This window comes from Balaenoptera acutorostrata, chromosome 18, assembly GCF_949987535.1.
Source record: "Balaenoptera acutorostrata chromosome 18, mBalAcu1.1, whole genome shotgun sequence".
NCBI lineage: Eukaryota > Metazoa > Chordata > Mammalia > Artiodactyla > Balaenopteridae > Balaenoptera > Balaenoptera acutorostrata.
In genome coordinates, this window is record NC_080081.1 from 8,725,876 (window position 1) to 9,608,497 (window position 882,622).

At 38.8% G+C, this 882,622-nt stretch overlaps 2 protein-coding genes and 1 pseudogene across 6 annotated transcripts; 1 reads left to right on the forward strand and 2 right to left on the reverse strand.

Moving 5' to 3' along the window:
- The first annotated feature begins 25,999 nt into the window (after window positions 1-25,999).
- FGF14 (fibroblast growth factor 14) lies at window positions 26,000-647,330 on the forward strand. Of its 4 annotated transcripts, none has more exons than XM_057532955.1 (6): window positions 26,965-27,005; window positions 35,774-36,189; window positions 513,822-513,932; window positions 519,969-520,072; window positions 642,088-642,286; window positions 645,293-647,330. In XM_057532955.1, the coding sequence occupies exons 3-6, from the start codon at window positions 513,881-513,883 to the stop codon at window positions 645,427-645,429; spliced, it is 492 nt and encodes a 163-aa protein (XP_057388938.1). In that variant the 5' UTR covers window positions 26,965-27,005; window positions 35,774-36,189; window positions 513,822-513,880; the 3' UTR covers window positions 645,430-647,330. The 4 variants fall into 4 exon arrangements, with proteins under 4 accessions (XP_007196865.1, XP_057388938.1, XP_057388937.1 ...); XM_057532954.1 differs by lacking the exon at window positions 26,965-27,005 and adding an exon at window positions 34,159-35,268; XM_007196803.2 differs by lacking the exon at window positions 35,774-36,189 and having other exon boundaries at window positions 26,000-27,005.
- LOC103000266 (40S ribosomal protein S6-like) lies at window positions 41,882-42,614 on the reverse strand (annotated as a pseudogene).
- Window positions 647,331-647,395: 65 nt separating the features above from the next.
- ITGBL1 (integrin subunit beta like 1) lies at window positions 647,396-871,831 on the reverse strand. 2 transcript variants are annotated; one of them, XM_007196804.2, is made up of 11 exons: window positions 871,441-871,831; window positions 870,301-870,518; window positions 770,984-771,130; window positions 765,482-765,604; window positions 761,222-761,362; window positions 758,479-758,619; window positions 748,422-748,568; window positions 676,802-676,918; window positions 661,607-661,753; window positions 653,715-653,828; window positions 647,396-652,755 (listed from the first exon to the last, which is right to left on the reverse strand). In XM_007196804.2, exons 1-11 carry the CDS (start codon window positions 871,536-871,538, stop codon window positions 652,664-652,666), a joined length of 1,485 nt encoding a protein of 494 aa, XP_007196866.2. In that variant the 5' UTR covers window positions 871,539-871,831; the 3' UTR covers window positions 647,396-652,663. The 2 variants fall into 2 exon arrangements, with proteins under 2 accessions (XP_007196866.2, XP_057388935.1); XM_057532952.1 differs by lacking the exons at window positions 870,301-870,518; window positions 871,441-871,831 and adding an exon at window positions 852,321-852,441.
- Between the last annotated feature and the right edge of the window lie 10,791 nt (window positions 871,832-882,622).

Below are 882,622 nucleotides of genomic sequence, written 5' to 3' on the forward strand. Positions count from 1 at the left end.
ATTGTTTATATCATCAACAGTTCTGATTTACATTTACAGTGATCCCCTGAGTGTACTTCAGTAGCTGAGTTTATACTTCGGGCAAAAAGAAAAATCTCTTTTAATGTAGAAATGTATGCAACTAGGTATACAAGCAAAGATAAAAACCTCTGAGCCCCCAGGTAACTGGTGGAGTTTGAGAGGAGCTATGATACATTTACAAAGAAACTAGAAGAGTCTTCTCTGGAAAATTCCAAGTGTAAATTAAAAGAAACAAACAAACAGATAAACAACAAAACAGTCTTTCCTGGAAGTGAGAGAATAGAATTAGAAACATAGGGTTTCTTCTGGCCCTGAAATGTTTTGATTTCTACAACTCCAGTACCTCTTTTCTTTGAGTCTAGCCAAAGGAGTTTGGTTCTGCTTGCCCACCCCTTTCTGCCATGAAATTCTGATGTTTACACAGTGTTTCATCACTTCTGTTAACCTTACTGGCTTTTGAGCAAGTGACTCTGAAAACACAGGTTGCCATATATAAAGTGTCAGTGCTCAGGCAACATTTTATTTGCCAAGTGCCTCACAATGTGTACTTCAAACACACACTCGAGGGCTCTTGGCTGTGGCCATCTGTTAGATTTGAAGACCGGATTTCAATATGTTGGTGCCTGGACTCATGCACGTTCAGTCCTGTCTTTTGCGACTCCTCCCCAGCAAAGAATCTTAATCTTGGCATTTAGAAAGAAGTCCAAGTCCTTTGTGCCTTTGTTCCACATCCTGCTGTCTCCATACATACACCCTTTCACAGCCTGTACCTTGGGGTCTTTTCAGAGAACGAATGGGCTGAGTTCAAGACGGCATTTGAATGGAGGAAAAAGGAACACGTTTCTGTCCTAGGTGAGCTACTCTCTCCTTTGAGGTTCCCGAATGAACTATATGCAGAGAACCTTGCCAGGGAAACAGGTACTTGTTTTACTCTGAGACTGGGCCCTAAATCTCTATGTATGAACCCCTTGGGGTTGCCTGGAGGATGTGACAATCTTTGTTGTTTGGGCTAGTCATAGGCGGGTGGCTTATAACTAAATTTCTTACTTTTTCCCCTTATTCTTTTTTTTCTTTTTTTAATAAATTTATTTATTTATTTTTGGCTGAGTTGGGTCTTTGTTGCTGTGCACGGGCTTCTCATCTTGGTGGCTTCTCTTGTTGTGCAGCACGGACTCTAGGCGTGCAGGCTTCAGTAGTTGTGGCTCGCGGGCTTTAGAGCGCAGGCTCAGTAGTTGTGGCTCGCGGGCTCTAGAGTGCAGGCTCAGTAGATGTGGCACGTGGGCTTCAGTAGTTGTGGCTCATGGGTTTTAGAGCACAGGCTCAGTAGTTGTGGCGCATGGGCTTAGTTGCTCCGCGGCATGTGGGATCTTCCCGGACCAGGGCTCGAACCCGTGTCCCCTGCATTGGCAGGCGGATTCTTAACCGCTGCGCCACCAGGGAAGCCCTCCTTTATTCTTATAAAATGACACCTGACTCAGTACAGAGGATTGGTGGGCTTGTGGATTCTGAAGCCAAGGCGGCTTGGGTTTGAATTGTCACTTAAAATAGTAACTTTTTTCTCAACTCCCTCTTCCTGTCCCCAAATTAACCTTTCTCATCGCTGTTGGTGAGTATCGTGCCCATCTCTCCACCAAATTTGTGCAGCACCCACCGTGTGTGGGATACTGTGTCAAACCTTCACGTGTTTGAGTGTGTGTGTGAGTGTGTGTCGGGTGTTGGGTCGGCTGGTCTGCCCTTTGCATATCTTGGTCCCTGCTCTTAGGATGAGCCAATAGCCCACCACGGACCACGGGCCCTCAAGTGTAAGGAAGAGGAGAGCTTCCAGGATAGGTACCAGCCATCAGACTACAGGCCTTTGTGTTCCCAGTTCAAACAATTTCTTTAGAATGATTTTATTTTGTTAGTTTTGCCTGGGAAGGTACGCCTGGCTTATCTTCAGAGACTGTGTGGACTCCAGGAGTGGGGAGGGAGAGGAGATGGCATCACACAGAGTGGCGCTAGACTGTCACACAGACGTTCTGAGATCCTCTATCTTCCTTGTAGCGCAGGGAAATGACATGAGGATTCACCAAGAAGTAACAATGGTCTTACAAATGCAACAAACACACAACTTCAACACTGAATACAATATCTTAAGGATATTTGGAGCCTAGCCCTTCACACCCACGGGCAGTCTGGTCTCTTCTATAGCTAAGGCATCAATTCATCCCTCTTTGTAGGGGAAGAGAATGACTTTCCAGTCAATGGTCATACAACTGCTCCTGGGTCAGGCTATAAGTTGCAGAACCATATCCCTACCTGGGATACGAGGAGAACTCTTTAAAGCTTTGCCCAGGACCATCACCTGTACAAGAAACTCCCAAACTCCTGAGTTTCACTTTTTTTTTTTTTTAAACATGGGGATAACCTAACAATAAGAGATCTGGAAAGAAAGGAAGGGAAGGTTTTCCTTCCTTGGCCCTGGCCATTTTCTCCCATCAACTCCCCGACCCGGGGCACGCATGCACACCTGCACCCGCGCCCAGTGCGGGAATCCGAGGGCTTTTCTCAGCGGAAGTGTCAATAGTCTCAGGTAGTCACCAATCAATAATGTCAGACAGAAAACCAGAAGTCTAATGGACCTCCGCTGTCCCCGTAGCCATTGCTGCCACATGGTGTCACTGTTGAAACACAGGCCGACCAGCTGCCCCGGTGTTGTCTCCTTTGTCCCCAGAACTGGGCCCGGGCCTCCCACCCCCGGTTCCCCCTCCCTAAACGACCTGGTGACCTGGAGATCTGATTTGATCCCTGGCTGCTCTCTGGTGCTGCTCCTCCACTCAGACACTTCTTTCCATGGGGCGGAGTCACCATCATTGACTGCATGTTCCTACATGACACACAGGTGCTTGAGCTACCTGTCTCAGGTGTGCAAAGGGAGCCCAGAGACTCTTGGACCTTCCATACCAGTGATCTCGGTTCAGCTTCACTCATTGGTAACACAGCTTTTTGAGTTTAGACACAGTAGGGGTGATCTGATAAAGATAGCTCTACCCATTTCTTTTCTTCCTTCAGACCCCCCCCCCACCCCGGCCAAAAATTCTTTCTTGCTGTTGGGTGTGTGGGGAGCCAGTTTACTCAGCTAGAAGGAGGAAGGATGGAGATTATTGCCTCTACCCCCTGCTCTCAGATCGGACATAAAAGCCTTCGTGTTTTTAAGCTCCGAGTCTTTCTCTTAGAGAGGGGAAGAAGATTTTCTTTGTATCTCAAAAGTCCAGGGCCTTCGTCTGAGCAATCGTTTTTTTTCTTTTAGAGGGAAGGAGCTGATATCTCAGGAGTGGAAAAGAAACGCAGCCTGGAAAGGGGAAGGTGGGTGTGGGCTTTATTATGGGCCGGTGACACGTGTGTTCTGGCACAACTCTGCGTGGCCCCAGGCTCTGGGAAATGCTGGTGTACAAACCGGAACACTAAGCCCAGGTCCTGCCACTGGGCCAACCGGGTCAGGGCACCTGAAGCACAGCTTTCAAAGGATCTGATGGGCCTGGGCCTGCAGCTGGTGACTGCTCTATTTTGTTGACGTGGGGAGGGCCAGTTGGAAGACCAAAGTGAGAAGGAAATGTCCGCTTCCTTTCTTAGGAATGGACATTTGTGGGGAACCCTTGGGGACACGCAAGATATTCAGCTTCTTTGACTATCCAACAGAGAGGGGGAGAACCCCCAAGAGGTTGAGGATGGACTGACTTCATGTCAATCTGGCATTTGGGTGCCAAGCCAGATTAAATTGAATTTGGAGACATTAAAGTGATGTGAGATTGCATCCTAGTGCAGAGTAGTCGCAACAGAATTACCCTCAATAGAATTACCCACATGCGTACAACCACCCATCCAGGTTCAAGCCTTCTCCTGCCTGATCAGTGTCACCATCTCGGGGAACCAGAGTCTTATCTTTTCAACCTTAGCATCTCTGAGTTTCAAGGGTGGAAGAAACCTTTTCCTCTCTCAGATCAGCTTCACTTTCTGTCTCCTGAGTGGGAGAGATTTTCTTCAGAAGAAATATACACCTGGTCATGTACATTAATCAAGTTACATCAGAGTTTTACTATATGTATTCATTGTACTCAGGTCATTATTGTATGGGAATGTGACCATTCCTATGGAATAGCAGCCGTGTCCCTGAGCCTCTATTCAATAAGTTTCCCTTGAGCCACTGGTAGAATATTAATAGCATTTGTCCCAGAAATTATTTGGAAATAGTCTCTGGTCTATGCCCAAGACAGGGTGCTGGGCAATTTCCTATGCTCTCAGCTGGTGACCCCTCCCACTCCACTCTTCCTTCCCAGACTAGTATGAATATTTCTTTTCCCTTTTTTCTGGGCATCTGGGGCTTTTCTCTTTACCCCTCATGGATCTAATGCCTGCAGTAGACTGGCTGAGAAAACTTTTCTGGTCCCTTCCCCGTTTACGTTTCACGCTTATTTTGTAACACAACCCTTGGATGAGCTCATTGTCCTGTGCTGTACATTACAGACTTGCTCAGTTCATATTCCCTTTGGCTTGAACTCTGCCTCCTTTGGAGCTGAGACTTGGAGATGCGATCTGTCTGGATTTACTTCGGATTTGGTTTCCGATTTTCAGATCATTTGCACAAATACCACTACGTCCCCCATTTCCATTCATCCTCCATTCATCCTTCTGATCTTTTGATTTTGACCTTCTTGTCTCTGTTCTTAATGTGCTATATGGCGACCACTTCCATGGGGGCTAGTGTAACTAGTTACCTCGCTAAACTAAAGCCTGGGCATGTGTAACAGTATTCTACCAGAAGAATCATAGCAAAGTGTTTGGGCTCCAAGCAGTTAAGGGCTCCTCCTATCATAGGAGCTTTAAGATCTTTAACATCATCACAGCATGGAGAATGTTTCTGCTGGACCAAAAGGGGGCAGAGAAGAGACTCCTGCTTTTTACCTTGAGTGTTCAGATACATGGAAGACGTGCAGTCTTGCACGGCTCTGCTCACAGGTGAGAGCCACTGGTGACACTCATAGTGGCCAAAAAAAAAAAAAAAAAAAAAAGAAGCAGATATCCCAGGGCAAGTCAACATGGGAACACGGAGCACACCGAGGAGGATACAGACTTGTTCAGCCCAGAGCTTGCTACGTCAGTGTGTCATTACTAATTCATAGTGAGTAATTAATATGCATAATACATCACATGTCATTCTCGACAGATCCTTGTGACATCTTAGCAAAATACCTCCCTCTCATCAGAAGGAAAGAGACCAGTCCCATCACCCACTGTCAGGGCCCAGCTGCCTCTGAGACTTCTCGGCCTTGATTACCCTCTCTCTCCTTCTGTGTCTTCAACCTCTTGCTTTGTCTTGATCTCTTGCCCATCAGCTATCAAACACATCCCAGTCTCTTCCATCTTAAAAAAGCTTTCTACGACTTGCCGCCTAACCTTTGTACTCTGAGAGCAGGGCCCCTTATCTGTAGCTAGACCACTTACCATAGCCTACAGGAGTGGCTTTGCCCCGTTGCCTGCTAAAATAAAAAACTGCTATGACCTGAGTAACCAATTGCAGTATCAACACTTGAAATGTTTCGGGGCCATCATACCATGCTAGAACCCCAAGCCCATCTGCCTTGAATCCTATTGTGCCTGATTCCCTATTTGCTTCCATCACCCCCAGAATTCCAAACCTCTGCAGGCATTTGCTACCGCCTCAAATCACCCTTATATTCTCTGTGTACCCCTAATCTCTCCCAATCTGCAACCCTCCCTCCTTTCCTGTCACTGCTTTCTGAAGTTCCTGCTCTGTGATTGGCCACATGCCCTCTGGCTTAGTCAGCTCAGGCTGCTGTTACAAAGTACAGGCTGCTGTACAAAGTACTGGGGGGCTTAAACAACAGACATTCATATCTCACAGTTCTGGGGGCTGAACCGAGATCAAGGTGCTGGCAGATTCTGTTCCTGGTGAGGGCTCTCTTCCTGATTTGTGGACTTATCGCTGTGTCCTCACAAGGAAGAAAGAATGAGCTCCAGTGTTTTCTCTTATAAAAACACGAATCCCACCTCGTGGACCCCCGCCCTCATAACCTCATCTAAACTTAATTAGCTCCCAAAGGCTCCACCTCCAAATACCATCACACTGGGGATTAGGACTTCAACCTGAATTTGGGAGGGACACAAACATTTGGCCCATAACATCCTGCTTCTGGCCCCCCAAATTCATGTTCACCTCTCCTGTGAAATATATTAATTCCTTCCCAATAGCGCTGTAACTCCTTCTAGCATTAACTCTAAAATCTTAAGTCCAAAGTATAAATATTATCTAACTCAGAAGTGGGTGAGACTTGAGGCATAATTCCTCTCCAGCTGTGAACCTGTGAGACCAGGTAAGTCATGTGCTTCCTGGTGGGATAGGCCTGGGATAGATGTTCCCACTCCAAAAGGGAGAAACAGGGAAGAAGGAAGCGGTGAGCTAATATTTACTTGCTAATAAGAGCTAATATTTACTTGCTTACGTCCCAAGCAAGTAAATATTAGCTCTTAAGCCTCAAGAGTAATCCTCTTTGGTTCAATGTTCTGCCTTTGAAACCCACTGAGGGAGAGGTCCTGCCTCTGACGCTCTGCTGGGCAGAGGTCACGTCCCCAAGGCTCCAGGTGACTGCCATCTTGCCTGTTTAAACTGAGATGAGGTCCCCCCTCTTTGAAGCTGAAGAGACAGCCCTGATGATCTCTGAACTGCTTTCTGGGTCATTCTTCCCTTGTCTTGAAGAATCATGCACATTCGCAGCTGAATACGTCTATGGTCATAGATCTACAGGATCTAAGAAGTGTGATGCCTTCCTTCATTTTGTCCCATCTTCCCCTCCATCCTCAAGTTTTTTTTTTTTTTTGTCATTCCTTCCACTGTGGCCCTAACGGATGCCTGGAAGGTTTCTGAGGACATTGTTCCCAGTTGGAGGCACGGTTTTCTCTCTCATGCACCACAAGATTCCAAGACACTTGGTGGGGTAGGCATCCTCCTTAATTCTCATCAGCACTTCCGGAACATTAAGCTTTCTCTTTCTTTTCCTTCCTTCCTTCCTTCCTTTCTTTCTGAACTTCACGGCACGCCATTGGACTCTCTCGTGGAATCACTCAGAGACCCAGCAAGGAAACAGATGGTACATCAAAGTAGGAAAATTCAAAGAGGGTTTTAAGAAGGGAGCATTTACAAAGATACAAATAGGATGTAGAGAAACCACATGGAATAGTGCAGAAACCTAGAGCTAGTAACGTTGGTGGCCTCAAGAAAGACAGGAGGGAATTGTTATCAAAACCCAGGACAAGACACTCACGTAGGATTGGCTGCCTTGAGTCATTAGTGACCTTCAGGAAAGAGACACAGTCAGCCTGATGCAACCTGGGGAAAAAGTACTCAGGCCTCCCTGCCTCCAAACTCCTGAGAGGCTCTCCAATGGCTGAACCAGAAACCAGAGGGAAAGGGAACCCGTTGAGGTTTTCCCTATGAGTCTCCGGTGTATGCAGATGCCAGCCAGTGCAATCACTCTCTTCTCTCCCTCACTGCTTCATCCACTGGCTCCGGGCTCTGTCCTTCATTCCAGAAAGCTTTCTCGCTACAGCCTTCCCCTTCTCCCTGAATCACACCATCCTTCCCAGAGACTTCGACATCCTAGTGCATGTCGCATCTGACATGCTGGCCTCTCGGTTCCTTAACCAATATTTCCCCAATCATCCTTTCCTCCCCTCCCCCTCAGACTACCACTCTCACAGTCCTACCTGAAACTTGTCATTTGGAGAAAGTGTACCATCTTTGAAATCTTCAATTTATCCCAATTCTGCAACCACCACCTTTCCTAACAGCTCATGGGCTCAATTAATCTTACTGCAAAAATTCTTATCAATGAATTCTCTCCAGTTAACCTACCCCAGTGCTTTCTCACTAACACTCCCCCAGCCCCACATACACACCTGTTTTCACTTTCTTCCTTGTGCAACTCAGAGCCCTTGGCTTATCATTATTATTACTCTCTTGCAATCTCCTTAACCTTCTTCTCTTTCCTCTTGTCATTTTTGCGTGGTCAAACCCCAGTCTGTGATGACTCAACCATCCAACCATGAGTTCTGTCCTTACACACAGATGAACGTTGCAGGAGGAGAGGAGAAATGCAGCCAGGCAGATTGGTTTCCCTTTAAATAAATTATATAAAACTCCAAGGTGGCACTCGGCCCGGCCTAACAACTCAACAGGCTTTGTCTTGTAAGTTTCTCACTCTTTAACTATTTTGTTCCTTTTCCTTTCTCCACAAACTGCTTATTTCCCCTGCCTGTACTTTCATCCCTACTCTTAACTTTGAGTCTTCTTTCACTTAAACATTGGAATCATCAGCTAGGAATTTTTTCATCTTTTCACTTCCAAGTCCAGAAACCTACCCATACTTCTTCCCTCCAGAGGGAGGGAGATCATTTTCTAAAAATTCAAAGCTTCCAACCCTTCATTTGGGTTCTGCATCCCATCTCTTTTAGCCTTCTCATACTCTGTGATGAATTCTCCACCCTCCAGCTGTACTTCTCTCTCTTTCAACTGGACCATTCCCACAGGAATACTCACTTCTTTTGTCTTGGCTCTACCCACTTCTTTTGTCTTGGCTTGTTACACTTCACTCCATGATTTCCTTCTCCCTAATTGACAGCTTTTCCTCAGGCTCCTTTCCTGGAATCTCCTGCAAGGAAGTGAGTGTCTTAAAAGCCAGGAGAGTCATTGCTTTTGGAGGGAGATAACTGTGACAGGGGCTACTGTGGGACTGGTATGCTTCCTTTTCTTGATCTGTGAAGTGGATACAATAGTGCGCACCTCATAATAATTCACAAAGCTATGTCAATCAAGTAAGTAGCATTAAAAACTTACACAAGGTTGCTCATAATTTCCTTTCTGTCCTTTTAATATGTGCAATATCTGTAGTGATAACCCCTTTCTTCATTCCTAACAGTGTGTGTGTGTGTGTGTGTGTGCGCGTGCGCGCGTGTACACGTTTTCTCCATTTATTTATTTTTTTGGGGGGGAGGTAGAGTTTATCCGTTTTGTAAGTTTTTCAAGGCTTTGTTGATCTTCTTTATTTTAATATTCATTTTGTTGATTTCATTTCTTTGTTTTTCTTCCCATTATTTCGGCAATTTGCTATTCTTTTACTAAATTTTTGTGATTAACTCAGCTCATTAAAATTCAGCCTTCTTTCTTTTCCTATATAAACATTTTAGATTGTAAATTTCCCTCTAATTTCTTCTTTAGCTGTATCCCATATATTTTAATGTAGTATTTTAATGGTATTTTTCATTTGTTACATATTTTAACAAATTTAATCAATTTCCACTGTGATTTCTTCTTTCACCATGGGTCACTTAAATGTATATATCTTAATTCTAATATATGGGGATTATACTTATTTTTTTGCAATTTATTTCTAGATTAATGACACCATGATTAGTGTAATTGCACTGTATTCTTCATATCTCTAAAACTGTACTATTTCGTATCTTTGAAATTTGTGAAGACCTGCTTTATGCCTGATCATACATGCAAATTTTATAAATGTTTCAGACTTGCTTGAAAAGAAGATATATTCTTCAATGTTGGGTGCAGGATTACATATTTGTATATCTGTATCCATTCGTTAATGTTAATTATGCTGTTTAAATCTTCTATATGCATATTGATATTTTGTCTGCTTGTTTTATTGAGAGTATTAATATCTTCCATTATGATTGTGTGTTTCTCTACTTTTCCTTATATATGTGTATATTTTAATATATTTTGGAGCCACATTAATATGTGCATACAAATATAAAATTTGTTTTATGTTTCTGATAAGTTCGACTTTCTATCATTATGAAGTAAAACTTTTTTCATTTAATGTCTACATAGTGCCTTTTTTAGTATCACTTTTTCTTTCTGATTTTTTATGTTGCAAGTGTGCAATGTAAAGAAGTTATAGTGTGCAACTATAAGTTAAAAACAACTTATAGTTGTCATGGTTGTTATTGTTCTTTATCCAATCTGAAAGCCTTTGTCTTTATCTGAATCTTTTTCTATATTTACACTTAATATATAATTAATATATTTGGGTTAAAATTCTCCATCTTATTATGTGTAGTTTATTTGTTGAATCTATTTTATGTTTTTTTCTTTTTTTTACCTCCTTTAGGATTGGTCATTTTTATTTATGATCATACTTTCCCACTATTTTGGAAGTCATATACTATTTTTATTATTTCATTGTTACTCTGGAAATTACAACATGAATTCTTAAATTATCAAAGTCTAACGTTAGTTGATATTTTTTCTTTCCTCTCAGGAAATGCAAGTATCTGAGAAGACTTTTTCTCCATTTATCCCCTACCTGCTCGAATACTATTGTTAAGATGTATCTCATTTCTCTTTGTATAGAAAATGAACCCCATAAGACACTACTGTTACTGGTTTAGAGTCAGTATTTACTTAAACTCTTTTACTTATCACTTTTTATTTGTTCTTCATTTCTTCCAGCATCTCTAACCTTTAAAAATGTGATCATTTTCTTTCTCCCTGCAGAGTATTTATTGCTTCCTTTAACATAGGTTTGTGAATGGAGAATTTACGACATCCTCTTTGATTCTTAGCCATATCTTTGTCTATCTAGTGGTAGACTGCATAGTTATCTTTTTCCAGTTCACACATTCTGCTTTAAGCCTGGCTTGAACTGCTCTTAAACCTGTCCTTCTGGTTTTTAATAATTTCAGTTGTGTGTTTTAATTCTAGAATCCTGTATATTTACTTTGATATAGATTTCCTATGTCTCTTTTCATATTTTCCATTAGCTGAAATTTTCAAGCTTGGCTTTTATCTCCTTTAGTAGTAGTAAGTAGGTTACTTTTACTTGGTAGATTTTAATGATAGATTCTAACATCTTCCACCAATACCTAGCTCTGCTTCCTACCTTAGGATTATACTTACCTACCATGTGAAACTCAGGTGTGTGTGACCATGGGAGCAGAAGTGATGTGTATCACTTTTAGGCAGAAGCTTTTCGAGCCCGTACATGCTTCACCATGCTTTTCTTTTCTTTCGCTGTGGTTATTGGTAATATCTCAGAGAGTGACTCTTCTATCAGTCTGCTATCCAGCATGAGGACAATAATGATGGGAATCAGTGCTATCATCCTTCTTGTGATGGACAAATGACATGAGACAGAAATAAACGTCTGTTGCTTTAAGCCACTGACATTCTAGGGTCATTTATTACTGCAGTGTAATAAGATCTATCTGATTGAAACAGAAATTGGAATCAGGATTGAAGTGATATTGTAGCAAACAACCTAAAATATGTGGCTTTTGTTTATGGGCGAGGCATTAGTTTGCAACAAAACAGATAATAGAGGTTAGAAGAATGGTGATCCATGTTATGTAGTGGCAAATTACTTAGTAAAATTGTTGCCTGTGCTAAGTTAAAGAAAAATTTTATGTCTAATAAATTTGTAGCTTTATGGGAAAGCAAACTCTTAGTAGCGTGTGTTGGCTGCATTGGAAAGCTTATTATTACAAGGAAGAGACAAGATCAGAACAATACTGGCTGTTTTGCCGGCAAGAATGAAAAAGAATAGAGACAGTCTATAAATTCAGGGACTCGTAGGTTGAAAAGAGAAATGTTTCTGAAACTCAAACAAACACTGAAAGATGAAATTGAGGAATTATTTGAATATCAAAGGCCAATTAGAACTTAGTTTTAAGGTAAGGATCAAATGAAGGGTATGGTTGTCACAATGATTGTTCAAATTTCTGAATAGATTAAGATTGTCCCAGTAAATACTTTTATTTGGGCAAAAAACCTCAAGAAAAAGAGACTAAGTGTGTGGCTCTCCCATCAATGTCTTACAAATACAAGATAGCTGCATTTATACTGGATGTAGGGCACGGGACAAAACAAACTGATTGGGATAAAATAGATCTTAAGCTGCCTAAGTTTTTGAGAGAATTGTACTGCAAACTGTACTGCACAAAGAGCCACCAGCTTGGACTTAAAGAGACGACAATTGATACTTAAGAGGCCACTTAGATGCCTGCTATACATGGAATGTTTGTGTCCTCCCCTAATTCATATGTTGAAACCTAATCCCCAATGGGATGGTATTTGGAGGAGGAGCTTTTGGAAGGTGATTGGATCATGAGGACAGAGACCTCATGCATGGGATTAGTGCTCTTATAAAAGAGACCCCGGAGAGATTCCCTTGGTCCTTCTGCCATTTGAGGACAGAACAAAAAGATGGACATCTATGAACCAGGAAGAGGGTTCTCCCTAGACACAGAATCTGCTGGTGCCTTGATCTTGGACCTCTCAGCTTCCAGATCTGTGAGAAATAAAATTTCTGTTGTTTATATGCCACCCAGTCTCTGGTGTCCTGTTACAGCAGCCCAAACAGACCAAGGCGGTGTCCATAGTTCCACCAGAAGGAGGCTGGCTGAGAAGCCCAGCCCTCAAGGAGGGCATATTCTTCAATGCTCTCGCAGGTTGTGGTCAAGGATGCTGGTGGCACAAAGGAGGATGTCTGCATTGGTGAGCCGAGGGGCACGGAGAACGATGGGCTGGGGAGGCGCTCCAGAGAGCAGAGCGCGTCCTGCTCCGAGACTACGAAGTCTCTCGTGGCAACTGCTCACGGGATTCTGGAATTGCTAATTACTAGTGACCTCTGTGGGTCTCATGTTTTCGCTCTTTCAGTGCAGGAGAATGTATTGGTATCACCCTTTCCCACTTTCTTTTGGGAGCGTGAGGGGCAAATACCTTGTCTCTTTAGCCCCTGAGCATCCAGATCAAGAAGAGCCACATCTAGATTAGATGTAGAAACTCTTGTGTATCTCTCAGAGATCCTGGCTTTAAGCAATGACTGGATAGAAATTTTGGATTTCTCCCTTGGGGACAGGTTGAGTGCACTCTGCACTGAGAAAGGAGAGGGAAATGAATATTTGGTCTTTAGCAGGGTAGGACCTGAGAAGTTGTATTACTAATGACCAGTTTCTGGTCTCCCACCTTTTAAGAAGACTGTGCTTCCCAACTCCATCAAACCCAGGTGTGGTCATAAGAATTGCACTAAGCAATGGAACAGGAGCAGAAGTGATGTGTTGTCACTTCTAAGAAGAAACTCTTAAAGCTTGTGCATGATTTCCATGCTTTCTCTCCCCCTGCCATAGGAAATATTCCAGATGGCAACTACCCTGCCATATGAGGTTCTTAAGTGAATACACAGGTGATGAAATTATTTGTAAAAATATTTCGAAAGACAGGGTAATGTTATCTTCCTCTGGAGAGATCTTTTTTTGTTTGTTTTTTTTTCCTTCTCGGGCTGTCCATCCAGTTTATTTGAAGCTGGACTTCCGTCATGAAATCCTTGGAGTCATCCTTTTTCCTGGGGTACAGCTTTCAGGATCCAACCTTTGGCTGGTTCTGGACTCTCTGACTGCTGCCCCCAGAGCTCTGGGATATTGTCCCAAGTATAATTCAGCCTTTCAGTAGTTAGCTCCTGATTGATAAGTGTCCCTAGGATAGAAGCAGTGCCATGTACAGGGCTAAAATCTCTAAATTATTTTCACATCCAAGACCTTGGTCTAGAAGTTCCTTTAATATAGTATAGTATAGTATAGTACAGTACACTATAGTATTTATGTTTTAAGAGGAATATGTCTTCAGCTGGAGTGTTAGAACAAAGTATCTACTCTTCCATTACTTTTAGCTAAAGTAAATTTTATTCCCTATATTTCCAGGTTCTCATGGAAGCAGTCACCGTGTTTTCCAGGTACCGACAGCATTTGTTCCCTTGATGACTGATAATCTTCATTATTTACTATGATAAAACTTTTCTAATTCATTGTGTTTTCTTTTTCCCCAGGCTGCCTGAAAACTCAAATTTGAAACTTACTCACATTGATCAAATTGAGCGTTGATTTTATACTTATTCTATTGTTCTGTATTCTTGGAAGTATGTTGTAATAGGTTGACTTTGTTCCATGCAAGGGGGAAAGAGGCCGACACAAATAACTTGCAAAAGACACAGGGCACACACAAAAGTGGAAACAGTGTATTTTGTCATGAGGAAGCAGAGTTCTAGCTGACACAAATTAGTAGAACATGTATTCGGTTGGCCAAAAAGTTCATTTGGGCTTTTCCAAACCATCTTATGGCAAAACCCGAATGAATTTTTTGGCCAACTCATAGAATATAGCTCGGAAAAATTTCAGCAGTCCTTGATCATATCCCAGACATTACTCCATATCGTGCTTATCTGAATAACTACCTAACTGCACCCATTTCCTCTTAATTTTTAAAAACAGAATAAGGGAGTTTCTGATAATACTTTTTTTTTAAAAGAGATTTTAAATTTATTTTATTTATTTATTTATGGCTGTGTTGGGTCTTCGTTTCTGTGCGAGGGCTTTCTCTAGTTGCGGCAAGCGGAGGCCACTCTTCATCGCGGTGCGCGGGCCTCTCACTATCGCGGCCTCTCTTGTTGCGGAGCACAGGCTCCAGACGCGCAGGCTCAGTAGTTGTGGCTCACGGGCCCAGTTGCTCCGCGGCATGTGGGATCTTCCCAGACCAGGGCTCGAACCCGTGTCCCCTGCATTGGCAGGCAGACTCTCAACCACTGCACCACCAGGGAAGCCCCTGATAATACTTTATTAATCTTTATATTACCTAAAGAAATGACTCACTAGCTATATAATTATTGTCTAAATTTTAGTCTAGATTGCCTAACACTTTTATAATTCATCATCCTATTTTGTCCCTAGAGTTAGTTCAGTACCAGCCTCTGTGTCCTTGGCTCCTCCACTGGTTCCAGTGACTTTGTAAATGAATAATTGTCTCTATTACATCCTTAATGTAATATAGAGTGATTTCTCCTTCCTGAATCAAACACTAACTGCAACAATCTTTGTTTCCTGAGAGTTCAAACATAATCTTTACTTCTATGTTTATTTAAAAGCCATAATGGAAATCTATTCTCTTGTCTGCCATGGGTCTGCCAGCACCGTCCCATTTTATCCATGTGGTTTGAATGAGTGCTACCATGTTATTAAACACTCTACACCCATGACCCACTTTCAATTTGCCCAGAGGTGGTCAACTGAATCAATCAGAACATTTCCCTGGAATTTCTAAACTTGGGTCTGGAGAAAAAGTTTCAAACCTTCTCTGTTCCTGAAGCCTCAGGGCTTCCAGGAATCATTTTTTTCCGAACTTGTAGAGGAAGCTGCTCTGATAGAATATACAGGACACACTGAGAGGAACAGAGATAATAGATGGAAAACCCATTTTCCTTTCATCCTTGAGAATCAGTGAAATTTTTGCTCTTCTCATACTTAATGGAGTTAATAGAGTTGTGTTTCTGTCACTTGCAACCAAAAATGTCTTTAACAAGAAAAAAATATTTCAGACCATGTGAAACTGCTCAGTGGTGATGGCTAGTCTGTAGTCGGCCAATATTGATGCCAGAGCATTAGGAAAAGTTTGCAAAGTCATAGAGATTACTAAAAAAAAAAAAAAAAAAAAATGCAATAGAGAAGTAAGAGCTGTTATTTTCCATAGTAATCAGAAAAAAGTAGACGCACACCCCTTGTTGCTTCTTCCATGTAATCTTTGTTGATAAACACATCATTAAAGTTGGTGACATTTAGATAGTTAATACATATGGCACAGTATTAAGTAGTTACCCTTTCTACTCCAATCACATGGCAGTAATGCATATACTACAAAAACCAGAAACCAAAGTTACATATCTAGGGTCAAAAATCAAGATTGATATTTTCATGAACCAGAAATAGAATAGAAACTTTCAACAGAGGTGGAGGTGAAAGCCACAGTGAGGCTCAGATAGGGCAGAAGCAGCTGGGGGTTTGGTTCTTGAGGGGTAATGGGATCTGGAGGTCAGGAGCTGGGATGGGACTCCCTGTCTTGTCAATGGACTCTGAAACACCATTGTTCTTGCTACCCCCTGGGACCTGGGAAGTTATGAGCTTAGGAAAAGAAAGGATAAAGGCAGCCGTGGCATGGTCAAGTACGGCCTTGGGGATTGGATGTACAGTATCCTGAGTATCACTGAAGCTTGTGAGTACCAGCAATGCCATCAGTTCTGGTCTGGACTGAGATTCTGGAAAGTGCTGGATAGAGGCAACCACTAGGGAGAGTGAGGGAGAATAGGAAAGAGAGAGACACAAAAATCTAAAGAGAAATCTTCTTATGCACCTTCCAAAAGCCAAAATTCCAACACTCATTCGAATCACATGCTAAGAAACACCACTAAGAAAATCAACCGACGGAATGTGAATTCAATCCATGTTATATTTACTTGCTAGAACAATCTGACAGAGACTTTAATGTATGCTTAAGATGCTTGAGCAGAGAAACAAGAACACAACTCACATCGAGCATGAACAAGAAATCATGAACCCAAGACATAAAGTAATAAGGAATCGATATTTCTGTGTTAGAACTTCCAGGAAAAGAGAATGGAGAGAATGGCAAAGAATAAATATCTGAAGAGGTAATGACTGAGAATTTTGGACTTGAAGAGTCTCCACTGCTTAAAATGCAGGGTCAATAAAGATAAATCCACCCATAAGCACACCATGGAGAAACTGCAGATCATCCAAGAGAAAGAGAAAAATCTTAAGAGTTACCCGAGAGTAAAAATTTACCATGTGCCAGGTCCTATGGAAGCCTCAATGCACCATATTCTGAAAGTGCAGCACTTCTAAATGCGAATAATCATAAAAAGAAAATAATATAAGAATCAAAGACAGAAAAATAATTTAAAAGATAGAAATTATAATAGATGTATAGTTAAAAGACAGCACTTATAAGTTATTGTGAAGAATAGCTTAAAATGAAAATACATTTTATGATTTCACAAATGAGTCCAATTTTAGATATTCAGGCGTAACACTGGGGAGTGTATGGGGTTAAGGAAGTCTTTTGCTCATGGCTTGCTGGTTAACTTGTTCATTATCTATAATTCCAGTGTGCATGGAGGTGGTGGAGAGGAGGTAAGAGGAGGTGTTGGCCTTGGCAAAACCTCACAGGATTGTACTCAGCCGCATTTTGTGAAGGTGGTCCAAACCTATACCACGTGCTCAGGTCCCTAAAGCCAGTGTTTTTAAAGAAACGCCCACAAAAGCCCTTTTTGCAGGTAGCACCATGTTTCTCCCTTCTTTTTTAAACATGACAAAAATGGTCAATTTAGGAAAAATTAAGTTCCCAGAGTTGTGATTATGTGTGTGTTCATGCAGATTCCATGTTAGAGAAAGAGAGAGGAATAAGAGAGGACAGAGAGAGGGGGATGGAGAATTAATGTAGATGGTCTGAATTTTTAAACTTTCAATGGTTGGCCTCACATAGACAAAGCTGAAATCCTCTAGAGACTTGGAAACAGATTTTCTAACACTCCTAGAAGCTGGCTAAATTTCTCCTGAATTGGCTGGCTAAATGCCAGAATTAATATCAGCAGGCGTGCATGATATAAATTTGCAAATATTTTTTAAATCAATAGAACTATTAATCCTCAAATACATTAGATTCAGACCAGTGGTCCACTCTGCTTTTGGTTGAATGCCATTCTGATTTTGTATGTTTGAGATAAATAGTCTTCATCTGCAGAAATTGACATTTAATAGGTTGGAGAGACGTGGTGCTTGAGAATGGACTCTGGTACAAAGACATTTGTTTAGTGATGAGTACTCAGATTTCAAGGAACGACAAACAGTTTATTTAGAATATCATCAGGCATCCTCTGGGCTCACCAATTAGAAAAAGGTGGAAAATAAGCCTCAATTAATCTAAACATCAAACTTGGTACTGTATTCAAAACTTACCATTCCTTCTGAATCTGAGTTTATATTCTTTGATCAGTCTTACGTGTCTATACACTTTGTCTTTAGAGATGGATGCCCTTGGTCTCATGGGCACTTGTCACGGGTCTCCTTGATCTGGTGCGTGTATCAGCAGGAAGGCCGAGCTTTCAGTGCTCCGCGAAAACCAGAAAAAAAAAGAAAAGTCTCCTCTGCATGGACCAATCAGAAAAAAGGCACCCCTTTTAGGCTGACCAGTCAGAAAAAGCATAGCCTCTGGTCTGACCAATTAGAAAAAGGCGCTACCTCTGGAGGACAAATGAGAAAAAGGCAGCCCCTAGGGGGGAACCAATTAGAAGATGTCCTTCCTAGTCTAGGCTGATGCCCGGGGTACTGGCTTGACAAATGGAGCCCAGTTTGCATTTTAGTCCTGAATTACACCCCCTGGGTTAGCTGCCTTTGAACTTGCAATGTCTGGAATTAAACGACCATGTTTTGCTGCAAGTAGAGTTATTTTTTTCCTCTATTGTAGGAAATAAAACTGAAACATTATTGATGGATTTTCTTTTCAATTTTGTTTTTTTCTCCCAGATTTTGGTGCCTGCTGTTGCTAATGTTCATACTGTAATAAAGATATGACTATTATCAGAAAAGTATATTTAGTAACTTTAAGCTTCCTATAACAATATTTCATACGGCTCTGCCTTGAATATCAGGACTTCCTGCCTTAATTACCTAAACATATTTGAAAATCTCACTTAAAAGTATTGCCTTAATGGAATAATAGTAAATGCAATTTACTAATGGAACTTTAAAATAAAGACATCCAAACACTTGGGAATGCCTATATAAAACACATGCTAATTTAAAAAGTTAGAAACAAACAAAAATATCTTAATGTGTATCAGAGCTTGAGAAATCTGCTGATTAAGAGAAAGTGGTTGATATTGAGGTTACAATGTAATTTTTGTAATTTTTTTTCTGATTTTATCCTAATTGTAAATTCTTTAAATATAACCTAAAATATTAGTCTTGATGTGCTTGACTAATTACTTATGTATTGTTTATTGCCATGTTTATTTTTAAAAAACAAAGTCATTGTTAAGTAGTAATTATCTTGAGCCTTTATACCTGTGTGTATTCTATTATTTATCTCATTCAAACAAGTAATAAAGTAAAATGCATTATTGCCCAGATGCCAGTAATACATTAAACCAAATCAGTGTTCAAACACAATATTTTAAACATTTTTCACACCTGCTTGGACAGTAATTCAATTATGTGCACTTAAATCTGCAATATTGTAAATGTTCATGAGGCTGTCTGTTGACATGAATGAAGAAATGGGACTTTTTTCTCATAATATAATCGTCAGAATCTAAGTTTACATGGAAATTCAGGACACGAATTACTAGCTAGGCATACATCTGAGATTATTAGGGTGCTGTAGTTAAGTGAGTTAAATAGCCTTAATTTTTGACCTCTGGAAATCTATGACCCAACAGACTTGTGCCATTTATTTTTTGGAATGTAAATTTTCTCTGACTTGGCATTTTTCTTCATTTACTTTGTAACCTCAGTGTTTGTTAGAACATATGACACACTTTTTTGAATTGCAATTTTCACATTAATTCTGATAAATTGCTTTATGAATGACATATTTTAACTTAATGACAGGAAATTTTGGTTTACAAGCAAAATAATTCCATACACTTTCTTATGTGAGCATTGAATTTGATTTTATAAACCACTTTTTTGAGGAAATATGAGAAATGAGCCCAACAAAGTCATTTTCGTTCAATTCAAAGTAAAATGTGCTACAGTTTCAACTTGATTTTCTCTAAAAAATGGATTGTTGGGTGGGGTGCTCAGCAAACATTTATAGGAGGGAATACTGTTTACATGTTTAACAGTGTGTAATAAAACATGTGGATACTGAATTGCAGGTTGCATTATAACACCAGATGTTTAGGTATTATTAAGTTTACCATCCCAAACTCAAAGGGAATTGTTTATCAGTGAGGTACCAGGTACCCGGAATCTAGGCAGAGAAAACAATGTATCCATCTGAGATCAGTCAGGAAAACTGAAACCATCTGATATATTAGACTTTCAAAGTGTTTTCATATGGGAACTGGGGACTGGAGCTAATGGAAAAGCTGAGAATGAGGGATGTACCTCTTCTCTTCAGGCACATATTCAATACTGTTATTCTTGTTCTGCAGTTATCTCCATTTTATAAAGTGAACTATTGTCCAGGACAAATAATATTCTGAATTTTGAAATATACAAATCTCTGCCCAAATGAGAAAGTTTAGTGGACAAATTTCTCCTGTAAATTTAAAATGATACCCTCAAAGTTGCCTTATTCAATAGTTATAGAGATTAAGGACCAGATTCCACATAGAGAAGATGTAGTTTCCCCTTAGAACATTTCAAATCATGGATGACAATGCTTTTCAACTGAGGGCATACTTCCCTAGAATAAGGCACAACGAAATTTGGGATTAGTGGGAGAAAGTAGAGTGTTGTTTGAAGTAGTTGTGTAAAGTTACCATTGCTTTGATTTGGTTTTAGTAAAGATGTTTAATTCATATTGAATTTAAATCACATTAAAGAAGGTTTAATATGTGTATCAATAGAAAGCATGGGTTATAAATGTCCAGAGACTTTGATACAATGGGCCAGGCTGCACAGGTCCTCAAATTGTTTAGGGCCAATCCTACTTGTATAAAGTGAACTCCTACCTGCCTCAGAGGATGCAAAGAAGGGTCCTCTGGACTCTTACCGGGCTGTACAGGGAATTAGGGCTTTACTGTCAGGCATATCTGTGTGGACTGAGATAAAGTTCCTGGAGGTGAGAAATGAAGCCTTGTGGTATCTTGCCAAGAGAAGCTCATATTTCTGAGTACTCAAGGGGTTTCACCTGCTTTGGCCTGTATCTGTTGGCCAGTTCCTCACAGTTTTATTATTATACTCACCAGCATAATAGGAACAAAGAGGAGGATTTTTTCTTATATTACTTTCTGGCAGTGGTGGGGGGGTCTCAAGAGGTGATAATTAATTCTTCCTCTTCCCCCCACTTCTGAGTTCAGATTCAGTTCAGAAATATGGTCGCACAAGTTAGAAAGATGGAAATAAAAATACTAGTTTTATTACCGATAAGGTTGTTTTGGGGAATGAAATTGAACCTGTGGGCAAGAATTGGTTTCTCTTACCATTTCCCCCACATCTGAATATTGCATTGACTGTGCAAGGAAGAGTTTGGATCTGGAGAGCAGGCACATTTACCCAGAACCCCTGCCTTCCCTCTGCAACCCTGTCTTGGTTTGAGTTTCCGCAGAGAACAAAGATTCTAATACAAGTAGTCTATTTATGAAAGAACACAGTAGATGAGCAAGGGATGGATGGTGTAAGGAAGGGGAGAGGGCCAATGACGTGTTAAGCCAACTATCCTGGTGGAAGACTGTGTCTTAATTCCACAGGAAAACTTTGGGAAAGAATGTAAAACACATGCCTCATCATTATCCCTCCCGAGGGGTAAGGGAGCTGGGTGTTTAGTAATGGAGGAATTCTCCTAGGGTGTGCTAATTCTGTAAGTGCCTGGGCACAGGGGACTTCTGTGGTTTGAAAAAATTCCTCAGGTTCAAAGATGGAGATACTGGAAGGTGAAAGCCAACCAGAGCACACTGATGTGATAGAATGAAAGGGGTGTACATGGGACACGGATGATGGCGGCTACGAGACCCCATAAAGAGTTCAGAGGGAGATCAGTCTCCAGGCCTGCTTCTAGAAGACGGACTGTGGGCTTCCAGGCTGACCCAATGCTTCCCGCAAGGAGAAGCTGAAGCAGAGGAGTCTGAAAACATTTTGTAGGCAGGCAGATCCAAAGAGAGAGAGGGAGAGAGAGAGAGAGAGGGAGAAGTCTGGGCCACTTAAGTCGTTCCATTTTCACTGAGAGGTTGGGAGGTGGCAGAGAGAAGGACTGCAGTTCCCTTTACAGACTGTTCACTCCAGGAGGGAGGAGCAGAGGTTGTACACCAGGAGCCAATGGAGGAACACGGAGAGAAGAAAGTGGTACTACTGAGTAGTTCAGTAATGTGAAATGGAGAGTTAGTCCTTAAAACATGATCATAATTGTTAACATCAACAACAGAGGAGGAATAAGTGTGCAAATCACAAAAGGCACCATCTTTTCGAAAAAGGTTTACACGGTAATGACACAGGTCCTTGTCTACCTATTGGTCTTCTTTTTCCTTTTCTGACCAACTCTTCTTCCAATCACTTTTCCCTCTGTCTTTCTTCTCCTTTATTGTCATGATGATAAGCTCTGAACTGTCACAGGCTACATCCGATGGGCAGGGAGCAGGGCAGAGGGGACAAGCGGAAGTAAGATCTGACAATGGGACGTTTGCACTGGTGGTGAGGATAAGCAAGAGTGGCTTGTGAGAGGCAGCTCAGAGATCAGTAGCTGCGACAGTGATTGCAAAGGAGAGTGGCCGACTGTGAATCAATCCATAGGTTATATGTGACGTACTTGTGTTCTTTATCCTTTTAATATAAGTAAATAAGCCAAATATTTAGGTGTATTGTTACTAATACCAGACCAGTCCATAAGACAGTAGGGAGGATAAGCTGCTGTAACAAAGTCACACAGAAATACAGTGGCTCAAACAAAATAAAAGTTTCTTTTTCTGTCATCTAACAGAACAGAGGCAGGTGGCCAATCCGGGATAGGTTGGCTGCTCTGTCCATGGTCCTGGGTTTGTCCTATCTCGGTACTTCATTCCTGGGGCGTGTTCCTTTCCATGGTCTCAGAGCCGCCCACACCATCCCTTTCAGCTCGTAGGAAAGAGAAAAGAGAGAAGTGGAAGATGAACATCTTCCTTTAGAGAATGTGACCCGGAAGTTGAACACGGCACTTCTGCTCACAGCTCATTGGTCAGAATCTAGTCACATGACCCTACTGAACTGCAACGGAGCTGGGAATTAGTCTCAGTTTGGATATCCATGTGCCTTTCCAAAAGTGTGGTGGGGGTGGGACTTTATGGCTAAAAGGAAGAATGAAGTAGAAAAGTAACTTGGGAACAATCAGAAAAAGCATGGTAAGATAGTTAACAAAGATTTTTGATGACTAATCTCATGAAAGTTTATATGTCCTATATTAAGATAAAATGTATATTTTATCGTGTTATGGTCATTACACTTACCTTTAGGTTTGCTTACTCTAATATGCTGAATTGAAATTTAATTTTTAAGCGAACTTGATTGTAAGTACTGGGTTTATTTTACTTGAGCCTTATGACAACACAGTCTTAAGATTTTTCTCTACCTATATATACTACAGATGTTACTGTCAATTTTACAGTTACCATGAGGTTTTCCTTATTTTCTTTAGTGGGAAAGCTTACATTTACTTTCTAATAATTTCCATTTTTATCATCTATTATTGATTTGAATGTAGCATGGCAAAGGGTAAGTAAATATTTTGATGTCTTCCAAAACAAAACTTACGGGTCTGAACTCAGATTGGTGTATCTTTGGATCATCCCTAAACTGGAGGCAAACCACCCTTGGTCTTCTTTATTGTGTAACTGGAAATCTGGTTTAATTTTATGAATTAGCATGCACCATGGAGTCTTGTACAGTTACTTTCACAGGGTAAATGCTCAATAAATATTGGTTGAATAATTAAACTGGGTTACTCAGAGCTCATTAGAAATGATAACTCCCTTGGAGCAAAGGTGACCTGAATAAGTGTTAGGCCATCTTTTTCAGACAAAAGTACTTGGTATTTTTTGTTTATTTAATAATGTGATTTATAGCCTATGTAATATAAATAAATAATGTATCAATAAATATAGAAGAAAACTATAGAAGTTTCTTTCATTGTAAGAAAAGATTTCTCCTTCCTTTAAATAGCATAAAAGAAGAGAAGCAACTAACACAGTGCCTGACGTAATAGATTCTCAGTAAATAGTAGTCACAATTAATTACCTTTTATGTTGTTCCTTAGGTCACAGGACAAAGAAGTAATAAGTTTTCCACCAATACAAAACAAATCATAGCTTTCTGGCAGTCATTCAATCATTCTTTATTTTAATAAGGATCAAATTCACTGTCACAATGTAGAGAAGAGAGTCCAATTTGGAAATGCAAGAAGAGCTCATTTCAGAAATACTCTGTCTACACAAACTTAGCATATGGAAAGATACAATAGTTACCGAACAGGTGCCCGGATTTTACTTGTGAAATACCCCAGGGAACTCAGCAAGCTTTTACAGAACCTTTGAGCTGTGTGAGTTCAGAAGACCTTGCTGGAGAATATTTTTTATCCAACTGTCTCTCTGGTATATGTCCAGTGGTAATATATTGGGATATTCTGGAACCCCTGACAGGACACCAGAATGTTATGGAAGCAGCATGTGGTAAGTGACCCTGATTGATTGATATCAAAAATTCTTTCCTAATGAATTGGCAATGCTATTCCATTTTACCTCTTTCAAAAAAGAATCCGCTCTTCAATTTTTTTTTCAGCCTGATTCTAAGTCATGTGACGTTAAATCCACGGACTTTTATTATTCTCTCTTTCCCTACTTCCCAAACTTGATTTAGACTGCAATTAATCTTAGTAATTTCTTTAAGCTGTATGACATGATACCTTAGGCACATTATGGACATCCATATTTAACTTTCAACTTTCTTAACTTTCATAAAATTTGCTTGTGTTAAATTCCTCTTCCATCTTGCGTAAAATCAATTGACATTTCCCCAGAGGGTTCAAGATATTGGATACAAATTTTGGCATCTCAAAATTCCTCCTAAATATTAGAAAACATTGGCAGTGGGAAAGTTGTTTATTACATTTTCATATTTTGACAACTGATAATTAAGAAGTTAATTTTCTTTAAAATCAGTACTCAACAACGTAAATCTACATCTATTTGTTTATAAGATAGTTTGATATTCCATGCAGTAGAGGTAGTAGTTTTAATTTTTTGAAATTAAGATGGAGCTTCTAAATATATTTTTAAAAATGAAACATTTTATGTCAATTTTCCCATAAAAGTGGAAATAAACTGGCATAATGTTATTTCATTTGCCTAACAGCAGTGAGAGTGGTCAATTTTACTTTTCCAAAATGCTCAGCTCACAAATATGAAATGCTAACATTTATTAATTTTGACTAGCAAGTACACTGGAGTTTGTTATATTATTCTTTGAAATAGTTTGTACTATTTTGTACATTGTATTTTTTCCCATATAAGATAAGAGAAATCAATAGCTTTGCCCTAAATCTTTTGATTTTCTGGGAAACTAGGGAGTTGGGTTGCATCTTGATGAAAGAGAAATTTTGTCCATTTTGTTAGGGTAGATCGTGGTGGCCGGTGACAAGATTGTATATTAGTGTAGCTAAGTGAACGGGGGTGAATTCAGTGTTAGTTCAATTAATGGGTGCAGAAACAAGCAATGAATTAGTGTGTGAATCAAGCAGAGTGCTTTCTGTACCAAAAAAATATTTGAAGATAATAGGCTGTCTGTCTAGAAAAGGCATAAATGTTCTCATTGACATATGACCCTCCTCAGCAAAGTGTAGTTTGTCACCCCGATTTTAGTGCTTGCCCTTTGAACAGTACTTGTTTCTGCAAGTACATATTTGTCATATGCCTAGTGTATATTTTTCAAACAGTGCTTTAAGTAGGATTCAAATAATAACTAAAGGAACTTGAGTTTTCCTTAATGTTTTAGATGCGGCTTTTGAAAATGTAAGGTGGAACTAATTTTGGCCAAGGAGTGGTACTAAACTACTGTTTCTATTTAAACCCCTGCCCCTCCCCTCCACCTTGTGTATTTTTTAAGGTTTACTAATTATAATTAATTTTCCTTTTCGAAATTCACTTTTAAGAGAAGGCGCTGCTAGCTGGCTGCAAGAGCAAGCAGCAAGCCTAATTATGCTGGGCAGAGGAGGGAGAGGGTCAAATAGTGGGGCTGTGGCTGGGTGCTAGCGGTGGGGGACTTCGAGAGGGGAACCAGCGGAGAGACTGCAGTGACACTGCCCTCCCCGGGCGGGTGGAAGCATCTCACTGGTGACGGGTCTGAAAGCACGTGGCTACGTCATGGAAAGCCAGTCTTTTCAATGCAAACTTCAACTCCTCCTCCTCCTCCCTCTAATGCCGGTAACTCACATCCAAGGCTGGGCGAGGAATCCGGAGGGGAGATTTTCCTCATGCTCACCGTTGTTGGAAACTGGGAGAGAGAGAGAGGAAGGCAGCAGGGGATCCGAGGCGCTCTCTACCTACTACCAGCCTGACCAGGGGAGGGGGCACCTAGATTTGCATCTTTTCTTCGTGGTGGTTGAGAACTGCAGGTTCAATCGGATCCCCCTGAGCACTGGCGATCGATTATTAAAAAAAAAAAAAATCGACACTGGGAGAAGGGAGGCTGTGTCTTCGGCCGTCAGACTCGGAGGTGGTATTGGTGTGTGTATGTGTGCTGGTGGTTTTTTTCTTTTTCTTTTTTCTTTCTTTCTTTCTTTCCTTTTTTTTTTTTTTTTTTTCCTTTCCTTCTCTCCTAGGGACTACACAATGGCAGTCTTCTCTCAGTGAGATGAATCCTGCTTTGACTCCTGCAGACTCACCCAGCCTCATAGCGATCAACTAAAAGGCTATGGTTTTCTCTTTGGGGATCTTTTGTGCATTACTGTTCTCCCTGATTAGTTCTGGTCTCAGCTGGGATTTCTTTGCTTTTTTGTTTGGCTTCATGCTGAAAAAGGATTTTTTTGCCAACCGTTTGGTAATAATCCAGTGGTGATCAAGGGGATAAATCATTCACCCTGGCCGAAAAAAAACAATCACTGAGAAGTCTCAAAGAAATATACCACGTGAGGGGAAAAAACTGGGAGAAGATCCGGAATATTATCGTTTTTCCTATGGTAAAACCGGTGCCCCTCTTCAGGAGAACTGATTTCAAATTATTATTATGCAACCACAAGGATCTCTTCTTTCTCAGGGTGTCTAAGCTGCTGGATTGCTTTTCGCCCAAATCAATGTGGTTTCTTTGGAACATTTTCAGCAAAGGAACGCATATGCTGCAGTGTCTTTGTGGCAAGAGTCTTAAGAAAAACAAGAACCCAACTGGTAAGCAAAACATGCATCATGTTATGTTTTTCCTCATAATAACCTGTCTGTTGCTCATTGAGCTAGATCTGCAGTTCGGCTATGCAGGAAGGCAGGGGAAACAGAGAAGGACCAGGACAGCGTTGTGTATAGAGGTGTTGCATGGATAAACAAGTAGCAGCTGGATCGGCGTCTGTGAGCCCCAAATCATTACCAGCATCTCTTGGCTGTGACACAATCCATCACTAGGAGGGAGGAGGAAACTTTTTTTTTTTTCTTTTTTTGGAATGTATCTGGTTGACGATGTTTGGTGGAATATTGAAGGGTTTATGGCTTAAGGTTTGGCCCGAGGCAGTTGAAGCTTCGGTAGTTGCCAGGAGAAAGAACCGCGAGCTCCCCTGACTCGTGCTGCAGGTCCGGGGACGTAGCTCGGTGCCGAGAACCTGCTCTAGACTTTCTGAGTAGCTTGCACAATATTCGCCACCCCATCACCTTCACCAAAGGAAAAGAGGCCCCCTCCGTCGCGGCCCCGCTCCTCCGTCAGCCCCCGCCTCCCGCCCCCGTCTAGCTCCGCGTGCCGAAGTATGAACTCCTTCCCCCGTCTGCCCCCGACACGCCTGCCGCTGGGAAAACTTGAGCAGGGCTCATGCCGGGAGGGAACCCCAGACGGAGCAGACAAGCCCGGTCTCTCTAGTATATGTAATTTAAACCTCCCTTTTAAAAAGCAGTGTCCTAGCCCGGCATCTGGGTCCCCCGGGTGGGATGAGCCTGGCCCCGGGTCCCTGCTTCAGCCTCCTGGTGATCGTGCGCCCCCATTCCAAAAGGCTCCAACCGGGAAACTTGCAGTACATTACATAAGAAATGCAAATGCAGGTGATTCGGGGAGTCGGGTCCCCGGGGTTCACTTCCCGCTATCTCAGTCTGAGGCGTTTGGGGGCGGCCGCGGAGCTGTGGGCGAGCAACCCCGGGGAGGCCAGGCCGGAGGGCTGCGTGGCGGCGGCGGCGCACGGGCGAGGAGGCTGGGCGCAGCGGGTCCGGGAGCCGCGCGCGCCGGCGGCGGGGGGTGTGTGGTGTCCCCCGGTTCGCTTCAGGCCGGGGAGGGACCCGGGCTGGGTGTTTTGTGTCTGGGGTCCTGTTGGGGGCGGGGCCCTGGCCGTCCTGCAGCGGCAGCCCGGGGGTCCGAGGCTCCTGACGCCGGCACTGCGGTGTAGTAGATCACGGCTCCCCGCGGGCGCCCTGACACCCCGAGCTCCGCCGGGGGCCACGCTGGCACCCGGAGCCCCAGCGGCCGGGCAGCAAGTGGCTCTCGCCTCCCTGCCTCCGAAGCTGCCTAATGCAGCCTAGTTGGGCGGCGCGCTCCCAGTGAGCTGCCGCCTGCGGGTGCCAGGGATCGAGAGGAGGAGGAGGGGGAGGGGGAGGGGGGAGGGGGAGGAGGGGGAGGGGGAGGGGAGGAGGAGGAGGAGGAGAGAAGGGGAGGGGGAGTGGGAGTGGGAGGGGGAGGAGGAGGAGGAGGAGGTGTGGGTGGGCGGGGATGGAGGCGGTGGGTGTGGAGGCTGAGCTCCCCTTGCAGCCCCCTCTGCTGCGGCAGAAGGGAAACTGCGAGTTCTGAGACCGTCCAGAAGGGCAGATGCTCGCGTGCTGGCGGACGCCTGGCAGTTGCCGTCAGCTGGGACCTTCGGATGGCTGTTGAGTCTGTGGGCGCGGTGCTGCAGCGGGCTCAGTGCCTCCGTCCTGGAGTTCTCATCCCTGTGCTCTAGCTCTCCCCGCTGTCTTCCCGTCCCCCGCTTCTTCCCCCCCACCTGACCCCCACCCCCTCTGTCCCCGGTCCTTTGACCACTTTCTCTCTTAACTTAGCGTTTAGCAGCTCTGAGATGATCCCACCATCCTGAGAGTTACCCAAGGAGAAAGCAGTGTGGTCACCTTACCAACCACGTCTCCAGTTGGGCTGTCAGGTGTACCCTAACCCCGCATGAAGCCCAGCGCTTGCTGATGCCTTGGTCATAGCTAGATCTGCAACACTACCATCTCACAAGTTCACGCGAAGACCCTTTTGGCAAGACTTCCTAAAGTGGGACAAGCCAAGGGCTGCGGTGGGGTTCCTCCCTCACACAGTAAAATTACTGGTTTTTGAAGCCTTCTTGTGTTCTTCTTTGAAAAGATTTAGCTCCCTCTGAGACAGGACTACTAGAAAAGCATTTCTTTAGACTTGGCCATTTGTTTAGGGATCTTGAAGTCAGTCCCTCCATAGTGCTGGAGAGTGGGCAATAATTCAGCATGGAACAAGAAGTTTCCTTACTTCCTTTGATAATGTCTTTTTTTTTTTTTTTTTGTAAACAGTTTTACTGGAAACGCTAAGTTTCACCCATACACGATTCAAGATCTTTTTATTACACCTCCCGCACCCCACCCACTTTCATCTCTCTGGAATGGATTTTTTTTTCCTTCCGAGGCGTTTGGAAGGTGTCAAACAAATGACGACTTATTTTTAGAGCAATTTATTTTGCAGCTTATGAATGCTAAAGTACTCGGGGGTGAATTGATGGGTTAACTCGAACTCTAACAACCACTCCAACTATTCCACTAGGATAGCTTAAGTCTTAGATTGCCAGGGGTGAGAGTTCTAACCTGGGAGTTGGAGCATTTTGTAAATTATTTTTTAAATGGGACATTAATGTGTCACTATGTATTTCACCTTCTAAAAGTTTTGCCTTTTGAGCTTAAACCATCCCATGCTTAGCTATTCCCTTTCAGGACTGTAGTTGGTAAATTCCATTCTCCTTCTGCTATTAACATGAAGCCTATAATCATTTGCAGGTTTTTGATCCCAAGATAGCAGTATAACTAAGAACTTAATTGGGTAATTGAAATAAAACAAAGACTAAAATCCTCTTAACTGTTAAAACCAAAAAGAACAGATTGACTACTACCTATTATATTATCTTAAGTCTAAAACGAGGACAATTAACTGGTTTCAAACTAAGAAGCTTGTCAGAATACCTGCATGTACCAGTAGTAGGATCATGAATTTGGTGTAACGACTTCTTATTAGATGAATTTTTCTTCCCCATCTTTGTAAGTTATAAAATAATTTACTGATTATTCCCACTGCTTTAAATTGTCAAGCAGTACAGGCAGTTTGGTCAGGGGTTCCTGAGAGGAATTTCAGAGCACTGCTATATAATCAGGTTGGTGTAGAAATAAGCAAATAATAGAGTCATGAACTTAAGGGCAAAGTTACTCATCTACCCAAAAGTTCTTAATTCATGTTTAAATAAGAGGTGTTAATTAAGTAGGTTTTTTTTAGTTGTTTTTATGTAAAAGTTAACTGGAAAAGAGCATGAATATATGCTTTTTAAAATAAATTGCAATAGCTTAGAAATCCTGGATAGTAAATTTACTGTCTTCATAAACATGTCCAATATCTCACAATACAACTATTATCAGAGGACACACACACACACACACACACACACACATGCTTAATGTCCTACCTTCCCTTATTTTCCCAGTAGAGGAATAGCTATATGTTTAGAATAGATGTTACCTGCTTCAACTCTCACTGCATGAGTCATGCAAGGTGACTGTATTTTAGGCAGATCATTAAATGGGGAATACTGAGTCCAAGGCACTTACTTTGCCTGGAGGAGGGGTTGATATGTTTCTTTAAATTAGTACTGAGAGTTTGGACTGACCGACGTGTGTCACAGGCCAGTTTGGAAAATAATCTAGGTCACTGAAATCTGAGCAATGGCTACTAAGGAAATAAATATGGTTGGAAAAAAGAAGTCCACAATAGGGGACTTTCCTGGTGGCGCAGTGGTTAAGACTCCGTGCTCCCAATGCAGGGGGCCCGGCTTGGGGAACTAGATGGCACATGTATGCCGCAACTAGGAGTTTGCATGCCACAACTAAGGAGCCCGCCTACCACAACTAAGGCCCAGCACAACCAAATAAATAAATAAATAAATAAGTATTAAAAAAAAAAAAAAGTCCACACTAAAGATAAATACGAAGGTCGTATCATGGATGTCTCTTCAGATACATAATGTCCAACAGGCAAAGGAAGCCACAGACCCTCAAATATATACAGCTACTCACACATACAAACTTCCATGGCTTGATAGGATTTTGGAAAGCAGAGATTTTAAGAAAAATTGTAACCAGATGTAATTTTATTGGGTACCAGTGTTTGTGGCAAGGAGGGTATGAAGCGGATGCCCTAGACCTAGTTCTGTGGAGCACATTTAGAAAATCCCACAAACTCATGGCCCTGAGTGTTTCCTCTTCTGAACTGTCTACCTCTCTGCCATGAAACTTTGAGATGAAACAAGCAGGGCTTGGTAGAAGTCACTGTCACTTTCTATTTCCTACTTTTTTGGGGTGTCTTCCAGCTCTGCTTTTGCCTTTGACTAAGCTGTTTTAGGTGCCAAAAACATCTGGTGTGCCGCTGTCACTCACTTAAATACATGTTATTCTTTTAAAGATACTTGCTTTACATCTAGGGGCGGTCATGGCTTTGAGAAGTGAGAAAATAGGAAGAGGGAGAAGAAAAAAGAGTAAGCATTTTTCACCCCTTCTCCTCTGCCTGCCAACTCATCTTGGGTTCCTGTAGAGCTGGGTGAGCCACAAATGGTCCATAACCTGTGCATTTCTAAACACTGAGCATATGTAAAATGGAGACATCAAATTCAGACTGCATGGCTGGAACACCAAACAGATGTAAGGTCCTTCTCTTTCTAATATGCTTGCCTTCAGCGTGGGATTCCATGTAATATGAGTGGGTCTTGGATTCCATCTAGGAAGCTTCATTACTGAAGCAGCAAAATGAGTTTTGCAGGCAGTAGCACTTCCTGAACCAAAGGATGGCATGTTAGGTAGGCTTCCAAGTATTGACTTGTTGGGAGTGTCAACTGTTTTGTTTTATGTTTGTTTTAATTTATATCCAAGTTAACAAGTGTGAAATCCAATCAGTGATCATCTAAAGTTGGTTTTAACAGTGGAGATCACTTTAGTTGTACCCATATCCAGCCTGTTCTCATCTTAGGCAGCCTCCCTGAGAACATCCGTTCAAACGATGCATTGCTTTCAGAAGGTGCTAAAGCTAATTCTATGGTTCACGTTTCCCACGCGGAGCCCCTCCTTTAAAAATGTTCAAACCCAGTCTTCCATGTTTTAGCAACACAAACACTGAGGACTTTTGTGAAGTGTTTTTATACATATTGTAACAAGGACAACAACCAAGGTTTTTGCTCCTTTGTACATTTTGGCATCATTAACTCACTCAATTGACTCATAAGCTTTCTATAAATATGTAGATGTCTCAAAATGGAAGCATTTATTCAAGAGTTTCTTATGCCTTATGGGGAAACAGTTGGGATGTTTGAACAGTATATTTGAAGCTGCTCTACTAAGTTTTAAATGAGACGTTGCATCGTGTCTATATTCTTAATAAAACCTTTGAGCTCAACTTACTGCCACCTCCAGGAGGGACAGTGGGTCAGGGAAATACCTGCTGACACGTCTGTGTGCCTGGTACCATAGTCTGTGTGGTGTTTCTTAGGGTTTTAGATCGTGTACCATGTGCGACATTTAGTTATAAGAGTTGAACTTGAGCACAGAACAGCAGGGAATTGTCTGAGGGCGACTTCTCAGTTCCTCCATATGCCTGCAGAGATGCACTAAATTTTTTTTTTTGCTATTCTGCTTCTGAAGGACCAAGTATGTCTTGATGTTTTCCCTGTATATTTCTCTAGTTGGTACAAACTAATTTTCTGCTTTGGCCAGAAGTAAAAGGTAGGATGATGAAGGGAAGAGGAGTTGAAAGGAGGAATTCTTAGGGCTTTCCTAAACATGAAAGCAAAAAAGGAGACATAGTGCAGACATGTTTTACAGGGAACACTGAAGTTTTTGTTTATCTAACCTACTAACACCATCGAAGAAAGTCACCTAACAGTTGTTGAGCACTGTTGCCTTTATCGCTGTCCCCTGACAAAAACTCAGGTTATGACAAGTCTCAGGTTTTCATTTCAATACATTTGTATTAAATGAACTACTGGTGAAAAATAGGGTTCTCTGAGAAAGTTAACTGTGGGACTTAACTGCCACTGTCATACAATTTACTTGGTTAAGTTCACTTAACTCCTTTCCAGCAGTGCCAACCAAGAATTTGGCTTCTAAATGGTAAAACCAAGAAGGAAAAAAAGCTGTTAGTGGCCTTCTTTCTCTTCATGCTCCACGCCAGGGCATCCTGAAACATGGTTTGCAAACATTCCCTGGGCTCAGGCCTTCCTCAAACACACAAGCGCGTTCACCCCTTCTGGCCCGTTCAGCCTTTAAGTAACAAGTGTTAGGGCACCATTTGGTTCCCTCTGCAAGGGCCCCCCCTTCATTTTCTTTTCTGATCTTTAATGTTCTCCAAAAGGAAGGCATTCCGAAAAACAGTGCAGTGAATTTGAATTATTTCTCTCTTCCTGTCGGAACTCCTTTCTGTGAAGATGGTCACTGGCCACCATCCGATGTGGCATGTTTCCGTTCTAGAGGGGACAGCACCTCAACAGCCTCGAGTTTCACTTGCTTTGAAAGGAGGTGCCCCCGCCCTTCCTATTTTGTTCTTTTCCGTTTTGAAGCAGTCATCTGCAAACTTGGTGGCGCCCTGCTTTCCCAAAACCACACTCAGCTACTCAGCTTCCGCCCTCCGGAGCCACCGGCAAAGGCGGACGCACGACCGGGGCAGAGCCCCACTTGCCAGAGCAGCGAGCGGGCCGTGGACTGTTTTCTGCTCGCCGCGAGCCGGCCACCTCTGCGGCTCGGATCTGCTTCCAGGAGTCGGGCCCCTCGGGGATCTGGCCGGAGCCGGGCTCGGAGTCTGCCTAATGGAGCCCCGAAGAGAGGAGGCACGCAGGCGACGCGTGGCCTTCCTCCGTTGTGACCCGCGGCCACAACTCCCGGGACCGGCCACACCGCGATCCACTCCTCGGGGAGTCTGGGGCTCTGCAGCGCAATGCGGCGGAAGCGGCCCGTCCGAGCCGCCGTAGCGCGGGAGGTTTCCGTTGCCACAGGGATGACCTCTGACCCTGGAGCGTCTCTGGGGTGTCGGAGGCCGGCGCAGCCGTTGCTATGGAAACCACGTGGCCGGAAGCCGCGGGGTGCGCGGGCCGCGCAGGCCGTTGACGCGGCGCACCTTGGCGGGCCCCGGGCCGGCGACCTCGCGCCCGCACCAGTGTGTCCCCGGGCCGAAGGGCGGCAGAAGAGTTTGGTTCCAGCCCACAGGTGGCCGCCTCCCCTCGACGCGCTGCAGGGTTTAGAGGAAAAGGATGCGCCCAAGTTCCGGACTGGGAGAGCATGAGCCCAGCCCGCAGTAGCTACTGGGAGGCCGAGGAGGGCTCCTGAAGTTCTCTGGGCCTCAGTTTCTTCGACGGCAGTGCAAGGGCGTTGATTAGAATAATCTCAGGTCGGCCCCCGCTCTCATGTTCCAAGCGTCATGTAACTTTCCACCCGATCCGGATTCTGAGTGAACTTCTCCCTCTTCCCTGTATCTCTCCTGGACTACGTTGAGTATATTTAAGTTGTACTTTAAACCCGAGGCTTTCAGAGATCGAAGGCCACCTGCAGGCTCATGACCGACCTTTTAGAGGTGTGGCAACTCCTTCCCGGTGCAGAGGTGACTCTTCCAAGAGCCGGTTTTGAGTGGTAGGGAAAGCACAGTTCACAGCTTTGAGCCCTGGAAGAAGACACGCGTTGTATTTTACTGGTGACACCACCAAGAGATCTTCATGCATTTTACAGAGTTGTGTGATGGGTGCTGAAACAGATGGCATTCCTTTGTATCTGTTGTATTCCCCAGATGTCTTTTCCTGCGGTCTCTAAACATTTTTTGGAGAGGACTCGACCTACCTTGGCTTGTTTTTCCTTCTGTTATCTTGGACTATTGAGAAGAATCACAAGCATCTTCACATTTTAAAACACACACACAACTTCACTGTATATTTAGAAGTTGAAAAAGACTATTTTGAGGGTATGATAAGGCAAGCTCACTAGTTTATAAAAGAACAGCTAGATCCAAATTGTGTTTCCGCGGATGGAGTAGGTTAAGGTTACCTGCTCAGATGGCTTTACACTTTTTAAAGACTTTTTGTTGGCCTAGTTTCCAAATAGTCTTTTTACCTTTTTTTGTTCCCCTTATGATAAGAATTACCTCCCTGAAGTTTGCTTTTCAAAGAACTGGCCATCAGTTCCTCAAGAAGACTGGGTAGAATATTTACATCTCAAGGCACAGGGAAAGAAAGTAAGTGCCTCCAAGAAGGACTTTTGTTTCCTAAATCCAGAATTTTACAATACGTGTCAGCATAGGGGAGGTTTTGGGATTGGTATAAAGGATAGATGGGCTTTGATTTGCTTCCGTAGCTGCATTTCTGTTCTTACAAAGACTCAGTTCCTGAGACAGGGATAGTTGTTTTTAATTCTTCAAAGAATTGAGTTGCAACCTTTATGACATCAAAGGGCTGATCACCCATCCAACTACATTATCTTCTGTTTGCATCTTTAGATCCTGGAGAAGGTCTTCAACTAAGATGGAAATAAAAAGATTTCTGTGTTCTAGATTTAGAGCTTTTTGTTTTGGAAGGTCTTTCCTTCTGGGTATACATAGTTTCACTTAGCTTAGGGGAGGAGGCCTCAAAAAAAGTTCCTATCAGGCTCTGAATATCAGCTTCCAGTCTGGCCAAATTCTCACAGTAGAGCTACTTAAAAAAAAAAGTTTTGTTTTGTTTTTTTTTCAAATATCTTGTCAGGTTTCAGCCGAGACAAACAGTAAATATTCCTGGCAGTACTGAACAACCTGTTGGACTCAAGAGGTGTCCCCAAAGAATGTGCAAACGATCCTACCCTCCCAAGATCCAGAGCCACATCCAAAGGTAGCCAAAGAAAGACGTAGTTCCCCTGAGCGCTGGCAACGGTCAGTAGGACACTAGCTGCAAGTGGCATGCCATCCACACTTCCGTCCGGCCGTATTTTGAGGGCCCTCAGCCTGATGGTGCCCAGGCCAAGTTCTCAAGACCCAAAATGAGACAAACAAGAAGGCAATAGCTGTCCCTGGGAGAGAAAGGATCCACAACCAGTGCATCTTGGAAAGGAAGGAACAGCGTGAGATTTTCCTTTCCCCTCTCAACTGGGCACTACAGACAGAGATGCAGGAGAGCTGACTCTGGTAAGAATTCTCTGGCATCTGCCAGTTTTCTTAGGCTCCAGAGCAAGTGGGGTTTAAAGTAGAGTGTAGCTCTGGCATCTACCTGAATTTGGCAAGGTCTTTCACTAATTTTAACTTGAGTTTCCTACTGGCTGCTTAAGAGAATAACTGGTAGCGGTTTACTGGTTTCCTGGAGAATCCCGTGGAGTCCCATGAACTCTGAGAGGGGCGCATTTGGGGGCCACCCTTCAAGGGCAGGCGTGGGCGCATCTGTACTGTCACTAATTTGTTTATGGTCTTGTAGTTTCTTCAGAGTGGAAAGGCAATTCAGATAGAGGACGAGCAGACAGTGAAGACTGAGGTGATGGATACGGGGAGTAGTAGAAGTCACTACTTAGAGTCTTCTGTTTTAGGTGCCTCTTGTGTCCTTAATTTTGCAGTAGCCATTTGCAGTGAATCTTTCAGTAAAGCTGTTTTGGAATCTTGAAGCCTTTTGGTCAGCTTTACCCTTTAGATAATCATTATGGCAACAGTGTGGAAAATATCTTTGCGTGGAGTGGGATTGAAGGTAAGAAAGGCCACAGAGGAAGTGGTGAGGTCAGAAATAAGGCAGTGACAGGGGCTGGAGAGGAAGTGGAGTCCCTCTATCTCAGTGGCCAGTTTGAATTTGGGAAGGGAAAAGAGGGCGGTGTCTAGGATGTTCTGACCACAGGTTTTTGATTTGGACCGTTCCTTTTGATGCTGAGCCACTGACCATTTGCCAGTAGACCACTCCTGTCTCCTCAAAGCACGGAGCAAAAACTTGACTCTCTCCAGACTGTTTGTATTCGAGGGGCTGTGGTAACTTTTAATAGCAAGTAGAAAACTTTGACACGTTTCTCCTTCTAGATCATAATTTAAATAGGCAGTTCTAGGAGAACTGCTCTGGGATAGAGGGTTCGTTTTCTTGACTCCAAACCTGAAAGTCCTTAGGGATTAAAAAAAATGCCTTACAATAAAGGTAAGTCAAAGGTTTTTTTTTTTTTTTTTAAATGATATACGGTTCTTTGTTGATAGTCGATGAGTTGTGCGCAATACTTTGTTCCATTTGAGGAGTCAAATAATACAATTAAAAGCCAAATTTTCAGATTATTCAGGTCTGGCAAGAAAGGAGAAGGAAGTGTGAACTTTATTGAATTTACATATGTAAGTTTGTGCACCTGCTTCTTGGGTAGCAATGAACGTAGTTGTAATTAGAATGCATTTTACCCCCCCGTAACATTTTGTTGTGTGCGCAATTACAGTGGTTCACTGAAGTGTGTGGTAGCTAGCCTCTTCTGTAATGCTGCCTCTTACTTAGGTAAAGTGTAGTTTGGGACGGATTGTGATCTCTATTCTTTCCACTTCCTGTGTGGAGCATGTGGCATACTACTGTCGTACTTTAAAAAAGAAGAAATGTGAAAATGAGAAGGCTCAAAGACTAAAACATTTGTAGGGTTTCTGTTTTTTTCTTAAACAGCCACTTATTTCAGAGTCTGAAACTCATGTTTTTTGGTTGTGTTTCTGTTGTACCCCAGGTGTTATTGCTTGTAAGCAAAGAAAGGGCTCTGTTTGCTAGGAGGCCTGAATCCCTTTCCGAATTAAACACTCAGCAGTTACCATCATTCTGCCGCAACATTTTCTTAATTATTTTTTCTTTTACATTTAAACTTTCCACTCATATGCCAATTAAGTGACATAGAATTCCTCATACATCAGATATATAATAATAGATATAAAATATTGGAAATATTTTTTAATAGAATGGATACAAAATGTTAGAAATATTTTAATGGTACAGTAACAAATTAAAAAATAAATAAATTTGAAAAAGATAGAAATTTGGGGGGGTCATGATTGTTTATTGTTTTTTATCTTTCCTAATTATGTTTCCTTTTAAAATCTTGGGAATCATCTTAAAGAACACAGTGCTTAGGTGGTTCTGGTCCATCTGTGGCACACGTGCCTTTCCATGGGAACGTGAACCCCTGACGTGCGCGCGGAAGGTGGAGTGTGGCCTGATCTGCAGGGCCGTGGAGTCCTGCTACTCTGTTTTCCATCACTGAGGATTGCCCCACTTTGTCCTGCTCTCCTTGTATTTGTACTGTCATACTCGAGATTTTGTCCCTTCACATCTTTCCTTTAGTTGTGTCTTTCAAAAGGTTTGTCATCAATTTAACTCTTCAGGCAAGGCTGGGATTCGTATTCAGTTGGCTTTTCAACTTTTACATGTATTACATTAGAGGAAAACGGCAAAAACTGCTAACAATACAGTTGTCAGACAGTAAACGAGACACATCTGTCTGAACTTGAGACACTTACCCAAAGTAGCATTTATTTGACTTAATTTTTTTCTTTCTGTGCTTCAAATAACGTTATAAAAAAACTGTGATGTGGATCTATTGCTTTAATCGGTTATATAATTAAATAATTTGGGGATATTATTATAATTATTCTACCTAATAGTCCCACTAATGAATGCCTTTAAACTTACTAGATTTTAAAAGACTTATTGCTCTTCTACTTGAACAGAAATATCCTGAATTATTCTGAATCCTGTATTAGTATTTATGCTCTAAGTAATAATAAAAGACTAGCTTTATAGGATGCTTTCTATGTACTAGATACTTTATCTATATTACCTAATTTAGTCCTCAAAAACCATATGTAGGAACTTTTCTTACATTTATCTGAAAAAGGATGACGCCCAGGCATGAAGAGGTTAAGGAATTTGCCTGGCGGCACCCAGCTAGTGGTTGAAACCCAAGCAGTCTTTCTCCAGAGACAACCTCTTAAATTCCTGTATTGCAGCTACCTCCCTAAAGACTGTGTTCAAAGCGTATATGTGAAAGTGGCTGGTGTTGTCTCAGTGTTTCTGTGAATCATTATATCCTGAAACTAAAGAGGAATGCAACATATTCAGTGTTTGCAACATGTTCAGATATTTAGAATTTGTAATGCTTTTTTATTGAGCATAATTTACATACATTAAAATGCGCAGCTCTTAACTGTAGAGTCTGATGTCTTTTGACTATTGTGTGTATCCTTGTGCCAGACACCCCATTTAAGATATAGAATATTCTCATCGCCCAGAAACCTCATTCTCAGTTCGATTCAGTTCCCACCCGTGCCTTCTGTGAGAGGCAGCTACCGTCCTGCTCTCTGACTTTACCTTAGCCTGTCCTAGAGCCTCAGATCATCCGATCCTGGAGTCCTCATGCCTTGAGTTTGCTGTTTTCACTCCACACGTTGTTGTTTTTGAGATCCACCTGTACCATCGCACGTGAGATGTGTAGACTTCCATGCGGTAACTTCTGTTTTCTTTTGTAAACTAGAAACTCCTAATTGAACACACCCACTTTTAGTTAACATCCAAAAGTTGCCCGAAACTACAAAGGGTTCGCAAGGCGACTCGGCGGGCAGGCTCACAAGCCGGCCCGCCCCAGTTACAGAGATGCTGGCTGAGGACGGAGGGTCCTGGGTCAGAGATAAAGGACTGGGTCACTCAGGGCACAACAGGCGCCACGTTCTTGTTTCCCTCGTCCTGACATCTCCCAGGGGCAGTGCTGAGTAGCCGACGTGGATGCCTGCACACAGTGGATTTGTGTCACAGCTGAGGACCTCTGAGTTTAGGAAATCCCCCTTCTTTTAAGGAACGGCTTTCAAAACTGCCCAACCTTTGCCCAGCAGCGAGCCATGGTCTTTATTATCCTGGGGTCCGGGGGGGAAGAATCGCCCTCTAACCTGGAAGCACTATCTTTAGAGTGCAAGGTTGTCTGCAATGCAGATATCCTCGTGAAGATAGTCTGAGTCAAAAGCTCTTAGGAGACAGAGCAGAAATCCCACGGATAAGTTGTTCTTTAAAGCTGTTTCTGCACAGCAACCTTTTCTTCCCTTTCTGGTTTCTTCAGGACTGCCATTCTTGTTGTTCCAAAGATGCACTTAACATAGAGAAAAATTTATTTGGAAATTATCTAGAAAATGATCTTGAGGTTTTGAGAAGACAGACAATATACAATCTATACAATACACCTATTAGTATTTATTAAGTAACTATTTGTGGTAAGTTCCGTGTTAGTTACTGGGAGAGATTTAAAACATTCCATAAGGATTTGGTCTCTGGCCCCAAAATACTTAAGCTCAGTGTACAGAGAACACCAGTAATGAGAGAGTCTTGAATGATGGACGGCCACAGGGCATCTGTAGGAGACCCATCAAAGATGAGCCGGGAAGAAAGGGAAATCTTGTCGAGAAGTGTGACCTGAGCTGACTTTTGAAAGCGTGTTTCATTTGGCAGGAGAGATAAGTATATTCTTGGCAACGGGAGCAATGTGAGTGAAAGTCAAAGGCTGAAAGGTTCATGGTTGGGGATTTTGGGAATGTTAATGGAATCTTATGTTGGGGGATTAGAGGAATCATAATTTGGAGTCCAAAAGCCTGGCAGAGGAGTTAGACTGGATGTGGTAAAATTTAGTGAACTAGGGAATGTTTCTGGAGTGGGAAGACGGCACAACTTTGTTTGTGGCGCCTAAGGTACTTGGGGCAGCAGTTAATTTCCCAGTAAGATGATGTTTTCTAGTGAAACATCGCTGGACTGAAAATGTCACAGGCTATTTGGCTACAGGGACATTTCCAGCAATTTGAACCACAATTTCTTACACGAGAATCCTGATAAACTGCTCTGGCGCTAGCAGCAGATCTATGTTTGAGTAACCCTTGATGACCGTTGCTTAGTGGAGAGATGCATTAAGGAACAATTTGCTAAAAGCACAACTTTTGGAAATGGATTTTGATTTTCTGCTCCTTTCTGTTATAAAATTTGAATTGTGTTTTAGGGGGTCAATATCTATTTCTCAGTTATCTTAACACTTAAGAATGCCACACAATTTATAAAATAATATTTTAAGGAATATCACTTGTTAAAACAAGAGCACTAATTCAATTCTCAATGGCCATTTAAACTTTACAAATACATAACTAGTAATGCTTTATAAGCAGCAGTTTCAATTTTTTGATTTAGAACTGAGATCCTTGTTAGAGATCCTAGTTTATAAGTTTATAAAATGCATATTTATAGGGTCACAAGCATAATTCATACAAGTAAGGGAAGGGATTCATTTGAGGTGGTGATAACAGTTGTAGACACCCTGTGCGGGGAGCAAATAAGCAGCATAAACCTGAATTCTGTCATTTCAGTGGGTAGTGAGTGATTTAACAATTTTTTTTGGGTGCCAGTTAGTGTAAAGGCAATAGACAGCTGCACAATGCAAAAGGTCTGAATGCTACAGAGTTAAGTAAAGGGTCTGAATGTTGTTGCATTAACATAGTTTTGAATAAAAAATTAAAATGTGCATCTAAAGATGCCACAGTCCAAGTTGCGTCATACGGATTGCCACAGCTATACCTACACTTGCTTACTCAGTGTCTTGGTGCCCTCTAATGTTTATGAGAGCCTTCAGGAAAGGAAATTAGGGTCATTCAACTCGCTCTGTGCATCATAATCTTGCTCTCTTATTTTTATTACTCAAAGCAGAAGGAGGAGTTACCTCTTTGAATCTTGGGAACAGTTTTTGGCCTAACTATGCTTTTGCTTTCACTGTTACAATTTTAGCATAAGACGGATCTTTGACCCTTTCTTTCTTGTATTCTTTTAAATTGGTAGAAATACTTTTAAATATTACTGTATATATATATATTTTTCGTGATGTCTGATCTTATTTATTTGTTACTCTTAGAACATCTCATTTTTGACTGGTCTCAGACTTAGAAGTAGAAGCTCTCAGAGAGGACAGCCGCTGTCTCTTGGCAATCTGTTCCTGGCGTTTTTCTTTGGCCTCCTTCATTCTCTTGGCCAAAAGTTTAGCATTTTCTGCAGCCTCTTCTTTATTTTTCTTAGTACGCTGTTTCTTCAGAGCAATACGCCAACGTTTGCGTTGCAGAACACGTGGAGTAACAAGACGCTGAATCTTGGGTGCTTTGGTCCTAGATTTCTTACGTTCTTTGTTTAGGGGCTTTCTCACAAAATACTGGTGGACATAATCTTCTTTAGAGAGATTGAAAACTTTGTGGATTCTGCTAGCTCTTTTGGGCCCCAGGCGACGAGGCACAGTAGTATCCGTGAGTCCAGGAATATCCTTCTCCCCTTTTTTTACGATGACCAAATTGAGAACGCTCAGATCGGCCTCCACAGTGCAACCCTGTACAGATTTGTGCTTTCTTTCTCCAGTCCTCCTTGGTCTGTAACAGGAATGCCCCTTACTCAGTAGCAGGCGGACTCATCCATGGGTCAAGACACCCTGCTTCATGGGGAAACCCTGTTTGTCATTTCCACCACTGATTTGGACCACATAACCCTTCCATTCTTCACCCAGAGCGTCAGCAGCAACTTCTGTGGCCATAAAAGGTACGAATGAAGGTTTCTCCTTCATTCAGGCCAACATACACCTCCCATTCCATTACACAGAAACGTCACTCATTTTCCAGTTACTTGAACTGAAAAACACCCTAGGGTCCATGTGTGTAGGTTATCACCAGCATAATTTTCTATACGAAAATAATGAAATCATAGTAAATTAGAATAAGGAAACCTACCACAAATACATTCTTACTTTAAAGGTCATGGCCCAGCCCCGCTGCAGCCTCACGGGCCGTAATGAGCACTAACAAATGATACGGTTCAGTGTGTCTGTGCTGGTGTCTACTTCCGAGACCACCACTTAGTGCATTGCATCTCTTGGAACAGGGCTCCACCTACCTGACCACGTCAACCGATGTTAAGTTTAACTAGCACCATCCTTGTGAGAGGTCAGCTCAAACATGAAGAAACAATAGCCAAGGCAAAGGCCTTTAGTGTGACAGGTTCATGAGTTAGAAATAATCCTAGGTACACATAATGATTCTACTGTTGTCTCTCTGGTCACAGCAGGGGCCTAGATACTGTCCAAGGAAGGAAGTCTCTTCCTCTGTGTTAAGCACTGAGCCCCACGGGGTCTATCAGGGAAACCTTTCTGCTGTGTCAGTTCCTCTTATCAAGTGATGTAAAACTTGGGAGCTAGTCTCAAGGGTAAGCTGTGACAAAGTGAGAGAGTGGCATGGACATATATACACTACCAAATGTAAAATAAATAGCTAGTGGGAAGCAACTGCATAGCACAGGGAGATCAGCTCGGTGCTTTGTGACCACCTAGAGGGGTGGGATAGGGAGGGTGGGAGGGAGACGCAAGAGGGAAGAGATATGGGAACATATATGTATGTATAACTGATTCACTTTGTTATAAAGCAGAAACTAACACACCATTGTAAAACAATTATACTCCAATAAAGATGTTAAAAAAAATAAAGTGCCTGGACATTATGGATTGGTACAGTCTAACTAGCACTTTAAACTTCTCTCCAATAAGTAGGCCATCTAGGTAACTTAGAAGTTAGTTTTGTTACCTCCAAATATATGGTATCTTAGTCTTTCTAGGGGGAGTAGAGGGGATTTGGAAGGTTAGATAAAGGTGGAAGAGTTGCTGGGGATGGTCGGTCCTGGAGCTAAGGAAGCAATATCGATAGAGATGGACGGAATGAACTCATCCACCCTCCTTCCCCTTTTCTCTCCCATTTCGTTTTCCCTTTGCCACTGCCAATTATGTCAGGAGATTCTGCTTGTTGGACCAAATGAGGGACGGATTCGGGCTGGAGTATTCCAAATAGAATGAAGAGTCCATAGCTGTCCTTAGATAGCATTTCATGATAAATGGGGTACATTTTTTTTCTTTAACATCTTTATTGGAGCATAATTGCTTTACAATGGTGTGTTAGTTTCTGCTTTATAACAAAGTGAATCAGCTATAGGTATACATATATCCCCATATCTCCTCCCTCCTGTGTCTCCCTCCCACCCTCCCTATCCCACCCCCCTAGGTGGTCACAAAGCGCCGAACTGGTCTCCCTGTGCTATGCGGCTGCTTCCCACTAGCTATCTGTTTTACATTTGGTAGTGTATATATGTCCATGCCACTCTCTCACTTCGTCCCAGCTTACCCTTCCCCCTCCCCGTTTCCTCAAGTCCATTCTCTACATCTGTGTCTTTATTCCTGTCCTGCCCCTAGGTTCTTCAGAAGCATTTTTTTTTTTTTTAGATTCTATATATATGTGTTAGCATACGGTATTTGTTTTTCTCTTTCTGACTTACTTCACTCTGTATGACACTCTATGGGTACATTTTTAAGTTGAAAAATACAGTGAAGGTAACAACAACTGTAAAATAGGTTATGACTGGAAATTGGTTTATTTTCCCACAAAACTGACTAGCAATACCCTTGGGGTCTTTGTGCATTTTTTGTACTTTTAAATTTGTTTACTTGGCTCTCAATGGGCATACTTATCTTTTTTTTTTTTTAAATTTATTTATTTTTAATTTTTGGCTGTGTTGGGTCTTCGTTGCTGCGCGCAGGCTTTCTCTAGTTGCAGTGAGCGGGGGCTACCCTTCGTTGCGGTGCGCGGGCTTCTCATTGCAGTGCCTTCTCTTGTTGCGGAGCACGGGCTCGAGGTGCGCGGGCTTCAGTAGTTGTGGCACATGGGCTCAGTAGTTGTGGCTCGTGGGCTCTAGAGCGCTAGCTCAGTACTTTTGGCGCTCGGGCTTAGTGCCCTGTGGCATGTGGGATCTTCCCGGACCAGGGCTCAAACCCGTGTCCCCTGCGTTGGCAGGTGGATTCTTAACCACTGTGCCACCAGGGAAGTCCCTGGGTATACTTATCTAATGAATAATGCCTACTTTTACTGTAGTTTAGCCTATAAGCACTTAAAAAAATTAATACCCTTATGAAACTTATAAGCACTTTAAGGAAATTAATACCATTGTGAAAATAAAACACCATTTATAGATATAAGGAATGAGCAATTTTTATATATTTATCTCTGATTAAAATATTGCTCTGACTCTTCTTACCTATGTTTATCTATGTTCAAAGCATGGGCATTTCATTAATATACTGACAATATGATACTATATTTACATATAATTTGTTTGCTTAGCTTAATGTTAATGCCATGAAGCTCAGAATTCACTGTGAGATATACATTTTACTTTTATTGATATTTAAATTTACTCTGGTTCACCTCTTAAATATCTCATGCAAAACTTAACCATTCCTTGATATGAATGTCATCTAAAGTTGTAAGAGAACAACCGCTCCTGTTATATCTTACTGTGCTTTGTTAAAAAAAAATCACCCTATTCTCCAGTAAAGTCCTGTCACTGTAAATGGGCAGAGGCTTTCCTACAGCAGGTGGACATTCTCAGGGCCAATCATACGTGGAAAGGTTCAGACATGAACTTGAACCCTGAAAGTGGGAGTTAACTGTATAGGAAAAGAAACTTCATGCTCTCCGTAATACTTCTCTTGGGTTTGGATATTAGGTTGCTAGATGTAATTAGGCATTTTTGGCAGGTTGGATGCTGAGTAGGGAGGCATCCATGTACTGAACTCCAAGCTGAAAACAGGTAAACTGTATGCTAGATTATCCAGTTCCATGATATTCTGTGTTGATTTCCTTTGTGTGATATCCAAATATTTAATTACCTTACATTTAAGTATTGCAGCCCTGCCTTGGCTGTGCACTAGAGAATTAAGAGAAGGGCTATTCACCTTTACTTGAACCAGAGTATTAAACTCAGAGCAGTGCCAATATTCCCTCTCTTGTAGCCGTCATTAGTGAGATACCCAAAGGGGAGCTGCATCTCAGGAGACATGGCTAAGGCTCTAAAAGGCCTGGCTTGAAAACTTTGGAAGATCTCGGTTTTATTATCTTAAGGGATATAATAAATTTTTCCTTCAAAGCTAAATTTCTTGTTTTCTGATATCAAAAAATGTTTTATTTTTAATTACATTGCCAGGGAAGAGTGCAGTTATGAGATGATTTTTACTTCACCTTCCTAACTTGTTTATTTGGACCCCAAACTTTAAGAACAGGTGGAATTGTTAACAGCATGTTAGCATGCTGGCGTTCTTTTGACTTAATCTATATGCACATTTAACATCCAGAAACATATAGTAATTTTTTGCCCATTGAATTCTCTGTGCATGTGTGCGTGTGTGCATATGCATATGTGTGTATATATCTCCACATTATGTAGGTGTACATGTGATATACAAATGAATCAAACATAGGCATATCTCTTTGCTATTTCCTTATTCTCTGGTGTGAAACATACTTCCAGATGCCTCGTGGGTTTGCTGAATGAATGCGTTCAGAATAAGTTTGATTTACTTGAAAATAATATTTTTCTTAATGTCCTTAATTTAGATATCTCCAATCTAAACTGGGGAGTAGAGCTCTGAGTACAAATATCCACTTTAATAGAGGTTTTTGATGATATTGTTATAGTGTTAAAAAATGAAACATTTAAAAATCTGGATTTTGATTTGCCTGGGTATTTCCCTTTAATAGGAAGCATAGAAAAACCTCAGTCTTTTATGCCCTCCTCCATATTATAGAAGGATCTTCTGGTACAAGTCCAAGTCAGATGATTTTATCTTCTTTTGGCTTGTGCTGGCCAAGGTGTCCCCAGCCCTGTTGGTTGAGATGGCTAGTTCTGTGACCCCTGTCTAAAGACCACTCAGTGTCTCTGTGTTCTTATTGTCTTCCTTTGACAACTACTGTTAGATAGGTGTATATTTTAAAACTAATTTCGGTTGCTGTTATGTATTTTTTTTACTGACAAGGACAGCAGTGTGTGTGCAAACTTTGGAGTTAGATAAAGATTGGAATCGTAGCTGTAATTTCTCTGTACCTCAGAGCTGTTTTTGTTTGTTAGCTTATTTTGTTTTTGGTAGTAGAGGGAGAATACTTCCCTTATGTGTCTGTAGTGACTAAAGGAGAATATATAACTAAAGCACCTAACAAAATACCCACCACACGGACATTTATTTATCAGTTCCTTCCACCCCATTTCCTTTTCAGAAACAATTTTAGTTTCTTTCCTACGTTTTCCAGTGGGTGACCTATGCTAAAATTATTATTTTTTGTTAATTAATATAATATTTTAAAGTTTTACTATAGTTAATACTATAGGATACGCAAATGAATTCTTAAAAAGTGTCCAAGTAAAGGTTGAACGAAGACAGGTTTAGAGGCCCAGTAGAATCCGTGTTCTCGCTGAGCCTCCTTTTGTACTTTATGGGCCTAACCAGTTCTTTACTCACAAGCCTTCAGGGCCTAAAGGAGCCTGGAACATTTTGTATTTTACCCAGAGTGGGACTGGCTGCAAACAGACAGTTTTGGAGTTCATATATTTTTCTTGAGCTAAAGAACATTGTCAAATATCTGTGATAGAATATTTCAGTATCTGCCTTTCCTGTGTATCTTACAGAGTTGAGTCTTAGTCATCTGTATATACCAAAATGAGTATTTTAAAATATTTTATATGCTTTTCTAATATGTATAGTTTGTTTTTTATTGTTATCTTCCGTAATTGCTTATACCTAACAATAATTACCTCAAAAATTTTGAGGTAAATTTTATGGGTTGTTCCCATTCTCTGAGGCTTTTTACCTTAGTTATAAATGAATGAAACATATTTTAAAGCAACCTTTCCTATCATTGTTCTGCTAAGAGTCACTGCCCAACTTTTTTTTTTTAACTTCTTTGGATTTAAAAATCTCATTTGTAGTTTTGAACTCTTTATTTCGCTCCTGAGCTTTCATTTCATTTCACTACCCATCCCCCCACCATTGTGTATTTAAGTCTTAGTTTTGCCACTGGACATGCTGCTTACACCCTTAAAACTATAAATAGCTTATCCTGCCAATTTTGTATTATCTGTGAAAATTGTAGCCCCTTTCTTTGTTCCTACCTGACTACTTTAGGCTCTGTCATTCATTTATTTTCTTTAGGGGTAAAAATAACCTAATATTTAAAGTCTAGCTTGAATTTGCCTCTTTCAGGGGCCTTGTAGGAAACGCTCTGCTTGTAGATGAGAATCCCGTCTTGGTTGGGAGAGAGGTTGGACCCCATGAGCACACTTCCCACCCCAGGACTCAGGTGACGGGCGCTGTTTCTAAGACCTGGAGCCACTGGGCTTGTGATGGCTGCTTATTACTTGGGCGTGACAACAAAAAACAGGCTTCTCTTTTTCTTGGGACTACCACTGGACAACACAAATTTCAACGTGCTGGGAAAATACAGTTTAGAGAACCTAGCAAGTGAAGATGACCTGATTCAAAATGTCAATCAATGACTAATTATTTAACTGGTTTCCTATTGAATATTTAATATGATACCAGGAGCAATGAAGTTTCACTAAAAGTTACTTTGTGCTTCCTTTAGTATTTACGTACTTTATTTATTTAGAATTATATAGTAATGGGAGTTCTTTCCAGAAGAGGCTGTGCAAGAGGAAAGTACATCTTTAAGAGCACTGTAGACTGTAGGCAGTTGTAGCTACTCCTCAGAAGAGAGGCCTGGGCCACGTAAAGACATGCTGGCATCATCAGTGTGTGGCCGGTAACTGAAAACTTAGGAATGAATGAAGGACAGAGGAGAGAAAGAGGGAAAGGAGAAGACAACCTAGAACAGGGTCCTTACAGACTCCAATGCTGAATAAAATAATAAGCCAGCCAGGCATTTTTATTGACAGCAGAACCAGGTGACTTATTGCTTAGAATTTGCAAAGCAATGTGAAAAATGGACTCTAGATACTACAGCTTATGAATTAATAGTTTTTTTCTTTTCCGTAGGGTTTAAACTCAATAAAGAAAGAAGATTCATTAGGGCACACTGTTCCTTTGGTTACGATTTTTTTGTTTTATGTGTATAGTTTTTAATCTGTTGTTGATATTTTTAAGGAGCAGGATTGAAAAAAGAAGGCAGAGGGCTTTTATTGATACTTTATTTGCTGAGTTGAGGTTGGATTTTCTTAAACTAAGAAGTGGTTATCTTGTATGGAAAGGAATTCAGGTGAATATTTTTCATAACTGGAATTTGGAGGACACAGTCTTAAAATAGAAACTACAGTTTGTACTTCCAAATAGAGCTTCCCATATAAACAGTCTTATCATCTGAAGGTCGGGTCTTTATTTGCTTCATTTAGAAGGTAGATTTTATGTGATAGATTTAACTTGATTTTTTTAAATTGATAAAGCCTTGCTTAGTCTTCTACATCATTATCATTAAAGAATTATAATTCGTGTCAAAGAGCTGACTTTCCAGTCATTAGTAGACTCCAAAGTCTTATCCCTTTAGCTAAAACGTTTTATTATCTGTATTGCACTGTCTGCCGGCTCTGATTTGATCACAGCTGTGATGGGTACCCTGTGCTGGAATTAGGGATACGGAACACAGCTTCCTCCTGGCTCCTGCCGAGCGTCTGCCTCTAGATTGATCCTGGGTCTAGCGGTGAAGATTAACCAAAACCACATGTGGATGTGGATTTCATTTGGGCGGTGTGACTGTGGTAGCAGAGGTATTATTTTTTATCAGAGTGAGTGACCTTTCCTAGCATTCTCTGCATTTCCAGTTCTGCTGGGTATGGTCAGCTAAAAGGACTGGCCAGTAGTTATATTTATTTAGTCCAAGTCTTCCTTTAACTACAGCTGTGGTACATTGTTCTGCCTGTCTAAACTCTCGTGTGTGGAAGTTTAGTTTTCTGCAATAGAATTCAGCAAATGTCTGTTAATTGACATTCTCTCACATCTCAAGTGTTCTTTATACTGTGGGATCAGCATGTTTCACTAGCTAGCTGGCTATTTTTATGCAATTGTTTCAAGTTATTGGGAATTTACACTGCATAAACTACCAATAGACCTGTGTTACTTTAGAAGATTTCACTTTAGCCCTTGATTTAAAAAACCTCCGGAAGGTTTTGCATAACAAAATCCCTTTCAGTAAATGTCTAGGGAGGTGAAAGAGTCTGACACACCTGCTTGTCGATATACCTAATGTCTGACCTACAGCTTTAACATTTTACTTTGATATTTATTCTCCTTCAATAAAATACATAAGGTATGGATTTTGCACTGATAAGAAAATACTTCTGCCTGCATTACCCCTCCTTCACAACTGGACATAATCTCTTAAATGAACTATCGTGCACTTAAACTTCAAACATACTTACCTTATTTTTGTATTACAGCCATTTGTGTCTATTAAATTGTAAATTCCAGTAAGATCTGAGACGCCAGTGAGATCAGTAACTCATTATTTAATGTTCAGTACCTAGAGGAGTGTCGTGCAGATAGTAGATCCTCAGAAGATACTTAATAATTGACTTGATTGAATTATTCATTTTTAATATCTCTTCAATGTGTGATCTAGAGAAGATAGGATACTATAGGGAGGAGGTGTAAATAATGGTAGCACCCTCTTTGTATTTGGAAACTACATCCAGGAAACAATATTACTGAAGCAGTTTATTCCGAATTTGCACATCCAAAGAAACTTCAGGTCTAATCTAGTACTATGTTGCAGCACGGGTCATGCTACAGTCAGACTTAGACTGTCAGGGTTGGAAGGGTCCTGATATGTCACCTGTCTCAACCTTCCATCCAGTGCCTGAGTTCCTTCTGTAGCAGGGGGGTCAACCTTGGCCACCTAGTTGAGTGACTTGAGGAGCTTCAGAAACCCAGTGTTCAAGTTTTGCCTCAGTCCAGTGTTATAAGCATCTCCATGGGCGGGACCTGGGCATCAGTCTTTCTAGAAACTCCTTAGGTTAGGGGTCCCCAGGCCCCGGGGAGCTGGGCCGCACAGCAGGAGGTGAGCGGCGGGCAAGCGGGGCTAGTGAGCGAAGCTTCATCTGCTGCTCTCCGTCACTCGCATCACCGCCTGAGCCGTCTCCCCCCCAACCCCCCACCCTGGTCCATGGGAAAAGTGTCTTCCCCAAAACTGGTCCCCGGTGCCAAAAAGGTTGGGGACCGCTGCCTTAGGTGATTCCAGTGTGCAGCCGTTAAGGTTCAGAGCCATTGTTCTATAAAATCTCTACCAAATGTTTTCCCAGTCTGATTGAACTCCTCTGGAGATGAGCACCTCACTACCAAACTTAATCTTATGTTTATTCCGTTTATTCAAATAGTGACTTAATTATGAGTGTTTAAATTATATACTAGTTAAATTACATAACATAAATCAAGCTTCCCAATTTAATACTCAACTATTGATAAACAACAGTGAAGAAAGAGTGACATTTAAATTTGAATTATCTTCTTTCAAGTAGTACTGCAGCACTTTTGAATGACTTCCGGAAGGCTGATCATGAAAATCACTTCAATCATTTTCAATTTTACTTTAGCAGTAATCAGGTTACTTGGTGTGACTCAGATGAACATCCTGCTCTGTCTTGGAGTATCATATGGTCATTTCAATTTCTTGTACCTGGGGAAACAGAAGAAATGGACAGATTATTTTTGTATTTACCTGCCCATACCCGTTAGGTAGACCCTTTTGGAAATGTACTAGCTTCTTAGGAGAGTAATATGCCATCTGGGAAACTTCAAATATACTGAAGGGGGAATGGCGAGGGTTTGGTTTTGTAAAGCTCTTTGATTTTAGAGAAGAATTTTTAGAGAAAGCTGTATGTGACCACACATAGATACATACACACCTGCATTCTTGCTTAGGAGCTTATCTCTCCTGAGACCACTTACCTGTATATCAACTCATTTGAGTGCTTTTGCATTTCCTTTAATCCTTTAGAAGGATCTAGGTACTAAAAGTTAGTATACAGCATCATTATTAAATACTCAACTAGTTGTGAGTCAGACAAACCTGGATTTGAGTCTCATCCCCACCTCTCCTCACTGTTCGGCCTAGGGCAAAAGTTATTATTTAATCTCAGTTTATTTGTAAAGTAGAGATAATGACACATATGTGGTAGGGATGTTGTGAGGATTCATATTAATAATGCATATAAAATCTCATAATAGCCCCTGGGTTATAGGAAATGCTCATTAACTTAAATTTTTTTATACCACTTATTGAGGAATGATTGACATGTAAAAGAACCATACATATTTAATATATACAACTGATGAGTTTAATGTATACAACTGATGAGTTTGTATACAGTTGTATACAACTGTACATGTTTAATGTAAACATATTTAATGGTGTTATCACCACCATCAAGGCCACAGACATATCCATTACTTCCCAAAGTTTCCTCTCGTCCCTATTATTATTATTATTATTGTCATTGGTAGGAACACCTAACATAAAATCTATCTTCTTAGAAAATTTTAAGTATATAATAGAGTTTTGCTAGCTGTAGGCATATGCTGTATAGTAGGTCTCCAGAACTTATTTATATTGCATAACTGGAACTTTGTGCACTTTGACATTTACCTCCCTATTTCCACCTCTCCTCAGTCCCTGGCCATCACCATTCTATTCTCCGCTTCTATGGGTTTGACTTTTTTAGATTCCACATATAAGTATGATCATCCAGTATTTATCTTTCTTTGTCTGGCTTATTTCATTTAGCCTAGTGTCTTCCAGGTCCATGCATGTTGTCACAAATGGCAGGATTTCCTACTGTTTAAAGGCTGAATGATATTCCATTGTATATATTTTCTTTATCAGTTCATCCATTGTTGGACATTTAGTTTGTTTCCATATCTTGGCTATTGTGAATAATGCTGCAGTCAACATGGGAGTACAGATATTTCTTCGAAATATTGATTTTAATTCCTTTGGATAAATACCCAGAAGTAGGATTGTTGGATCATATGGTAGTTCTATTTTTAATTCATTGAGGAATCTCCATACTGTTTTCCATAATGGTCATACCAATTTACATCCCCGCCAACTGTGTTACCGGGGTTCCCTTTTCTCCATATTCTCACCAACATTTGTTATCTTTTGTTTTTTTATAATTGCCATCCTAACAGGTGTGAGGTGGTATTTCATTGTGGTTTTGATTTGCATTTTGATGGTTAGTGAGGTTGAGCACCTTTTCATATACTTGTTGGCCTTTTGTATATCATCAGTATTACTGGGCAGATTACGATAGTTGTAAAATAAGATCTTTTAAGACAGTAGCAGGACAAAATTCCGGGGTTAGTTCTGTAAAGAACATCATCTTTTCTCTCCTTTATAAAAAAAAAAAAACTACCCTCAGACATAGTCTTGGATTGTGCCTTCACCAAACTGACTTTCCTGTTGAGAGCCCTAATGCTCATAGCACATGGGTGAGGATGGGTCTCTTTAAGGTCATACATATAGCCTAGGAGATGGTTGAGGTCCTTTGGTTTCCTCTGGGTTACCAGGAAAGCTAGTCTTTAAGATGGCACTCTTTGGTCATCTAAGGCCCTCCCAGCATCAATTTATTGCTAGTCTTCTTGTCTGCTACATGTAGAGTTGTCAAATAAAGTAAAGGACACCTGTTTAAATGTGAATTTCAGATAAATAAATAAGTAAATAAATAAATATTATAAGTATGCCTCAAATTGGGACAGATTTAAACTAAGAAAAAAAATCATTATTTATCTGAAATTCAAATGTAACTGGGCATCCTGTAGGTTTCTTATTTTTATTTTTTTCCCCTAAATTGGGCAATCCTACCTATATGCTATGTAAGAATATTTTGGATTAGATGCTAGGCAGGTTTTATCCTGGAGTAAAATGGTAGTATTTCCAAATGAAGTGGAGGGAAATACTGCTTATATAAGTGAAAATCTAGATTATAGCATTAAGATGGCTTCATTTGTTGAAATATTATAAATATAATTGTTACAGGTTGATACTAATAAGTAAAATTAGACAATGATGATGCAGATAGAAGAATGTCTGTTTCTCTAATCCCAAGAATTTAAATTAATTCTGAACCTAAGTTTCTTCCAACTTGATACATACGGCATATTAAAGAACAAGTGTGATACGGGCTTCCCTGGCGGTCCAGTGGTTAAGACTTCACAGTTCCGTCGCAGGGGGCACGGGTTCAACCCGTGTTTGGGGAAGTTCCGCATGCCGCAAGGTGAGGCCAAAAAAAAAAAGAGCATGTGTGATAGTATAAGTGTATCCTATTTTAATAAAGTCTGAAGTTACAAAGGGTTAAAGTATGATTATTCATGCTTCTGAATAATTCCTTACTCAAGTGTATTAAAAACGTTATGTACAAACATTTTATTTACATATATTTTAATGTAGCATTTCCTGTTCACCCCAGAACATACTGAATTGTCCCTTCTGTAAACTTAAAGCACTTACTTTGATATTCATTCATTCGTTCATTCTTTTTAACGTTACTAAGCATCTTCTGAAATGTGCCAAGAATTGTGTTTGGTGCTGGGGATACAAAAATAAGACAGAATGGCTGCCCACGTCACGCTCACAGTATAGCTCTGGAAGGAGAGGGGTAATATTGATATTATAATGCAGTGTGACAAGTGTTATAACAATGAACGAATTGCTTCTAGATCCACGAAAAGTAGCTTGGTGGAGCTTCACCAAATAGTTTGCATTGAAACTGGGTTTTCAAGGATGGATAAAAGTTTGCTGGAGAAGAGACTTAAGGCCATTTTAGGGAGAGAGAGAGAGAATGAAAAACACTCCAATACCCCAGCCTATGAAAGAAGCTGGCAGAACTGGTTGACTGTAAGAAGATGCAGGGAGGGAGGGCTCTGGAAGCAGTAGACGCCGTGGAGCTGGCGATTAGGTTTAAGGACAGGCAAGATGAGCCCGTGAAGAGTGTTTTATATCCGGTTATAAGTTTTGATTTTATTGTCTAGTCAACGGGGAATCACCCAAAGTTTTAAGTCAGTGAGACCGAACTCTTTGTGTCTCAGGAATATACCTGAAATATAGAAAGACAGGTGGCCAGTTGTCGTTGCAATAGTTGATGGGCGATCACGCAATCACATGGGAATAGAGCAGTTGTAGCAGGAGCTTAGAGATCTTGGGCCGGAAGCATTGCTAAGAATTACTAGGATTTGAACAATTTTCCTGGCTGGTTTTGTTTTTTGTTTTTGTGTTTTTGGTATAGGGGCAGAAGTTTTGAGTATAAAAGATAAGGTTAAGTCGCGCGCGTGTGTGTGTGTGTGTGTGCGTGTGTGTGTGTGATCTCCCCAAGGCCTTAAGGTCATTAGAGGCAGGGCCCCTCTCCTAACACTTCTGTTTGGTACCCGCAACACATCAAACAATGCTCAAAAAATTCTTGTTACATTTGAACAAGAAACACAAAACGTATAAGATGGGGCACATTTGTGTATCTGTACTTTCTTATTATTTTGATAAATCTATTGGGTGTTACAGGAATAACCCTGGATGCATAGTGGAAAATTCATTCTTCACCCGCTTTCGTTAAAAAAAATAATCCAGTATCTGATAACATAATGATCTCATTAAAATTACTCTTTGTATTTAATAATGTCTTTGTCTTGTAATTGTTACCATTTACTTTAAATGTAATTGTCTCTAATCCTTTTAAGTTTTGATGTGTCAATAGAATTGTTCATTTTACAGTTAAAGAATTCTGCTAGGAAGTCTGAGACAGACCAAATCATGAACTTTGAATTCATAGTTGTAGTTTTGTGCCTCAAAGCTGAAGACATAAATCCTGAGACCAAGAAGCAGCAAGCAGTGATGCCAATAGGAAGGCTTCTGTGTTCCAAGAAGTGTATCACTTTATATACAGAACAATAATGTGCTCTTTAAGTATTATTGCATGTGAATTCTTTATTTTTCTGGGTAATTTTTTTTACTTTGCTGACATCTAATGCTATTTGATTGTAAGTATAGGTTCACATGGGTGCATTAAGGGAAGCACACCCGTTGAGGAGGTCCTGAGCGAGGTTCTCAGACACCCAGACTCCAAGGTGGCAAAGCTTAACCTCGAACAGGTAAAGAGCCACCTGGCCACAGAGTAGGAAGACAGTGTGACCTTGTGACATCCTGTCTGATAACGCCTGCAGCGAGATACTGTGTCACCATGACTCAGCACCACTCACACATTGATTCCGCAGCACAGGGAACACACAGAAGAGCAGAGCTGGCCTGTCAGATGGCGCTTAGTTTGAGACGCTGCACCTGCATTCTCAACAGTGCGTCTCTCACGTCCCTGCGTCTCTGACGACAGCGCGAGAAAGCAGAATGCGTCTGGGCAGTTTCTGTTCTGGCTTCTGCGGAGGGGAGGGCGTGCAGCAGGGTACATTCTGTGCTCCTTTCTCTGTGCTGCGGCGCCCCGGTGGCCGCCCCCCGGGGCCTTTCCGTGAAGGACAGTGACAGGAGAACACCGAGGTGTCCGGAGCCTCCATGTGGCTGAAAAGCCACATTCCACCGACACCAGCGCTCCAGGGTCAGGCTGTGTGACAGATGGGCCAGTGGTCCCATGGCTTAGGTGGCAGAGACACGTGTGGTTAGTTTGTCAGTGAGGAGTCAGATGAGTTGACTAGTCTGTTGATTGAGAGCTCAAGTACATCCTTGATGAAATCTCTCTGGAACAAGTCCTGTGAAACGGTGCGATGACTGTTGTCACACAAATGGCTGGATTCTCTTAAAGAAAAGAATTCTCCTTATTGGCTCTTCCTCCTATTCATTTAGGTCTGGAGGATCCAATTATACTTTAGCTTTTTCTGTTACTGAGTTTAGAGATGAGACAGGTCAAGTCATTTCTTACATAGTTCTTTTGTGGGGACAAAAACCCTGAAAGGTGGCATTTGTGGGCCTTTAATATCAGCATTAAAAAGCAAGTGAACAGTACTTTCTTTCCATGTAAGGAAACAATGGCTAATGTAAAGTAATCCTGAAATGGAGTCGTTGCATTCTTGTCAGGACTGGTAAATCTTTTAAACTATTATCATTTCTGTCATGCATTTTATGTCTTAAGTAGAACAGGATATTTTTGCTGGAACTATCAAGTAAACTCAGTGTGTTAGCTTCCCAGGGACTCTGAAGCTTTGAATGCAGAGGAAGAGGAGTTCCGACGAGAGAAAAAAAGATCTTCTGAATCACCTCTGATCAGAATTCAGAGGCAAAAAGGGGAAAAACTATGTTTATTACCTCATTTGTATGTGGTAAAATTGTCATGTATTTTATTTCTTTTAATTTTGAAAGCTATTCTATGAGGTGTATACACACACACACACACACATATATATGGGGTTTTTTTTGCTAATGAGGAAACAGGCTCAGAGTTGAGAAGGTGGTTTAAAACACCTGTCATGTGTTAGATAGTGTGTTAGGAGCTGAACATGTGTTCTCTCATTTAATCCTCAAAATCAATTTCATTCTTTTAGGTATGCGAATTAGATTCGGCTAGATTATACTGTGGTATCAGACAGACCCCAAATATCAGTGGCCTAATAATGTAAAGGTTTATTTTTTGCTCACACCACATTGACTATGGTGCCAGGTGACTTTCCGGGGCGACTCCTCCTTGCAGCTACTTGGCGGTTGAGGCCAGGGGAAGCGCCGTCACCCTGCAGTTGCACTGCCCAGGTCGAGGGGCTGCCTCGTGGCTGTGGCAGGGAAAAAGCAACAGAAAACGCACGCATGGGGGTTTCACACATTACTTGCCTTCATCACCCATTGGCCGGAGCTGGTCCCATGGTCTCAGCGCCCTGTAGGAGGATGGGAAGTGTAAGGCAGCAGGTGCGGAGTGGTGACCGTCACTGCGTCTGCCACTGAAGACAGGGGTGGAAGACCGGTGTTCAGAGAAATCAGAGCCTGTTCCCCATTTACACGTTTCGTAATTGGTAGACTTAGTTCTTGAAACTAGGTCTCTCTGGATCCAAGGAACCCTTCCATGCCCTCTACCCTCACCCCACCCCACGCTCTGAATATTTCGGTGGTTGAAAGTTATGTGTGGGTCTGTGGTAGCCAACCTCCAAGATGGCCCTGGTGAGCCTTGCCTCCTGCGTTCATGCCCTCTTGTGGTTTCCTCCCTCGGTGAATAGGGCTGACCTGTGTAATGAGTACACTACTGCAGAAACGACGCAGTATGACCTGAGACTAGATCATAAAAGATAGTGGCCTCCTGCTGGCTCTCTCTTGGATCACTTGGCTCTGGGGAAAGCCAGCCACTATGATGTGAGGGCAACTAACGCAGCTCTGTGGAGCTCCCACGTGGCCAGAAACTGAGGCTTCCTGCCGACACCCAGAACCAACTGGCCAACCATGAGAGTGGCCCATCTGAGAGTGGATGCATCAACGAGTCAGCCTTCCGATGACTGAGCCCAGGCCAGCACCTGGACGGCAACACCATGAGAGACCCCAAGCTAGAACCACCCCGCTAAGATGCTCCCAGGTAATTCTTGACCCACAGAAACTGCGTGAGATGGTAAATGCTTACTGCTGTTTCAAGTTGATAAGTTTTGGGGTGATTTGTTACATAGCAATTGTTAACGTATACAATACAGACCCTTTTGGTTACTTCCTTTCATTGTGTTTTTTCCTCAACTCTGGATTCTTCCTGCTTATGACCGTGAGTTTTAAAACTAGCTGAATTATAAAATGGTTCATTTCATAGTGATTGTCACACAACAGTATGTAAGGAAATTGTAGCTGAATAAGTCTTATTCAATCTAGTAGTTGTAAGCAAATTTAAAGATCTGTACTAAAAAATGATATACTGTGCTAGTTCAGAAGAGAATTTTTGCAGTCTGTTTTCCAACAAATATGTGTTTTTCTGCTTTAAGATATTATCTGTTTGAGATTATTTTATATTTTAAATCACTTTGTGAAGTTTGGAGAAAGAAGAAGCCAGGACGTTTTTATGAACACTTTATTGTAGGGAGGAAGACAGGATATAGAAGTAACTGCTGGCTTCTTGGCAGGGAGGAGTGTTTTCAGTGTTTTGGTCAGTGCTGTGTTGCCTGGGCAGAAGGAGGATAGAATTTATAAAAAACAGAATCCTGCAGTGGAGGGCAGACAGCCACGTGTGAGGCTTATTATTACTGGCATCACTGATGAACCCAAATGTTCACCAAATCCACACGTGGATCACAGACTTAATTATGTCCTGGATGCCATGCCTCATCATTTTCATGTGATTCTGTATTGTTGATACTTAGATTATTAATCAAGGAATGTGTGATATTTAGAAATATAATTATTTTCAGAAATATTATAATCTGGAGCACCAGCATGACGTGTACTGATATCATGTACCTTTATGTTTTTTAATCACTCACGTTTTACTCTTGAATGTTGTACAGTCTTTCAGAAATGGTCTTTAAGCTGGGGGTCCCAGCGCTTCCCAGGGTACCAGGAGAGAGAAGGTTGATACGAGTCAGCTCTTGCCAGAGTCTATGAAGCCCTGTAAGGCAACAGGATGCTATACTGTTCTATTTAACGTCTTCCTAATATCTGTTTCAAAATCTTTGTTCTATTGGATGAGAAGAAATTTTCTTTTTTTTTTTTTTTAAATTAATTAATTAATTAATTTATGGCTGTGTTGGGTCTTCGTTTCTGTGCGAGGGCTTTCTCTAGTTGTGGCAAGCGGGGGCCACTCTTCATCGCGGTGCGCGGGCCTCTCACTATCGCGGCCTTTCTTGTTGCGGAGCACAGGCTCCAGACGCGCAGGCTCAGTAATTGTGGCTCACAGGCCCAGTTGCTCTGTGGCATGTGGGATCTTCCCAGACCAGGGCTCGAACCCATGTCCCCTGCATTGGCAGGCAGATTCTCAACCACTGCGCCACCAGGGAAGCCCTAGAAGAAATTTTCTTAACGAAAGCCTCTTCGTTGGCTATTCATGCCCATTTCTCTCCACCCCCCCCCCCCCCATCAGCGAATTCTCTCTTTCTCTCCTCTAAATTTTCTATCTTGGCTTACTTTGTGCCAGCAGAAGTGATTAGAGAGAACATCATTTAGATGAAACAAGGCATTCTTTTTGGAAACTTGATTATCTCATAGCAACATAGCAAAGGCAGAAAGATAAATGAATATACATTACATTCACATATGAAATTTTGTATGTTTACATATACAACCATAGATATAGACATTATATATGTATATTTATGTTTATTTCTTCATATGTAACAATGCATATGTATAACAGCTGGGAAGCAGAGATTGGGGTTCAGGCCTAAGGACCTGAACCAGGTGAGTGAGCTGATGAGATGAGATGATGTTGAATTGAGTCCACCATGAGGTTATGGCCTGTTATAAAAACTTTGAAACCATAAGAACAAATTGACATGAAAGTAGTGTCAGGGTAAAGCATCCCTGATGGCTCGTAACCTCAAGCGTGGCCCCCTGATACGTTTTACAGCACAACCGCTCTTGATCCTTCGAATGTTTACTAAGGAAATCAGTGCTATCACATTAATATGGATGTGCACGTTTGTGCTGTTGGCAACTAATTTAAAAAGCTTAGAGAAAAATCCTGTAACACAGCGTCTTCTCTCTAATAAAAAGGTAACAATAACAGTTTCCATCAGATCCACTGCCATGAACTAGGGTATCCAAATGATCTAAAATGGTTTGGCTCTGCCTCTCTCTCGGGTAGAGACAGGAAAGTTGAAAGTGTGTTTTGGGGCTAAGATATTCAAATGCAGTTAAATCACGGTTAAGACCTTTCTTCAAGAAAAGATCCTATGAAAAATTCAGATATTTCCCCGTTGAATGGTAAATATGAGGGTAAAGAATCTCGGCTATAAATTTGTGGGGATGGATAGAGAGGAAGTCATTCAAACCCTTCAAAATGGCAACAAGACAGAGAACTCCCAGCAGCCGTCATCAACGGTTGATAGTGACATCATATTTAAAAAAATAAAATATTACATATTTTCTTCAGTTTGAGGAGATGCCTTTTGTTTTCCCTTTTGGAATAACAGTAAACATTCATCTTAATGGCAGTCGCATGCCATGGGAAAAGGAGTCTTTTGCAACAGAATTTAGTTGAAGCGTCTTTGAACATGTAGTGTTCTAATCCAGCTTGTAACAGAACATCCATTTTTATAGCTCTTTACAGTTTACAAAGCTCTTTGAATATTTATTATCTCATTGAATAGGCTGGAGTCCTATCTCTGATTTCCCAGCGGATATACCACGTGAAATGCAGAAAACTGCTAAACCTCTCCCAGGTTCACTTTCTTTTTCTTGCAAAATGAGGAAATTAGTGCCATCCTAAATGAGTGGGCTTTTTTTCAAATAGATTAATAAGAGTGTGTTTTCTCTATAAATAAATTAGCAACCACAGTAACCGAAGGTCACAATCAACTGATCTCAATGTGAAGTCGAATCAACTATTTAATTTGAGCTTTGGAGTACATTAATTTTTACAGATGATTAGAAGAGCTTGGTGCAGAATTACATCTCAGTATCTCTGATATGTCAATGTTTTTCTTTCACGTGTGTATATCTTAAAATAACCAATTTTTAGTGTATTTCATGTGATAATAAAGTTAACTCAATCTGTAGTAGAATAAAAAGCACATGCTTTAATGGTTTAGTTTTCTTAACAGGCTCATTATTTTCAATTAATTTTTTTCTATGGAACGTAAATCTTTTTCTTTTTCGATACCTAAAAAAAGTAACTTTTTCCACTTGGATTTAATTGACATGTAATTTTTTTATTCTTCATAATATGGCTAAAGATAACTCAGTATTATTTTAATCAGTTTTTAAAATTTTTATACGGCAATATAGTTATTTAAAGTTTGAATTCTTTTTCCTGTATTTGTACGGACTTCACAAATAAGTGTCAAAATGAAATCCTCCCTATTTGTTTTGGCAATGAATGAAATAGTGGTGTGGGTAGCATTGGGGAGGTGGAAATTTCCCCATTTACCCCTCTTGAGTTCTTGTGGCTCAGATTGACACGACAGGTTAGCAGGGGAAAAAGAAACAAATTTAACTGGTTAGCCTGGACTCTTTTAGAAATGGGACCTAAGGAGTGGCTAACGCAGGCAACTTTTATATTTTTTAGACAAAGAAACAATCAATTTGAGAGGAATTGACAAGACAAAGAAATTTAGGTTTGGGTGCTTAATTAATAAGGAGTTTAAGCAAAGTTTGGGTAGTAAATTAGTAAAGAAGTAACAACGTTTGATAATACAGGCTTCTCAGGCCCAAACTCCGTATCTCTGGAGACAAGGGAGGGTACCTTTCACATGGGAGATTTATTTCCTGCTTTCAGGGAGACAGGAGGGTCAAAAGTGTCCCTCTTGCATTGGCTGTTTCTTAAGTAACTTTAATTCAAAATAATCAATACGCCATTGAGGCATATTTTGGGGTGGCTTCCCCTGGGCCCCCAAAGTTGCACGGTTTCTGTGCTCCACAAACTCATAATTTGGCAAAAGGAAGAGAGATACACGCATATTTATTGAACATGCAATACTAAGTTAAGAACGTAGGATTGTACATAGAGGTGGAACCGTTGCTTTTGTCTGCAGGCAAGACTAAGGGCCCCCATATCACTCTGTTCATATGGCAGTTATCCTGTTGATAATGTTTTATTATAATGAGTCAAGTTCCCATTTCATCTGCTAATAATTTAACCACTTTGGGCAGAAGCACTCTTATTTATCTCAGTGTATTTAGTCCTTACCTTTCTTTATGCTTATTAAATATTTATTGAATTCAGTTTGGCGGACAGAAGTCAGAAGAGCTCACAGAGGAGCTAACACTCAGCAAATGAGGTGACGTTCATGGTGGGCCTTGAAGAATGATGAGGCAGAAAAAGGAAAGAACAGAGGTGAGAAGGGAAGTTCCAGTCCAGCAAAAATCATGAAGGAACAAAGGTTTGTGAAGTGTTTGGAAAATGGCGATAGACTGGCTGGAAATGGAGATGGAATGGTAAACCCAGGCCATAATTTGAAGGGCCTTGACTCTGGTGGTAATGAATTTAGAATCTTCTAGAAGTAGTGAGGAAGCTGCCAGAAATAATGACACCAGAAAGAAGGCCATGACAATAGTCCAAATAAGAGAAGATGGAGTCTTGAACTAAGACAGCGGCCTTAGGAGTGCAGAAGAGGACGTGAATTCAAGAGACAAAGAAGCCTGATGGAGCCTGAGTTCCTGATGCTATGATATTGTTGTATCAGCCCTGGACACTTACACTTGGACTGCAATTTGAGAAATAAAAAAAATTCTATCATGTTTAAGCTAATGCTCCTCCTGGGCCGCAGATAATTGCAGGATGAGAGTGCTGGGCATTTGACATGCTGTTGACAGGAACGTTTCTTTTTACTTTGGGACTGCTCTGATTTGACTGCCTGTCTTGAAATGGGATGCCCTGAAAAGAGCATATCAGTTAATAATGCAATGTTTTATAATTTACTCCTTAATTTATTAAGACACTGAGATATTATCTGTTACATAATTTTGACGTGGGGACCTTAACCCACCCTCCTTTTTTTCCATTATAAATTCTACAAATCAGACAATGATATAATTTGACTAGGAGATATTGTAGAATTACCTTCATATGAAACAGCAAACTGCTAACTTCTTTGCTTTGCAGTTTATGCCCTAGGTGCAGAGACATCCTGGTGTTCATGGCCTATTTTACGCATCACTTCTTCAACAGACAGGCTCTGTGCACTAACAGAATGAATGTGTCTGCTGCTGATGCAGTTGTGCGTGTGTGTGTGTGCGTGTGTGTGTGTGTGTGTACTTTGCAAAGTTTAGAGTGGAGTGTACCGTGGGAACTGGCTTGGCTAAGGTAGAACATGAAGAATAGTATTTCAAGGGAGAGCAAAGTCCATCTAAGGAAATTTCTGAGACAGGTGTGAATGATTAGCTATGGGGAGTGGTCATTTTCCTCCTTGACATTGACTTCCAAAGATAATTGCACTCTTACCATCTCCAATTTTTCTCAGCTTACTGTGGAGATATTACCTATGATTTATGCAAACTTGAAGTGAGTACTTATATTTCCATTTTGTTCTACCTCTTGAGGTTATAAGTTTACTAAGTAACTAGCACTGCACGGAACACGGTTTTTTTCTTAAAATTATGTCACTCGTTTTTAAAGGATGTGGACAAGCCCTATCATTCCTTTTTAACCTGCTGCATCTCCTCCATGGCATTAAACATTTTGAATCAAGATACTCCCATCTAGGCTAAAATGCATGGGCTTATCTGCCCTGAAGTAGTGCAAGCAGTGTACATTTGGGGGCAAGTAGTTTAATTATTTGATAGGTTAGTTTTCAGATCTGTGGAATGTTCCTAACAAGGTCTTCTTGGAATTGTATCCATATGTAGTTAGTAAATTTGATATGAAGAACACGATGTTCCATGGCTTTAAGGTAACCACAAGCTGACAAAAGGCACGACCCTGATCCCCCATCACAGCAGGTTTTTACACACGGCGCACCCCTTTTTGGGTGTATGCTAAGATATTGCTTTACGTGGCATTAATTATTGCTGAGTAAAAACGAAGGTGCAAAGGGACAATCAGTCCATTCTTTGAAGGTTTTATAGCTCTGTCTAATCTTTCTAGCTCTTCGGCTTTGTTTTAAAAGACATCATCATATTTTGGGTTGAAATAACACTTTTTTTAACTTTTTATTTTATATTGGAGTATAGTTGATTGACAATGTTATGTTAGTTTCAGGTGTACAACAAAGGGATTCAGTTATACCTATGCATATATCTATTCTTTTTCAAATTTCATATTCTGTAACAACCTAATTGGGAAAAGTATTTGAAATGACATTTTTATTCAAAATCCAGTCTACTCATTCTATGTGTATTCTGTATACTATAACATTTTCTTTCATTATATTTTAAGTACCAGAAAAAAATTGTAAATATGGAAAAGTAAATTATTCTCCCTGAGGACTGTTTATTTTTTAACATAAAGTTAATTTTGGTTAATTTCTTTTCTAAGCCACTACAGCAGTTTCCCAATGGAATTCTGTTTAGAATTTCAGAAAGTTAACACATAAAGGATGTGGATTTTTTTTCTTTTTACTTTATCTAATTCAGAAGTTTAACGTAAGAGGAGAATTTCACTGAGGGATGAAGGGCTAAAAATGAAACTTTATTTGAAACAGCAGCTTGTAACTTTACTTAAACCACTGTATATTTTCAGATGCACTGTTACTAACTTCAAAATTCATCATATCTTCTTGCTTTAGGGAATCTGAGTGAAGGAAGAGCTGCCTTTTAGCTGGTATTAGACAGAAAGAAAGCGAAAACTACCAAGATGTATAGAATGCAGGAGTCCTTGGTATTTGGATTAAATCATCAAAATGTAGAAAGAACTTTATGTCTTAAAAATGATGCAAATATGGAGAGGAATATTAAGGTGCAATAATAGTTTATTTGCTCTTCTACTGTATGTGAAAGCACATTTTTTGCATTATGTGTGGCTCATATTAGGTGGTTATAAATTTTATCTGAATTGACTAATGAACGTGTGGCACATATTAGATGGTTATAAATTTTATATGAATTGACTAATGAAAATTTTTCTAGGGTTTAACTGGTATTCATTGTAGAATCGTATCTCAAATTAGCATTTACAATATTTGAAAAAGGAAATTTTGTCATCTGAGTCCTTCTTTTCCATGCATTCATTATGGAGCTCTAATTTGTGGTAAAAAAGGTATTTTTGTGGCCTATGAAGAGAATGGTTTTGTATCATGGAAGTAAAAACAAACATGAACCAAAACATACCTATCATGTTTTCAAGTAGAGAGGTAAGAACACACATGTGTGCATGCACGCACACACACACATACCATGTTAACACGTAGATGCTCAAATCATAAGCTGAACTGGGCCCTGACAGCTCATGCACTCTCTCCACTGCACTCCTGGAACCTTTGATAGCACCAGACTGTACATAGTCAGGCCTCCTAACAAAACAGTATATGGTTAAAAGCCTGACGGTAAGGAAATCCCATACAACCACCAGGATACTCACCTGATATTAGAAAATCCTTCTAATGGTGTTGTGAATGTCTACTGAGTATCAAAAACTAATTTAAATCAAGCCTCAGTGAAGATCATAGACAGTCATGATGGAGGAATTCTTTGTTCCACACAACTGATGTATTACTGAACATGTATCAGTGGATATATTTTTGTTAATGATTCATATTTCAACTGCTTTATGGGAAATCACTACTTAGAAGAAACCAAAGGTTTTTAAAATTAATGATCATTTTTCAAAGGTGAACAACTCTCTAATTTTCTTTGTATAAAGTTCAAGTTTTGCCCATTAGAAATAAGATTTTCCTGATGTGAGATATTCTGTCAAAATGGAAATAATCTGGTTTCTGTTAGTGAAAAATCTTTCCATTCTGATGTCTCTGCTCATACAATTCTTTTCTTTTTTTTTTTTAATGTCTTTATTGGAGTATAATTGCTTTACAATGGTGTGTTAGTTTCTGCTGTATAACAAAGTGAATCAGCTGCTCATACAATTCTTTGGCATGTAATTGCTGGTAATTTATTTATGCCCAAAGATATGCACATCTAGCTCTAGAGAATGATAAGCCAGACCTTGACGGCTTATGCCTGCTTCTCTCTGAGCTTGGCTGGTTGGAGACATTTATAAAGTGGGTGCAATCAGTGAGCCCCATTTTCAGTACCTTCTCTGCCACACCTCCTCCCCACCCTCCCCCGTCCCCCCCCCCCCCCGCCACTGCTTGTTGGTGTAGAGACAAGAACACTATCAAAAAGTGACATTTATTGAACACGTATTACGTTCCAGGCTCTGTTTTAAGCACTTTTTCTGCACTAAGTCACTTAAACCTCACAATCTCCGTATTAATATCCCCAATTTACAGGCCATGAAATAAGGCACAGAGAAGCCATTTGCTCAGAGTTCCCTAGCTGATAATGGACGGGTTCAGGATTCAGATTTAGGCAGTCCGTAGAGCGGGCTGTTTTAACTGCTGCCTTGAGTTGCCTTCTTTAAGGGAGGGTAGGAATTCCAGAGTTAAACAGTGTATTCTTTTATCTCTGGACCTTGGCTTTGCTCTCAGGGGCCTTCTGCGTATCGTGTTGGCGGTACCCTCGTACAGGCAGTGGCCCTCTCAGTAACCTCTGCGCCCCACTTCAGAAAGCTCCGGGGAGTGTGTGCAGGTACGTCTCCTTCCTTTTTGGAGGGGGTCTGCCGGGTACACTGTGAACCATGTGTCCACGAACACGATGCACGTGGTGTGCTGTGCTCTGGAGGCCTCCCTGGTGTGTGAGGGAGCGACCCTGTTGAAGAGTTAGGACACTTGTTTTTAAAAAAAACATTATAATGAAAGTAGTTCAAGCTTGTTAAAATGAAACAGCTCAGGTTTTATGTAAAGTGAACATTGGTCCTTGCTTCTCTACCACTTTGTTTATTTATTTATTTATTTATTTATTTATTTTTTAACATCTTTATTGGAGTATAATTGCTTTACAATGGTGTGTTGGTTTCTGCTTTATAACAAAGTGAATCAGTTATACATACACATATGTCCCCATACCTCTTCCCTCTTGCGTCTCCCTCCCTCCCACCCTCCCTATCCCACCCCTCTAGGTGGTCCCAAAGCACCAAGCTGATCTCCCTATGCTATGCGGCTGCTTCCCACTAGCTATCTATTTTATGTTTGGTAGTGTATATAGGTCCATGCCACTCTCTCACTTCATCCCAGCTTACCCTTCCCCCTCCCCGTATCCTCAAGTCCATTCTCTAGTAGGTCTGCATCTTTATTCCCGTCTTGCCCCTAGGTTCTTCTGACCATTTATTTTTTTTTAGATTCCATATATATGTGTTAGCATATGATAGTTGTTTTTCTCTTTCTGACTTACTTCACTCTGTATGACAGTCTCTAGGTCCATCCACCTCACTACAAATAACTCAGTTTCATTACTTTTTATGGCTGAGTAATATTCCATTGTATATATGTGCCACATCTTCTTTATCCATTCGTCTGTCAATGGACACTTTAGGTTGCTTCCATGTCCTGGCTATTGTAAATAGAGCTGCAACATTTTGGTACATGACTCTTTTTGAATTATGGTTTTCTCAGGGTATATGCCCAGTAGTGGGATTGCTGGGTCGTATGGTAGTTCTTTTTTTAGTTTTTTAAGGAACCTCCATACTGTTCTCCATAGTGGCTGTATCAATTTACATTCCCACCAACAGTGCAAGAGTGTTCCCTTTCCTCCACACCCTCTCCAGCATTTATTGTTTGTAGATATTTTGATGATGGCCATTCTGACCGGTGTGAGATGATATCTCATTGTAGTTTTGATTTGCATTTCTCTAATGATTAATGATGTTGAGCATTCTTTCATGTGTGTGTTGGCAATCTGTATATCTTCTTTGGAGAAATGTCTATTTAGGTCTTCTGCCTATTTTTGGATTGGGTAGTTTGTTTTTTTGATATTGAGCTGCATGAGTTGCTTGTATGTTTTGGAGATTAATCCTTTGTCAGTTGCTTCATTTGCAAATATTTTCTCCCATTCTGAGGGTTGTCTTTTCGTCTTGTTTATCATTTCCTTTGCTGTGTAAAAGCTTTTAAGTATCATTAGGTCCCATTTGTTTATTTTTGTTTTTATTTCCATTTCTCTAGGAGGTGGGTCAAAAAGGATCTTGCTGTGATTTATGTCATAGAGTGTTCTGCCGCTGTTTTCCTCTAAGAGTTTGATGGTGTCTGGCCTTATATTTAGGTCTTTAATCCATTTTGAGTTTATTTTTGTGTATGGTTTTAGGGAGTGTTCTAATTTCATTCTTTTACATGTAGCTGTCCAGTTTTCCCAGCACCACTTACTGAAGAGGCTGTCTTTTCTCCACTGTATATGCTTGCCTCCTTTATCAAAGATAAGGTGACCATATGTGTGTGGGTTTATCTCTGGGCTTTATATCCTGTTCCATTGATCTATATTTCTGTTTCTGTGCCAATACCATACTGTCTTGATTACTGTAGCTTTGTAGTATAGTCTGCAGTCAGGGAGCCTGATTCCTCCAGCTCCATTTTTCTTTCTCAAGATTGCTTTGGCTATTTGGGGTCTTTTTTGTTTCCATACAAATTGTGAAATTTTTTGTTCTAGTTCTGTGAAAAATGCCAGTGGTAGTTTGATAGGGATTGCATTGAATCTGTAGATTGCTTTGGGTAGTAGAGTCATTTTCATAATATTGATTCTTTCAATCCAGCAACATGGTGTATCTCTCCATCTATTTGTATCATCTTTGATTTCTTTCATCAGTGTCTTATAGTTTTGTGCATACAGGTCTTTTGTCTCCTTAGGTAGGTTTATTCCTAGATATTTTATTCTTTTTGTTGCAATGGTAAATGGGAGTGTTTTCTTAATTTCACTTTCAGATTTTTCATCATTAGTGTATAGGAATGCAAGAGATTTCTGTGCATTAATTTTGTATCCTGCTACTTTACCAAATTCATTGATTAGCTCTAGTAGCTTTCTGGTAGCATCTTTAGGATTCTCTATGTATAGTATCATGTCATCTGCAAACAGTGACAGCTTTACTTCTTCTTTTCTGATTTGTATTCCTTTTATTTCTTTTTCTTCTCTGATTGCTGTGACTAAAACTTCCAAAACTATGTTGAATAATAGTGGTGAGAGTGGGCCACCTTGTCTTGTTCCTGATCTTAGTGGAAATGGTTTCAGTTTTTCACCATTGAGGATGATGTTTGCTGCGGGTTTGTCATATATGGCCTATATTATGTTGAGGAAAGTTCCCTCTATGCCTACTTTCTGGAGAGTTTTTATCATAAATGGGTGTTGAATTTTGTCGAAAGCTTTCTCTGCATATATTGAGATGATCATATGGTTTTTCTCCTTCAATTTTTTTTTTTTTTTTTTTTTTAAAGGATTTTCTTATTTATTTATTTATTTATTTTTGGCTGTGTTGGGTCTTCGGTTCGTGCGAGGGCTTTCTCCAGTTGCGGCAAGCGGGGGCCACTCTTCATCGCGGTGCGGGGACCGCCCTTCATCGCGGTGCGCGGGCCTTTCTCTATCGCGGCCCCTCCCGTCGCGGGGCACAGGCTCCAGACGCGCAGGCTCAGCAATTGTGGCTCACGGGCCCAGCTGCTCCGTGGCATGTGGGATCTTCCCAGACCAGGGCTCGAACCCGTGTCCCCTGCATTAGCAGGCAGATTCTCAACCACTGCGCCACCAGGGAAGCCCTCCTTCAATTTTTAACATGGTATATCACATTGATTGATTTGGGTATATTGAAGAATCCTTGCATTCCTGGGATAAACCCCACTTGATCATAGTGTATGATCCTTTTAATGTGCAGTTGGATTCTGTTTGCTAGTATTTTGTTAAGGATTTTTGCATCTATGTTCATCAGTGATATTGGCCTGTAGTTTTCTTTCTTTGTGACATCTTTGTCTGGTTTTGGTATCAGAGTGATGGTGGCCTCGTAGAATAAGTTTGGGAGTGTTCCTCCCTCTGCTATATTTTGGAAGAGTTTGAGAAGGATAGGTGTTAGCTCTTCTCTAAATGTTTGATAGAATTCACCTGTGAAACCATCTGGTCCTGGGCTTTTGTTTGTTGGAAGATTTTAAATCACAGTTTCAATTTCAGTGCTTGTGATTGGTCTGTTCATGTTTTCTATTTCTTCCTGGTTCAGTCTCAGAAGGTTGTGCTTTTCTAAGAACTTGTCCATTTCCTCCAGGTTGTCCATTTATTGGCATAGAGTTGCTTGTAGTAATCTCTCATGATACTTTGTATTTCTGCAGTGTCAGTTGTTACTTCTCCTTTTTCATTTCTAATTCTATTGATTTGAGTCTTCTCCCTTTTTTTCTTGATAAGTCTGGCTAATGGTTTATCAATTTTGTTTATCTTCTCAAAGAACCAGCTTTTAGTTTTATTCATCTTTGCTATCGTTTCCTTCATTTCTTTTTCATTTATTTCTGATCCGATCTTTATGCTTTCTTTCCTTCTGCTAACTTAGGGGTTTTTTTGTTCTTCTTTCTCTAATTGCTTTAGGTGTAAGGTTAGATTGTTTATTGGAGTTGTTTCTTGTTTCTTAAGGTAGGATTGTATAGCTATAAACTTCCCTCTTAGAACTGCTTTTGCTGCATCCCATAGGTTTTGGGTCATTTTGTTTTCATTGTCATTTGTTTCTAGGTATTTTTTGATTTCCTCTTTGATTTCTTCAGTGATCTCTTGGTTACTAAGTAGTGTGTTGTTTAGCTTCCATGTGTTTGTATTTCTTACAGATTTTTTCCTGTAATTGATATCTAGTCTCATAGTGTTGTGGTTGGAAAAGATACTTGATATGATTTCAATTTTCTTAAATTTACCAAGGCTTGATTTGTGACCCAAGATATGATCTATCCTGGAGAATGTTCCATGAGCACTTGAGAAGAATGTGTATTCTGTTGTTTTTGGGTGGAATGTCCTATAAATATCAATTAAGTCCATCTTGTTTAATGTATCATTTAAAGCTTGTATGTCCTCATTTATTTTCACTTTGGATGATCTGTCCATTGGTGAAAGTGGGGTGTTAAAGTCCCCTACTATGATTGTGTTACTGTCGATTTCCCCTTTTATGGCTGTTAGCATTTGCCTTAGGTATTGAGGTGCTCCTATGTTGGGTGCATAAATATTTATGATTGTTATATCTTCTTCTTGGATTGATCCCTTGATCATTCTGTAGTGTCCTACTTTGTCTCTTGTAATAGTCTTTGTTTTAAAGTCTGTTTTATCTGATATGAGAATTGCTACTCCAGCTTTCTTTTGATTTCCATTTGCATGGAATATTTTTTTCCATCCCCTCACTTTCAGTCTGTATGTGTCCCTAGGTCTGAAGTAGGTCTCTTGTAGACAGCATATATACGGGTCTTGTTTTTGTATCCATTCAGCCAGTCTTTGTCTTTTGGTTTTCTCTACCACTTTAGAGGTAGTAACTTTTAACAGTGTGAAATAGAACTTTCCAGATATTTAATAGGTATGCACAGAAATGAATCTCCTTCTGTGTTCATATATAGTTTATAATGAATATATACATATTTGCATTTTATAGAATAAAATCATACTTTACATACATATTCTGACATTTTCTTTTTTCACTTAATAAATTATAATTCTTTCAATTTCAGAAATCCAGGTCAGGATATTGAGAATTGGTTCATTTTAAAAAATGTTTGCTGAATGTTCCATTTTGTGAACTATTTAATGTAAATAAAATAAGTAACATTTAAAGTAATAAAATTATTTATGTAACCAATCCCCTACTAATGGGAATTGAGTTGTGTCCCAGTTGTGTGATTCAGTGCATCAGCGGACAGTGGGACGTGGGACATTCAGGGTAGAGGGACGTCATCTTGCCTTCAGGTGTTGAGTCTAATGTGTTTCTTGCCTCTTGGATATTTTTCCGTCTCGCAGATTTTCAAGGTTTCTCATTAATAATGGTGGATTTTATGTGACACACAACTCTGTGGAGTGGAAGCTTGAGGAACTCTCCGTGTTTGGCTGACTCATTAACGCTCAGTATTCTTTTGTCGGGCGAGACGTAGGTATTAGCTTTCTGAATACTGTGTTTTTAAAGATCAGGCACAGAACAAGGGTTTCAAACCTGAAGATCTAGGTATATGTGTAACTGCTTCAGTTATTCTTGTCCTGGAAGGAGCTTTTCGGTCTCGTTGAAAGTTGCATGGTTGGGTCTAAAAATGTTTCACTTGTAGTAAGTAGCAGGGTTGTATTAAGGAAGAGGTGTATTTCTGGGTCTGGTTTGACCTTCAGCTGAGAAGGGTGATACGTTTCAGTTGCTTCCCAGCAAGGACTCATTAGAGTCTCCTTTTTTTGTTGAAATGTTCATCACTTTCTTCTTCTCCAGTCCTCTACTTAAAAATCTGTTATGACCTCACTTCAGACTTTAAAACTGTTTTGTGAAAAGTTCCAAAAATAATAATCCTGAGCAAGTGACTTCTACATGGCAATAAAATTGATGTTCGTGAGGGATGGGAACATTGTGTTAACTCAACTGTTGCCTGCTCTCTCTGCAAAGTGGAATGAGATGGAGCAAAAATCTAAGGACTGAATTAGTCTTAGGATAACTTATTATTGCATTTTGTTGAATTGGTATGAGCATTTTCTGTAATTTTTTATAAAAATTAATTTTAAGGAAGTGTTATAAATATATTCACGTTTTATTTAAAGGGTACTGCACAAGGTTTTCAGATGCTGAAGACAAACTACAATGGAGAACATACTGTCAATAAATAATGATTTTGTAACATTAGAGAGTAGACCTACTTAAAGTTCTATTCCTTCTATAGAACACTCAGGTTTGTCTAAGTTTGGGAGGCTGTGCAGTTTGTGTTAATTCAGGTACTGGGATGTCACACATTCTGTCTCACACAAGAGGGGCTCTTTAAATTGGCCTTAAGCAAGCATCCCTACTATATCAAAACTCTCAGCTTTCAGCCAGTGGTGTATACAGTTGACCCTAGAACAACATGGGTTTGAACCGTGCAGGGCCACTTACAGTTGGATTTTTTTCAATAGTAAATAGTGAAGTATGACAGGATCCACGATTGGTTGATTCCTAGGCTGGGGGTTCAGCATTGGGAGTGATCCTGGTATTTAGCTGGTGTTTGAAGCCATGGGGGTTGACAAGACCACCAGGGAAAGCACTTTAGATGAGAAGATAAGGGGGCCATACACGGAACCTTAAATAACACCAGTAGTGAACACCTGGATGGTGAAGGAGAGCCAGCAAAAGAGATTGAGAAAGAGTACATAGACAGAAAAAGAAGCACTTTATTAGTAACCTAAATGTATTATTGCTTATGCTTTCATGGACTGTGTCTCATATTTTTTCATATGAGTTAAGTATACCTTCTTACCAGGTATATTGCTTTTATTTTTAGATATAATGGTTTTGGATTCCTTGTGAACTAGACATTGAATTATAATTATTTTAGACAAGTCACTTCAGAATTTGGACCATACTTTCATGTGGAGGAGGAGGAAAGTAAATCCAAACTCTTCCGGTTCAAGATACCTTTTTTCAAGGACAGGAGAAATAGAAAAAGGCAGTGGGAAGGAGGTGGGAATTAGAGCAATCAATTATAAGGGAGAATATTTTGAGAGGAAAACTCGTATTCCTAAAGATGCAATGTTCTTTTACTTACCTGTATCTTAAAAGAAGACCTAGATTATGTGATCACTGACAGCTAATGATGGACTTGTCATAATGTATGAGTAAATGTAGATAATGTTTATGAGCTATTAAAACAACTTGTTTCCTTAGTAGTTAAAATTTCCCCCATATTTCCATCTGTGAGTCATCTAATCCTGTTATTTTCTATAGAACCGTATTGGTATTCCATAGTTATTTTTAATTGTCAAATTAAATTACCGGATTCAAGTGTTGGATATTCATGTGTGTATACAGTTTGACCCTTGAACAACATAGGGGTTGGGGTGCCGACCCTCCCTGTAGTTGAAAATCAGACTGTAACTTATAGTTTATTATGGAAACTATCTTTCTGTTTTTATTCACCAGATTCAAGTCAGAAAAGATGAAGTGCTGAAAACAGGACATCAATTCTCTTTGGGGATTTTTAAATGGTAGAATGAATATTGACATGGAGGGTGCAGCTGAGAGGGTTGTGTTGCCTGAGGAAAGCCATGTATGATTAAGATGAGGGGATGGAAGGCAGATAATGGAAAAGTTTGTGTATACAGGGAGAATTGACTATATCAGTGGAACCAGGATTTCACAAGCTTTAGTGGAACTAACTTGGAGGAATGGAAGAGCAAATAGATGATGTTTGGTGTGAATTTAGTTCCCAGGGCCACTGATCGACATCAGAGTTTCTCAGCAGCAGCTCTGATGACGTTTTGGGCTGGACAGTCCTTCCTTGCGGTGGCTGTCCTGTGCGTTGTTGCGTGTTTAGCAGCACCCCTGGTCTTTACCCAGTAGATGATGGTAGAACCACTCCATTTCCCCAGTTGTTTTTTTAAAATTTTTCTTCTATATTTTGGCTGCGCCACGTGGCACGCGGGATGGTTCCCCAACCCTGGCCTCCACAGTGACAGTGCCGAATCCTAACCACTGGGCTACCAGGGAACCCCCTATTTCCCCAGTTTTGACAACCACCATTGCCCCTCACTTTACTATATGTTCCCTGAGAGGCAAAATAGCCCAAGTTGAGAACCACTGGTCTAGATAATGCCTGTGGGAAGCACTGAATTAGGATAGCAACCTGTGTTCAAGGTTGCAGTAAGAGGAGATTGCTGAGGAAGAAGTACCTTTTTGCTAAAGGAGTGTCAAAGGCCCTTTGACTGGTGAGGCCACCTACAAACTCAACTTCCCAGGTAACTACCCAGAGCTGGGGGGGTGGGTCTCCTTAAGTTTCATGGTATCTTCATGGCTGTTAGCTCCCAGACATAGTTGTTCCCAAATTTGAGTGTGCAACAGAATTATCTGGAGGGTTTATTAAATTACAGATTATTGGGCCCCCAGAGTTGCTGATTCAATAGATTGAGGGCCTGAGAGAAGTTTTACATTTCTAACTCGTTCCTAGAGGACGCCGTTGCATCACAGAGACCACATTTTGAGAACCTGTTTTCTAGAGTAAACTACCATTGCCGTTATCTAGCGTTAGATCTTTCTTGATTACCTTTGTGATTTTCTTCATGCTCAGGCTTGCTACCTTCAGGTTTTCTGTTCACAGTTTGCTCTTTCTATTTAATCCTTGCGTTGTTTGCTTCCCGTGGTTCTTAATTGTCTTCCTTAATTCACATTCTGCACTGAGGGATGAAGGGAAAATGCCTCCTCTTTTCTTTACTTCTCTCTCTGGGCATGTGTTTTTCTTTGCTTCAAACCCTGTGAGACTCAGTTTCCCTCATTCTACATCCCGTACCATCTCCTAGGGTTTCCCATCTTTCAGGACATCTGTGCCATAAGGATGGGTTACAAATATACACCACAGTTGTCAAAAATCTGGGGTCGCTCAGCATTTGATATGCTATTTTGACTGTAGTAACACATTTTAAGGAAATATCTGACTTTCAGATCCTTTTCTAAGCTGCAAGTGATTTCTTGGAACTCATCTTTCTACAAGGGACATTTGAATTATTCTGCATAAATGTGTAATTTTACACCTGCCCACATCAAAGCTTATCTGTGAATTTCCTGCCCACTCACACATCCTCTTGAGATGTCCCTATCAGACTGCATTTTATCACCCAGGAAAGATTACTTAGGGTCATATGCATTCTTAGAGATATCACTGTATCCTGTCCTTTCTTAGTCATTAAAATGCTTTGTATTTTTAAATAGATATAGATTGGCTCTCAGGAGACCATCACCGTTTATACTTTTACAGATGCATTCCCTTTGCTTCATGTTGATAACAAACTCCCTATCCACAAGAAACAGAATCACACGATCCTGTAGGAGAGGAAAAATTATTTTCCTCTTCCCTTCTGAATTCTTAGCTGAGACCCCTGTAATAAAAGAGACTAATAAGAGAACAATTAACAAGTCTATTAACATGTATATCTCATGTATACATGGGAGATATCCAGGGAAAAATGAGTAACTCCCAGAGGTGGATCAGAATCCAGACTTAAATACCATCTTAATAAGGGAAAGGGGAGAAGGGAGAGACTAAATGGTTTTTAGGAAAGATGAATGGGTCCTAAGAAGAATCTGTGGAGGTGTGACAATGTGACAAAGTTTGGCTGAGTGTAGTGTCAACCTCTGGTCTCCTCTCCTGTGACGAGTCAGTCCTCTCTGGTTGGTGAAATTCCAGGGGGGGGGGACTCATGACAATTGAGTTCCTTTTGGAAAATCTATCTTTAAACAGATAAGGGGAGTTCAGAGAAAACTGCTCTCTGCATTTGCTGCTTTTGAAGTGCCTACCGCTCAAAAGAGTCAATAAAGGAAAGCGGCATATTTTGGGGTGGCATATTTTGCTACCCTTCCATCTTACTCCAATTTGGGGTCAGAGTAGACTGTTGCCTCTAACACCACCTGGTTTCCTGGTCCTGATTCTACTTACATAGCTGACCCCAGTGAATCATCATAGGGTGACAGTTCTGTCACTCTGGATCTTACAATACGCTCGGTTTAGGTGTGCTTCACAGCAGGGGGCAGTTTGGATTCTCGCACTGTTAGAAACTGTTAGAAACGATTGCTCCTTAAGCAGCAGTGAGAGAGGACTTCACTTGATTTCTGCGACAGGCCCTGCTCGCCCCCACCTGTGTACCTTCTCTAAAGCCGCCTTCCACTTTTACAAAGCTCAGCCCCTCCTTGGCCAAGCCAACTCCTGGTCGTCCTTCAGCTGTCAGCTTGCCCATGACCACCTCACCACCTCAGAGAGCCCCTCCACGGCACCCAGGTCAAGCCACCCTGGAGCACCTGTTCTTCTCCTTCAGGACACTTTGCACAGTGTAATTATTTAATTATTTGTCATAATATGATGAATGATGCACTCATCTGTGAGTTCTCCAAGGGCAGTGTCTATTTTTGGGGTCACTGTAAATCCATGCTGTCAACCGTAGGGCCTGGTGCCTGAAGGACCTCCATGTTTAATGACTAGTGGTTCCCTTCATCGTGTCTGCTATCTGGAATAACATTAAGAAAAAAAAGAACCCTGCTTCTAAACTTTCCCATTTGACTGTCCATGATCATATGACTCCCCTTCATTTTTACCCTCTTTGTTTTCATTTTCTAAGCTTTGCTGACAGAGCTAAATTCTTTAGCTTTTCTTTATAGGATGTGGTCTCCGGACCTCCTACCATTCTGGCTACCCACTTTTGGATGTTCTGGGTATCAGCACAAAACACATGGAAGTGTTCTTTTCCTCTATTCATGCATGGTCCTTCTCTAATACACATCAGGACTGCTGTAATGATTTTAGCCCCTGAGTCACACCGCTGACAAATGCAAAAAATCTGACCACTGCAATACTTCAGCTATTTGCGTGATACATTTAAATAATAAAGCAATATATGATCATTATAAAAAACTAGAAAGTTCAGATGGAAAAGAATAATTTAAAATCACCAAATAATGCTGTCACCTAGAAACATCCAGTGTTAAAATTTTATAACCTTAAAGAGTTTTCCCATGAGCTGTTTATATTGACGTAAGTATATACATGTGTATATGTATATATATATATGCATGTTTGTGTATCATGAGCTCATATGTTCATTTTATATATATTTTATGGCTCTGTACACTGTCATATATTATGATGTCTCTTCATGTCAGTAAATATAGTTCTGTTCTGCCTTGGGAAGTAATGTGAATAGTAGTTAAAAATCCAGGATTTGAATCCAGGTGGACCTGGGCTCTGCATACCATTACCACTTACTTAGCTGTATGACCTTGGGTAGGTTACTTACCCTTTCCAAATTTCAGTTATATAGTTATATAACATATACTATTTAAAATAGTTACATAGTTCATATAGCTATATAGCATTCTGTTTTATGGATATGCCAATTGATAGCATCTTTAGATTAGGTCCCCCCAATCCTACAATTTAATTTTTGAATCTTAAAGTTGGATTTTATATTTTTGTACTTGTTAAACTTTATCTTGTTGACTTCAACCCAATATTTCAGGCTTTGGAATAATTTTAAAATACTTTTCAATCTTTATCTCTTGAATCTGTACGTCATATATAAATTTGATAATTGGACAACATTTAATCCAATTTATAGATGGAAGTGTTAAGCACAGTAAATGTAGTAGAGAACTGCACGTCCCATTGTTGTTATCATTACAGTAGTACCCCCTCCCCCATCGCCCTGGGGCTGTGAATCCACTGATCAAGAGACTTTGGCTAAGACTATTGAGTGTTGAATCAATCCAACAGATTGGTATATTCCTGATCAATTTCCCTCTCTGGTCCCAAGGAAAGGAGGAAGAAATGCTGTCAGAAGCCCTGATTGAATAAGAATATATTATCTTTTCAGCATTCTCATAATCTACCTCTCCAGTAAGAGTTTCATAAAAGTAAATAAGGTTAGATTAGTCTGATGAATTTTTAGTGAACTCATACTCGCTCCTTGAAATTTTAACATTTTTATTAATAATATAGGAGCTATGGACATATGATTTAAAATGTAACTACCTCTGGAAAAGGAAAATCTATAGCAACACATCTATACCAACATAAAAATATAAGATAGATCCATTCCAGCTTTTTACTTTAAAAGAGATGGGGGGAAGGGAAGGTATGCTTTAGAGGGAGAAAGGAAAGAAAGGAGAAAGAAGATAAATTGGAGGATGGAGAGAATCTTTATTTGCTTCATTATTTTTTTCTTGGCACAACACTCTATGTTAAGAAAAGGAAAGGACATGCTGAAGTAGTGCCATGCTTAAAAGAAGTCATCATAGCAAAATGCGTATGGATAAATGCTGCCTACGCATATTATGAAACGTACGTGTTTACCATTTCTGGTTCACCTGGGGTGGTTCACTCTATGCATAATAATGATTATTATTCAAATAACATAATACTTTAAAATAATATTGTGGTTATGCTCTCAAAAGCACTCTTTTTTCTTTAACATCTTTATTGGAGTATAATTGCTTTACAATGGTGTGTTAGTTTCTGCTTTATAACAAAGTGAATCAGCTATGCATATACATATGTCCCCATATCTCCTCCCTCTTGTGTCTCCCTCCTTCCCTCCCTGTCCCACCTGTCTATCAAAAGCACTCTCTCAGTATCTTTCTTTAGTTCTTCAGTGCACCTCAGTAGGTTGGTAGGGGATCTCTCAAAAGGGAGAAGAGACAGAAAGGCTAAGTGATTTTCCCCAGAAGTTCACAGCAAATTATTAGCGGAATTAAAACCATAAACCAGAGGTTCTATTAGCAGGATCCTCATCTAGAATTCAGTAAAATTTCCTTTTGTTCTATTCTAGGAGAGGGAGTCAGGCTCAAGTAGTAGGTTCTAGAAGAACATCCAGGATCCAGCTCTCACCTGTTTTGACACCCTTCTCTCCCATAGCTCCTCACTGCATATCTCATGTTCCAGGAGCACCAAGCAGCCAGTAGTTTTCCCTACCCTGCACCAGGGCTGCTTCATGCCTTTGCGTCTTAGGCAATATAAGTCCATCTAAATAAAGTCCCTTCACACCTTTCTGTACCTGGAAGATTCTTATGCCTGTATCAAACTTTAGCTCCTCTTCTCCAAGTAGCCTTCATTGAGCCTCCAGCAAGGGCTCATGTGTGGCCGTCCTAGCACTTGACATTGTAAGGTTCTTACTGTTAACGTTTATCTCTTTATGTGCCTCTTTACTTTACTATAAATTCTTAGCACACTCAGAACCTAACATGTAGTGACTGCTCAAATATTGTTCAAGTGGGCTAAACTGACAGGTTGTCTGTACCAAATAGGATGTGAGAGTAAATCTAAATCAATGAATAAATAAATGTCCTTAGACCATATTCTATTTCGAAAGAAATTTAGTGTGATTTTTGAAAATACAATTTTCAAATGGCTACTCTATTGATAGCCATTGTTTATATTGTTACACATCTAATTAGTGTTTTGCCCAAGTGGGCAAAACATGAGTATTTTTTATCCAGAAGCAACCTGTGTTATATTTCAATGGCTAATGGATTTAGGAAGGTTCTTTAAGGAAGCAGTTCTATTTTTATTCAGGTTCCCTAAGAGGTTGGAGGAATCTTTACCAGAAATTGTAGCATTTTGACAATATCTATCTTTTTAAAACATTCTGACATCCAAGTGATTTGATTAATTTAGTTTTTAATAGGTATGAGGGAATTTTAAAATATTATACCCACAGGATAATTTATTCATGGGGGATCATTTTGTAAGTGATGAATCTCTTTCCTTTTCTGGTAGAAATAGAAAAAAGTGGATTGCAGCTGCTAACTTAATAATTTTACTGATAACTAAGAATGGAACAGATCTTGCTGTGAGTTATATAATCAGCTTAAAAAGCACTCCATATTCATTCTGTGACAGAGTATGAAAAACACAAGGCAGAGAATATGGTTATTAGAATTTCTTCCCTGCAAAAGCTTAATGATGTTATATTCAATACTACAGTCAGATAAAGATTGGGTTCGAGTGATCAAACAGCCGCCCAAGGAATGTATCTTAATGTCAGCCTTAAGTGGCTTTTCTTTTTCCAGCTAAGGAAATCTAACAGGATATTAAAAAGCATATTAACCTTCAAAATAGGTTTAGATTCTGCTATGCTTCTAAAGAGGCAATATGAGACTTGTGAGAGCTATGGTTAGTAGAAGGTTTGACCCATAGAATTTGTAGAAAGGGGTCACTTAAATGTAGTTTGAAAGCCAACACTCTCGCGTGTGACTCTGTCTAATATCACACCCTCCAATCCATTCTTCACGCAGCTGGTACAGTTATCTTTCTAAAGGCACATCTGATTATGTGGTTCATCTGTTGCAAGCCCTTTAGTTGTGGAATCTAAACACATTAGGTTGGCAGACTGGGTCCTCTGGAAGCAGGTCTTGAAAATAACTGCCCTTGAAATCCATGCTGGAGCCCTAAGGAGCAGCTCCCAGTGTGCAGAATACCTCAGCCATTGACTATTTCCTATTATAATGCAGCCATCCCTGTCAGCCTGGAATGGACGCTTTCGGTCCATTCTCCCAGGGGAATTGATCACCCCCTCTCTTGCACCCATGATTTACTGCTACACCACTGTTCTTTCAAGCCACTCTTAACGTTTTGTGTATGCAATTACTCGTCCCTCTTTGACTCTAAGCTTTTATTATGTCTGTGTGGCCCTTGGTTGACTAGATTTATGAATGGATTCACCCATACCTGAGAGACGTATTGAACGTGATTGCTCTCTCTTGAAAACAATATCCTTCATGGGAGTTTTGCCAACAATTTCAAAATAAATGGTCTCCAGCTTGGGATGTTTTCCTGAGCTGTTACTATTATACTTACTGATTTTGTTTTCATGTTGTAGTTTAAAACATTAGAGATAAGTAGCTTTGGTTTATAATTTCAACTCTTACTCAAATACTTAGATTCCTACAGAAGAAAATACTTTAGGCTAAGAAAACCAGCATAGTCAGCAAAATGCTCAATTTTGACCTTTTTTCCCCATAGAAATTTGTCTTCCAAAATGTGCCCATTGATCCATTTTGCCCTCCACTGGTGTTTTTGGATGGGTTTAGGATTTTCTGGGGAGCAAACATGGGCAAGGCATCACCATTTTTAGCTAGATTCCTAACCATTTAGAGTGATTCTGTGTTATTTTGTTCCTTGAGCTGTCACTAATCTTGGCTGCTGGATTATTGTTACGTCTGAGTTATCTTAGTTATATAAAGTCAGAGATTATCATGTTAGGTATTATATGTAGTTATAGAATTAGTCATTGCTGTTGTCTGTAGGCATAAAAGTAAGTTCTGAAGTAGACACCATCACTGGGGCATAGAGCGTTGAGTTAATTTTGTCTATCTTCCTTTTATTTTTGAAGTGGAGAAAGCTGAAGTCTAGAATCTTAAGTGATTATCTAGGATTTCATGGCAAATTCAGAGAAGCACTGAGCCCCACGCAAAGTATTTCCAAAATGCCTCCCCTGCCTTTTGGATCTGAAAACCATTCCAGACTACTCAGGAGGTAGCAGGCGTGGAGTTACAGTGTAGCTTGCTTTCCATTGGTGTTTTCATTGTCCCTTTGTAGAAGACTGCCACATGGATAATTAATCCTCAATGAACTAAGAGATTGAAGCACAAAGCTGCCTTATAAGTACTGGCTTTATCAAAGTGACTATATACTTTTAGGTGATGCCCTAAAAGTATCCAAAAAGCTGATTTTTTTAAAAAAGCTGATTTTCTATTTGAATTAGCAGAAATTTTGACTAGTGAGTGAAGATCTCAAATTATAATTACTCCTGTTAACAAGTGTGCCTGTTACTTGCCTATGGTTTGCAAGACTCCATGTTAAGCAGGGTCAGCTCGGATGGCCTCGTGGAGCTACGGATAAGCTAATAAGAGAGGCAAGGGAGGGGAAACAGTCTCCGAGAAAAATGCAGGTAGTCTTGGAGTTCTTTATAAATAAATACGTCTCCACACCAATCCCTGCCTGGCACCTGACTGACATTCTTCCTTAATAGGTCAACTATTGTTGCTAGGCGGCTTTAATCATTTTGCAATTTCAAGTTAAGAAAAAGTAATACCACAGCTTTGTGTCAGCTTTCTGCCTTTTATTCATAGTAAGAGGACATAAAAAGTTCTTGAAAAATGCCCTGTCTTGGAAACCTTGCAGGAAGGTAGCCCTTTCAATCAGAAAACATTTCAAATAGCAGCTTTGTCAGCCTTCTTGCTTTGAGCTGATAATAGGGACAGTACGTGGGTTGGAGGAGGGGGAAAGAACAGCCTTTAATTCTACCTACATCAGGAGCACTTTAAGGGAAGGAACTCGACATTCTTTGTATCCTTTAAAGCCTACAATTGTGCTAAACATGCAGTCTGCACCTTAAGGTGGTTGCTGAATGAGTGAATGGGTGTGTTGGATGGTTGATGGATGGATAAATGGATATGGATATTTTACATCTACTTTGTGTCATTTTGAATGACACAGGATCTCTAAAATAAATTTGTCTCCTCATAATGGAATACTTTTTCTTCCTTTTTTATTTGCATGAATAAAAGAATTATCCTCTTATTCTTCTCTAGTCTCACCTGAAAAAAAAGAGCCTTCTTTGTAAAGCTACCCTCCTTTCTTCTGGATTCCTTCCCATCCTCCTTCTTTGGGACCTGACCCCTTAATTGTCTCTCTCGCTTCCCTAACATCTGCCCCTTCAGAAGGCATTGACTCTCTGCCACACCGTTTCCCCTTGTTCGACACTCAGCTCTTTAAAGGAGTGGTAGATACCTACTGCTTTCCCTCCCAGTTACTTCTTAATTCTCTGCAGCTCAGCTCAAACTCTTCGAGGATGAATATTCCCACACTTAAGATGGAAACCGTAGTACTCCCTGGCAAGGTGGTTTTTAATATTTGCTTACTGTCTGCCTACTTATAATTGATAAGTGGTTTCTCTAATTATGATGATTTGGGTCGACAATTCTCACAAAGAAAAGTCTTTTTTTCCCCTAGGCTTGGAGAGCCTTTCTTTTCCCCCTTATTTTCCTTAATTTTCCCTCCAGCAGCACGTCCTCTGTGAAGCTCCTCATTGGTTATTCAACTTTACTCCTGTTTCTACTTGATGCTTATTTGCTTATTTAGTTTTCTTACGGTAATTACATGAGGCTAAGTAATAGCACATATTTAACTAAAAAATTCTCAGCATCTAATTCAGTGCTGAGCACATAGTAGGTAATTAATAAATACTTCTCAATTGAATGAACTATTACAGATGTATGGGGGAGTCAGTCTTTTGAGTAAACCTGATTGCCAGTTTATTAAGGACTCTGAGTGCCCACAAAAGTACATTCATCATGGTAATCTAATTGATTACCTTTTCTTCTTGCAGGAACTTTAGCTATTACAATAAGAAGCCCTTTGCATCTTTATTACTGTCTTCTTGATCCATATATTGATTTTAAGGTTGGTTTGTTGGACACTTTACTGTATTCGTTTTCATCATAGTTGTGAGTTATTATTTCAGAATCAGGAAACATCATTCATAGACAAAAGGACTGACTTAGGTAATAGAGTATCTCTGATTGTAAACTAAAGATATTTTGGGATGCATAACAAGAATTCATGGTAAAATAAAAGGCTTACATATTTTGCAGACCTTCTAGGACTGATTAACAGTCTTCTTTGGAGTGTGTGTGTGTGTGTGTGTGTGTGTGTGTGTTTTGCACTGGGGCAAGGATGAGAGGGCAAAGGATTGCTAGTAATCCTAGATGTTAACTAGAAAGAGAATCAAGGTTTTAACTATATGTTACTATTATGCTTTCCTCTTTTAGTTTCTCTTAAAGAAAAATACTTTCTGATGTGAAATACAGTTGCTTCCAATTCCAAACTACATGATTCCCCTCTAAGGGATTTGCCAAAATGGCACAAAATGGTGGGGGTAGGAGCAATTTTAATGTAAAAATAATACAACTGAAAAGAAATTCAGAGCCATGCCTCATTGGACAGAATTGCAGTTAAACTGAATTTGGTTGATTTTTTGTTAAGTCTGCCAAAAATCTGAAGATATTAAGTATTACTTTATTTTATTATTATTTTTTAAAGTAAACTGAACTTATCAAAGTGCCTTTGAAAATCTATTAACCTTTTATCCTAATCCAAGTAGACAACTTCCTTATTCAGTGTGTCATTAACCTCCACTATCACCTCCAGTTGCCTTCTAGCAAACTAGTAAAAATGAAAAATGACTTGTGATAGATGCTCAACACACTTCATATGATGTGTTCCTTTTTATTCTTGAGTACTATGAGTTATATAGTCCATGCTATCATTTTGGAAATGTCCTTAATTTCTTTATATGTGGGACCCTCTATCTCACAGATCTCATATCACTCCTAACTACGGTGATTCCTTTAGAAAGGAGAAATGTGTGACATTGCATGTCTAAAAATGTCTTTATTTTATCCTCATGCTGTGCTGATAATTTTGCCAGTTACAGACTTTTAGATGAAAATTATTTTTCATTAGAATTTTGAAGGCATCACTCTCTTGTCTTCTAGATTCCACTGTTAATATTGAGAATCCGATACCACTTTTTCCTAATTCTTTGTATGCAAGCTTCTCTCTCACTCCACTGCCTAGAATTTTTAAGTATATGGTGTGAATCTTTATTGAATTTTCTGGACATTTTCAAGGACTTTTCAATTTGGACACTCAGTCAGTTTTGAGGAATGTTCTTTTATTTCTTTGATAATTCTATATAGACTGTTTGGTCTTTCCTGCTGAAACTCCTATTAGTTAGATTTTGGACCATATGGATTTTCTAAACTAGTATTTTTGGTGTTGTTTGTTTATAAGCCCTTTCTTGGTCGTTTTGTTCCTCTTTGGGACATATTTTCTTGCTTGCATCTTCTAATTCTCTTATTGGACTTAAACATTTTCTACTTACATACTTCTAATTTCAAAGAACTCTTTTTTTGTATTTTTATCATCCTTTGTATGACGTTTTGTCCTTAATTCATGCATGTGTGCAGTGTCTTTGATCTATGATGCTATCATTGTCCATTATGTGAAATTTCCATTTTTGTTTCTTTTGTTTTTTCTCCAATTTCATTCTCTATCTTTCAGTTGGAGGCTTTTCTCAAGTGTTTGGTAATTCTTGCTTTTCTACTCATGTTCATGCTTAAACATCAATAAGAAGCTTTGTGAGAAAGTTGGGTGTGTTCATTCATCAGCTTTTCTGTGATCAGCCAGATCATTCTTGGCTGGGGACCCCCAAATTCAGTCTGAGTACATTTTCCCCCAGTTTCTCTAGAGCGGGATTCTCCAGTCTCCTGTGAAGGCAGCATGAGCCTGGCTATTGACATCCTAGAGTGGGCGGGAAGGAAGGATGGGTGTCTCGGTGTTTTCTCACCCCTCCCCCACCACTGTCCCTGGTGTCCTTGAGTCTTGATACTCTCAGGCTTAATTTCTCTGTAGAATATTTCCCCATACTCCTGTGGCAATGAGGGATGAGTAATCACGTAATAAGTGCGTTGGAGGTGGGGATGCAGGAAAATTAATGCTCTTTATAGAGACTTTCAAAATATTCTCTTATTTTCAAACTTCTTAGTCCAATATACTCTTCCCTTACACTCTTCCTGTACTTCCAACTCCTAGGCCTTTTCTAGGTTCTGAAGGGTAAATTGAAGTCAATCTCACTGGTGTCCTCCTCAGTAGGTGCCTTCCTTATTCCTACTAACATTTTTGTCTGTATCTCATTTCTTGGTGGGATTTGGGTTTGGTGTCTGTCTGCTAAAATGACTAAATCTTAAAAAAAGCCTGGCCTACTATGGAGAACAGTATGGAGGTTCCTTAAAAAACTAAAAATAGAGCTGCCATATGGACCCAGCAATCCCACTACTGGGCATATACCCTGAGAAAACCATAATTCAAAAAGAGTCATGTACCACAATGTTCATTGCAGCTCTATTTACAATAACCAGGACACGGAAGCAACCTAAGTGTCCATCATCGGATGAATGGATAAGGAAGATGTGGCACATATATACAATGGAATATTACTCAGCCATAGAAAGAAACGAAATTGAGTTATTTGTAGTGAGGTGGATGGACCTAGAGTCTGTCATACAGAGTGAAGTAAGTCAGAAAGAGAAAAACAAATACCATATGCTAACACATATATATGGAATCTAAAAAAAAAAAAAAAAAAAGGATCATGAAGAACCTAGGGGTAGGACGGGAATAAAGACACAGACCTACTAAAGAATGGACTTGAGGACATGGGGAGGGGGAAGGGTAAGCTGGGATGAAGTGAGAGAGTGGCATGGACATATATACACTACCAAATGTAAAATAGATAGCTAGTGGGAAGCAACCACATAGCACAGGGAGAACAGCTCGGTGCTTTGTGACCACCTAGAGGGGTGGGAAAGGGAGGGTGGGAGGGAGGGAGATGCAAGAGGGAAGAGATATGGGGATATGCGTATATGTATAGCTGACTCACTTTGTTATAAAGCAGAAACTAACACACCATTGTAAAGCAATTATACTCCAATAAAGGTGTTAAAAAAAAAAAAGACTGGCCTTATTGAGAAGACTTACGTTATGTATGGAATAGACTGGTATATAGCTATAGGTATATAGATAACTCAACTCAAAGTAATTTAGAAAGTCCACAAGGTCCAAAATCTAACCAGTACTGTGCAAATTTCATCAGGAAGAACCAAACGTATGGAAATGGAAACCAAATATATGGAAATTATCAAAGAATAATGAAATGAAGGCTACCATTATGGTACTTCAGTGTATCTATGATGATGTTGTTCTCTCTCTCTCTGGTTACTTCCAGGATCGGGCTGTGTAAAACAGGGAGCCTAATTGGAAATGCAGACCTATAAACTGAGAGACCTAAAATATTCACATGTGATCATGAATTACTTTTCCTGTATTGAGATATGGGAAGGTCTCTGAAGGAATGGGGTGTGGATGTGTATTGATGGGAAAGTAGGCTTAGGTGGAAGGGGTCATAGAGAGGAAAAAAAGGAGGTGGTTCTAACACTGTGGCTTCTAGTCAGCGAAGGTGCTGCCTGGTAGCCTTGGTGTCAGTGTGGGTTGAAAACAGGTGCCTTCCTGGGGATGGGGGCGTCACTGACACAACTGCCAAAATGGCCCTAGATCCCAGAATTTCCCTTCTTATCATAGTGGGTTCTTTTGAAAAATCTAGGACATCCTTCACATGATCGTCTCAAAGATAACTAAAAAGCATAACACATTTTAGAGTACAAAAGGCAAAATTCAAAATATCTTAGAAAGCTAGATTATTTCCAGTAGAGTTTATAACATGTGTGAAACATGAAGTTAGAATTCCAATCACAGAAACCTTATACTAATGCATTCTTTTATCCCAGCCTCATCTGTAATGATTGGCAGTTCTTCGTAATAGATCATGAATCTTGGTGCAACAGGGCAATGTTGAGGCGAGAGAGGACGTCTCGTTTGCTTTTATTTCACTGAGTGGAGCTACATGACACTGCTGTTTCTGAAGAGTGGCTATCATTTGTATGCTTTGCTGCAAACAGCCTTCCTGGCTGCAGTAATTTAGGGGCATCTGAGAGCTAAGTCTGAAGGTGCAGTACTGCGCCATCAGGCAAGCACTGAGCGGGATGTCCTCTAAGGTGGGTTTTATTTTGTAGGTTGTGTACAACACGCGTTTCTGTTGATTCCCTGGATCTACCTACCAACACGCCTGGAAGATAGGACTAAGCCAGGGATGTTCAAATCAACTTAACATTTGTTTAGGCAAATGAACTTAAAAATAATTGTGTCAGCCCAAATCCAGCAGAGTGCGTGGGCTGCTCAGGCTGGGTGCTCTGGTTTACCTCGGGTGCCTTGCTAGGAGGGCTGGAGCACACCCCTTTTGACATCATCTCTCTGTGTGTGTTTGGAGAGGCTGGGACCTGAACAGATGGCCTTGATCTGGGCTCGCATGACTACCAGGCATGCCAGGCAGGCAGATGAGTGATCTGGCTTGTTCCTTCTCTTTTAAATTGCTGTCAGCCAGAGAAAAATGGTGAAAATAAATCAATGGCTCCCTCCTCCACACCCAGCATATACCTTTCAGTCATCAAAATAAGAAACATCCTGTGGTGGCTGTTGGGTGATTTCTCTGATAGAAGGAGCCCTTCACACACTGGAGATGAACATAACAAATGGCAACTCATGACTCAGAAGGGACTTTTTTTGTCAGGACCAAAAGTTGTCACTGAATGGACAGAAGCAGGTTTGGAAGGAGCATTGTTTATTCACTCTCAGATGCTTTGCATCCTTTGTGACTGGGCTCAGTATTTTTGGTAACTGGTTGGTAACTGTTTACATCTCCCATCCTCAGAACACAGGAAATCACAAACAGGAATCCTGCTCAATATCTCTGGCAGTGCCTTTGTGTTCCTACTGTACCGAAAGCTGAGGGGCCTCTTCTTGTGTCACATCCGTATTCTTGCCACTTCACTGAGCCCAGAGGAAACTGTAATCGAGAGACTCAGTTTAAGTAAGACCAATACCGTAGCTTTAACTCTCGTTTCATCTTCAATATTAACAAGTTGACCCTGAGCTTGGCAACTTTTTGGAGTCACGTGTCAAAAAAATTGGTCCTGGATCAGGAAAGTGTGGGATCTTTTATTTTTTAAGATTTGAAATATCATTGCATGATTAATTAACCATTAGTATATTAACAGGTTGACCTTGAACTAGACTGTTTTATGACCCAGTTTCCCTTTATTTGGAATAAAGACCCCCCAACCTTGCTCACAAATCTATGAGTCATATTCTCACACATGCAGACTGATTTTCTAGTTGTCATGGACATTGATGTGTTTTCAAACAGTAAACATTTCACGTATGCATATATATGAGAGCTATGTGGGGTTAAGGTAGAAGGGAAGTTCTACTTTTTGGAATGAATCTGAGATATATATATATATATATATGAGGCTTTTCAATTTTGAAAGCTTCATCTGGCCTGTGGGTGGCATGTTGGATAACCCAAGACTTACTTAGTGCAGTATGTTAATCTAGTTCCCAAATTTTACATAGCTTGACACATAGAACTGGTAATGTTTCTAGAAATACCATAAATAGAAATATCTTCATAAGACCTTTACTTTGTGATCTGCTTTAAGTTGTCTCACCAGTTAGCTAGAAGCATTATGGGACAGTCAGGTCAGAGCATTAAAAGTGGGACTTCTGGTCTTTTTTCTGATTTGGTTTATAACTGAGCTATTTCTTGAGAAATATTGCTTATCCTGTCTCTTCACTGATGCTTAAAATATACGTATGCAAAATAAAGCTGTCTAACTTGCAAGGCTTTTGGGAGGGGTTCTTTATAAATGTTAAGACACTCAAATGTAAAAATTATTAATGACTGAAATACTTAAAACTGTCAGGAAGGATGGCAGCATTTCAGCCAGCCATCGAGAGGCGGCAAGTCTGCTGTGAGTTAGTCATCCTCTGTGGATGATGTACTTGAGGACGTGATGCAAAGCAGTTGAATTTATAAAGAAGATGTCGGTAAAGCTCTTTTTGGAGAAGTCATGGATTGCAGCCTTAAATTCTGGGAAAATGGAATTTTCCCTCAGCTTTACAAATGTGGCAGCAGGGATCCTCACTATTTTGCATGTTTGGATTCTTATTCATGTTTCACACACACATAGAGACAATAAAATCTGTGATAATTAAAAATGCTATCTTAAAGATATATTAAAAAATATTCACATACAATGGCATCTCGTAATAATGACCGTTTTACTTCAGTTGCTTCATTTATGCATTTTCTTTGTAGAAATGGGCAGTCAACTATTTGTTCATTCTTATCGTTGTGTTCAACTGTATGAAATAGAATGTTACCTTTAGGCCTTTATGTCCCAGGGAAGCCCCACGAGTCTTAGCACAAGAAAACTTTGAAAAGTTTCTCTTCTTTTTCCTACCCTTACAACTCACAGTCAACCACCTAACATGCCCTTAAGTTGGTGGAAACTATTGACTGAGATGTAAGTACAAAGAGGAGAAAAATGAGACCAAAGAGGTGAAGTAACTTATTTTACTCGTAATTCAGTTCTTGCACAAATATGTCTTGCGCTGGGTGCTGTGCTGGTTGCTATTTCTGTGCCCTTCCTATTCCATTATGCTGCCTGCCCATCTTTGCTGTGCGGGATTTGCTCTATGGAAGTTTACTTTTGTTTCCACGGGAAGAATTTTCTTAGTAGTGCCTATTCTCTTCACATAAACTCAGTGGACCTCCTCAGTTTCCTCATTTATGAAATGAGCATGCTGTACTACCGACTCCAAACTTTCTTGATTCTATCATCCTTTAATCAATTACACATGAAAAATGCTGTTGAACCCTGAAAATCCTTCATTGTACATTTCACGTAGCTTGTATTCATCATGCTGTGTTTTATGTTACTTCACCTTGTCTTAAAGATGGCATAAGAAATAGTGCTGTAATGCCCCTTGGTGATACAGTGCTCAAACGAAGGGTTCAGTTATTTTAAACAGTTGGTTACATTTTGCTTTGGGTCTTATGTTGTGAACAAGCTGGGCTTTGTAGCACTGTCGTGATTCTCCCTGCCTTTTCCAGTGGTAAGTGCAGACCCACATTACAGCACTGTGAACTGTGGAGCCCAGGGCCTAGCAAACTGTGAATGTATAATAACAAGGCCAAAATTTAGCTAATAAATGCAGGCTGAGGATGCACATATGTGATGGAGCAGAACATCACTTCCATTTGGGGCCCAAGGTATTGGGATTGTACCGGAATCATGGTAAATTGCATAAGCTGGAACTATGTCTTTTGGGGCCTTGGAATATTAAAAATATGAGAAAATGGAGCAGTTCAGAATATAATCATTAAACTGCTTTGTAACTTTTGACCTGGGGTGATGTACAAGTGGCCATTCATTTGTTGGCTGTTTGCTGTGCTTTAAGGATTTTGCCGACTGCTTTACGTATAGCATTTTGTTTAATGAGTATAATAATTCTGTGGCGTAGTTTATTGTCCACACTCTACAGAAACAGACACTGAGTTGCAGAAAGGTTAAACGACATGCTTAAGCACTCAGAGCTGCTATTCAAGTTGAGGACTGTCCGATTCCAAAGCCGTACTCGTAATCGCTATGCTCTGATTCTCCCCAAATCAGCCGGTCATTGGCCACACTTTTATAGGCATGTTACTCCTTTTGATGCCAGGGAAACAGAGAGTAAAATAGATAAATAATCCTGATCTCATGGAACTATCGTTCTTATAGGCAAGACGGTAAATGAAGAAATGGGTAAGATGTATAGGATGTCATATGGTAATGGCAGCTTTGGAGAACAATAAAGCAGTGAAGGGAGTAGGGAGTGATGAGCAAGGGGGTGGGTCTTGCAGTTTTGAGTAAGGTGATCAGGGAGGCTTTGCTGAGAAGATCACACTGGAACAAGGGCATGAGTGAAGGCGTAATTGAAGCGGCAGTGGGGTGGGGTTGAAGCATATTGGAAAGGGCTGAAGAGAAAGGGAAGAGAGAGAGGAGCTGGAGAGAGAAAGAGTACAGACAACTCTTTGAAGTCATGTATCAGAAACTGGTCCTGGATCAGGAGAGTATGGGATTTTTTTTTTAAATTTAAGATTTCATTGCATGGTTAAGTGCTAAGTGCTAATGGTCTAGTGGAGAAGGAAAATTGATTGATAATGCACAAGAGAGACGTGAGAATTGTACCAGAATGTCTCAGAGGAGGTAAGATGGATGGGACCTAGTGCAGAAGTGGAGGGCTCGATCTTCGGAGCATGGAAAATGGTTCACCAAGATCGGAGGGAAGGCAGAGGGTAGGCGCACAGCACAGGTCGGTGAAGAGATGCACCTGTGGGAGTTGAGGGCATCCTCTTCAGATTGCTCCTATTTTCTCATCGAAAAAGCAAAATCAGATCTTGGGCTGAGGGTGCGGGTGGGCGAGGCTGTGTTGGAAACCCGAGGAGGGAACAGTGCAGAATTTCCACTGGAAGAGTGATAGAGTGGCTGGAACATATCTCTGCAGTTTCATCGTCTGCCAGCATTAAGGGTCCCCTTGGGGTTAGTGGCCATGTGTTCAGAGTGAGGCAGTTGGTGTGACTGTGGGTTCAGTTTCTGAGGAGTAAGCGTGCTTCCCAAACCAGGTCAGGACGCGCAGAGGAGGTGGGAGGGGTTTTGCTGGAAGAGTGTAGTAAGGAGATAATAATCGTGAAATTTAAGCTGGGCAGGTGGAACGTGAGGACATGGGGGGTGGTGAGGAACATGGACACGTGATGAGATCAGTGGATTGTGAGCCCTGGGAGGGTCCAAGCGCCAGGGACTGAGGTGGGAAACAGGGGTGGTGGTCTGAGAGTGGGATGCTTAACGCTGAGGCTACTCTGGGTGACTGACGTCTTCTTGGCTGTAACCATAGGTCTGAGCAGCTGAGGGGGCCAGAGGATGAGATCATCGGAGGACCTGAAAGATCACCATTCGTTGCAAAGGGAAACCACCAAGAACTGGGGTTCTTGTGTTGGGGTTCTTCTAGAGATTGACGATGAGCTAAGGTTGAAGAACTCCTCCAAGGGAGTGGTTGCGGCCAGAGGTCAGCGATGCCCGCAGGAAGGGGCAAGTTGTTGACGGGTTTTAAGGAAGAATAGTCTGCTCGCAGTGAGCGTTGCTCACCAGTGGCACTGAGGACCTGTGGGTCTTTTGAGAGCAGGGGGGGAAGGGAGAATCCCCTGCTGAGGAGGAGGAGGAGGAGGAGGAGGAGACCAAGCTCACATCATCCTGGTGGTGCGGAAAAGAAGGCAGCCTTCACTCACGGGGCCAAGAAGAAGCTGAGTCCTAGGAGGAGAGCCAGGTCCCAGCTCGGAGCAAGAAGCTGAAGTGGGGAGACAGAGGGGGCTGGGCAAAGAGGACTTGTACTGGTGAGGATGGGCTTTGGTGGACACAGTGTAAGAACTTTAAGAGCTGGGGTGCGGTGGACAGGGCCAGAGAGGAGGACGTAAAGGGCTGGACGGGATGGTAGACTGAGAGAGCAGAATGGACCGGAACTCCTGGGCTACTTCAAAGCGGAAAATCAAGTGAGCGCCAACGCTTGCTGGGCAGATAGCGGTGCTGAGGCTGGGTGTGATGAGCGGTGAGGAGGAAGGGAGGTTGGTCAGGAGCATGTGGGGCTTTGGGATTCTCCTCTTCCTGAAAATGATGGTGCAGAGGCTTGCAGAGAGTAAGTTTCACCTTGAGCACCAGCATATCTGGAATGCTCTTCTGAGTCCGAGAACATGAGCAGTGCTAGGGCACACGCTTGTTTCATACTAGATACTTCTGCTAAGGAACTCATTTTCTTCATGAGCGAGAGTACTCAGCTGTGGAGCTGCAGATTTCCCCCCTTTAGCTGTCTGTGTATCTCTTCCATCGTGCATCTACCATGTGCCAAGCTCTGCGTTTGAGCTTTAAGTGAGGGAGTAGGTGGGAGGCCCATGGGTGGATAGAGTCCCTTTCTTTGAGGAGTTTACAGAGAAAGCTGTCATATATATGGGGAGATAGAGGAGATAGTGACATATTTAGATGTCAGTTTTCCTAGAAATATAGGACAGAACATCCTATCTAGAGGACAAATTTCACCCATTTTCGTCAGATTATTAACACAATTTTACAGCCGCGTGCAAAGAACTTGATTTCTGGGCAGTTATATAGCACTTAGCACAATGTTTATATATAGTATGTGCTCAAGTATTTTTGATCAATAAATGAATGGATGGATAAATAATAAATATACTTATGAAGGACTTCAGCCTTCAAGGTGATTAACTTGAATTAGTTGTAAACACTTCTTGTTTATGTTAAAATTCAAGTACAAGATGAAACAGTTGGACTTCATTGCCTTGAACTCCAGAAGGGAGAATGGAGGAGGGGAGACCGTGTGTGCTCTGGAGAGAACAGGGAGGAGGCTTGTGAAATTTAGTCCTCTTTTTTCGTTTTTTTCCCCGTGAAGGGGAAGAGGAGTCCTCCTGGGTTATAGATTCTTATGTCACATTCTAGTATTTGCTCTAAATCTTTTTGTTGACCCTTCCAATACCCTTAATGCTGCCTTTTGCTTATGCAGTTTTTTTTTGTTTGTTTGATTTTTTTAGGAATGAGTCCATTCTTTATCTCCTCTGTTTTCAGGATATTAGTACAGTTGTCTTTTACCAGACAACAGAGATTTACAGAAGTGATTTGACTACCTGGACCTATTTATTTGAATTAAGAAAATTATTTGGAGCTGTAGGCATCTTTCAGTAATTTAATGGCTACTTTGCTCTGCATCGTAGATTGATACAAGAACTTAGATGAGATAACCATCAATTACTAGTGTTGATTTTTAAGTGCTTTTCTGTTGCTCTGTGCTGGCTTCGCCCCCTCCCCTGCCAAAATAGTCTGAACCTTTGGATCCTAACAGATGTATCACAGGGCACCCGAATGTGAAGGGTTGTACGCATGATTTTTTTAAAAAATTTTCATTAATGTTACTGAAAGCAAAGAAATAGGTAGTTGAAATAGTTCATGCGATTTTGGAGGACTGGAGAGCCATTCCTAGGTGGCAAGTGATTACCTGGCATTCTCCAACTTTATTTTGATGAAGACGCCTGGAGATGTGAGCCCAGTTGCTGGAAGCTAATTATCCATTTAACTTTTGTTTTCAATTTGAATTTTTGGATTTTTGCTGGGTTTATCCTATACTAAACTGAACTATTATTCTGGTTTAACACATGAGCTGAACAGAACCTTCTCTGTAAGTCTGCCTTCTGTGGAGGAATAATTGGGATTATTTTCTTGACTTTTTGTTCCGTTCTTATTCTATAGTTTATCTATTTTGGTCTTTTATGGCCTTTCTTTTTCAGGCACAATCTCCAGGACACTGGAACATTCATTTCCTCACGTGCATTTTTTTTTGGATCTTTTTTTCTTTTGCCCTTTTAAATTTATTTTAAAATGTAGGATTTAAGTAGCATATCAGATTTTAAAATGCTTTATAATCATTTTGAACTGTTTTCTTGTGCTCCTGTTCCACCTGTCATCCCAACCCTGTTTCCTAACCAACGTGGTAATAGATGAGTACTTTTTTCTCCAGTGGGTGATGAGGAAATGGTGCTAAATATGCTATTTACTGTCTATTTACTAATCATTAATTTGTCCCAAGAAAATAATTCACAAGGCTAAGGAAATCATAAGAAGGGGTTCAACATTCTTCTTTTGGTTTTGATTTATTTAAATTGAACTTAGATTGTGGGATAATTCTCTACTAAGTTTGGCCTGATTATATTAACAGTTTTATTTGGCATTGTGCAGTTTGTGGCTTTTAGCATATTAAATGACATTTTTGAAAAAAATTTTGGCTGCCATATTTTCAGCGGAGAAATTTATTTTCTCTAGTCCTTTGCATTTGAAGTTTGATTATTGTTCTTGGGCTTTTGGGCTTATTCTTTACATTTTGCATTTGGTTTGTTATTTGAGACTATGATTTAAAACTTGAATTAAACAATATCAGAATGATTATGATTCTTCTCACATTTCAATCCCATAAATACCCACAGTGCTAGTGTGAGGACTGTGGATATTCTTTCTGTTCAACAAGAGAGAGAAATAATTTCATAGTGATATTTTTCTAAAAGTTTTTTTTTTCTTTTGTTGATAACCTTGATCTGATTGGATACTCTCTGCCTCTTTTTAAAATTCTTTGGAAAAAATAATTCCAGGTATCATTAGAAACCAGTATAATCTTTTCATCTTTCCTTGGCATCCTTCATTCTTTGTTTCTGTCCGGTGATATTTGAGAGCTATTTGTGGAAATCTGGCCCCATCTCTTTAGGTTCCTTCCATTTCCTTTGAGCGTTTTCTCTTTGGTGTACTATGATTTCAAAAATATCCTCTTTTTTAAAAAAAAAAATCTTGTGACTGCTCTGTGTGTGGTGTGTTTATGATATTGAACTGAGAATGACAGTAAAGTTTTAAAAAATTCACCTTTAACATTTCTAAAAGTATCAACAGAAATGACAACAAATATCAATTAATGGTTAGCAGACAATGTGGTAAAAAACTGTGAATTTTAATGAACTATTTAAATGTGTTAATATTTGTAATGTGCTTAGAACAGAGTTTCTCATATGAAAGTGTAATGTCTTTCTTTAATAAAGGAAAAAAAGAACTGTGAATGGGCAAGAGACTTCACCTCAATTAGCCTCAGCTTCCTCACAAGTAAAACAGGGTTCATAACCATTTTACCCATTTGAAGATTAGAGATCATGTTCATAAGTGCCTCATATGATGTCTGGCGCCCAGTAATAATAAAAACCCTGTTACCCAACACTCATCGAGGGCTGCTCTGTTCTAGTCCGTGTGTAAAGACTTTGCACCCAGGGTCTGATCGCACTTCCACAAGAGAAGAAATCTCATCTCTGTGGTTCGCTGTTTGTATAAATGATGAAGCCGGACTTTGAACCTGGGCAGAGCCCAAGCTCTTAATCAGGACACCAGCAGGCTTTTGTAAGTGTGTGTTGGGCAACAGAGAGAGCGGTCTCTCCCTCCATTCTTTTAAGTCCATGGCCTCTCCTTTCCACTTTGATTTTAGAATGAGATCACGTATTAGGCACACTGAATTTTATTGCTACGATTATTGTCCTTGGGTACAAAAGTATTGTCATGTCTGTCTGTTGTGCCTTTCTCCCTTTTCCCCTTAACATCAGCCAAGATGAACATGGTAATGCCTCCAAACACGTGCGTGTGCTCACAGACAACACAGGCTCAGAACATACACACATGGGCTGCACACTGGGATCTTTTGAGGAGTCCTGTGCTACGTAACTCTCTTAAGATCCCTTGAGCAGTAGTTTACTCTCAGTGAAATAATCACTGATCTGGACTAAATTTGTTTCCTTGAGTTGTATGTAACAAATTGGAGAGCAGCAAATGAAACTCAGAATCTGGATTTAAATCCCGCCCCCACCCCCCCAGGTAATATATTTTATTTCTACTAGGAGGTTAATTTTATTCCAGTCTTTTTTTCCCTGATGATTGGTTATTGGTTATTGGATATTGGTTATTGTAGGTCATATATCTTTTTAAGTTCTCAAAGGTTAAAAAAAATTGAGGCGAGCGTGGTAAGACCTTACAATTTATATTCTCAAAGGAGCCAGTAAAGGGTTTGGTTTTGTTTTTTATTTGGAGTATAGTTGCTTTACAATGTTGTGTTAGTTTCTGCTCTACAGCAAAGTGTATCAGCCACACGTATATGTATATCCCCTCTTCCTTGGATTTCCTTCCCATTTAGGTCACCACAGAGCAGTGAGTAGAGTTCCCTGTGGTATACAGTCTGTTCTCATTAGTAATGTGTTTTTTACATGGCAGTGTATATATGTTTTTTTTTTTTTTTTAATAGCTACTTTATTTATTTATTTCTTTATTTTTGGCTGTGTTGGGTCTTCGGTTCGTGCGAGGGCTTTCTCTGGTTACGGCAAGTGGGGGCCACTCTTCATCGCGGTGCGCGGGCCTCTCACTATCGCGGCCCCTCCCGTTGCGGGGCACAGGCTCCAGACGTGCAGGCTCAGTAGTTGTGGCTCACGGGCCCAGCTGCTCCGTGGCATGTGGGATCTTCCCAGACCAGGGCTCGAACCCGTGTCCCCTGCATTAGCAGGCAGATTCTCAACCACTGCGCCACCAGGGAAGCCCAACAGTGTATATATGTTAATCCCAATCTCCCAATCCATCCCACCCCCTCTTCCCCCCTTGATATCCATACATTTGTTCTCTACGTCTGTGTCTCAGTTTCTGCTTTGCAAATAAGTTCATCTCTACCATTTTTCTAGATTCCACATATATGCATTAAAATACAATATTTGTTTTTCTCTTTCTGACTTATTTCACTCTGTATGACAGTCTCTAGGTCCATCCATGTCTCTGCAAATGACCCAATTTCGTTCCTTTTTATGGCTGAGTAATACTCCATTGTATATATGTCCCACATCTTCTTTATCCATTCCTCTGTTGATGGACATTTAGGTTGCTTCCATGTCCTGGCTATTGTAAATAGTGCTGCAGTGAACATTGGGGTGCATATGTCTTTTTGAATTATGGTTAAAATATTTTTGCTAAATTTAATCTGGACTAATATACAAACAATACAATTTCAATTTGACTCTGAGGTAGGGTTTTGTCCTTACCAATGTCATATTAATACCTTTTGAATATCAGCTTTTTATGTATCTTTGTTAGATAACTCCTAAGAAAATTATGAATCAGACTCTTTAGTGGTACTCAATTAGCTTACTTCATCAATGATAAAGACAGGAAACAAAATAAAAAGGAGCAGGTTAATGAACTATAGAAAACATGGTATTATAAATCCATAGCTACATGTGATCCTGCCTTCATCTGAAGACTCAGAATTCCAGGTATTCTTAGAGAAATTTGTGACTAATGCAGCTGAAAAGGTCTCAGACGAATGTGTAGCAGTTTTTCTCAGTATTTCTTATATACTGGAATGTGTCAAATGCTGACACAGTATTAACCATAATTTATAAATTGACATTGCAGCAACTTTTTTAACCTTACACTTGGGCAGAAAAAGGAAAAAATCATTGGCGTCAGTACTAACCAAATTTATGTTACAGGCAGAAACCAAAGGCCTTCTATTTCACCTTTGTGCTATTTTCCAGTTTAAGAAATGCTGGCATAAGGATCAATTTGTGAGAAAAGCAAGGACTGGAGAGATCAAAATAGAACATTTCTCTAGCTTTTATTTTATTGTTTTCAGTATCACACAGCGAATTTTCTTTCTTTCTTTCTTTTTTATTTTTATTTTTTTTAGTTTGAAGATAAACTGGGAAGAGGTAGAGATTAGACATAAAGGGAACAAATGTATATTTATCTTTGAAAAGGTATGTGGGATTAGAACACATGTTACAAGTCTGTTTTAGAAATGATTTATATACATTTTAATAGGAAACAATAACCATAGTGATCTTATGAAATTTTAAAAATTCTATGTGGCCTTTTGTTTTACCTTATTTTACAAAATTAATAATGATGATTCTGGGAATTCCCTGGTGGTCCAGTGGTTAGGACTCCACACTCTCACTGCCATGGGCCGGGTTGAATCCCTGGTTGGGGAACTAAGATCCCACAAGCCACGTGGCTTGGCCAAAAAAAAAAAGATAATTTTACCTGAAGGAAATAATGTAGGGGGCAGGGAAGGAAATATTGAACCAAACCTTTATTTAGAAATACGAGAAGACTTAACATATTAGGCAAAGTTTTGGACAATTTTTTTAGGAGTATGGACAGCTCGAGAATCCAATCTATAGTTACTGATGTTCTCCATCTTCATAAATGCCCGTAAGTCACCACCATTCATCATGGCAGTTATAGGATCCCCGAAGCTGCAGGGATACATTAGGTATTGGCATGGTGATGGACAGGCCTAATACGTCTTTCCCATTTGTAGTAAATGTGTTCCTGTTCTCCATGCCAGGGTGTATTTTATTGATTTCCTCCATTACCATGGTGAGGCCTCAATCTTGGTGGTAAAGCTCATTTCAGGAAATTACAGTTTAAAGTTGCTAAACTACAAGTATTAAGCCACTGAGTTAACTGCTCAAGGAGTTCATGGCAGTACTTGCTCATCTCAGCGTGACATTTAGAAAGCAATATGTAGGTGTGTTTAGAAAAGTAATGCTTCAGCTCTTCCTAGAAGGCATATCTCCAGCCCATTTGCTTTTCATTCCAGTGAATGCTGGAGGGGAAGGTGCTCGGAGAGCCACCTTGTGTTCCAGTGGTTGGTGCTTCCCTCGGATCCTGACATTACTGGGCTCAGACCCGCTCTGGCCTGGGTCTGCCTGAGGAAATTTGGTCTGTTCTTGGTGTACTTTGGGTTGAAAAGATTTTTAGAAATTAAAGGTCACGCTGAACCTTTGGGTTTGAAGACAATTAAAATGTAAGGTGGGAGGAGGGTGCAAATTAATCTGACTCAATTAATAAGGATGAACCGTGATTTTTTCATTCGTTATAGAATCAAAAACGACTGGAATGCTACTGGCTATGAACCAGATGTGGAATCTTAATTTTGTTGTGTTCAGTGTGCCCTGCCCCAATTTAGAAAACACATTGAGGCCCAATCAAAATTAGTGACATATACGCACATTTTGGCAATAGTCCAAATGTTCAGTTACCTTCACCTATAATAATCTCATACACACACACATACTTTTAAAAATAAAGTATAGAAAAGTCTAATAACAAGAATTTATCAAAAATAGCAGTTCAACTAGTAAATTCACTAGTAAATGAAAACGTGTGATTATAATGACCCTGGGAGGTATTACACTTCAAATTCATTTAAAAATTATACTCTGTATAGTTGCATTGGTAAATACATTTTCTTTACACTGTGATTCCTTGAAAATTGAGAATTGTTGTGTGGTGACTCCAGGTTAACCAAAATATCATACCGTGCTTACCATCTCATTTACCTGTACTGTGGAGATCAAAACAGTTCATATAATTTGAAGTTCTAGCCATATATATGTGTATATATATATATTCAGTCATTTTATTGATAGGAAAACGCAATCGATAGGAACGAAGGGGTTTGTCCAGGGCCATCCAGCTGTGTGGCAGCCCCGCAGGGGTTGCACTCTGGCCTGGTACCTTGCACACCGGTGCCCCTTCCTCTGCAGAATGTCAAGCAGAAATCAGGAAACTGAGCGCTTTTGAACAGCCTGAAGTTTTCCTCTGTTTGAACTGCTACCAACCACCCAGGTTGCAAATTGAGCCCGTGTTAGATAAAGCCGTTCAGAGAACAGTCATACTGGCTCCAGAGGGAGTCTCTTTCATGTAGAGGCGGCTAAGAGTTCAGTGGAAGGAGCAAAGGGAATAGGGAATGAGGCCTCACTCCCTAAAGGGTTCACAATAAACACATGACCACAGGGCACACCATGGCCTCATCACATCTCCTGTGGCTGTTTTCCGGATTTCAGACCCACTCAAGGGGATGTGGTTAAGTAGGCGTGGGGCCCGTGGGTGAGGAGGCAGATGCCGGTCCGCGTATCTCCCCGTGTTCCCAGGTTTGTCCTCGCAGGTCCCCTTTCAAAGAGCACCTGCTCCAAGTAGGGGCACCTCCTTGACCTCAGCCTCTTATTGTGAACGAGCAATCCTGATCCCTTCCCTCTCAGACTGCATGAGGGAATTAGTCTCCAAAAAAGAGGGAGTGGCCGTGAAAAGGCTAAGCGTAGACACTGAAGAGAAACTTGATGTAGTCACTGCTGTCCCTGGGCTACGTCCAGTCCCACAGCAAAGGCTCAGGGTGAGACCATATGGCTGCTCTAGTGCAGCACCAGCTGAATCTGTGCTGGGGACGTGTCCAGAAGCCAGGGAGGGTCAGGCACGTCTCCATCTGGATCGCAAGGTTGCCGGAAACTTTCCCCGCGTGCTTCTTACCTTCCCTGACCTGTGAGACTCATGAGTGTTGTTTTATTTTTTGTAGTTTATAGGGTGCTTTCACATAATCTCTTTTATTTCATGCCCACAGATTAGGTAGTAGAAAACATTATTTCCATTTTCACCAGTGGCAAGACTGGGACTCAAACTTCGGCTTCCTGAGTAACTCCCAAACTGTTACTCTTTGCAGTGCCTACAGCTGCTTTGGGAGGGCACACACACACACACACACACACACACAGGCACATGCATACATTTTGAGTGTGGAAACCATACAGGTGTGTATCATACAGGTGTGTACAGAGAACACACCTGTATGATACACTTTTGTAGGTAGTCTCAGAAAAAGCACCTATAATACGCTTCGTAAACTTTGAAGCTATTTGGGGATGTCAGCAAAGTGGCTTTCATCAGTCTCTCTCTCTCTGCGCACACACACACACACACACACACACACACACACACACACAGTGCTTAGCACATGTATATTTATATCTATAGGTCAGTCACCATCCTTAGCGAACGTCTCCCATTTCCGCGCAGGGCGGCCGTCAGCATCAGCCTGTAGAGCTGACTGTTTCAGAGGTGATGGGAGGACACAGGCGACCTGTCACTTGGCTTGAGTGCATGGAAAGCTCCTGTGCATCCAGAAGGACTTTCCTGACATTGCTTGCATTTAAGTAGCACGTGCACACGATCACGGCTCTTTGGCTTGTAGCAGTGACACCAACTTGTTCTCTCCTCTCACTTCCTGAGAGCCGCAGTCTCGGGGCGGCCCTCACCACAGAACCCCACACTGGGTAGTCTCTGTGCTGCTCTGGGGAGAGCACATCCCAGAGGCCGAGTGACATCAACGAGGCTCCTGGGGCGGGAGCCTGGGCTCTTCCAGGACCACATTCCCAGGTTTCCTCTTCAGCATCTAGAGCCTGAGTGGTCCTGAGAGAGGCGACTGATGGGTCTGAGCCCCTAAGCGGAGCGGGAGGCATGCTCCTCGGTCCACGCACGCGATCTCCTACCTTTGCCAGCTGTGATTAGACATGTAATTGTGCATCTAAATTTAGTCCCCCATTTGCATATGTAATTAATTATAATATAGTTAGTTCTCCCTGGTCTCCTTTTCCTATAAATCGAATTACTCAGAGACTCTTATCTGACACTAAAATCTTTTTTATATGTACATACGACATTTGGAAGGATAAGATTAACTGCTATTTATAGCACTCTAACTTCAAATTCAGAGCCTTCTGCTGTGCTCAGACAGCTCAGAGTGCCTCACTTTTTCAGGAAACAGTCTCAGAAACTTTTTCACAGCAGCAGCTTTTCTCTTCAATAGTGTACAGTGTTCAATATGATCATGAAAACCACATCAGCCCAAACCAGATACGTACATCTTCATCACCCCAGACCAGATGAATAATCCTTGCTGACTGAATCCTTGCACTCAGCACGGACTGTACATTCACGTGTTCATTTATTTAGCACATGTATTGAATACAGACCTACTGTGGGCCAGGTGCTGTCTCAGGTAACCCACAGATAGTGGTCAATACCATCCCTGGTGTTATGGGTAGAATTGTATCCCCCGCAAAGTTCATATGTTGACATTTAACCCCCCAGTTTAATGTGAATATGGAATTATGTGGAAACAGGGTCACTGCAGATGTAATTAGCTAAGATGAGGTCATACTGCAGTAGGGTGGACCCTTAATCCAACATGACTGGTGTCCTTATACAAAGGGGACATTTGGACACAGAAATTCACACAGGCAGAATGCCATGTGAAGATGAAGGCAGAGATTGGGGTGATGCTTCAACAAGCCAAGGAATGCAAAAGATTGCCAGCAAACGACCAGAAGTGAGGGGAGAGGCATGGAACAAATTTTCCCTCATAACCCACAGAAGAAACCAACCCTGCTGACACCTTGATCTTGGACTTCCGGCCTCCAGAACTGTTGGTTGAGCCCCCCAGTTTATGGTACTTTGTTATGGCAGCCCCAGTAGACTAATACAACTACGTGCCCCGTTTGGGTTGGGCAGGGCATTCTAAGGCACAAGAGTTACATTCAGCTCACACAGTGTCCAGGGATAGTGTCCTCCTTCTGTGGATAGAGTCCAAACTGAATTCTGGCTTCTTCCGGTGGTTTAAATCTTCCCCACCTCTGTGCCTTGAATGTCCTATAGGAGTGCTGACCTGTTGATCCTCTCAGCCCTCAAGGTGACTGGAAGGGACCTCCTCCAGTTACTGAGAATGCCAGGTGCTGTTATCAATATTCATATGTGGCACGGGGGTAAAATAATGGATAAATGCTAGTCTAAGCAACCAAAAATAAAAAAAAAGTATGATTGGGGTCAGTTTTGATTTCCAAGGATCCAGAGTGAAGGCCAGTGCCCATCATAGCATCAGACTTTCACCTTGCAGGGGTTTATGATCTTGCAATTTTTGTAGGAGGCTAGATTGGGGCAGGGGAGGGTTTATCTGAGTTGAGCAAAGATACTGTAAATAGGACGATTTGTTGGAAGGACCCGTCAGGAACTAAGGAAGGGTTTCCACTTGGTCAAACTGGAATTTGGAGCCTAGCTGCCTCCAGGTGGAATGTGAGAGTGTGAGAATGGACCTAGAAATCAGGGCCTGGGAAGAGGGCCAGTCAGGCAAGTGGTGGCACTCAGTGCAGGTGAGATGGGGTAGGATGCTCTCTCCCCAGCAGCGATAGAGGGGCAGGTCCTGCCCCAGAGGGAAGTCATGTGTGCCTCTCAACCTTCCAGCCTCCCGAGCGCATCGAGAATGTGGTCCTACATTTGGGGAAGCGTGTAAAAGAAACAAAGGAGGTTTCGAAACCAGCATATCTCCAAGCTGTAGAGAAATAAAGAATTTCATTCATATTTAGGAAAAATGCATCCTCACCAGAGGCAGGCATACTGACATCAGCCTTATAAAAAAACAGTTAAAATTTTAAAAATTCTGATTCTCAAAGAGGTCTGTTTGAGATATTGGAACAACTATATATATATATAATATTATGGCCGAAAAACAGGATGTCAGCTTTTGTAACATTTTATACACAAACACACACATAGGTAGTCCAAGAGAGCTACTTCATGCAATCTGTAAATATATTTTGCTTAAATTTTCCTTAGCCTTCCTCCATGTTTTATGTGCTGAATTTGATGGTGAACTTGCACGGTGCATGGCATTCTCTTTGAATGTTCAGTCCTTGACGTGCTTGTGCATGTCTATTCTCCTCTCTCGCACTCAAGAAAACCTACTGGGTACGCAGGTATCAGAAATGATGTTGGAGAGTTAATTTGAATATGCCTTAATTTATTAAAAATTCATTGTTTTCAAATATTAATATTTTAACTATTATTGGTAGCATTGCTTTTGACAGAGCCACAACTGATTGTAACATAATAGAGTGTCATCACAACTCGGTTGACTACTGTGGCTAAAAAGTCAGGAGTTTAGGATTTAAGAACGTTAAAATTTGCTCCAGGCTCGAAGCTCAGTTTCTGGTGTGTTGCACCCCCCTGGGTTTAATATGAGACTCCATAGGTCTTCTGGTTTAGACCCTTGTGTCCTGGCAGGGCATACTTCCCCTTAATTAGACGGCACTGGCCAAATGCTTTATTCTTCCCTGAACAATGTAGCTATGGGATTGCATAGCACTTACTATGCATCAAAGTAGTTATGTCCTAGTTTCTGCTCTTTCATAGTGCTGGTATATTCATGAAAGAGTGTAATGTAATACACAACAGTTTTTTAAAATATCCTGGGATATTGTAAAAGGGAGTAATTGGCTAGAAAGGTAAGAAGAGGGAATTAAGGCTTTAATAAATCTGTGTTAGGCTCACTGCCTGGCTGTGTTTGAGGTCTTACCTAGTTTATTTCAGGCCTGGGGTTCTCCCTAAGGTACACAGGACACAAGCTAATATATTTTAGAGGCATGATATTTGGGACAGAAATTTCCAAGTCTGGTTTTGTGATATGATAGGGGAACCTCAACGATTTTAGGGGGATTACAAAATATCTCAAAAGAAAATACGTTTAAAATTTACTTTAATAAACTAATATGTGCCTTTGAGTCCCCTTTCCTGAAGCTGTGGGGTCTGACCTGGGCTGTGCTGAGTTCCTGGCATTTAAGGAAGAAAGGGTCACAGTGCCAGCCCTCAGGGAGCTAAGTCAAGGAGAACAGACGTGCAGAGGATGCAGTGAAGTGTCGCAGGTACTGCTCACAGGAGAGGGCTCGTGGAGCTCCTTGAACTAGACTTCAGAGGGTGGTTCTCGGTCTCCTCTGCTCCGTCAGGATGCAGGCTGAGAGGCACCTTGGAAGTGGGCTCCTGTGTCCATGGAGGTGACTAACTTTTAGAGCAATGTGTGTTTCTTTTTGAAAAGATAATGAAATTTCGTAAAAGGGGAGAACAGCAGGTTTTATCATACTTTCTCTTTACCACTGATTTCTTTGACCTAGCTATTAGGGAAGGCACATGTGTGTGTATGTATATATATGTTTGTATGTATATGCATATATGTATATTATTTGGATATTATATATTATATTAATATATACATTATATATGTGAGTAATTTTGGAGCTAAAGCTGATATAAATGAGATAAATAAAACATTATACTTGCTCCCTTGTCCTCAAACACCAAACCCTCCTGGCAGGTGTGGCCAAGCGCTTGTAATGGGAAATCCCTAACAGTCCATACATGAGAGGTGGTTTTTTTTCTGAGAGCAGAAATGAACTTTCAGAATAAAAACAGCAACTCTGTTGTCCTAAACATTTTTGAAACAGTGGTTGGCATGTATTCACTTGCATGTCCATCCACCTGTTTCTTCATCCAGTATTTCTTGAGTGCTTGCTATGAATAACTGCTTTGTGAGTTACTGCAATGATGAAATGAGGCTGCCAACTCGCCCGGGGAGGGACGGTTTCTCATTAGTTGTTGGATCCTTGTACCTAGTTCAGTATCTGGAAAGGGTACTGTGTATGGAAAACAGTCAAGATATGGTTGGCTGGTTGAAATGACCTGCACGATGAAGACGTATGGACACGGCTCCTTCACTGCAGGAATTGGATGAGACACATTGAGGACTTACTCGCCAGGAACTAATAAGTGCTCAGTAAGGGATAATGCTGCCTGGTTTTGCCTCTTATAGATGTTTAGGGAAATCTGTGGAAAGAAGAACCATTCCATTTGACTAAAACGCGATGGTACATCAATGGAGATGTCGGTAACGTGATTGATAACTTCACTTTGTAGGATCACCATGTCGGAAACCACGACACTGTTAATTCATTTTGGCTCAAGATAGATTTTCTATTGTATGAGTAGCAGAAAGAAATTTCACCCTCTTTATTTCCAGTTGACCTCTCAGATTAGGAACCATTTCTCTTCAATATGTAATGCTTCATGACCGTGACTTGCATGGCACAAGGAGCGTTTTCTTAAATGCAGTAAACATCTTGGTCGTTTTGTGTTGGCTGTGCCTTTCTGCCTCAATCTGGCAGAGCCGTTACCTGATTGCTGCATTTCCTCTGAGTGATGATGGAAACCAGGTTTGGTGATTTCAAAGTAGACAATTGCTATTCAGTAAGTCCTTGTTGTTTAATTATTGACCTTTAAAGCTTACTTTATTTCTCTTTCTTGAACAACTATGTGTTATTTTGTGGAGGGGTCTGGGAAGTGTTTGGGCTATGTTGTTATTCTTCCATTTGGACTGTTGAAATCAAAGGGATTGATGACTAGGGATGATTTCCCATGTAATTTACTTAATCCGAAAGGTTTTGGTGAATATCTCCTTTAGTTAAAAGAAAAACTTTATTTCTCTTTGGGTTGAAGATGGAAATAGGCCTTTTAAATGTCATTATGTTATTAATCTAAAAATAAAGACAAGAAATCAAGGTGTTTTGGCTCCTCCTCCACCTTGTATTTCTGAGAGAACTCCCAAAGAATCTCCTGTTTGGACCACTCACTACAATTCCCACACTAAACTTCTCACCATTTCCTGTAAAATCTAGGCTCCTCCCTATTTAGCCTTTCTCCATGAGTGGACTGGCCTTCCCTCAGCTCTGATGATAAACTCCTATCCATCTTTCAAGATTAAGCTCAAATGTTACCTTCTAGGTCTCAGTTTCTGAGTTCTCCGATTCTGCTGTAACTTATAAAGAGACCACGCACATACTTGTGATTTGACTATTTTTACAACAGCCTTCACTGCCTGTGAGTTCTTTCAGGTTCAAGACTGTGTTTTACACTGAGTTGTACCTTCAGGGCACAGTGCTCTGTTCACAGTTTGAGGCTTAATACTTGTTAAACTTCCTGTTGGCTAGATCAGTGGGAACCTTGCTATGGGGCCTTGCTTGGAACTTCCTTTACCCCTACAGAGCTGTAAGGCTATCAGTGTTCTGAGGGGTCTCCAGTGTCCTTGAACTAAATTTAAATTTGCTCCAGTGGCTGTGGCCCAGGAAGGGGCAGGCTGGTCTGCATGCCGTCATACAGAGCACACGTGCCTACGTCATATTTGCATGTGTTCCATGGAGGAGGAGAGGGACTCCCTCGTCTTTCTCAGGTTTCATCTCCTCTCCCCATCTACCTTCTTTTCACTCATCCCAGGGGAGCTGTGGACGGAGGGCTGGTTTTTTTATTCTCTCTGTTTCTGAGGACATTGTTAGGACCAAAAAAATCTGCAGTAGCTTCCTGCTGTAGGAAGCTTTCAAACCTGTGCCCTGAAAAGGAAAATAAACCTCCTTCAAGTATAAATAACCACTGTTATAGTGTTCCTAGGGCTGGCGCTGAGTGTCTTTATCAGTTTAAGGTATCCAGGAGAGGCTGGAATACCGAAACAGTACTGGGATTAATAGCAAAATGACATAATGCTGTCAGTTTAATTGTCTGGGGGAAATATGATTTCTGGTGGATTTGATTTGTGATGGGATCTACAGATATTTCAAACCTTTGGCCCAAGTTTCAGTCCCTGTTTATTTTTTAAGAAAGATTTTTTCGTTGACCTTGGATAATCATTGAATTTCCCCATTGGTAAAACAGTGGTGAATATTAGCCTCCAAAGTTTGTTGTAACACTGGAATGAGACTATGTCCATGAAACCTCTTTGGAAACAAAATATTAGTATTGTCCAGACGTGGGTGTTATTATCAGCTCTCTCCCACTTAAGATCTCTTTTCTTTACTTTCATCAAAATGAACAAGTTAGATTTACCTTTCTTCTAGGCCTTGTACGTTGTTCATCATGTCACACAATGGAAACGTGAGTACTAAAGGGGACGATAGTAGTTCTGTAAATCGTAGGCAGCCTCAAAGAGAACGGAGTCCTTTATTTAGCAGATGGGGACCTGAAACACCGAGTTTGTCACTTATGAAAAGCCAAACAGTCCTTAGCAGCATAGCTAAACTGAAACTCAGGTCCCTTGGTTTCTAAATTCAAATTTTACTAACCCATAAATATGAAATAGTAAAATGTAGTTAATACTTTGGAAAATAGGAGTGAAGAATCTCCCTCACCCCCTTTTTTTGGTGAAAGCTCCCGGGCGGGAGCTATCTTAAACAAGTGTTAGAAATTATGAGTCCCTAATAATATTCAAATACTCATTTCTGTTTGGTTTGGACATGAAAGAAACTTTTTAGTGCATCAGTAAGTTTTCTACTTATGTTCTTATGTTTTATTCGGTAGATGCTGTGATGCGTCTTCTGTATTCCGAAGAAGTAGGAAGAGAAGGAGTAACCTGTTCTTAAATGTGATCGCAGATATTTGAGAACAACGCTTGTAGTTGTGCTTTAGAATAGCTCAGTCCTTTGTTTTTTAAACGTCCTGTGTTATGCACCTTTCTTGTAACACTTTGCCTTGCTTGACGCTTATTCTCTTCTGTTTACCTCACCACCCCCCAGCCCACCCCCGCCATCTACAGCTTTATTTTTAGTTATTGGTAGTATGACAGTACTTTGAATTGTGATGGTAGTGTTTTTCCATACCTCCAACCTGTCCCAAATTCATGGGGTGACTTTTAAATCGGCCCGATTCAGCTGTGGGAAAGTGTGGGTGCTTGCCAGCAGGGGCATTGGAGCTCAAATTAAAGACACCCTTCTTTTCTGGGGAGAATCATTGACTTTAAAAGCTTGGCTTTAAAAGCCGCACACAGAAAAGATGTTTTCTTCGGCACCAATCAGATAATTGTACCTAGTAGATCATAAAGCTCAACCCTCCAGGGCCCAGAAACCAGGGCAGGAGAAACTCCTAATGCATTGTGATCTGTTCATGACCTTCTTAGAAAAGAACAGCTCCGTTTTCCCTGAGGAGTGCACTTTCAAATGCATCTCTCTTCACACCCTTAAGAAATAACCTCTTCCCTTGGACCACCCTGGACATAATGAATGGAAGAACACTGAATGAAGAGGCAATCGGAGCAGCAAGCCTATTTAAATGGCTGACCAAACCTTTCCGAATTGTGTGTGTGTGTGTGTGTGTGTGTGGAAATGAACGGGCGTGGGCCATGTGGGACACAGCTGGTAACATCAACAGAGGTAGTGCTGGCGCGGTAGAGGGACACAGGCTTGAATTGGGTCATGCCCTGGATGCAGTTCTCAGCTCCTGAAGATGAGACCCTGGCAATCATCTCCTGCCCCCAAGGGGGAACAATCTGGTCCGGCATCTGGCCCCAAATGATTGGTTAACTCCCGAACCTCAGGCCCGGTGAAGCCAAGCTTCTTTCACCCGGAGCTTAGGGCTTGTTACTTCACAGATAGAGGAAAAGGGCATTGTATGGCAGCTGGAAAAAAAAAAAAAAAAAAAAAAAAAACCAGAGAAAAAAGGAGGTTTTATTCTTTACTTTCCTCTGTCTCCTGGCCTAGGAAGACACTTTTCTGTCCCCTATGGGCACGAATTCTGAGGACAGAGCAATAGAGATACATATGGAAGCACAGCTTCTCCTCAAAGAGAAAAGACTCCATTCTGTTTAACAAAGTAAATTCCCTTCTCTTTTAATATTTATCAGCCCTATTCTTTCCTTGTGCTTCTCAAGGTCACTTTTATTTTTCAAATTCTAGGATTCTGTCTGTCAGGATTCCTCACTTTAAGTAGTTAATAATCTAAATAAGGAATAGAAAAAAATCCAAAAGACTCTCAAGTGATAAAAGGGGGAAGGGGAAGGGTGTGTGAGTGTGTGTGTGTGTGTGTGTGTGTGTGTGTGTGTGTGTGTTTTACCTTAATAAGATTAAACTGGGCAAGAATAAAACTATTCTCCTATTTCCCCTTCTTTTCATCATCTGGACTTGTTAGAGTTAAAGCCCTTCCAAGGTTTTCCCAGTAAAAGCTGATGCCAGAATCATGGAGCTGGAAGGAAGCAAAGTTCTCATTTTATGGGGTAAGGAAGTGAGTCCTAAATTGACTCATTTTCTAATTGGCAGTGACGACTAGGGTCACACGGAGGTGTGGGCAGTGAGCACCTTGTCTGTCTTGTGAGAGAGATCCGCATGTGTGTGAAAAATTAAGGTCATGGAGACCTTACCAGTGGTTTCCACTAAATACTAAATTGAAATTTAACTGGTTCAAGAGTAACTGAGATTCAAAGACTAAACGAAACGCATGATGAAGATTCGGAGAGGACCTTGACATCTTACATGGAGCAGGGTGGGGAGCGAGAAGATTGTTACTATTTAATTCTGTGGAAGTTTCGTTAGCTCATCCCTTTCGCGGATGAACGTGCATTAGGAGCATCCCTTGCAGTTTTGCGATAGACGGTGCTCGTTTTGGCCTTCTGTTTACTAAACACTTCAGTGCCCTCCCTAGTTTTGCTGTTTACTCTTGAATTTACTTTTCTAGGTTTTGTGCCCAAACTGCATGATCCTTTTGTGCAAGAAAAAGCACTCACAGGCACTAAAATGCAACTTTCTTCATCCTTTGATTTGTTCCTGGCAGGATCCAGGCAGAATCCCCTTTCCTCTCCAGCACTGCCGAGTGGGCCGTGAAGCTGCCTTTCCCGGGGCTGCCGAGTTCAGGCTGATAGTCACTTGCACTGGTTTAAATGAATGCCTTTACCTGGCTGATAACAGCATCAGGGTCTGGAAGAGTTCCAGGGCCTCCGCTGTGCTTGTAGGAAACCGCGGTGGTGTGTGCAGGCGCGCTGTGTGTTCCGCGGGCTTGGTGCAGTGCAGCAAGCTTGTGTAAGAGCTCCATGCTGCTGCTTGCGTCGGCTCTGTGCTCCACTGAGCGAGTGGGAAGTGCTCACTCACTTCTGTGCAAGGGGTGTGTGTGTATTATATGCCTGTATGCATTTGTGTGGGTGCATGTTTACTTTTCTTTAAATCCCATTAACCAAGTGTCAAGTACATCTGCGATTACTTACTTAGCAAGGTTACTATTTCTGGTGTCCCATTTTTATCCAGGTCTTGGAAAATTCACTACATTTTTGCTGATACTTTGGAGTGCTCTTTTTCCAGGGTCTCTCTCTCTCTCTCTCTCTCTCTCTCTATATATATATATATATATGAATGAAACCCTCCTAATTCATATATGAATGGCTCTGGGGTTTGGATATTTACCATCTTCTGCCCCCGGTACCACTCCAGGTACAAGGCCCCACTCCAGTCCCGCTGTCCAGCATGTTTTCCGAATCTAGACATTCTAATTGTGCAAGGATAGAAATCAGAGCCAGGAGGATATTTGATATTTAACAGACCAATCTTTTTATTTCACAAATGAGGACATGGACATGGACCAATGAATGCCTTGTTCTAGGTCACTCAGGTATAACCTGGGTCTACTGACCTTTAGCCCAATTTATTTTTTCTGACATCATTGCATTGAATTTTTCTAGAAGATTATGAGAAGGTTGAATTTCCCCCAATATGTCCTCTAAGTTTCTTTAGTGCCATGGCTGTTACCCAACAGATCACTGGAGCTCTTTTAACTTCTTTTGAAAGTTGGTAAGTTTGAAATCAGTACACTCAGTTAAGTTATATCTAATCAGATGTTCCTTAATGCTCATCATAGTGATTTGCACATAGTAGGTGCTCAATAAATATTGAATCAATTTTGTAATCAGATGGAATGAAAAGTGGGAAGTTGGCTAAAGCTTTCTGTTGTCGTTAAATACAAATATTCCAAGTTGTCCACTTGGCATCCGTGAGGCCCACCCTTTGCCAACGGAGAGGATCTCCAGTGTCCTCTGGGAGAGAGCTGCCATGATTCGAGTGTTTGGAAAGCTTTTAACTAAAACACTTCTCTGAAGATGATCCAGGAAAAGACATCCTCAAGTAGCTGTACCTATGCCGCTGGCCTAGCCTGACTGGCTTCTGTAGAACAGCTGGATGGGTAAGAGGGTCTGTTCCGGGGTCAGTTCCATCCTGAGCTGTTCGTTTGTTGTGAGACACTAAGCGAGTTACCAAGCCTTTGTAAGGTTCCTCATCTGCAAAACAGGGTGCTATGGGGCCATCGTGCACATATGCATGGAAGAACTTGCCCTTGAACCTGAAACACTGCAGGCTCCTAAGATGTGCTTGCTTCTATTAGAGTGCTGCTGTGGGGATTAAGTGGTTATTACCTGTGTGACCTTAGCACATTACTTACATTCTTTGTGTCTCAATTCCTTCATCTGTAGAAGAGGGATGATACTAGAAGTTGAGTCAGAAGGTTGTTGTGAAGATTAAATGAATCAACGTGTGTAAAGTGCTTAGGACAGTGCCTACCACCTGCTAACATACTTATACATACGCTCAAACAAGTCAGCAATTACTATCGCTGTGTAAAGTGGTTAGTGCAGTAACTAGGCCATGATACTTACTCATTAAAGTAGCTCTTCTTCTTATTTACTCTTTCCTCCCTTTTAGAAGAACTGGTCCATAAAATTAAGTGGTTTCACTTTAACAACATTTCTGGATCTTGAACAGTGTTTATTTTTATAAGACCAAGTTATAAGCCTGCGTTTGTAACTCCACCTTTAAGTTAAAAACAGAATTTGTTGGTGTATTAGTTTTCTATTACTGTTGTAACTTACGCTTACCACAAACTTAGTCATATAAAACAACGTAAGTTTAATGTTCTACAATTCAGTAGGTTACAAGTCCTGTATGGGTCTCACCTGGCTAAAATCGAGGTGTCAGCAGGCTGGGTTCCTTTCTGGAGGCTCATCCAGATGTTGACAGAACTCAGTGCCATGTGGTTGGAGGGTCCAGGTCTCCATTTCCTTGCTTGCTGTTCATCATGATGCTGGCGATTTTTGTAGGTGGTGGTGTCAAATGGCTCAGCAGACAGGGAAGCTCGTGTGGGTTTTTTTTTTTTTTTGGTGGACTTTGCTCCTTGGGATTCAAGGGCCTCCCTTAGCATTGAGCGGCCTCTCTCCAGCCTTTGCATGTAGCGGCATACATCTCAGAACCAGCAGCAGGGTACCAGGTCCATCCAATGCTGCCGTTTCTCTGACCACAGCCAGGAAGTGTTCCTCACCTTTAAGGACACGTGTGATCAGATGGGGCCCACCTGCATCATTCAGGTTCTTTCACCACCTCAGGGTCCTTAACCTTAATCACATCTGTAAAGCCCCCTTTGCAATGTATGATGCCATATGCACAGGCTCTGGGGATTGGGATGTAGACATCTTTGCAGGGAGGTATAGTTCTGCATACTACAGTTAGAATACCAAAAAATGACTCTGCCCTATGAACCTGGTTAATTGTGGATAGTTCAAGCTCCAAATTTCCTTGTTCAGAAGGTGAAAAAGCCAGAATACCTCACCAGAAGACACACTAATTTCTCTCTTCATTCTTTTGGTCTTATGGGCCCTTAGAACACACTTATTTGATTACTCTTTCAGCGATATTTCCAGCACAGTCTTATTTCATAGAAGCTTCTGATTTGTTTGTGGCATACTGTCAATTCTTGCTTTGTCAAAAGTCAGCTGTTCATCAGGAGACCTTCCACTTAAAGATCAAGCTCAAAGGTCATTGTTTTCATCACTCCTTTTCTGCAGTGCTCTGTTCAGCCTGTCCTTGGCGTACTTCTCTCCAGAATTTAGGATTCTTTTCTTTGTCTTTCCTTCCATCATATGTCTTCCCTCAGTTGTGACATATTTTCCCTGCCCCAGCAGTGTCTGTGTACAGGTCTGGGTCCCCTGCTGCACTGTGAGGTCCTTCACAGCTAGGATTGTTCCTTAAAATGCTTTGTATCCTTAGTGTCTATTACAGTGCCTGATAGAAGATAAGCATGTAAAGCGTGTTGGTTGTATCCCAGTGCGCTGATTAGAAAATGAGTATTTGTCTGTCACTCAACGGTTATCTATTGGCCAAACACAGGGTGCAAAACTTGGGACCAGAGGCAGAACCATAAATAGACACAGTTCTGGTACCCTAGGGGTTTGCAGCCTAATTTCTAGGGAAGCATCAAAGTGATACATCTCTGACAAAGCGAGTTGTGCATTCCTCATGAAGAGATGGATGCAAAGTGCTTTATTTGAGAGCAAGAGAGGTCACTGAAATGATTAACTTTTATCTATTAAATGCTTTTCTAGAGCTTCAAAACAGAAGCCAAATATTATTTCAGGTCTTCAGTCTTCAGTTTCAGATTTATAGCACCTCTTCCCTATATTAATGCATAATATACCAAGATAAGAGTAAATATTGGCAATATTGCATGACTCTATAAGTTGGGTGCACCTCATTTCATCTGTTTACTTGAATTTCTTATATTGTCTGCAATTGGCAATTTGTGTTCGCCTGTTTCAGGTCACTTTAACATCAGTCCAAGGCAACAGAGGATTAGTTGAGAATGACTGATGTCATGTGTGGAATAATTTATGTTCAGATTTCTAGTTTGTTACCCAAAGCAAACTTATGTTTATATAAGAAAGTACAGCAAGTATACAGATCCATTGACAATGCTATTCTCATATTAATGCCAGATTCACCCTTAAGGCGAATGTTTCTGTCTTGATCTTGTTATTTTCTTCATAGTCATGGCCTGGCATTGTCTTTAATCTCCTGTATTGCACTTCAGTCTTCTGTTTCTGTGCTAGAAAATGTGCATGCAATTGGTTATTATATTTTAAGTCAGGGTTATTTCATTAACAGCAGAAAATTATGTTTCTTAGCATTTCTCAGAGTTCAGAGTTTAAAGTTCAAAGTCTTTGGCGCTCCATTTTCTATAGTTTAAGCTATTTGTGCTATTACACACATTTATTGAAGTGCTGACATTTAGGACTCTACTGAAGGTCAGAAAAAGCCAGCTCATAACCTTTTTTTTTTTTTTTTAAAAACCCATAATCAAAACTTTCAACTTTGTAAAAAGACACTCCTTATTTTATCTGTCTTATATTCCACATGTATTTTGGATGCTGAGTTGTATTTATATACAATTCTTCTTGTTACAGGGCTCATGACTTTTTAGATTTACTTCCTTATAAATGGATTTTGAATGCATATTTTCTTGGCTATCTTTTGCTGCATGACAGATTACCCTAAAACTCAGTGGCTTCAAAGAAGAAACATTTTATTTTTCACACAGTTTCGGGGGGATGGGAATTCAGGGGTATCCTAGCTGGGTAGTTCTAGCTCAGGGTCTTTCATGAGGTTGCGTTTAAGATGTTGGCTGAGGACACAGTCATCTGAAGGCTGATTGAGGGGGGAGAATCTTCTTAGTCGGCTCACACACGTGGATAGCAAGCTGGTGCTGGCTGTTGGCTGGAGCCCTCAGTTCCTTCCTACGTGTACTTCTTCCTGGGGTTGCTTTAGTGTCCTCGTGGTGTGATTGCTGGCTTCCTCCAGAGCTAAGGGTCTAACAGTGCAAAGAAGACCCCACAAGGTCTTTAGGACCTAGCCTTAGCCACAAAGGTATGTCCTATTCAGTGCACGAGGAGGATATAAAAAAGCATGAATATCAGGAGGCAGGAATCACCGGCGTCCTCGTGAAGGCAGGCTATCACACACATATCCTTCTTTCTTATTCCTTAAGCCTGTCTGACTGTGTAACTGCTGATTTTGCGTACTTAGAAAACATGATTTACATTTACTGAGGCTTGAATAGAGAACCTGTGTCAGGTAAGCATCAGGCATCAGAACATAAGGTAGCAGTATCGGAGATAGTAGGGCCGGATTCAGAATCAGAGTAGCCGCAGGAATCTGGGTCAGGAAGACAAGTCCAGAGAATAGAAGGTATTGAAACAGGCACATTTCAGGGCAGCTGCCTCCTTTGATCAAGAGAGTTTGTGGGGTTACGTAGGAAGACAGGACTGTGGGGAATGGGTCCTAGAGAGCTGGGCAAGAAGCACCCCTAGCTATTATCTTCAGAGAGGATATTTAATCTAATGGGTTTTTCTGGTTTGTGCATGTGCTTATGGTGAATTGGGTTTGGTAGCACCCTGGCAAATAGATTTTTTTAAAAAAATTAATTAATTATTTATTTATTTTTGGCTGTGTTGGGTCTTCGTTTCTGGGCGAGGGCTTTCTCTAGCTGTGGCAAGTGGGGGCCACTCTTCATCGCGGTGCGCGGGCCTCTCACTGTCACGGCCTCTCTTGTTGCGGAGCACAAGCTCCAGACGCGCAGGCTCAGTAATTGTGGCTCACGGGCCCAGTTGCTCCGCGGCATGTGGGATCTTCCCAGACCAGGGGTCGAACCTGTGTCCCCTGCATTGGCAGGCAGACTCTCAACCACTGCGCCACCAGGGAAGCCCCAAATAGATTTTTAACAACCTGAACTTTAGCATCCACAAAGACCAAGTAGCTTTTGGTAACTAAATTGAAGATATGATAATTCCAGACTTACAGTGGTGGTCTCCATTTAGCAAGACAGTGAAGTTATACCAAATCTCTGTTGGAAAATGCAGTGTTTAGAAATCTACATAGCTTTTTATTCTTTTCCATTATGGTTTATGACAGGATACTGAATATAGTTCCCTGTGCTATCCAGTAGGACCTTGTTGTTTATCTGTTTTATAAATAGTAGTTTGTATCTGCTAACCCCTAACTCCTAACTTATCCTTCCCCCACCCCTTTCCTCTTTGGTAACCATAAGTTTGTTTTTACATAGCTGTTTGAACCTGATAAGTTATCATTTAGTATTGTACCTACTGTGTGGAGTTTAATTTTTAATAACACTAGCTGCGGACATTTATTAAGTGCTTAATGCACACTAATGTCACTATTGAGGTTCATCCCAGCGACACAGCTATGAGGTGGGTGGAGTCAACTTAGAAAAGCAATGGACTTTGGAGAGAATCAGGCTGGAGTGTCCATCTCAAGCCCACCACCCATGGCCCTGGGAGTGTCGGTGAGTTATCTGACCTCTACAAGCCTTAATTTCCTCATCTGTAAAATTGGGGATTAAAAGAATTTGCCTCAAAGACTTTTGTGAAGGTTTAGTAAGGCAAACATGTAGAGCACTCAATACTCCTGATAGTGAACACTCAGTACATGTTAGCTTTTAGTTTTCATATAAATATCCTTTCTCAAATTTCAATTAATTTATTTATTTGACAATTGTTTACTGATTTCTTTTTATATGCCAGGCATATCTTTGGGTTTTGGGGAACAGAAGTGAATAAAATGTCCAAGATCACTATCCTCATGGGGTGGTGCTTATAGCCATAAAGTAAGCCCCAAAATATAAATATAAAGTGTATAAGATGGTGATAAATTCTATATAGAAAATAAGACAGATAAGGATGAAAGCAAGTGCTGTATTTGGGAAGAGGATGCTATTGATATTTTGTATAGGATCATCAAGGAAATCCTCAATGACATATGCCCAGAGAACTGGAGGAAGTGAAGGAAAGAGTTATGCAGGTATCTGGGAAGACATTCTAGGCAAAGGCAGGAGCAGGTGCAAAGGTCCTGAGGTGGTGGCATACTTGGCATGTTGATAAACATCAAGGAGTCCACTTCAGGTGGAACAGAGTGAGTGAGGGAGTGGTAGGGGACGATGTCAGAGAGACAGTGGGTGGTCAACTCATTTAGGGTTCTGAAGGTCATAGTGGGGAGTTTGCCTTTAACTACTAGAGGGATAGGAAGACATTGGAGAATTTCAAACAAAGGAATAATGATGTGACTTACATTTTACAAGGATCACTCTAGCTACTGTGTTGGAATAGACTGCAGGGGCCAGAGTTAAAAGTAACACTATTGAAATGGTGCAGGAACAAAAGAGTGCTTGCTTGAACCAGGGAGGTTTTGGTGGAGATGGTAGAAAAGAGGTCCGATTTTGGACATAGATTGAAAGTAGAGTAGACAAGAGTCAAGGAGAATTCCAAGATTTGGGGGCTGAGCAAATGGAAAGATGGAGTTGCTTACTGGGATGGGGAAGTTTGCGGGAGGATGTCGGAGCTGCGATCAAGAGTCTGGTTTCAGACATCCTAAGTTTGAGAAGCTTTTTAGAGACGTTTAAGTGGTGCTGGTGAATAGAGAGCTGGATCTCTAAGTCTAGAATTCAGGGGATAGGGTGGGGACTGGAGACTTAACTTTGGGAGTGTAAGGCACTGACTGGATCCACAGCTGAGGAGTCAGTGTAGATGGGGAAGAGGAGTGGTGTGGGGATGAGCTGGTGTTTGCAGCACATGCGAACATCTGATAGGAAGGAGGACTAAGGAAGCGTGCTGCCTGAAGGCACGTGGAAGGGAGAGCAGTTATAGTCAGTGCTGCTGACATACTGAGTGAGATGATGGCTGAGGATTAACCAGTAATGTACCTGCAACGTGGTGCACTCCATTTGACCTTCTGGAAAAAACAATGAAAAAAGCTGGATATCATATTTTAAAACCTTTCTGCATTCTCCTTGAGCTGGTGAGGAAGCAAAGAATACTCAGGGAGAGAAGCTCTTGCCATGGCAATGCTCTTGAATAGGCAGTACGAGAAAGGTCTGGCTTGTAGGTGGAGGAGGCTTTATATCAAAGCTTGGACATGTCAACAGAAGTCACAGGAAGGAGGCAGCCTATCTGGACTCACATGCAGGTGGTTGGAAAACAGTGGTGGGAACATGTGAAAGTGGGAGAGAGTGGAGTTTTGAGGAAAAAGAAAGTCTAAAATAATCTCCAGGGAATATTGTAGGCTTGCCTTCCATCACTGACCACCCGCTAGAGATGAGCAGTCGTGATTTTAAGGGGAGCATGCCGGGGAAGCTGGGTGGTTTTCTCCAGTTATGTTCAGCTGCATGGCCACAGGGTGGACCGCGTTTTGGCTGGTGGGTCACAGTGAGGGGGGTAAGGCAGGGAGGGGTGATTACGATGATGCCCCATGGAATCCACGTGGGTAAGGCCAGATGAGAGGGCGGGAGGAGGGTGAGGGAAGCTTCGAAATCAGAGCCTTCTGTTTTTCCACTTTGCCAGTGATTATAATCTATCTCCTCTAATAATTTGTATTTATCTCTACGTTCCCCAATTGCTTATAAGCCCATGTCTCATTCTTTGATGTTTCCAACATACTCTGTAGCAGTTTTTTTCTCCAAAGTAGGAAATCCATAACTGTCATTTGGATTGCGTTTTCATATTTTTCTTAGTCATTATACATCAGTTGCATTATGAGAAATTTTATTGAGAACTCTTTTAAAAAGTCAGCTCCACATAAATATGTATAAGGAACTGTTCTGCTCCAAAATGCCACTTTTGATTATAGATGTATCAGCACAGCTGAGGTAAATTAAACTTTTGATGATATGGTCAATTTTGTCAATTAAGTAGATGGATGAAAAGAAATATTTCAATAAAGTATTTGGCCTGAACTATTTGATTTGACCTGTGTACATTTAATCAAATTGACCTAACGCTTGCCAGTTTTCCATTTTACTTTGAGGAAAGCCTAGAAGATGAAAAAAGGCAATCACCTTTTTCTTTTGAAAATAATATTTTTATAACGGTTATCAATTTGAAATTTTATTAAAGCTAGGCGTGTGTGTGTGTGTGTGTGTGTGTGTCTGTGTGTTTTGGTAAGGGGTTCGTGGGGTCAGGAATAGAACATGGAATGAAAAAAAGTTAGGTCAGAGGTCAGTGATTGGCAAAGGAGCTCTAAAAATATCCTCTTGTGTGTGACTGCCTGACATTAAAGACTAACAACCAAGAGTGTGGCCTTGAGGTCAAGCAATACATGACTTTCATCATCAGCTCTGTATTGTGCACTTTCTCGTGTGTGGTGCTATGCTAGGTGCTAGGGCCATAGTAATTAAAACAGATAAACAGAAAGATAAGATTCTTGCTGTCATGGGGTTCAGAATCTAATGGGGCTATAAATTAGAATCGCTGTAGGGAGAGAATGGGCAAATTCGGATAACTGACTAAATGTGGGGTGTTAGGAAGAGAGGGTTGTAGACAGTCACACAGAAGCTTGATCCTGAGAAGATGCTGGCTTAACTTATGTCGGGAAGCCGAGAGGACTGCAGAGTCTGGGGAAAGACGCTGATTTAGATGATGCGAGATTAGCTGAGAGGTCCGTACAGAGATTTGTATGGAAACGTCCAGTGGGAATTAGGTGAGAAGGCAGGGCACATACACGCGGCTGCTGCAGTTTCTAGGTGGAGGGAAGGAAGGGTGTGAGGAAGCAACAGGAAGGTTGGTGGGAGTGGTGAGTTACGAGCCGGGCTGTAAAGAGAAGGATGCTTCTTGTCGCTGCATCCATGAAGCAGTCAGTGCTAGTGTACTTTACGTCATTTTAGTTTTTTAATATGAGGTTTGTATTTTCATCACACAGCAGATTTGAAATTATACGGGAATGTACCAGGAAATAGAAGTATGTTCTAAAGGTAGAATAGCTAGCTATGAAAATGTCAGTTAAATCAAATTTCATTTCCAACACTTGAAAGATGAAATACATATACCAACAGAAGTTTGTTTAGGGACAAGATCAGCAAGCTTTTAAAGTTTAATTGCATTTCTGTATTTGGTTTATGTATTTGCTTTTCTCCCTGATGTTCCTAAAATATTACTGGGGGATACTTACATTTTGTTACCCAAGTTGATGTACTCTCAAAATCTGACCTTCCTCGGACCTAGGGAATGTCTGCTGTACTGTCCAGCCCATCTTGTCTGCCTCTTTCCTTTTTATGTGGTACTTTTCGTCTCAAGGTTAATTCTTGTGGGAAGCGCAGGAGGGGAAATAGGAGGAACCTTTTGCCTTCCTGAGACTTTGCTCGTGGACACCCCCTTCGCTCACTCGCCGCCTTTCCTTCTGTCTTCACCTCCCACCCTGCAGTTGGTCTCCTCCCCTGAGCTGGGAGAGGGGGGCGGTGCTGGGTCGTGGGTAGAAACCCAGTAGCCCCAGCAGTTCTCTTCCTGTTTGATTTCCCTCTCGGTATCTTGCCTACTTGCCAGCCGGTATTTCTGGCAATAGTCTGCTCATAATGGAAACGTAAAAAGTCCAGCCAGACCTATGTGCATGCTGCAAATCCTAACCTTTAAACTTGCGTATTGCTTAATCCTAGGAAGCATCGATTTTGGATCCTCTGTACTGCTTTATATTCCTAAGGGATAGTTAGTATCCATTTTGGCTCTCTCGATTTGTTTCTCAAGTGTATTTTTATAAATGCCCTATTTAAAAAATTATTTCTCAAAAGTGTATCCCAGACAAAACCACACTAATTTTTAAAGAACATTTTTGGGGGGGTTGCATAGCTGAATTTGTAAATAACCATTTAATTCCATTTGTGGTATCTTTAGAGCATTTTGCTGTTCATTTTGCTTAGAAAATTCTTACAGCTTGGTACTATTCAACTTTGATTAGAATGAGTTTCCTACTGATGTAGAAAGAAACAGCTTTGTCACCATCATTGAGAAAGTGAGATTCTGTTGGGAAGGGTAAAGTATGTCTTAGTGATCTTGCTTTCAGCACAATGGAAGAAACAGATTCACATCCAGTGTACTCATCTGGTGCAGAATTTATTACGTAGAAGCCAAGAGAGAAGCACCTCACATTTATTCAGTTTTCATCTTCACTCCTATTTAGAGTTCTTTAAAAATAGACTCACTTCATTCTGAGGAAATGATATTGTTTTCCCAGACACTGAATTTAAAACAAACAAACAAACAAACATTTTCAAGTTCCCTTGTTCTTAGGGATTTTTCCTCCCGCTTTCATGGGTTGCTTTACACTGTTCATCTAAGAAGGAACTTGGACGAATTTGCTTCTTATGAGCAGCACAGAATAATTAGGCAATTACCCTTGCATGTAGAATCCACTGGGGGGAACAAGTGATGGAATTGCACAATGGGTTCATTATAAAACAGTGCAAAATAAAAACCTGAGCTTACCAGTTAAGTGGAAAACAGCTCAAAATGGACTGTAAATGACTGCATGAAAGATGAAAGTAAAAATCATCTTCAGTAGAGTGCCTTGGTTAGTCAATTGGGATCAGTGGTAATTGGTTCATTGAAAAGATAAGTTAATGAAAAAGGCAGTAAAACAGGGCAGTTATTAAAAATGATACAAGTGTACCTTAAACATTTTACTTTATATTAAATATATAAATGCTCATTCAGCAGTCCTTTGAGATAGCCCCATGGTGTTTTCTTTGATTATGGTTGAACTGATTTGAATTCCTGCAGAAATCACACCCACGATCTATGATTTCTAATTTTGGTATCTTTAAGTGGAGCAGATCTTGAAGGATGTAAGCAGTCTGAGTGCAGAATTCTTCTTGACTTTCTTGACATTTTCTCCTAATCTTTTGTGGTACAAGAACATACATCTTCAAAGGAGTATTTTTAGCCATTTGCCTTTATCAGGTTTTTTTCAAGCCAGTCAATCTATTTTTTCATAGAAATAATGACTCTCTCTTTTGCAGTTATACCTGTGACTTCAAAAATAATTAAATTACATAATTAAAATAACAAGTACAACTGGTATAAAGAAGGTTGGGGGCCTGTGTTAGTAGGAACAGAAGCGCATCGCGTGGATGGTCTGTGAGGGCATCCCAGCCGTGTGGTCAGCATCTGGTAGGCAACCATCACGTTCCTCTGTACAACAGAAGAAATAAAAAATAGTTGGTTAATTCAATTATTTGGATCCATAGATATCAGTAGAATAAAAGGAATGACTTTTTTATTTTTAAGAAACCTTTTATTTCAGAAGTTTTAGATTTACAGAAAAGTTGCAAAGATAGTAGTCCATGGAGTTCCCATATACCCCACATCCAGTTTTCCCTTACTTAGCATCTCACATTAGTGTGGTACCTTTGTTACAGTTAAGGAACTCATACTGATGCATTGTTATTAATCCAAGTCCATACTTTATTAAGCTTTCATTCGTTTTTACTAATGAAAAACGAATGAAGTGTTCTTTTTCTTTTCAGGGATTTCATCCAGGATACCTCATGACATTTAGTCGTCATGTCTCCTTAGGTTTCTCTAGATTGTGACAGTTTTGCAAACTTTTCTTGCTTTCGATGGCCTTGACAGCTGTAAGGGGCACTGGTCAAATGTTTTGTAGAATGTTCCTCAGTTTGGTTTTGTCCGACATTTTCCTCACATTTAGCCTGGGCTTCGGGGTTTTTGTGGGGAAGATCCCAGAGGTAAAGTACCATTCTCGTCACATCATACGAAGGACACCTCTCAATACGATCAATACAATTTATCACTGTTGATGTTGACCTTGATCACCTGACTGAGGTAGTGCAGTCAAGTGTCTCCTCTGCTGCATTTGTGCGATTTTTATACTCGGATGGTTTGCTACAGAGAAATGGGAACATGTGCATGTAGGTGAATTCTTTCAACCGTGTTCTCTTCATGATAGAGTTAGATAGTTTGGCCTCTTTATGAGGATTTTGAGAGTAGCTGAAAGAAATGCACTTAATGTCATCTTAGCACTCCTACTGAATTCCAGTTTCACTGTCTTGTTTCATGTTTCTTGAGCTTTAGTATCTAACTGAGGGAAACACAGGCTCCAAAGATGTTTTTTTGGCAGTGGTTTGGAAGGAAAATGGAACACTTTGGTTGTACAGTTGTGCTTTTTCAGTTGCACGATTCAGGATTTCAAGCTCGACTACATGTGCCATTCCTTGGTTCAGTTTTATTTGAATCTGTGGTTAATGTTTTCTTGCAACTTAAAAGTTTTCTCACTACTCTTGGGTGCATTTAGCAGAAATGTATTGTGTACTTGATAATCACCTTGCAGCATATCAGTGGATGACCAAGGCCAATTAAGCAATGATAAGTCCATTGCCCAATTGTAAACCATCCCTATGATGGAAAGTGATTCCAGTACGGTGTAGAGAAAAGTTTTGTGCTATTGGCCCAAGCTGCAAGCCACGACCTCTCATTTCTCATGCTTTACAGAAGAAGTTGCACAAAACCTGAGAAACAATCTTTTAATAAAGAATCAGACGCCTACACTATGCTAATCTATTGGAAACATTTTAATATAGAACACAAAGAGATCTCTAAACCTCAGAGACCATCTGTTGCCTTTTGTGGGCCTGGAAATTGTGAGGATGTTACACAAACTTCCATTTACCCGGAGTTATATGGTGAGAATGTGAAAACTTTTCATTTTAGAATTGAAATTCATCTACCTTTCTTAAATAATAACGGTTTTCTAACTCTCAGAAAAGAACAGAAATGCTGGTCCTGGCAGTTTAAACTTAATCGTACGTTATCAATGTGAAAGGAAAATAAGGCTGAGGTCAGTTCTCTTCAAGGTTTTCTCTCCTGTAGCTGCAAAGGACTGTATTTTTCAACTTAATCTTGGCTGAATACACAACGTATGCATCTGTTTCCCCCATATCTACATCACGTAGACAACCTCAGTGTGGACTTAACCTTGAGCAGATGAATGATGTGAACAGCTTACTGACCGTTCAGACGTTATCTTACCGTCCTATGTTGTTGTCTTGGTTCTTTGCCTATTGCCAGGGTATCTGCTTCCACTGATACCATAGTATGAAATGACACATTTTGGAAAGAAGCAGCATGGCACTGTGAAAACACCTTTGGAAGGGAAATCCTAAGACATCGGATTTACAGTTCCCTCTGTCACTTCTAATTCTAAGATCTAAAGATCCTAACCTTTGAGCTGTAGTTGCCTGGGGGAGATTGAGGGGACAATTGTAACTGCTTTGCTTATCTTTAGGAAGGTAGTTTTAGGATCCAGTGCATGCTAATTGTGCAAATGCATTATAAACCACACTGCGCTGGAAAATCAAAGGAAAAGAAAGAATGGGAGTGTGCTAAATGGCAAGGAAAAGTCTCCAGGAATCCTTTCTACCGACACCACTATTAGGTATCGCAGTGCAGGGTGTGGCGAAGACCTGTGCTGTTAAAAAAAAAGTGGACCTGAGGGACAGAGAAGAAAGTGAATTTATCCATAGTGTTGAGAACATCTCCATGCTTGAAGCTTAGATTACAAATGTACTTCAGCGGCGTCAGAATTATGAGAATTACAGCTAGTTGTTTAACGAAAGCCTGATGACAATAATCATGATGATTAAGAATCCACTATAGAAATTGGAAGTTGGACAACAGGACTTTTAAGGTTCTTCCTGGTTTTGAAATCCTCTGGGTGGCCACTTACAATGATCAAACCAATGACTTAAGTTGAAGAAAACCATAGACCAATGGGGGAAAAACAAATAAAAATAAATATTTTAAAATATTTTGAATGATATGCTTTCACATCTAAATAACTTCAGCTTTTAAGATGAGAACATTAATGGAGAGCTCACTGTGTGCCAGACCGTGTTCTCAGTGCCGACCTAATTCAGTAATCCTCACGGCAACGCAATGCGGCAGATGAGGAAACCAAGACACAAAGAGAAGGAGTGACTTGACTGAGGTCATGCAGCCGGTTCTGGGGAACCAGGACTTGGACAGAGGCCACTAAACTATAAATATTAAACAAAAATGAAATTGGGAAGATGTCACTAATAGACTCGGGACAAAATAGCTATTTGGGCAATTGGGAAAATGGTGGAAATAAAAAAGGAAGAGGGGCTAACCAATTGACAATTCAGAACCAGTAACTACTTAAATGTTCAAAGACAAATGACAGAATATAAGACAAGAGAATGCCATGGTATAAAAGGAAACATCCTGGAAATTAATATTTGGAATGTATTTATTTTTAAAGTTAATATTAGGTAGTGAATGGCAAATATTTAAACATTTTTTAAATAAGGCCATTCCAGTAGTTATCCTAATCATATTCAGGGTATGTAGTTTTGTTTTGTTTTTTTAATCTGTTTCTGAGGAAAGACCAGTGGAACACAAAGTTTAAGTAGTTGGAGAAAAGGGCTATTATTTTAAGTTTAATTCTTAATAGGAAAAGCATGTGATCATATTGAGTAAATATACTTTCTCATTGGCTTCAGTACTTTAGTTCATAACCAGATCATAACTTTATGTCATAAGATTTTGACTAAAGGAACCATTTGTGTTATGATAACATAAAAATTGCTATGTTCCATTTGTTAATAATTCTGTTTCCTGGTATTGTAGATGTTGTTTATTTATTTCATACTTCAGATTTCTACTTCTGCATTTCCCTCCCTGAATACTCATGAAAAATTGCTGCACCTGTGACACGTTGCATGATTATTTCCCTCCTCTGTGTGCTCAATTTGTGTATTATTGTATCATGACATTTTGAATCAAGAGCTGCTAGTTGCAAGCTGCTATCAGCAGCTGATGCCAAAAATATTCATTATAACACTTCTCAGCATGCGAGAGCACTTCAAATCACAGAGACGGAATTTTCAGTCATTATTCTTTTCTTTTTTGCATATTATACAGCAGAAAGAATGCAAAACAAAGGGAGATTTATTAGAAAATAATGCCATGGGAAAATGTTGTAAAACATGGGAGTCACCGTTCGTGAAGGGCGTGAAATTCAGTACTGCTTTAGAGATACCGTCTGAGAGACTGCTCCCCTTTCTTTCTCTTTTCTCAAACGGTTTTCAAGTGGCATGTTTTTGCAGTCTTTGATTACATTAAAGTGCAGACTATTTACACATCTGGAAGTAAGCAACACCCTCAGCAGAGAACCAGGAAATGAGACGTGGAGCTGACGTTTGCCTCAGATGTGACCCCTTTATGTTAACACGCTGGTCAAGACAAATGTAATCCTCATGGTAGGACCAGGGCAATGGGAGGCAAGGGAGGCTTTCTTCTCTAAAGAAGAACAATTAAAAAACAAATTCAATAAGTAAGGTTTGTCATTTCCTAATATTGAGAGTGCTGAGCCTGCAACTATCAGCACATTTCTTATAAATTAATTCGTTTTGCAAAGTGAATGCTGAGACTTGGTAGCCAACTGACAAGATGCCAGAAAATGTCATGGCAGAGAAGAGAGGGCCTTCAGTGGCATTTTTGGATACCTGACCTCCATCTGTCACCATCTTCTGGAGGAAGAAACACGGAGCCTGTTGATTGGGGAGTGAAGGGGAGATGGTTACCAGAGATGGAAAAGTGGGGTTAGTGAGGGGACTGCAGTTTGTGGATTCTTTTTCTACTGCCTGAAAAACTGGGGGCTAATAATCTTCCCTCCCTTCTTCGCTGATTCTGGAGAGACTGTGAGCAAAGGGCTGTGGAGGAGGGCATGTGTAGTTTTCATCTTAGCCTGATGAATACGTATCAGGTGCTCCCTTATCTCTGGTTTCTGCACAGTGTCTAACAAAGAGGGCCAAATGCCACACATGTCACTGGAAATTAACCAGCGCCATTGCTATGGTCTACTGCCTTCAGAAGACATGCCCAGACCACCCCTTGGCTCTCATTGTTGTCTTCTGCTTTACCTGCCCTGCCCTTCTTCATACAGATTGAATCCATATTTTAAAAAATGTACTCATTTAGGGATGTCTTACATCCTGCTGCATGTCAAGCCCATTGTTTCAGGTGAAGTGATTTCTTTTGTCTGGTACATAATGTTTTGTTAACTTTTGACTTGGAAATCACAAACTCTTACCAAAGCCTTAAAGGAAAAGCTAAGAATTAATGTTTATTGAGTACTTAGTGTCTGATATCATAGTAAGATAAAAGCCAAGAACAAACTGATATGCATGTCTTTTAAAAAAATAATAACCTACTCTTATCTGAGGAAACGGTTTAGGATACTGATCTCACATTTTCCTGTTGTATTTGAAATTCTGGAAGATAATAACATGAAAGACTTACCCTCAAGAAGAATAATACATTTAAATCTCCTGCTTTGAAAATGGTCATAAATTTCCATATTTATTTTGCTCTGGAGTGTATATTGTGAAATGTTTGGCAGGTAAGATTTGACTTCTTTTAAACCCCATGAGTTTTTGCCAATTCATTTAAATTCGTAAAAGCAGTCCTTTTATTAACAACAGCAACAAAGCCTCACAAAACTTAGGCTTTCCTAAGTGGAATATGATCCAGCCATTTTCAGAAATCTATCAACACATTTCTGGTGTGACAAAAGACTTCTGAATGGGAAGGCTAGTTCAGTATTGACCACTGATTCATGTTAAAAAATTAAATGCAAGCCAGAAGAAGGAATCTGCACTGGCTCTGGTCAGCTGGCCATTCTGCAGCTGTTGGGACTGGGGAAAAGGGGGTCCAGGATCACCAGCCAGACTGGCTCTCACTCAGGTAACTGGAGAGTCAGCATTAATGTGCTGACTCACTGCAGTGACTCTGAAGCATTTCTCTCTTGGAAGTGCTTCACCTGTGTGCAGAGAGAAGGCTGAGTGGCCGTCCTGTGGGCAAGTAGGAGGGGCGGCCTGGGGTCTCCCGGTCCCATTCGCGGTGGTCAGAACCAGAGGAGGGGAGGTCACCTGTTGAATCCGTCCAGCTGCACCGTAGCTGCTGGTTTCTGAGCTCTGTCTTTTTTGCCAGCTTCATTTTTAGGATCCCATCTTATTCAAATTAAGTCCTTGAAGTTACTTCTCAGTTTGCCCAGTGTAGCTTGACAGCATGTAGGACTCTTAGCTCCGTGCATAATTACCTGGTTCTAAAGAGCTTTATTTATCAGTCCATCTATTTTAATTTATGTTTGTGAATTTATTTACTTTGGTGAATAGATAAAAATTTCTTGAGACAGGGAAGAAGTAAGCTCCACTAGGCTTCTGTTAGTACTGCTGTGAAATCTTCCACACATTTTTTCTCCCAAACTTTCTGAACACACTAGCAAGTTCCTCTCTCTGTGTTCCACTGAGATCTTTAAATACACTTTCTCTGCTCTAAAGGTAAGGATCAAGCCAATTGTATAAAATCCCCAGGGTGGTATCTGAAATTTGTAAACTTCAAAAAAAGAAAATGCTTAATTTTAACTTTTAAATGATAGCTTACATAGGAAAGAAGATAATTCATAATGTTATTTTGAGTTATTTGGTAGTTAAAGAATTTCAACAGTTTGTAGCTAAAAAGTTAGAGAATCTATATCAATTACTCTTTTTAGCAAAAGCATCTTTTTAGTACTTTTAGAGTCATGAACAAGAAAATATGCTGCTTACTAAAAAAGAACTATTGCTCAGTTTTAGTGCTCTCTTTGTTTTGATTATTAATTTTTTTGTGTGAAAGTGATACAAAGTGAAAAAGAATAATGTTATTTTTTAAAATGTTATTGGTTAAATAACTTATATTTGAATTCTGCAACATTTTAGGTTCCGCTGAGGGAAGATTATAAACTATCAATACATAGGTTTGCATAGGTGCCTAGAGCGGGTTTCACTAAGACAGGGTGGTTCTCTGCTGCTGCTGTGTCATCTCTGGGGCACAGTAGCTCCAGCAAGGGCTGGTGATGACGGCAAAGGATGAAAACTGTGTGATTTAAAGGTAGGATGTGGAGGAACAAGGCAGTAAAACTGCTAGGCGAGGGTGACAGTGGCCTTAGACCTAGCTCAGGGTTGCCCCTTATCACTCACTCTAGACAGAAGTTCAAGGCTACAGCCAAGTCTCGTGTATGCAGAGGAACATGACGCTACGTTGAGGCTGGACTCAGGCACAGCACTAGAATTCAGTGGAACAGTTGGTAATTGGCACCAGAACAAAGTAGATCAGGTCCAGAGAGCCAAAGATGAGTGGTTCCTCTGAACCTTAGAGGTTGGTGACTACTGCGTCCAGAAGCTGGCCTGGAAAGGGAGTGGCTGTGACAGTTTCGATAATGTGCCGGGCGGCTAATTACCTTTCTACTTATTTAACCGAGCTTTGCTTTGACGACTCAGTCACTTTCTAAATATGCTGAACTTAATGGAAATGACTTAACCCTGTAAGGCTGGCATATTTTGGCCTCACTAGAGTCTTAGAGAAAGAGAGAGGAAAAAAAGGGTGCCAATAAATTTGCTTACCATAAATAAGATAATCACACTGTTATGAGAACCATAAATTATTCAGCAGTGAATAACTTAATAAACATGTGTTGAGCACCAACAATCTCCAGAGAACTATGCAAGGCCTGAACCCGTGTCGGCAAATGAAAAGGGGATGCAGAATCTGTTCTTGTGGATTTTATGGTCAGAAGCAGAGGTCAGCAAACCATGACCCATCACCAAGTGCTTTTGTAAGAACAAGCTAAGACTTAAAAAAAAAAAATCTAAAGAAGACTAATATTTTGTGGTACATGAAAAATTATATGAAATTCAAATTTGGGCATACAGATATAGAAATATAGTTCTATTGGGACATAGTCACACTCATTCAATTACCTGTTGCCTATGGCTGTTTTCACATTATAATGGCCATCCTGAGTAATTAGAGACCTTTTGGTCCATAAAGCCTAAAATATTTAGTATCTGACTCTTTCCCAAAAAAGTTTGTCAATGGGTTTTCTAGTGGGGTAGAAAGACATTCATCACATTATCACACCATTAAAATACACACGTGATAAGTGCTGGGTAGGAAAGGTGTATAAATATATGAACTTGTATAATGGGACCTAGAAATGTAATGATGGTAAAGCAGACCCACAGTGGCCTTAATACATTCATCACTTTTTTTTTTTTAATTTTATTTATTTTTGGCTGTGTTGGGTCTTCGTTGCAGTGCGTGGGCTTCTCATTGCGGTGGCTTCTCTTGTTGCGGAGCACAGGCTCTAGGCGCGCGGGCTTCTGTGGTTGCAGCATGCGGGCTCAGTAGTTGTGGCTCGCGGGCTCTAGGGCACAGGCTCAGTAGTCGTGGCACATGGACTTAGTTACTCCGCCGCATGTGGGATCCTCCCGGACCAGGCCTCGAACCCGTGTCCCCTGCGTTGGCAGGTGGACTCGCAACCACTGCACCACCAGGGAAGTCCCCATTCATCACTTTTTGTTAAATTCTTTACAGGGCTCACAAGAGACCACACTGAAGGAGTGATAAACAAATTGTAATCGGTAACATAATTCTAGTAATACTAAGTGTTTAGGGGTTTCTGACTGAATCCCTTCCAATCTGGTGTTGCAGGTTTGTAAGGCAAAAGGGCCAGAAATATTGAATAAGTTTAATAACATCCTGTAATTCTCAGGCCTTCACAGGCTACCCTTGGCACTTACTGGTACTGCAACTGAAAAAGAAAACTGACAAATTCACAGTATATTGAGAAAAATGTTGAAGGATAGATACTTTTAAAAAAGAGAAAAGACAGGACCTGTTCATGTGTATGAAATGATAGAAATATATTGTGCTCCATAAATGAGCCAAAGGTGCTTATTTTTGTGTGATGAGGAACCTATTAAAAATTTATGAGAATAATACTTTTCTTCTGAAGGATTCAAAGTGTTTTTGTTCTAATTCTCTGAATGTTATTATGGAATAGTAAACAAAAAAAAAACCTAAGTAAATATCTTAGTCTGCATTTAGAATGAATACAAAGCTGAATCAGTTGAATTCATCTTTGAACTTTGAATCAGTTTTCCTGTTAATTACTGAGAATTTGGGGATATGTGAGAATAAGTCTGTTCCCCCAGTTTTGGTAGATTGCTTTTGTAAGTTCACGATTGGCTTTAGTTTGCAGGCTTCTATGAACACAAATCACCTTATCAGTCTTTCCTGATCGCAACTGAGAGAAAAAAGCTACGTAAAGTAAAATCATTGTTCCAGAATGGTACTGATATAAAAAAAAATGCTAGGGTAACATAGAAGAGCATTTGAACTGTTAGATTCTTAGACAGATTCAACTTCAAAGGCTACTTTATTCTCTGATGCAAAGGTTTTTTTTTTTTTTTATCATCCATCCTCAAAAGATTTTAGTTCATTTGTGTGGCTTCAAGAGATTCTCATTTATTCATTGATCAAACAATTATCGAGTGCCCACCGTGTGCCAGGCATGGTGCCTGATACGCACGGAATAACAGGACGATTAAAGTGAGTTCCCAGCATGCTCAAGTGCAAAAAGGTAAAAAGGTCAAACGTGGAACTCCAGTGGCCAAGGAATCATCTTCTCAAAGATAAATTTTTGTAATGGGTTGAGCGGTCTAATAGCAGAAGGGCAGAGAGTGCTATTTTATGCATACCAACAATCATTTTACAAGTCTCTTATTTTTAAAAATTCCAATTGATGAATTTTCATATGTTTTCTAGGGCCATTTATGTTAAGAGCCAGAAGATTTTAAAAATTAAACATTCAGTGTTAGACATTTGATCGACTGAGATATTTTCTCATTATAGAGATATAAATTATGTGATCTGCTCTACAGTTCTGGTCTGAAATTTAAATAAAAACAAGTAGAAAACATTTGTGTGGGGAGAAGAAAAAGAAGATATGGCATTATATACATCAATAGAGATATTTTCACAAAGAATTACCAAAAGATTTGCAGGTCTACCTTTTAAACAGTTCCTATGAAATAGAGATGTTAGTAGTTGTTATATCCCAAATAATGTTATAAACCAAGGCTCCTTCATATTTACCTTCACGCTCTTAGCGTAACGCCAGACAGAGCACATGCACCTGTGTTGCTGCCTACATGTGCAACATTTTCAGAAAGGTCCAAACAAAACCAAAATATATTTATGACAGGGACTTGGCAGCCTTGAGTTAGAAGCCTTCTTCCTGATTGCTATCACTATTAAAACTCACATTTCTCTCTTGTTGTCAACTGTGTTTCAGAAAGAGGGAAAGCTTACCAGGAACAAAAGGTATGCCATACATCCTCGCTTGAAGGAAGGAAGAAAAGTTTTGCCTTCTCTAGCAATGAATCCCAGGGATTGTGTTCGTAGTGTGGCTTTTATGGAATGACACAAAGCACCTTAGGTACATACCGTTAAATGTTATTTATTTCAAAGAACAAGTACTGATTATATTCATAATCGTTTTTCATAATACTGCAAAAGATTTCTGACTCAACAGTGAAGTAGTTAATCAATAAAGATTTATTGAGCACTTTTTTTTTTTTTTATTGAGCACTTTTTGTGCTCCAGAAATGAATGGGTTAGTGGAAGAAGTAGGGTAACCCATAAATTATGATATTCATTGGTACCTTCATTAAACAAATGTCCATTAGGCATTTTGTACAAACAAACCTCACGCATTATGAGTGATAGGGAGAAGTGACGCTACACTACATGGTCTTTGGTCACAGGGGTAAGTTGTCATGCAGAAGACCAAAACATATCAGTGAAATGGCTGACTGAGTGTAACATGCAGTTAGTAGATACTGTGACTATTTAAGCCTTTAAAAGGAAAAGGGGGAAGAAGAACTTAATCAGCTCCTGTGTGATGGGGAAGATTTGAGCGGCAGGAAATTTCTTTCAAGGGAAGGCAGATGAACCGTGGTGGGGAGAATAGAATAAGCAAAGACGGTGCGGGGGAGTAAATGCTCACAGTGCGTTCAGGAGAGAGGATGTAAACACATCTGAATATTCAGCAACTGTCTAGGATTCCGGGCCCCTTACATTAAAACATCTGTGGATGAGATGACTTAACTCCATCTAAGAGGTTGGAGCCTGCCCTATGCAATGAGACCAATTTTGCCCTGAGTCAGAGCATGTTCTAAGAACCAAGGGTTCAGGGTGGTTTTCCTTCCTTCTGCAGCTCTGTTACTTTGAACCCTGTTCCAGGAAGAATACTCTCTCCTTGGTCCTTGTTACCAACGCCTTGCCTTGTATCACAGTTCTGCAACTACAGCTCTGTTTGCCTTGAAGTATCTGCCTTGGTTTCATGTCCTATGTAACTGGCTGTTGTAACGCTGGGCAAATTACTTACCCTCTCTTTTCCTCCGTTTTATCATTTGTAAATTGGAATAAAAACAGTTCCTACCTCATTAGAATTTATGTATTAAGAACATTTAGAACAGTGCCTGGAACTTGCTAAGCACTATAAAAGTACAAAAAACTATCAAAGTATTATGTTGGCTTGTTTACAAAGATTTGGCTTATCCATTCCCTGACTAAATAGAGATCTGAAAGAGTGGAGAATTTGTGATGGAGATCATCAGAAATATTGGAATGTGGTGTACTCTCATAGTAACAAAATAGAGGAAAACTTAGGGCAAAGATTGTGTGGTGTTAATTCTTAGTGTAACTACCCAGGTTATTAGGAACCAGGTTTATTACGGTTGCCAACTAGCATTTATCCCACCAATCCTTAGTTCCTCCTGTTTTTAGAAATGCACATATATAAATCATTCCAAGGAAGTTACTTTTCTAGGCTTTTTATTATCTTCAGAAAACAGCTACCATAAATATATTTCATATAATACACACAAACACAATGTGAAAGTTCTTCTTAATGAAGTAGTGACATGGTGCTTGAAGCAGCATTCATAACCAAAAGCATAGTTTTAATCTGGGTACCAAGAACATTCATCAAATCACCAAAGGGATTATTATGGAGTTATGAATATTATCCTTTGCTCTATGAATAATTTCCTCTGCCATCAGGAGGGTATAAGTTTATAGTAATTTTTAAATGAATAAGCATGTTTAATTTTATGGTCCTCCAAGATTTATTTTCTTTTTTTCTTTCTTTCATGCCTTTGGTGACTCTCCCTGCCTTTTTTGCAAAATATGTGATATATACAGTTAAAACAAAATGGTCACACACACACACACACACACACACACACACACAGCTAAAGACCTATAAACATTGTTTGCAATAGAAACAATATTTGTGTTAATTATTTAGGGTCTTCCACACTCATCAGTTAGTAGGAAATGTCATTAAAATTTTAAAAATATAGGATTGTTTGCATTTAAACAATGAATAAGCATTTGTGTTTGAAATCTCCATGGAAATGCTTTAGTTTTATGTTTCTGTTATTTTATAGCTGATGCACAAACTCACACGGGGGCCTGTACTTGTAATCAATGCATAGATGTGTATTTAATCTAAAAAATTCACATTAAAATTAACACAGAAACTTAACTTCTTAAAATTTTAAAGTAGAAAAATATCTTACAGAGCATCTAGTCTAATTCCATTTTTAAAATGAGGAATTGTAATGAGAGGTAGCTGCACAGTTTATCCGCCTATTGTTCATATTATGAAAGGTTAAACTTTAGCCAAAGTATAGATTACTGAAGTGTTTTTTTTTTTTCCTTAGGACTTTGCCGTATTTATCGTTAGTACGTTCCTCCTTTATCCAGCAACCCTCAGTCATTCTCTTACATCAATAAATTTTATTGAGGATTTACATTTTATAGACTCCTTCATGGAGGTGATGATTAGATCAAGACAATCTTAGAAAGTTTTGTGATTGTTCTTTGTAAAAGAGTTAAGATTTGGAGACCTTCGGGTGGGCTACCTGAAATATACTTTTGTGTGTACAAGAGCTGTTTCCTAGAGTTTGAGATGCTACCAGGATATCATCTTGTTTCCGAGTACTGCTCTGTCGTTGGAAGAGGAAAAAGCAAAATTGACTACAGTGTTTCCTGAAGCTCCAGTGCCAGGACTGTTTCTGTAACACCTCTTTACCCTTCACTATTTTTTGGTCATAGAAACAGAATGTTAAAGATCATCTAGTTACACCCACTTTAAACATGTAAAAGTATCAACAACTATTGACTATCTTCCGGTGTTTTATATGCATTATTATTCTATTTAAACCATTTAAATAATACTGCAGTGTGCATGTATTATCTTCAATTTACAGTGGAAAAATTGAGACTTGAAAAGTTTATTGACCCACCCAAGTTTACACTGTCAGTGAATGGCATTCTTGAAATTAAGGATTAGGGAATAAAATAAATGACTTAAGGTCACTTAATGTCTCCCTTATGAATATATGCATTAGAGAAAAGTAATTTTCAATGTAGAATGGTTGAAGTGGATAATGAGTTCAGAGAAATATTTCAATGTAAATCTGTGAAAAAACTTATATTTCCTAAGAATGGTTGGAATCTACACTAAACCTGAAGGATATGGAAAAATAAAACTTATGGCAAAGTGTTGTTTTTCAGCATGAACTTTTGGATAATGCCAGTAAGCACTTCCTTCTAGTTTGCTTAATATATGTCCCCTATAATTTCATTCACATTCATCAGGTCTCGCATTCACATTCAACATGTCACCACATGGGTTCTGTAGATATTGTAGCAGAGGTTGCTAGTAATTCTCCTCTCTCCATTCTCACCTTCTTTTACAGCAGTAGATATTCTAGCTGAGCGCTTGGCCATGTCCTTAAAGACTATATTTCCCAGCCTTCCTTGCAGGTAGCTGTGTCATGTGATCAAGCCATACCCAACAGGATATGAGTGAAAATAGTGTGAATAATTTTCAGGGAATTTGCTTAAAATAGAAGTTGTAGTATGTCCACTTTTCTTTTCTCCATTCGATGGAACGTGAGTGTGAGGGTTGGAGCTGGAGCAGTCATCTTAGGATATGAAATATTGCCTGTTGAGGACTGCAGAGCAACATGGTAGAAGGAGCCTGGTCCCTCACATCTTGGAACCACCATGTCCACTTTGGACTGACTGCTTATCCCTCTCAGAGAAAGAGATCAACTTCTATCTAGAAGCCACTGCACGTTTTTACGTTGACAAGCCATATCCTAACCTTTTCAGATACTAATAAGTATGACTTGAGAGAAGGGATCCATAGACAAAAATTTACATAAACAAAGCTAGAAAGGTTTTTGTTTTTTTTTTTTTAAATTTTAGGACTTTTCAGAGCTCTTATTGGATGAGTGTTAGGGGTGAATCTCAAAAAGGAATTATGCAGTATTTCTAATTTTTTTATTGTGAAAATAATTTTTTAAATGGGGCATCCTATGGCTGTGGACTGCATTTTGAGAACTGCAACTTTAGGAAGCTCTTAGTGGCTAAGCTTAAGGTAAATGTTGAGGGTAGTACTTTGAGGGTAGAGGTAGGCACGAGGAAGTTTTGGTGTAGAGAGCCATTCAATTCAACATATTATTAGGGAACACCAAGAGTTGTGGAGATAGAGATACATTACTTTAGAAGGAAAATGAAATCAATTATTATTGGAAGCACTATGATGACTATAATTATGATGTTAAGATAGATGAAATAATTTCTAAATAAGAGATGGCTCGGGTTGCTTATGTGATGACCTATAACGAGATAGGGATACACTCAGGAGCAAGATTGGGATCCCTGATGTCTTCTGAATTTATATATGTGGAGCTTATTGGTCATTATATGGCTGGAAGAAGTTACAGTGTTTGTGTGCAAATGTACGATTTCGTTTCTTTGGTGTAGTTGTGAGAAGTACCTGGTGGAGGAAGGATAAATCCTGGCCAGGTCATCCCTTGTTGCCGCCACTGGTTGAGACATACAGACCCTGAGATCTTTGGAGAGACATCTGGATGGATGTGTGCCGCCTGCTTTTGGGAGTAGAGGTTTGAAGCTCAGAGAGATAAGAAATCTTGGAGAAGTAGATTTGGAAGTCATTTTCAGTGACAGTTGAAGCATGGAGTATATGTGGAATAAAAAGAAAAAACACGGGATAGGATTTGGGAAACAAACCATTTAAGGCACTGGTGGAAGAAGGAGAGCTGTAGAATGACTGAGAAGTTAGGATCAGAGTAATAATGTGATGAATAGGAAAAACAGAGTCAGGGATTCCAACAAGGGAAGATTGTTAGTTTGGATAACTACGAGGCTGTTGATGACCATGGTGGAGTCGATCAGGTTGGAGAAGTAGGGGTGGGGATTTGATTGCTCTGCTTTGAGGAATGAATGACTGTGAGGAGGGAGATGAGGTGGGGCCAGAATGTGCTAGAATGCAGACAGGACACATTCTACTTTGCTGGGCTGCTGAATAGAGTTTTCATGGGGAGGGTAACTCTTGCTTCCTCCTCACTGGACATTCTAACTCCATAAAAGCTTCAAGGAACAGTGGCAGCACAGGCCACTGGGCGGCGCTTACTATCTTCTGAGCACACTCAGAGCCTGCATCCAGGAAACTCAGTTTTGATGCTACTCTATTTATAACCAATAAAAGGAATGTCTTACTTTTCATCAAAACAATGACTTGATTTCATTTAGAATGCATTTAAAATTATTTTTATTTACCTTTGTGAAAATATCACTCTTGAAAGCTCAAGCATTTGGAAAAAAATATAAACCCACAGCAAAAATAGATGAAATCCAAATTCAGTTCCCCAAGCACCTTGGAAAGTGCCTCTTTGCTCTATTTCTTTTATGCCTATTGACTGGAGATTACTTCTATTCATTCATGTAACCCTGGTGTTAGGTCCCTTTGGAATTTACATAGAGTTGACTCAAACTCCCAACTCCATTTTCTGTAGGAAGCTCAACATCCTCCCCACAATTTCTGCTATTTCCCAGGGACTCATGTTCTCATTTCCACCCCTAAAGCTGTTTTCATATTTCTGCTGACTCTAAATCTCATTTTTATCTTAGTGCCTGGAGCTATTCTTATTTCTCTGTCCATGTATATTCAAAAGTGAAACCAAGGGACTTCCCTGGTGGTGCAGTGGTTAAGAATCTGCCTGCCAATGCAGGAGACACAGGTTTGATCCCTGGTCCGGGAAGATCCCACATGCCGCGGAGCAACTAAGCCCGTGAGCCACAACTACTGAGCCTGTGCTCTAGAGCCCGGGAGCCACAACTACTGAGCCTGCACTCTAGAGCCCGCGAGCCACAACTACTGAGCCCGCGTGCCATAACTACTGAAGCCCGTGTGCCTAGAGCCCGTGTTCCACAACAAGAGAAGCCACCGCAATGAGAAGCCCGCGCACTGCAACAAAGAGCAGCCCCCGCTTGCCGCAACTAGAGAAAGCCCACACCCAGCAACGAAGACCTAACACAGCCAAAAATAAATAAATTTATTAAAAAAAAAAAAAAAGTGAAACTAAAAGCACCATTCAAAGAATGCGTTGGTGTGTAATGGCTTTACTGAAGGTTTGCAGTGATGAAGGCAGTTTACCTCGAAGAACCAAACTCTGACTTGGTTAATAACTGAATGCCCTGACTTCCCTGCCACTTGGAATTTTTTTACCAACCTCCATTTCTGCACGATCAAACCTTCTATTAAGTTGCTGTCTGCTGTCCCATCCACTCTCACTGATGACTTGCCTTCTCTCCTCTCTAGATGCCTCCTGCACCCTCCAGATTTTGTTAACATTTCATGGGGCAGTCAAGCTATTACTTGCTTTTGCTGTTTTCCCATAAAGCATTCCCCTTGGGTCACACTTCCCTGCGTAAAGCAGTCTATCCAGGTATTTTTCCTAAACAAAGATAGTTCTGTCCTTTAGGGGAACTCTGGTGCCAGCTGTTAAAATGACATTTTTTCAACGTGCTACATAATTTTTAAAAGATAAATATTTATTCTTCAGTGGCTGACGTGTCTGGATACTGCTGAAATAATTGCGTATTTTCCCTGCAGCCTGTGGTCTAAGTAGGGACTGTTATTTGAACAGAGTGAATAAAAGAAATAATAATAATTATTTAATATGTACAGACCTGCATCCACAATATACTCAAAATATGCTTGTAATTGTTATTTACCATATGGAGAGCTTCCTCCCTGATATGTTAAATCATGCACAGAGTACTGCTTTAGGCCTGGCCCCTGAGCACTGTGTCTCCAGATCACCTGTTTACAGTAAGATGTAAGCTCTGTAAACAGTGAGCATATATTTGGGAACAGACTCTGAAGGCATCCTGTGCGTTTAGTATGAAAAAGGATGACTGGATATTTTCCAGGGGAGCCTAGGTACATTTCAAATGGAGTTCCTAAAGGATTTTATTCTGAATGAGATGTTAATAGTTATATCATAAAAGCTTAGACTTTTCAACTGTGTTGTTTCCGAGAAGGATTTTATTTTTATTTATTTGCTTTTTTGAAGTGAGCAAGGCAGAGGAGAGAAAACAATTACTTAATATGCATTAGCCACTGTGCCAGTTGCTTTATATTGGTATTTGATTTCATCCTCACAATAACTCTGCGAGAGAGGTTAACATCACTATTTTCAGATTAGAAATGGGGCACTTAAAGAGGTAAGTATCTCTCCTACGGTTGCATCTAGAGAAGAGTAAAGTTAGGATTCAACTCGAGTCCAGCTCACCATGACAGTTCAGAATATGGAAATCACAATTCTCTATTACTCACTTCTTGAACTTACGACTTTGTATTCCTATTCTTCTCTCAAAAAATATGAGCACGGCACTGTGTAATTCCACAAGAAGAGGGGTAAGACAAATGTCATTTGTAGGAAGAATAAAGCTGTTTCAGTGAAGGGGTTGAGTCACTGGGACAGTTTTCCTTTGTATTTTTTTTCCCTTAAAATTGTTCGTTATCCAAATACATTAATATTCCTAAAGTGCTCTTTTTAAAAATGGGAAATATATTAAAATAGCATGCTTATTAAACACATGATCTTGTTCTTTAGGCAGATGGTATACTTACACAATCAAAGCAGGGACCAGGGACTCTGGGTTTCGATGCTTGATCCATCCTGTGTTAGCTGTGTGACCTTAGAAAAATTAGAGGGTTTTCTCCGTGGTTTTCTCTTTCTTAGTTTCCCTTTCTCCTTAAAGATGGTAAAATATAAGAATAATCCTATCTTATAGTTATTGTGAAGGTTAAAATGTGCAAATATATAGAAAGTGCTTAGAAGAGTGTTTGGTAAACAGTAAGGGATCAATAAGTTTGTTACTATTAGTATTATAAGTTGATGAGGAACGATAGACAATAGTAATAAAGACATTCATATAAGACATAACTCACAGTTGGAACATTAAGAAGAAAACTCTGGCAACTGAACTGATTAAATATAACATGTACATTTTGTTAAAATATTGCTAATTGTAGTGTTATTTTAATAACCAAAAGGTGGAAATAACCTGAACCTCCAACAATAGAGAAATAAACATATAAGCTTATATATGATGGTAGCTACCAAGATATCATGTTTTCCACATAAATGTATTACATGCATAAAGGATTAAGATATTGTATTTAATTAATCTACATCTATCTATCTATCTATCCATCCATCCATCTATCTATCTGTCTCTATACATACATATATAAAGGACCAGATGGAAACACAGCTGTATGTTAAAAGCAGTAATCTTTCAATAAGTGATTACAGGTAATTCCCCCACCCCACCCCCATTTTTCTTCCTCAAGTTCCCAATACTTTCATAGTCATAAAACACCATTGAAATAAAATAAAATAAAAATTGACCCAGATGGTATATAAGCCACAAAATATATACTATATATTGTCACATCGTCTTTCTTTCATAGACACTTTATGCACAGCCCCTGAAGGCAGGGCTCCAGCCACATCCTGTGCTTATGTGGCCTCACAGTGAGTGCCATCACTACACTCTAGAGCACGTGGGGCCAGACCTTCTGTGTTTGGTCGAACGTGATTCCCTCTTTCACAGTTGTTTTTTCTTTGAATCATTTAGCTTAAAAATTAACAAATGAACATTATGATAGCAGCAGGGCAGAATTTTGCAGAGTAATACATACCTTGGAGTATAATGAAAATTTTTTTTTTGTACACAAAGTATATGTAGAATGAAGCTTACTTTTGGGGTCACGTGTCTACAATCCTGCATTTTAGAGTATCTTGATCTTATTTTCTGAAGGAATGATGCATTTTGAACCTATGCTCACCCACCCACTGTTTAATCTACCCAGTCTGATGATGAAATGCATTAGCTTATAAAAGAATAACTTTATGGCTAGGGGCTGATGTCAACATATATTGCTATTTTGTTCACTCTTATCTTAGAAGCTGCCCTTTTAGAATTTTTAACTTGTCCACTGTTCGTTCTCTGATGGGCAAACCCTTGAGCGTCAGGAGACAGCTGTCAATTAGCACTATCCTTCTTCACAAACCATTTTACCTCCCAAGCCTCTGTTTCTTCATCTGTGAAAAAAGGGACTCTTCAGACCCTGAGTGTGTGACCAGGAAGCCTCTTTTAATGGACTGCAGACGTTAGTAGGATGTCCAAGGGACTTGAGCTGCATCTGTGTTATTTTACTAGAGCTCAGTCATGGAAACTGGTAGCAGAGCCCTTTAAGTTGAATGATGGGTGGGTTCCCACCTTGACTACAGTTCTTGAAGGGGCTCTTCAAAGACTGTCAGCCCAAGAGAAGCATTTACTCTAGGAGTCCCACTTGGTTTGGGGCCAGTCACTTTTCGAAGTGAATTGGACAGATATAACCCCAGCCACGTATCATTTACATTTAATACAGATAATAATGACCTGGACAGGGATAGTAAGCATGTAAAATTTAAAAGACACGTGCCTTACATTAGATCAGTTACATAGGTAGGCTAGGAAGTCGCCGAGTGCAGGAACACCTTGTGGGTTCACCTTAGCAGATGCAAACATGTGTCAGTGAAGAATTTGAACAGCTGGAAAATTAGTGGAAAAAGGGTATTCAGCATTTGACTCCCTTCCCTTTTCCCTTGATGAGATCCGGTAAATGACTGAAGATTTGAAAGGTCTTCCTTCTCCTGGGATCCTCCCCTGCATGGGATGCTTTCCAGCAGGATAATGGAAGGCAACAGAGCAGAGCCTGGGGTTGGCTTCCACTTGGACCTCTTCCCAGTCCCTCTCCCTGGGGAATGGAAGAGTGAGTCTTCAGGCTACAATAGACTGGTGAGTTAAGTTTATGAAGAATCTTCTAAATAACCCTGGTGGGCGTGGCATGGAACCAACATGCTGCGTGTGCACTTGTAGGAGAGTATCGAGGCCACTGGACATTGCCCACACGTTGGGGGGAGATTGAGAGTGAAAGTTGACAGTGGGGCAGTCTCTCCTAGAAGACACTGAGTGTGGCTTTTCTAAGTTTTGAATAACTTTCAGCTTAAATACAACTTTAGAATTAAACAGAAATGTATAAATTTAAGGCAAAGAGACACTGCGGTTATTTAAAATGGGAATATAAAGTCAATAGTGATTTCTAAAATAGATTTTCTTGACAGTCATTCTAAAATAGAACTTCATAAACCACAAATTCTGTTGTCTAGCATCTGTTTAAAAATAAGGTTGATAAAATTGGCCATATTCTGGTAATGTGGCAGTCGATAAAATTAAAAGCTACAAAAGTACCTGAACAGATAAAATAATTAAAATGAAAAATGAAAAAAAGTCAGGCGAAGTATTACCCCTTGCATCATCTTTCTAGGTTGATACCCTCTAGCGAGCATCCTGGCTTCATAATCTATGCTTTTTGCACATCCACTAATTTTATAAGGGTGACCATCAGAGCAGATACCCATAAACACGCTGCCAAGTTCGTCAAAGCCACATTCTTCTATTATTAATGGCAACTCTAAGACCTTGGAACCTCTAATTCTTTGCATCATTTACTGTCAACTTTAAAATGTCATGTTTGTAACTAAGCACATCATTCATGTGTTTCCAGTTGCTTATGTAAGATACTGCCTAAATAAAAAATCCTCTAGAAACATTAAAGGCCAGACACATACATCTCTTTGTAGTGTTTCAGAAAGAAGACTATGTATGCCATGACAGTTGCTTGTTTTTTAGGCAACTTGAATAATGCACCGCAGGCTTTACAACTCTTCTTAAAAGGATAAATAATTCTTTGAACTGACAGTGAACAGTCTTTTCAGAGCTGCAGAATTTTTGTCTGATGGCCTGCAGCGAATGTAATAAACTATAAGAAAGGCTCCATAATCTAAATATTTCAGTAGTTTGGAGAAGATTCTAAGAGATCTTTGCTGATGTGCTTTTGATATAGCAATGATAAACTAATTATATATAATATTACATATATACATATATTTGTAAGCTAGGCAGACAGAAATTTCCAGAAAACCCTAATTAGTATAACTCAGTAGTTAAAGTAAAAGCATGATAATTGAGACCTCAACCATGCAATGGTTTTTTTAAAAATTTTTTATTTATTTATTTTTATGGCTGTGTTGGGTCTTCGTTTCTGTGCGAGGGCTTTCTCCAGTTGCGGCAAGTGGGGGCCAGTCTTCATCGCGGTGCGCGGGCCTCCCATTATCGCGGCCTCTCTTGTTGCGGAGCACAGGCTCCAGACGCGCAGGCTCAGTAGTTGTGGCTCACGGGCCTAGTTGCTCCGCGGCATGTGGGATCTTCCCAGACCAGGGCCCGAACCCGTGTCCCCTGCATTGGCAGGCAGATTCTCAACCACTGCGCCACCAGGGAAGCCCCATGCAATGGTTTTAATTTATATCATCCCATGCCATCTTCCTCAGGACAACCTAGAGTTTCCATGTTACTAGTGGAAAAAAAAAATCTCAGACCGAGTAATTTGCAGAAAACCATTCCATCGAGTCTGATGCCAAAGTTCATAGTCATTTCATATCCCACAGTGCTTCTTAATAGTAGTATATGTATTCCACGTTCATATTTGCACAGTAGTAAGACAGTAGGTCAAGAAGTGTGTGTGATGCAAGTTTTGTTTATTTTATTTTACTGTTTATTGCTCTTAAATCCAGTCTGAGAATATGTTGACATGATATGATGACAAAATATGTCTGTCATCCTTCCTATCCCCGTTTTATTATCTGTGTTAGATTGCAACTGGTACACAGCTGGCATCGTATTGGTTCAATTCAATTTGCAAAGTGAATTTAGATCACTTAAAAGTTAATATGCCAAAAATCACTTTAAATAATTTTTCCTTTTTCCTAGTCTTGGGAAGATCTTACAGGGAGTTCAATTCAAGGCAGAAGAGTTTATTGGACTAAGCAGAGGTGGTCATTGGGAAGGGAAATCTCCTTTGAGGGTCCAGAATTTGGATTCACATCACAGCATGGGATTTTAGAAGTGTCATTTCTGTTCTAAAATCTGGGAGTTTGTCAGTCACAAAAGTCTGAGACCTAAATTCTACATCTGCTGTTCTTTGCAAGGATCCCTGTAAGGCACTGGGATTATCGCTAAGTTGTTTCCCAATGGAGTGCCTTCCTTTCTGAGAGCTTAGCTCATTAGTCTCAAATTCATTTTTACCTTCTTACTTTTTGAATATTCCAAAAGTTATTTTTAATCTAAGGATTAGTAGAGGAATCCCTCTAGTTTTAATGCAAAATTTTCAGAGATTGTGAAAAAAGAGAAGGTAATAACTCCTAGTCCGGACATCATGATTTAAATTCTTCATTAGACAGTATATTTTTAGTTTAACAAAAATACCAAGGATGAACCATTAATAATTTTAGAGTGAAAAAAGAGATATGTCAAGAGGCAGAGGCTTCTGCAAGGTATTACAGAGAGTGTTATCCACGAAGTCACACCGTGGAGAAAATAGTTCACCTTTGTCATTTAATGTGAAGACAGAGGACATGCCTGCAAGCACTCAGGAGAAAATGCTTCAAAGATATGCTGAGATTCTGTCTAGGCAACATAAAATCTTGTTCACATAAAATCAACATACATTTAATTATTGTGGATTTCACACGTATTTATGAGTTGAATGCTGTGATTACCATTATGTAAATTTATTAAATAATGATGAGTAAAAACAAAACATCTGCATTGGGCATAAAGTATACAGGCATGTTTCCTGTACTTGTAGCTGAGAATCAAAGATGTAATACACCAAGTCAGACATGACCAGGATATGGGTTAAAGCAGTGGTTTTCAATATTTCCTCCACCCAAAGCTCCTTTTAAAGTGTGTGTGTGTGTGTGTGTGTGTGTGTGTGTGTGTGTGTTGAAAGGGGTATTAAAGCTTGGTCTGTACAAAAACAAAGGAAAGTTGAAGACTTTTAAGATGAGTAAAGTATTTCCTATGAATATACATCCTGGAAATATAGCTTGCCCATAGATAAGCGTTAAAAATCACTATTTTTTGCATATTAAATTTCAGGTGTTTTAAGTTAGTACACACAAAATATCTGTTACTAAAATGAAGAGATCAAGAACTAAGAATATAACTATTTTTTACTCCATTCTTCTTTATATCACAAAATTTACCTTTCAGCCAATGCGATGGTTACCTTTATCGTGTGAGATAAATGAATGCCTTTGGTCGTTTTGGTGGTAGGGCATTCTAAATCTTATGAAAGGCACACCTGAACAGGTGGTAAATCTTCAGGTTTCCTCTTGGCGAAGGCTGTGCACAGAAAAGGAAATTACCTGTTGTGGATTAATTCTGTCTCATGCTGCTATTTCTTGTTCTTATGAATTCTATTTCCTATAAACACCATTAGTTGACGGATCAGTGGTTTGCTATTATTAACCAGGTTAGGAGTATTTTTGAGTGTCCCTGTCCAAAAGTTACTCAGCACGGGTTTGAACCACACCATATGTCCAGTGCAGTGTTGCTACATTTTTGTCAAGATAATGCAATGCAGCGGAGTCCTGTGCATTCCCCTCAGCTAAAAGGGAAGAAAGTCTTTGCCTTTTTCTAAGGGTAGGTAGGCGTTGGATTTAGTTCTCCTGTCACTGGTTTTTGTTTATCTCCTGACAGGTCTTAAGATATGATTTCAATCTGCTTTATTTTTAAAAATGTTCTTTGAACTCATCAGGTATGTTTTTAAATTAAATCAAAATAGATTTAAAACTAGGAGAAAGATCTTTCTGATGAATTTGCCACCTTGTTTTAAAATGAGATGCATATAGTACAATGGCTGAGGGAGTGGGGTCTCCTGTCGGTGTGACATAATTGAAGTTCTGGCTGTATCACTCAATATCTGTGTCTTTAAGCTAATTATTTAACATTCCTGTTTTTCAGTTTTCCCATCTCTAAAATGGGGGGTAATCAATGTGTCCGTTTTCTACTGCATAGTTTTGTGTGTGCATGTATTTGTGTGTGGAGTAAATGGGTTAACACATATGGAGTATTTAGAACAGTACTTTGTGTGTAGTTGCCATCCAATAAATGCTAGCTAGTATTATTACTGCCGATACTGTTACCGTGTATACTCATTTAGGAATATTTACTATGTACCTAGTTTGCGCCAAGCACTGGGTTTACAATGATGAAAAAAATATTTAGATCTTACATTCTACTGGTGGGAGACAAATAATAAACAAGAATATATAAGCCAAAAAGAAATCAAATAAACCATAGAAATGCATGAATTAACATGGGGTGATCTAATTGAAAGATGTGAGATACTTTAGTCTATGAGTCTGTGACATAAACTCAAAATTTTTAAATAATAAAAATCAAGCCCAAAGATGTTACAGGGGAAAAGCATTGGTGGCGGGTGGTGGGAAGAAGGAATGGCTTGAAGGAGTGGGCAAAGGGGAGAGAGTCAAAAAGGTTGTCCAAAGTTAGCATATGGAGAGCCATTAGGCCAGGATAAGGAATCTGGATTTTGCTTTATATGCACCTGGAAGCCACTGGGGAGGAGAGACTGATCACATTTATGTTCTAAAACGATTCTTCTCAGTTATGAGTGGACCCTTGGGTTTGGGCAAAAGAGGAAGCAGAGAGCAGGCAGGAGACCCCCAGTGGGGGCCAGGTGAGAAACGATGGCAGCCTTGTCTAAGGAGGTGGGAGTTGAGATGGAAGAAAAGGAAATATCTGATTAATTTTTGGAATTATTTTTATGCCACGCCCTCTACTTGACAGCCTATCAGACAGGCATCCAAAATTACTTGATGAAGACAGTTGTCATTCATCACATATTTATTGAACAACGGGATACTGTGCTAGTTATTAAACTTTTAGTCTGGTGGGGAAAATGGACACATAAGAATTCATATGATACAATGTGGTAACGGTTTCAGTGCTTGTGAATCACTGGCACAGGCGCTCACAGGAACTCACTTGTCTGGGGTTATTCACGAGAATTCACTGAAGAAATGGTATTTACTTGCAGCTTCAAATGATAGTTCGGAGTTTGCCATGTTGAGAAACGGGCAGAAATGCCTCTGGGAGGAGAATTATGAACCAGTGTGACTGGAATATAGCAAATAGCCAAGAGTGAGAATTATGAAGAGAAGGAGGCATACGATAGAGGTTTATTTTGCAGGAAAGAGAGAGTACTGGGGAAGTGGCAAACAAATCTGAGATATTAAAAAAAGTTTTGACAAAGATTCAGAATTTAATCTGAGAAAAAAGTAAACCAGATACCAAATGAACCAATACTTTTATATCTTAACTTTAATTCTGATGAGAATTTACCACAAAATCAAGGGCAATTGATCAAATCATTCTTCCATAGAAAAAGATAAAAATGATAATATATCTGCAGGGCATGTAGAGTTAATTAATTAATATGAATACATAAAATTTTTCCATTATGAATCATGTCAACTACTTATTGTACAAGAGTATTCATTCATTTCTTTTAACATATAGCATAAGCATGGAAGGAATACTTCAGTGTATTTATTCAATAGTAACAACAATAATACTGGTATTAAATGAAATTTATTCAAGACAAAAAATGTTTGAAAGAACTTAACAAAAAAATATGTACACAAACATTAGTTGCTGCAAAATAACAAAGGACTAATGTATTTGCTCTCATGAATTCATAACAATAAATAAGAAAAACATTAAGACAAATAAATGATCAAAGAGCTTGAACAGATAATCAGAAAGAAGGAAAAACAAGTAGCTAAGACATATAATGCAATGTAATGTACTTATATATAATATATGCATATGTACTTAATATATTTACATGTCTGTATATTTAACTTTCACTTGAAAGTGTGTAAGTTAAAATTCAACTTATATTTTTTATCAGATTAACTTCTTAGGAAGCAATTTGACAATATTTATAAATTTTCTTTAAAATTTACATATATTTGCTAAGTAATTCTGTTTGGTGAGAATCTATCCTAAGGAAATGAACCTAACTAGAAAAATATTTCTGTGTAATAATTATTTTGCAACCATAAAGAATTGAAAACACCTTAAATTTCCAGCTACAAGGAAATGTTTTGGGCATCAATGGTAAAATCACTTCATGTAATATGATAGAGATTTTAAAATAAGATATGTGAAAAATATGCAATAACATGGGGAAAGCTTCTGACATAAAATGCAGTAAAAAATCAAAGTAATATTATGTTCAAGCTTAAAATATATGAACTATCTTAGGCAGAGAGAGATTAAAATAAAAGCCGTTTAGTATGTGGTTGTTTTTAGGTGAACAGATATGGGTCATTTTTTTCTTTGAATGTTCCATATTTTCTTGAAGTAGCAAATAATTTTATAACATGTTTTATTTGACAATTTACCCTTCTCTTGTCAGATGGTAGATTAATTCTATTTTAAATTTGTAAAAATTTGACACCAGAGAATTTTTTTTACTTGATCAGGCACAGTGCTAGGTGCCAGTGGCCAATGACGGTGAAAACCCGTTCCTTGTCTGGGAGGAGCTCCCAGACTCAGGTGTGCTCAGGTGCACACCCCTGCTCAGGTCTCTAGCTCATTGACGCCATTATAACCTTGGGGTTCTAAACGAGTGCTATCCATCCATTTTTAAAAAAGATTTCTAGGGTGGTCTTTTGATTTACCCTAGAAACTCAGCACCTTCCTACTTCTGTCTGAACAAAATTCTCTATCATGTAGTTTAAACTCATTTTTCCTAATACTGTCTTTATAAGAGATGTTGAAAAGTTGATCACATTCTTCATATAATAACCCGTCTAATATGAAAAGTAGAATTACATTCTCTATTGTCTTCCCAGAATAAGCTGCCTGTGCTTTCCATGTTGAGAGACATTTTCAGAGGTAATAAAAAGGACTTTGTTTTACACCTGTAGTCTATTGCTGATCCTTGCAGTTTGTGATATATTCACGGACATGGCCTTAACTGTTGAGTTCACATATGTCCAGCTGGACTCTACCTAGCACTTCAGGGCTTTTGTGTTTCCTGATGAATTGGTTTTCATTTTAATGCATATTTGTGCGTAACTTTTTACTGTCTGTTTCAGACCACATTTTTTGTATGAACCAAACATGAGGCTTGAATTATGTTTTTCTCAGTTGAATGTTATTTGAACACTTAGAGAGAAGGTTCTGTCTCTCCAGATTGTTAATTATTAGGTGGTAGAGTATAAGAATCTAAAGCTTCTCTCTCTGACATAAATGACATCTCTATCTTCTTGGTGACCCATTGAACCATCTTGTTATGGAAGCAATTAAACTGATTGCTATGGTGAGTTTATCATTAGACTTATCATAAGATTAGCCAGATTTTTGATGTAAATAGTTTTCTTAATTTGTCTCTATCTGAATAATATAGTGTGCTTTTCCTTGTATATTTTAGTGACCTAAGGAACAGTGCTAGAAATTTCCAGATGACATTGGTAGTTTTTGTTTTTAATTTAAATTATAAAATTAACATATTCATCCTAAAAAGTTGAAACATGACAGGTCAGGAATGAAGAGTAAAATTCTTCTCCTCCTTCTTCCGTTATTCCCCGTTTCCTCCGTTGGAACCTCTATTGAGATTTTCTAATACAGTTTATATATAATTTAGACATTTTTCTGTGTCAACAACATTCTATGTGTGTATAATATAGTATTACTTATATAACTTTTATATAGTATCTACATATCTTGTTTTTAGACAAATGAGATCATTATTCTGCAGTGTTCTCTTTTCACTTAATTACAAAATCATGCAAAACTTTTCCCGTTTGTCATTTTTAGATCTTTCTTATTGTTTTTCACAGCTACACATTATTCCTTTGTATGGATTACTATGAATATTCCACTAACCCTTAAAGAGTTAATTAGATTAATGAAAGAAATATTTCTTAAAATAAATGACTTGAAATTAAACAGTCATGCTTAATTTACAAAGAAATTACTCAGAAGTACAAAGACTGAATGTTCTGGTGAAGTTATTGGACCTCGAGGAAAAAGGTGAAATTTCCAGTCAAAATTATTGTGTTAGAATGATGCCTATAAGTCAGGTTGAGTTCCTGCAATGTCCTGACCTAGATTGACTGCTAGGGATGCAGTAAACAGCACAGGCCAGATCTCTCCTCAGAGTGCATACAGTTTGTGCCCATAAGGATGGACACATATTGCTGTCAGTTTTTCACTATTGCAACATTTTTCTCTTTTAAGAATTGATTTTATTTCATTTACATTTCTTGTTTTCATAAGTTTATTTGGTCCTATTCTAATGTCTTAGGATGCTGTATTTCATGATTTATTGCTTCCCTTCTGATCTATTCTTAGTTAAGTTGACTGTATTCTTTTTTGTGCTTGTTAGGGTATAAAAAATTGCCAGCTGGACTAACTGGTCTCTTTTAGTGCTTTTTAAAATATTCTTAGATAATAAATTTGGATAATCATTTCTTGATTATTAACTTTATACAATTTCTCCCTGCCTTGAAAAATGAGACAGTCGTTAATGTTTACATTTTCCTTTACTTCATAATTTTAGGGTTTTAAATTATTATTTTTACATTGTCAAGGATTATAACATTTGCACTCTATTCTGTAACTGTAATTCCCATATTTATGCAGATCTATTTTTTCATTTATATTGATTCAGCACTAATCTTTCATATAGCACAAATTATGATTTATCATTTGGTTGGATATATATATGTGTATATATGTATAATACATATAATATATGTATGGTATATAATTTTTTAAAGACTCACCAATAGATTCCTTATGTCTTTGAATGTCTAAAAATTCATTTCTTTTGTCTATATACTTGACTCAAAATCCTGGCAGAGTATAAAATTTGGGAATCATATATTTTTTCACCTCTCCGCTGTGTTGGACATTGAAAATTGATGTGGACATGTCTAAGGTCTATCTGAAATGCTCCTGAATTTGCTTTTCCTACATTACAGTGCGGAGTGTCAGGTGCTGGAGGTACAAGGATGGAAAATTCTCTGACTCTCATTGAGAAGCTCCCAGAGTAGGATGTGGTCGAGTTCCAAGTCAGTTGTCTGACTTATGGGCATCATTCTAACCCAACAGTATTGACTGGAAATTTCACCTTTTTCCTCAAGGTCCAATAACTTCAACAGAATATTGTCTTTATACTTCTGAGTAATTTCTTTGTAAATTAAGCACGACTGTTTAATTTCAAGTCATTTATTTTAAGAAATATTTCTTTCATTAATCTAATTTTTTTCTTTTTCATTTTTTGTTTCCTTCAGGAATATCAATTTTCCACATTTGAATGTTTTTTTAAATCTTCTATGACTATTATTTTCTCTTCAATGTGTTTATCCTTTTATCCTTTAATTTTGTGTGATTTGCTAGAATGAGAGAGGAAGAGAGAAAAGGCATTTTTAAATTGTGTTTTGGTTATGAATTGCATTTCTTTTAATGTTTTTGAAAGACAAGTAAATATTAGAACTGTCTTTCTTGGACTTCCCTAGTGGTCCAGTGGTTAAGACTTTGCCTTCCAGTGCAGGGGGTGAAGGTTCGATCCCTGGTTGGGGAGCTAAGATCCCACATGCCTTGCGGCCAAAAAAACCAAAACATAAAAAAACAGAAGCTATACTGTAACGAGTTCAATAAAGACTTTAAAAATGGTCCACATCAAAAATATCTTAAAAAAAAGAACTATTTTTAAAATTAATTTGTGGTGAGAGTCCAAGTTTCTTTGGATTACTGAAAGAAGAACATAGGACTTATGTGGGATGCCTTCCCTTTTCCACTCCAGTCTCCTCTCAGCTCTTCTTCGTCCTGCCTGGAAGGCCGATCTTGACCTTTGACCAATGGAGAGCATTAGCAAGCAACAAGCAGGAAGTGAGGTTGGGGACTTCTTCCTCATACCGTCATCTGAAGTGTCACTGTGGGCCAGCTGTGTCCCTTGACGAAAGGTCATCGCTTCTGTGAGAGGGGTCGTCTGACTCCCGGTTTGCATAATCACTTGCTGCCTTGCCCCTTTGGCTCAGGTGTGGTAGGAACCCCCTGATCCCCATCTTCATTTCCAGGGTCCTGTTACTATCCCTTGTGGTTTCTATACGTCCTGCCCGGACTCTTGTAAACAATGCCTCTATAGACCCCCTTCTCAAATTACCCAGTTGAAGTGTGTTGTTTTCTGCTGGAAGCCTGAATGATGCCGCAAGAGGCCCTTGGGCTTACTTGGTTTATATAAGTATTTTTATAGTGTCTGGAATTCCCCTAGAACAAACACAGATGGCCCGGTGGTCATATAGCTCAATCAGCTGAAATGGGCAGGACATTTATTTTTGGCCACCTTTCATGCTTTAAGTGGAAGCCTGCATAATATTACTTCACAAAGTTAGAGAACTGCAAGTATGCCTCAATGTCAATAGTAGATGCTACTTTTAGGGAAAGAGAGGAAAGAAAGGATGCAAACCTTTTCTGAGCATTGACTTCTTTTTTTTTGAGAAGGAGATAGCCAACCTTATCTTTATTTAATACAGATATATTCATTAATTAAATCAATTTGCCTCTTAAAAAAGCCTTAGCCTATGAGCATGATGTAAGATACTTCTGCATCTTCATCAGAGGACAGTCCAGTGAGTAGAACCACTATAATCCCTCCTGTTTTTATTTTAAACATTTTTTAAATAATTTTTATTGGGGTATAGTTGATTTACAATGTTGCATTAGTTTCAGGTGTACAGCAAAGTGGATCAGTTATACATATATACATACTCTACTCTTTCTTAGATTCTTTTCCCATATAGGCCATTACAGAGTATTGAGTAGAGTTCCCTGTGCTATACAGTGGGTCCTTATTAGTTATCTATTATATATACAGTAGTGTGTACATGTCAATCCCAGTCTCCCAATTTATCCTTCCCCACTACCCCCAGCATCGATTTCGTGTTGGTGTCAGTGCTCTACATTTCATTATCATATGTAATCCAAGTAAGACTCTCCTAAGAAAGGTATTTTTTCCTTCCTTTTATAGATGAGTGTCATGAAGTTTAGCCGGTCTTAAGTTGTCCAACGTCTCAGGAATGGTAAATGGCAGAGCTGATTCAAACTCTTTCTATCTTAATCCATCAAACTTGGTTCCCTAAACCGGCTGTACCTCAGAAGTACATAGGGAGCTCTTCTAAAAATCCAGATGGCCAGGAGTAACCCAGAGTAGTACTGAAAAGAAAACCCTACAGGGGAGCAGCCTGTGGGTATCTTTTTATAAACTCCACTCACCCCCACCGCAGTGATTCTGATCGCAGCCAGATTTGGAAAGACTGGGTTAAAGCTTCTGATGGGTTCTGTGCTTAAATGACAAACTTTTCTGCTTCTTGAACATTTTGCTGTTACCTAAAACAGAGCCATATATACCAGAGATTAAATCATTACACCGTATAAGAGTGTTTACTGTGATTTTCCCTCTAGGCTGCTTTTTTTTTTGAATTCTGAATTTTAATAATAGTTCATGAATTAAAGGCAATTTTATATCCTGAAGCACTGTACTAGAAATATTTTTATCTTTACTAATATTTATTATCTAAAAACAGAATATTATTTTAGGTTCCATGAAAATCCACTGCGTCAAACTATCAATACTGATAAAGTAAAAAACAAGCTGTTAGGTATATGTTTTAATAAAAGTTGGCATAAAATGAGCATATCGGCATTTGTTAATCTCATAATCTCTCTAATCTTCATGCACAACAGATATTATCTCCACTGTGAGTGCCTCTCCTGTTTTTTGAAGAGTGAAGAAAACGTGATAGTATATAAACCCTTAACACTTGGGACCGAATTTTTGTTATGTTCTTAAATCATAGTACCATGTAATTTTCACCACCTATATTCCTTTTTTTTTTAAATTTTAAATATTTATTTATTTATTTATTTATTTATAGGCTGCATTGGGTCTTCGTTGCTGCACACGGGCTTTCTCTAGTTACGGCGAGCGGGGGCTACTCTTCTTTGCCGTGCGTGGGCTTCTCATTGCGGTGGCTTCTCTTGTTGCGGAGCACGTGCTCTAGGCGTGCGGGCTTCAGTAGTTGTGGCTCACGGGCTCAGTAGTTGTGGCTCGCGGGCTCTAGAGCGCAGGCTCAGTAGTTGTGGCGCAGGGGCTTAGTTGCTCCACGGCATGTGGGATCTTCCCGGACCAGGGCTCGAATCCGTGCCCCCAGCATTGGCAGGCGGATTCTTAACCACTGCGCCACCGGGGAAGCCCTATATTCCCTTTTCCTATCTTTAAAATGAAAAATCTTCCTTGCTTAACACCAAAGGAATATTTATCAAATCTCCTTTTAAAAAATAAATCACTGATTCCTAAGATGATATGGAGTGAAAGCATCAATAAAATACAGGTAAAAGTGAACTTTTTGGGGTCCTCATAAAAAGCCCAAATACCAATGAAAATGTGTTACTTCTGTGTGTCCCCTGCCTACCATATGCCTGCCTCTTAGTAGGTGCTAAATTTTGGCTATAATTGGCTATATTGGATTATTATTACATGATTTAATAAAAGAAGTCATGAAGTTTTCTTAGCGCTACATTTACATAAAAAATTATCACAAGTAATCATCCCTGCTAGGAATTTTAGAAAGACCGTCTAAAATAAACAACTGCCTATTTAGAGGCAGTAATGCTGAAAGATTCTCAGCAATAGGAATTGTAGCACCATTTTCCTTTATTATAGCTCCTCACAGGGACAGAATGAACATGGAATGAAAAGTAAAACTTTTTGAGTTTCATCACTTGCAAGGGAGGGCCAAACAATAAAAGGTGGAAAATAACAATTTTGAATTTTTATTTCTATTTTAGATGGTAAGTTATTGCTTCTGAAAAGTTTTAGATTGTTTAATCTAAATATTTTATGTTAAGCATTTAAAATGTTTATTTTTGACGTATGAACCTTAAAATGTTTTATCCTGAGTATTTAAAATATTAAAAACAGTGCAAGTCCTTCTTGTACTATCCGTGAAGGGCAGTTTTCCCCAACTATGTCGTACTGAAGATCAGCTTCTGCTTTATAATGTTCAGATCTGTTTGTCCAGTGGAATTTACCTGGGCCTCAGCCCCAGCTGATACGGGGTGAGTGCATGAGCCCACTGCTTCTACGTGGCCTAACCTCAGGGGACTGAGATGAATACCAACCCTCCACGACTCCTGGTACCACTCGCTAATGAAGCCGTTCATCTCATCTGTGAGCTATTTAGGATGGTCACACCTAAGAGGCCATGGGCAGAAAGAGTCCGCCGTATCCCCAGCCCAACAAAACCTGTTGGCTACCCTCTATTTGTATGGTAATAATCTCCTCTGTATTTGAAATTCAAAGAAAAAAAATCATTTTGTCTCTAATGAAAAAATCATTTTCAGGAATTTGTTATGAAAATCCCTGAAAATAGACTAAGGGTAATTTGAATTCTAGGAATACACTTGCAGATTTCTTTGTGTGTGATACATTTATAGAAAATATTGGACATTGAAAGCTCATAGCTACCCTTGTTGGTAAGGAACCATTTAGTTATTATTTTTGAGGCCTGCTGTCATCTTTCCTTCCCAAGTTAGGGAAAAAAGGGGGTAGTGTAACGGGTTATTTTGGAATATGCAAGACATACGCTTATGAGCTATAATTACATAGTGACATCTTGGGAACTGCTATTTGGATGCTGGTTCCAGCTAATTTATTATTCTTTAAAGATGCTACATTCATATCGGTTTTCATTTACTTTTGTTTTTTTCTCATTTCTTTATAACTGAGAGCACAGTGATTGGTTTAAATATGTCAAAGATTTTTCTCTACAACCTGCAGCCGAGGCTGAATTAAAACTTTTTATACCAGCCAAGAAGCTAAGGGTAAAGCTCCTTAAATGTTATGCAAAATCCTCTCATTGCCTCTTACAGAACTTGTGCTTTGTTTTTGGTGCTTAGTTGAGCCCTATTGTAGGACAGCCCTGATGGATCTTACCAGGCACCCTCTGCCCTTTTCCATTTTCCCCAGATACTGATCTAAACTAAAATTACGTGCATTTTATTTGTAAAACAGTCTAAGTTATCCATTTTTCAGATATTTTTGAGTGTCTCCTATGAACACAGTTTCTGCCCTTCAGTAGCTGACAGTGTATTGGACAGAGCCAGGGAAAGAGTTACAATGCGGGCACTATGGGAGCCCTGGGAGGGATTGCTCCCATCTCTGCAGGAGTCAGGAAGGGTTTCCTGGGGAAGTAACTTATCTGCTGAGCCATGAGGTGAAAGAGGTGGTCTTCAGAGAAGGGGAGTGGGGCAGGGAAGAGCACCGGAAGCAAAGGGATCCCACATCTAAGCACAGGAGATGAGAAAGGCCAGGCTACCCTGGGGAGAGTGCAAGTGGCTGGGTAGGATTCAGCCTATCTACAGAATGGCTTAGAATATGGTCAGTTGTTTTCCTCTCAATCCCGGTGTCCATTCTACTTCTTGGCACTTTTAGTGCAACGGACAGTAGTTATGTGATACAGGGGGAAAACATTTTTATCTTTAGTATGTTGTGGTGAATTGGAGAAGAGAAGCAACTGCAGGCTTGCAGAGGGAATGAAAACATAGTTGTACTGTGATACTGCCCTTGGCACTGTCCAGAAAGCGAATGCAGAGTGGCTCAGGACAGCCCAGCAGGCTGGCTCGCGGCCACCACCGTGCTTGTGGGGTATCGCTTTGCTCAGTCCTCACTGGATACTGAATCAAACTTCCTGTTTTCCAGAAAGTGTGCTTGGGTTACCATAATCGTTGGTGACCCAGTTTATTTTGTACTTGAGATAACTTGAGATTTAGTTTTTACTTGAGGTACAAATAACTGAGGATTTGAGTGTCATTTATGTATATACAAGGTAATTATGCTTCAACTGGTGTCTTAAAAATTTGCTTAAAATTTTTCTCTCCTCTCCTTTCCTCTCTCTCCTGTTTCCTCCTTTACCCTCCTCTCTTCTTCCCTGCTTCTCTCCTCCACTTCCTTCTGCTTCCTCCCTCCCTTCCTCTTTCTCTCTCTCTCTCTGCACTAAACATCAAGGACTTCTCTGGTGATGCACTCACTCTTACCAAATCTGCGAATTAGAGATGGCTTGAAAAGGTGTCGGACAGAGTAATCCTTGTAGAGAGGTGAGGGGCAGCTCCCTCCTCTCAGAACTGTTGTGCAGGCAGCAGTTACACTTTATGCTTTGAAAAGAAAAAAGTGTTTGTGACTTTTTTTTTTTTTTCAGAGCAAAGACATAAAGCACTGGAGCATGAAAGAAATATCATTGGAATCAGAGGCAGGCTCCTAGTCCTGGCCTCTGTCACAAGCCAGCTAGCTATGTGGCATCCTGGATGACCTGTTTTAGCTATAAAATGTAATATTGGGCTATAGGAGATGTTCAGTGCTTTCTCTTTACTAGTCTGTAATTCAAGTTTCATTCATTCATTTGCTCGTTCATATAGCAAACATTTGTGGAGAAACTAGAATGTTTTGGGAGGAGTTTTAGGACTGAGGATTGTGAAGGCAGAAGAATTTTACCTTCAAAGAGCTATGAAGGGGGAGGGCCTCCCCAGGAGTGATAAACCCAGAGATAAGCAAATATATATCGATAGTGGGAGAGGGCACGTGCTGTGAGAGAGGTGTACTCAGGTGCTGTAAGAACAAGGATGGCCTTAGCTGATGGAGACTGGAGTCAGGAAGTTTTTACAAAGGGAGGGCTGCTAGACGAGCCTTCCTTCCGCTGTTAGGTGGGGGCAGGAGACCTTGCTGACAAAGGGGAGTGTGGCCGTCGTACCCTCGGGAACCGTGAGCCCTCAGTCTGTCTGCAGGGGCCACGTGTGCCGATGAGGGCTGCGCCCGAACCTGCACAGGCCGCGGCGGGCTGAGGCCAGGTCCCCACGCTGGTTTTGGGTCTGTCATGCTTGGATTTTATCTGGAGAGTGGTGGTGGGCCACAGAAATCTTCCCGATAAGGGGGTGAGATCCTTCTATTTGCCTTTCAGGGCAATCTCTTTGCGCCTTGGAAGCAGCATTTATCAAGTGAGAGAGAGTGGCATGGACATATATACACTACCAAACGTAAAATAGATAGCTAGCGGGAAGCAGCTGCATCGCACAGGGAGATCAGCTCGGTGCTTTGTGACCACCTAGAGGGGTGGGATAGGGAGGGTGGGAGGGAGACGCAAGAGGGAAGAGATATGGGAACATATGTATACATATAACTGATTCACTTTGTTATAAAGCAGAAACTAACACACCATTGTAGAGCAATTGTGCTCCAATAAAGATGCTAAAAAAAAATTAAGAATAAACTCTAAAAAACAAAAAAAAAACCTGAGCCGATGAATGAGGAGAATGGTTTCTAACTTATTCAGATCATGTTCTGTTTTGAGAGTGCTATCTCCAGAAAAATGCATCTACAGGTAAATCTATATCTGTATAGTCGCAGGGGGCAGAGAGACCCCCCTGACGACCGTCCAAGATCACAGTGGATAAACTCCCTGCGCTAACATCGTATATTTACTTTTATTAGTTTGACGTCAGTGGGATTTGTCCCGAAGCTGCTGACCTGATCCTGAAAATTCCACGTTATCGTTCATATCCTCCATTCAGTTAATGAAACCAAGAGCACATCTCTCACAATTTCATGTGTAGTCCCTCTGACATTATCCATGGCATAAAATAGGTGGAATAAATAATTCATTGAGACAGCTGTCACTCTAGGCACTCAGGACAAGCTGGAGTCATCAGTCTGCTGCCATATGCTACCATACTCTTCCCATATGCTCCCAGCCCTCAGACCGAAGGGACAAGGGGGCAGGAGCTGGCCACTGAAGCAGCGGTTTGGCAAATGATAGGCAAGCTCTTAGAGTCCTAGGCAGGCGGGCCAGTGTTTAGGCTAAAAAGGGAGCTAAGGCAGAGTAAGTGAGCTGAGGGCAGCGTGAGGGTGTGAAGAAAGAAAACAGCAGACCGGGCAAGCAGGAGTGGGGAGAGGCAAACAGGATCCGCGGCTGCCCCACTTCCTGACGCCACCTTGGGGGAGGGTACAGGAGCAAAGGAGTAGCACCCCTGCCCCGTGCAGGGGCTGAGGTCGCGGCTGTGCCCCCGGCTGTAGGCATGACTGTCTGGGGAACCGGAGCAGGGCGGGACCCCAGTTAACTCAGCTAGAAGAGAAGAAGGGAGACTAAAAGTGATCTCCCCGGAAACACTGCACACCGGCAGTCTGTCAGCATCCGTTACTTCTTTATGCAGCTCTATCCTTTCCTTGTGGCCTGGTGGAAGCAATTGTGAAAACTGGACGTAGAGGCGGAAAAAATACACATTTGTCACAAGATAAGTAGTCGGGGACTCTATTGATTAGAAATTCAGATGCACATGAAAAGGAAAAAGAAAAAGACCAAGGTGACATCAAAACCATCAGTAGACTATTGAAATCATCCACTTCCAGTAACTACTGAAAGAATCTACTCCCAGAAAAATGTTATTCTGAACACTTATTCTTGGGTGTAATGAATTTCCATCTGGTGGTGGGTATTTTTATTCTAATGAGTAAATTGTATATATTCACCATCATTTACTCTAATGCCGTTGTCATGAGAAAAATGTCAATTCAAGCCAGCCAATGCTGAATTTTGCAGTAATCTTACTGTTTTTATTATGCCAATTATTGTACAAGCCAACCCTCCCTTTCTCCTTATATACCAGGAAATGAGTTTGAAACAAACCCCTCAATTCGGATAGAAAGATGTTAATCCCATTTAAAATGTGAAGGCAAAGGAATGTTATTTTGCTGGGAAAAATACCATTTATCTTTTCAATAAATTTTCCGTTCATTCTTATTGTTTTATTCCAAACTACCTACATTTAATTTATAAACTTGATATTGCATAGCACATAATTTAAAGTCAAACTACATTCTACATAAGCTAATTTTATAGTATTATTAGCATTGTCTTAATTTGAAATCAAGAAATGCTGCCCACTTATTAAGCTTGCTTACCTTATGCTCTAGCATGAGCAATTGCTAGTAAGTTATATATTAATTTAGACAAGATCTTGTGGAGGAAATAAGTTCTGCTTAAGGTGTGGAAAATTCTGGAAGATTTATTAACTCTTTAGAACATCTAATGCAATGGTTCCCAAGAAAAGTTTGGGAAACATTCCTACAAAATTTGATGAGTTGCTGGGTACCTCTGTTTTTGCTTCTTCTATTGTTACTCTTAAAAGACCTCTTGGATGGGTGTGATCTGGGTTCTCATTCTTCTTTTCACTTTTTCCCCTCTCTTCCATCAGCTGGTACCATCCCTTCATGTTCTCAATCAAAATACCACTCAGTAATAATTTGGAGTTTGGTTGGGTGCTGCACCCAAACTGAGTTCCCAGATGGCAGTTGAGTGGTCTTGGATCCTTCTCTAATCAATGATTATATTTTATTATAATTGTCAGATTCCAGTTTTATCTTCTACAACCTACCTTCTCTACCAGAATCTGTCCCACATCAAATATGCCTTGTAAAGGTGTCCTGATGTGGGAATGTTTAGAGGACATGTGCATTGATGTACTAAGAGTTAAGGTCCCAGATGAGTTTACTTAGTCACAAGATTAGCCCTTTAGAAACTAGGTGATGGCAGGTGTTGTTTTCCTCTCTGAAGACTTGTGTTTTTAACCCAAGTAGACACATAACTACATCAAGCAGTAATAGCCTCTGGTATTCCAGCAGGAGTTTCTGAGACAGAGGAAAGGCTCTGATTTTTTTTTTTTTCCATCTAATTGCCCACCAGAAGCAGAATTCCTTGATGAGATAATTACTTACTCACAGTTTATGCGGGAAATTACATTACTTTGTAATCTTGCCTCATTTACAAGCAAGGGTCAATCTTCCATCACAGACCTTTCTGATGGTATCTCTGCCTATGGGTTAGTAAGATACCTGACTGTATGTGACAGTCTGTTTTCTTTCCTGTTTTAGAATTCTAATTTACTTCCTTAAATGGATTGTCTCCCTTCCAACAGTGCTTTATTTCCTGTGCTTTGGGGTGTGTGTGTGCGTGTGTGTGTGTGTGTTTAATTGACTGAATGTAGCTCAGTAAAATTTTCCTATCACTGTATTTAATACCCAAAGATGGTTGGACATTTGTATTTGCTCTCGGTCCTGGTTTTTCATTCAGTCCCTTTCAAGCTCAAATTTTGCTCAACTTTGATCAGAATAAATGCCCAAAGGAGTTACAGAATACAGGAGAATCATTTGCTTTCGCAGGAAGGCAGAAATGAAAGAGAAGTTCTCAGGTGGCCTCCACTGTCTTTCTGATTGACAAGGACGAAATGATTCAGTTTTAATTGATGGAAACAGAGCACTGAGAACAATGAACAGAATAAAAGGGGTTAGAATTTGAACTCTTGTTTAAAAGCAAGAACCATTGGAACTTAAATTTAAATGGAACTATCTCAGATGACCAGTGATTTTAGAGGTGTCACCCAGCTGTTTGCTGAAATGGTCTATTAATCATGAATTGAAAAAGAAAGCAAGTTGGTCAGTAGCATGCAGTCTCTACTCTATTTTTTCTGGGACTTCAGCTACACCAGTGGTTCTCAGCTGGGAGCCATTTTGCTCTCCAGGGAACATTTGCAACGTCCGAGACATTTTCAGTTGTTGTAACTGGGGTCTAGTGCTACGAGGATCTATCTAGTGCGCAGGCTCCCACCTCAGGGAATCGTCTGGCCCTGAGTATCAGTAGTGCTGCAGTTGAGAAACCTTGAGCTGTGACCCGACATTAGGTGTCCTTGACCGCTAGGCTCAGATAGAGGTCGTCTGGCCCTGAGTATCAGTAGTGCTGCAGTTGAGAAACCTTGAGCTGTGACCCGATGTTGGGTGTCCTTGACCGCTAGGCTCAAATAGAGGTCGTCTGGCCCTGAGTATCAGTAGTGCTGCAGTTGAGAAACCTTGAGCTGTGACCCGATGTTGGGTGTCCTTGACCGCTAGGCTCAAATAGAGGTCTTCTGGAGAGTCGTGGCCATCACCGCGCCTCAGGAATCTTCATAAAGTATAAAACTGCTCCTGGGTTTGGGTTATTTGGAGTGATTTAATATTTGGGGTTCCTGGGCTTTCCTGGCAGCTCCTGTCAACCCGACGCTGAGGAGTTCTAGGATCGTGGTTCAGTTCCCGAGATCTGTCTGTAACCGATGTTCAACTGTCCCCTCAGGACAGATCCAGAGCCCTGGCAGATCCCCTCTGCCGACTTTGCCTTTCTCCTGCATTTCAGGCAATTCTAGAACCCTCCCAGGAACCACAGATTCTGAGTGTGTGTCGTGGGCACTCAGTACCAGCTTAACTAACAACAGTATTAACTAGATTAACTTTATGAACGCAGCTATCCATTATGTATTTTTGGAAATTTTTGGATTGCTTGGGAGGGGTCATTAATTTAATAAGCATTTTCTCCAAATAGTGGAGAAATTCACCATCACCAACATGGTCTCCCTTGCCCTCTACTGCTGGGGGTGGAAATCCTTATTGCTCGGCAGGGGTGTTAACATGCGGAGTGTTTTATAGTCTGCCTTCGCCTGACCTTCATGATGTCAAAACATGAGGTGGGGGAAGGAATCTGCATCTTATTTTTGTAGGAGGGGAGCAGAGACCTGTCTCAAGACAATGAATGGAAGCTTGTCAGGTTATTTCTAATCATCAGGGTTTCAGATTTAAGAAGTACATGATACTTACTTTTTATTTATTTATTTATACAGTTTACAAAACTTTCATCTCTGTTATTTCAAGTAAGCCTCACCTTGGGAAGCAGGTATCATTATTTTCATCCCCATTTTATTGATGAGTTCCGTGGCAGAATCAGAACCTAAGTGCTGTTTTTTCCCCCCGGAAACTAGCGGCTCTCCTGTCTGTCCCCTTTACCAGATAACACTACACTCACAACACTTCTGGTCATCAGGCGTGTGGAGGTTTTTCCCCCACAACGAGCAACTCTCTGCGACACCGGCTGGATGTCCTACTATTTAACCCAATTCGGAGACAGCATCAGATCCCGCAGGCTACGGGCTCAGTCCCACAGGACTGGTCCCCTCACCCCCACTTCAGATGCTGGTCGCGCAGGGCATCTGACCAGCTGGGTCTAGGTCAGAGGTTCCAGTGACCCCCTCCTTGGGTTCAGTTGCTTTGCTGGAGCAGCTCACAGAACTCAGGGAAACACGTTTGCCAGTTGATTAAAGAATATGATAAAGGATCCAGATGAACATCCAGATGGGAGAGATTTGTAGGGCGGGGTCTGTGGGGAGGGCGCAGAGCTTCCAGCCCTCTCTGACCACACCCCTCTCCCAGCATCTCCATGTTCACCAACCTGGAAGCTCTCTGAACCCCCTACTACTGGGATTTTATGGAGGCTTCCTCACGTAGGCATGATCAATTCTTAACTCTGTATCCAGCCCCTCTCCCCTCTCTGGAGGGTAGGGGGTTGGGCTGAAAATTCCCAAGCTTCTAATCACGGCTTGGTTGTCCTGGTGACCAGCCTGCATCCAGGAGCCATCTAGAAGCCCACTCAAAGTTGCTGCATTAGCATACAAGATGCTCCTAGTGCTCTTATCACTTGGAATTTACAAGCGTTTAAGAGCTCTGTGCAAGGAATTGGGGGCAGAGACCAATATATATATATTTTCTATTATCTCAAACCTGCTCTAGCTCTTCTCAGTGCCACCTACGTTTAGCAAGTGGCTCATTTTTTTCTTTTTGATTGCAAATATGCATAATGCTTTTCCTAGTTCCCTTGTTTCCTAACGTGGTCCAGACAGATAGGATTAACTTCGTAGATATTATGTTTAGGTGTCTGGGGTCAGTAATAAGTTGTGACCGGGCTAGTCTAGTATTCCGTTGACTTAATTTTATCTGTTGTGGGTCATAGCTTGTGTAGGCTGAGATGCAGAAGAACAGGTGAAATGAGTTTTGTGGGTGGGTAAATTTCAGTTCTGATTTATCAGTGATATTTAGATAATGGTGCATTCTTGCCAATAAAGGGAATATTGTTAGGCGATTAAAAGAGGCTTGGTAGAAGGACAGAATTAGCTAAATTATTTGGAGGATGCTGGAAGAGAAGCCTAAAAAACATGTAAGGGGAGCGGCACCTGATATGGACTGAGGCACCAGTGCTACTGGGGTGACCGTCACTACAGCCTATGCCCCCGCCCCCAGGGTGCTCCTGGGTGATTGGGACAAGGTGCCCGCCCTGGTAGGGCAGGCCTGTGAGTGCAGAGCTTAGCCAGTAGAGAAGCCCCACAGGCTCATGACTGGCTGACCACCCCCCGCACTGGATTTTAGCCCTACTCACCTCAGTCCTCAGTCCTTTTTGTGGTGCACAAGCTGTTTACCGTGTGCAGCAGCCCTGAGGTCTAAGGAAATACTGTTTCATCATGAGATCCCACTTCGTGACATTTTAGAAGATTGAATCTGGAAATGAATAAAACAAAAACCAACACCAACTGATAAGGTTCTTGGGTGATCAGCAGAGCTTTCACAAAGGCCAGATCCTTCGCGCCCTCGCTCAGAGCTCGCGGACTATGACTGACAGCTGACAGGTTGATTGCAAGCAAGGCAACAAAAGAAGGTATACAGCGGGCACCCAAGCCATCAAAAGTCAGCAGCCTGGAGGGGACCGAGTCCCCCCACCCCTGTAGTCTCCAAGGGCCTAGATGCTATACCAATAACATTCATGTTTATAATGGATACCCTGAGTAATAAAATCGCTGAATTATTTTCAGAGGTTTTATTTTTAATAGCTGATGTTTTGAATGTTAAAATGTATAGGAGTGAGCTCTAGTTATCATGAAAATTCACTTATGTAGGAATTTGTCACGTAAGTGAATTTATTATGCTTAATTTCTTGATGAGGTTAGTTAAACAGAGAATTGCAAAGTAAAGTACTATAACAGTTATTTTGTCATAACATTTTGTAAATAAAGGAATAACATTGTGTAGCTCATTCTTTAGAATGAACCATTAAATTATCAAATATTCCAAAAATGTTTTGGAGGTTGGGATTTCATAATATACTAAATGTCTAGAATGATGTTTTTAAAACTCTGTTCAGTGAAATGTTAGATTACAAGGATGTTACCTGGAGTTCTCGGAAAAAAAAAATTCCTTGGATAAGTAAATTTGGGAAATACTAGGATTAATGAGGTAAACACGCTTCTTTATTGCAGGGTTTTTCTGGAGTTTTAACATGTTAAAGTGCATTTTGGAACATAATGTGTAACCTGTGCCATATGTATATACAAGCTCATGACTGAACCTCAGCTCCACTTCGTCCCTTTACACATTGGGTGGGCGTGATCTCCTCGCCTGACCAGAGGATTGGATGAGGCCATGATGCTTGATCACTCTCAGGTGACAACGTTCCTCGTGCTGTAAAAACAGACGATTCAAAAAGCGTATGCACAACATGTGGATAATTACAATTCTAAACAGGTGCCTTAACTCAGTCTTGGACTTCTCCCAGGTCAGCTGTGGTTCAGTTGGACGCCTGTGTCCTAGGAAAAATGGTGGTTGCCGCCCCCTTGCTCAGCTCCTCCGTTTGGCAGCAGCCACTTAGCTCCCCGGCAGGGTTGGGGGTGGAGGTGAGAGGGTAATAAGACAGGTGTGGCCCAGCTCTGCTGCTTTCCCCTCATCTTGGCCCTTGTTCAAGCTCACCCTTCCCCCCGATGGTGCTTGCATAGGCTTTCCCTCCCAGAGTTGGCTTGACACGGAACACATGCTTCTTTCTTCGTGGAGGTGGTCTCCTCCCAGACCCTGGGCCACGATGGCTGCCACGTTGTTCTGCAGGGGTCTCCTCCGCCGGGAGGCTTACAGGGACGGGCCGAGGCCCCTTCTCGCTCCCGCCTGGCTCCGGCCTGGTCTAGGGGAAGCACTCATGCTTCCCTGCCCCAGTGAGTCTGGGAGCTCAGGTCACCCTGGGTCTGCCTTCTGAGAGGGCCGTCAGCCCTTCCCCCAGCCCATGCACAGTCATGGGTTCTGGAATCCACTTCCGGTTTCTCACGAGGAGGAGGAGGGAGTGCTACTGCATCCTCACTCTGAAGAAGTCCTCTTCGGATCTTTACTCCCACCAAGGAGTTCAAGAGACATGGAAGAGCTTCTCAGGACCACTGTCTTCCTCAACCCTGCTTAGGAATTGGGGGATGGGGGTGGGGGTCTCTCGTGCCCTCCCCCTCCCTTGACTACGTGAACGCCTCCAGGTTGGCAGCTCTCCTGAAATGGACTCAAGTGAAGTCTTGTTCTAACATCTGGTGTCATTCATTTTACCACAGAATATACTCCTTAACACACACACACACACACAGACACACACACACACACACACATGCTGTTCTCAGTACTCTACTGCAGTACTGTAACTATCTGAGTGGTTGGTGATTTTTCCCACTTAGCCTCCATTCTTCACTGTCTGCTGTACCCTTGATCTTCAACTATGGCTCCCATCATTCTGCAGAGCTGCTGTCTGCAGGATCACCAGTTTCCTTCTGGCTGCGGAATCCATTTGTCTTTCTCCAGTACTCACGCTCTCTGACCGGCTCAGAATTTTCTCATTCCATGGTAACAACAGTATACTATCAAGGTTCTCTTTACTTTTCTAAACATTTCTTCTTCACTGTCTCTTTTTTTCCCTTGCTCCCAAGGAAGGAAATAACACGAGGATAAACTCTCAGCCCTTTGCTAGTTCTTTCTACCCTTCTTGGAAATCTCAGGCACTGCAAATCTTAAATCTTCACCTTCAGACCTTCAGTTCCCTTCCGGCCTCCATTTCCACAGCTCCAGCCATCTGTGTCCCATGGGCAGTACATGTTTCTATAGAGATGTGCTGCTGTTCCTTGAACTCTTCTCCAGAACTAAATTGTTTCTTTTCCTTCCTGGGCTCCCTCCGTTATCACTGTTGTAGCAGTGGCGCTGTCATCTGCCACTATCCTGATCATCTAGGCTTGAAAGTTGATGTTTGGCAGCAGCTGCTTTTATGTAGTCAGTCACCAGGTCTCAACGGTTCTTTCCTTTAATGCTTCTTTCTCTTTTCTTCCCACTACTCATCTTGTTCAGTCATTTTTTACATCACGAGAGACTAGACTGCACATTTTTCTTTGCTTCCCGTATTTCTTTCTGCAGGCAATATGTTTTGTATGTTTCACCTGAAGTCATCCTAAAACACAGCTTTGATTCTATTAGTTCTTGGTTCAAAATTGCTATCGCTCACAATTTCCTGACAAATTAAGTGCAAATCTAACCTGCCATCCAAAGCTCTGTGTAATCTGTCCCCAGCCTTCCTCTGCCAACCTAGCCTCCACTTATTCCTTTCACAAGCCCTGGGCTAGAGTCACACTGACCTGCTTGGTTTTATACTGAATTTATTAAGTCTATTTCCCAACTCTATCTTCTTGTTTGAGTCTTGAAAATCTTAAGAGGGTGTATGTTTCCTAAACTTCTGTAATAAGGCACATCTGCAACATTTCCTCATTTTATCTATTCCCTTATTTTACTTTAGTTGGTAAAGAAGTACACGTTAATAATTTCTGAGAGTCTAAAAGACAGGGACAATGTTTTCTACTTCTTTATATAGCCCATAATGCTGAATACAGTGCCCTGCAAATGGAGTACGTACAATTTACTGTTGACTGATTAAAACATATGAGAGTCAGTCGTAAATTGTCTAAGAAACTTGGAAATGACATTTCCTCACTTTTCCCCAAGGATAACTGGGATTTGTGTTTTTCTGTATCCAAATTTGCTTTGCCTCCTCTGCCAGTGCCAACTCTATCTCTTTCAAGTGCCTTTGCAAATGAGTGTTTGCCAACTTGTCTTGCTTTTAAAAAGTTGATGCAGTCACATTTGTGGAACATTGTTTGCTTCGCTTTGTTAGTTCAACATTTAAGGACTAATTGATATTTGAAAATCTTAACAACATTACCAGGACTGCAAAGTAGTGTAAGTTTTAATGTGGATGGTTCTTTGCTTTTTCAATTCTCACATTTAATGTGATCATTATTAACTTTTTTTGAGAGGGCATGTAGCAAAAGTAGTAGCTTAGAGATTAAGGAGAGATGAATCCTGGGAATAACTCTCTCTTTAGCCTGCTGGATATCTTGGCCAAGTTACTTGACTTTTCTGTGCTTCAATTCTTTTCTAAGACAAAGGAAAATGATAATATCCATCTGTTACATAATCTGTTTTGAAAAGAAATGAATAAAGCAAAATATAATGTTTTACACACTATGTTCAATTGCATGTAAGGTTTTTTAAAGAAGTAAGTAGGAAAATGGTGGCATATGGTTTTAATTGATTGTAAGCTGCTAAATTAATGTTTTCCTTACTACACTTTTAAATTGGATAAAATGGATCTCTTGTGCACATGGGTTAGTCCCTGAATATTGAACAAAAACCAAGTTTAGGACATCAAATGATACTTTAAATCCATATCTCAAATCTCATATTTGTTTTCTGAGCATGAAAGAAGCCCCTAACACATGCAGTTGTGTTTATTAAATGAGATAATGCTGTCAGGTGTTCCTTTAGTCTAATGGATAGCTTTCAATAAACCTTAGCTATTATTATCATTTTACACAAATTATTTTTCATGAGGGCCCTGTAGGAGTAAAAGCTAGAAAAAAACTATATCAAAATATTAATGGTAGTTAAGTTAGAGATTATGGGAAATTTTTTCTAATTCCAAGATGTTATTACTTATTTAGTTAATTCATTTCTTCATCTAGTAACCATTCTATCAAATGCCTGCTATATGCTGGGCACTTTGCCAAGCCCTTGTCATCCAAAATATGGATAAAACTAACATGGTCCCTTCCTTGGGGCAACTTAGTCTACGTTTTGTAAAGACTCACCAGAAATACTTTAAAGAAAGTTCCAATAATTGTTCTCTATGTTTTCTAAGTAACTGATTCTTTTTTAAATTTTTATTTTGTTGTGGTTAGAACACTAACCACAAGATCTCCCCTCAACACATTTTTTTAAGTGTAAAATACATATTGTTGGCTATGAGTACAGTGTTGTACGGCAGGTCTCCAGAGCTTATTCATCTTGATAATTAACGGGCATTAAATTTCAGTTACGCAAGATGACTATGTTTTAACAGGTTCTAACAAAAGTGCTTATATTTACATATTGCTGCAAGGTTGACCAGACATACCTACATTACTCTTCTGGAGCAATTCTTACGGTAACCTTTAAGAGAGGTGGTTCAGGTAGCATCATGTCTATTTTTTAGACGTGATTCAATAACTCACCCAAGCTTAGGCAGGCAGAAGACAGCATCAGGGATCATTTAAAGAAGGGGCGCACACACACAAGGCTGATTTCTCTGCTGGTTGGGATTTGTGAAGGGAAGATGGAATAAATACCTCTGGTACCATTCCCTAAGCAGGAGATAGCAGCTTTCCTTTCTTTCCTTTGACATTGATTAGAGGTAGCTCGTAGTTTCTACATTTTATATAATAAGAACAAACTGGTGGTTTTTCTGCCACGATTTTGAAGGGCTATCCTTGTGAAGTTATTTCATTCCCTGGTTCAGATACATTAAATCCTTTTTTCCTTGTGCACTTGTGTGTTCACGGAAACATGTTTCTTCCTTAGAGAGGACTCTTAGGTCATTCACAATAATGGACCAGTACCCTCAGCTTCTGTTGGGACTGGGGAATAGTCCCCTTCACTGCACCAGATCAGGCACATTTCGCTGTTATTTTCAATATCCTTTACTTGAGAAGAAAATATATTTAAACCAGTTGTGCCCCAGTAATCAATGAGTGGTCACATGACACCCTAATTTGTAGGGTGGTTAAAAGATTCAGCTTGTTGCATGCCATAGCATGAAAAGTCTGAAGGACTCAAGATAATGCATATAGATTCATCTGATAATTTTACAAGGAAAATTATTAGCTGTCTCATCTGTTGTTTTGCATAAGGCTTCAAAACTCTTTAGTTCGATAATGTAATTTTAAAGAATTTTTGTTTCATTTAAAATTCTGTGTTTTAGTTCCTTTTTTTCTTTTTTTTTAGCTCACCCAGTGGTGTGTGTGAATTGGTCAAAAAGTAGAATTCTGAGTAACCAGGGAGGATGTGGGTGCTGCCTAGGGAGAACCATTGTCTCCCTATTCCTGTGCATTGGGGGTGAGGCTTTCACCTCACACCCATTCCTGCAAGTTACACTTTTCAGTTAAAGAAGAACTAGGGACCAAATACAGAACCCAAAATGCAGAAAAATTCCGACCCAGTGCAGGTCTACAACACTACACAAATTACAAGGAAATCCAGTCCCAAAGTAATAAGTACCAGCTTAGATTTTACAGAACACACGAAGGATGCAAACCTCCTTAGCAGCACTCTCGTTAAACACTTAGAATTTAAAGGAAACTTTGAAGTAATTGTAGATAAAGAATTAGCATTTCCTAAATATAATGATGTGGGGCTTCTATGGGGAAGAAAACATCTCAGTGCAGACAGTCTGGGATGAGATACAGGAGAGGCACTCAAGAGCCTCATCTGAGTCTAGACAATCCAAAAAGAGGAACCAGAATGGGACTTGAAATGAAAGCATTCTCATCAGTGTGGTTGTTAAAGAATTTTATTATTTCAGTGAGAAGGGCTGTTCTTTTTTTTTTTTTTTTTTTTTAATTCAGACAGAAAGTCACAAAAATTATACTCATCCTCATCAGTTCACTCAGTCCCATGTAATTAATTTCTTTTTTTTCATCTTGATCTTTTGTTAGCACTTTTATGAGTTCATCAGTTTTTCATTAGAGTTCTGAAAATGCTTATTCATTCAGTTCAGCAGTACAGTCAGTTACCAGAAACCTGTACTTGTCAGAGTCTTTTCCATGAATTTCTTGAAGATGAAACTCTTTTATAGGAACATATTTGCAAAATCATCAGAGTACACCCAGAACTGTCTGTAAATGACAAAAGACTTAAAAATGACCATGGTTAAAGATTTGATGAAAGTTCATAATAATGCAGTTGACAAGAAAATTAGTTATTTCTGAGATATACATTTTAAAGTAATAACTAGGATTATTACTTATAACATTCTAGTGTAGTTTTCATTTCAGTTATTGTATTGGTCATCTCTGTTTGTTTGTTCTTTAATTCTTCTAGGTCTTTGTTAATCATTTCTTGCATCTTCTCAATCTTTGCCTTCATTCTTATTCCGAGGTCCTGGATCATCTTCACTATCATTATTCTGAATTCTTTTTCTGGAAGGTTGCCTATCTCCACTTCATTTAGTTGTTTTTCTGGGGTTTTTTCTTGTTCCTTCATCTGGTACATAGCCCTCTGCCTTTTCATCTTCTCTGTCTTTCTGTAACTGTGGTTTTTGGTCCACAGGCTGCAGGATTGTAGTTTTTCTTGCTTCTGTTGTCTGCCCTCTGGTGGTTGAGGCTATCTAAGAGGCTTGATGGGAGGCTCTGGTGGTGGGTAGAGCTGACTGTTGCTAGAGAGAAGGGCTGTTCTTTACAGCTGTTGTATATAAATATGTTTATTAATTAAAGGACTACCGCCAGTAGCTACACTCTTGCCGACAGCCTACTATTTACCATTTCTAGGCAGAACATTTATTGTAACATCATGTGCTGGATTGTTTTATCCCTGTATTACATGCATTGCATTACATTAAGGCTCAGAGAAATTAACTAACATGCCTAGCGTTTGTGAGGTCTTGTATCTAAACCATGGCCTGCCTTCCTTCTTTCCATTTTACCACACTGATACCCCCAGCTTATGTTATAGCAATAATTGGGAGTTGGTCCTTTTCCCTCCTTAATTAGTTTTAGTTAAATAATTCAATCAATTGTTGTTATAAATAAATGTCAGGCCTAGACATTTATTTTTCACCAGTGGCTTGGGTTTATAAAACTTAGATAATCTGTTTTGGACTTTAAAACTTCTTTGAGTTGCCAGAAGTTCATATTGAAATGTAGTTACTGCTGGAAAAGGTAGCATTTCTAAAGAGCAGAATTTGGTTGAACAAATTGATTTCTTTTGCATTTATTAAGATAATGATTAAGCTGCAATGACAAAGAGACCCCAGATGACTGTCATTTAAAGAAGATAGAAATTTATTTTTTTTAATGTAATAGTCCAGCTAATTTAGTTTGATAGCTTAGCTCTGCTTTGGGAGGTCATTCAGAGACCCAGGTTCTTTCCATACTCTTGCTCTGTCTCCTCTGGGCTTTGTCCTCATCTTCAAGGTTATAGCTGAGTCACTGTTATAACTCTGTCCTAGCTTGTGAGAAATGGGAGAAAGAATGGTGGAGTGCATCACCAAGCTTCAATGGCCAAGGTATAGAAGTGGCATGTATTTCCACTCACTTCCACTGACAAGAACTTAGTCACAACATGCCTAAGAGCAAAGGAGGCTGGGAAGTATGGTCTCTAGCTGTGCAGCCATGTGCCCAGGGCAAGAGTAGAGAACTGATTTGGAGGGAAAGCTAGCAGTCTGGCACACATTGGAAGGAACAGTACTCTAAAAAGGTAGGACAAATAGTTTTCCAAGCAAAATACTGAGAAAAGGACAAAGGTTAAATATGCATAGTGGATATACCCAGAGGAGATGCTACCATGTCACTCCATGGTGTGGTCAGGGCTTGGCTCTGCCTTTTTTCAAAATTACAGATTTACGTGTTGTAAAATATTAAATATATTTAACATATAAATAAAAATTTAAATATTGTGCTTACATGTAATATTTTTTCTATTGCCTGAGGAATACTAGAGAAAGAAGAGATGGGGGCAAGACTGGCTAGGACCTCTGTGTGCTCAAAACTTATTTCTGCAGTTTACAAATCTTTTACAGGTATCTTATTTTATTTTAGCCTCCCAAACTAGGTTATTCTGATAATGCTCATTATACAAATGCTTTAGATTTGAAATGCAGGCCAGTGAATGGAAGGGGCAGGAGTTTGGTTTCCCATCACCAAAAGCCACTGTATCTGTCATTACTCTACTTTGGGGTCTTAGAGCCTGAAGAGAGCGTTTAGTATATTTTCCATTTTGAGGTTGCCAGGAACAAAGATGATTTAAATCTTAAATACAAAGTAAGCAAAACTTACATGGCTTGTAGAAAATTATTTCCTAACTAAAAATAAGACTTCCTGGCAGGAGCTGTTTGCTGGATCAGAGCTTTAGGGATTCTCATTGGCAGAACCTTGTCTCCAGTGGTTTGTCTATCCTCATTGTGCTCTAAACAAACACTTTCCTTCTTCATTAAGTGGATTGTTCTGTAGGTAATGGGAGGACAGGTTGGCTGCTACTCATGGAAAGGATTTTTTTTTAATAATGGAAAAAATAGACTATCTTCATCTTGAAGTTCTTGAGCTCAAATTAGCAAAGCAGGTGGACAAATGATATTTTCTCCGTAGTGTAACTCCAGCGGGATTCTGGAGCTGTCTTTGTTAGTTGTCCCAGTTCCTTTTGACTGTTCCCCAACAAAGAAATCTGCATCTTTTAACTTGATTGTTGTTTCTTCTAAAGAGTCTTTTTTATGGTGGGGGAAGAGCAGGGCTTCCATGTTTGGCTGCATGGGTTGTGTGGGGTACAGTCCCAGGACAACCCTGGGAAAGTGAAGATATCAAGTGACTCCTATGATTTCCCTGGACTGGGGTAAAGGCGTATAGAATTTGCACTTGTACTTCCTTTTTGAAGGATGGCTCATACACGTGTGTAGTCTGCCCTCTCTATGTGACAGAAAAAAACAGATGTTGAATTGCCTGAGAGATGGAGTCTTCTAGCAGGATGTGGAAGAGCGTCCCTTTCTCTGCAATCTTCCAACCATAGGTTATTATCAATCTGGTGGGAAATATAGACTCTTAATTCTTCTAATCTGTATTTTCCCGATTACTGGTGAGATTGAATATCTTTACCCATGTTCACCAGGCCTTTGCATTTCTTTTTTTCCTGGGAATTATCTTTTCAGAAGCCTTGCCCATTTTTATATGTTGTTCCCCTTTCTCTTAATGATTTGTAGAAGTGCTTTTCCTGTTCTAGACCTTGGCCATTTCACCACTATATATTTTGATAATATTTCCCCAATAAGAGGGTAAAATTTTTTCTTGCATGTTGCTTCTCCCAGTGTCACTTATTTCCTACTGATGTTTGATTCTTCAATCCTTTTGGAATTTCCATATGTTATTCTAGGGTAGGGGTTTACCTTCCTTCCGCTTCTGTTTCCTCCATGACAACTCTTAAAGAGTGGTCCCTAGATGGGGAGAACTGGGGCTGCAACTGCCAGACTTGAAAGTTGTGTTTTCTACGACGCTGCTCTGTGCAAGAAGGGAAACAAGGAAACAGATGCAGTGGGAAGCACAGAAAATTGGTCTGTTATTTCTACAGAGGCAAATATCCACTCTCAACCTTGCTGAAAAGATTGATTTTGGTTGGGCAGTGTTACAGGACAGGTAGGAAGGGAGAGTGTGCTTTTCAAGTGAAGATGAGTCCTTATTATGTAACGCTGAGCTGGGGGAAGCGTGGCTTTGTGGAGTAGGGAGTAGCAGGGGTACCAGAATGACTGCAGTTGGTTGGCCATATGCTTTCTCTTCTGTCATGGATTAGGATCGCTGTGACCTCTGAGATATTTTCTGTGTAACCTCTGAGTGCCAGTTCATAATCTTGCTGAGAGTTAGGTATGTTATCTATAAGAGGGATTTTCTTCCTCATGATGCTGATAAAAAAATGATAATGCAGGTGCAAGGGGATGGCCAGCATTTCTGGTAATATCCCTGAGATAGGCTGTGCTGTGAGGTGGTAAATGCATTGTGTTAAATTTCCATTGTAAAACAGCATATCTGGGGAGTGTTTCTTTGAAAAAGTGACTCTTTTCCTAATTAGAGTAAAATATCTTTTGTATTTTCCTTGTGAAATTATATTCTAGACTTTTCAATCTTAATGGTGTGCTTTTGGAACACTTTCTTGCTTCCATTGACATTTTGTAAAGGTGTATTTTCTTTCTTTCTTCCTCCCCTCGCCTCCCCTCCCCTCCCTCCCTTCCTCCCTCCCTCCCTCCCTCCCTTCCTTTCTTTCTTGTAGGATAGTGGATTTACAATGTCATGTTAGTTTCAGGTGTACAGCACAGTGATTCAGTTTATCTATCTATCTATCTATCTATCTATCTCTATTCTTTTTCAGATTCTTTTCCCTTATAGGTTATTACAAAATATTGAGTATAGTTCCTTGTTCTATACAGTAGGTGAAAGGTGTATTTTCTTAAACTTTGTGTTGGAGGAGAAGAGTTTCTTGTCCTCCTTTTGGAAGATATCCTATTCTGAGTGGGTGAAGAATCAAAAATAATTAAGAAAATGTCAGAGGGACTGCAGTAAGAAAAGTGAATCCTAAATTATAGGACACAGTAAAAGTGTGTCCAGATTTTCTTGCTCATTCAGGGGCTCCATTTGTTTGGAGTAGTTCCAGAAACCATAGAAACCTCTTTTGGCTAAGAACTTTCTTTCATATCTTCATCTATTTCTTTTTTTCAGCTTGCAGGTGATCACTGTGTTGGATGTGCAGCTACTGCTATAAATGTAGACACCCAATTTAGCAATTTAGTCAACCTCATTCAAATCCCAAAGCAGAAAATTGATCATAGTCTTCCCTGAGCCTTGCTGCTCTGTGTGGTCTTTGGACCAGCAGCAGTGGTGGTGTCACCTGGGAGCGTGCTGGGAATGCCCCACCCCAGACCTAGTGAATCCGAATCTGCATTCTTTTAAAGGATTAATGTTTGAGAAGCACTGTTCTGCAGCACTAATGGACCAAGCATCACTTGGATCTTATTATCTTCAGCTCCTTTGAAAAATAGTACATCAGATATCTCTTTGAACAGAAAAAATAGCCTAGCTTGGCCAGAATGTGAGGAGAAGGAAAAATCTACAGTAACCAGGAAATGGAAATTTATTCAGTGCAATAGCTAGCTCAGGGCTTTGCCGTCCTGCAGACCAGGGCTGGAATCCTGGTTTTGTGATTTACCAGTTTCGTTACCAGGAAATCATTTCACGTCTTCTCTACCCTCAGCTGAAATGAAGCATTCTGGTTCTCAGTTCTACAGTACTTTGACTGCACTGTGCTTTCCACTATGTCAGGCTGATAAGCAAAATAGTTCATGGACCACATAATTATATTCAGTCAGGCTATTCTTTTCAATAGCTTACATTTCATTCTTTATGTACTGCCTTTCTAAGGGCAGAAACATAAACCAGACACATAGACATATAAATGAGCTTAGGGGTAAGGGGAAATCTGTGTTTAAGCACTATGAGGTTATTTTAATAGTTTAAATTAACATTACTAAGTTTCCAACTAAATATTCTGCCAATTTTCTGTAAAAATGAATCAGTGACCCTGGCTGTCTCATCCTTGTCTCCTTCTAAATTGACTTCCTGTACTTTCCCCTCTAAAAATATGGGGAAATTTCTGATGAAGATATGATGCTCTGACTCACTGACAAATTTAAAATTTTTACATTAGTATGAACTATGTCCATAAATATATCTTATTCAGCTTCTCTCTGAAATACCATCTGATTTAGATATGAGATATGTAAATGAATTTTCATTGAAAAAGATACAGTGCCAGGCATGCTGATGAAATGCGTATCTTTTGTAATTTAGAATAGCATCCTAGAAAGGAGATATCTCTGTGACTTAGGTGGAGGTAGAAAGACAGGGTATACAAAATAGTACAGAAGATGGAAACATTCATTATATTCTAAACATTTTAGTCTCTAGAAAATTGCCTGCAACCTGTTTTATCTTGAATTATGGCATTTGTTAGTCATCAGATTAATCTTTATCTCATTTTCTTAAAGCGTCACTTTTTTTTTTTTTTAAAAGCGTCATTTTTTATTTTCTTGTTAAATAGTCTCCTCAGTATATCTCAGAATATTTTGACTTGGTGCAGCTTTTACAATATGAATTTCTTATGTCCCAATTATTTCACTTAGTAAGCATGTCACTTTAGTCAAGAGACAAATTTAATGATGGTAAAGAAAATGTTGCCTATTATGTACAAAGTCGGCCACATAAATGGTGATTAACTTAATTTGGGGGGAGTATAAAGAGCTGCATAATTAAAATTTAAGTAGATTTTAAAAACATGATTTTTCAGGTAATATGTGTCCCTAATACCAGTTTAGAGTAGATGCCAACACACTGATTTCTCTATATATGTGCTTCAGAAATTTGCATATGAATCTATTATTGTAACTCAAATCACTTTGCTATTGAATTCAACATTTTACTTTTAAAAGATTTGTTATTTTAGATTTGTAATTGTTGTTTGTTAATTTGTAGATTAGAGTTTTGTTAGTTTTGCACTGTGAAATTTTTACCTTGAAAAATTTTACTTCTCCCACTCAAACAGTGTTTTAAAGCTTTACTGACTCTTAGAGTCTTTTCTACACACTGTTTGACTATGACAAATGGGATTCCAAATTCCACTGTACACCACTGGGGAGATATCAAACCTTTAACTTTTATAATTTATGACTAATATGCATTTAATGTGTCTGACACACATATATGTGTATATGTCAATAAAATATTTACATAACTTGAGAGAAGAATTCTGAACTCTTTGAAGATAGAAATATAATATCTAGCCATTTCAGAAAAAAATGTTGAAAATCACCTACTGGTTTTTTAATTTAATTTTTTAATTTTTATTTTTAATTGTGTTAAGCTGCACATAACATAACATGTACCATCTTAACCATTTTTCTGTGTACAGTGTCATAGGATTAACTGCAGTCACATTGTGTTCAACCATCACCACGATCCATTTCCAGAACTCCTCTCATCTTGCAAACTGAAGCTCTGCACCCATTAAACAACTCCCCATTTGCCCTCCTCCTAGCCCCTGGCCACTACCATTCTACCTTCTGTCTCTATGAATTTGATTATTCTAGGTACCTAGTATAAATGGAAAACGATCTACTATTTTGTTGTCACATATGGAACTGCATAGTCTAATGGTTGAAGATGTTTAAAAACATAGCAGGAAACCAATCAGAAACACATTAAAAGTCAGCATGATGTAAATGCAAGGTTGCAAGAACCCAGTTTCTCATGGACTTCCTTCTTTCGTGTGTCACCACCATTAAGCATAGAGTTGCTAGACTTTCTGTGAAACCGTGGAGGCAGAATGATATCAGAGAAGATTCTCACATCTGACTGTCCTTTCAGCTAAGAGGAGCTCAGGTATATTTCATCTACAAACTCAGGGGGTTGAACCAGGGATGATCTTCCAGGTTCATTCATTTTTTCAGGAATTTGAGCTCTTCATTTGCTAAGCTCTGTTGTAGGTGCTGGGGGTTCAGTGGCAGAAAGGACAGGTAAAGATCCCTGCCCTCATGAAACTTTCATTCTAGTGGGGGAAGCCAGACAAAAAGTAAGCTAAATGTAAAAATGATACCGCATATTCAGTGGTGAGGCATGCTTTGGTAAAAAGTGAAGTGGAAAGGGGAAAGGGGATGGTATGAGGTGGGCCCAGGGAAGGGGTGAAACTCAGAGGGAGGGGGGCCAGGGGCTATGTGGGTGTCTCCCACAGATGCAAGAGCACGTGTGGAAACCCGGAGTGGGGGCTTGCTTGGTCCTGTCCAGGAACAGCAAGGACAGTACTGTGGCAGAGTTGGGAGCTAGGGGGAGGTGGGAGGTGATGGATGAGGTCGGAGAGATGACGGAAGACCAAAGCGGATGGGACCTTGCGGTCAATTATACAGACTGTGACTGTTACTTGGAATGAGATGGGAGCCTCTGAAGGGTGTTTAGCAGAGCAGTGACTTGATCTGACATGTTTGGAAGAGTTACTCTCGCTGCTGAAGGGGGTGAGAGCAGAAGTAAGAGTGATGGGCAGGAGACTGTTGTGGAAATTCAGTTGATCTATATTCAGTGGCTTGGAGCAAGATGGTAGCAGTAGAGGTGGTCAACCATGGCTTGAAGGTAGAGACAGCAGGACTTGGCTAGAGATGAGAAAGCTGAGTCTGCAGTTTTTGGCCTGAGCACCTGGAAGGATGGAGCTGTCACCCACTAAGGTGGGAGACTTCAAGAGAGCTGGCACGAGAGGGGAGAGGTAGAGTTTGTTGAAATTATGAGCCTGTTCGACGTCCAGGTAGAGATGAGGGGCAGGCAGCTGGTGCCGAGAATGAGTGTGGTATCTTCAGGGGAGGAACTACTGTCATACTTACTACTGGCAGATGGAGAAACAGAGTTAGGTAGCGCTTAGGTAAGTTACCCAGGGACTGAGAGCCAGAACAAGATGGAGATGGGTATCTGAATTCAGTCTGTCCTCTTAACTTCACTGGATGGAGGAGATCTTACTCCTTGCTCATTCTCTAGTAGGTTCTCCTGAGTCATGAAATAGCTGTTGGACTGATCCTAGGAGAGAGAAGGGCGTCTCTCTGGCTGGATTGTCAGTTAGTGAATACTTAAGAAGCAACAAAACTCTAAAGCAGCGTAATTAGGGTAGCTAGCTTCTACGTCTCAAACATTATGTCTTATAGCTCTTTACCTCTGTCTGTGGTGATACCTCCTCCATCAACCCCAACTCTGACTTCCGCTCTGGCTTTAAATTCTTTCCTCTCATTTCTAAACATTTCTAGCTCGTCCTTGTAGCCAGCTCACCTCTTGGCACTGCTGTTGTTCATGAAGGAGATTTTTCTAAGTTCGCAGTGTGCCAGAAAGGCAGGGAAGATTACTTTTAAAAGAAATAAACAGATGAAAATGCAAAGTAGGGTACTTATTTTATGTGACCTTGATAAGCTATTGATTTGCAACCTGCCACTTTTTCCCCCTCAATTTACAATTCAAGACTTTTAAAGAATGATTCATACATTCTATGACATATTAAACTGGTATCTGAGAGGAAGAAAGAAACAAATGCATTTAGTGGCAACTCAATTCACCAGATTGGCAGACATCAAAATATGATTATTACAGAAGAACAGAAGAAGGAAAATAATTTAGGGGAAAGAATATATTTTGGATCAATATACCCAAGGTCAGATTCTAACCACTTAGTTCCCCTAAGACCTTGAGTAAGTCACTTTAACTCTTAAAGTCTCTTTCTTTACCAGGTGAATAGGGATACCTTTTTACCCTCCTTTGGTTTGAATATTACTGAAATATTTATAAAATCTGGCTTTAGCCATCTCTAACTATATATTTATTTAATAAGCTTCAGCTTATATTGTTGTATATATTTTTAATGCTCTCTACAAGTATTATGATGGATTGCAAATAAATGCTCTGCTCCCATCTGCTCACGCAGAACTTGAGAAAAGTTAGAGGCTTTCAGGAATAACCAACACAAGTTCCTGCTGGACTAACTATCACAATAATAGAGATATTAAAGTGCAGGCACACTCCTTCTTGAATGCCCTTCATCCCTTACACCTGCTACTGTCTACAAGGGCCCCTTGAGTCACCTCCTCCATGAAGCCTTCTGAGGCCTACTCCCCAACAGTGGGGTTGGGCTGGCTGGGACCCGGGAGTCTGTGTAAATTAACCACTCTTTCCTTTGTGCTCCCAGTATATCTTTTTTATTATTATTAATTTTTATTGGACTATAGTTGCTTTACAATGTTGTGTTAGTTTCTGCAGTACAGCAAAGTGAATCAGCTGTATGTGTGCATATATCCCCTTTTTTTGTATTTCCTTCCCATTTAGGTCACCACAGAGCACTGAGTAGAGTTCCCTGTGTTATACAGTATGTTCTCATTAATTATCTATTTTATACATAGTATCACTAGTGTATATATGTCAATCCCAATCTCCTAATTCATCCCACCCCACCCCCGCCTTGGTATCCATACATTTGTTCTCTACATCTGTGTCTCTTATTTCTGCTTTGCAAATAAGATCATCTATATGATTTTTCTAGAGTCCACATATATGTGTTAGTATATGATATTTGTTTTTCTCTTTCTGACTTACTTTACTCTGTATGCCAGTCTCTAGGCCCATCCACGTCTCTGCAAGTGACCCAATTTTGTTCCTTCTAATGGCTGAGTAATATTCCATGGTATATATGTACCATATCTGCTTTATCCATTCCTCTGTTGGTGGACATTTAGGTCGCTTCCATGTCCTGGCTATTGTAAATAGTGCTGCAGTGATCCTTGGGGTACATGTGTCTTTTTACATTATGGTTTTCTCTGGGTATATGCCCAGGAGTGGGATTGCTGGGTCATGTGGTAGTTCTATTTTTAGTTTTTTAAGGAACCTCCATACTGTTCTCCATAATGGGTGTATCAATTTACATTCCCACCAGCAGTGCAAGAGGGTTCCCTTTTCTCCACACCCTCTCCGTGTGCTCCCAGTATGTCTTTTTTAGAGCTCTATTTTAGAAGTCTTTTTTTTCCATTTTGATTTGTAATTATGTGTTTATGTGTTTCTGTTAGGTTGTGAATGTTTTAAAGACAAAGGTTATATTCAATAATTTTGGTTTATCAGAGATTAGAACAATGCCTAGAATAGATAAATAACATATTATTGCGTAACTGAAGGCTATTCATTATTTTTCTCATGTGATAAAGCCATTCACAGCACACTCAAACAGTTCACCCCAAGCTTACCTCTGATCTCTCCACTGTCCAAACCCAAAGTTCATCTGGCAAATTGGGAATTAAAGCTCCTTTTCTTTACTTAGCCCTTAGCCTCCTATCATGGCTGCTAGCAACCAGACATGTAGGTGTGGGAAGGGCAGAGTCTATTTTATTACACCGTGGCCACCTCCTGAGAAGCCCTGTGGTTTGATAAAGAAAGAGAGTCGCGAAAAGGAGGCTGAGAAGGAACGATTGGAGAGAGAGGAGGAAAACCGGAAAAGTGGGGCCCCCCAAGCCAGGAGAGCAGGGTGTTTTCAGGAAAAGACAGTTGCCAGTCAGTAAATCATGATTAATCACAACTGTACAACCTTTTACACCTACCATTACCAGTAGCAAGAGGTAGTGGAAGGAAGGAATACTGGGCAAAGGGCCAGTTCATGGCCTCTTTACATCATCATGGCTCTCACTTCATCTGTGAAATGGGGATAGTGGTCATTCCTATGTCATTAGCTTGTCCTGGGGATGAAGGAATTCCCTGCATGGAGCCCTACGCATTGTCAGTGCTAAATAAATACTAGTTACTAATACTGTTGTTTGTTGGCGTGAGCCAGATGAAATTCATGAAATATAACTAGATATCATTGTGGGAGGTTTTTGTTTCTAGCAAGCAAAGAACTTCCTGGGAGCGAGAACGCCCAAGCAGCACCCACTCTGGATCTTCCAGGCTTCAGGAGTAGTCGGACCCTGACAGCCCTCACCCGGGCTGCATAACCGTTCAAGGTGGAACCAAGAGGAGTAAAGGGCAGGAAATGAAGGGATATGAGAAGGGCGTCAGGGAAGGAGAGAAGTTCAAAGTCAGTAATCTTGAGAATAACATTTTAAAATCAGCCCCAAATGTATTTGAGACTGTTCCTAAAAATACACTTAATGGCAGAGGGGGAGGTTTTGTATTTTAATATTCAGCGTGCAGAGGACAGTTGCACTATGTTTAGAAGGCAGCAGAGTGGAGCTGTTAAGAGCACACTTTTGGAGCCAGTAAAACCCAAGACAAGAATCCCAGCAGTAGGACGTATTTACTGTGTGATCATGGGTGCTTTCTTAACTTGTCTAAGCGTTGGTTTTCTTCTCTGTTAAATGGGAGATACAATAGCTAACTCCTTGGACTACTTTAAGGATGAAATTGTGTAATATTAGGAAAAAACTTTGCAGAGGGCCTCGGGCATAGGAAGGGATCAATCAGAATAGATACTGTAGGATGACAGAATATGATGGATGGATAGATAGACAGATAGATAGCTAGACCCTGTTTTCAATCCCTGGAAAATAGATATTAAGTACTAATTAGGCATTTCTAGTCTTAACTTTCCTTAATCACAAAAATCATCCAATTAATACTCTGCGTAAGCAAAGCCACCATTAGTGTCAGAACAGAAAGGGACACATTGAGACTTGAGTGGCTTAGAATTCTATTTATTTCATCTACACCATTTGTTAAGTGGCACCCCTGCCACATGGTAATGAATCTTAATTTTTTAAGCTCTCTTTGAACAACTAGAAAATACACTTGTGTTGGTAAAGAAGTAAAACTGTCCAACATTCCTGAGGATAAATGTAGTAGGATAAAGGTAACATCATTTTTGATGTAAAAAATCTTTGAAATAGGAAAATCTGCCATGAGGAAGCAGCAAGGAAAGTATGTTTCCATTTAGTCATTTTATAGTTAATAAACATGAATGAGAATGTTGGTCAACATAAACTCTCAACAAGGAAGGTGGGCTGTTGCTCAATCAGCAGTGGAGGGTGTCATATGTGGAGCTTCCCTTTGTGAGTGTATTTCAAATAAAGAAATCTGGAAGTGTCTGTGAGTCAGAGATGTGGTGCAGGCAATATATGATGTAAAACAAAGGCGGGTGGTTTACGTAGCGCAGCAGACAAGTTGCCAGATGGTGGGTATGCTTGCTTGAATGGCACCCAAGACAAGAAAGTACCCACCTGTTACCCTGAGCACACAATGGGCAGAATCGTGGATTTTCACAACCCTTTCATTGATGACTCTTATTTTTTTTAATACTTAATGTTTCTCTATTACTTGTATCTATTACTCTAGGTTGCAGTAAGTCCTTTGGGGAAGGCAGAGTATAAATAATATAATTTTATAAATAGACAAGGATTAGTAAAACATTTGAGTTAGAAGCAGATCTATTCCTGATTTCAGATAGTTTTGCGTGATGTAGACCAGTGTTCATGGTGGCACGAATTTATGATTGTGTTTGTCAGACATTGTGGTAGATATTGGGGTGGGGCGCAGGGGAGACAAAAACGTATAGGATATCATGTCTGCCCTCAACGAGATGGCAAGGTAGTATAGGAAGACAGTATGAAAAACGTAAGAACTGGCAAACACCCAAAATCTGTGTGATTAATTTTGGCTGGATGAGAGGTTGACTGAAGACTAGACATTTGAGCAGTGCATTGAGGAATGAATACGCAGATCTCCCTTTGCAGATGGAGAGACCAGGACATGCCAAGGTGAGAAAAAGCAAAAGCAAAATTCCATGAGGCAAGAGAGTGTATGACAGCCCAGAAGGAGCAGCCTGGAGGGACCCTAGTGTGGGCCGCATGGTGGACGGAATGGGAGGAAGATAGTGACAGACCTTGAATGGTGCTGTAATAATGTAGACTTTATTTTGAGAAAAATGGGACTCTGGTAAATGTTATTAAACTGCAGATAGAAAATAACCAGAGCTGAACGCTAGGGAGACACAGGCAGTAAGGCTGGAAAACAAGCCCCGGAACTGGAAATGGTAGAACATAGGAATACAGGAGAATTGGCTCCTAAATATGTACTGGGAGAGCAAACGTGAATGACAGTATGGAGTTAAATAGGATTCTGTTGTTGCTGGCTTGGGTATTCAGGATGAGAGCGGTGCCTTTAACCAAGATGGGGAACGCAGAAAGAGGCAAGGTTTGAGAAGGGAGTGGAGGAATGAAGGTAAGATGTGTGGTCAAAATTGTAAGTTTAATTCTGTGGCTATTTATGAAGAAATGTTCTCAAAGTGTTAGAAATAAAGATTAGGTTTAAGTGGGCTGGCAGACACAGATTTGAGAATTATCTGAATCACAGCAGTAATTGTAAGCCTGAGAGTAGATGATTTTGCCTTAAAAGATCAGGTACGTTGAGAAGAAAAAGATCAAGAACAAAAACATAAGGAATAAGTACATTTCAGGAATGAGGATAGAAGTTTTAAAAGAAAGAAAACCAGAAGGAAATATTATTGCTGAAGTATTGAAGCTGCAGTGTTGTAGAACATTTCAAAAACATCACATTCCAAAATATTACATCATAAAAAAAATAGAATAGGATAAGAAATAAGAGAATATTGGAATATTGGGAATTATGCAGATAATAGCAAGGGTAGTTTTAGCAGATAAACAGGATAATAGATTTATTTGTTTATTTATTTATTTATTTATTTTAACAGGATAAGAAATTTAAAATGAGCATAACTAGTTACTATTCTTTCAGCCCTTTCTTGGTGTCTGGTGTATTCCTTCCAATCCTAATAGCACCTCAATCATTAGCCCATTTTTCAGATGAGGAAACGGAAGCATGGAAAAATGAAACAATCTTATCAAGATCATATAGCCAGTAAATGACCAAGTTATGATTAAAACGCAGGCCATTTGGCTGCAGGGCTCAACTTTTTAAGCACAAATTGTAGTGACTTAAAGTCAGACGCAGTGTGTGCAGGTGTGCTGCCTGGGGCGGGGGTGAGGGGGTCAGCCAGGTGGCTTCCTGATGTGCTATTACTTTGGGGAGATTAAAGCACACATGAGCTCTTGCATAATCGACTCTATGTCGATTGGACAGAACCTGTAAAAGTTGACAGGAGCTTAAAGCAGACAAACAAAAACATTCTTCCATGGCTCCTGCTGCCACAAGTTGAAAGGTGTAAATATGAGACTACAACCCAAACTCACGGACTATCTCAGTGATAGTTGCCTCAAGTTGCTAGTTAAAATTTGTAAATTCTGTAACCAAACAAATGCATGGCAGAATGTTACTTTTCAAGGAAAACATGATTTACTTTATTACGTAACTGTGAATTTCCTCAGTATACCTCCAAGAAGTGGTCTGGTTTGTAAAACAGCAAGAGAAAACCGAAGGGAAGACCTACTTTGCTGATCTGAAAGTAAAAAAAGCATTGTAAACTTTTTTGATTCAGCCTTTTAGTCTGTAATTTACTCCTATCCTTAGCGTGTACTCAGAGAGACTAACATCATCTATTAGAGGTGATTGAAAAAGTGCCAAGTGAAAGGCAATTCTAAACTAGTTAACAGTAGCATAGGTTTAGTGCAGGAAATAAATCTCTTATTTTGAACTGACAGAGAGGCATGCAGATTGCATTAATAGAAAATTGTCTCCTTTGGAGATCATAAAATAAAGGGCTTGAAATTATGAGCTGGTCCAGGGTACCCACATATCTGCTCCGGCCCTGGATAAGCAAGTAGTAAAAATGGAGGTAACAGTTCTGCGTTTAGAAATGTAGCACTGAAGAGATGTACATTGAAGTGCTGGGGACTTTGGGGAAGGCAGGGTTGCAGGAAGATTCTTCGGGCTTGAAGGGCTTGTTCAGGGGCGGAGGCGGGCTTTCTGAGTCAAGAGGAAAGGCAAGTGGAGATAGTGGTAAGTGTGCTACCACTTACTACTTAAGAGCCAGCTCTTCTGCTGGGAATTGGGGGCCGAATTTGGACTTGGGAGTGGGAAGAGACTTGGAACTTTTCTGTGAAAAAGGAATCAATTAGAGTAAAATGTTCTTCTGTTCAGCATGAAGGGCCAAGTTGCAGTTCTAAGGCACTAATTTCGATGAGTATGTGTTGAAACGAGTTTTTACTCTTCTCTGTGGACGCTGGGAGAGTGGAAAGCAGTGGAAGCTACAAATGATCAATTATTAGTCGCTGAAGACGTAGAACTGCATAAAAAATAGTCACTAGGAGATGGAGAATGTGCCAAAATTGAGCTAAAACATTTCCGCTTCAAAGCATCTTTTAAGATAGCCATAATCATTGATCATCAAGGTACTTGCTCAGAGGGATAAAACTAGAGCTAGTGTTTGAATTGTTGAGCCATGTCTTATTTTTGATATTAGATACGTGGCGTAGTATAGTTTGGTTAGACTCAGAGGTGTGAGGGCGCTTAAAGCAGCTGATCTAATAGTTTAAAGTCTATTTGGTACATATAGCACAAGTTGCCATCTACAAATAGTGCGTTCAGCAATTCTCGGTGCTTTTTAAAATTACTCTTGTCTCAGTTTCAGTTGGGAAGGACCCTGAATCTTGCCTTCTCTTTGTCCTAGGACAACCTGTGGAAATGACAAATGGAATTCATTCATTCACCAAAGCAATGATCAAGTATCATATGATGGTGCAGGAAAGAGTTAATACCCCAATGGCCCTGTACACAGCACAATTCAAATAATTTCTTATTTAGAAAAAGAACTCTCCTATAGAGATACCACCACGGAGGTGATTCTTAAATAATATTTGTTTAATGCTAAAAACCTCCAATCTGGAGTTTCCTCTTAAGCTGTCTAGATGCTGTCAATATGACAAAGAGAGTGTCTTTTAATCCAAGGACTGTTTCAATGCGCACTAATGCGTGAGTACATTTTTAGAGATATATTTTCTAACTTCCAAAATTTTTTTCTGTTAATAATGGTGGGGGAAAGTTACAGGATGAAAGTAGTTTTGATAACATTTTGCAACCAGACATTTTTCTTAGTTTCAGTATGTTTATATATGAAAAGAGAAGCCAGATGATAAAATCAAAGTGCCCATGCAGAGACTATGGGACCTCACCTCTCATTGTCCTGACAGCTGTAGCTCAGTGCAAGTTCTCGTTACCGCTGTGTTATCCTATCATTTACAACAGAACGAAAAATCAAAAAATTTTAATATAATGTATCCCAAAGTAGAACATTTTATACAGTATGCTGGTGAACAACAGAAGCAAAATGTAGGCTAGATGTTGATGGAGATTGAAACAGGACACGTGTGAATTATGACAATAGCTTTAAAAGATAGGGCAAAACACTGATGATTTAAAAATGTTTAAAAATTAGGTTAAAACTCTTTTGAAAGTGATGGAGCATGATAGATAACTGCCAGTGTTGCCACTGTTGTGGAGGAGAAAAACAGAGAAAAGTTATCAAAGATAGAAAAACTACTCATAATTCTGGTCCCTTTCTTGATCTCCAGTAGCCATGACAACTGTCACTCTTGAGTCTACAAGCTCCTGGCTCTATGCATGGCCTCTGCCCCCCGCCAGATACCTGTCTCTGTGTCTAATCCCTGATGTTATTTGCACTGAGTCTCCAGTCACATCTTGTAGCAAAGGGTCTTGCCTACACCCTTACTCCCACTCATACTGAATTTTGGTAGATGTGTGAATGTGTATGGCTTCACCATTTTTCAAAGTTGGTCTTTCTCTAGATAACTTGGAACCTATATTTGGAACGTAGGAAATGAGGTTTTAAAGTGAAAACTAGCCTATTCTAGGATAGTTTAACTGACCCAGATAGCATCCCAATAGATGATGAAAGATCTAATGAAAGCTGAGCGCTAAATAACCCCCTCAAATGTGGTTTAACTCTGTTTCCTCCATTTTCTCCTACGTAGGGTCTTGGGCTGCCTTAATGGAGAAATTGTGCCTGGATTTGGTATGTAGTCAGTACCTTTAAGAGGACTGGGTCCCTTTTCTGATGCTGTATTTCAAGAAGGGCATAGACTAGAGGAGTATTTGGGGAGAATGACTAAGATGCCTATTGATCCAGAGACCACATGCCACAAGGATTACTCAAAGAAAATGGGACACGTCCTGAGGAAGAAACGTCCTGAATGAGACAAGCTTGCTGACCTCTATTTCAAATGAACAACCTCTAGGTGTAGCAGAAGAAGCTATTCAGCTTTTCTCTTAATAAAAGGTTAGAACCAGTAAGCAGGAGGCACAAGGAGAGTGATTTCAGCTCGGAAGAGGATTCCCTAACAAGCAGGGCCCCTCCCTTCTCTCAGGAGGCGGAGGTATTCAAGCCCTGGCTGGCAAACCACTGGTCAGAATTTCTTAGCTGGGTACAGGGCGGCAATGCATGTCTTTTAAAAAAAGCTTCCCACTTTCGAATCTGTATACCCAGCCAAACCAGTACTTGTGGATCATACGTGTGCCACATACTGTACTGATGCTGGGACATGCAGAGCTGAATATAGCATGGACCCTGCCAGAAAGTCTAGCAATCTAATCAGAGGGAATGCCATGCATAAGACTAAGTATAATGTAGTGTTTAAGTGGTGTAAAAACGGAGTAAACAAAGTCCTAAGGGGACCCAGGGAATGGCAGTTAATGAATTTAACAGCTATTTATTATACACCTACCACATGAGTGACCCATATTTTACTGTGCTCCATGCTCAGAGTGTAACTCTGAGGCCTGTTGTAACTCTGAAGTCTGTTATTATGGGGTGGGGAGGCTTTGGAAATCTACAGTAAGCTCTAGGGTTGCACCAGTTGTTGCGTACAGAAGAGTGTGTTGCCAAAGATAAAGACAAACCATTTCTAGCTCCTAATCGTCTCCAAATCAGTGGTAAAAATTCCTGCTGCCCACACAACTAAGTGATTAGGATAGACAAGCAACCAACAGTTATTAGATGCCAAATATCTTCTAGTTAGTAGTGGGGTATAAAACAAAGGATACACATTCTGCCTTCAAGAAACTTGCAGTCTAGTTGGGAAAGTAAGCAATGATATGAGATAATTAAATAACAATTCTTTATTACGCCGTAATTCTATGTTTGCAGTTGAACTTCAACCAACCATGACTAACTTTCATTCCACCTCTTTGCAAGTTATCTGTTAATTCACAGAACTTAACGGTTACATCTTCATTTATAAGCCATGTTCTCCATGAGATATCATCCCCACCAACCCAGCACTCAAGTATATATTCTGAATGGCTGAAATGGTCATGCGTTAAGTTTCTGTGATGTACAGTCTTCTTGTGGCTCGTTGATGGATTTCGAGCCCCACCTTTTTAGATTCTCTTGAGAACAGGGATCTCGCCTTTTTTTGGGGGATCCCTTCAATGTTCAGAGCGGTGATAGGCAATAGGTTTAGTGTTAGCATCTGAAACTTCCTTGTTCTTTTACTCAGTGGTCTTGAAAGAACTATATTTTTATGAGTTTAACATTCTTCCTTTGTTATTAGTGGGTCTGGGTTCATTAGGTGATTGGGAGTTCTGATTTATTTCATAAAATTTCCATCTGAAAAAACCATTTTATCTCCAAATCTAGTTCTCTTCTGATAATAAGTGCTTCCATACTACAGTTGGATTAGAATCACATGGACGCGTTTGTAAAACTTCTGTTCTTTAATTTTTGCACTGCTGGGGTATCTAGAGTTCATTGGACATTTTGGACATGAAAGACTAAGGACTCATCGGAAAATTTCTTCCCAGAATCCACTGTATGTTTGCTCTCCTAGCATGACAAATGTTAATGCTGTCATAACCCATCTACAGGGAGAACTGTCTTCACTTTTATAGCTGTTATCTCAACACCCACGTGCAGTGCATTTCCTTATTTACAGAGGGGGAGAGGAATGTTGGGGAGATTAAGTGATTTGTCTGAGATTATATGGCTTAAAGAAGGGCTGAGCTGAGACCAGCGTGCAAGTTTAAGCTCTGGGCTCTCTCTTCCTCCATGCATAAATCATGATGTTAGCATGTATATCCTTATGCTGTGGAATGTCCACGTGCTGTGAATTCAGTAGGGAAACACATTAGTCCATGGTCGCTGCGAACACTGTGTGAAGTGCCTCTTAGTGCCAAGTTACAGCAACTTACAAAACATCCTTTTGAAAAATGTATATCCTACCTGGAAAAATTCTGCTGTGTTTTAGAACAAGAACATGATCCAATGTTTTACTCTTGTGTGCTAGTCACAGACAGCTAAACAGGAGCTATATGGTAATTATATTAACCATCCCTAGTGACCTGAATTGTATTTTCCGAAAACCATGAGTAAAAATGCATTTAACATCTTGAAACTTCTAGATACTTTGCTCTCTTCCTTAAATTTCTGCATCTGTTTTTAGTAATGACTACAGAAAATAACGAATTTTGGATTTTATATGTAGGTCTAGAGTTTTCCTGCTGATGACTGAAGGTGAGGTATATTTAGAGGGTTTTTTTTTTTCTTTCCTTCAGACTCAATCTGGATTCTGAATTGTTTGTATAACACTTTTATTTATCTTCTTAAATGACAAATGTAGCCAAATATTTTTGTTAGGAGAATTACTAAAATTACTCCTCAGGTAAAAACATTTCTCTCTCTGCAGTGCTGGGTCATTTGATTTTAGAAGTTTAGAATTCAAAAAGACCAAGTAGGAAGAAACTTTAGATTCTCATCCAACTTTTAGATTTTATGCAATTGAAAATAAAAAGCCAAAAATGTAAGATCATTTGCCAAAAGCCATGCATTTATACTTTTCATATGATTATTTATATTAATAATGTTGTTAACAAGATTAAATTAAGCTATAGCCAAGCTATAGAGTGCAGACAGTGTCCTAGGGTTAGGTTTGGTGAACAAATATTTCTTGAGAAGCTCTGAACATGGCTCAAGTTTAATCAGAAGGAAGTCTTGGGCTTCCCTGGTGGCACAGGGGTTGAGAATCTGCCTGCCAATGCAGGGGACACGGGTTCGAGCCCTTGTCTGGGAAGATCCCACATGCCGCGGAGCAACTAGGCCCGTGAGCCACAACTACTGAGCCTGCGCGTCTGGAGCCTGTGCTCCGCAACAAGAGAGGCCGCGATAGTGAGGGGCCCGCGCACCGCGATGAAGAGTGGCCCCCGCTTGCCGCAACTAGAGAAAGCCCTTGCACAGAAACGAAGACCCAACGCAGCCAAAAATAATAAATAAATAAATTAATTAATTAATTAAAAGAAAGGAAGTCTTTTGATTTGATTGCTATTGATAAATGGAATATTTATAAATGGAATGGAATATTTATAAATGGAATATTTCCTGCCATATCAATAAACAAAGGATGTCACGGTCATTAACAATTGCAACCCTCCAAAGTGAGCCGGTGAGCCCTGAGGAAACTCAGGATGTGAAAATACAGGATACTGGCCCCAGACAGCTGAGGTGCACATCAAAGGAATGATTTCAGTGAGCCCAGACTCTTGCACCTTCCCATACATAGAAAAGCGCTAAACTCCTTAACTTGAGGTATCTGGTTTTCTTTAATTAACAATAATCTTTTGACATTCCCGACTACCTGTCCTTTTGTTGCAAAACTCCTATATATCCTGGCTCCTCCCGGTGCCTCCTCGGAGCAGTTTCTCAGAGCTATCTGAAACGCTGTCTCCTGGGCTGCAGTCCTCATTTTGCCCCAAATAACTTAACTCGCAACCCTCACATTGCTCATTTTTTTTTAAAAGTCAACACTACATTGACTCTACTGTGATCATTGTGCTGGAGACATTTTATAGAATCCAGAGCTGTGAGTTGTGCGTTAGGGCTTGAGATATATAAATTGAGGGTATTTTAATTCCAATTTCAACAGCTGAACCCCGCCCACCAAAATGGTAATCCGGCCTTCCAATTACAGGAGGAAGTTAAAAGTAAACATTATAAATTCTTACCTGAAACACATTACTTCTTGTTTCATGATTGAGAACATCATGTCTCCAAGTTCCAAACCAATCTCCACAACACGTTCAGAGGGTTCAACTCTACAACCGATTTCAACAAGACTTGAAATGGAACAATCTCACTTGACAGTAGAAACCCTGGAGGGCACAATTGGCATCAGGTCCTAAGTTAAGAATTCCTTCTTCTGTCTCTGGGACGCCCATTGCATGGAGGGAACAGCCCTGTGGAGTTACTGTGAGGCAAAATGCCTCCATTGTAAATTAGCAATGGGAAGATTCTAGAGGTGCTGGGAATGGACAGTCTCTAAGGCAACACTCAACGAAAAGCACTGTAGAGAAAAATGGTCTTTAATCTAACCAGTACAGCTCTTTTGAATCAGGGGAGAATTTGGAAAAGAGCAACTGGGAGTTATGCAGGCATGACAAATAATGAGTTAATCATGAATTTGCTCTTAACTGAAAAGATCAGCTTATAATCTCAGGTTTGTAAAATAAAGAGAAAAATTCTACATGGTTATATTTCTACATACTCATGTATATATTCATATATGTCAGCATATTATCTTATCAGTAAGTATAAAGGTATGAATGAAAACACACCAAGATGGTAATTTTGGGTGGGGGGAGAGGAGGTGGTGGGTACCATGGGTGCAGAGGAAAGGAAAAGGTGCAGAGTGAGGGCCATTAGCATTCTAGCTTAACTTGATGCCTTTTAACGCAAAATAAGCCTAAGCTCTGAATGATTTGATTTTTCCCTTAATATATAATCTTTCGTTTAAAATTTTTTTTGCACTTCCCAGAAGATTCTGAGCTCTTTAAAATTCAGCTAGGGATTCTACATATTCCAGTTACAATTTCCAAACCAAAAATTCTACCCTCACCTCTAATTCTAATTTCACACGCCCAGATATTCTCTACCAAGTACTGCAGGTCAGGCATGGGCCTGGTGTCCCTCTTGTAACCTTGGACAAGGGCCATCCTGATGGGATCAAAAATCTCTGTCTCAGTCCTCTTTGCTGAACAAATAAGATGGAAAGAAACCCTTGCTTTGTGGGCCACGTTTTTTATTCAAGCAGAGCTCTGGCGTGGAGGAGAAAAATGGGGATTTGGTGAAAGTTCTGACTTCAAGCTGGGATTGATTTCTGCCAGGAATCGATACTGCATTTGCAGAGTTAGGCAAGCTGGAGCTGTTGAGGGCCCAAAGGCAGATTGTGCTGCTGAAAAATGGAACACATGAATGGTAGAGAGGGCTCGCTCTTGAAACAGGATCAGAATTTTGCTTCTGAGGAGAGTTTTCCTAAACCATTTTAAGTGCTAATTTTTGAACATTAGTTTTTACTCTGCAATATTGACTTGCCCTTTGCAGCTGTGGTTGGCTTGAGCAGGTCCTGAACCCTCGCTTTAGTCCTCCTGGCTTCACAGCTTCCTCTAATGAGCATGGTTTTCCAACCCTCCCACCGGCAGGCCTATAACTGTGGGCTTCATCTGAGGCCGGCCCAGCTTGTAAGGCTCTACCAGTAGGACCTTGAATTTGCTGGTGCTGGTTGCATGTCGCTTTGTCTGTGTAAGACAAAGGGGGGTGACTTTTGACTTATTTATGAATTACCTTTATTTTTCTGAGTCAGTATTCTCTTTCCCTGAGTTTCATGGTTGCCACTCTTCTAGGAACTTAAATTCTAATTTCAACACACAGAGTAGGCTTTTATTTGAAACCTGTTGAGAGAATGAAATGTTATTTCCTGAGTATAAAATGTCTACTTATCTCATATTTAGCAAATTATTTCTTAAGACATGCAAATGATTTTTGGGCTCATAATAAATTGAGGAATTCTCTGCACAATGGATGTAACATGGATGTTGGACTTGGAAATTTCTGTAAAAGACTCCTGTTTCCTTTAGAAGAGAAATGTCTTGCTCTGAAGGTTTTAGGAATGCCTTGTTTTTCTCCCCTGGTAGGAAATAGCAGGAAGACAGGTTTTTTTCCCAGTTACATGGTAAATTCAGTGCTTTAAAGTCTTCTAAGAGAACACGATATTTTCTACTTTGGGAATTAGTGGTTAGCCCATGTAGTTTTAAATTGCCATGGATTAAGAATGTTCATAATCCAATTTTGCTTTGGCTATTACTCACATATTTTGTCTCCAGTACTGAGAGTACTGTGTGACGTGATGAGAAAGTGCTCCGCATAACATTGGCCCATTCGTTACACGCGTCACCTCAACCCTGATATGTAATCACGACTGTCCCCATTTTAAAGATGAGGAAATGGAGTTTGGGGAGATTTAAGTGACTTATTTGAGGTCATTCGACTAGCAGGTGGTGCAGCCATTGAAGTCTGTTCTGTCTGCTTCAGTGGTTATTGTTTTCTTCCACTTCATCCTGCCTTCCCTCCAAGCTGCACTGAGAGCCTAGAATGAGGTACATCGTCGACCTGGGCTCCGTATTGAGAGAGTGACCACAGCACCAGAGGATACTGTGTATCTGCAAGCCGCGTCATCACTCCGTTTTCTCCTGCTGAGCTTGCATTGGTTTTTATGGTTTCTCTCCTTCCAGCCACTTAACTTATGCTCCGTTTAGTCTCCTGGCTCCTTCCTGCTCAGCTCGTCTTCTCTCGTGCCTTCAGTTCACAGGTCTGGATCTATCTGGAACCTAAACCTTCATCTCTGACTTTTACTTTTCTCTTTCCGGCTGCTCTAAGAACTTGAACAGTACGATATCAACCCAAACTCAATCATGAATAAGAACAGTGCTTTAAGAGGAGGAGGCATATGGCTAAAATAATGTACATTACCATCCCTATTCCCTCTCCACTCAGAAATAAAAATGATCAACTAACATGTGTTGAGTATTGTATATATAACCCGGTGCTTGAAAAAGCAGTTTGAGATGATTCAGAAACTCACAGTTTGCTTTTGAAAAGTTCATCATCTCAAGAAGGATACAAAATGTTCTAATTGGAATTATATAAATAGCCTGAACATACATACACATACACAAACGGTATAGCACGCATGAAAAATATGTTGCTGGTCATGGGGAAAGGTCTCAGGACAAAGATTAATGTGTGGTCGTTTAATCTGATTGTTGGGAACAAAAATTGTGTGACTAGAAAGGCTTGGGGACTGGGCATGATTTTTATTTGAGAGCACTGGCTATCTAGGAGAGTTCTTTTTACCTTGTTGGAGCTCTGAGCCAATTTGCCTGAAACATATGTTGCATTTATATTTTCTTTTTAAGAAGTACAAGGAAAAAAAATAAAGGAGTAAAAGCAGTGCCAACTTCTTCTGAAAAGACTATTTTAAAAAGCTGGAATCAAACCAGTGAATGTTAAGTATGTCTTATATTATCAGTCATTCTAACTCAACACTCAAGGGATACTGATGCACCCAGCTTCCTGGGACGGGCTGACCCTCTCTGATGCCTTTTTCCTGCTCCGTGGTTCCTCAGCGTCAGTTCTGTGCAGCTGGACCGGAGGAGTGGGCGCCGTTAACCTGTCAGTGTCTCCCATCTTCAGTGTATTATAATTTGCATGTGAACCAAAAAGAAGTAAATTGTGAAATTTTCAACTTAATTTTCCTAGAAGAGTGAATAGTGATCTGCCTCTCCTTCACAGAATGTGGGTGGTGACATTCAGTTCCCACCGAAAAAATATATCTGTTTCCCACTCCTTTATTTATAGGTGAGTCATTCTTTCAGGATTTATGGGAGCTCTTCAGGCTGATGAGTAAAAGAGTCTCTCCACACCGAATATGAACAAGGCAGGCAGGAGAGAATATCTAGAACAGGCTTTTTCAACCTCGACACTATTGACGTTTTGGGCTGGATGAGTCTTCGTTTGGAGCTGTCACGTGCATTGTAAGATGTTGAGTAGCATCCGTGGCCTCTACCCACTGGATGATGGTAGCCGTCCCCAAGTTGTGACAATCAAAATTGTCCCCAGCAGTAGCCAAGTATTCCCTGGGGAAAAGGAGGCAAAGACACTCCCAGTTGAGAACCCCTGATCTAGAAGTATATATGATAAACAATGAACTTCATAACAACTTAGTGGGAGGAGACCATTCCAGATGGTTACCTGACTTCCATGGGGAGAGCTGAGGGCTCAGAATGATATTCAGAGAGTGTGAAGGATGAAGTTAGCACACTGGGTGTTTTAGTCTTGTTTACTGTGTGATGCCCAGTGTACTCCCATGATTTCATAGAAGACTGTAGACCCCTCTTGGAGCTACCCAATGACTCATCCCTTGGAAAGAAAACCTACCTTTTTTTTTTATTTTTATTTTTTAAATGCTTCTGCATCTTAAATGGTGGGCCCAATACTCAAATTAAGAATAAAAAAGAGACAATGAAATGACTCAATCATGGCTTCAAAATAAATGGAATCTTTTCTGATGACAATATTTCATCACTTGGTTGTAAATAATTTACGGCAAAAGAAGGGAATTAATGAGCAAGTGGAGAAAGTGGAAGGGTCTTCCCGAGGAGACCACAATGGGCAATATTGTTAATCCTGCTGATTGCAACTAAGTCAACATTTAGAGGTTGTGCCGTGCAACTCAAGACTGTGAAGTCAAAGGTTAGGTCAAGGCTAAACCATTCCACCGTTATGGAGTCAAGGCTTGTTTCCTAGTTTGTCAGTCATTTCAGGAGAGGGGCATCTTGTCTGCAGGACCTGACTCTCGAGTACCGATCTGAATCCTCACCTGTAGTCTTTCTCAGGTGAAAGGCAGCATCGGTCTTTCCTCCTTTCTGAGGTTGGGGCATTCTAAACAAAGGCTACTGGTTCCTTAGGCAACAGAGTAATGCCTTCTAATTAAAGGAGATGGGAAGACTATGGGATGTTCTTCATCAGTACCATCTAGACCAGCTTGGTTACCTACACATTTATTTGGTGCCTGGAGTACAGAGAGAGGAGTGTTAGACTCTAAGTTGGCTTGGCCGGCTGGCAGGCAGAAGCAAATGCCGTTGAGGTTGCTTATTGGGGAAGAGGAATAAAGAATGATTCCATTTAAATTGTTGAGCCTATTTCTTCTCACTCTTCAATGCCATCCTTCTGATTTATTGTTTTTTTAAATTAACATTGACAACCACAGTAATGATTAAATACGTACAGTGGTTCAGGGTTTCCAAAGAACTTCTTTTGGTTCTTGATTTACTGACAGTTACTCCAACAGATTCTTAACTTTAAAGTCACTTGATGAATCTATTCATGGACCCCTAAAAACCAACTTGATATATATGCTCCACGACGTTTCTTTCACCTACATTTGAATAATATTTTGATCCTATTCCTAGCCCTGCCACTAGCTGGGGAATGCAAAGTGCTTTGAGATCCACACGTGAAAGGAATGTTCTAGGAGGGCGAGGTTATCTTCTAAGCAAAGGTTTCTAAACACTTTCATTTGTGTTTTCCTCCCAGTGTGAATTAACATATAGAACCCCTTAATGGAAGATAAGTAAAGCTCTATTAATGTTTATGCTGTTTGTAAAAAAAAGGTAATGGTAGAATTCCCCAGGCAGTTCATTTCATTTAATGTGTACTGATGCTTAAATTGCAAAGCGGGCTGGGTGAACCCTGGCTGCAGGCACGAATCGCCTGCTTAGTGGGCTGCTTTAGAGCCCTTTTCTAAGAAATCTCCATCTCTGTCACTATTTTCTTCAAGGTGTTGAATAATTTTAAAAGTGGCAGTTGCAACAATACGTAAAAAAAGAAAAAAAAAGCTGACAGCTGCCACCATTCAGCTTACTTTTCTGTCCTTTCCGTCGAAAGCTCAGACTGTTCTGCGCTGCGGGGGGAAGTGGCGTTGCCGATTTTATTTGGATTTAGTGGAAGCGTGTTGCCTGGTTAGAATACAGACTCCTACCTGAGCAAAGGTTTTTGCCAGCCTTGCTTGGCAGTCTGGTGCCAACCCATCTTGCCTCCACTACACCGATATATCTGTGCTGTTCGTTTTGAAGACGAAGATAGTTTGTTTTTTCCCCCCCGTAATGGTCGGTGTTGTAATTTGTTCTTGTGAATCTGATAATAATGTCAGAGTCATAATTCCCTATTTTTTTCGTTCAGTGCGTATTCTCAAAGCTGTTCCCAGAGTATGTCACTTGTAGCCATAAAGCAGTCAAGAGAAAGAGAAGGATGATGTGACCTATGACCTGAGAAAGCTTAAAAGTCTGGTGGTAGAGCAAGGCATGTGATGAAACAACCCCAAAAAGTATCAGGTGGGGAGTGCCGCTGAGCGAAGGTGTAGTTCTGGGCTATTGCACTTAGGCTTGACAGCGCGAGGAATTTGTGTGCTGTTCTGGAGACTCTCCCTCCGTTTGCTTCTGGCTTGGGAAGCAGGTTGACCTACATTAGTGGTTTAAGAAAAACACACGATTTTAAATAAACAACAACCGCAAAAGTTTTGGAAGAAGCCTGAAAGTGCTGAGAAGAAAGTCAGCAGGAGCTGGTGTGGAATAAAATGCACAGAGGCTGACTCTGGGGAGGGACGTTGTGGAACCAGTTAGGGGACTGGAATTGGGGCCATCTGTTCACTTCCTGCTAGCCTCTAACAAGAGAAACTCTGTAAATGAAGGGGCCCTAAATATTCTCTCAGAAAACATCTGAGCAATGGTGAAGGGGAAATTTAAGCAAAATCAGAATATTTGACTTAAGAGAACAGGAATTAAGGACTGAAATGGAAAAATAGGGCAAAATTATATGCTCATCAAATTGAACTAAGAAGCATTAATGACAAAAATAAGTCTCAAAATTGAAGTCCTTTTTCTGAAAATCAGTCCAAAATTCACCCTCAGCTGCCGGCCACCTGAAATGCTTCCTTCGAGAGCCCAAGCTCTGTTTGGTAAATTGATCTGGGGTATGAACAGAGTCCTGTGTAACGTCGCCAATCTTGAATTCTTGGTATTAGAGTTTAAAAGAGCAACCAAATTTCATTGGAAAATTATTAAACAAAATTCAGTTTTAAAGTAGACTTGCAAGCCATGCTTCCTCTGGGCCTAGCAGGTGCCTGGCACACAGGGGTCAAACGTGTTTACTGCATTCAAATGGCAAAAGGGATACTAAGCCTACATTGTGTGTCCGTGTGTTTTTCTATTCCTAACTTCAAAAAATTTCACGAGTAATTGAACCAAAAGTCTGACTAGTTTCAAGCTAAAATGGCAGACACCAAAATAATCTTGAAAAATAATTCCAAGGAGTCATATTAACATGTAAATTCTGATTAGAATGAAGGGAACAAACAGATTTGAAATAGGGCAAGACATTCTTTAAAATGTTTTATTAGATAAGGCTGGGGTGAATCACACATTATTTATATGCAATGAATTTTGGGGGGAATAGATAGTTATAAAGTTCTTGGAGCCTTATTAGGGTGTGTTGTTCACTTACCCTTTCTTCCTGTAAAGCAGTTTTGACCGATCTGTCTCTCAGCTTGGCAAAACAATGAATGATTTTTATGTTGGTTATTTTTGCATTGTAATCATAAGCTTTTCTTTTTTACTGAGATAGGGGTCTTGAGAGAGAAAGAGAGAGAGGAAGGGAGGAGGAGGAGGAGGAGATAGAAGAAGAAGGAGAATAAGGAGAAGGAGAAAATAAAGGAGTAAAGACAGTAAGAAAAAATAAACAAAGGTCAACGCTGAGATGAGGCTGCATTTCCTCCGGGTGACATCACTCAGGGGTCTTGCCTCTGTCCCAAGACGTTCTCCACTTCCTAAGGCAAGAGTTACCTATTACAATAAAAAAACACAGAACTGGGTTTCCAGTTTGTTTTGACTCAGTACAATGCAGCGTTTTGGCCCTCTTGATTGCCACCAGTTGGATTTTTTTCTACCTTGCAAAGCCCTCATTTTCCAGTGATAGTCTCTCCTAGACTGTTTTGGATGTGATCACTTTTTACTTCTTTGCTGTGTTGAATAGGACTCTTAAAATGCTTCCTCGACATTTAATGAAACATGTTTCTGTTGGTAGTTCTGAGGTGCTACATAGGCAATAGTTTCGGCTCACAGTTTATAATTAGGAGTAGCTCAGTGTTGGGAGAGACGTTGAAATACAGGCTCTTTTAAACTCTTTTGCCTTCCTACTCTCACCCCCAAAAAGTTTTGAAAATCTTTCTGCCCCTTGCACATTTTACAATGAAGCCTAAATTTTATATCATAGTTGCAAAGTATGTAATTTTTAATGTATTTTAAATATTTTAAAAATCAAAGATAACATCTCTCTTTTCAGAGCCACAATTGCATCTGGAAATTACGGTGATTTGTTAATCACCATTTTTCATTTAAAAAGCACGTGAACAAGCTCTTCTTTGATGTTTGGAAAATTTCCATCATTTCCTTTCCTCCATGAACTTGTATTTTCATTTAACTTCCCTTGCAGAACTTAATCTATTCCTGAAAGCCTTTTGTTGATCACTCTTTCATACCTCTCTGTAATAAAAATATTTATATAACTTAAAAAATATTTTTTCTAAATTGGGTTCTCATTAGAATCATTGTTCAAAACAGTATAATTTGTAGATTTTATGGTTAATAAACAAAAAATAAAATTATGTTAAAATGCATGTCAATGAAACGGATGGAGCTTTAAAAAAAATCTCAATTAGGTCTTGTATCTGGGGTGAGTTATTACTTATTGCTAGAATGAGAAAAGGATCAGCGTCAATTCTATTTTAATTTTTATAGTTTTAAGTGCTGAGAACACTTGTTCATATAAATAAGTTGATAAAAAGATTTCTCCATCCTTCTTCTCTTCCCTGTATTGAATTTAAAAAAATATGCTTATTCTTTCTTGTTCAATAGATGCTTCTTTTTCATTGGCTAGGCACCCTTCAAGAGTATCTGAGGTCTTACAAGTTTGAATCAAGATCTCTATGGTTTGAAATCTGGCTTGGTGGTGCTTACTACGATGAAAAACCCTTTTTGTAGGCAATATTGTGCTGTTCTTTCTAGATCCTTCCTTCAGATCAGAAGTACCATCCCCAGATGTGCTGGCAACATGGGCCACTGATGGCTCACAGCTCACTGGGAATTGCCCTCAGCTGCCGGGAACTGCCCGCGAGCTGCAGCCAGTGACCGGCCGGTGCAGAGATGCAAAGCCTGCCTTCAACTGGGGACAGATCTGCAGGGCCATCCCAGCTCCAGAGCTCCCTGTAGAATCGGCCTGAGCTTCAGAGGGCTTAGTTTTTGTTCTGCCCAATCCTGCCTTCCTCACTTCCTTGTAGGTGTATTCCTGGGAGCACCTCTCAAGCCCTACTTGACTCTCTGAATCTGTTCCCAGGAAACGCATTGTGAAACACACATTCATTAACTTGCACTTTAAGAGTGTGATTCTGCAGAAGGCAGTTTAAAAATCACTCAATTTGGGGTGGAAATGATACAGTGGGTTTATTTCACTTGTTGTGGTTATTTTTTTTCTAAATTTATTTATTTATTTTTGGCCGCGTTGGGTCTTCGTTGTGGTGCGCGGGCTTCTCACTGCGGTAGCTTCTCTCATTGCAGAGCACGGGCTCTAGGTTCACAGGCTTCAGTAGTTGTGGCACATGGGCTCAGTAGTTGTGGCTCGCGGGCTCTAGAGCGCAGGCTCAGTAGTTGTGGCACACGGGCTTAGCTGCTCCGTGGCATGTGGGATCTTCCTGGACCAGGGCTCGAACCCGTGTCCCCTGCATTGGCAGGCGGATTCTTAACCACTGCGCCACCAGGAAGCCTCCTTGTTGTGATTATTTTTGATGGTATCTTTTTTGTGATGTTTGTGGTATGAAATATCTATATTCAACAGGAGGACAGCTGTTGAAAATATGACCTACCCTTAATAAATACTCTCCTTGATATTTTCCTAATGAGCCAAAAATACTTGGGTTATGTGTTTTGGATTATCTGTTTTCATTCTGGTTTGAGAGGTAGGATAAACTCGAGTGTGCAGTATACTCAAATTTAAGACTTTGATAATCCCCCAATTTAAAATGCTTCAGTAACAACTATGTTGTTGTTAAAGACTTGGTTTCTAACAGAGAACATATAAACACATACACATAATCCTCAGTAGCATGGAACCTAGGGAAAAGCTAACTATGGTTTATGAATAATGCAAAATTTTGCTGTTTATGCCATTTCCATCTGTTGTGTGCATGATATTTATGATATTCACAAGATAAACTGATAGGAGTGTGTGACTTGCTAATATGTATGTTTTTAAAAGCTTTAATTACTGTTTTTACGGAAGAATGATGTCATGTACTCTGACTCCAGGGATATGAGGATTAGGAAATAAAACAGCAACACAAACAGCACAGGCAATTTTGAACATCCAGGCATTTTATTTTTAATGAGTGACACTTGATTTGTGTCTCCTCACATTCCAGGATCTCCAGATACTTCCAGCACGGTTTCTGGTTGCCTGTTAGATGGCTCAGAAGGAGAATGGGTGTGAATGCAGTGATTCCGTCTTTCCCCAGCTGACTTTCCACTAGCACTGCTTCTCTATGGCTGTGTGTTGATTCAACTGAATGAGGAGGGTTAACTTTTTATATTTTTCAAAGGCCATCTTAACCTTGGAACTTATCTTGGAAATTAAGGTTTTAATGAAGTGACAGTTCCTAGAGAAAACACCAGAAAAACACATTTTATTCTCCATAAACCGAAGGCACAATCCCACCAAAGAAACTTTTGTTAACGCTATAATCTGTAGATTTTTTGAGTTACCACAGTGGTAACTAGTGGGAAGTAGTCCTGACAGGAGACTTCTATCACTGGGTGAGAACAATCACCAATTCACTGTGTGACTACAGGCAGGTAGTTCAGCCTCTCTGAACTTCACCATTGTAATTAGAAAAATGCAAGGTTTGGACTAGGTGATTTCAAACATTCTTTCATCACAGACATTTTTAAGAATCTTATATACACTTGATTTTCACCTTCAAAGCCTTCATTATGGGCTCTAGCTCCATGGACACTAATTTTTATAAAAACTGATTCTCCCCTCTTTCTTAAGGGGATATATTGCAAAACCTTGTTAAAATGCTTTGTTATTTTTCCCCATCTAAATGCTTTTCAGACGTTTTGATTCCCCCTCCTTTTCTTCTCTGTTCCTCTCTCTTTTGGTGGAGGGATTGTTAAAGTAATTTGGAGCCTGCCTCCTCCCATTTGGGGGATAATCCTAGTAGTCTGGAAAGAGGTCTGTTGCTTATTTTCAAATCTGGCTTTCTTTGATGACTGTCTTCTGACAGTTTTCCTGAGTTTAGAGGCTTAGAGGCATAAGAGGGCTTCTTGGAAGCGTTCACATTACCTGAATTGAGAAAATATGAAATCAAAGGTGTTGGGGGGAAGATTTGTATCTGACCAGTTCATCAAATACAGCTTGTCGTGAATCTTTGACATTTAGGTAGTCTGTAGTGTGATTTAAGATAAGACAGTGCCCCAAATATTTCTTCCACCCTCCCCTAAATTATAGCAAATACTAATATTCTTTAGACCTAGCAACATCCTCTTTGAGAAATTAAGCACCCTCTATTAATGTGTAGGAGTGTGTGTGTGTGTGTGTGTGTGTGTGTGTGTGTGTTGAGGTTTTACTGGGTTGAATTCAATACTTTAGTGTCATTCGAACACCTAAATGAGTTTATACTCTGACCCTTGTAGCCTCCACGGGTGGGTTCTTTAGGTACTTTCTGGGGGAAGCAAAGTCCAACGGAGAGGTCTGTGTATGTCCAGTGGGACAGTTGGGTGGGTTCTAATCCTCACTGCCTTGAACATGAGTGTACTAGTCACTGCTTGCCAGGTACCCACTTCCCACTTCCCATTTTGGGTGTGCTGCTTCAGTCTTTTGAAGACACACTGGATTACAATACAAATTTAGGCAATTTGTTCCTGAAGGTTTCCTTTGGTCTCTGAACCCTTACTTGGGGGAGAGACAGCAATATGCTGTCGTGTTTCTCTCCCTTTCTGAAGACCCTTTGTACCCTTTCTAATCTAGTGTCCCCCATTTTGGGGGACTCTTTCCTATGAAGTCCAGGTCACCAGTTTCTTCCTGTGACATAGATTCCTCCCCCTCTGACCTTGGAAGGCAAATTGAGATCAGAGATCATATACTATACTTTATATCTCCCACAGCACAATATATGTTACATATATAATGTCTAAAGTCTGTGTGCCAAACTTCTGGTACTTTTCATTAAGTATGACAATAGTAATAGTTATTACTGAGGGTTTTTATTTTTTGTGCCTTGTTTTCTGTTAAGCATGTCACATGCATCATCTCATTTAGTCTTTCCATCAACTCTGTAAGGTCGCTATTAGAAACAGTCCCCATTTTATAGATGGAAACACCAAGGCTCACAGAGATTAAATAACTCACTTGAGTTAATGCACATGCATGTGTATGTACACACACGTACACAAACACCAATGCCACACACAGAGCCCTTCTTCTCTCAGTTTCTGGTGCTCCATAAACAGGAGGGGAGGAAGCCCTTCTGTACTGTCTTCACGATGGGGCTGGAGTGTCTGGGGAGAAGGCAAATACTTCCAGTCTGATTTGCATCCATTTTTTCCCCTGAAGAATAAAACCAGCCTACTCTGTTCCTAGGCTTTCCTGACTAGTGAAGTGAGGTGTGGCACAGGGAGGTGGTAGGAGGTGAGGGTGTTCGCTTCATGCACCCCAAATCTTAACTGAGACATCTGAGAGGTGGAGCGGAGAGTCAGGAGGGGAGGGTGTGTGCCTCCTGGGAAAGTGCAACCAAGTGGGGTGAGGAAAAGCTGTCTGGGACAAACTTCAGGTAGCGTGACCAGCTTGGCAGAGCGAGTCAAGCTACCCACCTGCCAAACTTACGTACGTCCTATGGAACCTGACTCTTTTATTTATTGTTGCCAAGGATTCAGGTTGCCCTGTTAGAGCTATAATTGAGCCACAGTGGAAGTCCATGTTCTGCAAGACTAGAGACCTTACCCATGGACAGGACCTGGCTATCTAGTCTTTTCCACTGAGCATAGCTAAGCTAGTTGTTCCAACAGAAGCCACTTATCTAATAACATGAAAAGTGCATCATAGGTAAGAATTAAGCTTTAATTAGCAGTTGTTCCCAGTTGTGCAAACTTTAATGTGGGGGAGGGGCACATGGGCTCATTGAGCTAAATTGTATTTGTCGTCATGCAAATTGCTGTCAAAACTTGTGTTAATTGGGAGGAAAAAAATAAGGAATCGCAACCCAATTCCACAAGAAAAAATTAGACTCCGTGAAATACACTTAAAAGCAAAGCAGGCATGTGTTTAAAATAAACTGTTTCAATGGATTTAAACAAAAATAATATAAGCATCCTAGTTTTGAGACTTCTAGATTTCAATTATAATATAATTTAATTCCACTAATGTTCTCTCACTGGTCTCATTCTTTATTAAAATCAATAAATTATGTCGTATATTTCAAAGAGGTAATAGATGCATGTTAGTAAATTGTAACAAGCGTATGGGAAGAGAGAGACATCCAGTGTCTCTCTCCAGAGGCAGTGACCTAATTGCTTTATTTTCCTAGAGTCACGCAGAATTGTATTTTTTCTTCTGAAAATTATACCCCAGATTTGCATATATGTCATCCAGTTTGAGACTTGTAAATATAAATTTAAAAAGCAGATTCTCTTTCCTCACCACCCAGCCCTTCTGGGGGCTGCCTCACTTCATTAGTTTTTGATCTGTACTTGGGAAATGCAAACTGATTTGTTATGGTGTTTGCTTAAGCAAAACATAACTCAGTAGGCAAATACACTGTTATCAGAACAAAGGAAAACCCATGCCTTTCACAGTGTCAAACTGAAGTAGAATTTGCCCCAGGCTCTGGATTAATTTGGTTGCAGGTCTCCATAACCTTGCTGGGATGGGGGCTCTTTCTCAGTCTTGGATGCACTTAGGGAGATCCTAATCTGGTTGTTAGTTATCTATGGTGAAATCAAAGGAATTTCCGGGAGGCCTGTGGTAATGTTTGTGTCAGTACTGCCCCGAAAGCTCTGGTAAAGAGGCCCATTAGCTCCTTTTCCCATTCTCCAACTCTCAGAATTTTGGGAAGAGTGTGAAAAAAATTATCAGCATTGCGGTATTCTGACTCTGAGCCCTTTTGTTGCTGGTGGTCAGAGCAATACCACGAGTTTAGAAATGGAAATTTTGCCAAATTGTCTACTGCTTAAGGATAGCACTTCTCTGCAAATGTTTTTGAAGGTCTAGAATTACAAGTGAAAAACAATAACTCCAAAAACACGGAGGTCAGACCTTTTCTAAGATGAGTTTGCCCTCACCAGGAAGCTTGTAGTGTCAGCAACTAGCAACAACAGTGCTAGGATGATAAAGTTTAACTCTGGGAAAGAGCTAAAAAGGATTTTTTTCCCAATGCAGCAGAATACAGTCTGGCATAAAAAAAATGTTTTCCATGTAATATTAGCAATAGTAAAGTAGTGGTGGTACCAAGAAGGTTCGTGATTTCTCCTTCTGCCCTCTGGCCACCTCCCTCACTCATGTTCCCAGACACTTATGTGACGTATCATAACCTTGCCTCTTGCTCATGAGACTCCTTTCCTTGTAGGTGAGTGAGAACAAATGCTATCAACTTCCACACCACCCCTGCTAGTCAATGTCTGCACACTGACAGGCTCTTTGGACCAACTGAGTGTTCCAGGGGCCGTGGTAACTTTTCCTGGTGCGTTGGCTTAGAGGAGGTGCAGCTGGTCATGTTGTCTGTCACCAGTGACAGACATAGGGAAGTGTTACTCTTTAGTTTTCAACACTACCTCTCTGTATTTGTCCCTCACTCTTCTCTTGAGTTTCGGGATCACAGCTGTGCCAGGTTAATATTTTTTTAAACACTTTTCCCCACCATCTTCTCCACTTTATCTTAACAGTCCTGCTCAATCGTTCATCATTCAAGCTCTGGACTATCCGAGATTTAGCATCCCCTAAACTCTTATTTATTTATTTATTTATTTATTTTTGGCTGTGTTGGGTCTTCGTTTCTGTGCGAGGGCTTTCTCTAGTTGCGGCGAGCAGGGGCCACTCTTCATCGCGGTGCGCGGGCCTCTCACTATCGCGGCCTCTCTTGTTGCGGAGCACAGGCTCCAGACACGCAGGCTCAGTAGTTGTGGCTCACGGGCCCAGTTGCTCCGCGGCATGTGGGATCTTCCCAGACCAGGGCTCGAACCCGTGTCCCCTGTATTGGCAGGCAGATTCTCAACCACTGCGCCACCAGGGAAGCCCTCCCCTAAACTCTTGCTAAAGAATCAGATGCATGTGTTCAAAAGACATTTCAGTATCTGCCCTGGAAAGGATGTTCAGAGATAACAGAAGAGAGAATTAAGATTATGATATTACACCTCAGAGAATTTTTTTTAGCTAAACCCAATGCTTAAGGAATTTGTAAGTCTTCTGGGGGGAAATGAAAAAGATGGTGGCTGCTTGTGTGTGTGTGTGTGCGTGTGTGTGTGTGTGTGTGTGCGTGTGTGTGTGTACAATTAGGCACTGTCTCTTCCTGTGAACTGTGTATGTTCACTAATATAGTTTATTAATCCATTAGGTGTGTTTATTATTCTCTTGCAACCCTCTCCATATTCTCTGTGCTTGTCCAGTTGGGCGCTCTTAAAGTGGAGATGGATTCAAAGGTACCTGTTATATTTACTATGATGGAGAGGTTGTCTGCTAGATCTTAAGTTTCAGCATTTGCATTTTAAACTTTCCTGAGGAGACACTCGATAAGGAAGACAAGTTTGTTTTCTGATGTGTGGCCTTCTCAGTGCTGTGGTTTATCTGCCCACATCTTCAAGCTGTCATTAATGTTTTGAATTGCAGGGCACCCTCCGCATGTGGTTGATACTCCACGCACTTGGTGCTCTCCACAAGCAGTGAGTGCATTCTCTGCATGCCTTTAGGAAAAACGAAGTCCGATTCATCAGGGAAAGAGCTGACAGAACAGCTTGATGGAAAAAAGTCTCACATGAGAATTCGGAGATTTGCGTTTGCTCCCGACTGGTTGCCTGGTCGCTGGTGTACTTCTCTAGCCTTTACATTTTTCCAGTGGATAATCTGGGAAGAATGATTTTTTTCCGAGGGGACCTGCAAAAATTCTTATTCAAGTCTTTTTGAGCATTATTTATTGTGTATATCATTATGCCAGAACCTAAGAAGGTTATCAACAAAAAAGGTTGCTACCCTCTAGGAATCCAGCATCTAGCTATCTGTATCTGTGTCTCTAACCCTGTATCTGTCTCTCTATCTACCAGTTAAGACACATTAATGATTTTTTTACCTCTTTAGAAAATTTTATAATTTTCCAAGCTATTATATGTGTGTACAAAATAATATGTATATGTATACTCATGTATAAATATGGTATAAGGACTAAATAAACTATACCTTATGAAATTATATGTGTATAGACATACGCATATATTTATTTATATTTATACATATACGTGTGTGTATTTATAATTTCATTTAATCCTTATAGCATCCTTAATGACTCCACATCGTAAATGAAAACCCTGAGGCCACATGACATCGTGTAAGTAAAACTAGGATTTCGCGTGGATCCCTGGATTCTAAGCCCTGTGGTCTTTCTATTGAAGCATAACATCTTCTCTTAAACTAGTGTGAGGGTGAGTCTCCAACGTGTAATATAACTGAAAGGCTTGCTTGGAGAAGGTGGGGCTTGAGGAAGGCCTTGGACATGCAGGAGAAAAGGGGATCTTGGACAGGGAGAGGAACATGCTCTAGAGTTTGGAATGTGACATGTTGAGGAAGAAGGAGAAAGAACCTTACTCAGTGTTTTTCAATGGAAATAGGAAGATCTCTTGTTTTGGTACATGAGGTCTGAATGTGGAGGGGGTGTGAGTTTGGATTTTTTCTGAAGAATTGGAGTGACTACACCACAGTACAGGGTGAATAGCACGTTAGGAAGATTGGGGGGACCCTCTGTGGGCTAGGTTACAGCCTGGAGTCAGAGAGATGAGTTATAGGACTTTTGCAGCAGTGGGAAAAGGTGTAAAATAAATAAGGCTGGATAATAAGAACCTTTTGAAGGATTTGGTAATCTATCAGCTAGTTTAGTGTTAAGCATTGGCATTCTAGCTGCACTGCTAACTAGCTTTGTGACCCGGACAAGTGATAATAGTTCCGGCTTCATCTGGTTGTTTTGAAGATAAATTAAACAATCCACATAAAGCTAATCCTAACCCAGTACCTAGCATTTAGAAAACACTCCTTAAACATACATGAGATTTGTATTTGTAACTATTATTAGAGGTAAATTTGCGAGAGGTGAGATTTAAAAGGATGACATATTATACCGAGAGTTTTAATTCCTGGAAGGAATAAAGTTCTATTAAACCCAGACAGTAGACCATTTCCACTAATAAGCAATCAATACCTGCCTTCTCTTTGGACAAGATTTATTTTAATTTGGATGAACAGTTTCTACCTGATGCAATCTTAGTGACTCATGACAAAGATAATAAAACTGAGAATCACCTACACATCTTAGGAATCTTAAGAGGTATGTAGTCGTGGAATAATAATGTTTCATGTTCTTGAGTCAGTTCCTTGTATATTTCAGGACCTTTGTCACTGTTGCGACATTTAGACATAAGAGGATAATTTGGGGCTTCACTGAGGAGACTTTAGATTTAGAGTTTGGCAAAGACTGAGAACTAAGTGCCCTCTGTTGCTCAGTGAGCTTAAACCCTGAAGCCCTAGGGAGAGGCTAAGGATGTCTGTTAGTTGTGTCGGAGGCTGCATGAGAATGGCGTCCAGGAAGGGTGGGCCAGCTCCTCTCATCCCACAGGGTTGGCATTTTAACGGTTCTTTAAAGCATTTGAATAATCGAATCACTCTGGCAGATTTTCCTCTCAACATTTAAATGACAGTCAATTCCAGGAGCACTATTTAAAAAGTCCAGAAGGATATGGGATTTGTCAGGCAGAGCAGAAATCCTCTCTGGTCTTCAGAAGGAAGAACTAAAATTACTACACCCCCATTTCTCCACTCAGAAGGATGCTGTGTTCAATTTCAGTAAGAATAGCCCTGCTGCGTTTTGCAGTTCTGTCTTCTGTGGCTTCTTGCTAAAGATGATTCGAGGAATAGGCTGCTGCCAGTAGAATATAATGTTGGTGGAAGCAGAAAGGCCCACCTGCCTGAAATAATCCACTCTTTGAATCATTAACAGTGGCTGGGTCATCCTTTCTAGAAAAAATTCACGTGTTATATTTTACGCTGATGTGGATGGATTTGTCCTAGAATTATATACTTGGAAGATACCATTGTAGTCTAACTTCCTCTTCCAGTTGGGATAATACACCCTTAGCCTTGGAAGACCGCGTTCTTTGCTTTGATTCTTATCTCTCACTGAGCCTTGGCTCCTCTTGGCGACTCAAGAAAGCACTGTGGTTTGCTGCTGCCGCTGCCCCCAAGGTCTACCTTGAATGGGTGAGTTTCAGTAAAACCTCACTGGAAGGGAGTGTGATTGAAAAGAAGATGATGGCAATGGTGAGTCAGGGTGTGTGGGTGGATGAGAAAGCTGGGAAGGAGAAGAGAGCTGGTGAGAGGACTCTGGAGGGAATAGGAGAAGTCAGAATTGCTGACTTCACCGTGATGTCTGAGGCCATTACTCCCAGGACAAATGCTTTACAATGTTGGCTCCTATCCATTGAGAAGTTTCCCATTGATAAAGACCACCCTCTATCAGGAGTGGGCTACTGTGTGCCCTGAGGCTTTTCTGTCTTCTGATTCTGAGAGACCTAAACTAATTTCGTACTGACCTAAAGCTACTTTGGAATGGGCTGTCGGGAGACTGTTTTGAAAACACACTTACGGTAATATATTTCGTTTATATAGTATAACGTTTATATAGTATATCTGTATGTGCGCTATGCTATATATGTATAATTACATATAAATGGATATTATTTATTTTATTGTATATAGACATATATTATTTTATTATCTATAAAGTATATTTATAGATAAACATATATTTATATATTATATATTCATTTATCTTAAGGGAACTGGGGGATTTATTTCATATGGGATGGGCATCTAAAATCACAGAATTTTAAAGGTACAAGTTTACCTTCCTCCTTTTACAGATAAAGAAACTGAGGGCCAGGAGAGTACAGTGACTTGGCCAAGGTCTTAGGAAAAGGCAGAACCTTAACTAAAACTCACGTTGCTCTCCGCAAGCCCGGACACGCTCCCACACGCCCCTGAGTCTAGAGCAGTGGTTCCTGGTGTCGATGGAAGTGCGAGTCTGGGGCTCTTGCCTGTGCATCCTAAGGGTGATTCTGAGATGTTCCCCCTCTAACTCTAACTTGATGTCCATTGTGGAAGGACCAAGTAGAGACATGTTAAGAAGTAATTGGTCACCTCACAGAGAGTGGGACAAGTGGGCCTGCCTTGTAGGACAGCTCTGAGCAGTGTCTGCCTTCCAGGTTATGTCATAGGCACATTCACCAGGACCAGAAGCTTTAGCTCAGTGCCTTCCAATAGCATCCAACAGCAATAGCCACCTACGTAATTTTCTAGTAGTGATTTTAAAGGTAAAGAGAAACGGGTAAAATTACTGTTCATAAAATATTTTGTTCAACCCCATTCCTCTAAATAAAAAAAAAGAAGGAATTGGCCTAGAGAGTATAATGAAACTTCAGCAGGAAAACTACACAAGGCTAATTTGCTATCAAATGCAAATGAATACATGGTCTTACAGTGGTATACCCATCACTGCGTTCCTGAGCAAGCAACCTAGAGGTTCCTCAGGAAAGGGGAAGAAGGGTCTTTCCCTTCTACTTTCTCTCCCATTCCCTGAGACCACTAGCCCCTGCCTTGCTTTAAGGTTATTCTGTAAGGGCAGGAGAAACAGAGTCTGTGCTCAGTTATGGACTCTTTCAAAGATAAACCCCTGTCTCTCCCTTTACGAGAGGCTGTTGATGGGGTGTCTTCCACTACCAGGCAGTCTGACAGCCCTGCTGCTTGGATAACAGTCCTGTGCAGAAAGGACCTTTTTTCTTCCCTGAGTCTTTTTGCTAGAGTCCAGATTTCTTCACAATTGACTCGTTTCTTTCTCCTGCCCCTGCCCACTCCTATTAGCTGTTCCGGGAAAAACAGCAAATGAGTTTAACATTTGCAGCCAGTGGCTGGAGGCCACAAGACCAGGACACTTAACATGATACGGTTAGCTTTGTTTCACATTAAAATTGGATCCAGTTATGTCTTAATTCTCTTGTCTAGACCATTGTCACGGCTGTAAATTACCATCCTAATGGCCATTGAATGGTTTATAATGACCTTACCAAAACATTATTTGCCAATCGTATAAACTTTCTGAACATGCTGTTTAGTTTATCCTAATTAATCTATTAGGAGACGACATATACATCCTGCTTCCTCTCTCCAAAGTGACATTTGTGGATTCAATTCCTTTCTCTTACTAATGCTACTCTGTAAACTCACTACTGATCTAATTCTGTCTTCTGTCTGTCTGCAACAAATTTAATCAGAAAAATCATTATCCAAATGTGATGTTCTTCTTTCTGTGTTTGAGACAGTGGTTGTTTCCTCTAGATTTTTGGTGCGGTTCCTCTTATGTGATTAACAGCTGTTAACATATATTTTGTTCAGGGTAGAGTTCATAGTTCATTGAATAGTCTGCTAATAACTGTATGCAAAACTGAGTTTAAATGAACTCTTTTTTTCAAAGAAGAACTTGAAAGCATTCAAAATGCTCAGGAGACAGGTCTCTGTACCTAAAGGCTTGTCTCCAAAGTATGTAAGCACAGTCTTGAAACCAATGTGAGTAAGAAACCAATCGCCTTAGAATGTGTGGGTCAGCTGATTGTATAGTTATAAGCTCAGCTAATATCTAAATTGCCTATACCATGCGTGCCCGAGCACTCGCGCATGTGTGTAGGGGGACTACAGTAGGTTAAGGAAGTAGGGAGGGAGAGCAGGTACCAAAAGGCATCAAGAAAGTGTCTGAAATCCTGGTTGCAGGACTTCAGTTACTCTAGTTATCTGCAAAGAATGTTCTTGTCCTTTCTTCCTGGAGAACTCGGAGCCATCTTTTGTGTTTTTCCCTCTTCTTTTACCAAAGCGCCTTGCACACAGCTCTTTTTGTTACAAAATGTGATCTGAAGAGTAGATACATTGACACTGCTAGTGCCTAAAAAAATCAAAGGTCCTGGTTTTGAATTCTATTTTTGCTACTTTTCTTCCTAGCTGGGTAACTTTTGGCAGGTTTCCTTGTCTCCCTGTGCTGGATTTTCTTCATCTGAAAATTGGGGATAAAAATAGTATCTGCTTCATAAGATTTTTGTAGAGGTTAATCTTAACTGTCATCTTCATCATCATCATAACCATATTCATATTCATGGCCCTATTGCCATTATAAAACACACAATTTTTTCAATTAAGTAAAATTAATGTTTTCTCTTCTCAACCAACCTCACAGCTCCCCCCAATGTTTTTATTTAAATGAACATATAATTTATGTACCATAAAATCCACCCTTTCAGAAGTGTACAATTCAATGGCATTTACTATATTCACAAAGCTGTGCAAACATCCTAATTTCAGAAAATTTTTATCATTCTAGAAAAAAAAAAAGCTTTCCCCATTAGTAGTCACTCTTTATTCCCCCATTCATTCCCCAGCCCCTGGCAACCATGGATCTAATTTATATCTGGACTTGCCTACAGTGGACATTGCGTGTAATGAAATCATGCAACATGTGGTCTTTTTTGTATGACTTCTTTCACTGAGCATAATGTTTTCAGGGTTCATCCCTGTTGTAGCGTGTATGAATATTTCATTCCTTTTTATGGATGAATAGTGGTCTATCAAATGGATATACTACATTTTATTTATTTAGCCGTTCATCCGTTGGTGGACATTTGCATTTCCCCTGCATTTTGTCTATTATGAATAATGCTGCTGTGGATGTTTATTTACAAGTTTTTCTGCAGATACATGTTTTTAATTACCTTGGGTATAAACTTGGAGTGGGATTGCTGAGTCATAGAGTCATAAACTCTATGTTAAAATTTTAGAGGAATTGCCAAACTGTTTTCCAAAGTAGCTGCCCCATTTTATTTTCCCACCAGCAGTGTGTGAGGATTTCTATTTTTCCACGTCCTTGCCAATAATTGCTACTAACTGTCTTTTTGATTAGAGATATCCTAGTGGTGTAAAGTTTTTTTTTTTTTTTTGCAATTCCTTAATGCCTAATGATTTTGATCATCTTTTCTTGTGCTTATTGATCATTTCTATATCGTCCTTGGAGAAATGTCTATTTAAATCATTTGTCTATTTTTTTTTTAACTTAGGTCATTTGTCTTTTTATTGTTGAGTGGTAAGAGTTCTTTCAATATTCTTTTTACAAGAAATATGAGACTAGTAGACATATAATTTGCAAATATTTTCTTCTATTCCATGGGAGAAATGTCTTTTCACTTTTATTATGGTGTTCTTTGAAGTACAAAGGTTTTTAATTTTGATGAAGTTCAACTTATCAATTTTTTTCTCTTGTTGCTAGTGCTTTGGTGTCATATCTAAGAAACTATTGCCCAATCTAAGGTCATGAAGAATTACCTCTGTGTTTCCTTTTAAGAGATTTATAGTTTTAGCTCTGGCATTTAGGTCTTTGATGCATTTTGCGTTATTTTTTGTATGTGGTGTGAGGTAGGGGTCCAACTTCATTATTTTGCACGTGGACGTCAGTTGTCCAAGGAACAAATATTGAGAAGACTATTAATTGTTCATTGAATTGTCTTTGCATCCTTGTCCAAATCAATTGATCATAAATGTCAGGGTTTATTTCTGGACTCTCAGTTCTATTCCATTGGTCTTTATGTCTGTCCTTATGCCAGTAACACATTGTCATGATTATTTTAGCTTTATAGTACATTTTGAAATCTAGAAAGGTGAATCCCCAACTATTTTCACCTTTTTCAAGATTGTTTTGGCTCTTTTGGGTCCTTTGCATTTCCATATGAATTTTAGGATCAGCTTGTCAAATTATGCAAGGAAACCAGGTCAGATTTTGATAGCAATTGTGTTAAATCTGTAGATCAGTTTGGGGAGTACTTCAATCTTAATAATAATAGGTCTTCTGATTGTTGAAAGTGAATGTCTTTCCATTTATTTAAGTCTTCTTCAGTTTCTTTCAATGATGCTTTGTAGATTTTAGTGAACAAGTTTCACACTTTTTTTATTAACTGTATTCCTAAGTATTTTATTCTTTTTGATGCTGTTATAAATGGAATTCTATTGTTAAATTCAGGTTTTGTAGTGTTCCTAGCTAGTGTGTAGAAACACATCTGATTTTTAATTTGGATCTTGTATCCTGCAACCTTGATGAACTTGTTTATCAGTTTTAATAGATTTTTAGTGGATTCCTTATGATTTTCTAAATACAAGATCATGTCATATCTGAATATAAATAGTTTTACTTCTTCCTTTCCAATCTGGATGACTTTATTTTCTTGCATAATTGCACCATCTTGAACCTCCAGTACAGTGTTGAGTAGAAGTGATGAGAGTGGATATCCTTCTCTTCTTCCTTGTCTTATGGGAGAATCTTTCAGTCTTTCACCTTAACTATGATGTTGGTTGTGGGTTTTTCATGATCTTCATTAGGTTGAGGAAGTTCCTTTCATTTCTAATTCATAAGGTATATGGTCTGCAATTTTTTTGGAGGGGGGAGGTCTTTTTTTGTTTCTATATTAGTAACACTTGCCCTGTAGGATGATTGGGAAGTGTTCTGTTCTCTTCTATTTTTTTTTTTTTTTTTTGAAAGTTTTTATGAAGGATTCATGTTCTTTAAACATATGGTGGAATTCACTGGGGAAGCCATCTGGGCCTGGGATTCTTTGTGGAAAGTTTTTTTGATTATTAACGCAATCTCCTTATTTGTTATAGGTCTATTCAGATTTTCTGTTTCTTCTTGAGTCAGTTTTATTACTTTGTATCTTTCGATGATTTGTCTATTTCACCTGGGTTAGCTAATTTTTTGGCATACAGTGGTTCATAATGTTCCCTTATAATCCTTTTTATTCCCTACAACAGTGGTTCATAATACTCCCTTATAATCCCAGTAGTATTGCCCTTTCTTTCACTAATGATTTTAGTAGTTCAGTCTTCTCTCTTCTTGGTCAATCTAATGGTTTTTCAAAGAACCAACTTTGTTTTTCTTGATTTTTTCTTTTTTTTCTAATCTCTATTTCATTTATTTCAGACCTGACCTTTCTTATTTCTTTTTTTTTTTCTTCATGGTTTGGATTTAGTTTGCTCATCTTTATCTAGATTCTTAAGGTAGGAAGTTAGGTTTTTGATGTGAGATCTTTCTTCTTTTTAATATAGGCATTTACAGGTATAAATTTCAATCTAAGCATTCATTTAGCTAAATCTCAAAAGTTTAGGTATGTTTTGTTTTCATTTCATTGTCTTAAATTGTTTTCTAACGTCCTTGAACTTTCTTTGATACATTGGTTATTTAGGAATGTGTTTTTAGATTTCTACATATTTGTGAATTTCCCAAATTCCTTCTGCTATTAATTTCTAGCTTCATTTCATTGTGGTCAGGTAACATACTTCACATGATTTCAATCCTTTTAAATTTATCAAGACTATTTTATCCTGGGGAATGTTCCATGTGCACTTGAGAAAAATTTGTATTCTAATGTTCTTAAAAGGACTGTTCTATGTATATCTGTTGGGTCTAGCTGTTTCATAGTATTTTTCAAGTCTTTTATTTCCTTGTTGGCTTTTGCCAATTTGGTCTGTTATTGAAGTCTCCAACTATTATTGCTGAATTGTTTATTTCTCCCTTTGATTCTGTAAGTTTTTGCTTCACTCATTTTCAGGATCTGTTGTTAGGTGCATATGTTCCTATAAATGTTGTGTCTTCTTGATGGATTAACACTTTTATTCTTATAAAATGTCCTTCTTTGTCTCTAGTAACAATTTTTGTCTTAAAGTCTATTTTGTCTGAGAGTAGTGTAGCCACTCTAGCTCTCTTTTTGTTACAGTTTGTGTGGCATATCTTTTCTCATCCTTTTATTTTTAAACTATGTGTGACTTTAACCTAAAATGTGTCTCTAGTAGACAGTATATAATTGGTTCATGTTTGTCTTTTCATTCTGCCAATCTCTGCCTTTTGATTGCAGTTTATTTTATTTACATTTTGTGTAATTACTAATAAGGTAGATTTACATCTGCCATTTTTCTACTCGTGTTCTATATGTATTATTTTTTTCTCTATTTCTCCATTACTTTATTTTGTGCTAAATAAATCTTTTCTACTTTAGCATTTTAATTTCTTTATTGTTTCTTTTATTATATTTTAAGTTGTTTTCTTAATGAGGATTACAGTTGACATCTTAATCTTAACAATTTAGTTTGGGTCAATACCAACTTAATGTCAGTAGTATACAAAACTTTGCTGCTATACGGCTCCGTTCCCTCCCCCATCTTTGTACTCTTATACATTATAAATATAAATATTTATACACTGTAAGTCCATCAACACAGTTTTATAATTGTTGAGTTAAATAAAATATCTTTCAAATAAAATAGGAGAAAAAAGTTATAAACCAAAAGTACAGTTATATTGACTTTTATATTTATATATCTATATTAACTTTACTGCTACTCTTAATATTTCTACATTTGGATTCTATTTATTGTTTAGTGCCCTATTATTTCAGTCTGGAGGACTCCCTTTGGTATTTCTTACAGGGAGCTCTATGAGCAGTATATTATCTCAGTTTATCTGGTAATATCTTGATTTTGCCTTCATTTTTGAAGAATAGTTTTGCTAGCATAGAGTTACCGATTGATAGTATTTTTCTTCAGTATTTTGATTATCTCATCTCCTAGTCTCCATTATTTCTGATGAGAAATCAGCTATTAATCTGGTTTCTGTGTTGGAGAATGCTTTCAATTTCCTGGTAGGCTGTTAAAAATTCTGCCTTAGCCTTTACTTCTTGCTTTCTCAGAGCCTCAAGGTCAGCAAGAGTTGAGAGAGTAGGGCTTTCTCAAGTCTTTTGGTCTTTCCACTTTCTGCACATGTGTGTGGACTTCTAGATTCCCAGTAATATGCTGGAACTTTTCAAAGTCCTTGTTATGGCCTGAATGTTTGTGTCTCCCCACTCTACCTTCATATTTATATATTGAAGCTCTACTCCCCAGTGTGATGGTGTTTGGAGAAATGGCCTTTGGGAGGTAATTATGGTTATATGAGGCCATGAGGGTGGGGCTCTCATGATGAAATTAGTGCCTTTTTTTAGAAGAGACACCAGAGAGCTTGTTCCTTTCTTTCTCTGTGTGCATGCATCGAGGAAAGGCCATGTGAGCACACGACAAGAAGACAGCCATCTACAAGCAAGGAAAAAGAGTTCTCACCAAAACCTAAGCATGCTGTTATCTTATCTTGAACTTGCAGTTTCCAGAATTGTGAGAGATAAATGTCTGTTGTTAAAACACCCAGCCTATTTTAATGGCAGTCTGAGCAGGCTGAGACATGTCCCTTTGGTCAGCTTCTTGTTTGCCCCAACTCTCTGAGGTAGCTCTGATGTTAAACAATTACCCTTGATTGTTTTTGACAAATGTCCTGAGGGAAGATTGTTTGCAGTGAATGATCTCTGAGACAGGCCAAAGAAAGGCAGTCCTGGTAGTGGAGGTTTCCAGGAAACCAGACAGGTCAGATAACAGCTGGTAGTGGTGCTTCTGGGGAGCTTTGAACCTTTTCTGCCCTCTCCAATGGCTGCTGGTTTTCACATTTATCATGTGTGCAAAGCTCTTGTTTTTCAAGGCTACTGTGGAGCTGGGGAGAGAGGATGGGAATACGGCAAGTTAAAACATCACTGTACTTGTTGAGATCCAGCTGATTTTCTTCAATACACATTCCTTGGATTCCTCTGTTGGCTAGTTTCCAGAGTTCTTAAAAAGTTGATTTTAACATTATTGTTAGTTTTCTCATTGCTTTTATGAAGGAGAATATTTTTAAAGGTCTTTACTGCAACATTTCTGCAGGGCTCTCACACCCAGTGAATTTTTAATGAGTATATTGTCAACTGAAAAAAATGCACAGCCCTAAAGTTGAGAATTATGTTTTTGTTTGTTTTTTTGTTTTTTGGCCACACCTCACGGCTTGTGGGATATTAGTTCCCTGACCAGGGATTGAACCCAGGGCACGGCAGTGAAGGCACTGAGTCCTAACCACTGGACTACCAGGGAATTCCTGAGAATTATGTTTTATTCAGTGGACTTGCTGAGGACTTAATCCCTGGAGGCAGCTTCTCAGATAATAGCTCTGAGGGACTGCTCTAAAGAGGTGAGGGAGGAACCAGGATACATCAGAGCTTTTGCAACAAAAACCAGGTAGCGGGAACATCAAAAGATGACTATTAATTAAAGAAAACCAGACATTTCACGTTAATGAATTTAGCACTTTCTATGTATGGGAAGATGCAAGTCTGGGCTCCCTGAAATCATTCCTTTGATATGCACCTTAACTGTCTAGGGCCACTATCCTGTTTTTCTCCATCCTGAATTCCCTCAGGATGCACAGTTGGGGGTGGCTACAGTGGCTGACAGCTTGATGACCTCAACATCCTTTGTTTATTGATATGGCAGGTGACATTTTCCATCCACAATATGAATTAAATGGACTTTGTGGTTTTCTTTCCAGCGTTGATTTTATACTTCTCTGTGAATGTGAAGTTGGGTTGGAGCTGATCCCACCCTCAGATCCAGAGGTAATCCCTGATTGTTCTAATCCAGCATTTTCAACCTTGATACTATTGACATTTTGGGTTCAGTAATTGAGCTGTGGGGGGCTGTCCTGTGCGCTTTGTGGGGTGTTTAACAGCATCCCTGCACTCCACCCACTGGCTGCCAGTAACACCCTCCCAGGTGTGACAGCCACAGCGTTGTCCAGACATTGCCAAATGTCTCCTGCAGGGAAAAACCGCCCTGGTTGAGAACACCGTTCTAACCATATTAGTATAGTCTCATTCTTTTAGACACAAAAGTTGATTCAGGTAAGTAAACAAGGCTTAAGTTCTAAAACACATGGAAATTCCATGATTACAATTAGTGGTTCAAGGGCGGAGATGTAACCAATTCAAGAACAGGAGATATGAGGAAAGGTTGCTGCAAACAGCTGGAGGAAAAGTTTCCTTCTTTCTCCTTCAAGGTTGGGTTGTGTGAGGTTGTAAAATCCACTGGATGTTCAGCCTTAGCATGAAGCTAAAATGGTACATAATGTGTACATAATGGTACAATATTTAGAGTTATTATTAAGGCACAAATTAGGCCTATGCCATGATCTTTGTTTTTCTTCTTTATTTTTTTTTATTTTATTTTTGGCTGCGTTGGGTCTTCATTGCTGCCTGCGGACTTTCTCTAGTTGCAGTGAGCGGGGGCTACTCTTTGTTGCAGTGTGCAGGCTTCTCATTGTGGTGGCTTCTCTTGTTGTGGAACACGGGCTCTAGGCGTGCGGGCTTCAGTAGTTGCGGTGTGTGGGCTCAGTAGTTGTGGCTCACAGGCTTAGTTGCTCTGCGGCATGTGGGATCTTCCTGGACCAGGGATTGAACGTGTGTTCCCTGCTTTGACAGGTGGATTCTTAACCACTGTGCCACTAGGGAAGTCCTGATCTTTGCTTTTCATGTGAGAACTATTTAAGCTAAAATTTCTGAACTTAAAGACGTTACAGAAAGTTGTAAGGGATTGTACCACCGTAGTCTGTCTCTCTTAAATCCAATCCCTCCTTTTCATAGAACTTCAACTCTCTAGTTCCCATTTTGCTTCTTAAGTCTTTTTTTTTTAATATAAATTTATTTATTTATTATTTTTTAAAATTTTATAAATTTATTTATTTTATTTATTTATTTATTTTTATTTTTATTTTTGGCTGTGTTGGGTCTTTGTTGCTGCGCTCAGGCTTTCTCTAGTTGCAGTAAGCGGGGGCTACTCTTCGTTGCGGTGCATGGGCTTCTCATTGCGGTGGCTTCTCTTGTTGTGGAGCACGGGCTCTAGGCACGCAGGCTCAGTAGTTGTGGCTCATGGGCTCTAGAGTGCAGGCTCAGTAGTTGTGGTGCATGGGCTTAGTTGCTCCGCGGCATGTGGGATCTTCCCGGACCAGGGCTCGAACCTGTGTCCCCTGCATTGGCAGGCGGATTCTTAACCACTGCGCCACCAGGGAAACCCTTAAGTCTTAACTGATTAATTGAAACACTTTTCGTGAAATGCCCTCTCTCTTTTTACGTCTCTCCATTCAACTCATCCTACCATCCTCAGTTATCTTTCCAAAGTACACCTCTGATTTTATCACTACCCCACTGAAAAAGTTTCAAAGTTTTCTTACTATCTACATGTTAATCCCAATATCTCAGCCTGTTTTTCAGTTTGACTAGAATCAGCTTTTCAAACCTGTCAGCTTCTACTTTTCTTCTAAGATCTAAACTTTAACCAAATCAGGGTGCTCACCGTTTCCACAGCAGTCTGTTTTCTGTCTCTGCGAATTTTCTTATGCTATGTTTCACACTAGAATGTTCAAAGTAATAATTGTAATGAAAATATGTGGCCTTTATTGCTTTTACTGAGCACCAACCCTGTGCCAGATACTGTACTTTATCTCATTTAATTCTCCAAAACAAAAACAAAAACAAAACAATTTGTTGCTACTTCTATTTAGCCTTCTGGCACATAAAAGGAAATTATAGCTTGGAGAGGTTAAATAACTTCCCAAGGTCACAAAGATATTAATTGAGAAAAACTGCACCTTAAACTTGGATCTTTTCAATTGACCATATTCATGTTCTTAACCACAAAACTATATTGTTTTATCTTTGCTCCTCTTTCTTTTCCCTCTCCTCTCTTTCTCTGTTGGAATTCTGATGTTTTCTAGTCCAAATTTATATGCCAGTTCATCCATAACACATGTCCCGGTCTTCCAGTCGAGTTAAGTCTTTCCCTTCTTTAACCTCTTACTGCACCCAACACAGTGCCTAGTACATCATGATAGATGGCCAGTATATATTTTACATAAAGGAGATGGGTAAATAAAACTTTGAACATAAGTGTCTTGATCTTTTATCTCATTATTGATGTAAAGAGAAAAATCAAAAGTGCGCAGTATTTTTCAGATAATAGGCACTTAATAACTATTTGTTAAATTGAATGAATTGCTGAATATTGAATCCATCAGCTTTTGGGGGGTCTCTTTTTCTCTGTGCTTCCTTTATGCAGACCGTAGCTATGGACATAAGAGCAAGTTCTTGAGGCATCTACCACATATACGTGGAAGGTCCATTACTTTTTGTGTTACTGTGCAAGTGAGTAGGCCTGGAGGTCTATTTATTTGGCAGTTAACAAAGGGAAAGGGCATCAGCCTTAAATATTTGCAGGGGACTTTGGAATTTCTAGCCATGTAAACAACTGTAACTGAGGCTTTCCTTCCACAGAGAAGCCGTTTTACAGGCCGTCATGATGAAAACAAACGCGCTTCCGTGGTATGTCTGTTCTGCCTGTCTCCCAATGAGTGGGGTATTTAAGAAGATCAAGGGCAGGGCCCTAAGGTGGAAAAGGGAAGAAAAAGAAGTTAGGAAAGAGAAGAAGATAAGGGGCTAGAATGAAGACTAGACTATATTAGCTGCCAGAACGGCCAACCTGGGGCTGCTGTTGCTAATTCAGCATCACGTAAATCAATCCGTCCGATCGGGCTGGACGCGGCACCCCGAGAGTCCTGTTCGCCTCAGGGATCCTAGCATTCCACTTCATGAAAAACATCACAAAGTATGTAGACTTAGTTCACAATGTAGGTGCTAGAGTTTCTCAAATGGGGCTGTATAAACATTTTCCTAGTGCCTGTGTGCTACTCAAGAAGATGATCAACTTTATAATTCCCATTTTGATTGTAGTCTACAAGTAGCGACGTAAGCATGTTCCAGATCATCTGGGGCTCATAATGGTCATGCAGTTTCAGTGCCCACATTTTCTATTGGACCGATCGTATGATTAGCACGAGGGGATGCTGTTTATCTGTCTTAGGTTAACGAAAAAGACTCGAGTTGTCCTCCATACGTAAGCCAGGCATGTATCTGCACGTGTTCCGCACGTGCACTGCATACATGACGGAAATGCGTGCCTACATGTGCCCACCTGGGCGCCGCATGTATAACTCAGGCACGCACCATACCAGTGGGGATTTCATAGAAGTTTGAACAGAGAAAAACATTGAGAGAATTGTGTTTCTAGACGTGTCAGACTTTGTGCATGTGTACTCTCATATTCATACTGAGAATAGTTGTTTAGTTTCAGCAAACAATGTAGTCCTTCACGTTAATGTTATTATTTTTCATACTATTTTTGTAGTTTTCTTTGCTTTTAACTTATAAGTTAATTTTAGCTTTATAGTTGTAAACAAGCCATAAGGATAAGGCAGGCAGATTATACGTAGTTTTATACATTAATATTGTCATAAAAATAATTTGTTAACATTTGCAGTTAATGAGAGGATGTTTTTCTTTAAATAGGCTCTTGACATTACTTAAGTTTGCAAAACACTATATCATTCTATACTGAAGTGCATGTAAGTCCTAATCCGTTGGCCCCAATGAGTTATTTTAGGGAAGATAATGTTTCTGTTATCCAGGGATATATTATGCTTACTAATGGCAGTATTCCATTTACTATTACGGTAGCTGTGATCTCTCTGTTTTGTAAACTGTCAGCTTTACTTATTGAATCACATTTTCTTTCACCTAGAAAAAAATTACACCATGTTAAAACTGGTAATTTCTTGAGGCTGTGTTCAACGTATTGTGTCCAGGCTAAGAACTTTTTCCAGAGTTGGTCAACAAAGTTTACATTTAATCTTTCCTTCATTTGAATACATATGGCATGCTCATTGAGTAAGAAGCCCTGTCAAAGCCTTTTACCCCGCTTTCTTGTGAAAGAATTAAAATAATAACTTCACAACCTATACTCACTTCTACATATATTATCTCATATTTGTCAGAATAATGCGGCAGGGACCATATCATTTCCACTCAATAGATGACAAACATGCAGGTCAAGTGGAGTGATTTGTCCCTTTCATCAACCTGGGGGATCTAGCTCTGAATGCAGGTGCTCTGGTTTCAAACCTCAGGCTCCTTTCACTGAATAAAATATAAACTAATTTTTGGATAGAAATTGAATTATCAATAGAAATTTAAAAAAAAAAAGGATCTCCCTGGTGGTCCAGTGGTTAAGACTTTGCACTTCCAATGCAGGGGGTGCAGGTTCAATCCCTGGTCGGGGAACTAAGATCCCACAAGCTGCGAGGCACAGCCAGAAATAAATAAAGAAAAATTAAAAAAAAAAAAAAGAAATTGAATTATCTAGGGAAGATATAATATTAACACATATGGAAATCTTTGAAGATAAATTTCTTATTCTACATTGGACATGGTTGTTTATTATTATTATTATTGTTATTGCTACATATATATTTTTACTGAGATATAATTGACATGACATTATATTAGTTTCAGGTGTACAACATGTTTGATATATGTACATATTGTGAAATGATCATCACAATATGTCTAGTTAACGTCATTATTATTTTTATGGTTACTGTACTGTTATTATTGTTTCATTCAAAAATATATGTATAGTATTATGGAATGCTACTCAGCCATAAAAAAGAATGAAATAATGCCATCTGCAGTAACATGGATGGGCCTAGAGATTATCATACTAAATAAGTCAGACAGAGAAGATAAATATCATATGATATAACTTATATGTGGAGTCTAAAAAAAATGATACAGATGAACTTGTTTACAAAACAGAAATAGACTCACAAAGATAGAAAACAAACTTGTGGTTACCAAAGGGGATAGTGAGGGGCGGGGTAGATAAATTAGAAGATTGGGATTAACATATATGCACTACTGTATATAAAATAGGTAAACAACAAGGACCTACTGTATAGCACAGGGAACTATATTCAAAATCTTGCAATAACCTATAATGGAAAAGAATCTGAAAAAGAATATATATCTATATATATAACTGAATCACCTTGGTGTGTGTGTGTGTGTGTGTGTGTGTATATATTTCTGCTGACTACCAAAAAGGATTTAGATAAAACACAGTACAATACAACAGATCCTTTAACTCAGGTTGAAATACAAAAGTCAAGTAATAGAGGGAGAAGATAAGGAGAAAATAAAATTTTTAAAAGGTCTCTGCTGAAAAAGTTAAAGGACCACGGCCTAAAATTTTATTCTTAATTATATTAAGATATAATCAAACATTAATGTGAAGGATTACATTGTTTGCTGAAACTAAACTTAATCAAACGTGTTGGAACTCTAAAGACTTTTACAGAGAGAAAACATTTTCTTTCCCTTACTTCTAAGAAATTTATTGCAGGTGGAATGACTTTAAGAAGCATCTTGGAAGAAAGCGTAGCCTGGGTATATCCCAAAGCTTTAGTTCTGTTAGGTAACTATTCAGTTAAAATAAGCCTGAAAAATGAACATGAAAAATGCCACATTATGTGGCATATAGTTTGAAGAGAGGTTTCGAAAGTTTTTTCTCCTAGAAATAGCTCCCTCTTCAATAATTTATGTTGCCACCTCTTCTCTTCCCACTGGCTCATGGCCCTTCTGAAAACAATTAATACAATTATTTTTTCCACTGAACATTTTCTTATCTTTTCAAGGACATAAGACCTCAGAACTATGAAAGAAAACAGAGGGGAACTGTTTCCTTTCATCCTTTGTTTTCCTTATGATGGTAATTATTACCTTTCTGTCCTTTCTGAGCTTAAAGATAATGCATGTGCTCTTAGAAAATTTGGAAAAATATGAAGAATCAGGAAATGTGTGTTCATAATTCCAGCAATAGTAATCTCCTGGTGTATTTTTCTCAAGAAATTTTTAGCTTGTGTGAGAACATACGCTTTCTTTACTTGACATTTTTAATGTTATTAAATTTCCCCATGTTATTGAAAAACCTTCATTTTTAATGGCTACAGAGTATTCCACCATATGGATATGTTCTGGCTTTTTAAAACATCCTGTTAATATTGAACACTTGGGGGGTTTCCAATTTCTCCCTGGGTACTGCACTTCTGTACATCACTTTTTGTGGGCATTTTGGTGTATCTCCTTATAACTAATTACCTTATGATAGTTTCTAAAAAGGATTAATAAGTCAAAAGATGTGCACATTCTAAATTATTTTTATAAATATCACCAAATTAATTTTCAAACTCTTATCCCAATTTACGGTTCCTTCAGTAATGTCTGAATGTGTCTGTCTATTCACTGTGCCCTCAACTGCATTGATAGTCTCCTTTTAATTCTCTGTGCCTTTGATAGGCAAACGTTGCATCACATTGATTTAATTTGTGCTGTTAACAAATGATGGACCATTTGTTTTGCTCATATTTACTGGCCATTTATCTTCTTGTTTTGAAAACTGTCTAAATCATCTTCTTATCTCATTTATCAATTATCACCACTCTACCTCAGAAAAATAGAATCATTTCAATCTTAGAGATTTAGAGCCGGAATGAGCACGGCCCAGCTGCTCCCGTACACGTAAGTCTAGACAGATGAAGGATCTCGACGACAAGCTTTGGATGATTAGTGACATGTGCCTCTATGCTTCCTGCCTGCCTTTATCACCCGCTCACCCTTCCTTTTACTTTTTCTCTCCTTTTCTTCCATGCATCTTTCCTCACCGTTTTGTTCTCCCCTCGATTTAAAACTGTTGACATCCTTGTAGTAACCTGAGCTTAGTAAGCTTCGTGTGCGTCTCTGGAAACAGGAGTCAGTACTTCGCCTTTGTTCCAGGTTGTCTCATGTGTCACGCTGTCCTTCCCTTACATGTTTCCACCGTCCGAGGACAGTTCCACTATGTGTACCTACAAGGTGCCTATGCATATAGCACGGGCTCCTTTGCTGAGCCGCCTTTGGACAGAAACCTCACTGATGAACAAGAGTCCTACAGAACCATGCAAAGAAGGCTAAGCACCTGTGTGCTTTCTCCATCCGCCCCCCCAGCAGCCCCACAAAGGGCAGCAGTGCTCCTGATTTTTGGATCTGAGCTCTTGAAAAAACTGCGGGCCACCTATGTTAGACTGTTTTCCCACCATCGCATAGCTAGTGAGGAGAGTGGATCTGAACCTAAGTCTGACTGATCCTGACGGCCATGCACGGCTTCTTCGCTTGTGCCTGCTCTCTGCCCAAGAGGCACACAAACAGCCTCACGTGGGGTGGGATTGAGCGCGGTGGGCTGCGATGAGCGGGGAGGAAAGAAAATGCCAAAGGCCCCTTCCGTTCTGACCGCAAACGACTGAGTTCACTGAGGAGCAGGGTCAAGTCTGGGTCTTCTGTTCCCAGCCCGTGGTAGGTACCAAAGAGTTACTAGTGATTATTGAATGAGAGATGCTTTTCTTTAAGCTACCATCTTCTTGCAAATAAAAGCGGGGTTAACCAGTCTGTAGAGCAGGAACAAGCTGGTAATGCTTACCCCCTTTCTGCATGACTCAGCCTGCCTTCGGCAATCCATTTATGCCTTCTTAATCTCCAGTTCTTCAAAATGAGGCTACCAAGTTCCAAGTGGTGTGATTAAGACTGAATAAGTTTTGAACTCTTTGAACAGATGATTAATAAGGAAGAACAGTGTTTTATTTATCTTTACTGGTGATCTAATTTGGAATTTCTGAATTCTGAAGAAATCCATAGAGGAATGAATTCTGAACATACTATAGGTGAATGTCATCTTTCAAATAGGAACATACTTATTCCCAGTCTTGGACATTCCCATCAAACACGTGACTTTTATTTAATGCTAGCATAGTGCCAATGCTACCAGCCACCTGCTGGGAGGAATAGTGTGTTACCCATCTCTCTGGGATAAGTGGGCTTGCATATGTTTCTGGAAATTGAAGTCAGAACTTGCCTTTGTTCCAGGTTGTCTAATATCTCCTTCTGATTCTTGACTCATATGTTTGCTGTCCCAACTGCACTATGGTGTTACATCACAAACTGCCCAAATGAATTTTAAAAATGAATAAATATAGTAAGAGTGGGTATGTTTCTTTTAATTCCTTTTGAGAGCTACAATTATACAACACTTTACAGTAAATCTGCTTCTCTAATCTGAACCTCAATAAACTACTCAACAAGAAATATTGAGAAATGAAAGATCTACACTTTAAGTACAGACCTTTCTTGACTCACAGTGGGATTATGTCCTGATCAGCCCATCCTAAGTCGAAAATATTCTAAGTCAAAAATGCATCTAATACATGTAACCTAATGAACGTTACAGCTGAGCCTCGCTTACCTTAGACAGGCTCAGAACACTTACATCAGCCTACAGTTGGACAAATTGTCTAACTTAAAGCCTATTTTATAATAAATGTGTTGAGTATTCCATGCAATTTATTGATCAGTTTACTGAAAGTGAAAAGCAGAGTGGCTGTCTGGGTACAGAATGGCTGTAAGTGTATTGGTTGTTGACCCTCGTGATCGCGTGCCTCACTGCCTCTGGCCAGCATCACGACGATCTTACCGTGTATTGCTAGCCCAGGAAAAGATCAAAATTCAAAATTCGAAGTAGTCTCTACTGAATGCATATCGCTTTCACAAGTCAAAAAATTGCAAGTCAAACCATCAGTCTGAGGTCAGAAGTCCAACACGGATCTCACTGGGCTAAAACCAAGGTGTTCCTTCTAGAGGCTCCAGTGAAGAATCTGCATCCTTGCCTTTTCCAGCATCTAGAGGTTGCCTGTGTTCCTTAGGTCGTGTCTGCCTTCCTCTGTCTTCCAGGCCAGCAGCACAGCTTCTTTCTAACCCTGCTTCTGTCCTCACATTTCCTTCCCTTACCACAAGCTGAAAGGTTCTCCACTTTTAAGGATCCATGTGTTTATATCAGGCCCATTTGGCTAATCCAGGGTGATCTTCCCATCTCGCTGTCCACGAGTTAGTTTCCCAGAGCTGCGGTAACAAAGTACCGCAAAGTGGGTGGCTTAAAACAATCAAAATGTATTCTCTCACAGTTCTAGAGGCTAAAAGTCCCAAATCAACGTGTCAGCAGCGCCATGCCCCCTCTGAGAGGCTAGGTAGAATCCTCCGTTTCCTCCTCCTGGCTTCTGGTGGTGGCCATCAGTCCTTGGAGTTCCTTGGCTTGTAACTGCATCCCTCCAATCTCTGCCTCTGTCATCACATGGCCTCCTCCCCTCCTGTGTCTCTGTCTCTTCGGTCTTCTTATAAGGACATCACTTACGTTGGATTAGGGCCCACTCTAGTGACTTCATTTGAACTTGCTGACATCTGCAAAGACTCTATTTCTAAATAAGGTCACATTCACAGGTACTGGGATGGGATTTAAGGCTTAAGCATATCTTTTTGGAGACATGATTCAAACCATAACAGTCCATAACCTTAATAACATCTACCAAATCCCTTCTGCCGAGTAAGGGAACATTTTCACAGGTTCTGGGGATTAGGGTGTGGACATCTTTGGGAACCATTATTCTGTCAACCACACTTACTAATAAGAACATTATTTTTTTTTTTTTGAGATAACATGTGGTTTCATTGGGATTCAAAATCAGTGTTCCCTATCATCAAATTGATTGCAAATCTGGAAAAATCCCTCTGAGCTATGAGTCACACAGGAACAGGTAGAGAGTTGGATTTGACCTACAGGCTGCATCTTGCTGACTCGTCCTTTAAACAAAATATTATATAAGTCAGACCTACTAGAGTGTTACTAAAAATGCCATACAGTGTAATGATAAACATGATTTGAAAAATACATTAGAAATTAGTCCTAGTCAGGATGGACTACATCTAAGGGAGTGACCCACATGGTAAAATGGACCCTTTTGGGTAGTTTGAACAAAGTTTCCAGATTTAGGACGCTTAATATTTATCACTGATGTATTTCAAAGGAATGCTAGTATCCTACTGCCTGTGTATATTTCTCTAGGCTAATATATATATAACCCAGCAAAGAATTTCCTATTTCATATATTACATGCATTCTTCTTGGGCAGTTACTAGTAAGCAGGATAATATGATCAGGCTTCTAATTTAGGAAAAACACTAATTGGTAAAAGCATATTTCTTTTATGATATGACTCATCTTAAATGATATTGACAGACTTCAGTATTTGAGCAGAATTACAGCATGGAAATGATATAAACAATCTTAATGATTAACACGCATACTGTCAACAGAAAAACATCATCAATTTCAAATGTTATCTTTCAAATAAGGAAATTATACCCGTTGACTTTTAAGTGGCTAGCCCATGGTTCTGCCTTGGAGGTCAATGTTAAATAACCTCTCTCTCAATAGATTTCCATAGGAAGTCTATAACATTTTGTCAGAAACACACTTGGTTTTTCTTTGCATTAGTAATAAAATGAGAAGTTAAGGAGGTAACTGGGATGGGAAATGTTAAGTAGGGATGAGGAGTGATCATATTTATAAATCTGATCAAGTTTTGCCAGCAGATCTATTTTAGAATCCATATTTTATAAAGAAATGCACCAACCATAGAGGTATTTTGAAAGGGGATATAAGATCAATGGTCTGCTTGATCCCATTCATAAGGCTTTCTTGAGGGAGGAATTATATTGTTCACAATTTTAGTTATATATTTGGACTCTTAAATTTATTACTAAGTTTCACTCTTGAGAGTTATCATAGAAGAGTGATAAATAACATGGTCATTGGAGCCAGACTTCATGAGTTTAAATTTCACATGTACTCTGTCCTAGCAGGTCACTTAACCTCTTTTAAGTCTTGATTTACTTCTCTGTGAAATGGGTATAAAGACAATCCCTAAGTATAACATGTTCAGGAGAGTGTCTGGCGAGTAATAAAAATTATATAAGTGCTATTTGTTTATTATTATTATTAATAGCAGTAGTTTAATAGTAGTGTTGATGGTGGTGGTAGTAATAAGATGCCATTTATTAGTGAACATATCTGTTAAGAAATGTGGAAGCCAGGGCTAGTATAAGATTATGTAATCCCCAAACCATTAAGCGTACAGTTAGGTAGCTTGAGAAACCCTGGCTTATCATGGAAACACTTGAACCAGGACTGAAGGAAGTCTGCTGGTCACACTGTCACCGGGACCAGGAGCACGCTGGGAGGCAGAGGCAGAGATCGGGTATTCTCTGCAGTTCCTGGGACAGCAGTGATTCTAGGGGCAAGCCGGGTATTTCTCAATCACACCATATTTCTTTTCCTTTAATTTTTAAAATATTTTATTGAACTATAGTTGAATTACAATGTTATGATAATTTCTTCTGTACAGCAAAGTGACTCACTTATACCTATATATATTCTTTTTCATATTCTTTTCCATTATGATTTATCACAGGATGTTGACTGTAGTTCCCTGTGCTGTACAGTAGGACCTTGCTGTTTATCCATCCTGTATATACTAGTTTGCATCTGCTCATGCCAAACTCCCAATCCTTCCCTCCCTCATCCCTCTCCCTCTTGGCAAGCACAAGTCTGTCTCTATGCCTGTGAGTCTGTTTCTGTTTCATAGACATGTTCATTTGTGTCACATTTTAGATTCCACATGTAAGTGATATCATATGATATTTGTCTTTCTCTTTCTGACTTACTTGCTTAGTATGATAATCTCTAGGTCCAAACATGTTGCTGCAAATGGCATTATTTCATTCTTTTTTATGGCTGAGTAATATTCCATTTTATATATATGTATTATACCACATCTTCTTTATCCATTTGTCTCATGGACATTTAGGTTGTTTCATGTCTTGGCTATTGTAAATAGTGCTGCTGTGAACACAAGCATGCATTTATCTTCTTGAATTATACTTTTGTCTGGATATATGCCCAGGAATGGGATTGCTGGATCATACAGCAACTGTATTTTTAGTTTTTTGAGGAACCACCATACTGTTTTCCATAAGTGGCTGCAATGGTACCCTATTTCTTTATCACTTGCTGTAGGAAGCCCAAGGGAGAGTGGGGACTTCATGTCACAAACCCACTTCTGTGCTCTTTGATCTGTGGTTACACTATTGCCATCGGCTGCGTTACCAAATTCCATTCTGCAGGCTGTGTTTGGGATTTCTTTTAGCCTTCACTCCTCCTTTTCTTTCTTTTTTTATGTCCTTCCCTAAGATGGCTCCCTCAGTATCTCTTCTCATCACTGCTTACGGTTCCCCCAATATCAAGTCCCCAAGGGATGCATAGCTCCCTGATTACAAACAGTGAATCAGGCAAAATCTTTGCATTTGGGTTTAAATTATAATGGTAAATGCAATTTTAAAATTAAAGTTAAAATAACTTTAACTTTTGGGTGAGTATTAGGGTGAGTATGGGTGAGTATTAGGTAGTTATATTGGAAAGCTGGGGAGTTTGAGCGAAACTGGTGTCTTACATCACCAAAGTCAGTTTTTAGTGGCCATGTGGGCAATGTTTTACACAACGGGAGGATTATGGTTCTGTTTACAGAGTTTTGGTCTTCCAGCCTTCTGAGCCGTCATAGTGTTTCCGTCATCCCCATTGGTCGTTGCTTTCCTTTCTGCAATCCTCACTTTACTCTCGTCAAGCCCCTGAAGCAGAGCAGGGCGCTGGGCTTTGGGCATTCTCAAAGTCAAGACTCTGGACTAGGTAAGTGGATGGATCAGTCAAGATATCAGTGAAGCCAGGGAAGCTGATCAAGGAGGCTTTGGCCCTATATTTGTGCTGGAGATGAGGGTGTGATGCCGGGGGATTGCTGGTTTAGGCCGTCCACATGAGTTGTGATGTCTGCTGTGATCAGGGGAAGCCTGGGGCATGAGCTGAGAGAGACACGTGCCATGTGTTGGAAGGGATGGACCAGCATCAGGGCTTGTGTTATTTTCATATATGCTTGTTAGGATATGATTAAATCTTGTCTATTTTCTTTAGCAACAGATTTAAAGGAGTATAGTGATATCAACTTTCATGTAGAAATTATGAAATGATGGGCCCTTTTCTTCTGAGATGGGAGTTTTTTTCTTTATCATTTCTTCTGTGTCACACCAGCCTTGAATAGCTCTTGGTGATAGACTCCCCCTTCAGTGAATGCAGGATTTCAATGAGCCATAAGGTCCCTAAGAAAAAACTCAAGCAGACTGCAAGGGGTTTGCTTTTTTTTTTTTTTTTTTTCTGTGAAGAACTCGCTGACAGAACAGTTTAGAATAGATTTGGTGCACAGACATTGGCAGATGCCAAATCAGAAAGAGGCAATACAGAAAAGGAATGGTGTGTCTGAAAAATGGTGGTCACTGTCGCACATATTAATTGAAAAAGCTAGTGATTTTCCTTGAGAAAAAGAAAGGATCACGGCATTATTCTTCCTGTAAACTGAGGAGCCTGCAGTCTAGAGACTGACCGCCACACCAGGAACCAGTAGAAAGGACTCTAGGACTGAAACCACTGACATCGTCTGAGTTTAGCTTGGTTCCTGTCAGACGTGGCACGGCTTCCCGAGGGATCCACTACCTGGACACAAGGTCAGGCTGTCTTCTCTACCCTATGAATTGAATGAGAAAAATGTCTATTTTCTAGAAAATTTGAAACTTTCAAAGTTGTTTGTTATTGAAGTCTAAGCTCCATAAAGACATATTTCCCACTGGACGAGTCCCTTGGTAAGAACCAGCAGGTACGTTTTGGATTTGAGCTATGTAGATCCCAGGGCTTGTGCACACTTCACCCTGTAGGCATTAATCCATCAACTCCATCATTTTTCCATTGCTGTTCTTATGAAACAGTGAATGCTTTGCTCACAGATGACCTTTCTTTTTTTAAGACTGACAAAGCAACAGCACATGGAAAGCACTGAAAATGAGGGGACAATTAATAGATTATAGAGTTTGCAACTATTTAAAAATATTCATGTACACAGTGCTTCAAATAATACATGTTTTTATTCCCAGTTTTTGCTTATGTTTGAGCTACTGGATGCTTTGGATTAAGCAGATCCAAATAGATAAAGTATGATCCAATGCTGGGATACAGCTGATGTGTCCCAGTTTGACCATCCTGCTACTTCACAGCCAGCAGATCTGGCTGGTTTCCATGTCTACCTGTTGTTAAACAGTGAGTATCACTCATGCTTGGTAACTGACTGACAAAGGCTAAAGAATTTTCCTGATGATACTTACAGGTTACATGCTAGGTTATCCAAGTGTGCCCTTGGGTTTCAGAGCCTCACTATTTTGCCCCAGATTAGCAGGATGACCTCCAGTTCCAGGCAAAAAGTCTAAGTGTATTGAAGGAGAAAATGTCCCTCTTGTGTGAACAGAAAGGGCCTCTCAGCCCGGTGCTCTTCCGCTGTGGGCTAAACACAGGGGAGAGAGCTGCGCAGGGACGCTGAGCTGGCTGGGCAGCAGCAACAGGGTGCCCTTAAGACAGGAGGTGATTCAAGGAGAGAGTGTCCCAGGACGGAGCAAAGGCATATTAGGAGGTTTCGGAACATATTTCCAGAATGACTGACCAAAGTTCTCCAGCCGATTCAGATTCAGGAGCAAGGGGAGTATATGTGTACATCACCATGTAACTGGACTAGATTCTAAGCTACTCTCAATCCTCCTGCCTTTCTTCATCAGAACACCCCAATTCTATCTCTTAAATCCTGCCTTTTTGTTCTTGTGCCTGCCCCATTCCCCCCAGCAACCTTCTAAGGGTTCGTAATCATGGGTACCCTAAAAAAACAGTATTGAGGGTCAATCATTCCAAGGTAGACTGGGGAGAGACTGGGTTATCTGAGTGGAACAGATTTGTTTTAAACCATTGGTAAGAATTGATTTAATATTGAATATTTACATTTTTTTCTTCCTCAAATTTATGAAACATTTCTTATTGGAGTATAGTTGCTTTACAGTGTTGTGTTAGTTTCTGCTGTACAGCAAAGTGAATCAGTTACACATATACATATATCCCGTCTTTTTTGGATTTCCTTCCCATTTAGGTCACCACAGAGCACTGAGGAGAGTTCCCTGTGCTCTACAGTAGGTTCTCATTAGATATCTATTTTATACATAGTAGTGTATACATGTCAATCCCAATCTCCCAATTCATCTCACCCCCACTTGCCCCCTTGGTGTACATAAGTTTGTTCTCTACATCTGTGTCTCTATTTCTGCTTTGCAAATAAGTTCATCTGTACCATTTTTCTAGATTCCACACATAAGTGATATTACACGATATTTGTTTTCTCTTTCTGACTTACTTCACTCTGTACGACAGTCTCTAGGTCCATCCACATCTCTGCAAATGGCACTATTTCATTCCTTTTTATGGCTGAGTAATATTCCATTGTATATATGTACCACATCTTCTTTATCCATTCCTCTGTTGATGGAAATTTAGGTAGCTTCCTTGTCCTGGCTATTGTAAATAGTGCTGCAGTGAACATTGTGGTACATGACTCTTTTTGAATTATGGTTTTCTCAGGGTATATGCCCAGTAGTGGGATTGCTGGGTCGTATGGTAGTTCTATTTGTAGTTTTTTGAGGAACCTCCATGTTGTTCTCCATAGTGGCTGTACCAATTTACATTCCCACCAACAGTGCAAGAGGGTTCCCTTTTCTCCACACCCTCTCCAGCATTTACTGTTTGTAGATTTTTTGATGCTGGCCATTCTGACCGGTGTGAGGTGATACCTCATTGTAGTTTTGATTTGCATTTCTCTAATAATTAGTGAAGTTGAGCATCTTTTCATGTGTTTGCTGCCCATGTGTATGTCTTCTTTGGAGAAATGTCTATTTAGGTCTTCTGCCCACTTTTTCGTTGGGTTGTTTGTTTTTTTGATATTGAGCTGCATGAGCTGTTTCCTGAAATTGGATATAAGTATTTTATGATTATGTCTTAGAAACATGTAAGTTTAAGTTTAAAAAGTAAATAAACAGTTAACACTTTTTTTGCAAAATTTATTTTGAAATCTCTTTAAAAATTATATAGTGCAGTGAAAAAAACGAAAACTGAAAGATTTTGTGTTTTCATTTACTGAAGAGTTGTTGGAGGATGGGCAATGTCCAGTCATCAACATATGGGGTATCTTGTAGTGTTTCTTAAGCGAATAGCAGCCCTTATCAAAAACTGGCATTAAAAATGTTTTACTGACTGTCAACATAACTCTTTTCCAATATGAATATCTTTTATTCAACAGCACATATAATTATTTTGAGCATAAACAAAGGAACTTTCTTTTGAAAAATTATTGTTGCTTGCAATGATTTTATTCATTTTTGTACAAATAATTAAATATTTTCCAGCAAGGTTAAAATGAGAAATGAAAGGCATTAAGGCTTACTGTTTTTACTTTCTTATGTTTATTCATTTGCTAAAAATGAAGGTTAGACTTTTAGTCTCTTCCTGGAAAGATTTTCTAAAGGAAAATTTAATTCGAAAGGAAGAAACTTCCTTTTATACCTAGATGAAGGGTCTGTTGTTAGAAGCTCCCTTATCATTTGTCATTTCTGATGAATTTAAGTGCTTCAGTGTCTGGATTTCTTGAAGACACTGTCAGCAAGTATCTTTCTGAATGCTTCACTGTACAATCATTCATTCATCAACTCAGTCGCTGTTCCGTTGCTGTTCTCAGGAATAGTGAGTGTCTTGCTCACGGCTGATTCTTCCTCTTTAAAGACTGACATAGGGACAGCACAGGTAGACACTGGTCTGAAAATGAGGGGGTCAATTAATGCATTACATCTTTCTGCAGGTATTATTTAAAGTGTCCATATCCACATTGCCTCAAATATATATTTATATCCTGAGTTTATGCTTATTTTTGAACTATAGGATGCTTTAAATTGCTATCATTCTATAGTTTCATTTTCATTAAAATAACTTTAACGAAACCAATCACATTTAAAATTCTTGTTTGCATTTTTTAAAAACTTCCATTGTTAATGATTTTAAAACAATGCTTTTGTTTTTTTGTTATTCACTGTGCTTTGTGAGTTATTCACACAAAGACTTCTGCAAGATAAGTGGTTAAAAAATGTAGATGCAAAGAATCCGGAAGTTACAGCCAACAACATATTATAAGATGCAGGTATGGATTAGCTCTGAGGAGGACAGAAGCAAAACAGTCCACACTTTCTGCTATTGCAGAGGCTTGCCTTTGGTTTGTACAGTCTGGAAGAATATAAGCCCCGGGTAGCTAAATTTCACTGAAGGGTTTTTGTTTTGTTTTTAAAAATAATTGCTGAGGAACATCTTGGCCGACCTGTAGTTTCATGATAACAAAAGATGCCCTATGTTCTTGGTCATTGTAACTCTTTCACTGAACCTCAACGCTGAACTGATTGTAAGATAAATGCCTTTGTGACGGGAGATGTGTCTAGAAATATCACACTGCTGCTCCTGCTGCATTTGTCTGTAAGTGGCTTTCTCTCTCTGTTAAACCAGGACAGCCGTCTGCTTGGGTGCAGGACAGAAGTAGTAGCATTGCTGCAAAAGGATGGGGAGCAGGGAGAGGGGAAGGAGGGGGAGGAGAAGGAGGAGGAAGAGGAGACAGAGGAGGAGAAGGGAGAGGACAACAACAGGGAGAAGAAGAAAAGGAGGAAAAGGGGAGCTCATGTTTCCTACATAGGATTTTTGTGTTGTCATCAACATAATGGACATGAAAGCCACAATTTATCGAAAAAGAAAATGACGATCTTAATACCCTTACCTTCTCCTTTATGAGCTGACATAGTATCATAGCGTTTTACTGACTGCTCAGTGACGGAGGAGGATAAGCCAAAGAAAGGATGGAGAGCCCTTGCCTCCTGCTTCCAGCCCCGGCTCTGTTATAGGATGAATGGGGACAAGGACTCCCCGCCCACCCATAACATTGTGTCAGCCACACGCCCACAGGGGCATTTATGTTTGTTTGTTTGTTTTTTATAACTTTATTTATTTATTTATTTATGGCTGTGTTGGGTCTTCGTTTCTGTGCGAGGGCTTTCCCTAGCTGCGGCAAGCGGGGGCCACTCCTCATCGCGGTGCGCGGGCCTCTCACTGTCGCGGCCTCTTTTGCTGCGGGGCACAGGCTCCAGACGCGCAGGCTCAGTAGTTGTGGCTCACGGGCCTAGTTGCTCCGCGGCATGTGGGATCTTCCCAGACCAGGGCTCGAACCCGTGTCCCCTACATTGGCAGGCAGACTCTCAACCACTGCGCCACAGGGAAGCCCCGCATTTATGTTTTATAGCCTAGAACTAGTTAGTTTTGAGTTAGTTCGTGGCTGTTCAACTTGGCAGCCACTAACTACACGTGACTATATACATTTACATTTAAATTAATTTTAAACGTTCAGCTCCACAGTCTCACTTGCCGCACTTGAAGTGCCCCAGGGCCACTTGTGGCCAGTGGTTACCGCGTCGGATGGCGTGGCCCTAGAACATTGCCATCATCACGGAGAGTTCTACTAGACGGTGACACTCTTCCCACGGGGAAGCGGATTTCCTGAAAGAACTTCCTCCTGTTGACTGGGGGAAAGGTTACCCAATTAGATTACTTTTGATTGAGGCTTTTTAAGCAGCATTAGATCAGTTGATAGGAAACAAATAATACTATTTTTTAAAAAAATTTTTTATTTGCACATCTTTGAGCAGCAGTGTGAATTTGCAGATTTGGTCCCATAACTCTAAAGAGTTGAATTCTTTCTTTTCTCAGCAGCGGGGCTTTTGTTGGTACTTTTGCTCTCTGGAATGTCTCATGGGCTGGTGCTTAGCGATGACTGCCTCCCCCTTTGTGACTTCCCATCTGGGGCTTATGATTTCCGTTGCACTTGGTGCAACACGTAAGAAAAACATGTAAAATTTGGTCTGCTCATCTGGTCCCAGTCCTGTCCTCAGGGGCCTGCTAACTCAAGGACGGGGAGGCTGGGAGGGGTGACCAGGTGTTGGGTGGGAGGGGTGAGTGGGAGGCTGGAAACAGAGTAGGAAGTGAGAGCTCTTGGACTGAGGGTACTAGGAAAATGTGTGGAAGCAAAACCGAGGGCAAAACAGCTCTCAAGGGAGAGTGTGAAAGAGCCCAGCCTATGAATGAGAGCCGGCTTCCTGGCTTAAAGGCATAGACCCTTCAGCATAATCAAGTTGTCTAAAGATGATATACCTTTCTTAAGTCCAAAGATAGGGCTTGGGATGAATGACAGAGCAGAACTTTCAGTCTCTCAGAGAAGAGAAGAGTAAACTGTGAGTGTGTATTTTTTCTTCCCGCTCTCTGTGTTGTTCTGGGTACAATGGAGCATCTAACTCTCTTTACTTCTCCATCTGACTTTCCCAACTATATGCAAGTGCCTTAAACTCAGGGAACAGCAGCTGTTCACACTGCTCCGGATCTCCCTTAGCACAGTGTGGGTTTGTTGACAGACAGTTCAGGAAGGGAACAGACATTTGTCTGGGGCTTATTCTGTCCTGGGAGTCTCCTCTGTCTCCTTTCCGAGGCTCTCTGCAGTGTATTCGCTGGGTGTGGTTGGTCTCCTTTGCTCACCTAGAAAGCCCCCCTGTGCTGGCCCAGCTGTGAATAGCAAGCGCCAGCCTTCAGCATATATGTGATCTTGTTGGTGCCCTCAGCCTTGGTCAGGGTAAACTGAGAACCATGGGCCCAAGGGAAAAAGAGCTGAAGGTTTCCATCCCCTCTTCTCTGGATTCTTTTTAAAAAAATTGCTAGACTGACTCTCCCTCTGGAGAACATTGTTGTAGTCTGAGAAAAACAAACAAAAGGTGATAAGATCCTGCCTAAATCAATTTTAACGCAGATTTTCCCAGCAATAAAATACTAATTTGTTTTAAAGAAACAGCATTTGTGCCTGTGGTTTATAAGGAGGTCAGAATAAGAAATCCAGCTCTTATTGTGCTATGTGCATTGGATTCATACAGGCTTTCTTAAAGTATTTGTCAGTTCCTACAGACTGTTTCACCACATTAAGCAAGGACAGCTCTGAAATTCGCTATTTCGACTCCATAGCCTGTCCTGATGCAGCCCCAAGTAAAGAATTCACTGCATCGATGCCATATTTCCCCCACACTGTGGAGGTCTTATCAAACCTTATCAAACCAAATGTGCTCATTGCTTCTAAAAATAATAAAATGAAAGCAGTTTGTGGCTCCCTTTTACGCAGTTTTCCTTTTTTTTCCCTCTTCTTTCTTTCGTTCTTTCTTTTATTTTGGCATGATAAAGAAGGCACCTGCTATTTTCTATGCAAGCAAATATATCTCATTTTCCTTTTTCTTTTTCACTCATCTGGCCTATCTTAGTTCAGCAGTAGGGTGATAATTGTTTATTATTCAGGCTGATTTTCAGTTACGAGTGGTTCTGCAGCCAGATTAGACACTCAGATTTTCAGAACACATTTTGCACGAGTTCCTCTGGGTGCAGAGCCCTTCTTCTGCAGCCCACTTCTCCTAGGAGAGAACAACACCGATTATTAGAGCCGAAGCCTCTAATTCAACATTTAAACGAATGGGTTACACAAAAGGAAAAATAGTATGCGGTGGAAAATTGGGTCAGATAAAAAAAAAAGAAAAAAACCTTATCTCTGCTCACAGCGTATCCAAATTGTGTCAGAATTAGTAGTAATGTCAAAGTTAAGGACACATGAATGTCAATTTCCTGAGAATCATGATTGAGGGAGAAGACGACCAGCATAATACTCATTGTAAGTGCTGGTAGCTGAGTTAGAGGTCAGTATTATTTTTATTATAAATTACCAGGTCCTGTGTACTTGAAAATGTGGCTTATATCATTAAAATCAGACCACTCATAGAAAAAAGGACAGGTAATTTTCCTTTTAACTATGGTATAGAGAAGACCCTTGGCATTTGAGAAATTGAAATTTGACTACCGTGCATTTTGAGTGTGACCTCCAAATTCCATGATATATGGTAACTTGGATCTTTGTTGAGACCTAAATTTGAATCTTGAGTCCTCCCAGCCTGGTACAGAGGAACAAGCCTCTTAGCCTTAAATGACTCTCATGCGTCATCCTCTCAATTGTGCTTTACTGGTTTGCTACACTAGTTTCCTTGAGCCTCCCCAGTACTTAAAAGCCATATTTTCTTTTCAGGGGAAAAAAAGCAAGCTTCAAGTAGGCAGCCTACTCTTGGGTACCAGAGATGGAAGCCACACTCAGAAAGTGAGGGCATTTTTGATTGTTGGTGTTCATCAAAGTTCCCAGGAGACAGCTATTGTAAATATGAATGTCTGCACACTTTCCTAAGACCTGTGCATGTAGCAGTGAGGTGGGGAGAAGGGGCCACACAGGGGAAGTGTTAGGTTCAAGCCCCACTTTGTAAGTCTGATCGTAAGAGGCATGTGCTATCCTTGTATGCCATTTTGTTTCCGTCTGAGTGCCTAAGTGAGAGGCGCAGACCTTCAACTTTAGAAAAGTACAGAGATTCACTGGTTCACTGACTTATCCACTCACTTAACAACCGATTCCTTGAGCAAGCGCCTGCTGTATGCAGACCCTGTGCTAGGCGCTGAGAACGCAGTGGTGAGCAAGTAGCTCTCCAGGAGGGGTGCTTACAGTTCCCTGGGGAGAGAGTTGTTCATTAAATAGGTGCAGACTGTAGAATTTCACAGTTATGAGAACCTTGAAAGGTGATGCCAGGGAGCTATGAATGACATGGTGATAGACCAGTTGACGCAGTGTTGGGATTGGACACTGATATTGAAGAATGAGTGCAATTTAACGAGACATTGGGGGTTTGAAATCTTTGCCCCGTGGATCCATTATCTGAAGGATTACAATATATGACCTTTTATTCTCTTACAAATTGATTCCTCCTTAAATATGTTCAGCATCTTCCAAACCATATTTTGAAAACACAAAAACAAAAAATATCTGACATTTCAGTTTCTAATATTTTAATGAGGATTCTCTAACAGATTTTTCAAAGTTCAAGGCTTTTTGGAACTAAAGTCTCACATGTATATAGTTGTTAAATCAATGGGTTCAATGTATCACTTATTTTTTCGGACTTCCTATTTACTTACTCTTCAGGTAGAGAAATAGAAAAAAGATTAATCCAGGTATATGATTCACATAGACACATGGAAATTAGAACTTCCAGACCCAGTGGTTTTTTGTTTTGTTTTGTTTTGTTTTGTTTTAGTTTAAAAGGTAAACTATGAAAGGTTTTGCTTGGATTTTCAGTAGCAGTAGATTTAAAGAAAAATGTCTGAGTACGCATGCCAAAAAATCCAGTCATGGGTGGCTTCTTTCCAGTGACTGTGAGCAAATCTTATGTTTTAATTAAAGGAAAATGCTGGTCTGGGACTTGGTACCATATTATTTCTATAGGTACAGCCTGAAGTATCCATTAATTTGCTCTGTCTTTGTCAGCCTCTTAGTGCCCAGTTTCTGTCACATGTCCTTTGGAAGGCCGCCTCCACGCAGCTGATTCTGCATATTCACAGTACTTATGTTCTGACTACCTGCTTCCAGCCCTGAGTTAGGGAATCCTTCACCACTGTGTCTAGGGGAGACACAGGGCTAGGTTCCCGTGAGCCTCTGCTCACACCATTTTCTTCAACTGATCAATACATAACCTTGTTTTCTGTGTGTTTCCGTTTAAAGACACCTTATTTAATATGTATTCATTAATATTGAACTCACGGCCGCCAGCATTAAACTCATGCCTGAGCAGAGCTTATCTAACACGTAGTTTCTCCACAATCACATCACAGCCTTCCTGGGCTCAGGAACACCTGACAGCACTTCAGCGCCACGCTTCGCTTCGGGGTGGCAGCGGGGTGGGGGTGGGGGAGCATTTAAACAGTGAAATCACCAACAAAAAGCACAAGAATGCAGAAAATGTGGCACTAAGCAGACTGTGAAAAGGACACTTGTTTACAGCATCAGCTGAAACCCAGCTTAGCCTCAGCTGGGGGTGAGCCCAGCCATCAGTGTCTCAAATTTTTCTCCACTCTGCACACGGCTGTGAATGGCTCTGAAGCCAATATTCATTCTGGGGGTTCCAATACATTTTTAAATACATGTTAGTGAGTGGGTAAGTTTGCAAATACAGACTCTGCAAATGATGAGAGTCCACTGTATTCCTTTTTTCCCCCTATTTTTACCATCATCATTCTGATGTAGGTCCTGGTCAGTAAATTCTGGACTGCTGCAAACCCCTCATTACTCTCTCCCGCCTTGTCTTTCATTTATTCTTCCCTCTTGCTGCCACTAGATTAACCTTTTCAATTTCTTTGTTGCTGTTACCACCTTTCTCAAATTTTAAACTTTTCAAATGGAATAAAATCTCGTCCTGGCATTCGAGGACTCCCTGGTTTTACATATTTTTTTCATTCCATGTCCCACTTCTCCTAGACCAGCGTTGTCCAGTATAACTTTCTTCAATGATGAAAATGTTCTATATCTGCCCTGAATCAGCACCTGAGACTGCTGAGCGCCCAAACCATGGCTAGTGTTGCTGAGGACCTGCTGAGTTATTACGGCTAGTGGCACTCAGGCTCAGCACAGACGCCAACTGCTTATTGAGAGTGGCCTGCTTGCTGTGGCCCAGAGGTGATTTGCAGATTTCCTCTTTCTTGCCTTTGCCTGTATAACTTCTCCCTCTTCCTGTTCCCCAACCTGGTCTTTATTTCCTACCCTCTTCATTTTTCCCTTTTCACATTCCACCTTGAGGGCCACCATCCATGACCGCCCTGTTCAGGCGGAGGAAGGGATTTCTATGCTTTCTGAATTCCCAAAGATATTGTTTCGTTTCATGTCATCTCTTCCTGACATAATTGCAAAGTCTCTGTGGGTGAAAACTGGTCCTCATAAACATAGTGTCTAATATTCAAGCAGATGTCCAATAAGTACCTATTGATCAATCGTCAGCAGTGCTTTGCAGCACAAGAAAATAGGATAAATAAAATGTATGCTATTTGGGGATTGTAGAAGTCAGGATAGGCTAGGAACAAAAAGACACCCAGATCTCTTTAGCCTACAGAGACAGAGATTTATTTCTTGCTCACACCCTGTACTCCTTGTAACCTGACTGTGGCTCTATCCAGGGTCTCTGCTAATTGATCAGCATCTTAAAACTTCTGCCAGTAAGTGACATGTGACATTTTCTTGGCCAAAGCAAGTCGCCTGGCTGCTGCTGGGGTCAATAGGGAGGGAATATATGACCCTTCTGCATGGAGGCCATCAGAACAGTTGGCGGAAAGTCATGTAATCTACAGCAGGAATCAGATGTCTCAATTACGCTCTGTTTTCCCTCTGTTTTTGGAATGGCTTCACTAACCCATCTCTCTGCATCTCTCCCTGCTCCAGACTATCCTTTAGGTGGCATCCAGAATGTTTTCCAGGGGTGCAAAGGTCATTTCATCACCCTGCACAAAAGCCTTTGAAGGCTCCCCCTTTTGTCTGTGAAAATCCTCAACTCCTAAGCATGGTACTTGTGAATCTTCACAATCCAGCCTCCTCTTGGTCATGTTCGCACTATCTACGCTATGCTTTCGTGCCCCTGAATTGCTTGTCTTTGGCCCCAGCCAGATCACCTACTAGAATGCGTGTACCTGATAACCATCCTGCAGAGACCCAGCCCAAAATGACTTCTGAGAATTATTGCCAGCAACCCTGCCAAGAGATTTGTACCCTCACTGGTGCTTCTGTGAGACAGACATGCTATCCCTGGTTAGATAGCATTTCTTAAACTGAAAGTTTTCATGGGTTTACTAGCTGTCCTCCCACTTGCTCTAAAAGTCCCTTGATCACAGACTCCTGGAACTGCTTTACTCATGTATAAGCTTGGTGCCTAGTATGGTGTCTATCACAGCAGGTGCTTAATTTAAATATCCTTCCTCTATGGGAGACGAATAGCAAAATTCCTTATCTGGTAAAACATGGCATATGACACAAGATTTTGTACTTGGTGTGTAATATCTCCTTGCTAGAGGGTAATTTATAAAATTAAAGTAGAATGAGTTTAATACCCATAAACTATCCAGGTGCTCTTATTTGTCATCACAGATACAATTTATCTGTGAAAGGTCATTTTGTGGAATTGGGCAAAGAAACATTTAAAAGTATTTACATTTATTGAAGTTGTGGCTGTGGGTTTGGTACTTGATGAACTTTTTATAGAAAGAAAATCAAATGTTTCATATATTGGTGGAAGTTTTATGAATCCATTCATATGAAATATGTGGATATATGTTAACAGCATAGATATTTATTTAGAGGCATTTTCAAAGCAGATAGGTTCCTCTAAGAATTAGAAATATTGTTTATTTTATCCTTATTGTCTTTACCATTAACCTACATACGAATGAGAGAGACACTGCTAAGCACAGCTACTGACCAGAGGAAAATTACCCAGGTTTATAGCATCGTCCCAGAAAAGTCTTTAATGAGCATACAATAGAGAGAAGCTGGGCAGTCCTCACACACAAAGCTGGGGCACAAACATAGTTCATATAGGGGCATGTTTTTGACTGTTTTCTACCCACAAGAGAAACCCAGGGAACCATAACTATGGCTTCCCAGGTAATTTAACGTCTCTATTATTTCCATTTTTCTTTTCTTTTTTTAAAAATTTTATTTATTAATTTTTTATACAGCAGGTTCTTATTAGTTATCTATTTTATACATATTAGTGTATATAATTTCCATTTTTCAATCCAAGTTCACTCTCAGTTAACAAAGTCTCATGTTACATTGGGAGATGCCAGAAACTTTATGGGTTATATTCAGAGATCAGGTCTTCTGTCCAGGAAGACATGCAGTGTTACTAATACTATAAACTTGATCAGCTCTTTGGGTTCAAGCCTTTGTGATACTTTTAATGATGCAAAGTGCTCATTTGTAAGACTAGATATTTGTCTCTATCTCCTGGCATTAAAAGAATTGATTTTAATGTCATGTTCGTTTATAATAATTGCCTTGGAAATTTGCTCTCTGGGCTTCATAATGCCAAAGACCAGAATAGCTCATGGCTGCTTTTGCCAAAAATCTGTTTTTCTGAAAGCTTTCTCTTGAATTGCTTTCCAGTAAATGTATTCCTGTGATCCATTCTTATAATTTATCACAAAATGCCTAAAATAGCAGGCTTTGTTCAGCCCCTGATCAAGAGATTCTGCGTTTGCTGAAACTTCAGTTGCCATTTAAAACAGCATTTGTTTGAAAAGCTGAAACGTGTCAGTAACTAGCTTTCCCAGAGCTCCGAGTTAGGACACCTGCAACTGACTCTAGTCCCCCGTGTCTCTTAAAAAACAAGAGATAAGATACCTAAAAATGCTTGTAACTAAGATATCTTACATGTGACAGATATTCATTGTTTCATTTAGCTTTTGCATTTAGATTCTAAGTTCTAGCATCGTATTAATAAATCAGAAATTACTCGTAGAGATATTCTTAAACCACTATACTTTATCTTTAGGATGAAGGAAAAAGGCAATACAACTATTTTACATGATAAGCAGATGAAAATCAGTGTCCGCAGTGAGCAGTTAACATTCACTCATTCATTCATTCTCAAAATATATTTTTTTATTATCTTCTAGGAGCACCATGCTGGGAATACAGTGATTAATTAAAGCCCTCACAGAGCTTAGAGTCTGACTGAAGAGGTTTCATTGATCGATTGCTGCAAATGACTTTTATAATGGCTTTAAAGAGACATAATTCACATACCATATAGTTCACTCATTTAAAGTATACAATTCAAAGAGTTTTAGCATATTCATACAGTTGTACAACCAGTACCATAATCAATTTTCAGAACATTTTCATCACCCCCAAAAGAAACTCTGTATCCATTGGCAGTCATTCCCAATTTCCCGTCAACCTTGACTGAGGAATTCTTACGTTTCTATTATCTGTATTCTTTTTCTTGGGATACTATGATTAATGAAAAGTTGGTTGCATCAAATACTGATATTTACAATGAAAACATAATTAAATAAAAAGAATTCCTGAGAAGCTCCCCTCAATTATTTTCCTTCATTTGCGAAGACAAGAATACATCGACTGTTTAACTGTTGTCTGTCCTGGGTAAGATTTGCTCCCTGGAAGGGCGGATTTGCTGCTTTCCCATCTCTTTAGCCAGACGGAGAGCAGGGATACAGTGGTGACAAGAAAGGCACAGTTACGTGAGTGGCAATGGAACAGCAGGCTTAATCTTCCCTCGAGAATGGTAGGAATTCCTTGTTTAGAGTGAGGAAAACCTCCCACAAAACATAGATGTGGAGTTCTGGTAGCTGCCCTTCCTTTCCTCCTTTCTTCCCTCTTAATTTATTTTTATATTTTCTTTTACTCATTAATTCATTCCTTCAAAACTTTTAATGCCTAATAAGTTGTGGAAGACATTTTTGCCTTAGTTATCCATTTGGATTTTGTGAAGAATAGTTTTTACTACACTCTCCTTCCTTCATCCTCTTCTTTCTCTTAGGAATACCCTGTGTTGATTTTCCTCTCTTGTTTTTCACTGTGTTGATCTTAACTATCAGTATCACTTTTAATATCTTCCAAGCAGAAATGCATGCATGGTTTGATGTGGTTTTGAAGACTGTCCAACTGAAGCACTGAAGTTTAGTTTTAAGTGCCTCTGTTGAGTCATAATTCAACACCCTTCAAGCTAGAGCTGGGTGTAGAGGTTGGAAGAGGATCTTTACCAGTTGTTCTACCACCTTGCAACCACTTTGTTTGCCACCCTGAGTAGATATGCATTATAATGTTCACACCCCCCAAACCACATCCTTGCCATGCCCAACAGCGAGCATCCTAGGTGTCTTCCCTGCCTTTCAGCATCCAGGCTTCTTCTCCAAGCCCTGCCATCCCTCAAATGCTCCCTTCTCCTATTCTAGTGGCTTTGGGGTTGTTGATCTTGAGGGGATTGCAGTGTTTCTAATGAAAGGGAATTCTCTCCCTGTCTGTGGGGTATGTTTTCATCTTCCCAAAGCCAGGTGGGAGGAGTTCCAGGAGAAGCCCTCATCAAGTATAGGACGTCTTCCAAAAAGGAGAGATGATATCTCATTCCCTAGTTGGGTATCAGTGAAAGCGGAGACTAGCTCATGACTCTCTAGGTCTTCCTCAGGTGGGGAGTGGGGGGAGAGAGCTGGATGTAGGGGAGGGACAGGCTTAAGTCAAGTGCAACAGCAGGGAAGCCAGCCCTCTCCTGCTACGTGTCTTGGCAAAGATGCTGATTTTCCTGGGGGTGAACTGGATGGTGTTGGGGGGTAGCCAGTCTTGAGCCGTTTCGCTGTGACAATATGTAGGGGGCTGTCCCTGGGAGAAGAGACCATAGCATCAAGAAACAGTGGGTGGACCACACGTGGCCGGACCTGAGAAGAGTGGGAGATGCAGAGGGGTACCAGGTGTCCCACATCAGGGAGCTGTGCGTGGGGAGTCTCTCAGAAGAGCTTGCATATGTGTTGCCTTCAATTGCCTGCAAGGACTGACAAGGAAAGGACCAAAAATGCACTCATCCCTCGGTCCCTTCTTGGAGCCCTCCTATTGGAGCCTAAAAGAGTGAGGAGGAAGAGGGTGTGCCCAGAGCAGAGCATCCTGTGCAGGGGGAGGGAAAGCTTTAATTGGAGGTGAGACTGAAGTTTTAAATTGGCCTGGACTAAGTTTTAATGACCAAATATTCTACCCAGCAGGAAAGGAGGATTTGACATAGTATATTTAGTAATATTGATTAGGGAAATACAAAACTCTTTAAAGGGTATATATCATTGAGATGAGATACTTCAGTAAACTGGTTATAAGTAAATAGGTTCTACTTTTCTTAGTACCCGACAGAGAAAACTTTTAATTGTAAAATTTGAAAGAGGAAATAAAGCCTTAATAGAAATTCCATCAATATTGACAGTGTTTTGCAATTGGTACTTAGTTAATCAAATGTGTGTTAAATTCTGTTGTGGGTCAGGTCCCAGGCAGGGTGTTTGGTGTACAAAATAAAAAAGGTAGGATCTCATAAAGCAATAAGCACATAATTATGCTACAATTTGATGGGTGCTGTAACAGAGAAATGAACAATTAGCCACATCTCTGATTTTATTGCTGAAATGTCTTCTGAAGCTCTAAAATACCATTGTTGGCATGGTTTTCTGCAAACCCATTTACGAATAATGGAGAAGAGTTACAATTTTCTTTTGGGAACTATTTAAGCTACAATTAATGAGGAATTATACCATCCATTCCTCAATCCTTTACTCTGTACTGATGTTATGGTCTTCCTGCTGCCCCTTCTCTCCATTTGGAGAAAACCTATTTCTCCTCTGAGGCCCAGTTAAAATGCCAAAACCACGAAGTCTTCCTTGATGGTGTCAGATTCATTTAATGCCTTCTTTTGCCTTTGTAGTATTTGTTCACATCACTAATTATTACACTTGCCATAATCTATTATGGCTAGTCTTGCATATGTACATAAGAAAACATATTTGCAAACTCCTTAAATTTTATTAATGGGAACTATTACAATTTTGATTGATACTTAATGGTTTACAGTGGTTTCCCCAGTCCAGTCACTCTGACTCGCAGTATACAAGTTCTGAATCAACTTGTAAATCCTCAGGTCCAACTTGGAATCCTTAAAGTGGAGTCGCTGTTTCATCTCCGAGATTTCACTGTATTTACATTCTTGTTATTTCACGGACACCAGCTAGCACAGAAGCTAAAGCAGGGATGTTGAGGTTGTACAGATCCTGCCTTGGCTGTTACCTCTTTAGAGACTGGTTCCATTTCCTCAGAACTAGAATAGAATAGGGCGAAGAACAGTGCCCGCCTCCGAGGACTGTTGGGAGGATTAGGTAAGGTAGTGCTCATAAATTCTTAACATGGTGCCCGGACATTATTAAGTAGCAGTTTTTGAATAATTCCTCTTTAGAGTATTTGTGACTCCTCTTTCTGTCTCATTCTCGGAGATTAGTTGGATTTCCAACTAAAGAAAGGAGAACTCGGTTCACGGGTGTGCTCCGTGTGCAAACTTGTGTTCGTGCCCTTTTCCCCACCTTCCCAGTGCCCTCAGTGGAGAAGGAATATGGAAGCCACTACAAGATTGCAAACCCTAGTCTGCAGAGTGGTAACTGTGTTCCTTAAAAGAGTACCGAACACTCCCGGCATTCTATTTTGAAAACATGAGCTTCATTCACATTTTAGCCTACAATTGGGCTTGGGCTAATGCTTGAAATCTAGCAGTATGTATGTTTAACTCCTCAAGACAGAATTTGTCTTCAAGAAAATGAGTAGAAATCTGTAGAAAATGAATTTGCTTTTTCCATAGATAGATAACCAACCAAAATGCTTCTCAAAATGGTGATAGTTTACATTACCATTTCACATACTGTGCCTCATTTGATCCATATGAAACCTGTAAAATAGGCAGGGCTGAGATTATTAACCACCTATTGTACATGAAAAGTCCACCTCCAAGAGGTTGGCAATTTGTCCAAGAGCATGCAAGAAACAAATGACAGATTTGGGGATATAATCCAGACCTTATGACCCAAGAATAAAGTTCCTTATATTTTTCTAATGTGCTATCATTGTAGAGATCAATTGCTGTCATCTTTTCTCAGAGAAAAATACATATGTGTATCTGGGGGGAATCTACATATGAAATTCGAGTTCTTTTTCATTCTCCATCAGTTCCCTTCTCTTTGATGCTTTCTCCCTCTTCCAGCCTCTCTCAGAATTTGAAAAAATGTCAAGTATGTTTGGAAAGGCTTTGTCTTTCTTGAGATAATTCTGAATATAGTTAATCACTTCTTATTTAGGAGAACCTCAGGTTAATGTACCTGGAAACAAGGCTAGCAGGGACTTCTCTGCTCACAGCAGCTCCCGCTGAAGCTGTGCAACGCCTGATGTTAGCAAGGACCTGGGACCGCTGTGGTAGAGGTGCAGGAGGAGGGTGAAGTCATCTAGAAAGGCAAAAAGTGGTTTCCCAAGCAGTGCCAAATAGGCCTCTTGAACACCCCCCTCACATCTTTTAAAATTAAATGTTCAGCAGAACTTGAAGCATTAGTAGATTAACATGTCAATACATTTTCCACATCACTGCACAAAGCTAAGCTCTAAGAACAAAATGCACTGTTTAGGTATATTTTAACAGACTAAAAAAATTATAGGTGAAGGCAGAACATCATAACTTGAAAAAGATCTTTCTATTTTGGAATTGCGTTTTAGCTATTCATGGAACCCAGATCTGAGCTCTAAAAAGTTTCCTGACATCCGTGTTATGGTCTGAATTGTGTTGTGCCCAAATTCATACGTTGGGTTCCTAAAATCCCAGTGCCTCAGAAATGCAGTTGGGTTTGGAGAAAACGTCGTTAGAGAGGAAATTAAGTTAAAATGAGGCTATTACGGTGGGCCCGAATTCAGTTATGACTGTTGTCCTTATTAAGAGGAGGCGATGAAGACACCGACGCACAGAGGGGAGATGGCGTGCAGACACAGGGAAAAGATGGCCACGTAAACGCCAGGAGAGAGGCCTCAGAAGAAACCAACCCCGCTGACACCTTGATCTCAGACTTCTAGCCTCTTGATTTTAAGAAAATAAATTTCTGTCCTTTAAGCCTTTAAGTGGTTCTTCGTTAACGTCAGTCCTAGCAAACTGAGACAGTAGTGAGTGGGCTTAGGAGTTTTGCCAGGTCTTCAATTTCCAACGAAATGACAATGAAAGGTTATCAGCAGTAGCGCTAACCTCGCTGTGGTGAAGAAAACCGCCATTTTTATTTTCAGGGGTAGAAACCCAGCATTTGTGTCCCTGAGTGTGGAGTAGAATAGTGTATGTAAATGTCCGTACTTTCATGCTGTGTGTTGGGCAGTGTGAAAAAATAGCCGCTGGGGAATCGGAATTCGCTTAAAGACCCTGTGAGCTGTGTGGACTTCCTGGATATTTTCTCATTAGTAAAATGGGCTGATTAATTTGTTGTGAGAAATAAGTGAGCTAATGGCTATGAAACTCCGCACCATGTAAACGACAGAGTTATGTAAATGTAACTGTTATATAATATTGTGAGTCATTATTTCACGTGGACCCTTTAGTTGAAGGAAAAAGTAGAACTGGAGGCATTTGAAGCTCAACTCATCTTCAGCATGTGATTTAACATTAGTATGGAAGTTAAATTCCCTCATCTTTTCTTTGACTTTTTAACTGAGGCGTAAGAAGGTGGTGGAAGGGTCCCAGGAAAGGTGAGAGAAAATGGGGTCCACAGCCTTGCTCTGGATGAGCTAGCCCCCCAGAATCACATAATCCACGTGGCCCACAGCTGCCACTTCCATTTGGGTTTAGAGATCGATCCATGAGTTATAGCTCATTCCAGTGGCAAAGAATCACAGAGCTTGGCAGTTCCCATCATGGTGACCTGTCACTTTGTGCTCTATTGTAATGAAACCTCAGATTCATGGAGTTTTCCAATAGTGTTTCTTTCTCTGCCTCACCACATAGTAGGGAAAAATTTTTTTAACTGATATAAGTTCATCAAAAAAACTCTTTTAAAATGCAAAAGCGCTCAACTAATAAAAAAGTATAACTCCTCCCCCCCAATTCTGTTACCCACTGCTAATGTACTCTTTCCCCTTACATTCTCCACAGCCTTTCCTTTGCTAAACTGAGAACTTCAACTAGGCAGCTTCTCAGTCTCCACACTCCTGACATTTGGGGCTATATAATTATTTGTTGTGGGGACTGCCCTGTGCTTTGCGGGGTGTTTAGCAACATCCCCGGTCTCTACCTACAAGGTTCCACAGCAGCAAATCCTCTCCCCCATTTGTGATAGCCAAAAATGTCTTCAGACATTGCTGAACATCCTCTGGGGGGAAAGATTGCCCGTAACTGCAGACCATTGGTCTAGATCAAGGGAATGATGCTTGGAGGAATCTCAGAGAAGAATGTGAGAATGAGATGACCAGGCTGAAGCCAAGATGAGAACAAACTCTATCTGCTCCTGAGCCCTCCTCCCTACCCAGTGCTGTCACTGTCCTTTACTGCCTGACCCCTTGACCTGTCACATTTAAGGGAGGCAAGAAGAATGGGGAGCGAGGAGACAAAGATGACTACGGAGCATGGAGAGAGAGTGGTGACTTGGAAGAATATATGTGAGAATGGCGGGCACATGGAGAAGCCAGTGCCTTAGAGAAGTAAGGGAACGGTTTCCATTATGTCATTAGTCTTTACATTAAATCCTTGTAGCACTTCTTCCAGGTGGGTATAACCTTCCCTACTTCCTATCACAATATCTACTGCTGCTGTTTGAAAAACTATCAAACAAAACATGCTCTAGAGAGCATAGACTGTTAGGACACCCAAAGACTGTAGACCATCCAGCCACATCTCTGCCTTCACTGATGAGCCCTGGGAAGGTCATTGATGCTAAGGGACTTGCTTGTAGGCAGCCAGATGGTTGAACCAGGACCAGAAAAAAATGTCTACTTTCCCTGGTCAGTGCTCTTTCCAACATCTGCTGCTGCTTAAACCGGGGAAGCATTTTCCCTTCAATTCAGAATATTGTGAGATACTCCAGTGCATACATCTTAATGAGGCTGGTTCTTTTACATGTATACATATCATGATTTTTGTATCTGAGTTGATTTATAAACTTCTCAAGGAAGTTTACACTTTTTTTTTTTTTTTTTTGGCTGTGTTGGGTCTTCGTTTCTGTGCGAGGGCTTTCTCTAGTTGCGGTGAGCTGGGGCCACTCTTCATCGTGGTGCGCGGGCCCCTCACTGTCGCGGCCTCTCCTGTTGCGGAGCACAGGCTCCAGATGCGCAGGCTCAGTAGTTGTGGCTCACGGGCCCAGTTGCTCCACGGAATGTGGGATCTTCCCAGACCAGGGCTCGGACCCGTGTCCCCTGCATTGGCAGGCAGATTCTCAACCACTGCGCCACCAGGGAAGCCCCTGGAAGTTTACACTTTTTAGTCCTACACTGTTTATCATGACTGAGTAGAGGTTGTAGAACGGGGGCCTGTGATTTTCTATTATCCTCAGTGAAGGAAAGAAGAGCAGACATATCAGAGCAGAGCTCTCTTCATTACCCCATTCCTTAACTTGATTTACAAGGCCTTCCCAGATCTGACCGGGTCTGCTTTTGCCGTGTTATCTCCATCTGTCTTGTCCTGCCTGCCACTGTGCCTTTGTCCTTGTCATCCCACCCAACCCCCCATATCCCCCTCTCCCTCCAGCAATCAAATGAAAGTCTCCCTTCAAACAGATTTCAAATCTAATCTCCCCCTGGAGTGTGTCCTGCCCACTTGACACCAGCATGACGTTGCGTTTTGAGTTTCTGTGTTAGTGTTTCCCAGAGTGTGCTCTGCAGGACACCAGGTCGCAGAGATGCTCTCTGATGTAGTGCGTGCCTTGGTGTGAGCACGCATGTCCGTCTTCAATCTCGCGCTCTCACAGAGTTCCATGTGTGGTTGTGTAATAAAGCCTTTAAGAAGTGTTATGGTACAGAGATGTCTTTGACTTGCTTTATCTTATCCTCTCTAGAACTCATTTGCCATCTGTATTAGTCAGGGTGCTTCTGAGGAAGAATCATTAGGACACATATAGGTACACAAGAGGAGACTTTATGGGAACTGGCTTAGGTGAATATGGAGGCTGAGAAATCCCACCATGTGCTGTCTGCAAGCTGGAGAACCAGGAAGCCTGGTGGTATAATTCAGTGTGAGTCCAAAGATTTGAGAACCAGGGGAGCCGATGGGATGGGATGGGCAGGATGGAAGGGGTGACTCCTGGTGTTATGTCCTGGAGTCTGAAGGTCTGAGAACCAGGAACTGTGATGTCTAGGAGAAGAAGGGTGTCCCAGCTCAAGAAGACAGAGGATTCTCCCTTGCTCTACCCTTTTGTTCTCTTCAAGGCCTCCAGTGGACTGGATTATGCCCACATTGTTGAGGGCAGAAGACTTAGTCTCCCAACTCAAATGCTAATCTCTCCAGAAATACCCTCACAGACACACTCAGAAATAATGTTTTACCCGCTACCTGGGCATCTCCTAGCCCAGTCAAGTTGACACAGAAAATTAACCATCACAACATTTTTTTAAAAAGCAATACCTATTAGTAGTTGAAGAAACTCGTGTTTCTTAGAATTCACCATAGGAGACATCACTTTATATCAATAAATGTTTCAAACACTTATCTGGGAATCAGTTGTTTTAATTAATGACATGCTGCCTTAGACATTTCTATTTTGACTAAATTACATTCTTTTAAGTAGTAAGATAATCCAAGTAAAGCACTTAGCACGTAGCCTGACACATAGTAGGTGCTCAATAACTGTGAGCTGTTATTCGTAAAAAGCTGCAATTTTCTGTATCTCCATAATCCATTTTCCACATCCTAATATACATAAAAATGTGCGTGGGGAGGGGACTGCACTGCAGGACACTTAAGTATAAGACTTTAGAAAGCAACTGAACAGAAGAAAAACGAATATTTTACATACGGTACAACTTTCATTTTCCATGCAAGGACTGTTGACACATTATGCGTTAGAGCCTTGGAGGCACTATGCTTGGAAAACATTTTAATTCAGATATATTAAATAAAGGTTTTGCTAAAAATTGCATACCTCCCAGGTATGGGAGAGTTGCTGCATTCTGGGCATTTGCCAAGTTTTGAAGAGTACTTATTAGTCATACTGTGTGTGCGCATGGCAGTTATTGAAAAACATAGCCTAGCATACAGGATGGCCTAAAACCTGCACACTTCTTTTCCTTAAAATTAACAAGAAAATCATTTTTGTCTGGTGAAAGCTTCTCAGTAGAGCAAGTGACAGATTAGTGACAGAAATGGAAATTAAGTGAAGTTTGACTTCTTTACCCCTCCCCTTTCCGAGAACCAGGCAGATCCGCTGCCCTGGGCCCCAAGGGCTCTGGGCTCCTATGCTGAAATATTTGCATTTTCAAAAGTCTAGATAGGTAGACCAATGATTAGTACAAAAGAATGACGTTTAAAAAAAAAAAAAAAAAGAATGATGTTTTTGATGATGATATTTTTGATATGTATAGGAGAGGTGGTTTTTATTTTTATTTATTTATTTATTTGGCTGCATTGGGTCTTAGTTGCGGCACACGGGGTCTTCAGTTGTAGCATGTGGGCTCTAGTTCCCTGACCAGGGATCGAACCCGGGCCCCCTGCATTGGGAGCACAGAGTCTTAGCCACTGCACCACCAGGGAAGTCCGAGGAGAGGTGGTTTTTATAAGCTGTCCTTTTGGTAATCTTTCAAAGCACTCCACTGCAGTGGTATTGACCACATGCTAATGACATGTCTGTGTATGGGTCTGTCTCGCTTTGTGCCACATAAGCTCCCTGAAAGTAGACCCTGCCTATTCATCTTTATGTCACAACCCCTAACCAGTGTGTGGCACATAGAAGTGCTGAATACCTGATTTGCACTATAAACATACATACCTGCATATTCGTAAGGCCTGGCCCGCCTTCCTGACAAGTCTGTGAATCTTACCTAGTAAAACACAGGGCAGAAGAAAATGTGATCTAGAGTTTAGAAGACCCACATTTGAATCCTGTCAGTTACTTCTTGGCTCATTTTGGGTCAGTTGCTTTTTCTCATCTGCTAATAAAGGGTCTTGCCTAGATATGAATAAGATACTTTTCAATACATATTTGTCTAAGTATTTTCAATAATATTTGTCTAAGTGTGATCTAAAATAATTCAACAAAATACCTTTTAGCCACTAAATCATACTGTAATTCGTTCTAGGGGTTTGCTCATGGGTGCTATTTATTTATCAACTCAGATTTGGTCAGTTTGCATCACGGGTAACTCTTTTGGTGTCAGAGTTTATTTTTTTAAAAATTTTTATTGAAGTACAGTTGATTTACAATGTTGTGTTAGTTTCTGGTGTACAGCACAGTGATTCAGTTGTATATATATTCTTTTTCATATTCTTTTTCATTATGGCTTATTATAGGATATTGAATATAGTTCCCTGTGCTATACATTAGGACCTTGTTGTTGGTCTATTTCATATATAGTATTTTGTATCTGCTAATCCCAAGCTCCTAATTTATCCCTCCCACACAGTGTCAGAGTTTAAACCAAAACCCAATGGCAGAAGCTAAAATGGAACCAAGTGTTGGTCATTAAGTTTCCATCAGTGCTTTGGACTTTGTTCTTTTCCCTCCTGGCCACTGTTATTTTTATGTGATAGTCTTCTCTGCCTTTTGCACAAGTCATTTTCGTTAATACTCTTCATGAGTGAGTCAGATCATTAGGACTGGTTTAAAAAAATATTTTATTCTTTTTATTTGAAGCTCATGCTTTTGCTCTGTGGAGTTGAACGTAGGCAGTCATTTGGAGAATTCTTATTATTATCCAAGCAGCATGTTGTGGTTGACGGAGCAGCGGCCTGGGAGGTAAGGGATTTAGAATTGAGTTCTGATGTTGTCACTAAATATCTATACTGATGTAAATTACATCATCTCATTGGGCCTCCACCTTCTCGCATATAAAGAACTTGGAAAAGAGTATTTCCTACCTGCAATACTTATTCCTCTATAATCCTGTCACAGAGGCAGTGTCTAGAGTATTTGTTGAAGGAATTAGGGAATTAATGAGATATTGCTGAGTTTGGGTTCTCTAGCAGACATCAAACCTAGAAAAGGGACCATCTTTCTTAATGTGTTAACGGGCAAATACTGTTATCGTGCCATGTTTACGATTATGTTAGAACGAATATGACTTTGGTGCTCATCCCATAAAATGCCTTAGGAACCACAAAAATCAACAGTCACCTTCATTAGCTAGCTACTTCTGCAAGGCCCTACCCAGAGCTACTAGGTCAATCTAAACTACCATGTACTGCATGCATATAAATTGCACATTACACTGTAAATGGCAAAATAAAACAGAACAAAACTCTTTTTCCCCATTGGCATTGATAGTCAACATGAAGTGATTTTGAACAAGCAACCAGGAAGAGTTTTATGACTCATAGGAACAAGACTTGTAGAATAAAAAAGTTCATGAGTCATTGAATTCAGTAATGTGCTTTGCTTATCAGAGTGCTAGGTTGGACTTGCTCTTTTATGCCATACTCACTATTTTTTCCTTTGGCGTCTAAGTAGAACATTATTGAAAAATAAGTAGGGATGATTTTGCAAGGGTGTTTTCTGATTTGTTTCTTTCACTATAAATGGATTTCATTTCTGTTGTACTCAAATAAAATAATGTTAATATATTTCTCTAAACACTCTCCATTTTGGCAGGGTTTCCTGTTCCAAAAATGCATTAGGGTAACCAAATAATTTCATTAATGCACCAGTAATTCCTGAGGTGGTTTGGGGGCCTTATGTAGCTCTGGGGAGAAGGTATATTACTTCAGCTGTTTATGAGTACCATGAAAACTCATGACTTTGGAGCATAAAGACGTTAACAGTTATAACTGATCCATTGAAGGAAATTTCACATTTAGAAATTTGGGTCATAGGATTTAACATATTTTCAAAATGAAAAATTAGAATACCCAACTAAAATTGGCTTAAATGTAATTAAGAAGGCAGAAGGCAGGGAAGTTCTAGAGTTGGTTAATCCAGCAGTTTCCTAACATTCATCTAGGATCTAGTTTTTCATCTTTCATCCCTGCCACCTGGGGTGGATTGGCCTCTACCCTCATGATTGCAGTATGGTTGGAGCATATTCAGGTGTCACCTAACAACGTCCAAAGCATACCCATCCCTAGTAGAACTTCTCACATAGCTCACTGGCCAGCATTGGGTCTCATGCCCATTCCTGAATGAGTCATTTGCAAGGAAAAGTAATGATAGTGATTGTCTTGACGTAATCAGCATGCACATAGTAGCACTAGGGAGGGCTTAATCTCCTCCAGCGGCACGATTCATACTCCTACTCACAATATCTTGAACAAAACTGAGGTTCTTTTAGAATTGAAAAAACGAGATAATGGCTGTTGGCAACAAGATCATCTGTCACGCTTGTCAAATAACCTAACAAAATCCAGGAGTGTTTATTTCGGGATTTTGTTGTCATATATTTCTGGGGAATTACTTGGTAGTCATATATTTATTTGACTTAAAAATAAATAGTAGATGAGAGAGTTCATTGTTAAAATTATGTAACGTTTCTGATTTAGATCATATTTTTAGAATTCTTTTTCCTTTTATGTTCATGTGCTGTTTATTCAGATGAAAACAGTTGGAAGTACATGTACTTTTGATGTTGTTTACTTAAGCTTTGAGCTGCATAATATCAAGAGTAGAGAACAAAATGTGATGGGTTGAGTATCGCACTGACTTGATGAATGCTGAACTTACGAATACACGTGCCTTAGCTAGGGTGCTTAGGTAGGTAGAGAATAGTGGATATGGAAATTGATATCATTCCATGGTGACCATAATGGGCAATATTTATAATCTCACTTAGAGGTTTTCAATTTGTGCTTCATGAAATAATACAATTGTGAGGAGATGCTTCAGAGTATTCTGCTAACACTGTTTTTGAACATATTTCAAAGCATATCTTTAAAATGTATTGAAAACTATAATAAATATCACAGTAATGCGTAATATATACAATTTTAATGTGTTGATCATCAGCTTGTGCTGCCGCTTAAATTATTTTTGGGGGCAAGCCTCTTAATAAATGACCCCAGACATAACTGTATATAATTGATTTTCTTATAAGCTGTGATTAATTACAAAAGTTGTGACTTTACACTAGTTCATTCTTCTTAGGCTTGCACATGTCATGTGTATAAAAATGGTACAATTGCTACTACAGTATATGTATGCCTTGCTTAACTGAATGCCAGCCAAGGCTTAGGCAATTTGTGTCATAGGCTATGTAATACCATTAACTTATTGCAATGTAGATGGTTATGTGCATATTAAAGGTTTCGGGTATTTGTCTTTTGTGTTTATGACGATGTATTAGTTTACTAGGGCTTCTATACCAAAGTAACATAGATTGAGTGGCATAAACAGCCATTTATTTCCTTACAGTTCTGGAGGCTGGAAGTCTGAGATCAGGGAGCCAACGTGGTTGGGTTCTGGTGGAGGCCCTCTTCCTGGCTTGCAGATCCCGACTTCTCACTGTGTGCTCGCATGGTGGGTTGAGAGAGAGAAGAGAGAGTGGTCTCTGGTGTTTCTTCTTATGAGGGCACTCATCCCCTCATGTGAGTCCCATCCTCATAACTTCATCTAAACGAAATACCGTAACATTGGGGGTTAGGGCTTCCACATATGAATTTTGGAGTGACACAAACATTTAATCCACAGCAGATGACAAAGAATTATACCAGATGATGGATATTGTAATGAATCAATTTTTAGAGAAAAATTTTCCTGTCAGTCTTCTCAGAGGCTCCTGGATCACTATCATTGAAGAATATTCTGTTTACAAGGCAAACTGTTAAAAAACTATTACAATTTACAAGTACTAACTTGAATGATTCAGGATTTTTCCAGTTCTCCACAACTAAGATCTAATACAGAAATAAACTGGAGGAATAGACAGAAGGAAGGTTGTAGTTTATTTCAAATTTTCTTATAAATATGGACCCTATTTTCATTTTTTTTTTTAAAGATTTATTGATTGATTGATTGATTGCTATGTTGGGTCTTCGTTTCTGTGCTAGGGCTTTCTCTAGTTGTGGCAAGCGGGGGCCACTCTTCCTCGCGGTGCGCGGGCCTCTCACTATCGCGGCCTCTCTTGTTGCGGAGCACAGGCTCCAGATGCGCAGGCTCAGTAGTTGTGGCTCACGGGCCCAGTTGCTCCGCGGCATGTGGGATCCTCCCAGGCCAGGGCTCGAACCCGTGTCCCCTGCATTAGCAGGCAGATTCTCAACCACTGCGCCACCAGGGAAGCCCCCTATTTTCATTTAACTTCAAAAATGCCTGTCATAAGCATGTATATATACACAATAAATTTATATTAATAAAATCCTTGAACCATTCTATATGCTAGACTTCTACTGATGATTTCTTTTCAATAAAACTTTCAATGTAGAACAATATATATCCTGATGTAATCAAGTGTTTTAGAAAGAAAATCATGGATAATGGTGAAGAAAACTAGAGCCCACCAGAGACTAAGTTGTAACTTAAGATCGGTGTGGATTGTTTTGTTCCTTAATCGTAAGATGCATGATCCATACTGCTGTGGTTTTAAGACTTGAGGGCATTTCTCATGATGATCTGAACCACTTCTGCTCTGTAAGAAGCTATTTAGAGATAAACACTGCTGTCTTACAGGATCTAGGTAATCCTATGGAGTCCATAAGCTCAGGTGCTCCAGGTGTGACAGCAAGGACAGAGGAGGTACAAAGACCCTCCAGGCTAGATACTCAAGGCTCTGGAAGGAGCCATGCTGCCCCCTGTTGGCTGCACTCTCCATGGGCATCTCTGTTATCTCCCTAGGGTCCTCCTGTCTCCTTCTTCGCTTTGCTTTGGGATTTATTAGGGAAATTAGATCCTAAGTCCTCCCTCCTCCCGTTTTTCTAGAACCATGCTAAACTCTACCAATGCATGGATTATTGGCCTCTACTGCCACATGAGATCCATTCTGCGCAAAAGAGAGGCAGTTTTTGTCTTGCTTTTTGGGAGCAGAGATCTTAAACACAGTGTCTTTGGGATTCAAAAATAATTTTGAGGTCAATATGACTATATCAAGTTAAGTAGAAGCATGGGTTAAAGCTTGACTGTTTGAAGCTGATTCTCAAATCCAGACACTACTGGGCATATAGAAACTTCTTTTGGTCTCTTCACTGGGTCGCTTTCTTATAATATTAATGTGTAGAATGAGAAACAAGAGTTTTTTTTTTCTTTTTTTTTCCTGAGGAAGGATGAAATTGGTAATATTATAGTAGATGGTCATGATTAGTTTGCAAATGTTTGCCGTACCCCTCAGTGTTTCTCTGGAAGGCTTGTTGACGTTAAATATATATATCAACACATATACATACTTATATATAACTTACTAACATATATTAACACATGTTTATCTATATAAACATGTTTATATATATATTAACACATGTTTATCTATATAACATTAACACGTTTATCTATATATATTAACACATTTTATCTATATAATATTATTAACATTATGTATACATATACCCTCTGGTATATGTGTCATATGTTTACACACACACACACACACACAAGTGAAAAAGGCTGTGTAGGAGGAGTAATAGTTCTTCTTCTGTCACGTGGAAGTAGTTTGTGCCTCCCTCCCCATACTTCTGAAAACCATTATACAAAAGAAATCCTATAGGACAAAGCATTTAAAAGCATTTGGTGGAGGAAACTCTACCCTGGGGCTGAGATTTGGAGACAAGCTCTTCCTAAGAAAGGATGCTTACTTAGTACTCCGTGGATGCCCATCAGTGGGAGGATAAATGGGTATTTGTGTCATAATTGCCATTTCCTGTGGATCTGTCCAGATTATGGGGATGAACCATGGTGGAATCTTAAGGTGGCATCAGGAGGAAAGTGACAAAACCTGAAGCAAGAAAGGAAACAGGATTTGAGTACGAGAAAACATTTTCAGAAGGTATCAGATTTGTTGCTTGTGGAATGGAACATTAAACAAAGAATAAAAATATGCTTTTTCAGAGAGCAGCATTGGAAGGGACTAAGCTGAGCGATTCTATGAAAATCTGTAACTCCTTGTTTATAACTTTTAAAATTTGTGTTGTAGAGAAATTTCAGTAAAATGAAGGCAGCCTATATTTTGATACATTTTTGATGCTACCTGCGAATTAATGACCTGAAACATATCAGGAGGAAAAATTAAGATGTAAAAGGCATAGAAACTACCAACCTATCACAAAAGTGGCGCTTTCACTCTCATCACTAAGTCAAATCATTATACCGTCACTTCACTACCCTTTCTGTACCTTCAAAGCATAACAGCAAACTTTGTTCTCAGTTTGTCATATTTTTTTTCTTTTTTTTGTCTTGTTTTTATTTCCGGTAGAATCACTGGTTCTAGAAAAGCCCTCTTCCTTATAAAATAACCAAAAACAAATCAAGGGAGACATCACACCTGTCCACAGTTATTAGTACTTGTCAAACATCCAGGGTGACAAGATGAGGAAGGAGTGTTTGCTTTTTCTGGGGAAGTTGGGTTTTTTTTTTTTTTCTTTCTTTCTTTTTTGTTTTTAAAGAGTAAAACAGCTGTTGAAGATGGAGGTATTCTGCAAGTGTGACTCAAACACAGTATTGTGTGAAGATAGCAACCAAATCATATCCTATTTTTACCACAGTGCCTCATTTGCTAAGAAGAGAGGCAATGTATATCTGACTTACAAGATTTAGAATCGGTTTTGTGAACTGTATTGTGCTTGATGATTTTAGGAGAGAGTAACTCTAAGCATCCTAAGTGTGGTTTAGGCAACTGGGAATAGTTTTGCCAATTTGTGACATTTTTACCATGTTGCTGTAGCAGTATTTTTATGTTACCATATTTTTCGATAGTCATTTAACTTCAATAATTTTGTATATGTCTAAATTTTTATGAGCCATTGATATTTTTTATACTCCTGGTATATGAATACTTTTTGGGGGAGAAAGAGGGAGGGGGAGAGAACATAACAAAATGGTCCATGGTTAAATGTGAGTATGTTTTGATTTTTCTTCTCAGATTTAAGGAAAACATGCAATATCTACATATCTTAGTTCAGTCACTATTCCAAGTGTGGAATTTTGTCATTTTCAAGACCTTTCTTTTCCCACAGAAAGTCTTATTTGTGCCCTCTAGTGGTAGATGCATAAATTTTTGCAGTAATTTAGAGAAACCTGACTTATTTTTCTTTGAGTGCATAACGATTCAGCATCTAAATAACTAAGTAATAATGCTAACACACAGAGAAAAATCTCATGTCATTGAGCTTGATATATTTTAAAAATGCATCAGAATTATGTATTGAAAAACTAAATCCACCATTTATCTAGCTAGACAAAGTTCTTAGATCACAAAAATGTATTGCCTCATGAAGTTTATGGTCCATTTGTCCAGCAAATGCTGGGATTCTTGGAGGAAAAGTAAGCACATTTTCCACCAATGCATTTCTTCTTTTTAGAATCTACCTTATAAGGACTATTCTAAATTGTGGCATTAATCCATAACCTGTTTCTTATTTTTGTGTTGATGAGTATCCTTAAAGAGCTGCATGAAAAAGGAAACTGTCTTGTTTAACGTGGCAAGAATTGACTCTGACAGAAAATACCCACATAGAACTAGATCCTGGCCTCGTGGCTCTACTAGACTTCTGCTGGGTTGATGCTTAGTTCTTCCTCTTCTTCCTGAAACTCCCACTACCTCCATTTGAAACATCCATTTTCTTACATGACCAAAGTTGATTGGTCCAGGAATGAACTCGTTTTCCAAACCAAGCCAGCTAGAATCCTCTCCTGGGGTTTTTGACACTAGAACTGAGAAAGGGAGTAAGTCTCTTTCTAGTACAGGAGGCCCTCCAACATAGAGAAAATGTCGACGGCCATGTTTACCGCTAGATTTTAGTAAGAGATGGGGAGTCAAAGATGGGGAAAAATGTCTGGGTGACATTTCTACTCCTGGTTTCTACTTTTACTGAGATCCAGCTGTCTGCCCTTCCCATAATTCTGAGTGTTGTTTTGTTTTTCTGTTTTTTGGGGTTTTTTTCTGTTGTTTAATCCATCCTTGGATTTTGTAATGCAATAAATGGTTAGTTTCCCTTAGGTAAGTTTGATTTTCAGTTTAGCTCCGATCGCTTTTCACCAGACTATTATGATAATACTACTGGGTACACTGTCAGTTTTTCTGCTCAAATTTTCTCATAACCCAATTTATGGAGGGAGCATTGAGAGGGAAATAGAGTTTCTGTGAAAGTAGCAGAAAATTGTGACCTCTTCTTCAGTATGGGGGTTTATCAAGTCTAATTTCTACTCCTTTACCCCTAATTAGAAGCACCCTATCTCTTTTTTAAATATATAGTGTATTCCTACTTTTTCACTCTCGCTTACCAAGACTACATAATACTAAGTTACAGGCACGCTAGAGTCCATTCACAGCAATGTGTTACCTCTCCCCAGTAATTTTTCAGCCTTTTATCTCTAAAATTCAGGAATGATAAACTTTGTCTTCTTTTGAAGTAATTTTTGAACGTAGATTTTGTGAAGTATAGAAACCTTTGGGTGGGTTGAGGGCATACTTCTTTTGCTTTTGAAATGATCCAACATCCCACTTTGCGTCTAGTACAGAGAATAACATTGATAAGTTTGGGTGAAATATAGAGCAATATTTAGTGTTATATGCCAGATGCTGTGTAATCATTTTATTTGTATTAAGTTTTAATTTTTACAATATCTTTTCAAGGCCTCCATTATTTTCCCCATTATAGATAAACAAATGTGGAGAATTTGCCCAGCCCTGTTTCCAAATATTTCTACCCTGTCATAGTTTTTCTCCAAAGCACCAAATGTGGATGAGTGATCAGTTTAGAGGGGTCTTGAAGAGTTTGACCTAAAGCTGTCACCATAAAGTTGATGTTGCTTTAAGATGTGAATATAATAAAATTTCTGTGAAAATGTCACTCCACTAAGGTTAATACAAGACAGTTACAATAGAATGAAAACTATTATGCAGATTAGATTCTCTTGAAAGGTAAGCCATGCTTACCCGTGACTTGGTTTATAGCAGGCTATCAGGCTGAGCCTGAAAGGATGAATTAGTTCCCATAGCTGGCCAGCCCTGAGAGCCAGCCTGCTGTTAAACGCTTTGTGGGGCAGAAACTTTCCAGTCTTTGCTTATTTCCTCCCATAACTAACTACACTTCAGTGGTTTCACTCCTCTGCCGCAGTACCCTCTCACTCTGGTAATTTAGAGCCTGTTCTGAGTTCCTTTCTTCCCATCTTTACCTCGAATGCTTCTGCCCCAACCCCTTAACAATAATCAAGCCATCACTCACGGGGTATATCTCCTGGAACATACCCGGTGATGACAGCGGACAACTTCTCTGGATTAACGATAATCATCTTATCATTTGTTAATCACTTTACTAAGCACTTAACATATTTTATCTCTAATTTTCACACCAGCTCTACAAGGTAGGTGCTTTTTCCATTTCATAGATGAGGGAACTGAGACTCAAATGAGTTATGAGCTTTCAAACTCCTCCAGTTTCCAACGTGGAAGAACCAAGATTCACACTCAGGGCCGTTCATCACAGGGACTGTTCTGTCTTGATAATGGTAACCACCTCTGCTTTTTTTTTTTTTTTTTTAATTTATTTAATTTATTTATTTTTGGCTGCGTTGGGTCTTCGCTGCTGCTCGCGGGCTTTCTCTAGTTGCAGTGAGCGGGGGCTACTCTTCGCTGCGGTGTGTGGGCTTCTCATTGCGGTGGCTTGTTGCGGAGCACAGGCTCTAGGCATGCAGGCTTCAGTAGTTGTGGCACACGGGCTCAGTAGTTGTAGCTCATGGGCTCTAGAGCGGAGGCTCAGTAGTTGTGGTGCACGGGCTTAGTTGCTTGCGGCATGTGGGATCTTCTCACACCAGGAATTGAACGCGTGTCCCCTGCATTGGCAGGGGGATTCTTAAGCACTGTGCCACCAGGGAAGTCCCACCTCTGCTTTCAAAAAAGGTCACAGGTGACATCTGAATGCACTGCATAGATGGAGCTCACAGCCAGGCTGCAAAGGGAATTCTACATATTCTGGAATAAGAACCATGTGACCTTTGTCTTATAAGATGAATAGTGATAAATGATTCAGAAGCACATGGACCTTGGGAAGATTTGAGTTTGATCATAGATCTTGGAAAAATTATAAAGTAAGGATTGAGAAACTAAAAAGTGGTTTAGTGTATTAAAAACAATATCAGTTACAGTCATTTATGTAAGCTGCTTACCTTTTATGCATAATTCCCATGTTTCACGGTAACTATGCTTCATATAATGGCACAAGCCATCCTTGGGTTTACTGCTAGGAATTAGCTGCCTTTGAAGTGGTCCCTTGTACTCTATTCAGAAACGAGTGTCTAATGTCTTTCTGCTCTGGAGGGCAGGCACCCAGCTCTCCAGTGTTTTTTCCTTGTAAACATGTAGGCTCTTTTCCTTAATTCCCACATTGTAGTGAACAGTGAGAAGTTATGGAAGTGTTTCAGGGTAATGGGGACAGAAGGGCAGCAGAAGGAATATCTTCCACCTTGTGTCCTATCATGCTACCGTGCTCATCTTGGGACTTGCTCCACGTGGCGGCGGCAGCCCCCTTTCCACCATAAGGAGTCCTCAGCGTCGCAGTGGCGGGGTCAACGTGAAATCCCAGTCCCAGACCAAGTATTTTTGTCCCTCGTTACCCCAGCCTAAGGCCCCCCTCCCACGTCACCATATCTTATCCCAGGACTGACAGCTTTCACTGATTAACGCTGACACCATTATTCCTTTCGGACAAAAGCCTCACCCTGCCTGAGGGTTGTGACCTGACCTACGGCCCTAATAAGACAATAGCACAATGGTACAACATCTGTACAATTTTCAAGATTTGTGTTATTAGATTTGAAGGGTACTGATGTGTGGTGACTGTACAATCCATTCCCCAAATCAAGACATTTTGAGAGTGAAATCAAGGCTATTATTAACTATGTCAGGACAGTAAACAAAAAATGGGATGTATGCATCACCCTACAGATTTGGGGTGTTAATAGTCCACAACAGGTGGGATTGCACCGAACTTGAGTCCATTCCTTCCCAAGAACTCCTCATTTAGTGTTTAAAAATAATGGAGTCCGGTCTTATCCAGACACATCAAGCATCTGAACAGATAACTTGGTTGCATATTATTTCATTATGACGGAGCAATCCACGATCTAGACAACTGTATGATGCCTCCGGGTTTCCCTGCTCAAATAATTTTTTTGTTTATCCAGAGAAAGCACTATTTGGTCATAACTTTTGGTTTTTAGCCTTTGTCGGTTATCTTGATTTGGTTGCCAAGAGAGATAGATGCCTGAGATGAGGTTGCTTCAACATAAATACATTGTGACCATTGGAAAAACAATTGAAAAATCAAGTTTATTAAAGAATGCCGGATAGAAGAGAAGTGGCTGTATACCTGTATAATTGCACAGTGAACCGATGGTACCGCATTAGCATCCAAAAACTTAGCAGAGTTTAGAACTGACCTCATTGCTGTTTCTAAAATATAATGGGCAGAGTGGCCTAATTTCAGATTCTTATCATGGTGACAAATTTTTTAAATCTTGTTTGCCTGAGGAATCTAATGTCCCAGGGCTTATCCTCACTGTGATCAAGTCTCCAGACCTGGTCCATTAGCCAAGTATGGGAGGCAGGAAGGGAATGACTCTGAAGCATTAATTTATTTTTACATGCAATAAGCCCAATGTAAGTGAGCTCGTTCAAACAGCAATCATGGAGAAGGATATGTTACTTTTTTGTTTTTTGTGGTTTGGTTTTTATTTTTTGGCTACCTGGACACAGTAAGTTTTCTTATTAACATCAGTCATCGTTACTTTGGATTATTTCATGTGTTCGAGTCTGTGGACTCACCTTGTCAACCTGAGCTTTTTCTTCTTCGAATTTGTTTATGTAAATCTGTGGGCTGGTTTATAGCTAGGCTTGCTGCCGATGTTGATCCTAGGAAAACTAATTCTTCCTGCAGGACCATTCTGGTTGCTATAGTGCTTTTTGCAGTTAAAGCTTTTTGAATAAGAGGGCCCATTTTCAAGCAAAGCTGTGGCTGTACCGGAGCCGATTATTTTCTGTGCATTTTTTTCCTGCTGCTAATACGGAAGACAGGTTAGTCTAACAGCTATGAGTGCAGACCTGTAATGAGACTGCCTGAGTTCAGCCTTCAGCTCTCAGCGTGACCTTGGGCCTGCTGCTTGAACTTCCTGTGCCTCAGTTTTCTCATCTATAAAACAGGAGTAATAATGATAATAATAGTATCTACTGTATAGGGTCGCTGTATTGCATGACCTAAAACACATATAGTGGTTAATACAGCATTTGGAGTCTGATAAATGTCACCTGTCAGCGTTTGCATTCCAGATATGAGTAAGATTTTTATTGTTAAGATGCAAAATGCTACAAATGGAGTGTTGAATTTTAAAAACTATCATTGGATAAAGAGTTCTGGGTCATACTATGATATATTTCACTTTTGGAGATCTTAGTTCTTTCGGAGAACACAGCTCTGCAAAGCAAATGCATTGACACGTGTAAAATAAGAGAAAAGAATTACAGCCAAAGTCTTATTTAAAATTCCCCTGGAAATGAGCTTCAAATCCCACATGTAGAAAAGTACTGTTTACAGGCAGTTTTCCAAATATCATAGACTCCGTTATAGAGCTGCCATCCAAAGTCCTAGTATCTTATTCATTTTTAACTCTTGTCATGCTACTTGTAATAAGAACAGCCAGTTAAAGGAATTCGAATGAAAATTCAGCTTATAGCTCAGATAAAGTTTTCATGTAATTGCTTTCCCGCACGTTCAGTATTTTTCCACATGACATGTAGAAACTAAATGCTGTGGAGCTTTTTCATAGTGCAAGTGGACTTCGTTTTAGATGTGACTTGGCACCAGGTCTCAGTTCGGTCAGATGGAAGCAAAGATCCTAAGAAGAGACAACTGTCACGTTTTTCTGGTGTGCGTGGAAACAGTTTCTAGGACTTTTCTTCTGTGATTTGCTCATTCAGAGACACTTGGCCTGAGGATACATTGAAGAGGTTTGAGTTGAAGAATTTAGTAGGTCCAGGAAACATTTGTGCCAACAGAGATTTTTCTTTTATTTAATGTTAAAATTCTTAGTTTAAGCAACTTTGTAAAAAGATAATCACAAACCATTAATTTTGAGTTCCTCCATTTCAGATGCCATTTCAGTCATTATTAAGGAACACTCATGACTTCACATGCTGAGTTTCAGCATGGTGCCCCAAACAGCCACTATCAATTTGCCCAACTTGTCACTTGAGAGGAAACCTCTTTGCCACGTTATGCTGTAAGTTTGTTCCCACAATTTCTACACCAAGGTGATTAAGATTATTAGCTCTGTCACGTGCAAAGGCATAAGTCCTAAGGCAGGCTAAATAATATTTGATGCCCATAATTACTTTAAATACTGAGTTCCATGGGAGTATGTATCTGTACCTGTGGGAAGATGCCAATCATAGGCACTGCTTCTCCATCCATTAGACTTGATCACCTGGAGGTGGCAGATATATGCTTGTGTCTCTGAGCACATTCAGTAAAGCTCACAGCGTGGCCCCCTGCATAATGCAGTGCACCTGCATTTTTCTGGAGATTTTCGTCTTCATGCAGGCAGAGCTATGTCTTATTTGTCTGTGTTTGAAACTCAAGGTTTAGCCCGGTGCCTTGTTCAAGGCCTACAGACAACATATGTGTTTAGATGTGATAAACACTACATTGAGAGAAGAAAGATGACAAAATAAACAGAATTTTTTGTTCATGGTTTTGTTTTTGATGCTTCAGACGTATGCTTACTTCCTGCATCTTTCAGAAGGAGATCAAGGAAAGCTGTTTTCCCGTAACAGATGGTAAGGAAACATGTAAACAGTCCATCCCCTGTGCACACGGGCTAGGCTGCCCTGTGCTCGTGACACGGGTGTTAACCTCCACCTGCTGAAACCAGGGAATCCTAAACAAGGTGGCCCCTGGCTGATGCTGCTGTATGACAGAAGCTGAAAACACGCTTCTAATGAGCCTGAATGAAACTGTCAGCTAATTAATCCTGCTTCAAGTCAATTGTCAGCTAACAATTAATGGATTAAAGATGTTGGGACTGTTTTAACTAGATAATCAATCTAGGGAATCACGATTGATACATTAGAATTAACGTTCTTCTCTTTCTTTGGGAAATCCTGCCTTCTCAATTTCCATTTCTATATAAATCTCTTAGTTTATGTGTTATTCTCTGTACGAGTCTTTTATCATATATTCAATCTTCTACAGTATATGTGGGTTATATATATATATATATATATTTCCATAATATATACATTTCTATAATGCCTATGCACACATGGACACATATATACAAATATTATAGAAGACTGATTGGCATGGTCTATATTATAATCCATTTCATAAGACTTTCATAAGTGTGATTCTCTTTTATTCCTTAAAGTATAAACAACCATACATGTATATGTCTGTTTCTTTACAAATTTGTTTAATTAGGAGAAGTAATCCCAACCTGGTCATATTATTCTAAATTTTATATAATAACTATGAACAAAGAACTATTTGGAATAGTTTGTCAGATTAAAAGCACTACAGACATAGAATCACAAATAAAAATAATTATTTTAAAATAACACTTCCATTAAAATATTATAGTGCAGCACTGGTGGGAAATTGTTGATGAAAAATAAATGTGTTGAGGGTAGAAAATAATGGTCAGTGATTCATTTCAATGTAATTGTAGGGGCTAGAATAGAAAGGCCTTCTGTTTTGATGGTTTTGATAGCAGATGTTTCAAAGCTCCCTGCTGGCTATGTTTTCAGGGATAAATGTAACTGCTCAAATGGAAATGTATTTAGGTCAACAAAACACCTGAAAGTCTTTTTAACAGTTCTACCAAATGTTTCATTGGTCACTTTTACGTTTAAATAAAGGCTAAGTAATGTGATCTGTAGCCCAAATAAACCCTCTTAGGAGACAGAAAAACTGCTTAAACTGCTTATAAAGAATTCCTAGAGTCTGTGTATATACATCTATCTGTCTGTCATCTGTTTCTTTAATTTGGACCTCAGATTGAAATAATCATGCCTTGACTTTACTAGGTCTGTGTGAAAAACTGTCTTTGTAAGGTCCTTTATCTATCTGTCTATCTAACTATCTATCTATCTGTCTAATCTATCATTATCTATCACCTGTATCTATCATCTATCCAATTTATCCAATCTATCATCTGTCTACTTACTCCTTGTTATTTTCTCCTAATATACACATTAAATGTCCTTAAATACACCAATATGTAGTGTTTTGTGTTTATATGTTTTAAATTTACAAAACTAGTATTATGCTATAGATTTTTGTCTTTGTTTTCTTTCAGTGTTATCTGTTTTATGTCTTGCCATGTTGCTTCTCTCTTCTGAGTACTATTCTAAAATGGGCTACCAGTATATTCTACCATTCAGCTCCCTACTATTGCAATGGTTTAGTGCCTTTGCGGGAGGACTGGATTTGATGTGGACACCAGTCACATCTTTCCTAAGGAGATGCTGGCCGCTATCACCTTGGTAGGAGGTAGGGCTGCTGATGGCGGGGCTAGAACTGGAGCCAGGTGTGAGGTGGGGCTTCCCCCCCCCTGCTCAGTGGCCATCACTGCCCTATCGGGGCGGGGTCCGATCCCAAGTTGCTGGAGCAGAAGCCCTGAGGGTCGGCCTGAGCTGGCTCTGTTCCCTTTAAGTGTGTGCTTTCCCCTGTCCCAGCGCTGGCACGCTTTCCCCAGAGCGGGGGAGTGCTGAAGCAAGGGGGGCTCTTGCTTGTGTCAGCTGCAGACAGAGGTTCGAGCTGTCTCCTGTGTGCTGCCTGTGCAGGGGCCAGCAGCTGTTTCCCTCGTTCTGCGCGGACACAGCCGCAGGTCCAAGTCGCCTCTGTCCCTCGCAGCTGCCCACACCCCCAGCCTCAGCTGCCTCAGCCCTGCTGTGGAGCCGCGCCACAGGGCAGCTGGGGCCCACATGGACTCGTGGAGCGTGTGAGCTCTGGGGGACTGACCGCCGTCAGAGCTCTGGGCTGCTTCTGATGCACTGCTTGAGTAAACGCCAATGACGGCACTGCCGCTGGCTCCCCCCCGCCCCCAGATGCCTCCCCAGGACCCAGGCGCCTCTGCTTCCCGCGGCTGAGCTTTCTCCCTGGTCATGGCAGCCCCAGATCCGTGAATAAGTGAAGCTGGAGAGTCTGCTTGGCCTGGGTTGGGGTGGGCTTGGAGGCGGGCACAGGATGCCGGCAGCCACTGGGGCAGTCCTCAGCCCAAACTCCCCGCCCTGCCCCAGGGGCTACTCAGCGTGCATGCTTCTCACAAGTGAAGTCCAGGCTTCCCCCGGGCCTCCTGTTTAGTCCCAGCAGTCCTCTAGGCAGCCAAGGGGGCTCGTCTTCCCTGTGTGGGATCCCAGGACTGGGACACCCAATCTGTGGCTTCAGCTGCTCGCTCCCCAGGACGGGTCTCTGCCCAGGTAATCTCCCTTTTCTTCTGATTCCTCTCCCAGGGGCACAGGTCCCGACCTGATCGCTTTTCTTCCCTTCCTACCTGATTACTTGTGCATCTTTCTTATAGCCTTGGTTGTACCAGAGTCTTTCTGCTAGTTTCCAGTAAGTTTTCCGTGAGAATTGTCCCACGTGTAGATGTATTTTTGATGTGTTCATGGAGGGAAGTGAATTCTGAGTTCTCCTACTCTGCCATCTTGATCGATTTCCTAGAGGTTTTATATTAACCTGTTTCACCTTCCACGCCACATCATCAGTTGCCGAAAGGAAAATTAGACCATAAAGATTTGTTAAAATACTGTTATGCGTATCATACTATACTATACTACGCAAAATCTATTATACAAAGAAACAGTTCAAATCCATTTTATAATTCTATAATAGGAAGTAAGACTCAACAAGCAAATAGTTTTTCAAGTGCTTATTTCCTTTATTGGGTACAAAGGCCAACTTTCTTGTCCTGCCATCCAGCAGTCTTCTGGAGGGAAGATCTCCAGAGCCAGAATGGCTAGTGTCCAATGGCTGATGGATACACACATACATCAACAGGTATAATGAACCAACATTTTCTTTCTAACTATACTAATTTGAGGACTAGTTTTCACACATTAGTAAGTGCAGTGTTTTGTTTATTACTCTTTGAGAAGTAGTGCTATGATTCTAAATGATAATGCATAGCAGAATGTTAACAATGGCTATCTGTAGGCTGAGGAATTATGAATAACTTTCTTATACTTTTCTAAGTTTTCTAACATTTTTACTATGAGTATAAATTATTTTTATAATATGACTCCACACATAATAAGAAAAGTCAATAAAGCTTTCCAGTGTGGCCAAAAAAATAAAATAAAATCTAATTGGCTAATGAATTGGAGAACTAGCTTGACAACCTTAGCAAAAGAAGTTATTATTAGGAATACAATGGGGGTAGTTTGATCAAGTTTACATATTAAACAATAATATCTGAGGGTTTAGTTTACCAAAAGAAGAAGGAATCAATAGTTTAAAAATTTTAAAAAGAGATGAACTAAAATTAATAGCAACATCTCATGGAAATATATGGTTATTATATTCTATTTTGAATTACGGGAATTTCATGTAGTTTGCTGAACTTTATAAACTTAACCTGGAGAAACTGAGGCATGTTCTGAATACTAAGTAGTAGGATAGTATTTCTAGAGCAAAGGGTAAAGGAATTATTGTTTTTAAGTACAGAGAAAAAGAAGCTAAAAATAACATTTACTATCATAAACTTTCTTTTTTTTAATAAATTTATTTATTTTTTAAATTTTTGGTTGTGTTGGGTCTTCATTGCTGTGCACGGGTTTTCTCTAGTTGTGGCGAGCAGGGGCTACTTTTTGTTGCGGTGCATGGGCTTCTCATTGCGGTGGCTTCTCTTATTGAGGAGCACGAGCTCTAGGCACGCAGGCTTCAGTAGTTGTGGCCCACAGGCTCAGTAGTTGTGGCTCGCGGGCTCTAGAGCGCAGGCTCAGTAGTTGTGGCGCACAGGGCCTAGTTGTTGCGTGGCACATGGGATCTTCCTGCAGCAGGGCTCAAACCCGTGTCCCCTGCATTGGCAGGCGGATTCTTAACTGCTGTGCCACCAGGGAAGTCTCTACCATCGTAAACTTTCTATTCCTAAAATGGATGCCAAAGAATTTTTTTTCTCTGAACACATTATAAACACAGAAAATGGAGAAAAAACAAATGGGCTCAAGAGAAAGCTAGAGATGGTAGAAAAAGATAAAAGGAAAATATGGGAAACCTCAAACTGGTAAAAGCAAGGAATGTGCTAGCTCTCCAGCTCTTGGAAGAGAAGAGAAAAAAATCTGTCCAGCATATCAGAGAACTGAACAGATGACCACTACAAAATGTTTCTAGACCTGATGCTATGCTGGTGTATTCTAAGCATAAGAGGAATTCTGCTTTCCCTTTTGTTTTAAATCTCTTTAATTTCAGCAAATGCCGAAAAATCTATTAGTACAGAAAATTGGCCTTTTCCTCCCTAATTTCATAGCTGGATGTTCCATAATCTTCTACGTTTTCTGTAACAGAACCTCAGTATGGCCACACCTCAACATTTCTCTCTTCTTGAGAGTGTAGTTATCTCCATTTTATTTTTGTTTATTTAGTCGTTTAAAATTGTTTTTGGCTGTGCCGAATGGCACATGGGATCTTCGTTCCCCGACCAGGGATCGAGCCCCACACCCCTTGCATTGGAAGCGCAGAGTCTTCACCACTGCACTGCCAGGGAAGTCCAATTATCTCCATCTTAGTTGTCAAAATTAATGTTCTTTAAAAAAATTCCACCTAATTTTCCATTCTATAAATTACATTTTCCTATACTATCTTTTGTCCCAGATCCACACTTAACAGTCCACAGTCATTTTTCCAGGTTTCTTTTAGTAACCTAGTTAGTACTTTCAAATGGGACAGCTTTTTAATTTTTAGTGATTGTTAATTAATATTACTTTCTATCCTTCGCTCTTTTTATAACACATACCTTGTTCCCAGAACTTACCTGAGGATGAACAGTTCTATTTCTTGCCATTTTCATGTCGCCTTTCTTTCTTATTCCTGCCCCAGTGCTCTTCCCTGGATTTTGGAGAATAAGGCTGGAGAGTACCTTTCATCAACATTTAAATCTACATCTCATTCTATAGGTACTTTGCATTCTGGAGAAGTCTTGAGTTATCTTAAGTGTGGCAGTATTTTCATTAACTAAGGTCAGTGTGTGTATGTTTCTAGGTCTGAAGCACTTCCACTTTAAAATATTTAATTCACACAAAGGATCGTTGTTCTTGTTTCATGCTTATTACGTGTATAGGCTTGCAGGAGTTTTTAAAAAATAAATCAAACACCGTGAGTCTCAGCGTACAAAGAATTTAAAATCTGGTTTGGGTTGGGGTGGGTGGTGGATTTATCAAAAATCAGTTACCTTAAAAACTGTTGATGACATCAGCTACATATGATGCAAAAACTCTTTAAAAAATGTAGAGCAATATGAAAGTAGAAAAAATAATGGGAATCATGGACCCTATCTAGGGACTTTGAAAGCTTCATATTATTTGAATTTGGGAAATCAAGCAAAGCTTTGATCATCTGGCTATTAAAAATTTTGTTTATTACCATTTCTATTTTGTCTACCACTTGTTCTGAATGATAGTGTCTCTTGAGAAAAATCAATTTTTATTTAATCTTTCTCTCTGGACTAGATTCCTATATCAGCAGCATTATATGCATTTAAATTAATTGCTCGCATTCTTTAATATCTTATTCTTAAGCAAAAGTTCATATTCTAACTTCATTCAATTATTGATTAACCTTGCATTCTTCCTCCTACCATCTTTGTCATTTTACTTAGCAAAGTGCTTAAGAGAAAATGTAGCTTCTTCTCAATCTAGTAGCAGACATGGTCGGCTGCATATGACCTAGAAAATTCTGTTGCAGAACCTGATTTTATGACCTTCAACTAGTTCTTTAATCTTTCTGTGCTTTGGTTTCAGTATTCTTACCGATAAGCTACTTGAAATAGAGGTGTTGTCTTAATTAGTTCATTCTTACCAGGCTCTGTCTATCTACAGCTCTCCAGCTATCTATCATCTATCTATGTACCTGTCTGTCATCTTTTCCTCCCCCTCCTCATTCTCCTTCTTCTTCATCATCTCTATATATAATTTTTTTTGTAAGGGCTACATTCCTTAGAACCAAATCACAGTTAATTTGACTACTTGGGGCCTGAGGAGTTCTGGTTAAATGAATTTAAGGGGTGACTCAGCGTCATTTGGTGGGTAGGAGGATGGGCTTGAGAGTCAGGCAGCCTAAGGTCAAACACATGCCACCTCTATGGACTCCAGCAATTTAGTTAAACTTTCTCCTTAGCTTCTGTAAAGTGGAAATAACTATCTCAGAGTTATTTGGGGGGTCAAATGCATTAATAAATATGAAACATTTAAAAGAGAACTTGGAACATTTAAGTCTTTAACCAATATTTGCCATTGTCATTATTGAAAATATTTATTTCAAAAGTAATTTTAATAATCTTTCTAAAACCAAAATGTTCACTTTCCTGCCAGAGTATATGCAATCTAGGGGATATAACCAAATCTTTTTCTTACCATCAAAATGCTTATAAAAAGTTGCATTTTGATTTTCAGCAATGTAAAATGCTACCAAATAATCAAGGTTCATAACAACTGAAAGATATCCATTGAATTTAGCAGTAAGGTGAAAACTAGAAATCTTGCAGGGAGATCACCTTAAGAGGTAAAAAGTGCTTTCCCCAGTGAACATATGGAAAGACTCACCATGTACAGTGAGATACTCCTGCTATCATATCTGTAAAAGAGGAAAAAATAGATGTAGGCAAATGAGATTTAGGGGCTTATTGTCAGGAAACTGTGAGATGAAGGGTTAAGGTACCAGCTGTATGTCTGATGGTGGGGACGGGATGTGCTGAGAGTTTCCAGAGAATGAAGGAAATTTGAAAAGCTATAATGGGTAAGAGGAGAGAGTGCCAACTGAGACCAGAAGTCCTGCTACCAGTATGTGGACTGAATATAAAAATAACAGCCTGGTATATTACTGGGAAACTAGAAAATTCCAAAATATATAGAAGTCATCAGTGTTTTAGCTGACATTTTGCTTGGGTAAGCTTGTGAATAAATTAAACTGCTTTTTAATCTGTTGTTTGAAAGGCAAAAACATCCCAGGGGAACAGAACTCAGGAGGCTAGTATAGCCAGTGGATTTGTTGCAGTTGCAAACACTATTTCAGTCATTAATGGCTTCTCATTTTGTCTTGGTCGATTTACATTTGATTGCATTCAATTGAAATATAACTTTTAAATGCCAAAAATGATTGCCTTGGCAAAAAAACAGTTTTCTTAGACCCCCTAAGACAAGCTATACTGACAACTTTATTTATGTTAGACATTGAGAATTCGATGTTTAGTTGCCTTTAAGCCCAAAGAGATTAGGAGCTTGATGATATTCACAGTCTGTTAGCTGTGTTCTGAACCCACCTGATAAAGCAAAAGTGGTTCCATTACATTCTTGGTCTGAATTCAAAGACATCCTCTCCAGTCTTATAGGAGTATTTGGGTATGTACAATTTATACATTTAAGAATATTTTCAGGGAAAATGCAGGATGTATTAATTAACATAAGCAAACATTTCTACCTGAATACTCAACAATCCATAGCATATAGTTTTCAGCAACAAAATATGATCACAAATGAAAACTAAATTAAAAAAATTTTCTTGGGAAATAAGACTCCAAGGATTAAATTTTTCTCCTGTGCTAATTTATCATTATAATTATTAGTAGTAAACAATGAACCAAAATAGGATCCTTTTAAAAATTTTTGTGATTACTGATAAATAGATTTTTTTTTTTTTTTGGGTAAATAGAAAAACTAAGTTTGTTGGGTGTTCATATCTTCCTGAGATGAATGGGGTGAGAGTGGTGAAGTTACGGTCCCTTGGGCAAAAGGAGATTTTGCCAACACCAGTGTTTTGGATTGTCCCTTGACCAGATTTTCTGTTGCTAGGCAATGTACCACAGTAATGTTCCTGGTCAGTGAAAGGTATGCTTTTCCTTTGTGAAGTGGGGGAAGCCCGTTTGTGGGAGGGGGAGGTGGGCAAGCAGATTAGAGTGGGCATGAGAGCTCCCAGACAGGTGCTCTCTGAGGCAGAAGAATTTTAGAAGGAGTTCCCATGGAGGCTAAGGATTTGGACTCCGATTCCCTTAAACCATCAATTCCTGAGTACCTTGGAAGGTGCTTGCGTATGCCCTGGGATACGCATTCCCTAATTTATTTTTATTTTTAAGAACATTATTGTAGTATAGTTGATTTACAATGTTGCATTAGTTTCAGGTGTACAACAAAGTGAATCAGTTGTACATATACATATATCCACTCTTTTTTAGATTCTTTTCCCCATATAGGCCATTACAGAGTATTGAGTAGAGTTCCCTGTGCTATACAGTAGGTCCATATGAGTTATCTATTTTATATATAGTAGTGTGTATAGATCACTTCTCTATGGTACATAAGCCACAGGCAACGCCATGCTGTACTGTCAAATCTCTTACAGCTATTATACTACTAACCAATTGTTCTAAAAGCCTCATTTCAGCCAGGGCTCTGGAAGGAGTCTTTGTCGGAAGTGGGTGAGGCAGAAGATTATCTGAGAACTCACACCTGTGCTGCTTGCAAGATTATTTTATCTTCTGGTGAAAGTTACTGTCCAATAGGACCACATATATCTACGTTTTCTCCCTGTTCCCCTGGATCCCAGCTTCTGAATCCCTCAAACGGACAGAACTCTCTCTGATAGATCTGTCTGTTGTAAAACTATACACTTACTGACATGTTTAAATCGTAATTTTCATAATCATGACCTCACAGCTTAGCCATACACTTGGGACTCTCACTGTACTAGATTTTTAGTTTCTTGGTGGTTCTCTTAAGTTTTTTATTCAGTTGTTTAATGTCGTTGCTTTCCATATCTATCCTATATCCCGCCCCCCCCCCCCCTGCATTTTATACTATGTGCATTTGCGGTTTTCTGTGTCACCTCTCTTCTTGATGAATCATCTCCTGGTGGGATTTTGTTTGGCTATCCAAAGATCTGCTTTATGGCGAGTTGAAGGAGTGGCTTCCCCAGGAAGGCAGCCTGAAGATTTGACTCCAGCAAGGCACCAGGAGGTCTGGGGAGCTGTCTTTCGGACTTGGAGATGCCAAGTCAAGTGAGGCTGGGCGGCAGGACGGCGGCGTGTGGAGGGAGAGCGCAAGGCACAGCGCGGGCTCTACAGTCACTGTCGGTGCAGCATCACAGGGAGGTTTCTTCAAAATACTAATGCTCAAGCCTCATGCCAACGAATTTGAATCTTTGTGAGTGGAACCTCATGTCTGTATTTCTTCTGGCTTTTTATGATGAAAAATTCCAAACATACAGAAGAGTTTAAAAACTGGAAAATAAGCATCTTTATTCACTGTTCAGTTTTGATCATCGTTAACATTTTCTTATATTTGGGATATGTACATGCATGCATGGGAACTCATGTATGTGTGCACACACACATTTAATAGATAACATATGTATGTGTAAATTTACATTTATAAATCTATAAATATATCAAGAGATAAACTTGTCAATATATATATAAATATATAAATAAATTATATATAAATGTATATATGATATATATCTTCATCTAATGTGATCATAGATCATTAGTCTTCCTAATAAACTCCATGTCATCTAGTATTCTGTCTATATTCAGATTTCTGTCTTGTGTTTCCTAGCTATTTTCAATCCAGGATCCAATCAGATTTCATACATTGCATCTGGTTATTGTGTCTCATTAGTCTCTCCCAATCTAGAACTGTCTCCCTAACTCCTCCCCACCCCATGATATTGTCTGTTTAAAAGAACTCTCCAGTTGTCTTGATCAGTACCCACATTCGAGATTGATCTGAGTGCTTTCTCAAAGTATTTGCTGATTTGTTCCTCTACCCTTGTATTCCCTATAACAAGGAAGTTAAGTCTGATGCTTGATTAGATTCAGTTTTTTGTCAAGGATGCCTCATAGGTGATGCTGTAGACTTCATACTGCAACACATCAGAGGCCCATGAGGTCACTATTATTGATGCTTAAGGTGATGATTGTCTGATCTTCCTTTAATATAGATCTCAGCATTCAATGATGATCCTTGCCTGAATCAACTCTTTTATTGATTTCATTAAGGGTTGTAGAATTTGAGTTCTAATTCTATGATTCTTCTATCTTCATTAGCTCCAACTAGGTGAACTACACTCACTCCAAAAAAGGTAGGGTAAAGGTTTAATTATCTTCCTTTTATTACCAATGTTCAGAGAAAGGGTGTGTAACACTTACATCTCGTGGTTGTAAATGAATTGATTTTTAGTTTCCTTTTTTGGTATAACTGTGAGTTCATACATTTTATTTAGTCTACATGTTATAATCAAATATAGCATTACTTTAAAATTTTGTTTTGTTTTTTCAAACTTGCTCAGTGGGAGTCCCTTTAAGTCCACCCACGAGTCCTTCTGAAAAGCCCCCATTAGTGTTTGAGCAATTATTTGTTTTGTGGCATCTTTAATTTTTCCCGAAATAGATAGATCTGCTGTTTATCCAAGAATCTCAGTATCCTTTGAGTGTGGAACGTACATAATAACCAATATCTGGGTGATGGAGGTTCTCATTCTACTGGAGTATTAATTGTCAGAATTAGAAAAATATTGTTTTTAATCAAGTCAATACTTTAACATTACAGGGTTTTTCTTAACTTCTTTATTTGTTTCTCTCTCTAACATTTACAATCTTGGTTCCTAATAACAGTGTATTTACTTACTCTATTATACAAATATAATAATTTGAAAATTCCAATTGCAATGTATACTACCAACACTAAAACTATGATTAATATTTTCACATCAGGTTTTCTTTTATCTTGAATGTATACTCAGAGTCTTGTGTTAAAAAGTTGCTTGAAATAATTTTCTTTTGCGATTAGTTACTGATTTGGCATACAGTTGTGTTCATTTATTATATTTTATATTTTGAATATACCCACTTGGCTAAAAATCAAAATTATATAAAAAGGTCCACACAGAGAATTACTTCTTCCCCAATCCTCTCTACTTCATTCCTGCTTCCCCATTAATAACCATTTTGATTAGTTTGTGAATAGCGTCTGCTATTTTGTACTTGTGGAGCTATGTCCTCAAGGTAGATTTCTACCCTTAGTATCAATGTTGTTAAAAGCTCTCCAAGTGATGCTCCTGGGAAGGTGGTTGAGCATTCCTGGAATAAAAGTTAGGATTGGAAATGGGCTGACTTAAAAGTTAGGTGTGTAGAACCACAGAGACATTTGCAGTCCGGGTATCAAAGGCAAAAAGCATGGTGTGAGCCGGGAAGAGGGGGGCATGACAGGGCATCATGAAGCATAAGGATGAAGGCAGGTAAAGAGTAGAATCAAGTAAACGGACAAGAAACTCAGAAAGATCTAATGTGGAGAGCAGAGCAGCCCCTGTAAAGACAAAGCCAGTCATGGCAAGAAAGAAACTATAGAGACCAAAAAGGCAGGCTAGGTAAGTAGAAAAACAGACAAGAAGCTCCAAACTGAAAGAAGCTGAAAAAGGCCTTGGGAATGGAGGCAAACAGTTGGCACAGCTAGAAACTCTTTCTTTTAAGAGAGCAACCAGCCCCTCAGTTTCGCTAACGTGAGTTCCTCAAGAATAGAAAAGTGGGAGAAAAGTAGGAGAGCCTGCCTATAGGTGGGGAGGTGGGAGGTGGTGATGCTGAGTGGAAAGGTCCAAGTCACTGTTTGGAGGTAAGGCCGGGCTGTGTGGACCCATGAAGTGATGAACTGGATTTTTAAAGAAATTTTTTGTAACATATGCATAACAAAATTTACCATTTTAAGTTTGTAATTCAGTGGCATTAATTACATTGACAAATGTACAACCATTCCAACTATTTCTAAAACTTTATCACCCCAAACAGAATCTCTGTTCCCATTAAACAATAACTCTGCATTCCTTCTGCCCTCCGGCCCTGGTGACCTCTAATTTACTTCAGGTCTTTTTAATTTGCATATTATAGAACCTCGTAAAAGTGGAATCATGCAGTATGACTGGCTTATTTCAGTTAACATAATGTCTTCAAGGTTCATCTATGCTGTGTCATGTATCATAACTTTATTCCTTTTTAATGGCTGAATGATAGTCTGTGGTATACACACACACACACACACACACACACACACACATATCCATTTCCACCTTTTGCTTATTGTGAATAATTCTCCTATGAGCATTGGCCTCCAAGGATCTGTTCGAGTCCCTGCTTTCAATTCCTTTAGGTATATACCTAGAAGTAGGATTACTGACCATATAGGAGTTCTATGTTTAATTTATTTGAGGAACTTCCAAACTGATTTCCATAGCAGCTGTACCATTTTAAATTCCCACCAGCAATTCACAACAGATTCAATTTCTGTACATCATTGCCAATGCTTACTATTTTCCATTTTTTTGATAATAGTCATCCTATTGGGTATGAGATGGTAAACTATGCTTTTTGAGCGATGGTATTATTCCTGATTATTTGTTTCTAACACTGCAGTGGTGTGGATATGATAAGACCATGGTAAGCACGGAGAGAGGAGGAGGAGGAGCTATTGGGGCAGGAAGTAAGAACCACAGGTACAGACATGAATCAGTATCACCTGTGTAACAGAAGCTGTTCCCCAGGACAGCCTCTAAGAGGAAGCCTCCTCATCCAGGGTGCCATTTGTGCTTAAGTCACTGTACTGGGAATAAAGAAAGGCACAGCCTTCTGAATTCACATGCCTGGTGGGCAGTGTATTCCCCACATTCATTTTTCCAATAGTATCCTTTCCTGCTATTTTTGTCCACCCAATTCAGGCTAGACAATGAAATGTTCTAATGCACACAGACAATATTCAATAAAGTCTACGGTAGTGTCCGGTGCAATGAATGGTAGCTAAATAAATATGTGCATGAATGAATAAGTGAGAGGGAAGCTCAACTTATAAGATTAAATTGTTGGTACATGATCTCTTGTTTTTTAAGCAGCCTAATCAGCTGAAACACTAATTTCCTCCCGTGCTGTAACAGACACTATCAGGCTCTTTCATCTCCCTTTGGTTTTACCACTTCAAGGCTAATTTCCAATGACCAGTATCTGCATTTCTTTGCCTGAGGAAGGTCACTTTGGTGGTACTCTCTAAGCAACAGGGAATTAGTATCATTGCCTCTTCTCCAGTGGCCCTTATGGACCAATGAAGGACCAGAATCGGTGTACAAAAACCCCAGTTCCCTTACTCCTTGGGTGGGATGCGTGTATATGCTCTACACCAGTGTTACAGAAAGTGAGGTCCTTGGACCAGCAGTACCAGCATCACCTGGGGGATTGTCAGACATGTTGATGTTGAGCCCCACCTCAGACCTATTAACTCAGAATGCCTGGGATGGGGCACAGGAATTTGTGTTTCAACAGGCTCTCCAGGAGATCCTTGTGCATGACAGTTTGAGACTTGCTGCTGACCACCTCTTCCCAGAGCTTCCTTTGGAGCTGAGCTCCAGCCTTCCAAGCTGGTAGCTGTCTTGAGAACACCATCCCCATCGGATGCCTTCCTGTCCCTACATCACTTCTCCTTTCTGCACTTGCTATTTCCTTCATCTCTCAAATAAACTACTTGCATCTGAACCCTTGTCTCCAGCTTGGCTTCTGGTGGAACCCATACAAGTCACCCCTTCCAGTCATGTCTTCCTTCTTTGACTGGATTACTTGCCATCGTTTTTATTCCCTTCTAGATCAATCTAACTTCCAGTCTCAAATCATCATTTTTTTTTTTGGCCCCTTGATGGTTGAAGGGTCAGGGTTCTGTTTGGCCTGGACCAGGTTTCTTCTCAGCTCGAGGTAAAACCAGCTGTCCTCACAGTCAGATGAACCCCAACATGCTGGCTGCGGTGCCAGGGGTATTTCCCTGCCTTTTCTTGAATGTCTGTTTCTTGCAGTGTGGTAGCCTAGGTAGTAACTGTTTCCTGTAATTGTATTCCCTTTACTATTGATACTGGTGAAATTTGAAGACATATGGCCTAAATATAATAGTTTTCTTCTGTGTAAATCCATCTTAACTTTACTGTCAGCATCTTCTTATTCCTGGCTCTGGGGTGATGGGGTGCATGGGTCAAGATACTCATCTCCTGGTCTTGTATTTACTTCTGTCAGTGGTTCTCAAACGTGGCTGCAAATTGGTATTAGCCATTGGGGTTTAACAAACAGCAAGGCGATTCTGAATCAGTAGGTCTGGGGATGGATGTGGATGTGTGTATTTTGAAAAAATTCCACAGGTAATTCTGACTCAAAACTTTAGGTAGACTTAGTGTAGACTAGTGATGCATCCACAATTGAATGCTAATTATGATAATCTGGCAACTGCTGTGTTGGACAGTAAATGATCCCCAGGGATCTTTGTGGTTTGAGGACGGGTTCATATTCTGCTATGCCCCTTCCAGGACAGAGCTGCAGGATTTGCCAATGTCCTACCCCGGAAGGATGTGCACATGCCACAGAGGGGCAGGTTAGGGGGTGGAGATAGGGATGAAGAGAAGCCCTTGTCTAGAATCCTAATGAGCACAGTACCCAGACCAAACAGGAAGAGCCTCTCTCAGGCCAATTCTGATCTTTTCCATTGTTACACCAGCAAATCCAATTTTTACAATATATCATTCATCCCTCAGTGGAGAGACATAGCTTGTTAATGTAACTTAGATTCTTGCAGTTAGTAAATGAAAAATATTTGTCATTAGATCTGTTCATGCTGCTAATTGAATTTTCCGGTAAAAGTCAATCAAAATAATTTTCTGCCATAGGATGTCACATCCTAAAGTAAATAGATGTCAGTGAAGGTGTAGCTAAAGGTCTGATCTTTCTGTAGAATTGTGAGCTACTTTTGTAAGACTGCAAGAACTGTATCTTATAGTGCATTGTGTCCCAAGTCTCTGGAATTCTGGACTCGAAGTTGGAAGACCTCAGTGAGAGGACCATGACCAAATCGCTCAAGTTTGATAAATCTGTTTTCTCATCTGAAAATGAAGAATATGTTATACTTACCCTGTAGGTTATTATGAGGATCAGAAATGAAAGTATGAAGTGCAGAAACGATAAAGTGCTGCACAAGTTTTAAAATAAAATAATTTAGCACATCAATTTATATTATAATTATAATTATTATTAAGGATGTTTTTAAAATAACGCAGAACCATTCCTGTTTAATAACATCATCCCCAAGATAATTTGAGCAACTTCCACCTATCTAGAGCAGAGTAGACGTTCAGTAAATGTTGATTGAATGAATAAATGAATGTTTATTTCAAGACCTGGATTTTCAAGTAGAGTAAATATACTTTTCAAATGATCTAATAATCTTCTGAGAAAGGAATCAGTACAAAACTCGCAGGTGATGTGTAGGAATTCCACGTATGAGGTGTGACTCCAAGCTGGTTTCTAGGTTTTTTGGGACTAGTGGGTGGTGGGAGTGAAAGAGGAGACCCACAGTTCCTCACCGTGGCCCCAACGTGTAGATTCATGTCTGCTAGTTTGAGCTCAGGAGCCTGACCACATGGCTTGAAACCTGGCCTCTCCACCTACTCTCTGGGTCAGTCACTGTAAGTCACCCTTCTGTGCCTCAGTTTCCTCACCTCTACAAAGGAGATAATAATAGTAATACCTTCCCCAGGGCTGTGGGGGATTAAATGAGATAATAAGTATAAAGTACTAGAACAGTGCCAATTCACAATAAGTGCTCAATAAAGGGTAGTGATTATTTTTACAAATTGGATTTGCCTTATGTTAGATTTTATTTGTGCAATGGACTAAATGTATAGCCTAAACTACAGAACTGAGGATAACATGAGAATTAAATAGAGAAAATACAAATTTAATTTTTTAAAGTGTAGGGACTATTTCTAAAGAAATTTTTAGTTCTTGCATGACATATGAGATAATAAGATGCAAAGTTATTAAGAGTCAAGTCAGGCTGTGATTATCTGTCTAATGATAGGGAGGGGAACTCACCTTTATCCTGTGCCAGGTGTATTACATACAGGTGTCATTTAATACCCAGAGTGACCTATAAAGTAGGAAATTATCATCCCCAAATTAGGTAGGTACATACAAGGAAAGGTTCAGAGAGGTTGAATACCCTTTCCAAGAGCAGTGTTAGTAAATGACAATATTCAAAACTTTGAAGATTGTACTACTTTTGCTATACCAAGTTCATTCTAGTTAAAAAAAAATGCATGATCTAAAATCATTTGGATTTTATTTGAAAGCTCTTTTTCATAATATGAATATAAATGCTTAAAATGTGCTGTCTTCTTTCTGAACTGGCTATGTTCAGTTAGGGGAGATCAATATTTGAAGAAAATGCTCAGCCCTTCGGGGAAAGCAAAGAGGGAATATTTACTATCAGTACCTTGAAAAAGTATTAACACACTGAAAAAGACTAAGGTCCTTACAGTTGAATAAAACACAGTTTCTTTCAAAATGATTTCATATTTTATATATGTATGGGGTTTTGAATATACCGTATTTATAGCAATAATTATATGGGTGAACTACACCTAGAATTCTTTGTGCTTCCTAGGCATAAATTGTGGGAACAACCATACCTCTGCTTTGGTTCAGTTTATTACAACAATCTGGAAGAAAGATGTTACTCATTTGTTTGATACTAAACTGGATGGAACTGATTACCCATATAAAAGATAAAAGCAGAAACGAAAATGCTATTGGTAGAACAAGGCAGAAAAAGTTACTGCTGTACAAAGAATTTCTGCTAGGAAATTTGGAGTTATGGTAAGGTATTCAGTGGTTAAAATCCATAAAGGCATGAGAGCTAAAATATGAGGAGGAAGGACTTTTGTTAGAAAAATAACCAAATATGTAATGAAGATTTTCAAAGAAATCTGCTATCATGTTTTAAAACTCTTTGCCAGACATAAGACAATGCTTCTAAAATGAGGTTATTGAAGTTCCTGACTTGGTTGTATAGCTTGAAATCAAGCAAAAGTCCTACTCTGGAGGATTTACCTCCACCCTTCCCCCTTGACATTTGTTTGAGTGTGAAACACCAAAGGAAGATTCTTTATGTGCATATAAATTATGTGGGGCATTCTCACAAATTTCAGCCTCACTCAATCCAAGCAATTTTAGAGCACACCAAAGTATAATAGATTTGTGTTTTAATGTGTTTAATGCAGACATGTTTAGAATTAGTTTTGAATTATATTTAAAAAATCCTCATTATACCATAACAAGTATCTAAAAAATGACCAAGAATGAAGAATTTATATATGTCATATATATAATATTCTAATATATTATATTCCCACCAGAGAGTTTATAAATTATCCCAAAAATAAGAACTATAGAAGCATCCCTAAGATTGGATCCAAGTTTAGACCACAGTTAAGTACTTTATCTGTTCAATACTTTGGCATTTCTACATTTTGGTATATGTAGAGTTGAGGTTTTGGGAAGGGCATCCTGACTAATACAATTAGCAACTGAACAACCCCTTCTGGTTTTGGAATTTATTTGAATCCCCCCCACCTCTCCAATTTCCACTAAGGATGCTTTCTTCCACTTCATTTCTTCCAAGTCCATGACCATCACCCATTTAACTTTCTCCACCAAAATCTTTGCTAACTAAATTCATCTTACTTTGATCTCTCATTCTTTCTACTCAACACATAAAGCCCTAAGCATTTTGGGTTTGGTGATATATTTGTTCAACTGGTTTCATTTTAACTTGTGGTTATTTTTATGTTCTAAATAGACTGACTGTAAGCTCCTGGAGAATTTTTGTTTGTTTGTTTCTCTTTTGTTTTAATTATTTTTTGTTGAGCCTATGAAATCCTTAAGACATGACACAGTCTTGGTATATAGTAAGCATTCAATAATTGCTATTATTATTGCTATTATTCACCACAAGTAAGAGTATATTTTACGTTTAACTCTGCCCAAAGCACTGTGCTAAGTTTTGAGGATATCAAGGGGCATGAGGCACAGTTGCGGCTGTGATGGATTTGAGTCAATAGAAGAGAGAGAGTCAGAACCCCAAACCTAGATCCACCAGTGGATGCGTGTGCCCAGTTCCACGTACATGCCAAGACGTGGTAGTAGCTGGGGAATATGGAGAAATTAGTGATTGCCGGAGAGGAAGAAGTTCATGAAAGGCCTTCTTAAAGGTGGGGACTTGATGAGGAACAGGCAGCAACGGTAGGTAAGACTTGGAAGATAAGAGGATACGTAATGCGGGACAGAGGGCTGTCTGTAAGAGGATTCTGTAAACCAAGGTCTGATTTGCACATTCCTCAAGTCTTCTATGTCGGGGTAAAGATTCTGAAATTTTTCTTCAAGCTAATGGAAACTTTGTCCATTTATAAGGGGGGGTATCAGGTAATGGTATTTCAGGAAAGGTAAATTATTATTTTAATGCAGAAAGAAATGGGGTGGGAGTAGGGAAGCAAAAAAAGGGAGCTGTTGCAACCGTCCACAGCCAGGTGAAGAGAAACTGAGTCAGCAATGAAGTGAAGAAGATGGAGACAAGCGCGGAACTCTTTCCCTAGAAGATTGTGGCGACAGTGGGACACAAGCCAAGGAGCATAGTGACAAGTCTCAATGGTAGACGTTGAGAAGTCATGAATGTCTAGATCAGGGATTGGTAAACTTGCTCTGTAAATGCCAGAGAGTAAATATTTTCAGCTCAAGGGCCAGTATGGTTCAAATGGAACTACTCAACTCTGCAGTCATAGCATGCAACTAGCCCTGGATAATACCTAAAGGAGAAGGTATGGATGTGTTCCAGTGAAACACTCTTTACAAAATCTGGCTCTGGCCATATTTGGCCTGTGGGCTGTGGTTGCCAAGCCTGGGAGATACTGCAAATGTGCTCCTCACTGTAAATGTAGTTGTGCATCATTTTTGTAGTGGTTGGGGGTTTATTATAACTAGATTAATGAGGTAATTGTTGTTGGATTAGTTATCCCAGCTGCGCTGAGGAAGAGAAACCTCTGATGGCAAACACCATGCCAACTTTATCTAAATGTAGTTTTCTACCAAAAATGTTTTATCGAACTCACTTCTTATATCCTTATTACTTTAAGGATATAAGACAAGCGTCCTTTGGAGCTATTAAAAATTAATATTAATAGGAAATGCCTTTGCCCCTCTTAGTGAATGGGCTTAAGAGAAAACTTTATGATAGTAGAATGCAAAATAATCAAAAGTTGAAGTTAAAAGATTATGGATTCTGATATGTAAATCTTTATCTTTCTGTAATGCTAATTGATAATAGAGTGCCTTACATTTCCAAAAGAATATTTTATCAAGTATTCTTAAAGTTCTTGCTTAAAGAAATTACAAAAAATTTCTTATGATTTAAACTTTAATTATAATTGACTTTGAATAAAAGTTATTTGGGGTCACACAGTGGCTAATTTTCTGGAGACTCTGATTTTTTTGAGAATATGTTGAAAGACCTTTTCCCTAGGAAAAAATGTGGGCACATGCATGAAGACACATAACTTTACATTTATACATATTCATATGTATGTGCATACATACAATTTCAGGGGATTCGTGACCATAATGGAGTCTAGCTGAAAAGCCTCTGTTTTAACTTTCTTTTCCCTGTCAGTGATTTCAAAGATGAGTCATATTGAAAGGTCTTTGACATTGTACATAATGTGAAACAATATTGTGTTAAATTGGAAACCTTATTGTGTTACTAAGTCAACAAGGGTCTTTTCTTTAAAACCTTCTGGTCCCATTTGTTTCTTGACAAACCAGGCAGATCATAGGAAAAATGAAATCGTCCCTCTAAGAATGGAAGACCCCACATATGTGAACAAGGGTTATACAATTAAATGTGCAATTTACATGTATACACCTACACATAAACTTACACACACACACACACACGCTACTCATCTATACATTTTCACCTATACATACATACATACTGGTTTAAATATATACCTAACCATGGGGGAGATTAAAACACAGAACCTGTTTTCAGGGCTAATAATCTTTACAAAGAGCTGATAAAATATCAGCATGGTTCAGAGATATCCAATTTGATACCAGATTTCATTTTTTGAACTCAAATCTCTTTTTAGCAAATATTTCCAATCCAGCAAATATTTCTAATCCTTTGCTGCTGTCTACTGCTACACAGTTCTGTCTTCCAGATCTAGTGTTAGGAATACAAGTATGTGTAAGATGCAGTTTATTTAGGCAAACTAATGAGAAGTAAACAGATGACAACTAAAACAGGAGACTAACCACATCACCTGTTGTAATAAGTAGGAAAATTTGGGTGGTTCATAAATAAGAAAGTTGCATGTGTTACACAAATTTATGACGTGGAAAGAAAATAAGGAAAACTGTACTGATTTTCCCCAAAATTGATACAATAGATGAAATTTAAAAATCTATCTTCAGCACAAAATAAGTTTGATCATTTTCAAAGATGAAAAACATGGCATACACTATGTAATTCATATTTAATGAATTCATAGTTAATGAATAATGAATTACTATTTAATATAAATCAATTTAACATCACTGTTTAGTCTAAATAATTTTAAAATGTCCTGAATAAATGCTATAAAAATATATTTATATAGTCCATTAAAGTCATCAAGAATATTTTATATGTACTGAATTCCCAAATGAGATTAGATGTCTTTCTGATAAACTACACAAGGGAACTCTATCTTTAGTTCTAAGAAAGGTAAACATTCCCCCTTTGCTTCAGCATACCTGTGATGCGGTCAAACTGTAAGTCTGTTTTCTGAGCATGTCTTATAATTTCTGCTGCACATGTGCCTTTCCTATGAAGTTCAATCTTCCTGGAATGCCATCTTTTTCTTCTTCTACTTCTAAAATTAAGCTCCATCTTTAAAGTAAGTCTAAATGCCAGCTATTTCATTAAGATACTGTTGCTTCTCTTTCCTGCATCAACTATACACAAACACACATTAACACTTATATCTCCCTTTATGCATTAAATCATAACAAGTGTTTGGAAGTGTCTAGGGCATAGTAAGTGCTCAATAAATATAACCCTTTCCTTTATTCTCTTCCTCCGTGGCTAGTTGCCTTGTTTCCTCATCTTTGAAAACCCCATAGTGCTCAAAATGTGTATTGAATTGAGTTGAATTTTACTCACTATAAAAAGTCAAGATGGAATTGGGCAAATCAAAACAAACAAAAAAACTTTACAGGTGTCTTTCCTTAGAGTTCAAACCTGTCACTTCAATATTTTTTTTTATTGGAGTATAATTGCTTTACAGTGTTGTGTTAGTTTCTGCCATACAATGAAGTGAATCAGCTCTATGTATATACATCTATCCCCTCCCTCTTGGGCCTCCCTCCTACCCCAGCCCACCCATCTAGGTCATCACAGAGCACCAAGCTGAGCTCCCTGCGCTATATAGCAGGTTCCCACTAGCTATCTATTTTACACATGGTAGTGTATTTCTGTTAAACCTAATCTCCCAGTTCATCCCACCCACCCTTTCCCCCGCTGTGACCACACATCCGTTCTCTACATCTGCATCTCTATTCCTGCCCTGCAAATAGGTTCTGACCTGAGCTTTAAATATTGTGCTACTCATTTAATTCCATAGCAACTTGCCAACAGTACTGTGGAACCAGATTTCAAAGCGGTCAGCATCTAGGACAGTTTGCCAAAGTTCTGTACCTATCTCTGTTTCAGATTCATTTTTATGAAAGTTGTCCCTAATCTGTGTCTCTTACATAAAATACAATGAGTACTCATCAAATTGAAGTTCAAAAGTGGATAACACCTGCTAAATTTCCCAAATGATGTATTTACAAGGTGTGCTAGAGCCTATCAAGAGAGAAAATCAGCAGGACATGAATGTGTGTTGCTTACATTTTGAAACAGTCCATGCTATAGATGAATTTCTTAAAATGGTTCTATGAGCTTTTCAGATTATCCTCAGTACAGGTGTGGGCCATCTGATTCATTTTCCTCACTCACAGCTAGTATTTACTTTAATGGAACGTGATTTTTGGCATAAATAAAGATGAAATGAATATACAGTTAACTACTTGTTAACTAAAAGTCATATTTCCCCTATGTTCTCAAGAAAGCATGTAAGCATATTTTCTCTTATACCAGCCCCGCTGGAAATATTGGAAGCTACCATAAACACAAATAGATATGTTTGCATACAACTGTTTACCTTGTGATAATGTTCTTTGGGGTAAAGCTTTATCAGTTATTAAGATTGATTTAACTTTAGATCCTTTATATTCTTAGTGGTCATGCAAATGGGTGTGTGTATCTTGGCATAAATCACTCTGCATTACATTGGCTTACTGAACATAAAAATATTCAAGTTAAATATTTTTTAGTAAAGGAAGTTCTGTTTCTCTAGAAAAAGTTTTTTGGACCTCATCACTTTTGAGATGCTTCTCTGTAGTAATCCCGTGATCCAGTGTCAAATCTGTTGATCTGTTTGAATGTAAAATGCTAAGGTAGAGACCCTGTAATCAATGTATTTACTACAGTCTGGAATCTCATCATCTTCAAAGAATGTTTATTGAAGGTGCAAACTATTGATTGTAATATGTGGCAATATGTGCTGGCACTTACAATTATTAATAGATGATGACATTGACCATTTAAAATTAAATATGTTCTGTATTGAATCCAGGATTGTGATATTCTGACTGCCTAACTCATCTGGCTGAGTGCACTGAAATGCTATGAAAATTGGGTTTACAAAATTACAGGCAGTTCCTGCTTAATTTCTTCCACTTAAAAAACTACTGGCTCTGGATGACTGAATGTATTGCGATAACCAGCATGTCAGCCAAGCCCTGTTGGAAAAACAAAATAAATGAAATAAGCTTCATGTCCCAGTTAGCTATATTTAACACTGTAATATTTCACACTTTTAGAAATCTACTCTCCAATAATGCAGAAAAGCTCTCCATCAAAGCTACTGATTATCAGTGATAAAAATACCTGGAGATGTTTTAGAATTTCTAGCAATCAGGGATTCAAAAACATTTACAATCAAACTAGATTTTTTTCACCGTCTTGTCAAATATTAGGAGGCATGAAAATGGAATAAAATAGGTCAGTGGTTCTTCATGAAAAAAATTTAATTGCCTCCAGTAGAGGTCAACCATGGTCAGTTAAATGATCAGGGGAAAATACCTAATTATTCCTCTAGACCTACTTAATACTGGCAGCAATTTTCTTCATTTCTCTTAGAAAAAAAGACCCAAAGACTTTGCCTGAAACAATGGAAAAATACTTCACTTTTGATCAAAATGTGAAGTTCTAACCTCCAGCAGCAGATCATAATACACTGCCTTCAGGACACAATCATTAGTTTACTGACATTTTGAAATGAGCCAACTAGCCACATTTTTCTAAGTTCTTTAGCAAATGTCCTTTCAATCAAAATAGCATGGCAGCAGTTCAGTAGAGCAGAACCTCCTTACATTAAAAAAATTGGTACTTTCTTTGCATGAGTTATATCTTGCTACACACTCTGCACTTAGGTTTTGGATAAGATCCTTGCTGTAACCTAATTTGAATTCTGAAAATGTGTTTTACTCTTGATTTAATCCCTAAATATCCCTTCACATTTGTAAATAGGACACTGGTGCAGGGCTTGTGACTTTAGGGGCAAAAGAGGGCTCTCATGCTGATGGCTGCTGAAATTTCACCCTTTCTCTTAAGGTTTTTAATGTTGCTAGAATGCAAATACCTTTGGGAAAGAGAGCTCTTAAATTACCAGTCTCCTCAAGCCAGGGATAAATGAATAAAGGCCACTAGTTGTGTGACCTACAGCAAGTTACTGCAGTTTTCTACCTAAAGTTTTCCTACCTGTAAAATGTAATAAGGACAGAATTCACTATGATTGTGAGTTACTATTAATGGAAACATTGTGAGGATTAAATGCGTACTTGCTTAGGTCACTGCTTGCAAGTACTGTGTGTTTGGTAGAAGTCGGTTGTTACCATTTTCATTCTTATTGAAACATCTTTGCAATATCAGTAGAAGTCCAGAGCTTAGCTCATGGTATAATTGTGTTTTTGGTGAATGTAACTATGATAGTGGTGCTAATGACTGGCTTAGGGAAAGAATGGATCCAGAAGGTTCCTTAGTATATACTTGGGTATGTTAAAGATAAACACATTGTTTTACAGTTTGGACTGGTCATTCCTGCTTGATGACCTATTATTTTTTTGGTAGGAGACAGTGGGAGGGAGGGCATTACAGGGATGACAAACAATAAAAATAAAGTAGTAAATGGGAAGATCTCCGAAGTAGGGAGTTGGAGAAAAGAGAATGAATGTTAGCCTCTGTCACCAGCTTGCTGGATGGCCAGAGTAGATGTCCCTGGATCCCAATGATGCAGAAGGACCTTTACGGAGCTAGTAATCTGGATTCCAAGACGGTTGGTGACTTTCGCATTATCCTGTGGCTGAGAATGGGAGAAAGAGTGTACAACAAGCAGGTGAGGACCTAAAATTCTGCCTACTCAGGTCAAGGACCTCTAAAACAGTGCTTTCCAACTTAAAGTGCAGGTAGACCACATGGAGACCTTGTTAAAACGCAGGCTCTCCTTCAGCAGGTCTGAGTTGGGGTCGCTAATTTGCATTTCTAGCAAGTTTCCAGGTGATACTAATGCTGCCTATGTGAGGACCACACTTTGAGTGGCTCTGCCTCAAAACACTGATTTTGTTGTTGTTGTTAAAAGAAGCAAATCAAGTCTGGAAGGAACTGAAAACATGTTTTTACTCATAACCTGAGGCTCTTTGAACCTTTAGACAAAGAGCATGGATTCAGTTGATAACACACAAATCCTGAGTGATGACCTCGGAGCGTATCCAAGTACCAGCATCTTGGTCTCCTGAAATTAGTCAAAATGCTTGAGTCCAGCTTAAGGTAAACGTTTTCCATCTGCTCTGTAAGGCTTGTGATCTAAAACTACGTGGTGATTTTACCCTGTGAGAAAGTTAATGTTTCTCTGCTTCTAGAGCTTGCATTTTCTCCCAGAGCAGAGGTATTTTTTTGCAGTTCTTGAGCTGTGAGCCCATGATTTACCACTGGGATTCATTCTCTTGCTTGGTTGCTTTACGGAGAGTTTAATCAAGGATCTTTACTTATTCTTCCTGTCAATCTCTTCTTATTTTGCCCTCTCCTACTCAGCAAATTGCATTGGATTTTTAAGGATGGCAAATAGACCTTCAGTGGCATCCCTGAAAAATTGACTTTTTTGGAGAGATAATATTTTGCCAGGCAGATTTCACAGTGATTCCCTTGTGATTTAGATACTTTTCTGTAGTTCTTTTACTCTGCCTTGGCAGTGCACTAGGATGAGGACCTGCAGGCTTGGGAGCTGGCCCGTGTCCCCAACCCCTGAGGACACCGCAGGGAGAAAGGTTGCTCTCTAAGACTGCAGAGACAGTTTCCTGGGAAGATCACTAGATGGGGATGGGGAAGTGGGAGGAGACCTATATACAACTTACTTCTCTGCTACTATGTGACTCTCTAAATATCAGTTCCCCCATCTGTGATATGGGGTAATAATACCTGTTTTACTTACACAGAGGGTTAGAAGGAAAATATGAAAAATGCGTGTAAAAGTTTGTCATTAGTGTGTATACAAATTAATTATTATTAGTATTTGTGCTGCATCGGAGATTCCATCACTCACTGGCTTGTCTGAATTATTTTAATATTCAATGGCTGAGCAGAGTTCCATGTGATCTTTTTTTTTTCTTTCACATTTTCTAATTCTTTTAATTGATCATCAAGGATGATGAAGTCACTGGCAAAACAGTGCTCTTCTGCCCCTCAAGGTTTTCCCTCAGGAGGAGGCTGGGCAAAAGCTCTAACCCCCAACCTTGCTGCTTACAAGAAATTAGCACAGAGTTTTCCCACTTTTAGTATCAAGGTAACAATAGTTCTCAACAAAGAGCGTGCCCGTTAGCATTGCTTGTTAGAATACCACAAGTATTTTGTCATAATGGTAAGGAACCTACTTCTAACCCCATTAAATATCTTGGTGGCTTTTGGCAAGGAAACACCTTTCACTGCTATTTCTTCTTACGTTTTGTTCTTGCTACTTCTGGTTTAGAGTTCCTTTAAAATGGTTTAACTGGGAGCACTGAGGAAATAGCTACTTATGTTATTTGTGCAAAATAAATCGCTCATGCCCAGTTTATTAGATCAGTTTTTAGTAGGGTTTGTCTTTTGTCCCTTGAAAGGATGCTCTGCACAATAAACATTTGGCGACTTTCTTCTGTTGGGGGTTGTCTGTCACAAAGGAAGCGTTGGTAGAATGTTGACAGTTACTACTTCTAAGGGACTATGTTGTACGCCTGATTTTCATTCATCTACACATTTTTATATGCTCTGAAAATGCACTTTGCTTTAGAAAAAACACAAAGTATGTTTGAGATTAAGAGCAGGCGTGCTCTATTGCCTTTTAAAGACTGTCAATAATTCTTATGTTTGTCAGACAACTAAAAAAGACTTAAATTGTGAACTTAGGCCACATTCCTTTTTGTCAGGTGTGTCTATGATGTGTCTGCTTATTTTACCTTTGGATTTCTCTGCATTCAGAAGAGATTGTTTACCCTATCATATTATATAATTATAGGGAAAGGACCAACCAGAGTCACATTTACTGGTTTATTTATTTTATCATGTTCCCAAATAACCTTTTTCTGGATAAAAAGGTCATTGCTAGAAGGCCAGAGGCTAAGTAGAAGGGACATGAAAGGTTACCTGTTACAGAAATAAGAAGAGCGAGCTGCGTGACTTTGGGCCAATGGCTTCACCTTTCTAAGCTGAGGGTTACTCATCTTTAAGATATAGACTGTATATCTTATAGGGGTGAGGGGGCACACCCGGAGCACACAGACCTCAGGATTCAGCTCACACCCTGTGTCTGACCTCCTCTTGTCTTAGTCATTTTTAATAGCAGCAACATTTTTAACATCTCTCGCTTTCTGAGCAAATTCTTGCTTGTTTCACGGTTCAGTATCTAAATCTCATCAAGCTAATTATCATGCACAGTGTATTTGTAGAAATATTTCAATAGAATGTAGCCAGAATAAATCCTGAATTGCTGTAAATGCAATGTATTTCTGAACTCACATACTGCCTGAGCATCAAAACATGGAAGTTATCTGTAAATTGCTGAAAAAAAAATCCACACACACATGATTCTGCGGCATTTGCTCAGGAAAAACCAATAGATGCTCTGTTTGTAAGAAACAAATCTTAGAAGATGATCTCGGTGTTACATCTGGGTATATCAGCCATATTATCATTCTAAGTGTGAATATCCAGGGACATGCCTTTCTGGAAATGGGTTATTAAACAAAAGAAGCAAATTGGCGACAGACTGTCTGCTTGTTTTCTGCATAGAGACTCAGGGTGCGTGAGGCGGAAAGGAAGCTCTTGTTTGTTACCGATGATGGTACACAGAGCTAGGGTCGGTGGGGCGTTAAGGCAATTGCATCGAATGTGCAGAATTAGAGCAGGTTCATTTGCAAAAGCACAGGTAATGCTGGAGATGGGAGTCAGGCCTCACCCCAATGAGGGGGAGGGCAGCACATGACTCTACAGATGCAATTTGGGCTACACTGGGAGCTCTAGTGCATTCCAATAAGTGGCTGCTCTCCCAGGCTCAAGCTCCTGTTCGGCAGTTTGCTTTCGGTTGACTGCTCATTGTGATGAGTGGACGTGGGGCTCTGGGCTCACAGTTTGGACCCAGACTTCAGTCGGCTGTGAGCTTGACACACAAGGCAGTTGTTATTCTCCCATTGCCTCTGTTCTGTTCACCGTGCATGGCTTCAAACGCTCCTGGGAGTGTTATTTGACAGATGTGCTCTAGGAGAAAAACATTCTCCTGTGAAGGAGGAGAGGTGGGTAATTTGGCAATGGGAAGATGGAAAACCATTTCAGTCATTTTACATCCCACAGAGAGTTTCTGATGTCAACAGTTTGGCCCTCAGCTCCAAAGTTGCTTTTGTAACTCTGAGCGCTGTTGGGTTGGTCTAAGACATAAGGCTCTTAACAACTTGGATCGTAAAGAATGTGGCATGGTGTCAGCCCAGTCTGTTTTGCTGCTCACTGAAAGGGGATATGATAAATGCATCTGAGCTGGCACTACGATCAAGGAGACAAAAGAATTCATTAAGCTCACCATAAATTTGTCTAGAAGCATATTGGAAAACTAGTCATCCTAGATGGATTCACCAAGTGACAGTAGATTTCTAACACTGGCTCTGACCATCTGGGGAAATTTGGAAAATGCTCAATTCTGAATCTTTCTGTTCTGAAGACCTTAGCCATTTTAGAACAGGCAGCACGTGACTATATTTTGAAAAGAACATGCCGACCATCTACAGATTTAAGGTAGTCAGAATTGCAAAGCAACAAACGTTTGTCTTCGGCCTTTTGAGGCAACTATCCAGGATTTTGGAGTTCCACGTGGGAGGTATTTTTTCAAGAACACAGCTTTTTTGGTCTTATGACCCAATTCCATAGTCAGTGAAAAGATTATGCTCTCCGATTGCTTGCCTGAGGCAGACAGAAGCCATTTTACTACAAGTACAGGGTTTATATGAGAACAGACTCTATGTACTCATATGCTATTGTCTATAAAAACAGGCAGGCATAGGCACTGGCAGTGGACATAGATTAGTCTAGCTTCACATGTATCTTGTGGGCGATTTCTTAATTTTTAAAATTTCTCATTATTCAAACAAGGTCCTGGCTTACGCTTGGTCCAGTTTCTTCCCTTCCTGGCACCTAGGAAGCCTGCATTTCCTGGTTAGTTGTCTTCTGCGCCCACCCTCCGCTCCGAAAGATTAGTCCAGGGATGGTGAGTGGTGACTTCAAGTCCAATAGCTGTGGGTTGGAAACCTGCCACTGACAGCCGGAAACTGCATGTCCTTGGAAAAAGTCAGGTACCTTCTCTGAGTCTCTCAGCGTCCTGAGAGGTAAAACAGGGGAAATCACCTCCTTGCTTGGTTATTCCAATGTGTAAATAAAATCACAGGTGGAAACTTGGGAGTACACTCCCTGGCTCATATTAGGTTTTCAATGACTGTTGTGTGTTCTTAAATCTTTCTTTTTTTTTTTTAAACTCATTATTTACTTTGTTTATTTATTTATTTATTTATTTTTGGCTGTGTTGGGTCTTCGTATCTGTGCGAGGGCTTTCTCCAGTTGCGGCAAGTGGGGGCCACTCTTCATTGCGGTGCGCGGGCCTCTCACTATCGTGGCCTCTCTTGTTGCGGAGCACAGGCTCCAGACGCGCAGGCTCAGTAATTGTGGCTCACGGGGCCAGTTGCTCCGCGGCATGTGGGATCTTCCCAGACCAGGGCTCGAACCCGTGTCCCCTGCATTGGCAGGCAGATTCTCAACCACTGCGCCACCAGGGAAGCCCTGGTTTTTGTTTGTTTGTTTGCTTTAGAATAAAAATTAATAAACATCAGAATGACAAGATTAAATCAGGACTGTCCTTTACATGCCAGGCCATTGATCACCATTCTTCAAGGAGGTCTGATCTCCACTTCGAATGTCTGCATGAAGTGAGAGCTTCACCATTAGTTTATCTTTGCCAGTCATCTGGACAGAAGTTTAACCTGACCATCTGCATTTATAATTTTGTTTCTTTTCACTTGACTAGCCTTCTTCTATAAATTGTCATTCGTTTCTGGTTTTACAGATATTTCTTGAGCTAACCTTTGCTAAAACACATTGTTATTTCTACTTCACCCTAATAACTCTGATTTAATATATTTGATATACTCATATACAAAGTGACATATCCCAACTCTAACAATTTTGAATAAGATACAAAAAAGATAATATCGAATTTATACCAAAGAAGTAAAGATATGTGTGTAATTTGTACTCAATGTGATATATCTGTGTCCACACTAGTAGATTTCCAGAGTGAAAATACACATGTATATTGACCATATGTATAGATACATGCGTGAGTCTTCACTCAGCTCAACCTGCACTTTTAGGGCTCCCTGACCTAGCCTTATGCTTTCATGCTGCCCATCCTTCATAACACTTTTGCCATATAACATCTTTGTTAAGATTTTGAGCTACTATATCTTTCTTTTCCTTTCTCAAACTATACATTACCTTTCTGGTGTCCCGTGTTAGGGCCCTCCAGGACGACTAGACTGCTAATCATACTCACTGTCAGGGTCCAATGTAGTTGTACCAAGGCATTTGCATACTATAATATTGTATGCGTTAATATTATTACTGTTACCTAATATATTAATATTATGTATTAGTTTTATTTCCTATTGAAATTGACATATATTAATTTAAAAGTATGTCTATAGGTAGTCAATAATTTATTTTAGTGTGCTACCCCTCCAAGATAAACTCTTCATTTCAACTCAGACTTTCAGACTTTTATCAAGTGCAAAGAAATATGAGGGGAGGTTCTGTCCACGTGGAAGTCCAATGGGGTGAGTTGCCCCTCGACTCACTTCATAAAGGAAATTGCCTTGCCTGCCTCTTATAAGCAGACCTCGGAGATATTGTGGGTTTGGTTCCAGACCAGTGCAGTAAAGCAAATATCACAATAAAGCAAGTCACACGAATTTAATGGTTTCCCAGTGTGTATAAAATTTATGTCTACACTATACTGTAGTCTTTAGTGTGCAATAGCATTATGTCTTAAAAAACAATGTTACATACCTTCTGTAAAAAAATAATGCTGTTGGGGACTTCCCTGGCTGTCCAGTGGTTAAGACTCCACGCTCCCAATGCAGGGGGCACAGATCTGATCCCTGGTTGGGGAACTAAGATCCCGCGTGCTGCATGGTGCAGCCAATAAATAAATGAATAATGCTGTTGGAAAAATGGTGCTGATAGACTAGTTCAGTGCAGGGTTGCCACAAACCTTCAATTTGTAAAAAAAAAACCAATACTCAATATCTGCAAAGCGCGATGAAGTAAAGCGCGATCAAACGAGGTAGGCCTGTGTTGCCTTTCTTGGTTCTCAACAGATGTGGCTTTAGAGGGTGTAGTTCCGGTTGCCCATGGCTGGGAGAAGAGTGTCCAGGGTGGGAGGCTTTAGATGTACAGCAAAGCCTGACTGTCCTGCATGAGTTTTCCACGTCTCCCATGACTGCATTTTATGTAGAAACACAAAGTGTTTTTTAACCATTTTAAGAAATGGGCTGAATTTCCCAGGAATGAAACTGTAAGTTAGGGGAGATGATAGTTTGTTTTGCTGAGCACATTGTAAAGAGTTGTTCACCATCTTTGAAAGTGGCATCATCAAAGGCAATGCTGCTCGTGGCCTTTTGATCACCAATGTGTCGTCCTCGTATCAGTCAGTATCTGTAGCAATTGTATTTATGGTCTGGTCATTTTATGTGTATATATAAACACGCTGTTAGTCCTGATTTTAAATGTTCGAATAAAAAAGAAATCATTTTAACAATCTTCAGTAGATGTAGCAGTCAGAGTCTGGTCAGGAGAAAGAAATGACAACAGATATTTGAACAGAGAAACTTTAAAGCATCCTTACTAAAAAGCTGTCAGCTGGTAACTTAAAAGGTTAAAAAGAAATGCTAAGGTACCCTGGAAATAACAACTTAAGGAAGCAGCTACCACCACTAGGGAACAAAGGGAAAAACATAGAAACTTCGAGGCAAGACCCTGTGAAGCCCAAACTCAGACCTCTAGGGAGAGGCGTGGCTGGACTGGTGCTGGTGTTGCTGGGCTCAGAGGAGGGGCCGTGAAACTGGGATCCAGACCTCTGACGAAGGAACGATGGCTGGCTGGTGTCTGAGGGAAGTGGGCCCCTGAAGCTGCTTCTCTAAGTGTGGACAAATCCACAGACTGTGTACAGGTGCCACCGAGGAAAGGCTCTGCCGCTGTTGACGTACGGCGGGGTGAGGCTCCCAGGAGCCCTAGGCAGCCAAGAGGATCCCCAGTGGGAGGTGGGAGGAGCATTCCGCGGCTTTCCTCTTCCTTCTCCAGCTTTGAGGTCTCCAGCGCCCCTAGAGGCAGATCCCAACGGGGAGACAAGCAGAAATGGGGTTTGGGGGTCCCAGACCCAGCATCACAAAGCAGAACTTGGGATCGAGTAAGTTTGGAACTGATACACAATGAATTAGTAAGTGGTACACTTGGCAATTGTCTTACATCTCCTGAATCCAAACTTGCTCATTATAATCATGTCTTTTAGTATAGTTATACCTAGGCGTTTATGTATTATAATACATTAAATGTATTTAAATATAAATACACATATACATATTATAATACATGTAATGTACATAAATATAAATACATATAATGTATGTTTTGGGTTGACCAAAAAATTCGTTTGGGTTTTTCCATACGATGTTATGGAAAACCCTAACGAACTTTTTGACCAACCCAATATTTGTTTCCTGTTCTTTTGTATTACATAATCCTATTACATTGATTTAAATTATGTTTAGAGAGAAATAATAATTTCATTTCAGGAGAGCAAAGGAGACAGTATAAAATATTTGTTATCAAAAGTGGGCATTGAAAAAAAAAAAAAAAAAAAAAAAAAAAAAAAAAAGTGGGCATTGAGTCTCCTAGTATTAAGACCCCCTGTCTTGGTTTGATGCTATAATATCCATTTGGACTCTAGACTGTCAGCTTCTCGCCAGCTCAGAGTGGCAGACCATCTGCTCTCAGGTACAAGGCTTGTGTAGGAAAAGGACCTCATGTGCTTTTATGTTCTGACCGCACTGCAGACACCCTCTCATAGTTGGCATCCGTGGATCTTTTTTTTGGAATGGGCATGCTGTAATGGAGATGTGAATCCCAGCTATCATTCTGGTTGTCCCCAGGTTTTTAGGGCTAATTCTAAGGGTCGTGAAGGCACACGTGGGAAGTGACATTCTCTACCACTGCCACCTCGGCCAGTGGCAGAATTCTGAGTGCCCATTGCAGTGAGGACCTGGGCTTTTTATGAAAATTATATTCAAAAACAATGGTTACCAGTTATTGAGCTTCTGCGGCAGTTGGCGACTCTGTTACGGGTTATAAGCACAATGTATCTACCCACAACAATTTCTAAGTAGTAAATATTATCCCCGTTTTACAGATGTGGTCATTGGTGCAGAGACCTTGGGACTTGCCTAAGACAACCCAGCTCCATTCTGTTTCTACAACTTATAACTTCCTTTCACTCTGCTTCCCTGTAGCAACGCATGACACAAACTTATTATTTGTGAGAGGTTATTTTGCAAACAGTACAATTACTTGACAGATTAATTGACACTAATTAACTAAAAGAGTCAATAAATTCATAATATAAATGCCTGATACATAGTAGAGTCTCAGTAAATATCTGTTGTATATATATTATATTGATAAAACATGTTTGTTGTAATGATAATATTCAAATTGATCCATTTTGACCTTGAGTGCATCATCTATCCAGTTTTTCTAAAAGGCCAGATGTGCATAATAAAGCTAATTACCCAACAGTAGAAAATGATTTTTTTTTAAGAGGGTCTCCTGTCATTTGAGCTTCAGGCAAATGGAATTTCAAAACACAAGAGAAAAAGAGACAACGCCCTGCCAATGACAGTTATTCCCAGAGAGTTTCCAAGTATAAAATCTTGGACACAAAATTAAGAGTACTTTCACATCTATATAGTGCAGAAAAGAGTTGCTTTGAAGACAAAGCCAGTAATTAAAATGAACAGAAGCAATTATGTGATTGATAATTCACTTGTCTCAGCCACTCAGGAAATCAGACTTATCAAAACTACCATCGTTTTCCATTTCATTTTTAAGATTCAGTGAAGCAGAATCATTTTTGAAGACTTGATGTCATGACGAACATTTTATTCATAGCCACCTTCCATATTACTGAACATAGTTGTAGATAGAGAGGACTTTTGTAATTGAATACCAAATATAGACTTCCTTGAAAGTAAAGCTTGGGGAAAATGTGGAACGCTTAGGCAGTAACACTGACCAGAATCTCACTCTTCTGCTGGCTGGTAAAATCAGCTAACCGCTAAAAATACTAGCATCAGTTTTCAAAACATTTTATCCAGATGTATTAACGTTCCTTCCGATTGCATTGCAGGGCATGAAAGGAAGCACATCTTGCTGAAATAGGCACTTATTTTATTTGAGCTTGGCTTTCCTCTGACCAAAATATCAGACATTAGGTTGAATGTCTGACACTGCCCTCTTCTGGATAAAATATAATACATTTACAGAAATGATCTACCTTTTTCACCTATGGGCTAAACAATTTCTCCTTCAACTTTGAGAAGGGAAACAAATGATAATAGAATACAATTTGGTTTTGTTGTGAGCATAAAGGATACACTATACTCACTGCACTCCAGCGAATGTGAACAAATATTTAAAATATATTACCTTGGTACTCAGTTAGTTTTCCCTACAGTCTTGAAAACGTCACTCTAAAATTAAGATTGTTTTCTGAATTCTGTATCTATTTAGGCAGATAAATAGCTTTTACAAATATTTTCAATAGTTAGAGTTGAAAGAGGTTTGACTATTAATGTTTTATGGAGGCAAAATCTTGACATCATTGTGACTTGGGTCCAAATTCTTGTTAGAGCTTCAGTTTCCTAAGCTGGAACTATAAATCAAAAAATACGGGCTTCCCTGGTAGCGCAGTGGTTGAGAATCTGCCTGCCAATGCAGGGGACACGGGTTCGAGCCCTGGTCTGGGAAGATCCCACATGCCGCGGAGCAGCTAGGCCCGTGAGCCACAACTACTGAGCCTGCACGTCTGGAGCCTGTGCTCCTCAACAAGAGAGGCCGCGATAGTGAGAGGCCCGCGCACCGCGATGAAGAGTGGCCCCCGCTTGCTGCAACTAGAGAAAGCCCTCACACAGAAACAAAGACCCAACACAGCCAAAAATAAATTAATTAATTAATTTAAAAAAATATATATATATATATACTTTATTTGATAATTGTGAAAATTAAATGAGCTTATGCATGAAGCACTTATCTTTGTACCTGACCTATGGTATTTTCTAAATACAGTATCTGCTATGATAAGAGTTTTATGACATTCTCTTAGCTTTTGCTTTTCTGTAAATCTTTTGATTTCTCCATCGAATCTGAATGAGACCCTTGCTGGGTAGAGTAATCTTGGCTGTAGGTTTTTCCCTTTCAACACTTTAAATATATCCTGCTACTCCCTTCTGGCCTGTAGAGTTTCTGCTGAAAAATCAGCTGATAGCCTTATAGGGCTTCCCTTGTATGTTATTTTTTGCTTTTCCCTTGCTGCTTTTAATATTTTTTCTTTGAATTTAATTTTTGTTAGTTTGATTAATATGTGTCTTGGCATATTTCTCCTTGGGTTTATACTGTATGGGACTCTCTGCACTTCCTGGACTTGGGTGGCTATTTCCTTTCCAATGTTAGGGAAGTTTTCGACTACAATATCTTCAAATATTTTCTCAGACTCTTTCTTTTTCTCTTCTTCTTCTGGGACCCCTGTAATGCAAATGTTGGTGCATTTAGTGTTGTCCCAGAGGCCTCCGAGATTGTCTTCAGTTCTTTTCATTCTTTTTTCTTTATTCTGTTCCTTGGCAGTTATTTCCACCATTCTATCTTCCAGCTCACTTATTCGTTCTTCTGCCTTATTTATTCTGCTATTGATTCCTTCTAGTGTATTTTTCATTTCAGTTATTGTGTTGTTTATCACTGTTTGTTTGTTCTTTAGTTCTTCTAGGTCCTTGTTAAACATTTCTTGTATTTTCTCGATCCGTGCCTCCATTCTATTTCCAAGATTTTGGATCACCTTTACTATCATTACGCTGAATTCTTTTTCAGGTAAGTTGCCTATTTCCTCTTCATTTATTTGGTCTTGTAGGTTTTTACCTTGCTTCTTTGTCTGTAACATATTTTTTTGTTGTCTCATTTTTTTTGATGGTTGAGGCTGTGTTCCTATCTTGCTGGTTGTTTGGCCTGAGGCGTCCAGCACTGGAGTTTGCAGGCAGTTGGGTGGAGCTGGGTAATGATGCTGAGATGAGGACCTCTGGGAGAGCCTTTAATAAAATACAGCATTTCTAAAACTTGATAAAATATCAGGAGAAACTTAGTCTCTGACTCATTTCAGGTTGACAGTTGAGTTAAGCTGTTAATATATATAAAAATTATGTGTTAGCTGTGTGCTTTGGAGAAATGAACCCAAACAAGAATGGAAAACAAACCCACTTACTAAAGTGTGACTTTGGGCATGTGGCACATTCCTTCTGTGCCTTAGTACCTCTTTATGTAAAATGGGAATAACAGTTTCAAATTCATGTGTTAGATGTGAATATTAGTGAGAGATCTAATACAGAGTAAGTGCTCAGTGTACGTTAATTCTCCATATTATTTTTACACACATATAGAGAAGTAGCAAAGCCATGGGCTTTGAAATCAAACATCTGTATAAATATCATCTTCTATACTTGTTTCTGAAATTGACATTTCCATCCATAAGATGGTTGTCGTGGTGAGTATTAAAAGAGTTGTGTGCAAAATGCTTAGTGTGTGTAGTGTCTGATGCAGAGAAGGTGCAGAGCAGATAAAAAAACAACTTCTAATACCATTTTTGCCTACCACCTGCTTTGTGCCAGACCCTGTGTTCGGAGCTAAAATCTCTAATTCTCACTAGGTCCAGGCAAGGTAGTCATGAGGAAACCTTGCTCAGGTCTCACTGCTCGGAAGCCCTTAAATTGCATTAATTCTTCTCTTCTTTTCCTTCTTTGATGTTTCACCTACCCTGGGCTGCATACTATTTCTGGTTGCACAGATTTTCACACTTTAGGGCCCACCAGTGTATATCATTTCCAAAAATGCACAATGATGTTTTCCAACTCCAGTCCCATCAACTTGAACCACTCCTGTGTCCTAGTTCATGAGCCAACAAATCTGATGAACTAAATTATGGCAGGGCTATTTTTGGATCTGTGTGCTCCTCCCCCAAAAATGACACATTTGCCTCCTAAAGTCTGGCTCCTTCGGCCTCAGATCCTACAAGTCAGGCTCATAGAGGAACTTTCAGATAGCACAGAAGGTCAGCCATGGAAGTCTTTGGGGAGTGTTGTGATTCCAAATTCACCCCACATCATCAGACCAACCCCTGTCTAAGCTGCCTTGACTCACCCTGTGTAACTCTGCAGAGTTTCAAAAGCTTAACACACAGCTTCATGTATGTTAACGCATCTTCAAAGGTAGTTACAATTGCACGTGTTGAATTTCAGTCAAACTAGGTAGATTATCCGGGCCTGGAATCAGAATGGGAGGAAAGGAAAAGAACCAATTTATTATCTGATATACAGCAGTCTTAGCATATGTGAATTCTGAGAGTTAAAATATATATATATATATATATATATATATATATATATATATATATATATCTCCTTGTTTTTTGTTGTTGTTGCTGTTGATTTTTAATTTTCTTGAGAAAGTCACTTGCATTCTCATGTGTAAAATGAAGAGATTTGATGAAATAAGGTCTGCAGTACCACTCAATTCTAAAAGTCTATATTTAATTTGAATTGAAGTTAACTAGCAAATTGCATTTAAAGTTGAGATCAACCACTGCTCATGAAAATTGGGTTTAAGAAAAGCATTGTCTTTAGTTTTTAATCAAGACTTGTCATTCAGCACAACTCCACATTCAGAGCCCTTCTAACTATTGATTAATCTCTACATGGGTTTGCAAAATAGTAGCCTGTCCTTTTGCCTGCTTTAGGGACCTTGGATAATAAACACATACTAAACAACAATTTATGTTTAGCCACAATTTAATGGAGCTGGGAAAATATCAGAAGCTTGATTGTCAAGGCAGCTACTAAAACAGAATTCCAGGAGTAGAAATTAAAGATACTTTCTTATCTCTCCTTTATCTTGTCTTCAGCTTTTCCTTTATACATGAGGTAGCGTGATTTTCCTTTCAATATTTTCAACTTATATCTGCATTAAGGTTCAGTTGAGGAAATTCTGTTTTAGCACATCTGACCTTCCAATACCAAAGAAAAAGTAGGGTGATTGGTTTTACTGCACAGGTCTCTGGGTACGCAAGCTATTCATCCTACCAGAGGACATTTATTCTCACCTTAATCAAAATAAATTACTAACTCCCTAGGATTATATATTGTCTGAGTGAACTCAGTTTTATCAATTCAGGAAATTGCCCATGTCGTACATTCCTAAATAGTGTCGTGGTCACTGTTTATTCCATCAGAGTTCTTCTCTTAATAATTAATCAGAAAATGGAGTGTCATCACCTTAATTTTTTCTAACAGAAACAGTAGTGTTGTTTAGAAAAATAACATAAAATTGTAAGTTGCAAAACTTAGATCAAATAATTTCTCCAGCCCTTATCAGTTGAAGGATTATGGGCAAATGAACTTTCATTTAAGGATTATTTTCGGATTAAATAAATTTGGGTTAAGTATGGTGCTTGGTACATACCGAGAGGTTGATAAATTGTTCTACCTCACCAGACCATACACCACACACACACACGTGCACACACACCCCATACACATACACACACAGGGAGTGGGGGAAAAGAAAAAGAGAAAGAAAGAGAAACTTAGCCTTAATTAAAATAGAATTGAAATGGTTAAAAAATGTATACAAGGTGCATGGCAGAGTGTGCAGAGGAAAGATGGTGAGGGTTAAGGCCAATTATACTACTTTTTAACTTATTTTGTTTAACTTTGCTTTGTTTCATATTTGGTCAATGGTATTTCCTATGAAAATTTCAAGTACAGTAAAAGGATAAATGTTGCGAATTTTGGGGGAAACTTTCCACTTGAAGAATAAAGACCAGAAATTGTGATAGTAGGAGACATTGGGAATCAATATTAATGAATGTTTGGGGGGAGCCATTTCTGCCAGTGTAGCTCTTTGTGGTTGCGACTGTCATAATCCCGCCACTTAAAAGGCAATCCATCCAGCATGTTAATGAGAAAATTCACACCTGGATGGGGTGGCTCTCCTGCAAAATGTATTTCTCTTGTGCTGATTTTGATTGTAAGTTGTCTGGGGAATACATCTTCAAAGTCCTTCCTGTTGCCTTTTTTTTTTTTTTTTTTAGTGTGATTGCTTCAAAAACTTCCTGCTTCCTTTGACTATATATAATTCATACCATTATTATAATGATATTTACCTCTAAGTATCTGAGCCAGCCTTAATTTTATGCCTTATCTTGAAATGGTCAGCAAGTAATACAAATCATTTCAATTACTAGTCTATAATTTTTTTCTCCCTGAATGTCTATTAGAAAATGAAAAGAAAGTACGTAACTAAAAATGCCTTGTTAGTAGGAAAGTTAAATGGAAGAAAGAAAAAAAAATGTTCATTCGTTGATTTTTTTTCAACAAACACTTACTGACAACTAACTCTTTTTTTATTGAAGTATATTTGACTTACAATGTTTCAGGTGTACAGCAAAGTGATTCAGCTATACATTTATATACATATACATATACATATTCTTTTTCGGATTCTTTTCCATTAAAAGTTATTACAAGATATTAAATATAGTTCCCTGAGCTATACAGTAGGTCCTTGTTGTTTATCTATTTTACATATAGTAGTGTGTATCTGTTAAACACAAATTCCCAATTTATTTCTCCCCCGGTCCCCTTTGGTAACCATACGTTTGTTTTCTGTGTCTGCGATAATTCTTGATGCTGGGATATGCCTGTGAATCAAAACAGACCAGAACACCCTATCAACATAGAGTTTATATTCTAGTGGAAGAAAAACAATCACAATAAATAAGAAAAATATAGAGTACGTTAAAAGACGAGTGCAGAGGAAAGAAATGTAGCAGAGCTAGGAGTCAGGGACATGAGTGGGGATGTTACAATTTGCAGTAGGGGAAGCCTCATTAGGAGAATGATATTGAGTAAACGTTTGGAGGCCATGGGAGAGTTCATCTTGTGGGCAGGAGGAAAGAGCATTCCAGGATGAGAGAACGCCCTGAGCAATGGTTTCAAGTTGGGGCATGAGTTATACAAAAAATGAGGCCAGTTACTACAGTAGAGGGAGATGGAGAACTAGATGAGCTCTGAGATGTAAGAGAGACTAATCTCAAGGCCGTTAGAGGAACTGGCTTTTACCTGGACTGAAATGGAAAACTATTTTTTCTATTTCATGGTTTTGAACAGAGGGATGACAGTCTCCCTAACTGTTAAAAGACTGCAGGGTTGAGAATAGACTAATGGAGAACAAGTTGGAAATAAGAAGCATTTTCAGTAATCCAGACGAAAGATGATGGAAGCTGGGACCAGAGTGATTGCACTGGGGGTGATGTCAAGTAGCCCTGATATATTTGAAGGTAGAGCGGACAAAATTTGCTGATGAATTATGTGTTGCACTGAGAGTAGAAAAGCATCAAGGATGAATCCAAGTTTCTTCAACAGATGGAAGGTTATTGAAAGTGGATAAAGGAACCAAGTCAAGTGATTTTATGGGAAAATGGATTCATTTAAATTATGACATAAGTTGCTGAAGTACATTCTAAGAGGTTAACCAGGAATTTGAGTTTAGAGTATGTTACTTTTCATTCAAGGCACAAGAATTTATGCATCAGTATTCATGTTTAATATTGACCTCACTTAAATGTTTTCCCATCTCTCTGAGTTTTGGATTGAACAGGGTTCAAAGTCCATCATTTAAGTAGCCATTTATCCATTGTTATTGCTGTTGTTGGTTTTCTGGTTGTGACTCCTGTTCCTAAAACTAATGAGAACTAGTATTTGGGAAGATGGATTAGAGGCATTTGGCAAATGCCAGTTCTATTTTGTCCCTTAACACGGCTTTCTCTTCTATAATGAACACAAGCTAACAAGAGAAGACGTGGCCTCAGGATTTTTTAAATAAGACTAAGGAATAGCTCTGAGGAAGGCTTTCTGAATTCCATCTGAACTAAAGTATACTGTATAGGTTTTTCCTTTTGTCCATTTTATGAGATAAGGCATTTCACAGTAATTTTTCACATTTATCTGCATTGTGATCTCTTTAGAGTGCTGTTGACAAAACGTTATGGTCTTAATTTGGTTTCTTCCTTTTCCATTTTGGATTCACACCATAAATTTCTTGGTGGTAATTTTAAATGTAGTCCCTGTATAGTAATAACAGAATGGGTAAATTAAATATCTTGATATGGAATTTTTGGTTTCTCTATTTGTTTTGTTTGCTTAAACAGTTATAGCTAATTTTAAAAATAATTGTTATTTTCAGGATTACAGTTGCAGTAACATACTGCTGTATACATATGATTCCATTTATAGATACTAAATCTGAAACATTATAATTTTATACTTGGAAACTCATTTTAGTTTTGCTTTCACAAATTTTACCATTCATGTTTGCAATTAATACATAAGTCTGTATAACACTACATCAGAGTTTTGGCACATTTTAGCAATCATATATTATCCTTAGACATAGGGAGTTTGTAGTTTCACATGGAAGGCAAAGGCATGTATTCATAGTAATGTAAATAAGTAAAAAATCTATAAGATACTTATATGATTGCTATATACCAGTGTCACAATCACAAAAATTAGAACATGAGTATGTATTCAAAATAATAATTAGGTCATAATGAAGGCACAAAGGGGCAAAAATTTGCATTTGGTTAAAAATCATGAAAGACGGTAGAAAATATTGCTGATAATATTTCAACAAATGTCAGTGAGATTCTTGGGATGAGCAGTCACACAGAGCTGAACATGTGGAATTGAAATGAGCAAACCATCACATCCTGAGTGAAGGCAAAGTCAAATGTAAAATGTCTTGGGGATTCCTTGATATCCCCTACAATTCTCCCTCATTGGTTGATGCCTGAACTCTGTAATTAGAGTTTTATTGCTTTACCTGAAGCCTTTGGTACATACTTAAACATGCCAGGTCTCTACTAAGAGCTTCAAAGAATCTCTGGACCTCCAAAGGTACCAAAAAGCAAGATGAAGCAATTCTCTTGCCTGGTTAAGGGTTATGCTTCGGCTGAGTGATGGGAAAGAGAAGCAACGACTTGACTTTCGCCAAATAGCATGAGTTGCCTTTTTTATCCTCATAAACATTAATTCAGCTTTTAAAAATTTTTTACAAGAGTTACCATTTTGCCTCCTGCTATTCGGTCTTCTCTATGAAATGTTTTTAATGGTCCTGGAAAATGAGAAGAAGGTTTCAGGCAGAATAAATTCATTAGAGCATCCTCGTCCAAAGGAATGGGCCTTGGAGCTGGAAGGACACTCAGGTCCTCTCCGACCTTGGTTGCCTAGTGACTTCCCCTGGGTGGTCTCCTGGTGCTCTCTGCTTTCCTAGATTTCTGCTGAGAAGCAACTTTTATTTGGTCTTCAACTTGATGGTACAATATGATATATCTAGTAAATGAACTTCTACAAACTGTGGGTAAATTAGATCATTACCTATAGAATATGATGAACTCTTCTGGAACCAAGCTCATTCCCCATTCTGCTGTCTCTATATTGAGAATGAGCTCTAGAGGGAGGAAAAGAGGCCATGTAGACAAAACACCAACATTTATCCTTTTAGGTCTTAATCATTTATAACACTTTTAAAAATAGCTTAGTCTTCCCAAACATTGTACGCATTTGGAATGTAGATCGTTGATTTTTGGAAGGAGATGGGGTAGAGAATTGAGAGAGTGATGTTTAAATTGGCCAGTCTTGAAAGAGAAGAAAATGGCTCGTAGAGGAACCAGCAGTCGGAGGGTGAGGAGGCATATGTAGAGGAACTGAGGACAGTCCCAGCAGACTTGTCTAAAAGGCTGGTCTAAGACGTCGGCAGCACCAACACTGGGAGTCACCCTTGACTCCCCATTCTCACCTTGGTTGGTTCTTGGTTCTTTCAGCAAAGTCTATGGACACTTCTTCAGAATGTACCCCAGTGTGACAACTTCTCACCCTCTCCAGCCCAAGCTGCCATCTCCATCCTCTCCTGGATTATTACAAAAGCTTTCTAACTGGTCCTTCTGTCACCCTTGTCCTTCCACAGTCTATTCTCTGTCCAGAAACCAGGTGGAGCCTAGTAAAACCCAGCTCAGATGGCATCACATCTCAGCTCAAAACACTCCAATGGCTTCCCAAGTCAGTAAGGGTAAGAGCCAAAGTCCTTATGATCAGCTCTCTCTCCACCCCACCCACAGCTTCGCTGAGTCCATCTCCCAGCCTCCCCCCTCTTGCTCGCTCTGCCCCAGTTATGATGATCTTCTGGCCATTTCTCATACATGCCAGGCAAGTCACCCATTATTGATCCTGCTTTAAGACTGTTCTCCTCCCAGATAGCTGTGGATTTCTTCTAGCACATCCTGCAGGTCTCTGTTCAAAGGCCACCTCCTCAAAGAAGTTTGCCCTGGCACTCTATAGCAATGTCGCCTTTCTTATCACCTCCTGACACATTGTATATTGGCATAGTACATGTTGACTTATTAAATATATTTAGACTTACATATGTGACAAATGTAATATAAATGTAAAAACGATCTAGATCTAGTGATAGATCATCTATTTCTCCCCTGGAGAATGTAAGCTCCATGGGGATAGACTCTTTATCTGTTTTGATCACTGCTGTGATCAAATAATAATTACTTATTATTTGAACAATAATTATTTATTGATTAGACCAACAAATAACTTTTATCTTTAATACAAGTTCCTCTAGGAAAGAAAACGTGCTAATCCCCTCTTTCTGTGGCACCTTGAAAGTTCAGACTTGGTTTCATTTCATACCATAGAAAAAGCATAAGTTGTAAACAGTGAATTTTGACAGACACTAAGTAAGTGCCGAAAAGGGAAGAATTTAACAGAAAAGAGAACATAAGACAGGAGTCAGTGGCAGAGTCCCTGTATGTCTCTGGGGAAGGGACACTAAGGTGAGCTACCCAAGGGCTCTCCGGGTGACTGTCAGCAAAGATGTCAGGGCAGGAGAGGGGCGGGAACAACTCTGACCATTACCCAGATCCAATGGTGTCCAGAGAACCACTGAGCCTCTCAGGTCTCCTTCCTAAATATCTCTGTAGCCTTTTCTATTCTCTCCATTCTCACTGTCTGCATGATCTCTTGTCTGCATTCTAACCACCACGTTTCCTAGACTTCAATTTTGCCTCTTCTTTCTCATTCCCATGGCTGGAGAACTCTGAAAGGTGGATGTATCATGTCCTTGCTTACAACCCTGTAATAGCTCGTCCCCATTGATCTGAGAATAAAGTTTAAGCTCTTAATACATTTCATAGGTGTTTCCAACTTCATGGTTCTCCATCCTTACAGCTTTTAACACTCTTTGGCTGGACCGCATTCTCTTAGACTACTGGGCCTTTAGGGACATTGATCTCTCTGCAGCCTTAAATCTTACTGTATAAGACTGTATCCTTCTGTTATCTTCCATATCTCAGTCTGGATGAGACACTTTCCCTGATACCTGCTTAGCTGAGCTAGATGTCTCTGTAAGAGTCCAGTAGGCTCCTGCCTTACAGTACAGATTGCACATACCACCTGGTGTTAGAATTCCATGTTTACATACTGGTGTCTCCTCTGGACTATACATTTCTTGAAGGTGTAGAGAAATTTGCTTTGTCTACAGTTGTGTTTTCAGTGCCTGACACGATGCTTGCCACATCTCAGGTATTCAAGATTTGAATGATGGTTTAGTGTCCCCAGATGTCAATATCTGGGAGTCACAGTCTAGGAGAATGTTCCCCAGGTAGGGAGTTAGGTGGAGAAGATAACACATGTTCCCCCTAACAAATGTGTGGAACTATATAGAGACTAGCCCTTTGGTAGTGACCCTCTCTTCTCTGGGGAGACTTTGTCTTGGACCTTGTTGGGGGAGCAGAGAGAGGGAGAGCATGAGACAATGATAGCAATAGCCATCCTGCCTTTGGAGATGATTCCCACCAGGGTCTTTCTTCGGCTCCAGGAAATCCTCCATGCCCTTCAGATCAAGGACTCAGTAGAGATGGTGTATCACTCATGCTCTGAACAGGGAACAGAAACCTACTCGGCTGGGACTTGAAAGCTCAGTGATGAAGATCCTGTCTGCAGGGATGTGGGCAGTATTGAGGAAACACCCTGAAAGCAGCCAAGCAAAGACCCTTTAGGCCATAGGCCTGAGCGCTGGCATTCCCAGAGGCTGGAGAGAGCTGGAGCTGTGCGGAGGGTCGACCCTGTAGAAACAGGAGCCTTGGAGGAAAGCAGCCACTGCCGAATCCACGGCCAGGAGAGAGCAGCGGAAGAATTACCCCATTCTCTCCCTCCTACTGTCTCTGGTCTCCTTCAACTGTCTACCGTTGGCCAAACCCAACTAGCAGTCAGAGGGCAAGGAATCCCGGGTGCTGCAACCCATGGGGCTCTTTCCACAGCCCACATGGGCATAGAGAGGAACAGGAAGAGTAGAGACGGATGAGTGTGGCAGACGGAGAGCTAGCACAGTCACTTGGCTGTTCGTCCTGGGCTCCGTGCTCTGCAGCCCAGGGGGAAGATTCTCAGGTGTGATCAGGCACGCCGCGTTCTAACCTGCCTAACAGAGCAGCTTGAGCATCGTTTTCTGAGTTTCCAGTTCCCAGAGGCTTTTGCCTCTGCTCCTCGTCCTCGGTTCCTCCCGCACCGCCATCCCTATTAAGAGCCACGACTGAAGCCCAGTCCCAGTTTTTCCCCGTGTGTCACGGTCCAGCTCTACTTGCGAAGTGCAGCTGATTCACGTGAAGGGAGCCTGGTCCTGTGCCCTGCTGACCAGGGGTCATGCTCTTGACAGGCTGGGTCTTCAGCCCACCCTCTAGATCGCTCAGTACTTTTGCAGGGGCTGGAGGTGAGCAAGGAGTTGATACAGTCCCAGATCCACTCCTTACCACTGCTTCCTACAACACCAAGAGCTCTACCTACAGAGAAGCTGAGTATACCCGGTGGAAATCAGACCTCAGCTTTTTTCTGGATTTCTAAGAACTAGTGTTTTTTTTTTTTTTCATTGAAGTATAGTTGATTTATAATATTGTGTTAGTTTCAGGTGTACTGAAAAGTGATTCGGTTATACATACATACATATATATGTATATCTCTATATTCTTTTTAAAAATTCTTCTCCATTATAGTTTATTATAAGATATTGAGTATAGTTCCCTATGCTATACAGTAAATCCTTGTTGTTCATCTGTTTTATATATAGTAGCATGTATCTGTTAATCCCATACTCCCAACTTATACCCCCCCCTTCCCCGTTGGTAACCACAACTTTGTTTTCTATGTGTGTGAGTCTGTTTCTCTTTTGTAAATAAGTACATTTGTACTGTTGGATTTTTGTCACCATCAAGACCCTCTTCGAGTCTTGGAGATGCCACCTTGATGGGGCTGGCAGGATGCAGTTTGGGAATACGTACACTAAAAATTCTTCATTGTTTATCTAAAATCCACATTTTACTGGGTGTCCTATATTTTATCTGGCCACCCTACTTGGGCGGACTCATCACACGTGAGTACACTTAGGCCTTCCTGGCCTGGAGCAGCCAAGAGGGAGGCAGAAAATGAAGTCGTACCAGGCGCCTTGCGTAACACTTTGTAGTGCTTCAAAGTTTCGATCATCACATGGCAGGCCACACACCCAGCAGGGGTGGAGGTGCACAAGGAGGCCCTCGAGTCTTCCTCCTTCCCCCTCCACTGAAACTTACAAAACTTCCTAATATGTGACTTGCTGGAAGAAGGTTGTAATTGTCAGATTTGTGGCTGAAATTGTCAAAACTACACCGAATCAGCTGCATACATTTTGAAACATAAGTTACAATTATGTATGTTCTCTAACAGGGTGAAAAATTGCAATTTGCTTTCAAGGGATACAATAAAACCATTGAAAAACTGTAAGTGCTACCATGTCTAATACATTGGTGACCACCCCCAAAAGTAATTTTAGTCATGCAGCATTCACGTGCCACATCTTCTGACCCCAGCTGACACTTCCCACCCCCTCCACCCCAGAAAGCTAAGTATCAAGGAGCAGGGAAGTTGTTTGTACCTGGGAATTTATCCAACCTAGGACTTGGCAGCCTCTAAACTACCACTGTTAGAGGATCTGCATTGTGATGCTTCTATGTGACACAAACATGCACTGACACACACACACACAGCACATAACATGCCCATGCAAACACACACACACACGAGCCTGAGGCTCCCCGAGGCTGGCTTGGGCACCTGTGGGCAGGGCTGTGACAGCTCCATGAAGCTTCCTCAGAGGGGCCCTCTACCCTATTCAGAGCATCACGTGTGGTTTGGACTTCGGGGACCCTCTTGCAGAGAGTGTGATCCACATCTTGTTCTCTGTGAAGGTTCCCCAGTGGCTGATGAAAAGGAAAGAAACCCCTTTTCAGGGACTGGGATAGTACAAGTAGCTACCTGAAAACTTACATTCCACTCGAAAAATACGCATGGATTTTGAATTATACTTTATAATATATCCATTTTCATATGACTCCAAAATATCTTAAAATAATTTATATCTCAGGAAATTCACACGCTGGAAAGTGGCCCCAAAGCTTATCTTCTGGCTTCCCACGTGGCTTCCACTGTCTATTTACTTTCTAAGCCCTGATCTGGACCAACACGCCTGGACCAAGGGCAGAGCAGGTGCCTAAGGAGCTCCCGCCCCATCTCCTGACAGTTCACCAAGGCAAAGCCAGCATGTTACATCTGGCAAGGATGTTCTCACCTCTCTGCAGTATCTCAAGCTGTATGATTCATCTCTTTCCAGATACCCTGAAAGTGTTTTTTCTTGGTCATTTTTATGGACTCTGGCAGTTCTGTTAGTAAACATCATCCATGGCCAAAGACAAATTTTAAAATGCGCAAAACTACTTAAAATTCCAGTTCCGGCAATCCATTATTTTTTTTCTAAATCAGCTCATTCTAAACAATAGACTTTTTCATGGTGTTGATTTTATTGTCAATAGAATAATTTTGATGGAAGTAAATATTACAAATACACAGAGCTATAGATTCATCCATTTTGTTGCACGTATTCATGGTTTGTGCTCTCTCTCTTATTGCTGCGTGGTTTTCAATGGTATGAACATATCATCATATTGATTTTTTTAATTTGGATTAATTATGTCATAACTAAGACTGCTGATTTAGTGATATTTAATTTAGAGACACAGAAGAATGAGTTTTATAACCTAGAACTTGGTGTTAAATATCAATTCTACCCATATTAGGCATTCAGTGAATATTTGTAAAGTGAGTGAGTGAATGGATGAATGAATGAATGAAAAGATCTACCCTACAAAAGAAAAATAGCCTACAATTATGGAAGTTGGGTATCCTCATCATAGAATATTTAAGAATACACAAAAAATGTAGAATAAAAACTTCCTAGCAAATCATGACTGAGAGAAAACCATGATGGAGATTTTGAAGTATTTACTTGTATAACTAAAATCATACACTTTTTTCCACTTAACATTTTATTGTGAAGATTTTCCCATTATTCAACTAATTTTGAAAACACTTTGATGGCTGTATACTATTATAACATATGGACTACTAAAAAGAACTTATTACGTTAATAAGTGATTTTTAGTTCTATAAACCATGTATAAGACCACAATGAACATGCTGTTAGATATAGATATAGATCTGATTATATCCTTAGTAGGAGTTCCTTGATGTGGAATTGTTAAACCAAAGCTATGAAAAAAAAACCTCTGAGACTCTCAATGCCTAGTTGCTTTCATAAAAATAACAATTTGCTCTTATCAGTAGACACTGATCAAACTCCCTGCATATGTACCAGAATAAGATATTAAAATTACAAAAACTTCTGCCAATTTTCTAGGCCAAAAAATTAAAAATAGAAACAGGCTTGTATTGATGTTTAATTTGAGGTTTGAATTGGTGAATATCTGAGTTTGTGTTTATGTCCTTTGCATGTTTTTTCTATAGTGATATGTATCTTATTGATCTTTACTTTTACCTAACAATGGTAGCAAAATTTTCATATTTGTAGTTTCATCTATTGATATTTTCACTCTCCATCCTTTTCCTTTGGTTTACACTTAGAATGTGTAATCTAGTCACACATATATTTACTTTTTTTTTTTTTTCACATATATTTACTGATATACCTTTTCTTATTTCTTATTTACATCAATTTATTTTAACATTTACCTTTTTAACAACTTAGAATTTATTTTTGCAAAAGTCTTGAGGAAAGGCCTCATCTTAACTTTCTTTTTCACTGGTGTTCTTTCAGAAAATGATCTGGAACAAAATGTGTTTCACCCGTTGACTGGTAATTAGGGTTTGGGTTATTCAGAATGTATGAACAATTATACCATTAATTCAAAAAAGCCTGTTCTGAGAAAATGATGTATCTGCATGCCAAACGACCAGATTACAACTTTATTTCTTTTATTCTATTTTATAATGAATTGTTATAAATAAATTATTGAAAGATAATTTCTCATTTTAATATGATCTATAGTCATTGCCCAAATTTTAGAACAATACTTTAAATTATTAATCTGCTTTATATAAAAAACCACATATGTAGAAAATTTTGAATACAGAAATATAATATAGAAAATAATCCAGAATTTTATAAAATAGATACTTTGCTGTATTTTCTTAGCTTTTTTAAAATTTTATTGGTGTATAGTTGATTTACAATGCTGTGTTAGTTTCAGGTGTACAGCAAAGTGATTCAGTTATACGTATACATATATTCATTCTCTTTTCGATTCTTTTCTCATATAGGTTATCCCAGAATATTGAGTAGAGTTCCCTGTGCTATACAGTAGGTCCTTGTTGGTTACCATAGTTTAAGTTCAACAGTTAATATGAATTTTTAAACGTAGTTAATGCAGGTATAATCAGGCCTTTGATATAGAATATTGTGCAACCAGCGATATCTTCCATTTGGTAGTTATTGCTTCTTCCCAATTAGCATGAAAGACTTAGCCAATTAATGTAAAATTTAAGGAATCAGTTAAACACGGATTTTAAAGGTACTGCAGAAATATCTTGCAATGAAATTGGCAATAGCGTTTCTCTATGCAACTTGAAAAAAGGGGAAATGTGTTTTGTTGCGTGAATTTTGGTTTCTTGACACACCGTTTCAGTCATGTATACACGTTAGGCTCTCTTAGCTAGTACTGGAATAGAACAAAGCCTGTGGTTATTTTAACCATCATCAAAAGTGGTGCTGAATTCCTCAGGAACTATATGGTGAAGGACGTGGCGTGATGCGTGCCCAGTGGTGGAATAGAGAGGGGTGGGCGGAGCGCAGGGGCAAACCCGGGAAACCCTGCAAGGCCAAGCGTGCTCATGGCCTCAGAATCCACCCGATATCCAAGGGGACAGCTGCTTTGGGATGGGAAGCCACGAAGGGAAAACTCTAGCGTGTTTTCAGCGTAGAGGTGGAACACTGCTGCCCCGCCGGCTGGACGGAGCAGTGGCTGTATTTCTGCATTTGCATTTCAATGGCGGGGTGTAAAATTTCACGCTTGCCACAGATACTGCTGCTTCTGCGGCTTTGCGTCAGCCAGTTTGCACAGTTATAATACTGGTTTTCCTCTGGTAAGACATTGGCTTTTTGAGACCTCAATTTACAACTTTACTTCCCTATTCCCCAAGTTCTTTGTTACTATTCTGCTGTCATCTGAGTGAGGTTTCAGGTGATTTTTTTCCGGAAGTGTAAATGAGTGATATGCTGTTCTGTTTTTGTTTATCCAAAAATGTCTTTCTCGTTTCCTCACGCAGTAAAGCAACTCGGCTGTGAGTAAAATGAACAGGTCGTAAGAGCTTTGCTGCCAAGCTCTAATATCCCTCCATTGTTCTGTATTCGTTGACAATGCTGGCAGGATTTGGGGAGGGGGCTATTGATAATTTTGTTTAAAACTTGTGGAGCCCTGTATACAAATGGCTTTAAAACATTTACACAATTTTTTATACAATTTTAAAGGTTACACTCCATTTACAGTTATTACAAAATATTGACTATATTTTCCGTGTTGTACAATACATCCTTGTAGCCTGTCCTACACCCAGTAGTTTATACCTCCCACTCTCCACCCCTGTATTGCCTCTCTCCCCTCTCCCCGCTGGTAACCACTGGTTTGTTCTCTTTATCTGTGAGTATGCTTCTTTTCTTTCGTATATTCACTAGTTTGTTTTATTTTTTTAGATTCCACATATATATGATAGTAAACAGTATTTGTCTTTCTCTGTCTGACTTATTTCACTTAGCTTAATGCTCTCCAAGTCCATCCATGTTGCTGCAAATGGCAAAATGTTCTATTTTATGGTTGAGTAGCATGCCATTGTGCGTGTGTGTATACATATATAATATATATATCACATCTTCTTTATCCGTTCATCTGTTGATGAACACTTGGTAGTTCTACCATATGACCCAGCAATTCCACTCCTGGATGTATATCTGAAAAAAATAGAACTACAAATTACTTTTATTAGTTAGGAAATGTTTCTTTCTTCAGGCTTTTAAAAGTATTGCTTCTGTTCTTGATGATTCCTCAGTAATCCATTAATTCTGAGAATGATATTTTGCTCTCCCTCCTTTGTTTTTGTAGGCTCTTCTATTTTATTGTCTACAAATTGATTTTTATTTTCTTATAACTTCTAGGAATGCTTCTGTAGGTCATCCTTACATCACTGATTCAATTTGCCCCCAAAGTTAATGCTTCTCTTTGCTGCCTTCAGTAAGGATAGCAATTCTATGTCCTAAAATTCAACCTTCTTGCCACCATCCGGTTATAATGCCTTTATTCTCCACCTTTCCTGCTTTATGGTTTTCTGTTCTTCTTCCACAAAGATTATATTTATTAGCATGCTATCACAGAAATGAGCTTTGCCCCTCAGTTTTCATGATTTTCTCTTACTTTGCAGTAGTTTGCATGGAGACGATGATATTTGTATTTCCCATTTCTGTTTTGTGTGTTTGGGGGTGGTCTTAGCCCAATTTACGTTTTTCCAATACTGAGTCCGTTTATAAGCATTCAGTGCCCACACGTACCACAGCAGATTTTCACCTATTAGTATTTTTCAGGACTGAAATTGGACTTCCTCCTATCCCTATCACCCAAATCTCTTGCATTCAAGTTTCACTTCAATGATAAAAAATGGAAACTATTGCCACTATATTATTACCCAGTAGGTATCTTCTAAGGAGGGATGAAGACTAGAGAAAGATTGGATGTATCTGTACCTAGTTGTCTACTATTGGGGTACAAAGACGGGAGACAGAAAGGGGGAAAATAAATTGATCTCTTTCTGTTACATCGAGAAAATTGCTTGTACACATCTACACAAGAAAGACAGTGATGAAGCTCAGATTACTCTTGCATTTGAGGGGATGGTTTTATCGTTACTGAGTCTTGACATGATGGTTATAAAAAATTATCAAGAAGACGAAGGAAAAGTACAACAAATAGTAAACAGAGGGAGACCAGTAGAAAGTAAAAATAAGGCAAGTAATACATCAGATAGATTACTGTCATTAACTTAAAACTGAATACCCGCCGAAGACAGCTGGAGTGTCAGATCATCAACCCCAAACCTCTCTGAAACACATTTTACTATGATTTCTGTGGATAACGGAAAATTTGCTTTGGCAGTTTTCTCTTTGCTTATCTACAAAGACACTATTTTTAAACTTCCCCTACAACCTTGATCCAGCGCTCTATCCCCCTGTTGTTTTGCCACCTACTGTCTACACAGGAGAGCTTCCAAGGGCAGGAAATAACTCTTGGGTTTGATTTCTTTTTCTCCTCCTGTGATGTTTACCTATGGTTTAGAGAGGAACTAGGCTAACAGATTTGGTGGTGTAAGCTCTTAAAGTTGTAAGTTACTGGATCACATTTGCTTTTTTCCTCAGGCTTGCTTAGGAAAGTTTTATTGATCATCGTCTTTTTTTCTGCCCAATAATGTTGCAGTCCTTAGAAAACCAGTTACCAACTGCAGTAAACATATGTATGTGGTTTGACTTCATGGCATTATGCGTGAAGACAGGAGGTGGAAATAGGTCTCTTATATGGTAGTGCACAGAGGAAAAATTAAATCTTGTTTAAAAAAACATGTTTTATTTAAATAGATATCTCATAGTTGTCGCATAGGCCATGAAAACTCATTGGTACAGTTCAATTTCTTTGTCAAAATGCTGATCTTAAAGTGTAAAATGGAAACATTTTCTATGTAATAGCTCAAATGTAGGGATTGGGGTTTGAGAGAATAGGATCTCAAGACAGTTTTTCAGCGGGCAATGAAAGCATGTCATTGCATCATATTCATCACCATTAGCAATGCTTCTAAATCATTTGCATGATATGAAATAACCAAAAATGGTAGTTCTCTGGGAGGCGAATTCTCATTCTGATTTATCAGTATCCAGCTGGGCGGACATATACAAGTTACTTCATTATCTTTCACTGCAACTCAGAGTCGTGTTTATAAAATGAGAGAATTGAACCAGATGATTTCAAATGGCCTTTTCAGCATGAAAATGTGATGATCCCATGACTTGAAATAAATCCAAGCTTCACATACATATTGCTTACTTTGTGGGAACTTCTGTTGGAGACCTCAGGAAACATGGGACTTCAACGTAGACCAAGGTTTGCTCTGGAGGCATAGTTTCAATGGGTGAAGTGGGGGACAAGAGCTTTTGCTGGGAAACAGTAGGAGATATGGTGAGTGGATAAGTTAATGTCAGATGGTGGAGAGCTTTGAGTATATATATATATTTTTTTTCTGCAAGCCATGGGGGACCCATGCAAGTTTTAAGATGTGTATTTCATGATGCGAGCATGAACCTAGGGATGGTATGGATGGGGAGGAATAAAACCTGAGCAGAGGCCTGGAGGTTCCTGCAATAGTCTGGGTACGAAGTGATAAACACTTGGGCTAAGAGGCGACAGGTATTGTGCAGATTCAAGAGAGATTTTATTGGAAGAGTAACTAGGATTCTGTAATAATTAGGCCATAATTAGAGAAAGACGCTTGGGACTTAGGACTCATAAGAATAAAGAGAGAAATGTGTGTGGAAGAGGAATATTTCCTTCTTGAAACTGGAAACACTGAATGTGTCATCTGGAAAGTCCGAAGCAAATTGGAGGGGATAAGCATTGTGCTGTTTATTTGGCCCCATAAGCGTTTTTGATGAGAGTTTGTAAACATGAACTTCAAAGAGTGAAATATATTTGATGGTAAAAAACTCAGGCCTGTCAGTGTCTTTACCGCTCACTGGCTTTGGTAAAATAGCGCTGTTACTGAGAAGGTAATTTCACTGGTTCTTCTATTTTGGAGTGCCTAATTGGTTTTCAGTTGAAAATTAAGAACTTGATGCAAATTAGCTGTCAGAAAAAGTAATAACTTTTAAAGATGTTCTCAAATCATATGCTACAGTAACAATGATAAAGAATTTTGGGCAAATGGTAAGGTACTTATTATACATCGAACTAAGCTTGATTTTTTAAAAATAGAAATTACTATTATGAATTAGTTTCCCATTTAAAATTCTGGGCATTCTACCATGATAATTAGTATGGATTCGTAATACATTAATGATACCCTGCTTAAAATCAGGGTGTATTTTAAGCCAAATGTTATTATTAATGTATTACTTAAGTGTACTCTTGTGCACTGGCATTCTTAACTAGTTACATCTGAAATATGCTTAAATAGAGCCAAGAGCTACATTCCTCTACTCAAAATCTATATCACGAAAATGACTTTTAATATGTTGAAAACAGAATTGCCTGAATACTCTTTTATTAGGTTAGATAACCATAGATAATGATTGAAAAATGATCAATAGTCATTAAGTTACTTGATGATTTGGTAAATCCCTGGTCAGATAACAGTGGCCTTTTTATTGTATGTATTTAATTTTTTCCAAGCATGTGTTATTTATTGCTCTTTCATGTATTTTAAAATAAGCAAAGTTATCTTTCTGATACTTGCTGGAATACATTTTCAAAATTGTAGAGATGCTAATTTGGGAGAAGTGTTTTGAAGGGGTGTTTTAAACTATATTGTTACGTATCTGGAAACTCCCGAGCTTTGCTGTTGATTGAAGTTAAGTTTTGAGCGGAGGAGCCAAGGGTACTGGGCTCCATTTGACCTTGATTCCTAGCAACAGAGCGTAGATCTCTTATCAGATCGTATATGAATGATTTACCTTGAGCCACAAGTTAGACATTATAAACTTTTGCAGTGATTATATATATCCCTAAAGAAAGGGGTATTTCTGCGCTGGAAACTTCTACAAGTCCAGTCTCCTTTCTCCTTCATATGACGTCCATCCATCCAGACCTAATAGATCTGGAATCCGAGCTGAAACTGATTAATTATTTCAATAATAATGATATATAGTTAAACAGGGTATAAACATTTGGAATGGTTTCTCATGAAAACATTTTAGTTTTGAAAAGAGAGTGACATTATAATAAAACTTATCTGATACATATGATAGAAATTAGCATTCAGTTTTCTTTTTATGTTCTATAGCTTGTTAAAAGAAATAATTATACATATTTGAATTGTGGGCTATATAAATGCCTTGATTTTTAAGGCTACCTTTTATTTTCATTTTGTTTTTTCCCATAAATGTAATATATATTTAGATTAAGTTTTACATATACTGTTTTGGTTTTTGAAATTCACATAATAGAGGCAGTAGATTTTTCTTCTTTTGAGCTGTTTAAAACTGATTTGAAGAGGGTCCTCAATTTGTATTAAACGTGATACAAGAAAATGCAACATAAATGAACATTTTCTGACATCAGAATTCAAGTGTTCATTTGTCATGTTCTTGGACTTAACCAAAGCAATACATCTCCTTTGAAAGTTTAAGAAACACATAAACCACTTCTAAGTCCATGCATGAAACATATTGTCTTCAGATCTCTGAAAGGAAGGGTGGAAGCCAGTATCTCTCTAGGCCACTATCAGCAGAGGCTTACTTTGCACTTTGTGTCTCAAAAGCACAAACAATAATTTTTTCACCTATGTGGGTGATCAGCTCAGTATACTTTTAAGTAGGAACTCATCTGAAGCCAATCATCTCTGTCTTTAGATATCTCAAATTAAAGATGCTTTATTTGCATGACTTCAGTTTTCATTCTGACTTCTGATAAGATGTAGTGATTTTTCATGAGCAAATCATGTCCTAGTTTTACACTTGGTGGTACCTTAGTAATTTTTTGAGGCCCATCTCAAATGTCATTTCTCCCCTAAAACCATCATTCACTCAAATACAATGATTCTTCAACATCCTTCTGCTAATCTGGGCAGCTGGGTAAATTAAATGTCTTTGATGAAATAGTTAACTCTAGAAAAGAGGAATGACTTGTTGAAGAAGAATGATTTCCATTTTGAACATACATTATTTGTTTAAGCTTCGTCCACATCAACTAAGTGAAGATGTTTCATAAGTAGTTAAATATATTTGGGTGTGTCGTCAGTACACAGATGACATTTGAAGCTATGGATTTGAAAAAGGCCATCTAGCCCATATACTGAGATAGTAGGACACCAAGGAAGGACCCGTAGGCTATACTACATTTAAAGCGTTGTTGGAGATAATAAAAGGCCAAATTAAAATATTTGTACTAATAAAAATAAGATAAAAATCTGACTATACTGATAGTATATGCTCCTTTTAGAAAATATGAGAAGTACAGAAAAGCATAAAGAATAAAATTAAAATCACCAGTAGCTTCGTGAACTAGAGATGATCACCATTAATTTTATTTGCTTTGATTTTTAAAATTTTACTTGAAAAAGAAACTTGTAATTACAGCAACTATAGTTTTCTAACCTTTTTCTTTTTCTTTTTACTTAAATGCTAAAGTCTAAAAATTATTGAAAAACATTATTTCTAGTGGCTTTGTCTTCCTTTTGGAATCAAGACTTTTTGCTGATGTTTCTTGCTCATTTCTTTTTTCTTATTAATTTAAAGTGATAAAAACGTTTTGTAAGGAATAGATAATCTCTATCAAAATATTGTGAGGCATTAATTTTGTAACACTGCTTAGAATGTTTGTCAGGATTTATTTCTCTGTATTTAACTGATTTCATGCTCCCTACTAGTCCTTGATAACTTGATTTCTTCATTCTTCTTTTACCATCTTGCTTCATTTTCTGTTATTCTGGCATAGATCATCAGTTGGATTATTTAGGAGGCCTTTGTAGGTGGTGCATTTTCTAAGTCCTTGCATTTCCTTGAATGAAGTTTTTCTATACTCCTGTACACCAGCTTGGCTTTTGTGTAGCCTTTGAACCCCAGTATTTTTCCTTCAGAGATTCCTGCCTTATTCTGCTTGGTGTGTGCACTCATGGCACAAGTCCTCTGTCCTTCAGAGTGACTGGTGTACTCTAAAGGCTACTGGTCTACAGAGTCAAAGGAGATGCCAAACTGGGTGCCTCTGCTGTGCTGAGGACTGGCCGCATGTCTAACTCCCATTATGGGACCATGGTACCTTCCATTTACCTCTTAGACATCCTGGACTTTCAGAGGGAATTGCCTTCCTTCAATCCCATTCAATCCGCCCTAGGTCTAGAAGACATTCCTTATTGGTTCTGCCATGTAAAATAGCATGCATCATTAAGTTTCTAGAACATATAGAGCCCTCATCCCCATTTTAGGGAATCCTGTTGGTTATTTCATCAGGAGTTTGATGGGATGGAGTTATATACTTGTGGTCACATAGTCATCTATCTTCATAAAGCTCTGTCTACTTCTGAGTTAAGAGATAAGAAATTTCTGGTCTCCTTGGCAACTCAATATCATAAGAAATGTGACTCTTCTAGATTAAAAAGCCCTTAAAAGGCATGGCAACTAGAAACAATGTGTGATCCTGCATTGGATTCCAATTCAAACAAATCAGCAGTAATAGAAATTTGGGATCTAATTGAACATTTGCATAGGAGTGGGTATTAGATGATATGAGAATTTATTGAGAAGGAGATATAGATATCCTTAATTGAAAAAAATTACAAAACCTGTGTATTATATTGTCTTATTTTGAAAAAATGCATATACATGTGTGTATTTCTTGGGAATGATACCCTAAGACAGGGGTCCCCAACCCCTGGTCCGCGGCCTGTTAGGAACTGGGCCGCACAGCAGGAGGTGAGCGGCGGGTGAGTGAAGCTTCATTGCTCCCCATCGCTCGCATTACCACCTGAAGCATCCTACCCCCGCCAACCCTCCATCGTGGAAAAATTGTCTTCCTTGGAAACCCATCCCTGGTGCCAAAAAGGTTGGGGACCGCTGCCCTAAGACGTAGTGGCAGAACCCTCTAAATGGAGAGAAGATGATTGTTTTATTTTGTACCTTTTCTATGTGTCTACTTTCTATAATGCACATGTACTACTTTTTAAATAATAAGATACCAATTTTATTTTAAAAAAGAAAGAATTATGCACTTTCTTAACTTCATGGGCCCATGTAAAATCACTGATGAAAATCTCTTGATGAAAAGTGAAGTAGCTCATTTTCTTCTAAGAAGGAAGAAGGACCTGCAGACAAACTTTGGGTCTGTTGTCTGATAAAAAAGTGAGTTACTGAGAAAATCAATGCAGACGTCACCTAAGTGAGAGGACTGTGTCTAGATGTTACTATCATGATACTCAGTTTCCATATATGTGTCAAGGAAGTTCCTAGATAGCCAGGAAATTGTTAATAAAATAGTCTCTCTTTTTCTGCCCTTGACTCAAGTCTCTGCTTGTGTTCGTAGCGGTGAGACTCATCTAAGCAGGATTTGTGTTGCCGTGGCTGTGGCTGTCGGGGAGCTGCAGGCTCTCTGCAGCAATGTTTGATCATACAGGCTCACGTCCTTTATAACACGTGATAACAAAAATAATAAAAGCTTCACAGATTTCCTGTCCATCTGCTTTGAACACGTTCTTGGCAAATGACATGCTCTGAGCTGGTGGCTGAGACACAACAATAATAAAGTTACATGGTTGTCAGTGGAGGAGTTTCACGGGCTTAACACAAATTAACGCAAAAACATTCTCTTGGTGGTAGAAGACAGTGATTCCAAGATACAGCATGTGGAGAAACTAAGGTGCAGAAAGAATTAACCCAAGATCTAAAATACTCCATTAACTTAATCGGGAGTATACTCCTTACAATTGATGAATTTGTTCAATCATTTATCTGTTTATTTACTCCCTCATTCCTTCAAGAAGTAATTTTGAGTCAGCACTGAATTATGCATTAAGAACTTGTTATCAAGCAAGAGAAGTTCATGGCCATGGATAATTAGAACACATTATTCATGCTGTAAATAGATATTTACTCAATGAACATTTATTGCCTGCCTCCTATATTTCAAATACTCTATTGGTTACTGTAAATACGGTATTAAAACATAAGATCCCTGTTCTCATACCAATTCTAGTCTATCTGGACGAGTCAGATGTTAAGTTAACATATTAATAAAGAGATATCAGGTTGCCAAGGGCATTGTGAGGAAAACAAGACAACTGATGTGACAAAGAATCTGTGAAATTCCCTTAGGTTGTTGGTCCAGAAGGCCAAGCTGCAACCTGGGGTCCGAATATCAAATGAGTCTGGCCTCAGGAATCTCCGTACCTCCTATAGAGAGAACGGGGGTGGGGGGGGTGGGGGGGGGGTGGGGGGGTGGGGGTGGGGTGCACGTGCTCCCAGGGGAAGCAACTAGGAGTGAGGCAGGAACCTAGGAAGCAGGGGCCAGACACTGAGACCCATAAGCAGGCCCACCCCCTCCAGCTGTGGGACCCAGGCAGGAGGGAAAATGGAGACCCATATGCCATAGGTCTAAAGAGCTAACCTTATAGATCAAAATCACTGGACTGTGTTGACTGGACTGGACTACATTCTCTCTCTTCTGCCTTGACAAATATGCCTTCACAAAGGCAAGATTTTAAAATACCCACCAAACGATAAGATTTGGATGACTAAATGTTAGCAAATGATTCAAGATGACTGATTTTCTTTATTACTGCTTATTTTTGGATGTTCTGTAAATGGGTCAGTGATCGTGTATTCATAAGATAAGAAAAACACTCATAATTTATAGAAACAATTACATCATTGCTCCTTAGATTTTATTTTTCTTGCTTTCGTTTTAGCAAAATCACTAATTAAGCTTAAATAAATAGCAGTCCATAACATATTTTATTGGCTGCAATGATCTAAAGGATTAAAAAATAAAATGTAACTGTGTTCGAAGTGTACAAAATTTAAATGCGTCACCAAAAATACAAGTCAAGGCAAATCAGCAAAGTTGAAAAATGTTTAAATATATTTTCAAAAATAGTTGTTTTTCTAAAATATTCAAAAAAAATTAAAAACATAAAAAAATAAAATATTCAAAATTACGTATTATACTAAAAGGGGAATACTAATTATAAACATGTATGTCAAAATTATTTATTTAAAAAATTTAATTATATTTTATATAAATATAAAATTATGTTCATTTTAGTTTTTATATGTCCATATTATATTTTATAAATGTCATTCATTGCTGGTATTCAGTGTTGAATAGTTGTGAGGGTAGAGTTAGGATCACGCTTCAGGCACTTTATATCTAGACCAACTTATATTTAAATTTAAGACAAAAATGAATGTTTTAATATTATAGAATGTTTCTTGACTGCCATGCACCACTGTTGAATATAATGTGATAAATTGTGAGTACCTTTGGAACCACAAATAAGAACATGAAGAAAAGTAAGAAAATGGACACTTAGCATTTTGGGGAAATAATATTTTATTACATAGGTGTCTACCACATCCATATTGTCTTAGAGGAAGGATTTGACAGGATAATTACTATACCTAATTATATCTAAAGCACTCAAATCCTCTCTGGCTCCCAAAGAAATGTCAATTTTTGATGCTGGTGACACAACCTATGGACCTTTGTATCACTTGGACAAAAAGTAGCCTTTGTTTTGAGAACAAAGGTCAAGAGACGTTGAGAAGTGTTTCTTTGGCACTGAGTGTGGGTGGTCACAAGAGTAGATGCTCAGGGTTACAGGCTGTGCGAGGGGCTGGCAAATTTTTCTGTAAAGTGCCAAGTATTTTTGGCTTTCCGAGCCATACAATTTGTAACAGGTAGCCAGCAAAAGGAGCTTTAGACAACAGGTAAATGAACGGACGTGGCTGTGTTCCAATAAAGCTTTATTGACAAAATCAGGAAGGCTGGATCTGGCCATTGAACTGTGGTCTGCTGCCCACCCCCTGTCCCCCACAAAGTGCCGTCACTGAACTCCAGATCCAAGTGACAGAGGCACTCGTGTGTTTGTTAATAAGTGAATCATGGGTGTGTTTTTGATGTGCTGAATGGTGGGGCCCAGGGCAGAGGCCCACTTCCTAGTTCTAAGGGAAGCTCTTCAGTAGGACAGGGTAAGGAGTTTAGAGTTTATTCTCGGTAGAATAAAGAGCAAATTGCACATGTTCCACAGGAATACGTTATAATCTTAGTTATGTTTCAAAAAGATCCCCTTGACTGCTGTTTGGAGAATGAATGAAGTACTAGGAAAACACAGAAAGAAAAAAGAGATTAGTCCTTCCAGGGGAAATCAATAAATTCTTTACAGAGCAGATGACATTTGATCTGGGTCACAAAGGGCGTCTTGGATTTTGCCAGACATTGAGGCAGGGAGAGGCAAGTCAGGCAGAGGGAAAAATGTGTGCGAAAGCAGAGACTCAAAAAGGACTCAGCGTATATTGGAGATGATGCAAAAAATCCAAGTGACTGGAAAAACACATGTGTGAGACAGGGGATAGGCTGAAAAACTAGGTTGGATCCTTGTGTGCTGCAAATGGGGCATTGAACTGTGAGAAACAAACATGGAACTGGCCAAGTCTTAAGTGGGTAAGGTCAGATTTTATTTTTAGGTAGAAAATTGGGACTGTAGTGTGGATATTGGACTGGAGTGGAGGGAAACAGTCACCTGCTTGTGCAGTAGAAGGTGAAGAGAACCAAAAATGAAGGCTGGACCGTGGGGACAGACAGGGAAGCTAGTTTCAGAAAATACTTTGGAAGTAACACTGATGGGATTCGGTGATTGGTCTTATGGTGGGGATAAGTTAAAAGGAGGGATGACTCTGATAATGACCTAGGGAATGTAGAAGGAGGGACACCTCGATTTGTGGTGAGAGGAGGAGTGGAAAAGGAGGGGAGAAACAGAGTGACTTATGGTTTGGACACAGAAGTTGAACCGGGTTGGGACATTCAGGTGCAGAGTCTAGCAGGATGCTGAAGACGAGGGATGTAGAAGTATTTGGGAATCAGCAGAGAGCAGGAGATGAATGAAACGGACACTTTCTAATCCTGAAATTAATTCTGCAGCTCAGTATGCTTTGCCCATTATTTTACAGGGGAGATGGCCAAGCAGAGGTGTATGAACCTCTCCCTCACATTACAAAATGGCTTGTGTTTAGTTACGTATAAATGTAGAGTCTCTAATTGATGTCCACTATAAAAGGGGTGCTAAAACACCAGGAAAGAAAATCTCTAAATACACTGATATTTTAATTTATTTTTGTAAGGAAATTATTAGTATGGTATCTCCTACCAGAAAAGTATGGTCAAAAGTTTCAGCCTTTTAATATCATGGTTAACTTTTATTTCTCAAAATGTAATCTTACTCCTTAAGCTTCATTTTAAAAAAAGAACTCAGTAGTGTCTTGCATAAGTGACAACAGATTGGTTTTTCCTTCTTTACATTTAGTCTATTCTGTCTTGCCTTGTTCCTAAGGATGGTGTGAAAACCATGAGGAAATGTCCGTAACTGTGGAGACATACATATCAGCCATTAGATAAATGCTGCCCACATGCCTGCTGTCTAAAGGAATTTGAGCACTGACAGCTTCATTCATTCACGTAAAACTTGTTGAGTGAGTTCTATCTGCCAGTACTGTGTTAAGTGTTGAGCCTCTATTCTCATGCAACTGGCAATCTAGTAAAAACAAAGGAGATGACATATAAAGAAAGTAGAACTGAAATTCTATTTACTTTTGTATGTAATGGTATAATCACTGAATAAAGTCATGGTAGGGGAGAATCTGTAAAGTGGCATAACTAAGATCAAGATTCCCAAGTATAATTTTTTAAAGTGGATCCTTTCAGTCTCTTTCCCTGTAATATACTCTGTCGCCTATAAGGAAAACTGATAGAAAGAGTATAAACTTTTGAGTCAGATATATGAATCCGCTTCCAAATCCCAACTCTGCAAATTAGGAGTTCTAGGCCATTTGTATGTGTCGCTTAACTTCTCTGAAGTTTTTTCTCTGAGAGATGAATATCTGCCCCTGGGCTTGTATGAGGATTAAATGATGTAACACTTATAAAGCACTGATCAAGTATCTGACACTTAGAAGTGCTAGAATAAGTATTGGTTCATGGTGGGGAAACTTTACTAAGCACTGCAGGGTCTTTATGGGTCTCCATTAAACTTAGTTCAACCTAATACATTTATTGCGTTTTGAATTGATGACCTTATTTTCTACATTTATTTGTCTGGGGTGGCAGGCAGTTTCTTCCTATGTGCCAAGTGAGATTGCCTGGTTTAGGAGTGTTTTCAGGCAATCTCTTTCTCAGAGGGAAAGAATGATGCCTGCTTGGGCAAGGAAGAGAAAAATGGAGGATTTTATATCTCTGATTTGGCAGTTAATCTTGGACAATCTGTGACATTTGTTATAGAATAATTTTTCTTTTAGTAGATGTATGTTTTCATTACCTCAATGAAGTTATAAACTGTTAATGAAGACTCTGTCCTATTTGCATAATCTAGTATACAATCGGTATCTAACAAGAATTTGTTGATTAATTTCTTTTACTGGTGTGAGGTAGAATGTGTTAAAACAACGTAAAATTCATAATCCCTTACCTCAAATCCTTGGGGAAGGAAGGTATATTTCAAAATTAAGATTTAAAAAAATTTTAGATGTCTATCATATTGTATCTATATAATATCAGGTACTATTGTATATATAGTGTGTCATGTACTGTCTGTAACCACTGGGATCTGGACAGCACCTCAGCACTTTAATATATCTGCAGGAGACTATGACTGTTTATACCAAGTGGGATAAATAAGAGCTGCAAAGACCAACATATCTGTTCAGGTCAGGTTTTGCCACCAAACGTGTTAAAATAAACTTTTGGTTTTCAAATATTTTAGGGTTTTGATGGTAGATATGGGATTGTGAAACTTCTGGAAAGATATAGGATGATCCTGACAAGTATTATTCTGGTGTTTACATATGTATATACCACATCAACTTTCTGAAAATAAATGTCTTGAAAGCTATTTTTTGTTTGCTTTTGTTGTATAAAATCAAGCAGAGGTTAAGATTTCTAATATGAGACCGGAGTTTTACCATCCAAATAGTTTAACAGAAAGTAAAAAAGGAAGCATCAAAATGCTAGACTTTCTTGAAAGTATTGTCAATCAGAATAAGAGTTACTTGAAAATACTTAATTTCACAGGTTGTTGGATGAAACTGTCATCATCTAAAATATCGCTGTGGAGACAGTATGTGTCTTTATTTGCTACTAACTAAATTTGGTTTTAAATAACCATCCACTTTTAAGAGGACCAGGTATCTATTGATAAAAGATTTGAACCAGGTTTTGATTTGAAAATTTTCAAATTACTCTGAAATGAACCTTTAAGAGAAGCATTTAGTATAATACATTTTGGAAAAGATATCATAATGATATGTTGGTTACAAATTAATTCATTTTCATTTAATTTCCCAATCAGTGTATAATGCTTTAACTCTTAAAATGAAGAATAGATATAGATGTATTTATCAACTAATTTAGTTTCCCAATCCCCATGACCAGTCAGAACATCAATTTATCTCTAAGATGGGTATGGGTATATTGATGGCTTTCAGTTACTGGATGTCTATACTGAGCTAGGTGTAGCTACAATTTCTGCAAGTTCTACAGTGATCTGTAAAAGTCAGTGGTTATGGTGATGGAGGATGTGAGGACCATGACATGTGGTTTCAAAACTACATGGCTTTGTTTCTTTGCTTATGAGAATTTCCCTCAACTCCCAAGGTAGTTTGATGTATAAGATCTAGAAAGCCTTTAATTTTATGAGTTTATTGATCTATTGACTTATACTGGCTCCTGAAGCAGAAGGAAGTATAGGTATTTGACAGGCATTTCTTGTTTATTTTCCTCTTAAAATGTTTGAATCATCCACACTTGGCCTTGAAAGGAAATAAACTCCGTTAGACTTTGCCTTTGTATTTCCATTTGTTTTTAAAGCTTTTAAAACTGGAAAACAGAACACCAAGTTCCAGGAGCATGTTGCTGAGACAACCTCAGATGTATTAGCTTGCTAGGAGAGCTGAGGTAACAAAGTACCACAAACTGGGGGCCTTCAACAACAGAAATCTATTGTCTCCCAGTTCCGGAGGCTGGAAGTTCAAGATCAGTGTGTCAGCTGGGCTGATTCCTTCTGAGTCCGCGAGGGAGAATCTGTCCAATGCCTCTCCCCCAGCTTCTGGTGGTTTGTGTCAATCTTCAGTTTTCCTTGACTATATTATAGATGCCTCTCCTCATCTCTCCCTTCGTGTTCACAAGGTGTTCTTCCTACATGTGTATCTGTATTCAAATTTCTACTTTCTGTAAGGACATTGGTGTCTGAGGAGGGGCCCACCCTCCTCCAATATGACTTCATCTTAAGTAATTACATCTACAGCAACCCAATTTCCAACTAAGGTCACGTTCTGCAGTATTGTGGGTTAGGACCACAACATATGAATCTTGGGGGTACACAATTCAAACCATAACACTCAGGCAGGCAAACAATGGATATTTATGATGATTTGGAATTTAAAAAAATTATTCACATCTTCTGTTTGGAACCTAGGTAATTATTAGAAGGCTCAAAATTATTAAACCCATCCAAAAGAGAAAGAAGGGTTCACGGTGACAGTGAGGTTTTGTGAAAATCTGTTCCATCTGGGTGCTCTGTCCTGGAACAATGATTTTAGAGTCAATAAGAAATTGGATTCTCTGATTCATTTAGATGGAGGAAGAGCACATTTATTGATTCAGCCGCTCAAGTATGTGGAGGTAAAGGAAAGGGCATCAGATTGTGCAAGCCAAAGTTTGTGCCTTTTATTATAAATTATATATGGCCTGGGAGGATTTTCTGGCATGTTCGAGATTAATATCATCTCAAATTTGTATGGATTGCATTTTTCTTCTACAATTTTCCTTTCATGTAGTTGACTGGGGTTCCTTTGACTATTGATAAGTTGTTTTCTCAGGAGACACAGGTTTTAGTTTTTTATTTTGTATCATGATTTTTTTTTTTCCTTTTCTTTGAATCCAACATCTTTCTCCTCCATTATCAGCTAAGAGACAGCAATGTCAAAGACTGCTGTTTTAGGGCAGGAAGTTATTCAGATTTAAATAATTAATGTGACAGTATCTGAGGAATTAGACTTGGAGTTCAGAGTAATGAATAAGAAAAACCTGCTTTTCCTCCAGAGCCGGTAAAGCAAAGACCAATTAGTATTACAAATGTGCCTTAGTGCAGACAACCTCAGTTCTGCAGTTGGACTTGAGCTCTGGCTACCACGGGTTTCCAATGGCCAAGGCCACTCATCCCTGGCGGCCTCTTCTTATTGGATTAGTTGCCAAATAACGTGGGCAGCAGCCCCTTCTCACCCAGATGCTCACCACAGTGTCCCCTGGCTGCCCCCTACCTGCTTGAAGGTACGGTCCAGGCAGGGCAAGTCAGGGAAAGCATGTTCTGGATTTGGAATCAGAAGACTTGCAGAGGAGTTCAGTGTGACAATAGGAAAGTCACTGAACCTCTAAGCTTTAAATGATTCAACTCTAACACGGAGATTATAATCTATCTCGGAGTGATGGTGTGAGCGTAAAACCTGGGAAACCACATGGAAGATACAACAAAACAATGGTAGTTACCACACACTAATCTACAGAGTATCCAGTACTCTGCTAATTGTTTTGCACACATCCATTATCCCATTAGAATTTCACAGCAGCTACACAGTGTATGTATTTATTATTGCCTTCTTTTGTCCGAAGAGAAAAATAAGATGGAATATCTTTCCTAAGAAAATAACACCTTTTAAGTGGCAGAGCCAGAGTGTGACATAAGAGCTTCACTTTCTCCCACTCTTCTGCACCATTAAACAGCTTGTGCTGGACCATTCTGCAGAAAAAAAGAAAAAAAATCTGATTATATCAGCCTAGAGTACATCATTTCATGGACTAGAAACTCTCTTAATCTCTTCTGTGTAAACTTTGGTTAAAAAGAAAAACTTCGTTATCAGTTGCTGCTTCTTTTAATAGCCAAGATGATAAATCAGGCTTAAGAAAGTCTCACTACAAAGGAATGTGCGCCGGACCAACTAAAGAGATCCGTTCTCTTTTTAAATGAAAAAATGTTTTTGCTGACAAAAATACACGTAAAGATGCAGATTTTTAAAATATTTCAACCCTTAGCCTATGCTTAATAGGCTAATGATTTTTTAAAAAAACAAGTATCTCTAAATATCTCTCAAGAGATGAAATGATTACCTTAAGAATCTTTCAGGCTTGCATTATTATCTGAAGTATTCCTAAAGCAAACCAAAAATTTGAAATGACAAGATACATGCCTCTGTGTGTGTGCATGTGTGTATGTGAAAGGGGGTTATGAACTGGTTAATTTTAATTAACCAGTTTTATAAAGCAAAAATAATCTTTGGATGATATTTTATGATATGTACATGTATTTTATTACTAAAATTTCTCACTTAAATGTCATTCTCATTTAGGCTACACACAAGAAGAATATATAATATTTACTTGCTTTGATATGTGGGGTTTGCATTCTAAATATAGCTCTTTAATTCATATCCAGAGTTGCATGTGTCTGGTTCTTTGAATGCTAAAAAGTAACACACTCTTAATAGTTTTATGCTAAAGTGTAACACTAACCGAACACCTCACGCAAAGCTACATCTGATGGTTTTGTGGCCCAATTAATACATTTTTTTCAAATTAAGTATGACAGTGGTGGCCATGGAGAGACCTGAACTAGTGGGGTAGTAGCAACGTTTATTCTGAACTAATTTATGGATGCGGAAATCATACTTTCAGTCTAGCAAATCCATGACTTACATTTTGTTTTTTAATCCTCACCTTCTGATGGTAAAAAAGAAATTAAGGCTTTCGGTCTATTGACACAATGTTGTGCTTTTCAACGATTATCTGAAGATGAGATAAAATAATTTTAATAAACCTTTTCAAGATATTCCAGATAAAATAATTTTAATAAACCTTTTCAAGGTATTCCACCTTCTATTGGATATCAAAAAAGCACTTGTAATTTGTTAATTGCACCATTTGAGGGAGGACTAAGGAAAGCAATATGGTAGTTTAACACAACAGTGAGCTGAACTGTCTAATAAAACTTGGTGACTAAGACTCCAAATGTAAGTAAGCCAGAGCATCTGTGCTCACTTGTCACCTTTGCTGCATTATTATACTCCTGCTGTTTGTGCTTCTTCATATTTAATTCATGTTGCTATAAAATAATAATAACTTGTAAGAGCTGTTATACTAGTGTTCTTTATATTAATAAAACTCAAAAATATTTCCTGGAAATATGCATTGGTTTTTCCCAGTCATTATGGATGGGCAGATTTCTTTGTTTGCGGGTACATCTAAACATCATCCATTTGTGTTTATAATTCTTTTATATCAGAGTATCTTTTTGCACATTAATAATCTTATTCTGAATATCTTTCCGGAAATCCGCTAGAGACTAGAGAGAAGCTTTGGAAGAAGGAGTTAGGAGTTGGGTAACTGGGCAGCCAGGGTGACTTGATTGGGGCAAGGATAAAAGGCACCTCTTTGCTTCTTCTCAGTGGAGTGGGGGTTAGAAAGGTGACATCAACAGATCAACAGAGACCCTTGATGGGAAGGGACAAGACTGTGGTGACTTGGTGATGACTTGGTGATTACTCTTGTGAGGACACATTGGAGAGGAACCTGGATCTTCATCATCTTGCCCTTCTTGGCCTGAATATGATTTTCAGACTCTGGACACTTCTGCACGAATGACTCTCTTCATGCTGTTGTAGCCTCCACGTAGCTACCGGGCAGGCCAGCCTAGAGCTCAAGGAGCAGAGCTTTACAGGCCAAATTCAAATGCTTGAGTCACACAGTTTATTTGCTCAATTTAAGACATGCAACCAGAATCAAGGGGAAAGAGAGGTACACATTGCACTTCTCTAAATGGCATCAGGGATCAGGATGAGAACTTTCCAGACACACACACTTTGCAGTTGTTCCTTTCAGGAGGTCCCTACGAACAGTATAACGTGTTCTACATCGCATCACCCTGCCCCTGCATGCTCCTTTCCATTCTTTTCTAGATTGTTAAGAAATTTTCATGGTAGACGTCACAGCTCTGCATAGAAATCCACATCAGAAAACTGAGTTGTGCTGATGGCTTCTGTATATCTCAACCAAGTCCTCCTATCTCAGCCTTTTGTGCCCTTCTGCATACTTTCATCACTCTTTATGGAATTCTAAAAACTTAATGTTTATGGAAGAGATCAAGCATTCCTGTTTCCGGCATCCTGTGAGAACTGAAACGTCTGTGTGTATTTACGTATAGTTAGGTCTGTGTGACAGCCTCTCTTTCATCTGTACAGCAGTTTTCCCTTAATCATTCCTAAAGGATGTCTATGTAGCTGTTGTTGTGACATCCTCAGTCTACCTGCGTGCTCACTCAGGGTCGTGATTGGAAGCATCTGAGATGCTTCTTGGAACTTCATCTTCCAGCGTCCATTGTAACTACTTGAACTGAGCATCAGAATTATCAGATGAGCAAAAGCCAACAGATAACCTCAGACTCTGAGGTCAACTTAACTGACACGGATGTGGGAAGTTTACAGTGAGGTTACAGCCACGTATTCTTGGCACTGTTGCTGTTCTCTTCTTGTGCAAGCGTGGTGACAAAAAGACATCCCTGTGTGGAGGCCATGGTGGGGAGTCAGAGCCCATCAGTGACATTTCTCCAGTAGATGTAGGCTACTTTGCTTCATCAATATTTTCATTAAACCTTAAGTGGTCTGCATTTTTCTGGTCAGATAACGTGTTTGGGATTTAGTCTGGGGTTTGAGAGCGGTGTAGGGTCTAACAGTGTATTTCTTCCCTCTTCTTGGATGGTGGCGAGTCATCTGAGGTTCCGGTCTCCCCCTGAAAGTGCCCGTGCAACCGTGACGTAGCCTTGAGAGCTCGTGGGTTTGGCAAGGATTAATGTCCATTGTAGGGCAACTCTCTCTAAACTGGGTTTAACTCAATGCTTCAGAGCGTCCCCGTGTCACCGGAAAGTGACACAAAATTTGGCGCATATGCTTTTTTTTTTTTAAGGAAGAGGAGTCTTTGCTTTCATTCCTTTCTCAACAGAATCTATAATCTGGAAAACAGTTACCACTGGATGATGAAGGTGTAGCCCAGGTTTTCGTGGACTATTATAAATTTATTGACACATTTCCTTCTTCCTCAAAATGGAGCATTCATCTAATTTACTCAAAGGCAGCTTTCATAGTTTTTATCTCTTTTTGCAGGTGGGGGGAGGAGCACAAAGAGGGGAATCTTCTCTTGGATGATTAGCAGTTAGAGCAGAGTCGGTCAGGAAGAGGAGGCGAAACTGTAAACCTGGAGATCCTTCTGATTGCCACTTGTACAGGTACAATGCAGCAGCAGCGACCATAGCCTAGCAGCTGGGTTGCATCCGGGAACCGCAGTGATATCACCAAAACATGTCAGTTAAGCTGTCCTTAGGGTCTGAGATAATCTGAAATGAGACCCGAAAAGGTGAAATGAGATGCTTAAGGGTTAACCACTCAAAACAGGAGAATAGGAAGAGAAGCCAGGTTTCTGAGTTCCTCATCCAGTGTCACATTTCTCATGTGGGCCATTCTTGGTCAGTCTTCACTTGTATCCTGCTGTGTTCTTTTCTGGCCTTAATTGGAAAAGCATCTCAAACTGCCTGTGTCAAACTGCATTCCCTCTCTTTCTCATTTCTCCCCCAAACCTGCTTTTAGAGTTCTAAGACCTTCATCTTCACTCCACAGTCTTATTACTTTAGGAAAAAAAATGCCCCACTTTCAACACACTACGAAGTATTTGCCTTTTTAAAAAGAAACCTGTTGTTCAGAGTTTTAGCCTTGGCATTTAGCAAAGTGCCTAATACAATGGAATAAAGGGGAATACACAACGTCTACTTTATGTCAGACACTTTGCTACATGAAAAAGTAAAACGTGTCGCTTGAACGTTATTAAACACTTGTGATTTGATGCGGCCAGGCACAGAGGGAAGAATAAGTAATCTCAGTGGTTACACTGACTCAAACACAATAATCCTTGCAGGAAAGGCTGAAAAGAACAAACAGCACTAAAGTCTCAGGTTGACCTTCAGCACATCACTTTCCTTATCTGGATTGCATTTTTATTTTATTAAAGAAGTAAATGTCAACCGTATTTTCCCACAAGGCCGTTGTTAGGATCACATATATATGAATGAACTTCATAAGAACAATATAAGTAGAAGGCATTTATTATTTCTTCTTATCAACACAAATTCTATTTGCTAGAATGCAAAGGTAGATACAACTCAGTCTGTCTGATACAGGAGATCATGTTTTTCTCCTCTTCCTTTCCTCTGTCCGGTAAACTCATATTCTTTAGACCAGTGATTCTCTTCTGGGGGAACATTTAGCAAAAATGTCTGAAGACATTTTGGGTTGTCACACTGGGGGTTTGCTACTGACATCTACTGGGTAGAGGTGAGGGATGACAATAAACATTCTACAGTATACAAGACAGCCCCCTGCGACCAACAGTTATCCAGCCCAAAATGTCAATCATGCTGAGGGTGAGATACCTGCTTTTGTTTGAATGAAATTTTATCAAGTGTCTCTTAAGCCACAGGAAATATTAGTTCTCTGCTTTTGATATTCTCCTGAGAATATACAAAACATGTATCAGCAAGCATATCACTAATATTATGAGTTAATCTCCCCAGTTGACTGAGTTCTGTGAGGGCAGAGAGGTATATATATATATATATATATATATATATACTTTTTTTTTTTTTTAATTTTATTTATTTATTTATTTATGGCTGTGTTGAGTCTTCGTTTCTGTGCGAGGGCTTTCTCTAGTTGCGGCAAGTGGGGGCCACTCTTCATCGCGGTGCGCGGGCCTCTCACCATCGTGGCCTCTCCCGTTGCGGAGCACAGGCTCCAGACGCGCAGGCTCAGCAATTGTGGCTCACGGGCCCAGTTGCTCCGCGGCATGTGGGATCTTCCCAGACCAGGGCTCGAACCCGTGTCCCCTGCATTGGCAGGCAGACTCTCAACCACTGCGCCACCAGGGAAGCCCTATATATACTTTTTCATATTCTTTTCCATTATGGTTTACTACAGGATATTGAATATAGCTCCTTGTGCTCTGCAGAAGGACCTTGTTGTTTATCTATTTTATATATAATAGTTTGTATCCTCTAATCCCAAACTCCTCATTTATCCCTCCACCCACTTTCCTCTTTGGTAACCATAAGTCTGTTCTCTGTGTCTGTGAATCTGTTTCTGTTTTGTAAATAAGTTCTTTTGTATCATATTTTATATTCCACATGTAAGTGACATCGTGGTATTTGTCTTTCTCTGTTTGACTTCTTTTTTATGGCTGAGTAATAGTCCATTGTATATATATACCACATCTTCTTTATCCATTCATCTGTCAGTAGACACTTAGGTTGCTTCCATGTCTTGGCTGTTGTGAATAGTGCTGCTATGAACACTGGGGTGCAGGTATCTTTTAGAAATAGAGTTTTCTCCGGATATATGCCCAGGAGTGGGATTGCAGGATCATATGGTAACTCTATTTTTAGTTTTTAAAGGAACCTTCATACTGTTTTCATAGTGGCTACACCAGTTTACATTCACATCAACAGTGTAGGAGGGCTCCTTTTTCTCCACGAGAGGTTTTTTAAAAAACGTTTTTGTTTATCCTGATACTTCATACATTCCAGACACAGTATTTGTTCATGTATTTATTCATTCATTTCAGACCTTTTTTTAAGCATCACTATATGTCAGGTCCTCTTCTAGATTCTGGGGATATATATCTGGATAGACATGACAAAAATCCTTGTCCTGTTGGAATCTATTCTAGTAGGTGTAGACTACTTATTAAGAAATGTGCCAGAGTTAGTAATAAGTGTGAGAATAGACAAGGTCACAAAGAAACAATGATGTTGACTTTCTAAATTCGCTGAGTTAGACTGCAGTTAGCTAAGGAGTGAGAGAGACACGAGCAAGTTGCGCTAATTCGTTGGCAGTGAGATGAGTTAGCACACATTTCCTAGTTCAGTGGTTTACTAAATAATACTGTATTTTCCCTTGCATTCCATGCTTGCTGTCCTGCAGACGTGAGCTACCTCATCATCATCCTTTACTCCACACATGGGCCCCTACCGTTCACTGGTAGTGTGTGAACCAGAACTCCTGTGTGAAAATTAATTCTGTGTTTTAGAAAAATATTTTATGCAACAGGGAATGACTAATGAAGAGAAGTTTTCGTTTCTTGGGTACGTTCATTTTTATCCTAAATTTTGTTGTATTGGATATCGAGGTAAGTTTCCCTAGTTGAGCTTTTTCTGGTCTCTCAGGGCGCAAAGATGTGTACCCTCCAGTGATAAGGCTTCAGAAGAAATGGGAAGGAAATGAGAGGCTTTCATTGTGTACGCTGATGAAAGGTTAGAAAATCATGCAGGGAGCCAGAGTCTGAAGGAACTTTCTCTTAGTTTACTAAGAGGAGGAGCTACTTACCTCTAAATACAAGATACAGGAGGTTATAATAACTAGGATAGTCACTGGCCTTCAATCTTAAGGCGGAGCCAGCTAACTCACAGCCCTTATGAAATTAATCAGAGTGTAAATAAAATGAAGAGCCATTGAATCTTACAGAAACAGTAGACAGGAGCTATGATTTTCTCAGGTACATCTGGATTGATCACCCAGAAAGAAGATGAAGTAACCAAAATGCATTTTGTAGCTTTTCATTGATATGCCTCCATCAAAACGTATGAATTTTCAGGGAATTTGGGTCACAACTTAAGGAAGCTTTTCAGTGGCCCAGGCATGGCTCTTCCAGGAAGGTTAAACGGAATCGTTTCCATTTATGGAAGAGGTAGAAAGGCTTGGTAACCTCAAATTCCCTATGGTTTCTGCCTTTATGCTTAAAAACTCAGTGCTGGCATACACAGCCAAGCAGTGGCACTATGTCTAAATTGCAGGAGCAACTTCCAAAGCAACTTCTAATGTCACAGGCATAAGACAGTAGAGAATCCATGATGGTTCTGGGTTCCTCCTGGGAGGAGAATAGGAGGAAGGATCTAGAAGAGGGAAGCCTCTCACTACTGTACACACTGAGCCCACAGACACAGAGCTCCCTGCCTAATCAGGAACTCCGGGGGGTGGGGACCCACAGTCTGTTTTAACAAAACCTCCAGGTGACCTCTGATGTTCTCTCAAGTTCACGGATCACTGATATACACTAACGCTGGCCAAAGAAGATGTTAGTCCTGAAAATGTGAATAAATTAATGAAGTAATAGGTGTCACCCTTGGTGATCGCTGACTCAGTAGGGCTGCCTTAAGGGCTGGAAATTAGCATCCTCACATCTCCCAGGAGATGCTGCTTCTGCTGGCCTGGCGATCACTCTTTGAGAAGGATAACTATTTCGTCTATCCTTGTTTTTTTTTTTTAACGTTGTAAATACCAGGGTGAAAAAGTTTAAATGAACATGAAATAGTTCAGATGAAGATTCCATGTAAAATACATTATATTGATGGAAAGACATATGACTTGTAAATTTAAAGCAATGTTTATAAAGACATTATAATCAGTCTTCTGCTAATGTAATATTTTGAAAAAATCACTTTATTTCTTAAGAATAAGTATTAATAAATTATAATAAATATACATTTCACTTAATCATTTGGAGATATAGTATTAAAAATTTCACGCTGGATTAAAATATGTTGCCTTTGCTTTATAAATGACATAAGAAGGCCTATCTTTCAGTCACTTCCATTCAAGGGTACAAAACTAGTGCACATACCGAATAGAGTCAACTAAATATTAATAGGATAAAGAATAAATCAAATTAAGAAGAAATCACTTGTATGCTGGGAACACACCAAGTCCCTACTCAGTAAATTTGTTGAACACAAGTTATCCGTGATGAATGAAATGAAAATTTATGGTTCACATTGTAATAATCAGGAACTTAAAACATCCAGGAAATTAGAGTTAGGAAAAATGGCTAATATAACTGTTCTCAACTGCCCACTGGCAAATGCCCTTCACAGGGATTTTTCCAGTTTTGCATGACCTAGGAGCAGAGCTTCAGTCAACGTGCTCTACTTTTGTGTGTGTAATTATAGTGTAGAGCAACTTAATGGTTCCTTGAAATGGCTGTGCTTACTAAAACATATAATCTTAAACAAACTGTTACCCTAAGTAATATTATTTATTTTCCATTTTGGAATAAAAGAAGTTAGGAAACTTTCAATGGTGGTTGACCTAAACCCATTGATATTTGGCTTTAGAATGAATTTATGGACATACAGTTCAACACGGGTATTTCTGAACTTGAATATTACAGTATTTTTTGCAAAATAATGAAGGTGTACTGTGGATCCCCAGCCTAAAAGTTTTTAATTGGCTTCTCAGTCATCTTTCTAGCTCTAGAGTCTTTCTAGCTTCCATACCCCACTCTTCTTAGACCAGTGCAGAAAATCAGTTTTACTCATATTTCTGCATCATTCGTATTATCTTTTTTTACTGCTTGGTTGCTTGTTCATACTGCAGGTATAACATGGAGGAACAGCAAATGTTTGGTGTAAAAGAAGAGGTCTTTATACTGGTTAGGGAGTTACTTGTGTTTCAGTAGATGAACAGGAGTGTGAGTCAAACACTGAGGACACGAATGCATCACTAAACTCAACTCGTTGAATATTGGTTTGTAATGTGGTTGATGTGCAACTGATTTGCTTTAATTTTTATTTCTTTAGTTAGTTTTATGTAGCCATTTTGGAACAAGTCTTTATTCTAAATCAATTTACCAAACTACTGACTTTGACAAGCAGAGAATCTGGCATGCACTAGGCACTTCTCCCGTGTTAGAAGTGGTAGTTGTCTTTGTCTGACTTACTTCACTTAGTATGATGATCTCTAGGTCCATCCATGTTGCTGCAAATGGCATTATTTCATTCTTTTTATGGATGAGTAATATGATATCACTTATATATGGAATCTAAAAAAATGATACAAATGAAATTATTTACAAAACAGAAATAGACTCTCTGGAATGGAAAACAAACTTATGGTCACCAAAGGGGAAAGGGGGAGGGGGAAAAATGAATTAGGAGTTTGGGATTAAGAGATACACATGACTATATATAAAATAGATAAACAACAAGGACCTACTCTACAGCACAGGGAACTATGTCCAATATCTTCTAATTACCTATAATGGAAAAAAATCTGAAAAAGAATATATATATTATATATATACAAAATATATGTATATAAAACTGAATCACCTTGCCATACACCTGAAACATTGTGAATCAACTATACTTCAATTAAAAAAAAGAAAAAGATACACACTTTCAAAAAAAATTTGTAGTCATTACTATGATCTTTCCTCCATTCCCTTACTTTTTCCTATTTCTTGATGAATGCTCTCTTCACCTTCACCCTTTTTAAATTTCAGGATAGATTTCTTTAGGAAGTTACAGTTTTGAACATTTGGGGCTGAGGTTTTAAAGCATTTTACTCCTATTACAAATAATGCTTAACTAAATATCTCATCTATTATGACTAAAAGCACTTCTGTGTGGTCACTGAATAATGTGCCTCCTTCACCTGCAAAGATATCCATGTCCTAATCCCTGGAACCTGCGGACCTGTGAATGTGTTACCTCCCATGGCAAAAGGGACTTTGCAGAGGTAATTAAGTGAAGGACTTGGATATAGAGAGATTATCCTGGATTATCCAGGCGGCTCAGTCTAATCACATGGGTCTTTTACAAGTGGATAACCTTCCCTGCCTGTGGTCAGAGGGGGAAGTGTGACTTTGGAAGAAAGGCACGGAGACATGTGATGTTTCTGATTTTGAAGATGGAGGAAGAAGGCAGGAGACAAAGCATGCGGGTGGCCACGAGAGGCGGGAAGGGCAATGAACAGCCTCTTCTCGAGCCTTCGGACAGCAACACAGCACTGCCTACATCAAGATTTTAGCCCAGTGAGACCTGCGGCGGACTTCAGACTTACAGAACTGTGAGATAATAAATTCGTGTTGCTTTAAGCCACTAAGTTTGTGGCAATTTGTTACAGCAAAAACAGGAACTTAGTGCAATAGAGTAAGACTGTGGGATATACTTTAATAATGAAAACTAGTAAAGAGTTACAGAGTCTTTGTTTTGATCCACAATAATAGTTAATCACCAATAAACTCTTAAGAGCCCAACACGTGGTTTTTCCCAAACACTGCCTGGCCAGCATGGTCACCCACCCGGGTGCAGAGTGTGTAGAATTCAGATGGTAGACTCTTCTGGAAACATGCTCTTCTGTGTACTTCGCTTTGGTCTCTTTCAGATTTTATGATTGGTAAGAGGGCAGGATGTCTCCTTTTCTTGCTCAGTCTCATCTTTCCAAGATTATGAAAATATAAAAGCAAACATTAGCATTTTTTTTCTTTTTCCAAATTAATATTCTTCATTGCTCTCAACTGTCTTTGTGACCTAGAATTCTGCATTTCTCATAAACTGAATATAGAAGTCCATAACTTTTGAGGTGGACCATTTCTAAAGTCTTTATGGAATTTGTTACAATATTGCTTCTGTTTTCTGTTTTGGTTTTTTGGCTGTGAGGCATGTGGGATCTTAGCCCCCTGACCAGGGATTGAACCCACACCCCCTGCATTGGAAGGCGAAGTCTTCACTACGGGACCGCCAGGGAAGTCCCAGAAGTCCATAACTTTGATCCAAGGTGCAATGTGTTTTTATACTTGTTTTTGCTCAGTATGGAATCACAAGGACCTAGTTTTCTTCTCCTTTTCTTCCCTCTCTTTGATCCAGTCTTTTAATTTCTTATTCTCTCCTTATCTCTCTAGGAATTTGTGATAAATTGCATACGTTATAATACAGCATCAGACAGTTCCACTGGTAGCATTGTAAGCTGTTGTTTTCAAAGCTTCTGCTTCTCACCCCCGATCAGCCTAGCCTGAACCTGAGTGGCTTCCCTTCCTCTGTCTTCAGGGGGGCTCTCAAGTAGTTAGAGTAAACTGTGTCCCTCCTTTTGGTTACAGGGTCACAGTTCTGGGACATACCAGTAGCTTGGCATCTGATCATCATAAGGGCAGGAGGCGTATCATGCTTACCACATCCCTAGGGACATCTGTGAAATGGGTATGCAGACTGGCTGTCACATCCCTGTTTCCCAAGAACTCATACCACATTCTTACCTTTTCTTAGAGCTCTCTGGCTTCCCCCCCAGTCATTTTGGTGTTGAGACAGGTCATTTAATGGGAATGTCTTTGAAAAGCATTGGCACTGTGCTTTCCCCAGTGGTTCTCAAACTAGTGAGTATCAGAATCACCTGAAGAGCTTGCTGAAACGCATTTCTTGTGCCTGTAATATCTAGAATAGTCTCTCTCCCTCTATTTGCCTACCTCTCACACCCCGGCCCCGGTTACAGCCTGGCAACTGTTCCTCTTCTGCCCCTGTTAAAAATTAATCTTTCCGCTCTCAATTTATAACATACAAGGTGTTTCCTCTGACCTTGATCTTCTCTCCCCCAGGCCATTCTTTCTGATTCATCTCCCCTTTATGCGCTCCAATTTTTGCTTCCTCTGTCTTTGTCTTGAGTGTCTCTTCCTAGAAATACACAGAACTAGAGAGCTAGCAGGACCACTGGTGACTCTCAGGTCAGATGGTGCAAATGTCCACGTGTAGGGCAACTGCCTCTACACCCAAGGCACAGGTGGGGAGTGGGCTCTTCACCCTCTGACTCAACAGAAAGATCCTGGAGGGAAAGAACCTCAATAATTAAAAAGTGCTAAACAGTGTTAAGATGTTAAGAAAGAATGTTAGCTTCTTTCTCTGTGAGATCGAGGGGGACTAAGAATAGCTCTGGCAGTGAGAAATTAAAGTCAGCAAGGCAAAGCATGTGAAAATGTTAGGTGAAGATTTAGGGGCCGCGATTTGATTTACTGACCGTCCTGGGTCAGCCAGGTGGCCTGGTACAGTGACCCTAAGACCACTGGCTGTAAAATCATTAGCCTGTGGGGTAGCAGAGCCCAAGACCAGTCTAGGAGAGAACTAGACGGGTAATTGCTGATGGTTGTTAGAAAGTGTTTCAGGACAGGACAGTTGGGGCAGGGGTGAGAGACTCTTCCTGGAAGTTTCACATTTAAGTAAAGCGACCTGGTTTCTTTGAACCAATCTTCATCCAGATGCATTGTAGCAAAAGAGAAATATATATGTAAAAAATCACAAAAAGGAAGACATACATTCGCCTCCACCTTCTCTTCCTGTGTCCAGATCAGAGTTCACTCTCAAATCTCCTTAGAACCTTAATTCTGACATGGATTTTTCTGACAGTCTCATTTATTGGGACATAGGGCTCTTTGAGGAGTACCCAGTTGTCTAACTATCAGCTCGGGCAACAGAGAGCCCCGCCTGGCTTCTCTGTGTTACTTCAGGTCTTTAGAATGCATCAAATAAGTTTCAGTAAAAGCTTTATTTTTAGTGGATAATGCACCGTGGGTGTAGCAAGAGCACAGGAGATGGAGTTAGACACCCGGGCTTCAAATCCTGGCCCAGGTACTATGAGAACCTATTTCCATGATCTGTACGATGGAAAAGTAATGATAAACTCAGAAAGTAACAAGGATTAAATGGGATACTATTTCTAAAGAGCCTAGTAGGTTCATGCATGGATCTTGGTAGGTGCTCAGGGGTATTAGGTGCTTAGTAGGTGCTGTTCTTTCTTTGTAGTGCTGTCTGTCATATCCATCATGTAATGATCTCAACATCTCTCTGAAGAGCAGGACCAGGGCCATGGTGAGGCACATGGTGGTTCAAAAGCAGGGTCATATCCTATTTTAATTAAAAATGTGATGTTTTGTTCAGCATGGATATTTCTGCATTAATATTTATTTTAAAATATTGTATTGAAATATTATCTTGATTCTGAGTTTTCTGGCACTCCCTTAAATTCTGTGCCTAAGGCTAGTGCCTCACTTGCTGCATTCATTCTGGTCAGGGGTGTAAACAGGAGAATGATGCTCTCCTTATTTTGTAGATAGAAAGTCTAGATGCAGTGACTTCCACTGCCACTAGCATCCGCTGTTTGTGGGAACAGCCGGCATTATTAGGGGGTTATCTCTACAAATCACCGGCCTCACAGCTACGCTCCTAACTCTTTAAGAGCCTTCTCATCCCTTGGTCTCTCCCCAGCAACCAGAAAACGCTGTGATTCCATCAGAGGCTCCAGCTGACTCGTAATGTGGTGACTTGTCACACTTCACTGAGCCAGCTCCATCTCATTCTGCCGGATCCTGGAGTTCTGGGCTCCTGGTGGGTACAGTCTCCAGGGACGCTGAGTTGTAGCCTCTGCATTAACATCCTCTGCTTTTCTATCTGCTGCTCCGTTACACAATCACCTCCTCTCCTGCTGTTAGAGAAAAGAGTGCATTGATCCCAGAGAGAAGGGAGGCGCAGCTGTTGAAATCAAGGGGAAAACAAAGCTTGCATCTTCCTCTGACGTGAGAGCCTCACTGTTCTAGGTTTGCTCTCCAGAGATGCAGCATTTTGCTTTTCAGGCAGATGGCTAGCACCGACACCCTGCAACATACAGACCCCACCTCCCCATCGAGTACACGTCCACCAGGTGTGGGGAAGCGGAGCTGATAAGAAGTGTCGGTTCAAGTGCATCGATTTACAGCTGCGAAATTGTTTCAGTGTCTGTGTTTTGCTTAAACCAAATGATTCTTTGCATATAAGCTTTAAAATTGATACAAATTCCTTAGACCAGTAGGAGTTGTTGCTGAATAGGCATTGCATCCTAATACAGCCTGGTACCAGGCCCTCCTCCCTTTCTTGAGTGTCTGTTTAAGCCCAAGTAGCTCAGATCTTGTCCTGAAAGGGCTTTAAAAATCAAGATAATGTGACACTGAGGTGGCAAGCCTAAGTATATAAGCCCTTTGTGTGTGTGTGTGTGTGTGTGTGTGTGTGTGTGTGTATAGGTTGAAATATTGATTTGAATGGGTCTGTTAAACTGAGTATTCTGTTAAAATATAGAACGTTCTTCTTTTCTCCCAGGATTTGGTCCAGCCTGAACATTTTCTTGCTCAGTGCCCCACTAACCAGTCATTTCTTCATGCTGATCCTATTGTAGAACGATTTTATTTCATCTGTGCTCTGTTCTATGACCTTGCTACTGTTTGGCACACTTTTGTGGTTTCACACAGCTCATTACAATCCGATGTGTTTCAAAATGTTCTGTAAATCAGAGTATGCTTGAAGTGCAATGAAAAAGTAACAAAGATCATGAAGATGCTATGAAACCTAGCATGAGTTTTTATGGAAAGAAGTTCCAACTTCTAAAGTCTGTATGTAGAGTATTAAAGAACTTTTTTTTTAAATTGCCAGGTATTTTTCTAGCACATGAGGAAATTCCAGAAAGCAAATACATAGTTTGGGTCAAGTGAGGTCTTGAATGTTCAATAAAGCTCATTAGGTTTCTTCTTCTGAAGAACCTTGGACCAAAGTTGGCCTCCAAGCAATTAGTCACCGTTCCTTCTCAGGTTCCTAAAGGACACCCCCAGGGAATAAAATCTTGGCCTGTAAGAGATGAACGTCCAGAAGGGGATGAGTAGGACACCTCTGGGTTCCTGATGTCTTCCCTTGAGACGCTTCCTCGGGGGTCTCTGCTCCGGTACGATGCTGTCGTGGTGGGGCTGTGACAGTGCCACTCTGAGGACAGCGCTGTTCCTGGGGAAAAGCAGGACGTCAGTACAGTGTTTGTCCCCGTGCCTGGCTCTCCTGCCCCAGCTTGTGCGACACTCGTACCCCAGCAGCCCCGTGGCGCTGCCCTACAGGGTACGAGCGTAAAGGAACACAGCGGAACAAATCGTATTCCAAAATAACTCAAGATCTATTCTGGAATCCCTCAGTACCCTGAAGGGAATAAATACATAGTTTCTCAAAATATCTTAAGTTCTTACTAATTTTCTCTCCCCTCTGTTGCCTTCATGCCCTGTGGCTGCTCTCTCTCCTTTCTCCCTAGTCTTTTTTTTTTTTTTCTGTAAAATTCCATCAGTCCTCTTCCTTTTGCCTGTCTTATCATCCTCTTTTTCTTCCTCTTTCTTTCTGATTCTTAACCACAGAGCACGGCAACAGGCAGACAAAGCAGGACCGTCCTTGGAAGGGAGGAGAAAGAAGAGGCTGAATAAAGTCAAACAAATCATATCTAGTGCTCAGGGGGGAGAGGAAAAGCTGAACACAGTTGCATTTCAGTGACTTTTATCCGTCAAAAATAGAAGCTTCCAGCGGGCAGGGTTCTTGTGCTGCCAGCGGCTGTGTAAAGGGAATACAGAGCTGTGGACCAGCAGGAGTTTTGGAGTCAGGCATTCATCTTCTTTATTTAGAATATCAAGGGTAGCAGATTTATAACCTTTATATTGATGTTATGAGTTCAAGTCCCACTCCCCCACCCCCATCATTTTCATGATTCTGTTTCCAGGAAGCTACTTAACAGATTTGTAATTTTAGAAATGTGCAGGTCTCTATGTTAATTTCATTGTTACACTCAAAAAAACCTTGATGAATAAGTGAATAGAAATCTCATCATAATGATTCTTTAATGTTTCATTCTTTTATAAAATGTTCTATTAAATATTCACATAAATAGATTCAGCTATAGCTATTTTCATGGGCTGTATGTATATGCTCTTATAGTCTCAAGGAAATAAATTTCTAAAGGTCATTTGAGACTCTCTTATAGACTCAAAGCTATTCAGAGGTCCAAGATAAAGAATGATGATATTGTTAAACCTGTTTTTTTGTGGTTTTGTTTTGTTTTTTTTGCTGTCCTATGCTTTCATTGTACCTTATTGGGGTTGTAGTCAGAATTCAATCAAATAAGAAAATATAGATTTTTCAGTCTCCCATCTGGAGGGATATTTACATTTCTAATTTCATAACAAGTGTTTAATGTGCAAAAATTAAGCAAACTATTAATAAATTAGGAATTAGAAGAACTTTTACTGAAGAGAATGTGGGCTTCCTAGAAACTCAGATCTGGGTTCTAATCCCAGAACTGGCTACACAAATGTGGGCCAATTACTTAGCATTTCTGAGCCTCAAGTATGATCAGTGCATAAGGATACTTATCTCATTGTGAGGAATAAATGAGGTGCAATGCATTGCCAAGTGCAAGCCATATCTATCTCATACTAATATAGCATAATTTAGATTTCATTTTTCACTACAGAAAACTTTATGCTTGGATCTTTTTCACAATCAATCAAGCTCCCAGTTATAAAAGATGTAAATGACTATATAGAAGGAAAGAAAATTAACCAGTTTATATATTCTTTGTGGGTAGTTATATAATACAACAATGCACAAATGCTTGGTACATAAATGTAAAAGCCATAAATGAAAAGCATGAACATTTTTGCTACTTGTGATTTTTATGTAACTATATGGGTGGCATGGAAACCAATTTTATTTTGACTTATGTTATAAAGCTGTTGCCAAACACCCTGTGCTTAAGTCATGCTTCACATGGAGATAGTATTGCCTAGTGCGTTTCTATGTAATGTGGATCTTAATTTTCCCCTGTGATACCAGAATTGCAAGGTGAACCCACTGAAATTTACACTGAGCATTCACTTATATTTTCAATTGAGACTAACCTCAGGAGCCTGGGTTGTTATGGCTACAAAGGCAAGAGAGTTACTGTGAGGGAAGAGAAATGGATAGGAGAGAGAGCTGGAGAGCATTTTATATCTGCTTCCACACCTTTCCTCCAGGCTGCCCCAAAGTTCCTGTCCAGGACTCAGACTGAACCTGTGGCATTGGTGAGATAGGAATCAACCAGAGACGTCAGTGAAGTTGGATTCCTGAGGTCTCCTTGAAATGGCCTCTTCCTGTTCACTATTTTGCCAAGAAAAGAATCAGATAGAGCGGAAGGATAAGAAACTATCTTGAGGACCCCTTCTGGTCTGCAACCACAAAGTTTAGGTTAATCTTTCCCCTGAATACATCCCTTTCAGCCCTCTCTCGTTGCCCACTGACCTTCCCTAGCTAACTGCTCTCCCTGTGCCTTGACACCTCTTGCTGTTGAAGATTTGTTGATTGGTTGCAGCTATCTCACGGTGATTATGTTCAGGGCCGTGTCGACACAAACTAACTCCTTGGTCTCCTTGCTTCATCTTTGAAGCCATGTGGTGGCATGTCCTCCCCAGAACACTGATCTTTGCAACCTGGGCCAGAGTGGTTCGATTAGCCCATTGATTTTTACCATCCAGTAGACTTTACAAAGTCAAGATGTCTGTTGTTTTTCTTGGCTTCCAATAAGTTTGCCTGAAAACAAATTATCCGTAGACAAAGATATATTCCTTTTATTAAAGTATATTATTTTTCTTAGGGATTTGGAGGCTCAATCAATAATGGTGGTTTGAATGGAAATCTCTCATATAGTTGACCTAGTATTGCCGAAAATTATAAAGTGTACTGGACGCATAATACCTTTTTCTCACCTTCTAACAAGGAGAGTTCATAATGTGTATGCTTGTTAACTCACTTACTGTCTCCCTCCCATACCAGATCATAAGCTCTCTGAAGACAAGAAAAGTCATTCCTCTTCTGTTTACTCCTATATTCCTAGTATTTATCATTAAGCCTAAGATATAACAGAGGCTTAATATATGGTAAATAATCTAATGAACTGAATAATCCAGAGCCTTTCCCCATCATTATTATTAAATAGTTGTCTTGAGTCCCAAAGAACGTATTAGTTCTATTTCTATTTTGGTCATTATCCTGTACGGATAAATGATGGGAGTAGAGAGAAAAAACAATTTTGTTTCATAAATCATACCATTCCAAAGATTTCCAATTTTTTCTCTTGTAAAAATCTCCAAGTCAGATATCCCTATAGCTTTCTACTCTGGGTTAGGTTCTTTAAAATCATAAAATGAAGAGCGACAATAGGCATTAGTGATGTAGTTTAATTTGCTTAAGCTTTGAGAGTTTTTAATGACATAATTCATGTCAATCTACATACACAGTGTTACAGTGGTTCAAGTTATTTCATTTCTCAAATGCATTTACTTCAAGACATTTTGTTCATTTGATTAAATCTAGTGTAAGAAAGTATCATGTACCTATTTGATCAGTACATAAAATCTTCTGCTTTCTGTGTTGCTTCCTCCCTTTTTCAGAATAAATAGTAAAATAGAGAATTTTTTTTTTGTTCCCAGAAGTTCATAATGATCTTAAGATTGGATGAGGAATGAATGTTTTAAATTAACTGCCTTCTTCCTACTCCCCAGAGCTTTTTACAACATAGTAACAGAGCTCTTTATCTGCTGGATCCAGACGTTTCTGGAATCAGCTAAGCTCTACCAGACCTCAGAATGAATGCTTGTGTCACTTCACCAATGTATTCCTCAAAGGACTGAATATGGTCAGAGGGAACCTGTAAGAGGGGTAGTTTGTAGATATGGGATTTTTAGTTAATGAGGATGAGATGGAGAAAGTCTTTGCATTCTAAGTTATACTATTATAAAAGGAAAGATATCTGATATTATGCATAATGACAGTGAATTCACCAAATCAGCCTTTTTTTAGACCTAAGAACATCTGTTCCAAAGAGATCTGGCCACTTGACTTTGAAGAAAGACACACATGGCAGGCAACACAAGAGTCCTATTCTGCCCTCCTCTTTGAAGTGCTTGTTAGTTGATTTTTGGATAATTTCCCAAGCCAGTGAAGTCACCACGTGTGCTGTGACAATCATGTCACCACTGTTTGTATATAAATGAGGCGTGTTTGATTTCCGCACTGATGAGCTGTGGGTTTCTACCACGCACGGGGCGTGTGTCCTGTGAGCCTTGTCTCCAGCTGAGCGCTCCTTCCCCTGTGGGCAGAGGTGGCGTCTTCCTGTTTCATAAAATCCAGAGCCAGCCAAGCAGGAGACTTGCAAAGCCGGGAACGCCTGGGCACTGTGCTCAGGATTAACATTGAGGGAGGGGTTTAGGTAACATGGTTTGTTGGATGAAATTTGTTTACACCTTCGAATTTCTCCTCCTTCAATCTTCATTTATTCTGAAAGCAGAAGGACATTTGTTATTTAAAGCTTTAAAAAGGAAAAAAGAAATCCCCTGCAGTGAAGACTCAAGGGCCAGGGCAATGGCTCATTTTCTCAGTGTCCTCAGTGCCTGGAGCGTTTGCTTTTACATCGTAAGCATTCGATAAATGCTTGAGGAAGGAAGGGAGGGAGGAAGAGAGAAAAGGCAGTGGCACAGCTGCCTTTTGAAAGGCACACTTTACTTTTCTTCCTTAATTTATCTTCCTTTCTGTTTTGAGGGTGATCTAATGTGACAGTTGGCAGAGCTGTGTTGTACCTTAGAGAACAAGTAGGAGAGAAGTTTGGGTGTGCCTGGGATCAAGTGATACCAAATCAAAACCTGGAGTGTTATTTTCCAAATAAAGGGTGATGAATAATCAGAGAACATAACTGCTTCTATTAGCTTCTCTGTTGAAAGAAAAAGGGTGCCTAAGATTTTTACCTTCTTTAGTGGCGCAAAAATCAAAACCATTTTGAGATGTTGCTTTAGAAATATCAATAGCCTGGCATAGGATAAATGCATGTAAGTTTTGAGGGTGATGAGCCAATAAACTAAGTCAAATACACATATGCGTGCGTGCGCACACACACACACACACACACACACACACACACACACCTGCATTCCATCTATATCTAAACCCGTCTTTGATCTTAAAGGCTATAACTGGCAAATTGGATTATACTAAGCAAGCAAAAGGTGGGTAGTTTAATAAATGAGATAGCCATATGCTAAAATGTTTCTAAACTTCTAGTATAGATTTGGCACTTTTCACAGATTTAGGAAAGTACACCTGCCATTTTTGGCTTTTCTTTTTGTGTGCCTAGAATGGGAAAATTTGAGGGATTCAAAATAGTTTCAAGCCGGCATTATTTCTACTGCTGCTGCTGCTGCTACTGCTGCTGCCGCCACCGCCGCCACTACTACTGCTGACAGAGCTGCTGCAAGTGAACATCGCCACCCGGGATACCCACCTTTGTGGCATCTCCTGCGCGCCCTGGCCCCACATGGACCTGCCAGCCCCAGGGAACAAAAGCGGAGGCCCCTCTCCCTCTCCTGCTGCAGCCGGAGGATGAGTCCAGAGGGCTGAGTGGAGAGGGTGGTCCTCAGTGGTGGGGGGAGGGGAAAGGTCTTGGTGCTCTGGCTGGGTGTCAGGCCTGAGCCTCTGAGGTGGGAGAGCTGAGTTCAGGACATTGGTCCACCAGAGACCTCCCGGCCCCACATAATATCATTCAGCGAGAGCTCTCCCAGAGATCTCTCTCTCAACGCTAAGACCTAGCTCCACTCAACGACCAGCAAGCTCCAGTGCTGGATGCCCCATGCCAAACAAGACAGGAACACAACCCCACCCATTAGCAGAGAGGCTGCCTAAAATCATAATAGGCCACAGACACCCCAAAACACACCGCCGGCTGTGGCCTTGCCCACCAGAAAGATAAGATCCAGCCCCACCCACCAGAACAAAGGCACCAGTCCCCTCCACCAGGAAGCCTACACAAGACACTGAACCAACCTCACCCACTGGGAGCAGACACCAAAAACAATGGGAACTATGAACTTGCAGCCTGCGAAAAGGAGACTGCAAACACAGTAAGTTAAGCAAAATGAGAAGACAGAGAAATATGCAGCAGTTGAAGGAGCAAGGTAAAAACCCACCAGACTGAACAAATGAAGAGGAAATAGGCAGTCTACCTGGAAAGAATTCAGAGTAATGATAGTAAAGATGATCCAAAATCTTGGGAATAGAATGGAGAAAATACAAGTAATGTTTAACAAGGACCTAGAAGAACTAAAGAGCAAACAAACAATGATGAACAACATAATAAATGAAATTAAAAATTCTCTAGAAGGAATCAATAGCACAATAACTGAGGATAAGTGACCTGGAAGATAAAATAGTGGAAATAACTACCGCAGAGCAGAATAAAGAAAGAAGAATGAAAAGAATTGAGGACAGTCTCAGAGACCTCTGGGACAACATTAAATCCACCAACATTTGAATTATAGGGGTCCCAGAAGAAGAAGAGAAAAAGAAAGGGTCTGAGAAAATATTTGAAGAGATTATAGTTGAAAACTTCCCTAACATGGGAAAGGAAATAGTCAATCAAGTCCAGGAAGCACAGAGAGTCCCATACGCAAGGGAAAGGCAACAAATAACATACAAGGGAATCCCCATAAGGTTAACAGATGATCTTTCAGCAGAAACTCTGCAAGCCAGAAGGGACTGACAGGACATATTTAAACTGATGAAAGGGAAGAACCTACAACCAAGATTACTCTACCCAGCAAGGATCTCATTCACATTTGACAGAGAAATTAAAACCTTTACAGACAAGCAAAAGTTAAGAGAATTCAGCACCACCAAACCAGCTTTACAGCAGATGCTAAAGGAACTTCTCTAGGCAGGAAACACAACAGAAGGAAAAGACCTACAAAACAATTTAAAAAATGGTAATAGGAACATACATATTGATAATTACCTTAAATGTAAATGGATTAAATGCTCCAACCAAAAGACATAGACTGGCTGAATGGATACAAGACAAGGCCTGTATATATGCTGTTTACAAGAGACCCACTTAGGATCTAGGGACACATACAGACTGAAAGTGAGGGGATGGAAAAATATATTCCATGCAAATGGAAATCAGAAGAAACCTGGAGTAGCAATCCTCATATCAGACAAAATTGACTTTAAAATAAAGACTATTGCAAGAGACAAAGAAGGGCACTATATAATGATCAAGAGATCAATCCAAGAAGAAGATATAACAATTGTAAATATTTATGCACCCAACATAGGAGCACCTCAATACATAAGGCAAATGCTAACAGCCATAAAAGGGGAAATTGACAGTAACACAATCATAGTAGGGGACTTTAACACCCCACTTTCACCAATGGACAGATTATCCAAAATAAAAATAAATAAGGAAACACAAGCTTTAAATGATACGTTAAGCAAGACGGACTTAATTGATATTTATAGGACATTTCATCCAAAAACAGAATACACTTTCTTCTCAAGTGCTCATGGAACATTCTCCAGGATAGATCATATCTTGGGTTACAAATCAAGCCTTGGTAAATTTAAGAAAATAGAAATCATATAAAGTATCTTTTCCAACCACAACGCTATGAGACTAGATATCAATTACAGGAAAAAAACTGTAAAAAATACAAACATATGGAAGCTAAGCAATATGCTATTAAATAACCAAGAGATCACTGAAGAAATCAAAGAGGAAATCAAAAAATACTTAGAAACAAATGACAATGAAAACATGATGACCCAAAACCTATGGGATGCAGGAAAAGCAGTTCTAAGAGGGAAGTTTATAGCAATACAATCCTACCTCAAGAAACAAGAAACATCTCAAATAAACAACCTAACCTTACACCTAAAGCAATTAGAGAAAGAAGAACAAAAAAACCCCAAAGTTAGCAGAAGGAAAGAAATCATAAAGATCAGATCAGAAATAAATGAAAAAGAAATGAAGGAAACAATAGAAAAGATCAATAAAACTAAAAGCTGGTTCTTTGAGAAGATAAACAAAAGTGATAAACCATTAGCCAGACTCATCAAGAAAAAAAGGGAGAAGACTCAAATCAACATAATTAGAAATGAAAAAGGAGAAGTAACAACTGACACTGCAGAAATACAAAGGATCATGAGAGATTACTGCAAGCAACTATATGCCAATAAAATGGACCACCTGGAAGAAATGGACAAATTCTTAGAAAAGCACAACCTTCTGAGACTGAACCAGGAAGAAATAGAAAACATAAACAGACCAATCACAAGCACTGAAATTGAGACTGTGATTAAAAATCTTCCAACAAACAAAAGCCCAGGACCAGATGGCTTCACAGGTGAATTCTATCAAACATTTAGAGAAGAGCTAACACCTATCCTTCTCAAACTCTTCCAAAATATAGCAGAGGGAGGAACACTCCCAAACTCACTCTATGAAGCCACCATCACCCTGATACCAAAAGCAGACAAAGATGTCACAAAAAAAGAAAACTACAGGCCAATATCACTGATGAACATAGGTGCAAAAATCCTCAACAAAATACTAGCAAACAGAATCCAACAGCACATTAAAAGTATCATACACCATGATCAAGTGGCGTTTATCCCAGGAATGCAAGGATTCTTCACTATACACAAATCAGTCAATGTGATACACCATAATAACAAATTGAAGGATAAAAACCATATGATAATCTCAGTAGAGGCAGAAAAAGCTTTAAACAAAATTCAACACCCATTTATGATAAAAAAAACTCTCCAGAAAGTAAGCTAGAGGGAACTTACCTCAATATAATAAAGACCATATATGACAACCCACAGCCAATATCGTTCTCAATGGTGAAAAACTGAAACCATTTCCTCTGAGATCAGGAACAAGACAAGGTTGCCCACTCTCACCACTGTTATTCAACATAGTTTTGGAAGTTTTAGCCACAGCAATCAGAGAAGAAAAAGAAATAAAAGGAATCCAAATCAGAAAAGAAGTAAAACGGTCACTGTTTGCAGATGACATGATAGTATACGTAGAGAATCCTAAAGATGCTACCAGAAAACTACTAGAGCTAATCAATGAATTTGGTAAAGTGGCAGGATACAAAATTAATGCACAGAAATCTCTTGCATTCCTATACACTAATGATGAAAAATCTGAAAGAGAAATTAAGGAAACACTCCCATTTACCATTGCAACAAAAAGAATAAAATACCTAGGAATAAACCTACTTAAGGAGACAAAAGACCTGTATGCAGAAAACTATAAGAAACTGATGAAAGAAATTAAAGATGATACAAACTGATGGAGAGATATACCAAGTTCTTGGATTGGAAGAATCAACATTGTGAAAATGACTATACTCCCCAAAGCAATCTACAGATTCAGTTCAATCCCTATCAAACTACCAATGGCATTTTTCACAGAACTAGAACAAAAAATTTCACAATTTGTATGGAAACACAAAAGACCCTGAATAACCAAAGCAATCTTGAGAAAGAAAAACAGAGCTGGAGGAATCAGGCTCCCTGACTTCACACTATACTACAAAGCTACAGTCATCAAGACAGTATGGTACTGGCACAAAAACAGATATATAGATCAATGGAACAGGATAGAAAGCCCAGAGATAAACCCATGCACCTGTGCTCAACTAATCTATGACACAGGAGGCAAGAATATACAATGGAGAAAAGACAGCCTCTTCAGTAAGTGGTGCTGGGAAAACTGGAAAGCTACATGTAAAAGAATGAAAGTAGAACACTTCCTAACACCATACACAAAAATAAACTCAAAATCGATTAAAGACCTAAATGTAAGGCCAGACACTGTAAAACTCTTAGAGGAAAACATAGGAAGAACGCTCTTTGATATAAATCACAGCAAGATCCTTTTGACCCACCTCCTAGAGTAATAGAAATAAAAACAAAAAGAAACAAATGGGACCTAATGAAACTTAAAAGCTTTTGCACAGCAAAGGAAACCATAAACAAGATGAAAAGACAACCCTCAGAATGGGAGAAAATATTTGCAAATGAAGCAACTGACAGAGGATTAATCTCCAAAATATACAGGCAGATCATGCAGCTCAATGTCAAATAAACAAACAATCCAATCCAAAAATGGGCAGAAGACCTAAATAGACATTTCTCCAAAGAAGATATACAGATTGCCAACAAACACGTGAAAGGATGCTCAACATCACTAATCATTAGAGAAATGCAAATCAAAACTACAATGAGGTATCACCTCACAGCGGTCAGAACGGCCATCATAAAAATATCTACAAACAATAAATGCTGGAGAGGGTGTGCAGAAAAGGGAACCCTCTTGCACTGCTGGTGGGAATGTAAATTGGTACAGCCACTATGGAGAACAGCATGGAGGTTCCTTAAAAAACTAAAAATAGAACTACCATATGACCCAGCAATCCCACTACTGGGCATATATCCCGAGAAAACCATAATTCAAAAAGCGTCATGTACCACAATGTTCATTGCAGCACTATTTACAGTAGCCAGGACATGGAAGCAACCTAAGTGTCCATCGACAGATGAATGGATCAAGAAGATGTGGCACATATATACAATGGAATATTACTCAGCCATAAAAAGAAACGAAATTGATTTATTTGTAGTGAGGTGGATGGACCTAGAGACTGTCAAACAGAGTGAAGTAAGTCAGAAAGAGAAAAACAAATACTGTATGCTAACACATATATATGGAATCTAAAAAAAAAAAAAAAAGTTTCTGGTGAACCTAGGGGCAGAACAGGAATAAAGACGCAGATGTAGAGAATGGACTTGAGGACATGGGGAGGGGGAAGGGTAAGTGAGAGAGCAGCATTGACATATATACACTACCAGATGTAAAATAGCTAGTGGGAAGCAGCTGCATATCACAGGGAGATCAGCTTGGTGCTTTGTGACCACCTAGAAGTGTGGGTTAGGGAGGGTGGGAGGGAGTTGCAAGAAGGAGGGGATATGCGGATATATGTATATGTATAGCTGATTCACTTTGTTATACAGCAGAAGCTAACACAAAATTGTAAAGCAATTATACTCCAATAAAGATGTTAAATTAAAAAAAAATAGTTTCAACCCTTGGAATATGGTGAGTATTTAAAGTATCATTAGAATTATCTTTCCTGTTAGCTATTGAGGATATTAACAAAGACAAATGTTAGAGGAAATTTGCTTAAATATCCCTTTTTCTCCTCCTTTAATCTTTATTTTTTTCTGAAAAATGAGGAATATATGTCATTTAAAGCTTAAAAGGGAAAACCTATTCCCCTGCTGAACTATAATAAGTATAATAAATGTGTGTCACACTTATGCTGTTTTATAAGTATGTGTGTGTGTGTATACCATATATATGTCTATATGTGTGTATGTGTGTGTATTCATTTTATTTTTCAAGTTCAGTGAATTCTTATTATTTAGCAAGTTGGTTTACTGATTGCTCTTATTTGAAAGGCTGACTGTAAGTCCTGTCTTGACCTGGGAATTAATGAGGGGAGTTGGGCAGAGTTAATCCCTGTGCTGAACATTAAACACATGGATGGTTTATGGATGGTTTTGTCCTTCCCATTATTGAAAGTTAGGTTGTTGGCACAGTGCCGTGAAAGAAGGGTTAAAGTTTACTTTAAGTTCAAATGTTTGTTTGCTTCTTACCAGGTATATAACCTGGAGATATAATCTACTTACAAATCAAGTGAGTTTTGGAAGTCTGATATTAAGATTAGATTAGAATGTATATTATCTATCTATCTATCTATCATTCCTCACATAGCGACTACTCAATAAAAAAGGTAAATGGTTAATTGGTATAATTATTTAAAATCTTTCTCTGAAAACTTTCCAATTTGATCTATCCCATCTCTGAAATATCACTCTTGCTTTCTTTACTAGTTATCTGGCCATCAGTTAAGCATTACCTGGCAATATCAATCTGTTACTTATTTTGTGTAGGTGTATGTGCCTGTGTGTGTTTGAAAACATTTTAGTACACGTGCATAGTTTCCCTACTAGGCTGTAAGTTACTTTAGATCAGATGCCCTGCCTTGTGCTCTTTCATATTCACTAGGGAGCCCAGCACAGGGTTTCTCCCAAAATGGTTGTTCTAATTTGCTAAGAGACGAAAAATTTGCTTAAAATGCTATGATGATGGAAACAGGTAATTTTGAGTGTACATTGTGCAAAGTGGTATGTAAAGCCTTATTATAGAACCCAAAATTAACATAAAAACCTTTATCCAAAGATTTCCTCCTTTTTCTAATTTAAAATGGAACTTAACATATATTTTATATGAATATTATTTTACTATGAGCTACTTCTTAGCGTTTTGTGGCATTTAAAATACGTTAAATAAAAGACTTCCTGCCTTTCATTTGGATATTAAACTGAGCAAAGGCAATATTATTGGCTGTCTGAGGCTGTGTCATCTATTTATCTTCTCCAAGTTTCTTCCCATTTATTTTTAATTCTCCGGCAGTCTTCATGCCAATCCAGGAAGAAGATTTGGTTCCTCTGAGCATATGGAGCTAGGGGGGGGAAAAAAGAGTAACAAAAAGGAGAGGTTGATATTACCGTCTGTTTGGGAGAGGTTAGTGCCTCATCTCAGTTCAGTGGGACTCCTGCTATGATCTGAAGCCACCACTTATCTTTTTGGGCTTTTAACACAGGCTTATTAGGAAAACCGCCATTGTTCTTAATCCCCTCCTCTTCCTCTGCTTTTTATTTTAAAAAGATGGTTTCTGGCACTAGAAAGATGTAATTCCCGTTTGTCACTTTTTAGAGTTCCAGGAGAGGCAACCCACGGTGTCCCCTAAATAATAGAGAGGTTTCCCTTGCCAATAATACAAATCAGGCTCTGTTTGACTGTGTAGCAAGACCACTAAGTGAGGAAACCCCTACCCAATGGGACTCTCAGTGTTTGTGGGAGGGGACCCATGAGGTAGCGTGGAATTCAGCCAGGGTAGTTGCCAAGATGGCAGTCAAGCAGACATGACTGGTCTGTTTCGGGATTCCTAGTGAATCATGAATGGTGTCATTGATCCTGGGAACCAGAAAGGTCACTAGTTATTCTCTAGTCCATCATCAGTCATTCTGTAGGTGAGGAGTCTGGGGTTCAGGAAATGTGAGAGGTTGCTCAAGGTCTGACAATAAAAGAACCAAGGAGAGAAGTCATAGCTCCTGGTTTGTGGAAACTAAAGAAAACACACTGCCTTCTTTCTGTATCAGATGAATGCATTAGACTCTGAGGATGGTGGGCTCAGGGAAACGGTTCACATTTCTAGCAGTTGGTATCAATTGTCTCATCTGTGGATTCTTAGTCAAGGTTAATTTCTTGGTAAATATCTGTTGAATTTAATCGATCAACAGTTTTCCCTGAATGGTCCAAAGCAAACCAGTTTTGCATCTCCTCTGTCGATTGTCCTTCCCTTAGTTTCAACCATGCCAGGATATCTGGCATCTCTGTTTTGTGACTCAAGACTGCTGCTGAGTGAGAAACAGAATAGAGCTACTCATGATAGGACGGAAACGCGCAAGGATGGGATTTAGAAAAGCTGAGTTGCCCTGCAAGTCTCTCAAGGGGCTCTTTCTCTCCCCATCACATTTCCTCAGAATCACAAGGTGAGATGAAATCAACCTTGAACTCCCCTGTCATCAGACCATTACTACTTACCCTCTTTTAAAATCCTCTGCTCCTTCAAGGATGTTGCTATTTAAGTGTATCATCGTTTTCCTTTCCTATTCGCAGACCTTCAGACTATCTATCTTCTGCCCGTCAATTATCCAAGACTTTGGCACCAGACTAGCAGTCTTCTCAACTCTAAATCCTGCTTCATCTTTAATGATGTACAAGCCATCCTCCCCTGGGCCTTCAGTTGTTCGATTCCCTCATCTCCAATGTCTTTCTCCACTCAACTTAAGCCCACACACCCGATGGTCATACCCTTAGCGTTGTGACCATTGAGAACTGTTCACTTCCAAAACCACTAATTTAAATATCATGTGTTCTGACCCTAATATCTCCCTCCAGCTTTTGTTTATCTTCTCCCACTGGGACCATTCTTCAGTCTCATTTAAACCCCTGTGTTCATTGACACCTCATTTTCCCATTCTCCTCCCGTGCACCATTTCACTGATCCTTATGCCAATGTCCTAAACTCACTTGACTCTGAGAACCTGTTGTTCTTGTCAGGAAAGACTCCAACTGTGGAGCTCCCCAAATGTCCTTTTTAAGCGTTCCTGCACTCAGGTTGCTAATTCTACTAGAGAAAGCCACAAACACTGGGAAAATAAAATTCACTATGACCCACCTCAATTGTGCCCTCAGTACTATCCCAAATCCTGCTCTGTGTCTCTAGTTGTCTTACTTTTGTACTCTTCAAATACCTGACCTTTCTGCTATGCTCTGTCAAGCTCTCCTGCTTCCCAGAGAAAATTTTTTTAAAAAAATAAATTCCCTCAACTTTTCACTGCAGAGTCTACAAGTCTAGCCATATCTGCACCTGTTCCTACATCCCTCCCTCCAATAAGGCCATTCGCTCCATACTTCCTCCTGATTCCATCCCTTTCTCAAAACACTGCTACGCTGCTATGCTTACACTCTTCATCACCACCAACATCACGATCATCAGATGACGCTTCCTATAAATTAATGAGAAGTTTAAGTGTGTATGTTTTTCCTAAATATTTTTTATGTAATGCAGTCTCTCATGCTTTTGTTTTGCTGTAGGCAAGTACCTGACAGAAATAAAATTATTCTTTTTTTATTGAACTAAATGCCATCTCTAATTGAAGGTATCTGCAATGTTCACACCTGTGCTGAAATGGGATGACCCCTTTCTGGGCAAGAATACAAGTCCAGCTCTTATCCTCTTATAACAGAAGGACAGTTGTGCCTCTCCCAGCTCTGGCATTTAAAGTGTTTCAGTTCTTACGTAAACAAACAAAAGAGCATATCTGCTGTCAAAGTACAACACAGAGAAAATTTAATTATGAATGTCCTGGGATTCAGCAGCTGCCACAGGCTTGCTTAAAACATCTCATTCTTGAGAGAAACGTTTAATCAGTAGGCTATGAAGTAGAAAGAGTATGACCTTTAGAACCGCAGACCTGAATTTGAATACCTGCTCCATCACTTGCTACTTATGAGAATTTAAGCAACTTATAACTTCTCCAAGGGAGATGCAGGACCATCAGGGGAAAGTGGGATGTTTATCTCTCATAGGAATCAGGGAAGACGTGCGCAAGGATGGCATGAAAGACTCCAGGGAATGGAACCCGGTTCCAGAAAGTCTTGACCAGTAGAGGAAGGATGGTGATTAGGCACGTGGGAGGTTGTGCTCATGCCTAGAAGGAGGGTCTGCAGAGCCAGATTCTTCAGGTTTATAGAGCAGCAGAAATGGTTCATAAACCCTACTGGGTGGTAGGGCAGCAGTTACCGATGTCCTCTTCTGGGGAAGGTTGGGTGGCCTCTAATTCACCTGGCCTCAAGATGAAGACCTGAGAAGGGTTAGGATATGAGGAGAGGGTTTGACCTACTAATCGTATTCTTAAAATTATCTTGACTGTGTTAGGTGAACTCATCGCAAAGCTAAGCATATTGTTATAATGCCTTGCAAAATGTCTTTGCTGAGTCAAAACTTAGCGTTATTTTCTTAGCATCTTGCATTTTTAGTGGATTGGTACGTAAGGAAGCATTTTAGATGTGGTAAATTACAATGATATATTTCCTTCACTTTGAGCATAAAACTCACTGTGGGTATTTGTGAAATGTACATGTTCAAGCCCCATACTTGGAGATTTCAATTGAGCAAATCTGGAATGTCACCTGGGAGTCTATAATTCTGTAAATTCCACAATTGATTCAGATGTACCACATTTTAAAAGAGCTACCGTATTTGAAAATATTATTCACTATGTTATCTGGCTTCAAAACCTGTGCATTACAGGTCATGCTATATTTAGGCCTATGGATCTGTATAGATTTTGGTCCAACAATGAAAACTCCTAGCAAAATAATCTGTAAGCAATGAACTAATCTCAGTTTTCTCACATTGCTCCCTGTTTCTTGTAGGTGGACCTTTCAATTTGTTAATTTTAAAATGTATATTTTTCATTATGTTTAAAATGTCAAAACCTTTTCATATTATTCCAATAGCAGGTTAGTTCGAATTTCTACATTTTAGAAATAGTCATAAACATTATGATGTGGAGAGAACAGAAAGTTTTCTTTACCTTCCTAAACTTCAGTTTTCTCAACTGTGAAATGAAAACTATATAGATTAAAATTGAATTACCTCACAGGGTAATTTTCATGATTAAATTAACTAATTCACTTAAAATACTTAAAATGATGCTTTGACTTATATTGGTCACTCAAGTGCTAGTTGTTATTCATGGCAATAATGGATTTCAATTTCTTTTATTAGAAAACATATTATTTATGCCAAAATCCATGTAACTCTCTTCCAAAGGGAGCTTTGGAATGAGGGACTAATAGTTCTACATTCCAACAGCTCAGTTTTGAGGACTAATGAGGTAGCAAATTTGAGAGACTATTTCCATTTGTTTTGGTGAGTTTTTTTTGAAAAGATAGCACGTTGCTTGCTGAGATTGCTATTGAAGTTGGAAAAATAAACTTGAACTAAGACTATTTTCAGAGTCTATTGGGGAGGAAATAAAAATTGTGCTTCTTAGTCAAATTTGTTTACATTCAGGTAACAGTATGCATTGGGCTTTTAATTTTATTAAGAATGCTGATTCGGTTTCTTTGGAAAACAGCACAGAAGTAGGTGGTGGTGTTCTCATCACACTGTCCTCCAGGTCCTGACCCCACAGGAAGTTTACATCTGGACATATATTGTATCCATGATTGATGTATACATAGAAATCTGTGATAATCAGTCTGCATATCATATCCAGGGACAAAACACTTAGAAACAGCCTATCACAAATTCCTTTCAAAGTAATTTATTTTAAAGGGCTTCTGTGCATAAGAACAGTGACAGAGAAGACCAATCAATGTATAATTGGTAGTACATATTTTTATTGCTAGTCTTAAAGGTAATTGTTCTTTAAACTTATTCCTCCATGATGAATCTTCTGGAATCTAAGTGTTTGAAATTATTGGGCATGTAAATGATATGACCTAAGTTAATGTATTTAAAAAATATTCTTTTTTTTAATTTATTTTTTAAAGAAGTTTATTTATTTATTTATATTTGGCTGTGTTGGGTCTTTGTTTCTGTGCGAGGGCTTTCTCTAGTTGCGGCGAGCGGGGGCCACTCTTCATCGCGGTGCGCGGGCCTCTCACTATCGCGGCCTCTCTTGTTGCGGAGCACAAGCTCCAGACGCGCAGGCTCAGTAGTTGTGGCTCACGGGCCTAGTTGCTCTGCGGCATGTGGGATCCTCCCAGACCAGGGCTCGAACCCGTGTCCCCTGCATTGGGAGGCAGATTCTCAACCACCGCGCCACCAGGGAAGCCCCTAAAAAAATATTCTTGGTGATACCAAGGAAGGGATCTTTACTGTTTAACACAAAGTAGGGAATGAATAAATATTTGGTGAATAAAAGTAGTAGGAAATGTAAACAAAGTCCATACTTTGCTTGTATTCCTCATTATGAGTTTTAGCAGAAAAAAACTTCTTTTTGAATGGATCTGGACTTCCACCATATTTTACACACAATGACTTTTCTTAATTCTGTTTCCTTTTTTCCATTCTTTTGCTACAAAGAATCATGGCAATTACAATTTTTTTTTTGAAAAACGAAGATTGCGATATTTTATTCATTGTGCTTTTTAACTGTTTGATATGTTAAAATTGTTAACCTATAAAATAAATAATCATACAAGAGAAAATGGAAGACATATTTTGGTATCATCAACAACCATTTTATGTATTTTTAAAATTCAAATTATCAACTCATGGACTGAGAAAAGAGGTGAAGAATGTAGCTCTTGGTTTACTTAATTGTAAATTACTTTTTGATGATCAATCCCTCTGCACTTCTCATTTTTGTTTGCTTTAGTTGACCTGGGATCCAAATCAATGCATTTGCCATGATGTGTACAATACGGACAACATCTTCATGACTTCTTGGCTAGTTTTCATACTTACCTACTTAGCTATAACTCTCCAGTAGAACGTTCATTGTTAACGAAGGGACATGGTTCTCTGAGGGACCATGATGTTATGTTTGGGAAATCCTGTACACCATATCTGCATCTCTTGTCTTGACTCCCTCCCTCCCTTTCTCTCCTCTTATTCCTCCTCCTCGCCCTCCTTCTCCTCCTCCTTATTCTCTCTCTCTCTCTCTGATTCACAATGCATATTAGCATATTAAAGAATCTGAAAGCTCCTGAAATTTTTTACAGTTGACTGTTTTTGTTTAAAGCATCACCACATTTTCAGTGATTAGGAGTTATTTATTTTTTGTATAAATTATAGACTTTGTGTTGATACATTTTCTCCCTAATTCATGATTTACTGAGAGTTTAATACCTAGAATAAGCAATGTAACCATATTTACAACTTCTGATCAGAATTTCTAGTCTCAAAGAACAACGTTGTTGGAAGGATACACTACATTTCTAGCTCCTCTGTTAGGTCTGGTTGTTATTACCTGTGTTGGTCAGAATGCTGACGACGTTGTATGAAGCCAACTGAATACTTATAGCAGCGTTTTATATTTTTATGGCATATTATGGTTTTCAAAGTGCATTTGAATATAAGATCTCATTTTGTTCTCTGAACAGCCCTATGACACTGTGATTCCCACTTTATGGACATAACGCTCATGTGCAGAGAAGGAGGCGTTAGGAAGGGCACACAGCTCTGACCACTTGTACTGGAACACAGCACTTTCCAGCCGAGCGATCCCCACAAAATTGTTTACAAAGAGCTTGTCTTTCCATTGAATGTGACAGCCCCACTCTTTCCTGACCCCACTGCATTGCTGCAGGGGACTCTTCCCTAGGACTTTCAGATTTTTTACATGCGCTATTGAGATTATGCTTGGTTCTGCTCAATCTATACATAATTATGATTACACTAAATGTTATAGAGTTGTTAAACTGGTAGAAAGAAATGCTTCATTTAAAAAATTAACTAAAAGTTGCTTTTGGCATTTTATCTGTCAGTCGAAAAAAAGTCAGAGAAGGGACTTCCCTGGTGGCGCAGTAGTTAAGAATCCTCCTGCCAATGCAGGGGACACGGGTTCGAGCCCTGATCCAGGAAGATCCCACATGCCACAGAGCAGCTAAGCCCGTGTGCCACAACTCCTGAGCCTGTGCTCTAGAGCCCGTGAGCCGCAGCTACTGAGCCTGCGTGCCACAAGTATGGAAGCCCGCGCGCCTAGAGCCTGTACTCCGCAACAAGAGAAGCTGCTGCAGTGAGAAGCCTGTGCACCGCAATGAAGAATAACCCCCGCTCACTGCAACTAGAGAAAGCCCGCACACAGCAACAAAGACCCAGTGCAGCCGTAAATAAGTAAATAAATAAATAAAATTTATTTTTAAAAAGTCAGAGGAGAGGAGATAAGGACAGAGTGTAGAGATCAACACAGTGTATTTAAATGTTCACTATTGATTGTGTTTTCCTCTTCCCACACCTATGTTCAGGCAGGATATGTAGTGATTCAAGGGGTTCAAGTCCTGGCTCCACCGTCTAGCTTTTTGACCTTAGATAAGTTTCTTAACTACCACGTTTTCTTCACATTTACAATGGAACTTTTATAGATGCTTAATTAAATTGTTGTGAAGATTAAATTCATTAATACATTAAAAGTACCTGAAATATAGAAAGCACTCAATAAATATTGACTATTGACCTTCCTTTATGCCCTTTTTTGTTGGGAGACCTCTTCTCTAAACCTGATTAGGTTGTTAGGCTCTAAGCAAGTCTTCTCACATCTTGACCTGACACAATTGTCCTAGGGACAGAAAAAAATGGAATAAGTGACAGGGCCTGGTATGTGGTAGGCGGCTATGAAACAAAGAGATAAATCCTTCCAAGCAAACTTGTGTTTCTGCAGTGGGATTAGGAGGGAAGATGGCTAAATCTAAGAAATTGTTTATTGTATTTAAGTTGTCAAATTGCGCCGCTGATGGATTCTGTAATTCAACAATTGTGCGGCTCCTTTGGGTTTAAGAACCTGTTTATTTACAAATTCATGTTTCAGTGGAAACTTTCAAAGGACCCTTCACAAGACAGCAGGTAGTTTGTGAGCATCTCAGAATTTGTGACAGAAACTTAAGACCATTTGAGAGTGTTTCCTTCCAAGAAGATGATCCTTAGAAGAACTGTTATACATGCAATCAGTAATATTTCTTGAAATCTCTTTATTTTTGACATTTGTCTCAATGACTTTCTCAGAAAGGCTTATGGTTAGTCAATTTTTAAAAATTAAAGTTTGGCACGCCTAAGTAGGCAATTCTAACTAAGAAGGGCTAATAGTGCTTTTAATTCTTTTCATCTTTTCTTTCTCTTTCTTTTCCCTCTCCTCCTCTTCCTTCTCTCCCTGTTTACCGTTTTTTAAAGTTTTTATTAAGAATTTATATTTTTAGAGCAGTTTCTGTTTTACAGCAAGATTGAGCTGTAGGTGCAGAGATTTCCCATACACCCCCTGCTTCCACACATGCATGGCCTCCCCCCTGACTATTAACATTCCCCACCACAGTGGGACATTTGTCACAGTTGAACCCACATGGATACGTCATAATCACCCAAAGTCCATAGTGTACATTAGGGTTCACGCCTGGTGTTGTGCCTTCTGTGGGTTTGGACAAACGTATAATGACACGTATCCATCATTACGGTCAGCACAGAGTACTTTCACTGCCCTAAAAATCTTCTGTGCTCTGTTTATTCATCCCTTCTCCCCAGCCTCTGGCAACCACTGATCTTTTTACTGTCTCCTTAGTTTTGTCTTTTCCGGAATGTCATATAGTTGGAATCAAATAGCATGTAGCCTTTTCAGATTGACTTCTCTCACTTAATGATGTGCATTTAAGGTCCCTCCATGTCTTTTCATGCCTTGATAGCTCATTTATTTTTAGCACTGAATAATATTCCATTATTACTATGTCATCTGGATGTACCACAGTTTATCCACTTGCCTCCTGAAGGACATCTTAGTTGCGCTCAGGTTTTGGCCGTTAGGAATGGAGTTGCTATATATCCACATGCAGGTTTTTGTGTGGATATGTTTTCAAGTGATTCTGTTTTATATCCACATTCTTCCTCTGAAAGGAATGATAAGATACTTTGAAGCAGTGCTTCATCACACCATTATAATTCATTCTTTCCTATATTTATATATAAAACCAAGAGTTGATTATTTGGCGTCACTTTGAAAGAACAAGCAGAGAGGGCTTAATAAGGAGGATGGGGCACCCAGAAGAGGCAGAGCCAGAGCCCTGGATGGAGAGGCTGGAAATAGGGAGGGAGGTGTTACCACAGGGGAGCTTCTCTTTACCCTCACAAACTCCAGCTTGGGAGTGGTTCCTCTTCTTTCTCTTACCATCTTAACTTTGTCAAGTTCTGAAAACCCATCTATTATGTTACTGCATGACTTTATTTTTAATCTATTTAACTTCTTTTATTTCATTTGCTCTTAAGACAATTGTATTTCACCGCAAACACCAATCTACTATGAAACAACCTGAGGTTATGTCTTGCCTGTCTTTTATCAACGGCTTCATGTTTGTCTTGCCATATCCCACCAGTGACTACAACTACTTCTCCAGGTCACTAACTTTGGCAGGAAGGTGTGTATGAACCCTCCACATGCAGACAAAATAATCTAGAGAAAAGTCCCCCAGAGGGGGGAGCCCTGTGAAGACATCTAAATTGTTATGAGAGTAACTACTTGTTACATTAGCATCAAAGAACTCAGTTTTTCTTTCCAGACCCAAGTATGAAGAGTGAGATATATGATTATAGCCATGTTTTAATTTTTATAATATTCATGGTACTGTGTAGCTGAGGCCATGGGCTTTTCTATGACCCAGGATCCTTGTCTTCTCTATGGTTCCACAGGGCATTGTCAGGTCACTAGACAGGCAAACTGATAAGTTACCTTACATTAAAGAATTAGAGATTATTCAAGACTTAATGTGATAACTCTCCTAGTGGCAGCGTAAGAGATCATGATTATTTTACCCCTGCTCCTGGTTTGATCTCCAAGCTAAACCTAGAAAAAATCTCAATAAGCAATGTTTATTCTTGGTAGCAAGAAAAAAATAAATACATTGCCACAAATTCATTCACGAACAAAGTTGTGAGTGACAGCTGAAGATAGATGATTTGCTTCATCCATTTTTTAGTGAGACAGTTCTCCGTTTAACTCAGGCACAGGGAAAATATTCCCTGGGCAGAGGACTCATCTGGAGATGGGTATTTATAGAATCAGTGTGCCCAATCATATCACGGCAGAGAATGCTCGTGATCTGGGGAACCAAAGACTTTGCACTTCTACGGTCTTTCCAGAAACACTGTCATATGGATTACCCCATCTGGATGGCAGAACATTTTCAAAACACCATCCTGAAGTAATCTTGCTCATGTTTGTTTGAGCTGTTCCTTAAACTCTGTGGCTCAGCTCAATACTCGTGCAGCATGAGGACAATACACCTAAGTCTTGTCTTTCTCCTGAGTATTGAGAAACTAAGAAGAGGGAAGGAGTGTGACTTACAGGTGAAGGTTTCTTAATGTGTTTGGCGAATTTTATTGGAAACTCTTTGAGAGAAAGATCAAGGTATGTCACCATAGTAATCCTCTCCATATAGTATTTAGGAGAACATAATGAACGATTAAGCAATTAATAAAATGTTTTTATAATAGTGCCATTCTAAATGATTCCCAGATGAATACACTATGAGAAAGACAATGTCTTCAAATTTTTAAACCGTGTTCCCATGGAAATGGGACTCTCAGCTTCTTGTAAAGGGCACAACACTAAAATAATGCACTAAGATGAACAATGGCATTATTAAAAATAGAAAACCTAGTCTATGTATATTCACTTCTTAAATTTAGCATATTCTGATTTACTTATGCAGTGTTAAGAGAACAAAAGCCCACTTTGATTTTCTGAAGTGTCCTTTTCTCCACATTCTCTTATCCTTCATCTGTGCCCGCTGATGACTGAAATTGAGCAAGTGGTTGTCACTCTGATACAGCATCTCATTACGTCTTACCATTCACCAGTCTACCCGGTGTTGTCGGATGAATTATCTATAATACAGTAATCCTACAGGAGAGCATTATTATTATCATCTTTATTTTGCGGAAGAGAAAGCTGAAATGAGAGAAGTTAACATATGCAAGTATTACGGGTGGTAAGTGGGAAAACCAAGTTTGGACTTAGGTCTCCTTGACTTTAAAAACCTAGCTTTTTCTAGACACTGAGCTGTGATTGTCTTCTCATGATCTCAATCTGCCCTGGAGACATAAAAATGTTTAATAAGTGCTTATCGTGTAAATAAATACATGAATGAAACTCTGTCTTTATAAAAGATAAACACATTTTCCTTTTCTTCTTTGTGTTTACACCTAAGAACAGGAAGTAGATTCTGGGCAGAGTACTTGCTGATTAGACCTAGTTGTTATCTCTGTGGAATATGCACATCTCTTTACTCTGAAATGTGGACCAAAATAAGCTGAAGTTGTCCTCAGGACTTTTTCCTTTCTTTGTAGGAGTGGCCCCTGTCTTCATGGCTGGTGCCTCTGCTGCCATTTTAACTGTTTGTTTTAACGGCTTCACATCAATTTTATTTTCTCTCTCAAACCTGTTATGTAATATAAACCCACTGTGAGAGAATGTTCTGTTTCTAAACTGAAGTGAGGAGTTATGCTATTTCAACCATGTACTTAGTAAAACGAGATGGTTCATTTAAAGTGTGAAAGTAACTAAATAGGGCCCCAAGGAAGCAGCCGTACCACCTTCTTTTCCTCTACTGCTTAATTTTAGAATGACTTGACTCTTTCCTCCATTTTAGTCTGGGTATATTTTTTTCATTATTCAAAATTCAAGGACTTTTGGAATTTGAAATTTTGTGGTCAACTTTGTCAGAGTTTCTATAAAGAACTGGAAAGGATCGGTGCTCTTTGCATGACCTCTGGCTTTGGGACACTTGACTAATAAACTTTATCTTACTATAGCATATGTACTGGGGAAGAAGACAAAAAAAACAGAGGAGGTACTCTGACTTCTTTAAATTATTTCTCTCAGGAATCTGGTAATCAGTCTATAGTACACCTCATTATAAACAAGGTGAATCTTTTATTAAAATTACTAATGTATTTGAATGTTAAAGCAAGATATAACTAGTTTTTTCTAGCTCATTTCCTGATGGTAGATGTGTAAATTGGTGGAGACTCTTTGAGGGACAATACTGAAACCTCTATTAAAAATATTTAAAAGAGGGCTTCCCTGGTGGCGCAGTGGTTGAGAATCTGCCTGCCAATGGAGGGGACACGGGTTCGAGCCCTGGTCTGGGAAGATCCCACATGCCACAGAGCAACTGGGCCCGTGAGCCACAATTACTGAGCCTGCGCGTCTGGAGCCTGTGCTCCGCAACAAGAGAGGCCGCGATGGTGAGAGGCCCGTGCACCGCGATGAGGAGTGGTCCCCACTTGCCGCAACTAGAGAAAGCCCTCGCACAGAAACGAAGACTCAACACAGTAATAAATAAATAAATAAATAAATAAATAAATAAAAAATATTTAAAAGAACATCTATTTAGACACAAATTTTCTATTTCTAAAATCATATCCTAAAGAAGTAATTTGGAACATGCATACAGATGTAAACTACAAATATGTTTATTGCAAGGCCCAGTAAAACCGCAAACTCATGCACATCAAACCCATAAAGAATACATTTCAACTAATTGACAACAGGAAATTGGTTAGAAAAGTTACCAATAGAATATAATACTATTTAGCCAACAAAAATGATGTTGTAACTATCTATCATCTATCTATTAAATCTATTTACATAGAAAGATGCTTAAAATATATTTTTATTGAAGTGTAGTTGATTTACAATGTTGTGTTAGTTCCAGGTGTACAGCAAAGTGATATATATATATATATATATATATATATACACACACACATTCTTTTTCAGATTCTTTTCCATTATAGGTTACTACAAGATACTGAATATAGTTCCCTGTGCTATACAGTATGTCCTTGTTGTTTAACTATTTTATATACAATATATCATTATTTTAAAAAGGAGGTTACAAAATATGTTCAATATGATCTTATCCAAACACACAAGTGTATATGGTAAAGGTATGAAAGAATATACAAGATGTTAAAAGTGTAATATACACGGAACTATGTTTTTTCTCATTAATCTGTTCTTTCTACTTTTAATGTTTCAAAGAGCAGGTATGACTTTTGCATTGAGAGAACTTTTTTTTTGTAATTCCTTCCTCACAACTGATAAATATTCAAACTGACCTAAATTTTCAATTAGTTTTCTGCAAATCAGGGTGGAGATATTTGATTCTAATTGATGATATATTGAATAATATAGATATAGAATTTGGGAAATTAGACCCTAGAGCAGAGATAACTGACAAATGACTCTTAATCTTTTCCACCCAACAACTGAATTAGGTTGTGATCACATATCAGTTTCACTGGTCTTAAGTCTCCCTATTGAAAATTGAAAATTGTTTGATTTATTTTAGACAGGTTAGCTCCCATAACAAGTTCAAACACTAACATTTCCATCCACTTTTATAGTTTCTTTGTTCAACAGAGCAATCAAATCATCACATGGAAAGGACTGAGAAATATATCTGTCATTTTGCTATTTATTGTCCTATCATGCAGTGTATTGTCCTAGGGTGTGACCTAAAGGCAGCGGGACACTCACTTGGTTAAGCTCAGCATTGTTGTGTTTCCCAGTGTAAGATGTAGGGTCGTTCTAGCGCCTACCCTACGGTACACATAGTTTAAAATGGCAAGACTTGGGTAATCCCCAAATACAAAAATGCCTCAGGAAGTGCAGAACAGCGCCATTCACTACTGAGGTCTGTTCATCAAATGGGCATTCAGGAGAAATGACTTCAATAACTATGGAGTGATTTGGAAAGGCTTTCCCTCACTTTGGGAAATAATAAGAAACTCAATTACTGTGGGCAATGAAGAATGGATCCATATGTTTTCAAGACAGACAGATCAGAAGACTATCCCGTAGCTTTCACGTGTGAAAGATTTGTGCCAGAGTCCCCAGCAGCACATACAAACCAATTAGATGGCAAGGGGTAATTTGATTTTCTTTTAATTTTCTCTTGGTGATCATAAAAGTGTTGTCCAATAAGATGGAATTGGAGGATGTCTAAGCTTCTAGAAAATTGACTTTATTTCTGTGGTAATTTCTACATAAATTACGAGTATAGATGCTGTGAGATGGGATGAGTCACCTGTGACCTGCAGTCTAGTTGCTTCCCTACCTTGATCCTCAGTGGGATCTAAGGCTCATTATTTTCTACCCCAATTCTCTGATCTTCTTCTTCCTCTGCTCCGGTTTATTCTAACGGGTAATGAAACATCTTGGAAGTAAAGTAGGACCTCATTATAGTTTTTTTCATTATTGTATTAACTCAAATGCATCACCGGGAGGATCATGTCTTTGGAATGTAACAATATAGAGGAAAGATCAGTAACCGCCATTCATTATTATGAAAAGAGTCACAAAATCACAGGCATTTTCACAGGTCGCCCCTTTTCAGCATGTGCTCTCATAGAGCTTTTAGGCATTTCACCGCAGCAAGATTTGATTGGTAGGAAGAGATTGATTAACACAGTTTGGAAAATAAAAGATTGGAGTCATTGAGTCACTGAATGTCACTACCTACTGGATGGTTTCAGAGCAGTGATGCAGCTCACATCTCCCCATCCACCCTTGATAAGTGTTGTTCACTAACTATTAGTTCAGAAACATGCTCATATGCCTATTTTTACTTTTATCCTATTTCTCACATCTATACTGTATTATAAAAGCACTCATGGCACTTTGATTACTGGGCACGTTTGCCTCAAGATGAAACCCGTTAATATGCCTCAGACCTGTGTGAACACCCTACCACCCACTGTGCGTGGCATCCAGTTTAGACCATCTTGTGATTCAGAGGGAGTGACACCTGAAATCATCATTATCCACGAGAACCCTGCTTCCTTTCTTTTCCTTTCGTTTCCTGTGAAACATATTCAGAGGGTTGTGTAGCTGAGATAACCGCACTGGGAATTGTAGTTGAAAACTTTTGGTTTAAGTGTCACATCTGTTGTTTTCTAGGAAATTGATTTCTTTTTGACCTTTTGGCATTTGTCCACCTCTCGGAAGTAAGATTTTATGACATATTCCAGACTGTGGCATTTTCCAAGGCTTTTGGTTGTTCATTGGGGCTTATTTCAGAAAAGGTCTGTGTATTGAAAACTTCAGTTTGGCTACTTTTGGCTAGTTTGTTTCTGTGTTCAGGTAGAATAAAGCAGAGCCACCTTTTTAGAAGGTGGGACTTTCTGTAGAATTTCTGTGCTAACTCGTGGTATTTGTAAAATCAGTCTTCTTTCAGAGTTTCACTTACAAAGTTATAATGGATTGAAAATAGGTGGCCTCATGTGGTGAAGTTTTGAAACTTTTCTGTAAATGTGAAATTACTCCAAAATAAAAAAATTATTATTCTAAAATAAAAATCTACCATGTGGCTGGACTGCCTTGAGCTTCTCCAGGACATACTATTAATGTAATTGATTTAACAATTAAGTATAACCACCTTCTGTTAACTTTCCTCAGCTGTCTTTATGTCCTGTCTTTTTATAATTGCATACGAACATATATTATTTCCCCAATACAATTTTTAAAACATTTTTATTGAAGTGTAGTTGATTTACAGTGTTGTGTACAGCAAAGTGATTTTGTTACACATACATTTATTTTTTTCAAATTCTTTTCCCTTATAGGTTATTACAAAATATTGAGTATAGTTCCCTATGCTATACAGTAGGTCCTTGTTGTTTATCTATTGTATATATAGTAGTGTGTATATATTAATCCCAAACTCCCAATTTATCCCTCCCCTCCTTTCCCCTTTGGTAACCATAAGTTTGTTTACTATGTCTGTGGGTCTCTTTCTGTTTTTTATATAAGTTCATTTGTACCATTGTTTTTTAGATTCCACATATAAACAATATGATATAATATTTGTCTTTCTCTGTCTGACTTACTTCACTTAGTATGATAATCTCTATGTCCATCCATGTTGCTGCAAATGGCATTATTTCATTCTTTTTTATGGCTGAGTAATATTCCATTGTATAAATATACCACATCTTCTTTATCCACTCATCTGTCAATGGACATTTAGGTTGCTTCCATGTCCTGGCTATTGTAAATAGTGCTGCAGTGAACACTGGGGTGCATGTATCTTTTCGAATTATGGTTTTCTCCAGATACATGTTCAGGAGTGGGATTGTAGGATCATATGGTAGCTCTGGTTTTAGTTTTTTTAAGAAACCTCCATACCGTTCTCCATAGTGGCTGCACCAATTTGCATTCCCACCAGCAGTGCAAGAGGGCTCTTTTTCCCCAGTATGATTTTTTAATAACCTTTTTATTTTGATAAAAGTTCAGGCTCACAGAAAAGTTGCAAAGATAGTACAGAGAGGTTCTCTATAAGCTTTCCTCAGCTTCCCCCATTTTCCCCCATAAGAGTTTAAACTTCTTATTGACAAAGAACATGTCCTAGTTGTCTCTAAAGCCATTCACAGCACTAAGAACTCATCCTGTACCTAGGACTTAATCATTGTGTTTTTAATACATTGAGGGGAGATAGACAACTGAAGAAGCACATTTTAGCTGATTTATATTTTATAGGTAAATAGGAGCGGTTGTTGTATTTACTAAATATATGATACAAATACCAATGTAACTGCAGGTTCAGGAACAAGCTGTCATTTATTTAAAATTTTCTATGTCTTTTCTAGGGGATAATAATGGCAGCTTCAGTTCTACAAAGGTTTTGCCTGAAACTTTGAGAGAGATAAGAGTGGGTCCATTTCTCCAAATTGGTTACAAGTTATCACAGGAATAATCTTTTAGGAAAGATTGACATTTATTTCATATATTATATATGAATAATGTATTTTACAAGCTAGTTTTATAAGATTAATTCACATCACCAGACTGTTTCAAGTTTCATTAGTGATGAGAAGCCATTGAAAAAGGGGTATCACCCAAAGTCCTTTTTCAGCTGGCTTTGGAATTCTTAGTTAGGGGTTATCTTTGTAAATATTGTCATTACCCAAGTTAGCTAGATGGACCATGTCTTGAAGTGTATTGCCCTTCAAAAACCAATCAAAAAAACACACATAGCCTATTGGAAAGATCTGCGGACTGACATTGATCCTCTGTGTAAAGAAAAAGATGAAAAGCAATAAACTGTTGAAGCCAAGACCACATTAAGATATTTTGTCTGGTGCTGGAGTCGAGCAGAGAAAGCTCTGTGCAAGTTTAAAAGCTACTATTTGCATAGAGAATGCTGTAATTCAAGAGCAAAATCAACATTTCTTGGGCTTATTTGCATTTGATTATGTATCTATGTGGGGATTTTTGTAACAGCATCACTAAATGGATATAAGAACCAAAAGGCAGCCCTCTCTGTGGAAAATAGATAGTAAAGCAAAACTTGCACAATTTGTATTAAATTTTGGATTGCTTCCCTAGAGAATAAGTCCCAGGAATAAATTAAATCAAATGTCCAAAAGGCCAAAGCGTCATTCATTGCCTGACATTCCTAAGGTATTCTCTTCTTTGGAAAGAAATTGATACCACCATGTAAATGTTTGTTTCTCAAAGGCAAATCAGCCAAGATCATTACTGAGGGATGTGATAACCTCAGGTCCAGGAGTTAATCAGGCTAAGCCATGCGGGGAGGAGCCATGACTCTAGATAGATACCTTGTCCTTCAGAGAGGACATCACTCAAGTTGACAGGTGTTCAGATGGACATTAAGGAATACTTGAGCTGAAGGGTCCAAAAGGGGGCTCCAGGTCATACTTCTGCTTATGCCAGGACTTAGTTCCCATCTGATCTGATGAAACATCTATTTTCTACTCCTGTGTTGAATGAATCACGTAAACAAAGCTTCTAAAGTGACTCATCTCTTTTCTCTCCCCAAGCATAACCAGGCTGATAGAAAATGTCTGGAATAATCTAGTCCCTTTTCAACTATAAGCCTATTAGAAATTCCCTTCCTCTCTGCTGAAGGCACTGGGTGCTTTATCTTCCAACTTGACGAGCAAATACTGTTTGAATAATGCCAGTCAATGCAGAAGCCAGGGCTGCGACTTCCCTGATGAATTCTGAGACTCAACAGCACTTGACTCAACTTGGCAGCTTTTCTGTCAGTGGGGATGACGCACGGCTGACTCTCTGGGGAGAGGAATGAGAAAGCAGAGGGGATGCTTGGGATAACAACAAAAGCACCAGACAGGGAGTTGAAAGGCTGAGCTCTGTTTTCCACTTGGTCACTGACAGGATGATGACTTCAGTTTCTTTGTCAAGCTTAACGTCTATTTTGGCTCTACACATGGGCATTAGAAACGTTGAACAAATCCATTAGTCCCTGCGGGAGGCTGCCATTTTTGAAACGAGACGAGAGCTGGCAAAGGAAAAGGCATGCATTTCCCCTTTGGATGTGTCCTCTGTGAATTGCTCCCCTGACGACATTAACAAACGCAAGCCAACCCTCTGCAACAAAAACCAGCCACTTGGTTTGACATCCTTGATATAACTGATTAAGCTTCCACTGTGGCCCACGGTCTCAAAATGTGAATGTTCCCAGCTTAGCATCGTATTTCCAAGGAAACAGGCACGTGATTCCTCAGTCAGCTCATCCTCTCCACTCCCCTGCCCACTACAATGCACACCAGCTCACACATCGAACTGAGTTGAGTCACTCAAAGTCAATCTGATTGTTCCCCCATTCTCTTGCTTTCCTGGAGCATTCTTCCCTTTCTTCTTTATTCACCTGGCCAACCCGTTCATTGGTTTTTAACTTACATGTTATTTCCCTGGGAATCATTCCTCGACCTACCCTAGACTGAATTAGGCTTCCCTTGTGATTTGCCTAGCATGGGACTTTGGTCCCCGTGATGTAATAGTATATCATTTATTTCTATTCTCGCCTCCAAAGTTCCTCTTATGGGCGTGGATACACCCATGCATTTAGAAGGGATCAGATGTGTGGGCCATTTGATCCCTTAGCCCCAGGACACTCGGCAGAGCCGGGTAGCAGAATGGGTCAACTGCTGGTTCATGGTCTCATCTCTTTACTCCAGTACAAATGTTATCATTTTTTTTCTCTGAGGCCAGGTTTGAAAATACTTGGGGATCACCATGATAATATAGCTCTTTGAGGGTAGAACCCATGTCAGGTTATTTTATCACTGTCCCCCAGAACCAGGTCCAGTGCCTGACAGACATATAACAGGAACCTGATAAATATGTACTGAATGAAAAAAAAAAAAAGGTCATTCTAGAGAGATTGAATCTTTTCTGGTACACAGCATCACAAGTCTATTTCACAGGCTGTGAGTAGGAAAACAGAAAGTTGAAGAAACAATAGCTAAATGATCATGACAATTTAACAACCAGTTGATATTATGGGAATGCTTTTCCGGACTTTAATTCATGAGTAAAAATGAATTCATAGTTTCAATCTACTTGGGTGTGAAAAATGGACACAAACTGCTGTTGAGAGACAGCTTATAGGGTGATGGTTTGAAGCTTGACTATGTGAAAAACTCCTGGCTCTTCTGTCACCGACTCTGGGACCCTGCATGTGCTGTTGAAACTTTCTCCCCTCGGTTTTTATAGATGAAGACAATGGTAGCACCCACCTTGTAAGGTTGTGTGAGAAATAAATGAGTCAATGTACACAAAGTGTTTCAAACAACACCTGACACTCATCAAATGTCAGCATGGTCATTGTCATGGTTGTAATAGAAAGGCTGCCTTTTAATGCACCTGTGCTCCAGGCATTTTCTGTGGGAACTTAGATTTATAATAATACCGGCCAAAGAGTCACCTTTGCATGCATGTCTTCAAGACACATCCCTCCTCCATGCCACAAGTTATAGTATGATTACATGAGAAAAAAATCTATTTGCAATAATAAATCCCTGAATTGTTTTAAATTCTAGTTTCTTAAAAAATCATCTCAACCTTAATAGGAAAAAAATGCTTTGACTGTCTTCCATCGTTAACCACTCTTTCATTGTCAGGGTAGGATACAAAAGGTGAAAAAAGACCGGGGAGGGAAGGGGAAGGCGCAAATAGAAAAAGGAAAATGACTTGTTGTGTCCTCTGCTGGTCCAAAGACTGGGAGGAGGTCATGTTCTCTATAAGCAGTGACGGCTCAGTACCGTTTTGCTAGTAAGTTTCAAAAATTTGGAGCCCTTCCCTGGGGGCTAAGAGACAGGAGCGGGGCCAGTTGTCTCTTACCCCTGAGATTGTTCTTTGCAAAGAAGTGTCTTGTATTAGCATCTCTGTGGTCCAGCATATGGTTTCCAGATGTCTCTCTGAGCCTAACGTGTGCTGGTTTTTCTGTCATAAGGCTTCCTTGATGAACATCCATCACCAACAAATTTCTTTCCTGGATTTTATCTTTCCTCTGAGACCAGGTATTATGCTAAGGATGATTTTCCTCATTTCTAATTATAAAAGAACATATGGAAAATTTTCAGTGCGTTCTTTCCCCAGAATTACTCTTCCATGTTCTTAAATGATCAAAATAATGTCTTGGCCATCATTCATTTTAACTGTTTTCAACTTACTCTTTAATTGTCCTGATTCTGCTCTTACACGTAAATAAGCAGCATTCAATACTGTTGATTTTTCTTCTTGGTTTCCATGATGTTGCTCTTTGCTGGTTTTCCTCTTTGTTCCCTGATGCTGTTCTTCATCCTGACCCCAAACGGTGGCTCTCTCCCTAAACTCCAGCCTTGAAGGTCTCTCCTAGTCTCTTGGCCCTCTAAGAATTCCTTGGCTTCTGCCCTCTTGGCTTTTGCTGTTCTCTGTAAGTATTGTAGATGATAGATGATTCCTCAACCTTCATCTCCAGCCCTCTTTCTCACTTGTAGTTTCAGTTGGTTCCAGAATATTTTCATTGGAATGTTCTAGTACAGTGGAATCATAAGTGAGCATAATGGAGACCAGAGGTGCAGTCTGCGGGTGAGCTGAAGACCAATATGAGCATTTCTATTTGGAAACACTGAGGGCAGTTATCAGGGGCCTCAGATGAAAATCTGGGGAAAAGTGGAGTCACGGAAAAAGGGAGAAAGCCAAGAACAGAAGATCAGAAAAGGCTCAGAATATTTACTTATAGAAATATTTACTTGCTATCCAGCTATTTTTGTCTCGCTTTTACATCATAGTTACAAAAATAACATGTTCTTTTGAAGAACATACGGAAATCATAGCACATTTCACGTTCACCAGCAATATCAACACCTAGAGTTAGTGGTTGTTAATATTTTGGCGTATAACCTTCTATACCCTTCCTTTTACATGTATAAATACTCACAAGTCATAATATAATCACCTTTATAACCTGCTTTTTAAACAGTATGTCATAAACATCTTCACATGCTGTGGAATATCCTAGAGTATGAACTTTATGGATAAACTGCGGTTCAGCATATAGGTTTTATATAATCTGTTTAGTAAATCCCCTATTGTTGGATGTCTAAGTCATTTAAGAGCAACTTTTAAAAACTCCAAGGACCCATTTGAAGGACTCATGGAGAAATCCCCTTTGAGTCTACCTTTAAGGGCTGAGGTAGAGGAGAGGAAGAGTGATCCACTGAAAGGAGCATAGTTCCAGGAGACAGGAATGGGTTTCCAGGCCATTACCATCTACCATCTATATGACTTACCATCTGTATGGCCCTGTGTAAGTTACTGCACATCTCTGGGCTGCTTTTCTTCATTTACATAATTAGGGTCTTGGGTTAGTTTACCTCTCAGGTCCTTTCAGCTCGGACATTTAAAAACTCTGCATGACTGAGGATAGTGCACAAAGAATAGTTGGCTGTGTAGCAAGGGATTCTGATGGAAGCCCAGAGATATGGAACTTGGGGCTAAGCTCCTGGAACGAGAATAAAGCTTGTCCTATTTACACAGCACCACCCGTTGGTGAACTCTCCTGTCCCCCAACGACCCCTCACCCCTATCTTTAGCAAGCAGGTGCTTCCACCAAGAAGCACCACTTTGAAAATTAGTTTGATGCTCTTGGAGAATCTGTGTGTTTAAGAGGAGAATGAAATAAAGAAGCTATAAAAAGCAGAAGCTATAAGAAGCACCTAGCTTCTGTTAGGTGACCCTGGGTGACCCACTTACCACCCTGTGACTCCCTGGCCTCTAAGTGACTCTGTCCACGTTGCTAGATTTTCTTCATTTCCTTTGAAACCTATACAGAAATTCAACTAATTATGTATTGATTTCTGTTAGTGTTTCTCATTGCTTGTAAACTCATGTCACCTTTGATGAAGATCTTAAAAGTTACATTCTCCTTTCATAAAATGTCAAATTGTAAAACAACAACAACAACAAAAAAACAACAAAAACTGCAGCTGTTTAGATTACAAAGTTGAGGTTTTCTCATCAGTTGCTTTCTAAATTACCCGCCGCCCATCCACCCATCTCTACCTCCACATCCTGTTCTCAAATATTCTGAGAAGCATGGTTGAAATCACTTAACTGGAGTTAATAAATTATATGAATCTCTTAGAATAGTAAGGTTAAATTTCTGCCTTATGTACATTTTGGGAAAAGGAAATGAAGGTTTATGAAGCATGGACTGTACCTCAGGCCCTCTCTGGGTGGTTCATGCTATGTAGATAATTCTATGGCGTTAAGTGTTACTGTTCATCACTTATGTCTGAGGAAACAAAGGTGCAGAGAGGTTCAAGACCACATAGCAGAGCTGGGGTGCAAACTGCATTTTGCCCATCTCCCAAATTCATCTGTTGCATCATGATCATATGCACACACCGATGGGAATCTCCAACATATGTGCTAATCTGAAGATTTGCGGTGCATGAGGGTGGAGGGGAAGACTTTCTGAAGACCTTGTAAAGGCAACTGCAAATGAATTTCAGAAATCCCTTTGGAATGAGGAAACAAAAACCAGCCAATGAACAACAAACCAACCTTCATTTTTTTTCATTTAATAAAATAATAATAATGAAATTATCCAATTTTCATTTAATATTCAATACAATTTCCTCACATAGATGATTGTACCCCCCGCCCCCCGTGACATTCCTGTTTGACAGCTATTAACCCACTGAAGTTGATAGCATCCCATTCTCTTTCAAAAGTGGCCTGGTTTGTGTAATAAATAATGTGATCCTTCTATTTACATTTCTCTTAAACAATTAAAATCTGTATGGTCTTGGGTCAAGAATCAATAAGAGCCCAAGAGATCACATGAAAGAGGAATTTCCCCAGGGTCTTAAAGTGCATTTTTACATCCAGACATCCTCTGACAGTCTGTAATGTTGTCTTCATGTTGTCCTGATGGGAACTAGAAGTCACATGGTGCATTCTCCTTGTAACGGTAACTTTCATTGTTTCCTATTACATCTTCAACGCTCTTTTAATGTGAATTTAGTTCTTTTGAGCAGTGTAATGCAACTGAATGAAATGGAGTGTAAAATTTTAATCCAATTAAGAAAGCAAAGAGATTTTCTAGGTATTTTAAAAGTAGGTTAGAAAGCTGAAAGCCTTGTGAACAGAGGAGCAGTGATCTGTTCCCCTTGGGACCCACTCTTCTATCACCAAAACAGGGAAACATCTCAGTTCCCTGACTCTGCAGCATATTTCTGCTGTAATTATGTTATAGCTGGTAATGCAGGGGTTCCCAAAGTGTGGTCCCTGGCAAGCAATATCAGCGTAACTTGGGAGCTTATTGGACCCACCCCAAACCAGCTGAATCAGAATCTCTAGGACTGGGGCCAGGAATCCACTTCAGCAAGTGATTCAGAGGCATGCTTGGGTCTGAGAACCACTGCTGTAATGCCAAGCCACTGTCAAGTCAACTGTGAATAAAATAGTAGTATTATGCACGTAAAAGAATTTCATTTAAATTTAGTAAATAAGAAAGGGCATAGTTGCCTTATGATACGGGCAGTTGACTGAGAATTCCACATGTAGTAACTAATCATCTTGAAAACTCTTGAAGCTAGGATGTCTGATAGTCCTAAGGCCAAAATAAAAGCAACATTCATTTAGTCGATTTTTATTTAGGACCTGCTGCATAATGGGCACTATTCCAGAAGCTAAGGATACAGTTGTGGGCAAAGTCCCTGCTCTCATGGAACAGGTTTTTTGGTTTTTTTTTTCCTACTGGAAAAAGACAGACAGTAAACAAAGATTAAGTACACCCATGTTGAGTAGTATACAGTATCAAGACTAGTGGTGAGAAGTGCTCTGAGGTTGATTAAAAGGATGAAGAGTGCCTGGCGTTGGGAGCACTGCTAATTCAGCTGCTGCAGAAACCCTCTGATCATTTAAATAGAGAGACTGGGAGAGCCATGCAGATACCTGGTAGAGTCCTAGGCAGAGGGAGCTGCAGGTGCAAATGTCTTGAGGCAGGAATGTGCTAGACATCAGACAACACACTTACTACGTTGTTTATAATTAGGGTCTGGTGGATGCTGTTGGTCTCTGTTCAGGAGATAGAAGAAATTGTTCCATGTAGTAGTAATTTGGTAAACCAGTGTCCTTTTTGTCACTCGCAAGTCTGGAGGGAAGAACAAAGGAAAACTAAGAGAGGATTGCCTGGCGCATTAGGTGTACCTTTGCTTTATTGATCACTGATCTCTAACCTACTTGCAAACTAGATTTGGGGGCAGGGGCCCCCAAACATAGATTCATAAAGTTCAGCTCTTCATTCTAAGCTCTGCTCCTATGTTCCATTTTAGGGGCAAGATTTCAACCAAGTCAGAAACTTGGGTTATCTTTGATCTCACCTTTCTTCTTTATCCCCTTGCCAGCAGTCGAATCTGAATTTGTCAGGTGTGTCTCCTGGATGTGTCTTTGACTACCTCCATCAGTTTTCACCTGGATTATCCTCACAGCCCCTAACTACTGCCCCTGGCTCCAGTCTCTCCACTTCAGTTCATCGTCTGTTTTTCCACTAGAGTTGTATTCCAAAAACGTGGGCATTATTCACAACCCTCCTCAGAAAGCTTCTCCACTGACACGAGCTCAGGTCCAGTCTATTCAGCCCCAAATCAAGATCCTCCATAATCCGCCCCAAATTGCTTTTTCCCACTCTCATTTCCCACATACCCTACAATTTATACTAGTTCAAAACCCAAAGAAGCTGACACTCTCTAATCCAGTTTTCAAAATCCCTTTCACACTTCAAGGCATAGCTCAAATGCCAGCTCCTCCATGCAGGATTCCCTGATTTTCCAACTAAAGAGAAAATTTGCCCTTCTCTGTTCTGCAGCTGGTTTTATTTCTATTTAGTGCTTTGTCTTGTATTACAGTTATGTGTTGACCTTTTTCTCTCATTAGATTGTGACCTATTTTAGAGTGAGGTTTTAGTCATTTTTATATCACTCCAATTCTTAGGACAATGTTATACATGTAATTACTTGCTAAATTGAATAGAATTAAGTATTGGAAGTTGGCATGGTATATGTTATAAAATAAAAACATGACTTAGCTCTTCCTTAAGCAGAATATTTGACTTAACTGCCACACTCCAGTTCCACCGAAGCTGGAAAACAATTCTTTTCTTTTTCCTAAACCATGTTATAACCATGTTTCTGAATTTCTACTTACTGAGAACTTTTTTCTTTCCCTTAAAATGCAATCTTTTTTGGTTTAGGGCCATGCCGTTTAGAGAAATTCCTCATATATCCATGTTGTATCGAGTAGCATGCACACAGAACACAAACATGCAAATGTATGCCTTTCAAAAGATGATGAAAATGCTAAATGAAGCTTTCAATGAATTTTTAGAAAATTACTGCCCTTCAGACATTTTTATGACCATTTACACATGACAGTTGATCACAGACATTATGGTCCTCACTCTAACGAGCAGATGTTCTCTTCAAATTGCTATAATTATTTCCTATCTTGTGGTTAAGATATAGTACAAAGAATTTAAAGAAGAAAGATAGGTGTTTATAATGGCCTTGCAGTTTGATTAGCCGTATGTTAATGTGTCATGCCTGATTGCATAACACAAGCCCTGATAGTGCTATAACAGGTCTTTCAATCGTGGTGAGATCATAGTATAGAACGCATGGCATATTTCAAATAACTAGGAAATTGACTAAGGGGGAAATACATTTTTCAATAAAGAGTAGCATGAGATATCATTGTAAATCTTGCAAAATGTGTTTATTAGCTCATTTTTAATTTCACATGCTACTAATTTTATTTCCTGCAGTTCTTATAAACTTCAGATTACTTTTCATTACACAATTTTATTATATTACTTGGGAAGTGAAATAAAAATTTCACAATTTGTGATTTATGGGTTTAAGTAACCAGTAGTTAATGACTCGGTAACCTCTTGTGGGCAAAACCAATTTCTCTGGAAATTAGAGTAAAAATAAGCAGTATCATACACAAAAGACTTTGTTACTTGTAAATTTAAAGAAAGAAATCATCAAGTTCACTGACAATAAGTCCTCTGTCTTGAGATTCTTCAAAGACACCTTAAAAGTTAAATGAGGATTTTAATCAAGATTTTGTTTTTTAAGGTGAGGATGACTTTATTTTCCTTGTCCTCATTTTCTTTTTTTTTTAATATGTTATTTTCCACTATGGTTTATCATAGGATATTGAATACAGTTCTCTGTGCTCTACAGTAGGACCTTGTTGTTTATCCATTCTATATATAAAAGCTTACGTCTGCTCATCCCAACCTCCCTCTCCATCCCTCCCCCAACATCCTCCCCCTTGGCAACCACAAGTCTGTTCTCTATGTCTGTGAGTCTGTTTCTGTTTCATAGATAAGTTTATTTGTGTCATATTTTAGATTCCACATATCAGTGATATCATATGGTATTTGTCTTTCTCTTTCTGACGTCCTTCACTTAGTATGATAATCTCTAGTTGCATCCATGTTGCTGCAGATGGCATTATTTTGTTCTTTTATATGGCTGAGTAGTATTCCATTGTATATATGTACCACATCTTCTTTATCCATTCATCTGTCAATGGACATTTAGGTTGTTTCCATGTCTTGCCTATTGTGAATAGTGCTGCTATGAACATAGGGATGCATGTATCTTTTTGAATCATAGTTTTGTCCAGATATATGCTCAGGAGTGGGGTTGCTGATCATATGGTAATTCTATTTTTGGTTTTCTGAGGAACCTCCATACTGTTTTCCATAGCGGCTGCACCAACTTACATTCCCACCAACAGTGTAGGAGGGTTCCCTTTTCCGCACACACTCTCTAGCATTTGCTATTTGCAGGCTTTTTAATGATGGCCATTCTGACTGGTGTGAGGTGGTACCTCATTGCAGTTTTGGTTTGCATGTCTCTTATAATTAGTGATGTTGAGCATCTTTTCATGTACCTATTGGTCATCTGTATGTCTTTTTTGGAGAAACGTCTGTTTAGGTCTTCTGCCCATTTTTGGATAGTGTTGTTTGTTTTTATGTTGTTGAGTTGTATGAGCTGTTTGTATATTTTGGAAATTAAGCCCTTGTCAGTTGCATCATTTGCAAATATTTTCTCCCATTCTGTAGGTTGTCTTTTCATTTTGTTTATGGTTTCCTTTGCTGTGCAAAAGCTTGTAAGTTTGATTAGGTCCCATTTGTTTATTTTTGTTTTTATTTTTATTGCCTTGGGAGACTGACCTAAGAAAACATTTCTACGATTTATGTCGGAGAATGTTTTGCCTATGTTCTCTTCTAGGAGTTTTATGGTGTCATGTCTTATGTTTAAGTCTTTAAGCCATTTTGAGTTTATTTCTGTGTATGGTGAGAGGGTGTGTTCTAACTTCATTGATTTACATGTGGCTGTCCAACTTTCCCAACACAACTTGCTAAAGAAACTGTCTTTTTCCCATTGTATATTCTTGCCTCCTTTGTTGAAGATTAATTGACCGTAGGCGTGTGGGTTTATTTCTGGGCTCTCTATTCTGTTCCATTGATCTAAATATCTTTTTTTTGTGCCAATACCGTGCTGTTTTGATTACTGTAGCTTTGTAATATTGTCTGAAGTCTGGGAGGGTTATGCCTACTGCTTTGTTCTTTTTCTTCAGGATTGCTTTGGCAATCTGGGTCTTTTCTGGTTCTACATGAATTTTAGGATTATTTGTTGTAGCTCTTTGATTTTTCTGTAGTTTGACTATGATATGCCCAGGTGTAGTTTGTTGGGTATTTATTTATATTGCTTGGTATTCCCTGAGATTCCTGAATCTGTGGTTTGGTGTCCATCATTAATTTTGGAAAATTCTCAGCCAGTATTACTTCACATATTTCTTCTTTTCTTTTCTCTTTTTCTTCTCTTTTTGACATTTCAAAAATATGTATAATCCATCTTTTGTAATTGTCCCACAGTTCTTTGATATTCCATTCCATTTTTTTTTAACCTTTGCTTTACAGGTTGGGACATTTCTATTGACTTATTTTCAAGCTCACTGATTCTTTCCTAGGCCATGTCCAGTTTGATGATGAGTCCATCAAAGGCATTCTTCATTTTTGTTTCAATTTCTTTTTTTAAAATTTCTGACAATTTCCTTTTGATTCTTTCTTAGAGTTTCCATCTCTCTACTTACATTTCCTATCTGGGCTTGCATGTCGTCCACTTTTTCCATTAAAGCTCTTAATCAGTTATTTTAAATTCCTGGTCTGATAATGCCTAGTTCTCTGTCAAATCTGAGTCTTATTCTGATGCTTGCTTTGTCTTTTAGACTGCCCTTTAGCATGCCTGTAATTTTTGTTGAAAGTAGACATGATGTATCAGGTAAAAGGAACTAAGTAAGTAGCTCTTTAATGTGAGGTTTTATGTTCATCTACCTAAGATTCAGGTTGTAACTATGGTGTCAGGGGCTAAATTTTTCCTACTATTTTTTTTTTTTTTTTGTCTCCCCTCATGTCATTGGACTTCCCTAGAAACTTCTTAAATACATTGTACTTCTTTCAGCTGTAAACCCCTCTTTATGTATAGAAGCCCTGTTATTACCGTGGTAAGGTGTAGAGGGAGAGGAAGCATTATAAAATCTTATGGTTAGTTCTTAGTGTTTAGTGAGCCTATGCCCCTGCCCTGTGACCTTTACTGTGCAACTCCCCTCCCCTGTAAGTGGCATGCGAAGAGCATAGGGGGCTAGAGTTGGATATTTCCCTTCCTCCACGTTGGTTGTTATTTGGTAAAACCCAAATTAGTTAGGCTGTGGTAAAATAGTTTGCTTAGAGGGCAGGCTTTGGTAAGGAGAACAGAGGGTCCTGGATCTATTTCAAAATGGTTACTTTTGGAGTAACCTCTCCCTGCTTGGAGCCCAAGGGTACTTTTCTCTGAAAACCTAGTGGAACTCCTCCACATAAAACTGAAGAAAGTGTGACATATGCCCCCCACCCCTTCCAGAGTGTTTAACTCTTAAGCAAGTCCACAATGAGCCTCCAGAAATTCATCAATTACATTTTAAGTGTTTCTACAGAACTGGTTCCATCTGTGGGCTTCTGATTCTGGGTTTCTGCTCCTGATAAGATACGATTCTCTGTACCCACCTGTCTTTACAGTTCTCAGGGAAGCAGTTTGACTTGTGACCTCAATTCTCTGACAGAACTCAGAAAAGTTGTTGATTTTCAATTTGTTTAGCTTTTCCTTATTGTGAGGATGGGAGTGACAACTTTTAAGCTCTTTATATGTCAGATTAGAAACAGGAAGCCAATGGCTTTTCTGTGTTTAATCCAGCAACCAATCAAGTGTCACACATTTCAATTGGTTTCTGTGCCCCTGTAGCCACCTTAATCTAGAAGCCATTCAACTGAACTCAAACTTCTTTAACATCGTCATTGCCAGTTGAATTATAAAAGTTTTACGTTATGATTTTGTCAGACTATTTCCTCATGGAGGGGGCATCCTTCGGGTTGTTGCAAAAGAAATTTAAGAATATATTGTGTTTTCGGTGGTGATGGTTACACAATTCTGTGAATTACTAATAACCATTGATTTGTATACTTTAAGTGGGTAAATTTTATGGTATGGGCTTGCATCTTAAATTTATCTTTAAAAATATATATTGGGTATATGGTTAATCCTGAGAAAGTAACCTCTCTGAAAGATGCAATACAAAGTTTTGTAATTGCAGGGTTAAGGAAGGGCATTAGTGTTAATATGAGTCCATTAGTATTGTTTCTTTTCCCTGAAATTCAGATTCAGTTGCGCTAGGTGCCCTGCTGACTTTACTTGTTACTTTTCTTGATTATTGTAACAACTTCGTGAAGTATGTTTTATCTTAATGCTGTATGTGAAAAACTGAGATTCTGAAAATAGTATAAGATCATGTAGCTCATAAAGAGCTAGGCTTGACTGTAACCATTTTCTCTGGTTATAATGTTATTTGTAGTTCATTTACGGTGCTGCCCCTCTCCCGCTCCTACCATCCTAGCTGCTAAGTCAGCATCCCCAGAGACCTATACACAGCCAATCCGGTACAGGCACCCAGAGCCCCACACTAATGCAGTGCAAAGGGCAGTCACCCTTTTGTTCTCACGGTCACATCACCCTTGAAGTACAATCACTCTTAGAAGCCAAATGAGTTTGAAGTGGGCAGTAGAGTTGTAGATACAGAATTAGATATAGGTATGAATGGGCATTTAATTAAAACAGAAGCTGGAGTAAACAAAAGAGCTTTGACAACCTCCATCCTAAATTATTGTTCAAAATCATGCCCTTTTGTAACCACATAGGCCAGTGCCACAAAGCTCTGAATCAAGGTGCTAGCTCAGGGAGAGCAGGTAGGAATCAAGTGAGTGTTTCTTGTTTATGTTCTGAGCTTTGACATAATATTTTATGAGCACCACAGCTCTTGTGATTTTGGAAATTTATTCTCAAATTAAAAGTCGACAAAAAAAAAAAAAAAAAAAAAGTCGACAAAAAATATTTGGAAGAAACTGTGAGATAGAGCTTTCTTAGGGAATAACTTATTAATCTTATAATAAATCTGGCTTGTGTTCGGGATGAGTAATAGAGAGAACTTGGCAAGAATTTATAGTTAGAAGTTCTCAGTGAAATAACTTCAGGATGATATCCAAAAGGATAAAAAACAATAGGTTCAATGAGATATCTAATTAACACTTACAGGAGCCTCCATACGAGAAAACCCAGTTAAAGCTGATAAATGCTATCATGGGGAAAATTCTAAGGCTTGCTTACCTGTTTGCCAAGCAGTTTAAGACTAATACATGTTTATTAATTAAACATATTTATTAATTTATATATAATATATTACCATATATATTATCCCAGCTAGTCACTCAATATTTAATAAGTGTGCCAGGATCAGTTTTATATGTGTGTGTGTGTGTGTGTGTGTATATATATATATATATATATATATATATATATATATATATATACACACACACACACACACACACACACAAAAGAATATATATGCATGCATATATGACACGGTCTATGAAAGCTTTATTTATTAATGGAATAACCATAGAATTTCATCAGTTAATTACCCCTGCATATGGATTTAGGAAATGGCCACTGTGAAATTGACTAAGAATAATCCAGTATTTATTAAGTGGAAGGAAACATGTTTTGATATAGGGAATCAAATGTACATCACCCTTCCTTATAATATACACAGAATTCCCTATAATCTTTCAGACAAATGAGAACTAGTGGATAATTGTTTTGTGAGCAGAAGATAAGTTGGAAGCCATAAGAATTCACATGACATTTTTGTAAATTGGAGCTTTTAATAATTATACATAAAAATTTTCAACCTTTTATACATTTAATACACTGAAATTTACAAAGAACAATATATTCCAGAGAGGGCAGTAAATTACTTGATTATTTTAGAGCTTATTAACCCTCTTAAGCAGCTACAGCTCTTTGGAAAAGTTTGTTTGAAGTAAAGTGATTATCAAAAGATTCTTTTTTAAATCAATATAGTATCAGAGGGATCAAAGGGCTAAAGAAGACTGATAAGGATTTCTCCAGCAATCAGTAAAATTCCAAAATTCCCTAGGCTTCCCTGGTGGCGCAGTGGTTGAGAATCTGCCTGCCAATGCAGGGGACACGGGTTCGAGCCCTGGTCTGGGAAGATCCCACATGCCGTGGAGCAACTAGGCCCGTGAGCCACAACTACTGAGCCTGCGCGTCTGGAGCTTGCGCTCCGCAACAAGAGAGGCCATGACAGTGAGAGACCCGCGCACCGCGATGAAGAGTGGCCCCTGCTTGCCGCAACTAGAGAAAGCCCTCGCACAGAAACGAAGACCCAGCACAGCCATAAATTAATTAATTAATTAATTAAAAAAAAAAAAGCTAAGAGACATTAAAAAAAAAATTCTCTGACATTGGGAAGTCAGATTCAACCTGATACGTTCAGCTTTTAACAGCAATAAAGTTCTGTCTCAGGGGATGAAGCCTTCAGGTAGAAGTTGTCTCTCTGTGGATAAAAAGCATTAATTTGGGCTGGATTGAACCCACTGGAAAATGTCGGCTTGTTGAGCGTTCTCCATGGCAGTAGTTAGTCATCCTGTCTTCATTTCTTCTTTCTGAGCTATTTTGACTGACCCTCCGCTAGCTTGTGCCCCAGCTTACTGACCGCTCCACGTGTCTCCCTGGCTATAGTCGCCATCTCTGCAGTTACATTGTCCTCTCAGTTATTTTGCTCCTCATACTAGGGCAAACTTCTCATTTGATCACCATTTGTTTCCACCTCTGCTACAACCACCTAAGACCCTTACTCATCATCTGTCTTTGCTAATGACTCAGGATCCTTCTCACCTTCCCAAATCTGCATTTCTTTATTTCCCCATCTAAATGTAAGTGTCTCTAGGAAATTTGCTTATGGCTTCTTATTCAAGAAATGTTGTTTTGTATGCATTTCGTTTATGGTTCTAGAGTGGGAATGAAATTAAATCACAGCGATACGCTCAGCATTTAACAGATGCGCCAGGATCAGTTGCAGGCACTGGCAACATGTCAACAAACAGGATAAAATTCATTCCTATCCTTATGGACCCTATGGTCTAATGGAAAGAGATGATCATTTGACCAGTGACTCAGGTAATGTCTACGGCGAATTTGCCTTAAAAATACTAATGAAAGTAGATTTAAAAGCTTCTTAGATTTTTTTTTTTACAGAAATAGACTACATGTATTTGCATGGGTCAATGCAGCAAATATTTGTCGAATATCCACATGCAAAGCATTGTTCTAGGTGCTGAGGATAAATGTGGGGGGAAAGAAAGCAGATGAAATCATACTCTCATGGGGCTAAGATTCTAGTAGAGGGAAACTGAAAATAATTAATAAAAAGATAAATCAATAAAATTAAGTGCTAAAAGTTGCTATGAAAAAGAATTAAAGCAGGGAAGAGAGAAGAGAGAGATGAGACAAAGACTTTACATATATGGTTGTCAGGAATAGTGTCTCCAATAAGGTGGTGTTTGCGTAGAGACCTAAGGGAAGTGAGGACGCAAGAGATGCAGGTATCTTGGGGAAAAGAGTTGCAGGAAGAGGCAGGCTGCCTGAAGCAGGGGCCTCCTTGGTGTGTTTGAGCAGAGGAGCAAGGAGACCAGAGTGCTGGGAGCAGAATCGGGGTTAGAAGACTGTTAGGAGAAGAGACCGCAGTGGTGGTCAGGGCAAGAATGTGGCATTTTTACCTTGAGTGGGATGGGAAATTATTGCAGGAGTTTTAAGAGAGGAGTGATATCATCTGAATTATGTTTTCAAAGAAAGAAGATAGTATGTGGAGGTCAGACTGTAGCCTGTAGGTGACAAGAGTGGAATTAGGGTCATAGTTAGGGATGTTTTACAGCAACCTAAGCTGGAGGTGATAATGGCTTGGACTAAGGCTGTAGCAGTTGAAGTCCTAGTTATGTTATGAAGGTAGAGCTGACAATTTCCTAACAGTTTGGAGGTGGGGACTGGGGGAGGGGCTCAAAATTAATTTCTTAACCTTGAAATGGGATTTTTCTCTGCTTTTTCTGTCTTCTGTGTGTATATGGATCAGTCACTAAGAACCATGGATGTGACCCTGGGCTTGGGTAGAAGTTGAGTGTCTTCTGAATCCTTGGAGATTTGGCAGGAATGGTGAAAATGGCAGAGCTGAATAAGCAGCCATTTTGACAAAACTTTGGAGAAAAAGGGAAGCTGGCATACCATTTTATTCTACTTTTAAATAGAACTGAATAGTAATAACTGTTCAAAAAACCATGCATAGCATTTTGCAAGATGTCATTTGGAGCTGCAAAAAAGGGCCAGAGATGAAGATGAAAAACACGTATTTTCCGGTTTCTTCATCTGAATCATGGATTTTTTTTTTCAACAAAGGAAAAGCTATTTCCCTGGTAGATGTTCTCACACCATGAAGGACAGCACTAATGCATTAGCAATGTGTCATCTATGATTAATGCTGATGATTCAGTGAAACTCAACAAGATACTGAAATAATGGGATTTTTCTGCATTTTAGAAATGCAATCATCTTAACACATGGTGCATGGGATATTTTTTATGAGTGTTAATCTTTTTAATTTCTAGAAGTTATTTAACACGAGAATGAGTTCTATGAAAATAATACAACACACACATAAATATAACTCTTCTTTTTCTAAATAGAAATCACATGTACACTTGGGAATTTGATCAATTTACTTAATTAAGCTAACTTAAAAATTGGTAGCATTTTGGGACCTCCCTCCATAGCTTAAGTATCCATTCAAGGTTGGTCCTTTTGGAAGATAATAGAAGTAACCTGATGATCTGCTTACATGGAAACTAGAAAAACTTTTTTAAAGCAAATTTCTGAGATAATTTTGTTGTTGTTGTGCTGAAAATCTTGAATTTGTGATCAATTCTTATATCTTCATGACTAATAAAATGGCTTATTGGTACAGTTATTTTTTTACATTTTAAGTATTGTCTTTCCTAATCTATAAAATCACAGATTTTAATCCATAGCCCAACTGAGTTTTATAAAAATTTATATTTTTAAGAATATTTTTGTACTTTTCTTGTTATAGATTATCCAGGTTTTATGATGCTGTCCTCATAGATGTAATTGTAATATTTTTACAACTCAGGCATGTTTTCCCCCCAAATACTTCCTTTTTTAAAATTTTATGGACATATGTTCAATACAATTTAGTTGTCGTGATTTGTTTTTCAATTCGTGTGTATATCTTTGTGGAATACAGATCCTAATTGCCTGTATAGCCCCCCTCCCATAAGAGTTCTACATTTTATAGGAATTGGTGATTCTGATGGACTTAAAATATAATGTTGGTTAGTGTTAAATAATAATGAAATATTGTAGAATTGAATTAACCCCTTTTTCAAGTATTCTTAAAAATTGCAGTTGGAAATGAGTTTTAGTAATATCCATTTTATTTATTTTTAACTGAATGACTTTCAAAGAATAGTAATTCCACAGGATTTCCCCATCTTATTGAAGAGAGTGGAAATCATGACTAGATAGATGAAAAAAAACGTTTTTTATCTATCTTTTTCAGTGTTCAAGGTGGCAATAGATGATAGATTGAATTCAGCTTGGTTCTTAGAAGATTTATGACTACAAAATGGCTTATAGATGCAATTATTTTTTGTGCATTTTAGGTGTGAAATACTTATGGCCAAGACACAAAACTGAAAAGCATCACAATGTCAATCTTGGGATTCTTTCCCAGGCCTTTTATGAAATCAATATAAAAGGCAGTCATATTTGGGGAGGCCTGCTACTTTACATGCATTATTTCCCTTAATTCCCACGGCAATGCCATGAGGATGATATTATCTCTATTCTATGGATGAATAAACAGGCTAAAAGAGAAGCTACATAATTTATCTGAGTTCACAGGAATAAGAAGTGGCAATAATAAGTGAACTCAGATGTCTCTGACTTCAAAGTGTAGGCGACCCTCTGTGACCAAGCAGTGAACCCAGACCATCAGGAAATGCCATCACCTGCGTGGCCACCTGCCATCAAGTTCTCTCACAGCTGGTGGGCCTTTCTGTGTCCATGTGGGACAGGTGCACAGTGGCAGGGCTCAATCTTTATCCAAGCACAAGGCTTTGTCTTATTTTTTGGGTAATTGATGTCTGCCCAGAAATGGCTTAGCACAGCTCTGGGTTTGAATCTTTTGAAATATCTCTCCTGTTAATGCTGCCTCAGGGACACCTGCGGACAATATGAGGGTCAGCTCCTTGGGTCCTAGAGATAATGTATTCCAACCAATGAAGAATCTAAGGGCAGGAAAACTGTAAACTGACCACAGAAAAATGCAGTAACCAGGCCTGCTATTTCTACATTATTGGATGGATCCAGGGCTAACAATCAAAAACATGAAGATGTTTTCTTACCTTTTTTTGGGGAGGGGGGGTTGGATTCCTTACTGATTGTATAATCGCATTCCTAATAAGAACCATATTTACTTTTAAGTATTTAAATTTAGTTTTCAATTAGTGTTTGAGAACTGGCCAAAAGTGTGAATTACAATAACACATTATTGGAAATACTTTAATTGTAAAATGATGTTGCAAAGATATTTCAATATTTAGTGGAATCTTTTATAATTCTGGTGTAAAGATATCGAACTAAACCTTGTGCATGGGTTAATTCCTTTGACAGGAATACTGAATGATGGCTCTGGTTTGGAGGGATATGGGAATACAAATGATTCTGGGTAGTAAGTAGCTGCACAAGTTTATCTACATTCTAACAAGTTAGTTCTCAAAGGCTCTTGATCAGGTCATTTATTTATAATTCCAAAGAGCTACCATACAACATCCACTCATATCAGCTGTTGTTAGTACTCAAATGATATGCTTTCATGTGGGCATCTAAGTTGATTGTATCCATAATTTTTAGGTAGAAGGTTCATGCAGAGAGGAGCTTCTACATAGCATTACTGCATCTGAGCAAGTCAGGTATATCACATCTCTTAGGTAATATGGGTTTGTACATGAAAACATTCTTTCCAGTTTTTTCCATCTACTTGCTAGAAGATTGACTTGGGTGAAATAACTTAAGAGCCTTCTGCAGATTTACCCAAAATAGGATGTTTAAATCAGACAGTAAGTAAGGTTTTATTTTTCCAGTTTTTCTTTCTCTTCTCTGGGACAGAGTAGGCCAGCTATATTCATAGTGTATCTCTAGTAACATGAGTAATAAGGATTTTTGTTTCTATAACACATTCCTTAGGTTTCTCTGAGATCTAGCATGTCTAGCTCCCAAACATGTTTAAAATGCAAATTTGCACTTTTAGATAATGTATGAATTGTTGTGATCTATTTTTTAGAGAATATTCTACAAGTTAGACATCCATATAAAAGCTGTTGCCTTTTAATTCATCACTTTGCAGGATGGCAAGGTGAGTACACTCTTATTTTAGCATATTGCAGTATTCAAAGCCTTGATGGAAATTCTCTTTTGTAATGCTAGCTTACACTGTGGCACATTTTTGAAGATTTTGTAGTGCCAAACCTTAATATTTTGAGGATGAATTTAATTTTGGAAACAAATACTTTTAGATCAAAACCTGCTGTGTAAAATGGAAAGACACAATTTGCAAACTGTGTATTAATTAGAAATATATATTTGATGTGTTCTGTAACTGTGATAGAGCAAAAGTGTATCAAATTAGCATTGGAATTAGAAGAGTTAGACTAGTTTGTTTCTGTCTCTTGTTCTACCGTAATTATTACCAGCAACACTTCTCTAAAGGGTTCTCTCTGAATGCCAAACTTTATAGTCACGCTATTAATTGGTAAAATTAGAGAAATGTGGTGGTTGCTACCCATCTTTTATCCGGTGACTATACTGGACACTAAGGAGGCTTGTTTATACCTGAGGCCACTCTGTCTCCTTCCCAACCATCTTTTCTTTCCTGAGATTCCCCAAATAGTGTGTAGAGCTGACCATGGTAGCTAAGTCTGTGGGACTCAAGGTGGGTTCCTTCAAAGGTTGGCATTGCTAATTGGCCTGATGCCTTTCATCAGCCTCCCTCTTGCTACTGTTCCTAATGGTGGAGCCAGTTTGTCTGTCCTTCTTGCCCATTTGGCCAAGAGTCAGAGGACTTTGTTATTCTTTTAAGGAGCCTTCCTAATTTTCAATGGAGCCCTAAAACCCTATCTTGAAGTAAGCTTAAGAATCAATGGTTTGTATTCCCTCTCCCCACCCCAGTATGACTTTGAGTTTATCTTTTCCATTATCACAATGTTCTCTCCTATGGTTTTCATCCTCTGATCTTTCTCAAACCTACAGCCCCTGCAGTGCTTGCTTTACTAGAGTGTGAGTTAGGCTCTGCCTGAATTCTCCATCTCTGTCACATGTCCTGAATAGGTTTGTTCCAAAAACATTTTTGTCTTTACCCCATACCTTCTGAGTCCTGCCCTGTGCTGTGAAACTTAGCTGTCACATTAAGGTTTATGTATTGATGTGTTTACCCCCCTGATGGCAGGCTGGGACTCATAGGGGAGGGGAGTTTTCTATACACAACGACTAGATCCATTGCAACAAACGTAGTTGAATATTTTGGAGTCCACAGAGATGTTTTTGAGAAAATAGTCATTTCTTCTAAGGCTCTGAAACTTCTTGACAAATCAAGTGTGAATCCACATCTGGAAATTATTCCCTTATCAATTGCTTTCCAATAGCAAGTTTATTAAAATCATTATTATGCCCTAGTTTAAATTTTATCATTTTTCCATTTTTAATAGACTCCATTTACATTCTCATATAAGCAGAGATTTTAAAAGCACTCCTGTAATAGAAAACCTTAGAATGTCTTTGAGCTCTGGTTTTTGTCATTTTTGTTCTAATGAGTAATATTATAAAACTAACCCTTAAATCCATGGAAGTCAAAATAAATATACTAACCTTTATTCTATCTATGTTTTTGTTTAGGTAACCTAAATTGTTGGAAGTAGTTACCTTGCCTTTGCAATTTTATTTAATAAAATCAGACTTTATTGCACATTTATCTGTTTATGGAACAACAGGTTGTTTTTTCCCCTGGAGAATGCCAAAAGTAATGAGCTGGCATTACTTGCAGATAATTAATCCTTTCATTCTTTATAAATAGTAACAATAACACCATAAGTCTTGGCACTTCTAGTTAGTAAAAAGTCCATTGCTTGACATACTACTGATGGAGGGCAGCTGCTTTCCCTGCAGCCAACAATTAAACGTTGACTGACAGTTGAGAAGGGAATCTGGAAGTCTCTGCACGTCTGAGGCTTTTTCTTGTTCCACTTTGCCCTTCGCACGCAGTAAATGGCCCTACATCGTCGTCAGAGCGAGTTTCTGTACTCTTCTTGCCTCATTTTCTTTTTTGGCATCTCCTGATCATCATTAACCAGTTCTATGTAGAACTGTTTTCTTTGTCATTCCATGGGGTGTGCTAACTTTGTGAGAATAGAAATGAGAGACCATCCTCTTTTGCCTTCAGCCTATTTATTATTTGTCTTTATCTGCTTCCTTTTGTTTATCCTCTTTCTATTTCAATTTCAGGCCTTCCCCATTTTACTCCAACCTTTTGGATATAAGGTTGTACAATGGAAAAAACAAACAAACAAACAAACAACACTTCAGATTTTGGGGCCACAGAGACCTGGATGCAGATCATAGAGCCCTGGGGAGAGTTACTTACACTCCCTGTGCCTCATTTTTCTCTTCTGTAAATTAGGGTTAATAATGCCTATTTTGACATTTTTTCAAGGGAATTTAATGAGACAGACAAAGTAAAATATCTGTTTTACTAAATAAATTCAACACGGTTTCATCCCCTTCCCCTTTGTGGGAACAGGAAAAGAGTACTACTGCAGTAAACAGCCACAGTAAATGTTAGTCCTACTTTCCAATCTATTTCTTTACCAAACGTGTGTGATGCTTAATAAGTGTTACAAGCACTTTACAAATATTAGTTGAATTCTCATAGCTGCCCCAAGAAATAGGTCTTGTTTTTTTCCCCGTTTTTATACTGAAGGAAACGGAACCACAGAATAGTCCAGTAACTCCTTGAAGGTCATACAGCCAGCGATTGTTCCAGCAGGATTTGGACTAGGAGGGCTGTCTGGGGAGTTCATGGTCCTAACCCTACCACGATTCCTAATTGCTGGTCGTGCCTTCTCTTTATTCTTTGCTCACAAAACAGGGTTTAAGGTGACACATTTCCTTACATGGGGGTTTGTTCATGACTGCTACCTTGGCTACCGGTCCTGTCCTTCAGCTCTCTGCTCTGATTCTTCTGTTTAGAATTCCAGCACACAGTGGCCATTCCTCCAAGAAAGCCTCCACGTCACTTTGCAGCAGGTGTGGTGCGATGCATGGCAAGAGCTGGCCTGTGGGGGGTGGGGGGGAGGGGAGTGAATCCTACTCCTCCAGGGAGGGCTCATCCATTAGGGGTGCTGTCTTCCTTCTGGGACCACAGTGGCCTTTAGTGGCCCGCGAGAGGCAATTCATCCAACAGGGATCCTCTGAAAGCAGAGCTGACGTTTTACTAGACTCATCATTGTTTTCTGCAAATGCCTAATGACTTCAGATGATGTTATCAGCTCAATAATTTAAGAGGTACATCCTAGTCTCGTTTTGCACTTATCCTATTTTAAGGCTTAGAAAGCCCATTTGGTATTTAATTGAAAAGCCATCCCTTTATTTTTGCCACATATGCAAATGCCCTCATTTTTTTTTTTTTTAAAGAAAAATATAGTTTGCTTTGGCCTTTCAAAGCATTGGGAAAATGCCTCTGATAACAGTGTTTTCTGAATGCTGTTTAGTAACACTTCTGGCTCCATGGAATTATGATTAAAATCAGAAACTAGGCTGGGACGTCCGTTCTACTATGCAGATGAGGCAGAGACAATTAAAGAGTGTGATTATAGTAGGATAGAAATGTCAAGAAAATGCCACATCAAATATCCCTGTTCTACACAGATTACAGGTCAGCGGAAACTTCATTAGCAAGATAAGGACAGCAAGGGGTTTTTTGCTTTGAAAAGGCAACTCTATTAAAAGAGGAGATTTGTCTATTGCGGATGGACGATTTCACTGAACAGAATCATTTAAACCCATCAGAAAGCACCCCCATTTTGGTTAACATGCTTAAGTCTCCTTCTTTTGCAAGAGGCATGAGTGGAGGGTTAGTGATTGAGCCCTAGAAGTATAATGTAATTATAGCAAAAACTGGCTTAACTGATTTTGCTTTCAAATGGAAATTTTAGTTCACTAGCATTTTCTTTCCTGTTGGGAAAATTCTATTCTAGTTTTTCCACCCTGGGAACTGGGGTGTTTTCTATGACTGAAGTTTCCAGCTCGTTGATATTTAGCTGACCTTATGATTCGGTAAGTATTTAGGTTGAAGTAAACGCAAATTCACTTATACAAAATCAGAATTGATGGGTTTACATAAAGTGCAGTCATGACTCAGTGGCTCTAAGATGATACCGGGAGCATGTGTTGTTTTTGTATTTTCGTTTGTTTTCTCCCATCTGCCTGTGTGACGCTGGCGCTTCTCCAAGGCTAGTTCAGTGCAGGTTTGCTCTCAGCAGTCCTAGAGTCTCCGCCTTCCTTGTCCAGCTGAAGCAGAGAAAGTGTCATGTGTAAAAGAGGAAAAAAGGAAAGGGAAGGAGAGAAAAAAAAGACAGGAAGGAAGGAAGGAGAGAAAGAGGAAAGAAAATTCGGGGACTTCTCTCTGATCGGTCATCTTAGGTCACTTGCCCCCCCTCCTTTGGCCAGGGAATGGGATGGGGTGATTGGCTTGGGTTCAGGTAACAAGTCCATTCCTGAGCCTTTAGACCAACTTGGGATCAATCTTCAGAGCGACTTCACAGTGTGGGAGAGTTGGGAAAGATGATGGCGAAGGAACCATAAATACACTTCACTGAAACTCCCAAATGGCTGTGTTTCAAAAAAGCACTATGTATTCATAAACAGGCAGATCTCACCTATGGTGTTACGGCTGAGGATAGCGATTACCTTGACGGACGGGGGCTGTGACGGGAAATGGAGCCTGAGGGACTCTCATGGTGGAGGTTACATGGGTCTGTTCACTTTCTAGCTGTATATTCATGATTTATATACCTTTCTGTATTAACTGTGTTTCTATAAATAGATTAAATATAAACCTTAACTGGGAGCAGAAAAGATTATAAAGTTATTTATGTAAAATACCTTACATGAAGTATAACGATTATACTCAAGGTTCCCAAACTATGCACCGAGGCATCCCAGGTTGCCACTGCAGGCTCATGGTGATGCTGTGTGCAATTAAAAAATTTTCAACAAAGCATAACAATATGCCACATCTATTGAACACTATGAACTACAAGCTTGGGGTCATTGATAGCTTCTGTATTAGATCATGCTGTCTTCCTTTCAGTAATGGCCTATCTTTTTTTTTTTTTTTTTACATCTTTATTGGAATATAATTGCTTTACAATGTTGTGTTAGTTTCTGCTTTATAACAAAGTGAATCAGCTATACATATACATATATCCGCATATCCCCTCCTTCTTGCAATTCCCTCCCACCTTCCCTATCCCACCCCTCTAGGTGGTCACAAAGCACCGAGCTGATCTCCCTGTGCAATGCGGCTGCTTCCCACTAGCTATCTATTTTACATTTGGTAGTGTATATATGTCCATGCCACTCTCTCACTTCATTCCAGCTTAACCTTCCCCCTCCCCATGTCCTCAAGTCCATTCTCTACATCTGCTGTGTCTTTATTCCTGTCCTGCCCCTAGGTTCTTCAGAACCTTTTTTTTTTTTTTTAGATTCCATATATATGTGTTAACATATGGTATTTGTTTTTCTCTTTCTGACTTACTTCACTCTGTATGACAGACTCTAGGTCCATCCACCTCACTACAAATAAATCAATTTTGTTTCTTTTTATGGCTGAGTAATATTCCATTGTATATATGTGCCACATCTTCTTTATCCATTCATCTGTCGATGGACACTTAGGTTGCTTCCAAGTCCTGGCTATTGTAAATAGAGCTGCAGTGAACATTGGGGTGCATGTATCGTTTTGAATTACGGTTTTCTCAGGGTATATGCCCATTAGTGGGATTGCTGGGTTGTATGGTATTTCTATTTTTAGTTTTGTAAGGAACCTCCATACTGTTCTCCATAGTGGCTGTATCAATTTACATTCCCACCAACAGTGCAAGAGGGTTCCCTTTTCTGCACACCCTCTCCAGCATTTATTGTTTGTAGATTTTTTGGTGATAGCCGTTCTGACTGGTGTGAGGTGATACCTCATTGTAGCTTTGATTTGCATTTCTCTAATGATTAATGATGTTTAGCATCCTTTCATGTGTTTCTTGACAATGTGTATATCTTCTTTGGAGAAATGTCTATTTTGGTCTTCTGCCCATTTTTGGGTTGGATTGTTTGTTTTTTTGATATTGAGCTGCATGATCTGCCTGTATATTTTGAAGATTAATCCTCTGTCAGTTGCTTCATTTGCAAATATTTTCTCCCATTCTGAGGGTTGTCTTTTCATCTTGTTTATGGTTTCCTTGGCTGTGCAGAAGCTTTTAAGTTTCATTAGGTCCCATTTGTTTATTTTTTCTTTTTATTACCATTTCTCTGGGAGGTGGGTCAAAAAGGATCTTGCTGTGATTTATGTCATAGAGTGTTCTGCCTATGTTTTCCTCTAAGAGTTTTATAATATCTGGCCTTACATTTAGGTCTTTAATCCATTTTGAGTTTATTTTTGTGTATGGTATTCTTTTACATGTAGCTGTCCAGCTTTCCCAGCACCACTTATTGAAGAGGCTGTCTTTTCTCCATTGTATATTCTTGCCTCCTTTATAAAAAATAAGGTGACCATATGTGCATGGGTTTACCTCTGGGCTTTCTATCCTGTTCCATTGATCTATATTTCTGTTTTTCTGCCAGTACCATACTGTCTTGATTACTGTAGCTTTGTAGTATAGTCTGAAGTCCAGGAGCCTGATTCTCACACCTCCATTTTTCTTTCTCAGCATTGCTTTGGCTATTCGGGGTCATTTGTGTTTCCATACAAATTGTGAAATTTTTTGTTCTAGTTCTGTGAAAAATGCCATTTGTAGTTGATAGGGATTGCATTGAATCTGTAGATTGCTTTGAGTCTGTAGATTGCTTTGAGTAGTATAGTCATTTTCACAATGTTGATTCTTCCAATCCAAGAACATGGTATATCTCTCCATCTGTTTCTATCATCTTTAATTTCTTTTATCAGTGTCTTATAGTTTTCTGCATACAGGTCTTTTGTCTCCATAGGTAGGTTTATTCCTAGGTATTTTATTCTTTTTGTTGCAGTGGTAAATGGGAGTGTTTCCTTAATTTCTCTTTCAGATTTTTCATCTTTAGTATATAGGAATGCAAGAGATTTCTGTGCATTAATTTTGTATCCTGTTATTTTACCAAATTCATTGATTAGCTCTAGTAGTTTTCTAGTAGCAGCTTTAGGATTCTCTATGTATAGTATCATGTCATCTGCAAACAGTGACAGTTTTACTTCTTCTTTTCCGATTTCGGTTCATTTTATTTCTTTTTCTTCTCTGATTGCTGTGGCTAAAACTTCCAAAACTATGTTGAATAATAGTGGTTAGAGTGGACAACCTTAAGTTCCTGATCTTAGAGGAAATGGTTTCAGCTTTTCACCATTGAGAACAATGTTGGCTGTGGGTTTGTCATATATGGCCTTTATTATGTTGAGGTAGTTTCCCTCTATGCCCACTTTCTGGAGATTTTTTAACATAAATGGGTGTTGAATTTTGTCAAAAGCTTTTTCTGCATCTATTGAGATGATCATATGGTTTTTCTCCTTCAATTTGTTAATATGGTGTATCACATTGATTGATTTGCGTATATTGAAGAATCCTTGCATTCCTGGGATAAACGCCACTTGATCATGGTGTATGATCCTTGTAATGTGCTGTTGGATTCTGTTTGCTAGTATTTTGTTGAGGATTTTTGCATCTGTGTTCATCAGTGATATTGGCCTGTAGTTTTCTTTCTTTGTGACATCTTTGTCTGGTTTTGGTATCAAGGTGATGGTTGCCTCATAGAATGAGTTTGGGAGTGTTCCTCCCTCTGCTATATTTTAGGAGAGTTTGAGAAGGATAGGTGTTAGCTCTTCTGTAAATGTTTGATAGAATTTGCCTGTGAAGCCATCTGGTCCAGGGCTTTGTTTGTTGGAAGATTTTTAATCATAGTCTCAACTTCAATGCTTGTGATTGGTCTGTTTATATTTTCTATTTCTTCCTGGTTCAGTTTCAGAAGGTTGTGCTTTTCTAAGAATTTGTCCATTTCTTCCAGGGTATCCATTTTATTGACATAGAGTTGCTTGTAGTAATTTCTCATGATCCTTTGTATTTCTGCAGTGTCAGTTGTTACTTCTCCTTTTTCATTTCTAATTATGTTGATTTGAGTCTTCTCCCTTTTTTTTTTGATGAGTCTGGCTAGCGGTTGATCAATTTTGTTTATCTTCTCAAAGAACTAGCTTTTAGTTTTATTGATCTTTGCTACTGTTTCCTTCATTTCTTTTTCATTTATTTCTCATCTGATCATTATGATTTCTTTCCTTCTGCTAACTTTGGGTTTTTTTGTTATTTCTCTGATTGCTTTAGGTGTAAGGTTAGGTTGTTTATCTGAGATGTTTCTTGTTTCTTGAGGTAGGATTGTATTGCTATAAACTTCCCTCTTAGAACTGATTTTGCTGCATCCCATAGGTTTTGGGTCATCATGCTTTCATTGTCATTTGTTTCTAGATAATTTTTGATTTCCTCTTTGATTTCTTCAGTGATCTCTTGGTTATTTAGTAGTGGATTGTTTAGCCTCCATGTGTTTGTATTTTTACATATTTTTTCCTGTAATTGGTATCTAGTCTCATAGTGTTGTGGTTAGAAAAGATACTTGATACGATTTCAATTTTCTTAAATCTACCAAGGCTTGATTTGTGACGCAAGATATGATCTATCCTGGAGAATGTTCCATGAGCACTTGAGAAGAAAGCGTATTCTATTGTTTTTGAATGGAATGTCCTATAAATATCTGCATATTTGATTGATTGCCAAGTCCTTAAATGTCACTCAGAGGATCCTCTAGGTAGAGAAAATCACAAGACAATCTCAAAAATGTTTTTGCACGAACGGCCATAGGCAAAGGGTAAAATACAGGGTGTACAGGGGGAATTACTTTCAATAATATACTGGGAACATGTAGCATTGAAGAAATGTTCTCTGGATGTGCTGAAGATAGAAAGAAAGCATTTGAGTTCAAGGTCTGTGTCTCCCATGTATCATGCCTTAAGAGTTGACAAATATGTAGCTTCTGTGAGCCTCGGTTCCCTCATCTTCAAAATATGAGACCCAAATGTGGTCCCCTAGAATTGACAGCCAATGGAGCCAATTAGAAAAAGCTGTTATATGATATTCATTTTGTCTTTTGAACAAAAGACAGTCAAGGGAGATTAAGAGATTGTTATGAGGCAAATAACAATAAAACCAGAAGAAAGAGTACCCATGACAATGACTGTAACATGATGAACAATGAAAAAACAGAATGCTCCATTTTGGCCCTTTGAGGTCACTCTTTCCCAGGATGTGGGGTGTTTTGTGCTCTAGGACAAAGGAACAACCTTCTGCCCAAACTCTACTTCATTCCCCAGTTATCACAACGCAGTGTCTTTTTCTCCTTTGTACCTAATTGAATGCTGCTTTTCTACTCTAGGCAGAAAATCTTCCATGTAAAAACTAACATAAGCCAATATTTAAAATAGGTGGAAATATGCCAGTTTTGAGTTTAATTTAGGGTGAAAAATAGTAATAAAAAGTCATGTGGACTTAGTGTGTCTAGTGGCATAAGGAATGAAGAGGAGGTACCATGAGCTGATTGCTTAGGATTCCACAAAGGACTGATCTAAACTCCTCTTCCTTTGCTGTGTTGGAAAAGCATATTTACAAAGCACCAGAGAACTTCCAAAGCAGTGGATTTACTGATGACTGTCCACATGAGGGCAGCCAGAAACACTAAGCTATACCATTTCTTATCCTTCAGCCAGAGTCACAGGACCAGATAAATTTGTTATTATTAACTTACCAATACTTTATAAGTGCCAGCTATGAGCCAAGTATTGGGTAAATGTAGTTAAAAAGACCGACCAGTCCATCTGTTTACAAAGGAGGATCCACGAATGTCTCCAAACATGGAGCCCTTTGGCCAAATATCCTCCGCCCTCTCTTCCATCAGCAGTTCTTCTACCTGTCAGGTGGTGAGTTCTATGGTAACTTAATTCTAGGTATGTCCTTCTCTTTTGTCCAGACCAAGGGGACCCTCAGTGGAAAGTGTGGATGTAAAGCAACTTGGCTTTAGAAATCCATTTCCTGAAAGTACACTTCCCATTACCACTTCCAAATTCCCAGCTCTGTTCAGCTCAAACAATGCTCAGATCCTAAAAAGTCTGCTAATGGAATGAATGAATGAATGATTAAAGAATGAATGAGAAGAGAGATAAAGGAGCGGGGTGGCAGGGAACTTCATTTAGCAGCTGTATGCTCTGACTCTTTTGCCTTTGGGGTATTCTTAAATATAAATTACTAGAAAGCTTAAGCTGTGAGGCCTTCATCAAGATTTTGTTTTCAGATCTTAAGTAAGTTCATCTATACCATTTTTCTAGATTCCACATATATGTGTTAATATACGATATTTGTTTTTCTCTTTCTGACTTACTTTACTCTGTATGACAGACTCTAGGTCCATCCACGTCTCTGAAAATGGCACAATTTCATTCCTTCTTATGGCTGAGTAATAGTCCATTGTATATATGTACCACATCTTCTTTATCCATTCCTCTGCTGATGGAAATTTAGGTTGCTTCCACGTCCTGGCTATTGTAAATAACGCTGCAATGAACATTGGGTGCATGTATCTTTTTCAGTTATGGTTTTCTCCAGGTATATGCCCAGGAGTGGGATTGTTGGGTCATATGGTAGTTCTATTTTTAGATTTTTAAGGAACCTCCATACTGTTCTCCATAGTGGCTGTATCAATTTACATTCCCACCAAGAGTGTAAGAGGGTTCCCTTTTCTGCACATCCTCTCCAGCATTTATTGTTTGTAGATTTTTTGATGATGGCCATTCTGACCGGTATGAGGGGATACCTCATTGTAGTTTGATTTGCATTTCTCTAATAATTAGTGATGTTGAGCATCTTTTCATGTGTTTGTTGGCCATCTGTATGTCTTCTTTGGTAAAATGTCTATTTAGGTCTTCTGCCCACTTTTTCATTGGGTTGTTTGTTTCTTTGTTACTGAGCTGCATGAGCTGTTTTTATATTTTGGAGATTAATCCCTAGTCAGTTGCCTTGTTTGCATATATTTTCTCCCATTAATCCCTAGTCAGTTGCTTTGTTTGCACATATTTTCTCCCATTGTCTTTTTGTTTTGTTTATGGTTTCCTTTGCTGTGAAAAGCTTTTACGTTTCATTAGGTTCCATTTGTTAATTTTTGTTTTTATTTTTATTACTGTAGGAGGTGGGTCAAAAAAGATCTTACTGTGGTTTATGTCAAAGAGCATTTTGCCTATGTTTTCCTCTAAGAGCTTTATAGTGTCCAGCCTTACATTTAGGTCTTTAATCCATTTTGAGTTTATTTTTGTGTATGGTGATACCAGGGGGGGAAGGAGGGTGGTGGCATGGATTGGGAGGTTGGGATTGACATATATACACTACTGTGTATAAAATAGATAACTAATGAGAACAGACTGTATAGCACAGGGAACTCTACTGAATGCTCTGTGGTGACCTAAATGGGAAGGAAATCCAAGGAAGAGGGGATATATGTATACGTGTGGCTGATTCACTTTGCTGTACAGCAGAAACTAACACAACATTTTAAAGCAGCTATACTCCAATTAAAAAAAAGATCTTAAAAAAATATGTGCAATGGCTGTTATAAGAAAACAGTGTTTAGTACATCCGACAGTTAAAATGTTATTCTACAGTTTGGTAGGTTGGAAAAAATATTTGAAGGAACATTGTTCAGACTTCTTGTCAGATTTATGACAACACTCCTAATAAATTAGGCATAGCCATTACATCACAATTTCACCTTTATTCACTTATATTCATTCATCTTCATTTCTGAGACAATATTTATCTACTTATTGCTGCACTTTCACTTGTTTGAATAACAGAAGTTGGTTGTAATATGCAATCAATGAGAGTTTCCCCTCCAAGTCATCAATCTTAGCTAATAAAATGCAGACAGTCATTTAAAAAAAATCTTAAAATGCTGGCAGAGTCACAAACTCACAGTCTGATCATGGACCCAGTGACCCATCTTCACTACAATCGTAGGTGAGCTTCAAATTCAGAAAAAGTTGTTCTCTTCTGTCACCTGTGTGCTCAAGGCATCACCCCATCTTATCCCAAGAGCATTAATTTATCAGATTCCTCTCCTTCTAATTAGGCAGCAGGTATTTATTGGGCCCTTAATGTATCTAAGATTACATAAGATACATAGATACATGATAAATTTTGTAGAGGATTCAAAAGCAATACAAAGACTTCATGACCAAGACGTGGTCTCGCCCCCAAAGACAGTATCAAGAGAAGGTAAAGCACAGGTACATGAACAATTCCATGTTCAGGGTCTTAAAGAAACAACCTTAATTTAGAAGAAGCTATGAAAGGAGAGCATTTAAAGAACAGATTTGCTTACTTAATGACTTCTAGTGTTTCCATTGTTTTTCTTGCAGTTTGAGTTATTCACAAGAAGGAATAAGTTCCTCCCACACAACATAAAAGTTCACACCGCATGACCTTGAAATGATCATGCTTTGCCTCTACTGCAGAAACTGATATTGACACACATTTTAACTTTAGCATAGTCGGAGGGGAAACATCATGAAAACAGCCAAAGAAAATATAGAACAGCAGCTCTCAAACTTAATATGTACAAGTCTTATCTGAGAGTAATTAAAAATCCCTCTGGGTGTTCCCATTCAATAGAAGAGGCTATTCCATCCTCAGATATTCTATGTGATTCAGTAGGTCTGGGATGATCATTGTAAATATAAGTCTTAAGGTTCATGCTATGTGACTTTGATGCAGGAAACACACGGCCACACACTGAGATGCTCTACTAGAGAAAAACCAAGTGAATGTTACACAAGTGCTAGGTTGGTGCTCTTTTTCAAAGAACTAAACATTACAGCATTGTGTTGATGCTTGGTGTTCTTAATCAAAGATGGGGTTAGTTAGCTATTAATTTGAGTTTAAGCTGACTAACCAAACTCTTACATTCCTGGAATAAATAATTTTCTCAGGCATTCCTTTAGGCTTACTTTCTTTTTTAAAATTTTGAAATTTTATTTATTTTATATTATTTAAAATTTTATTTAATAAAATTAAATTTTATTTTTTCCAGCTTTATTATAGGCATATAGCATATGTAAGTTTAAGGTGTACAGCATAATGATTTGCACACATATTGCAAGATGATTACTACAATAAGGTTAGTTAACACTGCCGTCACTTTACATAACTGCCGTTGTGTGTGTGTTGGGAGGGTGGTAACTTTTAAGATCTACTCTCTTGATCCAGCAATCCCACTTCTGGGTATATATCTGAAGGAAATGAAACCCTTATCTCAAAGAGATATCTGTACTCCCATGTTCATTGCAGCATTATTCATAATACCAAGGTACAGAAACATTATCTAAGGGCTGTGGATCGAGACTTGGATAAAGAAAATGTGGTATATATACACAATGGAATATTATTCAGCCTTAAGAAGAAAGAACTTCTGCCACTTGTGACAACATAGACGGACCTGGAGGGGATTATGCTGAGTGAAATAAGCCAGACACAGAAAGACAGATACTGCATGGTATCACTTATATTTGGAATCTACAAAAAACATGAAAACAAAAAACAAAGTCAAACTCATAGAGTAGAAGAATGGTTGCCAGGGTCTGGTGAGTTGGGGGGTGGTTAAATAGAGGTTGGTAAAGGGGTACAAAATTTCAATGATAAGAAAAATAAGGCCTGAGGATCTAATGTATAATATGGAGACTATAGTTGACAGTACTGTACTGTATAATTGAAATTTGCTAAGAGAATAAAACTTAAGTGTTCTCACCAAAAAAAGGGCAAATATGTGAGGTGATGATTGTGTTAATTAACTCAGGGGAGGGAAATCCTTTCACAGTGTATACATATGTCAAATCATCGTGTTGTAGACTTTAAATACCGTACAATTTTAATTATCAATCATACCTCAATAAAGCTGGGGGAAAGAAAAGATCTACTCTCTTAACAACTTTCTGGTGTAAAATAATTGTTCATTATAGTCACCATGCTGTACATTAGATCCCAGAATATAAAGCTTAACGCTGGAAGTCTGTACCCTTTGGCCAGCATCTCCCTATTTCCCCCAACCCCCTGACAACTATCCTTTTACTGTTTATTTCTTTGAGTCCTTCAGCCCCTTATCTGAGCAGGATTCCTGATGCAATTTGCAAACAATGACCAACTGTCTCATAATCCTTCTGTATTTATTCCCTAGGATGGTCCTAACAAAGTACCACAAACTGGATGGCTTAAACACTAAAAATTCATTATCTCACAGTCCTGGAGTCTAGAAATCCAAATTCAAGGCACTGGCAGGGCTATTCTCTTTCCTTTCCTGCGTGGAGACTTCTTCCTTGTCTCTTCTGGAGGCAGCTGCTGGAGGTACCTGTTGATCAATGGTATCCCTTGTCTTGAAAGCCACCCCTCAATCTACCTTCATTTTCACATGATGCTCTGCTTGAGTGCATCATGTCTGTCTCTGTCCAAATGTCCCTTTTTTATAAGGGTGCCCGCTGAGATTCTTAAAAGAACTTACATATACCTCTCAGAATTTTCACCTTTAACGCAAATATTTGGAGCTTCAATTACCAATCCTATTCAATGAATATTTATTCAAATTGTATTATACACCAGGCAGAGAGCTTGGAAGTCATGATGGAAGAGAGAGATGGATGAGGCATGATTAGAATTCTCCAGGAGCTTCCAAATCTAGTGAAGAAGGAAAGAAGTACACACATAACTATAGTGCAAGATAGAGTAAATGTCAAAATGAAATGTAAACAAAACACTAAGAAGAAAGTGATGGGTTTTGCCTGGAGAAATCAGAGAAACTTGCTTGTAGAATTTAGCCTGAGCTTTGAAAGATAAACAAGGTTTCAATAGTTGGAAGTTAGAAGAAGGAAACTCTGAGTTGAAATAACATCTTAGCACATACAGAGATGTGAAAATATAGTGTGTATTGAGGGAAATACAAGTTGTCTAATGAGATGGATATGAGACTAGAAAAGTACTATAGAACCGACTCAGGAAGAGCATTCAGCATCATACAGACACTGTCAATGCCCTTCAGCAAAGACCCCCAGGAAAACACCTGTAAATGAATAAGTTGTGTTATTATACTTTGCCTTCAGAGAGGACACACACCGTGGGGAACTGTGGACGTCTTGGTAGGAGGATGCTGGAAGGGACCTATTACAGGGTTTAGAGTTTGGCTGGGTGCTTCAGGAGAGGGTCTAAGCAATGGGGGGTGTGCTATGGATTGGATGCTGTCAGAAAGTGGGAGCAAGTCTGTGGTCGCGTACCTCAATAAGCCTGATCTACAGAAAGGGGAGGCTTGAGTGAGGGTAGAGCTGCAATTGTAAAGCAGTAGCAGAGGCTCATTTGGTCCAAGAGAGGCTGTTTGGTATTTTTGGGGTGGCGCAGTGACCTTGTTTTTGTGAGTGCTTAGGCAAAATTGTGAGGTACCCTTGCTTTGTTTCACTGTGTTATGGTTTCAGAGTACCTTTATCTGAGGTGGGTGTTCTGTGAGATTATGCACAAGAGATACCACGGCTAAGCTCTGAGTGCCAGGCTGGCTTCTAAGTATCAGCGATGCTCTTCTTTTCTTTGTCAATGCTTATCCTAGCATTCTGCAGGAAACACCTCATTTTGTAGATTGCCAGCCTCACAGATGCAGAACATGCTTTAGGGAAGTTCTCCATTTTTCTGAGAGCTGGGTAGAAAGAAGACATCATTCCCAGCTCGTAGGTTTTCAAGTGAGAGTTGTTTTGAGATGTTAACAGGTTTGCCCTGTGCATGGTTTTGTCTATTATATTTTAATTCATGATTTTGGAGCCAGTTGGCACTTCTAGCCTATGTCCTTTGCCAATATTTTTTCTTGTTATAGTTGGATGGTTGGAGGGAAATGGTGCCCTGTGAACATACATATAGTTGTATATGATATGGATTAAGGGGTTGAAATGATTTCCCTAAGCTGTGCCTCACATCCCATCCTACTTTAGAACTGAGTCTCGTATGAATTTGCATCTAAACACAGTAGACCTGTGTAAATACATAAAGATCACCGATGGGGAATGGTTATCTGGTTATGAAACAATGAGATCGAGGAAACGGGGGAGCTCAAAATCATAACAGGCAAAAACCTGCATGTGAGTCACCTGGAGATCGTGTTAAAATTCAGATTCTGATTTGATAGGTTGGATAAGGTCAAGCTTCTGTGTTTGTAACAAGTCATCAAGTGATGCCATTGCTACTGGTCTGGGGACCACAGTTTGAGTAGCAGGACTCAGTTTGTCTGCACTTACTTAGTTTTTTGACCATTTAATAGTCTATGAGCTCTCATTCAGTTCCTCCTATGGTTCTGTATTTTCTTTCTTCTCTCATTTCCACTACCTGTGTCTAACATGTACAGTCTCTCTTTGTTCTTTTCTTCCAGCCTCACCTCTACTTTCTTTGCCTCAAAAGGACAACCTTAGTAAATCCATTTACTTTTGTACTTCATTTAAAAAGCAAAACTAGGTTTTGAAATTAGACAAGCTAGATACAGCATTCAGGGGATATTGATTCATACCTCTTTTGTTTATATTTTGTTTTGCCTTATAAATCTCATCTCTAAATGCAAATTTGAGTCTCTGGAAGGAAACACTGGGAAATGCAGGGCCTCCTTAGGGTTCAGTATCTTCTTTATAGCTTGGAAACCATCTGCACTCATGAAGCAGATTCTTGATTATATTCCCGCATGTTACCTTGATTATCCTGAATGTATTGATTACATTTAGCTATGGTCTCATTAGTCTCACAATTAAATGTGTCGCTGTAGCAAGACTTTAATTTTCTATATCTAAAATGAAATAATAAAATGTATAAGGGAGAGAGAGAGAGAGATTGAGAGAGAGAAAGGAGAAGGTAAGGAAGGGAAGGGAAGGGAAGGGAAAGGAAGAGGAAACAACAAGAACAAGAACATAGGAAGAATATTTTATCTCTTTTTCTCCTTGACTGGGAGCATCTCAGCAGCTGTGCCACTTACTATTATAAGATTATGGACAAGTTATCTTCTCATTCTTAATTTCCTTATCTATGAAGTGGAATAATAGTATATGGTTTGCATGTTTATTTTAAAGATAAATTTTTTAAATGCACAAAATACCATCCCATGTTTAACATAGTAGGCACCTCATAAATGTTGACTGGATTTAATTAAATAAATTGTGTCAAATTTATGAAGCACAAGTTATCAAAGTGGAGCAGTTGCATTAACGTAATAAAACTGTATGATGTAAGTAGTAGATTTGTTATGTTGGCCATTGTCAAATATTTGATAGGCAATTCGAAGAAATTTAATATGACATATCATTCTCTTTCAGGTATTAAGTAATTTTAAAAAGAACCAAAAAAGGATTAGAATAGTCTGGATGACTAACGGTATTATTGACAACAATAATGATATATGACTAGTGGCAATGATACACCATACTGCTGTAAGGGCAGGTCACATACTTATCAGTTGAATTCCAAATTGTAATTTTTATTAAAATCCTTTTTATTATTTGAGGATGATGTCAAATTGTGTATTGGTGAAATCTGGAGGCTTGAAATTGACAAATGTGAAAACCAACAGACTTGAGCATTCATAAAAAGATGATTAAATGTTGACATTCATCTCTTTTGAAGAAATAGGGCATATTCATCTTCTTGGGAAATATAAGTTTAGTCGAATTCTTCTCCTCCATTCCTTAATGCTTCCAATTTCCTAGACCCCTTTGAATATATACAGACAATAATTTGCTTATCAACATAATGTGTGAAATTGTTCAGTTTACAGATTATAATTGGGTACTGGGAAAACTGAGAAAATGGAATTGAATTCTTTCTCTTCCTGTTTCCGCTGCCATGGTCTATGCTTGGACTTTCCTCACTCTCTTCTTAGGCTAGTCAAGCCTCTTAACTTGTACTATAATAATACCTCTTTACTAGTCTAACTATGTTCTAATAATACCTCTTTACTAGTAATACCTCTTTACTAGTCTATGTTCTACAACATGCATCTGATTATATTAACATGATTATTTGGCCACAAACCTTGGGCAATTTTGCATTTTTTTCTTAATGAAAAACAATGGTCTGAGCCTGAACTATAAGATCTTCTGTGATATGATGTTGAATCTGTTTATCCTACTGTATTCCTCTAGTAGCTTTTTTTTCTTTTTTTTGTCAAAAATCTATGCTGTTGCTCTAGCTATTCTCTTCAGTTAAAATACTCATTCTTCACTCCCACTTTAACTGGATAGATATTTGTTTGGTCTTGTTTTGTTTTGTTTTGTTTTAATTTATTTCATTGACGTATAGTTGATTTACAATGTTGTATTAATTTCTATTGTACAGCAAAGTGACTCAGTTATACATATATATATACATCCTTTTTCATATTCTTTTCCATTATGGTTTATCACAGGATACTGAATATAGTTCCCTGTGCTCTACAGTAGGACCTTGTTGTTTATTCATTCTATACATAATAGTTTGCATCTGCTAATCCCAAATTCCCAATCCATCCCTCCCGCATCCTCTCCCCCTTCGCAATCACAAATCTGTTCTCTGTGTCTGTGAGTCCGTTTCTGTTTCATAGATAGGTTCATTTGTGTCATATTTTAGATTCCACATATAAGTGATATCATATGGTATTTGTCTTTCTTTCTGACTTACTTCTCTTAGTATGATAATCTGTAGGCCCATCCATGTTGGTGCAAATGCCATTATTTCTTTCTTTTTATGGCTGCATAGTATTCCATTGTATATATGTACAACATCTTCTTTATCCATATATCTGTACATTGACATTTAGGTTGCTACCATGTCTTGGCTATTGTGAATAATGCTGCTGTGAACATAAGGGTGCATATATCTTTTTGAATTATAGTTTTGTCCAGATATATGCCCAGCAATGGGATTGCTGGATCATATGGTAGCTCTATTTTTAGTTTTTTGAGGAACCTTCATACTATTTTCCATAGTGGCTGCACCAATTTACATTCCCACCAACAGTGTAAGAGGGTTCCCTTTTCTCCACACCCTCTCAAGCATTTGTTGTTTGTAGATTTTCTGATGATGCCCATTCTAACTGGTGTGAGGTGATACCTCATTGTAGTTTTGATTTGCATTTCTCTAATAATTAGTGATGTTGAGCAGCTTTTCATGTGCCTCTTGGCCATCTGTATGACTTCTTTGGAGAAATGTCTATTTAGGTCTTCTGCCCATTTTTTGATTGGGTTGTTTGTTTTTTTAGTATTGAGCTGCATGAGCTGTTTATATATTTTGGAGATTAATCCTTTGTCCAATAATTCATTTGCAAATATTTTCTCCCATTCTGAGTGTTGTCTTTTCATATTGTTTATGGTTTCCTTTGCTGTGCAAAAGCTTTTAAGTTTCATTAGGTGCCATTTTTTATTTTTGTTTTTATTTCCATTACTCTAGGAGGTGTATCAAAAAAGATCTTGCTGTGATTTATGTCAAAGAGTGTTCTTCCTATGTTTTCCTCTAAGAGTTTTATAGTGTCCGGTCTTACATTTAGGTCTTGAATCCATTTTGAGTTTATTTTTGTGTATGGTGTTAGGGAGTGTTCTAATTTCATTCTTTTACATGTAGCTGTCCAGTTTTCCCAGCACCACTTATTGAAGAGACTGTCTTTTCTCTATTGTATATCCTTGCCTCCTTTTTCATAGATTAATTGACCATAGGTGTGTGAGTTTATCTCTGGGCTTTCTATCCTGTTCCATTGATCTGTATTTCTATTTTTGTGCCAGTACCATATTGTCTTGATTACTCTGGCTTTGTAGTATAGACTGAAGTCAGGGAGTCTGATTCCTCCAGCTCCGTTGTTTTCCCTCAACTGCTTTGGCTATTCGGGGTCTTTTGTGTTTCCATACAAATTTTAAGATTTTTTGTTCTAGTTCTGTAAAAAAGGCCAGGTAATTTGATAGGGATTGCATTGAATCTGTACATTGCTTTGGGTAGTATAGTCATTTTCAAAATATTGATTCTTCCAATCCAAGAACATGGTATATCTATCCATCTGTTGGTATCATCTTTGATTTCTTTCATCAGTGTCTTACAGTTTTCTGCATACAGGTCTTTTGTCTCCCTAGGTAGGTTTATTCCTAGGTATTTTATTCGTTTTGTTGCAATCGTAAATGGGAGTGTTTCCTTAATTTCTGTTTCAGATTTTTCATCATTAGTGTATAGGAATGCAAGAGATTTCTGTGCATTAATTTTGTATCCTGCAACTTTACCAGACTCATTGATTAGCTCTAGTAGTTTTCTGGTGGCATCTTTAGGATTCTCTATGTATAGTATCATGTCATCTGCAAACAGTGACAGTTTTACTTCTTCTTTTCCAATTTGTATTCCTTTTATTTCTTTTTCTTCTCTGATTGCTGTGGCTAGGACTTCCAAAACTATGTTGAATAATAGTGGTGAGAGTGGACATCCTTGTCTTGTTCCTGATCTTAGAGGAAATGCTTTCAGTTTTTCACCCTTGAGAATGATGTTTGCTGTGGGTTTGTCATATATGGCCTTTATTATGTTGAAGTAGGTTCCCTCTATGCCCACCTTCTGGAGAATTTTTATCATAAATGGGTGTTGAATTTTGTCAAAAGCTTTTTCTGCATCTATTGAGATGATCATATGGTTTTTATTCTTCAATTTGTTAATACGGTGTATCACATTGGTTGATTTTCATATATTGAAGAATCCTTGTATCTCTGGGATAAATCCCACTTGATCATGGTGTATGATCCTTTTAATGTGTTGTTGGATTCTGTTTGCTAGTATTTGTTGAGAATTTTTGCATCTATATTCATCAGTAATATTGGTCTGTAATTTTCTTTTTTTGTAGTATCTCTGTCTGGTTTTGGTATCAGGGTGATGGTGGCCTCATAGAATGCGTTTGGGAGTTTTCCCCCCCCTCTGCAATTTTTTGGAAGAGTTTGAGAAGGATGGGTGTTAGCTCTTCTCTAAATGTTTGATAGAGTTCACCTGTGAAGCCATCTGATCCTGGACTTTTGTTTGTTGGAAGATTTTAAATCACAGTTTCAATTTCATTACTTGTAATTGGTCTGTTTATATTTTCTATTTCTTCCTGGTTCAGTCTTGGAAGGTTATAACTTTCTAAGAATTTGTCCATTTCTTCCAGGTTGTCCATTTTATTGGCATAGAGTTGCTTGTAGTAGTCTCTTAGGATGCTTTGTATTTCTGTGGTGTCTGTTGTAACTTCTCCTTTTTCATTTCTAATTTTATTCATTTGAGTCCTCTCCCTCGTTTTCTTCATGAGTCTGGCTAATGGTTTATCAATTTTGTTTATCTTCTGAAAGAACTAGCTTTTAGTTTTATTGATCTTTGCTATTGTTTTCTTTGTTTCTATTTCATTTATTTGTACTCTGATCTTTATGATTTATTTCCTTCTACTAACTTTGGGTTTTGTTTGTTCTTCTTTCTCTAGTTCCTTTAGGTGTAACGTTAGATTGTTTATTTGAGATTTTTCTTGTTTCTTGAGGTAGGCTTGTATAGCTATAAGCTTCCCTCTTAGAACTGCTTTTGCTGCATCCCATAGGTTTTGAATCATCATGTTTTCATTGTCATTTGTCTCTCGGTATTTTTTGATTTCCATTTTGATTTCTTCAGTGATCTCTTGGTTATTTAGTAACATATTGTTTAGCCTCCATGTGTTTGTGTTTTTACGTTTTTTTCCCTGTAATCGATTTCTAATCTCATAGCATTGTGGTCAGAAAAGATGCTTGATATGATTTAAGTTTTCTTAAATTTACTGAGGCTTGATTTGTGACCCAAGATGTGATCTATCCTGGAGAATGTTCCTTGCACACTTGAGAAGAAAGTGTAATCTGCTGTTTTTGGATGAAATGTCCTATAAATATCAATTAAATCTATCTGGTCTATTGTGTCATTTAAACCTTGTGTTTCCTTATTAATTTTCATTTTGGATGATCTGTCCATTGATGTAAGTGAGGTGTTAAAGTCCCCCACTGTTAGTGTGTTACTGTCGATTTCCTCTTTTAGAGCTGTTAGCAGTTGCCTTATGTATTGAGGTGCTCCTATGTTGGGTGCATGTATATTTATAATTGTTATATCTTCTTCTTGGATTGATCACTTGATCATAATGTAGTGTCCTTCCTTGTCTCTTGTAACATTCTTTATTTTAAAGTCTATTTTATCTGATATGAGTATTGCTACTGCAGCTTTCTTTTGATTTCCATTTGCATGGAACATCTTTTTCCATCCCCTCACTTTCAGTCTGTATGTGTCCCTAGGTCTGAAGTGGGACTCTTGTAGACAACATATATATGGGTCTTGTTTTTGTATCCATTCAGCAAGCCTGTGTCTTTTGGTTGGAGCATTTAATCCATTCATATTTAAGGTAATTATCGATGTGTATGTTCCTATTACCATTTTTGTAATTGCTTTGGGTTTGTTTTTGTAGGTCCTTTTCTTCTCTTGTGTTTCCCACTTAGAGAAATTCCTTTAGCATTTGTTGTAGAGCTGGTTTGGTGGTGCTGAATTCTCTTAGCTTTTGCTTGTCTGTAAAACTTTTGATTCCTCCATCAAATCTGAATGAGATCCTTGCTGGGTAGAGTAATCTTGGTTGTAGGTTCTTCCCTTTCATCCCTTTAAGTATATTATGCCACTTCCTTCTGGCTTGTAGAGTTTCTGCTGAGAAATCAGCTGTTAACCTTATGGGAGTTCCCTTTTATGTTATTTGTCGTTTTTCCCTTGCTGCTTTCAATAATTTTTCTTTGTCTTTAATTTTTGCCAATTTGATTACTATGTGTCTCAGCGTGTTTCTCCTTGGGTTTCTCCTGTATGGGACTCTCTGTACTTCCCGGACTTGGGTGGCTATTTCCTTTCCCATGTTAGGGAAGTTTTCTACTATAATCTCTTCAAATATTTTCTCTGGTCCTTTCTCTCTCTCTTCTCCTTCTGGGACCCCTATAATGCGAATGTTGTTGGGTTTAATGTTGTCCCAGAGGTCTCTTAGGTTGTCTTCATTTCTTTTCATTCTTTTTTCTTTATTCTGTTCTGCAGCATTGAATTGCACCATTCTGTCTTCTGGGTCACTTATCTGTTCTTCTGCCTCAGTTATTCTGCTATTGATTCCTTCTAGTGTGTTTTTCAATTCAGTTATTGTATTGTTCATCTCTGTTTGTTTGTTCTTTAATTCTTCTAGATCTTTGTTAAACGTTTCTTGCATCTTCTCAATCTTTGCCTCCATTCTTTTTCCGAGGTCCTGGATCATCTTCACTATCATTATTCTGAATTCTTTTTCTGGAAAGTTACCTATCTCCACTTCATTTAGTTGTTTTTCTGGGGTTTTATCTTGTTCCTTCATCTGGTACATAGCCCTCTGCCTTTTCATCTTGTCTATCTTTCTGTGAATGTGGTTTTTGTTCCACAGGCTGCAGGATTGTAGTTCTTCTTGCTTCTGCTGTCTGCCCTCTGGTAAATGAGGCTATCTAAGAGGCTTGTGGAAGTTTCCTGATGGGAGGGACTGGAGGTGGGTGGCGCTTGCTGTTGCTTTGGTGGGCAGAGCTCAGTAAACCTTTAATCCACTTGTCTGCTGATGGATGGGGCTGGGTTCCCTCCCTGTTGGTTCTTTGGCCTGAGGCGACCCAACACTGGAGCCTACCGGGGCTCTTTGGTGGGGCTAATGGCGGACTCTGGGAAGGCTCACGCCAAGGAGTACTTCCCAGAACTTCTGCTGCCAGTGTCCTTGTCCCTTGATGAGCCACAGCTGCCCCCCACCTCTGCAGGAGACCCTCCAACACTAGCAGGTAGGCCTGGTTCAGTCTCCTATGAGGTCACTGCTCCTTCCCCTGGGTCCTGATGGTGTGTGCCCTCCAAGAGTGGAGTCTCTGTTTCCCCCAGTCCTGCCGAAGTCCTGCAGTCAATTCCCGCTAGGCTTCAAAGTCTGATTCTCTAGGAATTCCTCCTCCCGTTGCCAGACCCCCAGGTTGGGAAGCCAGATGTGTGTCTCAGAACCTTCACTCCAGTGGGTGGACTTCTGTGGTATAAGTGTTCTCCAGTTTGTGAGTCACCCACCCAGCAGTTATGGGATTTGATTTTATTGTGATAGCACCCCTCCTACCGTCTCATTGCAGCTTCTCCTTTGTCTTTGCATATGGGGTATCTTTTTTGGTGAGTTCCAGTGTCTTCCTGTCAATGATTGTTCAGCAGTTAGTTGTGATTCTGGTGTTCTTGGAAGAGGGAGTGAGAGCATGTCCTTCTACTCCGCCATCTTGAACCAATCTCCTTAGATTTTTTTAATGATAGCCATTCTGACCAATGTGAGGTGATACCTCATTGTAGTTTTGATTTGCATTTCTCTAATAATTAGCAATGTTGAACATCTTTTCATGTGCCTGTTGGCCATCTGTATGTCTTGGATAGATATGTTTTACATATTGAAAACCTCCTTAACTTTCAAAGCAGAGCTCAACTTTTTCCTCCTATTTAGAGTATATGAACATTCCCGTCAGGAATAACCCCTTTCTCTTCCTGCTATCATGCCATTTTAAGCCACTATTTTCTTTTTACTATGCAGATCTATTCTCCCGTTAGCTTGAAAACTCCTTAGAGCAAGAACTATGTCTGTTTAATCTCACAATCGAACATGTTTTTAAAGTTGAATTGGGCATGCAAAAACAAAACCTGCTGAGAGCAAAGACATTGCTTAACTAGCATTTCCTTTTGAACTACAAGCTATTTTGAGATTTTGACTGAATAAAAAGATATCACTAAGAGGTTGAGTCCTGTGATCCTAAGTTGTTTGACATTACTGGGTTGACAGTTACTCAAATTTTAATTTAGTATTTCTCAAGCACCTCACTCTAGGTGTAGTGTTTACAGATAAGATTTTTAAAAAGTCAGTAAAAGGCATGCTTTTGATCACTAAGAACTTCACTAACTAATGGAGAAGATGAAAATGGCACAGATCAACACTAGTGATAACAATATTCCTATCCCTGGGGTTCCTGAGTTAAGCTCCTCTAAGGATAGCTAGATAACGTTATAACAATTATTATATAATGTTATGTTATAATGTTATATATAAAGATAATATAATCTTATTTACACCTAGAGGATACCTAAGTGTGTCAGTTAGGATATATTCAGCTACAAGTAACTTAATCTATAAGTATGTGATTTTTTTTTTAATTGGACTCTCTGGAGGGAGATCATTTTAGGCTTGTTCAGTTGCTTCATGGATGACTTAGAAAATCAGCTTTTCCTGTCCTTATTGGGCACCTCATAGCTACAAGATGACTTCCAGAGCTCCAGGCATCTCTTTCTTATACCAATGTCCCAAACAGAAAGGAAGGGGCCAGGCAAAATGGGTTGTCATTTTATCAAGGAGGAAAAACACAAAAATCTTTCCAGCACCCCTCCCATCACACCCCTTTCCTCCCCACCAGAAGACTTCCCTTTGCACCTCATGGGCCCGGAACTGGATCCCACAGCTGCGTGCTTCTCCAAGGAAAGCTGGGGAAATAAGTTTCTATAAAAGGGAAGCAGGCTAGCCATAGTGGGCTCAGGGCAACTGTGTTTCATTCCTTGGGGTTGAGCATATTGCCACCGTGAACAGTCAGGATTCCTTTGACAAAAATGGATGGGATGCATTTTGGTGAAAACTTAGTGTCTCCTACACCAAGCAATTAAAAATCTTTTGCTAACTCTTCTCTAGGTCCTTTAAGATACTTAAACATCCTTCTGGGGGAAAATTTAGGCATTTGGAGAATTGCATGAGCTTTTTAAAATCCCCATAATACAATAACTAAAGGGCATACATTTTTAAGCACCAGTGTCCCTTTACTGAATTTCTTTTCTTTTTACTTTTTGGCGCTTACCAAGTTAATAGTATTTGAAAATGGCATTCATTTGCTAAATAGTACCCAAGTGGCCCCAAAGAGCTACTGATGCACGCAGTCTCTCAGGTTTCTGCTGACCTACAACTGAGCAGCTGTGACAGGCATAGGGGAAGAGTATTAAAGAAACTTTGCATATAGACAGGACTGCTAACTAGTACTCATCAAAGTGTGTCATCATCGAAGTCCACACTGGTCAGTGATTACATCAGGGAATAGAGCAGCGTCCTGGATTCTTACTAGGAAAGTTTCCTGGAAGAGGAAAATGTTGGGCCACCCTCTCAATTTATGGCCAGAATTCAATCTCAATATGAGATCCATGGGCCATTTCACAGAGGGGAAAACTGAGGCTCAGAAATATTTTTTTTTAGGTTATAAGATTTAATATTAAATTACAATAAAAAGTAATCCAACTGAAAAAATATTACAAATAATAGTGGAATTAAGTTAAGCTCTTGGTTATAAAATTAATATGTAAAATCATCACCCTTCATATATTAAAAAAAGTCTTAATAGTAAAAAAAAGACTTCATTTTTAATAACCATATGACTAGAAAATACTTAGAAATAAATTTATTAGATGTGATAGATCTGTATGAAGAATCTCTGCAGCTCTACTCATGGACAGAAGAAAGGACTTGTGTAAATGTAAACATATACTGCATTTACTATACTCTTTACATAAATGTAAGATAGTGGAACCACTGATGAGGTAGGAACAGTCCTTCATGTAACTCCTCTAACAGCGCCCCTTCCCCACCCCAATATACACACAAAAGGAAAAGGAAATCAGTCTTCTCTCTTTCATGTGTCTTCAGGTTCTTGCAATTGAGAGCGTCCTATCACTTGAATTGGACTTAGTGTATAGAATACTGAGTCCAAAAAAAAAAAAAAAAACCTGTTGCAAAGTTGGAGGAAGGTTACGTTTGTACTTCAGCCTTTCAGGGCACATTAGAGCTGGTATGTGTCCTATTCTAGAAATGTCTGGTGATTGTATTAATTATAAGGACTTTTTGCAGATGTGAAAATTCTGTGTCAAACTTGTCTTTTATTTCTTTTTTTTTAATAAAAGAGAAAAACCCTCTAACTTTTCCTGCTTTGTCATTAAGAAGGCTTGTGCATGGGAACTCATTTAATATCATTACTAGTGAGCTCATTTTATGTCTGTATTTGTGATTAAGCTGACTTCATTAGAGAAGTCTAGAAGTCTGCCCCTTTGATGGTGAAAATGACTTCAGTTTCTCTCTCTCTCTCTCTCTCTCAGACACACCCACAGACACACACACACTTCTCTTTCTCAGTCATTCCTATAGAATTGTTTAACAACACTAAATTTCAATGTGTATTTGGCATGCTATATATTGGGCAATTAACCTGACATACTTTTAAATTCATTTTGATGTCTTCTAGATTAAGACTAATAATAAAAATAAACTCCAGTAGTAATATATAATATGCCCCTCCGAAGATATAAGTCTTTGCTTCCTCCTGACTTTTACTATACATCACTGGTAAAGTTTAGCATATTTAAAAGACCTCTTGAATACGACTCTCAAAGTTGACAAAAGATAAAACTGTATTGGAAATGCATGCTAAAGGCCTACTTGGACATCATTGCCTCTCAACAAAGTTTCCCTCTCTTTAAAAGTGAAGCTTTGGGGCTTCCCTGGTGGCGCAGTGGTTGAGAATCTGCCTGCTAATGCAGGAAACACGGGTTCGAGCCCTGGTCTGGGAAGATCCCACATGCCGTGGAGCAACTAGGCCCGTGAGCCACAACTACTGAGCCTGCGCGTCTGGAGCCTGTGCTCCGCAACAAGAGAGGCCACAATAGTGAGAGGCCCGCGCACCGCGATGAAGAGTGGCCCCCACTTGCCACAACTGGAGAAAGCCCTAGCACAGAAACGAAGACCCAACATAGCAATCAATCAATCAATCAATCAATAAAGAAATCTTAAAAAAAAAAAAAAAAAAGTGAAGCTTTAAGGTTATATTTGAATTAATATCCATTAATTGCCCTGGAAAAAAGGTTTAAAAATCTTTTTCCTACCATTAAATTGCCAAATTATTGCCTTTTACATAATACTTTTATTTTGGGGGACAACTAAAGAAAGATTTATTTCTAGGATTACTTTATTAGAAAATCTCAGCATTAAGTGATTAAAAACTCTGGGAGTTGAAGAGTTCTTCCTCTAGGTATAATACACAATAATTTCACTAGGTTCAATATAGAACAATGTCTGTAAAAGCAAGCTCCCTAGATAATATAATAGTGATTTATCAATCATAAATGACACCATGCTGTTTAAGGAAAGTGATATATAGAATATTTTATCAGATCTGTGTTTCATATGCCTGCAGCTATGTTGACATGATAGGCTATTAATTCTTATTTCTAATGTTGTACAGCAGTTTGCTTTTTAGGGCAATGAAAGGAACTCAGAATAAACATTCTGTATGTTACTTATTACTTGTATTGAAAACATAGAATTTTAAAACACGAAAGTTAAAATGTAAGCTAATTATCAAAAACGGTAGTCCAACCATCTCTAAAATATTCGTTCTAAGTGACCGTTCTGAATTTAGGAGCCCTGAGGATGATGAAATTCATCAGCAGTTCCGAGTCATTTTCATGCATTTCCTGTCTGGCACCTTCAGCAGGGTTAGACATTATCCAAACACCTAAGTGACAAAGAGGTAAAAACAAAAAAACAAACCTCCCCAAGAGGTAGCTGCGATGTGGTAAAAAGTTCATTCATTCATTTATTCAGTAAACGTTGACTGCACAGCTAGTTTGTGTTTGCAAGTTTCTTGAGGGTTAAGGAAGGCTTTCTCAGAGGGAGCCATGCCCTTGAGGTTGAGTAAAGGACCAATGGTGCTTGAAGGGGCAGGGGGAGGGGAGGGAAGGGATCCCGGATGTTCTGGATGGGCTCCAGGGAGCTGGGGCGCCATCTTTGCACGTGGTTGGAAACTGTTGAAGTTCTTAAAGCAGATTGATGGAATAAAATTTGCATTTTAGAAAATTCACTCTTTTAGTCTTACAGATGATGAGCTGGGGGCAGGAAGGATAGATGGTCCGTAAGGGAGGTAGGAGATCAGTTAAAGTCTTGTTCATTAAACACTGTTTAGACCAGGAGTCAGCAAAGTTTTTGTGTAAAAGGCCAGAGTAAATATATTAGGCTTTGTGGTCCCTGTGGTCTTGTTGTGACTGCTCCACTCTGTGCTGTAATGTGAAGGCAACCTTAGGCAATATATAAACAAATGGGCATGACTGTGTTCCAATAAAACTTTATTTATAAAAACAGACATCAGGGACTTCCCTGCTGGCGCAGTGGTTAAGAATCCGCCTGCCAATGCAGGGGACATGGGTTCGAGCCCTGGTCCAGGAAGATCCCACATGCCACGGAGCAACTAAGCCCGTGCGCCACAGCTACTGAGCCTGCGCTCTAGAACCCACGAGCCAGAACTACTGAGCCCACGTGCCACAACTACTGAAGCCCGTGCGCCTAGGGCCCATGCTCCTCAACAAGATAAGCCACTGCAGTGAGAAGCCCGCGTACCACAACGATGAGAAGCCCCCGCTCGCCGCAACTAGAGAAAGCCCGCACGCGGCAACGAAGACCCAACACAGCCAAAAAAAAATTAAAATAAATAAATTAAATTAATTGAAAAAAAAACAAAACAGACATCAGGCTAGATTTGGCCTAAGGGTCATAGTTTGTCAGTCCCTGACTTAGGCTGTCAAATATGCATTCGAGATTAAAAATGGATTGCCATATTAAAACTTGCTATTTACAACCAGGCAGCGTTTTTCACACTAGCCAAAAAGTAGAAGCAACTCAAGTGTCTATCTGTGGATGAATGGATAAACAAAATGTGGTGTATATGTACAATGGAATATTATTCAGTCTTAAAAATGGAAGAAGTTCTGACACATGCTACAACATGGATGGAACGGATGGCCCCTGAGGACATGATGCTGAGCAAAATAAGCCAGTCACAAAAGAACAAATACCATATGATTCCACTTATATGAGGCACCCAGAGTAGTGAAATTCATAGCGAGTAGAAGGGTGGTTGCCAGGGTCTGGGAGGAGAGGGAGATGGAAGTTACTCTTTAATGGGTACAGATTTTCAGTTTTATAAGGTGAAAAAGTTCTAGAAATGGATGGTGGTGATGTTTGGATAACAATGTCAATGTACTTAATGCCATTGAACTGTATACTTAGATATGGTTTAAGTGGTAAATTTTATGTTATGTGTATTTTACCACAATTTAAAAACAGTAAATGATTGAACAAAAGAGCAAAGAGTCATTCACTATTGCTGTCTTCCCATTCCACTTTATAATGGCTGTTAGACTCATTGCCCACATACAATTATTGCAGGAGATTGAGTGAAACCTACACCATGGTGATGGTGTCAGGAGACTGTGACTCAGAGGTAGGGTCCCAGGCTCTACTTGTAACAGTTTGGATGTTTTTTGACTGCAGGTAACAGAAACTCTGAATCAAACTGGCTTAAGCAATAAGGAAATTTATTCTTAAATATTGCAGTAAGTCCAAAGGGAATGCATTTCACATGGATAACTCATTTCAACTATGACCTCAAATTACATCATTCAGAACTGCCCATTTCCTAGTTCTGCCATCTGTGGAGTTGGTTTCCTCCTCCAGCTGGAAGCAAAGTGACTAGAGAAGTTCCTGGCACCATAGGCAAAAATACTTCCAGAGGAAAAATGAGATTGTCTCTTCCAGGGACTACTTTTAAGGAATGAAAACCAAAGTCCCAAAGTCCCCTGAGTTTACTGGCCAGAACTAGGTCACGTGGCTGATGCTAAATTTGTCACTTGCACAGTGCATTGGATTGACCTTGGATCGATTGAATGGAGTCTTATTTCTGAATTTGGGGGAGAGGGTCATTTCCGAGGCACTTGACTGCCCAAGTTAAAGTGGACATCTGAACAAAACTGGATTTGGTTTAGGGAGGAAGGAATGTCATTTGTGGAGAGGGAGGTTTGCATACCAGGGAGACAAGAAATAATAGACACATACTTTGGAGAGTGGTAAGAATCACTTTTCGGGATGCGTTGTGTGTCAGACAGTTTTAGAGGATCTCTGCATTACCTCATTTAACCTTGAGGAAAACTGTGTGGGGTAGAAATCCCTCCTCTTTTTTTTTTTATTAGATGATGAAAACTGGGACTTGAAAGGTTTAAAAACTCATATCCTTTGACTCCAAAACCTCTGCTTTTTCTACTAAGTGGTGCTGTCTTTGAAAATGTATAAGTATACTTCACAGTTGAAAAGCATTCAATATTTCCCACAACCATAATTGTCAGGTAGATATAATTTTTTACCATTTGCAAGCGAGGATTCTGAGAGATTCAGGGAGCTTAAGCCAGGGGCTCAAGTTCATACAACTGGTAAGCGGCAGAGCCTGCATTCAGACCCAGTCTTTTACTCTAGAGCAGTGTTTCCTAACCTTGGTACCACTGACATTTTGAGCTGGGTCATTGCTCACTGTGGAGGGCTATCCTGAGCCTATAGAATGTGTGACAGCATCCCTGGCTCCCACCCGCTAGCTGCCAGTAGCACCTCTCCCTCCGCTGTGACAATAAGGTCTCCAGATATTCCCAAATGTCCCTGGAGTTGAGAACCACTGGTCTACACCCATATCTTTCCACCATGCTGCTTTTATTTCCTATTCCAAAGCAATTCACAATCTAGTAAATGGCAGCGGACCTGTAGAGAGCATCATATTGAGAGTCAGTATGGAACCCAGAAGAGTAGAACTTAGTGGTTTTAAAAGCGTAGACTTTCCAGTTAGACTGCCAAGATTCAAGATTCAGATCCAACATTTAGTAGCTGTTATCCATAGACTGTCTGTTAATTTTCTATGCCTCAGTTTCCTCACCTGTAAAATGGGAATAATAATAACACCTACTTTGCCCAGAGTAAACACCCTGATTATGGCAAGTTGCACTCCTCTGCTGTGCAGGGAAGAAAGTAGAGAGTAAGAGGCTTTCTATTTTGAGCCCACTGCCTGATTTCCATTATGCTTGCCCTGAGGGCAGGAGCTTATGTTTCTGGCCTCATTACAGAAGGAATGGCTGTTTTATAAGGCTAGTTTTCAGATGGAGATTTAACAAACACCTTACCTGATTATGAAGGCTTTTTGCTCTAGTCTGCCCTGAGAGAGTCCTAGAAACACCGACATCCAGGGAGGCATTTTTGGCAATTTGCAAGTTGAGGTGCTTTCTCTATAGACAGATGACCAAGATCAGAGAGGACTGATGATCCGTCTAGGGTTGCAGAGCTGGTTCGTGGGAACCCAGGACTGGGACTTGGGCCACTGCTGGTCAGTTTAGCGTGTTTCTCATACCGACTGTCAGCATCTTCTCGGAGACAGATCTTTCGTAGACGCGTAAGATATACTTGAGAGTGACGATGATTAGCTATTCTGCAGCAAATAGATATGTTCCGTAAATTAAAAAGACAAAATCAAATGAGAACCATATTTTTCAATGTAAATATTTATTTCTTAATAATCTTTGGGTTTCCAAGAGTAACACTGAGGTATTTTTCCTAAAATTTATTTTATTATTTTTCTAGAATAGTCACCAATGTTACTATTTAAGGGACTAAAGAGCAGGCATTTCCTGAGATATTGAGCAGCCTTTTTCCTAGTCCCTGTGTGATGATAGCTAGAGAAACAGTGTCCACTGCTGGTAAAGTAGATAATTGCACCATATTTTTACATAGAGCTGCTCTATGTGAGGGATAACATGTTGACTTCACCAGCGTGCGTTTTCAGGTAAGGGTTTTAAGGCATATATCCTGAATGGATATCACTGGGGTTTTAAAAAAAAATGTTAGTTTTCTACTAGGCCAGTCATTAATTAATGATTTGCCTCTATAAATGTGAGAATACAACCTAGTAACAGTTCGTATTTTAAGATAGTTGAGGTTTAATATATTAAAAGAGTAGAAAATATAATTTTCACAAAGAAGTTTGTGTTTAGTGGTATCAAATAAGTAAAGTCAATTATCATTTTACAGTGATGCAGCTGAATTTTTTTTTTTTTGATCATTTCAAGCAATAATTCACCAGAAATTTACCTGGGTTTTTTTCTTTTCTGGACATTTATCAGAGGTCTAGAAGAAGAAGAGTAGAAGATTATTGGAATGGGATTTTTTTCTTAATTTTTTTCAGAATATTTAAGGACAGCTCAGTTTGTTAAACCTTTGAAACGCAATAGGTAATCTAAGAATTTAGTGTATTTAACTGGACAGTTGGATAAAAGCCTAACTAGAAATGGCCTCTTTTCCGAGATTTCTATGTGCTTTAGAAAGGCTTCCTAGATTTCAGTGCCAAAAACAGGCAGCAGAGGGCCCAGTAGATTGTAACTCTGAGAATATATGTTGAAACCGAGGACAGATTTTTGCTCCTTTTATAATTCTCCTTAAAATTTGTATTTGTCTCTGGTAAAAGCTAGAGTTTTATTTATTTATTTATTTTTGCTACAGGAAAAAAAAAGCATTAAGATGCTTGGATAAAATGGTCTTATCATGTTGGTAGAATTTATGGAAATCAACAAATAGTGATCTATTCTAGTGGGAGAAATCTAGCTTGCATAGTTAAGAGCTAGTGTAGAATTTCAGCATTTATTAGCTTTGAGATTGAATAGCTACAGCTATCCCAGAGAGCACACACCCTTTGAGACAACTATACCTATTAATGAAGATTGTTAAGTTATGTGGAAATACTGCAGCCCTGTCCCCCGCTTTGTGATGAAACCCGGGCTTTTGAGATTTGAAGCTGTAGGCCTCTGGGCACCAGGACTGGGTAGGCTGATAACATCAATCTCTCCACAATGTTGCTGCTTCCAATTCACGATGTTCTTCTCTCGTGACTCTCAAGGTCTCACTTGACCTGCAGGATCAGGCTATGTCCCCTTTCTGCGTCTTCCAGGTGACTTCTCCTGGGAGTTTTATCTCCCCAAGGACTTCATCTGTTCTTACCATTTTCTGTTTTTCAGATTCTCCCACATGTAAATTTTATTTGCAGTATTTCGTATGTATTTCTTCACTGATTCACTGAACAAATCTTTTTTGAATTTGGCGCTAGCGTCAGGTGCTGGGAACAGAGCAGTGAACAAGACCTGCGAAGGCTCTGCTCTGGTGGAGGGAGAAACATCTCAAGTGTGTAAAGACAAAAATCAAGACAAGCCGTGACACTCAGAACAGATCTCCGCAGACGAAATTAGATGCGATCGAAAGAGCTCAGGTAGTTACTTGAGACTGGCAGTTACTTTAGATCGGACGGTCAGGAAGAGCTCTCTGAGCAGGTGATAATTGGGGTGGAAACCTGGATGACAAGAAGGGTTAGGCCCTACCAAGTATTTCAGGTAGAAAAAGGCAATTTATTCCATAGCCTCAAGCTTTGTGCGCTGGAAGAATAGAAAGTAGGCCACTCTATCTCCCTTTACTGCTTTCCAGTTCACCTTGGAGAGGACAGGTGAGCACAGGGGGTACTGTTTTCATTCATCCCCCACTGGAGAATCATGGCTCCCTTGAATGCCTGTGTCTCCCTACACACTCCCAGAGGAAGAGGAGACCTCGTTTCACCCTCCCAATCACCCTTTTACATTGTTCTTCTGCACTTTTTTTTTTTTTTTTTGCCACACCGTGTGGCATGCAGGATCTTAGTTCCCCGACCAGGGATTGAACCCGTGTCCCCTGCAGTGGAAGCGCAGAGTCTTAACCGCCAGAGAAGTCCCCCCTTCTGCACTTTAAATCCTGTGTGTGAAAGCCTGCTTATCTAGGCGTGCTGATTGTTGAGTTTCTTGCTAGCCCACCCAAGGCACACATAGTGCCTGGAAGGACTTGAATCAAGATCATTCAAAGTCAAGTCCTCTATTCTGCAGGTCCAGAGAGCTTAAGTGACTTGGACAAGGCCATTTTGCCAATTTAAGGAGGAAAAGAGCCCAGGAATTCTACATCACATTCCAGAGCTCTTTGAGTTACCTTGTTTTGTCTGCTATAATGTGTCCCTCTGTGATGCTCCCTTCTCCCCTCTCCCCACCTTTTACCCCTTCCTCTTGGATCTCATGGTTCTTTCACTTTCTGACCCTTCCCTTCATACTATTTCCTTCCAAAGCATGACAGTTCTTTGCCCCATTTCCATTTAACGGGAGCATTTGGTGGCCTTTGGACCCAATAGCTTTTTTCCCCCATAAAACAGATTGAATACAAACAGTGTGGCTATACCCCCGTTGAATTCTCCTCACACTGAGACTATTTCAGGTGGATAGTGCAGTTGTATAAAAACCACTGGCATTTGCAGTCTGTGAATCCGGAATAAAGATGGAAGACTGTTCCATCAGTGCGTGGAGAGGAGATTTTTACAAAGCTTTGTTACTCAATATGCAAATGCAGCCAGGACCAGCGGTGTATTTAAGTGTCCTGAGTTACTTCCAGGGGCCTTCCTGGCCGAATTCTAACTTCTTCACTCAGCCTTTCTAAAGGTCAGAGTTGGGCTTACAGTAGGAGATAATGTGCAGAAAAGATGTACTTTCACTCTTGGGATCATGGAAAGTCAGACAAAAATAAAGGAGGGGGTGGACTGAGAGGGCTTAGGAAACTGGCTACAGCTTTGAGCCATTTCTAATCATCGTTCAATGAGCCTGTGTACTGGTGCCGTTAATAACTCTAAAGCTTTTTCCAGGAGGTCTGGAGAAGCCCTGCCACCAACACTCAGAGAAAAAGATGTCAAGGTCAGAGGTCTATGAAATGCACAGAATTATATTGAGCAGTTATATCTCTGGATCTAGAAAGTGTAACTCGGGAAAAGTTAGAGACTGATGGAGAATCTGAAACTCATCGGACTTTGTTAATTCATCAAATGTTCAGTGTTCAACCGTGACTTTACCAAGCTGTCCTAATTATCGCAGGTGTGCCAGCTCCAGGGCAGGCTTGCTCAACCTCGGCGCTATTCCCATGTTTGGTGGTTAACTCCTCGTTACGGGAAGTAATATAAGATGTTTAACAGCACTCCTGGCCTCTACCCACCAGATGCTCAGAGCCCCCGTCACTCCTAGTTGCGACAACTAAAAACATCTCCAGACTTTGCCATATAAGCCCTGGGGGGCAAAATCTTCCCAGTGGAGAACCACTGGCTCCAGGATAAAGGTGTTCCTTTTTCTCAGAAAGACAATTCTTATTTATTATTTATGTCCTATCTAATTCTAGAAAAGAATTTCAAGAAGCTTATGGGAAAAAACCCAGTTTGGCATATTTGTTAGTTTAATGACTGAAGATTAAATAATGTATAGTGATGAGGGAGAAAGTCATACCAGAAATCTAGGCTGAAGACAGCAGTTACATTTAAAGAATATATTAAGCTTTGAGATTCCAAGGAGACAAATTTAAAAGGAAAATAAGTTATATAAATCTTACTGACAAATGAAAGGAAAAAATAAATACTAGTTTTATTTGAATGAGGTTTTCTTTCTGGCCTGGACTTTATTAGGAGAAGTATACCATGATGTTATTTTAGTAGCAGTTTGTATTAGGAACTAAATGAATATCCTTCCCATGTTCATATTCAATATCAACCCAAGAAATAAGAGCAGAGAGAATAATTGTAAACATTAATTTCACAAAGACATTCTTCACCAGATGTTCATCATAATTAATTTTAACAGTGCTTGACTAAGAAAAATAATTCCTGGTAAATACACAGGATGGCCTCTCTCTGCGCCACTGAACTTCATTGCTGTGCATTCAGCAAATCGCTAAAAGGGGTCTCTGGTCGTGTGGGGATGGTGCTCTATGTGCACAAATCGGCTTAGTTTCCAAGACCAGACTGTGAAGTCACAAATGAAAACTTGATGATTTGCCTGTTCTTACCTCCATGGAGGTCAACACATCAACACCTTGCTGGCAGAACCGGTGAATGACCTGACCTCTGTGGCACTTGTCGAAATCCTGTATAAAGCGATTCCCTGGTCTAAGCAGCGCCGCAGGTGTGAAGGCTGGCCTTCTTGACTTCAGAGTTTTTCCATTTAACAGAAGAGTGAGTTTATTTTCAAACAGTGTATTCATTTTCTAGGGCTACCGTAACAAAGTACCACAGGCTGGGTGGCTTAAACCACAGAAATTTGTCTTCTCGTAATAAATAATTCCCTTCTGGAGGCCGGGAATTCAATGTCAAGATGTCACATTTGGTTTCTCCTGAGGCCTCTTTCCTTGGCTTGAAAATGACCACCCTCTAGCTAGGTCTTCTCATGGTCTTCCCTCTGTACACACATCCCTGGTGTCTCTCTTTTTGTCCAAATTTTCTCTTTTTATAAGCCACCAGTCACATTGGATCAGGACCCACCCCAAGGGCCTCATTTTAATTTAACCCGTCTGCAAAGGCTCTGTTTCCAAATACAGTCACGTTCTGAGACGCTGGGTGTTAGGGTTTCAACGTACGAATCTGGGGGGAGCACAATTCAGCCCATGCAAAAAGCTTCCACATAAGTGTCGTGTAAGTGAGGAATTACTCTGATGTATTCATTATCTTCAATTGGTTCCATTAATTCACACGAGGAGATAGATGCAAAGAGAGAACTTTATCCGAAGTGACAGTGGGTGTCAAATCTTCTCAAGCATCCTTCAAGGTTGAGGAAGGCTTGCAGATGCTGTGACAGACTTAAGTGCCATCCTTTCAAGCAAGGGGAGTTTATGTGTATTTCAAGTTGTATAAAATGTTCTTCATTCTGCTGGTGTTCCAGGGACCCCCATCCTCACCCTTTTAATCTGGCCTTTCTGAGCTGATTTATTCTCATGTACTCAGTGATATTCCTGCCTAGAAGAAGAACATGCATTTGCAAACATCCCTGGGAAGTAGATTAAGGCTCTGTGGGAAGGATTTCAATTATGTATTCTGGAAGTATTCCCTCATTCGTTCAATCATTCATTTATTTTTTTATCAGCATGATTTTTATTCCTTCATAGATATTTTTACTGCCGACTTTTGGTCTGGATGGATGGATGTGTGTGTGTGTGTGTGTGTGTGTGTGTGTGTGTGTGTGTGTGTAAAGCATGTTTTTTAATTTAAAAAGTTTTCAGGATATTTTTAGGTATGAGTCTCTCTTAGTTACTTTTCCCTGGAACCCAGTGAACCCATTTCATTCTCTTAGCTTTCCCTCTTCTCCTCCCTTTTTGGAACGTTTTCTTTCACTGTATCTTCAATGATTGCTTCTTCTTTGATTGTTCTGGATTCTTCTTTAGAAACATAATTCTTGGGCTGAATCTCTGTTCCTGGTCTTCCATAGCTATCATCTTCTTTTTTAATTACTGTATTTTATTGATTGTAAGAAGCACTATATTTTATGTCCAACTAAGGAAGACAGAATGCTGTCGATTAAACTATGACATAATGCCATAATTACAGTCCTATGAAACTGGTAAGTTGATCACACCAGCTTCTTTCTTGTTTTGACATTCATTTATTCTTCCAACAAATATTATCAACAATTTCCTGCATGTACTAAGTATTAGTGGTAAACAAACAACATGACTCACTTTGCTCTGGAAAATGGGAAATGTAAGACAGAAGAACTACAGGAAGAGAGCAGCTAAGCTCCCTGAGGATAGACTTCTCCTGCTGATTTGGCATGGTGGCCCAAGGGTCTGGATCTTTTGGGTCAGACACTAATTAAAATATTTTATCCCGTGATTTCCACAGCCAGCTGAATTGCCAACATTTTGTTATCCCCAGTGGTCTGCCTCTCGTATGGAGAAGGATGATACTGGGGGCTGGTGTTGCTGACTTTGGCTCTGGACATTGTGGTGACCCTGTTACTCAGCACTGTGTCAGGGAATGGGGCAAGGCCTGAAGCATGACCTTCAGGGCCCCAGGGGGAAGGTGGCAGGATTCATGCATCCCTCAAAACTGAACTCTTCCCAGTAAAATGCTACTAGTAGTGAGCTTCCAAGCACCTTGAAGTTGTCTTCATTCCATCACCACATAAATTCTCATAACCTTCATGGTGTGGGCACTAAGAAGCAGCTCTGAGCTGGTCTCAGGAGACTCAGACACTGTCATCCTGCAGCGTCCTCGCTTCCCCAACTGGGGAGTGGAAGGGACGGTCTCTGCTTTGTAAGGCCGTCTCAGGATTAAGAGATAATGCATGTTATGGGTCTGCTACTGAGCCTGGCACTCAGTAAATGTTCGTTTATGCAGGATGTTTGCGATTTGGGCAAGACCTTTCCATCACCGCCATCCAGCCTTCAGAATCTCCCCTTCATTTACCTGATGATGCAGGACTGCCAATATCTTATTCTTTTGAGATTATACAATATGGTTAAAAATATTTTATTAAGAATTAAAACCCCTTACCTGAGCAGGAAAAGGGAATACACTTAATGCTTTTTCAGATTAACTGGTCACAGTAGCTAGATGACAACCTAGAAGCCCCACGAGGAAGAGATACTTTGCTGGACATCTGTATATCTTTTGGGTTTTATGTATCTGCATCTGTTGCGGTTGTGGTTGGGGGCAGCTTGAGTATCAGGACCAAGAAGCCCTGGGCAGGTCTGTTGGTAGGTTGCCTGGTTAGTGAGCACTCATCAGTGGGTACCAGGGGACCAAGTGGCTGCTCGAGACGGCTCTGAAGGGGTTGAAAGGAAGATCCTGGCCTCATATCAACTCAGTCTCACAATTTGCCTGAATCTAATTGTAAAAAGTGATAAGCTTCCCATTACCATTTCAACTTTAGTAGGAAATGTTTTATTAAAATACGTTCTCGGGAATAAGTGCCTTTTCTTTTCTTTTACTTCATTGTACTGTATCTATAGCTCCATAATGTCCTTTTGTATCTCCCTCAGTCGAAAACAAAAGCTAGAACTGAGTTTCCTTGGTCACAGTTTGGACTGTGGGGCTACCAACCACCCCCAGGAGGACATTATATTCCCCCAATCTCCACCCAGTGTCAGAGGATCTTTCATGGAGATAGCGGTGTAGAGGGTGGGGCAGTGTGGTCTTCCAGACAATCTCCATCAGCCACGGTTGCTCACAGGACTGCCGCTAGGGTCCTTTGAGTAGGTGCTTTTGCTGTTGTTATTTGTTTTCTTCTAATAGAACTTTACTGAAGTGTAACGTACACAAAGTAAAATGCAGATGTTTTAGTGGTACAGCTCAGTGTATTTGGGCAAATGTGCACATCCCTCTCATCATTATCAAGGCAAAGAACATTGCAAGCACCCCAGAAAGTTCCATCTTGTCCTTTCCAATCAACCCTCTGCCTCAGAGACAGACTCTTCTGATGTCTATAGGTAACATTTTCCACTTTTTAAATGGAGTCATGATTGTACTTGTTTGTGTCTGGCTTCTTTAAGTGTTCAACATCATGTTTTTGAGGTTTATTTGTTATTGTGTATACCAGAGATTTGGAATTCTTTTTAACTGGGGAGGAGTCCTTCAGGGCGTGTGTGAATATACCACATTTTGTTTTCCATCCTCCTATCCCTGGACATTTGGGTTGTTTCCTTATGTTGTGTTTTGGAGAACCAGCTGCCATTACGTACCACTGCAGCTTGGAGACTGCTTTCTGCTGTTGCATGGGCCGCATTTATTTATCAAATCAAGGCTTCTGTCTTGTGAGTCACTAACTTATTCAAAGTCTACCTCCTTGCCTTAGTGATGAAGCAAATTAAAAGTTTGAAACTTGCAAGTACTCAAAATGTTTTTTATCTTCCCTTTGCTACTAGAAAAGTCATCACTTGAGAATATTAACCAAGTTGGTTATGGACGTTTACAGTTTCATGCTTTGCCAACAATTGTAATCCAAAGTAAATTACTTGTGAAATTAAAATGTGTTCTCTACTCTGAGTCATAGTTGTAGAAACCAAAAACATGTTTGTATGTAGTATGCATATTTATGTACCTAAAAGCAATAATAATACATAGACTAATATTCAGTTACTTAAACTGTAGAGAAGATTAGAATAGTATGTGAAATTAGAATCATAAACTAATTAGATAATACACCAATATATAATTAATAACATTAATTCAATCTGATTCAACAGACATATTCACAAAGGACAATCTGAAAATCTTCTATTAGTCTATTTCTGATTTATTGCTATTAAAGCATTTTCTCTATACACAGTGAGAAGTTAGAGCTGAGCAGAGTGGGTTCTGACTACAAACACATACAAATTGTGTTTTACGGGAAAAGGGCATCAGTAATTTTCATTAGTTTTAATGTATCTGTTTGAACATGTTTTGAGGGATAAAAATAACTTGGCCTTTAAAATAATAAGAAGAAAATATATAAAATATCACCAATGTTATTAATGATAATTTAGTCATTTCCATGTTATGATCAATTAAAGGAGATGGAGATGGATACAGTGAAAAATTAAGGCTAAAAAGGATTTAAAAGGAAAAAGAAACGAAAGAGAGAAAACAGGGCTTCAGGGTGTTACGAAAACTGGTTAGCTGTTCCATCTTTCTCTCTGCTTCTTTTGTCCACCTCACCAAAACTGATCTCAAAATCATGTGATTACGGTTTTCTCTTCCCTCTAAATTTGTCCCCTATGTTAAACACTGAGGAAAAATGTTTTGACTAGAATTTTAGAACCTGATTCTTGCCCTCAGAATTCTTCTTAGGTACTTTATTTTTTTAAATTTAATTTGCTATAATTAAAAAAAAAGAGAAGCTTAGCAAAAGTAAGTGCAACTGATTGACAAATAACTTCAATTATAAAAACAAAACAAAACAAAAAAGCTCCTTCATTTTAGAAAACTTGCCTGTAACATATTTCAATTCAGCCGGCAGTTACAAGAGATCCAAGAACCAAAGTTTGCCCAGAACCATCCCATGAAATTCTGTGATGATATTGCTTATTTATGTATTTATGGTTTCCTTTTTTAAAAATCAGAAAAAGAACCTGCCTCTTTTCCAATGGGCCAGACTGTCTTCCATTAAAGGACTTTTTTTTTCCATATGAGGAAAATTGCAGAGCAATGCTACAGATCAGCACATGAAAGAAAGAATAAGCTTCCAGAAAATCTTGGAAAGATATACGCTTAATTTTAATGGAATGTTCTGATCATTTACATAATATCGTAGTATTTGAAATGGATCTTGGAGAGCTTTTAGAGAAGGTTCTCTATATACTTAGGACCCACCTACCACCCCCAAAGATCCTTTTTTTTTAGGTTTCTTATGTGATTCCCGTGAGCAGCAGCTATAGAGTTCCACTGGGTTAAAATAATAAACTAATTTATGTAGGAAACGATGTGAAGAAGACATGAGGTGCTAAAGGCAAGTCCAAGCTGGGTCAACTTTGTTCTTCAGACCCTTGGCACAGTGAAGGGTACTGAGACCTCGACCCTACTTGTCTCTGCAGTGTGCAGCTCTGATCTGAAGGTTTAACATGGCCATCAGCACCCTGCCCAGCTTACCCAGAGGAAATCCACCTTCTAAAGCCATGCACCTACTGTCACTGAATCACTTCTGAGGCCAGACACGATGCCAGGCTCTGGGAGCATCAGGCATGAGGCGTGAGCAAAGCAGACAAGGTCCCTGACTCAGTGAAGCTGAAAATCTCTCTGGGAGACGTTTTAAGAGAATTGAGATAAATGCAGCCTCATTTTGAAGTCTTAGTGCTTGCAACTAAAGAGAACATCAAAATGTATCCTTGGAAGAAATGGCAAGGACAGTGAATGTAAACTACTAATTGAAGTGTCAGTGAAAGGTCTAGAGAAAGCATGAGTGTTAAGACTTGGCACTGAGACAACGCGAGGGTGGACGTAAGGACTTAGGAAGCCACGGGCAAGGAAGCAGAGAGGCGAGAGTGGAAGGGTTCACTTGAGTTCGAGAGACAAGCAGAAAAAGTCAATAGACAAGCAGAAAAAACCTTTAGGTTTTGTATGACCTTGGTGACAGCTCTCATGGGTGGGTCAATGTCATTTAAAAGTATGAAAGTTAGAGGGACAGAAATCAATAGTGTTCTGTAATAAAACACTTAAAGATGGTCATGTGGAAGAGGGAAACATGTTTTGTTCCAGTGAGCTGTACAAAATCAGGCTTCAGGCCCAGTACTGGGGAGGACCTTCTAAATTTCAAGCCATCTGGAAAGGAGAGGGTGACATTGGATCTGTTGTGTCCTCAGTCCGTGGAGGGTGCCAGTGGAAATCAGGCATCCCCTGAATGGTGTCGCTAGAATAAAACAGGACTAGATGATTTGAAGCCTCTTTGATGGAAATGCTGAGCAGAAGAGTAAATGTGAATTTAACAAACTAGTTTCTGGAACTCTGTGTGGAAGAAATTTTTATTTCCTTGACAGACCCAGAGGGTTTAGCAATGTTTATTTAACTCTGTGTGTGTGTGTGTGTGTGTGTGTGTGTGTGTGTGTGTGTGTGTGTGCGCGTGTGTGTGTTTTAATCTAGACTGAATTGTCAAGGACTGTTACAGTGTAAAATAATTTACCTCTGTGAGGAAGATGAGGTTGAACTGTTGATAACATCTAGCCAGGCAAGTTGATGGAGAAAACTTTGCAAGTAACTAAGACCCTCTAAGGTAAAAAGAACATGACTGAATGATTGTAGAACCATACAGAGAGAGCATGATGAGGGTCTTCCAATGACAGAGTTGCATTTCTGTGTTTATCAGTACAGCATTAATACTGGGATATGGGGCATAAGTGTGTTATAATTAAAATTGGGTCTGTTTATCTAGGAGCCAAGGAATGGCCATAAAAAGAGCAATACTTTACTGCAGGAAATTACTTTTGCTCTTTATGACACCAGACCTTGTAAACACTATCAACCCTGAATTATATTCCTCATATCCTAAAAATCTATATTGAAGGTTGTCTTAAAGATTGCAACTTGATTTTTCAAGGAAAACGATGTTACTCTTTTTGTTGTTCTGTTTGTGTTTTTAGAGTGATCTTATTGGAACAGTGAAATTTTATATCTCTGAAAGCAGAAGGGGAAAGGGAAAGATTTTGATGTTTAAGAATTCTAAACACAAGCCTCTGATACCATATAAATAGAATATGTTCTTACCTTAAAAGGAGTAATAAAATAAATTGCAATTTAGAAGAAAGAACAATCTAATCAGCTAATGATATCCACAGCTAAACGTAAAGACTTTCTCCTTTGCATATGTGTTGTCCTATTTCTTCTAAATCAATATCTCTGTTTTTAAAAAGGCAACCTTTTACGGTTATGAAGTTAGCACATGCTCCTTGGGAAAAATTGGGGGAAAAGAACAAAGAATAAAAAATATAAACAGCTATAACCCACCACCCACGGATAAACGCTGTTAATACTGCCCTTCAGTCTATTTTATGTGTATATACATATGTTTAATGACATATGTCACAGAGATACTGTTTTGTGTACAATTTAGCTCCAATGACCCTGGCTCTCAGGTTGATAGAAAAGTGTGGATAAAGGGCAGCATGAGAATTGTGGCATGACATGAAAATACTCAGGTACGTAAGCGGATCATATTGCAAACATACATGGAAATACATTACTCTGTGTATCCTTATATAGTATTTATATGCTCAGCTGGTTCTAGTGCAAATTTCCCCCAGTAACTCCTAATATGGTCACCAGCTAAGGCTCTTTGTACCCTTCCCTCCAACACAGATTGGGCACTGTTGGTGTATGAAACAGTTTTCACTTAACTTCACATGTGAAGCTGTGTCTTAACTTGGGGCTTCTCTCACTTGACACTTTCCCTCTGGAATCCCCAAGCCCCTCTCGTGTACCTGGTAGAACACCTGCTATCTTTTATTTGTTTATTTATTTATTTATTTATTCATTCATTCATTCATTCATTCATTCATTTAAATCTCAGCTTGCTGCATTACTATTTCCAGGAGACCCTTCCTGACCCACACCAGGTAGGCTGGCTCCTCTTCCCACTCCCCCTGTGCAGGCTTTACGCTCTGAATCTCTAGCACTCAGTCATACAGACTGAAGTAAGTCAGATGTATGAAGCCATCTTCCCCTATAGTCTGAGCTGCTTGAGGGTAGAATCGCTTTTTATTTCTGTCTGAACACTGGGTCAAGCGTAGTGATGGAGAGTTAGTGCCCCATAGATTTGTTAATTGACTGAATGAATGGATGGATGAATGAATGGAGGCTGATTATGTCACTTAAGACATATGCCTTTATGAAAACTCTCTTTTTATGAAAGTATTGACCGAAGGGGGCCCATTCTGCAAATCAGATGAAGTAATTCGTAGACAACTCGGGCTCTTTAAGAATAGTGGGTGTATCTGCAAAAAAAAAAAAAAAAAAAAAAAAATGGGCTGCACTTAACAAGAAAGGAGAGAGGAGATTTGTGTTCCAGAGTTGTCTGGGGACCGTATAATGGGCAGTCTTCTCCAGTGTAGCCAAGCTTTTCTGAGAAGTAAGAGGTGCAATGGATAGGTCATTGCACCTGACATCAGGAGACTCGGAATCCAGGCCTGGAGCTGCTTCCAGTTAGCTTATTACAGTAATTCCCCGACATACAAACCTTCAAGTTGAGAACTTTCAAAGATGCGAACGTGCATCTGGTTCCAGCAAGGAACCAGCACCTGTGCCATCAGCGTCAGGCGTGAGTGAAACTGCAGCTTGCCCTCCGTCTCCTACTGCTGACGATCCTTCAGCTCTACCATCTCCCGCCTCCTCTCCCTCCTCCAGTCAGTAACTCTTCTTGCCTGTTCACTCGATGCCAGTCCTTGTACCCCAATTGTTGTACCGTACTACTGTACTTTTCAAGGTGCTGTACTGTAAGATTAAAAATGATTTATTTTTTGTTTGTTTTTTATGTATTATTTGTGTGAAAAGTATTATAAACCTATTACAGTACAGCACTGTATAGCCGATTGTGTTAGTTGGGTACCTAGGCTAACTTTGTTGGACTTACAAACAAATTGGACTTACGAACACGCTCTCGGAATGGAACTCGTTTTGTATGCTGGGGACTTACTGTAATTAACTTAAGTAAATTAATTAACCTCCTTGGGGTTGAGTTTATTGCTCAGTAAAATGCGGTTATTAGACAAGATCATCTCTAAGATTACTTCTCGTTCTAACTTTTAAAGGTAGGAAATGATATAATAACAAATTAAGATTTCAGTTCAAATCTAGAAATGATTGGAATTGAGGAATAAGATATGATTCTGATGCACCTATTAGTGATTTTCTCTGTTTATTGGGATTAGCAGAAAATCCGGGGGTTCCGAAGACCTCCACAAACCTCTGCCCCTTTGACCTCTTTTAGTGCTTCAAGCATGAGAATAGCTTCTTTCAGAGAAGGTGCTGGTTTTTTGGGGTTTTTTTTTTCAAGTCTTTTGAAAAGTTACAGTGTTACCAGGGATGAGAAAGGAAATGGGGGCTGGAAATGGGACCCGAGGGCAGGTGTGTTTTACTGTTGGGTGGAGAATTAAAGAGACCAGAAGTCCAGAACCCAAGGGTCTTCCTTTCTTACTCTCTTCCTTCCTTCCCCAGTCACTGAGTGAGTAGCTGGGAAGTGTCCGCATGTACCAGGCCCTGGGGAGGCGAGCCCTCGGGTCCGGAGCCGTGCACTGGGGCGGCTGGGAGTGTTTGGGAGGCAAAGAGATCATCCCCGGAAGCTTGAGAAGCTGGGAGTTGGTGGGAATGCATTTACTGAGGCGGAGGGTACAGTGCGCCTTCAGAGGGCACGTAAAGAAGTTACAATAAAGGTCCGGGAATTAGGACAGCTGGTTTATCTGCCTAAGTAACCTGAAAAGTAGAACGCACGCTTGAGTATCTGCTCCGGCTCTTGTAGCAGGGCACCAAGAGCTAAAATCAAATCTTCGTCCTATAAAGACATGTTGAATTGCTGTCTCCTGTTTGTAGTCAGAATTCCCTGACATAAACTAATCTGAGACTTGTCCTGCTACAACTAAATCCCTGGAGAAGATCACTAAGCCCATTTTATGCGGAGGTGCGCACAGGTCTACGAGCGTGACCGGGGCTCTCTCCTCCTCAGCCCAGGTGGCTGCACCAGTTAGGTATCTGGGGGAAGAATAATTCTGCTTGGACCCTTTATCCCTGTTCATTGGGAAGAGACCCATTTACTGATATGTCTCGGTGTTTCAAATTATATATATTTGCCTGCAAAGTAGAATAGCTGCTATTCCAGACTCACAGCCAAAGACTTCTTGCAACCATTGGATACTCTCATCTCTAGAAACCAGTTTCAAACCTCTGTAGGGACTCAGAGGAAGGTATAGAGAGTGACAACATAAAAAGGGAAAAAGGGCCAAAGGAGTGAGCAAAGAGACATTTAGAGACCAGGGCCACAGAATTTGTTTATTTAAAACTCTCCATGACGTTCTGCCTGAAATGATTCTTTGTTTCTGAGGTTCCTCCTTTTTATCCCTCTGTCCATATCAAACTCACTGAAAAATATTTCTGATTCCTTTAAAAAAATCTTTAACTTCAGTGATACCTTTCATTTGTAGTCAGTGTCAAATCTAGAGTGAAGGCAAATTCTTACCTAAGGAGCTAGTCTAAATTTCTGAAAGGAAACAGCAATTACCTACTACCCCTAAAGCTAAATAAAAACGAAAATGGAATGGGGAAAACAAGACTTTCTGAATCTATTTCCTTCATTTGGTGATAGCCTCAGGCCCTAAATCTCATCTTGTAGAGCATCACATGTCTAGCTTTAGTTTTATTCAGCTCAATTCTATGGCCCTAAATCTCATGAAAGGCATGTTATAAACTCAAGGAATTAAATTCTTCATGGATTTATGTGTGACTCAGAAAATGCATCCTCACAACCCACAGGGGAACAAAATGGCTCTGTTTCCACAATGTCTGCAAATTGCTGTACTGTTTTGTTTTTTTTTTTTCTGAGAGATGCAATAATTAAAGTCATAAGAAATTCAGGTAAGCAGGTGGTATCAGAGAGTCCCAGCCAATAACAAGACATCATTGAGAGCAGGGAGTAAAGCAACGGGGGGTGCAGAAGCAGGCACTAGTCAGGTTCAGTCAAGTAAACAGCTGTTGTTAAAAAGAATTATATTTTGTAGGAAACAGTACTCTCATTTAAAAACTGGCATTCTAGAGCAGTTACCTTGTCCATGCTCTTGGGGTTGGGGGTGGTGATTATCAAATGCTAGGCGGGGCTTTATTTTCGTGTGCTTTAGATAGAGGGTAGGCTTGGTAGACTGAATAACAGCTGTCCCCACTGCCCCCCGCCAAAAGATGTCCAAGTCCTAATCCCTAGTCCTGCAACTGTACGTTTAGATGGTAAAAGGGACTTGGCAGATGTGATTAAGTTAAAGATCTTGAGCTGGGAGATGATCCTGGGTTATCTGGGTGAGCCCAATGTCATCACTAGGGCCCTTAGAAGAGGGGGGCAGCATGGGGGCAAAATCAGTAGTAGTAGATGTGACAAGAGAAGCAAGAGGTTGGAATGACACAAGGAAAGGACCCTGAGCCATAGAATGAAGTTGACCTCTAGGAGATTAAAAAAACAAGCAGATTCTTTCCTCAGCATTTCCAGAAGGAACCAGCTCTGTAGATATCTTGACCAAAACCCAGTGAAACTGACTTGGGACTTCTTACGTCCAGAACTGCGAGAGAATAAATGTATTGTTTTTAAGCAACTAAATTTGTGGCAAATTGTCACAGAAGCAATAAGAAACATATTGTAGGTTACTGAGGACTCAGGGCATCAATTTAAGGATATAATTGTTTAGTTCTTAAGTACAAAGTAGGAGCTAGGTTCTGCTGAACCCGCAAAATGGCATCAACTTATAATGATAACATTTCTTAAGTGCATTGCACTTTGGAAATTACTTTCACATGCAGTTTTTAGAAGTAGATTCCCAGATTAGAAGGAGATAAATAGCAATTTTTTTCGGAACCTTAAGGCTTAAGTTATTTAGCTAGACTTCCTAAAACTCTGAAAACTAAAGCAAGCATTGGTCCCAGAGGTTAGAACACTTAGAGCATGACTTAGAAGGAAGTGATCTTTGAGTTGTAAAGAGCTTTTAGAGAATATAGAATGTAGAATATAGTAGTTTCTGATGGACTTCATGTAGCTAAAGTGTATGAATGATACACTGGCTTTTACCTCCGTTGTGTTTCTTAGTCACTAAAGTGTGCCAAAAATATGAGAGCAAATTTTCATGTAATGATTTTTTTTAACCAGAAGAAATACACCAAAATGTTTAATGTCAAGATTAGAGGTGATTTTATTTATCATTTATTTTTATATTCCAACTTTTTCTTAATGAGTATGTATTAACTTTTATAATCAGAAATGTAGTACTGGGTGTTGTGTGTTCCTTCTTTCCCTCCCTCTACAGTTGTGATTCCTATTCTTGCTTTGGAAACAGGTCACTTTGAGAATTGGAGGAAAACTGTGAACCCAGGTTGCATAAAAATGCACATTCACCCGATTTTTTTCCTTTAGTACAAATGTCAGGGAGAATCACAGATAATCCTAAATCCATCCATGAAACTGTTGAGAGTCCTCGAATCCCATGTGAGAGTCTCCATCCTAGAGTTGGTGCTGTGACAGGTTAGTCAAATTTTAAATAGCTGGATGGAGATAGCTTGGTAGAAAAAGGATGTACTTAAGATCTGTTTCTTCCACTTTCTAGCATTGTAAACATAAGAATCATTTAACAGCTCTGGGACCTAACATTTATCTTAAATGGAAATCATGACACCCACTTAAATACATGTAAAAGTTCTTCACAGACTATTATACAAATATTATTTAGGTGCTTTATAAATTGAGAGAGACATAGTCTCAGTTTGTGTTCAAAGAATTATGACTAAAACCTATACTCTAATTTATTCTTAATTTCCATTGAACTATTATTGAGAAAAATTTCAAAAGTGAATTTAGGTAGATATTGTCTACATTCTTAGGGTGGTAATGAAAATAGTTTTCTAAGATTCTTGAATTGGGAGTTTGCAAGTCACTTTTCTTTGGAAATCACTAATGCTTTACAATTATCTTTACCAGAGTTATGAATTTAGTTATGTGTTTTGGCACATGCATATGTGTATGTGTGTGCATATGTGCATGGGTGCACATGTTCATATATGTGTTTAGCCCATTTATACTACATACAAAGAACATAATTAACCTAGAACCTTTAATTGCTATGAAAGTGACCATTCTAGTAATCATTGAATATAAATTGGTTACAATGTTAAATACAGATAAGACTATAAGTGCACACAGAATCTTTGTATTGAGAATATAAATGAAAGCTCATTTCTCATTTTTTTGAAAATTGAATAATTTTTTTCTGTTGAAGTATTCAATATTTTTTTTTAACATCTTCATTGGAGTATAATTGCTTTACAGTGGTGTGTTAGTTTCTGCTTTATAACAAAGTGAATCAGCTATACCTATACATATATCCCCATATCTCCTCCCTCTTGCATCTCCCTCCCACCCTCCCTATCCCACCCCTCTAGATGGTCACAAAGCACCGAGCTGATCTCCCTGTGCTATGCAGCTGCTTCCCACTAGCTATCTATTTTACATTTGGTAGTGTATATATAAGTCCATGCCACGATCTCACTTTGTCCCAGCTTACCCTTCCCCCTCGCCATGTCCTCATGTCCATTCTCTACATCTGAGTCTTTATTCCTGTCCTGCCCCTAAGTTCTTCAGAACCTTTTTTTTTTTTTTTTTTTTTAGATTCTATATATGTGTGTTAGCATACGGTATTTATTTTTCTCTTTCTGACTTACTTCAGTCTGTATGACAGTCTCTAGGTCCATCCACCTCACTACAGATAGCTCAATTTCGTTTCTTTTTATGGCTGAGTCATATTCCATTGTATATATGTTCATTGCAGCTCTATTTACAATAGCCAGGACATGGAAGCAACCTAAGTGTCCATCGACACATATATTCAGTATTCTTTTTAAAAACCCGATTCACTGATATATCGTTAAATCGATGTTATTATCATCTCCCACAACTCATGTAGAGTGAGGAAAGATAAGTCAATGCTCACAACTCTGAAATGAATGCTATGCACATTTTGGGTTCACTTTAATAAAGCAGGCTGGAAACCACTGAGAGTATTTTTCCAACATATTAGTCAGATTTTAAAAATACACTAGATTTGTAAAGCGAAGCCATCTGCTTATACCAATCTGGTATTGCTTCCATAGGTAAGAATGTTCACAAGTTTTTGGTACCAATAGTTTCCACTTTTTCTTTATTGAATCAAAATATTAAGTGACAATAAAATTCCTTCCAGGTTTTTTTTTAATAGATGGAAATCTGTTCCCTATGAGAAATAAATATATCCAGCAAAATTAATCAACAAGACTGTTATAACATTAATGCAATCAATTACTTCTTGAAAAATCTAACTTAAAACACTTTAACATTCATTTCGATTATCCTTTGAATCTAAAATAAAGGTCAATAATACTATCACAGAAAAAATAAAATAAGCTTTTGAACTTGAATTATAAGGAAGGGATACACATTCATTCTTAATTAACTACCTGAAAATTTGTCCCAAGTGCATCTTAACATTACTTTTTGGTGTTCTTCCAAATGACTAAAAAATGAAAAGGGTCATCAATATTGACTAAGTTCTCAGAATTACCTCATACATTTTCAAATAAAACCCATTTAATCCAGAACAAAGGATGAAAACATAAATGCCAATATATCCTTTTTAACCCTACTCAAGCTCATCCCAAATTAATTTATGATAACTTATTTGTGAAAAAATGTTGGGCCTTCATATTTCATCCTTAATTTTAAGTGTTCAAAAGCGATTGACTCACAAAGGGAACCATGTGACAAAATGGAGTGAGTCGCTTATTGTGTGGAGATGATCAAATAAGTAAGCAGGAAATATTTGAGGAATATTTGTTTCCACCCTATCCTTCCAATTCAGACTCACAGGGAGATAAAAGAATTAAAACAACAGCAACAATAATAATGAAACTAAAGATATTTCAGAACACAGTTTCTCTGAAGCACTTAAAATCTATTTTAACCAAAAGATGTATGATGTCTAAGCAAAATACAGAACATGACAGGGTTAATAAGGGTACAGTCCCACTTATAGACTTACATAGTCCCATGATACCCCATTTCGTTGATTCTAAGATGCAAAGGTTTTTTTTTTAATAAATATCTCTGAAATTGATATACATCTTGTAATCTATGATGTGGCATAGTTGAACAAAATGGTTTTTTTCCTTTGTAGCTAACTGATGCATCTTAAAGTCAATGGTTTCTTAGATCCGATGAATTTGGTTACATTGAAATAATGGCTGTGGCAATGACATATATGAAGAAAAATAGGTAGACTGTTACTTTGTGAAAATAAGTGTTAACATTTAATAATGACATCAGTGTCACAAAATATGTTCTTTAGAGTTTTTTGTTTATTTGAAGTTGAAATAATGTACTTGTTTTTAGTAAACCAAACAAAAACTTACATATTTGGAATTTAAGCAACCTACTCAATAAAATAAACTAGAATATAACAAAAATGCAGAAGGCAAGGGGAAAAGGCTCTTTAAATAATGAAATCAGTATCAATAAGGCTGTTTCTTGTTTACATATTCTCCCTCCTTAGACTTCATTTACTTTTGTATTTATAGATGATCAGATATGTTCATCTAGTTTCCAATGATTGATTCAATGTAACAAATTTGAAAAGGGGGCATGTTGTCAATTGGCAGCCTGAAAGCAAGGGAGAAAACAGGATGTGTATTGGGGGGCGGGATGAGTCGCAAAGATCAGTAGCATTGTCCTCTCCAATCCAAGTGAAGTCAGTCTTGCAACCTTCAGTAAGCCCCAAGAATCACTGCTGGAACTCAGAACTCAAACTACATGTCGTCTTAGGGATATAGAATGGTGATTCGGGAAGGTTGTGATAATGAACAACTTGTATTAGGAAGCCAAAATATAAATGTCATTGTTCTTGTTGGAACATTAACTTACTTGAAGGTTTAGGTCTTAAATAATTGAAATGGTATTTTAAATCGTATATAAATATATGATTATATTGGTTTGGCCAAAAAGTTTGTTCGGGTTTCGAGTACCATCATACCAAAACCCGAACGAACTTTTTGGCCAACCCAATATCTAATATAGAATTGTCATGGACTTTTCATATTAAATATTTTGCTAATGTTTTGGTTAAAAAAAAAAAAAACTACATGTCATGTTAAGTTGAGCCTAAATGATCAAGCAAAGTCTAGAGGACTCTGTATATCCTATTTATGGGGTTGAGATTGTGCATATTCCAAATCGAATTTTAGATTTCTTTCTTCTCTTAAAGAGGTCAAGCACCATGGGGTAATTTATCCTTGACAGACTGGGCTAAGCAAGATTTTCTGTTCCTCATATTTGGTGTTAACTGTTTGGCTGTCTTTGTATCCAACTTCTTAATTCTTTAAGCCCCTACTCTGCCTTGCCCCATTTTAAGAACTGGATATGTGGCAGTCAACAAATGAGACACAAAAATATGTCTTAGGTTTGTGTTTTAAAAGAGCAAGATAGTCCAAATAAATAAGATACATATTAAAATACATATATAAAAATACATAGAATTTTTCAAAGTTGTGACTGCTATGCAGAACCTTAAATCAGGGAAAGAAGAAGGGATTGACTGTGTTTGGAGGTTGCTATTTTAGCTAGATTTGTAAGAGAAGATCTCAACTGGGATGATAATAAGTGAGCAAAGATTTTGCAGGAGGTGAGAGAGTCAGCTGGAAGAGCAAGCACAGAAGTCCTGCCATAGCAACGTGCCAGGTAGGTTGAGGAAGGCATCTGGTGAATGAAGAGAGAGAAGCAGAGATGGTGTCAGATAACAAATGAATGTAGATGAGAGATACAAATCACATGGAGCATGGTTTGTAGACACTGTGAGGACTTCGGTTTTTACTGAGGTGGAGGATTTTGAACAGAGGCATAATATAATCTGATTTATACCTTTGACACTTTGGTCACAGTGTTGAAGGCATATCAAAGAAGACCAAGGGTGAATCCCAAGGGACCAATCAGGTCGCTATTGTAATAGTCCAAAAGATCATGGTGGTAGGTAGCAGTGCATACAGTGGGAAGTGATCATATGGTAGATCTATTTTGAAGATAGAGTGAATACATTTTGTTGAGGAATTACATAAGAGGTACTAAAGAAAGAAATGAGATTAGTATGATGCCCAGGTTTTGGGGCCGGAGGAACAAGAAGAATGGAGATGTCATTCCAGAGATGGGGCAGATTGGAAAGCAGGTTTGAGAAAGAAGACTGAGAGTTTAATCTTGGCCATGTTAAGCCTGAGATGCCTACTAGACATCTTCATAGAAGTGTCAATGTAGGACTTGGTCATTGAAGAAATGAAGACCTGAGTGATGAGTTAAATGATTACCAGTAGCTATCATTTATTGAACTTGCACTATTTGGCAGGCACTGCTGTGTTTTATATACATGTTCTCATTTAATCCTCATAATAACCTTATTGCATTATTTTGACCATTTTACAGAAGAGGAAATAGAAACTTAGAGAGGTTTAGATGAATTGCTCAAGGATGCACAGTCAAGCCTATGATTGCTTTACTCCAATTGTGATTTTAGCTACTGTTTTATATTACCGAGGGGAGTGTGGGCAAGAGGCAGTAAAAGTGTTCCAGATAGATGGAACAACATATGCAAAGTAGAGGGGCCAAAGGGAGCATGGCATCTTCTGGAGACGTTGCGAGCACAGGGAAGTAGTTGAATAATCAGCTTCCAATGAACTAATGCTTGTGTGGTACTTTACAGTTTTAGAACTGTTTTCTCATAGGCACACATATTAATCTCTGTGAGGGAGGGAAATGTTTTTATTATCTCTATTCAGTGAGTGGGGAAAGAGCCTTACAGAGCTAAGTTCACAAATTTAGTCAATTATGAACCAAAGTTTCACCTTGGACTTCTTTTGCCAAAATGAAATAATTTTTACATTTCTAATTACTTAAAATCTTTTTCAAGTACCCAGTTCAGAGGTGAGGAAATATACATGGGAATACATACATTTTTGATCTTGAAAAAGACATGGAAATTGGAAAAGAATTTCCGAGATAGAAATGAGTGATCTGGGACATCATGACAATAATAGCTGCCATTTTTAAGCACTGAGGATGTACCAGACACTGGACAAGGATCTTTACATTCATTTACTAAATTTAACTGCACAAGAATTAAAAAGGAGATTTTATTATCATCTCAGTTTTAGAGGTAGGGAAATTGAGGCTGAGAGAAACTGAAGCAACTCACTAGAAGTCATTATATAGCCAGGATGGAGCAAAATCCAGAAATGAACGAGACTGTCTGAAATCAGAGTTCAGACTCCTGACAGGTTGCTCAGGAGCCACTCTACCTGGTCAGTACTATATTGTTTGGTTTTATACATTCAAAGGTGAAGTGAACGACACCAAGGAGGTTCTCATGAGTGTAACATTTTCTGAATTACAGCAAGGTATGGATTTCGGTTCACCCGCCCTGAACGGTTTTCACCCTGGTTTTTTGCTACACTTTTATCACAGCTTAAGACAGCAGATGGCTCTCTTGCGTTTTCTTTCGCTTACCTCTATCTGTAAACAACTAAACAGCGTTTTGGGGAGGTAAAAGGAAAACTAGAGATTAAGCTAAAAGACTTTGATTAGCCCAAGTGCTGCCCCCCACCCCATGCTCCCTTAAAACCAGAAACCACCTAAGATAGAAGCGTTTAAGGCTTGTGAAATTCACACTCTGAGTAGACGCCCTGAGACTGAGTCGTCCGCTGTTTCAGGCGCTGCGCCAGGGGTTGGAATAAATCAGGAAAGAAAGAGTATTTCTTGGTTCTCAAAAAGCTGAAAAGCTTCATGCTCCAAGGTGGGTTATTAATGCCAGTGGAAGCCGTGAGGATTAATTTCCTTTCCGCCTTGGGTGGCTTGGGGTGGGCAGCGGAAAGCTGCTTTTAAGGGCAGAGAGTATCGGAGCCCCTCGCAGCCAGCAGCGCGCCCACGCTCAGGGGAACCTGCTTGCTCTCCGCGCGCCCTGGCTGTGGCCGGATCCTTGTCCGCGGTGCTGAACCGCAGCTGGGCGTTGAAGGGAGGGGTCTGAAGGAGACAAAAAACCGACCTCCCCTTGGATTATACAATCCAAGGAATTGGGGAGAACCCTGAATTGTAAGAAAATGCCTGGAAAGAAAAGAATTAACACAGCTATAATAAGAAGCAGCTTAATCTCACTCTGTTCAAATTATTATACTACACACATATATCACGAGGATTAAAAAAAAAAAGAAGAAGAGGCTAACTAGGTTATGTAATTTGGGGCAGTTGTACTAGATTGAAAAGGTCACTATACTTAACATTTTGCTTCTTTGAAAAACTCATTACTAGCTTTAGGTAAACATGTTTGCTTTAATTGTAAAGTCGTTCAGAAATTCCAATCTGTACTGTCTGAAATGTCCAGATAGCCACTGTTCAATAATGGAAGGTAGGAGTAGCTACTACTTCTGTTCAATACGACTTATTTCGGTGAATTTCTTAAAATAAACACTTGAATAGCCTTTTATTAGATGTATCCATCTCTGCAAATGTCCTTCCCTTTTAAAGCAAGATCATGGCAATACTAAATACACTTAGTAAACATGTAAGAACAAAGACATGTAAAACAGAAAACAAAAAAAAAAGGTAGACATGGAGCAAAATAGTTAACACACCCTTTTTTCTTCACTTTTTCTATCTCATAGGAGATTAAGGATTGCAAATTTCTGGGAAAATTACTCATGCATATTCCTTTTAGTAATCGTAGTTATTACATATATATAGATTTCATGTAGATAAAACATGGTAAGGTGGGGAAAATAAGCTTACAGAATATGTTCTTTAATGTTAAATAGCATATACATTATCGTAAAGCCAATGATATCTGCATTGGACCCAAATCTAAACACTCCTCTTAGATTAAATTCTCTTCCCCAAGAGAGGCTTATTAGTAAATACAGTGAAAAACAGCTGAGCACTAATTGCTTCCTTGGAGAGACTGTGGATAAGTTCCCTAGAGCAGAAGGTGTCTAGCCTCCCTGTAATCAGCCCTTGTCTGAACTTCTCCCACTTGCCTGGCTGCAAGTCTCTGTAGTACTTTACTGCCTATTCCTGAGGCAAAGAGAACGTGGGTGTTGGTTCAGAACTGCTCTCAGGGCTGCCTTCCGAGTGTGTCTCTCCTCTTTCCAGCTCTAAAGCGGTCACCAGAAAAGTGATTGTTACAAGTACCAATTATCAGATGAGTTTTCTTTCCTCCGTTCTTCACACTGGATTGCGAGAAGTCTAGCTTGTGGGTTTCTTTTCTTTACCTTCGTGGAATGATAAGCAAGCAGTCTAAAGGGAAGAGGAAAAGGTAAGAAGCCATAGGAGCACAAGCTACTCATAGTTCTGTGGCTCGGAGTGTGTCCTAGGAACCAAGGATCTGTATTCATCCAAGCACGAATTGTTCCTCTCCCAACCTCCTTTTCTAGGGTGCCCTCCACTTGCTCCCCTCCTCCTGGACCTTCATATTTTGGGTTATCCATGACAGAATGCTGCCAGGACACAGACAGGAAATCAAGGAGAAGAGGCAGCAGCTGTTGTATCTGAATTTCAAACACAGTTCACATGCTTTGCTCCCTGGCTTTCTACCCAGGGACGCCAAAGACGGCAGCTCAAACTGGAGTGTCCCTCAGTCCGGCTGCTTTCTGTTGTCGCTGGAATACTGTGACACCCCGCCCGCCCTTAATATTCTGTGGTGGCTTCTTCAATACTCCGTTCCCGCTGCCGTTCTGCAGCAGCTACAGTTGCGGCCATCTCTTCCTCCAAGTGCTAGAGAGCAAATTTGGGAAGGGGGTCTTTCCACACCACCTCTCCACGTCTTGTCCCCTTCCCTCGTCCCTCCTTCCCTCCTTCTTGCTCTGTCTGCTACGGTTTCAAAATGACAAGCCTACTTTTCCTGGGGGCGGAAGGGAGAGTCCAGCAAGTTTGGGTGGATTAGGCAGGGAGTGGAGGCGCCTCCCTCCTCAGGACACACTCTCCTCCCTCCCAACCTCCCTCCTTCCCCCTCCTCCTTCCCGGGGTGTAGAGGCTGGGGAGCTGAAGGGATTAGCGGGGAGGGCGGGATCCACCTCGCGTTCCAACCACGGCTGAGAGTGTCTGCGGACCAGGAGGCACGTTAAGATCCAGAAGCCCTCGCTAAGCCTCGGAAGCCTCGGAGACGTGCGAGTTTCATCCAAGAAAAAGCGCACTGATGATTCCTTCAATTCCACCCGCTCTGGCTCAGCCTCTCAGCACCCCACCCCCTGCCATCCGTTTTAGCTTTCTTTTACAGTATTATTAATATTTTTAAAAGGCATTATTATATATACCTTTTTCTTTCCTTCTGAAGACTGGCATAGGAGGGGGACGGGAGGGGAGTGTAGCGGGGTGGGAACGAAGCGCTCTGATTAGAGATCTCCGGGGAGAAGATTGCGCTCTCCAGATGCTGATCTCCAGAGCACTTGACGATCACCGGCGGACTCCGAGAGCGGGCGGCGGCAGCACCGGCCGGGGGGCCGCTCGAGTCCGGCGCTGAGTCCTGCCCAGCGCGCTCTGGGCGGACCGACGCGCGGGACCCGGCCGGCACCTGCCCTCCATCCCTTGCCCGGGAAGAAGGCGGCCGGCTCTACCTCCCGCCCGGGAGGCGGGCCGGGCAGGAAGGCGGCGCGAGCGGCGGCGCCCGCGGCCCCGGCCCCAGTCCAGGATCCGACGCGACCGCGGCGGCGGGCACGACCTCGGGCTCCCGGCGTTCGCCCCGCCGCGCCCCGGGCGCATTTGCGGGCCCGGCCCCGCGCTCCGCGGACAGGACGATGGGTCCCAGGCGGGACTGAGCGCTCCCAGCCCCCGGCCCCTCCGGCCTGCCCTCTTCGCCGGCCCTTCCCGCTCCTGTGTCCCCAGCTCCCTTCTCTCGGCCCCTCCCTCCTCCGGACCCGGTCCCGGGGCCACCATGGCCGCGGCCATCGCCAGCGGCTTGATCCGCCAGAAGCGGCAGGCACGGGAGCAGCACTGGGACCGGCCGTCGGCCAGCAGGAGGCGGAGCAGCCCCAGCAAGAACCGCGGGCTCTGCAACGGCAACCTGGTGGACATCTTCTCCAAAGTGCGCATCTTCGGCCTCAAGAAGCGCAGGTTGCGGCGCCAAGGTCTGTGTGGGTCCCGGTTGGGAGGCGCGCCCTCGGCTCTCTCCCCTCTCCCCGCCCGCGTGGGGCCTTTTCGGGCTCCCCTGCCTCCCACCGTCTCTCACACCCTCCCCCCGCCCCCCCCCAAGTCTCCCTCCCGAGCGCCCCGAGCGCCTGCCGCCCTCGGGAGCGGGGCATCTGCTCCCAGGCAACCTGTAGCCACTGGAAACTCACCCCGCCGGCAGGCTGGCCCGCTCCCGCCGCTGCCCCTCGCTCTCCGGGTCCGATGTGGGCCGACTCCCAGGGAAAACCTCTTTCTGCTCCGACGGTCTTGGCTCCCCTCGGGGTCGCGCCGGCTGCTTCCAGCCCGGTTGGAGATGCCCGGAATCTCCGGGTCTGGCCTCCCGGGTCTCCCGGAGCCCCCTCGGCTCCCGGACCTTGGCGGAGGGGCTGGTCCCCGCCTTGCGCTCAGCAGGGGCTGGGGTGAGAGCAGTGAGCCGAGGGTGTGTTGGAGCCGAGAGCCAGTCCAGTGGAGATTTCCCGGAAGGCTGCTTCGCGAGCAGCACTGGTCACTCTGAAGCCCTTGGGTCGCATCTTGGGGTGAGGAGAGGGGCGCAGAGGGCGGAGAACGAGTCCCACTTGGGGGTTTGGCAAACATCCCTCATACGTGGTAGTTTCGATTCAAGGACTCGCGAATTACGTGAGGCAAAAGAAGCAGTTACTACACACGGATGACTGTAATAGTTGCCTTACTATACATATTTTTTGAGAGACAGCTAGTGCCCAACATGACCTTCTGTTGCTGCCTTTAAAATGCCAGGGTCCGAGAAGGCGACTCACTCCTGAGCTGGAGCCCAGCGCCTTTTGTTCCTTTCCGCTCCTCTCCACATCCAGTTGCTAGGGGCGGTTGTTTGGAGAGCATGTGGGGTGTTTTGTGGGAGAAATGGGGATTGCTTGCTTTTCATTACTAAGTAGGCCCCGCAGGAAACACTGAAGAATATATTTACGTTAATAGGAGTATATGTTTGCCCAGCACATTATATTCCTGGTGCCCAGCTGTATTTATTTTAAGTTCCCTGTTGTTCCAAAGATGTGTGAGAGAAGCATATGCTGTACGTGTGTATCTATGTGAATGTGTGTATGTGTGTGTGTGTGTGTGTGTCCCACACATTTGCAGATTTACGACCGAAAGTTTCAGTGCTTCTTTAAACAAAGACTAGAACTAAATTTTTTTTTTTAATCGCTCATTGTCACAGTTAGAAATTGGAGTTACTTGCTCTTAGAATCGAGCTTAGAAGGCAAACAGCTGAGGAAAAGCAGAATGGAATTTTTAAGATAGATAAATTATATAGCTATAAAAGAAGGAACTTCACGATGAAGACTTCGGAGACAATATTTTCAGACCAGTGTAGAAGCTATTAGGAAAAAGGGACTTTAATTTTACACTTTAGCCTAGAAACGGATCCAGCAAACCTTGGTATTATAAGACCAACTCAACTGTTTTAAACATTGTTGACCCATGGAGGGTCACATTATCATGACTTAACGTATTTGCTTCTCCCCTAATTTCATCTGATCATCTTTTAGAACACAATTTTCACCAGGTAGAGCTCCAGTGTTGCCATCTATTTGAAGTAAATAAACATATTTTCTTCTAGATAGGACTGTTTAATATAAATGATGATTAAAACTTAGTGCATATTCTTTAAATATAAACCAGTAGATTATTTTATAAATATGAACAATAAATGTTCTGTGTCATATCGGGTGATGAAGGAGGGTTTGCTTTACACTTGTGAATTTTAAGATGGGGATGAATTTTAACTTTTTACCAGATAAAGAAAGGCATCTGAGCTCTCTGATAGTCTATTTCAACATTTGCAACCCTGACTGTTCTCTTGACATTCATGAGTTTGCACTGATATATTCGAAGTCACTTTTGCTACCTTATTTTTGGTGGGAGAATGGAAAAGAAGATAAGCTAGAAGGAAATTTCATCAAAACCTTTCCTTTTATCCTTCTTATATATCTTATATATCAAGAAATATATTCTTTAGTGAAGAAAAATATAGATATATCCCTTGAGTATCAGAAAGGAATTACTAATTTAAGCCAAAGAAATACTAAAACTATGTTATGTAAATCATATATTGATGTATAATTACATGATTTTACAATATATTATTAAATATAACTATACATAATTATTTTATTATTTAATTAAATATTCTTTTAGGAAACATTTTTTAAGCATATTTTCCTTTTCCTCCTATACTCACTCTTTGCATAAGAACTGACCCCAGGAAATTTTAAAAGTCTGATTTGTTAATTTAGAGATATAACTTTTAGGTATGGCAATTCTATATATCTCTGTATTTGAAAATTATTAATTTGGCAAAGCATTGTTGCATCTTTGTAATATGTCAGGTCCTGTTCCAGGTATTATATGTGGAGTGTTGAAAAGAACAGACGAATCTCCTTCCATCATGGAGCTTACAGACACGGGGTAGAAAGTCACTGCAGATGGCAAGGAACAAGTTAATACGAATTGCAAACGTCAAAGTCCTAAAAAGCACAAAGAGGGCTGAGGTAGAGAACCACGGGGAGGGGTGAGGGTGGATAGGAAGAGGGACCTAATTAGATCAAGTAGGCAGGGTGGGCCACACCAAGAGCTACAAGTTGAATGCTGACATCTGAGAAGGATGCAGAGGTTTGAAGAACAATGTGTGTGAAGCCCCTGAGGTGGGAATAACCTTAGCCTGTTGGGAGAAGCAAGGGAGGTGTAGAAACTTTAAGTACACTGTCATTTTATATTATGTCTATGTTGTCTGCAGTTTGCATTTTGACAAGGAAATACAAATATGTTTGCCAACAAAATAAGGAACAGCTCGATATTTTGTCTTTTGGGAAAGAGTAGTATACATTTCTTAAATGTAGGGATTTTTTCTTTTTAATCCTCCTATAAGTAGTAATTTAATATAAAGAGTATGACATATTTATTTATCCCTTTTGGTCAAACCTTACCCCCCAACTCTGACCACCTCCTACCCCCATAAAAGGATGGCTTTCGTATCTGTAAAGGACAGAAATTTGCAAGATGGCTTAGTGGTCGTGGTGAGCATCACACTTTATCTTACCTTTCCAGATTCATCTTCCTCTACTCTTCCTCTAACTCCTTAGACTCCAAACATCATTCAAAGTTCAACCAGGGACTTCCCTGGCAGTCCAGTAGTTAAGACTTCGCCTTCCAATGCAGGGGGTGCGGGTTCGATCCTTGGTCGGGGAGCTAAGATCCCACATGCCTCGCAGCCAAAAAACCAAAACATAAAACAGAAGCAATATTGTAACAAATTCAATAAAGACTTTAAAAATGGTCCACATCAAAAAAAAGTCTTTAAAAAATAAAATAAAATACTTGGTCTTTAAAAAACAAAAGCAAAAAACCCCACAAAGTTCAACCACGTGGTTTCAAATCCCTGTGCCTTTGTTTGTGCTTCACTCCATGCATAGATTCTTCTTTCTTCTCTCTTCACCTGTTGAAATTATCCCCACTTCTTAAAGCTTGAAAAAAAGTGCCAACTCCTCTGAGAAGTCTTCCCTCATTGCAGAGAAGTAAAAATAAATCTCCATTTTATACCTCATGATTGTTGTTTATGCCCAATCATAATTAATTCACACACATATTCAGTAAATTGTAGTTGGGAGCAACGTCTCTGTTTTCTGCACTCATAGGCTCTCAAATCTTTACAGAGTGTCTGCCGTGCCCTGGGTACTTGTCACTGCCCTCAGATTGAAGTGAAATGAGGAATGTCAGCGTCTCCAAAGCTGAAAAAGTGTCTTTGAACCATAGTGCTCTTAACTAGACCATTTTAGAAGTAAATATACTTTTCAAAATTTTATATCTTTTTTACTTTCCCTAAATATACACATATAATCTATCCCTTTTTTCAGGGATTGGAATGTGACTACATATTTGTGAGTTACTCTCAAGAATGCAAGAATATAACCAACCTCACTCTAAGGCTTAATGTATGAAAAGAGATACTTAGAATATCTGTTAATTTAGCTAAAGAAATAAGAAGGTACAAGGAAACCAAAAATTTGCAAACAGTTTTATTATTTGGAATCTCAACAAGAAAAAAAGAAAACTGAAATAGAACCTACGTGCAATGACGTATATGAACATTTTATCCTAAAAGTGTTGCATTTTTGTTATTAGCTTTTAAACCAAACAAGATCTTTCATTTTTATAGGATAATAACCTTTCAAAATCTTTGGTATAGCTAATGCAATTATGTTTTGAAATCTATTTTTTTTTTTTTTTGGCTACTGTCATAGGAACCATGGTATCATGTGTCATGTATGTTTACTCAATAGTTTTGTGGGTTTCTTACTGACACATTTTACTTAAATTACAGGATGTCATAAGAAACAAGGACTGTAAAATGAGCTACATAAAAATTGTTTTCAACTTATTCTTTTGTATAAAAGGCAGAAATGTATATATATGCCTATATATATTTATTTGTTCCTCTGTGACAATGAAACTCATCAGCTATCCTAATAAAAGAGAAGTGGTCTTCCTTCTTACAAGGTACTATTTAAGGAAAGCCATGCTCACCCTCAGAAAATAATCAACGGCCAAGAGTTATCGAAAGTCCACCATTCTTGTGCTACTGCTTCTGAGCCATCACCATTGAAAATGCAAAGACCGCCTGCTTATTTGGGCTCTTTAGGTCAAAATAAAACAAGAGAGTATTTTTCTCCCAAAAGATCATCCTTCTTTTCTTTTCAGAAGTGTATTTTTTTTTACTTTTTTAGGGTGATGTCTGTGGGAGTCTTCCTACATATCTTTTGATAATACCTGTTGCTAACTTTTTGATAATCAGAGTTTTATTATTTGTTAGTTTTATTAAGGCAAGACAAAATTATAGTTTTTCTAATCTGAACTGTCTCATTTTTTTAACAAGGGCTATTTTGTCAAATGTAGGGTTTCTAAGTAAGAGATATTATGGGCATATTACTGACTTGGTACGTAAAACAATTTTAAAGATTGTTTTAAAAACATTGACCTTGCTTCCTTATATATTTTTTCTGTGGCTTAATTGTTATGATTTCAAACATTCTGCATTCGCTATAGGCTTCTGAAAAAGGATAATACCACTATGGTGCAATAAATTAAGTGGTGGATATGGAAAGTGTAAGATAGCATAGTAGGTCAGGTAAGATGCAAGTAAGGTTAAGTAAGATGGTTTGCTTTGGGTTAAGTTAGATTCATTGATTGAGTTGAGTTTACATATATTGAGAAAATGGTCAGTACTATTAACTGGTGAAGAAATCCTTTGACATTTCTTTATGTAAGATTTCGGAAGCAACAATTCCTCTTAAACCTCGCAGTAGGTTACCGTTATCAGTTACAGATTTCACTTTATATTTCAAATTAGTATAATTATTAGTACAGCTCTTCTACATTTACCTCCCAAATTCTGTTTGTCTGTTAATAATTTTAGTCTATATAATGTTACTATAAGAAAATTATTTTAAAATAGACAGAAACCTCCCCTCTCTTCAATGTTAAATGATATCTTCTAAATTTTATTTACTTAATTTTAAAATAATGGCAGAAATTGAAAGGGAAAGGTAGACGAAGTATTTTTCAATCTGATTTATCACTTAGTTCCAAAATCTAGGTTTCTTTCTAGGTAAACTGTATATTAATTTCTCTCCAAATGGTGAGAAATTTTAGCCACAAAGGGCTATGATATTTAGATAATACAAATTGTGTGTGATGTTTTAAATATTGTCATTTTGGCACTCAAGGGCTAAAAACAAACAAAAAAACAAACAAAAACCAAAAACGTAATGGTAAACTCAAACATATAAGAGACCATTTTAGGGGGTTTGATGCAATTTAAAGTCAACTGCACTGTGTTGACATGAACAGAAAACTAATTTAGTAATTTTATCTATAATGATTCCAGCATTCATTTTAAGAAATTACTATAATTTAGTGATTTTATCTAATAATGAATATATCACCATTCACTGTTTCCTGGGGGTGAAGGCTAGCAGTAGGGCATGGTAGTAGGAATCTAGCCACCTTTTATAAAAACCATTTTATGATAGTTACCACTTTGTCATTCAGGAAAGAAAAGGTTATTTTCATAAAGCTATATTGTGTGAAATATTTTTTGTGGAATATGCGTTTCACCCTGTGCTTTTATAGTTCTTTGGTATCAGGTTTAATAGGGACCCATATGGTATGATGATGGGGGACAGCCACTTAAAAGTCAGTGTCTCACCAGTGCCTGGCGTATAGCTAACACTCCACAGCATTTACTGAATGAATGAAAAATCCTGTATTTCTCAGGATTTACAAGTAACAGCGGTATAGAGTGGCAGTTGAGATCAGTGTGCACATGGCAATGGCTATAATTGACTCAGGCACTGTGCCCTTGAGTACTGTTTCATCCTCACAACAAGCCTATGTAGTAGGTATGCTACATTATGCATCAATTGATGATACACTAAAATACTACCCATCTATCCATTTTATAAATAAGGTATCTAAAAACCAAAGAAAAGAATGAGTAACTTGTCCAAGTTTACATAACATTAAAGAGTGGAGCTGGTTTTAAAAGCCAGGTTCCAGGCTGACTCCAGGGTCCCTACTCTTAACCAGTGCCAATTCTCAATTGCCACATATTTTATTTCATTACTTCAGTTAGTTGAGATTCATCACCATTTCATAGCAAAGGAAACTAATGCTCAAAAAATTCGAGTTTTGCCAAAAGACTTAACGTAGCAAGTGATAAAACCGGAATTCAAGAGCAAATTGGTCCTTCAGTCCTCTATTCTTCTCACTACTTTACACTCTCAGTTCTTCATGACATCAACATTAATGGAAGACACATTATTTCAAGGCACATAGCAGATACTCACCATATATATCTGTTGATTGGATGCATGTAATAATGTGTTATTTACTCTTTAAAATTGATGGTGTAGGAAAGTTTGCCTGGAATTAGAGACTTATTTGTGGGATTTGGGGAAAGGGACAGTAAATAAATAAATGCTGTATTTTACCAAGCCATTTTTGACATAGGAATGTAGCTTTGGTTTTCCAACAAGTGTTTGGAAGTGACACATGTTTGATGTTATCTTCCTAATGAATTGCAGCATTGACCTGAAATTCTGAAAAGGATTAATTTGGAGGGCTTTCATGAGCATGTAGTGACTTTCATGATAGGTCTTTCGTTAATTTTTCATTAATTTTCTTAGATTATATATTTTCAACATTTCTTATTTCTGTTAGGAAGCCTTGTTGGTTACATGCCTTATTGGCTTTATTGTACATGATAAACTGAAGCAAACCAACAAGGTTATAGAGTCACAAATCAATCATAAAAACTGTAGATTGTTAGAAATCTAGATAATGTATGTTTTATGCTGCTTTTGAGTTAACACATTGGTTCATAGTCTTTTTCTAATGAGTTCTTAGATCTTATTCTTAATACCAATACCAGAAAAATGTAATGTAGTCAAGGCTAAGTTGTTCTTAAATTGTATTATGTACTTTATAGAGATTGCACATGGATGAATGTTTATTTCTGGGGCAGCCTTACAAATCTAGTTATGTGTTATTTAGATATTTTATTGGCTTATCTGACTCTTCTTTTCTTCTTACTTTGCTTACGTGGTAAAACTAACTGGTTAATCCAACTGCCCACCTACTTTGTGCCTGCACCTACACAGCTGATTTTGCCTGAAGAAAAACACACTTATGCATGGATTGGTTCTACTTTAAGTTCAGTCAGTAATAAATATCAAGTGGGCCCTTGGTACAGTTTTTTTAATAAATTTATTTATTTATTTATTTATTTATTTTTGGCTGTGTTGGGTCGTCGTTTCTGTGCGAGGGCTTTCTCTAGTTGCGGCAAGTGGGGGCCACTCTTCATCGCGGTGCGCGGGCCTCCCATTATCGCGGCCTCTCTTGTTGCGGGAGCACAGGCTCCAGACGCGCAGGCTCAGTAGTTGTGGCTCACGGGCCCAGCTGCTCCGCGGCATGTGGGATCTTCCCAGACCAGGGCTCGAACCCGTGTCCCCTGCATTGGCAGGCAGATTCTCAACCACTGTGCCACCAGGGAAGCCCCATTTTTTAAAACTCTATTTCCACTTAAATAGATTATATTTCTTATCTTCTTTCTCTTCAGACATCTATGCCTCCTCCCCCATCCCCACTGTCAACTATGTTCTTACTTCTATTTTTCTGAGAAAACAGAAATTATCAAAAATAAATTTCCATATACTCCACAACTGCTTTTCAAACCTATCTGCAGATCTATCCACTTTCCCCTTTTCCCTGCTGAACTTGGGAATGAACTCTTAGTGCTCCTATTTAAGGTCAAGACCTCTACAAATTGAGGAACAGATCATTTCCCTTACTCAGGGACATCAATCCAATATTTCCCTTTCTCTTCTGCATCATATAATGTCTATATCCTGCTGTATTATTCTCATCAGCATATAAATCTGCCGTAATATAGCTCATCTTAAAAGTTAATCTCCTCTTGACTATGCATTCCTCTCCTGTTATTAAACCAATTATCTTTTATTGGCAAAACTTCTTGAAAAAGAAATCTCCAGTTTCCCTCCTCCCACTCTGTCTTGAACCCTTTCTCATCAGGTTTCTGTCCCCACCAATAAGCTGCTCTTGTCAAGGTCACCAAGGACCTGCAAGTGGTCAAATCCAAGGGTTTCTTCTCAGTCCTTATCCTACTGGTACAGCATTTGGAATTCAACTGACACAATAAATTTGTATTTTTCACTCTAATGTGGGTAAAGTTAGCATCAAAATACTTTTAACATGCCATTTACACCGCTAAAGCCATTCATGTGATCATCTTTTCATAGTTATGACATATTTGGATTTCTAAATATGTTAATCGGTTAACTATTGCCATCATGCCCCGTGATGGCCTGCCAGACACTGTTGGTACTCAGTTGGTCCTCAGGTACCACTAGAAGGCAATGGTGTTTTCTTACTTGGGAGAAGATCCTTTTCATCACATGCATTTGTATTGGGCCTGAGTGACTTGCCTCTACAAAATACGGAGAAGAATTTGAATGGTCTTTCTAAGAGTTAGTTGGTTTTTAAAATTTTTGTCTTTATTGTCAAATATAGGTTTCTGACAAGGTAATCACTCTTTTTTCAAACTCTTTCATTGCTAGTGTAGTCAATAATAATTGGCAAACTAAAATCACTCAACATCACTCAAATTCAAGCACTGTATAGAAGGAAACAGTCCTAAATGTAAGACGGCTACTTAACAAAATTTATTTTCTGTATGTGGAATGTTTTCACTGATAATATTTGATTTCAAGTAATGCTAATATGTTCTCTTATGTATCTCTCTATTAAAAATAGATACATAATTATTAGCTCTGGTGACAAAGTTAAGGTAACTTTTTTTACATTTGCATTTTTGATTTTTTAAAATATCCTGTTAGAATGACAGAGGACATCTAAGGTATGGGAAATGGTGAAGTTTTGGCAATTAGAGTTTAGGAATAATTTTATAGACAGAGTTCTATCATCTCTTCTTGTTAGTTTCTCCAGGGGGATATGTAACTACTGGGTTCAGTGGCTACTACATGAATATGTTATCTTTTTGCAGGGAAATCTTGAATGTTTGATGGACAATTGTTTTCTCCAGAATCCAGCAATTCTCTCCATTTTGAAAGGGTCTTGAAAATAGAATCTCATTGCCTGATGTCTTTTTATCTACCACATGCCTCATTGTAGCTCTTTAAATTTCTGTAAATAATTCCTGCCTAGCCTGAGTTACATTATGCCCTTTAAATATTTGTTCACGGCTTTTTATCCTCCTTACCATTTGGCCAGCTTACAATTGTTTAACTCTATTAATGTTTCTGCATAAGTAAATGCCACCAGCACCTTAATCATTTCTGTGGCTTCGATTGTTCAATAATTACCTCATCCTTATTCCAGCAAATGAGATCACTGCTGTTTTCATGCTGAGGCCAACCTTGCCGTAGAGAAGACTGAACACATCTGCCGTAGAGAAACCTTCTCTCTGGGGGGTGGGGTCGGACTTGAATGGAGGGATGCAGAGGTTGGACAAACCTATGCAATACAGAAGGATCTGTCTTGGCTTCATGCCTGACACATTAAAGGAGAATGTAGGGAAAGTAATCAAACATCTTCACTGAACCTGCTAGGATGAGAGGCGTTGTATATCTTATCTCTTACTTCTTCCAATCGCAGGAAATAGGGAGCATTATTTTTATTTTCACGGATGAGAGAAAGTGAGGTAATTTTGCCACAGACTCGTACTTGGCAGAAGTAGTATTTGAATGCCGATCTGACTGATACAGGGTGAACATTTTTAGAATGAACACAATGGATCTTAAATAATAATAGAATTCAGCATTATATTCCAGTGTCTTTCTGGATCCATCCCTGGGATGCGCTAGACTGTCAGCCACAGTGTTTGCCCCTAATCATTCTTACCGGTTTTATGTGTTCTCTCCTGGGTGCTCCAGCAGCCGCTGTGACTAGCGACATTACACGCAGGATAACGTCCTCGCTCAGAAGTGTGTCCCAGCTCTGTCTCCACTTTTCCATTTCTCTCTAATGCTTGGGTCGATGGGCACCAAGCTGAAGAGAAAGGCAGAGCTGTAATGGGTTCATTCCATAATCTCTTAGACTTTCCTTTTGGAGTAAGCTATCCCAGATGGTGTGGCGATGATGAAGTTTTCCTGTAAGGTTTGGAGTATTTTATGTATGTCAGACTTTTATATTTTTCATCCCAAGGCCTTTGCATTTTGGAAAGTTGTAAAAGTAATAAAAGTTGCTGAAGTGTCAAGAATATGCAGTTAATAAGCAGAGGTTTCCTCTTCCCCTGCGACTGCTGCTGAGCTGATGCAATTTTTATCATTAGAAATGTCCCTGGTATCCAGATATTCCCATGACTGTTATCATTTTACTCTCTGGATGATTCACTGTTGTAGGGTCAAGTGAAACTGAGACTTAGAGTACAATAATAAGCACTTTTTGGCAACATCTGCACCAACATCTCAGCCTAGAGGTACACTTTTCACATCTGCATGGGTTTTTCTTTTGCCCTGAGATAGTAGCAGCCAGGGATTATTTCAACAATCTCCCTCAGTTCATGAATTATACCATAAATATTCCTATTTGTTCACTTTTTCAAAAGGAAACACAGCACCCTGCAATATGTCATCATAGTTGGCTGGCATCATACTGCTGTGACATTTTTTCTTTTACCCCCTACACAATGCCCTTTGTTGTCTTCTGAGGTAGGCCCATAGATGTTTTTCTTAAAAAGTGAACACAAGGAAATCCCCCAAATCTCCCCTGCACAGCCTCTCTCATTCACTCGCATCACTATTTTTACCACCACCAGTTACAGCCCCAAGCTCCTCACATCACACCCCTCTCCGTGGTGTGGTCGGTAATGGGGAGAGTGTGGACTCAGACCCTGGGGCCTCGGGGCCTTGCTCTGCCTCTTTCTGGCTGAGCAAACTCTTATTGATACGCAGAGACCTCTATGCAAGGAGCAGGCCAGGCAAGGTGATTTGGAAGAATACCTTTTTTGAAAAATTTTTATTGGAGTAGAGTTGGTTTACAATGTTGGGTTAGTTTCAGGTGTATAGCAAAGTGAATCAGTTATGCATATACATATATCCACTCTTTTTTTTTTTTAGATTCTTTTCCCATATAGGTCATTACAGAATATTGAGTAGAGTTCCCTGTGCTATACAGCAGGTTCTTATTAGTTATCTATTTTATATGGAGTAGTGTGTATATGTCAATCCCAATCCCCCAATTTATCCCTCCCCCACTTTCCCCCTGGTAACCATAAGTCTGTTTTCTATATCTGTGACTCTACTTCTGTTTTGTAAATAAGGTCATTTGTACCCTTTATTTTTTAGATTCCACATATAAGCTATATCATATATTTGTCTTTCTGTGTCTGACTTACTTCACTCCGTACGACCATCTCTAGGTCCATCCATGTTGCTGCAAATGGCATTAATTATTTCACTCTTTTTTATGGCTGAGTAATATTCCATTGTATATATGTATCACATCTTCTTTATCCATTCCTCTGTCGATGGACATTCCTCTGTTGATGGACAAGGTTGCTTCCATGTCCTGGCTATTGTAAATAGTGCTGCACTGAGCATTGGGGTGCATGAATACCTTTTTTTAAAATTAAAAAAAAAAATTTTACATATACATGTGTCTATTCTTCTCCAAATTCTTTTCCCATTTAGGTTATTACAGAATATTGAGCAGAGTTCCCTGTGCTATACAGTAAGTCCTTGTTGGTTATCTATTTTAAATATAGCAGTGTGTACATGTCAATCCCAAACTCCCAATAGTAGGCCTTAGAAAATCAAGACAGAGCTATGCCTGCGCGTCTGGAGCCTGTGCTCCGCAACAAGAGAGGCCGTGATAGTGAGAGGCCCGCGCACCGTGATGAAGAGTGGACCCCGCTTGCCGCAACTAGAGAAAGCCCTTGCACAGAAACGAAGACCGAACACAGCCAAAAATAAATTAATTAATTAATTAGTTTAAAAAAAAAAAAAAAGACAGAGCTATGTTCCTTTGCCACAGGGATTATATTTACATTAAAAGGCCATCTACAGAGCAGAATTGTCCTCTCAGTGGTCTGTTCTCAGTGTCTGTCTCCCTGCCCCTTGCACTTCCCCACCCCACGTGCTTTCCCAATTGCTTTGGCCCCATGCTTCCTGTTGGCTGTTCACTAAATATAGCCTGAAGATAATTGGTTAATTATCCGAGTATCTTATATTTATTTTGCCTCCTCCAATCCAGACATTTACAATTTTATCTGTTGTTCCAGTTTGAGACAGTTGCAGCTACGCCTCCTCCCTTCCTCCTTTTCTCTTTCTCTTTTTGTTTGATTGTGAGAGAAAGAGAGAGAAAATATGTTGTGTGTATGTGTGTGTCTGTGTAAATAAAAGATTAACGCGAAGCATGCTATGTGATGCAGATATCACGTGAGGCATAAAAACAAAGTAAGTACTAAGTATGTTCAATTCTAAATTTATATATATATATATACATATATATATGTGTATATATATATGTATATATATACACACACACACACACATACACTTAAAATTGATGTGCTCACACTTGTAACTATTAAGACAGAAAATTTAAAAGAAGCCTACTCAGGTCCCTACTAAAAGTCAGCTTAATGCCTCCCAGTACTTCTAGAACTCAATTTTTTCAGACATCTTTTTTTGTTTTTCCTTAACAAACCTCATTATATTTTTCTGGGGTTGACATTTGCCCAGAAATTTTTTTTTTTAATTTAGAGCTTTGATAGATAAAACCCAGTCACACTAGGTACTAAGCCAAAACCCATCTGAGAAGAATGAAGTTTCAATGAGGAAATATGGAAACAATGACAAGCTTGGAAGAAAAAAGGTGTAACTAAAATAAATTCTCACACACACACACACACACACACACACACACACACACACACCACAACCACGATCTGCAACTTAAATGGATGTTATGGCGCCCGTAGGAATTTCAATCTTCCATTTTAAGTCCTTTACGTAATATTGAACACATTCATCAAGAGCAGCATACCATGTCCCTAAATAGCAACTAGAACGCTTTACAGAGAATGAGAAAGAAAAGACAAACAGAAAACTGGAAAAAGTAATCTACATGGTAGCATTGGACAGACTAGAAAAAATAAGACCATTGGATGGTAACCGCTTGGAATTGATGGCAGCAGCAAGCCTTGTTTGGAGGAGAGGGAGAAACACTAAATCAGTGAAGATCTCAATTTTAAGAAGTTGAATTAGTCAAACATAGGACTAAAGCTATTGGATTTGTATCAAAAGTGCTGGTTTTGAAAGTAGGTTAGACTAATGCGTTTCTGATTAACAATCAGCCGGTGAAACTTCAAGATTCTCAAAAACCATGGCAGAGTTGAAGAGCAAAAAAAAACATTCTTTGGTAAAAATCTCAGTAAATAGTAATTTTCCTAGTGAAGAAAATAATTATAAGTCAAGAAGATTCCTTTGTTCTTCAGGGAGCTGGTTATTCTGTGGTTATGAGCACTTGTATCCAAGGTGATTCCATTTAAAGAGTGCATTCTACATGAGTGGTTTGATTAAACATACTGGTTTAATAGCTGCTGTATCAATATTGGCTGCAAGCATCTTGTTTCATGTATATCCTACTATTGGATTTCAAGTTGCAGCTAAGAAACTACATAATAAAAAACAGAATTTGTAATACTTGTCTGTTGGGTTTATTCTTAAGAAATATATGAACCCTATTAATTCAAATACATCTGTATACCGTAAAGAAAGCCTTAAGTTTAAACAATTACCATCAGCAAGCTAAAAATGAGGACAGAACAGAAAGACAGAAGAGATAATATAAAGAGAGTGAGAGAGAGAGAAAGCCCTCTAAATGTAGAAGGTTCAGTCAGCAAGCAGAATCCTTAAGGTTGAGACTTTGTACTCTCTTACAGGTATTCTGCTGGCAAAGTGGCTGTAAGTGTCTGGTCCTCTTTAAGCATTTGTTGCCTTGGGTAATTTAAGGGTGTTGCTAAACTGATAAACCTGAGATACTCCTATTGTTGCAAGTATAATAAATATAAGGCAACCAATATCTTAGCTCATCAAACTTTACCATTATCTACATTGAAACTCATAAACACTCTTCAAAGTAGACAACATCATGCCTAATTTTAAGTGAAACAATGGAAACTTATGGATATTAGTAATTTTTCCTGGGTGATATAGTCTATACTATACTATATACTATACTATACTCCTATACTATAGGAGTAGTAGGATTAAAACCCTGTATTTTTGGATTTCTACTGTGGGGGCTGCTCCTTTATCATACAGCTGCCTTCTCCCCTGAAGTTTCTTCATAATGAATAAGAAAAATGTACGGAGAATCTTCGTAGCAACTAGGGAACAATTGCAAGTTTTGAGAACATTCTTCCTAACCAGGGTTGCAGGTTACCCACTGGGAAGTCAGAGGGGGATGTTAAGAATTGTGGCTTTAGTTCATCTTCTCCCATCTCTTCTTTCTCTTACCTGCTTCTATTTAATTATGGGCAATTCCACTCCACTTTTTTTTCAGAAAGATTTTCTTCACTTTTATTGCTTCATGAATTTTGCGAGACTGTAAAATCCAGGAGACAATCCAACAGAATAAATGTTCTTCCTCAACTTTTGGGAAACACTGTGATTCTTCTTTTTGTCCATCTTAAGCTTTTGTTTTTCAAAAACACGTTTGTTTTTCTATTGATTAGAAAATCCTCTCAGTATTTCTCATATAATACTACAGAAGAAGACATTAAAAATCCCTAGAGTGAAACACTTCCAAAGGCTTATTTAATGACCTTTAGATTGAAGATGATATGTATGTCATCTAATTCTATTTCATAAATTTTATAGCAGTTTTTACATTCAAAATGGTATCTCAATTTTAAAATAAGTATTTTATTGAAGTATAACATTCACATTGAAAAGTGCACAAATCACGTGCCACTTTATGAATTTTCACAAGGTGAATACTCTTGTATAAAGATCACTTGGATCAAGAATAAAGCAATGCTCCAGAAATCCCATCCATATGCCTTTCCAATCAGTAAACCCTAAACATAGGCAGTATCTTGACTTCTAACACAGTATATTAGTTTTCACTGTTTCAAAACTTTATAAAAATATACAGCATGTGCTTTTTGTGTCTGCCTTCTTTTACTTCACATTAAGTTTGAAAATTTATTAATATTATCTCTGGGAGTCGTTTATAACATCGGTAGCAATGTCTCCCTTTATCCTGATATTGATAATTTGTGTCTTTTTTCTCAAATACATTGGACTTGCACATACAAAATACCCATTTTGTTGACATGTATTATATTTTATTAGTCTTTTTAAAAGAAGACACTTTGGAATTAGTTGATTTTTTTCTATTGTATCTTTTTTGTTTCATTAACTTCTGTTCTTAACCTTATTTCCTTCTATTTTCTATAGATTAAATTTGCTGTTTTAACTTCTTGAGAGTATAAATTATAAGTTCATTAAGACTTTAAGGTATTTAAATATACATTTACATTTATAAATTTATCTGTAAACATGGACCTGTAAGCATTTACCTTTAGCTGTATTGCACAAGTTGTGCTGTGTTATATTTTAATTTTCCTTTTAGTAAAATATTTTCTAATTCCCATTGTGATTTCTTCTTTTACTCATGATTATTTAGAAGTGCTTGTTTAATTTTCAAACGTTTAGGGATTGTCTAGTTTTTTATAAAAATGAATCACTAAATTTCTAGGTTAAAGCCACTGTAATCAGAGTACAAATGAAATACACAGATTAAAAACAAAATGTTTATATTTTTTCAGGTGGCAAGTAGAACGTTTTCTCTGTATCAATTACGTCATTTGGTTAATTATGTAGTTCAAATTTTTTCTTTTAACAACTGATTTTTTTCTCCACTTTTGTCAGTTACAGAGGCAACTATATTAAAAATCTCCCATATGATTGTAGATTTTCCTGTATTTCCTCTAGACCTGTCAATTTTTGCCTTTATTCTTTATAGGTTAATATAAAATTATTATATCTTACTCATAGATATACCGTTTTATTATAACATCTCGTTTTTTTGCTTTAATGTTTATTTTATTTGCTATTAGCATAACTACGCCAGCTTTCTTTGGTTTAATATTTGCATGGTGATTATTTTTCATACTTTTAATTTTTCTGTATCCTTATACTAATCTTGGCATCTTATAAACATAAATTTATTTTGTTTTACTTTAGTTTTTGTTTTAAATACACTCAATCTCTGACTTTTATTGGGACTATTCAGTATATTTACATTTAATGAAATTGCTGATATAGTTGAGTTTAATTACACTATCTTAACATTTGCTTTTTTAAAAATATTTATTTATTTATTTATTTATTTTGGTTGTGCCAGGTCTTAGTGGTGGCAGGCGGGCTCCTTAGCTGCGGCTCCAGGATTCCTTAGCTTTGGCTCCCCAGCTCCTTAGTTGTGGAACACGGGCTCTTTAGTTGTAGCATGTGAACTCTTAGTTGCGGCATGCATGTGGGATCTAGTTCCCTGACCAGGGATCGAACCCGGGCCCCCTGCATTGGGAGTGCAGAGTCTTATCCACTGTGCCACCAGGGAAGTCCCATCATTTGTTTTCTCTTTGTCCAACCTATTCTATATTCTTTTTGTTGTTGTTGATTTCTTGTATTCTTTTAATGTGTCAGGAATATTTTCTATTCCATTTTCCACCATTATTAGCCTGAGGTTTATATATCCATTATAAATATTTTAGTGATTGCCCTGGATATTATCACATTTAATACTGACTTAATACAGTCTAACATAAATTTGAATCATTCCACTTTTAATAAAATGTTAGAATCTTATTATACTTTACCACTTAATCTCTCTAGCTTTTTCTTTCCTATTGCCATGCTTTTATTTCTATGTATATATAAAACTCATAAGAAATTATTTTTATTGTTTAATGCACTCAATATTTATTTAGATAATTGTGTTTTTCATTGCTCTTTATTCCTTCCTACATTCTTGTGTTTCCATCTGTGATTTTTTTCCTTTTGCCTAAACATCTTTTTTAGTAGTAGTAGTAGTAGTAGTAGTAGTAGTAGTAGTAGTAGTAGTAGTAGTATCTTAGCGTCGTCTCTTGGCTATGAATTCTGTCAGTTTTGTTTGTGTGCAAATTTATTTATTTTGTCTTTATTTTTTTTTTTTTAATTAATTAATTTATTTATTTTTGGCTGTGTTGGGTCTTCGTTTCTGTGCGAGGGCTTTCCCCAGTTGTGGCAAGCGGGGGCCACTCCTCACCGCGGTGCGCGGGCCTCTCACCATCGCGGCCTCTCTCGCTGCGGAGCACAGGCTCCAGACGCGCAGGCTCAGCAATTGTGGCTCACGGGCCCAGCCGCTCCGCGGCACGTGGGATCCTCCCAGACCAGGGCTCGAACCCGCGTCCCCCGCATTGGCAGGCAGACTCTCAACCACTGCGCCACCAGGGAAGCCCTTGTCTTTATTTTTGAATAATTTTTACTGGTCATAGAATTCTAGATTGGAAGTTATTTTCTGTCATCACTTTAATGATACCATTCTGTTGTCTTCTGGCTTCCATTATTTCCTCTTGAAAATTCAGCTGTCATCTAATTGTCAATCATTAAAAGGGGATACGCATTTGTTTTTCTCTGGCTTTTTTAAAAAAGATTTTTCTCTTACCTTTTATTTCAGCAAGTTTATCGTGATGTGCTTACGTATAGTTTTATCTGTATTTCTCTTGCATGAGGTTTGCAGCACATTCTGAGCCTGAGGTATAAAGTTTTATGTCAGCTTCAGAATTTTTTAAAATTATATTCAAATATTACCATTGTCTCACTTCCATCTTGCTAGTACTTCAATTACATTTATGTTAGTCATTTTCATTATGTCTCACATGTTCTTACTCCCTTTTCCAGATTTTGTACATTTTTATGCTGTGTGCTTTAGCTTGCAAATTTTCAATTGAGTTATTTTCCAGCTATTTAATCCTGTCTTCTTTTGCTGTTAGACAAAAATCTATTGATTTCCTTTCCATTATTATATATATTTTTCAATTTTAGAAATTTCATTTGATTATTTCAGTTCTCTGGTTAGATTGTCATCATTTCTTCTCTTTTCTTAAACATATCAATCACAGCTACTTTAAAGTCTGTGTCTGTTAACTCTAATATCTGGAACACCTAAGAATCTGTTTTTATTTTCTGTTTCTCTCTTGGATCTTGTTGTATTTTCTTTGGTAATTTGGCAATTTTTACTGAGTTTTGAACATTTTGGGTAGAAAACCATAGAGGCTGTCTATGATTTTATCTTCTTTGGAGAGGATTTTTTTTTCTTTTTGCAGGTAACTAGAGTAGGGGCAGAAAACCCCATTTTATTCTAGTACAAAATATATTTGAAGTTGATTTTCAAGTGTGTGGGGGGGGGTTTTCTGTGTGTGTGTGTGTGTGTGAGCTTGTCTATTTCTAGATTATATTTTGGCAAAGAAGAGCTTTATAGGGGTTCCAATTGAAAGCCTGGATGTTTACCAAGGCTACTACTCATTGGCAAGCCCTGAGCTCCAAGTTTTGTCTCCTTAGCATTGTGGACTGCCAAAAGCTCTGCTCTGATTTTCAGCCTTTTTCCTTCCTCTGCTTCTGAAGCAGCAAATTCCGAGAGAACAATTGAAGCACGATACCATGCTTGGCTCCATGTTTCCTTTTGGGTTGTTGGCCCCTCAAGTCCTGGTTGCCTGCGAAGCTCTCCAGGGCCTTCAACCAAATTTCTTTCTTTTCTTTTCTTTACTTTTTAGAAGTATCTAGCTTTCACATATGATGAGAGAGTCGGTTTTGTACTGGTTAGTTGGTCATAACTAGCAGTGAAATTGGTTTCCTAATTTTAAATCCTAACTCTCAGAGAAACTGGCAATTCAGAAATATTATTTCACTTTTTGGTCCCCAGTTCCTGAATATAGAAAGAATATCACTATCTTGACAAAAGTTAACAGAGTTGTTGAGGTACATAGGTAAGATCAACAATTCAGTTACAAATTTTCTTCTAAGTCATTTTGTTGTGTTGGAAGAAAATTCTTGACCAGCTTTTTATTGTATTTCGTCTTTTAGAACATTATCTACTGACTAAATTCATTTTCAGTTCTAATTTCTAATCTAATCTGGAGCAATGATGGTTTGCTTTTGTCAATAATTGTTTCTGGATATAAATCTTTTGTATATTATTTGTGTCACGCTATTATAATGCTTGTATTGCCAGCTTTAAGTATTTTAAGGCTTTCGTGTTCTACTGTAAAAATGGGGTTGTTTTTTTCATTTTCCAAATTCATTTCCTGGCAGTTGCTAACAGCAACAAAGTTGTAGATCATCAAACCAGCTTCCAGAATGTTAAAAATTTGTGGGCTTGCAAAGAATAATATAAAGATTTGTATGTGTTCTAATTTTGGCTTTGTCCTTAAAGTTTACAAGAGAGATGAAATGGCAGATCCCATGCTCCAGGCTACTATAACTCTGGGAAAGAGTTTTATTCATATTCACAAACACCTTTAAAAGACTGGAGTACACTTGACAAGAATATTCTTGCTTGAATCCTATGGTATGCTTTGATGCTGGTACTAGCTTATGCCCCACCCTGAACTGCCTTGGTATTGCAGAGGTCTTTCAGATTAGAGAAGTGTAGTTTTGAATAAATGACTCAGTTGCTCCATGCTTCAGTATCTTTATTTGTGAAGTAAGTTAATATAATTATATCTATTTTGCTTGTCTCAAAAGTAAGACTCAAATGAGATCATGCACGTGAAAGTGCTTTGTAAATTGCCAAACTCTATATACATACAATGAGGGGCAAACCCTGGGCCTGCGTAAAATCATTCAGTACATCTGTTGATCAGGGCACTCCTCTTCTGCATGCATGACAACAGATCTCCTAGCACATTATGTTTCTAATTCCATTCCCAGGAATATTAACATAAATCAGTTTGGAAATCTAGGCTGGGAGGAAAAGGTAAAGGTTATTGGTTACTTACCTTCACATTTCTTATCTTTATTTGTGCTATAGTGTATTTTCCTATGTCTTTCCTAGAAGGAATTTTTTAAAAAATCATCCAGTTCATTAATCTTATTGTATAGATAAGGTAACCCACAAATATAAAGCCCAAATATGTAAACTTTCCTATGATGGTCTCATGTTTAGTCATTGTCAGATCCAGATTAGAAATGATTCTCTTAATTTGTTTTGTTGATGTACTATGAGTATAACATAGCATTACACCATTTCAGATAAAACATACACACAGATACACACATGTCTGCCTGTGTGTGCACACATATACATACAGAAAAAAAAAAAACTTTTCTCAGGCTGTGCTGAAAGATCTAACTTCATTTCATATCTCTTCCTTCATTCCAGAGTAGATTTCCTTTCCATTCAGATACCCCTCTGTTCAGGCATTAGTTCTTCCTGTTGGAATCTTTTGCTGACGCTCAGCTGGCATATTTTTCTCTACCGTGGAGTCACTATGAGGAGATCTGATTATTAGAGCCCAAAGTCTATGAACAGGATCTATAAACTTATTGAAGAACAGTGTGATGGCCAGAGAGTGATGCTAGATGTGCAGAAGTGAAAGGTACAGGAGGGTGAAAATGGAGAAGAAAGCCCTGGAAGGTAGTCAAGTACAGAAAGAAAAGGCACAGCACCTTAGTGTGTGTGTCAGAGCTTTACATTTTGTACTCCGGGATGTGGGGAGGATTGATTTGAAAATAAAAGGCAAAATATTTAGATGAGACTGACTTGGTAACATGAACACAAAATGATAATGCTCAGGGACCATGATTGTTCTGCCTCAGTGGTAGACAAAATGTTTTCTGCTAGCCAGCCTACTTTGCAAAGGGATACGGATACTCTTGGGGAACAGAGCAATATATGGGGGTGTGAGAGCCCATAGCTATATGTTTGTGCAGCATCAATTTTAGTTATAATTTAAAATATTTTATATCAAGCAAAAACAGATTATTGAGTAGAATACAAATTTCAAAATTTTGAGTAGAATACATGATTCCAAAGAAACTCCTGCTTACTGGGTGCTATTTGAGGCTACTTCCCACAGACTCACCAGTAAATAGGACAACTTATTTTGCTCTGCTCTTAAAAGTACTTAAGTAAAAATGTTTGAGAATCACTGGAACATTTGTGTTGTTGAATATCTAGGCACCCTATATAGTTCTCACAAATCCTTCCTTTCACTCTCTGACCTTCTGAATACCAAATATCAGGTGTTGCCCTTTCTAATTCCTAGTGTGAAGTATAGATAGTTGATTCTTTGCAAATTAATGCATTCTTTTCTTCTACATTTTAATTTGCTAAAGTTACTCCTCTTGGAAAGCTGTATTTGTACGTCATGGCCCTTCTAATGAGAGTAATTATTTTTCATCTGGCTTTAAAATGTTTCACAAATTTGCCTAACATGAAAGAATATCTTATATTCACATCCAGGATAAGAAAGAAGCATTTTTCTGTGTAAAACCAACTTTGAATGAATGAACAGGGGGAGGAAATAAAGGAGGAAATGGAGAAGAAATGTATAAAGTGCTTCATCTGGTAGAATTATATACTGAAATTGATGACCTTTGTATTTGTAAAGGACTCAAAGCATTTGAAGGGATATTAAATTTTCAGATTTCAAAATTTCTTGAAAATCCAATGGCTTCTTTAAAAATATGACTTAATGTACTTTGGAAAAAATAAAATGATCCTTCCCAAGCAGTCATTAGGAGATTAAAGGTGTGTAAGATCTCTGAATCATACAAAAGGAAGTATACTTAGACTTTGATTTAAGGAAATTCAGAGATAGATATTAATATTAACTGAGTCTCAAAAGTTGACTTATCAAAGATAAATTAAAGAAAGAATGTATTTTGAGTCCCAGATTTAATGATGTCCAAAAAAAATTCCATACTGGATAAATTAATATTCTTTATGTGGCCCTTAATTGGGAAAAAAAAATTTTATCATCTACTTGACTTTGTTGTCTTTGGTTACAGTAGAGTTAATAGTTTTTTCTTTTTCCATACTAGGTTGTCATGCAAATGCAAATTGTGTTGGAAATGCAAAGTTAAAAGATGACTAGTGTTAGAATAAAGAAGTGCAAATGTATTTGACAGTCTTAATTACTGACATCACTGTTACTGAGTAGAATTCCTCCTCATCTTCCTTCCTTCTTTTTTAAATCTTAAAGAGAAACTTATAAATATCCAAAACCGTTATAGGAGATTTGAGAAGCTCAGTTTCCCAATTGATACCGACTTTAACTCAATTAATAACAGAGTCTGTCAACAGGTATATGGTAAGCGATACAATGTGTTATGAAGAGCATCTTGGCACAGATATTAAGTGTGAGTGGATATTCCTATTCACAGCTTCAGAGCAGCAGCCCTGGGAGTGGAGAAGTACTTAATTTCTCATCCAGCTTCCTTGTACTCCAGACAAGGGTGGGTCTCAGTTCCTCTGAAAATTGTGGGGTTCACTGCACTAACAGATAATCCCTAAGATACTGTCTACCACCACAATGGCCTTATGTAGGTGGTGTTTCTTCAATTAGTAGTACAGCAAACAAAACAAAGTGTTACTACTCTCATGCAACCATTTTCATTTTTCTATATTCTCTTCCATGTTTGTACATTATTTTAATCATAATGTGGATACAATCCAATCTTAGCTGGAATTAGTAGATCTCAATTGAGTTAAGATGTATGAAAGCGCCTTTAAAATTATGTAGGGCCATCGCAAAGGCAAAGAAAGCCTGTTGTTGTTCAGCTTCTTTCTTAAATATCTTTCCATATCTCCACAAGGGGGAAAAGTGCTTTAGAAAGGACAGGAAATGTTGGGAGAGGCTGTGGGATTCAGTGAAAGTGCTTTCACAGACACAGAGGGCCAACTGTGTGATGCCGCAGGGGGTGAAAGATACAGTCTCTCCCTTTGAAATGCTAACACTCTAGTGCAGGTATATTAATTTCTTACTGCTGCTATAACAAATGACCACAAATTTGGTGGCTTAAGACAATACAAATGTATTATCTTATAGTTCTGAGGGTTAGAATTCTGACGTGGGTCTCACTGGGCTACAATCAAGGTGTCAATAAGGCTACATTCTTTTCTGGAAGCTCTAGAGGAGAATCCATGTATTTGCCTTTTCCAAATTCTAGAGGCCATCTGGATTCCTTGGCACATGGCTGTTCCTCCATCCTCAAAGTCAGCAACGTTGCATCTGTCTGATAATTATTCCAAAGTCATATCTCCACTTTCCTTTTAAGAACTCTTGTGATTACACTGGACCCCCCCACCCCAAATAATCCAATATAATCTCACTATGGCCCTTAGCTTAACCCTATATGCAAAGGCCCTTTTGCCATATAAGGTAACATTTTCATAGATTTCAGGGGATAGGATGTGGACATCTTTGGGGAACCATATTCTGTTGACCACAATAAGGCAATGCCATGAACAGATAATCACAACCAACACAGTCAAAGAAACATCAGCACTTGGCCATAAGGTGTTATGAGAGCATAATGAAAGCTGACTTCATGCAGCTCTGGGTGCGGGGGGACAGGAAAGTCCTGGGAAAGGTGGTACTGGATGGGGAGGTGATGATGGGGTGAATAGGAAATAGCCATTTGAAAAGATGCAGAGGCTGGCTTTAGATAGCAGGTAACCAGTGCAGAGAGCAAGCCTCTGTTAAAACAGCCTATCATTTCTACTGCCTGTATAGGCCTATATAGCTCTCACTTTTATGCATTTGTCACCATCCCTCTGTTCCCACCTCAGAGAAAGGCCCTGTCATCGGCAGCATGGTCATGGTGATGGTATTTTAACTGCATGCATCGTATGTGTCCAACAGTCCAGCAACCAGAGCAATCCTTTAAATACCTGCACAGGATTTTGTCACTGCCTGCTTTAATTTCATGACCTACCATATTCTCAGGGTAAAATTCATTTTTGACACAATTAACCAGACCTTCTGAGATTTGGACACCTACCTACCATTTCTTGATATTGCTTCTCACTCCTTTAAAATAATGTCTGAGATTCATATAGCATCCTGTGACATTGGTTGGCCAAGTATTTTTATGTCCACTATGTAGAGAGATTTGGGAGGCTATGATTTACTTCAAACCACACAGCCAATAAGTGCCTGACCCCCCAGTGTTCTTCCCATTGCCGTGTACTAAGGCCAGTCTACTGTCAAACTGTAGAGTTTGTTCCTGGCAGTTTCAGGGATTTAGGGACAAACCACCTCATTGTTTTCTGCAAATTCATTTTCCCTTAAACCAGACAACACTGGGATTGGGGTACTTTGGGGGCATGGTAGTGAGTCATAACAAGTTTAATTCCTTTCACTTTACATGTTCAATGGCCCACATAATTGCAAAGCATAGATACTTCCTCTCTGCTGTTAAGAGAATTAACAAGTTAAGAATGTCTTGATTTTAATTAGCTTTTCTGAAGCCCAAATAATATATGTGGCTAAATGGTAAACAATTAGGATGAGGACCATTTTCTTTTGTTTCTGAAACACTTTTTAAAGTGTTTAAAGAATATGCAAAAAGAACTTATATGGAAATCGTCATATTAAAATTCTTTATGTAATATGTGGTGCTTTTCCTTAGGGGAAAATTATGAGTTTGAATAAGGGCCACATTTTTTAAAACAGCAAATAAATGTGAAAAAGAAAGTGTTTCTTTTGCATCTTTGTATTGACTGTGAGTTACCCATTTCCTTATTATTTTCTTTTCCCTGCTGTGCAAACTCTAGATATCTTAAAACTTAGCCATTGATACTATTAACCATTATACTATACATTCCATCAAATAATTGGATAACTTGCCTTTGTCAATGTCTCAGTCTCTTTACCTCTGACACCACTCACTGGCTCCCTGCACTTGTACATGAAGCTTTCGTCCTGCATCTATCTTCTCCCCCTGTTTCTGATGTGCTCCATCTCAAGTATAGATCAGAGGAACCCTCTGTGACTGGTGGGATAATGAAAACTCCATAATTATTTCCTACTACATCCAGCAGCTTTGAAAACAGGGACCAAAGCCTAGATTTACAGCTTACTATGTGAACATTGTCAAATTCCTTATTTGGGTAAGTCTCAAATTATGCATATGTATTTAAATTTTTTAAAATAGAGCTAATAATAATTGATATGTATGATAGTCCAAGGATTATGTCATGTAAATGTTTATAAAATTCTTAGTATGACACTTCACACTACTGAGTAATGACTAAATAATGGCTGTCATTATTATTATTAGCATTACATATTGAAAGATACAGGGCAGAACATGAGGACTGGTGTCTCCCTGTGGGAAATAGAGAGAGGTGAGGAGAAAGAAGGGTGCATTCTGATATTTCTAGGCATGAGGGTGCTTTTGGGAAGTAGGCTGCTATGAATTATTCCTCTGGGATGCTCCCGTCTGAACGCTGGGAGTCAAGGGGACCCATCTCGAGGGGGAGCATCTGGAATCGGGTTATTTTCCACACAGTTGGGGAGAGGGGTGCGTGAGGGCTTTGTGAGGGTCCCAGCGTCTGGAGTGTCTGACCAGAGAGGCTCTTATAGAGGAAGAGGCACAGAAAAAAGGGTAGAGTGTTTCCCCACACAAACTACCCATCTTGCTGTATTATTGTTTCCAATTTCATTCTCCTAAGTGCCAGATACAGTTCTTAAACCAATATACACCTGATCTCATTAGTGGTCTTACCTTGATGGTTTGACATTATTCCATGTGTGTTCTTATGAATGAGAAAACAGTCTCTGGAAGGTTAGGCACTTATTCGGGACAGGTCCCCATTAACGGGGTCTGCGTTCATGAATGTGCAAGAGAGTAGACTCTTCTCTGACTAGGAAACATTTTGTTCCAGCACGTGGGCTGTGCAAGAGTAGAGCATTGTTGTTACAACTCATACTGTTATAACTTAGTGCATGCTGTCCTCTCTGAGATTTGAGGGTTCTTTTTTAGTTCTAACTGTATTTCAAGCTTTGCCTTTCTGGGATGACCTTATGAACTACAGATCTCATTTGAATGGAGGGACTTAAATGAACAGCAGTCACCAAATGGCTCTCCCTGACACATGGCAGAGCAAAACAGATGTAAAGGTTTCATACAAGAATCCTAGAAGTCGGCATTAGTCCATTTTATAAAATCAGTATCTTCTCAGGTAAGTCAGGAAATACTTTTTGCAAGTGGAACTTACTGGTATTCCACAGATGTAGGCTGATGAGGATAGAAATGAGCCATCATACAAGAATGCCTCAAACCCCCTCCCCGGAAAGGCTCTGAAATCTGCACATCAGCACGTGGTGAGGGCCTTGGCATAAGTCAAGATTTATGAACTTAATTCTAACATTTTTCACTAGAGAGGAGCTATGTTTTTGTTTTGTTTTGCTTTGTGTTATCTAAATAAATTGAGCTTTAAAACTCAACAAACTATATTTAAAATAGATAACCAACAAGGACCTACTGTATAGCACAGGGAACTCTGCTCAATATTCTGTAATAACCTAAATGAGAAAAGAATTTGAAAAAGAATAGATACATGTATATGTAGAACTGAATCACTTAGCTGTACACCTGAAACTAGCACAACAGTGTTAATCAACTATGCTCCAATATAAAATAAAAATTAAAAAAAAAAAAACTCAACCAAGATGATTTAGTAAAATATCCAAATCAAGGAAACAAAGACTGTTTCCCCATAGGGAGGGTAAGAGACCATTTCAAAAGCAGTGGGATATCTAGGCAAGGCTTTGATGTAGGGCACTATTTTGATAGGCATAGAAGAAGAGGAAATAGTTTGGTTAAAGATGTGTATAATAAATATGTGTATGTGTAACCAAAGCAGTACCACAAGGCAAAGACATTTTCAGATCCCAAAACATTTTAGGATTCAGAATCAACTCCATCTCTCACCAAGAGGGCAAGAGTGGGCAAATGCTGTATATTCTCAGATTCAAGTTTTCTCTGTGTATTATACAGGTTAGGCTAAAGATTAAAATAAATCATGTGTGTTAAAGTTTCTAGGTCTAGTACACATATAGGAAGGCTGTATTCCCCTTTTCTTTCATCTGATGAAACATCACCTTAACATTTTCTTTTTGATCAGTTGTTTGTTTCCTAACATAGAAACGGGTGGACTTCCTCAATTGTGGTTTTGTAAACATGTTCAGTTGTGTCTTTTCTCTTTACTTCTGTATCTTGTGGTTAAATTTGGGGGCATAAGATAATTCTGTTAACTCCTTTAAACTTTAAACTCTGGAAAACGCATTACAGTACTGATATTGAGACACATAATTTACATCAAATTCATTTCTTCAAATATGTTAGTACATGAGAAAAGACAACAGCTATTCAGGGAGGTGGAAATTGCAGCTCGGATTTTTTTCATCTGTTTCTGCACTAAATCAATAATCATGATAGTTAAACTTTATTTGTCATTTGATACTCACTGTGAGGCTTTCCCGTTATTGTATATAAGTAAGTAGAAATATATCTCTCAAGATGTATTTTTTTTGCTGTTTCTCATCCAAAAGAAGACATGGCCTTTTAAAGTTGTCTCCCTTTGAGTTGATCAGGGAGATACTAATATATTTAGCTTATATGAACACATTTCAGGAAAATTTTTTTTTTTTTTAAAGATTGATTGATTGATTGATTGATTGCTATGTTGTGTCTTCGTTTCTGTGCTAGGGCTTTCTCTAGTTGCGGCAAGCGGGGGCCACTCTTCATCGCGGTGCGCGGGCCTCTCACTATCGCGGCCTCTCTTGTTGCAGAGCACGGGCTCCAGACGGGCAGGCTCAGTAGTTGTGGCTCACGGGCCCAGTTGCTCCGCGGCATGTGGGATCTTCCCAGACCAGGGCTCGAACCCGTGTCCCCTGCATTAGCAGGCAGATTCTCAACCACTGCGCCACCAGGGAAGCCCAATTTCAGGAAAATATTGATAAGGATTGAAAGCTTTTTTTTTCTATTAATGATCTTGTTACATTCCCTCCCTTCATTAAGCAACAGAATAAGCTTGCTTAAAATATTATTTAAATTAATCCCCGGTGGAAATGTCAGTAGGCATGATCTTGAATGACCTAAAGTCACAGCATTTAAAGTCTTCCATTACTAGACCACAACCAGCCTTAAACACACACACACACACACACACACACACACACACACACACACACACACATACACACACACCACTAACTTGCTAACATTTGCTACAGCAAAGCTTAGAATTTTGGATTTGGAAATTTAGAAACACAACCAATACGTTTCTCAGGTTAAATTTTTAACATTTATTTTCCCCAGCTTTCATTGTATGTAAAGTAATAGTTTGCAGCTGATAGCGTTCTCTAAAATGTCATGACATCAGATCACTTTTCAATTAAGGAGAAAAAAAAAAACCCAGACAAAACGGGCTGACTGTCTCTCCACTGCTGAATGTGCCAACTGCTCACCTTGAGTTTCCTGGATGCCCGGAGCTGCCTGCAGACTGCAACCAGCCTTACCTAGCAGCACCCTCACCCCCTCCAAACCCAGCCTGTCCGTCAAGAGGTCTTCAGAAACCTCTTGCACCATGATCACCTTCCCCTGACCTGGGAAGCCCACGCCTCCTTCCATACCCCACATCCTGGCCATCTGTGATTGGCCCACACCTCACTTTGTCTGTGAAGTCTTCCCTTAACCGTGTGGATTAGAAGGACAGCTCTTAGTGTGTATGTCTCCACCACACGGTTTTCAGCTAGTTATCAAGGATGGCCATCTTCTTTGGCCAGTGGCATTTATAAATGAATATTAAGTCTTTTATTATTTTTTGAAATAAATTTATTTATTTTATGTATTTACTTTTGGCTGCATTGGGTCTTCGTTGCTGTGCGCAGGCTTTCTCTAGTTGCGGCGAGCGGGGGCTACTCTTCGTTACGGTGCGGGGGCTTCTCATTGCGGCGGCTTCTCTTGCTGCGGAGCACGGGCTCTAGGCGCACGGGTGTCAGTAGTTGCGGTGCATGGGCTTAGTAGTTGTGGCTCGCCGGCTTAGTTGCTCCGCGGCATGTGGGATCTTCCCAGACCATGGCTCGAACCCGTGTCCCCTGCATTGGCAAGCAGATTCTTAACCACTGCGCCACCAGGGAAGTCCCCAAGTCTTTAATTATTGTTGATCTGTTTCTGTCTAAGCTACCTTGACGTCCACATAAAACTAAATTCTTTAAGGAAGAAGACACCTTAAACTTTCTAGTAGATTTGGGTCTTAACACTGTCTTTTGTACAGAGTTGGAATGAAATGAAGACTTTTTCATTTGTTTCCATACCTGTGTGCTGAAAGACTGAACCAGGATTTAAAAATTGGTAACCATGTTGGAATTTCTATTCTGTACAAAATTATAAAAGTAAAAAGAAAAGAACAGGCGTGGGCAGGCACATGCTTAAGTGTTGTTTCTGAGTGCAGTGATTTCAAGCTTGGCTTTTCGTTTTGTTTGCGGTATTCTTTGTTACCTGAAACCAGGCTCCCTGAGGTATGACTGCAAACCTTCCAGATCGGATCGTGTCCTCCTTTGTGGCTCCCGGCTACTCTACTTCTCTGGTTCTCCTCCAGCACACTGTGATTTCTTTCAGGGGCCGTAGCAAGTCAGTTACAGGTCAGACAGGCTTTGGGTGAAGAGGAACTTTATGCCCCAAAGAGAGCAGGCGAGTAGATGTGAGGGTACAGAACCCGTGGGGATGAGCAATAAGTCATTCTCTGTGCCATTTCTAAAGGAGCTGTGCTAAAATACGCTCTCTGAGTAGCGCCTTTCCCAGCGGTTTTATTTCTTTATTTTAGAAATTAAAAGTATGGATCTGATGCCAAAGCCGCAAACCCCAAATCCAATTTAAGCAAAGGAAATCAAGACTTAAGACTCAAGTGTGCACTTGGAGGAGATGCGGGAGGTGGAAGGAGGCTCTGACTCTCAACCAGCTCCCCGACTTCTCTCCCTCCTGCCCACCTGGCACCCCGAAAACATGTCCAAACTGCGAGATCGCTTATTAAATTAGCACACTCTGACTCTGAAACTGTATTTGTGAAAGAGTTAAAGTAGAACTTAAAGAAAATTCAAATACAGAAAAATGAAAATTGAGTACATAAGCTAGTGCAAATTTTCTCCCAGACTTGAGTAGGTCAAACTCCCTTTAAAACATGCCTGGCTTGGTAAACAACAGGGACCTACTGTATAACACAGCACACATTCAGTATCTTGTAATAACCTATAATGGAAAAGTATCTGAAAAAGAATATACATATATATATATATAAACTGCATCACTTTGCTGTACACCTGAAACTATCACAGCATTGTAAATCAACTATACTTCAATTAAAAAAAAATATGCCTGGCTTGTCTACAGCTCCACACCCCACAGTTTGCTTTATGAGGTATGCAAACATTCTTAATCTTTCCACCGCTATAGATGTCCGCTTTCTACCTTTTGCTCTAACGAGCAAGGCTTGTCTGATATTTTTCAACAACTTAGTAAGAAGTAGTTTCCTTGTCTCCTTCCTGCCCCCTCACAAGTGCCTACTGTTCCTCACTTCCTGATTGCTTTTAGCCCAACCTGTAGGGAGAGGAAAGGGCAGTGCTTGCCTTATTCATTGTATGGGGGGAGGGCAGTGGTTCCAAACCTGTCCTTTCAAACGGTACTGGACTTCCTCTTTTTTAAAAATAAATTTGAGTTATTCTCATATTTGTTTTGTATCTTCAGTTAAATGATTTTTTTTAAAAGCAAGCTTGAAATTAGAGCATGCACAACAGCATTCTTTTCCCAATTCCCTTAATAGATGAACATCCAACCTCTTCTTGACACTGTCAGGGCCAGGGAACCCATCACTTTGTAGGAGAGTTGGTTCTCTCTTTCACTGCACAGCTACGAGTGTTGGGAACTTCTCCATCTTTATTGATTAATTTATTCATATATTAATCATGTATTTATTGAGCGCCCACTATATGACAGGCACTGTTCTAGGCACCTGGGATATAGCAGTGACCAAGATATGACAATCAGAGTCCTTATTTAAGGGCATTCAATCTGGGCTTCCCTCTACTTATTTGTCCTACTTCTGTCTTCCAAATAAATTTCACTGTTTTCATGACAGATTGACAAATATTGGAAAATGACTGATTTTTGCCTTTTTCAGATTAAACGTTCTCTGTTCACTGTGTCAATCACTGTCCTCTAAGCCATCAGTGTCCCCTCATTGTGTGCCTTCAGCAAGCCATTGTGACCTCTGTGTGGTCTGAGTACACTTGGGTCCTCAACCAGAGCAGGGCTCAGTGTACAGGGACAGGCTAGGAGGCCAGCCTCCAGTGGTCTCAGTACCAGCTCCATCATTTCCTTGTTGTGTTCTCTTGGGCAAGTCACATACCACTCTGTGCCTCAGTTTCCTCTTGCACGTAGAGTAGCTCCTGGCCCAAAGTATATGCTCAGGAAATGATAGTTGTTATTCTTACTATTGTTATAATTGGTGTTGGAATAACCTTTCTGTTCCTGCAGCCTCATTATTTCAGGACTCACATCATATGTTGGTTTACCGATGCTGGGGATAATTGACAGTAATCTGCTTTGGCTATAGATTCCTCTCAGCTCAGCAAAGAGTCTGGGGCAGAGTCCATGTTCAAGAAATGCTGGCTAAATATCTTGGCTTTTGAAAATACTCTTAAACAGAACATAGGAAGGATTTCTCCTCTTATTTTCCCATGTGAAATGATATATTCCTGTAGCTATATTCTCAAATTTTAATGGCTGATGTGCTGTTAAGGATTCTTTGAAAAAGTTGTTATAAACTGCCATTCATCTTAAGCCTTAATTAAAAATGGTGGAGAGGCACCACTTCTTGTGATAAAATATACAGAAGGTTTGGGGTTTTCAGTGTATATAGATCTGGTCACAATTGAACTCTAAGTTCCAGACCAAATTCTACATCATCCTTCATGGAACTTCCACATTGACTTCCAGGAGGTTGTGTGTGTGTGTGTTTTAATTTATTTTCATAACCACTGGCTTAAATGTTTTCCCTCTGTAGTTGAAGAAGACAATGTCGACTTATTATGAATAAGTACCTCTGAATGCCTTCCCTTCCTGCCTCTTACCCTGCTTCTCTGGAGTTTCTGGAGGACTGACATTGTTAACAAAAGGGTTTTTACAAGGCTCATCTCCTCGTAGAAGCAGCTGGGAGACAAAGTCTGAGACAGAAACTTTAAAAGGATGCAGACCTCCGATATTTGCATCTTCCTTAAATAGAAGTAAACAAAGTATTTAACAGTACCATTTTCATCTGTTCTTACAGTTCTACCCATTGGGTGAAGGTCTCCCCATAGTTCTGGATGTGAACGGGCAAAGTGGGTTTTATATACCTGCTCTGAAACACTGTTCAAAAGTATGAGCCTCAGCCCTGGAGAATGTATTGACCTGTCCTTGTTACCTGCAGTTATTTTAAAAATTTGCCCACTGTCCTGATTACCGCCTTGGCATAACACATTTAGGGAAGTGTTTCCTGGCTCTAAAGCAAATGTGTGCTAAAACGTGGAAAACACCGCATTTCAGGCAAGGTTCCCAGTTTACTGCTCTACACTTTCTCATAAGAAAGCTAATAAAACTACACATCTGCTCTGATTCTTGTTTTCATGGTTCGTGCAATAGGATGCATCCCAACTCCAATGTTAACTTTCACTGAAGGGCTTTGGATGCTGAATTTTATTAAACAATAGTGCACTTTAATTTCAACAGATGCCCTTGATTCTTTAATATCATAGCTTTTGTTCTGCTAAGTCTCAACTTCTGATAATGTAAGGATGACTGGAAAGCAACTCAATATGACCTGCTATAGGTTTGACTGGCTGTAAAAAGTCTTTGAGTCAAATAGTAGTTGTTTTTCAGATTCCTTAAATTTAGGGAATCCCATTTCTAGTTTCTGGAAGGAGAAGTTAATCATACTTTCTAGTGCTTTAACTGAGTGTGTTAAAGTTAACATATAATACTCTAAGCCTTAGACTTTTTTCCTACTTTTTCTCTTTTTCAGAAAATAGATTTTCTATTTGTTATATATGTATTTTGAGAAGAGAGTTGAAATTTCTGACTATAATTTTAGATTTTTCTATTTCTTCCTCAAGTCCCACTGGTTTTTGCTTCATGTATTTGAAGCTCTGTCAGTAGATGCAGAAACATCCAGGATCATTATGGATTCTTAGTAAATTGACTTATTTATCATTAGGAAATTATCCCTCCTTATACATTGTAAGACTGTTTGCCCTGAAATTTATTTTGTCCTTTATTAATATCATTTGATTTTTGCTAGCATGGTATATTGTTTTCTATCCTTTTACTTTAATTTTTAATAGCTCTGCTAAGGTATAAAAGATAATAAAATAATCTGTGTGTATTTAAAGTGTACAGTTTTACAAGTTTTAACATATGCAGCCATCATCATACTCAACATTATCAATATGTCTGTCACCCCAAAAGTTTCCTTATGCCCCTTTGTACTCCCAACCTTCTGCTTCTCCCGGTCCAGTCCCTTTACCACTCTCCAAGCAGTCACAGATCTGGGGGGAAAAAAGAGATTATCTCTTTATCACTGGTTTTAAGTACTTTCAATATGATGTGTCCTGGTGTAGTTTTCTTTATGTTTCCAGTCTTTGGAGTTAAGCTGTTTGGATCTTTGGTTTTATTGTTTTCACCAATTTGGAAATTTTCCAGCCATTATTTCTTCAAATATTTTTTCTTTCTTGCCCTCTTGACACTCTCCCCTGGAGTCTCCAATTAGACATATATCCAGTCATTTAAAGTTATCCCACAGCCCACTGAGGCTCTGTTAATTTTTTTTTTAAGAATTGTTTTCTCTGTGGGTTTCATTTGGAATCATTTCTATTGCTGTGTCTTCAAGTTCACCACTCTTTTTCTGCAGTTAATCTAACTTGTCATTAATCTCATTCCATGTATTTTTTTCATTTCATAAACTGTAGTTTTCACCTATAGAAGTTTGTTTTGGGCTGGCTTTATATTGTCTGTGTCTGCACTTAACTTTTTTTTTTTTTTTATAGCTACTTTATTTATTTATTTATTTATTTTTGGCTGTGTTGGGTCTTCGTTTCGTGCGAGGGCTTTCTCTAGTTGCGGCAAGCAGGGGCCACTCTTCATCGCGGTGCACCGGCCTTTCACTATTGCGGCCCCTCCTGTTGCGGGGCACAGGCTCCAGATGCGCAGGCTCAGTAGTTGTGGCTCACAGGCCCAGTTGCTCCACGGCATGTGGGATCTTCCCAGACCAGGGCTCAAACCCGTGTCCCCTGCATTAGCAGGCAGACTCTCAACCACTGCACCATCAGGGAAGCCCTGCACTTAACTTTTGAATGTATGGAATGTATACAGTTTTAAGGGCTGTTTGCCTGTCCCTGTCTGGTATTCCAACATCTGGGCCAGCAGCTCTAGGTCAGTTTTGACTTATTGATTCTTCCCATTGTTATGGATCATATCTCCCTGCTGTTTTGCATGCCTGGTAATTTTCTTATTGAATTCCAAATATTTTTCACTTTACATTTTTGGATGTTAGATATTTTTTGTATTCCTATAAATGTTCTTGAGCTTATTCTGGGATGCAGTTAAGTTACTTGAAAACAGTATGCTCCTGCTTTCAGAATTTGTTAGGTGAGACTGAAGCATTGCTCAAACTAAGCTAATCCCTTCCCCCCCATACTAAGGCAAGATGCTTATTTATACTCTGCTCAATGCCCCATGAATTATGTATTTTTCCAGTCTGACTAGCGGGAATAGGCACCGTGCCCATAGTTGTGTGTGTGTGTTTGAGGCACTGTTACCTCTGTTCCTCTCAGATGATTTTCCCCAGTCTTGAGTGGTTTCCTCATATGCAATTTTTCATTAGTACTCAGCTGAATACTAGAGGGGACCCTCTGTAGATCTTAGAACTTTTCTCTCTCTGTAGCTCTCTCCTCTCCCTGGACTCAGCTCCATCTCAATTTAGAGAATCCACTGGGCTCCCCTTCCTTCACTGTGTCCTGGAATATCTCTCAGGCTTTAAAGTCAGGCAATAGTAGAGCTCACCTTATTTCTTTCCTGTCTTCCAGAGACCTCTGCCTTTCGTTTCTTGGTGTCCAGTGTCTTGCAAAGATTAATTTGTCAATTTTTTGTTGTTTCATGTGAGAGAGTATGAATGGTCCTCATTACTCTATCTTGGTCAGAAGTAGAAGTCATTTCAGTGTTTAAAGAAAGTCTGCATAATTATTAAGCTCTCTCAGATTGTGGTATATGGTTCATATAGCATTCACATTATTTTTCAGTCATATTTCCTGCATTGAAATTTGCTCATTATGGTGTTTGACTACAAAATGTTAGCAAATGTTCATAATACTCTTGGGCCTTTGTTCCTTAAGCCATTCAGTTACATTTGATTAGTCTCAAACTTTATGAAGAACATAGTGAGAAGCATGATTAATATTTATAATATGCAATTATATTTTGTATTATAATAAGTATAAAGTGGCTTCTGTGTTGAGCAGCAGCAAGTGAAAGGATTGCCTGTTAAAATTAAGTGGTGTGATTTTGGCCACATTATATGGTGAAATGAAAACTTTTTCTTCACTCTGTGCTATCTGGGGTGTGTGTGTGTGTCTTTACTGTAACAAGGTATCATAAGTTAAACATAGAATTTGTGAGTGTTTCAGATCCACCAGAGGGCAGACAGCAGAAGCAAGAAGAACTACAGTGCTGCAGCCTGTGGAACAAAAGCCACATTCAAAGAAAGATAGACAAAAAACCAAAAAAGGCAGAGGGCTATGTACCAGATGAAGGAACAAGATAAAACCCCAGATAAACAACTAAATGAAGTGGAGATAGGCAACCTTCCAGAAAAAGAATTCAGAATAATGATAGTGAGGATGATCCAGGACCTCGGAAAAAGAATGGAGGCAAAGATCAAGAAGATGCAAGAAATGTTTAACAAAGACCTAGAAGAATTAAAGAACAAACAAACAGAGATGAACACTACAATAGCTGAAATGAAAAATACACTAGAAGGAATCAATAGCAGAATAACTGAGGTAGAAGAACAGATAAGTGACCTGGAAGACAGAATGGTGGAATTCACTGCTGCAGAACAGAATAAAGAAAAAAGAATGAAAAGAAGACAGCCTAAGAGACCTCTGGGACAACATTAAATGCACCAACATTCACATTATAGGGGTCCCAGAAGGAGAAGAGAGAGAGAAAGGACCTGAGAAAATATTTGAAGAGATTATAGTAGAAAACCTCCCTAACATGGGAAAGGAAACAACCACCCAAGTCCAGGAAGTGCAGAGAATCCCAGGCAGGATGAACCCAAGGAGAAACACGCCGAGACACATAGTAATCAAACTGACAAAAATTAAAGACATAGAAAAATTATTGAAAGGAACAATGGAAAAACAACAAATAATATACAGAGGAACTCCCATAAGTTTAACAGCTGATTTCTCAGCAGAAACTCTACAAGCCAGAAGGGAGTGGCATGACATATTTAAAGTGATGAAAGGGAAGAACCTACAACCAAGATTACAACCAAGATTCGATGGAGAAATCACAAGCTTTACAGACAAGCAAAAGCTAAGAGAATTCAGCACCACCAAGCCAGCTCTACAACAAATGCTAAAGGAACTTCTCTAAGTGGGAAACACAAGAGAAGAAAAGGACCTACAAAAACAATCCCAAAACAATTAAGAAAATGGTAATAGGAACATACTTATCGATAATCACCTTAAGGGTGAATGGATTAAATGCTCCAACCAAAAGACACAGGCTTGCTGAATGGATACAAAAACAAGACCCATCTATATGCTGTCCACAAGAGTCCCACTTCAGACCTAGGGACACATACAGACTGAAAGTGAGGGGATGGAAAAAGATATTCCATGCAAATGGAAATCAAAAGAAAGCTGGAGCAGCAATACTCAAATCAGATAAAATAGACTTTAAAATAAAGAATGTTACAAGAGACAAGGAAGGACACTACATAATGATCAAGGGATCAATCCAAGAAGAAGATATAACAATTATAAATATATATGCACCCAACATAGGGACACCTCAATACATAAGGCAAATGCTAATGGCTATAAAAGAGGAAGTCAACAGTAATACAATAATAGTGAGGGACTTTAACACCTCAGATACACCAATGGACAGATCATCCAGACAGAAAATTAATAAGGAAAGACAAGCTTTAAATGACACAATAGACCAGATAGATTTAATTGATATTTATAGGACATACCATCCGAAAACAACAGATTACACTTTCTTCTCAAGTGCACATGGAACATTCTCCAGGATAGATCACATCTGGGATCACAGATCAAGCCTCAGTAAATTTAAGAAAATTGAAATCATATCAAGCATCTTTTCCGACCACAGTGCTATGAAATTAGAAATAAATTACAGGGAAAAAACCATAAAAAACACAAACACATGCAGGCTAAACAATACGTTACTAAATAACCAAGAGATCACTGAAGAAATCAAAGAGGAAATCAAAAACTACCTAGAGACAAATGACAATGAAAACATGTTGATCCAAAACCTATGGGATGAAGCAAAAGGAGTTCTGAGAGGGAAGTTTATAGCAATACAATACAACCTCAAGAAACAAGAAAAATATCAAATAAACAATCTAACCTTACACCTAAAAGAACTAGAGAAGGAAGAACAAACAAAACCCAAAGTTAGTAGAAGGAAATAAATCATAAAGATCAGAGCAGAAATAAATGAAATAGAAACAAAGAAAACATTAGCAAAGATCAATAAATCTAAAAGCTCGTTCTTTGAGAAGATAAACAAAGCTGATTAACCTTTAGCCAGACTCATCAAGAAAAAGAGGGAGAGGACTCAAATCAATAAAATTAGAAATGAAAAACGAGAAGTTACAATGGACACCACAAAAATACAAAGCATCCTAAGAGACTACTACAAGCAACTCTATGCCAATAAAATGGACAGCCTGGAAGAAATGGACAAATTCTTAGAAAGGTATAACCTTCCAAGACTGAACCAGGAAGAAACAGAATATGAACAGACAAATCACAAGTAATGAAATTGAAACTGTGATTAAAAATCTTCCAGCAAACAAAAATCCAGGACCAGATGGCTTCACAGGTGAATTCTATCAAATATTTAGAGAATAGCTAACACTCATCCTTCTCAAACTCTTCCAAAAAATTGCAGAGAAGAAACACTCCCAAACTCATTCTATGAGGCCACCATCACCCTGATACCAAAACCAGACAGAGATACTACAAAAAAAGAAAATTACAGACCAATATCACTGATGAATATAGATGCAAAAATCCTCAGCAAAATACTAGCAAACAGAATCCAACAACACATTACAAGGATTATACACCATGATCAAGTGAGACTTATCCCAGGGATGCAAGGATTCTTCAATATACACAAATCTATCAATGTGATACAGCATATTAACAAATTGAAGAATAAAAACCATATGATCATCTCAATAGATGCAGAAAAAGCTTTTGACAAAATTCAACACCCATTTATGATAAAAACTCTCCAGAAAGTGGGCATAGAGGGAACCTACCTCAACATAATAATGGCCATATATGACAAACCCTCAGCAAACATCGCTCTCAATGGTGAATAACTGAAAGCATTTCCTCTAAGATCAGGAACAAAACAAGGATGTCCACTCTCGCCACTATTATTCAACATAGTTTTGGAAGTCCTAGCCACGGCAATCAGAGAAGAAAAAAAAAAAGAATACAAATTGGAAAAGAAGTAAAAGTGTCACTGCTTGCAGACAACATGATACTATACATAGAGAATCCTAAAGATGACACCAGAAAATTACTAGAGCTAATCAAGGAATTTGGTAAAGTTGCAGGATACAAAATTAATGCACAGAAATCTCTTGCATCTATACATTAATGATGAAAAAATCTGAAAGTAAAATTAAGAAAACACTCCCATTTACCATTGCAACAAAAAGAATAAAATACCTAGGAATAAACCTACCTAAGGAGACAAAAGACCTCTATGCAGAAAATTATAAGACACTGATGAAAGAAATTAAAGATGATACAAATAGATGGAGAGGTATACCATGTTCTTGGACTGGAAGAATCAACATTGTGAAAATGACTGTACTACCCAAAGCAATCTACAGATTCAATGCAATCCCTATCAAACTACCAATGGCATTTTTCACAGAACTAGAACAAAAAATTTCACAATTTTTATGGAAACACAAAAGACCCCGAATAGCCAAAGCAATCTTGAGAAAGAAAAACAGAGCTGGAGGAATCAGGCTCCCTGACTTCAGACTATACTACAAAGCTACAGTAATCAAGACAATATGGTAGTGGCACAAAAAGAGAAATATAGATCAATGGAACAGGATAGAAAGCCTAGAGATAAACCCATGCACATATGATCAACTAATCTATGACAAAGGAGGCAAGGGTATACAATGGAGAAAAGACAGCCTCTTCAATAAGTGGTGCTGGGAAAACTGGACAGCTACATGTAAAAGAATGAAATTAAAACACTCCCTAACACCATATACAAAAATAAACTCCAAATGGATTAAAGACTTAAATGTAAGACCAGACACTATAAAACTCTTAGAGGAAAACACAGGAAGAGCACTCTTTGACATAAATCACAGCAAGACCCTTTCTGACCCACTTCCTAGAATAATGGAAATAAAAACAAAAGTAAAGAAATGTACCTATTGAAACTTAAAAGTTTTTGCACAGCAAAAGAAACCATAAACAAGACGAAGGCAACCCTCAGAATAGGAGAAAATATTTCCAAATGAATCAACGGACAAAGGATTAATCTCCAAAATATATAAACAGCTCATGCAGCTCAATATTAAAAAAACAAACAACCCAATCAAAAAATGGGCAGAAGACCTAAATAGACATTTCTCCAAAGAAGTCATACAGATGGCCAAGAGGCACATGAAAAGCTGCTCAGCATCACTAATTATAGAGAAATGCAATTCAGAACTACAATTAGGTATCACCTCACACCAGTTAGAATGGGCATCATCAGAAAATCTACAAAAAAGAAATGCTGGCGAGGGTGTGGAGAAAAGGGAACCCTCTTGCACCGTTGGTGGGAATGTAAATTGATACAGCCACTATGGAGAACAGTATGGAGGTTCCTTAAAGAACTAAAAATAGAATTACCATATGACCCAGCAATCCCACTACTGGGCATATACCCAGAGAAAACCATAATTCAAAAAGATACATGCACCGCAATGTTCATTGCAGCACTATTTACAATAGCCAGGTCATGGAAGCAACCTAAATGCCTATCGACAGACGAATGGATAAAGAAGATGTCGTACATATATACAATGGAATATTAGTCATAAAAAGGGACGAAACTGGGTCATTTGTAGAGACGTGGGTGGACCTATAGACTGTCATACAGAGTAAAGTTAAGTCAGAAAGAGAAAAACAAATATCGTATATTAACGCATATATGTGGAACCTAGAAAAATGGTACAGATGAACCGGTTTGCAGGGCAGAAATTGAGACACAGAAGTAGAGAACAAACGTACAGACACCAAGGGGGGGAAAGCGGCGGGGGTGTTGGTGGTGGTGGGATGAATTGGGAGATTGGGATTGACATGTATACACTAATATGCATAAAATAGATAACTAATAAGAACCTGCTGTGTAAATAAATAAATTAATTTAATTTAATTTTTAAAAAAAGAACCTGTGAGTGTTTCGAGATGCTACAGTTTGCTTTCAGAATCTGTCATTCCAAAGCAGGTCTGCAGCAGTTTTTGCCATGGTGGTTTTCTTAATTAAAAATAATCCTGTAATAAGAAATAGAAAGAAGGTTGTTATTAAATATTTAGACACTGGCTGAGTGAGCATGGAATATTCTGGTAATTTAACATATTTAGTAATATGTGCTTACTGCAACTATATTGCTAAGATTTTGAATAGCATTGGAATGGGGTGCTTTTCTAAGTGAGCTTCAAAGATTGGCTTCTTTCTGGAGTTTATAGACCCTGAATATTTGAAGAGTTCAATGCTGCACTAGGAATCCCAAGATACCTAGGTCTGCTCAAGGTCTGTCTGCTCCTTGAAGCTTAGGGTCAAATATTAAACAAGATCTTCACTGCTTGCCTTCCTGTTAGTGATCTTCTCAGACATTTCCCCAGGAAGAGGGTTTACCCACTGTTGTTTTCTTAATATATTTTACCTAGAGGGAATTTTTTGGCCAAAATAATTTTTGGAAAATAAGTTTTAAATTTTTTGATGTTTCCCTTTCTAAACCCACATTTATCTTTATCTCAAGTATACTCTGCTCCTCTAATTCTTAAATAAGATACAAAAATGCATTTTGATTTTAATTCCATTTAAAGCTTATGTATAGATTTAAAAAACAAACAGAAGGTGAATTCAGTTCAATAAATATTTGTTGAGCAGCTGTTCTCTGTAAAGCATAGTGACAGTCTATTTTGAATAATAATGATGCAAATTATCAAAAGATTTATAATTTATTTTCAGGCAGATAGACATGTAAACCCAATAATTTAACTCATGATTAATTGACATAAAATCATATTACAAGTTCTCTCCTTCTCCCTTCAATAGACAGCAAGCTCTTTGAGAGCAAGAACTGTATTTTTAGGCAAGATTGTATCCCTAATACCTACAGGCAAAGGATCCAGTAGGCGAAGGTGGAGAGGCTATTGTAGGCTGTAGAATCCGCAGTTAAAATTCAATAGACGTGGTAATGCATTGGATTGGGATGATGGATTCAGGAACTATTCTGAAATGGCTGAAACAAGGTTCCCAGAGGGATGGGGCTCTGGAGGTAGCATGCGGTCAGTGCCGGAAGGAAATTGAATGACATTCTCAGAAATTAACAGAAAGATATAGCATATTTTCACACCTTTAGTTTTATCATTTTCCTTAGTGCCCTTGTCTCACCCTCTTTTTCAGCTCTTTAGAAGAGTTCCTTGGCGTGGTTTATTTTTATGATTGGACTATATGATAATTTATGACTGGATAAATTATTCACAATACTATTTTCTGCTACTAGGAGTGCCAAAATCTAATTAGAGCTACCTCAAAAAATATATATTCCAAAAATTGCTTTTTACCCTGTTAAAAAAATATATGATTTCCCATAGCTAATAGAGGAGTGACATTTAAGAACCTACGCTGATAGAGAATGGACTTGAAGACACGGGGAGGGGGAAGGGTAAGCTGGGACGAAGTGAGAGAGTGGCACTGACATATATACATTACCAAATGTAAAATAGATAGCTAGTGGGAAGCAGCTGCATAGCACAGGGAGATCAGCTCCGTGCTGTGCGACCACCTAGAGGGGTGGGATAGGGAGGGTGGGAGGGAGATGCAAGAGGGAGGAGATATGGGGATATATGTATATGTATAGGTGATTCACTTGTTATACTGCAGAAACTAACACAACATTGTAAAGCAATTATATTCCAATAAAGATGTTAAGAAAAAAGAACCTATGGTGATAATTAGTACTGAGATTAGTATGTGTGTATATACATTTATGTATTTGCCATATAAAAATCCATGCCATATTGTACGTTTTTCAATTTAAATAATGATTTACATTATGTATACATTATTCTAAGAGTTATCCTGATTTCTCTTTTGTCAGTCTGCACATTTTATGAAAATAATTTGTGACAGTGATTGATTTAAATGAACACACTTCTGAGAAAGTGATTGTTTTAATTTAAAATGTTGGGTATTTTTTTCCCTGTACCTGAAGGCAGCTGGACTGATTTGCATTCCTTTCAGTTCTCAGTGTTGAGGCTAATATATTATGAAACATCTTTTTTTTTTTCCTTGATATACATGCACATTAGCTTTCATTATTTCTATTTTAATTAATATCAGAGAGCATAGTTAGAGTTTCACTCAAGGAGTATCCTCAGAACATTTTTAGTAAAATGTGCAGGCACAGTAAATACAAAAGACAAAACAAAAGGAAAAGGATAATTAAGACAGGCTAAGTTTTCATATTTTCTTAAGCAGAGTAGATATTCTGAACGCATAAGTATTTTAAAAGAGAATAAAGAACTCTAACAATTTCATAAGCTGGAAAATATTTTGCATTTTTTATTTGGCTAACTAAAATATAGGTGTGGGACTTCAGATATTTGTATTCATCCTTCAATTATTAATTGAGAGTCCAAGTTGTAGGAGTTTGGGCTATATCGGTATTGCAAATAAGATCATTGATTTTGTAGCACTTTGTCCCCAAACCTTCTTATCCCATTAGTTTAAAGGAAAATGTGAACATGCACCTCAATATAAGTTTGTTTCACACAAGCAATATTTCCATTCTTTTATATCCTAAGGCATAATATTCATTTAGGGTGAGATTCCATTCTTATCACAGTAGATGTATTTCAGATCGTCTTCTAAGCATTTTTAGAATCATTTGGCTGACGTCATGTGAGATTTGAATAGATTATCATTATTTCGATACTTACTTCCACGCTTATTTTTAACCACATAATCCATGTAGAAGATATGTCATCTTTGTTATTTTCTTCATGTTAAGCTTTTGCTTGCTTTTTTGTTTTTTTGTACCACCTTTGATCCATACTATCTCTGGGATTTTTTTTCCCCTACACTACCCTAACTTTAGTTAAACTAAATAATATAACTTATCAGCCCGCTTAACCAGGAGCACATAAATTTCAACATACTGTAAAGCATTCATTAGGAGCAGTGACTGAGAGCCAGGGTCGCTGGGCCAGCCCCTCAGCATTATGGGATGCCCCACCTGCCTCAGGTACTTCAAGGACCTAATGTGACACGTGACTCTGAAGACACTGATGTCAATTCGTGTTAAGTATTAGTGAAGCTTAAGTTCTTTCTCATTTTTGGAGATAATAAAATAGTAAGTTCTAATACTGGGTCTTCATACCCTGCAGTGCACTCTCCTACAGTCGCCTTGGCCAGGAGAGACCCTCCACTTTGGACACTGTTGCTTTAAATTGCTGCACAGTCTGGGTCCTATCCATTCCGGCAGTTATGTGAGATTTTCTTGGTCCTTTTTTGTCAACTTTTCTCTCACGGAGTCATAAAATAATATATGTAAGTTATCTGTCCAGCACATATTAGACGGAAGTTGAGACTTGTATTGAAGTAGAGTGAGAAAATGAAGGGTTAGAGCCTTCTATTCACAGTAGATCTAGAAGATTAGTCATACCTTTGTGTGACTGCACATAACTGATGTGGTTGTGTTGTCAGTAAAATTGTCTTGTTTTGTTTTTGCTGTGATTATTTGGTTGCATACTTTAGGCTTAGGGAGAAAGCGGTTATTTGTTTGTTTTAATTATTTGAAAGACTCACTTTAAGCTATAAATGGCCACATTGCACAATGGCCAACTATATAAATAAGGATCACAGTAAAGGTTTTATGGACATGTGATTATGTGCAAAGAGAAAATATTAAGTGGAATTCTTGAAAAGTTGGGGCAGCCAGTTAATCTACAACAGTAATAGGTGTTTAGTTTACTTGCATATATGTATGCAATATTATTTGCAAGTAGGTACAAAATGCTATTTTAACTCATTCTTTCTCAAAGGCATTAATATATTTATTAAAATTTCTGCATTTGCATTATAAAATTAGCATGCCATCATGATAGGATATTTTGCAAATAATAAAATATTGAAAGATAAATATTCCAATAACCATCAAAATAGAGTTAGATTTAACATTTTGGCATATTCTCCCCCATTTTCTCTATGGATAGTATTTTTTACATAGTCATGCTCGTGTCATATATACATATGTTGTTACACAAAACTTTATACCACACTGAGGATTTATTTTTGGGCTAGAAGTGCAGAAAGTACAATTACCTGATCAAAAGTTGTGGACATTTTTAAGGCTTTTCTGTGATTTCTGTCTTAGTTTTCATGTTGTTGTTCCAGTTACCACTTTTACCTGCAATATGAAATTACTGGAAAATTACACCTTTGTCAGTATGCATTCAAGAAATATATACTGCATACCTCTCATTTATCTAGACCCAGGAAATGCCACGGTGAGCAATAGCGTACATTTCAGTTTTCCTTATGAAACTTACAGTCTAGGTTGGAGACAGACATCAGTCATACAAGTGCACAAATAAATGTGGAATTAAAGTTCTGAGTTATAGAGCAGAATGTTAATGTCCGTTTAATCTCAGTGGTGGGTGCATGGATGTAGGTTGTGTTGCTTTCTCTATCTTTTAATGTATGAATAATATTTCCAAATGAAATCATTTTGATGTTTACAAAATGTTACACCTGTAAAGAATGCTGCCATAAAAGCATTCCAAGGAGGAGTCTGACCTCTTCGGAGGTGTCAGGCAAGTGCCCCAAAGGAAGTACTGGTGGAGTCAAACTTGGGAAGAAGAAAAAGCAGTAACTAGGCAAAGACATGTGCACGTGGGGCTGTGTGCACAGGTGCGCAGGGGAGCCTCTCGAGGGAAGCGGATGCATTTGAGACACGTAAGGTTAAGGGAACAGGTTAAAGGTGGGAGATTATGGGATCTTTGTAGGCAGCCCACAGTGACCCAGGTTGGGCTATGCGCTGAGGATGGCGTGGGAACAGTAGAAACCAAGGTCGGGCAGATAGGATGGGAACCCCCTGCTGCAGGGTGTGAGTAATTCAGCGGATATTGGAGAGTGGCTGCGTATTTCCTCATCTGATGGATCGGAACAGGCATACTGCAGGTTGTAAGACCACGTAGGAGAGGCCACTGGGGGCTGAACTGCTGCTGGCCGTGAAAATAGAAAAAGGGAAAAGAGTGAAGGAGATTTTCAAGACAGCATCTGTAGGAATTGGGCAACCCATTAGGTGGAATAAAAAAGGCAAGCATGGTGTTGGTCTTAGGGGGTTGACACTGTTAACCTCAGTGTCAAGTCAGGAGTTGGCTTTTGGCTGAAGTTGGTGGAGATGGGGGAATTAAAGTGAAAATGATACTGTAGGAATTTAAACGTATACAGTATTAAATTTATCATTTTGGTGAGGGTTTTATGGGTAGAGATTTATTGGAAATGTGGCCAATGGCAAAGTAGGGCAGATCTTAGAAGAGATTTTCAAGAAATTTGGTCATTTCTAACTTTATGTTATTGCTTTATATTATAGATTCAGCTCCAAGTATGCAGGGTTAAGGGTTAGACACAGCTAGAGATAATCTTCGAGAACCTAGTTTGAGAAAACAGATGAGTTTGTATTTTATTTTAAGTTTTTAAGATGGTTTAATTCGATTGTTCGATTTTTACAGGCCACATAATTTAGTAGTTAAGTGGGCAGGATCATGTCAACCCCAGCTTTGCACTTATTAGTCATATGCTCTTTGTCAAATTAATTCATTGTTCTGTGTCTTCACTTTCTCATCATCAAAATGGGCTTCCTATTAAGTAAGTTGTGGTGAAAATTCAATGAGTCAATCCTGGCCCCTGAGAAGAACGCGGTCGATGTTATTACGGTTTCTAAAACAAACAAACAAACAAATAATGTGAAACTATGTAAATATATATCAATTTGGTTTTTCTTGTCTTTAAATAAGAACTCAAAAACACAATTTCATGTTTTACTTGTCCTTTCTTATCAGACATGAGGTGTGATGACAAATTAGGCCCTTAACCTAATGTCCTTCAGGTTCACTTCTGTTGTCACAAATGGCAGGGTTTCCTTTTCTTTTATGGCTGAATAATATTCCATTGTGTATCTACACCACATATTTTTTTATCCATTCATCTATTGATGGACACTTAGGTTGTTTCCATGTTTTGGCCACTGTGAATAATGCCTCAGTGAACATGGGGGTGCAGATATCTCTTTGAGATCCTGATTTCATTTCCTTTGCATGTATACCCAGAAGTGAGATTCCTGGAGCAAATGGATCATATTTCTATTTTTCATTTTTTGAGGAACCTCCATCCTCTTTTCCACTGGGACTGCACCTATTTTACATTCCCACCAACAATGCACAAAGGCCCCCTTTTCTCTACATCCTCTCCAATGTTTGTTCTCTCTTATCTTTTTGTTAATACAAAAAACAAAAGAGAAGGGCTCTCGCTGTTTACGTGTGAAGGGACTTGCGGGGGTTATGGGTCTTCTCACTGCCTTGACTGATGTACTTAATTCAAGTGCAGAAGATATAGTTGCTATGATATAGGATTACTAAAAATAAGTGATCCAGAACATAAAGGTTTTGCAGAAAAACTGTCAATCTCTAAAATGCTCTATATGTTTTCATGGCAACTAAGAATCCCTACCCTTGTCTGCGCCTTTGTTCCCTTCCTTTTCTGTGCTACCTGTTTTCAGTGACAAGCAAAAATATGATGCAGCAAAACTAGGAAAAGTCCTCAGTACTTAAAGGGTCAGTAGCCCAGCCAAGTCTTATTGGATGATGGGCAGATTAAGGCACAAGAGTAATTTTTTTCACTAATGCACATCTTAGAATTATGTGATTTTTAAAATTATATACTACAGAGTAAGGAACATACGTGACACAATCCTAATAATCACTTAGATGTTTCTTTTCAAAATCCTACTCTTCCAAAAACACCTGTATTCTAACATGCTTGATCACATGAATGCTGTGATTTTCATGTATTATTTTCCAGGTTTTCTTCAATATCATAGTATCTTTGAAGAAAATCTGTGTACCATGGGGTCATTTTTCAAATTCAGATATACATAGAAACAGATGCTCTCACTTTCTAATTTCTCGAGAACTAAACATAAGGCTGAGGCTATTCTGTTTTGAATAGCTTTTTATGTTTGTTTTTGCATGTGGTTTTATTTGTGTGTGTTCAGCTGTTTGCAAGTGCATCATTTTATGATTGATTACAAGATGCTTTGTTTCATCATTCTGTAATATCCTCCTGTTTTGACAGCATGATCGCATTTGCATGTCCTCTCCAGGGGTGGTGGAGAGATGCCAGTTGCCATTGCGGGGATTCTGATGTCCCCCATCAAATCTAGTCATGAGATGAGGATGGCCTTTGAAAAGACACATGCAAATGTTTAAGAAGCCTTTAATAAGGTTTCTTAAAGCCAGAAGTTTGCAAAACTCTTGTCCTGCCATCCTGAATGGTATTAGTTTAAACTATTAAGCTAGTTAGTTTAGGACTTAACTAATAACTAAACTAACAGATTAAGCAGTTTAATCGTTTAACTAACCAACCATTTAAATACACACATATCAGTTTCATAAAATGACCTATTAGCTTCCGCTGACGACTGCAGTTTCTTCACCTTCTGTGATTAGCATCTTCCAGGTTTGAGAAATACAGAGGCATCTGGGAAACATAAAATAAAAGGTGCTATGTCCATAAAATACCCTCTTACTTCTGAAAAAGAAAGAAAAGAAACAGAAAAGAAAAAAGAAATTCAATTGTGACACATTGTGAGGCTTATGACCACTATGTTTGCCTTTCAGATCCCCAGCTCAAGGGTATAGTGACCAGGTTATATTGCAGGCAAGGCTACTACTTGCAAATGCACCCCGATGGAGCTCTCGATGGAACCAAGGATGACAGCACTAATTCTAGTAAGTGACAACCTCAGGCCACCAGTGAACACAATTGATAGAAGATATGCTGCTACTTAAATGACTTTTAAAAATACACTTGCAAATATTGGGTTATGTTCATTCATTTTTACAAATGTTACACAATAGACTGCCATTGACAATTTTACTTGGACCACATGGATGGAAATATTCATAGAGCCACAAAAGAAACCTGTCATTTTAAGAGACGTATTAGTTAATCTTTTCAGGTTTTTTTCCCAAACAATTGTCATATCCAGCATTATTGTTACTTTAATCTCATTATCATCAAAGTCAAGTAACTACACTGACACGTTCAGGTGAAAGTTGATTACATGTTTACTTTGGAAGTTTTATCCTTATTAGGCCTGTAGCTTCTTAATGATAACTGGAAATTCAAGAGCTACAAGGATTAGTTGTTTCAAATAATAGAAATGTTATGTTTCAAATAATAGAGATATTATTTTTCAAATTCTTTGTGTTCAACAAGAAAAGATAATATCTTTCTTTATAGAGAGAACATGAAGGCTGTGTGCTTTTAAATGCATTGTACAAATTGTTTATTTGATAAAATTGGGTCTGTGCTTTTATTTATTTATTTTTAATTAAAGAGCCACCCACTTTCCCTTGTTTTAATGTCTGTCTTCATTTTATTATTTCTTTATATATAACTTTTCTTTGTATTTTTATTCTGGTGCCTGCCCCTCTTGTTCAATTGTGTTTTCCTTTCCCATTTTCTGTTCATACTGGCCTCTGATTCCCTTTAGTTTAGCACATCAGTTCTAAAATAGACACACTTTTTATTGCTCGGGAGAATTAGTGAAAAGCAAAAATTGATTTTATTAGAAATATTTAATCACATATTACTAGTAGATATGAATCTTTTCATTGATTTATCATTTATCCTTCATATACAGAACATCATTCTATGGAAAGAAGGAGGCTTTGAATACATATAACCAAATTATAGATTCTTCCTGTTTTAAAGTCTAGTAATCAACTGTTGAGAAGCACTGATTCTGAGAGCAGCTAATGATATAGACTATTTTTGCATTCGGTGTTGCTAAGTGAAATATCAATATTTTCCCAGCCATTGTGTTTATATTTTAGACTTTGGACATCGCTTCATTTTTTATTTTTCTTTCAATTTTAAATATTTTCTTTGTTTATCTACATTCTCCTCCTATTCAATGTTTAATCTTTCCCTCTCTTTGTTTATATTATGTCATCCTTTTGTACTTTAAATTTTTCCCTATCATATTTGTTCATTGATTTTTGTTCGCTTTATTTCCTCTTTTGATTTAGAAAAAGAGAAGGTAAAGCAATTCAGACACAGGGAAGAAAGAGAAGACATTTTTATTCATAAGACTGATGTCAAACATTGTTTACTTTTTGGGATTTTGATATTAGGTTGAACTTCTAAAATCATCAGCACTTGACCATCTTTGACCTACAAAAGATGTCAGTTTCTTCTGATTCATGTTAATACATATATATCTGCTCATTTTCCCTTCCCCACTTTTAACTCCTTACCCATTCTTTGACAAAACGCATTCTCTTTTTCTTACATCTTACAGTCATGGGGGTCATGGACTTTAGAGATTCCTAAGTTCTGACGTCTTCAGTGTTCTCTGATTTTCTTCGGCCAGAGTCTAGTAGAGCATGAGAACAAGTTTTCCATAACTATGGTTATGATAAGAGCTATGACACTCTGATTTATCAGACTAGAGGTTGATGCCATCCATTTTGACAAAAGTTTTCAAGAAAGGAAATATACTATAGCCGTATGAAAATGCTGCTTAGTTGGACTTCCCGGAAAAATAATTTCCTTCAAATAAATGGTTTATGAGTTTTTTCCCTACCTTCTCCTTTTGTTTTTGTAATGCCAAACAAATTGGTTATTTTTCATGATGGACTCAATATGGAGTTAAGAAGTGTCAAGTAGACACTGTCTTTTAAAAGCATATTGCTTCACAACTGAGTAAGCAGCACAGTATTTCCTAAATTGTGAAAGTACAGATGTAGACATTATACACACACGTGATTATATCTGGTTATCTGCATAATATTAAACAATAAACTGGAAAGCTGAGATAGTGAAAGATACTAGACCTTCTGTTGCTGAATGTATGCGGCTTCTTTCCGCCTATTGTGTAACTGCACCCGAGGAAAAAGAATCTCTGGGTGGCTCGTGAAATCCTTTCTAATCCCCTTAGATACTGGTGAGGAACAGTTCTGGGAACCAAGCAGGAACAGGAGCCCCAGTGGACAAGCAAATCAGAACCAAATCAGAGTGACCTCACTAGAGGGACTTTGATTGCTATGCAAAGATCTGGCCCACGGTTTCTTTTCTTACAAGTTACCATTGCATTTTATGTGCCCTTTAAGCCAGTTCGGTTAGTTTCTTTACCATTTCAACATTTGCAAAGACAAAGCAGAACAGAATAAGACAGTCTGAGATAAGTGTTTCCTTCTCAAAAGGTTATAAAAATTGTATGACTGTAAAATTTAATAAAACTTGGCAGATTGTAGCAGCTTTATAAAAGCAATGGGAATTACTAATTAACTCTACTTTTGTGTACTATCACCATCTTAATTGAAAAACACAGGTTTTTAGGATGAATTTTAAGATATTTTCTTTTCTCTGGTTTATCACAGTAGTCTTCTACTCCTAGGGAAATTGTTAGCCCTGAAAAGTGTTCTTTAGAAATGGGGGTGAGCATCAGAGATGCTGACAGACAGACAGGTCCTCATTAGAGCCCTGCCCTTTTTGCTTGAGGAAGGCTATGATGTAATAATTCACAAACACATTCCATTTTTTTATATTTCTCTGAATACAAAACAAGGATTAGTCATCTATAGATAGGAAAAATAAAGAGAAATAACCTACACGTCACCCTGATGCCATCCCAAAAGTCATCAAATGACAAAACTGAGGCTTGAATCTTCAAATTTTCGTGATTTGAGCTCAATAAATAGCCCGCTACTGAATATGAGATTACTTAAAACTAGGTAAAGTCAGAACCACCCTGCTCAGCTTCCTTTGTCAAAAAATTTAAATGTGTTGGAAAGGAGAAAAGCCTGCAGGCGAACCTGATACTAATGTCCTCCCAGGCTTAACAGCCTGAGGTCTAGAACTATCTGGGCAAGAAAATGGTTGATGATGGATAATTGGTCCTAATAGAGAGGTACTGGAGCAACTCACCTGCTTACCTAGGCTTGCACGTGCCCTGGAAAGATCTTTCACAAAAGGTAGTGGTTGCCTGGGTTAATTCATCACCACACTCATTTTCCGGGGTGTGTTTCTTTAAAATTCTTAGAGTTTCCCTTCTGTCTACTAAAGGTCAGCATTACCATGACTATGGTGTTTGATTAGGGAGTGGTTTTCTTCCCCAATTTGCTTCTGGGGATGCCCCGGGGGTTTTCCTGTGCTCTTAAACTTCTTTGTCCCCATTACCAGATACTGCAAGCAGAAGAGGACTATAGAAAAATCCATATGCAATAACTATTGCAAGATCAAAGCCTCACACACACCAATCCCTCTCACCTTAGAAGTTCCGAACCTGATAACTTGCTGTTTAAAAATGGCGGGTCACTCACAGTGCCAACTCCCCGACAGGCCTTAGGAAGGTGGTTCTCACCTTGGCTGTAGGTCAGGGTCATTTGAGGAAAGTTTTTTAAAAAAAAATCGTGATGCCCTAAACCCACTCCCAGAGACTGATTTAATTCCATTGGTCTGGAGTTGGGCATGGCCATCCTATTTTATGAATACAGCTAGTTTTAAAGTGCAGCCAGGGTTGAATGAAATTCACTATTATATGGAGACTGCAGTGTTCCACAGAATGAACAAAGTAGCATGGACATCTTCATTATTCTTGCTCCCCTAGGTCTTGTGATATTGCTTTATAATTATGTTATATACAAGAAGAGTGAAAAAACGTAATGTTTCATTTAATGTGGATATCTGTGGTTTTGATCAGCGCCATGGTTCAGTCATGGTCAGCTCTGAATAGGTTTCCACATTACGGTGGTTCTATGGATTCACTTTCTGTTTTCATCCTGTAAATTGTAATAACTATTATTATAATTATTATTCAGGTCCCAACCAAAATCCTGGGGAGGGAGACAGTTTTTTTTTAGTACAGTCATTTTAGACTATCTTCTATAATTTTACTCTTTCCCGTACTGTATTATTTTAGTGAGTTCATGATGCACTTACCTTCTAGGATTATTCCATCTGCCCTATATCAATTACATGGCACCTACAAATACCATTAGATATGTGTGAAGGTTAGAATAATTAAGTTTGAATAGGTTAGGATAGAATAGTTTGCATGGACAGATGTACAATTATGGTTTTCAAAAAAAACTTTTGCACATAAATCAGGAATTACCCTGTGATGCCCATCCTTTCAAAATATAAGGGAGATGGGACGGTTCAGGTATTACAGAAGACAGTGAAAATGGCCAATGGCTTTCTCCTATGAAGAAGGAATACTAAGAGTTACCATGACACAAATACTCAATAAATCCACACTCACGTTTAATATTAAATAATAGAAATAAGCAAACATAAGCCTTATTCCTCCATAAGGATATCATAAGCTCCTAGAATCCAACAGAAGACAATCCAGTGTTAGTTTGCATCATGAAAGCTAATATCCACCTAACCATATACGCCCCTGAGTGTTCTTGCAGGATAATTTTCTAGGGCCATGGCCTGCCATTTTCCTTTCATCATCTGAGTAGCACAGACATCTTGAGATCTCAAGATCAGTAATATGTAATAATTGGAAGAGAGGGTATAATTTTCCCCTACCCTATTCAGAGAAAACATGTGCCTTGGAATTAAATAGAACACAATTTAGAAAGTCCATTTAAAATTATGCACTGAGTAAACCTATCGATTTAAGTCAAAATTGCCCACATTTTTCAAGCTATGTATCTTTTGTGGAATAAAGGTGAGAGCCTTAACCTAAGATATTTTACTTGTACATTTACTTCGACATTTTAGTGTTTTCATTGCCTCTTCTGGCCTGGTTCTATTACTTAGAATTAGACTTGAATTAAGAACTTGAATGGGAGCAGATAACCTCCCATAATTAACAGTTATCTTATAAATGTGTCTCTGATAAAATCTCCAAGATCATCCAGCAGTTGTCACCAAGAATGGTACTAGAATACCCACTACACAGACACATGTAACCATGGCATGGAAATGCATTATTAAGGATGTTAAGACTTTTTAAAAAAAAAATCAGTGATAACATTGCTGTCTGCACAATGTGAAATATATGTAAAAATACATTTTTGTCAATAAGAGAAGAAACAGAACATGGAAACATGAGTTTTTATCTCTTAAGTGGGTAAAATTGAATACTTTTCCCTCTTTGTTTTAGTTTTCACTCATAGTTTTATGAAATATTAATAAAGAAAATTATCTATGAAATTTGCATGCCATTCAGTTTGATTAGTTCTTTCTAAATTTAGCACATTGGCAGGTGCACATCATTTCTGGGCTCTGCTGGCATATCATGTTGGTTCTGCAAGAGTAATTTAGTTTTGGAATTACCTTTTAAACTTCTTGCCTGTCTTACATTGCAGTGATGAAGCAAACCTTCTACTTAAAAGACCAGAATAAACACTCAACTTGGGCTCTTAAAATTCTGCTCTTTCAGAATCTTTGTAGCTTATTTCTTTTGCTATCAAACGGTGTCAGAGACAGTGATACTATAATCACGATTACAGGCTTGATTCTAGAATCACACTTACAGGCTTGATTCTGTTTATTATGCCATCAGTCCTTCAGAATGCTATAGGGAGACTGATAAGACCTATAAATTGGAGCTCAAGTGCAAATTTTACTTGTAACAGAAACTTCTTAAATAGAGAAATTAAAAGTTAATGAATTGGAACTTCTCAGAAGGTTGTAACAAGCATAATGTTTCTCAAATAGAACAAATGAAACAGAGAAAAGGGATGGGGATGCTTTGCTTCTTCCTGCCCTTTGGTGACAGACTGTCTTTCTCTTAACAGCACTGTTCAACCTCATACCAGTGGGGCTGCGCGTCGTGGCCATCCAGGGAGTGAAAACAGGGTTGTATATAGCCATGAATGGAGAAGGTTACCTCTACCCATCAGTAAGTAGCATGCCCAAGATATTGGCCATTCATTCAATGTCTGCAAAATAGCGAAACCATCAACCACAAAAGTGAGAAAGTTCTGTCTCATGACTCTCATTTTTGCTTTAGTATTTGACCTTTACTGCAATGCTGTAGGAGCTATTAATTCATTAGTCATCAATGTTTGATAATATCAGTGTATCAAGTGGAAGAGTTATATCACCTCTTAAAATTGTGCATTTGCATATTTTTATATGTCCCAGTTCATAGAAAATTGAGCAATTTTGAAAGCATTGATATTAATATAATCTTTTTCTGCTGTTTAGAATTGTGCTTGTCTTAGGGAGTTTCTTGTAAAAGATTATTTTATAAAAAGAAATGGAATAAATGTGAATTCTAAAAAAGTAAATTTAGGAGAGAGCAGTTCTTTTAAAAATGAGAATTCAGATTGAGTAAATGCTTTATTGGGAAAATAATTCTAATATCAAAATGGATATTGCATTTAAATTTAAGCAAGTGTCGGTTTTGTGTTAATGTGTACTAGTAGCTGGGCACCTTCTAGCCTCTTCTGGAATATTTACTGTTTACAAATAATTTATATCCGGATATACTATATCCATATATTATAATGCAGTTAGAATTCATATCTGTCACAAGTCCAAGCAATACTTCTTTCCACTATCCCTTGAGCAAAAGTGGATAAAATCATGGAGCTTCAAAGAAAATTCTCTTATTTGAGTTTGCATGTCATCTTAGTATAAATTCTTTAAAACTCTGTTGTTGTTAAATATCATCATCAAAAAAACCACATGTAAACATACATACATTTTACATACACACACACACCTAAAACTTAAGCAGAGAAGAAGCATTCTCTGGGGCCTCCCGTGCAATGTGATATATTTTCTTCAGCAAATCTGGGAAATCCTGTCAAAGAAGATGAAATATGAGCTGCAGATTCCCTTCGTGGTGAGCTGGGAAATGCTCTTGTCCTTTGGAACCTTCCTCCGCCTTCCCTGAAGGGTGTTCCTGCACACAGACCTGGGCCCTACATTATGCAAATTGCATTCTGTTTCACAAGATGAATATTCAACATATTGGGAGCAAGGGGAAGCTAGAATTCCCTATCTCTCCTTTAGGAAAAATGCGATTCAGATAAAGATCATTTTCTAGAGATACCTTATTTCAGATAAAAGTCAGTTTCATTGATTTGACATTTGTTCTGTTATTTTTGTTTCTTTTACCCGCAAGTAATCTCTGAGATGCCTAAAAATTATTAGATGCAGTTTCTGCCATAGCTTCTAGTTCTGTTTCTGCTGATGATTTTATCATGTTGTCCTGCTCAGGTGTATGCATTGATGTCAGGGGAAATGTAAATGTTTGTTTGATCTTTTTGCTTCTGAGATGCTTTCTGTTTTCTTGTGATGAAGTTGCACATGTATGCCGTTTTTTTAAAAGGTAGAGAATATCATCGTATGTGTCTTAGCTTAAAATCCAAGTGCTGGTTGTGTCCAGTGCAGTCTAAGTGGTGCAGCAAGAATAGAGTGAGGACAGAGCTAACTGCCCAGTCCAGTCCTCGGCACCTTAAATACGGCCTTTCCACCCAAAACTCAGATCTGTGGGCAGCACCTGCCCTAGGATTAGTCCCAGGAACGCCATTAAGCTTTTTATCTGACCCACTGTTTTCTACTCTCACCTTCCAGATTCTCCAGGTACTTGGCTTCTGTGCCTCCCTTTTGGTGTCTTGATTCTCTGATTTGCAGGTCTTGGTTTTCTCCTCTTCTCATTTTTGACTCTTTGGTCCTGAACCCAGGACCTGGTAAGGAGTGCTCTATTCACCCAGCCTTACCCTAAAATGTCCCCTGCCCAGGCCAGGCCCTTACCGTGCTCAGCATCTTGTAGGAAAAGGATTTAGATAAAAATTGAATGCGATTTCCAGTTTTTACTAATATTCTACGGTTAAAGTGCTCTGTTTATTTCAAGGTAATGAAGTTTGAACTTCAAATTTCAGGAAAAAAGAATGTTTTCCCACATTCAGTCCTTTATTCCATAATTAGTTTCTGAGAGCCTACTAAAATAATAATCTAGAACAACACAATATAACAATTACTATAATATGTAATAATAATAATAATGGTTAATATGTATCTAGTGTACTCTGCCTAGCACTGTTCTAAGTGCATTACAGTCTTAGCCCATTTAATTCTCCCAACCAATTAAGCAAATATTGTTAAAATGATAATACTGATGAACAGAGAGCTTAAGAATCTGTGCGGTCACCCAGGTAGTAGACAGAGAAGACAGGATGTGAGCCTTATTAGTCTGACTCATTAGCTTACATTTTTAACTGTTTCACTGTACTGCTTTCATGTGCCAAACAGTTTTCATGATATGGCCTGGCACCCATTCTAAGAAGAAGTTATAAACACAAGATGATGTAATAAAAATCTTTAGAGAATTGTTACCTAGGGAAGAAACTTAATTTCAATTATTAAGAAGGATCATTTGAAACATAATCTGTTTCCTTTGGAGATTCTCAAATTAAAAAATCGTAGAAAATGATATTTATCGGAGGAAAGATTGATATTATATACTGGGTGCTTAATATTCTTAAAATGTATCACATGTAACGTTTGAGCTTAAATTTTTAAAGCCGACATGGTTAACCCAACTAAGAAGTTTTGAACTAAGTTGAATAACTTTTTGAAAAGGAAAACTCCACTCAAGCTAAGATTTACAGAAAAAAGTTAATGAAGATTGAAGTCCGAGAAACGAAGGAATCTGTTTTAAGCTTATGCCCACTTTAAAAAGATCAAATTAGACTAGTGTCTGATATGAGACCGCATTTATTGAGGATCTATAAATTTAGAACGTAGGCAATAAAATACTCAGATCATTCAAAGTGAGTTCCATTAAATGAAAGTCACACTAGGGGTCTGACTTGGAGTGTATATTCCTCTATTTGTATTTCAGGAAGTAACTCTCATAATCCCTTGCCATCCAAATAAAGATATTTAATTTGTCAGATAATTCCACCTCAGGGGGATGAAAGAAGGTATTTTGACTGAGATGTAAATAATCACATTTCCGATGCTGAAGGCACTTGTTCCCTGTGGAATCTCTTCTTCAACATGACAAGAGTCATTTCTTTTGTGGTCATAACGATTGTAATATGTTTCTTGAAGATGCCTCTCGAGATTTGATGTTAGATACAAACAGTTTGCTTGAAGATAGAATGCAGGCTGCATGGTCACAGAACAGAAACTGACAAGGAAATACTTTTTTAAAGAATTAGTTTAAAATGATATTTAGGAAAAATGCATGTTGACCAACTATAAACTATTTGTAGGGCACTAGTATTTCTGTGCCCATGGAGTGATGTGTGAGTTCTTTGCTCATCCCTGATATCCATCTTGTCTCTGAATAGCATCTCTGGACATCCATCCTCAGGACACTGCTCACTATTTATCCCAGTGCTGGTGGGGTACCCTAGCCACGCCTCCCAGTGTTCTGTTTTTCTTTAGGTACCAGGCAGTACATGAGGTTAATCATGTAATCTGAGCTACAGTGACTGTCACTGGCCGTCACTATCCATTGCAGGTGAGCCAAGGGCCTCAGTAGCCTCTGATGACTGCTCATCCTGGGGACCAGCCTTTTGTTCTTTGATGTGACCCCTGGGAGCCGGGAGGCAAAACTCTAACTGAGCAGGTTTCCATTCATCTGGTTACACAGAGGTGCCCCTTCCATTTTTCATCTTTCATTCTTCATCTCTCTGAATGGGTCAATTTCTTTATCTTAAAAAGTGTATTAAATTTGAGATGATTGTTAATGTCTTTGTTATTCTAAGAATCTATGACTCTATATGCATGTTTTTCTGCACAAACAATATCTAACACCTTTTGAGAATGTATATATGTGTGTGTATGTGTATATATATATATATCATTTGTGTGTATCTGATTTGTGTGTGTTTCAGTGGAATTACACATTGTGCCTAAATTACACACACATTTATTTACATGATTACAGTTCTGGTCAGAGTGTTTCTATTTCTTTGTATGAAATGTTAAATAATAGTTTTAAAATTTACACCTATCCTAAAGGTTTACTTACCATGCTGAATATATATTTCTTTTTTTATCAAGTTTTCCTATGGTCTCTTCCACATTATGACTCAGTTGGATATATCATCCAGGCTCAAAATGGCTATTATCCTTTCTTGGTATTTTGGCTCAGATAATTTCTAGTAATAAGAAAGCAAGTATAGTGCTTCAGTTAATTTCTCTCCAGCGTTCATGTAGTTCCTATGACCCTGAATACTGAGGCACAGAATATGATTGATTATGACAAAGGCAAGAATGCCGTCATTCTACTTAAGGTCACTTACCAGAAGGAAAAAACAATTTAGAAACAAAAGCAAATGGTAGACTACATATAACTAATTTTAAGTCGTCTTTGGACAAAAGGAAAATATGAAACATCCTATTCTTCTATTGTTAGGTTGATAGTCGGCAATAAAAATAAATAAATAGACGTTCCGGCTATCCAAGTTCCAGTGCCATTTTATGGAATTTGGAGGAAGGAATTGAGGTTGAGATGGAGAAGATACTAATAGGAAGAAGAGAGAAAAAAAAGAGAAGTGAAAAGAAAAGGAGATAATAAATCAGCAGTAGGAAGATGCATTAGGCATCATTGGGGTAAAGGGGGAGAAAAGAAAGAGAATGAAGGGAGGATGGGAAAAGGAAACGGCCAAGGGAAGAAAATGGGGAAGATACATCACAAGGAGGGGAGAGAGGGCAGGTCATACCTTCACTCCCTCCATCACATTCCTGGAATCCACCTGACTCCTGGCTCCAGCCTCCCACTATGGGGTGGAGAAAACAAAATCCTCCTTCTAGAAGCACAGTCTGGAGTTTCTAATCACACCTAAAATATTTTTTCTTTTCTATCCCCATAACCACTTTCACCTATTTCCCCTTCCAGAATGGTAGCTATGCCTGGTTAGTATTATAGCCATATTTAACTTCCAAAGGATTATACCTGTAAGAATGAGTGGAAAGAGGTGAGTGGCAGTGTGAAAACCATTGCAGTAGTCCAGGTGAGGGATGCTGAGTGTATTCAATGGAGTGTTATCACCCTAAAGAAAGAAAGAAACCTGCCATTTTCAACAACATGGATGAACCTGGAGGGCATTATACTAAGTAAAATAAGCCAGACACATAAAGAAAAACGCTGCATGATCTTACTCATGGAATCTAAACCAGTCAAATACATAGAAGCAGAGACTTGAACTGTAGTTGCCAGGGGCAAGAAGGTAGGGGAATGGGGGAATAAAAGAAAAAGAAAGAAAAAAGAGTGAATTAAATAGAAATTGCAAACTGCAAACATGTGTTTTGTTTGGACAGACTGTGTGTGTGTGTGTGTGTGTGTGTGTGTGCATGCGCACACACACACACACACACACTGTGATCTGAATGCCTTTAGGTTGGGCAAGTACTCTACAGTCTACAGTTTGGCCACAATGACAACTACTCCTTTTGTTTTTTTTAATTTTTATTGGAGTATATTTGATTTACAGTGTTGTATTAGTTTCAGGTGTACAGCAAAGTGAATCAGTTATACATATACATATATCCACTCTTTTTTTTAGATTCTTTTCCCATATAGGCCATTATAGAGTACTGAGTAGAGTACCCTGTGCTATACAGTACGTCCTTATTAGTTATCTGTTTTATATATAATAGTGTGTATATGTCAATCCCAATCTCCCAGTTTATCCCTCCCCCCACTTTATCCCCGGTAACCATAAGTTTGTTTTCTACATATGTGACTCTACTTCTGTTTTGTAAATAAGTTCATTTCTAAGGGAAGACAACTATATACACAGTAACTTTGTTTCTACGCACATGTTAACTTTGTTTCTGGGCCTAGAGACACTGGTGTTGGCAACCCGGGAATGAAGGGACTGGAAAGGATGAGAGATATTTGAAAGTGTTTCTTGGGGAGTTATGGGAAGAACTCTGCAGCTGTCCGGGTAGGGGAGGTGACAGAATCACGGCTCACTCTGGTGTGATTAACTCAGAACCTGGTGAGCTGTGATGCTTTCCTTGAAGAAAACAAAACCCAGAAGGAGGAGGGAGCCTGGGTAGAGGAAGGTGCTGCGTTCAGTTTTGGAACCAGGATACCCAGGTGGGTTATAACCCCGCTGCTGGATGGTGACTCATGCATCCTGGAAGAACCACATCTAAGGGCTGTCTTAAGAATGGTTTGCAGATGGAGCAAGAATTGTTCTGTGATGGATAGTGATTGTTTTCCCTTTCCTGCTGAACGTCAGACAAAGGTGAAGAAATGGGGTCAACAGCATCTGCGTGGATGAAGTTAGATATTAGAAAGAACATTATTAAGTATCATGACTTCTTGAAAAAGCTTTCTAATATATTTTGCTTGATTTCTAAATATACAGAATCGATAGAGGCAATTTTGGACACCAGGTAGTAGAGCAGAGGACTAGCTGAGTAAATTCATAACTTGTGCCCTTATAGAAATGATGCTAATAATATGGGAACAAAGTATCAGGCCTTTGGATATTCTTACAGTAATCCGCAATCCTCATTATACATAAGACTTACTCAGATAGCATTGTAAATATCCAGATCCCAGGACATTAACCTAAAAGGTTCACATTCAGTGAGTTCGATATGCCTCAAAATCAGAATTTTGAATATGTGTCCCAGGCATTTCTAACACATGTCCCTGAAGGAGTACCCCTGATAAACAAGGGTCTGCATCACTGTCTCAGGAGCTGTGACTCTGAGATGACATGATTTTATATTTACCATTGCTTTATGATTATTGTTATTGTTGTTATTTACAAATTCATGGTCCAGTTCAAGCCCTTTTGAAGTAAAAGCAGAATGACGTGACCATAAGTAGTGCTCACCTTTCCCACTGATCAAATGAGCTGGGCTTTGAGGAGCTGCACAGAGAAAAGTCCCAGCCATGATCACTCTGCTCAATCTGGAAAGAATAGGACAAGAAATGTGTCCTTGAGCATCAAGATAAGATAGGGAAAGACAGGAATTTTGCTGAGACTTGAGAAAATGAAGTAAGAGAAATAGAAACAAAGACATTGAATTTGCAACTAGTAACAGCTGGTTGCAAACTTGAAAGAAAACTAGTCTTCACCATGTAAAAAGCTCAGGGGTTCTCCCTGAGATGATCAGTCTGGGGCCAGCACGCTCTGCTGACCTGAAGGGCTGGTTCAGAACAAGGACATCCTGTCAGAGCAGGTTTTCAATGACAATGAAGCTGGGTTGCTTCAAAAGTGAACTCTTTTTAGGATTTTTTTTTAAAAATTACTTATAAAATAAATATATCTATATTTAATAAATTGTGTATTTTCCCTAAGCCTCTGTTTCCTTGGAGACAAGTTTGTTTTCCTCTAAGCAGGACCTTACCACACAAGTCCCATTTCTGGAACAAAGGAGGCCTCCTTCTGCCCTAGACGATCAGCAGGTTCCTGATGCTTGGAGTTTCTTTTCCAGGTCCTGTGAAGAGGGTGGGTTGATCCCATGTGGGCCCACCATTATATAAATTTCTTAACTATACCAAAGCCCCTACACCTCACAAAAATTAAACACATATGTCTGATAACAAGAGTGTGCAAGAAATATATAGAAGATCATCTCTGCTCAGTATAATTGTTCAACACTTAAATATAGGCTGAGGAATCAAGCACTCTGTAGAGATGTGTATAATCATAAATTCATTTATTTGCTCATTCAAATCAACCGGTATTATTGTATGCCTCCCACTGACAGCTATTGTGCTGTATGTGCTGGAGCTTCAAAGATATGTGAAAAATTCCCGATTTAAAAACAAACAAACCAACAACCAAAACCCTCTAAAGTCCAATAGATATGAGGAAATCATTCAGAGGGCATCTTGACTAGATGAATTCTAAGAGTCTTTTCTCCTCTCTTCTCAGAACCTGTGATTCCATGATTAGGTTTGTACATTTCCTATCACTCCTTTGATAGTGATGGATACGTAAGAAGTCTTCAATCTGTAGTTCTTGATTGCTTATTGTTAAGGTGGAATCAGTTTCACCAGCAAATTTTATGAATCTATTCCTTGAATGCCTTCCTTATTCATGCTATTTATTATGCATGCCACTTATCTTTTTTCCCCACAAAAAAACATTAAGCATCAGCAAAGAAGATAGGAGTCTGTTAATTTCTCGAGTTAGAATTGCAGAAAAGCACTTATTTACACATTTCCTTTCCTGAAGGGCATGATAAACTCACAGAGGCAGAACTTGGATATGCCATATCTGCCTCTATATCATGGTCATATTTACATTAATGGGTGAGTGGTAATGCTGTCTTCACCTTAAAAAAGAACCTCAAGGCAAAAAAGTAAACCCTGATTTCTAGTAAATTGTCGCTACCACTTGAACAATTTAAAACAAGAGCATGAATAATGATAATTAGAGAAAGGACTTCATTGTTTCTATATGTTCATAAATGATATACTTGTAGTGTCAAAGAAAAAATATCATTGCATTTTGCAATTTTATCCTACTTTACGCTAGGGTGAAAACTATAAAATACTGTAGGTAGTAACAAAATTTAGGTTGGATCTAAATGTTTCAATTTTTTAAAAACCTGTATTTGTAGAGGATGGATGGTAGATGGTGAAAGGAGTTTTTATATGTAAGGAATTTCAAAGACTACCTGAAAAATTGAGTCCTAAATCAATAGATAATATTTGAGAACGAACTATCTCTTTGTTTTCATTCTCCACATCATGAAAAAACTTTTGCAAAAAAAACTAAATACATAAATGCTAAGAAGGCCGATATACCATATAGTGAATGACAAATCAGCTCTAACATTAAAGCAGTAATTAATACTACTAAAACTGGGGGAAAATTGTGATTCTTTAAAAAATTGTTTGTGTATGTGGAACGCCTCCGTATTGAAATTGTATACACCATCCACCCAAGTAAAGTTGAAGGGGTTTGTTTCTGATTACGTATTTTACTTTTAGAGAATTCTTTCTATTTCTGGGAATGGGGTTGTATGTAAGCTACTTGCCAGGGACTCTTAGAACCCATGAACCATGAGTTCATGGTGGGCTCTGAACAGAAATTGGGTGTTTCTCTCAGTTTCCTCAACGCAGCCCATTTCTTAGTAATTTACATTCCATTTCTTAGTTACTGGGAATTAATAAGAAATATTATTTAGAAAATAATTCATAAAAATATGACTCATTTTTTTCCAGAGAAACTACTATAGTTACCATTACTGAAAAACCAAATTGGCTGTTTTTCTTCACATTATTTACTAAAATTGGAAAAATTGTTCCTATAGTGAAAACTCTATTGTTCACATATATAGTTTTTATATATGTGAACTCCATACATTTTAACTTTAAATTATTTCTCTATATTATGGAAGGGTGTTTTGTGCTCTGAGCTACTTAGGGTTTCACTGAATGTTGGCTGTTTGTCTTAAGGTAATGTATTCAATTTGGATTACAAGTTCGTGGAAAGGTACACAGTGTACTTCTGAATAAGGACATAGTAGATCTCTTGAGAGTTTTATTTAGAGTTAGATATTGGTTTTAAGATCTGACAACTACATGAAATGAAGAGATGAGTCACTTGTTAATAGGTACATCCCAACCCATGCAACAGCGTCATAATTGGTTGTTACTTGCTGTCCCAGTAGAGAAAGAGACTGAATGGGAACGAGATATTTTTGTGAGGCTTTGGAATTGCTACATCTCTGACAAGATGGAGATAATTTTATTTGGTTATTAATCCTGGATCCAGGGCACTATTTAGCAGAAATAGTTATTTGGACAAACAGGAAACATTATTCTACTTTACTCTTATGCTGGTACAAATAGTACCGAAAGGTACTAGCCTGACAAATGGTGAATATTGGTTTACGTCATGAGAGGAGGAGCTTGTATCCACGTCACGTGAGAAATTAGCTGTGAATGCCCTTCACAAGGGCATAATGACAATGGGTTGACCTTCACTGACTCCCCATTTGTGTTAACTTCTCCGGTTAACTCATCTGTCTCTCATCTCTGAACCCTTTATAACACTGTTTCCACTCTTTAAACCTGAGGCTGAGTGTATAAGAGATCCAAATCCTGGTCATGGCAAATTATTTTCCCTTAAGAGCTGCATATTTATTGTGGTATGGAAACAACTGTATTTATTAGGAGGCATGTAAAATGCTCACAGTGCAAAGATGCACATTCATTTGCTAGCACCTCTTCTGCAATCAGTACTTATTACTCATATTATTTTTGCTATTGTGTTAAATGGTAAAAAAAAAAATTATGTAACTTCAGAAGAAATAATGGCACCTACTGCATTATTCATTATTTAAATATTTCCATTTAACATTTTGCTTTCTATCCTGTAACCATCAATTAATGTTGTCAATAGAAGCAATGGAAAAAAATTTTTATATTAAGATCTTGCAATTTACCATATACCCAACTCCTACGTTGGTTTTATTCCAATTTCAATTAGAATTCTATGTTTCTTGCAATATTAATAACAGAAAAAATCAACTTTCAAACTGTTCAAAAGTTCTCTAGACAACTTTTACCTAGGGACGAGGTAAGAGGCATTCTCTTAATGTCCATGGAGAAATAAACTCTAATGTGAAATATCATATTAATATAAAGGAGGAAATTATTAAGAAATTGTTCCACAGGTACCATAAATGGGTTAACTATTTTTCTAATGCAGTTTGAGTCCTTTACAAGACTGTTTTTATAGACTTAACAAAGCCAAATGTATACCCAAGAGAATAGCAGTGAGCCTTTAATTTAAAATTACATTATGTGAGAATGCTTGTACATTGAAATGGGTAGACAGAAGAATTGCCTTGGGCAGTAGTTCCCTTGTGTTTACCTAAAAAAATCAAATAACACCTTGTAGGAATTTGAATGCAAAGTTCTTATTAATTTTTATGCATCATTTATGCAATAACAATAACCAAAAAAAGGGAAAAGAAACCATGTCAGGAATACGTGATTGTGTCAGACTTTGGTTCTCTGAGCCCTGAAAACCAGTCCTGATTTTATTTTATTCCTGATGGTCAGTCTTTGGGACCAGTTAGAAATTCCTCAGACTTGTTAAACCATTAACTACCGGGACTAAAATACCATGTTATTTAAATTTTTAATGAATAATAACTTCATTAGATATTATGTTCCTAATGTGACTAGGGAAAACTATGGAATGTGGTACATTGTAGCACTTCATTTTAATTATTTAATATTCCAGTCATTTGCTTAACAGGAGACTTTGCCCAAGGGTTTGCTGAAACACTGAATATCTGGCAAATTCCTGTGTACTAATTGATCCAATAATGGCATGTTAAAATTACCTTAACCATTCTGCTCAATACTTAATTGTATTTTCTATTGATGTCAGTGTTCTACCTAGAAGCATTTTGTCCTTTAAAATAATTTTTCACTCTGGAAAAAAAGTGGTAGAAATGCATTATCGGTTACTTGAGAGGTTTTTACATTTGAGGCCGTAACAGTGAGAACAGCAAGATAAAGATGTAGAAACATAATGCCCAAGTCCTGGAAATGTTGAGACTGCAAAGCCCCAGAGTTTTATGTATTAATGAACTAATCTTGTTAATCCCACTTCAAAGTGAGTTTTGCAAGGATAACTCAATAATCTTTAGGGATTACTGCATCATACCTAAGTATGTTACCACAGGGGAAAAATAGAATTATTGTACTGGGGGTGCTGTGTAGTGTGTGTGTGTGTGTTTGTGTCTAGCTGTTCTATAACCACAAACTACTAACACATACTCTTTTCCTACACGATGAAAAGGGTACACACGTAGAAATTACTATTCTGATATGTAAATGTGGGTGTTTTCTCTTAGTTCTCATGTAGGCATTTTTCTGAATACTCATTGTGAAGTCCTATGAACATAAAATCAATCTTTACAGATAGTGTATAGAATTTATAATTCACAAATCCAGTTATTTTTAATTCTTCTAAGAGTTCTTCTTTTGATTCTTCTTCTACAACTCATTTCTTAGGTGGACAACAGAGTGGGATTGGTAGGTGGACGTGTATAATGGGAGGAGAAAATACCCAGTTCAGAAGACTAACTGAGGGCTGTCAATGCCACCAGCACTAATTGAAGCATTTGGGCCCTCTTGGTGACTCTGAGAATTCTGAATGACTTTTTGTAACATGATGATGCCATTTGAAACGCTTTCCAAGAAATAGGTGGAACTCTCAATCCTGTTTTCTTTGATCTTCAGATACTGTGATTATGTTCTGGCAGAATGATGGCAACTAATTACGTAAGGTCAGCAGACATCGCCATGCCTATCACAGACACATCACGAACAAGTCAGAAATTCCCCAGCTGTGTGGTTGGCCTGGTGGGCACAGTGCCAGCCGCAGCATTCGCTCTCTGACACTTGTTCTGCCGCAGAGAGATCCCAGTGTGGAAGCCCTGGGTTAGCAGGGAAAGAAGGGGGCATTCTTCCTCTTCTCTGCTTATCTGTCCCAGGATCTCTCTTCAAAATTTTAAAAAGACTAAAGTTATGATACCTGCAAAGGGCACTTATATTGATCCATCAGTGTATGTACATACTGGTCCTCACCTCAAATAAAGATTGCACTTAAGTACGTGGTTCTTCAGATTTGTGCTCACACAGTGTCAATTCTTGTAAGACATCTGCAAATATACTGGTTTTCTAAGTTTCAAAAAGTTTAATGAGTTTTAAAGAGAAATGAAATAACCTTTCTGAGGTCATTTTCCAATTATTAAAGCAACAAGCTTGTAGGAAAGAAACTCTGGAGCTTTGGGGTAAAAATATTTCCTTTTCTCTTCTTTTATTTTTTTAAGGATTTACAGCTCAGTTCACTTCATTGGTAGCCCTCAGGGTTTCTTTATCTCATGCCTACAACTGTTATTACTATCTTTCTCTTAATGTCACATTGCTTTCACGCTGTCACTGAAATGACCTAGAAACAATCCCATGAAAGTAGATCCCATAAAATAACATTTCCATGGCATCTTTTTATGTCCTAAAACTAGATTAAATGTCAATACAGTATAATAAGTATATAATAAAAATAAACAGTTTATGCATGATTCTAAGGGGAACTTGTTACTGATTTTTAAATTTATTTCTTTGAAAACTAAATTCATTCATTCTGTGGGTTTTACAGTTTTTAAACACAGAATATAACTTCATTTTGGCCATGATTTTAGTAAAACTTTTATTTCAACCTGCAGTAATATGTATCCTGTGTCATATTCTTAAGAGGGCCATTTTATCACCTTATTTGGAAAAGACAAACTTAATTTCTTGGAAAGATACACATGATTACAATGTGTGTCATCACATTGATGATTTTGAAAATATGTTTTATTTAATTGTGATACATTTCTGCGTCTCCTAACAGTGATCTTCTGTTGAAAAGTTAACCGTATTCCTATTCATATTCGTATGAAAGAAATAACACCATTGCAAGGAAAATACTAGCATTCAAGGTGCTGATATGTATATATTAGGAGAAAAACATTTCATCCATATTTAGCTGTGAGGTTGGTTTCAGTATATTTTCCATTTAGCATTTGTAATTCTGTCATAATGAAGAAGTATATAATTGTTTTATCCTATTTAATCTATGTGTAACAACCAAGGATATTTCTGGATATCCAGATTGCCAAGATGAATGAAACGTTAATGTTTTCTTTGTAAAAGATACTGAAAAAAAATTAAGGGGAAGAACATGTCCTTGGTTCAGCTCTACTGCCTTCAAGTTTGAAGGGGGTTGCCAGATAATAATATTTCAGTCCATTTCCATTTTCATTCTTGCTAAGATCCTTGATAAGATTGCTTGTCAGATACTTAGTTTTTGTACAGATTTCTACTTGTATATCCTTCATTATTGATTCTCCAGATGCTGATAAATTTTTTAAATAATCATAATATTTACAGGAGAAATAAGGTACTACTTTGCCTTATGTATGTTTATATCATTCTTCTTGGACCATATAGTTTATTTTTAGTATCCTTTTTTTAATCTTTTACTTTTGTCTTAGGTATCATGACAGCACTAGTAATGAACTGTGCACACCTGGAAATAAATTAGACACAACTCCTATTAGATCAAGCTGCTGTCCAGAGAATTGTAAGGGAGCAGCACAGAGCACAATAGGGAAACGCTGAAAAGACACACATGGCTGCACGCTGACCAGATTGTTGGCACGTTGACCGGATATGTCCACTGTCCGTGCTGTTTTATAATTATACACTGACCTCTGCCACATGAGGGACAGTCAGGACACTTTGCACTGGAGTTCAAAGCTTTCTGCCATCCTGAACTCTGAAGCCTCCCTGATGCATTGCCCCTACACCCATCACACCCCCAAACAAGGAGAAATCTTTTCTCTTCTTAAAACACCTGTAACATGCTACTTGCGCCTCACTAATGGCTCTGATGCCATTTTTCTTTGCTTAGAGACAGAGATTCTCTCAAGCTACCTCTTTGAAAAGTCACTTTCTTTCTTTGTCACCCTTGATTTCTTTTCTGTCTCTCTCAGCATGCCTGCACTGTCGTTTCTCTGATCCCCTGTCTCTGTATTGTGACCTTCGCCACTACCCCCAAATCATAATTAGTTTCTGCCACTGGATATTTTCAAGTTAATCATTCACCTTCACATGTATCTTTGTAAATGGCCCCTTTAGAGTACGTTCTTTTCTGTGCCACCAGTAATTCTCCCTGTCCAGCTGTTATAATTAGAGGAATTGCTCCCCAAGTTTTCTTATCAGATTAGAGCTGTTATTTGTTGTTTTATAAGTTATGTACACATAGAGACTTATTAAAGCAACACACTTAGGGTCTTGGATTAGAGATGCTTTCAACATGCAACAGTTTGTGAAAGCTGTTGTGATGATTATTGAACAATCCAACACATAGCTAAATTTCCACTGATATTACATTTTTAAAGAAATTTTGTTTTCACTAATGAAGGTTGTGTTACTTACAAGTTCCATAGCAATTCTTCTTATCACAGACATTTTCAAAAAATCGCTATACCTTAAAATATCATATTTATAACTGCATAAGGAATTTCTTTATAAATTTTTTTTCTGTCTTCTGCATGTCTGCCATTACATGACATTTACAAAGTACCAGCAGCAATATGGTGGTAAGGAGCTCAGAAAACAAGAACTTCCAGGCTGGGACTTCCCATTTTAGGTAGATCATAGAGACTTTCCGTTATTCTACCAAATCTAGAGAGAGTCAGCCAAAACAAAGATCTTCTTGATCCGAATCCATTCCTGTAAATTTCTACAATGTCAGAGGAGGTGGGAATGTTGATCTCTGGCACCTGCAGTACAGTCTTTCAGATTTTCAACATCACAACTCTGCTCTGAGTTAATTATTCTGAATTTGCCAAGGTATATTCAAGAATGCACATGTACCTCTATGGAAGTATCACCCAAGCAAATAGCTGCACATGATTTAGGGAAAGTATATTCCTCCTAAAACAAAAGTCAGTAAGGATGTGCATTGAGAATTATGTACTGATTAGATTTCATCACTTAATGTTTGGGCATTATAAAAGGGGAGAAGCATAACTGCACTACCCATGCTAAGCCCAGAGTACCATGTGTTATAAAACGGGCAGTTCTGTTCTGCCGTAGAGCAAAGAATTAAAAACAAAGGTAACTCAGCCATACGGTAAGAGATGAGAACTGTGACATATGTTGAATAAAAAGCCTGTAAATATGTGGTTATAATGATAAATGAGCTGTAAATATATGTCCTTTATTCACCAGGGCTCCAAAGCAAAATGGTTTCTCTGGAAGTTGATGTTTTCATGCGTGGCCTTCAAGCCAGTTTCAAGCAATGTCTTTTAATGAGGATAGGAGTGCAGTGAACACAACATTTGGGGTCAGTGAGATGATGTATGGGTGACATAATGTCAAAAATCACCAATTACACTAGTCTTGCTATGGATCTGGCTTTCCTAGTTTTAGTAAATGTCCATAATTGGCAGCAATGCAGGGATCTTCTTTCTATGACTTATTTGTCATGGTTTCAAGAATGTTCTAGTGGCTTCAATTTGTGTCCTGATGTTTGTAGTAATAGACTTAGAAAACATATAAAAGTATTTTCATGGTTGAAAGAGCTTATACCTTTGAAACACACTCTGTCTCTTTACGCTCATGTAATTTCAATTATGCTCCTATCTTGTTCATGGCAGACCTTTACAATAGGACACAATAGGTTAATGTTGCAAGTATCATATTATAGTCCTTTCTTTCTTACAGTAATTTTAAAAGTCTAGGTATAGATAACTGACATTTATTTTTATGTCCCACGTTCTTATTGTAAGTCCCATGGAGTTTGAGAGAGCTCTTCTTTACATGAAATTTACTTTTTCCATCGCCTCCTCTTCCCACCCCCCAGCCCCAGCCGCCAGTTATTCACTCTATCATGAAAATTTCCATTCATTGGTCATAGAATGGGACAAAGGTCACCTTCGCTGATCCTCCTGAAGCCCATTCAGTCATTATATCTTCCCTACTCCCTTATTTCTGGGTAAATAATCCTTTTGCTCCTTATTATGTTTCATCATAAGGATTTGTTGACAGTGCCATCTCCTCCTACAACTAGAGGTGAACCACTTCAGCACATATTATTCAGCTGTGTGAGTAGCATCACATTATGCATAACTTAAGCAAAGTTCCCATTATATGTGGTGACATACACGCGAGCATGTGCCCAGAGTGAGCGTAGGTCAGAGACATTCGTCTGCTTTCCTTCTATCGGATTCAGCTCTGGCTTGAGATGCTCATTGCTCTTCAAGTCACACTGGTCAAAACCTGCCTACTTGACCTCTGTCTCTCTCCCTCTTCTCAACTCCCTCCTTCTCCTTACATGGTATAGAGATGAGCACCATTACTTTTCACATGAAACAATACTCTTTCACAGCTCTTTTCTTTTCCAAAGAGCATTTTAATCATCTCCTACACAGTCATCAAGTAGCATTTACCCTTTAGCTTCCTGAAGATGTGCTGACATCTGCTCACCTGTCCTTTCTTCTGAGTCTGGATTTGACTTATTGAAGTTATCAGTATCCTTGCCCTGTGGGGTTCTGTGTCCAGGAGCATCTTTATTGCTCCATTTACCATTTGTAAAACTAATGTTTCGCAGGTAGTAACACTGACAAGTAAAGCTTAACCTTATGAAAAGAATTGCTAATGTGCTGGTAAGAAGGGAGGAAAGTACCAGATGTGTTATTAAGATGAAAAGAGTAGAGAAAGAGAGAAGAAACACAAGGGTGAAAGGAGGATGCCAGAAAAGGCACCCCTGCCTGTTGTCTGAGGGCAGAGGAGAATATTGGAAGAGGGGCAGGAGGAATTTGGCACCTGACGGAGCTTAATTGCTTTTTTCCAATCACTGGGCATCCAAGGTTCCTCAGAAAAGGTGAGATGTAATCCTAAAACTACACCAAAAGAGCAATAAAATCTGTAGCTGAGTTACCATAAGCAGATCATAATATTTACAAGGAAAACTTGAAATATAAAAAATGGATGTATATTTAGTCGTATGCATATTTAGTAACCCAGTTGTTCACACAAATAACTATAGTGAGTGTGCTTTTCACATGCAAAAAAGTACATTTCTGGAGTCTGCTGTAGAAAAAGGTGGGCAGTTCAGAGGAGACCTGGAAGAAGCAGAAATTCTTTTGTTTGTGACTCAGGGGCACTCAGGTTATCAAAATATCCACTGGTCCAAGAGTCTGAGTGTGATTCAGAGAGTTGACAGTAATGACCGTTGGTGTGCTCTACGGGAAGAGGAGTCATGGGTACACGGCTACCCTGCAGCTGCTATCGGGTCACCACTGGTTTCCTAGCTGCTAATTCTAGGGACACTCTACCATTCCAATGCTCGGTAAATTCTGGCCACTGCATTCCCTCCCTGGACACTTGTCTTGCTCCTAGTCTTGGGTTTCATAATTTCATGGAAAGCGGCTCAATTGGTTTGAGTTTAACGTGATGGGATTTTGCATTGTGTATGCTTAATAATAAATTATGTTAGAGAACAAATCTATTAGCTAAAATCTAACTGAAATGGACTAACTCATAATTCCTTTGACTTGGAAGGCAGTTTAGATTATGGAACCAAAAACAATCGATACATATTTTTGATTTCTTGAATGATTTTGATTTTGATTTCTAGGATGAGAGTCTATGGGATTATCTTCCTCAGTTCAATCAGTGGCCCTTGGGGTATTTCCTGGTAAACCACTCTCCCCATAGGCCATGCCTAGAGTGTATTCTTTTTTTTTTTAATACTTTATTTTATTATATTTTATTTCATTGGCCACGCTGCAAGGCATGTGGGATCTTAGTTCCCCAACCAGGGATCGAACCTGTGCCCCCTCCAGTGGAAGTGCAGCGTGTTAACCACTGGACCTCCAGGGAAGTCCCTTACAGTGTATTCTTAGTGGATAACATCGTGCAAAGAGACAAAAATAGTATAATAAACAATGTTAATGTCTTTTTAATTGTTATCAGTCCTTATTGTGTACGCCACAGAGGATTGTTTTTGAAATCAAAGGATAACTATTTCTAATGACAGAGATACCAAATACCAATAGGGTGCAGTGTCTCTACATATTATTTGGACTTCCTGATTTAATAGTGTCCATAGTGGGACATATAATTATCCCATGATATTTACCCAGTAGGACTTTTCCACTTGAGGCCCACACTTGAAACTGTAAACTCCTTATTACACGGAAATCCAGATGGTAATTGCCCTGTTAATAATAGATTTGTATCAATCCATCTTTTATCTAGAGAAAAAAAATTTTTAACTACGGAACTATGGTTAGAATACTTATTAAAGCATAAAGGCACATATCCTTGATTGTCTTCAGATATAGATAGGTTTGAATAGTTAAGGTTATGACAATAGAAATGTATAAGGCATTTTAGAGAAAAATGTGTAATAACCTGTGTGTTTTTAAGCCAATATTTATTTGGTTGTTATACATGGTACAGAACACTGCATTTGCTACTTTGCATGAAAGACTTCAATACAGGTGACAAATTCTTTGACTTAAATCCATGATTTCTTTTAGTATTATTTCAATAATATCCTTCTGTGCATCTTTTAACTATCAGTTCGTAAATGTGCATCTTTATTTACATAATGGGGTCAGACAACTTACTAGAAAGTGTATCGTTATATTAGTGGATTAAGAGAGTTATTACACCTCACTGAAAAGACATTCATAGATATTTTTAAATTGCGAGGGAAATTAAATAATTGACACTAAGATGCCTATTTTAAGTAATAGAGAAGTAAGGAAAAGTTGCCTTCAAGCAATAGGATAAGATATAAGAAATTAGGAATTTCTTCTCCTTAATGTGTTTTTTGTTTTTTTGTTTTTTGTCTTTTTTAAATTTTTCACTGCCTTGGGCCTTCCTTGCTACGTGCAGGCTTTCTTTCTTTTAGTTGTGGCGAGTGGGGCCACTCTTCATTGTGGTGCGCGGGCTTCTCATTGCGGTGGCTTCTCCTGTTGCGGAGCACAGGCTCTAGGTGCGCGGGCTTCAGTAGTTGTAGCATGCGGGTTTCAGTAGTTGTGGCTCTTGTGGCTTGCAGGCTATAGAGCGCAGGCTCAGTAGTTGTGGTGCACAGGCTTAGTTGCTCCACGGCATGTGGGATCTTCCCGGACCAGGGCTCAAACCTGTGTCCCCTGCATTGGCAGACGGATTCTTAACCACTGTGCCGCCAGGGAAGACCCTCCATAAAGAGTTTTAAATATATATATATATAATGACTGCATTAATTTCTGTGAATTGAAAAGAATAGACTAGAGGAACTGCAGATCATTCCACAATTTAAAACAAATTTAGAATCCTTTTTAAATAGATATAGTCAATATTTCTTCTGTAAAATCAGATTCAAAATATCAACAGAATCCACTTTACCTTGGAGTTAATTGAACTGGTATTTACATTTTAGGACAATTATTTCTCATTTGCCAAGAAGAGATTGAGGCTTGGTTTTCCTTCAATAATGTCTTCATTGGGCATTGAACTTGACAAGTATTTATAAAACTACCAGTGTTAAGGGGACACAAAAACATGTCAGCCGTTACTCCTGAGTAGAACTAATTTTATTTGCTCCCAGCTCTGTCCAGGAGGTTAGGTTCTTGTTTAGATAAAACATCTCTAGAGTGAAGAAGAACTATCTGTTAGGTTTTACAAGCTTAGAACAAACATTAAATATTTTTCATTTTGCATCTGTACATATGAAGTGATATTCTAAATCATGTGTTATTTACCTGGGGCTTTCTTTAATATTTCATGAACTGTAATTCAGTTTAAACAATAAAAGAGAGCAATTGGGAGAACACAGTGGCCAAAACTTAGATGAAGCCTTATGTTCAAATTCTGTTTTTTGAGACTATCCTGAGCTCATCTGTCAGTTTGTTGTGGCCTTTATTAAGCTGGAAATTCTAAGAGTTGAGTTTTACATTAATTTTACCTTTATTGTGAGTCATAATTTCATCTTTCTCTTTATTTCTAAATATCCTCTTCACATATTGAATTTTTAATTTCTTTAAAGTCAAAAGCCAAGGCTCTTCTCAGTATTGCATTTGTGCTATATGGGCTACAAATTAAATTTCACGTTGTATTTCATGGTGCATTATCATTAGAAGCAACCAAAGAGAACCTACCTTTGCATTCAACTTAAAGTTCATAAAAGCCTTTGCAATACTAAATTAAAATTATAGATTTCATCAGACATTGCAAAGTGCAGAGCAATAGAGAAGTGTTAATTTTTAGGTTCTATTTGTTAATAGATATACACCATTATTAGTATTATTGTATCTTTCATGTTACTATAAAGCAGTGGATTTCAGCCTTGGCTACACGTTGGGCAACTTTTAAAATATATTAATGCCTGGCTGCACCACCTGAGAATATAACTGTTCTGGGAAAAGGTATGGGCGTTTCAGTTGATCATTTTGAAAGCTCTCTAACTAATTTTTAATAGATATCTCAGGTTTTATCTGCTTATGGCTCTAACAGTAGACAAGCCAAAAAGCAAACAAACAAACAAACAAAATTATTTGAGAACAATTGCAAAATATAAATTCTTACCCCACTTATCATCCATGTTCCTTGGAAATTTTGCTTAGATATTCTTTACTTATCAACTTTCTCATTATTTGACAGTGGTAATTAGGTAAAAATCGTTTGTACCATCTGCAGCTTCTTTTTCTGAATAACTGTGTTTTTACTGAGTTGCTTGCTTAGTTTAAGCTCGTTATGCCAAAATGTATTTATGTGAGGACTTTACTTTCTGTCTACTTTGCACAGCACCAGACTTCTTGTCTATTTACTTTATATCCTTATAAGAGCAGAATGCTTGAAAGTACTTTTAGCTTCGAAGAGTTCTTTTGAAAGTTATGTGATTACCAAGCAACCAAAATTCTTTGCATAAGCACTCATTAGTCCTACCAGCATTTCTCTTTCAAATATAAATGTTAATCTTCGAATAGTGACTTCCATGCACATTTTGGCTTCAGGCTTCAGGATAAATCCCTGTGCCTGTAGCAAAATCTTTGTCGGGGATGGAGCAGAGCATCCAAGGAGCAACCAGGAATCACCAGGGAGCCCTCTGATTCCAGGTGTCCTCTTAGGAGAAGTAGGACAGTATCGAACAAAACTCCCCAGAGATGCAAAAAGTTGCAGGGTCACAGATATGGCCTTTTTAATTTGAAATACGAACACGGTTAAGATGAAATTCCTATTGAGGAAGATTAGAATATATTTCAGAATATATTGCTTTAATTATATATATATATATAATTTTCTCATCTTTATTCAAAACAAATACATTTAAATACTAATTTTGAGTGAATCCATGAGAAAAATACCTAAAAAAAAAATACTGCGTGGTTCCTACCCCTTGACATTTTGATTTAATTGCTCTGCATGCAGCCTGGGCATTGGTACTTTTAAAAGCAACCCACGTTATTCTCACATACAGCAAAATTTGGGAACCATTGCTTTAAATCTTACCCAGCTTATTGAATTAGAATCTCCAGATGGGGGTGGGATCTTATAGTTTTCATTTTAAGAAGCACTTCAGATGATACTTATACACACTAAAGTTTGATAACCACTGGCTTTACTATCTGATATTTTCTTCCAAGAAATTTTGTCTCTACTATTTGACGATTTTGTCCTTGCCTATGTGGTTCGTGTTTTAGGTAAAAATATGGCACTATTTTTTTTTCTAATTTAACCACCATATGTGTTTATTTGCTTTGTGTAGGTTCAGGCATATACTAGGCATTCCTGTTTCCACTGACTTCTCCAATAAGACTGAGATAGTATGGTAGAGCAGAAGTGGTTTGTAATTTTACATATGCTACTAAATCGCTTGGCAGTGTTTAATCAATAACTGAGGTGTAGGGGTAAGCTTCTTAAACTCTATCTCAGAACATTTAACATTCTGACAATTACTCTCTGTCTAGCCTTGGGAAGGTTACTTAATTGAGCTTTCTTCATATGTGAAATGGTGGTTTTTAATATTGGTCTCTTAGGTTTGTGATTTGGATAAGGCAGTAATACATGGTAGTACTGTGTAATTTGCAAAGTGCTATGCAGATTTTAGGTATGGCTGTCTATAGGTTTGCAAAATTAGGAAGTTTCATTTGTAAGGTCATTTCCATTTCGAAAATCTGTGATTTTTCACTTCACTATGTCCAACACATTATTTGTATCCCCCCCGAACAATTTATACAAGGAAGGTGGTCCAAGTGTGTTCTTCATTGATTATGTGGTTTAGAGTGATTAAATAATTCAAGAAAATAAAGAAATTTGGAAATCAAAAGAATGACTTAGTATGAATCTTTGATCCAACACTAAGAATTTTATATTTCTTTCCACATTTCCTTGTGTTTTTTTTTGGTTGTTGTTGTTTTTGTTTTTGTTTGTTTCCTTTGTTTTGGTGAGGGGAGTGAGGGAAATTTTTGTATTCTTCCTTTGTCCACCTTTCTGCAAATTACGTTACAGTTGGGAGAATGTTAGAAGCACCCAGTGCTTAAAAACAATTACTATTAAAATACATATTACTGAAAAAAATGGATGGTTGATTTAATGGGATAGTTTGGATTGTTTATTTTAATAGTATTATTGTTTGTATTTTGTTTTGAAGCACGTAATGATGAAATATTCTGGTTTTCTTCTTAAATGCGATAAAGAGCAATCCTACTTATTTTCACAAAGAACACTGGCAGGCTATACCCAAACATTTTGCTACAAACTTTTCTGAAATGTGAAGCTGATCCATGTTTGGAACCTAAAAGATTTTATTGGTCCCAGCTGGCAATAAATTGAGAACTATTCCTTAGATCTCTAATTACTTTGGTGGTTCATAGTATACTCATAGAGGTCTGTATTGACTTTCACTGCATGTTTTTTAATATGCAGTGTAATTTTTTTATTGATAAAAAATGTGAGCTCAGATGTTTTATCTTAGCATAAAGTAATTAATGAACCAAGAATATAAGATTTATTGAAGTTTTGTGGGTTCTTCCCATATAAATATAAGATTACTTTGTTATAAAACATATTAAAGTTCACACAGTCCCCATAAATGCAATCTGTCAGTATTTTACATAAGATCTATTTGATATACCTGATTTATTCAATCAGAATAGATAGGGGGGGGGGAGACAGAACAGCTATAGATAGAATAAATAGAGAGGGAACCTCGTTAGCTGGCACAGAAACTTTAACTTAATTGATAATTAAGACTGAAATAAGATCAAGAATAACCTGTACTTGGGCAACCAGATGTTTTATTTTTGCAATGTATATACTTAGAATGCCGTAGCATGGCCCCGGCTATAAGAAATGAGAATGTAAAACAGGAGGTCGGTCAGAGGACAGGACTGGATGAGTATTTTGAGATTGCCAACATTAAGATGAGAGACAGAGACAGAGACCAAGACAGTGACAGAGAGATGGTGAGAAGGAAAGACATTAAAAAAACATTTAGCTCAATGGCAGCATGATTAGAATGAATCCACTGTCTTCCTAAATGACTACTTAGACAGGCAACATTCATTTGAACATAGTCTTAAAAAACACTCTCATTAACTGTATACCAAAATAAAGAAAGAAAAAATATAAAACCTTTCAGATATCTTCTATGTTACAGGGAGTTAAGCAAGTCAAAATAAGTTCTTGTCTTTTTTATTGAGTCAACACCAATGAAACATGTATTTCTGAAGACCAACATGTGCAATTTTCATGTTCAGATTTTTGACTTTATACAGAGAAATGTGTTCCCTCACTCACTCACCAAATATTTCTTTATATTTTATATATTTATGAAATTACTACGTGTCAGACACTCTTCATAGTGTTGAGGATACAGTAGTGACCAAAATAGGCATACGTCACTGTCCTTATGACCCTTGGGTCCTAGCGAAGAGTTGTATGTGTGCACACAGGGTGTGGGGAGACACCAACTCCAGGGGAAGATCAGAACTGAAGTTGTAAGGTTTATCGCCAGTGCAACTGATTTACGACATGCTAGAAGAGTGTTGTACATTTCTTTTACTATTTTCATAGTTGTTGTCTAATTCTACCTTTCTTTTTAATAAACTTGGAAAGCTTTAATATATCTCTGTGAAGTCATATTTGGTTTTGCAATGCTTTATGTTTCTCTTGGAGTCAAAAAGTTTGTTATCTAAGTTGATCTTGGCTGGGTTAATTTAGATGAAGTTTGTTTAAATATTGAATATATTGAAAAAGAAAAAAATAAATTTCACACACACACACACACACACACACACACACACACACCCCACCTCCCTAGGAAGGCTGAGTAGAAGCAACACTATTTATCTTCAGAAAAGTTTATTGCCAATCTAAAGAGCAAATTTGAAACTTTCTTATTTTGAAATGATAAGAGAAGCTGAATATAGATTTATTGTAAATGATTTAAAGTACAGTTCTTTGTCACAATTAACATAATTCTTTCTCTTGCTTCCAAATGTCTATATGCCATTGTAGTTAAACTTTGATTCTTCCTGTGGAACCAGCAACAAATATTTTCTGCCTAGTCCGTGTGTGGCTTGTGAATATGACTATTATTTATAGGAATGTTACATGTTTACTTTGGCTCGATCAAAATTAGCAAGAAAGTTATGGTACCAGGATATCTTAACCAGTGTATTTAGGTCTCTAACTCATTTCTCATATATGACTCTTGTGCTGGTAAAATTATGAACCTTGATTCTTATATATTTATTTGTGCCTTATCACCTTGACATCTAGGAGGTTTTGAGGGACTAACTGCCTTCTACAATACATTTCCAGTCCTGTTTTGTCTTGAATTGTCTGTAATGGAAAGAAAGAATTACATCCCATGTGGTTGTTCCATTGAGAACAGAGATTTTAAAGTACTCAGTTCTTTGACCAGATCTTTCTTTGAAGTCCTACTTTATGACAAATGATACTCAGTCTTATTTTAGTGTTGAAAATAATAATATATACTACCTACTACTTAGCACGTATAAGTGGGTCTTTGGAAAAACCTTTTGACTTCATTTAAGGAATCAATAGTGAATTAATGAAAAGGCTTTATCTGTAGTAGTGCATATCTGTAACCGTGGACCACCTGTATTTGTCATCCTTTTGCTTATTGTTTGATTAGGAATGTCTCATTTTGTTTGTTAAAGAAGACAACTTCAAGTTACCCACATTCCCAAATGCTTAGATTATAACAATGCTTTGATACAAATTTGGAAAGTATCTGGAGATCAACACGGTGATGTGATAATGGGCCATTGCAAAATTGAATGAATGAATTTTGCAAAATCAGAGAGATTGTATATTTAATAAAGATGCACTATCAAAATTTGCTAGGAACACTTTAGCATTTCAGTTCAAGTTCCAATATTTTACATCTTTCTACCTGAGTCATACTCTCACTTGGAGGTAATTGCTTGATCAGTAGGGAAATATATTATTGGTTTGAGAAATAAAATAGCTAAGTGTTAACTTTTGAATAGCACTACATGTGAATTAGGACTATGATCTTGTTTGGATGGAACATTCCATTAAATTTCTTGAATTTATGTCAGGATATAAGAAAGTGCATTCATCAGCTTAGGTGGTTTGTTTACTTCTGCATTCAGCATAATTTTGGTTTCCCCAAGTCTACAATTAAGCATCAAGACACAATAACAGCCTTTGAATTTTAATGGCAATTGGCAGGGTGCTGAATTGTAATTAAACCAGTGGATTTGATGAATTACTTACAGATTTAAACTGTGTGCAGACTAGCCAACATAAAGCAAATAGTCTATGGTTTCCTCTATTGATGTACATATATCAGTAGTCCTATATATACTATATAGTCCTATATGTACTGTATATACTATATCATCCTTTAAAAAAATGCAAGTATCTCACGTATTTGAACAGCTTTTAAGAGACTGCCTTCCAGTTGTCCAGTTATAAATTAGCTAAACTTACATACTGTATTTTTTTCTGGAGAACAGGAATCCTACTTCCTCATCTCTATATCCGCAAGCATTGAGTAGTTTATGCCCGTAGTAACTATCCAGTCAATACAGCTGAAAATGTTTCTTAAATGGGAATCCTGCTTCTTTTCTCTCACAATTAAAAAGAAAAGTATATATAAAATAACAACAGACCTGCTAAATATTTGTCTTTATGGGCACTTAACACACAAAAGTTCTCCATTCTGAAAAGTACTTCTGTATAAAGATAGTTTGAGAATCAAGGCTGCATTTATATTTTAAAAACAAATAAGCTTTTGGGCTTCCCTGGTGGCGCAGTGGTTGAGAGTCTGCCTGCCAATGCAGGGGACACGGGTTCGAGCCCTGGGCTGGGAAGATCCCACATGCCGCGGAGCAACTAGGCCCGTGAGCCACAATCACTGAGCCTGCGCGTCTGGAGCCTGTGCTCCGCAACAAGAGAGGCCGCGATAGTGAGAGGCCCGCGCACCGCGATGAAGAGTGGCCCCCACTTGCCGCAACTGGAGAAAGCCCTCGCACAGAAACGAAGACCCAACACAGCCAAAAATAAATAAATAAACAAAATGTGGGGTTTAAAAAAAAAAGACAAAACAGTGAAGCAGATATTATAGAATATATTTTAAAAACAAACAAACAAAAAAACAAATAAGCTTTTAATGCCATGCCTATTCAGGACAGTGTGAGAAACGGGTCTGTGTACCGTGTGAAAGGGTTCTATCTTCTCCCCAGACTGGCCTGACTCAGCCATCCTGAGTGGGAGCAAGGATGGGAAACCACCTCTGCTACAGCCAGGCCCGAACCCTGATCCCGGGACGGCAAGCCACTGCTTTCTGGCAGCAGTGCCAATGAGCCTGGGCAAAATAATTATTCATTTATTAATACTTGCATGCAATTGACCAGAATTAGTGAAAAAAAGCACAGGAGAACAGCAATATTGAGAAGTTCTTTATAAGAATGTAGATTCCAAACCATTTTATGAATAACTCCAATCTTTCTTCTTTATCTTAATTTTTGTGATAGAACTCATCTCACAGGACTCCTGCAAGCTTCCCTCAGGGACTCTTGTGGCTCCTTTTCATGCTGTTTACTTAGAAGTGATATCACTCACATGTGGACTCTAAAGAAATGATACAAACTAACTTATTTACAAAACAGAAGTAGACTCACAGACATAGAAAACAAACTTATGGTTACTAAAGGGGAAAGGGGAGGAGGGATAAATTAGGAGTTTGGGAGTGGATACACACTACTATATATTGTATAAAATAGATAAGCAAGGACCTATTTTATAGTACAGGGAAATATATTCAATATCTTGTAATACCTATAATGGAAAAGAATCTGAAAAAGAATAGATATATGTGTATAACTGAATCACTTTGCTATATACCTGAAACTAGCACAACATTGTAAATCAACTATACTTCAATTAAAAAAAAAAAAAGAACCTGAAAGAGAAAAAAAAATGAACACACTTTTTCTCCTCATAACGTCATGATCATGAAGCAGCGGTCTCATTTCCAGGGTACACAGTAGTCGGAGAAGGTAGTATGATTTTGGTCTCGGCTGCTACCTTAAGTCTACTTGCTTTTACTTCCACTCTATTCTTCTATTCTTCCCATGGCTTTTGTGGTTAAGAGATGCCCACCATTCTGTACCTCATCCTGCCCTCTCTTCTTGTTTTGCCTCTTCTGCAAATACCAGCTGATCTCTACAATTTCTTCAGAAATCACTCACTCAACCTTCTTCTTCCTAGATTTAATGACTTCCCTTCCCTGCAAACATCTAAATTCCCCATCTGAACAATACTGCCTGTATTAGTTTCCCAAGGCTGCTGTAACAAATTACCACAAACTTGGTGGCTTAAAACCACAGACATTTATTCTGTCACAGTTCTGGACTCCGGAAGTCTGATATCAGTTTCACTGAGCCAAAGTCAAGGGATTCATAGGGCCACGTTCCCCCGGAGGCTCTAGAGAAGAATCGATTTCTTGCCTCCTCTGGTTTCTGGTCGTTGCCAACATCTTTTGACCTGAAGTCACATCACTTCAATCTCTGCTCCATGGTCACATTGCCCCTCCTCTCTGTGTGCATCAAGTCTCCCTCTGTCTCTCTCCTACGAGGAGGCATATGACGGAGCTCAGTTCTTACCCAGATGATACAGTATAATCTCCCCATGACGAGAGCCTTAACTTAATCACGTAGGCAAAGTCTGTTTTTCCTTATAAAGTGGCATTTACCAATTCCAGGGATTAGGACCTGATATCTCTGATGACCTTTACTGGACTTACTGTATTGCCCAAGCAAACACTGCCATGCCCAGTGTGGGAGACTTAATTTCTACCAAGCCTTCACTGACAGCGCTGGAGTGCTACCCATTTCTCCATAATCCTGCAGATTTTACTCTAGTGCAGACCAGCCTTTCTATTAGAGTTTGGCAACGGAATGCACTGATAATTGACCTTATTTTAATCCAGGAATTGATCATCCAACTTTCTACCTACTTAACAGGTGAATTGAGGCAAAGATCTCATTACAGTAAATAAAGAAATGCTTATTAAATGAGTAAATGAATGAGTTAATTGCCAAATCCAGAAAATTCTTGGGACACCAGAGACACTTTCTGTCTCCTAGGGAAATCCACTTTTTAGTGACTTAGGATCCCAGGTTGATCTTGGACTTGCAGAATCTCCCTGTACGTGCATGGCAATGCCCCTGAATCCAAGTTCTTCCTTTAAAGAGCCTGGGTTTTCTACAACAGGAAATCTTTAGGAAGCATCCTATGGAAGATGCAATTACAGGAACATCTGGTAACTCTCTCTGTTGAGAATTCAATAGTAACCAACGTATATAGCACTTACTCCATGTCTAGCTCTCTTCTAAGTGCCTGACATATTAGCTCACTTAATTCTCACCAAACCATGTGAGGTGGTGGAGGAGGTAGAATAATGCTCCCCTTCAAGATGTCCACATTCTAATTCCCCAAACCTGTGACCGTGTTACCTTACATGGCAAAAGAGACATATCATATGTGATTAAGGACCCCAAGATGAGAAATCCCAGATTATCCAGGTGGACTAAGTATAATCACAAGAATCTTCAAAAGTGGAAAAGAGAGAAGCAGAAGAGGAGAGCAGCGTGATGTGATGATAAGGACTTGACTGCCCTTACTGGCTTTGGAGATGGAGGAAGAGGCCACAAGCCGAGGAGTGCAGGCAGCCTAGGAGCTGGAAAAAGCAAGAAGACAGATTATCCCCCCTAGAGTCTCCAAAAGAAAAAACAGCCCTGTTTGCACCTTGTCTCATCTCTGCTCCTCTTCCCCTTCTGTCCTTCATCATAGCAGTTTCTCCTTACTGCTAGCTCCTCCCCAGTCCTTACAAGAGATACAGTTCTACAAGATGCCTACAAGAGCCTCTTCCAAAATAATGATGATGATGATGATATTGACGTGGAGGAAAAATTAAATGGTGATGCTATACTTCTATGTAGCTATTGTTTGCTTTCTCAGGTTTCTACTATGGCCACTATTTTATTTCAGGTACCACAACTCTGCAGTAAGCAGGCATATACATTTTACATGGAAGAGAACTAATGCTTAAGGAGATTCAGTAGCCTGCCTAAGACCCCCCCCCCCACCACAGGGAGTAAGAGGTGGCAATAAGGACCACTTGTTCTTCGCATCCAGCCCCTTGTGCTGCAATGAAAAAGGCAAGCGTTTTGAAGTCTGTAAACCCGGTTTGATTCTAAGTCAATATTTAAAGATCATGGAAACATCAGTTAACTACTTTAAGCCTCATTTAAAATACTTTCAAAATGAAGATAAAGATCCCACCTTGTGTATTTGTTATGAGCATTAAATAGGGTAATGCACTGAAACGTTTGCCTCGTAGTAGACGTTAACTGAATGTTAATAGTTTTGGAAATCTTATCCTCTAGAGGATCTAGAATCTCCTGTGGGTTAGTGATGGCGCCGTTCAGACGAGGCAGTTATTTCTGAAGTTCTTCCAACCTCGAAAGGTCCTGGTGTTTACTTTAGCCCCGGGTCATCAGTTTCCCTGACAGACCACAGATGTTTTTATGATGCCGGAAATGGGTTTTAGTTAGGGTAGACTCTTATTTGTTTCCAATACCTCCAGAACAATTGAATAGTAAACACTCTGAAGAGTGTTTGGCAGTGCTGACTGGTTAATGCACTCTTAACTGGTATAAGAAATGTAACTCACTACTTTTTAAACCACTATTAAAATAGTTGTTTTCAGGCTCTCATTGTTTGTAAATATATAATTTCTATTCTCTCTCTTATTGTGGTTGGCATTTCTTTATAAATTAAACAGAGGAGAACCCAATGATAGCACCTTGTCATATTACATGGAACTGATTTTGCAGAGCTTCAGTCAAAGTTGTTATCTCCCTGCTCTTTGACACCTGCATTTTTAAAGGTGGTTCCCTCACAGGGATGTATAAGAATCAGGCTGGCTGTGAGCTAGCTGGTTCTTTTTCCAACTTAATTCATTTGTGCTTTCTGTAAAGAGTTTTGGATGGAAATAATATTATTCCTTAATTCTTCTTTTTTTTTCTTTTTGATGTCAGTGCCCACCTGCAATTAGATCTGTGTCTCAGCCCAGGGATAAATAGCAAAGCTTTGAATTTGGAAGCGCCAGGAACACAGCAATTCAGACCCTGAAGGGCAGAGACCACAAATGAGCTTCCTTAACCTTGACTTAGTTGCCGTCAGGAGTTTCTATTGCCCACTGTGACTCTGGTAATGCGTTTCCACTGAGAAGACAGGAAAGGTATGACAGGAAAGGTATTGCTTCCACTCTCTGACTTCCCTTCCTGAGTGTGTATGTAAAAATAAATGCAACAAAAGCAAATCAGTGGAGATTTCTTTAAAATGTGTTACTTCTTTTTTTTTAAGCCAGAGGTATTTTTATCTCAACCCAGCAAGCATAATTGGAGTAAAATTAGAGCATGTAAGGAATTGAATTAATCCATGGATTAAACCTGTCCATTCAGGATAGCATGGCTATTACGGATCTAATCTAAAATGCAGCGCTAGCCGTGTGCCTGTGTAAAGCTCAGTGCACTGTGCTGAATACTAAGGATACCGGACCTCCTTGCAATCCTCAGTTTGGAAACTTCATGATAACATTGATTACCCAGTAAACTCAGAAACAGTTATTACGAGTCATGCTTGTCCTCGTCTCCTTGCCAAAAAAAAAAAGTCTGTTTTATTTTTAAAGTCTTTGAAGTAGCTCTAGGAATTGTTCAACAGTTAATGAGTGTCATACAGTGACAACAACAGATGAATGTGTTCATTTTAAATGGTTTGGAGGATCTAGTGGGGATATTCAGTTCTCAGTGAACAGCTTCCAAGTCAGTCTTATTTAAATGATTTACTGTACTGTGTTTGAATCAGCCATGGAGGAGCAAAACTGTTGGCATTTTGGACACATTGAGGTTCGCTAATTGACATGCATAGGTAGTGCAACTACTGCATTAAAACAATTGCAGATCATCTCATTGTGGCTTTAATCTTTTAAAAATAGTCATAATATTATACATATATGAGATACACTGTGTAATATATGTAATGTGTTTCATTTATAATATACAAATGATTTATTTAAACGAGTTATACTTGGGATAGGAGAATAGAGGGGTAGATTTCATAATAATTCAGACATGAACTGAAATCTGTATTTTTGACATTCCTAGGGTGAGCCTACCACACTGCCACATTTTTTTTAGTAAATAGTCAAATTTGCAGGTGATTTGTTTAAGTTCATCTGTAATGATTTGGGTTAATGTCTCTGAGCACTTGAGGGTGACATAATAGTAAAGATCTATATTGGCTTGATTTAATCAATGCAACTAAAGTGAAACATTGTACCTTGGTGTTACTACAACTAAGTATGCAGTGATTATTTTCATATTCCATAATTAAGGTTACCATGAATGGTCTTAAACTCATAGGCAATCTGAGTTGTACAAAAGTCTAGGTTAAAGCATACTGTTTTCATTGTTCAATTTTTCTTTATAAATAAGCTACACAGAAATAATTGGAATAATGAATGTAAGTTCATATTTTCACAGATATTTTCATACATATCTTATGAAGAGATTTACTCTTTCTGGAGATTGAAGGAAGTGTAGAAAACACCCGTAGGAGAATTTATGGGAAAAAAGCCTTAGATGGCTATTAATAAGAATTATACATTTTTAAATATAAATACAAAAACACATTTCATTTGAAATGCCAAACTACTGGAACAGTGGGAGATTGATACAACATTTTATGATCCTTAATTAATTAAGAGTTGAATACTTATTAATGTTTGTATTACCTCTGGTAACTGTTTTGTCATCAATACCAAGCCGTCTGCATTTTAAATGTAAAGGACATCTTCTAGTGCTATATAAAATTTGTTTTTTAAAGATGACATCATTTACTTAAAAATGAGCAAATGAAATGAATAGCATTTCACAAAAGAGAATATCCAAATAAGCAATAAGCTTATGAAAAGCCTCTCAGAATCATTACTTATCAGAACAATGTAAATTAAAATGATAAAGTGATGCCTCTTGTCTGACTTGAACGGCTAACATTAAAACGATTGAGAATACCAAGTGTTGACAATGACATAGAACAACAGCAAAAAGCCCACTTTCATATATTGCTATTGGGATGCCAACTGGTACAACCATTTAGGAAAGCTTTTTGACAAGGTCTACTAATGTTAAACATACTTATTTCTTAAAGAATAGCAATTCCATTCCTGAGTATATAGCCAAGAGAAAGGAATGTTTATTTATAATAAAAAGATGTGTATGAAAATGTTAATAGCAATGTTACTAACAATAGCCCCAAACTGGAACAACCTAAATACCCATCAGAAGTAGAATGGATAAATAAATTATAATATATTCATATTATAGAATACCACACAGCAATGAAACTATAAACTCACTGGAATACGGATAGATCTCACAGACATAATAAGAAGCAAAAGAAGCCAGACACTAAAGGGTACATCCTGAGTGATTCAATATATATATGAAACTGAAAATCAGGCAAATCTAGTCTTTGATGATAGAGGTCACAATGGTAATTACCTTCAGGGAGAGATTATTGATTAGAAGGGGGCACAAGTGAGCCTACTCAGGTGCAGAAAATGCTTTATATCTTGGTCTGGTAGCTGTGTGTGTATGTATGTTTTTATATATGTTTGTATTTAGTGTATGTGTTGTGTCTGTGTATATGCTTGTGGTACATGCATGTGTCTATGTGCATGTCTGTGCGAGTCTGTGTTGTGTGTATGTGTATATATGTGTGTGTGTATAATGAATCTGTAGACAAAACTTATTATTTGGATGCTTTAATATATGTAACTTATATTTCAATAGAAAGAAAAAAGAGGGAGTAAACATGACCTAAAAAGCACTTTCAATGTTCCTTTTCACAATCACCCTTGCATTGCCATAGCTTCTTTCTTCACTTATATGAAAAAAAAAATGACCTGACTACATTTTGATAAGTTTTGGTATGGGAAACAGAGTATTTTTTTCAAAATTCAAATTCAGATTTCCTTCTAAAATGTTAACTATGATTTTGCTATGATAGCTCAACTCAGAATCACAAACTGAACACCAAGTCCTCACCTACCCCTTGGATATATTAATTTTGGTCCTATTTCATAATTTTAACTTTATTATTAGTCAATGCTTACTTTATTCTAATTTATTTTCCCTAATTTTTAATAGCAAAAATATTAAAACCTTATAGGACTCATCTATTGGCCACCGGTGCTATACATAAAGAAACCATGTTGTTTTAAATAGTCTATCTGCTGAAAAGTGCTATTTTTTCTTATACAGTCTCATTACAGAACATACGTCTTCTATTGACATAATGTGTTTTGTCAAGCATCAGAAACATCCATCCACTGATAAATTGCAGCTGCTGTCTCTCTGACATTTTATATCCTTTGGGGCCAGTGAGCATCTCCCACTGGCATGTCCCTTGGTAGTTTTATATTGGAGTAATTAATTCTCATCTTAAATCTTTTCACCTGCTGTCAGCCAAGAACTAGCTATGAAAAGCTGATTTGCCAAAATTTGTAGACTTTCGATGACAAAAGTGATGAGTGTACTGTTGAGTCTCAAGTTCTCTCCTTTTTTCTAATTATACACCTGTGTCCTGGCACAGCCGTCAGTCACACACATCAAGGGGGGCGTCCCCACATCTGAGGGACAAATGAATGTCTACAAAGCAAGGATTTCAGGTCCCCAGATGGAAGATGTAAAGGCATGTTTTCTCTCTGACTGTAGTTGATCTATCATGTCTCTTCATGAAAAGCTTAAAAATCCATTATTATGATAGATTTGGGCACGAATGGAGGACACTACTAGAAAAGATGTAGATACCTGCACCGTTTCCAATGTGCCAGTCTAAATTAAGCAGATCATTGGGTTTGCAGTTTACTTGAAATATTCAATTTCACATTCTTATTTTAAGTACCAGAATTATAGACCATATTATTCCTTGCCTATTTGTCTGCAATATAGATTAACTTTTAAGTTATTGATATCTAACTTTAATGATAGGAAGATAGTTATTTCTTTACTAAAACACAGATTTCTTTCTTCTTCACCCCAAGTCCTTGGACTTACTTTTGATGTAAGCCTTCCCACTGCTACCCACAGCTCTCACAATGGGCCTCTGGGCTAATGCATGTCCCCTTCTGGGTCTTTCAGTTGAGTCTATTTGATTTTTCTTAAGAAAAATAACTGCCTGTAAAGGAGGGATCTTGGCTGTTTTTCTATCACCCTTCTTCCTTCTCGTTGCCCTTCTCAATAATTTAATTTGTCAGGAATTAATTTAACACTTCAGTTAATGTAAGAGCTCCGAAGTACTAGATGAGTTTCTTAAACTCTGAGCTTTGCTTTCCTTTCCTTTCAGTTTGGGATAAGTACTCCCTACCTTATAGGCTTATTATGAGGAATAAATGGGTACAAAGCACTTGGCATAAGGTAAGTACACAACAAATGGCTGCTATCATGTTTCCAATTTGTTTTTAATTGATAACTACTCAAGATGACCCAGAGAGTAAGCCTCACAGGAAGTGAACTGAAGAAAGGATAAAGAGGTTATCCATCCTTTTGACTTAGAGTAACAGATGGGCAGTGCCTAGTCAAGGCAAAGTCGGGAAAGATAGGTAGACTGGAAATCCTATTAGTAAAAACAAATCAGGTAGGCTTAGCTCTACACAGGGATACTTATATTTTACAGGTTCATGTTGCACTTCCTTTGGTAAAATAGACCTTTGTTCATCTTACATTGATTAAGTTGTGTAATTCTCTGAAAGCTTATAAACAGTTCTAGAATGGCTAGAAATATAATTTATTGGGAAACGTTTTCGGTAGATTGCAATTCTGCCTAAGATACCTCTTCGTAAATATTGACGGAACTCTCCAAACGATCCAAACACTTAAGAGTATAGTTGTGATCCTCAAAAGAAGCCAAGAGGGTTTCAAATTGATGTTGTGGTGTGACAGGGACCCCACACACACACACACACTGTGACGGTCTTGTTTGAGTTGGACCACAGCACATACATGTATGTCTTTGTCAATGGCTTTTCACCAATATAAGAAAGCTAGAGGATTAACAGAAACTAGGATGGAGTGTATTATCCAAAATACCCTGTACAGCAGAGGGAAGACCTGCTTTGGCAGGCATCCAAGCTCAAGTCCTTTGGAAGCACCAAAGCTGACAGAGAAATGAATAGTTTGGTTGGGAATGATTTCTTTATCACAATTGCTAAGTTTGGGTTTGGTCCAGAAATATTTCCATCTAAAGAAATTTTAAGAAAATAACAAAAGAGGCAAAAACTAATCTTTCACTGCTGACACTCTGACACAGAATATTCTTAGTGGATTCAGGCTTTATTGAGCTTTCGAAGGTTTCATGTGGCCCTGGATATTTTTCCCAAGACAAAGGTTTTGGTTAGAAGCTGAAAAACAAGAGCATCTTCAAGTCAGGGTTCATGTCTTAGTCACCTTGACTTTTCAAGAGCCTTGCATACGGTTCCTAATGTATAATAAGCACTCAATAAATGCATCTTGGCTGAGGGATTGAATGAGCAAGTGAGTGAAGAATGATGAGGATGACCTACAATTTATTTAGATCGTCTATGTTCTATACATTTGTGCACGGTAACTAATTTTTTTACAGTCTCTGGTTCTCTCTCTTGTGTTGTTTTTATCACCAAGACCATAGCTGACAATCCTCTATGAGACCAAAGAGTTAAAGATGTTTCTCAGACTATTATGTTTGCTAGGCAAGTTTTACTATTTTCTCTATTTTACATAAACTCATGCTCATGCAAGAGCTAGATCCGGATGGCATCCAGGGTACTGATCAAGTTTACAGGAAGAAAGGCAGGCAGTGTAACTTAATAGAGCATCCTTATTCAGAACCTCAGAGGGTAAATTTAACCTCTTATTTCTCCAATTCCTTGCTAGTAAGAGGGGAAAAATGAATTCAAATGGAAAATAAAAGATTAAGTGTCTCTTCAAAGAAGATACTGCGAAACCAAGTAATAGCATTGGTAATGATGAAATTGTGTGTCTGAGGCTATAATGGACAGAAGGAAAGAGCGTAGCTTGTCTGTGCCTTGCTCTTCTGAATAATGTGTCATTTTTTAAGTATAGAAAAGTCCCAAATAATTAATCAGTGTTTACATTTTAGAGAAAATTTTGTATTTAAGATTTATTTTCTGTTTTTTAAAATTTATGTTTCAGGCACTTCAAAGCTTCTTTTGCTAGTTCATGAATTGAAAGAAAAACTTCACATCCATTGATTAAAGGATGGAACCAGAAAAACAAGGTGGGGGAAGGGAGTATAAACTTGATTATTAAATGAAGTGAGTGTGGCCTGAACATGGCCAGAATTCCAGATGCCCATTGAGAAACCAGGATCCTGAGAGAAGGTTATAACCATGGGTTAACTCATGGACCTGTTTGGAAGTAGCCACTTAAGTTCTTAGAATAATTGAACAAGAATGCTCTGTTCTTCCTCGTATGAAATTCTTTAAAGATGAGAGGAAGAAGCAGGTGAGATGTGACCTTAAACATCTTTCTTTGAAAGAAGATAAAATGATTTTACATAGTTTTTAAAAACTGCCCATTTAGTCAGAATTGATAAAGAATTTGAGTTTAGCAAAATAACAATTATACCTACTATTACAATCAAAAAAAGTTTCCTGTTATTAACAGTGATTATCTATGCATTGTAGGAATAGGGATAATTTAAAAATATACTTTCTATATGTGAATGTATGTCTTTTATTTTCTGATAAAAATAAATATTATAAATAGTACATTGGATTTCTCCGTTTTAACCTAGAGTTTTGAAATGAGACATCTATACAGTAGAATAGGACATATGAATGAGGGTATAAGAAGGTTAATGAAGTACAAAAATAGCATATTTTTCTTTATTAAAATATGCAAAAATCATGCTGAGACAGACTAAATTTTTTAATCCAGTCAAACTAAAGTACTGTTTATGCTCTGTAATTTTTTTCAAATCTCTGTAGCTTTAGGGCTTTTACATAATTTTGTCTTCATAAATGACATATCAAAATGGCGACCTGGGTAATTCTATCTTAGGGAATAAATTGATATTATGTCATTTGTTAGACAATTGTATCATTTCACTTATAGGTGTATTTTTAATTCCTTTCTTTTGCCATGCTATATAGGGGAGGGAGAGCAAGAAGTTCCAAAAGTCAAAGATGTATATGTCAAACAAAACTTTTAAACCTTAAATCTCCCTTTAGAGTTTCCCTTCTGTAGCTAAGAGACCTTATCGCATCTCTTGCTAATAACCCCCCACCCACCTGTCCGCACTACTCTCCTTAGTTTCCTTCTCAAGCCAGCCTTGACTTTTGCATACTCAGGTACGTGGAACCTTTTCCTCCCAGCTCACACCTAGTTTTTTTTTTTTTTTTGGAAAAGTGCTTAGGAAAAATCTACATAGGGAGTGTTACCCCAATGGCTATGTCATCCTCTTCCTCCAGCTGTAACTGGTTAGTATCTTGGGTGAGCTGCCTAGCAGACAAACACATCCTTTTTAAGTCAATGAGGGGAGGGAATTAACAATGTGATGTCCCTCATATGGCTTCATTCATCTGCTTTTGCCAAAGTGTCTCCAACATGCTCTTCCCTTGTCTCCAGCGCTTCTTAAAATATAAGGTTAAGGGCAGCCTCAAGTACCTTGAGTCACAGCCCTGGTAGCTGCAACAACACAAAAGAATTGCAGGTGGTTCTCTATGAGCTGATGGAGATTCTCTCTGATTAGCCCTCTGGGGTGCCGTATTGTTCAGTCCATGAGCATTCTTTCAAGACCTAAGACTTGCACACACTTCATAAACCTACCTTTCATCTTAAAATTACCTTCTGAGTACGTTTCCTCTATTGCCTTTCACGAACATCTGCCATTTGTTTCCCAGACTTAAGATTCACTCCACCCTTTCACCTCCTTACCACAACAATCCTATTACTGGACTTTCCCAAAAACATTGTTGCTTAATATAGACTCCCACCTTCACCTTCTTTCCACCAGCCCAAATATCAGGATCCAGATCTAGTAGGGAAATCAGTCTTCCTCTAACCCTCTTGTAGAGTTACACAACAACTCCATTCTTTCATCTGCTTGACATCCTGGGCTCTCTCTCCGCATTAGGAGATGCCCGCTTTGTTGGTATAAATGGTTATTGTAAGAATAACTGTCTAGGAGACTAATAAGTCTGTTTAGGTTTGTTTTTTTTTTTGTTTTTTTTTTTTGCTTGCTCATTATTTATAAATCAGATTGCTGATTGATAGTTATCAAAACCATTTTGGAGACACAAAGACTTATATGCAAAAGTTCATTGCATTATTATTCACAGTAAGTCCAAAACTGGAAGCAATCCAAATATCCATCAACTGGTGAATGGATAAACAAAATGCAATATATCCATACAGGGGAATATTATTCAACAATAAACATAAACACATTAAACATATTACTGATTCCCTTAGGTTAACCTCAAAAACATCATGCTAGGTGAAAAAGTCAGACCAAAAAAAACCCTAAATATTATATGACTCCATTTATATGAGATTTCAACAAAACACAAAATTATAGCCACCAAAAGCAGATCAGTAGTTATCGAGGAGCAGGTGTGGAAGAGAGGCTAGATTGTAAAGAGACCTGAGGAACTTATAGGGATGATGGAAGTGTTCTAAAACTAAATTGTGGTTATGACTGTATGATTGTTCAAATTTACCAAACTCATTGAATTACACCCTTAATGGGTAACTTTTGTGTTATATAAATTCTGCTTTTTGTTTTTTTTACAATTTACCTTTTCTTTTTTTTTCATTTATTTATTTATTTTTAACATCTTTATTGGAGTATAATTGCTTTACAATGGTGTGTTAGTTTCTGCTTTATAACAAAGTGAATCAGCTATACATATACATATATCCCCATATCGCCTCCCTCTTGCATCTCCCTCCCACCCTCCCTATCCCACCCATTCTGCTTTACTAAAAATGTTAAAAATGGTGTAGATACATTTTTTTAAGTCCTCAAAACTATACTTTTGCGTAGGTCTATTTTACTTTTTTTTTCAGATCCCCCTTCTTTGGACAGTGTTTCTTAAACTTGAATGCACACACAACTCACCTGGGAATCTTGCTAAAAAGCAATTCTAGGTCAATGGTTCTGGGGTGGGAACTGAGATTCTGCATTTACCAGCCCCCAGGTGATGCCTGTGTTTCTGGTGGGGGACCATGCTTTTGTAGGAAGTGTTTGGTTGTCTCTCCATTTGCTTGGCCTTTAAGCGTTACTTGACTTCCATTACAAATGAGCAGAAACATTCATCATTTCATCCGACAACTTATGGTATGGAAAGAACCTGTCTGATGATTAAATTCTGTAGCTATGTCGGTATGTAGGTCCTTCGACCTTTAAAATGTAAGTTGCTGCCTTGTACTGCTCTCAGTGGCCATTTAAATTAAGCCCAAAGATCATCTTATTTCCTCTGATTCCTCATCAAAGTCCTGTCGTTAAGATTGTTTTAGGAACAAGTGTCTCTGAGAATAGAGTTCTGAAGGAGTGACTTACCTACATACACTTTTCCATTAGAGGTAATATAACTCAAATACATGAAACTTTTATTTTAATTTTATTTATTTTTTTGAAGTATATTTGATTCACAATGTTGTGTTAATGTCTACTGTACAGAAAAGTGATTCAGTTATACATATATATATGTTCTTTTTATATTCTTTTCTATTTTAATTTTAAATATATCAGTTTCTAGAAGACTTTATACAGAGTCAATTTGAAATTCTTTTTTTCCTGACCAAATAGTGTTTAAGGTTCAGAGACCAAGGACATTGTAATGGTGACTTAGAGGGAAGGCATGGCATGGGACAAAGAACACTGGTCTGACGTTCAGGAGATCTGGGTGTGGCTGGAGGTTTTGCTACTGCCTGTATGTACTGCTGTGAGGATGGTATCACATCTTTCTTCACCTGTAAACTAAAAATGTTTTTGCCATGAACCTCTCCCCTTTGACAGTCTGTTAAAGCCTTTGGGCCTCTTCTAAGAAAAGCATTTTGAAATGCACAAAATAAAAGTCCATAGATTGCTAAGGAAAACAATTACATTTTTCAAAATATAAAAAATGATAGTGATGAGTTTTTTTCAAATTAACATATTAAATAAGATCTAGTGGCCAATCTAAATAGTGATGAGCGTAAGTATTTTGAGATCTCTGCAACTAATTACAAAATGAAAATACCTATACTTTCTATTAATAACAAAATGTTAGGTATGGATAATACCACCGTGGTTTGCTGCTTATGTGCATCGTGGAAGAAGATGTTAAAGTTCAGTAAAAGACTAATGACACGAAAGATGCATTCTTTCCCATTTTAGTTTGCAAAGCCTCTGTATCCTGTTCACTCACTGCTTGGGAGTCTGTGGTCCCCAGATGAAGTACATCTTCCCTAGAAACTCTCTAAGATCTCAACTTTACCAATTAACTGATGATGATTTGGGTAATAATATAAAGAGTTTCCAATCACGTAACATCATTAAATAATTCAGAATGCTATCACATATTTTCCAGAGAACAACCCTACTGGGGAAGATGAGTGTCTTTTAATCACTTTTGTTGTAGATGAGGGAACTTAGATAAAGTTGAAGTGGTTTAGCAGCCATATAACTAGTTAATGATAAATCGTTTGGTATCAGATCTAATAACAACCTCTGGGACCCTTTTTCATATCATCCCTCAATTTAGGAAATTAAATAACGAATTTACTTGTTCATCTTTCACTGTGTAATTCAGATAGTAACAAAATTACTTGTTAGAGACCTTCAAACTTGAGACCTAAAAGATAAGCTTCAATATTTAGGCCAATCCTTTCATTTTATGGATGAAAAAGGGAGGCTCATAGAAACTGTGTCATGCCCAAGGTCACACTGTTAGGAGATGGCCCAGGCTCTTCCAGTTTTGCCCTTCAGCACCTCGTCACGAAAAGGACAGGATTCAGAGATTTCTCTGAAAACAAACAAACAAAAAAGTCAGAAATATTTGAGAACAGGATACTTTGGAAACTGTAAAATAAGCATCCGTGTCTGTAGGAATGAACTGTGAACCAGCCTAAAGAAAGAGCCCCCTTGAGGGTTGGTTGGCGATACCCCAGTGTTGGAGCAGGCTTGGGGTGTGAGGAGGAGGCTGTGAGCAGAGATGAACAGAGCCGGGGTGAGAGAGGGCTGAAGTCCTGCGGACGCCCGCTAAGGAGCCAGGGATCTGGCCTAGATGAGTGGGAGATCCAGGGCACGGCAATGACGCGGTCACTGGTGGTGTTAGATTGCCCAGTAAGTATGCTGTATCTAATGCTACGAACAGCATGTAAAGTGAATTACGGTGTTGTTCACTTGAAATGAATTTTGGGAAGGAAAGAGCTGTGATTATTATAATACGTACATTTGGAAGATAATGATGAAGTGGGATTTTTGAAATCATGTCCTAGAACAATTGTGTACAATAACCAAAGGCCTATTAACTTATAAATACCATAGGTGTACAAAAATGATTAAGATGTGGATTCTGTTTTCCAGAAGTTTACAATCTAAATTAGTTAAGAGGTCAAACTCTTGATTCAAATACAGGCTCTGCCAACTCACTCCTAACTGACTAGTTGTCTGGCCTTCAGGAGTTTCTTCCTCTACAGAACATGGATCACAATGGAAACACCTTATAGGACGGTTGTGAGGAATAAATGTGTTTATTGGGTAGCCAGACCTGTTTGTAGGATCAACAACTAAACACCATGACCCATTTAGCCAAGAGTTAATTTCATTTAGTTCAAGAGTCCTAGAACTCTGGTTGAACTTTTCATGCTCTGTTATATTAAAATCCTTTAGTCTATCATGCATCTTGAATGAATCTTTTACCCTAGATCCAGAGAGCAAAATTGTTTTGCGCTGTTGCTGCTTGCTTTGCTGTAGGTCCCTTTACCTGTTTGGCTTTGCTAGTTTGGGTCATCTCAATTGGCAACAGCCCTCTGCACTCATTTGTAGGATAATTAATAAATTGTGAATTAGAGAAGACAAAGTCCTTTTTTCGTTATCCTGAGTTTTGCTATTTTTAGATTTTATGATAAGCTCTTCAGGGCCTGCACCTGGGACAGCCAGGCGTGCATGTGATGACATCCACAGATGTGACGTGAGGCTAACGACTGCTGTGGTGTTTATTGGCTATTGTAAAAAGGCACATGGTTAAATATTTTTAATCAGGTTTTATGAAAACAAAAATAAAATCCTGGAATCTAAACTGAGCTCTTTTTTCTATATGAAGTATTTTTCTAACTATGTGCACTTTCATCAATTCATCTTGACATATTGTTTCACTGTAAAACATATAAAACAGGTGAAAAGATTTGCCTGAATTGTGAAAATATAGGCATCGCTGTCACACTTTTAATATAGGACATATACTCAAGTGAAATAGCACTGGATCAATTCTCCAATCTCTCAGAAGTCAAGACCTCCAGAGGGCGTTAAAGCTTGCACTCAAATTTTGCCTGCATTCTGGTAACTAATTAGAATGGAAGAATGTAAGATGAGTTAATAGCAGAATATCCAAGAATTGTAGCAAGGACCAAAATATAGTTTTCACGTGATTTAGGAAAAGAAGAAATTGTGAATTACATCATGTACTAAGTTACTATATTTTATGAGTGTGTTTTCCCTGTAATCATAGCAAAGTATTAAAAAGTAACATAAGCTTTGGATTTTTCTCTTTGTTATCCAGACATTGCCAGCTCCATCCAGTATATGCTCAAAACGTTTACGTAGAAAAAAATTCTAAAGGAATAAGTTATCTCTTATCTATTTGGACACCAACCTCCCAGTAGGTGTTGCCAGATAACAGTAGGTGTATTGTAGAATTATACCTTCCAATAAGACAGAGATGCCAAATCATGGCTTCAAGCCATATTTTTATCACTAATAGCTCACTCTGGTTCTGTTAGCAAAAGCTGATTACTCATACTCTAGATTTGCGGTGGAGACATTATTTTCTATAATTTATTAAGGAATCTTAACTGAATTTCTTATGGTAATTTTTTAAGATACAGAAAACATTAAATTAACAGCTTTGTAAAACTAAACATGAGATTACAAATTTTTATTGGATTGAAAATGCATCACTTTGTTCAAATAATGAGTAATTAATAGAGAAATGTTATAAGAAGCACAGAAATAGAGAAATGTTTTAAGAAGCACAGAAAGAGAGAAATGTGGAAGAAAAGGAAAAAGAGAAGGAATAGGGATGAGAGATAGAGAAACACAAAAAGATATTCAGTAGATTCACAGATACGTATAAGTTACAGTAAATGATGTTCTTTTATTAATTATACTGAAAATCATTTGAGTTATGAGTTACTAATTGCTATTTTTTTGGAAACCTTTGTTCATTAGTTTATTTAACTCATTCCTTAAACATATATTGTACCTACTAGATACAAAGCACAGTACTAAACTCTGTGAAGGAGAACAATAAAAAGCATATTTCTTACTCATTAGCCATTATTTACAGCTTTTTAACTGCACCAATCCAAAAACCTTACATTCTCCATTCAGAATGGATTACCAGACATAAATAATTCCTGGGATTTACCAGCACTGTGCAAAATAATATCACTATTGATCAGATAAAACCCAGCCGAGGGCCTAGGAATTTAGCATTTTTCTTACTTCCATGGTATATATTATGAAAGTTATTAGAAACAAAATTGTGAGCTCAAAATAATTGAAATATCTCCCTGACTTGGCAACAAGTACCATTCTCTCCCAACCACCTTCTATTCAAAACTGCAATTCCTGCCACTCCCTTTCCACTCGCTCCTTTGTTTGCAAGTGTTGTAAAATAAGTATACCTTTCCAGTTTAAAAAATTATGTATATTCAGCAATTATTTTCCCTAGCCTGTGTCTTGTGTACCTACCCTCAGCATGTTCTTCTTCTTTTATTTTTTTTCCAAGTTATAAAATACTAGAGGAGAAAAATGATGCTTTAGTTCAGAGCCCAACCCAGAAAAATGAACATATGTTACCAAAAAGGAAAAAGGAAGCCTGCTTAATAGGAGGCAGTAAGTACATGAGTATATGGGTCTGATTGCTTTGTTACCTCTTAGGTTTCAGAGAGAACATTTAAGGTGAGTAATCTACATCCAATTCCAGGAAAAATCATAATGTTACAAAGCCATTGAGTCTATTTACTTTCTATACTCAAGTAGAAACTGATTCTGCTCTGCAGCATTAGCAACTGAGGGGTATTTATCAGGTTATAGGTTTACTCAAGAAATAAGTTCAATATTTTGATGCAATTCTAGTTTTCTTCAAGAATTGCAATGGGAATGAGTCTTGGTTATGTCCCAGGAACTGATAAAAAATATAATTTTATGTTTAGCCTTGGCAGTTAGTCCACTAAAAGTGATGTGCTGTCTGGAGTGAATAAGGTCGTGACGCATCCTTTTCTTCCTCTCTCCTTTTTCTTGCACCATTTCTTCTTTTTTGCTTTTCTTTATAATCTTCTCTGCCTCTTCCTCCTTCTGAATTTAGTGGGCTATGTTAGGCTGGATAGAAGCTCATGCAGAACATTATAAATGGTGTTTTATTCCAGAAAAAGAAAAATAAATCACCTTAAGGAGGTGAGTATGTCTGTGTATGTCTGTGTATGTGTAATGGAGTCGTGATTTAAGTGCCGATATTTAGAAATAGTGTTTTCATCTACGTGAATGTCCTATGGAATGTCCAGTTGTGTAGGACGCAGAATAATTCCTTCTTGTCCTGTGAGACTAACTCACCCACTGTGGGGCACAGCATCTGTGACTCCTATATACTAAATGCCAGCAGCACTTAACTTCTACACACCAACAAATTTCCAAAATACCTCTAGGATGCATCCACCCATCGTAATTACCACTATTGTAGATATTTCTTCCTCCACTTCATCTCATCTCTGTCCATCTACTCCACCGCCCACTTCAGTCTGGCTTTGACAATCTACTCACCTACCCAGCTCAAACTCAGAAACAGTATTGAAACCATTCTCACTAAAGTCCCTACATACTGCTAAGTGCTCATCATATTTGACTTTTCAGTGGCCTTAGACATAGATCATTCATTTCCCACCTGAACCACTTCAGTGACATCCACAGTAGCACACCTTTCTGTGCTCTTCCCTCCTTTCTGTGTTTTTGCTGGTTTCTCTTCCAGTGAAATTGTAGATATTTTGGTTCCTTAAGGCTTGATCTTAGGCTCTTTCTAATATCACTCATCTAAATATATTCATAGTCGAAATTTCCATCTAAATGCCAATGACTTCTGTATTTATATTTCTAGTTTAGATTTCTCTTCTGAGCTCCGAACTTGTATATTAATTCAACTGCCTTCTCAAAAGTTCCACACCAATACCTCATATGCATCCAAAATGCACTATGTGATAGGCTGAATTCATGTTCTTCTGCCCCAAACCTGGCTTCCTCCAATGCCTCCTGGCTCAGTAAATACAGCAACATCTGCACAATTCCTCATGCCAGAAACCTGGGTGCCATCCAGGGCACATCTATCAGATCATATAGTCAATCGGTTACCAAATTCTATATTTTCTACCACCTACATAGCTCTTAAATCCATCAGCTGTTCTCCATTTCTGCCATCAGTAAGGTAGCCTGTCCAAGTCAGCCCCTATTCTTGTTGGGGTCTCTGTTGCAAATGAGTCCTTGACTGTTTTCTCAGGTGCTCTCACCTCTTCTAATCACCCTTCTCAACAGGTCAGTCAGAGCAAGCTTTCAAGAACATCCAAATCTCATCATGTTGCTCCACTGTTTCTTTGATTCATTAGATGGGGTCTGCAAGATAGGATCCTTGGGCCAAATCCAGAAGGTCTCCTGGTTTTGTAAATAAAGTTCTATTGGAAAATAGCCACACTCATTTACTTATATTATCAATGGCTGCTTTCATGTTACAGCAGCAGTATTGAGTAGTTATGAGATTGAATTCATGTCTTGAAAAGCCTAAAATTTAATATCTGACACTTTAGAGGAAAAGTTTGTTGACCCCTGCATTCAGCACATATTAAATATGCAATATATGTTTAATGAATTATTGTATTTCTGTGCTCTGAATACAGCATAGGCCTCCTTGTTGTATGGACTCTCTGTTGTTCTTTATAATTTTCTTGTAGACAAAGACCTCATGTTCAGTTCGGACTTTGTGTTCTGTTCAGACCTCAACCATGTGAGGAAAAGAATTATGCATTTAGCATCAATTATAACAGTTGCCCCAAAAGTTATTTGAAGTAGCTTTCAGATGTGTGCTCTTTTAGAGACAACTTCTGTCTGTCTGCTATAGACTAAATGTTTGTGTCCTCCCAAAATTCATACCTTAAATCCTAACACCCAATGGGATGATATTTAGAGGTAGGGCCTTTGGGAGGAGATTAGGTCATGAGGGTGAGGCCCTCATAATCATGATTAGTGCCCTTACAGAAGATACCCCAGAGAGCTCCCTTGCCCCTTGTGCCATGTGAGGATACAGCAAGAAGGCAGTGGTCTATGAACCAGGAAGCAGGCCCTCAATAAATGCTGAATCTGCTGGTGCCTTGATCTTGGACTTCTTAGCCTCCAGAACTGTGGTAAATAAACGTCTATTGTTTATAAGCCACCCAGTCTGTGGGATTCTGTTATAGCAGCCCTAAAGGACTAAGACACTGTCCCTCACTCAGACACTCACTACACCCTGTTTTGACATCCTTTTAAGGGAGTTATGCCAGGCTATTATGTCAGATTTTCTAAAACAGTTTAACAGTCCATTATCCAGGCAGTTTCATCATTAAGTAAGTATTTGTGAAGTTTCAGGATATTCTGTCTTTTGATTATGGTTTCAAGAGATACCCTCATAAGGCACTAATTCTATTTCCAAAGCTCTCTAGAAGGAGGTAGAAGCTTATACACAATACAGCTGAGCTGTACTTTGTCAAATTATCTTGCCATCTACTTCACCAAAATGTGTCAGTTGGAAGTGCACAAACTCGAAGAATATAGAGATTCTATAGAATAAATAAATAGAAATAAATCAGATTTAGAAATAAATCTGATTTCATTTTGGTGAAGTAGATATCTATTTTAAAAGTGGAGGCATTTTTTTTGAATTACGGTCAAGATAAGTATTATGATCATTTGCTATCCTAATTGAGGGATAATTGGGGACCAGATTTTCATACTAATGCAAACAACAGCTGGATAAGTCTCTTTAGGTTTGGATATACTTTATGATTATAATCATATGCATTATTATTATTATTACTGTATACCTACATTATCACATTATTATATACATAAATTGTGATTATTGTTATATTTAGCAATTAAGTTTGAAGAGTAGGTATCATTCTCATTAGTTTTTATATTTTATATTCCTGAATCACTTTTGAGGATTTGAAGTCATCTTTGAATTATAAATTTTCTTGAAACTCATTTAACAGAAAGGAGAGGGTAGTCCCATAGGAAACTAAAAGAAATTTTCAGCTGACATGCAGCCCAGGGTGATTTTTGATATACTCAGTTTTAATTCAAGACACCCTTTCTGTTTGCAAACTCTGAAATATTAATTCATGAAAATAAAAGCCTATTACATCATGGTGCTATTTCAGTGTTTCTGTGGAGAGCTAGTCAGAGAACATCCTGAAAAAATAGCCATTTATTCTATTTAAATTTTAGCAAAAAGGCAATGCACTTGCCTGCACTCGCTACTAAGGCTGATATTACCCATGTGCATGCTTCTAGATCTGTTATCATGTAATTCCAACCATAACTTCCATGAAATTATTACTGTTGACAATTCTGAAGACCTCTTCCCTTTGAATTATTCTAAGTATTTTTCTAAAGGCTTTCTTTTCTAATGTTTTACTATATCACTGTCCTCTTGCTTTTCTCCTTGCCTTGGGTTGTCTTCCTATTATCCTAAGAATGTTTCACTCTGGGAGGGGAATGGGAAGTGGTCTTCCAGGTAGAGCAGAAACAAAATTCTGAATTTGGGATGGTGAGAAAAAGTAATGACTATTACAGAATAATACACACACCACATATTTATTCATTTTCCCCCAAACATTTGACTGCTCAGTGGTTCTGTCAGTGCCACACATTATTCAAACTCATGTAAAGCCATGTTTCTCGGCTCTAAATCTTTTTTTTCCAGCACCAAACTATGAAAAGAGATCTTTTGCTGGAGCAAATCGCCCCAGCAGTGCATTTGCCCTCACTGCTCATAGGCACCCCTCTGCTTATCAAGAGAACAACAGCTGAGTTGGGAAAGAGTGCAGGGAGGCTTACGAGACATCACATCAATGTCACACCAAGGCATTGATGTGACTTTTCTATCCTTTGGGCTTATATAGCCTAAGAAACTTCAGATTTGAAAGACAAAAGAGATATCAGAGTGAACAGCTTTGAATGTGAAATGAGAAAGATCAGACAGGGAAAACAAATGTCTCCAACCTTCCTTCCGCAAATGGACTTGAGTTAAAGAAAAAGCCAAATAACACTTAGACTTGAGTAGATGTGTTGTATGAATTCTGTTCACTCACAATGCATTCAAAATTCACTGGAAACCTTTCCTATGCAGCAAATATTTTGTGTTTACCATGTCTGTACAAGGTAGTCTTTGCCTCAGATCAACTCATTGCCAAGTGATTAATGCTCTAATCAACCATACCTCTGCCTAGTAGTAGAATACTGTAACTAGTTTTAGGAAGTAATACTTCAAAATTGAAGTTAGCTCAAAATGTTACAAATGTCATCCCAAGGTCATTTGTTATGCTTTTTATTTACTCTAGCCCACACCGTCATAAGTCCAACACACACACACACACACACCCCTCTACCTAATCCCATAGATCAGTTGTTTACATAGGCAGTTATTTATCTGAACAGCCCTCCCATAGACCCAGGAAAACACAGCCTACGTTCTCACACAAAACTTAAAATGACAACTTGTGAGATGCATAGGACTTAAAATTCGTGTTAGTCTATTCATTGCAAGATTGTGTTCATTGACCTATAGGCATATTTAATTTTTTTTTAAGAATGAGTTTTCTTATACAAATGAATCATAAAATAAAATTAGACTAACCTACCCTTTAGGCATTTATGTTGAAAAGAAACTTTTATTTTAAAGTCACCCTTTCCCAAAGATCTCTAGCCCATTGCTCAAACATATGCAGTAGGTGAAGTTTTAGTCTCCACTACTTAGACAACTACCATCATCAGTGAATGGATGGAAATAAGAGTCCAGTCCTCAATGTGATGTGATATGTAGAGAATGTGATATAAGGCTGTGTTTTCAGTTTAAAGTCTATAAATGTCTCTGGGATTCACATATAATGCCATTTGAGTGTGGTTTCCTATGGCTAAGAGATAAGTAGTTTAATATTTCCTGATACTTTTTTCCATTTTGGTCCACCTGTATTTGATAATATAACATTGAAAACACAACATTTGCTATTATTTGTTGTAGACCAAGTGTATGATAACTCTTTAAGTTTTTAGAGATCAAAGTATTAAACTATATAATGTGATGTGCATGTCTAGTATGTTAGCTTAATTTACCAAAATATAATCTTTAGGAATGGTTTGAAATCTTGAAGTCAATGACAATTTAAAAAAAAAGTTTAAAGAGAAAACAAGGTGTATAAGAACGCTGTGACTTCTTATAAGAAACATCAGTAAGAAATGGTTTGTCACATTTTTGCTATTTTATTTCAAGATTCTTTCAGTATTAGAGTGTGAAAAATAATTTATATTTCTGATTTGTTTTAAAGCATAGTTGTGAGGACCTAGATGAGAGAAAAACAGTTATGTCTTTGAAAATAATTAAGACATCATAATTTCTCATCAATTGATCAAGGCATATTCAGGTTGGACCACCCTTTCCTCCCCAAAATACCAGTTAGACATCTGAGATGTGGAATAGTATTATTCAAACTTCAGTTTAGATTGTTTTTCTTACCTATTATTTTCTGGACAAATTGACTTATAAGTTACAATGTCAATAAAATCAGCTGTTTGTGAATCAACATAATAATTATTCTGAGGTCAAATTATTTTATCACAGGATATTTTTCAGATCAGAGGCTGAGATAAAACCAAAAAGTTTCCCAGAGCTTTTCTAGAGCACACATCCTTAATTTAAAAACTAATCCTTACCTCCTTATTTGTTGGATTTGCATCATAGCAAAATATCTCTGTGGAATTAAATGTCTACTACATGCCCTTAATATGTTTTATTTTTATTATTACTCTAGGGGAAAATGTGAAAGATATATGGAGATTGGGATTTGTTTGTTTTATTCCACTAGAAAAAAAAAAGCCATTCAAGTCAGGTTTTGTTTTGTTTTGGGGGTTTTTTTGCATGACAATGAAGAGGTCCTTAACCAAATCTGAAAATAGATACATAGATAGATAGATGAGAGATAGATAGATAAAATAAAGTCCTTCCAAAGCACTGAAAGGAGATAACAGGGAAGAAATTTCAGACCTACAGCTTATCCAAGGACAGGAAATGCCTTTAATAGATACTTTCATAATTAAAAAAATATCTTACCAGCTACTAATAACCATATGCATTTTCTTAATCCAGCCTTTCCTTATAGTTTTTTGTCTCTGAATAAAAAACTAATTTTTGAAATAACTTCAAGACAATGAAAAGATTATTTTGTTTTTTAGAGTCTTGTAGTTTCCTAGATATTCTTTCTGTACTGACTTTAAACATCCATGTTTCTATTGAGTTTGAACACACACACACACACACACACACACACACACACACACACAGAGTAATTCATAACAATTGAATCCCTAAGGTTTATCCCTAAGGTTGATAATTTTCATTTTCTTTGGTCTGGTCATAAATTTTAAAAATGAAGAAATGGAGTACAATTTGTTTTAAAAGCAGTACATAACAGTAAAAAGCAAAGGCTGAAACCAAAGCTCAGTCTGCCTGCTAATGTGATGTGTTCTCTCTTGATTAATCATCTACCAGTAAGTATTTGTTTGGTCAACTCTTGTTGTGGCTACCACCCTCCCATCTCCCAACCTCACCATTTATTTTGTAGAGGGTTTACTAGAAACTTGACCATTTGTTTATGTTTGTTATTCCACTCACCAAGAAATACTTCCACACTATTTGCTGGGAGTGAAATAACAAGCAATAACCAAGAGGTGGAAACAACCAAAATATCCATTAATAGATGAAGGAATAAGGAAGAAGGAGTATTATGTAGCCATGAGAAGGAAAGAAATCCTGCCATTTGTGACAACATGGGTGGACCTTGAGGACATTATACTAAGTGAAATAAGCCAGACAGAGAAAGGCAGATATTGTGTGGTATCACTTATATGTGGAATCTTTAAAAAAAGAAAAAGTCAAAACCATAGAAACAGAGCATAGGTCATGGTTGCCAGGGGCTGGGGGTGAGGGGGTGGAAAGGGAGAGGTTGGTAAAAGGGCACAAATTTTCAGCTATAAGATGAATAAGGTCTGAGGATCAAATGTATAACATGGTGACTATAGCTGGTAACACTGTATTGTATCATTAAAATTTGGGGAGATAGTAGGACTTAAATGCTCTCTCATACGCACACAAAGATAAATATGTGAGGTGATGGGTGTGTTAATTACCAAGATGGGGGGAATCCTTTCACAATGTATACATGTATCACATCATTACATTACATTTTAAATATCGTACAATTCTTTTTGAATTTTATTTTATTTATTTATTTTTATACAGCAGGTTCTTATTAGTTATCTATTTTATACATATTAGTGTATATACATCAATCTCAATCTCCCAATTCATCCCACCACCACTCCCCTGCCCCGCTTTCCCCCCTTGGTGTCCATACGTTTGTTCTCTACATCTGTGTCTCCATTTCTGCCTTGCAGACCGGTTCATCTGTACCATTTTTCTAGATTCCACATATATGCATTAATATATGATATTTGTTTTTCTCTTTCTGACTTACTTCACTCTGTATGACAGTCTATTATACCTCAATAGAGCTGAAATTTACAAAAAACACATTAGAATATGCAGTTGAATATAACATGGGCTGTTGTTGTTGTTTGCGTCCCCTGCTGCTAGGCAGCTCTAAGCCCCAGGGGTTCAAGGATGTGCACCAGAATAGAAACTTCAGGCTTTGAACTGCTGATTAAATGTAGAAACACTGTCCATGTATTCACTGGACATGGGTCAAAATGCTTGCTATTTGGCACTAGGAAAAAAAGGCCACTGGCAGTTCCCTGTACGTAAATCGCCATGTTTTGCACCTTGTGGCCATTTATCTTAGTCGCCTCTGACTGGGAGCAGGAAGGAGCTGGGCTGCTGGCAGCCGTGTCCAGCCTCCTCCACAGCCTCTGTGAGAAGTCTGCCAAGAGGACCATTCTCTCTGAGACGGACCAATGGCTGACCAAGCAGACACTTCCCCTGGAGAGCTAAGAACTAGAGAGAAAAGGGCAGACTGCAAGTGGTAGGAATGCCTAGAGACTTACCGAGAGGGAGAGCATGCCTCTGCTTCCTGAGAGCCTGGGTAGTGGCTAGCTGGAGAGGGGGAGTCAAGGGGAGGAAAGAGGGAGAGAGAGAGAGCAAATAAAGCAGAAACAGGGGAAGCAAGGAAAAAAGTTGAGTCATAAGAATGACAGAGTGGATGTGGTTAGAAGCAGACTACACCCTTTTCCAAGGAGATAACTGCTTGAGTTGCCGATGTGGCATTGGAGGGGTGTGTGTGTGCATGTGTGTGTGTGTGTAATATGGGGAGCATCCAATTCTCTCTCAGTGTATTTACCTATCGCCATGTGTCTCCTTGCATCTTTCCAAGAAGCCTTATTGTTGACCTAAGGTCAACAGAGCTGCTAACATTAAAGTCCCACTAATATGTTCAGTGAATTGATCATTTTCATAATAAGATGTAGAGTCAACGAATCACAGAACAGCGCTATGGTTTAGCAATGTCCATAACCTCAGGCAGGTAAATGAGCCAGTCAGTCTGGCTATAGGAAGCAAAAGGCAGTAGTGGCAACAGGGGCAACTTCTCAGCTCCACCTAATTGTGTGTCAAAGGTGTAAAGGGCCTGTGCCACGAAATCTTCTGATTTTTCAAGAGAAGCTAGAAATCTCAATTTTATGTGAGTTCTCCTGATTTTTAAATGTGGGTTCAATTGGTTAGAAAAAAAACAATGAAAGGGGAAAAGAAAATATTTGTGCACAAGCTTTGTTTTATGATGTTGGATTTACAACTAATAACAAGGCTGATTTTTTATTGCCCTCTTGCAATGGCAGTCTGGGGCATAAATCAGTAACTATTTTCTTTTTTTTTTTTTTTTCCTTCACAAAAACGGCCTTGATCTTAGCTCAGCTCATGAAATAAGATTTCACTGTGTTGTTCTGAGTTTTCCTTTTCTGCTGGAAACTTCCAAGGCCCCTATCGGCAAGATAGGCAGTGATGAGTTGTGACATGTGTCCTGTATATCATTTGTCAACCCAAGTGACACTAAAATGAGAAGCTGTCATTTTGTACCAGAAACCTCTTTGCTTTATTTCCTGTTGTTTCAGCGATCCAAAGAGATGGTGGTATCTGGATGTGAATCAGGGCTCTTTACCTCCAATCTAAGGATTTCATCTGACAATAAGAAAATAGCTTACAGTTCACTGTAATTGGTCATCTTTTTATCATCTTCACCAATTCTGTGTTTCTTTCTTTTTACTTATTCTACCCGAAGTCTTCTTAGACTCTGTATTATTAGTAAGGTGGCTTCCGGTTTTAATATTATTCCGTGTGACAGTTCCAGATCTTTTATCTGTAACCATTTTAATTTACACTTTCTTTTCTCATTCGTCACAAATAAAGGCTAAACGGGGCTTCAATAACATTTTCTACTTACCTTCAGTAGGTGCTGTAATTCATTGCACTCATTCTCTAGGAAGCGTTAATGCTGTGTTCATTTTGCGTTTAAATGCCAATGTGTGGACACATCCGGCTTGTCATTTGACATCCAGAGAAATTTACTTTCCAAATGGATGAGTTGGACTCAGTTGCCTCATTCCCTTAATGCTCACAAATCCTAATTTTTGGATACCTTTTTATACTGTGGGTTTCACTGAACGTTTATAAACTTTACTTGAAATTGTCCGTGAAAGTGTTAATTTTAACACTAATGGGGGAATGAGAGGGTAGGTCAACTCTTGACTGGAGCGTGGCTTCTAGAAATCTGCTATTCTACTGTCTTTGAGCTACTGCAGAAGGTTTTGATAGACACACTAATAAAAATCCCCCTTCTGGTAGGAGAAAGGGGTTGAAAATAATACTAGCAAGAAGAGGATATTTCCCGAAGAGTAGATGTGCTCGTAAAATCACTCACTTGAAACATTTATTGAAAAACTGTTCTCTACAGACTGCTAAATGTCACACAGTTCCCAAGGAGTAAGATGAGATTTCTGAACTTACAAAAATTATAATTTAAAGGTAGTGCAGGGTGGGGGGTTGTAGGAATGACAGGAGAGTAAAGTTGTCAGCTCCCTAGGGCCAGAGGACCTCATCTACTACATTAAATCTCACAATGCTTCACATTCTAAAATATTCATGTCTAACGTGTGTTTCCTGCTCATACAACTTTGTATCACATTCTCATTTAATGCTCACAGCAACCCTTTGAAGTGAAGGGGTGTTGTTCCCATATTACACTCAGGGGAAGCAAGATTTGAGAGATGTTGTGTTCTTCAAAGCCCACCCAGATAGAAAAAGAAAGGGCCGGAAATGGAGCTCAGGACTTCCTTGCACACCTAACACCCCTTCATAGCCACCTTCAGGAATCGCTAACCTGTGTGCTGGGCACAGCAAATATTTTCCATCAACACTGTCAATCCTTCCCTTCATTTGGCTTATTGACTGAGCAAGGGAAAAATATAGCAAATGCTTTCAAATGCAAAGAGTTCTTTGACACAAATGTCTGTACCAAATCCACATTGTAGTTGGTATAATGAAAACAAATATGACAAAGTGCTGATACTCTAAAGATGCACAACTAATTGCTCTCCTCTAATCCTTTATCAGCATTTATCGTAACACATCCCAAGGTCAAGTTACATCAAAATAACTGTTGGATCCTTATTTAAAATACTTATCCCCGACCATAAGCCCCCAAACTATTTAACCATTCTGTCCCTGGTGGGACCCAGCACTAAGCCTTTCAACACTTTCCCAAAAGCGAGGCACACTGAAGTCTGAGAAATACAGCTAGCTTATGGAGTTTAGGTATTTCATGTATCATGGGTGAACTTACATTTAATTTTGCAGTGAATATAGATGTTTAAAAGAAAACGAATAAAGTCAGCCAATAACACTACCCACGTTCTAGTTCCTATCCCTCCAATGTAGTTGTAGCTGCTCTCCAGAAATCAGAAGCAGATTGGTTCTCACACATTTATAGTGGTAACGCCTACTGGATATTATTAGAAAAAGGAGGGAACTCCCGGATTAAAAATTGAAAAGAAGAGAGGTAGAGTGGGTAGCAGAGAGTAAAGGGAGGTTATTGCAAATAAATAAACAAATCTTTGTAAAAAGGAGATTTGGGGGAAATTAAAGAAAAACAAAAGGAAAATGTTAGAATTAGACCTTCATCCAGAGAACAAGCTAAGACAGTTATAAGAGCAGATGAAGGAGATGGGGCTCAGGAGGCAGAATATAAGGTTCATAAAATCAGAATGACATTTAACATTTGGTTGAAGGCCAAAAAGCAGGGAAGGGGAGCCTTGAAAGGTGTATTATTTGTAATAAAACTAAAGTAGTAATGTGGAGGTGTTTCACTGAAGCATTGAGGTGGGGAGATTCTGAAAATTATCTGATGATCAAGGATGATAAATCTTTTAAAATTTAGAGTTCTTTTATCATTAATTTGATAGGTATAAAACATAATTTACATTTTCTTCATTTAATATGCTCTTTGATGTTCCCTCTTAGGAAACTAGTAACATCTATAAGGACTTTCATATGTTCATTCCAAAAATTAGTCTTTCACCATAGTTTTATATAATATGTTAAGTTCCTATGAATCTTAGAATTTTACAGGAATCTTCTAAAACTGGAGAACACATTAATCTCAAGGGAATGGTAGTTGGTGCTTTAAATTTTGAAGTGATCCTGATGACGAGAGAAGAGTTTAGAATATGAATCAACTTCAGGATGGTTGGGGAATCTGAAAGATTTGAAGAAGAGAGGATTGCACTTGGTGCACAGTAAAGAGTATGGTTTTCTAGGCAGTTCCCCAGTTGTGATTTGAGATGAGAAAAGAAGACAAAGTCTTAGAAGACATTGAGATCAGACAAGGGGGCATGAGGGTACATGTGAAACTCTGAAAAACTGATAATATTGGAAATTGAAAGAAAATAATATTTGGTACTTGGTGTCTGTCAGGAACAATGCAGGGAGAAAGAACTCCCAGTGGATTCCAGAATTACAAGCCTGAGGACACAGCAGGACAATGAGAATGATGGGAAGCATAAAAATTAGGAGAAATGTTTTCTTAGGGAAGAGAGCTCCATTCCAGATACACTTCATTCTAGCTACTGAGACATTAGAATGGAAAACGTCCTGGGCATGTTCAACTACACCACAGCGACAGAGAAGAAGGGAGGTGTGCAATCAGAGACATTTCTGAGTCATGGTGATTGAAAATGTGGTGGTGAATAAACCCCTAAAAGGAGGGTGTGTATAGAGAAGAAGGCAAGGCAAATCATGGGTCCTTCGGTAAGAGGGAAGAAGATCTCACAGTGAATATAGTCAGAAAACATATAGTCCAAAAGGTGCAAAGAACAATGAAGGAACAGGATTTCTCTTAAATCAGGGAGCATGTTGGAGGGAAAAAAAAAATAAAGAAATATTCAAAACCCTAGACAGGTGAGGCTGTTGACACTTCTAGAACTTAAAGCAAATCCTTCTGATTGATATGACAAACATAAAATATGGAATTCTGTGGAAAATGCCCTCGGAAGAATCCAATCAATGTCTGCGTCTCTTCCCCCTTGTATTTGGTTTTGAATTTGATCACATTCAAAGTAAGAAAGGAAGGCAAGCATGTAATGTCCCAGTCACATTAAAGGAATTGATTAGGTCTCTGATAACTACATGCTTTGGGTTCATAATAAGTTAATTTAACCAAGCGTTCCATCTCAAGACTGCTGCTTTTTATTACACTAGCAGATATTTCAAATTTTTCCTCAGTGCTCACACACATGTATAGGTTTCCTAGAGGGAGGAGGATGATTACAGTCACCCAAATTAATTTTCCCATTCAGACTCCTAATTACCAGTTAATTGCTCTACTCTGACAGCAGTGACCTGAACAGGAAATCAGAAGGCAGACATTTCAGCAAACTTGGATTAGCTGGGTGGTTTTCCCAAATCATTGAGGCACCCAACACTAGTGTGCCTGCACTCCCCATGTTCTACATGCCAGCAGAACCACCCTGGTGATTTCAGAGCCAAAAAAGGTAATTGGAAACAGCCAGGTATTTCTATGTGATTTCACCTTCTCAGTGGGCAGAAGCGAGCAATGGGTGAAAACAAACACCAAACCCAATTACAATCCCACACACGGTGGGGTGACTGTTTAAGAGCACTGGAAGTGGGCCTAGACAACCACCACTGATGGACAGAGGCTGTGAGCTGTCTGGGGAGCAGGAAAGAAAGAGGACAGGATGCATGCTCCCCAGAATGAAAATCAGGCTGATGTGTTCCAAGGAGATGCAGTCAGTAAGCAGAGGGCACGGAGAGTCTCTACTGAAAACCATGCAAAGTTATGCCTTGAAGAAGCAAAGCTGCTTGCAAACATGAGCCTTTCCATCAGGGGTTTATAATCCAGTGGGAAAACAGATGAATAAATGTACAATTAAAATATAGTCTAGACATTCACAGAGAGATAGACAAGGTGAAAAGGCAGAGGGCTATGTACCAGATGAAGGAACAAGATAAAACCCCAGAAAAACAACTAAATGAAGTGGAGATAGGCAACCTTCCAGAAAAAGAATTCAGAATAATGATAGTGAAGAAGATCCAGGACCTCGGAAAAGAATGGAGGCAAAAATCGAGAAGATGCAAGAAATGTTTAACAAAGATCTAGAAGAATTAAAGAACAAACAAACAGAGATGAACAATACAATAACTGAAATGAAAACTACACTAGAAGGAATCAATAGCAGAATAACTGAGGCAGAAGAACAGATAAGTGACCTGGAAGACAGAATGGTGGAATTCACTGTGGCAGAACAGAATAAAGAAAACAGAATGAAAGAAATGAAGACAGCCTAAGAGACCCCTGGGACAACATTAAACGCAACAACATTTGCATTATAGGGGTCCCAGAAGGAAAAGAGAGAGAGAAAGGACCTGAGAAAATATTTGAAGAGATTATAGTTGAAAATTTCCCTAACATGGGAAAGGAAATAGCCACCCAAGTCCAGGAAGCGCAGAGAGTCCCACACAGGATAAACCTAAGGAGAAACAATGCCGAGACACATAGTAATCAAGTTGGCAAAAATTAAAGACAAAGAAAAATTATTGAAAGCAGCAAAGGAAAAATAAAAAATAACATAAAAGGGAACTCCCGTAAGGTTAACAGCTGATTTCTCAGCAGAAACTCTACAAGCCAGAAGGGAGTGGCATGATATACTTAGAGTTATGAAAGGGAAGAACCTACAACCAAGATTACTCTACCCAGCAAGGATCTCATTCAGATTCGATGGAGAAATCAAAAGCTTTACAGACAAGCAAAGGCTAAGAGAATTCAGCACCACCAAACCAGCTATACAACAAATGCTAAAGGAACTTCTCTAAGTGGGAAACACAAGAGAAGAAAAGGACTTACAAAAACAAGCCCAAAACAATTAAAATGGTAATAGGAACATACATATCGATAATTACCTTAAACGTGACTGGATTAAACACTCCAACCAAAAGACACAGCCTTGCTGAATGGATACAAAAACAAGACCCATATATATGGTATCTACAAGAGACCCATCTCAGACCTAGGGACACATACAGACTGAAAGTGAGGGGATGGAAAAAGATATTCCATGCAAATGGAAATCAAAATAAAGCTGGAGTAGCAATACTCATATCAGGTAAAATAGACTTTAAAATAAAGAATGTTACAAGAGTCAAGGAAGGACACCACATAATGATCAAGAGATCAATCCAAAAAGAAGATATAACAATTATAAATATATATGCACCCAACATAGGAGCACCTCAATACATAAGGCAACTGCTAACAGCTCTAAAAGAGGAAATCGACAGTAACACAATAATAGTGGGGGACTTTAACACCTCATTTACACCAATGAACAGACCATCCAAACAGAAAATTAATAAGGAAACAGAAGCTTTAAATGACACAATAGACCAGATAGATTTAATTGATATTTATAGGACACTCCATCCAGAACAGCAGATTACACTTTCTTCTCAAGTGCGTATGGAACATTCTCCAGGATAGATCACATCTTGCGTCACAAATCAAGCCTCAGTAAATTTAAGAAAAGTGAAATCATATCAAACATCTTTTCTGACCACAACGCTATGACATTAGAAATCGATTACAGGGAAAAAAACGTAAAAAACACAAATACATGGAGAAATCACCAAGAAGAAATCAAAGAGGAAATCAAAAACTACCTAGAGACAAATGACAATGAAAACACCATGATCCAAAACCTATGGGATGCAGCAAAAGCAGTTCTAAGAGGGAAGTTTATAGCTATACAAGCCTACCTCAAGAAACAAGAAAAATCTCAAATAAACAATCTAACCTTACACCTAAAGGAGCTAGAGAAAGAAGAACAAACAAAACCCAAAGTTAACAGAAGGAAAGAAATCATAAAGATCAGAGCAGAAATAAATAAAGTAGAAACAAGGAAAACAATAGCAAAGATCAATAAAACTAAAAGTTGGTTCTTTGAGAAGATAAACAAAATTGATAAACCATTAGCCAGACTCATCAAGAAAAAAAGGGAGAGGACTCAAATCAATAAAATTAGAAATGAAAAAGGAGAAGTTACAACAGACACCACAGAAATACAAAGCATCCTAAGAGACTACTACAAGCAACTCTATGCCAATAAAATGGACAACCTGGAAGAAATGGACAAATTCTTAGAAAGGTATAACCTTCCAAGACTGAACCAGGAAGAAATAGAAAATATGAACAGACAAATCACAAGTAATGAAATTGAAACTGTGATTAAAAATCTTCCAGCAAACAAAAATCCAGGACCAGATGGCTTCACAGGTGAATTCTATCAAATATTTAGAGAATAGCTAACACTCATCCTTCTCAAACTCTTCCAAAAAATTGCAGAGAAGAAACACTCCCAAACTCATTCTATGAGGCCACCATCACCCAGATACCAAAACCAGACAGAGATACTACAAAAAAAGAAAATTACCGACCAATATCACTGATGAATATAGATGCAAAAACCCTCAACAAAATACTAGCAAACAGAATCCAACAACACATTAAAAGGGTCATACACCATGATCAAGTGGGATTTATCCCAGGGATGTAAGGATTCTTCAATATATGTAAATCAATCAATGTGATACAGCATATTAACAAATTGAAGAATAAAAACCATATGATCATCTCAATAGATGCAGAAAAAGCTTTTGACAAAATTCAACACCCATTTATGATAAAAACTCTCCAGAAAGTGGGCATAGAGGGAACCTACCTCAACATAATAAAGGCCATATATGACAAACCCACAGTAAACATCATCCTCAGTGGTGAAAAACTGAAAGCATTTCCTCTAAGATCAGGAGCAAGCCAAGGATGTCCACTCTCACCACTATTATTCAGCATAGTTTTGAAAGTCCTAGCCACAGCAATCAGAGAAGAAAAAGAAATAAAAGGAATCCAAATTGGAAAAGAAGAAGTAAAACTGTCACTGTTTGCAGATGACATGATACTATACATAGAGAATCCTAAAGATGCCACCAGAAAACTACTAGAGCTAATCAAGGAATTTGGTAAAGTTGCAGGATACAAAATTAATGCACAGAAATCTCTTGCATTCCTATACACTAATGATGAAAAATCTGAAAGAGAACTTAAGGAAACACTCCCATTTACCACTGCAACAAAAAGAATAAAATACCTAGGAATAAACCTACCTAGGGAGACAAAAGACCTGTATGCAGAAAACTATAAGACACTGATGAAAGAAATGAAAGATGATACCAACAGGTGGAGAGATATGCCATGTTCTTGGATTGGAAGAATCAATATTTTGAAAATGACTATACTACCCAAAGCAATGTACAGATTCAATGCAATCCCTATCAAATTACCTGGCATTTTTTACAGAACTAGAAAAAAAATCTTAGAATTTGTGTGGAGACACAAAAGACCCCAAATAACCAAAGCAGTCTTGAGGGAAAATAACAGAGCTGGAGGAATCAGACTCCCTGACTTCAGACTATACTACAAAGCTACAGTAATCAAGAAAATATGGTACTGGCACAAAACCAGACATATAGATCAATGGAACAAGGTAGAAAGCCCACGCACCTATGGTCAACTTATCTATGACAAAGGAGGCAAGGATATACAATGGAGAAAAGACAGTCTCTTCAATAAGTGGTGCTGGGAAAACTGGACAGCTACATGTAAAAGAATGAAATTAGAACACTCCCTAACACCATACAGAAAAATAAACTCAAAATGGATTCGAGACCTAAATGTAAGACTGGACACTCTAAAACTCTTAGAGGAAAACGTAGGAAAAACACTCTTTGACATAAATCACAGCAAGATCTTTTTTGATCCACCTCCTAGAGTAATGGTAATAAAAACAAAAATAAAAAATGGGACCTAATGAAACTTCAAAGCTTTTGCACAGCAAAGGAAACCATAAACAAGATGAAAAGACAACCCTCAGAATGGGAGAAAATATTTGCAAACGAATCAACAGACAAAGGATTAATCTCCAAAATATATAAACAGCTCATGCAGCTCAATATTTAAAAAACGAACAACCCAATCCAAAAATGGGCAGAAGACCTAAATAGACATTTCTCCAAAGAAGACATACAGATGGCCAAGAAGTACATGAAAAGCTGCTCAACATCACTAATTATTAGAGAAATGCAAATCAAAACTACAATGAGGTATCACCTCACACCAGTTAGAATGGGCATCATCAGAAAATCTACAAACAACAAATGCTGGAGAGGGTGTGGAGAAAAGGGAACCCTCTTGCACTGTTGGTGGGAATGTAAATTGATACAGCCACTATGGAGAACAGTATGGAGGTTCCTTAAAAAACTAAAAATAGAATTACCATTTGACCCAGCAATCCCACTACTGGGCATATACCCAGAGAAAACCATAGTTCAAAAAGACACATGCACCCCAATGTTCATTGCAGCACTATTTACAAAAGCCAGGTCATGGAAGCAGCCTAAATGCCCATCGACAGATAAATGGATAAAGAAAATGTGGTAGAGATATACAATGGAATATTATTCAGCCATAAAAAGGAACGAAATTGGGTCATTTGTAGAGACGTGGATGGATCTAGAGACTGTCATACAGAGTTAAGTAAGTCAGAAAGAGAAAAAGAAATATCGTATATTAACACATATATGTGGAACCTAGAGAAATGGTACAGATGAACCGGTTTGCAGGGCAGAAATTGAGACGCAGATGTAGAGAACAAATGTATGGACACCAAGGGGGAAAAGCGGCAGGGGCTGGAGGTGGTGGTGTGATGAATTGGGAGATTGTGATTGACATGTATGCACTGATATGGATAAAATGGATGACTAATAAGAACCTGCTCTTTAAAAAAATAAATTAAATTTTAAAAAAAAAACAGTCTAATGAATACCATAATAAGGGTAAGTGGAGAGCATTATGGGAATACATGGGAGGCACAACTAATGGAGCTTGAGGTATAAAAACAGTGGGTCATCCATTCACTCGTACAATGATGATCACAGAAACAGATAATAATGGCTATCCAGTTGGTTAGATAGTGCCTTATGGCTTTCAGAGGACATTCATATAGATTCTCACTGTCTTTGTTAGAACAGTATTAGAAAGTTAGGGAAAGTGTTATTGGCTTAGTTTTACAATATACACTTGAACAATGTATTGAAGAATACACAATTAATTAGTAAAATGGGTGATGTCATATTTTCTAAGTTGTATTCCAATGGTTTTTCCACGGTATTTATTGTATGTTTTGAATATTCACTTGGAGACTTAAAAGCAGAATTATCCTTGGAGTCTGGCTTTTAGATAGTACATAACATAGTATAATAAGGAAGTCAAAACAGATTGCATATTTGCAGATGGAACAGGATTAATTAGCAACGTAACTGGAGCTATTAGCGTTGACCTTCCTGGTGTGTGTATCCATCATGGAGACAGTTGATTTTTATTTACGTTTCTTAAAAGGCACACCATCAACCTTCTAGCAGTCAGTATAAATGGTATTTGGTTGAAAAGTCAGCTACCATGGGAGGAGACCCAAGAATCAGACAAATTGGGAAAAGGAAAGTGTATGGGCTGAACTGTGTCCCATCACAATGTATATGTTGAAATCCTAACCCTCACTACCTCGGAATGTGACTGTATCTGGAGAAAGGACCTTTGAAGAAGTAAAGTTAAAATGAGACCATTAGGGTGAGTCCTAATGCAATATGACTGGGGTTCTTATAAAAAGAGGAGGTTATGACACAGTAACGCAGGAGGGAAGACCAGGTGAAGACACAGGGAGGAGGCAGCCATCCATAAGCCAAGGAGAGAGGCTTCAGAGGAAACCAACCCTGCAGCACCTTGATTTCAGACTTCAGGTCTCCAGAACTGTGAGGAAATAAATTTCTATTGTGTAAGCCCCGCCAGTCTGTGGTGCTGTGTAATGGCAGCCCCAGAAAACGAATACAAAAAGCATTTTCTCTTCATTGTGAGAATCAATGGAACTCTCTACATGCAAATAGTTAAGTCTTTGCCTATGTAAAATCCCTGTTGTTGTAGAGAAATGAGTGAAATAAACGGGAATAAACGGTTCATGATACTTAGTAAGTACTGGTACTTTTAGAATTCTGTGAAATGGGGTAAAACACCTAGTCTGAGCCATGAGCCAATGCCTTGGTCTGGGATATCAGGCCAATGATGGCACGTTGATGGGAGTTATTAGCAGCCAGTTTGGTCCAGTTGGTGTAGGGTAAGGGTGACATCCAGTGGCTGGTTTTATCAGCCAGGCTCCTGGACACAGACTCAGGGAGTGAGCCAGATATTGGAGAAGGGGCTTTCAGATCACTGATCAATTTTATGTCCAGTACAGTTCTACAATAGGTAATAATGAAACTTCAGAAAAAAGCTGTGATTAGTCTACATTCTCAAGCCTGGGCAGTAGTGCTCTCATAGCGTTACTATTAGAACATCAGGAACATGCTGATAGCCAAAAAAAGCCCAAGTAAAACAAACAAAACTACAATAAATTAACTTAATCTTTTACACTCAATTCTTTCTACTACCTATGAAAGACCCAGAAACAATTTATGAAAGGAGGAAAAGGTCCTTTAACACAATATTACTATCAAGTCCGGTACCTTGATAACAGAATAGGGTGATGGAATAAGGTAGCAATACATAATGCATTTTAATTTAAAGATAGATATGTTTAATTGCAGTGCCCAGTTACTAAACTACTGTCAAGAAGGGCTTAAAATGATGTTTAAATTTGCAAAAACCTATACGTCAAATTGCCCAGCCCTGAAAAATAATATCATTTTACTTTATATTTTTGGTTGATTTTCCTGTCTTCCTTTTAGCTTGTGAGGGAAGCTGATCTTTGCAACTGTGAATATGTGAGTGGAAGCAGTCGTCATCAGCTGTGATTGCTGACCCCTATTTGAATGTGTCATCCAAGCAAAGAGAAGCTATGCTCTCTGCCTTTGAGTAGTTTCCATATCTATATGTAATTCAAAAAAGATGAAGACTCCGGATATGTCAATGTCACATCCATGTGCACATTGCATGTGTATATTGGGGAGAGCTGTGTTTTTATGTAGAGGAGTAATGATTTCACTTCTCCTCCTGCCCAAATAGGGCATCCTGGGGGCAATGGGGGAAAATGGACATATTTCAGCAGACGTGGAATCTGCCTTTCTCTTTTCATGGGGAAGAGTATGAGTAAAGCTAGAGGGGATCCTGAGGGCTACTTATGACATAGATGGCGGAGACCCAGCCTAAACCTTCCGTGACCCACCAGCCCACTGGTCAGCTCCATGAGCATCAGGTAGTACACCCCGTCAGCACTTGGCCTAGGTTGCATGTACTAATGTGCAACGATGTGAGGGATGCACCCATCAGTCTGATTTTCTCACCACTGCATAACCATTGCCTGAAACAATCCAAGATCAGCAGCGGGTGTTTAATAAACACGCACTGAGCCCCAAAGGCCAAGAGGGAAATTGACCCAAGAGGGAAATTGACAAGCAGGACAAGGGAAAGATGAGATAGGAGTGAGCAAATAGATGGGGAACAGGAAGATTATATTCAGGATGTGGTGCAATTCAAGCGTTAGAATGATGAAAGAATCTTCAGAATGGCATCAATTAAGCATTACCTAAGATTAAGGAAGGAAGAAAGGCTAATGTCCAAGAGTGAAAAAGAAATATGCACCCCAGAGCACAAGCCTGTCAATGGCATCTTCTGGAGTTGAGCCACGTGGCAACTCAATCAGGAAAGGCTTCCTGAGGGTAGGTCATTAGCTGAGCCTTGAGGGATCTGCATAAATGGAGAGAAGAAGGGGCTGCATCCCAAGAAATGGGAGGGTGTGGAAAGAGTCCTGGCAACAAAAATTGAGTAGGGCACATATTTGGAAGCATTCCCTGAACTAGAGGATATTAATGAATAGTAGGAGTTAGTATGAAAAGAAATAATGGGACCACATTGTAGATGGCTACTTCCCAGCTACAGTGTGCAAACTTTGAACTGTAGGCAGTAACTTTTTGAAAAATCTGTAAGGAATACTAATGTGTAGTGATGTACAGGATGAATTCTAATAGGGAGACACAAGAAATAGATCAATTAAGAAGCTATTTCATAACCCAGATGATTCCACACAGGTTTGAAATATGGTATTGGCAATGAAAATGGTAAAAATGAGATGAAAACAAGACATAGATGTAATTTAAATAAGAAATGATAGAATATAACTCCTTTCTGGTTAAGTAGTTAAATATGGCAAATCCTTAGTGTCTGGGCTATGATGTCATTGGTAGAGAAAATTCAGGACAAGGAGCCAGTTGGGGACATGGGGGACTATTGACTTTGCTCAGGGAGGTGATGGCTAGATTACAATGTGAGAGTGTTCACTAGATATTAGGAGACAGGACTGGAGTTCAAGTGCAAGGTCAGTCATAGAAATGCAGAATTAAGTTGTGAAGCCATAAAAAAGGAAAAGGATGAATTTTCTAAAGGGCAAACAATAGATTGAAAAGAACACATACTGAATTTTAAAGACATACCTATAATCAAGGGAAATTGGAGAGACGGAGAGCCAGAGAAGAATGAGAAATATTTAGGTTTTATTAATTCACATGGTGGTTTGATTCTTTGCTTATATAAACATTTATTTAATTATTTGTCTCACATCCCAGCTTCTGAATCAGAGTTCCCTTATAATATTAAACACTTACCTAAGAATTAACAAAGTCTTTTAAGTTCTTAAAAGTTCTTTAAGACTTATTTTACATCTGTGTCATGACAAAATTAACAAATTTGGAATCTAAAAACCAGGTCTCAAATTCTGGCAGTCACTTGCTGAGTATATGCCCCTGGGCAAATTCTAAACTCTGAGGCTTCAGCGAAAAAATGGGGATGAAAGATACTCCACAATATTGTTAGATAGATAGATAGATAGATAGATAGATAGATAGACAGACAGACAGACAGACAGACAGACAGACAGATAAAGTAAATGTGCTAATGCAGATAAAGAGGCTATGCCAGGGAACTAAGTATTAGTTCCCGACTCTTCCCTACTTCCTTAGAACATGCAACCTGAAAAGGCCACTATTCAGTAGTCATGCATAACACCCATTCATTCATTTAGACTTAAAGTTTCTACCATGATTACGTGTGTTCCAGATGCTGAGGATACATCAGAGAGCGTGACAAATTCTCATCTTCTTAGGGTTCATAGACTAGTGGCGGAAAGAGACCTAAACAAGTAAACTGAAAATATATATAACTTCAGGCAGTGAAAAACTCTTTGAAGTAAAATAAAGCAGCAGAAGAGAATGACAAGATTTATGTGGGAGTAGCTCTATTTTAGATGCGATACTCGAGGGACACAAGACTTAAATGAAATGGGGGGCAGGGGGCATCAGCGTGGGGAGATGGCTGGGGAGAGAGTGCGTGGGGCATGGGCAGCAAGTTCAAGGTCCATGCGGTGGCCCTGAGTGGACAGTACGAGGAACAGCAAGAAGACAGCTGTTGTGGCTGGCGTGGCATGGGCAAGGGCCAGAGGTCAGGGCTGCGGGCAATGGTAAGATCCTGTGGGTCCTCTGAGCTAGAGTGAGGAGTTTGCGGGTTTTTTTTCTCTGAGGGATGAGATGCCATTGGCGATTTTAGAGCAAGGTGGTAGCATCATCTGCTTTGAAGGAAAATTTGAGTTCCTAAATTCAAATAGAGAAATGCTTATTAAGTCTCTACATTGTGCTTCTCTAAGCCTCTTATTTCCTCCCCCAGCCCATGGCCTGTGTATCAGTGCTGTGCTTTGAGTTCTGTTCACGGTGAATTGCAGCAAAGATCCTTCCAAGTCTGAAGCGAAGGGAAAACAATCGCACAATTTTAAAGGGTTTAGGAAGATTTGAATTAAAAAAAAAAAAAGAAATGATGAAACAAATTTCCAGGGCACATACTTTTCCTTTACCCTACATCAAACGAACAAAAGAAAGTCTCAGTATATGTCATTATACACAGCTTCATTATTTAGACAAACACCAGTCTTTACAAGTTAGTGATGGAGACTTTGACTTCATGTTTAAGTACAAAAGTAGCAGAGACTTTTAAGTTGTAGATTGGCCTGCACATAATGAATCCTTTTTTGTGAAATGTTGCAAGAATTTCTTAGGAAAAAAAATTACAACATATGCTGCTTCACAAGTGCCTGCTGAAAAACCACAAAATCGGCAACAATATTTCTGGCCGCTGAGATACTGTGACAGCTGCTTCCGAAAGATAGAGGGTAACAAAGAAACCAAGGGTGCCTTTATCCACACGGTTAGTGGTATTTTATAGCTTGGTTCTTAGCTAGTAATGGTGATTCTCTCAATCAAATGACTGGGACAACTTATTAGCAATGAGTTATTTTAGCTTCACCTTAACTTTGAATAGTAAGTTTTGAACCACTGCCACTCAGTCCATTCCAGATACCAAAACCAATGCTCCAGGATAGTAAGGGAATCGCCCAGTGCCACCCCATTAATAAGTAGTTGTGCCACGGCTAAACTCAAGTCCATTGGCTTCCAAAGTCTGTGTCCTTAATATCTTACACAGAACAGCAGGGTGGGAGGTCATTCAGGGCATTACATTTATTGAAAATAAAGAAATACTACCTTATGTGCTAAAAAATGTTTTCTTAGGGAAACACATAGCTCATATAATTTATCTCATTGCTCCTCCATAACATTATCATTTGACAGAAAAGAAAGTGTCAGTTTTTCTTTTTGTAAATATAGTACTCAAATCAAATTACCATTGGAGCACCTTAAATAAGCCAGATTACCATTGGACATTAAATGAGCATATTAAGACAATAATAATGATAGGAGTGTTTTCCATGGAATATTCAGGCCAACAGTTCAAACCCCAAATATTTATAGCTTCTTATTAGATACATGTAAATTCATTGATTTATATGCTTTTTATGTTCAGCATTTTTTACATTTATGAGAAACACTTGAGAAATATTTCAAATGGAATTAATATTAATTTAAGCATATTTTTATCTGAAGATATTGTTGAGGCACATTTTTCCCTCAATTGTTTTTTCTTTGAAAGTTTTATTAGTCCCCGAAATAGATTAAAATAGTTGAAGCTCTCTAAGGCTTTGAGTATTGGGTCTGCTATTGTTTTTTTGATTGTAGTGAAGCCATGTTCTGAATTAGGAAGAAACTTTTATTAGTAGTAGTATGTACAAATGACATTGTTGTCTGCCTGACTTTTGGTCCCAGCAGTCTCTGGGCCTTTCAAAGGATTCTTTAATAACATATAAAGATAAAGGGATGAGATAACTAAGGGAGGTACCAGGATCAAGAGGCCAGGGGAAGAAGGGAAGATGATGCTTTGACATCTTCTATGATTTTTTCAGTCATTCATTTTTTGTTCATTGACAGTAGGGTTAACAAGTATAGCTAATCCTTGGTTGCCAGGGATACCTTATGAGAACAGAGGAAATTTACAAAATGGTCTTAGATATTTTGGAAGAAACAGAAAGAGTAGAAGCCACTTTCTTTAAGAAATTACTGTCTATGTATCCATAAATACGCATGTGTTCACACAGGTATACAAATACACGCAACCATATTCAAAATCCATAGTACAGTCTATATACACTCTATAGAGAAGGGGAGATTTGTATGAACCAAAAGAGCCAGGGTTCATAAATGGAAAAGAACTTGAACTGTGCCTTGAGAATGATGAACATTTGATAATGGGGAGCAGGGAAGAAGAAGTGAGCAGAGCAGAGCATAGGTAATGCAAAGACAGGAGTCAATGAGCATATCGTAGGTCAATGTCAGTGAGTCAGCAAGGAGGCCGGCCTGCCTGTTGGAAGAGGCTGCCTGTAGGAACGGTGGGAAAAAGCATTGGCTGCAAGTTTAGGCCAGTTGCTGATGGTTTAAGCTTTCTCTGATGCATGAATTGTTTACACAAGGAGAACCATGCTGAACGGGTGCTGTAATATTCACGTGATGTGGGTAGTATTGGCAAGAAGCGGACAGTAGGTTGGCTTAGCTAATGGCAATGGAGAATATTAGGTCGGAAAAACACAAGTGAGATTTTAAAGGACCAACAAAATTTAACTATATTTGATCATTAAGCTAGTGTGGGCAGACAATTGCTCTCAGGTAGAATAACATATTACAAACACTTCTTAAGTAAATAATTTGGCTGCCTGGACTTGCTTGATTTACGGAGGCAAGAGTCATAGCCATTTGATTTATCGGCTACTCTCACCAAGCAGCTCAAGGATATGGTTCCCTTCACATGTCTAATCACACTTTCATTACAGGATGCATATAGATATTTCCCCTCTGGGGTTTTAAAGGGCATTTGGGGTTTACAGGAAGTTTGAAATCTCTCTCTCTAACCTTGAGACTAAATTAATGTTATTTTAGACTCAAAACTTTCTCCTGCACATAGTAGATCATTAATGTAATTGAAAGAGATTTGAATCCCAGATGTTTATGCATTTGAAACCCCAAAAGTTTCCCTCAGGGATTCATTCTCCTTTGCAGTTAGAGACACAACAGAAAGGCAGCCTCAAAGCAAGCAAACAGTGTCAGTTAAATTCAGATGTCAGCCTGACTCTGGTGACAGCCCTGGAGTGTAACATGGTCACGCTAGGTCTCACATCAATTTCTGAATTTTGCCAATTAGGATATTACAAAGACTGTCTAACGAAGACTGGCATTTTAACAAATGACCCCTCTTAATGACTGTCCCTCCTACATTCACTAGTGCAGAACAAATCCTTTTTGTAACAAAGCAGGTTTCCACGGACTCTGATCTAGAGAAGTCTCAGTGGAAGAGGGGCTGCAAACAGTAGCGCTCTGCTCCGGGAAGCTAAAAGTTAGATGAAGAGATACAATAAAGAGATGCTCCCCACACTCCCTACGCCTCAGATGGCCCTGCTGCGTTATTCTTCATCCCATAAATACCCCAGCCCCTTGTCTGCTGGGAGCCAGATTTGAGATTTGTTCTCCTGTCTTCTCCTTGGCTGCCTTGTGAATAAGCCCTGTCTTCACTGCAAACCTTGGATGTCTCAGCAATTTGGTTTGCTGTGTTCCTGACAAAGGGAACCTGGCTTGGATAAATCGCCCAGCAAAGAAAAATCCAAGACACCAGTCAGATTTTTACCACAGTTGTCTATGCCATGTGGCTGACAGGGTCTCCGTGCTCTGGCCGGGTGTTAGGCCTGAGCCTCTGGGGTGGGAGATCTGAGTTCAGGACACTGGACCACCAGAGACCTCCCAGCCCTACGTAATATCAATTGGCGAGAGCTCTCCCACACATCTCCATCTCAATGCTAAAACCCAGCTCCACTCAACGACCAGCAAGCTCCAGTGCTGGACACCCCATGCCAAACAACTAGCAAGACAGGAACACAACCCCACCCATTAGCAGAGAGGCTGCCTAAAATCATAGTAAGTTCACAGACATCCCAAAACACACCACTGGATGCAGTCCTGCCCACCAGAAAGACAAGATCCAGCCTCACCAGAACACAGGCACCAGTCCCCTCCACCAGGAAGCCTACACAACCCACTGAACCAACCTTACCCACTGGGGGCAGACACCAAAAACAACAGAAACTACGAACCTGCAGCCAGGGAAAAGGAGACCCCCCAAACACAGTAAGTTAAGCAAAATGAGAAGACAGAGAAATATGCAGCAGATGAAGGAGCAAGGTAAAAACCTACCAGACCAAACAAATGAAGAGGAAATAGACAGTCTACCTGGAAAGAATTCAGAGTAATGATAGTAAAGATGATCCAAAATCTTGGAAATAGAATGGAGAAAATACAAGAAAATGTTTAACAAGGACCTAGAAGAACTAAAGAGCAAATAAACAATGATGAAAAACACAATAAATGAAATGAAAAATTCTCTAGAAGGAATCAATAGCAGAATAACTGAGGCAGAGGAACGGATAAGTGACCTGTAAGATAAAATAGTGGAAAAAACTACCGCAGAGCACAATAAAGAAAAAAGAATGAAAAGAATTGAGACAGTCTCAGAGACCTCTGGGACAACATTAAATGCACCAACATTCAAATGATAGGGGTCCCAGAAGAAGAAGAGAAAAAGAAAGGGACTGAGAAAATATTTGAAGAGATTATAGTTGAAAACGTCCCTAATATGGGAAAGGAAATAGTCAATCAAGTCCAGGAAGCACAGAGAGTCCCATACAGGATAAATCCAAGGAGAAACACGCCAAGACACATATTAATCAAACTATAAAAATTAAATACAAAGAAAAAATGTTAAAAGCAGCAAGAGAAAAGCAGCAAATAACATACAAGGGAATCCCCATAAGGTTAACAGCTGATCTTTCAACAGAAACTCTGCAAGCCAGAAGGGAGTGGCAGGAAATATTTAAAGTGATGAAAGGGAAGAACCTACAACCAAGATTACTCTACCCAGCAAGGATGTCATTCAGATTTGATGGAGAAATTAAAACCTTTACAGACAAGCAAAAGTTAAGAATTCAGCACCACCAAACCAGCTTTACAACAAATGCTAAAGGAACTTCTCTAGGCAGGAAACACAAGAGAAGGAAAAGACCTACAATAACAAACCCAAAACAATTAAGAAACTGGTAATAGGAACATACATATCAATAATTACCTTAAATGTAAATGGATTAAATGCTCCAACCAAAAGACATAGACTGGCTGAATGGTACAAAAACAAGACCCATATGTATGCTGTCTACAAGAGACCCACTTCAGACCAAGGGACACATACAGACTGAAAGTGAGGGGATGGAAAAAGATATTCCATGTGAATGGAAATCAAAAGAAAGCTGGAGTAGCAATTCTCATATCAGACAAAATAGACTTTAAAATAAAGACTATTACAAGAGACAAAGAAGGACACTACATAATGATCAAAGGATCAATCCAAGAAGAAGATATAACAATTGTAAATATTTATGCACTCAACATAGGGGCACCTCACTACATAAGGCAAATGCTAGGAGCCAGAAAAGGGGAAATTGACAGTAACACAATCATAGTAGGGGATTTTAACACCCCACTTTCACCAATGGACAGATCATCCAAAATGAAAATAAATAAGGAAACACAAGCTTTAAATGATACATTAAACAAGATGGACTTAATTGATATTTATAGGAAATTTCATCCAAAAACAGCAGAATACACTTTCTTCTCAAGTGCTCATGGAACATTCTCCAGGATAGATCATAACCTTGGGTCACAAATCAAGCCTTGGTAAATTTAAGAAAATTGAAATTGTATCAAGTATCTTTCCAACCACAACACTATGAGACTAGATATCAATTACAGGGAAAAAAAACTGTAAAAAATACAAACATATGGAAGCTAAACAATATGCTACTAAATAACCAAGAGATCACTGAGGAAATCAAAAAATACTTAGAAACAAATGACAATGAAAACACGACGACCCAAAACCTATGGGATGCAGCAAAAGCAGTTCTAAGAGGGAAGTTTATAGCAATACAATCCTACCTTAAGAAACAAGAAGCATCTCAAATAAACAACCTAACCTTACACCTAAAGCAATTAGAGAAAGAAGAACAAAAAACCCCGAAAGTTAGCAGAAGGAAAGAAATCATAAAGATCAGATCAGAAATAAATGAAAAAGAGATGAAGGAAACAATAGCTAAGATCAATAAAACTAAAAGCTGGTTCTTTGAGAAGATAAACAAAATGGATAAACCACTAGCCAGACTCATCAAGAAAAAAAGGGAGAAGACTCAAATCAATAGAATTAGAAATGAAAAAGGAGAAGTAACAACTGACACTGCAGAAATACAAAGGATCATGAGAGATTACTACAAGCAACTATATGCCAATAAAATGGACAACCTGGAAGAAATGGACAAATTCTTAGAAAAGCACAACCTTCTGAGACTGAACCAGGAAGAAATAGGAAATATAAACAGACCAATCACAATCACTGAAATTGAAACTGTGATTAAAAGTCTTCCAACAAACAAAAGCCCAGGACTAGACGGATTCACAGGTGAATTCTATCAAACATTTAGAGAAGAGCTAACACCTATCCTTCTCAAACACTTACAAAATATAGCAGAGGGAGGAACACTCCCAAACTCATTCTACAAGGCCACCATCACCCTGATACCAAAACCAGGAAAATATGTCACAAAAAAAGAAAACTACAGGCCAATATCCCTGATGAACATAAATGGAAAAATCCTCAAGAAAATACTAGCAAACAGAATCCAGCAGCACATTAAAAGGATCATAAACCCATGATCATTCCTGAGTTTATCCCAGGAATGCAAGGATTCTTCAATATATGCAAATCAATCAATGTGATACACCATATTAACAAACTGAAGGGTAAAAACATATGACCATCTCAATAGATGCAGAAAAAGCTTTTGACAAAATTCAACACCCATTTATAATAAAAACTCTCCAGAAAGTAGGCATAGAGGGAACTTACCTCAACATAGTAAAGGCCATATACGACAAACAAACAGCAAACATCGTTCTCAATGGTGAAAAACTGAAACCATTTTGACTAAGATCAGGAACAAGACAAGGTTGCCAACTCTCACAACTTTTATTGAACATAGTTTTGGAAGTTTTAGCCACAGCAGTCAGAGACAAAAAAGAAATAAAAGGAATCCAAATCGGAAAAGAAGTAAAACTGTCACTGTTTGCGGATGACATAATACTATACATAGAGAATCCTAAAGACTCTACCAGAAAACTACTAGAGCTAATCAAAGAATTTGGTAAAGTAGCAGGATACAAAAGTAATGCACAGAAATCTCTTGCATTCCTATACACTAATGATGAAAAATCTGAAAGAGAACTTAAGGAAACACTCCCATTTACCACTGCAACAAAAAGAATAAAATACCTAGGAATAAACCTACCTAGGGAGACAAAAGACCTGTATGCAGAAAACTATAAGACACTGATGAAAGAAATGAAAGATGATACCAACAGGTGGAGAGATATGCCATGTTCTTGGATTGGAAGAATCAATATTTTGAAAATGACTATACTACCCAAAGCAATCTACAGATTCAGTGTAACCCCTCTCAAACTACCAATGACATTTTTCACAGAACTAGAACAAAAAATTTCACAATTTGTATGGAAACACAAAAGAACCTGAATAGCCAAAGCAATCTTGAGAAAGAAAAAACAGAGCTGGAGCAATCAGGCTCCCTGACTTCAGACTATACTACAAAGCTATGTAATCAATATAGTATGGTACTGGCAGAAAAACAGAAATATAGATCAATGGAACAGGATAGAAAGCCCAGAGATAAACACATGCACATATGGTCACCTTATCTTTGATAAAAGAGTCACGAATACAATGGAGAAAAGACAGCCTCTTCAATAAGTGGTGCTGGGAAAACCAGAGAGCTACATGTAAAAGAATGAAATTAGAACACTCCCTAACACCATACACAAAAATAAACTCTAAATGGATTAAAGACCTAAATGTTAGGCCAGACACTATAAAACTCTTTAGAGGAAAACATAGGCAGAACACTCTATGATGTAAATCACAGCAAGATCCTTTTTGACCCACCTCCTAGAGTAATGGAAATAAAAACAAAAATAAAAAATGGGACCTAATGAAACTTAAAAGCTTTTGCACAGTAAAGGAGACCATAAACACGACGAAAAGACAACACTCAAAATGGGAGACAACACTCAAAATGGGAGAAAATACTTGCAAACGAAGCAACTGACAAAGGATTAATCTCCAAAATATACAAGCAGCTCATGCAGCTCAATATCAACAAACAACCCAATCCAAAAGTGGTCAGAAGACCTAAATAGACATTTCTCCAAAGAAGATATACAGATTGCCAACAAACACATGAAAGGATGCTCGACATCACTAATCATTAGAGAAATGCAAATCAAAACTATACAGTGGGATATCACCTCACACAGGACAGAATGGCCATCATCAAAAAATCTACAAACAGTAAATGCTGGAGAGGGTGTAGAGAAAAGGAACCCTCTTGCACTGTTGGTGGGAATGTAAATTGATACAGCCACTATGGAGAACAGTATGGAGGTTCCTTACAAAACTAAAAATAGAACTACCATATGACCCAGCAATCCCACTACTGGGCATATACCCTGAGAAAACCATAATTCAAAAAGAGTCATGTACCACAGTGTTCATTGCAGCTCTATTTGCAATAGCCAGAACATGGAAGCAACCTAAGTGTCCATTGACAGATGAATAGATAAAGAAGATGTGGCACATATGTACAATAGAATATTACTCAGCCATAAAAAAGAAACGATATTGAGTTATTTGTAGTGAGGTGGATGGACCTAGAGTCTGTCATACAGAGTGAAGTAAGTCAGACAGAGAAAAACAAATACCCTATGCTAACAAATATATATGGAATCTAAAAAAAAAAAAAAAAGGTTCTGAAGAACCTAGGGACAGCAGAGGAATAAAGACGCAGATGTAGAGAATGGACTTGAGGACACGGGGAGGAGGAAGGGTAAGCTGGGACAAAGTGAGAGAGCGGCATGGACATATATACACTACCAAATGTGAAATAGATAGGTAGTGGGAAGCAGCCGCATAGCACAGGGAGATCAGCTCGGTGCTTTGTGACCACCCAGAGGGGTGGGATAGGGAGGGTGGGAGGGAGGGAGATGCAAGAGGGAGGAGATATGGGGACATATGTATACGTATAGCTGATTCACTTTGTTATACAGCAGCAACTAACACAACAATATAAAACAGTTATACTCCAATAAAGATGTTAAAGAGAGAGAGAGAGAGAGAGAGAGAGAGAGAGAGATACGATAAAGAACACGAAAGAAAAAAAAAAAAGAGTTTGCCGAGCCAGGTTGTTCTAAGTGTGAGACGGATGGAGTTTGCTGCCGGTGCCCTCCATTCAGAAAGAAAGCTGTTTGCCTTATTCTCCTGTAGATCACCAGTCGTCTCTCCAGCTTGTTGGTTTATAGTAATTGTGGAGTCTGGTGACTCATGAACCAGTGCATACTTTTTTTCATTCATTTTGTCACTTTTTTCCTCCAAGCATGGTTAACTCTCCACAACAGTGTGTAGATAGGAAGGGTCGTGCCCGTTCTCATATTTCTTCTGGGCAGCACTTGGACTCATGAGAATGTTCTGAGAGATTTGCAATGACCTGGCCATTGAGCTGATTGGGGAAGAACTTGGAGCCTGCTGTTTTGTCACTGGTCTTGTTCTTTGGCCTCTAATTCCAGGTACTTCCATGGGAGGAGTGTGGCAGGTTGTGAGACTGGTAGCACACAGGAGCTATGGGGGTGGGCGGGTGGCGGGGAGGCAGAAGCACAGCTTTAGGACAGGTTGCATGTGACCAGACCTCAACACAGGGATGTGCTTTGAAGAAGTGTGGGGTTTGTTCACGAGCTGAGTTTTCCTTCCGCTCTTCTCAGCTTTCAGTGACCGTATTTGGAGCTATGGCCTTCTGCATCTTGAAGAGGTCAGCTTGAAAGCTGCCTTTGGCCAGCTGAGATCTGACACTGATCTATAGAAATTGGGAGGGTATTTACTGTAATATCCCTGAACTGAAAACAGAGTCCCTGAATGGCAAGCTTCAGGAGAAAATAAACTCTGATAATGACCTGTGTGCTCCCCGGACACTGCCCTTGAGAAAGGCATCCTAATAATTATGGCTTCAACTTAAGACGGCAGTAATAACACCAAACAATTTTCATTTTGGTGTTTCACAAAACAACTACCTTTCTGGAGTTCTGGAGCCCTGTTCTAAATTTTAATATCTTCAGGTTCTGACTGATTAACCGATAAATGCAGTTAAATAACTAGCTTTCACTCAGAGAGAGAAACGATTCAGAAAGAAAACTGCCTTCTGATTTCCCCACTGATAATAACGGAAAGCATTGAAGGTCTGAGACATCTTCTCTGGATACTGTGCATAATTTCCAGCCATATTAATGGAACTACCAAATGTGTCATGTGAATAAGAAGATAGAAGTTCAGTAATCCCTGTTGACTGGGCTGGTTTTTCATTTCAGGGAATTATATAATGCTTTCATGAACTTTCCATCATCCGGGAAAAATATTGCCATGCGATGTATGTTATAATTACTCTTAGAAATATAGTGTTTCTAATTGAGAAGTCTGTGTATGTGGCCTGAGTATTCTAGCTCACGTACATAATTGGTAGCTAGGAATAACTGCAAAAGGTAAAGGTGCTTTTTCCCCTTGGCTCGGTGACTATTAATATCAAATGAAAGCACACATTGGCATCAAGGGGAACACAGACTCTTTGCCTTTCCAATTTCATTTTATATTCCCTGTCGACTTACACGAAATCCTTTAGGCATAATTGCGCTTTTTCCCTAGTATCCTCTTCCTCCCTTAAGACTTCACTCTTTGCTATACTAACCTACACAGAGGCAAGGAAATAGGTCTCAGTGCATCTCTTTTTTTCCCCCCCTAAGATATGTTGCTTACATGTAAGAGAAAACAACTTGGCAACTCGAACTCCTCCTTCCCTCTCCCCAGCCTCTCAGAATTTCTCAGCTCTTCACAAGTGTGTTTTCTCCTTATGGAGAAGTTGATTTGGTTCCATTTATAAAAATAGCAGCTATTTAAATGGGAAAAGCTTTTCCTTATATCATCTTTGGGCCAAATGTTTTTCTAAAAACATACTCTTTTTTTTTTCTAGCAGAGAAGACAGATTCTAAGTGGATTCAAGGTTCATCAAATTGCTAAGAGTTTTCTTTTGGTTAATGCATTTGAAAACTAAATTTACATAAGTGCCAAAATGAGATATGTAAATTAGATAACAGTTCTATATAACTGTATTATATGTGTGTGTGGTTTGCATGTATATGCATTATAGATACAAACTGTCATATTTATATATTAATACAAAATTATATTTGTTTCCTATATAGAATTTTATATAGTGATTTTTTTTTGGAAGGTGGAATGTGTAGGCAATATAAATCATTGCTTAAATTCTGTTTTCTCTATCACAGGGAAGCAAAAAGAGGATTTTGTATCCCTTTTTTCTAGTCCTTTTTAAGCTCATTTATTCATCACCAAATTCAAAATTTTTAGTTTCTCCAACGTATATCCAGAAACTTGCAATTGGATGTGACCCTGAAGTTCAAAAGTCCACTGTCTTGCCCAATGCGTGATTCACTCTATCATCTATATTAGCCTTTGTTTAAACATTTCCCCCAATGGTGGTGTCAAAGTGTGGCCAGAGATAGGAGTGAGGGTCGGGTGGACAGGACTTCAGAACCAACATAATCTTCTTCAACCACTTTGGGCACAATAAATACATGTAAAAGCAAAGCAAAACACTGAGCTTATTATGTGATGAATTGGGCTTGCTTCATGACGGGTCGCTTGAAGTCCCCTTCCCCAGTCTACCACCAGGTTGCTCTACCCTTTAAGCCCCTACATTGAGGAATTCTGACATCTCAACTGATTTCCAGTGATAGAGGGAAGATATTAGAATACGTTCTAGTTGTTACAGATTGTCCTTACACTGAGACACATCTGCCTGGCCAATTGGCTCCTCTGTAGCAACATAGAAAGAGGGTCCAATTTCTTTTTAATATAATTCTTATTCAATTATTTGGAGGCAGCTATACCATTCCACTAACCCTGGCTTTTCCAAGCTAAATTGTTTGTTTCTTTAAGCATCATTGGTAGCATTTATCAATAATAGTAGTGACCGCTTATTTATTTATAGCACTTTGGAGTTTCCAAAGCCCTTCTACATACTTTCTTATGGTACATGCACAGCAACAACTGTAGCTTCTTAATTTTACAAATGAGGAAACCAAGGCTCAGAAAGGATAAGTCACATACCTTAATAATTGATTCAACAAGTACTTATTGAGGGCCTACTATATGCCAGGCACAGTGCAAAATCCTGGGATATAGGAGGGAATAAAACAAATATGGTGCCCCTCCTGTACCTCTTGTAATCTAGTGGAAATGGCATACATTTAAAAAATCACTACAGATGATACTCAGATAATAGTCACAATTGGGACAGAGGTAGAAGTTTAGTACAAGTCTTCTGCCTCTGAACAAATTCAGTAGGACTATTGCCTTCATTGAAATGGACATTCATTTGCATATATTAATGAGGTTCAGTTAAACTAGTCTGTCTGACAACCAGTCTTTTTGGCATGAGCTCTTTTTTAGATTGATCTTCTCCTTTCTGTGACTGTAGAATTGGGTGGGGTCTACACAGGTATAGTCAACTTAGAGGAGAATTTTACATCAATTTTCTATCAAATCTTCTTTTGCCATTTTTTTCTTATCACTCTAACTAGCCAACATACTTTTGAACTTTTATTTAATCATCTCTAACATATTAGTTCTCCCTCTCTGTTTCTGTTCATCTGCAAGTTTTATGAAATTGTATTCACCTATATCACTGGCAAAAAAAACGTCCACAAGTGCTTGTGTGAAAGAAAGAGCCTACATTTGTCATTAGTTGCAAATTAGATTTCCTATCGGCGAAGTGACCTTGGGCAAACAACATCTTCTCTCAGAGCATCTGATTACTCATCTGTGAAATGAAGAAACTAGGCTAGAGGATGCTGAAAGGATTTCCCTATATTAAAAGTTTTATGATCCAATATGTTTTAAAGCATTATGCTGAGTTTTAAATACTTTTCTTCTGGTGTGGAAAAAAAGAAATGCAAAATATGAGCTGATGGGTAGCACCTTCCCCTTCACTAATGAAAGGAAGCAAATCAGCAAATACTGGCCTGAAAGCCGTACAAAACAACCAAAGTGTAATAGTTGTCAAACCTTGTCTTAATCTAAGACAATGGCTTCATGAAGCCCCTAACAGTCTCTTCTGCTGTCTATTTTTTTAAAAAATATTTAGAAACCAACAATGAACAGACATTATAAAAACGAATATGTATTTGAGAATAGTCTGTAATTTGGGGTCTTCAGTGAGTCCCCTTTTTCTCCTCTATGTAGGAAAATTATCTTTGATTCTACAAGTGCTACCCCTCACAGGCTTCTTTCCAAAATCTGCCTAACAAAAGGAAATTCTTATCTTCTAACTTTAATGCTACAATTTATTTGTGTCTTTGAACTTGAGTAATTTCCGGATTCTTTTTTCTTAATATTACTTCATTAAGTCACATAATGTATATGTTTTACATCAGCTCTACTTGGGTTGCAACATGTGGTACAATTCCTGTCATTATCTTAAACTTGCTAATTAGAGAGAATTCAATTTAATTAATAGAAAGTTCCACCACTTTCAACCAGGGATAAATGGGAAGTTATTACAGAAACCAAAGCCTCTCTATCCTGAGAGGAGAGGAAATAAAGAGGGTACCCACCCCAAAATGTAATGAGTAGTATAGAAAGTTCTGTCCTGGTACCCTGGTTTAAAGACAGACTATTTGGAATGCTTGTCTATGTCGAGCAATATTGGAAACATTTTATTTCTCCATTTAAAGATGACTTTGTGTTAATTATATGAAACCATGGAGGACTAATTAACAAATAACAATGAATTAGCTGCTAGATTGTGCAACTAAAAAATTCTTCTGGCACTCTTCTGTTACTTAGTTCTTCAAAGGCTTCTCATAATGTATCCAGGCTGTTTCTGGTCGAGGGAATTTCCCCAGTGTCCTTGTCAATACAATATTCCTTGCTCTATTCCAATAATGTCTTTCCTTCCTTGAAGCTGTGAATGCTACTGTATTCAAATATATTATTTTTTATTTACTGCATTTTATTGAAATGTATCAAAGGCCGGCATCAAATCATATCTGTTCAGTAGCATTATTTTTTAATAAATGTACATGCAAAGTCAAGGTGATACAAGTACTTGGCAATTTAAGAGTTTTTTTTTAATTGGTTCCCCTTAAATTATGTATATTTAGTTTGAAAATTATTAAAATGTGTTTTGAAAACAGGAGTTATAACCAAATATATAGAATCCCTAGAGTTTCATAAAACTCAAGTTGAAAATCTTTAGAGAGTTTTACATGAAAATGTTCTGTCAACCCATGCCTTAAATTCACAGATCAGAGAATTGGGCTATCTGTTATACATTGGGGACCAAATAAATATTCAATACTACAACAACCTTATTAAGTAAAAAGCAAGATATTTATTTGTCTAAAGTCCACAATTCTGAGTCAGTATAATTTCAATGAAGTTCTCTATGTCATGTACAAAGTTTTCATTTTGGTAGCATGAATAGACTTACATAAATGATAATTGTCTACTAATGCTTTTATGTTGATTGTTAGCCAACCCCTAATGAGAAGAAATCTTTTCTTTCAGGTCAATACTTGAAAAAAAGGGACATTTATCACATTAAATAATTAAAGCCTTGCAACATGCTAAATTAACCTTTCATCATGTGTCTTATTAGCCTCAGTGTATTTGCCAAGGCTTTTTTAAACCCTCTTTGTTCATTGTGCCTATAGAGATAGAATGCTAATGCACTATATATGTGAGTGAAATATATTACCTGCTAAAGTTAAGCCTGTAGAGACTTGAGTCTTTCAACATGAAGATTCATGCTGATTTGTACCAAAACATCCTTATTCACTATAGATGTGTTGAGATATTTATGCACTTTTAATCATCTCCTGAAATTCCATAGACCCAACAAGTATCATATTGGCAGTTTGAAAATACATTTGATGCACTGTTTTAATTTTCAAGTAGTTTTAAATCTGTGTCTATTTCTTACTGTATTTCTTACATATTTCCCCAGTAAGTTCCTTGATAGTTGTTTCTGTATCATTATTTGATACCAAATAATGTTCCTGGCACACTGGACTATATCTTTTGATACTATTGACTGGGTTGTTTAGAAATGTAGTATGTTCTATCCGTGTTCTTCAAATCAACAAAAAAGTTTTAAAAACATCAGATTTAATATCTAGCCACTAAATTAAGTCATTTCAGTTATTTTAAGCTTCTTACTTAGTATTTTTGACTGTGAAATTTCATAGTAATTACTTATCAATATGTGACTTACATTTTTTTCTTATAGTTACAGACATATCCTACAAGAAAATAATTAGAGGGTTATGTTTTGTATTATTAATAATTTAGCTACTCACAGCTCTGAGGTTAGGGAATAGGACTAACAGTATTTCAGGCTAATATTTTTAATATAATATTTACTTTATTAGTAATCAGATAATATTTAAACTGTCATGTATTATTCAAATAGTTGTCTTAATAAATCCCACTTATAAACACTAGTTAATATTCCAGTTAAAATATTGGAGTACTTTCATAGTGTTTGAATAACATGTACTGTGACAAGATAGAGATACAAATACATAGCAAAGATGGGGAAATTACTGACATCACTTATTCTGAATGTGTCAACACCGATTAGTCCCTAGCAAATGGTTTGGACAAAAGTTATGGTCAGATTCAACCATTCATAAGTTATTCTGTCATCATGAATGTAGGAAAATTCAGAGAAATAAAAACCTCTATATAAATATACTTTTCTAAAACATTTTCTTCCTAATATTTCACGTGGATATTCAGCACATTTTTAATGCTTGATTCACTCTTTTTGAAGTAAAATGATTTTTTAGGATGTATGATTCTAAAAATAACAGATATTTTATCATATGTGCAGTTAGGGACTTCGCTGCTCACACCAAGATGTCTACATGTTGTTGACTTTTATGGTTTCCTTTGACGTCCAATTTAGAAACAACAGTGCTTTCCTCTAAATTGTATAAACACTAAGATATAAATGTGGGCATCAAAGAGGAAAATGAGAAAGATATTATAGGTTGTCATTTTTGTATTCAATTTTGTATTCTCAATTTTGTATTCAAAAGTATCTCATTTGTGTAACAAGATACTTAAATTTAAATCCACACTTAAAAATGTAAAAAAAAGTCAATATAAGTCATTTCTAGAAGAACACATTTGGTAACAAAAGTGACCGTTTTTCTCTTCTCTTTAGTTGCTTTTTCTGGGGAGGTTTGTCCCAAAAGGGTAGCATGGCCATAATGGTTTTATTACTGTTTTTAAATTTCCACCCCCTTATTTCTGCTACTCTGGGAGGACCACTCCGTTTACCCCCAACTGTCCCCACATCAATGATATTGCTACCTCTCTGATTCAGGTCACATTCCTTTTTTTTTTTTTTTAATTTCCCCAGTTTCTATTGAAATCATATTGGGGTAAAATATTGTATGAGTTTATAACAGAGATTTGGTAAGGCATACACACAAATTTAGAGCTTATTCTTGGATTTTATTTGTATTTTCAGTTTAGTACCTTCAGGAGGTCATTTAACATCCTTTGCTGCAGCATATCAGCTTCTAGGAAAGCCTTGCTCTCTATCGGTGGTTTTCAAGCCAGGCTGCATTTTTGAAACTCTGAGGAGACTTTAAAAAAAAGTGTGACCTAGTATCACACCAGACTAATTAAATCAGAATCTCCAGGGACCAGCCTTCCAGCATCGGTATTTAAAACAGCTCCCCAGGTGATTCTCAAATGTAGTGATGGTGTCAAACCATGGCTCCGTACGATACAACAGGCTGCTTCCTTATACATATTAATCATAGTCTATATTAATTCATCATCACATAGGTGCTAGGAAAATTTTTGGAACAAAGGGAGAAGTGAAGGCCGGCAATAGTTTAGGCTACTTGAGGAGAGCTCTTATTTTACCTTCTGTCGATATAAATTGAGGACAAACAGACAATAATTCCAGGAGAGTGATACATTGTGTTTCTAGTTTAGTAAAGTAAGGACTGTCATGTATAATATGGGAAAATTCTGCTTTTAATTCAGAATATTTCTCTATAGGATCACTAGAGAGAAAGTTCATCTTAGTCCTTGTATTAGTTTCCTTAAGGTGCTGTAAAATATGATCACAAACTGGGTGGCTTAAAACAACAGGAATTTAGTCCCTCACGGTTCTGGAAGCAGAAATCTGAAATCCATGTGTCCACATGGTTGGTTCTTTCTGGAGGCTCTGAGGACAGATCTGTTCCCTTACTCTCTCCTAGCTTCTGCTGGTGGCCTGCAATCCTTCGTATTCCTTGGCTTGTGGATTCCGCAGCCAAATCTCTGCCTCTATCTTCACATGGCCTTCTCCCCTCCGTGGGTGCATATGTCTTCATGTGCCCTTTCTTATAAGGATGTCAGTCATTGTATTTAGGGCTCACCCTAATCCAGGATGACCTAAATTTAACTTGACTAATTACATCTGCAAAGACTCTGCTTCCAAGTCAAGGCACAACGTGAAGTTCCAAGTGGATGTGAATTTGGGGAAACTGTGAGCCCAGTACAGTGCTCGTTATTACTTGACTTCTCTGCAGCTTTGGATGTCGTTCAGCACTCTTCCTAAACCGCCCCCGGCCAGATCTTCTATGTATTGCATCTTGTGCTTACTTCTGTCATAATATCCCTAACAACATGTTGCAAACATCTGTTATATAACTGTTTCTCCCACAGTCTGTGAAATCCTAAAGGGCAGGGGGAGTGACTTATTCAGGCTGTATGTGAGCACCTAATATGGTTTCAGGCTCATGGAAACACTGGAAGAAAGGAAGAGAGAAAGAAAAGAATGCATGTCTGTACCTCAATGTTAACACTGTTTGCAATAGCCAAGACATGGAAGCAACCTAAGTGTCCATCAACAGATGAATAGATAAAGAAGATGTGGTACATATACACAGTGGAATGTTACTCAGCCATAAAAAAAGAATGAAATAATGCTATTTGCATCAACAAGGATGGACCCAGAGGTTATCATACTAAGTAAAATAAGTCAGACAAAGACAAATACCACATGACATCCCTTATATGTGGAATCTTAAAAAATGATATGAATGAACTTATTTACAAAACAGAAACAGACTCACAGACATAGAAAACAAACTTGTGGTTACCAAAGGGGAAAGGGGAGGGGAGAGTTAGATTAGAAGCTTGGGAATAGTAGATACAAACTACTATATATAAAATAAACAACAAGGACCTACTGTATAGCACAGGGAACTATATTCAGTATCTTGCAATAAACCGTAATGGAAAAGAATCTGAAAAAGAATATATATGTATATATGTATGACTGAATCACTTTGCTATACACCTGAAACTAACACAACATTTTAAACCAACTATACTTCAATTAAAAAAAAAAGGATGCATGTCACTCACCTGCCCACAGCAGCAAGGCACCGGTCTGCTCCCATGAACACCATCAAGAAACATACATGTACCACCTTGGCTTGGTGGACTTCTTGCACTTTTCTTTTAATATTGGTATTTCTTACCCATATTGAATATCTTACACTTGAAATGTACTATGCCAGCTAGTACAGCTTCTGGTTATTAAAAAAAAAGATCAGGATCAGTGACTATTGAAACCTGTTTTTTTTCAATTACTGAGCCTCATGATTTTGGGGAAATATAATCTCCATAGATTTATTCAAGAAATAAAAGCCTTCTATATATATATATACACAACAAGATTTTGTTTTAAATGCTGATCCACCGATGTGATCTTCATTTCTACAGCTTGGGAATCTGTAGGGTGGAATATTTACTCAGCAAACAGAGATTCTTCAGGGGAAGAGTGGAAATGTTTAACTCAGAGCAAGTCTGAAACTTTCACCTAATCAGGCAGTTGACCTGCAGGTGTTAATGAAGCCGACCTTGCCTTCTAGCACAATTGGAGGGTCGACAGCAAAGCATCATTTTATTACCGTTATTCTGACCTGTGGCAGAGGTCCCCTGACCGACATTGTCAGTTGTTGGACCCTGCCATTTAGAGGCTTCATGGATTTATAGCTTTGACCAAGGAAGATTCTGCACTTAATTGGCATATACCGGAGATTTTAAAGTAATTTCTCTCTTTTTTTCTTTTTGTAAGAGTATCTTAGAAGTCAATTCAAATTTCATTAACTCAGATATCCTACAACTGAAATATGAAGCAAGGAGGGAAAAGAATAGACTTAAGAGAAGGGATACAATTGCCAGAAGCAGAGTAATATCATGTAGTCAACTGTTTAGTTATACCGACCGAAGCCATCCTTTGCTACTACTCTCATATACAGGTTGTAGAATGGATGAACCAGCCCGAAATAGAACCATGAGAGCTTTGGGCTCACAAAATGCCAATTATATACTGTGCGCATGAAACATCACTTTATGGCAGATACATGGAGAACCCAGATGAGGGAAGTTACTGTCTGTGAGGGATTATATTGAACCCAGTGTTACCACTATCACTTTGTGGTTTATTAAAATGTTATTTACAAAACAGAGATTGAGTCACAGATGTAGAAAACAAACTTATGGCTACCAAAGGGGAAAGTGGGGGGAGGGATAAATTGGGAGATTGGGATTGACTTATACACACTACTGTATATAAAATAGATGACTAATAAAAACCTACTGTATAGCACAGGGAACTCTACTCAATACTCTGTAATGACTTATATGGGAATAGAATCTAAAAAAGAATGGATATATGTATATGTATAACTGACTCACTTTGCTGTATAGCAGAAACTACCACGACATTGTAAATCAACTATACTCCAATAAAAAAATTTTTTTAATGTTAATTCTCATTCACAGTCAAATTGAACTCCATATAAGCAGTTTAAAAATGTAGAATCAGGGCTTCCCTGGTGGCACAGTGGTTAAGAACCCGCCTGTCAATGCAGGGGACACGGGTTTGAGCCCTGGTCCGGAAAGATCCCACTTGCCGCCGAGCAACTAAGCCCGTACACCACAACTACTGAGCCCACTTACCACAACTACGAGTGTAGAGCTCGTGCTCTGCAACAAGAGAAGCCACAGCAATGAGAAACCCACTCACAGCAACGAAGACCCAGTGCAGCCAAAATTAAAATAAATTAAAAAAAATATATATATATATACAACAGAATACTACTCAGCCATAAAAAAGAATGAAATTTTTTTAAAAAGGTAGAATCAGTTATCTTAGAAAAATAAATTTGAAATTATGTGAAAATAATTAAATGCTTTGAAAATTTGCTGGCTTCCTTTACTTCATGACCTCCACCTTTTGCCCATCTTGTTCCCAAATAGTGACATTACTTTAGAGCAGTTTGTTACCTGGCGTGATTTTGCCCCCCAGGCACTGTTTGGAGATGCTTCTGTTTGTCACAGTTTGAGGAGAGGGTGCTGGTGGCATCTCACGGGAAGCCAGGGATGCTGGTGAACACCCTGCGTTACAGAGGACAGCACCCCGTCCCCCGGCAAATGATTATCTGGTCGAAATGTCAGTCGTGCCCACGTTGAGAGACTCCGCTTTGGAATAAACAGGGAGAGGGAGAAGGAAGAAGCTGGCTTTCAAGCTAGTCAATCTCATTTCATTGTTACTCACTTGTGGGGTGGAAGACCATTCTACACCTGGAGCAAAGATGGGGTTAGGAGCTCACCACTGAGTTTCTGTTTCCCATCATATTCTCTCTGCTCCACACCTTGAGATAATCAAGAGCTTAACTGCTGCAATTTGCTTGACAGTTCCACACTCTCTCCCCCATTATCGCATGTTCACAGTTCTGTGCGGTGGTGGGAGCAGGTCCTCAATTTGTCGCATGCAGATTAGAGAACTGAAGCGGAGAGACAGCTTAGAGACCCACTAGGGGAGGGGGGTGCAGCCCATGGGAGAGGTCCCTGGGTTCCAGCAGCGGGACAGTGCACTGTCTGTAGAGAATTAAGAAGTAATAATAATGAAACCAACTGAAATTGACTGCTTTGAATTATCCTTCTAAGCACGGTCAATGATGAAGCACTATTTCCCATGAGACAGACCTCTCCTAGCCCTGCCATCTTAGTCTTCCACTGCTTTGGGACATTGAGTACCTTTACCCCAAATTAAAACTAGAGAGGAAACGGGAGTGCATAGATATAGTATCAAATTCCACATCTATCGTCTTTATACACAAAGCTCCTTTACCATCCCAGTCTAAATATTATAACTGAAGTTTTATAACTGCCTAGGGAAAGAAGAACTAAGCCCTTAAAATACTGTTAAATCCAAATAGTTTGGGCAGATTCCATATTAATACTGGTACATTCAGTACAGCTGAGTCAACTAACCTTTTTCTACAAATCAGTGATCTAGAAGGCTCTTCCTGCCTTTCTGCTGGCCTTACCAATTCTGGGGACAACTGACTGGGGGAATTTTATGAGTCTTTTATTTTGTCACAGGTAAAATAATGTGTTATAACTGTAATTACAGGCCCCTGTGCTGTGCCTTCCATTTCCCCGCTGCTCTCTCAAATTCCAACCCCACCAAACTCATTAGACCAAATTCTCTCAGTTCTGTGCCTCTTACAAACTTCCAACATACTCAGTGCCCTACATTTGACTTTCTTTTTGATGAGAGGGGAACTGGCAGTTGGTAGTCCAAAAGATAGCCCCTGACCTGTTCACGATGGGAAGGAAAGCTAGAGGCTGCAGTTGAGGTGTGTGTTTGGTGCAGCACTAAAAGATATTCCCCCCGGCTGTGTCAGCAGCCTGCCAAAATACAGCTCCTTGACTAGCATGAAAATATTCCTTGGGGCAAGAAGAAAAATATGACAAGGCAGGAGGCAGGGTTTGACATGATACAGATTTGGGAAAATGAAATGTGACAATTGCTAATACCTTGGAGTTCAAAGAAAACTGGCACATTTCGGGTTCCTAACAGGTATTTAAGTGTATAGAAAGTGTATAGGTATTGAAGTGTAAAGAAAAGTGTTAAAATTACGTTGACTGCACTGTGGTTCTCTCCATTTTACTAGGGGAGCATTTACAACAGTGCATGATGGGCCAGCTCTTTTGGTTTTGTCATTTTTTAATTTCTTCACCCATATTGTATAATCACACAGGTGAACAACAGCTGGCTGAATTGGTATTATATTCATATATTTTTTAATTTTAATTTTATATTGGAGTATAGTTATTAACAATGTTTTGTTAGTTTCAGGTGTATAGCAAAGTGATTCAGTTATATTCTGAATGTATCTATTCTTTTTCAAATTCTTTTCCCATTTAGGTTATTACAGAATATTGAGCAGAGTTCCCTGTGCTATACAGTAGGCGTGAATTCGTGTTATATTTACATGTGTTACTTAAGGTTATATTTCTTGTTAGTCTTTCAATGGATAGCTTAAAGCATATGGAGTGAAAAAAGGGCAATGATACCTGAATTTACTTCAGTGTAGTGCTCCCAACAAAAGCTATTTTGGTATAATAAATTGGTGAGTTTATTGGATAGAATCACAAATTCAATCTGAAAGTCTGGGTTTTCCACAATGGAGTTAGAAGAGTACACTGAAAAGTTTACCTAGCTGAAGGCAAATATCACTGATCTCATATTAGGACATGCTATTTCAAAATATTGCTTTACTGTATGAGATTTAATGCGGCCATCTGTAACTTAACCCTCTTTCAAGTGAGCACACATCTCTATAGGCCCTTTCAAACATGTTTAAGAGTGCAATTAGGAATCAGACAAAATGGCCCTACCGTTTGAATTTGGCTTCATCAGCTTTATTCAAGTCTTCTTGCTACGGAACGACCTATAGTACAATACAGTACCTGGTATTTTGTCCTACACAGATCATCAGTACATCCTATTTGTGTTCAGAATGTCAACTGAGATAAGCAGAAATAAAAGGACTGGTTAGCTGGTTTCTCCCCAGTTCTAACTCCCCGCCAGTTTCTCTCTCTGTGACTCCCCTGTTGGCTTATTTCCCCAGAGATGGGAGCTTTTCATTGTGATGTTAAGCCTTTGGGTTGTGAACTGAATATTTGCTTATCCCTTTGCTGTCAGCAAGGAATAGAGGGGTTTTCATTGCTGTGAACTTGTCTAAGAAGCCTACATGAGCATGTGTCTGCCAATGGCCTTCCTGCAGGGCTCAGAAAGCTAAAAGGGCTCTTCTTGATAGAGGGACCCCATGGTCAGGTGGGTTCCAAGCTTTGATCTCTCCCCTGGCTGGCCAAGTGACAGACATTAGTCACTGTGGACTTTCAAATACCCCAAAGTACAACCTAGATTATGGTATGACATTTTCTTTGGAGTTTTTCAACTAGCTAGAAAAGCTTTCCATATGTCATTATCTTGCTTTTCTTCATTTTTAAATGTTATGTAAATTACAGTGGGGAGTTTTGTTTATGGTGTCCTCTACATGATCTGTGATTTATCTGAAGATGCACAAAATATATTATTTGAGTCAAAAATTATTTTTAATATATATCAGACACAGAATCACACAGCAATATTTTGTTGTTTTCATAAAACAAATGTCCCTAATTTAAGGCCTTTGGCTTTATAACCTTTGTTAATAAATAGTATTGGAAAAGGAATGTACCTAATTTATATTTTGTTCTAAAAAGCAGGATTACTATATGAGAATTTTATCTAAAGCCTAAATTCTTAATAAGGGGCTTCTGTGAATTAATACTATTCTTTTATCTTTCAAGACAATAATTATACAAAGTATCAAGCATGCTGACTTCAAAATTTCTTTTAAAAATACTTTTTAATTTATTCTAAAACTCCTCCTTGAATGCTTATTTTATGCTAAGGACTGTTCTAGGTGGGGAGGATACCAGTGAATAAATCAAAGTCACTGCTCTCTTGAAGCTTCAGTTCTAGTGGAAGGAGACAGTTAATAAACAAATAAACAAAAAATATGGGTATTGGCAAGAGAAAATAAAGCGATGTGAGCAAGATAGGGCATGTTAGGTGAGAGGAGAGGGGTCTATTTTATAAAAGGTGATTCTGAGAGTGTCTCTAATAAGGGGATATTTGAGCAGAGACAAGTGACGGACAGATGGGTCTTGTGGATATGAAGGGAAGAGCATTCCTAGCAGAAAAAAGAGCAAATGCAAAGACCCTGTGGTGGAAAGTCCTTGCAACGGATGAACAAGTACAAGGAAGCCTTTGCACTCAGTACTTGTTGGATTTCAATTTTTTTCCCAGGTAACCTTCAAAATTTAATAGTTGGAAACTAGGAATTCATATCATTAAAATACTAAATTAAATGGAACATAATATTGTCACTTGCTGTTTATTGTTATTAGACTTTTCAAAGGCAGTTCTAAAGTTTGTTCAAGCAATTGTCTTGAACAAAAAGAGGAGTGGTCTGGTCTTGGTTTTCTGTGACCCTGATTTTTAGTGTTTCTTTTTAACGAGTATAATACGTCATATTTACTTTCATAGATAGCAGTCATAACTTTTCTTAAATTAATTTTAGGAATTGGATTTATAATTCCAATACCAGCATTATTTTAGTAGAAGATGAAAAATCAGAGATAAGGCCACAAGGGAATTAGGATACAGAGAAATTACAAAAGTGGTTATAGGGATAGTTTATATAATTCTGCCTTAGTTAACCTCAATGGAAATGATTTTTCAAGATACCTAGTAACTAAGTCAATTTTGCAAGTAACAGTTTGCAAGCACCAGACATTTTCTTTGTAATTCAGATTTATAGATAAAACATATATAGTAGTAAACATGACACAACTCAGAACATGGGCAGTATTATTGTAATACAGTTATAAGAACATCATCAGGGAAACACACAGAGAATTGTTTCTCACAGTTGGGACATTGTAAAGGGCTCCATGGAGTAGGTAGCAGGATCTGAGGCTTGAAGAATTGTAATGCTGGGCTTCCCTGGTGGTGCAGTGGTTAAGAATCCGCCTGCCAATGCAGGGGACACAGGTTCGAGCCCTGGTCCGGGAAGATCCCACATGTCGCGGAGCAACTAAGCCCACAACTGCACCACAACTACTAAGCCTGCTCTCTAGAGCCCGCAAGCCACAACTACTGAGCCCACGTGCCGCAACTACTGAAGCCCGTGAGCCAACAGCCCATGCTCCACAGCAAGAGAAGCCACTGCAATGAGACGCCCATGCACAACAACGAAGATAGCCCCTGCTCACCGCAACTAGAGAAAGCACGCGCACAGCAATGAAGACCCAATGAGCCAAAAATAAATAAATTAATTAATTAATTAAAAGAAGAAGAAGAATTGTAATGTTGAAGATAAAAAGAATGAGAGGATGTTTCAGGTGGAGGGAAACACAGCAATGAGAAAATGTCATGTGCTGGAGTATGAAGTAGGATAGAAGGAATTAAAGAAAAATAATATTACTGGTAAATTAGCACACAAGAGATGCTCATTAGCTACCCATTATTAGAATGAATACATGATGGATAAGATGATTGGTTATGGCAATTTCATCATATCACATGTTAAAAGAAATTTAAATTTTACACTTTAAGTTGTGGGGCGCCACTGATGGCCTTTGTTCATATATTTCTTTATTGAAGTATAGTTGATGTACAGCATTATATTAGTTTCAGATGTACAACATAGTAATTCAATATTTTTATAGATTATACTTCATAAAAAGTTATTACAAAATAATGGCTATATTCCCCTGTGCTGTCCTTGTTGCTTATTTATTTTACATCTAGTAATTTGTGTCTTTTAACCCCATACCCCCATCTCACCCCTCTCCCTACTGGTAACCGCTAGTCTGTTCTCTTATATCTGTGAGTCTGTTCTATTTTGTTATAAACACCTGTTTATTTTCTGGATTCCACATATAAGTGATGAGATAGAGGATTTGTCTTTCTCTGGCTGACATTTCATAATACTCTCTAGCTCCATCCATGTTGCTGCAAATGGCAGAATTTCATTCTTTTTATGGTTGAGTAATATTCCATTGTGTATATATTCCACATCTTCTCTATCCATTGGTCTGTTGATGGGCACTTAGGTTGCTTCCATATCTTGATGGCTTTTGATCAAGGGAACCGAGTGAGTGCTTTGAGCACCTGAATCATTGGAAAGCCATTATATTTTATTTTTTTATTTTTCATTTATTCAACAAATATTCATTGAACACTTATTACGTTGAGACCTGGGACGGGTGCCATGTGAGATTTATTTTTCCTCACATAGTTTCTACAGTCCAGAAGCTAATAGATCCTTCTTACCTTACTAGTGCCATCAACCAGCGTGTCTACTTCCTTCCTTCCCTCCTTCCATCTTTCCTTCTACCCACCCGTCCTTCCTAGGCTTCATTCCAAAAAGGAACTCGGGAGGCTGCAAGGACTGTAGGAAAGCCATTTTGGCTGTTGGTAAGCCAAAAGTGCACTTTTGCTTACTTTTTATAGATTTTATTAGCAGTTTAATTCTCCCTGTGACAGTCTTTGTGGCTCTGAAAATTATGTGAAGAGGCAACGTTTGACAATAGGTGTTGATAGGATGAATATTAAGTCACCTGACAACCTGAGGTCTTAAAGAAAGGGCTTTTTAATACAGGATACAGGCTAGACAAGAAGCAGTGAACATAGAGTAAGCCCCAAGTAGATACGTTTTATTTCCCGGGAACTAAATGGTTCCAAACAATTTAGTTGGAAGAGTTTTGCCTTTCATTCTGAGTACTGGTTCATATTTCACTCAGATTTATCTCTGTCAAAAATAGTTTCATTTAAGGACACTTTGTTAACCTACCTTGACTAAAAAAAGTAGATTTCCCCGTAGTTGCTAGTGCTGTAGTCTGTGCAAAAAGAACCATTGGAATCACCCTTATTTTTGGTAGGCTCAGGGGTTGGTATCAGATGAAAAGATGTGAGGTTTCCCTGTCAGCTGGGAAATCCTTTTTCCTCTTAGGAATTTATTAGGTTATTTAGCTGCCACTAAGTTTAGCTTATAAGTAGAAATGGGAGCAGTGTCTGAAGCTTCCAGACTGATGCTCTCATTTATCTAAATTCCATTACTACTTCTGCAGAAAAGAGCCAGATAATAAACCTGGTCCTCTTTCCTCCACGGTAGTAGCTCCCACCCGAGGGCATCTATTCTAAGTCTGGATAGGATGAAATCATGAGGACTGGGAGGTGCCTTAAAGATCATTGGGTCCTTCCTCTTAACTTCACAGCTGAGCACACTGAGACCAAAAAGTTAAATTATTTCCCCAACAGTAACACGGGTAGAAAGGTCCTATGTAAAATTGAAATAGGTGATGTAAACCTGCCTCTCCAACCTAGAGATCAGAGGTTAAGCATTATAGAAACGTATCAGCGGTGTGGTGGGCGCTCAGAGGATCTAGAAGAATGTAGGATAACCCGGCTTTGATGGGAGCCAAGAGAAGCGCAGCGCAGCCAGAGGCGGTCCGCATGTGATGTGGAACTGGCGCCATTTCTGCTGCCCATTTACTGCCCTCCGCTGTCCTCATGGTCCTTAGCGGCCTCGATCATCACCTGCTCTTATTCACTGCTGCAGTCTCTGCTTGACCAGGCGCCCTGATGCACTGAGTATGTGCTTCGTTCCCTGTAGATTCAGACCCGCACGTGAGAGTGTCGGACTGGCCATCTTCCATCCTAGGCGGTGCCCACGTGGCTGCGGCTGGGACAGGGAGGTGTTGGGGGGGGGGGGAGGCAGGTGGATCCCTGCCTCTTGCCTCTGTTGAGATTCTCCCCAGGTCTGGAGTAGTCAAATGCCCAATGCCCAGCACAGATCTGCACACTTTTGCACGTCGCTCTGTTTCTCGCTTGACTCCTAAAGCAGTCACTGGCCAGGCAGCTTGAACCAAGATGTGGCTCACAGTTGCAGCCCTTAGAGAAAAGGCACTTTTGTGGTTATTGCCATTGTTACTGTTTTTCTCATGTCAGAAGCAACCAGATGTCTGTTAAACCTGTTAAGTCCTGGGAATTCCCTGGCGGTCCAGTGGTTAGGACTCCGTGCTTCCATTGCAGGGGGCACAGATTCGATCCCTGGTCGGGAAACTAAGACCCCGCATGCTCCATGTGGCACGGCCAAAAAACAAACAAACAAACAAAAAACCTGTAAGTCAGAGTTTCTCGAAGCATGTTGGAATACCGCCTGCATCAGAATCATCTGGGTGCTTAAAGCAGATACCCCATCCAAATCCGCGGGGCCCAGGTAAGGATGCACACTGAATTCTGAGGACCGTTGAGCTACACTCAGGGTCCAATATCTATGTTCCTGGAGGGCATTACATACTTTCACTAACCGCCCCCCCCCCCGGCTTCTTGCCAGTCACATAAGGACCTAGAAAGTTCTGCAAGCAGATCCAGAAGTGGGAGAAAGTGTTTAAAGCCCCTGAAATTATTTAGTTACTGTCTTTACGGTTACTATGTATCTATTGTTACTATGTCTTTATGCTCTGCAAGGGCAGAAAACTAAAATATATTAAGCTCCTACGGTGCGCTCATCCTACCTACGCTGAAGGAATTTCCACTGCAAAAGCCACATACGCATTTTAACTCGGTGCAGTGATTTTCAGTGTGGTCCCCAGGCAAGAAGCATCAGTGTCACCCGGGAACTTGTTTAGAAATGCACATTCTCTCCCGCGCCATCCCCAGACTAGCTTTCTGGATGATTCTGATGCATGCCGAAGTTTGAGGACTGCTGCTCTAAGCTTCCTTGCCTGTAATATTAAAACAACAATAATTCATACCTCATAGTTATCCTTCATATTATTTTCTATTGTTTTCTGAAACTAAGCTAGTGTACGAAAAGGACTTGGCCTGAGGAAAGTGTGGAACACATAGTAAGAATATCATTGAGTCTATATTTAATTTCTTCAAGCTGCTCCTATTTTTCTCATTGCATACTTCCCAGTGAATCCATTGGTTGCCTATAATATAAGCAGTCATATTATGTTACATATGATGGTTATAGAAGGCATCCAGATGTTGTAAAATTGTGGTACTTAAGGGAAATGAGAGTTTTTTCATTCCCCATTTTTAAAATAGTGACAAGACTATCCATTTTCCTATTGTCACTTAAAGCCATTTTAAGACTTATTCACGAGTAACTTCAACATGACATTAATAGGCTTAGTGGGACTTTCAATTTCTTAATCTCAGATGGGGGCCAGTTTCTTAGGGCGAAGTACAATAATCTTTTCCTCGTCATCCTTGACACCCAGATAAAACTCGCTGAATCTGGACTTGCATTAGATTTTCAAAGTGAATCGTTTCGCAACTCAAATGCATGGTGAGTGACACTTTTCCAAGAGTGGGGATTGAGATTGAAATACGTGTCAACCCCACTAGAGGGTGACCTTTATCTTGAGTCAGGGTACAGATAAGCTAAAGGCGTCCTCTGTGGCCATCTCGTTGCGTTGCTGTTTATTCAAGGTGAGGGAGAAGGCAAAGGCACCGTTTCAGGCGGACTCAGACCTGTTTCTAAATGATCCAGTAGTCTGCCGAGGACATTTAAAACTGAGCTGTTGCATATTCTCAGTTTGTATTTAGGGTGAATTTCCTTCTTAATAAATGCAAGTCTGAATTTTTTAAATTCTTTAGCTGTTTCAATTCTGCTCCTCAAATGCCCACTGCCCCCCCCCCAATAAAACACTACTGAAAGTATGAGAAAGAGAGCTCTGTTTTGTAAAAACAAAATAAAACAAAAGGCTGGAGGATTTTAAGCTCCATTTGGTGATTTAAAAATATGACAAACAGATTCTCTAGATACCAAAGAACAGCCCAGAAGATGTTCAGACTGTGTTCAGAGAGTCGGTTTAGATAAAACCCTAAGAAATTAATATTGAACACCAGATTTGGTTTCGCTTTCATAGTTTAGATTTAAGAAATAAAATATTTGTAAATGTTAGAATAATAACTCTGCTAAAAACCTTTCAATTAAACATCAGAGTTCAGTGTTATTTTAAAAACCATCTTAAGGCTTCCCTGGTGGCGCAGTGGTTAAGAATCCACCTGCCAATGCAGGAGACATGGGTTCGAGCCCTGGTCCGGGAAGATCCCACATGCCGTGGAGCAGCTAAGCCCGTGCGCCACAACTACTGAGCCCGCATGCCACAACTACTGAAGCCCGTGTGCCTAGAGCTCGTGCTCCACAACAAGAGAAGCCACTGCAATGAGAAGCCTGCGCACTGCAACGAAGAGTAGCCCCGGCTCGCTGCAACTAGAGAAAGCCCGTGCACAGCAACAAAGACCCAATGCAGCCAAAAATAAATAAATAAAATAAATTTATAAAAATAAAACTATCTTAGTAAATGTCTTTTTATAACATTTAAAATTAACTCAGCTTTTTACAACACTATGAATTCAAGTAATATTTAATGTGTTCTACATCCTTTATATATTAACTTGATTTTTTCTACTTTGATGTTTAATCATTTTTAACAGAAAATCTTAGCATAGGATAGTGCCAATTTTTTTATTAAAATATGTAGATTATACTATTTGCTTCTTTTCTCAAACTGTTGTAAAGGATGTTTCTAGAGCGCAGGATAGCTGTCGCACTGACAAAATCAATTAACCTCATGCAGAAAAAGACTACAGTAATTAAGCTTGGGTTCCTACATACAAATGATTTTAATTTTTATCCACCTCTATAAACCAGAAAAACATTGTCTTATAAAATGATTTTAATTTTTATCCACCTCTATAAGCAAGAAAAACATTGTCTTATAAAATGTATATCTATTAAAACATGAGGAAAGGTTTTTCTGTGGCATGAATTAGTCTGAATCCATTTTTATCTTGCATCTAAGTTCATGAGAAGAGATTGCCTTTGGAAGAAGTAAGTCTTTCTTTGAAGGATGGGTGTTTTTATTGTTTTTATACTCTTGGAAGAAGAGATAACAGCCTGAATCGAAACCTCCCTTCCCAGAAAAATAAGCCTGCTGTGATTTCACAATAAAACAGTGTCTCTGTGCAATTGCATATGTTTTTATATACAATTGGTAAGAACTGCTCTGATAACTTTTACAATTCTCACGCAGTAAAAGTTCGTGCATTACTTATCTGTAAAGGTTTACCCCTGTGTTTAAAATTAGGCAGCCTATGTTTAAAATTAGGTATTTCTCCATTAATTAAACAACTCCCACTTTAAAACTATAGAAGGCATTCTTGAAAATGACATGGGGTTATGTATAAGCATACACTCTTATAACCACCCCAGTCTAAGAATGATGTGGACCTAAACTCTCATTTGCAAATCAGAATTGGAAGAGGGACATGCGATTTAATTCCCTCCTGATGGTACCACTCAGACTTACCTTCCAGTTGCAAACTATGACTAAACTATGTGACTAATTTGCCTCATTGTCATCACCTGTTAAGATTTGACAGCTTGTGTGCATATGGAGAGCACTCATCAGGCAGAATCTTCAGTTCTCTCCCCAGTTTAAGATTAGATTGGCCCAACTTTTCTGAATTCCTTGAAAGTTGAAGGCTTCATTTATTCATTTTTAACCAACTGTTTTGATCCCTCCTTTTGAAGGTAAAGTTTAAGAGGCAATTGACAGACATAAAGAAAGCTAGCTAGAAGGGAATATATGAGGGTTAAGAGGGTGGGGAGTGTGGAGTGAGAATTATTGTCTCATTTTATTCTTATCTTGTCCATCTATATGAGAAAATATAGATAACTTTAGCTATTCCTAATATTACTATAATGTCTCTTCTGCATTCTTTGTGCACAAAATTCAGAAATAATTTCAACCATTTATGTTGCAATTTTTATGTTTTCCAGACATTTTTATGTTTTCTATGTTATAAATAGTAATGATTCTACAGTATTTGTCTAGGTTTACATGTGTAGACTTTGATATCTATTTCTTTGTTTTATTCCAACCAGGTTGATCTGGCATATATAATATCTTCTGCCTAACTACTTAAACAGAAAGATATTTTATTTAACTTCCATTTATCTTGGGAAGTGTATTCCACTTAGCATTTTAACTCTGGTTTACAGTTAAATGAGGAGAATTGGTGCTTGATTTTTCTCCAGGTTCAAGCACTATCGTCATTCTCTTCACCATTATTAGTGGCATTTTGGATTTTCAGTTTCTCCATTTACAGAATGGAAATTATAGGCAATGTCAGATTATTTTTGTAAAAAAGACAACCTATTTTTTATCATTAGAATAAAGCTGTACTCTAATTATATGGTGTAAAAGCATTAAAAACACTGAAAAAGAGAGGACAGCAGGGAAAGATACCCTTCGGGCAGAAATTTCAGCAACAAAGAAGACGGTTCTTCTCTACTCATTTTACCTGATACATAATTACCTTGAGGCAGGAGGAGGCACATGTGTTCAGATTGCCCTGTGTCACCAGCCATCTGCCCTGGAATGCTGAGCCTCCGGGAGGCAGCATCCTGGACCAGCCCCTGCCAGCCCGGGAGCCTGAGCGAGGACCTGGGTCCATAGGCGCTTCAGCGCAGGGAATATATATAGATGCGTGTGCATACGTGTGTGTGTATATATATATATATATATATATATATATATATATATATATATTCTTTTTCATATTCTTTTCCATTATGGTTTATTACGGGATATTGAGTATAGCTCCCTATGCTATACAGTATATACAGTAGGACCTTTTTGTTTATCTCTTTTATATATAGTAGTTTGTATCTGCTAACCCCAAATTCCTAATTTGTCCCTCCCCCCTTCCCTTTTGGTAACCATAAGTTTGTTTTCTATGCCTGGGTCTATTTCTGTTTTGTAAATAAGTTCATCTGTGTCGTATTTTAGGTTCCACATATAAGTGATATCATCGGGTATTTGTCTTTCTCTGTCTGACTTAATTCACTTAGTATGATAATCTCTAGGTCCATCCATGTTGCTGCAAATGGCATTATTTTGTTCTTTTTTATGGCTGAATAGTCTTCCATTGTGTATATATACCACATCTTCTTTATCCATTCATCTGTCAATGGGCAAACTGAGGCAATTTTAAGAGTTAAAGTTACCTAGCTGGTATAAAAGGCAAAGAAACAGGATTGTTTCAGACACTGGAGTGTAGAGTCACCATACTGTTAGGTTCTCCAAATATAGGTCTCCTGGCTGTGCTGCCTGCCTGATGGTTGGAGGATGTTTATTGAGCTCTTACTATGTGCCAGGAACTCATCTACATACTTGGGAATAAAACAAAGGTCCTATCCCTCAAGGAGGTTACATTCTGGTAGAAAATAAGCAAAAAGTCTAAAGAGAGGAAAAAGAACAAAGAGCATGGAAAGAGCTTGGGGTGTGCTGCAGAAGCGCTAAGTGGGTTGCAGTGTTAAATGGAGTTGGTCCGGGCAGGCCGATTTGAGGTGAAATTTGAGCAAAGACTTGAAGAATGTAGAGAGCGAGCCATCCAGGTATCTGGGGAAGATCATTCCAGGCAGAAAATAACCAGAGCTGAGACCCTAATGTATGAGAGTCTCTGACATGAATGAAGAAAATCAGGGAAGCCAGTGTGGCTGGCAGGGGTGCAGGAGGTGAGAGTAGCAGGAGGTGAGGTACGGGGAGGAGACTGGATGTAGTGGAAGCTGTCATAACTTGCCCTGTGTCTGCATAAGCCAATTAGAGTGAAATAATTGTCCACTAATTATGACACCCAAGTTGAACAGCGCAGGGGAAACCTCACTGAATTTGTGTTTTTGTTTCTTGTTTTTAGTAACAGATATTTGATTTGACCTGAAGTCCACCCTTTACTTGAAATATTTCCAATTTTTAATTTTTTGATTATTCTGCCACAGAGTGATGTGAAACATCTATATTTGCATATCCCCCTATTGGCTGCCTTTAGCATTTCCTAAATTATTTACTGGGACAGGGCTCACATTCTCTCTGCAGCACTCACTTGAGGTCAACTCCTGGTTAATGGCAGGAGCTTGGAGAGATGTAGAAAAGAAAAGCAAGTATCAGAAAATAATCCAAATGTAGTTCATAGCTTTGGCTTTGCAATGTCTAGTCATCACCTGCAAAAACTGGGGAGAGGTGTAGGTACTGGTCTTGTTTGCTCAGACTGATATTGACACAAGTTTGTTTTTCCTGAGCATCTGCAGATTCTAGTGGGGCGGCAGGAGTGGAGAGGAGGGAAGGGCAAGCTTCTCCCTGTCCTAGAAAATTACAGGTAGGCATGGACTCCCACATGCCGTCCAAACCCAAATTACTGACAAATTAGGTGCTCCTGATTGAAATACCTGAATGAGGAGCTGGCAAACTATGGCCTCCCTCTCTGTTTTTGTACAGCCTAAGAGCCAAGAATAGTTTCTAAATTTTTAAATGGTTGTAAAAATCAAAAGAATAATATTTTGTGATACATGAAATTATATAAAATTCAAATTTCAGTGTCCATAAATAAAATTTTCTTGGAACACAAGCCACACCTATTCATTTAAGTGTTGTCTATGACAACTTTTACGCTGGAAGGGAGTTGAATACTTCTGCAGAGACCGTATGGACCACAGAGCCAAAAATATTTACTATTCTGCCCTTTACAGAAAATAGTTGGTCAACTCCTAAGTTGGATAATCTAAGTTAGGTCTCTAACTTGTTAGTTTATTAGTATCTGCTACCCTGATGACTTCTGTGTATTATATAATGGCATTATCTTCTGAAAATTACTGGGAAAAAGAAAATCCTTTTAATACCAATGTACTAATTAAAGTTATTTTGAAAGAATGTACCCAGGAACTGTTTGTAAGGGTGAGTGAGTAAATGAGTATTTCTATTGTTAAACAAATGCCACATAACCAACTTCTACTGATTTAGATATTATTTGAAATAACATATGCCACCAGGATTCACCTGTGTAGAGAGATTTCTCAAATAGTGTAGTGTCTGAATTCTGGCTATTATAGCGAAGTACCATAGACTGGGTGGCTTATAAACAACAGAAATTTATTTCTCAGAGTTCTGGAGGCTGGAAGTCCAAGGTCAGGGTGCCAGCAGGATAGGGTTCTGGTGAGAGCCCTACTCTGGGTTGCAGACTGTTGCCTTCTCCTCAAATGGCAGAAAGAGAGTGAGCTAGGTCTCTGTCCTCTCCCTGTAAGGGCATTAATCCCATTCATGAAGGCTCCACCCTCATGATTTAATTACTTTCTAAAGGCCCCACCTCCAAATATGGTCGCATTGGGGATCAGATTTCAACATAGGAATTTGGGGGAGGGGAGCAAAATATTCAATCAATAGCAAATAGTAAGTTCATGGCCGTAACTTTCAACCATGAAAATATGTTTCATTTCTTTCAGTGAGAGAGACTTGTTAAAAGTTTTGTGGCAGTGTATGAGTTGTTCTGATTTTTAACTTTATACTAGAATTCTTCCTTTTTGTATCTTTTATGTGAGTAGAACTAAGTATAGCATCCAGAAAGAGTGATTCATGTTGTCAAATTGCACCGAATGTCTTAGGAATTAGCATCCTTTAAACCACTAGTAAGAATTTTTTTAATTAACTTTTCAACAATAATAAAAATTTGCAAACCACAAAATTGAAGGGAACAAAAGCAATATTTTAAGCTGAGAAGGGAGAAATAAAATGGAATTAAGGTCCCCTTTTATCACAGTTTAAATTATAGACATATGTATAATACCATATATTATATATGTGCAAATATGTAATGTATGGTGTGTGTGTGTGTATTTGCACATACACAATATAAGGTATTACTGAGTTGCATTTGCACATCATGTTTAAAATTGGGTTAGACATAGTGAAATCATGCCATTAAATATGTATTCTTCATATATTTAAAATATTGCAAGAGAAAGAAAAAGTTTAGTTTAATGTTAATCAATTCCAAAATAATTTCTTCTTCCTTGCTAACAAAATCCCCCTTTTATTTGAGTGGGCTATATACTCTAATCAGGGAAGTTAATAATGCTTGATTTAAGGCTTAAATTTTAGACCCATCATAGCAGCCCCATTTTACTTAACCAGCAATTATTCTAGGTGTGGGTATATGCCCTTATTCTGACCAATGAAATAAATAATAAGCTCTGTTAAGTAGCTTCTGAGAAAATATTTCCTTCCTCAAAAAATAGAGACAGCCCTTTTATCCCCCCACCCTCTTCCATGTTAATTGGGATTCTATTCTATGAAAATGTGATGGTTGGATCTATAGCAATATTTTGTGAGAGAAAATCGCCAACACATACATTCAAGATGGCAGAAAGGAGAGAGAGAGAGAAAAAATATATACATGTATATTTTCTTGGTGAAATCAGAGGCACTGATCCAAAGCTGGAAGCACAAACCCTTACAGACTTTTCAGATGAGAGAGAAGTTCAAATTCTAATATTTAAGCCACTGCAATTTAGATAGTCTGTTCTTTGCTCCTTGTAGCTGCACACATTCTGAAATGATACAGAGACTGACTTTACCAAGTATTTTTAGTTATTCTTGTAAGTGCTGATTTTATCATCACTCATTATAATAAGGCTTGTTTGGCTTTTTTACTGCTCTCCTTCTGTACCTTATATAACTGATTAAAGTTTATATTAAATATTTTTAAAATTTATTTACATCAGATTCTAACTATCTTATGTTTACTTCTCTGATTAGCAGTGCATGAGAACATTGAGAAGATAAACATGCTATAAATCTATTTTTCAAATGTTGTTTGTGGTTAGGCAAAAGCAAACACTTCAGATTTCTACTTTTCTCTTTAATTGTCCATACTTTAATCACAGATTTCATTAGAAATGTGCCTCTGTAACTTTGCTGATAGAATTTAAAGTATATTGGTATGATAAATAAAATAGTAATAAAATATATAGCATAGATTATATAATAATAGATTTTATAGTAATAAAATATATAGCTCAACCTCTTTCATAATTGGGCTGTTCAGTGGATCGACATGAATACTACATTATCTATATAGATCAAATTGGAAAACCTTCTCCAGAATCATCTCTCCAAATCTCAGATATTCTCCGAGGGATCTGTCCATAGATGGAATTGTTTCTTTTCTTTCTTTCTTTCTTTTTTTTTTTTCTTTTTCTGGGAAGGTTTTTGTATCTCAATATGACTTCTTCTGAAATGAGGGAATCCCATGAAAGCTATTCATATTCAGCCAGTCCCAGTGAGAGTCCATTGCAAGGGCTGGCAAACTCAGTCTGTAAAGGGCCAGATGAATGTTTTAGGCTTGTAGGTCACACGATCTCAATTGCTATACAATCAACTGCTGTTGTAACTCAAAAGTAGCCATAGGCAATATGTAAATTAATGGGCTTGACTGTGTGACAATAAAACTTTATTTGGCAGGCCTGCTTTGGCCTGGGGACTGTAGTTTGCTCATCACTGATCTAGAGATTCCATTTTTGCTTCCCCATCCTGGGCATTCAGATATTGTTCTTGAGCATTGTTAATACCTATATCTTCCTTAATGCATAACTGCAAATTATTCATACCATGGAATTTATTAAGACATTAATGGGAGAACCTATGCAGATGCTGCAAATCTCTGCCCCTGGACTAAAATCCTCCTCTACTCTGAGTTAGTTATCTTCCTTTTTAATTTTGTAAATGAATAGACTTTATTCTGTTTTAGCAATTTTAGGTTTATAGAAAACTTGAGCAGAAAGTAAAAGAGAGTTCCCATAAACCCCTTCCCCCCCCCACAAAAGTTTCCCTTTTTATTAACATCTAACATTAGTGTGGTACAAATATTACAATTGATGAACTGGTATTGGTATACTGTTACTAACTAAAGTCCATAGTTTACATTAGTATTTACTCTTTGCGTTGTGCATGCTATGGATATTGACAAATGTAGAACATATACAACGACATGTACCACTACAGAATCATACAGATAATTTCACTGCCTTCAGAGGCCTCTGTCCTCCACCTATTCATTCCTCCCCCTACAGCCCCTGCAAGCCACTGATCTTTTTACTCACTCCATAATTCTGCCTTTTCAGGAATGTTGCAGAGTTGGAATCATACACTCTGCAGCCTTTTCAGATTGGCTTCTTTTACTTAGTAATATGCATTTAAGATAACCCATGGCTTGATAATTTCTTTTTATCACTGAATAATATCCCACTGTATGGATTTACCACAGTTTGTCTCTACATTCGTCTATTGAGAGCCACCTTGGTTGCTCCCAATAGTTGGAAATTACAAATAAAGTCTATGCAGGTCTCTCTGAGGATGCAGTTTTCACCTCATTTGGGTCGATAGCAAGGAACGTGATTGCTAGATCATATGATAGGTTCTCTTTTTATTTTTTCTATTTATTTTTATTTTTTTGACGTGGACCATTGTCAGCGTCTTTATGGAATTTGTTACAATATTGCTCCTGTTTCACGTTTTGGTCTTTTTGGCCGCGAGGCATGTGGGATCTTAGCTCTCCGACCAGGGATCCAACCCACACCCCCCGCATTGGAAGGCGAAGTCTTAACCAGTGACGGCCAGGGAAGTCCCCGGTTATCTTTTAAAACACAGTTTCAGCACCTCATCCGCTTTCTTGAAAATCTCTGGGGCTCATCTTTGCTGATGAGAAAGTCACAACCCCACGGCATGGCCAGCACGGTTCGCTGTATCCCAGCTTCACGTCACCACACGGACCTTAGCTCCCAGCCACACTGGCCCAAGACTCCTACCTCAAGGGGCTTCTCGTAATTTCTAGAAGGCAGTTCTTTTCCTTCCAAGTGGGATGTTTTTTCTCTTTCTTCTTCACCTTCACAAACTCCGATTCACCTTTCAAAAGCAGTTATACTCCAATAAAGATGTTAAAAAAAAAAAAAAAACCTATAGCTAAATAACATCACGTTTCAAAAGCTTGTCCCCTTCTCCAGAGCAGGAATAGCTATTCCCTCTTCTAGACTCTGCCTCTTATGTCTTCAGCACAGCATGGGAAGCTCCGTATTGTGATTGCTAATGTAATATTGATCCCCTCTACTAAAAGGAAATTGAAACTCTTGAAAACACACACACACACACACACACACACACACACACACACACTACTTAAGGGAAACAATTTAAATAAAACATTGTGGAAAATTACCCTCTAAATATTTGAAATAATGTTCTATAAAAGGACAGAAAGTACTATGTACACTTATGTTATACATGTAAGCTTTATTTTGCCCAAGAATATGGAACTGCAGTATGTGACCTTTCAAAAACAGCAATAAACACACACCAAATGTCATCCAGTTCCACAAGCAAAAAACCTACACACTTTGCTTGACACTCCCTCTCCCTTAGCTGCCAGGTACAATCACAGGGTATTGACTATTTGACCTCCTAAATATTTCCTCAGTCTGCCCTTTTCTCTCCACTCCACTCCACTGCCAAAGTCTTGCCTGGTATTGCAGTAGACAGACCAGCATTCTTGTATCCAGACTGGCTCTCTTTTCCATTCTTCACACTTTAGCCAGGGTGGTCTTTCCAAATGCCTACCTGATTGTGACATGCTCTGCATAAAAACTTTTAATGTTCTCCCAGTGTTTCTACGGAAAGACCTAAACTCTTAACGTGACTATCTAGTTTGGCACATGGTTAGCACACAGATCTCAACTCCTACTGCTGTCTCCTTCACACTCTGCATTCCAATTTTGGTTTTCTTTTTGTCCTTCAAATGGTCTGTCTCTGCTTCTGCCCCAGGGCCTTTGCACATGATGTTGCCCTCTCCAGGAATATTCTTCACCCCACTCTAAGCCTAGTGAACTCATGCTGATGTTTTAGATCTCAGCTCCGATTTGAATATTTTTCCATACCAACTCAGGCTAGGTCAGACATGTTTGTTACGTGTTCTCATGGAAATCATTCCTTTTCTTGTAGGAACTTGTCCTATTTTGTAGTGATATGATCAGTAGTGTAAATAATTGTCTCCTCCCCTAGACTTTATGCCCCAAGAGTACCAACTATATCATTTTTGCTCGTTGTGTATATCTCCAGATCAAGAACAGTCACTGGCAAGTATATAATGTCTAAAATTCATGCATTTATTTAACCGATAAACAATGGATAAATAAATGCATGAATCTTAGATATTATTAAGTATAGAATAATGGAAACATGTTTCCAAGTGTTCACAGTATTCAAATTTATTATGTAATATCTGGGACAGAATGTTTAGTATTAGTATCATTTATAATTAATATAATTCTTTCCATTTCATAGTGTCACATTCTCAACTAACAGCCTGAAAGTAAAGCCATTTAATTCATTAATGCCTGTAAAATTTCATAATATAACATGAAAATAATTCAGTGGTAATTAGACAATTAAATCCATGGCAGAATTGAGCTTCATGGTGACAGCTTCACCTGGGTAGAGTCATTTAGCCAATAGGTTGACATTTTCCTCTCCCCAGACACTCTTCTTCCCAGGAAGTGTTACTATTGCCTCTTTTCTTACTTTCCTGACCTTTCTCTTCAGTGTTCCATGTTTGTCCTTTTGTGTTAACCTTTGGAATTATCGAACAACTTGCAACCAGAATCTGGGAAGTCATGGCCGATGTGTTTCTAGCTAATAAAGCAAAATCAAAGGAAAGCAATCCTCAGGTTATCATTTCAGCACCACATGGGCTTCCTCTGTATTCCACACCTTCAGTGTTGATGATGATTCTTTTTCTTTTTTTTCTTTTTGTTAGTGTTAGTGATTCTTTATCAGATACTGACCTCTTTTATTCCAGTAAGATGATTTATTTGATATTCTGGGGGGGAAAATTAAACCTCTTACATTTGGTTCCTATTTTCAACATTGTTATTATTAATAATTATTTGCTCAGCAGTAATATGTACATAAAATATCACATGGATAGAAATAAAAACATCTTAATCCATTCCTTATGTGGACCTATGCACTCAGAGATGTAAAATCATCATCTATGACATGGGATAATGCTATTCTTCTTCTTGAAGCATTTTTAACAGCATTATTAAATCAAACAAAATATATGTGAATGGCCTTTGAAAATCATAAAGCTCAATACAAATTAATATTATTCAATGAATATGGCATTTTAGGAATATTGTAAAACCTACTTGTACTTCCTTCATTTTTCTATGGAAGCTTGCATTTTATAGGTTGGATAAATGGATAGTTTTGATTATCTGTTTGGTTTTGTTTTTGTTTATACAAATAAGTGGTTTTGACTGGGTACGTTTTTATTAGGAAAAATCCACAATGCTAACACACACAAAAAAAGTTTTATGGAAAGGTCTAACTTAAAGTGGAGCTTAAAGAAAAGAAAGTAGAAAAAGCTTGTAGATGCGTGTAGAAATAGGCCTAAGGAGAGAAGCATGCAGAGCTGTAAGAATAGTTTTAAAACATAGTTCAGAGAGTTAGGCGGAAGAAAAAAACTGATGAAAACAAGCCCATGTTCACTCATAGAATTTGGCAAAGTGAAAGTCACAGTTAAATATTTGGCATTTTTATATTCAGTTTCTCAAGATAACACGGGCCAAAACTTACAAGGAGATGAAAGAAAACGTTGATCAAGGAAGATAAAGCAACCAGACTCAGTTTGCGTAGGACATGGTAAAATATTGAATTGATCGAACTACAAAAACTAACAAAGTTAATTTTTTTGCACAGCAAATTCTGCTCTTGTTTTGGCTAACAAAAAATTCTAGTGCAATGAATTGAAAATGTTTGCTACTGTATGTGATAATATCTTGGTCTAGTTAAATATAAAAGAGCTGAATATTTTCTGCAGCATTTGTTCCACTCAGGAAATCTTTGTTGCATCACCATTCCCCACTCCCACCATCACCACCACCATTAGTACCCTGATGCTAAGAACACAGGTTTTTTGGGTTTTTTTTCCCCCAAAGCTTTAGAATCCCTTAATTATGCACTCATTTCTTAAATGCTATCTCCCTTTATTTCTTTCTTCTATTTCTGGTATATGAAATGTTTGAGGGACCTAGACCAGGTAGAAGATCACACCAAGTCAAGTCCTAATCCAAACTCAACACTCAAGAGACATTAGGGAAATGGAATGAAATAGAAAATAAAATAAACACTAAGATGGCTGATAATTTTAAGTAATTTATCCAGTGGCTTTAATGATCTTTCTACTCCTTCCTTGAGGGTCATTCATTGGAGAAATTTTGTTCTGGAACTATTTTACTTCCCTTGCGGTTGCCCTGCCTGCTGTCAAGGCACATTTCCTGTCTTTGATTCCCTTTTAGAATTATGTATACTAGGTTGACCAGGTATAACCAGTGAGGTCGAGCCGAGGTCAAAAACTCAGACAGCCTAGGATCCATTCCTGCTCTACCACTTACTAGCTATATAAATTCTCACCAAGATACTTAACTTCAGCATCATCCTTTGTTAAAAGGAATAAAATGAGGTAATAATTCGTGTAAAGCATTTAGCATTGTGACTGGCTTACATTAATAAAAAAATAATAATTGCTACTAATTCTCACTTTAGTTCTCCTTTAATTAGATTTATAGTCACATCCAACCATGTATATAATAGAGCGGTGTTCCCTAGACTATTTGTGGTGAAGGATAGTATTTTTAAAAATTTTCCAATCTTTTGCAGAGATATACTTTCAGAAAATATAATCAAATTAAGTTACTAGAAAATATTTTAAGTACAAAATAAAAGTCCAGAGTTTTTATTTTTATATTCAACAGTTAGTAAAAATATTTTGTTAAATTGCTATAGAAGTTTATAAGTGTTTTTGCTCAGTTTTGTGCTTGTTTCATTGCAGACCAGAAATAAATAATTTGTAGATAGGTACCAGTTCGTGGGTCATGCTTTAGGTATTACTATGATGTGGGCTGTGCAATAGATTTTATTATTTACCTTTTGAATGAGGTAACCTCATTTCTAAGATGTTCAAATGCTTACTGATATTATCATGGTTAGTATATATATATATATATATATATATATATATATATATATATATATATTTGGCTTTATGTAATATGTGTGCTGTAACAAAACTACACGTCACTAACTGAATCTGAAAAATCCTTAAAATAAAGGATGAAGTAATGCCAACACTCTGACTTCGAGACATTACTAATCTCTGATGAAGCCTGTGAGTATTTCTCAGACCAAGAAACTCTTTGCATATTACAGTATGCATCTGCTATTATCATGACGTTATTCACTCTGATTGTTCAGAAAATTATTAAAAAGTCATGGCAGCACTTCTCCTGGGTTTCATCACATACATCCAGTCTGATTCCTTTCACATAAAGCACTATCAGTTTTATGTTTTCTCTTTTAGGCAAAGTTATATACAATTGACCCTACACATGTTGGAGAAGTCTTCTATTGAGGAGCTGATGTACGACAAAACACCAGAACACATGTGATCTAAGAGCTCAGTTTTTAATCACGAATGTAAGGGAATGTAAGACTGCAGTGAGTTAGAGGATGGTTGGCAGCAGAGGGTAGCCAACTCAGTTTCTGTTCTGTTCAGCGTTTCTTTAATTGATCAATGGGGGGAAAAGGAACGTACAGCTTGGGTAAAGGGGAGAAGAGATTCATTTTGAGTACTCCTATGTATTCTTGTTTCTTTAAACTCTTTTAATAGTATACTTTTTCCCCCTTAACAATTATATCCTAAGACATGTGACACTTTTGCCAAGATGACAGCATATATCATTCATTACTGTTTTCCATCTGTGTTTGATTTCACATGTAGTTAGATATAGATAAAGAGCAGCTGTATAAGGTACATATTTTCTGAGTTTTAACTGAATAATAATTCAGTTGAATTAATTATCTGTACCGGTTATCAATTCCTTAATGATACCATGTAGCAAACAATGAGTGCTGAAGCGGCCTATAACAGTTAGGTGTATTAATGCTTGTGCACCTAGAGTCATATGGAGATCGGCTAGGTGGCTCTGTAGATCTTGGTAGGACTTGATCACCTGTCTGGAAATAGACTAGTTTAGGTTGGGCAGCTTGGCTGTGTTCCACGTGTGTCTCGTCTCCGGCAGGCTAGCCCAGGGGTGCTCTCAGGGCAGTGGATGAGGTTGAGAAGGCAAACCCACTGTACAAGTGCTTGTCAAGCCTCTGCCTTCTTCACCTTAGCTCATAGTGGGAAGACAAGTCACACTACATGCTATGAGAGCTTTGATCCAGGGAGGGTGAAGAATTCAGGCCATTTTTGCAATTGATCACATATCTAAAAAAGTGCATCTCTTCAACTGAATGATAAGTGAGTAGGAACAGTTAAATTATTCATCTTGATGAAAATAAATGTACTTGGGCAAGTTAGTTAAACCCTCTGGGCTCAGTTTCTTCGTTTCTAAAATGGGGATAATAATGGTACCAATCTCACAGGATTATAGTGCGGAATAATTAGTTGATTAGGTAAATGTGTAGAACAGTGCTTGGTATAGACGTATGCACAGTTTGACTGTTAGCTGTAGTTATTAACATTATTATTATTACCATCATCTTCATTATTATTATTTTGAGGCATCACTGTTAAGCACTGACAAATTGTGAGAATGGTATGTGGTTGTATTAATACTTTCTTAAGCATATTTATTTTGTGATATTTTTGCTAATATTTATAGCACTGATACCATCTGTTCATGTTACAAGCATTATTATTTTAGGAATTATACATGTCTATATTCTAGAGAAAACAGATTTAACATTATAGAACTAGTTGGCACATGTTTTAATTATGATCTTAAATCTTCTTATTTAAAGATATACTGCAAGTACTTTATATTTTTGCTTCCATTTCCTTGCTTTAATAAATTTTATACTAATCTTAAGATGGTAGAAAGCTTATGAATAATGCCAATTTATTTGATATTTACTAACATTTCGTGATCATATATTGATATTAATTTGTTCTGTATGGTAACAGGAACATATACCAATGCTTCCCAAGCTCTCATATGCATACGAATCACCTGGGGTCTTGTTAAAATGCAAATTTTGATTCTATAGGTCAGCCATGGGGTCTGGAAATCTGCATCTCTAACAAGTTCCCAGGTGAGGAAGTTGCTATTGATTCCTGAATACCACGCTTTAAGTAGCAATGATATATTTAAGATTATATATATGTATGCATAATACATATAAAAATATATATATTTACATTAAATAAATAAAATAAATTACTTAATATGAATCGTTATAACAAATAAAAGTTGTTCTTGCCACAATTGTTTAAAAGCATAATGTCATAAAAAGAAAATACATATTAAATATAACATAATAAATTAAAATATAATATTTAGTAAAAGAAATAATATGTCTAAAGATATATATATCAAACATCTCTAAATGTCAAATAAGGTCTTTACTGGCAAAACAAAGCCTTCATTTACAATTTTGTTTCCCCAGAAACTAAGTAACAGCTTCTGGTCCTATAAATACAAGTACTTGTGGAGACTATTTTGTTGGTGAGAATATACTCAAAATCCCTGGGTCCTATAATCAAATAAAAGCTGCCTCTTAAACATGTAAAAAAGTATACTTTTTTTCTCCCTGTGGGCATTAGTCACAGCCTGATATTGTACATATTTGATTATGTAGAATTTCAGATAAATAAAATGCATTAGTCAACTAAATTTTCTACTTTTGAGCATTACCTACAAATTATTTTTTGTTTCAAAATTCATGACTATAAAATCTTCCAAAAGGTCAGAATATTCTTCCCTTTATATGTAATCTTAAGAGTGTTCTGTATTTCTTTTTTAAAAAACTGCGTAGTGTCAGAACAGTATCATTAAAGGATATAATTAATTTTATTTTATTTATTTTATTTTTTAAATATTTATTTATTTATTTACTTGTTTGTTTATTTGTCTGTTTGTTTGCTTTGGCTACGCTGGGTCCCAGTTGTGGCACGCAGGATCTTAGTTGTGGCATGCAGACTCATAGTTGTAGCATGGGAACTCTTAGTAGCGGCATGCATGTGGGATCCAGTTTGCCGACCAGGGATCGAACCTGGGCCCCCTGCATTGGGAGCGTGGAGTCTTAGCCACTGGACCACCAGGGAAGTCCCTGGATATAATTAATTTTAAAATTGTAGAAGATGAAGGAGATTAGTATAAATTTCTACTGACCTCAGGATAAACCTTGGTAGACTACATCTCCCAAAGGTAGAAAGGGAAGAAAAAGCTAACTGAGAATACAGACATGTTAAATAGATCATTGAGATTTCCATCTTAAGGTGTGTCTAATTAAGTTGAAACCTGTTAAGAGTAAATAACTACTACCCTCTTCATGATAACAATTAATATTTGAGTTGTACTTTTGGATTCCATTTATAGATTATAATATAGCTATAGTTTACAATTCAATTTATAATTTACAAATTATTTTTTGTAATGATTTGAACCACCCCTATTATCTTATTTGATATTTGCAAGAAACCTTTGTAATTTGTTGTTATTCTTCAAGTGAGAACTTGAAGTCTGAGGCTCCCTCCTCCTCTCAACTTAAGCCTGGGGAGAAATATTCATAAGAAGTCCAGGGTCAGGGCCATTATTAGGCTGTTGATGGGAGGGGACTGAGTTTTTGATGACTGTAGAATATAGAGATTAATAGAATATTAATAGCTATTATTTACTGTGCATTTATTATGTGCTATTTCCCACAATATGTCTAATATCATTTCTCTATTCTCTCTTTTTAATCTATTTTGGAATTGCCTTGTATTCTAATAAATGCTATAAATTTGTGGTGGTGCTGGTACTAGGCAAACCTGTAGATATCAACCAAACATAATTTTCATGTAGTTGTAGATAAAAGCAAAAGAGATGTAGTAACTAAATGGAATTTGTGGACTACTACATAGCTAACTACTTTGACAGGAAGCCCAGGCTCATAACACACCGTAAAGGCTTTTCCAGGGATGAAACTCTGATGAAAATGCTGATTCACACTGTATGCATTTGTATACATGAACCTAAGTGCAATCCAAGCTTAATTTGGGAATATTTGAAACTAGATTAACAATCTTAGATCAAAGTTGGCAAAATTTTTTAGCAAAGGACCATACAGTAAATACCACAGTTTTTGCAGGACATACAATCTCAACAACTCTCCTCTGAACTTTGTAGCGTGAATTTGGCCATGGATTGTAGTTTGCCGACCACTGGCTTAGATTCTCAAGGTCGCTGTTAGCTATTAGGCTATGATTATGCTGAATTATCTGGGTTTATGGCTTATTTATTGGTTACCAACTATGGAACATGGGTCCTCTATTCCCTCCACCCCCTCCTCTCATCCTGAACCGAGAAGCCCTGCTCGGTGCATGCAAATGACCCATCGCAGTATTTTCTTAAACAAAGACATTTCCCTCAGAAGAGGAATTCTGCCGCTACTGTTAATAAGTACACCACAGATGGTCCTTTCATTTCAAAACAACCACAACATAAAAGGAGATAGGAAATTTTTGTTTAATTGTTGCGTTTTTCTATCCTGTTATTTGATGATTTCGTTTGGCAAAGTTACAAACTAATATTTAAGCTTCTGCTGGAACTCAACTGCTGTTGCTTTCTGTTGTGATGGTGTTGCTGGCTCTAAATATAGGCTGGGCAAGAAGAGAAAAAGACACATCAAACTCCTTATCTATTTCATTTTGGCAGTTTCAAAGCGTTTATATTTGAGCTTAAATTTAAATAAGTCTTCTCATATTATCACTGCCAGTTTTAGAATGTTTCACTGGCGCAGTCGTGGTATGACTCAAATAGATAAATACCATCAGTTAGGTTAGGGCTGCGTTGATAAGCCACCTGGGGTTCCTTCTTTCTTTAGTACTGTTCTTGCCACTCTACATTGCAGGTCTCAAACTGGGTGCTCAGGGGGCCATCTCAGACCCTTGGTCCGTGCTACATTGAACAACAAAAACAAGAACAAAGAAATAGCTGCCACCATACAAAGGAGATTTTTATCCAGAAATCTGGATTTTTTTACTTCCTTTGAAAAACCAGGAAGAACTTTTGCAGATCTAAGGTTTTTATTTTCCCATGAGAACCGTCATCCTTTCTGCCATTCTGTCCATCCCCTCAGCTCTGAGCCCAAGTAAGGGGCATTTATCCTCACATGGTGCTGTGTTGGGCTGCAGCCCGCAGGCCTGCAAGCCCTGTACTTGTTCAGCTTCTAGACCTAGGAAAGAGCCCGGAGTCAGGGATAGAGAAATCAATGGTTTACTGGACAGGGGGGGGAATCTTACACCTCTGAAGCAAGATCCTAGAGCGACACCCCACGGTGTTTGGCAGATGGCAGGCAGGAAGGGCAGCAGTCTTTGCCCCCCCGGGGGGAGGGGGAGGTTACCAGTTATAGGGGGAATTGACATTCGGTTGGTTCATCTGTTACCAGGGAAACTAGCAGAGGGGCATGCCCCTCCCCACCCCTTTGATAAGCTATCGGGGCGGAGATGTTCTGATCTAAAGATTAGAACAGTCACTAGCTGGGACAGGGGCAAGTATGCAGGAAGGTCAATCAGGTGAGTAGGGTGTAGGTGAAGCAGGCCCTGGTCCAGCGGGGAATGTCCTGAGAGCAGGACAACAGCCATCTTGGGGGGCCTGATCATAGAGGCTAGGTGCTCTGATGACGACAGCCTGCTTCACTCTCGTATCTGCCTGGTCAGTATAGGCATTTGAGTTTGTGTTTCCAGCCACAAACATGATCTCTGGGGAGCTCATCAATTACAATTTTTTCCAATCCTACCTATGGGACTATTCACTCCATCTATCCCTCTAAAGCATATTGTAGGATTCAAACACAAAACTATGACTCTATTAATTCTACAGTTACTATAAAGAGCATTTTTGCTTGGGTTATGTGTGGTGTGTTTTCTTTATTTGGTCAAAGTCACTTTTTCCTTGCAAGGAAATACCTTGTAGATGTTAGTGCCAAGAAAAAGAAAAGATTTTCTCTCTTTAATAATTTGTATTACATAAAGCCTTTCTCTTTTTGTCTCAGCTACCAGGAAGTTCAGAACTCAATTTAATAATGTGTCATAATTCTGGTGATATTTCTCTCCTTATTTTATGCACCCTTGATTATTAAATTAATACTAATTACTAACATGAATACACAACTACACATGTCCTACAAACAGTTTTCAAGTCCATTTTGTAGGAGATTGGGCTTCAACACTTCAGTATATAAGTGTTACTAACTTCTCAAACCATCCTCCACAAAGACAACAGAATATAAAACACTAATCAGACTATATCATCATCATTCCCTTGCTTATTCAATAACTCTGCATGTCTACCTCTTGCTTATAATAAGAAGTCTAACCTGTTTATCAGAGTGCCCAAGACCCTTTATTACATTTCTCTAACCTAGCACATCATTCTGCATTTCGGCCCTCACAGTGTCCCAGTAATGGACTAATGATAGTTTTCCAAATGTAACATGGCATTGCCCACGTCTTGTCCTTCACAGTACCATTTACCCCACCTATAGTCCCTCTAGGAAGGTAAGTTTACCACAGCAAATATTGCGTTGTACTAGTATTTTTAAGCACAAAAATTTTAATAAAATTCTTCCAGGAAGAATCCTGTTCATTTTGATACATCTGAGGCTGAGCCCAACTGTTCATACAACATTGTTCTCACTGACTAATCATTTAACTAAATTTTGGTTTGCAGAATTGTTGATAGAATTGAAATAACTGATACAGGGTTATTTTTGACTATAAATAATGGGAAACCTTTTCAGAATAAATATTGAGTGCTTACTATATGCCAGGTCCTCTTGTAAATATGTAACGTGTATTGATTCACTCAATTCTCCCAACCACGGTATGATCCTATGATTTTTGTACCCATTTTAGAGATGAAGAAACTGAAGCCCAGGGATTAAGTAATTTTCCCAAAGACTCACAGCCAGGAAGGAGTGGGGTCAGGGTTGACCCCAGGAGGTCTGTTTCCACAGATGGCATTCATAGTCACCCTGTCTCCCATTTGCAGGTTGAAAGTATATTTGTCCCTTATGACAGCAAATAAGTAGTAACCAATCTCAACTTTTATTAGTCCTACCAGTTCTCATGAGAATGATGGGATTATTTTGAACTCCAATATTTCATGAGCAGATTGTATTCTCGAAATGTCTAGAGAAGTCTAGCAAAAAGCATTAGACAATAGTAACTTTGAATGTAGTGTGTATGCATGTAAGTAGGTGTATGCACATTAATTATTTAACCAAGAATAAAGAAGGGTGAAAAAGTTCCAGCCAGTCTCCACCATCACAATCACCTGAAGGCAGTGGCTCTCACTGTGGAAGGCAGAATCACCTCCTTATGTAGTTACTGGCACGGCTTGTAGAAAGGGGATGTGTTATTGACTTCCTTGGAGTCTTAAGATGCAAACATTTGATTTAAAAAGACTTAGTGACAGAGACGTACCTAACGACTTCTTCCACATCAAGGGTCTTCATTCTCATTCATATTCAACTTAGTCAGTTTCGAGTAGAGACAATACACTTCTAATTGCTGATGGTAAGGCAAGCAGCGTCCTCCGTGTTTCGTACATTATGGCAGTGGGGATCAAGTGAATATCAGGAAGGGTTGATCACCCTATGGACCTGCATTTCCAAAGCTGGAGGCCTTCCTGTCTCGAGATTAAGGTCAGTCTTCAATGGTCCTCTTAATAAGGTAAGGCTCTGGGCAGAGACCTGATATCTTAGTCAGCAGGTGCCAGTTCCTCTCCCCACTGAGTGACTTACTGGGTCAGCCTTTACCATACCCACTCCCAGTTGATTCTAAGACCGGTTTTAACTAGTATTAATAAATAATATGCTTAGCTGCCTTGGCCTGTCTCAATAAAAAGACAAAGGACATGCCAAAGTCTAATCTGTTTGTCCTAGAAGGTGCACATTCAACCAACATCTTATATTTATTAGTCTTAGAGCATTCCATTTTATTTTCCTCACCACAAATGTATGAACACAGACCCTTTTATCAGTCTTTCCTCTGAAGTAGGGCCTGGAGACTGACTCACCGAGACTATCATTTATTAGTCAGAGAACTAATAGGATATTTGGAGAAATAAAACTTTGCGGAAGACCAGAATATTTATTTGGATGGTATCTAATTCAAACCTGAGGTAGCATCATCTCGAAGAAATGAAGGTCTGCATAAATTCCTTTGGGAGGGGGCTAAACCTGTCTTCTGGCTGTTTTAATCTCATCAGATTAATCACTGCAACTATCATCTTTGTCATAAAAAGCACCTGCCATTAACAAAACCTGTTCCCCTTGGAAAACAATTTAACTTTCAGTGAATTAAAGTTATGGGGCACTCTGAATAAATTGTATCCTGCAAGAGACACCACTTGATAATTAACACTCTCATGGGAAATACTGAAAGAACATTTCTACAGACAATAATGTCACATTCCTTATTATGGCTAGCATAACTTTAACTCTTAAAGGTTTTATATTTTTAGACCCTAAAGGATATGTTTTTCAGAATGTGTATAGAAAATAACTTTTTTAAAAGAAAAACAAAAGTTACTATTTTCTGTAGTCATAAAAATCTATTAAGGTGAAAAAAAATTTAACTACCTGATATTTTTAAAAAGGTAATGACAATAAAGCTCTGTTTTGCATCTGTATTTCATAAATATGGGCGAGCACAGTGTTGAGCCTATTTAAAATAGCCACAAAAGCTAGTTAAGTGACTTCCATGGTCTGTAGCTAGGAAGGCTGAATTTTTAAATTATTTTTCACAGAAGTCTATCAGAAATGCCTTTGTAGGTTAAATTTTAGAAGTATGTAAAACTCATCTATGAATATTTGTGTTATTAATGATAATCATAAAGTAGCAAGCTTTGTGTTATTCATCAATCAATGTAGATCATGGCTTCGAGAGTCATGTTAACTCACTGTACTCTTTCCAAAATTTTTATTTTTTGGCTGCGTTTGGTCTTCATTGCTGTGCTCGGGCTTTCTCTAGTTGCAGCGAGTGGGGTCTCCTCTCTGTTGTGGTGTTCGGGCTTCTCATTGCGGTGGCTTCTCTTGTTGTGGAGCACGGGCTCTAGGTGCGCAGGCTTCAGTAGTTGTGGCACGTGGGCTTCAGTAGTTGTGGCTCACAGGCTCTAGAGCGCAGGCTCAGTAGTTGTGGCACACGGGCTTTGTTGCTCCGCAGCATGTGGGATCTTCCCAGACCAGGGCTCGAACCCGCGTCCCCTGCATTGGCAGGCGGATTCTTAACCACTGCGCCACCAGGGAAGCCCTCCAAACATTTTATTCAGGGCAGCTGTTGATGATTCTCTTCGAGAGTTCCAGGGGGACTCTGAACCATGGATTAGGTCGTGATTTTCAGCTCCTGTCACTATGACCAGCTAACATGACACCTGGCCTCTGCTCCAGGGGCTAGTTTGTATGCCAGCTGATTGTCAGGGGCTTAGTTTGAGGTGTCAGCTTGTCTCTTTGTAGGTAAAATGTATCACCCTGTAATATCAGTGACCTAGTGAACAACTGGCAACAGGGTATCATGTAATTATTCCTATGTAAATATAGAAAATAGGCTATACCTTACACGTATATTTTATTTTGTTTAGTTTGTTGTGAATACAGGATGCTACTTTAGCCTGTTGTTTCTGTTTATACTCTGGTTGAATTGTATTCTGTTCAACTGAAATTATTTTGAGTTTGCTCCTGTATTCTATTTTCTAGTTAAAGGACATCCATACTTTTGCCTATATATATACACACACACACACATAGGTATATGTGTGTGTGTGTGTATATATATATTCCCAAAAGTAGCAACTTCTTCTCTATTCATTGTATGTTGATAAATGTATATGGACAATTAATACCTACAGGAAGAGGTACATCTGGCCATCCCTGCCCAAGGGCTGACTCGTTGGCCATCGTGGGCAAGTTTATGGAAGAAGGAAGAGGAAGCATGAGCAAGCTCCCATTCCTTCCTCTAACTTTCATTTCTTCCTTTTCTCTCAACAGGAACTTTTTACCCCTGAATGCAAGTTTAAAGAATCTGTTTTTGAAAACTATTATGTAATCTACTCATCGATGCTGTACAGACAACAGGAATCTGGGAGAGCCTGGTTTTTGGGATTGAACAAGGAAGGGCAAGTTATGAAAGGAAACAGAGTAAAGAAAACCAAGGCAGCAGCTCATTTTCTACCCAAGCCATTGGAAGGTGAGTGTTATGTGTGTTTTATCCCTATCAGATTTATCACACATTTATCTTTCACACTGATGACTCTACCATGGCCACAAGGAGCCCTCATGGAATGCTGGAAATGTTCTTTATCTTGATCTCAGTGGTGATCCACAGGTGTCTACATAAGTTGTGCATCTAAGATTTGTACACTTTACTGTATATATGTATATGTGTGTATATTACGTATATATATACATACACATATATTCCATTAATTTAAATATGTCCGTACTCATTTCTCACGTCTCAGATCCTAACTACCCCAACCTCTCTAGCCCCTAAATAATTTAAATTAATTAATTAATTTAAGAAATTTAAAATCTGTAATGACGTTATAAAGCTGTGACTATGACAATAGGTATACTAGAAAAACTAAGTTTTGAGTATTATGGAATGTTTGAGTATTTGCCCATTTTGCTATTATCTAGCTGAAAGTAACCACATATTTGTGAATTAGTATAATTACAGGAAATATAAAGAGTTAATAAGTTGGCCTTTAAAGAACTTGTTGATATTAGATATCTCCCTTCCAAACTGCATAATTGTTTAGTAAATTCAAATGTGGCTTGACCTTCTTTTACACTCAGCTGTAAACAATGAAGCCTTCAGATTTACTTTGATTAGATTTCTGGAGAGGAGGCTACAAAATTTTAATTAATCAGAAACATCTGCACATTTCTCATTAAGGATTCTACTGGAAGTGTCATTTTATCTATGTAACATTTGTTTGGGAACTACCAAAAGAAATTGATATTGAGGCTTTTCAAAAGTGTTTTCTATTCAAATGCTTTTGTTTACCTTTTGCAGAAAATCAGACCTGCAGTAACTAAGTAAACGTTTGAAGCCAGCTTACACGGTTCAATTTTTCTTTTTGTTTCTTATTCCTACAGGAAAGCATTAGTCATCAAGAGAAACGCATATTGGTTTTATAATCCATATTGTCTTTATAGGAATAAGATAATTTGAAATATTGGAAGTTAATTATTAATTATCTGTGGACATATAATTCAGCTTTCAGTTTGCCTACATTTGGAAAACCAGTCTTGTTGGTTAATACCATCTTTATAATTTCAGTGATATTGACTATCACTCTTAACTAAATTTGCCTCTAGAATGAGTCATTGAAATGCAAACAATTAGCCACCAGGGCCTATCTAGGAAAGGAAAAATTATTCCAGTCTGAAATATGAGTGAATTATTCTCATTCTATGACAGATCATAAGGAAAATGAGAATAAAAATAAGAAATTAGAGGGTTTCTCTGTTCTTCCAAAATAACGTATCCATGATTTGGCTTTACCACTTCAAGTGAACTTTGAGACCATCAGATATTCAAATGCGAGTGAAAAAATTTAAAAACGAAGTCCATAGCAACTCCACAAAAATCAGGCAAAATCTGGAAACCAGCTATTTAGTATATCCAACAGGAAATATCTGAGACCCTAAAGATATGGGGTAATAATATCACTCTGCATTTTATTAATACACTGAACTGTTGTGTGTATATGTGTTTGTTGTGTGTTTATGTATACATGAAGAAGAGAGAAATAGAATTTTCAAAAAACTACCAGACAGAAGTACTCTAAAGACAATTAAGGGGGTATTATAAAGACAGGCTATCTCATAGTGTAATTGATAAGGAAAATTAATTTCAAACTTTCAAAACTCATACAGGATGTAAATTATATCATTGGAAATGTTAGGGCAAATTAGATTCTTGATAAATTATTGATGCTCTGGGGCATTCATATTTCTTACACAACTTCACTGCGTAGACGATCAAGATCAGCACTCTGATGCTGTTGTCGCCTGACTAGTGGGAGTGAGGGACTGGAAAGTGTGTCAAGGATATGGATTAATCTCTTAATCCTTTTCACTTGCTAAGTCCTTTATTATAGGTCTGATACACATGTGCTTTCAAGTCTGTGTGCTGCTGAAAGATCTCACGATGCATTTGCAAAAGGTGAAATCCTACCACCTTGAACATGGAGAATGCATATAGTGGTTCATCCTAACGAAGCTTAAGTTCTCTTCGTAAAATATAGGCTTTCAAAACCCTAAAAAGCAGGTTGGGCAGCTCTAATTCACTTGTCTTTCTGATGGCAGATGATTTTAACTCAGTTTTCCCCAAGCATCAGTCACCCTGAAATCTCCTTTCCCAGGATTCCCTGGAATCATTTTCAAAAAAGCCACATGAACTATTGTGATTAATGATGTCACCAGATCAATTCCCCAGAGCTTCCTCAGACGTCATTCCCACTTGCCCTCTTGCCATTCTGTACTTCTGCCTTATATGACATCAGTTACAGATTTTCATGATTATACCTGAAAATGAGGCATAAAAAATATAAAACACTCCACATTTGCCTTCAATTATTTAAGGGTCTCTTTGCATGATTTCGGGAGAGGAAATCTAAACAATGATCTCCAGAAGACCCTGGCTTAAGGAAAGTGAGTTGTTTGTATTGCTTTTATGGCTTTGAAGCTGACAGTAGTGTGATTATGTTGCCTTTGAAGCACTTGAGAGAAAAATAATTTAATGACCTAGGGGTGTAAATACCTAGAATGGAAAAGATGAGTGAGAATGAGTTCCACGTGTTGACAGTATGCAGTGGAAGGAAAGTCTTTTTCTCGTTGAACAAAGAGAATTAGGTTAAATGCTTGCCGTTCTCACATAATTCCTGTGGGGTGTGTGTGTGTGTGTGTGTGTGTGTGTGTGTGTGGCCACATCCCCCATTTAAACCTTCTCTCCTAGACAAAAATGCAGGTGCCCCCAGGTTTGTATTTTGGATACACAAACCAGAAAATGCCAAGGAAGTAATATTTTCTGTTTGGGGGCTGGATTTTACTGCTTTAAAACAGGAATTCCCTCTTGATGGGGTTACTTGACTTCAGGGAAAACGGGACTGGGCCAACAGCTGAGGTCTGTGTGTGAAGCTAACCGGGTAACGTCTCCTTTTCCTCCTGCCCTCCCCGTCACTAGTTGCCATGTACCGAGAACCATCTTTGCATGACGTCGGAGAAACGGTCCCAAAAGCCGGGGTGACGCCGAGTAAAAGCACAAGCGCATCTGCAATCATGAATGGAGGCAAACCAGTCAACAAAAGTAAGACGACATAGCCAGATCCTCACAGGTGTTGTGACTGACTCTCCCTGAGCACCGTTGAGTGATTTATCCTGGCCACACCCTCCTGTTCCGGGGCCCAGGAGCAGCCGGCAGTAAGCAGACGCTTGCTCCCCACTGGCTCGAACTTCTTGGTTGCAAGTGGATAAATCTCAACGTGTTGTGCCCTCACAACAGGAAGACACCTGGATAACCAGCTCAACTCAGACCATGGAATGCCCTACCAGATACGGAATGCCTTTTTAATATCTTTTCTGTGACTGTGACACTTCACGTGAATGACCTACTTCACAAGTCCACTTGATACCTTGCCTGCTGACAGCTACCCATATTCCTTTTTGAGTCCCGTTTTGGCGAATTCCATGTGTTTAAGTTCGATTTTGTAGCACACAGATACTCTTGAGTAATTTCTAGTTAGATGCTGTAAACCTGTGCTGTTATGGAGTTCTCTTCTTCCCGTTTTTACAGGGCTGCTGGCTCCACTGTCTGTGACCTTTTGCAGGGATTGTGTTCCTCTCAATCTTAACTGTCGCGGTTGGCTTAGTTGGGAGAGCGATCAGGGAAACAGAAAGCCTTCTAAACCTATTATGACACATTGCATCTATAAAGATTAAGAGTTTTGTCTCTGGCTCACACTACTGATGAAACACACATATACGCTCTGTCCAGTAGCAGATACTGTGCTCCCGAGGCCATGTGGCCGGGCTGAGAAACGGGGTCAAACGCAGTCATGAGAAGCGCTCTATGATCTGGGTTTGACATCCCCCTTAGTTTCTTTGTGTGTGTGTGTGTTTTATACATATCACAAGCTTACTGGTAATGGTAACATTTGCCTTGCCCAGCGAGCAAGACCCACTAGTTTTTGAGAAAGTGGGTCCAAAGAACTCTGTAGGCCTTGTAGGCCTGATTAAGGTTCATTTTCATCTATGAATCCTCATTATTTGGAAAAAAGGAAAAAAAATCAATAATTACAACCTACAAGAATTGCGCTACCTAAATCCATTTCAGATAGAATCCTTCCTGTTTTTAATGAACCAAACTTAATGCCATCCCCAGTTTGGGCTGCATTCCACTCATACTCAGCAGAGCATGGGCAAGGCGGCTGTTGTGTTCTTTTCTGCAGCAGCAATGCAAACGTTAGTTATAAATTAGACTTTAATATTTTTGGTGTTTAACAAGTTTTTAAACTGGACATATTAGGAAAAAAATATTTTTTTTAGCTCAGCATGCTGAGTCAGGTACTGTGTAATTCACCAGTCCATACCTCTGACTCAGCTTCTTGGGCCCCTGTGGCCCAATGGCTGAGTTAGAGGTGCCTTGCCATGATCTCAGAATGCAGTCTGTTTAATTATTCTAGATTAAAACTAAAGACAAACCAACACGTTCAAACATCAGGTTTTTGGTCCATACAATTTTTTTTTTGCTTTTCTTTGATTTTGCTTTCTTAACTTACTTTGGAATTTAATACTGCTGAATTCTGAGCTTAGGAAAGACAACGACTAAGAAAGTCCATGAATAGTTGACTCCACGGTGAAGAAACCATGCAAAATGTTCAATATTGGATAAAAAGAGTTTCAAAATGTTTGATACTAAACTGTTTGGAAATATATTTGTTAACTCTGTGTATACTTAATAAATTTCAATGTTTTCTCCTCAGAAGAGTTAACTGAGACCAAACTGAACCTCATTTATAGACAACTATACGTGGGATCAATGTACTGGCCTCTTGTTATTATTTCCATGTGGAAGGATGACCCAGTCGCCATTTTCTCCCATCTGCACTGTATTTACTGGGAAATTATTTTGTCACTGCTTTCCTAAGTCTCCATGACAGCCCTTGCCCAGCATTTAAAAATTTTGGCCTGCTTAGCTGATTAAAGATTTACTATCAATTTAACTGTTTATGCTTATTTCATTTTCGTATTGAATTCCACTTTAATAAATAAAAAGTTAGCATAACGGTTGAGTAGATTTATTGTCGATAGTGCTAAAGTACAAATACAACAAAATGATTCTTTTGACCTCTCTTGATTTCTTGTTACACCATTTTAAAGCCTATTATTTTTAACAGGCTAAGTTAAAATACATTAGATGAATTTCACTAACCAATTGTTTAGGGAAGACATATATTCCGTAATATGTGGCAACTTGAAATTCCAATTAGATGGACTTACCCTACTGTGCACGGGCGTGCACACACACACACACACACACACACACACACACACACAATCAAACAACCCCACCTATATGTTTTTGGTAATCAGCCCTACTTGCTGGTTTCTTTTTCCCCTGTAAGCTTGTTTATTGGTTTAAATTATGACAAGATTTATTTTTGTAAGTGACTGAGATTTCAGTAAATGTGTATCTCTGTTTTGTTTTTTACATGAGTTATCTATAAGGGCATTTATCCCTATGAATGGATGTCAAAATACTTTCTTCTAATATATGTTTAGACGTATTGCAGAGGGGTCCTTGTTATTTGTGATTTAGTTAGATCATTTCCTCTGTGTCTGGTCTGACCTGTTGCATGGAACAAGGACAGCACTGATGAACTGCATGTTGTAGGACCTGTGTATCAAGAACCATTGGTGTGTATTAATCTACATACAAAGAGTTTGTCTGCATTGTACAGTTTCTGTGTTGAATATCATTTGTTCTATTCATAAATACAACATATTGAATAAAATATTTATATGATGGCATATTCAAAAACACTGAACAACTTTATGTAATGAAATGGCATTGCATCACCCACAGATATAGAGAAATGTCATGTAAATAAGTTTGGTAAACTCATTTTCCCCCTTTACCATGCCAAAGAAAATTTTAGCTCTTTGACGATACCGCTCTTGCGATTTTTCCAGGATAAGATTCCACCATTTTCTCCCCTCAAAAATTGCTGTTTTAAGTAAGTGCAATCTGTCACCTTTGGTGTTCTGTACAGTAAATCTGATGGAATTCATTTGTATTTAGAGACCACCACGTGTTCTGTACCTCCATGTACATATGTCAATCTTATCAACTCTTTCCAATGTCACATTCCTTTTGCATCCATATCTGGTGTGAGAGGCTTATGTCTACTGATTTGTTATGGTAGCTGACTGTTTCACTCATTCCTCAACAATGCTCTGGAATGTTCATTGGTTTGATATTTCAGGTGACATCATTTTATTATTTTCCTATAAGTTTGCTTTCTAAAATATTTTGCTACAACTTTACTTGGAAAAATATAGAAGAGATGCAAATGGTTCCGCCTATATAAAGAGTAAAATGGAACTGAGCATCATGTCATTACAAATCTTGGAGAATTTAGAGATTCATGCTCTAAATGTTCCCTTGCCCTGAGTGTTTGGGGTAAGGGCTGGCTTCAAGATGGGCCCTCAAGACTCCTGCTGCAGTCCGTCTAATTGTTTGCCTCTTGGAGAGTAAGAAGAGTTTCTTATCACACCTGGCTAGTTGCTTAATGAGTGCCTAAAGCACTAAAACAGTCAGCTGTTTTCAGGATGACTGACATCAGATTTGGTTCTTTTTTAAAAAACAAGAAAAAAACTTCTCTCTTTTTAAGTTAGACATGTATCACTTCATTTAAAGTTTTCTCCCTAATATTAGAGTGAGAATTAACATTTGAAGGAGAGACCAGATTGACTAAGAAATCCATTTTAGAAGGAATTGAAAATCATTAAAAATTATTTTCAATGTTATTTCAGAACAAGACTATATCCAGGGCAAGCTTTTGAGCTAAACGCAGGCATATCAAACGCCAGGTGTAAATAGTATTACTTTGGAGTAAAATACATTTCATAGTGTAGCTTTCTTAGCTTACAAAGTGGCACACAGGGCCTGTTGACTCTCTCGAATACTGAGTAGGGTTTCAAAGGTTTGATAGTGAGTCTGCAAACAAAGGCTGAGTTATGTTTTTGTTTTTTCCTGGTTTTCTGTATCATTTGGTCTAATCCCCATGTTGTGTTTGCATTTGAGGTGGTGGAGGCCATTCCTTCCAATGCGCGGTAGGAATCTAGATTAGCTAAGAGTCCAGGAAGACGACAGGATATAGTGATTCTCTTAGGTCTTAGGATGTTAGTAGAATCTTATTAAAAAGTGCTTTATGGAAGAATTCCTCAGTGATGGTTAGCCAAGCAAGCAGGGTTGGTGCCAACACCATCTGCAAACGTGTCGCATCCTTCCCAGTTGACGTTAATCCCACCATAACTGCCGACCAACTTGAACAAGCCAACAAAATTTGCATATTTTCCCTCCACCTATTACAAGTTTGTTCTTGCCCTGCCTTTTTTTTGAAGAGGGAGTTTTTATCTTAGTAATGGAATCAAAAGTCAAAGTATAAAATTACATTTAAGAAGGGTAGAATTTATGTCTTTACATGTAACTATGTTTATTTTTCTCCAACTTAAACATGTAAATTAAATCACTTCTTAATAGATCTATTGATGTTTCATTGCTAGAGACAAAAATCACACATAAAAACACACACAAGAACTGTTATAGCAGACAGAAAGAGGTAAAAAGAAAATATTTCTGTTTTAAAAGAAAAATATTCATTAGAGTTTAGGTACCATGTGACTTATGCTATAATTCAGCTTTGGTTCAATAATTCATAGCTAAATGAACCACAGAATATAGCTGACTATAATAGATTTTGTCAAAAAATTTGGACAAATCACATTCTGAACTTTATAATAAAGTAATTTCTCCATATTTAAACTTCTTAAAAAGCATAAATGCTGAGGACATTTTTCTTACACGAAAATATAAGAAGGGCAGCACTCTTGCTGCAGGGATAACAAATATAGAGAATGATAAGAAAACTAAGACACACCTAGGGTAACGTGATGAGACAGGAAACTAAGGGCCGTACCAGTAGAGCGGGATGGCAAACTACTGCTCGGCTGCAAGCCAAATACAGCCTGCAATCCGTTTCTTATGGCCCAGGAGCTCAGAATGAGGTTTTTATTTTTATTTTTTCCATTTTAAAGTATTAAACGTGAACAGACAAGAATCTTCTATAGAGATGTATGTGACCCACAGTCTAAAATATTTACTATCTGGTCATTTATAGAAAGCAAGGTTCTGCAAGAGGGGAAACTGAAAGTCCATTTGTATTATGATGGCTGGATAAGGTAATGAATTCCGATGTTCATGCATCATCACATAAGGCATCAAAATTGCAACTGAACAATGACAACAGATTTGTTTGAGGCTTAAAGTGTTTAGATAGAGAAGAGGAAAGAGTACAATCTGTATTATTTCTTGACTGCTTATAGTCTCCTCATTTTACAAAAACTGATATCAATTGACATACTAATAACAGAGATACAATTTACATGGTTGCACTCCTTAATCTCAGGAGATGACAATTTTATAAATCTCTTCAAGTATGAGAACACTATTAGTACTATAAAAATCAGCATCAGTTAAATTTTCTCTTAAATAATTTTCAATATCAAATTTTTAAGTAACTCAGCAGATACATATTTTCCTTATTTTTGGTGATTTGACTTAGAAAAGTCCAAGCCACGACTCTAGAATATTTACATCATCAAGTAAAATTTCCAAGCAAAAATTTTCATCTTAAACAATATGGAAATGATTTTGTTACATTATTCTAGGATTTTACAAAATATAAATCACATATAGAAAAAAAGTGGGGTTTTTATTAGCTCTAAATATTTAAAGGTTGTCTAGACTAATGTGTATAAGTAGACTTAACTGTAAATATGTAAGGGAAGTCCAAATTATTGTACATTTTCATAATGCAATGTGAATTTCATACAGAGCAGAATTTCACCATTAAGAAAATAAACATTTTGTTCTTATTATTGAGTGAATATTTGTAATTTCTATTGCAGCCATTTCTGGATTTTTAAAAAATCCTCTGAGCTTTTGAGACTTTTTATTATAGTATCTCTTCTTGATTTCTTTGCATGCCCCTACTTTTCCAGTAAGTAATGTATCCTTATAAATAAGAATCTTTTAAGAGAAGTGAATGTATATTTCAGGCCCGTCATATATCTAACTCTATGTTGTCTTTTTAAAAGGCAAGTTACCATGGAGTAAACAGTAAAAAAATCGTATTTCTTGTGTATGTAACCCTTGCCCAGTTTTTAAAAATGTTCTAGAAACAGAAAATAGATACCCCTGAATAAAAATTCATTTTTTTGGGTTAATCCTCAGTAGGCAAATATATACTGACACAGAATATAAGCAACTTATGTCACCATTTACTAAAAATGTCGAATTTTGCATTTTTCATATCTTCCTTAATCTTGAGTCTTTTTTTGGTGTGAGTTTATTTTTAATTTTTTTCAAAGATTTTTTTTTTTTTCGATGTGGACCATTTGTAAAGTCTTTATTGAATTTGTTACAATATTGCTTCTGTTTTATGTTTTAGTTTTGTTTTTTTTGGCCACGAGGCATGTGGGATCTTAGCTCCCCGACCAGGGATCGAACCTGCACCCCCTGCATTGGAAGGCGAAGTCTTAACCCCTGGAAGGCCAGGGAAGTCCCTTGTGTGAATTTAAAGTGGGACTAGACAAATGACAAATGACTTAATGGCTAAAATGACCAGTTTTTTTTTTTCAAAAGCACTGGTGATGTAGTTTCTGCCTGCTCGCCTACCCCATGTGTGTTTGTATACCACATACCTCATGTCTCCATATGGAAATGCTGGCAAAATATGGTCAATGGATTTATGTGAGGATACGTCTTTTCCTTAGACTCTAATATGGTCTTTCATGTATAGGGGTGTGCATTTCTAACAACCGTGTAACTCAGTGTTTCTCAGCTCAGGCACCATTGATACTTGAAGTCAGATAATTGTTTGCTGTGGGAGGCCATCCTGCACCAGAGGATGTTTGCAGCAACCCTGGCCTCCACCCACTAGATGCCCATAGCATGCCCTCCCACCCCACCCAGTGGGACAATGAAACTTGTCTGTAGACATTGCCAAATGTCTTCTGGGTGGTAAAGTTGCCCTTGTTGAGAACCACTGATGTACATTAAGGTAGAAAAAAATCTTTCTGGCGTTATTTACATCAGAATTTGCTTCACTCATTTTTAATGGGTACCCAGATTTCACTGAGGCATTCAGAAATAGAAAAACATACAATGGTCTGTTTGACCTGTCCTAGTGATGATTATATATGGTTCCCTCTGCATTTATATGTTCTAATGGCCTAGAAAAATAAGAATCCAGTTCTCTGCCATGGATTGTTAAGGATATTCTGTGCCGAGCCAGATTTCACATGCATTTCCGTTCCATCCATCCCAGCATTCACAGTTTCCACAGCTACAGATTCCATTCCCTGCAATAAAGTACACAGGGGAGACATTATCATGATCGAAAGTCACCAAGTTGAAATATGTTATTCTAAACCACAGCAGTTCATAATCAAGACCATTTCATTCATCCTCTGCAGATTTTCTTATTCTGTTCTGTGGCCATCTTATCATTATCTTGTTTAGCAGCTATGGGAAATCTGATTTTTCACATAATTAATGGCATCTGCTTGATACCACCATCTGTGTATCATCTAATAGTGACCATCCTGTGTCACTCCAGGTGGCTTCCATGTCATAATTTTGTGTTCCTGTAGAGAGCAAGTTATGTCTGACTTATGAATAAATGCTAAATACCGTAAAGTCCCCTGACATAGAATGAGGTAAGCTGAGGAATCAGCTAGAAGAGGAGCCTTGTGCCACAGGGATGGACAGAGAGTGAATGTCTAGCTTAATGACATACACAAGCATTCATCTTTTACCTTCCACTAGAAACAAGGAGAACAAACATAACATGTCTCTCTTTCCCCCGTAACTTGTTCAAGCAGATGTATTTTCTAACCGATTATCAGGATTCAATAACTTGGGAGAGCAGTAGCTATGACACTGCCAAGTCTCCCTCATCCCCCCAACACACACACACCCCACTCCCTGCAGCCAACCAATACATCAACCGCCTTTGAGTTAGTGGTACCCGGGTCCTGTTTAAAATGATACTCCATTCCCTACACCAGGCTCAAAGTAAAATGGTTGTCAAGACGATTATTTTCTCTTTTCAATATATAACTGCATATGTGTGAGTTGAAGGGGTGGTTACTTTTGTCCGCCAATGCCCACTCCCCTTCTGCAGTGACTTCCTATGAAGAGTGGGTCTTGATTACCCGGACGCGCTCCTGCCCAGCTGTCTACGGCAGTACGCGGTGGGTATCATCCGTCTCTATTGCCCGCCGTGACACAGAACAGGTGGGGTAGGCTGATACTGCACCTGTGCAGATGAGCCCGTCATGTTTGTCGCACTCCCTGTCGTCACAGCCGCAGAACTCTCCCGAAACATACCATTCTTCGGCAGAGCAAACGCACTTCCCACAGTGACAAGAACCTGAAATCACAAAGGGCACTACTCGCTGTCACCACTTAACTAAAAGTTTCCGTCTAGAACAGAATATCATCAGTGCAGCGACAACAGACTTCTAATAACCTATCCTCCAAAGGGAAAAGTTTATTGAATAGCCGGTCGCTCAGAGGGGAGCCTGACTTAACTGTAATTCGTAAAGGTCATCCAGGAAAGGCTTCATTATGGATCTAGACAGTTGCAATTAGCCTTGAGCAAATGTTCCATGGCCCGGCCTGGTTGAAATGTCAGTGACAGCAGAATGTGGTGGATTCTTAGAGATGGCCTTCCAAAAAAGGTATTCAAAAATAGATGTTTTTTTCTTCTTTTTTTTTTCTGAATTGAATCATGCTTTAAAGGTGCTTGTTTTTTTAAAGGAATTGAAGAGCAAGTTCTATTAAGTGGGGACGCATTTATTAATAAAAGAAATACTAAATTATTGTGCTTACAATTCTGGATTTTTGTTTACATGATTTTCTTAAAATAGGGACACGCCTGTATATTGGGTAGCCCTTAAAGTGCTAAAAATACACACATAGTAACTCATGTATATTCAACTTATCAGGTTCCATTCTCAGGATTTCCTACCATAATCAAGGATAGCTCTAATCCCCCCAAAATGTTCATCTTTTATGAGGCTCTAGGTCCAACCACTTTTTCCATTACTTTACACATCCCCTCTTTTTAATTAATTATTTAATTAATGTCACTAATTTAAAAATTCCTCTGGTTATTAAAAACATTTTGGTTTGCTGAGAAATAATTTTATTAATTATTTAAATATGTTTAAAAGAAGAGAAAATATATCGATTAAATGGTGTCACAAAGGGAAGAAAGCTCTCGCAGTCTAAATGTCTTCATCTGATGGCCTATAAAACCCCACGTGGCAAAATTACGCCTACAACCACAGTAAAGGCACCTTTAAAATTTAAAGGAAAACACATAAAAAGGACTTTCCCTTCCTTCTATTTCCTTGGACAGGTTAGTCTTTCCAAACATGTTTTCCTTTTACTAAAAGATGCTTATCACTAAATTGTTCTGGTCAAAAATCACCTTAAGAGATTGTGAAGTAGAAAAAAGTACTTTGACCTATTTAACAAAATTCCAGACTCGGTAAGTTCAAAATACAGTCGGAGAGGGGCAGGAATCAATCATTAGTGCCTCTAGGAAGCATAGTGCTTAAAAAATGAGTTAACAAACTGAGTAAAGTGGCTAGAGAAAAGGATTTCCTCATACCATGGAATCAGGAAAGGATCTGTATAAATGTATCTCAAGCATTAAGCACCATGTGGTATTTCATATCATGGAAATGACTATCTGCATTTTAGTGGCAAAAATCCCCAATGGCCAAGTTAAACTTTCCACATTCCTTGTCATGTGGAAAATAAGGGAGTACTAGTTATGTCCTCAGAGCTGGGTTTACATTTGTTAAGTCCTTCTTTAAGCACAGCATGATTTCATTTAGTCTTGACTTGCTTCCCTGAGGGTCTTGGTTGATTTGCATTGTCTTGAGTAAAATCTAGACAACTTTCAGTTCTGATGAGTGACTGACAGCCTGATGGTTGCTTAGGAACCAGTGAGCGGGGCCTTCCAGCTCGGTCTGTGAGGAAGGCTGGCTCCCTTTTGGTCTCATTCAGGTACAGTGTTACCTTATTTTAGAAATTTATTTATCCTAGTTTTAAAGATTTCCTTCAAATTTCTACGCATGGAAGTGTTCACCATTCAACTGCTCATTTACTAAATGGTTAGCAACATATCTGCAAAAAAAAAACCCCAAAAACAAAAAAACAACTTGGGATATTTCATTGACTTTTCATTGAAATTTCCTCAGAAAGCACCATATTTCGTGCTTTATTTCCATGAGTAATTACTGGAAGAATCTGATTGTTTTCAGTTGTTTCTAAAATAGTATTTCCTTTGCCTTCCAAAATTATTTCTACAAAGCAGCAGAAGTAAATGACTTTGTCCATGATATTCACATCTTATGCCTAGGATATTTTTTTTGTATTTTGTCACAATTCATGAAAAGATCTCACATTTCATTTTTAAACTTACCTCTGGCCTTGGAACTATTTTATTACTGCTCTTGCTTCTGGAATGCTTAGCTTCAGACTATAGCAAAGTATTTTCCTAAAACTGGTAAGCTCAGCTAAAGTTAATATGGTATCATGGATAGACCATTTGACAAATAAATTCCAGTTCCAAAAGTCTACTAGTCATTGAAATACTTAAAGTGAAAAATGAGGACTGATTTTTGTATGTGCTATGAAAAAGTAGCTTTTCTCAGTCAGCGTTTTCCCCAGCTGTGTTGTTCTTTCCTGTTCGTGCCTCTCAGAGGTAGGAAATTCTTCTGCTTGTGAAACTAGGAATAGCATGTAATACTAACACATCGTGATTGTTATTAGGACCTCTTACAGCAGCGCCTTGGTTGTAAAGTGCTCTGTTTTCATCAGTAACTGGGGGTCAAACTGCCCACCTCTAGAAAGGGAAAAACTTAGGCAAAGGATTCTGTCAGACAGGCACAGGCCACATGACTGCCAAGAGGGGAGCAACTGTTCAGCTCAGCTGGCCGGGCTCCACTCACACCCGTGAGACCCAATCCAGCTGTAGGGAGCAGCTGCCTCATCTTGGCAGGATCTCTAGGGCAGTGAGTTCATGACCACAATGTCACTGACCCATTTATTGTCTTTCTTAGTATAAGGATCCTAAAGAGAGCTCTGATCTCCCTTCTGTGCTTCTCACAGGCTTCCATTCCTCGGGAATCAACCACATTTTCTCATTTGTCTTCAGAGCACCCTTAGGACACAAGAAGGGGAAAGAAATGAAATTCTTCTGCCTTCAAAGATGAGAAAATGAAAGTACATCCGTTAACCTAAGATTCCTATCTGATTCAATCTACTCTTGTATCTACCTACCTGTGATGCCTCTCCCAGGGGAAAAAAAAACCAGAAACAAAAAAACTTTCATGTAGTTTCAAAAAATGAGACGTGTGTCCCACAGATCTGCCCCGACAGCCACATCGGGTGAGGCAACTAAAGCATGGAGTGAAGACTGGTTTTTGAACCATGACTTTCACCCTTTCTCTTTTCCAGAGATGGAGAACGGGTCGGGCGGAGGGGTGGGATAGGTGGTGGAGGTACCGTGGACTTAATCTGGACGACGCATTACTCAAGTATCAACGTTAAGAGTGTAAGCGGTCATTGAGAGACATGCAGTTACAATCATTGTCACACAACGGCATCTTTAAGGATATCAGAGTGGATCACCTAGATCTGGGTTGAAGTTATCAGGGTAAGAACAGGTTAACAGGTTATTGTGTATTCTTGGATCCAAATAAATAAATCCCCAAACAAACAGCCTATAAATTATATCATGTATTCCGCAAAGGTAGCTAAGTTTAGGGGAGACCTGGCTCTGAGATCATCTCTGGTTATTCCCGCAAACAACTGAGTATAAGGGCGAGGCACCTTTGTCAGCTGCCCCATTAACAGAGTCGGACTTTCTTTTTCGTCCATCAAGCCTGACAAAATGCTGCAAACCAACATCCCAGCAAGCAGATTTCACTACTGTACTAACTCTTCCATCTGTTATGAAGGTCACGACAATGTATATCTTGTTTTAAATTTTTCTACGGAGAGATTTATTGTCTTGGCTCTAAATTTGTAAAGAAATAAAACGCTATTTCTTCATCGTCTCCTGAGGTGACGGCTTTATTCACAGCTCCTGGGGAGCACACATTTCAGCCTCGTTTTTTCTGCTGGAAACACTCAGCCGGGTCTGGGCTGCTAAGTGCGGTGCCCTGGGGATCTCAGGCCCACTACTCACACCTGCCCCGTGATCGGAGAAAGAAAAACACTCGATTTTCTTTGTGAAAATCGGGGTGAGGGGTTTTCATTTACAAATTTGAGGACAAAGTACATGGCATTCTGGCAAGTCCATAGATGTATCCAGAAATACATGGCCCCAGTTTAAATAACTTGGAAGGGATTTCCTTCTCTGCCACCATGTTGAAGACCCTTAGTGTGTTTCATGAGCTGCTTTTCCTGTGGTTCTCGGGGTGGGGGTTGGATGATGCCCTCTATGGGGACAAGGATAACTTCTGCATCCCCACTATTCTCTGAAAGACACAGGTCCACGATCTCACTTGTAGCGCCTTTCTTGCTCTATGGTCCAGCATGGATTCTTCCAGGATAGGAAGAAAAGAAAGGAGCCCACAGCCAGCTGCTGCCAACACTAGGCATGCCACCATCATCACTAACAGCAATCTCAAAACGTACAGCCTCGAGGCAGGTTCTACATTTCCTTCTGAGTTTAAAACTCTCTACCCGTTGAAGGAAAAACAAATAGTTTAGACAAAGATGCTTTCAACTCTTCATTGATACATGGATATATTTCCCACCACCCAAAGCAAACAATTAGAAAAGGTGTTAACTAAAGAGATTTTCTTGTTCTGTTTTGTTTCATTTTGAGGAAATGCCTTTGGGCCAATATTTAGTCAACCTATTTTTTTCTTTTTTTTTTCTTTTTTTACATTTTCTACATTTATGAGGCTAAAAAATGAGTCACTCTCCTAAGAATGTAATGACTTTAATAAGAATGTTTATTTCTTGAAAAGGGACAACTCCTCCTTTGGAATGACAGAGTGCTATTCACTAGTCCGGTGAGCATGGTTTTGTGTTTTCTTCCAGCACCCGCAATTGGACATAACTTAGCCAAGACCTGCTTAGGGACACTGTTAATGATGTGATAGTGTGTCTCGTAAACAGATACATACACAGCTGCTGGTTTTTAAAATAAATATAAACAAGCACACAAATTTTTTAATATGAATTAAAATTCATATTAAAAAATTAATTTCTTGGGCTTCCCTGGTGGCGCAGTGGTTGAGAATCTGCCTGCTAATGCAGGGGACACGGGTTCGGGCCCTGGTCTGGGAAGATCCCACATGCCACGGAGCAGCTGGGCCCGTGAGCCACAATTGCTGAGCCTGCGCGTCTGGAGCCTGTGCCCCGCGACGGGAGGGGCCGCGATAGAGAAAGGCCCGCGCACCGCGATGAAGGGCGGTCCCCGCACCGCGATGAAGAGTGGCCCCCGCTTGCCGCAACTGGAGAAAGCCCTCGCATGAACCGAAGACCCAACACAGCCAAAAATAAATAAATAAATAAATAAGAAAATCCTTTAAAAAAAAAAAAATTAATTTCTTAATTTTTTCAGGGTTTCTTCATTCAGTAGAGTTTATACGAAAAGCTAATATCCTTATTCTAAGGATAATGCCATTATGGAAAACCAACTAAAAGTACCTAAACTTTGTGATATTGTGTTTGGACCTATGCTCAAAAAAATCCAACTCAGACAAATTAGTCATTCTCAGTACTTTTTTTTTTTTTTTTAAATTGAGTCTTCCTATTTTAAAGTATTTGTTTATTTATTTATTTATGGCTGTGTTGGGTCTTCGTTTCTGTGCGAGGGCTTTCTCTAGTTGTGGCAAGCGGGGGCCACTCTTCATCGCGGTGCGCGGGCCTCTCACTATCGCGGCCTCTCTTGTTGCGGAGCACAGGCTCCAGACGCGCAGGCTCAGTAGTTGTGGCTCACGGGCCCAGCTGCTCCGCGGCACGTGGGATCTTCCCAGACCAGGGTTCGAACCTGTGTCCCCTGCATTGGCAGGCACATTCTCAACCACTGCGCCACCAGGGAAGCCCTCAGTACTTTTTTATACCCTCCATTCTGATCTGATAGCATTATTTTCTTATTTCCTGTTTCATCCTTGAAGGTTAATTCCATCCCTACCTCCTTCCCTGTTTTCTTTATTAATCTCTTCCTCCTCAGTTCCTTCCCTTTGTCTTCCTTTTAACCTCTCCTTCCTCCTTTTTGGTTCTCCCAACAGAGCCTGAACCCAAAACAAAGTGTTTCCAGGAGCTGAGGCCCCCCTGAGAACCCAACTGGTAGGAGATTTGTTCGGGACTTGGAATTAGATTGAATTTAACAGGAGAACAAACGGGGTACACAGTGATTGCTTTAAACTCGTTTGAGAGCCGCCTGACTGCTGTAACTGCATTAGGTTGAGGGCATGGCCTCCTTGCCTGAACAATGAAAACACGAGTCTCAAATACAAGATTCCTGGAAACCAAGAACGTTGTTTTCTCTTGAAATGATCATGCTTGTATCAATTTTCAGCCTTCCTCCCGGCACCCTACGTGGTCACGGCATCCGTCAGATTTTACCTTTGCAATTGTGTCAAGAAGCCCCCCTTCAACCTGACAGCATCAGCCTTGAGAGACAAGTGAAGCAACAGCCACTGTTTAGGGACGCATCTCCAGGGCACATCCTGTTTCTGAGGGCTCCTCCGTCGGTATTCAGCGATTCCCTCTCTTCCCTGTGTCTCCTTCAGAAAGATATTTACCTGCTAATCCTGCCCCAGGGTAGGTGTTTGAGGGTAAATGCAACTTCAGCTAGAGCCTTGCCCTGTCTGAAAGGGGAGGGGGGAATCATCTGTTCTGCAAGGAGGCTAGTGAGCTGAAGAAGAGAGCTGGGAAGCTCCAGGACATCTAGTTCCCTGCAGGGCAGCTCCGGAAAATTTCCAGAATCTTCCTAGGTGTTTTCCTAGTCACTAGCAAAGAGGAATGTGACAGCCTCCTAGATGGGCCCATAGGCACTGTGAGAGCAGGATTTTAAAGTCTCCTGGAGAATTTATACAGAAGCATCAACATCAAGATAGCTAAAATTCAATCTATTAATTAGTATTCTTTCTCTGCTCAGGAAAAAAAAAACCCTGTTCTGCCCTTTTGGGGGTGGGGAAGGGGCACTGGTGGGGTGGCTGTTCTTCTAGAATCTGTTTCTGTGGTAAATGTTTGATTGAGTTAGCGGCTCCTAGTCAATCAACTTGAAGATTATAACCACTTTGAAGGCTTAAATTTTTTTTTTTTTATATTAGGTTACACATGTGTGATTGGAAAATTGGTGATTTGCAGACCAAAGAAAATTATACCAGAACTTTGGGACCCATGTACTTTTTCCTCCCCTTTTTATGAAATGAAATATGTAGTATCCTTTTATAGCCTCACATCCCTAACCCTCCCCTCCTCCACACACGCGTCTACATATTTAGCCTCTGAAATTCCCAAAGCCTATTTGTTCGCAGTTTAGACGCTTGTGATCACTTCTCTGCGGTTCTCGACTGCGCCATTTCACAGGTGAACCCAACAATTATCCTTTTGCATTTTTGACCCATTCAGTGCCCAGTCTACCTTGTTGGTTTTCTTCTTTATACAATCATCAATTCTTTTTATTCAGCAGTGACGCTGAACATAGCAAGTGCCCAGGGATCTTTTCACATGAAACCTGTCTCATGCATTTCATTTTCTCAGGCCCTGAACTTCATTTGGCAACTTTTTTTTTTTAATTTAAAAAATTATTTTGTTATCTCTGGCATTTTCATTTATAGTGGCATTTATTTAGATCCGCACACGCAGAGGAGGTGTGTGCATGTGAGCTATGGTCCCTGGAGCTTTAAATAAACCCACTTTTCTATCACGAATTCATTTACAACTAAAGAAAGCAGCACACAGGTAAATCTGAGACTCTCCTTCTGATAATAATTTCCATTATCGTTTGAATGGGAGAAATTCCAAGCTTAAAGTCTGGTCTGAGCAGAGGACAGAGGGGTCTGAGTTCAGCAGCGTGCAGTCTGCAGAAGCTGGTTGTACGTGCTGCCGTATAAACCACGTGTCAGAGCAGGGATTCTGTCCAAAGCTGCAGCGGACACTCACCCTTCCCCGAGCACAGTACGCCATCTGCCGATTCGCACAGACTCCGGCTCTGTTCCTCCGTCAGGTTACACCTGCGCGGATGCTGGCAGAGCTCCCCGAACCATCCTCTCCCGCAAACGCAGCGACCGCAGGAACACGTGCCGTGGCCTGCGAGGCAACCACAGGGTGGGGTGAGAGGCGTAGATGGGCAAAGAGCCAGCTGAGTCACAGTCTTTAGGAAAGAAATATGTAAACCAGAGTATCTCATTTCCTATCAAGCCAACACAGTCTCCTTACGCACAGTCAGTTTGGCGTGTGAGTGTTTAAAAGAACTTCGCGACGGAGTTCTAGCTGAACACAATCCTCCTGAATGTCGCATCAGAGATGGATTCAAGAGAGAAAAGAAAGCTTGAAACAATTTAAAATGGAATGTGATCATCCTTTCTTGATCCACAATACTTTGCCATTTGCATTTTTATCAGGATGGAGTCTTCAGGCTTTTCCTCACTGTGCACACCCTGACACCCAGACCAATTTGCAAGGCTGGTCACGTCACCACTGCCTGCCCCATGTATTGATTACTCTCCTATCGTTTACAAATAAAAACCAAAGGTTCACCTCCATACAAATGGCATCTGGTATTATATTACGCTCTCCCTGTGCTCCTCCGCTTGCTAATAAGAACAGATATAAGTGTAAGTAATGGTGTCTCCCTGTTGCTGTACAGAAGTTAAAAACAGCACGAGGCTTAGACTCATATCTTTTTCTCCCCTTTGGTTTCCGTCATTGGCTCCTGGTTTGGGGATGTTTATCTTTGGTGTGTATGCAACATTGTATCTGTGACACTTACACACTGGTGTATACATCTGTCTAGTCGCTGGCCACCAACACTCCATTCAATTGCATCATCTTCCATGTTAATTTCTCTTTCTTCCCATCAATGCTCTATTCTTTTCCTATATGTGCATTACCTTACAGCCAGATCTCTCCAAAGAGAACAAACAAAACAGCTATTTGTTTGGCAAAATTTTACTAATTACTATGAACAGAGCATTTTGCTAGGCACCAGGGGATGCAAAATCAAATGGGCATGGTGGTCCCTGCCTTACTTCCAGGGACATATCAAATCGTCATTCAGACTGCTCAACCCCACTGGATCTTTTTTTTTTTTTTTTTTAGAAATTCACGTTCTTATTTATTTATTTATTTATTTATTTATTTATTTATTTATTTATGACTGTGTTGAGTCTTCGCTTCTGTGCGAGGGCTTTCTCTAGTTGCGGCAAGTGGGGACCACTCTTCATTGCGGTGCGCGGGCCTCTCACCATCGCGGCCTCTCTTGTTGCGGAGCACAGGCTCCAGACGCTCAGGCTCAGTAATTGTGGCTCACGGGCCCAGCCGCTCCGTGGCATGTGGGATCTTCCCAGACCAGGGCTCGAACCCGTGTCCCCTGCATTGGCAGGCAGATTCTCAACCACTGCACCACCAGGGAAGCCCCCCACTGGATCTTTTGAGACCATCCTGCCTTGACCATTTGCTCTGGCAGGATCTCCGATAGTAAACTTCTTCCATCTGCCTCTTCCTACACTCATTTCTGCACAAGGAGGGATTGGTGGCCAACATTTAATTGTTTGCAATTCATTGTTAAGATTAAAAAACCTAAGTACTCATGACCCAAGTGATATTTCTCTGTAACACGTGACCATCTGGTAGTGAATGGAAAGCAAATGGGAGGCAAACTTAAAAGACACCTGGATTAACAGACCTATTTCTGCCAGCCTCGTCTTGTCCATAGGCTGATTTATCGAACTGCATCTCACCACAGCCCTTTGAGTCAAGCATTATCATCATTTTACAGTCAGGAAACTAAGGCTCAGAGAGATTAAGTAATTTTTCCTCAAATCACACAACTCAACCATACAGGATCAGAACCTGACTCCAGTTTTCTCTAATTTCAATGTCCCCTTGTTTTCCACGTCACACTGCCTGTATATTTCATTTTGGAAAATAAACAATGACTATCAGTCTGAGACACGTAGGAGCCTTTTCTTAATTCCTGTCTTTTTAAACTGCTGCATAGTATGAAGGTATACATTTGACATTCGTAGGCACTTTCTTCTTAAGAAGTCTCTCCTATACTGGTTTTCATGACATTGGACTGGACTTTCCTGACCCTTTCAACCCTCCTCCTTTGTCTACTTATTCCTCTACTTTTTGTCTCATCCGATTAATGTAGGAATCCCCTGATTGTCTATCCTTAATCATCTTCTCTTATCTCTCTACCATTTCTCTCTTGAAAAATTCATCAAATCATAGGATTTCAGATAAGCACAATGATTACAGGGCTCTATCTCCAGCCCCTCAATCTCTCTTAAGTTCCTCTCCCGTGATTCCATACTTCGTATTCTACTAGCATCAGAAATTGATACATCGAGACCTGCATGTATAATTTTCTTTCCAAAAGCTACTCTTCTGTATCACCCATCTATTTTAACAGCCCAACTCTCCTTCCAGCCAACCAGTTCAAAATGATTCAGATCATACTTGACTCTCTCTCACTTCCCTCATCCAAAGAGCTGCCAGATCCTGTTGAAACGACCTCAAAATTCCCACTCCTATCACCATCAGAAACCTTTGAGAAACCTTCTGTCACGTCTTTCTCCAATATTCTCACTCTCAGCGTCCCATAACATGACTCTACTCACATCACAGCCTTGAGATCTAGGACTGTGTGACTCCCTAATGCTTATGGGATGAAGTTCACCTACTTTAACCTTCCTTATGTCTTAGGTTCCTGAAGTAGATTCCCAGCTGCTTCTCCAACCTTACTTCTTCTCCCCTTCATACACTTCCTGACCCACTCATCTTTCCCGACATAGTTCCGGTGTTTTCCAGACTTCATGACTTTGGTGAGACAGGAATCCATGCCTTCTACTCTACACAACCAGATCCTGCTTAATTTTCAAAACTCAGGGAAAGTGACTACACCTCTGGCAGATTTTTCTAATATCCCCAAGTGGAATTCATCTTCCCCTCCTCTGAATTTCTATGCTATCTTATTTTTCACCTCTTGTGTAACATTTTTGTCTTCTACCTCGTAATATGCAGTTATGTATCAGATAGACCCATTACTTGACTGAATTCTCTGATGGTAGGAACACGTCTGATCCATCACTTTAGTCTTCAGAGTGCCAAGCATTGCCTTAGACATAGTAGAGCCTCAAAAAACACTTGTAGAGTAAGGTTATTTTTCAACAAAATCCCCTTCTTATTTTTTCCCACAAATCCCAAATGACAACCATAAACTGAATACAGGACATGTTTACAGGTCATCTGGTTAATAAACTGTCCTTCAAAGTCAACAGACTGTTCTTTGATGGCTCTGTTTTATTTCTGTGTCCTTAGAGTGGAATGAAGTTAGCAAATCTGTGTAAGAGTTACACACTCAATGAATCGTTATGAAACTGATTCTATCTTGACTTCTCCAATAAAACAAAAGTCCACTTAAAGTGAAGCCTACTTTAGAAGTTCAAAACAAGTTATCCAAGTTATCCACCTTTGGAGGCAGATAATGTGTGATACAAAAAGAAGGAGAAGGAGAAGGAGGAGGAGGAGGAGGAGGAGGAGGAGGAGGAAGAGAAAGAGAGCTTTTAGCATCAATACCATCAAGCTATGGACTTTTCAAATGTTTATGCTTCTTACAAGCCCTGGGTTAGTAAGAATTACCATCATTTGACATAATTGGAATAATTTAATCTCTATGGCAGAGAAAGACATTCTGCCTTTGATTTAGGATATTATTGAGAATGACTAAATGATGCCTCACCACAAGTAATTTAATATAAAATTTATATGCAAGGAAATAGGAGATTGTTTTTCACTTATTAGCTCATTTATCACATCCTTCCACAAAGTTAAGTTGGCATCTAGCCCAGACAATGGTCAAAATGCATTGGTATTTAAATGTTTTGCTTTGCTATTTACATGACTTCTCTTTACTTAAAAAATGTTTTTTAAAGCTTTCAATAATATCTTCTTTATAAACTCTAATAATTTAATCATCCACTCAAGAACTTTTTATTATGTACTAGGCATTTTACTAGCTCTACTCTCATGGGCTTATAGGCTACCAGGGGAGAAAACAAATAACAATGAGGAAACAAGTACACTTGCGCTATGGAAGAATTAAGAAGGGTGTTGGTAGATTCAGCAGAGAGAACATTATAAACTGGAGTGGCCAGCTCTCTGACACCCAGCAGCTGAGAAAGAGCCAGATAGCTAACGTTCTGGAAAAGCTAATGAAGATTCTCGGAATAAGAAAGAGCTTCACATGTTACAGGCAGTGAAAAAAAAGGCCAATGTATTTGGAGAGTAATGAGTAAGAAAAAATGAAAAAATAATAAAGTTGGAGAAATATTTAGGAATGAGAACATAGAAAATTATTTGTTCTTGGTAAGGCGTCTACATTTTATTCCAGGAGGAAGGGGAAATCATAGAAAGGTGTTATGCGAGAGAGGTATGTGTTATAATTTATGGTTTGCAAATTCATTTTGGCAACTGGGTAGGAGAAATTAAGGTGTGTTGGGAGGAAGTGAGGATGGGGAAAGTGAGAGAGTATTGCAGAGTCCAAGTGAAAGGTGATGCAGGCTTCAAGCAGGGTGGTGGCAGTGCAAATGGGGAGAAGTGGCTGGAGATCTACCTTGATGGGGGTACCCATGGAACTTGCTGCTGGATTGTATGTGGCAGGTGAGAGAAAGAAAGGACTAGTTTTCTGACTCAAGAAATCCTGTGAGTAACAATGGTATTTAATAGATATGGAAGCTGCAGGAGGGAGAGGTTGAGGGCAGAAAATCAGTTCCATTTTGAACCTTGTGTGTCTGAGATACTCTTAAGACAACCAAGGAGAGGCCAAGTAAGCAGCTGACACAAACCTGGCATTTGAGGACAGGTTGGAGCTAGGTCTGTATGTGTTGGAGTTTCCAAAAGGAGATGGCATTTAAAGCCTTAGAAGTGAATGAGCTCACCTAGGGAGAAATAAGTCTTGAGAAACTCCAATATTTAGGGTAGGGTAGAGGGGAGAAGCCAGATAAATAGCGTCATCCAGTCAAGAAGAAGAAAAATGAGATGACTGTGTTGTCTTGTAAGATGACAAGGAGAGTATTCCATAAAGGAGGCCTATTGAGTAGAATGGTCCTGAAAATTGGAGTTAAAAAAAAAAGACCATAAAGGTCATAAGAGTAGTTTCAGTCAACTTTTGCCAGACCAACCCTACTAAGTTGTCTCTTAGGCCTAGGAGTGGAACACCCAGGGTTAGCAGAACTGGGAGAATCATCTATATACACCATTCAGTGAGAACAACATCTCTGCTTGGTGGTAGAATCCACAGTGAGGTTATCTGTGTATAATAAGTGTATGATAGATCATTCAAGAATGAACCTGTAGAGAGAACCAGCCTAATGAATCATTTGAAGTCCACTAAATCTGCCTTCACGTGACTTCCCAACTCTTCATACAGGTGAGCAATTTTCCATTCAATTTTCATTTCCAGTGCCATTCATCCTCTCCCAGATACTTACCTCCTGGCATCTGGCACTCCCCCCGAGCAACAGAAATTTTTCTTCCTATTCTCTTCCCTTCCCCCACCCCAAAATATTCACCAAGAATGCTCTGGATAAGTGTTGTCCAATGTAGTAATCACTAGTCAATGTGACTATTTAAATTTATTAACATTCAGTAAAATTTAAAATTCAGTTTCTCAGTTGCACTAGTCACATTTCAAGTGTTCAACAGCCGTATGTGGCCAGTGGCTACTGCATTGAATAAGGCAGATATGGAACATTCCTATCATCTTTGAAAATTCTATTGAACAGTGATGCTCTAGACAATGACATTTCCAATGAATCCATGGGCTCTGAGACACACTTCCTCAATACACTGCAGCAACGGTTCTCAATTAGGAAACTGACACATGAAGGTATCTAATTGCATCAGATACTACATATTGCCTGCCCAATACTCTTTTCCCCTTGTTAATACTAAGAGAAGCCTCATTTTTTTCAGAGAGGTGATAATAGTTCATCTGGAAAATATTTGATTACTCAGGCTCCTTTTTACCTAGAGGTGCCCCTAGGACTTAGCTCTAATAAGTGAGATATAAGAGAAAATCTCTTGGGTGAGGTTTCCAGGAAAGCTACTGTCTTCCAAAGAAAATGGGACAGACTCAGCTAGCATGTTATCCTTTGCCCTTTGTCCTTTGTCCTATTTTCCCTTTCTTCTTTCCTGGAAGATGAACACAGTGGGAGATTTTCAAGGAGTGTGACGACAGAAGTTATACTTGAAGGGCAGAGAGGAAATGAAGAGAGAAGGCGTGTGGGACTCTGACGGCTCTCAGGTAGTCACCTCACCATCCATCCATCCCTGAAGTGACAATCTGCAGGCTTGTAGCTGAACACAGTCCTAACAGGTTGTGTGGTGAGGCCATTCAAGATGGCTGCTCCCCTGCTCTCTGTACATCCCCTGCTCGACCAGTCCCTGCTTCACTCACTTGACTACCCAATCCTCTCAATTATAGGCTTAATAAACATACTGTTTATGTACTTGCCCCTTGCCCCAGCCACTGGTTGCCCTGGTAACTGATGAGCCAACCTGACATCAGTTCCCCCCATAAATGGTAACCTCCTCCTCCCTGGAGTAGCAAAGATTGCTGCCATGTCCTGCTGTCTGCCATAAATGGTGCGGTGTCGCTCCAGGACCTTTTGCTGCAGACTTGTAAGATCTCCTGTCTGATAAACGACTGATGTCTCTTTCTTCAGTCTCCAGGTTGGGCAACTACAAAGCTTATAGGCCTGCAGGGTGCATCCCAACACTGGTACACTTACAAACTCAGGAAAGAGGTTTGTGATTTTAAGATGTAATTTGGAGATAAACACACTGCTACCCACATTGTCCAGCTAAGAAAGGCGTGGCCTGAGTGAGTGGTCTGAACCTTCCTCAGTGTGAGAGTTCCAGCAATGCCTGGGAGGGGGGTAGTGGTCACTGCACTCATAATCTCAGGCTGCCTGATCTTCTTCAAATTGCAGCTACAAACCAAAGAACTCCCTGAAGAAATGAAATGTGAACTGACTGTATAGTTAAGAGGTGGTTCTTCATTATCCCTTCTTGTTTCTTAAATTGGACTCCTAGTCTCATTTCAGGAGCAGAGAGGACAAAGGAAAAGCAATAAGCAGTCCACTTCTTAGTCTCATCCTGGGTATATGGAGTACAGGAGGGAGATCTCTGGTTTAGCTTCTATTAGTTCAAAACAACTAAACACACATGAGCCAACATGTAGATATATTTTCCTTATGAAATCTTAAAATCAAGTACCCTAAAAATGAATACATCTCAGGGACTACCTCTCTGGACGAAGTGTGTTTTTTTTTCAGTAGTGACATCTGATTTAAGAAATCCATGCATTTGTAGGTCACATAAAATTTTTACTGTTAATAGGGATGTTTTGAGAAGATCCACATGTGGTCTATGATCATTGAACATGACTTACCAGTAAGTAAGTGAGGCATGGTCTTACTTCCTATTGACTTTCTCTTTGCCCGTCACTGTCATGACCCTCACTTTCAGGTTGTAATTTTGGTGTAATCAAAACTGAACTGCTTAAAATTATGTAATTGCTGACATTCAGCTTCAGGTACAGTTGCTCATTTACACCAGCCTCCCAGAATTGGTTTAATCGCTTTCAGGGTGATTGTTGGGAAGGTGGATAAACATCATTGGCCCTTGGTTCTCATGAGCCCGCTGATTAGGTAGGTTTACAGTTATTTTTGGTTTTACTTATTCCTTGTTTGCTAAAGTGCTCAGGGAGTCCCTGCTTTGGAGCCAGGGACCCGCAGTTTGATCTCTGGCCACACATTAGATATGTGCTTCTTGCCCGTCCCTCCAGGTGAAAGGCCACAGACACTATGGCTCGGTGTCTGGCAGTGAACTGAGAAAATTACCCAAATTAGTGATGTCAATTTTGTTCCCGGAAGCTACACCAGAGGGATGATGGTAATCTGTTTCACACACCCCTAGTAGTGAGATTCGTTCCCCACTGGCTGCCACGTGATGGGGAGACCCAAAGCTTTGAACAAAGTAGCTGCCATTCCTTCCTCAAGGCACAGAACTGCTGATTCGTATGATGCCAACTTCCTTCCAAAACATTCTGTAGCTGGTGAATCAAGAAATCTAAAACAGATGTATTTTTTTGACCTGTTTTGGAGATGGACACTTCAATGAACTCTGTATCGCACAGATGTTGAGGCTTCTCTGGCTTAGAAGTCTTATGCCCCATAGGAGCCCAAAATCTCTTCTAATTATTCCTTAAGCATAGCTTCCAGAAAACCCACAAGGGACGTGCCTGGTGGCAGAGTCACAGCACTCATGGAAGCCAAAAACCATGGCATTCCCATAAGACATTCATAGTTCATTCACAATCCCTCCCAATCTAGTTGAAATTTATCGATCATAGGTCACATTACCATGAGCAATGTTGCCTGGTAACGTTGGCATCTACCATCTTCATCTGTTTCCAGGGAGCTGGAGTGAGGAGGTTAACAGAGGGTCAGAGTCTCTTGCAGCAAGGTAAAGGGTTTTGTTAGCCTGTTGTCCATATTATTTCTAATACTGTCTCCAATACATCCAAGTTTTTCCATCTTTACCATCCTCCATCTAGCTAAACCACCTTCATCTCTCACCAGGACTCATCTCCTAAATCCACGTTCACCCACCAACCCCAAAAATACACACTCCTTCCAGCAATCCAAACTTCACCTGGCAGCCAGAGGTACTTTTTAAACAGGATGATAACGCTATTGTCTTGTGTAAACCCCTCGTATGGCTTCCGATCATCGCTTGAGTAAAGCCGCAAATCATTAACACGGTTGACAAAATCTGTCATACCCTGCTCCCCTTTGCATTCTCATCTCCTATCACACAGGGTTTCTCTCCAGTTCTCAAAAATCCCTTGAACATGTCACCCTCCCTTCCCGCATATGCCTTGGCACACTTTGTTCTGTGACTCCTGGGTCGCATCCATCTCCCCTCACCTGGCTACATTCTATGCATTCAGTTACCAAGTATGGTGGTCATGACGCTTAGCTGATTAATACATGTCAAGCACATGTCACGCATCATATCGTTTTTACCAGATATGAAGGCATTAGCGAAGCCTTCCGTAGCCTCCAGTCTATGTCAAATCCCCTATCATGTATGTTTCCATTGAACTAGTGCTTCTCCTTTCAGACCATCCACCTCATTATCCTTCCTTTCTCAATGTCACCCTTCAAGCATAATCATCAACTCCAATAGATTCACCACTGAATCTCCAGGGCTGGCAAACAGTTTTTGAGCTGTTTGAGCTGGAGCTCAACAAATATTTCTTGAATTAAAGAAAAAAAATAAACGATTACTTCAGTTTCAACCATGCAGAATGTGGAGGAATTTCCACATTGGAAATATTTAATTCGAATTTGAAGAGTATGAAGCCAGGAGGGAATGATGCTAAGATATCATCTTGGCAGACACTGACCTCAAGACAAAAGAGGAAGAAAGAAGCGGAGATTACTCGAGGACAGTAAACAGTGAGCAGAAAAGACATGCAAAGGCCATTTCTAGGGAAATGCTGAGATTTATTGGTAAGCTCTGAGAGATGAGCAAGAAAAATAGATCAAGTGGTTATGAGAGAAGTGAGAGAAGAAACAGGGGGAAGGTGTTTCTGAGGCCCAGGAGACCATGTCAAGGGGGATTCTGAGTAGAGTAACCACAGCTCTACGCTGAAAAGCGGTCACGTAGAATGAGACCTGAACGGCACCCCGGATTTGGGCAACTAAGAATTATGAAAAACCCCAGGGAGTCGGTTATACAGAATGGTGGGAGACAGAGCAAGATTCCATGGGTTGAAGATTGAACCAAGAGGAATGCAGACATACAGGTCAGAGGTAAAGGCATCAAGGAGATCAAAAATATTTAAGGACATGCTTGTGTTTGAGGGGCAGTGCTGGCCTTTACACGGAGTAAGTATGCAATGCGTATTTGCTGATTTAATTATTACATGAGAGGATATTATTAAATAAGAAGAGATGTTCTTATGATAATGGATATTTTTAGATAGACTGAGAAATATAGAAACTTTGGCGATGCATGCTCTTACTCAAGCCCTAATGGCCAGTGTCTTCTTACCCGTGCTCCTCCCTGCTTGCAAACCCATGAGAAGCTTCTCCATGGAAGGTGCCCTGCTGAGTAAGAGCCACTAAAAATACCTCTGAGATGCATATGGCCCCTTTGATTGGGTAGCTCAGTGTCAAGTGTGAGGATAGAAACTGCATTATGCAAAAAGAACAGACAGGAGAATTCATCTATGCCGTCCAAAATTGAAGACAAGACAGTCACAGTTCTGAATAAACTGTGGTTACAAAAGGAATTAACAAGCAAATGTGGAGCTCTGTTCTGTGTCGCATAGAGTTTACTGGAATCCACAGCATAAAATTCCACCTGAGTGGTTATGTCTTTCATTCTCTCTATATGTATATAACACGAATGACAATAATATCTAATGTATATACATATGACACATGTGCTAAGTACTTTATACACATTAACTCACTTAATCTCACAATAACCCTACAAGAGATACATTATAATCATCTTTTATAGGTGAGAAATGGGGGTTATGTAAATTGCCTCAGGTCATATGGGGAGTAAGTGGCAGAGCCAAGGTTGGAACCAAGAAAGCCTCATGCCTGTAGTCTTAACTACTGTACTATACTGCAATTTACATTTCTAAATAGTTAAGTACATTTACATAAACGTTTGTGAAAGGAACTTGTGATCCCCTTATCAGCAGGTTTACTATGTCATATACTTTAACACTGAAATTACTGTACGTTCAAACTTGTTAATTAATGGCATGTTTCTTGTAATTTCTGTCCAGAGAACAGCTGAGACATAAATGAAATTCAAGGCTATAATAGCCAAGGCTCAAATAGTTCCTTCCATAAAACAGTGCTCAGAAAATAGAGGAATTAAAAATCACAGTACCTTGATTAACTGTCTTAAATCATGACTGGAGGCCAAGTGCAAAACTCATGTGGGAGGTGATGTTTCCAGTGAGAACATGAATTACAGTTGATCTTCACTATTCGAAGATTTCGTAATTGGTAACTTGCCTACTCTCTAAAATTTATTTCTATCCCTGAAATCAACTCTCGAGAAGCTTTCCAGGTCATTTGAGAACATGGGCTGAACGGTGAAAAAATTGAGTTGCCTGAGGTTCACATTCCCAGCAAAGATCAAAGAAGGTCACACTCTGCCTTCTTTGTTCAGCTCTTACACTGTAAACAAGTGTCCTTTTCCCAATATACTTGGTGCTGTACATTTTGCATTTTTGTGCTTTTTGTTGGTGATTTCAATGTTTTTAGATGGCCCCCAAGTATAGTGCTGAAGTGCTATCCAGTGCCCCTAAGTGCAAAAAAAGACTGCAATGTGCCTTACGGAGAAAATCTGTGAGCCAAATAATCTTCATTCAGGCGTGAGTTATAGGGCTGTTGGCCGAGTTCAATGTTAATAAATCAACTACATATGACACAATATGTCTTTACAGAGACACACACATAAAACAAGGTTATGTATTGATTGGTTGATAAAAATGCTGCAAACAGAGGCAGGAAACTAGCGAGCCCCGTATTTCCCTCAGGAGCAGTGAGTCAGTATTTGCCAAATCCCTGTTCAAGACAACTTTATAGACCACAGCCAGCATGAATACCAAGACTAGACTTATCTTGTTGAGGAACACTAACAGAGTATCAGTGTGGACTGTAAACTATGTGCAGCTTTTCTAGCTACATGTCACTTCAGATACACATGAGCTGACCACTGAAGGGGACATCTCTTCCTCTCCTTCCTGGAACTATCCCCCTCCAAGCAATAGGACTGACCATCAGAGTAAAGAGTTACAAAAAACTACACACTGGAATGTGTACAGATGTGTGCATAGGCCCTAGTGCAGAACCTGTGGCAGAATTTAAGGCTCCAGGCTGTCAACTGTGCTGCAGAGCTCAGATGAAGCAGGAGAAGGTAAGTGAAGCCAATCGTTGTTACCTACAGACAATCTTTTAAATTATTGGTATTGGACTTCCCTGGTTGCGCAGTGGTAAGAATCCACCTGCCACTGCAGGGGACATGGGTTCGAGCCCTGGTCTGGGAAGGTCCCACATGCCGTGGAGCAGCTAAACCTGTGTGCCGCAACTACTGAGCCCGCATGCCACAACTACTGAAGCCCACGCGCCTAGAGCCCATGCTCCTCAACAAAGAGAAGCCACCGCAATGAGAAGCCCATGCACCGCATCGAAGGGTAGCCCCCGCTCGCCGCAACTAGGGAAAGCCCGCACGCAGCAACGAAGACCCAATGCAGCCAAAAAAAAAAAAAAAAAAATTACTGGTATTATCTTAACCCCAAATCTCTCAAGGACGTTATTTGAATGTCCAAGTGAAATTTAAGAATAACAACACAAAATATTTTCAAGAAAAATTTCCAAGATGTGTTTCCTTTACCTACTTGAAAAGCGTTCCAAGATCTTTCGGTCAGTAAAATGTCTTTAATACAATCTAAAATATGAAATTAAAATGCATAGGTGATTTCCTAGAGCTGGTTGCTAAAATTTAAGAAGAAACACCAAGAGAATCCATCCAATTATAGTGATCAAAGATGCTATGCTTATCTGATTACTATTGTACTAATACTTGTTGGCTGCTAGCTGACACAGGAGAAGCAGCAAAGTTTTTCCCAACCTTGAAAACATGTTTGTGCTCTGATAATTATGTTCCGATATCATCTATATTTGGGAAGATCAACCATCTAAGAATTAATCTCTAAATATGTGAGCAAGGATCTCCCAAATCGTAGCCAAGACTCTACCAGGAGGATAAGATATATTAGCCTGTCTCCAGCTACTGCCTAGTCTACTGTGCCACATCCTGTATCCAGTCAAAGAGAGGATGGATTGTACGGTAGGAAAATCTAGACAGTGGTAAAGAATGAGAATCTGCACTATCCAGAGAGGATAGACCACCCGGCGTGAGAGTTGCGGTCCTTCCGTACGTGTATTCTGGCAGCTGCAGGGGTCCCCCAGCAACGTCATCCTTTTTGTTATGATGACTTTCACTTGGCGCCCCCTGGGGTTCTCTGCCCCGAGGTTTTCTCCAGCGGCAGAAGCCCGCTCTGATCCTGTACCTGTGAGGCATGCTGGATGTGGCCTGGCAGTTAACGTCTCCTAGAAGCAATCCTCAACCAACGACTGATGATATAAGAATTGTGTGTTTTACTTGGGCTCTTAGAGTTCCATCCTCTGTGCTGGGATGAAGCTCCAGTTGACCACAGCAGTAACTGGGTTGACAGCACAGTCTTAATCGGCTGCCCCTCCTCCATGCCACACTTTCCCACTCTCCTACCAGAAACTCCTTCCCCTTTCCAAGGACTTGCATCCAAATCCTTATCTCAGATTCTTACTTCTCATAGAGTTTCTCTACAAAAAAATTCTAGTCTCTGGGGCAATTATATTTCTGATTGTATATCAAGTAATTGGTGTTCTGGTTTGTACATTGGTCTTTTACCAGTTTGGCTAATGGGAGTCAGGTCCCCCTGGGACACAGAGGACTCTGGGTAGATGGACAAATCCAGAGTGTAGACATGCAGAGTCAAGAATTAGTCTAAAAAATTATCACTTTGTGAGATGCTTTCTCACTTACCTAGTAAACATTTGATCTCTTCTAACAAGCAGATATATAGATGTGCTTTCATCTTTGGTTTCCTCCCCAAAGATAGAGAGAAAGAGAGATTCGCTGGGGGAAGGGGGGGGGCTGGTCATTTAATGGATATGTAGATATGACAGGTCTGTAAAATGTCAAGTACTTAACAACAACAATAAAAAGGACTAGAATCTGTTTAGATATGTCTGATAACTAACACGAGTGAAAAGAGAATCTAAACTAAAAATAATATTGACATAAAGTCAAAACAGTGGGATATCACTCTGGGGGAAATTGTGGTTTAGAGAGAGATCTGTGAACTGAACTCCACAGCTCCAACCCTGAGGCTGGCACTTTTCAGTGATGGGGACATTGACACCTCAAACCTCACTCACTTTTCCATTTGTGAAATGAGAAAAGCAGGAACAATCTGTGAGGATGTCTGTCATGGGAACTGCGAGAGATAAACCACCCGGCCCAACAGTTATTAAAAAGGGCCTTTTCCCTTGGCTCACAGAGAAAGGAAAGAAGAAAATATTTTTGATCAAGTTCCAAGTGTTTTATAGTTGGTTAGAGAGAGAGCAGCTAGATAGATATACACGGAGGTCAGAGAGAGGATAGAGATGGGTGGTGTACCAGCCTTCCATCACTTGTATGTACATGTGCGGGCTTTTTCCCCACTAACAGTGCCCAATTGCATTATGATAACTATCTTAAAGAGATAGAGTTATATTCTTTCAGTGTGATTCCACGTCCAGTTCACCTCAATCGTCCTGGAAACCTGGAAGGAACCGCAATCGGCATGCACCCTCTCTACAATACGGAGCTTTGCAAGACTGAACTAGAGCCATGGTGACCCCCTTTCCCTCCCCTGGATGACGCTCAGGTGGACACTGGCAACATTCTACCCCTGGGACTCTCCTTTCTGCTGTGTTAACCTTCGTGACGACCCTCCATCTGCCTCATTCTTCCTTTGCGCTGTTTATTACTTCAGTAAGCTCGTTTTGGGGTCTCAGAGCCATCATGGAAACTGAGTGTATATCTCTTGTGATTGTGTAATTAACTTGGAATATAGTCTTATTGCTTTATTTTCCAAGTCTCAGGTGATACTTACTTCCCCGATCCGTTTTTATCAGTAATCAAAACTGTAAACTGTTTGGTTGAAGCAAACCCTTTCACTGTCTTCAGAGGACTTGGTTTAGTCTCCACCATCTTTTATCGATAGCATGCTTTATCCTTTCACATACATACACGTGGACTAAATCAAGAGTCCAAGGTCCTTACCAACCTAACGGTATATTGCTTTTAGGTCTAATTGTGTATTGCTTTTTGTTTATCTTCTTTTTAACAGAATTTTTTTTTAAAACAGGAGAAGTAGGATAAGAAAGGCAGGTGAAGCAGGCTGCATGTAGGGAACAGAGGGCTGTGGGAATTGCTCACCTCCACAGACCACGCCGTCCAAGTCTTCGCAGCGGCGATCGTCGCACTCACATGTCTTGCCATATACTTTGCCGCCTCCCGGAGGGTAGCAAGTGCATTCGCCACACTCACACTTCCCTGCAAAACACAAAGGCACAGTGCACTCAGTAGGAGGCTCACAGATTCAGGAAAGCTTTGCAAGGAAGCAAGCATCCTATTAGACTTCCTGGACCAGTTCTAGTCTGTGGCTGATAGGAGCTCAGCAAATACCTTTTCCTACCTCCCTAAGGTTAAGCTGAAGGTCAAGCACAAATGCCAAGGAGGTCGGTGGGAGCTGAAGTGACAATTCCTGGCTCATGTCGTTCCCATCTTCTACTTTCCACTTTCTGTTTCATTCATTTTTGAAGAATAATTCAACTATTAAACTCTCTGGGTATTTCATATTCCACTTATGATGAGACCATTTAACATAACTGAGTCAATTTTATGTATTTTGACATAATTTGTCATAATGTGGTCGTTTAAAAAAATATTTTTAGGGGCTTCCCTGGTGGCGCAGTGGTTGAGAATCTGCCTGCCAATGCAGGGGACACGGGTTTGAGCCCTGGTCTGGGAAGATCTCACATGCCGTGGAGCAACTGGGCCCGTGAGCCACAACTACTGAGCCTGCGCGTCTGGAGCCTGTGCTCCGCAACAGGAGAGGCCACGATGGTGAGAGGCCCGCGCACCGTGATGAAGAGTGGCCCCCGCTTGCCACAACTAGAGAAAGCCCTTGCACAGAAACGAAGACCCAACATAGCAATCAATCAATCAATCAATCAATCAATAAATCTTTAAAAAAAAAATATTTTTAGTGTGGGTCTGTCTGCCACATCAGAAAAAAAAATCTTCATAGGTACATTTCAACCTGATATTTTAGTGATGATTTGGCATCAATTTTTGAGTTCATAGAACTCATTTCAACATGGAACACATGTCCGAGTGCATGTCCTAAATATCTTATTAGCCTTGACTTAAAGATGAAAAGTATAAACATGTTTTGGAATGAGTTTGGTTCATAGTTTGGGGATTTCTTAACTATTTATCTTTATGTCTTTTATCAGTATTTCTGGAGCCGTAACTATGCCTCAAACACTATAATTTCTTCAATTCTGTCATTCTGTTTTCATAATACCACACATTGACTACCATTATCACTATCATTTTACTAAACAGGAAATGGAGACATACCGAGGCCAAGTTACTCTCCCTGGTGAACCAGTTCTTAAGGGATAGATTCAAAATTTATATCCATTCTCATTACACTTAAAGTTTGTGCATCTAAACATTAAGCCATATTGTATCTTAATATACTCATAATGCAGCACCAGGAGGCTGTATGAGAAAGTACATTTCTTTTTTCCGAGGAATCGGTACCGGTTTGCCAGAAATTCAGCTGAGTGACTACTCCGAGACATCTGCTACTCTCTCTCATTATCCCAACCATCATAATTACACACCCACTGAAACGATCATAAGATACTTCAGGGCTGACCCAGCAATGTTGTTAGTCATTCTGTTGCTGCATTTGTATCTCGTTAAAGAAATTCTGTGCCGGGACATGATGGAAGAAAGAAAAATTAGTATTTAGAATCATATAATTTCAGAGCTGTAATTAAAGATAATCTAATGCAGTGACTCATAATCTTTTGTGGCAGAAGTGGCGGGGTTAGGATCCCTTTGAGAATCCAGTGAAAGATATGGCAATAGATAATGTTGTTCTGGCCACCCTTCAACCCATCACTCCTCCAACTTGGAGGCAGTGCCAAGTTCAGCAGGAGTCAGAGCCCCTCCTCTTTCCCCAATGATACCCCCTCTTCCTATGGATTGGCAGACAGAACAGAGACACGCCAGACGCTCTTGGTCGGGGCTTGGATTCATGAGGGGGAAAGCAAGGCACAGGGCTGTGGCAGAATGCCCAGTGTAACAGCATAGCAGTGAGCACCCAGGGGTAGTAGAGCTTGGCACACAGAGGCTGAAGTTCAAAAGTGATGGCTGCCTTGGGCTGGTTCTCGGCAGTGCCTTGCTTCGCTGGGGTGCTGTGTGAGCTGACTGCCCAAGCTTGTGTTCTGAGCCTAAACTCTTCTAATAAAATGATTTTTCATCCCAGTTAATGACCTCGGTTTCTGTTGTAGGCAGTCAAGACCTCTGACTGGTAGACCCCAGATCTCTCCCTGGAAAAATATACCAGCACGTGTTTATTTGTTATAAAATGTCAGGAGGATCCATGACTTTCTGCAGTTTATTTAATAGATGAGGAAACTCAAGTATGCTGAGGCTAAATGACGTGCTTAAGGCCAGCAAAGTAGACATCAGCAGTGTGGGTGCTAGAACCCAGATTTTCTGAGCCCTGGTTAATCTCCTGCTGTGCATAAACACGCTGGTTCTCTCATAGGTAGATGTGTGAAGGATAAAAACGATCCAGATTGTGGAGAGAGGCAAAATATAGGACCATCAGCAGCGTGGCCCTGTATGGTTAACTAGTCCATGGTGGACAGATGTGGGAAACTTCAGCCACATCATTCCCGACAGGTAATCCACTCCCAGTTACCAAGAAAACAACACTTTTTAAGTTTGAGGGCATATGTATTTATGCTGACCATTTTATTAGCATTTTGAGGCATACAGGAAGTTTCCTGAATATGTATTATTGACTTCTTTGAAAAGGATGAACTAACTACTGGCATATGTGTTTAAATATCTCCATTTCACTGTTTTCATTCTGGATAGGGTCTTCTATTTCTCCTTATCTCCCAATTTATCCCCCCCACCCCCTTTTATACAGTTGGATAGTAAAGTGTTAATATATGGTCGTAGGTACCTTTTTTTTCCTGATAGATTGTAATTCAAGCATCTGTTTAAAATATCAGACAATAATTAACCATTTTGCAATTCATTTTTTAGGCCATGTATCTGTTGGTGTTTTAAAAATATGTTAAGGCAAATATTAGCTGAATTAACTTTATGTATGTAGCTCTAATTTAGTTTATAGGATACAGTAGATTCTGATGGGATGGCAAAGCATTAAGCATCAAGAAAGGCTAATTTGTCACAGATAGAAAGACAAAGAAGAGTAAATTCTTCATGCGGTCCACATTTTAAAGGGCATTATTTTGCTGTCTCAGTTCACAACTTCACTCCATTCACTACCAGGACATAGACCTGCCAGGTAAATTTCCGCTCATCCTTTAAGATCCAAAGTAAACTCCACCAAATCCATGACACTTGCACCCTCCTAATCACTCATCTTCACAAAAACACCAGAATTAACTGCACTTCTCCTGTGTCCTCATAATGTTTAAACCAATATTTATTGAACAGATGTACTAAATAATAATCACATGTAAATAGTTTGCTAACATTGACACAAAGCATGAGCTTTAATGGAAGAACTTGAATTTAGAATAAGACGTTTCTCCCTGGAATGCATAGGCATTTCCAATCACCTGAATACCTTCATTTGTGTTTTCCACAGTTACATCAATGAAATACGTTCCACAGCAAATTCATCACCTTTATTCACAAACTTACTCCTTTTCCTGGATTCTTTTATCCCAGAGAAGGTCGCTATTCATTTACTCTGTCACTGAGTCTTGAAAAAACTTGATGACATACTTGATTCCTTCTTTCTTTTAATTAACCATTCTTCTCCTTTCAATTTCAAATTTCATAAAATCTACTTCTTAAAACATAGCTATGATGATGTAACTCCCCTTCCCATGATGGTCCCACATGAACTTTAAGGCAGAGATCAAATTTCTCAACAGGGCTTTCTACACAAGACTCAACTCACCTTCCTAAGCTTATACCCAACATTCACAGTGCACTCATGTTCAGAGACTTTGTTTTTGTGCTCCATTTCTTCTCTCTGCCATGAACTCCACAACTTTCTCTATAAAATTTGACCTAGTGTTCAATAGCCAGCTTAAATCTGAAATACTCTATAAACCCTTGCTTGTCATCCCTGTTTGGTCACCTGGAGGATTTGTTCCTTCTCTCTGATCCCACAGTACTTGGTTCACACCATTAGTAAATCAGTGAATGCACACTTTATACTAAATAAATACATGTCTGAACCCTACCATAAATAGTGATCTATTTATGGTCCAGGCTGATTTGTAACCTGTTAGCAGCCAGCAAAGTTCTCTGTTGAGGTAGTAGCAAACACAAGCCTCAGAATGGGAGAAAATATCTGCAAACGAAACAACTGACAAAGGATTAATCTCCAAAATATACAAGCAGCTCATGCAGCTCAATATCAAAAACAAAACAAAAACAAACAACCCAATCCAAAAATGGGCAGAAGACCTAAATAGACATGTCTCCAAAGAAGACATACAGATGGCCAACAAACACATGAAAAGATGCTCAACATTACTAACCATTAGAGAAATGCAAATCAAAACCACAATGAGGTATCACCTCACTCCAGTCAGAATGGCCATCACCAAAAAATCTACAAACAATAAATGCTGGAGAGGGTGTGGAGAAAAGGGAACCCTCCTGCACTGTTGGTGGGAATGTAAATTGATAGAGCCACTATGGAGAACAGTATGGAGGTTCCTTAGAAAACTAAAAATAGAAATACCATATGAGCCAGCAATCCCAGTACTGGGCATATACCCAGAGAAAACCATAATTCAAAAAGATACATTTACCACAATGTTCACTGTGGCACTATTTACAATAGCCAGGACATGGAAGCATCCTAAATGTCCATCGACAGATGAATGGATAAAGAAGATGTGGCACATATGTACAATGGAATATTAGCCATAAAAAGGAACGAAACTGAGTTATTTGTAGTGAGGTGGATGGACCTAGAATCTGTCATACAGAGTGAAGTAAGTCAGAAAGAGAAAAACAAATACCATATGCTAACACACATATATGGAATTTTAAAAAGCGGTACTGATGAACCTAGTGGCAGGGCAGGAATAAAGACGCAGATGTACAGAACAGACTTGAGGGCACATGGGGGGAAGGGGAAGCTGGCATGAAGTGAGAGAGCAGTAGTGACATATATACACTACCAAATGTAAAACGGATGGCTAGTGGGAAGCTGCTGCACAGCACAGGGAGATCAGCTCGGTGCTCTGTGATGACCTAGAGTGGTGGGATAGGGAGGGTGGAAGGGAGGCTCAAGAGGGAGGGGATATGGGGATATATGTATACATATAGCTGATTCACTTTGTTGTGAAACTAACAAAACATTGTAAAGCATTTATACTTCAATAAAGATGTGAAAATAAAATAAAATACTTAAAAAAATAAAAATAAATTCAGAAAGAAAAAAAATAAGAAATTAGTCTACTCTCCTTTATTTACTAAATGGTATTATTTCAATGATTAGTTTAATGTTATGGAGATGTAACTGTGGATTCTCAGATGATTATCAAATTAATATTCTGATAAGTAAGAATGAAGGATAATGGAAGTTTGCAGGTCTAGCACTAGCAAGTACTCTTTTATATAACAAATTGAGAGGAAAATCTAAAGAAAGATATATTCAAAAATGCAAATAAACCAAGTAATTTTTAAAAAGACAATCCAGGAAAAGGATGAAAAGGATGGAAATAACTGTCTGAAAAGAAATTAATTCAGTCAACATCATCAATATCATCCAACCAAAACTTAACTGAAATTTACACTGAGTCTGCCCACTCCAGTTAAATTTTAATAAATTTAACCTTTAAGGACATACAAAAAGTTAGTCCAAAGACATACTTTTATAATGGATTGCAATCCCTATGAATTGTATTTAAAGGCTCTTATACACTAGCAAAGAAGGGTAATGAAGTAAAACAGATACGTAGAAGTTCTGATTAAAACAGATTTTACTTAAGCATTTCAAATTTGACACTTCTACAAAATACAGTAAAAGTTTAAGTCAGAACATGGACAAAAAAGCATAGTTTATAGCTCATCTAGTTTATACTGAAGATATAAAGTTAAGAAAGCCATTTAAAAACTTTTAATAGTAGAGGGAATACAGGTAAAGTACATGAGCACACACACCCTATAGGGTTACAGAAGGTTCCTGGAAAAGGTGAATTTGGAATGAGTCTTAAAGTGTTTGTTAAATGTTAATCAGGCAAAGAAGAAAGAAAATAAATTTTAACATAAGATTCAGTTAATAGAATGGGCTCTGATTTTAAATAAACCTGGATTTTAATCCTGGCATATCCAATGTTAAATGTGATTCTTTGGAAGACTAAGTTAAACCTCATTTATCATGGCTACAGGATGGGAATAATAATAACACTGATCACATAAGATTTTGGTTAGGCTAAATATTATCATGCATATCAAGTACATAGGACAGGACCTGACACATAATAAGTGGTCCATAAATAATAGATGTTATTATTTATATTTTTATAATTAAAAAAACATATTGGGAGGCTTGAATTTCAGTAACTCACATAAAATCCATTCCTTTACTTTCTGATTCTATTTCTCTAAAAAAATAAACCAACTGTATTTCCTGATCCAGAGTGAGATTATTTAAGAAGAACACCGTATCATCAAATGCACCTGCTAGCCTGGGAACAGAAGGTACACTCTCTACAACCTTATTTTCTTCCACTTTTTAAAAGGGCAAAACCACGCTTGCAGTACATGCTCAATATTTGGAGAGTAATTAGAGGCTCACATAAAACAGAAAAGAGATTAGCACTTTACTAACACAGTCCTCCTTTGCCTAAAATAATAGGTTTACCATAGCAACCTGATTGTACTAGGAAAAGCTCCTGCCAAATGCATCCGAAGTTCCCTTGAAATTTCTATGAGAAGGAATTAAACACTTCAGAACTATAATATTCTGTACCATTTTATCTAAATATTTTGTGTGTGAGAATAAAGTAATCTTCCATCAGACATTTGAAAGTGAAGAGGCAACTTTCACCTTCCATTTCAAAATGAGCAGTGAGACTTCTTATAATTCAAGCCACACTTTGACACTACATTTGCTAGCCAAGGAAGAGATGCTTGTAACTTTTTTAAAACAGGGATAAATGTCAATCCTTCTGTTTGTGTTTTCTTAGTATACAAGGATTAAAGTAATAAATCACAGACCTTTGTGAGGAAATGAGACATTTAAGCAAATGTTGTACTGATATAGTTTTCTGTTGTTTGCCCTTAGAGTGTCTAAAATTGAAACTGGGATATGGGAGTAGCAGGCTTCACTTTTCTCTAAAGGTTTTCCAAGATATTGAGCAGAACTTCACAGAGGAAGTCTATTAGACCTCTAAGTAAGAGTATCTCATTAGTTCAACCTTAAGATTAGTTTCTATTACAATAACTAAAATTACTCGATTCATTTATTTCTAACAAAAATTTTATAAATTAGGTAGCAATATCATACTTGTTTACCAATATAACTCAGAAACTATGTGATAGACCCAAGGTTAAAAAAATCAGAGAGGGCTTCCCTGGTGGCGCAGTGGTTGAGAATCTGCCTGCCAATGCAGGGGACACGGGTCCGAGCCCTGGTCTGGGAAGATCCCACATGCCGCGGAGCAGCTGGGCCCGTGAGCCACAACTACTGAGCCTGTGCATCTGGAGCCTGTGCTCCGCAACAAGAGAGGCCGCGACAGTGAGAGGCCCGCTCACCGCGATGAAGAGTGGCCCCCGCTTGCCGCAACTAGAGAAAGCCCTCGCACAGAAATGAAGACCCAACACAGCCAAAAATAAATAAATTAATTAATAATTTAAAAAAAAAAGTTTAAAAAAAAATCAGAGAAAGAATGAGGTTGGAAATGTGGAGCTTAAGTAATTAATCAATGTGGCCCATCCTGAATGAGTCAATATAAATTAGAATAAGAATTTCATTCTTTGTAGCTGGTAAACCCATTGACTGGCCAGTGGGCAGTACCTTGCTTCAGAAACAAGGTTTTGGGATTCTGCAAACAAAAATCCTATCACATCCAGGTCTATGCCTTGTATTGAATTATTGATTCCATAGGTCATAAATAAACACATGCAATTGTAATTCACCATGAAAGACTCTATGGGACAAATGTCAAAGATATACACAGACAACAAATGTCATTCACCAGTGAAAGAGCTGATACAGAGAAACGTTTCTATAGAAAGTTTCTTGACGATAAACTATATTTGGGCAAAAGAGGGATAAGGTAGAATCAGGCCTTAATCACTTTTAAATTCTTGCTTGGTTTTATTACTTTAAAAAATTCAAAAGTGTGAGTGAATATATCACTTCCTTAATACACATTTCAGGAGTGATAATTAAACTGATTTGAAACAACTGTGGACTTTCTTCCCACATCAGGGATAATTAGAGAATTTACTTTACAAATTGAACAATGAAATCCATCTAACAATAAATAATACATTTCCATCAACAACAAGCTAATCTTTTAAAATAAAGAAAAAATATACCATAAAGCAATATTTTCTACTGATAACTTATCTTTTAATTATTCTTTGTTTCTGAATCTACCAATATTCGTTTTCCCAAATCATAAAACATTAGAAAGAACATTGAGTATATATGTAAGTGTATACATATATCAGAATATATGAGTATATGTACATTTAAATTTGAAGCTATTGTAACTCCATGTGAGCAACTTATCCTCAAATGGTTCATGTAAAAAAAGTTCTTTGTACTATTCTTCAGTCTTCTAAGATAAAAAGTATTTCAAAATAAAAATATTTTAAATTTTAAAAATATGCAAGTAAAATTCTAAACATAATTTATCTACGCAGCTAAATGTTTTTTAAAAAATAAAGTCTTATCAATAATTATGTATACACTTAGCCACATGTTTTACATTCACTTTTGGAAAATATCCTTTAACGTCATATTCAGGATTTAAGCCAATTTTTGTCAATAAAGCAGTGTCAAATATATGCAGAGCCTGGGAATCATGTAGTCAAAAATGTCAGAAATTCAATAAACTTAAAATTTAAGGCTATAGTGAACTTGCTTTAACTTTGTCATTTTATAGCACAGTTAACATATTCAGGATTAATAGGTAAGAGTTACAGGGACACAGAGTTTAATATACTGTAATAAATAACATTATACACATCAGAGTAGTCCATTACGGAATGTGCTGCCATGGTAGGGAGTAAGCTTCCATCACTGAAGGAATTGAAGCCAAGAAGGCAGTCTTTGATAAGAGTTAAGAGTTTGTGCTCTGGATTCAGAAAGACCTAAGACAGAATTTAATATCCACCACTTATATGCTCTATAATCTTAGAAAATAACTAAACCTTTCTATTTTAAAATTTTCAAAATTGGGAATACCTACTTAATAAGTAACTTTAAAGACACCAAAACAGAAATATATTTTTTTAAGTATTACTGTTTGGATTTCCTAAGTACCACTGTGATATTTGTTTGTGGCACAGTGTTTAAACTTTAAGAAAAAAAATAATAAATGTATAACTTGAAGAGTAAAAGGCTTCCACAAATAGAACCACATATTATAATTTTATATAACTTAAAGTAATATACCATTTTTTCACAGCTAATCTGTTTCTCCCTCAATATGAATGGCTACTTCCTTTTTTGCTCTGCCAACAATATATTTCAGATAACTTATGGTTTCTGTACTAAGTAATGCTACTTCTTTAAAAGGTATTTTATTCTGACGTTATTTTTCAACAAACTCCTATGGCACCTGGAAGTCCTATCTCCATTTTGTCTCTAGCCTCAGAAATAATTTTTGACTAGCAAGACGTCAATATATAAGTCAAAGCCTTCTAAGGCAGCCTGGATTTAAGTGGCCAAGATCCTAGAGAAAAAGGAACCATAAGGTAGTGAGTTCTACCCAATACACAAATAATCCCCTTCATGCATTTGTCAAGCCTGAAACTTTTTAGGGCAAGAGGATAAAGCATTAAGCAGAAAGCAACATCTAAAAGATGAATAAACTAAACAGAGCTTTTGGTTTTTTCATCTGGCTGGAAAGACAGTACTTGGAACTTGGGGACCTTTGAGAAGGAGGGCATTGATAAACATAACATAAACATCCCAGGTTTTCACTTTAGAAATCATTTTAATGTCTGATTGGATTGAGGTTATCTGTCTTTGTACATATGTCTGCCAGACAAAAAGTAAATTATCTCTTCATGGAAGATAACATCATTCACAAAATTCTACCAATTTTATTAAACAATATTTATACCCAATTAAAAAAATAGGTATATCAATAGACAAGACAGAATGACTAAAAAGGAAAGAGAAAAATAGACAATATAAAAAGGTCCAAAAATGATACAGGTGACCAAACTAGAATTGTCAGTAATGGACTTTAAAATAACTATGATTAATATATTCAAAAAACTATATTACTAAATGGAGAAATTATTCAGAGAATCATCTATAAAAAATGAAGTAGAAATTCTGAATTTAAAAATACAGTTACTGAAATTAAAAATTGAATAAAGAGAGTCAATGGCAAATCAGACACAGGAGAAGAGAGGCTTAGTAAACTGGAAGATAGGTCAGTAGAAAATATCCAGACTGAAGCATAGAAAACAAAAAGAATGAATTAAAAAAGCTTAAGAAATACACTGGACACGAAATAATATCCAAAGCATCTAATTGGGTACCCAGAAAAAAAGACAGGATGAAGCAGAAGTAATATTTTAAGAGGTCATAGATACGACACTTCCAATAGTGCTATAATGGACTGAATTGTGTCCCCCCACCCCCACTAATCCACATGTTGAAATCCTAATCTCCAGTACCTCAGAATGTGACTATATTTGGAGATAAGATCTTTAGAGAGGTAATTAAGGTTAAATAAGGTCATTAGAATGGGCCCCAATCCTAGTGATTTTATGAGAAGAGAAGATTAGGACACAGACACACACAGAGGGGAGACCATGTGAAGACACAAAGAGAAGATGGCTATCTACAAGCCAAGGAGAGAGACCCTCAGAATAAATCCAGGTTGCTCACATTTTGATCTTGCACTACCAGCCTCCAGGCCCAGAAGAAATAAATCTCCATTGTTTAAGCCACCCAGTGTGTGGTACTTTGTTATGGCAGCCCTAGCAAACTAATGCACATGCCCAAAGAATTTAAGTTATGGATCCAAGAAGGTTCATAAAGCCTAAGGAGAATAAATAAAAAGAAAACCACACAGCATCACTGACACACAGCATAGTCAATTGCTGAAAGACAAAGAGAAAATCTTAAAAATAGTTAGAGATTAAAAGATGTATTACTTTCAAAGGAAAAAACCAAGAAGATTGACAACTGAATTACCAAAATAAATGCTTAAATCACATGACAATGGAATGACATCTTTAAAATCCTGAAAGAAAGTGCCAAATTAGAATTCTATGCCTAACAAAAATATCCTACCAATTTGATTACAAAATGAGAACGTTTCCAGACAAACAAAAACTAAAATAAGTTGTCACTAGAAGAGGCTTATCAGAATAAATATTAAAGAAAAAATTTCCTCACACAAAAAGAAAATGATCCATCCAAAACATAAACATTAAAATAAAGAAAATAGTGAAAAATGAAAGTAAATATAGGGGAAATCTAAATGAAAAAAAAAAACTCTACAAAATTAAAATAATGTTTTGTAAAGGTCAGTCTAGAACTTAAATTGCATGATGCTAGAATAACCTTGACAACAAAATCACACAAGGACATTACAGGAAAAGGATGTTACAAATTAATCTCTCTCATGAACTTTAAATCCAACAATTTTCAAAAAATCATTTCCAAATGTGTTTAGTCCAGGATTAGAGGGTTGGTTTAACCGTTTAAAAATCTATCAAAATATTTCACCACATTCACAGAAAAAAAATCATATTATAATCTAAATAGATGCACACTGTATATTTGATAATATTCAACACTCCTTCATGAGGAAAGAATAAAGGAATAGAAGGTAACTTCCTAATTTTGATGAAGGTAATCTAAAATAAATCTACAGCAAACAATACATTTGGAAGTAAAGTATTGAAAACACTTTCCCCAAAACTGGGAGCAAGACAAGAATGTCCACTATCTCCATTTCCAAACAACATTGTACAGACTTCTTATCAAGTGCTCTAAAGCAAAAAAAAAAAAGAAAGAAAGAAAGAAAGAAGATGCATAAAGAAAGAAGAAATAACACTGTCATTATTCACGTATGCATGATTATGCTGGTAGAAAATCCAAAAAACCTACATATAAAGTATTAAAATTAAGAAGTAAATTCAGCAAGGTCATGAGACACAACTGGTTAATATTTAAAAAATTAGTTCTATTTTGTATAGCAAAAACAAAAACTTAGGACAAGAACTTTTTAAAGATATAATTTTGATAACATAATGGTATGTAAATGCAGAGGGACAAAAATAGCCAAAGCATTGTTGTCAAAGAAAAGTGGGTGGAGAAATTACAATACCAGATTTTAACACATACTATAAATTTATAGCATTTAAGAGTGTATTGCTGGTAAAATATTAGACAAATAGACAAATGGAACAGAATAAAAACACTGGAAAAAGATCCACGCAATATAAGGTCACTTTATTTATGACAGAGGTGACATCACAGTACAATGGGGAAAGGCTGATTTTTCGATAAGTGGTTCTATCTAGCCTGGACTAGTCACTTCTGCTTTTCAGAGATTGCTATCTGTTCTCTTCTCACATATTGTTACACTAAGCTGTTGAACTAAATGATCTCTAAAGCGTCGCAGATGTATTCACAGAATTTGATTCATAAATCATCAATTGTAGCTACCAGTCCTGTTTTCTAGTTAAATGTTCCAAATATGTCTGGTCAAGTTGTATAATTTGTTAGACTCTAATGGCAGCTACCAAGGTATTACTTGCAGTATTTTTCTCAAAGACTGTTTCTATGCAATGCAAATATAAAAATCATACTAATTTATACAACTTATATCTAAATATTTAAATTATGGCCTTCCATCACAAATAGAAAGTTGCTTGTGGTTCCCTTCAAATCAATTTATTTTCTAGAGAAACTAAGACCAACACTTCCTACCATTGGCTATAAAGTAATAGTAGTTAAATATAGAAACATAATTCCAAATAATGGAACTTACTAGGGTCATAAGTGATCCAGGTTGATGGAAATATAGATATATTCTCAAAGTATATCCTAATGAATATTGCCTGTAAAGGCAAAAAGACAGTAGTTAAAAGTCATGGAAACAGTTCAGACTGTGGGAAGATGTATGAGAAAAATTGCCTGACCTTCTTTTTCACTATTTCAAGATAATGAAATACTTAGTCATAGCAGAGACCATAGAGACTTCATGGCTAATCTTAGTTACCTAGAAAAACTGAATGATGACCAAATCAATGAGGGTGCCCTACGTTTCTTGGACACTACCAGATAAGAGGAAACATTTCATTTTGATAAGAGTATCACAGGGTAGTGTAGAGATGTAGGAAGAAAGAGAAATATGCTTCCAATTAAGGGAAAGAGGAAAGAAGGAGGGTGCTAAAAGAGAAAGAACTCTCAAATACCTGTGATTATCTGCTTGTATTAGCAATGGAAAAGAAGGTCAGAAAATAAAGGTATTGGAAACACAGATCTTTCATGCAAACCTTCACATCTCCCTGACTATAGGGAAATGTAGGAGAAATAGTAGTTTGTGTGAAATAAGACCTGATCTTACTTTGGGTCCCTTCATATTATGAGTTAATCTGTGCTTATGTGTCTCTCTTATTCAAATCTTCAATAAAATCAAAGGCGTGAATATAAAATAATAAAAACAAAACAAAACAAAATCACATGTAATTGCTAATGGTCAAAAACATTTATGCCCTTGCTTGAAAAGCAATGTCTTTTTTGAAGGAACAGGAAATTGCAATATCAGCTGTTCAGTGAAATGACTTCTGCTTTCACCTGATGTATCAAAAGAAACAGGCCATTCAATCACTCATAGCAATAATAGTTAACATTGCTACTGCAAAAGCTATTCAGGGAATGAAATGAGGTAATAAAAGAAAACAAAGAAAGCCTATGAGATCAGATGCTTTAAACAATGATAAACGCTACATCACACAAAAAGCAGTGTTGGAGGAACCCTGATTACTCTTGTCTTGAGACATCTTTGGTTTAAATACATCTGATTGCCTGAGAGTCCAAAGGATTGATTGCTTGCCCATGATGTGTTATGTAATGAGAAACTGCATTAATTCCACTGGGAATTTTAATTTGCATATTCCTTTTTTTTCTTCTTCTAGCAAATGACAACTGCTGTGTGGGAAGTATAGTTAATAAACATTCTAAACTTATTCTCTTCCAAATCTAAGTTTCTTGTTTATCCTCCACTTCATTTTAAATTTTATTCATTTATTTTTGGTGGGGAGATATGATTTTAAATATGAGTTTTTATTAACTTTCACTTTTTGAAATAGTATTACAAAAGATATATTACAATGAAGTACATAGTATGTAGGCTTTAGCTTCCAGCAATATGAAGAACAAAAAAATATTGGACCTAAAATAAAGTGTCTATTCCATTGCTGGGCTTATGGGAAGTCATGTACTTCTTCAAAAACTATGAGCTGGGGACTTCCTTGGTGATGCAGTGGTTAAGAATCCGCCTGCCAATGCAGAGGACGCAGGTTCGAGCCCTGGTCCAGGAAGATCCCACATGCTGCGGAGCAACTAAGCCCGTGCGCCACAACTACTGAGCCTGAGCTCTAGAGCCCAAGAGCCACAACTACTGAGCCCACGTGCCACAACTACTGAAGCGCACGAGCCTAGAGCCCATGCTCCGCAACAAGAGAGGCCACCACAATGAGAAGCCTGCGCACCACAATGAAGAGTAGCCCCCGTTCACCACAACTAGAGAAAGCCCGCGCACAGCAATGAAGACCCAACGCAGCCAAAAATAAATAAATAAAATAAATAAATTTATTAAAAAAAAAACAAACTATGAGCTGGAACAAGGGCAATTACCATAAGCCTATATGAAAAAGGTCCTGAGGGTAAAAGCCTACATCAGCACTTCAAGCAATGAAAGTGGAGAAGTTGAATTTGAGACTCCTTGAGTAAACTGGGGACTCTGGAAAGAAGGCTAAAGAGATCCAAGATCAGTAATATCCTGGGAGAATCTAACACAAATCCTCACTGAAAAAAGGTGTCCTGAATTTACACTTCAAGATTTTCCAGCATTTAGAATAAACCATGTATAAGCTTACAACTGAAAACCAACAAATAGGTACACACAAGGAAACAAACCACCATGAGTGAAAGCCAGCAAAAACAATATTAATTTTAGCTCTGTGCTACAGACTTGATATTGTCTAGAAACCTGTCTTGCTATCTTTTTTCTTGAATATATTTTCCATAGTGACTCTAATATCTGTATCTGATAATCCCAATTAATGGGTCATTTATGCATGTATTTCTATTGGCTGTTGTTGTTTCCTTGGTTCTGTTTCTTATTTCTCTGACTGAATGTCAGAAATTGCATATGGAAAGATTACAGAGCCTCTGGATGATAGCCTTTTCCCCAGAAATAGTTCACTTTTGTAAGCAGATACAGCAATGTGTCTCATCCTGGGGAAATTTTGCCCCCCAGGGGACATTTGGCAATGTCCGGAGATATTTCTGACTGTAATCATGGGTTGGAGGTGCTACTGACATCTAGTAAGTAATGAACAGAAACACTGCTAAACATCCTACAAAGCACAGGACAGCCCCACGGCAAAGAATTATCCAGCCCAAAATATTAATAGTGCTGCTATTGAGAAACCCTAAGATAAGTGACGGCAGATCACCTTAATCCAAATAGAGATGAGCTCCCCTGAGGCTGAGTTGCGTTTATTTCTTGTTTACCCCTCCCCTTTCCAAGAGGTCCAAACACACTGGCATCTGCACTCATGCACACACATACATGTGCACATATGGACACTCACATGAAAATTAGCCCACCCGAGTCTATACTTCCTCCTTTAAGACTGATCATTGTCACCCCCTCTAAGAAGCATTGTCTGCCACTTCCTCAGTCCCCATACACAACCACCACTGAAGGCTTGATTAGGTATCACTATGATGTTTAAAACAGAACCTTGGCAGCACTCTAGCCTGATATACTGATCAATCTAAACAGATACTGGTTGATCTAAAATGTACTCCATGGTGTTGAGTCTGCTTTACAGTTTTTAATCTAGGCTGCTCATCTGCATCTTGTATTCAGTTTTTATGCAAATCGTTAAAAGTTTATGCCATTACCTAAGACTCCCACTCACTATATTTTTTAAATGTATTCTCCCATTATCCCCTATTAAAAAAATCACTTCCCTAGTTTCAAATCAAGATTTTTAAATATCACACACACACACACAAACACACACACTAAAACACTAAGTCCCTTTTACTTTTAAAATTATGATTTAACTGATTTAAATGTAGTATTATCAAGGCAATACATAATTATAAATCAATGCAGGATAAATGTAAATGAAAATAAAATAATACATATAAGGCAGGAAATCCCCCGTTAAATTCAGCTCCAGGGACAATTACTGTTAACATTGTAATGAATTTCCTTCTAGACTTTCATCTACACTTATTTTTACATATATGAGTAAACAAGGCAATATAATTTTATCTCAAGTTATAACATAAATATTTTAGCTAGGAGCATTTTGTAAAGGATTCATTTTAATTAAGGTCGTTCTTCCAGTAGCCCTTTCCATGACCTAAGCTATGGCTGGACTTAATCCCAAAGTATGGTATTACATTTTTTAAAGAGCAGATATATCTGGTACCAGCCCAAACCTCTACTGCACACACTTGAATTCCTCCTGTTGTCAGAATTTCAAGTGGATTAATTTACTTAAAACTTGACTTACTGGCCATTCACTCTGGGTAGAGACAGAATACTGATTTAGTCACTTAAAAATCAGTTAGTAGGCCATCTGTAGGAGAAGAAATTCATCTTTCTACACTATTCTTTTGAAATTGCTCATAAACTCTTACAAATGAGCTTCTTTGTCATGCGTGTCACCCAAGGGATAAGAAGAGATGGAAAGGTCGGGGGGAAGTCTTTCCTTTGCCCCCTTCACTCAGGTTGTACTAATGCAGATTACTCAATTGAGAACCATTTGTTCTCTGCTTCATAATCTGTGGAGACAATCATTAATATTCAACCACGTGAACAGCATTCTAGGTGTTGTATGGAACACAGAGGGAGAGAGGCTAAAATCTAAATCAAATAGATGAGTCTATGAAGACTGATGGCCCCAAGGAAGAGAAAGTTACCCTCCAATATGAATTCCAGCTTCCACAGAATGAAAACTGACCTCAACATATTTCGTAACTATAAAGAAAACTACTACTGTACTTTGGGCAGGTTTAGCTAATATGTAAGGGGAGTAATACAAAATAAAACAAATCAAAATGAAAGAAAGGGGCCCATAGTAACATGCAGAATGGGGATAAGAATGTATCATAAGATTATTTTTAAAAAGTTTTATTTTATGTGTGATGGGCAAGTGAGGAGGAAAGTAAAATTATACCTTCGGTGTAATTTGTTTATGGATTTGGTGTATGTGTTAGGCTGTTTACCAGGATCAGTATATCATCAGATCATCAGAGAGGTGGCAGGTTTGATAAAGGCTTAAAACAATGAATTAAATGAAATGTTAACAATAAATAATTTATTTAAAAAGTAAATGATGAATTTTTATGCAACTCCAATTAAAAACTGAAGGTACACTGGGCTAAGCACAATTTTAAACCTCACTGATTTAATACAACCTAAATGTAGCAATTATATTCATACTCACATTTTAACCCACACACACTACATCAGCTTCATTATGTTTAAGGCCATGTCAAGGCACTTTCCTTTCCGCATCTGGGCTAGTTTCCCATCAGAGGCAATACGGGGAACACAGTCTAATCAACTTAATCAACACTATCTGAGCACAAGAGGAACCTGAATATATATCTAAGATGTATTTTATTGACAAAAAAGAAGTAAGTAAGGAGGATGTGAAAATATATTATGTACACGTGGAGCTGCAAAAAATGTTAAACTATTCCCCCAAAACATGTTCAATAAGGGTGAGGGTTAGTTATCCACAAAGGAAAGGAAAATATTGCCAATCATTATAAACAAATTAAAACATGAGTTCATTTTGAAAAGTAGGGTGTTACACTGACACTGATGGCCCTTAAATTCCGCTGTGAATATACATCATATTCTCTGGATATTAAGGCTTCCAACTGCTTATCTTAAGGGCACTACCAATTATCAATTGCAGCAATTGATGGGAAAAGGTATGGCCACTGTAACAAGAACTGCCAACATCCAGTCAGCTCATGTACCTGAACATGGCATATAGTGGGAGGTTGCGACCATCTGACTTAACAACAGGGAAGCAAATGAATTTTTGACATAATAGTGGATGTCTGTTTCAAACGTAGGCAAAGAGATGATTGAGCAACTAGCATCATAGAAAGGGGAAGCAAAAATTGGGTTTACAGATATAGAAATATTAATTAAGAAGCAGAGGAGAAACTTATAATAACATTGTCAATGTTTCCTTCCTTATACACCAGGTTGCTCTCAAGTTCGTGGTTTCCCTACATTATGAGTGCTTTAATTACATATGTAGGAAGAGGAAGAGAATTACAACAGCGATCTGCATTTTCTGAGGATGAATTATTAGTGCATTAATTTGACTAAATTTATCTCGTCTACCACCTCGTTGCGCTACATTTAAATATGCATGTCTGACAACTGCTTTTTGCAATATGTCCACTCCTCCCACATACGAAAATAGAGAAGATAAACCAAACACCTATTCTATGCCGTCAATCAAAGTGGTAATTTTGGCGTGTCCATTTCCTTCTCATGCATTCTATGTGTTCCTGAGCATTCTCCCATTTTTGCCATCTAGTAGTGGATACATTTAATTATAACAAAGCAGTTGCAGGGGATAAGACATTCACTGAGACCTTCATTGTCCTTAGGCAATGAATTTGGATTTTCCACACATTGGTAGGTCTTGGGGTTGGAATTCCTGACAATGTCCTAAGACTACACGTCTGCAAGAAAATAGTCTTACCCTGAGGCAGTTGTGTGACTACGACCACTCAACTCGTTTCCCAGTATTGTACTAAATATTCTCTGTCCATTGTTTGATTTCTTCTCCAACATGACCCCTTGGAAGAAGGTCCTGATTTTGTCCCTGTTTCGCAGATGAGGCCCACGGACTTACAAGGTTTAAGTGCTTTATTGGAAGTCACACAGTCAGTGAATAGTAGAGCCAGGATTCAATTCAGTATCTGGCTTACTCACAAATGTATAGTTTAAATCACTGGGTTATACTTATTCTTGATTGGACAAATGCCACAATTAATTAATTATCAGTTTGCATAAAATGTATTTCTTGCTTTTCAGAATGAAATAAGGGTCATGATGTAACAATTACTCTAAACGCAAGGGGAGGTACTGGGGAAGGGTCTAACACAAACAGTATCTAATAACATCAGGCATGGGGGAAAAAACTTTGTATCATCTGCTTACAAAACACATTTGCAAACCAGTTTGTTCATTTTGAAAACAAACTAAATGTTTCTTCTTAAAAGAAAGAAAATAAGGCACATCTTCCGATGCTATTAGTATATATCTGACAAAATATAAAACCATGGTGTGGGGCATCGATTATATTTACCTTATTCAAAACTCTTTTGGGCATTTGAGGATCTGATGAGAATATTGAGATTCAACGGTACCGTGAACTTAAGAGGGCCATGCATTTTTAGGAAAACAGCCAACTGTGTATCTCAGTCTCTCACTCTCTCTGTCTCTCTCTCTCCCTCTCTCCCTCTGTCATTCTGGCTCTCACTACTCCTCAGCCATCTTATACTTTACTGGGAAGAGCAGACAAAGAAACCTACACGTTATAGCACAGTATGCTAAGAATGTGATAAAAGTAGGTGCAGGAACACGGAGATGCAGGCAGCTTCTTAGAAAAAGTAACACGTGAGTGAGGTCTAAAGTTAGCCTAAGTGGATGTGGGAGAGGAAAGGAGTCAGGACTTTCCCTAAAGGTTTAGTATGCATTAAGCTTGAAAATTAGAAACTCAAATTTGAATTTTGGAAAGATTACCTTGACAGCGGTATGGAGAAAACCTGAATCAAAGTACATAAGACACATGATGGAGAAACCAGGTGAGAGGTTCTTAGAGCAATGAGAGATGATGATCTGGGGGAGGGGTTGATAGAGAGCATCTGACATTTCTTCATTTGACTGAAAAGGAAAATAACTACAGAAGTATAAAATTCCCATATGAAATATTATCATCCACAGAGCCAATATCTTAAAATATTTTTAAAAATCTATTTCTAATTCAAAAGATAACCCAGCTATTCATGCTTTCATTTTTTTTTCAGTTGTTTATTTAGGGACCCTACTTACATTGGTCTTATACTCTAATTGAAAAAGACAGAAAAACACAAGTAAAAATGTAAATATTTAATATAAATTCTCATGTAAACTAGCCAGCAATACAAGTTGCTGATTTCAGGACTTTATTGGGTACTTCTTCCCCATAAATAATATGAAGACACATCCCTTGTGTTTTGAATGATTTCTTGGGTTCACAACAATTGTCTCATTTCAGAGTTCACCATAAAAATATGAATCAGAGAAACAGATGTGTTTTCACGTGTGAATTTCAATAAAAATTAAAAACCTGTGAACAATGAAAGTGAACAGATGTTCAAAAGCCAACAAGATTCTAAATCTAGAATTATCCATTTCTTGATTCATATGTATACTCCTCTTTATTAAGAGGAAAAATGTGTTAATCATAATTTTAATTATGGCTCTTCTTTTCAATATTTAAAATCTTATGTAGGTGTCTCGTATTTGGAGTGTATTAATTTTAAAGTCATCTTATAATATACGTACAGAAAAGTGCCCAAGTCATGAGCTTACGACTCAATGAATTTTCATAAAGTGAACAGACCCATGTAACACGCAAATGAAGACATATAACTTTATCTACACCTCCAGATGTTCCTCTACTATGCCCCTCAACAGCCCCCAAACATAACTACCAGTTTCTATTACTACTATACTAGATCCATATTTTTTTGAAATTTATGTAAATGGAATCACATAGAATACACTCTTTTGTGTCTAGCATTGTTCCTGGGATAACGATTTAAAACTTATTTTTTCTTAGATTCTTGTTTTCTAGGAATTTTTGAAATTCATTTATTATTTTTAATGGTTAGCCTGAAATTCTTTTCAATATCTAGATAAATAGATATTCATGTCATTGGTGAATAATGACAGGTTTATTTCTTCTTTTTCATTCCTCATGTCTTTTTATAAGTTTCTTCTCTTATGTACTGATTAGGTTCACTAAAACTATGCTAAATAGAAGAGGTACTATCAGGCATCCTTGTCTTGCTTTAAGCATTTCACTGTTGAATATATTTTTCATTTTTTTGACTAATCCTCTCTTCTGTTGTGCCCAACCTGCTATTAAATTCACCATCTGAACTCTCAATATTAGTAATTGTATTCTTATATTGATTCTAAATTTATGTTGAAATTCTACATCTTGCCATCTCTTTTCTTTTTTATTTTTTAACATCTTTATTGGAGTATAATTGCTTTACAATGGTGTGTTAGTTTCTGCTTTATAACAAAGTGAATCAGTTATACATATACATATGTTCCCATATCTCTTCCCTTTTGCATCTCCCTCCCTCCCACCCTCCCTATCCCACCCCTCTAGGTGGTCACAAAGCACAGAGCTGATCTCCCTGTGCTATGCGGTTGCTTCCCACTAGCTATCTATTTTACGTTTGGTAGTGTATATATGTCCATGCCACTCTCTCTCTTTGTCACATCTTACCCTTCCCCCTCCCCATATCCTCAAGTCCATTCTCTAGTAGGTCTGTGTCTTTATTCCCATCTTGCCACTAGGTTCTTCATGACCTTTTTTTTTTTTTCCTTAGATTCCATATATATGTGTTAGCATACTGTATTTGCCATCTCTTTTCTTAAACGTAGATCATATATATCTGATATTCCAGTAGCATCTCTGGGTTTGTATTCCAAATGGTCCTAGTTGGTTGTTGTTTGTTTGTTTTGTTTGTTTTGACACATTTTTATTAAATGCAGGACACTGAAGAAACTCTTGTGTAATACTTCTCCTGAAATCATTTATCTTATTTCTAGCAGGCACCAAAATTAGAGGTAGATCTCCCCAGTCCAATCAGGGACTGAGCTGACTTGATTAAGCTGCAGCCTTTGCTAGGTCTGATCTCTCTCTAATTCCCCAGCACCTGTGTAGACTTCTATGATCCATGCTCTCAGTGGGTCCTGAAATTCAGTGTTTGTTTCCCGAGCACCACATGACTCTCTGAAGTTCTAATCAGCTTCTTAGTCACTTTCTTCTTGCCTTCTTAGTCTTTAATCTTTCCCTGCTCATGAACGGATAAACACCTTAGAGAGAAACTAAGGTGGAATATTTGGCTCACTTTTCTGTACCTCCCTTATCTCCAAGATCATGACCCTTCAAGTCCTGGCAGTCTTGGCAGTTTCAACCTTCTATATTTTGTCTCCTTCCCTTTCAGATTCCAGAAAGTTCAAATGTCTCCTCTTCTTGTAACCAAGCCCTCTGCTGGCTTCTCACACTCTTTCCCTGCACGAGGTAAAAATCGGCAAATGATCTGAGGGGAAAGCATTGCACAGAATAGCAGGTTCACACCTAAATCACTTCTCTATGAGAACTTGGCTTCTCAAGCCCTGGCTGTCTCAACAGCATCCCAATTCCTTCAAATAGATTTTTTTTTTTTTTGGTATCACTGCAGCTTTTCTTGTTGTCTTTGGCCACTGCATTGGTCTATTAAAACTATTTAATCATAGTGAGAAATAGAACAATTTATTCATTCCTAAAATGTGTTTACAGTGAATTTTTGCCACACAAAATTTTATATTTTATTACAAACAAATTATAGACAAATATTCTTTTTTTTCATCACAGAGGATTCTGAAAATGGAAAATATTAATTTAGGTAACTTTCTATTACTACTGAATCACTTGTTTAACATTAATTGATTTCTATAATTTTGGCAAATAGAGGTCTCAAAAACTATTCTCATAATCATGTGGCATTTTTTTATATCATTTGTCCCAGAAATTGCCTTCTAATAGTTCAGTGAATAATAAACATCATGCTAACGAAGATATTTCATCACATTTTAGTGACCAAATGAATATAAATATGGAAAATAAAAAAATAATTTTTAAGCCCATCACTCAGAGCTTATCACTTTTACATTTTTGGCTTCTTTGTTTCCATTCTTTCTTTAAAACAGATTATATACAATATATATAATATCAAACTTGAGGATGTATTTTAAATCTTGCTTATTTCACTTATTATATCACAACCATTGTCCATGTCTTTCATTTATCCTTTGAAAACTTTTTTTTTTTTTAGTGTGGCTCTTCATCCTTTTGCATTTAACCATTTAATCCTATTATTAGATATTTAAGTTGTCTTCCTTTTTCCCACTACTGGAATAAAATTGCAAAGATTATTTTTATATATAGAAATCTTTGCACCCTTGGGGTTTTTGCTTAGGTAAATTCTTTGAAATAAAAGTATTAGGTCAGGGATATAAATTTTTGAGGCTCTTATAATTTACATTGGCAAATTACCCTAAGAAACTTTAAGCTACAGCACGCTACTCATAGTGAATCCTTAAAACACTGAATAGCATAAAAAACATTCTTCCAATTTGTAAACAAGTTTAAATTTCCATTTTAAAGAAACTTTCATGTATACATTTTTCATTATTTTTTTCTTTGGGTAAGTTGTTTAAATACTTTGATGATTTTTTTTTGTAGAATTTGTATTTTTCATATAATATTTAGGCTTTTTCATATTAGAAATGAAAACTTTTTTTTCCTACTGAACTCCATCTAGGGAAAGTAATTATACCAGTTACCATAACAGTGCTTCATTCACTGAGAAACTCAGTGGGGTGGTAGAACACACACTAAATTGGTGCTAAACAACAAAAGGCAAGTTATTCTCCAGATGGTGCTTAAAGTTCGCACCGTTGTGCATGTAAGGAAATGGAGGGTTAATGCCAATGGAAACACATCAATCTGAAGGACAGCTGAGGGCCACACCCAGTAGTTCTGTTCCTCCCACTGAGCACACACTCATTGGCATTAATCATTATTTTCTGCTTTCGTTAGGCAGAGAACAGCATTGTATCGCTCCTGCACCAAAATTAGAGACTGCTTCTTGAGTCAGGCTGAACAGAAGTCCAGTTGGAGGAAGAGAGAAAACTCGAATATTGAAAGCTAAACACTAGGATTTCCTCTCATTTAATTTTCAAAAAATGAAAAGAAACTATCCCAGCAAATAAAAGACAAGACATGAAAGATTCACTTATAAAACACATTTACCAAAATTCAATGTCCTTACACATGTGTCCGAAACGACCATTCATCCCTCCTGCATGAGGCAGTCCCAGGGTCCGAGTCGTGAGGTGGCCATGTTATAACCCATCTTCCTCTCTAAGGGCCTGTGTTCAGACTCTCTGACTCACTCACATGGATACTGCCAGGCTCAAAGCAGATGAGGTTCTTGCAAAAAGCCTGCCAACTATGCATCAAGGTATTATTATACTTCATTTTCCAAATGAGAGAAATGTGACATGATGCTAGTGGTCTATGCAATAGAATGGTCCCCCAACTTCTTACGGACAAAACTATTTTATCCATGTTTGCAATGTGTCTAAATAAAAAGCTCTATTCCAAGGCTTCCTTGTAGCTGGGTATGATACTATCCTGTCTAAAAAGATATTAACCAATGAGATATAGTAGAATGAGATAAAAACAGAACCCATGGGTAGGCTCCTGAGAAAACTCCTTTAAAGAAGTGAAGCTGGCAAACAACTTTTTTTGCCCTTGGCTTTTCACCTCCATCATTCCTGAGACACAGGCATGATGTCTGGCATCTCAGTAGATACCTTGAAAGCATGAGGGCAAAGGTGGTCCCACCCTAAGAACCACAAAACCAAAGCAAGCCTGGGCCCCTGATGACACTGTAAAGCTGTCATATTATCCCTATACTGCCCATCTTCAGACTCCTTTAAAATGAGGCACTCGCCGCCCCCGACATTCACTGAAGTTACTATTTGATTGGGATTAGGGGTATCTGTTAATCAGAGGCAAAAGTTATTCCTGACTGATGGAATTCCTGAAGTACCCATTCAACTACCTCATCTCTGTTTTCCTCTGCTGCTCCTCTATTTTGATTATTTTTTTGTTCTATCTAGCATCCTTTCCTCTGCAACTGACTAAATATTCTCTCCCAGAATTTGGTGCTTAACATTTCACATGACTTAGAAATCCTTCTTACTTATACAGCCTAAAATTTTTAATCAGGTCCTTCACATCATCTAATTTATTCCTTTATTCGTTAATTGCTTGTTTACATAAATGATTAAATACTTATTGTTCAGTCGAAAAAGAGTTACTGGAAAATCAGAGGCATTGGTTAATTCAGAAATGGAAAAAAACATATAGAATAAATTGGTGTTATAATCAGGAAGATATCCAGAAGATATAATAGTGACAGAGCCTTTTATAAACTATAAGGTTGTGTTTACCCACTACTACCAATTTACATGCAAAGATGACTTTGATTTCTAAGTAACTGCTGAATCCCTAAAAGAGAAATTTTAATCTTTATCTGACAGATTTTGTTGAAAATTTCTTTTACAATGTGGGCTTGGTGAATTTTATTTTTCCTGATGTAATCTCCTTGTGGGTGTAGTTAGAAAACTGAGTATATCCTACTTAATACCTTTGATGCTACATCAGTATCTATTTATCTATACGTATCACCATCATTTGCTATTACCATTCTCTGTAGTAAATATTAGACATCACTTCTAATATTTAAACCCCTGGTTGTCCTCTCCGTGAATATCACTCAGCTTCCAAATGTAATGAAAAGCGTAGAATTTCACCTAGCCAGCTTCCTCTAGTTGACACATAAAACACCACTGCTTTTGCACTCTGGTGGGGAAAGGACAAATTCAAACACCTACATTGACCAAGCCCGTAAATTAAGTGAGTGAAGGCACAGAGTAAATATTTTCTTCTCTCCTGACGGAACGAAACAAGTGTGAAGACGACACAGCCACACTAAGGACCAGGTGAGGGAGCAGGAAGGAGTATTAGACCAAAGGGAGGGCACTGACCTTCCACATAGCCATACTCAGCTGAGCGGACATGGCCAGTCAGGGATCTGAGTCAGTGGTGCCAGATCTGCTTTTTCAAGAGTTTCTAGAACTCTAGATGTCAATTCTATTGTTGAAATGGAGCTAACACCCTGTGGGCTGATCTGGAGGATCACTAGGTTACAAGCCCAGGAAGAGGGGAAAAAACTTGCTAGTGATTAAGAAGTTACCGTGCTTCTCACTGCAAAACCAGAAGTGCTGAACACATAATGGCAGGATGAGAGCCTGAGGGTCACCAGTACCCCAAACCCCTAGCCACACACAGAGAGCAGTGCAGCTCCCAGGGACCCTTCGCCACACCCCAAGGATGAGAGAGGCTGATTGTGTCCAAAGCCCATGAGACAACTGAAGCCCCCGGGGCTCCTCTGCAGACCCTGTGAAGCCTTGGAATTCGCCTGGCTGGCTCCTGCTGTACCCTGCCCTTAATTGCACTACAGCAGCAAACCTCTCTGGGATTTTTAAAGTATCTGAATTATTTATTTGTATTATTGACACTTCATGCTTCTCAGTTTGGATTCATTTTTCTTATATTTGTTTGTTCTGTTTTATTCTTACATACCTATTATAGACTTAAAATTTTTGATTTTCTTTCATTATTTATATTTATTTATCACAATTTGTAATTGTGTTCTTTTAAAATTTTGTCTAGTTTTGCTTAATTACAGACTGAATAGTTATTTTATAAATATAGGGACTTCCCTGGTAGTGCAGTAGTTAAGAATCCACCTGCCAGTGCAGGGGACATGGGTTCGAGCCCTGGTCCGGGAAGATCTTATGTGCTGCGGAGCAACTAAGCCCGTGTGCCACAACTACTGAGCCTGCGCTCTAGAGCCCGCGAGCCACAACTACTGAGCCCATGTGCCACAACTACTGAAGCTCACGCGCCAAGAGCCCGTGCTCCGCAACAAGAGAAGCCACCGCAATGAGAAGCCCACGCACCGCAACGAAGAGTAGCTCCCGCTCGCCACAACTAGAGAAAGCCCGCGCGCAACAACGAAGACCCAACGCAGCCAAAAATAAAAAAAGAAACAAAGAAAATAAATATACATTTCTTTCCAATTTATTTTAATTTATAAAATTATTTTAACATGGAAAACAGAGACTTGGCTATTATTGGTAGTATTATTATAGCCATTTATTTTGTATGTATTCTCTTTAATATATAATATATAGTTATGTAATTATGTGTGAGATGTAATGTAAAACAGAAATAGATATGGAAAACAAAAAGAAATGGTCTGATGGGAAAAGTTAAGACTAACCATTATCCTAAGAAAGGAAAGATGAATATTTTTTTTCTACAGTTTTTTTAACTATAGGAAAAAAACGGCCCTTGCAAAACTCTAAGTACCTAACTGAATTATAAAAGAATGCTGTCTTTCCACACTGAAAGCTACCCAATTTATTGAGGAGTGTATTATATACAGTCCATGATTATTAATTCAGATTGGATTATTGGTCATTGGATTATTGAATAGTCTGTGGAAATACACAAATCTATACATCTTAGGATGAAAAGAAGGAAATAAGTGGGAAGTGTATTTCATTTTTAATGAAGTACAGTTCTAAATATTTTGTAATATTGTATTATTTAATCTTTATGACATTGTACAAAGAAGACAGGCTGCATAATTTGCAGGCCCCAAAGCAACTGAAAATGCAAGGCCCATTGTTCAAAATGTATTAGGAATTTCAAGACAGCGATAGCAGAGCATGAAAAGCTAATCTCAGCCCTTCTGAGTGTGGGGAATGGGTGACTGCACAGGCCCCAGGCTATGAACACCCTGTACCAATCATCTGGGGGAATGAAAGCAGATCATTCTCACTGGTGACTAAAAAATCACATGTGAAAATGAAGCCCTGGACTTTAAATATGGTAACGGAATGGAGAAATACACAAAAAGTTTTGAAGGAGTTCTGTGCAGAACTGAGAATAAGAACCAGAATTACATAAATAAATGATGGAAAAACTGAAGGGGGTTTAAGAAGCATCGATTTTAACTCCTTTATCATGCATAGAAAGAGGAAATGAAAAGAAATATATTTATATTCTTTTTACGAAAGCATATGTATACGTGTGTGTATACACACACACAGAGTGTTACACTATTCATAAACTTGTTGACAGGTTATTATTGAACTAATGCATTCATTCAACAACCGGCATTTGACACCCACCATATATCCAGACATATACTAGTCACTGAGCTCCTAACCTATGTCAGACATTACAGAACTCATAAGATGATAATACAAGTTCCCGCCTTCAGCATGTTCACATTCTAGTTGAGAAGAAAAAAAAAATCGATAATATATACATGTATATATATAACAACTATGAAATAATAACATGCAGAAAACAGGCATAAGAAAATACACTGGCTGACATAAAGGTCCATGGTGATGTCCTGCAGTGGCTATTACAAAACCTTTAGTCATAGATGCCAGGTGTGAAAAGCACTTGATAGCAAAATGTACACTCCTACTAAATAAACTGAGTAATGGATTTTTTAAATTCATTTATTCAGTCAGTCCGTCCGTTATCAACTATTTACTGGGACGCCACAGTGACACCATAGTTCTTTTTTTTTTTTTTTTTTTTTTATAAATTTATTTATTTATTATTTTTAGCTGTGTGGGGTCTTCGTTTCTATGTGAGGGCTTTCTCTAGTCGCGTCGAGCGGGGGCCACTCTTCATCGCGGTGCGCGGGCCTTTCACTATCGCGGCCTCTCTTGTCGCGGAGCACAGGCTCCAGACGCGCAGGCTCAGTAGCTGTGGCTCACGGGCCCAGTTGCTCCGCGGCATGTGGGATCTTCCCAGACCAGGGCTCGAACCCGTGTCCCCTGCATTGGCAGGCAGACTCTCAACCACTGCGCCACCAGGGAAGCCCGACACCATAGTTCTTGATGTGTCTCTTACTAGTCCAGGGCGAAATAAGAAAAGCGTGCACTCTTCTGTAGTTTCTATTCTAACGGCTAAAAGAGACTTCTAGAAGTAAACAAAAAAATACGCTTTCAGGTAGTAAAAGCTGCTATGAAAAAATACATACCAGGGTAAGGGATAAACAGTGTGAGGGCTTGGTTTGACTTAGATTAAACTGAATGGACCAGGAGGTTATACTCTTTTCCTTATGTGGAAATAATGTTTTCTACCATGTAGACTCCCAAATGTTTTGACTCAACTTTCATCTTAGAACATTTACATATCAGTAAATCAAAAGTGTTATCACTAATAATTAGATTTCATATATTTTATTCTTTAAATTATGACAAACAAGTAATAAATGTAATCCTTAAACCCTGAATGCTTTGTTCTCTGAGATAAGAACTTTCTCAAAAGCAAATGAGTGCACAAATTTTCATGGGGTTCTTGCCTTTCCGAAAGTTGATTCAAAAATTAGTGTGTAAAGTTCCTGCTATTAAGTATAATCATTTTTACTTGTGAATATGAGTAGGAAAGATTACAAGCTGTCAAGAAGTTCCAGAGCTTTTGCCCATGACAGAATGATGGGTCCACATGCTGTATTTAAAACCCAGCTGAATGTATAAAAATAGTATTTAACTTTCATAGTCATTATGAGCTGAAGCAATTTATTGAACCCTTCAATCAGGAAAGGAAACAAAAGATGGGAAATGGGTGAATGACTCATTTCTTCATGTGTTGTCTACATAGTGCTATTCTGATAATTGGATGATCTGAAGTTTAAATGAAATTGCGTTAATGCATTTTAGAGAGGAGACAAGCACAAAATATTTCAAAAACAAAAACAAAATACTGTAAAAAGCAGAAAGAATCCAAGGAAAGGATGTCTTGTAATTAAAAATGCACGAAGATTGTGCATGAAATGCAGAAGAATAAAATCAACTTTAAATAAAATGAAAACTAAAAAGCCAGGAAGAAAAGCCTTCCTTATACCTAAAAACCCAACTTGAAATCTTGTATCTATTCACTGTTCTAAAACGGTTTGTTTTAGAATTAATATTAAAAGTAAATATTTAATTCCTTTTTAAATATATTTGAAAGAATAGCAATCTCAGGAATATCTGTAGGCTGTACTTTAAATAATTGACTTGATCATATTTCATATGAAGTAATTTGAAGATGACTCACCCAACTCCCAGTGACAAAGAAATATGTGTATTTTTGCTTCTTGTGAAACGCTCATTGGTACCTTCAAATACCACTTGTTCAAGCAATTTCATCCCATGACTCTCAGAACAAAAGAAAATTCTGTCATAGGGGAACACTGGCCAAAACTCCAAATTACTGTGAAAGATTTTCAGTTCTACCTCATTTTGTACTTCATAATTATGCAAAACGAATGCAATGGTGGATTTTTTTTTTTTGAGTAAGAAGATAAACGGATATTGGAAGCTAAATGCTAATTTATTTTATTCTCAACTCACGCTAAGACATGACACCACATTCCCTTCCCTTTGTTCTTCAAATGCTGTCCCTTAAGGGCAGCAGCAACTTATAATATACCCACTGTGTAGCAATGACAAATATGATGCTTTTATTTTTTTAAGGCATTAAAGTACATTTCATTCCTACCAAATTGTCTGTAAAATAATGCCCCTGACCTTCTTTGAGGAGGGGAGTTATGCTTCTAAAGATGAGGAGTACACTTTCATCAGGACCTCTCAACACACCCTGAAATTGTGTACCATGAATGACAAGTAAAAATCTTTGCTGATATATTTTTCATTACAGATCCTTCCTTTCTTCTAACCTTACATTACTATTTGGTAATATATTTTGTGGTGTACTAGGAATATTCCTTTGAAAAAGGGCTTTATTTTATTTTAATGAGTTTTCATTCAGTAATAATTAAATGGGGTGACACAAGTAAGTGAGGATTTGTTTCTGTTATAAAACTAAGTCTTACTGCACAAAATCAACTCAACTGAGTCATGAGCAGATAAATGACATCAGATTAATTTGTGCTAGCAATACTGAACAATGGGAAAGTATAGTACCAATTCCCAGGAAATTTTCACACAGACATGGAATTTCCATGAAAACCAAGAGTAAAAGAGGTACTTGGCATATAGTAATGGGAGTATTTCTGTCTGTGTGATGCAGCCAATATAACAATGATTGATGGTCTTAAAATTATTGTTCCAATCATTTTCACTTTGCTCCGCCCATCACTGATCTGATTTCAAAGTCAATGCATGCACACACACATATGCTTACATATATTCACATTTTTATATATGTATAAGCACACATTAAGTTGAAATGTTTTAAAATTATTTTATTTGAAAATATCATCACCTCTAAGTCACTGAAAATGCCAAAATTTTTGTTTAGCAAAGCCTGCTCTAAACAACTTCTGATGTATCTTCCCATTTTGTTACTTTGGTGATCAATACATAAAACTCTTTATGACTATGAAAAGGAAATTTTCTAATTAGTACCCATGGAATTGTCTAGATTTAGTAGATTCAAACATTAGCCTCAGTGAAGAGTTAATTTCAGAATTAAGTTGGATGTGATTATTTAATTATATCATATATAAAATGACTCTAATTAAATTCCTTCATAAAACATATTTGGTATAATGAGCTAAGACAAAATTTATCAAGGCAGTAGACTGAATCTTTGGCAACCAAACAAATACCATGACATGATATTTCCAGCACAAGACATAGCAATATCAATTTGGAAATACTGGAACACACTGAAGTATTATAAATCATCATGACCAGTTTATTACACAGCGGAAGTGAGGAATAATGATCTGTTATAGCTTCTCCTTCCCATCTCTGGAGAGCACAAGCTGAAGCTATTTTTAAGTGGTTCAATGCACTTAAAAATTGCTAACCTAGCATTGCTAACTTGGTGTCTCTAAAGAAAGTCAAAGAAAAGGTTCCAATTAATTTTTAAATAGGAGGAAATATAAGTAGTATATTTAAAGCCTATAATCTACAAATGTTTGAACAGGCTTCTAATCAAATATGGAGAATCTATATTTATGGGGAGTACTACGTGCCAGTTCCTCCCAGTAGCCCTTCATTAAACAAGAGGTCATGCACATTTCTAATTCACTCAGCTTGAAAATGAATCGTAAGATTAAATGGCAATAAACTAAGGTAACTTTCCCACTATGCAGATATATGTTTGATGATTCGAAGAACAGGTGCACTTGCCACTGCCTAATGAGAAAGTCGCCTTTCTCCCTGACAAGAAAAGCATCTGTAAAAGGTTTCCGATTCCCAAAAGTATATTTCTAGATTTACATGTTCTTCTATTCTGAACTGCCATTGGGAATCTCTTGGCTAACATTAGGAACAAACTGAAAAGGAAACACATTCTGAATTTTTTTCAATGTATTACATAAAAGAATAAAATGGAAGGAAAATTATCAAAATGTGGTCTCTTACCCACTGGAAAAAACATTCAATCTCATCACTGAGTAAATTGTTAATTCTTAGAGTTCTATAGGCTCTGTATTTTCTAATAGCTCACTGAAAAATACGCCACTTAAAGCAGATTTTTGGTTTTGGTGTTGATGGTTAGACAAACAATAATTGTTCCCCCTAAGTTTTCTTTAGATACTGGCCAAATTATGCCAAAATTAAGTTATGATGAATATAAATGGTGAAGCATTTTTTAGTCTGGATTTTCTCAGTTCAGATCCTCACATGAAAGCAGAAAATTAATGCAGGGACTGTTTAGAGTATTTGAAAAGGCTTTATATGCCCATCTTTATTCATATATAATCACTAACTTCTATATAGTTCAGGTTTACATTATTGGAGCTAATCCAAATATACAAAGAGCTGTGCATTTAATCTTCTCTACTTGAGTGCATTCAGATTAAAGGATGTTTCTCCTGTCCCCACCATCTACACTAATAAAGTATTTATACAACAGCAAGAATTGAAATGGGACCACGTTTTGTGTATTTGTAACCCTTTCAGCACATAACACAATTATACTGTCTTTAATAAGCTTTGAGAGGTTTTTTTTTTTTTTTACTGCATACAACTATATGACATGGAGTAATGTTGTGACTAACATAAGTAATTTCTTATGACTAAATTGGAGTTTATTTCAAAGAGATAATATTCTTATTCATTCTATTGAAATAGAAGTTACTTTGGGCTCTTTTATTTGGTTTATTTATCCAGATATCTAACATATGTTTTATTTTCTTTGGTTTGAGTGTTTTTGGAGGGGGGTCGGAGGTGGTGATAGCCCATTGACTAAATCTTTTGCTTCATAGAATATTTTGTGTTACAAAACCTAGAGAAACTCTTATTTGCAGAGCATGCACAGACAATTTAGGCAACCAAAATTAGTTTTTAAAAAGTATGTATGAATGATATGAAACTTCCCAGATAATTGTACATTCTCATTTTCTTTTTGACTATATAATATACACTTTAACATGTTCCCAATACAGCTGTTACAGTTAAGACATGCCCATGAATCTACAAAGGAAAGGACAAAAAGAAATTAAAATAGAAATTGAGCCTATTTGCCTATAAAATGAATTATTTAAAAGGAGCCCAACAATGGAAACACACACACACACACACACACACACCCTTATTTTCAAAAGGATCTATATCTATATATCTTTATAAATGTAGGAAACACTGGCCTTGGTGACATCATAGAACATGAGACCCTCATTGCTGCCTTAAGGCATTTCCTATCGCTGGTACCACCCAGGATCACTCTTCCTCCAAATCTTTCCCCAGCTGGTTTTCTTAGTTCATTCAGAGCTCAGCTCAACTATCAAGTTCTCATCCATGTCCTTTTCTGCTCACCCCAACCGTCCTCCTCCTCCTTCAAATACCACCTGCCCCCCCACAAATCGTCACACTCAATCCTCTCTTCCCTTATCTTCGCTTCATTGCATTTAGGATTTCCAAAAGATCATCCCTTCTGTTTGTTTCTGCTGCTGGAATGTAAGAGCTCCGTGAGAGCAGGTTTATCTCCTGTTTGCTGCATGTGACCCACACCTGGCACATCTGGCAGAGAGCAGGTGCATTATAAACACTTATTTTAAAAATGAAACATTTGAGAGAGCTAATCCCAAATGACTTGCCCAGTAGATTCTCTAATCTTTCCTAATAAAACATCTTGATTGGAATCTTTCCCATCTTAATGGGAAAGTACCTCACCTTGAACACCCCTAAGCTTACCCATTAACACACACCTCCTAAGCACAAACCTTGGATTCCAGGCCTTTTACCATCTCTCCTTTGAATTCCTCACTTACTGCCTCACTAACAATCAAACTTTCAATGACCTATCAAGTCCTCATGTTTATTTACCCAACTAAATGCTTCTTAAATTGGCTAATATTGTCTCCCCATTCATTCTCCTTACTGGGATCTATCTTCTACTTTGAAACACCAAAATCTTAGCCTGTCTACTCCAAATTAAATTTTACTCAGAGTTTTGAAGAGTGAACATTTTTAACTGGAGGTTTTTGCATTGAGTGGTTAAGATTTTATTTAATCAGCTTTTAATGGAAACACCAATTCTGGTGGAGGAGGTTATATTTTCTATAGTTGCTCATTGATTGAGATATTGGGATTAGAAATGTCAAACTAATAATATTTCTTAATAAACTTTACTGTCTTCCCACATAATCTTATTTATTTATAGTTCAACATTTTATGCATTACCACACCGTGGTATAATTGAAAGAAATCTCCTACCAGAATTAATGTAGTCAACTTTGTAAACCTTATTTTCTCCCCTATAATTTGAGGGAAAATATCTAACTAATAGGATTATTGCGGTAACTAAAACTAAAGTAATACACATAATCAGCCTAGCCCAATACCTGGCATGAAGTAGGAGGTATGGGGTATTCAATAATTTTCTCTAGATTTTGCTGCAATAATAGCCCCCAAATTTCACTGACATACAAGAACAAATATTTATTTCTTGCTCAGGTTACATGTTGGCTGCAACTCTTCTGCACGTATTTTTCTCATTCTGTCCAACGGAATGGCCACTATCTGTGACATGCTGTTCTTACGGCAGAGGGGGGAAAACACAGGAGGGCTTTCAAAGCTTCTCCTTAGAACTGTACATCCCACACACTTTTTGTTGGCCAAGACAACTCACATAACTAAGTTTGTTGTCCATCCAGTGGGAATATATCTTTCCCCATGTCCCCACCCCATACAGCAATATAAGTCACATGGCAACACACATGGAAAGAAGAATTGGGCACAGTAATAAAATCTACCACACCATCCCGCCCCCTTCGATTAATCAGCGACATGGATTAATAACATTTCACAATCGCTCCCTCACCGGCCAAGTAGATATGAAAACAGGAAACTCTGTCCGAAAGTAGATACTTTCATTATGAATGTGCCTTAAGTGGCTTACAAGAACTCAAACAGTAGTCAGATCAGTGATCTACCTTGAAGTTCAAGACCCAGCAGGCTCTCCCACCATACTCTGATATTCATGTACTCTTTGAAATACAAATTTGAAAGTTAACGATTCTTCTGAGCTCTTCAGCCAGTACCAGGAAAGTTCATTATCCAGCGGTACTCCCCTGTTCCTGGGCCAGCAGTATCAGCATCAACTGGGAACTTGTTAGAAATGAAAGATTTCAGGCTCCACCCCAGACCTGCTGAATCTGAAACTCCAGGTAATTCTGATGTACATTAAGGCTTGAGAACTACTGCTTTGTCATTAACAGCAATTATCAGATGTAAAAACAATATTACCAGGTGACACTAAACTGAAGGCTGAATTTAGTCTGTGACTCAGAAGTTGCCCTTTTCTAAATCAATATTTTAGAAGAGCAGCATTTTTACTTCCAAACTTGAAAACCTGACAGTCTGTTTTAAGAAAAACTAAGCTCAAGGAAGAAAATAATGCATTTTCCTCCCAAAATTATTTTTCAGTGGAGATAAAAGCCGTATAAATAGATCCATATCATTGTGTATACCATCCATAGAACCCATATGATTATGTATAGTGTGTATTATTTTTTATTGTTGAGTATTATTTCATTTTATGAATTACCACCATTTACTCACCCATAAGTATTTTTTGCAGATATTTATTTTGGATTAACACCTAAGTGGCATAGAGTTACTTTTTCCAAATTAGGTGTTCCATTTTATACTCCTAACAGCAATGTATGAGAGTTCCAGGCTTTACATCCTCACCAACATCTGGTGTTTTTAGCCTCTTCAGTTCCATCTATCCTATTGGTTGTACAGGGGTAACTCACTGGGGTTTTCATTAACATTTCCCTGATAATGATGTTGAATACTTTTCCATATGGTTATGCCAAGCATATGTCTTCTTTTGTGAAGTCTCATCAGGTCTTTTTACTATATAATTGAGTTGTTTATCTTTATTACTGAGCAATAAAAGATGCTTATACATTTTAAATACAAATAAGTTACTGTCAGACATATGTATTGAGAATATGTTATCCTATGTGTGATTTTCTTTTTCTTTTTATTAATAGTGCCTTTTGGTAACTAGAAGTTTATTATTTTTATTATGAGGCAGTTCAATTTATCAATATTTATTTTATGGTTTTTGTTCTTGCATCCCCTATAAAAATCTCAGCCTAACCCAAGGTCACTAAAATACCGTCTCATGTTTTCTTCTAGAAACTGGCTGTTTTAGCTTTTACATTTGATTATGTATGGTGTCCAATGATTCTTTTTCATACATTTATTCCATTGTTCCAGCACCATTTGTTGAAAGCTTTCCTTTCCTCATTGGCTCACCTTGATGGCCAGCTGTATCTATGCTGTAATTAGTTACTTTGACATCTCTTAGCACTCTTGCAATATTTCAGTGTGACCTAGGATAGTATGATGTGTGTGATAAATGTTTGCAATTTTCTCCTGCAGTTTCTCTTTGTGGGTGTCTGAAAAGATATTTAACAACCTCATTAAATGATTTTCATCATTGAAAGAATTATAAGATATATATATATATATATATACTTAACTTCTACGTATTAGTTTTACCTAACAAGAAAAAACATTGGGCAACTCCACATCTCTATTTCTTTTCATTTGTAAAGAAACCCTAACTAAATATAAAATCATAGTAAATTGGCCTAAAGTGAAAATGAGTACTAGTGGATAATTACAGCAATCAAAGGATTTCTCTTGATATTTACAGATTATATAATGATATATGTTTAGCCATTTGTGGTCAAATATAATTTCATGAAACACAGGCTCTGTGAGATGTTTTGTGGAGAGAAAAGTTCTAGGATCAACTAAAATTTTAGGAGATATTGGGTTGGAGAGAGTTGAGGAGTGTCCTTAACTGTGGGATGCATCAGTGCCTTTAGCAAAGTCATGGTCATTGTGTATTTCTAAAGAGGACAGAGTAATCCACAGAGGGACAATAAGAATAACTCCAGAACAAGCATAGCGACAGTCAAATTCAGAAAAACACATGCTTCTAAAAACTTCTTTAGCCCTACAAGATTTTTTTTCTTTGTTGATTGCAATAAGAGATATAGCTTCAATTTTTTTAAAAAAGCCATGCAGGAGAGCTAAGATAAAAGGCAGCTGGGTGAGAATGGGAGAAGAACACAGAAAGGCAAGCACATTTGTAACACTAAAGTCTCTAATGAAAACAATAAAGGGCAATACTTGCAAGGGGGGATCAGTTTAATCAGTGGTTCGGAATAGAAACTTGACAATATTTCCAAAAATGCCTAGGAAATGAATAAAGACAAAATTACTAGAAGATGATGCTGGCTGTAGGACTACCCAACCTAAGAATCATGGGTCTTCCTAGGAAGAATCAAGTACAACGGTACAGAAGCGATATTGAAGAAATCATTGACAAAGGCATTTTGACCCCAAAATCAGATCTCAGATTGAAGCTACAAACGATTCACCATGCTCCATGGAAAGAGCAATTGAAAGAGATTCACTTAATGATAGAATTTAAATATACAGATGCGAAATAAATGTAGATCACCTACAAAGGAGCAGATTTATTATAATTAAAATATCAGAAGGAAATGGAACATTTAGAGATAAAATGTTATCACTCAAGGTAATGATTTCTAAAGGGAACTTGATGTTTAGGTTTGGGGGCAATAGAAAAATAATCTTAGATATTCAAGGTTTTGAGAAATAAACTACCCAAAGAAAATTCTTTGGGACTTCCCTGGTGGCGCAGTGGTTAAGAATCCGCCTGCCAATACAGGGGACACAGGTTAGAGCCCTGGTCCGGGAAGATCCCACATGCCGCGGAGCAACTAAGCCTGTGTGCCACAACTACTGAGCCTGCGCTCTGGAGCCCATGAGCCACAACTACTGAAGCTTGCGTGCCTGGAGCCCATGCTCTGCAACAAGAGAAGCCACCGCAATGAGGAGCCCGCGCACCACAACGAGGAGTAGCCCCCGCTGGGTGCAACTAGAGAAAGCCTGCACATGGCAGCGAAGACCCAACACAGCCAAAAATAAATAATAAATAAATTTTTTAAAAAAAGAAGAAAATTATTTAAGAAGTTACTTCAAAGAGAATAACAGAAATGTGAATAAAAGTTATCAAAAATATAGGAGAAGGGGAAAATGGGACTGGTTATAAGCACTGTAATCATTACTTATAATAGTTAGATTTAATGACCATTACAGCTCAGTGAAAATGTCAAAAATAGTGCTTGAGCTTGGTGCTTTGTGACCACCTAGAGGGGTGGGATAGGGAGGGTGGGAGGGAGACACAAGAGGGAGGGGATATGGGGATATATGTATACGTATAGCTGACTCACTTTGTTATACAGCAGCAACTAACACAACAATGTAAAGCAATTATACTCCAATAAAGATGTTAAAAAAAATAGTGCTTGAAACAGAAGCACTATGAAATAGTCGTAATTTAATTGTATTTAATGAGTTCTAAAATCCAAAGTTATAATAATAATTTCCTGTGAGTAAAGGTGAGAGGAAAATAAAATGAAATTAAATCTTTCATTTTCAATAGATGGTGGGCACATGATACCATTTACTTGGAGACCTTGATAATTGCAAAAATTTATACTATGTTTTAAAAATAATATAAGGTAACCATTCAGAGACATAAAATCAGATATATTTGCAAAGCACTGGAGATTCAAACTTATATAATGTGTTTCACGCCAGCATTGAAACAAAACTCAGAAAATAAAAAATGGCATGAAAAAAGGATAAAACAAGTGGGCAGGAATACAATCAAATATATCAGGATAATAAATGCAAATAGTTTAATCGCCACCCTCTTAAAAGATTCCGAGATTACATAAGAGACAAACAAAATCAAATATCCAAATATGTGATACTCACAAAAGACAAATCTGACTCAGAAGAATGAAGAAGAAGAAAAATGAAAGGGTTGGCAAAGATTTATCAAGCATGTAGAAAGAACAGATAGTAACATAAATTTCAGATCTAGCAGAATTTAAAGTAAAAGAACTAAACAAACAAGGTTATATGATTTTGTTCTTTTATAATTTGAATGTTAAGGAATACATGAAGTTGTGAATTTTTTTGTTCACATCATGCTTCATCAATACATATGACATAAAAACTGCTAGAAATAAAATGAGAAATTGATTATTGTTATGGAAAATTTAGTACACTCTTTTCCATCTTGGATAGATTAAATCTAAACAGGATCGTATAGGATCTGAACAAAATCATCAATAGGGCTAATTTATTAAATATGACAACTTTCTTTAAACTATCCATAGAACATTTACCAAAATTGGTTATATACATCATATACCAGATCCCATAAAAATCGTTAAAATATTCCAAACATGGTTTCTCTAAGCTATGTGATCATAATGCCATAAAGCTAGAAAGAAATAACCCCCCAAAAAAAGGTAAATGAAAGAGAAATTCTACAACTCAGACTACACTTTGAGAAGCAGTGAACATGAAAGTAAACCATAAAACCTATCACAGAAATTAGTGAAACAGAAAACTCCACAATTAATCCTCATTTAATCCTAACAAGAGTTTTACCTTTACTTGCAGACAAGATAAAGGAGAATCAGAAAGGTTAAGTGACCTCTGCTAAACGACAGCCTGAAAGTGGCCAAACCAGGACTTCAACTCAGATCTTGTCTACTATTCCAGGTAAATTTTCAAGATACCCCATTGGCTCCCTATTGAGTAAACTAAGATCATAATTGGAAAGCATTTAATTAGCCAATCCCTTGATTCTAAGACTTTTCTTTAAAAGTTTTCTGAAATTAGGATGAATCTTGAAATGATTTCTTTTGAAAGTGATGTACTTTCATTGCCTGAGAAAAGGCAAATTAACATCAATAGAAAATATCTGATTAGCTTTCCTCCACAATTGAATTAACTTTAATAAGAATGTGTGCGGCTGGATTTTAATTTAAATTCAAATCCTTCATTTGTATTTTAAAAATCTTTACAAAGCATTGAAATGCAAGAAAGCTATTGTGCAAGTGGAAAAACTGCCACAAGCAAAGCAAAAATCAATGCAGTTAAAGGCAGTAGAAATTGCCGGGTTTCCTGGAGTAGATGGTACTTTTAAAAACTAGGTGATTTGCTGTCCAGGAGAAACTAACACTGTAAATCAACTATACTCCAATAAAAATTAATTAAAAAAAAAAAAACTAGGTGAGAGAGATGGGACTGATTCTTCAAAAGGACCATCACTCAAGTACTAACACCAGTCAGTGACTAACTTTTAAGGTCAGCTCCTTGTCTTGGAGAAAGCTGTTATTCACTTACAATCACTTTTTTAAAAAATTGAAATGCCCACAAAATTCTGTTATTCTTTTTTGCACCATGAAACTAGAGTGTCATTTTCAAAATGCTTAAAAGATCAAGGATTATAGGAAAGGCTATAAAAATGTATGGGTTATAATGATACATCTTTTAAAATAGCAAAAAAGTTATGAAGAATTTGTAGGCACTATTTAGGAAGAAGGCTTAGATTTGTTGTGGATAATAAAATTGATAAATATTTGTTAATTTTAATTTTTTTAATGTGTACATTTTATATAACATTTCTACTCCCCAAACCATTATTTACATACTGCCAGTCATTGGTCTGCTTCATCACTGAATGTCTTAAGTCTAGAAAATAGGTTATGCTAGGCATATCAGGATGTAAGCACCTCTTCTGGACCACCACTGTCCCTTTTTAGACAACTATCAACAGCAAGGAAATTGATATTCATCTTTTTCTACCTGTTTCTGAAGTTTCAATTTGTGGTTATTTCATTGAACACTCCAACTCAAATTTACTCTATTAGGATGGTGATATTAAAGCTGACAGGAGCTTTAATCATCACAGAGCCTGAAATATCAGTTTCATTTCTACTGACTGTTCAAATAATTAAAGTTAAACAAACATAATATTATGAAAGATGATTAAAATAACTAGGCTTATTTTTCAGGACGTGCACATACAGCCTTTAGTTTCTGATATTTAAATGTTACTTCTAGGGTCTGTGCAAAATACTGAATAGAAATACTACCCCATGATGAAAAACCATTTAAAGTATATTTCCTGGCCTCTCCAATAATTAATGCAATCTTTCAAAATTAAAAAAAAGTGACCTCTTTTTTAAACATTAATTTGTCAAATGCTTAAATATCAACCTTACTTTGTTGCGTGTGGAGAAAGCATTTCAGACTGTAAAGGTTAAGTATATTACTAGCGTATTTAAGTTACAAATTTCAATTTCTTGTACAAATTTACCGTCCAGCTTAGAAGAGGCCAGCACACCTTAGTCAGTAATTTGGTTCCATCAGGTCTAAATGCAGGCCCTCATAATGACCTTACAAATGTGTTTCCAGCGGGAGGGAGGATAGCGCGGAGACATGAAGTAGAAAGATCAAGAATCAAAAGATGTCATGTGGTGCCAGGAGAGGAAATGATTTTAAAAACAGGCTTGGGTACCTCAATACATCTTCCTGAATTTATTATCATTAATTTCTTTTAGAGTTTCATAGGGATACTTCCCAGGGCACTCTTTTGCCCCTTGTCATTGAAACTAGAAGAATCATTTTCCCGCCATGCTCAGAGAAAAGTCTCAGCCTCGAGGCACTGCTATAATCTGTCACAGATTCTCCAAAGCAGGTGTCATCACTCACCCAGACACCCTAAACCCTTCCTCTCCTAAACAGAAGCAAAACAGGTTGGCAGACCTGTAAGAAAGGAACAATGCAGCCCTTATTAATCCTTGTGGTGAATACCAATCACCTGGGGATGGCATTCCAATGTAGATTCTGATTAAGTAGGTCTGGGGTGGGGTCTGGAATCCTGCACTTCTGATGAGCTCCCAGATGGTGTGATGCTGATACTGCTGGCCCAAGGACCACACTTTGAACAGCAAAGGTACAGTGGCTGAGGCCTGGTGAGTCAAAATCCCACCATTTATCTGATATGAGATCTTGCACAAGTCATTCTTCTGAGTGTAATTTCTTCCTGGGTAGAATGAGAATATCCACTGAGTTATTTTTTTTTTAATGTTATACGATTAATGATAAATTTATGTGAAGTCCTTGGCACGGTGTCTAACATATTGTAAATGCTCAATAAAAGTTAACTATTACTATGGTTGGATTTGAATACAGAGTTGGGCCAGATGAGCTCTTTTTTTTCTTGGCTTTGCACAAGATAAAAACCTTTATTTACAAATATTCTATTCCTTTAAATATATATATATATATACACACAGAGAATAGGATTTGGATAAAATATGATAAAATCACAGGAAGCAAAGGCAACTTCTGATAAAATCAAGGAGAAATTGGTGACATCCAGAAAATCAAAACCAGTTATAACAGTTACAAAAGGGTTAGGGCAAATCGATTGCAGGAGAACAAACCACACCAAATTTCTCTTGAACCCTCTACCCAGTATTTTTGACCCATAAGTTAATAGCCAGTTCAGAAATTTCAAGTTATATAGAGTCTTATTTCTACCCACTTCACATAATGGTGAAGTCATTTATTTAATAAATACAAGATCAGAGAAAGTGATTGTCTCCATTCAGAGAATACTGTTATAGAGTTATCTAGCCCTACAGGTAACCCTCGAACCACAGATGAAATGGTATTATCCCCTGAAATCAAATGAAATCTGTCATCTCATGGGTTACTACCCAGCTGAATTTTCATTGTCAAAGCAAAGACGTATTCAGTCTTAACTGGTAGGAATATAACTAATTTAGAATTTTAGAAGGTGCATCATCAAGAATCTACCCGTTTATAACTAAGCGGTTCTTCCAAGTCTGCACCAAGACTGTTTACTGAGTCAGTCTGCACACTGCAGGCTATAGTCACCTTCTGTCACTTTGTGACATCAGTTCTCCATCAGGCACAATGATGATTAAATCTACAACCTTTCATTTGGTAAAACAGGAAAGCTAATCACAAGAGCTGCTATTGTGTCACCGAAAAAAACAACTCCGGCTTTAAAAACTAAGTACACTGCCTCAGCCTCCACATTTATCTATCAGCAGGGGACCGTTATGGGGTGACAACATTCTGTTCCAGAAGCATTCTCTCTGAATAATTACCTGCTTCTTCTCTCTGTGGACTGATGTACCGGCAGCTCTTTTAATCTGGTATATGGCAGGATTCACAGACTGCACCTTATTACTATAAAAAAAGATGCCTTTTCCACACCTTACAAAAATGAGGGTAACTGTTAGCGACGTCGTGAACCGGCTGCAGTTCAGTTCATTTACAGCCTACTGATGGGGAGGGTTTCCCTTCCCTTCCTGAACCACTTATCAACAAAGGGATCTGTGGGTGTCTCCAGCTGGTTGCAGCGACCAGGATTTGAAGGCAGAGGAAATCCTTGATGCAGGGCTCTCCTGCCTGATTCTCAGTAGAGTCACTGATTTAAGAGGAATAAAATGCAGAGCGGCTTCAAGCCACATGTCAGTACTGGACACAAACGCTCATTCTTATCCTTTTGATTTTATTCTTCCTCGGCTTTTGGTCTCAATCCACGACCAACCCCAGGTGAATCTATAATCCTGAGCCCTCCCCACTCTTCTTGCACAGACACTTACTTCGCTTTCTTTTGGAGTGACCGTCTATTTTTAAAATAATTTCAGGTGAACACTGAAAGGCTCAGAGCAGGGAAAATAAAATGCGTGTAGTTATTGGAGCATAGAATATAAATGTTTGCCTAGACTGGAGATGAATTCAGGAAGAAATGGTGTTTGCTTTCATTAAAGCAAAGGTTTTCGCATTTGAACAACAACAGCAACAAGAAACCAGCAGAAACATTTTATGCCAAATGAAATCATTAATAGATCCTTACTAAATAAAACATATATAAGTAAAATTGACCTGGAAGAAGCGAGGGGTAGAGCCAGCCAAAGAGCAACAAATCCAGATTTTTCTCTCTCCAAAGTAACCTTTCCAGGATCCCTCCAGGATATCTCTAGGAGCCCTGGGGGCTCTGGGCCACCCTGTCTGTACACATGACTGCTCTGAATGAACACAAGCCTCCGTATATATTGCTATTTTCAGTAGACCGCAGAGGGGCATGTTTAATCAATCTAATGGGATTTATGAAATTTGTTCCGTTAGTCGTTTTATGCAATGGGGTATTTTGAAATGAGATTTAAAACAGACTCAAAAGGCTAGAGTATATATTCAAAAAAGTAATATTTCATTCCTTTAAAATAGTCTACATTCTTAATTGGTGCAGCCACTATGGAAAACAGTATGGAGGTTCCTCAAAAAACTAAAAATATAATTACCATATGATCCAGTGAAATTTACCTGGAAGAAGCAAGGGGTAGGAGTAGTCAAAGAGCAACAAATTCAGATTTATGTCCACTTCTGTGCGTAAATCTGAACAAAACTCTAATTCAAAAAGATACATGCACCCCTATGTTCATAGCAGCACTTTTTATTATAGCCAAGACATGGAAACAACCTAAATGACCATCAACAGATGAATGGATAAAGAAGATGTGGTATACATATAGAATGAAATACTACTCAGCCATAAAAAAGAGTGAAATAACGTCATTTGCAGCAACACTGATGGACCTAGAGATTATCATTATCATACTAAGTGAAGTAAGTCAGAAAGATAAAGACAAATGCAATATGATATCATTTATATGTGGAATCTAAAATATGACACAAATGAACCTATCTATGAAACAGAAACAGACTCACAGACCTAGAGAACAGACTTGTGGTTGCCAAAGGGGATGGAGTGGGAGATCAGGGTTAGCAGATGTAAGTTATTATACATAGAATGGATAAACAACAAGGTTTTAGTGTATAGCACTGGGAACTATATTCAATATCCTGTGATAAACCATAATGGAAAAGAATATAAAAAAGTATATATATATATGTATAACTGAATCACTTTGCTGTACAGCAGAAATTAACACATTTAAAATCAACTATACTGGGCTTCCCTGGTGGCGCAGTGGTTGAGAGTCTGCCTGCCAATGCGGGGGACACGGGTTCGAGCCCTGGTCTGGGAGGATCCCATATGCCGCGGAGCAACTGGGCCCGTGAGCCACAATTGCTGAGCCTGCGCGTCTGGAGCCTGTGCTCCGCAACAAGAGAGGCCGCGATAATGAGAGGCCCGTGCACCGCGATGAGGAGTGGCCCCCGCTTGCCGCAACTAGGGAAAGCCCTCGCGCAGAAACGAAGACCCAACACAGCCATAAATAATAAATAAATAAATAAATAAATAAATAAATAAATAAATAAAATCAACTATACTTCAATAAAAAATAAAAATAAACTGTTCTACATTCAGACTATTCATTAGACTGCCCTGATGATCTCACCCAACATGAAGGAGAAAGTTCTTATGTTAATTTTCTGTTTTAAAATCTTGCATCTCCCCTTAGATGCATGCAATGTGAAGGTTAAGTGTGATTGCAATGATTTTCTTTACGTCTTTGGAACTACAATGACTCACGGCTGAACTCATTACCTGTCCTCAGATGAAAGTCAACAGGAGACGTAGGTTTTATAATTTTATAGGATCATATTGTCAGGAATCTGTGCAGAACCATACCTGAAGGAGTAACTAAATGCATTTATATGCCTTTTATAAAAAGAATGACATAATGTTTCTCTATGTGGAATGAGAAATAAAATACAACTCTGCATTAGGTATTTGGAAAGAAATAAGAAAAGAATTTCAGTACAAGAAAATATGAGATGATTCAATAAACAAACTTTTTTTTAGAGAAACCAGTAGGTAGTTAACACCCTAGAATAATTTAAGAGGTAATCTCTAAAAATTTCTTACAGATTGTTGACCATATGCTAAATATTAGATCACTATATCATAGGGTCAAGTTAAATTAATAAACAACAGGTTGCATTATTGTATTAATTTTTTAAGTTTTCTTCAAATTTGTGATGAGGTATTTTTAATAGCAAAGATTAAAACACACAAGTTAAATTAATTAAATCCATCTTAATAATGTTAATATCAATGACATAGAAATTACATATTATTAACAAATTAAAATTTTGTTCATCTGTCTGCAAAATGTACATATAATCTACTCTCAATTAGAGAAAAAATCATAAATAATGGAAAATTCCCATATTATTGCTAATTGACTTTAGAATTAAATCACAAGTACAGGAAAATACACACACATACACACACACACCAACCTCATTCTAGATTCAATTTTTCTTTTCCCTTCCAGGTCAGTGCCAGGAATATAGAACTAAACCCATGGGAAGAAGGCCCTGTATTCACTGAAATAAACATTTTCCATTCATGGTTCTCTAACAACTCAGGAACTCATGCTTAGAACGAAGTCTTATTTTTGTTTTTTGCAGATGATTTTTTTAAATTGAAGTATAGTTGATTTACAACGTTTCAGGTGTACAGCAAAGTGATTCAGTTATATGTATAAGAACCAATTCTTTAATTACTTGTACATGATCATTTATTTTAAGGAGAAAACACTGGATTCGTCTGTGCGTTCACTTAGTCATTTATTTCACAATCATTGCACTTTACTCTCAGCCAAGTACTTCTTGATGCTAGAATCTAGAAATACAAAGAAAAACATGGCTACTCAAGGAGACAACAATAAGAGAGACCAATGGAAACAAATAGTTATAGTAAAGTAGTGTAGTTGCAAAAATAAAAGTGTACACAGGGTTAGCTGTAGCACGGAGAAGGATATGATCACAGCTACATGCGAGGTTTGATTTACCCCAACAGATGATGTGTCCATGGATATCCTAGGCAGAGAGAAGGACACACACACAAGAACCTGGACTAGAATAGTACTGATGAAAATAGAAATAACAGAATTTATACTGACAGAGATAGACAGATGTTATTAGCTTTGTAGAGATAAATAATAATTTATTTAATAAATATTTATTATTTATTAAATAATATATATGTATTAACAATACGACCATTATGAGGTCATGAGACTATTAAATGAAATATATCAAGCACCTAGCACAGTGCCCAGCACATAGTAAATACTCATCAAATGTGAACTACTACTACTCATTAAATCTTCAATATAATATTGGATGCACTGCATTAGAAGAAAAATTGAATCATACAGATTTTTGCATATGGGGAAAGGTTAACTCAATCAATACTTAAGCTTCTAGTACATTCCTAGGCTCTGTGCAGGCAAAGGAAACAAAAGAAATAAAAAATATAACCCCTATCTGCTACAGCCGTGTGTGTGTGTGTATACACACACACATACACACCACTATCTTCAATCTAGTAAAACATTTTCTCCCATTTCTTCTTCTTCTGTTACATCTCTTTATCCCCAAGCAGCCCAGGCCTTGACCTGAGGGTGCACATCTTCACTTAAATCTGTGCTGCCTCTGGTTGATTGCCTTGTCTGATCCAGGCTTTGGGGATAATCCACCAAAGTTTTCCACTTCCTGATTTCAATTATCCCCTCAAACCTGAATTTGTCATGACCAACAGTCTTACTCCCTTTTGACGAAGATAAAGGTCTGCTTTTTCCCCCCAGAGAAGTCTTAGAGAGTAAAAGAGTTTTGAAAAAGCTTTCTTTTCGTATTATCTTCGTATCAATGCGTTAAGACTCTGAAAATCTCCAGTCTCCGAAGTCTTGTGAAGAGATGGACAAGAGCATTTTAAAGGGGGAATAAAGGCTCTAGAGTGTGGGAACACTTTTCAATGAGTATGCAAAGCTCGTTTTAGGCTTAGCATCAATCTGGGCTGGATCAACTTCCTTATCTCTTCTTAAGTGAGGGGAAAAAATAGAAGGGCTCTAACTCTGAATTTCCATCACCTAAAATCTAGCTTTTTATGGACTGTGAAACCAAGACTCAAGGTCATGATTATATTTTGCTGGAAGATCTTGATGTCTGTAAGGGGTTCAGGAGCGAACTGGCATCCTGCATGACAAATAAACAAAAACAGAAATACTGAGGCTTCAGGCTATACACTCCCAGATTTTTTAAAATGTATTTGGAAGCTGATAAGTGAGAAACAGTTCCAATACCACGCACACCCAGGGAGTGGAAAGATTCCTGGGCTGGAAGCATCTACTTGTAGAGAACTATCTAAACAGATACTTTCCTGTTAATAGTTCAGAAGAATATTTACGATATTAACATCATGAAACAGCTGTCAGGCCACAAAGATGTCAACAGTCCCTTGGGAAGCATCACCAACAGTTACAGGTGGCCTTCATCTTTTATAGTGATATCAAGAAGGGCTGAAGCCACAGCAAATGTTCTGCATTTGCAAATGATTTGCTTATTATTCTTTTGGAGAGGAAAGCATAGAAAGTCAATGACAGGACGTAGAAACCCACTATTCCCTACTTTGGGTACAAGCCCCAAATATGTAGGGGTCCCTTCTACCGTGCTGGGGAGGACCCTAGTAATAGGTGACATACAGTTTTGAAAATTTCCAAAAAATAAGACATTTTCCCTGAATTAAGACCACGCTTTCTTTCTATTCCAACTTCCACTCAACCACACTTCCCCTCTTGTCAGGTGGCACTTTGGGGATTCAGTCAGACCGAAGTTGAATCAAGGATACATCGACTTTGGGATTAGTGGGGTAGAGTCATTTCCATGGCTTTTCAGGGTGTAGGAATGGTTTCTAGGAATACTAGGATTAGTATTGGGTCATGACAATGTAAGGCCAGAGATCAAGTCATAACAGTGATGCACTCCATAATGCCCAGCCCACATTTGGCAACTTCCACACTAGGGAAGTTGAGAAGAAACAAGTTTTGATGTATATAGAGTCATTTACAGACGATGCACAAAGTTATAATTCTATCATATTCCGGACTTTGTAATGTTTGTGGTATTTGTCTGCTTTAAAAAAGAAGTATGTTGATTTCCCTTTTCATCCTAAATAAAAATTCACCTTACTAATTCTGTTCTTGTAATTTTGAATTCATTTTATTAAAAAAGACTCCCAAAATGTAGGCCCTACAAAACTTGGATCTACTTACTTTAGATAATGATGTATGCCCAGAATTACAATATAGAAATAGGAAAAAAATTCAGACCATAATATTAAAATCGTATAATTGTGGTTCATGGGCCATTTAAGTAGAATAATGGATTAAATGATGAAATAAAGATGAATATTATGCTTGGCCAAAAGATCTTACTTAATACAATATATAGCCATTAAAAACAATATATCCAGACTATATTACAGCATGGAATAAACTGTAAAATCTCATATAATTGCAAAAAGAAAGATATAAAGTTGTGTTTAAAAACTAGCTTCCATTATTTTAAAATGATGCAAGAGGAAAGTCAATGAGGAAATTATACTTTAGCTAAGCTTTTTATGTTTATGCTGGTAGATGAAATACTAGCAGTAAAAGAAATACCTTTTTAACATTAGTTTTTTTCAGATTGTCTGTAGGAAGTCTAAAAAATTCACGGGAATACATAATTCACTCAGAAAAAAATTCTGATTTATATTCTAGTACCTAGGCCGAAGAATATTTCCATAGATCACTTTACTATCTAGATCACTAGTGATCCACAGATCACTGTTTTCTATCACTGCTATAACAAAATACCACAAACTTTGTGGCTAAAAGCAACACAAAATGTATAACCTTATAGTTCTGGAGATCAGAAGTCTAAATGGATTTCACTAGACTAAAATAAAGGTGTCAACAGATTTGTGTCCTTCTGGCCCTAAAGGCAAATATTCCCTTGTATTTGCAAATTTCTGGAGGCCAACCACATTCCTTGGCTCTTGGTCCCATCCCTGCATCTTCAAAGTCAGCAACAGAAGGTTAAGTTCCCATGTCACATCCCTCTGACTATGACTCCTCTTCTGTCTCCTCTTCCCCTTGTAAGAACCCTTGTGATTACACTGGGCCAATGCAGATAATCCACTATAATCTCCTGATTAGCAATCTTAATTCCATGTGCAACTTTTTCCCCTTTCCCACATAATCTAACATAATCACAGGTTCTAGGGATCAGGACATGAATGTCTCTGGGGGAGCATTACTCTGCCTACCACAATCATTAATGAATTGCCTAATCATGGCGTGCTGTCCTTAGGTTATGAATCTGAAAAATATGCTATATATCATCCTTGCTACACCAAGAAGGCTCTACATGTAATCAAAGATTCTCGAGACCAATACCAACCTGAAATGCAGTTGTAGCCAGTAAACATTGTTTTCTTGGCTCAGAAGGGCTCTTTGAAGTCTTAAAATCTTACATCTTACCACCCCAGCACTGCCCCCAAGTTGAACCAAGTTTAATACTCCATCAACCCCTTCTTTGGAAATATGAACTGGCTCAAAATTGATCATGGTTCCAAGCTAAGGTAATCCGCCAGTTATTTTTGTTTCTCCCTTGAACTGACAAGGCAAAGTCTCTTATTTTCCTCGGTCGGGGCACAGTAAAAATACAATCCTAGGTGATGCTAAAACCCATGACCCTCCTGCACGGAGAAAAATTCATCTGCAGTAGGCAAGATTAAGACCAAAATTCTGACAGAAGCAGAAATGTGTGTGCTGGGGGCAGTTGAGTGTGGACATGTGCCTACACACACACACACGTGTGTGTGTGTGTGAGGGAGAGAGAAAAGAGAGAAGGAGAGGGAAATCCCTTTTCCACTCCTCCTAAAGGTCATCTTTACCCCTGTCTTTCTCGGTTAGGTAAGCACATAACTCATTTGTTTGTTTCTGGTTGAACTGGGATTCTGCCATTTGCATCCAAATGACTCAATTAAAATAGATGTTGTATAATATTGTTATATCCTCAGCACTGTAATTAATGACAAGGGAATTAAAAACATAATCAAGAAAGCTAGACTTCTTTCAGGACATAAAAACCAAACAACTCTTAATATGTCCACAACTGGGGATCTCTCTTAAATGTGATCTGGCAGCGGTAATGCTCCACCTTTTTGTTACTGAGAGTCTCTGATCTACAGTAAGCATCAACCATGGTCTCGTGAACGCTTTCCAATGTATTGCCTACATTGAACAGATAATAGTCAATATTCTCATTATGCATCATTTCTCTCAGTGAAGCCAGTTTATACATAGAAATAAAGCCCTTGGATTCAACCAGAATCTAGAAGCAACATCAAAGTTAAAATAACAGCTACCCAAATTATTCCATTAAAGTAAATATTAGGGAGATCCTCCTTGTCATTTTATATTGTCAATGTAATTAATTGCATCGAATAAAGAAATGAATACATGAATGGAGATATGATGAACAAACAGTTACAAGCCCGGGAGGTAGCGCCTGGATCATTCAAGATTAATAATCACAGAAGTTACTGCTGCTCCAAGACCTGGTTTTCTATCTACTCTACTGTTTCCTCAGGTTGCATGCTCTGTCACACTGCTTGAAATTTTCTTTGATAATTTATCCCTATCCCTCATATTTCTAAGACTCATACAGATATTAACTAGCCAAAGTTAAAACAGTAATAATATGACTGAATGTTGATTAGAAAGAAGTTTATAGACTGGCTAAATCTTAGTTTGGAGCCATGGAGGTATTGCAAAACACCGATTGTATTTCTGTATTATATTTTTATATATGGTAATAAAATTCCGAATAGAACTTGATTAGCATACAAATTAAATTTCCTTCTGTTCTTGTTCCTATACTCCTGTTATTTCTAGAATGGCAGGTTATACTCTTAGAGCATTCTGGACAGCAACATTTATTAATCAGAATGGACACCTGTCATGAGTAGAGACTAAAACCCAGAGCATTATAGAAGAAATGTCATTCTGTTCTGAGGGAAAAACAGGAACTTAATTTTTATTCTCTGCTTGAAATTTCATCTGTGTTTCCAATTATCCTAATAAGAAACTTCAGTGACAAATTCTCATGACTTAGAATAAAATGGTTTTGGGTTTGGTCCATCTTTTCGTTCCAAACTTGAATCTTGTGAACACATTTTTTCTTAAAAAGCCAAGACAACCTACTGAATGGGAGAAAATATCAATATTTGCAAATGATATGACCGATAAGGGGTTAATACCCCACATATATAAACAGCTCATACAACTCAACATCAAAAAACAAACAAACCAATTAAAAAATGGACAGAAAACCTGAGTAGACATTTTTCCAAAGAGGAAATGCAGATGGCCAACAGGCAGAGGAAAAGATGCACCACATCATTAATCATCAGAGAAATACAAATTAAAACCACAATGAGATATCACCTCACACCTGGTAGAATGGCTATCATCAAAAAGACCACAAATAACAAATGTTAGCAAAGATGCTAAGAAAAGGGAACCCTCATACACTTTTGGTGGGAATGTCAATTTGTACAGCCACTATGGAAAACAGTATGGAGGTTTCTCAAAAAATTAAAAATAGAGCTACCATATGATCCAGCAATTCCACTCCTGGGTACTTATCCCCCCCAAAAAACCTAAAACACTAATTCAAAAAGATACATGCACCCCAATGTTCATAGCAGCATTATTTACAATTGCCAAAATATGGAAGCAACCTAAGAGTCCATCAACAGATGAGTGGATAAAGAAGATGTGGGGGGTGTATGTGTATATATACACACACACACCCATATATAAGCACACACACACCCATATGTATGCACACACACACCCATATATATGCACACACACACCCATATATATGCACACACCCACCCATATGTATGCACACACACACCCATATATATGCACACACACAGCCATATGTATGCACACACACACCCATATATATGCACACACACCCATATGTATGCACACACACATCCATATATATGCACACACACCCATATATATGCACACACACACCCATATATATATATACACACACACACCCATATATATACACACACACACCCATATATAGGCACACACACACCCATATGTAGGCACACACACAACCATATATAGGCACACACACACACCCATATGTATGCACACACACACCCATATATATGCACACACACACACCCATATATATGCACACACACACCCATATGTATACACATCCCCCATATGTATACACACACACACCCAAATATATGCACACACACCCATATATATGCACACACACCCATATATATACACACACACACTCATGTATGCACACACACCCATATATATGCACACACACACCCATATGTATATATACACACACACACACCCATATATATACACACACACACCCATATATAGGCACACACACACCCATATGTAGGCACACACACAACCATATATAGGCACACACACACACCCATATGTATGCACACACACACCCATATATATATACACACACACACCCATATGTAGGCACACACACAACCATATATAGGCACACACACACACCCATATGTATGCACACACACACCCATATATATGCACACACACACACCCATATATATGCACACACACACCCATATATATATACACACACACACCCATATGTATGCACACACACACCCATATATATATACACACACACACCCATATGTAGGCACACACACAACCATATATAGGCACACACACACACCCATATATATGCACACACACACACCCATATGTATACACATCCCCCATATGTATACACACACACACCCAAATATATGCACACACACCCATATATATGCACACACACCCATATATATACACACACACACTCATGTATGCACACACACCCATATATATGCACACACACACCCATATGTATATATACACACACACACACCCATATATATACACACACACACCCATATATAGGCACACACACACCCATATGTAGGCACACACACAACCATATATAGGCACACACACACACCCATATGTATGCACACACACACCCATATATATATACACACACACACCCATATGTAGGCACACACACAACCATATATAGGCACACACACACACCCATATGTATGCACACACACACCCATATATATGCACACACACACACCCATATATATGCACACACACACCCATATATATATACACACACACCCACATGTATGCACACACACACCCATATATATATACACACACACACCCATATGTATGCACACACACAACCATATATATATACACACACACACCCATATGTATGCACACACACACCCATATATATATACACACACACCCATATGTATGCACACACACACCCATATATATATACACACACACACCCATATGTAGGCACACACACACCCATATATATATACACACACACACCCATATGTATGCACACACACACCCATATATATATACACACACACACCCATATATATATACACACACACACCCATATGTAGGCACACACACACCCATATATATATACACACACACACCCATATGTATGCACACACACACCCATATATATATACACACACACACCCATATGTATGCACACACACACCCATATATATGCACACACACACCCATATATATATACACACACACACCCATATGTATGCACACACACACCCATATATATATACACACACACACCCATATGTAGGCACACACACACCCATATATATATACACACACACACCCATATGTATGCACACACACACCCATATATATATACACACACACACCCATATATATATACACACACACACCCATATGTAGGCACACACACACCCATATATATATACACACACACACCCATATGTAGGCACACACACAACCATATATAGGCACACACACACACCCATATGTATGCACACACACACCCATATATATGCACACACACACACCCATATATATGCACACACACACCCATATATATGCACACACACACACCCATATATAGGCACACACACACCCATATGTAGGCACACACACAACCATATATGCACACACACACACCCATATGTATGCACACACACACCCATATATATGCACACACACACCCATATATATGCACACACACACACCCATATATATGCACACACACACCCATATGTAGGCACACACACAACCATATATAGGCACACACACACACCCATATGTATGCACACACACACCCATATATATGCACACACACACACCCATATATATGCACACACACACCCATATATATATACACACACACACCCATATGTATGCACACACACACCCATATATATATACACACACACACCCATATGTATGCACACACACACCCATATATATGCACACACACACACCCATATATATGCACACACACACACCCATATGTATACACATCCCCCATATGTATACACACACACACCCAAATATATGCACACACACCCATATATATGCACACACACCCATATATATACACACACACACTCATGTATGCACACACACCCATATATATGCACACACACACCCATATGTATATATACACACACACACACCCATATATATACACACACACACCCATATATAGGCACACACACACCCATATGTAGGCACACACACAACCATATATAGGCACACACACACACCCATATGTATGCACACACACACCCATATATATATACACACACACACCCATATGTAGGCACACACACAACCATATATAGGCACACACACACCCATATGTATGCACACACACACCCATATATATGCACACACACACACCCATATATATGCACACACACACCCATATATATATACACACACACACCCATATGTATGCACACACACACCCATATATATATACACACACACACCCATATGTAGGCACACACACACCCATATATATATACACACACACACCCATATGTATGCACACACACACCCATATATATATACACACACACACCCATATATATATACACACACACACCCATATGTAGGCACACACACACCCATATATATATACACACACACACCCATATGTATGCACACACACACCCATATATATATACACACACACACCCATATGTAGGCACACACACACCCATATATATATACACACACACACCCATATGTATGCACACACACACCCATATATATATACACACACACACCCATATGTATGCACACACACACCCATATATATATACACACACACACCCATATGTAGGCACACACACACCCATATATATATACACACACACACCCATATGTATGCACACACACACCCATATATATATACACACACACACACCCATATATATATACACACACACACCCATATGTAGGCACACACACACCCATATATATATACACACACACACCCATATGTAGGCACACACACACCCATATATATATACACACACACACCCATATGTATGCACACACACACCCATATATATATACACACACACACCCATATGTAGGCACACACACACCCATATATATATACACACACACACCCATATGTATGCACACACACACCCATATATATATACACACACACACCCATATATATATACACACACACACCCATATGTATGCACACACACACCCATATATATATACACACACACACCCATATGTAGGCACACACACAACCATATATAGGCACACACACACACCCATATGTATGCACACACACACCCATATATATGCACACACACACACCCATATATATGCACACACACACCCATATATATATACACACACACACCCATATGTATGCACACACACACCCATATATATACACACACACACCCATATGTATGCACACACACACCCATATATATATACACACACACACCCATATGTAGGCACACACACAACCATATATAGGCACACACACACACCCACATGTATGCACACACACACCCATATATATATACACACACACACCCATATGTATGCACACACACACCCATATATATATACACACACACACCCATATGTAGGCACACACCCAACCATATATAGGCACACACACACACCCATATGTATGCACACACACCCATATATATGCACACACACACACCCATATATATGCACACACACACCCATATATATGCACACACACACACCCATATATATGCACACACACACCCATATGTAGGCACACACACAACCATATATAGGCACACACACACACCCATATGTATGCACACACACACCCATATATATGCACACACACACCCATATATATGCACACACACACACCCATATATATGCACACACACACCCATATGTAGGCACACACACAACCATATATAGGCACACACACACACCCATATGTATGCACACACACACCCATATATATGCACACACACACACCCATATATATGCACACACACACACCCATATGTATACACATCCCCCATATGTATACACACACACCCAAATATATGCACACACACCCATATATATGCACACACACCCATATATATACACACACACACTCATATGTATGCACACACACCCATATATATGCACACACACACCCATATGTATACACACACACCCATATATATATACACACATACACCCATATATTTGCACACACACACATATATATACACATACATACAACAGAACACTATTTAGCCGTAAAATAAAAAGTGAAATTTTGCCATTTGCAACAACAGGGATGGACTTGGAGAGTACTATGCTAAGTGAAACACGTTAGACAGAGAAAGACAAATACTATATGTTGTTTATATGTGGAATCTAAAAAATAAAACTAACTTGTGAATATAACAAAAAAGAAACAGACTCACAGATATAGAGAACAAACTAGTGGTTACCAGTGGGGAGAGGGAAGGGAGGAGGGGCAAGACAGGAGTGCGGGATTAAGAGGTACAAACTCCTATCTATAAAATAAATAAGCTACAAGGATATATGGTACAACATAGGGAATATAGCCAGTATTTTATAATAACTATAACTGGAATATAACCTTTAAAATTGTAAATCACTGTTGTACCCCCAAAACTTGCATAATATTGTACATCGACTACACCTCAATAAAGAAGAAAAGAAGCTACATCATAAGCTGCGAATACAACTAGATATCACAAAGTATTTCTATATTTGATTACTATTTGGATAATTTACTAATTTAACTATTAAACTATACAATGTCTAGTTAAGGCACATCTACCTCAAAATACGTTCCTTAGTAATCTACTGTAACATCTCTTTAAAAGTGTTTTGGTTTTATGCAATGGTTTCTAAATCACTTCCACCTTTTGTTGATATCATGCAGCCCTTTTATCAACAGAATCTGGTAAAAGAAGCCACAGACCCTCTCTTTATAAAAAGATAAAAGGTATGTATAATATATTTGTGCTGTTCTAAGAGGTGCTTATTGCCCTGGCACCCAACCATAAACCTCCAGAGTTGTGTGAATTTCAGGTTAAGAATCCTTGGGTATAGAATTCCAAGAATCCCTCATTACAATACAAATATTCTGGTTGAAAAAACACATCACAGATTAGTTCTCAGAAAACAATCGGTGAAGCTTGAAAGCAGGTCTAGGCCTCTGGACAACTGAGGACCATGGAAGGATATTTTTGTGAAATGAGGTTTACCCCCCGCATTCATACCCAAATGCTTCGTAATTTCACTGGATCTATTTAAAAATACAGATTCTCACTCCCACCTCAGATATACAAAAACTGGGATGGAGCAATTCCCTGAACAAATATACCATCTTCTTTCATATTTCTGTGCCTCCTGATGGGACTTTCTGTTTTGAAAATTCTTTATCCCTTTCTCCAAGAGCATACCTTCCCCGCGCCCACCCACTGCCTCATTGCTTTCCCATCTATTCAATGGAAGCGTCGGGCAAAGACACCACAGGACAGTAATTTTTCTGCAACTCTTAAGCACTCCCTGAAGCACTGTTTGCTCTGCGGGAAGTAGGGCAAAAGCAAAAGTGTCCGTCCTTCTGCTGCAGGGCGATGCCCATTACACAACTCTGCAGAGCAGGGATTCTACATGTGGCTGCAGAGCAGAATCACCAGCGAGCTTTTAAAATCCCTGACGCCCAGGCCATCTCACAGACAAATTAAATCAGGTAGGAGCTCACATTGGTACTTTATTTTATTATTATTATTTTTTTAATTAATTTATTTATTTATGACTGTGTTGGGTCTTCGTTTCTGCACGAGGGCTTTCTCTAGTTGTGGCAAGTGGGGACCACTCTTCATCGCAGTGCGCGGGCCTCTCACTATCGCGGCCTCTCTTGTTGCGGAGCACAGGCTCCAGACGCGCAGGCTCAGTAATTGTGGCTCACGGGCCCAGCTGCTCCGCGGCATGTGGGATCTTCCCAGACCAGGGCTCGAACCCGTGTCCCCTGCATTGGCAGGCAGATTCTCAACCACTGCGCCACCAGGGAAGCCCCACATTGGTACTTTAAAAATACTTCTTCAACAAATTCTAAGTCTCCTCTCTGGATTCTTTTTTTTTTAATTTAATTTTATGGCCACACCCCAAGGCATGTGGGATCTCAGTTCCCAGACCAGGGATCGAACCTTCGCCCCCTGCATTGGAAGCGTGGAGTCTTAACCACTGGACCACCAGGGAAGTCCCTCCTCTCTGGATTCTTAAAGAACAAAGCCCACCCAACTTTGATCTCTTCCAGAAAATCTTCATTACTTGAGTCTGAAATTTGGTATAAACCTTTTTTTTTTTTTTTTCCTGTTTTCCGGCCATCCTCCCTCAGTTTGCATTTGACTCCTTTTCAGTACTCAGATCTGGCCAAGCAGGACTCCTCAGAGAGGGTCGCTGACCACCTTATCTGGAGCCGGCCCCATACCCCACCTTGACCAAATTATCTTGATTTCCTTCTAGCACTATCCAAAATTATTTGTTTTCTTGTTTAACTTCTCTGACCAAATTTACCACAAGCTCTCTGAGAGCCCTGACTTTGGCTGCCTTATTTATTATTCTATCCTAAGCTCCTAGACTGGTTCTAGGCACATAGTAGGATCCCAATAAATATATGTTGACTGTATGAATGAATGAATGAATGAGTGAAGGAATATTGATCTTGCTTTCTCTCTTAAATTCTATGGCCTTGAGTTCAGCTGCTATGTCGTCTGCTTAAACCCTTGCAATCCCTCACACCTGCATGTTGGTTTTAAAGTTAACAAAGCAATTTCCTATGTGCCATCTTAATCGCCCTTCACAACATTTTAGAGGAAACAGCCGTTATAATTTATAATAATACTGTTTTTAGAGATAACAACTAAGGATCCATAAAGCTAAAATACAACTTCCCAGGGCCACACAAACAATAAATGGGGTGAGCACATCTGCCCCGAGAGGCTTTCATAGGCCACATGGTCATCTCTTGAATTCCTGCCCCCGCGGAGGCACACGCCCTGGGGATTGGAAAGTGACTGACTGGATGAGGCTATAGATGCTCAAAGGAAGCACAAGGATGGCAGCATCGTGTGCACCTCTCGACCCAAACAGGAAGCAGATGCCTGTCGAGAGTTTTCCCAGGGACCATACAAGTGAAGGATGGGAGTGACATTTGGGAACAGGGTTGAACAATGTCAGCATGTTCCAGCCCTGTCACACCTCCGTGCAGCCCCAAGACTTCAGGCCCCCTACCCCATCCAGGATCTCATCTACTAATAATCCTTCTGGGCTTCTCTCTTTATGTCGCAGAATCATCCAGAATAGTGACTTTAGAGTCAAGCATGAATTATACCTCTTGGGTTTTGCTACTGTCTCTTTATAATTACAGTAAACTACACTCAAGCGTATAAGTTCTGCGATCGTCTCACTGTTGTGACTATAATTTAATAGTAACATTAATGATACACACTCTTCCAGCAAGTTAATCAAGTGAAGCTGTGTGAGACACCTTTCTAGTCACCGTATACTCTATACCTGCTGGCGATCTTTTTTTTACATTTCTTTTAAGCTCCTTCAGTTAACTATTGTGCAACACAGGGCTTTAGGAAAAAATCCAGAGAAAGAAATCCTGGCAAATGATTTAATGTCCTTATAAAGAACTTTACATATGACCTCAAATATTTTCTGTTTCATCCTTGGGACCGTTCAAACCTTAAACGGCTCATGACTGTACTATGCCAGACCATTTGGTAGTATTTACAAGCATCCACATGGCATGGATATTTTGAGCAGCAGAGAGGCCAAAATTATTTAGAAACTTAAATAAGAAGCCAAAGAATCCTGTCTTTCCTCATTTATCCAAATGAAAGGCATCACATGAGAAATAAATATTTATGAAGAACCAAAATTTCATCCATCTTAACTGTTACACTGCAAATGAAAGGATTCCATAACTGAAGAATATATTAGTTTGTACCCAAAACAGTCACTTGGTAGAAAGCAGACTCTAGAAAACAGCTTGGCTAGTCACCTGATTCTCCTGAAGAGTAGTCAGCTAGCTAGTTAGCTATGCAAAACCAGAGACAAAGTCTGTCAAGAAGGTGAGTCATAAATGAAACACATGGGGCCCGTGAGAGCATACAGAATCTACGGATCCAAGTGAGTCAGAACACAGAGTCAAGTTCACTTGCTGCAGAGAGAAGTCAAGGAGAGGAAAAGTAGCCTGAAGAAGCTAAGTTCAAAGTCACCATTAAGGTAGCCTGGGACTTGCTGGATCATACACCTGGTTAGTGGCAGAGCCCAGACTCAGTCTAGGGTTTCTCAGCCCAAACCAATAACCCACTATCTTGCCTCACTAAGACACAATGTCCTTTTGCCATTTAAAACATGCAGGTATGTGTACACATACCCGTTACAGATAATGTGACCCTCAAACTACCAATCCAACTGCTAAACTGCTGTCATTTTACTTTGCTAATATGAATGACTCAATAAAACAGCCACTTTAGAATTGTGTTTGTCTTCTCCTATTCCCTCAGAAGGTAAGCAAACATGATTGGAGGCATAGGAAAGAGGAAGAAAAGCACAGGAGAGGATGTTAGCGTACTTGCCTTGTGTATGGGAAGGTTGGATCTTGGTCACTTTAGTTACGTTAAACTTGGTATTTTAGCGATGATGCACTGGAGTAGGCACTAAGCAAGGTTAACCTGGCATTTCTATGACATCATTGCAGTGTATTTAAAATCTGTACTTACAATGTATGTCCTTCTTACTAACATCAACCTCCTATGACAATTATGAGAACAAGAGGTCTGCAAAGAAGTTGTTTTTTTCTATCTCAAACCCATCAAAACATGGAGAGAGGGTAATGGGGGATGGGAGAAATGGCATTTGCCCCCAGGCTGCTTCCCACCACTGTCTGATTCTTCATATATCATCAAAAGTGAGTTTTTCTCCTGTCCCCTGAAAAAGTTATTCCCTTGTTAACTCAGTGTTTCTCCCCATGGTGTTCCCTCTAGCGGGAATGTTCTTTTTTCTAAACCAGTATCTGTCTAATGCTGCTTATAGGTAAACTCAGTTTTAGCTTCACTCACTTCATGAGGCCCTATATGCCCCCAAATTTATTTAGAAAATAATATCTTCTTCCCCTGACCCTCAAGACACTCAACCTGTTCTTTGCCACTTTTATCACAAATGCTTAGCATGGGAACCAGCAAACTCCTTCTGTAAAGGGCCAGATAGTAAACATTTTAGGCCCTGTGTACCATACACCTCTGTGGGAACTCTGCCATGATAGCAAAAAAGCAGCCATATGTAAACAAATGAGCATAGCTGTGTTCCAATAAAATTTTATTTACAAAAACAAAATGTGGGCCTCCTGGTTCTAGTTTCCTGATCCCCAGCTTAGCATAGAGATACTTGGTAGGGTGATCAATAAATATTAGATTTATTAAATTCGATGAGCAACATCACTAATGAAAATACGATGCATAAGATGTCAGTGTGCTCTAGGGTGATTATACATTGAACATACTAATTTTTATTGAATATAATATTTGCATATATATTCATCATGCAAATATAACACAATGGCCAGCCTTATAAATTTTTAATGGCATCTTATGTATCCAAGAAAGGAATCATAGAGTTCTGATCATCTACATGACCCTAAAGCCTAGACAAAATAATGACCTTCTGCCTCATTGATTTTCTACTAAAAAGAAAGTCCGTAGAATGTGCAGTTCTGCGAAGATTACGGCTGATAGCAGAAGAGATTTTCTCCCACTAAAAATATCTGGTTTGCTTATTTATATTGAATAAAATCAATTAAATAACCACTAGAGCCCAACATTACATCCTTCACTGTGTGCTTAATGTTTTAATAGAAATAAATATATAATTAAAGTAACAAAATTGTCATAGTTGTCACACGTTTCATTTTAAGGTCCCTTAAAGAAATCAGGGTTGAATTCATGTCCAATATTCTATTTTCATTTCAAATAGATTTTGATAATATTCACTGCAGCCTTTCCTAGGAAGTTTTCTTAGCCAAAAAATTTCACCAGTTTTCAATTTACCACATAAAAATTATGCAAAATGTAATAAAAATTGTCCTTTTATTTGGATCGATTCCTATCTTTGACACAAAGTGTTCTGTTGCCATAGATAAAGCATTTAGGCAAGATCGCTGACTGTAACAAAAAAAAAAAATATTCACTCTGTCTTGGGAGTGATACAGTTTTCTGGACTATGGATTAGAAAATACTCAGGTTAAAAAAAAAAAAAGAAAAGAAAATACTCAGGTTATCCAAGAAAACACTATGTTTATTATTTTCCATTGAATTATTTTCCACCGTCTTTTTAAAAGATAGACAAAATTATTAAATTCAGCTTCTGAATTTCCTTTGTGCTCTGCTGAATATAAAAATAGCAAGAAGAAAGGCAAGATGAAATAAAGAAGTGGAAATAAGGAACAGAGATAATTATTTACCCACTGGAAAGGGGAGTGCCTACATAACCGTCTTGCATGAGATCTTTTCTTGGCTTGTTTCCATTATTTTTAGCAGTTTCCTTCAATGTACACAAATTATGCCTTTAGTAAATGCTGCTTCTTCATATGACTGAGAGGTTAAATACTGGATTGAATCAGGACCATCCAGACAAACACCAGTTCTGGGCACCTGCACCTTTGGCTTCCTCATGAAGGTAGAAAATGCCCCACCAACACACAGAAGTCCCAACACATCACGAGGACATAAAGGATGCTAGAGGCCCCATATTTAGTTCTCCCACTTGATCCCAATCTTTTTGTCTCTGTACTATCTTCAATAAAGTCATAAGAAAGAGTATTTACATTCCTGAGGTTTTGTGAAGTGTGGATTGCATATACAGTTTAAAGACATTCTAATAAGTATTTTCTGAGTGCAAAGGAAACAAATAACAAACAGGCTTTTCTCTTCCTAGATACCATCTTTCTATTGTGGGTTATTCCACGATAATAGAGCACATAAAAGCCGTAACAGAGAGCACGGTAAGTTTAAGATGTGCTCAGAGATCCACAGAAGACTCCCTGGGATCCACAGGCTGATTTCTCATCATTTAATGTCTATACAAAATATGGACTTTTGCTTCTGACATGATTTCCCAATTCACTGATATTATCCCCATTCTGTGCATCACTGAAAGCAGGATGATTCTTTCTGGATAAGGAAGAGTAAAGAAGTTAATTTTACAGGGTCATTTCTTCATCTTCTTTGGATGTGATCCTTAACAACTACGTTTGAAAGGTCATAATTCAGTGTACCACTATTCCAGGGTTCTCAAGCACTGACAGATGGGGTGGATCAATCAATCTGAACACCTAGAAGAGAGGAAATCTGAATCCCACTCTCCTTCTCGAAGGACTACTGGAAGAACACACTGGGTTCCCTTGCCTCTTGAAAACTCTACACATTTCCCACTTCAGTTAACTTACAACAAGATATCTAATTAGGCCACTGGGGATTTTAAAAATATAATCAAAATCACACTAGGTGGTGTTGTACTTAATCTAAAATGTTTGGAGGTCTATCCTCTTAAATTTTTCAGGGGACTTCCCTGGTGGCACAGTGGTTAAGAATCCGCCTGCCAACGCCGGGGACACAGGTTTGAGCCCTGGTCTGGGAAGATCTCACATGCTGCGGAGCAACTAAGCCCTGTGAGCCACAACTACTGAGCCTGTGTTCTAGAGGCTGCAAGCCATAACTACTGAGCCTGTGAGCCACAACTACTGAAGCCCATGCACCTAGAGCCTGTGCTCCACAACAAGAGAAGCCACCACAATGAGAAGCCTGCGCACCACAACGAAGAGTAGCCCCCGCTCGCCGCAACTAGAGAAAGCCCGTGCGCAGCAACAAAGACCCAACACAGCCAAAAATTTTAAAACTTAATTAATTAATTAAAAAAATGTTTTTCAGTCCACAAAACCACACAAAAAAAGTTAAAATTGTTTAACTATAGGCACTCTGTTGTATAGCAGATCTCTAGACCTTATTCATCGTGTATAATTGACACTTCTACCCATTGAATAACAACTTCCCCATTTCCTCCTTTCCCCATCCCTGGCCACCACCATTCTATTTTCTGTTTCTATAGGTAAGACTATTTTAGATCTCTCTTGTGTTAAGCATGCTTACACACATGCACATACATACACACAAAAGCAAAGGGATACAAGGACAGTTTTGGAGGTAATGGATATGCTTATCACCCTAATTGTGGTGACGGCATCACAGGTGTATACACATGTCCAAATTCATCAAATTGTATACGTTAAATATGTGCAGTTTTTGTATATCAATTATACCTCAATAAAGCTGATAAAAATTGAAAAAAAACTTAAAAGACTCTCCTCCCAAAAAAATTTTTAAAAAATTTTAGAGGACTTCCAATTAAAAAAAAAATTATGTTCCAAATAATAATTATATCTCTGTATACATGAATAAGAAAAATGATTTAGTTGCCCAAAAAATCACATAGAGTAAAAAACACGTAGGTTAAAAAAATACATGCATCATAGAAAACTTCTCTGATTAATAAAAGCAAAAGAATTTAAAGGTGTGCTTTGCCACTAAAAAGGAGAGAAATATTACGGCTTAAATGAAAAATCTCCAGATGGTGAGAATTTGGCATGCTATCATTCTTTGAAAGTACGTTCCTAGGTGAGGAATTGAACCAACTTGCTTAATTAATTAATTAAAGCATACTAATTGATAAAAATGAGGACATGGTTCCTATTTTCTGGAAACTACAATATTAAATAATTAGCTTCAATTTGTCATTCTTCCACTCCACACCTCCCCTTGTGGAGGTGTATGGGTATGTTTGTTGAAGAACCAAATCATATGCAATACCTCTTAGAACAAGTCTGATGAAAGAAAACCAAAGGGCACAGAGGACAGACAACAAAAACACACGGGAGTGCAATACCAAACAAAAAGATGACTTAGACATAAGGACAAATGATGATCAAAGAAGGCAAATACTGCACACACAAGCTTCTGAATATTAATGCCTGCAGATAAATCATTTGTTTTGATGATTACAGAAGTCAATGAAAGGAGTTTGATAAAGTAAAAGTTTACAACACGAAGAGCAAAATACACCAAGAAAAGCGAACTAATTATTTAAAACTGTCACTATTGGTGGGCAAAGGGAACCAACCCCTCTTCCACTCCTGGTAGGAGGGTATACTGGAACAATTTTTCTAGAGACTATAAATTGTTTGGGCAATTTTTTTATTAAAAAGTTTTAATATATTTTTATTCATTTAGATCTATGCAATCTATAGCTAAGAATTAATACTTAGGATTTATGCAAATATTCCACTTCAAGAATGTAAATTATAACATTTATAACTTGAATAAAATAAGAGACAATTTAGATGTCTAATAAAAGAGGGTTGATTAAATTCTTTTGCTACAACCATATTATGGAATACTATGCAGCCATATCAATAATTTTGCAGAAGAATATTTATAACAAGGAAATATATTCATGACAAGTTGTTCAGAAAATTGACATGTTAAAAGAACACGTTAACAAATTGTGGCATGTTAGTAAATTACCTAAGATGACAGCTCTGGCATCAGAGGGCCTGTATTAAAAGTTTCTATTAAAAGTTGCACCTCTGGCACCTACTATGTAAGATGGCAAACTGTTCAAATTTCCAATTTCTTCTTTTGTAAAAAAGAAGAATTATATTTCTTCCTATCTCATTGTGTTTGGGGAATATTAAAAAAGATAATGCGTTCAGCGCTCTTAGCATTTAACTTGTCGAATAAGTGCACACAAATGTCGACAGAATTGTATAAAAACATCATTTATAAAATATATAGATATTTATGTTGATTTAGAGATTGATACTGATGCGATATACATATATAGTTATAAGCCTCAACTTTTTTATGCTTATCTCTTTGGATTGAGTGTGATTTTTGTTGCGTTTGCTTGTTTGTTTGCTTTGCTTTAGCTGTGTTCCCTAATTTTGTATGCAGAAGAGAGTATGAGTCAGGAGTTCTGCAGCCATAACAAACAACCCCAATATCTCAGCTGCTTAAAACAACAAAGGTTTATTTCTCACTCGTGTGACAGAACCTCGGTGGGTCAGCAGAGGTTTCTGCTGACCATCCTCATTCAGAGACCCAGGCTAATGGATCTGCCACCATCTCAAACTTCAAATCCCCTTGCCAGGGAAAAAGAGAGAATGGCAAATCTCTCACTGCCTCAACTTCTGCTCCGAAGTGACACATTTTGCTCACATTTTCTGGCCAAAGCTAGACACATACTCAGGAGAACCTCAATAATGATAAAAATGCATTTTGAATCAAGAAGAGTTTAAAACTAATGTGTAGACTATCATAAGCCATTTAAAATTTTTGAGCAGAACATTGATAGGAGCACTGAGAAAGCTGTGCCCCACCTTCCAACCCCAGGAGCAGGATGAATCACTGTACATCAATAATGTCTTTATGAGAGTCATCTAACTAAATGAAGGGACAGAAATCAAGGAATCACAGGAATTAACAGAGAATTTAAAAGATCCTCTAAATGATTCCCCTACCTTTAAGACATAATGATCACACTTAGTCATCAGCAGCACAAGGAAGTAATCTAATTTAATGCCACCAGGAGAACTGTTTTTTTTCCTTGGCCCCAGCTAGCGAGCTGCTGAGCCTCTCCGGCTGGAGAACCGATGAGCCTTGTAATTGCTTTCCTCACTCACGTAACCACAGCTGCAGTCGTCATTCATAAATCGCAAAACTAATCCTTTGGAAGTTTTCATATTGGCCGTTTGCTTTAAGACCTCCAGTGCCCAGGAGTTTGCAGATGTAGCCCTATGAAAAAGGAAGTCTCTGACCACTGGTCCGAGCATTGGACTGCCTGTCATAAATCCTTGGTCTTCATTCTCAAAATTCTTATCTTTTGTTACAGTTCCCTGGAAAATCACTTCACTCATCAATACTTCCGTTTCCCTGTGAGGAAACTAGAGAAGCTTATATTTATCTGGAAAGTGCTTCAAAAGGCTTGAATGAATTACAAAAAAATTAAAAATACAATCCTATACATATCAACACCTTTTTAATACAATAAACTTTAAATATAAGCTATTGCTTAAAAATGGTAGCTAAATAACTTAATGAATCTCTAGAAAGGTAGGAGACAAAGATGTGTCTGTCAGAGTTTATTAAACATTGATATATAAAGTCCACAAATAATTCTCTTGCACTAGCATTATATGAAAAAATTTCAAGACAAATGAGAAACCACTGGCAAATATATACATACACATATACGTGTGTGTATATATATATCTACTTAAAGTCATTTTCTATGTTTGAGATATATTTTATATGCTTTTAAAATTTTTCCATCGTATAATTTATTTTTATTTATTTTTTAAAATAAATGTATTTATTTATTTATTTTTGGCTGCGTTGGGTGTTCGTTGCTGTGCGCAGGCTTTCTCTAGTTGCGGCGAGCGGGGGCTACTCTTCGTTGCGGTGCGTGGACTTCTCATTGCAGTGGCTTCTCTTGTTGCGGAACACAGGCTCTAGGCACGTGGGCTTCAGTAGTTGCAGCACGCGGGCTGTGTAGCTGTGGCTCGTGGGCTCTAGAGCGCAGGCTCAGTAGTTGTGGCGAATGAGCTTAGTTGCTCCGCAGCATGTGGTATCTTCCTGGACCAGGGCTTGAACCCGTGTCCCCTGCATTGGCAGGTGGATTCTTAACCACTGCGCCACCAGGGAAGTCCTATAATTTGTTATTTTTAGCAATAAATAATACCAGTAGTCCAAGGAATACTAATTTTTAGTCTTTGTTATTTTAAGAGCATAATAGGCTTACTCAAGCACTATAATCACAATATTTTACTAACACTGGTAGAACATTGCTTCCAGCCTGGGAGTATTAATGAAAGATGGGGCAATTCAGAAATGCTTCTGAAATTAAAAATTCCTTCTACCCATATCCTACCCTCCTCCTTATAATCATGAAGGATGAATATCAGAGTATGAGAGAATACTATGTTACAAATAATCTTGGAGACTTTGGGAGTTTTCTGCCCCCCCCAAAAAAAGTATAAGTAATGAAAAAGACATATGATAACAAATAATGGTGAGGATGTGGAGAAATTGGAACCTTCATACACTTCTGGAGGGAATGTAAAATGGTGTAGTCACTTTAAAGATAGTTTTGTGGTACCTCAAAAAGTTAAACATAGAGTTACCATATGACCCAGCAATTCCCCTCACGGGTAGATAACCAAGAGAAATCAAAAGCACATGTCCACACAAAAACTTGTACATAAATATGCACAGAACATTATTTACGATGGCCAAAAAGTAGAAACAACCCAAATGTTCATTAACAGATGAGTGGATGAACAAATGTGGTATATCCATACAAATGAATATTACTCAGCCATAAAATGAAGTACTGACACATGTTACAACATTGAAAACATTAAGCTAAGTGAAAAAAAAAACAGGAGCAAAAAGAACACATATTTCATATTTATATGTGAAATATCCAGATTAGGCAAATCCACAGAGACAGGAAGTAGATTAATGGTTTCTAGGGGCTGAGCAGAGAGGATAACGCGGAGTGCCCAGGAAGGGTACAGAGTTTCTTTCTGTGATGACAAAAACGTTTAGGAATGAGGCAGTGGTGATGGTTGGGTAATTCTGTGAATATACTAAAAAAAACCCACTAAGTTGTATACTTTAAAAGAGTGAATTTTATGACATTTGAATTATATCTCAATTAAAAAATTCATTTTTCAAAAAAAAATTACCCTGCAACATAAAATTAAATTTCTGATCTAACATTCAGGTAAAGGAAATCTTTCTCCTTTTCCTCTTTCATGAATGAAATTTGTAATAACTTCAATTACCAGTTCCTCTGAAAGCAAATTTCACATTAACTTTGCCATTTTCATGTGAGAGTAGAAATTGTATTTCTTATTTTGATAAATTGAAAAGAATGAAACCAGCTTTCCCCTAGATGAATTCTTCCTTCTCCTCCAATTTGTACTGATCTGATACCCAGAGCACACCTGAGGCTACACGCCGTCTAAGACAAGAAAAGCTTATTCCAAGCTGTCTGTCTACACAATACGTCTTCAAAAGCCAACAGTACAAATCAATAGGATGTTATTAAGTTTCAGAAATGTCAGTGGACAATTAGATGATCTTATGGAGAAAGCTCTGAGCAAATATCCAAACTGTTTTTTTTCTTTTTTAATGTAGCATTGAACTGAATAGAAACTGAACAGACCTCAGAGCTAAAGTAGACTGATGGGTGTGTGTGTGTGTGTGTGTGTGTTTGTGTGTGTGTGTGTGTGTGTGTGTGTGTGTGTGTGTGTGAGAGAGACAGAGAGGGAGAAAGAATGAGATTATATTTCTCCATGTACTTTCACTCATGGGTATTGGAGTCATTATTAGTTCTGAAAAGACTAACCTTTCCTCATTCAGGAATCTCAGCTACCTTTTAAATAAGATACATGCGAACTGAATTCATTTGACTCACACGAGGCGATGGGTCGCAAGGCCTGAGACCCTCACTTACCCCTTCCAGAGCAAGGCAGAGCAGAGCTTCCCTGGCATTTCTTGATGCTCTCCTCAGCTGACAGCGGGCAGGAACGTGGGTGCTCGCACTTTTTCCCATACCAGCCTACTTTGCAGTCACATCTTCCACAGTTACATTGCCCATGACCTTCACAATGGGAGTAATAATATATATATGTTATTGTATTTATGAGCCATATATATATATATATATGCACATGTATATGAGAAAAATATACCAAAGTCAGAATTAACTTTCATTTCAACAGTGAATGTCACAAATGAGTCACGATCTCAATTAAGCACAATATAAAACATTAAGGCAAAAGCCCATTTTTCTCAATGTTCTTAAATACCTGATCTAGGTATATTGATTGATCACGGGGAAAGAAAAGCAACAACTCCAGATCAGATAAACAGGTTCATAGGGCTATCAACTTGAATCTTTCAAAATCCAAGTGCATGAGACTGAATTAGTCTGCTGGGGCCTAAAAGGAGGATTTGATGGATTGGGCAATTAATTCACGTGGAGGAGAGCCATAGGAAATGGAAAACAATTTGTTTTTGAAACAGGGTCTTAGTTTCTGGAGTCCCTCACACTTTATTTTCATTTTCTTTTTACTACACACTACATGCTTAGCCTATAGACCCTTAGCTTAAAACCAGTAACTTGTGCGGAGTTCGCAACCCTTGAAGACTAATTTCCTATACACAAAAGAAGTCAGGAAAGATATTAAATTTACATGGGCACAGAGCCTGTATAGAACTGTGATAAGTACTGATATGGTATAGCATAAAATAGACCAGGTTATCAATCAACTAAGTAGGTTCAGATCCTGACCCTGCTCCCTACAGAGTAGGGCTGGTCAAATGACAACCTCGTTGAGGTTTAGTTCTTCATTTTAAATCGGATTATCTATCCACATTTATCAGGAAGTACATAATATATCTTGAAATGCTACATAAAAGTGAGCAATTTTTATTTTTATTCACTTGAGCCCACATATACAACCAAGTAGGAATAGAAAGGAAAGGAAAGCACGATAATTCAGCTGAGCTTTTCCTAACTCCTAATAATCATTCAGATGCTCATTATTACAGATGCAATGTAAAGTAGATTTCTATAATTTCTCCAAAAATGCATGAAGAATTTTAAAGAAAGTGGAATTACACTTTCTTTAAGTAACTCAAATATAATGCTAATGAATAACAATCCCTGCTATTTTGTATTTGGCATCTGATATTAATATATATCACACAATATGGAAACTGGTATGGACCAGTCTTCAGGGAAGCCTGGTCTGTTTTATCAGTATTCCATGAGGTCTGTGGTCAGATGTCCATCTTTTGAGTTTGAAGTATTGGACAATCCACCTATCAGGAAGCTTTTCACTATCTATAAACCTGGTTCTTCATGGAACAAATCATAAAATCATAGGTCAAAGTAGGATGAGCTATTAAGGATCACAGAGTCCACATCTCTCATTTAACACTAAATTCAATTCAATGCACATTTATTGAGCACCTACTATGTAACAAAGTCTATACAACAAATTGCTGTTAATACTAATACTTTGCCTTAGAGCTCATCATTTTAAGGGAAAAAAGTTTTGATTGCTAATAAATACATATTACGTGACTATGATCATTTAGACCTTCAAATATAAGAATTTTTATTACAATAGTTTAACTTACTAGCAATTATATCTCAGAGATTGTTGGGTTCCATGGCTTCTTGCCATTTATCCTGGCTTAAGAAGTTCCTACCCATCTTCCCAATCCTCGTGTATCGGGTTGGCCAAAAAGTTCGTTTGGGTTTTCCCTTAACATCTTACAGAAAAACCCAAATGAACTTTTTGGCCAACCCAATAATTTAGAGCAAAATTTGCAAACAGAGCTATGTTGCAAATGCATAGATAAAAAACAGTTTTAAACACAAAATCTTTAATGTTTAAAGTACAATCAATTCTGCTGTTTTATGGGAGCCAGTGGCTTTGAAATTCTTGGAGACAAGAGGTTTCATTTCAAGGGCAGTTAGATCTGCCATGAGGATGCTGGACAAAGTACAAAACATGCTGCCATTTGTGGAAGACAAGTTGACACTTCAACAATAAAACTGAAAAACAGAGTTCGATTGAAAGGGGAAAAAAGCTTTACTCTTGAAACTTTAAAATAGCTGTGAAAGTTAGAACAAAACATCCAGTAGGTGAGGATGCCAGGAAATCTGTAACTACCCAAGAAGATGCCACCTGCTGCTGCAGGTGCCTGGAATTCACAGGCAGTGAAGGTCCTGATCCCTTGGCACGTGGAATAAAGTAGGAACCTGTGAGGAGGGAGACGGGGACGGAAGGGAGAACGTTCTCAAGTTCTGTAGTTGGTGTAAGAACAGCCATTACCTTCTATCTGAGGTTCATTCACATGTCAACATTAAAAAAAAAACTGTGGTGGCATAAAACAAATCCGTGAAGATGGTCAGAAGCTATCAATAGAGATTTTTAGAATTAAAATCTGGTCCAGTTAATATCAAAAGAAGTCAGATTAATTGTGGTGCTTCAGCAAATTTTGCAAAATGTACAGATGCGCTAGCTAGAAGAAATCTCTGCAAGTCTTTCCCCTTTCTGCTCTTATATTCACTCTGTTTTCTTTTTGTTCTATTTTCCTCATTCAGTCTTTAATCTCTGTGCTTTTCCCCCCTAATGTTATGCAGCTTCACTTTTCTATCCCTTTGCTATTTCTGTGCACTACTACAAACTCCAGGGGGAAATGTGGCCTGTAAGGTCTTCACCTCTACTCCCTGTGCATTTAATGCAGCATAACGAACATTCTCAAGGATTACTCCTATGAGTGTCCGCGTCACCTCCAGGCATCACCAACTCCAAAGAAAGTTGGGGAGACGATATAAAGAGTGTTCTCACTTTTACCATGTGGGTGATGATCCCTAAGCGTCCGTGCTTCTGCCTCAGCCTTGTACCCCAGTCCCTGCTTCATTTGATCAAAAGACGCTCTCAAAAAACAGCTGCAGTCAATTGTGTACACACTGGAAAGAACTGATGAGATCGTGTCATTGCTGTGTTTGGCTTGGGATAAAAGGTTTGGCCTTTGAATAGGAAAGTGTCAAAGTGGGAGAACATCGCCTAGTTCAGGAAGGCCGCTGCTCCTCCTCAAATCATCCACTTATGTGTCTTCTACACTTTGCCATTAGAAGCCAACATCCACTGAACAAGTTCAAGCTGAGGAAAGAAGGGTTATGAAAATACGGATGACTTAAAGCAAACCATCCATAATGAAATTCCTGAGAGTCAGTGAATATATGGCAACCAGGTTAAATGATGAAATAGTGGCATATAGAGTGTTTTTGAAGGTTTCATTGTTTTGGGAAAGTAGGAATACCTAAATCAAATGCCCCAGTGAAGATCACAGAAGAAGCAAATGTAAAAGTAACAGAGAAAAGGTTTAAATAACTAGTCTAGCATGATGAAAAATAGTATCGACAGTGATACTGCATAATCTAAATGTTGATCAGAGATTAATTTGACAAGTTAAAACGTAAACATAACTTTACTTTCACAGTAACAAAAATTAAATATGTTCTACATCTTTTAATAACTCAAAGTCACACGTTGTCAAAAATATGTTATGGATCCCACTTTAAATGAAACTGTACTTTTTCTATAAAATCCTTCATGGTGTTTTATCAGTGGAGTTAGGAAAATCAGTTAGAAATGCAATGTATTGATACCAGATTCTGAAGCAGGTATTTAGCCTTTCAGAAAAGGCAGGAAATCAAAAATTGAAACTGCAATTTCTTTTCTGAGGTCACAAGTTTCTCAATTCCAGCATAAAAGTTATGCCAAAGAGAGAGAGAGAAGGAATCATTTTATAGCGATAAAATGAAGATGAAAATGCTTGGTTTTGATTTATAGAGTTTAGAAATGATAAAATCTACTTAGCATGAAAATCCTTTAGACTGCCATAACATACTATATCAAGGTCTTTCCTAAACAAGTAGGGAAAAAAAGCATAAGTGAAGAAATTAGGAGGCCTGTGTCTTCCATCTAAATGTGTCACTAAGGTGGATGGACCTAGAGTCTGTCATACAGAGTGAAGTAAGTCAGAAAGTGAAAAACAAATACCGTATCCTAACACATATATATGGAATCTAAAAAAAAAGGTTATGAAGAACCTAGGGGCAGGACAGGAATAAAGACACAGACGTAGAGAATGGACTTGAGGACATGGGGAGGGGGAAGGGAAAGCTGGGACAAAGTGAGAGAGTGGCATGGACATATATACACTACCAAATGTAAAATAGTTAGCTAGTGGGAAGCAGCCGCATAGCACAGGGAGATCAGCTCGGTGCTTTGTGACCACCTAGGGGGTGGGATAGGGAGGGTGGGAGGGAGACTCAAGAGGGAGGAGATATGGGGATATATGTATATGTATAGCTGATTCATTTTGTTATACAGCAGAAACTAACACATCATTGTAAAGCAATTATACGCCATTAAAGATGTTAAAAATTAAATAAATAAATAAATAAATGTGTCACTAGTTCATCTTTCTGGCCTTCATCTCACTTTATCTTGAAAATGAGAGAACTAGAAGTGAATTTTACCATACTGATCTGAAATGTCATGCTTCAATGCTAGTTTGTCAAATCTAGGTGTGTATATGTACACATATATTTGGCCTGCAGGAGTTAATGTCATTGATTCTAACAAGGATTCCTTTAAACTCTGTAGGCAGAGGATCGACAAAATAGAGATGAAAGGTACAGAATGTTATTGTTTATCCCTGATAGCAAATATGCGGAACATACATTAGAGAATTGCTTTCAAAAGACCTATGAGCATTCTTTGAAAACACACACACACACACACACACACACATCCATGACATTGGAAGAACAACATGGTGTCTAGTTTTGGTATGTAAATGGGATCACAGCCTGAACTGTATCACAAGGGCAGGAATTTGGCAGCAAGAGACACATCAAGTGGTATCACGGCCATGCTGAGCTTTAAAGGCTCTCAGGACATTATAGGAGAGCATGTTGACACCAAAACTTATTTTTTTCTTTGTGATCATTGAGCTCTTTTGCGTGAAGCTATCTAGCCTCAGAAACATCAATCCAGGACAAATGTAGTTCCATCCATTCCAGAACACTCTTCTTCCATAGAGGATATTTCTTACCTTAAAAATGATCAAAAAATGCTCATGAACTGGAATCTGATATTTACAAGTAGCTTCCTACAAACTAATATGAAGACCATCAAGATAAAAAAGTTGGGGGGGATAAGTTAGATCTAACTAGTACTTGATATTTTTCTAAAATCCATTTGATATATTATTTTCCCTTTCAAGACAATGGAAACTGAATATACGTAATCATTTCTTTCAGTTTCTTTCCTTAATGCTTTGGTAATCCACAAAGACAAATTTCCCCATGTAATATGGTTCTATCAAATGATTCCACTTTCCAAACCAAGGGAACTCTAATCCAGGACTAACTTTGTATTTTCATCATTTTGATAGGCAGGAACAAGCTGAAAAAGTGGAAAGTCACACTGCAGCATATTTTTCCTATTAAGGGATTTAGGGAAATAGACAGAGTGATAAACAGCCATTAGGAATAAAGAAGTTACTTCCTAATCAGAAAGTCAATTCAGGGGAGCAGCTCATAGAATCGAAGTAACAGAGCAGTTGGTACACTTCAGGATGGCTGGTCATGCCCCTGCCATTTTACTCACACTCAAAATTTGTCAATAGTATCATCTTTGAGCCGTGTGTGTGTGTGTGTGTGTATTTTTGTGGGTATATGAGTCATGTTTGTGTTTGGATGAATTAATGTGTCAGTGAACAACATTTAGGAGTGAAAGAAAAAATGAATACAACTGATTTACTTGGAAGCAGGGAACATGTTTCAAAATTTGTATCCCATCCCCTATACCCATGATGCCTTAGGCACAAAATATTTACATTTAAGTGCATTTTTGAATAGATGAATGGATACAGTGGGAATGAATGAATAAAATGAGGTCAATTAAACAAGACAACTATAATCCAATGGGAGATTTCCCTTGGACTTAAATAAGCTCAACACTCTCAGGAGGGCAAGAATGGGAGCTAAAAATAAAGCTGCATTTCATCTGAGCCTTATTACACTCCAGCCTGGCATAAATCACTAGATAATATCCACGTACTTGGGGTACTTCCGTCTTATATCACTAAGGTATTAACACACTCAGTAATCAACTGCATGACTCCCTTCCTGTGGTGCAACTTCGACAGGCAATTAGGAAAACTGCGAAGACTAATAATTTACTAAGCATTATATATGGAATTCTACAGATATAGTGGGAATGAAGAAATACTCCAGAGACTGATGCCTGCCCCAGATCAGAATAATGTTCAGAGAAGCTTCGTTTTATAAGAATTTTGAGCATCCAGAGGACAGCTCTTCCTTACCAAAATAAAGTAAAATTGAAGAATTTTATTTGCATCACTCGGAGATTAAATTACATGAGTACTTAGGCTCGTGTAATGTGTTTTCAGATGACACTTAAGGGCAGTGTGAACTTTGTCAACTTGCTTAATTTCTTTGAACATTTCCTCTTCTGTTAAAATGTGGATAAGAAAAAAAAAATGTGGATAATCAGGTCTCCTTCTCTGAGTTAGGGCGAACATAAAATGGAATGAGGTGTGTGAACGAACTTGATGGGTATCTAACAGAGCAGGATCTCTGTCAATGTGTTTCTTCTTTCCTAAATTTCTCATTTAAGTCTGGGAGACAGGCTGTGGAGAACTGTCCACATTTAATTCACTTCAATAAATAAATTTAAAAAATCATAATCACAGCCTGATGTTTTATTGCTCAAATCACAGCCTATTACCCCATCACCTCTTCCCACCCCTATCTGTCTACACCCAGGGCATAGAGACCACATACAAATTCTCTCCTAAACTCTTCCCATGAGAAACTCCATCAACCACGCAACCATAACTGCCCAATCACTTAACTTTCTCTATAACCTTCTAGCATAGGGAAGAATGGAAAATGTGAGAAAGAAGAAAATAGGGAGCAGGAAGGAGGGATGGATTAGATGAAGTGGAAAATTTCAGATTCCAAGGAGACCTCCTCAATGGCTTTCACCTGCCCCACCTATGGTAGTAACTCTAAGCCTAAATAACGTGCATCAGGGATTGTGAGCTTATAAAAGGATCCAAGTGTCAGCCTAAGTGTCAATGCCCATCTTCACCCCACGGCCCTACTCCTCACGGTGAGATGGACTAGCTCACATGACCCTGAATTATCACTATGATGTAGTCATTTTGAATTTTCCAACCCCACTCCAAAATCAGGATCTTGGGTTTAACAAGAAAGAGTGTTCCCTATGCTTAAAAAAAGAAAGCATCCTATCAGAAAATCACAAAGTTATGATTTTTATATGTATTCTGATTACCTCTTTATTTTCCTATTTTAATTTATGTGAATTCATGTTTTATCACACAATCTTAAAATGACAATCTTAAATGGTGTTCCCTGAGCCCCGGTATAGTTTTTTCCTGACAACTCAGTGTTTATGACTCTATAAATTCTCATGTTCAGCCCTGATCCTTCAGAGTCGCAGATTCAACAGGCTGAAAAAAATGATCGGCTTTGGTTTGCCATTGGTCCTCTATGCCTGATATGTCTAGAAACGAATTTGACAGCGTTCTTCTATATTCTCCATTTCAGTAAACGGCACCCAGACAACCAGACTAGAAACCTGGTGACTACAGCACTCCACTGCCTAAAACCATCGCTAGCATTGCCTTTAGAACAGAGTCTAGTTCAGCAGCAAGGTAAAAAGTCCTTCAGTCCTTATTTCTTGCTAGCTTCGCCCTTCGTTACTTGTACATTCTGGTAATAACCAAATTGATTCTAGGCCCCTGCACAGATCTTATGCCTCTTTCCCCTGTGCCTGGGATGCCCATCTCATCCCTCTTGACCCATAAACCTACCCTTTAGGGCAGAACTGTACGTGCACAGTGACCCAAAAGCATCATGCGATGCATGTCATACATCACCACCTCTGTGAAGAGCCTCACCCTCCTAATTAAAAAGTCAAACAAGCCCATGCCCCGAGATTCTCATCCCCCTTCTCTGCTCATTTTAGTCTACAGCACAATGGCCATGAAAATATATAGCACTGACCTACTACAAATTTTGTTTGTTTTTTTGTCTCTCCAGGCCCACCTGGATGTAAACTCCCCAAGGAGAGGAATTTTATCTGTTGTGTTCATTGCTACGTCCCCAGTATAAGTAAACATATGCATGAATATGCCAATTTCCCACACCATAGTATATTGCAATGTATGTTTATGTGGCAGTTTTCTTTGTTAAACAGTAAATTTCTTAAGGTCAGCGCCTAGGCTTTTTTATATTTTAATCCCCTAATATCTCACACCGTGCCTATAGCATAATTAGCACTCAATAAAGGTTATATTAAATTGAAGTTTAAGTTTAAACAAAGATTCATTCAGTAAAGAAAGAACCTTTAGATTTCTTCCGATTCAGAGACCTTGTTAACATTTTGATTTTAGCTGTTAGTGGTGGAGGCTTCAGCAGGTTATGGAATTCCCTGAACCTCAGTTTCCCCAATTGTAAAATGAGAATAAATATGTTCCCTATGTCATAGTCTTTTATGAAGAATAAATGCAAATCTGGGAAGTGCTTTACAGATTGTCTGGCATACAGAAGTCACTGAATAGTTGTTAGCTGTTTTATTCCCATGTGTTGATAATGAAGATAATAAAGAACACTCACCCAGAATGAATAACAGAAAAACCTGGAAAGGGCATAGTCTTTGGTCCTTGCCTTTGGCATTGGACTGACCCCATTCCTGGGGTGGGACAGTAAAGACAGTGCCACCAACAACTGCACAGAGCCCTGGGATCGAACCACAAATGAAAGCTGCTGCCTTGTGAAGTGTCTTTTTGCGAATGTGGTCCCCATGAGCTCTGTGGTATACTTCAGTTTCTTTGGGTGCGTCCTGCCAAAGGACAAAATGTTTAGGAAATTCTCCCAAGCACAAGGGATCATCAGAAGAGGGAAATTCTTCTGCAGTGGGAAGCTTTAGCAGCAGGCTCTCCTCAGCCAGGACAGAGAAGTCTTTGCAGTTGCATAATCATAATTAAATAGGGCAGCTCTTTTATCTCCCTTTGCTGGCAAACTTTCTGGAGACAAGCGGCGTTTCCTCTCTATATCCTTGTAGCAACCAAGCAGTCAAGCATAAAGACGTGTATATGCCCATGTCTCTGTCTTCTCGATTGTCCAATATAACCAGACTGAAAATGTGTAACACTATTTTTGCTAAATGACACTTTTTCAGATAAATCTGACTGCCTGTTTTTGTTTTTTTTTTCATCCTTTGCACTATTAGAAATTCTGGCAGGATGTATTTTTTTTTCCTTTGCATTTAGATTACAAGCTCCATAATGTCAAGGATCATGTTTGTCTCCTTCACTGCTGGTACCAGTGGCCCAGAGGCCACTGGCAAATAGTATCGAGAGCCTGGAAAATAGTATCTGTTCCATAAAAATTCATGGAATAGAATTTTTGAAACCACTAATTGATATTCAATTGTAGGCTGCACTGCAGAACAATTTTAGTATATAAATCATACCAAAGAAGCAATGCATTAAACTATCCATGAGAACTATATTGTCCTAAGTCTTGTACTTATGGCTGCCATAATGGTACCTCTCCTGTTCATGGTCAGGTCTGCTAGCTTTGTATTCTCACGGTTGAGTATTCAGTACTTGGAGGTAATAGTTCTTCTTGGTGAGGAATTAGACTAATTTTCAGAGAGTGGGTGCATTTTCATCTCAAATCTTTGCCCAATGTGTGATTCCTCTAACAGTTTTTCACGTTGCTATTAGGAGTCCTTTGGATACCGAATTCTTTACAAGGCGCATTCCATTCTTTTACGGTTTCTGTGAAAACCTGAATAAATCTTGAAAATGGGGAAATGACTACTTTCTTATTTAAAAACAGGAGTTAGGCGAGCACTTACCAGAACAGAAGTCATCAGAATATCTGTCATAGACAGACTTGCAGTCCCTTTCATCACACTCACAGGTGTCCCCATGAATATCCCCCCAGTCTCCAGTCGGGTCAACATCATGGCAAGAACATTCACCACACACACAAATCCCTAGAGGATAAAAATAATTTTAAATGGGTCTAGTGAAGAAAAATCATGAGAGAAAGCATCTTACACATTGCTCTTTTTTTTCTGTTGTTACTTTATATTTCGAAAATACACGTATTCAGGAAAAATATTCTATAGAGGAAAACACCATCTAAAGTTGACAGTAGAGATTCTTTAATAAACAAAAGTTATTATCTATGTCTATACTTATGTGCGATCGCAGGATGTGAAATGAGCACCGTGCTGGTTTGACTCAAAGATAATACCAACACAATTAACGTAAGATGTAATCCTTGCTCTCAAGAAGCTTACAATTTATTTGACAAAAAAAACGCTAATGAAAAACAAACAAGCACCTAAAGTACTAACGTTTTGTAAACTAGGACATAAATACTGTAAGAGTTTGGGGAAGGGGAAATCAGTGTGGGCTGAAGTAATTAAGGTAGATGGTTTGGATAAGCAGAGAGAACGGGAAATGTTCTAGGAGGACTGAAGGTAGAACAACTCAAGGAAAGTCAAGAAAGCAAGAATAAGCAAAGGAGGGTGGGAATGGACATGGGGATCCCAAGTAGACCTGACTCATTGGAACAGAAGGTGCATATTCAGGAAGACTAAGAAGTAAGGTTGGCTGGATCAGATGAGCTCAGGTTACAGAGGACATTGGTGTAGGTGGAGAGATACAACTTTGGTCATTTGGAGATTTGCATAGGAGAAATGCTTAGTTGTAAATCATATTAACTTTGTGTGAATTTTAATCATCATCTTTAGGGTAACCAGTTAATCACTGTGAAAAAAAAAACAAAACAAGGTTAAATCCCTTTCTTACCTCTTAGATCAAAGTAAATTCTAGCTAGATTAAAGATTTAAGGATATAAAATAAAACCATAAAATATGAAATAAATTCATTTTTATTCAAAAGCCTCAAAGCAAATTATTTAAAGGAAAAAAGAAAAAGCTTTAACGACATAAAAATCTAAAATTTTGGTTGGGGGCAAGACACCAAAAACAAACTAATAGATAAAAAGAGCTGAAACAAGTAGTCATATGTATGTAAAAGACAAAGCTACTTTCACAAACATATAAACAATTCTTATGAATTCATATCTAAAGACAAATATGCCTACAGCAAAATAGACAAAGGCAAAGAACACCAATTGGAAATTCTGTGGAGAGAAGTTATGATGATAGATAAACATAAAAATGTTTACCACTCAAGCTACCATGATGAAGGGGTGAGGGACTTTTAAACAATAGTGAGTTAGAAATTATTTCAGACATACAATTGACAGAAATAAAAAAGATTGTTAGGATCAAGAGTTGGTGAGGGTATGGAGTACAAAATGTCCAACTTTCTGGGTGGCAATTTCACAACATATACTTTTTAAATGTGTGTTTCATATAACATAACAGCTCACTTCAATTAACATATCTAAAGGAAAGGAAAAGTACACAAAAGTACACGTACAGGGATATTAAATATGATGGTATTCATGTTATTGAAAAACCACTAGTGACCTAAATGTTCATCAATGGGGAATTCATGCAGTCATGGCCCATGCAGAGCTTATATATTAAAGGAAAATATAGGTGAATTAGTATGATATAGAATCAAATCTACTCTGCAAAAATTAAAGAGAGGACTTTTCTTTATAATTTTGGTCCCAAGGTCAGGCCTTTTGCTTTCCTTTCTCTCTATGTACAGAAACCTCTATGTACATTTCACTCTTCTATGACAGCCTGTAAAAAGATAAAGTTGGTTGTGTGCCCAGGATATCATGTAAGCATTACCTATTAAAGTGTACCATTCATTTAGAGAAATGAAAAAAAATAAGTTTCCAGCTTTCTAGATTTTTACTACTGTATAGAAGGAAATTGACCACTCACTGATATCTTCAAGTAGTCAGAAGAGTCCAACATGGCTCTTTATCTACCAGTACAGCTGACAAAGGGAAAAAGAACAAGTATTTGCAAGGATTTTCCTAGAAGTGTTTAAAACTATTTGATTTGATATCAAACACTTAGTTAACTCGCTTTAAATTATATGTTAGCAATACTAATATATTTTTTAAATTCCTGCTTTAAGTCACTCTCAATTCCACATGGCTATATTTTGTTCAATATCACATTTTTATTATTGCATATAAAAGTTAAATGACTCCATATCAATTCTGTATTGCAACACAAGCCTTCAATTTACTCATAATTAAGACGAGAGTTTTTTTTTGGAATGCTCTCCGGATAATTAGATGCTCATGCTGTAGATGGTTCTGTTAGTCAAGAGACATTCAACAGAAGTATCTACAAGAATTGCCTTTTCCCTGTACTATGCCATTTCTGGATGGCTGCCAAAGAAATTACAGTCCCTGTGTTAACTATCTGTTCAGTGAAGCTGAAAGTATGACAGCAACTTTCTTATCTTTCTGCTTTCTGCCCAATAAAAAATAAGAAAGAGAAGCTTGTTGGTATAGGAAATGTTGATTTACATCAAAGTCAAACACTATAAAAGATGACTTCCACATGGAAGGAAATACAGAGAAACACTGGGTTAATAATTAAGAGGTTTGTTTTTTTCACAATTACGTAGTAACGAGTATGAAAGACACACCTCTGTTACTGCAGACTCTGCCATCTGGAGATGTGCATCTTTGCTTGCTCTCCCAGGGGGTGATGTCGCACTGGAATTCGCATTTATCTCCATGCCAACCAGCCTGGCAGTAACAGTTTCCACAGTAACACTTTCCGTGGCCTTTACCCAAAATGAATTTTATACGGTGAGGAAAAAAGCAACTTTTAAAAGCAGAATTAACTTTCTACCTCTTGGTGATCATTTTTGCCTTTGGAAATAATTCACCTGCTCCACAGCCCTTGCTTAAAGTAATCAAATTATAGTTTGCCCCCAAAACATCATAGGTGTGCCTATACCTACGTAATTACACACATAAAGCAAGTCAAGGTGTCCTCTAACTTGTCCTAGCCAGGTGGCTGATTAAAATGACAGAATTTTAAAGAAATGGCATGAAAGACTGTGCAAGTCTATTATGTTCTGATCTCAGATGTGTACATCAAACTCAAATGTATGTAAGCATTCACTCTAAGAGCATTTCTTGATATTTGAAATCCACCATTGAGAAAGCAATGGTGCATACTTCCTTGGATGCACATCATTAATGACCATTTCTTAAACCAGAGAAAATATTTCATCGTTTCATTAAACTGTGTCCTGCAAGCTGTTGTGTCTTACCACATGGAAAAGAGGTTTTCAGCGAAATCAATGTTTAGTAGTCATTTAAACTACTAATTACAAAGAAAATACCATGGACCCTTGGTCTTACAATCAAATTCCCCTCCTATCTGTCAAGAGGATACAAATGCTAGGTAAGGACAGCCCGTCATTTTGTGTCCAGATGCCTCCACACAATTTCAGCTCCCTCCATGCTGTAAACTGTTACTCTGCTTGTTTGTACTTATGTCCAAACAATCTGTAATGAATGGTCACATCATCACTTCCTGCACCCATGTCCAGCAATCCTACAAATTCCCAAAAGATGACAATACCTTTTATCCCAAATCACTTTTTATATCCTCCCTTTTTGTAGTTATGCCACCCAACCATGAATGTATGTTCTTGTTCTTGCAAATCTGATGAAAACCAGGGCCATTTTGGGTTTTAGTCTATTCTTTCTGGTTTATAGGAATTTATGTTTTATCAGAGTCTATGGCTAAAGTCTTTGTTCCTGCCTCTCTCTTCTCCAACAGTCATCGTCCCAGAGGGCCATGGGAAACTAATTGTGAGGCTATTTTTCTTTCTAAACACTATGGCATATCTGGCCAATGGCAAGAGTGTCAGTAGGGCCTGAGACACTCACATATGAAGGGAGAAATACAGTAGAATATTCTGGTCTCATGACATTCTTGTCTCTCAGATGAAACTTCCTGCCAGCAGGCATACATGAGAGAGACAGAAAGAGCGAGAGATGAAGAGAAAGTGCTATAGCGAGATAGAGAGAAAGAAACAGGGACCCAAGCATACCATACCATGTTTTCTGTCTAAATGAGCTGTAATCGGGGTAGCCACAGAAAACTAAGCTAATAGACAATCATTTCTACAGCAAATTTTAATTTGTTCACTTAAGCAAACATAAAGGCTATCAAATGATTTCATCAATAATAAAATATAAAAGCTATACATTTTATTTAGGAACTTCAAGATATCTCTACATGTATACACACACACAAAAAATCACATTCCAGTATTACATCACAAGCCTTAGGAACTTGAGGATTACACTGGAAGAAAGCAAGACAACTTTTCCTAGGAGTCAGGGTTTTTTTTAAAACTTCAAAAAGTAGAATTTCCACTATAATCTCAGAAATCTTCAGAAATTTATTCCTCTGTCATTGTAGGAAATCTATTTAAGATGCTACCTATGTAAGGCTTACCATGAGATTAACAAATGATCATAGATCTTCATTCTTCAAACCCAAATTCTTTGTATGTTTAGAAAATTCAGCATTGAATTGGGGTTTTACTAAAAAATCATTGAGGTAGAGGTGAATAGGATTACTAGGATAAATCATGTAAGGCTACACTGTATGCAGATATAGGTGGAAAATTAAGCAGATATATTCATAGCTCAAATGAAAATACTGTAATAAGACATACCTGAATAATTGAGATAAAATATAAGCCTCAGGACAAAACACACTCCAGACAATGAGCATCATTCTCTGCTTTGTGCAAACTAATGGTGTAAGAAAATCTGCTTTTGAATTGCTCCATTATTGGGCTGTAGGATCACCTCTCAACAGACTGGTTTTATGTGAATGACACATGGAAAAATCTAGAATCCCAGTCAAGGTCATCCCCAGAGGCTGTTTACTGGAGTGCTAGTATCTGTGGTCAGAGACTTTGCACCATGAAATTGCTTTAGCCTCAAACCAACGGAAATAATGAGTGGAAAGCTTGAGAGTTAAACATTTCCTGTTGTTTCCAGTTCAATGTTTATATTTACACATGCAAATAGACTTTGCTTTGGTGGTGTGCATCAGAAAACACTGGCTCCACACATGTTCCCTTCCTCTTTTTTAATCTGTAATAATTGGAAATAAGATATCAGGACAGATACATAGTATCTGTGGGTAGATTTATCTAATTTTTCTAATTATTTTGGAATGAGCCCTTTAGCAGAATTGTCTGAGCAGCACCCAGCTTAGGTCACTGGCTTGAAAAATGAAGGCTCGTGTTTGTTGGTTTTATCTTGGTTGGTTGTGCAGCAAGGAAACCAGAGAGAAAAAAACCAAGCTGACCTAAAATAAGAGCATCTGGATGACCCCAGGAATTGAAGCCACAATTTGTTTTTGTAAACAAAAGGACAGCTTAGTGACACTGTATGGCCCTCTGGCTCCTCCTCGCCCCATTTGCTCCTGATCCTTCAAGGGAAAATACTCCTCTGATCACCCATCTGGTATGCAGGATAGGATTCCATGCATGGAGTCTTTTCAGATTTCAATGAAAGAAGCAATTACTGATGGATAGAGAGATGAGGCCAGAGGTAACCAGGTTAAAATGTTTAATAACAGCAGAGAAGAATTTACCTAAACTGAAGGGATTCTCACTGCTGTTTACTTTCCTCTCCTGTGCCAGCACGACTGAAACTCTCTCTGGGCACAAGGTTGCAGATAGGTAAGCAGAAGGGAAGGGCACTGCGGGTGGTGAGGAAGGCTTTTCTCACGGAGCTCCAAACTCCAGGGCAGTTCTCTACGGTGAGGGGTCAACGGCACAGCCTTTGGCATCAGACAGACAGGAGTCTAAATTCCCATTCAAACCTGGTAAGTCATTCCAAATGCTGGTAAGTTACCCAATGAATGTGAAGTAGTTATTGCAGTGCTTGACATTAGCAAGCATGCAATAATTGGTACAACAGAAAAATGGACTGAGGTAATGGTGGTCTGTAGAAACAATCATGAAAAAAGTTATCTAAGTGTGTGGCGGGGAGGGATAGATTCTAGGCTAATAATCCTATTGGCCTTCAATGTCCCCAATAGGACATGAGACTATTTAAAGTTTTATGGTTCAGAACAGGAAAGACAATGCAATTAAAACATGCAATGGAGAGACTGGGATAAAAGAGGCAGAGTAAAAGCAGTTAAGGTGAGCAGAGAAGATAGAGTCCAGCTAGGACCACTACAGAACCCTGCAGTTGGCCTGTTGCCATATTGATCTGGTTCTCCTTGAGGAACAATCTGATTTTGCATTTAAAAAGTACTAGTCTGCTCTAAATATCATATGATATCATTTATATGTGGAATCTAAAAAAATTATACAAATGAATTTATTTGCAAAACAGAAATAGACACACAGATATAGAAAACAAACATGTTTTACGAAAGGGGATGGGATAAATTAGGAGTTAGGCATTAACAGATACACACCACTGTATATAAAATAGATAAACAACAAGGACCTACTGTATAGCACAGGGAACTATATTTAATATCTTGTAATAACTATAATGGAAAAGAATCTGAAAAGGAATATACATATATATATGTGTGTATATATATACACACACATATATATATCTGAATCACTTTGCTATACACCTGAAACTAACACAACATTGTAAATTAACTATACTTCAATAAATAATGGTTAAAGAACAAAATCTATAAAAAATTTTTAAGATGTACTAGTTTGCTCTGAATGCCTTAGTCTAACTTTCCCTATATGAAGTGTATTCCAAATAAACATAGGTTCAACTTAAATGAGTAAACTTAGCACAGAAATTCATAGAAAAAAAAGTGCAATGAAATAGGTGAAAAAATCAAGTACTTTTATTAATTTCTGCAAAGTTAATATACATACCTCCACATATTTCTTCTGTTTCATCATCTATGCATTCTCTATCATCACACTCACAAAATTTACCATAAATGAGTCCATTTCCATCTGAATTATCACACTTACACCTGCCACAGTGACAGGTACCTAAACCATTAAAACAGAGCAAAAATTATTTGTTAAATGCATATAAATTATAATTAATGAATTTTAACCTATCTCTTTCATAGATAAAGACAATTCAAATCAATTTAATATTCCAGTTAGGTTTTACTGTGGGTATGATGAGATAGATAATGACATTCTTTCTTGAGATTATTGTAGCCCAGGAGTCATATTTTATAGCACACAGCTATTATGATTGACCTCTAACAGTTTCATGAATGTGACCTCCCCAAGAGCAGAGCTACTTTATACATGTCCATCCAATCAGTGCGTGAATGAATATCTTCTGATTACACCTGGGCCTGAAGTGAACTAAAGCAGAAAATTCTAAGCTTTGTGAGAGAAGTAACCTTGCTTATCTTCCTCAGCAGTTATTTATTCAATGCTTTGCACAATATTTGAACATATTATTTATATAATGAATATTTGTGGAATTCATTATCAAATGCATAAATGAAAACCTTAGGTGTTCCTAATAATTTCATACCCACAGTGTTAAACTGATACCCACGTCATTATGGGTATGGGACCAGAGTGGGTTTCTTCTGCATAGAGTCCTGGGACCTCACCAAAACCTCAGGGCAGCTCAGGGTGATACAGAGGCACTGGAGTCATCTAGTCTACCACACACAACATATCCAGCCAAGTTTGAGGATTTGACTACAACCCCAAGAATGATTTCACTGACAATAAAACAGCATCCAAATGATATTCAGAAGTAGAATGTCCATTTGAGGAGCTTCCTTTTTAATGCTTATTTTAAAATCTTTAATCGATCATCACAGCAGTCACCATAGAGTAACTGAGACTTTGCCATTCACCAGTATCATCCTAGACTCTGGAAATGCAACAGGAGATTGATTCAGCCATAATCCTCCTCTTAAAGTTTTATATGAGTAAAAAACAATGTGATAAAATCAGGGGAGAAGTGCAAAGTGTTGCAGAAACACATAGTAAGGGGATTTAACTGAGACCCGGTGGTCAGAGATAGAGTCCCTGGGGAATGGCTCTTAAACTGAGAACTGAAAGCCAAGTAAAAATAACAGCTAAGAGAATTGAGAAGGTGAAGAAGCCCACTTCCAGCAAGAAACAACAGCAAAGGCTCTGAGGTAAAAGAGGAGATAAGAGAAAAAAGAAAAAGACAGCTGGCGTATAGCAGAAAATAAAGTGGAAAATGTCATGAAAGGAAAAAGGCAATTAAAGACTCAGTTTACGGAAGTCTAAGAGGTCACATTAAAGATTTCCAACTTGAATCAAGAAGAAAAATGAGAAGCCATTGAAATATTTTCAACAAGGGAGGCATGAGATCAGGTGTTCATTCCCACCCTGTTACTCTGGTTGTCATACGGAGAATGAACTGAAATGAGGCCAAGTGGACATGAGGGAATGTTAGTTCATTAGTCTGCAGGAAAGAAGATAGAGGCTGACCCAGGTCATGGCTGTGAGTTTAGAAAAAAAGCAAATACACGTGGTGATATTTTCAGGAGAAAGAAAAGATGACTTGGTGACTGGGTATGAGAGGTAAAGGATGGGAAGGAACCGAAGATGGTACTATGGATATTTGAACTGAGCTACTGGATACTGGCAATTCTGTATGTGGTGTACCAGAAAGAGCATAGATTTAGGACTAAGGTAGATTTGCAGCCATATCCAGGTCTTAATCCCCACTAGCTATACATTTTTGAGGTCATTACTTTTATCTCTAACTGTCAAATTCCTTATCTGCAAATAACGTCTTCTTCATAGAGCTGCTGTGTGGATAAAGTGATAAATATATCACCCAGTCATCTATCTAAAAATGCTACTGTGTCTAGCACACTGTAGACTTTCAGAAAATGTCAGGTTCTTTGTCTTCTCCCATTAAGACATCGAGTATATTAGCCATATATTTTCCCAAATATTTTCTCCAGACCCATTTTATATTTATGGATCCCACCACTTCCTGGTTTCACACTCTCTGCATGATTGTTACACAGGTCACTTGTGATTTGCTATTCTCTGTAAGGGTTCTTTCTCTCACAGTCACATATAAATGGTGATTCTGCAGAATTTGAGCTTGTTATTTTTCTTCCTTGAGAATACTTGTGTGAATTTTACTTCTATTAAACTTCGTTTTCTTGCTTTTTTTCCCTGAAAACTATTTTAATTTATAAAAGTTCGTTTCCAATCCAACGCTACAATTCATGGTATTGCGTCATCTCATTCTGTTCTCTAATTATCACCCTTCTTTTTCATTTTCACATTTATTTATGCTGTCTTTCAACCATCCACGTATCCATTCATTAAATTTTCTCATTGCTTATTATATTATTGGTGAAGTCATAAGTGCTATAGAAGATAATAAGATGGATAAAATTAAAACTAAGTAAATCATAGACCAAGAAGAAAGAGCTAGGTGATTGATAATTTTTACATATACATATATCTATATGAAATCAGATGACGCAAAGGCATTTGCAACAGATTTGTGACAAATGCTATAAAGATAGTATAAACCTCAGTCTGGCTCTGTGAAGGAGGAAAGGCACAGTAGGGGAGTAAGCTCTTGAGTTGGCACTTGATGTATAGATAGAATTTCAACAAGTGGAGATGGAGAAAAACCTTGTGATGTTGAAGAAAGAGCCTGGGCTAAGGAATAAGGATGGAGAATTTAACAGTGAAGAGTCTGGCTTGAGTTTGGAAAAAAGGGTAGGCTAAAGGCAGACAGTGTAGGATCAAGAATATTGGTCAAGAATTTTAGAATTTATCTGTTGGAATACCAGGAGCCCTTCATGGGTAGGGAGAGAGGTGTAACATAGTTAGGGCTACGTATGCAGTCACTGTTTTCAGGAAAGATGGGAAGAAACAGCCTCTGCCTCTGAATTCTACAACTTCTCACTGACGTCCCCCACAGGCTGGCTCACTCCAGTCCACACATCTGAACCATTGCTGGGCGATGCAGGAAGTTTACAACAGTTCGGAGACTTCCTGTCTTACTCATCAAGTAGAATTCACAACTGAGGCTCCAAGATACGGCATATGGAAGCCCAGGCAAAAGTGCCAGACTCGCGTGCTCGTGCTGTGTCATCCTGCACCTCTCTCCTGGTTGCCAGTTAACTCAGTCTCTAGGATTGGTCTTCTGTTTTATGCTAGATTATTTTAGCTCTGACTTTTCATTCTGCCTAATATAGCTGTCTCTTTCCAGGATGACTCCCTGTCTTGAACACCAGCCTATACTCCTGATGCAATGGTGCTGGAGCCTTGCTTTGCTCTGCAGACTGTGCCTTGCCATTCTGCGCCCCTACGGAGTCAACTTCTGGAACTCCTTTAGTGCCCAGCTCCATCTCCATCTCCCCCTGCCCTTCAGTCTTCTGCCCATCCCATATACCTCCTCTTCCCCTTCTGTTCCAAGCTGCTTCCTGCAAATCACACTGCGATATGAGGGGGAAAGATTAGTATAGAGAACTCAGAGACTAATGCAATTTGGGGGCAGTGGTCCTGAACTAGGCTGGTAGAAGTAGGCATTAAAAGAAAGATATGTGACAGCAAGATCCCCAAAGTAAACTTGAAAGGCTTAGAAACTGAGAGGAGAGTAATAGAGAGAGAGAAAAAAAATGTGCTGCCTGTGGAAGTTGTCTAAAGACACATTAAAGGACGTCGAAGAGATACGACAGCCGGACGTAACACTGCCCCTAGACTGGATCCTATACAGAGGTGGGCACAATGATGTAAAAGGCATTGTTGGGTCAATTGACACAATTGGAATATGGACGGTAAGATTACATAAAAGTATTGTATCCATGTTAAAAAAATAGAGGTAGAGATATCTTAGAAACGTATTTTATATCTTATCCAATGTGTTTCATCATCTATTGAAACAATTCTGTAAATTTTCTCCTTTAAGATGTGTTGATGTAGTGAATCATGCATTTAGATTCCTTAACACTGAAACATCTTTGGATTCCTAAACTAACCCCTGTATGGTTATAATGTGTTATTAAAAAGAAAAAAAACCCTGGATTTGAAAACCAATCAATCAATCAATTAATCCATCCATCAATCTGAAAATAGAGTACAAAGAAACAAAACTGAAATTGATTTCAAGTCTTATTACTGAAAGAAGTTTGGAAAGCATGAAGTTTTCAAAACAAAAGAGGCTATACGGTGAGTGTGTGTGTGTGTGTGTGTGTGTGTGTGTGTGTGTGTGTGTGTGTGTGTTTAGAGGGTGAGTGTCATGAACCGGAAGTAGAGAAATTCTACCGAGAGGAAAAGAAAAAAGGAAGTGCTGGAGAGAAGCTAGGAGAGTATCAGTGAACACAGAGAGTAACCTGACCGTTAGCACTTTCGTCACGGTCCCCGGCTGCTCCACTCACAGCGTACCTTGGCAGTAGACCTGATTGCTATTAGCAAAACACCCTACTGCACTCAATCTACACAGAGCAATTCCTGTCAATCAAAGCCTGTGGAAAGCTCCCACCTCTGAATGCAGGACTCTACCAACAATGTGAGCTTCAGAGGGGAAGATACTCATTTACGTAGTCAAACCCTGGCCTTCAGCATGCAGAGCAAGAGGCTCACACCCCTGGATCTACGTAAGAACTACCCAGAGAACTTTGAAAAAAAACCCACTATAGTCCATATCAGACCCCAAAGCAATTAAATCAGAGCCTCCAGTGTAGGACACGAGCATTCTCAAGTTCAACCAGGGTTGAGAAAAAACTGACTTTGAGGTTCTACGTGCCCAACAGTTAAAAGAGTATTTAATTATAGTAACACTGGCTGAATACCATTGAATCCAAAACCACAGCTGTTGTGTTTTATATGATTTTGGTAATTAACTTTAACAGCTCCTCTGTAAATTTCTAAGAAATATTTTTAAATGACGTCTATCAGCTATAAAAATATTTTAGTCAAACAAAACTCTTGCTATCACTATATTCTGCAATGGTTTTCACATCCAGGGCATCGGAAACCCCCATTAGATTTGAAAAGTTTGGTTCTATTTGATGCCAAGGTATAAATTCAAAGCACCCTTGATCTGTAACAGAAGATAATTAAGTAAGTTTATACAAATCCTTTTTAAAAGGATTAATCCAGCATTCAAAATCACGGCTCACAATTTACCTAAAATGTTGTCAGGGTGTTGTTTCCAGTGACTATCCTACTTGAAGGAGGCATTTGGAACAGCTGGAGAGCATCAGACTTGCCAGTCTCAGCAAGAGGACATTTTTCCCAATTGATTTATCTGAATTTCACTTCAAAAAAATATGCTCAAAAGCAGTCTCACTCGGAGGTTCAACATTTCTCAACACCTACATATTTCCATTAAAAACCCACATTTGATTATTTCATTTAACAATTCTCAGGGCATGGAATTCTTACCTGCATTAGAGCAGATGATATCTTGAGAATTCTTGCACATTTGGTTGCTCTGTTTCTTTGTCAGGTCACAGGTCTTTGGGTACTGGCAAGCGTCCCCAGACCATCCTCCATCACATCTGCACTTTCCACAGTCACACACACCATGACCTGAGAATTTAACAACATTCCGTTAGACTCAAATTCTTTTCCAAAGGAAACCATTACTGTAACTAAGGATCTTAACAGTGATGTTGGTTCTGGACCGAGCTATAATCAATTCAAACACAGGTATACGACAGTGACTGAGGGGTAATCCTATTTATATACCATATAATGAAGTATGTGGATTTTATTTTCATAATCAACTTCGATAAATCATTCTAAAAACATTCATTTAACTCATAGAGACATGAGGATAAATAATAAACCAGAGGTCTGAAAAACCACATGATCAGAAATTTAGCACTAAAAGGAGTCCACCTAGCACCGGCATATTTAAGACACAAAAGCCCCGTAAGAACAATTTCCATTTAACTGCATTTTATAACACATGAAATTCCACTAAACTAAACATTGGCCTTATATTTATTTGAATTTGATATGTAATAAAATTGTATAGATACATTAAATACCACCTTGGGATAAGATTGACATGAAAAATAAGTATATATTTTGTTTCTTGATGGGGTAATCTGGTTCAAGAGTCAAAAGGATAAGAGTCATATTCATCTACTGCCACAAAAATTTCTCAACCTTCCATGCTCTCAAATCAACATTTTGCTGTTTTTATTGTTGTGGTTATTAATTTTATTAAGTCCTGCTTGAAGAATCCTGCTAATGTTTTATTGACTACATATTAGAAAGAAGTACAAAACACAAGCCTTGGTCTTTGCCCTTAAGGAACTTATAAAACTGAAAAGTTGAGGCTAATATGCAAAAATTGTGTTATCTTCAGCCAGAAATGTTTGTTGGACCTTATATTAAGTTGAGGGATGTAGTCTACAACCTATAGAAATAAGAGGGGAAAGATTTTCTGGACTTTCTTGACTTTTAACTGGGCCTTGGAAGGTGAGTAGAGTTTGAATGGGTTACAGAGAAAATATTCTTGTATTATTCAAGGTAACAGTACTATGTCTTAATGCCTGAAATTCATAGCCACAATGGAATGGAATCATTGATCTTGGGCCAACAGTCATTCGAGGTGGCAGCCAAAATCCACATGATGAAGTCCAGATGGTCGGTCAGAATGAATGGCTCTGAGGCATGCCATTTGGGCATGCTTGGCAGAGCCTGGATCTGTGATTGGCTGACTTTAAAACTCCCCTGGGCCCAGTCCAGGTAAGTGTTTCTATTCCTATTGCATTTTTCAAATTAATTTTTCTATTTTACAAACAAAACCTTGCCTGCACCTTAATTGCGATTCATTTTATCAAGTGCACATTATTCTGTCAAATTGATTGTATCATCTTGCATTCCTGTCTGGTCCTACATGATATTATCAATCTCAGCCAACTTGGTATCATTTACAAGCATAAGTGATCTCTCCTGCCAACCCTCCAGTCTATTTATAAAAGTATTAAGCCAAATTCTTGAAGTGGCTGAGCCTCTTTTGGTGAATTAAGTATCTCGGTAACTGTAACGATTCTTTAATAATATTAGTGTATTAGGTTAAACCACATGAAGTAGCCACTTTTATAAGTTAAATGTCAGTTATGGTTCATCCCAATAAAAAAGCTCCATATCAACTGCAAAGAAAATAAAAATGCTTTAGAAGAAAATGAAGTATCTAGAATAAAAGAATACTCAATGCTTCTTTTATATTGGATAGAACATCTTAAACTCCAAACTAAGGTATATATGACAGAGGTGGGTAATGGTTTGTGGGTCAAAGGTTACAGATTTTTGAAAGGGAGGGAGATTTGGAAAAATAAGGAAAATGTACAGATGATAGGAAAAGACTCATTCATCCCACACTGACCCAATGAAGCATCAGTAGAAGCAATATTTTAGGTGCTTACAACCCAAAGTTAGTCCATGGAGGTCCAGTTTTAGAAACTTCTTCCATAAAAGGTTCTATGATAAAATAAACATGGAAAGAGACATGCTATATTCTTCTCTTAGCGTGCTATGATATATATCAGCACACTGAAGCCCATCAGAGGTCCTTTCATGAAAAAGCTATTTAACTTTACGTAGAATATACAATTTTTTTGATTAGGGGGCCCTTTTTCCTTACAACTAATACTAATATCTTGGGCACACACTGTGTCAGGTAATGTGTTTTCAGCTTTTCCTGTAGCATCTGATTGGAGGCAAAGATGACAGACAGTGTAGGACAGGATCCTCTACCTTTATGTTCTTTCTAATCTTCATGCCCAGTAGGGCCTTCTTGATTCACTTTCCTCCATTTAGGAAAGTAAATGAGAATCGATTTTTTTTTTACTGTCAAGAATTACCAAGTAATAGCCTGTACAACCTTATTTGGAGATAAATGTCTAATTTTTTTTTAGAAAGAAAATAATCTTCTATTTCTACTCTTTATCCAAGGTTAATAAGAGCTTTGGCCAACCTCAGGGAATGAGGTTGCTGTATTATCCGAAGCAAGGTAATCTCCATTACAGTGTCAATAACACGGCTTCGGCAAACATCTCGTTTTGCAAAATAATTTATCCACTGTGTATTAGTTTGCTACGGCTACCATCCGAAGTACCATAAACTGAATGGCTTAAAACAACAGAAATTTTCTCTCTCCTGGCTCTGGAGCCCCAAAACCTGAAATCAAGTTGTCTGCAGATCCATTCCTCCCGGGGCATCTGAGCAAGGAATTCTTCCGTGCCTCTCTCCTACCTACGGATGGTTGCCTGCGATTTTGGTGCTCCTTAGCTGTGAAAGCTTTCCAGGCTCTGCTTCTGTCTTCACGGAGCTTTTTTCTCTGTGTGTCTGTGTCTTCACATCTTTCTCCTTATCAGTACCCCAGACATTGGTGCCCATCCTACTCCAGTAGAGGCTCATCTTAATTACACCTTCAAAGACTCTCTTCCCAAATGTCACATTCACAAGCACCTGGTGGTGGGATTTCACCCATCTCTTAGGGGCGCACAATTTAAACCTCAACAGCTGCAAACAGTAGGTCCTGATTATCCTCTTTCCTGCTGTATAGTCATGTATAACATGGGATCATTTTTCTCTCTTACATATGCAAATAAATCGGCTAGAGCTGGCAGCAAGCCCCCTCCTCCCCGTTTCTATCCTACACAGGGAGGGCCTGAGAATTCCGGACAGCCCGGCCCAGGTCCACATGTGCTTCCACAGCTCTGCCAGCCCCTCCCCTCCCCTGCCCCTCCTGCGGTAGCTGCTGCCTGACCACCAGCCCAGCCTCAGGACATCTGCACTGCCACTGACTGGGGGGAAAGCCACAGCAGGCTCTGGAAGAGATTTGGGGACCTTCGGGGTAGAAGGTCCTGGGTCCCAGGCACCTCAGCCTAGGGGAGCAGAGGCGGCAGGGCCCAGGGCTCCAGGTGGCGATGTCCCCTTGGCCTCTCAGGCATCCCACCCCACTCCGCCTTGGGAAAGGATGGCAGAGGAGGACCAGAGCCGAACCCCTCCTATTGTCCAGGTCGAAGGGTGGCCCTTGCCCAGGGCAATATGAAGTCCTAACCAGCAGGACATCCACCATTCCCGGCTGTCTAGACCATTCCAGTTCTGGCTCTTCTCTAGATAACTCTGTTTCCACAACTACAAAATACCGTCTTAAAACAAACCATCCAACATCCTTGAGAATAAATCTGTTGCCCTTCAAATATGTTCTCAAGGAGTCAAGAGAAAACAAACACACAAAACAAGAATGTGAGAGAAATGCCAAAACAACCCCCCACAAAGTAATAAGGATGAAAAAGCCAAAGGCTATTCTCATTGCTCCCAGGGCTGTGAGTAGTGTCGCCAGTTGCTGGAAAGGGAAGACAAGTCACGGTGGAGGGTAAAATCCAGTAGTTTAGTCTCCTTTTTGGGTAAGAATATGGAGGCCTGGTCGGCTGTCTCCAGTGCTTCCCAGGTGAGCTAAAGCCTTGATCACCACTGATCAAGGAAGGACATTCCAACAGAGACAGAATAAAATGGGGTTTGTGATTCTCAAACAAACAATGCAACTGCAGCACTGCCACCACTATTTCGTGATCCCTTGTACCTGGGTAATGCAAAGGCACTAATCTATTCCACTCAGAGTGATGATAAGATACACTAGTGCACAGTGGGAAAGTTGATGCTTTTTTTAAAAATTAAAACAAACTGTTTCCAATTGGAAATACTTTACCAGTATTGAAGAACTTTTAAAAATCAATTAGCCATTTGCATATACCAATGAAAAGTAATAGTACCTTTCTTTGCCAAACGAATAAACAAAAAAAAGCTAAAGGGGACGGCACTTAACTCTCCTCCAAGTCTACTGATACTTTGGATGGAAATAAACTGCCAAAATTAACGTGCCTATTGGATTAGCTATATGTTTTTGGCTTCAAGTCTTTTTGAAGTCTTAAAAAGGTAGATAGATAGATAGATAATAGATAAATGTAGAGATAGGTAGGCATAGGTATAGGATAAATGGATAAAGAAGCTATAGTATATATATATAATATATATGTGTATATATATTATATATATATATAGTATATATAGTATATATATATATAATGGAATACTATTCAGCCATAAGAAAGAAGGAAATCCTGCCACTTGGGACACATGAATGAATCTTGAGGGCATTATGCTAAGTGAAATAAGTCAGATGGAGAAAGACAAATACTGTATGATTTCACTTATATATGGAATCTAAAAATAGCCAGCCAAGCGAACAAACAAGCATAAAAACCAAACTCATAGAAAAAGAGATCAGATTTGTAGTTAACAGAGGTGGGAATAGGAGGAGGGGAATTGGATGAAGGTGGTCAAAAGGTACAAACTTGCAGTTATACAATAAATAAGTACTAGGTATGTCATGTACAACACAATGACTATAGTTAATATACATACAAATATACTGTATAGTATATTCCAAAGTTAAAAGCGTAAACCCTAAGAGTTCTCATCACAAGGAGAAAAAAACTTTATCTTCTTTTTTTTTGTATCTATATGAGATGACAGAGGTTAACTAAAGTTATTGTGGTTATTATTCTGGAATATATGTAAGTTATTATGCTGTACACCTTAAGCTTACACAACGCTGTATGTGAATTGTATCTTAATAAAGCTGGAAACAAATCTTGATGTATAATTATTATTCCATGATTACTACTGACAACAATTTTATTATCTAGAGGAGGATGATGTTAAAAAATGATTCGATGTCAGATAAGCTAGGTATTCCACTGCTAGAGCCACATGGTAACCTTGAAATAGATATTTTAATTTGAGCACTCAGTTGGCCCTGCAAATCTATTTGATTTGGTCAAATACGTAAACTCCCAAGACCTGAATTGTCTTATTGTCCAGTGGATTCAAACAAGCTCATTTAATAACAGACACACTCAATTTTTCTCCTGTTCTTTCTGAGCCACTATAGATCTCCCAGCCTCTTTAGGTATAAGAAACTAAAGAACAATGCCACATCTAAAATTCTAAGACAAGGATCCCTTAACTAACTTTACAATTACTTCATGGTTTGCAATAGAAACTTGACCATTTTCAAGACAGAGGTACAAGTCCCTATTTTGCTTCTCAGGCTAATTAAAAACTGACTTCTTAGATATTTCTGTTTCCCATTTCTGAGGACATTACTATATGAATGATGGAAGAATTCCGTGTAGAAGGGAGTTTTGCCCCAGAAATGGAAAGATCTGGGCTCTAGTCCTACCTGGACACTAATCCACCAAGCAACCCTGATCAGGAAAATGGAAAAGAAGAGAGGAAAGGAAAACTAACAATTACTGGTTTCCAGGTAGAGTGATAAGTACTTTATACAGGCTAGTCTGTTTGCCATAAGGAGCCAGCGAGACAGATTTTTGTTTCCTTGTTTTACAAGTAGGAGGAGCAAAGTGTAATTAGCTCGCTCAAGGTCAGTTTATTAGCTGAAAAGCTGTGTTTTTCCTATTACAGCCAACATTATCCGTTTAGTTGCAATGTAGTAAACGTGAGAGCACCCTCTTGGTCTAAGAAAAGTGGTACCAGTAAAATCTATGGATTAGTGGCTTGACAACACTGTTTCCTTGTGTAACTCACATGCTCAGAACTGGATTACTCAATACATGTTGAAAGAATTCTAACAGTAAAATTATCAGATTTCACTATTTAAAATTAAATAATGCTAAAGCTGGCAGATAGAAGAATTCAGGAATCTAGTTATCTAATTTCTCTAGACCTCAGGGTGCTGATCTGCAAAATTAAGAAATTGGACTGAATAACCCCAAGATTCCTTTCATCTTGAAAATTCCATACTATAGCCTCAATCATTTTCTTTTTCTTACAACAAACCAAGGTGGTTCCTTCAAATGGGGCATTCAACATATTAAATCAGGGTGGTAGTGGTGGATATTGTTACCAAATCTTGTTTGCTACTGAAAACAATCCTGAAACAAAATCGTGTTTGTTATTCAAAGTACCCATTAAAATACCACAGATTATCCTGATATGTTTATTTTTAAAGTGGGTTTGGGTTGAATACTGCTAAAATTGGGGGATTTAACATTAGAATTCTGGTAACCTGAGACAATTATAAATTATAAACATAAAATATAAATTATAGCAAAGCAAGACAGTGTTTTAGCTGAATCTTAGGTGGCAAATTTCATAAAGTCAAACCTATAATATCATATTCAGGCAAGAATTATACAAACACACTCAGACACAAGCACTAGCTTGGAAATTCAGGAAACCTAGGTGTTCATATAGATTCTGCCATAGTTGGTCCTGTGACCTTCAACAGGTGAGTTAATCCTCGAACTTTCTGGACTCAATTTTTTTTTTGGTCTGGTAAGTTAAACATGTACATAAACTCAGTATTTCTCGAGGGTTGCAGAGTATGTGTCTTTAAGGGGGAATTATTAGAACTGTCTTCTCTGCCGTTTCATCCACATTTCTCAAGAAGCTGGTGTTCCCTACCCTGCCCCATAATTAGAGCATGTGCTATATTTCTCAGATGTCCTGAGAAGGAAAAGAGAGAGAGGAAAGACTATTGGACCAGACGATGGAATCTTTCAGTCCTCCATTCCGCCAGCTCCCAGTTCTACGAGTTTATTCATCAGAAATCTTTACAGAGATTCCTTCACTTTCTTCTGTGAAAGAAAAATAAAAGGAGCCCTCACTTCCTTTGGTTTCTGTCTTGGTCTTTTGTCCTGTCTTGGGGTATTTTATTCAAGGGTGTCACTTCATCTCAAATACACCAAATGACAGAAGCCACTCAAGCCTTAGACACAATATCCATCAACATTATTTCTTAGCTGATGGAAATGAACTTAATCGAACTGGAATCTAAGAAACTCAGAATATTGTAACCAGACTAGGAGACCAGAAATGACTGAAATCTCCTCAGTTTTACTAAGAACAAAAGGAAACTCCCTGTTCACCATCACCTCCTCATTATAGATAAATATGTGTGTCAAGGAATCTGGTCAATGGAGATATGTGTGTATGTATGTTCGTGTATATGTATGCGTGTGTTTATTAATACACATATATGTGTGTATGTATATTTATATATGAGACTTAGCAAGACTCTAAACCTTGTCTTTTAATGTGGTTACCAAGAGCACTGGATGATTGGATGGTATTTGTCAGCACCCCTCTCAATGTCGAGATTTTTTTCAGAACTTTGTGCATGTGCTGGGCTTCCCTGGTGGCGCAGTGGTTGGGAGTCTGCCTGCCAATGCAGGGGACACGGGTTCGAGCCCTGGTCCGGGAAGATCCCACATGTCGCGAATTAACTAAGCCCGTGTGCCACAACTACTGAGCCCACACGCCACATCCACTGAGGCCCGTGTGCTCTAGAGCCCGTGCTCCGCGACAAGAGAAGCCCGCGCACCGCAAAGAGGAGTGGCCCCCGCTCACCGCAGCTAGAGAAAGCCCGCGCGCAGCAACGAAGACCAAATGCAGCCAAAAAATAATAAATAAATAAAAATAAATAAATTTCTAAAAACTACTATACTAATATCAATAAAAATAACATGTTTTTTAAAAAAAGAACTTTGTGTATGTGTATCTCTGGCAGATATTAATAATATGCTCCATCTGGTTACGTTAGCCTTCTTCACCTCAAGCTGTGCTGGTTGTCGACAGAGCAAACTCTGTTTATGCCCTTACGACTCACAGCCAACATGGTGACGCTCTGTGTCCTCCAGGGGGCAGCGTAATGCCCTCCTGTGACAGACTGCCTAGGTTCAAGTCCCGCGGCCAGAACTTGGTAGCTGGGTAAGCTTGGGCAAATACTCAGGCTTTTCATTAGTTTCCTAGGTTTGTAACAAAGTACCACAAACTGGGTGACTCCCAACAATAGAAACTTACTGTCTTCACGATTCTGGAGGCTGGAAGTCCCAAATCAAGGTGTCGGCTTGGGATTGCCATGTACACACTGCTATATTTAAAATAAAATGCCTTTCCATGGAAAAAAAAAAAAAAGGTGTCAGCTGGGTCATGGACTTTGAGATTCTGTGTACAATACTTCCTCATCTCTTCCTAGTTTCTGGTGGGGCTGGCAATCCTTGGAGTCCCTTGGCTTGCAGCTGCATCCCTCCAACCTCTGCCTCTGCCATCACATGGCCCGCTCCCCGCCTGTGCCTGTGTCTCTTCTTCTCTACTTATGAGGACAGTAGTCATGTTGATTGGTGGATAGGGCCACCCTAATCCATCGTGACCTCATCTTAACGAATTACACCTGCAATGGCCCTATTTCCCAACAAGGTCACATTACGAGGTACTAGGGGTTAGGACTTAAACATATGCTTTTGGGGACACAATTCAACACCTTTCATTATCTCTGCTTCCTCATCTGTAAAATGGGGATAATAATAACAGCTATCTCACAGGGTTCTCATGGGTATGGAATGAGTTAGTGCCCATAAAGCATTCAAAACTCTGCCAACTGTCAACTATTAACATCTCTGCTGAATGTATTTGGAGAGCAGGTAGCCCGAATACAACTGCCATGATAATCCCAATCCTAAACTTAAGCGAAGAAGTACTTTTGCAGAATAAAAAATGGATATTAGGTGCAAATTTTGATTCATGTATCTTCCTCTCGAATACTGCACAGAAAAATTCCTGATCCATACGAAGAATGCATATGTGTTACAGAGATAAGAAATATTCCCAGGAGGGAGGTCCAAATTTCACAAAACTAATAGGCAAACCTATTAATTAATTCTATGATTAACTGTGCCCAAATAATAAGTTTAAGACTCTAGTGTGCTAACCAATGTGCTAACAAGTATATATACACTTAAATACATACATATTTATGTGTGTGTATGTATCCAGGTGTCTGTGTACTTTTTTAAGCTTCATAAAATTCCCCCCACATTCATACTAGCCTTTGGCATTGGATGCATTTGGCAATGCAGCAAAAGCACAAAAAGCAGCAAAAAAAAAAAAGCCGATCTTTCTTTTTCAGCTTCAGAACAAAGGTCCTGACACGAGCACGTGGTTTCCAAAATGCGGTGCTCATCTCTAGATAAATTATCAATGAATACACAAATACAGGTAAAAATTCAATTTCTTGAAGTGTGATCAGGAGTTTGGAGATAATTGATTTGCAAATTTATAAGAAACATTTTATTTCTTAAGCTAGGTGGTGGAGACACAATATTGATCTTTTAAATTATTTTTTATACTTTATGATCATATTTTACTCAAAAATTTTAAAAAGAAAAAAACACATCCGTTAGAAGCAATACTCCTACAAGGGTTGATGTTAAAAGGAGTGTTGTTTTAGGACTTCAGCAGCACTCAGGAGACGTCACCACCCTGACTCATATTCATAAAACACTGCATGGAAGAGACAGTAGGGTTAATCTTTACAACCTCAGGGTCTGTGAAGAGCTGGTAGAATGTAGTTGCCAATCTGAATGGGAGGACACTGTTATTCAGAAGGATACAGGCTAAGTCAGGAAGCAAGGTGCAGGCAAGAGCTATGTTCTGCCTGGGTCTCCAGGAAAAGGCACTGTCCCCTGCCCCCTCCAGGGGGCGTCGAGTACAGGACACAGAGAGATAGGGTTGTGCCCATTCCGGGAGATGTAACTTGACTCTGGACCATCTTGGAACAGTTTCAATAGAACAGAAATGGCTGTGAAGGTGCAAGTACCTGACACAGGCCACTACTGTCCTGCAGCAACTAGAGAACCAGAGATGATCTGGAACAGGAAGACAGCAGCAGGGCCCTGTGGGCTGTGAGCAGTTTACTCCCAAAGACCCTATGTCCCCATCGCCGTTAGCATCTGTACTCCAGGGAAAACCCCAAACTGAGTACACCCAGAATCAAACCAAAAACCATTTTTATCGTAGGTGGAATGGGAGCTGTTATGAGTTGAACTGTGTCCCCACCAATTTTAGATGTTGAAGCCCTAACCCTTATACTTCAGAATGTAAGGTCACTGCAGATGTAATGAGTTAAGATGAGGTCATACTGGAGTAGGATGGGTCCTTAATCTATTGTGACCAGTGTCCTTATAAAAAGGGTACATCTGCACACAGAGAACGCCATGTGAGGATGAAGACAGAGATCAGGGTGATGTTTCTACTAGCCAGAAAACACCACAGATTGCGGACAAAACACCAGAAGCTCGGGAGAGTCATGAGAAAGGTTCTCCCTCATGACCGTCAGGAGGAACCAACCCTGCTGACAACTTGATCTTGGGGGTTCTAGGCCCCAGAACTGGGAAACAAAATATGTCTGTCATGTAAACCATCCACTCTGTGGTACTTTGTTACTGCAGCCCTAACAAACTAATACAGAAGCTCAAGGTATGGTTTTAAAGAATTATAGAAAAATGAAGGTGTATCATTTTACATTTCTGAGCTGAAGGTCTGAGGAAGTAATTGCCACCCACTGGCATAGTCAGCACATTTTAACCCACATGCTTAATAGATGACTCCATAAATAAAGGCTGACGTTTACCTGCATCTTGGCAGAAACAACTAAATCTGAATGGTACCTTGTACACCCAGGACCGTCCTAAAGGTGACATTAGAAGGCAAAAATCTCTAAACAAAAGTATATATTTCTCTTTGTCACCTTGTGTCAAAAGTCAATAGGAGGGCTTCCCTGGTGGCGCAGTGGTTGAGAGTCTGCCTGCCAATGCAGGGGACACGGGTTCGAGCCCTGGTCTGGGAAGATCCCACATACCGCGGAGCAACTGGGCCCGTGAGCCACAACTACTGAGCCTGCGCATCTGGAGCCTGTGCTCTGCAACAGGAGAGGCCGCGGAAGTGAGAGGCCCGCGCACCGCGATGACGAGTGGCCCCCGCTCGCCACAACTAGAGAAAGCCCTCGCACAGAAACGAAGACCCAACATAGCCAAAACTAAAATAAAAATAAATTAATTAATTAATTTTAAAAAAAAACTAAATGGAAGAATTACGTGCACAGCAAATAATCTGAAGTTAAAAAAAAAAAAAAGTCAATAGGAAAAGAATTCAACAGAAATCCCCCATATAAGGAAACACATGGCTTATGAAATCACTGGGAAATGGGCAAAATGATTCTCTGTGGCTTATCTTTCTAATCATTCTGCTTAGGATTCCTCCTTTCCCCAAACCCTGTTTTCTAGAAAATAAAACCACTTTCTTTGTCTGAAAAGAATGCCACGCCTCTCCCGTTAGCCCTGTTGCATTATTAATTCCAATGGGCTGTGGAAATGCTCCCCTATACAGAGCTTCCAAAGTATGCCCAGAAATAGACTTTACCAAAAGCCTGGGCTTTTAATAATATCTACCTTTTAAAAAATCTATTTTTCAAAAAGAACTCTTTTATTGCTCCTTAAAGAAGCCTGTGCAATGGCTAAATCAAAGGTTATGATCACCTCATGGTCTTCAAAGGTTATGATCAAGCAATTCTTTGGTTCTTTTCTCCTCATCCAACTAAAAAGGAGCAGATGGTAACTGCTTTTTAGTTTCCTTCTCGCTCAGTTCAAAAATTAACAAACATTTACATGTTCGGTCAACTTTAATGTAAATCCTCTAACTGCAAGGACCTTTCTATTAATTCAGTAACTATCTAGGGTACCTCTGCTCTAAGCTATTATAAAGTGGATAGTGAATAAAAGTTGCTGACAGTTTGGTTCACTTGACTGGAAAAAAAATGAAACCGCTCTCTTGTAAGCAGGTAAAAGGACTTTAAATCATGATATTTTCTAGAATACAAAGATCAGTCACCAGAAAAAATATATATCAGTAGTTGGCATGGAGACTGAATTCAGTTCATTACTATTCATTTTTAAAACTTTTTAGGAGCTCATGAAGTCATTTAGAAAATTGAAAAAAGGAACTTGGGGACAAGGTAAAATATTTTTAAATGAGGTGTCACTTTTGGTTCCCTTTTAAAAAATTTAAAATCTAGGTCAGTAGACAGAAAAATTAAATTGGAAATAAAGCCAGAGGGCAAGCAATACTTTTTTAGGATATAATACTCTGTCACACTGTTCTGATAGCCCTACCTCATTTGGGAAGAAAAAAACACTAGACACAGTTCCTTCGACAAGTAGCTCTTTTAGAAATCATATATATTGGAAGAGGAGGGGCAAACTTTACTAAGGAGTGCGTTCAGGGTATCAGAAGGAAAGGAAAGGTTGCTGTAATAGCCAGTGCACTCATTGGTTTTGAAACCATTTAAAGTCAAGGTATTTGGAGAACTGGAAAAGAAAATGACAACAAAGGTAGCCTTTGCGCCAAACAGAAGGAATATCTTCACATGAAAACATAAACAGGTCAAGGGACTTCCCTGGTGGTCCAGCGGTTAAGACTCCATGCTCCCAATGCAGGGGGCCCGGGTTCGATCCCTGGTCAGGGAACTAAGGTCCCACATGGCGCAACTAAAGATCTGGCGCAGCCAAAATAAATAAATAAATATTTTTTTTAAAAAAGAAAGAAAATATAAACAGTTCAAAACTTACCGACTCCCAGGACCCCCTCCCTATTCTTGACTCATGAGCTATGTCATTCCCCGTTCTGAAAGGTTATAGTTATCATAATTCATAATAGAAAAGTCTAACCTACCATTCAATTTTAAAATATCCCATTTTAATCATTCTAGATAATGTATCTTGTCTTCCTTTTTTACGTTGGTATAGAGATATTTACCCTGGAAAATAGCTTTACCAAACTATAATAGAATGCCTAAAATAACAAATATATATTAAACTTCTCAGTTGCAAATCACTTTAATTCATATTATCTTATTTGGTCATCAAAATGGCATGAAAAAGTAGAAAACCAGTATGACCATCCTCACTTATAGAAAAGGAAATTCTTGGTTAATGTTTTTAAATGATTCCTCCAAATTTCTAACCAAGCTCTCAAGTCGCCCACTCAGCTTGGGTACCCACAACCTTGAACAAGAATGAAATCCCCTAACTTCCTGTTCTTTCTTCCTCTTACGTAACCCTCATCCACTCTGCCTCTTCTCCAGCCCCAGAGGCTGTGTCGAGGTCCATTCCTTTCAAGGAGCCTTGATTTCTTTGCCATCTGGTTCTCTGGGGGCCCTGCTTCCTCTCTCTCCTCTAGTTCAACCTCAGCTTCATTGTTAGCACCTTTCTCTTATACCATGAAATTGAACAAGCGTCTCCTGGTCTTTACAAAGTGTAATCAACAGTCCCTCTATTGTACCCACGTCCCTATTTCTAGTCTCTATTCCAAGTCAATTCTCTCTTCCTTATTCAAAGCTCCAAATAGGTAGTTTTTCACTCCCAGTCTCACCTTTTATCTACAATTCGATTTCAAACCCATTCTACTAACATTTTTCTAATAAAAATTAATATGCTTTTTATTCCTTAATTCAATTAACTTTTAAGTCCTTATCTTATTAGCTGCTTCTCAATCCTTTGGCATCTTCCCCTCTTTCTCCCACCCTCTCCCTTGTCCTTCTCCACCTCCTCGCCCTCTTCCATCATGCCAGAAGACATAGCATCAGTAAAATCATATTCCCCAGTGCATCTTACACGTTATAAGGAAAATAAGAGGAATAAAAAATACTGGAATATTTATTCTGAAGAGAGTTAATTACACCTAAGATCATCATTACATTACTGAATCACACTAAGTTTTAAGCAGGCTTGAACTAAGTCATGTTTAATTGTTTTCTTTTGTTTTATTTTTTGCCACTGGCATTCAGTGAGCAGTTGGAAACTAGGAGGAAAGCTCACGAGGAATGTCAGAGAAAATTTTAAAAGGAATTAAAAGCAATATTTCCTTTGCTTATCCAAATATCCAAGCCAAGTTAAATAATGTAAAGGTAAATCTGCCACATACACTCCCTTATCAGTTTTCTTAAAATTCGCAACGTACTTTGTTCTTACCCTTCATTTTATTTTTTCTACCTAAAATATATCTTGGAGAGATTCTGTCAAGAACTGCGAAGGGGGGCTGAGATTTGATTTTCCTCTATTTGAAACTAACAAATTAGCCTGCCACTGTGTCATGGATTCTGGAAGAAGGCATGAGACTCTTGGGTCAGAGTCAAAGGACTTTATTACTCACATCAGTCGCAGTAATTGAAATCTCAATTTGAGTCAGTTATCTAAACCCCAGTTCCCACAGAACAACACAGGGGGAGCAGGGGATTCCTGAACATGTGGTGGGTTGCACTGTGGGAGAGAAACTTCCCAGATAGGGATCATCCGGACTCTTACACTGGGGAGTAAGCATGCCTGAACCTGCCACAGAAGGATACACCCTCTTATTACACTAGGCTATAAACAAACTTCCCTTTGCTCCAGAGGGAGACACCAGGTCTATCTTCCAAGGCTCTCTGTACAAGCATCCATGAGAAGATATTCTTGAATGAAAGCAATCAGTACCTGTGCTGACAAAAAGGACAGTAACACAAGAGACCATGGAGAATTGTCTCCCAACACCTATTCATATCAACATCCCAGCCCATAGAGATCTAATTAACTCTTTCTAACAGATGCATAATGTTCCACTGTACACACCACAACATGTAGCCATCCTTCATTGATTTGCACTTAACTAGTTTTGATCATTTACCACTACAAACAATGTTGTCATAAGGATTCTTCCTTAAACATGCATCTTTAAGCAGAAGTGTGAATAGATCTGTGGGATAAATTATTATAAGCAGAGTTTATGGATGAAAGGGTAGGCATATCATTAAAATTTTAATAGATGTAGACAGATTTGTTTCCAAAACTATACTAAATACACTCCCACCAACAATGTGTGAGGATACACTTGCCAACACACACCATAGAATATTATCAAGTAAACTGTGTCAATATGAGCATCAAAAATTACATTGTATCATCTTTAATTTCTTTCATCAGTGTCTTATAGCTTTCTGCATATAGGTCTTTTGTCTCCTTAGGTAGGTTTATTCCTAGGTATTTTATTTTTTTTGTTGCAATCGTAAATGGGAGTGTTTCCTTAATTTCTCTTTCAGATTTTTCATCATTAGTGTATAGGAATGCAAGAGATTTCTGTGCATTAATTTTGTATCCTGCTACTTTACCAAATTCATTGATTAGCTCTAGTAGTTTTCTGGTACCATCTTTAGGATTCTCTATGTATAGTATCATGTCATCTGCAAACAGTGACAGCTTTACTTCTTCTTTTCCAATTTGGATTCCTTAGGCACTATCAAAAAATCTACAAACAATAAATGCTGGAGAGGGTGTGGAGAAAAGCGAACCCTCTTGCACTGTTGGTGGGAATGTAAATTGATACAGCCACTATGGAGAACAGTATAGAGGTTCCTTAAAAAACCAAAAATAGAACTACCATACAACCCAGCAATCCCACTACTGGGCATATACCCCGAGAAAACTATAATTCAAAAAGAGTCATGTACCACAATGTTCATTGCAGCTCTATTTACAATAGCCAGGACATGGAAGCAACCTAAAGTGTCCATCGACAGATGAATGGATAAAGAAGATGTGGCACATATATACAATGGAATATTACTCAGCCATAGAAAGAAACGAAATTGAGTTATTTGTAGTGAGGTGGATGGACCTAGAGTCTGTCATACAGAGTGAAGTAAGTCAGAAAGAGAAAAATAAATACCGTATGCTAAAACACATATATATGGAATCTAAAAAAAAAAAAAAATGGTTCTGAAGAACATAGGGGCAAGACAGGAATAAAGACACAGATGTAGAGAATGGACTTGAGGACACGGGGAGGGGGAAGGGTGAGCTGGGACGAAGTGAGAGAGTGGCATGGACTTATATATACTACCAAATGTAAAGCAGATAGCTAGTGGGAAGCAGCCGCATAGCACAGGGAGATCAGCTTGGTGCTTTGTGACCACCTAGAGGGGTGAGGGGTGGGATAGGGAGGGTGGGAGGGAGATGTAAGAGGGAGGAGATATGGGGATAGATGTATATGTATAGTTGATTCACTGTGTTATACAGCAGAAACTAACACACTATTGTAAAGCAATTATACTCCAATAAAGATGTTAAAAAAATTACATTGGATATTTTTGTTGACATGTGTCAATTATGGATGAGATTCAACATATTTTCTTTGGTTTACAAATCATTTTTATTTTATGAACAAAATCATTTTTGTGTATTTTCTTAAAATTTTCTGCTTATATATTTTGTCTAGTTTTCTATTGGTTGTTGGATATTTTCATCATTTTTAGGAGCATTAGGTTTTATGTTAAATAATTTAGTCTTTTTTCTGTCATTATAATGCAAATATTTTATGACATATATAGTTTCTCATACTTCTAAATCATATGATCAAATTCCCTCATGCTGTCTTCTTGAAAGTTTGATTTTAATGCATAAATTTGGAAATTTTTGGTGTAAGAAGTAAGGTAAGAAAAGTTCAAATTTATTTTTCCATGTTGCTAGAGAGGTTTTCCAACACCATTAATGAATGGTTTATTCCTTTCCCATTGATTTAAAATGCCACCTTTATCAAATACTACATTTGTGATAATAAATTCTGATAACCAGTATTTTGATTATTTTTAAAGTCTTGGTAGGCTGCAGTTTGGGTTTATTTTCCTTTTTGTAAGAGTTTCAAGAGAAATTTTTAAAATTTATAATCAATAGGGTCTTTTGTGTGTTTTATTTTATTTTTAAAATTATACAGAACTATTGACCCTACAATATTGAGAATATTTTTCTTTCAAATTCTTATACTATTTTTTTTCTTACTTCACTTGCTAGCACCTTCAGTAAAATACTGAAGTTGATTTTTGTTTGCTTGTTTATGTTTATCCTGGTTCTCCTACAGGATTCTTTTCTTATCTTGCAAGTCCAATAATTCTACCACACCATACTTTACTGCTGGCTGATCTGCATTTTTCCCTAGGACATGTTTTTCCCTTTCTACAAATTAATGTGCAAATATTTTAACAAAGTAATCCTGAATTATATATTTGAAAATCACTCTGTTGCCTGTTTATTTTCCTCTTCTATAGATACACCAATTATGGTTATGTTGGGTCATTTTTTTTTTCTTCTTCTTCCTAAACCATTTTCTCCCTAATCTTTGATATGACACTTATTTCTAATTTCATTGTTAATATTCTCAAGCCTGTGTTCCCTGTTCCTCAGTGGCCTGGGGAGCATCTATTCTTCTTTTCTATACATTCATTTCTGTGATTTTTTTCTCTTATATTCCCCCACTACCCCATATACTGTCAGATCATTTTTCCTTCTTAGAGGCAGCACAGTATAAAGCTCAAAGTCATGGACTCCGTCACTGTACTGCTGGTGTACAAATCCCCACTACATAGCTTTGTTGTGTGAACATCAGCAGCTTATTTAATCTCTCCATATATCCCAGAATTCGTATCTGTAAAATGGGAACAATAGTGGTATTTGCATTATAGAGTTATTATAAGGATTAAATCAGATGACAATTGTAAAGTGTTTAAGATAGTGACTGTCACATAATAAACATTATGTAAATATTTATTAAATCCTTAACATTTTTTTCTCTGTTTTCCTATAATTTTCTTCTTGAGTACTTGCATCTTCTCTTTGAGCTCATTGCCTGGAAGCAATATATCCATTATAAAGAATCCTTTCTTTTTAATCTCATAACATGAAAAGTTGTTCATAATTTTTTTTTTTTTTTTTTTTTTTTTTTTTTTAGGATTTTCTTATTTATTTATTTATTTATTTATTTTTGGCTGTGTTGGGTCTTCGGTTCGTGCGAGGGCTTTCTCCAGTTGCGGCAAGCGGGGGCCACTCTTCATCGCGGTGCGCGGGCCTTTCTCTATCGCGGCCCCTCCCGTCGCGGGGCACAGGCTCCAGACGCGCAGGCTCAGCAATTGTGGCTCACGGGCCCAGCTGCTCCGTGGCATGTGGGATCTTCCCAGACCAGGGCTCGAACCCGTGTCCCCTGCATTAGCAGGCAGATTCCCAACCACTGCGCCACCAGGGAAGCCCTGTTCATAATTTTTATCAGCTTCACAGTTCGATCTTTCAGATGTTGATTTATTATCTGAGTTTTGTTTATTATTTATGATTTATGTTCTGTATTTCTTATATTACTTTTTTACAGGTCTCATACTAATTTCTTAATTATTATTCATCACTGAATGAGAGGGATTTTTCCTGGAACAATTATTTTTGAAAGGATAATGTGGAAAGGAATCAGATAAGTGAACTTCTCTATGAATATTGCTTTGCACATACATGCAAACATTTTATTGTTAATTTCTAAAGGTAAATTTGATGAATTAAATGTTATATGAATATATAAGTTTAATAGATATGCCCATAGTGTTTTCCAAAATGTCTGTAAATGATTTTCGTTTCCACCAACAGTTGTGAGTGCCTCTTCTTGACTTGCATTGTTTATGCTTTCTCTTCTGCTTGAAATGCTCTCCGACCCTCAACTGGAAGAGAAATCATTTCCAGGCTCCCATTATACCATGTACATATCTACTACTTCACTAACCCATAATTATCTCTTTACATGGCTTTCTGCCCCCCAGTAAACAGTTACCTTCTTTAGGACCATGATTGTGTCATCTTAATTTTATATCTTTGGTTCCTATCCGATTTTCTGGCACATAGTAATTGCCAAGTCTGACAAATATACAGATGATGAAGGCAGCATAAAATTACTGTCCAGGGGCACACTACTGGTAAATAATAAAAGTCGCATATGAATCCAGTTTTTTCTTCCTGCAAATCATACTTTTTCATATATTCATAATAAGTTTCCTCATTTATATGAATATAAATTAAAGGACTCAAGCCTAGGTCAAAAACCTGTTTTATATACTTGAAATTATAATTATCCTTCAGGTGACTTGCAAATGACTCGTTCATTCTAATACTGGCAAAATTATGGTGTGTGGCTTGCTTAGACATTAATAATAAGCTTTAATTCATATGAGATTTTTAAAGCTTGGTTCAAATGTAGTTTCTATCTATATAAGCAAAGTTTGACATAGGATTAATAAACCCTCATAAAAGTATTGCATAATTCTTTTTTTGATTAAGCTGCAACTAACCAACTATAGATAATTATGACTAAAACTCAACTTCTTCTAATGCAAACACTCTTATAGAATCTTCAAATAAGATATAGATGACATTTAGAGTCCATTCTAAGGTAAAATGCCTGGGAGTCGATTATAGAAATTTAATAGGTTGTGATCCATATAAAAACTTTAATTGTCTAGGTCGGAGAGGACAGGAACATTTCTGTTTTATATGAAAAATGTGTATGTTTTTAAATTAATAATTTTATTTAATTAGGATTCTTGAACCTAGGCAATTCAGTGAGATTATCATAGTGCTGTTATGCTGAATGAAATAAGTTGCCCAGTTGTCAAAATTTATACTTTCATTTCAACTTAACTTTTGCCAAAGCCACACCATGGGCAACGGCATCCTCAAACTGCCAAATATTTTCAGTCCTAATGGCTGAACTCAAAGCCATTCTTTGAAATGTTCTATATCTCTAAAGACTAAGTTGTACATGAAATTATTTTAATCTAATATATTTTGATCACTTAAGATATGTATTCTATTTTAAATATTGCCTAAATTTCTTGGCCAAAATTTGTTTTAGTTCTTGGTGTTCTTCTCAAAAAAAAAAGATAAGGAGGGGCTCTCAAGGAGGGCCTGGAGAGCCAGTCTCTGACTACCAAGATGTGCTTTCTGGCAGTCAGAGCTGATATAATTCTTTCATAGTCAGGGCTGTAATAGTCAACTTGATTAAAGTATTATGAATTTCACATATCTTAGGAGACTGATCATGGAATGCCACAGGAGGTATCACTTTAACCCTGTCATCTCTATATGCTCACCGTTCTAGTAAAATGTATGATCATAATCAGGGAAAGGAACATTGGATGCCAGAATAGGTTTAGGAAATAACTTATTGAAAATGTAGATCATGTTCTTCATAGGAAAAAAAAAGCTTCTACTTCAATATGGAGATAAGCAAAGAAATGCTATATATTGAAAGTTTATTAAATGCCATTCGTTCCTTGAATATGCACAAATATCATTTGCCCTCAATGTTTTCCAGGGAACAATTATTAACATGTGATTAAAATAAGATAATTTGACCAGAAATCATCCTCTGTGATTAAGGCAATATTTGCTATTGAGATGACCATGGGAAAATAATAGAGGGCTTGCATCAAATTACTCAGAAACTTTCATAAGATAAGGTAAAAACAAGGGTAGAAAGGAGGAAATTAACTCTCACTGAGTACTTATTATATGTCAGGCTCTATGCTAGGTACTTCATGTTCATTAGCATTAGGTTATTTACCAAAACCTTGTGAGTTCAGAATGAGGAAGCCAACATGTAGGCCCATGGAGACCGACTGGCTTGTCTCAAATCATAAAATCTGATTCAAACCCAGTATCCCTGAACTTGTCATTTCTATCACACTTCTCAGCTTCAACACTCACTCTCAATTTTTCCTCTTTCCAACATAACTTTCAGGTACACACATGACTCCATGGTTCGTTATTTTAGAATAATGTCTTAAGAAAATGTGCTGTATAATCTTACCTAGGTTGATTATGCTAGAGAAATTGGATGTTGTTTTATGTATTTTCTCTTCTGGAAACTAAATGCTTCTAGAAGTTAAAAAAAAAATGCAACATTGTTCTAATAGTAAGCCTGACTTGGGGGAGAGAAAAGCAATTAATATTGCTCTTAGAGAAAATAATTATAGTCTTGTCTTCTGATTACTTGTCATGCAGAGTCCTTTTAAATATAAGACCACCAGCCTTCTCCAGGTACCCATATTTAAGAACAAGAGAATAAAATAAACTGAGGACCAAATGCAGAATTTATGTCAAGAAGCTAAACTATAGAACTAACCGTGAGAAATATGTTTTAGAAATTTCTCAACAAAAATTAAGCCTATTGTCAATGTTTGATGTACACTTCCTCAGGGTCACATGAAAAATATTCAGCTGGAACTTTTAATAGAATGATTATGAAGAAAGGCTTCAAATTGGGAAATCTTGCAAGGAAAATGTTTTTGTAACTCTCTCCACCAACATTTTGAGGAATCAAATTGTCTTCAAAGAGCTTAAGGACAGTCTGGGACATGTTCTGTTGTTGTTGTTTGTGAAGATTATGACAATCAGTGTCAACTTGTTTCCACTTCTGGACAGATCTCAGATGCTCAGGAGAGCTCTCCACTTACCCTTAAGGAATGAGGCTGGAACTAAAGCTTAGATAAAGTTTCCACAGAAACACAGCATAGATTCCGGCAAGTCAAAGGAAGTTTAGAGAAATTTCTCCAGTTATGATTTTCATAGGGGTTCAAAGATATTTTGAATGAGGCTAAAAGTTCCAACTAAGCTAGTTTGCCCAGTATGTCTTTTGAAATTTGACCACTAAACTTTTCAATGATAAAATTAATAGAATTAAACTACTAGTCAATTTTCAGATTTATTCTTGCCATTCTAGAAGTTTGCTCTATGACGATGGTATTCAGTGTTGGCCTAAACTCAGCTGAATGTTGATATTAACACCTACTCATTGGGAACATGGTACCTCAATTATGTATTATTAATACTGCTTAAACAGGGTTTTAAAAATTTTCTATTCCAAATAATCCTAGGTTAGTTTAATTATATGCCTTTAAATAACCATGCAATAACAATTGGACCTAATGTTAGGAGTTAGGACCTAATGCTTCTAGGCTTCTACTGATAACCATAATCATCTTTATGACAGTGAAAGGCTATTATTTAGATTCATTAGTTTGATCAATCTTTTTACTTTATTACAATAGTGTTATGGAAAACAAAACATTTTTCAAGGTAACAGTTTAAAATTGTTTTGCACTTGTACGTTCTCACTTTATAATTTCATATTCAGAGAAGAATTTCATACGTTCAATAGTTTTCCTTTCCTCTTCCTAATCTTAAGTGCCAGGAAGTGAAGAGGACTTTATCAGGAGATACACTGTTTAGAAAATCTGCAATAAGGGTGCTGTTTATAATCTATGGAGCTTACATTTTAATAGGAAGACAGATTAACATGCAATTAGCATCTAAATATACTGATACTGAATTCCAAAAATACACATTAATATATATTTGGAATCTGCTAAAATATATTTAAGCATCTATTAAGCAGAACAATTGTGAACTTGATGATTTTTAATTTGCAATGAATAAACATACCACTTGTCAGATAATGTACTGAGTATTGATCCTCTGTATGCTCTTAAAATAGAAATTAGCATCTTAGAAAAGTAGAGAATTACTGCAAATGATTTTTTATTGCTTATTTACTTTTTCATTTTTTAACATGCACTTAACGGTACCTGAATCATTTTTTTTTCAAATTAACATGTCTTCAAATAAACAGCTGCCTTCTAGGGAATAATTTGGAAAGATTAGTTCTTTAAATAGGGTGCATGCCTTATTTTAAGATGTACACATTTGTCTTGAATCTTTGAGAGCAAATTAAAAAGTATGAAACCTTCAAGAAAAGTCCAAATCACCAATAAAGTGCCTAAATTACTCAATAGATAAGGTAGATTCTCAATAAAACCATGAAGCAAATGGGCATGGCATCTTTTCCAGTACCCATCACCCTTCCAATTTTGTGAAAACCTTCCCAGTGGGCTTGACTTCACAACTATTGTTAATGGCTAATTTTTAATCCCTTCAGAGTACTGCTTTAAAACAGCACAATATCTAACCAAAAGAAAATAGGAGGACCTTAATTAATACTTAACAACTGAATAAGTGAATAAATATTAATGATTACAAAAAGCTTAAAGAGAAACTTGAAGCTACAAGAAGGAATTTCAGTCCAGTGGTGGTGGAACTATCAGAGCCCTGTAATCTTACCTTGTAAGCAACTCTTTGTGTTTCCTATTTAACGACTTTTTTAGTCACATTTTAATTACATGAAGTAATACTTCTGATTTGAACCAACTAGTATAAGATTTTCGAAAATCAACAATCAAAGATCAATTTATAGTTTAAATACTTCAGTTGAATTTCATGAACTCGGCCATCCTTTAAAATTTATCTCATATACCTCCAAAGGTTTTTTAAGTCAACAAGATTGTCCTGTAATATATCTTCCTAGAATGAATTGGAACACCTGTAACAGTTCCAATAGTAAAAAAACAAAAAAGCCCAGGATACTTTCAAACATGTAAACATGTAACTTACATGTAAGTTTACTTTCTTTAGTCATTTTTTGACATTAGCACTATCAGTCATTCTACTCTGCACAATACCATATTCTATTTTTTAATAATAAAGTCTAGACATCAACATATTTCAGCTCAATGAAGGAAAAAGCTTTCTAGTAGCCAAAACTATCTAAAATGCATTGGGCACCCTTGTGATGCAAGGCTTCCTCTTTGCTAGTAGTGTTCCAAAAAATTTAGACAACCTCCTTAAACAGAAACTGCACAAAACTCTAGTTATAGGTAGGTAGTTCATTCATTCAGTCTTTAACTCAACAAACATTCAAGCGAGAGCCAACTCTGGGCCACGGGCCGTGTTAGGTTCTCTGCAGGGAGCAGTGAACCTGCACATCTGTGATTCCTGACTTCATACACCTTAGACTCTGGTATAGGAGTCAGTTCTTAATCAAGTAGTCACACAAACACATGTAAAATTACATCAGTGATGATAGCTATCGAAATAAATAAATCGAAATAAATGATAATAGCCTAATGACCGTCCAAATCCTTCCCAAACATGAGATGGATTCATTCTTCTTGACATTCCCGATTTTAAGTATCAAGCTCTAGTGTCATGTTTTAACTTTTTGATTTAAGAATAATGGCAAGAAGAATGAATGAGGCAAGGTTGAGTTCTACAATCTATCTTTCACCAATAAAAGCACTGAATTATTTCCTCTATAAAGTAAATCACAATTGGGGCAATGTGAGCAGATTATATATACTCTGAGGTATCAATGGTATTCATTGTTTTTGTTTTATGTAGACAGGCTATACTTTTAATTAGGAGAATTTCCAGCAAGGCAGCAATAGTTCCCTGCTGATCACTTCTGCAGAATACTTTAACTTGTAGCATAGAGGAGAGGTGGTGAAAAAAAAGAAAATAGTTTTTCTTTTCCCTTAATCTCATTAGGGAGACAAAGATTAATCACATTTAACTGCAGTAGAAATGGTTCTGTCACCTTCTCTTTCTTGCCCACGTTAGACCAGGGAGTGACAACTCAGCTGATCCTAATCCGTAATTCTCAGCCATCACGTTTCACCTCTACCACAACAGACCTGGTCTGAGGAGTAAAGCTTTGGGGGAAGTCATCCCGGTTCATGCAGCGATAGCTCATGGCAGCGTGGAGTGGTTGTCCCTCCCACAAGCTGGTCCTGAATCACTGGAAGTGATGCACACTGCTTCTGGAACAGAACTGAAGATTACTAGGATGGACCCACACAGGAGCACAGGGTTTTATTTTCTTTTTACAGCCACAGACACGCTACAAACTGTCTGATGCGCTTCCATATTTCAAGTTCAAAGTGTTGTCAAGAGAATAAAAAGAAGCCACCCTGAATTTGAACTATACACACTCCCCTAGCGAATAAGCAATGTGTTCAGTTTTTGACATTTCAGAAGTCACAAGTTTATGGGTTTCTGACATGAAAAACAAGCAGTCTTAGATGAGCATGAATCCAGAGCAGAAGCCTCCCTGTCAATAAAGGCGCACGGAATTTTTGTCAATATATGCTCTCTAGATAGTAAAATCTCATTAATTTGACATTCAGTTAGCAAAAACAGTTTCAGTTTCCAATATGGTGGGTGGTAAGCTACACGCTCCAGGACATATTCTAAGCCAACTCCGCTGGCCAGAAAAGCAGAGCATTGGGTTCTCACAGAGAGGCCTGAGGGGGTTTGCCAAGGAGAGGAAGTCGTGGAAGACTGCAAGGTTACTGCTTGCTACCCAGCTCTGGCCTTCTCTTCTTGTAAATAGGTAATGTAGGGTCACTCACAGATTGCTGAAACACTTCCAGCAATAAAATCTATTTCTTAAGAAATCTTGGATCTAGGACCATATTTATTTCAACTAGGATGGGCAATCACTTTTGGTTGACGGAACACATATGCTGCAGGAAAGGTAGCTAAAGAGTGAATTTTCATAAAGCAGCATTATTTCCATTTAGTTTACATTTTGAATTTATATACAAGGAAAAAGAAAAAATCCCTGCATGACTGGAGGTGAAATCTTTGGATGAGCAGCGAATGTGTATTGTGTCCACCAGCACTATTTTGCCTGCAGCTGCATCACCAAACACTCTCTTTTCCTTTGAAGACATTACTTCATTTTCCTAACTCTAAGATTTCATGCCGTTGCCACTCTTTGCTCCTGTTCTTTGCCACTTTTCTGCCTGGATCAAAAAAAATGTCTTCCCGTGCCTGGGTTTAAAGCTCCTCAAATCTGACTTTTCGTGATTTTTGTTAAATGTAAATATCATGAGTGCAAGGAGCCCTCACTGGTTCTGGCACCTAGAACCCTGTACATGGGACACCATAGATATCGGGGCATAGTAGATGCTCAATAAATTCTGCTGACTGGATGAACCTCCCTCAGTGTCCCACTTAGGAGCCTCCCCATGTTTTTCTTAGAGTACTTTTAAAAGCTGCTCTAATGGTCTCTGTGCTCCTAATCTTTCTGTCTCCCATGAAGCAGTTGTCCATATTATTCTTCCTAAATCATGCTTCTGGGGAAGCTTTATCTATCTCTTTTCACTTTTGAGAGCACTTTACTGGCATCTCACATCTGATCTCAAATTCCTCCATGATATGCCATTGGAGCCATAGAAATCATAACCTCCAGGGCTGGGCCAATGGAGGTAAATTGGATAGAATGGTGGGAGTGTCATCTTTAAACATTTTTAAAGTTTTAAAAAGTTTTCTGGGGGCTTCCCTGGTGGCGCAGTGGTTAAGAATCCGCTGGCCCATGCAGGGGCCATGGGTTCGAGCCCGGGTCTGGGAAGATCCCACATGCCACAGAGCAACTAAGCCCGTGCGCCACAACTACTGAGCCTGCGCTCTAGAGCCTGCAACCCACAACTACTGAGCCTGCATGCCACAACTACTACTGAAGCCCGCGTGCATAGAGCCCGTGCTCTGCAACGAGAGAAGCCACCGCAATGAGAAGCCCGCGCACCGCAACACAGAGTAGCCCCCGCCCGCTGCAACTAGAGAAAGCCCATGCACAGCAATGAAGACCCAACGCAGCCAAAAATAAAATAAATTTAAAAATAAATTGATTAATTAATTTTTAAAAAAGTTTTCTGTATGAAAAATAACTAGCCTAGAGGGACAGACATAATGAACCCAACGTTTTGATTACGATTTTACTTGCGCTCATTGTGGAGGGACAATGTGTCAGGAAAAGGGATAGGGAAGCTCTTGAGCATCCCTAGGAGGACAAAGGCCTTCTCGATGCCAGCGTGGGTGACGGGGCAATCTCCTTCGCCCAGGTCTACTGCTGCGGCTCCTTCAGCCTTTACTGCACCCTCTGCCCCGCCCACTGCTCCTCTGACGTCATCTCCTTCCCCTCCCCCCTCACTCCTTCCACAGGAGCTGCACTGCCCCCTGCTAGTCCTTGAACAGAAAGGAAGGTCCTTTGCATTTGCAAGCTCTTCCTGGCCACCCGATTTAAAACCACAGTTCTCCTCAGCCCAACAATCCCTACTCCCCTTCTTCATCTAATTTTCTGTAGTATTTATCACCATCTAACATACTTTATTTTTTGCTTCTTTTCTAGCTTACGGTCTGTTTCCCATATTACAATGAAAGCTAAAAGTGAGCAGAGAATTTTATCAGTTTTTATTTGCTGCTTTGACTCCCGCTTCTAACACAGTGTCTGAAAATGAGTAAGTGAAAGAATGAATGAACTCATGAATACGGGATAACTTTCCAATATTACCCCAAGCTACATGTCACCAAACACAGCTCCCACATTAGCAAAGTTCTGTTCTCTTGAGTCCACCCAAAGTTTGTAAATATCTTTCCCTTCCAGTACTTTTTATCATCCCTTCGTTTGGTAACCCCTTCTTCTTTCATTTCTGCCAAAATCCTACCTCTCAAGTGGCATTTTTATTTAAGACAGGAGCCGGATACAAAATGATTGTTGTACCAGAGCTGACGGACGGCAGTGAGTCTGCCACTTCATCATCCTTCACCCACCTGTCTGTTCCTCATTTCCTCCTCCTTCTCAAGCCCTAGGCACCAACCTGTTTGACTGGAAGCCTATCTTGGCCTCTGACATCCTGTATTCCCTTCCTTAGCCCCATGGATTTGTGATGTACCAGCGATCCTCTGGTTTCACTCTTCTTGCTTTGGAATCTCAGCAAATCACTTGTATTCTCGGCTTAAACTCGCTCTCCTTTCCTGCCATTTGCTAAATCCCTCGGTTCCAGTGAGTCAGCCTTGCCAGCAACCTGCCGGCAATCCCGTGGAGTCAGCAGGACACCCTGAACAGAACGATGATTTATCCTTTAGGAACATGATTACATGCCATCTCTTCCATGGAGCTTTGACAGCGGTGGAGGGTGGAAGTTGATTCATGACTTGGCATGTTTCCTGGCCAAAAGATTACTTCTTTAGATTTTAATCCCCTAAGGATACTGGATTTCCTCTACCACTTGCCACTACTGCACTCATTTCAGGGGCTTGGGCTGAAACTTTCTAATTGCAGATTACACAAAATAAATGCTGCCCTCTAAAAAGCACCGCTAATGGTCTCTTAAAAAAAAGAGGAGACTACTGAAAAATCATTTCCTCTGGAATTTTGATCATACTAAACCCACTGATTTTAATACGTTATTATTTTCTTTCACGTCAGAAAGGTTTAATGAAGCCCCAAAACATTTATATTTTTCACCAGGTCTTAGAATCTTTCACATTATTTTTTAGGAGGCCATAGGAAAGTGCAGAAAGAAATGAGTGCAAGTTCTTTGTGATCTGCAGCAAATCCTTCTCTTACTAGTTTTGATGTTGTTACCACTAGTAAAAGGAGCCTAATATTTCAACCCTTACCTCAGAAAGCACATGTACATATGCATGCATGATAAACTGCTCCATAGTCTGAAACTACTGTGTACACACATGGCATTATTATTAACAACATGCCAGATGTTACTACCAATGAGGAAATGCATGACGTAGCACAGGAGACGTTGCTGACACTTCCCGTTTGCTAAATGGACGACACACCATCAGCATCAGTATGACCATCACATGATCAAATCACCATCAACAGATGATTTATAGCAGGAACTCTACTGGGTGCTTTACATGGATCATCCCATTAATCCTAAAAATAACCATATTAAGTAGGTGCTACTATTTACTCTTTGCATTCAGAAAGGAAAAACTCAGTCACTTACTCAGATTATTATTATTAGGAATTAAATTTTTGTTTGTCTGACTCCAAAGCTTATATTTATTTGCTTTATTCAATAAGAAGCAAGAAAGACAGAAAGAAAAAAAGACATGATAAGAAAAGAAAAGAGGCTACCATATTGGTCAGTGCAAATAAAGAACGTTTCCATCAAGCTTACTGCTCTATCAGACAGCTCTGGGTTAGACGATGGTCCCCTTAGCACAGTCCCCTGTATCAGACACAGGTATCAAGACACTTTGTGGAGGCCTTGGTAGCATCTATCACATTACCTTCAAAAGCTTTATTCCCAAAATATTTCCAAGCTTGTCTTGAAATTCCATTATGAATTTGAACATATTTATTTTTAGTACATGCCACTAACTTTATCTTCTAAGTTTAGTACCTGCTAGCAAAAGCAGTATTTTAGTGTGTGTGTGTGTGTGTGTGTGTGTGTGTGTGCGCGTGTGTGTATGTTTACAATCATCAGTTTCAAACATCAAGAACGGCCTTCAATTTGTACATCTAAGTATCAATAAAATGGTTAAGAGCATGAAGCAGGTCCTAACTGCGATTAACAAGCTGAGTAAACTTGGAGAAGTGATTTGAGCAGTTTCCTCATCTGTAAAAGGAGATTGTTAAACAAAACAAGACAATCTTTATAAAGTATGAAAGTAGTGACCAACACAGAATGGGCACATGATTAATGGATATTGTGGTTACAATAATAGTAACATAAATGCTACGAGTATTTGACTTGGACTTTGTAAGGGGGAATAATATTTTCTGAAGGCCAAGGTTATTCAGAACTAGAGTTTCTCTAAAGTTAGACAAACTGAAAAGATGTACTCACAATAATGGTACTAATCAATAAACTCTTCTTCTCTCCCTGAATCAGCTTCAAAGTTTCACTAAAATGAAGTAATTAATGCAAATCAATAATTAAGGAGAGGTTCTGAATGACAAGAGAGGTAGCACTAATAGGATTAAAAAAAGTCTGCCCTGTTCCGCTGGAGGTGGCACTAGTTGATACAATTTTAAAGGTGATTCATACTGTTTAGACAGATGACAAAAGTACCTGAGGAAGACAGAGACAAATTTGATGTATCTAGCAAAACAGTTTGGAGTTGAAATTTTAGAGTAATATACTTTTCAGTGATAATTTTTAATCAAACAATCCTATGCTAAAAAATTGCTTCCAGACAAGAGGCATAGGACTTCCCTGGTGGCGCAGTGGTTAAGAATCCGCCTGCCAATGCAGGAGACATGGGTTCGATCCCTGGTCCAGGAAGATCCCACATGCCGCAGAGCAACTAAGCCTGTGTGCCACAACTACTGAGCCTGCACTCTAGAGCCGGCGAGACACAACTACTGAGCCCACGTGCCACAACTACTGAAGCCCGCACGCCTAGAGCCTGTGCTCTGCAACAAGAGAAGCCACCACAATGAGAAGCCTGCGCACCACAACGAAGAGAAGCCCCCGCTCACCACAACTAGAAAAAGCCTGCGCACAGCAATGAAGACCCAATGCAGTCAAAAATAAAATAAATAAATAAATTTATATTAAAAAAAAAAGACAAGAGGCATAATTTTACAGTCCCTTATACACTAAAAAGGAATTTACAGGCTTTTGTCTAAAGAAGAGGAGGGGACTCTGGTTTTGCTGACCAGAAGCTCCAGTTTAATTCTGGTTCCTTTCTTAACATTTTCATTCAACGTCACACTAAGTCTGTCCGAAACAGCAACCCTGGAGCTATTTTCCCAAGTGTCCAGAAGATGGGGGAGGGGAAATGTTGATGGTGCTTCAAGTCAGACTCAGCCAGCTCACCTCAAGGTCTCACACCACGACCAGGCATGGGAGAAGGAAGGGGCTCTTCAGGTGGGATGGAACCCAGTAGGAGGGCAGTGCTGTGGGGACTTGGTGGACCGCACACCCATCGTGGGACAGACACGCTGGTGTGCTTTCAGCAAGGCCAGCGCAGGTGGTTAAGTAGCAACCTAGACCAGCTCTCTCTCCAGTCACTTTAGTACCATGCAAGCCCCTTGCAATTCACTTGCAATCCCAGGGAAAGAAAGAATCCTAAATTGGCCAAGACCAACACTCTACCACACTGGTCGAATTACAGAAGTTGGAGTGTGCACCTCATAATCAAAATTAAGTTAGATGATAAGAAAATACCTTGCATTTCTGGAACATTTGGACCTGGAGCCTAAGATCCTCATCTGCTACACATGTCAGGATGCATGATTAAGACATCATTTGGGGATGTGGGTTTATAAGACGGCGATTCTTGAACTCGGCTCCATACTGTACTCACCTGGGAGCTTAAAAAAATGGATGCCTCTGTGACTCTATTTCTGCTTGGCCAATAATGGGGGGGGGCACGAATTGGGAGATTGGGATTGACATATATACACTACTATGTATAAAATAGATAACGAATGAGAACCCACTATACAGCACAGGGAACTCTACTCAGTGATCTGTGGTGACCTAAATGGGAAGGAAATCTAAAAAAGAGTAGAGATATGTAACATATAACTGATTCACTTTGCTGTACAGCAGAAACTAACACAACATTGTAAAGCAACTAAAGCTCAATAGAAATTAATCTTTTAAAGATGGATGCCTGGTTCCAACTGCAGACATCATGATCAGCTGGTCTGTGATGCAGCCTGAGTATTAGGAACTAAAAAGCACTCCCAGGTGACTGTCATGTGCAGTCAAGATTGAGCCCCAATATTCTAAGATAAATGTTTATATTTTATTTTTTTGTTAAAGACATCCCAAATCCTGGGAAAAGAATGATACACATCAGAGCTTGAGCAAGGAAGCCCTCTAGATACCATCAGTGGCTTTAAGATGAGGGACTTACGTAGGTTTTAAGAGCCAAGCATTCTAAGTTCTCTCCCTGATCATTGTCTCCCTGTGCTGGGAATTCAGGTTTTTTTTTCTTTGTTCTTTTGCTGAAATGTAAATATCAAGTACTGCTTGGGGCAGAAAGAGCCAAATCAAAATCAAAGTTGGCATATCCTCAAGTAGTTCCTTTTTTCTCATACCCGGAATGAGTAAAGAGAAAAGCCACATTTCTCCCTAGTGACCAGCGAGGCTTAATGTCACCTGGGCTGCAGGAATACTGGCCATAGAAACCTTTGTAAATGAATGTCAGGAGAAGCTTTGGAGCCAAAGCTCATTTCATGCCAATCTGATTTCATCAAGTCCAGATAGGAACAAACTTTCTAAATAGTAAATACATACAATTGGCGCAGTATCTAAACATACAGAATTTCAGAACTGAAGTAATTATTCAGGAAACCCAGGAACCAAGCATGTTATGTAAAATTGTTTGGACATGTTAATTAAAATATTTCGAGATATATTTATTCCTAAATAATAGAAACTTAGAAACGGTATGACAATTAGCAAACTTTCCTGAGCGAAATCTAACAAAGAAAATTTTCCTTCATTGTTAATTCAAAGACTTCCATAAGGAATGTAAAACATAATATAATTAGCTTGTGGGCTATGGTGATATACAGTCGCTATCAAATTTTTTTATCTTCTCTTTTGCTGTTGCCTGTTTTGAGCTAGACACAAGCGAGGGTTTAAAAGCAGTTAACTACCACTTGCAACATTGTGAGTTTCCTTGAGCAAAAGTGGCACCAAAACAAATCCAGTGAATCATGGGGGTGAGCTGCTCTAGATTTGCTTCTATGTGGCTGTAAATATAACAAACTCCACCTGAACTTCCAAAATAAATTTTACACTCTGATAATTTCACAAGCACCCTTCATTCAGACATGGTAATCTAAGCCTAACGATTGCCGTGTTTTTTGTTTTTTTTTCAAACATCTTTATTGAAGTATAATTGCCTTACAATAGTGTGTTAGCATCTGCTTTATAACAAAGTGAATCTGTTATACATATACAATATGTTCCCATTTCTCTTCCCTCCTGCATCTCCCTCCCTCCCACCCTCCCCATCCCACCCCTCTAGGTGGTCACAAAGCACCGAGCTGATCTCCCTGTGCTATGCGGCTGCTTCCCACTAGCTATCTATTTTACATTTGGTAGTGTATATATGTCCATGACACTCTCTTACCCTGTCACATCTCACCCCACCCCCTCCCCATATCCTCAAGTCCATTCTCTAGTAGGTCTGTGTCTTTATTCCCGTCTTGCCACTAGGTTCTTCATGGCCTTTTTTTTTTTTTTTTCCCTTAGATTCCATATATATGTGTTAGCATACTGTATTTGTTTTTCTCTTTCTGACTTACTTCACTCTGTATGACAGACTCTAACTCCATCCACCTCATTACAAATACCTCCATTTCATTTCTTTTTATGGCTGAGTAATATTCCATTGTATATATGTGCCACATCTTCTTCATCCATTCATCTGTCGATGGACATTTAGGTTGCTTCCATGTCCTGGCTATTGTAAATAGAGCTGCAATGAACATTTTGGTACATGACTCTTTTTGACCTATGGTTTTCTCAGGGTATATGCCCAGTAGTGGGATTGCTGGGTCATATGGTAGTTCTATTTGTAGTTTTTTAAGGAACCTCCATACTGTTCTCCATAGTGGCTGTATCAATTTACATTCCCACCAACAGTGCAAGAGTGTTCCCTTTCCTCCACACCCTCTCCAGCATTTATTGTTTCTAGATTTTTTGATGATGGCCATTCTGACCGGTGTGAGATGATATCTCATTGTAGTTTTGATTTGCATTTCTCTAATGATTAATGATGTTGAGCATTCTTTCATGTGTCTGTAGGCCATCTGTATATCTTCTTTGGAGAAATGTCTATTTAGATCTTCTGCCCATTTTTGGATTGGGTTGTTCGTTTTTTTGTTATTGAGCTGCATGAGCTGCTTGTAAATCTTGGAGATTAATCCTTTGTCAGTTGCTTCATTTGCAAATATTTTCTCCCATTCTGAGGGTTGTCTTTTGGTCTTGTTTATGGTTTCCTTTGCTGTGCAAAAGCTTTTCAGTTTCATTAGGTCCCATTTGTTTATTTATGTTCTTATTTCCATTTCTCTGGGAGCTGGGTCAAAAAGAATCTTGCTGTGATGTATGTCATAGAGTGTTCTGCCTATGTTTTCCTCTAAGAGTTTGATAGTGTCTGCCCTTACACTTAGGTCTTTAATCCATTTTGAGTTTATTTTTGTGCATGGTGTCAGGGAGTGTTCTAATTTCATACTTTTACATGTTCCTGTCCAATTTTCCCAGCACCACTTATTGAAGAGGCTGTCTTTTCTCCACTGTATATGCTTGCCTCCTTTATCAAAGATAAGTTGACCATATGTGTGTGGGTTTATCTCTGGGCTTTCTATCCTGTTCCATTGATCTATATTTCTGTTTTTGTGCCAATACCAAACTGTCTTGATTACTGAAGCTTTGTAATATAGTCTGAAGTCAGGGAGCCTGATTCCCCCAGCTCCATTTTTCGTTCTCAAGATTGCTTTGGCTATTCGGGGTCTTTTGTGTTTCCATACAAATTGTGAAATTTTTTGTTCTAGTTCTGTGAAAAATGCCAGTGGTAGTTTGATAGGGATTGCATTGAATCTGTAGATTGCTTTGGGTAGTAGAGACATTTTCACAATGTTGATTCTTTCAATCCAGGAACATGGTATATCTCTCCATCTATTTGTATCATCTTTAATTTCTTTCATCAGTGTCTTATAATTTTCTGCATACAGGTCTTTTGTCTCCTTAGGTAGGTTTATTCCTAGATATTTTATTCTTTTTGTTGCAATGGTAAATGGGAGTGTTTTCTTAATTTCACTTTCAGATTTTTCGTCATTAGTGTATAGAAATGCAAGAGATTTCTGTGCATTAATTTTGTATCCTGCTACTTTACCAAATTCATTGATTAGCTCTAGGAGTTTTCTGGTAGCATCTTTAGGATTCTCTATGTATAGTATCATGTCATCTGCAAATAGTGACAGCTTTACTTCTTCTTTTCCGATTTGGATTCCTTTTATTTCTTTGTCTTCTCTGATTGCTGTGGCTAACACTTCCAAAACTATGTTGAATAATAGTGGTGAGAGTGGGCAACCTTGTCTTGTTCCTGATCTTAGTGGAAATGGTTTCAGTTTTTCACCATTGAGGACAATGTTGGCTGTGGGTTTGTCATATATGGCCTTTATTATGTTGAGGAAAGTTCCCTCTATGCCTACTTTCTGCAGGGCTTTTATCATAAATGGGTGTTGAATTTTGTCAAAAGCTTTCTCTGCATCTATTGAGATGATCATATGGTTTTTCTCCTTCAATTTGTTAATATGGTGTATCACATTGATTGATTTGCGTATATTGAAGAATCCTTGCATTCCTGGGATAAACCCCACTTGATCATGGTGTATGATCCTTTTAATGTGCTGTTGGATTCTGTTTGCTAGTATTTTGTTGAGGATTTTTGCATCTATGTTCATCAGTGATATTGGCCTGTAGTTTTCTTTCTTTGTGACATCTTTGTCTGGTTTTGGTATCAGGGTGATGGTGGCCTCGTAGAATGAGTTTGGGAGTGTTCCTCCCTCTGCAATATTTTGGAAGAGTTTGAGAAGGATAGGTGTTAGCTCTTCTCTAAATGTTTGATAGAATTCGCCTGTGAAGCCATCTGGTCCTGGGCTTTTGTTTGTTGGAAGGTTTTTAATCACAGTTTCAATTTCAGTGCTTGTGATTGGTCTGTTCATATTTTCTATTTCTTCCTGGTTCAGTCTCGGCAGTTTGTGCATTTCTAAGAATCTGTCCATTTCTTCCAGGTTGTCCATTTTATTGGCATATAGTTGCTTGTAGTAATCTCTCATGATCTTTTGTATTTCTGCAGTGTCAGTGGTTACTTCTCCTTTTTCATTTCTAATTCTATTGATCTGAGTCTTCTCCCTTTTTCTCTTGATGAGTCTGGCTAATGGTTTATCAATTTTGTTTATCTTCTCAAAGAACCAGCTTTTAGTTTCATTGATTTTTGCTATTGTTTCCTTCATTTCTTTTTCATTTATTTCTGACCTGATCTTTATAATTTCTTTCCTTCTGCTGGCTTTGGGGTTTTTTTGTTCTTCTTTCTCTAATTGCTTTAGGTGCAAGGTTAGGTTGTTTATTCGAGATGTTGCCTGTTTCTTGAGGTAGGCTTGTATTGCTATAAACTTCCCTCTTAGCACTGCTTTTGCTGTGTCCCATAGGTTTTGGGTCGTCGTGTCTCCATTGTCATTTGTTTCTAGGTATTTTTTGATTTCCCCTTTGATTTCTTCAGTAATCACTTCGTTATTAAGTAATGTATTGTGTAGCCTCCATGTGTTTGTATTTTTTACAGATCTTTTCCTGTAATTGATATCTAGTCTCATAGCGTTGTGGTCAGAAAAGATACTTGATACGATTTCAATTTTCTTAAATTTACCAAGGCTTGATTTGTGACCCAAGATATGATCTATCCTGGAGAATGTTCCATGAGCACTTGAGAAAAATGTGTATTCTGTTGTTTTTGGGTGGAATGTCCTATAAATATCAATTAAGTCCATATTGTTTAATGTATCATTTAAAGCTTGTGTTTCCTTATTTATTTTCATTTTGGATGATCTGTCCATTGGTGAAAGTGGGGTGTTAAAGTCCCCTACTATGATTGTGTTGCTGTCAATTTCCCCTTTCATGGCTGTTAGTATTTGCCTTATGTATTGAGGTGCTCCTATGTTGGGTGCATAAATATTTACAATTGTTATACCTTCCTCTTGGATCGATCCCTTGATCATTATATAGTGTCCTTCTTTGTCTCTTGTAATAGTCTTTATTTTAAAGTCTATTTTGTCTGATATGAGAATTGCTACTCCAGCTTTCTTTTGATTTCCATTTGCATGGAATATCTTTTTCCATCCCCTCACTTTCAGTCTGTATGTGTCCCTAGGTCTCAAGTGGGTCTCTTGTAGACAGCATATGTATGGGTCTTGTTTTTGTATCCATTCAGCCAGCCTGTGTCTTTTGGTGGGAGCATTTAATCCATTTACATTCAAGGTAATTATCGATATGTATGTTCCTATTCCCATTTTCTTAAATGTATTGGGTTTGTTATTGTAGGTGTTTTCCTTCTCTTGTGTTTCTTGCCTAGAGAAGTTCCTTTAGCATTTGTTGTAAAGCTGGTTTGGTGGTGCTGAACTCTCTCAGCTTTTGCTTGTCTGTAAAGGTTTTAATTTCTCCATCGAATCTGAATGAGATCCTTGCTGGGTAGAGTAATCTTGGTTGTAGGTTTTTCTCCTTCATGACTTTAAGTATATCCTGCCACTCCCTTCTGGCTTGCAGAGTTTCTGCTGAGAGATCAGATGTTAACCTTATGGGGATTCCCTTGTGTGTTATTTGTTTTTTTTTTCCCTTGCTGCCTTTAATATGTTTTCCTTATATTTAATTTTTGACAGTTTGATTAATATGTGTCTTGGCGTGTTCCTCCTTGGGTTTATCCTGTATGGGACTCTCTGTGCTTCCAGGACTTGATTAACTATTTCCTTTCCCATATTAGGGAAGTTTTCAACTATAATCTCTTCAAAAATTTTCTCAGTCCCTTTCTTTTTCTCTTCTTCTTCTGGTACCCCTATAATTCGAATGTTGGCACGTTTAATGTTGTCCCAGAGGTCCCTGAGACTGTCCTCAGTTCTTTTCATTCTTTTTTCTTTATCCTGCTCTGTAGTAGTTATTTCCACCATTTTATCTTCCAGGTCACTTATCCTTTCTTCTGCCTCAGTTATTCTACTATTGATCCCATCTAGAGTATTTTTAATTTCATTTATTGTGTTTTTCATCATTGCTTGGTTCCTCTTTAGTTCTTCTACATCCTTGTTAAATGTTTCTTGCATTTTGTCTATTCTGTTTCCAAGATTTTGGATCATCCTTACTATCATTATTCTGAATTCTTTTTCAGGTAGACTACCTATTTCCTCTTCATTTGTTAAGTCCAGTGTGTTTTGAGCCTGCTCCTTCATCTGCTGTGTGTTTTTCTGTCGTCTCATTTTGCCTATCTTACTGTGTTTGGGGTCTCCTTTTCACAGGCTGCAGGTTCGTAGTTCCCATTGTTTTTGGTATCTGTCCCCAGCGGCTAAGGTTGGTTCAGTGGGTTGTGTAGGCTTCCTGGTGGAGGGAACTAGTGCCTGAGTTCTGGTGGATGAGGCTAGATCTTGTCTTTCTGGTGGGCACGTCCACGTCTGGTGGTGTATTTTGTGGTGTCTGTGGCCTTATTATGATTTTAGGCAGCCTCTCTGCCAATGGATGGGGTTGTGTTCCTGTCTAGCTAGTTGTTTGGCATAGGATGTCCAGCACTGTAGCTTGCTGGTCGTCGAGTGAAGCTGGGTCTTGATGTTGAGATGGAGATCTCTGGGAGATTTTTGCCGTTTGGTATTACGTGGAGCTGGGAGCTCTCTTGTGGACCAGTGTTCTGAAGTTGGCTCTCCCACCTCAGAGGCACGGCCCTGATGCCTGGCTGGAGCACCAAGAGCCTTTCGTCCACACGGCTCAGAGTAAAAGGGAGAAAAAATAGAAAGAAAGAAAGAAAGAGGCTATAATATAGTGAAGTAAAATAAAGCTATTGTAAAGCAAAGCTATACAGACAAAATCTCACCCAGAAGCATATACATATACACTCACAAAAAAAAGGAAAAGGGGAAGAATTAATATCTCCTGCTCCCAGAGTCCACCTCCTGAATTTGGGATGATTCGTTGTCTATTCAGGTATTCAGCAGATGCAGGCACATCAGGTTGTTTGTGGAGCTTTAATCCGCTGCTTCTGAGGCTGCTGGGAGAGATTTCCCCTTCTCTTCCCTGTTCACACAGCTCCTGGGGATCAGCTTTGGATTTGGACCCGCCTCTGCGTGTAGGTCGCCTGAGGGCGTCTGTTCCCCGCCCAGACAGGACGGGGTTAAAGGAGCAGCTGCTTCGGGGGCTCTGGCTCACTCAGGCGGGGGGAGGGAGGGGTACGGAGGAGGCGGGGCGAGCCTGCGGCGGCCGAGGCCGGCGTGACGTTGCACCAGCTTGAGGCGCGCAGTGCGTTCTCCCGGGGATGTTGTCCCCGGATCCCGGGACCCTGGCAGTGGCGGGCTGCACAGGCTACCGGGAGGGGCGGTGTGGCGAGTGACCTGTGCTCACACACAGGCTTTTTGGAGGCGGCAGCAGCAGCCCCAGCGTCTCACGCCCGTCTCTGGGGTCCGCGCTGATCGCCGTGGCTTGCGCCCTTCTCTGGAGTTCGTTTAGGCGGCGCTCTGAATCCCCTCTCCTTGCGCGCCGCGAAACAAAGAGGCAAGAAAAAGTCTCTTGCCTCTTCGGCAGCTGCAGACTTTTTCCCGGACTTCTTCCGGGCTAGCTGTGGTGCGCTAACCCCTTCAGGCTGTGTTCACGCCGCCAGCCCCAGTCCTCTCCCTGCGATCCGACCGCAGCCCGAGCCTCAGCTCCCAGCCCCGCCCGCCCCGGCGGGGGAGCAGACAAGCCTCTCGGGCTGGTGAGCGCCGCTCGGCGCCGAGCCTCTGTGCGGGAGTCTCTCCGATTTTCCCTCTGCGCCCCTGTTGCTGTGGGATCCGCGCTGATAGCCGCGGCTCGCGCCCTTCTCTGGAGTTCGTTTAGGCGGCGCTCTGAATCCCCTCTCCTTGCTCGCCGCGAAACAAAGAGGCAAGAAAAAGTCTCTTGCCTCTTCGGCAGCTGCAGACTTTTTCCCCCGGACTCCCTCCCGGCTAGCTGTGGTGCGCTAACCCCTTCAGGCTGTGTTCACGCCGCCAGCCCCAGTCCTCTCCCTGCGTCCGACCGAAGCCCGAGCCTCAGCTCCCAGCCCCGCCCGCCCCGGCGGCTAAGCAGACAAGCCTCTCGGGCTGGTGAGTGCTGCTCGGCGCCGAGCCTCTGTGCGGGAACCTCTCCGCTTTGCCCTCCGCACCTCTGTGGCTGCGCTCTCCTCCGTGGCTCTGAAGCTTCCCCCCTCCGCCCCCCGCAGTCTCCGCCCGCGAAGGGGCTCCTAGTGCGTGGAAACCTTTCCTCCTTCACGGCTCCCTCCCACTGGTGCAGGTGCCGTCCCTATTCTTTTGTCTCTGTTATTTCTTTTTTCTTTTGCCCTACCCAAGTACAGGGGGAGTTTCTTGCCTTTTTGGAGGTCGGACGTTTTCTGCCAGCGTTCAGTGGGTGTACTGTAGGAGCAGTTCCACGTGTAGGTGTATTTCTACTGTATCTGTGGGAAGGAATGTGATCTCCGCGTCTTACTCTTCCGCCATCTTCTCTATCATCGATTGCCGTGTTTTTTAATCACCAGTGTCTTACGCAGAGACAGGAATGTTTGGAATACAGGAGGTTTCAGAGAAAGCCTGCATTGAGAAATATCATTTCAAAAACACAGATTAACCCCCGCTGGGGTTATCCCTTCAGGACAGACAGCAACTTCTGGGGTTCTCCATGCTGGCCAGGTGGTTCAGGCAGGGGTTCTCCCCACTGGTCACACGGCCCCATCGGGGGTGCTCCCCACTGGGCTGACAGCTCTGCCACGGGTTCTCCCTCCCGGCCAGACAGCCCCGCTGAGGGTTCTCCCTGCAGGCCAGGTAGTACAACAGACCCACTTCAGACCGAGGGACACATACAGACTGAAAGTGAGGGGATGGAAAAAGATATTCCATGCAAATGGAAATCAAAAGAAAGATGGAGTAGCCATTCTCATATCAGACAAAATAGACTTTAAAATAAAGACAATTACAAGAGACAAAGAAGGACACTACATAATGATCAAGGGATCAATCCAAGAAGAAGATATAACAATCGTAAATATTTATGCACCCAATAGGAGCACCTCAATACCTAAGGCAAATGCTAACAGCCATAAAAGGGGAAATCAACAGTAACACAGTCATAGTAGGGGACTTTAACACCCCACTTTCACCAATGGACAGATCATCCAAAATGAAAATAAATAAGGAAACACAAGCTTTAAGTGATACATTAAACAAGATGGACTTCATTGATATTTATAGGACATTCCATCCAAAAACAACAGAATACACTTTCTTCTGAAGTGCTCATGGAACATTCTCCAGGCTAGATCATATCTTGGGTCACAAATCAAGCCTTGGTAAATCTAAGAAAATTGAAATCGTAACAAGTATCTTTTCTGACCACAACACTATGAGACTAGATATCAGTTACAGGAAAAAACCTGTAAAAAATACAATCACATGGAGGCTAAACAATACACTACTAAATAACTAAGAGATCACTGAAGAAATCAAAGAGGAAATCAAAAAATACCTAGAAACAAATGATAATGAAAACACGATGACCCAAAACCTATGGGATGCAGCAAAAGCAGTTCTAAGAGGGAAGTTTATAGCAGTACAATCCTACCTCAAGAAACAAGAAACATCTCAAATAAACAACCTAACCTTACACCTAAAGCAATTACAGAAAGAAGAACAAAGAAACACCTAAGTTAGCAGAAGGAAAGAAATCATAAAGATCAGATCAGAAATAAATGAAAAAGAGATGAAGGAAACAATAGCTAAGATCAATAAAACTAAAAGCTGTTTCTTTGAAAAGATAAACAAAATTGATAAACCATTAGCCAGACTCATCAAGAAAAAAAGGGAGAAGACTCAAATCAACAGAATTAGAAATGATAAAGGAGAAGTAACAACTGACATGCAGAAATACAAAGGACGATGAGAGATTACTACAAGCAACTCTATGCCAATAAAATGGACAACCTGGAAGAAATGGACAAATTCTTAGAAAAGCACAAACTTCAGAGACTGAACCAGGAAGAAATAGAAAATATAAACACACCAATCACAAGCACTAAAATTGAAACTGTGATTAAAAATCTTCCAACAAACAAAAGCCCAGGACCAGATGGTTTCACAGGCCAATTCTATCAAATATTTAGAGAAAAGCTAACACCTATCCTTCTCAAACTCTTCCAAAATATAGCAGAGGGAGGAACACTCCCCAAATCATTCTACAAGGCCACCATCACCCTGATACCAAAACCAGACAAAGATGTCACAAAGAAAGAAAACTACAGGCCAATATCACTGATGAACATAGATGCAAAAATTCTCAACAAAATACTAGCAAAGAGAATCCAACAGCACATTAAAAGGATCATGCACCATGATCAAGTGGGGTTTATCCCAGGAACGCAAGGATTCTTCAATATATGCAAATCAATCAATGTGATACACCATATTAACAAATTGAAGGAGAAAAACCACATGACCATCTCAACAGATGCAGAAAGCGCTTTGACAAAATTCAACACTGATTTACGATAAAAACACTCCAGAAAGTAGGCATAGAGGGAACTTACCTCAACATAATAAAGGCCATATATGACAAACCCATAGCCAACATCGTTCTCAATGGTGAAAAACTGAAAGCATTTCCACTAAGATCAGGAACAAGACAAGGTTGTCCACTCTCACCACTATTATTCAACATAGTTTTGAAAGTTTTAGCCACAGCAATCAGAGAAGAAAAAGAAATAAAAGGAATCCAAATCGGAAGAGAAGAAGTAAAGCTGTCACTGTTTGCAGATACTATACATACAGAATCCTAAAGATGCTACCAGAAAACTACTAGAGGTAATCAATGAATTTGCTAAAGTAGCAAGATACAAACTTAGTGCACAGAAATCCGTTGCATTCCTATACACTGATGATGAAAAATCTGAAACAGAAATTAAGGAAACACTCCCATTTACGACTGCAACAAAAAGAATAAAATACCTAGGAATAAACCTACCTAAGGAGACAAAAGACCTGTATGCAGAAAGCTATAAGACACCGATGAAAGAAATCAAAGATGATACAAACAGATAGAGAGATATACCATGTTCTTGGATTGGAAGAATCAACATTGTGAAAATGACTATACTACCCAAAGCAATCTACAGATTCAATGCAGTCCCTATCAATCTACCAATGGCATTTTTCATAGAACTAGAACAAAAAATTTCACAATTTGTATGGAAACACAAAAGACCCTGAATAGCCAAAGCAATCTTGAGAAAGAAAAACAGAGCTGGAGGAATCATGCCCTCTGATTCAGACTATACTACAAAGCTACAGTCATCAAGACAGCATGGTACTGGCACAAAAACAGAAACATAGATCAATGGAACAGGATAGAAAGCCCAGAGATAAACCCACGCTCATATGGTCACCTTACCTTTGATAAAGGAGGCAAGAATATACAATGGAGAAAAGACAGCCTCTTCAATAAGTGGTGCTGGGAAAACTGGAGAGCTACATGTAAAACAATGAAATTAGAACACTCCCTAACACCATACACAAAAATAAACTCCAAATGGATTAAAGACCTAAATGTAAGGCCAGACACTATCAAACTCTTAGAGGAAAACATAGGCAGAACACTCTATGACATAAATCACAGCAAGATCCTTTTTGACCCACCTCCTAGAGAAATGGAAATAAAAACAAAAATAAACAAATGGGACCTAATGAAACTTCAAAGCTTTTCAACAGCAAAGGAAACCATAAGCCAGACAAAAAGACAACCCTCAGAATGGGAAAAAATATTTGCAAATGAAGCAACTGACAAAGGATTAATCTCCAAAATTTACAAGCAGCTCATGCAGCTCAATATCAAAAAACCAAACAACTCAATCCAAAAATGGGCAGAAGACCTAAACAGACATTTCTCCAAAGAAGATATACAGATTGCCAACAAACACATGAAAGGATGCTAAACATCACTAATCATTAGAGAAATGCAAATCAAAACTACAATGAGGTATCACCTCACACCGGTCAGAATGGCCATCATCAAAAAATCTACAAACAATAAATGTTGGAGAAGGTGTGGAGAAATGGGAAACCTCTTGCACTCTTGATGGGAATGTAAATAGATACAGCCGCTATGGAGAACAGTATGGAGGTTCCTTAAAAAACTAAAAATAGAACTACCATACGACCCAGCAATCCCACTACTGAGCATATACCCGGAGAAAACCATAATTCAAAAAGAGTCATGTACCACAATGTTCATTGCAGCTCTATTTACAATAGCCAGGACATGGAAGCAACCTAAGTGTCCATCGACAGATGAATGGATAAAGAAGATGTGGTACATATATACAATGGAATATTACTCAGCCATAAAAAGAACCGAAATTGAGTTATTTTTAGTGAGGTGGATGGACCTAGAGACGGTCATACAGAGCAAAGTAAGTCAGAAAGAGAAAATAAATATTGTATATTAATTCATATATGTGGAACCTAGAAAAATGGTACAGATGAACCAGTTTGCAGGGCAGAAATAGAGACACAGATGTAGAGAAGAAACGTATGGACACCAAGGTGGGAGAGCGAGGCAGGGGGGTGGTGGTGGGATGAATTGGGAGATTGGGATTGACATATATACATTAATATGTATAAAATGTATAACTACTAAGAACCTGCTGTATAAAAATAAAATTTAAAAAAGAAATGAAGTTTAGTTATTTGTAGTTAGGTGGATGGACCTAGAGTCTGTCATACAGAGTGAAGTAAGTCAGAAAGAGAAGAATAAATACCGTATGCTAACACATATATATGGAATCTAAAAAAAAAAAAAAATGGTTCTGAAGAACATAGGGGCAGGTAAGGAATAAAGACTCAGATGTAGCGAATGGACTTGAGGACACGGGGAGGGGGAAGGGTAAGCTGGGACAAAGTGAGAGAGTGGCATGGACTTATATATACTACCAAATGTAAAACAGATAGCTAGTGGGAAGCAGCCGCATAGCACAGAGAGATCAGCTCAGTGCTTTGTGACCACCTAGAGGGGTGGGATAGGGAGGGTGGGAGGAAGATGCAAGAGGGAGGGAATATGGGGATATATGTATACATACAGCTGATTCACTTTGTTATAAAGCAGAAAATAACACACCATTGTAAAGCAATTATACTCCATTAATGATGTTAAAAAGAAAAAACCAACACAGATTAAAACAGAATTCGCAACGCTGCTTTAAAACTATTTCAATAAGTACAAGATAAAACAAAATTAGCTCTATTTTTAAATTCTCTTTCTCTAGAGAAAAAACGAAATAATTCTTAGACCAGACGAACATAACGGATAAAAGGGGGAACAGATTGTTTTATTTTCTTCTGTAACACAATATTGCAGTCTCCCAGTCAAAAAGATGGCATGGAGGTGTGGGTGTATAATTGAGTTAATCAGGCCCTCCATGTTGTTATTCTCTTTGAGGCACATTTAAGTGCAGAAATAATAACTAATGTTTTCGAGAAAAAAGTAATTGAAAGGGGTAAAATGGTTAAACCGCGTTTTCGGTGACTGACGATAAAAGAATTGAAGCTTAAAAACATCAGAGAAGATCAATCAGATGACTCATTTTGAAACGTTTCACCTGGATTCAAAGAGTTCCTAAATATGCTTGTTTTTGAAGCATGTAATGGAAATTACAACATTTCCCTTAAATGTTGACCCTACCCTCTATCTCAGGGCAGAAATGTGCCTGCAAACATAAACTCTGTGGACAGTGCCTGGATTATCAAAGGCAGACAAATGACCGTAAATAAAAGAAACTAGGAAAATGGCAAATGCATCTGCTGCTTCTAGAAACCTTTAGAATTACCCTGGCAAAGACTCAGCTCCTGGGACTGGTTTTCAGCAAACACAACTCAGAAAGAACCAGTAAAGACCCACAAAGGAAGCAATCCTTTCCTTCCTCTTCAGTGGAAATATCCACAGCTTATGACATTATTCCTCTTACCACCAATGACCAACCAAAGAAATCCCACCGTCTTGTCTTATAAAGTTTCATGAAATACCAAAAGCTGGGCTAACAAAAATACCCAGAGTTTTATTTCAGGATAATCTACAAGCTAGCTTGTAATTTAAAAAGCAAAACAAAACAAAACAAAACTGTACTCCAATGACTAGAATCATATTCTACATCATTCATAAGTGTAGAATGGTTTTATACACAAATTAATGTCAATATTTTTTAAATGGAGTTACCAAGTATTGAGTATTGTCAGTCTGTTCTATGGTCTCTGGAAACAAAACAAAATCAACCACAAAATTTCATCACTTTGTTTTAATGAAAGTGTTTAGTTTCTCAAGTTTGTTCATTCAAATCATTTTGAGTAAGAACACAGTGGGTTTGGAACATTTTCTCCGAAAGATAACTTTATCATAAATACCTACAATGGTTTTTGTTTGATGGTGAATTTGATGTTAGTTGTTGTACTTTGTATTTTTACACTTAGATGGAAGGAATATGGGAGCCCTCTGGCGGCCAATATTAAAGTGCATGTTAGTAGAGCTCAGGTTCCTCTAGCCTGGAGACATCAGAAGCAAAGATGGAAGGAACTAAAATCACCCAAGTTCAGATACATGAGGGTGTAAACACACCACACTCACATGTCTTCAAGTTCTCAGGTTTTTAGGGCAATATTTTCAGTGGTTGCTTTAGACTCGAGTTTAAACTTTCATATAAAAGGAATATCAAAGGAATTGAAATTCAGATATTAAGTGCAAGTGATTTTGAACAGCTGGAGGGAAAATCGTAATTTCATAATATTAACAGATGTAGTTATTAACAGATATAAGCAATTTGGTTTAATATTTATCATCACTTATAAACATGTATTTCTCACTACACAAATGACCTCAAAAGGAGAAATGAGACACTTTAGGAAATTAACTCCTAAAAATGATTCCTAATTTAAAAAATTAAAATAATTAGATGGGATTCATGAAATAGTACCTTGCTGACCTGGAAGAGTTAATGTGCTTTAAGTGCCTTGTTTTTTCCAAGGGAGACATTTATTCTATTTACTGGAAGATACTGAGTCATGGTAATGTCAATGATGAAATTTGGCAGGTTTTTAACAGATGCCAACATTTTGACCACTTTCAGATGCACATTTCCTTTTATCTTCATTCCAGCAATAAATGTATATTTAATTACAAAGTTTGCATAAACCAATCAACACACTTCAGGCAGTGCAAAAAGATGGGGATGTACAGGATGGAATATTTAGATATAGGCTATTTGGCTTCTAATTTTAGAATATGTCCTCATTTACATATCATCACATGAAAACAAAGAACGGATGCTAAACTTTAGATATGTTTAAAAGCTCACAATACAAGATAATGATTAGTAATGAGAAAGTATTACAATTTAGGGTATTAATTACATGTGATTAAATTCAAACATTAGACAAATGAATGCTATATATGTACATCTATACATACTCAGGGTAGTACCTCATTCCCAGTTATTGCAGAAAAATAAAAGTTACTATACATTATCCATTATTAAGTTCTGTTTTGAGATTGAGAAGTATTGCATGTGAGGTATTTTCCAAGATCATTTTAATCTAGAATATAATTAGTCCAAAAAAATTACTGCAGATGTGAATAATACATCCTTATTAAGAATTCATTACTTGTAGGTCAATTTCAGAACTTGATTTCACAGGGTCAATGGTTCTCAATTAATCTGAAGTATAATTATAAAAGACCATATTAAATGCTTTAGACTTACAAGTACAAGAGAATTATAAAGGCACAGGAATTCTAGTCCAAATGCTAATTTTGATAAGTGAAAATAATTTTAAAGAGTATATGATTTCTCTTTTAAAATTATAATATTATCTTAAAGACTTAATAAGAAATTGAGGGAATTTCTGGTGTTCTGTCTTATCTTCATCATCACCATCATCATCATCATCATCATCATCAACAATGATGTTATTTTGTCACCAGGTAATAGTGTTATTAAACTTCTGTGTGCACAAGAATCACATGGGAGGCTTTTTGGATCCCCAAGCTCCATAGCCAGAAATTTTCATTTAGTTAGTCTTGCCAAGTACCAACCTTATGCCACAGCAGATGTGTACCCAGCAGACATCAGTGGTACCTTCCCAGTATATTCCACATTTGTTACATCTGGGAGGGAAAAGGTAACTCTTTTTCATCTTTAAACTCTCCATAGCCCTCTGAACACTCCCTGAAAAATCATAAGGAGCCACTAAATGTTTGTTAAGTAAAAGAATGCAAGGTTTTTAGTGAAGGAAGAGTCCCAGACAAAATGAATTCACCAGCACAAATAAAAGTATTTCCTGCCACACAAATGGGCAGGACACCAAGCCACTGCTATGTCCTGGTACAGGAAATACCCAAGCACTCCTTATAATGTATTCTGTTATAATATATTCTGAATCCCAGCTTCTGAGAATGAGGCACAGATGTAAGAACTAGGGGAGACCCTGGCACATAGATCAACTGAAGGGAAGGTAATCATGGGTGAGAAACCATATACTCCAGAAAAGAGATTGTCTTAGTCTGTTCAGGCTGCTATAACAGAAAACCACAGATTAAGTGGCTTATAAACAATAAAAATTTATTTCTTATAGTTCTAGAGGTTGGAAATTCCAAGATCAATGTGTCGGCAGATTTGGTATCTGAACAAGGGTCCACATCCTGTTCATAGATGGCTGCCTTTTGCTGTGTCCTCCTGTGGTGGAAAGAGCAAGGTTGCTCTGGGGTCTCTTTTACAAGGGCACTAATCCCATTCATGAGGGCTCCACCCTCATGACCTATCACCTCCCAAAGGCCCCACCTCCTAATAGCATCACCTTGGAGATTAGGATTTCAACATGTGAATTTGGGTGGGGGGAAAACAAATATTCAATCTATACAGATGTCCTCTTCTCAAAGAATAACCAACTTTCCCTGCAATACTTCTCGCTCCAAAGGATCATACATCCACTGTGAATGGTCTTCATGCTCACTCACAACCTATAATTAATAGTCCACAATCCTAGAGCTTGGGTGAGATTTTCATATGTGTATCCAATGATGATGAAAAATCCCGTGCTCACTCTAAGTTGCATACTGATTTGTACACTTCTTGAGCAGAGTAAACATAAACATGAATCTCACAAAGAATGGGCCTAAGCTCCACATTTATAAACTTGAAACTTGCCGAGCAGAAAATGAAATTCTTAAGTGGAGATAAATCTGAAGGAGGAAAGGAGACAGAAATTTCTCAAATACTGGGTGGCACAGGGAAGATGCAAAGATGAAGGGTCAAAAGTGGACCCTGAATGGGAATGGAAAGAGGACGCAAACTGAAGTAAGCACCCTGACCATGTACAAGTGAAGGGGAAACACAGCATCACCTAGAAAAAGACAAGGGACAAATAACAAGGGGAAGAGGAGATCAGGTCACAGACAATGACAAGTGGAAAGGGGGTGTCCACTTGAGCTGGGAAGCGAAATGGCTTAAATGAGAATAGACAAAAATTAGAAGAGTAATAGAATTGTAGGGAAACTCAAAACTCACAGAAACAAGAACAACTATTAGTCAGAGAGGGTATTATTTCAAGAATCGTCCTTTGGTGTTTTTATCAGCATCCCTTAATAAAAATTGTCCACAGGAGAGCTATCTGAGAGGCTGTGTTCCAGGCTTAAGTCCTCAGTTTTGTCCATCAAATAAAACATAATTCTCAAAAAGAAATAGGAGTACCAGACCAGACTGTTCTTCAGGCATGAACATAACTTCAAATTAGAATGACAATATTCAAATTAATCTGCCAACGGAGAGAGAGAGGAACTGCACATCTTGCTGTGTCTGAGAAATGAAATTCTCCCTCCCTTAGCTGATGCCATCAAGGAGACTGCTTGTTTTAAGTTTCTATTATAGCATATAACAGATGACCACAGACTGAGAGGCTTAAAACAACACCCATTCATTATCTCACAGGCATGTAAGATCAGAAGCAGATCTTCTGTAGATCAGAAGTCTGAACATACCTTAGCTGGGTTCTCTGATCAGTGTTTCAGAAGGCTGGCAATGAAGGTGTATGTTTGGCTGTGTTCTCATCAGGCAGCTCAAATAGGGAAGGGTCCACCTGCAAGCTCCCTCCGGTTGCTGGTGAAATTCATTTCCTGGTGGCTGTAGGATTTATGACAGCCTGCTTCTTCAAAGCCAGAGAAGGAGGGGAGAGCTCTGCTGCTTTGACTCTCTAACTTCAGGGATGGCCTGAATCTTCCTTTCAAGGACCCACTTGATTACGTCAGTTCCACTTAGTATAATCTCCCTTTTTGATTGGCTCAGAGGCAACAGACTAGGGACTAATACATCAACAAAATCACCTTTGTCATATACGTTAACATAATCACTGGAGTGACAGCCCATCACTTTTGCCATATTCCACTGGTTAAAGGCAACGCCCAGGTTCCACTTAAGAGAAATGGACTACACACAGGTGTGACTCATTGGGGGTTCCCTTTAGGGTGTGTCTGTCACACTACCTGACACTCAATTACTTTCCCTATACATTCAATTCTGAACTTCCTTTCACAGTTCTCATTTATAATACCTAAATAGGTAAACCCATAGTTTCTGCAAATTAAAATCATCTTCCATCCTATTCCTGGAGTCTTTTCAAAATTGAGTAGAAGAGAATGACTATTCCAAAAATGTTTTAAAAAGCCAATAAATTAGGAAAACTAAGAAATCAGCATAGGCCATGTTTAATTGTTCTAGTACTCTTCATTCTTTGAAGGTCACTGCATAATCTGTGTCTAGACAGGCACATTGTTAAAATAAATGAAATCAACTATTATAGCAACTAATCACAGTTATAAAATACTGGTGATTTTAATTTCGACCTGAAGTTAAGCAACAGGAAATTGGAGAAAGTGGATTTTCAAAAAGATTCATCTAAGGGCTTCAGCTGATATGTTAGCACTTTAAAAGAATTAACAGGAGTGCATACTATTTCCATTCACTCACTCGGGAGTCAGACACTGAGGAGGACGGGCTTCCTGCGTTGCTAAAATCAAATTTCCCCCATTCATTCTCACTTATGGGAAGTCACTGCGATCCGTTTCAAGGCTACAATTAGGTCCATGTACAAACCTTACCATCCAATAACAATAATGTTATCCAATAAATTAATACTGAAACAATCACAACATTGTGCTAAGCAAACCAGGTTTGATGGCATCATTCCATTTAGAACATGGGCACACCATTAATTTAGGTTTGTGAATACAGTTAAAATGGGGGAATGAGTGTTTGAATGTGATTTTCAGACTTCCTTAACACTGATACAAGAATAGACAAATATGTAAGATATAAAAGCTTTAGTTTCATGGTCTTTCTTTTTTTTGTCTGTGATTTATGTTTGGTTTCTAAGCCAATGTTTTTTATTACCTACTAATATAAGCCAGTTTCAAATTTGATAAAGAAGATAATTTTAAAAGCCCTTAAAATATAATTCATGAATATAAAATTTGATACAGGAAGTATCTCAAAGAACTGAAATATTGAAAACATCAAAGAATTAAAAATAGGATATTCATCTGGTCTCTAGATGAAGACTCTTTCAGTAAAAGAAATCACAAAGGAAAAAAATCAATTGCTTTGACTACATAGATGTTTAAAACTTCTAACATGGAACAAAACAATGTAAATTTTTATTTTAAAATAAAAATTTTATTTTATTTTTAAAAATATGAATGAATATGCGTAATACCCTCAAACTTGAAAAATATTTATAATTTTTTTAAAAAACCTCTAAACTTCAGTGGGAAAAAATTAGCAAAGATTTAAACATGAACATATTCAGTTCCAGTGGTGATGTGATAAGATGGGAGCTCTCACACATTGCTGGCAGGAAAGGGAACTGGAACAGTATTCTTATAAAACAGCTCAGCAAATGTAAAATGTTCCAGACCTGACTATCCAAGAGCTCATCCTCTCTTAAGCCAAGAAAATGATCAGAAATGTACACAGACAATTTTGTGCAAAGATGCCCATCACTGCAGTTCTTAAGGGGGTAAAGCTGGAAAGAGACTAAAGGTACAACTTCCGGTTGCTCCATCAGATAACAAATGTGGATAAAATATGTTAAGTCCTGGCAAAGTGCTAGGTACTGTGGATACACCGCTAGATGAAACAAAGTTCCTGCCCTCCTGGAGCTTACATTCTAGGGGATGAGAGAGTCAAGAGACACAAGAATTACAGATTGTCAGAAATGCTATAGAGAAAATGAACTGGGTGGTGGGATAAATTGAGAGAGGCCACGTGGGGGGTCACTGGGCAGGTGAGGTCTCTCTGCAGAGGTGACTTTTGAACTGAGAGTCAGTTTTGTGAACAGCAGCAAGAGGAGTGCTGTAGACAAAGGAAATAAAAGTACAAGGAATAATACACAGGAAAGAGTTTGGTGCGTTAAAACTACATTTCCCAGACTCCCTTGCAAGCAACGCCTCTACAAGATCTAAGTTTTATAAAGCAGATTTGGAGAGAAAATAGGATCAATGGGAAGTTACTTCCAAAAGCTTAGCTGTGTTGTGGGTCTGTGAGCTTGCTATATCCACGTTTCCTTAAAACACAAGCTACAGTTATTTATAGGACTGATGCTACAGTTCGCGTCAGCTATATAAAAACACACAAGATGACTAAAAAAAAGTATGTAAAAGAGCTAATGGTTTCCTAAGGCAGTTGAAATTGTGCTTTCCCTGCCCCACATTTTTCTGTATTTTAAAAATACTGAAGGATTTTTATATTTTTTAATCATAAAAAATTTAAATACCATATGGACTAAAAATAGATATTATTTGAAGTGGGATGATAAATATAGAAAAAATAGTTTACCCGTCAATACTATCATAAAAATAAAATGATTTATTTCTAAATAAATAAGTCATTTGTTCAAGAAGTATTGGAAGACTCTGTGCCAAGCACTGTCCTTGGTGTTGGGACTGAAGCAGAGAACAGAAAAGGCCAGCCTTCCTCCCTTACAGAACTTCCGGTGGGAAAAGCAGAAAATAAACAGTTCGGACTTCACCACAGTTTGATGAGAGAGCGACGTCTTCCTAACAATTTCACGAGGTTGGCAGGAAAAGGGTTTACTCTGTAAACAGCTGCTCCTGGGTGTTTGCGGGGGATTGGTTCCAGAAGCCTCCACAGATACCAAAATCCGTCAACGCTCAAGTCCCTAATATTAAATGGTGTAGTACAGTCGTTACTCCGTATCCGTGGGTTCCGAATTTGAGGGTGCAGAACCCGCGGATACGGAGGGCCGACTGTATTACGTGGGAAGCCTACTGGGTCATGGAGAGGGAGTATTCTTTAGATACACCCTTTAGCAACAAGGTTTCCTTTATTTCCTCTTCCCCAACCCCGGCAGTCCCCTCCTCTCCCAGATCTTCCCCAGTGTCTTTTTTTTAATATATAATTTTAAAATATGTCTATTTATTTATTTGGCTGCGCCGGGTCTTAGCTGTGGCATGGCGCGCGGGATCTTCGTTGCGTCACGTGGGGTCTTTAGTTGCAGCGTGTGGAATCTAGTTCCCTAACCAGGGATCAACCCGGGCCCCCTGCATTGGGAGCACAGAGTCTTAGCCGCTGGACTGCCAGGGAAGTACCTTCCCCAGTGTCTTTATTTTTCTTTCCTTGCGCAGAAAACTTTAGTTCTCCCAATTACACCTTCAAACGTAGGATCTCCACTGAACAAACAAATGACTCTCTTTAAATATCCACAATCCTTAGAAACTGGAAGCCTTTCATTTTTTCAATGTCACCCTGGGTAATCGGTTCAGAGTCAAAGGAGATCTCAGGAGACAAGAATCCTACATGTCACACAAGTCAAAGGAAATCAGAAATCAAATGCAAATCAGAGGCCAAAAAACAAAAAGAAGACATTGAACCTGAAGCAAATTTCATCTCAGTTAGTGAGTCTCTCGTGCTTCCTATTGAGTCAGGAACCCCTCCAGGTTTGGGGGTGCTCTGTGGAGCCTGCAGGCAGAGGGTGGGGAGAGGGCGTGAAGGCAGAGCCACTCCACACCCAGCGCTGCCAATCTGAACCCGCCCTGCTTCCCCTTTTATGCACCTGCTACTTCCCCCTGAACATCGGGCACGTCTTCTAAGGATCCCAATACCCTGCTGCACGTGGCCTTTACAGTTGCTATGGGAAAATGTGCCTCCCATCAAAATCCCATTGCTATTCTGACACATGACCCTAGAAATGTATCCCCAAATAAACAAAATGAAGAAACTATGGCACTGACGTTGACGTATTTTAGTTTTGTCTTTAACGATAAAAAAATGTAACATTTCTGGACTTCCCTGGTGGCACAGTGGTTAAGAATCCGCCTGCCAATGCAGGGGACACGGGTTTGAGCCCTGGTCTGGGAAGATCCCACATGCCGTGGAGCAACTAAGCCCGTGCGCCACAACTACTGAAGCCCGTGCACCACAACTACTGAAGCCCGCGCGCCTAGGTGCTCTGCAACAAGAGAAGCCACCGCAATGAGAAGCCCGCTCGCCGCAACTAGAGAAAGCCTGCGTGCAGCAATGAAGACTCAATGTGGCCAAAAAATAATAATAAATAACATTTCTTCTATCTTCAATGTCACAAATGCTGTATAAAAGTAGAAAGTTATGCCCCCTGGTATTTTGTCCTGAATCAAACCAAGGAGTAAAATTCAACACATCAGGAATGTCTTATTTAGCTCAGCAGGACATGATCACATTTTAGGACATCTGAAGTTTTCTCAAATGTCCTTAGGTTAGTTCCACAGTAAGCCCATTGCAGTAGGCGCACCATCAAAACAATATTCACTTGGTAGGAAAACCCACGTCTTCAGAAGTAGCTGGGCCTCTTGGAAATAGATTCCTCTCATGTCGCTACTGCACTGTCATCCGGGGCTGACATGCAGCCAAAAAAGAGAACTCAGGCGCTGATGCTCTGCTACCGAAACAACTTTCAAATCTACAGACCTAGTTCCAGCAAGTCCAGTTTCTTTTCTGTCCTCAGTTTAATAGTTTCTGAAGAACTGGAAAGCTGCCACCCCAAACTGCCCTTGTTCAGTAGCTGGGTTAAGCTGTGGGATGATTGCTTCTGTGGGTGTTAGCAAGCGGGAAGAGGATGATAAAGTCAGTTACTGATGGTCCTTCAGCCTGAGAGAAAGCCCTGAGATCAGACCTCTTGTCCACATCACAGAGGGTCATGAGAGGTAACAGGGAATTAAGAATTCAGTTTACCACAGTGAGTGAGGGAACACGGGGGAAACTCTCACTTTTTTTCTTTATACACTACTGCATTCCATTTTTAAGAATGATCTATTTGTGTTGTATTTTTTAAAAACACAAGAATAAAGATACCTTATACATTATATTTTTTTCAACGTATTATACCCTTTTTTTTATCATCTTTTACTGAGAATCATCTTTCTGGGCAAAGAAGCAGGTCATTTCTCTGATCACAAAAGCCAACTCATCAGGACAAAGGGCAGGAGAGAAATGTCATCGTAAGTACTCAAAGGTTTAAACTCCTCTTTGGGTACATAAATGTCTGCCAGATATTTCATACATCCCTTGTGGCCTGTTATACATGCTAACAAATCAGTATACAATAAGATCCAGTATTAAGCAAGTATGAGTTAAAAACAGGAGAATGGAAATCAATTAAGCTTGAAATTTAAAAAGAATAACACAAAGCCTTAATAAAATCAGAGGAAGAAAATATAAATATATAGAAAATAAATTGATTAAAATTAGTAAAATTGATCAATAAATTCAATAATTTATTGAATTATTTAAAATTTATTGGTTATTTAACATCTAACCAAAGGAAAGGTAAAACTCAGATATTTATGAACAAAAAACTAAGGTCATATGAAATAATAAAATTCTTGTTGAAAATAAAAAGTAAATACAGATTAAAACATTTTTCACTAATAATACAAGCTATATAATAATTGTAATTATTATTACAATGATAACTTGTAATACAATTATAAATAGTAATACAATTTGAAAATTTTAATGTAACAAGTAATTTTGACATAAAGTATAAATCAGTAAGATTTACTCAATAAGTAGAAAATATAAATTCACAATTGTGTACATAGTATCCACGTGGACCCTTACTGCAATTTCCCATAAGATTCGGAGAGCAAGAGGAACTGATATGAACATGAAATGTATGCTGCCTGCTGTGACATGAGTAACAAATAAAGTCCTTTGTTTCTGACCCAGGAATTTTGATGATACTGTCAGGCTAACTTGTTAGCTTGCAAAGAGGGTAAAAGTCTCAGATCTTTTCTGTTCTTGACACTAGTATGTTTTGTCACCAGTGTATTCCCAGAACCAAGTACAGTATTTCTATTTATTCATTTATTTATATCTTCTGCTAGACTCTGAGTTCTTCAAAGACATGAACATCTAGTACATAGTAGGCACTCAAAAAGTATTCATGAAATCGGTAAAAATGTCGTTTATGCGCACACTCCTACTACAGGTATCTACATGTTCTCGATTGTCAAAGTCAACCAATTTAGAGAGAAGCACAAATACCCTTTTAGACAATCCTACTGACAATCTGTCTAACAGCAGAGACATCTCATTCAAACACATTTTCTTTGTGTGAATGCACTCACTGTTAATTTTGGCCTTTTGTGAAGGTCTCAGCTTTTAATGTTTATAATAAATAAGTAGGCAAGCTTGAGAGTTGGTAATAGCTTAAAACACAGCATGGACACTCAAAATGTCTCCGTACTAACACTGCACGGACAGATGACCTGCTGAACATTTTATTTTGCCCTCACCGTCTTCCACTTACACAGAATTATCCCTAATTGTACAAATAGGCTGCAGGATGCTGTTTTTTTTTTGACATTATGTGAAGATGTCATTTTCTCCAAGCATAGTATAACGCACATTAGAGAAATTTGCTAGGTATATTTTCCCCTTAAACATAGTCAAGACAGAAGCAGCAGCTACCAGAGCAAAGTTAAAGCAATGAATCAGCCAGGCACCTGTCATTTGCCATGTACTACTTTGGCTTCTTTAAGTTATTTTCCTGCAAAATAGGTGCTAAGGTGGAATGTTCATGTAACATTCTGAATTCAGTATTTATTTTATTAATATCTCCTCTCACTAGCAGTGTAAGGACAGTAGCACTTTGATGTTCTTGATGAATACTTAGATATAGATATTTAAAGAAATGCACAGAACATTTGCTTTATTAGTTAGTGGTATTTTACTTGTGTATAATGTTACAACGCACTCTTATTACCTTATTTGATCTTCAAAACAAATTTGGGATGTAATATAAAATAGCAATTAAGTTACTGGGCTTGGCAGTCATATTGTCACGTTCAAATCCCTCACTAGACTGACTCTATCAGAGGACTTGATTCCCTTCCATCTACTTTGTATCTACCTGGAGACCAAGTACTTGATGGAGACATCAAGTACTGAGGGATGAACAGTTTTATAACAAAAATATTTTCCTTTTTAAAAAACATGGATCTATCCTAACCATAGTGCTTTTGACAGCTCCCCTGGGGATACATCTTTATAAAATCTTTATAAAACGTAAAATATTTTTAATAATTATTTCAACGTTCAGAAAAAATATGCTTTCTTTTAAAATCAGGTGTTTTTTTCCAATTGGCTTTTGTCTGTTACAGATTGAAAGGTATGCCCATATTTCAGCTACACTCTGAATTTTTCACATAATCCTAGCTTTACCAGGTCATGTTAGCCTAAGATGACCATCAAGGTTAGAGTAGTAACTTCAGGATTTATGAATACCCAGACTTGAATACACTTCCTCTTCCCAATGACCATTCATCATGGTATATGATGTGCTGCTGTTTAGTTACTGGTTGCTCTGATGCCGAAAGACTCTGTTCTGTCACCTTTAACAGCAAAAGAGGGCAGTCTCAGCACTGTTACTTATCACCTCCACACAGTTTTACCTGCTGAGGCCAAGGGAGGATTTTTCCCCACCAGGAACTAACTCCCCCCCCCCCAACAAAAGGAAACCAGTTCTCTCAATTTCTATGGTTCCTTGTTTTTTGGGAAATTTGAGGTGCAGCCTCCAGAGGTCATATGGGAGGTCATTTCAGAGCTGTCCATCAGTGTTACAGTCAAAGGCATGCTCTCTACTAACCATGAGAAAGGACACTTTCCTGAAGGGGGAGTTCCTGACTCTCCTGGAGATCTTTCCTTGATCCCAGCCCCCATGGTAGGAGCATGGTGTATTTTCCTTCATTATTTCAGAATAATATTTTCCATTCTTTAGGCCTTGACTATCAGCTCAAATTCTTGTCACCATTTCTTCACAGGTCCAGCAGCCCCTTCTCAGGGGTAGACGCCTGGTGAACCCCTATTATATCCCAGTGTCTGAAGTGGTCATGCCCATGAGAGCCTCACCCCTAACCCTGACTACAAATAGCATTAAAACAGTGGGTTCACACATTTAAGAATATGTACATGTGGCTAAGCACACAACTTTATTTCTTCTCATGTTCTGGATCCTTCTGCCTGAATCCTGATTTTTACTTCCCTAAATCTCACAGCATGGTAAGACCCTGGAGACTATAAAGTAGATTATTGCATATTTCTTTTACCAAATATGACACCTGGCAGGTTGAAAATAGCACTTGCTTCAAATTTTGTGCCAGTTTGAACAAACCACTATCAGACTAATGCTGTTTTACTGGGTATACATAAAGCAGGATCCCAGGAGCACTGCATTTAAATCAGAGGAAGGACGGGGCTTCCCTGGTGGCGCAGTGGTTGAGAATCTGCCTGCCAATGCAGGGGACACGGGTTCGAGCCCTGGTCTGGGAAGATCCCACATGCCGCGGAGCAACTGGGCCCGTGAGCCACAACTACTGAGCCTGCGCGTCTGGAGCCTGTGCTCCGCAACAAGAGAAGCCGCGATAGTGAGAGGCCCACGCACCGCGATGAAGAGTGGCCCCCGCTTGCCACAACTAGAGAAAGCCCTCGCACAGAAACGAAGACCCAACACAGCCTAAATAAATAAATAAATAAATAATAATTAAAGGTGCTAATAAAAAAAAAAAATCAGAGGAAGGAAATTGTTAGAGGATAGAATCTGTAGATGGGAGAGGAAAAATGGGAAAAGACTGAGGAACAATCCAATTCATTTTGCCTCATTCTCTCTTCTCTCCCAGGAAATGGCTGGTGGAGAAAAGAAACATCCCAAACACATTTTTCTTTTTCCTTCCATCTCAAAAGCTATAACCAGGCATATGAGAATTTAGGGGAAAAAGAGCCCCTGACATTTTTACTACTAACATTTCCTTTGCAATATGTCTGCTGCCCTTACAGTATAAGTACTACAGAAACAAATAAAATTGTGATTTAATCATATTGTCTCTCTCATAATTGCCAACACAAGGTGCTGAATATTAAAAGTTATCAATAAAAGCATATTTAATTAATAAATGTGTGAACCAGCCCCTCTACACCCAAGTAATCAGAGTAGCCACATAAATAGCAGTTTTTGAGAATGAGTTTCCAGGCCAGGAGAATCAAATTTATTTAGAACTATGTCTTGGCTATCTAAAATGCCATTCCAAATGTTTCAGATGGAAGAGAAAAGGCTGATGTATGCCACGTACTCTATAAATGCTTGTCAAATGCTGAGTAACTGACTAAAGGAACGGGCACCCAGTCAATGATTACTTTTGAAGGGAAAGAGTGAGGTCAAATTCGGGATGGGACACATGGCTTCTGGTGTGTCTGCAGTGTTCAATTTCCTGGCCTGAGAATTCAATCTTCTAATACTTCATTATGCCATACAAGGTTATGTGTGGTTTTCTTAATCTATGTTTTATTTAACAATACAGTTTTTTTGTAACTGGAGAATAAAAATACCAATTCATATAAAAATTAAAGACTGTTAAGAGCTTAAAGTATTTCTCTTACCCACAGAAGGGCATCTGTCAAAGAGCATCAGTTTTGTTTTTTTAAGTGTGTACTTACGCCTGTGAAATCCCTTCACCCCTTAAATGAGGGTATCTCCTTGGGAGCCAGCACACATTCTCGCTTTGTTTTGCCTGCATCCATTCACTTCCACTAATGGGGCTAATCTAAGCATCCCTCGGTGGTCGGGCAGATCACTGGAGCCCTTGGGGAGAAGGAATGCAGAGGACGCAGGAAGTAACTGGCTTACGTTTGATCCTCTGGTAACCAGTTTCTCCATCTTTATGATAAGGGATTTCCAAAAATTAGATGATAAGCAACTTCAGGAAGCCCATTAGGCAGTATGTGCCCTCCACCGAGCTATAGTTTGCTCATCACTGGTCCAGAAGTTTATCCATGGGAGGGACCTTGGAGAAATCTTGACCTCACGGGAACCCAACAATAAGCAGTACAACTTATTTTGTGGAAGAAACTGACCCCACTGGAGGGTACAGCCTAAGGTCACACACCCTTTATAGATCTTTCAATCACAAATCATAAGTGGGGAGGGACTTTAAGGGTTATCATAGGGCATGACGATTCTCTGGAACACTCTGGTTTCCTTGCTGGGTAATATCTGAGTCATTTGCCTTTTCACAAGATTGTGTTTTGGTTTCCTGCAATCAATGTATTTCACGTGTGGATGTCAGTGTCAGACAGCCGGACCCTCCATGGGAAAGCTCGTCCTCGGTTTTGCCTGGAAACTGAATCGCTAGGAGAGTGACAGGGCACTGCATGCCACGAGGGTCACACCCCATCAGGACCCTGAGAAGGAGAGGATGAGCTGGCCAAGAATGGCTGGCGGCACTCACTGCAGACGGCAGGACATCGCCTGACAGCTCCCCACTCCAGGGTCAACCATCGCTGTGAGTGTTCAGTGGGGGCATGCAACTCAGACGTTTCCAGAAGGCTGGGCTGCCACAGAAAGACTGGAATTGTGGAAGGTCTTCTTACCATCTCCCCCGTCTCACCCTCTTTCCCTCCAGAAGAGTAATCAGATACAGGCTACTTGAATTCTTCCTAGAAAGGATTCCAGGACCTATAATACAGGCCAGGCAGGACAGGCCAAAGTCATCAAGCCAAACAGCAGGAGCAGAGAGGTGAACCCAAGTCAAACCAAACTCTGTCCCTGCTGTGAAACAGAACAGGGGCACCTGGTAATAATCATAACAATAGCCACCGAGATCTCTCTCACTTCGCTGTTTAAAAGTAACTTTTTAAAAGAGTCTTCATTTATGAAACTATAGTTGATTTACAATACTGTGTTAGTTTCAGGTGTACAGCTTCAGATTCTTTTCCATTATAGGTTATTACAAGATATTGAATATAGTTCCATGTGCTATACCGTAAATCCTTGTTGTTTGTTTTATATATAGTGGGGTGTATCTATTAATCCCGTACTCCTAATTTATCCCTCCCCCTCCCCTTTCCCCTTTGGTAACCATACGTTTGTTTTCTATGTCTAAAAAAATTAACTTTTAATTATTATTCTATTTACTGTCAAGAGGAAGCGGAAAGAGCAATAAGGTTAGATAAACTGTGAGTGACTTCAACTGGTAACCAACTGGGTAGGATTCCGAGCTTTATTTGCTTTTGTCCTGGAAAAGTCCAAGGCACTTCTGGACTGGATATTGGGGTCAATTCAAATCCCTCTGCTAGACACAGGGTTTCCAGAGGACTTACACATGTGCCCAATTTTGATTATTATTTGTTTTGAAAAAGCTGTTTGAAGGCTGTAAAATGCCATTCCCCAAAAGAATGCCTCTTCTGCATCTAGGACTGATTTACATGAAAGGTAAGTAGGGAGATCCAATAACTAAACCAACATTGGAAAGGGGGAGGCTCTTGACTGCTTGAGTTCTCCCTATTTTGGAGAAATTCAGAAGGATTAATTAATAAATAATTTTGTGATTTTATGTAATTTGGAAGAATAATAATCTCACAAGAATTTTGTGGCAGTTGTTTAACATTCAGAGAGAACATTAAGCCCCTCAGAAAACAGGATTCGTACAAATATAATAATATAGCATAATGAACCTCACTGACAAAGAGTGACATGACATCATTAACTTGGCAGTGCTTTAAATGCATCCTTATAAATGAAACTTTCATTTCCAATATCGGTCAGCAGGAATTTCACTACATTAAATTCACTGTTAAAAGTAGGAATCCAGTGGACTCTGTTCATAACTATTCAAGAAAATGGTTTATCAAGAGATACTTCACGAGACATTTTAGTGGACTTTCTGCTAGTACGTTGAAGCTTGCAGGCCAAGATCAAAGACTATTCTAACCACAATCAATCAAATAAAGGCAATTTTGAATTTACTGTCTTCATCCTTATGGTTTTATCCCAAGAGATCACTGGAAATGAGAGTGCCTAGGGGACCACTTTGGTAGGTGGGATAGTGCTGTGGATGACACGTGTAGCCCACAGGGGCAGCAGGAGATGGTATCAGAGGAAGGAGTGGTGACGGGGAGGCCAAGGTCAGCCCGCAGCCACCGGGAGAGCCAAACTGAGCCAAAGGCAAGAGCTGAAACAGCAGAAGGTAGGAATGTGTTCCAGACACAAGGTTCCATCTGAGGAGCAAATTAGGACACAGAGACCCCCAAACCCTGAGTTGCATCCCATTTCTTCTTTCTCTTTTTTCCAATTACTGTTATGAAAACATGTCAAACACATAGAAACTTTTTCCTTTTTCAAAGCCATCCGTTAATGATCCCTATGGGGACACCTGATTCCGAGTAGAAAAATCAATTGCTAAATTCTGTCTATTTATAGGCAACTCACATTAAGGGGATAGGAACAACATGAGAAACTTCTTGTCCAAGCCAGAAGTGACAACTGTGGACAACTTTCCTTGTTCCTGTTGATCTAGTTCCAAAACTGAGTTGGGGCATTTTATAGTGAAAGTCAAAGAGAAAATATGAACATAAAGACCATAAAAGAATATTTCAGTGCTAGCAAACAGTCTGCTTTCTTTCTCCAGATAAAAACCATTAAAAACTGTACAACCTTCCACTGTAAAGCAATCACTATTGCAGTCTTCTATGCTGTTGATACAATAAATTATGCATCCAGTGCCTCTGTGTAATTCTAAGTGCAAAGATCTGGGGTAGGAGTTGACAGAGTTAAAAGAACAGTAGGAACCAAAGTAGGAACCAACATCTAGCAACAGCTGTTCTTTAATACACGGTGTAGAGCACGTATACCATAACAAAAGGATACAGGGTAAATGCAGAAGAAGTCTGAAATTCTTTTTTTGCGGATAACCAGGGGATTACCAGTACGTAGTTAAAGACACAGATGATGCAAAGCAAGATTGTGCTGGTAAAGGACATTTGGGAACCAAGGGGCCATGTATGCTACTAGGCTCAAGGAAATAAGATTGGTGGTTCAATAGACTGACATATATACCATACCCATGCATGCAAATATGTATGCAGATTCATCCGAATAAATTATTTAGACCACCTGTATATTTTTTAAACTGAAAGATATTCCACATCTTCTTATCTAATTCCTTCTTTAATTGAAGTAACATTTGTTTATAACATATAGATAAGTTTCAAGTATACAACTTCATAATTTGACTACTGTATACACTACAATGTGCTTACCACCAAAAATCTAGTTTGCATCCATCACCATAATTCTTTCATTTTTGTAAAATCTTAAAGCCTTGATAAGCCAAAATTACTTGAATCCTAAATAAATCTCACTGAACACTTCGCTAGAGCTCTCTAGACATAAGTTAGTGCAAACAGCACCCCTTCCCATATGACCTGGGGAAACATATGGACTTATAAAGGTATTTCACAGGCATTAAATGATATACAAAAGAATGATTGTAATATATATCCCTATAGAAAAATATGCCTCGTATTTCCACCCTCAGACACACCATCACAGATTATTTTAACCGTCTTGGCTATTCATCATATTTGAGAAGTTTAAAAAAAGTGCACTCACATCTGCAAAGGAAATACAATGACCAGGTTTCATGCAAGAGACTTCTCATCTGCACATGTGGAACCTAAGGCCAGCCAGTGGAATTTCAAAGGAAATGGAAGTTGAGAGTGGAGACAGCTCCCAATGGAAGTCATATGAGGTCTCAGGTAGAGAACATTTTTTTCGGTACTAAATTAAAAGAAAAAAAAGTGCAATAAAAATTTTAAATGACGGGTCAGATACATTAAATGAGAATGTAAATACCAGAAGCACATAATCATACGACTGAACGGAAAACCTTACCAACTGAAATCCTACCACGGAACCAGATGCTACTATTGGCAAAACATTCCAATCAGAGGTTGGCATCAAAATCTCCCCGACCTCTACTGGAACTGTCAAAGTATCAAACCCTACATAAGGAACACTCATCTTTGAGCAGCAGGGAATTTTGTACCTGCCTGAAATGAAAATATCTATCAGCTGAACTACTTTGAAAAAAAGGACACGCTGTTTCTCTCAAGGACACCTTAGCATCAGAATCAACTTCCAGATAATTTTTCTAGAGACCACTCGGTCGTCATTCAAAGGAACAGCCCTTAAGAAAAGCTACATGGTCACATGGGACCAAGGACAAGATGTGCTTTCAGCTCAGGAAGACAAGTACCAGCCACCTGGGTCACGGAGCACCTTTGCTCAGGACTTCCGTGTGGCCAATTTCAATTAAAAGATGACAAGTGGAATCAAAGTTTTTCTTTCATTTCCATCTTCACTTTATGACTAGTTTGCTCAATTACATAGAACTTCCAGAGTCTCGATGCCTTCCTGGTTTAAGTGTCCTGGCCCAACTCAATAAGAAAAATCGATATGGCAGTTATACATTTGGGGGATGGGGTGGGTAGTATAAGGTAAGCAGAAGGGGAAAGCAAATGTCTTCTCCTTGTGCTTAAAACAGACATTTCCTAAAGCTGGCTCTGGCAACTGCTATACATGTGACTGAACCCAAGCTTCCTAAAAATCTCTAAGCCTTGGACTCTTGACCTTTGATTTAGGAATTTAAAAAGAATTTACCTAAAAGGAATAACGTGAGGACTAAAAGAATCCTTTTACAGTACTTATCATAGTGCCTTGTACATTCGTAGTGGTCAGTTATTATTAGTTGTAATAATGAATACAGTGCTTATGAGATAAACATACTTACAGAGCCCAGAAGACCACTTTATCAAATGGCCTCCATTCTAGCTCCCTCCATCCTGTAAAGCCAAGTCTCCCTCTCTTTTCCCTCTGCATCAGACCTCCCAACTGCAAAGGCAGTTTCCAGGGCCTTTCCCACGGTTGGGTGTTGCCCTCTGCCACGCTCCCTTGGCTGCCCTGGCTCTCCAGACCCAGCCTAGCGATAGTGATCCAGAAGCTCGTTAATCCAACTCCCCAGATTGTCCACTCTCATAGCAGAGACCCTGTTTCTTCATTCCTCCATGCACATCTCTAGGTTTTTAACCTTTGTTCAGGATAGGGCAGGAAGCTGCTGCCAAAGGGTCTTCACTGGATGAGAGGGAAGGACATGGGAGAGGACCACTGTAACATAGAATCAGAAAAGGGAGGATTTGGGAAGTGATATCCAACTTAACAGTCTTTAACATACGTGTCCATGTGTGATCACTATAATGAAAACAATGGAGAGAAGGAAGTTGAGGATGGCAATGATAAAAGGATGCAAGTTTCAAGGGAAAATCAAACACCATTGATACTGATGATTGATATTGGAAAACCCAATAAAATGAGAAGAGGAAAGACTAAAAAACTGATGTGTTCTCTGTAGGTTATAACTAATTACAGCCATTCATTGTGAGCCGTTTATCATTCATGCCTAATTATCATGCAGCACAAGCACAATTATGCATATTGCAAAATATTAAAATCATAGAACCAGAATTTTTAAGCTTGAAGAAGCTTTCCAGATTATGTAGGTCGAGCCACTCCCTGGTGTGAAGTGTGAGACGTTAAATGATTTACTGGGTCACAGAGCTGTGCTCAGACAGAGGGAAGCCCAGCCCAGGTCTCCCAACTCCCAGCCTTGGGCTCCATCCCTGCTGGCCACTGGCCTCCCTGGGAGTTTATCTCCCTTTGGAGTAAATGGGATTTGATTAGAGTGTGAAATTCTATACCGAGTATTATCTGTTGTCTTGCAACAGAAATAGGTTTTAAACTCTGGTTTCAATATATTAATTTTCAGAGGTTAGTAAATCATTCAAGTAGAAATGTTCTATGAAAAATAGTAACTGTGGAGTAATACAGAATGGAACACACAGATTTCGGGGGAGGGTATCTGCATCTGTGGAAACAGGCTGGTGGGAAAATTAAAGAGTATTAACAAAACCCACATGAGACAATAAACCTTTTGAAAATATCCCACTCTATTATGAGATACACACTGTAAGCTACAAGATATTAACTTTTACCTCAATGACTTCCTTTTACCTAGAATCCTCGTGTCAAGACAAAGGGAAGCTAGGCTGGTTATGTAAACCATGTAACTTTACCCCCCCCCCAAATGGAAAATCTAATTCCTAATTATGTTCCAGACAGAGGCAAGTAAAGACCTTTTTAATCCTCTTCCACCTCCCCGACCTGGGCTCATCCTATGTGAGGGAGGCCCCTCCTACAGTATGATTTGAGAAGTACCAAAAATTATTTGCTTGAAAAAAATCTTCCCTCTGTTACTTCTTTCTACCAAAAAAAAGTGTGTTCCCAGAAGACTCCTATACACGTAGCAACAGCGCTGTTGAAGGAACAGCACCCGTACACAGATTAAGCCCTGAGGATCCTTGGGAGGATGGGATGAGGACAGGTACGTTTCGACAAGAAGACTCTAGGTTGGGAAAAGAAAATCAAGCCTGGGGAAGAGGTAACTATGGTTATGTCTGTTGGGATAGAGACTAGGGTGTTATCTGTGTGGGGGGCTGGCAGCAAAGGTGGGCTATTTCATGGTTATGCCAATGGCAAGCTCAGTTCCTAATATTCCCATCCCTTCAATATCACACATTTCTAAGTAATGAACACCAGGGGTTTGGGGCCCAGTCATCATTCCTGTTACTTACTCCTGTTTTTTGGCAGAATTTTTCACGTTTGTCTGCATGCATACATACTTTTCCCACAGCTGACAACAGAGGAGGCATACAATAGTGGTTGTGGTTTTTCAAACTTGATTTTATATTTTACGAAATCTTCATACTTATCATTTCAATGACTTAAATTATCATATTAATTTGATGTGCTATCATGTATTTTATACTACTGGATAAATAATTTGCCTATGACTTTTTGCTTTTATAGGCATCAATGCATTAAGCATCTTCATGTATATAGCATTTTCCTTCCCCTGGGTTATCTCCTTAGGATAAATTTCTAGAAGAGAGCTTATTGTCGCTAAGGTTAGAACTTAGAAAAAGTGAATAAAGGAAAAGTGAATATGAAGCATATGTAATATAATAACATAAAACATAACATAGAATATTAATATAAATATTATATTTATTTGTATAGAGGTGAGTATATATATATATAGGGGTGTGTGTGTGTGTGTGTATATACATATATATAAAGAGAGTTGTATAGTTACATATTCTGATTGAGGTGTTATCATTTTTAGCCCCTTTCAAATTTTTACTAGAAAAATTATACTCATAACTTTTAAAAACTGCCACTTATTAATCAAGGAGTCAAACAAAATCTGAGTAATAAGTAAACAGTCACCCAAAAGTTCAGTGCTATTTAAAACTTGAAGGCAAATTTCACCTGAAACATGAGCTCATTTTGAGACTTTGAGAGGAGGCCACATAAGCTCTCTGGGTTTCAATTTTCTCAATTAAAACAAAACAAAACAGGAATCTCCAAACCCCCTGCTTGCTTTTTGGCTCTCCATTTGTACACATTATTATTTCATGACTACCCAATACACACACACCGCATATTATGTCTTGTCACAACTGATGGCAGATAAACACTATGTTCCCCCCAAAATGGCTGAGTAGTGGGATATTTAGATAAATGATACTGATAGGACAAACCTAAATATGTGCTCTTGGGTTAAGTACAAGGAAGTATCATTAGTTAAAACGTCTGTACGACTCTAACCTGGCACACCTCTTAAATGGATCTGAGGTTAGAAACCAGCAACAGATGGCAGCATGCTTTGCGCAAAGCCAATTTCTCTATAACCTTGAAACTCTGAAAGGTCCCCAAAGAAGAAAAATCAGATAGGCTCTTAGCCAGGGTTGTCCTCGAGACAGATGAAGCTAATAGACTCATGTCAAAGAAAGAAGATGAGATTGATGTTCCCTGGGCTTCAGTCTCCCAGGTGCAAGGACATTTTGCCATCAGGCATGCAAAATAAATCTTCGGGTGACTGGGGGGACAGATGTGGAAAATACATTGGCAGGATGAACAGGTGATGAAGGCCCAGCTCACGTATCACTCAGGAGAACAGTTGCGTGCCTGAAGCCTGTCCTGGGTGCAGGTGTCATTTCCCACCCGCAGATCAGAGCCACTCCGGTCCACGTAAGAGAATGCAGAATGTACGTTTCAGTCAAAGACTCTCAGGACACAATTTACTGCAACATTGAGAATCATAATAAAGAGTACAGGACATGAGGCATATTCAAATGATTTAATGGGAAATCGCTGCAATTTTTTTTTTTTTTCAAAAAAGTAAGTGAAACATGCTGTCTTCTTAAAGTTTGGCCAGCTTTCATCAGGGTCATCATCCTTCATCAAATCACTGGGAGAGAGGGTAAAAGATCAAAAAGCAAAGAGTGCCGTTTTTGCTAGGGAAGGAAGTTAGAGAATTCAAATAGCCCTTTATTTATGAACTACTAGAGGCTTTCTTAGCTCTAAACGGAAACTCCTATGAGCAAAATTTTGAAAATGCTTAACATGACCTAAAATCTGCTCATTCAACATAACCTGTCATTTCCATCTCCCTGACACCCATTCACCTATTTATTTTTTGATATTTACTTATTTGTGCATCTACTATGTGCTTAGCAATCCCAGAAACTTTGGGATTTACTCCCAGAAAATGCCTTCATAGAGAGATTATTGTTAAATAATACTGTTAAATGCATTTATACCCTAGGCAGCTTGAAGCATCTCCATTTAAATTTGGAGGGTGAAAGGGTTCAGGATTATTAGAAAAGCAATGCAGAGAAAGAAAGAATTGATATTCGGCTTCTGAAACTCAAAAGAGGATTGTATAGCAAGACAATACACTTGAAAGCCAGGATTTTCTAAGAGATTTTCGAAATTCCTTTGGTGGCTACATTTTAACCTATCACCCACCGGGACTGCTGAATTAAATCCTGGTGTTTTACTAAATGGATTTCCCAGGAGCATCGAAGGGGAAGTAAAGGAAAAGCTCATCCTTTCAAGCTCTAAGGAATTCTGGGGAAAGAAAGACAAAGAAAAGAGGGACCAGAGAAAAGAAGGCAGAGGAAGCAGATCCGATCCCTACGGGGAATTCTGACAACCCCTCTCAGGAAATCCAGATAACACTGCCAGCCCTAGCCTCCTTTCTGACTAACAGAAGTAGCCTTAGGAAACCTGAACAGGAAATTAGTATCCACTGTAAATTACAAAGAGGCCCTAAAAACTGCAATAAAGTGTGTCAGCTCCATTGAGTCAAATACATCTCTGGACTCTAAAGGCAACCCCATTTATTCCATTTCTCTCTTCTCCCAAAATAGCAAAATCACCTCCTAACTGAATAATGGTCAAGCATGACCACAAATACAGTCATATATTTGAAGCAGTTGAACTTGACAAAGAAGGTGCTGCTTACACTCCGGATTTTCCTGTAAGAAAACGTTCATCCAGGGGACTCAGAATTTGCCATCTTAGAATTCAGCTTAAACCAAGGGAAATATTTAAAATCATCAAAGGAATGTATGGCAGAAGAAAGTGGCCGTGGATGATGGAAGAAAAGTTGCCAGAATTCGTTTGGAGACATGGACCCTCTGCCACCATTTGTCTAATCTTAAAAAATATCTTCCAACGTTAACAATCCAAATTCAATGTCACAGCTTGTACCTGTTTATACAAACTTTCTCTTGCTGAGAAAACCAAAAAGTGGGTTAATTTGGAAGCTATCAGCTTTCTAAGGTAAATTGTGGCCGAGACAGGGAAGGTAAGATGGTCTAAAAGGATGGTCAGAAGGACAGCTTGGCCCTAATCAGCTCCGCCATCTGTTGACCTGGAAGAGGAGAAAACGTCTGCAAAGGAGACCCATGCACTTTATTCACAATCTTTCATCAGAGACAGAGAAACAGACAGAGTTTCCTTAACGACAAAATTCAAACACATTTAACTCACAGTGGTTTACCTAATTATAAGTTGGAGGTATATAAGCACTTACAAATGATAGAGCAGAAAAGTCATTAGAACCTTCAAAAAATCATTCTATAGAACTTCCAGCCAAATGGTTTACCCAGAAACAGAAAGATCTCACATATGCAATATGCTAGTATACCAGTTATTAACAATGGAGGCAATATGAAGAAGAAATTTGAGAAGTCTTTACTAAACGTCAGGAAATGTCTTTGGCTTTGGGGCAACGCTGGTGCTGGGAATACCAAGGGATTCCCAGCTCATCGACAGAAAAGCATGTTATTCAGTGATGATTTCTCTAATGACCAAGAAACTCTGCTCTCTTTCTCTGCAAATCTGTCACTAAAATCTGAAGCGAGAAGATAAACAGAGTCAGAGCTACTGCGTTTGACTTGGCCCACGCTTGTTGGGCTTGGCATATTTTGTCAATACGTTGATCTGTAGTCTAGCCTCTTCTCTGTCCTCATTTATAATTTCTCACCCCTCTGAAGTTATCACACCCCAAGGATACAAATCCCTCTCATTCTTCAAGACCCAGCTCAGAGGCACCACCTCCCACATGATAATCCCAGGCAGAATTAACGGCTTCTCACACAGTACGTGAACGGCCAATCACTCACACCTCTGCTTATAGTAGTATTATTTTAATCAGTCTTGGCTTCAGGGTTGGACAATTCTTTTTTGCTTACGAGAACTCTGTGTGTAATAGCTGCCCATTAAGTGCGTCTTAGCTCAGGCTACTGTAACAAATACCATAGGCCGGGTGGCTCAAACAACAGATACTGAGATGTCTCACAGTTCTGAAGGTCGGGGAGTCCAAGATCAAGGTGCTGGCATGCTTGGTTCTTGGGGAGGGCCCTCTTTCTGGCTTGCAAACAGCTGCCTTCTCACTGCATCCTCACATGGCGAAGAAGGAAAGAGCTCTGGTGTCTCTTCCTCTTCTTATAAGGGCACTAATCCCATCATGGGGGATCTACTCTCTTGACCTCATCTAAACCTAATCACCTCCCAAAGGTCCCACTCCCTAATACCATCATACCGGGGGTTGGAGTTTCAACATATGAATTGGGGGATGGGGCAGCGGGGGTAGGGGAGTGGGGGACACAAACTTTCAGCCCATCAGGAAGTTCTGTTTACCCTTATTGAATGTTTCCATCACTGCAAGTAAGCTCTTGAAACAAAGTCTAAAATGAAAACATTTTGTTTTTCACTTGTTTTAAAAGCTAGCAATTCTCACACCAAGACCTTTATTCCACCTCTCCATGGTTTCTATTTTTTCACCAGTGAGTCAGACAAAGTGAATGCTACTTTATCAATGTGCATCAGTATTTAGGTGTCCTTTGATGTCAGTGACCTCATCTCTAGCAGTACATTAAGGCTTTTTCCTCTAGCGTGAAACAAAATAAAACAAAAGTTTACTAACTCTCTTCCTTCAGAAGGGATCTTACCAAATGCTACTCTAACATTATTTCCACTCACACTTCTCAGAAAACGAATCTTTCTGCTGCAGATCTGACGATGTAGGCTTGCATTTACAAAGAATTATTCTCCAAATGGTCATTCAAGTGTGACAGTTTTCATTTAAATATGATCCAATTTTTGTCAATCCCTGTGATAGGTCACCTTCCATTATTTCATTTAAGCTTCATAAGAGAGATGATTCTCATTCTTCCTATGAAACAGACTCAGAAGAGGTGAAATAACCCGTTCGGAGTTGCACAGCCAATCCAAGACAAGACGAGATTCTATCTATCCAATATTTTTAACCCTGAAGCCCATATATATTCCACTACATCATCTGGTCTTTCCAAGCCATCTGCCAAAGTATTGAAGGGACACTAAAACACATTGAGCACCTCCTATACGCCACATGCTAACAGATGAGGAAGCGTTCCATAAAAATTTAATGGATGGGGGCTTCCCTGGTGGCGCAGTGGTTAAGAATCTGCCTGCCAATGCAGGGGACATGGGTTCGAGCCCTGGTCCGGGAAGATCCCGCATGCCACGGAGCAAGAAAGCCCGTGCGCCACAACTACTGAGCCTGTGCTCTACAGCCCGCGAGCCACAGCTACTGAGGCCACGCGCCACAACTACTGAATCCCACGTGCCTAGAGCCCGTGCTCCACAACAAGAGAAGCCTCTGCCATGAGAAACCCACGCACCACAACGAAGAGTAGCCCCCGCTCGACACAACTAGAGAAAGCCAGCGCGCAGCAATGATGACACAACGCGGCCAAAAAAAAAAAAAAAATTAATGGATGCGAGTTGGAAAAAAAAAACCTACCATTGCAAAGCTGTATACAGTTTATATCTCAAAAGAAGTAGAATTTGATCCCTACTTTGGAACATGAGTTTTGTTTGTTGAATGTCTCTAATCTCATTAATTACCCCCCCAAAACATCCTGTAACAGAGATTAATAGTTATTGCTATTGTCAGAACACAGTAGTGCTGACCTCTGATCTCAGAATGCTGTACTGAGAATTCCATGAATAATATATAGAATACCTAGCACAGTGCCTGGGCACACAGTATATACTGAGTAAATAGCACTTTCTATTAAGTTGTCCTATTCTTCAGTTTATAGGCAAGGATAGTTGTCGGGCAGGTTTAGTAGCTTTTACATCCTGACACAGCTCTCACAAGGTAGAGTTAAGAGTCAGCTCAAGTCTTCCTGGTTCCAAAGCCTGTGACCTCGAATCTCCCCCCATGACCATTCCTGAAGGCATCCCACTTTTACAATCGACACGGGAAAACTAAGCAGCCATATGTCCTTAACCTACTTAAAAGTAAAGGAATGAACTCTGAAATGCCATCCACTCTTTTCAGTCAGGATATAGAGTCAGTTCAATGTGTATGTCAAGCAAAAAACTATACTCCCCTTAACATGACAACGAAGAATGAGCAGATTGCTCTGAAAAGACCATGCCTTCTAATTCGAAAAGCCACTGCTCTCGTGACTCTGGCCTCTTCTGGAATCACGCTCTCCCCCAAGTGCCAATGCAAGGGCTGGCTCCTTGGTTTGAAAGGCGTGGCTGGTGTCATCCAGACATCCTTTGGGAAATATCAACATCAATATCGCCACTTACTGGGGCCCCAATTTCCTCCTCTGTGTCCCCTCTCCCATCACAGTGAAGGCCCACTGTGATGATCTCCCCCTCTGAACCCCAGGATTTCTGTCATCACCACCTCCTAGGCCTCAAACTTGCTGCACAGCTGTATGCAGCCCTCCTTCTGTGACAACTGCCCACTGAACATGCAACTGTCTAACCTTCCATCTATCTTCCTAGGCACTGTACTTACCAGTAGTACAGATTTAGGGAGGAGTTAGGGAGGGTTAACCCTTCTTTCTGACCTGAATAATCTGTAAGGAAATAAATTTTATAAGCTGAGATTCGGTATATTTCTATGAGCTCCCCACATTCATTTCCTTGAAAAGTAAACGAATTCCTTACTTTAGGCCATTGCTTTGCCAATACGTCTGAGCTTGACAATTACTTGGAACACTGACGAAAGACACACATCTATGAAATGCACTTCTCTAGAAGAGGGGCTTAGGAAGCCGATGACAGGAAACCATCACAGCTAATTCTTACCATCACCCAAGCTGGGAAAACACACCAAAGTAATTTAATTATACATCAAATATATTTTAAAATAAATTTTTGCCAATACAATTATAATTGCCAATTTTATCCATATTTTCACTGGCAACTTTTCAACAATTACAACCATATTTTTAAAGCATCCTAATTTTCTTTTTTCAGTGATGCTGAGGTAAACCTCCGATCCCGGCCTTTCTTTTAGCCAGAGCGTTGGCAAAGGGGCAGGTGTGGTATTATTTTCGGCCACAGAACAAGCACGTGCTGTTAATCCACAGGTTCCATATAATTTTCCGTGCTCCTCACACGTCTCCCGGCAACTGCCCTGACACGGCTCGCAATTAGCTTGAGCAATCTGACAGGATCACAACACCTGCCTTGGAGCTACACATTTCTCTTGTGAAATCTGATGTGCTTGAGTAATATGCTAAATCTGGGATTTATTTTTACCTAAGAAAGATATAGAGAAACAAAAAACAAGATAGGTCATTAAAATCACTGGGAGTACCTAGAAGCCACAAAACAAGTTCAAGGTTTATGAAGAAATATTATAAAGAAAATTTTATTGTAAAATATTGCCCCTAAGAATGTATTTTAGTAGTTCTTCACATAGTTTTAGATTTTTTTTCCCATTTGGTTGATGCAATTTCGAAAGCATTAAAAAAAAAAAAAGCTGACACTTGAAAGCTACAGTATAGTCATTTTTTTGTGTGTAACACTAACCTAAGTAAAGTGTGGAATACTGGATGTGTGTTTGTTCCCCTTACAGTGGTAAACATGCATCGACTGAATAAATGAATAGTAATGTAGCCACTGAGAATAGCAATAGCAAGAATGATTAAAATTATCATTATTGGGGCTTCCCTGGTGGCGCAGTGGTTGAGAACCTGCCTGCCAATGCAGGGGACACGGGTTCGAGCCCTGGTCTGGGAAGATCCCACATGCCGCGGAGCAGCTGGGCCCATGAGCCACAACTACTGAGCCTGCGCATCTGGAGCCTGTGCTCCGCAACAAGAGAGGCCGCGACAGTGAGAGGCCCGCGCACCGCAATGAAGAGTGGCCCCCGCTCGCTGCAACTAGAGAAAGCCCTCGCACAGAAACGAAGACCCAGCACAGCCATAAATAAATAAATTAATTAATTTTAAAAAAAATTATCATTATTTTACAATATTAAGCATGACATTTAAATAGCTTATGAAGTTTTAAAGCTGTAAGGGGTCTAGACTTCTAAAATATGAAACCCATGCTGCAGATCTGTACTACTTACCATTTCCCCTGATTCCTCAAATAGCTTCATATCTCCAGTCACCTCATCTCCTGTTTTTTCTCCAGTACCTCATCTTTTTGTCCTTATTGCAGTCAAACTCTTCTCCCTCCATCTCTTTTAAAGAGACGTGAATAAAAGAAAAATATATCGTATATATTGACCCATACGGTTACCATTTCTAGTTCTCTTCATTTCTTTGTGTAGATCCAGGTTTCCATCTGGTATTAAAGGTTCTGTGGAGGTAAAATCATTTCTCTTGTCCACTGGACAACGTGCTGTGATGACAGGTATCTCCAGCTGTCACTGGCTACCTACCATGTGAAGCCTGGAAATGGGGCTGTCCTGGGGTAGCAGAGCCCACATTTAGATCCTGGTAATGTCCTTTGAGCACTAAACTGCGTTGCACCTGAAGACAGATTTAATCCTAGACCAGTGGTTCTCAAATCTTACCATGTGTCGGAACAACATGGTGACCTTGTTTAAGCAGATGGCTGAGCCCACAGTCGGAGTTCTGGATTCAGTAAATCTGGGGTGAGGCCTCAGAATTTGCATTGCTAACAAGTCCCCGGTTGAACCACACTTTGGGAACCATTATCTTAAATATTTCAATTAAGTAGGCCAGTAAATTGTCATTTTTTTTTTTTCTTAAGCATGTTTGAGTTGGGTTTTCTATTACATGGACCCAAGAAAATTGTCCTACCTGATAAACCCATGAGTATCTGAAATACATTTGCCCCCCCCAATATAAGCCTGAATTATTCCATCTCATTTAAGTATTTATACGCTGAAAAGTATATGAAGGAAAGTCATAAGGAAATTATTATACAAAATAACACAGAGTTCATAGTATATTTAGGGTTTATTCCTACTTCATATTGTGCTACAATTAAATTTCATCACATCTTGTAATCAAATAATGGAGGTACACATGAAAACTATTTAATACTTAGATTTCTTTTTCTTATAATAGGAAGTTTCTGATATTTTCATTTGGAATATTATTTTTGATGAACTTAAATGGAAGCTATTTTTTTTTTTTTTTTGTCTGTGCCGCGTGGCATGTGGGATCTTAGTTCCCTGACCAGGGATTGAACCCACGCCCCCTGCACGGGAAGCGTGGGGTCTTAACCACTGGACCGCCAGGGAAGTCCCAAACAGAAGCTACTTTTACATAAGGAATATAATGAACAAGACAGATCTTATTTTACTTTGGATACAGTAAAAATAACAAGATTTGCAACTAGTATTTGTTTAACATACAACCTATCATTTTATTTCTCATTCATCTTTCACAGCCCTAATGAAATGGTCACCTGTATCTAAAGAGTGAAAGTGTCCTAGACACCCACAAATAAAAATACATATTTCAATAACTGGAAACTTCTCTGGAGGTGATATTTTAGAGAAAATGAGTTGAGCTCAAGAGTGTAACTGTTCGGAGTCTTCTGGCTCCTAAGACAAATTCATTAGGTGATAAACTGGCAGCCTTTGGGAGCTGCTGTATTCTTTGGCCACCACTGGCCACCTTCAGATGGCTGTTTGGTGAACAACTGCTCCTCATCCTTTTGCCCTCAAAAATATTGCTTTCCCAATTTCCTATTTATGGCCCCAACATAGCCCCTTCCACTCTCCCAGGTAGAAGATATTTGAAGTATTTAACCAGGAATGAGGAACCAGTGCTTAACACCAAAGCAGGGCAGGGTTCTCTAGGCAGGCAGGAATTAGCCCTTTAATTCCAAATTATGAAGAGACCCCGGTGTCTCTGGAATGGGGGCTGGGGTGGGAGGTTGCAAGCTTTGGGATTATTTGAAAACCAGTATGACCATAACAGATTCCATTCAACAGATAAGTCTTGTTCCACCCTCCAGCCCCATCTTCAATTCCTATCAACTCCATCATATAACGATGTACCTAGCATCATTCTTTCCCTTGCTTTCCATGGTCATCAGCAGACTTCAGAACATGATTAGTTTTCGCCGTTGGCTATTAAAATAGCTTTCTCAATGTTCCCTCCACATAAGACTTTCCCCTTTCCATTCATCCTAAGAGCAGTGTCCCTGAAATTTCTATGTGCAAAGTCAATTCTCTGCTCACCATTACTTGCCCAGGGCCGTCCAGTCATATTTTTGGCATTGAAAGGCTCCCACTTATCTCTGCAGGGTTCTCTCTGAGAACCCTTCTGAAAGAACCCACTGACTTAAAGAAGCAAAACTGGTATCCACGATGTCCTAGCTTCAAATTCTGCTCATGTTCTCCCACTGGCTAAAATGCTGATCCCCTCAGATACACTAGTCAATATACCTTACTCATCTTCCAAACAGCTCTTTACATGCCAGACACTTTGTAATACTACATTATACTATATTTTAAACCTCCTATCAGATTTCTCAAGGAAAATAATCATGTATTTTAATCTTTATAACCCCTATAGCTACTGATGCAGTGTCTTACCCCATAGTAGTTGCTCAGTAGACAGCTGGTGATTGAACAGTGACACATACAACACAATGATCTGTATCTCTAATTTTATACTCGTATGTAAGTCTTTGGCTCTTTATATATGAAAAAGCAGTCCATTTTCAGTTTCAACACTTAAAGACAGTGACTAATTTATACCAACTTCCAAATCATTAGAAATAATAATTACACACATATTTTTGTCAAAAATATTTATACTCATACGGACTTCCAATAAAACTGTCTTTTGAATTTCAAAATCAATCAAGTTGCATGTTAAAATTAGTCCCTAAAGGACCTAAAGTTCTTCATTAGAAACAGGAAATATAATCTGCCTTAAATTAACGAACTACATACATAACAGTGCTGTCAACAAGTTTACAATGGTTGACTGGCCAACCAATGGTTGTATTGACAGCTCACACAACTTAAAACTCTTTGCATTCTCTTCTTCTTAAGTAAATTGAATTCCATTGTTTCAAAAGCTGAAAAACAGAAATCTGAGTAATACCAAATACGCAGACTGATTCCAATGCTTTTCTGAAGTTCTCAGGAGATAAAAGAAGTTCCCAAAATAGCTTATCAAAAAACCAAACACATTGTGCTACATAAAATGTTCTTCTAAGGTAGAATAAGTGTGAAAATTAAAGAGAGTAATTTAACAAAAATGTAGATAAATGGCTTACTGAACATGCACATGGAAACAGACAGCCACTGAACCTATTTCCTTACATGGTAACACGGATCGATAGTTTGGTTTTCACTGAATCACTGTATTTTATGGCATTTGGAACGTGCATTTATCCAGAGATGAGCTGCAAGGTGACATAAAATGACAGATGTGGTACATTTAAGTGCAGCGGAAAGGAACCCTCGCCCTTTGACTCATAGAACATTACGTCTATATTTAGGGAATTCCTTTTTGTGCGATTGATATGAATTCCTTCATTGAATATTAGTTTCTAGATACATTTTTTTCTTTTTTCTTTTTAACTTTCTTGCCCCTTCATAAAAATCCTCAAGATGCCAATATAATTTTCCATGTAATTAATTTAATATGGTTACACTTAAAAACGAAACAAAATTACCTCCCAATTAGATCTAAATATCAGATATTCACAATCACATCAATCCATTTAATTGCACTGAAGAGCCACGATATTCAAATATTTATGTTAAATGCTGTGGCTGAGAGAATTATTGCCATCAGCTACTCAACTCCCTCCTGCCTACCCACCTCGCAGAGTAGAGAGGGCAGAGCACAGCTCCTGATGCCCTGTCCTCCTCTAGACATCGTTTTGGAGATGTTTAATAAATGCTTGTTAAATGTAATTTAACTGAGGCTCAGAGAAGTTAAGTGACTTGCACAAGGTCACACAGTAAGTGACAATAGTGAAGAAAGAACAGTTTGTTTTGTTTTTTTAATTCTAATTTCCAGGCATTTTCCTGAGCAGCCTGCCTCTGCATTTCCATCCTATCCAAACCTTCTCACTTAGCTCTCCCCAAGGAAAGTTTTTTTAATATATATTTATTTATTTTATTTATTTTATTTTTGGCTGCATTGGGTCTTCTTTGCAGGCTTTCTCTAGTTGCAGTGAGTGGGGACTACTCTTTGTTGCAGTGTACAGGCTTCCCATTGTGGTGGCTTCTCTTGTTGTGGAGCATGGGCTCTAGGCATGTGGGCTTCTGTAGTTGTGGCACGAGGGCTCAGTAGTTGTGGCGCATGGGCTTAGTTGCTCCATGGCATGTGGGATGTTCCCGGACCAGGGTTCGAACCCATGTCCCCTGCATTGGCAGGTGGATTCTTAACCACTGTGCCACCAGGGAAGCCTGGGAAAGATTATTAAATTCAACAAAGGCTTTATTAATAACAGATCAATGTATTGCCACTCATAAGTCTTAAAATTCTTCATTTGGCATATAAGCATGGATACTTGAGATATAGACGTGCAGGAACGCCAGGCAGATTGATGAGTGGCATATGCAGGATGTCCCCAGAAGCCTCATATCATGACCCAAAGGTTGACATACCCACCTTCAAGGCACAAAGGAAACCCTCATGATGACCTAATCAAAATTGTTCAGTTTTCTATACACATTTTTCTTCTCTCCCTGTGCATTTCTGTCAGTTCACATCTCTTTGTTCTAAAAAAGGCTCTATATATATTAAAAATTACATGTATTTGAATTTCTGGATTTCATATTATGAACACTTTAATTTTATAAAAGCAAAACAAATCTCTAATGTGATATGTTCATAACAGCCAAAATATGTAATACACAAAACAACACTAGTTAATGTCCATGAAAATAACAAATATATATTCAACTCTCCTACCTATGTTTTCTTTCACTTTTATACAAAAGGAAAACCAAAGGTTGTAAAAGTGTTTCTCCCACTGCTGGCTCCAGAGAATCCTTCTTATTTGGATAATACTTGGTGCTAAATGCAATCACTCTAAGAATTTCAGTTACAGTTGAGAGAAATGCTCTTTGTTGGTATGACAAGTAATTTTAGTCCCAGTGATTTCTGCTACCTGGACTTCTTTTGATGCTAAATGAATGAGGTGTTCTTTCTTCTGCCCAGTATTTGAGCTTTTATGTCCACTATCGCTGACATAAGACAGAAAGAAGAGTCAAAAATCTGCTTCTCCAAGAAAAAAATCAAGATATATTTTAAATGTAAAAATGAGGTCCCTGAAAATTATGTTTTCATTTCAAGACTCCAAATTGATGAAAATATTTTCCCTAAATATGTGGTTTTAGGACAACTTTATTATGCTTGAAGAGAAGCTGCCTGTTGATTTGGGGGATAGATTTTTCTCAGGTTACTCAGTATGATAGATGGAGAATAATAATTTTGACTACCTCTTACAAGTTATATGAGAAGTGAATGAATTGATACATATGAAAATATTTTCCAGCAAAGCATACTCAAATATAAATAGATATTTTCCCATTATTCTTTTGTATTACCAATGCAGCACTAATTTTAGGGCTCAAATCTATCCAAGCAAGCAATCAAAAGAAGTCTATCCAGTACATAGCTAACAAATCAAATATTTTTTCTTTCTTTCTTAAAAATGTTCTTTCTTTCTTTCTTAAAAATGAGTTATTTTCATGGCAATACTGCTCTTAGATCTTATATATATAAGTAATGGTGTTGACCAAGAAAGCAAAAAAAAAAAAAAAAAAAAGTCTGTAACTTGTCTTTTGTATTTTGGAAAAGAAAAGGTTTAATTAAATGGCCAAGTCATTTTGTTTAGAAAAATAACTAGTTTTGTCTAACTGTTCTGCACAGCAGAAAATGACAGCTTTGAAAGAGCAGTAATGACCAATTAGGAAATACATTTACCATGCTTTGATTTTCTCATTTTGGCTCCTTACTCTCTCCAATTGATTAAATCACAAATTTATGTCAATGCCTTGCTATAAGAGAAGTTTCTAAGCAATACCAAACTCATTGACCTTTTTTTAAAAAAATTTTTAGCCTGGCTTTTCCTAGGAAATATCCAGATAAAATAATAAAACAGGAAACTGGAGTGGGTAACTATTGACTTGGAATAATTTGATGTTTGAACGAGTGACTATGTACAATTAGGATGATAGGGCCTTTGGCATAGAAACTTGTCCTACCACATAAATTAGGACTGAGGTTACACAAGGTCAAACCAGCAAGCATTCTTCTCAAGGTCTTATTTTTCTTTTCCCTTTACAAAGCCATCATTCTACCCAGCCTTAAGTAAGATGATTTAGAGTAGACAGAAGAAAGAGTTCTATTACAAAATATAGTTTCTTATCTGCCAGGAAATGTGATCCTTGAAAAGACAAAGCACTCTTTTCCAAAGAAAATGAGATTTGCAACCTTCTTGCAGCTTTCAGTCTTTATCAATTTAAGAGTTAATGGAAAATAGCTTGAGAATTTACCTGTGTGAGGCTCAGAAAATGCCCTGGCAGGTCCCCCGGTCCTCCCTGTACCAGCAGTACTATACTTCTCCCTCTTCTCAGATGTGACTCGTGACCTTGAATCCCAGACCAGGCTCGGAATCTAAATTTCCCAAAGGACAAAGGCTTCAGATCTCCCAGTTCCACCCGGTTTGAAGTTTGCTTTTGCCAAGATCCTCAACATAGGAAGACACTTTTATTAACACTTCTGTTGACTGGTGATACCCTCTTGCGTGTCTTGGAGCCCGACTCACTCTAGTGGAAATGTGTACGTGCTTGTGCAAGAGCCAGAGTGCTAGAGAGCTGTGCGCGTGTATGAGTGTGAGCGTGTGTAAGCAATTTAAAATCGAATGCTCTTTCAAGTCTCCTATATCAAAAAACCAAACACAAAAAATAACAAAAACTGCAACCAACCAGAATGTTCACTAATAGGCAAATAGTTCAATGAAGTAATACATCCATACTATAGAACATCATATATCTATGAAAATTCTTAATCATAAATATATATAAAAACTAGAATGAGGGCCATGATGTATTCCTAAAGAGAAAAAGCAAGAAAGAGGAAGGGAAACAACCTACGTGTGTGTGTGTGAGAATGTGAGTGTATGTATGTGTGTCCTTAACACGCATATTTATATAATCATGGGGAAATGTGGACGTATACACCCTAATTTAACATTAACTCCAGAGGTTATGATGAAAAGTAAGTCTAAAGGGGAGTCACAGCACACATATATTTAACTTACTTGATTTCCATTATATGTGCTTAGGCAATTAAGGTATACATTTGGCAATAAAGGGAGGTGGAATAATAATTTAAAAGCACAGAAATCCTGTCATTCCATCCACTGAGTGGAGGCCCCAAGTGGGTATGAAATGGAGCAAGAAAGTGACATTACCTCTGGGGGCTGAGTTTCTTGATGTCTATTTCCTAGTGTCAGCATCTTACTGGGCTGAGTGGCCCCAAAAGAACGATCCGGCCAAAGCCTGAAGATGTCTTCTAGCCATGGAGTACACCCCCATTTACTAGCGTTTACTGTGCTATATAACTGAGATATGGTGGAATAAACTCAGACATGGAGTTTTCCTTGGAGATTTGTCAGGGTAATATTTAAACTTCAGATGTTTGATCTTTGCGGTGACGTAGAACCTGTTCTCTGCCTAAGATGCAATGCTGCTGTACTGATTTTTTATTCAATAAACATATTTTCTTTTTACTTTTTGGAGCAAACGTGTATTATGTTTTAATAATTTTAATATACAGATAAATCAATTGAAAATTTTTAAATATTTAAATACATAAACAATTTTTGTATTCTCTCTGGTAATTTATATTCTGGTAACCAGACATTTAAAAATTATGTCTTCTCATGGAAATTGTAACCTCATAAATACTTCTAGGCAAAAAAGTAGTATATGTTGACCATGTAAACAGGCACAGGGAATATATGTCCATAACTGGTCACTTAGTTACTAGTAAATACATTTAAAAGCAAAGACATATTCCCTTCTGCCTTAAAATAATCCCCTTAGAGATGCCAGGTTTAATCACAACAGTAATAATAGCTACTATTTAGAGTGATCATTAAACATCAGTGATTCCATTAGATGCTTCACGTGTATTTTCTCACTTAAACTTTACAATAACCTACCCCAGAGTGTTAATCAGAGCCCATTAGAGATGAGCAAACTGAGTCTTGCAGAGTTTACCAAAACTGTTGAAATCCACGGAGCAGGTAAAGAGGTATGACATCCAGCCCTACTGGTCTCATGAGTTCAAGCTCTCAACCACTGTACATATTCTATTCGCCCTGCTTTAATAGACTTGAACTTTTAAAATAAAACCATTGTTTCAGACAGGGTTACATTTAGCTGCTGATGACAGAAAACCCCAAAATGACAGGGGCTTAAAGAGATACAAGTTTATTATTTTCATGTGCAACAGCAATCCAGAGGTAGGCAGTTCAGTACAGGTGTGGCAGGTTCCACAGAGTCTCAAAAAAGTCCAGATTCCTGTCTTGTGCCTAAGCTATCCTCATAGGTGGCCATATGCTCATCCCTTGATTCAAACGGGCTGCTGGAGTACTAGTTACAAAAGCCAAGATGTGGAAGCAACCTAAGTGTCCATCAACAGATGAATGGATAAAGAAGATGTGGTACATATATACAATGGAATATTACTCAGCCATAAGAAAGAATGAAATAATCCCATTTGCAGCAACATGGATGGACCTAGAGATCATCATACTGAGTGAAGTAAGTCAGACAAATATTATACATCACTTATACATGGAATCTAAAAATAATACAAATTTATTTATAAGACAGAAATAGACCCACAGACATAGAAAACAAACTTATGGTTATCAAAGTGGAAGGGGATGGGGAGTGATAAAACAGGAGTATTAGGATTAACAGATACAGACTACTACATATAAAATAAACAACAAGGACCTACTGTATAGCACAGGGAACTATATTCAATAACTTATAATAACCTATAATGGAAAAGAATGGAAAAAAAGGATATATATATATACACACACACACACATATATATACCCAAAAATCACCATGCTTTACACCTGAAACTAACACAACATTGTAAATCAAATCTACTTCAATTTTAAAAAGGGGGGCTGCTGGAACTCCAGGTGCAATCTAGGCAGGAAGAAAGGTGGAAAGGCAAAAGAAATTCCTCCTACAAGTTAGCCCCCTTCTGGTTCCCACAACACCTCCCCCTGTGTCTTCTGTCTCCTAATCCAGTTGTCTTCCCATTAATGCAATCTGCTTCTTAAGTTAGAGAATCTTAAATCCAGAGAAATATAAAGCTGGTTTATCTCATCATTTTATTTATTTCCTTTTTTCTCCCTGTGGAGGTATGATTAGAAAATTCAGATGAACTCAGCAGAGAATAAAATTTCTGTAATAGTAGAATTTATTGTTATATGCAAAACCATACAAGAAGATATTATTGCCTTGAGAATATAGAAAATTTACAATTTGGTTTATATTTTTAAGACCGCCAGCTACAAAAAAATCCTGAGTGGTTTTTGCATCCAAACCTAGATTCAAGGCTTTAGCATGTAACAGGGGGCTTTGAGGAGTTTCCAAACTCTCCATAAAATGTACATAGGATAAAAATGTGTTAGTGACAAGAGTAGTACTATTATTCATAAAAAATAGGAAAGGAAGCTGTTTTAACCTTTCCCGTCTTTGAACAAAGTTTTAGTGTTAGAAAAAGAGAACTTCTTTACCAAGTATTAATTGTAATTCAAATGTGACTTCAGCAGCCTAATAACATTTAATTGACAGAATAGTGAAAGAGACAATCAAATTAGGAGCCAACCAAATAACTTCTCACTGTCTTCATGAAATGTATTAAAGAGGCAGTCGCCAAAAGAATTCCCCAATAAGATACTGATTTGTAGCAGGTTTACACATGTGATAACAATCCCAAGGTGACTTTTCTATCAGGAGTACTAGCATTACAAAGATTTGAAAATGGAATGTCTCTCCCCCCTGCAGGTAGCAGTCCCCCAGGAAGATGGGTTATGCATGTGTGTCTCTGTGTGTAATGTTTAGCTGCGCACACATTCATAAACACACATATGTGAATGTGATTGTGCACATATTTATATATTCACATATACATGATATAAACACATACGTATGTAAACATGTTTGAAGACATACTTATGTATTCACATGTATATGACATGTGCATATAAAATTAAGGTAGCAAATATGTATTCATACACACATATATATGCTTGTATGGGCAATCAGAATATATATGTACAAAGAGAACCATCTCAGGCCTTGTTATTTATATTATTTATGTTATTTATAAATACACATACATTAAAGCAAGATGTGAAAAAAAGTAAAGGTATATATAACGTTAATACCTGAGGACATCAACTCTCAGGATAGAGGTCAAGACTTCAAAGACCGTGGATGAGCAAGAAACAAGATGATAAAAATAATAGTTAAACTCCTTGCCCCAAATGAGCAGAATTTGGAAATAAAATAAAAATTATGAGTAGTGAAAGAAACAGGAGTCTGAAGAGGCGAGGGATGACTGAGGCACACAACTGGGAACCTGGGGGTCTTAAGAACTAGAACGATTACTATTCAGTCTTAAGGTGTTTACATTCCTGTGATTAAACAACCCCACCCCAATGTCTCTAGAACATTTAGTAATGTTCATTAAATACAGCTGACCCTTGAACTACACAGGTTTGAACTGCACAGGTCCACTTATAACGTGGATGTTTTACAATAAACATGTAGTACAGCGCTCCAGGATCCATGGTTGCTTAAACCTGCAGATACAGAACGGCAGCTATGGAGGGCCGACTGTTATATTCAGATTTTCGATTGTGTGGCAGTCAGCAACCCAACCCCTGCATCGTTCAAGGGTCAGCTGCACTCAAAAACTCTGTGAAAGTGAATTATTTTGATTTTGTTTTGTATTGTATTGCTTTTCCTATTTTTGTAAGCAGAATGAGTGGGTTCTGGGATCAACCTATTTGTGATCAAGACTTTGGAGGAGATTAAGGAACAGCCTGGAAATACAGACATCTCAGTGGAAGTAAGAGACAGAAGCAGAAACAAACTGAGTGTAAGCCTTGCAAATTTGCAGAAATCTTGGGGTTTCCAGTAAAGAAAAAGACTGAAAATTCCAGATTCAAGGACTAATCACACTGTATTGAGGGGAGGGCTCTGGAAACTTCCATCCAAGTCAATTATGATGGTGAAAATTGGGGTGACGTTTTCAGGGGCAGGAACACAAAAGTCAGCTTCTGAGATAAAGACAGAAATGAGGGTCAGAAACCTAGAGGTCCACTGAGTTGGAGCATGACCCAGTGAGTCTTGGTCGCCTCAAGCTGGCCAGGGCTGAAAGCTCACCCAGACTTGACACTATGGAGCAGGCCTGTTGTCCGAGGTGAGATGCTTCCAAACACTCACTGACAGTCAAAGGAGGAAATGTGAAACATAGATTGAGACCCAGAAGAAGATATGACATGGAAGGAAAATCACTTTTTGGGAGTAAATATCTCAGGACCAAGTATCACAATAGGGTAGAACAGGGGCATCTGACAGAAGTCAGCATAATAACTCGAGTGACCTACTCATCCCTCGTATGTGCTTGGCATGATTATCATCCCTGTTTGATGCTATTATTGTCCCCATTTCACAGGTAAGGAAACAGACACTAAAAGCATTTGAGTAACTTGCCCATAGCTCCACAACTGGCAAGTGATAATGTCAGGCACTGAACCTCAGCAGTGGCTGAGGTTCTAAGTCACTCTTCATGTTCTGGACCAAAAACCTGGTATTCCTTAGCATCACTGGTGTGGAAAAGTCTGGATCTAGGAACATTAGGTCCTGTAGATAAGCTCTGAAAGATGGAAAAGACAGTACTGGCATAGCCTGGATGGAGCATAAGGACAGCCAGGTATTAATGGCCTTGGAACCTCTCTCCCTCATGTACACACATCATGGCCTTCCTCTTGGGCTTTATAGAAGGAAGGCTATGGTAGGAAAAAGAAGGGCCCAAAAGATGTTCACATCCTTGTTCCTATAAATATGTAAGTATGTTACCTTACATGGCCAAAGGGACTTTGCCAATGCAATTAAGATCATGGATCTTGAGATGGGAAGATTATACTGGATATCTGGTTGGATCCAATCTAATCGCAAGCCTCCTTAAAAGTGAAGCACTTTACTTTAACCCCATCCTGTCTGGGCAGGGAACAGACACCCTCAGGCGACCTACATGCAGAGGTGAGGCCAAATCCAAACCTGAACCCCAGGAGCTGTGCGAACAAAGAAGAGAAAGGGAAATCTCTCGTGCAGCCTCAGGAGTGGCAGATTAAATCTCCACAGTTAACTTGATGTACCCTGCATCTGTGAAATACCTGAATAGACAATGAATCATCCCAAAATTGAGCCAGTGGGCTTTGGGAGCAACTGTAGACTTGGGGTTTGCTTTCTGCATATAATTTGTTTCTGGTTTTCTGTTTATCTTAGTTTAGTATTTAGAGCTTATTATCACTGGTAGATTTGTTTATTGATTTGGTTGCTCTCTTCCTTTTTTTTGTTATATATAAATATATATATATATTTTTTTTTCCATTTTCTCTTTTTGTGAGTGTGTATGTGTATGCTTCTTTGTGTGATTTCGTCTGTATAGGTTTGCTTTTAACGTTTCTCCAAGGGTTCTGTCTGTCCTCTTTATTTTTTCGTATAGTTTTTAAGTGCTTGTTATCACTGGTGGATTTGTTTATTAATTTGGTTGCTCTCTTCTTTCTTTTTTTTATTACTTTTTAATTTTGTTATTTTAATAATTTTTTATTTTTTATTTTAATAACTTTATTTTATTTTATTTTATTTCTTTTTCTTTCTTTTTTTTCTTTCTCCCTTTTCTTCTGAGCCACGCGGCTGACAGGGCCTTGGTGCTCCAGCCGGGTTTCAGGCCTGAGCCTCTGAGGTGGGAGAGCCGAGCTCAGGACATTGGCCCACCAGAGACCTCCCAGCCCCATGTAATATCAATCAGTGAGAGCTCTTCCAGAGATCTCCGTCTCAACGCTAAGACCCAGCTCCACTCAACGACCAGCAAGCTCCAGTGCTGGACACCCCATGCCAAACAACTAGCAAGACAGGAACACAACCCCACCCATTAGCAGAGAGGCTGCCTAAAATCATAGTAAGTTCACAGACACCCCAAAACACACCACTGGATGTGGTCCTGCCCACCAGAAAGACAAGATCCAGCCTCATCCACCAAAACACAGGTACCAGCCCCCTCCACCAGGAAGCCTACACAAGCCACTAAACCAACTTTACTCACTGGGGTCAGACACCAAAAACAACAGGAACTACGAACCTGCAGCCTGTGAAAAGGAGACCCCAAACACAGTAAGTTAAGCAAAATGAGAAGTTCAGAGAAATACACAGCAGATGAAAGAGCAAGGTAAAAATCCACCAGACCAAACAAATGAAGAGGAAATAGGCAGTCTACCTAAAAAAAAATTCAGAGTAATGATAGTAAAGATGATCCAAAATCTTGGAAATAGAATGGAGAAAATACAAGAAACATTTAACAAGGACCTAGAAGAACTAAAGAGCAACACAATAAATGATGAACAACACAATAAATGAAACTAAAAATTCTCTAGAAGGAATCAATAGCAGAATAACTGAGGCAGAAGGACAAATAAGTGACCTGGAAGAAAAAACGTGTAAATAACTACTGCAGAGCAGAATAAAGAATGAAAAGAATAGAGGACAGTCTCAGAGACGTCTGGGACAACATTAAACACACCAGCATTGGAATTACAGGGGTCCCAGAAGAAGAAGAGCAAAAGAAAGGGAATGAGAAAATATTTGAAGAGATTATAGTTGAAAACTTCCCTAATATGGTAAAGGCAATAGACAATCAAGTCCAGGAAGAGCAGAGAGTTCCATACAGGATAAATCCAAGGAGAAACACACCAAGATGCATATTAATTACACTAGCAAAAATTAAATACAAAGAAAAAATATTAACAGCAGCAAGGGAAAAGCAACAAATAACATACAATGGAATCCGCATAAGGTTAACAGCTGATCTTTCAGCAGAAACTCTACAAGCCAGAAGGGTGTGGCAGACATATTTAAAGTGATGAAAGGGAAAAACCTACAACCAAGATTACTCTACCCAGCAAGGATCTCATTCAGATTCGACAAAGAAATTAAAACCTTTACAGACAAGCAAAAGCTAAGAGAATTCAGCACCACCCAACCAGCTTTACAACAAATGCTAAAGGAACTTCTCTAGGCAGGTAACACAAGAGAAGGAAAAGACCTGAAATAACAAACCCAAAACAATTCAGAAAATGGTAATAGGAAAATACATATCAAAAATTACCTTAAATGTAAATGGATTAAATGCTCCAACCAAAACATAGACTGGCTGAATGGATAAAAAAAACAAGACCCGTATATATGCTATCTACAAGACACCCGCTTCAGACCTAGGGACACATACAGACTGAAAGTGAGGGGATGCAAAAAGATATTCCACGCAAATGGAAATCAAGAGAAAGCTGGAGTAGCAATTCTCATATCAGACAAAATAGACTTTAAAATAAAGACTATTACAAGAGACAAAGAAGGACAGTACATAATGATCAAGGGATCAATCCAAGAAGAAGATATAACAATTGTAAATATTTCTGCACCCAACATAGGGGCACCTCAAATACATAAGGCAAATGCTAGCAGCCAGAAAAGGGAAAATCGACAGTAACACAATCATAGTAGGGGACTTTAACACCCCACTTTCACCAATGGACAGATCACCCAAAATGAAAATAAAAAAGGAAACACAAGCTTTAAGTGATACATTAAACAAGATGGACTTAATTGATATTTATAGGACATTTCATCCAAAAACAACAGAATACACTTTCTTCTCAAGTGCTCATGGAACATTCTCCTGGATAGATCATACCTTGGGTCACAAATCAAGCCTTGGTAAATTTAAGAAAACTGAAATCGTATCAAGTATCTTTTCCAACCACAACACTGTGAGACTAGATATCAACTACAGGAAAAAATCTGTAAAAAATACAATCACATGGAGGCTAAACAATACACTACTAAAAAACCAAGAGATCAGTGAAGAAATCAAAGAGGAAATCAAAAAGTACCTAGAAACAAATGACAATGAAAACACGATGACCCAAAACCTACGGGATGCAGCAAAAGCAGTTCTAAGAGGGAAGTTTATAGCAATACAATCCCACCTCAAGAAACAAGAAGCATCTCAAATAAACAACCTAACCTTACACCTAAAACAATTACAGAAAGAAGAACAAAAAAACCCCTAAGTTAGCAGAAGGAAAGAAATCATAAAGATCAGATCAGAAATAAATGAAAAAGAGATGAAGGAAACAATAGCTAAGATCAATAAAACTAAAAGCTGGTTCTTTGAGAAGATAAACAAAATTGATAAACCACTAGCCAGACTCATCAAGAATAAAAAGGGAGAAGACTCAAATCAATAGAATTAGAAATGATAAAGGAGAAGTAACAACTGACACTGCAGAAATACAAAGGACGATGAGAGATTACTACAAGCAACTATATGTCAATAAAATGGACAACCTGGAAGAAATGGACAAATTCTTAGAAAAGCACAAACTTCAGAGACTGAACCAGGAAGAAAGAGAAAATATAAACAGACCAATCACAAGCACTGAAATTAAGACTGGGATTAAAAATCTTCCAACAAACAAAAGCCCTGGACCAGATGGCTTCACAGGTGAATTCTATCAAACATTTAGAGAAGAGCTAACACCTGTGCTTCTCAAACTCTTCCAAAATATAGCAGAGGGAGGAACACACCCAAACTCATTCTATGAGGCCACCATCACCCTGATACCAAAACCAGACAAAGATGCCACAAAAAAAGAAAACTACAGGCCAATATCACTGATGAACATAGACGCCAAAATCCTCAACAAAATACTAGCAAACAGAATCCAACAGCACATTAAAAGGATCATACACCATGATCAAGTGTGGTTTATCCCAGGAATGCAAGGATTCTTCAATATATGCAAATCAATGTGATACACCATATTAACAAATTGAAGGAGAAAAACCATATGATCATCTCAGTAGATGCAGGAAAAGCTTCTGACAAAATTCAACACCCATTTATGATAAAAACCCTCCAGAAAGTAGGCATAGAGGGAACTTACCTCAACATAATAGATGCCATATATGACAAACCCATAGCCAACATCGTTCTCAATCGTGAAAAGCTGAAAGCATTTTCACTAAGATCAGGAACAAGACAAAGTTGCCCACTCTCACTACTGTTATTCAACAGAGTTTTGGAAGTTTTAGCCACAGCAATCAGAGAACAAAAAGAAATAAAAGGAGTCCAAATTGGAAAAGAAGAAGTAAAACTGTCACTGTTTGCAGATGACATGATAGTATACATAGAGAATCCTAAAGATGCTACCAGAAAACTACTAGAGGTAATCAATGAATTTGTTAAAGTAGCAGGATACAAAATTAATGCACAGAAATCTCTTGCATTCCTATACACTGATGATGAAAAATCTGAAAGAGAAATTAAGGAAACACTCCCATTTATGATTGCAACAAAAAGAATAAAATACCCAGGAATAAACCTACGTAAGGAGACAAAAGACCTGTATGCAGAAAACTATAAGACACTGATAAAAGAAATTAAAGATGATACAAACAGATGGAGAGATATACCATGTTCTTGGATTGGAAGAATCAACATTGTGAAAATGACTATACTACCCAAAGCAATCTACAGATCCAATGCAATCCCTATCAATCTACCAACGGCATTTTCCATAGAACTAGAACAAAAAATTTCACAATTTGTATGGAAACACAAAAGACCCCGAATAGCCAAAGCAATCTTGAGAAAGAAAAACAGAGCTGGAGGAATCAGGCTCCTGGACTTCAGACTATACTACAAAGCTACAGTCATCAAGACAGCATGGTACTGGCACAAAAACAGAAATATAGATCAATGGAACAGGATAGAAAGCCCAGAGATAAACCCACGTTCATATGGTCACCTTATCTTTGATAAAGGAGGCAAGAATATACAGTGGAGAAAAGACTGCCTCTTCAATAAGTGGTGCTGGGAAAACTGGACAGCTACATGTAAAAGAATGAAATTAGAGCACTCCCTAACACCATACACAAAAATAAACTCCAAATGGATTAAAGACCTAAATGTAAGGCCAGACACTATAAAACTCTTAGAGGAAAACATAGGCAGAACACTCTATGACATAAATCACAGCAAGATCCTTTTTGACCCACCTCCTAGAGAAATGGAAATGAAAACAAAAATAAACAAATGGGACCTAATAAAACTTAAAAGCTTTTGCACAGCAAGGGAAACCATAAACCAGACGAAAAGACAACCCTCAGAATGGGAGAAAATGTTTGCAAATGAAGCAACTGACAAAGGATTAATCTCCAAAATTTACAGGCAGCTCATGCAGCTCAATATCAAAAAAACAAACAACCCAATCCAAAAATGGGCAGAAGACCTAAATAGACATTTCTCCAAAGAAGATATACAGATTGCCAACAAACACATGAAAGGATGCTCAACATCACTAATCATTAGAGAAATGCAAAACAAAACTACAATGAGATATCCCCTCACACCAGTCAGAATGGCCATCATCAAAAAATCTACAAACGATAAATGTTGGAGAGGATGTGGAGAAAAGGGAACCGTCTTGCACTGTTGGTGGGAATGTAAATTCATACAGCCACTATGGAGAACAGTATGGAGGTTCCTTAAAAAACCAAAAATAGAACTACCATACAACCCAGAAATCCCACTACTGAGCATATACCCTGAGAAAACCATAATTCAAAAAGAGTCATGTACCACAATGTTCATTGCAGCTCTATTTACAATAGCCAGGACATGGAAGCAACCTAAGTGTCCATCGACAGATGAATGGATAAAGAAGATGTAGCACATATATACAGTGGAATATTACTCAGCCATAAAAAGAAACGAAATTGAGTTATTTTTAGTGAGGTGGATGGACCTAGAGTCTGTCATACAGAGTGAAGTAGGTCAGAAAGAGAAAAACAAATACCGTATGCTAACACATATATATGGAATCTAAAAAAACAAAAAAAAGGGGTTCTGAAGAACCTAGGGGCAGGACAGGAATAAAGACTCAGACGTAGAGAATGGACATGAGAACATGGGGAGGGGGAAGGGGAAGCTGGGACAACGTGAGAGAGTGGCGTGGACTTATATACACGACCAAACGTAAAACAGATAGCTAGTGGGAAGCAGCCGCATAGCACAGGGAGATCAGCTCGGTGCTTTGTGACCACCTAGAGGGGTGGAATAGGGAGGAAGGGGATATGGGGATATATGTATACGTAGAGCTGATTCACTTTGTTATACAGCTGAAACTAACACACCATTTTGTAAAGCAACTATACTCCAATAAAGATGTTAAAAAAAAAAAAAAGTGAAGCACTTTTCTAGGCTGGGGTGAACGAGGGATGTGCCAATGCTAGGCGCTTAGAGGGCAGCATCGTGAGAAGGATCTGACACCTGCTGTTCCTTCTGGGATGCAGATGGGTATGCAAGGACCCAAGAGAGGCTTTTGGGAGATAAGGGACACTCTAAGTTGACAGCCAGCAAGGAAACAGAGACCTTGGTCCTACAACCTCATGAAACTAAATTCTCTTAATGTCAAATGACCAGGAAATGAATTCTCTCCAAGAATTTCCAGAAAGGAACAGAGCTTGACAACACCTTAAGCCCTGGGAGACCCACGTCGGACTTCTGACCTACAAAAGTATAAGAAAATACATGTGTGTTGTTGAAGTCAAAAGATGAGTGGCAATGTTATAGCAGTGACAGAAAGCTAACACAATGGCAGGTAGGATATGGAACGTAGGAAAATGTTTGGTCTCACTTTGTAACTCCTCAGACAGGGAATTCGTCAAAGGACCGAATCAGGGATCTCTGCTCCTATGGCACTGGGCCTCCACCTCCAGGCCCTGAGCATCGCGAGGCACCAGATCAGACTTAACAATCTGTGTCTGAGGCCCAGGGAGCTGGGCAGCTTTTTGGGGGGGTGGGGGGTGGGGTGGGGGGGTGGGTTCTGATACCAAGAAGCATGGGATGGCAGCTTTAGCATCATGTCTCAACACATGCTGAAAGTCTTTGAGAACCCTACGGTGGTGGTTTATGCTCTACAAATTTAAAATCTGTATCACAAATAAATTTGTTCCCATATGTTCCCTTCTCTTTCTGGTGAAATTTTACTTAAAAGATAACTGCTGAACTTGTCACATTGACACTATTTGATCTCAACACTATGATGTTATAACTACGCTCTTCTGGATTATCAAGGTGTGCAGATGATCTGGTCCAAGGCCAAGGTATTTCGGTGTCTACAGTAGAGCTGCAGAGTACAGTCCAAATAAAGCCAGACAGTTGAGAGAAAGTCATGTGCAGGTCTGGCACCTTCTTTGAGAATGAAAATCTTTCATTTTTATGTGTCCCTTGGGGTAAGACAAGATGCATTTATCCAAAATGGATGAACCTAAGAGGCTAGAGCTCAGAAGAGAAGCTTGCACGACATGGGGAAGCTGGTGGTTCGGGCTCCTGAATGTGTTCTCCAAAACCTCAAGACATGTGCAGACCAGGATGAAAACACAAGCAAAGAGGCAACAAAGAAACTGGAGTCTGTCTGTTCAACACACTCGTTTACTGGAGAGGGCGCTAAAGAGCAGTGAATGCTCTTATGTGCTCGGTGCTCAGTGCAGGGGCAGAGGGGATACTGAAAAGAAGTAAAGGGTGGTAAATACCAGGGGGCCCAGGCAGAGGTAAAGGAGCGGGCAAGTAGGACAGGACAAGGTATGAAGGAAGGAAGAGAAGGTGGCAAATGGAAGCTGACAAAGAAAGGAAAAACCAAAGGATGATTCCACAAAATAGTCTTGGAGACAATTATTCAACAATCTAAGAAAAATGCAACTGTGATGAAAAAGCAGGTCAAACAGTCCTAGGAAAGACTATAAAGAGTCAGAAAGTCCAGTTCTCATGAGTAGTCATATACAATTCTTATACTATTTATTTAACAGTGTAGAAGTCAGAAATATCTGCAAGAAAAAAGTTACTAATATTTGCATATTAGGTGTGTTTTCATGTATCTTAATTATTTTCATACCATGTGTGTTTACATATATAAATCAATGCTTATAATAAGGTTCTTTATAATCTGAATAAATGTATAAATGCATAAATTATATTAAATATATTTATACATAAATATTAAAAATTCTTCTGAATAATACCATGCAGAATGTAAACTTCTTTACATCCATAAAGATGTTCCAGAAAAAGAAACTAAGTTTCAGAAAAATCAAATGACTGTCTCAGGGTGACTGACAGAAACAAGTTAACCCAAGTTAACAATTCAGACAAGATTCCTATCCAACCCCAGAAGTGCTATAAAGTCCAGACTCATTCTTCTAGGAATAATTCTTCATTTTACAGCAATTCCAGATAAAAATAAGTGTTTTCAATTTAATGGGGACTTTTCACCATTGATTAGGAGTTATCTGGTTCTTGTCAGTTCTGCCACATGCCTGGTCACTGACACCATCTTACTCATCCTTGGGTACCAAAGCATGCTGATTCTACCTTGCGAAAGTCTTTAAAATGCCTCATAATTCTATTCTTATTCTCTCTCCCAGGACTATAATTTAAAGAGCATCTAACCTGAGTTCCTCCCCATCAAGTGTCTACCCCAACCTGCTGGGCCCCCAGACACCATATTACTTTTCATGAATCAAAGCATTAATCATCTATCGCTCCCATGTTCAAACTGCTTCATGGCTCCTACACGCTACTTAACTGAGCACAAGCTTCACATTCAGGTTCAAAGCTCTCTACCAGATGTCCAGCTGTAACTCTCAATATATCTTCTACCACTTTCCCCACAGCCCTAAGATCCAGCGAAGCCAAACCCGGAACCCCTCACTCTTCTCCAAACACACCCACGTGCGTTTCTGCCTCTAAACCATTCCTTGAATTTTTCTTCACTCAGAATTCCAAAAGTCTACCTCTTGGATTAAAAACCTCCTTATACCTAAAGATTTATGTCCAATGTTACCTTTTTCTAGAGAACTTTTAACCACAATATTTAATTCCTACCTTAAAGAAACCCTCATAGAAATTTGTAGAAATTTATAGTCTGCATTGCTTTATAGGCATTTGGTGTTTCTCTGAACCTTCCCACTCAGTGGGAAGCTGTAATATATTCCTCATCTTTTATAGCACCTTTAACAGCAAACAGAGAGTCTAGCAAATATACAGCACTTCATAGTATTTGCTAACTTGGATTCAATTAGCTCTTCCAAGTTCCTAAAACTGAAACTCTTTTAAGTGATATATTTCAAAAGTGATTTAAAAAGATGTTTAAGAAACCTATATTTTATTTAAGTGTAATCACAGATATTCAGAGGGTTATCCAGGATGCCTTGAAGTACTAACTGAAAGTTTGTTTTTATGCAGCCAAACATTTGACTGTTCTCAAAGAAATGAGAACCAAAATGAGTGTACTCCTCGTTAGATAATCGCACCCACAGGAACAATCGCTGGGCCAGACCTTTATGCTACAGAAGTCCAAGGAAGATTCATGTGCCATGAGCCAGTGGAGACTTGGAGAAACAGACCACTTGTGATAGTGTAAACGTCACCACTCTCAACCAGCGCAACTAAAATAAGTATGTCTCTTATGATTCACAGTGTAAGGATCCCAATGGACTTAACTTTAAAAGGGCATGGTGCATCTCCTACAGCTGCTCTGAGGCTGGGCCAAAACAGTTATCCTTGCTTGACCTTTTGAGCTTTGGCTCAATAACAGGCACAGACTACATTAACAAAACAAAATTGCTTTCACTGCATCAAATGACCAACAAATACAAAGCCAAGTTATGTATCTATCAATCTCTCTATCTTTCTATCCATCCATCTATCCATCCCAGCTCACTTTTTGTGCATCACAAAATAATGTGTTATATAGACATATATAAGCATATTAATGTGTATTGAGCACTTACTTCGTGCAAAACACTTTTCTAAGTCTTTTGCATATGTTAAACCTCACAACAGTCCCATGAGGTAGGTACTTTATTATTCCCATTTTACAGATGAAGAAATCAAGGCTCAGGAAGTTTATGTAACTGCCCAAGTTCATACAGCTGTTAAGCGTGGGATTTGAATCCTGGAAAATCTCCCCCAGGGCCCATAGTCTTAACCACTCTACGAGAGACTCCCAGAGCATGATTTTGTTCTCTTCACGGAGGTGGGGGAAGTCTCTGGAAGCTACTCTATTTCTGGAAATCACCTATAGGGACTTATCATAGAGGTAAAGGCCCAGGTGCACATAAAAACATAAAAGACGACCTGCTACATTTCTATCTTGCTGGCTATAATACAGGAGTTATTTCTTGAAGACGGAATTGAGTAGCTAAACTTGAAGCACAGAACAGGCAGGCAAGCTGGCAGGACCGCCAGATAGGCTGTGTGTAAGGCTGTCCTCACTGCCCTTGCAAACGCAGCCAGCACATTCGCAGGGGCAGATTCTGCACCTGCACCAGGCCTGGAGAGTAGGTGTCAATGAGAAACAGTCAGAAGAGGATGGAAAACGAACACCGTTATTTCATTCAGCCTTAAACAAAGAGACTCATTTCACCTTCTACAGGAATGCACACACTAGCAAACAAAACCGTGCATGACTCAGTGCGGCATTTTGTACCAAGGAGGAAGGAATGTAGTGACAAAGATGGTAGGAGGAAACAATGAATCATTTCCCATGGGAGGTAAACAAAAGTATACATACCATAGCATTAGTTTTACAGAAAGGGGCCCGATCAGCTTCCTCAAAAGGGTAGTTTTATCTGGCAACCAAAACTAGCTCACTGGCTGAAAAACTGCATCTTGCTTCTTACTTTTCCAATGAAATGGCGATACAAAAGGCCCGAAAAATGTGTTCAGAACTCATGATATTGAAGAGGCCTTGCCAGAGGCAATCAAAGCCCGAGAAGCCAGGTAGCAGTTGAATTTGGAATGAAATATTAGACAATACTTAGCTTTCATTCCAAAGGGCTGCCCTTAATAACCCTGTAGCTTTTGGGACTGACAAAGCTAAAATAAGTTGTGGCATTCAATATGTTTGAAGGATTGAGCCGCAGCCTTCAAGGCTAAACAAACACTCAGAAGCATCTGTGCCCCTCCAAATTACTCATACGACTATATTTTTTTTCACGGCCAAACAGCCTGCATATTAAGTATCCCCCCTGCACTTCTGGGCCCAGATGCCAAGGGAAAAAAAAACATTTTGCTATAAACTGATTCGTGATCTCTTTGTTACTGTTGGACTCTCATTCTCAGCTACATTGTGGGTAAAATAAGTAGATTTTCTTTTCCTACGTATTTGCCAAACCCTGGTGGGAAGGCACTGTGTAGTCCTTTTACTGACAGTGTGTCTGGATCATTCACAATGACCTGACTGAGGTTCTTTGGCCCTAAGTAAACAGCTCGGTTATGTGACACTGGTTAGAGGTTAGGGGTATTCTCTATGAAGAAATAGCTTGACCCTTTCCAGTATCAGAATCCAAATCACTCCTTAAAAATGTGCAAGGGAAATGAATGTATTTTCACTCCACCCTTACAAAATACCAAGTTGCACCACAGCCGAAAAACTGGAGCAGCTAAAACAATACAAAAGCCATCGCTTCCAAGAAAATAGGGCCCTGCTTGTTTTTCCGATACAGTTTTCTGATATGTGCTTCTCTTTGTGAACTATATGCTCAGTTTGAGAGGGCAAATCCACGTTCAAAGACACAATCTGCTCCGCTGGAATTTAGGGAAATAATATCCCCGTGTTTCCCTGGTAAAAATAAAATACAGGCCAGAAACTAACACAAGATTGTAAATCAACTATACTTCAATTAAAATAAAATAAAATAAATACAGGCTTACAGCCTGCAAATATTATGATTAATATTCGTGATTAGGGTAGGAGAGCCCAGCGAAATAATCCCATTTACGAGGCAGTTGGGAGATTTGGTCCGTAATACGGAACTAAAAGTAGAAGCTAAGTGAGATTATTATAATTAAACGAATGAATCTTACACGTATTATTTCCACTGAAGTTTGGACCCCAGGGCGGAGACGAGCGTTACGAGACATGATTCCAGAACTGAGGAGCAAAAGGACGGCCGTCCCGGCGGCGAGAACTTCCAGGGCTGTAGGAGGGGCCGTCCCCACCCCTCTCGCCCCGGGAGCGCGTACGTCCCCGCCCCGGCGGGCGCGGCGGGCCACGCGGAGGGGAGAGCGCCGCCCCCTTACCTGCACAGGTGCTCCCGTCGTAGGTCTCGCACATCCACTCGTGGCACTCGCACAGGGGCCCGAAGTACACGCCGGGCTCGCTCACGTGACAGATGCAGACCCCGCAGTCGCACCGGCCGCGGCCGTGGCACAGAGCGCCCCCTGGGGGCTGCCCGGACGCCCGGCACCGGCGCTCCGACTCGGCCCGGGAGAGCCGGCACGCGGCGCCCGGGCCTCTTCTGCAGGGGCGACAAACCACAGCGGGGCCACGGTCAAGCCCAGACACTGCCCCTTCTGCTCGGAGCCCACGTTGCCTCCCAGGGTCCACCCAGATCCCAGATCCCAAACGGAGACGTGCAACCCCGTGGATAGGAAACCTGGGACCCCACGTTTCTCTGGAGACCAAGCTGATACCACCCACGGGCCATCCCTTAAGAAATGACCACGACGCAAAATGTCCAAGTGGTGACCTGCCCACCTGAGAACAGGACCGTCTTCCAGGTGGATTAGGTGATCCGGCCCTGCGTCTTGGCGTTTTGCCTCTGAATCTTACATGCATACTTAAATACAAATTAATCCAGTATATGACACTTGGCTGACTTTTCAGTTCTCTTTAAAAAGTCCCATTGCTAGCTGGTGGCCAGGGGCAGTTATTTCATGAAAAATAAGTGCTTTACGTACATAGAAAGAGCTTTACATGTTATGATAGCATAGTGCCTAATGCTTTTTCAAGTTGCAATAAGCGATGCTTATGAACTATACTTTTAAAATGTAAAAGTTTAGTTATTGTGACATGCCCCAAATTCTCTTTTAAAATGTAATGCAGAATGTAATACAGACCCCATGGAATAACTCTGCCCTATAGGCGGTGAGATCACACGGGTACACATAGGATGGCAGATAATCCTCCTGATACGTATTGGAATAGGAGGAAACTATATATTCATTTAACGATTGTATTTTTCCAAAGGAAAAGCAAAAGGACAAGGGTAAAGCAATACACAGTGTAGATGTAAGGAAAGGAATAGGAACAGGTTGAAAACAGTTTATCCCGTGTCCAACTTCCTAACTGCTCTTGGCTTAGGGCAGCCATCCTGAAGCTTGAGTCCTGCCACGCAAAGCAGGGCAGGTCTGTCTGAAAGAAAAACAAACCAGACTTACCTCAGAGATGGCGAGAAGCTTTGAGGAACAGCTGACAGCCCCGCGAAGAGAAGGGAGGACGCCAGCAGCAAGAAGTTCCCGAAGCCTGCGGGACGCATGCTGAGTTTCCCGGCTGCGGAGGCCAGCAGCGGGGCTGCAAGGTGGCGCACACGGGGCCGGGGGTCGGGGAGGCTCCGGGGGGGGAGAGGTACCACCAGCAGATGGCCGGGCAGAAGGACCCACAGACACCCAGGCGGGCAGGTCCGGGGCTCTCCCCGGAGCTGCAAGGGCGTGGATGAGCTGCCTGCTAGGATTCGGGCAGCAGTACTGCTCTGGGCGGGGTGCTGGTACGAAACCCCTCAAGTGGAGAGTCTAGGCAGGGAAGTAATTAGAAACAGTTGTACAAGCAGATGGTTTATTTTGACATAAAGAAAAAAAAGTCCTGTTCACAGATTTGAGAAGATCGTTTCTTTCTTCAAGTGCAGGCCCCAGAAATATTTGACAAGAGGATATTTGGGCTGGCTGATGTTAAAGGGATAGGTAAAATAATCCCTGCGATGGGAAGGGGAAGGGGGAGGTCGGTGATGCCAGCAAGAACACTTGCGGAGGGAATTACTTTCACCACATGCTTTTCAGAAAGACGCACAGTTTGGCTCTTTGGGGTATGAGTTGTGAGGGGCAAGCAAAATTGATAAATAGCACTTTTTTGGACTTTTGGTCCTTTGTTTTAAATTATGGGTCTCTCGTTTCTTGATCCTTTAAAGAGAGTGTCATGTTTCTAGTTGTTTGGGCCAGTAGTTTATCACACCACATTTTTTCTTAACTTGGACAGTTCAAACTGTAGTTGTCCCAAGTTCACCCTATTCTCTGCCACGGATCAAGTACGAGAAAATAAAATGTGTGATTAGTGTCAATGGCACTGAAAAATCATCAGTGTCATTTATGAAGCACATACTACGTGCCAGTCGCTTCATGTATTTTATCTCCAACTGTGACAATAACCACACATTCATTTACTCGTTAGACAAACACAGGTTTAGCATCTGTTAGGTACCAGGCTCTGGGCCAGATAGAGGAGACACAGCAGGGAATTAAGGAGACAGGATCCCTGCTCTCGGAATCCACTGGGCTAGCAGACATAAAACAAAATCACAAATATAAAAGGAAGGAAGGTTGAAAGTTATTTCTAGCTTAGCTCCAGGCATCTGATCTAATCAAGATGGCATTTGAGCTGAAGGCTGAAGGAGGAATAGAAGTAAGTTGGGTGGAAATGGGGAAGAGGTGGCAGAGGGTGGGGTAGCATTCTTATTCCCATTATAAAGATCAAGAAACTGAGGGCAAAGGATGACCTCTTGCTCAAAACGACTGATTTGCTCAAATTCACACAGGAAGTTGGGGTTCAGCTGAAAGCTGTGAGCCCTCAAAGCTCCCACATTGTCCCCTCCATTGTGCGGTCATCTGGGAGAGGTGTTGTGGAAGGTTTTAGGGAAGGGAAGAAACAGTCTCCCTTTGCCCTAAGAAGACCTTTAGATGCAGTGGATCCTCATGAAATAGAACCATCCAAGCAGTGGCCCTGGTCTTAAAATCAAGGACCACATAACAGGATGAGATCTTTCCTGTCATTTACATGAATAGATATAAGACCACCCCCAATATTTACCTACTGGGGCAAGAAGGCAAAAGGAGGTCTCCTGAACAGAGCCCACACTTTTTCTCCTGCTTCACCAGACTCCGTCTGTACCAGAAGAGGCTCTGCCTGGGGCACATCCGTAGCCCAGTCGCTAAGCCTCCTTCAAAGGCTGACCCTTGGTCGACCCTTGGGCCCAAGCGTGTACACGCTGGTGGAGGGATCTGCCACCCGGAGGATAGGCTGGGGAGAGGTGTGCAAAGGCCAGAGAGTGGTCTGGGCAGGGAATTCTGGAGTCATGGGTACCCACAGTGTGGTTTAGAAGGAGCCTCAAACGCTCATTGGCAGGTGCCCTGGATCACGTGAAGTACTCATCCTGTAGGGGAGGAGGTGTGTCTGGAGAAGAGACAGAGGGAGTCACTAAACCAGTCATTTCCTAAGTGTGATATCTGTGAACCAGCCACAGCAGCAGCGCCTGGGGACTTGCTACAAATGAAAGTTCTCAGCCCCATCCCCAGACCTACAGAATCATCGGCTAGATTTTAACAATACTGCTGAGAACACTATTTGCACATCATATTTGGGAAGCTTTGCAAGCCCCAGGGCCCAGGGCTGGGGCCACGGATGCCTGGATCTAAGGACGGTAGCCACACTCGCTCCTAGTTCAACTCCTGGCCTCCTGTGCCTTCCTGGCCACGTTGTAACTCTATGAGGACGTAGGAACAGGCTCTCCTGCCAACATCTAAAAACCTTGGTGACTCAGAGAATATGGGAACCATAGAAAGGAAGCATCAATTCCAAAGCCTCACTAGGAATTTGCAATGAAAACATGGAACTTTTAATAAATGAGTCATGTATTACTTTTTGCATATTTTCTGAGGGGAAAAAAAGAATCGTTGTGGAATAGGGAACTGGTGTTTGAACATTTCTTTCAGGAATTAAAACATTTCTTTTAATCTCCTACAGTGTACCGTGCAATGAGGAATATTATGATGAGGAGAGTGCAGCTGTGAAGCAAAGACAATATGTTCCAGGTGACTGAAAGCATTGAAATATTCAGATCATTGTATCACTGCGACTCAGAAATAATATTCCCAGGAGGTTGAAATAGTTATATTGCAGCTGAGTTGGTAACTCAGTAGAAAGTCTTGGATCCACACAAACTCTGGCAAGATAAAAGAAAATAACTTAACATTTTCACTTTTTAGCAAACTATGATTTATTTTTTTTCTGCCAAAGTACCAAATATCTTGGAACGACCTACTTTCTTCCCTCTCCTAGTCTGCAGAAAACTGAAGGACACACGTCTCTTGAGGGCCAATGTGGAAAGGACCCAATTGCTGTGTGAAAGGTCCTGGGTTTCTCACTGACCCCAAAGACCCTGTGACAGCTCTGGGGGAAAGGCCTGGGGGTGTCCTAGTATCTGAAACCAAGCTCAAAAGGATTGAAAACATCTTAGTCCTTAAATATAGTTCTGAGTCATCAAGCCACAAAATCATAGAATCTGGGGTTCAAGAGATATTTTAAAGGTCGTCTAGTCCAAAATTAAATTTATTGACAATGTACAGCACCCCTGCCAAATGATTAGGGACTGAGTTTACTCGGTAAGAATGAAAATTAAGGGAAACACACCCTTCCTGAGAGCAGCTCTGAAGTTTTTACCCCTTGGTTCCAGATCTGCTCTAAGAGGCCTTTTAAAATAATGTCCTGGCCATGAGCTGCTTAAAATATTTTAAGATGTCTAATATATGTGTTCCCCAGGGCCCCCCACCTGTCCACGTACTCCCCAAATAGTTCTACCCTTTTCAAGATACGCATCATCGTTTCCATCACCTCTTCCTTGTGTATTACACTGTCAAGCCTCCAATAGCCTGGTTTCCTGAGCGTTTTTGCTTTGTCTGGTGTGGATGCTTCTGTAAAACGTGGCAGGCACCACTGAGACCATAAGGTAGGTGTGGCTGAAAGTGTGGGGAACTGCTGTTTGGGAAAATGGGCCTTGTACATGAGGGCAGAGAAAGACCAAAGAAAGGCAGACCATTCCAGATGGGTAAGGGGCAGGTGTCATAAGCAAGGGAATTTATATATGAGGCTTGTCTTGGATGATGCAGAATGAGTAGATCTCTGCACCTGCACACCAGTATCTTAAAAGTTTATGCAGAGGCCTTAACGGAGCATATACGGTCCAGATGGTCTCAACGACACGTTGCTCTCTCAAGGTTGCATCCCTCTAAAGGGCTCTCACTGTGGAAAAGTGGACAGAAGGTACATTCCAAGGGCAGAGGAGGAGAGGAGGAGGTGAGGGACCTCTGATTTCTGAGGTTTGGCTCACAGGTCAGCTGGTGGTCGCATCCTCAACTTGACCTCTACCAACTGGAAACAGCTGGGTGCTTTCACCATTCTTATTTCATATATTATATTTCTGCTAATAAACTGAAGATCACATTAACTTTTTGACTGTCTCATTACTCCCGTCGTGTGCTTTTACAAGTGTATGTGCCCCAAATAGAAGTCGATATTTATCCTTGTTAAATTTTATTTAGGCTCAGTTCTTCTATCCAGACGGTCAGAATCATTATGGATACAGATTTCATATTTCTCTCACCCTTTCCAAAGTAAATATGATTGAGCATGCTTTCTCTGTCTTTCTCCAAATAACTGATGAGGTAGCTGAAAAAAATTAGGGTGAGGACCAAGCTTAGGAGAGACCTTTCTTCAAGACAATAAGAATCCCTTTATCTGCACATTCTGAATGTGAAATCTAACCACTTACCAGTGTCCTGAGTTGTATGGAATCAGCCCATGTCTTCATTTTGTTCACAAGACTGTTATGAAAGTTCCCATCAGTTGCCATATTAATCTTAGTTTACCAGGTAAAACTTGGGCTTTTACATGTTTTTGCCAGGGCCTAAAACAGTACCCAATACATATTATATACTCCATACATATTATATTTCTGTCATGAATAAATTAATTGGAAATGATGCACAATATGAATAATAGACCTAGGAGTCAACAAAGGATGCAGGTGATCTAGAGGATTCTGGATCAGTTGTCAGGTGGCATTTGCAAACTTTAGTATCCTCCTCCTACCATCATGCAGATACAATACGAATCCAAATAACACCAGATCCTCTTCCTATATTCCCAATTTTTATTAATTATATTTTACTGAATTCTTATAGTCTTTAGTCTGAGAATTATTTTTGGCTCCTGTCTACAATTTACCTGGATTGTTCAGTAAATCACTGAATCATGTTGATTCCTCCTGCTTCAACATGTTTATTTTTACTTTTATTTTGCACACCATTGCCATAGCCTCCAAACTGGCCTCACTGCATCCAGTCTCAGAGTTTTGTGATTTTCCTTATCCCACTCCCTAGGAGGTCTTTCTAACATACAGTTTTCATCACACTCGCTCCCTGTTGAAAAATATTTAATAGCTCCCCATTGTTTATAGTGTAAAGCTCAAATACTCTAGCACTTCATAGAAGACACTCTATGTTCGGTATCCATAGTGAATGCTCCATCCAGACCCCCTCCCCAGGGCTTACGCACCCATCCCCAGGCTGATGCGGTATCAGCCGCTGACGGCTCACAGCTGCACCCCTTGCTGGAAATTGCCCTAGGCCTCAGGAACAGCCTCCCCTGCGGCTGGTCCCTCAGATCCAAGACGGTGCCCTAATCCCCACTTGCAACAGTACGGACATCCTAACACACCTCCCTTATGGAAATTGTAGAGCTGGACAGCTCCATCATTGTGATTCACGTCGACAAGGCGGGAGAAGTCTCAAAAATTGAAGACAGCGAGATGTGTGAGATGTGAGGCTGAGCAAGACTTTTCAGAAGTATTTATTGGTTTACTTATTTGTTTATTTATTTATTTATTTACTATTCCCTTCCTCCTGTCCTTCCTTCTTTCTTCCCTTCCTTCCCCCCTTCCTTCCTTCCCTCTTTCCTTGCTTCCTTCCTTCTTTTCTTCCTTCTTCCTCACTCTGTCTAAAGCTGCCCTCCAGACCAAGCACCCTTTATTCTGTCTTATTTTTTTGGCAACCCTTCCCAGGATCTAACATTATGTTTTTCCTTTGTTCACCTACTGTGTATAATCTACCTCTCCCCAATTAAATACAAGTTCCATGAAAGCAGGGACTTTGGCTCCCTTGTTCTTTGCTGTCACTCCAGTGCCTGGCACAGAGTAGCATCTCAACAAATATTTGCCTAGAGAATGATTAAGTGAATGAATGAATGACTTTTAAAAGTTTGATACACCTTGATTAGATTCAACAATTTGACCAAAAGCATGGTTTTCCAGGTTTAATGGAAGGGAAGAATTAACACACCATTATGAGATAAATTAAGGCAATTAAAATATAAAAATCATCAAGAAAATTATATTTGCCATGAAAAAAATCAAGAAAGCTAATCTAGAGTCAGGTAATCAACAGCTCTTACTGATCTCTCCATATATGTGCCACACTAATTGTTCAATCACTTAGAGTCAAGTTTGAAGTAAAAAAAAATCACAATTTCACTCAAAACTCACTTGGATAATATTTTCAGCTAAAAAGAAGTGTCCAGGTTTTCAAATAGTAAAAGGTACATCAAAGTTTTCAGGAAGGCTAAATATTCTGGGGCAGCAATAAAAATAAGTTTCAATTTCCAACAAAAAGAATTTTTCAGCTGGGCCAGAGCTGTGGAATAAAAAGGTGTCTAGTTAACACCTTTTCCAGGCATTAGTGCAGAACCAGAAGCATTTTTTTTCCTCCCACGTAGTAAAAACACCTGGAAATATTAGGCACTTCTGGGATAAGAAATAATCTTTCAGTCTTCTGAATATTTTTACAGTTCTGGTTGATGTGGAAGGGAAATTTTGGGAAAAAAAATATAGAGGTGGTTTTCACTGACTTCAGGGGAAAAAGATTTATCATTTCAATATTATTTTACCCTAATAGACTCTTAATTCTTAAAGTCATGCTCAACGGTTAATCAGTTAATAACAACCGGGAAGATAAAATCAGGAGCCCACAAGTGGAGAGAACACTGAACTGTTTGTTCAGAGAAGGGTTTCTGATGCTGGCTCTGCCATCCACTAGCTGCCTGATCTTGGCTGGGTTCCTTGACCTGCTGAATTTCAGGTTCCCAAATGGCGTGGGTGAAGAGAACGTTGGTTTTCCCCAATTCTAAATTTCTGTGATTAGATTTTCTTTGTATATTTGTCCAAAGTCTTCCAATAATAAAGGGGGAATAGGAAATATATATATATATATATATATACATACATTTATATATATATGTATATAAATATATGCAAGCGAATGTAAACAAATATATATATTCACTTACATATGCACATCTATTAGAGATGGAAATGATAGAAAGTTGTAGTCTTCTGGTAATGGACATTTACATAGAGCTAGTGTACGTAGCTAGTTAAAAAGAAGTTAAAAATATATTTCATTTATGTGTATTTTTATGTGAACTCTGTGCTGGTTGGTGCCTTTCTCACTATGCAGGCTGGTCAGTGACTTAGCCCCTCAGCTTTCTCTTCGTCATCACTACTCATGGTTTTTGTGCAGTGTACACCATACACTACCCTGTTTTAAAACTTATACGACTGTTTCCATTATTTTGAATATTATTCCAACAGGAGAAGGATCCATTCAACATAAATCAGAAAAAAATAAGCAGACTAAAGGCACATTATCTAGGTGAAGAGAGATGCTTGGCAGGTTGCATGATAGCCCCCGAGTCAGGGGCCCTGAGTGTGTTTTCTGAGACATTGATAAGCATAATAATAATTGATAACAATTGATAGACATTGATAATAATAATAATAAGTGTATAAAAGCTCAGATCAGAGATGAATATTTTCCCACAATAATATGCAACTTATAAACTGAAATTATAGGTATAAAAAACATTATGTGGACTTTGATGTAATATGTTTGACTAGGCAGCTTGCAAACATTTTCTTATTGTGATGAAAATTGTCAGCAAACCTTTTTATTTTCATAAACAATGAAGAAATTCAGTTTCATAGAAATTTTATTTGATAGAAGCCTGGTAATCAATCTAGATAAATTACTGTAAATGGGATATGAATTAAATTGCTTTAGGAAAAAGGAGAGGGATCAAATGAGGTCAGTAACCAACAAGAAGATTAACTGAGTAGCTGAGTAAGAACTGGGATGAAAAAGCCAGTTGTGGAAGAGACAGCAGCTCATTATCTTGTCTTTGAGTAACTCACTCGATTTCTTCTCCTTTCACCTTCTGCTTTCCTCTTGACCTCGGCAGCACCATAAATTTTACTTGCCTTTCAAGCTCTGGTTGAAATGGTCAAACAACTCATTCTTTTAGTTAATTTTGCACCTAAATCAGTTGCTTTGGCATTGTAGATTAGAATGAATCTTCACTTTTAATAGTTCTTGAAAACCTAAATATCTTTAATATTGTCCTGATGTGTTGAAAGGATATTTAAAGCAATGGGAAAATTGAGTTCATTGTTTTGTAAATGTCATGTTTTAAATTAACTCTCTTCCTAGGACTATTTACAATTGACTGGATATGAGCGTGTTTAGAAAGAGAGATGGCATCTATGTCTTTCAGTTAATGATAAAACTACAAATATATTTAAAAGATATTAATTACATGATTAGTTTTTACTTTTCATTGGGTTCGTTCTTCCAAAGCATTATTGCAATGACTTAAATACCTAAGTTCTTTTTTTTTTCTTTTTTGGCTCCACCATGCAGCATGAAGGATCTTAGTTCCCTGACCAGGGACTGAACCTGTGCCCCCTGCATTGGGAGTGTGGAGTCTTAACCACTGGACCACCAGGGAAGTCCCTTAAATATCTAAGTTCTTTAAGATTGGTGACTTTACAAATAACTGAAAAATCAAGTCCATTCACTCTCATTGAGAACCTATGATGTGTCAACCATTTTCCATGCTATATTTCATCAAATATAAGATTCATTATTATTTTATGCACCACTGAGAAAGAGAAAATGTGGCCAGCTAAACTGTGATGTGTTCTTATCAGTTAGATGTTTTATTTTATACTGATTGAAAAAGATCTTTTAGACTTATCTATATCTATATATATATATTTTATCATATCTCTCTATTCTATAAATCAAAGGGAAAGCACAAGTGAAATAAATTGTCCTTCTAGAGACTACATCAGCTTTCCAGTCAAGGTCATGACTCTTCTCAGGATGACCCATCACTGGCTAGATAAGGCAGTGGTGTGAGAGTCCAGCATTTCCGCTCAATGTGGTGTCACTACGGGACAATCACTGTGTAAGAGCTGCCCATGGGGCTGGCACGGGGCAATGTCAGGCCGGCATAGTATTCTGACGGCTCCCCCTCCCCAGTCTTGCTTCCTCCATTTCCCTTCCCCAGGTGTTACTCCCCCCAGACCTTCTGTATTCCTAATTCCTTCTCAACATTTGCTTCCCAATCTGCAAAATTTTGTTTTTTCATCCACTTAAAATGTCCTCTCTTTCCCTCCATGCAATTAAATCTTCCACGTTTTAAAGGCTGACTTTAATTCAATGCCTTTCACAAGTCTTTTCAGTCTTCTCCAGACCATAGGGATAATCTTGACAGTCTCAACTAATGTTGGACTTACAGTGACAGCTATTTAACTAATTCTTGCATTGTACTATAACTGCCTTATATATGTTGGTTGTAGTTTCTCAGCACCTTGAAGGCATCTACCATAGGTGGCAGACATTGTTGGTGCCCTGCCCAGGTCCCCTCAGTTTCTCAGATTCTGTTGGTATAAGTGGTGCCCCTTTGGTACACTTTCAAAGACTGGCACCCACAGATCTTCAGGGCACGGCCCTCAGACTGTTGGGACCACTTGGTCAATAAGTGCAGAGAGTCAGACGTGCCTGGATGTTTATTTTTATTCCCTTACCTTCTCCTCTTCCCTCTCCCACTTACCCTCCCGAAGCCATTAACCAATGGCTGTTGGGTGGAAGCCCAGCAAATTTCCCTAGGTTTAGACATCTCTGAGGTGTAAGTTATAATTCAGCATTCCTTTACATAGTCATGTTGAAGCCTACTCTCTGTGAGTCTTATGCCTCAAATCGCTTCTTTTTCCTCTTTCTCTCCTGCTTCCACTTTGATCTACCCTGGGAGCACTTCCTTTAAAATTAATTGTACACACATATTCATCCCAGTGTCTGCTTCTGGGAAATTCAAACTAAGATACCATATCATATATTTTCCGTGTACCACATGTAGCACCTAATGTTATGTGGGATATCTTAGTTTAAACCACAAGCAATTGCTGCTATTCAACTGTTTATGACCAATGAAGATGGTAGCGATCTAACAGTTGTGATCTAATAATTGTTGCTCAATACAGAATGATTGATAAAGAGGTAATTAATTACTTAACTTGGAGAAAAAGATTAGGCTAGATTTAGCCATTGCCTTTGTGAATTAGAAAATTCATATAATAATAATAATAACAACAACATATAGGCATATACACAAATACAAAATAAAATTCATGATAAGCAACCATTTTATATCCACTTATAATGTGACAAAGGCAGGAAATAGGCTTAAATCAAGAAGAAGATTTCTGGTGACTATTTGGAAAAACAAATATACTCTTGGATCACTGGAAGGCTTTGAATAACAAGAAAATCGTTGCTGGAGTCTGCAATTCTAGTTAAAAAGATCCATTACATCAATGGCTTAATGTTATATAAACACAACAGCCAGATCATATCTATACTTTTTATTTTGTTATATAATGTTGTGAAAATTTATAGCTAAAACAATTTTATAAGTTTTTTCACTGAAGGTTCTTATATAAGAGAGGCAACAATACTTTTTGTATAATTTAGTTATCATCCTGCCTAGATGTAGATACTGAATCCAATGGCCTCTGCAGGCTTTTTCCAGTCTTACAATGCGAGGCTGTTTCAAAAATTAATGAGGACATACTTATTCAACATCATCCTCTATTTTATTTTCACACTAAAGTAGGAAGCTTCAGTTCCCTGGCAGTTTAGTAATTAGACATTATCACAGCTGTGTTTTGAGATTGCTTTCTGGTCAGGGAATGGAAAATTTTCTGTTCCTAATATAAAAATATTTGACAGCCTCACTAAAAATACCTTTCGCATCAAGGGGAAAATTATTCATACAAAGTGTTTAATCTTGGACAATTAAATTTGTGAACTAATTGGTATTTAGTTAATTCATTAAACAAATATTGATTGAGCACCTTACTGGGTAAAAAAAGTACTAGACAAAGCAAAACAGGGATGCAAAGGCTTATAAGGTTAAGTTTAAGGGCCTTAAAATCTAAATAAGTAGACGTGTTTACAAATAATTACCATAAAAGACAGTATGGAAACAAGACTAGGACCAATTTATCCACTGGAAAATATTAATGTAGAATAATACATCAGGTGAATATATTCCACATACCTTTTAGAAATTTCCCTTGATTACTTGTGTTCTTTAAGAAATAGATGTGTTTTGATAGACTCAAGCTGAAAACATCTCAAAATCAACTTTGCAGGTTACCACTGAGATTAATGAGGTTGAATA

Bases quoted from the DNA above. Each gene is read 5' to 3' on its own strand.
- ITGBL1 (XM_007196804.2), bottom strand. From the start codon at position 871,538: ATGCGTCCCGCAGGCTTCGGGAACTTCTTGCTGCTGGCGTCCTCCCTT. The intron at 765,605-770,983 runs GTAAGAATTCCA...TTAATGGTTTAG, and splicing joins TATCATCTGCTCTAATGCAG to GTACCTGTCACTGTGGCAGG. The intron at 676,919-748,421 runs GTAAGTGAGGGT...TGTGTTTTGCAG, and splicing joins TCTGCCTTGCTCTGGAAGGG to GGAAGTGTGAGTGTGGCGAA.
- FGF14 (XM_007196803.2), top strand. From the start codon at position 26,798: ATGGTAAAACCGGTGCCCCTCTTCAGGAGAACTGATTTCAAATTATTA. The intron at 513,933-519,968 runs GTAAGTGACAAC...TTCTCTTAACAG, and splicing joins GGATGACAGCACTAATTCTA to CACTGTTCAACCTCATACCA. The intron at 642,287-645,292 runs GTGAGTGTTATG...CCCCGTCACTAG, and splicing joins TCTACCCAAGCCATTGGAAG to TTGCCATGTACCGAGAACCA.